Source organism: Odocoileus virginianus, chromosome 4 (assembly GCF_023699985.2).
Source record: "Odocoileus virginianus isolate 20LAN1187 ecotype Illinois chromosome 4, Ovbor_1.2, whole genome shotgun sequence".
Lineage (NCBI taxonomy): Eukaryota > Metazoa > Chordata > Mammalia > Artiodactyla > Cervidae > Odocoileus > Odocoileus virginianus.
The window spans coordinates 63372083-64525515 of record NC_069677.1 but is presented as its reverse complement, the minus strand read 5'-3'; the positions used below and the strand labels follow the sequence as shown (position 1 = coordinate 64525515).

The window sequence follows — 1153433 nt, the reverse complement described above, 5'->3', positions numbered from 1 at the left end:
TGAGATCAAATATATGAATACTTTGGTGGCTTCTGACATGACTAACACATTTCTTTTGCAAAAAACCCTGAGATCTCTTTGTCTACCATGTCAACCCAGAGCCCACATAGGTCTCAGATCCTGTTTTCCACAGGGACATGTCCCTACCTTTGCCCAGGACCCTGGATAGACACTGTTCATTTGTTCATCAAGATTTTAGCAAGACCAGCCTCGAAGCAGAGGTGAGAGTCAGTACTGGGCAAGCTGACTAACGTTGACCTTGTCCTGAAGCTGACCTCAGCCTGGGAGAGAGAAGTCAGGAAGAAATACTGCTTCTCTTTCTGCTTAGAAAACATGTGGTAGAGGTGAGAAGGAAACAAAATGAACTGGAAAAGGACTTTGCTATGTGCAGTAATGGGCAATCCCCTGGTGGATCAGATGGTAAAGAATCTGTCTGTAATGCAGGAGACCCAGATTCGATCCCTGAATTGGGAAGATCTCCTGGAGAAGGGCACAGCAATCCACTCCAGTATTCTTGCCTGGTGATTTCCATGGACAGAGGAACCTGATGGGCTACAGTCCATGGGGTACCGACTTTACAGGACTATACTGTTATCAGTTTCCCAGGTGACGCTAGTGGTAAAGAACACCTCTGCCAGGGCAGGAAATGAAAGAGACGCAGGTTCGATCCCTGGGTCAGGAAGATCCCCTGGAGGAGGACACGACAACCCACTCCAGCATTCTTGCCTGGAGAGTCCCATGGACAGAGAAGCCTGGTAGGCTACAGTCCATGGGGTTGCAAAGAGTCGAACGTGACTTAGTGACTAAACAACAAATAACAACATACTGTTATCAGGTCTTTAAGTGATAAAAGACCCTCTTTGTCCATTTAGAAGTGGGATAACCAGTTCTTCATTCATCAGTTGCTCTCCAGTTGTTTGCTCCAAAAGCAAATGAACAGTGCATCGTAATTTCATCACAAACGTGTAGCACTGTCCTCAGTCCACCCCTCCGTAAGTTCTCAGAGGGTGGGTCCCTGTCCAGCTCTTTTTGTAGGACCTGGTAGCAACCGAAGTGCAAGAAATACTTGTTAAATTCATGAATGAATGAGTTTATTCCCAGAAACAGGAAATCAATGAGACAACAAAGTCCTTTCTCTCCAGGAGGCTTTCTATTCCAGGTGCCTATTGAGTTTTCTTTCTTTTAATGGTTAGCAGTGACAACATAACACCTAGCAGATGTAAAGTGAACATCAGCTCTGCCCTGATGTAAAGACCAGCCCAAACAAAAGGAAATTCATTCCAGAAATACTCTGGTGAAGTGCTATTTAATCCATGCTTTTTAGGGAACCTGCAGAATTATTTTGAATTCAGCTGGTGCAGTGGTTCTGGTTGGGGGAGTGTAGATCTGATGAGTCAGTCATGCAGCCTGTGTTCTATCTCTAAATGGTCTTTCGTGAATGAATCATTAGACCACACGCAGGGCCCCACCCGTGTTTATTTTCCATTTTCAAGATTATGTTTCACAGATCCCCAAATAACACAAAAAACAATTTTTCTTCCAAAAAAATTGTCAAAAACAAAAAACTATGGCGTGAATAGGATTTCCTTACATTTCCAATTCCAAATGCTTTTGGTTATGTACAGAACAACTATTGATTTTTTATATTATTCATTTTTTATATCTAGACTTCTTTTCAAAATTCTTTAGTATGTTTTTATTGTCGTTGAATTTCTTTATGTCTTCTAATTATACTCTCACATCATTTGCTATCATTCTTCTAACACATTGCTAGATTTAATTTGATACTTCATTTAGAGTAGTTTATTTCCCTCTTCAGGGCTTCCCTGGTGGCTCAGTGACTCAGAATCTGCTGCAATGCAGGAGACCTGGGTTCGATCCTTGGGTCAGGAAGATTCTCTGGAAGAGGGCTTGACAACCCACTCTAATATTTTAGCCTGGAGAATCCCATGGACAGAGGAGCATGGTAGGCTACACACCCATAAGGTGCCAAAGAGCTGGGCATGACTGAAGCTACTTAGCATGCATGCATCCCTCTTTTCATAAGTAAAATTGTTCCATCATCATTGTGTTTTGTATTCGTAGTAGGTTTTGGTATTAAAGGATATGATAAAATCATTCAATGAACTAAAGTGCTTTCCATCTGTTTTCACAGTCCGGGATGGTTTGGGAAGTGTAGGGATATTCATGTAAGTATTTATTTCAGAATTATATCATTTTATAATGTTAGGAAATATATCAACATAATTTATAATATTATCACATTAAAGGTTAAAAATTATGTGATGATGACAATCCAGATGAAAAAATTGGACAAAGTAGGTTTTCTAATAAAAATTCCAAATATGATAGGAACAAAAGGAAGCTACTTAAACTTGCTAAAAACTATGAATTACAATTGGCAACATCATATTATCAAGTGAAAAATTAAAGCTACTGTCATTAAAATCAAGGCCAAAGCTGGGATAGGCACATTTACCACTATTCAATACTTTTTGAAAATTTTAAGTAATGTATTGGGACTCCTCCATAAATTCAACAAGTGGTATAAATATTGGAAAAGAGGATAAATTTTTGGCAGTAGTGTGACTATATACCTAGAAAATTCAAGACTCCATTAAGAGAACAATTAAAACAATTAGGGGTTTTATTTAACTCAATTGCCAAATGCCAGAAATATGCCTAAGCATTGTTTCTTCTATATTAACAATTGCCTATTAGATATGGGGGGAAAAGAATCCCACTCAAAATGGTGACAAGAAAAACCAGATTCAATGATAAAACCACAAGAATTATATTTAAAAAAAACTTTAACATTTTCTTGATTAACCTAAATAAATGAGGCATTACACCATTTTCATGGATAGAGAAATTTAATATATATGTCAATTTTTAAACAAATTAATAGACAAATTTAATATAACCTGAATAAAATGTGAAAATATATTTTCTTTGAAATTGAACAAATGGTTTAAACGTTTGTATGGAATAAGAATATTTAAAGGTTTATTGGATTAATTTGGAAGAGTCGAGAGGGAGTATTCGCCTCACCAGAGAGAAAAAGTACTATAAAACTACTAAAACTGGAACAATATAGTTGTGACACAACTACAATAGAATCCAGAGATAGGCTGGCTATATTTGAGAACTTGTACTGTGAAATGTGTATTTCAGCTAAATGGGAAAGATGTTTCTTAAATGGGATTAGCATAATTAACTGTTCACCTGGATATTTGGAAGGATAAGGTCCTGAGTGAGAATGCTTGGAATAAAATTTCGTTTTTGTGTCTTAATAGCTGTATAAACTTTGCTGGTTCCTTAAATCCTCTAATCCTTAATTTTCTTATCTAGTGAAGTAAATCAAGTGCTTACAGAGCTCTTGGCATATGGAAATTGTTCAGTAAATTTTACCTGTTATTGTTGCTCATTACTGTTATTTCTTCTCACTATATAAAAGTAAATCCCAGATGGGGCCATATATCTCGAAAAGACAAAAAACTCTAACTCAAAAAGATACATGAACCCCAATGTTCATTGCAGCACTATTTACAATAGCCAAGACATGGAAGCAACCTAAATGTCCATTAACAGATGAATGGATAAAAAAGGTGTGGCACATATATACAATGGAATACTGCTGAGCCATAAAAAAGAATAAAGTAATGCCCTTTGCAGCAACATGGATGGACCCAGAGATTATCGTACTAAGTGAAGTAAACCAGACAAAGCAACTGTAATATGGTATCATTTATATGTGGAATCTAAAAATGTGATACAAACGAAGTTATTTGCAAAACAGAAACAGATTCACAGATTTAACAAAGAAACTTACAGCTACCAAAAGTGAAAGTGTGTGTGTGTGTGTGTGTGTGTGTGTGTGTGTGTGTGAGATCAATTAAGAGTTTGAGATTAACAGATATACAATACTGTATAACAAAATAAACAATGACCTACTGTATAGCACAGAGAACTATATCCAATATCTTATAATAATCTATAGTGGAAAATAATCTAAAAATAGGTATATATATATGTGTTTAACTGAATCACTTTGCTATGTATCTGAAACTAACACAACATTGTAAATTAGCAATACTTCAATAAAAAAAGATATCGTGGACTTGCCTGGTGGTCCAGTGCTTAAGAATCTACCTGCCAATGCAAGGCACACAGGTTCAATCTTTGGTCCAGGAAGATTCTATATGTTTTACGGCAATTAAGCCCACACACCACAACTACTGAAGCCCATGTGCCTAGAGGCTATGCTCTGCAAAAAGTGAAGCCACAGCAGTGAGAAGTCCGTGCACCACAACAAAGACCTAGTGCAGCTGGAAAAAGAAAAAACAAAACTCCCTCTTCAAAATAAATAAATAACAAAAAAATCCCAGGTGAATTAAAGATCTAAGTTTAAAACACATAACAATAAAAATAGCAGGAGGAAATATACGAGAATATTTGTATAATCTCAGTTTGAGGGAGACAGCCTCTAGGAAGACAGAAAATGAAGAGTCAAAAAGAAAAATCTGATGAGTTCAACAACATAAAAATTAGGAACTTCTACCTAGCAAAAAATGGTAATCAAAGTCAATATAGGACAGACAAATTAATATTTTTAAAATACAAAAAACCCTTACAATCTTATAAAAAAAAAAAAAGAAAGGAAAAAATGGGCAAAGGATATGAATTGTCAACTCACAAATTAAGAACTTTATATAGCTGGTAAATGTCTGAAAAGATGCTCAACTACACTAGGCCAGTGATATACAAATTATAATAGTAGTGGCAGCCGTGAAATTAAAAGACACTTGCTCCTTGGAAGAAAAGCTATGACAAACCTAGATAGCATATTAAAAAGCAGAGACATTACTTTGCCAACAAAGGTCAAAAGCTGTAGTTTTTTTCATTTCATGTATGGATGTGTGAGTTGAACCATAAAGAAAGCTGAGTGCTGAAGAATTGATGCTTTTGAACTGTGGTGTTGGAGAAGACTCTTGCAAATCTCTTGGACTGCAAGGAGATCAAACCAGTCCATCCTAAAGGAAATCAGTCCTGAATGTTATTCATTGGAAGGACTGTTGCTGAAGCTGAAGCTCCAATACTTTGGCCACCTAATGTGAAGACCTGACTCATTAGGAAAGACCCTGATGCTGGGAAAGATTGAAGGCAGGATAAGGGGACGACAGAGGATGAGATGGTTGGATGGCATCACTGACTCAATGGACATGAGTTTGAGCAAGCTCCGGGAGTTGGAGATGGACAGGGAAGCCTGGCATGCTTCAGTCCACGGGGTTGCAAAGAGTCGGACATGACTGAGTCACTGAACTGTCTTTTTTTAATCCCACAGAATGACAAAAATCTGTAAATTTATGATTTATAATACTGACAACATCCAGCTGTGGTTGGAGGATATAGAAACAGGTGGTCCTCGGTGTTGCTGGCCAGAGTGTGTTTGCTACAACCTGTGACAAAATTTAATCAGTTGTCTAATTAGTTAAAATTAAGCTTGTGCATATCTTTTGACCTAGCAACCCAACTTTAAAAAATCTAGCCTGTAGAAATGACAGCACAAATCATTAAATGATAGCTTCAGGCGAGTGTAGGCTCCTCAGTTCTTTGTCTCGTCACAACAAAAATTTGGAGTGACGGACATTAAAGCCCCTCGGAGGGTCACAGTTCTCGGGTCTTGGACAGACCAGTGTTATAGCTCTTAAATAAATCAGTGTTACAGCTCAGTGTTACAGCTCTATTTTATTTAGAAGATAGCAGGAAAATCCATCTTCGAGGCTTGAGGGCACGTCGATCCAAAGATGCGAAGAGAAGAGCGCCCCATCGTGCAGGAGAGAGAGAAAGTGAGAACCCTTTGGCTCCTCTTTTTATGTTTTTTCTTCCCCCTGGGCCTGTCCTTTGCAAATTGGGCTTAGGCAGGAGCGCTGTTCTACCTGAAGTCCTCACTCGGCCATCAGACCTTCCTTTGACCTTCCTCTGCTCTATTTTCACGGGCTTTTCCCTTCCTGTCTTTTAGCCACCTCCATTTTGGACTCCTTTTCCCTATTCTAACTACCTAACAAGAGGTATATAAGTGAATTTGTTGCACCAATTTTTTTAGACCATCCCCTTAAAAACAAAAAATAATAATCTGAAGTTTTCTCAAATAGGGAAATGGATGAACAAATATGGGAAATGTGGACTATTATGTCTACAAAAGAATACATTGCATGTTATGTATTGATTTGGAGTAACAAAAGCAAGTTCCGAGTTATGACCTAATGGCTGACATTTATTGATCACTTAACACCGTGCCAGGCCATTTAAATATGGTCTCTATATTAAACATCGTTGCCAGGGTTCTCTCTCACCAGATCTGCATCCTCCTCCCCAGTGTATTGTGGAGTTTGGCTTTCTCTGCTCCGCTTTATCTGAATTGTCTTCCAGAAATTACTGTCCATTGGTGACTTCACCTGTTCTCTTTGCTGTCTTAATTTTATCCCTCCTTATCCCCACCGTAATTACTTATACAGTGATTGCTCTGTAACAACAGGAGGAAAATATATGGTCCACTTGAAGCAAGATCTTTTAATTTCATGTTGTTAAAAAAAACTGCATTGATTTATATAGATTTGTATGAGGGCAGATGAAGGTAGGAAAGGGTACACAATGAGCCTTAACATTTGAATGGACACATTGGCAATCTATTGTCCTTGAGTGGAAAGCTCTCATGATTTTTTAAATAACAGTATTTCACTTTCAACTATGGCTATGACCTGAATCAACAAGAAGTGATGTTTATTATCATCATATTATTTTGTCAGTTTTGAGTTATATACTCACAAAGAAGGCAAAACCCCATAACTGCAAAAATCATGTTAATTAAGGCCTCCAAGCCAAAGAAAGTCTTTTAAAATCCCAATAGCTATAAATAACTCATCTTGTTTTAGAATTTAAGAGCACTACTTCTCAGATTTCCAGTTTAAATTTTTAAAAGATCTATAGAAAAAAACCTATAGGAAATAGAAATTACAAATAAGAACACCTTTGTGACATGTTTTGAGAGCTTATGGATTTTAAAAACTACCTTATTCTTCTTAGTGTATATACGTTCATAAAGTTATTTTCTTTGCTTTTCTGCTAGTCAGTGGATCACGCTCATTAAAAGTCAGGGGAAGAGCATGTTCCATTATCAGTGCACTAAACCACAGGATTAACGAATAATTTAGCAAAAGCAATCACATTTATTAATGTCCCAGTGGAGCTGTGGTCTGAAACAATAAACTTAACCATAATAATTTGGTATCCATTAATCAAATAAATTAATTCCTCCATCCACTGTTACTAGGATATTTACAATTTCCTGACAATAAAAGGGTAGAAAGAGGAAGAATATTCATTTACTTTTTAAAAGGATAACTTTGGGGAAAGAATAGACCCAAAGGAGTATAAACAGTTAATTTGCATTACTTGGCAACCCCTGATTCTGGCAAACCATGTGCAAAGAGTTAATGAGCTGGGTTGACTTCACTGGTAACCACATTCCATAGTTGAAGGGGGTGGCAGGAATTTAGAATCAAAATGATTGCCTGGAAAGGCAGCAGGGACACAAGAAGACAGATGGCAGAGAAAAGGGATGTGTTTTTCTGTACATTTACCAACTGTAATTAAGTACCTCCTTTTTTTTTTGAAACCAATGTTAGGTGCTTTTCAAAAAGAATCTCATTTAAATACTTCTCACTAACTCTTGCAGATGAAGAAATCAGATATGAGAGAGAGAGAGAGAGAGAGAGAAGCTTGATGAATGTAACACAGCCAGTAAGTGGAAGAGTAGAATTTTTTTAATAAAAAATTGTATTCTAATACAATTGTATGCTAATACAATTTTAATAAAAATTAGTATACAATTAGCATATTATTAGCATACAATTGCTTCATAATGTTGTATTGGTTTCTGCTGTACAGCAAAGTGAATCAGCTATAAGTGTTAGTGGAAGTGTTAGTTGCCCTGCTGCTGCTGCTGCTGCTGCTAAATTGCTTCAGTCGTGTCCGACTCTGTGCGACCCCATAGACGGCAGCCCACCAGGCTCTCCCATCCCTGGGATTCTCCAGGCAAGAACACTGAAGTGGGTTGCCATTTCCTTCTCCAATGCATGAAAGTGGAAAGTGAAAGTGAAGCCACTCAGTCGTGTCCGACTCTTAGCAACCCGGTGGACTGGAGCCCACCAGGCTCCTTCGTCCATGGGATTCTCCAGGCAAGAGTACTGGAGTGGGGTGCCATTGCCTTCTCTGTGTTAGTTGCACAGTCCTCTCCAACTCTTTGGGACCCATGGGCTGTAACCCACCAGGCTCCTCTGTCTAAGGAATTCCCCAAGCAAGAATACTGGAGTGGGTAGCCATTCTCTTCTCTAGGGGATCTTCCCCAACCCAGGGATCGAATCCAGGTCTCCTGCATTGCAGGCAGATTTTTACCATCTGAGCCATAGGATTGATCAGCTATATGTATACATATATCCCCTCCCTCCTGAAGCTCCTTCCCACCCCTCTGGGTCACCATAGAGCTGAGCTCCCTGTGCTATGCAGCAGATTCCCACTATCTATTTTACACAAGGTGGTGTATATATGGAGCTTCCCAGGTATGGCTAGTGGTAAAGAACCCACATGCCAAGGCAGGAGACATAAGAGACATGGGTTCAATCCTGGGTCAGGAAGATCCCCTAGAGGAGGGAATGGCTTCCCTGCATTGGAAGGTGGCTTTCTTTACTATTGGAAGGCAGGGGACGTCCCTGTGCTTCCACTCTTTCCCTTGAAACCATTTTTCAGTGCAGCAGCCAGAGTGGTCTTTGAAATGTAAATCAGGTAATCTTGATCTTAGAATAAAATCCAAAACCTTACCCATGGCTTTCTGGCCCAGCTGTGAACCCTGTGCACATTTATGCTCAGGTCTCCAGGCTCATGCCTGAGCTCCAGCCACCACACTGGCTCTCTCTGCATTTCTTATCACTCTAAGCTCTCTTCCACCCTGGAGCCTCTGCACAGCTGCTTCCTTTGCTCTTTGTTTACTTTAATTATTCTGGAAAAATACATGTACAAGGAAGCATAGACAAGCATGTTTATTATAGCATTGCTGTAATACAACAATTGAAAATAACCTAACATCCTGCATCAGTAGGAGGAGCCTCCCCAACGCAGTCCATATCCTCAGTACAGTTGGTCCTCCATACCCACGAAGAGGAAGGTGATAATCTTCAGAGTATTATGCAGTGGTTGGAAACACTGCAATACATGCTGATCGGGGTATAAATTGGTACAGTACCTGCAGAAGGCAATGTGGCAATATCTATCAAAATTAGCAATCAAAAACCCTTTGTGCAGTTTCCCTTTGGGGAATTCATTTTACAAGGATACTTCCATACAGAAAGTAATATAGGTACAAATTTCTTTATTGTAGCACTCATTGTAATAGTGAACACTGAAAACAACCCAGGACTCCATCAACATCCATCCCGATTGGGTAAATAAATTATGGGGCAGTCATACATTTCCTGGTGGTTCAGACGGTAAAGCATCTGTCTACAATGCAAGAGACCTGGGTTCAATCCCTGGGTGGGGAAGATCTCCTGGAGAAGGAAATGGCAACCCACTCCAGTATTCTTGCCCAGAAAATCCCATGGACGGAGGCTACAGTCCATGGGGTTGCAAAGAATTGGACACAACTGAGCGACTTCACTTTCACTTTCATACAGTGGAAAACAGTGCTGAAAAAAGGAGGAAGATGTTCTCAATACTCTGATGTGGAATCAAGATATGGAAAGTCACTTCAAGGTGCAGAATAGTGTATAAATATGCATAAAATGGGAGAAAATAGGAATCTATATCCATATTTTGTTGAAATGCATGAGGAAAAGCTAACTGTAGTAAGAAAACTAACAACAGTGGTTACCTATGAAAATGGTATGGGAATGGGGTAGGTGAGGAGCAAGAATGGGGAGGAAAGTGTCGTTGTACCTTTTTACATACCTTTGGGGCTTTAACTATGTGAATATACTACCTCCCCCGCCCCTACACACACAAAACAAGAAAGAAGTAGTTCTACATCTACTGACATGAAAAGGTCTGCAAGACAAATTGTTAAGAAAAACAAGCATGTTGCAAAACAACATGCACTTATCAAAGTTTAGAAATACAAGGACAGGGGATTGGGAGATGGGCACAAGATGGGGGGCTTGATTTTTAGGGGTGGCTGGCCAAAAGGGACTTTCCTTTTAGCTGTGTGGGTCAATTCTTTTTTTAGTATGCACTATTTATGAATTAATTATAAATAAGGGAATAAGAAAAGATATCTTGGGTGGAGTACTATCAGGTGATGACCAGATCAAGGGTTGGGTACTGGGAGTAATTGATTGAAATGGAGTGAAGGCAGATTGGAACTAAGAAAGTACCAGACATGTTCAGCTAGGCTGTTACCTAGAGGAACACACATGGTACAAAGCCCCAGTGTGGTGTTCTGAGCTGGGCTGGACAGCATGGTGTAGCTCTATAAGAGATGAAGGATAAGGAGAACCCTCTAAAAGTCTTACTCATGATTCCCATGAGGGCATGGTTGAAGATTCTAGAGCTGTGTGGTCTCCAGAGAGAGATGGCTTTTTCTGGTGGTAGAAGAGAAACAGAGGAAAAATACTGTCCAATACGGCGGCCACCAACCACATGTGGTTCTTGAGCCCCACAACTGTGGTTTGTGCAACTGAGGAAATGAAATTTTGTTATTTTATTTTGATTAACTTAAATGTAGGTGTGTGCATGCTCAGTGGCTCAGTCATGTCCAACTCTGTGTGGCCCCATAGACCGTTGCCCACCAGGCTCCTCTGTTCATGGGATTTCCCAGGCAAAAATACTGGAGTGGGTTGCCATTTCCTACTACAGGGGATCTTCTGACCCAGGGATCGAACCTGCATTTTCTGCATTGGCAAGCAGATTCTTTACCACTGCTCCACCTAGGAAGCCACATGCTTATTTGCGTTTATCACATTGGACAACACAGAGCTAGACTGAAGCTTCATGAGGAGCTGGTTCTGGTAATTTGGGGCATAAAAGAGTAAGTGATGAAGCTGGTTCTGGTAATTTGGGGCATAAAAGAGTAAGTGGCCTCCACTAGAGATGCCCAGGGGTGGTGTAGTGCCCTTAGGAGAAGACTTGGATCCCACTGATGCAAGAAGAAGAAAAAATTCTCTGAGGAAAAATTGAATATATAGGAGGATAGATGATATTTATGGGAATAAGGATCTAACATTTCCATCATTGCAGAAAGTTCCATTGGACAACATTCTGCTACTGAGCCCTTGAGATGGGCTGTGAGCATAAATACACAAAGACTTTGTCCCAAAAGAAGAATACAGAATATTAGTAACTTTTAATATTGATCACATGTTGAAATAATAATTTGCATATATTTTGTTATATAAAAATATTGAAAGTAATTACAAAGGGGAAGGGAGAATGGGAGAGGAAGGATTAGGAGTTTGGGATTAGCAGATTCAAACAGTTATATATAGGATGGATAAACAACAAGGTCTTAGTGTTTAGCACAGGGAGCTATATTCAATAGGTTGTGATGAACCATAATGGGAAGAATATACATATTTGCATAACTGAATCATTTTGCTACACAGCACAAATTAACACAATATTTTAAGGCAACTATACTTCAATAAAACTTAAAACAAGTACTTACAGGTGCTTATTTTTTAAGATTTACTTATTTATTATTTGGGGCTATGCTGGGTTTTCACTGGTACATGTGGGCTTTCTCTAGTTTCCCAGCCACTTCTTTTTTAATTCAGCTCCTAGAAAATTTTAAATTACACATATGGCTTGCATTACATTTCTATTTGACAGAGTTGATATAAAAGTGCAGTGAGAAAGATTGAGAGGGGCATCAGGTCAGAGCAGGGCTGAAGATAATGGGGATAAAAGGTGCTTTAGTACATTTGGCCCCATGTGGTGTCTAGTCTTCTCTCAACTTGACAGGGAGGGCCCCTAGAGATCTGCTGAGGACCTGGGGTCCCAGCATAGAAAGTAGTAGTATGGCTTGGGGTGTTGTCGAGGGCCTTCTTTGTGGGGTCGGCTCAGGACTTTCCCAGATTCTCTTTTCCCCATGAAAATGTACTTCCCTCTAGTCTTAACTTGGGTGATAATATCTCCACATTCTATGCCTTTATATGGTAGAGTTCATTCTGATTAATACCAGCCTTTCCTTAAATATGTGAAAAAGCTGCTCAACTCACTTATATTAAGAGAAACACAAAACAAAATACAAGGCAATGTTTTTCCCAGAGCAGATTGGCCAAGATTCAAAAAAAAATTAAGTAAAAACTGTGTGGGCAAAGTACAGGATAACAGGGTTATGGGAATTTAGTTAATACACTTTTTGCGGAAGACAAATTGATAGTGTCTATCAAAACTTTAATTGTGTATTAGGTCTGACTCAGTCCTGGTATTCATTCTACAGATATACACAGTGAAAGTAGCCAAACGATATTCATTGCAGTAGTATTTATAAAAGAAATAATTGGGAATAGCTTAAATGTTCATTACTGGATAGTGACGAAATATGTAATTTCAATAGGATTACGAGATAATAATTAACCTCACTAAATAACAGCTGCTAAAAATAGTAAGGCAGAAATAAAGCAGATTCAAACATACAGAGAAGGATCTCCAAGATACATTATTAAGTTTATAAAAAAAAAAAAGGAAAGAAAAAAAGCAAAGTGAGAACAGTGTAGGTAGCACACAGTCATTTCTGTGGTGAGTAGAACTCAATATATTTGTTCAGTTCTATGCTTATACATGTATAGATTCGCTTGAAAGATATGTAAGAAACTAGTAACAGTTGTGGTTTCTAAGGAGGGGAACTATATTATGGGGAGAAGAGAGAATATTTTTTACCTTTAATTTTTTCATGACACACATATATTGTCAATCCAATAAAACTAAATAAAACATCTAATGACTTTTTAAGTAGGGAATTACCTCTTATCACAACATCATAAAGCATCTTTTGCCGACACTTCACAGTATAATACTTGCCTGGTGCTGCAGCTCTCTCTTTTTGCTTTCTGGGGAGTTAGATTTACTCTCTAACTACTTAGTAATTGAAGAGAAAAACTTATGTATTTACTTATTTTTTGGCAAGTACAGTATCTGGATTGATCCATTTTTAGGTTTCTAGGACTTTGACTTCTTTCCCTCTTGTTTTGTTACTTTCTTCATGATTAATCATTTCTTGTGAAGTTAATGAAAGTTTAAAAAAATATTTATTTTGAAAAATCAGAGTTCGCTGTTCTTTCTTTTACTCTTTGACAATCTCTTGAAATAAACATTTAAAGATCATACAGAATAGGAGTAAAACAAAATACTCGATGCAGAGTGCCCTCTAGTGGTTAAAGAAAACACTCTGGAATTCAAGAGCCCCTCCTTTTCTCAAAAATCAAGAACTTCTGTGTTTTTCTAAAAATAGAATTACCATATGTATATATGCGTGCATTCCCTGTTGGCTCAGACAATAAAGAATCTGCCTGAAATGCAGGAGACCTGGGTTTGATCCCTGATTCAGGAAGATCGACTGGAGAAGGGAATGGCTACCCGCTCCAGTGTTCTTGCCTGGAAAATGCCATGGACAGACTGGCGGGCTACAGTCCATGGTATCGCAGAGAGTCAGACACGACTGAGCAATTTAACAATCACTTTTCATGCGTGTGTGCTCAGTCATGTCTGACAGTTCCACTCCTGAGTATGTGTCACTTCAGTCATGAATATATATATTATATTGGCTGTTGGCTATCTGCTCTGTGCTATACATTATATCCTTGTAGCTTATTTTATACATAATGGTTTGTCCCTCTTAACCTCCAATTGCCCCTCCCTGCACAGTGGTAACCTCTAGTATGTTCTCCATATCTGAGTCTGTTTCTGTTTGACTAGTTTGTTGTGTATTTTAGATTCCACATATGGGTGATATCATAGAATATTTGTCTTTGTTAAGTTTTAAGAGATGCTTTTTATTAGTAACTCCTAAATTCACAAAGATTCCCTACTGCAATTTCCTCCATTCATTTTAGAGCTCTCTCTCAGACCACTAGAACCTCCATTCATCTTGAAACCACTCTGCCAGTTTGAGAGGCTAGAAGGGCATTTTCTATCCCAGTCCCATGAGCCAAATTGGATTTTCTTGTTCCTCAAAATGAGTCAGTTTTCCTAACACCATCTGTTGAGCAATCATTCTTTCCCCCATTGAGCAGTGCTGACACCTTGGCTGTGTATTAAGTTCCTCTGCATTAGCTCCTCTAATCCACTGGCCAGACTTTCAGTTCTTGTGCCATGAGCACACTGTTTTTGTTTGTTTGTTTGCTTTTATGATGGCAAGAGGTCTGATGTTTTATTCTTATTCTTTATGCACTGTCATGTGATTCCAGTCCAGATTTTCACTTAATTCTTTCAGAATGCTTCAAGGCCAGTATTATTATTTATTTTTTTAACTTTTGGAGGTGACATTCAATACCACGATTGTGATGATCTAGGTCAGTATTATTATCTATATTTTACACATAAGGAAACAGAGGCCCGGAAAATCTAATTTCAATGCCCAAAGTTCATGTACTGTTAAATGGTGAAACTAGGATTTTAAACTAAGTCAGTCTAGCTTGAGAGCGTGTGTTTTCCTTTCTACTACATGCCCAGTATATTAGCTCCTGGTCTGATTGTTCTTTAAGCTCAATGAAGAGTCCTGACCAATTGGGAAAAGGGAAAATATTTATCAACTCAGCCTCTTGGCAAACACTAGCATGTTCCTGGGTTTAATTGCCTCATTTTTTTTTCACACAGTATTATTAAAGCTCAAAGTTTTAAAAATCCATGTTCTAAGCTAGATTTAGGTCACATATATAATAATTTAAAAAATAAATCTCCAGATGCTGGGAATGATGTAGTGTTTTCTAATTATAATATATGCAATTTAGCTCAATAGTTTAAAAGTCAGAAGCCTAGGACCTCACAATATAGTGTTGTTATTACCCACTCTATTCCTTCTTTTTAGCATAACCCAGATTTTACTCAGATAATATACACCCTAATCAGCCAGGTGCTCCATGTAAACCCATCATGGCCATCCTACTCTCTTTGCCATCAGTTAGTTTAGGCATCAACTCATTTCTGACAAATAAGACATGAAGAAAAAGTCTGATGGGATGATGTCTAGGAAGCCTTTTTCTTATTCTTAAAAAAAATGATATATAAGCTTTCTGGAAGAAAGGAACACTTCTTCCTCTGGTGTGATGTTGGGAGCTGTGGTAGCCATTTTGTGACTGTGAGGGAAATTAGTGTGAGGAACAGGCTGACCCCCCTGAAGATGGCAGAGCAGAGAGATGGAAAGAATGTGGGCCCTTGATGAAACTGGGCTGCTAAATTAACAAATTCTGGGAGAGTCTTGCCTCTGAGCTTCTTGATGAATGAAATAATAAAATTTCCTTATAATAAGTGATGAGATTCCTGTGAGTTGTGACTAAAGGTATCCTGTGTTGTCGTTCAGTTGCTAAGTTGTGTCCAACTCTTTGAGACCCCAAGAACTGCAGCACACCAGGTTTCCCTGTCCTTCACTATCTCCAGGAGTTTGCTCAGATTCGTGTCCACTGAGTTGGTGATGCTGTCTAACCATCTCATCCTCTGCCACTTCCCTTCTCCTCCTGCCCTCAATCTTTCCCAGCATCGGGATCTTTTACAGTGAGTCAGCCCTTTGCATCAGGTGGCCAAAGTATTGAAGCTTTAGCTTCAGCATCAGTCCTTCCAAAGAACATTCATAGCTGATTTTTCTTTAGGATTGACTGGTTTGATCTCCTTGCAGTCCAAGGGACTCTCAAGAGTCTTCTCCAGCATCACCATTCAAAAGCATCAATTTTTCAGCGCTCAGCCTTCTTTATGGTCTGACTGTTATAAATCTTTATGGGTGTATATATTTTGGGACCATAAAGGTATCTTACACATGCTTCTTAAGATAACATAAGTATAAATCCTCAATTATCTCTTGTGACTTTAAGTCAAGAATGTGACCCCTGTATGGGCTCCCACATCTGCTGCCTCTACTCCGGGTAGGGATTGGGGGAGTGAACAGGTGTGTCATACCATAGTCCCATATGTCTGCCTTCTATCCCATCCTCTCTTATCTGCAAGGAGCTTACTGCCTAACAGGGAACACAGAAAAATGACGTGACGGTGGGTGCAGACCTGTTTGAGACTAAGTTTAAAGCACATGGCTAGCTCAAAGGAGGGAGAGACCCACTTATCTGGGATGCATATCCAGGAACAGAATTGCTAAGGGGGGTTGGGGCAGGAGTGGGCTGAGATGTCAGAGGAAGAGCCTAGAGTTAGGTATTAGCTGGGAGTGGGGAGGGTGGGTTGGAGGAGCAGAATTCCAAGTTGAGAGGAGGTGTGAGTTAAGAGACAGAGATGGAAACAAGGGCCCTGGGGGAGCTGGGCCCCATGGAGTGGCCGGAGCACAGAGTTATCAGGCCACAGAGAATGGGGCTGAGAAGAAGGAATTTTCCTTTTCCCCCAAAGAGGTGAAGGAAAGAGTCTCCTTTTCTGTGTGTGTGAAGTGATATAATATGTGCTCCAGTTGAAGTATGAAAAAGCTTCTTTGTGAGTGAGTTAGCTAACCTATGTAGATACAGAAAATAAAACTTCATTTGAGAATTTTAGAAATGGGCCTTTGGAATGATTGCTCATTGGAGAATGTTAAATGTTATTATTTGCCTCTTTGTTTGTTGAATAAACAATAGACTGAGATAAAACAAAAGAGTCTATATTAAAAAGTAAGTTTTGCAGATCACCAGCCCAGGTTGGGTACATGAGACAAGTGCTCGGGCCTGGTGCACTGGGAAGACCCAGAGGGATCGGGTGGAGAGGGAGGTGGGAGGGGGGACTGGGATGGGGAATACATGTAAATCCATGGCTAATTCATTTCAATGTATGACAAAAACTACTGTAATGATGTAAAGTAATTAGCCTCCAACTAATAAAAATAAATGGAAAAAAAATAAAAAAATAAAAATTGAAAAAAAAAAAAAAAAAGTAAGTTTTCTCCCACCATAGAATCTTGAATTTCTTTCCCTGGTGGCAAGCACAGTGACCAGGGTTTAAAAAATATACATTACTGGATGTAAAATTAGATAGGTAGTAGAAATTTGCTGTATGTTGCAGGGAGCTCAAATCCAGTGCTCTGTAAAAACCTAAAAGGTTGGGATAGGGTGGGAGGTGAGAGCGGGGTTCAGAAGGGAGGGAACGTATGTATGCCTGTGACTGACTCATGTTGATGTATGGCAGAAACAAACACAATATAAAAACAATTATATTCCAATTAAAAATAAATTTTAAAAATCAAACAAAAATAAAGTAGATACTTTTATTTAGTTTTTTAAAAAAAGAAATACATGCATAAACAAACATGCATTTGGTATTAGCTACCTACTGCTGTGTAACAAGTTACCCCAAAACTTATTGGCTTAAAACAACAAATATTTATTATCACATATTTCCTGTGATCAGGAGTCCCAGTGGCCTAGTCGGGCCCTCCAGGCTCAGGGTCTGTTACAAAGATGTCATCAAACTGTCAGCTGAGAATGCAGTCACCTCATAGCTCCACTCTGGACTATCTGCTGTCAAGTTCCCTCAAGGCTTTGCTGGCAGGATTTAGTTCCTCACAGGCTGTTAGACTGATGGCCTCATTTCTTCACTGGCTTTTTGCTTGAGGCCTCCCTCAGCTTCTTACCTCATGGGCCTCTCCACTGGGCTCCTCAGAGCGTGGCAGCTGACTTCATCCGAGCAAATAGGTGACAAGAGCTAGAAAACTCAAGAAGGATAAGAAGGAAACCAAAGGTTTTTTTTATAACCAAACCTCAGAATTGACATTCTCTCACCCTTGCTATACTCTGTTCATTAGAAAAAAGTAGGTTGAACCCACACTCAAGGGGTGGGGATTATAGACGGCATGGTCACCAAGGGTTGGAAAACACACATGTGTGTGTTTTTCTATCTATAGATGTCCTTTTTCTGAGCTTTTTTTTTTGGGGGGGGGGGCATGCCCTGGAGTATGTGGGATCCTCAGCTCCCCATCCAGGGATCAAACCTGCACCCACTGCAGTCGAAGCACTGAGTGTTAATCACTGAATCTCCAAGGGAGTCCCCAGATGCCTTTTTTTTTTTAAGCACAAAGTTTACTACCTTGCTTCTGTCATATCACAGTGTATCTTGGAGCAATTTCCAGGTCAGTACATAAAGATCTTCTACCCTTGATATAGCATGTGCTGTCCCTCATTAAACAGTCACTTATTGATGGACAGTCAGGGCATTTTTAATGTTTTGTTGCACATATTCTTTTCAAAATTTTTAAACAATTATTTATTTATTTTTGGCTGCACTGGGTCTTCATTGTTGAGTGCTGGCTTGCTCCAGCTGTGGCAACCAGCAGCCACTTTCTAGCTGGGGTGTGTGGGCTTCTCATTGCAGTGGCTTCTCTTATTGTGGCGCATGGGCTTAGCTGCTCCAAGGCATGTGGGATCTTCTGGGACCAAGGATCAAAGGGACCAAAGATCAAACCTGCATTTCCCATGCACTGCAAGGCAGATTCTTAACCACTGGACCACCAGGGAAGCCCTGCACATATTCTTTACTGCAGTGATTTCTCATATGGAGGGAAATATACTCCTACAAGTGGAATTGCTGGGTCAAAGGGTATGTTCCCTTCACATTTTGATAACTATGGCCAAATGGCTATCCCAACCCCAAAGCAGAAGAATTGTCTACTTCTCCACAGCTTCTTAAGGCATTGTTCACAAGTTTTAATGAACAAAAGGGAAATCGTAGGAGAAAAACTAAAAATCAAAGTCTAATAAGAGAAACAAATTGGAGTCATTAATTTTTAGTAACTAACAGTAGAGCATTGTATAATTTGATTTGGATTTACTGGGGTATTGTCCTAATATAACATGTAAACAAGATTAAGGACTCTTGAGTTTAGGCCACAGTGCACCTGCTGATCATTTCTGGCTCTTGTCACTACAATCTTAGGTAACACCTCCCTCTCTGATATTTGTGTGGGTCACTCAGCAGTTAATTTCTTAGATTTCAGCCTCATTTGAGGACATGGCATTCATGAATATCAAGTCGAGTTTATACTGAATAATTATTTACTTTGGAAACGTTATACTTTCTGGCCATTTTGGTCTTTTTTATGGATGTTTCAAGCATTAGAAACAGGGAATGTTGCGGTCAAGAAGTCTTAGAACCCAGATACGGCTCTCCTCCAATTCCCTTCCAAGTTCTGGAATCCCTTCTACAATCAACTTCTCTGTGTGTTTTCATAGGGGAATACTTATTCTATTAAGGTAGATTATTCCATTAGTAAACAGCTCTAGAGGTTAAAAAGTATTTCATATATTGAGTTGAAATCAGAAATCTGATGCTCTAGTGCTTCTTAATCTGTCTTAGGGAGCAATAAGGGAAAAGTCTTTGCTCCTTGTAGATGGCTCCCTTAGCTTCCTTCAGTCTGCTCTGCTCCAGGCCAATGACTTTATTCATTCCTTCTTCCCAGGAGTTGATTTCCAGATGTGCCGCCACACTGATTCCTTTCCTCTGAATACACTCCTAAGATTCAAAAAGATGTCAAACATGAGGGCACCCACACTGCCAGTCTTCCTGCTGATCCCACTTGATAGTAGGTGCACTTTGCAGACGGCTGAGTGAGAGCAGGGATACTGACAAGGAGCTGTTGTGAACTCAGGAACGCTCTGACAGTGTTCGTAGCAGCATGATTCACAATAGTCAAAAGCTGGAAGTAACCCATATGTTTATCAATGGATGAACAGATAAATTGTGCTATAGACATACAAGGGACTATTATTCAGCCTTAAAAAGGAAGGAAATTCTGACACATGCTACATCATAGCTATAGCACAGAAGATATGCTAAGTGAAATAAGCCAGTCATGAAGGGACCAATGCCATATGATTTCACTTCTATGAGATATTTAGAGTAGTCAGATTTAGAGAGACAAGACTCCCCTGGCGCTACAGTGGATGAGAATCTGCCTACCAATGCAGGTGACACAGGTTCGGCCCCTGGTCTGGGAAGATTCCACATGCTGTGAGCAACTAAGCCCGTGTACCCTAACTACTGAGTCTACACACCCTAGAGCATAGAGCTGGGCTCTACAACAAGAGAAGCCACTGCAATGAGAAGCCCACACACTGAGGCTAGAGAGTAGCCCCAGCTCTTCACAACTAAAGAAAGCCCATGCAAGGCAACAAAGACCCAGTGTAACCAAAAATAAATTAATAACTAATTTAAAAAATTTATAGACACATAAAATAGAATGGTAGCTTTCTGGGGCTGGGGGGAGGAGAGGTGGGAAGTTAGTGTTGAATGGGCATAGTTTCTGTTTGGGAAGATGAAGAAATTCTGAAGATGGATGGTGGTGTGAGTTTGTACAACAATGAGATTGTATTTAGTACCACTAAACTGTACACTGAAAATGGTAAAAATGGCAAATTGCTTGTTATGTGTATTTTTCCACAATAAATCAAACTGTATCCTATCAATCACTGTTGCATCTCCAAACATCTGAAAAAAAATAATTGTGTATATGTCTAAGATCAATTATTCATATACTCTGCAGTTAGTTTTGGCTCTCTGCTCCGACCCTTGACCTGAAGACTTCATTCATCCCACTGTAAGCCTCTGGGAGCCATGTGTATCATGTGGCTCTATTTCCCTGGATGCAGCTGCTTAGACCAAGACTGAGCAGCTAACTTGAGTTGGAATACTAAGAAACTCTCAGCTGAGATTTTTGAATTTGGTGTCAGCAACTTTTTTGTTCGTCTCTGTGTAGAGCAAAAGGATATATATTTGAGAGCATGAGGTACCATCTTCCATGTTCACTTATTCAATAAATGTTCATTGTTTGCCTATAGGTGCCAGGCACAGTAATAGGGGCTAGGATTCAGCCCCATTCCTGCCCTCCTTGAGAAGCAGGACAAGTTGGACTGAAAAGATATTACCTCTAATGTCATCTCTAATAGATTTTTGTTCTCTCTTAGATTTTGTGAGCTCCTCCCTCCTTGATGAACATCACAAAATACCATGGTTTTGTCACATTTAACTTCCCCCGCTACATTTTGTTAGCACATAATTTTTTTCAGCACCAAAGCTAGCACAATTGTTCAATGAAAGCTTGGTTGACAGTGACAGGATGTTAGGAGGATTTTTAATTGAGCACCAAGACCACTCAGAGAAGTTCCATGTATGTTCACAGAACACCTATGAAGAATAGTGTGAGAGTGTGTGTGTGTGTATGCTCAGTCGTGACCGACTCTTTGCCACCCTGTAGACTGTAGCCCACCAGGCTCCTCTCTCCATGGTATTCTCCAGGCAAGAATACTGGAGTGGGTTGCCATTTCCTTCTCTGGGTGATCTTCCTAACGAAGGATAGTGGATGTTTTTATTTACTAGGTGCAGCAGTGCCACCATGTGGCACAACAGTAAGTGATGTTTGCAGTCCATTGAGCCTGTCTGTAGAAATTACACACTTTTTGGCCCGGTCGGCAGGGGGCGGCGGGGGGGGGTAGTTGGAGAGGGGAGTATTCTGTGTGACTTGCAGGAATCTCAGTTCCCCGACCAGGGATTGAACCCAGGCCTCTGCAGTGAAAGTGCTGAATCCTAACCACTAGACCAACAGGAAACTCCCAAAATTACACAATTCTCAAAAAGAATAGATTGAGGAAGGAGATTCGTATTATTTCAAAATCTGCACAGGATGGGAGAGTGTTCGGTCTGCTTAAAATTAGCAAAATTTGCATTTTCTTAAAATGAGATAAGACTGTGCTAAGGTCTCCATCCTGCTCTCTGAGAGCCTCTAGTAACTCCTAGCAGTTAGCCCCAGAGGTGACCTTTTAAGAGTAGGACAAATACCCTGAAAGTTCTGTAGATTCTTTAATGAGGTCTTCCCTGACTCCTTTTATGCAGTACCAAGCTTATGTGTTCCTAAAAAACCACCTCGGCTGTGGATTTTTTTCATCAGCAAATAGTCATTGAATGCCTGCATGTGCTTTTTCTGTTCTAGGCATGACAGATGCAGCAGTGAACAAATCAGACTAAAACTTCAGACTCTTCGCCTGTTATACTTGTGGCACACCTGTCTCCATTATGCCCTGTAAGTCCTTTGACAACAGAGATCTCACATCCTATTTCACTGGAACCACACCTTTAGCCCATTTGATTCCCCAGGAACAATTTCAGAACTCAACTGCTTCAAGAAGAATTTATTGGGACCATGTCAGTTTTCTGGTAGGATCAAATCTGTGCCTGTCAGCCAGGGACAAAATACAAACACAGAAAGTTCATTTTAGATTCTACGGTAGACTGAATAATAGCCCTCTGAAGATGTCCACATCCTGATTCCCAGAAACTGTGGATCTTTTGTGGATGTGATTACTTTAAGGCTTTTGAGATGGCAGATTGTTGGGGTGGGCCCAATGTCACAACGAGGATCCTTGCAAGAGGGAGGTGGCAGAGTTGGAGAGAAGACTGTAAAAATGGAAACAGACGTCAGAGAGGAGAGAGGTTGCTAAGCTATTGGCTTTGAAGATGGAGAGGAGGCCGCAAGTCAGGGAATGCAGGTGAACTCTAGAGACCAGAAAATGCAAGGAAATGGATTCTCCTCTCGGAGACATAAAGGAGACAGGTGTGTCACAACAAGTACAATAAGCAAGGAGTCTGAAGTTTTAGTCTGATTTGTTCACTGCTGCATCTGTCATGCCTAGAACAGAGTAAGCACATACACCCGTTCAATGACTATTGAACCTCAAAAATGAACACAGGCCTGCTGCCACATTTTAGACTTCTGACTTCAGAAGTAGAAAATAATACATTTGTGTTGCTATAAGCTGCTAACTTTGAGGTAACTTCCGGCAGTATCAGGAAGCTGATATAGACTTCTGTCTTCCTTTTAATCTGCCCACTTCTCCCTGGTGCACAGAGAAGGACATTTCTACTCTGTTCACATATTTTCCCAAGTCACGGAGGTGTCCTGGTTTTTTAACACAGGACTGTAGCAGTGTTTCTGTAATAAGGTTGTCTGACCTTTGGCATATCCTCAGGGTCCGCAAGTCTTCTATGAGAATTAAAAATTCTGCATTTTCAGTTCCATGGTTGACTAAAAATTTAATATATAATTAATACATAGTAATTAATAATTCAACTTACAACCCCAAAGTCAGCCTCAACTTTAGAAGAACACTAAAAGCATTCTCATTAAAGTCAGGAACAATTCTGGGATATCCACTAGTACCACTCTTACTTAATGTTATTCTAGATTCACTGGCTAATGTCATTACACAAGAGAAAAACAAAAGACAGGGAGAAAAGTAGGACAAGGGGAGATAAACTCATAGTTATTTGCAAATAAGATGCCCCAAAGAAAAAGTGAAAAACTATACAAATAATAAAGGAATCCAGAAAAGTGGTGGGTACAACATTCATGTATAGTAATCAATATATAAAATTACCTAGGACACGAATAAATAATGGAAAAATAGCCTATTTGCAGTAATGACAGAAAAAACTTAAAAACAACTAAGAATTAGGGTAACAAGAAATGTGAAAAGTCAACATGGAAACAGAAGAAAACTTGAAAAAGAAGAAAGGTATGCTGTGTTCCTTAAGAGAAACACTGACCATGATAGCACTGTGAAAATAGTCTTATGTGCGTAAGATCACAGGAGCTGGGTTTCTGTTATTGGCAACTAAATGAAATTGATCAGAGAAATAGTCTTGTTCTATTTTTGTCTCCATAACTTCATTCTCCACCTAGCCTTTATATTACCTGGTGGGCCAAGCCAAACTCACTTTGGACTGCCAGGATATAGGAAGTGAGTTCTCCCCAGGAGATGATGCCCTCTGCTCCTTGTCTGACTTGCCCCTAAGTACTTTCAATCCTCTTTGTCTCATACACGCACACACACATACACACACAGACTCAGGAATACCCATTTCCATAACACTCCTCTGGATTACCCTAGGTTTTACTATCTCGTTGAAACAATAATTGCTACATAGTAAGAGTCCCTTGGACTGCAAGGAGATCCAACCAGCCCATCCTAAAGATCAGTCCTGGGTGTTCATTGGAAGGACTGATGCTGAAGCTGAAACTCCAGTACTTTAGCCATCTCATGCAAAGAGTTGACTCATTGGAAAAGACCCTGATGCTGGGAGGGATTGGGAGCAGGAGGAGAAGGGGATGCTGGATGGCATCACCAACTCGATAGGCATGAGTTTGAGTAAACTCCAGGAGTTGGTGACGGACAGGGAGGCCTGGCGTGCTGCGATTCACGGGGTCGCAAAGAGTAGGACACGACTGAGCGACTGAACTGAACTGAACTGAACTGAAGGGTAATCTTCTCAGGATCATAGCTAAAATAACCATTTTATGATCTTCAACATGTCACCAGCCTATTCTTGGGTTATATGTTTTTTGGACACCATTTTTATATACCTCTTACCTCTATACATCTTGGGCATTGTAGTTTAGAAAAAATTCCACTTCTAGGGACTTCCCTGGTGGTCCAGTGGTTGAATCTTCAAACTTCCAATGCAAGGGTGCGGATTTGATCCCTGGTTGGGGACCTAAGGGCTTCCCTTGTGACTCAGTTGGTAAAGAATCTGCCTGCAATGCAGGAGACCTGGGTTCGATCCCTGGTTTGGGAAGATCCCCTGGAGAAGGGAAAGGCTACCCACTCCAGTATTCTGGCCTGGAGAATTCCATGGACTATACAGTCGATGGGGTAGCAAAGAGTTGGACACGACTGAGTGACTTTCACTTTCACACTTTGGGGAACTAAGATCCTACATGCTGCATGCTGCACAGCACAGCCAAGAAAGTTAAAAAATAAAATGCTAAAAAGAGATGTTTGTTTTTAAAAAAATTCCACTGCTAATCACTATTGTCAAAGGAATTTTAGATAGCATCAATAAGTACAGTGCTTTTGGTACAGGAGTGGAGAAATGGGAGAAGCTGTTATTGTCACTGAAATCTTACTTGTCAGGCTAGCCTTGTGGGATGGGGTGGGGTGGTGGGATGGGATGGGGTGGTAGGAGGAGGGGAGCAGTGGGGATAGGCAATCAGGTTAATCACAAAGAATCTTTCATTTCACACAGACCACACCCTCTTTGGAGGCTGTTATCTATGACTACTCCTAGAAGTGGCTAGGCTCTCTCAGAAGAAAAGCTAAGTCGGATTTTTAGCTCTCCCTTCCTCCCTCCTTATCTTCTTTCTGCAGAGCCTGGCAGATGCTAGAAATTCAACAACTGCCAAATGAACACAAGGATAGGATTGTCCTTCCACCAGCCTATACCCTGAAGCCTAAAGAGCAGAAAGAAGCTGCTTAAAAATTCTCTAAGTGCCACCAAATAGGTAGGATCAGTCCATTGGCACAAGAGAGATGTTAGCTTTGGGGCAGTCATTTAAACAAATAATTTTAATTGAATTATATTTATTTAGTTAGGGCTGTGCTGGGTCTTCGTTGCTGAGTGTGCTTTTGTTTAGTCGGGGAGTATAGGGGCTACTCTAGTTGTGGTGCACAGGCTTCTCATTGTGGTGCCTTTTCTTGTTCTGGAGCAGAGGCTCTAGAGCACGTGGGCTTCAGTAGTTGCCTCGCTTGGACTCCAGAGCGCCGGCTGAATAGTTCTGTCCCTCAGGCTTAGCTGCTCCTTGCCATGTGGAATTTTCCTGGACTAAGGATTGAACCCAAGTCTCCTGTATAGGTAGGCACATTCTTTACCACTGAGCCACCGGGGAAGCCCTGGTAAGGTCTCTTATCTTTCACTGTATATATTGTGAAATGCTTTTGTTTCAGCCTCTCCAGTCCACCTTTTTCTCTCCCTTGGTTTAAAAGAAATTAAAATGTGTGTGTGTACGAAAGTCACTCAGTCGTGTTCGACTCTTTGCGACCCCATCGGCTATACAGTCCATGGAATCTCCAGGCCAGAACACTGACTGAAGTGGGTAGCCTTTCCCTTCTCCATGGGATCTTCCCAACTCAGGGATCAAACCAGGTCTCCCACATTGCAGGCAGATTCTTTAGCAACTGAGCCACCAGGGAAGCCCAAAACATTTGGGGAGGCCCTTAAAAATATACTGGCCCTAGGCACTTAGCCTTCTATATCTAATGGGTAAGTCAGTTCACCTTGGTGCTGGGGCACTGACTGTTTAATTTTTTTTTTTTCCCTCTTCCTGAGTGTTAACCACAGAATATTATCTTTTTTTCCTCCTCTTTTCTGTATGTCCATTTTCTTTGAGTTGTTTTGTGTGTTTTAGCTGAATTTATTTTTTTAATTTTTAAAAATATTTATTTTTGACTGTGCTGGGTCTTCATTGATGCTTGGGCTTTTCTCTAGTTGTCATGTGCAGGTTTCTCACTTCAGGGGCTTCTCTTGTTGCAGAGTACAGGTTCTAGGGCATGAAGGCTTCAGTAGTTGCGGCTCCTGGGTTCCAGAGCACAGGCTATATAGTTGTGGCTCACATGGCATGTGAGATCTTTCTGGACCACAGATAGAACCCATGTCTCCTGTAATGGCAGGCAGATTCTTTACCACTGAACCCAGGAAAGCTCTGCTAAATGTTTTGATTATCACCTCGGCTGAGACTTACCACTGTACATGAGAAGTTAGAAAATGCATAGGCCTACAAGCAGGCCTGTGTGGGGCATTTGTCCACTGAGTGTGGTGAAGGCCTGGTGACCCCAGAGTCCCATGTGGCTCCCTCCCACTAGATTGTTCCCAGACTTGCCTGTTTTTCAAGAAAAACTGGAAATCTTGAGTAGAAAAAAGTCAAGTCTCCTATAAAAACATGCTCAAAATTCAAAGAAAAAACCCTTCCTGCTTGAGCCAAACACAACATCTCTGTGAACTGCATCTGGCACTACTTTATAGTCTCTGTCAAATGTAGCTGCAGGGAGAACCCTTAAAAACAGGTGTAAGAGTAGAGAACCGACACATCAGCAAGAATAGCATGGTTTTAGTGTGACTGTGAAAATACTAATTGCAGTAAATTATATAATTTTCTTACTATTTATGTGTAGTCACTTGGTAATAACTGTGGATCTAATTAACAATTTCTATTACATCTATAAACATGTTTGTATTTATATGTATGCTATCTCATCCTCCTTCATTTGCAATTTGAGTAAATAGGCCATAATTTTAAGACTTATATGTTTGAAGGAAGACTGTTGTTAATCATGCTTTTGAGTTTTTAAGAGTGTACTTAATTAGGTCTTAATGAAGGCTTATGTTTAATTTCTAGTCAGGTCACATGTTTGACTTCCTTTGGGGCTTTACTGTATGAGAAAGAGAGAGAAGTCTTTGTTCCTTTAAGTCTTTAAGTAAACATTTAATAAAGTAGGTGAAGTGAAAGTCGCTCAGTCATTTCCGACTCTTTGTGACCCCATGGACTATACAGTCCATGAAATTCTCCAGGCCAGAATATTGGAGGGGGTGGCTGTTCCCTTCTCCAGATCTTCCCAACCCAGGGACTGAACGCAGGTCTCCCGCACTGCAGGTGGATTCTTTACAGCTGAGCCACCAGGGAAGTCCCAACATTTAATAAAGGTGATTTTAATGTGAAATAGGACTTCAGGGGCTTAAGTGAAAAGCATGTACATATTTACTTCATAGTGACAAAGTAGACCTGAAGTATTGCCAGAACATGACTAGGCAGGGACAAGCCCACACTTCTCCCTTCATCTCAGCTGATGATTTCACTTTCTAATCCTAGATTGTAAACAGACAATTAAGATCTAATGTGGTGAGTAGCTTGAGTGGGAAACAGGTTCCCATGGAAACAGAAGCAGAGTCACTTCCTTAGGCTTGGTGGGGGAGGGAGGTCTGTTAACTCTTCCTGGAGAAAGTCTATCTCCCTTAAGAATATTAAAAAAAAAACTGATTAACCTTCAATTGGAGGCCACGATGAGGGTGGGGTGAGGGTGAGAAGTCTAGAATTAAAAATATCTGGGCTTGAAATTAAATTCAGTAGGACTGGAGGTTGCAAACCACCATTCTACTTCAGTATTTCGGAATGGAGCTTCCCTGGTGGCTCAGTGGTGAAGTGTGCCTGCCAATGGAGGAGACACCATTTGGCTCCCTGATCCAGGAAGATCCCACCTGCAACTACTGAGCCTGTGCTTGAGAGCACAGGAACCGCGACTCCTCAGCCCAGGTGCCTCAGCTACAGAAGCCTGACTGCCCTAGAGCCTGTGTTTTGCAATAGAGGCCACTGCAATGAGAAACCTGAGCACAGGAACTAGAGAAAAGCCCCTGCAAGGAAGACCCAGCACAGCCAAAAAAAAAAAGATAATTAAAAATTAAATATATAAAGATAGTCCATGATGGCCAAACTTACAAAAAAGATTATTTCGCACTTGTTACTTTTTGACCTTTTTTTTTTTTTTGCTTATTTGTTTCCTACCTGTTCTACCCTCCTTGCTCACACAGAACAGGAGCCCTACCTAGCTTGCTGATTCCTCAGTGCTTGGCACACAGGACTGTTAGCCTTTCCATGTGTCAGATCACCACCACTCCAACCTCCCCTCTCCTCCAACACCATCCAACAAACAAAATTCTCCTTCTTCTTCAGAGTTGGCTTAAATGCTTCCTTCTCTCTGAAACCTCCATCTCTTTACCCCATCCCCACCTTCAGAATTAATTCTTTCAGAGTTCCCACAGCTAGTGATCTTTCCTTGCAGCATCGGTTGAATTCTACAGTGTCACTTTGCTGTTCCCTTCTCCCCTCTATTCCTCATTAAATCTTAAATTATATGAAGATAATGTTTTAGTCATCTGTGTAAGCCTCTGAACACTTCGTGCAGGCTTTTACACACAATAAATAGGTAAGTTTGTGTGAGTCGCTCAGTCATGTCCGACTCTTTGCGACCCCATGGACTGTAACCTGCCGTGGAATCCTGTCCACGGAATTCTCCAGGCAAGAATACTGGAGTGGTTGCCATTCCCTTCTCCAGGGGATCTTCCTGACCCAGGGATCCAACCTGGGTCGCCTACATTGCAGGCAGATTCTTTACCGTCTGAGTCACAGTGAAGCCCTTTGCACACAATACGGGGCTCAAAAATATTTTGAATAAATGAATTCAGGAAGTCATGAACCCTTCTTCCTCTCTTCCCCAAGGGCTCAGAACAATATTTTATAACTTAAAAAAAAATCTGACCACATCACAGCCCTACTTAACTCTGTTGAAGGATGCTCTTCGTCCTTGGAATAAAATTCTAACTCCCTAAGCTCACTGGTTACCTCAGGGCTCGCTTGCTCCCATCCACTTCTCCAGGTCTAGTAAAACGTGACTGCACAACAGGGCTGTCCTGATTCATGCCACCAGATTTTATTTCCACGACTCCCTCTGCCTGGATTGTCACTTCAGTTTTCCTTGCCTGGTTTGGCTCAGGAATTACCTTCTCAAGCAAGCTTTCCCTCTTGGACTACAGATCCTATTAAGAACTGAGGTGCTCCCCTCCATTTGAGATTAGAAACGAAAACAATATTAAACCGTAAAATGTAACTTTTAAAATGACAACTTACATGATGTTAGATTTAGAACACCGTCTATTTATAATTTTCCTTTCATTCACCCTCTCTCTGCAAGTCCCGGTTTTGACCCGAATAGTCTATCCGAAAACTCCACTGCCGGAGTCTCAGGTTGGGTCAAAGACTCCCCTCCTCTGCCTCCGGACACCACTCTCTTTAAAAGTAACTTGAACAGACTGTAAGTTTGCCTTCCCCAAGTAGGGCGTGAGCGCCAGAGGTAGCACGGATACCATCTTTATCCCAGGAGAGCCGGACAAATCCAGCCCCGCCCCCTCCACCTCCCAGTCGGCTCCAGATTTATTTTCTGAGTTGAAGTAAAAGCTCCTCCCCAGCTGACCATTCATTTCTTCTTTAAGAAGTCTTTCCTTCCCCGCCCAGCACCTATCTAGGGTTGGGGCTGGAAAAGCAGTGATGTAACAACCGGCCCGGAAAGGTAGTATAAAGATTCACTAAATTCTCCGGCCCAATAACAAAACCCGCCACGGAGACGCCCCCAAATATTTAGTGGGCGGGCCCAGGAAATGCTCAACACCGGAAGTCACGTGGCGCCGCTCTCCTTGATTTCTTCAAGTCGGCAGTCGACTATTCAGCCTTGCAGGCGCCTCTGGCGGGCTCCGCTGTGATCCAGCCTTTCGGTGCTCGACTCGCCCGTGCTGCTGCCGCCGCCGAAGGAGGGGCAAGGCTCAAGATGGCGGACAAAACGCCAGGCGGCTCTCAAAAGGCCAGTTCAAAGGTAATTTCTTAGAGGACTTCTTAAGTCAGTGGCTCTATCACTGTCGTCTGGGGACTATAGACGCTTCTGGTCAGTGGGAGGAGATTGGGGTCGGGGTCCGTGTTCTGGTCGCGACGGTAGGCCGGGGCCCAGACGGACCGTGGTGCGCAGGTTGAGAGGCCTGGTGTCTCCCCTTAGTCCCAGCCTGGATTCGGCTCGAGACTGGGGGGGCCAGGGCCGGTGGCGTGAGTATTTTGGCCCGAGTTTAGCACTGGAGTGAAATCAGGGATTTAAAGTCTTAAATCCGGAGAACGTGCCGGGGTATTTCAGCTTGTTGGGCTCTTCAGGCCGTCCGGCAGAGCCTAGGAGAGGCGGGAATCGCTTCCCCGAGCTTAAGTGTGTCTGCCTCCCTTTCCTCGGCTCTTTAGTTTTGGATCTCACACGCTTCCGGCCTCCCTCGGTTTCCCTCACGTCCTCCGGGGAATAAATAATCTTTAGGGCCATCAGTTGTGAGGGGAGGACCAATAGTGAAGGGACGCGGGATGGGAAGTGGAGTTCCCCTTTGCGGTGATGCATCGCCAAGGTTAACGCTACGCTCTACACGTGGTTTTACCTCACGTAAGAGGAAGTATATTTGGAGGGCTCATTTCCTAGGACTCTGGATCTTCCGCATCTTCTGGAAAGAGAACTTCCATAGACTCGGAAGCCACCTAAGATTAGTAAATTGCTTTAGAGTTTACAGGGAACCGTGTGCATGTATTGTGGAAACTACTGAGCTGTGAAAGTAGTTTAGCGTTAGTCAGGTTGTGATTAGCATCAGGTTCTAAGTTGCCATCTTGGACGGGTCCTTTAATCTACTTTTTGCTTTGAATTTCTCATTTCCAACACGTTATTAAAAGTAATAGGTCCTGCCCGAAGTAGTTGTTACGCTTTTTGATGCTGATCCGAAAAGTTGTATAATACTTAAAGGTTCTAAGGACTGTTATATCTTACAGTGTGTGTATGATTGTAAGTAGGTTTTTAAGAAGTTACGTTTACGGTAGACGGAGCATGTCTGATCAGTTTGTTGTAGGAAACGCAACCTGTTATATACTTGCTTCCTCAGTTTCTGTTAAATTGTAATCTTTATGCCGTTTGGTGAATGGTGTTTCTAATTAGTTCGTTATCGGTAATGGATTTTCCAGAGATCCTTCAGTTGTGTAGAAACTATGGTAGAGGGCTAGTTTTGGCTACTTTACATGCGGCGTTTATTTCTTGCTGTTTGTTGCTTCCCGAATACCTTTTCCCTTGGTGAGGAGGAAAATAGCTGAGTACATGATTTCCCACTTCCTCAGCCGACTCTGACAAAACCAGCCCAGGCCTGCTTACTCTTAGGGAACTGTTAGGAAAGGAAAGCTAAGTGCGTGCTGAGTCGCTTCAGACTCTCTGCGATCCTATGGACCGTTGCCCGCCAGGCTCCTCTGTCTGTGGGATTCTCCAGGGAATAATACTGGAGTGGGTTGCCCTTTTCTCCTCCAGGGGAATCTTACCGACACAGGGATCGAATCCGCCTCACTTGTGTCTCGTACATTGCAGGTGGATTCTTTACCACTAGCGCCACCTGGGCAGGAAAGCTAGTGCATCCATCAAATTCACGGCATAAGCTTCATTATTTTTGTTTTTCAAAGTAATATTTTAAGTATCTTCTATTTGAGGTTTTGGATGCATTGAAAACATTTTAATGTGTATGTTCAGGCTTCCTTCTCTAATAGTACTTCTCATGGTTGTGTGTGGCTATTCTCTATAAGTAAATTGTTAGATCTTCCAGTAATCTTTTCAGTTTATATTGCTTTTTATAATTTTTATATTCTCTTTTTTAATGTGGACCACGTTAAAGGTCTTTATTGAATTGTTTGCAATATTGTTTTTGTTTTTTTGACTGCGAGGCATGTGGGATCTTAACTCCCTGACCAGGGATGGAACCCTCACCCCCTGCATTATTGGAAGATGAAGTCTTAACCACTAGAGTGCAAGGGAAGTCCCCTGTATTGCTCTAGATTATCATCAGTTGATGCTGTTAAGAGATTTTCTACCGATGTCATTAAAATATCTCAGGACTTGACTTGATTTGCTCCATTAATATGGAGGGTGCATGTTGTAGTAGAGAGATTATGAATTTTGCTAACAAGATAATTGGATTCAAATCCTGACTTGATAATAAATCTTTTGTGCTATCAAGGCAGATTGCTTAACTTTTTCAGCCTTAAATTTCCTTGTTTGTAATATGGATGTAATCTCATTTCTACAGGATGGATGTAAGAATTAAATAAGTGAATATCTATAACGTACATTAAAAAACTTTCCTCTCCCCTTTTGTTCTTAGAGGAAACAAAAAGTACTTACTTTTCAAAATGTCAGGATAAATTCTAAACCTGAGATTTAGAATCTGTCATCAGTTATCATAATGCTGCTTTTTATTTCTAACCCAACTCTAGAATTTATTGGAGAGAGTATAAGATCATTTTGGTTTAATATTGCAGTGTTTGGGATTTCTAGCCTTTGATCTCTGGTTTGATTTCCCTTCCTCTGGATAGTGCAGATGAGTGGCCTATTCTACCATACAGATGGAGTGGACAGATTTTTCAGTTTCATGTTCATTTTTTGGTCATAAACTCCTGTTGATACGGGCTTGTCAATCATATTTCTAGACTCTGAGAAAAATGCTAATTTAAAAATATACAGGAGGATGTAATGTACAGCATGGCAACTGTAGTTAACACCGTGTGCATGCTATCTCAGTTCTGTCTCTGTGCGACCCCATAGACTGTAGCCCACCAGGCGCGCCTCTCTGTGGGATTCTCCAGACAAGAATACTGCAGGGGGTTGCCATGCCCTCTCCTCTGGGAGATCTTCCCCACCCAGGGATTGAATGAACCCTGATCTCTTGCATCTCCTGTATTGGCAGGAGGATTCTTTACCACCGAACCACCGGGGAAGCTCATAGTTAACAGTTTTAAGTATTAACTTAACTTTTAAGTTAAAAGCTGCTGACAGAGTAGATCTTAAAAGTTCTCATCACAGGAAGGAAAAAAAACTCTTTTAACTGTGTTTGATAATGGCTATTAACTAGACTTACTGTGGTGATCTTTTTGCAGTGTATACAAATACTGAGGCTTCCCTGGTGGCTCAGTGGTAAAGAATCCACCTGCCAATGCAGGAGACTTGGGTTCAGTTCCTGGGTGGGGAAGATCCCCTGGAGGAGGAAATGGCAACCCACTCCAGTATTGTTGCCTGGAAAATCTCATGGACAGAGGAGGTCAAAAAGAGTTGAACATGACATAGCAACTAAACAACAACATACAAATAATAAATCATGTTGTAAACCTGAAATTAATGCAGTGTTGTATGTCAGTTATACCTCAGTAAAATAAATTTTAAAAATATAATGTGTGACAGGAATTTTTGCTATTGACAGTGACAAAATTATTTGATCTGTCTTAATTACAAAATAAAGAGATTAAATTAGATATTCTCTACAGTTTCTTTTGGACTTCCCAGGTGGTGCTGGTGGTAAAGAATCCTCCTGCCAATGCAGGAGACACAAGAGATGCAGGTTTGATCCCTGGGTTGAAAAGATCCCCTGGAGGAGGAAATGGCAGTCCACTCCAGTATTTTTGCCTGGAGAATCCCATGGACTGAGGAGCCTGGTGGGCTACAGTCCATAAGGTCGCACAGTTGGACGCGATTGAGCAACTGAGCAGCAGCAGCGCAGTTTCTTTTAGCTTTAAAAATTCCATTAAGGGTGTATAGTCAAATGTTTTAACCTTTGTAGTTGTCCTAATGAAGACATGTCCTTTGTTTTCTGTGGAATTTTACTGTACTTACATTTTAAAGCCTAGCAAAGGTTTTAGGAATTAGCTAAGAATTTCCTGTGCATTTATTCCTGTATCACCAGACTAAAATAGTGCTTTGGGGGAGTGGGGTCTTGGTGCCATGTTGTAGCTTTGATTTTGGGAGGAGAGACAAAGCGTCTATAATTGTTTGCTTAGAAAAATGTTAAGCATATTTCCTTAGAATTTAGTTTATAAAAATCAGTTCATAAAAATTTTGATTTTAAGAGTTGTTTGCTCAGCACAATGAGGATATGAAGAGAATGTGATATCCTTGTTCCCTCTGCATCTGCTGTGCTGGTAATACTGCAAGTATAGTGGAATTGTGTGCCCTGTTACTTTACTCTTACAGTGCTTTATTCTTTTCCCATATTGTCAAAACTTGGGTTAGAGAGATAAATGAGCAAAGTATAAAATGCTGTTGGCTTCCTTGGATGCTCAGTTCTAAATTGGTGTGGGAACTATCAGTATGTTGATTGCTGATTAGTGAAAATATTTCACTTGCATGAAATAATACATGATGAAGATCCTTTCATAGCTTGTGATCCTTAGGTATGTATTATTGCCTGTGTACTTTTTTTGGTGGCACCTAAAGATATATAAGAATTAAATATGACCAAAAACTTCAGACAAAACACAAACCTTGAGAAATGAGCCTCTGTTGTTTGCCAGTTTTAAACTGAGTCTTCATTATGATATGATTGAAACTTTGAGATAAACACCTTATCTTAAAATATAAGGTGATCAGTTTTCTATGTGGAAGGCTGTTTGGAGGTGGAGAGAGGAATTAGGAGCTTTTGTTTTCTTGATTGGTGCTTTTTAGAAATTTTAGTATTTGTAGCATTGGTTCTTGAATATGACTACTGATACATGTTTTTAAAATGTCTGTCTTATTGCATTGAACTGATTTTTTTATTCCTGAAGCTTTGTTTTTCCTGGAAAATAAATCAACAAAAACGTTCATTTGCCATGCAAATTGAAGACTTCTGCCTCTCTATTCCTTTTTATAAAGAGCATCATTTTTGGAGAAACAAGCAAAAAACTTCCTACAGGATATTAAACTCAAAAATACTAATATTGTAAATAATTTGCCTCTTATACTAAGTAGCTGTAACAGCTTATTGCATATCAGCCACTTGCTGAATATTTTGCGGAAATAATTTTTTTTAAAGGAAGATGCATTTGCCAATAGCACTTGAGGCTGTTTGGTACTGTTAGATGTCTCTTCCTTGAGCAGTCAGTGTTTTTTCACTAGATTTTTCCTCATTTTAGATTAAATGCAGATCATTCATAATGTACTTAAAACTTTTCATGTATTTTGGATGTAATTTTAAGGATAGTCTCAGGCTTGTTATTTAACATTATTAAATAGTGCTTGTCTCAGTGAGTTTATGAAGTTTTTTTGAGAGGTGGACTTTGGTTTGTCTTGGAGAGTGGTATTCAGCTAGGTAGCTGCTCCTTGTTGGTGAGTGGGCAGCTTAGTATATATTGATAGTATGGAATGTAATTTTGTTGGGTAGGTACTTGTTCCAACCAGTTAAATCAGCAAGTGTATTGGGACTGTGTCACTTGGCAGATCTTGTGTTTAAGTCTGAGGAATAAAACATTAAATAAGATGACAGTTCAGTTTTGGGGAGCATGCTGTCTAGTGGAAGAGAGTCAATGTATAATAGTTCGAGGCAGAGCCATCCAAAGCATCTAAAAGTTTAGAGAAAGAAATGACAGCTGAATGGAGGGTGGGGTTGAGGGAGGCTTCAGGAATGGAGGCATTTAATTGAGTCTTTAGAACAATGAGCACAGTTTTGAAGGGTAGACACAGGTATCAAAAGAGATGGGTGAAGTAAAGAAAATAAAAATCACTTGGAAATGGATTGCTAAATGGTCTCATTTAGCCAATTTATTAGGCTCTTGCATAGGAAATAAAAGTTTCTGAGATGGAAAGGTTAGTTTGAGCTAAATTGTGGAGGCTTTGAAACCTATGGAATAAGAGCGTCTTGGAAAATTCAAGACAAGAAAGACCTTTAGGAAAACTATACTGGAGACAGTTTAAGAAGAATTTGGGAGTGAGGAGAATAAAGATTTTTGCAGTGCTGTTGATAAATATTAAAATTGCTCCAAAAATCTCACCTCAGATACTCTCTGGGAAGCTTTTCTAACGTTGTCTCCACTCCCACTGAGATTCGCTTGTCCTCTGTGCTCTTGTAGTGTAGCCACACTGTTTTACTTTATATTTCTAATGCATGACACAGTACCAGTAAGTGGTTGCCAGTAAATGGGTTGAATAAAGGGTCTGAACCATAGTAGTATCTTTAGAAAAAAGGGTTCTGGAGAAGAGTTTTAGTAGAGGTGCGATAAACAGAATGTGACTCAGTTTATTATGGGGGATGAGGAAGGAGTCAAGGATGACCCTGGTGTAATGCTGCTGGCTAACGCTCACTTTTATGGGCCCAGTGCTGTTCTTAATGCTTCACCTGTCTTTGTCCTTCACAACACCACAGTCAGCTTTATAGATGAAAGAACTGAGGTTTCAAAACTGCTGGTAAGTGCTAAAAACAGGAAGCCTGATTCCAGAATCTGCTCTTAACATGTTACTACTTCCAGATTATGACTGAAAATTAGCATTCAGTGACAGAAATAAGGTCAACAGGAGAAGCCGGTTTGGGAGGAATTTTATACATACTAGATTTGAGGAACTTGGAGACATTCAGGTGAAGATGTCCAGGAAGTTGTTTAAGAACATGTTGGAACCCAGGAGAAGCACCAAGGTTGAAAATAAGAAATTGGGGTTCATTTCGGTACAATAAAAGTGTTGATGTACTTCCTTTGGGAGTGACTGTTCAACTTGCAGAGATGTGAGTTGATGCTTTAGAGGGTATGAGCAGGAAGGAGACAAATGGGATAGGAGAACAGATCAGGCAGAGTGGAAATACCAAAGCAGTGTTTCTGTAGGTAGCCTGATAATTTGAAAAACTCAGGTGTGGGGGTTTTTCAATTGAAGTAAAGGTAGGAGCAGTCAGAAAAAAGTTTTACTCTGAAGTTTAGTTGGTTTCATCTCTCTCCTCAGCAGCCTTCAGAATGATTTAAAAAAAATTTTTTTTTGCTGTCCTTCCCCACATTTTTATTACATGTCTGCTTTCTCTGTCTTGAGATAAATTTTTCTTGTGTCTACTTCTTTATTGCCTCAAACCTCCCTTATTTTCCCCTTTTGTTTCTTGCTTTTGGGTCTTTTCACCTGGATGAGGAATTTCTGTGCACTGTGGAAGCTCATTAAACATCACTAATTTGGTGTTCTTCAGCAAAGACATAAAACCCAGACCCAAGACAGATAATATAGTACCATTCCAGGTTAAGTAGAGGCAGAGACATGGCTTCAAAAGTAGTGTTACATTTACTGTTTACCTGCACATTAACTCAAGAAGTTAGTTATTCCTTTCACTACTCTGCATCTCTTTAACTCTCCTCAAGCCTAAAAAAGTTTTATTCTGAATGCTCTGTAGCTGCCGCTGCTTATCAGTGGAAAATGTTTGGTTTGCAGTAAATATTGTCCAGTGCCATCTTGGGTTAATCAGCTGATGCACTGTCCTACGCTATGCTATTGTTTAAATCCTAGAAATGATGATTTGGATGTGGTGGCATAAAGAACAAAGGTTAGCACTTTCATAGCTGCTCTTTCATGTTTATTCTTCTGGACAAACTTGAGAATTATTTTTGGCAATCCCCTTGTCCCCTTGCAGAGACTTCTCTTTAGGATTTTGAGCTATGGAATGAAATAGCATTAAATACAAAAATAAATTTAAGTATAGTTGACTTTGTCTTAATAGTGAGTTATTTCTTTAGTTGGTTTCTAGGTGTTTTATGTTTTTTCTTGCTATTATGACTAGGGTGTTATTTTTTGTTACCTAGCGGGTTAACAAAGAGCAACTGGATGTTTTTTCCTGTTCAATTCAGTCTCTTGACTGAACTTTTTTTCTTTTTTAAGAGGGGTTATTTATTCTTGGATTTTTAAGTGTGTGCAAATAGGCACATTTCAAACTGTGATTCAAAGTATGTTTCGCAGGGTTAAATTTAAATATAAAAAAAATTCCTCCCATATATCTTGCCTTTTAGGAAAGGTTAGCAGGGAGAAGGAAGTGAAATAGGAGAGACACAATAAAAGTTGGGGACCAAAAAAAAGGTGGGTAGAAAGAATGGGCGATGGGAAGTGGCTCAGTGCTTGGTTGTTTTGGGCTGGTTGTGCCTCAGTTCAGTACAGTGGAGGAAGAAATTGATTCAGTATGAAAATCTGATCAGCTGTTCGGAGCCTTATGTTACTACAAGATATGTGTGTAAAAAAGTACTGTGTGGACCCGTAGGACTCTTGTTTGCTCTTTTCTGCATCATACAAATCTTCAGTTCTCCTAAACATCAATGTGTTGTGCCTTGTTTTTGAAATCGAGTACTCAAGTGAGATAATTGTGATCTCAAGTTTCTTGATTTCACTTTTAATACTTAAATATATGTAAAGTAAGTAAAATCTTACTACGCAATACCTTGAAAAATAAAAATGACTCAGTGACAGTTAAATTCTGGGCCTCCAAGTAAAAATTTCAGAAAGATATTTCACATTATTTAGTTTTATAGTTTGGCTTTTTCATCCTTAGATGCATAGTGAAAAATCAAATTTGTTATACACTATGTGTAATCTGAAATTGTAGATCAACTTAAAAGGTGAAATTTTAACAGTTGGCCTTATTAAAAAGCACTATTATTTGAAGACTGAACTTGACTGGCCCATTTATTTTGGATCACAATTTTTTTTTTCTGTAAGTCAGATTGCCTTTGTTTGATTTTATGAGCTGAGAAAAAATTGCTCTTAATTTGGAATGAATAAGTCTGTATAACATGAAAAATACTTTGTTAGCATGATACTTTTTCTCATTATTTAAATGTTGATTTTTATTTTTAATACTTACAGACCAGATCATCAGATGTTCATTCATCTGGATCTTCAGATGTCCATGTGAGTATAAGAGGCAGTCTTTGTCTTTTTTCCTTAAAATTTAATTTCTTATTATGTAGATCCCTACTTGATATATCCCTTATGATTTTACTTGATAAATAAATATGATTGCATTGTATGTGCCTATTTTCTTTAACCTTTTTTGCTAGATGTTTTCTTTTTTCTGTTCTATTATTCACATAAGTTGGCCCCTTAAACCATGTTAGAAACAAAATATGTATATTTCCTTTTTTTATTGTGCTTGTAAAATTTTGTGCATATATACGTGTGTGTGTTTACATATCTCTTAAACAAGTTTTGCGTTTATACACAATTCTTTTCACATTGCACAGTACACCTTTTGGAAATCCCTGCATGTCAACGGCTGTAACTCTAATCTAGTCTTTCTAATGACATCTTAACGTTCCATGGGTGAGGTATAATTATTAAGCTGGTTTCTTTGTTGGTGGGCCTAGATATTTGGTTTAAAGCTTTTTGACATTTTGAATAATATTTGAACATTACTTTACCATGTGTTATTAAAGCAGTGCTATAGAAGTGTGGTCTTCAGTGCTATAAGAGTGTGGTCACTGAGAATTTTTCAGGGAGTCCGAATTCAGAATTCTTTTGTAATAATACTAAGACATCATTTGCCTTCACTGTGTTGATACTTGCACTAATGATATAAAAGCAGTTGATGGGTAAACTGTTGGCACCTCAGTACAAATCAAAGCAGTGTCACCAAAATGTGCTAGTAGTTGTCATATTCTTCTCCACTGGGCACAGTAAAAATAAGCTAGTTTCACTTAAGAACTTTCTTGATTAGACAGTAAAAATGATTAATATTAAATCTTGTCCTATGTACGGGTTCTGAGTGATGAAATGAGAGGCACTTCTACCTGCCAAAATGTGGTATTTGTCTTAAGGAAAAGTGCTTGTGGGATTAAGTTGTGAAATAAAACTGGTTCCTTTTCTCATTGAGTGCTATTTTTACCTGAAGGTACAACTGATTGATAAGCTGGTTAATCAGACTTGGCTGTTTGGCAGACATTTTCTTTTAAAGTGGAAGAAAGGTACCTGTTCCTTCAAAGAAGACAGCAATCTGTTTAGTGATAATAAAATTTGAACTTTCAAGTTCAAATTAGAGTTATTGAAAACTTTAAGAACTTTTCTGATGAAATCAGTTATAGTATTAGGGGATGAGATTAAGGGGTCAGTAGTGATATATTTTGATAGTATATAATGAAGTTTGTCTGTATTGGAATGTTTGGGTTGTTTCTAGTTTCAGTACGACTTGTTTGATTCTTAAGAACTTATTTTCCTTTTCTTGAAGATGGATGCATCTGGACCCTCAGATAGTGATATGCCAAGTCGGACTCGACCTAAGAGCCCAAGAAAACATAATTATAGGAATGAGAGTGCCCGTGAAAATGTTTCTGATTCTCCTCATCAGAATCTCTCAAGGGTAAGTATTGATAAAGGTTAGAAAGGATAATTAATGATTTGGATGTGTCCTTAATTGAATTTGGTAGTTAAAGTGTCTTGGTTTTGTATTTGTTTCATTTTATACTATTTGAAAATAGCATTCATTATTCTCTTTGGGTTAACAGTAAATAAACTCATCTAAGGGAATGTTTTTTAAGTCATGTGTAAGATAATGTTTCATTTAAAAATTTTATTTAAAAAAGCCAAGGAGTGATTGGATGTAAAAAGGCTAATCGGTTTATTATTTGCCCCGTAGGCCAAACCTTTACTGAACCAAGTGCCAGAGGCCAGTCACTGGAAATACACAAATGTTTAAAAACTTTTCCCTTTTTGGCTATGTCATGTGGCATCCAGGATCTTAGTTCCCTGATCAGGGATCAAACCTCCACCCCCTGCAGTGGAAGCACAGTATCCTAACCACTGAACCTCCAGGGAATTCCCAAAACACACTTGTCCTCAGGGAGCTTATGTATAATCTCACCCTGGGAAGCAAGCAGGAGCAGGTGCTATTCACTCTGCTGGTCAGTGCAGGGCCCAGGGCCACCCAGGCATCCAGAGGAGTGTCTCTATTGCATGTGTCTGCAAAATACTCTTGTACTCTTTTAGTCTTTTTAAAATTTCAAATAATGTTTTCTTGTCATGGTTAAATTTGGAAAATATAATAAAACAGTTATTACCAGCCAGTGTTGACATTGGTAACACTTTATTTTTCTTGTTTAGTATTTGTAAACATATATTTACTTCATTGAGGTCTATTTTATAGGAACACATTTTAAAATACTCTCAGGTCTAATTTTTTTTATTTCTAGGAAAAATTCTATAAGCACACTTTTTAATGAATCATTATGTTTTTTGAGTAAATATTCCATGATTTCCTTAACCATTTCTCTCTTAGGTGTCTAAATTTAGCTCCTAAGATATAAATAAAATTGAGGACAAAAATTTTGTTTTGTAAAAATTTGTTTTTCATTGAATTTATGTGTAATTTTACCATTTGTTTAAACCAAAGAAGTTGAAACCAAAGGTGCTGAATGATGGCCAAACATTTTCCTGTCTATTTTGGAAAAAACTTCACTTTGAAATCTGTTCATGAAACCAGTAGTGACTTTTGAGTTAAGAACTGCTTTTATCTTTTCAGAGGGATTTAAATGTAACTTTAAGGTATTGCAGTATTACCTTTCCATTATGTGTCTCACCAAGAGCAAGCCTGTTTAGTAACCAGGGGACTGATAGTCTTATAAGTAAGTCTCATTTTGGTAGATGAAAGAGGAATATTCAGATTTCAGTTGCAGGTTAATATTTAGGCTGTATTTAATAAACATTCCTCTCTCTTAAAATTTTATGAATCAAAAGAAAACTTTATGAATCAAAATTAACATTTAAATGAATGACAGAACAATTAAGAGTCTACAGTTTATTCACACCATATTTCAGAAGGAAATTGCTTCTAACTTACATAAATGAAGACTTTGTTAAAATTACTGTTTCTCATTCAAAATTAATTGGTAGCTGCATACTTACTGAAACCTAGAACATAGTATGTAGTATTTTCCCAGCAATGAAAATGAAATTGTGTTCATAAATATCATTTTTGTTGATGAAGAATGGAGTAATTTGCTGAGTTATAAAAGGAAGTGATGTGATTTTTGCACCGGAATTGGGAGTTGTAGATGGTAATAATTACTGCTTTTCAACCATGGAATATGTGCTCTTCCTCTGTATTTGAAAGTCTCTTTTCTATCACTGCTTATTTTACCCAGAAACATGTATACTTTCCCTCCTCAAGTGCTTTTATTCTTCTTGCCAACAAGTAGATTGAATGTGTTGTAAGCCTTAGTGTCTCTTTGTGTTTTATTTTTATTTAAAAATGACTTTTGTATGTTACTAACTCAATTAACTTGTTAATAACCTCAAGGTTATAGATAACATTGAGTTAGAAGAATTATAGGTAACATTGTGAATGTGTGTGTAAAGGTGTATGCTTTTTACCTTTTCACAGCCTCTTCTAGAAAACAAACTTAAAGCATTCAGTATTGGAAAAATGAGTACAGCTAAGCGAACTTTGAGTAAGAAGGAGCAAGAAGAATTAAAGAAGAAGGTAATGCTTAGAATGTATTTTTAGTTATCTTTGTCAGTCAAATGTATCTAAGGAGGCTTTAAGTGTATGGACAGTAGAGAAATGTTTTTCAAAGATTCTTGATTTCCAGGGTATTCTCAGCTCCTACCCCAAGTTAAGTCTATAACACAGGATATATTCAGTGAAGTCCAGCTTTATGCCTTTCCCCTCCATCATTTCCTCTCTTCTGTGTGACAGCTTTGATTATTTTCTGCTCTATTCTTCTTGTGTAAGCAAGTGTGTATAAATGTATGTTGTGCCTGCTTTTTTTAGATGAACAGTATTTTGCTTTATACAGTACCCTTTCCTTCACTTTGCTTTTTTCACTTAACATTGTCTCTCAGAGATCACTGCAAGTATATTGAAGTGTTGCTTGTTCTTTTTTGAAGCTATATAGATATGCAATAGTTATTTACTAAAATCCTACATTCGCTGCAATCCCTGTTGAGGGAATTAATGTTTTGGTCTTTTGTTTCCAGTAGTGCAGTCAGGGTAGTGTTCTGCATTTGGATTTACTCCTAGTATACTTTTAGGATATATTCCTGTAAGTGAGATTACTGCATTGAATGGTACATGTATAATTATAGTTATACTAAATGGTGTTAAATCGCTGTCTATATGGGCAGGTCCATCTTGCATCCCTATAAGCAGTGTTTGAGAGGTTGTTTCCCCATAGCTTTGCCAACAGGATTTTTTGAAGGAGTTTTACCAATCTGGTAGGTGAAAAATGGAATCTCAAGGTAGTTTTAAATTTGCATTTCTCTTATAAGTAAGATTGAACAACTTGTCTTGTGTTTATTTTTGTGCACTGTCTACTTATATCTAAACCAGTATTTCTCTTAGAAGGATATCTGTTTTTAGAAATTCCTGTTTAAGTTTATTGTAACACTTGGGTTACAAGGTACAGTGCTTTTTCCTCAGTTTGTGGATTGCCTTTTTATTTTGCTTCTGGTGTTTTTTTTCCATGCAGAAACTATTTTTTGTCATGGGCAGATGTACTACCAGTCTTCTGATTTCTGGTTTTTCAGTTCTGTTTTTTTATTCCAAGCTTAAAAGGAATTCCCTCATTTTTTTCTCATATCTTCATTTTTAAAAATTAAATCTTACTGCAATTTCTCATAGTGTATGATGTGAAGAATTGGTTCATTTTTATTATTTCTTTTAAATAGCTATCAAGTTGTTGAATACTGAATTTCTACGTGGGCTTCCCTGGTTCCTCAGTGGTAAAGAATCCGCCTGCAATGCCTGAGACGCGGGTTCAGTCCCTGGGTCGGGAAGATCCCCTAGAGAAGGAAATGGCAACCCACTCCAGTATTCTTAGCCTGGGAAATTGCGTGGACAGAGGAGGGCTCTGGTGGGCTACAGTCTATGTGGTCACAGGAGTTGGACGTGACTTAGCAACTAAACAACAACACAAAATTTTCACATACTGTTGGATTTATTTCTATATTTTCTGTTCTGCTCTACTTGACCTTCGATTCATACATGTTTTAGGGACATTTAGAATAGCTAAATTGTCAGGGTTCCACTGAAGATTTTTTTTTTAATGCAAACTGGAGATATTTAATGCAAACTGTTTGAAGCTTTTTCAAACTTCTAATTACTTATATCTTTGTTGGTTTGTGAAAGAAATGTTTACAGTCACTGAATTAAATTGTTGTGCCTTAGAATTGTCATAAACATTAATAGAATAATATAATGTTTGTAGTCAGTTGTCATACATTTGTACCCTTGAGTTGTCTCTAAACAAATTTATTTGGTGTATCCTTTTTTTTGTCCCACAGATTATTAGTAGAGGAGCAAAGTCCTTCTTAATTTCAACATTAATTAATATCTACTAAGGATTAGGTATTATTGCCTAGTAGGAGTGCTTACTAACTGCTTTCCCCATTGGAGGGAGAGATTCTGTTTACATTATTCCTTGATGAGTTTCACCCTATGTACAATAATTTTTCTATCAAGTGATGTTAATATTTTCATGTGTATTTAGGAGGATGAAAAGGCAGCTGCTGAGATTTATGAGGAATTTCTTGCTGCTTTTGAAGGAAGTGATGGTAATAAAGTGAAAACGTTTGTGCGCGGAGGTGTTGTTAATGCAGCAAAAGGTTAGTGAATGTTATAGTCCTTTAGCAAACCGAAGTAGTCTTGGTTGAATGTCTGTAGGTAATGATGAAAGTTTGGTTGCTTTTCAGTTTCATTTTCCTTTCTATCAGCACCCTCTAGTGGTGCTACTTATTAGTGAAATAAATGGCCAAATGAGGATTAATGAGAAACGAGCCAGGAAGATTTTTAAATATATAGTACCTTTCAAGTTTCAAGAGGGCAGAAAACATGAAACATGTAAACATATGAAAAAATGTATTTTATAGTTCTACTTTATGGTCCTAGGAGTGGAATTTCTGGTCATATGGTAACTATTTGTTTAACCTTTTGAGAAACTGCCATACTATTTTCCAAAGTAGCTGTACCATTTTATGGATTTTATAGTTTAACTATAAAATGATTAAACTAGTGTTTTTGAGAATAAGGTAATAGTATTTGAATTATCATATTTAGTCACAGGTCATCTGTCTTAGTACTACACAGCATTTACTAATTTTTATTTTCAATAAAAATAGTGGGTGAAGAAAATCCATGTAATGTGAAATTAGTTTTGAAACTTAGTATTTTAAATTTCAGAAGAACATGAAACAGATGAAAAAAGAGGTAAAATCTATAAGCCATCTTCAAGATTTGCAGATCAAAAAAATCCCCCAAATCAGTCATCCAACGAAAGACCACCGTCTCTTCTTGTGATAGAAACCAAAAAACCTGTAAGTCGTACTTAAGTAAGTGACCATTTAGGTTCAGGGATGACACTGCCAATAATATTTTCTGTACTTCCACTGTAAGCAGGACTTTGGTTTCTTGTTTTTAATTCTTTTGGGAGTAGATACTGAGTTTTGATGCTTAATCTTCCTAGATGAGCGATAACAAATTGGGACACACAGATGACACTATACGTTCATTGAGCAGTTAACCTTTGCTGTTACTCATAGTATATTTTAAGTTAAAAGTTAACTATATTTTAGGTATAAATGTGAAATAATGGGATTGTCTTTTTAAGCAGTCCTGAACTTGGGTATTTAAATATATCAGCATGTGTGATATCAATTATTTGGAAGATTATGTACTCCAACAATGTGTCTGTTGCTTGGAACATGTTTGGTAATGTTCCAAGTAATCTGATAATTACTATCAGAACTAGTGACATTTTCCTTTATATATTCTTGGTGTTAGAAAATCTTTTATTTTTTGAGAGTGAAATTTTTCCTGGAGGATGGTAGGTAGATGTGGTCTTATCATTTGGAGCCAAATTTGATGAGAAAATGTGGTTATACTGAATAGTAAAACTGGTTTTTCCTATCTGACTCTGAAAGCAATTAAAAAAGTTTTATTTAATTCACATACCATAAAATTGACCCTTTAGAAGTATAAAGTGTTTTAAAGTATGTTGACAGTTGTACAACAATCACTAATCTCTAATTTCAAAACATTTTTATTATCCCTAAAGGAAACTTTATACTTTTAGTTATCCCCAGCCTTAGTTTGGTAACCACCATCAGTACATTATTCCTCTTTTTGGTTGACTAGTATTCCGTTTTATGGATAATGCTGTGTATTGTTTATCCATCTCGATGGACATTTGGGTTGTTTCCACTTTTTTGCTATTATGAGTATACTTCTGAAAAGATTCATGTATAATCTTCTGTGGACATATATGTTTTTTCTCTTAATATATATTCCTAGTGAAATTGTATCACCACTTGCTAAAATTTATTTTAGTTGATGCAAAGTTGTACCTAATTAGAATTTGATTTGCACTTGCTTAGTGATGTTGAGTATCTTTTTATTTCTTATCCATTTGTAGTCTTCTTTGGAGAAATGTCTTTTCAGATTCTTGGCACATTTTTAATTGAGTTGTCTTTTTATTGTTGAGTTCTAAGATTTTTTACAGCTTTTGGAATCAGGTCTCTTACCAACTATGTTGTTTTCTTCCTTTGGGTTTTCTTTGTCCTTTTTTGATTGTGTCCTTTGAAGAACAAAAGCTTATAATTTTGATGATGTTCAATATATCAGTTGTTTTCTTTTGTTTTTCTTGATATCATATCAAAGAAACTGTTGCCTAATTCAGGCTCATGATGATTCACTATGTTTTCCTAAGAGTTTTATAGTTTTGGTTCTTATATTGAGGTCCATGAATCATTTGAGTTAATTTTTGTATATGGAATGAGGTAGAGGTCCAATTTCATTCTTTTTTATGTTTGTATATTCAGTTTACCTACTTCCCTTTGTTAAAAAGACTATTCTTCCTCACTGAATTAAGGATCCTAAAATAAGGATCCCAAAATAAAATAATAAGGATTTTAAATAAGGATCTTTTAAAATAAGGATCCCCAAAACACCAAAACATTTTTGGAAGCAGTTTTAAGAGAGAAATTCCAGCAGCGTTGCTGTTTGTTTCAGTAGTTCATTTCCTCCAAGGTGATTGTTTTAAAGAGTGCATATTTCTGGTAGTTGTTCATGGCAGTTATTTACATGACAATTCAGTTACTTTATGTTTATTAATTTTCCCGCCAGTGCTCCTCCAGCAGTATTCTGGCCTAACGATTGTAGACTTTTATTTAAGGAAAGGATAAAGTTGGTGTCTCCTTTACTTTAAGACTGCTGCTGCTTGTTTTAATAATTTAATTGTTAAATTCTTAGTTTTAGAGAACAGGAAGGACAGACAGTTCAGTGGTAACAGAAGCGTTCTTTCTTTTTAAATAATTAGATCATAATTGGCACAAAAATAAAAGTATATTTAAAGTGATCTGATTGTCAAACCATTAGTTTTGTTTAACCTTGTTTTGTTTGAAGTATAACTTATCATACATATCCTTCATAGCCACTGAAGAAAGGGGAGAAAGAAAAGAAAAAAAGCAATTTGGAGCTCTTCAAAGAAGAATTGAAACAGTAAGTTTTATAGTGTTGAGAATGGCTTTCATAGGTATTTTGAGCTGATTCTTATAGATGCAGGTGTGAAGAATGTAGTCTACCAGTTTGTTTTTACTAACTGGCTTATATAAAGCTGTTTTAGATATTTTGTGGGGTGTACTTGACAGTAAATTAGCATTTTGTGCAGCATCTAGGTTGCTTGCGTTGTATGGATTCATTTAAGTTGAATTTAACTAATGTCCGTAGTCCTGTTTGCAGTGGAAACAGTATAGTCAATAAGATAAGGGTGAGGAGTGGTCTATCTTAGCCAAGAAAGAACAAATTTCATGTGTTTTTCATGTTGAATTTCCTTTTCATCTTAAAAGTGGGCTTTCTATTCTTTTGCTTATATATCAGAAATTTGCTCATGATTTGTAGCTGAGGGACACTTTTAGTTATTTGAAGATGACGTCTGGATAAGTTCTATTTTCAAATGTGAACAACTAAATTTTGGCTCATTATTAGTGGTGATATATATTTTCAACAGAATTCAAGAAGAGCGTGATGAGAGACATAAAACAAAAGGCAGGTTAAGTCGATTTGAACCTCCACAGTCAGATTCTGATGGTCAGCGTCGTTCTAGTAAGTGACATTTATTTTAATGTTTATATTTGTGATGGACTATTCTAAAAACTAAGAATTGTTTTCTTTTTCTTCTTTTAAAGTGGACGCGCCTTCAAGAAGAAATCGATCATCTGGTGGTAATACAGTTTTTTGCTTTTTTAATTCATAGAAATTGTCCAAACTTTGTATTTTGCAGGTTATAATTTTTTTCCTCTTTGTCATAGTTCTTGATGATTATGCACCTGGCTCACATGATGTAGGTGATCCAAGCACTACTAATTTATACCTTGGAAATATTAATCCACAGGTAATAGTAGAAAAGTAAGATGGATATTGGCTCATATATTGTATGCTTTTGTTGGAAAACTGCTTTGTCAATAAATATTTTTTTTAAAAAAATGAAGTCAAGAATGTGAAATAAGCAGATTTGGTAGAAGTAGGTAGGAACTAAACTTATCTTGTGAAATTGAGCCTTACTGATGATGTGGGTCAAATTTTCTTGCTATAATTTTTGAGGACTTGTCTCCTCTTTTTATAGCTGGATTGTACTCTGATTTTGAAATGTTTCCCTAGGTGCTGATTTTATTTATCAAATCAGGATATGACCAGTGGTGGACAGTGTTCTTTTTAGACTGTCTCCTTCTGATATATAGCCTGCCTCCTTATGAATTTCCTTTTTTCATTTTTTGTCTACATAATAGCAAAATAATACTTCTGCTGCCTTCTATATTTTAATTCTTGCCCCTGCTATATCCTTAACTGAATGTAGTGGTTGTTGTGCATAATATCTTAAAAAATAATACATGTTTTGGACCTCATTGCATATTTACCATTTTCCATTTTGTCTTTTCTTGATTACACTGGTAGCTGGGTGCTGGAAAAGAAAAAAGTAATCAGGTCTTTTATTTTTTTCATTGCCAAGAAATATTTCCTCCTTGATTTAACTATGATTATCATTGCTGCCTGAAAAATGTTGGTAAATGCTGAACAAATCGTTGTTGTCAAACAAATCATTGCTGTAGCTTATTTTAGATGCAGACTCTCAGAAGAAGGAATAATGAAGGTAAAGGTGTGTTTTTTATTTCTCCAGCCTCCCAGTGTCTTTACTTGGCCACTTCTGTAAAACAGAATGTTTCTGGAATGAAAAGATTTATGAATGCCAATGAAGGCAGAATTTTCCCCTAGTAGAGGTCCTATTACTTGGATGGAAAATTGTAGCGTTGATAGGTCTCTTCTTATCTTCCAATTACTTTGCTTTCCATTGTATAGAATTCTTTTTTCTTTCTTCTTTGTATACTAAAAATATGTTACACCGTTTAATAGATGAATGAAGAAATGTTGTGCCAAGAATTTGGAAGATTTGGACCATTAGCCAGTGTGAAAATTATGTGGCCTAGAACTGATGAAGAAAGGGCAAGAGAGAGAAATTGTGGCTTTGTGGCCTTTATGAACAGAAGAGATGCTGAAAGAGCTTTAAAAAATTTAAATGGTAAGGAAGTCCATCATAGAATTCATACATTGTTTTGGATTTGAAAAGTTTCAAAACTCTAGGGGGAAAATGAACCAGAAGTGTAAAGGTTAAACGTGGAAATTAATTCATATCACTAGAGATTCTTTGAGAGTTACCAATGTGACTTTTCTTTTCTTTCTTTTAGGAAAGATGATTATGTCTTTTGAAATGAAGTTAGGTTGGGGTAAAGCTGTGCCTATTCCTCCACATCCAATATACATTCCGCCTTCCATGATGGAACATACACTTCCGCCACCTCCATCAGGACTGCCTTTTAATGCGCAGCCTAGAGAGCGGTTAAAAAACCCCAATGCTCCCATGTTACCACCACCTAAAAACAAGGAGGATTTTGAGAAGGTAATTTAAAAAATGTACATAGGGCCGCATCTAATTTGTAAATACTAAATCTGTGGTAGTATTTCTTTTCAACAATTTTATAGAAAATGTGTGTGTAATTCTGTTTGGCAACTGTTAAAGAAAAAGAAATAACTTAGATGTGTTCCCTGCCTTTAGCCCATGGAAACCCTGTACTGGGATAATAGATCATATTTTTATTTGTGGCCACCATTCCTTTTTTGACCTCTTATTAAATTTTTTTTTGTTGCTTTGTTTCTCTTGTCCTCTGTTGTATCCAGGTTTGCTTAAGTGTAGTATCTAAATTTATTTTGAGAAAATGATACTTTCTATTGGTTAAGTGCCTTTTCAATTAGAAAGACTCTAGGAGTTAAATAGTTAAATTGTTTGGATGGCAACTAGCTAATAACTTCTCAAGATCTGAGGTATTAGAATATTTGAGAGCATATGTGGTTTTTAAAAAGTTTACTCTTAAAAGCAAAGGGTGAGTATTTTCTTTTTATTAAACATAAAACCAACTTAATTTCAAATTATAAGAATTTGTTGGTTCTATTATGAATTAATTACACTTAAAAATGACAGGGCTGGTTTTAAAGGCTTGGGAACAAAGTAGCAAACTGTATGGCTAGAGGCAAGCAGTTAATTATTTCACAAATTAAAATCTTTATCTGATAATTCTCAGTGTAGTACCTATTTCAGTGCATTGATGTGCATTCTGGCAGGAATGTTCTGATTCTTTGCATTTGGTGAACGTTTATTGTTCACGGAACACATCCATTTGCATTTATGTAATTGCTTAGTGTATAATTACTTCAGATGCAGTGATTGCCTGCAAAACTTGTGATTAGTTGTGTAGTATTTTCAATGCATATGTATATTTTTGCTTGTTACTTGTTAACAATACTCACATATTCTATGTTTATTATCTGATGTGACTTCATATACAGACTCTGTCGCAAGCCATAGTCAAAGTGGTTATCCCAACAGAAAGGTACATGTTTTTCTTTATTATTACTGATCTAAATATAGACAATATCCCCTTCTGAATTTAAAAAAAAATAGTGTTGAGGAAAAGGTAGTATCTTGACTGAGCAATGGTTCCTTCCCAGTACTTTTTGGGGGGATATGTGAAGTTTAATCAACTTTAGTACACTTTGCAATTTTATGTCATTATCTTTTTTTGTTTTTCTTGTTACCAATGTAGGAAATTTTATAGCTTTAGCAGTTAGAATGTGTTTAATAGATTTAATCTGGAGTTGCTAGTCTTAATAATATTAGACTACTGTGATGGGAAAGTAGGTGTTTTAAATATATCTTAAATTTTAGGTGATGTTACATTTTGACTCGATCTGTTATTTTTTCTTGGTTCTGAATTGTCTGTGTTTAGTGTACAACCTTAGTTTGAGTTTTCTTTACTGAAAGCGTAGCTTTATTTTTTTCCTAAATGATTTTAAGAAGGAATTTCTGTTGTTTTTATGAACACTGGGCATAACTAGAATTTTTTTTTTTTAATAAAAGTTTTTGGAATCCTTTTATTTTCCTTTCTTCCTTTTTTTTCTTTTTCAACATAATGTTAAAGCAGAAGAATTCATGCTATAGGTATGCTCTTGCTCAGTCAAGCTAAGCCTTTTCCCAAACACAGGAACACAACACTGGTTGAATAATAAATGAACACAAAAGAATACCAAATTCTCTTTGACATTGGCCTTGGTGAGCAACACCAGCTGAACTGTCTGCGGCAGCGGGGGACCAGGAAAACATCATGGGATGGATTGGGAAAGTATACAGTTTTTGACCAGACATTGGTACGATCGACTCCAGTAAATGTGGTTTTATTATAACTGAGAGACAATTTTTGTTTTTTTGTTGTTGTTGCCCAGAATAAGATAATTACCATTTTAAAATAAAATAATGCACTTATATCATCTTTTTGTACTACACTGTTTCATTCTGATAGAAAAGTCACCCTTTTAAAAATAAGCACATAATCCTTAAGGATAAGTGATTACAATTCTTTAAGAATCTTGAATTTAAGTTAGCAACAACTAATTGTCAGATTTTGATTTTAAATAATCATGAAGCATTTTAGAACTTCTTTTAAACTTTATATTTTCTAAGAATAGATTTATCCGTTACAAGCCTGTTTAAAACTATAGTGGGTTTTTCCCCCACTGGTAAAGAACTCATAGGGAAGTGTATTTGCAGCACTCAAAAACTATATACCCAGTATTAGTTTTACATGTGGCTCAGCTTATTTCTAAATAAGATCTTGAGTATACATTTTGCTGTAAAGTCTTGACTCACCATTACATTGAATCCTTTGTTTTAAACTTGCTAAACCATTTTTCATCTATCTTTAATATGCAAGTTGCTTTTGACTTAATTCATAGAAGGTTTCTGGATGTGTAGTATTTGCCCACCTAGTCATTAGTTTTATATATTATGATACACAAAATTTTCCCTTCAGTTTAATTTGACGCATACCAGTGGGAGCTTTGGGACTGAATCAGTACTTTACGTTGCATTACCTCCATTCCTTTAAAACACTCATTAGCCGTATGGATGCTGAGAATACGTTCTCATTTGGATATCAAGAACTGAATATTTGCAGAGCAGTTAGTAGCATTTGTGAAAGAAATAAATTTTAGATTTAAAATTAAGGGTTTTGGGGGTTTTAACAATATGAGGTTGAATTAATAGTTTTAATATATAGTTCCCCCGGTGTTAAACACTTACTAAACCTCCATGTGATTTTTTTCATTATATGGAGATTTTAATGTCCACTTAAGTAGGTTTGTCTGAGAAAATAATTATAATTACTATGAGATAAAATATTTTATTGTTCATGTACTCTGAAGCAGGGCTTTACAGAGCAAATGTCTTAAAAAATGTCTTATTCTATAACTATATATTTAATTTATATTTTGGCAGTTATATGAACCTTTAATTTGAGCTGGGAATGCTAAAGGTGTAATTTAGTGTGTGCCTTGTACCAAGAGCCAACATCCTTTTGCTTTTCCCAATTGTTATTTGCCAGCTTTGTATGGTGGCAACTAATAAAATGAGAAATCAGAAGTAGCTGTAATAAACTGAATTATTTTTTCCTGGCATTGTAATCAATGTCTGAAATTGTGTTTGGAGTCTTATAAAGTATCAGATTTTTAAAATAAAGACTTTCTATAAACCCAGTCAGCAAAACGACAACTAAGAAGTTACGTGTATTTATTTTTGGCTTAAATATTGGGAAGTAATTGTTAACGAAAAATGGGAAGAAAATATCATCATGTCCCGTATTTTGAAACATTTTGAAAAGAGGACTCCATTTGTTTTAAGGCTTTGGCAATATAATTGTTTTATTGATTCATAACACACAGCAGAATTATGCATGTCAGAGACTATGTGAACTAGTTTGAAGTGTGATACAAAGGGATGTTGCCTCATTAAAGGTCAGATTCAATAAAAACTCCATCTGCTATATGTGTACCAGAAAAGCACAGGATTTGGATGGATTTTTTTCTTTAAATCAGGCCTTAAACTTGTTAGTTTTGCATTTTTACAAACTATAGTCATGTCTATAACATTTCAATATCACCAGAAAAGTGCTTGGCTTAGAAATGTTTTCTTTTAAAACTGAGATAGTGTGTAAGTGTTTAGATGGTTATGATAACATATAACCTCTGAGTTACTGATTTTATATATTTGCAGCTTTCCAGTTAGTTGTGATTCATAATTTAATGTTTTGTATTTGAAAAATAAAATTAAGTGGCATTTAGAAATTGAAATCTTTATTGCTATGAAGCTGTGTTGTGGTCTCCCACCCCTACCTTCCCTTCCCTCCCACTCCCTTATCCCCATTACCCTACTCCCTCTTAATGCACAAGGTATATTAACATATGCTCCAGATTACTTTCTTGGTATAAATTCTGTATTAGTCAGCAGGACAATCTTTTTCTGCACAATTATAGTAACTTAGGTCAAGTGTAGTTTTATATAGTGGTAGGTCTGAATCCATTTTCTTTAACTGTGTTGTTGTTGTAGGAATTTGCTCGCCCTGATACATCGAATGATAGAGTTTGTTGTACGTGAAGGGCCAATGTTTGAAGCTATGATTATGAACAGAGAGATCAACAATCCTATGTTCAGGTATGCATTTTTTTTAATTGTGGTAAAATTTGCATGTAGTATACCCGTATAATTTACTGTTTTTACATGTACAGTTCAGTGGCAGTCTTTCATACCTGAAACTCTGTACCCCTTAAACAGTAACTCCATTCCTTTGGTCCCTCAGCCTCTGGCAACCACGTTTCCACTTTCAGTCTCTTTGAATACTCTAGGTACTTCATCTGAGTGGGGTCATACCTTGTTTGTATTTTTGAAACTGACTTAATTTCACTTAGCGTATGTCTTCAGGGTTCATCTTTGGATGAACGGACACACACACACCCACCACATTCTGTTTATCCTCAGATGTGCTTTTTTAAAATACTTGAAAAATATTCCAAGAGTAAAGTCCTGAACCTATGAGATTATTTTTGTAATGGGGTGAAAGGATAGTTTTAACACATTATTGACCAGAGTTGTATTATGGCCACAGGTGTTAGTTAGCATTGTTTTTAGCATTCTCTCGGAGTAAAATACATTAAATTTTGTTTTTCACTGAAAGAGTCATAAGCAAGATATGGTAGAATAAATGAGGTTTATAGAAAACTGCTTATTTTCTGGATAGTTATGATATCTAACACATCCATTTACAGTTAAGTCATTTAAAAACTGCTGCTTTTGAAATTACATCTTGGGAAGACTTCTCCATTGCCAGACACAGTCCCTGACATATGAGTGTTCAATAAAACTGATCGTAAGACTCAGCATGATGCATATGTACCTTCTGAGTGTTAATGTCAGTCAAGAGACGGTTTGAAGTGAGGGTGAGGATTTCTTTTCAGGGATCTTTGCTTTTGATTTTATTTAGAACTAAATAGGCGAATAAAATTTCTCATTTGTTTTTATTTACTTGAAGGCAGTTCTGCATTAAAAAAAAGTGATGTTTAATTTTTTGTTTGTTTCTGTTTTAGATTCTTATTTGAAAACCAGACACCAGCCCATGTTTACTATAGGTGGAAGCTTTATTCTATTCTCCAGGCATGTATATAATCAGTTACTTTGTTAATTTTGAATCTGAGGTATTGGACCTTTCTAATAACATTCTTGACACTTATTAGGGAGATTCTCCAACTAAGTGGCGGACGGAAGATTTTCGTATGTTCAAAAATGGATCTTTTTGGAGGCCACCACCATTAAATCCGTATTTGCATGGGATGTCAGAAGAGCAGGAAACAGAAGCTTTTGTAGAGGAGCCAAGTAAAAAGGGAGCACTTAAGGAAGAGTAAGATTGTTTTTTTTTTCCTTGTTTTATTTTCAGAAAGGTGATTTAATGGTCACTTTAATTAGTGGAGCAGGATGGGTTAACCTTAAAATAAAATGGGCTTTAGAATTTGTGACTGTTTTAAATAGTTACATGTCTTAACATATGCATTTTCATTTTAAACAGCTTGGCAAGCGTAAATGTGTCTCCTGCTGAACTTGACTGCTTCTTACTGATAAAAATTGATGATGATCTCTTAAGTGATGGCACTTTAGCAGTGGAATACTTTATATTCATACAGAAGTTATCTCAGGGCCCTTAGAATTGTTGCTTCTCTGAGTGCAGCATAAAGAGGGAAAAACTATTGTATGACTTAGTGAAGTGAGATGGATGGCCATGCAAAAAGCTGCTCTAAGAAGTGCAGTGTGCGGCCACCATGGAAACATATTATTATTCAGCACTGCTACAGTGCAGTTAGCTTGGTTTAAGAAGCAGAAACAAATTTAACTATTGAAATGTTCAAAGGAAATTCTGTATTCCTGATTTGGGGGAAAAAAGGCTAAAATTATATTTAGCTTGTATAACTATATGCTTCATTGTGTTAGCCTATAAATCTTAAAGCTATTAATAGTTGCATTGGTGCATTGTTTGTAATAGCATTGCTAATAGAGAGTGTATATAATTTGAGAGTATATTTGGTTCTAAAGATGTATGTTCATCATTACTTTTGCCCAGGGATCTGCATATACTTAACCTCATAGATAGGCTAAATCTGTATGCCTCCTGTTTTTGTAAGTGAAGTTTTATTTGAACACAGCCATATCTGTTTTTTTACTTGTAGTCTGTGGTTCCTCTGGTGTTAGAGTAGCAGAGTTGAGTGACTGAATGGCCTTCAAAGCCTCAATATTTACTCTCTGATCCTTTACAGGAAAAGTTTGTTAACCCTTGCTTTAGCCTGTCCTAATCCTATGCGGATGTGCTAAAGTAACAGACTTCAAAGGAAAGTGAAGAGCATGAAGGTTCTTTTTCAGTGTAATAGGGTAATAGAACTGTGATGTTCTCATGGACTCTTGAAAAAAAATGACTGATTTTAATTTACTTAATTTATAAACTGAAAGTCACTGAAGTAAGTAATTTATTTGTTCCTGGAAAAGTGTTCTTCCCCATATAAGTTCTTAAAAAACCGTAACACATTTGGAGTATGTAATGCAAATCAGACTTAACACAATTTAGCCTTCAGAATTTTATATGAGTGGGTTTTAAAGAAATCAGTTTGTGAGCAGAAACTGTAATGGTATTTAAAATTTGTCTATAAATACTTACAAGTTAAAAAAAAATTGTATTCAGACAGAGAGACAAATTAGAAGAAATTCTGCGGGGGCTAACTCCAAGGAAAAATGATATTGGAGATGCAATGGTTTTCTGTCTTAATAATGCTGAAGCTGCTGAAGAAATAGTGGATTGCATTACGGAGTCCTTGTCCATCTTAAAGACACCCCTTCCCAAAAAGGTATGGGAGTGATTTTTCTTTATGGAACATTTAATTAAGAAAAAGAGGTAATAGCTGACTTCTGCTTTGATTGAAATTGGTTTCATTTTTGAATCAAGAACTTGACTGAAGAAATCTTTCCCATGTAGTTTTGTTTTCCTTTTGCCTGGGAAACGTAGGTTAGTTGACACAAATTATCAACAGGTTGAAATGTAAATGAATTACAACTTTTATTCCTGCCAAAGTCATGGTTGTGATGATATGAATTTCTTAAAACTCTTCTAATTAGTGATAAATTATAGCTAAACATTGGCCTTATGCTGTTGATTCAAAAAATTCAGTGTGGAGTTTTTGTTAGCTACATTATTTGCTGTTGGTTTTCAGTTTTAATCCATTTTATGTTATCTTTTGGTATTCTAGATTGCCAGATTATATTTGGTTTCTGATGTTTTATACAACTCTTCAGCCAAAGTTGCCAATGCTTCCTATTATAGAAAATTGTAAGTATAGTGATGTAAGGTGATATGCCTAAAATAAAATGTTTAAGGGTAAGGAGCTCAGAAAAGAGTATAGTATAACTCTTGCTCAGTTCCTGACATTTCCTTTTTGGTGTTTATTTTATGAATTAGGGAAGCTTTTCTTTAAGAACTGGCTTTGAAGGGAAATTTGGAGATATCAGCCTTAATCTTAGCTCTGCTATTCCTTTTTCTGCCTTGGACAAGTTGCTTAACTTTTCTGTTCCCTATTTTATGGAACAAAGAGGATGGACTAGATGGCCCAAAGTAACCTAGATGTAAAATTCCTTGTTAATCAAGGGAACTAGTTCTTAAGACTCTTTGGGGGCTTTTGCAAAAGAAAAATTCAGAATAATAGGAGTTAAAGTAATATATTATTTGAATTTCAGTTTTGAAACAAAGTTGTGTCAGATATTTTCAGACCTCAATGCTACCTATCGTACAATTCAAGGCCATTTACAGTCTGAAAACTTTAAGGTATGTTTATTGTTTGGTTATTTTTGCCCTAGTGTTTTAAATGGGATATGGGGTCCGGGAAGCACGTTGGAGAGCTAAGAGTATGTAAGACGACTGCAAGACATAACTTGGATGTTTCAGAAAATATTGGTTTAAAATTTACCACCATTTTTCCTTCAGTATTGGAAAAAGTCTGAAATTTTAAAATATGTGTAGTGTTTTGGGTGTCTGGTTTATTTTTAAACATTTTAATAAAATATTAGTCTTCACAGAAAGACATTCAGAAGATCACTTGTTTTGTAGTAGTATATATAATTTGGCTGGATTAGAAGTATACATTTTAGTTATTCATGTTTAGAAAGTATATTCCGTTATTAATTTTTTTTTCTAAACTTTGAAGCTATAGACCAACGTTAAGAAAAGCCAAACAAAATACCTTACTTATAGTTAAAAAAAAAATAGATACACTTCCATGGGCAGAACACTCATTAAGGAAATTTTTAGCTTGGGAAGATTCCCAATGACTCCACCATTTAGGGGATTCAAACAAACAACTCCATTAAAATTTTTTTATCTTAAATTTTGATCATAAGACAGAGATTATAGAAGAGTTTAAGGATGGGACAGAGAGAGGTATTAATCTGACTCAGGAAGTATTTCATCAGACCATAAAGGAATTCAGATCAGAACTTGACTACACTTGTATCCAGCTTTCATTAGTTTCTAGGCTAGTGTGTCCCAGAATGTGTACCATTCTGGGGGGAGGGAACTTGAGCTTAGGTGACCAAGAGCAAAGCAGTTACTGTTTTTTTTTTTTTTTATTATATTTATTCTTAGTGTCTTTCCTCTTTTAATTGAGAGGTAACATTGATTTTAAAAATAATTGTAATGATAAAAAATATTGTCATAAAAAAATATTGTAATGATAAATAGTTTTTTTCCTTAAATTTTAAAAAGAATATTGCTTTAAAGGAAAATTATGATGGAAATTCAGCAAATTGTGATGGTCATTATGAGATGGCGTTTGATACATATTGTCCTGAATAATAATTCATTGTCTTTTTCCTGTTAGCAACGGGTAATGACCTGCTTTAGAGCATGGGAAGATTGGGCAATTTATCCAGAACCATTTTTGATCAAACTACAAAATATTTTCTTAGGACTTGTAAATATTATTGAAGAAAAGGAAGCAGAGGTAGGTATTCACTGTAATTGTCTGATTATCTTAAAATTTATTTCTGGGGATGCTTTGGAGGTACAGATATGAGTAACATTTCTTTGTGGAAAATATGTTGTCTGTTTACCACAAAATAGTGGATTATTGTTGCTGGAATTGTTGGAGCCCAGGAGTTGAAATTATATAGAATTTTCTGTTTTGTATCATTATGTAAAAATTGATGACTGGTATTTTATTTGATGACATTAAAAGATTTATTGTATATTAGTAGAAGAAAAAAAAAAGTAATAGAGCGAAATATGCAGCACAATTTCATTTTGTTAAACTGAAGATACCTATGTAAGTAAATATGTACCTGAAAAGATGTGTACCACAGTGGTAGCAGATTCGGTTCATCACTGTTCTGGTTTGTTTTTTTTTTTTTAAGCCTCCTCAGTAGTTCTTGAATCCTTCATCTTCATTTTCACCATCCTAATCCATCTATCGTATTTTCATTTTCACTTCTACAAGATACTCTCCTGATTTGCTTCCCTCCTTGAACGGCAAGGTCCTTGTTTCAGTTTGTTTAACATGAACGTTTTCTCCTACCGTAGACCTCTATACGTGTTCTTTCCTCTTTTTGGAACTTCTCTTATCTCAGACCCTTTAGATCTCAGTTTGAACATAAGTTCATTGAGCCTTCTCTGACTTCTTTAGGTAGAACCTACTTATATACATTCTAATAATACAGTGCACCTCTTTGTTGTATAAGTCATCCTACACTGTTGTGATTATCTGATTGCCTAGCTCCTTCTCCACTCCCCTGCCCCCTCTGCCCCTCAAGTTCTGCTGAGTTCTATGACAGGAGGGACTAAGGGACCAAAGCTCATTTTCACTCATTATTGTATCCTTAGTGCCTCATATGATACCTGGCATCATTAAGTATATGGTAAATATTTGATAAATATTGTTCAGATGACTGCTTCTTTGTCAGACTGGATGATAAGAATATATTATTCTTATATCTGCACTTTGTACCTGGGAATGTGACTCCAGCTGGTTGGTTTATGTTGTTGTTGTTTAGTTGCTTTGCTAAGTCCTTATCCAACTGTTTTTTCGACCCCATGGACTGTATGTAGCCCATCAGGCTCCTCTGTCCATGGGATTTCCCAGGCGAGAATACTGGAGTGGGTTGCCATTTCCTCCTCCAGGGAATATTCCTGACTTAGGGATCAAATCTGCATTGCCCATTAGCAGGCGGATTATTTACCACTGAGCCACCAGGGAAGCCCACTTGGTTTATACTGGATTGCAGTTAATGTTTTAGTGATAGGACTTTCCACACAAAAGAACATATTACAATAGTATGTGTTTTTATAGGATGTACCAGATGACCTCGATGGTGCCCCCATTGAGGAAGAGCTGGATGGTGCCCCTCTAGAAGATGTGGATGGAATTCCTATTGATGCTACTCCTATTGATGACCTTGATGGAGTCCCTATAAAGAGCCTTGATGATGATCTTGATGGAGTGCCTTGTAAGTTCAGACTTCAAACTCATTAAATCTAGCTAGTAAGTTTGTTTCCAAATCTCTTCATTTCTGCACATGCTGATGTTTAAAAAGGTTATAATTTCTGAGTAAGATGTCAGTTACTAACTTTTTTCTATCTTTTATTTTTGACTTTTCAGAATTCACATACCCAGCAATACATTTAAGCATGCCAAGAAAAGCGTACTCTTTCTGGTCATATTTGTGTTTTCTTTTTGTGTGTGTATGTGAAATAGTCAGCCTCTTAAAATACTGGCAAGTTTTTCCTGTCTTAATTGTCAGGAAACTAGAGGCAAAACCTTATGTTCAGTTGTATGCATAATCCCAAGTATTTTGTTTCATCAATTCTGTTTTTATTATTATTTTTCATAACTTATACTTTGTTTTCCTAGCTGCCTGAAATCATTTTTTGAATTAAGGATACCTAGTGTACCTCTTCAGTACATTTGAATTCTATGTTAAAATACTGAATAATATGAATTTTATAATTAGATAAAGGTACTAAAGGGTTTTTTTTTTTTTAACTTCCTCAACTTCTCCATTTGCTTGAAGTAACCACCTGTATGTTCTGAGTGTGTGTTTTATAGATACACATATATATTATTTTTACTTACATTGATATTTAAAAATTAGCCTTCAGATGCAGGGAGTTGGAATAGTCATAATCGTTATTCTTGACACTAGCATTAGTAGTCCATGTGTGATCTTATTTAATTTATTTATATATTTATAAATTTATTTATTTATATATATTTAATAATATAGCGAATACTCATGAGCTCTTTAAGTCATCCTCTAGTAGTTAGAGTTAATGGCTCATTTTTCTTCCTTAGTGGATGCAACTGAAGATTCAAAGAAGAATGAGCCTATATTTAAAGTTGCCCCATCAAAATGGGAAGCTGTAGATGAATCTGAATTGGAAGCACAGGGTAAGTTAAAATACAGTAAATGCAAATCTTTAGGAAATTGAGTACTTAAAATTTTACTGAACATGGGGGGGGTGGGAGTATGTGTAGGTGTAGTTTTCCTTTTGTGTTTTAGAACACGTTTCAACCTTAAGACCCAGTATTACTGTATTATATTTCTAGTGGCTAAGTTTTCTGTTGCTGTTACAGTTTTCTTAGATCCTTCAGTTTGGATGCTTGGAGTAATCAGAAATCACTGAAAACCTTTCAGGTTGAGCCAATCAGTAGAAAATGTAGGTGGGATGCCTATTTGGAAATTTAGAGGTCAGTTTCAGAAAATTCAAATCACTGTGTCTCCTCTAGTGCTTGATTTATTAGATGCAGTTTAGATCTGCCTTTCATACTTGCTTGGACATGTATCCTAGTGTTATTGTTAATTTAGTATTTTGTAGGTTCTAATGAAACAAATCTTAGCATCTAGCACAGAAACAAAGAGGACTATTATTTGTTATTTCCTGAATTTGAATAAAATTACAGTGTAGGTGTGAGGAAAGAAATAGATTTAGTACGTGGAAATGGCTATTCAAAGAAAAGATAAATGTAGATAACTTCTGTAATATAAGCTTTCAGTTCTAAAGCTAGGCTTCTACTGTGCTGCTGCAAAATGCTAATTTACCTTATGGAATTACATCCTGTTTTTCCTTCCATTCAGCTGTAACAACTTCTAAATGGGAGTTATTTGACCAGCATGAAGAATCAGAAGAAGAAGAAAATCAAAAGTAAGAATCTAGGTTTAGAATATATTCAGTTTCTTATTGCATACACAGTCTCTTTTTCATTAAGAGGTGTAGTTGAATAATAGGGAAGAGGAAAACTTAACTCTTAAAAAAGCTTGTTTTAAGAGGATCATTTTTAGTTCTTCATTGTTTTTCTAGTGAGTAAAGAGCTTTTGCTTTCTGGTTTTGATGCATCTGGTTTCACTTTGCTTTTGAGTTGATTTTTCTGTGCTAGGTTATACATTCTCACATTGTAGTTACTAAATGGTTAACTGCATTTGTTTTAAATCTTTAAATCTTGGCTCTACAAAATGGTGATTTTTAAAATGGGAATGGGAAGGTTATGCTCTTTTGGAATGTACATTGCTAAGGAAAATAATGCATTCTGACCATTCTTTTTGTTATTTAAATGTACACACGTCAGAAGACCTAAGAAAAAATAAAAGTAAAAACCACTTACTTTCATCATATAGAAAATTTATTATAATTTTCAATTTTGCTGGTTAGCACTGAACGCAATAGGAATTCCTGCTCCCAGATTCTGCAAGTTTATGTTGGTAGTTTTTTTGGTAACACTGGACACCTTTTCAAATCAATGCAAAGGAAGTTAAATTAGTTTTTTAATAGGGAAAGAGAAGGCATCAAGAACACAAAGCAGAGGTTTCTGGGTTTTTTGTTTGTTTTCAAATGGAAGAGTAAGCAAAAGGAAAAGTCCCTTTATGTCCCAGCACAATTTGAGCATTTGTATGGATCTAATAAATGGATATTACTAGCATTTAAATTTAAGCATTTGTGGAAACACAGTTTGATATGAAGAAGAAAACTTGTCTACAGTAGTGTCTTTCCAGAAACAGTGTGATCAGAACATGTCAGCAATCATTATGACAACATATTTGTAAAATATAGATGTTGTTGGCTGTCAGAAATACCTGACTGAGGCTGTTTAGAAGTACAGGAATTGGAAACAGTACAACTTGTTTTCATCTTTATTTCTGCAATCCCATCATTAGTTAATCTGTGTCACTATGGTAGGATCACTGCTTTTTAAAATGAATACCTGTTCTTATAAAATAATTAATTTAAGGGAAATAAAGGGTAGAAAAGCCTTTGCAGAACTCAAGTATTGTTCAAGTGGTATTGTTTCTAAGCATACTAAATTTTTGCAGTAAGTTTGTTATTTGTTAATATTTGAAATGCATATGCATTTGTGTTGATGGTAATCATACCTTCATACAGAGAAGCACGGATCACTATGAGTATAATATATATTTTTTACTTTTCCTAGGAGTTCCAAATAAGTCATAATAAAAAGAACTTTATGAAAGTGCAAAATAGGGGAAAAATACTTAAATTCTGTTTTGTTTCTTGCGCCTCACTACTGCTCTCTAGTGGCTGAGTCCAAAAATACCTTTTTACCAAGAAGCTGCTCTTTGACACAAGTAATTTATTATATTTGTGGCAGAAGACTGGCTTAAATATATATATGTATGTATGTATTTATCACTAGTATTTTGCAGAAAAGTTCAAAATAGTACTTTAATTTCATTTGTAATGGATTCTTTATGGGTTTAGAGTCTTGAATTTCCATTTCTTTAAAAGTAAAAGAACAAGTTGGGACTGAGATCTGAACCTAGAACTGGTAACTAAGAGCTAAAGTCAAAGCCATTTAGAACAGATTGCTTAAGCCTTAGAAAATTTAAATGATAACTGTAAAGTATGTATATTTTTAAAATCATCATCTGTAGTGTAGTTCATTTTAGAAGTCTTCAATAACATGATTGGTATTTAGTTTCTAGTTTCCTAGATTCTTCCTCTGTATAAAAATATGCATAAATTTAAAGCATAAATGATATAATGTTTTACATATTATTCTGTGACCCACATTGTTTTTTTTTTTTATTGAAGTATCATTGGTGTTGTTATTTCATGTCTGTCCCTACGTTATATCTGCTCTGTATTCATCTTGGTTGAAAGCAGGTAGTCTGATAAGTGTACAAGGAAGTTTATCAAGGAATATTTAGAATTGCAAAAAAATTTTTTTTGAATTGGTCAATAACAGACAAATTGGTTAAGCACTCTTCACTTCATATGTCACACAATTTCATTAACTGTTTTGCATCTTTATTGACTGGCTCTTTCCAAAATAATCCTTCAGTAAACATCTGTTTTTACACACACACACACACACACACACACACACACACAGTTTAACCACTTAAAAGCATGTGAGGCACTTGTAGAACTATTTTGTACCATAAGACAAGAAATTCTTGTGTTCTAAAAAATTAGCTAAGAACTGTGTTTAGGAAGTTTCTGACAAATTAAGAAGAAATATTATGTAAATTTTAGTTCAGAAAAGAGTTTTTGTGTTTTTTTTAATCTTGGGTTTTGACCTTTTTCTGTTTTTCTCCCTCATGTAAATATTGTATTGAGTTATGCCTATATGTACTACTAATGATTTGTGGGGCTCTGAGAGTATAAAGTTTGAAAAGTATTTTATTAGTATTCTGCAGATGAGAAATTAGAAGGCAAACAGTATATCCTCTATTGTTATCTACTTTGCTTAAAATTTTCTCAGTGTGTGTCTTATCAGGTTCTAAAATAATTAAAATTTTATTTGGAAGGAATATGGTTATAATTGTTTTTATATTGTTACAAATAGTTGTAAATATATATTAAAAGACTCCTTATTCATGGTAGAGTGTTAGTATCCAAATACCAACATATAAGGGCTTATCGGGTTCAAATACTAAAGAGAAAATGACGTATTTTCTAGGGTATGCTGGTAATCATGTTCATATCACCATATTGTTTGAGGAATTTTGTTTCAGTATACATAAACATTTCTGAATAAGTTTGTACATAGAACACTTGTTTTGCTCAATTTTAAAAAAAATTTAACGCTCACAGAGCCCAGTCTTGGAGCATACAACTTTTTTCTTTTTTTTTAAGTCACTTCATTCTTTGTATTTGAAGAACATTGAGGAACACTTGTTAATCCTATTTTGGCCATGATGAGCAGCTTGTCACACAGTTGCTTGTCTGTTTCCACTAGATTGCTTCTGGAAGAACAGGAGAATTTTTCTTCTTTGTATCCTTAGCTGTGGTAGTTAGTTTTTCATTTTCTTTTTATTTGACATACCAATCTAACCAATCAACTATGATGTGAAGTAATATATGCTAATATTTAAAATTAATATATTGTTTTATTCTTAGGGTTATATGTTAATTATTAATAGATAAGGCCTTTGCTGCTGTGTTGATTGTTTCATAGAAACTGACTCAAACTCATGTATTTTCTAGTTTATAGACTCTGCTGAAGGAAGGGTAAACATTTGGCTTTTTAAACATTAACCATCATATAACTGCTGCATGGAAGGTTTCTGGCAGAAAAAGGCATAAAAATAACATTAACATAAGCAGAAGTTTTAGAAGTGTGATTATGTTGAAGCACAGATTCTTTCTGTGGAGAAAACACAAGAGTTTTATAAAATTGCCTATTATTTTGTAAAGAATGTTTTAATGATGAATTGTCCTCTTACGTTTTGTTAACATTACTTAAGCTTTAAGGCAATGAAAAATGAAAAAGGCCAAGACTCTAAAATGTAGCTTTTTTTTCCTTGTTGCCCTGACATAAATGTATTCTGTTTATTTCCAAAGTCAAGAAGAAGAAAGTGAAGATGAAGAAGATACTCAAAGTTCCAAATCTGAAGAACATCATTTGTACTCTAATCCAATCAAAGAAGAAATGACTGAGTCCAAGTTCTCTAAGTACTCTGAAATGAGTGAGGAAAAACGAGCTAAACTCCGTGAAATTGAGGTTAGTATTGCATTGAAGTTTACACTGTACCTTCTTCCACCTTCTCCACCAAACTGTGCTCCTCTTGGCATCACACCTTGGTCCATACTGTTCCCTCTCTGTCTGGAACCTTCATACCTGCTATCTTCCTTCAGTTCAAGTACCCCCTTTTCTTTTTGGTACCCTTTTCTTAACCTTCTGGATTTACTTACTTCTCCATATTAATCTGTTAATGATTTTACATGTATTATGTTGTGTATATTTATGGTTTTTTTCCCTTGCTTGCTTATTTAATGTCTGTATTCCCCTCTAGGCTGTGATTTCTATGAGGATAAGGGACCCTTCACTTGACTGTTATCTGTTCATGATTGTATCTCCAGTGCCTGGCACATAGGGGACAATCTGCAGATATTGGTGTAATAGATTATATCTCACCTTATGAGATCCATCATATTTTGAGCATACGTAGTATGTAACAAAAGTGAATCTTTTCTGGCACATTCAAGTTATGCATACATCGTACTGTAATAGACTCAGAATTTTTAAGTGCCTGCACAAGTGATGGGGAGAGAGTAGACATTGGGGCTTAACAATAAGAAGGGAGAGTCCAAACTCTCAAGACTTCTCTGTCTCCATGCTGTTTCATTTGGTAATGTCTCTTTTTAAATTTCCAAAGGTATTCAGACATGTCAGTGAGGGGAGGGTTTTGTAATGGGAGCCTTTCTTATTTCTTGCCCCCAGATGATGAAACATTCCCAGTAAATGTTATCAATAGTGTAGCAGTCAGTCCAGAATCTCAGAAGTGTACATGAGAGTGAATTGTAATACTCTGTCCATTCATTTAACAGTGTTTTATATGCTTACTATGTGTCTGTGCTTTTCCTTTATTAACGTACAATACTACCATGTTGTAATTTTATTTTTATTTATTTATGTATTTTTTGTTGCGCTGGGTCTTTGTTGCTGCATGGACTTTGTCCAGTGGCGATGCACAGGCTTCTCATTGCCGTGGCTTCTCTTTTTGAGAAGAAGCACAGGCTGTCGGTGTGCAGGCTTCAGTAGTTGCAGCACATGGGCTCAGAGCCCAGGCTCAATAGTTGTGGTGCACAGGCTTAGTTGCTCCTGCATTGGTGGGTGGATTCTTTACCACTGAGCCACTAGGGAAGACCATTACCTTACCATATTAATTACCAGCTTTCATTTCTCTGCCACCAGCTATTGGGCTGGTACAAGTTCTTGCCCACCTCTTTCTCAGTATCTATTACCAAGCCGAAAACAGAGAAAGCATTTTGTTTCAGCTTTACACAGAATCAGTATGATGTCAGTTATAAGTAGAGAGAATTTTCAGAGTTAGTAAGTTGATTTATTTTTCCTGAGATATATTCATATACATTCTTTATAAATTTTTCAGGAAGATAAGGTGGTGTATTATCTCAGTGAATGCACTCACCTGTGGACCTTTTTCAAGCTGCTCATGACCCTTCTTAACTCTTAGAACTCCTCCCAGTCTTATTGAACTCTGCCTCACTGACCTGATAGAAGTACTGGAGTAGAAACAAAGACTGAGTTCAATTGAAAAAAAATGTATTTTCTTGATAATTGAACTGTCTTCTTACAAATACCAAAATAGACTATTTCTCAATGTTATGTTTTCCTCTTGACTTTAAAGAAAACCATGTGATTTAACTTCTTGGTTAATTTGGATGATTCTACACTGTATATGTATGCATATGTATTGTACATGCACGTACATACACTAACACACCTTATATATGTGTATATATATTTTTTCTCCCCTTATTTTATATGCTCTTCGGTAAACTGGTCTCTCTTTGCTGGATACTTAGTGATTGTCTTTCTTGCTCTCATAGTGGCTACCCTCTCACAATCTACTTAACTCTTTTGGGATTTGGATGGTGAGCCAAATCTAATTTTAAAATGTAGAGCTTGGCTTTGTTTTAAAATTATCTATTCTTTTCCCTTATTTACTCGAAGATTTATTCATGTGGAGTAAGGGTCCACAACTGGTGGCCAGTTTGACAGGGCTCTTGAGCTTTGTTCATGTACTGTCCCTTCTCTGCCCCTAAATTCAAATGTCAGTTTCTGAATTTAGAATTCAGTGAATACCTTTTTATTGGTGATCCCATAAATGAAGAATAAAGTTCTAATTAGTTTTATTGTATACTACAATATATATAGTATGTGTATAAGAAAGTGAAAAAGTGGAAGTGTTAGTTGCTCAGTCATGTCCAACTCTTTGCGACCCCATGGACTGTAGTCCTGCAGGCTCCTCTGCCCATGGAATTCTCCAGGCAGGAATATCGGAGTGGGTAGCCATTTCTTTCTCCAGGGGATCTTCCTGACCCAGGGATGGAACCCACATCTGCTTGGCAGGCAGACTCTTTCCCATCGGAGCAGTTTTTCTTTTTAAAAGCTCTTCTCGTCCCCAAATGTATTGTAACAAAGATGTCTATAGCTGAACCTTTTTTATCATGGAATTAATAAAAACCAACGATTTATGTTATAAAATACTGCAAAGCACTTAGAAAACATGCAGCCATGTGATCTTACAGTGTTTTCTGGAAGCAAGTTTGTAATCTTTCAGATTCTGCTTAGAACAGTGCCTGGGCTGGAGTTACCTTTTCTTACTCTACTGTTGTTTCTATTTCTGCCAGTAAGGGTTGGAGGAGAGGAACACTAGGTGGGGAGCCAGGTGAAGGGTCTTTGTTGCTGAAGTAGAAAGATCCCTTTTCTGCCCTGACCCCTGAGGAAAGAGTGAATAGTTGAAGGGAAAGGTGATATACTTGAGATGGCCAACAAACCATTGCATGGATTGCATGGACTATTCTCTTTGGAGTTGGGACCCTTTGTGGCCTGTTTTCTGGGCACCCTGGACTTGTGCTTGGGCCTGAGTTAGGCCACATCAGCAGGAATTGTAACTAGGGATTGTATAATGATATTTCAAAAGGCACTCTAGGGATGCCTTTCACCTGAGTAACATTCAAGTTGTTTGACTCTTGCTTGCTTAACTTTTAAACTGATTTGCCACAAATACGTCTGTGGAATAGCCGTTTTAGTCATGGGAGGCTTCACACAGAGATGAACTCAAACACTTACGTTTCCCCCCCAACCCCCCACCCTCTTTTACCTTACATCTTATTGTCTTTTTAAATGGAGGAATTAACACACACACACAAAATGCAAGGACTTTTTAATAATTTTAAGGATAGAGCAGAGAACCTCAAAGCTCTGGTTATAAATGATTCTGATAATAGAAGTAGAATTAGGTAGAAAGGGGCAAAAATCAGGAAACTTAATGTTCATGAAGTAAAACATAGTGAAAATACCACTTTGAATGGAAGTTATGGCTTGTTTCCAGTATACTGGAAAGCCTCATTGGTAGTAAAGGAAAAAACCTAAAACATGTGAAGTCTTATTTTTTAAAATAGAAGTAAAATAGTAGCATTTAGTCCATTTAAAGGGCATAACAGTGTGAAATAAAATAGGTTAAGAAGTTTGCATCTGTAATAATTGCATCAGATAAGTTTGTTCCCTCTCACCACCTGAGTGAAACAAGATTTTACAGGTTTGGGACTATAGTCCTGTGGTACCATCCAGGATCATCCAGTCCTTATGCTATTCACTGTATATTTAGTTCACTCACAGTTACAATGCACACACACACATATGTAAAATCAGCTAGCAGTCTCCTGATAAACTATAGGTGGTCTGCATTCCTTTGCAAATAATGTTGTAGTGAATACTTTTGTACAAAAAACTGTGCTCACATATGAATAAATTACAAGAAATGGAATTGGAAATCTGTTTTCTTTTAAATCACTGTATACTTAGTGTCTTTAAAAGTACATTTTGAATATGGTTTAACCTTTTCTGGATGTCTTGATGCTGAGTGATTAGACTCTCCTGTAAACAGAGTGAAACTTCGCTTCAAGCTACAGCTTTATAACCAGAATGCTGCTTTCTTTGATTATTTTAATAGTTTATCCCCTGTGTTCTGCTGACTGTCTTGTCTTGCTGAAAGTTATACCCACCTTTAACAACATTACCTTTCTTATTTGGGGTACCAGATACCAAATTCATTCTCATTATATCAAAGAATAGGTACATACTCAGGGGAAGAAGCACAGGTCTTGGTTTTCAAGTCATCTTGTGTGGCTGTGCAGAGAGCCCGTGGGTCCATGCCTGATTACTTGAATTCTGCATAGTTGGGACTTGTCTGACAAGTGACCTTCAGATTAGGGAGTTGTATACACTGATGTTATGTTTTGACTGAATACTAATCAGTTACTGTTTGTATGTTTTATGTTGCTATTTTTTCCTTCTTCTACACATGTTTCAGAGAAGAAAATATTTCTTTAAAGGAGCACAGCACTGCTTGAGAAGCCATAATGATAAAAAGATTTATTTTAAAAATATCTTATTTCACAGCTCAAAGTTATGAAGTTTCAAGATGAATTGGAATCTGGAAAAAGACCTAAAAAAGCAGGCCAGAGCTTTCAGGAACAAGTAGAACACTACAGAGATAAACTTCTTCAGCGAGTAAGGAATAAGTATATGCAGTTATGCATTTTTCAGTTATTTGTTTGACTGCCTATAATATATATTGGTGTATTTAAGGAAGAGAATATTTCAAATTATATCCTTTATATAAATGCTGAATATGGGTAGATAATTAGGAACATTTGGAATTTGATGTTTTATAGTTAGTTCAGCTTGGAAAACAGTTTCAGAACACCACCATGCTCTTTTATTTTGGATCCTAGTGGAACATAACATGCTGTTAAGGACGCACTTTCAGAACTGGAAGGTCCTATGGAAAGTCACATTTGTGACCAACAACGCTAAGTAGTAGCATAGAGACAGAAATGGAGTTAGGACTACTGTTCCATTGTGTCCAAGGAGGAACAGCAAGGGGTAGAATACCTCATCTGTGAATTCTAAACTTTTGAGGGACCTTGTATTCTTGTACATCAAAAAATGTGTAGGTATATACATTGAATTTTAACACAAGGAAGCCCACAGGATAGTTGTTGAAAGAACCCAGGAATTTTATTGATTGGTACTGTTATTAATTTTTACCTATGTCTTGACTGTCATTACAAAGAGAGATGATGGCGAGAAATAGCAACAACTAAAAGGGAACTTAAAGTCATGCAAAGCTATTCACTTTGGTGGGAGCAGTGGTGTAGGAGAGCAGCCGTGGCGCTGCGCAGCATGTGGACTCCTGGTGCTGCTTCGCCGTGCGTGCCTGGGTGCACCACTGAAACCTGCTTTTACTCGGGGAAACTGGGTCAATGGTCCGGTTTTTGCAGGATTGTGAATTAGATAATTGTGTGTGGGTATGTTAGGTCTCTCAGCTGTGTCCAACTCTTTGTGATCCCATGGACTGTAGCCCACCAGGCTCCTCTGTCCATGGGGATTCTCCAGGCAAAAACACTGGAGTGGGTTGCCATGCCCTCCTCAGGCGGATCTTCTTGACCCAGGTTTGAACCTGCATCTTTTGTGTCTCCTGCATTGGCAGGCAGATTTTTTACCACTAGCACCACATACGCAAAGAATTAAATAATAGTTAACATTAATTTTTATTATTAAAATGTTTAAAATATCATAAGTGAACTGTAGTCTGATTCCTGTGAAGTATCAATCAGGAAAATGTAACCTGCAGATCACCAGAGGAAGTTGGTCTCTTCAACATCACTTTGTAAATTTGTCCTCAATAGTTGTATTTGGAAAAAAGATACATGAGATTAAAAAAAAAAAAAAAAAAGATGTTATATATCTGAACCCTGTTGAGTCCCTTTGGGGATGGTGGCAAGTGTTTTGATTTGCATGGAAGACTGCACCTTGAGGTGCCCACTGTCCCTGATGTAGTAACATGTTTATTACCATTTTAGTCTCCTTGTTTTTTGAAGGCATGGGCCAGGGGTCAGCAGTCTATGACCATCACTTCATTTTTGTAAATAAACTTACTAGAACACAGCCACGCCCCTTCAGTTATTACCTATGTATTATCTGTAGTAGCTTTTGGACTACGGTTATAGAATTGACAGACTGTAGCCCATGGCAGAAAATATTTACTACCTGGCCCTTCCCAGAAAACATTCTTCAGCATCTGGTATGGGCTTTTTATCGGATATCGATTAGCTTTCTTGATGCATACAAATCATAGAGAAATTTAATTGTTTTGTTTTGTTTTTTAATTCTTGTTTTTGAAGAGCTCGGTTGGCTTTGTGGGTTCATTGTTGGTAGCTACTCCCTTAATTATCAATAGCAGTCATAATTTCAAGTGAGAAGTGGCAGTTGTAGCAGTTGGGGATAAGCAAATAATTTTTCTGGTTTACATAATTATATAGTCATGTAGTCAATTTGTACTTTTATAAATTAGGATTTATAATTTGTACTTTTATAAATTTCCATATGATTGATACTTGTTTTCCACTATTAATAATAAGACTTTTTACTAGACATTTATTGAGAGTAGGTTTTTCTCCTTTTTAGTATATTACTTTAATAATTGCTTTCCTTTGATTAAATCAACTTGCTGTGCAATTAGAATCATTATTGACAATTTTATTGTAGTCTGAGATGGAAAGGTCATCATATTGTTTTTCCAGTTTGTTTAAGTGAAGGGACAGCACTCTTAAGAGCCGTGACTCTAGAGCTTTGGCTCAGATCCTGACCTCATTCCTGTATGACCTTAGGCATGGCACTGAGCCTTTCTAAGGCTCATTTTTCATGTTTTGAATGAGGATAATACTATTCATAAGCATGTTTTAAAGAATTTCATGCCAGTGGTATATGGAAAGTTGTTCATTAATTGTTTGGCCTATGGTAGGCATTCAGAAAATACTTAGCCACTGTTGCTGGTATTATTATGATCATTCATTATAAGTAGAGGAGTAGAAGAACCGGCTTTCTGGAAGAGTAGGTATACCTTCAGTAGTAATTTTATAAATAGTTAACTAGAGGGGAAAATATTATTACATAAATAAGATTAACCAGATGGGTGTTTTTTAATGACTAAATATTTCTTTAAAAAAAAAAAAAACAGGAGAAAGAGAAGGAATTAGAAAGAGAACGAGAAAGAGATAAGAAGGATAAAGAAAAATTGGAATCTCGATCCAAAGACAAGAAGGAGAAAGATGAATGCACTCCAACAAGGAAAGAAAGGTATAACATTTCTCATTTAATGCCCATACAGGCTTTGGAATCATGTTTCATTTTGTAATATTTTCATCACTGGAACCAATCGATTGGAAAAATATTTTTTGTGTGTGTGATAAACATGTTTGGCTTCTGCCTGCAGAAGGCAGAATTAGCTGAGCAAAGGGGCATTTGGCACTTGGCTTAGTTACCTGGGACACCATCCCTTTACATGGTTCATAAGGTACCTTAGCCTTAGTTCAGGGCAAGAATTCAGTTACAGTATTACGTATCGAACCTGAGGCTTAAATAACTAAGCAGCTTGCTAGATCTTACCTGTTGCCTCCAATATAAGCTTTTCTTCTGTGTTGAGGCTGCTACCTGTAAACTTGAGTCTCCCAGTCCTGTTTGTTAAGGGAGATTGTGTACTTAGGCTATAGAGACGTGGTCCTCACTTCAAGTCTTCTAATCAAAATAATTTCTCTTGTAGTTTTTATTTCTTACTTTCACAGTTCCTAAATCTCTGATTAGTAGAAAAAGTTACTTTAGAATTGAGATTTTCCTAATAAGAACCAAGCAAATGCAAATTAAAAAATTTTGGCTTAGTCACTCTTCATATAGTTACAAGATAACATGGCTATACTAATTGGTAAAGTAATCCATCACTTTTTTGTCATTTATTATTATCTTGATATAATTTCAGAGTTATAGAAAAGTTACAAGAATGACATAAAGAATTCCCAGATAGCTTTCACTGTCATTCCCCCAGTGTTAAAGTATTTCTCCTTTTGCTTTATTTTCTTCTTCCTCTTCCTTTCTCCCCTCACCCCCAATCATTTAAGAATAACTTGCTTACATGATGCCCCATTTTCATACTTAACCACAGTAAAAGTTCCCAGATCGAACAAAAAAAAAATTTTTCAAGAGCAGGAAATTAGCATTAAAAAAAAACACTATTATCTAATCAGAGACCTTGATGGAATTTTGTCTCTTGTTCCAATAATCTCTTAGAGCAGAGAAAAATCCAGTTTAGTTCAATTCAGTTTTTGTGTCGATCAGTCTATCTTTAAGACTTTTTTGTTCTTAGTGGAAAAGGCTTTGAATGTTGTTGGAAAATAACATTAATAAGGTTAGTGAAAATAAAGATAGTGTAAACTGATAGGAATTAGAAGCTAATTTAGTTAGAAGGAAAATGATATACCTGATCCTTTGCTCACTTATGGGATGTTTTGGGGGCTTTGTTCCATAGGAAAAGGCGACACAGTACGTCCCCTAGCCCATCTCGCAGTAGCAGTGGTAGACGAGTGAAATCCCCATCACCAAAATCGGAGCGATCAGAGCGTTCAGAAAGATCTCATAAAGAGAGCTCACGGTCCAGGTCATCTCACAAAGATTCTCCTAGAGATGTTAGCAAAAAGGCCAAAAGGTAAACGCAAGTCATTTTTTGTAATACTAAATGCCAGTTTCCTTGTCATTCCACCAGCTTTTGAAAATAATTTGTTTGACAGCCATTTTTGAAAGGATTTTAGAAAACCAAACAGATATACTTTATTAGATTCTTCCTTCCCATCTCCCCACCCCAATCTCCTCATGACTAAAGCATAAGAAAGCTTCCAACACGTAAAGACTAGCCAAGAATATTAAACATCAGTTTTCTGTGGAGTAAGAATAGCTGCTTTTCTTTTCCTTTCTGTTCTTTAGTTTCTATAGAATATTCTTTGGTTTTTGTCAAGGCTGAAAGAAAAATACACGTTCCTCCCCACCCAGCAGTAATCTTACTAGCAAGTTCTTCGGTAGACTTGTGGACATAAATACCACAGACTGTGTTTCTTCAGCATTTAATTTAGTGTGTTCTATACCTTTCTCCTCCAAGTTTCAGAAAGGTGGTTCAGAAGTGTTTTGTTTATCTGGGTGCTTTATAGAGTTTTCCTGAGAGCTGAAACTGCTTTTTACCCTAAAATGTTTTTATTGTAACCATTTTTTAGTAAAATTTTTCTATAACAGATAGCTCTCTTTTTTCTGAATGGTACTTGTGCATCTATTGTATATATACATTCATGAAAATTATATAATAATTTGTTTTGGTAATTTTAATGCATAGCACTTACAGAGTGCTGTCTTAAAAGATTCCCTTGAATTTGCAATAGTTGGTGCTTTTCCTCTCAAGAAGATAGGCTGCAAAGCCACTGCGTTCAAAGTTTTGTGAATGATATTGGATGCCATTTTGAACTTTGGCTTGTTAAAATGCAGATTTTGAGAGTTTGATTCAGTAGAGCAGTGGTAGGGCTCCAGAGTCTGTCTTGGCATGCATGCTACTGATGATCACTGGTGTGATGCATAGGAAGTACAAAATTTGTGTGTGTGAGTGTGTACATATAGTAGGCACAGTATAAATTTGGAAGGTTTACAGCCTTTTTTATTTCAGTGACTTTCATTGTGCCCTGTTAAAGATCATTTTAGATAATTTAAGGATAGTTTGTTTTGATCATGTGAGTACTTTGGTTAAATTGTTTTTGTTTGTTTCCTCAGATCTCCATCTGGTTCAAGGACACCTAAAAGATCTAGGCGATCACGGTCTAGATCCCCTAAAAAATCAGGGAAGAAATCCAGATCCCAGTCCCGATCTCCACACAGGTCTCATAAAAAGTCAAAGAAAAACAAACACTGACATAAATTTTTAAGATGCTGTCACTTAATGGAAATGCGATTTTGTTTTGTGCCTGGACGGTCTGTTTTTTTAAAAAAACGAAAAACAAAAAATCTAATGAAAGAGCATTCCTGGGGTTTTTATTTGTTTGTGAATGCATGTGTAAACTCATAAGTAACTGCATCTGTAGACCTCTCGTTGTTTTATATTGTATAAATTACTTTTGTTGTGGCTGTTTCTCAAGATGAAATTTTTATTGTGCTAATGAATTTCATCAGAAATGTGTATAATGGATCTGCTGGCAGTAGTAGTATTTTGTTTTAGGATGTTGTGACTTAGAAAAAATAATACAGATGTCTTCCCCCCTTTTGTAGCTTTGACAATTTGAATTAGATTTCAAATAAAATCTGAACAGAAAACTTTAATGTTGTTTTTTTGCCCTATTGATGACATCAAGTCCCTTAAAATCCTGCTAAGTGAGTTTAGCACATCTGTTGTATTTCTTACACCTAATGCACTTTACAAGCTTCACTGTTCAAGTAGCTAAAGTTTTGTGTTTACTGAGATGACTTTCAAAATTTAGGGACCCAAGACTCATATTTGGTGGGCTTGCCAACCAATTTCTTGGGTAATGTTCCCTTGGGTAATACTAGTACCCAGAGATAAAAGACTAGGCAGATATGATGCATGGTCTTCTGTTAATGCTATGCCTGACTAAAATCTCTTTTTTTTCAAAGAAGCAATGTGAATTTAGTACACTTAACCCATGTCCTGAGCAACTACTTATTTTCAGGGAAAAATTAAATTTCCATCTTTTGATTTAATTTTCTATCATTAGAAAAATTTATTTAAAAGAATTTAACAGTAATTGGCCATAGAATTTTTTTTATGAAGCCATCTGTAGGCTCTTTATTTTTTTGTAGGCTCTCTTTCAAACACTGGTATCAGAATAGTTCTACAAGGTTGTGTTCAAAGCACCTTCATTGGTTTTTTTGTTTTTAAAGGATTTAGGTTTAGCTTTTAAGTGGAATTTTAAAATGATACAATTTTTTACAAAACGTAACACTCAATGGGTTTGTAAATTAAAGATGCAAAAAGTTGATTTAAACCATTTTCAGAATTGAAATCTGTTGTACAGATAAATTGCAGTGTGAAGAAGACATAAGAAAATTTATGTAATGTTGAACATAATATTACTATAATGTAATAAAGGGTCATGTAGACTTGAACCTGACGCTACTGTTTGTGAACCTTGCTTTCAGTTTTTCATTTAGACACTTTTTATGGTGATTTGATGGTTTTTTACCTTCTTAATAGAGTAGCGGCTCTAATAACAGATTGTTCTAAGTTAGGCTTTTTTTTTTTTAAGCTTGTTTTTTGAAAGTATCTTTTCAAGTTGTTGTACTTTGTCTTGCCTAGTCACAAAATTAAAAACCTATACTCATGATTTGAGGAGTAGGAATATTATCTGAGCAGTGAGGCATGTTATTTCCAAACTGGGCAAACCTACAAAAGCTGTAGAAATGTGCCACATTCTTTTTCTTAGTGGTTGTTAACAACATGCACTATTGCTTGAATGTTATTTCCTTATCATTCATTCTTTTGTTTGTCCATATTGGTAGGGATTTAGTTTACTAAATGTTGCTTAGAATAATTAAACATGAACATTTGGTGCTGGTTTCTAAAAACCTACAAATACAGCCATTTTTAAAGAATGTGTTTTTCTCCCTTGTTCACTGCCTGGGAGAATGGAATTTTATATAATTACCTTTGCAGAAATAATGATAAGGTTGAGTTGCTGGTGATTGTGGGCATTCCATCATTCATTGGTCTCTAGTATAGGCTTAGAAATGATTAGTTAGGAAGTGATTTTGCCAGTCAACATGCAAGTATGCTTATTTTTCTCTCTCTTAAAAATGTAGCCTGGAGAAGCAGAAGTAAGTAAACATTGTTAGGTCAGTTTTGAGTGCTTATTTGTAGTATTTTTTTCTACTGCAGTAGAATTTAGCAATTCTTTTAATCTGCATCTAGATGTGTAACGAACATCATTTATTTTATGCAGTGTAAGACTGACTTCCTTTTGGGTGATGGATGGGGATTCTGTAGGCTTGATAGAATATGTATTCTGTGAAGCTTGCTAGTGTTTGTATTAGATTGTACTGGATTTTTTTTTTTCCTGGAATTGCAAGTGCTATTGTTAGATAATTTCCAGCTTTACTTAATGAGAAAATATCCAGAGTAAGTGTGTTTAGTTCTCTATGGATTCAGTGAAAGCTTAATGGTCAGAGATTGGTGAATGGGAGGGGGGGAGATATTCTACCATATTTTTATAAGAGCATACATAGTATTCATTGTTTCTTGTCTAAAGAACACTTAGATAGCAAAATTTCTGCAGGTTCCTGAAAATGTTCGTAGGCATGGCTGTCCAGTTATAGGAAATAGCCTGTTACAGTTCTATGACATATCTATCCTCCCCAACAGCTACATGTAGGAGGAAATCCTCTGTTACCGACTCTTTATAAAGGGCGTGGCTTAAACTCTTCCCCTCCAGCATACACAGGGATTCCTTACTAGGTTAATACCATTTAATCTCTCTCTTTAACAGGTGAGAGAAAGTAAAAAAAAAGGTCATTTATTTCTTATCAAAGAGAGGCCTAAGGTTGAAAAGAATCATGTCTGTGAATCTTTTCTTTGATTTTGTATTTTCTTATTGCTCTTAGTAGGTGTATAGGCACTTCTGAACGATGACATGTTGAGAAGTTAGAGATTAAAGAACTAAAACAAAAAGCCCTGACCCAAAGGAATGCTTCCATTTGGCTCAAAGTGTTCTTGCCATTTCTGCTAAAATGTGCAGAAATTACTGTACACCGACCTAATTTTTCTTTATTGCAGATCATTCCTATAGGTGTATCCTGAGACTTTCATCCCAATTAAAGAATCTAAGAGGGAGGAAATGCTTATGACTTTTGCATTTTTCCCCCAAACTTTAATATTCTTGAGTACTTGAATATATTTTTAACAATTATAATCATGGTCTAATATAGGTTTTTAGAAATATTCTGTGCCTATTTCTCTCCATTGTGTTCATAAGTTCTGAAAAATTATATGGCCATGGTAATAGTTTGATTATTAAAAATAAAATAAGTCTGTATTGTCAAAGTGACTTAACCCATTTTGATGATCACAATAGTGTGATTTCTTTAGCAGAGAAAGCTGTTTTTTAAAATAAATAGTACCACTTTTTTTTCCAAGAAGATAAGAGCTTTTTTTCTTTGTTGTTTTCCTCTTTTATTATATCTTAATGGAAAACCTACAGAAAATTCAGTGCAGGTACTAATGAAGACACTAATATAAGTTTAAAGGAACATGACTGTAAAAACTCACGAAATGCTCTTGGTTTGTTCATATTTCACAGGCATGTTTTAGAATAGATTTTAGATGATATTTCATTCATTTTCCTTTTGGCATTTTTCTTCATTTGCTATCAACTTCCCAGGACTTAGATAAGACACAAATACAAATCCCAGGGGAAGTGTTGTGATGCTGGACTAAAAGGTGGGAATGCGCTGCTGACCAGAGTGAGCCATGTTCCAGTGTTGAAAATTCTATGCCTCAAGTGTTTATTCAGTACCACCTCATGAAGCTTCAGTGTACGTGGATTATATGTGTAATTGGTTATTTATATAGTTTTGTAGATCTGTAGATAAAAAGCCCTCATTCATTTTTATATGTAATTGTGCTTGGAGTATGTGTTTTATTCTTTTGACTTCAGTAGGCTCTTGTGCATTGTATCTTTGGTGATTTGAAATATCAGGAAAGACAACTTTTCAGAAATGAGAATAATATAGTTGAAATCAGCTCAGCTGAATTACTCTACAGCAAGATAATTTCTTTTGGGTGAACTGATTCCATCATTTTAGTTACTCTTGATATAAGGATTCAGTTTATTGTGGAGCTGCTTTCCAGACTGTCACTTTATAGTTTTTCTACATAAAGATTATATAGTTGCAAACAAAGGTTGTGGAATTTCTTTTGTTGTTGTTTTTTGACTTTTAATTACTTTAATAAAATACATTGTTTTCATAGCAAACTTTAGATTGTTCATGTAATTTTCTCCATACAGCTTTTCTAATGTAAGCCCAGCAAACCATATCTAGTTTTCAGCAGCTTTCTCTCAAGTGAAATAAATGATGTGTCTTATTTATCAGTTGTAGCTAAAATGTTCTACGTTTTTACATGTTTAAACCACAATAAAATATTTTCATGATAGATAATTTTTTTGACCAGGAAATTTCATTTTCTTTTTGGTTCCATTTTTTAAAAGTTTGTTCTGTTTCATTGAGGACATTTTCAAACATACTTGAAAGTAGGATAATAGGATGAGCCTCCCTGGTACCCATCAGTCTACAGATGATCTACTTACTAGTCTCTAAATGACATAAGACATAACCATAGTATCATCACATTAAAAATAATTCACTGGTTCCTTTAAATTTTTTAAATTGTGATAAAATACTCATAACAAAAATCACAAGAAACAAAATCCTAACCATTTTTGTGTAGTAGTGTGTATATTCATGTTGCTGTATAACCTGTCTTCAGAACTTTTCATCTTACAAACTTAAAATTCTGTGTGTATTAAACAACTTGACTCCCTTCTCCCACACTTGGCAACCACCATTTTGCTTTCTGTTTCTGTGAGTTTGACTACTCCAGACACTGCAAATAAGTAGAATCATACAGACCTTGTCATTTTTTGACTGGCATATTTCACTTAGCATAATGTTCCTTCAGGTTTATCCATGTGGTAGCATGTGAGTTCTTTTTTCGAGCCTACTTTTTCTTGGAAGTTTCTGTATTTCCTTTTAAAATTTGAAAAGTATTTTCCCAAATGGCACATTAGCATTTTCTATTTTGAGTAAAAACTATAAAAAAACAAAAGTAATACCAAGTAGATATACCAACTACCACTTTTTTAGACATTTTTTGTGCTATGTTCTCTTTACATGATTATGTGATATGATTTCACTTCATAATTTGGGGTACAAAATACACTTTTTTTTTCCATTTATTTTTATTAGTTGGAGGCTAATTACATCATTGCAGTGGTTTTTGTCATACATTGAAATGAATTAGCCATGGATTTACATGTATTCCCCATCCCGGTCCCCCTCCCACCAAAATACACTTTCAAAGCATATGTGAGTTTTGAGGGACTTCTGGTGGTTCACTGGTTAAGAATCCACACTTCCATTGGAGGGGTCACAGGTTCACTCCCTGGTCTGGGAACTTAAGTTCTGTATGCTGTGCGGTGTGGCCAAAACATAAATAAAAACAAATTTAAGCATCTTAAAATGTGTGATTTTTGAAGCTGTTAATATAAATGACTATATTCGAATGCTTTTTTAGTTTCATTGTCTGGTGAAAAGGAAACTAGTTTTGCCATTTAGTATACTCAGTGTTTAGATTAGATGTTAATTTTGCCACACAGCGGGGAAAAAGCGTTGTTTTATTTATTTTTATAGTTTTTTCCCTATCCTTAGAAAACACAGAGCGTGAAACTTTAGAATAAAGATTTATTTTCTGGCTTGAATGAGATGTGGCATAGCATAATGTTGGAGGAAGAGGAAGAAGCTGGGCTGTGGCTTCATACTTAAATACCAGCTCTTTCCTACTACTAGCTGTGTGAGTCTTTAGAATCTATTTTCATCTATAAAATGGCAGTAACCTTGCCTGTTTATTGTAAGGATGAAATAACATGTAAGTCACTGGTGTGTAGTTATCATGCAGTGGTAGTTAAACTTTCAGTGTTCCTGAAAACTAATGACAGGAACATCTTTTAACTAAAACAGTAAAACTAAAATTCTATAGTGCTGGTACCTTTATAAGATACATTCTTGTACTTGATTTGCATTTGTGCTGTGCTTAGTCACTCAGTCCTGTCTGACTTTTTGCGGCTCCACAGACTAGCCCACCAGGCTCCTCTGTCCATGTAATTTCCCAAGCGAGGATACTGGAGTGGGTTGCTATTTCCTTCTTCAGGGGAATCTTCCCCACCCAAGGATTGAACCGTATCGTATCCTACATTGGCAGGCAGATTCTTTACTGCTTACAGGTGACATTTAATTCTTAATCTCCTTTGAGAAAGACATTTTCATTAAGTAGATTTTAAAAAATACTTTTAAACTGTCATTTATTATAGAGTTCCATTAACCAAGATTTCTGAAAGGAAGCTCATAATGCAAAATCCAAATGTAAACAGTTGAAATAGGGTATATGTGAAAAGAGCCTGGGAAATAGTATAAAATAGGATGAGGCACTGGAGTCTTTGCCCAAATATAAAGTTAAAAAAAAAACAATGTTATTCAAATTACCAGAGCTGAGCAACAGTGTGCAGTATTCAGAGAAGGAGTGGCCAGGGAATAGGACGAGGGAAGACTGAAAAGATTAGTAATGTGAGGGTAATTAGACTCCTCTATTTTGTGTATGTTTGCAAGTTACAGTTTTGTATTTTCAGAATATGCCAAAACAAGAAATGTACCCTAAAACTCCTTTTAGAATGGCAAGCTCAAACTATATAGAAATTGAAAAGGAAATTACACTTTAAATTCTATTCAGAATGGTACATCCTTTAATCAAATGCATCACCTCAGTTTCGGTGCACACTGGAGGAAAAAATGAGTGCAGTGAATGTTGGAAATCTTTCACTGCCAGCTCTGGCCTTCAGTATCTTCAGAGATTCACAGTGGAGAAAGGCTTTATGAATAGAATGAATGCAGGAAATCTTTTCTTGATAAATCCAGTCTCTTTGATCAGCAGAAGGTTCATGTTGGAGAAAGGGCCTTATGAGTGCAGTGAATGAGTTTGGCAGAGTTTGGGGTGGTAACAGTGTGGGAGGACACAAGTGCAGTTATCAGGCAGCAAATAAGACTTTCTAGGAGGACTCTGAGGCACAGAGAGGGTGTGTCTTCTAACCTATATCTCCTAGCAATGGACAGGTATTTGGGATTCAGTGTCAGTTTGCCTATTTCAGGACGGGGAGTCTGGTCACTGTAATCCTTTTTCCCTTCCATCCCAGCTTTGGGAACTCCGAGAACACCTAGTCCACCCTCCGTCCCTACCCCCACTCCTCAAGAGCCCTGCTCATACACTGCACTCCATGCTCAGTGATCACTACTATCCACTGGGAAGAAATGTTGATAGCTTTCCTGTGAATGATCCCATTATCTACCTGGTAATGCTCTGTTCCCACCACCTCTTTGCCACAGCAGTGCACTGGATTTAGGGTAGCCAAGAGTGAAGGAGACTTGGATGATACTGTATGATATCACTTATATGCAATTTAAAAACAATACAAATAAATGCACATGCAAAATAGAAACAAACTCATAGATTTAGGGGCTTCACTGCTGGCTCACTGATGAAGAACTTGCCTGCTAATGCAGGAGATGTGGGTTCAATCCCTGTGTCAGGATGATGATCTGGAGGAGGAAATGGCAACCCACTCTAATATTCTTGCCTGGAGAATCTCATGGACAGGGGAGCCTGGCAGGTTACAGTCCATGGGATCGCAAAGAGTCAGACACAACAACTACACAATAATATGTCTTCAGAACATTTGTAACGATCTTTGGAGTTCTCAGCAGCTGCACTAACAACTAACTAGAAGAGCAAAACTTTGATTAAAAACACTATTTGGTCCTCCATATCACCAAAACATTGAAATAGAGAAGAGTAAGTACCTCACTATCAATTGGCTACCTTGGCAGCTAAATAGTTCTATTACATGAAGGGATATTAGATCGTTTTTCTTCTTTCAGCATACTTTGTTTTATTGCTGCAATAGCTATTGAGAGTGAGCAGATTGTTAAGAACATTAAGGAAGATGCTTTTCAGATTTTTAGTCATGCTAAGGTTTTAATGGCTCAGTGGTAAAGAATCCATGCAGGGTTTGATCCCTGGGTTAGGAAGATCCCCTGGAGAAGGAAGTGGGTACCCACTCCAGTATGCTTGCCTGGGAAATCCCACAGACAGAGGAGCCTGTTGGGCTACAGCCCATGAGGTCGCAAAAGAGTCGGTCAGGACTTAGCAACTGAACAACAACAAAACATTTTAATATAGGCTCTGTCAAACTTCACTCCTGGGAAACTGGACCTATTATAGGCCTCCTTCACAGGGTGCAGTGCTGTGTCAAAAAACAAAAGGTGTTCTAAGTAGTTTTTTTTTTAATATTTATAGTGTCCAATCACTGTAACATTTTGCTAATGTGACTTTCAACTCTAAATTCCAAGATCACATATGTACCTTATGTATTTCATAGGGTGCTTATCCTCAACTTCTCCTGATATATCCATCTTATTTTAAGAATGTATGCTCTCCAGAAAAATCTGCAGCCTGTCCAATCTGTGCCAAATACTATATATATGTGCCACAAAGCAGAAATACCACTCGAGTACGTCCCAAGAGGCTTCAACATATAAAAATACTCGCTGAATTCTGAATTAATTGCCCTAGAAGCTTGCTTGCTAACGTGCTAAGTGGCTTCAGTCAGACTGAACTTAACCTCGGTGTCTGATTCTCTGAGACTCCATAGACTGTGGCCCGCCAGGCTCCTCTGTTCATGGGAATTCCCAGGCAAGAATACCAGAGTGGGCTGCTGTGCCCTCCTCCAGGGGATCTTCCTGACCCAGGGATGGAACCCATGTCTCATGTCTCCTGCATTGGCAGTAAGATTCTTTACCACTAGCGCCACCTGGGAAACCCAAATACTAGGCATTTGTTAGAAATAAAGTCTTTCAAACCGGGAATGATCTTTTTACCTGTTTGTTCTCTTGATTGGAATTTGTCGAAACCTCTCAGAATATTATTTACTTGCATGTATTATGAGGTCTCATTTATTCTTTTTTCTATTACATAATAGAGCCATGACTAACAATGTATGAAGAATGAGAGAAAGTTTTGGTGCTAAGATAAAGCGTTACTCTGCCTGCTCTATATTTTAGAACTTATAATACCATGCACAAGTTGCAGAATTCCAGATCTGTTTCTGAATATTTCTAGAACAGCTTCTCTTGTAATAGTCTTCATGATTAACATGATTAACAATCACAGCACATACACTGATAGTGTCCTTCTGTGAAGAGTAGGACCTTTGCTGACAAAGGTCTGTATAGTCAAAGCTATGGTTTTTCCAGTAATCATGTATGGATATGAGAATTGGACCATAAAGAAGGCTGAGTGCCAAAAATTTGATGCCTTCGAACTGTGGTGCTGGAAAAAGAGTCCCTTGGACTGCAAGGAGATCAAACCAGTCAATCCTAATCAGTCCTGAATATTCATTGGAAGGACTGATGCTGAAGATGAAGCTCCAATACTTTGGCCACCTGATGCGAAGAGCTGACTCATTGGAAAAGACCCTGATGCTGGGAAAGATTGAGGGCAAGAGGAGAAAGGGCTGGCAGAGGATGAGATGGTTGGATGGCATCACTGACTCAATGAACATGAGTTTGAGCAAACTCTGGGAGACAAGGAAGGACAGGGAAGCCTGGTGTGCTGCTTTCCATGGGGGTCACAAAGAGTCAGATATAGCAACTGAGCCACAACAAGTGTGAAGCGTTAAGATGATTCTCTTAGGTATTCAGTTCAGTTCAGTTCATTTGCTCGGTTATGTCCGACTCTTTGAGACCCTATGAGCTGCAGCATGCCAGGCCTCCCTGTCCATCATCAACTCCCGGAGTCCACCCAAACCCATGTCCATTGAGTCGATGATGCCATTCAATCATCTTATCCTCTGTTGTCCCCTTCTCCTCCTGCCCTCAATCTTTCCCAGCATCAGGGTCTTTTCCAGTGAGTCGACTCTTCGCATCAGGTGGTCAAAGTATTGGAGTTTTAGTTTCAACATCAGTCCTTCCAATGAACACCCAGGACTGATCTTCTTTAGGATGGACTGGTTGGATCTCCTTGTAGTCCAAGGGACTCTCAAAGAGTCTTCTCCAACACCACAGTTCAAAAGTAACAATTTGTCGGCACTCAGCTTTCTTTATCGTCCAACTCTCACATCCATACATGACCACTGGAAAAACCATAGCCGTTACTAGACGGACCTTTGTTGGCAAAGTAAGTTCTCTGCTTTTTAATATGCTATCTAGGTTGGTCATAACTTTCCTTTCAAGTAGTAAGCATGTTTTAATTTCATGGCTGCAGTCACCATCTGCAGTGATTTTGGAGCCCAGAAAAATAAAGTCAGCCACTGTTTCCACTGTTTCCCCATCTATTTGCCATGAAGGGATAGGACCAGATGCCATGATCTTAGTTTTCTGAATGTTGAGCTTTAAGCCAACTTTTTCACTCTCCTCTTTCACTTTCATCAAGAGGCTCTTTAGTTCTTCTTCACTTTCTGCCATAGGGTGGTGTCATCTGCATATCTGAGGTTATTGATATTTCTTGATTCCAGTTTGTGCTTCATCCAGCCCAGCGTTTCTCATGATGCTGCATATAAGTAAAATAATCAGGGTGACAATATACAGACTTGACGTACTCCTTTTCCTATTTGGAACCAGTCTGTTGTTCCATGTCCAGTTGTAACTGTTGCTTCCTGACCTGCATACAGATTTCTCAGGAGGCAGGTCAGGTGGTCTGGTATTCCCATCTCTTTCAGAATTTTCCACAGTTTATTGTGATCCACACAGTCAAAGGCTTTGGCATAGTCAAGAAAGCAGAAATAGATGTTTTTCTGGAACTCTCTTGCTTTTTCGATGATCCAGCGGATGTTGGCTATCTGATCTCTGGTTCCTCTGCCTTTTCTAAAACCAACTTGAACATCTGGAAGTTCATGGTTCATATATTGCTGAAGCCTGGCTTGTAGAATTTTAAGCATTACTATCGTGTGAGATGAGTGCAGTTGTGTGGTAGTTTGAGCATTCTTTGGCATTGCCTTTCTTTGGGATTGGAATGAAAACTGACCTTTTCCAGTCCTGTGGCCACTGCTGAGTTTTCCAAATTTGCTGGCATTTGAGTGCAACACTTTCACAGTATCATCTTTCAGGATTTGAAATAGCTTAACTGGAATTCCATCACATCCACTTGCTTTGTTCATAGTGATGCTTCCTAAGGCCCACTTGACTTCACATTTCAGGAGGTCTGGCTCTAGATGAGTGATCACACCATTGTGATTACCTGGATTGTGAAGATCTTTTGTATATAGCTCTTCTGTGTATTCTTGCCACGTCTTCTTAATATCTTCTGCTTTTGTTAGGTCCATACCATTTCTGTCCTTTATCGAGCTCATCTTTGCATGAAATGTTCCCTTGGTATCTCTAGTTTTCTTGAAGAGATCTCTAGTCTTTCCCATTCTATTGTTTTCCTCTATTTCCTTTGCATTGATTGCTGAGGAAGGCTTTCTTATCTCTCCTTGCTATTCTTTGGAACTCTGCATTCAAATGGGTATATCTTTCCTTTCCTCCTTTGCTTTTCACTTTTCTTCTTTTCACACAGCTATTTGTAAGGCCTCCTCAGACAGCCATTTTGCTTTTTTGCATTTCTTTTTCTTGGGGATGGTCTTGATTCCTGTCTCCTGTACAATGTCATGAACCTCCTGTACATGTCCATAGCTCATCAGGCACTCTGTCTATCAGATCTAGTCCCTTAAATCTATTTCTCACTTCCACTGTATAGTCATAAGGGATTTGATTTAGGCCATACCTGAATGGTCTAGTGGTTTTCTCCACTTTCTTCAATTTTAGTCTGAATTTGGCAATAAGGAATTCATGATCTGAGCCACAGTTAGCTCCCGGTCTTGTTTTTGCTGACTGTATAGAGCTCCATCTTTGGCTGCAAAGAATATAATCAATCTGATTTCGATGTCAACCATCTGGTGATGTCCATGTGTAGAATCTTCTCTTGTGTTTTTGGAAGAGGGTGTTTGCTATGACCAGTGCATTCTCTTGGCAGAACTCTATTAGCCTTTGCCCTGCTTCATTGCATGCTCCAAGGCCACATTTGCCTGTTACTCCAGGTGTTTCTTGACTTCCTACTTTTGCATTCCAGTCCCCTATAATGAAAAGGACATCTTTTTGGGGTGTTAATTCTAGAAGGTCTTGTAGGTTTTCATAGAACTGTTCAACTTCAGCTTCTTCAGTGTTACTGGTCGGGGCATAGACTTGGATTACTGTGATATTGAATGGTTTGCCTTGGAAATGAACAGAGGTCATTCTGTTTTTTTTTGAGATTGCATCTGAGTACAGAATTTCGGATTCTTGTTGACTATGATGGCTACTCCATTTCTTCTAAGGGATTCTTGCCCACAGTAGTAGATATAATGGTCATCTGAGTTAAATTCACCCATTCCAGTCCATCTTAGTTCGCTGATTCCTAGAATGTCAATGTTTACTCTTTTCCATCTCCTATTTGACCACTTCCAATTTGCCTTGATTCTTGGACCTAACATTCCAGGTTCCTATGCAATATTGTTCTTTACAGCATTGAACCTTGCTTCTTTCACCAGTTCCATCCACAACTGCTTGTCACAAAGTTCAAAGTTCTCAGCTACTCAGATCACCACAAGTATGGCTTTCCTTGTACTTCATATATCCTTATAAAACTTGGATTATATGGAAAAAAACTTCAAGTTATTTTTAGTGCCTAAGTATACTAATACCTACCCACCCATCTTTATCCTAGATTTCAGCCTTTTGTCAGTTTATCTTGATGTCCTTACATGTACCCACTGAGAATCCAAAAGCCCTTGAAGACCTTGCAAATCTCCTTATATCTGTGTGGGAGATGGTGTACCTCTTGCAACAGACCTTTCTGTTGAATATAGAGAAGGATATAATGTGCTTTCAGAGAAAATAGAGGACTTGCCTGCCTGCCTTCCCTCTTCTGATTGCCTTCTAGGACTTTTATTTCTCCTCACTTTCTCTGAAGCTTTCAGTTCTTTCCTTGCAGAATGTATTGAAGACAACAAGGTAAATATGTTAAAATATCTGATCTTGCCTAAAATGATATTTCTCTCTGATTAATTTGTGCAGATACTTACCTCTGACCCAAACCCTGCCCAGAGCAATAAGCAAGACTGGGTGGGGTGAAAGCACGAAGTGTTAGATATAATCACTTCCATCATCTCATGTCTGAATGCGTCTAGTTGTCAGACACCTCAAGACCTTAGAACTCTTTGGTTATTTTGGGTGGAATGTGATTTCTAAAGATGAATTTCTGACCTGAGTATCTTAAACAGGTGTATATTAGCTTCTCAAGGGCTTGATAATCAGAAAGTTCACAAAAGCTTGAGTACCTCCTTGAAAACCCAGCTGTTTGTATTTTGTAGCCCAGCAGGATTTGGCCAAACCATACAACAGAATCCCCAGACTGCAAAGACTTCTTTCAGCTTTGTCCTGTAGCAAACAGTGGCTTCCAGTCACTTCCCGGCTGTGTGGTGATGGTCACGATTTCCTTATCAGCATGAGCACACCATCCACTTTACTGAGTTCATCAACAAATTGAGTATTTACTTGCACTTGGCACTGTTCTAGGCACAGGGGGTGTAGGGTGATGTTAGAATAAGGTCTTTTTTTATGGAATTTATATCCTCATGGGAGGAGCCAGAGAGTAAATCAAGTAAGATCATTTCCAATGGTAAAAGTTACTGAAAAACAAAAAGCAGGGAGGCGAGACAGAAAGTGGGTGAGGGGTGCTTCTTTTAGATGCATGATAGGTAGCCAAAAGTGGCTCAGTGGTAAAGAATCTGCCTGCCAAGCAGGAGACATGGATTCCATCCCTGGGTCAGGAAGATTCCCTGGAGGAGGAAATGGCTACCAACTCCGGTGTGCTTGCCTGTCAAATTCCGTGAACAGAGGAGCTTGGTGGGCTACAGTCCATGGGGTTGCAAAGAGTCAGACATGCCTTAGTGACTAAACAGCAACAGCAGCAAAGAGCTGCAGAGTTGCAGAGCTGCTAAATTTTGAGCTGAGACCTGAGTGAGAAGATGGCACTGGCTAAGTGAAGATAGGGCGCCAGGTGCTCCAGGTTGAGGAAGCTGCAGGAATGGCTGTGTTAAGGAGGAAGCAGTGTTGACCTGGTGAGGAAGGGAAAGCTGTCAGCGTGGCTCCAGTGCAGTGAGGAAAGGAAGGCATGGCATGAGGTGAGGTTAAGAAGAACTTGACAGTTTTAAGCAAGGGAGTGGTGTAGCTTCAGAAGATCACTGGCCACTGTGCACAGCAGCAAGAGGAGAAACAGGTAACCTAGTTAGGAAGCTCTTGGCTGTGAAGATTAAATGATATCGTGTAAGTGAGTGTGTCTAGCATTGCCCTGAGCACATAGCAGCTCTCTGATAAATAATTCAACCTCGCCTCTTATCATTTTCTTGGATCTTGTGATTCCTTTCTTCCCCACAGAGGCTAAGCATTCACTTTAAGGTTAACTTCACTTGACCTCTCTTAGACAAATTGAGCTAGGTCAGGATATAGCACCCCTATTGTTCTCAGACTGGTATATGTTGTTGTTCAGTCAATAGGTTGTGTCTGATTCTTTGCAACCCCGTGGGCTGCAGCACGCCAGGCTCCTTTGTCTTCCACTATCTCCTGGAGTTTGCTCAAATTCATGTATTTGAGTATTGGTGATACTATCTAACCATCTCATCCTCAGACTTTGGAAAACACTTTCAAATTGATTGGGCAACTAAATGTTTTGGGATCTGATAATCTGATTGATGCACTGAGTCAGAGTCTTTGGGCACAAATCATAGAGACCATCTCTTGCTAAATTAAGCCAAAAGGAATTCAGTGGAAGGCTGTGTAGACTCAGAGAGCTGACAGGGCCAGATGGAGAGCTGGATGTGGGAGTCAGGAGGCCGAGGAGGGCAGCAGGCGAGAGAGCTGGAATCACTGTGGTGGGCAGTCTGGCCAGCACCCCACCCCCCCAGGAAGGATCACAGCTCTAGCCTTGCTCAGCCTCTGTGTTCTTCTACCTGAAGTTTGGATTCCAGGAAGGGGGCACTTGGTGGACCTAGCTTTCCAGTCATCAGTGTTTAAAAAACAAATAACTTGAATGGCTACAAACAATCATTTAGTGTAGTTTACCAAGACTCTATTATTAGAAACTTGGGTTATTTCCACTTTTTTCCTCAATAATGCTGTGATGAACATCACCATGCATAACATTTTAATTTTCATTCTTTAAAAAGAACTTTTAGATTCTTCCCAGATATGAAATAATTGGGTCAAAGAATACAAATATTTTAAAGCTCATGTGATGTCTGTTGTCAACTTTCTTTCCAAAAATGTACCATTTTAGACTTTGTATAATGTTGGGCAATGGATATTTCACCACATCTTTGCCAGCACTGGGAATTTGTGACATACTATTAAAAAAATAATTCAAATTGGAAGAAATTACTTGCTCCCAGCTGGGAGATTTTTGGAATCTATAAAACAGAGGGTGATTTTGGCAAGCTGCATAGATGACTGAAGTAACTGGTCCAGTCATCTGAAAAAGTGTGTAGGTCTAAAGCAATTCCACTTGCAGGAGCCATACTGAGTGGCAGTCATATTACTAGAGCTACACTAATTTTCTCTGACGTCTGAGGCAAAAGGCCAAAGATGCCTGATAGGAATCTCTTGTAACTAAATTTTTAAAAAAAATCACTATTTTACATTTTTTAGAAGAGAGAAATTATGTAATAACTTAAGTGTAAGTCTTTGGCTTCAGCTACTTTCAATTTTTTGTTCTATTTTGGCAAGTGAGTTTTCCACGTTTGAGTAGAGTTGTTATAGAAGAGGGATCAGGGGAGATAGAAAGGAAGAAATCGTTGGTAGGTACATGAGAAAAATCAAGCCAAGCAATGCTGTGTGTGCCTGTTTTCCAGACCAGGGGCCACTTAGGCAGGTTTCCATTTTTCTGCTATATCCTGGAGTGTGTTAGGAGGAAATTTTCCCTTCTCCCAGATGACTTGTTGTGAAATACTGCAAGATCTTCCTGCACTTTGTTGTTGTTCAGTAGCTAAGTCATGTCCGACTATTTTTGACTCCATAGACTGCAGCATGCCAGGCTTCCCTGTCCTTCCCTGTCTCCCGGAGTTTGCTCAAACTCATGTCCTTTGAGTCAGTGATGCCATCCAACCATCTCATCCTCTGCCACCCCTTTCTCCTCTTGCCCTCAATCTTTCCCAGCATCAGGGTCTTTTCCAATGAGTCAGCTCTTTGCATTAGGTGGCCAAAGTATTAGAGCTTCATCTTCAGCATCAGTCCTTCCAATGGATATTCAGGACTGATTTCCTTTAGGATTGTCTGGTTTGATCTCCTTGCAGTCCAAGGTACTCTCAAGAGTCTTTTCCAGCACCACAGTTCAAAAGGATCAATTTTTCTGGTGCTCAGCCTTCTTTATGGTCCAACTCTCACATTCATATCTGAGTGAAAGTGAAAGTGAAGTCACTCAGTCATGTCCGACTCTTTGCGACCCCATGGATTTGAGCCTGCCAGGCTTCTCCATCCATGGGATTTTCCAGGCAAGAATACTGGAGTGGGTTGCCATTGCCTTCTCCAGGGGATCTTCCCAACACAGGGATTGAGCCCGGGTCTTCCACTTTACAGGCAGACTCTTTACCATCCGAGCCACACTTGTACATGACCACTAGAATAAAAAAATGAACTTTAAGGTTCTTATCTTCCTAATCTTGTGTTTGATTAATCTAAAGAGAAGCAATATATTGAACATCAAGTGTGGTAGGTAGCAAGGTGGAAGGGTAAACCATACCTCTGAAGCTTCCTACCCTGGTTGCCATTAGTGATAATATATCCCCAGCTTCTGGGCCAGGGAGGAGGCAGTCCTTGTGGTGTGGGTTTGTCTCTTTAACAACAGGGGCTTTAGCCTTTAGCCTGAACCCTGCTTTAGCCTCTACCCTCATTACCAAAGGTCCAGAAGAAGTCCTCACATCTCCTGTAATCAGGAGAAAACCACAAAGGCCCCTCTCTCTTTCTCTTTTCACAACTTTTCACAGCCAATTTGACCATTATTATAATTATTATTTTGATTAAAATTTTTTCTTTTTGGTTGCACTGAGTCTTCACAGCTGCATGCAGTCTTCCTCTGGTGGCGTAAACAAGCGCTACTCTTCATTGCCGTGCACGGGCTTCTTACTGTGTTGGCTTTTCTCTTACTGCAGAGCATAGGCTCTAGGCGCTCAGGCTCCAGTAGCTACAGCCTGTGGGCTCTGTAGTCGTGGCTCCTGGGCTCTCGAGTGCAGGTTCAGTAGCTGTGGTGCAGGGGCTTAGTGGCCCCGAGCATGTGGAATCTTCCTGGACCAGGTATAGAATCTGTGTCCCCTGCATTGGTTTCTTACCACTGTACCACCAGGGAAGTCCTTGTATTATTATTTTTTCATCCACCAAGACTGAATTTACCCAGTTCTTTAGCTCAGCTTATGTTCAGTTACCATGAAGTCTCCGATTCCCGTGTAGCCCTTTACCTCCAACATTCTAATTCATCTCATGATAAATATTCCCTATTCTGTTCAGGATTCTCAGGCCAACAGAAACAAAATCCCCTATGTCCTGTTGCCTTTTGGTTTTCATTCAGAGAAGATGTTGCAGACACAGGAAATGTTGCTACTGTTAAGACTGAATGCAGACCTCCAACTAATAAAAATAAATGGGAAAAAAAAAAGACCGAAAGCAGGAAGACAACTGGGGAAGTTCTTAAATGTGAGTTCCTGTGCAAAATGTGGCTCAAAAGTCCCTCTCCTTTTTCATAAAGACACAGAGGTCCTTGTGGATCCGGTAGCTCCTTGAGATGATTACAAAGTGCTGAAAAGTCTTAGACAACTCCTGGGGTGCCTTCTGACCACATGCATTTAAAACTGGGTCAAAGCATCCTGTTGCCTAAGAGGGGAAGACATTGAGGAGCGAGGGCATTTGCATTCAAGAGGCTGCTTATTATTCTGAAAAGGATCCTGGACCGGAGTCAGGCAACTTGGGTTTTTCCATAAACTGGCTGTATAGAAATGTCCTGTCAAACCACTGTTTCCCAAACACCAGTCCACGGACTAGCCCATCAGAATCACTGGGGAGCTCTCAGAATTCAGATTCCAGGTCCCACCACTGAGACACTGGTTTGGCAGGTCTGGGGTGAGACCTAGGACCTGACATACATGTCTTTACTTTTAATGTGGAAAATTCAAATATACGCAAAAGTCGAGAAAGTAGTATAATGAATCCCCTCGACTACATCACTTGGTGTCAACAATTATTTCACAGCCTTTTCAATCTGTATAAATCTCAGACATGATTTCAATCATACATATTTTAGTATGTTTTTCTAAAACATACAGACTTTAAAAATACCCACAGTGCCATTATACACCAGAAAAAAATAAAGAGTAATCCCTTAATATCATAAAAAATTCTGTCAGTGTTCACAAATCCATAATTGCCTTTATTTAAAAAAAAAAATCCCCCCCCCCCCCATTTGTTTGAATTGAAATCCAAGAAAATGTCCTGCATTATGACGGGCTATTGATCTCTTGTTGTTGTTGTTGTTTAGTCACTAAGTGTCTGACTCTTGGTGACCCCATGGAGTGTAGTCTGCCAGGCTCCTCTGTCCATGGGATTTCCCAGGCAAGAATACTGGAGTGGGTTGCCATTTCCTTCACCAGGAGATCTTCTCGACCCAGGGATCGAACCCACATTTCCTGCATTGGCAGACGGATTCTTTACTACTGAGCTACCTGGGAAGGCAAGGTACCTCTTAAGTAACTTTTCATCCATTGGTATCCTTCTTTTTAATTTTTTTTTCCACTTTAAAGCTTTTGTTGAAGAAACTAGGTGTGTGTCCTGAAGATTTTCTCATAGTTTGGATTTTGCTGATTGCCCCTCTTTCTTCCACCATGTTTATTTTCTGTGAAGCAATAATTTGATCTAGAGGTTTGATTTGATGTAAGTTCAAAAGTTTTGGCAATTGATGGGCGGGGAGTTAGGGGAGAAAGGATACATGTAAACATATGGTTGAGTCCCTTCACTGTTCACCTGAAACTATCACATCATTGTTAATCACCTATACCTCAATAGAAAAGAAAAAGTTGAAATTTTTTAAAAAAAGTTCTGTCAAGGAAACTTCATAAGAGGTGGTGTGTACTTTCATTAGGGTCTGCTTGTGTCTATTTTTGTGGCATTAGCAGCCATTGATGGTCATTGCCTGTGTCCATTAATTCATTATAGTAGCATATGGTGACATCCTAAGTTTATCATTCCTTTTTCATTTGTTAGCTGGGATGATGCAAAAAACTTCCCTTCATCTATTATTTGCTTAGTCTACAGTTCAAATAGGAAAGGCAGCCTAAATGCTGGATTCTTTCCCTTTATTTTCCAGTTTTAAAAATCTTTTTTTTTTTTTTTTTTCTGGTGATGTCACATGGCATGCAGGATCTTAGTTCCCTGATCAGGGATCAAACCCATGCCCCCCACATTGGGAGCATGGAGTCTTAACCACTGGACCTCCAGGAAAGTCCCTCAAAATCTTTTTTGATGCATTACATCCTTCAAAGTGACCATTAAAGTTTTGTTATGATTATTATTAACATTATATAACCTCATAGATTTAAGGTATTTGATATGCTTTAACCCTGAGACTTTTTGACACAAAACATTGGTTTTTTCATAGCTTCCTTATTTTCTGAAATGACAAATTCTCCAGACTCATCTTATACATTTTTTTACCTTCAGGCCTAAAGTAGCCACTTCTCAAGCTTTCTCAACAATATGGAACTCATATTATTAAAAGACTCCTCAGGTAATTCTGTTATGAAGCCAAGTTTGGAAACCAGTGGGTTGGAAATGAAGTTCATTCCAACTCCAAAATGCTATTTTTTTTCCTCTTGCCAATTAAAATAGCAAAAATATATTTGAAATTACTTTAAAATGTTTATAAGAAATACAAATATCTTCTTATCTGATATTCTCTTTATTTGCTCACTGCATTTGAAATTGGTACAACTTTTAAAAGTGCACTTTGACCATACCCTGAATATTTTCATACTCTTTGACTCAGAAATCCTGCTTTTAGAAATCTGGTTTAAGGAAATAAAAAAAATGGAAACAACAGGGCCTGGGGAAAGGGGGCACAGAGCATAAGGCACAGCCTAGAGTTGGGGCAGGGACGTTACCCAGGAAGTGATGGGGGAGGGGACACAAACCCCAGGCTGAGAAGAGTCAGTGGGGCGACAGCGGATGTGATGGTGCCTCCCCTTCATCTTACCCGACCTTGGTCTCCATCATGCTCACAAACAGTCCAGCTACAAGTGTGGGCTTGGGGTCTTTTGAAACTTCTAGTCTCCTTGGTGGACCCTCAGGCATTTATTTCATCACTGGGAGGACTGCAGTTCAGCTTTCACGCAAAGGACTTCACTGAATGGGGCTTGATGGTAGGGATGACTGTCCAGTCTTGCAGGCTAAAGAAATGGCATCCTGGTAACCATGGAGGTCAATGAATATTTGTCTGAAGTTTGCCCTTTCAATTGTTTAGACTCAGAACAAGTGCCTTTGGGTTGTGTTATTTATCAGTATGTGAAGCATCTTTTCTCAAACTGCTCCTCACATCTGGAAGGCACACCCCTGGCTTTCTCTCTCTCTCTCTCTCTTGTTAGGTGATGGAACCTGAAAGGGAGGAAGTGGGTAAGCCCAGGCCAACTGCCAGCACCTGACTGGCCCCGATGACCCTATTCCTTGACCTCTAGTCATGGGTTCTCACAGCCCCAGGTTTTCCCCCTCAACTGTGGGACTGGTTAGAAAAGCAGTTAGTGGGGAGGAGCCAAGATGGCGGAGGAATAGGACGGGGAGACCACTTTCTCTACTACAAATTCATCAAAAGAATAACCAAACGCAGAGCAAACTTCACAAAACAATTTCTGATCGCTAGCTGAGGTCATCAGGTGCCCAGAAAAGCAACCCATTGTCTTTGAAAGGAGGTAGGACAAAATATAAAAGATAAAAAGAGAGACAAAAGAGCTAAGGACGGAGATCCGTCCCGGGAAGGGAGTCTTAATAGAGGAAGTTTCCAAACACCAGGAAACCCTTGCACTGGTCAGTCTGGGGGAAGTTTTTGAATCTTGGAGGGCAACCAAGGGGAACAATAAATAAAACCCACAGATTATGTGCCTAGAAGCAACTCCCAGCAGAAAAGTACCCCAGACACTGGCATCCACCACCAGCAAGTGGGGGTGGAATGGAGAGGAGCGAAGGGTAAGGACCGGGCCTGAGTGCCCTGAGGACAATCAGAGGGAGCTTTTGTGAGTTACCAACTTAAACTGTGGGACAGCAAAAGAGAGAGAGAGAAAATTAACCAGCCCGAACACATTGCCAGCCGTTCGCAGAACAAAGGGTCTGAGCAAGTCCAGGAAAGAGCTAGCCTGCAACGGACCGGCCCAGCCCCACCGGAGGCTGGAGGCAGGAGGGAGGGGAAAGGGGCAGACTTGGCCCCAAGGACCGCATCCCCTACCGCACTGCAAACAGGCCTCCAGTTTCTAACCAAAGACCTCCTGAGATCCTGGATGGTCGACATCCGCCGGGAGGGTCGCGGCGAGACACAGGGCGCACGCACCCGACCGGCGCGGGCGGGGACTGGGGCTGGGGACGCGGAGGGCAGAAGGCACACGCACCCGACTGGCACGGGCAGAAACTGAGACTGGGACCATGGAGGGGAGAAGGCGCACCGCACCCGGGGAGAGTGCGCCCGTCAAGCTCCTGGCTGCCTGAGCCGCTCTGATGGGGAAGGCACAAAAAGCAGGCGCAGCTTTTTGTTCCGTGCTTTTGTGGAACACCTAAGGGCTGGAACCACGCGCAGCGCAGGGCACGCTCCATATAGAACAGCCGGGAGCCTGAGCAGCGTAGACGGGGAAAGCAGTACCAGCCCCTCACCGCAGCGCGAAGGAACTAACAACCTGAATAAGAGTCCTCCTCCGCCCGCCTGTGTCAGGGTGGAAATTAGACACTGAAGAGACCGGCAAACAGAAGCCAAATAAACAAAGGGAACCGCTTCAGAAGGGACAGGTGCAACAGATTAAAATCCCTGTAGAGAACACTGACTACACCAGAAGGGGCTTATAGATATCAAGAAGTGTAAGCTGGAACGAGGAGCTGTCTGAAACTGAACCGAACCCACACTGACCGCAACAGCTCCAGAGAAATTCCTAGATCTATTTTTACTTTTTTTTTTTAATTAAAAAAAATTTGCTTTACTTCTTTTATCTTTTTTCTCTTTTATTTTCTTTTAAAATTCCGTATTACTCCCCCATTACTCCTTAACTTTCATTTTCATAGATTTTTACGATTTTTTTAATTAGGAAAAAATTTTTTTTATTTTTTTTTTTATTTTTTTTTTCCTTTTTCTTTTCTATTTTCTATTTTTGTTTTTCTCTTATTTCCTTTTAAAGTCCTCTATTACTCCTCTACTACTCCTTAATTTTCATTTTCATTACACTATAACCTTACAAAAAAGAGAGAGAAACCCTGTTTTTAAACCGAACTTCATATATATTTCAAAATTTTTTTGTGTATTTTGGTTTTTGTTTTCAATATAGTATTTTTAAGAGTCTAACCTCTACTCTAGATTTTTAATCTTTGTTTTTCAGTATATGATATAAATTGTGGACATTTAAGAATCCAATATTCAGTTCCCATTTTTATTCAGGAGTGTGTTGATTATTCTCTCCCAATCTTGACTCTCCGTTTTCTACTTCAGAACACCTCTATTTCCTCCTTTCCCCTGCTCTGCCCAATCCAATTCTGTGAATCTTTGTGGGTGTCTGGGCCATGGAGAACACTCTGGGAACAGACAACTGCGTAGATCTGTCTCTCTCCTCTTGAGTCCTCCTTTTTCTCCTCCTGCTCATCTCTATCACCCTCCTCCCTCTCCTCTTCTTCATGTAACTCTGTGAACCTCTCTGGGTGTCCCTAACGAGGGAGAATCTTTTCACCATTAACCTAGAAGTTTTATTATCAGTGCTGTATAGTTGGAGAAGTCTTGAGACTACTGTAAGAATAAAACTGAAATCCAGAGGGAGGAGACTTAAGCCCAAAACCTGAGAACACCAGAAAACTCCAGAATACATGGAACTTTAAGTAATAAGAGACTGTCCAAAAGCCTCCATACCTACACTGAAACCAACCACCACCCAAGAGCCAATACGTTTTAGAGCAAGACATACCACGCAAATTCTCCAGCAACGCAGGAACATAGCCCTGAACGTCAACATACAGGCTACACAAGGTCACACCTAACACATAGACCCATCTCAAAACTCATTACTGGGCACTCCATTGCACTCCAGAGAGAAGAAATCAAGTTCCATGCACCAGAACACCGACGCAAGCTTCCCTAACCAGGAAACCTTGACAAGCCAATTGTCCAACCCCCTCACTGGCTGAAACCTCCACAATAAAAAGGAACCACAGACCTCCAGAATACAGAAAGCCCACTCCAGACACAGCAATCTAAACAAGATGAAAAGGCAGAGAAATACCCAACAGGTAACATGAAAATTGCCCATCAAGTCAAACAAAAGAGGAGGAGATAAGGAATCTACCTGAAAAAGAATTTAGAATAATGATAATAAAAATGATCCAAAATCTTGAAAACAAAATGGAGTTACAGATAAATAGCCTGGAGACAAAGATTGAAAAGATGCAAGAAATGTTTAATAAAGACCTAGAAGAAATTAAAAAGAGTCAATTAAAAATGAATAATGCAATAAATGAGATCAAAACACTATGGAGGGAACCAAGAGTAGAATAACGGAGACAGAAGATAGGATAAGTGAGGTAGAAGATAAAATGGTGCAAATAAATGAAGCAGAGAGGAAAAAAGAAAAAAGACTCAAAAGAAATGAGGACAACCTCAGGGACCTCTGGGACAATGTGAAACACCCCAACATTTGAATCATAGGAGTCCCAGAAGAAGAAGACAAAAAGAAAGGCCATGAGAAAATACTCGGGGAGATAATAGCTGAAAACTTCCCTAAAATGGGGAAGGAAATAGCCACCCAAGTCCAAGAAACCCAGAGAGTCCCAAACAGGATAAACCCAAGGCGAAACACCCCAAGACACATATTAATCAAATTAACAAAGATCAAACACAAAGAACAAATATTAAAAGCAGCCACGGAGAAACAACAAATAACACACAAAGGGATTCCCATAAGGATAACAGCTGATCTATCAATAGAAACCCTCCAGGCCAGAAGGGAATGGCAGGACATACTTAAAGTAATGAAAGAGAATAACCTACAACCTAGATTACTGTACCCAGCAAGGATCTCATTCAGATATGAAGGAGAATTCAAAAGCTTTACAGACAAGCAAAAGCTGAGAGAATTCAGCCCCACCAAACCAGCTCTTCAACAAATGCTAAAGGATCTTCTCTAGACAGGAAACACAGAAAGGCTGTATAAATGTGAACCCAAAACAACAAAGTAAATGGCAACGGGACCATACCTATCAATAATTACCTTAAATGTAAATGGGTTGAATGCCCCAACCAAAAGACAAAGACTGGCTGAATGGATACAAAAACAAGACCTCTATATATGCTGTCTACAAGAGACCCACCTCAAAACAAGAGACACATACAGACTAAAAGTGAAGGGCTGGAAAAAAATATTTCACGCAAACAGAGACCAAAAGAAAGCAGGAGTCGCAATACTCATATCAGATAAAATAGACTTTCAAATAAAGGATGTGAAAAGAGACAAAGAAGGACACTACATAATGATCAAAGGATCAATCCAAGAAGAAGATATAACAATTATAAATATATATGCACCCAACATAGGAGCACCGCAATATGTAAGGCAAACGCTAACGAGTATGAAAGAGGAAATTAATAGTAACACAATAATAGCAGGAGACTTTAATACCCCACTCACAACTATGGATAGATCAACTAAACAGAAAATTAACAAGGAAACACAAACCTTAAATGACACAATGGACCAGCTAGACCTAATTGATATCTATAGGACATTTCACCCCAAAACAATCAACTTCACTTTTTCTCTAGTGCACATGGAACCTTCTCCAGAATAGATCACATCCTGGGCCATAAATCTACTCTTGGAAAATTCAAAAAAATTGAAATCATTCCAGTCATCTTTTCTGACCACAGTGCAGTAAGATTAGATCTCAATTACAGGAAAAAAAATTGTTAAAAATTCAAACATATGGAGGCTAAATAACATGCTTCTGAATAACCAACAAATCATAGAAGAAATCAAAAAAAGAAATCAAAATATGCATAGAAATGAATGAAAATGAAAACACAACAACCCAAAACCTATGGGACACTGTAAAAGCAGTGCTAAGGGGAAGGTTCATAGCATTACAGGCTTACCTCAAGAAACAAGAAAAAAGCCAAAGAAATAACCTAACTCTACACCTAAAGCAATTAGAGAAGAAAGAAATGAAGAACCCCAGGGTTAGTGAAAAGAAGTCTTAAAAATTAGGGCAGAAATAAATGCAAAAGAAGCTAAAGAGACCATAGCAAAAATCAACAAAGCTAAAAGCTGGTTTTTTGAAAAAATAAACAAAATTGACAAACCATTAGCAAGACTCATTAAGAAACAAAGGGAGAAGAACCAAATTAACAAAATTAGAAATGAAAATGGAGAGATCACAACAGACAACACTGAAATACAAAGGATCATAAGAGACTACTACCAGCAGCTCTATGCCAATAAAATGGACAACTTGGATGAAATGGACAAGTTCTTAGAAAAGTATAACTTTCCAAAACTGAACCAGGAAGAAATAGAAGATCTTAACAGAGTCATCACAGCAAGGAGACCAAAACTGTAGTCAGAAATCTTCCAGCAAACAAAAGCCCAGGACCAGATGGCTTCACAGCTGAATTCTACCAAAAATTTAGAGAAGAGCTAATACCTGTCTTACTCAAACTCTTCCAGAAAATTGCAGAAGAAGGTAAACTTCCAAACTCATTCTATGAGGTCTCCATCACCCTAATTCCAAAACCAGACAAAGATGCCACAAAAAAAGAAAACTACAGGCCAATATCACTGATGAACATAGATGCAAAAATCCTTAACAAAATTCTAGCAAACAGAATCCAACAACATATTAAAAAAATCATACACCATGCCCAACTGGGCTTTATCCCAGGAATGCAAGGATTCTTTAATATCCACAAATCAATCAATGTAATATACCACATTAACAAATTGAAAGATAAAAACCATATGATTATCTCAATAGATGCAGAGAAAGCCTTTGACAAAATTCAACACTCATTTATGATTAAAACTCTCCAGAAAGCAGGAATAGGAGGAACATACCTCAACATAATAAAAGCTATATATGACAAACCCACAGCAAGCATCACCCTTAATGGTGAAAAATTGAAAGCATTTCCCCTGAAATCAGGAACAAGACAAGGGTGCCCACTCTCACCACTACTATTCAACATAGTGTTGGAGGTTTTGGCCACAGCAATCAGAGCAGAAAAAGAAGTAAAAGGAATCCAGATAAGAAAAGAAGAAATGAAACTCTCGCTGTTTGCAGATGACATGATCCTCTACATAGAAAACCCTAAAGACTCTTCCAGAAAATTACTAGAGCTAATCAATGAATATAGTAAAGTTGCAGGATATAAAATTAACACACAGAAATCCCTTGCATTCCTATACACTAACAATGAAAAAACAGAAAGAGAAATTAAGGAAACAATACCATTTACCATTGCAACAAAAGGAATAAAATACTTAGGAGTATATCTACCTAAAGAAACAAAAGACCTGTACATAGAAAACTATAAAACACTGATGAAAGAAATCAAAGAGGACACAAACAGATGGAGAAACATACCGTGTTCATGGATTGGAAGAATCAATATTGTCAAAATGGCTATTCTACCCAAAGCAATCTATAGATTCAATGCGATCCCTATCAAGCTACCAACGGTATTTTTCACAGAACTAGAACAAATAATTTCACAATTTGTATGGAAACACAAAAAACCTCAAATAGCCAAATTAATCTTGAGAAAGAAGAATGGAACTGGAGGAATCAACCTGCCTGACTTCAGACTCTACTACAAAGCCACAGTCATCAAGACAGTATGGTACTGGCACAAAGACAGAAATATAGATCAATGGAACAGAATAGAAAGCCCAGAGATAAATCCAAGAACCTATGGACACCTTATCTTTGACAAAGGAGGCAAGGATATACAATGGAAAAAAGACAACCTCTTTAACAAGTGGTGCTGGGAAAACTGGTCAACCACCTGTAAAAGAATGAAACTAGAACACTTTCTAACACCATACACAAAAATAAACTCAAAATGGATTAAAGATCTAAATGTAATAACAGAAACTACAAAACCCCTAGAGGAGAACATAGGCAAAACACTCTCCGACATAAATCACAGCAGGATTCTCTATGACCCACCTCACAGAATGTTGGAAATAAAAGCAAAAATAAACAAATGGGACCTAATGAAACTTAAAAGCTTTTGCACAACAAAGGAAACTATAAGCAAGGTGAAAAGACAGCCCTCAGATTGGGAGAAAATAATAGCAAATGAAGCAACAGACAAAGGATTAATCTCAAAAATACACAAGCAACTCCTGCAGCTCAATTCCAGAAAAATAAATGACCCAATCAAAAAATGGGCCAAAGAACTAAACAGACATTTCTCCAAAGAAGACATACAGATGGCTAACAAACACAGGAAAAGATGCTCAACATCACTCATTATCAGAGAAATGCAAATCAAAACCACAATGAGGTACCATTACACACCAGTTAGGATGGCTGCTATCCAAGTCTCAAGAAATAAATGCTGGAGAGGGTGTGGAGAAAAGGGAACCCTCTTACACTGTTGGTGGGAATGCAAACTAGTACAGCCATTATGGAAAACAGTGTGGAGATTTCTTAAAAAACTGGAAATAGAACTGCCATATGACCCAGCAATACCACTTCTGGGCATACACACTGAGGAAACCAGATCTGAAGGAGACACATGCACCCCAATGTTCATCACAGCACTGTTTATAATAGCCAGGACATGGAAGCAACCTAGATGCCCATCAGCAGACAAATGGATAAGGAAGCTGTGGTACATATACACCATGGAATATTACTCAGCCGTTAAAAAGAATTCATTTGAATCAGTTCTAATGAGATGGATGAAACTGGAGCCCATTATACAGAGTGAAGTAAGCCAGAAAGATAAAGAACATTACAGCATACTAACACATATATATGGAATTTAGAAAGATGGTAATGATAATCCTATATGCAAAACAGAAAAAGAGACACAGATGTACAGAACAGACTTTTGGACTCTGTGGGAGAAGGCAAGGGTGGGATGTTTTGAAAGAATAGCATGTATATTATCTATAGTGAAACAGATCACCAGCCCAGGTGGGATGCATGAGACAAGTGCTCGGGCCTGGTGCACTGGGAAGACCCAGAGGAATCGGGTGGATAGGGAGGTGGGAGGGGGGATTGGGATGGGGAATACATGTAACTCCATGGCTGATTCATGTCAATGTATGACAAAACCCACTGCAATGTTGTGAAGTAATTAGCCTCCAACTAATAAAAATAAATGGAAAAAAAGTGCAAAAAAAAAAAAAGAAAAGCAGTTAGGAGCCACATTATAAGACTTGGAATGAGAGGCTGAGAATTTTGGACTTTCTTCTATAGGAAATACAGGCATTTTTGAGCAAAAGGGATTTGATCTGACCTGTAATTTTTGACGTTGGCATAAAGTAGTGTCAGGGGGAGGCTGACCAGAGCTGGAGGCTGAGTGAGGAAGCAGCAGAAGGGGTAGTCTAGATCTCCTGCTGGAGAAAAGGCTGCTGTTATTTTCTAAATTTGATTGCCTTTCCCTCCTTTGGACCATGAGTATTAGTCCCACTGCTGCTATAACAGATAACCACAAACTTGGTGGCTTAAGTCAACACAAAGTTGTTCACTTATGGTTCTGGAATTCAGAAGTCTAAAATCCTGGTGTTGGCAGAGCTTCGTTCCTTCTGGAAGCTTGTCTTTGCCTTTTCTAGTTTCTGGAGGAGCCATCTTGGTTTGGGCTACTTCCTGAACCTTCAAGTATGTGACTCCAACCTCTGCTTTCATCTTCATATCACCTTTTTTTTTTCTTTCTTTTTTAAGTTGATGTCTTTTTTTCTTTCTTTTTCTTTTAAGATTTTTTTTTTTTTTAATGTGGACCATTTTAAAGTCTTTATTGGATTTGTTACAGTATTGCCTCTGTTTTATGTTTCGGTTCTTTCTCTGAGAGGCATGTGGACTCCCAACTTCCCAGCCAGGGATTGAACCCGAACTCCCTGCATAGGGGGATGAGGTCTTAATCACTAGACTACAAGGTAAGTCCCTCAGATCTCCTTTTTCTGACTTTGACTCTCTTGCCTGTCTCTTCTTGAAAGAAAGTGAAAGTGAAGTTGCTCAGTCTTGTTGGACACTTTGCGACCCCAGGCTACTCCGTCCATGGGATTTTCTAGGCAAGAGTACTGGAGTGGGTTGTCATTTCCTTCTCCAGGGAATCTTCCCGACCCAGGGATTGAACCCAGGTCTCCCTCATTGTAGACAGACACTTTACTGTCTGAGCCACCAGGGAAGACAGTGTCTCTTCTTAGGATACTGTAATCCATTGGGTCCACTCATATAATCTGAGACAGTCTCTCTATCACAAGATTTTGAACTTGATAAGATCTGCAAAGTCCTTTTGGCATGTCACATCTCAGGTGGTTCTAGTTGGAAAGAATCCGCCTGCCAATGCAGGAGATGAAAGAGACACAAGTTCAACCTCTGAGTCAGGAATGGCAGTAGGACCCCTGGAGTAGGAAATGGCAACCCAATCCAGTATTCTTGCCTGGAAAATTTCATGGACAGACAAGCCTGGCGAACTTCAGTCCATGTGACTGCAAAGTCAGACAACTGAGCACACACTCACACACACATAGAACACAGGTTCTGGGGACATCTTTGGGCCCATATTGTGTCTACCACATCACTCATCCCAGGCTCCCACATGGTTGGTGGGGTTATGAGGTCAAATTGTGGCTACTGGGATGTGACCAGAGGAACGTGATTTCTACTCTTCCCTTCCAGGCCTGGCCCATAAAATCTCCCTTGTAGCCCTCTACACTCTCTCCCTATCTCTGTGCTGAGAACACAAAGGAAGGAAGGGCTAGAAGAAGGAAGAACCTGGGGCCCAGGATGGCCAAGCAGAAAGCCATCCGCCACTGAGGAACATCCACATTGGACCTAGCTGAGTGAAAGATAAACCTCTGTGTTAAGCCACTGAGATATGGGAGTTTGTTGTTAGCATTACTTACTCTAATACCTTTTCATACTGTTCATGGGGTTCTCAAGACAAGAATACTAAAGTGGTTTGCCCTTCCCTTCTCCAGTGGACCATGTTTTGTCAGAACTCTCCACCATGACCCTTCTGTCTTGGGTGGCCCTACATGGCATGGCTCATAGTTTCATTGAGTTAGACAAGGCTGTGGTCCATGTAATCAAATTGGTTAGTATTCTGTGAATGTGGTTTTCTCTGTCTGCCCTCTGATGGAGAAGGATAAGAGGCTCATGGAAGCTTCCTGATGGAAGAGACTGACTAAGGGGAAAACTGGGTCTTGTTCTGATGAGAGGGGCCATGCTCAGTAAATCTTTAATCCAATTTTCTGTTGATGGGCAGGGCTGTGTTCCCTCCCTGTTGTTTGACCTGAGGCCAAACTATGGTGGTGGTAATGAAGATAATGGCGATCTCCTTTAAAAGGTCCCATGCACACACTGCTGTACTCAGTGCCCCCAACCCTGCAGCAGGCCACCACTGACCCATGCCTCTGCTGGAGACTCCTGGACACTCAAAGGCAAGTCTGGGTCAGTCTAGACAGCATATTAAAAAGCAGAAATATTACTTTGCCAACAAAGGTCTGTCTTGTTGGTTTTTCCAGTAGTCACATATGGATGTGCGAGTTGGACTATAAGAAGCTGACTGCCGAAGAATTAATGCTTTTGAACTGTGGTGTTGAAGAAGACTCTTGAGAGTTCCTTGGACTGCAAGGAGATCCAACCAGTCCATCCTAAAGGGAATCAGTCCTGAATATTCATTGGAAGGACTGATGTTAAAGCTGAAACTCCAGTACTTTGGCTGCCTGATGTGAAGAACTGACTCATTTGAAAACACCCTGATGCTGGGAAAGATTGAAGGCGGGAGGAGAAGGGGACGACAGAGGATGAGATGGTTGGATGGCATCACCGACTCGATGGACATGGGTTTGAGTAAGCTCTGGGAGTTGGTGATGGATAGGGAAGCCTGGCATGCTGCAGTCCGTGGGGTCACAGAGAGTCAGACATGGCTGAACGACTGAACTGAACTAAACCCTAATAACTCAGTTGAATTGAGAATGAGAAATACGAATGGATTAAAGTCTTAGGAGGTGAGGAGGCTGGAGGCCCTTGGTCAAGACAAAACTCAAGGACTTCCCTGGGGATCCAGTGGTTAAGACTTCACTGCAGAGGGCATGGGTTCAACCCCTGGCTCTGAAACTAAGATCCCGAATACCATGGGGTGTGGCCAAATAATAAATAAAAATCGATGCAGAAAAATCCATGATGAACAATAAATCAAAATTTAAAAAATTCAACTTGGGATGGAGCTTGAGACAACTTTGAGGGTGGGCATCCTGTTTTATTCTAAAGTCTTAATGTGAAGATAAGAATACATCCATAAAGACACATACAGTACTGTATATAAGATAGATAATCAACAAGGATAGCACAGGGGACTCTATTCAGTATCCTGTGATAACCCATATGAGAAAAGAGTCTAAAAAAGAATAAATATATGTACATATATAACTGAATCACTTTGCTGTACACCTAAAATTAACACAGTATTGTAAATCAACTATACTCCAATAAAATTAAAATATTTTAAAGACAGAATACATTCAAACCCAGAGTGAAAACTAGGGCAAAAGATCTGAAAGACATTCCATAAATGCTCTTTCTCCTTTCAATATCCACGTTGGGTTTTTACAGGAAACCATTTTTGGGAGAACTGAGCATAATTAGATACAGCAGATTCAGCTGTAGTCTTGCTTGGATTGGGCACTTGAGAGGCTTCATGGCAGTGAGTGGAGAGTTACAGGGATGGGACGTATGTCATAATAGCAAAAAGGGACCAGGCTGGAAGGAAGGGGGGACTCAGGGAGGGAGCAGACTGTCTGGTGGTCTGGGTTTCTGGATAACCTGGTTCCTTCCTTTTCTAGGCCCTGTAGTGTCTCTTTTTGGCCCTGTTTAAGTTTTTAGTTAAGTTTTTGTCTTTTAGGTTCCAACAGCATGAAGGTAGACTCATGATGGCTCGAGGAGTTCAGCCCACCCCAGCAGAGTGTGGCCGAGGTCCCTGCAGGTCCTTGGAGTGGCCATCAAAGGACGTCTACACCTCTAGGGTAGGCCAGGCTCTACAGCCGCTGTCCAGCAGGAAGGAGTTTCAGAAGAGACCTCTGGCCCCTCATCCTTTAAGAATAAGGGTGAAGAGTCTCTCGGTGGGGAATGAGACAGTTTGGGGCCTGAGACCCTTTGCTGCAGTGCTGCATTTTTTGTACCTGAACAAACCTCTCCTCCAGCAACAAAATACAAAGAAACTGTATGGGACCCAAAATAACTGTGTGCATGTGCAGTTAGTTCAAATTCTGGACAAAGGATACAAAGAGACCAAAAAAATCCACAGCTGCCATTTCTGAAGAGCCAGAAGCAAAAACAGGGAGTTGGGAGCAAAACCAGAGTGCTGAACATGCCTCCCCCTGCACTCAACACCAGCAAAGAGGTGGGCAAACCCCTCCAGCCTGACCCCGCACACATGCCTACCCTCACCCCAAATAAGGAATAAGCTCACCCCTCTCAATGAGCCAGGCAGCAAGTGAATCTGTTATTTGTTCTTGCTCCACCTTGCTGGAGTAGGGGCCCCAATAAAACCTTGCCTGGAAAAGAAAAGTTTCTGGATGAAAACAGTTTTGGTGGAGGTCTTAAGTAGTTTTTAGTTCCCTATAAACTCAAAAATATTAATAATAAAAGAAGTAATTTTAAAATTCAAAATTTAGAGTGTAAAAGTGGAAATTTCTGATGGTAATGGCTAACAATTTATTGTTTAGATTTTCTGACTCTTTTCCTACTCATGTGCTAACACATACACACACACACACACACACACACACAAACACACACAAAGACAACTTCATTACTGCATGGGCTTTCCAAGTGGTGCAGTTGGTATGGAATCTGCCTGCCAGTGCAGGGTTCTATCCCTGGGTCAGGAAGATCCCCTGAAGGAGGAAATGGTACCCCACTCCAGTATTCCTGCCTGGAAAACCCTATAGACAGAGGAGCCCGGAGGGCTACAGTCCATGGGATCGCAGAGTTGAACATGACTGAGTGACTGAACACACACACTAACACCATATCAGTGAACATCTGTGAGCACTGGGAAAACACGTCAAGCGATCTGTCCACCGGAGGACAAATGAGTCCCCAGGAGTAGAATTGCTGTGTTGAAATGTCAGTTGAGTTCAGTCATTCAGTCATGTCTTTGTGACCCCATGGACTGCAGCATGCCAGGCCTCCCTGTCCATCACCAACTCCTGGAGTTTACTCAAACTCATGTCCATTGAGTTGGTGATGCCACCATCTCATCCTCTGTCGTCCCCTTCTCCTCCTGCCTTCTATCTTTCCCAGCATCAGGCTGCCAAAGTATTGGCATTTCAGCTTTAGCATCAGTCCTTCCAATGAATACTCAGGACTAATTTCCTTTAGGATGGACTGGTTGGATCTCCTTGCAGTTCAAGGAACTCTCAAGAGTCTTCTTCAACACCACAGTTCAAAAGCATCAATTCTTTGGTGCTTGGCTTACTTTATAGTCCAACTTCCACATCCATACACGGCTATTGGAAAAACCATAGCTTTGGCTAGGTGGACATTTGTTGGCAAAGTAAAATCTCTATTTTTTTAATATGCTGTCTAGGTTGGTCATAACTTTTCTTCCAAGGAACAGGCGTCTTTTAATTTCGTGGCTGGAGTCACCATCTGCAGTGATTTTGGAGAGACACTTCATAATTTGCACAGGTACTTAAATTTTCCTCTGGAAATATATCAATACCCCTTTTTTGAGGGCAGAGTTGTGGAGTCAAGGAGGTGGGATGTGGTGTAGAAGGAGGGTGGGTTCTTGTGTAGAGACTTGAGATAAACATATGGACAGAGAAAGAACTAGGACTCACTAACTGGCCAGCTGTGTGGAGGCCTGGAGACCAAGCCCTGAGAAGAAGTGCACATGCTTGGTTTAATGCTCTATAGTCACTGAAACTGAAACCCCCTGCATAAGGGACCCCCACTTTAATTTTGCATTGGGCCCCACTGGGGCTTCTCTGGTGGCTCAGATGGTAAAGAATCTGCCTGCAGGGCAGGAGACTGGGGTTTGATCCATGGGTTGGGAAGATCCCCTGGAGAAGGGAGTGGCTATCTGTTCCAGTATGCTTGCCTGGGAAATCCCATGGACAGAGGAGCCTGGCAGGCTCCAGTCCACGGAATCTCAAAGAGTTGGACACGACTGAGTGACTAACACACACATTGGGCCGCATACATTATGTGGCTGGTCCTGCAGAGAGGAAAACAGGGGCAGAGCCAGTGAGCACTTGTTCTCGTGGGGTTGGGGTTGCTGCATGGACAGCTCTGGCCCTGAGGTCAAAGTGAATAGGACTCGTGCCTATCTGGGGATGACTGGACTCAGTGGGGAGTGGGGACCCTAGGAGCAGCTGGACTGGGGCGCCTCTCGGAGTGTGTATTCATTAGTCTCCTTAGAGTGTCCTAAAACAGTGAGCCATCTTGGAACTCCATTGGTTCTAGAGTGTGGTTCCCAGACCAGCAGAGGCAACATCCTTGGCGACTGGTTAAAAATACAAACTCTCAGGCCCCACCTCAGACTAACAGAACCAGAAACTCTGCTGGGGCCCCACAATCTGTGCTCCCACCAGCCATCCTGGGTGTTCTGATGGTGCTTAAGTATGAAAACCCTCATCTAGACCAATTCTGATCCTCAGGATGCCTCTCAGAGCCGGTTTCCAGAACAGTATAAACCTTTGGGCCTCTGAAGGGCTGAAGTGACCCCCAAGGAGAGAAGATGCAGGAGCCTGACTTTTTTCTCGCCCAGGCTGAGGTTTCTCCCTCTTACTTCAGCCTAAAGGAAAAGCTTTGCACCATTACAAGTCTCCTGGGGGTATTAACATGTTTTTTACTCCCTCTCCATCGTGAACATAATCTATTGGGCTAATAAAATGCTAGGCAGACTTCATTTCTGTGGTCCCCTGGTGGATCCAAAATATAATAAGTCCTCCTTGCATAGGGGGATAGAGGAAAGCTATGAGGAGGTGAATATACTAAAAGACTTATTAATTATGGGAGTGCTGCTTTGGAGAAGCTAAAAACCACTGTGCTAGCTAATAGCTTTATGATCATATTTTAGACTCCTGGAAGTTACACATATCGAAGGTAAATATCTTTGTCAGGAAAAGGGCCTCTTGGGATGCACAGCATACAAGAATATTAGAATTGGAAAGGGCAGCTAGAGATGGTAATAAAGTTGTGTCTCATCTAGGAATAATGTCAAGAAATGCTAACACAAATGGTTTAAACTCTCTGAAGAGTCAGAACGGATCATATAGGATGGAAATTACAGGACGTGTTGGGCTTAGTGTTGAATCCAAGTGGTCTGCTGGGCCCCCTTCACACCTCTATGGGCTAGGGAGAGCTGAAGGCCTTTGAACTTGTAGTGGCTGAAGCTCAGGCTGCACACATTTTGAATGCATGCAAGGGAAGTGCCCATCTTTCACTGTGCCTGACTGAGGGGCACTATCAGCTGAGGGCAACCTGGTGTGCCCAGTATCCCCTACTCTGGAAACCAGAGCACCCCAGGCCCCTTGCACAGGCCTGAGGCTGACCTGGGGGCACCATGTTTGGCTGGTGACTTCAGAACTGCAAGGAGAGATCGGAACTGGACTTCCTTACCACACTGTTTTCCTTTCACCTAATCCTACACATGCCTCTGAGTCTGTCTGTCTGCTGGGCATTCCTTCCAAGAGTGTGAGCCAGTGGCAAAGAATCCACCTGCTAATGCAGGGGACACGGCTTTGATCCCTGGTCCAGGAAGATCCCACATGCCGAGGGGCAGCTAAGCCGGTGCACCACAACTATTGAGCCTGTGTTCTACAACTTGGAAGCCACAACTCCTGAACCTGTGTGCTGCAACTACTGAAGCCTGTGCACCCTAGAGCCTGTGCCCTGCAACAAGAGAAGCTGCCTCAATGAGAAGCCCATGCATACAACAAAGAGTAAGTAACCTCTGCTCTTTGCAACTAAAGAAAAGCCCTCTGGAAGCAATGAAGACCCAACACAGCCAAAAATAAATAGGCAAATAAATAATATTATTAAAAAATCAACAAACTATGCTTAAATAAAGTGTGGAGGGATGAACAAATTCAGCCTCTAAGGGGGAGCCCAGGGGTCCTCTCTCTGCCCCACCTGGGGCCCTGTTCTTTGCAGACAGTAGGAGTTCTGCAGGTCTCCCTTCTGGGGCTTAGGCCTTGATAATCTTCTGGTAGCACCTTCTCCTAAAAGGAATCTCTGGATTTGCCTCCAGCCAGGTGCCACAGCTGCACATGCACCTCTTGCTGATTTACAGAGGGCAGACTGCTGACAGACTGATGCACAGAATTGTCCTCAGGCTGCAGGTGTGAAAAAAAGATGAGGTCAGAGCATCATAACTCAGGGAAAAGGCTCAGTGGAATGGAGCTGACTTTACAAGTCACTGACACCAGCAGAAAATGTTACCTCCATTTCCCAACAGCTTGTTCTGGTCTGATGCCTTGTACTCCCTGGGGCTCGCTTTTCCCCATGGGGTCACTGAGGGTCATCTCTTGTTCCTCGTCAACAACATATTTGCAGTGAGAGGGGACACGATGACTTTGGATGGATTTGCAAATGAAAGCGTGTGATATTCTCTAAAGGTTATGGGTACCTCAATCTTATGGGCTTTGAAAGAAAGTCTTAATGAAGGAATAGTCTCCAGATGATCATTTCCTTTTTAATTTTCCTGGTAAGTGACCTTTTCTTTTAAGAATGGGCTTCTGACATGAAGGGTTTCCTCATGTGTGCTGCTTTCTCTTTTTCTTCTGGACTCACTCTTTGTGACTTGATTACCATGTCCCTAGCCTCTACCACGGATGCGACAATTGGAGTTTACAGCTGGTGAGAGGAAAAAAGGGTCCAACAGATGAATTCTTAAGAGACTGAGGTTCCGTATTTATCTTAGCCGCTTAAAAGAGATACAGAGAAGGGAAAGAGAGAGCTGCTGTGACGCACGGGTAGGATTATGGCTGTGTGGGGTGCTTTTCAAAGTCTTAGATGGCATCACTGGGTCTGTGAAAAAACTCCTTTTTCTCTCCTAGGTGGCTCCATAAATTCTGAGGTGGCAGCGCAGGCTGGATTTCCACTTATGGCCTGAAGAAACTAGAACACAAATATTCTGTGCAGCATTTCTGCACTGAGCCTTTTGCTTTCCTCTGGCTTTGAAATTTGAATTCCTTTTATTTTAATATTTTAAAAATTAATATATTTATTTTTGGTTGCACTCGGTCATCGTTGCTGCACAGTCTTTCTCCAGCTGTGTGCACAGGCTTCTCACTGCGGTAGCTTCTCTTATTGCGGAGCACAGACTCTAGGTGTGTCAGCTTCAGTAGTTGTGGACTACAGGCTTAAGCTGCTCCTTGGCATGTGAGATCTTCCTGGACCAGGGATTGAACCTGTGTCCCTCCCCTGAATTGGCAAGCAGATTCTTATCCACTGTACCACCAGGGAATTCCTTCCTTTCTTTTAATATAATGTGCTAGTTCAAAAAACACATATGCATGTGTGTTTTGTCCGTGTTACTTAATTCCAAAAATGTTTGCATTTTAAAAGTTATTCTTTTCACAAATTCAGTGAAACAAGATGGTGTGAGTAGCTCCATGTTTTAAATGGGAAGCCGAGGCACATTTGAAGTCTGGCATAGTGTTCTCACATTCCTGATTCAAAATGAACAGCTCAGTTTTTTAAAAATTTTTATTTTTTATTGAAATAACATTTGTTTATAATGTTATAAAAGTTTCATGTTATAACTCTATATTTCTATTTCAGTATACCCTACAGCATACTCACTGCCAGAAATTTAGTTTCCATCCATGATTATACAGTCAAACCCCTTTATCCATTTCACTCTCCTCCCACTGTCCCCTCCTCTCTGGAAACCACTGCTCTGTTCTCTGTATCTACACTTTTGTTTTTGTTTGGTTTGATTTGTTTACTTATTTTGTTTGTTTTTAAGATCCCACATATGAGTGAAATCGTACAATATTTGTCTTTCTCCTTTTGACTTATTTCACTTAGCATAGCACTTTCAAAGTCCATCCATATTGTTGCAAATGGTAAGGTTTCATGTTTTTTATGGCCAGGCAGTATTCCATTGTACATATGTACCACACCTTCTTTGTCCATTCAGCTGTTAATGGGCACATAGTTTGTTTCCACATCTTGGCTATTGTTAATAATGCTGTGATGAACATTGGAGTGCGTATATAATTTTTTAAAAAAATTTTTGGCTGCACTGGGTCTTAATTGATGTGTGACGGCTTTCTCTATCTGTGACATTTGGGGACTACTCTTCATTGTGGCACTCAGGCTTCTCTTTGTAGTGGCTTCTCTCATTGCAGAGCATGGGCTCTAGGTGAGCAGGTTTCAGTAGCTGCAGCTTGAGAGCTCTAGAATGCAGGCTCAGTAGTTGTGACACACAGGCCTAGTTGCACCAAGGCATGTGGAATCTTCCTGCACCAGGGATTGAACTCAGGTCTCCTGAATTGGCAGGCAGATTCTTAACCACTGGACCACCAGGGAAGTCCTATCATTTTGGATTACTGTTTCAGTGTTCTTTGGATAAATACCCAAAGTGGAATAGCTGGATCATATGGTAATTCTATTTTTAAGTTTTTGAGGAGCCACTATACTGTTCTCTGTAGTGGCTGCACCAATTTGCATTCCTACCAACAGTGTAGGAGGGTTCCCTTTTCTCTACAACTTTGTCAAATAAGCCAAGATTTTTAGCTGAAGGCAACAGAAACCACCTAGTGCTTACTGGGGAGAAAGAGTTACTGGGCAGCACCCAGAATCACCAAGAAGGCAGTGAGTCAGACTCAGAGAATGGGTGGGCAAAGAGGTGCTAAGGGCACAGCCCTCTTGTCAGGCTGGATTGTCCTCTGTTCTGTGTCTGCAAGGCTACTTAGTGGAGCTGAGGGCACAGTGCTGGGCCCTCCATGCAGAGCCAGGGAGCAAGAACTTCAGCCCCCTTCTGGCTTCTCAATGGAATGGACTCATGCTGGGGAAGTTTCCAAATATGGGAAATGGATCTGGTTGCTGGCAAAGTGCCTCTTTATATCTTTTGCCCATTTCTTTAACGAGTTGATAATTCACTAAAAAAAAAAATCTTATTGAAAAATCCTTATTCAACATCTGTCTTTGGGAAATTTCTGGAAAACAATAAAAAGTTTAAGAAGCTGAGAGTGAGCTTATCTCTAAACCACACATTTATAATTAAATATATTTATTTCCTCAGACTAAATTATTTATGGTTAGCAGTTTATTATAGATGGTTATTTGGGAATATTTGGTGTGTAGCATGATAAGAAGCCCTGGGATGTCCTGATCTCTTGTTTTTCTAGCTATTGGGCAAAGTCTCAGAGAAGAACAAAGGAATAATTAAATAAGTAGAGGACAAAAAATAATCTCATTTGCTGTGTTTTTGATTTTTAGAAAAGATAATGTTCTCAAGCCATAAACTCAGAAAACTAAGAAAGAGTTTATTTGGAGCCTCTTCTTTGAATCTCTTAGTTTTTCTGTAATTGTAATAAAACACTTAACCTGGAGTGAATTGATCTGCTGGAATTTCATACCACTTGTTTTCAACCACACAGTCCATTCTTCCTACCATATCTACACGTATTGAACATTCAGTACAACCTATCATTAAAGAGACATAGAAACACCGAATTTTGAAGTGTTTACCAATTAGGTGTAGTGGGTCCATTCCCCGAGCGAGCCCTGTGTTTAGTTACTGCAGTTCTTGAAGGAGCAAGGCTGCTGAACCTCTCGGCCTATGGAGAAGTCAGGCAAGGACCTCACCATGTGATTTATGGCTTGAGAATCTGATCAAGATATTTCAGGCTTTTCTAAGGATTACAGCTTGGGATTTCCCTGCTTCCTGGTCCCACTTTCTCCCTCCCCCATTCCCTCCTCAGACTCTGAACACACCAGACAGACACAGGGCAGTGACTTCTGTCAGTGTATTGTGAGAAAAGGAAAGGAGCTGTCCAGTTCTTAGCCTCAAAAGAGCTGTCCAGCCCAGGCCCAATGCAAACACAGGGAAGCTCGAAAAGCTCCCAGATCAAGAAACAAAATCCAAAGGTACCCTAGGGAGATGTTAGGCATCTTGATGGAGTGGCATTTCATTAGATTTAGACCAATTCTAGGGTCCAGTCTCAAGTAAGAGTTTTCATTTATTTCCATGATAGACTTTCTCATGGATATCATGTACACTTGTATCCAGGGACCCTGGGAATCAATTGCTGGGTGAAAAATTGATATCTATGCTCTCAAAGTCTGTGAGTTTTTAGGAACTTCCCTGGTGGTCCAGTGGTTAGGACTCTGTACTTCAACTGAAGAGGATACAAGTTCAATCCCTGGTTGGGGAACTAAGATCTTGCATGTTGTACAGTGTGGCTGAAAAGTGGGGGGAGTAAAAGGACTGAGTTTGTAGAACTGGTGTATTGAAAGCACAGGAGTCATGAGGACTCATAAGAAACCACTTGTCCTCTCATCTTGTCCCCTACAAGCTTCTCACTTCTCCCCATAGGAGGAGAGAGAGAAATATTTTCTCATCTCTCATAAACATTTTCATCTCTCAACTTCACCCCTTTAGTACAGGAGGGGGTCACCAAGTACCAACTTGTGAAATTTTGGCAGTATTTGACACCTATTGATTTGTTTTTTAAAAAATTTTCTAAATTTCAGTTTTATTTGACTTTGAAAAGAGCTATGTTGGGACATCCCTGGTGGTTCAGTGGTTAGATTCTGTGCTTTCGCTGTAGGGGTTCAGGGTTTGAACTCTGGTCAGGGAGCTAGGATCCCGTATACTGTGCAGCCAAAATTTTTTTTTTTTATAAGTAAGAGCTATATTTACAAATATTACGGGAATAAATAAGCCTTCCAGTTGCAGATGTGTCTGATAGTGTGAGTAAAGTCCAATGTAAAGAACAATATTGCATATGAACCTGGCATGTTAGGTCCATGAATCAAGGTGAATTGGATGTGGTGAAAAAGGAGATGGCAAGCTTGAACACTAACATTTTAGGAATCAGTGAACTAAAATGGACCAGAATGGGTGAATTGAATTCAGATGACCATTTTATCTACTATCGTGGGCAAGAATCCCTTAGAAGAAATGATGTAGCCCACATAGTCAACAAAAGAGTCCAAAATGCAGTCCTCAGATATGTTTATATGATGGACCATATCAGTATAGGGTTAGTCATTCAGTCATGTCAGACTCTTTGCGACTGCAAGGACTGTAGCCCCCCAGGCTCCTCTATTTAAGGTATTCTCCAGGCAAGAATACTGGAATGGGTTGCCATTTCCTTCTCCAGGAGATCTTCCCAACCCAGGGATTGAATCCAGGGCTCCTGCATTGCAGGCAGGCTCTTTACTGACTGAGTCTCCAAAATGCAGTAACTTGGGTGTAATCTCAAAATCAACAGAATGATCTTGATTCACTTCCAAGGCAAACCATTCACATCACAGTAATCCAAGCCTATGCCCCAACCACTAATGCTGAAGAAGCTGAAGTTGAATTGTTCTATGAAGACCTACAAGACCTTCTAGAACTAACACTGAAAAAAGATGTCCTTTTCATCATAGGGGACTTAGGAATGCAAGAATAGGAAGTCAAGAGGTACCTGGAGTAACAGGCAAGTATGGCCTTGGAGTACAAAGTGAAGCAGGGCAAAGGCTAATAGAGTTTTGCCAAGAGAACACACCAGTCATAGCAAATACCCTCTGCCAACAACATAAAAGACGACTCTATACATTGACATCACCAATGGTTGATACCGAAATCAGATTGATTATATTCTTTGCAGCCAAAGATGGAGAAGCTCAATACAGTCAGCAAAAACAAGACTGGAAGCTGACTGTGGCTCAGATCATGAACTCCTTATTGCCAAATTCAGACTTAACTTGAAGAAAGTAGGAAAAACCACTAGACCATTCAGATATGACCTAGATCAAATCCCTTACAGTGGAAGTGACAAATAGATTATTTAAGGGATTAGATCTGATAAACAGAGTGCCTGAAGAACTATGAATGGAGGATCATAACATTGTACAGGAGGCAGTAATCAAGACCATCCCCAAGAAAAAGAAATGCAAAAAGGCAAAATGGTTTTCTGAGGAGGCCTTACAAATAGCTGAGAAAAGAAGAGAAATGAAAGGCAAAGGAGAAAAGGAAAGATAACCCATCTGAATGCAGAGTTCCAAAGAAAAGCAAGGAGAGATAAGAAAGCCTTCCTAAGTGAATAATGTAAAGAAATAGAAGAAAACAATAGAATGGGAAAGACTAGAGATCTCTTCAAGAAAGTTAGAGACACCGAGGGAACATTTCTTGCAAAGATGGGCACAATAAAAGACAGAAACAGTGTGGACCTAACAGAAGCAGAAGATATTAAGAATTGGCAGGAATACACAGAAGAACTGTACAAAAAAAGCTCTTAATGACCCAGATAACCACAGTGATTGGTCACTTACGTAGAGCCAGACATCCTGGAGTCCAAAGTCAAGGAAGCATTACTGTGAACAACACTAGTGGAGGTGATGGAATTCTTGCTGAGCTATTTCAAATCCTGAAAGATGATGCTGTGAAAGTGTTTCACTCAATATGCCAGCAAATTTGGAAAACTCAGCAGTGGCCACAGGACTGGAAAAGGTCAGTTTTCATTCCAATCCCAAAGAAAGGCAATGCCAAAAAAAAGGTTCAAACTACCGCATAATTGCACTCCTTTCATATGCTAGCAAGGTAATGCTCAAAATTCTTCAAGCTAGGCTTTAATAGTATGTGAACTGAAAACTTCCAGATGTACAGCTGGATTTAGAAAAGGCAGAGGAATCGAAGGTCAAACTGCCATCTGTTGGATCATAGAAAAAGCTAGAGAATTTCAGAAAAACATCTACTTCTGCTTCATTGACTATGCTAAAGTCTTTGACTATGTGGATCACACCAAACTGTGGAAAATTCTTAAAGAGATGGGAATACCAGACCACCTTACCTGTCTCATGAGAAACTTGTATGCAGGTCAAGAAGCAATAGTTAGAACCAGACATGGAACAATGGACTGTTTCAAAATTGGGAAAGGAATATGTCAAGGCTGTATATTGTCACTCACCCTGCTTATTTAACTTATATGCAGAGTACATCATGCGAAATGCCAGGCTGGATGAATCACAAGCTGGACTCAAGATTGACAGGAGAAAGATTATATACCTCAGATATGCAGATGATACCACTATAATGGCAGAAAGTGAAGAGGAACTAAAGAGCCTCTTGATGAAGGTGAAAGAGGAGAGTGAAAAAGTTGGCTTAAAACTCAACATTCAAAAAACTAAGGTCATGGCACCTGGTCCCATTACTTCATGGCAAATAGATGGGGGAAAATGGCAACAGTGACGGATTTTATTTTCTTGGGCTCCAAAATCATTTCAGATGGTGACTGAAGCCATGAAATTAAAATATGATTGCTCCTTGGAAGAAAAGCTACGACAAACCTAAACAGCATATTAAAAAGCAGAGATTTCATTTTGCTGACAAAGGTCTGGCTAGTCAAAGCTATGGTTTTTCCAGTAGTCATGTATGGATGTGAGAGGGGGACCATTAGGAAGGCTGAGTGCCGAAGAATCGATGCTTTCAGACTGTGGTTGGAGAAGACTCTTGAGAGTCCCTTGGACAGCAAAGAGATCAAAGCAGTCAATCCTAAAGAAAATCAACCCTGAATATTCATTTGAAGGACTGATGCTGAAGCTGAAGCTCCAATATTTTGGCCACCTGATGGGAAGAGCTGACTCATTGGAAAAAGATTGGGAAAGATTAAAGGCAAAAGGAGGAGAAGGTGGAAGAAGATGTGATGTTTAGGTAGCATCACCGACTCAATGGACAAGAGTTTCAGCAAACTCAGGGAGATAGTGGATGGGAAAGCCTGGTGTGCTGCAGTTCATGGTGTTGCAAAGAGTAAGACACAACTTAGTGACTGAACAACAAAAAATAAGCCTTTGCTATCTTAATGTGTTCTGTGTTCTTCAACCTGTTAATTTTTTCTTGATCATATGGAACTTTGGGCAAAACTGAGACCAAGAGAAGCCCATCTTCACATTTTGTCATGTGTGTGTATTGCTTTTGCATCTTCATCATCACCTCCCAGCTTGTTATATATCCTATTTATGTATCTTTACCTTTGAAGGATACAAAAAACAAGCAATATGGCATAAAAAGAAGTAGGTAGAATTTAGGAGGGAGTGATGGAAAGAAGAAAAGCAAGTATGAATATATAAAAAAGGAGTGAGGCTAAAAACCAGCACAGTTCCCATCAGTGGACCAAAATTTGGCTCTGAGTTTTCTAGTTAAATGAGGAGAAGCAGCTGGTCTTCAAATGTGAAACAGAAGGAATTTCTTTTGGGTCCAGGTGATCAGTAGATTGTGATGATGAAAGTACTTTTAATCTATTTAAATTGGATTTATTTAAAAAACTGGACAATTGTAGTTTGTTAATGTCCTCTCTGACCCAATCTTCCTCCTAAAAGACTCCAACATCAAACTAATTAACATAAAAATTCCCCCAAGGAACCAAGTCTGAGGAAAAGACACGTAACTATTTCCATCTTCAGTGTAAAGTTGTTGAAATATTCTACCCATGAATATTTCTGCAGAGGCAATTTTAAGAGGGAAGCAAGAGTGGATGGTGGTTTTTTTGGATGGTGCAACAACCATTTTATAATTGCACTTGAACCAACGGCTAAGAGGTGAGCGAAGGCCCCAGGTAGGACGAATGGAATTCCCTCCCTGGAATTTGAATCAATTTTTGATTTGACATAGAGACAGAAAACGCTTGGGGCCATTCACTCCAGTGGGGGTGTGCTTGGGTGGGGCTGGAACAGTTTCAGACTGCGTTCTGTCCAAAACTGACCAGACTGGCTCTGTCCTTTCGGGGTCTGGGACTTTCTTCTGCCTTCTTCTCTCCTGTGATACTGCCTTCCCCCTCCCCCCAACCACCCCTATAGCTTTCTGATAAAATCTTTCATTGCTGATAGCAGACTCCATTCCTGTTTCTTGCATCCCAAGTATTGTGACACAGTTCTCAATGTGGTTTCAGAGTGTGATTGAGTCAGTGGGATGATCTGAGGTGGCACACAAACAACATTTACATTTTTCAGTTATGTAATTGGTTTAATGTATATTGGGGAAAACTATAAACAGCACATCAAGCCCACAGTGTCATGGGTATTATTGCTTAGAACGAGGATACATTTATTTAAGTCAGAAAGTGAGTCATTTTTTAAAAGAAAGTGCGAAGTCATAGTACAGGTGTTTCTGATTTTGGGAAAAGAAATCTCATGGGTGGGGGAGCTGTTTGTCCTATTTTTGCTGATACAAGTTTCGGAGAGTTCCCTCTGTGCCATCAGGGAGGCAGGCTGGAGACAGGAGAGGATGGATGTGGTCGACACTGGAAAGAAGCTTTCAGGGAGACAACGCCAGGACCCTGCAGGAGAGGTGGGGCTGAACCCCTCTGAGACCCCCCACATGATCCGCCATCTTCCTCTTGGTGGGCAGATGGAGAGGTCAGCTGACGGATGGGAGACAGGGCGCCTCTGGAGCCCCCCCTGGGCTTCTCCTTTCTCTCTGTCTCCCCACCCCACTTCCCTTCCTGTCTCATAGTGTCCCCTGATCCCCGCCCCCAGCTCAGGCCTGTCTGGCTTTGCCGGCCAAACAGCTCAGGGCAGCAGCTGTGGCAGGTCTGGGGCTCCTCAGGCCGCCTTGCCCCCAAGAAGAGAATGGATATGGAGGATCACCCCAACTCCGCAGCCTCTCAGCTCAGTCTCAGGTCATTGAGAGGGGATCCCTTTCATGATTGCTGAAGCTTCTCCCATTTGCCAACCTCTGAGCTCAGGCTCCACGGATACCGCGGATACAGCGGGGATTCTGCCAGCATCTGCAGACTGGCTCTTTTCCGCCCCTCACCGCCGACCCTCCCACACTAAGCTTGAGGATTCCCGAGCTTTGCCAAATCAGGGAAGGGAAGGAAAGGGGAGGGGAGGGGAGGGTGAGTTTGCTGCAGCCTGCAGCTGGAACTCTGCTCCACCCGCACCTGCACCTGCGCCCAGTTGGCCGCTCGCCTTCCAGGGCAGCGTGGATGCAACCCCCGCAGTGCTAGCACGGGCATTATTCTCTGTCTGGGTCAGCCGGCAAGTCACAGTGGCTCTATCTTAATTTCATCTTTAAGGACATGGTGAATCACTTTACCTCTAGTTCCTTAGCTGTAAAATTAGTGGGCTGTGTTATCAGAGCTCTGTCCCGGTTATCTACTGCTGTTGACAAACCACCCCGCACCTTAGTGGCCTCCAAGGACCGTTTCCAGCGCTGTGGGCTGACCGGGCTGTCGGCTGCTGGTCTGGCACATGCGCACTCGTGGGTCCCACTCTCCCGGGGCATCAGCCAGGGGCTGGGCTCAGCCAGGGGCTGGGCTCAGCCGGGACACCTATGAAGCTGGCCCGTCTCTCCACCTGAGCTTTCATCCTGGAGTTCTTCTTGCCATGCGGGTCACAGGACTTCAGAGAGGAGGAGGCTGGAAACTGCATGACCTCTTAAGGCCTAGGCTCAAAGTGGCACAAGCTGCATTCTCTTGCTCAAAGCAACAAAGAAGGTCAGCCCAGATACAGAGTGGGGAGATGGAGGTCTAGATGGGGGTGTCAAAGTGACACTGCAAAAAGATGTGGACCCAGGGGATGTGAATCAGGGGACAGGGCGGGCATTATTGTGACAGTCTACCTAAATCTTTAAAATCCCTTTTGGCACAAGCTACGATTCTCAAAACCAATTGCACTTAAAAATATTGGAGGAATAAAAGCATTGCTTTTGCAGGAAGCATAGTTGACTCAGGAAGGCAGTTGCATGGTTCAAATCTCAACTCCATTTCTTTCTTAGCTGTGTAACTTCAAGTAACTTACTTTACCTCTCTGTTTCTCAGTTTTCTCATCTAAAAGATGGGGACACTAATAATAACATCAACTTTTATGTAATCATATTCAATGGTTGCCCATTACATGATGTAGATTTGTTTTATTTCATTTAATTTTGCTTCTTTTGTTCTTTCGTATAAACTGTGTGCATGGTAAATCTTTTGGTACTTGTTAGACTAGAAATATTTTATTTTACTCTAATATTTAACTCAGTTTTCCAGGGCATAAAATTCTCCAAAAATCTTATTTTTCATTAGACTATGAAATATACTTCATAATTGTCTTTTAGAATCCAGTGTTGCTTAAAAAAGCCTGATTTTTTTCCTTTTTGGTAGTCTGATTTTTTTTTTTTTTTCCTTTCCTGAAAGCTTTTAGAATTTTCTCTCTTTATCTTTGGAGTGAGAAATGTTTGTAAAGTGTCTCCAGGTTTGGGTCTTTTTCCTTAATCTTGTTTGGTGAGAGCTTTCGATGTTAAAATCACATCTTTCAGTTGAGTGGATCTTTTATTATTGTTTCTGATTATTTTTTCTCTTCAGTAATGACCAGCACTCTTACTGGAATTACTATCAGATACGCATCAAACTGCATGAATATTGTCCTTCTTTACTTTCCTGTCCTATTTTTTAAATTTCTTTTTCTTTTTATTCTATATACTCTGGGAGATTTTGACTCTACCTCTAAAATCATCAACGTGTTCTTCAGTCTTTCCCACCATTCCTTCTGTTTTCTGTTTTTTTTAATACTGGTGATCATAGATTTAATTAATCTCTCTTTTTTTATCCTGATTGACTATTTCCCACAGCTCTCAATAGTGGATATGAGAGATATGAGTTGGCTTTGCCTATGTGTGGCTTTGTTTTCCAGAAACAAGAGGCTGGTGGTTTCATAATAAATGGGTGGGGCTCTTTACCAACTGAGCCACCAGGGAAGCCTGGCCATCAGTAGGAGATATGCATTCTGGGTGAGTGCTTCGCTCTGGCCGGCTGGCCTTGGCTCTGTTTCAGTGGGCACTGCCCATAGCCTTGACCATCCTCGATGCTTTCTCTGCCATCCAGTGATTCACCTTGGAACAGCCCTTTGTCTTTGGCACAACTTCTCCAGGGCTCCCTTAGGGAGACCTGCATCCTACACTTTACTCTTTGGCACTGCCTTCTCTCCTGCTGTTTTTTCTGCAGTCAAACCATTTCCCAGGGATTCTGCAAAATTTCTGTCCATCGATGCTGCCTTTCCTGGTAGCTGAGGAAGGGGTGGGCCTGACCATTGTCCTTAGTCCAACATTAGGAGCCAAAAGGTTAGAAAGTTTTTTATCTCGAGTTGTTTAAAATTCTGCTATTAAATGCCCCCTGCACTGAAACTTTTCCCAGAAAGAATCTATCAAGTTTATCTGTATGCTGAATTTCTAAGGTAGCTAATATGCCTTGTGTCTAAATGCCCAATTATCAGGAAGAAGATGCAGCCTCTGCACATTCTTTGGTTAATTAGATCTGCTATGAAATCATTCATTTGATGTCCACCTAATGAAGCTAATAAAAGCCTCCTCGGAAGCGGGCTATTCTTCGTACCTTAAATACTGTACCTTTGCTCAGTGACGCTTGCAGCCAGGCTAACAGACTCATTATCTTCCAAATTCTGATTCTATTTTCACGCTCCGTTGATTTCATTAGATACAAAATAAAATCACTACCTATTAAAGTTGCATTAGAGTCCTAACTTAAACTGATGAAAGTTAGAAACTTAGAGCCCGGGCTGTTGTTCAGCCTCCAGTGGATGAAAAATTCCTGCATTTTGCAGACTGAGTGGATTGGGCCTGGCTTGTACTTTATGGCCTGAATAATCAGTGTTTCCCCAGGCTGGGTGGGGAGCCAGCAGTGCAAGCTGCCAATGAAATTACTTGGTTTCTCATCAGTCAGTGCTTCAACCATATTTTAATAGTTTGGCAGTTATTTCCTGGTTTCCTGAATCAAATGAGGCAAATGTGAGGATGGGGAGAGAGACAATTTTTACATGGCCAACAGGGTGCCTTCAGAAAAGATTACCAGTAGAGATATTTCCACTGTTGATGCTTTGGGGCCTCTCAGGTGGCTCAGGGGTAAGGAATCCGCCTGCCAACATAGGAGACGCAAGAGACACAGGTTTGATCTCTGGGTTGGATCCCCTGGAGAAGGAAATGGCAACTCACTCCAATATCCTTGCTTGAGAAATCCCATGGACAGAGGAGCCTGGCAGGTACAATCCATGGGGTCACTCGGGATACAATCCATGGGGTCACAAAGAGTCACAGATTGGTAGATTGGTTTTACTTCTGCATCATGTCATCAATGTCACTTTCCCCAGAAATTTAAAAAACAAAAATTAACCAAAACCAGCTTGGATTCTTACAAAAAAATTGAAATGGAAGGTTAAACAGCCGCAACTTCCCGATGGGTAACCTGACTGTACTGGGGAGAGAGGTAGTGTGGGCATCTGAATGAGGTTTGAAAGCATGCAGTTAGCTGGTGGTTGCACAGGGGAAAGGTGTTGGCTGAGAAAAGAACTCTGTCCCTGGCTCAAATTCGGGTGAGCCTTCAGTCAGTTACTCTGTGGACTTTAGCTTCCTCATATGTAAAATGGGGCTGTTGCACCATATTATACTATTACTCTCACCAGATGACTCAGTGTGTGCATAGTATGTGCACATATCCTTCTGTCTTTGTGCATTCAATATTTAAAAGTTGCCCTTGGACTTCCCTGGTGGTCCAGTGGTTAGGATTCCACACTTCCAATGCAGGGTGCATGGGTTCGATCCCTGGTTGGGGAACTAAGATCCCATATGCCATAAGATCCCCCCCCGCAAAAAAAGCTGCTTTCCCCCAAATTGCCCTTCCTCAATTTGAGGGACTGTTCTAGCCCATCCTTCCTGTGGCTGCTAGGCAATGTCCCCTTTGGGCCCTATATGAGGAATTTTTTTCTGGTCATCTTGAAGACTCTTTGCAGTACTGCCAGCCTCTAAATCAATATTTGGGAGGATGGGTGGCTCCTGATCACAGGTATTGGAAGAGGGAAAACTCTGCCCCTCCCCTCCCTTCTTCCTACATTTCCTCCTCCTCATTTCCATTTGGACTCCCCCAGCTGATTCCTAAAGTTGGGACTTAAAGGCAAAGACTAAAGAGGTGACAGGACACTATCCTTGATGTACTTGCTGACATCCTAGTAGGCACACAGCAGCTCTCAGGGTGCCATGATGTTTTGATGAAAACTGCCATGCAGTTGAGGAATACGATACAAAAACAATAAAGAAAAACTGATGACAAAGCTACTGTTTATAGACCACTTGTTATGTACAAGATGCTGTGATAAAATACTTGTATACATTGACTCCTTACAACTCAGTGAACGTTATTATCCCATCTTACAGGTGAGAACATAGAGACTCAAAGAAGTCAGGCAATTTTCCCAAGGCCTCAGAGTGCCCTAAGTGACTGAGCAAGGATTGGAGGCAAGCAGAGCTCCTCGCCACCTGGCCAAGGAGGAATCACGGAGCAGACCGGTTTCCACACTGTGGGTTGTAAATGATTTATGGGTCATGAAAAGTATTCAGAGGTTAAGGACAGTATTAAAAAGTAGAATAGACTAGAAAATATCAGAGTACCGCTTATGTTTTATGAGTGGTGTACTTGTGCGCATGAGTGTGTGTGTGTGTGTGTGTGTGTGTATGGGGTTGTAAGGTGAAATTGGTTTCCAACTGTGCCTTATGATTTAAAAAAAATGCTTGTAAAGCTCTGGCTTGGATAAGTTAATGAATGAGATGGAGTGAAAAGGGCTAAGTATAGGGAAGTCTAGGTTTTTCCATCCAGAAATTGACTATTAATTAGTTTTGTCATTTCAAACACTCTCATTACAACTCTTTATCTCCTTTTCTTATGGTTCTTTCTGGCTCTGACATTCTATAATCTTTTGAGAAGCACAGACAATTGACTTGTGTCCTAGCAGTTCAGGGCATGGCAGGTCACTGGGCCCCGAGGAGCTGTTGTGTGTGTGTGTTTGGCTGCCTGAGCGGAGAGGAGGAGGAGGCTGACTTTCCTGGGCAAGGGGCCCAATGGGGCCAGGGCTTGGAAGTGGGCTCCGGGAGCACATGAGTGCAGGGGTGAGAATGTAGTGCTGGAACGAGGAGGCTGGGAAAAATCTTGGGAGTGGGGAGCGAATGAAATCTGTGGCACAGAACAAATTGATAAAAGAACATTTAATAGGACTTTCCTGGTCGCCTAGTGGTTAAGACACTGTACTTCCACTGCAGGAGGCCTGGGTTTGACTCCTGGTTGGGGAGGTAAGATCCCGCGTGCCACACGGCCAAAAAATAGAAGGGGAAAAAAAAAAAAAAAGCATTTAATGCTGAGACTGCAAATTTCTCAGAAGCTAGGCCGGTACCATAAAGGAATGCACCAGGTGGGGGCTCTGGTAAGCTGTCCATCACTACACGGCCCCCTGAGGGGACAGCCACCCCTCGGCTGGCTCTGGAAGATTATTTTAGGAGAATACAGTCCAGGCTTTCTAGAGCTTCCAATTTTTCAACAGAAATCTGAATTTTTATGTGAAATCTCCTGATTTGCAGATAGATGGCTGTATTAGTTATGATAGGAAGGTAATGTTGGTGTAACAAACACATTTCGCAACATGGTGGATTTAAGAAGATGGACATGTATTTCTCCGAGGTGAGGGCCCAGGCTGGTGGGCTGGGAGGTTGGGGGCCAACTGAGCTTACTACATGTAAGAAAGGCACATAAAATACACATTATAATGAATACTGATACAGGTAAACACGTCTGCACCACCATCTAAGTTAAGAAATGTATTTGGTCTTTTGTTTAGCCATGTGGCATGGAGGATGTCAATTGCCCAACCAAGGATCGAACCTGAGCCCCCTGCAGTGGAAATGTGGAGTCTTAACCATGGACGACCAGGGAAGTCCCTAAGTTGAGAGATGTAATACCATGAGTTCCCTGAAAGCACCCCCACATGCTTCCTCAATCAATATTTGCTTTCTCCACCACAGAGGAGAGGTAACTGCTGCTGACTTTTGTGGAAAGCATATTCTTGATTTAAATGATATAATTTTGTCATATATATGTCATATATACATATATATTGAACATAGTGTATAATTTTGCCTGTTCATAAATTTCATAAGAATGAGATAATACAGTGTATCTTGCTTGTTTTTCACTGAACAGTGTAAGATTCATATTTTTGCTTACACTCTAGTTCATTTCTTTTCATTTTATATTCTATTGTTTGACTGTATAATTTGTTGATCTATTTTGATGATTTGGATTTTATAAACAACACTTCTTTGAAGATTTTGGTCTATCTCCTGAAAAAATGCCCAGGTCCACAGATTCTCTTGCAAATATGCCCTTTGAGTAGAACTGCTGGGTTATAGGGATGAAATTTTTTCAAGTTGACTAGATAATGTCAAACTCTTTTTTCCAAAATAGCAATAGTTTATGATTCCCACCAGCAGAAAATGAGAGTTCCCATCCTCACCAACAGTTGGCACTGCAAGATTTTTTATGTTTTTAACAATTTGGTGGTATGTAGTAATATCACATTGTGGTCTTTAATCACATCTCCTTGATTACTAATAAGATTGAACATCTTTTTGTGTACATAGGCAATTTCAGTTTATTCCTTTGTGAAGAGCCTATTCAAATCTTTTGCAGTTTTTTCCTATTAGGTTACCTGCCTTTTTCTTACTAAGCTGTGGGAGTTCTTTGTGTAACATGGAATGAAGTCCTTTGAAACTTACATGTATTGCAGTACCTTCTCTCCATGATTTGTATTTCCATTTCCTTTATGCTATTTTCTGATGAACAGAAGCTCTTATTTTTAGTGTAGTTAAATACATGTTTTTTTATGGTTAGTACTTTTGTATGTTTAAAATGTTTTCCTCTATTGAGATCAATAAGCTATTCTTCTCTGTTGTCTTCTAAAAGCATTAGTGTTTTACCTTTTACATTGAGGTTTGTAATTTAGTCAGGACTGAACCTTATGTATAGTATGAGATAGGTGTCCAATGTCATCTTTTCCATATGGGCATTTAATTGTCCAAACATCATTTATTGACAGGTTGTTTCTGTTCTACCCTTTTGTGTTAGCAGCTTTGTCACAGCTCAGATCCATATATGCATGAGTCTGTGATGGAACTACCTGGTCTATATTCCAGTCCATGGCCTATTTTATCCTGCATCAATATCACACTGTCTTCATAATAAGAGATTTGTACTAAGTCTTGATAACTACAATAGCAAGTCTTCCTGGGGCTTCCCAGGTGGCACTAGTGGTAAAAAACCCACCTGCCAATGCTGGAGAGACATAGGGATCCAGGTTTGATCCCTGGGTTGGGAAGATCCTCTGGAAGAGGGCATGATAACCCACTCCAGTATTCTTGTCTGGAGAATCCCACGGACAGTGGAGCCCAGTGGGCTGCAGTCCATAGCGTCGAAGAGTCAGACACAACTGAGCATGCACGCAAATCTTCCTACTTGTTCTTCTTCTAGTTTTGATTGGCTTTTCTTGGCTCGCTTCATTATATATCAACTGTGAATGAAACAAATCAGTAAACAAAGGATGCTCCAGCCATCAAGCCACTACAGCCTCCCTGATGGTGCAACTTGAGGGACCTCAGGATGGTGACAAATAGGCTGCCCACTGCCAAGCCCTCAGCCACTGAAACCACCCCTTACGGTTCATCCCCCTAGGTGATTCAGGATGAGAAAGCTCAGGATACCAGCCCCAGACAGCTAAGGTGTATATTAAAGAAATTATTTCAATGATCCCAAACTCTTGTATCTTCCCATATGCAGGCTAGTGCTAAATTTGTTAACTTGAGATATCTGATTTTATCTAAATAACAGTAATTTTTTTTATGTTCAGACTACCTGGTCTTTCATTGCAAAATGCCCTATCCTGGCTCCTCCCTTACCTCTCTCAGGCAGTCTCTCAGACCTGTCTGAGAAGCTGTGTCCTGGGCTTAAGTCCTCAGCTTTTGTCTGCCAAATAAAACACTAATTCTCAGCTTTTAGGTTGTGCTTTTTTGCAGTTGACACCATCAAATTTTATACTAAGTGGCTATGCTGATATGAATAACTGAGTTTGTCATTAGTGGAAGCAGTACCTTCTGAGCAGAACATTTTTTAAGGATTTGGATATGTCTCCCCATATGGCACTCTGGAAAACGTGATATCAATGTGCAACCCCAAAGTGGGTCAGAACAAGATTTAGCATGGAAAAGGGCTATTTATATTGTTTGTTATTTAATTTAGATGGTGATATCATGTTGACTTCATGCTTCTAGTAGCTGCTCAAAAATATGTGCTGAATATATGAGTCTTTTGCATGAATAAAAATGCCAAGTGTAATGGCAAGCAGAATGTGTTTTCTCTTCTCCCTGTAACTGCATGCGTGGTACCCATGTGGCTCTGATGTTTGAACATAATTGATTATATACTATTCTGAAAAGAGGCCTAGATATGCTTAAAAACAAACTGAGTGTTTTTAAAAGCACTTTTAAAACTCTAAATCTTAACAACGAAAGCAAATTGTATATATAGTTCACAGAAGCGTTTCAAATGAATTATCAGATTTTGGGTGCATGGAATTTGCTAGCATCTTTTGCAATGCTCATGAGCCTGGAATGGAAATATTTGCTGTTATGTTAATAAGGCAATAGCATGAAGAAGCTGTTCAGTGAGCTGTAGCTAGGGCTGCAGGTTGAGTGAAACTGCTTTGACCTGCACAGGCATAAACACAAACCCTTAGCAACACAGAAGCTAGAGACTGGAGGCTTAATATGACACATGCAATCCTAAACCAAAACCTGAACCAAAAACCAACCAGTGGCTCCAATAATCTGTGTGGTTCATGACTTAACATAAATGAATGGGGTGATCTGGCATTCAAGATGGAAGGTATAATAAACAAACAAAAAAACCCCACTTCGGCCTCCATTAATGAACATTCTGGCCCTAACAAAATCACGTGCAGATCAAGTGCTGTCTACTTGAATTGTGTAATTGGAACTCACCACACAGGGGAAGGAATTCATGGGGTAGAATTTGTATTGTACCAGGAAGATCCTGAACGGAACCGCTAAAGGTTAATGGAGCAGTTAAATGAAGGAAAGTTACAAAATCAATTTTACAGCCAAGATGTTTGTACATTTCCTCATACATTCACTCAACAAATATCTGTTTGGTACCTCCATATGCAAAACACTTGTGCTAAGTCCTAAGGCAGTTTTAAAGATGTGCATGATGGTATAAAATGTTCAGACTGATTTCTTAAGTGGCAATCTGTCTAGTTTTGAATTGTTACATTTCCCATGAAATACAGTTCTTGTCTTTGAGAAACTTTCCATTTCTGGTGCAGTGTTTCTTTCTTTCTTTTTTTTTTTTTTGGTGCAGTGTTTCTTAAAGACTAGGAACCCTAGCATTCATGGCATGTCATATTGTTTGCAGGAAAATGAGGAATAATTTTCAATTTTAGTCTGCAGCTGGTCTGTCTTTAATATCTGCTAAAATTCCCCTCCTCTTAAAAACAAAACAAAAAAGTAAAATAAACAAAGGGAGAGCATGTCTAAACCTTTTACAGGCTATAATCTAACTAGAATGTAACAACTTCCTTTTTTGGTTACATTTATATTTGGTTACTTTTCATTTGTAAAAAAATGATAATGGTTTTCCATTGTGGTAGTGATAATAAAATTTCTACTTAAATAAATATAGGTTAGCTTTGAATAGTGATTCGGATTAAAAAAATATTAAGTAAACAATAAAGCAGGTGGTATCTGGACATGACAAGAAGGAATGAAAGTAGAAGGCAAATGAATGAGGTCTGGGAAATTGCCCAAAGAGCAGTAAGACTTGCACATATATCTTTGATCAGCTAACTCAGTGGTTCAAACATGAGCCATAGACAGAAAGAGCTCTGGGCTATGATTGTGCTTCTTCCTGTAGTAATCATAGAGATCTCCCTGGAAGAGCCTTTTCTGCCTGTCTATCTGTGGATGGAGCATTGTAGCCAAGAGCCTTGAAAAATGGGGAAATGACTATGAAAGCCTGAGAGTCAAGGTGTGTACTGCAGTTGACAGTGCCACCCCCGCCCACCCCACCCCCATTTAAGTGCATCAGAATCAGCTGAAGGGTTTTCCAGGACCCTGCCCTTGGAGATAATGACTGTGTGAGTTGGAGGAGGGGAGTGTTTAAACCTTACTTTGCGCAGGTACCTGCACCATTTGAGAGAGCCTGTAATCTAGAGACTAAACACAGAGCTGGAGGTCAGAACCCTGTAAGCACAGAATCAGCATCCCTCTTGCAGTCATAGACTTACCACACTACTGGGCTGCTTCCCCTTTCCTTGTCTCCACTGCAATCCCAGCTAAGGTCAGGTTCAACACATGTATGTATCCTTCACGTGGCCCATGAGGCTTACATGCATATTTGCTACCAGTTCAGTGGTGTTTTTGTGGGAGAGATTGAGAGGAGACTGCTTGGATGTGAGAAGATGGAGAGAGAGCTTTTCTCAGTTCTCTGTTCATGCTTTCTATATATACCTCATGCAGGGCTAGGCATCCTTTGAGGACACCATGAAATAAGGATGCTAAAATTCTGCTGGACCTAGCTATTCATGGGCGAAATTAGTGCCTCATCTCCGGTCTTCTCGAAATGTCTATCCTTCTCTGGTGGGAGGTTTTAGGGACAAGCACCTGTAAATTGCTTTGAAAGTAAACCATGATTATGCAAACAAATGGCATTATCTACCTTCTACTGACAGCAAGAATCCATGATGTGGAGAGTCTGGTAGGTAAATAAAGACTTTCTGAATCAGGAGGAACCATGGGATTAGACTAAATGTGAGCCCCCAAAGCACACAGTGCATATTCAGCACTTTGACTTGAACTAGCAGATGGATAATAATCTGTTAGGGGACAGTCTGAGTGGGTTATTTAAAAAGATGTAAAAGATTGCTGACCCAGGCTGGGACTGTGGGCAAGCTGTGGACGCATCTGCAGCTATTGAGCACGTATTTCTAGGGGTTTCCAGCAGAATGTAAGTAAACAATTGCCTGCCTGAGTGAGATGGGAGTTTCATAAGAGCCATAAACACCCAAGCTGATGGCCAACAGAGTTGGCCAAATCCAGCTGTGTGCAGAAACAATGCCTTTCAGCCAAAACATACCAAATGGCACTATCTCTCTTGGGTTCTTCTTCAACACAGCACAGCCTACAGAAGGGCGAAACTTGAAAGATGGGTACCCAAGTGCTCTGATGTGGTGACTCTGGCAAAAATGCTGCAAATTGGGCGAGTTAATGATGTGCTGTGGCTTTCACTCACTATGGACCACATTCAACAGGTCAGGGATCCACAAGCTGCCAGAGCAGCACCATGCATGTTAATTGAGAAGAATTAACTTTCACCAGAGGGAGAGGGCTTCCTTCTGCCATCAGTGACCATTATTCCCACTTTGTTTGGCATTGCCATTCTGTCTAGTGCAACGTCGTGTACTGTGATGCTATCTGTCAAATCTTCATTCTCTGAGTATAGAATCCAGGTGGTGGCGATGGCTGAACGTTGCTTCTCTGTAATGACTATAAAGCAGTGACCTCCAGCCTCCTATGCTCTGAGCAGAGGAGATTTGGCAGGGGAAAGAAGCAAAACATCCATCATTAAAGTGATAATGGAAAAATAAATCTGGATGAACCCAGATGTTAGTCATAAAAATCAAAACTCATGGTACAATAAATTCCTAATTTCTTATGTTGTACTGAAATTTCATCAAGGCAATTAGATCCTGAAATAAATGACAAATGGGGCATTGGCTGGAGACGAAAAGAATGATACATTTTTGTTTGAAGACTAGGAGTTTAGACATTTATTGGATTGGAATTTGACCTGTGGCATTAAAATGTAGATTGTCTCCCAAAACTGTAAGTGGAGCATGGATTTGCAGAAGAAACTTTTCTGCATAATAAGTTGTGTCCTAACAATGAAATCTTGCATAAAAATAGACAGCTAACAAGGTGAAGGGAACGAAACAGCTCAACAAATCAACAAAACAGTTTGTGCTCTTGAAATGGATGTGGCAGAAACCAAGTTTTAGGTGAAAGGTTGCTCCTTTGAAGTAAATAAAACCACATGTTATGTCGTGACTGAGAAAGAAATCTGTCGGAGGACAAGGATATATCATCTGAAAACTAATGAGATGTTACATTCTGAGACAAAATTGCATCCAACTTTTCAGCATGGCAAGATCTGAGCCAGAGTAAAAGAGTTGACATAAAACTTTGGGAATTCAGAACTCAAATGCTGCCATAGAAGTTGGAGGAGGGTGGAAGACCAACTGTAGACTGAGGAGATGCGAGATGAAACTGTCTAGGTTGAGACCTACATTTTTTCAATTTTTTTCCCCAGTTGGGTTTTCTATCTTGTGACTGCACAAACAATATATGCATGAAATTCTACATTCCTCTTCATTCACCCGACACACCACAGAAATTACACACTTAAGCACAGAGGTCACCTGTGGAAAATCGCTGTTTCTGCATAACAGTTTGTAAGTTACAAGAGATAACATTGCTCAGAATGGAATTTGCTTTTGTGCATGGTGATAAGTACCATGAGACTCAGGACATGTCCAGAACACTTATCTTTCTTCAGAAAACACTGAGGTCATGATGTGCTGCTACTAAGGGTGTTAGTCACTCAGTCGTGTCTGATTCTTTGCGACCCCATGGACTATAGCCTGCCAGGCTCCTCTGTCCATGGAATTCTCCAGGCAAGAATACTGGAGTGGTAGCCATTCCCTTCTCCAGGGGAATCTTTCCTATCCAGGGATCGAACCTGGGTCTCCCACATTGCAGGCAGGTTCTTTACAATCTGAACCACCAGGGAAGCCCTAAGTGTGGCCATAATATCTTTTTCTTCCTAGGTAATGCCAGCAAAGCAGCTATTCATGGCTTTGGTCAATACGGAAGTTGAGAGTGATGGACAAGTTCTAGAAATTTGTATTATTTTTCTTATTTTTGTGCCAAGAACAGGCCTTCAAGTAGTTGTGAATGGTTGTATTCTTCACAAAGGCTCTGCTCACTGCCTGTACACCCTGGCCTGGGGCTGTACCTGGACTGTGGGGAGGAAGTCATTTCTTATTAATATGTTCCTAGCAATTGATCCAGAAGGAACTTATCCTAGCCACCTGATAATCTTATGTAATGGAAAAGGAAGTGAAACACCAGTCCATCCACCTTCATGACCCTAAGTTCCTTATTTAGGTGTTTATGCCCATTAACACCAGAATGGCTGCTGGTTGTTCCAGACTCTCATGTGCAGATCGGTCACTCTTTGATCTTGTTAAAATGCAGATTCTGATGGGAGCCGTCTGCGGCCTGAGATTATGCATTTCTAACAAGCTCTCAGGTGACCTTGATTCAGCCCATCCACTGATCTTATTTTAAGCAGCAAAGCCCAGCGGATGTCAAGACCAATGAACCACAAGGTCAACTCCAAGTTGTGATGGCCTCATCCTCTCTGTTAATCACTGAATCATTTCCCATTTTTCTGCCCCTTCAAACCTCAACCAGAACACTTCCCACCCTGAAAAAAAGCCCTTACCAAGCCAGTTCCCTAAATGTCTTTATCAAAAACGGGGTAGAAAAGTGATATGGGGACTGCCCTCATGGTCCAGTGGCTAAGAGCTGCACTCACAATGCAGGAGGGCTGGGTTTGCTCCCTGGTCAGGGAACTAGATCCAGAATGCCACAACTAAAAATCCCACATGCCACAACTAAGATCCCATATGCTGCAACTAAGATCCAGTGCAACCAGATAAATAAATAAATACTTTTCAAAAAAGGGATATGGTATGCTATTTTCTTGCAGACTTCCAGGGTTAATCCCTCCCTAAGAAGAAGACGCCTTCTCCCTGGGGTATGGGCAGAAGCTTTTATTTCCTACCACTCTGAGCCACGTGGTATGCCTTTCTTCTGCACTCACTCTGGCTTTTTCTAGTCACTCAAGGAGATGGCTATTATGATCCCAGTATTACAGATGGGAAACTGAGGCCCAGGGAGATGACATACCTTGTCCGAGAACATGGAAATAGTAAGTAAACTTGAAGGGAACTGAATCCAGGGCTGATTTCAAATTCTGTACATGAGCTGTCTATCTTGTTTCTACATCTCAAGGAACTTAATTTCTTCTGTCAATAAAGAGAAGGTTTTCCAATTGACAGACTTTTATCAGAGACTGTGGTACCCAAAGTAGAAGTCACATTGAAAGTATGGGAGTATTACACTAGACAGCCCTTTATTTGTTTTAAGCAGAATTCTATAATTGCACAGCCCTGTGGATGTCCCATGGAGTTTCTACCTGTGTGACATTATCTCTGCTTCCTTGTGACAGTTGATTTTGGTGACTGGTTGATGATTTTTAAAGTACTTCTGATCATACACTAAAATGTCAATGGCAAACTTCTTCAAATGTTGTGTTTTTTATAGAAACAGTGAAAGTCATTGCTCCTGACTGGTGGAGACCAGGTGAGAGATGGGTCTAGAAGATCCATAGTGAGCAGATTGGCCATCTCTCAGGGGATACAGGGAGGACTAATCTCCAGGCATCCAACTGTCGGAGGGATGGGTAGGCTCTCCATGAATAGATGAAGTTTGCTCCAAGGAGCAATTCCTGTAAGCTGTAGCTCCAGCCTGGAGACAAAAACCAGTGGTCAGAGCAAGGCACATTGCAAGCTCCCAGTTCTACTCCATTTAGTGTATTCATAAACTGCAAGTCCTGAGAACCTGAGGGGGACAGCAAGGGGAAATTAAATGATTTTCCAAATGCTTCAAGATGTGCCAAGCTGGGCACAATACAGAGCTTTTACTACTGTTGGGAGATGTTTAGCATAGAGATGTGGAAAGGGTTGACAGAAGCTGAGTCCCTTGTTTCCAGGCAGTCACTTCTCTAAGAAGCCTCTTTCTAGAAGGGATTCACCCCTACCCACATGGGCATGATACATAGCTCCATGTAGTCTGCTGAGATGAACCAGGAGGCCAGACAGACCATGAGAGTGGTAGATGTAGTCCACACTAAACACCTTTCCCGAACTGAGTATTGATGTTATGACATGAGATTGCATTGACTGGGCTAATAAGAACTGGTGCCTTCTGCCCCAACTCTTTACTTGTTATTATTGTAGATCGTAGAGACATATTTAAGGACATATTAAGGACACTTTCCATACTGCATAATTCCTTTTTAAGGACCCATAGTAATCAGCCAACAGATATTTATTGAACATATAGGCCAGATATGGTACTAGTATTAGGAATAAAGCAGTGAACAAGGAAATTACATGAATCAAGCTTATGATACAAAGAAGAGAAACTATTACCTTAGGTCTCTACGTCAAGCAAAGTTGTCAATCTCCTGAGCAACTTTCCTTCTTTACAATGCCTACTAGGAAGCTCAGAGTCAATTTTTGGACTTATTGCCCACACCTACATAAACTGAAAGAAAAGTGAAGCCGCTCAGTTGTGTCCGACCCCACAGACTGTAGCCTACCAGGCTCCTCCATCTATGGGATTTTCTAGGCAAGAGTACTGGAGTGGGTTGCCATTTCCTTCTCCAGGGGATCTTCCCGACCCAGGGATCAAACCCGGGTCTCCCACATTGTAGGCAGATGTTTTTACCGTCTGAGCCACCAGGGAACTACGTAGAACCTCATGAAATGAGCTGTCGTGCAGACCATATGCCTGGCTTCACGTTATTTTCCCCTTTGATCAATTTTCTTGTGTTTATCTTTGTGGGCTACCTCACATTCCTGCTAAATGTTTATTAGCAGGATAATATTTTTTGAATATTATTTTTTGAATGTGGGGTTATAATTAAATAATCATAAAAGAGATCAGTGGTTATAAGTAAGCAGCCCAATCAGTGTTAGTGTGAGATAATAAGAAATATACATATATTGGTCTATGGCTCTGATTCCAGGCACAAGACTCCTAAAACCCTTGCAATTTCCTAAGTGATAAGAGGATTACGGACTTCTCTGGAGGTCCAGTGGTTAACACTTCACCTTCCAATGAAGGGAGTGAGGGTTCCACCCCTGGTGGGGGGACCTAAGATCCCACATGCCTCTGGGCCAAAAACCAAAACACAAAAGAGAAGCAATATTGTGACAAATTTAATACAGACTTTAAAAATGGTCCAAATCAATCAAAAAAAAAAGTACTAGGAGCATCTTTTGTTCTGTTGAAGTGACTCTGGGTGGACTCCCGGATGGGGGCTGGTCACCAGAAAAACCAAGTCACATTAGAAACAATGAATTTCCCCACTAGTCTCCATCTTCCAGTGAGGAAAGAAGGGCTGGAAATGGAGTTAATTATTGGTCATGACTATCTGAGAGGACTCCATACTTTGCAACAGTAAGGGTTTCAAAGAAACTCACGCTGGTGAACATGTGTTGGTGCTGGGAGAGGGGTGAGCCTACAGGGGGCATGCAAGCTCCATGCCCCTTCCCGCATACCTTGCCTTGTGGATCTCTTCCATCTGGCTGTTCATCAGTATTCTTTATCATATCCTTTTATAATAAATCAATAAAAGTAAGTAAACTTTTCCAGAGTCCTGTGATCCATTCTAGTACATTAATTGAACCCAAGAAGGTTGTGGGGACCTCTTACTTGTGACCAACTGGTCAGACCGCAGATGATAATCTGGATTGTGATTGACATTGCACATGGGGGGCAGCTAGTAGCCCTGAACTCTAAATCTCTGGGATCTGACACTCTCTCCAGGCAAACAGTGTCTGCATTGAGCTAATTTGCTGGACACCCAGTTGGTGTCACAGAATCCACACATTTGGTGAGCTGCAGTGTCAGAAGGGAAGTGAGTAGTAAAGTGTTTTGCAGAGAAGAAAGACCTGGGGCGGGGGTGGGGAAACTGGGCTGTTCTCATCCAGCTGGTGATAGATAATGCTTGGTGGGGATGGGGGTGGTTAGGGGGTGGGGGTGGAGGTGTGTGAGTGGTGAGGTCTGGTGTTGATGAAGAGCTAGAGTTCCTCAGGATGACTGGGGGCTACATACTAGAATTTAAAGGTGGAAACTCAAAAGAATTCCTTCATAATCATAACACTACTTAGGCTATTTCCTTTTTTGACAGATAAGGCAACCCGCGACCCCCCCCCCCCCAACCTCCACTCTGGTCCCCCACACCTTGAACGTGACCATTTTGTTTCCATTTTTAAACTAAATTAAGCACAATTGTTTACCTCTGGAGGTTCTTGAGCTCTATAATGGGTTCATGAGTATTCATTATACTATTTGAAAGTGAAAGTGAAGTCGCTCAGTTGTGTCTGACTCTGCGACCCCATGGACAGTAGCCTACCCGGCTCCTCCGTCCATGGGATTTTCTAGGCAAGAATACTGGGGTGGGTTGTCATTTCCTTCTCCAGGAGATCTTCCCAACCCAGGGACTGAACCCGAGTCTCCTGCATTATAGGCAGACGCTTTACCGTCTGAGCCACCAGGGGTTAGGACTCATTTAATAGTCATACTATTTTAAAAAATACTTACACTATTTAAAACCATATAAAAAAGAAAAGGGCAACCCTTGAACTAAAGATGTCAACGTGTTTTAAATCAAGGATTTTGATGAATCCAACTCTGTGCACTCAAGTTCCACTGGAAATATGTATTTGCTGAAACGATGAGTGATTGAGTGGATCTTGGTGCCCAGTGGTAGGCATTCCCCAGAGGTGAAGCTGTGGGTTCACAGGGACACAGACAGGCCTGGCCAGATACTGGCGAGGTAACCCAGCCTTATGCTGTCTCCCAATTCAGACCACAAAAGAAGGTCTGGGAAAAGCTCTCTGCCACATTCCACAGACTGGGCACTGGGCCTACAGCACCCCAGAATGTTAGATCTCCTCTCTGTCCAGGATTAGGTAAATGCCGCAGCAAGTTTCCAACAGCAGTTTCCTTTCCACATCCCAGACTGAGGAGCTTCATGGAAAAGACTCAATTGCAGTAAATTCAACAGTGAGCTGAAATTAAGGATAGCCCTGAAATTAAGGATATTCCTGACTGGCTCCTCTGGCAATGGACTTAACGTGACTTCTAATAAGGCTTGGTCATTACTATGCTAAAGGGATAAGTGGATTAAACAAAAATGAAAGGACTTCCTGAACCAATGTGGGAAGGGAAGGCATTATCATGTTTTTGGATGTCATCAGTCAAGACGGAGTTTGGCATTAACCATTACATGGTGCAAAATGGTAAACTATTTGCAAGCAAGGAGAGAGTGGAGATGCTGGAGCCTGTGAACTGATGTCAGCCGAGCATTCCCTGCGGGGATGTTTGGCAAATGGATTCACTCTTTTGCCAACTTTGGGAAAGTGTTACAGAATTGCAGACAAAAAGGTTTGTATGCAAACAATGGTTTTAAAAAGGGTCCTTACGTCAAATACCTGCAATTCACTCAGCTTTCTAACCACAAAGCCAGGGACAAAATTTTAAATATTAGAAATTATTTTTCTCAGAACCAAGTTGAATACTAACCTCGAGATTTCCTTGCCTTCCAACTCCCTCTCTGCCACTCTTTCCTGTGTCAGTATCATGTCAGTTTTGTGGGGAAAGAGCAGAGGGAGAGGGGTAGAGACTGCAGGGGAAGGGAAGTGGGCAGGCCCAGAAATGGAGAGATGGGAAGTCACTCCATGAAACTCTGTCTGTAAACAGGGCTTAAAAACCTATGTCTAGCCTGACATGCTCCCAGGGGAAAGGCCACTCTGCTTGAGAAGGCTATGTATAAAATTCCACCTTCATGCTCCCTCCCTTCATTTCTAAAAAATCTGTCCTAGAAATGTCTCATCCTTACACTTTATCAGAACCACGGAGAAAAAATTCTGAACTTTACCCGTGGCTTTCTGGATATTTCTGTAAACGAGGCTAAATCAAGTTCTTGGAACATTTTCTACCTGAAAATTCCTATGAATTAAGTCACTTTCTAAGACTCCTTGCACTTCAGTAAGTACTAAAGTAAGTACTGATTCGTACTTCAGTAAGACTCACTGAAGGATAATGGCGCAAACAACAATGTTTTAAATTTAGAAGTAGCTTCTGGCCGAGAAAGGCTGCCCCACATAGTATAAAGATAAAAGTGCAGCAATTTTGTCAAACTTCTAAAAATTCCTTCAGGACAGGAAGCAGCAAAATGCCTCCAGGAGATCAGTTACCAGCGGACTTTCAGCCTCTAGAACCTTCGGGATTCGGAGCGATTCAGCCCAGGGCTCTCAAGTGGGGATTAATCATTTGGGCATCTAACTAAGTCCTCATCACCATTCAAATACAAGAGGCTATTATAAGTGTCCCCATTTTGTGGCTGAAAGTCAGCTATGGCTTAGTCTCTGTTGGTAAGAGAAAGAGAGAGGGAAGAGGGCTGTTCCTCATTATCTTAAAAAAAAAAAAAGGTACTTAAACCTAAAATGATCTACTTTCAACAACTGCGTTTCCTTTTGGGTCAAATCTTTTGATTGCGTCTCTAAAATCAAGAAGCAAAACAAGTATTTTTGTAAATTGGAACAGAGTCACCCCCGACCCCCATCACCCCAATTCCCGAGGACATCAATCACAGCGGGCGCGTCATTAGGAGCGGAGATGCCGAGGGCGTCTGCTGGGGGCGTAATAAAACCAGAGAGGCCCTCTCCATAGTTGGAGGAAAGCGGGGAGAAGACGCCCCGCCGGCACACTCCTCTGGAAAACTGAAGCTTCTTCTTTGACCCCGGGGCCAGAAAGATTTATTACTTCCTTGGTGAGGGAGAAGCCTCAGACCAGATGGAATGGGCGCGCCGGGAGTGGGAAGCCCAAGAGCGGTGTCGGAGTCCTCGGTGCGCTCCGAGGCGCGGGTGCGTCCTGGGTTCCTACGGGGAGCCGGCGGCGCCGACCCGGGCGGGGCAGAGCGGAGTGGGAAGCCACTGGGGGATTTCTGCCTAAACTTTGTCACCAACTCTTTCCGAGAGCAAAAATGTGCTGTTAAGCCCGGCAGCAGCACACACAAGAATCCAAGTTTCCCAGGGGTAGGGGCGCCGTACCCCGAGCGCTCCGAACCCCGCATCCGTATTCTGGCGCTTGGAGCTAGGATGGCTACGGCCTCAGCCGAGCGGATGGAGGCCCGAGCAACGCCGCTGTAAATCGGGCCCCGCATCTTCAACCCCCAAGGCGGCGGCAGGAGCTGGGCGCTGCGAGGGGGCGGGCGGCGCGGCGAAGGGGAGGAGCCGCAGCGACAGACGGCAGCGCTCACCAACCCGGCGCAGGCTGGCAGGAGCCGCGCAGAGGCTGGTCCGAGCGCGTTGCAGCCGCTCGGCGTAGGGAGAGGCGCGTAGCTGCATCCTCCTGGGCGCCGCTTTCGCGCGGCAGCTGCTGCGGCGGCGGGGGTTTTCTCTGCCCGGATTCCTCGTTGGCCAGAAGATCCTGGTGCCGGGGGCGGGACGGTCAAGAGAGCGCTGCAGACCCCTGTTCCTTTGCCTAGAGCTGTGTGTATGTAGGGGGTTTCCGGGCCAGTCGGAGGCTGAGAAGCGGCGGGGGCTGCCGGCAGTGCCCTCCCGGAGGGCATCCTCCTGGTGATGGAAGAAGCGGCTCCTGCCGCCGCGGCTGCAGGGTCGCACTGCGCCCCATCTGCCACCGCCAAAGAAATGGGAAGATTCGGGGCGCGGAGACTGAGAGCAAGAGAGGCGGAGCTGCTTTGCCGGGAACCGGGTCCAGTATAAGCCCCCTCCCCCCCTCATCTCCCTCGGCCAGCTTCATCCCCCAGAGCGAGGAAGGAAGCTACAGTCCCGAGAGGGCGGCGGAGACGCCGCTGGAGCCGGGCGCCCTGAACTCGGCAGAGCAGAGAGCAGAGCTCCGGGCCCGGTGAAACTTTCCCTTCCCCAGCCGCAGGGCGCCCGCTGCCAGAAACTCTCCTCAGGGCTTGGGCTGCGAATTAGCGCGGCCCCCCTCGGAGGCGCGGGGACCCCAGGCGGAAAACAGCTCTCGAGAAATCGAGGAACGAGTGACAGGACTGTACGCCAGGCCGTGCTCCTGGGCCGCCCGGGGGCGCGCCAGCGGCTCCAGGTGAGCTGGGGAGCCAGGCAGACCGGAGGGTGGGCGTTACTTAGCGGGAGGAGGCGCCTGGGGGGAGATTTGGGGCGCACCGCCTTACTCCGCTTCCCCTCGCAGGTCCTTCTCGGAGCCGCTGCCATGGGAGAGCCAGTCTTGGGCGCCGGGGACCAGCCGCCGCTGCTGCCGCGCCCGCCTCGGAGCCGCGGCCCAAGTCCCAGCGCCCGAAGCAGGGCCGCTGAGTCCCCCTCCCGGGTTACAGGGCCGCCTCCGCCGCGCTGCCGGCCCGGGTTGTGCCTGTGATGAGCCGCAGCCCGCCGCGAGCCCTACCCGCGGGCGCGCCCCTCGGGTTGCTCCCAGTCGCGCCCGCCACCGGGCCGCGCGCCCTGCTCCCGCCGTGGCCCCGGCGCCTGGGTCGCCGCTGGCCTGCGTCCCCGCTCGGAATGAAGGTGTTCCGCAGGAAGGCGCTGGTGCTCTGCGCGGGCTACGCGCTGCTGCTGGTGCTGACCATGCTCAACCTCCTGGACTACAAGTGGCACAAGGAGCCGTTGCAGCAGTGCAGCCCCGACGGGTCGCTGGGTGCCGCGGCGGGAGCGGCTTCGGGCGGCTGGGGGCGTCCAGGGCCTCCTCCAGCCGTGCCGCCCCGCGCACACACCCGCTTGGATCCCCGGACCCCATACCGCCCGCCCGCCGCCGCAGTCCCGGCAGCTCCGGCAGTCGCGGCCGGGGCGGCGAGGGCCGCAGCCCCTCCAGGTAATGGCACTCGGGGCGGCGGGGACAAGAGGCAGTTGGTGTACGTGTTCACCACGTGGCGCTCAGGCTCGTCCTTCTTCGGCGAGCTTTTCAACCAGAACCCCGAAGTGTTCTTCCTCTATGAGCCGGTGTGGCACGTGTGGCAGAAACTATACCCCGGGGACGCCGTTTCCCTGCAAGGGGCGGCGCGGGACATGCTGAGCGCTCTCTACCGCTGCGACCTCTCGGTCTTCCAGCTGTACAGCCCCGCTGGCAGTGGGGGGCGCAACCTCACCACGCTGGGCATCTTCGGGGCGGCCACCAACAAGGTGGTGTGCTCCTCGCCGCTGTGCCCCGCCTACCGCAAGGAGGTCGTGGGACTGGTGGACGACCGCGTGTGCAAGAAGTGCCCGCCGCAGCGCCTAGCGCGCTTCGAGGAGGAGTGCCGCAAGTACCGCACGCTGGTCATCAAGGGCGTTCGGGTCTTCGACGTGGCGGTATTGGCGCCACTGTTGCGAGACCCGGCCCTGGACCTCAAGGTCATCCATCTGGTGCGGGACCCCCGCGCTGTGGCCAGCTCACGCATCCGCTCGCGCCACGGTCTCATCCGTGAAAGCCTGCAGGTGGTGCGCAGCCGGGACCCCCGAGCCCACCGCATGCCCTTCCTGGAGGCCCCCGGCCACAAACTGGGTGTCAAGAAGGAGAGCATGGGAGGGCCGGCGGACTACCACGCGCTTGGCGCCATGGAGGTCATCTGCAACAGCATGGCCAAGACGCTGCAGACGGCCCTGCAGCCCCCTGACTGGCTGCAGGGCCACTACCTGGTGGTACGGTACGAGGACTTGGTGGGAGACCCCGTCAAAACCCTGCGGCGGGTGTACGACTTTGTGGGGCTGTTGGTGAGCCCCGAAATGGAGCAGTTTGCCCTCAACATGACCAGTGGCTCGGGCTCCTCCTCCAAGCCTTTCGTGGTGTCAGCCCGCAACGCCACACAGGCCGCCAACGCCTGGCGGACCGCCCTCACCTTCCAGCAGATCAAACAGGTGGAGGAGTTTTGCTACCAGCCCATGGCCGTGCTGGGCTATGAGCGGGTCAATAGCCCCGAGGAGGTCAAAGACCTCAGCAAGACCCTGCTCCGGAAACCCCGACTCTGAGAGGGGTTCCGGGGAGACCTGACTCCCTGTGGAGACACCCACAGAAGGATTGTGGTGTGTTTCAACAAAATCAGCCCAGATCCAAACTGAGGAAGCCCACATATTCTGTTATAGATACATAATATAAACATACAGGCACTCACTGTCGATGTTTTGAGTCATGGAATTTCAAGAAACAGCCACAATGCACACACATCTCAGAAAAGGCAGAGACTTGAAAGTTCTGACCACAGCTGCCCTTCTCTCTCTCTACCTTTTCTTCCCCTCTTCCCTACCCGCCTTCCATTTTGAAGTGGGATGTTGATTAAATCAAGATCGGGTAACTGCAAGTCTTGTTTACAAAATTTTCGTGGTATCTGTGAACGTGTGGAGGAGTCTTTGGATGTGGGGGCAGGGGTGGGTGGAGAAAGGGGAAGTGGTCCCAGAGCGAAAGCCCCATTGGGCATGCTAAACCAAGGAGGCATTCTTATAGACTTTTATGTGAAAAGCAAAGGTCATACATGAGTATTAATAAAGAAGAGAATAAATAATATTCTTTTTTAAAAAAACTTGCCTCCATTACTCTGGATTTACCTGTGTTCCTTGTCCTGTGCAGCTTCAGACAGAAGCTTCCCTTGTTCCCACCCTCTTTCCCCCATCTGTTTCCTAGGAAACGGTTAAGATGGGTGGGAGCAGTCTCTGACTCGTTGATCCCTACCTTGGAGTTGTTTTCTCCCAGGTAAACCACAGCCTGTCCGGTGCCCAGGAATGGGAACACATCTTCGAATTCTGAAGGCAAAAGGCAAGCAGGGCAGTGGAGGAAAAAGCATGGCACTACTTTCCACTTGGGGCACAGAAAGGAAGAAGTAACCCCTTGAGGGTTTGAAGGCATTGGGTTTTGATTACCCTGGAGTTACACTGAGAAACCTTGAACCAGAGACCGATGTTTTGGTCCTGAGTTTAGTTCAGAAACAGGATTTTTACTTAAAAGATTAGTATGTAGTTCAAAAACCATCTGATGGTGTGAACACAAACCTCAAAAATTAGTGTGAATGTTTTGTTGGCAATGGTAGTCAACAAGTTCTTTGGTTAGAAAAGTGACACGAGTATCTGAGTTTGGAATGTTTCTGCCTCTGACACAGTCCACGGAGGCACATGAAAAGGGAAGTTTTTGATCTGAGAACTGTAAGGGCGCCCACAGGCTATCCCCCTTACTCCGGGCTTCCTAGCCAAATTAATGAAAAGAGAATGTGAATTAATAATGGTTTACTGGATGCCTGTGGGGTTCATTGCTTTTCTTTATCATGTTTCCTAAAAGTAAAATTGTGAAGTAGCTACATGTTCTGACATTATAAGGCTTCAACCAAGAGCTTTTAGATATGAAAATAAATTATGTGGAAGAGGAAATGAAAGTGAATTATGAGTTAGTAGGTTGGATTTTGGGATTTGGTATTTTCTAGGGGAAAAAACCATTGCAGTTTTCCTGTAATGGTAATGGTGTTGCTGCCGTCCTGAGCCCATTTGTACTGAAGCATTCTGCAGAATATTGTATTATGATATAAAGTTATGAAGCCTAAATAGGAACGAGAGTGTAGTTATATATTACATTAAATACGGTACAAGTTTAAGTTCATCGTAGCTATTTTACTGTAATTTATTGTGAGATTTGTGCAAGCCAGTCTGTACAGGTTAAATGCTGAGGGTTTTATTTTAAGGAAAATAGAATGAAAAGGCATATGTACATGGGAAATACCCAAGGTGATTCTTAAGTATAATTTTCATTACAATGTGAAATCTTTAACTACACTGTTAATTCCGGGATGAAGCACAGAGGTGTATTTAGCAGTTGATTTTATAACACATTCTAGAATGGATATTTCTTAATTTACTAAAATTGTTTATAGTGTTGTGTTTATTAAGCCAGATTACAGCTATAACACATTGATCATGGTTTCTATGATATTTTCATGGTAGCGCCTATGCTGAATTATCTTCAGCAGCAGTAGAATATTTGTAACAGCTTTAATTTAAGAATATTTTAAAAGTAAATGAACAAAATAAATATTAATGTTGGATGACTAGAGATGAAACAGGTTTAGCAGAAAATTAAGACAACATCATTAAAAAGCAACCGCTCTGAATAAAAGAATCGTTTAAAAACAAATTTCATGTGGCATTAGAATCAACTCTTTTCATTTAATCAGTGAAATTCATGCTTAGTTTTCGAGTGAAACATTTTTCAGCAGTGGAATTCATTCTTCTCTGTGGACTTTGATTGCGTTAAAATGGAATCGCGATGTTTTTGGATCTTGTGTTTAAAAAATATGAGATGTCACGTAGAGGCTTGGCAGCCTGCAGCACATTCGTGGTCTCTGCTCAGATGAATTTTGAGCTGAACACCAACAGTTCTCCCCTTGCTGTGCTCAAACGGAGCTTCTGCCTGTAATTTTCTTGTTTTGTAGCAGCTGCCTTTGCTCCACTCTGCCACTCTTGGGCTCTGTAATTTGACAGGGTGAATTGTTGCTCCTGGAGATTTATACCTCGCTGCATTCTAGGAAAGTGAGACAGGTGTTGTTCCCACTAACCGCCAAGATCATCGTATTAGTGACATTCACCTTCCACAGGTCTGAGAAAGAGGGAAGCAGTTTTGGGCGTTAATCAGCCTTGGTCATCCCTGGTGCACGCAGACTCATGTCACAACAGATTGCAACTAAGCCTGGGACCATTTCTAAAGCAGCAAACGTGAAAGAGGTTCCTTTCACTGTTCTCAGCTTGGCAATAAGTTCATCAGCAGGAGGAGGTATTCTTAAGGTTATCAGAGTGATTTTTATTTTCAAATTCTGTTCAACCCATAGCATGCCTGACTTACCCCTTTGACTTTGGAATGCCTTTGCTAATTAGAAAGCTCTATTTGTAAAACGAAGTTTCTTTAGTGCATTTAACCAACAAATATAAGTTTGGAAAAAGGCAGCGGCCCAGGCTGGGTGCTTGAGTTTCAGGGAGCTCAGAGGCACTCAAAGGCCTCATTCAGACTGACCCGTGGGTACCTTGTGGGTGAGGACTGGGGCAAATCCTGTTCCCTTCAATGTCTACTACACAGTGGGTACTTGATAAGTACTTACTGAGTGAAATATGTAACTATCCAATTTTGAGAGTGCTCAGAAAGGGGAGAGTGGGAAAATGAGTTACCTGGAGATTGTAACTCCTGGCTGTTTACCAAAGTTTGCTGAAGAGAATGGATCTTAGGCTCTATTTAAATGTGAGGCATAGGCGCTAGGAACGCTTTCAAGATAGCCCAGTTGTTGAGGGGCCGTGGGAGGTGGGGGTGGTGTGTGTGGGGAGGTTGCTGTGTATAGACCAACATTTCCCACTGATGAATTAGAATTTCTGAATGGGGAGAGATAAAAGTTTCCAAGTGAGGAATTCAACTTTTAATCTTTGTTTTTCCAATGAACAAGATAAAAGGCAGAGATCAGGATATACCTGCAGAATAAATGCTGCCCTGATACCTTAAGGGAGGGCTGGGGTGTTGTTCATGATTGTGTTTTCTTTTTTTTTTTAATTGGAGTATAATTGCTTGGCAATGTTGTGTTAAGTTTCTGCTGTGCGACAGTGTGAATCAGCTCTACGTGCACATACATCCTCTCCCTCTTGAGGCTCCCTCCCGCCACCCGCCATCACACCTCTCTAGGTCATCACAGAGCCCGGAGCTGAGCTTCCTGTGCTATACACCAGCAAGAAGCCTGTGACGTTTATTGCTGGCCTTGAGTGCTGTGAATTTCACCCAGGCAGGAAATAGTTACTTGCAGGAATTGGGTCCTATTGTAGATGCTGGATGAGACAAAGGATGCCTGTCCCCATGCAGGCCGTGGCCAGTTCTGTCCAGGATTTCTGTTGCACACAGGAGAGTTGTGGCTGAATTTCCCTGTCTGAAATGAATGTAAATCTAAGTGAGGCCATTAAGTGAATATTCCCTGGGTCTGAGCAATGAAATAAAAATCGTGTTTGAAACCCAGTCTCTAGAGATGGCTTCAGAAAGACTAAAAGGGAAGTAAGAAGGCGTGTCTTATCTGTAGTTGTGAATAAGGACAAGGTGTCACTTTCCAGCCTCCCCTGACCTCCTTCATCTCTCTCCCAACACATAGCACACATACCCTCCTGCACATACAAGTGTGTTTCTGCACTGTCTTGAGGTCTGGAAGAGAACATGCTTTTATTAACATACCAGCAAATGGGCGTGTAGGGAGGGACACTTTTCTCAGGCCTCTGAGAGCATATGGGCTCTCTTATCAGAGATGGTGACAGTTCTGTGTCAGGATCCAAGGTAGACAGGTAGAAAACAACAGTTGCAATCTGAGGAATGACTTAAGCTGTGTGATGGGATGTCCTGAGGTAAATGTACAGTCTGTAGACCCCTTTGGTCACTCATCTTGAGAAGGACCCTTACAAATCTGTCATGGCTGAGAGCACAGGCCGGTTTTCTGTACCTTCCCTTCTTTCTGGCAACCCAGCTGCTACTTTGGCAGTTCATGTACGAGCCACTGAGCTGCTCGGGTACAGGCTCCAGTACAAGTGTTTAATAATTGAAATTACAGGGCTTGACTTTTATTACATCTGGTGCAGTTCTGTACACCCTTCATCAGTTTATGCTAAGGAAATCATTCGGTTCTGAATAACACATTAAGTTTGTAGAATGGGAAACTTTATGAACCAGTGTTGAGGGGGTGGGATTGTTTATAAACTTGAAAGGAGGCTGAAAGAAACAGGGCCTGTCTGTGTACCTGGCAGGATGATAGAGGATGGCCAAGGTCAAAGCTTAACTTTTGACCAAACCAGTTATTTGTAATCGGACGTCAGAAGTGTTTGGGGGCTATTTGAACTTTCAGGTTGATGACAGTCACCCTGCCAAGTAAATGAGGGTGAAAATGATCATTGTAACCAAAAGCTATACTCAGAGCTATTTGGTAATGGCTCCCATCCTGAGTGTGTAGACAAGTCTTGATAGAAATGCATCTTGAGGCAGTGAGCCATCCAGGCAGGGCCAGCCACATAATTTGTGAGGCTCCATGCAAAATGAAAATGTGGGGTCTCTTGTTAAAAAATTACGAAGCATTTCAACTCTGCAATAGCAGAGAATTAAACTAAGCCTGGACAGTTCTGAGCATGGGGCCCACAAACTACACAGGTTGTTTGCCATGAAGTGAGTCCTGCATCCAGAGACAGAGATGAAATATTTAATTATAGGAGGGAATTAATATTAGTGGCCTACAAGTTCCTGGAAGGTGGGTGCCTGGTATCATGTGTAACTATCATTAAAGCACAAACATCCTGGGGAGACAAGGGTACTCTGTATGATGGATTCAAAGGAGGCGAGTGCACACATGACAAATTATCTTCCATGATTGCTGCAGTGATTGACAAGGTACTCCAAGTCACCAGTTGGACTTGAGACCACTTGGGACCAATCCTGCTCAGGATGGATGTTGCTTTATTAACTTCTGGTCTGGATTTTTCTTCCCTTCTAGCTAATTTGTTCATTCTTTTTGTTTGTTTTACTCTCTTCCCCCTACCCCCACCTTCCAGAATTCTTTTTATGAAAACTAAAATGTCAAGCTTCCATAGGAACTGGTCCCTTTCTATAAGTTTCGTCTAGTAGTCATCAAGCCCATTTGATCTGAATATTTACTTCTTTCTTAAGTTCAGGAAGTTATTTTCTATAACTTTACTTAGCCTGTGCTGTTGGAGGAACCCTTCCCATAAGAACAGGTCAGACAGTCTTGTGGGAGGATGGAGAGCTTGACCTTGTCCTCAGCAGGAGGATGCTGGCAAATTCTGCTAATAACAATATTCCCTTCCTTCTGAAACTACCATGGGACTCTGCATTTGCTTCGTGTATAATAGAGAGGGAGAGACTATGTATAGAAAAGCAGGAGGTCAAGTTACAATCAACTCAGGGAGTAAGGTGCAGGGTGTGCTGAGCCAATTGCTCTGCTTTCTCAGCGTGCCAGGTGCGGTGGCTGGGTTTATTTCCTTGTAGGTGTAGTATGTGCTGCTGTCCTCTGGGGAAAGTTCTCCACACTCTGTCCCCCTCCTGCCTCCTATGTCCTCTCTATTTTGTGAATTCCTGCTTATTATTAAAGAGCCTGGGTCTCTTTGAAGTTTTTATTTATAAGCAGATGCAGAAGTGTCTTTCTATTCCCCTATTCACTCTGGCTGCATAGATCTGTGCGTAGATCTGTTGGTATGTGTCCTTGCAGGTTGGTATTTTTTCGTTGTTGTTAATAATCTACTTCCTCTCCTAGTCATGGTCCTGTAGGAGAAAAGAAACTGGATCCTATTTGTGTATGTGTCTTCCTAACATCGAAGCAGCATCTTGCTTGGAGGTCTTTAAAAAGTGAGTGCTGGATTTCCCTGGTGGTCCAGTGGTAAAGAATCTGCCTGCCAATGCAGGGGACTTGGGTTTGATCCCCGGTCTGGGAAGATTACATGTGCGGCAGGGCACCCGAGGCTGTGTGCCACAGCTGCCGAGCTCAGGCCGCAGAGCCTGTGCTCCACAACAAGAGAGGCCACTGCAAGGAGAAACCCAGGCATTGTGACTAGAGAGTAGCCTCTCTCGCCAGCCTTCATACAGCAACGAAGACCCAGCACAGCCAAAAAAATAAATAATAAAGTGAATTAAAAAACATTAATTTAAAAAAGTGAGTGCTACATAAAAGGGGTCACCCAAGAAGCCAGACAGACAGTGACCAAGAGGCTTTTGAGTTAAGATGTGACATTTATCCATGGGCTGAGCTTCGTATGTGTGCTAGACAGAAGCAGAAAAAGGGAAGACAAATTAATATGGACAAAAAGGAATCCCAAAAAAGATCTGTGGAAAGCCTTAAATAGGATCCTTTCACATTAAATGTTTGAAACAGAGAAACAACAGTAATTTGGAGCCCCCCAGAAGAAAGGTAACAGCTAAATTACAGTCTAAATGATACAGTTTTATTATGAGCATAATATATATGCATATTTTTTACATATTTAAAATTTTTATACAATTTTTAAAGGTTGCTTTCCATTTACAGTTATTATAAAATATTGGCTGTGTTCCCTGTGTTGGACAGTGCATCCTTGAGGCTATCTGGTATCTGATACTTTGTTTCCCGCTTCCCCACCTCTACATTCCCCTCCCCTGTTCCCATTGGTTACCACTATTTCATTCTCTATGAGTCCACTTCTTTTTTGTTATATCCACTAGTTTGTTGTATTTTTTAGATTCCACAAAGAAGTGAGCTCATACACTATTTGTCTTTCTCTGTCTGACTTACTTCACTCTGCATAATGCTCTCCAAGTCCCTTTACAGGTTGCTGCAAATGGCAAAATTGCCTTTTTTTTTTTTTTAGGCTGAGTAGGTTTCCCTTGTGTGTATCCCCATCTTTGCTATCCATTCATCTGTTGATGGTCACTTAGGTTTCATCCATATCTCAGATACTGTAAATTGTGCTTCTATGAACACTGGGGTGCATGTGGAAATGATACAATTTTAAAGGCCCACTAGGAAAATGTATTGCTATAATGTAGGCTGAGCCTGAGTATTTATTTTGACATGCATTTCTCACCACTGGTATGATTATCTTTTCACTTTTTCAGGGACTGGAAAATTTTCAAGGTACGATGTGGAGGTCTGAATATTACATTTCCATTTTCAGATGTCCCAGTTACTTTGGCAAAACCTTATTCTCTCTAGGATTGAACTAGCTCCTGGGAGGAATTAAGATATTTGATGTTCTTGTATTGGTGCTCAGCATCTTTAGATGAAGGAGGGTATTATGTTATTTCTTTCTAAAAGCAAAATAGAAGTGAAACACATTTTCTCTTTGAAAGAATGGGCATTCATATTTATAGTTTTTTAGCTCTGTTTTTGAGCTAAAATAACCTTGCTGGTGAGATGAGTATCCTTCCAGAATGTGAGCTCTGAGTGCACTTTTTTAGGTTAAGTCTTCATTTATAGTTTTACATTTCCCCAGTGACTTCTCCATGTGCTGTACTCTTTATAACTTTCTATCACCATTTTAATTTCACTTTCAAATGTCCTAATGGTGATGGTGAAAACAGTAGTATCATTTACCCTTTGTAGAGCATTTGTTATGGGCTGGCCACTATGCAAAATTTTTTGTAAGTGTGATTCTGTCTGACTCTTACAATGATCCTATGGAGTAACTATTATTATTGTGCCCATTTTTTCTTCCAATTTTATTGAGGTATAATTGCAGTTGGTGAAGAATCTGCCTGCAATGCAGAAGACCCCAGTTTGATTCCTGGGTCGGGAAGATCCACTGGAGAAGGGATAGGCTACCCACTCCAGTATTCTTGGGTTTCCCTGGTAGCTGAGCTGGTAAAGAATCTGCCTGCAATGTGGGAGACCCAGGTTTGACCCCTGGGTTGGGAAGATCCCCTGGAGAAGGGAACAGCAACCCACTCCAGTATTCTGGCCTGGAGAATTCCATGGACTGTGTAGTCCATAGGGTCACAAAGAGTCGGGTACGACTGAGTGACTTCAGAAGTAAAAAAAGTGACTTTATGTCTCAAGCACCTAGAAAAATTTGTTCATTTAGGGGTCATTATAGACATGAGCGACTTTCACTTCACTTCACTTAATAATTGACGTATATCACTGGATAAGTTTCAGGCGCAGAGCATAATGATTCGACTTACATCACTAAAGGATTGTCACATTAAGCTTAGTGAACATCCATTGTCTCATAAAGACACAAAATTAGAGAAATAGAAAATATTCTTTTGCTTGTGATGAGATGATGGAGTGTCCTATTTTACAGAAGGGAAATAGAGGTTTAGATGGATAATTTTCCTAAGGTCACACAGCTAGTAAGTGACAAAGCCTCTTTCTTTTTGCTTGGTACATGAGAGTTCGCATGGTTTCCATAAAAATGATACTAGCAAAATAGCAAAGCTTTTTGTTCCAGTCAAATGCTTTCTGAGAAATGCTTCCTAAATGCTGGAAGCATTATGCCTTCAGCCAGGGAACAGGTGTTATCAGTATTATTAGAGAGGCTTTTTTTTTTTTTTCAGTAGAAAGAATTTTTGGCTTAAGTGCTGTTGGTCAAAATTCCTCTTAGAATGACCTTTGTTTAGCAAAACACGTAAAAGGCCATTTTGATGGTGGGAAGAAGCTATATAAAATCTGAACAGGAAATTTGGGGATTGAGAGAGAGTTTGAAAGGAGAGGTGAAGAGTTTGAGGGAGGAATAATAGGAGACAAGCAACGTGAAGGGATGCTGGAGACCAAGGAGGGGACCCTGTAGTGATGCTCCCTGAAGAGAAGGGAATGGCTAGTGACAGGAAGGATCTTGTTCAGCGTGGAGGTGTTTGCCCTCCTCAGCTGCAGAATGGTTGCCTCTGTTACCCTAAAGTTGAAAGTGTCAGTAGCTCAGTCGTGTCTGACTCTTTGTGACCCCATGGACTGCAGTCAGGCTTCTCTTCATGGAATTCTCCAGGCAAGAATACTGGAGTGGGTTGCCATTTCCTTCTCCAGGGGATCTTCCCAGGGACCAAACCCAGGTCTCCCACATTGCATGCAGATTCTTTACCATCTGAGCCACCAGGGAAGCCCCAAATACTAAACCTCTAGCAAAGGCTGCTACAGGCTCTTCATGAGTACGTGGTGCTTTAAAGAGATCAGAGTAGTGCCACCCAGGATGACATGGGGTGAAAAACACCAGGAGGTGAAAGGCAGGGAGGTGATTGCAAATTCAGAGGAAGCAGAACTTGAGCTAAAATTGATCTGCAGAAGTGTGGGCTTACCACAGCTGTCCCTGGAGGCACTGGGCGGGGAGGGAAATTTCTCTCCAGCTGTGACACAGGGCTTCTAGGCTATCTTATTTAAAATTTCAAGGATGAGGTGGCGTGAGCACTGCTCAAGGTGTAGGGGTGTCTGGGAGGTGGATATATGGCTTGTACTCTATGGGCTTTGCAGGAAGGAACTCGGTGGGCAGGTGGAGACCTAGCAAAGTTAGGAAATACTGACATGTTATAAAAGCTGTGATGTGATAGAGGCAGCTCTGGCATCTACAAGTGTGCAAGCTGAGATGCACAGAGGCTGAAAGACATTCTCTGTGTCCACAGTCAGAGAAATTACAAAAACTAGAAATCACAGCTCCTGATTCCCAGTTGAGGGCTCTCTGACACATCCTCACCCTAAGAATTTTTAATTTCCTCGGTTCCCACCATCTTTTGGCCACTCCAGTATTTCACAATAACACTATAGAATGTCTGGGAATCAGAGAAGTGTCCTTTGGGATTCTGGTCAAGCTTTAGTAAGAGATGAGGTTGAAACCAAAGCAGACAGTTGAGTTTTCGGGTGGTCAGCCAGTGTCATTCTCATAGGTCCCTGTTGAGGTTCTTTGGTTGAAAACCGGACTCCATTACATTAAGCAAAGCAGGACATTAACTGGAAAAGATATGGGGAAGGCACAGTCCTGGATACCCTGGTTTTCTCAAAAGCAAGGCTGGATATCCTGGTTTTCTCTTTTCCCCTAACCTTCCTTTCTCCCTTCCTCCCTCCGTCCCTCTCTCCCCCTTACTCTCTCCTTTTCCCTTTCTCTTGCTTTTGTTTGCTTTGCTTCACACACTCAGAATTCAATGTCTTGGAAGAGGGAGTTGCATTGGCTGACTTTGGGGCAGGTATCTGTTCCTTGGCACCTGATCAGGGCACCTTGACTGACAGTCCCACTAAGGCAGGAGTTGTATGGACCCCAGGATTCTGTCAGGGGCAGAGAGGAGCTGAGTCCTGCCCAGATAAAAGATAAAGAGACCACATATTTCTCATTCTTGAGGTCAAGGACACCTCCTGACTACAGAAAGTCTCCTTGGGGGTCCAAAAGGGAGAGGCACCACTCCATAATAGGTGGTGTCAACCTTCCCATAGGCCTCTGTGCTGGAATCCATCTTGGCTAAGAGATGCATACACACAGGGGAGGATGCTATGTTGTACCAAACAGGACTCAAAACCAGGAAACAAGATGACTGGCCACCGGAAGCCTGGAAGAACTGCCCCATGTAAGTGATCTAAACTACCACAAATGTGCGACTCTTTCTCTGCCCACTTGTGTATGTCTATTCACACATACTTTTTTCCTCCTAATAAACACTGTACTTGTTTTACTACTCTCTCTTTCTTTTTTATTTAAAAATTTTGGCTGTTCTGGGTCTTCACTGCAGCACTTGGGCTCTCTCGTTGCAGCACTCGGGCTCAGTTGCTCCATGCCTTGTGGGATCTTAGCTACCTGGCCAGGGATTGAACTCAAGTCCCCTTCATTGGAAGGTGGATTCTTAACCACTGGACCACCAGGAAATCCCCTGTCTCTTTGTTGAAATTAATTTCTCCAAAGCAGACAAGCCAGGGCCTTGTCACTGGCCACTGGCCCTTGTGTCCTAGTGGTTAGGATTCAGTGCTCTCTCTCTCTCTCTCTCTGCTGCAGTCTGGATTCAGTCTCTGGTTGGGGAACTGAGATCCTGCTTCAAGCCACTGCAGGCCAAGGTCACCCAGCATCACCACCAACCTGCACACATTGTGGGAAAGTAGTTTTTCACAAGAAAATCAGGGTGCAGTGTTCACAAGTAGGGGAATAAATGCCAGGTGGCCTTAAACCAATAAATGTTCTTCTATATTCATTTATGTACTTTATTATTATCTCCTGTTACCTTGGGCTTCCCTGATGGCTCAGATGGTAAAGAATCTGCCTGGGTTCAATCCCTGGGTCTGGAAGATCCCCTGGAGAAGGGAATGTCTACCTACTCCAGCATTCTTGCCTGGAAAACCCCACGGACAGAGGAGCCTGGAGGACTACAGTCCATGGGTTGAAAAGAATAAGACATAACAGCAGCTAACACTTTCACATTTTCCTGTTACCTTGAATAATCAGGGCCCAATTTTCTTTAGAGCACACTAAAGATGTTTTGCTTTGCATTACTATGTTAAAATATGAGCAGCCATGGACCTTATTAGTAAATTGGGCTGCCAGGCTTTTTGGATGTAAATAAGAATACTCATTTATTTAAGTGATGGGAATTAATTCAAGTGATGAAATTCAGAGATAGCATGTTTTGTGATGTACTTTCATTCAGACTTTAATAATAATGCCACCTTACACTTCTATTAATGCAATACTTTATAGTTTACTAAGTATGGCAGGTATTACTGGTTTCCTACCCACTATCCATTCTCTCGTTCTTTCTTACTCACAGAATCTTAATTTTGTTCAAGGAGGCAAAATGCTCAGCTAAAAATACTTCCCAGTCTCCCTTGTAGGTAGGAATAATCCCGTGACAGCCAGTGAGATGTAAATGGACATTTGCTGGGGAATTTTAGGTGTTATGTTTTTCTTTAGATAGAGCTCTTTCTTGCCTGTTTTGTCTTCATACCCTCCTTCTTTCCTTCTTCCCTCCCTTCTGTTTGTCTGTCTGGAGTCTGGAAGGAGGGTCTGTATGTTGTGACTGAGAAGTGGTCATGAATGTAAAAGCCACCTGCAGAAAGACAGAAGACAGGTATGTTGATGGGATCATGAAGCCACCATACCAGTCATGGATCACTAGCCTCCAGAATACCTGTGGTGTGGAAAAATAAACACATAATTGTTTAAACTGTTGTTGTCAAATTTTTTGTTACAGTCACATACAATTCTAATGAATACACTAAATATTCTAATATTTTATTAAATCATTGGAAACTTGCTACCACTGGGCAGCAGTAGAATTATGATCCATCTTTTATAGACGAAGAAACTGATTCTCAGAGAGGCTCAATGGCTCGTTCAAGGTCAAGTACAGTGAATGGCAGCTTGATGTCCAAATTGGTACTCTTTCCATTTATCTATTGGTATTCAACTGTGCCTGAAATCTACTTGGGGGCAAAATTGAGGATCAACCTTTGGAAAACTGTGTGTATATATATGTGTGTGTTTTGCCATGACATTGGCATTAGCGGGGAGCAGTGTTACTGGATGTTCTGATGTGCATAAGACTGTCCCTGGTAATGAAGAACGTCCTGCTCCAAATGCCAATAGTGGTTCCATTGAGAAATACTGAGGTAAATTAAGCCAAAGACAATTATGTGTTTACTGATTCAGAACTGACAGTAAGGCTGCCTCATAATGCTACTTCATAAATGTTAGGTGCTAATGATATCACCACCATCATCAACATCATCATCATCATCATCATAACTATTCTGGGCATTTGAGACTACAATGAATTTAAAGGTTTCCTGTTTCTATAGCTACATTCTGCTGCTGTTTAGGTGTACAGAAGATGGTGGATTGGATGATGGGTTGGATAGGGAACAAGCAGGAGAGGTACTGGGCTGAAACTCTCAATGATGACAAAGATTTGAGATCATATATATTATATAATATATACACACACACACTATATATATATATGTATATATATATATATATACACACATATACATACATACATACAGTTCTATATATACATCTCTATATATACACTCTATATATACAGTGTATATATATACTCACAGTTCTGGAGGGATAGAATGTATAACAAGTGGTCATGAATTCTTGCGACTTACATTTCTGAGACGGTGCAGTTCTCAGTCAAGGGTTGGATTGAAGGTGAAGATGTTAAGAAGCTGAAATAGGCCAGGATGTCAGATGGGTTTTCAACATACCATGGTGGTCTAGGCCATGGTGGAGAGAAGGCCATTGACCTGAGAGCTCAAATCTTGCATTTATCCCTGGTGTTTGAAGTTGACCCTGTTTTCTTCTACAGTTAGTTTGGTCTTTTCATGTCCCAGTGGACAAGCTAGCTCATTATTTCCATGTGTATATTCATATCTGTGGAAGCTTCTATTCCAGCTTACACCAATGCCTTCTTTCTTTGAGGACAAATTGGTACTCAGCTACACAGTATTTTGTACTGGCTTTAAAATATTTGATGTGTGTCAATCTGGTGTATATTCCAACTTCACTAAATTCCAACTTTAATCTTGGAAACAACAAAACCATACTTTTCATGTCTCATCTCCTGCACTGAAGCAGTGAATGAAATATTTCTAGAGTGCCTGAACCACTCCATCGCTGGAGTGGAGGTAGGAGAATGTCGTGTTAAAGGACTCCAAGAAACCAATCAATAGTCCCTTCCAGCCTGGGCACTGTGCACTTTGCCTATGTCTGTTGACATACACACACACTTGCATGTTGTCGATATCAGGTACCAGTGTTTTTCTCTATGCCCTTTCTTCTATCACACCTCTGTTGTGGTGACTGTGGGCTTTTGGCTGCTCACCCATCCAACCCCCTGATTTTCTTTTGGGAGTCCATGCCTCCTGCTCTCTTGGTACATGTGGTTCTGTTGGAGTTAACTCCACCCTAAATTCTAGGGTTTGCATGGAGGAAGTTTGACTTCCTCAGATACAGTGATTGGGTAAGGGCTGAACACATGACCCAAGTAGAGCCAATGAGATACCTGGAGATTTTTGCTGAGATTTCTGGGATAAGTAGGTACTCTCATTAAGAGGAGAAGAAATATGGACGGGTATCCATGTTATCTTTAAGAGAAAGGAGCCAAACCACAGGAAGCAGAGCTGAAAGACAGAGAGAGAAACCAGGTACTGGTGGAGAAAGAGAAACTAGGTGTTTGTGACATCATTTTAGCCCCGATTCAAACCGAACCTGAAATCACCTTCCCTAGGCTCTGAAATTACAGGAGCCAGTTGCATTTCTTTTGCACTTGAACTGCTTTGGATGGGTTTTCTTTTTTTGTAATGCAAAGAATCCAAATGAACGCTGAATTTTCCCAGAGTGTTGTAAGTAATCTCTCCTATGATACAAGCGTCTCTAGGGCAGGGCCCCCTCCCCTGTCTAATCTTTGTGTTTCCAGTAGACGGCACCATGCCTGGCACCTGAGACGCCTCCAAACCATGCGATTTATTTTGCTTATTTCCATGGCAAATGGAAGTGGGATCCTCGGGTCCTCAGCATTAGCCTCTCCCTATCCTGCCAGATTGGAATCTGCATTTTAACAGGATCTCAGGTGATTGATGTTCACATTCAAGTTTGAGGCAGACCTACAGGCAATTTCATTGTGCCAACATTTAGCCTGGAGTGGTTCTGCACAAGCAGTACCCCATTAGTTAAGTGATTTCTGGTGCATGTCAGGCTTCTTTCCATGGGCATCTTGCTCACATCTATAAATGTATAGATAAAGGTGCTCAGAAAGACAGGAGCAGCATCCACAGCTGGTCAAGGCCCATGGAGTGAGGGATGTGAAAGCTCCCCCTGGTTGCCCTATGGATGCCTGGACCCATCCCTGGTACCACATCCTGGCCACCTGCCAAAGGACCAAACATTTGTTTGCTTATGAATATGTTAACAGCCCACCAGATTCTTCTTGATTTGGGGAACCTGAAGAAAGCTAATTGAAACCTGAAATCCGTCACAGTCAAGGGAATACTACATGTCAAAATGAACTTGGGCTTCCATCCTGCAGCATCCTAGCCACATGGCTGTGTCCAGAGTTTGATGTTCAGTCTTTGTGAGTGTGCATTTTTTGGGGGACCAAAATCAAACAAGCATTGTATAAATGACAGGAAAAAAAATGACAAATACTCTCATTTCTTAGCTTGCTTTCAGGTTATAAGAAAACTTGTCTCACCAAACCCTCTAAAGATTAGATGTTAGTTAAACATGGCAATGCTCATTTTTTCTTTTGTCTGGCTTCTGTTCACCTCATTTAATAAGAATATAGTTCTACCATAAGAGTTTTTCACACAATCATAACATGAATTTTGAGTAAACCTATATCATCTCATCTAAGGGTCACATATGCATGTTCTATATGTAAGTATATGTGACAAATTATTTGCATAGCTTCTGTATAAGACAGGGTAGAAAGAGTAAGTCATCTCTTTTCTGTAGCTTAAGAATTTGTTTAAAAACAGCTGGTTGGAGACGTCAAGCTGGGGGTAGGCAAGGAACACAGTCATGTTCTTCCTAGCTGCGGTTTGCTCTCAGTGATGACTGAGTCAGCTTTGTCCCCAGGGGGACGTGGTCCTGGCATTGCCATTGGCAGTTGCTCTTCCAGGCTTTCTGAACCACGTGGGATAACTTCAGACCTTTGGCCTTTATTTTTTCCAGCCTCCAGGATAGAGTTGAGAGCCAGTTGTGGATCAGTCTTCTGGGTTGCAGTGATGCGATGATGCCTGATAATTATATCTAAGGACTTCCAGGAGTTCCTCCTGGCTTTGAGATGATTACCTAACTACTCTGATGAAAGTGTCCCGGTGGACACCCAAGCGGTAACTTGCATTTTAATATCCAACATGTTACTCATCCTTTGTTTCTTTGTGGCAGGTTAAATGCCTTCACTTCCATAATGTTTGCCAGCCAACATGGCTTATAGCTCCAATAAATGGCAGAGAGAAAAGGCATCACAGCCTAAACACAACATATGGTGGAACATGCTTAACTGGCTGTAGCCTGGAAGAACACTTATGGGGCAAGAACTTGACACAGTTGGTAACATGGACTCTCACTGCTGAAGGCTGAGGCCAGTCCTCAGAATGTGAGGGAAATCAAGAGCATGACAATAGATGGTTATCTATATCTCATATCCATTCATCTATCTGGATATATACATATATGTCTTTGAGCATGTAGATGTATTTTTAAGGAAGCTACTAACATATTAGAACTGAGCAAAGCGGGACTAAACACCCACATTAGGCTTGAGTGCACCTACCTGGTGGTACCTGGGCTTCTCAGGTGGTGCCAGTGGTAAAGAATCAGCGTGGGAATTCAGGAGATATAAGAGACACAAGTTCAATCCCTGGGTTGGGAAGATCCCCCTGAGGAGGGCATAGCAACCTACTCCAGTATTCTTGCCTGGAGAATCCCATGGACAGAGGAGACTGGCAGGCTACAGTCCATGGGGTCACAAATCATTGGACATGACTAAAGTGATTTAGTACATACACATGTACTTGGTGGTATCTAACCTAACAGGTTAGGGCTTGAGTACACCTATCAGCTGGCTGGCATAGACAATGCCTTCCTGGAGAAGGAAATGGTGACCCACTTCAGTATGCTTGCTGGAAAATCCCATGGATGGAAGAACCTGGCGGGCTACAGTCCATGGGGTCACCAAGAGTCAGACATGACTGAGTGACTTCACTTTCACTTTCTTTGGTCCAGAAGAGGTACCAGCTCTTTTAGATTTGTCAAACTGTTGATTGGTTCACTTTTTTTTTTTTTTTTAAGAAAAACTTGTGTCTTTTATTTATTTTAAACAATGTTTATTTATGTGTGTATTTGGCTACACTGGATCTTAGCTGGAGCATGTGGTGTGATCCTGACCAGAGAGAGAAACCATCCCCTTCTTCCCCCATCCCCCTTGCCCTGGCACTGCAAGTGTGGAGTCCCAGCCACTAGACCACAAGGGAAGTCCCGGGTTCACTTTTCAAAAGCAACTTTGTATTGGCAGTGAATGGGTAGAAAATATCCTCCTTCCTTTGACCTTCAGAGGATGATAATAATTTGTTGACCTTGACTGAGTGTACTCTTCTGGCAACTGTGCTGTGTATATATGTCATCCACCCAGTGAGCCTCTAAGATAGCCACTTTTCTTAGCCCCATTCACAGATGAGGCTCAGAGAAGTGGAATAACCTGAACATGGTCACACAGCCAATAGACAGGAGAAACATCAGTCTCTCAGCCCAGAGCCCAAGGTGTTCCCATGCAACTCTTTTTCCCAGTTAAAGAGTTTGTAGTTCTTATTTCAGATCAATTTAATGACCTTCTAAGTTGAAAACCTAGAATAGAATAAATGATTTGCTAAGAAGAGGAAAACATCACACAACTCCTTCCTTACCTATGGGTAGTTATAGAGGGATCTTGGTTTTGGTTTTTTTTTTTTTTAAATAAAAGAAAACTTCAAGTTGTTTAATCCAGAGACCCAATTAACATCTAATTTCTGAACTGAATCATCATCATGTATCATTCCTCTTTTGAATCAAATGAACAGTTTCATGGAAATGTCCTATTTGGGTGCAAGAAGAAAGCAATTATTTCTGTTTTGGTGTCATTTAGAATCAGCTGATGTGGAATGATTTAGGAGGACTTATTTAAGTGTTTTCTTAATCAGACATGTGAGCAGGGGGCCTCAGTGACCCCATTATTAATAAAGATGCACGTTGAAAACTTAGTCACATGTGGATGTTGGCTTTTAGAGATTGAGTCCTCAGGACATTACAAAAATATCCTGTGATGTTCATAGCAGGTTGAAAAAAAAAAATCGCCAAACCTGTCATCTTCCACAGTATTATGTACTTAAAAATAAGGATAAAGACATTGCCCATGAATGAGTGTTACTGTTTCATGTCATAGCTCTGTGCTCACTGGCAGGAGATGGCTGCAGAGAGAGGGGTGGCTAGCCAGGGAGCGCACAGAAATCGCTCTGGCCTAGAAAAGGACTTTCCAGGTGGCTCAGTAGGTAAAGGATCCATCGGCAGTGCAGGAGACACAGGAGATGAGGGTTCAGTCCCTGGGTCTGGAAGATCCCCTGGAGAAGGGAATTACAACCCATTCCAGTATTCTTGCCTGGAGAATCTCATAGACAGAGGAGCCTGGCAGGCTACATTCCATAGGGTCAAAAAGAGTCAGACATGACTGAGGCAACTGAGCACATTGAGTGACTAGTAAGAGGCAAGAAGTTAGGTAGATTTTGATTAAGAGTGGTGTTATAGGCTGGTGACATCATAGACTAGTAGCGGTCAAGGACCCAGAATGATCCATGGGCTTATTAACTTCCTCAAGAAAGAATTCCTGGGTTTCCCTTAACTTTCCCTGAGTATTGAAAGAAAACATTGTATCTTTGGTTTTCTTTTCTAGGTGGAGGTGTCAGATGAGATGACATTGTCATTTACCAGCTGGGGACTGTTCTGAACCCTGTATTGTTATTGACTTCATAACATTGGCAAGGAAATTAAATGAGGTGAAATTCTTGGTACAGCTCAATACTTAAGAGTCCTCGATGGTCTAATATTGAAAGAACTATTCTTCAAATGAACAAAAGCAAGTCCTCCATCAACAAAGTCTTGTTTAAACCTCTGATTTGGAAATAAGGGAAATGGTACTCAGTGAGGAAAGGACAATGAACAGGGGTTGTAAGCCTGGTAGTAAAGAAAGAGGATTAGGTTTTTGTTTTTTTCTTTGGACTGTGTTGGGTCTTAGTTGTGAATTGCAGGCTCAGTTGCCCCACAGCATGTGGGATCTTCCTTCGGCTACCAGGGATCAAACCTGTGTCCGCCACATTGGAAGGCAGATTCTTAACTGCTGGACCACCAGGGATAGTCCTAGGATTAGGTTTAAGGTCAGGTTTCCTTCAATAAAACATCCTCAGCAAATGACAACCTTTTTTTTTTTTTAATACGGAATTATACTGTGGAGGCGACAGAGCAGAGGCACATTGTTTCTATGCCCAAAGCAAAAGCTACAAACAGAAAAAGTGCTGAACCCACAATCCAAAATTTTGACTGGAGAATGTCACTAGCTGTGTTCTTCTAGGACTTTCCTTTGGTTGCCCAGAAACTCACAGTCCCTATTCTGTTCAAAGCGATGCTCCAGACTGAAGAATGACCAGGCTTCCAATTTTCTTCTCTATCTTGCTTTCAAAGTATTGATTAAAGGCTGGGAGGAATGAATGAAGAACCCTCCAGTGAAATCTTTAAGACATTTGCAAATGTTAACTTCTTACTCTTCCATCTGAGCTTAATATTTTCTCATTCCCTTTGTTGACACTTGGGCAAGCAAAGCAGTCTAAAGCTGTATCCTTCACTCCCCTACCTCAAACAAACCAAAACAAACAGTGAATCCACAAACATGTATTTAAGACCCTGATTTGGGACTCACAGAAATGATACCAAGCAAGGATGTTTAGAGTTTTGATCGAAATGCCCTTTCTCCTTGGCTCATAGTTTTGGGTACAGCTTGAAGGCACTGAAGGAATTAATCTGGAAAAAAAAAATCAAAGGCTTTTTAACATTAAACAGCCTTTTCATGTTCACAAGCCATCTGTGCTGTGACTTCAACCAGCAGAGTCCTGGTGTTGCCACCTGATCGCTCCTTGACCAGGAAACAAGCCTACGCTGTCCTGAGTTAGATGTGACCCCCAGTCTTACTGATTTCATGGAGGGAGGTGTTGATGATGGGGCTCTGTTGTGCTCTAGGTCAGCCGGATGTAAACACGACTCGGGAGCAGACAAACATTCCCAGGATCCTGTGGGGGCTCACAGCATCTGGATTCCTTCCTCTCTTAAGTAGCAGGTCTGATTTCACTGGTCTTTTCTCTCCTAGCTGCCTGGGTCCAGAGTGGTTGTGTTTACTCCAAGAATATTCTTCCACTGGGGGCAAAGCAACAGTAGCTTGGAAATTGAAATGCAGATTCTCAAAAGTATATAAAAATAATTCAGCAGAAATTTAAAATACTGTAATGGGACACAGACAGACATGTTCTCTGCACTCTTGGACTGTACATTGTAGTAAGAGAGATAGATTAACACTTTAGGTAGGACAAGTTTGGGGGCAGAGACAGACTTGCATGGAGGGAGGAGGACCTAATCCCTACTGGATGGTGGTGGGATGCCAGAAGTCTTCCAAGAGGAAGTGATGTCTCTTTAAGGGTCTGAAAAGTGAAATAGGATTTTTCTAAAAAGAGTGGAATTGAGATCAGGCTAGGGCACCAAGAAGCAGAAACAGTGGGTACAAAGGCCTAGGAGAAAAGTAGTGGGGCTGGCGTCTAGGGTGGGAGGAGATTGGCAGGACTGCTGGTGGCTTCCGAATAGCAACATCCTCTTCACCTATACTAACTGTTGTTTTCAGTCACTAAGTCGTGTCTGACTCTTTGTGACCCCATGGACTGCCCTGCACCACGCTTTCCTGTGCTTCACCATCTCCCAGAGTTTGCTTAAACTCATGTCCATTGAGCTGGTGATACCATCCAACCATCTCATCCTCTGTCACCCCCTTCTCCTCCTGCCCTCAATCTTTCCCAGCATCAGGGCCTTTTCTAGTGAGATGGCTTTTTGTATCAGGTGGCCGAAGTATTGGAGCTTCAGCTTCAGCATCAGTCCTTCCAGTGAATATTCAGGGTTGATTTCCTTTAAGATTGACTGGTTTGATCATCTATAATAATAGAACCACCAGATGCTAGCCAGGCACATGGCTGCCCAGAATGAAGACTACATGTCCCAGCTTCCCTTGCAACTGGATATTGCCCATGCCTAAATTGTGGCCAGTGAGAAGGAAACAGAAGTGAGTATATATCCTGCTGGCTGTGCCCTTAAAGAGTGTGTCCTTCCTCCTGCCCTTTCCTGCCTGCTTCCTGTGGGCAGGAATGTGGATGAGGTCATGAGCTTTCTGGGAATGGCCCTGCCCCAACAGAAGACTAAGTCCTGTTCCTGGAAACATCTTATAGCCATGGGCTGCTTATGCTCAGATGGATCTGTGGAAGAAAAATAAACTTTTATTTAGGTTACTGATAACCTGAGTGTCTTTTTTTTTTTTCTTTCCATTTATTTTTATTAGTTGGAGGCTAATTGAGTGTCTTTGACAGTAGCTATGTTTCTGTTCAAAATAATTCAAGGGGGAAGCTGGGCCAGATGTTTCTTTCTTCCTTTTGAGTGGCATGCTAATTGAATATCCCCTCTGTGAAGGGATTGTGTGAAACTGGGGTTACTGAGATCACCATGTTGGACAGAGTGCCTGCTCCCATGGAACTAGACTCCAGTGAGGCTGTTTGTAAGTCTTTGCAAGCAGAATAATAATGATGATGATGATGATAGAAAAAAAATATGGTAGAGCAGACAGCATACATCAAGAGCTTTCTCAGTGTCAGACACCATGCTAAGTACTTTTCATGTTATTTCATGTTATCCTCACAATGGCCCTATGACTGACTTAATATTATGGCCCCATTTTATAGATGGAGAATGAAGAGGTTAAGTACCTCGTTCAGGACACCATTAAGGAGTTTGTTCTCCATTTGGAGAGCAGTAAGAAGCAAGGTGAGGTCTGAAGCATCCATGGGTATATATATATGTGTGGTCAGAGATGTTGGTTGGGTTAATAGGTCAGTGCAAAGTTTAGGCTTAATCCAGACCCTGCACTCTCAGCTCACTGCTGCCTCTTGTTGGTGGCTGGCTCCTTGGCTCTCTGACAGACTACACAGTTTGGTCTCTGCAAAGCTGGCTGTCCCCAGCTTGCCAACTGCAACCACAGCTGCAATGATAGCAATTCTAAACATTTTCTTTATTTTTTACTGATTAATTTCGAAATAATTTCAGACTTACAAAATGTGAGAATACTGCAAAGACTTTTCTTATCTCCTTCACCCAGATTCACCAAATATTAACATTTCATATAGCCACAGTAAAATGATAAAAACCAGGAAATCTACATTGATGTCATATTGTTATGTAATCTAGAGACAATTATCATATTTCTCCAGTTGTCCATCACATGTCTCTTTTCTGGTCCAGGCTCCAATCTGGGATAGCCTGTTGTACTTAGTTGTTATGCCTCCTAGTTACCTTTAATCTGTGACAACTTGCTCCTTAGTCTTTGTCATTCATGACCTTGATGCTTTGAGAAGAGTACTGGCCAGCTATTCTGTGCAATATTCCTTAACTGGATTTGTCCAGGTTTCATGATGATTGAATTCAGGTTAAACATTTATTTTATTCAAGTATAATTGCTTTACAATGCTGTCTGTTTCTGCTATACAATGAAGTAAATCAGCTTTGTTGTTCAGTCGCTAAGTCATGTCCAACTCTTTGTGACCCCATGCATACTAGGCTTCTCTGGCCTCCATGATTTCCTGGAGTTTGCTTAAATTCATGTTCATTGAGTCAGTGATGCCATCTAACCATCTCATCCTCTGCCGCCTCCTTTTCCTTTTGCCTTCAGTCTTTTCCAGCATCAGCATCTTTCTCCAGTCAGCTGTTCAAATCAGGTGGCCAAAGCATTAGAGCTTCAGCTTCAGCATCAGTCCTTCCAAAGAATATTCAGGGTTGATTTTATTTAGGATTGACTGGTGTGATCTCCTTGCTGTCCAAGGAACTCTCAAGAGTCTTCTCCAGTCCCACAATTCTAAAGCATCAATTCTTCAGCATTCAGCCTTCTTTATGGTCCATCTCTCACATCCCTACATGACTACTGGAAAACCATAGTCTGAGTACATGGACCTTTGTTGGCAAAGTAATGTCTCTGCTTTTAAATACGCTGTCTAGGTTTGTCAGAGCTTTTCTTCCAAAGAGCAAGCATCTTTTAATCTTATGGCTCCAGTCACCATCTACAGTGATTTTGGAGCACAAGAAAACAAAATCTGTTACTGCTTCCACATTTCTCCCTTTTATTTGCCATGAAGTGATGGGACTGGATGCCATGATCTCAGCTTTTTGAATGTTGAGTTTCAAGCCAACTTTTTCACTCTCTTCTTTCACTATCATCAAGAGGCTTTTTAGCTCCTGTTCAATTTCTGTCACTAGAGTGGTATTATCTGCATATCTGAGGTTGTTGATATTTCCCCCAGAAATTTTAATTTCAGTTTGTGATTCATCCAGTCTGGCATTTCTCATGATGTACTTTGCATATAAGTTAAATAAGCAGGGTGATAGTATACAGCCTTGTTATCCTCCTTTTCCAATTTTGAACCAGTCAGTTGTTCCATGTCTAGTTCTAACTGTTGCTTCTTGACCCACAGACAGGTTTCTCAAAAAACGGGTAAGGTGGTCTGGTACTCTCATTTCAAGAATTTCCACAGTTTGTTGTGATCCACACAGTCAAAGGCTTTAACATAGTCAACTCTTGTGCTTTCTCCATGATCCAACTAATCAGCTGTATGAGTACATATATTCCCCTCCTCTTGAGCCTCCCTGCCCCTCATCCTATCCCTCTAGGTCATCACAGAGCACCAAATTGAGCTCCCTCTCCTATAAAGCAGCTTCCCACTAGCTATCTATTTTACATATGGTAGTGCAAATATGGGGCTTCCTTGTAGCTCAGCTGGTAAAGAATCTGCTTGCAATGCATTAGACCCTGTTTTGATTCCTGGTTTGGTAAGATCCCCTGGAGAAGGGGTAGGCTACCCACTCCAGTATTATTGGGCTTCCCTGGTGGCTCAGATGGTAAAGAATCCACCTGCAATGCGGGAGACCTGGGTTCCTTCCTTAGGTTGGGAAGGTCCCCTGGAGGAGGGCATGGCAGTATTCTTGTCTGGAGAATACCCATGGACAAGGAGCCTGGTGGGCTGCAGTCCATAGGATCTCAAGAGCCAGACAGCACCTAGTGACTAAACCACCACCATATCTGAAGACATTAACTTTGAAAACATGGTTCAGGTAGTGTCTGAGAAGTTTCTCCATTGTGAAATTACTATTTTCTTCTCTGTAACTAGTAGGTTTTTAAGGGAATATGCTGAGACCATGTAAGCATCTTGTTTCTCATACTTGTGCCTATTAATTTTAGGCATCAATAACCTATGGGTTATCCCTTTGGTAACCCTTGCTGGGAACAATTATTACTGTGGTATTTGCCAAATATCACACCACCCTTATTTAGTACCACCCTTATGGCAGAAAGTGAAGAAGAACTAAAGAGCCTCTTGATGAAAGTGGCTTGATGAAAGTTGACTTAAAGCTCAACATTTAGAAAACTAAGATCATGGCATCTGGTCCCATCACTTCATGGCAAATAGATGGGGAACCAGTGGAAATAGTGGCAGACTTTATTTTTTTGGGCTCCAAAATCACTGCAGATGGTGGCTGCAGCCATGAAATTAAGACACTTGCTCCATGGAAGGAAAGTTATGACCAACCTAGACAGCATATTAAAAAGCAGAGACATTACTTTGCCAACAAGGGTTTGTCTAGTAAAGGCTATAGTTTTTCCAGTAGTCATGTATGGATGTGAGAGTTGGACTATAAAGAAAGCTGAGCACCAAAGAACTGATGCTTTTGAACTGTGGTATTGGAGAAGACTCTTGGACTGCAAGGAGATCCAACCAGTCTATTCTAAAGGAGATCAGTCCTGAATATTCATTGGAGGGACTGATGTTGAAGCTGAAACTCCAGTACTTTGGCCACCTGATACGAAGAGCTGACTCATTTGAAAAGACCCTGATGCTGGGAAAGATTGAAGGCAGAAGGGGTAGGGGATGACAGAGGATGAGATGGTTGGATGGCATCACCAACTCAAGGGACAAGAGCCTGAGTAAACTCCAGGAGTTGGTGATGGACAAGGAGGCCTGATGGGCTGCAGTCCATGGAGTCACAAAGAGTCGGACACAACCCAGGGAATGAACTGAACTGAACTGATTTGCCAAATTCTCTATTTCCGTCATTTCTTCTACATTTATTAATTAGAATTATGCTAGAAGAAAGAGCTCTTCCTTCATTCTCACTTATTTGGTTATTCAGTTACTTATATCAGCACAGATTAGTAGCTTTTATCTTATTCTATTCTATTACTATCATTTATTTTATTGCTGAAATTATCCCAGATTAGGCCACTTGCTTCCTGTGTCATTTCAATATATTTGTATCATTTTTTGAGCATTTCTCACTCTTTTCTGACACCATAAGATGGTCCAGGTTCATCTTTGGCTTTTCTTTCCCTGTCCTGGAATCAGCCATTTCTCCAAGAAGCCATGATTCCTTCTATTCAAGAATGGTATTTAAAAACTAAGATCTGAGGGCTAGATCTGGTAATCACCCAGAACAAAATGTAAGCCTCTTTAAAAGAGGACATGGTTGCACATTGCCACTTTTCATTCTTTTCTGCTCAGTTGCTTCTTTATTATCAATTTAGTTTTATGGCCTGTGTGATGTTGAGATATAAGTCACTGTTCTAACAGTTACAGAAATATCAGTGTGCATATTTATGCTTATTTACTATATTTCAACAAATATTTATTGAATATTTGCTGTTCTAATAATTCATCTTTTTACCTGTGAGCATCAAAATTTATTGCTACTAGAGCTGAAAAGAAAATAGATTATGGAAAATCTAACTCTGATGATATACATGTACATGTTGGTGTGAATAGATTAGATCTACTTAATGCCTTATCACCTGGTTGACTCAGTCCATTTGCTCAAGCTACTGGTCAATTTAGTAAAGCAAAAATCAGCTTGGCTAGTTGCTTGGCATAGTTAGATCCTGATCAACTAACTACATTTTTCATTTTTTGAACAATCATGCTGTTGTGTAGATACAGCTTTAGTCAGAAATTCAATTTCCCAGTTTGTAATACATTTGCCAAGATGGTTGAGTCATATCAAATCAGCATAGCTAATACTCCTTCCTCCAAAGTATATCATAGTTATAGGCATAGTCAACAGGTAATTTATGAACTTCAAGGCCAAATCTCCCAGTGCAAAAGCTAATCTCTTCTGTTTTCGTGAAGGATGTCTCTATTTCATTTTCTATGGGTTCCTCATCAAATTCACTCTATAGATCAAACAGGAGTGCAGTGAGGAAACCCCTGGAACACGATTCAATCATGCTGACTTAGCCAACAATTTTCCACATGGGTAATGCAGTTAGAGCAATCATATAGATCAAAATACCTAATTCTTCTTATCTAGAAAGTAAAAGACTTTTCTACATTGTACTTGATGCATTTGATGACAAAAGATAAGTTAAGAAGGAAAAATGAAAGATTTCAAAAGAGAAATTAGGAGGAATTATATTCTTAAAAAAAAAGAAATTTTTTGTTGCTATTGTCTAGAGTCAGTTCCCCCAAAGATGAGCAGTTCCTGATATGATCAAACCTGGGCTGTGAGTACAAGAGTCATTGCTGTTCAAGAGAGACATCTGAACAGGATATACACCAGACTCGACCATGTCACCCAGCTTCAAAGAGAACGACATCCCTAACAGGCTTGGAAAGGACATCCCGGTATCTTCATTACCTCCTGTGTGCCTCATGAGACCTTTTCAACGGAAGAGTGCTTATTATGAGTAGTTCTTCCTTTAAAATTATACTTTTAAAAAATAAGGGCCATTCAAGTTTTCCATTTTAGCCTTTTGAGACACAGTAATTTTTTTTTTAAGCTTTTCCTTTTTTCTTCTTTGTGGCCACACTGTGCAGAATTAGGGATCTTAGTTCCCCAACCAGGGATCGAACCTGTGTCCCCTGCAATGGAAGTATGGAGTCTTAACCACTGGATTACCAGAGAAGTCACTATGATACCTTTTTGAAGCCACTTGGGCACTTCATTTCTTCATCCAGAGCTCCTGATGAAGGAAGTCATTTCTCTCACCAGCACACAAAGACTCCTCTTCCTGTTGGCTCCTACTTCTCCAGTGGATACTCTTCAACACCAACTCTACCTTGTAGATTATACCCAAGGGTGGTATTGTTGCCATCATGAGAATTGTGGGGCACAGGAAAATGCGTGACTGACCCAGATCAGCCAATTTGGCAGCAGAATATGCTGTCCCTTGATAATCTGTTTGAAACTTCACAAACAATCTGGTGTTTGTCAAACATCTTCTCAGGACCACCCCCAATTCCACCTATATTTTCAGTTCACATGTTGTTTCTATTGGTAATTGCCCTAGAGGGTTCAGTGGGGGTTCTGCAAACCAGTTCTTGCACCTTGAAAACAGCACTTACATTTTCCTACTCTCCTGGGATCCTGTGCCCTTATGCTTATTTAGCACTCCATTTACTTCTTCAAAAAGATGCTCATTTTCTGTATTAGAAACATGCTCATGTTACACCCCAGAGAGCTAGATCATCTACACAAGAACTGCTGCAATGAGAAGATCTGACATGACATGGACTTGCTTTGATGGTGAAGGGAAGGGAACAAGACACACTCACCCCAGGGTCTTTGCACTTACGGTAACTTCTTCCTGAATGCTGTTTCCTGAGTTCTCCATGTGGCTGTTCCCTTCTGGCCATTCAGGTCTCAGCTTAAATACGCCCTCCCTAGAGAGGCTTCCCTGACTGCATAGGCACTCTTTCCTGCCCAACTTTTATTTTCTTTGTAGCACTCTTCATGACCTGATATTATTTTACTGGTTGATTTGTCTACTTGACACTTCAGTTCAGTTCAGTTCAGTTGCTCAGTCATGTCCGACTCTTTGCGACCCCATGGACTGAAGCATGCAAGGCCTCCCTGTCCATCACCAGCTCCCAGAGTTTACTCAAACTCATGTCCATTGAACTAGTGATGCCATCCAACCATCTCATCCTCTGTCGTCCACTTCTCCCACCTTCAATCTTTTCCAGCATCAGGGTCTTTTCAAATGAGTCAGCTCTTCACATCAGGTGGCCAAAGTATTGGAGTTTCAGTTTCAGCATCAGTCCTTCCAATGAATATTCAGGACTGATTTCCTTTGGGATGGACTGGTTGGATCTCCTTGCAGTCCAAGGGACTCTCAAGAGTCTTCTCCAATACCACAGTTCAAAAGCATCAATTCTTTGGTGCTCAGTTTTCTTTATAGTCCAACTCTCACATCCATACATGACTACTGGAAAAACCATAGCCTTGACTAGACGGATCTTTGTTAAGGGTGGTACACTTAAGGGTGGTACACTTGACACTTGGGGGGCTAGAATAGGAAGCCCTCGGGAGCAGGAGCAGGGACCTTGTCTGTTTTGGTCATGAGCACATCCCCAGGTTTTAGAACAGGAATGCTGAAATCTTAAAATGGATTCATGATGCTTATATCAATTTGTACATGGAACCATCAACTTTACCTGGAAGAAACAGGTCTGTGCCTCCTCCACTTGTATGCTATGGTCTTAGGTACCTCCCAAATTGTAAACCCACATGTACCTGGAATCTCCACATGGCCCTGGAACTCACTGGAAAAGACCCTGATGCTGGAAAGATTGAAGCCTGAAAGAGAAGCGGGCAGCAGAGGGTGAGGCGGTTGGATGGCATCACTGAGTCAATAAACATGAACTTGGGCAAACTCCAGGAGACAGTGAGGGACAGGGAGGCTTGGTGTGCTACAGTCCATGGGGTCGCAAAGAGTTGGACAGAACTTAGTGACTGAATGTCAACAGCAACACATGTCCCTGGAGCTGTCTGTCTTTTGGAATTTTATGATTATGATCATCCTCTTTGTACAAATTAGAAAAGATACATTTTGGTGGCAAGAGAAGAGTCATCTTCCTCTTACTTCCAAGTTTTCCTCCCTAGCTGAATATTACATAAATTAAGCAGTTGCAGTGTCCAGGCCAGCAAGCTCTCAACCGCTTATGGAGTGTATTTCATGCTGTAAGTCAGTTCATAATTTGGGGGTGCTGATAGGATTTGCTTTACTCTGCTATCCAGGTCTGGCTGTAGTTTCTCAGGAGCCGAGGAGGGTCTGTGCCACCAGCCACCTCCCAGTGGAGCCTGCCCTGAGTTCTGCCATCTGATGTCTCTCTCCTAGCTCGTCTCTCCTCACCCCAATTAATATCACGAAAGGGCAATGTTTATGCAAAACCGCATGCCGAGTGGCCTTTCGCTCCTAATTTAAACTATTAAAATGCCATTAAGAACGGCACAGCACATTTCAGCACTGTTTTCCTTCATTATTTCTTGTTGAAGAACAGCCATGTGGAAAGGAATGCATTTTGTTCTCTGCAAAGTGGAGCTCGGGTTTTTTTTTTTTTTTTCTTTTTCAGGATGGTTTATGGTGGCCATTGTTGGAATTTATAGCCCCAAATCTAGACTCCTCTACCCAGAGATGGAGGTAGTAGACACAATTTCTGTCAGTGAAAACTAAGGACAATCAATACAAACATATCGAGGCATTTATTTTAAACATTTGGCTGGATAAATCATCACAGCCATCATGCTGGAGACAGCCTTCATTTCAACTGTGGCGTGTTTTGGAGCCTGTGATATTTCTATTCTGTTTGCTTGTTTCTTTTCAATAAAGCATCAGCCTTTACCGCACCACGGCAAATACCTCATCAGAGATGACATCTGCTTCTCTGACGCAAAGCCTGTTTTCCAAGGATCAGTTCAGATGTCATGGGAAACTCTTCATGAATATATAGTCTACCCGCCGTGCTTGTTGTTTTTGAAATTTTGGCCCACTTTACATTTTTTGGAGATTAAAACGCAAGCAGTTTGATCTCAGCTTTGACCTTTTAAGTTGCTACAAGTTAATCTTCAGCTAAAAGCCTGGAGAGAGGGAATAATTATATTTTGTGAAAGAAGCAGGTTCTGTGCACAGAGGGTGACTGCAGTTATGGTAATGTGTCTCTCAGACAACGTTTCGATGCTAGAAACGGTATCAACAAAGAAAAACAGTGTTTTTGGTGCATTTTTATTGAAAATGTGTACTTAAGATTCTGGATGGCTGCTTTGCAAATAAGCAGTTTTGGGTGTTTTCTTTGCCTCCCTTGTCTTCTGGGGAGGGACAGTGTCCCTCAGCAAACACTGCCCACTCCGGCTATGGCTGGAGGCAGAGGTGCTCACACACCCCGAGTGATTCATTCAAGGAGCTCACTTGGTTCGATCTGAAGTCAGGGTCCCCCTAGGCAATGTCTTCCTGACCTTTGAAGGAAGAGCAATTTTTGCCTCCTCTGCCCTGTTAAGCCTCCACAGCTGGGTGGAAGTGGCTCCCCTGGGATCCTCTGTTTCCAGCTGAAATATTGGTGCACTTGCTCAGTGCCTATGGGGTGCTCAAGGCTCTGCATCATGAGCACATCCAACCCTCACATCCGCTCTCAAAGAGTGCACCAGTTCCCCACTGTACTGGTGGGACAAACTGAAGTTATCCACCTGGTGGGGAGCAGAGATGGGAACTGAACGCAGGTCCGTCTGACTCCAGAGTCCACGGAAGGCTCCAAGCCATTGTGACAGGTGGCCTGTCATCCACGGGATTCAGGAGGTTCTTCAATCCCACCACTTGCTAGTCTGAGGAGATGAGCAGAAATTCTATTAATAGAAATCTCTAAGCCCCAGTGTCCAGAGGGAATGCATTCTACCAGAGAGGACCTAATATTTTTTCCCTGTGAATAAGAACCACCAAGCCTTCACTTAATGACATCTCAGGAGTTGTCACTATATGTGACTGTAAAGACATCTCAGGAGTTGTGAAGCAAATCAACAGCTTTTAAACACACATCCATGTGGCACTTCCCTGAGCTGAGGTGGGCTGATTCCAATGACGCCACCAATGCCTGTCACATATTCCCTCTTCTTCTGTCTTCTCGACTTTATATCCTGTCCTAGACAATGAAGCACCTCTTAGAAATGGAGAAAGAGCATGGGTTCAGTGTTCTAAGATGAAGGGGTCAAGCCTGGGCTCCCCTGATGACAAAATGAATGACCTCAGGCAATGGAGTCAAGCTCTGAGTTTGCACTTCCTTCCTTGTAAATTGGAGATAATTACAACCTCCTCATCATCTCCAGTGCTGGGCCAATCTCTCTTTTTTCTGGCTGTGTCATCCTTGGCTTGTGGGATCTTAGTTCTTTGACCAGGGATGGAACCCACAGAGTCCTAACCACTGGGCCATCAGAGAAGTCCCAATGGGCCAATCATTATCCTTTGAAGGCAGGTTTGATTTTTGGATTAGAGCTAAAAGTCCTTTGCAGAAAGGGGCTGTGAATAAGGCAAGATTTCTCCCTGGGAGAAGCTGGGCATATATGATGAGACAGTTGAGTAATAATGCTCCTTTCCTTGCATGATTTGTGAACTGGCTTTATGGTTGTTTCAGAAATGTCTACCTCTCGGCACAACTATTGAAGGAGAATAATACCTTTTTATTAGGGGGAAAGAGTTCTGTCTATTAAACTTTCTTATGGATCTTGATTTCCTTTGAGTCCATGGTTGAAAGTTTACCACCTCTCACATTTCCCTGGTGAGGAGCTGAGGCTTGGGAAGGCACTTAATTCTTTCATAAGATGGTGAAAACTGGTGAGTCAAAATACTGCTCCTCCACCTACTCCTTATAACACAACTTTTAGACAATTCACTGAAACTCCTCAAGGCTCTGTTTCTCAACTCACAAATGGAAAAATGTTGCTTTCTTTACAGGATTGTTAAGAGGATGAGAACATACAGACAGCATCCAGCACAATGTTAGTATGAAGTGGTATTCAATGAATTACATCTGCCCTTCTTGAAACTTCTCTGAACAGAAAGGTATAACTATTTTTATAGTTGGCTCTTAAAATGGAGGTTATTTCCAACAAATGATGATTCTCCCAAGCATTTGAGGAAGGTAACAAGTTTTTAATAAATGTTTACTAGTGCCTATTTTCGGAGAAGGCAATGGCAGCCTGCCCCAGTACTCTTGCCTGGAAACTCCCATGGACGGAGAAGCCTGGTAGGCTGCAGTCCATGGGGTTGCGAAGAGTTGGACACGACTGAGAGACTTCACTTCCACTTTTCATGCATTGGAGAAGGAAATGGCAACCCACTCCAGTGTTCTTGCCTGGAGAATCCCAGGGACGGTGGAGCCTGGTGGGCTGCCGTCTATGGGGTCACACAGAGTTGGACATGACTGAAGCGACTTAGCAGCAGCAGCAGCAGTGCCTATTTTGTGCCCAATTCATGAAGTGTTAAAGGAGGCCCAGGGTCACATCTAGCCATGGGGAGAAGAGAGAAAAAGATTAAGAACTAAGGACAGGGACTTCTCTGGTAGTCCAGTGGTTAAGACTTTGCTTTCCAATGCAGAAGCAATACTTTAACAAATTCAATAAAGACTTTAAAAATGGTTCATATTAAAAAAAAAAGACTTAAAAAAGAAAGTTGGGATAACTACTGAGCTGAATGAAATCCTATGATAATGTGTCGGGCAGAGTAGACGCGTACTGCTACAACCCACCTGACTGTGTTGTGGAAACTCCTACAAGGTGGAGGCAGAATAAAGCCTTTGCTCTGGAGCCAGTGTCTGCCTTTACTGTTCAGTTTTAACCTCTCTGAGCCTCAGTGTTCTCATCTGAAAAATGGGATGATAGCATTTACCTAGGGTTGCTGTAAAGTTTAAGTGAATTAATACAAGTAAAGCATTGAGAATCATACCTGGTGATATTTGATAAATGTTTGCTTAAAAGTTATAAGACTGACATTTATTGAACATCTTCTCTATGCCAAGCACTGATCCAGGCACAGGAGATAGCATTGGCAGAATACTTGCTGTCAAGGAGCTTTTAGACATGCAACAGAAGCACCAGGCAGAAAAATAGAGAACAAGGGAAAACTAAACATGTTAGGGAAGGTGGCCAGGAAAGCCTTCCTGAGCAAGAGACATTTGATGTGACATATGAATCTCAGATGGCACTAGTGGTAAAGAACTTGCCTGCCAATGCAGGAAACATAAGAGACACGGGTTCCATCCCTGGGTTAGAAAGATCCCCTGGAGGAGGGCATGGCAACCCAATCCACTATTCTTGCCTGGAGAATCCCATGAACAGAGAAGCCTGGCAGGCTACAGTCCATAGGCTCTCAAAGAGTTGGACATGACTGAAGTGACTTAGCATATATGCATGTATGAGGGATGCAGGGTAGGGTCTAGATCAAGGATTAGAGGTAGAGACAGACTAACTTTTTTGGGAGGACATATAGTTGTTTTATAATGTTGTGTTAGTTTCTGCTGTACGATGAAGTAAATCAGCTGTAAGTCTACATATATCCCCTCCCTCACATCCCCCAACCCTACCCCTCTAGATCAGCACAGAGCACTTGAGCTGAGCCCCCTGGGCTACACAGCAGCTTCCCACTAACTATCCATTTTATACATGTTAGTGTATATGTGCTAATGCTACTCTTCCAATTTGTCTCAGCCTACTCTTCCCCTGCCCCATGTCCACATGTCTGTTCTCAACATCTGCATCTCTATCACTGCCCTGCAAACAGATTCATCTGTACCACCTTTCTAGATTCCATGCATGTGCGTTAATATACAATATTTGTTTTTCCTCTGAGAAAGACTGATTTTCATGGGGGTTTCAACTGTGATGTAGACCTGTGGTCAGGACTCACTGAGATATTACAATGTTCCACAGTCACTCCTTTCCCTAAAAATGCCCACCTCTCAGACTCCCTTGCAGTTAAGAGTGGCCATGGGACACCATTCTGGTTACCAAGTTGTAAGCAGAATGCTGCTAAAGGAGTTTTGGAAAAGCATTCCCCTTCTGGATACAATGTTTCCTCTTTCTGTTTCTTTCTTTGCTTCCTTCCTGGAATTATATGTGATGATTTAAGATGCAGCAGCTAGTTTGGAGCCATGTGGCAACAAGCATGAGAACAGAAGCTTAAGATACAAGGCTTGTGGAACAGGAAGAGAAGAACCTGGAATCTGGATGCCAGTGTTGAGTTTCTGAGCTATTGTGAGATGGCAAACCCCCAGACTGCTTCTCGCATAAAACCAATAAATCTCTACCTATTTAAGTCCCTGATAGTCAAGTTTTATTTGCATCTGCAGATATTTCTAACTGATACAAATAGCTTCCATAACAATGGGCTAGTAGACAGCAGTAAATTTCCCCTTTTGGAAATGGGCACTAGGTTTTATGTGAAAGCAGAGGGCATATGAGTGGATAATGAAAACAATATACAGTCTAGTTCTCTGTAGGAGAATTGGCTTTTCTAGCTACTGCTTTGTCTGAAATTATGGCAGCTGGCCTCCTATGTCTTTCGTTCCTTAAAAAAATGTAAATTGAAGCAATCCTTTGTGAGGACGCCGACAGGCCACTTATGTCTCCAGGACTGGCAGGGTTCTTTCTGCTCCTGCTTACCCTGATTTCTTGCCTTGGCTTTTTTCCTCTTTGGTCACATCCCCCAGCATCTTCTTGGCTCTGTCTGCCACACAAATATTGCTCTCTCTGCATTTAATGATTTCAGAGGCAGTTCTTGTCCCTTCATTTTGACAGGGAGTGATGGCCTAAAGCCATGAGAATGGCCTAAGAGACAGCAGCATAGTCCTGTTTGCTTTTCTTGGCCCCTTAAAAAAGAAATTCAGTAACCAATACATTCCGAGATAATTGTATTATCTCAATTAGCCCCTTTGCATTAGCTGCTGGTTTACTGGATGAGAAAGAGAAAAGTGGTTTCAGGCAAAAGGCTCCTGGGGTGCAGCTACCAGGAGCTGCACCCACTCTTCCTTGTGGCTTGATAAAAGTGAGAAAGTGCTGGAAACAGCTTATGCCTGCTCCTTCAGCTGTCAGCAAGCAAGGACTCTGATGTCTGCCAAGATGTGACCAAACTTTCAGATTCCTCTTCGCTTGTGTCTACATCTGCCCAGAGATGTCCTGGATTAAAGAAATTCACATATTTCCTTTCCTGAATTGATGAGGATCACATGGAGAGCCTGGGGTGAAATGCAGAAATGAATATGGTTATTTACAAATTGCTCTTACACATGGGAAATAATCATCCTCCTGGCCCCTCCTTTTCGAATAAACATAAAATTGCATTCTAAATCAAGAAGTGCCAATACCCCATACCTGAAAAGGCCAAAAGTGGTAAAAAAAAAAAAATTCAAATGAAATGGGCCTCTCCAAGGACATTTTGCCATCCTGTGTGCTCTGGCAGCCACTGCCTGCTGGAGAAGCATGCCTCATCTAAACTCCTGAGTGTGTGAAAGAGATTTTTTTCCTAGTCTTCAATTTCATTTTCCTTCTCCCTTTGTCCTTGTTGTTATTTATGGGACAAGGCTGAGAGTGAGTTGCTGAGGCACTTCTCAGCATATGTTTCATAAGTTTTCTGAACTTCAATTGAATTTGCTTTTTTGTCTCCCTAGTCTAGGCTGAATAACTCTTTTCTGGAGTATAACCCATTGGTCTGCTGAAGGCGTGGCTACAACCCACTGGCCTCCACAGCCAGCCAGCCTATACACTTCCCAACCATTTGTTTCATTTCCTGATGCAGTGGGGATCCTGACATGGGGCACACTGCTTCAACTGAATGCTGCGGGACAGGGCATCAGTCACCAGCTCTGGCTCTCAGCTCCATAAATACCTGTCTCATGGATGCTGCACGGATGCCTTCTTCAGAAGTGAGGCCACCTCCTCTCTAGGAGCCTCCTTCCCTCAAGCAGTTTGTGAATGCTAAGCTGACTTGAAATAAATGAAAATCCGAAGCAAATGAAATTGTTAGACCAAGGCAAGTGGACAGGCCAACGGGGCATCTCTTCAACAACCAAGAAAAATCTGAGTTGAATTCCCCAAGTGTGGTTGACATTTGTCATTGTTCATTTTCTCAGCATCAAAGCACCCTTCTTATTTGAGACATGCCTCTGCTTGTTGGCGTCTTGGGGATGGACAAGGCCCATGACTAAATTAAGGAGAGGAACAGATACCCTTCCTTACTCCTTGTTTGTTTGGTCAATAAGATGTTTCTATCAGGGCTTGGAATTCTCAGGGAGTGATGCAAGGATGCAGGGTCCATTGGAGATATGTTGTGGCAGGCAGAGGTGGGTGGTGTTGGTCCTGGTGGGGGTTGGCCCAGATGGGAACTTGTGTATGTTGTTGGGCTATCTGGTCTGCCCTCTTCTGTTTTCTAAACTTACAATCTTCAGTCTTCCAATGGATTCAGAGCTCTGCTGCCAGCCTTTGAAAGCATCCCTTATGCTAAAGTCATGCGTATTTGGCATGTAAAAGAAAAATGAAATCTCCATTTCTCCCTCGACTACCCAACTCACCAGGACAAAAGGAGAAACTGACTTGCTGCTGACTTTCAGTAATCATTTCTACTTGAGATGGTTAACAGTCCATTTCTGAGAGGAATGGTACTTCTCATCTATCTCTATCATGATTCAACTTAGGATCAGCATTCTTTTCCTTACTGGATTTTAATGAGAGGTTTGGAGGAGGGGACCAGTTCCTCATGTTTTTACCACACTAGTAATATATGAATGCATGAATATTCCTATATTAAACAATGCAGGAATACTCAGAGGGAAACGTGACAGCCTCCCCATAGCAAGCTTCCAACTAGTTTTCTTCCTGAAAGACACGCACGTGAACACTGCTCTGCGTTCGTTCAGTCTGAGTACTTTTAAAACACAATAACGGGACATACTGTGGGTTTTGCTTTGTGACTTGGTTTTCAATTTACAGTATGTCTGGGAGATTTTTTCCATGAAGGCTCGATGTATTCTTTTAATGATTGCACAGTATTCCATATCATGCTTTATTTAACCTCTTCTACTTAGGAAGTAGAAAAGATTTTTTTCACTGGTAGAAAAAATGCTCCCATGAACAATCTTATAAATCGTTTTGTGTTTATACATAATTTTCTTTTCTAGAATAGATTTTTCTAGAATTGAATTTTTCTAGGATATATTTTCTAAATAAAATATTATATATATAATATATGTATATATATATTCAACAAGGAACTGATGTACAGGACAGGAAACTACTCAATATTCTGAAATAACCTATATGGGAAAAGAATCTGAAAACTAATTAATATATGTTTATGTATAGCTGAATCACTTTGCTGTACATCTGAAGCTAACACAACACTGTAAATCAATGATATGCTAATACACAACGAAAATTTTAAAAATATATATGTACAATTTAATAGGTGCCATTCAACAGCTTTTGAAAAAGATTTTACCAATTTACATTCCCTCTAATGAGACAGCCTAGAGACCAAGTCTCCAGCCTTTTCAGTGATTTTATAGACACTTAATTTTCTTTCCACTTAGAATTGCTGAAGTGGTTTTTATTTCCCAGCAACAGAATCCTGCCTAATATTCTATGCTATGATCATAGGGTTCCTCTGCTTAAACCACTTCTGTGGGAAAAAAAAAAAAAGGAAACAAACCCATCAAAAAATGGGCAGAAGATCTAAATAGACATTTCTCCAAAGCAAATGTACAGATGGCCAACAGGCACATGAAAAAATGCTCTTGGGAACGATTATTAGAGAAATGCAAATCAAAACTACAATGAGGTATCGCCTCAATCTGGTCAGAATGGCCATCATCAAAAAGTTTACATATAATAAATGCTGTGGTGTGGAGAAGAGGAAACCTTCCTATACTGTTGATATGTAAATTGGTACAGCCACTATGGAAAACAGTATGGATTCATTACAAAACTAAAAATAGAGTTACCGTATGATGGAGAAGACTCTTGAGATTCCCTTGGACTGCAAGGAGATCAAACCAGTCAATCCTAAAGGAAATCAATCCTGAATATTCATTGGAAGAACTGATGCTGAAGCTGAAGCTCCAATACTTTGGCCACCTGATGTGAAGAGCCGACTCATTACAGAAGGCACTGATGTTGGGAAGATTGAAGGCAGCAGGAGAAGGGGACGACAGAGGATGAGGATGAGATGGTTGGATGGCATCACTGTCTCAATGGACATGAGTTTGAGCAAACTCCAGAAAATGGTGAAGGATGGGGAAGCCTGGCGTGCTGCTGTCCATGGGGTCACAAAGAGTCAGACACGACCGAGAGACTGAACAACAGCAACAGCATATGATGCAGTGATCCCACTCCTGGGCATATATCTGGAGAAAACTAAGTAAAAAATATAGGCATTCCCATGTTCATTGCAGCAATATTTCCAATAGCCAATACATGGAAACAACTTAAATTTCCATCAACAGATGAATGGATAAAGAAGATGTGGTACTTAGATACAATGTGATATTACTCAGCCATAAAGAAGAATGAAATAATGCCATTTGCAGCAACATAGATTGACCTAGAGATATCGCACTAAGTGAGGTAAGCCAGACAGAGACAAATCTCATATGATGTCACCTATATGTGAAATCTAAAACAAAAAAAGGATACTAGTAAACTTATTTACAAAACAGAAAGAGACTCACAGACATAGAAAACAAACTGTGGTTACCATAGGGAGAAGGAGAGGGGAGGGATAAATTAGGAGCTTGGGATTAACATATCCACACTACTATGTTTAAAATAAGTAAATAACCAGGAGATCCTGGGTGTTCATTGGAAGGACTGATGCTGAAGCTGAAACTCCAGTACTTTGGCCACCTCATGTGAAGAGTTGACTCACTGGAAAATGACCCTGATGCTGGGAGGGATTGAGGGCAGGAGGAGAAGGGGACGACAGAGGATGAGATGGTTGGATGGCATCACCGACTCGATGGATGTGGGTTTGAGTAAACTCCGGGAGTTGGCGATAGACAGGGAGGCCTGGCGTGCTGCGATTCATGGGGTCGCGAAGAGTCGGACACAACTGAGCGACTGAATTGACTGATTGACTAACTGTATAGCTCAGCTGGTAAAGAATCTGCCTGCCTGCAATGCAGGAGATCCCGGTTTGATTCCTGGGTTGGGAAGAGAAGGGCTACCCACTCCAGTATTCTTGGCCTTCCCTTGTGGCTCAGCTGGTAAAGAATTCACCCGCAATGCGGGAGACCTGGGTTTGATCCCTGGATCTGGAAGATTCCCTGGAGAAGGAAATGGGAACCCGCTTCAGTATTCTTGCCTGGGAAATCCCATGGACAGAGGAGCATAGCAGGCTATAGTCCTTGGGCTGCAAAAGAGTTGGTCATGACTTAGTAACTAAACAACAACAAGTGCATAACACAGGGAACTATATTCAATATCTTGTATAACCCATATGGGAAAAGAATCTGAATAAAAGAATATATATATTAAAAAGATTAATTTTTATTGGAGTATAGTTGCTTTAGAATATTGTGTTAGTTTCTATTGTATAGCAAAGTCAATCAGCTATGCCTGTAAACTTATCTCTTCTATTTTGAATTTTCTTCCCATTTAGGGTCTCCACAGAGCATTGCGTAGAGTTCCCTGTGCTATACAGTAGGTTCTCATTAGTCATCTGCTTTATACACTGTATCAGTTCTTAGACATATATTCACTAAGAATACACACACACACACACACACACGAATCACTTGGCTGTACACTTAAAACTACCACAGCATTGTAAATCAATTATATTTCAATTAAAACAAACAAACACAGTAAAACAAAAGAAATTAACTTCCGTGTATCAAATACAGTTCAAACTAAATCATGCTTCCCTTAAGCCCTACTTTTCTCACTAACCGGCCACAGTCTCTGGTGCCTCCAGCATCCAGAACAACTCGGGCTGCTTTTCAGCTCTTCAGAATTCTGCTTCACCGCAAATTAGTCAAGAGGGTTTGTTGTTTCTTCACATTCATCCTGTGCTCCAAATGAACATATCTGCCACAGGTCTGTTTTATCTGCAAAAATAATGGGAAAATAAGCGGAAATAGCTGCATCCACCCACGCGTACTCGTCTTCTCCCCTTCGCTTCTTCCCCTCTCCAGAAGGGGGCTCAGTTTCACCCCCAGCCCCGCCCAGTCCTTGTCCGCGCACGCTCGGCTCAGGGCGACCCGCTGCTCTCGAAGGCTGCTGGGGGATGCTGGCTCATATTTCTCTCTTCTCTCCTTTCGTGTGGCTTGTGCTCTGGTACACACAGTCCCACTCTCAGGTGAAAGCAGCGTTTGATGGCATCAGAGTGTGAAGCCGTTCTTTGGTCATTATTTTACTCCTGTGTACATTTTGTCCCAATCTAGATTATAAGGCCCTGACATTCTAACACGCTTAAAGCAAAAGCAAAGGAAAGAAGGGATTTCCACCAGCCATTGGCCGTGCTGGGTCTTAGTTGCATCATTCAGGGTGTTCGCTGCGGTGCACTGACTCTAGCTGTGGCGCACCGGCCTAGTTTCTCCCAGGCGTGCGGGATCCTGGTTTCCCCACCAGGGATCGAATCTACTTCCCCTGCACTGCAAGGCAGACGCTTAACCACCGGGCCACCAGGGAAGTCCCTGAAATGATATTCAGTGAATACCTACTGTGGAAAAGTGCTTTCTGAAGTATGATCTCATTTACTATTCACAACAAATCTGGAAATGTTGTTTCAGAGATGTGAAACAACTTTTCCCTGACAAATTTCCCAAATTCAAATTCAGATCTGCCTCAGGCCAACGTCACAGTGCTTCCTAAATCCGTTGCCTCATCAACCGACCCTGAGGGCTTTATACTTCTAGTAGGGAGAACCGGTGAACTCCTACTGTGAGTTTCCAATTCGTGAAAAATGAGTGTTGCGTTGTTGCCTAGAAAGATCATGTCTCAGGACTCTCATAATTTTCATTTTGTGTTTCTGTTTTTTTGTTTAGATATTTAAAAATATCTAAAGATATTTTTAATATCTTTAATTTTGAGATATTAAATATTTAATTTTGAGATAATTTTAGACTTTCAGGGAAGTTGCAAATGTAGTACAGAAAGCTTCTATATATCCTTTATCAGGCTGTCTCAAATGTTAAAATCTTACAGAAATGTAGTATAATTATAAAAACACAGACGTTAACATTGGCATAATATTACTAACTAAACTACAGACGATTGTAGAATTTTCTGTTTTTCTAACATCTTTTTTCTGTTCCAGAATTCAGTCCAGGATGCACTTAGGTATAATGCCTCTTCAGTCTCCTTGGATCAGTGACAATCTTTCAATCTCTCCTGTTTTTCATGACTTTGATATTTTTAAAAAATACAGATCAGAGATTTTGTAGAAGATATCTGTGTTTGGGTTAGTCTGATATTTTCTTCTGATTACACTGGAGTTATGGATTATTGGGATGAATACCACTGAGGTGATGTGCCCTTGTCAGTTGGGTCATATTGGAGGGTGCATGATGTCATAATGACATCACTCCTGATGTTAGCCTTTATCATTTGGCTAAGGTGGTTTCTCTGCTTTAAAATGACTGCATTTAACTTTGAAATGAATAAATATTTATTTTGGGGGAGATGGTTTGAGATTATCAAAATATCCTGTTTTTCCTTAATTCTAACTCACTAATTTTAATAACCATCAATGGGTTATGCCTCCAGTGGGTACTACAGTGGTGTTCTGATAGTGGTTTACTATTTCTAATTCCTCTTACACTTATTTATTGGAATTCTTCTATAAGGAAGTATTGTCCTTTCATATCTATTTATTACTTATTCAATCATTTATTTATTATACTATGAACTGAGAGAATATTTATTTTAATCTTTCAGTTATGATCCAATACTATTGTTATTTATCTTGTTGCACAAATTGTTCCAGCTTTTGCTCTTTCAGGTTGGCACCTGTGCTTTTTAATATGCCCTTATAGGCTTCTTATTTTTTGGTAAAAAACTCACTTTTTAACTTTCTGCCACTGTGAAATGTTCCAAGTTCATTTTATATTTTTCCTGCTCCAGTCCTGGAATCAACCACTTCTCCAAGGGGCGAGAGTTCCTTTTATGGTAGCATGGTATTAGAGACCAAGAACAGGGTAGCAGTTGTGCTCATTGCTACTAGTTATTACTATTTCTAGTATCTCTCAGAAGATAGTCTGAGCTAGGACACACATGTGTATATTCTAACCTATGCATACACATGTATCTATATTTCTTTCTGTATTTTTGTAGCTGTATATGTATTCCAATTAACCATGAGCCATGGTAGCAAAACCAAAGACACTACAAGAAGGGAACAATGAGTCCCTGAGAAGTTACAGAGTTTCAGTTTGGGATGATATTAAGTAAAGCTCTGGAGATGGATAATGTTGATGGTTGCAAAACAATATGAATGTTGTTAATTCCACTGAATTGTCTGTTGTGTATATTTTAACCACAAAAATTTAGCAATAAATTCATGTTGCTACCTCCCACAGTCATCTAGCATGACAAATTATTCTCACCTCCTTCTTTCCTTATTTGTAACTTCTTCCTCTAGCAGTAGGAAATTTGATTCTTATCATCAGCAATATAATTTCTTATGTGTTCACTAGCATACACCCAAAGTGGTTTTGGAATTGCTAACCCAGTACTCCTGTGAGAAACAGAGTTACCAACTAGAGAAACTTCTTTATGTCTTTAGCCTTGTAGTATCCAGTTAAGACACTGTTTTCCAAAGTTGCTTAGCTCAGTTCCTTCCTTCCTCACTGGTCTTCAACATGGTTATGTCATTCATTTGTAATCCACTTGGATTCATTTGTTATGAGTGCATGCTTGATGGTCAATGAGATAATGCCTGTGAAGTGCCTAATGCACTACCTGGCATGCCTCAGAGTTTTAAGAAATATGAGCTGAACCTGAATTTGTGGCAGTGATTAATGTTGTCCATCAACTTCATTACTCCAGCCCCATGAAATGTCAAAAGAACTTTGATTGGGTTTCAAGTGCCATTCCTGTCTGTGACTCAGAACTAAGGTAACCACCCCACAAAAGTCAGGACAGAAGTGCTGCCCTCATTAGCATCATGCTCTAGACAGCTTAGTTACTTCTCATAGGATGAAAAATATATGGGCTTAAGTGATGAGTAACCACAGAAGGTATGAATCATGCAAGGGACAGAGAATTCCAGGGGGTGAAAAACTCTGTAATTAGAAACCAACAAAATTAGAGCCTATTCTTTCAACTTCTTGTCTCTGGAAACAGCCCCATTTCTCCATTCATTTGCTCTCCTATATCAGTCAGTTAGTCACTTTCTGATCTCTGCAGTAGATTCTGATGCTGAGATTCACCAAGTCAAGGATGTCTCCTCTTGGCCAACTTGAGATTCAGTTAAAGGTTTTTTGGTTGCAGGCAACTGAAAAGAACCCTGGCTACCTTAGCTGAAAAGGAATGTGTTGGATGGAGGCTGCTCACAGAATGGAAGAGAAAGCTGCTGGACCCTGTTTCAGAGGAATAGGGACTTAGAAGCTCTGGGAGACCTCATAGTAGGAACAAATGGCCACTCTATCCAGTGTGAATCAATTCCAGAAACCTCTCTTTGTGTCTCTCCAGTTAAAACTGAATTTCTGGGAGTGATCTATTGGTCTAACTTGAGTCACATGCCATCAGCGGGTGTTGGAAAGGCAGAACACTTTGAATAAAAACCCACAAATGGAGAGAAGGGGGTAAACTGCCAACAGCTGGTGTCCACTACTCTCATTACTCAGCTTTCTTCCATCTGCTGTGAGCTTTAAGTTAATTTATTGGTTAAAAAAAATATGGAGCAATAGACTATCTTTCCCTGTGTTCCCTATATGTATTCACTGTAAGTCCTAAATAGTTCTCTTCTCCTTGCCAGGGTAAGGAGGAGTCAAATGATGATACATGGTTGACGCTGTTGTCCAAAAGGCACTCAGGGCCATCTTCAGGGTGGTGTGTAGGTCGGGGTGCATCACTCAGAAACCCATCCAGCTTCTCTTGAGATGGTCCTTTACTATGGAGCTTGGGTGTTGGTTTGAAGTCCTGGGACTTCCTGTTTTATGAAATCCTCAAAAAAATGCAAATAGAAGTTAGGTTGGGTGTGAAAATCCATTTGAGCATGGAGACTTGAAATTAGGAGGACCAGAGCTTTATCTTCTCTAGGGCTCAGTCACCTCCTTTGTTAAATGGGGAGTGGCTTGTAGTTAAAGACACAGATAACAGGATCAGACACTTGGATGGATTCCATGGTCCACACTCCCTAGCTACATGACCACAGGAACTATATTTAGTATCTTCACATTTATTTGGTGTATTTAAATTCTTTCCTTATCTATAAAATGGGATAATGATAGTGCCTCACTTCAACACTTGGTCTGAGAAACAAATGAAATACCATTTATATCAGTTGCCATTGTTATTATTATCACAGGATTTTTCTTTTTTTGCCCTTGCTGTGTGGCATGTGGGATCTTAGTTTCCTGACCAGGAATTGAACCTGGGCACCCTGGAGTGAAAGCGTGACCTCCTAGCCACTGGACTATCAGGGAAGTCCCAATTACAGAATTTCCCGAGGATTAAATTCCCCTCTGTGAGGTGCTAAGCAGAGGGCCTGCCCTACCACATTAAACCTTTAATAAAGGGTGGCTGTTGATACTACCTGTCTTAAAGACTGTTTGTGAATTACCTCTCCTTCCTTTCATTTGTGTGGGTAATTGAGTTCCTGTGTTTGCACATATATTTTAACCAAATTGATTTGTATCTGGTGAGAAATGCCATGTTGTTTCTATTTTCTTCAGAGAATAATAAAAGATTACAAAGACCTGAAGAGACAGAAAAAAATGTTTATTTATTTTTATTTTTATTTTTTTTTATGATATAATTTTTAACTTTCAAAAATATAAATTTTTATTTATTTATTTATTTATTTTTTATTAGTTGGAGGCTAATTACTTTACATCATTACAGTAGTTTTTGTTATACATTGAAATGAATTAGCCATGGATTTACATGTATTCCCCATCCCAGTCCCCCCTCCCACCTCCCTCTCCACCCGATCCCTCTGGGTCTTCCCAGTGCACCAGGCCCGAGCACTTGTCTCATGTACCCAACCTGGGCTGGTTATCTGTTTCACCCTAGATAATATACATGTTTCAATGCTGTTCTCTTGAAACATCCCACCCTCACTGATTTGATTCACCAATCTAACTTTCTCATGAGGTACTGAAATGGTGAACCTTGTCATTAATTGCAAGGTTCTATTTGTAGAACTCTAAAGGTAGGACTGAAGATATATTCTGATAACTTAGAGGACTAGAGCAACAGACAGACCTTTCTTAAAAAGCCCCAATCTTTTGTTCTCTGTTTCCCAGAGATGTGCTGAATTCACTTTGATTGTGGAGATAACAATGTTTGACCCTGTCCTGATAGGAAGGGTGTTTCCTCAGACCCAGCCAAAGTGATTTTAAAGTGAAATTCCTCATTGGCTTCTATATCTGGAGTTTCTCTTCCTACTGCTTAGATTTCACTTTTCGTCCTGAGCTCTGCCCTTTTGTTTTTAATCCCTTCTGACCATGGCTGATTCATGTCAATGTATGACAAAACCCACTACAATATTGTAAAGTAATTAGCCTCCAACTAAAAAAAAAAAAATCCCTTCTGAATTTGTGGACACTGACCCTCTGTCCTCATGATGCATCACCTCTATGTTTCTCTAGAGACTGCCTTCCCTCTTCCCTGGAGACTTAAGCCTCTAGCTCAGTCACCCCTTGATTTCCTGCTGACAGTGTCTTTGAGATGGAAATTGCTCCATCATCTCTTCTGAGATGATGCCTGCCCTTCAAAAGAGCCTGCCCTTTTCAAGAATTAACTTAGTAACCACATCACCCTCTGTGTGGGCTGTGGCTTCTCTGACCCCCAGACAACCTGCCCTACAAGGGTGCCGCTTCTTAGCTGCATTTCTTGGTGCCCTTTGAACTTCCAGTGTGGGCATCTGTGGCCAGCAGCTCGGCTCAATAACCTTAGATCTCACAGCAGCTCAATAACCTTGGAAGTCTCCTTTTCTGACAGTGCCCCATAATTCAGGCTTCATCTTTTGTAGTCTCTCTGTGTCCTAGCAGAACATACATGTTTCATATTTATGACAAAATATAAAGACACTACAGCTTTCTGGAGACAAGTATGTTTGAAGGGAGTTTATTGCTTTCTTTTTCTTATTGAAGCATAATGATTTACAAGGGTATATTAGCTTTAGGTGTATAACATAGTGATTCAATACTTTTACAGATTACACTCTAGTCAAAGTTATTATAAAATCTATCTTTTCCTGTGCAATGCAATATATCCTTGTTGCTTATCTATTTTTATACATAGTAGTCTGTATCTCTTAATTCTCTACTTGTATATTACCCCTCCCCCATCCTCTCCCCAGTGGTGATTACTAGTTTGTTATCTATATCTGTGTGTCTGTTTCTGTTTCATTATATTCACTAGTTTGTTTTATTTATAGACTCCACATGTAAGTGATAAAAGTGTATTTGTTCTTCTTGATCTGATATTTCACTAACCGTAATACTCTGCAGGTCCATCCATGTTGTTGCAAATGGCAGAATTTCATTCTTTTTTTATGTCTGAGTAGTATTCCATTTTCCTAATCTGTAAAATGGGGAAAACACAGCACAGGCTTGTGAAGATTAAATATGTAACATGGTAATTGACAGAGGTGCCAAGTTATTTCAATGCAAGACAAGAAAACCTTTTCAATAAACTATTGTGGAACAACTGGATAGCCCTACAAGGGGAAATGAGCCTTGACTCCTACAAGTTCACATTCAAAATTAATTTGTGATGGATTATAGACATAATATAAAATCAGAGCCATAAATCTTCTAAAAGAAAGCATAGGAGAATATCTTAGTTATGTTGGGATAGGCAAAGACTTGTTTGTCAGGACATGGAAAGCACTAACCATAAAATTAAAATTTTCTGCTCATCGAAAGATACTGTTAAGAAAATAAAAAGGTGGGACATAGACTAGGAGAAAATAAGAAAATATTTGTAAAACATATATATGCATGGTGTGTGTGTGTTAGTTGCTCAGTTGTGTCCTACTCTTTGAGACCCCATGTAGTCCGCCAGGCTTCTCTGTCCATGGAATTCTCCAAGCAAGAATACTGGAGTGGGTTGCCATCTCCTCCTCCAGGAATCCAGGGATCCTGGATTGCAGGCAGATTCTTTACCATCTGAGCAACCAGGGAAGCATAGATCTCCCAAAGAACTTGTATCCGAAAAATAAAAGAACCTTCAAAACTCACCAATAAGTGTATAGTATTGTCAGAACTTGAGTTGAACACTAAGACATGTGCATTTTACTGTATGTAAATTATTCCTAAATAAAAAAGGACAGTGTGGCAAAGGGCACAGTACAGTGTAACTTCTCAGGAATGGTGGCTGTGGGTATTACAGGCACAGACAACAATATCAGTAGTTTTAGTTTTGATCTGCTTCCTCAATAAGTTGGTGGCTCTGTCAACCGTCTTTACCTAGAGGCTTCTATGGATTCACAGGGGACTTTCAGGAGATGTTTTTATTTTATTATCATTACTCACAATGATGCACATGAACTTTTAAAAAATATATATATATATATGCATACATATATATATATATATTTATTAAGGCATAGTTTTTTATTAAGGTATAGTTCCAGGAGAAACTCTGGGAGATAGTAGAGGACAGAGGAGCCTGGCATGCTGTGGTCCACGGGGTCACAAAGAGTCAGATACGACTTAGCGACTGAACAACAACAATAGTTCATTTACAATGTTGTGTTAGTTTCAAGTGTATGGCAAAGTGATTCAGATGTATATAAAATCTGCCTATTTTCAGATTCTTTTCCATTATAAGTTGTTATAAGATATCGAGTATAATTCCCTGTGCTATAACAGTAGGTCTTTACTGTCTACCTGTTTTATACATAGCAGTGTGTATACATTTAAAAAAATTTTTTTCAGTATCTGGGTTTTTTTTTTAATTGAAATATAGTTGATTTACAATGTTGTGTTAGTCTCAGATGTGCAACAAAGTGATTCAATTATACATATATATATTCTTTTTTATATTATCTTTCATTATAGATTATTATAAGACATTGAGTCTAGTTGCCTATGCTATACAGTGGGTCTTTGTTGGTTATCCATTTTATATAGAGTAGTGTGTGTATTTTATTCCTAAACTCCTAATTTATTCCCCTTTCCCCCTTGGTAACCATAAATTTGTTTTATATGTCTATGAGTATATTCTGTTTTGTATACAAATTCATTTGTATCATTTTTTAAGGAACATTGCCTCTGCAAGAAGGCTTGTGCACTGGTAAATCAGCAGATCAGGACTGGGGAGGGAAAGAGAATTCTGATGTCTTTGTTTCCATTTTGGTCCGTTCAGCCAAGTTGAAGCAGACTCCTTTTCATTTGTCTTAAACCCAAATAAATAAATAAAACTCTCAAACCAAACACTATGATATATTACTCCTAAAGAATAATGAATTACCTTTTTAGGTAGAGGAAAGAAAGGCCCAGAGTATCCTAGCCAAGCCTGGGGTGAATAGAAGGAGGCAGGCAATAAATTTTGTCGACTGGGGAAATGTCTGGGTCTTGAGTTCATAAGCCAGGGTAGGGGCACTGAGCTCTGGGTGCCCAGGTTTGTGCTGTCCCCAGCAATGGGTACGTGTTAATCCCAGACTCTTAATTCTATCTTCCTCCCACCCTGTATTCCCTTTGGTAGCCACCAATTTGTTTTCTATGTCTGTGAAACGTTCATTTGTATGTTTTTTTTGGATTCCATATAATATGTGATATGATACTAGTCTTTGACTTACTTCACTTAATGTGATAACCTATAGGTTAATCAATGTTGCTGCAAATGACATTATTTCATTATTTTTTTTGTGGCTAATATTCCATTGTGTGTGTGTATATATTATTATATATATACATATCTCACATCTTCTTTATCCATTCATTTATTGATGGACATTAAAGTTGCTTCCATGTCTTTGTTATTGTAAGTAGTGCTGTTATGAACATTGGGGTGCATGTATCTTTTTAAATCCAAGTTTTCTCTGGATATATGCCCAGGAGTGGGATTGCAAGATTATATTTTAGTTTTTTAAAGAATCTCCATTCTGTTCTCCACAGTGGCTGTGCCAATTTAATTCCCACCAACTGTGTAGGAGGGTTCCCTTGTCTCCACACTCTCTCTGGCATTTCTTATTTGTAGACTTTTTAATGACAGCCATTCTGACTAGTGTGAGGTGATACCCTAATTGTAGTTTGGATTTGCATTTCTCTAATAATTAATGATATTGAGCATCTTTTCATGTGCCTGTTCACCACCTGCGAATCTTCTTTGGAGAAATGTCTATTTAGGTCTTCTGCCCGTTTTCTCCGGAGAAGGCAACGGCACCCCATTCCAGTACTTTTGCCTGGAGAATCCCATGGATGGAGGAGCCTGGTGCGCTGCCATCTATGGGGTTGCACAGAGTTGGACACGACTGAAGCAACTTAGCAGCAGCAGCCCATTTTTTCATGGAGTTGTTTGTTTTTTTGATATTAAGCTGTATGAACTGTTTGTATATTTTGGAAATTAACACCTGTCAGCAGCATGGTTTGCAAATATTTTCTCCCAGTCCATAGGTTGTCTTTTCATTTTGTTTATGGTTTCCTTTGCTGTGCAAAAGCTTTTAAGTTTAATTAGGTCCCATTCGTTTATTTGCACCTGAATTCTTAACTCACACATATCCTCTCTCTTTCTCCTCTTCTCTCTCTCTCTCTCTCTCCCACCCCCACTCTCTTCCTCTCTCTCTCTCTCTCACACACACAATCATAGATCCTTCCTTTTTTCTTCTTTTATTCCTATTCATTTCTCATCTTTAGCCCACCTCATTCCAAAGTAAATTTAACACAGTTATAAAAATGGTCACCTACCAGATAAAGGAGAGGAGAAGTGGATGACAGAGGATGAGATGGTTGGATGGCATCACCGGCTCAATGGACAGAAGTTTGAGTAAACTCTGGAAGTTGGTGATGGACAGGGAGGCCTGGCGTGCTGTGGTTCATGGGGTCGCAAAGAGTCAGACACGGCTGAGCGACTGAACTGAACCAGGTAAGATGGTGTAGGAAATAAGTGTAAATTCAAAGCCACAAAGAAATAGACACCATTTGGTCCTGAACCTCAGGCAGGCTCTGAGCTTCCTAGCCACGGCAACAAAGATGGAAACACGATTAGTCACTAAACAGCCCCCAGGGTAAATTCACAGATGCACTCAAGCAGCATCATGAGCTGGTATCTGTTATTCAGAGCCCCAGGTGTCCAATTTGTTTGCCTGAGTGGTGGATTAGTGGTGAGGAAAGAAGGAACTAGAGATGTTTTTGCTCTTGGCTTGGTTTTCCTGGCAAGGAGACTCTGAAGGCTTCCTCCTGGAGTGGCGCCGGGCTCTCCCTGCAGTAGGGATCACGTTATTTGTATTCTGAATCTCTGTGGTCATTCTCTCTGTGACCAGCCTGCCCTACTGCACAGTTCATCCTCTGTTTTTCTGCAGTTTTAGTTTTGATGTGGACACCTTTTCTTGAGTTATTTTCCGGCAGAACCAGCTTGTTGCTGAATGGCCCACCCCAGCAGACATCTCTTTCATTGGCTGTGTTCCTTTAATTACGGTGGACTTACTTTTCCCTTCCCCTAGCAGTTATTTTTAGACTTTAAAACCTCCTCTTAGGGTTCCAGCTGAGCTATCAAGTGCATGAATGCAGGAATGTTTTAGCTGGAGAGCCCTCTCCCATTGACCGTTTTAAGAAGGAGCTTCCTAAGTGCAGGAAGTCACAGGCCTTGCAATATATTACAGATCTATCTTCCTCTTGTCTTGAAGAGTTCCTTCCTTGAAGAATATGCTGTTTGGTAGTTGGAAATTATTTTGGGGCTGCTCACTGGAATTAAATCTTGACTTCCAAGAATGGGCAACTTGGAGATTCAAGTACACCAGACTAGGTGTTGGCAGATGTGGATTTCAGATTAACTTCCAGGGCTGACCCACTATGTCATGTTAGGCAAGTGCTGTGAAGTTCCTGGGTCTGCTTTCTTCAATAGAGGAAGTAATCTCAGAAGGTTGTTGTGAAGGTCAAATAAGATGTAACACTTGAAAAAGTTTTGAAAGTCTCAGTGATTTAAATTCTCAGTCTGTAATGGAGAGGAAATGAAGGAAATATATTTTCACTAGTATTGAATTTGCAGGTTGTATTCAGTACCTCAGTAGGGGGACAAAAGTGTTAGGAAACATATTTCTTATCCTGAAGAGTTTTAGGCAGAGTTTGAAGGATGTACATAAAATATAAAACATTTACTCTTGACACCCATCTGAAGTCTTTTTGTCTAAAGATTTCGGAGTCAGACTTGTGTCTTTGATCTCTCTTTTTTTAATATATATTTAACTTTTTCCTCCTAACACTGATCTCTCAAAAATATCTCTTACCTCCTTTGGGTAGTAATTTTCAGATAATGATAGTTTCAGAACTCATCATGTTTCTTTTTTTGCTTTGGCTACCAGCAACCTCAAACTATAACTACTGCTTAGTTTAAATAATCATGATATTCAGGTGCTTGAAGAATTTCCTTTTGCTTCTTCTTCCTGTCTGATGTCTGATTTTTCTTTGTATTTGAATAGCCTTATTGAATATATAAGTTGTTACAAGTAGTTACAGATAATTTTTGAAAGTATAAATACTTTATATAAATTAATTGAGAAGTGTAAATCATGTCAACATATGACAACAAGTAACGAGCACTGTCCAACAGGGAAAACGCTTTCTGAGTTCTCACTCAGCATTTCTTCTGCTGTTCCAGTGGTTGGAAAGGGGGCTCTTCTGAATTCTAAAGCAGCCATAGCAGTCTCCCACTGAAGGAATTAGGTGCCGCATGGGAGGCACCAGCCACTTGAGAATTTTCTACATTTGTAGAGGAGGACAAGCTTAGGACTTGCTCTTTCTTGGTAGCTCAGAATGATCTGTTGAAACAGATTTCCTGGCCTTCATTTGTAGATATGTGTGTAGCCAATGCTTGGCACTCAGACCAGAATTCCCCAAACTGTAACAAGCTTGTGAGTCACCTATGGATGTTACAAAAATGTGGGTTTGGATTCACTGTTTGTGGGATAGGAACTGAGAGCCTGCATTTCTTACAAGTTCCTAGGTGATGCTACTGCTGCCAGCCTAGGACCATGAGGACTTAGAAGTCCCTCGACCCAATCTACTGAAGAAAGTGAGAGTGAAGTTGCTCAGTCGTGTCCGACTCTTTGTGACCCCATGGACACCAGGCTCCTGCATCCATGGGATTTTCTAGGCAAGAGTACTGGAGTGGGTTGCCATTTCCTTCTCACTTTCATACTTTCTGATTTTAGAACTGACTTTATCACTTAACCTGTCTTTTCTTAAGAACCCTAATCCTTCACCATCCCTACTTTCTAACTATCAATTGAGCATTTTCCACTAGAAATTTATGATCTCTTCTATCTCTTGATGAGCTTTTTCTTTTCTTTCCTTCCCTCCTGACCCACATCAAACCCTGAAGTTCATTCCTAAAGGGAATATACTGTTAGCTGTAGTATCATTGGATGAGTCCTGTCTCCCTCGTCTTAGAGGTAGACTAGCTTGTACTTTTCCTTAGGACTGGGAGGGTGGGGATAGGGGCAGGATGGCCCTATAGGGCTTTGTGCCTCGTGGGTACTTCTTAGATATTTGTTGCTTGATTGATTTGCCTGTGACTGTAAATATTTTTGATAACAGAGAAGAAGCTGAGAAATTAAGAAAAATTGGCTATCCTTTACCAACCTCTGCTTGCTCACAGAAGCAGAGGTTAATGGATGCAGTAGTGATCCAATAAATCTCTGTGACGATTAAGGCCCTAATCAGGAAAAGAACCAAAGTGTGAGAATGGGTACCAGGGTCTAAACACTGGTGCATTTGGGTCTTTTGGGCAGTTCCTATAATGCTGGTCCGCCACACATTAGACCACAGAGACCAAAGGAATTCATAAATCAGTGGCTGGAAAATGCTACAAGGTGGACTGTGAAGGCTGTGTATTTGAAACCATCAATACTGCTTCTATGCCACATGCTTTCTGTTGCTGCTCTTCAGTTGCTAAGTCATGTCCAAATCTGTTACACAATGGACTGCAGTACACCAGGCTTCCCTGTCCTTCACTATCTCTCAGAGTTTGCTCAAATCATAGCCACTGAGTTGGTGATGTTATCTAATCATCTCATTCTCTGTTGCTACCTTCTCCTCCTGCTCTCAATCTTTCCCAGCTTCAGGATCTTTTCCAGTGCTGTCTGCCATGGTCGTTTTCCACTCTTGTGATTCTCTATCACTTCCCTCCCCACCTCAGTCAGAGAGGTGAATCAGAAATGCAAGGTACAGAACTTCCCTGGTGGTCCAGTGGTTAAGACTCTGCTTCCAACACAGGGGATATAGGTTTGATCCCTGCTCAAGGAACTAAGATCCCACGTGCCTCAGTTTGGCAAAAGTAAATAAATAAATAAATGCAAGGTACAATCATCCAGGATTCCTTTACCTGCCCACATGACATGTGAGTTAGCAATACCAAGGAATACTTAATACTGGCATCTTAGAACTTACATATCTGCTTAAATGAGCCTCTCTCTACTGAGTCCCTCACTTGAAAGAAAATTATAGTTGTCCCCAGCAAGGAAAGTTTCCAGTTATGTTACAAAACATCAGTCACGAGGTGTGTCAACACAAACTTATTAGTCATGCTTACAGCATGCAAATTTGCTAGCAATATATTTTAAAAAATAAATTAGAGTAGATTCAGGAGTTTCTGTCTAATCATTTCATTCTCTCTGACTTATATTTGGTATGGTCTCATGAATGAGTGGGAGAGAAAAGTTTTTAACAATTAGTGAGTGGTAACTTGAGTACCCATCAGATGCTAAATAACACTTCTGCTATTTTGAAAAATTCAGCTAAAGGCCCAGAGCCAATAATGAATGGATGATAAATTCCTAGGGAGTTGCTGCTAGCAAGGTCCCTGCAGCACCTACTAAAAGGGGCCAAACCAGCCCTGTGAGCTTCACCCAACAACCACCTCCAATTTCTATGAAGAGAAGAGAATTTCAAAGGGATCATCAATGAAATAAGCGATGTGGCTTTGGCTTTTCCTTCCAAGCCTGGGATGGGGGCTCCCCGGAGGCATCAGCACTGCATCACAAAAGCACCGATCTGGTAGCACCTTTGTCCACTTTGCACCAGCCCCCTTTCCCTGCCCCCACCCCAGAAGAGGACTGGGTGGAGGCGGAGGAGGTGTGAAAGGGCAGTGGAAATATATACCACTCTCCAGCCCACGCGTCAGCGCTAAGCTGGCGGCAGGGCGGGGAGGTCAGGGTTGAGGGAGAGGAGGCTGAGCCTTGAATGGCATGGGGTTGATATTTCAATTTTGACTGGACCAGGCTTGAGAGTGAGTCTTGATGACCAAATGAGGCTTGTTCTTAGAACTGGCAACGACGGGAAAGATAAAGCATCATTCAAGTATGTCAAGGGGTGGAGGAGGGTGGTCTGATCAGGCAGATCTGAGTGCAGTGGCTGGAGGAAAAAACAAAGCTGCTTTCTGTTTGAACCCTGCTTGCTTCAGGCTGTTTGATGGGCTGGTTTCTCACGTGAGCCTAGATGCACCCTTGGGAGTAGGCTGTCTATGACTGTCACCTGACCTGGGTGTCTCAGGGGAACAAAGGGTAGGGAGACTTAGAGCTAGACGGTCTTCATCTCACAGCCTCAAGGAAGACCATCCTGGTAAGGAAGCAGTGACTTGAGGACCACTTGGGGACCCTGTCCCAAGATACATACTTTGGAGATATTCTCTCACTTGACATCTATATTTTTGGATAAGTGAACACATTTTTTTTTTGCCTTTAGAAAGTTTATTAAAAATTATTTTACTTTATTTTATATGGAGTTTAGCTGGTTAACAATGTTGTTTTAATTTCAGGTATGTAGCAAAGTGATTCAGTTTCACATGTATGTGTACCTATTCTTTTTAAAATTCTTTTCTTATTTAGGTTATTACAGAATTTTAAACAGAGCTTTCTGTGCTATACAGGAGGTCCAGGAAGTTTTAAATTGAAATATAAATATTTCTAGGGGGACATGACCTGAGGCAGTATTTATCAGTGGCTTTGGGGAATTTTTGGTGACATCAAGTCCCCATTCCTGCTCAGGTACTTTCAGCGACTCCTCAGTGCCCATGTGAACAGTCTAGCCTGGTACACAGAGGCTCCATGAACTACTGCCAGGCTAGTCTTCCAGACTGGACTCCTGAATTTTCCCATCCTACCCCTCATGTGGATATTATAGCTCTTCTGGAGTCCATGCATCTTCTTGAATGTGCTACTCACCTTTTCCGTGGATTCCTCTCTGGCTGTCCTCCCATCACTATCTTTTAAAAGTCGACCCGTTGGGCTGGGTTGGGATGCCGCCTCCTCCATGAAGTCTTCCTGGAGCCTCCCAATTCATTCCTCTCTCCCTTAGGGATTGTTCACATAGAAACCAGTCCCTACTTTGACAATATCACACATCAGGAGTTAGAGGAAGAGAAGTAAACTTTAAGCAGAATGAAAGCTCGTGAAAATTTTATTGGACAAACACTGAATGTTTTTCAAGTGTATCATCAGTGGCTTCCCTTCCTCCTTCCCCAGCACCCCCCTTTTTTTCCTTTTTACAGTTCTAAGGTTTACCTTTCTCTCTCATATGCAGCCTAACGAGATCTCCTCTCCCCTGAGCGTCATCTGCGTGCCCTCCCACTGCTGACCACAAGGCAGTTCTCAACGTGGTTCTCTTGCAAATTCTCTGTTAACTGGCTGATGAGCACTCTCTTCCTCTCTTCCCTGCAGATCTGAGTATCTGAAAAATTCCTGTATCTGTAGTCCTTATGCCTGTATCACCCTATAGTTGGCTTTGCACACAATTCTATTACCCAGTACTCCCTGCCAGCCTTAGAATTTTTATCTGCTCCCCTTACAAATCATATACTTCTTGGCAGTCCCTTCATCCTTCATGGGGTACAAACATTCCATTCACTTCATGTGGAAGACTTTATAGGTGCTTAGTAAATATTTGGTGAATGACAACTCATGAGATCTGAATCTGCGGGGGAAAAATTCCAGAGAGAAGCTAAAAGACAACGAGAGGAGAGCTGTTGGAGGAGGTGTAGAACGAGGTATTGGACCAGCTCCATCATGCCACCGTCTTGTCTGAGACTGTGTGGAGTCAGACTTCAACTTCCCTGTTAATGTAAAAGGCTGCAGATATCCAGCCTACAAGGAACTTTACACCTTTCTCCTGGCTTCACCTCCTTATGCCTGCTCAGGTACTCATGTTGGGGTACGTGTGTGTGTGTGTGTGTGTGTGTGTGTGTGTAAAGGGGGTGGTGGGCAGCACACATGCGGGTTTGGGAAAGAGGGAAGTAAGAGTTTCAACCATTTACTTCAATATGTGAGGCAGAGGGTTTGAATTTTCAGCCTGCTCTAAACACCAGGTCTGTGATACTTCATTCTCTCCTGGCTGGTTGGCAAAGATGCAACACACATATTATTCCCAGACCAAAGAGTATGTGAGAGACACGACATTTCCAGGGTTAAATTCTCTCTTCTCCATGAAGCCTTCAGGTTTTTGCAGTCCACACACATTACTCCTTCACAGAAGATCCTACAGCATTTAATACTTGATGCTTCTCCAGCCCTTGATTATAGCTATTTTTAGTTCATTTCTGTAATAACGTCTGTCTTCATTTGCTTCAAATCTCATTTCTTCCACTGCTCCCTCACTTCCTGTCACATGAAGCAGTGTTGAGCATGTCAGTAACTACTAATTGTTCTTACTCTCTAATTAGATTTGCTATGTGGCAGTTACTGGAGAGTGCTGGGTTTTAGGGGTGTAGGCAAGTAATTTGGGGGAATCATCTCCAAAGAACAAATGTGTGAATGTTAACTGAGTTTGCTTCTCTGTAGTCCTCAGGGGACTTATGCAGATCAACAGACTTTTCAAGAAATAAACCACAAGTAGCTGAAAAACGCAAAAGTTCAAGTTGCATCCGGTGTAACCCTGTGAGAGAATTTCTACAGCAGAGGAAGTCTGTTATTCTTGACCTGAACTTCAGTCTTCTGCGATAATGTGGAGGCTGAAAAAAATCTTTCTAATCTCACTGATAAAGTTATATTCTTATCCACAAATCATATCTGAAATGAGAGAAACCAAATGACTGATAGCAGAGAAAAAAATATCCCTAGTGACTATAAACAGTGTAGGTATATGTGTGTATATATTTAAATCAAAGTAGTTGGTTAATATTATGAAAACTTCATCTCGGTTTTCAGTGGTGTTTTTCTTAATTTGATGTGCATTATTTTAAAAACGTGGCAGAAAAGTAGTCTTTAAATCCCTGGTGCCTCTGGCATTATTCATACCGAAGCTTTCAACCAGCCGACTTGGAAAGCACTTTTAACTACAGTTCACATCATTAGTGTTTCTGCCGTGTAAGCAGAAAAAACTGGGATGCGGCATAGCAAAAGGCTGCAGAAAACAAAATCGGAAGGGTAATAGATTTGTTTCTCAAAGTTTTCCTAGGTAATGAGCATATTAATGATCTTTCAATTAACATAGTTTCACATATCTCAGAATGAGAAACCCAAGAACATATTGTTAGCATCATCTGTATTTCAGCACTTGGTTTGGAGTGACTGGTCTTTACATATCTCTTGCTCTGCCATCTTTCCCTTCTGGTCTCTCAGAGCTTGCTGTCAGCTCCTGATCTTGCTTCTGGACTCAGGACTGAACATTTTACCTTCCTAATAAATATTTCAGAAAAGTCTTGTTGAAATTTCTAACTCAGCATGCTAACAGTGACTTCATGGTATTATCCTGTGTGACATCCTCCACATGCCTGAAACAACTTTGACTTATTTTTCTGTCTCCTATTATCCAGGTGGCTGAGTCTTGTTGATTCTGACTTTGAAATGTCTACAGAAGATGCTCTTAGGTTTCCATTTCTACTTCTACTGCCATAGTTCTGGTTTGCCTGGGTCATGACAGCAAAGAATTGTCCTAACTGGTCCCATAGGCTGTCACTGATTTCCTCTCAAAAGCACCCTCATAACGTTCCCAAGGCTCTCTTCCTAAAGAATGACGCAGATGATGCCTTTCTCCTGCTGAAAACTTGTGGTGGGTCCCCCCACTTCCTCTTGAATCTGTTTCCAACCTAACTTTCCAGCCTCATTTTCTGCAACTCCCCACCATCTCCCCATTGAACGCCCGAAGACAACCCACTTCGCTCAATGAGATGCTCACTGTGCCTTTGCTCCTGTTGTTTTCACTCTTAGAGTCTCCATGAAAGCAACATGCAAATGTCCTGTATCTTCCCCTAGCCCCTCACTCCTGCCTGCCCCAAACATTATTTGTCTTCTTTTTTAAAAAAACCCTTCTTGACAGGCTTCCTGGAGATTTTGTTCTCCCTTTCTGTCTCTTTTGTATGCCAGACCTGATCTCCAAGAGACCAAGGACTGTGTCATTTTTATTTTTCGTTTTTTTCAAGATTCAACTTAGTGATAGATATATACTAATGACTCAATGAATTCTTTTGTTGGATTAATTAATAAATCAATTGTTACTTCCTTTGTGAATATCTGATCCTCTGAAGCAAAATCATTTTTTCCTTTTATATAATATAATATTTTGCATATTCTTCCAAGTTTTTTCTCTTTGCATTTGGTTTTTAGCAGTGTATTTTTCTTGTATTTATCCTGCTTGGAGTTTGAGGGGCTACTTGAATCTGTGGCTTGATGTTTTTTGTCAGCTTTGGAAAATTCTTGATTATTTTTTGTTCAGATATTGCTCTGCCCCTTTCTTTCCTTCTCTCACTGAGACTCTAATTCCTTATGTTAGATTTTTCTACTGGGTCCCCTATATTTCTTTCAATATTTTACATCCTTTTTTTTTCCCCCTTTGTGCTTCACTCTGGATAATTTCCATTGTCCTATCGTCCAAATTATTAGTCCTTTTTCCATCTGTGTCTAATCTACTAAATCTATTTATTGAGTTCTCAATTTCTGATGTCAGTTTCAGAACTTCCATTTGATTATTTTTTGTAGGTTCTAATTCTCTGGAGAATTTCTCAATCTTGCCATCTATTTTTATTAACCTATAAATCACAGAAGTTTTAAAAGTTTTCAAATAACTCCTTGGATTGCTGGGGGGAGGGTGTCTGTTTCTGTTGTCTTTTTTCCGTCTTGGTTATCTCTCTTGGATGTCTGGTAACATTTTACTAAATGCTAGATATGTGCGTAAACAATGCAGAGATTATAAATGAATTGGCATTTTATAAAAGATAAGTGAAAGGAAATACTGTTCCTGCTAAATAATACTTTCTTCCTCCAGAGAGAATTTAAAAAATCTTGCAGCACTGTGGGACCACTGAGAACTCTGTCCAGCTTCTTGTAGTCTTAGAAGCCACTACCCACCATTCCTTAGATGCTTTGTATGAATCAGTAAATGTCTCTAGGGACATGCGGCTTAGACTGTTGGATTCACCTTTTGGCTTCCCTTCTCTCCTGAATCTTGGCCCCTTAAGTCCTGGCTGTCTTGCTGGCTCTGAATTCCAATTTTTGTCTTCCCATTTCTGTGAGATGATGAAAGCACTGCTCAGCTTTTTTTTGTCTCTCAGCAGTGTTTTCTGCTTGGCTTCTTAGCCCTTACACACAATGTGTGTAAGAAAATATCCTAAGGAGAAAAGTGGTATGGAACGTTGGGCCCATCTCAGTGAGTTTCTCCTCTTTCTGGGCTCCTGCAAATCCTGGCTTAAGAGCTTCCGATGTCTTCAAGCAGGTTTTTTTCCCTCTTCTCATTTTATCACACTTTTGTAGTTTGTTCGGTGGGCTGATTGCTCTGCTATGAGATAGTCCACTGCAGCTGGCAGTGGGACTCTGTGTATTCTTTTATTGTAGCCTTCTCTTCTGCTATAAATCTCCAGGTGTGTTTCTTTCTCCCATTTATGACTTCCTTGACAGCAGGAATAGTATTTTCTTTCACTTATTTTTTATAAAATGCCAATTCATTCATTAATTCATTTAACAATTTTGTTTTTGAGCATCTAGCATAGGACAAGTGCTGAGGATATATTAGTGAATAAAATTGATAGGTCTCAGCTGTTAGGGAGCTCATGTTCTAGTGGGGAGAAGGTACACAAACAAACAAACAACAAAAAAATTACTTGCTTCTCCCAAAACCAAACAGTGAACAATGTATAGAATTAAATTAGAATGCTGAGGTGGAAGGTGGTGGTGGTGGTTTAGTCCCTTAAGTCATGTCTGACTCTTGTGACCCCATGGACTGTAGCCTGCCAGGCTCCTCTGTCCATGGAATTCTCCAGGCAAGAATACTGGAGCGTGTTTTGGTGGGAATAAAACTAGTACAGCCACTATGGAGAGCAGTGTGGAGATTCCTTAAAGACCTGAAAATAGAACTGCCATATGACCCAGCAATCCTACTGCTGGGCATACACACTGAGGAAACCAGAATCGAAAGAGATACATGTATGCTAATGTTCATCACAGCACTGGTTACAATAGCTAGGACATGGAAGCAACCTAGATGTCCACTGGCAGATGAATGGATAAGAAAGTTGTGGTACATATACACAATGGAATATTACTCAGCTATTAAAAATAACACATTTGAGTCAGTTTTAATGAAGTGGATGAAACTGCAGCAAAGTATACAGAGCAAAGTAAGTCAGAAAGAAAAACACCAATACAGTATATTAATGTATATATATGGAATTTAGAAAGATGGTAACGATGACCCTACATGCAAAAGAGACACAGATATAAAGAACAGAATTTTGGACTCTGTGGGAGAAGGCAAGGGTGGGATGATTTGAGAGAATAGCATTGAAACACAAATATATTACCATATGTGAAATAGAAGACCAGTCCAAGTTTGATGCATGAAACAAGGCCCTCAAAGCTGGTGCACTGGGACTACCCAGAGGGATGGGATGGGGAGGGAGGTGGGAGGGGGGTTCAGGATGGAGGAGACATGTACACCCATGGCTGATTCATGTCACTGTATGGCAAAAATCACCACAATATTGTAAAGTAATTAGCCTCCAATTAAAATTAATTAATTAAAAAAAAAAGAATACTGGAGCGGGTTACCATTTCCTTCTTCAGGGAATCTTCCTGACCCAGGGATCAAACCCAGGTCTCCTGCATTGCAGGTGGATTCTTTACCAATTGAGCTACTGAGGCAGAAGGTGGGTCACTGTCAAGTTGAGATCTAAATGATAAGTAGAAGTCAGCCATAAAGAGATCTGGAGAACTGCAGGTAGAGAGAGAAAGCAAGGGTGAGGGAGGGACCCACATTGTTTGCTAAAGTTGATAAATTTTGTGTGATTTTAAGTTAAAAGTTTCAAACTGAGCTTTTTATTTATTTATTTTTGTAGAACATTAATTTATACATTTTGAAACATTTTTAATTTTTGCTAAAAAACTGTCTCTGAGTTGTAAGTATGTGCTATTTATGAGGTACTTTAACTCATTTAGGAGTCAAGAATGTTACTTGAGTTTTTAAGAGTTAAGACATCTGTAAATAAGTATAACTCCCCATAGGAGGGTCCCTTGCTCACCAGGGTGGTGGAGCTTAATAGAAACAATAATTGTTTTTTTCTTACCATATGTATATGCAAAGATACTATTTTTCTTTAATAATCACATTAAAATTATAATTTGCATAAAAATATTATAGTTTTAGTAAGACTCTGTATCAGTCAGAATCCCAGCAATAAACAGAACTCCATTCATGTAGTTTCAAGAGACTGCAAAGAAGAGGCTGCTTATAATGAAAAGGAATTAAATGATGCCATTTGCACAACATGGATGGGCCTAGAGGTTATCATACTAAATGAAATAAGTTAGAGAAAGACAAATATCATATAATATCACTTATTTGTGGAACCTAAAAAATAATACAAATGAACATATCTATAAAATAGGAACAGACTCACAGTCTTAGAAGACAAACTTAAAGTTACCATAAGGGAAAGGGGGGGAGTAAATTAGGAAGTTGGGATTATTGTACACACACTACTATTTTCAAAACAGATAACCAACAAGGACTTACTGTATACCACAGGGAACTCTACTTAATATTCTGTAACAACCTAAATGGGAAAAGAACCTGAGAAAGAAAAAAAAATATATATATATATATAATATATATATTATAATATATATATATTATATATATATATATATATAAAATTGAGTCACTTTGGTGTACACCTGAAACTAACACAACATTGTAAATCAACTATCACCCACACAGTCACTCAGTCACGTCTGACTCTTTGTGACCCCATGGACTGTATTCTGCCAAGCTCCTCTGTCCATGGAATTCTCCAGGCAAGAATACTGGAGTGGGTTGCCATTTCCTTCTCCAGGGGATCTTTCCAAACCAGGAATTGAACCCCTGTCTCCTGAATTGGCAGACAGATTCTTTACCACTATGCCACCTGGAAAGCCCCTGTAAATCAAATGTACCTCAACATAAAAATTTAAAAACTTCGATAAACAAACAAAAAGAAGATGCTGCCTACAAGGGTGTGAATGGGGCTAAGGGAACAAGCATGGATGGTGAAACCCCCAGAGACAAACAGCAGAGCCATTGCTGCCCCAGGGACACAGAACATCATGGAGTGCATTGCATCATTCCAGTGCATGTTGGAGTCAGGGAGAGATGTGGCCTTCTTTTAAGTTGGCTCTCTTGGCCAAACCCACCCAGCTGACAGTGAAGCCTGCTTGATGCAGCCCTGGGTGTTGGTCTCCAGGGCTCAGAGCTGTAACAGCTGTAGACAGAAGGGTCAGGATGGACCCCGGGGAAGGCAAGCAACCAAACACAACACACAGAACACACACAAGCTCACTTTTGCAAGCAATAATGGATTTAAAGGAAGTTTATAGGCTTCATTTGGAGCTCCAGCCTACTAGATTTGCATAATATAAAGTGGTATATTTGTAGAATGGAATACTACTTAGCTGTAAAAAAGAACTAAATAATGTAATGTGCAGCAAAATAGGTGCAACTAGAGATTATCAAGTGAAGTAAGTTGGCAAGAGAAAGACATATCATAGGATATCACTTATATGTGGTATCTGAAATATGACACAAATGAGCCTATCTGCAAAACAGAAATAGACTCACAGGCATAGAGAACAGACTGATGGTTGCCAAGGTGGAGGGGGTTGGGGGAGGGATGAAGTGGGAGGTTGGGGTTAGCAGGTATAAGCTTTTATATATAGAATGGATAAAAAACAAGGTCCTACAGTATAGCACAGGGAACTATATTCAATATCCTGTGATAAACCACACAGGATGGAAAAGAATGTAAGAAAAGGACACCCATATGTGTGTAACTGAGTCATTTTGCTATACAGCAGAGATTAGCACATCATCATAAAACAACTCTACTTCAATAAAAATTAAAAAAAAAATACCTTTCCCAAATCAAGGGTAGAGAGCCCAAAAAACTTTCAGTCATGTCTTTAAAAACATAAAATTATTTTGAAGAAAGTTGAAATCAGTTTGGGAGAATACGAGTCTATGAGATTGGAGTGCTCTGTGGCATTTTGAAGAATTATTTTAATGCAGAGTCTTGCATTTGTGCTGATGAAGGACAAGATAGATGGGGGTAGTGAAGGCACAAAGGTTCAGACCTAAGTGAGGGAAGAAAGGGGCGGTGCTGGGACCTGGATTTCTCAATGTATAATCATCAATATGCCAAAAAATTTGAATCTAGTCATGTCCTGAAAATCTGCTTGCTCGTGAAGGGTTCATGACATTGATATGACTATGGTTTCATGGCACAGTAGTTATTTTCTCAATTCCGCAATTCAGTAGTTTCAAATACCAGAATCTTAAAAATGTTATTGCCCAGTGTATACAAAAGCACCCATACAAACTTGTCTGCACACCCTCTTCCACGAAATTTCAATGGTTGCAGGCCCAAAGATCGGGTAGTAGGCTAAGTTGTGTTTAATTCAAATTCGGTATTTTTCTCTAAAATATCTCAAACTGAACAGTCTCTCATTCTACAACTGAATACTGTATAACTTTCCAGTCAACATTTTTTAAATGTCTAACTTAAATTTCCATTGTTTCTTTTTCACATTGAAAATAGAATAGTTCTGGGACTTCTCTGGTGGTCCAGTGGTTAAGACCCTGAGCTTCCAGTGGAGGGGGACACAGTTCGATCCTTCTTCATGGAACTAAGATCCCACATGCCACAACCAAGTTCCAGCACAGGCAAATAAGTAAATAAAAATAAACATATATAAGAAAAGAAAATGGGACAGTTCTTAGGGGGAGAGGGGAAATGGATAAGTCTTACTGTTTCAGAGGGTACGTGTACCATTTTGTTACTGAGAGTTTGAAATGATTTATATCACATATTACTTTTCAAAGACTTGGCGTTTACCATTCTAAGGACTCTATACAATTTTTAACTCATTAAATTTCAAGCAGTGCTGTCAGTAGATACTATTTTTAGTATCGTCTTCATTATACACATGGGGGCAGGTGTGAACTGTGGCACAGAGGGACTGAGTACCTAACATGAGGCTGCACAGTTAATAAATGAGATTAAAACTGGAATTCTAACCCAGGAAGTCTGCCTGCAGAGTCTGTGGCCTGAACCACTAGGCCAGGCTGTGTGCATTCAATGGAGGCTTGAGTTTACAATAATTTCACTACTATGGGGTTCATATTTCCATACTCACGAATTGAAATGTTTACCAAACAACTAAAGTAAGATTTTCAAAAGTGCCCAGTAGTTAAGTGTTCAACTCTCAAAAGACTGTTGATTAGAATTTTGCCACAAGAGAATCCATTAATGTTTCTTTGAGCCAATAAAAGGGAAAGGTCTAACTAGCATTTCTTAAAATGTGTTCCTTGCATGTATGCCCTTACAGGATGTTCCCTGGAAAGAGGCTTCCATCATCAAGTAAGTTTGGAGAACTTCACCGGCTATATCCATTATTAGAGATTCACAGTACACATATTAAAAGTACCAAAAAAAGGCAGGAAAGACATATTCTTAACCTTTTTCAACCTAGAATTTACAAAGTTAAATTGACTAAAGGATTTTTTTTCCCACAAAATACTTAGTAACATCCTATAGAAGCAGTGTTGTACAATTTTAATTGGGTTCCTTAAAATCAAAGCATTGACTGAGATTTCTAGAAGGCAAGCAAATAGGGGCTGAAAAAAATGACTGAGAAATGAAATGATAATACAGAGGATTGTCTTTTAGCCTGTACTGTCTAAAGTCACTTTCTAAGGTCTCTAATAATCTCCTAAACTGACATTTCCCTTTGTGGAATAACACTGTTGGATTTCTTCCCGATCTTAGTCAGTTCTAGATGTGAACCTGGGAAGTGTGTAGTGAAGCTCACTTGCCCTCCTCGAGTGTGCTGGCGATGTCTCCTCAAATGCCTCCTTTGTTTGACATTTTAGAGTGATTTCTAAATGCTTAAAAAGGGCAGATTCTAAATCCAGATCTGGTGAGAAACTCTGTTACTTATCTGAGAAGAACAGCTATGAAGTGTGCACACATATGTGAAAAGATCTTTTTAAAACCCAGAAATATGAGCGAGGTGGGGTGGGGGACTTGATATAGAGATTTGTTATCTATTGAAGGCTCTGTAGTCATTGTATCACTTCATCCTCTAATTTGTCTACATCTGGGGGCTGGAATTCCCAACCCTGTTCTAAGAATGCAGTTAAGAACATTGTATTCGCTCTCTTTCATACACACACACACACACACACACACACTCTCTCTCTCTCTCTTTCAGTACAGTCAGGTTTAAGTTCACTGCATTTTGGACACCTGGTTCTGACTGGTATTATATTGTACCCCTGGCTTTGTCCTCTCTTCTTACCCCATCCTGGTGGTAGTCACGCCACCCCTAATCTTTTGGTCCCAACAGTCTCAAGAGCAACCCAGAGAACAACTCCGCTTTCTCATGGTCCTTATTACTACTGTTTCTCTCCCTCAACTGGGCTCCCAAAGCCCAGGATGGTGGGGGACCGCTGTCTGCAGGGACCCTCAGTGCTGCCATTCAATTTTTCATTAGACTTGGCTCTGCTCAGGCAGGGAGGAAACTGCTCTCTGGAAGTGAACTTGTGACCCGTGCAAAATGAATTCACTTTTCCACGGCACCAGAGGACTATTTAGTAAATGGCTTTCATTGCACAGAATACCACCCTGTGTCCTGGAAGATGGAACTGGTGTCATAGAGGTGAGTTATTTTCTCTCTGAGCTAAAGTATTTCTACACAGTTGGCTCTAGGGGACTCGTGAGCTTGAGCCTTTTTTTCTCCCCGCTGGTATGTGAGATCTTAGTTCCCTGACCAGGGATGGAACCTGAGCCCCCTGCATAAGAAGCGCTGAGTCCTAACCACTGGACTACCAGGGAAGTCCCAAGCCTGGGTCTTGTAGGTGGGCTGAAGCACGTTTGTCTGAGGGTTGGCTGGGGAAGGGCAAGCATGGGGATTATGTTTGGCCCCTAAATTTCTAGAACTGGTCAGGAGGGTTTTCTGGAGACTCTTAAAATGAAATTCTTTTTAAAAAATATTTATTTTTAATTGGAGGGTAATTGCTTTACAATGTTGTGTTGGCATCTGCCATGCATCAGCATGAATCAGTCATAGGTACACATATGTCCCCTCCTCTTGAACCTCCCTCCCACCTCACAACCCATCCCCCACCTCTAGGTGGTCACAGAGTATTGGGTTTGAACTCCTTGCATCATACAGCAAATTCCCACTGGCTATCCATTTTATATACCATAATATATATGTTTCAAGACTATTCTCTCTATTTGTCCCACCCTCTGCCCCACCACCATGTCCACAAGTATGTTCTCTATGTCTACGTCTCCACTGCTGCCCTGCAAATAGGTTCATCAGTACCATCTTTCTAGATCCCATGCATATGTGTTGGATTTATCTTTATGTGTTTATTTTTATGGCTGCACCATGCAGCTTGCAGGATCTTAGATCCCTGATGGGGGATTCAACCCTGGTCCTCAGCAGTGATAGCACAGAGTCCTATTAAAGATTTGACTTTAAAAGATGTTTAGTATTAGGGCAAGTGTGTAGGCAGATATGAACACTCTAGCAAAGAAAGGAAAAAAAAAATGATGCGGAAAAGATGGGGTAAATCTTGGAGTGATATCTTTGGGTGGGCAAGAAGGGAGGGGAAGAAATTGGTTGTAGAAGCATGGATGGTTTATGCACTGTGGGGGAAAAGAGGCATGGAATATTGGATCATGCAGGGTATGGTAGAAGCATATGAAAATTCTTCTCCAGCTGATCCTGTATTCTCAGAGAAATTGGAAGTCAAGTCATTAACCAAGAGGGAAGATGGGGAGGAGACATTGGAAGTTGTAAGAGAGGAGACAGGAGAAATCTAGGAGCATGAAGGGCTGTAGATAATGATCTTGAACTTAAGATGGGACCTGAAAGCCTGGTTGCGTGCTTTTGTCCAAGCACATCCAGCCTGAATCCATGAGGGTGTGGGGTTTAATTGGGGCTGTGATTTTCCCGGGTGAACGAGAAGAAATGAAGAAAAGGTAAGGAAATATTTACAGTGGTGTCTCACATCTTCTAAGCTTTGTAGAGAGAGAAGCAAGAAAATAAGCAATGAAAATAGTAGGATCGATAGATTTTATCCTGGTGGGTCAAGGAGTTGTGGCAGTTGGGGTACCAGAGGGAGGAGTGTAATTGGTAGATGGGCAGCAGGAGATTTAAACTAAGATTACAAAGAGCATGTAGTTATTGATACTGACAATATTTAGGGGGTGACCACGTGACTGGCAGTTGAAGTAGGTCAGCAGTGGCAGAGAAGGAAAAGATCATGGGAAGAAGGGCTGGTCTAGGAATTGGGAAGTCAGAATATTGAAAGGTTCATTTACGTGGATCTTGAAATCAACAAGTGCTAAGATGGCCAGGTTGTTTATGAACTTGTAGCTAAGAGTACTAAAGAATGAGGGGGTGTGATGAGGGTCTGGAGAATACCTCAACAGGAGAAGTAGTGGACATCTAGGCTGAAGGCTGGTCATGCAAAGATGGAAGATTTTTAGAAGTGAGACGTCAGTGAGGAGCCAGCAGGTCACCCAGTCCACCTCCAGGCCCCGTGATATGATGACTGTGAGATGAGGGCTGAAGGGGGGGCAGTGTCTTCAGATGACAGGTGGTTTCAAGTGGAACAGGGAGGTGATAGAAACGCTCAGAAAAGATGTTACAATGTGGGATTTTGTTGATGTTTAGTGAGTTTCAGAGGACACAGTGGGGAAGTTGCAGGAGTTGGGCAGGGGTGGGAGGGAGAATTGGAGTAGAGGGTTCCTGGGATGAGGGCTGGGTATACAGGGTGGTCTGGAGTCATGCATCTGTAGAGGCTGTTAGACAGGGATGAGAGGTATGATGGGATTAATCCAGATGGTCTCTGTAGCAGACAGTGATGTTGAAGCTGTGCGTGTTGGTGGTGGGAGTGGGCAGGGAAGATGTATGGGGTCTTCCCAGAAGCACGCAGAGCTTTGGAGCCCTGTCTTGTCTCCTGCCAAATGAGTGTGGAGACTAGGGGTGGGTGGTCATATCCAGAGCATTGAACTCTGGCCGCATTTCTATTCTTGAGGATGGTCCGTGCCAGAGTTTGTGCTTAGCATCAAGGATCACAAGCTGGGGTTGGTGGCTCCTGTGCTGAGACTAGACTATCACATGTGGGTGTCTTGACATGAGAAACAGTATCAGTTAGCCACTGTCTCTCTTCATTTCTGACTCTGCTCTCTGAGTTGTGTTCATTGTGAGGAAGATTCTCCCCATGCCATGGTAAAGTCAGTCTAACAATTCCAGCCTTACATCCATTCATATAACCTCCCCTTCTTTCTAGGAAAGAAATCTTTTCCCCAGGTGGCTCTCCAGGCAGATACCTTGGGTTCTTCTCTATGGCCTGGCTTGATTCATATTTCCATTGTGGCCAAGAAGATGTGGGACCACAACTGGCCAGGTACACCCCCAGTCCTGGAGCTAGTTCACAAGAACAGGGAGTATGGGAGGACAGGTTCCCAGAGGAAAAAAATTAAATATTTTGTACTACATTTATTTGGTGGAGATCTGACTGACGAGATTGAGGGGTATGGGGACAGTGTGTCCAGCCGTCCTCTGTTTTCGTGAATAATTCAACATTGGTTGAATAGTTTTGCATAGATGTTCAGCTGAACAAAAGCCCAGCATTTCATCAGACCCATCCATCTTGGAAAGCAATTTAGGCATCATCCATTGTTAATTACCTCTTTCCAACATCAGTCAGGATAGTCTAGATTTTGTCATTGTTACAAATAACCACCAAAATCTTAATGGATTAAGCTGAATGATTGCTTGTACAAAGTCCATTGTGTGTCCCAGGCAGCCATCTGTCATGTGGTTTCTCAGGGACCCAGGATATTTTGGTCTTATATGGTTCCACCATCCAACAAGAGGCCTCCCCAAGAGCATTGTACCAGGATAGAAGCAGACTGGATAATTGGTGGGAGTGGGGTTGTGGGGAGATTTTTACCACCTTTGCTCGAAGTGATTTCGTTCCTACTCATATTTCATTCGCCATGACTTGTCACATGTCTGACAGAACACAGGGACTCCTCCTTGCTTCCACAGATACCCGTGCACACTTTTGTCATAGCCCCTGAATTGCAGTGTGAAACTAGATGTTTGTGTCTGTTCTCACCTAAAGACCATGGGCATCTAATTCATCTTGGCATCTTTGGTGCCTGGTACAAGCCAAACACATTATAGCATTTAAAAATGTGTGAATTGAATTAGTCCAGCCTACTCATCTGTCACATGAACCAAATAAGATCCCTAACTGTGCTCAGAAAAGGACAGTGATTGACTCAAGTTTGCATAATTAGAAACAACACCAGAAACCTGTGTGGTTGACATTTAGTCAGACTCCAACCAGTGCCACAAAATGTCATGTGCAGGGGACACCTGGCCAAGCCTGGATCAGGTTTGATGTCCTTGCTATAGGCTGTGCCTACTTGCAGGAAGCAGAGGCTTTTTCTTCCTATAAAGCACTGTGTGCTGGTCAAGCCATGTACCTTGGAGGCTGCGTCTGCCAGGGGAGAGTATCTTTTCCTGATTTGCATTAAGATACTGAATCATATATTAGTGTGGTACATGGGACTACCCTGTAGCTCAGACTGCAAAGAATCAGCCTGCGATGCAGAGACCTGGATTCAATCCCTGGGTCAGGAAGATTCCCCTGGAGAAGTGAATGGCAACCCACTCCAGTATTCTTGCCTGGAGAATTCCAAGGACAGAGGAGCCTGGCCGGCTATAGTCCATGGGGTTGCAAGGAGTCAGACATGACTGAATGCTTAACACTTTCACTTTCACTGAACCATACGCTGATGAACCTATCTGCAAGGCAGCAGTGGAGAAACAGACAGGGAGAATAGACTTGTGGGCACTGTGGGGGAAGGACAGGGTGGAATGAATTGAGAGAGTAGCATGGAAACATACATATAACTGTATGTAAAATAGATAGTCAGTGGGAATTTGCTGGATGATTCAGGGAGCTCAAAGCAGTGCTGTTTGACAACCTAGAGGGGTGGGATGGGTGGGAGGTGGGAGAGGGGTTCTAGAGGGAGAATACATAGGTATACCTACAGCTGATTCTTGTTGATGTATGGCAGAAACTAATACATTATTGCAAAACAATTATCCTCCAATTAAAAAGAAATACATTTAAAGAAAGAAAGAAAGAAAAAAAAGATCTTGAACCATGGACAATGTCTATGTGCCCCTAACATTCATATGTTGAAACCTAATTTCCTAATTTCTGGTTTTAGGAGCTGGCACTTTGGGAGGTGAATAGATCATGAGGGTGGAGCTCTCATGAGTGGATTTGGTGGCCTTATGGAAGAGATCTCTGAGAGCTTCCTGTGTGTTTTTTTTTTCTCTTTTTTTTGCTATGTGAGGACACAGTGAAAAGACAGCTGTAAGTGAGCCCTCATCAGACTCTGATACTACTGATGCCTTGACCTTGGACTTCCCAGCCTCTAGTACTGCAAGAAATAAATTTCTGTTGTTTATAAGCCACCTAATTTATAGTATTTTGTTTTAGCAGCCCAGACAGACTGAGACATACAGTAAAGGGCAATATTAGTGCCTGTTTTGCCACAGGACATGTTAAGCACCTGATACTGTTCAATCATCCAGAATCAGGTGGCCTAGACTCTATGGCCAGGAAGACAATAATAACCCTTTGGGCTTCCAAGAATGGATCACAGATGGATGCTCTGATTCTTTGCCCTTCCCACCAGGGAGAGCTGGAAAGAACACTCTCTTCACTGCCCCGCCCCCCACCCCATACTTTAAAAATCTTGCATAGATATTGAATTGCCCAGCAGAACAGCTCTGAGGAGCCCTCCCATCCCCTAGACCCGCACACCACTTTGAGCCACAAGGATGGCCAGCTGGTTCTGGATCTTTTCATACTTCTTTTTGAGAGATTTCTTGGATCAGTCCCCTGTGGGTTACAAATCTTTTTGCCTTACTCCTTACTTCCCATATGATAACCCCTCACTTGCCTGCATGTTCTCTTATCCCCACACTATTCCACACATCCTAAAATCTGACCCTTCTTCCATGCCCTGGTGTCTGTCCCAATCCTCCCACCATGCCCTTTGGAGCTCTCTCTTTACCAGACATAAATTCTCATCTTTTCCCCTGAATGTTCCCTTTACCTTCTCACTCTAACTAGAACCTGGCTTCCCCTGGGGACTCTGCCTCCTTTGCAGTCCTCTCAAGGAGACACTTTGATTTCATACCCCATGGATCGGAAGGCCTGGAAAAAGGGTAAGTCTTTTCCTTACCCCCCTTTACTGCTTCTAATTAATCATGGCTCTTGCTTCCAACTTCAAAGACCCGAGCCCCTTTGAAGCACAGCATCAGATGTTACCACCTGCTACCCCACCTTGCTGCTGTCATTCACTGACCTCGGTCCTCGGTGCCTCCAGCACCTGCTTTGCTGTCTTTATCTCTCCTGCTGATGATAATGACAGTGACAGTATTTATCCAGTGCTCTTTTTTCTCTTGGAACTCTTTTAAGCTCTCTAAAAGTATTATTTTATTTAAATCCTATAAAACTATGAGAGGAATACTACTGTAATCTTCATTCTATAGGTGAGTAATCTGGGACACAGAGAGAAATCGATTTTGCCTAAGATCACACACAATTAGTGGCAGAGTCAGGGCTGGAAGTACAGCTGGGCTCCAGAGCAAATACCCTTAAACACTGTAGTAAGTGTTTCCCTGTTAACACTCCTGGCAACCTTAATGTCTCTGCAGACCCTCAACACTCTGGCCATTCTGATCCTTTATCTCCTTGGTTCCCCTGTCCTACCACAGGTACTCACTCCTGAGGTCTTTGCTGTGTTTACAACATTATCTCTAAATGTGGATTTCAAGTTTTTCCCTCTCTGGTGTCACCTCCTGTTTTTCCAATCCTCTATTGCATTTTAAAAAATTTTCTTTCTTTATTTGGTTGTACCAGGCCTTAGTCACAGCACTTGGAATCTTTAGTTGCATCATGTGAACTATTAGCTGTGGCATGTGGGATCTAGTTCCCCAACCAGGGATAGAACCTAGGCCCCCTGCACTGGGAGCTTGGAGTCTTAGCTACTGGACCACTAGGGAAGTCCCTCCAACTCTCTATTGTAGTAATCCCACTTCAGAAATTCCTCTGACTCATGGAAGCCTCAAATCCAATAACTTTATTGACCCTGTATTATTCCACTTACAGTAACATCCCTAGAAATCCTTCTTTCCTTTCAGTGGACTTGGCAGCAAACTGGGGGAACACTTTCTGATTCTGTTAGGTAATGCCATGTAGCAAATCACCCCAGAGCTTAGTGATTCAAAACAACAAGCATTTTATTTGCTCACAATCCTGAGGGTCAGAAATTTGAGCAGGGCTTGGATGGATGGTTCTTCTGCTCATGGTGCCATCAGCTGGAATCTCTCATGAGGTTGTAGTCAGATGGTAACTGAGATTGGAGTGTCCCTGATGGCTTCAGTCTCAAGTCTGGAACCTTGGTGGTAATGGTAGGATCATTCTTTCTGTCTCTCTCAATTCATGCTGCACTGCAGGTATCCACCTTGGACTTCTTTACAACTATATATATATATAGTTGGAATCTCAAGAATCAAGATCCTAATTAGCAAAACTAGAAGCTGCAGAAGTCAGACAGCATCAGAAGTTACACAGCATCACTTCTGCTGCTTTCCATTACTTGAAACAAAACATATGGTGAACGCAAATGCAAAGGGAGCGGAAATAGACTGGATCTCTGAGGGGCAAGATTATGCTGCAAAAGAGCATGAGGAAAAGGGTGGGGGAGGATTGTTGATGCCATCTTTGGAAACAATTTAATTATGACACAGCATTAAAAATTCTCCTTTGAATGGGCTTGTATTGATACCTCCTGTATCCTCTTTCCCTTTCTTCTTGCATGGTAATATTCCTGAGCTGGTCAAGCCCACCCATCAACTGACTCCATGTCTGCACCTGAATATCTGAATGTTTCTGAAGAAAGATCACACAACCTCCTAACTATTCTCACATTTTATTATTACCATGAGTCTCAAATCATCTCTGAAGACTTCTAGACAATCTCAACACAGTTTCCTGATATTCACCCTCCCACCCTCCAGCAAGACCATTTTACACCTCTTCTCCTTCCTTAAATCTCCAACATCATTCTATTCCTCTAGCCCACCCTGGAGTTAGCCTCACCTTACAATTTTTATGTGCAATCAGATGACAAGTACTAATTTTCCTACCATCACATCCATCAGTTTATAAGTTTATAAGAATTGGCACTCATACTCCTCGCTTTCCATTTCGTTGAAGCGGAGATAGAATCCATGATCCCATCCAAGGCAAACCCTTCCACTTGTGCCTCTTCCATCCTTTTTCACCTCATTAAATACTTCTTTCCTGCATCTCTCCTTCCTCTCTCTAACGTCTTCAACTTCTTGATCTCTGGGGATGCCTTCTTGTCTCTTTTTATGCTCTCTTCTTGGTGATCACAAATAATCTCTTGGTCTTAATACAATCCATCCTCTGATGACTTCTAAATTATATCTCGAGCTAGGGCTTGTATATCCTGCTGCCTACTTGAATGTCTAATAGGTGTTTCAAAATTAGCTGTACAGAACAATTGGTTTAACCCCCTCCTCCCAGTCTCAACTGCTGTTCCTCAGCTTCCCAGTGGAGCAAAGACCATCACCATTCATTCTATTTCTCATGATAAACATCCCACAGTCCTAACAGATTCCTTGATTTTCTCCATCCATTCATCCATTCATCAATTCATCCATAATTCCTTCCACTGTACTTTCAAATATTCTGAATTTGACTGCTTTACCATTTCCACTGCTATCACACTAGCCAAAGCCACAATAACATCTTGTAGTTGCCCACCCTGCCTTCATTTTCACTGGTTGAAACTTACTTTATTACTAGTTGAGTAAAGGCATCACTGTGTGGTTAAAATCAAAATTTATGGCATCAGACTGCCTGGTTCAAATGACAACTTAATTAAAATGACAGGCAACTTATTAAGGAGCTTCCTGGGTGGCTCAGTGGTAAAGAATCTGCCTGCCAATGCAGAAGACATAAGAGACATGGATTCGATCTCTGGGTGGGGAAGATGCCCTATAGAAGGAAATGGTGACCAGCTCTAGTATTCTTGCCTGGAGAATCCTGTGGACAGAGGAGCCTGGTGGGCTACAGTGCATGGGGGTCACAAAGAGTCAGACATGAATGACTGAGCATGCATGTATGGCATGGCATAACAACTTATTAAGGTGAATATCAGGCCATTTCACTCTTTCTCTTAAATCCCTTTAATGATTTTGCATTGCTATGGAACAAAATCAAATGGTTGATCAGGGCTGAAAAGGCTCCTGCCAACTTTCTAAACTCACCTCCTATACTCAGCCTCCCCTTTACCCACTCATTCCAACTGCCTGAGAATATTCTCTTTCCAGTCCTGGCCATTTGAACGTGATACTTCCTCAGACACCTGCGTGGCTGCTCTGAGAGCATCGTTCACAACTCAGTTCAAGTCACCTCCTCCCAGAGATCCTCTTTGTTTACAGTAAATATAGGAGATTTCACGTGGTCCCTTATAGACTCTGTATCACATTACTCCATTTCTTCTTAGCATCACTATCTAAAATGTGCTTATTCATCAAATTCCATGTTACTGTTACTCTTCCTCATCAGAGTGTTAGCTTTTTGAGAGCAAGGACTTTCTCCTGTGATTATAGACAAGGCCTGACACAGAGGATGTATCAGTAAATATTTCTTAACTAACTGGAAAAAAGTGAAAAGTGAAAGTTTTAGTCGCTCAGTCTTCTATGACTCTTTGCAACCCCATGGATGCAGCCTGCCATGTCCATGGAATTCTTCAAGCAAGAAGACTGGAGTGGGTTGTCATTCCCTTCTCCAGGGGGATCTTCCTGACCCAAGGATTGAACCCAGGTCTTCCACATTGCAGGCAGACTCTTCATGGTCTGAGCCAAGCACCAGAGCAATGGACTAGTTCTTTTTCAATTATTGAATCATATGAGTAATTCAGTCCTATTGATGAACACCCAGGTCTGATCTCCTTTAGGATGGACTGGTTGGATCTCCCTGCAGTCCAAGGGACTCTCAAGAGTCTTATCCAACACCACGGTTCAAAAGCATCAATTCTTTTGTACTCAGCTTTCTTTATAGTCCAACACTCACATCCATACATGACTATTAGAAAAACCATAGCCTTGACTAGATGGACTTTTGTGGACAAAGTAATGTCTCTGCTTTTTAATATGCTATCTAGGTTGGTCATAACATTCCTTCCAAGGAGTAAGCGTCTTTTAATTTCATGGCTACAATCACCATCTGCAGTGATTTTGAAGCCCCCCAAAATAAAGTCAGCTGCTGTTTCTACTGTTTCCCCATCTATCTGCCATGAAGTGATGGGACTGGATGCCATGATCTTAGTTTTCTGAATGTTGAGCTTTAGGCCAACGTTTTCACTCTCTTCTTGTTATAGTTTGCATATCAACAAGAAAACAAGAGAGGTAATTAGAGATTTTGGGAAAGAAAAAACAAACCGGTCAAAAAAAAATCATATGTCAAAGCAAATTAAACCACAGGGTAACTTTAGCAAGTAAAGGAATATGGAGTGGAAAGCAGAATTAATTTGACCTTGAAGACTGGATTTTTCTCCTTTGAGTGCCATGGGTTTGGTGATTTGGGATTATTTTGCCTTCTCTACAAGTCTAATCAAACTACTTGGTTCTTCACTGAATGATATTTACATAATCATCATTTGCAATTGCCATTTAATAGTATTCGATTTTAAGAAACTAACCTATCGTCAAAGCACAGAAGACTTAATTATAGTTGCAGATCAGAATATAAATGTAATAAACCTTGATCATGTAAAAGTAATGACTGAAGCTGAGAGGGGAGGGGCCAGATAAAAGAGGAAGGAAGTGTTGGTGTATATTTCCTCTTCTTCCATAATGGAGAATCAAGAAATAGCAGTTTACAAGTACTATTTATGGTTAAAAAGGTAACCAAAGGAAAACATTTTAAACAATAATGTAACTTTTAAAAATGGATAAAGAGGAGAGAAGTGATGGTAATATGATAAACTCTATAAACACCTGATGCAAAGAGCCAACTCATTGGAAAGACCCTGATGCTAGGAAAGAGTGAAGGCAGGAGAAGGGGATGACAGAAGATGAGATGGTAGGATAGCATCACCGATTCAATGGAGTTTAAGCCAACTCCGGAAGATAGTGAAGGACAGGGAAGCCTGGCATGCTGCACTCTATGCGGTCACAAAGAGTTGAACATGACTGAGCTACTGAACAATAACAACAAACTTCAAAACCAACTTACTTCTTAGGAGTGAGACCCAGATGGGGAGCAGGCAGAGGTGGGGAGAAACAGGGAATGAGGAGAGGGAGGGAGGTCCTGAGCACAGGCAGGATAATTTTACTTGTTTTATGCCTTGATGCTATTTAAAAATTTTCTCATGTGCTTGAATTACTCGTCAGTTCAGTTCACTTCAGTCACTCAGTCGTCTCCAACTCTGCGACCCCATGAACCGTAGCATGCCAGGCCTCCCTTTCCATCACCAATTCCTGGAGTCCACCCAAACCCATATCCATTGAGTCGGTGATGCCATCCAACCATCTCATCCTCTGTCATCCCCTTCTCCTCCTGCCCTCAATCTTTCCCAGCATCAGGGTCTTTTCAAATAAGTCAGTTCTTCATATCAGGTGGCCAAAGTATTGGAGTTGCAGCTTCAAAATCAGTCCTACCAATGAACACCCTGGTGAATATGCCAGCAAATTTGGAAAACTCAGCAGTGGCCACAGGACTGGAAAAGGTAAGTTTTCATTCCAATTCCAAAGAAAGGCAATGGCAAAGAATGCTCAAACTACCGCACAATTGCACTCATCTCACATGCTAGTAAAGTAATGCTCAAAATTCTCCAAGCTAGGCTTCAGAAATATGTGAACCGTGAACTTCCAGATGTTCAAGTTGGTTTTAGAAAAGGCAGAGGAACCAGAGATCAAATTGCTAACATCCGCTGGATCATCAAAAAAGCAAGAGAGTTCTAGGAAAACATCTATTTCTGCTTTATTGACTATGCCAAAGCCTTTGACTGTGTGGATCACAATAAACTGTGGAAAATTCTCAAAGAGATGGGCGTACTGGACCACTTGACCTGCCTCTTGAGAAACCTGTATGCAGGTCAGGAAGCAACAGTTAGAACTGGGCATGGAACAACAGACTGGTTCCAAGTAGGAAAAGGAGTACGTCAAGGCTGTATATTGTTACCCTGCTTATTTAACTTTGTGCAGAGTACATCATGAGAAACGCTGGGCTGGAAGAAGCACAGGCTGGAATCAAGATTGCCGGGAGAAATATCAATAACCTCAGATATGCAGATGACACCACCCTTATGGCAGAAAGTGAAGAAGAACTAAAGAGCCTCTTGATGAAAGTGAAAGAGGAGAGTGGAAAGAGTTGGCTTAAAGCCAAGTGAAGTTACTGAGGGCTCATGCAGTAAATATTTTGCATGTATTATTTCATTAAATACCCACAACGATCCTATGAATTAGGGATTATTTTTATATCCATTTTTGAAGCAAGAAAACTGAACCAAAGAGAATTTAAGTAACTTCTCAAAGTCATACACATAGTTTGTAATTTGAACCAAGCAGTCTAATTTTGGAAACTGAGACTTTAATCACTTTGTGATGTCTTTGCCTGATTAGTAAGCATATGAAATTTCTTAATTGCACTGTTGTTGAAGTAAATCTATTTTTTTTTTTCTAAATTGAGGGTGTTTTATGTGAGGGTTTCTGACTCCTCGCCTCAATTTAAATTTTCAAGTTTAGTATTGCTGCATAGCTGTCATCTTGACATTGTATTGAACTTCCAGTTTGGTCCATGTCTTCCTCTTCTATTTCATTTAAGTTTTTGCTGGTATTCAACCACAAGTAAGTTTTTCAGAATGGGTAACTGGAAAGTAAAATTTCCGAGTCTTTGTATATTTAAGTTCTTGCACTACATTGCCCTCACACTTGATTTTGACTGGCTGTAAATTTAGGTTGGAAATAACCTATGAGAACTTTTCCAGTGTTGCTCTGCTATCTTCCAGCATCTAGTAGAGTTGGTGATGCCAATTCTTTTGTAGATATTTTTCTCCCTCTAGAAGTTTTTATCCTTGATGTTTCAAAATTTCCTAAGAATATGTTTAAGTGTGTGAATTTTTGTTCAGTAATTGGTACATCCCAGACCTGTATTTTGTAGGAAGAGCAAATAACGCCATGATAAGAGGCAAAAGCAGGAAGACCAGGCCCTCACCCTGGCAACTAAGGCGACTATCAGGTCACCAAGACACAACCAGTCAGAGACTATCAGGCCACCCAGATACAGCCAATCAGAACTTGTTTACGGAAAGATCCCGCGCGCGCGAATGTCTGACCAATGAAAAGACCCCCGCGAACATGTAACCAATCCGCTTCGCTAAATGACCCCTGCTTATGTTTGAAATTGGATGTTCTATAAATATGGGTAGAAAACCGGGCTCGGGGCTCTCAGCCTGTGCGCCACTGCGTTGGACACAGCGGGGGCCCTAGCTCGAGCTAGCAATAAACTTCCTTCTTGCGTTTTGCATTGTCTCTTGGTAGCTTTCTCTCTTCCCGCTCGGGGATTCGGACATCGGGCATAACATATTTGAGCACCAGGAAATTTTCTTCTATGATTTATTTGATGACTTCCTTCCTTCTTGTTCTTTTTTCCGCCCTTTCCTTCTGGAGCTCCTGCTGAACTGGTGTTGTAATTCTCAAAGTGAATTTAGTTCTACCATATTGCTTTAGTTTTCCTCTTTCTTTCCTTTATAAACCTCTCCTTCTTTCTTTCTAATCTTCAATCTAGCTTGACTTTGTCTTCTAGTCCTTCTATGATTTTTCTTTTGACAACCAAAAGGTTGTAGTTGTCTCTGCACATGTCCAAGTGTCCTTTTTGATTTTGATGGATGTGGTGTCTTTTTTGATCTGTCCATGCATCCTTGATAATCAGTTGCTCTGTTTGTCTTAGAATTTCTCTCATGTGTTTATTTCCTCAACTGTTTGCTGAGCTTTGACTGCTTGTTCCTATTTGTAATAAAAAGACTAGATTTTCTTCTATGGGACACTAGAGTAACTTTCTTCTGCAGCTGAGTAAATCTGTTCCGACAGCAGATCCCCCCACCCTTCCCTTTCAAAAAGATGTCTGAGCTACTCATACTCCGGGGGCAGATCACACTGCTTGCTCTTCTTATACAACCCCTTGTATTTTTATCCAAGTGAAGCCAGAATAAAGTGAGTCTTGTGGGAAGGCTTAAGGGAAAAAGACATTATAAAAAGTCAACGAGTGGCTTGCAGGATAGATGTGAAGAGGGGAAGTCTGTCTTTAAGTGGTGGTTCTTGCATGGGTTAGTGTTTAATGTGGTTGATTGTGTACAAGGCCACCCTAAAGGTTTTTTTTTGTTGTTGTTTCTGAAGAAAAATTTTTAGAGCAGTTCAAGGTTCATAGCAAAATTGAAGGTAAGTTACAGAAGTTTCCCATATATCCTCTCTCTCCTTATATATGTAGCTGTTCTCCGCCCCCCACTATCCACATCTCCCACCAGACTGATGGATATTTTACAACTGAGGAACTTACATTGACACCATTATCACCTGAAGTCCACAGTTTACATTATGGTTTGCTCTTTGTGGTGTATAGTCTATGGGTCTGGACAAATGTCTGGATTATTCTAATATCACATAAGAGTATTTTCTCTGCCCTAAAAAATCTTCTGTGCTCCACATATTCACCACTCCCTATTCTCAACCTCTGGCAGTTTGCGTGCATGCTCAGTGGTGTCCTACTCTTTTTGACCCCGTGGACTTCAGCGTGCCAGGCTCCTCTGTCCATGGAATTTTCCAGGCAAGAATACTGGTGTGGGTTGCCATTTCCTCCTCCAGGGGATTTTCCCAACCCACGTCTCCTGAGTCGCTGCATTGGCAAGTAGATTCTTTACCACTGAGCCACCTGGGAAAGATCTGGCAAATACTGATCTTTTTACTGTCTCTATAGTTTTGCATTTCCCAGAATGTTATATTATTGGAATCATTTATTATGGTGCCATTCCAGATTGGCTTCTTTTACTTAGAAATATACATTTAAGGTTCCTCCATAACTCTTCATGGCTTGACAGCTCATTCCTTTTTAGGGCTGAATAATATTCCTTGTCTGCGTGTACTGCAGTTTATTTATACATTCACCTATTGAAGGACATCTTGTTTTCTTCCATTTATAGGATTTTTGATGGTGGTGAGTTTTTTCTCTCCCTCTTAAAACTCAGCAGTCGGGAGGGTGGTCAGGAGATTAAAACCATATCCTCCAATCCCTGGGCATCTACAAAGTCACAGCCCAGCCACAACCATTAGCGGCATGGCAGACCTCCTGGACTCAGAATAGAGAACAATGTTTAAATCTATATTGTCTAGAGAAGGGGCTGGGTGTGCTACCTGGGACCAGCTCTGGTCTCTTCCCAACTTGGTATTTTGTATTATTTTACAAATAACATTTTCAATCTTGTGATATAATATCATTGTGAAAAACTTGAAAAATTCAGAATTTAAAATATTAAATTACCACACACTATTCTGTCAACTAGAGAAAAGGTTACAATTTTGATGTATATCTTTCCAATTTTTCAAGAAGAAATAGGTAGCATACAGTGTGTATAGTTTTTATTTGTCTTTAGAAAAATTTATAGCTCGTCTTTAAATATTCTTCAAAATGTGATTCTTTATGTTGCATCATACTTATTATATAGCTAAAGTGCCATTTATTTGACTATTCTATACTTTTGATTTTTGGAACATTTCTAGTTTTTGTATTATAAATCATACTATGAGAAACATCCTCATTCATAAAGCCCATCCTCTCCTCCTGCCCCCCATCCCTTATTTCTGGATTAATCCTTAGAATGGCAGATAAGGCCAAAGTGTTTCAATACATTTTAAAGCTTTTGATACATGTTGCCAAATTGTCCATCTGTTGAGGTTGTATCAAGGAATACATTTCTTTTTGTTATTGTATAAGAATTCCCTTTTGACTGAACTAACATCTACACTTGATACTATCTTTAAAAAAAGAGTAGGAGAAAAGATTTTCTAGCCACATGATAAGAGAACAAGTTTTTCAATGTTTTTCTTTTGTGTTTTTTATTCTTATGGAGACTAAGTGAAGTCACTCAGTCGTGTCCGACTCTTTGCGACTCCATGGACTGCAGCATGCAAAGCTTCCCTGTCCACCACCAACTCCTGGTGCTTGTACAAACTCATGTCCATTGAGTTGGTGATGCCATCCAACCATCTCATTCTCTGTCATTCCCTTCTCCTCCTGCCTTCAATCTTTCCCAGCATCAGGATCTTTTCCAATGAGTCAGTTCTTCACATCAGGTGGCCAAAGTATTGGAGCTTCAGTTTCAGCATCAGTCTTTCCAATGAACATTCAGGGTTGATTTTCTCTATGATTGAATGGTTTGATCTCCTTGCAGTCCAAGGGACTCTCAACAGTCTTCTCCAACACCACAGTTCAAAAACATCACTTCTTCCGCACTCAGCTTTCTTTATGGTCCAACTCTTCTATCCATACACAACTACTGGAAAACCTATAGCTTTGACTAGACGGACCTTTGTCAGCAAAGTAATGTCTCTGCTTTTTAATATGCTGTCTAGGTTGGTCATAACTTTCCTTCCAAGGAGTAAGTGTCTTTTAATTTCATGGCTACAGTCACCACCTCCAGTGATTTTGGAGCCCAAGAAAATAAAATCTGTCACTGTTTCCACTGTTTTCCCATTCATTGCCATGAAGTGATGGGGCTGGATGCTATGATCTTAATTTTTTGGATGTTGAGTTTTAAGCCAGCTTTTTCACTCTCTTTTTTCACTTTTATCAGGAGGCTCTTCAGTTCCTCTTCACTTTCTGCCATAAGGGTGGTGTCATCTGCATATCTGAGGTTATTGCTATGGAGATATGGATATTATCTGAGGTTATTGATATTAAGACTAAATATTTGTCTGTCTATCCTATTTGCATGTCTTCTTTTGTAATTTTTCCTGCTCAGGTCTTTTTGCCTATTTTTCTATTGGTATGTCTCTCTTTTATTATATGTGACTTTTATGGATTAAGAATTCTCTTCCATGGCTTCCCTGGTAGCTCAGTGGTTAAGAATGTGCCTGCTAATGCAGGAGATACGAGTTTGATCCCTGATTGTGGAGCAGCTAAGCCCATGTGCCGCAAGTATTGAGCCTGTGCTCTAGAGTCTGGCAAGCACAACTGTTGAACCCACATGCTGCAACTACTGAAGCCTGCACACTTCTAAGCCCCTAATATATTAAGCCTGCAAATTAATTTCGAGACAAGTAGCATCTTTTTGGGCTTTCCAGGTGGTTCAATGGTTTAAGAATCTGCCTGCAATACAGGAGGCACTGGTTGGATCCTTGGGTTAGGAAGATCCCCTGGAGAAGGGCGTGGCAACCCACTCCAGTATTCTTTCCTGGAAAATTCCAGGGACAGAGGAGCCTGGCAGGTTACAGTCCATAGGGTCACAAAGAGTTGGACATGACTGAAAGTGATGGAGCACACATACATAGCATCTTTTCACTATCCAGGCTTCTTTTCCCAACGTGATCTGTTTTCCCGTTTACTCAAAGCTAACTTGTTATATATTCAGTAAAACATCTACAACATAATATCTTTGATAAACCTATAAAATCATGCAGAAGTGTGGTTCGGCCCAAGCAGTCCTGAGCCAGCAATCAGGAAATGAATCCTTGTTCCAGATCTGTCACCAACTGACTATGTGAACTTGAATGATGAGCATCTTTAGGTCTCCGTGTTTTCACCTGTAAAGTGAGGAAGATTTGATGACGACTTCTCTAAGATCTCTCTAGCAACAGCAGTCTATAACCGCATGAATCGTGTTGCAAAATTTGTGCAAGTGGTCCCTTCCAGGAAGAGAACGTTAACTCTAGCTCCCAGCACTGGCGTCCACTGGCATGCACAGAACTTTGATTGAACGCATCCATCTACTGCTCCTTAGATGAAAGTCAGTGAGAAACAGAAGAACTGTGCGCACTATGGAATTAGTTTCAGTTCTTACCTCTTCTAGCTCTCAGTGCTGTGATAAAGACAAGTTTAAAACCACCCCATCATGCCATTGTTGCCGTTCTGAAGCAGGGGTGAGATGTGAGCTCTCAGTGGGAGGAGGTGGGCCTCATGTTGGAGGCATGGAGCTGTGGGCACTGTTACCATTTTGCAAAGCTCCAGGGAAGCAAAACAAAAGAAACAGAGCTGCTTTGACGGTCCCTGCCAAGCTTTTCTTAAGAGCAACAGGATTAGAAGGAAAATGAGGCTTCTAAGAGCATGACCAAGCATTTAATACCCTCTTGGAACTCACAAAACAAAAACACAATCATCTTCACTTCACCATTAAAAAGAGAACACGAAGGACAGTGGCTTTGCTTGATCTCATTAATTGGATTATAAAGCTTCGATGGAAATTCTGTTGCAAAGAAGTGACCAAAGCTTTATGGCCAGGACAGAATAACTCAGAGCAAAGCATTGGGTCCACCCAAGACCTTTCATCCCTGGAAAAATGGGGCTTAATTTTTACATCATACATGGTTTAAATCTGCACAACTTTTCTTATTGCTTTTGAAAGCAATTCAGTTTCAAGAACAAAGGAAGCTTGAACACAGTTTGGTGATGGCCATTAATAGCTCTCATTTAGATGGATATTTTGGCAGGCTGATTTTTTTTTCCCCAGTGTCACACAAAAAAATGAACTGGTGACGCCTAAGCAAGCAGGAGAAGAGTTTACTATATTGGCAGATAAAAACACAGCACATACTGAAGGAATGTATTATGGACATAAGCCATAAAAATGTTTTCAATTTCTTTTGGTGCTAAGCTACATCGTAAGAAACTAGTCAATTTCTGGAGAGTCACTTGAGGCAATTTGCATATAGAATGTTTATTGCAGGATGGCAGCTGTGACTGAATAAACGCTGCCAGTCCTTGTGAACATTGCCTCCCATCTCTGTCAAGGCTACCAGCATCTGGAAATTGTGGCCATGCTGCATTAAGAAAAATGATTCAAGGGATTAAGATACACTGTTAAATCTTTCCCACAAAGTTTATATCATTTTGACTTAATTTGAAGCTAATTGATGTAGCCCTGTTTGAGGTTTCTCTGAGTCCTCTTAAGGGGCTCTTTCAACATCAAGAGAAATAAATGCCTTCTCCCAACTCCAGAACCTTCCTTTTCTTTTCCTTTGTTCTGTTTTTAAAAGAATAAATTCACCCCATCTGTACACACCGAGATCCTGTCCCATTTCATTGTGCAAAACAGCTTACTGTGAAGCCTTCTTTACAACTGGATTCTGGGGAAGCTTTTAATTATACACTAAGGGGCGGGGGGTTCATGTGGATGAAAGAATGATGAAAATTCTATGAAAAGTGACAAGGAGTAAAAGAGAGGATAATATGTCAAATTAGAAAAGCAAACAGATACATTTCTTTGACTTCATTCTAGATGGAAGAAAGAGGGAGTATTTACAAACCACCCTGCAAACAGAAGGTTTCTTTTCCCTTGGAGCCCTGGGAAAGGATGAGGGAGGGACGGCAGAGCCAGTCCACAGGTTGCAGCTCCTATGAATTTCCTGGTCCAGATAGAGTGAGAGCAGTGGACCAGCTCCATTTCACTTCCGGTTGCCTTTGCGGTCTGGTCCTGATGCTGAGCAGCCTGAGAGCTCCGGCCTCTTCCCTGGCTGCCTCCACAGGCTCCCAGTGTTTCTCAAGACAAAATGTCACCAACTGAAGTTGATCTTCCACTTCTTGCCGGTCTGAATCAGTTCTCCTAGCTGTATTTGCTCAGGGCATCCTGGGGTTTCCTTCTTGGCTCCCACGCCATCTGTAAATACTCATTGACTTGCGTGCTTACTGGTTTTCCTGTCCTGACTGTACCTCTCTGCCAGGGCTCTGCTGTGGCTGCCCAGCACCTGGAACAAGTACCCAGTACATCTTTGGTGACAGATTAGCGAACTTCTTGGTTTTCTGAGGAAGAATCATCGCCACTCCCATCTCTGCCTTCTCCCAGCAGAATTCTCCAACAGCTTGATTTCCATCTGTCTCCATTTTACTTTCTCACTCCCTTCCTCTGTCCTTCCCTCCTTCCCCTATTCATTTGTAACAACTTTATTGGTTTCCTTGTTTTTTTCTCCCATGTTGCTCTAGAAGGAAACAGATGGGTAGAGGATTTCAGATGAACACTGAATATCACATCCCCATTGATGAGATCATTTCAGACTTTTCTAAAATTACTCTTCACGGTTACATGGCCAGGGAGAAAATATCCCTGGGTTTTTCAGAGTGGGGGGTGCTGCTGCCAGATTTAAATTGTTATTAAAGAGACAAAGACGTAAAGCTTCTGGAAAGTTTTCTTTAGCAATAGAATATATTCAGTAAATAACATTTACCTGGAGGTGTGGTGGGTGAGAACTCCTTCTGTGTGTGTGTGTGTGTGTGTGTGTGTGTGTGTAATTACTTGTCACTGTATCTAAATGTCATATCTGGGAGAAATTATCTTCCTTTAGGCATTTCCAACAGCATCCACCTTGGGACTGCCAATAGAAGATTACCCAGCCCCAGAAAGAATATTTTAATGGCTCATATAAATAGAATTAATGGGCTTTCTTGATGGCTCAGTGGTAAAGAACTCACCTGCTAATGCAGGAGATATGGGTTCAATCCCTGGGTCAGGAAGATCCCCTGGAGAAGGAAAGGGCAATCCACTCCAGTATTCTTGCTTGAGAAATCCCATGCACAGAGGAGACTGGTGGGCTACAGTCCACGGGGTTGGAAAAGAATCAGACAGTATGTAGTGACTAAACAACAATTAATAGCATACGATTGCTTTCTCCTCCCTTTAAAAAATGTGATCAAATGTGTCAGAAAGGCAATGCCATTCCTTGAGTATATGAAAGACATTTCAGGTATTATTGTCTGCTTCTTACATTTGATTTTCACAAGCTTTACTCTCCAGAAAATGAAGAGGATGTGGACTTGGCTCCTTCAAAGAAGCAATCTCAGCTTTGTCACCATTAAGCCCATCTCATTGTTGAGCCATCTCTAGCATTGATACTATGAGCTGAGTTGTTAGATTCAAAGATCAAGCAGACCCTGCCACGGTACTTGGTAGCTAAATCCCCTTTCTTCCCAGTGATGTCCATAGCAATTTGACTCTAGGTCAGCCACCTCTCTCTCTCACCTTCATTTTAGCTTAAGAAGGGCTGCCCTGGTGCAAAACTGCAGCGAATCTCGACATTTAAGTGCAGACAGGGAGATCTGTTGGTTACCTAGCAACGTGGCAACAGAAGCATCCTTGTGCTGTTTAGTTTTTCAAGTAATGAAATGATAGTCGCAACATTTTGCATTTAAACAGCACAGTCTCCATGGACCTGACAGTCTGTTGTAAATAGAGAAAAGGAGCCACAAGAACCTGCTCTCCAGGGATGGCTAGCTCCATTTTACAGGTGGCTATGCTAGAGCAAACACAGTAAAATGAACTTGGGCTCATTTTACACGAGTGGCAGAACTAGTTAGGAAGCATGCAGAACTTCCAACCAATGGAAAAGGCTAAAGAAAAGAATCTGTAAACCACCTCATTTTTTCTCATTAAACTTTTCAACTCCTAGAGAGCAGAGAATGTGTTCTTCATATATTTTGAAAAGTACTTGCCTGACTGATTGCTAAATTATAGATGAAGTTGGTGGGTAGGTGGTCTGTCTCGCAACCTCAAGGCTGAAAAGAAAATCCACTCTAGGAAGGGTTTGCAAGATGTTGTTAGTTTTCTAAAATTGTGGTTATTCTGGGATTGTTTTCTGAAACTGAAATTCATTTCTGATCCGAAGGTGTTTACTGTTACTTGTCTACGCCTTTTTTTTTTTTTTCCTAACAATGCTGGCTTTAAAAAATTGACCCTTTTTTCTTGATACTCCTTTCATTGAGAGATAGAGTCTTTTTAATCTCTCCTTGAGTCTGGCTGGGCTTATGACTGATTCAATCGATAGACTATCGTGGAAATTATGCCAGATAGCTTCCTAGGCTGATTCATAAAAGGTGATACATACAACACCCCCTGTTCATTGAAACATTCACATTGGGAGCCCAATGAAAGAAGTCCAGCTACCATAAGGCCACCATGTTGTGTGGAAACCCAAGTCACTCTGTGGGGCTATGAATAGGCATTTTGGTTAACCATCCCAGCTGAGCTCAGCCTTTGAGTCATTCCCACCCAGGAACCAGATTATTTGAGTGACGAAAACTCCAGATAATTATGCTGCTTCTCCCCCACCACACTACTCCACGAATTCCCATGGTCCCATCAGAAACCCCAGACACTGTGAAACATAATAGTCATCCTTTCTGTACCTTTCTAAATTATCCATAAGAGTGATGAGCAGTTTTGATACCTACCCACACCTCCAGCTGAGAGCCTTTGTTGAAGGGTTCTTTGCCTGTGTGTTTCAAAGCATTGTTTATGCCATGTGCTGCCTTGATCTTGGTTATCCCGAAGAATACCCACTTCTCACATTTCAGCTGGCTGAGCTGGGTTGGAATTCAATCTGGTTGGCTTGCCAGGTAGCCCTTCAGTCCTGACTGAGGTTTTTGGGATGCTGCTGTCAACTGTAGAGAAGAAAAACAAGCCACGTCTACCCAGCCGTGACTGACGGACTCCTGAGAACGGCAGTTGTGTAGACCTTGTGTCCTGAGTGATGGGCCATGGCCACTCAACTGTGTAGTCTCACCTCCAAAAATGCGCAGTTCAGTCCTTTCTTTGTGTGTGTGCATTTGCATCTGCTCACTGAGGCATTTCCGTGGTGCTCAGGATAGTGCAGTTTTTTAAAAGGGGAATTTTTTTATTTCAAGTGCTTCTTGCAGAGGAAACCTGCTGAATCACCACAGGTGGCCAAATGCTGTGGCCAGAGCTGGCATCTGATGGGGTTTCTGATGGAGGGGCCATCTACAGTGCCAGCCTCAGGCATCTGTAAAGGGGTGAGGAGGTCTTATTAGGAAGGTGTGTTGCCTTCTGGGACCCTGCTGGTCATCCTGGTGGTGGCTGTTTAGTCACTAAGTTGTGTCTGACTCTCTTGTGACCCCATGGACTGTAGCACTCTAAGTTCCTTTGTCCATGGGATTTCCCAGGCAAGAATACTGGAGTGGGTTGCCATTTCCTCTTCCAGAGGATCTTTCTGACCCAAGGATCGAACCCGAGTCTCCTGCATTGAAGGTGGATTCTTTACTGTCTGAGTCACCTTTTTTGGTTACAGAGAAAATACCTGGACTCTTAGATACACCTAGGCTTGAAAGTCAAACTTGCCACCTAGATACGGTTTGATCTTGGGTCCCTGAGTCTGCTCTCCCTCCCCCCTTTTGCCCTCCCGCCCATGGAAATGAAAATAATGCTTAAATCAGGGTTGCTGGAAGGGTTAAATGAGCTCATTGCACGGCACGGGGCTCAATACAATGTCTCACATTAGATACCCTCTCTGAAAATACAAGTGCCACATCAAGGATTCCTGCAATACAATGAGTGCTTGTCAATGAGTGCTCACTCATCACTAAAGGATAATTAAAGCAAGGATTGGCAGGAACTAAGTGGAGAGGGTCAAAGGGGAGAGAGAGAATCTGGTAGAAAGTGGGTAGAAACACCAAAGACACTGATTTTCTCACCTCACAGCTTACCCAGATGTCAGGCCTTTTATGGAAAACTAGTATATATAGAGTTGGCCAAAAAGCTTTTTGGGTTTTTCTGTAAGATCTTAAGGAAAAATCCTAATGAACCTTTTGACCAACCATATGTGTATACACACACACACACACACACACACACACACACACACACATACATTATATACATGTAATATGTAAGGTAAGGGGGTTAGAGAAGGCAAGGTTCAGAAAAAGAACGAGACCAGCACTTTACAGGAACAGATCACCTTTAATGAGGTGAGAAGGGGCAGCAGTCAGATTAGCGAACTGCTGTGCTTATCCAAGAAAAGAGTAAGTATATATAGGCACGTATGTGGAAAGTTACTGGGGGACTATGCGTCTCCAAGGTTGTTCGGGGTAGTTATCTCTTAAACAGCTGGAGCAAGGAATTTTGGAGATAGACCAGAGGCTGGGCCAGCTGGGAGCTGGGCATAATCAATCTTAATGTCCATTTTTTTCTTCAGGTGAAAGAGTTCTTTGTTTTGCATAGAATGATGGGGAGGGCCTGGAGGAAAGTTTTAACTCCAGGCTATTTTGAGCCGTGTAATTTTCCTTCATAATATATATAATGTATATATGTTAAATATATATTTTAATCACTTCTAAGGTGATTATAGATAATATATACTTATATACTATACATATTATGTATACATATGTATTATGTATATACATTTTATATATATTTTAAAATCAATTCTGAGGTACACTTTAAATTTAATATCTCTGAATTTTGAATTCATTTGATAATTTATGGCCTTATAATTACAATTTTATATGACATGAATACGAACATATTTCATAATTGTGGCATCTTAGTTTTGATGAATACGGTAATACTTTAGTTAACAACAATGGTTCATTAGGATCTCTTAACAACTGTACCGTCCAAAACTGTAGGAAAAACTGTGAGTTTTGAGCACTTGAAGTGTGGCTGGTACAAATGATGATGTGCTGTAGCACGAAATACTCACCAGAGGCTGGAAACTTCTATATGAAAATAAATAATGCTAAAATATCTCCTTAATACTTTGTTTTTGATTATGTGTTGAAATGCTAATACTTTGGTTATATTGGATTAAAAAGACTGTATTATTAGAATTGCTTTCATCTTTTAATTTTTTTAAGGTCACTAGAAACTGTAAATTTCCACATGCAGCTCACTTTTCTTTTCTCCTGGAAGTATTGCTTTAGAACAAAGTTCTTGGAAGCCATCTACTGTGACCACCCTGTAGAAGCTAGATACACTTCAACCCTAAATTCAGTTCAAATGTTGAGACTGATTAAGCCACATCTCAAGAGGGCACAAAAAGCTTTGCTACTCACATAATGAGGCACTCTGGGGAGAGCAGTGTAAGTCCTGGGCGGTTCCAAAAATAGCCTGAGAGCCGAAGGATGGGAGACTAGTTGCGGTTTTTATAGCCATTTGGGGATAGAACTGGGTTCCCATGTGCTGGCAGAGGCTTGAGTGACTTGAAAGTCCTTGGAGGGAACATCTGGGATTTCTTTTCAGCTTTTCCAGATGTGGGGCAGAAGGGGAAGAGGGAAAGGGAAAGTTAAAAGCTGTCAATTCCAGGACTTCCTTGGTGGTGCTGTGGATAAGAATCTGCCTGCCAATGTAGGGGACATAAGTTCAATCCCTGATCCAGGAAGATCCCACATGCTGAGGAGCAGCTAACCCCGTGTGCCACAGTTACTGAAGCCTGTGCTCTAGCGCCCACATGCTGCAACTACTGAAGCCCACGGACCTAGAGCCTGTGCTCCGCAACAAGAGAAGCCACCGCAGCGAGAAGCCCACGCACCACTATGAAGAGTAGCCCCCACTCACCACGACAAGAGAAGCCCAGCACAGCCAAAAATAAATACATAAATAAAATTAAAAAAAAAAGATATAGCACTAAAAAAACCCAAACAAACTGTCAATTCCAACTGCTGATCATAAAAGAGTCAGACTTTTTATTATATGATCTAATCTTGTGCCTTCACTTTACCAACGAGCACCCAGACACAGAAAGGGGAGGTGACTTGCCTAAGGTCTTCAGCTAGCTAGTGGCAGTGCTGGGGCTGGGATCCAGGCCCCTGGAGATCAGAGATTTTTCCTCTCCTTCACAGCACTTGGTGGAGAGTTTCCTTGGAGGACAAGGAAATTCTTTCTCCAGGGGACAATAGTCTCCATGCTTTGTGGATCTGTTGGGAAGAAGGAAGTGCTGAAGGCTGGTAGTTAGGCTTAGCATCAACCATATACCCTGTGCACAGCCCCCCACCACCCCATCCCCCCAACTAAGGCAACTTCAGGCCAACTTTGCTGATATTTGATGACAAGCTGGTTCAGGAAAGTGATTTGAAAAGTAAATAAAACTCAACACAAAATCAAAAGGAAATCAAGAGTTGGAAACAAAACAAAACAGAAAGCCCCACAACACAAACAAATCCGTGAGAACAGAGTGGGCACTGTATGCTCACTTTTTTAGATGTCAAAGTGGCTTTCAGTCAGGTCAGGAAGCTCTCACACCTACATTCTACATGAGGATTAAAAACTTCCATGAGAGGTTATGAGTCCAAGGACAGGGAATTCCCATCGCAAATGCGGAGCTAAAATGCTTTACAGAGGAAAGGGAATAAACTTATTGGGGTTTGTTTGAATATATCCAGGAGACTCATTTTAAGTGCACAATGTGCATTTTGGAAGCCCGAATACTTAGAAGACAGTACTTTTAAACCTGAGTACTTAAAAATAGGGAACCGGTTTTAAAATCTGAATCTTTGCCTGGATCTTCGCTTCTCTGAAGTGTCAGTAGTTTTGCATTTTCTATTTATTGTATCATACAAAAATCATTCTGAATTTGTGTTGATTTTTCTGCTTTTCTTCCACCCTGGGGAGTCAAGCAAGCTTATCAGTGGAAATGACTTTGGATAGAATCTCCAAAGATAACCAATTCCAGCTGACATTTGCTGGGATGCTGGGACCCTTTCTGCTGCGTTCCAGGAAGAGCAAAGGATGGAAGAAGTTGACTGAGAAGCAGATAAAGAGCTCCTCCTGTATCACAGCCAACCAGGAGAATTCAATCAGTGTTTGCGTGTAAAAGTCAGCTCACAATTGTCTGGCAAATGGGAATGACAGACAGACAGAGGTAGAAGTCATGGATGATACCCAATTACTTATATTTAGCTTTGAACTGTCTTTTGTTGGGTTGTGCTTTTTAAAATTTTTTATTTTGTTTATTTATTTGACTGTGGTAGGTCTTAGTTGCAGCAAGCAGGATCTCCACTGTGGTGAGTGCTCTTAGTTGCCCCATGGCATGTGGGATCTTAGTCTCCGAACAGGGATCAATCTTGTGTTCCCTGCACTGCAAGATGGACTCAACCACTGTTTCACCAGGCATGCCCCTTGAATGGTATCTTTTGAATACAGAGAATGAATTTTGTGGTTACAGCAAAACCAATATATATCAGATGATACATTCTATGCCAACCCTGGGGACACGACTTGTTATATTGTCTCTATTGATTTTATTATTTACTATCTGAAGGGCCTTTTATGTTTGGAGAGGAATACTTGCTACTACCTATATTTCCTTTCATGCTCAATTTATTATCTTATTGGATTTTGTAAAACAATAAGCATTACAGGTGATTAAATAATTAATATTCTAAATATGTGTGTGTGCGTGCTTCAGTCATGTTTGACTCTTTTGTGACCCCATGGACTATAGCTCACCAGGCTCTTCTTTCCATGGAATTTTCCAAGCAAGAATATCGGAATGGTTTGCCATTTCCTCCTGATTCTAACAGTTGCATGCTATTTAACACAACTAATAGGTCAAAATTGATGAATTTGAGAAGACATCCCCCCTGAAACTTAGAAATTTATTTGATTAAATGCTTTCACACAGTAAATCTTCACAGGTCCTTGTATTAGGATTCTCCTGAATGCTCTAAACATCCCAAGAGGGAGATAAAACACACAGAATATCACAATGATTGCAGTTCTATTTTTCTACTTACAGTATTGATTTCAGTGTTTTATTGATTTCAGTGTTTTCTACCCTAATCTGTACCCTCATTCTCACTTGTGTTCTTGTACCTTCCCACGGTAACAATAACTTCATCAGACCAACTTAGAGGGCAGGCTCTGGGACGCACCATTGGTTCTTGGTCTGGATACAGGACCTGCTTTTTAAGTTCAAGGTGATTTAAACCAGAACCCTGGTCAATGGCTCTGGCTGGTCCACTTTTTAATTGTTTATCTTGCTAGTCATGAGATTTTAGATTTATGATGCTTTTAGGCTTCTGATATTTGTTGTCTTTCTCACTGTCCTGCCATCATTGTATATTGACCAGATCTTTAAGTCTTATTAAAACATAGTTATGCTTTCCTAGAATCTCATTTTTATTAATAAGTGCATTTACAAGATCAGGTTTGTATAGTAAGTTCTCTTTAGGCTGCGTGGTGGATGCTGTGATATGCTTTCCAGCTCCTCCCTTAGGAACTGGGGAACACATTCCCCAGCAGTTAGGTGTGTTGCCTGTTGATGGCTCAGCAGAAACTGTCCTTGGACGAAGGGAGCTATCCTGCCCCAATGACAGGTTGGTGCAGAGGTACAAAGGTTGATCCCCTTGCTTTAATATTGAAAATCTTCGATATAGGGGCTATTCTAGTTCCACAGCTCCCCACGGATTGGTTTAGGTCTTGCTGCCTTGCATCACAATTCAAATACCCACCCCACCCCGTCCCTCACCCTGCACCATTCTGCTTTCCTTACTTGCTCATAGGAGTTGTTTCCAACAAGACACCCCAATCAACCTCAACTTCAGAGTCTTTTTCCAGGAAGCTCACTTACAAAGGTTGGTATCAGGCATAGTCCTAGCAAGTGGAATCCCAAAGAGAGGATTCTGGGGACTTTCCTGTGGTCAAGCATCCACCTTCCGATTCAGGGGTCATGAGTTCAATCCTTGGTTGGGGAACTAAGATCCTACATGTCCTGGGGCAACAAAGCCTGTGCCCTGAAATTTCTGAGCCTCCGCGCTGGAGCCCCCATGCTCTCTGGAGCCCACGCACTGCCACTAGAGAGAAGCCTGTGTGCTGCAACAAAAGGTCCCAGATGCCACAGCTAAGATTGGAAGCGACTAAATAAATGTTTTAAAAAAGAACTCCCAAAAAGAAAGCAAGATTTTGGTGCTGGATCACCTGCTAGGTGGCAAGGAGGACCCCATTGCTGGTAGTAGACCTTTAATATGTGCAGTTGCTGGTGGGGAACTGGGATGGGATATCGGTGGAAGGGAATTCACTAGCAGTTGCAATAGCTCAGCAGTCAAGAGGTTCAGAGAAAGCAAGTTTTCTTTTAGGATTATGGAAATGAATGGTGGGTGGTTGGAGATATCAAGGCACTGAGAGCAGGGAAGGTTTAGGGTGATTCATCACCCATTTCAGATGAAGGGTGAAAAGCAGAGGGCCTCCTTGGCAGCATGTGGAAAGATTCTCACTTCCTGCAGCCAAAGGGCAGAAAACACTCAGCATCATCAAATCTAAGACCTAATTATAAGAGTGATGGTGATCCAGAAGAGGTTCATTCTTACACATGGCAAGACAGCTACCTGATGAGAAAGGTGGGACTCTGAGACTTGGAATGGGGTCACCTGGGTTGATGTAATTAAACTCTTAATCTCCAGAATCTCCTGAGTCTCTGAGCCTATAGACATGGTCAAAGTACTCACTATTAAAGGCTCGTGTGCCCCCCTTTCTTGAAGACAAGGAGGAAGTCTCTGCCTTGAAAAGCAACATACCCCAGCCACTCCCAGGATCTATTTCTACCTCTTCTTTAGACCAATAGCTAGAGTTAGTTCACAGTATCACCTGACCAGAGAAGAGATGTGCTTTCTGGGGGAGGAGAGGGAGCAGCTGTACCTGGTCAGCATGTGGTACCCAGTGTTGGAAGAGTATACATGGGAGGCTGGATCAAGTGGGGATGAAGGTGAGGAGGAAGTACAAGGTTGGTTAAAGGGGAGTTTATAGGTAGGGAAACATCTCACAGGCTACATGATTTGACACCTTGGCAAGGACCCTGGGGAGTGAGGCTGATAAATTCTTAGAATTCTCTTAGAAGCTTGGACTGGACTGTAGCCCACAAGGATCCTCTGACCATGGGATTCTCCAGGCAAGAATACTGGAGTGGGTTAGTATGCCCTCCTCTGTGGGATCTTTCTGACCCAGGGATCACACCTGCATCTCCTGCAGTTCCTGCACTGCAGGCAGATTCTTTACCTTTGAGCCACTGGGGAAGCTGTGAGAAGGGCACAAAAATCATAATTAATGGTAAGATCAAAATGGCAGTCAGAAGCCCTGACCTACTGAGAGCTATGGAGATAGTAACTTGTAGCAACCTTGCAGGTGAAATAGATGGGCAGCCACAAAGGATTGCTCAGTCCATAGGATCAAAAGAAATCAAGGCTAGATTATCAAGAGGTTGAGGGAACTAATTTAATAAAAATTCATGATGTCCCTTGTCTAATTACCAGGCCTGAGTCAGTTTTTGTTTTAAAAGATATTTGTTTATTTTGCTGCTCTTGGTCTTAGTTGTGGCAAGCAAGATCTTCTGGTTTTTTCATGTGGAATCTAGTTCTCCGACCAGGGATTGAACTAGGGGCTCCTGCATTGGGAGTGTGGTGTCTTAGCCACTGGACTTCCAGGTAAGCCCCTGAGCCAGTTTTTGGACTTGGAATTTGCCAAATGCAGGATAGGCAAAGTCTCTTGGAGGAATGACCCTGCAACACCACAGCAGGAGAATATGATATATAATTCCTCTGGGTAATGATTCCCCAGAGAGCCTCTAATTATTTACTCAGTTAACTGTACACAGGATAAAGGGGAATGCCCAAACATTTCTAAGACTGTTGTCACTAGACTTGGTATTAGTATCTGGGGTCCCTTCCTCTTTGATAGTGTAGGTTTGACTCATAGAGTACATTGAGTTCGTGGACTCATCCAGAAATCATTTCCCTGGAACAAACATACTTGGTAGGTTGCAGAACTACCATATTTACTCCTTGGCTCTGAGTTTAGAGTTCTTGTAGTGGAAAAGGCAAAGTGGAAGACTTTGGGGCAGCTGCTCTACTCCTAATGGTCAATCGCGCAGTAACTTTGGTGGCCCTGAATGCACCACGCCTCCCAGTATTCACAGCTTTGAGTTGTCTCTTCCAACACCGAATCTGAGCTTGGGAAAATGGTGACGAGTAGGCATGATGCATGTAAAGGCTTTATATGAGTTTGCGCATAGGGACTTGTCTTCTTGGAATGCTTGCTCTTGGGATCAGCTGCCATATAAAGCAGCTACATGAAGAGGAAACCTGGAATGAGGGGGTCCCAGCCTGGCAGCCCTCTCTGCTAAGATGCCAACCACATGAATGAAGCCATCCTGGACATTCCAACCCCAGCTGCCATCTGGCTGAATCTGCGTGAGAGACTCCAAGCAAGATCAACAGAAGAATGATCTGGTTAGGCCCATGTTAACTCACAGAGTTGTGCTAAGTAATAAACTAGTTGCTGTTTTAAATCCCATATTTTGTGGTAACATTATTCAACAACAGATAACTTAAACATCAGTTCAGTTGCTCAGTTGTGTCCAACTCTTTGTGACCCCATGGACTGCAGCATGCCAGGCCTCCCTGTCCTTCACCAACTCCTGGAGCTTACTCAAACTCATGTCCTTTGAGTCAGTGATTGCCATCCAACCATCTCATCCTCTGTCTTAACTTAAACATACCAATTGCTTCAGTTGTGTCCAACTCTTTGCAACCCCATGGGCTGTAGTCTGCCAGGGTCCTCTTGTTCATGGCAAGAATATTGTCCATATGGCAAGAATATTGTCCAGGCAAGAATATTGGAGTGAGTTGCCATGTCCTTCTCCAGGGGATCATCCCTACCCAGGGATCATACCCATGTCTCCTGCATCTCCTGCACTTCAGATGAATTCTTTACCCACTGAGCTACCTGAAAGTGAAAGTATTAGTCTCTTTAGTCATGTCCAACTCTTTGTGACCCCTGGACTGTAGTCTGCCAGGCCCCTCTGTCCATGGAATTCTCCAGGCAAGAATGATGGAGTGGGTTGCCATGCTCTCTTCCAGGGGATCTTCCTAACCCAAGGATCAAACCCACATCTCTTACATCTCCTGCATTGCAGGCAGATTCTTTACCATCTGAGCCCCAAGGCTAGCCCCAATACCTTAAACAACTGTAAATGAAAACTATAACATCTTGGGTGGAATGGCAGAAATCTGCATAATTGATAAAGACCCAAACCCCCTCAAAGGGCCAAATTTTGAGTGATGCATCCGGTCTGTACTTTTATGGAAGGAGAAATGGTTCAAGGTCAGAATATGAATGGACTCCTGGGCAGTGGCAAACGACTTGACTGATTGGTCAGAGACCCGGCAGGAAAAAGATTAGCAGACTTGGGACAAAGAAGTCTAAAAAGGTGCCAACTAAAGAGGTGCCAACTAAAAATTGGCAGCTGCCATCTGCCTCTATAAAGATTAAACCAGTGCAACCGCAGACCTTCAACACCCACTGAAAAGAGTTTAGGGTGGAGATCAGGAATGAAGCACTCTGTGTGCTCTGGGAAAAACTGGCAGAACAAGCCGACAGAGAGTTAGATATTTTCAGGAGCAGATTTTATGAGCCCAATTTTTGCATCTCCTTATATCTAGAAAAGCAGTAAAATCATTCATAGTGACATCTGGTCCTTGTGATAGGGGAAACCTGCAAAAATGTGTGCTCGACTGCATGTACCCCACTTCACCAAAATCACATGTATATTGACCTTTCCCCCTACCTCTTGGGAGAAGTTTCTCAAAGGCTGTCTCCTGGGCTATAGTCCTCATTTTGCCCCCAATAAAACTTAACTCACAACTCTCATGTTGTGATTTTTTTTTTCTCAGCTGACGTAGGCATATGGATGGACCTACAGGAACGGCCACAAGGAATAGCTTATGGGTCCTGGAGAACAGTTCATTTCCCGGGTCCAGGCAGCTCCCCTCCATGATCTGTGTGGGAAGGATCATTCCTAAATTGAATGTCTCTGTCCTTTTTGTACTGGCTTATACCTCCCTAGGAGAAGTAGGTCATTATATGTCTAAGGTTGAAATGACTTTCCTGATGGTTGGGTCTGAGTGTGGTGAGAAAACAGCAAGCCTCCCTTCCTGGAGGATGGACTAGTGTTCAGGTGCCATCACTAACGACCTTTTTCTGATCTATTGGTTTGAATGCTAAGGTTTGTGCAGATTGTGGACAAGAACTGATGCATCAGTTTTATTTCATCCTTAACTATGTCATCTGAACCTTGAATCCAAGAAACATGTCCAGAGATGGCCTGGGTCACACTGCAGTTTATAATTATTTGAAGTAGAATATCTTGGGCTTTCCAGGTGGCGCTAGTGGTAAAGAACCTGCCTGCCATTGCAGGAGACACAACAGATGTGGGTTCAATTCCTGGGTTGGGAAGATCCCCTGAGGAAGGAAATGGGAACCACACCAGTACTCTTGCCTGGGAAATCCCATGGACAGAGGAGCCTGGCGGGCTATAGTCCAAAGGGTTGCAAAGAGTTGAATATGACTGAAGCGACTTAGCATGCATGCACACAGAATATTTTATCTTTCCCTTATTGAAACAGCTGAGTAGGTGGTTGGCTTGACCTTTAATTTGAGTAGGTACCTGGTCACCTTCCCAGCTCATGCTTCATAGAGAAGGACTCCTATCTTCAGAGGGGTCTCATCCTGCCTGCCCGGTTTATTCTCCTGATGCTGCATTTCTGGCCGTGGTTGATTGGAGCTAGGGTGGGCACCTGGCCCATGCCGCATCAACCATATTCTTTCTCCTAGGAACTTTGAATTGAGACTATGACCTCATCAGTCTTTGCTGGTCTTTTGAAGTGAGAGGACAGAGTCTCAGAAGCTGGGACACATTCCCCCTCTGCTCACTTAATCACAGAGAAGCATCAAAGACTGGTCTTCAGTAGGAGAAGAGAAGCAGATTCCATAGAGTTGTCCTCTTTTTGGCTTCGAGATCCATCTTCTTTTTGCTTCCTGAATATTCTTATATCTTTATTAGAATTCTTATATCTTACATCCTTATTCCCATGTCTTAAAAAATGAGTTAATTAATTTATTGGTTAATTTAATTAACTGCTTTGGGTCTTCATTGCTGTGCGAGGGCTTTCTTAGTAAGCAGCGAGCGGGGACTACTCTAGTTGAGGTGCACGGGCTTTTCACTGTGGCGGCTTCTCTTGCTGCAGAGCATGCGCTTTAGGCACGCGGGCCCAGTGGTTGTGGTGCGTGGGTTCAGCAACTCTGTGGCATGTGGGATCGTCCGGTACCAGGGATTAAACTCTTGCTCCCTGTATTAGCAGGTGGACTCCCAACCAATGGTCCACCAGGGAAGTCTCCTATATCTTATATCTACATTGACTTGAGTTATTGTCTGTGGCTTAAAACCAAAGAGATTTAACTAACAGAGGCCTATTTTCCTGAATGGACTTCTGGGGCCTGGATGTTGCTCCTTGATTTTTCTCCTTCCTCCCTTCTCTCCCTCTCTTTCTTTTCCTTTTTTGTTTTTAATTTATCCCCCAAGACTACTTTATGACTGTGTATTCAGGTTACAGAGAATCCCTGTTCTAACCTAAAGCTGTTTTCCTGCCAGAAATCCCAAAGCTACAAACTCTCAGCTTTGAAGGGCTAAATTAAGTTGAAGGGTATACCTCCTAGAGTACAGCGCACAACATATTATCTGAAGAAACTAAGCAAAATCATTGTTCTTCCCTAAAGGCAGTCTCCTCTTAGTTAAGGACGTATGTCTAGTTCCATTTGCGTGATCTTCAACAGCTCTTTTCACTGAGAAGGGAATAAAAACACCCAGAGATGAGGGACAACAAGAGGGTCTTTCACATGAGTTTCTTCATCTTTCCTCAAGGTTCTTTAATAGAGAAGAAGAGAGACTTGACAGTCCCTTCACCTGTCAGCCCAGGAGAGGTAAGAATGAGACACGTTTGTTTAAATATAGTTGATAAATCTCCACTCAAATTCAATAGTCTTGCCTGTTATGGCCAAAAGAAAATGAAAGCCTGGAAATAGGGCACATTTTCAGAAATAGGAAGATCGTTGGATAAAGTATGATCACCCACAGAATTTACAGAATTGAATGATTATTGAAAAAGAATGGTTAGGGACTTTCCTGGTGGTTCAGTAGCTAAGACTCCAAGTTCCTAATGCACGTTCAATCTCTGGTCAGGGAACTAGATCTCACATGTGGCAACTAAGGCATGGCATAGCCAAAAGAAAAAAAAGTTAGTAAAAACATTGACTTTTGATATGGTTAGTGATATGAATTACAGGAAGAGCAAAGGCTATGCATTACCCATCCCCGCCCCCCTCCCCACCCAACTCCTCTGGTAAGTCTAACCCTTTCCATGATTTTTAGCTGGCCACATTGCTGCCAGGGGAAAAGACTATATTTCCCAGCTTTCCTTGCTGCAAAGTGTAGTCAACGTGACCAGATCCTAGTTAATGAAATATGAGGAAGTGAGATGGGCAACTTCTGTGCTGTGTTCTGAAATTAGAGGGGTAGGGGCATATCCTTTCTGCCTTCTTTCCTCCACCTTCTTTCCTGAACATGGTCGTGATGGCAAACTGAGGCCATGTGGAATAGCAATACTGCTTGGGCAGGATGGGTAACAATATAGAAAACTTTGGGTGCCTGGCCCATAGTTTGGAGCAGAGTTCCACAAGGCCCCTTGACCCTGTATCTAGGAATTGTTAAACCAGACAGAAACTTCTGTCTTCTTAACATGGATCTCTGTTATCTGCAGCCAGGCTTATTAATACCTTATATAAGAGAAAAAAAATTTCAGTTGTAATGCGTATAGGATGATATGATTATAAAGTATATGTGAAAGAATATCTGTTCTTACAAGATGGTGGAGTAGAAGGACATGTTGTCATCTTCTCTTGTGAGAACTCCAAAACTGCAACTAGCTCCTGAACAGCCATCGACAGGAGAATACTATTGGAGCTGAAGCTTCAATACTTTGGCCACCTGATGCAAAGAACTGACTCACTGGAAAAGACCCTGATGCTGGGAAAGATTGAAGGCAGGAGGAGAAGGGGATGACAGAGGATGAGATGGTTGGGTAGCATCACCAACTCAATGGATATGAATTTGAGCAAGTTCTGGGAGTTGGTGATAGAAAGGGAAGCCTGGAGTGCTGCAGTCCATGGGGTCAGAAACAGACCACGACTGTTCTGTTCTGCCTTGACAGTGTTTAAATGACCATGAAGAAAGGTGTGAAAGTATATGGTCAAACTTCTAACTTTGATTTCTTAAGAGGTGGGGTGGAGAGGAAGTGTTCACACATTTAATATATTTTTTAACTTATTATAACAATCAAAATTTTTTTAATTTATAGAAAAAACTATTTCAAGCCTTTCTGAAATAGGAGTAGCTAACATGAAAGTTTGGAGATCCAACCAGACCATCCTAAAGGAGATCAGTCCTGGGTGTTCATTGGAAAGACTGATGCTGAAGCTGAAACTGCAGTACTTTGGCCACCTCATGCGAAGAATTGACTCATTGGAAAAGACCCTGATGCTGGGAAAGATTGAGGGCAGGAGGAGAAGGGGACAACAGAGGATGAGATGGCTGGATGGCATTACCGACATAATGGACATGAGTTTGGGTGGGCTCCGGGAGTTGGTGATGGATAGGGAGGCCTGGCCTGCTGCGATTCATGGGGTCGCAAAGAGTCGGACATGACTGAGCGACTGAACTGAACATGAAAGTTTTACTTAAACAATGCAGTTGAAGGCTTTTAGGGTGAAAGTTCAGGAGCAGAAACCCACCCTGTTATTTTGCCATGGCAGGACGCTATATCTGCCTGAGAGATTTATGTTTGGGGGCTATTCTTCTTTCTTTTAAACTACTTCCTTTTAAAAAAATTACTTATGCTGTTTTTTTTTTTTCTTTTTTTTTGGCTATACTGGGTCTTTGTTACCGCACATGGGCTTTCTCTAGTTGAGGTGAGGCGGGACTACTCTCTAGCTGCAGTGCAACTATCTCATTGCGGTGGCTTCTCTTGTTGCAGAGCCCAGGCTCTAGGCACATGGGTCTCAGAAGCTGCAGCACGTGGGCTCAGTGGTTGTGGCTCATGGGCTTAGGTGCTCTGAGACCTGTCGGATCTTCCTGGGCCAGGAGTGGAACCCATGTATCCTGCACTGCAAGGCAGACTCAACCTCTGGGCCCCCAAGGAAGCCCTAATTGCCTTCTTTAGGCCCAAAGAGATCTGTTTACCACAGGGCTTTTTCTTTTTTTTTAAAATACACTTTAATTTTATTTTCTGGTTGTGCTATGCAGCATGCAGAATATTAGTTCCCCAACGAGGGATCGAACCCATGCCCCTGCAATGGAAATGCGAGTCTCAACCATTGACCACAACAAAAGATCTTGTGGGGCTGTCCTTACAAACTTGTTTCTAGATAGAGCTCCTGATGTTTCTTTTATGTCATTGGATAAAGACTACTGGGAAGACTGATTATTTTGTATTGAAAAAAGAGGAAGTGTTGGGTTTTGCACAACATTATCTCTCTATTTGGGGCTTCCCAGGTGGCTCAGTGGTAAAAAATCTGTCTGCTAACGCAGGAGACAAAGGAGGCTTGGGTTCCATCCTTGGGTCGGGAAGATCCCCTGGAGGAAGAAATGTCAACTCACTCTGGTGTTCTTGCCTGGAGAATCCCGTGGACAGAGGAGCCTGGTGCGCTACAGTCCATAGGGTCACAAAGAGTCAGATACGACTAAGTAGGAACACACATGCATCTCTCTATTTACTTCTATTATGAAGCAACTATGGGATGAGCTGGGCAGAAGGGGTTGGGGAAATAATTAAACATGGGAAGATGCCTCCCTAGTGACTTCTGACCGGCTGACCACGTGGCCAAAACTCAGAGTGAGAAGAGGTGCCAGAGAGCCTTGAGTTTACTGTCCACAGTGAATACAGCAGTATCAATCATAGGACACAGGGAGATTAGCACATTTATTGATATGACCCCAATTGGAAATGAAAATTTGGGAATCTTAGACTTTAGAGTCAGTAACCAGTGGCAAAAACTTTCAAATGCTTTTTCTAAGCATTCGTTGAGAAAGTATTTTAAAAAAATTTTTGTGCTCCACTCTACATCACCATTTCTCTAAGGAAAGAATCATACCACAAAACTATGTTTGACAACAGTTAAAGACATTATTCATTGAACAGAGGAGCTAATTAAATTTTTCCACTTGACCAAGGAAAGGGAACCTAAAAACTTCCTTTTTTGGTTTTCCATCTCTGAATAAAGTGGACAAAATTCACTGGGAAGGGAAGGATGTGGCACAGACACATTTGAAAGGACATCTTTTCCAAGACCAAAATGAAGACAATCCAAAAGGTTCTAAGTAAATTCTAAACAGCATCCTTAAATTGACTTAAATGTCTGGCCCAGTACAAAAAATAAGGCACTTGGAATCAACTAATTGTGGGTTCAAATCTTGATTTTCCACTTATAGCAGTGTCATAGGATGTTGAAATAAAACATTTTTTTATGGCTATCAGATTTGGCCAGGACTTCAAGACCTGAAATTAATATACATTACAAAATGGGGTATGACGCCACCGTACCGGACTTACAGAAAATTTCCAGTACTATTTAGAAACTAGTATCCTCTCAGCATCAAGAATATAAAGGGTTGAATAGAGATTAGAAGAAGTTTTTATTTGGAAAGGTGGAACATTTTTCTTTGACTTCAAGCTCAGAGAGAAAGTCTTCGAAGGACCACCAGTGAATTTGACAATGTGTCCTGATAGATTGATGTGTGAGTCATCAAAAGGTAAGAGACCATTGCTGTTTTGCTTCATTGAGAGAGGAGTGAAAAGAAGTTGCTGTAGACAGGTTGATTTCCACTCTCCAAGCTGAATGGAGCAAAAAAGTGTTTCCTTCTGACCAGATGTTGCCCGGGAGGGCTGACTTAGATGCCAATCAGGAAGGTTGCCTGGAAGGGCAAGGTGAAGTCCGGAGAGGAGAGGGTGCTGTTGGGTCCTGCTGGGTGAGGCTTGTGGGAGAAACTCAGTCTTGGGAGGACCCTGTGAAATACCTACAAAAGGTCAATTGATAAGTTGTGTCCTATTCTTTGTGACCCCATGGACTGCAGCATGCCAGGCTTCCCTGTCCCTCACTATCTCCTGGAATTTGCTCAAATTTATGTCCATTGAGTTGGTGATGCTATCTATTCATCTCATCCTCTGTTGTCCCCTTCTCCTTTTGCCTTCATCCTTTGCCAACATCAAGGTCTTTTCCAATAAGTTGGCTCTTTGCATTAGGTGGCCAAAGTAGTGGAGCTTCAGCTTCAGCATCAATCCTTCTAATAAATATTTAGGGTTGATTTCCTTGGGATTGCTAAAGACTCACAAGACTCACATAGTTAGCACTTACCAATCTACAGCTCACTCAGGAAAATGATGAAACAGAACAACAGCATTAAAGCCAGGACATACATCTCAGCCAAGGGTGACCTCACAGCAAGGGGTCAGGAGAGCCTAAGTTCCAGATGCCTTCCTGTCTAAGGGCCGAGGTGGATGCCCCCTTCTCTCAGCTCAGGAACCACTGATGTGTGCGCAGAATACTAAGGAACCATGGAGCCCAGAGGAGAGTCTGAACCAGGGTTTCTTGTACTCTGCTCATAACATGGGTATATTTTGGCTATGCAATCAGCCCTGATGACTGAGACTTTTGGGGGTTTTCATTAAGACCAGGTGCAACTCACCAACCTCACTGTTATCAATAAACAATACCGACAAGCTAGTACAAAACACCGCGAACTCCTCAGACAACATGGTTGTGAAGTGACACTATTAATCATGCCATGGCATGTCAGCGCCACGCTGATGCATTTCGTTTTTGAGTAAAATAGCTCATGCTTATTCCAGGCTTGCTGCATGCTCCCCATGCAGCAGCTCATGACAGTATCTGTCTAATAAGAACGTTTCTGCCCTGGCCTCTCCCTGCTCTCTAAGCCTAGAAGAGGTGAACACAGCCTAGAGAGTGGTGGGGAACAGAAACTCAAGATGAAGAAACAGAAAAGAATTGACCACACCTATTTCCTTCTCAAAGCAAGTCTATCAGGAAAAAGATGTCATTATAAATAGAACTGAATCTTGTGACTATTCTATTCTGTAAGACTAGATATTTTAATTATTGAACTGAGACTATTTTCATAAACTATAAGTAGCTGGAAAACTTTTTTTTTTTTAAGTTGGTGATGAACATAAAACCATGAGACTTGTCTTAAATTTCGTCTAGTGAATGGGGAAAAATTAGGCCCCACAGGATGCGTTTGAATAGAAAATGATCAAGCCACACATGAGTTTGATTCTTTTCTTAAATGTATTCCATGAGACTATCAGAGGTATAATTGGACAAGTGTTAAGGAATGTCAAAGAAAAATGGGAGATGTTAAATAAGTAAGCATAGGTGATTGAAACTCTCTCTTTCCCACTTCAAACCTAACTAGAAACAAGCACTGGAATATTTTTGTCTTCTTTTTAATTTTAAATTTAAAATTTTTATTGAAGTATAGTTGATTTACAACATCTCAGGTGTACAGCAGAGTGACTCAGCTATATGTTGTGCGTGCATGGGTGATAAGCTGCTTTAGTCATGTCCAGCTCTTTGTGATCCCATGGACTATATAGCCCACCAGGCTCCTCTGTCCATGGGATTCTCTGGGCAAGAATATAGGCCATTTCCTTCTCCAGGGGACCTTCCTGACTCAGGAATCAAACCCACATATCCTGCATAGGCTGGTGAATTCTTTACCACTGAGCCACCAGGGAAGCCCTTATGTATATTTGGCTATTCTGTTTCAGATTCTTTTCCATTATAAGTTATTATAGGATACTGAGTATATTTCCCTGTGCTATGCAGCAGATCCTTGTTGTTTATCTATTTTGTACGTATTAGTATGTGTCATATCTGTTAATCCTAACTCCCATATTTATCCCTCCCCTTCTTATCTCCTTTAATAACCACAAGTCTTTTCTTAACAAAGCAAAATGTTTACTTACATCATTTGGTTTTATGATGAAGGAAAAAGGATTAAGATACCAGTTTCATGAGTTTAAGAGCTGGTTTGCAGGATTAAGAAAGATTTTTGGACAGCTGGGAAGACCGCAGGGTTGACACATGAAACTTGTTTTTCCAGTTCATTAAGGCATGTCCCTGGGCATGGAATGATACCTCCTTTCCTCTGGGCCCCCTTATGGTTGTTAGGTGCAGGACATCCAATGAGGGTGGAAGTGACTTGAAAGCCAGGTGGACTCTCGGCGTTACTCTTTCTCTGCTACTCTGAAGTTTTGCATGAAGACAAGATAGAGAAAGTTCTCCTGACCTGTATAAGGCTTTGTGTGAGCAAGTTCAGTCAGCGAAATAGTGCATTAACTGTAGATTAAACTGTCTTCACTGCTAAATGGGAAAAGACCTAGGAAAAAAGGAAGGAGCAAAAACACAAAGCAGTTTTCCCAAAACGGTCTAAAGGTGAAATTATTCCTCTTACATCAATATTTGTTGAAGAGAATGGGGAATAGGGAAAGAAAGAAGAAATGGCATTAAATAATTTTACCTTGTGGTGCTATATTAAAAAAAACTTCTAAAAAAGGATAACATATAAAAAGAAATTTATAAAAATCATAGAATTTTCATAGATTGAATATATCCATGCAACTGGCACATAAATAATAATAATAAAAACTAACTCAGAGTATTACCAGGATCCTAGAAGCTCTTTTCAGGAACCTGTCAGTCAGGAGCCCACAGAAATAGCTCTGTTCTGACTTCTAATACTGTGGCTGCACCTGTATGGTTAAAAAAGAACCTCACTCCCCAGACACACTTAAGTTTCCTATTACCCAGAAGCTCCAAACTTCTCCAAATTTCTTAATTATTTGTTTTCATAACTAGTAGGAAAAAAGTTAAGACAATGAGGAATTGAATGAAAATTATCTAACTGATTTTAATTCTTAGTGGATTTTATTTTAATTAAGTTTAATATTATTTCCTTGGGCTTCCCTCATAGCTCAGAGGGTAAAGTGTCTGCCTGCAATGTGGGAGAACTGAGTTCAATCCCTGGGTTGGGAAGATCCCTGGAGAAGGAAAGGGCAACACACTCCAGTACTCTTGCCTGGAAAATCGCTTGGATGGAGGAGCCTGATAGGCTCGGACATGACTGAGCGACTTCACTTTCACTTTTCACTTATTTTCTTGGGGTAAAATCATAAGTGTATGTGCCCATAAAAACTTATAAAACTAGTTGCTTGTATGCTAAGTCTCTTCAGCTGTGTTAGACTCTTTGTGACCCCATGGACTGTAGTCTGCCAGGCTCCTCTGTCCATGGGGTTCCCCAGGCAAGAATATTGGAGCCGGTTACTATGCCCTTCTCCAGGAGATCTTCCCGACCCAAGGACTGAACCCAAATCTTCTGTGGCTCCTGCATTGTAGGAGGATTCTTTACCATTAAGCCACTGGGGAAGCCCAAAACTAGTTATATGTTACCAAAAAAACTCATCTTAATACATTTTAAGAGGTAGAGATTTTACAGGCAAATTGTATGGTCCTAATTCAAAACAGTTAAAAGCAAAGATTGGAAAATAATAAAAATATCACTACATGGAGAATAAAAATAAACAGATGACAGCTGCTACCATCCAAAATCAAAACTGAAGTTACAATCTATTTAAAACCATGAATATAATGCTTTACCTTAAACCCTAGTAGTCACTGCAAAAACTATTCTCATAGAAAAATTCATGGCCTTATATATCTTTATTATTATAGCCTGGAGAAGGGAATGGCTACCCATTCCATTAGTCTTGCCTGGAGATAGAAGAGATGAAAATAACATTGCCTATCTTAGAAAAAGATACAATAACTCAAAATAAGCCAGAAAGTGAGGATTACCATATTTCATCAATTCTAAGGCCTGCTTCCCTTTTTTATTTTGACATCTCTTAAATCAGAATGTGTCCTCAATTTCTGTTGACCATGTAGCCATGTGACCTCTTATTACCTGTGCCTGTAAGAACTTGGCTGTTCTTTCTGGTGGCATGATTGAAATCCCTTGGGATGTCAGTCAAAAAACCATTTAAGGGCTGTTTGAAGAAGGGCTGTGAATACTGGTTGGTACCTGAAATACTCTGAGTGACACTTCCAGTAAGAGAGAGCTAGTATCAACAATTTGGAAGAAAATCTTGGAAACAGTAGTGGAACATTCTTTTAGGAAATGCTGTGTCACCAGCACGGAGGACAAAATTGTGCAGAAAATTTGGAACATTGATGATTGAGTGGATGGTGATTTAAAAGAGCTGGAGTCTCAATCAGAAGACATTTTAGAAGTATCTTCAGTGATTTTATATTTATTTTATGGATGCATAAGAGAAATATGATTAAAATTTATGCCTAATGACTCTAAAAGAGCCCTTCCCATAAGTACAAAATAAACATTTTAAGTGGTAAGAAAGCCTTATGCTCTAGATAGTGTGGAAGTGTTTTATTTTTCTTAGTGGTGTCCCAAAAATGATGAAATGTAGTAACACAGCCAAAATTGAAAGTTATGAAATAGAAAACTGAAAGAGTAGAATGTATAAATAAATGCAAAACTAGATTTTTGCAAAGATTAGTAATGTATACATAATCTCTTCATGAGCTTGATTAAGAAGAAAAGTAAGAGAGCAAAATATACAAGATTAGGAGTAAAAAAGGGCTTCCCTTGTGGTTCAGCTGGTAAAGAACCCACCTGCAATGTGGGAGACCTGGGTTGGGAAGATCCCCTGGAGAAAGAAAAGGCTACCCACTCCAGTATTCTGGCCTGGAGAATTCCATGGACTGTATAGTCCATGGGGTCGCAAACAGTCGGACATGACTGAGCGACTTTCACTTCACAGAAGTAAGAAAAGAACAGAACTAACAGAGAATGTGGATTAAAATAGCAAGAGAGGGACTTCTCTGATGATCCAGTGATTAGGACTTTGCCTGCTAATGTGAGCAGTGCAGGTTTGATCCCTTGTCGGGGAGCTAGATCCCACATGCCTCATAGATAAAAAACCAAAGCATAAAACAGAAGCAATATTGTAACAAATTCAATAAAGAGTTTAAAAATGGTTCACACCAAAAAAATCTAGTAAGAGAATATCATTATGTTGCACACGCAACTATTCGGTAACCTATCTGAAAATCAAAACCAGGGCGAACTTTTTTTTGTAGAAGGCTGGGTAGTACATATTTTAGGCTCTGTGAGAGGTAAATTGAGGCTCTTATGTAGATATTTAAATAACCATTTTAGTATTTATAGAGAAAGATGTGTCCAAGATGGTAGAGCAGGAAGATCTTAAGCTCACCTCCTTGCAAGGGCACACCAAAATTACAACTGTTTACAGAGCAACCATTGATGAAATGACCTGAAAGCTAGCAGAAAAGATTTTCCACAACTAAAGATATAAAGAAGGAACCCCAGAGAGATGAATAGGCAGAGTAGAGACAGTATAGTCAAGATCCACACCCTGGGCAGGCAAATAGGAGAACTATCACAATTAAAGATTCTCCCCAAGGAATGAGGGGGTCTGAGCCCCACATTAGACTCCCCAGCCTGGGAGCCCTGCACTGGGAAGATGAATTCCCCAAATGTCTGGCTTCGAAGGCCACTGGGGCCTAAAGTGGGGAAAGGGCTGTAGGAAACTGAGACTGTTTTTAAAGGATGCACACAGGGATCTCTCATGCTCCAAGTTCCCGTGCAGAGGCGCTACTTTGAAGCCTGGGTCAGACCCAATTGGTGATGTTGGAAAGCCTCCTAGAGAGACAGGAGGCAATTTGGATTAAAGATGCTAGCAGCAGTCATTTTTGAGAGCTCATTCTATCCTGAGGACACTGGTGCTGACAAGTGCCATTTTGGAGTCTTCCCTCTGGCTTATTAATGCCAAGGGCTTTACCTGCCCACCAGCAGGTTAGCACCAGCCTTGGGACTCAGCCCCATACACCCATAGGCCATCCCCAGCCCACCCACCCATGGGCCATCCCCAGCTCCAGACACTCTGGGCTGTGTAGCCATTTGCACTGGGACCTGACCTGGCTGACAACCACCACATGAGGCAGGACCTGGGAACCAACTGGGCTAGGTGCCAGCTTCAGTGACCTCTGGGACCACAGGAGTCATCACAACAGAAAAGCCCATGCAACCCAGATAAGAGGCACCCCTAGAATGTCAAGTGGGCCTTAGGAAGCATCACTACCAACAAAGCTAGTGGAGGTGATAGAATTCCAGTTGAGCTATTTCAAATCCTGAAAGATGACACTGTGAAAGTGCTGCACTCAATATGCCTGCAAATATGGAAAACTAAGCAGTGGCCACAGGACTGGAAAAGGTCAGTTTTCATTCCAATCCCTAAGAGAGGCAATGCCAAAGAATGCTCAAACTACCGCACAATTGCACTCATCTCACATGCTAGTAAGGTAATGCTTAAAATTCTCCAAGCCGGGTTTCAGCAATATGTGAACTGTGAACTTCCAGATGTCCAAGATGCTTTTAGAAAAGGCAGAGGAACAATCAAATTGCCAACATCCGCTGGATCATCGAAAAAGCAAGAGAGTTCCAGAAAAACATCTATTTCTGCTTTATTGACTATGCCAAAGACTTTGACTGTGTGGATCACCATAAACTGTGGAAAATTCTGAAAGAGATGGGAATACCAGACCACTTGACCTGCCTCTTAAGAAACCTGTATGCAGGTCAGGAAGCAACAGTTAGAACTGGACATGGAACAACAGACTGGTTCCAAATAGGAAAAGGAGCACGTCAAGGCTGTATATTGTCACCCTACTTATTTAACTTATATGCAGAGTACATCATGAGAAATGCTAGACTGGAGGAAGCACAAGCTGGAATCAAGATTGCTGGGAGAAATATCAATAACCTCAGATATGCAGATGACACCACCCTTATGGCAGAAAGTGAAGAACTAAAGAGCCTCTTGATGAGAGTGAAAGAAGAGAGTGAAAAAGTTGGCTTAAAGCTCAACATTCAGAAAACTAACATCATGGCATCCAGTCCCATCACTTCACGGCAGATAGATGGAGAAACAGTGGAAACAGTGGCTGACTTTATTTTCTGAGCTCCAAAAATCACTGCAGATGGCGACTGTAGCCATGAAATGAAAAGACAGTTACTCCTTGGAAGAAAAGTTATGACCAACCTAGATAGCATATTAAAAAGCAGAGACACTGCTTTGCCAACAAAAGGTCTGTTTTGTTAAGACCATGGTTTTTCCAGTGGTCATGTATAGATGTGAGAGTTGGACTATAAAGAAAGCTGAGCACAGAAGAATTTATGCTTTTGAACTATGGTGTTGGAGAAGACTCTTGAGAGTTCCTTGGACTGCAAGGAGATCCAACCTGTCCATCCTCAATGAGATCAGTCCCGGGTGTTCATTGGAAGAACTGATGTTGAAGCTGAAACTTTGGCCACCTAATGTGAAGAGCTGACTTGTTTGAAAAGACCCTGATGCTGGGAAAGATTGAGGGCAGGAGAAGGGGACAGCAGAGGATGAGATAGTTGGATGGCATCATTGACTCAACGGACATGGGTTTGGGTGGACTCGGAGTTGGTGATGGACAGGGAGGCCTGACGTGCTGCGGTTCATGGGGTCGCAAAGAGTTGGACACGACTGAATGACTGAACTGAACTAAACTGAACTAGAACATAAAGCTCTGGCAATCAGAGGGGAGTGTGCTGCTGGGCCCCAAAGGGTGTCTCCTATATAAGGCCACTTCTCAAAGATTGAGAGATATAACTGACTTATCTAATATATACAAATAAATACAGCAAAGTATCAAGTGGGTAGTATATTATAACCAAGGAAGAAAGGCAAGGGTGTATGTGTGTGTGTATGTTGGTTTCTCAGTTGTGTCCAACTCTTTGCGACCCTATGGGCTGTAGCCTGTCAGGCTCCTCTGTCCATGGAATTCTCCAGGCAAGAATATGAAATGAGTTGCCATTCCTTCTCCAGGCGATCTTCCTGACCCAGGGATTGAACCCAGCTTTCCTGCATTAGCAGGCGGATTCTTTACCATCTGAGCCACCAGGGAAGTCCATTTATCAATAATCAATCATATCAGCAAATAAGAGAAAACCCATATGATCAGAGCCATAGATGTTGATAAAAACTTGATTGAATATAATCCCAGAAGGTATTCCTAAAAAAACCCTCTAAGTAAATAGCAATTAAGAAGAACTATTTAACTATGATTAGTGAAACAAGGTCAAAATGTACTAACTTCCAGTTATAAAATGAATAAGTCCTGGGGATGTAATATACAGCATGGTGACTATAGTTAATAATACTGTATTGCCTATTTGAAAGTTGTTAAGAGAGTAGATCTTGAGTTTTCATCAAAAGAAATAAAAGTTGTGACTATGTGTGGGGACAGATGTTAATTAGACTTTCTGTGGTGATTATTTTGCAATGTATACAAATATTGAATCATTATGTTGTGTACCTGAAATTAACATAGCTATATGTCAACTGAACCTCAATTAAAACAAAAAACTATCTTTGAAAACAAAATAGGAATCATCACTCTATGTACTGAAATGATGAAAGAAAATCAATGAAATAAAAATAGGTGCCAATGATTATCTTCATCACTATATTATTTTAGAGATTCTATTGTATATACAAAGACAAAAGTATAAAATAGTATGTATAAATATTGGAAAAAAAGAGGTAAATTGATCATATGATTCTACACCTAGACAAACCAAGAAATTCTAGTTTTAAAATTTTGTAAAATAAGAATGTTTCCTAGAGAATTAAGAGGAAATAAGAAAATTTGTTGATGTGGGACACAAGCTTTTCTTTATTCTAGAAGTAAGGCATGGAAATGGGAAAACATTTCATTGATAACATCAACAAAAATTTTAAAATATAGATAAGAATGGTACAGAACCTGTAAAATAATAATATGAGATGGAAGGATTGACATCTGAATAAATGGAAAAACTTGTTATGTTCTTGGATGGAAGCATTAATATCAAAGAAAATCAATTGTGTCACAATTAATATGTCAATGCAATTTCAATTAGAATTCTAATGAGGGCTTTTGGGGGGGATAACAGATCATGATATTAAATTCCATACAGAGGAAAGAAAAGCCTATGAACAGCCAACAAAATTGTAGAAAGAAGAATAAGGAGGCATCTGTTTAACTAAAAGCCTATGAACAGCCAACAAAATTGTAGAAAGAAGAATAAGGAGGCATCTGTTTAACTAAAAAGCCACTGTAATAAATCAGTATGATACAGGCAGAGGGATAGCCATCTAGATCAGAACACAGATGGACAATTCAGAAATAGATCCCATTTTATAGGAGGATTTAAAAAAATATTGAAGTATAGTTCATTTACAACTATAGTTCTGTTAATTTCTTCTGTACAGCAAAGTGAATCAGTTATACATATGTGCATGTGTGCTAAGTTGTTTTAGCTGTATATGACTCTGTGTGACTCTATGGACTGTAGCCTGCCAGGCTCCTCTGTCCATGAGATTCTCCAGACAAGAATACTGGAGTGGGTTACCAGGCCCTCCTCCAGGGGATTTTCCCGACCCAGGGATTGAACCCAAGTCCCTTATGTCTCCTGTATTGGCAGGCGGGTTGTTTACCATTGGTGCCCGCTGGGAAGCCCAACTCAGTTATACATACATACATACATTTATATTCTTTTCCATTATGATATATCATAGAATATTGAATACAGTTTGCTGTGCTCTAGGACTGTGTTTATTCATCCTGTATATAATAGTTTGCCTCTGTTAGGAGGATTTGACATATGAACATGTGGTATTTTGATTCAGTAGAAGAATGAATTATTTAATAAATGATGCAAGTGCAACAGGCTATCCATCTGGAAGAAAATTAAAAAGAACTCATATCTACTATCATTGATAAAAATAAATCCCAAATAGATTAAAGGAATGAGACTTGTAGGCTCTCTTTCAATGGAGGGACCTAATATTTGGAAACTCTATTTTGGCTACCACATCTGGAGTCACCCTGTCCAAAGTTGCCACAGAGTAAAGGGGAGCTGTCGTCTTCCCAACTGCCTAGCTGCAAGAGAGAGGAGGCTTTAAACACAATGAAGGAAGAGAAGGAGAAGGCATACTGAGTAGGTGACTGGTGGTGTCTGCTAAAGAAAGCCGGTTGGAGACAGAGACAGAGAGAAAGAGTTTCTGTGGGGGTATTTTGACATCAGCTGGGCTCCATTGCTGTGGCTATACGACAGGATGGTTTTCCCCTTGCTTTGATTAGCTTTAGCTTCTGGCCAGGTCTTTACTGTAGCACCTGCATCCCCTAGAAGGATGGGAAGACTGACTTCTATCAGGTAGGGAGTGGGAAAGAGATCAAATATCAAGTCTAGGACACCCCATACCCCCAACTCTTTCAGTTCAGTTCAGTTCAGTCGCTCAGTCCTGTCCAACTCTTTGCAATCCCATGAACCACAGCATGCCAGGTCTCCCAGCCCATCACCAACTCCCGGAATCCACCCAAACCCATGTCCATTGAGTCAATGATGCCATCCAACCATCTCATCCTCTGCCGTCCCCTTCTCCTCCTGCCCTCAATCTTTCCCAGCATCAGGGTCTTTTCAAATGAGTCAGCTCTTTGCATCAGGTGGCCAAAGTATTGGAGTTTCAGCTTCAACATCAGTTCTTCTAATGAACACCCAGGACTGATCTCATTGAGGATGGACAGGTTGGATCTCCTTGCAGTCCAAGGAACTCTCAAGAGTCTTCTCCAACACCACAGTTCAAAAGCATCAATTCTTCTGTGCTCAGCTTTCTTAATAGTCCAACTCTCACATCCATACATGACCACTGGTCATGACAAGCCTTGACAAAAGCATAGCCTTGACAAGATGGACATTTGTTGGCAAAGTAAGGTCTCTGCTTTTAAATATGCTGTCTAGGTTGGTCATAACTTTCCTCCCAAGGAGTAAGCGTCTTTTAATTTCATGGCTACAATCACCATCTGCAGTGATTTTGGAGCCCAGAAAAATAAAGTCAGCCACTGTTTCCACTGTTTCCCCATCTATCTGCCATGCAGTGATGGGACTGGATGCCGTGATCTTAGTTTTCTGAATGTTGAGCTTTAGGCCAACTTTTTCACTCTCTTCTTTCACTCTCATCAAGAGGCTCTTTAGTTCTTCACTTTCTGCCATAAGGGTGGTGTCATCTGCATATCTGAGGTTATTGATATTTCTCCCAGCAATCTTGATTCCAGCTTGTGCTTCCTCCAGTCTAGCATTTCTCATGATGTACTCTGCATATAAGTTAAATAAGTAGGGTGACAATATACAGCCTTGACGTGCTCCTTTTCCTATTTGGAACAAGTCTGTTGTTCCACATCCAGTTCTAACTGTTGCTTCCTGAGCTACATACAGATTTCTCAAGAGGCAGGTCAAGTGGTCTGGTATTCCCATCTCTTTAAGAATTTTCCACAGTTTATGGTGATCCACACAGTCAAGGCTTTGGCATAGTCAATAAAGCAGAAATAGATGTTTTTCTGGAAGTCTCTTGTTTTTTCAATGATCCAGTGGATGTTGGCAATTTGATCTGTTCCTCTGCCTTTTCTAAAACCACCTTGAACATCTGGAAGTTCACAGTTCACATATTGCTGAAGCCTGGCTTGGAGAATTTTAAGCATTACCTTACTAGCGTGTGAGATGAGTGCAATTGTGCAATAGTTTGAGCATTCTTTGGCATTGCCTCTCTTAGGGTTTGGAATAAAAACTGACCTTTTCCAGTCCTGTGGCCACTGCTTAGTTTTCCATATTTGCAGGCATATTGAGTGCAGCACTTTCACAGCATCATCTTTCAGGATTTGAGATAGCTCAACTGGAATTCTATCACCTCCACTAGCTTTGTTGGTAGTGATTCTTCCTAAGGCCCACTTGACTGGTCTTTCACAGGACGGGAAAAAAAAAAAAAAGTAAATACTGCTGCCTCTTCCTTCACCCTGGAGAAGGAAATGGCAAACCAATCCAGTATCTTTGCCTGGAAAATCCCATGGACAGACGAGCCTGGTGGGCTGCAGTCCATGGGGTCACAAAAGAGTAGGGCATGACTGAATGACTAGCACTTCCTTTATACTGAAGTACTTGGAAGAAAAACCAGGAAACTAAGCAGAAGCCTGACTGCCTTTTTTCTACCCACTTTTAAGGGCCACCTGAGACAGGTGTGGGGTCATTAACCCTTTCCCAGCAGCCTACACAGGAGGACCCTTGAGTGGGAGTGCCTGGAAGTAAGAGTTGTGAAGTGCCAGCTGCTCTGGAGAGAAGTCCTATTCCAGGTGCTTCTGGCATCTGCTCCTGAGAGATAGCGGCCCCTGCATCACCTGATGGGCTGTGGGCGTGGGGAGAGATAAAAGGCCGGTTGAGCAGAGACCCCGGGAGAGGCCTGTCCACTGTCCCCTCAGGCCTGGTGGGGGTAGCTGGAGGAGCCGAGGACCCCGAGAGAGGGAAGAAGCTGCTTGTTGATGTGGAGAACACAGCTCGGATCCCAAGGCAAAACATCATTGGTGCCGCAGGTAACCATCCACGGGACTAGAGGTGCTGTCGAGGGCAGGGGCGACAGTCTCCCCCGATGCCAGATTACCTGCCTGGGGCCAGAGAGGTGTTTATTTAAGTACAGAGACCGAGCACATCCAGAACCTTCAAGGCTTCCTTCAGGGGTTCTCTGATAGAGCTAGGGGCCTGGATGGGGCCTGTGTCCCCTGGAAGTGACAAAGACCCCACCTCCTCCCTATCTCTGGCTTTCACCGACCAGACATCAGCTCTGGGAATTTCCTGAGCAGGCGGTGGTCAGCGTTGGCTGTGGCTCAGCAAGGGTGTCTGAGTGAAGAAGTGTGGTTTCGGGGTTGGATAGGCCTGGGCTTGAGGCCTGAGTGACCCACTTGGGAACTAGCTGTCTGATTTGGTGCAGAGTTCACTTCCCTTACTGTTTGTATGTGAATTAAGAGACCACAAGGGGGGTCCACCGGAAAGAATGACACAGCACTTAGCGTCATGGTAAAAAGTAGGCACTTGTTGAAAATTTTCTTTCTTCTCTCTGAGGAAACAAGGCAGTTTACCTGGCCCTGCCTCAGGTGGATGGGTTGGGCGTGGTTCAGTGAGATCTATCTCCAGGTACTCTTGTATTTCATTGCTTGTTGTTCAGTGACTCAGACCTTCTGACTTTTTTGAGACCCTGTGGACTGTAGCCAAACAGGCTCTTCTATCCATGGGAGTTGCCAGGGAAGAATGCTGGAGTGGGTTACCATTTCCTTGTCTAGGAGATCTTCCCGACCCTGCGCCTTCTGTATTGGCAGGCTGATTCTTTACCGCTGAGCCACCAGGGAAGCTCACCGTACATTGCTGCTGCTGCTGCTGCGTCGCTTCAGTCATGTCTGGCTGTGTGCAACCCCATAGACGGCAGCCCGCCAGGCTCCCCTGTCCCTGGGAATTACCTGGTGCTTTATCTAACTTCTTTACTGTTGTATTGCTTTGCCTTAGGATTGTGACTGACACGTAGTAGGTGCTCACTGACTGATTCCCTGGTGGCTCAGATGGTAAAGCGTCTGCCTGCAATGTGGGAGACCCAGGTTCAGGTCAGAAAGATCCCCTGGAGAAGGAAATGGCATCCCATTCCAGTATTCTTGCGTGGAAAATTCCATGGATGGAGGAGCCTGTTGGACTACAGTCCATGGGGTCGCAAAGAGTCAGACACCACTGAGCGATTTCACTTTCACTTTCACTTTCACTGACTGAATGAATTTGTCTCTTTTATCCTTACTTAGATGGCTTTGAATGAGACCTTAGAAATCCTATAATTTTCACTTGGACAATTATTCTCAGGCGGAGATCCATCTCTCTTTTTTGGTTTATGGTTTTTCACAAAGAACTGTCACATTCTACGATCAGTCCTAGGTTTCAGACTGCATTCAGACATAATGGTATCAATACACATCCAAACCTTGCATTAAAAATAATTTTTTTTTTTGCTGTAAAATAGGCCAAAGATTTCTTTAGAAATTATTGGCTCCTGGAAACTTACTTAATTGACAATTTGCTAGGATTTTTTGGCAATCCTCGTGCCTGCTCAGGAGTTTTTACAAAGTAAGCAAATCGAAGTTATAAATGTTGTTCAGCTGTAATGGAACTTTTATGAATACTAAACTGAACAATTAATGAGGTTAAAATAATGTCATATTTTGGCAATAAACATCTATTAATTTGTATTTTGTTGCTTTCTTTTCACATCTGGGAGTCAATGATTTTACATCCTGGCCTCACACATTTTTGTAGGTCCCTGAAGAGCTCATATGACATGAGCACTGGGCCGAGAGTGCCTGATGGAGAAAATAGTTTCATAGGATGGTAGACTCAGTGCATTTGTAACTTATTCTTATGGGCTCTTTTTTTTTAAACTTTTAATTTTTTATTGATGTATATCTGATTAAGAATGTTGTGATAGTTTCCGGTGGACAGCAAAGGGACTCAGCCACACATATACATGGATCCATTCTCTCCCAAACTTCCTTCCTATCCAGGCTGCCACCTAACATTGAGCAGAGTTCTCTGTGCTATACAGTAGGTCCTTGTTGGTTATTCATTTTAAATATCGCAGGGTGTACATTTTGCTCGGGTCATGGGCTATCTTGAAAACAGAAAAGGACATCTTAGGAGACTGTCCTTTAGCTCTAGCCTCTTCTCCATTCAGCTGTGATTCTCCTTTTACTGTGCTACCCCTACTTACCTACTTTTGGTTTTTTTCCCTCTACACTGAAACGTATTATACCACCAAGCCCACAGCTCCTGGATAATCAGGCTTGATGATCTGCATTACTAAATTCTTGCATCAGTGGGCTTAGTCGTTCATTTTTGTATTTCTTTAGAGAGGAAAGTCAGTAAGTGTACTGGAAGGTAAGAATAGTAGATGAAGTCTTGGCATCAACTAAAAGGCATTCCCAGGTAATGTGGCTGTCTCCAGTGGCTGCTGGTGGAGGTGCTTCTACCTGGGAATCCCCTCATTCTGTGTCTCTCTTCCTCATTTTGGCTGAAACGTATGGTCTTGTCCCTTTTTCAGAGAGAGGGGAATGGGATGAGGGGGGGAAGGAATGGAGAATGAATATTCAAGAACGTTTACTAACCGCCTTCTTAGACTGCTACGCAGACTATGGTCTGAGGACAAGGAGCATCTTTAACTCCTGGGAGCTGGTTGGAAATGCAGAATCTCAGATTCCACCCCAGACCTGCAAAATCAGAAGCTGCTTTTCTTTTTTTTTTTTCAGAAGCTGCTTTTTAACAAAGTCTCTGGGTGAATTTGTGTGAACAGTAGGGTTTGAGAAGACCAGTACCAGACATCACCATCTAGATGTCCTTTAAGTATGCAGGGTCCACAGGTGTGAATCTAAACTTATCATCTGCCCCCACAAACTTGCCTCCTCCTGAGCTTCCTCTCTTCCTCTGGGTTTTTGGAGTACCTGAAATTATATTTCATCACAGGACTTGTTTATTGTCTATCATGTTATATATATATATATATATATATATATATATATATATATATATAACCATTTTCTTCCAATTAGATTATAGGCTTCTTGAAAACAAGTATTAAGTCCATTTATTTTCTATCACCAACAGTGTTTGCTGAGCCTGAAACAAGTTTTGGTTTTTCTAACCTTAGTTTCCTGATCTGTAAAATGCAGAGGCTTCATTTCAAAGACTCTGTTCAGCCATAACATTCTGTGATTCTATTATGTGCCTGAAAGAATCAGAACTGCAAGGTTGAGAAACACCTTGGAAGTCACCTGAGTTTACAGCTTCCTCCCTGTCTTGCCCCATGATACCCTTGCTAAAGCAGAAGCCCCTTCAGTCTCATTTACATCTAGTATCGGTCCTAAACATGGACATCTCTAGTGACAGAGGAGCTAGGTCCTCTGCAGTCAGTCTATTCCATTTGCAGAAGGCTCTACATTTTTAGAAATTTACTTTATATTTTTGAGGCTTCATAGCTAAAGTAAAAGAGAATGGATATTGGAACAAGATAGAGCTGGTCTCCAGTTCCATGACAGTTACTAACTGTGAGATTCCAAGATGAGTCCTTGAGCCCTGTCTCCAGGCGTTCATGGCTTTGTGTAAGTCTGTTTCCTTGAGTATAGGTGAGTCCTGTGACTTACTTCTAAACAACAGAATATGGTAAAAGTAATGGATTATCACTCCTGTCACATGGGTAATTATATTATGTTATGTAACCAAGATGATGTCACTCCCATAATTATGTAATGCCTATGATATATGAGACTCCATGTTTGTAGCAGATCATCTCTCTATCTGCAATGCTGGCTTTGAAAAATTAGACTGTAGTGAATTGTACAGCCACAAGGAAATAGATTCTGCCATCAGCCTGAGAAAGCTTAGAAGTGGAAACTTCTCCAGTCAAGCCTCCAGATGAGACCTCATCTTGGACCAGCATCTTGATATCAGCTCTGTAGGGGACCCAGCTAAGCCATTCCTGACCTCCTGACTCTCAGAAACTGTATAATAATCAATGAGTTACTTTAAGCTACTAGTTGTATAATTTTTTACACAGCAAAGAAATTGAATAACGTGTTATATAATCTTGGGTTCAGTTCTTAACTTCATTGATTTTCTGTAAAACATAATAGTATCTACTATCTAAGGTCCTTGTAAGGACTAGGGACAATTTGCTTGCTGATAGTGGGTGCTCCATCAATGGGAGATTTTTTCATTGTTATCATTGTTATTTTCAGCTTGTATCTGTTGATGCTTTTCATAGCCAGCTTTATGAGAGTTGTCCTTAAAAGTCATCTCCACTTTCTTTCCTCTCATTCACTGGTCAGCCTTCTCCCATCTTGTTTTTGCCTGCATCACTCCATTGTCAAAATTACCAGCAACCTCTAGTTTATAAATTCAATGTCTCCTATATTCTGTCACAGACTTATTGACCCTTCAGAAGATTTTCTTAATAACTGACTGCTCACTCCTTCTTGAGATACCCTGTTGACATCCATGATAGACTACTCTTCTGGCTCTTCTCTTAGATGATTTTTTCCCCTACTTATTGAATAACCCACTTCTTGTTGTTGTTCAGTTGCCCAATAGTGTACAACTCTTTGTGACCCCATGGATTGCAGCACACCAGGCCTCTCTGTCCCTCACCATCTCCTGAAGTTTGCCCAAGTTCATGTCCATTGCATCAGTGATGCCATCCAGCCATCTCATCCTCTGATGCCCTCTTCTCCTTCTGCCCTCAATCTTTCCCAGCATCAGGGACTTTTCCAGTGAGTTGGCTGTCCATATTAGATGACCAAAATACTGGTTTCAGCTTATCAGTCCTTCCAAAGAATATTCAGGGTTGATTTCCCTTAACATTGACTGGTTTGATCTCCTTTCAGTCCAAGGGATTCTCAGGTCTTCTCTAGCACCACAGTTTGAAGGCATCAATTCTTTGGTGTTTTGCCTTCTTTATGGTCTCACAACCATACACGACCACTGGGAAGACCATAACCTTGAATAGACGGACCTTTGTTGTTACAATAAGGTCTCTGCTTTACAACACACTGTCTAGGTTTGTCGCCTCTATGCCATCTCTAAGTTTCATACAGCATGGTGTTAAGCCCTCCTTTTCCTTATATACTGCTGCCTTATATGAGTTCATCTATCTTTCCCCCATGGTTTCCAATAGCATCTGCAGGCTCTCAAATTTGTCGTTCCTTCTCCCTATAATTCTCTGAGCTCTAGACTCATACATCCAACTGCCATCTTGACTCCTCCATTTGACTACCTCACAGTCATCTCAGATTAATATGTCCCAAGCTGGATGTTTCATCTTCTTTATCCAATTATCTGTTGATGGACATTTAGGTTGCTTCCATGTCTTGGCTTTTGTAAACAGTGATGCAGTGAGCATTTGGGTACATGTGTCGTTTTGAACCATGTTTTTCTCTGTATATATGCCCAGGAGTGGTATTGCAGGGTCATATGGCAGCTCTACTTCTAGTTTTTTAAGGAACCTCCATACGGTTATTCATATTGACTGTACTGATTTACATTCCCACCAACACTGTGGGAAGGTTTTTTTTTCTCAAAACCCTCTCTAGCATTTGTTATCTGTAGACTTTCTGATGATGGCCATTCTGATTGGTGTAAGGTGATACCTTGTTGTAGTTTTGATTTGCATGTCTTCAATAAGTAGCAGCACTGAGCATCTTTTCATGTGCCTTTTGACCATCTAATAAAGACCATGTGGTATAGTTATATAATGGATTATTACTCAGTCGTGAAAAGAATGAAATAATGCCATTTGCAGCAATGTGCATGGATCCAGAGATTATCATACTAAGTGAAGTAAGTCAGACAAAGAAAGACAAATATCATATAATACCACTTATATGTGAAGTCTAAAAAAAGCGATACAATGAACTTGTATACATAACATAAATAGACCCATGGACATAGAAAGCAAAGTGGAGAGATGTGGGGAGGGATAAATTAGGAGGTTGGGATTAAGATATACATACTACTATACATAAAATAAAAAACAAGGACCTACTGTATAGCACAAGGAACTATATACAATATTTTGTAATAACCTATAAGGGAAAAAATCTGAAAAAAAATGTATAACTGAATCACTTTGCTATACATTGAAGCTAACACAATATTGTAAATCAATTATACTTTAATGTAAAAAAAGAAAAAATATTCCCCAAACCAAAACTGTATGTTTCATTCCCCACCCACCTAGACCTTTTCGCCTGCCTTCTTCCTTATCGTGATAAATGGTATCACCATCCACCAATTTGTTTCAACTAGAATGACCCTTGATTTCTTGCTTTGACTCATTCTTCCTGCCCCTCCCCCATCAACAAATCCTATTTATTAGAACTAAAACAGTTCGCCTTGAATGTGTCTCCCCTCTGTACTGCCAGCACTCTGTATAAGCCCCCAGGAGCAACCCCTTGAACAGGGACAATTTTCTCCAACTGCTCTCTGCTCTTCAAATAATTCTTCAGGCCCCAGCCAATGATCTTCTGAAAATTTAACTTGACTTAGGCCTCTCTTCTTTCAAAAACCTTTAAATGGCTTTTCTTTGTATTTGACATAAAATTCAGACATTTAAATGGCCTTAAGCCCTAGATGCTATGGGTCCTCCCATCATTTTCCTGTTCTTTCCTTCCTGTTGTTATTTCACCTTAAATATCCTTCACCCTGCTCTCTGAACAGTCTTCCTTTCAGTGTTTTGGCTTCACTTTAAACATCATGGCCTTAGTAACATCATTTCTTACTGTTCTATTTACTTTAGAATTCTGCTCTTATTTTCTAATTCAGCACTTTACTTCATTTCCTTCTTTGCACATTTTGTATTTTGTAATGATTAGTTTGCTTATCATCCATCCGCCCCATAGACTATAAGTTTCATTAAGGTGAGTTCTGGCTGTTGGGCTGCAACTTGGGGCATGTTTGTTGAACAAATGAATGAATGAATGACAATAGTGTATTCTATCCTTAAACAATGTCAAAATGAATGACAATAGTGTATTCTATTCTTAAACAGCATCATCTCTCTCATATACTCTATCCCTTCAGTTCCTTGAAGACTGGCTCCTCCTTCCTCATCCCAAACAAGGCTTCTTTTCCCCAGGAAAAAATATTCTCCAGCTTTCCCTTTCTCACATGATTTTGATGTTACTTCATAATCTTTGTTATTCATTTAACAAATCTATTCAATACAATAACAAATATTAGTTGCTTTCCTTTGGGCAGGCCTCAGCTCTGTTTTGTCAGGTTCTTCTTAATATGTGTTCTCCTTCTACCAGTGGGCTTCCCTGGTGGTTCAGTGGTAAGGAATCTGCTTGCAATGCAGGAGCTGTAGGAGACTTGGGTTTGATCCCTGGGTCTGGAATATCCCTTGGAGGAAGGCATGACAACCCACTCTAGTATTCTTGCTTGGAGAATCCCATGAAAAAAGAAGCCTGGCAGGCTACAGTCCATGGGGTTGCAAAGAGTCAGACATGACTGAAGCAACTTAACATGCACATAGACTTGCTTCCACCAATAAATGAGTATATCCTATGTTGACTGACTAGCCCTGCTTAGAGTTGAGCAGACTGTCACCTTGCTCATTTCAGAGTCCATACTTCTCTTGGCTCATCCCAAGTGGGAGTTTCAAGAAGTCTAGAAGGAAAGGTGGCATCACCACAGTAGTGGGGAGGCAGGAGTGTATCAATTATATGACTTTGGGTGAAAGTAATAGAAAACTCAACTACTAATAATGGATTGAACAATACAGATGTTTAATATCTCACATAACCAGAAACCAGTGTTTAGCCTTGGTTAAGAAAGTGGTTCAGTGATGTCATTAGGACTTAGGTCTTCAGTATGCGTCTCTGTCCTTCAGTTAGCTTCCCCGTGCTTGCAAAATGGCTGCAGTAACTCTAGGCATCACTAAGCCAAGAGCTAGAAAAGATACCTTTATTTTCTTCTCATGTATCTTTTTTTTTAATCCTAGAAGTTTTCCCTACTTCCACTCCCATCTTTTCATAGAGGATAGTTATGTGTTTTCTTGTCAAAGTTATTCTGAAGAGACTATATTTCACTATACCTAAGAAACCATAGAGTACCAGATTCACCATTACCTTGTGAACTTCTAAGATAAAGATTTATTTTAAATTTTCACATAATGTCTTAACAGTACTGCATGGCTCTTGAGTTAGTCATACTAGCCTGGCCGCTTTGAAATCTCTTTGATGTTTTCCGAGGGATATGTCAATTTCTCTTGCTTTCTGTTGCTTTGTGGGATATGGGGCAAATAGAACTGATTCATTTCTTGTAAATTTCATCTTTTTTGAGGTATTCAAAGCAGTTGATGTTGCTTTGTGAGAAAGTATAAAATGGCAGTTGTTCCTGTAGCAACAAATATTTGCTTCACACATGTCAAATTTATAGCCCCCTCATCTGTTATTTTTTGCATCCACAATAGCTCATTGTGAAAATGTCAAAATACAGGATACTCTTTGGAGGGCATTTTAAACAGCACTGAACCTGCATGCCCATCCTACAACCATGCTTTGAACTCAGCTGAAACAACGACAATATGAACAGATGGGACCAAGTTCATCACACAGAAACCATGAGGACTATCCCATGATTGCCTTCATTCTAAGGCACATTTTAATTTTAAAGATGTTTTGATATAGGTGGTGGGGAAGCCTGTCTTAGACTCTGTGAAGTATGGTACATCTAAATTGGTAGTCTGTGACTTAATCAAAACTACTGATGGTTTCACATCTCTCATTATCGGCCAACTCGAGCACCTGCCCTGCGTGGGCTAAAAATGCAGGGACAGGCTGGGCAGTTGCAGCCCCAGTGGTTCTAATTAGATCAGAAAGACATGGAGCGGGGCTCTTGGCTGAGTTGGCTGTTCGACATGAATGGTCACCACTGGTGCTTGTGATTTTCTTATTGCTAATTGGACAAATGCTTGTGTTGTCTGTCACTTCCTGCATTTGTTTTCTGCTTCACTGCACTCTTCACCAAGGCAATAAGATGTGGCTAGAAAGGAAGATGGTGTGTGTGTGCGTGTGTGTGTGTGTGCGTGTGTGTGTGTGTGTATGTGAGAGAGAGAGAGATGTGGGGGAGATAGACAGTGGGAGCAGGTTTGCCAGTCTTGAGTTAGTAAGGAAAACACTCACCTTAAAAAAAATCAGATCCTGAAATGATGGGACACAGCATGAAATCAAAGAGGAAAACCCTGGGTGGGATTCTGCTGAAGGGGTTGATGGGTACAATGGTCCTCCAGGCCTCCGTCTCTGAGACAAGATCAGGCTCCTGCTACGATTCAGTCTGGATGCTACACATCATGGAAAGCAAAACCAGGCTCAAGATGAGACGGCCCTGTGAAGACACATTTTTTCCAGGGGGAGAAAAAAAAAGAAAAAAATGTGTGAGAACCATCTTGTCTGATGTCAAGTAAGTGAAAAGATGCTCTCTGTTCTGATGCTTTGCTGAAAAAAAGTATCCTTTCAGCCAAGCTCCACTCTGCTTGAAGTGTGTGTTTTTCATCATCTCAGTCCCTGGCCCACCCGCCCTGCATCCTGTTCTTTGTTATGTGGTGCGAAGCATCCTAACCTGTCAGCATGCGCTTGTCAGATTCGGAAAGGGAGGACCGGATGGAGGTCTGTTCCACACAGAGTTCTTTTTGCCCCCAGCACCAGCAGGCTGGTGCAGAGGCAGTTTCTGTTTTAGTAAACCACGCCTTTTTTTCTTGGTTCTTCTAGCCCCCAAATCATTGTTTTTTTCTTCTAACATTTGCATTTGTAGCATTTTACCTCTTGTCTTGGTAAGAAGCAGAGGGAAAAAAAGTTCTTTTCTCTTTGCCAATATCATGTGGCATTTGCTTTGCACATGAAAGGTTTGTGCTCTGTACTACTATGGACAGAGGAGCCTGGTGGGCTACAGGCCATGAATTCGCAAAAGAGTTGGACATAACTTAACTATGTGGGTTTGCTCTGATAGAACTAGGGGCAAAACCTGGCTCCTTCATTTAGAATGTGTGTTGTTCAGTCACTCAGTCATGTCCAACTCTTAGTGACAAGCTTTGCTGTCCTCCACCATCTCCCAGAGCTTGCTCAAACTTGTCCATTGAGTCAGTGATGCCAACCAACCATCTTATCCTCTGTTGCCCCCTTCTCCTCCTACCTTTAGACTATAACCCGGGACAAGTCCCTTTACCTCTACAGATCTAGGTTTGCTTATTGGAAAATGAGCATAAAAATTGAAGACATGTCTTTCATTGTTTGGGGATGACATGAGATCACTCATGCACTTCCTGGAAACTGCTAAGTGTCCGATGAATGCATTTAAGGGATTTTAAGTTCCTTATTAATAATTACAGGGTCCATCACTGTCAACCCTGAGGTTCTGGGAAGGAGGATTCTTGCTGGACCATATTCTCATCTCATAAGCATTTTCTGTGGGGAATCACATCTCCCTCTATCCTGTACCCCTAGCTTTGTACTTCTACAGTGGTCAAGCCTCTCTTCCCAATCCCACATTGACACATTCACCTGCCAGTTGGCTCAGTGGTAAAGAATCTGCCTGGCAATGCAGGAGACACAGGAGATATGGGTCCAATCCCTGGGTGGGGAAGATCCCTTGGAGAGGGAAATGGCAACCCACTCCAGTATTCTTGCCTGGGAAATTTGATGGACAGAGGAGCCTGGCGGGCTACAGTCCATGGGGTCGCAAAGAGTCGGACACGACTAAGCAACTGAACAAGCATGCATATTGTTGACAGGGCCCAGCTTATAACTAAGACTGAAACCAAACTCACTGTCCTTTCCCCAAATGCGCTTTCTTCTGAGGTTTCTTTCTCACAACCATCCCCCAGTCACCCAGTACAGTAGCAGACTCATCCCCGTCCCCACTTTCTCTCTAACTCTCTCCTCCTCACTCCTGTCCTAGTGCTCCTTGATTTCTACTGTTTTATGCAATGAGCATTTCCAACTGGTTTCCTCATTTCCATTTTCTCCATCTTCTAATCCATCCTTCACTGTGTTGCTCTTATTCATTCATGCATGTGTGCTAAGTCACTTCAGTCATGTCTGACTCTTTGGGACCCTATGGACTGTAGTTCACCAGACTTCTCTGTCTATGGGATTCTCCAGGCAAGAATACTGGAGTAGGTTGCCATGCCTTCCTGTTTAAAATCTTTGGGTCCACGTTACCTTCTTTAAAATCCAAACCACTTAATGAGATCCTCAAAACCCTTTCTGGTTTGGTCCACCACTCCTGCTTGTTCCATCTCTTTCCCTTCTTTTCAAATTCCTCATGCTCTACCTGTATTGGATTGCTTGAAACACACTTCTTAATCCATGGACATCTCTTGGACTTTGTATAACTTCTTTCCTCTGTCTAGAATGTCATTTTCACTGTTTTTCTTTGGGCTATTCATCTCAGTTGATACTCCCATAAAGCCTTTCCCAACTCTATGTCTCAAATTTGGCTTTGGTTCCCCCTCATTGCACATTGCATCTTAGGGATTTCTTCATCACAACTCTTACTAAAACAGAGCAGGATCCTATGGTCCTTGTCCCCATGTCCTCAGCCTACCCTTTGTTTGTGGAAAGACCTTAGCCAAAGAATAAGTTTAATCACGGAAGTGAAAGAAAAGCAGAAATAAAGGAAAGCTGTCAAACAAGACTAAATAATAATAGTATAGTCAGTAAGCACAGTCAAAGAACTTTAGTTCCTCTTCAAGGACAATAGATAATATTCAGAGCCATATCCTGTGAGCTGTCTTATAGATACTGAAATTCTCATCAGCTGGAAGAAGTTAACTACATGATGACCAGATTGTTGCCATGACATAAGCTGCCACAATTCTGAGAGTTAGCCTCAAAGAAACGGAAACAAATCAACCCTAGAACTGAAGACTAATTGTACTTAAAATGATCAATTTGATTTAGGTCATACCAGAATGGTCTAGTGGTTTTCCCTATTTTCTTCAATTTAAGCCTGAATTTTGCAATAAGGAGCTCATGGTCTGAACCATAGTCAGCTCCCAGTCTTATTTTTGCTGACTGTATAGAACTTCTCTGTCTTCAACAGCAAAGTATATAATCAATCTGATTTTGGTATTGACTACTTGGTGATATCCATGTATAGAGTCATCTCTTGTGTTGTTGGAAAAGGGTGTTTGCTATGACCAGTGTGTTTTCTTGACAAAACTCTCTTAGCCTTTGCCCTGCTTCATTTTGTACTCCAAGGCCAAACTTGCCTGTTATTCCAGGTATCTCTTGACTTCTTACTTTTGCATTACAATCCCCTACGATGAAAAGGACATTTTTTTTTTTTTTGACATGAATTTGAGCAAACTCTGGGAGATAGTGCAGGACAGAGGAGTATGGGGTGCTATAGTCCAAGGGGTCGCAAAGAGTTGGATATGACTTAGCAACTGAACAACAACAGTAACAAAAAACTCAAGATGGTGCAGACCAAACCACTGTATGACCAATTCCAAGATGACTGTCAAAGCTGACTGTGCTGTTTCTGCATATAGGCCCTCTCTCTATCTATAAAAGCTCTTACTCTCTGATTGTCAGTGGGGTGGGGGCCGGGGGATTGACCTTTAAACAGGACTCCACTCTCCCCTACCCCTAGCCACCCGGTTGCTGGTATCCAAAATAAAGCAAACTTTCCTTTTCACTAACCTTACTTCTTTAATGGCTTTTGAGCAGTGGGCAGCCAGATCCCACTTTCAGTTAGATTACCCCACTCCTTGAATGAAGGGATTTTTTTTTTTTAAAAGCTCTTACTCACCATACAGAGCATTAAGTCTGGCATACCATACAAATACAATATGTTTCCTGAAAGAGTCACTAGAAGAAGGAAGGAAGAAATGAATCATTTTGATGGGAATAAATCAGGAAGGTAGATGGTTCTCCAAGATATGATGTCTGCATCTCAGTGCTTGCCACAGGGGACGACATCGTGAGACAAACTGCTGGTGTTCCATCTTGGCTGGTTGGTTACCTGCACATGGAGAGAAACCCATTTACTTCCTGTGTTCTGCAGAATCAAATAACATTGCCCACTAGGGTGAGGTCCCCGGGCATGGGAGGAATTAAGCAGCCTGCTTCCCAAGTTCTGTCCTGAAAATAGAGATCATATAAAGAGTTGAAGTCTACTTTCTCAGCTACTTGACCTCTGAGTACTGAAGACTCTGAAAGCACGAAGCCCAAGATGCATGTATAAGTCAGTTCTGACTCTGGTCTTTCTCACTGGATAGCATTTCGTTTCTGTACCAGTTTTTATTGTCAAGAGGCCTTGTCATGGTTAATGACTTTATAATATTATTGCCTGCTTCTTTGTAACAAAAAGGGAATTTTGACAAGGCATGAATTTATCTGTAGATGTGGGGTGCTCTTTGACAACTTGTGGGGTTTTGTGCTTTTTAAACAAATTGTGGAGACTCCTGACTCTCTGATTTACCCTGAACATATTTCAACTCTGAGTAGCTATGATCAACTTAACTTTCAAAGCATTTATCTTCAGCACACTTAGGGAGTTTTAATTTGTCCATAACCTATTTTGATACATTTCCAGTAGTTTTGTCTCTGTTTCTGTGAATAGGAAAGTAGAGTAATGGGGAGGGGACAAAGGTAGCATTTACCAGGAGGTCTTGCCCCACTCTCCCATTAACAACATCCACAGCCTGTTTTCTCATTCAGTTCAGTTCAGTTGCTCAGTTGTGTCCAACTCTTTGTGACCCAGTGGACTGCAGCAAGCCAGGCTTCCCTGTCCATCACCAACTCCTGGTGCTTGCTCAAACTCATGTCCATTGAGTCAGTGATGCCATCTAACCATCTCATTCTCTGTTGTCCCCTTCTCCTCCTGCCTTCAATTTTTCCCAGCATCAAGGTCTTTTCCAATGAGTCAGTTCTTTGCAATAGGTGGCCAAAGTATTGGAGTTTCAGCTTCAGCATCAGTCCTTCCAATGAATATTCAGGACTGATTTCCTTTAGGATGGACTGGTTGGATCTCCTTGCAGTCCAAGGGATTCTCAAGAGTCTTCTCTAACACCACAGTTCAAAAGCATCAATTCTTTGGCATTCAGCTTTCTTTATGGTCCAACTCTCACATCCACACATGACTGCTGGAAAAACCATAGCTTTGACTAGATGGACCTTTGTTGGCAAAGTAATGTCTCTGCTTTTTAAAATGCTGTCTAGTTTGGTCATAGCTTTTCTTCTAAGGAGCAAGCGTCTTTTAATTTCATGGCTGCAGTCACCATCTGCAGTGCTTTTGGAGCCCAAGAAAATAATTACTATAGTTTGAAAATTATTTTTAGATGAGAGCTAATTCCTCTTGTTTCTTTAAAGGATTTTTTAAAAGAATTTTTAATTAATTATTTTTTGGCTGTGCTGGGTCTTTGTTGCTTTGTGTGGGCTTTTCTCTAGTTGCAGGGAGTCAGGGGTACTCTCTAGTTGTGGTTCAGGGGCTTCTCATTGTGGTGGCTTCTCTTGTTGTGGAGCACAGGCTCTAGGGTGCGAGGGCTTCAGTAGTTGTGCCATGAGTTCCCTGACCAGGGATGGAACCCATGTCCCCTGCATTGGCAGGTGGATTCTTAACCACTGGACCACCAGGGAAGTCCCTCTTTAAAAGATCTTTAAAGGGCCAAGGAGGCCATGCCCATTCCTCAAGTGGGTGAACATGATGAGGCAGGTTAATAGATTTATCCAAGGTCATATAGCAAATAAGTGTCAGAGACTGGGAAGTACAAGCATCCAGGCCTAGACATGGTGTCACTCTGAGACTTTCCTGTCTTCTTTGTAGCTTCATGGACAGACTTCCTTTACCAGTCACTGTCTTTCTTTGTGAATGGTTTTTTTTCTTATATGCACAGGAGATTTGCCCTCCTTTAAAAAGGTCTTAATAACCCAGATAACCACAATGATGTAGCCATTCCTAGAGCCAGACATCCTGGAGTGTGAAGTCAAGTGGGCCTTAGGAAGCATCAATGCAAACAAAGTTAATGGAGGTGACAGAATTCCAGCTGAGTTATTTCAAATCCTAAAAGATGATGCTGTTAAAGTGCTGCACTCAGTATGTCAGCAAATTTGGAAAACTCAGCAGTGGCCGCAGGACTGGAAAAGTCAGTTTTAATTCCAATCCCATAAAAGGGCAGTGCCTAAGAATATTCAAACTACCATATAGTTACGCTCATTTCACGTGCTAGTAAGGTTATCAAAATAAGCTTAAAATCCTTCAAGCTAGGCTCCAGTAGTATGTGAACCAAGAACTTCCAGATATACAAGTTGGGTTTAGAAAAAGCAGAGAAATCAGATATCAAATTGCCAAAATTCGCTGAATTCTAGAGAAAGCAAGGAAATTCCAGAAACATCTACTTCTGTTTCATTGACTATGCTAAATCTTTTGACTGTGTGGACCGTAACAAAATGTGGAAAATTCTCAAAGACATGGGAATACCATACTACCTTACCTGTCTCCTGAGAAACCTGTATACTGGTCAAGAAGCAACAGTTAGAACCGGACATGGAACAACTGACTGGTTCAAAATTAAGAAAGGAGTATGATGAGGCTGGATATTGTCACCCTGCTTATTTAACTTCTATGCAGAGTACATCATGTGAAATGCTGGGCTGGATAAATCACGAATTGGAATCAAGATTGCTGAGAGAAATATTAACAGCCTCAGATATGCAGATGATACCACTCTAATGGCAGAAAGTGAAGAGGAACCTCTTGATCAGGTTGAAAAAGGAAAGTGAAAAAGCTGGCTTATAAATCAACATTCAATAAAACTAAGATCATGACATTGGGTTGCATCACTTCATGGCAAATAGGAAGTTAAAAGGTGGAAGTGGTGACAGATTTTATTTCCTTGGGCTGCAAAATCACTGTAGACAGTAACTGAAGCTGTGAAAATATTTAAAGACACTTGCTCTTTGGAGGGAAAGTTATGACAAACCTATATAGCATATTAAAAAGTAGAGACATCATTTTTCTGACAAAGGTCTGAATAGTCAAAGCTATGGTTTTTCCAATAGTCCTGTACTGATGTGAGAGTTGGACCATAAAGAAGCCTGAGCACTGAAGAATTGATGCTTTCAAACTGTGGTGCTGGAGGAGACTCTTGAGAGTTCCTTTGACTGCAAGGAGATCAAACTAGTCAATCTTAAAGGAAATCAGTCCTGAATATTTGTTGGAAGGACTGATTCTGAAGCTCCAATACTTTGACCACCTGATGCAAAGCTGACTCACTGGAAAAGATCCTGATGCTGGGAAAGACTGAAGGCAAAGGAGAAGGGAGCAGCAGAGGATGAGGTGTTTAGATAACATCACCAACTCAATGGACCTGAATTTGAGCAAACTCTGGGAGACAGTAGTGAAGGACAGGGGAGTTCATGGGGTTGCAAAGAGTCAGACATGATTTAATGACTGAACAACAAATTTATTAAAAATTTTTATTTTATTTTATTATTGGACTATAATTGCTTTACAATGTTGTGCTGGCTCTGCTGTACAACAAAGTGAATCAGCTGTATATGTAACTACACCCCCTCCCTTTTGGACCTTCCTCCCACCCCTCTAGGTTATCACAGAGCACCACAGGGAGTTGAGCTCCCTGTACTATACAGCAGCTTCCCACTAGCCATCTATTCTATACATGGCGGTGTATATGTGTCAATACTACTCTTTAAATTCACCTCACCTTCTCTGTTTCCCTCTGCATCCACATGTCCATTCTCTAGGTCTGCATTCCTGCCCTGCAGATAGGTTCATCTGTACCATTTTTCTAGATCCCATATATATGCCCTCTTTTAAAGCTGACCTCGGGATCCTTTAATTCATAGGCTTATCACCCTCAGGTGCTCAAGACCCAGTGAATGGGGCTCAGAGCTACTAGGACATTTGCAGACTCTTTCCAGGTGACACCAGCCTGGGGATGAATCCAAAGTGATGACCTGGACCCACATCTTGAGAACCCCAATGTCTTCTAAGCAGTAGTTCTTAGCTTAGCTGCACATTTAAAAGAAAATTCCAGAATTTAGGCCCCAACCTCAGAGATTTGTGTTTAAATGGTTTGGGGTGAGGCTTGGAGAGGTTATTTTAAAATTTTTTCCTTAAATGATTTTATTTACAACTAGGGCAAAGAAGGTATTCTTGGCTACCTTGCCAATTTGGTGTGGACCTACTTTATCCTTAAATGCAGGCTCTGTAGAGTCATGGCCAAAAGGTCAGGACCTTGCTCTGTTTTTAATTTAAGCCACATTTATTGTATTCTGTGGGCTTCCCAGGTGGCTCAGTAGTAAAGAATCTGCTTGCCAATGCAGGAGACGCAGGAGACACGGGTTCGATCTCTGGGTTGGGCAGGTCCCCTGGAGAAGAGAATGGCAACCCACTCTGGTATTCCTGCCAGGATAATCCCATGGACAGAGGAGCTTGGCCGGCTACAGTCCATAGGGTCACAGAGGAGCCTGGCATGCTGCAGTCCATAGGGTCACAAAGAGTCGGACATGACTGAAGCGACTGAGATCGCACCGATTGTATTCTGGAGATGCTTAAGAAAGAATCTCATCCTTGGGAATTAGAGATGGATGATATAACTTCTCTGTAATGAGGCTGAGATGGATAAGGCAAACTGAATCACTCAAAAGTCTTCTGAAGTACCTGATTGAATGGAACAAGCTGGCATGCCTTTGGAGTGAGTAGAATTACACCTCTTGAACCTGTCAGAAGTCCTTGAAATAAAGCCGTGGATAAAAGGGACTAGTGGCTTTAATTTATTTAGTCTTTCCAGAAGTGTTTGACAACGTTCTTCACGAGAAGGGAATTCAGTAACAGGGGAAGAAAACTGCAGAACTGTGGGGGATTAGGGCTGATTAGGAGCCGGGATGCCTGGAGTCAGGAACAAAGGGGCATTTTTCACTGTAGCCGGATTTAGTGGGGACGCGCACAAGGATCTGATCAGCAAACTGATTTTTAAGATTATTTTGTTTTTATTACCCAATTTTAAAGCCTTGAGAGACAAGGTTTCTCAAGCAAAGGGGTTAATGACCTCTGCCCTCCTCCTTGCCCATGACAGCTTGTCCAGGACAGGGTGGCAAGGTTGAGGGGCTGTTCACCTGAATTTGACCCCAGATTTTAATTCACACTCTGAAAATGTAAGATCTTCTAGAGTGTGGTAAAGAAAATGAGTCATGGGTAGTCCAGAGACTGTTTGGAAAGACTGATGGGATGTGGTAATCCACTTAATCAAAGGCAGACAGGGCAAGACCTGTTAGCAGCAGAGCTGCTTGGAAGTTATGAGTCTCTCCTTCCATATCTAGGGTCTGCTGTATCAGCCAGAGACCTTATGTTGCTCAGTTAACCTAGGCCGCTGGTGTCTCAGGTCCTCTGGAAAGTTTTGATTCATCACCATCTACTTCTGCTTCTTATAATCTTAGCACTGTTCTCTCTCTTTGGCAAACTACTCATTATCCACTCAATCCATGGAGCTCAGATGGGAAGTGTGAACTCACCCCTCTTCTTAGCATCCATGCATTTTAGCGCTAAGGTGGGCATGTTCCCTCGGCCTGGCCAACAGCATATTCTATCGCTTCAACCTCAGTGTCTTGTATAGGGCTGATCACCATAGCCAAGTTGGTGTGTGCATGCATGCCAAGTCGCTTCAGTAATGTCCAACTCTTTGTGGCTCTATGGGCCATAGCCCATCAGGTTTCTCTGTTCATGGGATTCTTCAGTCAAGAATACTGGAGAGGGTTGCCCTGCCTTTCTCCGGGAGAAGTTTCTGACCCAGGGATTGAACCTGTGTCTCCTGTGGCTCCTGCATTGCAGGCAGATTTTTTACCACTGAACCACCGAGGTCTAGAAAATCCCAAATTAGCTATTTTGTTGGAACTCTTGAGAAAGGGGCTCCCTCTGTCCATTTTGCTGAGCTGGGGACTAGGGTAGCAGCAGAAGAGGGTAGCTTCTTCAGACAAGTAAACAAATTGGAAGAAAGCAAAGCCAAGAGGTGGAGCATGACTTCTCGATGACATCTTTGGAGAATCTGGGTCAAGGCATATTTACCAGATACACCCACTGGGCTTTTCTGTTACATGGGTCAACAGATTTTTCATCCTACATGTCTTTACTTAAGCTTCTTAATGTTGTGTTTCTGCCACTCACAGGATCCTTTAATAAGAGGTCCTTAGCGAATACTTTCTTGCATACCTTCCTGGCCTAGCCCATTAAACCTAGTCTTTCCTGTGTCCTTAGGGACAAGCTCTCCAGGCAGTGCTGATGACGAGCTCATCTGAGAAGTGAATCTGTGTTGATGAGTCAACCAGAGGGTTGTCTCAGGTAAAAGATTTACAGAGTTAAAAAATGTTATTTTATTGAGGTGTAGTTGATTTACAATGCTATGTTCATTTCTTCTGTACAGCAAAGGGCTTCAGTTATATGTATATATACACTCTTTTCGTATTCTTTTACATTATGGTTTATCACAGGAAATTGAATATAGTTCCCTGTGCTATCCAGTAAGACCTTGTTGTTTATCCATCCTATTTATAAGAGTTTGCATCTGCTAATCTCAAAGTCCCAATTCATCCCTTCCTCACCACTCTCCCACTTGGCAATCATGAGTCTATACTTTATGTCTGTGAGTCTGCCTTGTAGATAAGTTAGTATCATATTTTAGATTCCACATGTAAGTGATATCATATGGTATTTGTCTTTCTCTTTCTGTCTTACTTCATTTAGTGTGATAATCTCTAGGTCCATACATGTTGCTGCAAATGGCATTATTTCATTCTTTTTTATGGCTGAGTAATATTCATTATATATATTGATATATACATATATACCACATCTTCTTTATCCATTAATCCTTTGATGGACATTTAGTTTGTTTCTATGTCTTGGCTACTGTAAACAATGCTGCAATGAGCATTGGGGTGCATATATCTTTTTGGAGTAACAGTTTTGTCTGGATATCTGCCTAAGAGTGGGATTACTGGATTATATGGTAGTTCTATTGTTAGTTTTTTGAGGGACTGCCATACTGTCTTCCATAGTGGCTGTACCAATTTACATTCCCACCACAATGTTTCCATTTGGTATAATATTTCTGGAGCCAGCAGCTGTTCTTTTCAGTAAACACAAGGTGACTGTGAAGAACCTGGGGAAGGAGGATATCGGGAATGAATTATCACTGAACATCTTCTATGCTCCAGGTGCTGTGTCAGGTGTTAACACATCTTACCTCATTCTTACACAAATTGTATGCATATTATTATTCTTGTTTCACAAATCAGAAAATAATATCAATAACAAATAGCTCCTCCGTATAGAGTGTTATATTCCCATGTTAGCTATACTTCTGCTTTATCCATTACAATCACAATAACCCGCAAGGTTAAGATTAGAACCTATATATCTATTATACATGATGAAGCCAACATTCAGAAAGGTTAAGTTCACCTTCATGCAGCTAAAAAGAGGGAAAATCTGTATCTAGACAGACCCAGTTTGGAAGCCAAGCTCGATAGAAGCAGGTCTTCATCATAGGCTTGTGAAGATATTGGGGAGATATTTTGAGCTCTGGAGGTCCTCTCAGCATGGCTGACATCAAAAGGTAAGTCACAGTCAACAAGAATAGATCAAATGTGGTGCTGACCTGAGCTCAAGCCCTGGCATAGTGGCCAGCAGCTTTGGTTGGGACCTCTGGTCAGGTTACTTGCTTGACAAGATTGAAAGGCGTTTTGACACTATGGTGACCTGGATGGGGAGGAAGTCCAAAAGGAAAGGGCTGTATCCATTTCCTTCTGATTCATTTTGCTGTACAGCAGAAACTAACACAGCATTGCAAAGAAACTATATTCCAATAAAACTAATTTAAAAAAGATCTAAAGGCATCTTTACATGTAACTTTGTGAAAGTTATGAGAAGGAATAATTAAGAACACAGTGTAGAGCACAGCTTTTCATCCAGCCTATATATTGTAAAATAAACCCACACAGACCCTGAATGTACTGGATGCTCCTTAATTTGAGCATCTAGTGTATGAAAGTGAAGGTGAAAGTGAAGTGGCTCAGTTGTGTCCGACTCTTTGCGACTCCATGGACTGTAGCCTACAGTCTACATGGATGCTCCTCCGTCCATGGGATTTTCCAGGCAAGAGTACTGGAGTAATGACTAGTTAATAAATGTGAAGCTGGCTGGGGCTTGGAGTGTCTGTTGGTGCTGTTCATATTTTCTCCCAGGTTGTGTCAGTCCTGGGAGTTCTGTTGGTCTGTGCTAATGTCCTGTGGTGACTTGTGTCTCACATGGATTCATGCCAGCCCCCTTCAGACATGCACCTTCTTTCTGAATCAGAATCGATGTTTAAGGTACAAAGAGTCCTCTGGCTTCTAGAATGCAGGCCTTTGGAGATCAGTCTTTAAAGTTGATCAATTACATTTCAGTTGTGCCATTTACTCCTGTTCCAGCTGTTACATTAATCAAAGAAGGAGGCCTTCAAACTGGCACTAACATCTTGACAGCCTGTGTAAGCCAACCAAGACCTGAGCCCCCCTAAGTACCTCCTGGTTACAAAACTGAACCACTAGGGACAGTCAGTCACAAAGCGCCAACCAGACTTTGCACGATAGCCAATCAAAGAATCTCCTTTCTTTGCTTTTGCACCTTCTTGGTGTAAGTCTTTCCTTAGGCTCCTGTCTGCCAAGCCCTCCTAACCACGTTTGGTTTGATCCTGCCCAAATAAAAGAGATTTTTGCTCAAATAAGGGGCTTCCCCAGTGGCACTAGTGGTGAAGAACCTGGCTTGCTAATGCAGGAGACATAAGAGATGCAGGTTCAATCCCTGGGTCAGGAAGATCCCCTGGAGGAGGGTATGGCAACTCATTCCAGTATTCTTGCCTGGAGAATCCCATGGACAGAGGAACCTGGTGGGCTACAGCCCATAGGGTTGCAAAGAGTCAGATATGACTGAAGTGACTTAGCATGCATGCACACTCAAATACTTTTAAAAATTTAAATATGCCTCAGTTTATCTTTCACATCACCCATGGCTATGATGCTGTTTTGGTTGAAAACGGCTCCCACAGATACCCAGGCCCTCATCCCTGAAACCTGTGGATGTTACCTTTCAACTCTGCAGATATGATTAAGGGTTTCAAGATGGAGAGGATCCTGGATTATCCAGTGGGCCCAATGTAATTACAAGGTCCTTCTAAGAGGAAGGATCAGGAGGCTCAGAGTCAGCAGAGGAAAATATGATCATAGAAGCAAGAGGTTGGAGTGATGCAGGGAGGGGGTGGTGAACCAAGGAGCGTGGCAGCTTCAAGAAGCAGAAAATGGCCGAGATTCTCCTCCTGATCCTCCAGAAGCAATCAACTCTGCTATCATCTTGGCTTTAGGCCAGTGAGAGTGATTTTGAACTTCTTTAGCACTATAAGATTGGGCTTCCCAGGTGGTGCTAGTGGTAAAGAACCCGCCTGCCAATGCAGGAAATATAAGAGACATGGGTTCGATCCCTGGGTCAGGAAGACTCTCTCCAGTATTCTTGCCTGAAAATCCCATGGACAGAAGAGCCTGGTGGGTTATAGCCCATGGGGTTGCAAAGAGCTGGACATGACTGAAGTGACTTAGCATGCATGCATGCAGTACTGTAAGTAACAAATTTGTGTTCACTTAAGCAGCTAAATTGGTGGTAATTTGTTACAGCAGCAATGCTCCATACTACTGTATATAAAATAGATAACTAACAAGAACTTGTTGTATAAAACAGGGATATCTACTCAATACTCTGTCGTGATCTATATGGGAAAAGAATATATAAAAAAGAGTGGGTATATGTACATGTATAACTGAATCACTTTGCTGTACAGTAGAAACTAACACAATATTGTAAACAACACTCCAATAAAAATTTTTTAAAATATGGACTTCCCTGATGGTCCAGTGGTTAAGAATCTGCCTTGCAATGCAGGGGACCTGGTTTGATCCATGGTCCAGGAAGATACCACACGCCATGGGGCAACTGAGCCTGTGTACCAGGACTACTGAGCCCATGTTCTGGAGCCCTTGGGCTGCAACTACTGAAGGATGGGTGCCCTAGAGCCTGTGCTCCACTGCAAGAGAAGCCACCGCAAGGAGAAGCCCGTGCACTGCAACTAGAGAGAAGCGCCCCCTTGCTGCCAATAGAGTGAACCTGTGCAGAGCAATGAAGACCCAGTCCAGCCAAAAATAAATAGATAAATATTTTAAAAACAAACAAAATTTTAAAAATGTTTGGGGAAGTCTAGTTTGTGGGCATTGCCCCAAGGGAGAGCCATTCTGGGAGGATCAGGGATGGGGCTCCTCCTCACCTGTGCTGGCCCCCAAAGGCCCTCAGAAACCCACCATGGCTCCTCTAGGGACAGGGCTGGTGTGTCAACCCTGTACCATAGCAGGACCTGTCTCCTTGCTGATACTGGCTTTGGGATCTTTCTCATCAAGCCCAATGGGGCTTAATAAACAGTCAGTGATGGAGGTCTCTGGGCTTCCCCTCTGTGTTCTCCAGGCCAAGTACTCCCCCGTATGTTCCAGAGACTGTGCTTAAACTGGGTACAATGCCATTGATTAGGATTGAGTTTTCTAAATTACAATTACAGTTTGGTTTTGTTTCTTGAAAATTACACTCTGGTCCCCTTGATTGGAGTTTTGAATATTCCCAATCGTTTCAGTCACACATTTACAGTCTCTTGGGTTTCTTTCCACAGATGGCTGAACTCATGCATTATGTATGGGTTTCACAGGTGGTGTCTCAGAGGGCAAGTCTATTCTTGAATGTTTGCTGGGTCCTATGGTCACTCCCATGTTTTATATACATGTGTGGTTCTGTCTCTCCTTGGAGTGGGGCTGTCTACTCTCCTCACAGGAAACTGCCCTGTAAGCACAGTCAGGGTGTCTGTGAGGGAGTCAGGATGTGTATTCAGCTTTTCCCCCAAATTCCTGAACAGGGAAGGGACTGAAGTGTTGAAATTGGATCAGAACTCTCAAAAGCATAGAAATTCAGCTTCAAAACTTAAGAAACTCGAGTTGTGGTTCTGTGTTCTGCAGCAGTGCTAAATCCTCCTATTTCTGGGCTATCTAGAACAGAAAAACAGAGAAACACATGGAACACTGGGGAACAACTCAACTGGTAAAGACACTTCAGTCTCATCATCCCTCTCCTCTGTGTGGCTGTGTCAACTCAACTTTGCTTGGCTACGTGCTAAATCACTTCAGTTGTCTCCAACTCTTTGCGACCCTATGGTCTGTAGATCTCCAGTCTCCTCTGTCCATGGGATTCTCCAGGCAAGAATACTGGAGTGGGTTGCCATGCCCTCTTTGAGTGGACCCAGGTTCTCTTATGTCTCCTGCATTGGCAGGCAGGTTCTTTACCACTAGCACCACCCAGGAAGCCCTTGCTTACCTTCAATCAACTGAGATTTCAGGTGCGGTTGGTATGGCTTCTTGTAATTGTGTTTAATTAACACTTACTATATTGAAACAACGGCACCCCCCACACCCTCAATGACTGACATCCTTCGGGGCGGTTCCTGTCAGAGCTTTGGGTCTCCCTCTCCGCTGTTTCTTCTCTCCCACCACCACCAGCTCTGCCCTCATCTGGCTCAGAATTCCTGTGAAAGGCAGAAGGGGACTAATAACTACACGGGAGTCTGCCAACCACGCTCTCTCTATCCTCCACCCCCACCCCTGTCAACGTTTTAGTCACAGCCCATCAGGTTCGAACCATGGTCCTATCTCCCAGGGCATGTGCTTGTTCAGAGACCCCCAGGGGTCCAGCCCCCTCTCCACAGAGGGCTTGTTCTCCTCTTTGGCAGCTGTGCCACCTGCCTTCCTCGCTTGACCTCCTAACGCTTCTCTCCAGTGGATCAGAACACCGTGGGAGGTGCATCAATGGGCTAATTACATGAGCTGGGAAAAGTTCACCCCCCAGAGCAGGAGCTCTTTTGAGGCGAGAGCCACCATAAGTGCTTATGAAACGCTGGTGCCTGGAGAGAGAAAGCACACCATTCCCTTGTCATTTCCAGGCCATGAGAGAAGGCCAAGTCTAGTGGGTATTGGAGGGAGGAGCCGTCACTGGAACAAGTGTGATGACTAGAGGTCATCTCAATTGAGCTGTTAAATGGAGTTGCGTGTGTGTGTTTTCTTTTTAATGTGGATGGGTCACTGTTTTTATGGCTGTACTTATTTCATCTTTTTTATAACTAGCTTGGCTTATTGGCACCGCTGGGTATTGTGGACTGAAAATTATTGGGAATAACTTTTTTTTCCCTTCAAATGGAAAGCTTCTTCTACTTCTTCTGAGCTTATCTGTCAAAAGCACTTAGTATAACCTGACTGGTGGTAGGTGAGTGACTGAATTGGGTTTATTTTCAGTTTCTTGGCATGTATTTTTTAGTATTCAAAAACCTAGCAGCCGTTTGATATGTCTGTGGACCACCATTTTCATAGGAAAAAGAGGCAACACAATTTTTTTAAAAAGGAACATGAAAATGCATTTGAAATGTGAAACAATAGTTTTGTCTCAGCAAGAGACATGATATAGTCTACCATCCTTCAGTAGTATGTCCATATCCATATAGAGATCCATATAATGTATCTATTCAGTGGGGGAGAGTTTGGGCCACAAATGAAATCCCCTGTAATCTACTGCTTTTTGGTTTGTATTTCTCCTAAATTTGAAAATCCTTACTCATAATTATGTGTTTGGTAATGGAGGGACATGTAGGGTGACTCTGTCAGATAGTTCTGAATATCTGAAAAGGAAGGACAAGAACCCCAAGTTACAGGACTTTTTCTCATTATCGTCCTGGTGCCTATCAGCCCCCTTGTCAATTAGTCCTACTGTGAAAACAGGCATGTTTCAGCAAGGAGGATGATAGGAAATGGATTCCTCATTTATTCTTTGGTTTTATTTGTCAGTTTTCTTCACATTCTTTTGTAATATTCAGATATGGGTTTTAAATATGTCTATTGATAAGCCATATGTTTCTATCAGAAGGCAAGAGAAATTGTTTAGACGAATAATTACTTCCAGGGATGGAGTTGTCTTCATAACTGTTTCTTAAAAATGTGGTGTTTCATTTCCAATATTAAGAATTATGGCATTTCCGCTGTGAAGTGATAGCTTCAGGATGTTCAAGACATGGAAGGTACAACTGTGATAATACCTTGAGCAACACAGTTGAAATGATTAGTTATAGAAAGCATTTCTCCTGGAATCCAGAGTCATAAGTGAAAAAAATCATATCACCCATTAAAAAAAGCAAAACTATGTGAGCTCCTTTCTCCTTAACAGTCAGAGTGTTTTGATGAGTCAAAGTATAGAGGATTTGCTGTTCATGCTTAACGTGTCACACTGAGAAACTCTACACTTGGTGGCCACAATTTTATTTGATATGTAGTTTTTTTGGTTAAATCAAGATTATGGCTTACAATACCACCTACATGCCAATGATTCTCATGAAAAGAAACTTCCAGGTCTAACCTGCTGGTCCCAGAAAAGGATGGGTGGTACAGCAGGGCTAGACCAGTGGGGCCACCCCAGCTGGATCCAACCTGGATTAACAGATCTCTCCAACAATGACTCATGATACATGAGCTAAATAAATGCATACTGTTTTTATAGCTGAGATTTTTGAACTTGTTTGTTATGCAGCAACAGCTGACCAAAATACTTATTTCTGTCATTACCTCCCTAAAGTCTGTTTTCAACATAGCAGATGGAATGATCATTTTAGCAGCCATATTTTGCCAATCATGTGTTGCCCCTGCCAGTGGTTCTCATTTCACTAAGGGTCAACCAGAAATTTTTATAAGAACACATATGAACTATTTCCTCTCCCCACTCATCTCCTCCCTGACTTCAACTTCCATAAGCCTCCTCACTAGCTCTCCTCTAGCTACACATACTTCACTGCTCTCCTTGAACATTCTAAACAAGTCTAGAATACTCTTCCTTCAGGTATCTCTCCATGGTCTTTGCTCAAATGCCACCTTCTCAGAGAGGCTGACTCTGATCATCCTATTTAAAACCTCAACTTCCATGCTCCTCCTCATCCTTTTCTTAAAAATTTTATTCATTTATTTGGCTGTGCTGAGTCTTAGTTGCAGTACTCAGGAACTTCGATCTTCATTGTGGCATACAGGATCCTTAGTTGTGGAATGTGGGATCCAGTTTCCTGACCAGGGATCAAACCTGGGCCCCCTGCATTGGGAACATGGAGTCTTAGCCACTGGACCATCAGGGAAGTCTCCTTGTGTTCTTGATCTCCCTTGCACTGTTCTATTTCCTCCCCATAATGATGTTATCACTTGGTCATCTTCCAGACAGTCATTGTTAAAATTTGTCTTTTTCTACTAGAAGGTAAGCTTTAGTAGGATAGGAAGCTTTGCTTTGTTTGCTCAGGATCCTATACACCTGCAGCAGTGCCTGACATACTGTAGGTACTCATTAAATATTTGTAGAATAAATATTGGTGACCATCGAGTGTCTCTCTGAATGATGCAATGTGTACTTGGACATTCTATTTGCCTGGCAAAGGCCTCCCTGACCACGTAGCTGTTTTGTCAGCATGAATCAAGCACACCTTTCCTGGTCTACCTCACCAGGTATAAAATAATCATTTCAAAATTGAGAGTCTTTTCTGTAGAAAAGGTTTTTAGTAACAAAGAGAATAAAAACGTACAGGGCATTTTTAAAAAAAACTATTTCACATGAGCATAGAGCTGATTCATATCCTTTTCATCAGTGGTACTGCCCAACTGAAGATACCCACTTACAAACTCACATAATGATGAAGGCTTTTCACCTCGAGAATCACATCCTAATGTTTACCCTTGTTTTCTCTTTAAGTGGAGTATTTATAATTAAACTGGTTTAATACACATTTTGGTGAAAGTATAGTTGGTGAAAGTATAGTTTGACCCATTTTTTGCTGTGGGGCATACAACTTGGATGCAATCTCAAAAATGACAGAATGATCTCTGTTCGTTTCCGAGGCAAACCTTTCAATATCATGATAATCCAAGTCTATGCCCTGGCCAGTAATGCTGAAGAAGCTGAAGTTGAACAGTTCTATGAAGACTTATAAGACCTTCTAGAACTAACACCCCCCCCCCGCCAAATGTCCTTTTCATTATAGGAGACTGGAATGCAAAAGTAGGAAGTCACGAAACACCTGGAGTAACAGGCAAATTCGGCCTTGGAGTACAGAATGAAGCAGGGTAAAGGCTAATAGAGTTCTGCCAAGAGAATGCACTGGTCATAGCAAACACCCTCTTCCAACAACACAAGAGAAGACTCTACACATAGACATCACCAGATGGTCGACACTGAAATCAGATTGATTATATTCTTTGCAGCCAAAGATGGAGAAGCTTTATAGAGTCAGCAAAAACAAGACTGGGAGCTGACTGTGGCTCAGATCATGAACTCCTTATTGCCAAATTCAGACTGAAATTGAAGAAAATGGAGAAAACCACTAGACCATTCAGGTATGACCTAAATCAAATCCCTTGTGACTATACAGTAGAAGTGAGAATAGATTTAAGGGACTAGATCTGATAGACAGAGTGCCTGATGAACTATGGATGGAGGTTCGTGACATTGTACAGGAGACAGATATCAAGACCATCCCCAAGAAAAAGAAATGCAAAAAAGCAAAATGGCTGTCTGAGGAGGGCTTACAAATTAACTGTGAAAAGAAGGGAAGTGAAAAGCAAAGGAGAAAAGGAAAGCTGTACCCATTTGAATGCAGAGTTCCAAAGAATAGCAAGGAGAGATAAGAAAGACTTCCTCAGCAATCAATGCAAAGAAATAGAGGAAAACAACAGAATGGGAAAGACTAGAGATCTCTTCAAGAAAATTAGAGATACTAGGGAACATTTCATGCAAAAATGGGCTCAATAAAGGGCAAAAATGATATGGATCTAACAGAAGCAGAAGATATTAAGAAGAGGTGGCAAGAATACACAGAAGAACTGTACAAAAAAGGTCTTCGTGACCCAGATAATCACGATGGTGTGATCACTCACCTAGAGCCAGATATCCTGGAATGTGAAGTCAAGTGGGCCTTAGGAAGTGTCACTATGAACAAAGCTAGTGGAGGTGACAGAATTCCAGTTGAGCTATTTCAAATCCTGAAAGACGATGCTGTGGAAGTGCTGCACTCAATATGTTACCAAATTTGGAAAACTCAGCAGTGGCCACAGGACTGGAAAAGGTCAGTTTTCATTCCAATCCCAAAGAAAGGCAGTGAGAAAGAATGCTCAAACTCCCACACAATTGCATTCATCTCACACGCTAGTAAAGTAATGCTTAAAATTCTCCAAGCCAGGCTTCAGCAATACATGAACCGTGAACTTCCAGATGTTCAAGCTGGATTTAGAAAAGGCAGAGGAACCAGAGATTAAACTGCCAACATCCGCTGGATCAGCGAAAAAGCAAGAGAGTTCCAGAAAAACATCTATTTCTGCTTTATTGACTATGCCAAAGCCTTTGACTGTGTGGATCACAATAAACTGTGGAAAATTCTGAAAGAGATGGGGATACCAGACCACCTGACCTGCCTCTTGAGAAACCTGTATGCAGGTCAGGAAGCAACAGTTAGAACTGGACATGGAACAACAGACTGGTTCCAAATAAGAAAAGGAGTACGTCAAGGCTGTATATTGTCACCCTGCTTATTTAACTTACATGTAGAATACATCATGAGAAATGCTGGGCTGAAGCACAAGCTGGAATCAAGATTGCCGGGAGAAATATCAATAACCTCAGATATGCAGATGACACCACCCTTATGGCAGAAAGTGAAGAACAAAAGAGCCTCTTGATGAAAGTGAAAGAGGAGAGCAGAAAAAGTTGGCTTAAAGCTCAACATTCAGAAAACTAAGATCATGGCATCCAGTCCCATCACTTCATGGCAAATAGATGGGGAAACAGTGGAAACAGTGGCTGGCTGACTTTATTTTTCTGGGCTCCAAAATCACTGCAGATGTTTATTGCAGCAATGAAATTAAAAGACACTTACTCCTTGGAAGGAAAGTTATGACCAGCCTAGACAGCATATTAAAAAACAGAGGCATTACTTTGCCAACAAAGGTCCATCTAGTCAAGGCTATGGTTTTTCCAGTGGTCATGTATGGATGTGAGAGTTGGACTATAAAGAAAGCTGAGTGCCGGTGAATTGATGCTTTGGAACCATGGTGTTGGAGAAGACTCTTGAGAGTCCCTTGGGTTGCAAGGAGATCCAACCTGTCCATCCTCAAGGAGATCAGTCCTGGGTGTTCATTGGAAGGACTGATGTTGAAGCTCAAACTCCAATACTTTGGCTACCTGATGCAAAGAGCTGACTCATTTGAAAAGACCCTGATGCTGGGATAGATTGAGGGCAGGAGGAGAAGGGGACAACAGAGGATGAGATGGTTGGAGGGCATCACCGACTCAATGGACATGGGTTTGGGTGGACTCTGGGAGTTGGTGATGGACAGGGAGGCCTGGTGTGCTGCAGTTCATGGGGTCACAAAGGGTTGGACACGACTGAGTGACTGAACTGAACTGAGTACAACTTTGAATGGTGTTCTGTGGCTTATAACTCTTCTTCAGCTTTGGGCCAAATTTGTCAACTGTGGATTCCAGTACACATTTTGTACATTGTGTACAAAAAATTGTGCATTCTAGTACACATTTTGTATTGAAATGTATAATTTTGTATTTGTTTTGTTTAAAATATAGAAGGGTTGATTTACCATAGAAGGCAAAAGGAGTTTCCCTCTGTGCTCTGAAGGTAAAGCTTTATGCTCTCTGCTGACAAATTTTGTAAAAGATGATGTCTTCTGAAGAAAGGGTGACCTGATAACTGAATTTCAGATGCTTTCACTTTGTGCTGCTTACCTACAGTTGTCATCTGATGGGTTAACCTGTCTGGTTAGATGCTGAACCACAGAACCAAGCTCTTGTTTGAGTCTTGTTTGCTACCTACATATATAACATTTTGAATCACAGTATTTATATAACTATTTCTATCCCTAATTTTATGCTCCAATGAACTACTTTGGAATTCTTGATCCATTTTTGGGAATATGGTGACACAGCACTGATGACAAAAATGCATATATGACAAACATAGCCATTTTTCCCACGAGAAAAGATGTTAGTCAAGTTGAGCTGTGCCCTCTAAACTGAGGGTTAGATAATTGAAAAGTGAAGTGAGGAGTAACTAGGGGAAAAAAAGAAATACCAGACATGGACAAACTTGAAAAATAGAAGAATTTTTGTGAAAATCATAGTTTATATCACAGTTCAGATAAATCAAATTGTTCTGTCACTTTATTTCTGAAAATTGCCAAACTGCTTGCAGACCCTTTGACAGATAAAGACTGCCTGTTAACTGAGTCCCAAGCCTGAGAAACACTGCTCCAGGCCCCAGCTACTCAAAGTGTGGTCCAGGGACTGGCAGATCAGCATCAACCAGGAGTTGGCTGGAGATGCAGAAACTCAGAGACCTTCAGAATCTGAATCTGTATTTAACCAAGTCCTCAGGGCATTCCCTTGTAGCTCAGTTGGTAAAGAATCTGCTGCAATTCAGGAGACCTGGGTTTGATTCCTGGGTCAGGAAGATCCCCCTGGAGAAGGAAGTGGCTATCCACTCCAGTTTTCTTGCCTGGAGATTCCTATGGGCAGACGAGCCTGGAGGGCTACCACCCATGGGGTCGCAAGAGTCAGACAGAACTTAGTGACTAAACCACCACCATCAGGGCATTCAAATGCACATGAAAGTTTGAGAGGTGATGCTCTGGACACCCCTTCCTAAGATGGATGTCAGGAGGATGTTCTTCCTCTCCTAATAAAGAATAGCAGCCTTGAAGGCCTTTAAGGGTGGAAGCCACACCAGCTGAACAGGAAATGGGGGAAGAGAATGAGCCGCCCCAGAAGGTACCACTTTGCCATGTGGGTTATTTTCAGCTGAAGACAATGGGGGCCCAGCAGACTCAGGAAGGGGCTTCCTAGGTGGCACTAGTGAACCCGCCTGCCAAGGCAGGAGACATAAGAGATGCAATTTCAATGCCTATATTGGAAAGATCTCCTGGAGAAGGAAATGGCAACCCCCTCCAATATTCTGCCTGGAGAATCCCATGGACAGAGGAGCCTGGCAGGCTACAGTCCATGGGGTCCCATCAATTCGAACATGACTGAAGTGACTTAGCATGCACACACACAGTCTCAGGAAGAGCTTTTCACCTCCCCTTTTAACTGCCGAAAAGAATTTAGATAGAGGCCTGTATCAGGAAGAGAGCTATTAGCAGAGAGGAATTTTATATCCAAAAGACTCATCTGCATGGTGTGGCAAAACATTTGTTCCCAAGCCTTGGTTCTTCCCATCTTCCTGAGAATTATCTTCTTCCCCTTTGAAGTCCAGGTCCCTCCTTCCTTCTCCTTAGCTCAGGAAGGTGTTTAAACCTCAATTACCTGACTGCTGGGAATCTCATATTTTTATGAGGCTCCCACCATACAAAATTTGTTTTTCTCCTGTGTATCTGTCTTATGTCACTTTAATTATTAGATCAGCCAGAGAACCTAAAAGAGAAGGAAGGAGGAGTTTGCTATGCTGACTGAATAGAGTCATCACTTCTAGCTGGCATAGACTGTGGGGGACAGTGAGGGCTGGGCTGGCTCTTGGTGAAGGTTTTACCAGCAAAAGGATGCACTTGGGGACCAAGGCCAGCTTGGATGCAGCTCATATCTTTGGACCCACTATTATGAAAAGGAGACAATTTGAAATGATTTGGTGGATGACGTTGCACGGTCACGGAGGCTTGAAGGGAGCAGTTATTTTTTCTTTCTTTTGTTCAGGCAGCAGCTGTGGCTCCCAAATGTGTTGCCTGCTAGAGATTTAGAACTTGATGATTCACAGGTTTTGTGAGTTGGTGCTTTTCTAACTGGACAGTGGTCTTGGCCATGTGTGTAGTTATAGCCTGGGTTCAGAATTGGGCACAAAATGAGAGCAGTGTCCCCACCACCTCGCAATTGCGTCTCAGCCAGTGTGTGCTTCCTTGTTACCCCAGTAAGTGGGATGCCATGGATGGGTCCTATGTCCCCTGCTGTCACATCTCCTGCTCCTCCCTTTCCCTAGACTGTCTCCCCCACATTGCCAGCTTTTACTGCCCATCTCAACCACCACTTCCTCTTTGATGATTTTCTGCAACTGGGTGACATCTCTAGCCACTTCCGAAGTCCCTTTCATCTAGTGGTTTGCAACCTTGGCTGCACATCAGAATCATCTGGGAAGATTTAAGACATCTTGATGTTCAGGCTACAGCCCAGACCAGTCAAGTCAGGATCCAGTGGGTGGATCCAGGCATCAGGAGTTTGTAAAGCTCGTCTGGGCCATCTGGTGTCCAACCAGTACCATAATTCTTGTCTGGGACTTCCCTGGTGGTCCAGTGATTAAGAATCTTCCTGCCCATGCAGAGGACATGGGTTCCATTCCTGGTATGGGAAGATTCCGCATGCCGAGGAGCAGCTAAACCCCTGCTCCACAACTACTGAGTTTGTACTCTAGAGTCCTCAAGCTGCAACTACTGAGCTCACGTGCTACCCAGAGCCTGTGTTCTGCAACAAGAGAAGCCTTCACTCAACACAACTAGAAAAAGCCCATGCATAGCAATGAAGACCCATTGCAGCCAAAAATAAATAAACAAACAAACTTAAAAAAAAACACTAAAAATATACTTGTCTGATCACTGTAATCTCCGTGAAGCTGAGATATATCTGTTTGGTTTTCTACCCCTGATGTTAGGACATCAAGGGTTCTTATTGTCTATTGACGGTCTTGTACTAAGTCTGCCTGCAGCCCACTATAATTGGGGAAGAAGTCAGGATTTTTTAACTATAGGGTCCTGGGTTCAAAACTCCCCTCTGCCATGAGTCAACTACATGATCTAAGGCCAGGACTTAACATTCCTGTCTCCCAGGTCTATGCACATAAAGTGGGGTTTAAATGTGGTGTTCCCAGAGTGGTTGTAGGTTGAGATGAGATATTGTATATGGAAAAGTGAGGCCTATAGCAAAAAATCAACTAATATTTGTTTCCTTTTCTTCCTTTTGACATTTTTCCTTTTTCCCTCTAGGCATGATGCCAGGTATAACCAACCCAGGACTGAATTCAGTTCAGCTCTGATAAATCAGCACTCCTGAATGCTGGTCATCTGCAAGATGGTGAATGGACAGTGGGGTTTCAGGGAGGGTGGCCTGGTGACTTTGGTTAACCAAGGGTTTCCCTGGAGACCTTCAGTTGCTGAAGGGTGAGTTTCACAGTATGACTGCATTGCTTAGGCCACATCTTGAGGTTGGGGGCATTCAAATTGGTCTCTTGCACTTGGTCCTTGCTGAGCTGTTTGCTTCCTACTGACCAGTTCCCAAGGGAGAGGGGACAGAGAGGAGGATGCTGACATGAGGAGACTCTGACCCCTGTATGGTCCAGTTCCCTCATTTACATCCAGCCTGACTTGTTGGAGCTTCTCTTTCCTCCTCATTCTTTGCTAAAACGAATCAATCTGCATAATGGGGTGATACAATGGGCCAAGATGTCTTTGAATTAATGTGCTTTCTAGAACTCACCATTGCTCATCTGTCCCATCTTTACTGATCCCATTAATGATACTGACACTGGCAATTCCTAACTTTGATTATCAGCCATATATTGTAAGTATCTGATAAATGTTTGTTAAGCTGAATGAATGACAGTTTGATGACCAATATTTGGGAAGCATATGGAAGCTTCCACAGGTAGGCGTCTTACTCTTGGCAACCTCCTCCACACCAAGCCTGCTGCCTGCTCTGAAGGACAAACACACTTGAAGGCTTCTTGGCTAATCACATAAGTACTTTGAGATTGTACTACAGGACCATGCTATAAACATCAGCTATCCTTGAACTGTGCTATGTATGGAGAAGGGGTAAGAAATCCGGGCAACATCATGGGTAAATCAGAATATTGTATGGTTTCTTATAAGAAACAAATCTCTGAAGTGCTCCTTTCAAAAACATTTGAATTGATCAGGTAATCTACCTGTTTCATTTATTTTGTGAAATAAATTCCTCTTCTAGCCTTCTTTGTCCTTCTCTTCCAATCTGGAAGGAGTGGGGAGGAGAAAGTGAGGGTGGAGAGACCAGGTGATGGGGGGCATAATTTGGCAGGTAGGCTATCAGGGTATCCATTCTGGGAGTCTCTGGTATGAGCTGACACTGGGGTTGTGAGGCTGCCAGGGTTAATACCATGACAGGCGGCCTGGACCTAAGTTTTGGCTTCCCCCGAAATGATGATTCCCTACCCCCATCAGGTAACCTGGAGCCAGCCAATATGCACCCAGTAAGAAACAAAGGAAGAGCTGAAAAGCCCACGAATGCCCAGGTTTGAAAAAGCCCGCGAAAGTTTGTACCAATAAAATTGCTTTGCAAACATGTAACCAATCCGCTTAAGCCAGCTACTAACCGCTTATGCATACTTTATAAATTTGGATAACAGCCGCTGCTCAAGGCTTTTCTGACCTTGCGCCACTGTGTTGGTTGCAGCAGAAAGCCCTGACTCGAGTCAGTAATAAAACTTCCCTTTTTGTAAATTGCATTGTCTTGGAAGTTCTCTCTTCCCGCTCAGGGATTCGGACATCGGGCAGAACAGGGTCATAGGCAGAACTTCTCCTCCTCAGAAACCTGCATGCCACTTGTGAGGCCTTTGATTGACTGAAACAGGCCCACCCAGATTAGCTAACTTAGTCAACAGAGGGCTGATGTTAATCACATCTGAAAATATGCATCCACAGCAAGATCTAGATTTAAATTTGATTGAATAGGGATTATATCCTAGCCACATTGACAAGTGAAACTATCATAGCTGAGGAGAGGCGGGGTCATGGTTCAAGGCCACGAACACAGTAGCAGTAAAAATGAATCTTGTCTGAGCTAGTTCCCTGTCCCATGGGCATGCAGAGCTTCCTGAATTCTCAGTGAAGGCTTGTCCAGGGCTCTTTTCACGGGTACATACTCTGTCCATCCACTGAATGGAGCACCTTTCAGCCTCTGTCTGATTCCCTTTCTTCTTATTGTCAGTGGTTCTCCCCAAGGATTGAGTGAGGATCATCTACGGGGCCTTTTGAGGAAAGATGTGCTTGTCCTCTTGGAGACTCTGACATGGTCCTTTGATGAGGAGGGCATATCAGAATCTCTTTCTTAGAGAGAGGTGAGGAAGATCGTGTGGCAGTTGAGAAACTTTTCAGTGAAGCTGCGATGCACGTCTTCTCCTTCCAAATACACACCTCCAGCCTGGACATTTTCCTTAAACTTCAGATTCCTGTAAACCTCTGGACAGCTCCATGAAGCGCTGCCTGAGAACCTCAGACTCAGCATGTCCAGAGTTGAATTTATCAGCTTTTCTTTGTTCCTCCTTCTAAAACCCTCAGTGAATGGAGCCATCAACATATTGTCACCTAAACCTTAAATATGGGGTCCTTCTGGGCTCCCCCAGCTTCCTCACCTTCCATATCCCGTGACCAGCTTTGTTGAGTCTAGTTCTGAAACCTGTCTAGAAGCTGCCTCCTCTCCATCCTCCTGGATTCTGCCTTAGTTAAGCCTCTCATTGTCTCTGTCCTGGCCAGTGAAATAATAGTGTCCAAACTTGGTTATTGCACCAATACCCAGTCTTCCTGGTATTCGGTCTCCTCACAATACATGTAATTTTCTTCCCTGTTTAAAATATTTCAATAGCTCCCCATTCTCAAAGGATCATGGCTCAGACTACTTCATCTGATTTACATTTCCAGAATTATCTTTTATTCTTCCATTTTCCTATGTTCAACACATGAATAGCACCATGTGGAATAATGTATAGTTCCTCTAATGCACCAGGCTGCTTCACACCCCTCTGTCTCCTGCCCAGGTTCTCTCCTTTGTTTGGAATGCCTTTTCCATATTCTATTAATACTGATCCACCCTACCACCTGCCCCACAGTTCAGCATCTATCATGTCTGCTTGGTCAAACACTCTCATCTTTCAAGACCTCCCTCAGATGTAAGTTCCTCCATGACAACTTTCTTGACCACCACATTCCCCCATCTTGAAGCCAAAGCTTCAGGAACTGATTATATATGAAAACAATATCATTGTGAAAATTAAAAGTAATGTAGATAAACCAAAAGGCTCTCTTGATTCACCTCTCCCATTCTTATTCCTCATCTTGTTATCAGTCTACTGGGAGTCAGTCCAGACTGTTTCACTAACAATTTATCTTGAAAATATTTCCATGTGAGTTTATGTGTATGGGTCCATCTCCACAGAGAGTATAACTGCTGCAGAATATGGGTATAATACAGTTAGTTAGCCCCTGCTATTGATGGGTATTCCCCCTCTCTGCCAGTATTTTGTAATAACTGTGTCACAATGAATATCATTTTGTACAGTTCCTCATGCATAAATGCCAAGTATTTCTTCTCTACAGGGAAGCATAAAACTAGAAGTCTGGATAGAAGGAATCATACTTGATTCTACATATTCTTGACATATTTTTGTGTTCAGAAGTTTTTTTTTTTCTCATGCATCAGTAAGAGTTCTTTGTATAATTTGAAGGATAATCCTTAGTCACACAAACAAAAAGTATATGTGTATTTTTCTCTGCTTCATTTAAAAATTTTGCTTGTTGTGTTTTTAATTATAAAAAATTTTACGTTTTTGTGGAGTCAAATGTGTCATTCTCTTTTTTGGTTTGTATCTTTCTCAGGAAGACCATCTGTATGCATATCCATATTTTATTTTATATTTTTGTTATCCTGCAGGTTTACTTTTTCCATTTAACTCTTAAAGTTACTTGGAATTTAATTTTGTGTATGTTGAGAGTATTACCTAATTTTCTTTCTTTTTCCATATTGAATGTCAAATTGGTCTATACTGTTTATTGGATAATAGTCTATTCATCCATTCTCCCAAGTTGAAATGACATTTTTTATGAACTAAGTTTCTAAATATAGGTCATGAATTTGTTTCTGTCCTTTTGTAGTAGGTTTTCTTGTTCTCTTTGTTTATTTCTGAGCCAAAACCAAATCATATGTCTAGATACCTTATAGTGTCTGTCTTCTTCTAGATATTTGATGAGACTGAGTCATATATCTTTGAATTTTAAAGACCTTTTATATAGTTTGCATCCATATGTGTTGAATGATGCAAATGAATAAACCAGAAGCTCTTGGTACTATTGATGCTATATTTGGTATTCCCAAGGTCTCAAAGACTGTGTTGTAAAATAGCTTTTCCAGTCCTTACTTCCTATTTTAGCTCAGCACCTCAATGTGTTATTTCATAGGAATTTTCTTCTTCTCATTATTATTTTGAATAAATAATGCATCTACAGTGTACAAAACCCAAAAGATACAAAAGTGTTAGGTCTCTCTTCAATTCTTAAGAGCCAGTCATACTACCAGTTTCTTCTTTAACCTTCCAGAATGGCAGCATACCATCTGCCCTGCACCTTGGTCTTTTTGTTTGGCAATATATTTTGGAGATCATTCCATATCAGTACATATGATGCTGTTTCATGAGATGCATGTTGCATGTATTATTTAACCAGGGTAGCAATTCATTTGTTTTAATAAATATTCTTTGTATGTATGAAATCCTCAAATATCTGGAATCAAAATTTTGCCCATAAAATTGGTGGGTCAAAGGGTATTTGAATTTAGCTTTGACTTATACCATTAAGTTGTCCTCCAAGAAGTTTCTAGAAACTTTACGAATGAAGACCATGACAGCATTTGCCACTGGGCTTCAAACTTGTTCAGACTTGTGCTGAGTACCAGGCAGAAAACTACAGAGGTGTTAGCTGGGACCCTGACAGTGAGAGCTACTGTGTGTGTGTGTGTGTGTGTGTATGTGCATGCACCTTCATGTGTGTATATGTGTGATGTATATATGGTAAGAAGTTCAAAGAAGAACCATAAGCCAATTAATTAGGGTGCTTTTTAAAGCTCTAATAATGAATGCAAGCATTAGTGGTTTGAATAAAGCTCCTTTGCCTTTATTATTCATTAGAAACTGGCAGTAAATAATAGGCTTGAATTGCATAGTCCTGATGCTGCTAATCAAAGCACAGAGCATTTAAGATCATAAATTATTATTATTCACAACAGGAGCAAAAAGGGAATTTGGGGTTTATGAATTGCTAACTGGTTCACCAGTTAGCCTCTGTTCTGGTCTTGGGCTGACTTAGAGGGAAAGAGACTGTTTATTACATCTTGAAGCTGGAACTCTGTCTTATTGGGTGGGACACAATTTCCTCAAATGCCCAATATCATACTTAGCTGGAGACACTGGGATAAGTGGTCCAACCCAGATTAAGAAGCCCTCAATCTTCTTGTGGGGCTTCCCAGGTGGTGCAGTGGTAAAGAATCCGTCTGCTAATGCAAGAGACACAGGTTTGATCCCTGGGTTGGGAAGATACCCTGGAGAAGGAAATAACCCACTCCAGTATTCTTGCCTGGGAAATTCCATGGTCAGAGGAGCCTGGTGGGGCTACAGTCCATGGGGTTGCAAAGAGTCAGACATGGCTGAGCACACATGCACAATCTTCTGTGGGTAATGGTTCAGGATGTGCAGCTGGAAAAAACATTCTTTTTCCAAGCAGAAGAGAGCTTTGCCTGTGGCCAGGAGGCTACTTTTGCTCTGCCATCTTAGCAAGTTGGTGCTGGGTTAGACCGTGTACCTTTCCTTCTTCACCGACCCTCATTTCCATTCAGCATGTCATATTTCTCTCCTTTCTCTCCACTTCTGCCCCCACTCACATTTGTCTGCTTTGGGGGGATCTTCTCTTTCCTTGGTGTGTCTTTTTCCATGCAAAGGGAAAGAAACAAAACATGAGTTCTTGTCCCTTCCTTTCACATGATAAAGGCAGAAGTTAAGAGGAACATTTCTCTTTTCCCCTTCCTTTGGTCCTTTTCCTCTAGTCCCTCCTCCCCTATTTTTGAAGCTCTTTTTGGTTTCTGGTCCCCTGCCCTGTGAAAGGAGGAGTTTCTCCCCTCTGCCTGACTCCACCTTCCCTTCTCATGTCCTCCCAGCTCTATGCTCTCTGCAGGCATCATTGACTCGGCCAGAAACTCCAGTGACTTCCTGGCCAGAGGATGCCTGCATCTCCCTTACATCACCTTTCAGTGCCCACTTCACCTGACACTTCAAGAGTAAGGGCTTAGCATTGCCAGTTAGCAAGACAGTAGATGGTGCTTTAGTCACTAAGTCGTGTCCGGCTCTTGCGACCCCATGAACTGTAATCTGCCAAGCTCCTCTGTCCATGGGGATTCTCCAGGTAAGAATACTAGAGTGGATTGCCATTTCTTTCTCCAGGGGATCTTCACTGGAGATTCGGGAATCAAACCTGGGTGTCCTATATCGCAGTCAGTAAACTGAGCTAGGGAAGCCCTAGGACCATAAAGGACGTATTAAAATAATGTACTAGCGAACACAATCGTACTTTATAACAAAGTTTTATTAGGATTAAGTCAAATTAGAAAACTTCATGCTCTGATGCTTGCCATATTTATCTGGAATGACCAGGATATACTTAGCTGAGTAGAAAATAATTTGTGCCCCTGGATTCTACCGTTTGGAAAGCAAGAGGATTGCTGTGCATAGCGGCGTGCCCGGCACCTCCATGGTTCGTGTCGAAAGCCTGAAGACTCGTCAGCAAAGCATGTGTTACTTTCAAGCTTTGGGCCCCAGGGAGACGCTCATTCTCAGATGCAGACTCTTCAGAGCCTGCTCACCTATGACTGGGGCTGCCCTTTTCGGGGTCTGATATGAACATCTGTTATTCCAAGAGAAGCTGGGTTTGAGGTATCTTAATGGCTTAAAGGCACAGGTCGTGCAGCTGAATTAAAAGCTGTTGTGTTGGTCTCTCCGCCTCAGGTCACAAGCCACGTCTTGTGAGGAGGGTGCTGATGCTGCGTCCTTGGCGCTGCACGGGGGCTCTGCGCATGCACAGTCCTGCTCTTCTTGTGCACCGCGCCGCTGTTGACAGGTGAGAGCTCTAACTGGAGAGGAGCCTGGGCGATGGCATCTCATCGCCCCACAGACAGAAGAACCTGCCACAGAGCCAGGAAGTGACTTGAATGCAAGCAAGGATAGGAAAGTTGAAACCTGGTGCGGGGAAGAGAACCCCACTGTCCCTGGAAGGGGTCCCGCCCAGGTGGAAAGCGGCACTGCGTTTAATGCGGAGTGCTTCCCAGCTGTCAGGAACCCCTCCAAGCAGTGGGAGGAGCCGCTTGAAGAGGATGCCCAGAAGGATAGGGGTCCCCACGCACCAAGGCCATCAGCAGTGGTATGGAGCACTTATCTGGACAAATAGCCCTGGATCACTAGGAGCGAGTGGGACCCTAGGTTCTAAACATGTAAAACGTGTCACTTCCTGAATAAATGGGTATTCCCTTCAGTTTAGGAGCCACGCATTTAAGCTCAGAAACTCTTTTTATACAGAGTTTTAAAACTCTCCCAAATGAGGGAATAGAATTTCAAATCTAAGGGAAGGGTCAGGAGAGCTGTATACAGAAAAGAAACACCTTGTAGACACAAGAACAACTGTTTCATCCTCCCAGCAACTAGATGCCTGTCTCCTATCCCCACACCCTCCCCACCCTACCCAATTCATTAATAAAAATGGCACTGTCCAAAACTCAAATCAGTTGCCTAATGCAGAGGGATGATAATAAATTCTCATTTCTGTGGGCACCAGAGGATGTATGTTTTGAATCTCTCGTTTCTGCTCTTCATACACTTTCCAGCCTCTTTCCATGCCCTCAGCCTCATCAGCTTTGCTTGTATTCCTCAGTGAGCCCTGCATGACCTGTGATGTCTGAGCTGTTCACGCCCATCAATTCAGCTGGGATTGACTAAGAGTTTTCTCGAGCTTGAGTTCATAGCTTCCCAGGCCAAGGTCCCCCTCGTAAATGTTTTCCTTGCTTGGAGTGTGGGGTGAAGCTTTCTGGTCCTCCCCAGGAGGGCTGCAGGGTGAGGTGCCTTGCTCCTGGTAATTCATGGCAAGCTCGTCCTGGTTTACGATGCATTCAACATCATCCTCTTTGAGATGTTCCTAGATTTTGAAGAGAAAGAGAGAGAGTTCACTTGATAAAAGCAGAAGACAATAGCAATCCTGCAGTATAGGAGAACAGGATATTCATTTTACTTTTTACACTGCCCTGTATTAACTTGGCTGAAGTTTCTGGTATGCCACATGTAACTTTTTCCATGTTTGCAGGAGTTGTGAAACATTTCTAAGATGACCTTGAAGATGGACATCATCACACAATCATAAGAAGTCTCTAAGTCTCATCAGTAAGAGAATGTGTGCCAATTGAGCAGGTCTGTGGGTTAGGGGAGTTAAAATGCTATGGATGTTTTGAATGGGTATCTAACCTGGATGAGAGGAGTTTTTAGAATTGTTTGACTCTGTAGTACAGAATGATTCCCGATATTGGTTTTGGAATGCACCAGTATTGGTTTTAATATTTTAACTCAATGTCTGCTATATTTTCTTTGAAAAGTTTCAAATGGGATGAGTGTCCCAAGGATAAAAGTGGTTGGAAGTTTCCATGGTGGGTAATGGTGGAAACCAACTAGATCTGGCCAATAAAGTTGTCCTCCCCTTGAAGAAAAGGAATTAAAATCTCAAGTTTTCTTTCATTGGCTTTGGGAAGACCTCACAGAATTCCCTATAGAATGAGCCCTGGTTAGGTGACCTTAGGTCAGTCATTTCGAACTTTAGCCTGTACTAGAATCACTCCTTAAAGCACAGATACTGGGTTCCTGAGGCCAGAATTCTGAGGTGGGGCCTGAGAATCTTTGTTTAAAACAAGTTTCCAAGTGAGGCTGAAACTGCTGGCCTGAGGACACACTTTGAGAATTGCCGGCTCAGGCTGTTGTGTTTTGAGCACATCTGAGATCTGAGATGACTTTTTCTCTGTTTAGACATGGGGTCGGCCACCTCCAAGGGTACCACAAACTCTAAGATTCTGCTCCTCTCCCATCTCTGACCCTCTGATTTACTGGGAGGGAGTCTAATTGCTTCTCAGCAGTTTTTTTTATTCCACTCCCTTCAGCTATAAGGAACCTGGCCTAATATTCAAAACTTTAAAACATAGCAGTTTGTGAGGACACATTACTTCTTTTATATTTTTCTAAATTCATCTTTGGTTAAAAATATTGGTGACAATAAAAAATTGCATTTTTAAAAAGGAGAATGAGCTCACATCAGCAACAATGGAAAAGAGAGAAGCTTCTTGGTGCAGTGAATTTTAAGAACTGTTTGCTTCCTCCTCAAGACAGAAGAAATAGCCCCAAGGTTCCGGGTTTTATCAGTATTCACCAAGCCTGTCCCTCACGAGATGTTTACTCACCCCATAGGCCTGAGGACTGGTGAGCAGTCGGGAAATTGGGCCACACCATTCAGGTAACGTCGTGGTCAGTGGAGGACCAGAGTGGGTTAGAATTGGTTTCAGGTATCTGTGAGGCCTGTTAAGGAATACTTGCCAAGAGGAAGTCAGGATGGAGTTTCTCACATAGCACAAACCTTTGCATGCAGTGAAAGATAGTTATTTTTACCTTCAAATCCCCTACTCCCTTATTGAGGAAGTAATGTGGCCTGCACAAGTTTACTATTTATATTCTTTGATCCCCACACTTTCCCAGCCCTCCTGATAGTCTTTAATCATGGGGAAACAGCACCTGGACCAGCCAACGTCAGAGAGGTGTAAATGGTCCTCTTTTCCTCGCCTCTCCCACTCAACGTCTCCTCTGCTTAGAGAACGTATTCTTAAGAATTCTTGAAGAGAATTGAGAGAAGGTGAGGGTAGGATGTTTCGAGAGAACAGCATGTATATTATCTACAGTGAAACAGATCACCAGTCCAGGTGGGATGCATGAGACAAGTGCTCGGGCCTGGTGCACTGGGAAGACCCAGAGGAATCAGGTGGAGAGGGAGGTGGGAGGGGGATCGGGATGGGGAACACATGTAACTCCATGGCTGATTCATGTCAATGTACGACAAAACCCACTGCAATGTTGTGAAGTAATTAGTCTCCAACTAATAAAAATAAATGAAAAAAAAAGACTTATTTGAAATAATAGCTTAAAAGATTGTGTTTTCCTAAAACTGCACACACAACTTAAACCACTGGTAATTTTCACACAAAATAGCAAGAGGTATTTCATAAAACGTCCCCTCATTCGAGAATTGGGCAGTGAACACAGATTGTTTGCCAAAATAGTTTTATTTTCACTATTCAACACAGTCACTTTATACTTCATACATCAATGCATTGCCATACAAAATTATGTAAATAAGCTGGAGCTAGGTTTATTCTACTGTCTAACATCTGTCTTTCTCTTCTGTTCGTCCCAAAGTGCTCTAACGAGTTAAAAGAAAAACCTGTTTATCTAAAGCCTTTAGGTTTCCCTCCAATCTAGCAATAATGAAATCCCTAGAGGCTGCCGCCTCAGGTTGACTTTTTTTTTTCCTCCCAGAAAGGTAGTGAAATTATTTCACCATTCCATCAGAAACAACTTTCAAGCTTTGTATTATTTCCTCTGCTGGAGAATAGTTCACTTTGTCAACTTTCTGAAATGCTATAATAAATAGGGAGAGGGGAAAAAAATGGAAAGCATTTAATGTTGGCTCATGGATGCGCAATCACCCCCAGGCACTCAAGAGAAGATCTTGGTGGAGGCTCTACTGGAGCCAGTCCACAGTGGATGACACCACTCCGTCATTCCAGGATGCCCTGAGTGTGTGGGACAGAGGGTCATGCAGCTGGCAGGGGCCAGGAATCTGCTGGCCTCTGACTTTGAATCATTTACCCCCACAGTGGGGACAAAGCAGGAGAGGCTCATGAACACAGCCTAGTTATGATGGGAGGAGAGCGATTGAAGAGATACTTAAGAGGGTCTGTGATTGCAACTGTGAGCGGAAAACTTGCCGACTCCTTTCAGATGTGCAGCTGTTGTGCTCAGTTAAGGATGGGGAAGATATTAACGTTAAGAGCCTGGCATTGCCTGTGACATCTTGCAAGTCTATCTACAACTCTGGAAAGCTCTTGATGATCTTCCATTAATTTTTATTACAGAGTGTTATTTCCTTCATTTTATGGATGAAGGCATTGAGGCCTAAATACACGATGATTTTAAGTAATCCAGAGGCTCCCTTTGCTGTCTGCATCCACAACCATCATATGCTAGCAGAAGGGAATTTCTCAGGGTGGAATTGAGTATGTGACCAGTTGGTTCTTTGAGAAGAAAAGCTTGCAGACCACACCCCTGCTGGTGAGCTGTGGACCCACTCAGGCAGGAGCATGTGTTCTGATAGGCTTTATGGTGTGCCTAGGTCAGGGGAAAAATTTTTTTTTTAATAGGGAGCTGAGATGGAAGAGATATATATATATATTCACACACACATATATATAACTGGAGTATAAATCAAAGAAAATTCAGCCAATTTTATTTCCAAATGGAAAAGTGACAGATTCCCAGGTGGCACTAGTAGTAAATAACCCACCTGCCAATGCAGGGGACACAAGAGATGCAGGTTCAATCCCTGGGCCAGGAAGATCCCCTGGATAAGGAAATGACAACCCATTCCAGTATTCTTGCCCAGAGGATCCCATGGGCAGAGGAGCCTGGGGTTCTACAGAGGAGCTACAGTCCATGGCGTCGCAAGAGTTGGACTTGCTAAAGTGACTTAGCAAGCACAACACATAAATCAAAGAAAATCCAGCCAATTTTATTTCCAGATGGAAAAGTGACAGCAAATAAGCAACGTTTTTAGTGATGTTGTATGAGTAAAAATGGGGTTTGTCAAGATTCTAAGTTTAGGAGAGGCATGGGCAACTTCCATTGTTTGAAATTCTCAATACACTGAAAAATCAAAATGCCAAAACCATGTCACAAAAGGAAAACACAAATTTAAAACTGCACGGTGAACATTTTCTTCTTTTCATCCCGATGTTGTTGCTCAGTGGCTCAGTCATGTCCAACTCTTTGCAACCCCATGGACTGTGGCATGCCAGGCTTCCTCATTCTTCACTATCTCCCATTTGTTCAAACTCACGTCCATTGAGTCAGTGATGCCATCCCACCATCTCTGGATCCTCTGTCGCCCCCTTCTCCTCTTGCCATCCATGAGGTATCTCTTTAACTCTCTGTGTCTTATTATTGGTGCTAACACTTAATCACTTACTTTGTGGGTTTCTGTGAATGTGAGGCTTGGACCAAATGGGCTACCATTTGCTCCTTCTGGGCAAGCTCTGGGATTCCCACCTTAGAAGACTTGTGTACAACTGGCAACTGCCCCTTCACTGACTCTATGACCTATGGTCTAGCGACTGACCCCTGTGAGCCTCAAGTATTGCTATGAATATTAACTGATGTAATGTGGGAAAATGGTGTTGCACTCTCTCACATGCCATTCAAATGCTATTTTATTAAAAAAAATGATTTCTTAAGTAATACTGTTTGGAGAAAGTGGTGTGTCGATTGTTGTTCACATAACAGAGGAGAAATGATGCTAGGGTAGAGATGAGAGAATGGCACTCAGCACTTGGTGTGGTATCAGAAGTCACAAGCTAGTAGTTAGTGGTTGGAAAATTTAAGCTGCTCCTGCACCAAAAATATCTATTTGGGTTAAATGTTATTGTATGGGGGGCTGGTGTCAGGTGGTAGGTGAGAGGTAGGAGAATTTGTTGTCATAACACTCTTCTAGGAAACTCAAGATGCCACTCTGGCTGTGTCTCAGTAGCTGCAGGTCAAAGGAATAGCACATACATCCTGTGGCAGTGAATGGAATGTGTAAGCACCATCCACAGACACCATGTGGAGCAGGGTCTATGTTTGCCAACATCTTAGTTTGCCCAGAGTTTGCTATATATATTATGTGCTCGATGGATATTTATTGAATTTATGGTCTAGGAAAATATTTAGGGGTGCTATGAGTGATGGAGGTAGATTCTGGGTGACTGTGCCAAGGGAAGAAGGAAGGGGGCAGATGACAGCCAACAGATGAGGATTTCCTGAGGGTAAAAGGCTGAGGAAGGTCAAGTCAAAACAGACTTCTTGGGACTAAGTTATTAGACAAATGGGACCATGTGGCAATGGCACAAGACAAAGTAGCTAGAAAACAGCCATTGTATCTCACTTGCTCGATCATTTATTTGTTCCTTCATAGACTTACATGTTTTTATTTTATGTGCAAAACTAGTGAGGTACCCACATAAGAAAATTAACAGTTACAGTCTGGTGGCTCATGTGATAAAGAATCTGCCTACAATGCGGGAGACCCAGGTTCAATCCCTGAGTTGGGAAGATCCCCTGGAGAAGGGAATAGCAGCCCACTCCAGTATTCTTGCCTGGAGAATCCCATTGTCAGAGGAGCCTGGTGGGCTACAGTCCACGGGGTTGAAAAGAGTCAGACACGACTGAGCAACTGTCACTGTATAGAATGCAAAGTGTTTTTGCCATATATTCTTGTCTCTAGGTGGTGGTCATCTTGAGGGTAGGGCTATCCCCTTCATCTGGTACAGTGGTTGGTACATTTTAGATGTTCAATAAATAATTGTTGAATTAATGAAGACAGTAAGCTCAAAGAGAATAAAAGAATTGCTCAGTGGAATCCAGCCAGTTAGTTATTGGAAGAAGTGGCCTTGAGATCCCAGACATTTCCATCACATTGACACTGTTACAGAGACACTGAGTAACAGGTCTCATCTGATTGGATAACTGATTTGGAATGGGGGAATCAGCGACTTTCTGAGTTCTTCATTGCTGAGCAGGGTCTGGAAAGTGGCTAGACCTCCAGGGTTACTGGAATTATTAAACTAGTAAGAAAACTCTTTTGATCTCCAGAAAACCCCTACTGCCAATTTTGCAAACTGGGTTATTTTTGTTATCAGGTTCTAGTATATGTTTGGAGAGAGAGAGATTCCCCACTGGGTATTTTTGGTACAGCTAGTTTTGCTTTTCTAATAAGTTAGAAATACATCGAGATGAAATGTTAGGCTCTAGGGGGAAAAAAAAACAATGACATTTCTCATCTTTAAAGGGCATGAGTTTGGGAATAGCAGTTCGGTTCAGGAGATGTAAGTAAAAACTGGAGCTCTACTCGGAATTTAACATGTGTGAAATAGGAAAGACAATTAACTTAGGCCAAAAGAGAAAATATATCTGCTATCAGCAGGTCCATACCTAAATTTAGTGTTTAACTGAACTAACTTCCAAAGCACATGGTGACATTGATTTCTCTCTTCTGTTAGTTTTTGCTTTGATTATTTTATTTATTTAAAATTTTTATTGGAGTATTATTGTTTTACAATGTTCTGTTGGTTTCTGCTGTACAACAAAGTGATGAATCGGCCATATGCATACACATATCTCCTTCTTGAAGCTCTCTCCCCTCCCCCTCACATCCCACCTCTCTCGGTCATCACAGAGCACCAAGTTGAACTCCCTGTGCTATACAGCAGCTTCCCACCAGCTAGCTATTTTACACATGGTAGTGTATATTTGTCAATCCCAATCTCCCAATTCTTCCCACCCTCCCCTTCCTCACTGTGTTTACACATCCATTCTCTATGTCTGTGTCTCTATTGCTGCCCTGTGAACAGGCTCATCTGTAAAATGTTTTGATTATTTTAAATCATCATTTTTTTGCCCATTGTCTTTGGGGTCTCAAAGAGTCAGACATGACTAAATGACTTTCACTTTTCACCTTCATAAAACTATGTCCCATTTGCTATGGACTTGCTGAGTCCCCACACGGTTCTTTACTCAGCATCCATGAACAGAACTAGCAGAGGACATCCCCAAATTGTACACATCCTGTCACTCTTTGATTTCAATGTACAAATCACACCCTTTATGCTTTGTTTCACAGGAAATGGGGGCTAACAAGTTGAGTGTGTTCCCCGTCTTTCCTTTGGATTTATTGGACTCTGTAGACACTCACTGTCTTGCCATCTTGCCTAAGGATATGATCAACCATTCTGCTGAGTTGTTTTTGAGGTTCAGGTTGGAGGAAGGCTTTAAGAGTCCAACTAAAGCCCTCCTCTTTAAGCTGTTTCATCACTCTGTTCTCTCTCGCTTGACTTCAGTTCTGCACTGGGCACTCACAGGGAACATAGGGGTGTGATCCTGTCCGAGCAACCACTCTATTTCCAGAACAAACTATCAAGATGGTACCTTCTCCTCCTAGGCTATCCATAAAATTCTGGTTTAAAATCAAGGAAAAGGTGGAAACCCGCTATTCACACACATGGGTGAACATGTATTCCTTTGATTGACAATCCTAACCTTTACCATTCTGGAAGAAATTGCCCTAGATAACTGCTGGGGCAGAATGGAAGTCTGGATAAACACTCTGATGAGTAAGCAGAACTGTCTAGAATAAGCTAGCAAGGAGTGACTGTAACCCCCTTCAGCTTGATCTCTGAGCTCTGCCACTCATGTGTCTGTTTGGTCTCCCTTCAAGGTCAATGTGTACATACCTACCTGATAGCATTTATCACATTGTCTTGAAGTTAACTGTTTACATCTCTGTCTCCCTCTTTAGATTCTAAGCTCCCTGAGGGCAAGGATGTGCATGCGTGTGTGCTCAATCTTTTTAGTTGTGTCCAACTCTTTGTAGCCCTCCAGGCTCCTCTATCCATGGGATTCTCCAGACAAGAATACTAGAGTGGCTTGCCATTTCCTTCTCCAGGGGATCTTTCTGATCCAGGGATCAAACCCACATCTCCTGCATTGCTTACCCACTGAATCACTTGGAAAGCCAGAGGGCAAGAAGTTTATTATTAAATAAAATCTTTTATTGTAAAATGAAAAAGGGATACACCAAACCTCACAAGCCTAATGTGCTACATCTTAATGGAAGCTTTCAGATTGCAGGAAACAGAACTATGTGGCCTCACCCTTGAAGCCTTTTCCAGGTGTCCCATCCTAATCCAAACTTCTTCCTTTCCCCAAAAGTAACTGTATCCCGATTGTTATACCAATCACTTCTTTGAGTTTTTATTACAGTTTTGTCACTTAAATGTGCATTCTGACACACTACAGTTTGGTCTTGCCTATTTTAAAAAGGTATTATGTCTTTTAATCTATAGATTACTCTTTCACCTTTTTCTTTATAATTTATCTGCTGAAGAACTTGGGCCATTTGACCTGTGGAGTTTCCCATAGTGTGAATTGCTGGTTGAAAACTCACGTGCAACCCATCATGTTCCTCTGCCCTTTGTATTTCCTGCAAATTGCCAGCTGGATCCAGAGATGGGATCAGACTCAGGTTCTATTCTGTCACTTCAGCAAGACTCAAGAAGGCACAGCATATCTGGCTCTCTATCTCTCTCTCTGTGTGATCTCAGCAGCCACTGATGTGTAATACCTATATCTATTTGTTCACTGGGATGTGCAAACAGTGAAATTCTAATTTTATCTTTTATTCTTTTATTAGGTAGAATACTTTTATAAAGATACAGTTTTCATTTGTCCTATTGGAATGTTCAGTGGAATAGTCAATATACGAAAGGCAAAATAAATGTTTGATTTATTTCCTCTGTTTACTAGTTTTCCAGATAATGATTGGCTATGATTCCCTGAAAATGACTTTTTCTTTGCTTAAATATCACCATGAAGTAATGAATTTAAATGAATTTGATTGTAATTATTATCATTATTGAAGCTCACACTGAAGTTTTTTGGTCAATGGGAATCTTCAGATTGGCTTCTGAGTCCTATTGACATAATGCTAGTATATTTGATAGCTTCCTTGTCATCTGTATGACAAGTTGTAGGTTCATCTTGTACATTTCCTGTTTTGAACCTCAAACCAGCTATTTCTATGACATTCCTTGTTTTTTTTTTTTTTGGTGAGAAGTGGTATTTTAATACCACATCAAGTGTTGCAGTATACAACGGTAAATGTTTAACAACTGACTCACTTGAAAAAAAGGGCAGATTTGTAGCATTTCCAAATTTCCACAGTGTAAACACTCCCATCATGGTTTATTCTAATATATCAACATGAAGTCATTAAATGTTGATCTGGGCAAGATTTGTACAACCTGTTCTTACCAGTTCTTGTAAACCAGCTTCACAACACCACAGGTTATATATCTCATGAGTTCCTATGGATACTTCCAATTCAGTTCAAGAATTTATGATTCTCAAGTACATAGGAAATGGATAAAATTAGAATTTTCTGTAATGACTCATTTGTTTATAGTAATAGTATTACAGTAATCTCATAATGATAATACTACCACAATAATAATGACAGAATATGGATATTTTATAATATTTAAACATTTTTGGTTATCCTTCTGCCATTTTAGCTTATTAAATAAAGAAAATCTACAGTACAACTATACATAGTTGTGCTATATTTACACAGTTAGAACATATAACCACTACATTCTATATTCTCTCTCAGACCTCATTAAATCTTAGCTCTACAGGTAACTATATATTTAATGCTCACCTTCAGGCCTTATGTAAAGGTCTTTCTAGTCCTCTGGATTGTCTGAAGCTTGTTCTTTAGTAGATTCCTCAGGAAGGATTCATGGGAACATTCTCTGAGTTTGTGCATACTGATAACAGTACCCTTTATATATTGAAAGTCTGTTTTCCAGAAGTAAAATTGTTTACCTAAGATTCCTTTAGTTGATTACTTAAATATGTTTTTATTTTCTCTTGACATAAGGAGTTGCTCCTGGAAAGTCTAATGAAAGTATAATTTTCTTTCCCTTATAAACCATGTATTTTTTCTGCAGATGTCCAAAGGACTTTTTTTTAAAAGTTCATTAATTTCACTAATTTTTTCCTGATATTTGTTGTTCCTGATTGATAGTCTCATGTGCATGGTGTGCTCTTTCAGTGTAGTTCCCAGTGTGTTAAGGGTGTTGTATTTCAGGAAAGTTCTCTTGAATTAAGACTTCTCTTGTTTCCTTGCTTTGCTTTGCTTTTTCAAGAATTCTTTTTTTCCTGAATGGTCAGTCTTCTTTACCTGTCTTCATTTTTTTTTTTTTTCACTTTCTCTTGAACCTTTTAAATCTTTTTTCTTCATTTCCTTTTAATTTAAAACACTTTACTTTTACCTGAAATTTCTCCTAAGGTATTATCCATTGTGTTTATTTGCTTATGTAGCCCTTCTGACTTGCTATTCATTTCTGAAATAATTTTTTTAAAACTTTTAAATTGTCTTCAGAGTTTTTTCTTATTCTGATTTATTTTGTTCTTTCACAGCTTGTATCATTTTCTTAATGTCTTTTAACCTGTTTTAATATAGTATGTTATAGTTTTGATCTATTTATGGGTACATCTTTCTGGCATTTTTTCATTATTTGTAGAGATGTTATTCTGTTCCTTATCCTCTTTTTTCCCCTTATAATAAGTCTCTATGGAATTTGACTTCTTTTCTATTGTTCAGTTTTATGCAAAATTAGTTTTCCTGAATTTAAAGAATGAGGCAGGACTCAGGAAAGCTGTCCTGACTTCACAGGGATCCCTCTTCTGCTGTGTTTATATAGTAGTAAACATGGCAACTTGCATTCTGAGCTTTCCTGCCCTGTTTCCTATGCCCACTGCCTCCCCCTACACCCCCACCAGTTGATCTGGACCTTGCCTTTCCAGTCGTCACTATCATCTCTATGCAGCTCAATTTTGATGTCACTCCAAGGTCCTTTCTCCTAAATGCTTTCTCCTAAATGACCTGGAAGGGAGCCCTCTGAAAAAATGCCCATGTATTCATCATTTGTAAATAATTTTGGAACTCTGAGGGGTCTTGACTGCTCCAGAGACTGAAAGACTGCTGTTACCACTGTCTTCTTCCCAGAACCCTCCAGGGACTATATTTTATTTGATCTTATATCCTTGGTAATTATTAATAGTATCTAGCACATTATTAATGAACGGTGATGTGGTCTAGCTAGATTTGTAAATTGTGCTCTGTCTGAATTGCCTGAGCTAACTGGGAATTGTCCATAATTCAACCACTGTACCTTTGATTTACCAAAATGAACTTCCTATGTCACACCAAGTGAGTCCAATGGCACTTGGAATCATGGTTCTTAACCTCCCCTGGTCTTGGGCTAGCATCTCAGAAAAAATGCCTGTGTGCTCATCATTTGCATACAATTTCACAGGACATTTTAGAGATACCTTAAAATCTATCCATGTGCCCTTAGAGATCCTGAGCTAGGAAACTGGCGATTAAGTATTAAGGACCAGGGCAGACTAAAGGCCGATAAAATGATGTGGCTGCTATCCTATTTGTATAGGGAGTTGGTTTTTTATCACTGGTATCTATAAGGTATACTTATTAAGTATTAATTCTATCAGCTCCAGATAGACAATCCAGGAGCAGAGAAAGGGCAGTGGAATTTGTTGGAAAGGTTAAAGGAAAGAAGACAGTTGTAGGATACCAAAGCAGCCAGTGTAAGTAGGGCAAGTGGACACAAGATAAACAGAGGGAAATATTGGAATCATGAGGCTGGAGGAAAAGAAACCTGAGAGTTCATTTGATCTGCAGCCTTGGATCTAAATACAAAATTAAGTCTAAATCTGGAGTTTCTTTCTTTTTTTTTTTTTTTTTTTTTTAGAATAAAGGAAAATTCTTTTAATTATCATCATGACAACGTAGATGGTGCACATTCAATGAGGATGCTGAGGAGATGTGACTTGGGAACCTGAAATAATGTTCTCACAGTTCACAGGAGGGGCCAGGGAAGAAAGCCACCCCACTCAGGGGGACGTGCCAGAGGTTGGCAAACTTTTCCTATAAAGAGTGAAAAAGGGATTTGCAGGCCACTGGGGCCATGCAACCCTGCTATTGGTGCGCAGTGAAGTGAAGTGAAAGTCGCTCAGTCGTGTCCGACTCTTTGCGACTCCATGGACCGCAGCCCGCCAGGCTCCTCTGTCCATGGGACTCTCCAGGCAAGAACACTGGAGTGGGTTGCCACTTCCTTCTCCAGGGGATCTTTCCAACCCAGGGATCGAACATGGGATTTCCCAGGCAAGGATACTGGATGGAGTTTCTTCAAGTGTGGTCACCTGGTATCTGTATTAGAATGCCTTTTTGCTTCTTAAGATGCAGATTTCCAGACAGTTGACCCTGACCCCCTGTGTAGGGTCCTAACAATCTGCATAATAACAACCCCTTGAAAACCAGTAAGTGGTCTAAGTGATGCGGAGCAGAATGACATCTTGTCTCTTGAAGGACTCCAGTTGTGGACAGGCCACATCTAGGAGCTACACTGTGCAATAATAACCATGACAATAATGTTACTTTTATTACCGTTTCTTCTCCTCCTACTATTGTGTCCTGAAGATTTTTCCCTTTGGGCACAGAATGCGATCACAGATTTCCAGGAATCTTTGCTGCCTATCAGATGCAGTTAAGCCCACTTGCACCATAGAGAAGGTTACACTTGGCTCATTGTTTTGACAGAAAACAGTTCTAGAGAAGAATGCTGCAGTTACTCACACAGAATGAATCTTGGCTTTTCCTAGCCTTCTGGTTGTTAGGGGAAGTGCTGCCAAAGACCCAGACTCCCTCTATTAGCTCATGGTGATTTCAACCAGAGGCTTTTATGGGTCACTTGCCTTGCGGTGTTTTGAAGAACTGCGCTGTGAGAAGTGACTCTGCACCAGCATTCCGAGTCTCCACTCTGGTTTGGAGTGAAATTTTTATTTGATTTCTGCCCCCACCCCTCAACACTGATTGAATGTGGTCTTGTGAGTGCTGGAGTCTCAGCTAGCTACCCCAGAGTTCATATTTAATATGGAGGTGGCCAAGCCTACCCGAACCCTCTCTGCCTCATCCATGAGGCTGGGCCCTTCTGCTGGACATAAGAATAGAATGTATGCCTGAGGGGCAGTGGTCTTCCTGTGGACATGGGCAGGAGCACCCATGTACTCATCTTCTGCCTCGGGGAAATAGGAATAGTCACTTCCCTACTGGCAGCTTCAACATGGACCATGGGCCAGGATGCTCAGAGCACAGAGCTAAAGAGGAACCTACCTTCAATGCTTTCAGGGGGAGGAAGGCAGCAGACACCAAACACAGATGGCTGAGGTTCTGGCTTGTGACTGCCTCTCAATTTGAGCAAATGTCTTCAACTCTTGATGCCTCTATTTTCTCATTACTAAGGAGGCTCATGATGCTCCAGTAGGTCTGGTTAGGTAATTATTTAGAGATTGCAATTACCTTGTGTCTTTGATTACTAGGGCTGCATCACAAAGCACTACAAGTGTGGGTGGCTTAAAATAACAGAAATGTATTGTCTCACAGTTCTGGAAGCTAGGAGTCTGAGATCAAAGTATGGCAGGGCTGGTTCCTTCTGAGGGCTCTGAGAGCCAAGCTGCCCCCTGTCTCTCTCCTGGCTCCTGGTCACGGCCTGAACTCCTGAGTGTTCCTTGCCTTGGGTACATCCCTGCATCACTATCGTCACCTTCCCATGCTGTCCCCCCTGAGTCTCCACAGGATTGTCTTTATAAGCAAACCAGTGTTATTGGATTAGGGGCCCATCCCATTCAAGTATGACTTAGTCTTAATTTAAATAATTACATTTGCAAAGAACCTATTTCCAAAGAAGCTTACATTGTGAGGTATGAGGGGTTAGGACTTCAATATATCTTTAAAAGATGCTTGCTCCTTGGAAGAAAAGCTATGAAAAACCTAGACAGTATATTAAAAAGCAGAGACATCACTTTGCAGACAAAGGTGCGTATAGTAAAAGTCATGGTTTTTCCAGTAGGCATGTACGAATGTGAGAGTTGGACCACAAAGAAGGCTGAGCACCTAAGAATTGATGCTTTTGAACTGTGGTGCTAGAGAATACTCTTGAGAGTCCCTTGGACTGCAAGGAGATCAAACCAGTCAACCAATCAACCCTGAATACTCATTGGAAGGACTGATGCTGAAGTTGAAGCTTCAATACTTTGGCCACCTGATGTGAAGAGCTGACTTGTTGGAAAAGACTCTGATGCTGGGAGAGATTGAGGGCAGGAGAATAAGGGGAAGCAGAGGATGAGATGATTAGAGAGCATTACCAACTCAATGGATAAGAGTTTGAGCAAACTCTGGGAGATAGTGGAGGATGGGGAAGCCTGGTGTGCTACAGTCCATGGGGTTGCAAAGAGTTGGACATGACTTAGTGACTGAACAACAACAAATACCTTTTGGGGAGGAGGATATAATTCAGCTCATAACTTCCTGCTTCTTCTGAATAATCCCATGTCTTCTGTGTATTTTTTATTTATTTGTGGGGAGTAGTTAGATAGGTTGCGTTTGAATCACAACTCTTATTATCTGTGAGTAAGCCAATTTCCTAAGCTCTTTGAGCCTCATTTTTGCCATCCATTAAATGGAAATAGCTTATAATAGTGATCTCATAGGGGAGAGGATTAAGTGAGATAAAAAAGCACAGGTCTGGGCACATAATATGTGCTCAGCAAACACTAGTTAACATTATTATTACTAGTTTTCACTCTGTCCTTTGAGGAATTGTAGGTATTAGAGATATATTTAAAATGTCCCCCCATTTGCTCACCCCCGACATGGCTTGCATTCCTACTATTTCTTCTGCTGGCTACTACACTGTCCCTCAGAAGATTCCCTTGTGTTCTTGGAGCTGTGTCCTGCACAGAAGCCCAGGGAGGCTTGGCTCACTGTTTCATGTCAGCAGGGCTTCAAATGGAGCACTTAAATTCTGAGGCACCTGACACAGGAATGACCTGTCTCCACAGGGGAAGACACTTGCTCGAAAGGGAGGTGTTTTTACGTTGGGCATTGGGTTTTTAAGGTCACCTTAGAGCAGCCTTTTCTCATCACTGTGTTCTTAATGAGCCTTGGTTGTCCTTGAGGCCAATCCCACTTTCCTATACTCTGAAGACACTGCCTCTTCCTGGCCATTTAGTGAACTCCTAGTAGAATGAACACACCTTGGCTCTTTGAGGAAAACAATTTTCTCTCTCTCTCTCTTACACACGCACTCTCCAGCAATGCTGACTGCTGTAATCTACTGAGTTTTTTGCACGTATGGGAATCAGGATATACAATGCTGGGTTATTTTGAGTTGAGTTGTGTCTCCTGTTCAGGAGATATTAGAAAATCTTTTTGCTTTGAGAGGACACAAGAGGAGAGCCCTATGTTATTACAGGGTCACTTGTCATAAATAATCTCACTTTCCTCTCCAGGCACATTTTTCTCTCAGATGCAGTCACTTGCAAACTTTTTCCTCCACCTCTAACCCCTGCCTGGAAATGCATTTTACAATTACTTCTCAGTACATGTCCTAACATCTATAGAGTCATAAAACTAAAGATACTTGTGTGCTTCACGTGGCTCTATTCCTATTCCTATTTTTTTATTCCTAGTCCTATTCTCCCATCCTATCCTATCCCATTCCCTCTGTCCTCTATCTGCTTATCTTGGGCATTACTAGGATGCACCAATACCCAGGTCTCCTGTCCTTCTGGTACATCAGCATCTTTGAAGGAGGTACACGGGCTTCTTTGAAGTAACTAGGGCCATATCACTAACTCTGACCAATGTGCTCTGGTCTTGACGCATGCATGTGTACTAAGTCGCTTCAGTCGTGTTTGACTTTGTGTGACCCCATGGACCATAGACCGCCAGGTTCCTCTGTCCATGGGATTCTCCAGGCAAGAATACTGGAGTGGGTTGCCGTGTCCTCCTCCAGGGGATCTTTCCACCCCAAGGATCAAACCAGCATCTCTTTTCTCCTGAATTAGCAGGCGGGTTCTTTACCTCTGGTGCCACCTGGGAAGCCCCGGTCATGGTGACTAGTATCATTTCAGCACTGAAACACAGGAAGCCAGCATCCCTCCAGCTCACTCTCTTCCTGCTATGGTGACCCAAGGAGGCCTCAGGTTGAGACGGTGGAGTTAACAGATCAAAGTTGCTTGCATCACTGAGTGGCCACACGGAGGACTGCCACTCTAGAGAGTCATCTGCATCCTTAGCAGTCTTTAAGTAAGAGAGAATAAAAGTGTTTGATGGGCAACTGAGATTTGGGACTCTAATGTGGTATTCTTGCATATTTCTTTTCTTTCTTTCTTTTTGAAGAAATGCTGATCTCAAGTTATTGAAATATTCCATGACCTGCTATGGATAGCCTTGTACAGTTTGCAAATCATTTTCCCAAAGCATCTGCCACATTAACAGCCCCACAGTTTGGATGGAGAGAGAATCCCATAGAGGAGGGTGAGCATACACTAGTGCAGTCTCTCCTCAGGGTTTCAAGTGCCAGGGTTGGGTGACTTAAGGACTGAGTAGCTGTGTGATTTGAGACTTAGAGAGTTAGGATGCAATAATTTTGATGGGGAGGCACCACAGACTAGTTCCAAAGGTGACTGAGTAGTATTCTGTGGGATTTTTTTTTGCTTTTTGGATATATGTGGATCCAGATTCAGGCCTCATATATTTTATTAATATCAATAGCTTATGTGTATTGAGTACCCAAATTACAAATGTATCCCAATTATTATTAAAAGAAGTTGGAGTACAAATGCATGACTGCTGCCACAGTACTGTCAAGTGGTGAGATCAGAGGCCTCCACCCTGGCTATGTCCTGGGTTAGATACTTGAACTTCATTATTCTCTGCTGATACCACATACCTTCTCAACTCTATTCCCCATACTTGTGAGGCACTGATTCCTGTTTATGTGTCACTGAACCTCTGGGCGTTTGCATATGATGGTCCTTCCATTTGAACAGCTTTTCTTCTCATCTTGGCACTTGGAAATCCTACATTCCTTCAGATACAACTCAACTGTCACTGTGAACCAGGATCTCCTTCATTGCAGGCAGATTATTTACCAGCTGAGCTACCAGGAAGCCCCTCTGAAATTCTGTTGATCTTTTATTTACTCCTCTCCTAGGACTTTCCACTCTCTACTTTTTAATTATTAAAGTTCAATTCTCCTCCTCCATTCCTACCTTAGGCCAGAGGTCTCTCTTTTAGCTTTTTCATCTAGGGGTCCCCCCTCAAATTCCTTCTAAATAAAGAGCTTCCTATGAATAACAATAACCGTAATACATACCCCAAAGTTAGAAGATTCACTAGTTTAAAAAAGCAAAGTTGGTTTACAAAGACTTGGAAGGCCTTTGTAGGCTACTCACAGTTTCCATATTTACCAAATACTATACGGATTTTTTTCTTTGCATGTTCTGTTTCCTTTACTGGGAATGGTCTTCCTCATTTCGTCTTTGGAGGAGGTCCATTTATTCTTTAAAGTCCAAGTGATAGATTGCTTTTTGCCTATCCAATATCCAGTCTCCCTTTTCCCCTTACAATAGCAAGAGGTTCTACTTCCTCAGTGCAACTTCACTTTCACGCATTGGAGAAGGAAATGGCCACCCACTCCCGTGTTCTTGCCTGGAGAATCCCAGGGAGGGGTGAGCCTGGGGGGCTGCCGTCTGCGGGGTTGCACGGGGTCAGACACGACTGAGGTGATTTAGCAGCAGCAGCTATTTCCTCAGTAGATTAGGTGGCCAATGAAATGAAAGAAGTTTGTTGGGTAGAATTTCTAGACAAGCTCTGCAAAGAGCATCAAGTTTGTCCTTACTCCCTTCTTGCCTGAGACTTGTATGCACTGTCTGAAGCTCCAGCAGCCATTTGGGGGCCATGAGATAAGCTTGATGATAGAAGCTGTATACTAAGGATGGTAGAAGAGAAAGATAGGAGGACCACATGATTAATGATGACATTATAGAAGTCTGTTACCAGTTGTAGATTGATTAATACTGGACTTCTTTTCAGTTCAGCTCAGGACAGTTGCTCAGTCATGTCCGACTCTTTGTGACCCCATTAACCACAGCACGCCAGGCCTCCCTGTCCATCACCAATTCCCGGAGTTCACCCAAACCCATGTCCATTGAGTTGGTGATGTCATCCAATCATCTCATCCTCTGTTGTCCCCTTCTCCTCTTGTTCTCAATTTTTCCCAGCATCAGGGTCTTTTCAAATGAGTCAGCTCTTCATATCAGGTGGCTAAAGTATTGGAGCTTCAGCTTGTTTTACATGAGATGAAACCTCTGTTTTGATTGAGCTATTGTTATTTGGATTTTTGTTTATATGCAGCAAATCAGAATCCTAATGGATGTACAGCTCAGTTCTTCTTTATCACTATTCCTGTATCCTAACTAGGGATTTTTTTAAAAACTGTGGTTCCCGTAGGCCTTCACTCAACTTTCTGATTATATTTATTGTAATATATAAGAACTATTTGACTGTATATCTCCTCCCCTGTTAGACTGTGAGCTCCTTGAGAGAGGAACATTGTCTCATTCCTTTCTGTATCTGCAGTGTTTAATGCTCAGTAGACATGGAACAGCAGACTGGTTCCAAATAGGAGAAGTACGTCAAGGCTGTATATTGTCACCCTGATTATTTTACTTATATGCAGAGTACATCATGAGAAACGCTGGGCTGGAGGAAGCACAAGCTGGAATCAAGATTGCTGGGAGAAATATCAATAACCTCAGATATGCAGATGACACTACCCTTATGGCAGAAAGTGAAGAGGAACTAAAGAGCCTCTTGATGAAAGTGAAAGAGGAGAGTGAAAAAGTTGGCTTAAAGCTCAACATTCAGAAAACGAAGATCATGGCATCTGGTCCCATCACTTCAAGGCAAATAGATGGGAAAACAGTGGAAACAGTGAGAGACTTTATTTTTTTGGGCTCCAAAGTCACTGTAGATGGTGATTGTGACCATGAAATTAAAAGACAGCTTACTCCTTGGAAGGAAAGTTATGACCAACCTAGATAGCATATTAAAAAGCAGAGACCTTACTTTGCCAACAAAGGTCCATCTAGTCAAGGTTATGGTTTTTCCAGTAGTCATGTATGAATGTGAGAGTTGGACTATAAAGAAAGCTGAGCACAGAAGAATTGATGCTTTTGAACTGTGGTGTTGGAGAAGACTCTTGAGAGTCCCTTGGACTGCAAGGAGATCCAGCCAGTCCATCTTAAAGGAGATCAGTGCTGGGTGTTCATTGGAATGACTGATGTTGAAGCTGAAACTCCAATACTTTGGCTACCTGATGTGAAGAGCTGACTCATTTGAAAAGACCCTGATGCTGGGAAAGATTGAAGGCAGGAGGAGAAGGGGACGGCAGAGGATGAGATGGTTGGATGGCATTACCGACTCAATGGACATGAGTTTGGGTGGGCTCCGGGAGTTGATGATGGACAGGGAGGCCTGGCATGCTGCAGTTCATAGGGTCACAAAGAGTCGGACATGACTGAGTGACTGAACTGAACTGAACTGAGACAGAATGAGTCCTCTCAATTGATGTTTGTTGAATTGAATTAAGGTTTGAAACATATTTCGGATTTTCTGTTAAGACACAAATTCTTTTGGAAAGGGTATTATCTGAAACCTGAACCTTATTCAGGATTTAGCTGGCAAGAAATAATATCATGGGAAATGACACTGGACAGGGACCTTTGAGAGGAAGGTGTGAGGGATGAGTAGGACTGGACTGGCCACGGAAGGAAAGGTGGGAAAAACCACAGCCATGGGTTTCAGCCAATTTGGATCTCCCCAGGGCAGCTCTTGTTTGCCGTTATGCTTTTCTGAACATAGAACCTCGCTGCTACCTGGAAATCCCTAGAGGAGTCTGCCTGCACTGGAATGCTTTACCTTGACCCTCCTGCCTTCTGAGAGGCAAAGCTTCTCTCCCGAGACTGGGTATCACAGATAACTGGCTCCTTGGGCATAGCCGTGAGTGCCTCTCGTGCGCCCCAGCCCTGTCCCCTTGGTCCGCCCAAACCACTTTGGAAGGGTCTGTCACTCTTGAGTTGCAAGATTAAATGAATGCATCTTTGGATAAGATACTTTAGGGCGCTAGATCAAAGTCTTGCCTGCCGGGGCTCTGGACCCCTTTCAGAGGGAGTATAAAACCTGTGCCACTCTTTCAGTGAATTACGGGGTGCAGAAGGAGAGAAATCTTGTATATCCACTGTATCTACACATCTTCTCAGGAGCAGAGCTCAGGTGGCCTCCTTGGAAACCAGCACACAGAAAATGGAAAGATGCACTCTCTATTAAAACCGTTCAAAAATATTGCTATAGACAAATAAAACCATTGGAGAGCAAATTAAACCATGCCACATTATATGATTATTCCCTCCTTGTAAAGATAATAAAAAATGTTTTTGGTGGCTTTGCTCTGTGTTTGTATGTCTGTTTTAATAAAAGTTTCCAAGGTCCTTTTGTTGTGTGTGTGTCAAAGATTTGGATATAAGCCAAACTAGTGGCAGGAGCTGTCCCACTTGCCACAGAAAAAGGAAGAAAAAAACACCAAGTCATTATACAATTTCACTCTCCTAAATCAAACCTTCCATTTGCCATGATTATTTACCATTGCTTTGTAATTGTGAGCAGACAGCTGAGTAGGACTGGAAGTCTATTCATTCTTTAAAGTGACATAAAGTGGCACTTGGAGTCCCAAATGATAATTGTTCTTTTCTCCTTGTTAATACCCAACCATGGCTCGGAGTTCTGTGAAAGATTCATTTCCTGCCAGCTCCAGAAATTTCTGTGGGGCTTGGCTCTTGGCCTCTTTCTGAAACCCAATCTGAAATCACCCTCAGGAATTGGTAAGGCTGAATTGGTTGTGACCTTCAGTCAGAATTCCTCTCTAAATATTTTAGCAGGATGGAGAACTTTGCCTACTCAGTAGGGGCATGGGTGAGAAATATTGGCAGCGTCTCAGAAATATGATTACTTTGAGGGCATTTCCAGCTCAACTTGAATCTTAGGAACTGGAATTTGGTAAGGAAATTAGATTTTTATGGGATTTCCCCCTATTTAAGAGGACCTTGGTGTTTAGACAAAAACTTTAAGTTCATGGGAACCACTCTGCAAAGATGGAGGGTCCTTTCTCTGTGACTGCGCTCTGAGGGGTTGCTCCACTGCCACGTGGAAGTGATCATTTATGGAGACTCTGCCAAGCCTATTAAAGCCTTCTTAATGGGTGACACTGACAAATTGAGTGATAAAGATCGGCTGCATCCTTTGGCTCTGTGTGAGTTGTAGATCCCTGTTGACTTGAGATCCCTATCAACTGATTACAAATAGGATAGAGAAGGTAAAGATCAAAGGGTCTTCCTACAGTATGGGTGATTTCCTGCTACTCCTACCCTCCAATTTCACATTCTGTGCAACACTGTCGAGTTTCTGACCTGCATTAGAATCAAAAGCAGCAAGCTCATGCTTCTCTGGCCCTCAGGCTCAGAACTGCAATATTAATGGTGCTCAGCATTTATTAAACATTAAGTCTGCTGGAAGTTCTGTGTTAAGTGCTCCACATGAATGACCTCCTTTCATCTGAGGAAGTAGTTTTATCAGTATCCCCATTTTATGGATGAGGAAACTGAGGCCCAGAGAGATGAAACCATATAGCTAGGAGATGGTGAAGCCAGAATGCACACTAGGGCTGCTATCCAGCCAGCCTGTCTCATCTTGACTCTGGAACTCAAAGCAGCACAAAAGAGTTGATAGAGGTGTGTCTTAGAAAAGACCTGTGCTTTTCTGTATTCTCTGAGGCTGCTTCTGCACCATTCATACCTGAGGCCATCAACCTAATAGTGACTGCAGCCCAGGAACTTTGTGGTATGATTCATGGGTTTGGGGTAGAATTATCGGTGTGAAAGGATTTGCCGTGGAGGAGTTTACTAGAGACTTCCATTTACAATGGTTGGAATTTTAATAATTTTTTCCACATATCCCTGGTTTCTTGAGGGAAAAGAGAAGAGGAAAGCAGAGACACCCTGGAAGGGGAGCTGGGCTGTCTCCCACTCTCCCTTTCTCTCAGCTACATACTGTTTGAGATTCTATTTATGAGCTGTAGAGTTTTGAGCCTTGGAGGAACTGAATATACAGTTGAGGGAGTATAAGATGTGACTTATAACCTGAACCTGGGGGAGGTTGGAATATAGAGGTTAGTAATGGGCTTCCCGGGTGGCTCAGTGGGAAAGAATCTGCCTACCGATGCAGGAAACAGGGGTCTGATCCCTGGGTGGGGAAGATCCCCTGAAGGAGGAAATGGCAACCCACTCCAGTATTCTTGGCTGGGAAATCCCATGGACAGAGGAGCCTGGTGGGCTACAGTCCATGGGGTTGCAAAAGACGTGACTTAGTGACTAAACAACAACATTGTACTCAGAACTGAAAAATTTCCTTCTCTTTCAAGCAACAAAAGGGAAGTCAAGGACCTTCAAGAGTTAGTCACTCTAAAAGTTGGGGTGTTTTCATCTTCCATGAGCCATCCACTGATTGAATAGGAGTCATTATTTTCTCTTAACTGGGCTTGTTCTATGTGGCTGATTTTAAGAGTGTTTTCAAAGGAAGGCGAGTGTGTGCTCTAGAGGTGGTAGTGGTAATGAAGGGATGGGGTTTCGATAAACCTTCCCAGAACATGCTGAGGGCTACAGCCAGGCCCTGGGGCTTTGAGCACAGTGTCACTGGACATAGAGATTCTGAGGTCTTCTTGAGGATTTGGAGGAGCCCAAGCCAAGCATTCTACAGCTCTTTCTGTTGGAGTCAGCAGAACCACAGGGCTCCTGATGCCGTTCAGAGCACTTAGAGTAAATCTGACACTTTCAAAGGAGGCTAAGGCATTCTCAGTTCAGGCGGTTCCCGGGATGAAGCCGATTATGGAGGTTTACAGCCTGGTGATATCCCCTCCAGCCCCCAAACTTGCCTTCGGCTGGGCCCTCACAGGATGCTCCTGCTCAGGCTGAGGCTGTGTTGTTTCATGCAGTGGACTCACATTTTTTTTTCCTCTTATTGATTCTTCCCAATTTAGGGATGCAGTCTGGATATAAGAGGAACTGGAAACATTCACACCAAATTTCAGTGACTTCAGATAACCAGCACATCGGCATCTCCCAGGGTTTTCCCGAGGAGGCAGATAAATCAGATTAAGTCCAAATTCTTTAGAGTCAAACTTCATAGTGTCTGATAGATTGTGAAAACTGGTGCCAATGCAGGTCACACTTGAGTCCCAATAGCCCACGTCAGTCATCGTGTGTACTAAGTCGTTTCAGTCATGTCCTACTCTTTGTGACCCTATAGACCATAGCCCACCAGGCTCCTCTGTCCATGGGATTCTCCAGGCAAGAATATTGGACTGGGTTGCCATGCCCTCCTCCAGGGGATCTTCCCAACCCACAGAGTCATTAGAAATCTTAAAGTAAAATGTGGTTCCCCTATTTATTTTTATTTATTTATTTATGGCCATGCTGGGTCTTTGTTGCTGTGCATGAGCTTACTCTAGTTGCAGTGCACAGGCTTCTCATTGCAGTGGCTTCTCTTATTGCGGAGCACGGGCTCTAGGTACTCAGGCTCAGTAGTTGTGGTCCACTGGCTTAGTTGTTCCAAGGCATGTGGGATCTTCCCAGACCAGAGAGCGAACCTGCATCCCCTGCACTGGCAGACAGATTCTTATCCACTGGACCACCAGTGAAGTCCCACCCTGTATTTTTGGACCTCACAAAGTATGTGCCAGCAAAATTCTCCATCTCTCAGTGCCTACTCTGTTTTGGTAGCTGAGCTGGTGTGGGATGGGAGGTAATCCTGGCAAGTGGAGGAGGCCCAGGCAAGGCAGTTGTAGAGAGGCCACTGGAGTGACCTGGAGGAGGAGGCAATACAGATACTAGTTGCCATATTCTGTTTGACCTTGGACTTGGCCAGCTCGCACCTTGGGCAGAAGTCTTCCATTGCCAATTTAGAAAAGTGCTAATAAGGCAAACTGTGAATAATTTGATGACTCAAAAAATAGCCTGTTAGGGCACAGACATCAAAGGGTGCTATGGACCAGAGGGAAAAATTCTTTTCTCTCTTCTTTATCCTCCAGGAGCTTCTACTCCTGTGCTTGCCATTGCTAGCTCCTCTTGTGATTTCGTGTCTCATTTCTGTGATTCACAGGTGACTGAAGTGGGAAGAAGAACCAGGAGCAGATCACGTGTTTTGAGTTATCCTTGCAAACTCCCTCTCTTTGCTGGCACCATGAAGGAGCTGAATGTGCAGCTATTCCCCCCGGGTTTGGAATAATTCCCGTAGCTGCTATTCAAGGAGGCCAGGACAATCATTTTCCCATTTTCTGCTCAGCACCTTGTCCTTCAGTGGTGATGGAATAATAGTGAGTTAGTTTATAGAATCATTGCATCTATGGACCTTGGCACTTTAATTAGGAATGGTAGGCTGTGAGGAGAATTCTCACGAAGTGGATGCCAAGGGGGATTTTAGAGATTAAAAAATGTTCAGAGGTAAATGATTTGGTTTTTCCAGAAGGGCACAAAATGATGCCAAGTGCTTACACTTAAGTATCACTAAGATGCTATCCTCCACTAGATCCTGGCTTGTCACACCAGAAAATGTCTACCTCAAAGAAAAACACATTTAGGTTTTTGATTGATTTGTTTTTATTCAGAAAAGCTGAAATGGAATTAATTTTATATGTGGAGAACTGGTCATTGCTTCTACTGCTGACAGTAAGCACTACAATAGGAAAAAAATGGAACATTTCCCTCTGAACAGAATTGTAGTGAACTGAGAACTAAAGTGCTTATGGAAAATAGCTTTCAAATGATTATTTTTGTTTGCTTAAATGCTTGATTATGATGATTGTAATTCCAACTATACACAGAGCATGGAAAAAAAAAAAGCTAAGCCTAGACTCCTGTTATAACAAAAACTAAGGAACACATCACACTTCATAAACCCCAAATGCTTGTGGGTTTCTTGGGACTGCTAAGTAAAATGTAAATACACTGTTCAGGTTCTCCTTGTTTGCATTTTCAGGGCCAAGAATTCTTTTTAGGCTTTCTTTAAAAGGTTTAGCTTGACCCTGGGTCACTATAACAGCTTATGAAGTGAAACTTGAACTTGGAGTCCTTTTCTTGCTTTGCATACTAAGGTTGGCCCCCTGAGGAGGAGAGTTTGGGGGTGAGTAACACATCTGCTGAGGGCTCAGGGTTTCAGACAACAGGATCTTCCAGTCCCAGGACCAGAGAGTTTTTGGTGAGATAATTTTATCACTGCTACAGCATCACAATCAAGCACAGCTCTATAGGCAGCCATGTTCTAAGAAGTGATCTTTCCTGTTTTTTTCCTGGAAAGAGTAGGACCATTACAACCATGCAGTCACTCTAACTCATCAGACCATGCCCATTATCAATAATATGAATAAACCTTGCACCAAGAACCTAAAGACAAAATTGATTGGACAGTCAAGTAGAGAACTTCGAATGACCTTGGAAGATCCAAGAGCTGCCAGGGCAGTTTTAAGCTTTGATCTTCTCTGATCAAAAGGAAACCCAATCCCCTTGCTTTTGCCCTCATCCAACCTGTACAATGACCCCAGGGGTGATGAGGAAGCAGTGGCAAGAGAACTGACAGTGTTGGTGGATGGATCAGGAGGCTGGCTAATGGCTACAAGTGCACTTTGTGGTCAGTTGTAAACCTGTCTCAGCCTGAGGCAGGACTGAGACCACTTGATAACTGCTGGTCTGTTCAGTGGGGCTGACAGTGGTAGCACAGGCTGGAAGCAGAAGGTTCTGCATGCTGGGTGGGTGGGAGGGATGCTCACAGGGCCCTTGTCTATACCTGCTCTGTTGCAGGGCTAAACAGAGGAGCTTGGTATTAGAGGCTCAATTCACTGCCTCCCGAACAACAGCAGCCAGTGACATGTTGTGCCAGTAACAAGGCTGCTCCTGTACACTTTGACTTGGCTTTTTGTTTCATTCAGTTTCAAGAATGTTTGTGAGTCACTTTTTAAAATGCCCCTTTGTCTTTCCCTTTCAGCCCTGAAGTTCTGGAAAAGGCCAAGATACAGCAAGGACACTTCACATTTGTCTTGGTCAAAATTGACCTCCTTGGCTTCATCTGCCCCAAACCTGTTCCTCTCTGGATGCCCTCTGTCTCACTGAAGAAGACTCCATCAACCAGTTTCATGCTCAAGCATGGGGCTGACCTTCAACTCTCTCTTCTTCCATCTTCACCAGAGTCAATCAATCAATCATCACCAGGTTCTGTCTATTCTGCCTACCAAAGATCTCCCTATCCACCCACCCTTCTTTCCATCCATCTATTCATCCATTTATCTATCCATCCATCCTTCCATGCATGCATCCATCCTTCCATCCATCCATTTATTAATCCATCTATCCACCCATCCATCCATTTATCCTTTCACTTCTCTCCAGCTCACAGCTGTGGTCCTCACTCAGGTTGCCAGCACTTTTCTCCTGGGTGGCTTCAATAGTCACCTCACTGCCCTAGGGGCTCTGCTGACTGCCCCCAGCTCACTGAATCACTTCCATTCCCAGTCACAGCCAGAGTGGTTCTTCTGCAATGTTGACTTGACCATGATACTTCACACTTCTCTGCCTACAACCCCATCAAGTACTTTCCATGGCCCTGAAAAGTCTCACCTTCTTAGCATGATACAACTAGGGTTCTGAGATCTGGCTCCTGCCTCCTTCAGTGTAACCACATGTGCTGAATCCTATCTTTTCTCAACCTTCACACTTGCTATTCCTTCCACCAGAGTGCTGAAACCACCATTGTCCATGGCTCCACTTCCTCAGTTTTCAGGACTCAAGTGTCAAGTCCTCCCAGAAGCTTCCCCTGACCCTCCCTACTCTGGACTTCACAACCTGCACCCATTGTAACTACAGGGATCTTGTGATCTAATGTCAGAACTAGAACAACTAAGGGAGTGAAAAGAGTACTTGGACATATTATGCATGAACTACAGGTGTAAACTGGGACTGACCCAGGCAAACCTAGGGTGTATGGTCACCCTCAGTTCAGTTCAGTTCAGTTCAGTTACTCAGTCATGTCCAACTCTTTGTGACCCCATGGACTATGGTACTCCAGGCTTCCCTGTCCATCACCAATTCCTGGAGCTTGCTCAAACTCATATCCACTGAGTCTGTGATGCCATCCAACCATCTCATCCTTTGTTGTCCCCTTCTCCTCCTGTCTTCAATCTTTCCCAGCATCAGGGTCTTTTCCAATGACCCTAATCATGGCATTTATTGCACCTTCAAATTATTTGTTAACTGCCTGGGTCTCCCCTAACCCAGCCCTAGCCCGTAGAATGCAAGGTCCCTGATGACAGAGAATACCCAGTTTATAGTAGATGCTCAATGCATATTAGAAATAAATAAAAGAAGGGATGAATATGATAAAGAAACAGGAGTCTGGTCAGACTCCAGGGTCTAATGTAAAGTCATTTGTCCCCAAACCCTGCTGGTAGGTCTTGTTGTCTACTAGACCTAGGTTTTCTGTTTCTCCTCTGAAGAAGCCCCCAGATATCACAATAGCACAGAAAAGTACCATATTGCCTTGCTAACACTTTCAAAATACTGTATTCCAAAACACGTCTGGCTGAGATGAAATAGATGAGTCAGGTCCCAAAGTGTGTTTCCTGATGTGAGGACTTGTTAACTGATAAATGGCTACTGGGTCCAACTGGAAATGTTGCAGATCTCTTTATCTCTTAGACTCTTTTAAACACTGAGAAATAAGCAGTGTGCCTGAAATTTAGTTAGACACACAGCCTATCCCCCTTAGCCTCTCTTATTTCCTAACTTTCATGTTCCATGAAACCTGCTCTGAGAAACAATAAAGTCGTGTTTTCTGGCATCTCTAGGTAGATGAAAACTTAGTGTCCCTCAAGGCCTGGCGAGTACTTTACTCATCTTTCCCCATTGGCTAGACCAGTTGGCACACAGTTGACACTCAAAAAAATGTCTGTTGCATGTGGACTGAAATGCCAAGAAGTCAAATGGAGGACAAAAGAGCTTGGAGTTGGGGGAACCATGTCACCCTGCCACAGTGGCCCTGCAAGTGGCCTAAGAGGAGACCGACTTGCCTGAAAATAACATAGGAAACCACGAGGCTGGTGAAGCTTGTCTGTCACACCTGGCCACACCCCCTTTGAGCCGTGCCCACCGTGACCTCATGCCCTCTTCCCACCCCACCTCCTCAGCATCCACACCCATGGGGTTTGGCTGTCATGGCCTGTTCACCAAAGCTCTAATTGATGAGGCTTAGTCTCACCCAGTGGTGTTTGCTTAGATGGTTCTTGCTGACTAACACCCTCTGATTTCCAGGGAGGGCAGCTCGAGTGGGAGAAGGTTGGGCGGCAGGGCTTATTTTGAGCAGGATCTTACTTCCCCTCTATAGTACATCATCTCTCTGTCTGCACTCACTTGTGAGGCTGGCTTGGCCATGCACCAAAGTCAAATGTTCTGTCCATCACCCAAAGGGGGACTCATGGGTCAGCATTCAAAAAGGAAGAAGATGAGGCTGTTCCTGAGACATCAGGAAAGAAAAGCACACACCCAACTTAAAACCACATCTTGATGGAGGAGAAAACAAAGATGGTGCCCAGAAGTTAAACCCTGTTCCCTTGGAGCAGGTTTAAATGTCTGTCTTGAAGAATTTTTTTTTGCAGTATATATCTATTTTTTCCTTCTGAGACACTATTCCTTCTTTCAAATTAATTATTTATTATAGAATGACAAAATTTCATGAAGCTACAAGCTGAAACTCCACCTTTCTCACAGCCTTTTCCAATCTAAAAGGGGAAAAAAGTCAGAAGCTTTGTAGTTGAGCTAATAGGTGCTGCAAGGGAGTCTGGAGGGGGGCTGGTCCCCTGTACTGTGGCTCAAAGCCAGTGAGGGTGGGGCCGGGGGACTCTTCTAGGCAGGAGGGGGGTCCATCCTCTGGGAAATGAATTACTTTAAGCTTCTAGAACATGAATCAATCTGACTTCTCCCTGTGCCTTACTAAAGACTGCTTTAAATGTTTAGATTTTGCTCCTAGGAATAAGAGCCATTCTCTTGGCCTTAACCTGATACTAACCAGAACAGCAGGCAGGAGCTGGGGGGACTAGAAGCAACTGCAGCCTCTTCATTGAGCACATGGGATGAAGACACAGAGCCAGAGGCCTTCTGTTTGTCTCAGAAGCCCCTGGGCTGACAAACCCCTGGCATGGCGCATGGCTGCCACGGGATAAAGAATGACCTTGTTCCTTCAGGTAGCTTATTCCTCCAAATAAGTTCAGTCTGGGCTGACTCTGCTACCAAATGAATTAGGAATTTTTTTTTTCAGGGTAGTTTAGATTTCTGCACTACTGATGACAGCTTGTGGGTTGATGCTATTATTTCCATTGTACAGGGGAGCAACCTGAGGATCAGAAAGGTTGGAGATTTGATGAAGTTTCTATCCTTATGGTTTGAACACAAGTTGACCTAGCTCCAGAACTCATGTTCTTTCTGCTACATCCTGCCTCCTGCAGGCCACATGGAGGTCCTCTGTGCCTCCCTGCATCTATGGGGCCCAGAGTTGTAAAATCAAAGCTGCAAATCGGATGATCTAGAAGATTCCTTCCTGATCTCTCATTCCATAACTTGAAGCAAACACAAGTTCCACTGTCCGAAATGGGGTTCACATCCAAGCGGATGCCTAGGAAGGGAAACCTCTTTTCTGAAAATGAAAGAACCTGGTGCCTTTGTGGTGTGTATGTGCTCAGTCCTGTCTGACTCTTTGTGACCCCATGGATTGTAGCCCTCCAGGCTCCTCTGTCCATGGGATTTTCCAGTCAAGAATACTGGAGTGGGTGGACATTTCCTTCTCCAGGAGATCTTCCTGACCCAGGGATTGAACCTGTGTTTCCCGCGTCTCTGGCATTGCTAGGCAGATTGGGCTTTTTTTTTTAAACACGGTGTCGCCTGGGAAGCCAGTGCCTTTTAGACCAAGTGATTTATGTGAATCCCTTGATCCCTCTGTGCCTAGAAGGCACTGCTCTGGCTGTAGTATGGGTGGTCTCCTCTGAGCCAAGAGCCTGGCGCTGGTCAAGGCCACACTTGTGGGGGCACAAAATGGAAGATACTCAAGTGCACTGAGGCCCCAGGGCTATAATTAGAGCTCTGCTTATTATTATTCTGGATGGGATGGGGGTAGAGGTGGGAAAAGAAACCCTTTAAACTGAAGAATGTGTGGGTATAAATCTCTCTTCCCATTTATCTTTGTTTTGAAATGTGTTTAAGGATACATACAATATGCATCCCTCTCCTCATATATCTGTATGCTTTGATCAATTCATAAATAAAATATACAGCTGCTTGGCTAAAATGTATCACTTGTCTGTAAGATTCCTCCTACAGGTTAATGTCTCCTGCCAAGGGAGCTGCCCTGGTTTGCATTGACTTTCAATGACCTACTTATATGCACTGGTTCAGGCAGAGTTTAACAAGTGGTCTGGCAGATATATGCATCTGAACGTATTCTTCAATTTTTACACTATTTTTGTATTATTTGGCTTCACTCTGCCAAAAATCAATAGTGTGTGAATAAAGTTAGGTTGGTGATCACACCTTTAGATAGAAAAACTGTCATGAACAGATACTTTGGGGAATGGCTCAGGAGGGAAGACTAATTCATGCTGTTTGTTATTCTATGCCTGTTCTGCTATTGGAATAATTGGCATTTTCCCTATAATTGCTTTAAGATCTTCAGGGCTTATGGGAGAAAAGACCTTGAGAGCAGAACCCACCCGAGGACTGCCTGTCATTGTCCAAGTTCACTTTCTGCTGCTGAATGTGATCTGAGACTGAGGTTGATGGCTGTGAATTTTAGTATGTTACTGTCAATCATAGGAGCTTATCTGATATCTTCTTTGGTCTGGAATTGGAAATTCCTGAATAATGTGATACTCGAGAATTGGGTAGTCTCAAGATCAGAAGGTAGTTTAATCTCCATGATCAGGTTTTAAAATATGATTCCTGCAAAATTTATTAATATTGAAGAATCCTATCTTTGAGCACAAGTTTGTATTTTAAATGTGTCTGAACTCTTGTAGGAGGTATTTCTTGTTAAAATCAAGTATTTAATTAGGGACCAGAAATTAAAAAAAAATTATAAACCTCTTTTCTTACATACATCTGTAAAAACAAAAAGAACAAATAAGATGAGATGATGAAATGTAAATTCATATAAAATATTGTAGAATATACTCAGCCAAGTCAAGCACTTGGTGCATTGTGAATAACTGTTTCTTGTAAACCAAATTATGAAAAGTTGGATTGAAAAAAATCAATTGACTATTATTTATGTTCCATTTAATCTAGGTGCTTTAATAATGTCTATCTGACCAAATACAATATTGATTTTTCATTGCTGTGGGATTCACTTAACCTTAAATAAAACTAAAGAAAACTAAACCCCAGTTGCCTACCCTCTCCTGTAATTGTTGGTGTTTACAGTGGAAAAGAGAGTGCTGAATTTAGGCAACTGATGCAGGAAGGGGAAAAGAGGTAGGAGCTTTGATTTTCTGTCTGTTTTCAACCGACAAATACCTATACTAAGTGTGAGACCATAGAAAAAAATATGTATATATATATATTGGTCTTTGACCCTGCATTCTGACACAGAGATCCTGAGTCCCTTGTAAATTCCTAAGTGATGAACCACCTGGTGGTGGTTTGGTACCTAAGTCGTGTCTGACTCCTTGAGACCCCATCAATGGCCAGGCTCCTCTGTCCATGGGATTTCTCAGGCAAGAATACTGGACTGGGTTGCCATTTCCTTCTCCAGGGGATCTTCCTGACTTAGAGATTGAACCCACATCTCCTGTATTGGCAGGCTATTCTTTACCACTGAGCAACCAGGGAAGCCCCATCTTTTATAATCTTCTTTAATAAACTGGTATGTAAGTAAGTACAGTAAGCATCCTAAATACAAATGAGTTCCATTCCAAGAGTGAGTTCCTAAGTTCATTTTGTTTGTTAAGTCCAACAACGTAAGCCAAGGTACTCAACTAACACAGCTTGCTGTATAGTACTGTACTATAATAGGTTTTTTAATACTTTTCACAAAAATAATACATACAAAAAACAAAAAATAAAGAAAACATTTTAATCTTACAGTACAGTACCTTGAGAAGTATGGTAGTACCATACAACAGCTGGCATACAGGGGCTGGCATCAAGTGAAGAGGCAAGAAGAGATACTGACTGGAAGATGCTAGAGCTGAAGGATTGTCAGCACTGGGAGACGGAGAGCAAGCTGCAATTTCACTCCTACCTGATGCTAATGGAGCACATGTTTGCATATTTGAAAATTCACAACTTGAAGGTTTCTATGTAAGGGACTTATTGTATTTCCCTGAGTTCTGGGAGCCTCTCTAGGGAGTTAATAAAATCTGAGGAGAGAGCTGTTGGAACCACCAATCCACAGCACAGGTGATAAGCTGGACTTGTGGCTGGCATCTGAAGTGGGGGGTGAGGGAAACCATTTTGTGGGACCGAATCCTTACCTCTGAGATCTGAAGCTATCTCCTGGTAGACAGTGTCAGGACAGAGCTAAATTGTAGGATACCCAGCTGATGTCCAAGACCTGCTCATTGTTGTGGAGAACCCTCCCTCCACATCTGGTGACAGGAAGTATCAGAAGTGAAGGGCTCTGTGTGAGTAATAAAGGAGACTCCCAGGAAAGAAGGGCTTCCCAGGTGGCTCAGCTGGTAAAGAATCTGCCGGCAAAGCAGGAGACATGGGTTTGATCCCTGGGTTGGGAAGATACCCTGGAGAAGGGAACAGCTACCCACTCTAGTATTCTGGACTGGAGAATTCCACGGACTGTATAGTCCATGGGGTCGTAGAGTTGGACATGAGTGAGCAACTTTCACTTTCACTTTCCAGGAAAGAAACGCAGCAGAAAAGAACTGGGTCTCCCCTACTGTGGAAGAAAAAATCTGGGTTTTTCCTCTAGAGTAAGGTAAGGCTCAGTGGTAAAGAATCTGCTTGCATTGCAGAAGATGGGTTGGATTGTGGCAGGAACAGGAAGATTCCCTGGAGGAGGAAATGGTAACCAACTCCAGTATTCGTGGCTGGGAAACCCCATGAACAGAAAAGCCTGGTGGGCTACAGTCCATGGGATTGCAAAGAGTAGGACGTGACTTAGTAACTGGACTAAACAACAACTAAGGCTCAAATCCTTAGTGTGCATTTTCCAGTATATCATACATCAAATAAGAAGGCAAGACTCTTGCCAAACAAGGTGCCAAGTAAGTATGTGACAAGGAAGCACAGAAATCTAGTGGTGGAGCCTGCTTCAGACAGAAGCAGAAATTCCAGTTTCTATTTTACATTAAATTTTAAAGAATATAAGTTGTATTCTAACTGGGTTGTCCAAAAGCTGGAAGAAAAGATTTACAGATGAGGGAGAGTAGATGGATGAGGATGGGCAGTGGCAACCCCTAGGACCTTCAGTTAGCTCAGTTCGGTTGTTCAGTCATGTCTGACTCTTTGTGACCCCATGGACTGCAGCACAACAGGCTTCCCTGTCCATCACCAACTCCTGGAGCTTACCCAAACTCATGTCCATAGAGCTGGTGATGCCATCCAACCATCTCATCCTCTGTTGTCCCCTTCTCCTCCTGTCCTCAATCTTTCCCAGCATCAGGGTCTTTTCCAATGAGTCAGTTCTTCCCATCAGGTGGCCAAAGTATTGGAGTTTCAGCTTCAGCATCAGTCCTTCCAAAGAATATTCAGGACTGATTTCCTTCAGGATTGACTGGTTTGATCTCCTTGCAGTCCAAGGGACCCTCAAGAGTCTTCTCCAACACCACAGTTCAAAAGCATCAATTCTTAGGCACACAGCTTTTTAATAGTCCAACTCTCATATCCACACATGACTACTGGAAAAACCATAGCTTTGACTAGATGGACCTTGACAGCAAAGTAATGTCTCTGCTTTTTAAAATTCTGTCTCGGTTGGTCATAGCTTTTCTTCCAAGGGGCAAGTGTCTTTTAATTTCATGGCTGCAGTCACCATCAGCAGTGATTTTGGAGCCCCCCAAAATAAAGTCAGCCACTGTTTCCATTGTTTCCTCATCTATTTGCCATGAAGTGATAGGACTTGATGCCATGATCTTCATTTTCTGAATATTGAGTTTTAAGCCAACTTTTTCTGCTCTCCTCTTTCACTTTCATCAAGAGGCTCTTTAGTTCTTCACTTTCTGCCATAAGGGTGGTGTCATCTGCATAGCTGAGGTTATTGATATTTCTCCCAGCAATCTTGATTCCAGCTTGTGCTTCATCCAGCCCAGTATTTTGCATGATATACTCTGTATATAAGTTAAATAAGCAGGGTGACAAAATATCACCTTGATGTACTTCTTTCCCTATTTGGAACCAGTCTGTTGTTCCATGTCCACTTCTAACTGTTGCTTCTTGACCAGGATACTGATTTCTTGGGAGGCAGGTAAGGTGGTCTGGTATTCCCATCCCTTGAAGAATTTTCCAGAGTTTGTTGTGATCCACACAAAGGCTTTGGCATAGTCAATAAAGCAGAAGTAGATGTTTTTCTGGAAACTCTCTTGCTTTTCTTATGATCCAGCAGTTGTTGGCAATTTGATTTCTGGTTGCTCTGCCTTTTCTAAATCCAGTCTGGAAGTTCATGTTTCATGTACTGTTGAATCCTGGCTTGGAGAATTTTGAGCATTACTTTGCTAGCATGTAAGATGAGTGCAGTAGTTTGAACATTCTTTGACATTGCCTTTCTTTGGGATTGGAATGAAAACTGACTTTTACCAGTCCTGTGGCCACTGCTGTTTTCCAAATTTGCTGGCATATTGAGTGCAGCACTTTCACAGCATCATCTTTTAGGATTTGAAATAACTCAACTGGAATTCTATCTCCTCCACTTGCTTTGCTCATAGTGATGCTTCCTAATGCCCCCTTGACTTCACATTCCAGGATGTCTGGCTTTAGGTGAGTGATCATACCTTTGTGGTTATTTGGGTCATGAAGATCTTTTTTGTATAGTTCTTCTGTGTATTCTTGCTACCTCTTCTTAATGTCTTCTGCTTCCGTTAGGTCCATACCATTTCTGTCCTTTACTGTGCCCATCTCTGCATGAAATGTTCCCTGGTATCACTAATTTTCTTGATGAGATCTCTAGTCTTTCCCATTCTATTGCTTTCCTCTATTTCTTTGCATTGATCACTGAAGAAGGCTTTCTTCTCTCTCTGTGCTATTCTTTGGAACTCTGCATTCAAATGGTTATATCTTTCCTAGGGCCTTGCCCAAGCTCTTTCTGATAGGCTTTGAGTACAATAACTTCTAATAGTTGCCTTATTTAAATCTCATTTCGATTTTGTAATTCACATGCCAGTGTCTCTATTTTGCAGATGAAGAAAGTGAATACTCAGAAAGACTGAGTTACTTGCTTTAAGGTCACACAGCTCCTGCTGGAATGCTAACATTGATTGGACAACATGTTTTTTCTATGCACGCCCCAAGTAGGAAAAAGAACTATGTCAAAAGTAACATTATCATGGGGATTAATATTTATAATTTCAATAAGTCTTTATCACTTATTGGAAAAGTTTTCACATACAAGATGGAGAAGCTGATCAGAAGATCATTGATTGAAGTCCTATCTGTGATAAAATTTAATAATTTGTTATTGGTCAAGAAAAAGCTGGTTACCTCTGAAAGTCCATGAACAAAAATTAGGTTTTGTTTTGCCTGTTGATGGAATAAGTAAACATCTGATGTTTAAGGTGTATTTTTTTTCTACTAACATTAAAACAAACTAACAGGAAACCTTATATAAAAATCTGAACAATCAGCAGATCTGGCAATTGGATCTGCTCTCCTGAAAGCTGACAGATGGTTCTGAGTACCAGCTATTCACTTTAGATGTTGTCTGTCATTTTCCACTTTGCTGTAGTCCTCACCAATTCCTAATGTCTCCCTGATCCTGTATCGGTTGTTTTTATTTCTTTTATTCCCCATCCAATCTGGTAGCTCCCTTTATTTGTCCAGCCTGCCTTGTCCCTGTAGGCACTTTAAGGTGGGTTTCCTGATACAGAAAGCAATAGAAGTGAAAAGAAGAGATACTTGCATTCAAGAATCTACCAGTCTGGGACTTCCCTGGTGGTCCAGTGGCTAAGACTCTGCACTCATAATGCAGGGGGCCCCGGTTCAAGTCCTGGTCAGGGAAATAGATCCCACATACTGCAACTAAAAAATCCTGTATGCTGCAATGAAGACTGAAGATCCCACATGCTCCAGTTAGGACCCGGTGTAGCCAAATAAATAAATAAATATTAAAAAAAAAAATCTACCATGCCAGTATTCAGTTCTATGACCTCAGGCTAACCCATTAACCACTCAGAGTCTCAGATTCCTCATCTGTTACATGGGAATGATAAATGATTTGATGGAAGTTAAATAGTTCATGAGATTATGCTCAGTAAATATAACTGACTCTAAGATATCCTTAAAAGAATTTTGCCCCCACCACCAATCTGTAGATGATGCTAAAACTGACAATGTACCAACAGCCTCTCATAGCCATTGTTTAGCTAACCTTTCAAATCACACTTTTCTAGGCCATTTTTGTTCTCTTCTATTCAAGTAGATTTTTAATTGTGCTTCAGACCATTTCCAGCGTTACTGTAATTACATAGCAACATCTTTTCATAATATAAAATGGAACAATTGAGCAAAATATGCAAAAGCTCCTGCCTCCCCCCATACTTGCTCACGGCACCCCTTCTTTGCCCATTGAGAAATGAAATCCCCACACTTTCTGGCATGTGGCTACCATTGTGGATCTTTCTATCATCACTCCTGTTTCAAGGACATACAGTTGTTAATAATATGGTATTTCCCATTGTCTGAATAACCTTTTCTTGACTTCAACCAGAGAGTTAGCCTTGGTGGTGGTGTACCTACCTGGAAAGGACAATACGAAGTGGAACTTGGAGTCCCAGTAGTGACAAGTAAGTGGTAACCTTTGGGCTGGATGCAGGTTTTCAAAGAGTCCCTGACTTAACCTCCGACAAGAGGGAAAATGGCCCATGGAGGCCCTTACAGAAATAACTGACCTGCATTTTGGCAAAAGCATATAACCCAAAATAAAATTACTCGAGTGGAAAATGGCTTTCTTTTTGCATGAATGAGAAAGGTTGAGTTGAAATTTTTGTTTTGCCTGCTGAATTGTCCATAGAATTGATTTAGTTGGACCAAGTGCTAGAGGGGCTTCCCACATCTTGGGGTTCAGATTACCCATTGTGTGTCTAACCTGTGGATGAACATGGTGCTTGGGAAGAGAGTGTTTTGAGGTTGTGCTGGGCAGGTGCTGGGGCAAACAGACAATGAAGGAAGTTTTTGCGTGCATGCATGCTCATTTAGTTCAGTCATGTCTGACTCTATGAGACCCTACAGACTGCAGCCTGCCAGGCTCCTCTGTCTATGGGATTCTCCAGGCAAGAATACTGGAGGGGATTGCCATGCCCTTCTCCCGGGATCTTCCCGACCTAGGGATTGTACCCAAGTCTCTATGTCTACTTGCGTTGGCAGATGGGTTCTTTTTTACTGGGCTGCCAGGGAAGCCCAAAGGACGTCTGGATCCACAAACCAATGTTAACCTTTAACCAGGTGTCCATCTCATCCTGTGCTTGAATCAGCCAATTTCCTTTTTGTTTCATTTGTTGGATCATTGGGCTTTCCTGGTGGTTCAGATGGTAAAGAATCTGCCAAAAATGAAGGAGTCCTGGGTCAATCCCTGGATTAGGAAGATCCCTTGGAGAAGGGAATGGTGATCCACTCCAGTATTTTTGCCTGGAGAATCCACATGGAGAGAAGAGCCTGGCGGGCTACAGTCCATGGGGTTGCAAAGAAACAGACTTGTGTGAGCAACTAACAATGTTGGGTCATAGCTCCAAGCCTGTTGCACTTAATGGCATGAACATCAGCTCCTACTGGGATATGGGGAAGACCTGCTTGCTAGCAAGATCTTCACATGTTCCTTTCTCTTGGGAGTTCATTTCCTAAGTTCTAGGTGTGGCAGAGAAGTTCCTTGGTCTTCTGAAGGGTGAAACTCAGGCTGCTTAGCAGGGCATTGGCAACGCAGGGCCTGCTGCCTTGAAACAGACACTGCCAGTTAAGAATAGCTTTCTAAGTTTTAGGGTGCTCAGGCACAGCTGAATTATTTCACTGTTTGTGGCTGATCTATTCTTATGCTTTGTGAGCAGCTTCCACAGTGCAGCAAGAACACAGAACACAGAAGAGGGTTGTTGAGTGAGGCATCCCAGGGCTCTGAGTAGGCGGATCTGTTTTGGGAGTTTGCTCTGAGAATTCTGAAATCCAATCATTCCAGATAGTGAGTATGCCCTAAGCTCTTTACCTCTCCTGCTGGAGAGTAAGGGACATAAAGCACAGGCTGCCAGATAAACCCTGGGGCTACCATCACCACTTTGGTTTTAGGCAAGCCACTTCAAGTCTCTGAACCTCAGTTTCCCTATTTCTCAGACAGAGATCACTCCATTAATGACATGAGAGGTGAACAGGGTATATATGCTATATCACTGGGTGCCTGACGCCTGGCATATACTAGGTGCTCAGGAAATGTCAGTTCTTTTTTCCTTTTCTGATATCCACATGTTTGCTGCCCTAGCAGAAAGTGAGCTGAAGGCATGGAAAGAGTGCTTAATATTTTATCTGTTATCCATTACTTTTTTTCTGTTTTCTAGAGCATTATGATTCTTTCCTGAGAGGCAAAGAAGGCCCTAAGAAGATTAAATCAGCATGTAAATTTCAGCTTAGTTCCAAGCTAAGCCCCTTAAGACATCTGTATTTTGTAGAGAAGCTGCAGCCTGTAGCAGGGGCTCAAGCACAGGAGTTGTGAGCAAGCACACTGGCAGGGCCACTGGGGCCGCTCACCTTAGCATGCTGGTGCTCAAAGGGGCAAACATCAGGATGGCCTGGAGGGCTTCTTAGAACAGCTTGCTAGGTGTGTCCTGAAGACTTACATTTCTTGCAATTCCCAAGTGATGCTGATCCTCCTGGTCTGGAGACTATACTTGGAGAAAGGCTGGTTAGTGGGAGAAGACATGCTGGCAATTGGGGCCCCATGGCTCTGGACCCATCCTGGCTTTAGGCAAGTCACTTAAACCCTAGGAGACAGGGCTTCCACTTGTACAACAACAGGGCAAAAAGTATAATTTGGAAAAAAGCATAATTTAGAACAGAGCTTCCTAATCATTTTTTTCTGGAGTGAGTGGCCAACCCAAGCCCTGCTAGACTGATGGAGGGCTCAGGGGATCTCTATCTCTGCACATGTGTAATTCACCCTGAGTGTTTGGTTGGGAAAGTAAGACTAAATGGTTAAGAGCAAGTGCTTTCAAGTTATGGAAAACCTAGGATAAGTCCTCTATCTGCTGATCTGTGCAGTCTTGCAGCTATTCATCTGGGTCAGAGCCTCAGTTTGGTCAGCTGTGAAATGGGCACAATGATTGTATCTATACCACGCATGTGTGCTAAGTCTCTTCAGTCATGTTTGACTCTTTGCGACCCTATAGACTGTAGCCTGCCAGGCTCCTCTGTCCATGGAATTCTCCAGTCAAGAATACTGGAGTGAGTTGCCATGCCCTCCTCCAGAGATCTTCCCAACCCAGGAATTGAACCCTCTTCTCTTATGTCTCCTGCATTGGCAGGTGGATTTGTTACCACTAGTGCCACCTGGGAAGCCCATCTATATCATAGGTTTGTGGTAAATATCAAACACAGTAGTACATGTAGAGGGCGTGGCATGCAAATTACCTTGCATAGAGTGAATGCTAATAAACATTAGGTATCATTCTTATCACTATTATTATTTCCATTTCTCAAATTTTGCAGTTCATTCTTGTGCCTATTCTGGACCTTATTAGAAGAAGGAGGCAAACCTTCACTGTTTAGAAATGTAAAAACTTTTTTACCTTGTAATTTAAAAAATTTTTTTTGTCAGGGGCATTGCTGTAAAACAATGCTTCTCAAACTCAAATGTGGATCCATATCACTGTGGAATGTTATTAAAATGCACATTCAGACTTAATAGGTCTAGGGTAGAGCCTGAGAACCTGCATTTCTAAGCAGCACAAGTGGACCACACTCATGGTCCACGGACTTACACTTTGCGTGGCAAGTCTCCTCAGCAGTTGCTTTTGAACTCGGTTGCACATTAGAATCATTTGGCGACCTCTAAGCCCAGACCATACACCAAACCAAATAGATCCTGCTCTCTAAGGGTGGGATGAAAATATCAGTCCTAGTTGAAGCTTCAGCTCATCCCAATGTGTACAGTGTCAACAGCACTGGTGCTTAAATTTGGCTCCATTGTGGAGAGTCTTTAAAAAATAATGATGCTTGGGTCTCATTCCCAGAGATTCTGACTTGGTCCAGAGTGAGCCCTGAGCCTAAGATTTTTTGAAAACTCCCAGGTATTTCAATGAGCAGTCAAGTTTGAGAACCACTCTCTAAGGTTCACAGTACTCTTTAGTAAGGCAAAGGGAGAAGTTGCATTTGATTCATATTCCAGGAGCTTAAAGCAATTAATTTCCCTTCAAATGGACCCCCTTTTCTCTAGGAGATCTGCACTGAAACATGGCCAAAATAAGAATCTTTTTTACTCTTATTTTAAAGGCAAAAACCTGTTTAACATCTGTATTCAGGAAGCTGCATTTGTACAGTAGCTCACAAATAGACTCAGGAGAGAGTGTTCAGTTCCTAATTCCTTCCATCACCACCTTCAGCGCGACCTTGGAAAATCTTTTTATGTTTATGTTTCCATATTTTCTCATTTTTGAAACCTGGCTAATCCTACAAAGTGATCACAGGACTGGTATATGGTCTGCTGCACCTTCACAAACACTCCCGCTCACTTCTCCAAAATTGTTCTGATTTGCTGACTCCATTTGGACCTTTGTGCAAAATGCACACTTAGTGAGTTGTGAAAATCTGTCACATTTAAATAATAGTTTTCTCTCTCTCTCTCATAAGGGTGCCAATTGCTTCCTGTTCTATTCACACAAAATTTAGGCTTAATACACCCCAGAGGCTCAGAAAAGTCAGCAAGATGACGGAAACGGTTTTTTAAAAACTGTGGTTTTGCAGGCTTGGCAGGGGCAGGCTTTTTTTCCACCTCCCCAGTGGAAACGCCCCACGACTTTCCAATGGCCCACTTGGTCCCCTAGCCCACATTTCTGGGTGATTGTCTGTACTTCAGCTTTATGAAACGGGCTCATACATCTTGGTTTCCCTAGCACTCTGTACACTGCAGGGAGCATAGTAGGTGCTTAAGAAGTGACCGTCTAACGAATGAAGTGGCAGAAACAAGTAAAATCAGAGCCAAAGAATTCCAGGAAACAGAACAGAAATTATATTGAAGGGGAAAAGTAGGTAAAAATAAGGTATTCTTGCTAATAAATATTGGAGGGAATCAGTAGATGCAGAACAGGCCAGGAGGCCTGCATGAGATTTATGTGGCACAAGGGGATGAGGTGGGGGTGGGGTGGGGTGGCTGAAAAAGAGAAAAGGGAGGAAATGACCAGAGAGAAAGAAATAAAGGTAGTGACTGACTAGAGACTGAGGAAGTTGAAGACAGAGGAAGGGAGTAGAAGTAGGAAGAAGGCGCTGGGGGAGAGGGAGAGCCGTTGGGAGGACAGACCCCCTCTCAAGCTAGGACAGTTGGTCCCCTCACTGAGGTCAGACACAAGCGGCAAAGGTCTGACTGGGGCAGGACTGGAGGGAAAAGTCACACCAGTGTGAGTGAAGTGGGCCACTGTCAGCGTTCGGGACATTTTCTGGAATGGGATATTTTCAAATTACATAATCCTCTTTGTTTTCAATTACTCTTCTCGAGAGAGTCCAGCCCCTCCCACCTTACAAATCCACCTCCAGTTAAGCCCCTGGCAGCCCCTACTAACACCCGGGCCACTCCTTGGCAGCCTCCCCCCAGGCCTCCCTTTCAAGCCACAGCATCCTGCCCCTCCCCGCGGAGGCTCGCTGCTGCATCTCCAGGCATTTCCCCTCAGACTTCCAGACACTTCCGGTTGGTGTGACACACAGACTCTTAAGCCGCCTTCCTGTCCCCAGGGACCCTCCAGGGTCACTGCCAGCCTATTGGCAGCCGCTGCGCACATTGGAAAAAGGGGCCCTTGAGGTCTTGCAGATGAGCTGAAGAAAAGTGTTGGTGGGATAAAACAAGATGTGTGTCACAGAGTCAGAGACTCTAGGAGGAGGCTGTGTGTGTGTGTGGTGGTGTGAAGAGAGGGATGTGTGTACAGAGGTGTTTGGGGAGACCTGCTTACAAAAAGTGATATTTAAGCTGAGTTTTCAAAGATGAACAATTTTCCCTCTTCCAGATGGTTTTAGTGGGGGAAGGTGGGCGGAAGGAAGGGAGAGAACCGCTTAGGGGCAGGCATAGTGGGTGCAGAGGAGCAGAGGTGGGAAACTGATTTTCAGCCTTTGTGCGAAGGCAGTGAACAGGGGGCCAAGTGGTGGAGACAAGGTTAGAACAGGTGGGAAGAACCAGGTCACGAAGGAACCTGAATGCCAGGCTCAGAGGCAGATGTCACCTTACAGGAAATAATGTCTGGTGTGAAGCAGGAATGACATGTGGAATTTTTTTTTAAATATATATGAACAAACTCAGCCTCAGAGGGGTATTTATAAATGACCTGCTCCATGTCACATAGTTAATGACAGAACCGTAACTTGATTCCATTTTGTTGTGCTTATACCTGGGTCTTTTCACCTAGACCTCAGGCCTCAGTGACCTGTGAGATTTTCCTTGCAGAACTGGCTAGGCATCTTCACTTCCCTCTAAAGCTGCAAAGGACTGGGCTCAGGTCATTTCAGAGAATGCCCCTTGGGCCCCTAAATTGGTGCTTTAAAAAATCCAGTTGCTTCATTTTTTAACAGAAGGACTTTATTTATACCAGGTTAGTCTTTAGGAAGCTAAACCAAAAAATGTTCCATTGGGCATTTATTGGCCCTGATTACCAGAAAATATTTATATTGTCAGCTGAAAAGAGGGCAAGAGGGAAACTAGGGGGAGGGGAAGAGGACTCAGTGATATCTTAAATCTCCATGGGAAGACAGCAACTAAGACAGTCAGCTCTTAGTGGCCACTGGATGGTGTAGCCACTGGTTTTGGTCTGGGACTTCAACATAACTTCATTCCAGGTCTGCTTATGAGAAGAAAATGGAATTTCTTCAACATTTTTCTCCTTTTCTTGTCTTCTGTACACAGGTGAGATTTCTACCGAACAGAGAGATGGCCTCAGGGAGGAGAGAGATGAGAAAGAGCCTTGAAAATCCCATTTCTGGGGTTAATCTTCTGAATAACTGGTGGCTGAAACATCTAGGAAACACCCACTTTAATGGCTGTGCCTGGGAAATGCCTTTGTTTCTCTCTAGCAGTGAAAAACTGTATACTGTGTCTAAGATATGAAACCAAGAGAGGAACCCAAAGTATCTTAGTCATCTGGAGTTCTACAACAGAGGCATTTTGGGATTAGAAAGGATGTTTATGCTTCAGGTTGGTGGCATTCAGGCCTCAGTCAAAAACTTGGTTTCAAGTTGACAGACTTGATAAGAGTCCAGCCAAGGCTGACTCATGAATGAGACATATAAGGTCTATCTTCAGAGAAGCCAATAAATTAGCATTATCACTGCTGATAAGATGGAGTCTTTCTGAGATTTCTCTCAATAAAGATAATGTGAACAATAATGACTTCTGAGAATGTTTCCTCAGACATCCAAAATCCATCTCCTATCAGTATTTTTTTTTTAAAGTTTGGTTTAACATCTTTCCCTTTCTTCTCAAGTATTCCTATTAAGATTTAAGTCCAGTGACATAAATTCCTTCTTTTTTTTGCACACAGACTTTTTTTCTAAGGATTGAATATTTGCAAGCCCAGTGAAGAGCATTGCCATCCTTAGGTCACAACTCTCCCCACCGCCCCCCCCCCCCCCCCCCCCCACACAGAAACACACACACTAGCATTCTAGCTCCTCCTGCTGGTGGCCACTCAGCTCTAAGTCAGGGTTGACTAAGTTGATCTGGGTCTATGGATCACAACTTTGAAGAATATTTTATATTTTGCTATTTGATCTTGGACCATATGTCAAAATTAGATTTTTGGGATTGAGAAAAATTTTTTCTTTTCCTTTGCTCAGGAAGTGAAAAGGCAGTCACAGTTTTTATATCAATAAAAGTGAAAGTGAAGTCGCTCAGTGTGTCCGACTCTTTGCGGCCCCATGGACTGTAGCCCACCAGGCTCCTCCATCCGTGGGATTCTCCAGGCAAGAATACTGGAGTGGGTTGCCACTTCCTTCTCCAGGAGATCTTCCCAACCCAGGGATCGAACCTGGGTCTCCCACATTGCAGGCAGATGCTTTACCACCGGAGCCACCAGGGAAGCTCGATTTATATCAATATCTGCTCAAGAATTCTAATGCCAACTGATATGGGTCATTTGGATAGATTAGGAAAGGGAGAGTTGAGGCCTTTTGAGAAACTCCATCAGGCATTTCTTCTATTGCGTCTCACTCTGTTCTAGCAGGTGACCCCTGTCTCCTCTTCTAAATCTCTCACTGAATCACAATTATTTTGTTACACAGCAGTGGCTCCTGAAAGTGATGGTAGTAGCAATAGATATACTGAGTGCTAAGAACTTTATATTCTTTACCTCATTTATTCTTCTTGACAATCATACAAATGAGGTAATGCCATTTTACAGTTGGCAAACAGGTTCAGAGAAGTTAAGTATATTTCCCAAAGTCACACAGCTCGTAAGTATTGGAAAGAAATAACACCAGGTCTATCTGACCTCAAAGTCCTGAAAGCAGTTTTGTTGTTTTCATAAAAGTTCCTGATTATTTGGATTCCACCCTTGTTATGACAGGGATGCTAGGGGAGAGTGAACTGATAGGAAGAGAAAGTATAAGGAAGAGGCTGCCAATGAAAATACGACTACTACAGAGTGGAGTGGTCTGAAGGAAATCTTTTGGTGGATTTGATGGGTCTGGTCAATGAAGGTCAATTCTATTTAAGATCCCTGATTCAAACTAACTGCCCATCACCCCATCAAAAAGAAATGACTGAAGATAAAAGAAATATATTTTTGACCAGAAGTGGCTTGGCGAAAAACACAGCTCAAGTCATAGAATCATCTCCTCAGCTTCTTTCCTGGCTTGTCCCAATTTCTCAGCTGTCAAATGGTGGAGAAGAATGTTTGCTATTTGTCAGAGTCATATTTACTTGCAAATGAACAAAATAGTCTAACAAAACCTCCTTTGTAGTATATTCTGTAGTTTCATCAGATTATGAACATTTGTTTTATCCTCTTTGGTGTGAATGACCTGAAAAATCATAGAAGTGGAATTTCATAACATTCTAATATGAAACACTGGCAAACATGGGCATTGTTTTCCTTAGTGTCCCACATTAGCTGTACTTCTTCCTGGAAGGTTCTACTGCACCCTCAGGGTGGCTGTGGGGAAGAGCAGAAGCAGGGTGCTGGACAAGATAGCAGGGGTTTGCTGGCTCCCTGTACAACCTGATCCCATTCTACCATCATGTCAGCATCCCTCTGCCTTCCAGAGAAACCCAGGTACCTGTACCATGAATCACCTGCTTCCAGGTGTCAAGGCATTGAGGGTATTTAGACCTACTCTCTAGAATTAATTAAGAATTAAATGAAACAATGTATGTAGAATATAAAGTACCATGCCTGGCAAGCAGTAAACACTCCAGAATTAATTATTATTATATCTTTTAAAACAGTTTCTCACTTGCATGAAGGCTGGGGCGGTGTTCTCATTGGTGAATCACCAGGACCTTGCACAGGTATAGGTACATGGACAAACTCAATAAATACCAGTTAAAACAGATATATAAAGCCTGGCCCAGGACACCAGCATCTTCCATCTGGGATGCTGCCATGGCCTGTCTGGTCTCCATGCTTGCCCTCTTGTCCTTCAACATTGAACACACTTAGCCTGGGTGATGGTTCTGAAATACTATAGTGCTATGCCCGTGGTTGCTTTAGCATAGAACCAGCCTGGGAGCCTGGTGAACTTGGCCCCTGTCCTGTCTGGTTTCTGTTCCTCCATAGCCTTGTCTTTTCCTGCCTTAAGCTTTTCTCAGACATGCTTTCCTCTCTTCCTCCCTTCCTTTCCTCCTGGCCTGCCAACATGCTGTTTCCTTCCCCTGGTCATGTCTATGCATCCTCCAGGTCTCAGTAGAAATATTCTTCAAGGAGGTCTTCCCTGCTCTCTGTCCAAAGTTACATTGATCCATTTCCCCCTCTCCTTTCTCTTCTATAGCACTTTCACTGTTAAGGTTTGTTCTTTCATTAGAGGGGAGCTCAGTAAAGTGCTGATGTAGGCTCCCTAGAGCAGATTTGGCACAAGCCAACTCTGTATTCAGTGATCTCATATTGGTAGACTGACATCAGCCTTGGTGGGAATATTTGTTTGTTGTTGTTGTTTAGTCGCTAAGTTGTGTCCAACTCTTTTGCAACTCTGTGACTGTAGCCCGCAAGGCTCCTCAGTCAATGGGATTTCCCAGGCAAGAACACTGGTGTGGGTTGGCATCTCCTTCTTTAGGGGATCTTCCAGACCCAGGGATCAACCTGCATCTCTTGCACTGGCAGGCAGAATCTTTATCTCAGAGCCACCTGGGAAGTCCATTTATGGAATTAAATAAGTCTAAGTTGAGACTTTCAGGGTGACCATACTGAAATGCATACTGTATAAATCAACCTGTCTATTTACCTATCTATCCATCCATTCATCTATCTATATTTATATAGACATGTGTAGATCAATCATCTTGACAACGACCTAGTGAAGTTAGTAATGTGTCTCCTGTTTTTCAAATAAGGAGAGCTAGGCTCAGCAAAGTAAGTGATTTCCCCAATGTCACAGAGTGAGTAAGCTGAAGATCCCCTGAGACTGTGCCTTGGGGCTTGGCTCCAGTCTGTTGCTTTCTTCTCTTGACTGTCTGCACCCACACTGGCTTTAGCTTGACTTGCATCTCTGAATATGGATTGAGGCCTGCCTGTTCCCAAACAGACTGGTCTCTCTTGCCTGGTCCCCAGTTGCATAATGGCAGCTGGTTGGCTGCCTACCTCTGCTCAGGTTATGGTCTCCAGCCTATCCTCTGGATGAGCCTGCTTTAGAGGACCTATGTGTGGGTCAGGGGGCACAGGACACAGCACAAGAGACAAAGTCTGGGAAGCCTCCAGAGCCCCAAGCCATCAACTGGACAGTAGGGTAGCTAAGTCATCCTGGTTTGCCCTGGACTTTCCTGATTTTAGCACTGAAAGTCCCATGTCTTGGGAACCCCCTGCAGTCCCAATGCAATCTGGAATTGTTGGTCACCCTCCTCAGAGCACAGAGAGCTCTGAGCCAGCAGAGGAAGGGAAATCCCAAAGGGACTTTGAAAGCGCAGCATCCACGTAGCCAGTCCCTTTGGTCACCTTCACACTGCCTGTTGACTCTGTCTGTGTCCTGATCTTCATGAATGACCAGGGCCAAAAGTAAGCCATTTAATTTCTCTAAGTCTCTGTTGGTACATCTGTAACATGGAGATAATGAGGGCCAGATACATAATTTGTGGGGCTCAGCTTGAAATGAAAATATGGGGTCCCTTATTCAAAACTTATTAAGAAATTCAAGATGCTACTGCAGAGCACAGGGCCTTTCTGAATCGGCAGGAGAGGGGGCTCTTTTTGCAACACCCCTGATCTCAAGTCCATGAAGCCGGTGCTGGTTATAGACAACACCATCCAGAGTTGAGGGGACTTAATGACCCAAAGCATCGACAGCACTGAGCATGGTGCCTGGCCCAGGGAAAATGCCAGAAGGTGTGGTGATTGTTTCTGATGTCTGGCCTAGACTGCCCCTGGCTTGCTCAGTCCTTTTCAGAACACAGTCCTGATTTCTTACCTTGACATAATGGAAATTGGGTGATTTTTTTTGTAAGTCACTTCAGCTTTTCTAGGCTCAGATTTTTCCCTCTATAAAACATGGGATTGCAGGAAATCTCTAAAGGGCTTACCAGCTCTAAATCTGTTTTGACCAACTCTATGGCATTTATATATACAAGGTCTTAATGTTCTTTTGAAAGAACTTTATCCCTCCCTGGGTTTGCTGAGATTCTATCTGGCCTTCAAGCTACTTTCATATTAACAAGTCTCTCTTCCCAACCCTGAATACATAAATCAAGGGTTCTGAGCTGATTTCTAAAGTTTGTCTAATTCAAAGGTCAACCCATTTTCTATGTGTGAGCAGTCTGAGGCCTGGGCTGGTTGGCTGCCTTGCCAGCAGCCGTAGAATGAGAGGAGGAGGTTAGGAACTGGGTCCTGCTCCTCCAGATGATGAGACCGTTTCTCCCCTGACTAAGGACACATCAGAAGACATCTTTATAATCATACTTAGCAATGATTCTTGTTTTCAAAAGAATTTTTTTTTGATGTGGACCAGTTTTTAAAGTTTTCATTGAACTTGTGACAATATTGCTTCTTGTTACAATATTGTTGTAACATGTTACAAGTTACAAGAAGTTACAAGTTGTTACAAGAAGTTACAAGTTCAACAAGTATTGAACTTGTTACAATATTTTTTTTACTTCTTTTCATTTATTAATATTTTTAATTGGAGTATACTTGCTTTATAATGTTAGTGTTAGTTTCTGCTGTACAAGAATGAATTTAGCCATCTGTATACATACACCCCCTTCCTCTTGAGCTTCCCTCACATCCCACCCCTCTAGGTCACCACAGAACACCAAGCTGAGCTCCCTGGATTATACAGCAGCTTCCCACTAGATATCTATTTTACACATGATAGTGTATATATGTGAGTGCTACTCTGTCAATTCATCACACCTTCCACCCCCATGTCCACATGTCCATTTTCTACATCTATGTTCCTGCATTGTAAATAGGTTCATCTGTACCATTTTTCTAGATTCCATATATATGCATTAATATTATGGTATCTGTTTTTCTCTTCCTGACTTACTTCACTCTGGATGACAGACTCTAGGTCCATATTGTTTATGTTCTGATTTATTGGCCATGGGGCATATGGGATACCAGCTCCCTGACCAGGGGTTGAACCTATATCCCCTGCATTGGAAGATGAAGTTTCAACCACTGCATTGCCAGGGAAATTCCTGCAATAATTCTTTTCTGAAAAATTTCTCATAAAAACAAAAAAGTAGAAAAGAAAAAAAAAAAGTAAAATTTCCTCCAGGCTTCACTGTATGGTTTTTTTCAAGTATGTTCCCATTTCTCTAACCCAGGACACCTGATGCAGGCTTGGTTTCACAATTTCTCCAGTCATTTCTATTTAGTAAGGAAGACAGTTTCCTTTCTCCCTATTTGAGCATAGGATTCCCAGATCCTTCCTTCTCACGTTTCTGTACTCCAGGGTGAACAAACAGATGTTCCTTTAAAAGCGCATCTTCTTAACCTTTTGTTTCCCTCTATCTCAATTGGCCTTTGGAGGATATCTAATCATCCCCTTAAAAGAAAAGGTTGAAAGAAGGAAGGAATGTTCTCAGCCATTCCCTGGGTCTGGTCCATGTGAATTCCCACCAGACCTCACCATGGGGCATCTGGTCATGTGCCTGGTAGTTGGAAATTTTTGAACTTTTCCCAGGGGTGAGAGTTAGAGACCAAAAAAAACCTCTCTGTGTCTCTGGAAATCCTGTTACTCTCTAATATCGTGCCTGCCCCTATTCATGCTGGTCCCTTCATGGAGAGAGCTCTGGCTGGACAAAGGATCCAGCTTACTTTTTGAGTGATATCTTTTAAAACTTAAGGTTGTACTTTTCACATGAACTGGCTCATGTGATTAAACATCAAACTGGCCAGATCAAACATGTATTGTTTCAGGGGGATTGAAGACTAATTTTTTGCTTTTAGTTTAATCTGCCCCTCTGTTGCTGCAGTGATCCTGAACTGACAGATGCTTCTGAGTCAATGGGAAAGGGTTTTTCATACCGCCCTCAACATTCACTGAGATTTAGGGCAATATCCACTTCTCTCCATTTTCAAGCAGCTTAGAAAGGAAACCTAGAGGCTCACATTCTAAGCAACTGTGATTTGCCAACCAGTTTGACTCAGCCTGCAAATGAGGTTTGTAAACTAAGAGCACTTTCCGGGGAACACTGTCTTCCTTTTCCATAGGCTGTGTAGTGATCTCCTTTCTAGAAGAAAGTCACAGAAATCTGGGGCTGCTATGAAATTTTAGGCTGGTATCAGGCCAACATGAGGGCTGAGAATCTTGTAGTGAAATGTGGGGGTGGGTTGGCCTTTACAAAACAAACCCAGAACGTCTTGCACTTAAAACAAATCCCAATTTAGAATCTAGGCTGGCACCAATTTCAGAAATGGATACTTTCTGCTTCCTGCCCCCATCCTAACACAATGATGCTTCCTAGTTGTAGAAATTATAGGGTTGCAGGGGTAAGTATAGTTATTTAGGTCGATGGAGCATTCTCAGGTGTCCCCAACCTTTGGGATCTAATGCCTGATGATCTGAGGTGGAGCTGACTTATAATAATAGAAATAAAGCTAAGTGTGCTAAGTTGCTTCATTTATGTCCTACTCTTTGCAACCCCATGGATTGTAGCCTGCCAGGTTCCTGGGTCCATGGGATTTCCCAGGCAAGAATCCCAGAGTGGGTTGCCATTTTCTTCTCCAGAGGATCTTTCCCACCAGGGATTGAACCCACATCTCTTACATCTCCTGCATTGGTAGGCACATACGTTGCCACCAGCACCACCTGGGAAGTGCTAATAGGAATAAAGTGGAAAATAAATGAAAAATGCTTGAATCATTTGGAAACCATCCGTTCCTGCCAATCCATGGAAAAATTATCTTCCTCAAAACTAGTCCATGATGCCAAAAAAGGTTGGGGACCGCTAGAGGGAGAAGGGAAACTAGGGGGCAACTCCTGTGTGTGCAGGAGAGGGCAGTGATGAGAATTGGTGTATCTATAAGAATTTGTCTCATAGCCTCACGTGATTCTGTAAACACGAATAAGTACAGGTGGTCATAATTTTCATGAATAGATAATCAGAAGAAAATTTAAGTTCTAGAAAAATATTCTAGGCCTAAAATCCTTCAGGGCTAAGAATGTCCTACAGTCAAACTGGATTTTTATTTTGGGAGGATTTCAGCTGTCTGTAGGTGTCTTATTTTAGTGATCAGGAAACGGGTAACCAGAAAGGTGGAGTTACCCTAGGCTGTAAAAACTCTCTGTGTGAACAACTCGGTTTCCAGAGAACATGTCCTGTCCATTTCTGCCAGGATAAAACTGGCTCCGTACCTACCCAACACGGTCAGGGGGAGATGGTGGTCTTTTCTTTAAAAGCAAGTCTATTGTGACTTAATTGGCCCTTGGCCAACTGCCTTATCTAGAGTGGCCAGGACTTTTACCTGCCCTGGACTCTCTCTCTTTTTGCAGATAATTTTATTTATTTATCTCTGGCTGTGCTGGGTCTTTGTTGCAGTGCATGGGCCATTTTGGTGACTTTTCTTGTTGCAGAGCACAGGCTCTAGGGTGCTACTGGGATCAAACCCATTGTCCCTGGCATTGGCAGGCAGATGGACCACCTGGGAAGTCCTCTCTCTTAGGAAGGTTTATTCTTAGCAATAAAGGGAAGGATGGTTTAGTGAACCCAAAAGACAGTGAAACACTACTGAGAGCCAAAAATCAAAATCAATATTGGTAGTCCAGGTTTTGATAATTTGGTTATATCTAGGAAAAACCTTACATAGCTGGTGAAGTGAATGACATCTTATTTTGGTATGGGTTCAGAAATATTCTACATTAATAAATAAATGTGCCTGCTTTCCCTATTGGTTATGACCTTCTCTTATAGTTAGTTGGGAAGTGTAATGGAACAAACCATTGAAATATCATGCATTATTATATATTGGTACAACACTTAACAGTTAATGAGAACACAGTATTTCATCTGCTCTAAATATCTGTTTTGTGAGGTATATGTTCCCATTCTCACAGATAAGGAAATTAAAACCATAGGAAAGAATGACTTGCTCAAGGGCAGACAATTAAGTGGCAGATGTGGGGCTTGACCCAGGGACTTTTTATTCCAATTTAATTCCATCTTAAAACAATTTAGCATTTCCAGGTTATGAGAAATTCTCTAGGACCCCGGCAAAAGCAGACTTCATTCCCAGGCAGGTTAGATGCTTCTACTAACAATAGCTACACCTTTTATTGGATTGACAAAAATATTTGTTTGGGCTTTTCTGTAACACCTTATGGAAAAACAGGAATGAATGCTTTGGCCAACCCAATACCTTGCAGAACTAAACAACAATAATGGCGGTGGGAGGCGGGAGTGGAATTAGGACAAGTAAAGTTGGATTAGAAGCAGATGATATATCAGATCTTATTACATAAAATGAAAATATTTGGGAAAAATGTCTCTTCTAATTATGCTGACAGTGGTGGGGAGAGAGTATTCTTTTGTCTCTAGCTGTTGCTCTGGCTGCCTTTGTTCCCTTGTGTAATGAATACCAACCCTAAATGTGAGGAGACTGAAGAGAGAAGGTAACCATGCCATGTTTTAGTTTCTCTGAGATTCTCCTAAGTTTAGCCTTAATAAATGGTTGGTTTTTTTTTTTTTTCATTTATTTTTATTAGTTGGAGGCTAATTACATTACAATATTGTAGTGATTTTTTGCCATACATTGACATGAATCAGCCATGGATTTACATGTGTTCTCCATCCCTGAGCCCCCCTCCCACCTCCTTCCCCATCCCATCCCTCTGGGTCATCCCAGTGCACCAGCCCAGAGCACTTGTCTCATGCATCCAACCTGGGCTGGTGATCTGTTTCACACTTAATAATATACATGTTTCAATGCTGTTCTCTCAGATCATCCCACACTCACCTTCTCCCATAGAGTCCAAAAGTCTGTTCTATATATTTGTGTCTCTTTTTCTGTTTTGCATATAGAGTTATCGTTACCATCTTTCTAAATTCCATATACATGCGTTAGTATACTATATTGGTGTTTATCTATCTGGCCTACTTCACTCTGTATAATGGGCTCCAGTTTTATCCATCTCATTAGAACTGATTCAAATGTATTCTTTTTAATGGCTGAGTAATATTCCATGGTGTACGTGTACCACAGCTTTCTTATTCATTTGTCTGCTGATGGACATCTAGGTTTAGTAAATATTTTTAACATACATGACACTTCCCTAACCCTGAGAAAAATTAAATGAGTTAGTCCTTTTGAGGGATGAGAGACATTCTATAATATTTGTCTACCAGAAGGTGAAAAAAGCATTTAGCTCCAATCTTCATGGAGAATCAAAATCTGTATGCTGTCCATTTGACTTGTTAAATCTTTTTTAAGTTACAGAGAATCAAAATACCCCAGGAAATTACTGATTGTCCTTTCTCTATGAAAGAGGATGTGGTGTAACCTACTTCTGTCACCTGCTGAACAAGGATGGATATGTGGGTATGTGGTGTGGGGGGTGGTGGTGAAAAGCTGGAAATATATTGCAACAAGGCTCAACCCAGTATTAAGTCAAAGGAGCCGTAATGAACTTTGGTGGAAACCCAGAAATGGTTGCTTAAAGACTAACCTTCAATTGTAATGTCACCAAAGCACCACTGCAAAAGGTCTGGCCTTGCTGTTTTTGGAAGCATGAGCATTTCTCTGGAAAAACTCTGCTCTCAACTCTTTGCTCCAACTGAGCATCTCTGACTATCTGACTATCTCTGAATTTGTCCCAAAGAAGAGAAGCAAGTGAGCCATGTGGTGTCCACCAGGGGTAAGCATGGCCTTTCCAAACTAGACACTGACTCACTGGGCCTGAGGACGAGGCAGGACGCAGGGTAGTCATCTGTTCTATCATGCTGCCTTTCTGTCCAGTGGATGAAAACCTCTCCTGCTTTATACAGCTGGCCGAAAAGTTTTATTCCATACCTACCTTTGGGCAACTCATTCCTTGGGGTAGTATCCTCAGCTTCCTGGAAGGTCTTCTCACTTTTGAAATGAGTCCCTCATATTGTGTCTTCCTTCAGTGCAACTGGCTATGGTTTTCTAACAATATGAGACATCTGGGACTGATGTTGTCCCCCTCTCACTTCTGACCATTGCCTAGAGCAAGGGCAAGATGGCTTCTCATGCCACATAACCCCTACCTTACATTCCTGACTCAAAGAATTCTCCTGTCAATTTGTATCTCAGAGAACAAGCTCTTATATTATTTTAAATTGAAGAATAATTGGTTTAAAAGTTGTATTGGTTTCTGCAGTACAACAATGTGAATCAGCTATACGTATACACATATCCCCTCCCTCTTGAGCTTCCCTCCCCTCCCCCACTCCTCTAGGTCACCACAGAGCACAGAACTGAGCTCCCTGTGCTATACAGCAAGATTCTCACTAGCCATCTATTTTACAGATGATCGTGTGTATATGTTAATTCTACTCTCCCAGTTTGTCCCACCCTCTCCTTTCCTCACTGTGTCCATAGGTTTGTTCCCTAAGTCTGTGTCTCTATTCTTGCCTAGCAAATACGTTCATCTGTACCATTTTTTGAGATTCCATATATTTTTAATTAATTAATTAAAATTTTCTCAGTCATGGCCAACTCTTTGTGACCCCATGGGCTATAGCCCACCAGACTCTTCTGTCCATGGGATTTTCCAGGCAAGGATATTGGAGTGGGTTGCCATTTCCTTCTTCAGGGGATCTTCCTGACTTAGGGATTGAACCCACGTCTCCTGAGGCTCCTGCATTGCAGGTAGATTCTTTACCACTAGCGCCACCTGGGAAGACCTTAATATATGATATTAGCAAGCTCTTGTTAAGATGATGTGTGTATGTGTTAGTAGCTCAGTCATGTCTGACTGTTTGTGACCGCACAGACTGTAACTCGCCACCCTCCTCTGTCCATGGAATTCTCCAGGCAAGAATACTGGAGTGGGTTGCCATTCCTTTCTCCATGTTAAGATGATATTTCCTCTTTTTTCAAATATCTTCCTCAGGTCATTATCTGGGTAAGAGAACTAACTAATTCATTTTGTGAGACTTTCAGGAAACAAGAAACAGCATGAAGAGTAAGGAGGTTAAAAGAAAAAATTTTTGAATTAATCAATTTTCTACTGTGGATCACATGGACCCTCAGAGTTAAACTTCAGGATGGTTCTTCAAGGTAGGCTTGGCTGTGGCCGGTTTTGTATTTGAGGAAATGGAGCCTCAGTTCCACTGTGAGTAGAAAAGCTGCAGTTCAGTGTCTTACTGATTCTAAGGCTGAACACTCAAGGAGGACAGGGGCCCAGGGATAGGGAACAGTCCCTACCCCAAGGTTAGATCCTGTCTCTGCCTCTTTCTACATTTTCCATTTGTTGGTTCCCTGGAAGCCATGGGAATCTAGCTCCATGTATAATTCACAAAACACAGCCAGGGCCCAATTGGTTGGGGATGGGCAGAGTGATCTAGGCTATAGTCGTGCTTTGTCCAGGAGCTACAATGGCCAGGAACATGGCTTATTGACTGTAGTAAGACGTCCTCAAGCTCTCTCATCAGAACATCCATACTTCTATTTTCTCCCTGAACCTCCCTAAATGTTTCCAGTGTTACTCCCAGTCTACAGATAGAGAAACCCATATTCTTGGTCTTCAAAATCATTGTGGAAGGTGACTGCTGCCGTGAAATTAAAATATGCTTGCTTCTTGGGAGAAAAGCTATGACAAATCTTGACAGTGTATTAAAAAGCAGAAACATTGCTTTGATGACAAAGGTCCATCTAGTCAAAACTATGGCTTTTCCAGTAGTCATGTGCAGATGTGGGAACTGGACCATAAAGAACGTTGAGTGCTGAAGTATGATGCTTTCAAACTGGAGTGTTGAAGAAGACTTTTGAGAGTCCCTTGAACTGCAAGGAGATCAAACCAGTCAATCCTAAAGGAAATCATCTCTGCATAGTCATTGGAAGGACTGATACTGAAGCTGAAGCTCCAATACCTTGGTCACCTGATGTGAAGAGCCAACTCATTGGAAAAGACCCTGGTACTGGAAAAGACCCTGGTACTAGAAAAGATTGAAGGCAGAAGGAAAAGGTAATGACAGAAGATGAGATCATGGGATGACATCTTTTGATTCAATGGGCATGAGTGTGAGCAATCTCTGGGAGATGGTGAAGGACAGGGAAGCCTGGTGTGCTACAGTCCATGGGGTCGCAAAGAGTCAGAAATGACTTAGTGCCTGAACTAAATTTGAACTGATGTCCTGAGAGCAATGAAGGAGTGCAAAGTCACAGTCTTTGACCTCCTGGCTTTTGGAGTACACTTGGGTCTCCCCTTTCTCCTCTTTTGGGTAGAGGCGAAGCAGCTCATCTCTCCTCTCCTGGATAGTCCTGGAGAATGGCCCTGGTAGGGATGCTGGCCTTTATTTATTTATTTTTTTGATGCTGGCCTTTGTAGTGTGCTTGCCACTCACGGGAAATGCTGGAACACAGGGCAGGGAGGCAAGGAAGAGTACACTTTACCTTGATCCCACACGGGAGTGACCATGCCAGTCCCAGGCCTGAAGATGACCACACTGCCAGACCTGGCTCTTTGTAAGACTGAGGATGTGGGTGTGCATGGGAGAGGTGGAGGGTGAGTTCAGGGACCAACCTGGAGCTCCTGTTGCTCTTATGCCACCTTCATCATGGGACTTAACTCTCTGAGTTATGACTTTCTAAGCCCCTGTCTCCCCATTGGACTATGAGCTTCTCCAAAACAGGGTTTGCATCTTCTCATTTCCATCCCAAGCAGGCAGCACAGTTTGTTAGCACATAGTAGCTGCTCAATAAACACATCATGGATAAGTGGAAGGAGAAGCATGGCTGCCTCTTGCGCATCTCCTTCCTGACTGCTGAGGTCACAAACTGCTCTATCCCACAGGTTGTCAGGATCCCTACTCCTCCTGCTCACACACCTCTCCCCTCTTCTCCCTCTGACCTACCCCCCAGAGGGCTGACCCCATGGAGTGAAGGTGAGCAACCTGATGGACAGAACCATAGGGGTGCACACTGTGAGTCAGCTTGGGGGGTGGGGAGAGGATGGTTTGAATTATATTTTTCCAGAGTTTGAAGGGGGACTGTGTATGACACACAGCAGCTGTTTCCACTTAAAATTGATTAGCAAGTATCACTACAAATGAACTCAGAATTTAAAACAAAGCTCCATGGAAACGAATCATTCTTAAATGGATTGAAGGAAAGAAGTTTCTCCAGCTGAAGACCAGTCAGGAAGATTTCTTTTAACCCTGCCTTCCCTCTACCGGGCAGCCCTTCTAGTGGCTTTGGTCCCCCACATCACAGAGATAAAGCAAATCTCAATTCTTTCTGGCTAGCTGCTTGTCACGAATTTTAACTGGTCTTAAGCAAGTTCCCTGGCACTGTCTGCGAAGCCGCACACAAAATGTTGCCTGAGACAGATGCAGCCAGGCTAGCTCGCTCCACTTGGGGGCAAGAGTCACACTCTTGGAGATGAACCCCAGAGCAGCCCTAAGGATTCTATCACAACACTCGACAGTGATTTGACAGTGAGTAGCTGATAGGCTGATGGGAAGCCCCATTTCCAATAGCCCTTCAGCACCTGGGAAAGAAAGTGAAAGTGAAAGTCGCTCATTTGTGTCCGACTTTTTGTGACCCCATGGACTATACAGTCCGTGGAATTCTCTGGGCCAGAATACTGGAGTGGGTAGCCTTTCCCTTCTCCAGGGGTTCTTCCCAACCCAGGGATCTAACCCAGGTCTCCTGCATTGCAGGCAGATTCTTTACCAGCTGAGCCACAAGGGAAGCCCTCAACACCTGAGAAGTTAAACATAAAATACTGTTTGGTTTTTGAAATGCTCTTATTAGAGAATTAAAAAGTGGAATTCACAGAAACAAATAACCTCAAGGGGTGATACTCAAGGAAATTTCAGAGAGTCCTGTGGTTATTAATAGCCATACCATAGGCAGTCTTTGTAGAAAGCCTGACAGAGGAGGCAAATCAAATAAAGAAAATAAATTTTTTGAGAATAAATTAAATTTAATACACCGTCAGCTGTAGGGCCCCAGCAAAGACAAGTTATAGTACATCTTCTGGTCATCTGACTAATGGAAGTCACATTTTATTCCCAGTATACTGGGTACATATTACTGAGCTCTGATCACTCTAAAATTATATTTTCGCAAAGAGATAGTTGGCGCACCTTGACAGGGCTGATGGGTGGCGAGAGCCTCTAGCAGCAACACACTCCATCTGGGGAGATTCCATTCCGCTCAGCGCTATAAAGCATTCTTGGCATTTCAAGAGTTGATGTACTGCTGTGTGGTATGAGAAAACAAAACCTGGTGGTTGGCTCTGTCCTCCACTGCTTAGCGAGCAGAGTAAGTACGTGATCAGCCCTGAGGGACATCCATGTAGCCCCAAGGAGAAGTGAAGGATGCCACTTACTCCCTTTCCTACCTGGTTTTGTTTAAAACCATGTGTGAGGATTGTGACTCAGGAACCATAAGCTAATAAAGACCTAAGGTGTTGTTTGCCCTTTGGTCAAGGAGACTTAGTAACACTTATTGTCTGTACCAGTTTTAGGCTTTTATATCATCTTCTTTAATTGGAAGAATTCCCACCTGGGCAGAGCTAAAATAAAGCCAGTGTTTAAAGCTTCCCTTGGGGTAATGCTAAAGTGCCTATTAACTGCGTGCCTATAGAGTGAATGTGATGCCATGGCCGTGTGCTGCGGAAGGTCCTGGAGAAGATACAGAACCTGGGAACGCGGTGGAGAGAACAGGACTCCAATGGCAGCCAGGAAGGACCTTTGGCTGATGAAAGAAGTCAGGAGAGGACTTCCCTGGTGGTCCAGTGGATAAGAATCTGCCTGCCAATGCAGAGGGCATGGGTCTGATCACTGGTATGTGAAGATTCCACATGTCGAGGTGCAACTAAGCTCACGAGTCACAACTCCTGAGGTGAACAAAAGAAGCCACTGCAATGAGAAGCTTCCTCACCGCAAGAAAGTATAGCCCCCACTGGTGGCAACTAGAGAAAGCCTATGAGCAGCAAGGAAGACCCAGCACAGCCAAAAATAAATAAATAATAGATATATACAAACAAGCCAGGAGGCAGCGAGGGAAGATGGTGACACCTAAGTTCCCTTGCCCAAAGCTACAACCAGAAGGTTCGGTGCTAGGTATCTGAGTGTCTGAGTAGACACTTTGCTGAGGCACCCAGCACGGAGGGACGCTGGGGCTGGGAAGCCAGAGAATTTGACACTAGAGATGAGGAGGAAATGACCTGTTGTTGAAACTGCACAGGCAAAAAAAATTCCCCCATCTTTAAATATTGAAAACCACTTGCCACTCACAAGACCACAAATTCAGCTACATGGGGCAAGCTGCCAGCTTTGTTTTCTCCATCGAGCCACCCAATGTTTGTGATGTGCCATGACTACAAGTCAAGGAGCCTGCTGGTCAGTAGTGATATAACCATAATTATGACATAGTTCTTTCCCCCAGACTCACTCCTATTTGAGGGAGACAGAAAGGAAACAGGCAACTTTCTGTGCTCAGTGCTCTGAGAGGGGCTAGATGGGGATCTTTGGGAGCATACAGGATTGGAAGTTATTGCCAAACTCCTGTCCAGGCAAGAGAATCTCTCCTCCATTCCCAGAAGAGCTGGCATGCAACAGAGTTTCAGGCAGACAGTACTCTGTTCAGTGATATGCTTTGGGCATTTAAGATGGCACTGATGTTGACACCATAATACTAATTAATGAGACATTTAGTAGACTCCCTATCAGGTCTGTAAGTACTAAATACTGCACTCTTGACTTTTGATAGCACTCTGAGCACCTGACATGGATGGACAGGGGGAAAATCAGCCCTGTGGGGCATCAGCTGGATGTAATGACACACCAAGGAATGAGTAGATAATAATGTATTGACAATATTATCAATGTTTTAGGTTGCATTATGTGACATGTGAGACCTCAGTTCTCCAACCAGGGATTGAACCACTCACCCCCTCACTGGGACTGCAGAGTCCTAACCACTGGACCACCAGGGAAATCCAACAATATTAACAACAAATTCATATTGAGCCCTTAAAGCAATTAAGTGTTTTTGCACCTAATTCTCCCAATGACCCTCCCATGAAAGAAGTGATTTTTATTTCCATTTCAGAGAAGAGCAAACCCAGGCTCAGAGAGGGCAAGTAGCTTGTGCAGGCACAGTATCACACAGATACTAAGTGGTGGGTGTAGGAATCAATCTTAGTTCTATCCTCAGGTTGTTATGTGGACTAAATATGGGCAAAGTGCTAGGAATGAGGCCCTAAACATGTCCAGCATTCCAGTGAGGTTAACCACTGTTACCAACATGGATAAATCTCACTGGCAGGTCTCTTCCAAGAGAAAAACAAATGACCTCCTCTCAAATAGCCAACCTCATGCAGACTCCTCAGTGATTAAAAGCACTGTTTCCTGCCCCTAAAGGAGAAAGGAGGCAGGAGTTTGCCCACCGGCTCTGTCCAGCCAGGGCCAAGGAGGGGAAACTCCCACCTCATTTGTCCCTCCCTTTTCTCTCAGGCTGGATGTCTCAGTGTTACTGAGATAAGACGGCTTCCTTCAGGCAAAATCCTCCCAATTCCTAATGTATATTGGAATGCATTTTAAAAGTTACTGTATGTCCCACAAACAGAGTGTACCTTCTTTATCCCCCCCGCATTCTGTTGTATGAGGTACCTAGAATAGTCAAATTTATACAGTCAGAAAGGATATTGGTAGATGCCAGAGGCCAGCGGAGGGAGAAGGGGGTACTTAGTGTTTAATGGGGACAGAGTTCAGCTTGGGAAGGTGAAAAATTCAGGAGATTGATGACAGTGAGAGTTACTCAACAATATGAATGTACTTACTGCCACTGAACCATATAGTTAAATATTGGTTAAAATAGTATGCTTTGTATTATGTGACTTTTACCACAATTAAAACAAACATTAGAAAAAATCCTTGTGACTCCCACACTAACAGGAGAGTGAGAGGTGTTTGCTTGTGCAGGGAGACGTAAAGGGGAGGGTGAGTGGGATGGTGAGGGAAAAAGATGAGATTTAATGAACCACACTTCCCAGCAGTGTTTTCCAAGACAGGTCCTCTGGGTACTGGAGAAAGCAGACACATATTTTCTTTATTTTAAAGAAAGCAATGTCTACAAACTTCATTATTTCTAGAGATTTGATATGTTCTGTGTTTCATTTCTTCCTTCTCTCCCCATCCTACTCTCTTCATAGGTTTTTGCCACCCAATGGGATTTCTAGAAGATTGTTACAGCCACTAGTGGGGCTATGTTGACATGTGGTCATCTTTTTATTTTTAGTTTTTATTAGATAATCTACTTTCAGAAACTATATCTGAGGTTGTTTTACCAATTGACTAGAAAATGCTGCTAAATGTGTTTCACCCTTCTTTCAACAAGTCAAGACTGGGATTATTTCAAAGGGAAGATAAGACATAAAATTGTATTGAGAAGAAGCTGTCATTACTGCAGTCTTTAAGAGAGATAAGCAGCATTTTTACATTATTTCTTTGAAGAACTCAAAGTAATATTCAATTAGCCCTGTGAAGTAAAGATGAGACAAATGTTACTGGGTGCATTTTTCTCCTGAAGAAATAACATGGAGAGGAAAAGTGATACGCTTGTTCAGAATGCACAGTGTAATCAAACAGAACTTGAAACTACATACAGACCTCACAATTAGTCAGTAAATGTAATAATTAACCACCAGACACATGCATTGGACCAAAGAAACCAAAACAACCTATCGGTCACAAATGGCTGCCCTTTATGGGGCATGAACCTGGACTTGCCGGAGTTCCCACTTCTCCCTACCGTGGGATGGAGTCTCTTTTGTCATTCCTGATCTTCACTTAGACTGTGATGTCCATTTCTTTTGCCTGCGTGAGAATCAGGCATAAGCAGTAGACAACAGGTGACAGGACTGACCCCACTGATAAATATGATAGGGTAGCAAAGGGACAAGGAAGGATTATCAGCTTGTTTCAGACTGAGAAAATAGAAATGCAAAATATAACAAGGCATTCACCCATCGTTCCTCCAGGCTTCCACTCTCTCTGCTACCCCTCTGCCCTGATAATCTTGCAGATGTTTCCTGAAGATTTTAAATTTCAGTTGCAACAGAAATCTTTAGTGGTGTGTCATGCTCACCACTTAGCTTTCCCCCTTAGTACATCTATCTTTTAGGGATTTGTGACTTGCGACAGACTGCAAATGTCAGATGGGGGAAAAGACAAATGATAATAATATGCTGGGAGTTGCAGCCTCTTTGCAATTCACAGAAGCTGTTTCCAGAAAAACATTGCCTTCTAATTAAACAAACCCCTCCTTTTTTTTTTTTTTCCTTCTGACAGATGAAAACAGAAGATCTTATCCCGTCAGATGGAGAGCAGCCACTGCCCTGGGAGATGGCTTCTTTTTCTAAGGGAATTGACTTCTTGGGAACAGCAGTAAAAAACTCTGACCTTCAGACCACTTGACAAACATTAGTCTATCTACACCCTGAGGGTAGGTATCGTTCATCAGCACCACTGCTTCAAGGTCTTAGCTGTGGCATGCCCTACAAACACGAGTTGTCTATCACTGGAGGCAGCCCGCCCGCCCCCCGCCAAGTTCTCTGGCCCCTGAAAGGCCACTTTGGAGCAGCTGGGGTGATAGTTCTTACCACTCTCTGAAGTTCTTTGACTTGTTTACTTGCTCATAATCTGTCTCTCTTTACAGCACTGTGAGTTCCCAAAGGGAAGGCTCCTTGTTCATCTTATTCACTATGGTATCAGTGCCTGGGACTGGCCTGGTGTGTAGTAGTTGTTAAACAAACATTGCTTGGATGGATTTACTGCTTATTTTCTATAAGCTACGAGTTCAATGATGACAAGCTACTGTTTAGAAGAAGAGGATGTGTCTGTATTTGAGGTATTGAAGAATTGTAGCGCTTCCAAAACACACATACATGTTCTATAATAGCCCCTAGTACCAATGGACGTGGCCTTATTTGGAAATAGGGTCTTTGCAGATATGATCAAGTTAAAATGATCAAGGTGAGCCATAAATCCAGTGACTGATGTCTCTATAAGAAGTGGGGGATTTGTACCTAGAGACACAAATGCACAGAGAAGATGATGAGAAGATGGAGGCAGAGATTGGAGTTAGGCATCTACAAATCGAGGAATGCCAAAGATTGCCTGACAGCAACCACTAGAAGCTAGGAGAGGGGAGGAAGGATTCTTTCCAGGAACTTTTGGAGGGAGCATTGCCTTGATGAAGCACTGATTTCAAACATCTGGCCTTCAGAACTGTGAGGGAATACATTTCTGTTGTTTTAAGCCGCCCAGTTTGCGGTGCTTTGTTACAACAACCCTGGGAAACCAATACATGAAGGTTATTACAGATCAACAAGAGACCCCTCAGGGAGTGAGACAGGAAGCGCTCCTCATGCTTGCTGGGAAGCTCAGTTTACTTATGGCCTCCACTGCGGAGCAAGATAGTCTCATAGCAGCTTTGTCAGAGTGGTAAGAGACATGGATGGGAAGACAGGGAAGGGTATGGAATTTACTGAGGCTTTCCCTTTGTGCCAAGGAGCCCTCTGACCTGGGTGGGTCTGTCTGCTCTTCTGATATGGCCCCCTGAAATCCTTCATGTTTTGGGAGGCATTTCTCCTGGGGTTAGCTTCACTTGGCATGTTCATTGTCATGGATACCACTAGTTACCTATTGACTGGCTGACCTCCATTTTGGAGCTTCAAGTGCTCACTTTGTGTGGTCTATATGCTCTGTTTCCAGTGAGACTAAGGGATCTGCTATGGACACTGCCATTGGTGTATCAGTTAGTAAAAAAAAATTAAAAAAAATTTTAATTGGAGCATAATTACTTCAAAATGTTGTGTTAGTTTCTGCTGTACAACAATGTGAGTCAGCTATATGCATGCATATATCCTCTCCTCTGGAGCCTCCCTCACACCTGTGTTGACACACAGTTATGCTCTAGGACATTTCCCTTCACACTAATCATAATCATCGAGGCCCAGAGAGTCAGCCGAAATAGTACATCCATTGCTCAGAAGTACATTCCTTCTTATAACTAAGGAATGTTTAAAACATCCAGTAATTTTGGAATGCCAAGGTCCTTGATTCTGATTTTTAGCTCCTTAGGAAGACTCTGGAGCAGTGATTCCTAGACTTGTTTCCGTGACAGACCGTTTGAGCCTCTGAGGATGTTATGGAATCTCTCCAGGTGGACATGTTACATACATCTGGATGATGCTTTGGGTCTGGACCCTGAGTTAACAATCCCTCCTCTTTTCCAGGTGGACCATCTTCTTCATCCCAGCTTGTCACAGGGGGAAGCTTCTTGGCTTCTCCACTGACTTTTCAGAAGAGGAGTCCTGGCCTCTTGCTTTCTGGAAGACAGTGGAGGAGGCCTGACCTCTTGGTTGATCTAGTCTGACTTTTTCCTTTATTTACGTAATTCACCAGCATGATGGTTACTAAAATGTGTCAACTTGACCGGGCTACGGGGAGCCCAGAAATTTGGTCAAACATTATTCTGGGTGTATCTGTAAGAGTGTTTCTGGGTGAGATTAACATGGGAATCAGCAAACTGAGCAGAGCAGATTGCCTTCCCCATGTGTAAATATGTGTCTATATCTCCTGCTGATTCTCTTTCTCTGGAGAATCCTGACTAATATAACCAGGGAAAGAGGAGCCAGGCACCGTGCCTCATTTCGCCTATGAACTCTTCTTCCTCAGTGGATCTAGGTCTTATGTGTGTATGTGTGTGTATACAAACTAGAAATTCCAAGGCTTACTTTTAGGGTATTAATTAGTGCGAATTAGGATGCCTACAGATTAAAAAAAAGAAGGTTTCCAGACCAGAGTGCCTGGTATGGGCTTCACACAATTGTAATCATAAAAGATGCTTATGTTTGCTTCGTTGTCAGCATATGGCTCCACTTATCATACATATGTGCCTGAGGAAACTAATATTTTTAAAAAGGATTCTTGAACCTGGCTTACGTTAGTCTTCAGTTTGGCAGCCTAAGAAAATGGTTAGCTAATCTTCCGGTTATTTAATTGGCCCTTTATACTTGATCCCAATGTATCCATTTTTCTTTGCATTATACTTGTGTGAGAACGGTCTGTTCTTGGTGGTGGAGGTAACTGGTTAGGTTGGAAGGCACTTCCTTTGCTGTTATCACCACCACTCTCCTTTCCTAGGATTAAAACTTCTGCTCCCCTGGGAAAGGGCAGAAACAGGGCCAGGGGTGCAATAGCAGCCTTCCTTGAATGAGACCTACTGAAGGAGAGGGAGCACCGTGGGGTCATTGTAATAATGGTCCAGGTGAGCCTGGTCTAGGTCAGCCTCTCCATTCCCACAGCCTCTCTGGGTCCTGAAAGCTCTAACCACACAGGAGGGTGGGAAAGTGCTCTGCAGTCAGACCAATCTGGGCTCTAACTACGGTCAGGGCCCTCCCTTGTACTAGTGTGTGACCCTGCTTGGTGAGTTCCCCCATTTCTGGAAGCAATACCTGTGTCTAGGGGGGCTGAGTGAGGACAGCGTGCATGTAAAGAAAGACCCTCAAGCATTGCTGACACAGTGTGGATGCTTAGTATTGTAGTTGCTTCTCTGTTAATCTGCATTAATGCTCTCATGGCAGTCTCTTAAATGCTGCTTCTCCCACCTTGCACACGGCTGTCAGCTTAATCTTCTTAACGTCATCAAAAATCTTCTATGGAAAATATGCAAAAATTCCCCAAAGCCTAGGACCTGATTGGTCAGATTTAGACCTGATTGGTCAGATTATGGACAACCTGCTCTTTTCCTCTTTATGTGTTTCTGTCTCTTCTCACTGACCAGGAAAAAAAAAAAAAGCTATTCTTCCACGGTGGTGAGAGCAGTTCTGAGCCTGCTGTTCATTGGCCCTGGTTGAATTTGTCCTCATTGGCCATGTCACCATGTCACTTCACCTCCTACCCCAGCTTCTTCTCAGCTATAAACTACAGTGCAAAGATTGAATGGGAAAATGCATGTCAGATACCCAGCACAGGGCTTAAGCAATGAATGCTTTGAACCCCAGGAAGTGCCTGAAATACTGCCTTTGCTAAGAGTTTGTTAACAGATCTGCAGAACATAGTCAATCACGTGTCTCATTCCTCTCCCTCCATAACCCCAAATCTCGTCTTTGGCCTTGATTCAGATGAAGCTTAGTGTCAGACTGGGTTCTGCTCTGGCTGGGTCAGCCAGGCAGTCCCTCTGGCACTCCTGGGTCTCTGATCGCCGACTACCAAGACCAGGGCCCTGCTTTATATGCCACACATGCAAATCAAGGTCAAAAGCTTGCCTTCCTGTGCTAAGAGCAAGGGGGCTGTGGGCTGGAGTAACTGAGCAACACAGGCACACCTGGAAGGCCTGGGCCAGTTCCACAGGACGAGACCGCCCCTTGTGCTCTGCGCTGTGTTTAAATCTCTGAAAGCCCATGGCTTGTGCCAATCAGGACTATCAGCAGCGGCATCAAAAGGAGACAATAATAAGCGTTTATGGTTCCTTGTCAGTAACTGTTGACAGTGAATCCTGCAGACCTGATCTCTGTCTTCAGGATGAGTGTAGGGCAAACACAGAGGATGTGTCAGCGGCAACTCATGCAGCTTCCAGAATGTAGAGACGTACCCTCAGTCAGTCCTGAGACATCACAGTGTCCTGGCTTAATGTCCTGCTTCTGAAGGGAAGAATCTGCTCTCTTAAGGCTGAGGCTCTTGATATTGGTTTGCTCTCCTGTCACGCAACTGTTCTGCAAGTACTTCATGTGTTTGCTTGCATGTGAATACTCATAGGAAATTCAACAAAAATTGTTCATGATAATGAAAAGGAAAAATATACAAACCTTGGATGTGCAGTGAGAGGAGATTTTGACTGTCTTTGGATGCAATTATTGGAGAAATGAATACTTTGAAGGAGGAGGGACGGATTAGAAGAAATTTCTCTGTGTGTCTAGTTCTCTCTGTTGGCCATCCTGGATATCTCTTTTCCCCAGGAATCTGTATAGTGTTAGGGTTTCACTTCACAGGGAGTTTCTAGTTCTATAGGTGCTTCTGAAGTGACTTAGTGTTAACACCTGAATGGGGACAAGTTGTATGGCAGGTAAACAGGCTTCTTCTGGAGGAAGGGAAAAAAAAGATCTTCTCTCCAGACAGTTTTGGAGAAAATCATTCAACTGAGTTGTAGCATGAATACAGTGTATGTGTGCTCAGTTGTGTCTGACTCTTTAGGAGGTTGTTTGTTGTTGTTTAGTTGCTAAGTTGAAGCTCAACTCTTTTGAGGACCCCGTGGACTGTGACCCACCAGGCTTCTCTGTCCATGGAATTTTCCAGGCAAGACTACTAGAGTGGATTGCCATGCTCTCCTCCAGGGGATGTTCCTGACCCAGGGATCGAACGCAAGTCTCTTGTGTCTCCTGCATTGGCAGGTGTATTCTTTACCACTGTGTCACCTGGGAAGCCCATGGGTACTTAACTGAGCTAGATGACCCTACTGTGTTTTTGTTTTTGTTTTTAATAAGATTTGTTTTTCAGGAAACTTGCCAGTTCCCTGGAAGTCCAGTGGTTAAGACTCTGTGCTTCCATTGTACAGGACGCATGTTCTATCCCTGGTCAGGGAACTAAGATCCCGCAAGCTATGCAGTTGGGCAAAAAACAAACAAAAAGATATTTCTTCCCTGAAATGACTTGTGTTTCTCTCCTCTAGCTTTCTGCCCCACCCTCATTATCAGGTGATGACCTCACCATGTATTCTATTGAAAATAAGAGGAGCCATCAGCTGTAACAGATGGAACCACCTTCCCTTCCCATCAACAAACTCCCACCACCTGGCCTGCCCTCTCTTCCTCTGCTCCTTTCTTCTGAGTGTTTGTCCTGTTTCCTCAGAGGCCAGTCCCTCCTCCTGGGATCAGGATTCCATCCTCTGATATCTTTTCAGGGAATGGATTTTTTATTCACTCTTCGGCACTGCTGTCTCCCTCCCTCCTGGATCATTTCCATCAGCTACAGACAAACGTGATGTGGTGTCTTCCATATTTAACTTCCCTCCACATTTTGCCCCATTTCTTTGCTTCCTTTTAGAGCTCACATACCTGGAAGAGTTTGTTTCTGCTCACTGTATCACTTTCTTATCTTTATTCACTCCTCATCTACCTCCACCTAGTTTTTGCTCCTGTCACTCTGTTGAGTTTGCTGTAGTCAAGGTCAACCAGTGACCTCTGTGGTGCCAACTCCAGAGTACCCTTCTCTGTGCCCCTCAGCCCCCAGCACAGTGACCACCCTTCTCCACACTCTGCTGCCTGAGCTCTCAGGGCCCTCTACCCTCTTGTCTCCTCTTTTATTCATGGATCTCTCCCTTGTAGCCTTCTCTGCAGACTCCCATCTTCTACTTAAAAACTGGTATTCTTAGAGGGTCTGTCCTGGGCCCTCCTATATTCCCCTAAACACCATCTATCTAAGTGATCTCATCTACAGCTTTAAATAGTGTCTAGAGGTTGTTGTTTGGAGAAGGCAATGGCAACCCACTCCAGTACTCTTGCCTGGAAAATCCCATGGGCGGAGGAGCCTGGTGGGCTGCAGTCCATGGGGTTGCTAAGAGTCAGACACAACTGAGCGACTTCACTTTCACTTTTCACTTCCATGCATTGGAGAAGGAAATGGCAACCCACTCCAGTGTTCTTGCCTGGAGAATCCCAGGGACGGGGGAGCCTGGTGGGCTGCCGTCTATGGGGTCGCACAGAGTCAGACACGACTGAAGTGACTTAGCAGCAGCAGCAGCAGCAGAGGTTGTTGGTTAGTTTCTGACTCTTTGCGACCCCATGGACCGGAGCCGACCAAGCTCCTCTGTTCACAAGATTCTCTAGGCAAGAATACAGGAGTGGGTTGCCATTTCTTTCTCCAGGGGATCTTTCCAACCCAGGATTCGAATCTGTGTCTCCTGCACCTCCTGCATTGGCAGGCGGATTCTTTATCACTGAGCCAGCCACCTGGGAATCTGGCCTGGTGCTTAGTAGGCACTAAGTAAATATTTGTAGAATCAATAACGTGCTATTTGTTTGTGTACTTAGATCAACAGTCACACATGTCCCTCTCTCAGTGGTTCATTTTCTCTTGCCTTGTGCTCATAGTTCTTACAAATGGTGTTAGGGGCCACTCATCTGTCTTGCAGTGAAATAAAGTAATTTTTTTCATCAGCAGTAATGATCCCCTTGAATCTGTCAGTAGACACACACTCAGAAATAAGTCTTTTAAGGATAATTTTAGTTGAAAAAGCTCAGAAAGGGCCCTTGTGAGTATTCTGAGAGTACAGTGGAGAGCTGGAAACATATTTCTCCAGAATTTCAACTAGAACTCTCACTCACAGAGGCTCCTTCAGACAGGAAAGAAAGAGGAAGGAAGTTTAAAGTCTCCAAAATTTGCAAATGATAAATCCAAGTGAGAGTGAAACTTCCTCTCTTAAAAAATCACTACCTCCCACAATGAGAGAAAAAAAAATCTATAAAAGTAGACTTGTGCGGGTGAGGGTAGAGTGGGGTGAATGAACACTAAAGGAACTTGCCTATTAAATATGGGGAACAAAGAAGAAAACCAACTTAGACACTGGATTAGACAGTCCGAAAAGTTCCTGAGTACAACACCATATGGAACAGCTATGAATTTTAATTCAAGAGGAGACATAGCTTTTGTCTGTTTAACTTGTTCCAGCTCCTCTTATTATTACTAGTACATTGATTCCATTTCTTGAGCCCTGAGGTTTTTCTTGTTTCCTATCATTTGAACTTAGAAGTATTTTCCTTTGTTGCCCCTCTCCCCCACCTTCAGCTTTCTTAGTTCTTTCACAAACATCCTCCATCTATGGTCACCTACTGGAGATAGAGAAATAGCCTCTAACATCTTTCTGTTCAATGTACTTGAGGGTAATACTCTGAATGTAACACAGGATTATTAGGACATTCTGACCTCAAAATTTTGGTGGGCTGGCGCACTGTTCCAGAATGTGGTAGTAACTGGATTTTCCAAACTATCTAGGGGAAAAATCAAGGGCATGTAGTAACTTTTATGAGTAGCAGTGCCAATTCTTCCAAATTCGTTCTAAACTCCTTGAACATTAACTAGTCCAATCCCAAACGTTCAGGTTCCACTAAAAGTTGCAAACCTAGATGAGCTATTTTTACTAAGAAAAGAAAGGTTCTGCAAGGCCCCTCTCTTCCTGATTGCAATGTGTGTCAGCAGGGGAAGTTTTTCTACACAGACATTTCTGCTCCATGTACAAGTACTATCCATTTTCCCTGTCTATGTGGGTTTTAATCAGTATTAGATAGATATCTGGGTTTCCTCAGTGGATCAGCAGTGAAGAATCTGCCTGCAATGCAGGAGATGTGGGTTCAATCCCTGGGTCAGGAAGATCCCCTGGAGGAGGGCATAGCAACCCACTGCAGTGTTCTTGCCTGGAGAATCCCACTGACAGAGGAGTCTGGCAGGCTACAGTCCATGGGGCTGCAAAGAGTCAGACATGACTAAAGCAACTGAGCACGCATGCAGATAGATATCTATAAATCAGAGTCTGAGCTGTCTTTAAAAAAGCAAACTATTACATGTGTTATTGTAATGGTGGACATATGTCCTTTTATATTTGTAAAAACCCATAAAATGTACAACATAAAGAGTGGACCCCAATGTAAACTATGGACTTTGGTTAATAATAAGCTATCAATATTGGTTCATCAGTTGGAAGAAACATACCAGATGAATGCAAAATATTAATAATAACAGGGGAAACTACATGCAGAGAGAGATGGTGTGTATGGGGACTCTATACTCTCTGCGCAGACCTAAAACAGCTCCAAAAAGTAAAGTCCAGTAATTAAAAATATATAAAAGTAGTTGCAGTTCCTCTGGTTTCCAGATCTTTGATGGTTTTAAGGATTATTTCACAGAACAGTTCTGAATAGCCTGAAAACACAGTAACAGTGATCCACAAAGAAGTAGGTGAACTCTGCCATCTTGAATGGGGTGCAGACAACTGGAGTCTAGATGTCCTGATCATGTCCCACAAAGTCCTCTTCCTCCACCTCCCTGACTCAAAATCCTACACAGTGCTCACAGCCCAGCTCCCTGTGATCCTCTTTACCAGAACTTCTTGTTTTCCACCTGTAAGTAATTTTGTCACTGTTGCTGGAACTTCCCCAGCTTCTGCAGCTTGTACACAGGGCTCTTCCTGTTTCTGTCACCAGTTAGCTTGAGTTGTTGGAGGAATCTTGGTTGTTCCCTCTGATGAGCTTGCTTCACACCCCATCACCCTACTTGTCATGGACCTGAAGGATTGTTAGAATGGTACCTGGATTTTCTCTCTTTGGAGTTGCTGTTCTTGCCTGTCTGGAAGCATGCATGCTCTATGTTGTTTAGTATTCTGCACAGTTGACTTTCTTTTTGAGGAGTCATTTCAGCAAAGCATTTATATTTATTTATTTTTAAACTTTTTATTTTGTATTGGGGTACAGCTGATTAACAATGCTGTGATAGTTTCAGGTGGACAGCAAAGGGACTCAGCCATGCATGTACATGTATCCATCCTCCCCCAAAATGCCCTCCCATCCAGGCTACTACATAACATTGAGCAGGGTTCCCTGTGATATACAGTAGGTCCTTGTTGGTTATCCATTTTAAATATAGCAGTGTGTACATGTCGATCCCAAACTCCCTAACCATCCCTTCCCCCTATCCTCCTCCTGCCCATGCAGTTCATTCTCTAAGTCTGAGTCTCTTTCTGTTTTGTAAGTTCATGTGTATCATTTCTTTTTAGACATCCCTCCATAGAAGGGATGGCATACAATATTTCTCCTTCTCTGTCTGACTTACTTCACTCAGTATGACAAGCTCTGGGTCTATCCATGTTAATAACTTTCAAGAGTCCAACCATTTAAGAACAGGGAGCTGTTCTAAGCCTCAGTACAGCCATGACCCAGACAACACATTGCTCCATATAAACCCTAACGCATAAGGGGTGTTTCCTATTTATGACAACCTTTTACAGATCTGGTAATTTATTGTGCCTTGAAGATTGTGTGTGTATATGCATGTGTGCTTGCAGTGCAAGTGGCAGTATGGGAGTTGATGGGAGAGTAAAGAAAAAAATGTGAGAAGCTGAGACCAGGGTCAGAGCAGGGCACTCAGTAGAGCTATGAGGAACAAGATGGCCGAAACGAAAAATGAGGAAATTTAGACCCTGTAAAGGAAACGCCCCCTTGTGTAGATGGCAAGGAGTCTCTATTGACATGAGATTTAAAATCACTGATTAGCAAAACAATTTTGATTTCCCATCCAGTCCTTGGGAGGAGGGTGGTTAAGACAGGAGAAGCAGGGCACGCCTGTGTGCACCACCCTCTGCTCCCAGTGACCAGGGGGCTGATCCTCTTGCCTGGAGGGGTCGTGGGCTGATGGAGACATGCTCACTTGCCTCCTGGCCCAGGGAGAACCCTTCTGTTCATCTCCCAGCCTCTGGCAGCTCCCCGTCAGGATGCTCAGGTCCCTTATCCATGGGGACTGCGGGGGCCTCGTTGGTGGGGCCTGCACCCAGGTCCCCTGGGTAGGGTTCCCTTTCCCCTTGCTTTTTTCAGTGCCTATACACCCCAGACTTGGCTCTGTGAGTTTTTTCTTCCTAATGCAGGAGAGAAGGTAATTAGGAGGAAATCCTGGGAAAGAACTTTCAAATACTTTTTAAAAAATGCTGGAGGCGCAGTTCATGGAAAAGTGGAATTTGCCTGGGCTATGACCCACCATGCCAGGCTTTGAGTCCCGGGAGTGGAGAAAACAGATGACGATGTGAGGACCTGTGTGCAACCTGATGAACTGGCCAGAGTCGCTGGTGAGACCAAGGCGAGCAGAGGGCGGCCCAGCTGCATTGTAAACCACTATGGACTTTAGGGCAGGTGAAGAAAAGGATAAAGCATTATTGTTGCGACATTTTGACTATTGTCAAGATGTTTGTGAATGAATTGAGTTCAGTCATTTTATTTTAAATTCAGTGTCAAGTCGGGGTGGGGAGTGGACTTAATTAGCTTTAAATCTCATGTTCAACACTGGGGACAGGTGCGTCATTAGAAATGGAAAGGGACAGTCTCTAGACAGTCTTTGTCCATTTCTGAGGACTGTACCCAACAGTCAACTAATCAGACCTGAACTGCAGAATAAACAGTGTCTGGACATACCTCTTTTTCATTTATTTTCATTTAAAAGTAGACAGTTAAGTGGTTTGGATATTATTTTGAGAGTGTCTCTTGAAGCACAAATGTATTATTAATAGCTAATACTTTAGGATACGGTTAGTTACATTTTCTTGGATGTCAAGCACATGCTGTTTCCTGAAGATCATAAAAGATCTTCCTTCTATTCCTAGCAGGAGTGACATATTCCATTGTCTTGTTTCCACAATGCTTAAATATGTTATAGCAAATGTCAATAGCAAACTAACTATCCCTTTGAATGTTTAAAATGTGACTTTTAATTAAGCGTATTAACCTGATGAATCATCATTTGAGCAGCAACTAAAATAAGATTATAGTCATTTTCAACTTCTGGATGCCCACAGAATGTGAAAAGCACTTTATGAGGCTTGCATTAATGCATATTTCACTATAATATAATTTTATATTAGATATTCCACTTATGCATGGAGCCAGAATAGTTTCTGCTCTGTGGCGATGCTGATTTAAATGAGTAAACCACAAGGAATCAAGAAAGCTTAACTCTTTGTGCATCTCAGCACGGTTGTGCTTGCAAAAGAATTCTCTGTGAGCAGATTTCACCTTTAGTTAATGGAGAGAGGACAGCATTTATGTTTCAGGTGGAGGGCGTTAGAAAGGACAAATGCAATAATTTCTTCTATGCTATGCTGTGTGTGTGCTCAGTTGTTCAGTCGTGTCCGACTCTGTGACTCCATGGATTGTAGCCTGCCAGGCTCCTCTGCCCATGGGATTTCCCAGGCAAGAATATCGGAGTGGGTTGCCATTTCCTGCTCTAAACACTTCTTCTGCACAACATTAACTGATTAGGGATAATCCTGAGCAAAGCCTGAGCACTTTCCCTTTCCCCATCATAGACATCTGATCAGTTTGTCTGCACTGAGCAGTCAGTAAGGCCGAGCTGCACACAAGAGGGGTGTGAGGGGCTGGTGGGCTGACTTGACCACATGGATGAGAAGAACATGTGCAACAGAAATGCATAAAGAAACCCTGAGAACTAGATGGATGGCCCTCGGCAGGACTGTCATAAAGCATCCTGCACAATATTACTAATAGACTTTTTACAATTTTTATAGCTTCCCGAGTTATTTTTGAGTCAGTGTTAGCATTCAATTATTTCCTGTTGAATAGAGAACAAAACAGGCCTAAAGACTGAAAGGAAAAGCTGCTGAGGGGAGTGATCACTCCAGATGGAAGTTTTCTGGCAGATTGTGATTTGTGACTCAGAATGAGCCCAGATCACGGTGCCATATGGATGCAGCAGAGCCTCATGCACTGGCTCAGTTGCTCAGCAGACTTCTGAATTCCTACTATGTGCCAGTTATTAGCCGGGCATTGGGGAACAAGATGAGTAAGCAGTGATAGTATCTGCCACCAAGGAATCTATTCACTCATTCATCAACATTTACTGAGCATTAATGATACGCTTCAAACACTGGGGGATTTGAATATGTAAACACAGAGTAAATTACCATATGGTATTATGACAAAGTCAGTTATAAAAATAGGGGAAAATGCTTCACAAGCATAGAGGTAGAGAGAGAGAGACTATATCTGGTGTAGTCATAGGAATTTTCCCCGAAAAGGTGACATTCAGCCTGAATTTTGAAGTTGGGTTAGGGGATTGAGGAGTGGTGATGGTGGGGTGGGAGGAGGGCAAGGCCCTCTCCTTTCCTAGTGAAGGAATAGTATGAATCAAGTCATGGTGTTAAGGACTCATGCTTGGGAGGAAAGTTAAGAAAATAAGAAATTGATTGTGGATAAAGTTTGTGGCTTCATAGGGAGGAAATAGAACTAGAGAAATAACCTCTGCAGGATCTCAAATGTCATGTTGGCGCTTTCGCTTTATTCCATGTACTGGGAAGGGCAAATCCCAGCGCTCCCTATTTCTGCTCTCATGGCAGATATCCCCAGTCTGTCATGAATGGTGCTCTTTCCTGCTGAGTCCAGGCCAACCCCATGGAATCCTTCTCTACACAGGGCTTTAGGAAGCCGCCTCCACCTTACTGGATTGGAACACAGGAAAAGTATATTCACTATCTTTGCTGTAGGCAAAGAAGCTATCTAAGGTTTCTGAATATAGAAATAACAGCATCAGACTTGACTGTTGGAAAGCCTATTTCACTAGGGCACTAGAGAAAGGATTGGAGTGTTCAATCTAAGCCATTGGTTCTCAACCCTGGTTGTACACTGAAATACTTGAGTGCTTGTTAAAAATATCTTATACCTAGGACGCACCCTAAACCAATGGACCCAAATGATTTCACATGTACCTAGGGGTTGAGATCCACTTGTCTGGGTATTAGTTGAGAATGTTATTAAACATAAGAGGTTTCGTCTTCCTTCAAGACATTTGTGGAGAGGGGAGAAGATGGTTTGGGGAAGATGGGAAAGTATTTGCCAATGTTTGGCATTTATTCAAATAGTATAACTATTAATAATAATGGCTCTGCTTTCTTGACAGCCTTCTGTGTATTTACATGTTTGCTAACTTATATGCAAATATATAATTTCATTTGATCCCCACATTAATCCTTTAAATAGGTATTTATTATCCCCAATTTACAGCTGAAGTAACACATCTTAGAGACCTTAAGTAACTTGCTTATGATCACAGGGTAATCTGATGACAAGAGTTATATTCTTTTTACTCTTTCATTTTACTTTCAGGACTTTAATGTAAATCACATGTAAAACACAGGAAATTTATTAGAAGAAATAAGACCAGTGGGGAGTGTGTTGCTACTCTTAGGTATGACAAGTTCACTTTTGAGAACTAAAACCTGGGCCTCTTGCTTTAGCAAGTAGTCTGGTCTCACCGTGTGGCCCAGAAAATGGGTGGTATTTTTAAAAAATGTATTGAAGTATAGCTGATTTATGCTGCACAGCAAAGTAATTCAGTTATATATGTGTGTGTGTACATACACACTCTTTCTATATTCTTTTCTATTATGGTTTATCACAGGATACTGAATATAGTTTCCTATGCTATCCAGTAAGACCTTGTTGTTTATCCACAGATTGCTAATCGCAAACTCCCAATTCATCCTTCCTGCACCCACCTCCCTCTTGGCAACCACAGTCTGTTCTCTACGACTGTGAGTCTGTTTCATAGATAAGGTCATTTGTGCCATATTTTAGATTCCGCATATAAGTGATATGATATGGGTTTTGTCTTCTTCTGTCTGACTTCCTTCACTTAGTATGTTAACTTCTAAATCTGCCCAACCTTTAGATCTGCAAATGGCATTAAGGAAATGGGTGATTTTTACATCTACTGTGGTCTGTTTATGGAGGACTAATGGGAACATGAATGTTTCTCTCTGGTCTGGACAAGGTAGTTACCACCTACCAGGAACAGTGCTTTCACTTTGTGTTCTGGTTGGCCGAAATCCTCATTGTAAGCATATCATGTCATTGTCCTGACAAGGCGTGTTGCTTGGTTGTAATTCCTGTGAACCAACAGTACAATGAAACCTCTAAAATTAATAGACACATTAGCTAATTTTAAATGTCCTTTTGAAAATATATATACAACTTGGATCTGTCTGTTTCACAGGTTCATTTCAAGTAAGCAAGTTTTTATTTGGCAACCAATTAATCCAATTAATGTTGTAACTATCAGGATCATCTCAGAACTCATAAGCAGGAAACTAGTTATTCACAGGAAACACTAAATTCTTACTTGGTCTGAAACTTCAGTTCTCTTATCTCCCTATATAACCAAGGCAGCTATAGTAACGAGCAGCCCTGAACATGTTTAATTTGACAACGTTTATCTAAGTCCAGTAGCTGCTTCCTGGTCTGGTGATAGACCATGAAAATAGACCTTGAGGAGAGACAAGTTATTGCAGCCAGGCAAGCCCCATGACTTGCCCTGGTAATAAAAGCCAACAGCACAGGAACATACGACAGACTGCAAAAGTCCCTAACTCCAAGTCTAAAGTCTAGACTTATCAGTTTTTATTAATTCCTAACAATGGAGCCAGGTAAGAGGTGTTTTATTCATTTGTTATGATTTACTCTCTTGGCAAAATCTTGTGCATTTCATTAGCATCTTTTTTTTTTAAATCATTGGAAGGAGATACTAGGACCTTGGTTTTCCAGCTATGTTCTGTGGGGCTCCAAGATTTCTTGGTGTGTGGAGTGGATCTCATGGGGAGGAGGAGAAGGTCAGTGGAGAAAGGGCTGGACTCTAGGCTCTAAGATACTCATCCCACCTTCAACCCTAGCAGTTTTGTTTTTACTAATTATGTATTTGAAAAAAAAAAGGCTATAATTGGTGTGAAGAGCACTGCACTAAATATAAGAAATCCCTGGGTAAGCATTTACATGTGTCAATCAATTGGACTTCTTTTAATTTTAATTGTCTGCAAATCCAGTTTCCACTCTGTGCATGTCTGAAAAAGTGCCTGAGCACAAGCAGAAAAGAGGAGCCATAAAGCCCATGAACTTGGCTCCTGGGAGAGATCTGCATCTACACCATATACCCTTACACCATGACCATGGACTTAAAATGGGTTTAAAAACAAGGTTTCTGATTAACAACCCTGGTTATTCCATTTAAAAAGCATATATTAGCAGAGAGCTGTTGGAAGCTGACATGTGGAAAACTATTAGAAGCCACAGCAGAGGAAGTAAGTTGAGACTCAGTCACTCACTGCACTTGGAGGGACTGTCCCACAGTGAGTCAAAGTGTGGACTCTGGAATTCTAACAGATTTTGGTTCATGAGTCAGTTTGGCCCCTTCCTGGCTTTGTGACTTTGGGCCTCAGTGTTCTCTTCTGTAAAATGGGCACAGCAGTCAGACCCTGGAATCTGATAGGGCAGTTCCTTCAGATGACTTCTGGGCTTTCCCTAAACTTTCCTGTTGACCTACTGTAGCAGAATCCCATGGAATACTGGTTAAATCAGAATATTCAGGGGGAGGACCAGTGATCTGAACTTTTAACCAAAGCCTTAGGGGATTCTGAGCTGCCTCCATGTTTAGAAACTACTGTTTGCTTCAGAGGCAGCTTGGCAAAACCTGATGTGGTTCTTGGGGAACTAAGTAGTGGGAAGGGGAATCTCCAGCCTTTGGAAACCCTGGCCTTGTACCCACATCCCTTCCTTCCTAGACCTTCATCCTCTCTGTTGGCAGAGGAGTATCTGTCTGGCTACTCTGAAGGTCAGAACTCACTGCTGCTTCTGCCAGGGCCAGAGTGGAGCTAGTCATGACCCCATGAAGGAGAATCACATGCTTTTTTGCTTTTTTTGTCCTTAAGAAAAGGGTAAAGGAAACAAGGAGGGATCCTTAAATGCCAGTTAAGTGACTTTGGTATCTAAGAGTCTAATATGGATGTGCTGGAGGAGACTCTTGAGAGGGCCTTGGATAACAAGATCAAACCAGTCAATCCTAAAGGAAATCAACCCTGAATATTCACTGGAAGGACTGATGCTGAAGATAAAGCTCTAAAATTTGGCCACTTGATGTGAAGAGCTGACTCACTTGAAAAGACCCTGATGCTGGGAAAGACTGAAGGCAGAGAGAGAAGGGGGTAGCACAGGATGAGATGGTTGGATGGCATCACCGACTCGATAGACATGAATCTGAGCAAATTCTGGGAGATAGTGGAGGACAGAAGAGCAGGGCGTGCTGCAGTCAATGGTGTTGCAACGAGTTGGACATGACTCAGCTACTGAGTAACAATAACAACAATAACAATGGATGTCTCTTTAAATAAAAGGTTTATTAAACATATACTCATGTGTTTGGGGAAGGTAAGGAATGCATATTTTTTGTGCCAGGCTGAAAACTGGCTACATCATCTTAGTGGTCTTGGAAAGTTTTAAGGAGGAAAAGAGCTTTCATTTTTGACTGCAATGTCAAAGTATTATAGTTGTCAACTCAGTTGTGCCTAAATCCATTTTAAGCGGTTTCATTGTAAATATGACTGAATCCTGTTTTGTGTAATATTTCAGCTTGCCCCAAAAATGCGGCAAAGGGAAGGGCACTGTAAACATTTTTAGCCCAATTTGATCTGTGGTTTTCTGTGTCAGACTCAAACTCTTGCCAGGCAGACAGGGCAGTGTTATATTAACAAACACCTCTGTGAAACCTATAGAGAGGGAGGGAGAAGGAGCAAGCAGGAGCCAGTCAGCTCTGCCTAGTCATTTGTTATTGATTTAACTCATTCCCAGCCCACAGTGTGTGTACAGAACTTGGAACATGCATTTTTGAAAGATTCTTTAAAAATAATGACACACCTGACTGTACCCAAACCAGGTGACGGCCTTACTAGTGTTTGCTTCTACTCAGAGCAGCCACTTGCTGGAGGAAAAAAATCAGAATGATCGAGGGCAATCACCTTTATGGTAACAAAAAAATGACTTGCAGCAGCCTGAGGATTGTATGTATAGGCTGTCAAGTTACTTAAATAATCATGAATGTGGGCATACTACTTGCTACTTTACCATTATGACAATAGCTTCTTTTCCTTTGGAAGACTAGAAAACAGAGATTTGAAAAGTGACTTGTCTAGGTCACTCAGTTATTTAATATTAATCAAAAGAGACAGGGGTCTGAACACATGTGTTTTGAATCCCAAGACCTTTGAAGTTCCACAAATCATACCACCTTAGCTTATAACATGAAAGAATGCCATGCGATCTCTTCTCTATTAGGCCTTGTTGGAATTTTAGCCATAGAGTTGTTGAGAATGCTAGAAAACTTCAGACTCCATAATTCAAAGCTTCCTGATGCCTCCTACACAAAGTTCTGTGTCAACTGACAGCCCGAGGGACAGAATTTTGGCTTTCCTATGCTGCTATCTAAGGCAATGGCACCCCACTCCAGTCCTCTTGCCTGGAAAATCCCATGGGCGGAGGAGCCTGGTAGCCTGCAGTCCATGGGGTCGCGAAGAGTCCGACACGACTGAGCAACTTCACTTTCACTTTTCACTTTCATGCATTGGAGGAGGAAATGGCAACCCACTCCAGTGTTCTTGCCTGGAGAATCCTAGGGATGGGGAGCCTGGTGGGCTGCCGTCTATGGGGTCGCATAGAGTCAGACACGACTGAAGCGACTTAGCAGCAGCAGCAGCATGCCACTATCTGCTGGCGGATGGCTTCTCTCTCAATCGTCATCAGTGATTATTTGTGTGTCCCTGGAACCCCACTTTGCTCTGTCTCACATTATGCTCACTAGTGCCCCCTCCTGGTGTGGCGGCTCATCACACCACTCCTTGGATAGGTGTCCTCAGCTTCCTTCACTGCTAGTGTGTCTTGGCTGTCATCTTTTGCTTTTGTAATTAATTATAATTTGTTATCCCCCCGGAGCTGAGCAACTGAGGGAGAAGAAATGCAGTTCCCAGCTCTCTTGCTCACCTATGGGCTCAAGCCTTGGATGAAGATCTGCTTGGGTTCCAGGCTGCTTGATTCTCACTCAATGCACAGGTTTCCTCCCCCCACCTCCCGCCCCGCCCCTCTTTGTGTCACATTCCTTCCTTCTTCAGTGACGCACTGCTTTGTTTCTAACACGAATAAATGACTCTTCAGATCCTTTTCACTGCTGTTCCTAAGGCTCTCTATCACACTGTATTGCCCCATCATTGAAAACCCTTGTTAGGCCCAGCGAATAATAGTTGTCACTAAAAGAGCAGATTGTTGAGGTGTTCTCTGAAGTTCTTAACAATCACATCTACACTGCTAATTTCCTCTTCTGTTCCAAAGCCAAGCTTGGCTGTGTTCAGTTCTGATCATTGGGTTAATGTTAACAGCTGTTGCTCAATTCACTGTTTTCTTACAATTATTAATATGACTTTGGGAGTGACAACTGCTTCTGTAAAAGAATGGGTGCTGCCTGACTTATGGGGTGTGCTACATACAATTATGGCTCCCCAAAAAGGTGTTAACTGACATGGAAAAAAGCAATCAGGTCAAAGACTAATGCATCGGAGAACTCTGAAAAGCATTAAAGACACAACATGAGAACTTGTGCATCATGACATTGTAAACAAATTAACAAGAGTCTTGGAATAGTGGTTGATTAAATTCCTGTTAGAAGCCCTCAGTACTGTTATCTCATGCTTGGTCTCCTAGGCACCCTTGTGCACTATCAGCCAACAAGCTCTAATTTCATGCTCGACTGGCATAACATAGACTTAGTTTCCAGATTCTGTGCACAGCCATGCCGAGCTGCAAAAATTAAGTGCAAAGCAAATAAATAAAGCAATGGACAGAGGTCAAAAGTCAATGCCCAACACCAGCCTGAAATAGAGCAAGCCTTTTGATGAAATACATTTGTGTTTTTACTATTTAATTGAAGGACCTTTTGATTATCTGCTGATTAGCCATTTACTAGAACATTTGCTCTGTGCCAGGCATGGTGGTAGGCCTAGAGGCTATCATGATGAGAAAACAGGTACTGATGAGTAGTTGGAATTTCTAAGCAGAAAACCAAGCTGGGTTCCCGTCACAACCACTCTATAGTAGAGTCTTTGAAGAGACTTTGTCAATGAGATTTTGGTTTGGCTTTCCCAGCGCTCTCTGTTTATACACTCTTGAAGATTTCTTCTGCAGGGACTTCCCTGGTGGTCCAGTAGTTAAGAATCTGCCTTGCAATGCAGAGGACGCAGGCATAATCTCTGGTCAGTTGGGGAACTAAGATCCCATATGCCATGGAGCTACCGAGTCCGAGTGCTCCACAGGGAAATATCCTGCATGATGCAGGGAAGATCCTGCATGCCACAACTAAGACCTGATGCAGCCAAATAGATAAATAAATATTTTTAAAAAAGATTTCTTCTGGAAAGGAGGCACCAATCCTTTTTTAGATGCAATTCATGATAATTATTTTCCCTTACTATACTTGTCTATATTTCAGAATGTCCTCAGGAAAGGCATTCTTCTCAGATCTAATCTCTGTTTAGTAAAGATTCTCTTGAGGTCCAAACACCTGTCTGTGGGTACCCTTTCTTTCTCTCTTTCTAAGATGGCAGTACAAATGACTTGGTATGAGGAATGTAAAGAAGAGAGATAGGAATTTATTGAAATTTGTCAGTCATCAGGACCAAAGGTTTTATTCATTTCTACATATTTTGTGCAGTTAGGATCATCTGAACTTTATAACTCTTGCTGGTAGCAGAATCATATTTAAACCTGAAAACGGTACTGAATTCCAAAAAAATTCTTTAAGAAATCCTTAACAAAATTTTTAAGACTGCCCCTCCCACACTGTTATAAGCTGAAAACTCTGCTCAAGTGCCTTCTGGCACTTACATTGAATGTAATCAGTTCTTTTCTCTGAGCTTACCTCAGGACAGCATTAATTTGGTCTGATTGGGAGGTAATTTTCTTTAATTAGGCTCTTTTTCACTGTTCTTTAGTGTTTCTATTGTGTAGGCCCTTTGGAGAGGAGGGCTTACAGGTGCCTAGCTCCCACGAAGCTTTGGTCATGAGAATCTACAACTGAGATGGCACCAGTTGGGGGCCTCCAAAGCAAGTTAAGGATTTGTGGTCTGGGGCAGTTTGCGGGATCCAGAGTGAGATATAAAAATAATCATCAATTCATAAGTGGATTGAGTGGCAAAGGAGGGCAAGTGAGTCATTCTAGGTCATTAGCTATACAATGCAAAGTTAGACTGAAGATTGAAAGGTATTGGAAGAGATATTGTAATAAACATGATTGAGTACTGTGAATTTAAGTACACTTTTCAAGAGTTAACAAGGTGGTACTTTCTATAGTATGAGGAGTAGGAGAAGCTGTGCAAGATGGTTGGGGAGAGGAATAACATTAGTTTCAGGCACCAAATTGAGGGTTACACATTTCAAGGAATTTTTGAACCCTGATCAAGTAAATTGAAAACATACTCTTCTACCAAAACTACTCCAATAAACAAATGCAGAAAATAGTGCTGAATGGGTGCTAGAGATTGAAATCTTTCACAGTGATGTGATAAATATTATTACAGTAAGACTGAAAATTTGGGATTTCCCTGATGGTCCAGTTGTTATGACTCTGTACTTCCACTGCAGGGGGCCCAACGTTCTATCCCTGGTTGGGGAACTAAGATCCCCAGTGCTGTGTGGTGTGGCCAAAAATAAAATAAATATTGAAATTGTCATCTGCTTTGTAAAATCCTTGAAAAAGTTTTTAAAAAGACTAATACTTTGTTGTATTCTTGCTTCCTCAAATGAATGGGAGTGGATCCAGATTTTGTGGAGCCTGAAGGTTACCCAGTCTGGGGGACCCTCCCTAACAGAAAGAATATAAACTTTGGATACAAAACAAAGACAGATTCTTTACAAGGGGCTCCCTCAAGTGAAGGGTCCTTAGAGTTAAATGTCACTGATTCTTGGTAAATACACCTCTGCATGTACAGCTGTGTTCTAAGCCATATTATGGGCAGGGCCCAGCTCTCCAGCCATGTCAGTAGGAGGCAGGCAAAGGTGAATGTGGAAACTCTGATTCTAAGTTTCACATTTCACTTAGCACATCCAGCAGCTTTGCTGACCATGTTAGAAGGTGCTTGTTGATCCCTTAGGAAGGGAACTCTCAGTGAGACAAACAGCAGAACTTATGCTTCCTTCTGCCCAGCACGCCCTGATCCAGAATTTATTGAGCTGAAAGATTCCTTATGAAACACTTTATAAACCTCTTGGGGACATATTCCTTTTTATCACTAAACTACCTTAGATTTAAAACACCTCACCCAATGCTATTATCTAGTAGCCACTAGAGCAATCAGTTCAGTTCAGTTGCTCAGTTGTGTCTGACTCTGCGACCCCATGAACTGCAGCATGCCAGACTTCCCTGTTCATCACCAACTCCCAAAGCTTGCTCAAACTCATGTCTATAGAATCGGTGATGCCATCCAACCATCTCATCCTCTATTGTTCCCTTCTCCTGCCTTCACTCTTTCCCATCATCAGAGTCTTTTCCAATGAGTCAGTTCTTCACATCAGGTGGCCAAAGTATCGGAGCATCAGCTTCAGCATCAGTCCTTTCACTAGAGCAACAATCACAAATAAAATAACCTTCAAGGCCAAATAGCTATCAAGGCCATTCAGCTTACACTGAATGTGTCAAGATTAACTTGAGCAAGTTGTTAAAGTTGGACAATGCTTTAGACATATACCCTTATGAATACTATAACATATTTTATTTCAAAAGACCAAGTGAACTAAAAATTAGCTGCAAAAAATCCTACTGGGCAATCTGTTTTATTACTCAGGTCAGGTATGGTGTCTTTAAGGCACATACAGGCACACATACACACATGTGCATGCACACACACACAAACATGCCTCTCTTTGTGAAAAGACTCTTCCTTCTATCTTATCTCTCTTTGAACAAATTGCCAAAACAATCCTCAAATACTAGATAATATAATCCTCAAAAGTTGGTAATATAATAATGACTGTAATAATACAAGTGGTAGTGTTGCCATTCATGGCTCTGACACTTTGACTGTTTCTCAAATCTGCAACTATCCTATTTCCTAGTCTTTATTCCTTTTATCTGCTGAAATGTCTGCTATGGGCAGTTTAGACACCCAGAGGAGGAGATAATGGTTTTGACCTTAATAGATGGTTTGACTGTACAGCACATTCCATAGATTTAATACCCAAAGAGGTTATGGATGCTTTTCTCCTTGGTTCTCTTTCTCTTTATATTGGAGGGACTAATTTTGTGTGATCATGCACACAAGAGCACATGTGTGACAGGAAATATTAAATTCCTTTTGATTTTTCACTTTGTAGTGACAGGAACGGGAGGGCAGTCTTTTAAAATCCTTCTCTTTTTCCAGGTGAAGTGTGGGAATGAAGGGTGAGAGTAAGCCAATTTTCAGAATGAGGTGTTCTAGCAAGATGTTAAGAGAAAAAAAAAAGTAATTTTTAACTGCTAAGAGAGAACTGCCACAAGTGGTGATCAAATCAATAACATGGCTTCATAATGTGGTCTGGGATTCAGCAAGGAAATGCTATAAAGAGAAAATGGTAGGAGTCCCCACTGTGTTCCCCCAAAATGAATAAAGGGTCTGCTGGACCTTGGAGGGCTGTGAAAGTGGTGTGACTATCATTGATTCTTTTGATGCTGTCAAAGATGATTCATGGTTATATATAAAAGAGGGCGCTTTTGTTTGCTATTTGTAAGTTAAAAATGACAGAGGATATACATTTTGTTTACCCTGCATTGCTGCCTCTGAAGCCTGTTTCTATGTCCTGTGAGTTCCTTTTAATGAGTCTCTCTTTGTGATCTGAGCTCCGAACAAGGTCCTGAGCTGACTAGCCGAGCAAAATTGTATCCAAACCAAGAGCCAGGTGTAGTGATCAATGATCTGAACAGCTTGCATGTTATGGCTGAAAGAATGGCTTACCCATCAAACCCACATAACTCTCAGAATAATGATTTCAGCTTTTGGGCTGGAAATGATTTAAATGAAAGATTATTTACAAAGGGAACAGCAGGGAGAAGAATCATGTAAATTAGATTCATTAAGTGGACAGATTCACTCACAGTTCATTTTGGAATAATTTATGCCAGTTTTCTCTGATGTCATCTGTTATTCAGGTTAATAATTAGTCATGCTCATTATTAACTGATGGAGGTTGCTTTGTATTTTGGCAGAGGGAGGCATATTATTTGGGAAAGCTCCTATCAATATTCCTATGAATACTTAGCTTTCAACAGAGGTAGAGGGTTTATCTGCAAAAATGTAACTCTTATTTTTTCAAACAATTCAATATTTGGATGTATTTAGTTCCATATTCTCAGGAGGATTTGCAGAAGAATCTATCATTCTTTACCAGTGTATAAACAGTTAGGACCAAAAGAAAACAGGGTAAATGCTCACTCTAACTTTCTAGTGCTTTCTGCTTAGAATTAAAAGATAATATTTTAAACTATATTGAGACATCTCTTTTACAGGCCACATTCCAGATCTCTTCAGAAATATGATATGATGAGGAGGACCATTTTTAAGATTTTATGATCAGAAAAAGTTTAAAGTTTAAAGTTTTAAAGCTCCATTTTACAACTCCACCAAATGGAAGAAATGTATGTATCTAAGAAGATAAGACATTAATCCATTTAGACCTTCTGAAATTCTTGGTATAGCTATAGTCCTTTATGTGCTCTCATTTCTGTGTAATTTAGTGACCATGACTTTGAGAAGGTGACAAGCATGATGCCCACTATTAATGTTGCTCTCTTTAAAAAAAACAAATATTTCCTGAAATGTAATTTTTTTCCAAAAAATATTCGATCTTGTGCAGTATTTTACATTTACATCATTTCCCATTTATAAGTCTTTCTTGTTCCACTGTGTTAGAGGAGGTTAGAGGAAAATAAAAGGTGCTAGGCAGTTCTTTTTAAAAATTCAAGCAAACAATAACAATCAGAATGTTCTAAGCTATCCTGAACATAAAATTTGAAAGAAGTAAAACTGATGAGAGGTAACTTACATAAGAGCTGGATCAAGGAGAGAGTCTCCAGGAAAATGCTTGAACTTTTTGCTGCATAAAAGAATAGAGGGGATGCTGGACATGGATTAATTTTGGAGGGGAAATTTCTGAGTTTAAGGCATATGCGTGGGGTTATCAAGTTACATCTATGTACCTGGAGTTTGATAAAGGTTTAAATTTGTGACTTATCTCTGCTTCCCTGTTATTTTAATCCAAAAGCAACACTTCATGGCAAATAGAAGGGGAAAAAGTAGAAGCAGTGACAGATTTTATTTTCTTGGGCTCCAAAATCACTGCTGATGGTGACTGCAGCCATGAAATTAAAAGATGCTTTCCCCTTGGAAGGAAAGCTATGACAAAACCTAGACAGCATATTAAAAAGCAGAGATATCACTTTACTGATGAAGGTCCATCTAGTCAAAGCTATGGTTTTTCCAGTAGTCATATATGGATGTGAGACTGGACCATAAAGAAGTCTGAACACCAAAGAATTGATGCTCTTGAACTGCAGTGTTGGAGAAGATTCTTGAGAATTCCCTGAACTGCAAGGAGATCCAACCAGTCTATCCTAAAGGAAATCAGTCCTGAATACTCATTGGAAGAACTGATCCTGAAGCTCTAGTACTTTGGCTGCTTGATGTGAAGCACCAGCTCATTGGAAAAGACCCTGATGCTGGGAAAGATTGAGGGCAGGAGGAGAAGGGGGCAGCAGAGGATGAGATGGTTGGATGGCATCACTATCTCAATGGACATGAATTTGAGCAAACTCTAGGAGATAGTGGAGGGCAGAGGAGCTAGGTGTGTTGCAGTCCATGTGGTGGTGAGTCAGACACGATTTAGTGATTGAATAACAAAAACATAGATGGACACTTAGGGATAGAGAATAGGGTGAGAAGAGAAGAGGGCCTTGGATAGAAACTTGATGAATTCCATCACTTAACAGAATAGGAAGTTGAGCCTGAAAATGACTAGCCAGAGACACAGGAGGAAACTCAAAGAGAGTGCTGAGTCAGGGAAGTCAAGAGAAAGTGTATGACAAGAAGGGAGCTATTAACAGTATCAGTTCAGTTCAGTCGCTCAGACATGTCTGACTCTTTGCGACCCCATGAACCGCAGCACGCCAGGCCTCCCTGTCCATCACCAACTCCCGGAGTCCACCCAAACCCATGTCCATTGAGTCGGTGATCCCATCCAACTGTCTCACCCTCTGTTGTCCCCTTCTCCTCCTGCCCTCAATCTTTAATTAAGAAAAGAATGCACTGTTTCAACAGTTTCATGTGCTACTAAAAAGACATGTCAGAAGAAGACTAAAACATACCTGAATGGTTTAGAAACATGGGGGTCATTGTGGGCCTAACAAAACAGATTTAGTAATGTCATTGAGATGGAAGACAGAACTGAGTGGGGCAAGGGTTGAATAGAAGGAGAACAAATGGAGACAGTGACTATTGTCAATTTTTCTGAGAATTTTGACTTTAAAATGGAAGGTAAAAGAAGATGATTGATGAAGGTGTTGTGAGGTTACTTAAGGTTGTATTTATATGAAAGTGAAAGTCGCTCAGTTGTGTCCGACTCTGTGTGACCCCATGGACTATACAGTTCATGGAATTCTCCAGGCCAAAATACTGGAGTGGGTAGCTTTTCCATTCCCCAGGGGATCTTCCCAACCCAGGGATCGAACCCAGGTTTCTCACATTGCAGGTGGATTCTTTACCAGTTGAGTCACAAGGGAAGCCCAAGAATACTGGAGTGAAGTATTCTTCACTCACAGAAGAAGAATCCCCTTCTCCAGGGGATCTTCCTGACCCAGGAATTGAACCAGGGTCTCTTGTGTTGCAGGTGGATTCTTTACCAACTGTAGTTGGTGTAAAATAGTTAAGACTTAAGGTTGGGGGGGGAGGGATAAACTGGAAGTTTCAGATTAGCATATACACATTACTATATTTAAAATAGATATTAACAAGGACCTAATGTATAGCGCAGGTTACTCTGCTCAGTTCAGTTCAGTTCAGTCGCTCATTTGTGTCTGACTCTTTGCAACCCCATGGACTGCAGCACGCCAGGCCTCCCTGTCCATCACCAACTCCTGGAGTTTACTCAAACTCATGTCCATTGAGTCAGTGATGCCATCCAACCATCTCATCCTCTGTCATCCCCTTTTCTTCCCACCTTCAATCTTTCCCAGCATCAGGGTCTTTTCAAATGAGTCAGTTCTTCACATCAGGTGGCCAAAGTATTGGAGTTTCAGCTTCAACATCAGTCCTTCCAAAGAATATTCAGGACTGATTTCCTTTAGGATGGACTGGTTGGATCTCCTTGAAGTCCAAGGGACTCTCAAGAGTCTTCTCCAACACCACAGTTCAAAAGCACCAATTTTTAGGCACTCAGCTTTCTTTATAGTCCAACTCTCACATCCACACATGACCACTGGAAAAACCATAGCCTTAACTAGACGGACCTTTGCTGGCAAAGGTAATGTAATGTAAAAGTAATGTCCCTGCTCTTTAATATGCCATCCAGGTTGGTCATAACTTTCCTTCCAAGGAGCAAGCATCTTTTAATTTCATGGCTTCAGTCACCATCTGCAGTGATTTTGGAGTCCCCCAAAATAAAGTCTGTCACTATTTCCATTGTTTCCCCATCTATTTGCCATAAAGTGATGGGACCAGATGCCATGATCTTAGTTTACTCTGCTCAATATTCTGTAATAATCCAAATGGGAAAATAATTAGAAAAAGAATAGATACTTGTATATGTATAACTGAATCACTTTGTTGTACACCCAAAACTAGCACAACATTTTGAATCAACTATACTCCAAAATAAAATAAAAACTTTTAAAAAGTATTTCAAAGTATTTAGTTGAGAAGTGGTTGACAATATAAGAAAAATGAAAGTATGGAAGTAGGTTGGTTTTAATGTTTGACAGATAGCTGGGAGAAATTCCCATCTAATGGCTTCTATTCTCTGTGAAGGAGGAGGGGAGAGATGACAGCGTGATGGGAAGTTGGAGGGTTGAAGTTTGAGGAGTGCAGATGTAGGCTCGAAAAAGTAAAGATAAAAATTATGCAATGTGTGAAGTAGGAGAGTTGAGCGGTATGGAGTCATGTGAGGTTGGTGATTAACAGTTTATAAGGGAACCAGTCTCCCCAGGTATGTAACTCTAACTAGTCTTAGCAACTCAGGTGCAGTTTCCCCAAAAAAATCCAGAGGGTTGGGTTTATCAATGCTTGGGGTTTCACCAGATGGGTGTACCAAAAGGACAACAGATGTAAAGGAATATAGAGGGCTTGTAAGGGTGTTATTGAAATGATGGGGCATGGATTCCAATCTAGATAAGTAGAAAACTGGGGAAAGGATAGACCTTAGTGAAATGGAATCTCTATCACCTCAAAGAAGGGTCTCATCTATGCATATGCCACTCTTAATACAGCTTGTCTTCAGAAGGAGCAAAAATAATGTCTTATTTAATGTTATGAATATCTGAATAAAGAATTTCTTTTTAATTAAACTAAAGGGCAAAAGAGAACTAAGTCAAATTTTAACTATTCCCTCTCCCCTCAAATTTATAGGAAGGTCCAAGCATAGACTAAACAGATTTCACAGACCAGTTCAGACTTGTATAAATCCTTATCTGAAAGTAGATTTCTCCCTATATTCCAGTTAAAACTCTCTCAGCATAATAAATTTGTGGGGAAAATGTTCTCATCTTTTTATTTTGCTAAGGGGAAAGTGAAAGCATTAGCTGATCAGTCCTGTCTGACCCTTTTGTAACCCCATGGACTGTAGCCTGCCAGGCTCCACTGTCCATGGGATTTCCCAGGCAAGAATATTGGAGTGTGTTGCATTTCCTTCTGCAGGGGATCTTCCTGACCCAGGGATTGAACCCAAGTCTCTTGCATTGCAGGCTGCACTGTAGGCAGATTCTTTGCCATCTGAGCCACCAGGGAAGCCCAAGGGTAAAGGATGTACACAAAGAACTGGAGACCAGATGAGGAGAAAAATGGAGAGAATGAACAGCATAACTTTACTCATAACTTTACTAAAAGACTCATTTAGTTTTTCCATTATTCTCAGCAAAATGAATGCTGAGCTAATTGAGAAAGAAAACTGATACTTGATGTTGTAAAAAATATACTTAAAATGATCATGCTAAAGTCTCATTTCTTTCTCAGGACTCTGTGGCCTTTTTGTATCATATTATTTTTATTAAAACCTTTGGATAAAATGTAAAGGAAAACACTAGCTAGTAGAAAACAAGAGAAAAATCATGAGAAAGGCCATTACATACAATCTCAACAAAACTTTCAGATGACTGTTGTCAATTTCTTTACGAAGTAGTATCATGGCCAAGGGCAAATATAACTTGCCTTTTTTCCAGAAAGGAAAATGCCTAGTTATTTTGGAATAGCAAATGAAAGGAAATGGAATTTCTTCTCACCAGCTAAACCTCAAATAAACAAAAAGCATCTAACAATTCAAGGACATGAACTTGAATCTGGCAGGGGGCATACTGAAGCAATTGCTAGACTCTCAGAATGTGCCCATCTGTGAGCCTATGAGATAATGGATAGCATTTTTCTCAGCGAGGAACATCCAAGATATATTTCATCTTTGAATTTGGCCAAGTACTTGTTCAAGAATGTTCACAAGCATGGCAACTAATCATTGAGGGCTTTAATAAAGAATCAGTTTTATGTATGGTTTAATCAGATGGTATCTTGGGAAAAGAGCAGAAATAGTTTTGTTTGTTTGCGTTAACAAACGGAATGATGAGCCAGACAAAAGAGGAAATCAAGAAAATCACTCAAGGAAACAGATAAGTGAAAGAATAAAAGTCAAATTCAAAATTCCTCCAAAAAGAATTTGTTATAAGAAAATGTAAATGTTTTCGACTAAATCATAAATCAAATAGTGAAAGTCCACAGAGAGAAAATACTAGATAAGGAAAGGGCCCCTAGATGGGGCTGTCCCATGTCATGGCTTTTAGTTCCACCTCTGCTGAACCTCAGTTTTTCTTTCTGTAAGAAGGGAAGAATGTCTCCTGCTCTGTGCTAGAACAGAAAAGCCACCCCTGTGGTCATTTGCCCTCTCTCATCCACAACCAGCCTTAGCAGAGAAGCTATTTCTAACTCTTGCTTGAAAAAATTATTTCAGAATCAAATTGATGAAGATCCAGTTAGAAAAAAATATTTGAAAGGTGACAATTTAAGGAGCATCATAAAACAGATGAGTTCATGGTTTGTTAGAAGTGACATAAGATTTATTTCTTTGTTTCTATCACAAATAGGGTGAAATCAGTTCTTCCTGAAAGCTGATGAAAAGGTAAGCAGCTATTGACAACAGCTTATTTGACTTTATTCCATTTCTTTCATTCATTTTCATGTATGTTTCTTGGGTTGAATCATAGGAAGTTACCATGTCAATTATTTACTTCAATTATTTACTACATGCCATCCAAAGGGGATATTACATCTTGTTAAATATGCAAGGATAAAAACATGACAAGTGCACCCTATTCATGAAGAGTAGATTCCAAACATACAACAGGGAGCCAGAGGTGTCTTTCCTTTCTTCACACACAACCATGGGAGAATATACACTCCTTTTCACAAAAGTGATTTTTTGGGGGACCCATTTCTCACAGAAGAATTTGTTTTAAGCACTCTTATTGGGCAATGTGGTACTGGTTGGAAGCATAGACGTGCAAGACTGAAAAATGAATTCTAGTTTCCAAGCCTATTAAAAAAAAATGTGGGGGATACTGTGTGGGTATCATGGGTTGTCAAAGCCTCAGATTTCTGAACTTGCAGGAACAGTGCTCTGTGTTGGCGGAGTGGTCTTCCGGTTAGAGAACAGGAAGGAGGACTTTCCTGTGTCCAGGGGTTAGGATTACATGCTTCCACTGCAGGGAGCTCGGGTCAGCCTGGATCAGGGAACTCATGGGAGGCATGCTTCCACACGCCTCATGGCACAGCCAAAAAAAAAAAAAAAAAAGAAATAAAATAAAGAACAGGAAGGGGCATTCCAGGTCCTCACATATGAGGAGACTGGGGCTGGAAGGGGTTGCCCCAAGTTCACATAGCCCACAAAGTCAGGACCCCAAACTAGGACACCTGACTCATAATCTTGCTGCTTTGTGATCCCTGGGGCCCAGCTGTGTATTCTTTGAATACAATTTCTGGTTTAGCTGGTGAATGCTTGACTTTCTCACAAGGAATACTCTATTCACTTAATTGCTTGAATGTAATGCTTGCAATCATATTTTATGATAGAAACATAAGCATTTTATTTTCATGGCCAGATGGGATCCCCAAGGAGTCTTCTGATCATGGGGCAGGAGGAGGTCAGCTGCCCCGGGTCTCAGCTGACTGCAGCCATGGGAACCCTGTCTTTCCCTGACCCCTGGATACAGGGAGACTGAAGTGGTACATACACATGGAGTGGTCCTACCTCTGTGTGCGTACTCCCAGTGGGGGACACATGGCATGTCTGGACCACTGTTGAGCTGGAACAAAGTTATTTTGCCCAAAGAGCCTGTGGGTGGGCTTAACAGACAGAGGCAGTAAAAATTGCCTTTTTGCTTCTGCAGAAATAGGTGCTGCCAGGTCAGTCCTGGAAACCCCTCTCCTTGGGCTGGCTAAGCTTCAGCCCATGGGATTAGGGAAAGCTGTAGTGTGTGGTTAGGAAGGAGGGTGGAACACGTCAATTCATATCCCTGAATAAGAGTAACAATAACAACCTTTTATTGAGGGTCTATTTTTTTCTAAGCTCTATGCTAGATATGTTCAAGATTGTGAAACTTACAACAATCCTGAGGGATAGGTATTATTATCATGATCATCTTCATCATTTTACAGATTAGGGAATTAAGGTTCAGAGAGTTTGAGTAAATTCTGCAGTGTCACACAGATAGTAAGTGACAGATAACCAAACCTAGCTATTAGACTCACTCCCATACTGCTCCAGGCTAGTGAGTTTGAACTTGAGTTGGTAGGATATGGTATCAGGGCTGTACTCATAACATAAGTTAACCTGAGGTTCAATTTAAGCAAAGTCTGCAAATGGAAGACAAATTGATGAGACTGAATTTTCATAAAATACTAAAAATGTGTTATGCCTCTGTTTGAGTAGAATTTTAATTGCAGAGCATCTCCCTGTAAGAGAGAAGCTCAGGAGAACAAACCAAGTTCACTCAGAGGTCAAGAGAACTATATTTGCCAGGCAGGACTAGCCCAGTGGTTCACTTGTCCCAAAGAACAGGTTCAACAAGAATGTGGTGCAGGTTCTTATAAATAGGTTTCTACCTGGGGGAGCTGGGACCAACCACTCATCCTCTCCCCAAGAGGATCCAGTAAGTTCCTTATCTATGAAACTTTGTTTCAAAATTTCAAAGATGAAAAAGAAAAGTGTGTGCCAGCCCCTGTAGGCCAGCTATTGTACTGGTGTTGTTTAGTTGCTAAATTGTGTCCAACTCTTTTGTGACCCCATGAACTGCAGTTTGCCAGGCTACTCTGTTCATGGGATTTCCCAGGCAAGAATACTGGAGTGGGTTGCCATTCCCTTCTCCAGAGCATCTTCCCAATCCAGGGATTGAACCTGCATCTCTTGTACCTCCTTCGATGACAGGTGGTTTCTTTACCACTGAACCACATGGGAAGCCCCCTATTGTACTGTACTAGTGTACTTTGAAGGTACTGTAAGATTAATAATTTTTCTTTATTGTTTATATTTCTTTTTTATGTATTATTTGTGTGAAAAGTATTGTAAACCTATTACAGTACAGTACTATATAGCCGATTGTGTTGGTTGAGTACGTAGGCTAACTTGAATGAATTGGACTTAGGCACACACTCTTGGAATGGAACTCATTTATATGTAGGGGATTTACTGTAGTCTTCCTGTCTCCTGTTTCTGTGATGGGCAGAAGCAGAGGGTTGAACCCCACCCCCCCACCCCCAGCTACATGAGCCCCTCACCTCCTAAAAAGTGCACCTCCCTGGCCCTCCTCTCTGCAGCACTGATGCCCTCAGTAACGCAGCATCAAATTCTATGGATTGGGGGCCAGGGTTTTCTAGCATCTACCTCTTTTATTTTTCCTAGTCCCATTGCAACTAGTTCCATTTAGGGCCTTGTTTCTTTTCTCTAATCAATGCTGTTAGATCAGTCTTTCTAGAACAAGACTCTGTCACTCCTGTCTACAGATCATCCAATTCTCTATTAGCTGCTGAATCAAATCCACACATTTTCACCTGATGTGATACTCAAAATATCCACAGATTTCCCCAAGAAAAGCCTTTTAATCCCTTCCTCTCTCACGGCCATCCCTACATGGGCCAAGCTGCTGTCTTCAGTCTGTTCCAGGCACCCAGTCTTATCTTTATGTGTGACCTTTGCTTCATGTGGAAAAACTTACTAACATATCTTGTGTTTGTTTGATATTTCTGAGTTTTCAAAGTGGTTTCACTTACCTTACTCCATTGGAAAATTGTAGTTACTAAGTGGGGCAGATATGGTTATACTCACTTTGTAGATCAGAAAATGCTGGCTATACACAGGCCTAGAGCCTGAGGTTCTACAACTGAGAGGCAGGCTATGAGCCAGATCTTCAAATTCCCTCTATCCACAGCTCTGGGATGCTTTTCTTGCTCCTTCATCTGCCTTTCCTCTGGCTCCCTCTGGTTTCTACTTGTCAGGTTCTGCCCTTTTCTCAAAATCCTGCTCAAGTTCACTAACTCCATGAAATCTTCCAAAATAACCTAAAAGAGTCCATGGTTCTCTCTTCCGTAACTTTTATAGCTCCTAATCCAATTTCCCTGGCACATAAAGCAATTAGGTAAGAAGGCCTGAGAATTCCTAAATAAGGGTTTGAGTCAGCAGAGATCAAGGTTTCAAGTCTTTCTGATTAGGATCTCCCTTAAGAAACACATTTTATATCACAAACTAGTATACACACACACACTCATAACTGAAACAAGTTTCAAGATACAGCATTTTTATTCTGCAATGTCCTATCATATTTTCTCTAGTCTATTATTATTCTTTTTATTAAGAAGTGCTAGTTAGGAGCCCACTAAACTGATTATGAGAACCACGAATGAGTCCTGGTCAGCAGTTTCGAAAACTCTGATTTAAATCTAATTTATCCTTTTAAAAGGCCTAGATGACATTTTCAAAGATTTGTAAAAAGACTGAACTAGTAAGAGAACTGTGTTCATTGGGGGTTTAAGCTGCAGTTCCTATTAGGAACACAAATGCCTCATACAAAGGCGAGGCCAGGAAGGAAGCGCTGGAGAGCACCAGCTTTACTTGCTGGGAGGTCAAGAACAGAGATTTTTTCCCCCAGCTTTATTCAGGAATAGTTGACAAATAAAGATACTATATATTTTAAGGTGTATACACTGATATTTTGATGTACATATACATTGTGAAGAATTGATACTTTTGAATTGTGGTACTGGAGAAGACTTTTGAGGGTCCCTTGGACTTCAAGGAGATCAAGCCAGTCAATCCTAAATCAACCCTGAATATTCTCTGGAAGGACTGATGTTGAAGCTCCAATACTTTGGCCACCTGATGCGAAGAGCCGACTGATTAGAAAAAGACCCTGATGCTGGGAAAGATTGAAGGCAGGAGGAGAAGGGGGTGAAAGAGGATGAGATGGTTGGATGGCATCACTGATTCAATGGACATGAGTTTGAGCAAGCTCCGGGAGATGGTGAAGGACAGGGAAACCTGGCGTGCTGCAGTCCATGGAGTCACAAAGAGTCGGACATGACTGAGCAACTGAATAACAACAATAATACACTGAAAGGATTATCACAAGCTAATTAACAAATTCATCACCCCACATAGTGACCTTTTTTGTTTGGTGGTGAGAACACTTAAGATGTATACTTTCAGCATATTTCAAGTACACAGTATAGAATTACAAACTGTAATCACCATATTGTATATTAGATGCCTAGAACTTACTCATCCTGCATGACTGAAGCTTTGCCCCCTGTGACCCACATCTCTTCATTTCCCCTAGTTTTGCCCCTGGTAGTCGCCACCCTACTCTCTGCTTTTATGAGTTTGACTTTTGTGGCTTCCACATGTACGTGAGATTATGCAAGGACCGGCATTCTTAACAGGCTAATTGATAGAGGAATGGGATGCGTCCATTTCATAGTGGATTGTCTTCAGAAGAGTGGGACTGTGAGCGCCAGAGATCTGGGGAGAAAGATTTCTCAATAAGGCCTATCTGTGGACTGAGAAGAGACTGTGTGCTCATAATAATCCTGAATAGAGCAGGAAATTAGCTAGAATTTAAAAATAATAAAAATGTAATAAAGTTCTTTGTTTATATCTGCATAGTGAGTCTGAGGGCCTTGAGGCCTATAAAACTGTCACTGGATTTGGTATCATTTCAACTTTATGAAGCACTTGATGTTTGCAAAGTGCTCGTACGATTACCAATTACCATAACGTTCATCTTCTGAACACTGCAGTTCAGAGAAGGCCCGAGGACTTGAGACTGAGAGTAAAAATTTTAAAAAGTAATAACAATAAAGGAAAAAGAATTGGTCAAACTAAAGACCAGGCTTCTGGGCTTATGCTGTTTAAGATGCGGGGTCCCTGCTTCTGAGAGGGGTCCCCTCTTCCCATAGGGCATGCAGGCAGCTCGGACTTCTCTTGGGAGCTGCAAGTATGACCTTTGTCTACATGAAGCAGAGGAAGGAAAGGCAAAGAGCTTGGCACCTGCAACCAAGTGCTGCTGGTGCTGAGGGATGTGGGAAGAGTGTTTGTGGCTTCAGGAAAGGGTAGTGAGGAAAGGAACATAGCAGTTACGTGTGGTCTTTCCTGTTCCAGTTATTAAACGCTGTTATTTGTAAGTTGGAAAGCAGCTCTGGCTATGTTTACAGGCAGCAGGTCAGCGAAACTCAGCACACTGGTGGACTTCAAGGAATTCCAAGGAAATGGCTTTAAAGAATGTCAAAGGCAATGCTTTGAGGATGTGTCTGTTTCCTCTGGAAAAAGGTTAGCTTTCTTGAGCTTCTTCCCCTACATTCAAAAGCGTCAGTTACCACTGGTAAGGGGCTGACCCCGGGGCTGAGTGTGGCCTGAGGGCTGGTGGCATTCTAGTTTGTCAGTTTGGGAACAGAAAACAGCCTTTTCTTTGGAAGTGATTTTTAATCTGACATTTTCTGTCAGAGGTGCTCCCGATTCTGACCATGGGAAGGTAATTGCAAGACCAGAAGCTAAGCTGAATCAGTTGGCTTTTGAACCAGAAAACCTCCTGGTACACCCTAACAATTTCACCACCAGATCATTTTCCTTAATGGAAGCCAAAAAAAAAAAAAAATCTTAATGAAATGACACTTTTCTATTTTAACACATTTGCATTTTGAAGCATAAATATATTTAAATTTATTTATTTTTAATTGAAGGATAATTGCTTTACAATATTGCTTAAATTTCTGCCATACATCAACATGAATTAGCCATAGGTGTATGTATGTTGAGGCTTCCCAGGTGACGCTAGTGGTAAAGAACACACCTGCCAATGTAGGAGACGCAAGAGATGCAGTCTCCATCCCTGGGTTGGGAAGATCTATGGCAACTGGCTCCAGTGTTCTTGCCTGGAGAGTCCCATGGACAGCAGAGCCTGGAGGGCTACAGTCCATGGGGTCCCAAAGAGTTGGACAGGACTGAGCAACTTAGCACGCATGCACATATATATGTTTCCTCCCACTTGAATCTCCTTCCCAACTCCCAACCTTTCCCAGCCCTCTAGGTTGTTACAGGACCCTGGTTTTGAAACACACACACACACACATATATTTAAATGACCTACTTTATAGGATTGTAGTGTTAATTTATTTATTTGTTTGTCTGGCCACAGTGGGCAGGAATGTGGGATCTTACTTCCCCAACCAGATCATACCAGCGCCCCCTGTATTGCAAGTGCGGAATCTTAGCCACTGGATGGACAGCGAAGTCCCTGAAACAAATATCGAGAGTTCCCAAATGTTTTTCAAAGAAGAATAAGAACATGCCTGTCCTCATTTTCATCCACACAGAAAACAGGTGGGTGTTCTTGAGAGCAACTGTCCAGAATTGTCCTAAGTTTATTGTTTTCCCTGTCACCCCCTCCACACAGCTGTGAGTTCTTGTTATAGCAAAACGAACTGTGTGACTCTGTGCTTAAAGCAAGGCCTTGGTCTCCTGCTGTCGATAAGATAAAACCATCTTCTTGATTACGACATGTGTGGTTCAGCCTAATCTGTCCACATGAGAACTCTAGTTTCACTTCCCGCTGATCCAGCTGCACTGAAGCTCTTACCACTTTCCAAACATCTCACGCCCTGTTTGTGCCTCTGCCTGAGCTGTTTTATTGCCAGAATGCCCTTCACATCCTCAGTCCAGCTCCTTACGGATTCTTTCTTTACTCTCCCCCTTTTTTCTCCCTCTGGTTTCAAAGTGACTTCTGAGCAGATTCTCTGATTCTCCAAAACTGGTGAATTGGTTACACCCACCTCTGGTTTCCATAATACTTTTTGCTCGTAACTTTAATGTAGTTCTTAGAGTGGTGGCTGCTGTCTCTACCTCGTTATGGCATCTTGAGGGCAACCACCATTTCTTATTTATCTCTGTGGCTTCAGAAGCAGCTAGAAAGCATACTCATATAATTTTCTTTTCTGGGAAAGAAGTATTAAAACTAAATTTAGTTAAAATGATTAAAGGTAAGTTAAAAAAATGATTAAAGGTAAGTTAAACAACATATTTATTTTTTCCAGGGGAAATATTAAAATTCAATTTAATTCTGGAAGCATTAAATGTGTAGATACTTGATAAATGGCTGTCAGCAGATGAATCAGATTTGTGCCAGAAAATGAACTCTCAAGCTTCTTTAGCCTGTTACACATTACCCTACTCCTAGCCATCTGAGTAACCAAACAAAGAAAAAAAATTAATACCAATGAGAGGGAATTTTGTTAAAGATTTTTTCAAAAATGTGAGCTGTTTTTGAAAGTCTTTATTGAATTTATTACAACATCACATCTGTTTTATGGAGTTATTTTTTGTTTGTTTGGCAGCAAGCCATGTGGGGTCTTAGTTCCCTAACCAGAGATTGAACCGACACCCCCTGCATTGGAAGGTGAAGTCTTAACCACTGGACTACCAGGGAAGTCCCAGTGAGAGAGAATTTTGATTGCACTAGGTACAGGGAATGAGTTTCCTCCTTTGCTCCATGGGCTGACACTATAGTTCTCTGGAGACTATATCCTATTTCTTCTCCCAACTCGGTCTTTCAGGCAGCTTTACTCAGGCTTCTTTGAGCTGTTCATGCCACACTTGTCATGGGACCTCCCTCCATGGTATTCCCTCTGCTCAGAATACTTTTCTTCCCTTCCCATTGTTTAATTTCATGTTAGGAAATCCCAGTTCCTCCCTGGACTCCTTCCCACAGGACTAGAAGAACAGTAATGATTTCTCCTATAGTTTCTTCCTCCATTCACCACCAGCACATGTACTTCTTCACCTGCTCTTATTTATGAGTTGGCGTGACATACGCTGAGAATATGTCATCACCATCTGCCTTGTGGAGTGAACTTTCATCAGAGCAGGGCCATGTCTGCCCACACACCTTTTGCTATGTCTATGGCAGCTTCATATGCAGATCAGGGCTGAGTAACTGCCACCCACAAAATAGACTTGGCCTCCGTCTCCCTGTCAGGTGAGAATATAGGAACCACAGCAACCAAGGCTCATGCTGCTAACACGTCTCAGATAACACATGGATTTGTTGTCAGCCTGTAAATGGCTTGGTTCCTATGGTTGAGAAGGAGTGACCAAGTAGCAATGAAAGACAATTTAAACAAAATACTCTTTTTTCCCCCAAGGGGATGAAATCCTGAAACTAAGTTCAAAACTGACCACATTAAGATTATATATATATATATATATATATATATATATATATATATATATATATAGTCAACCTTAACATTTTTCCCTTCTTCTATATTTCTAATAAAATGATTCAGTACGTACTGACCTAGAAATCTTCAAATGTAACATCACAACACTAATGACAAAACATGATGGCTTCACCTAACAGGTGCAATTAAAAGATTTCCTTTATCACAAGAAGGTACAAGAGGAATAATTATCATTGAAGGCTTGTACAGCTTCCATTGTGGGCAGAAAAACTGCTGCACTTCTCTATCAAGTCAAAATTGCTCTCTGTGGTGTCATTTCCAGAAAAAAAACTATGGGATGAAGTACTATAACTTAGAAAAATGATAAATGAAACAATCACATGTGCATCACAGGGGGCACAAGGAGGTGTCAAACACCCAGCTATGCCCATTGACTCAAATTGAGTCAGAAGAGTTGCATTTGATTTACAACCTGAGTGGAACCATTTGCTTATGGATACTGAGACTTTCTTATTGTTTTAAAATATGGCTGTTGCAACTAAAAATTATTACAGGCCAGCAAGATCATGGATATTTTTGTCACCCAGAAATAATAAATGACAATGTATACTAATTACATTACATGATGCCTTCTTTTGAGAGAAACAGACATCAACAGATAATGATGACAATAGTAAAGCTCACATTATTGCATACTTTGCTAAGTGCTTTGGGTTAACTTATTTAATCCTCAAAACAAACTTATAAAGTAGGGACTTGTATTATTCCCATTTTTCAGCTGAGAGACTGAGGCCCAGAGAGGGTAAATAACATTCCTAAAAGGACACAACTAGTAAGTGAGTAGGCTACAATAAATCCACAAACCCTGACCCTGAGCCAGACCTTCCTCTATTTGATAAAAACCAAGAGTAGAATGTTGATGTTTATCTTTCTTTACACCATTGCCATTTCCTGGAAAGACATCTGTAAATCAGAAACTTAAAAACAGAACCAGATTGGAAGGTGAGCTCTGTGAGAACTTGTCAACAGCTGTAGTCCTCATGCCCAATATAGTACATGACTTACGGTAGCCTCTTGAAAAACATGTAATGAATACACGAATAAACAGAAAAGAGGAGAGCCTAACATTGTGCTTTGCAATGAGAAAGTGCTCAAAAGATTTTTTACAAAATGGACCTCTGGTTCAAGACAGTAGAGTCGAAGTAGCTGTGTGTACCTTCTCCTGAGAGCACCAAAAGCGCAACTAGCTGTTGAACAACTATTGACAGAGGATGCTGGACCCACCAAAGAAAGATACCCCACACCCAAAGACAAAGAAGAAGCCACAACGAGACAGATCCATTTTAAACGTCACAGAAACCAAACTAGTTGTTTTGGAAAAAAAAAATAAAGTTTTTTTAAAAAAATGGATTTAAAGAAATTTGTTTTATGAATCTATTTTAGAAAAGGAGGAGTCATCTGATTTCCTGTTTGCATAAATTCAAATTTTTATTTTGCTTACAGTAAAGATGAAATGAGAAAGCATTCTCATTTAATAGAATTATTATTAAAACTTTTACAGGGGATAAAGCAAAACAAATCAAGGATGCCAAAACTCATACAGAATCCTGAGATTATTGTAAAAAACTCAATTATCATCTCAGGATCCACAACTTTCTACAATCACAGTAGGTTATGCAACATGTTTGGGCAACAATTCACAATGTCATGCTTGTAGTCAATTGTCAAGACTCCAGAAAAGTTTTAGTCCAGTTATGGAATACTCCAATGTATTTAGGCCACAGGGTCTTAAGAAAATTGCACTATTTAACTGTTTTAATCATGTTTTGGCTCTGAGAGATGATTGACCAACTTGCCATCAGTACAAAGCTGAGTAAATAACTAGCCAACTTTTCCAATGGTCTTAACCAAAACAGAGGATAGTGTTTATTATTCCCATGATATGGAAGAAGAAATTATGGAAGAATAAATTATCGAAGAGTGAAGTTATGACTTGAACAAAGACAGCTGTTGCCAGGTACTGATAACATCCCCCTACTTTGGTTCTCACCAAGCAGTCAAGGAACACAAGGATCCAGGAGGCTAGCGTTTTCTTTTAGTGAATTTTAAATCAAAAGTTATGTACAAGATCTTTCTACATTAGCATTTGTGAGAAGGATGACCAAAAACCAAGCTGCATACCTAGCGGATTAACCACCTGGGTGACAGCACTGGCTGCACTACTGCTGAAGCTCAGCTCTTTCCTACAGCCAGCATCCTGGGAGGGAAGCAGTTACAATGCCATGTACATCCTCCATGGGATACCATCAGGGATGCATTTAGAGGGAGTCTTCAGAAAGCTGATTGCTTACATTTGTTTCAAATAGTTTGAAATTTTGGTGCTTTCTGAAACCACTTATGGAGGTATCTGGTTACATTTTGCAAGTAAGGGTGACACATGATTTTAATTTATGGCTCCCTAAAAAATTCCCCCCATTAAACTCTGGTGGTGCCAATGTCTCTCTTTCCTATACTAAGGATCACCTGGTATTTCAAGGAGCTTTGGGGTCATGACTGATTTTAATGAGTCAAATAAGCAAGACCTCATGAGTCAACCTTGACTACCTTGTTTGCTATTGGCCTCACACCTACCTAGTATGTTGTCCGGCACATAGTAGGCACTCAATAAGTTCAACAAAAAGCATCTTACTTATATCCTCTGCTATCCCTCTGGATTTCTGCTTAAAGTAAAATACACCCTACTTACAGACTGGTCAAGTTTTTGATGAGCTACTCAAGAATCTATCATGTCAAATTACCAACTGTATGTCAGGCACACTTACAAAGATAGCATCACATGCATATTAATGCTCAGTGGAGGGACTCCTGGAACAGGGACCCATGGATTCTTCAGGTGGACATAGCTCACTCTTTGTTGATTACGAATACTGCCTCCAAGTCCTTCACTGACCTTGGAGGTGCCTTTTCCCTCATTTGGGCTCAGTTGCCTCATTTATAAAACAGGAATCACAGAGCTAATATTCCTTGTTCCTCTGAGAGTTTTTTGCAAAGTAAACTCAAGTCATTCACAAGGCCACAGTACCAACCCAATAAATAATTCATAGATGCTTCAGCTAGTCAGAGTAAGAAAAACTGCATTGCAGTGATCATCATTTAAAATGGAAATTGCTGCTCACAGTATTCATACCTATGATTTAAAATAAGCATGTCTGTGTGGGATATAATGAATTCTGTCAAGTTTTAAGAGGAAATGTGTTCTTTTTCCTTCTTATTTTTCTTTTAAGACTACAATGCCATTCTATTTAGGTCCATTAAATACCTGGTTCTAAGTATCATTTTGGATTATCCTGATGTTCACATTAGACTTTTCCTAGAAGGCAGTCTGTTACTCTTTGGTCCAGGAGGGGGTCTGGCATCTGCCACTTTCCTTGCCAGACTTTTTAATGGAAAACTCAAGAGCCACAGCATCCACACATCTGCCATGGGTCTTACATTTTGTTAGTAATATCTCAGTGCACAGTTCATTTCAAACCAGTGATGGGAAGGAAGTCTTCATCCATGTGACTTTATGTAACTCTGTTACTGTGTCAACTTGCCAATCCATTGTTATCTTTGTGCTTTCTTTACACTATGTAAAATGTTGGCAACCACAGGATAACTTCTTATTTTTGGTGGTTGTCGGCATACAGGAAGTGCTAAAAATGATTTTAGGCTGCACTTTTTATTTTGGAAATGGTCATTCTTATCCTCTGTCATTCGCATTTGTAGAACAAATATATACACATACTTAAGGAGAGAGACGATAAATGATAAAACAGAGAGACAGTAGGAAGCAGACAGTCCAGCAACATTATTAGTCACCAATGAATGGGGCAACTTACGACTCCCACACCAGCTGTAACACTGTGAATCTAAGCAAGCCGTTTTATCTGATGTCTTAAAATCTGAATAAGGGGGCATCAATTTCTTCTCATTATAAGAGATTGTTAGTGAGGATGATAAGTGGCTCTAAAGTTCTGACTTCTGTACACAAATAAAATCAACACACAATTGGTGAGATAAGATATAGTCACTCAGACAGACAATGGCTTCTAAGCCAGAGCCAGGCTTGCAGAGATGAGATCAGGTGTATTAATTAAACCTAAGGGGAATGCACCAACCATAGGAAGGAGATCAGTGAGGTAACAGGGATCCAAGTGGACTGTGGTGGCTGTCCCTGCCAAGCACACTGAGGCTGAGGGGAGAGGTTGGTGTCCACGGGGGTGTGGTTTTTGGTGCTGAAAGGCAGCTTGGGTGAAAAAAACTAAGATTACCTGCTCTGCCTTGCTCTGCTTTCATACTCACTTAGCAACCTTCAGATAATTAATTGGATTTTTCTGTTACATCAGTGTGTAGAATGAAGGTGCCCTGGATAGAAAATGTTGCTTGCTTGCTTGATTCGTTCATTCAACGAATATAGATTGAGTGTTCACTGTGTGCCAAATACTATTCTAGGCCTTGCATACAGACTCCGATCCCTGTCCTCAGAAAGCATATATCCTGGTTGGTGGAGAATATTATAACAAATACAAAAAGTACACACAGCATCAGATGGTAATAAGCATAATGGTGAAAAACGAAGCAGGAAGGGGTAAGGGAGTGCTTCTCTTGGGACAGCTACTTTAAATATGGAGCTTGGAAGTTCTCACTGCTAAGCTGGATAAAAGAGTTGAAGGAGGGAGGCATGTGAATGTCTGAGAGAAGAGTATCCCCAGTGAGAGGGCAGGAAGAGGCGCAGTGCAAATGCCCTGAAGCAGTGAGGTGCTTGGGACATCCCAGGAAGGCCATGGGGGCTGGAGTAGAGTGATCCAGTGAGCAAGATGAAGAGAGCAGGCCAGAGGGATACCAGGGACCAGATTGTGACTTGACCCTCCCAAAGGCTGGGAAGGACTATCCCTCCCCAGACTTCCCTTGTGGTCCAATGGTTAAGAATCTGCCTGCCAATGCAGGGGACATGGGTTTGATCCCATGTGTCAATCGATCACCTATGGGGAAGATCCCATATGTCACTGGGTGATTAAGCAGCTGCACCACAGCTAGCAAGTCTGTGCTCTAGAGCCTGGGAGCACAACTATTGAAGCCCACGTGCCCTAGAACCTGTGCACCATGAGAGAAGCCACCACAATGAGAAGCCTGCACACCGCAGTGAAGGGTGCCCCCACTCACTGCAACTAGAGAAAGCCTAGGTGCAGCATCGAAGACCCAGCATAGCCAGAAAGAAATTTAAAAGTAAAAAAATAAAGAAAAAAAGAATTTCCCTCCTCCCACCCCTACCATGAGGATACCTATGATGATTTAGGAATTTGACGTTTGCTTTATACTTGTCTCTCCTGGAGCTTGGCTAGAGTGCATCCATCTCTATGAAACTAAGCCATTCTTGGAGTCTTTGGCATATTGAACTCTCTGCCTCTGAAAAGCTGAGAACCTGATTCAGAAACTTGGAGACTCCTCAGTGGTGGTGTTCTTAGGGGGACCTACCAGGATCCCTAACCTTGTGTATGTTCAGTCACCAAGTCATGTCTGACTCTTTATGACCACATGGACTACGGCAAGCCAGGCCTCCCTGTCTCTCATCATCTTCTGAAGTTTGCCCAAGTTCATGTCCATTGAATTGGTGATGCCATCCAACCATCTCATCCTCTGTTGCCCTCTTCTCCTGCTTTCAATCTTTACCAACATCAGGGTCTTTTCCAGTGAGTCCAGCTGTTTGCATCAGGTGGCCAAAGTACTGGAGCTTCAGCTTCAGCATCAGTCCTTCCAATGAATATTCAGGGTTGATTTCCTTTAGGATTGACTGGTTTGATCTCCTTCCTGTCCAAGGGACTCTAAAGAGTCTTCTCCAACACCACAGTTCAAATGCATCACCCCATATATATTCAACAAATGTATGAGATGTGAGCTCTTCATGACACAATGTGAGCAGTCATAATAGTCAACTGCTTTAATAGTGACATTCTGAACATATGGAGATGGGGTTTACATGTAAATAAGGGCTATCAGGGACAGAGTTGTTAATGATAGAGTTCATTTAAGTGTATTTATGGGTTTTAGATTGTGATAGATCTGGGCTTGAATCATGGAACTGACACTAGGTATGGAACCTTAGGAAAGCTATTTAAATCCTTTGAGATTTTGCTTCTTCAACCTCAAAGAGAGGCTTTGTGAGAATGAAACTGAAAGGGTGGTTATTAGGATTAAACAAAATAATGTTCTCAGTGGCAAAGCATTGGTGTGCTGTAACATCTTCCCCTTCTCAATTTCTGCTTTGCATTGCATGACTCAGAATTGCTGCCCACAGGGAATCATAATGAAATCTTAATTAATCATCAATTTTGGCACCATAGGCTTCCAGCAACGTTCTTGAATGAGAGAGCTCTGGCTGTTTCATCCAAGGAGGACACAATCAGCAGTCCATTTGTGTGGTATTATACCCTTAGACCCTCCCACCCTCCTACAGAGCTGTGGAGGTGACATGAAATTATAATGTAAAGCACTCAACACAGTCCTTGGCCATCGTTGCAGGCAGATGCTTTACCCTCGGAGCCATCAGGGAAGCCCTGTTCATCCTTATAGAATGCTAATTTTTATTATTTTTACTCTTCTGTAGCTTTTGGAAAAGTTTTATAGGAATGCATGTGTATTAACTGGGCTTCCCTGGTTGTTTAGAGGTAAAGAATCCACATGCAGGGCAGAAGATACCTCTTGTACAGGAGACACAGGTTCAGTCCTTGGGTCAGGATCTCCTGCAGAAGGAAATGGCAACTCACTCCAGAATTCTTGTCTGGGAAATCCCACAGACAGAGGAGCCTGGCAGGCTACAATCCATGGGGTTGCAAAAGAGTAAGACATGACTCAGTGGCTGAACAAAAAAAACAGTATATATTAATTATGCTATGATAAAGTAAAAAAAGAAAACAAAACTATATGAGCAATAGTGACTTGTTTTTTGTTGATACTGATAGTGAGTTGAGGATCTTTCTTCCTTGACTCTGGATATTGGGCAATTATTGAATGTGAACTGAGTACTGTGACACTTAAGATTTATGGTTTTTTTTTTTGACTAGGCTACCTTGTTATTCAATCAAACTCTAAAACTACCGCATGAAAATAGATGGCTAGTGGAAAGCCACTGTATAACACAGGGGGCTCAACTTGGTGCTCTATGATGACCTAGAGGGGTGGGAAGGAGGCTCAAGGGGGAGGGGATATATGTATACTTACAGCTGATTCATGTTACTGTACAGCAGAAATGAATACAACATTGTGAAGCAATTATACTCCAATTAAAAAAAAACACCCTAATCTAGGTGTTGCTATGATGGTATTCTGTAGGAGTGGTTAGCATCTACAGTCAGTTCACTTTAAAGAGATGATCCTCAGTAACGTAAGTGGGTCTCATCTGATCAGTTGAGTGGACTTAAGGGCAAAACTGAGGTTTCCCTGAGAAGAAGAAATTTTATCTCGAGATTACTGAATCTTAGCTCCTGCTTGAGAGTTTCTAGATTAAGAGCCTACCCTACAAATTTTGGACTTGCCACCCTCACAAACTCATAAGCCAATTCCTTGAAGTAAATCCATGTGTACGTGTATGTGTATGTGTATGTGTATGTGTACATGTATGTGTACATGTACATGTATGTGTACAGGTATACACATGTGTATGTGTATGTGTGTGTACTCCTTACTGATTCTGTTTCTCTAGAGAATGCTGACTGATAAAGGTACATACAAAGGCTCATTTATTCTGCTTTTTCTTTTGTCAGTAATTCTTTATGATGCTTCATTTGCAGGATGCAGTTTTACTAAAACGAAACTTGAGCAGCTCCAAACTACATAGTCCATTTCTTTTGGCCTCACAATTTCTGTTTTGGCCTGAGCCAGGCAACCTGACCCTGGAAGCGGAAGATCGCATCTGGCATAGCCTACCCAGGAGTCCATGGGGCACAGCACCTGGGTTCTGGGGGGACAATAGAATGGACATAAACACCAAGAGGATAATTTATCTCTAAAAATACAGATAAATCAAGAGTGTACACAGTGGCCATTGGTTGGTTTTGCTACTCTCTGGGTATGAATTCAGAGTGTAACTGGGATATAAAAGTTCTGTTGTCTAAGAGAAAATATATTTATTCAGTAATGGTGGTCCTGCAATTTCTGGAATGAATGCACAGGAGGACAAATTACCATAAGAGATATTATTAAGAGTGTTAAGTCCGCTTTCATTTTTTGCTAGTCTTCCATAATCACACAGAAATAACCCCCTGGTGAAATGTGAGACAAAATCTATGACATCATCTGAATTTAGTGTCACTGCTCTAAGATAAAACTTGGGGAGGGTTGCCACTTTCATTTTCTTGTCTCCCAGTTATTTTTCCCCATTTTGTTTCTTTTCTTCATTGTAAACCATTCCTTACAACACTGTCAGAATTCGAACAGAATCATCTTTTATCTAATTTTTGATTCGCCGTTTTGTGATATTGTGGTTTATGATAAGCAATATCAATTTGGTCTTCACCCTTAGTTTTGTCATAGAGCTCCTAAAATCCCTAAATTTCCTAAGTGATGAAAGCAAAAAGGCATCCTTTGTTATGTTAATGGGTGACATTTGGACCCCATCTAAGGTCAGGAGCTGGATACCAGGAGAACCAACCATGTGATTAGAGGGTTGGGACTTTCAAGCCCTGCCTTTCCCATGTCTGGGAATGTAGGAAGGCTGATAATGGATTTCAGTCCCCAATGGCCAATGATTCATCCATTGTGCCTATGCAATGAAGCCTCCATAAAACCTCAAAAAGATGGAGTTGAGGAGAATTTAGAGACTGGTGAACAGGTGGAGATTTGGGGAGAGTGGTGTACCCATAGAGTCAGTGGGAGTTCCATGTCCTTTCTCTTTTTGTGCACTTCTTCCATATGGCTTTTCCTGAGTTATATCCTTTTCTAATAAACCAGTGATCTAGTAAGTAAAACATTTTTCTGAATTCTGTGAAGTTTTCTAGCAAATTAATCGAATCCAAGGAGGAGGTTATGGAACCTCCAATGTGTAGCCGAAAGATCGGAAGCATAAGTAGCAACCTGGACTTGTGGCTGGCATCTGAAGTGGTGAGGGAAGCAGTCTTGTGGGACCAATCCCTTACCAGTGAGGATCTGACACTGTGTCCAGGTAGACAATGTTAGGATTGAGTTGAGTTGTAGGACACTGAACTGGTATCCAGCACATTGCTTGGATGGATGGGGAAACCTCTGTTCACACAAGCCAGATATCGGGTCCAGGAACCCCAAAACATTACCTTCCTGTACATTTTGTCATAACCAAGCAGCCTTTATATGTACTCTTTAGCAAGATTTTTATAACTTCTTACAAATTTGGTAAGATACCTAAGCAATGGCAGGGGAAATATATTTCTACAAGAAGCACAACCTGGAACATAAACCTGCATAACCTGCTAAAAGCCAGGGACCAGTGAGGGGTTAATGAGGTACCAGCACCTCCTGGAGGCAGTTAATGGCCAAGATGGGCCACTTTTAGGGTGGAGGCAGCCTACACTGCCCATGAAAGCTCAAGATTGAGAAAGACAAGGTATTTGTCCATGGATAACAGGAATATAGAAAAATAAAACCATAGCCTCAGAAAGCCTCTACCTTTCACATCTCTATTTCATAATTCTTGGAATGCTTCTACTTTCCCAGAATTGCTTTCTAATTTTAACCTTGATCAGTTTTTGCTTATTCGAGTCACTCTTGTATTTTTCTACAGTCATTCCTCTTATTTGTTTTCCTTTCTGCTGTGAATTTCCTGTATTTCTCTTGCCTCCTCTTCCCTTTCCACTTTTACCTCTTCTTCATCTTATTCTTTGACTTTCTTTTACCCGTTCTTAATTCTTCCTCTCCCACTGATCTGCTGTGGATTTAATCACTGCCAAGCTGCTTTAAAATCACGCAGTGACTGACATTTTCTCCCTGAAAGGAGAGGGATTTGTGACTGTGGAAAACCAACTACAAAGACCCAACACATTCAATTTTCAGTGCAATTCTTTCCTTTCTTCTGTGGTGCTTTTGCCTGGGATTAGAGATGGACCGCTTACTGCAACTCACAATGGCAAAGCCCTCCAGGCCTGACTTCTCAGCCCTGTGAGTCACATGGCAACGTGTATCTGAGCCTCTATGTTTACACTGATTGCTAGAATTTTAAAATTGCCCTTCACTAGAAAAAAAACCTACTTAAGTGTTTCCTGGAAAACAAAGCAGTATTATTTCACAGTGTGATGACTGGACTCACGCTTCTCCTTGGACCATTCGTGCTCCCTTCTCTCCCTCCCCTTTCATTTTTTTACAGCATGAAACAAAAACATATAAATAGGTTCCTAGCAGAAGGGTGAAGGGGCTTTATCATCCTGACTGACTCCACCAGAAATAAGATATTTTTACAAAGGGATGAAGAGTAAAATTAGTAAGATAGGTCCATTTTTCAAGACTCCATGATTTTATCATCTGGCATTAGGAAATAGTAGATTGTCACACATACACCAAATTCAGTTGTTTCTGAGAGATTTCACTTTAGCTCTTTGTAATACATAAGTATAAATGACATATGTTTTGATTATTTGAAATCATTCTTTTGGTTCAGTTTGGTCACAAATTCACTTTACCTTTTGGTGTTTCTTGCAGAGCAGAGGCACATACCTCAGTGATGAAGTGCTCAAAGTTCATCTCTGCCATGTAGAAGGATCAGGAAGATGATCATTATCAAAGGATACTTGTGGTCAAAGCCATACCACATTCTGAAGAGCCAGGCACTCTCTGATTTTGTTGTGCTTTTACCCAAATTATTTGCTTCCTGGAAAAGGGACAGTAGAAGAAGTCATTAGAGAAATGATCAATATAAAATACTGACATATAATATCAACATTAATATATAGTATGTATTTAGTATATTTTAACTATATATCAAATCAAACCACTTAAAAAAAAAAAACTTTCCAGGTAGAGTCATTTTTATCTAAATGGTGAAGCAGCTGCCAAGCAATTAGCTCATAGATCTTGCCATACGGATGAGACTCTTGTGGCATAATTCAACATTTACTTTTCTTAATAATCCCTGTTTTATTCAACAGCTTAGAAATGTCACTTTTTTAACACCAATAAAAATGATATTTCTGTCAGATTGCTGTTGTGGGAATTTTGTAGTTACTACTGTCAAATTTGGATGGTATTTATTTATGATTTACCAAAAGGTCAAGACTAAAGGGCTAACAGACTAATCATTGTTAAACTAGTTTTCATTCATTTTCTTTTAGATAGATCACTACCAAATGCTCTGGTTAATTTTTTGATATCTTTCTCCTTCAATTCTGAAGTTTTGAAATAGACAGTCTTGTTAAGAAGCCTGTAATAACTGAATGTGTTTATCTCCCAGCCCCCTTGCCTCCCCTCTTTTTTCCAAAAGGACACAGTGGGAGGGATGAAGAAAAGGAATTAAGAAGGTCAAAAAGAAAGCATTTGGTGGGTGTTTATGTAACAGTACAGGATGAAAATGTGAGAAAAAGGGGAAAAGGTGAAAATTTTTTGTGAACTTTATAGAGGTAGATGATGAACATTGCAGTGTGGTATGAAGGAGATTCAGTGACATTTTATCTTTTTCTTTGTATCCCATTTCTCATATTAAGAAAATTCTGGATTTCAATCAGTTGCAATTATCTCCATCATTAAAAGCATTTATATATTAAAATGGATTTCATTGCTTTGTTTGGACCATTGGTTTCCATCCCCAAATGGTTTCAGGAGTTCACAGTCCAGTAGTAAGGGAACATTCGCAAGAAATCAGGATGCATGGAAGACAGTGACAAACCACTGGCTGCTCCAAAGCCAGCCTTAAGATGAATCTAAGTTAATTTGCTTCATTTAATGTATTTACTTTTTATTCCCCTCTCCAGACAGTACCACTGATGGTTAATGATAAATAACTGAACACAAAGGCTGTATTCTGCTCCGAAACACATGTCACAGCAGGTGCTTCAGTTCCATGCCTCACAAACATAATGGGGATGTAAGAAGGCTTAAGTGTGATCCCTTTCTAGGTAGCCATCTAAACTCTGTCTAAAATGATTGAAGCAGAAACTCAACAATAAAATGAAAACCCAAACCGGCAGGCTTTCTCATTGGTTGTTTGAAGATCTCTGATTTCCAACACCGAATAGTTTCCTAAACAGCATTCCTTAGTATGTCACTGTTCTGTGTGATGTTGATGGAAATTCTGTGCTAATGATTCAGGAAAAGGTGGGTTTGAGCATGTTAAACAGGATTGCTATTTACAGAAATTTTTAGAATCTTTCATTTATAAGTGAGCATTGTAAACTTTTGAGAGGGAAGCTTTTCTCAAACTTACCTGACCACATGCCCCATCCCCAAGCTCCTCAGTGGGACATCCATGATCTTTCCATGGATGTTTGAGTTTCATAGATCTGTTTTCTGATACACCTGGAATGCCATGCCCTGTTATCTAGAGTTAGAATTTATTCATTACATTTCCACTAAAAGGAAACCAGGGTGTCCAGTTCAATTTCCATTCTTCCCTGAACCTTTCTCTAGCTATTTCTACCCTGCAAAAGGTGTCAGATTGGCAAAGTTGCTGCTATACTTAGTGTTTTCTTCATCATCCTGCAACTTTGCAAGTTGTTTCTGAGTCACCATCTCTCAAACAGGTCAGCAGCTGGGGCACAGCTAGGAGAGTAAAACTGTTCTCCTTAAACTAAACTAGGTAGAAAAGCTCTGGGCCAACACTGGAGTTCTTGCTTTCTTTGCTTTCTTTCTTTCTTTTTAAAGAACAATAGGAGTTACAAATTTAGTCCATCAAGAGGCATGGTTAATTTTCATAGCTAGTAACATCTACTGATGACAAGATAGTCATTGAAGAAAACTGATAGAAAAGAGTTAAGCAAATTTCTGTTTTTTTGTTTCGTTGTTTGTTACTAAGTTAAGGTGGGCTGTGTAGTGGTGAGCTTAGCTGGCAGTCAGGGGCCCACGCTTCTAGCCCCCACTCTGCAGTAGCCTAATTGAATGACATTTGCCGTAATAGTCCTCAGCTATGGAATGCTCATTAATTCCTAGGCAGTGTGTTGGTCACATTATCTGGTCATTAACTTTTTCAGTCATTATTTTTCAGTTTTCACAGCAATCCATCAGTGTAAGTTGTGTTATACCTATTTTACAAGTGAGGATCTAGCGAGACTCAAAGAGAAGAGGTGAGTCCAAAGTCACACAGCGAGCAAGCTACAGAGCTGCAATTTGAATGTACGACTAATGGATTCCAAAGGTGATGTTTTAACAGAAACAGACTCACAAACTCAGAGAACAAATTTTTGGTTGCCAGGGGGAAGGAGTAGGGAAGGGATAGTTAGGAAGTTTGGGATCAACATGTACACATTGCTACATATAAAATGCATAACCAATAAGGACCTACTGTATAGCACAGGGAAATCTGCTCAATTTTATGGGGCAGCCTGGATGGGAGAGAAGTTTAGGGGAGAATGGATACATGTGTATGTATGACAATATCCTTTGCTGTCCATCTAAAACTATCACAGCATTTTTAATAGTCTATACTCCAATACAAAATAAAAAGTTAATAAAAAACAAAGATGATGTTCTTTCTGCTGGTCTCTCACTCAGCCTTTACATTTTGAAAAGAATGTACATTGCTTGATAAGCTATTTGGGTTGCAGTCTCCTTGTCTGTAAAATGAATTGAGGAAATTAGATTGACTGGTTTCTGAGGTCCTAACCATACGGAAAATATTGTATTATCATTAATGATAGCAACAATAATAGCTGACACTTCTTGAACAGATACCATGTGCCAGACACTATTCAAAGTTCTTCTTGTATATTATTATTCCCATTTTACAGATGAGGAAACTGAGGCAACTGCGGCACAGAGCGGTTTCCAACCACGCTTGTGGCTTCTCAGCAGCAGCCAAGATTCCTATCATGGGGCCCTGGGGTTCGTGAAGAGCAAACTAGAGCAAATGTCTCAACCCAAGGTTGAGACAGAGCAGCTGTATATACCCCTAAACATAATGAAAATACATGGCTCCTCTCAGGTGGCTGAACCACTGACAGGTCAGAAAGTATCAGTATGGAAACTTAACTTCAGTGTTATAAATTTCTCTAGACGCCTAAATACTGGTTTCAGGGGTTTCTCAGGGTTTTAGAAACCTTCCCTGACTTTAACTCCCATTTCCATCTCCTTTTCATTTTATTTTATCTCCTGAGGGGAATATATCAGAACTTACAAATGCTCCTGAAAGAGTTTATAATCTATTTCTGGCAAATCTTCCAGAAGAATTTTTTTTATTTTTGCCAGCTGATGAGAGCAACACATACTAGATGGTATTTTGGGGAAAATGTTAACACTTGTAATCTATTTTTCAAACTTTAATTTACTTGGGATACTGGAGATGTTACTCATTTCACTACTTTGTTGAGAAATAAACTGGGTTTCCATTAGAATAAAATATAGAACATGTATTTCCAGGTAAGGAAAATACCACTGAGGACCCAGCATTGACTTTTTCTGCTGATCTGAGATAAAATGTTCAGTGTATGTCTTAAATATCTGTTGGCCCAGTTCTGGATTCATTCATTTATTTCTCTGAAGTTATTGATGACTTAATAACTTGGTTATGAAAGGCCATCAATAAATGAGGAAAAATAAATGAGTTAGTCCACTATGTGCTCTGCTTGTTCACTGGGGGTTGAAGATAAATGTTCCAAGGGAAGGCCAGCCTTTGCAGCCACCCAGGAACATGGGAAGTATCTGATGAGGCAGCACGGAGGGCAAGCCCCCGAGGGGGCTCAGATGGGCAGAGGACAGCAGGTAGCATCAATTTACCTAGATTATTCTGAAGCTGAGATCAGATCACACCCCAGGACAATGGATGTGAGCTGTCATCAGAAAAATCTGGAACATGGTGATATTTTCTTTATTGCTAGCAATACATCTTCCCATCTGAGTTCTTGGATGCCAGAGAGGAAGTGGCACACATGTTGGAAAAAGCAGAGGATCCAGAAACTGAAGACAAAGATTTGAGTTCTCTCGACTGTCTCCCATTCAATAATAATGATACACTTTCCAACCCTGAATCTCATGTTTCACAGCTGTAAATGGGAACTGGAGATTCAAGGGCATTGAATCTTAGCTTTTATTTGCCCTTGATACTTCTAAGAGGCAGAGTGTTTGATATATGTGCAATTTCGGGTTCCTTTATTATCCTCTATTTCTGGGAAAATGTACAAATGACCGGGGCATTTGATGTCTTTCCTTTTTCTCCTTAAACAAGGGAATAGATCAGAGGGTGGGAAGTGGCAGAGCGCAGTAGGGAGTGAGTAGTTGTCTTTTAAGTGATCCCTCTAGCAACACCCTAGAGAGGGAGCAAGAGGAAAATTATGAAGGTACTCTTTGTTTTATGCTTATTTGGACCCCTGAGAGAAAACAAAAGGCTCTGGCAAGAAATCTTTGAAAACCAGACCCTGAAGCAAGAGGGGATTGTTTGTTGTATTAACCTTAGTGAGAAAGAACTAAGCCAATGTAAATACATTCCTCTATCAACATTCGAACGAGGGACCTTTGCTAAGTGAACCAGATGAACTTCTGCTCTGGGCTAATCATATGGGATTGCTCCTCACTTAATGGGGATTCAGTGGATTAAGAGAGAGAAGATTTTCCTTTCTATTTCTCAAGATTTCATATTCTAAAGTCAATGGAGGTTGTACAGAATAATGAAAATGACAGGTAATTATCATAATAAGTCTGTAGGGTTCCTTATGGTTCCAGAGCACTTTTCCCAGTAGTAAGTGTGAATGGAATTTAATAGCAGTACTTTTGCCCTGACATCTCCCCCAGTTTGGAATGTATTCACGTGATAATTTAAAATTTATTGCCTTGGTTTTATGATGACCAAGGAGAGGACTAGAATCTCTGTCCCTAAAGGGAAATATTTCTGGGTTCTGAAGAGGGGGGACGTATACAATTGAGGGGGAAAAGGGAATTTTTTTCAAATTTATGTTTTAAAAAGTAATTTTAATTCTTAGCCTCCAAATAGAAAGTATTTTATGCAAACATTTCTACCTTCCCCACACCATGATAAATTCATAAATGTTCCCAAGAAGGTATAGTCAGAAAATATATGCTTAGAAAAAAAAAAATGAAGGAAACAACCAGACAAGGATGAATAGAACTGCCAAGAGGAAACTTAGACATCACAGATATATGATTAGATGGGCTAAATTCATAATTTCATTACCACAAAAAAAGGATGGTGACTACTTCAAAAATAATATTGTCTGTACAAAGGATTCAAGTTAATTCAGTGAAAATAAATTGTTTGGCTCAGGTAAATATAATACTTTGGTGATTTAAAAACATATATTCATAAACTCTTTGGTACCTATTCCTTTAAAAGATGGAGACTTTCTCCCTTGCAGTGTGATCAGGGGCAAGTGGCTTATTTTTCTGAAACTGTTGTATTCTCTGTGAGATGTGGATGCAATACCTACCTCATAGGGCTTCCATGAGAAACACCTGAAATAATGTATGTGATAGGTAGCATTCAGTTCAGTTCAGTTCAGTTGCTCAGTCGTGTCCAACTCTTTGCGACTCCATGAATCGCAGCACGCCAGGCCTCCCTGTCCATCACCAACTCCCGGAGTTTACTCAAACTCATGTCCATTGAGTCGGTGATGCCATCCAGCCATCTCATCCTCTGGCGTCCCCTTCTCCTCCTGCCCCCAATCCCTCCCAGCATCAGGATCTTTTCCAATGAGTCAACTCTTTGAATGAGGTGGCCAAAGTACTGGAGTTTCAGCTTCAGCATCAGTCCTTCCAATGAACACCCAGGACTTATCTCCTTCAGGATGGACTGGTTGCATAGTGCTTCACAGATTGTCCAATAAATAGTAGATATGAGTTTAAAAAAAATGGAGACTAATTTCCTTTCCTATTCAGTGTGGACCATATTTAGTGACTCATTTTTTTTTTTTTTTTTTAGTGACTCATTTTTAATCAATAGAATGGAGCAGAAGGGATGGTGAATATCTAAGAGTAGGTCACAAAAAGGCATTGTGGTTTCCTCCTTGCTGTCTGTCTTGAAGCTCTGAGGGAAGTCAGCTACCATATCGTGAGGACACTCAAGCAGCTCTGTGGAGAAATCTACGTGGTAAGGGTCTGAGTCTCCTTGAAGAGTTAGCAAGGAACTGAGGCCTCCTGCTGACATGGAAGTGGATCCTTCAGCCCCAGGCGAGCCTTCAGATGACTAACTCTGGCTGACATCCTGACTGCAACCTCAGGAGAGACCCTGCAACAGAAACACTCAGCTAACTTGCTCTCAAGTTCCTGACCCATAGAAACTGTGAGGTAATAAATGTTTGTTATTTCAAGCCACTAATTTTCAGGACAATTTATTGTCCAGTAGTAGAAGCCTGATACAACTACATACTACTAATAGAATTATAAGTTCTACATGTAAAAGGTACTGGAGTTGAAAAGGTACTTTGGAACAAGAAGATCCTAGCTCATGCCATCCCCCAATGACAGTACTCCAAATCACAAACACCATAGCAAAGTTAAGGAAGGGTCTTACATTTAGACTTGTGATTTGAGTGCTGGGAAAGATTGAAGGCAGGAGGATAAGGGGATGACAGAGGATGAGACAGTTAGATGGCATCACTGACTCTATGGACATGAGTTTGAGTAAGATCCAGGAATTGGTGATGGACAGGGAAGCCTGGCATGCTGCAGTCCATGGGATTGCAAAGAGGTGGACATAAGTGAGCAACTGAATTGAACTGAGCAGAGTGTTATATTTTTACCTGAAAATGAAATGAAACAGAACAATGTTTCCCTCTACAAAACTACTTTCAAAATACATAATGGCTGATAGAATAACTGGTACCATAAATATGTGATAGAATTCAGGCAGCAAAGGACTGTGATCCTTGAAAGAAGGAAAACAAATGAAATGAGCCCTATATTATTCTTTTGTTCTGCCAGGAGGCCCTTTCCCAATGGTAGTGTGAAGAGGTAGAGTCTAAGTAGAGAACAATTCAAGCTGAGAACAACAGTTTCATGAGCTGTGGAACTAGAAATTGAGTTTGGGTATTATTGCAGTGGCTGGAACTTTTATGTTGTCTTGGGAAAGTTGGTTTAATTCTTGGAACTCCAATTTCATCCTTCATAAAATAAGATTTAGGACTTCCCTGGTGGTCATGTGGTTAAGAATCCATCTGCCAATACAGGGGATGTGGGTTTGATCCCTGGTCCAGAAAGATCCCAACTAAGCACGTGTGCCACAACTACTGAGCCCCTCTGCAGCAACTATCAAAGCCCACAGGCCCTAGAGGCCATGCTCTCCAATAAAAGAAGCCACTGCAATGAGAAGCCTGCACTCTGCAACTAGAGAGTAGCCCCTGCTTGCCACAACTATTGAAAGCCATGCAGCAACAAAGATCCAGTGCAGCCATAACTAAATAAATAAAAGCTTTAAAAGTGAGATTTATAATATGTATATTGATTGGTCAAGTTAGAGATTCAGTTCAGTTCAATTGCTCAGTCATGTCTGACTCTTTGTGACCCCATGAATTGCAGCACACCAGGCCTCCCTGTCCATCACCAACTCCCGGACCCATGTCCATCGAGTTGGTGATGCCATCCAGCCATCTCATCCTCTGTCGTCCCCTTCTCCTCCTGCTCTCAATCCTTCCCAGTATTAGGGTCTTTTCCAATGAGTCAACTCTTCGCATGAGGTGTCCAAAGTATGGGAGTTTCAGCTTCAACATTGGTCCTTCCAATGAACACCCAGGACTGATCTCCTGTAGGATGGACTGGTTGCATCTCCTTGCAGTCCAAGGGACTCTCAAGAGTCCTCTCCAACACCACAGTTCAAAAGCATCAATTTTTTGGCACTCAGCTTTCTTCGCAGTCCAACTCTCACATCCATACATGACCACTGGAAAAACCATAGCCTTGACTAGACAGACATTTGTTGGCAAAGTAATGTCTCTGCTTTTTAATACGCTATCTAGGTTGGTCATAACTTTCCTTCCAAGGAGTAAGCGTCTTTTAATTTCATGGCTGCAGTCACCATCTGCAGTGATTTTGGAGCCCCCCAAAATAAAGTCAGCTGCTGTTTCTATTGTTTCCCCATCTATTTGCCATGAAGTGACGGGACCAGATGCCATGATCTTAGTTTTCTGAATGTTAAGGTTTAAGCCAACTTTTTCATTCCCCTCCTTCACTTTCATCAAGAGGCTTTTTAGTTCCTCTTCACTCTCTGCCATAAGGGTGGTGTCATCTGCATATCTGAGGTTATTGATATTTCTCCTGGCAATCTTGATTTCAGCTGTGCTTCTTCCAGCCCAGTGTTTCTCATGATGCATATAAGTTAAATAAGCAGGGTGACATTATACAGGCTTGACGTACTCCTTTGCCTCTTTGGAACCAGGCTGTTGTTCCATGTTCAGTTCTAACTGTTGTTTCCTGACCTACATACAGGTTTCTCAAGAGACAGGTCAGATGGTCTGGTATTCCCATTTGTTGAAGAATTTTCCACAGTTTGTTGTGATCCACACAGTCAAAGGCTTTGGCATAGTCAATAAAGCAGAAGTAGATGTTTTTCTGGAACTCTCTTGCTTTTCGATGATCCAGCGGATGTTGGCAATTTGATCTCTGGTTCCTCTGCCTTTTCTAAAACCAGCTTGAACATCTGGAAGTTTGGGGTTCACGTATTGCTGAAGCCTAACTTGGAGAATTTTGAGCATTACTTTACTAGGGTGTGAGATGAGTGCAATCGTGCGGTAGTTTGAGCATTCTTTGGGATTGCCTTTCTTTGGGATTGGAATGAAAACTGACCTTTTCCAGTCCTGTAGCCACTGCTGAGTTTTACAAATTTAGAGGTTAAAGTCATTTTATATATGGTGCCTAATCACTAAATAGTAGCTACCATCTTCTTCTGCTTCCTCTTCCTTATTATTTTTGCTTTCTAGAGCATGTAATTATAGAATCTGCAGGTAAGGCATATATGTGTGTACATGGAATTTAGTCCTACTCAGTAAAAATAGTAGTGGGTAGGTTGTATTCTTTTCAGTGTATAAGCATGAGTAAGTAAAACCAAATTAAATTCAGTGTTAACCACAGAAAAACCCAAGATACTTGCTCTGAAATAGTCATTTACTTTTTCGCACAGAACTATTAGTTGCAGTAACATTAAAAAAAAAAAAACTCTCATATGGATCAGATAAATTTTAGAGGCTTCCCACACCAGGGATCAAACCCAGATCTCCCACATTGTGGATTCTTTATCATCTGAGCCACAAGGAAAGCTCAAGATTACTGGACTGGGTAGCCCTATCCCTTCTCCGGTGGATCTTCCTGACCCAGGAATTGAACTGGGGTCTTCTGAATTGCAGATGGATTCTTTACCAACTGAGTTATCAGGGAAGACTTTTAGAGGCTAGTATTTTATTTCTGAAATATTTGTTGGTATGTACCATAGGATTCCCATTCTATGAGGCCAATTCCAATAGCAAGTATGAAAAAATTGATAATTGTTAAATCTGAGGGACATATTTGTGGGAATCTTTTTTCTGTTTCCTATAAGTTTGTTAGAAATATTAGAAAATAATCACAAGGCAAAATTAAATATTACCTAATGACTAGATGACCCTACCATCTGTTAATGAATCTCTTTCCCTCCTGAACCTACTTGTATTTCCAGTCTTGTAACTCTAGATGACTCTGAGTACTAAGTATCAATTGTGCAGAAGAACAAGTACTTTTATTCTTCTCTAAATGAGGTTTTTCAGATTTAAGGGTATTCTAGGTTATGGTTTTCTGGGGTTTGGCACACAACTCTTCATTCACCTGATTCACATGCTCCATATTTTTAAAGACATTTCATTGTTGCCCTTCTTGGTGCTAGTCCTTCTGCTGGAGAAATCCTGATTCTTTTAAACTCCCTCTGTTCATTGAAGCTGCCCTTCTCTGGACCTTTCTCAGCTCTGCTTTGACTTCCTTAAGCTACAGTGACCAGAACTGATCTACCCAGGTTACACACAAGCATAAATGACAACCAAAAATCAGAATTTCAATGAAGGGATTTTCAGAAGCAAACATAAAATTGGAAGTTAGCCTTAAGAGAGCACATAGAGATACAATCAGAGTGTTAAAAATAAAGTTATATTTGAAAAGATGAAATTCAACCTCCTTGTTACTTGTTGACAGTTAATTGTTAATCAGTTGACAGGGCTTCCTCAGTGGTAAAGTATCCACTCGCCAAAGCAGGAGTTGTGGGATCAATCCCTGGGAAGGGAAGATCCCCTGAAGAAGGGAATGGCTACCCACTCCAGTATTCTTGCCTGGAGAATCCCATGGACAGAGGGGCCTGGAGGGCTACAGTCCATGGGGTCTCGAAAGAGTCAGACATAATTTAGCAACTAAATAACAACAACAACAACAGATGGTAGAGTTGGAAATGGAAGAAAAATGAGTTTTTAAAAAAGTTGCTTTAAGTCCCAAACTTGCAAGTTTTTGCTTCCATCATACATAGAATGAAATTAATCCACCACCATGGCCAATGATCTGGCTCCTCTTGGTCTCTCCCACTCCAGCTCCATTTGCTTCCACCTTACTCCCTCAGCTCCAGCTACACTGGTTTGCCTGCTGTGTATGGAGCACACCATAACCCACTGTGACATCATCCTTGACGATCCCTCTGCCTGGCCCGTTTACCCCAGAGCCTCTGCGCACATCTCACTTCTGCACATTGTTCAGGTGTCTACCTAAAGGCCACTTCCTCAGAAAGGAAGCCAGCCATAGCCTCTCTGTTGTTCTCCATCCTCTTCCCTGCTCTGTTGTTATTATTCTCTGAACTGACAGTGCATAGAGGTTTACCACTTTCTTCTCTGTGTCCACCACTAGAGTATAAGCTCTGTGAGGGTGAAGACTTTAAATTGGTAACTGATGCATCCTCCTCACACTTAGATTCCTGCCTGACATGGGTGGCTTATATGAATGAATGAATAAATGAATGAACAGACGCATGCACATCCATTAAGAGTGGAAGTTCTAGAACCAGATTATCTGGGTTAAAATTTCACCTCTTCTCACTACATGTCCTTCAGCAAGTTATTTAAATTCTCTGTATACAGTTTCCTTATTTAAAATACAAACATAATAATAACACCTACCCATAGGTTTATCCGGGTAAATGAGTTAACACAGCTGAAGTATTAACATTCAGAAATGTTAACAACAATAGTTAGCACTCTACAAATAATAGGATGATCATGAAAGATAGCAAGCAGGAAAAAGAGAAGCAAGAGTGGTGGCCCTTCTTGGGTAGCAGGAATTTTCTATTGAACTAAGAAGGCAGGTACGGTGCTCCAATGAGTCTTACCTTTTCTGTAATGCTGTGCTGCCAAGGACACAGCATCAAGTACAAGGAAAACTTCCTGTCAAGGGGGGAAGTTTGTCTAAGGGTGTTTTTATTTTTATATTTTTACATTTAAGAGAAATTTCACAGCTGCAATACCTTTCATTTCTTGAAGTGGCACATTTGCATACAGTATATATTTAAAGTTTAATATCTGCTTGTGGAACATGCTTTTTAAAGCTTCTGGGTTTGGAATGGGTAAGAACGTAATACCATTCACACTTTCAAGGTGTTACAAGGCAAAAAGGAAAATCGTGACACGGCTGGGTAGTCACAACTGCAAGTTCATACTTTCCAAAGGCTATTTTACACTCCAGAAACAGAGAAAGAGGAAATTCCTTCAAGGATATGTACATGTCATTACATAAGCTTATTATTGATTTTGAGAGTGATCAAAATTATGATCAGTAATTGCCATAATTATTTGAAAATTTAAGCTCTTGGTAACTTAAGAATAAGGTGAGCTTCCCTGGTGGCTCAGTGGTAAAGAATCCACCTGCCAGTGCAGGAGATGCGGGTTTGTTCCCTGGATTGGGAAGATCCCTTAGAGAAGGAAATAGCACCCCACTCCCATATTCTGCCCTGGGAAATCCCATGGACAGAGGAGCCTGGCAAGCTGTAGTCCATGGGGTTGCAAAAGAACTGGATATGACCAAACAACTGAACAACAACCAAGGATAAAGTATTTTTTTCAGAAATTGACCAGTGCAAAATACCTGTTTGTTAACGCAAAGCCAATTTAATAAAATGCAAACTGAGTGGAAAAATACAATCCTTCTAAGAATTAAATTTATGCTCTATAGTCAGAGCAACAGATGCTGATAATAAGCAAAGAGCTGTCAGGAAAAATGAGGGCAAAGAGGTTTTTGATATATGGTTTGAAAAGTCCCCCAAAATCCCCTTTGTCCAGGCTAAATGGCAGCTGCATGGGCACTGTGGTTTGTTACTTGCGGCCTGAGCCCACTGTTTCCTGTACTTGACATTGAAAATAAAAATTATTGCAAAATGTGATGAAAACCTTTATCTGAAATGTAGTTATCTTAGTAGTCAAACAGCATGAATAAGAACACTTCCAGGACACTTCTTAAAATTAAAACTATTTTTAAGCAGCAGAAGAGCAGTAGAAACCATGCAAATTACATGGAGGTTAGTTAGACACCTCCTCACATGTCCTCTACAGGAAGCCTCAAGTGAGAAAATTCTTTTAAAGCATTGTGATCTGTGAAGCTTTGTACAGCTTGGGGAGTGAGTGTAATTTTTCTCTCTAAGTGTAATGACTTAGTATATTGCTGATTATTATTTCCCTTCCCCCATCTTTGGCTACCAACAAGCTTACTTGTGGCTTAACTTTAGCAAGTATATAGGACCTTATGATCTTTTATTTATGATTTTTTTTTTTTACTTCTCTGGTTTTTGTCTTCCTTGGTTTTATAAATTTTTTAAACTGAATTTTAAAATTCTTAAAAGTATTTCACTATTATTTTATCATATGTGGTGGTATAAGCTGCTTCATTAAATTGTGAGATAAGACGGTTTTAATGAGATTAAGTTAGGTAGTTTTCATAAATATAATTTCACTTGATTGTTTTAACAACCTGGAGAAGTAGACATCATTATCATTTGCGTTATATAGATAGGAAAATTAAGATTCAAAGATGTAAAAAGCTTGCTGAAGATCCAAATACCATGTAGTTTTCACTGTTGTTGTTTAGTCGCCAAGTCATGTTTGACTCTTGCAACCCCATGTAGCCTGCCAGGCTCCACTGTCCATGCAATTTTCTAGGCAAGAATACTGGAGTGGATTGCCATTTCCTTCTCCAGGGGATCTTCCTGACCCAGGGATCGAACCCACATCTTCTGCATTGGCAGTTGGATTCTTTGTTGCTCAGCCACTGGGGTACAATTTTCACTGTACTATGTGGTATATCTCATTTCTCTAAGAACAACAAAAAAGTACTTTCAACTGATTAAAAGTATTTTCAGGTAAGAATTATTACTAAGTTGACAATGGTGTGAATGAGTGAAAATATAATTCATTTAAATTATAAAAGAAATAATATAAGCTAGCAGATAATCTTACCAATAATTACATGTAACTGTAAAGTATTAGGCACTTAGAGGAAGATGAAGAATTTTGATGAATTTTCTTATTCTATCACTTTTCTTTTAAAGAAAAAGATATGGGAGCAGGACAAAACTTAGATTAAAGCTTTGCTTAAAAGTAGGAGAAGGGATTAGTTGACCTGCATGATATAAAATGCTTTGTGAAAATCTTAACCAACAGACCTTCCTGACGACTCATTACAGCTCACCAGTGTAAGGAGACGGTTTTGATCACCTTTCGAAGGTCAATACTCTGGCCCTAATCCCAGTGTGCTGACACCCCTGCTGGGCTCAGTCCTGCAGTTAGGTGTCTTTCCTGGGCAGTAAAGTCAGTGAAAACAGCACCAGCCTGACCTTGGAACACATGTGGCAAAAGAAATTCAAAGTGCACATGAGCCAGATCATTGCCAACTTAATTTTCCAGCCCTTATTGTAGAGCATAGCATCCTTCCTTCTTTGTGTGAACCAGGAAAGCGGCAGCATCTTGCCTGGCAGCACTAACCAGCTGTGCCTCATTGATGTGATGGTAGGAAGAAACCACGAGATAAAAGAGATGGATTCTCTTCAAATTCAGATAGGATCAGGACATGATTCATTAACCAGCATCACTTATTTATGATGTTATTCTACCTGTGACTTCATGTCTGTCTACCTGCAATTTCAGCAAAAGGTGCAACATGGCTACACAGTTGTTAATGTTGGGTACCGAGTGAAAAACAACTAAAGCGAAATTGCTAATGACAGATTTCACTCTGATGTTAGATTCAACTCCAAAGTTTGGAGACTATACTTCTCTTACTGGAGGTGACAGCATGTTGTCTTGAACTGTTTTCCCTTAGGATTTTCAGGCTGTGCTTTTGCAGATTTTCAACATTTCTGTATTTCTGTATACCTCAACCTGATAAATGAGAAGTCACGCAGGAGAAGCAGGCCCATCTGTTTTGTGCCCCACATGTGTGGAACCTGCATCAAATCAGTTCCACTGAAATGACCACAGCAAGCAAGTTGCTGGGCAGGGATTTGAACTCCAGGCTGCCTGATTCCAAGAGCTGTGCTTTTGCTCCTACACTGCAGTTTCCAGGCTTTCTGAGGCCGCAAAGAGGGCACAAGTGTCTGCTGGTCCTAAGCACTCTAGAGGTTATGCACAGATTATAGACACCCTGAATTCCCATGTATTTTATAGTCATCTTGATTTGTTTTATCTGAGGAAATAGCCCCCTTTAGAATAGGGCTTCCTGGCTATGAAACAGAACAGCTCAGGTTGTTCTCTATGCCTCCGGTTCTCTGACTTGCCTGGTGTGAGGAGGGTTCCTCCTTCTGGTCTTCATCCAGGTCCACACCAACCCTGTTAAAGAGAACAGAGAACTGGTAACGGTCTTGTGCAGATGAGACGAGACAGTCTCTTGGGTCAGACCACCTGAACCAAAGAGAATATGAATCAGAGGACCGGTTTGGCAGAAAACCCTGGTACCTCTCCCTGAATCCAGAGAACATCAAATAGATTTATGGGAAAAGGAGAACTCACACAGCTGGGCCTCTGTACAGCTGGTGAAACAGAGCACTGACAGCTGTTCCCCACTGCTGTCTTTCCCAGCAAGAGGACCTGGGAGCGAAGCCCTCAGGGAAAGACCTCCCCGGCCCCCAAAAGGGCTCCTGGAGGGAGGGCCACCTGCTTCTCTGGCAGGACTCACTGACCACACTGCTCCGGGGATGTGGGGGCCTGGGCTGTAGCAGGCTTCCCAGGACAGAAACAAAAAAAAAAAAAGGTTTTTTTAGTTGCTTTACAATATTGTATTTAGCGAAAAATCTGATATTTCATCCAGATGCTCATGGAGGCTGGCAGTAGGGAGGATTCAGGTTTGTGGGACTTATACTATTTAGGGGGCTTTCTTTAAGCAAATTAATGCAAAACTACAAATATGAAATGAGGTATGAAAGTGACTCTTTACAACAAGAAAATAAATTGTAACACAATTCATAATTTTAAAATTTGTGCAACAGACATCTCAAAATCTATAAGATGTATAATGTTCTAATTAATTTACTGTCTGATACACCTCTAAAATAACTTTTCCTCTTGAGTTTTGCCTGCATACTTTCTTACTCTGTTTACATGATATAATGACTTTGTATAAGAGAGAATGGGGAGATAAGGTAGTCTTTCCTCTAGCAAGACTGATGGAAATTATTAATAATTGGGAGTCATTATAGCATGTTTCCTTATACAGACACACTTGCTGTGTGCAATACAGTTAAAGAATAGTACTCTGAAAAGACAAGATTTCTGATAAATTTCCCTTCATGCGATTCACACCAGCACTACTACCCAGTACATTTATCAGTGTAAGTGCTGCATCACTGAATATAAGTATTCTTGAATTTCTATTTTAACGGCGCATTGATGAGAACGGAATCCTCCACTTCGAATTTTACACATCTCACAACTGGAAGAATTTTCCACAGACTAGCTTCTGGCTCAGGGCATTTCAAGCCTTGTTTCTCCTCCACTAACCATAGACTTGTGAAGCCAGGTACCATAGAACACGTTCAATTTGGATTCAGCCTCGTGCCACTGTTCCTGTGAGCGGTCCCTGCAGAAGGACGAGCAGTGACTTGCCCTTCACAGAGTGAAGGGCAGACCACAAAACCCCACTGAATATAAGCTAAGTGCACTCCCAATTCAGTTTCCCCTTGGTCAGACCCCCCAGATGCCCAGGGCCACACCAGAGCCATCTGACCGGGGTGACGTAAGACCAAGAGGAAATGGTAGTAGAAAGAAACAGCGATCCAACTCAGCAGTGGTTAAAATCTATTCCTTTTGCAATTTTTACAAAAACATAGGACCCTGGGAACACAATGCTGGGGCTCTTCCCAGGGCCTTGGAAGGGCCGGAGCATGTGAGGGCCTGGAGCTTGAACTTCCTCTGCTCCGGGCAGTGGGCCTCTGCCTGTGGCAGGCAGGATGGGGTGGGGGGTGGTGGCTCAGGGCCTCAGCCACCTGCTCAAGCTCTGCCAGAGCCTTTCCTGAGAACACCACAACCTCTAGAGCTTTGGAGTCTTTCCTTGCCCTCCTGCCCCGGGAAACTCTTCTTTAGGGCCCTAGTTCTGTTCTCTGGGTAGGGGAGGGGAGGCAGGTGGAAGCCACCAGTCCTGCAGATGTGCTAGCCTGTGAAAGGAAAGCCGCAGTGCAGAGGCAGCCGGTTTAAAATACCTCTGATTCTTCAAGGACCTCTGGGCCTGAAGGGCCCCTTCTCACTAACCCAGGGGGTGAAGTGGGTAGCTATTTACTGTGTGTGGAATCTTTTGGCCTTCAGGTAACTGGAAAGAGACTCTGGTGGAGATTAACCTTTGATTTTCTTAGAGTAGAAAGAGCCATTTGACCTGTATTATTGAAGTTGGGGGGAGAGAAGGATGAGAGGAAAGAGGGAAATGGGGTCAGGAAGGAGAAAGGAGGGGCCTAGAGGGATGGAAGAAGGGGGGCGGGGGGAGGGGAGGGGGCTGGGGGGGAGGGAGGGAGAGGGCAGGGGTGGGGGGGCGGGAGGGGGTTGGGCGGGGGACGAAGGAGGGGCCGGAAGAGGATAGAGGGGGTGAGATCCTGGAAGGAAACGAGGAAGGAGTAGGGGAACAGAATGGAGGGGTGTTGAGGCCCAGCCTTCTGAGGTGAGTCTAGGCAATGAACCTGTGGTACAGCTGACCTGAGCCAGCCTCTGTGAACAGTGGGGCCCCAGGCCCCTTTTCTCATGTCTCTGGTGGACCTGAGCTCTCTGCAGGAGCCTTTACTACTGAGTAAGCCTGGACCCCTCCCCAGCCCCAAGAGTTAAGCAGCACCCATGCAGGCTGTGAACTGGACTGAGGGCCCTGAATTTTCCACGGCTGCATCTGTTTAGGGCCCCTTTCTTCAGTTCTCTGTTTAGAAAACTGGAGGGGACAAAAGTCAGATTTCACAAGAAACCCAACATTTAAAGTCTGAGGCAGCACTGAGATTTTCCACTGACGTTTAGGCTTTCCTCCCCAGCAGCCATCACAGTAGACCAGGCTAGTTTCAGTTATTCCATAAGCCAGATGGAGCAGAGGAAGGAGAGGGGGCAGTTTATGTCTTTCAGTTTTTTTTTTTTTCATTTATTTTTATTAGTTGGAGGCTAATTACTTTACATCATTGCAGTGGTTTTTGTCATACATTGAAATGAATTAGCCATGGATTTACATGTATTCCCCATCCCAGTCCCCCCTCCCACCTCCCTCTCCACCCTATCCCTCTGGGTCTTTCCAGTGCACCAGGCCCGAGCACTTGTCTCATGCACCCAACCTGGGCTGGTGATCTGTTTCACCCTAGATAATATACATTTCGATGCTGTTCTCTTGAAACATCTCACCCTCGCCTTTTCCTAGAGTCCACAAGTCTGTTCTATACATCTGAGTCTCTTTTTCTGTTTTGCATATAGGGTTATCGTTACCATCTTTCTAAAGTCCATATATATGTGTTAGTATACTGTAATGGTCTTTATCTTTCTGGCTTACTTCGCTCTGTATAATGGGCTCCAGTTTCATCCATCTCATTAGAACTGATTCAAATGAATTCTCTTTAATGGCTGAGTAATATTCCATGGTGTATATGTACCACAGCTTCCTCATCCATTCGTCTGCTGATGGGCATCTGGGTTGCTTCCATGTCCTGGCTATTATAAACAGGGCTGCAATGAACATTGGGGTGCACGTGTCTCTTTCAGATCTGGTTTCCTCAGTGTGTATGCCCAGAAGTGGGATTGCTGGGTCATATGGCAGTTCTACTTCCAGTGTTTTAAGAAATCTCCACACTATTTTCCATAGTGGCTGTACTAATTTGCATTCCCACCAACAGTGTAAGAGGGTTCCCTTTTCTCCACACCCTCTCCAGCATTTATTGCTTGTAGACTTTTGGATAGCAGCCATCCTGACTGGCGTGTAATGGTACCTCATTGTGGTTTTGATTTGCATTTCTCTGATAATGAGTGATGTTGAGCATCTTTTCATGTGTTTTTTTGCCATCTGTATGTCTTCCTTGGAGAAATGTCTGTTTAGTTCTTTGGCCCATTTTTTGATTGGGCCATTTATTTTTCTGGAGTTGAGCTGGAGGTGTTGCTTGTATATTTTTGAGATTAATCCTTTGTCGCTTCGTTTGCTATTATTTTCTCCCAATCTGAGGGCTGTCTTTTCACCTTGCTTATAGTTTCCTTTGTTGTGCAAAAGCTTTTAAGTTTCATTAGGTCCCATTTGTTTACTTTTGCTTTTGTTTCTAAAATTCTGGGATGTGGGTCATAGAGGATCTTGCTGTGATTTATGTCGGAGAGTGTTTTGCCTATGTTCTCCTCTAGGAGTTTTATAGTTTCTGGTCTTACATTTAGATCTTTAACCCATTTTGAGCTTATTTTTGTGTATGGTGTTAGAAAGTGTTCTAGTTTCATTCTTTTACAGGTGGTTGACCAGTTTTCCCAGCACCACTTGTTAAAGAGGTTGTCTTTTTTCCATTGTATATCCTTGCCTCCTTTGTCAAAGATGAGGTGACCATAGGTTCGTGGATTTATCTCTGGGCTTTCTGTTCTGTTCCATTGATCTATATTTCTGTCTTTGTGCCAGTACCATACTGTCTTGATGACTGTGGCTTTGTAGTATAGTCTGAAGTCAGGCAGGTTGATTCCTCCAGTTCCATTCTTCTTTCTCAAGATTACTTTGGCTATTCGAGGTTTTTTGTATTTCCATACAAATTGTGAAATTATTTGTTCTAGTTCTGTGAAAAATACCGTTGGTAGTTTTGATAGGGATTGCATTGAATCTATAGATTGCTTTGGGTAGTATAGCCATTTTGACAATATTGATTCTTCCAATCCATGAACACGGTATGTTTCTCCATCTGTTTGTGTCCTCTTTGATTTCTTTCATCAGTGTTTTATGGTTTTCTATTTATAGGTCTTTTGTTTCTTTAGGTAGATATACTCCTAAGTATTTTATTCTTTTTGTTGCAATGGTGAATGGTATTGTTTCCTTAATTTCTCTTTCTGTTTTCTCATTGTTAGTGTATAGGAATGCAAGAGATTTCTGTGTGTTAATTTTATATCCTGCAACTTTACTGTATTCGTTGATTAGCTCTAGTAATTTTCTGGTAGAGTCTTTAGGGTTTTCTATGTAGAGGATCATGTCATCTGCAAACAGAGAGAGTTTCACTTCTTCTTTTCCTATCTGGATTCCTTTTACTTCTTTTTCTGCCCTGATTGCTGTGGCCAACACTTCCAAAACTATGTTGAATAGTAGTGGTGAGAGTGGGCACCCTTGTGTTGTTCTTGATTTCAGGGGAAATGCTTTCAATTTTTCACCATTGAGGGTGATGCTTGCTGTGGGTTTGTCATATATAGCTTTTATTATGTTGAGGTATGTTCCTTCTATTTCTGCTTTCTGGAGAGTTTTAATCATAAATGCATGTTGAATTTTGTCAAAGGCTTTTTCTGCATCTATTGAGATAATCATATGGTTTTTATCTTTCAATTTGTTAATGTGGTGTATCACATTGATTGATTTGCGGATATTAAAGAATCCTTGCATTCCTGGGATAAAGCCCACTTGGTCATGGTGTATGATTTTTTTAATATGTTGTTGGATTCTGTTTGCTAGAATTTTGTTAAGGATTTTTGCATCTATGTTCATCAGTGATATTGGCCTGTAGTTTTCTTTTTTTGTGGCATCTTTGTCTGGTTTTGGAATTAGGGTAATGGTGGCCTCATAGAATGAGTTTGGAAGTTTACCTTCTTCTGCAATTTTCTGGAAGAGTTTGAGTAAGATAGGTGTTATCTCTTCTCTAAATTTTTGGTAGAATTCAGCTGTGAAGCCCTCTGGTCCTGGGCTTTTGTTTGCTGGGAGATTTCTGATTACAGTTTCGATTTCCTTGCTTGTGATGGGTTTGTTAAGATCTTCTATTTCTTCCTGGTTCAGTTTTGGAAAGTTATACTTCTCTAAGAACTTGTCCACTTCTTCCAAGTTGTCCATTTTATTGGCATAGAGCTGCTGGTAGTAGTCTCTTATGATCCTTTGTATTTCAGTGTTGTCTGTTGTGATCTCTCCATTTTCATTTCTAATTTTGTTAATTTGGTTCTTCTATCTTTGTTTCTTAATAAGTCTTGCTAATGGTTTGTCAATTTTGTTTATTTTTTCAAAAAACCAGCTTTTAGCTTTGTTGATTTTTGCTATGGTCTCTTACGTCTTTCAGTTTTATGTGGGACTCTATGAAGAGCATCTTGGGCGTCCAAGAGATATGCTGTTCTCCTCAGAGCAAGAATACATCTCCTCCCCCACCTCCCATTTCATGGAAGCTCAGCATCTGCTCCTGGGGCCAGGCCTGCAGTCTTTCTTGACTACAGCAAACTAAACATCTCAAGGAGCTTGGGTCTTCCCTGGTGGTTCAGTGTTTAAGAATCCACCTTCCAATGCAGGGGGTGAAGGTTTGATTCCTGGATGGGGAGTTAAGATCCCACATGCTGTGGGGCAACTGAGCCTGCATCCTCTGGAGCTCCTGAGCAGCAACCAAAGATCCTGTAAGATGTAATGTAGATCCTGTGTGCTGCAACTAAGCCCTGATACAGCCAAATAAATAAATATTAAAAAAAGTCTCATGAGGCTTGAGGAAACAGAACCCTATGTGAGTGTGAGTTATTTCCCTTCTGGGGCAACTAGAACAGAGAAGACATGGTCCCTGTCTTCATAGGGCATACAGTTGGGTAGATCTAATTTTTAAAAAATCTAAAAAGTTTATTATAATTTAAGGGCTATGAAGGAAAGGCACCTAAGAGTGAAGCCTTCTCTCGCTGGTGATTTTGGCTCCTTTTGATAGGAATCTTGCTAAAATATATTACCTGGCTCCCTGCCTCCTTAAACACAGTGTGATGGGGGTACTCGGAGCTTTACTGGAGGTCTCAGGATCGCCACTGGCCCCATAAAACCTAACACTCACTGTGTTATAATGATTTCCAAGAGGCATGTGAACCTCTTTATGCACATATTAAATGGTCCCTGGCTGCTATTCTTTTTCTTTTTGAAATTCTTGTATCTGCCAATTAGATTTCCTGCCTGCAACAATATGTCAGCATATTAACTCTGTGCTCGCCTTTTTATTTTTTATATTTTTCTCATTATGGCTTGTCATAGGATATTTTAAAAAATTTATTTGGTTTCTGCCATATATCAACTGTATTAACCATAGGTGTATATATTTAGTATGACAACCTGAGGGTCAGATTTCGTACATTTTTTCTTTTTAAGTTTATAATACATACACATATGTGACAATATAATACAATTGAAGCATTCTAGAAGGGCTTCTGAGAAAACAGCTTGTCTTCTGCTACACCCTGCACACCCACAGACTAACTGTCTGCCCCCATACTCCCTCCACCCCCACATTGCCTCCGAGGGCAATTTTTTGCGTTTTCTTGATTTTGATGTGTATACTGGCATCAGTGTGCATGGCACATTCACACAGCATCCCCAGGGTTAAACCAACATGCCAGTTGCATCTGTATCTCTTACTCTCTTCTTTGAGAAAGCAAATCAGAGTGCGAAAGCAGCCCCCTAAAGGGTTAACCTTGAGTCCCCTCACTTTTATGCATAAGATCACCTACATACTACGGGATCTTGAGAGATTATTAGAAAGAAGACACCGCGTCCTCCTGGAATGTGGTACCACATGTGTATACAGCAGCTCCCCAGGTGAGGTCACGGCTGTGTGGGATACAGTACAACCCCTGAGAGGATATCCTAGTTTCTTCAAAACCTTTCCCACAGCCTTGAACTACCCTTTCTGCTCATCTGACCTAAGGGCAGTGCCTTAGGGCTGGTAACTGGACGTGTCCTTGTTTCTGAGCCTCAGTGCCCAGTACAGCCCCTGTGCTCTGGCCCTGCCTGGATCAATGCCTCTTCCATTGATTGAACACTCTCTGTAAACTCCAGCTGGTGGTTGGGCCATGCTGGCCATCACTGGCCATCTGTGATGCCTTGCCTCTCTTTCTGAACTTCCCCCTCCTGCCCTTCCTCTCTGATCACCATCGTGGACTATCCATCTTGCTGTGCTAACTTCATTCAGATGCACCATCACTTAAACTTTTCACTGACTTGGGTGACAAGTAGCTGTACGTCTTCTATTCTGTCCTCTGCTTCCTGATAGAATCCCTCCTGGGGCACCTGTGATTGTCCTGCTGGCCCACCCTCTTTTCACCTGAGGTTAGAGCCAGCCATACGGCTAGCCAGCGCTCTTCAGGAGACAGCAGCCTTGGCTGGAATCCCAGACTCAAGGTCACCCTGTGGCCATTGAGGGGTGAGTGGACCCAGTTGTTAAGAGTTTCTTTGCTGTGTGATCTGCATTGCTCACTGCCTAGGTTTTCTGGTTAGTACAATGGGGATAATGATGGAACTTGCTTCCTAGGGTTGTTGTGTGTGGGCTTAGTCGTGTCTGACTCTGTGACCCCGTGGACTGTAAGCCCACCAGACTCTTTTGCCCATGGGATTTCCCAGGCAAGAATACTGGAGTGTGTTGCCATTTCCTTCTCCTAGGGTTATGGTGGAGATTAAATGAAAATACCTGTAAAGTGTTAGCTTAGGGCCTGGTACCTACTGAGCTGTAAAGACATGTTAGCAGCTATTGCCCATGTTATTATTATTTACAAATAATCGTTCTTTCTAGAACCTTTTTATTGTCTGCTCATTTTTATCTTTTGGCTGCACTGCCTGGCATATGGGATCTTAGTTCCCTAACTAGGGACTGAACCTGCATCCCCTGCACTGACAGGGTAGAGTCTTAACCATTGGACTGCCAGGGAAACCCCTAGGCTATTATTTTTATTATTATCAGTACTTTTTAGAATCATCGGGGCCAGAGCTCAGGACTGCCATGTTCACTGCTTAGCCCTTCTAGTTCCCGATTCTGCACTGGGCAACCCTCTGGTATAAACTAACAGCTACAGTGGAGCCATAGGTGGTGGCCAGGGCATAGCGGGGATTTCTGGTTTCACAGTAAAATATCAGTTCTATTTACGGAGCTTGCCACATTGGAATTCATTCACAATTTACTGGTAGACTAGGGAGGTGAGAGTGCAACAAAGAAGGAAAGGAAGGAGTTTAGAGAGCAAAGGGAAGGAAGGGAAGAATGAACAGAAAGAGAGCAAAGAGAAGGCAGGTAAAAAGGAAACAGTACATTATTGTAAAGAATAGGTAATACTAATATTAATAGCTAAGTTGCTTCAGTTGTGTCTGTTTGCGACCCCATGAACTGTAGCTCGCCAGGCTCTGTCCATGGGATTCTCGAGGCAAGAATACAGGAGTAGGTTGCTGTGCCCTCCAGGGGATCTTCCTGACCCAGTGGTTGAATCATCTCTTCCGTCTTTGGCATTGTCAGGCTAATTCTTTACCACTAGCACCACCTGGGAAGCCAAGAATAAGCTGGTGGATAAATAACCACAAAGGTGCATGCAACTTTAGAAAGGGAAGCTGAGGGTGGATGGAGGAACTACCACACAGTCCAAGAAAATGTCCAAAATTAGAGAACTGAATATAGAGAATATGAAGAGTCAGTGAAGGATTAAAAAGCAACTAAAAAGACTGGTTAAAATTTAATACCATGTTTTGCATTTTTGATGTACCTTTTAATTTTAAGCAAGTTGAGTGTTGCCTCTATGGTATTTAAATGAAAATGAAAATGAGCTTTGCACATATTCCCAGCTGTGCCCCGGAATATCTCACTCCAGGTTCCTCATTTACAACAAACAGCCAGTGCTGTTTTCAGAGCCAAACACATCTCTGGGCATCCCTCCCCTCCTGGGGCACCTCCATTCTTTGGAGAGTTTTATTAGACATATTGAAGTCTCAGGATGCTCCCATATCTAATCATGGCAAAATGAATGCTCCAAAGTTGGATTTTTCCTTAGAGGGGAAGCAAGGTAAGTAACAAAAGGCTCACTTTTCCCATTAAAGCCAACAAAATCCATTCTGATCCCTATCACTTAGCACCTCCGGAAAGGCAGTGAAATATTACCAGGGTTTACTCTCATTGTGTGAATTCCAATAGTCTTACTGTTCAGTTTGGTTCTTTTGAATGCCACCCCTCCCACCCCTCTGCTGACAGGGGCCGGGTGGTGGGGGAGGAGAAACCATTTCCTCTAAGACTGTATTTGATGGCTGAATGTAAAAAAATGACATTTTCAGTAAGGGAAGAGCGACTGGATATTGAGCACAACAAATACGGCAGGACAATGGAGGAGTCTGAAAGACACCCGCTGAGGCTTGGAGACTATTGTGTAGCCATGGGAACATCACATGGGACCCCAATCTGCTACTTCACTCCATCCCCACCCTATGTTATTGAAGAAATATTAGTCGAGCTTGTGTATGACCAAAATTAATATAATTAAACACTCAAATATTTTACATTGGTTTTGGGGAAATAAAAAAATAGGGTAATATAATTGGAAAAATCTCAGTTCATTTTATTTCGTGCAGCACAATAATTAGATGAGTTGGGAGTCTGCAGCCAGGCTGTATAAGTTCAAATCTTACTTCCAGGATTTATTGCATTTGTAATTTTGGGACAAATTATTTATCTCTCTAAACCTCAGCTTTCTCAGTTGTAAATGGAGATAAATATATATTAATGTATGGATTATTATAAGGATAAAATGAGTTAATACATATAAAATGTGTAAAATGTTGGCTGCCACTTAAGAAGCACTTATGAAACATTAACTTATGTTCTTGATGTTATTAGGGAGAAATTGATATACCCTAAATTGAATGGTGGGGCTTCCCTGGTGGCTCGGTGGTAAAGAATCTGCCTTCTAGTGCAGGAGATGCTGGTTTGATCCCTGAGTCGAGGAGATCCCCTGGAGAAGGAAATGGCAACCCACTCCAGTAATTTTACCTGGGAAATCCCATGGACAGAGGAGCCTGGTGGGCTACAGTGCTACAGAGTCAGGCACGACTTAGCAACTTAACAACAACAACAAATTGAATGGCAAATACAATATAGATTAAAGCCAAGAGTAGATTGTCTATAAATGGTGGATGAAGTGAAGTGAAGTGAAGTGAATGTCACTCAGCCGTGTCTTATTCTTTGCAACCCCACAGACTATAAATGCATGGAATTCTCCAGGCCACAATACTGGAGTGGGTCGACTTTCCCTTTTCCAGGGGATCTTCCCAGCCCAGGGATCAAACCCAGGTCTCCCACATTGCAGGTGATTCTTTACCAGCTGAGCCACAAAGGAAGCCCATAAATGATAGATGCTAAGGTATGTAAGTCAATGACAGGATTCCTGTCATCAGTGACCCTAGATCTAATTGGAAAGACAGACATTGGAAGTAAAGAGCTAAAGTACAGTGAGGTAGGCACTGTACACAAAATTGTTGGAATTCATCAACAAAGAGTTCAGCCAAGATGGGTTGTGAAGGGCTTGGGCACATTTCAAAGAGGAGTTAGATATTGAAAAGGGAGTGTAGTGTGAGTGCCTGATGTTAAGCTTTTCATTGTTGAGGCACCCATTTCTAAAGACATCTATCTTCAATAAACAAAGTGTCAGCTAAATGATACAGTTCCTAGCAAAACAAGCAGTGAGGAATTAGGCTGCGTCCACCCATAAATTTCTCTCTTTCAGAAAATCTAGGATAACCCAGAGGACTGGACTGACTGCTTGAGTGACTCAGATTCTCTTTCCCCGCATTCCTGCTTAATTAGCCAATAAAGAGTGAGCACCCAAAAACCTAGATACTCCACCCTCAGATCTAATAAAGGCAGAGCCCCAGATCCCTATTCTCTCTCTATCTCCCCATGACTTTGCTGTGTGGCCTCAGGAGTGCCACGTATACCCTCTGAGCAATGAGTCTTGCTCCTTAAAGTTCCCTGATAGTCTCTGGAAGTATGTGTCCTGCAGTCATAACCGAGACCACAAGAGCTGGTCCAGCCACCTCGTTGACCCAAGTGGGGAAAATGTCTGTGGGGTCTCTACAAGGGATATGGTGAGTTAGTGCCTTAGGCATCCCGAGCTCAGAGCATCACTGTTAATAGACTGGGACCCACACCACGTGAGCATTTAGTGAAAGAGAGGTTGAGGGAGGGCACTCCAGACTGAGGGCACAGCATGGGCAAAGGGTTAGAAATTTAAAAGAGCAAAGTAGATTTAGGACATAGCAAATAACTCTACAAGTAGACTGTGAGAGTTATTATGTATGTTGAGGAGGGAAGAGTCCATCTGGGTGAAATCAGAAAGTAATTTGAGGCCAAATTGTAAAGGATATTGGATGCTATGCTTCAGTTCAGTTCAGTCACTCAGTTGTGTCCGACTCTTTGTGACCCCATGGACTGCAGCATGCCAGGTTTCCCTATCCATCACCAACTCCTGGAGTTTACTCAAACTCATGTCCATTGAGGCAGTGATGCCATCCAACCACCTCATCCTCTGTTATCCCCTTCTCCTCCCACCTTCAATCTTTCCCAGAATCAGGGTCTTTTCAAATGAGTCAGTTCTTCACATCAGGTGGCCAAAATATTGGAGTTTCAGCTTCAACATCAGTCCTTCCAATGAATATTCAGGACTGATTTCCTTTAGGATGGACTGGTTGGATCTCCTTGCTGTCCAAGGGACTCCCCAGGGTCTTCTCCGACACCACAGTTCAAAAGCATCAATTCTTATGCACTCAGCTTTCTTTATAGTCCAACTCTCACATCCATACATGACTACCGGACAAACCACAGCTTTAACTAGACAGACCTTTGTTGGCAAAGTAATGTCTTTGCTTTTTAATATGCTGTCTAGGTTGGTCATAGCTTTTCTTCCAAGGGGAAAATGTCTTTTAATTTCATGGCTGCAGTTACCATCTGCAGTGATTTTGGAACCCTAAATAAAAAGTGTCTCATTGTTTCCTTTGTTTCCCCAACTATTTGCCATGAAGTGATGGGACCAGATGTCATGATCTTAGTTTTCTGAGTGTTGAGTTTTAAGCCAACTTTTTCACTCTCCTCTTTCACTTTCATCAAGAGGCTCTTTAGTTCTTCGCTTTCTGCCGTAAGGGTGGTGCCATCTGCATATCTGAGGTTATTGATATTTCTCCCGGCAATCTTTTTTTTTTCACTTTTGCATTTATTTTTATTAGTTGGAGGCTAATTACTTTACATCATTACAGTAGTTTTTGTCATACATTGAAATGAATTAGCCATGGATTCTCCCGGCAATCTTGATTTCAGCTTGTGCTTCATCCAGCCTGGCATTTCACATGATATACTCTGTATATAAGTTAAATAAGCAGGGTGACAATATACAGCCTTGACGTACTCCTTTTCCTATTTGGAACCAGCCTGTTGTTCCATGTCCTGTTTTAGCTGTTGCTTCTTGACCTGCATATAGATTTCTCGGGAGGCAGGTAAGGTGGTCTGGTATCCCCATCTCTTTCAGAATTTTCCACAGTTTGTTGTGATCCACACAGTCAAAGGATTTGGCATAGTCAATAAAGCAGAAGTAGATGTTTTTCTGGAACTCTCTTGCTTTTTTGAGGATCCAGGGGATGTTGGCAATTTGATCTCTGGTTCCTCTGCCTTTTCTAAATCCAGCTTGAACATCTGGAAAGTGGAACATCTGGAATGTTGTATGTTCAAGCTGAATGCTATGCTTAGGAGGGTGTTTTTTGTTTTGTTTTCCTGTAGGCAGTAGGTGTTGAAATAATCACATTCATGTTCTAGAAAACCACGGGCAAAATTGAGATATTAATAAACTAGAGGTATAGAGGTCATTTAGTTGACTACTGCAATGGTCCATGCAAAAGTCTAAGTTAAGATAGCGGTGGTGGAGAAGAGATGGATTTGAGAGATTTGTATATGGAGGAGCGGGGGTTTGCGATATGTGGTAGACTGTCTTGGAGGGAAGGAGAGGAATCTATTGAGATGATTTTGAGTTTCTACTCAGGATACCTGAATGGTTCACTCCTGCCATTAACCATATATGGGAGGAATATGTGTGGATTTTCTTTCATTAAAAAAAAATATTGCAGTATAGTTGACTTACAGTGTTGTTTTAGTTTCAGTTGTACAGAAAAGTTAATCAGTTATGTATACATATATATATATATATATCAGAAGCCTATATATATGGGAAGACATAGATACGTATGTCTCTTACATGGTGCTGCAGTTGGTAAAGGATTCGCCTTCCAATGTAGGAGACGTAAGTTCTATCCCTGGGTTGGAAAGGTCCCCTGGAGTAGGAAATGGCAACCCACTCCAGTATTCTTGCCTGGAAAATTCCATGGACAAAGGAGCCTGGCAGGCTATAGCCCATGGAGTCCCAAAGAGTCAGACACAACCAAGCATGAGCATGCATGTGTGTGTGTGTGTGTGTGTGTGTGTATATATATATATCCATTCTTTTTCACATATAAGTTATTGCATAAAACTGGGTATAGTTCCCTGTGCTATACAGTTATCTATTTTACATAGAGCACTTTTATATGTTAATCCCAATCTCCTAATTTATCACTTCCCCCATGTCTCCCCTTTGGTAATATGCCCTGAGGCATATCCTATTAGGAAGTTGGAACTGAACCCCAGCATCAGTAAGTTCTGAGCACTTCTATTGTGAGTGAAGCAAGGTCAGCTCTCTACATTCTTATAAGCTCGAGAAAAGCACCCCCTTCCTCTTAACAGTTTAAACTATTTGCTTGTCTAAAATGGAGGCTGAACCATAAGAGAAAATAGGCATTTCAAGGCCAAGATCAGTGGACTGGGAATGCTCACGGAAGCTGGAGAGGGTGTACCGCATTCAGTATTTGAAGACAGTTTGGACATCTTATTTAAGAAGGGCTACAGAGAGGCTTAGGAAAGAGGCTCTGGAGGGTAATTTATCATAGTCTTGAAAAGAGGTAAACATTTTCTGGATGAAGGCTGTGGCAATAGATGTAGAAAAATTGCAGTTTGGATTAATATCGATTACATGGGACAGTACCACATGGAAGTTACTCAAATGTAGTCCATGTGAGCTCAGTATCAAGAAAAGTTACCTGTTACACCATTTCTTGTTTGCTTTCAAGCAAAGAATGATGGATATCACAGAGGTGTGATAGCGAGTCCCCTTGATTATTAACTGGGTAGACGGTTGACATTTCTATCAGAAGGCTGGATTTAGAGCTCACAGGGTAATGTGTACTCAGAAGCAACTCTAATGTTAAATTTGGGAAGTGATAAAATAATACATCTGCCACTGAAGTGAAGGGAGAAAGGGAGGTTCCATAATTTGAGGACATGAAGTATTTGATGTGACTGTGAACTCACGTGGATGAGTAAGATACTGGGAAGCCTGGGGATGCTGCTGAGAGCAGAGCTGTCACTCTGGGTCTCCACCAGCATGCGGAGACACTGTCATCTGTTGGTCTCCTGTATGCTTTGCTGGGTTTCACTTTTCCATCCCTGGGACTTGTCTGATCAAGGCTAGATCAATGGCTAGATCAAGGTTTTATGTCACATTCCTGTCTTGATGTCCCATGACTGCCCATGTGATATTTGTTTTATATGAGACTATGGATGCAGAACAGACTTCTTGGATTACTGTCAGTCTGATCAGACGAGAGAAGAATCTGTTCTCTCTTTAATTGTGTGTTGACACAGTGTACTAAAAGTACTAGGTAACAGCTAACAAGAGGCATATGCCTCTTGATCATGATCATTAGGAGTTAGACACTCTGACAAGCTGGCCCCACCATTTACCTGTGTGATTACAGGCAAGAAGCTGTGCCTCTCTTTCCATGAAATGAAATGTAAATAGTAACTATTCCATGGGAGTGTTGTGAGTTGATGCATGTAAGGGGTCAGCACAGGACTTCACTGAGACAGTGCTCAGAAGTGGTAGCTGCTATCTGGTTGTGGTGGTTGTTGATGTTGTTGTCTTTGCTGCTTAGGCCTCCTGGATAAAGGTTGAGTATCTCCATTGTGAGTATCTCCACAATGGAGCTATGTTTCACCCTTTATCACCTGACCTCAAAGTCCATTTCCATGTGATTTCCGGTTCCGGTGGAGGCTTATTTACAGTGTAAACACTGAGAAGCAGAGGTGAGCTCTATATGTGTAGATGAGTCATGGGACTAGTGTTTATAATCTCTGAAAATTTAGAAGTACATTTGGGAACATATAAGTATGCTGAAAACATTATGTTATTTGAAAAATAAACACCAATAAAGAAGTACATGTCACAGACACAAAGGCAGCTCTACATCCTGTTCTGTAAATTTGGCAAAACTTCCCTTGAGTTTGGAGTGTTTCGTTCTGCCAAGATGTAAGCTAATTTCAGGCTACAGAAAGAGTCAATTAGAAAGTGGATTGAGACTGAACATACAGACTAATTTCTTTTGACCTAAGCTGCAAGCACACTGACACACTTTGGTGGGAAGATAGATGTAATAACTTATCAAGGCATCTGCCCTTTCTTCCCTAAGGGCTTCACTCTGGGTGCCCTGTCTGGGTAATTAGGGATTTATCAGAGCCAAGTGCTCATCTCCTTTCAAGAAAAACCATCCTTTCAAGTGGATTAGCTTGTTTAAATTCTAGTGTGTTCTCAGGTGGGGTGTCTTCTCAATGTCAAACTGAAGATGTTGGATGAGAAAAAAGAGAGATACTTTATTACTGAATATAAAGTGGTTGTAGCAGCCTGCTTTCAATGTGGGTGTGAAACCCGAAGTGGTTGAAAATAAATCCCAAACTGTCAGCTGTCTGAGTGAGAAGTGGAAAACTTAAAACCTGGAAACTATCGAGGTTACTTCACAGTCAAACAAATAGGCTCCCATGACAATATCGGCAGTACATCTCCTTCCCTCCCTCCAAACCAGCCCACACTGTAAGGAACTCCAGGCGGAACTGTGACCTGAACACTGCTCTCCAGGAAAGACCACACGTGGTGTATGATGTGGGTCTGGATGTCCCCTCAGAGCAAGGCTTCACACTGTTCTCTGATATGCTCAGACTTCAGTGGGAAGGACCCTGGATGGGAATATTCTCTTGATGCAAGGAATATATTCTACCCATGAGAAATCATCCACAAGAATCAAGAATGGACTTTGACAATGAGGGGGAGATATACAGAACATACATTTAGCGAACCGTTAAATTTCTCTAAATACTAATCCTGGAGAGAAGTTGACCCAGCTGGAGTAAATGATGACCAAGAGACATTTATGTGGGATGATGTCCTGGAAATAATTCTAAGAGACCAATAAAGCTCTGCAAAGTTGACAATATTTACCTACAAGACAACTGATGCAAAAGATATAATTCCAGTCACTTGCCCTGAATTCTTCATCCTAAATTGGCTTTAACTCTTGCAGGTAATCTACAAGATGTTTTGAGAAGGCTACCACCCCAAATTATGACCATCTCTAACTACTAATGCTTGAATTTCCTTAGGATGAGATAAAGTGCTTCATTCCCAGCTGAAGACTAGACCTAAAGGCAAGGACTTGGTAGGGTAATATTTGGACTTGTATTCATACAGTGTACAAGTGACTGGACCAGGCTTATTCCTGAGAACAGAAAGAGGTAAGAATAAAAGCCTAAAGGTCACCAAGGTACTGAGAGAGGGCACCATGGAGCATGGGAGTAAGGAAGACAGAGTGTGAAAAAGCAGCCATAATCTTAATAGTCAATATATATTGAGTGCTTATGGGCTTCCCCAGTGGCTCAGTGGTAAAGAATACACCTGCAATCCAGGAGACCCAGGAAATGTGGGTTTGATCCCTGGATCAGGAAGATTCCCTGGAAGAGGGCATGGAACCCACTCCACTATTTTTGCCTGGAGAATCCCATGGACAGACGAGTCTGGTGGGCTACAATCCATGGGGTCACACAGAGTCAGACACAACTGAAGCAACTGAGCATGCATGCACACACTGAGTGCTAAGCAGTGCTCTGTTAGATGAAATGCATGCTTTATCAAAAGCATATGGAGGTTGAGAAGATGATCTGAAGTTATTGTAATACCAAGTATCTTAATGAAAATTTAAAAAAGATTTATAACACATTTCTTTAAGTTAGCCATTAAAAAGCACTTGCAACTGGGTTCTGTAATACTTTTGCACCAGTAGATCTGCTGCTTCTGGCTATTCATCACCAACATTCTGCAGATGGTACAGAATTATTAACCACGTGGATGTAAACATGAAAAAAAACAGCCAAAGGAGATTGTTTCACTAATAAATCTAATTTCACTAATAAATCACTAAAATTGAAATGGAAACAGCTTTGGGGTAAATAATGGCTGCCAAAGCCATTACTTAAACTCCAAATTGGAAGTAAATGGTGATCCATAACCTCTAAAAACAACTGAAATCTTACTCTCTTTTGGGGTGGCTAACACTTTTCAAGACCATATGATCCTATTAGTAATTAACATTCAGCTTCGTGACAAAACATATTAATGAAAAGCTTATCTCCGGAAGAGTTAAGTCAGAAATACCAGTCTCAATATTGTTTTTTGCTAAAAGTGAATAAATATCTTAATTTAATTGACAGGAAGAGATATTGGTTAACATAGGAAGCTGTTACTACATGACTAATCAAAAAGAAGAAAATAATGTTAGTTTCCTGCTGCAGTGGATTAAAGTAAATCACTAGAAGAACTACATTTTCTCTGGCCAAACCAGCTGCTATTAACCATGAGACTAACATGCATGCCTGCATGCAGGACTGTGTTAAAATGAAATGAAATTTTAAAATATTAAGTAAAGAATTCATGGTTAATGCTATCAAAAGAATGACACTGGAAACTGCACCTTGATTTCAGAATCAGAGGGTAAAATCAGTGATGTGAGCTGAAAATTAATGAAAAGGCATTGGGAAGAGTTCTCTTAGAGCAGATGATAAAGAGGAAGAGAAGAGTGAGTGAAAATCTGCTGCAAAACAGTATTTCAAGTTATCATGAAGATTACAGGAAGTGTATAGCATGTCCACAGAATTCACATAAATTTGGCAGAAAATGAAATAATGAGCATTAAGTGAATGCTCATGGCTAATGCAACATTCAGGCTTTTTTAGCCTATCATTCCAGAAGATCATGATGATAGCTTGCATGCGTGCATGAGTGCTAAGTCGCTTTAGTTGTGTCTGACTTTTTGCGACCCTGTGGACTATAGCTTGCCAGGCTCCTCTCCATGGGATTCTCCAGGCAACAATACTGGAGTGGGTCACCATGCCCTCCTCCAGGGGATCTTCCCTACCTAGGGATTGAACCCATGTCTCTTATGTCTCCGACATTGGTATGAGGGTTCTTTGCCTCTAGTGGCACCTGGGAAGCTCAATAATAGCTTAAACTATTTTATATGAACTAATATTTTTCCTGACACCACACTATCCAAGCCCTAAAAGGAAATATTGGCTAGGACAGGAGGACTCTTTCATTCGTTCCCTCCTTTGCTCAATTGTTCATTCATTCATGAAATCCTGTTGAGAATACATCATGACTATTATTACATGCTAGATATGAAATCCATATAGATGCTCAAAGTATTGACACTAAATTTCCACCAAATCAAAGATGCTGTCAATTACAAGGCACACTATTACTTTGTATACTTGGGGAGCCTCGTGGGCTATAGTCCATGTGTTTGCAAACGAGTTGGAGATGCCTTAGCAACTAAACAACAATAAGAAGAAAAGTGCTACTAACTGCACTTCTGACTCCATTGTTTATAAGACAAGATTGACTTCAGCAATGATAGAATGTAAAAAAATGTGCAGTTGGAATCAATGACACACCCATGCAAAACAGTCCAAATCCAGTGCTTCATGCCAACATCAGGCCATTAAACACACTAGATTCTGGACATTTCATGTATAACTAGTGTATTATCTGCCTGGATCTCTGGGGAAAAGTCTAAAGAGAAGTTTTTAAAGTCTCTGAGGAGATATTTTTAAAGTCTCTGAAAAGATATTTTTAAATCTTTTAACAATTTTTTTTATTACTTACATATCAAAAGGTAATATATCCCCTCTGTTAATTCTATTGTAAACAACTCTAATTCTCTGGCTAAATCTGGTCTTATTTTGGTAATCAAGTCTCTGCTTGCTGGCACTAGGTGACCCCATCAGGCAAGTGCTCAACCTTAGCCTGATCCTGAGAGTGAGCATCTTCTTAAATTGTAAATCTTAGATACTTTGATTGCCTCACTGTAGTCCTGATCTTGTATAAGAGAACCTCACAGTTGTTTTTGCTGCCCCCATCCCTGGATTTGGGAACTGTGTGACTTTTTCCATTTGCCCTGCTATGTCTTCTCTCCCTCCTCCTCCACCTTGTCCTGTGATCTGGGATGCTCACCAATGTAAACAGCCTCGAGTGTGTTCTCTTGCCCTCTGACTCTGGATTGGTTTCGGCTGAGGGGAAGCACTCCTTCCAAGATACTGGAAGGAGGGAAGTGAATGAAGACAGGGTATTTATTCCAGGCTCCCTCCTTTCTAGGTCACCACGGTTGACTGTGTCTCTCTCCCAAAGCCTCAGCTCCTTGCTGTCAGTCCTCTCTATGCAGCTACTATCTCTGGGTTCTGGTCAATACTCCCTCTCCCTGCCCTTTCAGGTACAGGTTGTAACTGCTCTCCACTGATTCCAGTCCTGGGGTGCTGCACTATCCCCTGCTGGTTTTCTTAGGCCAGCCCATATCTTTGTAAATATTTCCTTTATTAACTTTCTTTAAATGAATCAATTTGAATGTATTGCTTGTTTCCTGCCAAAACTCAGGCTAGTATAGAATATTTCACATGTGTAAGCATGCAGATGCAGGAAGTTTTTACTTTGAACTAGGAACTTTGTAGAGACATGAAATTTCTCGAGGAACTCTTGAATATAATAAACAAATCTTACACAGAGTTCTGTTTCCAGCCATAAAAATTGGAACTGCATTTTTAACTATTTCTCTAGGGCATCTGCATATTCATGTTCAACTTGACATAAAGGCTCCCAGCCCTAGACTGGCTCAGATTTTCACTTGGAAAATCTGCTGACTGCAGATATTAGGAGCATAGATCATTTCACAGACCTATTAGGACCTAAACAGGAGGCATAAAAGTATTCTAGAACCAAATCCTCTTATTACATCCAAAGGTAAAATGTCCTTTATTAAATGCTCCATCTTCAACTACTGAACTCTATAGAAAATGTTAAAAGTTCACAGAAGGCTTTCTGGAAGCTGAAATTGTAATCTAGAGAAGCAGTGAAGTGGACCTCACCACCTCAGCAATCTGGGTCCTCTGACTTCCTGATGGTGAGCTTGATGAAAACAGTTCATGTAAGGCTCAGAAGGGACTTCAGGTGGTCTCATCCTTTGTTGTTGTTCAGTTCCTCAGTCATGTCTGACTCTTTGCAACCCCATGGACCGAAGAACCCCTGGCTTCCCTGTCCTTCACTAACTCTTAGAGTTTGCTCACACTCATGGCCATTGAGTCAATGATGCCATCCAACTGTCACATGCTGTCACCCTCTTCTCCTCCTGCCCTCAATCTTTCCCAGTATCAGGGTCTTTTCTAGTGAGTCAGCTCTTCCCATCAAGTGGCTAAAGTATTGGAGCTTCAGCTTCAGTCCTTCCAATGGATACTCAGGGTTGATTTTCTTTAGGATTGACTGGTTTGATCTCCTTGTTGTTCAAGGGACTCTCAAGAGTCTTATCCAGCACCACAATTCGAAAGCATCAGGTCTTTGGTGCTCAGCCTTCTATATGGTCCTACTCTCACATCCGTACATTGAAAAACCATAGCTTTGAGTATATGGACCTTAGTTGGCAAAGTGATGTCTCTGCTTTTTAATATGCTGTCAAGGTTTGTCATAGCTTTTCTTCCAAGGTCTCATCCTACATCACATTTAAAAAATGAGAATGCCAAGAGTCACAGAGATTACTTTGAAGAGGTAATTTGGTTGTAAGTAATAGAGCCCAGATGTAAAACAATTTTAAAATTTAGGTTGTTTTCTTTCAACTTTGTATGTTGCCTACCTTGAATAAGCAGATGAACAATGATGGGGGAGATTCTAAAACCATTTTCATCCTTTGGTGAGAATGGACTTTTAGGAGAAGGAAAGATTAAAATGAAGAGATTAGCTGAAGACACCTATTTCCTGAGGTGTCAGGATATAACAATACAGAGAGTGAACTTGAAATTTGAAAACAATATGGCTGCAATGTGGCATGGGGTGGTATTTCTCAAGCTGCAGTAATTCACAAAGTCCTTTTCTGATTTTTTAAATTACTGAAAGCAACTTCTACTATTATTTCTTTAATATTTTTCTTTAACCTTCCTTTCTTCCATTCTGTCAGTTTTGCTTCATGTATTTTGGGGCCTTGTTGTTAAGAACATGTCTTTAAAATTGTTATATTTTCCTAATAATTGACCCCTTTCTTTTATTGTTATAAAGGAATCTTGAGCAAAGTGTGTGTGTGTGTGTGTGTGTGTGTGTGAGAGAGACAGACCATTTTATCCTGTATTAGTATACAGCTCCAGGTCTCTTACAGTTACTATGTCCATGGTATATCTTTTTCCACTTTTTGTCTTTTAGTCTACTTATATCTTTGAATCTAGGAGGATCTTATCTTTCTAAAAGCTAGTCCAATAATCTCTGCCTTTTGATTCGATTTAGTTCATCCATATTTAATTATTGCTATAGTCATATTTACCTCTGCATTTTGCTATTTTTTCCTACATGTTTCATGAGCTTCCCAGGTGGCGCTAGTGGAAAAGAACACGCCTGCCAATGCAGGAGACTTGAGATGTGGGTTTGTGATGTGATCCTTGGGTGGGGAAGGCCCCCTGGAGAACGAAGTGGCAACTCATTCCAGTATTCTTGCCTGGAGAATCCCATGGACAAAGGAGACTGGTGGGCTATGGTCCACAGGGTCGCAAAGAGTTGGACACGACTGAAGTGACTTCACAAGTATGTGTTTTTTTATTTCTCTGTTCTTCCATTATTGCTTTCTTTTGTATTAAATGGATACTTTCTGTGTACCATTTTAACTCCTCTAGTAACTTTTAAAATATTTTTTTGAGTAATTTTCTTAGTGGTTGCTTTGGGAATTACAATATACATCATATCAGATTCTACTTCATGTTTATACTAAATTAATTCCAATGAGAAAGAGAAAATTTGTTCCACTCTATTCCTTCTCAGTTCTTTTATATTGTTAATACAATGTATATATATATATCTATCTATATATATATATATCACATTTATATATCTTACAAAGACAACAGTATAGTGTTATTATGTGCTTTATATAATCTCATGTCATTTTAAGAAATTAAGAAGAAAGCAAAAAATGTATTTACAAACTTTTAATATTAATCTTATCCACTGTTTCTGGTACTCTTTATTTCTTCCTGTAGACTTGATTTATTATCTCATTTCACTACTTTGCTCAGTATATATATATATATAGTGTCCTTTCTTTCTTTCCCCTTGTTTTCAAACATATATCTTTATATGCTGGAGGCCCTGAAAATTAAATTTTATAGATATTGTTTATCCTCAGTTCAGTTCAGTTCAATTCAGTCACTCAGTTGTGTCCGACTCTTTGCGACCCTATGAATTGCAGCACGCCAGGCCTCCCTGCCCATCACCACCTCCCGGAGTTTACTCAAACTCATGTCCATCGAGTCGGTGATGCCATCCAGCCATCTCATCCTCTGTCATCCCCTTCTCCTTCTGCCCCCAATCCCTCCCAGCATCAGGGTCTTTTCCAATGAGTCAACTCTTCACATTAGGTGGCCAAAGTATTGGAGTTTCAGCTTCAACATCAGTCCTTCCAGTGAACACCCAGGACTGATCTCCTTCAGGATGGACTGGTTGGCTCTCCTTGCAGTCCAAGGGACTCTCAAGAGTCTTCTCCAACACCACAGTTCAAAAGCATCAATTCTTCGGTGCTCAGCTTTCTTCACAGTCCAACTCTCACATCCATACATGACCACTGGAAAAATCATAGCCTTGACCAGACGGACCTTTGTTGAGAAAGTAATGTCTCTGCTTTTTAATATGCTATCTAGGTTGGTCATAACTTTCCTTCCAAGGAGTAAGCGTCTTTTAATTTCATGGCTGCAGTCACTGTCTGCAGTGATTTTGGAGCCCCCAAAAATAAAGTCTGACACTGTTTCCACTGTCTCCCCATCTATTTCCCATGAGGTGATGAGACCAGATGCCATGATCTTAGTTTTCTGAATGCTAAGCTTTAAGCCAACTTTTTCACTCTCCTCTTTCACTTTCATCAAGAGGCTTTTTAGTTCCTCTTTGCTCTCTGCCATAAGGGTGGTGTCATCTGCATATCTGAGGTTATTGATATTTCTCCTGGCAATCTTGATTCCAGCTGTGCTTCTTCCAGCCCAGCGTTTTCTCATGATGTATTCTGCATATAAGTTAAATAAGCAGGGTGACAATATACAGCCTTGATGTACTCCTTTTCCTATTTGGAACCAGTCTGTTGTTCCATGTCCAGTTCTAACTGTTGTTTCCTGACCTGCATATAGGTTTCTCAAGAGGCAGGTCAGGTGGTCTGGTATTCCCATCTCTTTCAGAATTTTCCACAGTTTATTGTGATCCACACAGTCAAAGGCTTTGGCATAGTCAATAAAGCAGAAATAGATGTTTTTCTGGAACTCTATTGCTTTTTCGATGATCCAGCGGATATTGGCAATTTGATCTCTGGTTCCTCTGCCTTTTCTAAAACCAGCTTGAACATCTGGAAGTTCACGATTCACATATTGCTGAAGACTGGCTTGGAGAATTTTGAGTATTGTTTACCCTACTGTCTTTTAATTAATGAAGAGAAGAAAGGAAAACAAATACATAATTATGCTGTCTTTTATACTTAATAGGTGATTTCCTCTGACAGTACTTTTGGTTTTTCATATGGATTAAATTACAGTCTAGTGTTATTTCTTTTGAGCTTGGAGAATTCCTTTAATATTCCTTTAATATTATTTGTAAGGCAGGTTTGCTAGCTACAAATTCTCTTAGTCTTTCTTTATCTTGGAATGTCTTTATGCTTTCTCCACTTTTGCAAGATAATTTTGCTAGATGTAGTGTTCTTGGCTAATGGTTTCTTTTTCTTGAAGCATTTAAACTATGTTATCAAGTGCTTTTTGGATTACTTGTTTCTGATAAGAAGTAAGCTGTAATGTCATTGGAATTTTCTTCTATGTGGTAAATCATTATTTCTATGTTGCTTTCAAGATTTTCTCTTTGTCTTTTACTTTCAACATTTTGACTACAATACGTCTAGATATGGTTCTTTTTTTGTTTTTCCTATTTGGAGTTCATTGAACTTGAATGTTTTATATCAATGTTTTTCATCATACCTGTAAAATTTTCACTGTTATGTCTTTGAATAAATTTTTCTGCCCCTTTCTTTCCTCTCCTTCTGGTACTCTCATTACAAGCATATTTGTGTATCTGATGGTGTCTCAGAGGATTTATTCACTTTTCCTCACTCTTTTCTTTAGTTTTTAAGATTGTATAATTTCTAATTATCTACCTTCAAGTTTGCTGATTCTTTTTATAGTTCAAATCTACAATTGAACCCCTGTAGTGAATTTTCCATTTCAACAAGTGTTGCACTTTTCAACGTCCAAATTTCTATATTTCAATATGATTTCTATGTCCTTATTGATATTCCCTATCAGTGAGCCACGGTCATCCTACTTTTACTTTAATTTTTTTTAAACATGGTTTCATGGTTTTACTTGTTTGAACATATTTATAATAGCTGCTTTGAAGTATTTGTCTCCTTCACTCAGGCTCCCTCAAATGCAGTTTTTAATTGCTTATTTGTTGTTCTTTTCCTAGTCAAGGGACACATTATCTTGTTTCTTTCCATATTTTATAATGTTTTGTCAAAAATAGACATTATATATTGTACCAATTCTGGATTCTGATTGTCCCCTCTCCCACCCCTAGGGCATGATGATGTTGCTATTTTTTCTTAGTTTGTTTAGTGGATTGCCTGGACAAATTATGTAGTTTATTTCTGTTTTGGAAGTCCTGCTCAACTGATGTCTTACAAGCTTAGTTTATCTTAAGTAATAATATCTGTGAAATCATGGTTTGACATGCTAAGCTATATATTTTATATATCCCTTTATCCTCCGTACACCATCAGCATTCACTGAATCTAATTTTAACTTATGTTTTGAGTAGCTTTATTTGTAAGTATTGCTATTTCACAGCATTTTTCTTCTTATAAGTCTTCCAAAGCTCAGAGAGAAATCTTACATATTAAAAAAATAAAATAATTCCACTTTAAAAATTATCCCAACATAGGTCCACTGGACCTTTTAAAAAGCTAAAATATGTTATAAAGTCTTAGTGATCTTACTTTTTTGTCTTGAAAATTTTGCTATTTTATCATTCTAGAAATTATGTCCTCATCACTCATTATTCCAAAAGATGCTAAAAATACTAAATTAATAGGAAAACAAGAAAACTGATGGGATTGCCTAGATACAACAGGGATATGAGTCATTATTTTATTATCCTTAACTTTCTTATTATGTTGCCTCAAGTATTGCATCATCTGTTGAAAAGTATTGCATCATCTTCTATAAAAGGCATCTTACAGAAGACAGAAGAGTTTGTAGTCACAGTCTACTTTCACTGGACACAACTCAGAATTTCTTCATTTCTCACCCATAATGATAAAAACAATAGATTTTACAATAGAAGACATTTCATAATTATTAGACAAATGAGAAGAGAAATGCAAAGAGACAGCGAAACTCTATTCTCTAAGGATGATGGTCAAATTGATTGTATTAGCTAAATCTTAGACCATAATTCTTCTGATAACAATATCCTAGATGAATTGTTTTAAGCTCCAGAATCCATGAGTGATGAATATAATTCTAAGAGAACAAAGGAAATATGGCATTCTCATCAATTTAGTCATTGAAGAGGAAGAACTTTATCATGTAATATTTTGCAACAAGAACTTGGATTATCCCATGTTTCTAAAAGAATATATTCCTTATTCTTTTATCTTTTATGATGTTTTAGAGCCAAAATTATTTGATATGATTCATAAGTAGACAAAGGCTGAATCAGATATATATATATATAAATTTAAAACAATTCAATACATATTATTATTTTAACTGCTGTTGTAAATCTAAAATTGAAATGTTTTATAATGTGGAATTAAAAATATGACCTCTTCAACAAAGTTATGATTAATCAAAACTTTTACAAAATATTAAATTTTTCCACTTTTGTGATGCAAATGCAAAAAGAAATCCTATAAATAATGATAATCTAGAACCTCTTAGTGATATGTTTGAAATCTGGAATATGTTCCAGGTGTATGCATGACAGTTGACAAGAAATTAATTGAACTCAGAGAATGTTGCCAAGTTGAGATTTCTTTCTCTTACGTATCTAGAGAGAGGAAAGATATATAACAAAAATTGTTTTATGTGTTTGTATTCTTATGAAAATTTTGAATAAGGTTGTTTTTCACTATCCTTTTATTCTCCCGAAAATTATTTGTAAATGTTTTAAATATAAAAAAACAAAAGCACGTTGGACCTAGATGGTAAATGATGATTTCTATTATGTGCTTCGTCGCTCAGTTGTGTCCAACTCTTTTGCGACTCCATAGACTGTAGCCTGCCCATCTCCTCTGTTCATGAGATTTCCCAGGCAAGAATACTGGAGTAGGTTGCCATTTCCTTCCCCAGGGAATCTTCCTGATCCCAGGATTGAACATGCATCTCCTGATTTGCAGGTGGTCTCTTGCATTACAGGCAGGTTCTTTACTGCTGAGCCACCAAGGAAGCCGCTTTTTCTATTATATTAGGGTTTAAACACAATTGTGTAACTTAAAAAAGTAAAGGTCATCCTTGTGCCTCCTAAAATACTTCTGTTTGCAAATGTATCATGCTTTAGGTACAGATTGTGCTACTATGCCTGATGGTTTTGGAACCAGGATGACTTAGGTTTTAATTTTGGCCCCACTCCTTTTAGCTGTGTGTCCATGGAAAAGAAACATCCCTTCTATGAATACTAGTTTATTCATCTATAAAAAGAGGATAATAGGACCTGCTCTGCAGAGTTAACATCACATTCAGAGATGTGATGTTACACATCACAAGGCAAACAGGTAAATACAAGGCAAACAGGTAAATACAAGGCACCCAATGTATTTACCAGAAAACACTAGGTGTTTAATAAACACTCTCTTCTTTCTTCTTGGTATTAAGAAATTTTGTTGAGGATGATACAGGACTTGATTAAGACTAGTGGAAAAACAGGACTGGCTCAAAAGAAACATTAAGACTAGAGGAATGGCACTGTGTGTGTAAGTGTGTGTGTGTTTGTGCATGCATGCTAAGTCCCTTCAGTCATGTCTGACTCTTTGCAACCCTACGGACCATAGCCCACCAGGCTCCTCTGTCCATGAGATTCTCCAGGCAAGAATACTGGAGTGGGTAGCCATTCCCTCCTTCAGGGATCTTCCTGACCCAGGGATTGAACCCACGTCTCTTATGTCTTCCGCATTGGCAGGTAGGTTCTTTACCACTAGTGCCACCTTGGAAGCCCATGTGTGTGTTTAAAGACATACAATTAAGTGAAAAATAAATAAATCCTAGTAGAGAAGTGAGATGAAGAGTGTTTCTGCATGGATGAAAGAGAAGTGGAAGGATTACATTCTAGGAGTATTATACAAACTTAGAGGCCAGATAGAGACCTTGACATAGTCTCTTAGTACTGTGTACAGGCATAAACAGAGGAATGAAGAGCTCCTACAGCTGGGTCTGCAGTGCTCCAGATATCTGTTGGAAGTATAAGTTTTTTTTTTTTTTTAAACATAGGGCACCTATTATTTTTTGGTTTTCCCTGCTGACAATTTCATTACTATACTGGAAGAAAATGAAAGGAACAAGAGGGATTTCTATTTTGCTGTCACTACTGACCAAGAAGTCAGAATGGTGATGACAAAGAAAGAATAGAAAATGTAGGGGAGGCTTGCCACATTATCCTGGACTTTATTAATGTGAGGAAAAAACACGAGGGACTAAATCAGGTACATCCTCTGGCATTAGGAAGGCATTAGTTTATAGCACTCAGGAAAGATATGGTTAAACTGTCAGTGGTGTTAGAAATCACTGCAACTCTTTTGCATTGAACAGAACAAATGGGCAATATTGAAAGTCACATACTGTTTGGCCCCAGCCTATTCCAGGGAATTGATTCTGAGATTAAACTATCCAACTGGTGTTTAAAATAAAATCTAAATCAAAAGCATCATCATTTTTCACCACAGATTATCACCAACAGCCCAAAAACTTATCTAGAAACAATTTAGGTTTTGTTACTTGACCCCCGGTCCAATTCCCCTAGAACTGTAGTCAGCAAATGTATTCTATAAGAGGCCAGTAGTGATTTAGGCCTTGTGCTCAGTCATGTCTGACCCTTTGTGAACCCCATGGACTACAGTCCACCAAGCTCCTTTGTCCATTGATTTTTCCAGCAAGAAAACTGGAGTGGATTACCATTCCCTATGCCAGGGGATCTTCCCAACGCAGGGCTCGAACCCTCGACTCCAGGGTCTCCAGCATTGGCAGATGGATTCTTTACCACTGTACCACCTGGAAGGTCCTAACTTAGGCCATGCTCTGTTGCAATTACTCAGCTCTGTGGCTGTAGCATGAACCCACTCATAGACAATATATAAAGAATAAATGGCTAGGTTCCAATACTTTGCTGTTAAAGCTGAAATTTTTGTTCCCTATAATTTTCACATGTCAAGAAATAATCTTTAAGAAATGTTTCTTCAACCACTTAAACATGTAAAAATCATTATTAGCTCATAAACCATACAAGAAAAGGTGGCAATCCTGCCCTAGGATATTTCCACTACTGTGGTAGAAGAGAGACTTAGAGAGAATAGAGACCTTCTTTTCCCCTACTCCAGAAATGGGTCTGGATTTTCCTGGTACCACCCTATAGTAAAGATGTATTTCTTGCTCATTTGTCACCTTAGATGCTAATTCCTATTTGTAATGTTCTTTTTTGAGAAAGACACATTTTTCCATTAATAATGTTTGGTCTCGCATCCTATCTCACAAAATATTATTAACACCAAGGAGGAAGGAAGGAAGAAACAAGTATTTCTTGACCTCCAGTGGAAAATTATCTAGGTTTCCTGAAATGGAGTAAACGTGGTTCCAAACAACATAACCCTGTAAACTTGATGAAATCACCCCCCTGAAGAGCAAGCGGATACCACATAAAAATAAAGGTACCTGTGGAATGGGAAGCCACTGTTATAATCCAAAAAGCTGCTATTTGTTCAGTTTTGCACCATACAATTCCTGCTGACCCTCTTATAGACATATCCTGAAAAGGGCATGCAGTTTTCTGGGCTCACAGATGCACAGCATTTTTTTTGTTGTTGTTTAAGGAGCATCTTTTCCTGTTAACCATAGAACCAGGATTCTCTTTGCTTCAGAGATTGGTTAGTAAACTGAGGCTGACAAGGGTCTTCTGAACCAAAAAGTCAGAGCCTAACCAATTCTAAGGTTCATTTAAAAGTTTATCCTAGTCCACGGCTTAAGTTCTTTCCATGGGAAAATTGCCTAGTGGTTTTCCCTACTTTCTTGAATTTAAGTCTGAATTTGGCAATAAGGAGTTCATGGTCTTAGCCACAGTCAGCTCCTGGTCTTGTTTTTCGTGACTGTATAGAGCTTCTCCATTTTGGCTGCAAAGAATATAATCAATCTGATTTTGGTATTGACCATATGGTGATGTCCATGTGTAGAGTCTTCTCTTGTGTTGTTGGAAGAAGGTGTTTGTTATGATCAGTGCTTTCTCTTGGCAAAACTCTATTAGCCTTTGCCCTGCTTCATTCTGTACTCCAAAGCCAAATTTGCCCATTACTCAAGGTATCTCTTGACTTCCTACTTTTGCATTCCAGTCCCCTATAATGAAGAGGACATCTTTTTTAGGTGTTAGTTGTAAAAGGTCTTGTAAGTCTTCATAGAACCATTCAACTTCAGCTTCTTTAGCATTACTGGTTGGGACATAGACTTGGATTACCGTAATATTGAATAGTTTGCCTTGGAAATGAACAGAGATCATTCTGTCGTTTTTGAAACTGCATCCAAGTACTGTATTTCAGACTCTTTTGTTGACCATGATGGCTACTCCATTTCTTCAAAGGGATTCTTGCCCACAGTAGTAGATATAATAGTCATCTGAGTTAAACTCACCCATTCCAGCCCATTTTAGTTCACTGATTCCTAAAATGTCAACATTCACTGTTGCTATCTCCTGTTTGATCACTTCCAATTTGCCTTGATTCATGGACCTACCATTTCAGGATCCTATGCAATATTGCTCTTTACAGGATCAGACTTTACTTCCATCACCAGTCACATCCACAGCTGGGTGTTGTTTTTGCTTTGGCTCCATCTCTTCATTCTTTCTGGAGTTATTTCTCCACTGAACTCCAGTAGCATATTGAGCACCTACCGACCTAGGGAGTTCATCTTTCAGTGTCCTATCTTTTGGCCTTTTCATACTGTTCATGGGTTCTCAAGGCAAGAATACTGAAGCAGTTTGCCATTCCCTTCTCCAATGGACCATGTTTTGTCAGAACCCTCCACCATGACCCGTCTGACTTGGGTGATCCTACACGCATGACTCATAGTTTCACTGAGTTAGACAAGACTGTGGTCCATGTGATCAGATTGGTTAGTTTCCTGTGATTGCGGTTTTCAGTCTGTCTGCCCTCTGATGGACAAGGGTAAGAAGCTTGGGGAAGTTTCCTGATGGGAGAGACTGACTGACGGGGAAATTGGGTCTTGTTCTGATGGATGGGGCCATGTTCAGTAAATCTTTAATCCAATTTTCTATTGATGGGTGGGTAGACTGTGTTCCCTCCCTGTTATTTCAGTTCAGTTCAGTTACTCAGTCATGTCCGACTGACTCTTTGCTACCCCATGAATCGCAGCACATCAGGCCTCCCTGTCCATCACCAACTCTCAGAGTCTACTCAAACTCACATCCATCGAGTCACTGATGCCATCCAGCCGTCTCATCCTCTGTCATCCCCTTCTCCTTCTGCCCCCAATCCCTCCCAGCATCAGGGTCTTTTCCAATGAGTCAACTCTTCACATCAGGTGACCAAAGTATTGGAGTTTCAGCTTCAGCATCAGTCCTTCCAATGAACACCCAGGACTGATTTCCTTTAGGATGGACTGGTTGGATCTCCTTGCACTCCAAGGGACTCTCAAGAGTCTTCTCCAACACCACAGTTCAAAAGCATCAATTCTTCAGTGTTCAGCTTTCTTTACTGTCCAACTGTCACATCCAGACATGACCACTGGAAAAACCATAGCCTTGACTAGACAAGAAACACCTGGAGTAACAGGAAAATTTGGCCTCGAAGTATGGAATGAAGCAGGGCAAAGGCTAATAGAGTTTTGCCAAGAGAACGAACTGGTCATAGCAAACAACCTCTTCCAACAACACAAGATTCTACAAGTGGACATCACCAGATGATCAACACCAAAATCAGATTGACTACACTCTTTGCAGCCAAAGATGGAGAAGCTCTATACGGTGAGCAAAAATAAGACTGGGAGAGGACTGTGGCTCAGAACATGAACTCCTTATTGCCAAATTCATACTTAAATTGAAGAAAGTAGGGAAAACCACTCGACCATTCAGGTATGACCTAAATAAAATCCCTTATGGTTATACAGTGGAAGTAACAAGTAGATTCAAGGGATTAGATCTGATATACAGAGTGCCTGATGAACTATGGATGGAGGTTCGTGACATTGTACAGGAGACAGGGATTAAGACCGTCCCCATGGAAAAGAAATGCAAAAAAGAAAAATGGCTGTCTGAGGAGGCCTTACAAATATCTGTGAAAAGAAGAGAAACAAAAAGCAAAGGAGAGAAGGAAAGATAGTGCCATTTGAATGCAGAGTTCCAAAGAATAGCAAGGAGAGATAAGAAAGCCTTCCTCAGCGATCAATGCAAAGAAATAGAGGAAAACAACAGAATGGGAAAGACTAGAGATCTCTTCAAGAAAATTAGAGATACCAAGGGAATACTTCATGCAAAGATGGGTTTGATAAAGGACAGAAATGGTATGGACCTAATGGAAGCTGAAGATATTAAGAAGAGATGGCAAGAATACACAGAAGAACTGTACAAAAAGATCTTCATGACCCAGATAATCATGATGGTGTGATCACTCACCTAGAGCCAGACATCCTGGAATGTGAAGTCAAGTGGGCCTTAGAAAGCATCACTATGAACTAAGCTAGTGGAGGTGATGGAATTCCAGTTGAGCTATTTCAAATCCTGAAAGATGATGCTGTGAAAGTGCTGAACTCAATGTGCCAGCAAATTTGGAAAACTCAGCAGTGGCCACAGGACTGGAAAAGGTCCGTTTTCATTCCAATCCCAAAGAAAGGCAATGCCAAAGAATGCTCAAACTACCACACAATTGCACTCATCTCACACGCTAGTAAAGTAATGCTCAAAATTCTCCAAGCAAGGCTTCAGCAATACGTGAACTGTGAATTTCTAGATGTTCAAGCTGGTTTTAGAAAAGGCAGAGGAACCAGATATCAAATTGCCAATATCTGCTGGATCATTGAAAAAGCAATAGAGTTCCAGAAAAACATCTATTTCTGCTTTATTAACTACGCCAAAGCCTTTGACTGTGTGGATCACAATAAACTGTGGAAAATTCTGAAAGAGATGAGAACACCAGACCACCTGACCTGCCTCTTGAGAAACCAATGTGCAGGTCAGGAAGCAACAGTTAGAACTGGACATGGACTGGTTCCAAATAGGAGTACGTCAAGGCTGTATATTGTCACCCTGCTTATTTAATTTATATGCAGAGTACATCATGAGAAACGCTGGGCTGGAAGAAGCACAAGCTGGAATCAAGATTGCAGGGAGAAATATCAATAACCTCAGATATGCAGATGACACCACCCTTATGGCAGAAAGTGAAGAGGAACTAAAAAACCTCTTGATGAAAGTGAAAGAGGAAAGTGAAAAAGTTGGCTTAAAGCTCAACATTCAGAAAACTAAGATCATGGCATCTGGTCCCATCACTTCATGGGAAATAGATGGGGAGACAGTGGAAACAGTGTCAGACTTTATTTTTTGGGCTCCAAAATCACTGCAGACAGTGACTGCAGCCATGAAAGTAAAAGACGCTTACTCCTTGGAAGTAAAGTTATGACCAACCTAGATAGCATATTAAAAAGCAGAGGCATTACTTTCTCAACAAAGGTCCATCTAGTCAAGGCTATGGTTTTTCCAGTGGTCATGTATGGATGTGAGAGTTGGACAGTGAAGAAAGCTGAGTGCCAAAGAATTGATGCTTTTGAACTGTGGTGTTGGAGAAGACTCTTTTTTTTTTTTTTCCTAGTTATTTTTATTAGTTGGAGGCTAATTCCTTTACAATATTGTAGTGGTTTTTGCCATACATTGACATGAATCAGCCATGGAGTTACATGTGTTCCCCTTCCTGAACCCCCCCTCCCACCTCCCTCCCCATCCCATCCCTCTGGGTCATCCCAGTGCACCAGCCCCAAGCACTTGTCTCATTCATCCAACCTGGACGGGCGATCTGTTTCACACTTGATAATATACATGTTTCAATGCTGTTCTCTCAGATCATCCCACCCTCGCCTTCTCCCACAGAGTCCAAAAGTCTGTTCTATACATCTGTGTCTCTTTTTCTGTCTTGCATATAGGGTTATTGTTACCATCTTTCTAAATTCCATATATATGTGTTAGTATATTGTATTGGTGTTTTTCTTTCTGGATTACTTCACTCTGTATAATGGGCTCCAGTTTCATCCATCTCATTAGAAGTGATTGAAATGTATTCTTTTTAATGGCTGAGCAATTGGAGAAGACTCTTGAGAGTCTTGGACTGCAAGGAGATCCAACCAGTCCACCCTAAAGGAGATCAGTCCTGGGTGTTCATTGGAAGGACTGATGTTGAAGCTGAAACGCCAATACTTTGGCCACCTGATGCAAAGAGCTGACTCACTGGAAAAGACCCTGATGCTGGGAAAGATTAAGGGCAGGAGGAGAAGGGGACGCCAGAGGATGAGATGGTTGGATGGCATTACCGACTCAATGGACATGAGTTTGAGTAAACTCCAGGTATTGACAACGGACAGGGAAGCCTAGCATGCTGCAGTCCATGGGGTTGCAAAGAGTTGGACATGACTGAATGACTGAACTGAACTGAACTTATGGGAAAATGAAATAATAGGGGATAGGTTTAAATAATGTCTTTTTCAAGGTAAGTAGTGTCTTTCTCATAATTTAATATGTATCTTGTAATAATGTAATCCTCATAATTTAATGACGATCTTGTTAGAATGAAGAATCTGAGTCAGAAGAGTTTTAGTCATCTTGGGCTGCCATGACAAAATACCATAGATTGGGTGGCTTCCACCACAGACATTTATTTCTTACAGTTTTGGAGGCTGGGATGTCCTAGATCAAAGTAATGGCTGATTTGGTTACTAGTAAGATCTATTCCTGGATTCCCCATTGTTGCCTTCTCATTATGTGCTCATGTGACCTCTTTTGTGTGTGTGTGTGTGTGTGTGTGTGTGTGTGTGTGTGTGACAAAGAACACAAGCTCTCCAGTGTCTCTTCTTATAAGACTAATTCTAAAGGATCAGGGCCACACCCTTATGACCTCATTTAATCTTAATCAGATGTGAAGAATCTGCCTGCAATCCAGGAGACCCAGGTTCAATCCCTGGGTTGGGAAGATCCCCTGCAGAAGCAAAGGGTTACTCACTTCAGTATTCTTGCCTAAAGAATCCCATGGACAGAAGAGCATGGAGTTGCAAAGAGTCAGACACGACTGAGTGACTAACACTTTCATACTTTACCTCCTAATAGGCCCCATCTCCAAAACAGTCACATTGGGGGGAGCGGGAGTTAGCATCAACATATGAGTTTGGGGTGGTTACACAATTCAGTCCACAATAGTAGGTGTGTGGGGGGCCTGGGATTCTGAGTTTCTAACAAGCTCTTAGGAGATATGATTGCTGCTGGCTTTAGATCACATTTTGGGTATCAGGGAACTAAACTCAAAGGTCTCACATCCTTCTTTAGGACAGAGAGAGGGTACTCAATGATTAATAGACTGACATGCAGCTAATCATGTTATTAAGACTTGTTAAGAAATGATGCTGATGAAAATAACAGCATTGCATCCAATTTATATGTAAAATGTCCTCAAAAAAAAGCACAAAGACATGAAAAGTATATCTCAATAGTAATAAATTCTTCAACAAATGACCTTGAGTGAAACTACCTTGATCAGTACCTTTCAGATTTCTGGATTTTTTCTAAGATATGTGAAACTCTTCAGATGAAATGCTTCATGCCTCAAAATCTGAAAATCTATTACCAAAGACGCTTTACTCTGGAGCATTATTTTCAGTTGATGCAAAGAGACAAAAACATTGGTACCACATGAGAAAAATAATCTTAGCACATAAAGGAGAAGAAAAATCCTGGCTAAATTTCCAAATTTGTACTATTATTCACTCTACAGAAATAGGTGTAACTTTAAAAAGATGAAGAATAAGGCCATTTTGCCATCATTTTATTTGGGCTGCTGATAAGCATCACCAGCCAGGAGAAATGAGGACCAACTTTACAAAAGAGCTGCACACAAAGAAAAGGAAAAGAAGAAAAGAGAATGCCAGCCCAGATATATTTTGACAATTTCCTAAGAATGAGGGAAGTTAATTCTGGGCTCAGGAATGCCATTTTTCTCTAGTGATATGTCAGTGGTTCTCAGCACTACTTTGGGTATCTGTAGCTTTATTTTCCTTGAGCATGATTTGGGCTCATTTGGAGTGAGGTCAGGTCACCATGCCTGTGAATGGTATTAATTCAAAGAAAAACTTAGGCTAGAATTGTAAATATGTGATGTCCTGCTATTTCTTTTGACTGAAGAGTGGTGGCTAAACATAATGATCTGACCTTCCATGGCCTGAACTTGGGAGAAAACATTTTGGGATACTGGTCAGACATTCTCAGACACAGGTTCATAGCTGGAACACCAACCGGAGCTCTCCATATTGTAAGCATCTCTGGGAGCCCAGAGTAGTGACTTAGCCTCTCAGGAACAAAGCATACTCTCAACCAAAGTGCTAGAAAAGTGTAACTAAAATCAGCTGCCAATATTTAACCTTTCCATTTCATTCACCATTTAAACCTCTTCACCAAAAGACTAAATTAACATGGCACAAATTTGTGGTAGAGAGTTAAGCAAATTTACTTTTCCTGAGGGCTTCCTTGGTGGCTCGGTTGGTTAAAGAAATTGCCTACAATGCAGGAGATCCGGATTCAAGATCACTGGGTCAGGAAGATTCCCTGGAGAAGGAGATGGTCAATCCACTCCAATATCCTTGCCTGGGAAATCCCATGGACAGAGGAGCCTGGCGGGCTACAGTCCACGGGGTCACAAAAGTCGGACACAACTTAGCGGCTAAACCACCTACTTTGCCTGAAGCTATCCTTCTACATTAAAGACAAAACAAAGTTGGCCTAAGTAGAGGCACAGGACTCTGGCCTGGATGCTTCACTGTCTGGCTTTTCCCCCTCCTCCCAAACAAATATGATGATTGACCTGCTGCTTTTATAGAAGTTATGAAGGAAGATTGACTTGGATGGAATCCAGAATGTTTGTTACAAGATATGTTTGAAAAAGTTATCTGAATATTATGAGATCTTGACCAATGATTCATTTATTTGATTCCCAAGGTCTAGATTTCTCAGTGATATGTTGCTGGGGTTCTGGGATGCAGGGGCAGGACTGGAGGACAAACATAAACTGAGATGAAGTGCTAAAGCTGTATTTAATAGTCATTGAGCTACAACTGTGAAGTTGTGTTTAATTACTTTTGGAACAAGTCTCTTGAGAAGCTCCCTTGTTCCCTAAGTAGGACGTTAGAGTTGAATAATGAGGCCTGATTGAGGAAATGCTGACCCTGCCTGTCTGCCCCCACCCTCCAGCCCTAATCTCCCAGGACAGTCCCTGTGAACAGAGTGGCAGAGGAGATGGGTGGAAAGAACAGAGCTTTCTTCTCTCTCATTCTAGAGTTTGGCTGTACATTTCTGGGATCAGCCTATTATATTAGACTGAGTGAGTGAATATATATTATGACTATATATAATATATATATTATGAAATATATTATGTAAGTGAAGGTTGCTCAGTCATGCCTCTTGCAACCCCATGAACTGTAGCCTGACAGGCTCCTCTGTCCATGGAATTCTCTGGGCAAGAATAACTGGATTGGGTAGCCATTCTCTTCTCCAGGGGGTCTTCGCCACCCAGGGACTGAATCCTGGTCTCCTGCATTGTGGGGAGATTCTTTCCCATCTGAGCCACCGGGGAGGACACATATCTTTGCTTATATATCACCTTGATATGCCAACTGTAGACCTAGACTGGCAACACAGGCATATGGGTGAGCCGGGGCATGTAGAAATTTCACTAGAGTATGTCTCAGGTTTTATTGTTGCTGTTTTTCCCTCTTAACTCTTTTTCTCTAGAACTTATCTTCTCGATCTGAAGGTCTAAGTTTAGGGAGCATTTTCTCTCATTACTTGCTTATTGCTTGTGCACTTGTTGCTTCTTATGTTAACATGGTAGATCCTCTGGATGTGTCTTCTAGGGCTCTTTTCTTGTTTCACGTGAGTTCTACTTTGGGGAGGAGTTTTCTGTGTCTTGAGATATTTCTTTCACTTGATCTCTCAGAACATGAATTCTATTCTCAGCAGCGAACATTCATTTTTTCAGTTCGTCTACTGAACTTTGAAAATTCAGAAATATCCTTCTTGTTTCCAGCAGGCCTTTCTATGCTCTAATTATGTCTTGTTCTAATTACTTTTATTAATGTCCCCTCTCTCGCTTTCATTAGTTCTACTGTAAATGAAGTTGCCAGCTCTACTTGCTCAGCCTTGTCTTTCTCCCTCTGGCTACAGAGTCCCCTGAAGTGGGTTGCAATTTTTCATTACTTCCTGATCTTGTGGGTTCCTTTAATACCTGTGCCAGTCAGCCAGTTGGGAAATTCTATCAGCAATGGCAGAGCAGGGGGCAGGAGGCATGCCAGTGTCCATTTTTGTAGGTTGATGGCCAGCAAGTAGGCAAATTGTTACCTTCTGCTGAGACTAGTTGCAAGCTTTGTTAGTTGCTCAGTCATGTTCAGCTCTTTTGTGACCCCATGGACTATAGTCCACCAGGTTCCTCTGTCCATGGGGTTTTCCAGGCAAGACTACTGGAGTGGGTTGCCATTTCCTTTTCCAGGGGATCTTCTCAACTCAGGGATTGAACCCAGGTCTCCTACATTGCAGGCAGATTCTCTACTGTCTGAGCTGCCAGGGAAGCCCAACCGTCTGCTGAGATGTGGGTCAAATTCTCTCTCAATAGAACAGAATCCAGGCCACAAGGGAGGCCCCATGTAGGTTGAAGAGGGTGAGTGTAAATTGGTGACCTCTTTGAATGCCATCTGTAGTCAGGAGAGACATAGCCCCTTTTAAGCAGGTCAGAAAGGCATCGGCCAGATGGGGTTCTTTCCGGAGTCACAACGTTCAAGGTCCTAACTTTATAGCTCCTCCTCTGCTGTCGGTCATCAGGTCTTGCTGGCTGCTGCCAGTTACATATTGGCACTCACCATCTACCTCTACAAAGATTAAATTATGAGCCACTGCAGCTGCTGACCTTCAACAACCCTTGAAATGAGTTCAGCGTGGGGATCAGGAACAAGACACTCTGTGCTCTGGGAAAAACTGGCAAAACAAGTCTTCAGATAGTTATTTTCAGGAGAAAAATTATGAGCTCAAATTCTTGCACCTTCTCATATCTAGAAAAGCACCAAAATCATTAATGGAGACATCTGCTTCTCGTGACTAGCAGTAACTTTCTGCCAAAAATGTGTGCTTGACTGCATGTGCTCTCCCTTCATCAAAACCACCTATGTACGGACCTCCCCCCACCCCCTACCTCTTCAGAGCAGTTCCTCAGAGTTCTCTGAGGTGCTGTCTCTTGGGCTATAGTCTTCATTTTGCCCCTAATAAAACTTAACTCACAACTCTCACACAGCATTATTTTTTTTCAATCGACATCACCATGGAGTCTGAAGTCCCCAACATGCTCTCCCTGGATGCATTCTCTGAACTCTGACTCTAATTTCATTTCTATTGACTCTGGAGAAGGGACTAAGAAAGATTGGGGCCAAGTCCATGCTTTCTTTCTGGCAGTCACCTTCTCAGATTCCAAGTCATCTTTCTAAAATGTAGGAATGACAATACTAATACCATTAAGTGGCTCCCCATTTCCTAAGCATGACACCCAAACCCTAGGCCTTGCAGCTATACTCTCCTTAAATAGAATGCACTGAACTTTATGTCTTACCTGACTCCTCACTTTCTCCAGCCACATGTCATGTTGTCCCCTTCTGGATCAATGTACAGTTCCCTTCATATGGAAGTCCCACCCCTTTTCTCTGTCTCTGACTCTGGCATCCTCTTAGTTCTCTGATTCAGATACCACCTTTGGCAGGAAGTCTCAACTGGAATTTATTTCTCCCTCCTTAGTACTCCTATTACTCCTGGTTTTTCCCCAGTGGCAGCACTTAATACAACCAGACTTCTCTCAAATTACCTGTGTATGTCTCTGCCTCTCCCATCCCAGATCCTAAATAACATGAGGACGGGTTCTGGGTCTATTTTCTGTCTTCTCACAGTGTCTTTCATGAAATGAATGCTTAATCTTTGTAGTGTTGAAGTCACAATAGAAAATGATTGAACTGGACATTGGTCGACCAATCCTGAGCTTTTCTTTCTTTCTTTTTTTTTTAAACTACAGGTAGAATGCTGGAATTTAACAGAAGAACTGATGCCCTCTGCATCAGTTTACAGACTTGCACGTTTAGAAAAGGCCTCTGAATCTCATGGGAAGGAATTCCAATTATTTTCTACAACCCCACAGAGGTGCTATTGTAAGGAAAGGGATAGATGTGGAGTAACTGGGTTTGTGGTCACTCATAACCACTGAAGGTCATTCAGAGCCTTCTCCTCAGTTTCCTGGGAGTATGCAGCTTCATCAGGTAGAAGATGACTGGCTGAAGGCCAGAGGTTCACTTTTCATAAGACCTGTCATACATGAGGGCTTCCCAGCTGGCACTAATGGTAAAGAACCTGTCAGCCAATGCAGGAGACAGAAGATGCAGGTTCGATCCCTGGGTTGGGAAGATCCCCTGGAGGAGGGCTTGGCAACCCACTCCAGTGTTCTTGCATGGAGAATCCCCATGAGAGATGAGCCTGGCAGCTTGTGGTACAGAGGGTCATACATGAACCATTACAAAGATAAGCTGGAGGGGGAAATGCCTCTGACACTTCAGGAAGCTTGAAAGATACATCATGTTAAGAAGTAGAATGATTGATTAGTCAAGCAAGGTTCGGTCCTACAGAATGCACAAGAGTTGGGAGATGCTTTTCCCAAGGTGGCTGACTGTCATGAAGCAGGACTCACCCTCCTCCCACCTGCCCACAGACTCCCATGGTTTAGAGAAGCTGGACTTGGCGCAGGGGACCAGGAGCTATTGTGTGGAAAGAAGAGTGTCCTGTGGAGTGAAAGGCTAACCAGAACTTTCTGAAGAACCCTTCACCTGTCACCAGACCTCTGTGTGACTGGGAATGAGCAAAAATAATGCTATTGGATAAGCAACAGCATAATCTTGACTGCTTTAATCAGTTTTCTGCTTGGGGTCCCTTGAAGTAGCTGGTCTCACAGTGCCATTTTCTTGCTCTTGCTCAGGAAGCCATATTGAAGGTACTAAGTTATAGACAGCAGAAGCATTAACTGAGTGAGTGTATGTATGCGATGTGTTTATTGTGAAGATGCATTAGCAGCAGCCTCCTCTGGGTGAGAATATACTCCAGCTCTTCCTAGAAAGGAGCCTATTGCCCCCTTGAAAAATCTCATTAAGCATCCTGTTTCTTTTTTTTTTTTTTCATTTATTTTTATTAGTTGGAGGCTAATTACTTCACAACATTGCAGTGGGTTTTGTCATACATTAACATGAATCAGCCATGGAGTTACATGCTGTTTCCTTAAATGGGCCATTTGAAGGCAAGGGTGAGTGCCTCACTCAGGGTCAGATACATAGCAAGTTCTGGGAAAATGTGCTGAAAATGGAAGAGTCAGTACTCAGCAGAAAGGTAGAGATTGTCTGATCTTTTCTTTCTTTTTGGCTTTCACACCATTTGTTTTTATTTTTTACTTTTTTTACCACTTGTTTTTATAATTGCATCCCAATTTCTCCTTTCCTCTTTGCAACCTTTTCAAGACTACATGTGCATACGTGTGTGTCTGTATGTGTATATGTGATTGTATGTGTTGTATATATGTGCCCATTTGGGTAAAATTGTATATGCCTTTATATATGTGCATATATCTGTATACATGTCTATGCATATGTGAGTATATTTTCATGTGCAGGAGTATGCATGTGTAAATCTGTACATATGTGTGCATGTATATATATTTGTATACATCTACATGTGTGTATTTGTGTACGTTAGTATATGTATATATGTGCACATGCTCACATTTAGTATAGATAATATAGATACATATTTTATAAATAAATATAAGTATATATCAGATATCTACTACAGCTTGACAATCAAGCCATTTCTTCATAAAAGCTAGACTGAAAAGAGTCTAAATGACATCTTGCTCAGGTTTCTTCCCTGATTCTTGTAGCATTGCTGCAGGAGGACAGGGTATAGGACAGCATTTGGGATGCTGGTATTAGCCCTCTGGTCGAAAGGGAGATATTGATGGTACAGAAAAGAGGGAAGGGAGGGCCAAGGGAAGGAAGATCTAAGAAGTGAGAGAGGGTAGAATTCAGAGTTCAGGGGAGAGGTTGCCTTAGAGAGGGGAAGGAGCAATTCTTCTACTTGGTAGAAGAGCAATTCTTCTACTTAGGAGGCTCTTTCCAAGCTGGATGACTGCTCGACTGGTCTCAAGATGGTGGCAAATATAGCAGAAGGCTCTGAAACACTCCTTGCTATGGACTGAGTTGAATCCCCTAAAATGCATATGTTGAAGCTCTGACCCCCAATGTGACTGTGTTTGGAAATAAAGCTTTTAGGAGGTAATTTAGATTAAATAAGGATGTGGTCCTAATCCCATAGGATTAATAGCCTTATAAGAAGAGGAAACAGACTCATTGGAAAAGACCCTGATGCTGGGAAAGATTGAAGGCAAAAGGAGAAGAAGGCAGCAGAGGTTGAGGTGGTTAGACAGCATCACCGACTCAATGGACATGAGTTTGAGCAAACACTAGGCGATAGTAAAGGACAGGGAAGCCTGGCATGCTGCAGTCCATGGGGTCACAAAGAGTCAGACATGACTGAGTAACTGAACAACAACAGCAATGACAAAGAAGAGGAAGAGGGAGAAAGATCTCTCTCTCCGCCAGCACACTTTGAAAGAAGGCCATGTGAGGACATAGTAAGAAGATGATTATATGCAAGGCAGGAAGAGGCTCCTTACTAGGAACTGAATATGCTGGGACCTTGATCTTGGACTTCCCAGCCTCCAGAACTGTGAGAAATAAATTGTTTAAGCTACAATTTCTGCTATTTTGTTCTGGCAGCTTGAGCAGACTGAAACCCCTCAAGGACTCTCCCCACACCTGTGGAAGAGTAGTTTCCAGGGCCCAGAGGAACTCTAACTTTGGGAAAATCACAACTTTGCTCTGTGTGATGGTCACAGAGGCTGAGATGATCAGAGACTCTCAGAGGAAGGAGTATGAGGATTCTGCAGTCTTACTCTCCAGAGCAAGGAGCTTTGTTACGTGCATTTCTTGCATTCCTCTACCATGGCATTCCACTTGGTTAATTCTTACTCAATCCCCAGGAAGGAAGGAGACCCAGCAGGAGGGTCTTTTCTGAGCACAGAAAGATTGACATGTGTGTACTAAGCTGCTTCAGTCATGTCTGACCCTGTGACTCCATGGACTGTAGCCTGCCAGTCTACTCTGTCCATGGGATTCTCCAGGCAAGAATACTGGAGTAGGTTGCCATGCCCTCCTCCAGGGGATCTTCCCAACCCAGGGATTGAACCTGCGTCTCATGTCTCCTACATTGGCAGGCAGGTTCTTTACCATTAGTGCCACCAATTAATAATTTATTACCTGTTCTTCCCATATCTGCCACCCATGCTTCATGGTGAGGCTGTACCAGTGTAAGAATTCAGTCTCTGGAGCCAGATGTCTAGGTTCACCACTTAGTGGTATTGTGACCTAGGGCAGATTACTTAGCCTCTCTGTGCCTTTGATTTCTTATCTGTAATGTGGGGACCATAATACCATTCATCTTGTAGACTTATTGTGGTGAATCAAGAAATTTAATATATGAAAAGATCTTAGCATCTGGTAAGCATCTGACTCTTATTGTCTTTTTCTGTTCTTCTTGCTTGAGTTTAGTAGCAGGGGACCCAGGGCAGTTCCTTGAACTGAAGCATGGGCAGTTCAGTTGGTCCTAGGCACGTGCTTCTTAAGGAAAATGCTCTTGACTGCGTTGGGAAAAGAAGATGGGAGCAAGCGAAGTTGGAGTGGCAGGTCTGGTAGTGGAGGGTGAGGGGTGTGTGCCTGCTGGCTTCTGTTTTCTCCATGAAGCCCGAAACAAGGTCATCAGCTGATGGGGACTATGGAGGAGGGCTGTGGGAGGGCTGGAGAAGGAATGAATTAGATGTCTAAGAGAGGGGGAAAAATGAACCTTCTAGAGAAACCTAGCAAGCTCGCTGAGAGATACTGAGTGCCAATTTGAGTCTCAAGATCATGAATTTAAAGTGAAAACAAAGACTTGATTGTGTGAATTTCTTGCAACCTCCAGCAGCCCAGGGTGCTGCAGGGAGAAGGCACAGAGCTGTTTTCTGATCAATTGTCCTTCCTTGCAGGGGTGTGCGTCCATGCTGCACTAATGCCTGCATTAATACACAATGATTGTGTTGGTTTTTCCATAATATACTGTGTTAATGATGAAGTGAACTATACTAGCATCTTCTCACCTTGTTGCAGCTTCATTCTCCTTTCCCTGTCCCTTTCCCCTGAGACCACATGTGTAAATGACCAGTTGATGGTAATTTAATTTGTAGAATGCTTTGGATAAAAAGTATTTTCTTAGTTTATGTGGCTTTGGGTCCTATGTTTTCTTTTTATTACCCTATCAGGGTCTTAATCTCTTTGTACCAAAGCAACAAAGGCAGAAGATGACAACGAAGGCTCATACTGACATAGCACTTGCCAGGTGCCAGGCACTTTACATATATGAACACATCCATTTTGCACAACAACCCCATTTTACAGGTAGGGCACAGGGAGCTTAAGTAACCTGCATGAGGTCACACAGTGAAGAAATATCTGACCTAAAATTCAACTAGGCTGCTTTGCCTTGGACTCCATGCTCTGAACCTCTGTGCTTCTCTAGTGCACCCTTGGAAACAAGTTAAAAAGTTTGTGTCTTTAAAATATTTACTTTCTGATAAAATTTAGAATAGATCTACTTACCTCCAACTAGGCTATTTTCTTACTTCCCTATCATTGCATGTAACCCCCTCATTCCTCACATTATTAAGGATAATGATCACAAGCACCATCTATCCTGACAGCCAACATATATCTATGAAAGGCCTGCCCTGTTTTAGCACAAATGAGATAAAGATGACCAAAATGCTCTTCTTGTATCCTCAGAACTCAGTCTAGCTAGGAATCAGACAAATGGATAGGGAAAGTACAAAAAGGATACAGGTAAACCCCCACAAACACAAGAGCCTGTGAAAAACAAGCTATATAAGGAAAAAGAACAGGTTGATGATGCTGAATTTATTTCATTCTTGGTGGGAGCCTTTTTGGTCCCTGAGCAGATGCCAACTCTTCTAGTTGTGTGACAGAAATACTCTGGCAACAAGATGCCAAAAAACTCTAATCATTGTGCTCTTGAATTTCTGGAGCACGGGGAATGTGGAATGCTGGGAACTGGAGGTGATGTTCTGAAGTCATTGTTAGCTATTTTGTCTCTGACTAAATGGGGCATGGTCAGAGTTCCACAGATCAGCTGGGCAGGTCATGTCTTGGGCATGTTTTTCACTAGGAGTAATGTGACAGTAGATTTAAGGGACTAGATCTGATAGAGTGCATAATGAACTATGAATGGAAGTTCATGACACTGTACAGGAGACAGGGATTAAGACCATCCCCATGGAAAAGAAATGCAAAAAAGAAAAATGACTGTCTGAGGAGGCCTTACAAATAGCTGTGAAAAGAAGAGAAGTGAAAAGCAAAGGAGAGAAGGAAAGATAGTCCCATTTGAATGCAGAGTTCCGAAGAATAGCAAGGAGAGATAAGAAAGACTTCCTCAGCGATCAATGCAAAGAAATAGAGGAAAACAACAGAATAGGAAAGACTAGTGATCTCTTCAAGAAAATTAGAGATACCAATGGAACATTTCATGCAAAGATGGGTTCGATAAAGGACAGAAATGGTAGGGACAGAAATGATATGGACCTAATGGAAGCAGAAGATATTAAGAAGAGGTGGCAAGAATACAGAAGAACGTTTGTACAGAAGAACTGTACAAAAAGATATTTGCAACCCAGATAATCACGATGGTGTGATCACTAACCTAGAGCCAGACATCCTGGAATGCGAAGTCAAGTGGGCCTTAGAAAGCATCACTATGAACAAAGCTAGTGGAGGTGATGGAATTCCAGTTGAGCTATTTCAAATCCCGAAAGACGATGCTGTGAAAGTGCTGCACTCAATATGCCAGCAAATTTGGAAAACTCAGCAGTGGCCACAGGACTGGAAAAGGTCAGTTTTCATTCCAATCCCAAAGAATGCTCAAACTACCACACAATTGCACTCATCTCACGTGCTAGTAAAGTAATGCTCAAAATTCTCCAAGCCAGGCTTCAGGAATACATGAACCATGAACTTTCAGGTGTTCAAGCTGGTTTTAGAAAAGGCAAAGGAACAAAATATCAAATTGCCAACATCCGCTGGATCATCAGAAAAGCAAGAGAGTTCCAGAAAAACATCTATTTCTGCTTTCTTGACTACGCCAAAGCCTTCGACTGTGTGGATCACAATAAACTGTGGAAAGTTCTGAAAGAGATGGGAATACCAGACCACCTGACCTGCCTCTTGAGAAACCTATATGCAGGTCAGAAAGCAACAGTTAGAACTGGACATGGAACAACAGACTGGTTCCAAATAGGAAAAGGAGTATGTCAAGGCTGTATATTGTCACCCTGCTTATTTAACTTATATGCAGAGTACATCATGAGAAACGCTGGGCTAGAAGAAGCACAAGCTGGAATCAAGGTTGCTGGGAGAAATATCAATAACCTCAGATATGCAGATGACACCACCCTTATGGCAGAGAGCGAAGAGGGACTAAAAAGCCTCTTGATGAAAGTGAAGGAGGAGAGTAAAAAATTTGGCTTAAAGCTCAACATTCAGAAAACTAAGATCATGGCATCTGGTCCCATCACTTCATGGGAAATAGATGGGGAGACAGTGGAAACAGTGTCAGACTTTATTTTTTGGGCTCCAAAATCACTGCAGACAGTGACTGCAGCCATGAAATTAAAAGATGCTTACTCCTTGGAAGGAAAGTTATGACCAACCTAGATAGCATATTAAAAAGCAGAGGCATTACTTTGCCAACAAAGGTCCGTCTAGTCAAGGCTATGGTTTTTCCAGTGGTCATGTGTGGATGTGAGATTTGGACTGTGAAGAAAGCTGAGTGCCGAAGAATTGATGCTTTTGAACTGTGGTGTTGGAGAAGACTCTTGAGAGTCCCTTGGACTGCAAGGAGATCCAACCAGTCCATCCTAAAGGAGATCAATCCTGGGTGTTCATTGGAAAGACTGATATTGAAGCTGAAACTTCAATACTTTGGCCACCTGATGCAAAGAGATGACTCATTGGAAAAGACCCTGATGCTGGGAGGGATTGGGGGCAGGAGGAGAAGGGGACGACAAAGAATGAGATGGCTGGATGGTGTCACTGACTCGATGGACATGAGTTTGAGTAGACTTCCAGGTGTTGGTGATGGGCAGGGAGGCCTGGTGTGCTACGATTCATGGGGCCGCAATGAGTTGGACATGACTGAGTGACTGAACTGAACTGAACTGAATGTGACAGTGCCTGGATGGTCTGAAGACCCTCACACATTGGATCCAATCTGGACCCACTGATATACTGGCTGTGTAGCCTTAGGAAGACATTTAAATTTTCCAAACTGCAGTTCTCTAATCTATGAAATTCCCTTCCTTGCTGGGATGTTGTAAGGATTAGCAATGAGTTTGCAGCGTTCCTAGTACAAGATGCATTCAATCATCCAAAGCCATCATTATTTATTATTACTCAGAGTTAAAAACGTTGGTAAAATTTTCTTATATGCACTCTTTATTGTCGGCACAGTTGTCTCTTCCTCCTAGTTTTATCGTGCCTTGGAAATATTCAGAGAAGGTGAAAATGCCATAAAAATGCAACTTTTTATACTCAGTTGCTATTTTAGAAGCTTATCTCACTGGAAAGTACTTAAGAAATTACAGGATCATTTTAACTTGTGTTGGACATTTTTGACTCTGTATAGGTATAATTATAGTTGTGTTATTATTATTATTATTACTTAATGTTATGGTGAGGAGAAAGGTGAAGGGAATAATTATTTGTTAATTGTTTCTATCTACCATGCACTCTTCTAAGCAATTTTGTATACGATAAATATCACAACCACTTGGGAGCTTGGCGGTCACATTATTTACATTTTTAAAGTGAAGTAATAAGGCTCAGAGTGATTGAGTCATTTTCCCAAGGCCATACTGCTAGTGAGTGTCACAGCCAGTCTGGTCCCAGACCCTTTGCTCTGATCTTCATCCTCTGTGTCCTCCTGAAATAGGTATTATGGTCACAGTTATTTTCCAGACGAAGAATGACAAACCATCGCTAAGTGACTTGTTCAAGATCATACAGCTATTGAAAAGTAAGCCTAGGACTCAATCCTAGGTTTTAGTCCAGTTTTCTTCCTTTTTCTTGAGTCCACAGGAGGCAAACAATAGATGGTTAAGAGCACAGGCTGTTAGGTTTCTTGCTGTCAGAGAAGGGAGCTACAGATATGGAGAGGGAAAAACTAGAATGGTGTTAGACTAGCACTAAAGGCATTGGTGTGAACTCATATATAAAGGCATATAGCCACACACAGATTCTTAATTCTACCTAGAGGTGCAGCTTCGAAGCACCAGCATGAGCACACCAATACCACATCTTCTTTTCTAAACACTCCTCTTCATTAAAAGAAACCAAGGATGTTTAGAGAAATGGTTGATGCCAAGGCTGCAGTGGGGAAGGTACAAGATGAGCCTGGAACATCTTATTGTGTCAATTAGCAAGGAAGTGCTTTAAAAATGGTGGAAAAATTAAAAAAGACAAAGTAGACAGGTTGAAGAAACTCCCAACAGGCCAACGGAAGAAAATTGGAACATCAAAATAAATAATAGTAATACTTTATAACAACTGAATAAAAGCACACGCCTTTGCTGATATTCATAAATAAATGAATGGCTTGAAAGTTGATAAGAACTGGACTATTTATGTAATTTCAAAATATCTCCTCACAGAATATTATTAATTATGAAGTAACTTTACAGTGGAGAAACCTAGTTGACATCATATTAATTTAGTGATCAAAGTGAAGATTACCAGCAATGTGACAAGTCCAAGGCTTCTGTCCCCTGATAGCATGAATGAGAAGAACTCAGCGACATTTCTGTGGCATTTCCATTAAAGGTGCAAAATCTGAATCTAATCACAAGGAAATATCAAACACCCACCAAAAGAAGGGTCTCTATGGAAGATTTGACCTGTAATTTTCAAAGGTATCAAGGTCATGAAACTTAAAAGAGTGAGGAGCTGTTCCAGATTAAAGGTGACCTATGAGATGTGACAAATAAATGCAACAGACATGATTTTGAACTGCAGCCTTTAGTTTTATGGGACATTAGTGGTAAACTGGTGAAATGTGAATGGGGTGTGAGGATTAGACCAAAGAAATATTTTGAATGTTAAATTCCTAATCTTGGTGGTTGTGTTGTGGTTATGCAGGAGAGTATCTGGTTTATTGGAATTACATGCTAATTAATGTATTTAAAGGTGAAGATATAGCAGGTGGATAACTTTCAAATGGTCCAGGAAATAAAAGTTCTTTGTATTGTGTTTGCAACTATTTTTTTGCTTGCCTTTTGAGAAACAAAATTTTTTTGCTTGATATTTTTCAAGATAAAAAATTATCTTCCTCACAATAAAAATCTGAAAACAAAAGCAACAGTAAAAAGGAACATAGGTAGTGCATGCAGGGGTTATAGTAAAGTGGTTAAAAATACTATTTAGGCTCTGGATTTGAATTCCAGCTTTGTCACTAGCTATGTGATGCATGTGCATGCTCAGTCACTCAGTCACGTCTGACTCTTTGCGTACTGGAGTAGGTTGCCATTTCTTCCTCCAGGGGATCTTCCAGACCCAGAGATTGAACCCATGTCTCTTATGTCTCCTGCATGGGCAGGAGGGTTCTTTACCACTAGCACCACATGACTTGTGGCCTAAATCATCTGTGACTTACTTTCTTGCTCTGTAAAATGGGGATAATTAAAGCACCTACATAGATTTCTGGTGAGTTAGCAACGATGAAGTACTTAATACAATCAGTTCTTAATACTACTGGTTGTTTTTCTTACTTGGTAGGCAATGACATGATTCTCTGTGATCTTTTCCCCTCAGGGCATATGCCAGGGAGAGAGATCTGGTGTATTCTTTCTGACTTGTTCAGCTAGAAATAGAATTCAGCTAGAAAACATCTGCTCTGTGGTCAATCCTATTATTCAGGCAGATGGCTGTAGATTTCACAGACTGAGAGAGTTTAAAATAACACTGATACGTTTGTAATCTTTGGATATACATTTTTTGATGTGGGGCCCAATGGGGATTAGTTTTTTAAAATATGTATATATACATAATTATCATATCAGGCCAAAACATTGTGTTAGGAATAATCTGGGCATTAATATGAAGAAAAAAATGATTATACATTGACAAGATGTTTCTTAAGCAGTTTAAAAATATATACACAGGACCTATTATAAAGGATTAAAGTGTATCCACTACCAAGAGTTTCTAATTCAATTAAAAATGGAAATTAAAAAATTGAAATTAAAACAATGTTCTGGTTGGGAAGGAAACACAGATAGTACTTTGATGTTGATTCTTGGAAATTATTCCTTTTCTGCCCTTTGGATAATTAATACCAAGCAGGAATAATGCAATATGAGGAGCTGAGATTGGGGGTGGGGAGTAGGCTAATATTTTGCTAGTTACCTCTCAATGCATATTTTTTTGGTCCATCTCCACTAATTAAATTCAGTTTTAAGAAGCCTGAGTTCTTTTTCCGTTAGCTTTGGTTGACAAGAGAGCAGATGGGCTCTGACAAAGCCTCTGCTCTCTCATTTGTCAGTCTTTTAAAATGTTACTTTCAAACATTTTAGAGGTTCACAATGACCATTGCTAACATGACAAAATGGGCTCCACCTCACCCCATAGAAAAGAGTGAAAATCTCCAGCTGGGCTGAACTTTAACCTTGACCCTGGGATGCCTACTTGAATATGCCCCTGTTCTGAACTGAAGAGTCACACTGGCTTTTTTTTTTTCTCAAAAGGCAGAGAATTTTTGATGCACCTTCAAGATTCCATTTATATCAGTGACATAATGGTGTCAGCTCTTTGAAGGAAGAAAGAACAGGCAGCAACTGGTATTATATTGTTAAGTGCCCAAGAATCAATTACATCCTTGCTGAGACAAGAGGCAATTTTCCCATTTAAACTTCACAGATGTACGAACTGGCAAATTATTGTTGGGTTGTTTCTTCTTTTATTATAATTAACAATTAAAAAACACACATTATAATGTAATTAGCTGTTTACTGGCTATTACTGGCTCAGGTCATAAGCGGGACTTTACTTCCAAGGCTGTGAACTCCTAAAAAAGAATTTTAATCAACCCTTTTAGATTCAGTCACTAGTGTGGAACCATTTTGGTCCCTCACAATCAAGCCACTGGAAATTTCCAAGTTGATCTGGGTTTACGAGAAGTATCTTGCATAAACCTATCAGTTTCCTTTCTTAAAATATCCAGCTCTGAGTTCACTGATTCTTCATTTCTGGGAAATGCAGCAGCAACTTTCTTGCCCTTTCCCCAACTTGTTCATCCTTAAATAAATTCTTTTATCTCAATATAGGCTTACAGTCTTAATGTTTTTCAAACACACACACACACACACACATACAGAACACACAAAGAGCTATTTTTGCTCAAGGTTAAATAGAAATTTTATGATTACCCTTACATGGACAACCTATTTGAAAGCAGCTAATAATTTAGATAATAAGAAATGCCATGTTGGAAAATGGCACTAGAAATGGAAATTGTTAAGTGTAACAATAGATAACTGTTCATAATTATAAGAGCTAACACTTTTAGGGCACTTATTATGTGCCAGGCACTGTTTTAAGTACTGTGTATACTGTCCATAATTTAACTCAGCTCACAGTGACCCTCTGAGGTAGTTTCTATTATAGTCCCCAGTTTATGAAAGAGAAAAGGGAGGTGCCAAGAGGCTGAGCAATTAGGCCATGGCTATGAAACTTGCGAGTGACAGAGCTAGATTCAAACCCAGGCAACTGGCCCCAGAACTCAGGTTTTCAGCCACTATAGTCTACTCATATCCACAAAGCATGATGACTATTGAAGCAAGGTTGAACCATTTTTTTTGTTTGTTTTTAAACCCATAAAAATGAAGCAAAAGAGATTTAAGAAGCAACTTCTTCATATCCTGATTGACAATCCACATTGATAAGAGTCCTGGGAAAAGTTCCATTTGCTTACTGCGAACCAGGCTGAAGCACAAAGTGGGTTAAATGCCTAGAAAGTGTACCCCTAGTAATAGTGGCAAAAATTATGCTTGTGTAACACGCCTATGCACACAAGATTATTGGAGTTATCCATACCTCCTTGTGTGGTCTCATGCTCTAAGAAAAGAAGCCATCATATTTGTAACCATCATATTTGGCTACATATTTAAAACTATTATTATTACTTAGAAATTTAGGGTAGTTTTTAGGTATTTAAAACTCTTCTTGGGTCCTCTTCCTAGTGCATCAGGGCATCTTGTATAAACAGTCTCTAATAATTATTAAAGAAGGTACTTCTTACCCATACGCTATTCTTTTACAAAATAGGAGTTGAGGCAGCTTACAACAGAAGATCAAGTAGTTCAACAAGCACAAATGTTCTGTTATGATGAGCTGGGTAGGGTGGGATGAGGGGTGGGTAGAAAATGATGATTTCAGAAAACTTAGGGCTGGTCGTAGTTACTATAGCCAAGCCTGGCATTTTGCCTTTAACTGGCACAAAGTAAAGTAATGATCAAAATTCTCCAAGCCAGTCTTCAGCAATACGTGAACCATGAACTTCCAGATGTTCAAGCTGGTTTTAGAAAAGGCAGAGGAACAAAAGATCAAATTGCCAACATCTGCTGGATCATCGAAAAAGCAAGAGAGTTCCAGAAAAACATCTATTTCTGCTTTCTTGACTACGCCAAAGCCTTCGACTGTGTGGATCACAATAAACTGTGGAAAGTTCTGAAGGAGATGGGAATACCAGACCACCTGACCTGCCTCTTGAGAAACCTATATGCAGGTCAGGAAGCAACAGTTAGAACTGGACATGGAACAACAGACTGGTTCCAAATAGGAAAAGGAGTATGTCAAGGCTGTATATTGTCACCCTGCTTATTTAACTTATATGCAGAGTACATCATGAGAAACGCTGGGCTAGAAGAAGCACAAGCTGGAATCAAGGTTGCTGGGAGAAATATCAATAACCTCAGATATGCAGATGACACCACCCTTATGGCAGAGAGCGAAGAGGAACTAAAAAGCCTCTTGATGAAAGTGAAGGAGGAGAGTAAAAAAGTTGGCTTAAAGCTCAACATTCAGAAAACTAAGATCATGGCATCTGGTCCCATCACCTCATGGGAAATAGATGGGGAAACAGTGGAAATAGTGTCAGACTTTATTTTTTGGGCTCCAAAATCACTGCAGATGATGACTGCAGCCATGAAATTAAAAGATGCTTACTCCTTGGAAGGAAAGTTATGACCAACCTAGATAGCATATTAAAAAGCAGAGGCATTACTTTGCCAACAAAGGTCCATCTAGTCAAGGCTATGGTTTTTCCAGTGGTCATGTATGGATGTGAGTTGGACTGTGTAGAAAGCTGAGTGCCAAAGAATTGATGCTTTTGAACTGTGGTGTTGGAGAGGACTCTTGAGAGTCCCTTGGACTGCAAGGAGATCCAACCAGTCCATCCTAATGGAGATCAGTTCTGGGTGTTCATTGGAAGGACTGATGCTGAAGCTGAAACTCCAATGTTTTGGCCACCTGATGTGAAGAGTTGGCCCATTGGAAAAGACCCTGATGCTGGGAGGGATTGGCGGCAGAAGGAGAAGGGGACGACAGGATGAGATGGCTGGATGGTGTCACTGACTCAATGGACATGAGTTTGAGTAAACTCTGGGATTTGGTGATGGACAGGGAGGCCTGGCATGCTGCAATTTATGGCGTTGCAAAGAGTTGGACACAACTGAGCGACTGAACTGAACTGAATGGTGTGATGTTGCTGAAATGTGTCTTGCCTCCTGGTATTTCATCTTTTATCCTCATTCCTTGCCCAGCTACTAGCACTTAATGCTGATATTTCTCTCAGGCATGTCTCCTGTGGCTCCTTACCCCAAAGGGTCTCTTAGCTTGCTGTCAGCTCATCTCTTAGAAGTCACAGCTTGATATTAGCTTGAGAAACTACCTCTCCCAAGAGAGGGGATAGAATAAGTGAGAACACTGGGAAAACTTGAAAAGGTATTTACAGGTATTTATTATTAATGGAACAATCAAAGCAACAATACCTTTAAATTAGGGAACTGATTTGGGTGGTGACTTGGGCAGCTCTGTAGGCTGTGAGGATGTTTGGAGGATGTTTGTGGTGAGAGGTCAACTTGGGACTCCCTAATAAGACTGTATGTAAAGCAGCCGTTGCCTTGCATTTGGAAGAGAGCAGAGGAGAAGGCAGGTAAGGGTAGATTGCAAAGCTCGCTGGGTCTATTTGGAAGGAGAGAAATGGAAGAAAAGGTTTATTCTTGTTGCCTTTCTAACCACAGTTAGGACACTTCAGCTTTACAGATGTGTTGAGTGCTTGCTGTGTGTCAGATCTGTGGTGGATGCCACAATTACCATGGTGACCCAGACATGTCCCTGCCCTCAATAGGTTGATGGTCTAGTGGATGTCACCAAGAGACAGCTCCTCTCCATGGCTGTCCACACCCAGATACCTACTTTTAGACGAAGTCAGACAGAGGTCTTGGAGGAAGGGTTATAACCTGGATGAAGATCAGCCCTACAGAGGAAGAGAGAGAGTGTGTGGTCCTGACTGACAGAGTGTGTAGGATGAAGCTTGCATCCATGATGACAGCTAAATTGCAGTCAAGGCCAGAATCACAGTGTCCAGTGTTTACTGCTTGGCTGTATGGGCTTCAGGGACTTCCCAGGTGGCGTTAGTGGTAAAGAACTTGCTGTCAGTGCAGGAGATACGGGTTTGATCCCTGGCTTGGGAAGATCTCCTGGAGGAGGACGTGACAATCCACTCCAGTATTCTTGCCTGGAGAATCCCATGGACAGAGGAGAACCTGGTGGGCTACAGTCCATAAGTTTGCAGAGTCAGACATGACTGAAGCAACTTAGCACGCACACATGCATTGGCCTTAGAGGTCATTTTCTCCAAACCTGTTTCTTTACAGATGAGGTAACTGAAGCCCACAAGATATACTGATTCACTGGACAGTGAGCAGCAGAGCTAGAAATGGAAACCAGTGCTCTGACGCCCTATATTCATACCACACTTGGGCCGGAGTCACAGGGACTTGGCAGCTATTGAAATGAGGACACACCTAGGGGAGGGGATATTTTCTGCCTTATGAGTCATTTACACTTCAGGGTTAATGACTTCACCAGAGCCTCTAGGAAGAATAGATTTGGAAAGAAGGTGAAGAGAAGTGGGTGGCAGGCACCTGGGGTTGGGGAGAGCTGGTTCCGGCCACTGGTCAAGTTTTGCAGACTCACAATGTGGCTCAGTCAGGCACAGCCCCAGGTCCCCTAACATGAGTGTCTCCTTGCTACATCACTTAGGCTGACAGGACAAAAGCCCCTTCTGTGAAAACAAAAGTGAACCCTGGAGTCTTAGGGAAATTCTGAGTGTTAAGTACACACATATATCCCTCTTCTCCACAGAGAGACAGATCCCAGAGGCAGTATGGGTATCCAGCCCACTGCTGAGTTGGCGATGCTCACAGACATGCAGGAAAGGAGGACTTGGAAGCCCCAACTGGCCCTCCTGGGCCCCTGTGGGGGGGGTGGGGCAATGATAGCTGAGGTGGGGAGTGGACACACCTAGGCCACTCCCCTTCCACTGAACCTACCGCCAACACGTGGGAGGTGGTGCTGCTGCTCCTGGATTCTAGGAAAGCATCCTCTTCACCTGCATCAGCTGCCTTAAGAGCTTGTGGCAGTGCTGTTAGTCATGGACACACCTGGTCCACCAGCCCCCTGTCCAGCCATCTTCCAGGTAGGAATGGTCACGTGACCCAGCTGGGCCAAAGATACATAAGCAGAAGCTATTGGATAGGGCTTCTGGGGGATTTGCTCTCCTGGTTAAATAGAGGAGGTGCCAGATTCATGTGTTATACATGCTCTCTTTCCACTTCCTTCTGAGAACATGGATCTGTGGCAGCATCTTATAACCATGGCAAACTAACCCAACAAGGATGATGGAAAGAGCTTGATCACCACTGTCATGGGTTTTCTGCACTAGTCCTGGACTGATCCTCAGATTTCTTTGTATATGAGATAAATAAGACCCTGTTTGTGTAAGTTATATAGTTGGGTATATTTATGGTATCATAATAAGTAAAAACCCTGGGATTCAAGGCCTTTTGCAATCTGATGCCACAAAACCCTTCCCATCTTACCTGTTGCCACCTTCATCCCTTCTCAAAATCCCTTTCTTCCAGTTCAAATATCACAGCCCTGATAAGTCTTCCTGGGAACTGATAGCACACCCTGCTCTAAAGTCTAGCCTTGTTCGTACCATCACCACAACACATAAAACCACATATTATTTGTTGATTTGCTCAGATTCTTACTTGACTCCTAGCCATCACTGCTGCCTCCCTATAGTGTGTTCTCACTGTAGACAAGAGGTCCCTTTAAAACACTAATCAGTTACATCCCTCTTCTTTGCAGAATCTGTCAGTGACTCCTCATTTTTTTCAAAGTAAAAGACAACGTCCTTACAATGGCACATAAGGGTCTTATGATCTCCCTGCCCCATCTTTTCTGCAGTGTCACTGCCTAACTCTAACTCTTCATCCACACTGGCCACTGTTGGTCCTTCAACATGTCAGGCACATCTCACCTACAATCTACATCAGTGGCTCCCTCTGCCAGAAAGCTCTTCATCCTCCCATTCTTTAAGTGTTTGCTCAAGAGACCTTCTCTTTAGACTTACCTCAACCACCTAATTCAAACTGCAATCCATCTTCATTCCCTATAACCAGCCTTCTACTCTTCCTTACTCTATTTTCTTTCTATAGCATTCATCACCATCTAATATACTATATAGTTTACCTATTGTGCTAATTTCTTAAGATTTATTTCCTCTTGCCAGAAGGAAAGCTCCCTGAGGGAAAGCATTTTTGACTTTTTTTTTTCTTTGAAGCTGGCTTATTTCAAGTGCCCAGAGAAGTGTTTTGCACATAAATATTTTTGAGCATATGAATAAATTGATTTAGATCAATATGGCACTGAGGACCTACCACATGCCATACACTTTCAGGTCCTGGGGATGTGGTGGGAAAAAAGATATGATCTTGGCCCCTGAAGAGTCTGAAGTTAGATGAGTGTTTACCATCCCAGTTACCCCACTTAAACTAGTCTCACTAGTACATAGAAGGTATATTTATCCTATAAAGGAAGAATTAAGAATTCAAACACTAATTTCTGCAGTGTTAATCCATTACAAGCACATCAGTGAATCATACAGAAAAGGGAAACAGATTGGGTCAAGGGTTTGAGGAACTTCACAAAGAAATGTTATTACAACGAGTAGGCTGTCAGTATTCTTTCCCTGAGAATGGAGGCTGGCTGACTGATCTTGCCCCAACTGAAGGCACTATCACCTTTTTGCCTATGGTAAATCAGAATCCAAGGTATGATATGATTGGACCAACAGCATCAGCCAACTCCCTTGGGGATGATGTTGCAGCCCTGGTAACTTTCTCTGAACTTAACAATGAAAGTGAGAATTTAAATAAACCTCTTGGGCTAGCGTTTCTTTTCAATCAAATCTAACCTGACTTGGTCATAAGATTCAGTCCTGATAAGTTGGCACTTGATTTCGTGGAAGGGTGGACAGTCCCAAAATGGCAGCGAAGTCCTCCCTTTACTCAGATGTGTCTTGATTTTGACTTTATGGCTTTTTAAAATAGAGATGATCATTTAGTCTTTAGGGGGGCGAGGGGTTGGGGGGATTTGTAGCACAAGCATCATGGAGATTTATTTACTTTTATTCAAAAATTCTGTGGTGAATAATTTTTATTGCATGTTTTGACTTTGCATATCTCTCTGATGGAAAGGTACTTTGTAACTGATAGGCATTTCAGCAGATCAAGGAGATTCATTACCCTGGCGGTTTTTCATTTTCGGATAGAAATGAGTAGAAATTATCCAATTTCTCTTTTTATAATAACGTCCAATACATTTAGTGTCCAATATCACACTGTCCCTTGATTTATAGCATTTGCCAGATTAATCAAGATCTGCTGATATTATAAAAGGTTGGTGTCTCTTAACCCTATGAACCCCAGCAGGCAGACATAGAACAGTGCAAGGATTAAACCTGTTTGACTCTCACACTCACTTCAGTAAGTAACTCGTTTATCTTTTATTTACTCATATGTTTCTATTAATATCTTGTCCTGCTTTGCCCCAAATCTTGAGGAAATGTGCAGATTCTTGGCAGCAGTAGGGGTCTTTTAGAAACCTTTATTAAAACCATCTAGAAAGTAAAGTAAGTGGGGAGATACCTACCAAACCTTCAGTGTTGCAGTGGTTTTGAAATTTAGCTAGCCTCCCCTTTCCTTATCTTTACACATCGTTTGCCTCTAGCTGCCTCCCTATCTGACCTCTGCCTCACTGGAGGGTGATGTGCTGCACTGGGCCTTTGGGTCAGGCTCTCCTGACCCTGCAGCTTACTGGCTGTGTGACATAGAACAAGCTGCTTAACCTCTCTTGGTTTTATTTACTTACCTTTTAAAGAAATTTTAATTGGAGGATAATTGTTTTACAATGTTGTCTTGGTTTCCGCTGTACAACACTGTGAAGGAGCCGTAAATAACACATATGCCCTCCCTCCTGAGCCTTCCTCCCATCACTCCCATCCTGCCCTACTAGGCTATTCAGATCACCGAGTTGAGCTCCGTAAGCAGAACAGCAGGTTGCCACTAGCTATCTATTTAACACACTGCACTGTATAAATGTCAATGCTACTCTCTCAATTTGTCCCATCCTCTCCTACCCCCACTGAGTCCACAAGTCTATTTTCTATGCAAATATGGGTAGGAGAATAAGATAAAAAGTCAAGTAAATGCACACAGTAGCACTATACTATGATACCTGCCTTCCCCTCCCCAACACACACACACATAGTTTCTCCTAATTTATGTAACATTTCAAGTTTGATTCACATTTCAGCATCTTTCTCAGCGTGGCCTTTATCATGAACTATAGTGTATGATGTTATGTTGACATGGGGATGAAGTTCAATCTCTGCAAATATATTGACTCATTTGAGATTAGGAATGAGGTGTTAAAATTTGTTTCTTTGTTTTTTTACATAGTGTAACTGTTTTATATATTTAGTGACTGATGACTTTAAAAAGGATTTCCCAGGTAGTTCAGTGGTAAAGAATCTGCCTGCCAGTGCAGGAGACCTGGGTTCGATCCTTGGGTTGGGAAGATTCTCTGGAGAAGGAAATGGCAACCCATTCCAGTATTCTTACCTGGGAAATCCCATGGACAGAAGAACCTTGTGGGCTACAGTCCATGGGGTCACAAAGAGTCAGACATGACTGAGTGACTGAGCAAGCACATATGACTTAAAAAAGAGAGGCAGAAAGGAAACAGAAAGGGAAGTCTTATAAGTTATCTTTCTTGCTTACATGAAAATCCTATGTTTAGCTTTCATTATGCTGGCATCTCCTCTTGTGCCTCTGAACTGAAGAAGTTCTCATGGAAGAACATCCTGTAATTTTCCTTTCCAGACTCTGTATTGTGCTGTAATTTTCCTTTCTAAAGTTCTATTGCAACTACTAACCTCTGCTTGTTGGCCCCATCCAATATAAGGGCACAGGTTGAAGAAAAATCCTTGTTTCTCTAGAATCTACCAAATCTGTCTCTGAGATGCCTCTTATGTCTGCCCCCTCTCCCCATTCACACGGCTATTCCCATAGGTCAGGTATTCATCTTATTTCTTTGGATTCAGCTCCATAAATTTCCATCTCTCCTCACTCTGATCCATAACCTCTACTTCTGGACCAATTTGACTTGGGAAGAGCCCCCATCATCCCAATGCCTCAGAAATGGTGAATGCTAAGTTGCTTCAGTCATGTCTGACTCTTTGTGACCCCATGGACTATAGTCCACCAGGCTCCTCTGTCCATGGGATTACTTCAGGCAAGAATAGTGGAGTGGGTTGCCATTTCCTCCTCCAGGGGATCTTCGTGACCCAGGGACCGAAACAAAGTCTCTTAACGTCTCCTGCATCAGCAGATGGTTTCTTTACCACTAGCGCCACCTGGGAAGCCCCCAGTGCATCTGATGATAGACCTGAATCCTTCAGCCTGGTTCCCAGCACCCTCCATCCAGCTTGAGAGAGATGGATTCATGAACTTTACATTCATCTTTTTTGTCTCCTGGGCTTCATGCTAGCTGGCCAAGCTCATGTGGTACATCCCATGAGCCTCCTCCTCTGACCTCTCTTCTACAGCTCATGTTAACCCCCTCCTTGATCACCTAATATTGACTTTGATTGCAGTTCTGGACCCTGTTTTCTTTCAGGCATGGCTCCTGTGTTTGCCATCAAGCTTTCCCACCCTTCAGCTGGAGTAAACACCTTCTACTGGCATCTCTTAGACCTTGTTAAGACATCTTTTAAAATATTTGTCCCGTTAATCTTGTCACATTTAGTATAATATTTTATATTATACTTAAAAATTCTATTTTTGGATGTCTTTTCTCTTCTAACTATTGATCTTGCAAATGTTTTGATGACAGACTGCATGACTATATCTTTGCTTCTTAAGGAGGTTTTCCCCATTATAAATCCAATTAACCTGATTCTCTGAGTTGGAATAAAGGCATCTGTAGATAGTGAGAAAGTTGGAGTCCAATAGTCTTGTATTTCTTGGTAAAGAGGATAGCAAAGTCAAGGTTTTAAAGAGTTTCAAGTAGTTTTTTAAAAAAGTAATAATAATCTGCTTTTCTCTAATAAATGTGTGGGCTTCCCAGGTGGCTCAGTGGTAAAGATATGGCCTCTCAAGGCAAGAGAGGTAAGAGACTTGGGTTCAATCACTGGGTCAGGAAGATCCCCTGCAAGAGGAAATGACAACCCACTCTAGAATTCTGGCCTGGGAAATCCCAAGAACAGAGGAGTCTGGCAGGCTATTATAGTCCATGGGGTTACAATAGAGTCAGACATGACTTAGCAATTAAACAACAACAACAATAACTTCTTAGCTTACGTATTTCCATTTTCAATTTTAATTCTATAGCAAATCTTATTGTCCAAAAAAAAATTCGCAGATTCACCACAGAAAATCTGGGAAATTCAAAAGTCAGAACAAGGTAAACTGTGTTCACTTTGAGTCTAACATATTGCCTGACACATTAGATTTTTACTGAATTATCTTCAAGGAATGAATCAATGAAATCAAGCTTTCCAGGAGACAAGAGCTCTGGAATGAAAGGACCAGGGGCATGGAAGCCTAGGGCAGGTTTCCACATCAGCCCCTGGAGTGGCAGGATTTGAGAGGTGACTGGAAACCCCACTTAGATCTCTTCTGTGGGGCTGGAGCTTGAGCGCCACTCAGCCCAAAATGGCACATGAGGACCCATTTCTCTACCCTGCTTAGTGAGACCACTAACACCCCTGGAGGACAAATACAACTATATACAAACAGGACTGCACCCCACTTTTAGTATCCTTTCCTCCCTTAGAGGGACATAGTAGGGACAGAGGTAGGACCAGGAGGAATGCTATAAAAAGACAAGTCACAGACCTTGACAACAGTCCTTCAGGATGATTGTGCCAGTTTTTATGTCACTCTAAACTAATCACCCCTGGGTGCAGCCCACGTTCCTCCTCGGCACCCTCACCCTCAGGCCTGGCCTGTCCCACTTTGCCTCTAGTCTCTCTCTGCCTTTCTCTTCCTCCAGGTTCCTGGCAATCAGCCCTCACATTGTCTCTCTGGATGCAAGGGCCATGGGGGCTTCCCCTGGCATGGGGAGAAGTAGGTTTGAGTCTTCATGAGGCTCACTCTCAGCATCCATGGAGAAAGCCCTGGCTGGTGGGTACAGGATCTGGTCTTGGTTGGCAGGTTCAGCTCATGTCCTGCCCCCACCCCAGCTGGCTAATAAGCCAGACTCCGGCCTGTAAACATTGAGTATGAGGGCACTTAGCATTAGCATGAGACCCTGTTGCTTGTCACGCTCACAGAACATTTTGATGGCTCTGGGTGGACAGTGCTATAAATGCAAGACAGCCTCAGTTATACCTTGTTTGGTCCATCAGCTGATAAGAGGTGAGCTACTGTCCTGTTCTGATGAGTCACTTGTGATTTGGTCAGATGATTTGTGAAAATCAGAGCAGAAGTGCTGTCTTCTCCCTTCCTTTCTTTGTTGGGCAGACAGAAGAGGTGACAGTGAGAAGTACAGCTGCCCTCATCCTTGGTCTAATACAGTAAAATAAAATATTTCCTTTTTATGGACAGTAGCTTGTGACTAATTAGGTATAAGTGCTTTCTGGCTAATCAGCTCCAGTCCACAGGTTTGCAGGTGTGTTTCCTAATAGAGCAACTAGAGAGAAGGCAGATGTTTGGCACAGGAAAACGAGCATCCTCAGCTAGGATGCTTGACCAAGTCTGTGGTAGCATTGCTCCTTCATCTGCATGGGTCTGCCTGAGTCATATTCCTCCTGGTTAATGCATCATTTTTTAAGTCTTTATTAAATCTGTTACAATATTGCTTCTGTTTCATGCTTTGGTTTTTTGGCCACAAGGCCTCTGGGATCTTACCTCCCTGACCAGAGATCAAACCTGCACCCCTGTATTGGAAGGCAAAGTTTAACCACTGGACCACCAGGGAAGTCCCTAAGTTATCTTTTGTGAGTTCACCCCAAAGTCACTCCTTTCTAAAGGCCTTCCTCCACTCCCTAGATTTTGTCTAGTCAGGCACCGAGCTAGATCTCCTGGTGATGTCTCATAGTCTTGTGTGCCCTATATGTATAGCTCTAATCAGAGTATTATCTCAAATTTGTTTCAGCCCATTCCTCCCACTAGACTTGGTACTCCATGATGGCAGGACTGGGTCTGGTTCCCACAGCTGCTCCAGTCACAGAGGCAGCTGCTTAGTGGATGCTCAATGAAACTGTGTGAAGGAATCATAGACTCTTAGCACTGTCAGGGACACTGAAACCCTCAGAGGTGACATATTGTGCCCAAAGACACAGTGTCCCTTATGGCAATCATATTTTTCTGATTTCTAGTTCTACATTCCTTTCTACATTCACTCATGAACTCCCTCCCTTCAGAATGAAATTTCTAGAGCTGTCCGGGTCCTTGGCCGCAGGTTCAGTTTCCAGGATGATCATCAGCAGACACAGGGTGGCTGGAGGAACAGGCCACCCAGCGTGGGTCCTGTCACATTTAGCCTCCTCTACCTGCTTCCTTTGAGGCACTGGGATACTGTATTGAGCTGAAGATCTAAGACTTTAACCCAGAAAACTGCTGATCTCTGCTAGGAGAACATTTGAGGCCCGAGGCGGCTCAACAGGCAGAAAAGTAGGTCAAGTTAAATTCTGTTCACAGGGAGATCTGTGGCTAAACGGTGGAAGGCTGTTATGATCCCACTGGGAGGGTCTTGGGGAAAGAAAGATTCCCCAACCCCCAGTCACCAACCTGGAGGTGGAAACAATGAAAGGATATTACTCAGTAGAAACATCTTTTCTGTTCAGGGAAGAAAAATAGCTGTTAAGAGTGTTCAAGAAATAATTTCAATCAAGAGCAAGGCCATAAACAGAATCACATGAATGGTATAGAAGGATGTAAAGAGCCAGGTGCATCAGGAAACACATGTCTGGAAGTTAAATGGCTGGATTCTCGCTTATGGTCACTAGAAAATTATAGAGGGGAGCTGTTAGCTTGGCATTTCCTTTTTCAATAGTAAATCAATGGATCCTTCATTTTCACTAAATTGTTTTCCTGCCCTCCAGGGAAAATATGACACAAGCATAATGCAGATGTGGAGAGAAAGCCTGGGCTGGGATGAAACATTTAATTAAATCTCCTTTTATAAAACAACCTTCCTTCAGCTTGACAAATGGATGAAGCAAAATGTGCTTATACAAGCAAAATAATTAACCAGGTTCATAACAGTTTAGGACTTGCATGGATCAATCGCAGGTGGTCATTCATCCCATCACTTGTCAGGTGTGTGCTGGGGAGGGGCTGGGGGCGGGAGACCAGTCTCCACAGAAAAGTGGCTTCAGTGTAACAACACTGCACTGCCTTCCTGGAGCAGAGGTCGATGTGGGATTGGCAGTGCGCAAGGCTCTGTGTTTCAGGAGCAGGGCAGAGATGGGTTCTACCTGGCATCCCCCTGGTGTGTGTTTGTGTGTGTGTGCATATGTATGCGTGTGCATGCACATGTGAGGTAGGGGCTGGGGAGGAGTATGGTTGTTACTGTTCTTGGTCACTCAGTCGTATCCAACTCTTTGTGACCCCATGCACTGTAGCCTGCCAGGCTCCCTTGGGATTTTCCAGGCAAGAATACTGGAGAGAGTTGCCATTTCCTTCTCCAGGGGACCTTCCCGACACAGGAATTGAAACTGGGTCTCCTGCATTGCAGGCAGATTATTGGCCATCTGAGCCACCAGGGAAGCCTGGGGAGGAGTATGGTGTTATAGTACACTCCAGGGTATGACCTGCAGCCATCTCTGCCTTCTGGCCTGAGAAGTCCTCTAGTCTAGCTGTTTAGAAACCTGTGTCTGAGATTTGCAAACACCTGGGGAGTTTTTTTAAGATTCTAATCCTCAGCCTCACCCCAGACAGTGGAACTGGTCTCCCAGGAAACTGTAAGAACTCTAGTGTATAAGTCCTTAGCCAAGAATGACCCGCAGGGTTTGGGACCCTTTGGTCTGTCCAGTGTCTGTCTTTGGCAGTTGAGGAAACCAAGGCGGGGATTGTTGGAGTCACATGGATCTTGAACCCTTGAGTGGGGAGTGGATCCCAGTCTTCAGAGCCACACCCCATCATTTGTTTCCAGGAGTGCCACTGCTGGAGGACACAGGGGCTCATTTGACTGAGCAAGGTCAAGCCATATTAGCTAACCTTGTTATAGGCCTCCCCGGTTTTGGGCCCAGGGTTATTGCTGCAATAAGATGCTGCTCCATCTGTCCTTACTGGGTCCTTTCACTTGTTGGTCAGTCCTTTATGCAGCTGTTCAATTTGTATGGCATAAACTTCTATGGTTGTCCACTCTGTGCTACCCATAGCTGCAAGGAGGTGGGGATATAAAGATAAATGTGCAGTACCTATACCCCGGGGAGTCATACAGCCTAACAGGAGTGACAGCAGTAATCATATACAACAATTACAGGAACTTATCACATGCCAGACACCATTCAGAGTCTCTTCTGTTAATTTTGTTAATTTTTCACAACAACTCTGCACGGTAGGTGCTATTGTTCCCATTTTTGCAGTTGACAAAACAGAGACACAGAAAGGCTTGCTTTAAGTCACACAGCTAAAGAGACCTAGGGTTTAGCATCTTGGTTATTGGCATCCTGTCCTCCTAGCTACAGCCTTGCACTGCCTCTGGCTGTTTGCTGTACCCTCAGAGTCCAGAGGAGATATGGTGAGTGGGAGGTCAATTCTCCATGGGACCAGGGAAGGTTTGTGGATGAGCAGTCACCACAATCAGCATCAGGTGGAAGGTGGAATAGGAAGAAAGTGAAAGTGTTAGTCTCTCAGTCATGTCTGACTCTGCAACTCCAGCCTGCCAGGCTCCCCTGTCCATGAAAGAATACTGGAGTGGGTTGCCATGCCCTTCTCCAGGGGATCTTTCTGACCCATGGATCTAACCTGTGTCTTTTACATCTCCTGCATTGGCAGCTGGGTTCTTTACCACTACTGCCACCTGGGAAGGCTGGGGTAGGAAGAAGAATTAGGGCACAAAAGGAGGCCTGAACTCTAGGGGTTTCTAGAGCAAAGGCTGGAGGAGGGACCTTGCAGTGGACATGACTTAGCAACTGAACAACAACCACCACCCTAGTTTGTGAAGTCATGTGGCTTTCATGTGTAAACTGTACCTCTAGTTAGGGGCCAACTTTTGGGACCATGCCTTACCTCTCTGCCCTCCACCCAGAGCACCCGAAGTACCAGGTAATGAAAAGAGAGGGTGGGCAGAGAACACAGGGTCCTGGCTCTGAGGTGAAGAGAAGTTTGGGGCAGGTGTGGCCATGAGGACAAAGCAGAAGCAGTCATGTTAGGGGCAGAGGTGGTTCTTCTAAAGCTCTGACACCCGTGTCTAGGTTTTAAAGGTAAGCCCACAATGGCTTTATGGGGTCAGAATTTCAAAGGCTACACTGGTGCCAAATTCAGTTTGCCCCTGACTTTGTGGGCTTCCCTGGGCAGCAGGATTAGCCAGTGCAAGTTGTTTTGTCTTCATGCTCACTTAAGCCACCTTCAAACTGTGTTTTACAGCAGGAGAGGGACAGTTACGATGGAGTGAATGGTGCAGGAAACAAAGGGAACACAGGCTGATGCTGGTGGAGAGTGTGTTTGACCCTGGTTTGCCACTTTTCTCTGCAAGCGAGACCCACCTAAGGATTTTATGAGCTCTGAAAACACAGTGACTTCATAACATTTCCTGTAGGAAATCCAAAAGTCTTTTAAGGCATTCTAATGATTTGTTTAATCGCCACTATGCTAATGTGGTTTGAATTCTGGGAGATGGCCCTATTGTTTATTGTTGGCCTAGCGGTGGCACACCCCTTTGGGTACATGCAGTTCTTCATGAAATAAGCCATAGGAACCTGGAGGGACTCGCCAAGGGCCTCAGCAAGCCTTTGCTTCCCAAGGCAGGGTCTTTACTGAGCACTGAGATGCTCTTTCTCTCTTTGATATGGAATTCCAGAATGATTTCAGAGGACTTTGTGGTAGAAAACCATTTGAACAGTACATCCTCCAGAGGAGCCTTGCTGGCAAAGTTGAAACTATTTAAATATGTTCATATAGAAGAGGCTTTAAAATAAGCCTGGCATAACTTCTGTGGGTTGTTATTCTACAGAGCTCAGCCCAGAACTATAGATTTATAGATCCTGTTCTTGGGAACTCTGTTTACTGAATTGAGCACGCTGAGGAGTTTGGCCTTGCTGGAGCGAGGGGGGTGGGAGGGTGGAGGGGAGCTAGGTTGTAGAGGCAGACACTGGCGCGCAAGGCAGATGCTGCCGTTTAAGCACCATGTGAACCAAAATGGACAAATGGGATCATTGACACAAACAAGCTGAACAGCCTACAGAGGGGGTTCTGAAAGGACTCAGTGTGCTGTTGGAGAACAGCATCTTGACGCCCCTGGATCAACATAATGGAGGGGATCTACTCTCAGCTTCCTTGTTCAGAATGCTCACCGACCTCTCACTCACTTAACAACCAGTCACAGAGTGATCAGCTTTTGTAAGCAGCTTGCTACCCATGCAAATTCTAACTTTTAAAAGCCACATCTTTCAAGTACACTTTGTTAAGAGGGGAAAGAGAAACAGGATTGGTGAGGCCAGTTATTAATCCTAGGCTAGATTGGGTGTGTGACAGGCTGAGAGAGCCCACGAGGCTGCGTAAGGAAACTGGGGGTGGGGGGGTGGTTTGTGGGGCCTGGTAGGGCAGGAGCTGGCAATGAACGACAAGGTTTTTTCCTACTTCAGTTGGTAGAATGTTCTCTGAGGTTATGATCCTTTGATTGTTTCCAGTACTTAAGCATCATCAACTGCCATTTAAGCTGTGTAAAGTATGACTAAGGACTCCAGTTACAGCCTCTGGGAAAGAAAGGGGTTTTTGAATTCTCTGTAACTCTTTCTGGCTGAACAGACATGTGAAGCCCAGTGTGCAGCAGACGACCCTACAGGTGAACAGAGTAGGGCAGAGGTGGGGAGGGTTGGAAAATTACATTTTGAGGTAAAATTTGGAGTAATTTTATCATCATGTGCTTCCCATGTATGATTTCTCGAAGCCACTTTAGGGCTCCAGAACTGCTTGCCTGGGTGCCTACTATATTGATGAGGTGAATACTGCTTTCAGGTTTTAAGCATAATAGAGTTTTATGATGTAACCTCTTTTGCTGCTCTCTCAATTGCTGCTTTGTAATGTTTTACCTTTTCTAATTACTGTTTTAATATGTGCTTGTAGCCCCATGTGCTTCTGTGAAGGATGGCATTTTAGGAAATGAAGAACTAGATAAACAAATAAATGCACATAAGGCTAAGACTACGTTAGTCAAACCTGTGTCTAAGTGGGCATTTTTAATTTGTCCAATGCTGAGTGTTAATGAGAAACAGTCTCTCTCTCAAGTGTAAGGACTGAGGTGTTATATGCAAGGTCAGACATGGAGCACAAGCAGAACTGGGGGTGGAAGGCTATATTCCCAGGGCTGTCTTAGTTTCCCATAAGGAGAATCCATGCTATCATGTTTAAGTTTGATCTTATGTTCTCAACAAGTCTTTAAAAGTAACAATAGTTCTAGTGAAGGCAAAAGTATTTATTTTCCACTTAACTCTAGCAGCAATTGAATTGGAGTTCTCTCAGCCAGGAAACAAATTCCATAGACCCAGTTCTTAACCTGAATCATGTTACCCTTGGTCACACACTCAATTGCATTCCTTGGCTTAGTAAAGTAGGAAATGGATGGTCAGTTTGGAGTTTCCTGACTTAAAGTAAGTGCTGTAATGATATAATGTCCCTCCCCTCCCCCACAGCCACACCAGGCTTTTTATTTCTGTATTTAAGCCCAGGCAAGGTCAAAACAATAGATGAAATTGCATAAAACAGTGGTAGTTATGCCTAAATGTTTTTACTGACTTCCTAAAAACACATTGAAATCAGCTCCCAACTGCATTTATAAATGAAAAAAGGAAGTGAAGATCAACACCCTCACTGCAAAATTCTTTGGTCCTGAATTGGCCAGATGCCTAGATTTCCTTTACGTAAACAGGGTCAAATATAAGGGCAGCCAATTGTAAACTAAGGTTCTGGCCTCCTGGAGCCTCACAATCAAAGATGTCTGTGAAGTCGCCACAAAGTCATGATGCAACTTCTTAGTACAGAGAAAACCCAGACAGATGGAAGCAACCAGTCAGGGGCCAAGAGCCCTCGCAGTGAATGTGGCTTATGGAACAAGAAAGAAAACACCTCCATCAGGTCTCCCTCCCTTCCACCCAACACACACATGTACACGTGTTCATGTGCATGCGTACACACATACACACACACACACACACACACACACACTATGCATATGCACACCTCTGCTTCAACCCTTCCCTCTGTGGAACTGGTTCTATAACTTTTTATTACTCCCAGATAGCTTAAAAATAGTCCTTTGATCTAGATGACAATGAGTAACCATTTTGACCTCACTCTGGTCAAAATGGCCATCAATAAAAAGTCTATAAATAACAAATGCTGGAGAGGGTGTAGGGAAATGGAACCCTTCTACACTGACGGTGAGAATGTAAATTGGTGCAGCCACTATGGAAAACAGTATGAAGTGCCTCAAACACTAAAAGTGGAGTTGCCATATGATCTAGCAATCTCACCCCTGGGCATATATCCTATCAAAACTGTAATTCAAAAACATACATGCATGTTTGTGTTCATAGCAGCACTACTGACAATAGCCAAGACATGTAATCAACCTAAATGTCCATTGACAGATGAATGGATAAAGAGGAGGTGGTACATATACAGAATGGAATATTACTCAGCCATGAAAATAATGAAAAGAGCCATTAACAGCAAAATGAATGGACCTAGAGATGATTATACTAAGTGAAATCAGAAAGAAAAAGATACATATCATATATATCACTAATATGCAGAATCTAAAATATGACACAAATGAACTTATCTATGAAACAGACTCACAGACATAGAGAACAGATTTGTGGTTGCCAAGTGGGGAGGGTGGGTGCATGATGAATTAGGAGTTTGGGATTAGCAGATGCAAACTATTATATATAGACTGAATAAACAACAAGGTGCTACTGTTAATGCACAGGGAACTATATTCAATATCCTGTGATAAACCATAATGGAAAAGAATATGAAAAATATATGAATCACTTTGCTGTACATGAGAAATTAACACATTGTAAATCAACTCTACAAGAATAAAATACGTGTGCGCAGTATGCTATAATACAGTGGAGCAGACTCAGCTCATTATTTACCCTTTTGTACCTTTCAAATTTTGTATCTTATATATACATTTCCTATTTAAAATAAGATAATTTAAAAAAGAGTCCTTTGGTCACCTGTAACTATGTTCAGTTGCATGTCATAATACCAGAATCTGAATTTCCTTCCAAGTGAGTTCCCTTCACCAGCTCGGTTTGCTGCAAGTGTCCATCTTTCTTTTGATCCCCCTGCTGCTTCCTAATCTACTCCCTTGCTATCCTAGCTTCTCCAACATTAGGGGACAGGAGAAGGAGAAGTAACCAGGCAAGAAAGGTTTCATTTGCTGGCACAACTAAAGCACCACTTCCCTTTGGCTGTGATGGATGTTGGAAGCTGAACTTTGTGGGCATTTGTGAGGGCTCTCTAGGAAACCCAGAAAGCTCTCTGCTTTCTGCGGTTTCCTGCATGAATTGTGCATTCTATTCACCTCTCCCCCAGCCCCTGAACATCCAACTATATAGCCCTGACTAATAGTCTATATAGCGGACTATTCTTCTGCTGTAATCTCTGGTCTCTCCAGTTGACATTCTAGGGCCAAGTCAGTGACAACTCCATGCAGTGGAATGGAGTCTATTCCACCACACAATCAACCAATAGGAAATACACTGCTTAGATGTATTCTTGGTGGAAATGTATCAACTTCCCAGACCGTGGATCTCACTCTGTTGCAGGCTGCTTCAGCCAACTCTTGGCCCTTCAGATTTCTCAGATGAACCAGGCTGCAGGTTTGACACTGGAACTCTCAGTTGTCTGGGGACATTTATTAAGCTTGTTGATGGTCTTCCTGAAGCTTCTCTCAGGGGCTTAAGGTGAGGGGCAAGCCTCATCTGTGTTATTCCTTTCCTGTAGTCAATGAGACTTGCAGATTTACCTTGCCCAATGGAATGTGAGTAGACATGATACACACCATGTCCAAGTAGAAGCTTTTAGAGATTTTCTCTTGTCATCTGCCATGAGAGAACAGCATGTTCCAGATAAAGCTGCTCCATCAGCTTGGGTCTAAGGATGAGAAAACAGATGGCAGAACTCCAGCCAACCTGTAGCCAAGAAGAGTTGAGCAGAGCTGAGCTGCAACTAAGTAGAACCCAGTAGTGTCAGGCAGACCTGTAGGTGACTCCTAGCTGTTGTGTAACTTGAACAAGAAGCATCTTTGTGGTTGCATTGATATATTTGGTCTGTTGTCCCTGCAGCAAAAACTGACTAGCTGAGTAGTGGTCCAGGAGGTATTAGGAAAAGCAGAAGGAGTGTGTCCTAGAATCCAAGTGAAGAAGGAGGTTTCAAGTAAGAAGGAGAATCAATCGAGTTAAATGTTGATGGTCCAATAAAGTGAAAAGTGAGGCTTGACCACTGGATTTAGCAATATGGAGGAGAGCATCAAAACTGTAAGAACAGGGAGTTCCCTGGTGGTCCAGTGGTTAGGACACCATGCTCCCACAAAAGGGGCTTGGGTTTGATCCCTGGCTGGGGAATTCCCACAGGCCCCCATGTGTGTGGCCAAAAAAAAAAAGACAGGTAAGAACAGTTTGATGGAATAATGGGGGCCACTGCAAATGCTGGGCTGGATGAAGCACAAGCTAGAATCAAGATTGCCGGGAGAAATAACAATAACCTCAGATATACAGATGACACCACCCTTATGGCAGAAAACAAAGAGGAACTAAAAAGCCTCTTGATGAAGGTAAAAGAGGAGAGTGAAAAAGTTGGCTTAAAACTCAACATTCAGAAAAAGAAGATCATGGCATCCTGTCCCATCACTTCATGACAAATAGATGGGGAAATAATGGAAACAGTGACAGACTTAATTTTGGGGGGCTCCAAAATCACTGAAAATGGTGACTGCAGCCATGAAATTAAAAGACACCTGCTCCTTGGAAGAAAAGCTATGACAAATCTACACAGTGTATTAAAATCTAGACAGTGTATTAAAAATCAGAGACATTACTTTGCAACAAAGATCCATCTAGTCAAAGCTATGATTTTTCCAGTAGTCATGTATGGATGTAAGAGTTGGACCATGAAGAAGGCTGAGTACTGAAGAATTGATGCTTTTGAAGTATAGTGGAGAAGCTGGAGAAGTATAGCTGGAGAAGACTCTTGAGAGTCCCTTGGACTGCAAGGAGATCAAGCCAGTCAATCCTAAAGGAAATCAATTCTGAATATTCATTGGAAGAACTGATGCTGAAGCTTCAATCCTTTGGCCACCTGATGTGAAGAGCTGACTAATTGGAAAAAAACCTTTTGCTGGGGAAGATTGAAGGCAGGAGGAGAAGGGGAAAACAGAAGAGGAGATGTTTGGATGCCATCACCGACTCAATGGACGTGAGTCTGAGCAAACTCTGGGAGATGGTGAAGGACAGGGAATCCTGTGGTGCTACAGTCTGTGGGGTCACAGAGAGTCAGACATGACATTTCAAGTGAATGGCAACAACAACATACTTAAAACTACTTCCATATTCCCTGCTAAGCCCCTCCACCCACCACCATTGCAAATACATTGGGCAGAACACAAAATTAAGATGTTGATATTTATTTTTATAGCATGTATTAGAAGTTATGGGACACACCAAACAATCCAACAAGAAGTTAATTAGAAGATATAAACACAGGCCAGATTTTCATTTCACCTTGGTGTCCTACTGAGTTACAAAGACAGGATTTGGCTCAGTGATGGAAAAAAAAATCACAGCCAAATGTTTCTGTTGAAGGATTGAAGGCAGAAATATTAAGTATCAAAACTATACTATTTATATTCATCATAGAAAATACATTTGCTCCTGTAGTTTTGTGTTTCTTTTGTTCTGTTGCTGTGCTAAGCTAAGATGCTTTAGTTGTGTCTGACTCTGTGTGACCCCATGGACTGTAGCCCACCAGCCTCCTCTGTTCATGGGATTCTCCAGGCAAGAATACTGGAATGGGTTGCCATTTCCTTCTCCAAGGGACCATCCTGACCCAGGGATTGAATTGGATTCTTAGGTCTCCTGCATTGGCAGGTGGGTTCTTTACCACTAGACAAACAAAATCTCCGAAAACGACTGCCTCAAAATTTACCTTTATAAAAGGAAACAGCACAACTGGAAGAATGTAAATGCCTTGTGTGACTGTTTAAAATGATTTCAGGTTAGCAGTACCTACTGTATCCCTCCTAACTTCCTACTTAAATGCTTTTGAAGATCCAGAGGAGGAGACAACTCCAATACCATTGAAAACCTCAAATAATGGACATGTTAGCATTAGAATCTCCCATGAGCTTTCAATAATTATAAGCTATTTTATGAAGAGCAACCAGTGGCGTATCCCCAACCATATTCCAGTTCATGGAATACAGCATCCTGGCCTGTGTGCAAGACAGCTGAAACACACTTTGTCCTCAGCCCCACTACCTGCACCAATTTAGAGATCTGTATCAACCAGAAAATCTAGAGCAAAAGGTCACAGGGTGGGTGGAAGGTGGGAGTTAGGGGTACTGTGTCAGCTATACAAAGGCAGGGACTTTCGTCTCTTCTGTGCTTTATCTGGTGGCTGGCACAGAGTAGAAGCTCAATAAATATTTGCTGAATGAATGTGAATGAATGAATGAAAGGATGAGGAACAGAGGTCAGCATTTGCAATGGCACATTTCATTTTGGGAGTACAAATGTCCCATATGTAAAGTGGTAGCCAAGGATGGAGGTGGGGAGATGCTAGGAGTAGAGTGTGCAGCATTGGTTCAGAGGGCCTGAAGACGGAGCAGTGAGGATGCCAGAAAATTCTACACACACAGGGCATAACTTCAAGATGAGTATTTGGTTGATCCTAGAGTTTTGGTTAAATTTGTTACAGATTGACTTGCTTGCTCTGACTCCTAGAAAGTAAAGCGACAAACAGCCAGATGGGTATTGAGGGGAGCCAGGGCAACCCACACACCTGTCTGTTGGGAAATACCAAGTCTGTTTGGAAAGCTTTCTCCATATTAAAAAACTAGCAGAGACAAGAAAAATCTCACAGAGCTTATCAAGATGTTCTACAGAGTGAAGAAAAAGGAACATCTTTTTGAAGACCTAGAAGAAATAAACTTTTGAAATCAGAATGAAATTTTAGAAAATGAATAGGCATCCTCAAAACATGCAATAATCCTGGACAAAAAGAAATAGGTTGGAAAGTCACCAGTGAAAGAATAGATTACATTGCTGTTGTTTAAATTAATCTGACGTTACTAGAAAGCAATTTGGCAAAATATATTTTGAGTTCTAGAAAATATTCCACCATTTACTCCTCAATTTCATTTTTATTCCAAAAAAAATCAGAGATATAAAAAGTTTTATGTGTGTATGTATGTATGAAATAATCACAGCATCATTTATAATTGTTTAAAATAATTCTAGGTTCATATGTTCTAATACCAATGGAAATAAATAATTTTGGTATATTCATCTAATTTGGTTATTCAGTCCTTGAAAACATAATTTCAAAGGATAGCTAATAAAACTGGAAAGCTATCATGCTATATTTTTGAGTAAAAAAATAACAGATCTGAGTTTTGTAAAAAAAAATTTTGATTACCAAAAAACCTATAGATCTATAAATCTATCCATCTATAAATTAATAGAGAAATGTACTATTGTTAGTAATTATCTTGTCATAAAAGGACTTCAGGTGAATTTTATTTTTTAAAATAATTGTTTAGTTTTTAAAATTTTATATAATAAGCATGTATTAGTTTATACTCATAAAAACTAAACACCTGCTTAAATGTCTGGTAATGGTTCATGAAAAATAGAATTAAGATTACTGTTTCAAACATTTATGTTTTTTTCCTTTCCTTGATGATCACTTTGACATGATAAGAGTGCTGTATAATAATGAGCAGATCCATGGTGACAATAAAATAATAAAAAGAAAAGAGTGGGATTATTTTGCTGGCTAGACTAGAATAAACCACAACCCACATGGACAAAGGCTGCAGGCAGGCAGCTGCACTCCCTGGCAGAGCCCCACGAGGGCCAGCAGAGGGGCAGGTGAGGAAATCCAGGTTGTGGTGGCCCCAGAACTGAACGAGCATTTTAGCTGGAACTTTCCAAACGAAGATGATCGTTTACTTGGTGGGGACTCATATGTGGGTGCTGTACCCAAGGAGAATGAGAGACAAAGAGGCTCAAGGAGACATATGGTGACCTTTGATGTCCACATTGAATCCTGCAGAAAATAAGAAATAAGCAGCCAATACCCCCAAGAAGTCAATTGCTACATTCTTTCAACCCTCATCTCCAAACAAGAGGACTGCTTCATTACTGGTCAGTTATATTCTGCACTGCAAATCTAGCACTGGGATGCGGGGAACACGCCTTCCATTAAAAGAAAAGAAGTGCTAGTACTCTTCCAAACATTCCATGTACTGAGTACAATGAACTCTGCATTAAAGCATATTTTGCCTCTAATGGGCAATTCACTGTCTTAAGCAATTTCTTCGAAGTGGTTCTGTGTGATAGAACTCAGCACTTATTTCTAAAAACTCCAGTTAAAATCCCATATTTGGGCTCTGCAATTGATCTTTAGGGTAGATGCAAATTGGGAGTTCTATTGCAACTCTTTGGATTTTATGCAGTAATTTTTCTTAAACCATTTCATTAAGGTTTAAAATGCATACTAGCAGGTAAAAGATGATAATAGATTAAAAAATTAGACTTTATTTTCTGAAGAGAAGCTAAGGACTTCAGGGAATGAAATGATGTTGATCAAAACACTGAAATCTACTAGCTCACTGCTTGTTTACAACCAAAATGAAATGGAGAAAGGAAGGAGTTCCCACTGTCTAGTACTAATGAAAATGAGTTTTCTGTGTTGCTTTCACTCTTTATTTTAGGATGTCACATAACTAGAGAACAGAAGAGGAGAATGAACATATAAGAAGGATATGACCAATTTAAGCTTCATTTCTGGGATAAGAAAGACATATCAGACAATTTTAAGAGTCCCTATCATAAAGTGGTATACTACACACAACACATAAGAAATACTGATTTATGAAAGACTATATAAATTAGAATGTAAGACCTTGATTACAAAAAATTCTAGTGGGTAATTTAATGTATCTCTTTCAGAATCCTATATCTAGTGAAAATATAGATAAGGATGTAGGGAATTTGAGTAACATAATCAAGAAATTCAATACGTATGTACAAAACTTTTCCCCTAAAAACATATGTACAAAACTTTTTCCCTAAAAATAGCAAAAATACTTTTTTTGGTGTGTGTCCATGGAATATACACCCAAATCAGTCACATACTTGATTATAAAAATCTTATATTTTAAAAGTAGCATTGTTACTGGTAAAACATTCTCATAATTCAATGAATTAGAAATAAATATTATTAATAAAAAGGTAATCAAACTTGTGATCATTTGGTAAACTAAGAAACTCACAAAAAATTACCTAGCAAAGGAAATCAAAACAGTCATCTCAAATAAATTACTGAATTAGACAGAGATCATTGATGGATGCAAAAACAGTGGCTAAAAGAATGTTGGAAACAGGAGATTCACACAGTTCTCAAGTGTTGCCCCATAGGTTAAAAACTAATTACAGAGTTAAAACTATACTTTTACAGTGGAAGTTACTGCTATAACCATAAGAACAAACTTAGCATCACCAGTAATGGGACAACTCCACTTTATGTGCCTATTGATATGAAATGTGCATTATTAATTTTTTGGGAAATACACATTATTAAGTATGTAGCATTACCAATGAATATTCTTTTTGGCTTAAACAGCAGACATATATTTTCTCACAGTTCTGAAAGTCTATGATCAGGTTACCAGAATGGTTATTCTGGTGAGGGCTTACATCCTGGTTTGCAGACAGTCACCTTCTCCCTGTGTCCTCACTGTGTTCCTTGGAGCACATGTACAGACAGACAGCAATCCATCTCTCTTTTTATAAGTTCACCACTCCTATCAGCTAGAACCGTACTCTCATGATCTCACTTAACCTTCATTATCTTCTAAAAACCCTGTCCCCAAGTACAGTCATATTGGGTGTCAGAGCTTCAATATATGAATTTTGAGAGGACACAGTTTACTACCCAGGACAGTATATCTCAGTTTGGGACTAACCATGTCCACATGGGGTTACCAGATACCATGTTAAATAATACAGTCCAACAGCTGTACTTGAAGCATACCCCTAATGAATGAAAGACTTGTTCATTTGCCAGTGGAAATTCTTTCCAAAAAGTTTCAACCTGAATTTCAAGCCTTGACCTAACTTCTAGTTTACAGGAAATACAGCAGAAAAAAGAACATATTAATTGACGCTAGGAGGAAACAAACAAGTCAAGAATGTGGAATAGTGTGCAAAACAACTGACCTGTTTGCTTTTTTTTCCCTAAAAATCAATGTCATGGGGAATAAAACAAGCAGAGAAACTGATTTAAAGAGACTAAAAGAAAACTGACCAAATACAATACATAACCTCTACCAGATCATGTAATTAAAAAAATTTACACGTTTTTTTTTTTTTTTGCAATAACTGGGAAAATTTGAGTGTATACTGATAAAATGATTGTTTTTAATGTTTTTAGACACAGTAATGGTATTTTAGTTATCTAACAGAATGTTTTTGTTTTTCAAAGACTCATTCTTCAGTACTTAGATTAGAAGTGCGTGATGTCTGTTTTTACATTTAAATGATTCAGTGAAAAACAAAAGAACAAATAAAAACACATTTAATATTTGTGATATATATGTATTTATAGAGGCAAGAAAGCAAAATGGGCATATTACTAATAGTGGATAAAACTAGGTAAAGGGCATATGGATATCCATTTTACTACTACATTGAACTATATGAAACTGCCAATCCTTGACCACTTTTGAGCTAAAAAAAAAAAATCACAATTTTACATCTGAATACAGCAATTACCATAGGAGACACTGGAAAAGTGATTAAAGACCTACTATTAAAAGGACTCCAGGAGCCAGATGATTTTACAGCTGACTCCTAACTTCTCTTTAAAAACTTGATCATTTCCATGCTATGCTATTTCAGACCATGAAAAAATAGAAGTCTTTAGCTCATGCTATGAATATAGCACATCCTTAACACTATTTAAACTTTAAATAAAGAGAGCCCCCTCTCCTTCCAAAAGAAAGAAAATTATAGACTCACCTCGGCTATTATTATAGATAGCAGAACTGTATGGAAAAAAATAACTACCTTGAGATTGTAAAGATAATTCAATATCAAGATAGCAATCAATATACTTAATACATCAATAAACCAGATGAAAAAAATAATGTGATTATCTCAATATATGCTGAAAACACTATCAAACTTTATCTGACATTTCTAATAAAAGCTGTGAATATAATAGTTACTAATGAGTCCTCAGTTCTGCTCAAAGGACATTAACATGTATTTTTTAATTTAATGTTCACACGTTTAATCTTCAGAGACAGATTCTGTTATCCCCACTTTACTCTCTAGGCTAAATGTCTAGGAGAGGGAATGCTGACTCCTATAATCACTGTATGTTTACCTTTATAAGAAACTGCTAAAGTGATCTAGAGATTGGCCACACTGTTTTATATTCCCATCAGCAATGCATTCTCTTGGAGTCTGAGTATGTAGTTTGCATTTTTATGCTCTTAACAGTGTCTTTGGCAAAGCAAAAGAGATTCATTTTGATGAAGTCCTATTTATCATTTTTTTTTCTTTTGTATGTGATGCTTTTGGTATACCATTTAAGACTCCTTTGTCTAATTTAAGGCCATGAAGATTTGTCTCTTATGTTTTCTTACTAGAAGTTTTATAGTTTACATTTTGATCTAAGATCCATACATGCCTTGCATGTGACCCATACAGTGTATATATGGGACCTGAGTGATGCTCTCCCTTGCAGTTCATTTCTCACTTTGGTGTGCTTTTCAGGGTCAGATATATGCTTATGCAGCTTGGAGGTGAGCCCAAAAGTTTATACACAATTTTATCAGATCACTCTCTTGTGCTCCCTCCACACCACAATTTCCTCCACATTTTCTGGCTTCCTAAAGCCCAGGGTTTTTGTTTCCCTATGTTGCTTCGTGTTTTCCCATGACTTTTCTGCAATATTGGGCCTGTTTTCAAGGTCAAACAGTGATAAGATTAAGAGAGAAAATAATGCCATGGGAATTCTTCCTGAGGCCTCAGAATCTTAAGTCCCCTGACTGGGAGTTTGGGGTCCATCCAACTGGCGCTACTGCCATCATTACCGCTGCTGCCTCCGCTTTGCCTGATATTGAAATGACAATGAAGTAACCAATTACAACAAACCCAGCGAATTCTCCCCACTCCTCTAACTCATGAGGGTCCTCTGTCCTGTTCCTTATGCCCAAATAGATCATTTCTGTTGCAGTTCTTTCTTTCTTCCTGTTGTGCAATTCTGACCTTTAAACTGCTTTGAGTTCAGGTTGAGAAGCCAGAGAGGAATAAAAAAGGGAAATTCACCACTGGTTTAATAGCACTCTGAATTTGTTTCCTTCCCCAACCCATCATTTACTCTTAAGAGTCCTTAGATAGCAGCTACAGGCATTCTGTCTAGAGATTTTAGTTGCATTTAGAGGAAGATACAAAGGGGAGTAAGCATGCTTACTCCATCTTGACCAAAACTGGAATCCCCTCTACAGCCTTTTGGATCACAAGTTTCATCTATTGTATTTAAAATATTCTTTTCAGACTTCACGTATTACCGAAAGTAAAGATACATCATTTTGCCAATAACGATCCATATAGTCAAAACTATGGTTTTTCCAGTAGTAATATATAGATGTGAGAGTTGGACCATAAAGAAGGTTGAGCACTGAAGAATTGATACTTTCAGACTGTGGGGCTGGAGAAGACTCTTGAGAGTCCCTTTGACTGCAAAGAGACCAAACCAGTCAATCCTAAAGGAAATCAATCCTGAATATTCATTAGAAGGGCTGGTGCTGAAGCTGCAGTGCCAATACTTTGCCACCTGATGCAAAGAGCTGACTCATTGGAAAAGACCCTGATGCCAGGAAAGATTGAAGGCAGGAGGGGAAGGGGATGACAGAGGATCAGGTGTTTGGATGGCATCACTCAATAGACATGAGTTTGAACAAGACCTGGGAGATGGTGAAAGACAGGGAAGCCTAGCGTGCTGCAGTCCATGGGGTTGCAAAGAGATGGACACAACTCAGCGACTGAACAACAGTAACAATGATACATTTATTACTTAAAATAAGGCACCTATATTTCATCACACTTTATGATAGCAGGCTAATAAATGCCCTTCAAAAGAGCAGAAGGTTCATTGTTTGGTAAACTTCACAAATGGGTGAAGCTTATTGATACTGATGTTCTCAAAAGCATGTTGAAGAAGATAAGAGCATGCCTAGTGGAGGATAGCTGGCAGATGTGAAGATAAAGTCTATTATCTCTGGGAAGATTCAGTATGCAGAAAGAAACCATATTAAAAAACCCAGATGGCACTGAAGGTAAATCTATTAGCTGCTATCCACACTTGTTAAAAACCCAGGATATATTTAAGTTAACAACAGGTTACTAGAATCATCCAATAATTTTAATAAAATATGTCAAACTAAATTAATTTAAGCAATAAATATTTGGAGTTCTGAAAAAATATTTAGAAGAGCCTACAGAAAATAGAACATAATTTTAAATGGGAGTTAGAAGTGGGGAATATTGAGTGTAAGTTTACATTCAGAGGAGTAAACTCATTTTCCATGTTTCAAGAAAGATGATATTTCTCAGACTTGTCAATTAATACAAACTGATACAAAATGTACAAATTGGTACAAAATCAATGCAAAATAATAAATTAATACATATCAATGAAATGGTGCAAATTAAATCTCTGAAGATATTGAGGCAAAGATATTTTGTTCAGAAGCAAACAGAAGCATGCTCCAGAAAGAATCTTCCTGCGCTGTTGGATAAATATTATGCTTTTTGTGAGCATTTTTCTTTAAGAGGTTCATCATTTTGAATGAAGAAATAGAAGCTGCCTGTAAAATTGATGAATCTAGTCACTATATAAAATGAAATAAACTCCCTACAGACTATTTCTATTTCCCATGTAAGCCATGCTTTCATAAATACAATTAATTAATAACTCTTTAGGTGTATATATGCATGTGTGTGTATATATATATATGTGTGTGTATAAGATGTTTGGATAAGAAAGGCTCATAGGTGGTGATTTGGGTAGTACTGCAGCAACATTTGGTCTTCCCTGGTGACTCAATGGTGAAGAATCCACCTGCCAATGCAGGAGACTCATGTTTGATCCCTGCACTGAGAAGAAACCCTGGAGAAAGAAATGGCAACCCACTCCAGTATTCTTGCCTGGGAAATCCCATGGACAGAGGAGCCTGGTGGGCTATCGTTCATGGTGTCACAAGAGAGTTGGACATGACCTAGTGACTAAACAACTACAGCACATTTATTGAGCACTTACTGTGTGCCTTAAATTTATACATCCAATACTTAATCCATATAAAAATCTAAAGAGTAGTTATTATTGTTATATTAATATTATTATATTATTAGTGTTATAATTAGTAGTTCTTCTTCTTATTATTGTTATTATTATAGTAGTTATTATTGTTCCAAGTTTATAGATAAGAAAACTGAAACATAGAGAGGTTAAGTTATTGCTCAAGGTCCCACAGCTAGTAGGAGAGGGAGGCAAGATTGGACCCCACATTGTCTGCCTCAGAGTGTGTGAGCTTAATTACTATGTTAACTCACTAGTGAAGTAAGTTGTTAAACATGCATAAGACTCTGGATGCCAAAAAGAAAACCAAGAAAAACCCAGTTAGATCTGAAGGGAACTTGATTATATGTATTCTTCTATTACATTAGATTGGCATTTCCTCACCTCGGCAATAAGGGAAATTGGTATGTAAGCAGGTATATTTAACTTCATTATTGTTTAAGATTAAAAAATATTACTAAAGACAGTTCTCTCTTTACCTCTGTATGCATTCCCATGGTGGCTGTTATTGAAAACTGTGTAGTCAGGGGGACATATGATGAAGAAATCATTCTAGGATGACATAAAATAGGAGAGGACATAAACCCCAAATAAAATTTAAAGGCTTAACTAAAATAATGCTAGTGGAGACACTGCATTACCTAAAAGTTTTTCATTCTGCAATGGACACAGAGCAAGATGTGCAATTTTTTTGTCTGATCTGTGAAAGAGGTTGATGGAGGGCTAATGGGATCCCAAATGGGGTTGGGAAATGAGCCTGATTCCTCTAATTTCAGATTTCTGTAACTGAGGTAGACAAACTTCCCTGCTTGTCTACCCAAGACCAGGGCTGGCCTTGTTTACCTTTAACTTTTCTAGGTCAAGGAGAAAATTTGTACTGAAGAATTTCTGTGCTGTGTGAGCAAGTCAACCCAATCACTCATGATGGATGAAGATTTCCTGTGTTTGTTTTTAACTGGCCTGTCTTGGTTATAAAAGTACATCTCTTTTTCCCCAGAGGATTTGTTAATCAAGGTAGATTGCTGGCATCAGGAATAAGCTCATTTATTTGCAGTGGCAGAAGAAGGAACTAGTTGGGCGTGCAGGCCCTGGACTCAGGCTGCCTGGCCTTGGAGTCTGACTCTGCAGCCGGACAGTGGGGTGACCCTGTGCCACTTCATCAGGCCTCACCCACTCTAGGAGGGGCTACTACCGTCATCTCCATTTTATAGATTAGAGGCAGAGTTGCAGGGAGGTTTTGTACCTTGCACTTTATCTTCTAATATCTGGCACAGAATAAATTGTCAATAAAAGCTAGCTATTATTCTTTGAAATACTGGAAGCAAAAATCTGGAAGTTGTAAAAGTCGTCTTGCTGGGGGCACTTTCTTATACTGTCTGGAATACAAGTTCTGAATTGCTCTGGTAAGCTAGGCTTTCTGTACTGTGGATGAGATGTGTTGAAGAAATGGGTCTGGCATTCCTATCTGGGAGAAGCTAAGAAAGGTTTGCACTGTGGTATGGTCCCATCACCTCATGGCAAATAGATAGGGAAACAATGGAAACAGTGACAGACTTTATTTTCTTGGGCTCTAAAATCACTGCAGATAGTCATTGCAGCCATGAAATTAAAAGATGCTTCCTCCTTGGAAGAAAAGCTATGACAAACCGAGACATTATATAAAAAAGCAGAGACATTAGTTTGCCAACAAAGGTCTGTATAGTCAAAGCTATGGTTTTTCCAGTATTCATGTATGGATGTGACAGTTGGCCCATGAAGAAGGATGAGCACCAAATAACTGATGCCTTTGAACTGTGGTGTTGGAGAAGGCAATGGCAACCCACTCCAGTACTCTTGCCTGGAAAATCCCATGGATAGAGGAACCTGGTAGGCTGCAGTCCATGAGGTCGTGAAGAGTTAGACACGACTGAAGCAACTTAGCAGCAGCAACAGTTGGAGAAGACTCTTGAGAGTCCCTTGGACAGCAAGATCAGACCAGTCAATTCTAAAGGAAATCAACACTGAATATTCATTAGAAGGACTGATGCTGAAGCTGAAGCTCCAATACTTTGGCTATCTGATGCCAATCTTGATGCTGAGAAAGACTGAGAGCAAGAGGAGAAGGGGACGACTGAGAGTGAGATGGTTGGATTACATCATTGACTCAATGGACGTGAGATTGAGCAAACTCCAGGAGATAGTGAAGGACAGGGAAGCCTGGCATGCTGCAGTCCACTGGGTCACTCATAACTGAGCGACTGAACAACAAATGGGCTCTACTCTCATTCCATTCACTCCATGTGACACCCTACCCTTGACTAAGAATAGGGTTACCATCCCAAATTACTTACTGCGGCCAGAAAGTTTACTCAGTTGGTCTCTTTGTTTGTAAACATGTGTGATTATTTGGTGGATAATACTGCTTACTGGCCTCTGTAGGGCAAAACCTGACACCTTTGATCTCTTGTTTCCTGGTTAATAGCAGAGCTAGTCCTTGGCTACTGAGAGTTGAGTTTAACAGAAGGGAGGAGACCTGGATTCTAATCTAGAGACCATTCTGCTTTCTTTTACATGAAAATCTCCAAAATAATACTGGAGGAATCTTTTTCTCTAGAATTTTAAGAAACAAAGGTCTCTGTGTTAAATGCTGTGTTAAAATGCTGCATTAAAAATATTTTGTTATTGTTAATAAAACTCTGTCCATGGAATTCTCGAGGCAAGAATACTGGAGTGGGTAGCCATTTCCTTCTTCAGGGGATTTTCCTGTCCCAGAAATCAAACCCGGGTCTCCTATATTGCAGGCAGATTCTTTACCATCTGAGCCACCGGGGAAGTCCCAGGATAAGACTTAGCCAATGGAGAATTTGTTTCATATGTAAAGACCATTTTTTACATAGAGTTTCTCTAAGCTTAAATCATTGCCATTTCAAGTTATTTCTATCAAAGTGAAATTCATATTAATGTTATCAATTTTTACCTTACATAAAACTGCATCTTACTGTGATAGTTTGTAGCTGAATGACAAATTTATAGGGACAAAAAAAAAAAAAATCCTCAAGTACAAACCTAATAATTAAAAAGAAAAAAAAGTTGAATGTAAAAAATATATAAGAGGGAAGGCAAAGTGTATAAATAAATCATAGGCAAGTGAGGATGTTTGAGTTCATTCTATATCATGTTTGCATACCTGCCCCTTGGGTTCCGACTTTATGTGTCATTTTATTAAAGCCCCAGTTTACTAACATTCTGGCATTTCATAGAAAGCATCTGACATGAAAGATGGTTAATGAGATGTTTCTCTGTAAACAAGCAAAGTCTCCCTAAATACAGTGAAAATGATGGACAACTATCATTTAAAAGCCATAATGAAATTGAGGATTTCTTTGATAGCATTATAAACCATGATGGAAGTAGAGCATATGATGGTACCACTATTACATGGTCAAACTAAATGTGTGTTGTGCTTGTGCCTGAGCACACACTCACACACTAACTTATGGTCCTATTTTTTAATGTTTACTCTAGTATATTCTGTTTCCTTCTTGATCAATGCACAATGAATTTTTCTCCTCAAGGTAACCCCATTTCCATGTGGGGTTATAAGTCTAAACCAGTGGTTCTCAAAATGTAGTCCCAGAACCAGCCATATCAACATTGCCTGGGGTGTGGTTAAAATGCAAATTCTTAGGTCCTGAACCAGACCTACTGGATCAGAAATTCTGAGGCAGGGGCCAGCAATCTGGGGTGGGGTTTAATGAGCACTTGAGGTGGTTCTGATGTTCATTTGAGTTTGAAAGCTTATGGTTTTAACTTTTACTCTTCTTCTCTTCTGGCTGGTGGATAATTCTGGCATTGAATTGGAGGGCCATTTGGAGCTAGTTCTCACTGAGGCATCTCTATGACCTGGCAACTCCATACTGTGCCTCTCAGCAGGCCATAACACACTGGGCTAAGATGACCTCCAGGATTCTTACTGTGGATGCTACAGTTGATGTTACTATCTTTCTCTATTAGGCACTGTACTATAACTGGATAAACCTTCTAACTTGCCTAAGGCCCCATTTTATATTACCCTCTCCCTGCTGATCCAGTTGTCAAGAGACTACATAAGCTATGACATCTATCTGAAGCCAATGGATGCCTTTCGAAAGAGAGGTAAAGAACCTGCCTGTCAATGCCTGAGATGTAAGAAATGTGGGTTCAATCTCTGGGTCCAGAAGATCCCCTGGAGGAGGGTATGGCAACCCACCCCAGTATTCTTGCCTGGAGAATCTCATGGACAGAGGAGCCTGGTGGGCTACAGTCCACAGCATCACAAAGAGTGGGACACAACAGAAGCAACTTAGCACACATGTGTACATAGGAGAGTTTGGTAAGTATTTTAGGGTAAAACATGCTATTGCTTTGGGGACAAATACTTCAGGGTAAAGAAACACAATAGTAGAAAATAAGTTATATTTGAATTACTTTAAAGAAAATGTTGCCAGCACCACTTGATGTTCTGAATCTTCTAATTTACCTGATAGAGCATTCAATATATTTCTCTTGTGGGGATTGGTATCCTCTAATTTCTGCTTCCCACGTCCTAATTTTTCCATGCATGGATCCACCTATTGAATTTATTTTCTAGAAACCTGAACACACTATTATCTTACTATCACTTTACAGAGGAGCCGACACTATAGTGTTTAATGCAATGTTTGTGCTCATCCAGAGGAGCCTACAAGTAGCTACCACTGTGAAAGAAATTGCAGGTCACATTTACATGCTTAGAAAATAGTTCAACAAGCATTCAAAACACTCTCCATTTCAACCTTTGGTCAAAGCGCTTTTAAGTGTTTAGTAATATTCACAGTACTTTAAAAGGCCCTTTTCCCCTTGAATTTGGCTTGACACAGCCACTTGGCCCAGTTTAGACATAAGCTTTTTTATCCTAAACTCATTAGTCCTGCTCCTGCTTCTATTTGTCAAGTGGGTAGAAATCTGTCAGTAAAGGCTTAACAAAAGAAATATATGTGTGTGATTATTACATCCATCTAATTTTTTTTTCATGTACCAATTATTTATTCAATTCTTCTATGTGCCAGGCACTACACTGGTGCTGGAATAACAGTCCTTGTCTGAAAAAAATCTTCTTGGAAGTCCCTTCCCAGTCAGGTGGATCTTTTCCTGTCAGATGTGATGGGTATGGATTTGCCTCACAGAGAATAGGTGGGGACTGGGGAGGGACTGCAGGATCATCAAGATGTATGACTTTGGGAAATAAAATGCAATTTATGTAAAACACTGTTACATTCTGAGAAAATGAGAACCCATGTCAAAGAAACACTTAAATAAAGACAAGAGCATTTTACAATAGATTTGTCCCTTTACACAATTGCCACAAGCTATTCATTTTTCATCATATCGTCTACTACCTGCATCTTTTGGGTTCATAGAAATTGTTTTCCAAGCACTGCTTATTGAATGGCCCCTAACTGAAGCCTTGACCCCATTTTCCTTTGAGAAGTTGTCTAATCTGTGTTTATAGCATCCCTCTGGCTAAATATAGGGCTGAAAAATCAAATACACTTAGGCATTTCCTGTGTCCTCAATTTTATCCTAAGTGCTATAAGAAGTAAAAACAAAACTTCATTTTTTCCTTTGTATCACAGCCTTTTCTGTATAAATTGCATTTTATCACAAGTATCTTGAAGACAAGACTGGTGTCTTACTCATTTTTGTCAACGCCATAGCATATCACATTGTACTCAATAAATCTGATTGAATGGAAGAGCTCATAGATAAAGAGTCACTTCTAGGGACTGTAGACTGAACAGACATCATCCTGAGATTTCTAGAACTCTTGATAAAGTCAGTTCTGTTGGTGATCAGTCATATTGTTTCACCTTGTCACTGAAGGTTGATTTGACCCCAGGGAAAGTTAAGGCACACACATGCCACTGTATCTTGGCTAGTCAGCAACATCTGAAACAGAATAGCACAATCATACCTCGTAATGATTTCCTTTGTTAAGCAGTGTCACCCACCTGATCTGAAGCCAAGTCAGCATGGGAGTTGTCCCTCCTCCGAATATCCAGACTGTGAAGAACACGAGGAGCAGCGTGGTGGTAAACATCATTTGCTTTGGCTGAGATTCTGTGTTCCGAATAGCTAAGGCAAAGGCTATCGCTCCTCGCAAACCTTATAGGGAAACACCAGAGGAAGGAAAGTAAACATATATATAAGTGTCGTTCTCATTTCACTGAATTTATCTTTACCATTTACTGACAAACACAACTTCTTTTTAGAATTAAACTTTCAATTTTGAGATAACTGTAGATTCACCTGTAGTTGTAAGAAATAATAGGGACTTACTGTGTGCCTGTTCCCCATTTCCTCCCCAAAGACAGCGTTTTGCAAAACTTAAGTAACAACATTACAACCAGGATTTTGACACTGATATAGGCAAGATTCAGCACATTCCTAACACTGTAAAGATCCCTCATGTTACCCTTTATAAACATACTTGCTTTTCTCCCACAAACTTCTTCCTTAACATCTGGCAACCAGTAATCCATTCTCCTTTTCTATAATTTTGCCACTTCAAGAATGTTATATAAATGGAATTGTAAAGTAGGTAGCCTTTTGGAATTGGTTTTTTTCCACCCAGCCTAATTCCCTGGATACTCATCAGGGTTGTCAAATGTATCAATAGTTCGTTTCTTTTCACTCTTGAGTGGTAAGTATTTCCATGGTATGCAAGTTCCACAGTTTGTTTAACTGTTAAAGACCATCTGGGTAGTTCCTGGTCTTGGCTGTTACAAAAAAGGCTGCTGTGTATGTGAACATAAGTTTTCAACTCTCTGAGATAAATTCCCAGGAGCAATCACTGAGTTATATGGTATTTGCATGTTTTTAAAAGAAATTGCCAAACTTTTCCAGAAGGGCACTACCATTTTACATTCCCATCAGCAATATGTAAGTCTCCAGTTTCTCTGCATCCTTATCAGCCTCTAGTGTTGTCTCTGTTTTAAATTTCAGTCATTCTGCTAGCTTATTGGGATGTAATTTCCATTTTCCTAGTGGAATTTAATATTTTATTCTTGTTTTTAATTTATTTTTAATTGGAGGATAATTGCTTTACATTGTTGTGTTGGTTTCTGCCATACATCAACATGAGTCAGCCATAGGTATAGACATGTTCCCCACTCCACCTTGGGTATTGAATATTTTTTAATGTGCTCATTTGTTATCTGTATACCTGCTCAGGTGAAATGGCTCTTTTTGTCTTTATCTCGTTTTCTCATTGAATTGTTGGATTTTTGATTGTGAAACTTTGAGAATTCTTTATATCTTCTAGATAATAGTCCTTTGTTGGCTATACAGTTTGCAAATATTTCCTCCCACTTTGTAGCTTTCTATTGCTGCTGCTAAGTCACTTCAGTCGTGTCTGACTCTGTGCGACCCCATAGACGGCAGCCCACCAGGCTCCTCCATCCATGGGATTTTCCAGGCAAGAGTACTGAAGTGGGGTGCCATTGCCTTCTCTGAGCTTTCTATTGATGACCTTTAATTTGTTGATGTTTCTTTTTCATTTCAGTTCAGTTGCTCAGTTGTGTCTGACTCTTTGCGACCCCATGAATCACAGCATGCCAGGCCTTCCTGTCCATCACCAACTCCTGGAGTTTACCCAAACTCATGTCCACTGAGTCGGTGATGCCATCTAACCATCTCATCCTCTGTTGTCCCCTTCTCCTCCTGCCTTCAATCTTTCCCAACATCAGGGTCTTTTCAAATGAGTCAGCTCTTTGTATCAGGTGGCCAAAATGTTGGAGTTTCAGCTTTAATATCAGTCCTTCCAATGAACACCCAGGACTGATCTCCTTTAGGATGGACTGGTTGGATCTCCTTGCAGTCCAAGGGACTCTCAAGAGTCTTCTCCAACACCACAGTTCAAAAGCATCAATTCTTCTGCACTCAGCTTTCTTTATAGTCCAGCTCTCACATCCACACATGATTGCTAGAAAAATCATAGCCTTGACTAGATGGACCTTTGTTAACAAAGTAATGTCTCTGCTTTTTAATATGCTGTCTAGGTTGGTCATAACTTTCCTTCCAAAGAGTAAGCGTCTTTTAATTTCATGGCTACATTCACCATCTGCAGTAATGTTGGAGCCCCCCAAAATAAAGTGAGCCACTGTTTCCACTGTTTCCCCATCTATTTGCCATGAAGTGATGGGACTGGATGCTATGATCTTAGTTTTCTGAATGTTGAGCTTTAAGCCAACTTTTTCACTCTCCCCTTTCACATTCATCAAAAAGCTCTTTAGTTCTTCTTCACTTTCTGCCATAAGGATGTTTCTTTTTATGAATCATCTATTTGCAGTCAAGTCTATGATCTACTAGCTCAGCAGGTAAAGAATCCACCTGTAATGCAAGAGCCCCCGGTTTGATTCCTGGGGTGGGGGATAGGGATAGGCTATTAAAAGACGCTTACTCCTTGGAAGGAAAGATATGACCAACCTAGATAGCATATTAAAAAGCAGAGACATTACTTTGCCAACAAAGGTCCATCTAGTCAAGGCTATGGTTTTTCCAGTAGTCATGTATGGATGTGAGAGTTGGACTATAAAGAAAGCTGAGTGCCTAAAAATTGGTGCTTTTGAACTGTGGTGTTGGAGAAGACTCTTGAGAGTCCCTTGGACTTCAAGGAGATCCAACCAGTCCATCCTAAAGGAGATCAGTCCTGAGTGTTCATTGGTATTGAAGCTGAAACTCCAGTACTTTGGCCATGTGATGCAAAGAATTGACTCATTCCCTGATTCTGGGAAAGATTGAGGGCAGGAGGAGAAGGGGATGACAGAGGATGAGATGGTTGGATGGCATCACCGACTCAATGGACATGAGTTTGGGTAAACTCCGGGAGTTGGTGATGGACAGGGAGCCCTGGCGTGCTGCAGTCCATGGGGTCACAAAGAGTCGTACACAACTGAGTGACAACTGAACTGAACCCACTCCAGTATTCTGTTCTTCCCTGGTGGCTCAGACAGTAAAGAATCCACCTGCAATGTGGGAGACCTGGGTTCGATCCCTGGGTTGGGAAGGTCCCCTGGAGGAGGGCATGACAATCCACTCCAGTATTCTTGCCTGGAGAATCCCATGGACAGAAGAGCCTGGCAGGCTGCAGTCCATGAGGTCGCAAAGACTCAGACATGACTGAGAACTAAGCACAGCACTGAGAACTCTGTATTAGCTCTAGGTCTCAAAGATATTCCCCTGTTTTAAAATTTTTTCTAAAGTTATATATCTTTACATTTCACATTTAGGTCTATGCTCATTTTAAGTTAATTTTGGCATAAGCGGTGAGTTTTAGGTTGAGAGTCTTCTTTTTTTTTCTTTTCTTGCCCATGGATGTTTAATTTCTCTATTGAATTGCTTTTGTACCTTTTCCAAAAATCAGTTGTTGGCTCAATTCCTAGGTTTTCTATTTTGTTCCACTGATCTGTGTCTCTATTCCTATTCTGATGGCATAGTGTCATGATTATTGTAGGTTTATGGTAGGACTTGATATCAGGTAGAGTGATTCTTAGTTTTCATTTTCAAAATTATTTTAAATACTCTACCATGCAATTAAAAAAATATTATCTGTATTTACCAAAAAAAGTCTTTCTGGGCACACATAATTTTTGGAAAAATCAAATGTGTTAGACAACAAGGAAAACCAAGCTTATGGATCACTGAAAATGAGTAAATAATTAAATAACATTGAAGAATTCCTCCAGCCTGAGAACGTACTTTTACAAAGTCTGTAATCTGAACTGATGTATTAAAATCTGATTTTTTGCTTCATTCTTCCTCTTTAATAATAATATGCTAATTGAATTTTTATGAATCCACATTAAATATATTTGCAAGAAGAGGTTGAAGAAGATTAAATGTGAAAATTTCAAATCAAAATGGGATGATATAAAAACAGATGTAGACTATGAAGAAGAGTAAATAAAATACAAGTAGTAAAATAAAAATGTTAAAATGGAAAATCTGTCTTGGGTAACACATGGCTTATAAGAGATTTACAGGCTCTGTAATACCATGTAATAGGGCAAATAAACATTTATAATGACAACAAGTATAAGTCAAATGTAGTGATTTTGTTACTTCTATGGGAAGGTTTAAGTCACATACATAAAATTTTAATGGTCTATTTTTTAAAGTATTTATTGTATCATCTAAGTTTCTAAATTTCTAAATCTGTATTCATACATTAAAAGACTTTTAGAAATTGGATACAGGATAGGATGAGGAAAACTGTAACTACCTTGGTTTTTATCCTTGGGTTCCCAACTTAATATAATACTCCTTTCTTATCTCCAAGCTGAGTATATACAAGAGACAAGTGGCATAACACAAGATTCAGAGAATTAGACTAGAGAGACTTAATATATTTTGCCTGAAACAAGGAAGCCTCAGAAAGAGAGAGGAACATGCACTCTGATTATAAAATTACCTTCAAGGAACAAAATGTAATGGAAGAAGAAAATTATTCTAAATCTCCATGTAGACAAGGAAATGGCCTGAAGACAAGGAAGATAACATTTGAAGTAGATATTAATAAAAAACAGTTCTTATACATCAGAAATTTTGAACACTTATATGGTTATATTCAAGAAGAAAAGTTCCCCATCAGAGATGCTCATGCATTTAGACCCAGCTGAGAAGAAGAGAGTGAGGATATTAATAACCCTTATTACTGGAGAATATTTCAATAATGTTCTCTCCAGGAAATACAAACGGTGTCATTAGGGAATGAGAACAGAAGGAAACAGTTTTGCAACAGCCTTCTATATCTGAGGAGAAAATTTATAGGTTAAGGTAAAGCTCCTAACAGTGTTTAATCAGAACAAGACTGGAGACGAAAGCTGGTCTTTTCATTTTCTCTTTCTCTCAAGTTCCTATTGCCAGAAATGTCCACAATAAGGCATTACCCTAAATGAAGTGGTTAGAAATATTAAGAGAGAATCTAAGTATTTGTTTTCATTTTATTGAATATTTGTATATACATATGTGTGTATTTGTTTGGTTTTTGTTCTATTTTGTTTTGTTTTTACTTTGAATTTTGTGATAAAGAAAAGAATAGAGACTGGAATAAAAGTTAAAACTTGCTATATCACACTTACTGTAAATGTTTCATGTTAGTTATCAAGGACAAGGAAGAATGTAATCATTTATCTTCCTAAAATTGCTATTTTAACCTAGCATAACTAGGCTCTTAAATATAAATTATCTATACCTGTGCAGTTCTTGATCTAAAAATATACTCAAAAATATATGTTATTCTGACTTCTAAAATATCTGTACTCTGTACATAAAGCTATATTTACAGGGGATGCAATGTAGAGATCTCATAAAGAAAAAAAAAATGCAGCCACTGTCTTGTATTTATACTTGTGACATACTAAGAAACAACTCCAAGATGGCTCTATGACAGGTCTTCTCCATATAATGACCACCTAAAAGGTGTGTCACACTTTGTTGTGAACGTTGCAAATATGGCCTATATCACATTTGAGATGGGGGCTTCTGCAGTGGGTCAGTGGTAAAGAAGCCACTTCCAATGTAGGAGATGCTGGTTGGATCTCCAGTTTGGGAAGATCCCCTGGAGAAGGAAATGGCAACCCACTCCAGTATTCTTGCCTGAGAGATCCCAGGGACAGAGGAGCCTGGGTGGTTACAGTCCATGGGGTCACAGAAGAGTCAGACACAACTGAGTGACTAAACAACAACACGTGAGATGACTTGGTAGCATGGAAAGCCTGGAACTGAGAAAGGTGAGGTCACTAAGTGGACAAAGTGAAGCTCATCTAGAACGTTAGATGGGAAGGGCTGTCTACATCTCACTCATCTGTCAAAGTTACTGATCACACGTTTAGAGCCTAGACAATTAATGGTCAAATCAATGGTTACTCATCACTTCATTCAATACACACGTCTTAGTGTCTTGAGTCAATATGAGTCAAGTTGCTCAGTCGTGTCCGACTCTTTGAGACCCCATGGACTGTAGCCTACCAGGCTCCTTCACCCATGGGATTTTCCAGTCAAGAGTACTGGAGTGGGTTGCCATTTCCTTCTCCAAGAATTATAATGGTGTCATGATAAAAATCACTTGTCCTGCAACGTGCAACTTACACAGTCTTTTTGTCTTGCCAAAGAAGCTTAGTTGAAAATTCACTTAGTACTTCTAGGAAAGCCAGATTAGGAGGTGGGTATGTTTCTCCTTTCTGATTTTGGTATTTAAAGGAAAATTCTATGCCATCCTTGTGGAGTGTGGCTTAGTCTGACATAATAAAATATCATGGTTTGGGTAGCTTCAACAATAGAAAATATTCGTCACAGTTGTGCAGACCAGGATGTCTACAATCAGGCTGCCAGCATGGCCAGGTTCTAGTGAGAGTTTTCTCTCTGGCTTGCAGAAGGCCACCTGCGAGCCATGCAGGAGCAAGCTCAGTGGTGGTGCTGTCTTTTCTTAGAAGGGTCTTACTTCCATCATAGGTGCTCTACCCTCATAACCTCATCTAATTGTCTCCCAAAGCCTCTGTCTCCAATTAGCATCATATTGGAAGTTAGGGCTTCAATTTATGAATTTGTATGTGCGTGTGTGCTCAGTTGTTTCAGTTGTATCCAACTCTTTGCAACTCTATGGACTGTAGCCCACCAGGCTCCTCTGTTCATGGGATTCTCCAGGCAAGAATACGGGAGTGGATTGCCATGCCCTCCTCCAAGGGATCTTCGGACCCAGGGATGAACCTGTGTCTCCAGCATCTCCTGCATCGGCAGTCAGATTCTTTTATCACTAGCGCCACCTGGGAAGGAGACACAATTCAGTCCATAGCAATATGTGTTGATTATCTGCTATGTGGAGGTTCTGGGCACACTTAACTTCTTTGCACAATGGATTTGGGAAACAGAGGACTTTAGGATTGAAATAAGTTACTTAGGCTACTAGCAAAATACTAGAAATTAAAGATTAGTATTCACTTAGGCATTTCTTTTAGCAAACCACTGTTCACAAAGAACATATATCATTTTGCTTAGAAACCAGGAAATTCTGAACTCATTGCAAAACCTGTTTTGTTTTGTTTTATGGGTACTTTGACTCTTTGATTTACTTTTTTTTTCTCTTTGTTTTGGCCAACTAATTGACATAATTCCATACTTTTGGGGGTTGACAGTCTATCGTTTTGTTTTAGATGGGTTTACTGCTCAGAGACTTGACATATTTCACATACTCAGTTGGAAAGTTAGCATCATCTTGGGAAATAAAAGAATACCTGCAATTAAATGTGGTTTCATTTAAAATTGGCCTCTAAGGGATTCTTATGTTAATTATGTTGATGTTCTATTCATAACAATAGAAGACTATTGAACCAAAGAATGCTTTCAGGCAAGGTCCCCTGCTGCAGAAAATGTGCAGCTTCCTGTTTATCTTTAAACAGCAAAAGTGAAACTTAATCTGTTATAAATTTGCAGTTGTGTTCTGAACAGGGTGAAGGTCATATACAGTTACATTTAAGTCACAAGAATACAAGTACCCCCAAAAGCATTTGTACTGAAAGTGCAAGGAACAGTCTAAACCTAAATGTTTATTAAGCCGTCATTCTGTGCTACATGTTACCCAAGACACAGTGGGGGTATGCAATGATGAGGAAGCTTGGACTCCTGTATTCCAGGGCTCATGGTCCTACAAAAATGACTCTTTTTTTTAAACAGGTTAACTATGACAAAATGTATCAGATGCATGCATGTATGCTCAGTCTTGTCCAACTCTTTGTGACCCTATGGGCTGTAGCCCACCAGGCTCCTCTATCCATGGAATTTTCAGGCAAGAATACTGGAATGGGTTGTTATTTCCCCCTTCAGGGGATCTCCCTAACCCAGGATTGAACCCCTCATCTCTTGCATCTCCTGCATTGGCAGGCAGATACCTTACCAACTGCACCACCTGGAAAGCCCATCAGGTGTATGAAAAATATGCTTTGCATGTATATCCTGATGAAGAAAAAGATAAGACTGCTAAACTGCACGAGGGCCCAAATTGTGGCATTGTCAACAAATGCGCAAGATTTAAGACACTGAATTCAATGGTGGGGTAAAAGAGGTCTTTGCATACCTGATTTTCTATACTTGAATCATTTTTCTCCCATTCACATTTTTTCTAGTTCTTTCTTCTGTAACTCTCACCCAAGTTTCACCTAATTCCCACTCATCTTCAGAGCTCAGTGGAGCCTCTGATTTCTCTATGAAGCCTCCTCTGAGGTCTGGGCCTGGATTAGGCTAACTGACATTCCTAGTACTAGCTGAGATTGGCCTAGGGGATTTATGACATTATACTGTAATTGGCTGGCTTTGTGTTTATCCAGACACTTACAGTAATGCCAAGCACATAAAAGATTAGTGAATAGATGAATGCTCTGATTCTTCATGGTTTCAGATTACATGTGGAAAAGTGATTGATACCTCTTAGTTAAGTGGAGTGGTTGTTTCTGCAAGTTTGGCTTCTGATATTTTACTATTAATTGACTCTTAAAGCCTCTTATTGAGAGTCAAAAGACCTGGAATTTGTTCTCAGACTTGCCCCGACAAGTTGCATGATCCTAAGCAGATTGCCTTATCTGAGTCTGTGTTGTCTCATCACTAAATGGAGGTTTTAAGACTAGCTTATGGTCTTTAGTCAGGAGCACAGATCACAATCAGCTGTGAAACTTAAACATGTATGAGTCATTCATGCTACTGTCCTAACTCTAGAAATTTGCATCCAGCAGAGAATGAGTCACCTGAAGGCACAGACTCCTCTTCCTTCCCTCTGATTCACCTTGGCCCAGGGCCCACAGCCTCACATTCTGACTGGGCCCCTGACTGACACTCTGGTCTCTTAGCCTCACAGCCTTCCCTTTTTCCTCCTTCTAAATTATCAATGTCCCTCTAAACAGTTTCCTCAAAATCTAACTTTATGAGTTGGTAATCTGATCCAGCAACTGTAAGTGGCTTCCTACAGTCCATAGAAACCCCTCAATCAGAATTTCAACCCCTTTTTCCTTATCTGCCTTCACTGAGATCTGAGTTCACTGAGACTCTGAGTTCACTGAGAGCTTTGCATACCAACAAGGTGGTCTTCTTTCTCCCCAGAAATAATTGTTATTCTTGCCTCTATGCCATGGGGCTTTCCAGGTGGCTTAGTGGTAAAGAATCCACCTGACAATGCAAGAGACGCAGGAGATGCAGGTTCATTCCTGGGTCAGGAAGATCCCCTGGAGAAGGAAACAACAACCCACTCCAGTATTCTTGCCTGGGAAATCCCATGGTCAGAGGAGCCTGGCGTGCTACAGTCCATGGGGCCGCAAAGAGTTGAGCATGACAGGGCAACTGAGCATGCACTATGCAATGATCCCACTGTTAAGCCTATAATTAACTTCTTTCTGCTTCTATACCAACACCATGAAGTTTTTCTGGAATATTCCAGGCCATATTGCTCTCTCTTTCTTAGAAATCCTATAAAACATATTGTTCATGCCACTCATATTTTTAAATGATAGTCTGAGATAAATCAGTAGTTTAATGTGATCTATTCTTTATTCTCAATTATTAATCTTTTTAAAGGTTGGGATTACAACTTCTTTACACAGCTTTATATCTCTCATAGTATTCAAAACATGAAACTCAGTGAATGCTTTTGAATTGAATGTTTGCAGTGGCTTTAAACCCTGGAGCTATGAGGTGGTGACATTCTTGTGCTTTTTCATTCATTTGGACTACAGGGGATAGCAGAAAGCAAGAGATAGTTTCTGCCTTAAAGGGGCTTCCAGATTAGTTTTAAAAAGAAGTAAAAAGTAATATGTGAAGAAAACAAAAGTAGGGTAAGAAGATAGAGGATGTGTTTATGTGAAGTGTGGGAGTTTTTAAGGTGATTAGGAAAGCCACTTTGGTTAGGTGACATTTGAGCATAGACCCTAATAAGGGAGAAGCCATGTGTGCATCTGGAAGAAAACACTTCAGGCTCCCGGAACAATAGGTACAAAGGCCCTGAGGCAAGGATGTGCCTAATATGTTCACATAGCAACAAAGGGGCTGGTGTGGCTGGAACAAGATGAATGGGGGGGCAAGTTTGGGGGGAGAGTGGAAGGAGATAGCATCAAAGAGGTAACTGAGCCAGATCATGCTTGGACATCATGGCTTTTGAATTTTATTTTGAGATGGAGAACTTCAGGAAGGTTTTTGGCAGGGTAGTGATGTGATCTATTCTATGCTCAAAATGATCCCTCTGGCTCTGCTAGGAAAAACAGATCTTCAGATAGGAGGCAGGAGGTCAGTGAGAAGGCTGCTGCATAATTCATATGAGAAGTAAAAGTGGATCAGAACAGAATGGTAGCATCATAAGTGCTGGAATAATGTCAAAGGCTGACAATATTTGCTGATGAATTGGACAAGGAGTATGAGAAGATGAGAGAACTCCAAGAACTTATGGCCTGAGCAATGGGACGAATTGAGGAAAATTCTGTGAGAAGAGCAGATTTGGGTGTCTAGGGGAGATCAAGGGGTATAGTTCCAGCCCTGCAAAATCCAAGATGCCTAGTAGTCATGTAAGTGCAGAAGTTGAGCGGGTGGTTGGATCTAAGAGTCTGGAGTTCAGGGGAAAGGTCTTTTTACTGGAGAGAATAAGAAGACAGGAGGAAAGTTTGGAGTTTGAAAAATGTGGGAAGATAAAGTTTATTTTAAGCCATGTTTTGTCTTGTTTCAAGGCCTCTGTGCTGCTCCTCCCACCTTGAGGGGTGCTCCTAGCTTTTCTCATCTCCCCTTCCTACATTCCCCTCAGTTTCCCCTATGCCCTGGCTGCTCATCATCTCAGGCCTCAGAAAGTCTGTCATGATCCTGCCATCTAAGTGCCCTCCACTTTAATCCAGGTCTTTTTTTTCCCTTTTTTACCTGCCATTTATTACAATTACACCATCTGAATGCCCACTCCTGTATTCTTGCCTGGAGCAACCCATGGACAGAGGATCTTGGCAGGCTACAGTCCATAGGGCCACAAAGAGATACGACTGAAGTGACTTATCATGCAAGCAAGCATTGGATAAATGCATGAGAGAATGGACAAGGGAAAGGTCATACTTTGCATCTGAAGCACAAGTGGAACCTAAAGAAAAATGAGCAGTTGGGCAGGGATGCAAAAATGTCTGTGAGAAACTGACCCATTCTTTAAAACAAATGTCCCTAAAATGAGTTATTTTGCTGCCTTTCTTTCCATTTGGGAAATTCTTTGCCATGCCTTTTTCCCCTTCACTTCAAGTACTGTGAAGGGATTGATTTCAAGGATTTAACACATTCTTATCAATAATCTGATAAATCAAACCATAGTTTGGATCTAAAATTGAATTATGCATTGCTTTTACCGTTGCTGAAGTCCCATGACCTTGCAAAGGGTAACTACTTTCAGCAAAAATGTCAGTCTGGTTTCAAAATACATTTTTCCAAGATAGTACCACCTTGTAACACAGTCCCATTTTCAGTTCAACATTGTTTTATCACATGGAAGTGAAACCAACAGATTGTTTCAGTGAAAAAGCCTTCTGCATTCAAAAATAAATTGAATTTTTCTGGAAACTAAGCCTGTGTCAGACAAGCAGAACCTTCTTTCCTTCATCTCTCTTCCTGAACTTGAAGCACTTCAACCTAAGGCCACTGAGGAATCCGATGTAACTGTAGTATATTTTTGCATAAAATGAAGTTTGTTTTTGGACACCTTAGGCAGCCAGGAAGGGTAATTGCCAGAAGGATTAGCTCTGTCACAGCTCTGAGTCTACATGCATAGATGCCTCTGGCTTTGGAAGCTTATTTTTATGTAAGAAAGGTGGATGTAGGAAACTGTGGAATTATCCTTGCCATTAGCTGAAAACTTCAATGGAGGGTTTCAAGAGAAAGGCTGACAGAGATCAGAAGAAAGTCCACATTCTGTGAGGAGTAGCACCCAACTTATGGCCAGGTTGTGTTCCAAGGATCAACTCATAAGTTTTCTGCTTGACCAGTCGTTCTCATCTTGGGTGATTTTGTCCCTCAGAGAATATTTGGCAATATCTAGGGACATTTATGGTTTGTTCACAACTGGAAGGTGGGAGGCACTACTGTTAATTTAGTGGGTAGAGCCCATGTGAAAAGTGAAAGTGTTAGTCACTCAATCATGTCCGACTCTTTGTGACCCCATGGACTTGCCAGGCTCCTCTGTCCAAGGGATTTCCCAGGCAAGAATACTGGAATTTGTTGTCATTTCTTTTTCCAGGGGATATTCTTGACCCAGGGATTGAACCTGTGTCTCCTGCATTGCAGCTGGATTCTTTACCATCTGAGCCATCATGGAATTCCTGGGCAGAGCCCAAGGATGCTGCTAAATCTCCTACCATGTGTAAGACAGACCCCAGAAAAAGAAATAATCTGTCCCCAAACTCAACATACAAAAAATGAGGATCATGTCAGCCAGTCCCATCACTTCATGGCAAATAGATGGGGAAGCAATGGAAACATTGACAGATTTTATTTTCTTGGGCTTGGAAATCATTGCAGATGGTGATTGCAGCCATGAAATTAAAAGATGCTTGCTCCTTGGAAGAAAAGCTATGACCAATCTAGACAGCATATTAAAAATCAGAGACATTACTTTGCCAACAAAGATCCATCTACTCAAAGCTATGATTTTTCCAATAGTTATATATGGATGTGAGAGTTGGACCATAAAGAAGGATGAGCATTGAAGAATTGATGCTTTTGAACTGTGTTGTTGGAGAAGACTCTTGAGAGTCTCTTGGATTGCAAGGAGATCAAACCAGTCAATCCTAAAGGAAATCAACTCTGAATATTCATTAGAAGTACTGATGCTAAAGCTGAATCTCTAATACTTTGGCTACCTGATGCAAAGAGCTGACTCATTGGAAAAGACCTGGGAAAGATTGAAGGCAGAAGGAGAAGGGGATGACAGAAGATGAGATGGTTAGATGGCATCACTGACTCAAGACACGAATTTGAGCAAGGTCTGAGAGATGGTTATGGACAGGGAAGCCTGGTGTGTTGCAGTCCATGGGGTTGCAAAGAGTCGGACATGACTGAGCAACTGAACAACAAAATGTCAATAGTTGCTAGGTTTAAGAGGTCCTAGTTTAGACACTGGATTTTTTCTCATAGGACCAAAGCTAAAAATGTTGATCTTAGTCCTACTGCAAAAGACTGTTTTGGCAAATACAGCTATCTGTCCACTGGTACCTATAGTATTCAGGTAGGTATGTATGTATCCATGCATGTCTACTGGTATCCATTGTATGCTGCTCTAACTGCATAAACTACATTTGCTAGCATCTCTTGCAGCTAGGAATAGCTATAAAACTGGTTCTCACCAGAGAAATGAGACCAGAGGCGAGGCATGTCATTTCTGGGCCAAGGCTTTTAAGAAACAGCTGTTCCTACCCTGGTCTCTCTTTCCCTTTCCACCAACTAGTTATAAGTTATGATAAGGCCCTATAGCAGTGGTTCCCAAACTTTAAGTACACCAGAATTACCTAGAGGACCTGTTCAATCTGAGATTGCGGGGCTCAACACCTAGAGTGTTTTATTCAGGGGGTGTGTGGTAGGGCCCGAGGATCTGCAGGTCTAACAAGTTTCTGGGTGTTGCTGATATTGCTGGCTCAGGTACTACATTTTTAGAACCCTTGTCTTAGGGGATTATGATGCCACAAGATGCAAGGAGCTTGGTAACATTTGAATCACCATCTGAAGGAGAGGTATCCATCCCCAACCCCTATGTTAATATTGTGGGGAACTTCTCAAAAGAAGGCAGAGGCTACACTAAAATAAGCCTTAACTCAAGCACCTGCCTTGAGGTTGCCATACACAGAAAAAGCATTCCAACTTTATGTCCACGAAAAAGAAGGAATAGCCTCGGGAGTGTTAACTCAAATGTTGGGACCTGAGTCCCTCTCTGTAGCTTACTTATCCAAGAGGCTTGACCCAACTCCCTGAGGCTGGCCTCCTTGCCTTTGAAATCTTGCAGCTATTGCAATCCTGGTAGAAGATGCTTTAAAACTCTCTTTTGGGGGCAAACTATTTTTACCATCCACCAAGTGAAACAACTCCTAAATGGGAGAGGCCATTTATGGATGTCCAATCAAAGGATCCTCAGATATCAAGTAATGCTGATGGAAAATCCAGGCCTCACTATATCCCCCTGTGAGGTTCTTAACCCAGCCATCCTCCTGCCTACCCCCGAGGGCTCTCTCCCCTTTCACTCTTGCCTAGAAACCTTGGACCATTGGGCAAAACCCCGAGAGGGATTGTCAGAAGATCCTCTGACCAATCCTGAGGAAATCTGATACACTGATGGAAGCAGCTTTGTCTTGGATGGAAAAAGAAGAGCTGGATATGAAGTACTCTCCAATTTTGAGACCAGAGACTAAACCTTTGCCACCAGGTACTTCAGTCCAGTTAGCTGAGCTCATAGCCCTGACTGGAGCTTTAGAGCTGGGAAAAGGAAAAAGAGTAGTCATTTACACTGACTCCAAGTATGCCTTTCTGGTGCTACATGCATATGTTGCTATTTAGAAAGAAAGAGGCCACTGGACCACCCGAGGGCCCCCAATCAAATATGGAAATCAAATCCTTAGGCTCTTGGAGGCAGTCCATCTGCCCACTGAGGTTTCAGTCTTCCATTGTAAAAGACACCAAAAAGGGAGCACAGAAGTGGCACGAGGGAACCAAGCAGCTGATCAGGCAGCTAAGAGAGCAGCATTACAGAACAATGACCTAATAGGGGTTGCCTATTAGGTCATTAGTTCCACAGACTAATTTGCCAGGAACTCCTTCATATACTGAAGGTGAGACTCTTAAAGCTAAGAGTGCGGGCTTTCAAGAAGATGGTATGGGGTGGTTCCAAAAGGAGGGACTCCTTTTTCTGCCTGGGAACCTCCAATGGAAGTTGGCTAACTCTTTACATGCCACCACTCATTTAGAGGAGAAAGCCCTCCAAAGATTACTAGAAAGGGCCTTCAGAGGAACAGGCCTCCAAACGACTAAAAGGCAAGTGGTCTCCTCTTGTCCCACTTGCCAATTAAACAACCCCCAAGGGGCTTGAAGACTCCAGCTGGCCCAGCCTGTCCAATGACATGGGACTGCCAGGAGAGGATTGGCAGATGGACTTCACCCAGATGCCAGTTTCTCCAGGGTATAAACACCTATTAGTCATGATAGATACATTCACGGGATGGATTGAAGGCTTTCCCACCTGGACTGAGAAGGCTGGGGAGGTGGTAAAAAAAATTGCTCCATGAAATCATTCGGAGATTTGGTCAATCCAGGTTATTACAAAGTGACAATGGGACATCATTTATTCTAAGATCACCCAAGGGGTCTCTAAAGCATTGGTCATTACTTATTATCTCCATTGTGCTTGGAGACCTCAGTCTTCAGGAAAAGTAGAAAGACCCAACAAATTCTTAAAATCAGTGGTAAAAAAGATAACCTAGGAGACCTCCCTGCAATGGAAGGAGGTTTTAACAATAGCTCTCCTCCACATCCGTATTGCCCCTAAGGAACAGGTTGGTCTTAGTCCTTATGAGATGCTATATGGGAGACCTTTTGTTTATGTCAATGACCTCTTCCTAGATCCAGAGGCTCAGACCCTCTTGTCTTATACCATGGTGACTGGACAATTCCAACAGGATATATGCTTGTGGGGTGTCAACCAGGACCCAAAAGATTCTGAAGCATCACCACTATATGCTCCAGGAACTCAAGTCCTAATTAAAGATGGAAGGATGGGCCCCCAAAGGCACAACTCCAGCCCACGTGGAAGGGCCCCTACCCTGTAATACTTTCTACGCCCACAGCAGTCAAGGTACAAGGACACGACTCCTGGATTCACCACTCACAAGTCAAGCTTTGGAAAAAAACAGAAGAGGACATTCAATATACCTGTGAGCCCCTGGGAAATCTCAGATACCTATTCAGAACTACAAATGAGTGCCATTCTAATGAACATCCCCAAAATTAAGTTTCTGGAGATAAGATTTCTCAGGACAGCTCTGAAGAGCCAACACAGCTTGGCAGGGATTGTGCTCCAAAACAGGCAGGAGATAGATCTTCTGATCCCTGAACAAAGAGGGACTTGAGCCATCTTGAATGAGCTGTGTTGTTTCTGGGTAAATACATTCAACTAAGTTAAAGAAAGTCTCACAGTCCTCAAGAAAAATATTCAGACCCCACAGGATCTCAAAGAATGAGCTGGAGAGTCCTCCAGGTGGCTACAATCTCTCTTTGGGGATCCTCCTGGAAATGGGAAATTTAGAGTTGGCTAATGCCCCTACTAGTCCCTGTCATCACCATATTGACTCTGTTTGTGATTGCTCCATGTATTATCAATTGTCTAACCCATTTTGTCTCTGCCCAGGTCAACAAGCTACAACATGCAGTGTCAGTTCAACAAGGATATATAAAACTACAGCCGCCCACAGAAAATAACACTCACCCTTAGACGGACACTGCTATGAGGACTCTGAGGCCTTAGACTAGCAGGAGGGCGAAGTCTAATGCCCCTCGCTGTCCCAGTTCAGCATGAAGTAGCCAGAAAGACCTTGACACCCCTATTCCCAAAGAATTGGGTCTCCCATCTCTTGAGGGGGTAATGTTAGGTAGTTAGAATAGGAAAAAGGAGTTCAGAATGGTGGTGGCTAAAAGGAAGGGAAGGGAAGAGCCCACAAAAATAGAACAAAGGAAGGTCCAAGGACTGGAGTCGGGACCTCAGGTAAAACAAACAGTACTCCTGGCTAGCCCAGTTTACATAGGGCAGGTCCAGAGGGAGGAGGAAAAACATATTAAAAGAGGAGATTAAATTGGGCTGCGGGCTTCTCTTCTCTCTGCATCTTTGGGTAGGCATGCCCTTATGCCTTGAGGATGTACTTTCCTTTACTTTCTAAATAAAATTGAGCTGTAACACAGAGCTGTAACACTCGTCCATCGGAGAGCTGTAACACTGGTCTCTTGCTTCAAATTTTTGTTGTGATGAGACAGCACCAAGGAAATTACATTATCTCCCCACAATATCAACCCTGATCTGTGACTTGAATGACAGAGGATTTACTGCAATGGTTCAAGAACTGAATTTGGAGTCTGTGTGCTCCCACAGCTTAGCCTACCAGAGGATTCTCTATATCTGCTTACCCCATGTCTCTCTCCCTTATATGTCCCTGCAGAATCACGGGTATTTTCTTAACAGATGAGGCAATACAGACTAGGAGAGATGGAGAGGCCAAGGTTACATAGTAAATGGTATGACTAGTTATTCAATCTGTCTTTCATTCTCCCGACTGAGTATGTAACCCATAACAAAGATGAAAAATCATGATTATCTTAAGAACTTGAAGTTTTAGGAAAGATGTGAAGAAGAAAATTGTCTTCCCCTTTCCTAGGCCGATCAACCTGAGGCAACATTTTGAAAAAGATATTTTGCCTTTTGCTCTCCCTCCCCAATTCTTTCTGTGCCTTCTGTCTCAGTCTTTGTCTCCATTTCCCCACATCACTGCCACTGTGTTGCCTCCTGAGCCCAAGCCGCCCTATTCTAACATGATAGGTTTCTGACTCTCCAGTCAAAACCCTCATTTCCCATGCAGCCAAAACGAGCTTCCTGCCAGGAAGAAAACAACTGGAAGGAAGAAATCTGCTGGGGAAGGGAAGTACACAGTTCTGAAGGGCTTGCTTTTTGAGATAGTTGTTAACATGTGCGCTTTCATGTTTACTTGTGGAATTGAAAACAGCTCCCTGAAGGTCCAGTGACAGTCTTCAAGCACTGAGGGAACAGCTGGTGAGTGGGACTGAGGCTCTTGTAAAGGGTGGGCGAGGCGCTATCCACAGGCAGGGCACCTGCCCCATGTCTCCCTCTGCTCTCTCATGTGACCACAGGGCTTTAAAAGTTCCCAGTGTTTCGGAAGAGGGTCAGTGGGAGGCCTGGCAGTGGGTCTGGAACCCATCCTTATTCACAGAGGCTTGGTCTGTCTGTCAAGAACTTGGGTGCCCAAACGGCATTTGAATGTCCCCAGTATATCAGAGCATATGCTGAGAATTCCTAATTAACATAATGGCACTATTGGAAATTTAGCACAAGGCATTTTCAAATGTAACTGCTTCTTGCTCATTTGCACATATAACTTACTTGAGTCAATCTTATTGACTTCTTCTGAACTCTATCCACTGAACCTGAGGGCAGAATTAGAGGGATTTATGCATGGCACAGACAGACTTATTTTTTGAGCTTGCTTTGTGTGTATCGATAGTTTTCTAAGGTTATGTCAACCTAATGCCAGAAACAAGCAAGCAATTAGGAAGCAGATTCAGGCAGAAAACAGGGAAAAACAATGTAGTCTATTTTTTTTTTTTTTTTTGCTTCAGTAGACAGTTTCACTTGATTAAAACTATCAGTCAGATTTTTGTGATACCTGTGACATGCCTGAAAAACTGAAATGCACACAGAAGTTTCCCAAATTAAATAAGATTATTTATTTTTCTGTATCTTTCTAAGACATTGTCTTGATATATAGGGAGAGGTGACAAGCATTCTGGGTTGTCCCCTTTCATTACTCAGCATCTCTCAAGGGCTGGCATGCTCGTCATGGCTTACTTTATATATAGCGTGGTCAGGTAATCTACAAGCTCTTGTCACTTTTTCACAGTCAATAAATGTTTAAGTAGATAGTGATGTTTTGCATGTGTCAACTTGTCCCAATTCAGCTCATTTCAGTTGTTCAGTCATGTCCGACTCTTTGTGACCCCATGGACTGCAACACACCAGGCTTTCCTGTCCATCACCAACTCCAGGAGTTTACTGAAACTCATGTCCATCTAGTTGGTGATGCCATCCAACCATCTCATCCTCTGTTGTCCCCTTCTCCTCCCACCGTCAATCTTTCCCAGCATCAAGGTCTTTTCAAATGAGTCACTTCTTAGTATTAGGTGGCCAAAGTACTGGAGTTTCAGCTTCAGCATCAGTCCTTCCAATGAACACCCAGGACTGATCTCCTTTAGTATGGACTGGTTGGATCTCCTTGTAGTCCAAGGGACTCTCAAGAGTCTTCTCCAACACCACTGTTCAAAAGCATTAATTCTTTGGTGCTCAGCTTTCTTTATAGTCCAACTCTCACATTATATGACTACCGGAAAAACCATAGCCTTGACTAGACAGATCTTTGTTGTCAAAGTAATGTCTTTGCTTTTTAATATGCTGTCTAGGTTGGTCATAGCTTTTCTTCCAAGGAGCAAGTGTCTTTTTAATTTCATGGCTGCAGTCACCATCTGCAGTAATTTCAGAGCCCAAGAAAATAAAGTCTCTCACTGTTTCCATTATTTTCCCATCTATTTGCCATGAAGCGATGGGACTGGATGCCATGATCTTAGCTTTCTGAATGTTGAGTTTTAAGCCAACTTTTTCACATTCTTCTTTCACTTTCATCAAGAGACTCTTTAGGTCTTCTTCACTTTCTGCCATAAGGGTAGTGTCATCTGCCATAAAGGTGACAGATTTTGCCATAAGGGTGGTGTCTCAGAGAGGGTTACAATACATTTTCCTCACAAAAACTGTTACTTTGAGTTTCACTTTGAGTTTATAACATTTCATGTCTTAGTGCCAGGAGTAAGTTGCTGCTGGAACTAAAAGCAGAAGATCAGCAATTGTCCTTAAATGAAGGGGTCGGGGGTTCTTGCCATCCATGGGTATGTCAATAGCACTAGCACAGGTAGGTCCTCAGTAGTGATCTGACAGTCATAACTTCTTAGGAATAAAAACCTTCATCTCTGATAGAAGGTTTTTCCGAGAACAGTTGTGGGTTTATATGAATCATGTCTCTATGAAGCACTAATGGCTATCTTTTTCTGTGGTGGTTAAACAAAGTGGTGAAAATTCTCAATTGTTGAATGTTTCCTAAGTAGCTGTCCCTGTGCCAGGCATTTTATATACATTTTCTAGTTTGATTTTCAACACTGACCAACTATGGTAAACACCATTTTACAGCCAAGAGAGCTGAGGTTTTGGAAAGGGTTAACCACACTGCTCCCTGTGGCTAAGACTGCTTCAAAGTGATTTTACCAAAACAGTAGTTCCTATTTATGCCCTTGGGATTCTCTAGGCAAGAATACTGGAGTGGGTTGCCATTCCCTTCTCCCTTAGAAAATATTATGGTCTGCCAAATAGAGGAATCTAATCTTCTGCTTAAAAATGCAGTGGCTCATAACTTTTATTCTAAATTTATTTGGGAACTAAGTGAAGAATATGCTATTTTGACCTAATAATAGGAGAAAACTGTGGGACTGGTTGTAGTTTGAAGCTAGTTCTCAGATGTTCTCAATTTGCCATATTCACACTTATTTTCAGCATTTGAAACTATATGAGGAATTAATGGAGAGCTTCCTTGGTGGCTCAGTGGTAAAGGACTCACTTGCCAATGGAGGAGATACAAGAGAGTTGGGTTTAATTCCTGGGTCGGGAAGATCCCCTGGAGAAGGAAATGGCAACCCAGTCCTGTAGTCTTTCCTGGAGAATTCCATGGACAGAGGAGCCTGGAGGGCTACAATCCATGGGGTTGCAAAGAGCTGGGCATGACTTAGCAACTGAGCATGCACGTGGACTTAATGGAATATTCAGTTCATATGGGCCTCCTGCTTTGTCTACTTTGTCATAGCAACGTGGCATGTGGCTATTCATTATTTAAGATGACTTTTTCTGTGACTGCGTGATACACTGGTTAGAACATTTTCATGACTCATTTCTTCCTATTTGAAGACCTCAGAAGACCTTCTCCACTTACCCACTTGCCCACTCATGCCCGCCCCAGCCCTCAGCGAGAGAGCCGGGGACTTGGCGTGGTTCATCTTATGTAGTGGAGAAAACAAACATCCCGAGCATGTGCCCTGTGAGCTGGTTAGTAGCCTTGTAGTGGTAAGGAGAGGTAGTAGCCTAATTAATTGCATAAGGTATACTGAGAGCTGGAAGGAGACATAGCTCGGAAATGGGAGGGGACACTGGACTCTGGGGGAGGGGGCTTTGAAGAGGAAGCCTTGGCAAGGAATGTTTGACACCATGATGATGTCATCCAGGTTGTCTCTCTCTGGAAGAATGTAAAAGGAAGAGACAAGAAGAGAAAAAGTCCTGCTGGAAATTCCCAGGCAGTCTGGTGCTTAGCACTCCATGCTTTCACTGCCTGGATCTGGTTTGATCCCTGGTTGGGGAACTAAGATCTTGTGCGCTTTGCAGTGCACCTCCCCCACCCTTCAAAAAACAACATTAAAAACAGAGTCCTGTTGCTTAGAGAAGACTCAGATTCTCAGACAACCCTTGTATATACGTTTACAGAAATCTTTTTTTTTTCCCCCTAAGCTGAAGCTAAGCCTGATTCTTGATTCAAATCATTTGGCTCATATAAAAATCTTAGGGTTTTAAATGAGATCTAAAGTTTTCAATTGGAAACCAAAAACATCCCCCCAATACAAAGTAAGTGAAGATTTGAAAAACAGTCTCACATAAGAGCACTACTTACAAGGAAGTGTTAACAGTGTCTACTATTATGAGGACTCAGTATTTTTCTAGGGGAAAAATACTTTCATTTAAAAAACAAAAGATTTTATTTATGGATCTCTTTCCTTAAGTGTATTGTTTCTTGGCTTGCACCTGTAGGATTGGCCAAACCTGGTCTGAGAGCTGCCTATGGGGCAATTTTGGATTCCAAAGTTCCCAGGCTGATAGAACAGGAATGGAGAGTCCTTAAGTGGCATTTTAGTGAAATATACCATATAAGTTGTGTAGACACTGCAAGAAGATCTGACCGATCCATTCTAAAGGAAATCAGTCCTGAATATTCATTGGAAGGACTGATGCTGAAGCTGAAACTCCAAAACTTTGGCTACCTGATGTAAAGAACTGACTCATGGGAAAAGACCCTGATGCTGGGAAAGATTGACAGTGGGAGGAGAAGGGGATGACAGAAGATGAGATGGTTGGATGGTATCACTGACTCTTGGACATGAGTTTGAGTAAACTCTGGGAGTTGGTGATGGGCAGGGAAGCTTGGCATGCTGTAGTCCAAGGGCTCGCAATGAGTTGGACATGATTGACTGACTGACTGAGACACTGTTTTAAATTTTTCATCCATTTGCCTATTTATCTGTTACTTATTTGTAGAAGGCTACTCAGGTTCAAGTAGTGGGCTGGGTGCTAAGTGTATAGAGTGAACCCAATAGATAAGCATTTAGTCTCACAAAGTTCCCTGTCTAGAGGGGCACAGAGTCAGGTGAACCAAAAATCATGGCAGAATGAGACAAGTACTAGGAGAGAAGAAGTGTTGGGTGTTATGGAAACAGAGGTGAGAGACATCAACCCAGACAAGTGGGAAAGGAGTACATCAAGGCTGTATATTGTCACCATGCTTATTTAACTTATATGCAGAGTACATCATGCAAAATGCCAGGCTGGATGAAGCACAAGCTGGAATCAAGATTTCCAGGAGAAATATCAACAACCTCAGATATGCAGATGACATTACCCTTATGGCAGAAAGTGAAGAGGATCTAAAGAGCCTCTTGAAAGATGAAAGAGGAGAGTGAAAGAGCTGGCTTAAAAAATTCAGCACTCAAAAAACTAAGATCATGGCATCTTGTCTCATCACTTCATGGCAAATAGATGGGGAAACAATGGAAACAGTGAGAGGCTTTATTTTCTTGGTCTCCAAAATCACTGCAGATGCTGACTGCAGCCATGAAATTAAAAGACACTTGCTCCTTGGAAGAAAAGCTGTAACAAACCTAGACAGCATATTAAAAAGTAGAGACATCACTTTCCCAACAAAGGTCTGTCTAGTCAAAGCTATGGTTTTTCCAGTAGTCATGTACGGATGTGAGAGTTGGACCATAAAAAAGGCTGAGTGTTGAAGAACTGATGCTTTTGAACTGTGGAACTGGAAAAGACTCGAGTGTCCCTTGGACTGCAAGGAGATCAAACCTGTCAATCCTAAAGTAAATCAATCCTGAATAATCATTGGAAGGACTGATGCTGGAGCTGGAACTCCAATACTTTGGCCACCCGAGGCAAAGAGCTGACTCATTGGAAAAGACCCTTATGATGGGAAAGATTGAAGGCAGGAGGAGAGGGGGACAACAGAGGATGAGATGGTTGGATGGCATCACTGACTCAATGGACACGAGTTTGAGCAAGCTCTGGGAGATGGTAGTGAAAGATAGGGAAGCCCAGCATGCTGCAGTCTATGGGGTTGCAGAGTCGGACGTGACTGAGTGACTGAACAACAACAAGAGTTTTCCTACAGGAAGTGATGTCTAAGCTAAAATGTGAAGGAAAAAACCAATTAATGAGTAAAAGAGTGAAGGTGGTGGGTGTGGAAAGGGGTCAGGGCAGACCAAGAACCTGAGTAAACGGTGGGGGGTGGGGTTCAGGGGATAGAGGTGGGAAAGATCTCTGCATGTTTGAGTAACTGGAGGAAATTTGGTAACTGGGTAAACACTGCTCTGCTGATAAGACTGGCAAATGGAAAAAAAGAAGCAAAGACTGGCATCACAGAAGGGTCTAAAGCAAAAGTGAATAAGGTGGGGGGAATGGATTGAAGAGAGAGGTTCAGAACAGAAACCATGCACTGGGATTATGTTCTGGGATGTGCTTCTCAGACTTTCACATGCACAGAAATTGCCTGGGGATCTTGTCAGAAAGCAGACTTGGAATCAGCATTTCTAAAGAGATCCCCAGTGATGTCATAGCTGCTGGTCCCAGGATCACAGCTTTAGGTTCAAAGGATCAAGAAAGCCTGGAAGTGTTCTTTTTACATGATGGCTGGTAATTGTGTGGGACAGGCTGGTGGCTTAATATGGTTCCACTTATTTAGGCGGTCATAGAGAGTCCTGTTACGAGGCACTGCTGAAACAATAACCTAGACTCTTCACTTTCATGAATTCCACTTACATATTTTTTCCTTCCTGTAACTGAATGGCAACAAGGGAAGGCCATTTTGCGGTCAAAGTCTCAGACTGGCTCTGACCACAGCCTGATCAGTAGGTCACCAAAAAGACACTGAGAAATGTGCTCACCTACACGTGGGCAGAGGTTCTTAAGCTGTTCCATAGAGCACTGGGGTTCTATACAGAGCACAGTGTTTCCCAAAACTTGAATAGTAATGGCAGTCTTTTCACTAGTAAGGGGGGAAGATAAACACTAATGGGAAATTTTTCTTAATTTAAAGTTTTTCTTCCATGCCTTCCCCTTAGTTCTTTAGTGCCAGCAGCTATTTGGATGCTAATGAGTGCTGGTGGGCAACCAAATGAGCAACAAACAACATTAGCAGCAAAGCTGGGCCACAGTTGGGGCTGTTGTCTTTATGGTTATGTAAACTCATGGATGAGGTTTTATGTTATATCCATATACTGTGATCACATTTTCCTGGTTAAAACCCTTCTGAGTTCATGGGATAGGACACATCAGGGTTACAGAGTCTCTTCAAAGTGCAATAGAAATGGATAAATTGGCGAATCACGTCCTCTGACACTGCTGGGCTCTTTCAACCTGCCCAGGTGACTCCGGGCCTCCCTTCTGTCCAGCTCAGCACAGCAACTCTGCATGAGCCTCCACAACCCAGTAGCCTACAGTTCCTGGTGGTTACAGTGGTTTCAGGAAGGCTGCCAGGGCTCAATTGGGCTTGGTATTTCCCTGTCTTCTAGCAATTCTTGGCTCTTATTTAGTTTTAAATTAAATAAAAATTGCAGCACACGGATTTGAATTAAAACAAGAGGCCTGATCTCTGTAATATGCACCATATCAATAGGAAAGCTAATTTGTGCAAAGCACATCTCCTCCTTTAATTTAAACCACAGAGGTCTGCCTCTTTGGTTTCAAGGGAACTGAGTGCTGGGTGGGGCCGCCCACTCCAAGCATTAACTGGGGCTGTGCTGAGCGTGACAGGAACAGTTTCGGGGAGGGGGGGCAGGATGCTGAGCAGTCCTCTTAAGCCCTTTGTGCTGGGTGTCACATGATACAACAGAGCAGCGACGGACTCCTGGCCTTGAATTTAAAGAAGGTCTTAAAATGTCTCAGGGTAGACTTGCCCAGTCGGCTCTGAGCTGCAACCTAGCTACCAAAAAAACCCAGAATTTGCATTATTAAAAGCTTCTCAAGACTGAGGAAGCAAAGAGACCACACTCCTCCTGACCTTGAGACCAGTCCTCATTTTCAGGTTCCAAGGCTGCACGTGTGTGGACTCCGAGTCTATACAAAACAAACTGGGTAGGGACTGGGCTTCCCAGGTGGCTCAGTGGTAAAGAATCTGCCTGCCAGTGCAGGGGACTTGAGAGACACGAGTTCAATCCCTGGGTCGGGAATATCCCCTGAAGGAGGAAATGGCAAACCACTCCAGTATTCTTGCCTGGAGAATCCCATGGACAGTGGAGCCTGGTGGGCTACAGTCCACAGGGTCGCCAAGAATTGGACACGACTGAAGCGACTTAGCACAGGGCCTGTGCTAGGTGAGAAATTCAGCCTGGGCGCTGACAGTGGCTTTGCTCACTTTAACTGGCTCTAGAAGCCAAAGGTGGAGGATTGAGGGGAGAGGGCAGAGGGTGGTGGAGTGGCAGTACGGTCATCATCCAGGAACAATGTGAGGTTTCCCCCAAAGCATTGCTGAGCCCCCACCATCTATGAAGCTCCATGCCTTACTTCAGTGCTCACTGCAGGCCCTGTGTGCTCCCCACCAGGAGGTAAGTAATGAGCCCGGGATCCCTCTGCAAACTCTTATCTTCAGGTGTCTCCAGAATGGAGATAGGAGCTGATTCAGGTTTATGGGGCCTGAAACTTGTACATTTGAGACCCTCTTTAAGAAAAATGAGACAGAAATATCTTTAACAGATTTTATGTACCATCAGAACACACTGCTAGGGCTCATCCCAGGGTCTTGGAACAGGGACCTGAGGAGCTTCAAACTGAAGCTTCTTTAACTTTACAAGTGAATCCACTTCTACTTCTAAAGCATCACCAGCCTTCTTCCTGCCCAGTGCCAAAAAGCCACGTACTAGAGGAGAGTAAAGATGATGGAGGAAAAGGCTTTGTCACATAGTAGGTGTAACTGACTAAGACAGAAATTCTGGCTCTTATTTGATTGGCCTTTGAACCATCTGTGCTGCAAGGGCTTAGTGAACCTTGGCCCAAAGTCAAGTTCCCTCTCTGAAACTGCAAGCCGCCTTAAGGGCAGGGTGCGCAGCTTGGTCACCATTCATTCGAACACTTACCTTAGGGAGCCTGTAAGGAAACGTCTGTGGAATGCATAGCTGGGTGATGACAGAGGGACGTGTAAATAAATTCACACTCCCTGGGTTGGGGAGATCCCCTGGAGAAAGAAATGGCAACCCACTCCAGTATTCTTGCCTGGAGAATCCTATGGATGGAGGAACCTGGTAGACTACGGTCCACGGGGTTGCAAACAGTCGGACACAACTGAGTGACTTCACTTTCACTTTCACCCATTTTAGATAGAGCATCATTGTCATTTACTTTCTTCTAAGGACTCTGAAAAATGTTTTGAGCTGTGTAAATAGAAGCTCCATCTTCATTTCATAGTGAGGCAAGGACAACTAGGTCCCACCCACGAGCTTCAAAGTTTCCTTCTCACTGGATGATCAAAACCCTTCTGGACGTAATTAAGAACATTAAACTACATTATAATGCAAATATCCTTTTAGGGGGTCAGTTGTTTTTTCTGATTTCAGCAGCTGTGGTGATCACATACCAAGAAAAAGCTAGACTGTGTGTTATTTGATCTGCTTTTTAACCTCCTCCTCTGGCTTACATTACCTTAAGTTTACTTTTTAAATTCTTTATTTCCCGGCAAATACATTGAAAACTTTAGGTCCTGAGTGAGGTGTGGAATATGAGGTATGGAATATCAGGATTCATGCAGAAGATCAAAGCCTAGTCTGGAGCATTTTCTTTTGAAGAAAACTATTACCCTCCACATGATGAGCTCCCTTGACCCTTCCTACATTCTGATGGGGATCAGTGGGTGCAATATAGAACTGAGACTATGACTGGGGGAAGGGTGTCGCCCACATGTGTGGGTTACTGTGAACTGGATGCTGGAGTTTGCCTGGGCTAGGAAGGGCACGGCTTTGATTTAACTTCTGTTCTCATGACCTTGAGGGTAAATCTGAAGTCCTGTCAAGGCAGACGTGAAGGATATAAACTCAAAGTCCAGAGGCCCAGGTTTAAGTCTCAATTTCATCTCTTAACTAGTTGTCAGGTTGTGAGCAAGATACTCCAAAGTTCTCCATGTCTTTCTTTCCTTCTCTTTTTTAATCCACAGAAAGAGACCAATAATACCTAGCCTATCTTTCCCTGGAGATGAGTCTCAAAACACCCACAAAATGTCTTAGAAAGGTACAGAATGATTTTAGAGCTGACCATCTATGATTCAATTACATAACCATGTAACATAGCAATTTCCTCCTTTTAAAGCTAAGAAGACAGCTTTTTAGTGGAAAAGTCAATGTTCTTAATAATAGGAACAGGCAGATGGGTATTCCCCTAATTAAACTATTAATGCCAATCCCATTAATGTAATGGAGTTATAGTTTTCTTTCTATAGGATGAAGGTGTTTTAGAATAAGGCCAGATTGTAAATGTTTTAAGTTTTAGGTTTTGTAAATCATATAGTTTCTACTGCAACATTCAATTCTGCCCTTGTAGCATAAAGATGGGGCTTCCCTGGTGGTACTAGTGGTAAAGGACCTGCCTGCCAATGCAGGAGACATAAAAGATGTGGGTTGGATCTCTGTGTCAGGAAGATTCCCTGGAGGAGGGCATGGCAGCCCACTCCAGTATTCTTGCCTGGAGAGTCCTATGGACAGAGGAGTCTGGTGGACTACAGCCCATGGGGGCGCAGAGTCCAACACGACTGAAGCGACTTTGCACAGCATGCACAGCATAAAGGCAGCACAGGCAGTATTAAAAAGAGAAGTAGAGCTATGTTCCAGCTTCATTTACAAAATTCATGTGGGCTAGATTTGGTTCAAAGGCCCTAGTTCGCTGACTCCCCACTTTAGAATATCATAAAGGTATCACCAAGTTCTGGGCTTCCTCACATCCTCTGGCTGTACATACCATACTGCTGGCCTCAGATTTTAATGCAGCTCCAATTTGACAGCTAAGCAAACACAGAAGATGCCAAATCCAGAAAACCAGCAAGCCACGAGGTTATTCGGGCAGACATTTCACATCCCAAGATAGTTATTTAAACCTTGCACTTTTCTCAAAATCTTCTTTGTAAAATAAAGCATTTTTAAAAATATAATATGCCAGTTTTAAAAATAAACCACAATTCTCCAGAGTGAAGCTACTGATATTTTGATGGAAAAGAAGGAACAGTGCTTCCCAACTCCTCGAAATGCTTTACAAAAATGCACCTCAGTGCCAACTTCTTTGTGATCCAATCTGTGTTTTGCTGTCCCATTATAAGAGTTAATCATTACTAAAGTTCACCACTGCTTTAAATTAAAGATCACCTATTGGTACAACTTACATTATGACTCTCTCTCTCTCGGGCAGGCCACACCAGCATATCTGGAAATGTAGGGAAGCACTGTCAGAGGCCTACAGGAGGACATTTTAAAACTCTGGATCTCCATTTGCCTGCACTTGATTAAATGACTCATTGTCAACCTGGGAGCTGCTACCCTTTACTGTGTGGAACAGGAGGAGGGAAGTGAAGGTGAAACGAGACTTTTATTCCTAGTTGTTGTTGTTCAGTCACTAAGTTGTGTCCGACTCTTTTTAATCCCATGGACCGTAGCCCACCAAGCTCCTCTGTCCATGGGATTTTCCAGGCAAGAATACTGGAGCAAGTTGCCACTTCCTTTTCTAGGAGATCTTCCTGATCCACAGATTGAACCTGTGTCTCCTGAATTGCAAGCAGATTTCTTTACTGCCGAGCCACTGGAGAAGTCCTTATCCCTACTTCTAAAAATGTTGATTTGTTGGGGTTTGAAGAGAAGTTTCACAGACCTTGGCTTAGGAATAATTTCATCCTCAGACAAGTTACTTAACCTTTTTGAGATTCTGAACATCATTTTTTTCCACCTAGAAAATGGATTAATATCTGCTTCATAGGATTAATTTGGGCTTCCTTTGTGGCTCAGCTGGTAAAGAATCTGTCTGCAATGCGGATGACCTGGGTTCAATCCCTGGGTTGAGAAAATGCCCTGGAGAAGGTAAAGGCTACCCACTCCAGTATTCTGGCCTGGAGAATTCCATGGACTGTATAGTCCACAAGGTTGCAAAGAGTCGGACACAACTGAGCGACTTTAACTTTCACCTCACTAAGATTGATTTATAATGAGAGGCAAATAGCAGATATTCAGTAAATGATAGTTTTTCTCACTTTTTCCATATCCTCCTGTATACCCTGAATTTTGTTTGCTCTATTGTGAAGCTTTGTTTTACTCTCATGTATCTTCCAGTGAACTGCCTCTGACTGTAATATAAGTGTACAAGTACATAGAAGTCATGTAAGGGGAAAAGTCTCCAAATAAGAAAAGGCTGATGGTACGAAAATTAATTGAACATAAAGAAACACAGTCACCAGAGCAGTTCAGGGTCAGCAAATTCATTTTGTTTGTTTTCTTTGGGAAAAAGGGGCCTTCAGGTATGGTTTGATAGTAGAGACTGTTGATTTCATCCACCTGTGTGTAGGACGGCTCTTGGTATTTGGTGGAAATGCAATTAACACTTTTCTCAATGAATAACTGATCATACTTAGATGTGATTTACTTCTGTATTAACCATGAAAACTTCCTGGAGCTTTGCCTAGGGAAGGAGCAAGGCTTCTAAGGAGAAGGAGTCATAACATCAGACAGAAATGTCACCACTTACACACTATTTATCTGTAAGTCTGCATTTTGTGAAACAATTATGTAAATTCCTCCAACTGAAAATTGATCTGAAATAGGTCAGAAAAGGGCTTCCTTGGTGGCTCAGTTAAGGAATCCGCCTGCAATGAGGGGGAGCTGGGTTTAATCCCTGGGTTGGGAAGATTCCCTGGAGGAGGGCATGGCAACCCACTCCAATATTCTTGCTTGGAGAATCCCCATGGATAGAGGAGCCTGGTGGGCTGTGGTCTATGTGGTCCCAAAGAGTCAGACACAACTGAGAGACTAAGCACAGGTCAGGGAATAGTTCAGTGGCTATTCTAGGCCAGATTCTGGCCAGTTTCTGGAAGATATTGAAACTCGTGGCCATCTTAACAGGATTCTCTTTAATTTCATTTTCTTTCTGGAAAGAAATGCCACTGTTGCACAGAATGTATGGATAGTAGAATGAAAGTAGGTACAATGGGATAAAGAGAAGTTATGCTTCCCCAAGAAGTCTCTAAGTATAATACGTGTACATGGTTTTCCAAGTACAAGGAAAAAGTATGAGAGAAGAGTTGCACGAACACACAACAAAATTCACATACCTGAAAACATCATCATGTGCTGAAAGTTCCAGGGGATCTTGTGTTTCCGGCCTAGATTCAGGAGGAAGGAGAGGGGATATATGTTGCAGGCTCTGGCCACAAAAATTGCTACCTGTGGATAAGCGCAGGGAAACATTGAGGAAAATGTTGCTGCAATAAATGTGATAGTCCTTGGGCTTTAAATATTACGTCCTTAAGCTTCTCTATATTATGACCCAGAAAACAGGAATAAACATGTCGATACATGTATGTCCAAACTGCTTCCAAAATTCATTTTTCAATGTCATTTGCTTTCTAGAAATAATAGAGGACTCTGTCTTCTTTGAACATATACTCGGTTTAAAATTGTTAACCCAATACCACTTCAATCACCGTAAATTTTCTCATCACATTTATGTGGCTGATAACTGACTCTACGCTCAATTCCACTGCAAAATGTGAGGCAGAGACCGTTCCAAGGCTGTGCCATTATCCTCTCAAGCAGCACTTGAGAAAGGATAAATGTGCTTTGGCTCACGATAATCATCTTACTTTCCATCAGTTTATACTCTCTAAATCTAGCAAGCTTCACTTATTTTTTTTTCTTTTAGTGAATTTAATTTCGAGAGGAATTGCCTGTCTAAATGTATAAAACAACTTCTGCTTTAAGAGGTATTTCACTAAAATCCAAGCTATACAGGTTAAAAAATCTATGAAAATACTGGTGGTAGTCATCTCTCCCCTTTTGACATCTTGGACATCTTCCTTGATTGTCTATGCTAGTTTGTCCTCAAATGGGAGGAGTTATTTGGGAAAGAGGGAGCATCCTTCTAACATTTGGATGGAATTTGAAAATTCACTTCTCCGCTTAGTGAAAAGAAAGAAAGAGGCCAGGGCTGGTGCCTCACTGGACCAGGGATTCCAGAGAGGAGTTGGCTCTCTTGGCTGTTAGGATCATCTACTTGTGGTCCCAGAGGGCATCTGTCCATTTTCCAACCAGGAACAAGGATAACAGCTGCTGACTATCCCTGGGAATATCCACAGTGGCTCAGTAGCTTTTCTGATAGATATCCATTCCCTCTGGGAATGCTTAGACCCCAGACCTAGAGCAAGAAAAGCCCCCTGCATTAAAAGTGAGGTCTAGACTTTACCTGTTCTTTTATGTACAGGAAAGAGGCTGTCTTATTAAACTTACATGTGCACAATGCTTAAGATAGTGAAAGCACATCCATCATGGTAATTTGACTTGATCTTTACTCTGTCTATCCTTTTTACAAAGTCTCACTGGAAAAAAGATTTTACCATCTTGTAGTGAAAGTATTTCTAAAGTTCCAAGGCCTGGCTGTCTTCTGATACGTTCTAATGCAGATTAAACATAAAAAATGGATTGACATAATTTTCATAATTTTAGTTAAACATATTTTGAATATTCAAAAAATGTCTTTTTTTTTCAGCTTTTTCCCTTTATTTCCCTCAGCAATTTCCAAACTTTATGTCTTGAACCATAGACATTTAATAAAGGCCCCAATATTTCTTAGGATGTTTTTCTCCCCTAACTCAAATTACTCACATGCTTTGAATTTGAACTTTGCAGTAAATCTGAGGAAAATGAACAATTTAAAAGAATAACTCCTAAAGTTAAGTAGTTTGTTTTCTTCTCTCATCACCTTGTGTTCTGTATTTCAAAGGATACAAAGGCTCCAAGTATGAAAAGAGCATTGAAGATATGATTCTGGAACGTGAACAGTGCCAGGCCCATGTAACAGAAGATAACGTTCTCAGCCAAGAAATTCATAAATTCAAACAACTGGAAACAAAATAGAGAACAAAAGCCATGAATTATGACTCAGCTTTGAGTCCATTTAATTTCATGTGGCTGTGTTTGGTGACTGGATGGTCCTCCTGTATCTGGGAAGGCCATCCTGAGGCTCAGCCGCTGGAGAGGCACAGGGGACCTGCCTATACTTGTCAGGCCAGCTGACTCTACCCTGGCTCTCTGCCCAGGGACAGATGCCACATCCGTGTCAACATCTCCACCTCCTTTCCAACTGCAAGGCTGCCAGTGATATCCCAGGGTGAGATTTACCAGCATGATCCTCAATGACACAATTCCTACCAGAATGACAGAACAGTCCCTCTTACAGAAACTGAAACTATGATTTGGTTAGTGTGCACTGTAGTGAACCATGCAAGAATGTTTTAGCCCCTTCTGTACATCACCCAGAAGGTGCACTTGAGTTCTCAGACCCTGGAAGAACTAAATTTAAAAAAAAAAAAAAAAAAAAAGCTTCAGTTAAATTATCTTCCTCAGGGAGGCAGGAGAGACAAATTTGGAAAACTTAGAAATTGTGGTAAGGATGAATGTCAACTATATTTCAACATCAGAATGATCAGTATATTTCAAACTTCATACAATGAGACTCATTAAATTGACTGATGTAGGTATATCCATTAAATGTCTACAATTTCTAGCTGGTAAAAAGAAAATGATAAATCCCAGGGATCAGTTTATTCAGCAAGAACACAATAGATACATCAAATTCAGTCAGAGGGATAGAGTAATAACAAGTTATGCTGAGGGATGCTCCCAAGAGTTGTTCTTAGACCATTAACTAAACAATTTAAGTTGAACATGAAAAACATTCTCCAACTTCCAGATTAGAAGTGAAAGGGAAATGTGTCCAGGGGCTACAGCAAAGGCAGATTTGGAAGAGACATTAGTTTATGTTACAGACTTTTCATTGGGAAGTTTCTGAAACTTCCTTCTCAGACCTACATAAATCATCATGCGAGGTAAACCTCTGGAGGCATTTCTCTTGACTTTTTAAGGACTCATTATTTTTTCATGTAAAGTATTTACAGCCCCACAAATAATGCCCAATACCTGTTCACTGACAGTTGACAGAAAGAAAGCAGAATCTTGTCAGACACATTATTTAAAACCAGTAATAGAAAGAATGGATTAAAAAGACATAGCTCTTTCAGTATAGGATGGTCTTTCTGCAGTGGTAGCGATCATCAATTATCCTGAGCACTCACTTTACATTCTAGGCCAGCCCATCCAAACAAACACTGTAACCCAACTAGCCAGAGACAATGTGAAAATATGAGGGAAAATACAGGAGATGGGGGACACTTTTCTATTTCATTATATCTTTACTTTTTCAAAAAGTGAGATTTGGCTGCTGCCTATGTGCCATAACATGTCAGGCTGCTATAACAAAATACTATGGACTGGGTGACTTGAACAACAGAAATTCATTTCTCATAGTTCTGGAGGCTGGGAATTCCAAGATCCAAGTGCCGGGCAATTTGGTTCTGATGAAGACTCTCTTCCTGGCTTGCAAAGAGCAACCTACTTGCTGTGTCCTCACATGGCAGAGAGAAAGAGAGAACTTCCTTCTACTGTTTCTCCTTCTGAAGGTGCTAATCCCATTTATGAGCACTCCACCCTCATGACCTAATTACCTCCCAAAGGCCCACCTCCAAGTACCATCACACTGAGGATTAGGGCTTAAACAAATGAATTTGTTGGGGGGAAGACAGGGGAAGATATTCAGTCCAGAGAGATACCCAGTTTTTGACATTAATAATCACATTGCTGTTGTTAATCAGTTGTTAAATTGTGTACAACTCTTTGTGATCCCATGAACTGCAGCACACCAGGCTTCCCTGTCCTTCATTATCTCCCTGAGTTTGCTAAAACTCATGTCCACTGAGTTGGTGATGCTATCCAACCATCTCATCCTCTGTCACCACTTTCTCCTCTTGCCATTAATCTTTCCCAGCATCAGTCTTTTCTGGTTAGTAGGCTCTTTGCATCAGGTGACCAAAGTATTGGAGCTTCAGCTTCAGCAACTGTCCTTCCAATGAATATTCAGTGTTGTTTTCCTTTAGGATTGGCTGGTTTGATATCCTTCTGTCCAAGGGGCTCTCAAGAGTCTTCTCTAGCACCACAATTCAAAAGCATCAATTCTTTGATTCTCAGCCTTCTTTATGGTCCAACTCTCACATCCAAACATTACTACTGGAGAAACCATAGCTTTGACTATATGGACCTTTGTTGGCAAAGTGATGTCTCTACTTTTTAATGCAGTGTCTAGGTTTGTCATAGCTTTAATAACCACATATCAAGGTTAAATGCATAGGTCCTTCCCTTCTTGGGTCCCCATCCCAAATGTATTTCACTCTAGAGAGGACATTTGCTGACTAGGATCCATTCAGCCTCTTCTTAGTGGTTATACCCCATTTTGTCTCTGGGGTCTACTTCTTTCCCCATTTTCAAACAGTGGGATTGGTTCAGAAATATGTGTGATGAATTCAGCTGTTATTAGCTGGAGTTAGGACTTCTGAATGTGAGACAAAAAAATAAGCTAAAAAACAAAAAATATGTTTATATATGTAAGAATCTGTCAAGTGTATTAACATATACATGTACACATAGCTTGTTCACTTCACTATACAGACATTTGACATTTGTATTAATTTTTTTACCAAGAACATGTTACTTTCAGAATTAAAAAAAAAACTGAATTAAACTACAAGAAAGAAAAATAAATATCAAAGTAATATATTAATGCATATATATGGAATCTAGAAAAAATGGTATTGATGAACTTATTTGCAGGACCGGAATAGACATACAGAAGAGACTTGTAGACACAGTGGCAGAAGGAGAGGGTGGGACAAATTGAAAGAGAAGTATTGGCATATATACACTACCATGTGTAAAAGAGGTACTAGTGGGAAGCTGCTGAATAACAGGGTGCTCAGTTCAGTGCTCTGTGATGACCTAGATGGGTAGATGGAAGGGGTGGGAGGGAGGTTTCAGAGGGAGGGGAGATATATATATATATATACTTAGAGCTGATTCACACTATTGTATGGAAGAAACTCACACAACACTATAAAGCTATTGTCCTTCAATTAAAAATGAAAATTTAAAAAATAGAGTAGAATAAGATATTTCCCAAATATTTTCTTCCTTTAGCCTTGCTTTCACAGCAACTCTTCATCTTTTTAGTTTTAGGAAATTATCAAGCATCCATATCTGTGTGTGTGTTCAGTCACTCAGTTGTGTCTGATTCTTTTGCGACCGTATTGACTGTAGCCTGCCAGACTCCTCTGTCCATGGGATTCTTCAGGCAAGAATACTGGAGTGGGTTGCCATGCCCTTCTCCAGGGGATCTTCCTGACCCAGGAATTGAACCCGTGTCTCCTTCATTGGCAGGAGGATTCTTTACACTGAGGCATCAGGGCAGTCATCATGCACAATGCTCCATAAATCTGACTGTATTTTTATATAATTTACTTTCATTAGCTCAATAATATTTATAAGCCTCTTTCTATGGCAATAAATTTGAATCTACTAAACAATTTTTAATGGCACCACAATCTCTTTGTATCTTCATATCAAATTTTATTTTGCTGGATCCATTATTACCCATTTTTAGACATTTGGTTGTTTCAGATTTTCCCCTTATAAACAAAACTGCACTGAGCATCTTTATACAAACCTCTCTCCCCAGCTGAGTGATTATTCCTTAGGTGAAATATCCAGATATGGGATACTTCTGTCAAAGGACATACATTAATTTTTCTTTTTCAACATACTACCAGTCTGCCTGTCAGAAAGAGTATACCAATTTTCATCTCTAACAATGGTGTGGAGGCTGTATTTTCCTCATATTCTTGACAAAATTAATTTTTATCAATTAAAAAAATAAACCTTTGACAATCTGATCGACTCATTTAAATTGTAGCTGGTTGTTAGAATTTTAAAAAAGATTCCCTTCAAAGCAAGGCGGCAGCACTGATTAGCACTCCTTTGTCTATTTATATCATGTAACAAAATTCCTCTGATTGAATAGGCTTCATAATAACTTCCTTCTTGGGGCACTTAAGTGAAAATGTGTGGGCAAATGCAACCTTGTGTTTCACATGCAAAAATCTCCTGAAGACATGTTTCAGAAGGAGAATCTACATTAAGTTCTACTGCAGAGGTCCCCAACCTTCAGGATCTAAAGCATGATGATCTAAGGTGGAGATGATGTAATAAAAATAGAGATAAACTACACAATAAATGCAATGTGCTTGAATCATCCCAAAACTATCTCCCACCCTCTGGTCCATGGAAAACTTGTCTTCCATGAAACTGGTCCCCTGTGCCAAAAAGACTACTGGCCAAGCTGACAGAAGCAACCAATTTGGTCGTTAAACCTCATTGCTCCAGTCTGGCCCAGAGTAGTCAACTACCGAGGGAATAGATTTATTGGTCAATTTTGAAAAAAATAAAGAACAAACTCTACCCCAAAACCAATAAGAGTAGTAACAATAATAACAACAAATGTCAAAATAGTTGATACAGTATTCAATATAAATAACCTTGAATCTACTTCCTTCCTACTCAGGGTCAATGAAAAATAACTTGAATCAACATTTTATTTATCTAGTACAGTATGCAACATTTGTTTTATTTCCATTAATTCACAGTTTGTGAGCCTTCGGCGGGGACTCAGGTTTAAAATAATATTTGCTTAGGAAAACTTTTCTTCAGGAAAAAGAAGCAAGTTAATAATGTAAATAAGACTAGGGGAATATTTAAACTTCATAAGAGGACAATCTATCTTTAAAAGTTTTAAAAGCTCATGGTAACCACTCCTATGCTAATTAAACAACTTAATATGGTCAGCAAATCATGTTTTTTACAGACTTCTTTGATACTATGTTTTTCATTTGGTGTTACTTATTATAATTATTAGAAAGTAAGAAAAAATCATATCTGTTTTATTTATTTATTTTGAATTGGTATTAACTGTACTGAAGATTTTACATATGATCATTTTTCAAGTATTACTCAACCTTTTACACAAAGAATCTTCCAGAACTTGAATTCTTTTGGATCAAAAAAATCACACCAACTCTAAACATGAAAGCAAGGGAAGGAAAACCTGGTGCCATGGTCAAGCATTTCTTTTTTATTTATATGTGTTTTATAAAATATGTTTATTACTAATTCTGATTGATTCTTTCTCCTAATAGTGAAAGAATGAAACTACTATATTACTCTGATTCATGTGCAGAAATATTACAGCAGTTCACTACACCCAGATTAACTAACACTAATTAAATTCACGTGGACTCTTCAACGTGGCCTCTATTTGACTTAGTAAAGTTTGGCCCAACATACTGACTTTCATCTACTTGTCCAAGTAGTGCACTGAAATTCATTTTAATTTGGATATTAAAGAACCTACAGAACTGTAATAAAAGTGAAAGTAAAGAAAGAACTAAATGCATTCTTTTGTTTTTTCCATAATTTTGTCCTGAGATTAATTTTTTTGTTTGTTAATAAAATTTGCCTTTATTTTTAACTGGGAGCCTTCTTTAGAGAATACTTCAGATTCTGTTTTTTATATCTTATTGGGTATATCTACAACTATTCTGAACAAACTGGACTGTGTGTGTGTTCAGTTGCTTCAGCCTTGTCCATCTCTTTGTGACCCCATGGACTGTAGCCCACCAGGCCCCTCTGTCCATGGGATTCTCCAGGCAAGAATACTGGAGTGGGTTGCCATACCCTCCTCCAGGGTATCTTTCCGACCTGGGGATTGAACTTACATCTGCCTGTGTCTACTGCATTATAGGCAGAGTCCATACCCACTGAGACATGCGAGAAGCCAACTAGAGTACCAATAAACAATTTTCATTACTATATTGGGGAATTTGCAAGCAAACATTATAATATATTCTATTAGAATTATAAACTTTTACTCCTGGGATTATAATACTTGCTTGGTCCTATATTCTGAGGGAATCTGCTCAAGATGTACCCAATAATTCCTATGGGTTCTAGAGGAAAGCATAGGAAATGAATTGAGCTTAAGACCCGTGATCTTTACCACCAGGACAGAAGCTTTCTTGCCAGTCAAGATCATGGTACCCAGAGTGAAGCCTCGTCTTATGAAGCCAAAGATTTATAAGATTTACAAATAAGTACAAGTGCAATCCTTTGAGGTCCTTTTCTAGATTTAGGACATCGTAATAGTATTAGTGGGCTTCCCTGGCAGCTCAGGGGTAAAGAATTGCCAACGCAGAAGACAGAGGTTCTATCCCTGGGTCAGGAAGATCCTCTGGAGAAGGAAACGGCAACCCCCTCCAGTATTCTTGACTGGAAAATCCCATGAACAGAAGAACTGGCAGGTTATAGTCCATGGGGTTGCAGAAGAGTTGGACATGATATAACAACTAAATAACAACAACAAAATAATATCAGTATTACTATTATACTTCTAAAATAGTAATAATGCCAATGGGACTCACTTCTTAGGATTTGTGCTAGGGAATGTGTTAAAGGCTTTCAAAAAAATTTAACAATTCATGTTATTATAACAAGAAAACTCATAAATTGATACTATTATTTCCATTTTACAGTTGGGACAACTGCACTTGACCATATTAATGCATTTGTCCACAGAAAACACAATAAAGGGAAGAACTGAGCTGTCCTGAGTTTTGTCCAAAGTCCACACCCCCTCTGCCAGACTACGCTGCCTCTCCACTAGACAAGATCCAAGTTCAGGGACAGCAAGATGTTTGTTAATAACAGTTAATAATAGCATTGGTGAATACTTGTAATACATTAGAGTCTGTAGAGCAGAGTTTCATACATCTTGTTTGATCATCAGGGCAGTTCTTTTTTGATAGGGAAGATATCTGTAATTCTGATCATGTGTTGTTTTTTTTTTAGTAAAGAAACCCAAAAGGTAAATTTCTTTGTACCTAACTAGTGGAGGCAGGGGGTGACTTGAGATGGGGATACTTTTCTCCCCACAATGTCTATTTACCAGCCCCTCCAACCCAATCCTTCTAACCCTTTCCTTCTCTCAAAAAACGAAAGTAAAACCAAAGGTCTTGCCATGCCCTTGTAACATCAAGACAAATCTCCTTTCCTATAACCTCTTTTCCCCTTAGAGAAATTTCTGGACTGTGTCTTATATAATGATTATACAGTTTTATAATATTGCTATACATATATTGTGTATTTTTATATCTATATCTATCTATGGCCTAAAATAAAACAAACTTCATGCAGTGTCTCTGCCCCATCTGCAGGAGGTGGGCTTCAAATCCAATATCAGATGCTTCAAGGTCAGGGCTCTGCTGGTCCTGTAGTAAAGGCCATTCACAGGGCTTGAGTGTTCAGAGAGCTGCATCTTTGTCATTTCTTTGAGAATTTTGGGGTTCGCCATGCACTCCTGGCTGCTACCCAGCCCTCTTTCATCCCCTATGTTTTTCATTGTCTTCCTTTAAACTTAATTTGACTTTGTTAAAACATAAGACTTCCAAAAGCACAGCCTATAAAAACACAGCAAAACACATTTTAGGAAGATGAATAGGTATCGTTAAGTAAGTAAAGCTAATATAGGAAAGAAATGTAGTTACAGCTACAAGGAATTGAGCTTCATTAAACTGAATAGAAACTGTAGTCAGATTTTCTTGAAATCCTTGAGCTTATAACTTAAAGGGAAGGTTATTTTCTATGAGTCTGCTAAATTACTTTAGCCAGTAAACTCTGATAATATTGTTCTTATTTCTGGAGGTTTTCTACTTTTGATTCTACCTGTTTTGAGAGGCTATTAAGGGAAAAGTACAAAGTTTTGTAAGGTTGCATTTAAGTTAATGCACCATTAGGTTAAGAATATCTTCTCAAGTCTGCAGCTTCAAAGTGCTTATTATCATGATATTGATCAGGCATATCAGTTCCCCACATAAGACTGGCCTTAGATCTATTTCAATGAATGGAAACACACACACACACACACACACACACACAGAGCCTAAAATATAGGAACATCAATTTCAAAGCCAGAGTTGCATTGTGATGTACGTAGTCCAGACATCTAGCCAATGCTTGATTGCTCCAACACTCTTGGTTAGGGCTCTCTGGCTTATAGTTGAACAGGGCCAAAGGCAAAAACTTCACCTCTTAACCAAGGAAGCAAATGGCATTTTTGGACACCTGTAACAGTTAGAGGGGCTTACCAGGTAGCACTAGTGGTAAAGAACCTGCCTGCCAATGCAGGAGACTTAAGAGATGCAGATTCAATCCTTGGGTTGGGGAGATCCCCTGGAGGAGGGCATGGTGACCCACTTCAGAATTCTTGCCTGGAGAATCCCATGAATGAGGAGCCTAATGGGCTACAGTCCATGGGGTTGCAAAGAGCACAACTGTTGGAAGATTTTTTTCCTTTTATTGAGTTGAAATTTGGTTCTCTTATCACTTTCAATGCTTCTCCTACTTCTACTTCTTCAGCTCATAAAAAAATAAGAGTCAAGTAGGGTATCATTTTCTTTTATCCTGCTTGCTCTAACAGCATAAAGGGGATTTCTACCAGAAGAGTTGCAGTTAGGTGATCTTACAGTTTAGATAGCAACTGCCACTTTTCATCTTACTGTCTTATTTGTCTTGAAAGTAAACATTTTGCTAGAAGTTTGTGGTTGGCATATGGGGCCTCTAGTCTAGAATATCTGCAAGGGCTGGGGGCCTACAGTGACCAGAATTATTTTCAAATAAATGTCCTCCAGAAGGATTTTCTCAGCAAATCTAACAGTGTTGGCTTTCAGGGGGAAAAAAGGAAGACATGGCACAGCATAATTAATTTCTCTGTGGCCTTGCCAATAAATAAAGAAAATTAATTAGTTGAAACAATATATTTTCTTTGAAGAAATTAAAACTATGCTTAAAAAAAACTCCTAGTGAATAATCCAAGAGAAACATTAATATTGTTAGGCATTGATAAAATACACATATTATCAAAAATTTTAAAGGTTAATACCCATTTCTTCTACTTTCTGCATTCAGCTATTCTTAATCTCCTTTCTTATTCATCTTGTGCATCTTTTTATAATTAGCCTATGATGAATTCTTTCTTGAATGAGAGTATGAAGAATGTACACTAAAAGGAAGATTTCTAATGATTTCATTTCTTTAGGTAAGTCTCTGAGTTGAATACCAACACCCCAGCCCTTGCCACTGACATGAGGGACAACCACCCACAACACGACTGAAACTACACCATTCCTCCACCATGAGGACCGTGTGGTCTTTCTACACGAAGATTTGTCACTGGCAACAAATTGAATATTGAGCCACACCACTGTGAGTTTTTATGCCGCCCTGTTTCCTTGATGAAAGTGTTGCAAACTAAAATGCCTAGGACTGAGGACATTATTCAGTGTTGTTTTATGATCAGCTGTTTCACAATGTAATGCACAGAGTATCAGGACAAATGGAAACACTAGAGTCAAACTAATTGAGAAAGGCTTTGCCTCAATTTTGAGAAGTTGAAGCATGTGTTTGGAATAACAGTTGTATCACTAACTTGAAAATTTCTAGTTTCTTTGCTTCACTTTATGTTACTCCCAATAAAAACTGTCAGTTTTGTTAGTGTATCTATCATATTTGAACCCCTTTGATAACTTTCTGAATTAGCTAATTTTGAGTACTTCACTACAATGGTACAACAGTAACCAGAACATCTCGGAAAAAAAAAAAAAAAAACTATTTTACCATTCTTACTCCATCTTCTATTTTTGAGGGAAAATAATTTGAAGACTAATTCAACTGATTTGCTATTTAGCTGAGTTTGGCTATTTAGCCAAACTCTTTGTTAAGCTTTTCTTTTTGCTTTGAGGTCATCTTTTGTACAATACATGGAGGTAGATATTTTACAGTTTAGAATGTAAAGAGGTGCAGATTGTTTTCTTGTGTGTTTCAAAATGATTTTAAGTCTGATACAAGTGTATAACACTATACATAAATAGTAATATTCAATATTCAAGCTCTCAATTTTCTTGTTTTCCAGATGGTTAAAGAGTCCATTAAGTTGACTGACAAAAGAAAAAAAATTACAGCAACAGGTTAAAATTGTTTTTATTATGAAGAAGAGTTTAAACTCAATTTCTGAACTATGGCAGATTAGATTATGTAAAGGCATTCAATAGAAGCCTTGAAGCTTAGAGTAGAACATTGATTGTGTTAAACATGATAAGAAATTGGAACATGTGAAAGAGTTTATAAATCAGAGAAATCAATGAAAAATGAAGACAAAAAATATATGATATTTGAATAATGCCACTTAATTAGAAAACAGCTACCAAATGATTTTTATGAAGACACGAATATCCATAAATCAATAGCTGATGAAAATTAAGCTTGCTTGACTTGTTTCTTTGTGAGAGTTAAAGTGTGGTGAGGGTAGATTGTCACTGCTTGTACTGAACTCCAGAAAACTCTTATTTTACAGTGATTAACTTTGTTGAGCTTTCTTTTTTGGCAAGATTCATTAAGCCCCCTCCTTAAGGTCTCTTTGTATTGAAGCAACATCACATCCTTGACAATATAGGTAAAATGTCAAAAATTATAAATTATTACAGTACAAGAATGTATATCTCTTTGTTTCCAAGGAAGGCAGTTCTATTTTCACATAAGAACCACGCATGCAGAAATCTAATCTGAATGAAAGTTTTAGCTTTGACTTACTTTGGTGCTTTAGAGCTAATTTTATTTTGTTTCCAAACTGTTTAGGCACTTCAAAGTTACCCCATGAAGATCCTGCAGAAAGTTTTTTTTGGGGCTATGTGTGTATTTTTGATGATGTTCAGAATAAGTTTGTACACAATATAAACCATGAACATACATGGAGGGAAAGATTGTGCCAGGAAGCACAGTGACCAATGCCTTCTGCACAACAAATGCTGATGGCACCAGATTACTCTCCAGTTGCCCAAGTCACTCCTACACCCACCATATAAATTTTTAGGCTTCAGTTCAGTTCAGTTCAGTCGCTCAGTCGTGTCCGACTCTTTGCGACCCCATGAATCGCAGCATGCCAGGCCTCCCTGTCCATCACAAACTCCCGGAGTTTCCTCAAACTCATGCCCATTGACTTGGTGATGCCATCCAGCCATCTCATCCTCTGTTGTCCCCTTCTCCTCCTGCCCCCAATCCTTCCCAGTATTAGGGTCTTTTCCAATGAGTCAACTCTTCACATGAGGTGGCCAAAGTGTTGGAGTTTCAGCTTCAGCATCAGTCCTTCCAATGAACACCCAGGACTGATCTTCAGGATGGACTGGTTGGATCTCCTTGCAGTCCAAGGGACTCTCAATCCCCAACACCACAGTTCAAAAGCATCAATTTTTCGGTGCTCAGCTTTCTTCACAGTCCAACTCTCACATCCACACATGACCACTGGAAAAACCATAGCCTTGACCAGACGGTAACAAGAGTCAATTCCATTACTCCCAAAGTCTGTATATGTTTGCTTTAAACTGGTATTCATGACTGTTAATTTATCTATGTAGATTAAGTGTGACTATGAAAAAGAATTTTTTTTCAAAACACTAAGTTAAATGTGTAAAAAAGACATGGTAAAAATTAGTTGCATAGAAAATGCTACTGAATTAGTAGTGAGGAGGACAACTGTAAAATGTTACAAAAATACACTGAAATATAGAAGGATTCAACTTACACACTTTGTGCATGTTTTTTAATTCTTGGCTCTGAATTAAAGACACAGAAATAGAAACTGGAAGTTCTGGTAGATATATTTTGAGTGTACTTTGTGCAAGAAAGACACAAGAAAGACATCCTAGAACTCTAAGATTCAAAGAAAAAGCATCGACTATCAAAAGATTGGTAAATTAAGATGCATTTATGTACATGAAAAATGTTGAAGGTATTTGTGTCATTTAAAAATGATTCCTTGCTTTAAGTGACTTTTCCATTAATTGACTGATTCCAATTTTGTTTTGGGCTTCTCTGGTGGTTCAAATGGTGAAGAATCTGCCTGTAATACAGGAGCCCTGGGTTCAATCCCTGGCCTGGGAAAATCCTCTGGAGATGGGAATGGCAACCCACTCCAGTATTCTTGCCTGGAGAATTCCATGGACAGAGGAGCCTGGCGGTCTACTGTCCATGGGATCGCAAAGAGTCAGACAGGACTGAGCAACTTTTACTTCACTTTGATTTTGTTTTAGATAAAAGTGGTATCCGTTTTTCTCTATTTTAACTTTTTTTCTGTTTAATATTTCCATTTGATTATTTTTACAACATCTTGTACCTGTCCCAAATTACTAATATTATCTAATATTTTATATTTATCTAATATCTTTATCTACCTTTAAATACCTTTATCTAATATCTATCTTTAATATTCTTTATCTCTTCAATATGCCTATTTTAAATTGTCAGTTTGCCTGTTTCAATAATTTTGCTTTTTGTGGTCTATGTCCAGATTTTGGTCTCTGTTTTTCAGTGGTGGTGCTCCTTGGGCATCTGGTTATTTTGGCCTGTGAGCTCATATAATCCTGGGGTCAACTCTGTCTGCCAATGTTACAAAGAAATGTTACGAGGAACACACACTAGAATGTTCCTTCAGTGATTTTTAGGAGATGGGAAGGGATGTGCTCCACGGTGGAGAAAGCCTCCAGCACCATCAGATTTTAGATCACCCCCCAAATTGAACGGAGTTCACTCCTCTGGCAATTCCTCTGTCAGAGACTGACCCTTAAATCCTTAGAAAATAGCAACACTGGCAAGAGGCAGTCTCTCTAGGTTATTTTCCATCAGCCTGGGAATTTAGAGGCACAGGAGATGGAGGAGAGGATGCTCAAGGGCAGGGCAACTGGTCATCTTCCACCTTCATCAACTTTTTCGCGACCCAGATGCTACTCCTGATATGACAATGGATGCCTGAGGCTATTGCAATCAAGTGGATGAAGGTCAGTCCAAAATAATGAGAGCAATATGAACACAGAAGTTAACATCTCTAACCCATCCTCTCCGCAGGCTCCTTCTTTGGCTGCTGTACAGATATGGTCCCTTTCCACACCACATCAAGACTACCTCTTACCTCTCCAGGTGTTCTTTTAGTTTTTATGACTTGCTTGGTGCCATGCTTTTTCTCAATTACATAGTTTACTCATGTCTGATTTGGGAGGAAGGAGTAGCTAAAGCTAGTTTGCTCTCTTGTCATCGGTGAGGTTTTTTTTTTTTATTATGATTTTTTATTAATAAAATTAAAGTTGCTGATTGAGAATGATAAATGGTATTGAAGGGCTCTCCTCTATAATGGTTTCTGAGTTTAACTTCAGCCAAATTACTGTAGAGCCTATTCAAGGCAAAACTGGGGATATGATGTAGCCTGTGGTCTATGTTCCCAGCTTCTCTGTGTGTAAGCACTTCCTCCCTTTCCATGGGTGAGGAAATCATACCTTTCAGACTTTTGGGGACCAACCTGTTTTCAGATACTTTGTTCCCTTGTCCCCATCTAAGTACTATTGTGCTTTTCTACCATCTGTTCAATTTTTGGTTTGGAAAATAAAGTTACTCTACCTGAAGTGGTCTCGTTTCTTGGACTCTATACTCCAGATACTGAAGACCTTGGAATTTTAGGTTCTGTAAAGTCAAACTGAAAACTCAGAAAAATGGATAAGTCACACACAAGTAATTTCTTAAAGAAGATAGACAGATGACCCCAAAACTAATCTGCAAGCTTCAGAAGGGCGCCAAGTATGTTTGTTGTGTTTGTCATTGAATACCAACTTCCAGCAGAGAGTTTAGCAAATCATAATGCTCAATAGTGATATCTATTGAATAAATGAAATGAATAAAAAGGGAACTTTCTTTTTATTTTCCAAATTTATATTATTCCAAATTCCTTTGGGAATTTCCTTGTGTCACTATAAGTTTGCACAATCTTCCTTCATGGATATTTAGGAAAACATAATACAATTTATAGGATATCAAACCTTGATCTAAAAAATTCTACTTCTTGGAATTTTTCCTAAGCAAACAACGTGATAAGTATACATAGATTACATCAAGATGTTCACTGCTTAAGATAAAAAGATATAGAGAACCGTCAAAACATACATCAAAAGAATACTTAAAATTTTTTAAAGAGATTAAACTTCTAAAGGCTTACCACTATATATGATGTTTCCTCTGGGTTTTTACCAGATACATTTTATCCATAAATAAAATTCTTCCTTTCTATACTTTGCCAAGAATTAAAAAAATAAATATGGGTTGAATCTTTCATATTCAATGTTTTTTCTATATCTAGAGATATTTTCTTTTCATTTGTTAAATTATACTTATGGGCAAGCTAAGTTGCTTCAGTTTTGTTCGATTCTTTGTAACCCTATGGACTGTGTAGCCCACCAGGCTCCTCTGTCCTTGGGATTCTCCAGGCAGGAATACTGGAGTGGGTTGCCATGCTCTCCTCCAGGGTGTCTTCCCGACCCAGGGATTGAAATTGTATCTCTTGTAGCTCCTGCATTGGCAGGCAGGTCCTTAACCACTAGCACCTTTACCACTTTAATTTGGGGGAAGCTCACATACTTACATATGTAAGCTTACATACTTACAATATGATAATATTAGAGCATACTTAACATTCCTGGGATGAACCCAGTTCAGTAATAATGTGCTTGTTTTTACATTGATTAATTTTTCTTGCTGATACTGTGTTCACAACATTTGCATCTATGTTCATAAGTGAGATCAACATGTATTTTTCATTTTTATTACAGCCATTGACTTTTATTTCAGAAGTATTATAATAACTTCATTAAATGATTTGGGAAGCATTCCTCCTTTACCTTTTTTCTTAAACAGGTTATATAAAAATCAAATGATCTGTTCTTTGAAAGTTAAACAGAACTCAGCTATAAAACAACTTGGGCTTTGTGTATTCTTTGGTGAATAGATTTTTAGCAACATATTCAATTTCTTTAAGGTCTATGTAGCTCTGTCCCCCTTCAGACAGTTTTGATAAGTTGCATGTTTCTAGGAAATTGTCCATTTCATCTAACTTTTTAGATTTATTTGCATTAGTTGTGTATGCCATGTTCTCATCTTTGTAATCTCCACAGCACCTGTGATTATGTCCTCCTTTTCTTTTCTAACATTGTTATTTTTTGTTCTCTCTTTTTGCCTTATTCAGATTGTCTATTTTGTGGTCTTTTCAGTTTTTTGTTTTGTTTTTTCTATTGTTCCAGTTTTTAGGCTGCAGAGTGTGTGTCATCTTAGTTCCCCACCAGAGGTTGAACATGTGCCCCCTCTATTGGGAGTTCAGAGTCTATGGGACCTCCAGAGAAGTCTTATTGGTCTTTTCAAGGCGACAACTTTTGGTTTTTGTTGATCTTCTCTATTGCAGTTTTGTTTTCTATTTTTTTCTACTTTTATCTTTATTTTTTACTTATTTTTTTTTCTTTGGACTTGTTCTACTTGTTCCTTTTCTCACCTCTTAAGTTGATATTCTGACTCATTAAATTCAAGTTCTTTGTAGTTTTTAATATAAGCACTAAAGGCTATAAATGCTCTAATTTCATTTAAGTACAACATTTAATTAGCTGCAAATTTTGGTATGCAGCTTTAATTGTATTTCTTTTGCAAAAGAAAATATAATTAAACAAGCAATACATAAATATGCTTAAAAATAATTAGAACATTACAGATAGAGTCCCCTTTGACTATTCCTCCTGGCCCATCCCATGTAGTCTATTTTACCTAGAAAGATATACTCAGTAAAATATTTTTTTGTATGTTTTCCAAAAGTGGTATTATTTTGAAGGTATTCTGACAGAGAAATGGTACCATTTTGAAAATTTGCTGGCCATAGGTTTTCACATCACTAAATTAATAGATAAAACAAAATTGCCCTCTAAGTGAGTATATTTTTTTACCTTTTCATAAGCAGTTTATTGGAATATCTGTTTCCCCAAAATCTGAAAAGCATCTAGCTTGATAACTTTTGAAAAGCTTGCCAGCTTTGTAAATATTACCTACCTTAACATTGTTTTATTTCTAGCCCTGACTTATGGTGAGTTTGGGCAGCTTCTCCTGTTTCTTGACCAATGGGAATTCCTGTTCAATGGATAGTCTATCTTTTTCCTTAATCATTTTCACTAGATTTTTGTTTTAAATTACTTTCATTATATATAAAGTAGATAATAGGTAATATTTATAACTATGAAACATAAAAATAGTATAACATAGGTCTATACATTCCCCATACAATTAAAGAAAAAGAACATGGATTTTACACTTCAGAACTGCTCTCTGTCCTCTGTGATTCCATCTCTTCCTTTCTGCTACTGTGGGAATCACTATCCTAAATTTTATGTACTTTATGGCCTTGTTTTTGGTTTTGCCTGCAAATCTTACTGTTTCTAAACAACATATTATTTGGTTGTTATGTTTTTCAAATTTATATAAATGAAATCACATTGAATATATTGCTCAATATTTTGTTTTTGAGATTCATCTGTGTTGCTTTGCTATAGTCCAAATGCACTTATTTTTCTAGCTATATGGTATAAACAATGGAAATGCAGTTATCCATTCTATTGTTGATGAACAGTTGGGTTGTTTCCAATTCTATTCTATTACAAATGGTGGGACTTTGACTATTCTCATACCTGTTTCCTGATGCCCATATGAAGTATTTAACTAAAAGTATCTACCAGGATTGGAACATCTGAATCAGAAGGGACATCCATCTTTGGCTTTACCAGTACTGTCAAGTTACTCCTCAAAGTCATTAAAATTTACACTCTTGCCAGCAATGTCTCAATCTTCCAGTTGCTTCACACTCTTGCCCAAACTAGGCATTCATTCATTCATTCATTTATGTATTCACTCAACAAAAAGTTACTGAGCCCTTACAATGTGCCAGCCACTATTCTAGGTGTTGAAAATGCATTAGTGAACAAAATTTAACAAAATATCCTTGTCTTTTGGAACTTAAATTCTGTAGAGGAAACACTAAACAAGATTGTTGTTATGCTTTAGTTTCACAGCTAAAATATAGTATTTTAGTGATATGAGCTAAGGTTAAAAAAAATAGGGCAAAAAAGGAGATATCAAGTTTGTTTTTTTTTCCCCCAAGGAGCTCACTTTGCTGCCAGGGAGATGAGAACTACAACTGTTAAACAACAGTCCCTGATACTCATGCCTGAAGGAATGAACACTTGAGTTAGACCCTCCCACCCCAGGAGAGGGCAAGCCTGATGGAGAAAATCGGAGAGGGAAAGTGCAGAGGTCAGAAATGATCTGATATGTCACAAAGCTAAGCTAAGTAAAACAAAGCCAAGCTAAGTAGGAAAAATGAAGATACGTTGGCTGAACAACTTCCTTCAGCTACTAACTTTGTCCCAGAAATTTCAATAGTTCCAGCTTATTTTTGGTCTTTGGTTTCCCCTCATTGGAGGTTGGGAAAAAAAACAAAAACAAAAATAAGTGATGTTGAAATTTTAGACAATGACCAATGAAGCTATAAGTGACTTAAAGACAAAGTGAAGACTTAAAAAAGAAGTAAAACAAGCCAGGTGGACATATGGAAGAGGAACATTCCGATTAGAGCAAGTAGCAAGGAACCTAGTGTGTCTGGAACAGAGGAGCAGAATGGAAGAAGCGGAGATGAGAGTGAGAACCAGAAGCAAGGTAATCTAGGAACCTGAAGGACTTGAAGAACGTAGTCAGGATTTTGGCTTTTACAGGGCAAGAGGGGAGTGCACTAGAGGGTTTTGAGCGATAGATTGACATGGTTCTATACTACCAATCTTGCTACTGTGTTGCAAAGAGCCTACAGAGGTCAGTGCTGAAGTAGAAAGGCCATTCAAATGGCTAAAGCTGTGGTACATATACACAATGGAATATTACTCAGCCATTAAAAAGAATACATTTGAATCAGTTCTAACACGATGGATAAAACTAGAGCCCATTATATAGAGTGAAGTAAGCCAGAAAGATAGACACCAATACAGTATACTAACACATATATATGGAATTTAGAAAGATGGTAATGATAACCCTATATGCAAAACAGAAAAAGAGACACAGATGTATAGAACAGACTTTTGGACTCTATTGGAGAAGGTGAGGGTGGGATGATCTGAGAGAACAGCATCGAAACATGTATATTATCAAGTGTGAAACAGATCGCCAGTCCAGGTTGGATGCATGAGACAAGTGCTCGGGGCTGGTGCACTGGGATGACCCAGAGGGATGGGATGGGGACGGAGGTGGGAGGGGGGATCAGGATGGGGAACACATGTAACTCCATGGCTGATTCATGTCAATGTATGGCAAAAACCACTACAATATTGTAAAGTAATTAGCCTCCAACTAATAAAATAAATGGAAAAAAAAAGAATAAAAAGTATACATACATAAATAAATAAATAAATGAAAAATAAACTACGGCTGCTATCAAATGGCTATTGTGATTGTCCAGGTGAGATGTATCAGTGAATCTGGACTGCAGTAATAGTGATAGGAGTGGTGAAAAGAGAGAAAATTCTGTATATATTTTAAAAATAGAAGTGAGAGGACTTCCTGAAGGCCAAAGATGAAGTCAAAGATAAGAAAGATTTTGGCCTAAACAAAACAATATTAAGGAGGTTAATGCCTCTATAATGTAGGAAGAATTAATAGCCTCATTTTATAAATAAGGAAACCAAAGTCCAAATAAATGTGATAATTTGCCCAAGAGCACATAACTAGGTATGTGGATCTGGGGTGTGAACCTAGCCAGGACAACTCCAGAGTCTGTGCCCTTAATTACCATATATATTTCATTTTTTTTCAACCTGGTGGTTACAGTTTAATTTGAGTTCCCTATATGACCACTGATGTTGAGTATTTGGTGTTATATTAATGGCTATTAACTTTCCCTCTCATATGAAATATCTAAATCTTTATCTAGTTTTCAAGCCAATAGATAGTTTATCTTTTTCTTGATTTATAGGAATTATATATTCTGGATACTAATCCTTTGGTGGCCACATTTCAAATTGCAAATATTTTCTCGTTTGTGACTAGATTATTTATTGTTTTTATATCTTATGATGAACAAAATTCTTTCTTTCAGTGAAGTCAAACTGATCAATTCTTTCCTTTATATATATTTTTGTGCTTTAGAAGTCTTTCCAAACTCTGAGATCATAAAGACTGTCTTCTGAAAGTTTTGTATTTTGCTTTACATATATAAATCTTTAAACTGGAATAAAAAGAAAATTAATCTATGCTATTAGAGTCAAGATAGTGGTTGCTTTTTGGGGCAAGAGTAGGGAAGTGACTGAAAGAGGCAAGAGAGAGATTTCTGAGGTGCTGGTAATATTTGTTGACCTAGGTGCTATTTATACAGGTCAGTTCAGTTCACAAAAATTCAGGAAGCTGTGCACTTACACACATTTCCCCTTGTGACTACTATACCTCAATAAAAATTTTTAAAAGTTAAATATCACAATCCCTTCCTTTAAACTTATGAGTTTAGTCCATTTACCTTTTGTTTACTATTAATGCCTTTTTATTTTATTTCTACTGTCTGTTTTCAAATTACCCTGGCTTTTCTATGCTTTGGGTTTTTGTTGCTGTTGTTTTTCTCATTTCCTGCCTGCTTTTTTATTGGCTGACTTTTTTTATTTGTCTGCTGGATTGGAAGTGATGCATTTGATTATAACATACATATTTTATGTAAAGTGAATTTCTGTTAATATTCTCTTTTAAAAACTTAAAATTCTTTGATATGTTTGCTTCTTATTTTCTTTTCTCATTTTTTCTTCCATCTTTTATTTCTTTAATCATTTAAATAATATATTTTGTAATCATTATCCAATTATTTATTATATGAAAATCTTAGAGTCTAATTTTGTTGTTTGCTATTTCTACTGTTTCTCATGGTGGTTTGTTTCCTTATGTATTTTTGATTTTGGATTATGAGCTAGTATCAGCGGAGTTTTAGCAGAGGTGACATCTTGGTGGCCTTCATCTGGAATGTAGCCTGCCAAAGATGTTTTGGTTTGTTTTTTGCTAGTTGTTCCAGGGTTGTTTCCAACTGGACCACATTTTAAATTTATTTCTAAATTTAAGTATTGTGGATATCATAAGTAATATGAACCATAGACTCTCATAAGGTTGAATATGAGGTCAAATTTCTCAGGGGATACATCTTTCCCACCTAGAAACCTACCAATGTTTTCTGAGTTATTGTAGGTACAGTAGCTCACATTTAAGAATTATTTATGAGACAAGTCCAGCCCAGAAATTAGACTTCAAAATAGCTCAAAATCATTATTTGTGTTCTCTTAATTTATTTTCCATTTATTTCCAAATATTGGTTGACTAATTATTTATGCTAAAGCTGTACTAGCCAGTGAAGATACAATAAGGAATAAAACAGTTCATATTTTCAAGGAGTTAATAGTTGAATAGAGGGATTTACAGTCTTGTTATAAAGGAATGGTCAAAACCTAGGATAGGACATGCGCTGTACTGTGCTTAGTCTCTCAGTCATGTTTGACTCTTTGTGACCCCATGGACTGGCATGATGAGACAGTATTTAATTTTTTTTTCATTTATTTTTATTAGTTGGAGGCTAATTACTTTACAATATTGTAGTGGGTTTTGTCATACATTGGCATGAATCAGCCATGGAGTTACATGTATTCCCCATCCCGATGCCCCCTCCCACCTCCCTCTCCACCCCATCCTCTGGGTCTTCCCAGTGCACCAGGCCCGAGCACTTGTCTCATGCATCCAACCTGGGCTGGTGATCTGTTTCACCATAGATAATATACATGTTTCGATGCTGTTCTCTCTAAACATCCCACCCTTGCCTTCTCCAATAGAGTCCAAAAGTCTGTTCTGTACATCTGTGTCTCTTTTTCTGTTTTGCATATAGGGTTATCATTACCATCTTTCTAAATTCCATATATAATGGACACCATATCTTTGACAAAGGAGGCAAGGATATACAATGGAAAAAAGGCAACCTCTTTAACACGTGGTGCTGGGAAAACTGGTCAACCACTTGTAAAAGAATGAAACTAGAACACTCTCTAACACCATACACAGAAATAAACTCAAAATGGATTAAAGATCTAAATGTAAGACCAGAAACTATGAAACTCCTAGAGGAGAACAGAGGCAAAACACTCTCCGACATAAATCACAGCAGGATCCTCTATGACTCACCTCCCAGAATATTGGAAATAAAAGCAAAAATAAACAAATGGGACCTAATGAAACTTAAAAGCTTTTGCACAACAAAGAAAACTATAAGCAAGGTGAAAAGACAGCCCTCAGATTGGGAGAAAATAATAGAGACAGTATTTAATATTAATCACAGCTTCCTTTTCCATTGACTATGGGAATAGCCATAAACTCCACCTTTATCTCATGTTGTCAGTTCAACTTCATATATCATCTCTTTTTGTCTTTCCTGACCTAGAAGAAAGACCTGAAGCACCTGATATTCCCTCCAATTATAACTAGCTTCCAAGATCAGAAAGATTGGGCACCAGAGTAGCACAAAACAACCAGATCTAACAAGGATTTTTCTCTGCTACTTTAACACTGCCCTGGGTATCTACCTATACTATAGTACAACCGTACCACATCATGCCATTATGTTCACTACATTAGAAACTTATAAGAAAGCATAAGGGAAAATATGCTGAAAATTTCAGTAAAACAGAGCCTAAAAGCTTACCCTGAAAAATAGAAAAGGGGTTATAGAAAGAAACAGTCTGTAAAGTTTCTCATTAGGCCCAGGGCTTGCCTCTCATTATGCATACTCCTGACTCTCATTAGGTCTGCCCCAATTACATTTTATTCTCAGGTCATTGTTTATTTTTATATTGGAGCTACATAACAAGGTCTTTTCCAGTCCTAGAATTCCATGGAGAGAAAAAGATAAAATGTCTGTAATTAATGAACTTTTAGGGAGACACAGCTTCAACACCTCCTGAAACATGTAAACATTCCTATTCTACAGGTCCTAGGAGTGACCAGCAAAAGGCCAGCATTTAACTTTTCTGAATGTATTTCCATATATTCCATAAAATAATGCTCATCTTTGCTTCCAAAGTGTATGATTTTATGAGGCAGGACAAAAATTGATATGTAAATTGAAATGAAAAATGAGGATAGGAGTCTAATTTTTACTTTTTTCAAAACTCAAATTTTGTAGAACTGCATATTTTTCTTAGTTTTTAGAAAAACAAATGAATAAATTTTTAAAAACCCACATAAGTAATTTGATCAAAACTGAAAGCTAACCAGTGATCACCCCTCCTCATAATTTGTACCTCTTAGGAGCTGTTATATATATTTAATGTTGAGTCATAAAGAGAAAGCATTGAGTTATAAAGAAACAACTTGAATTCTAGCTCTTTAGTTACAAGCTGTGTAAACTTGAAAACTTGAAGCCTCAACATTATTCCATGTAGAACTGGAGAATTTAATCCTACTGTGCAAAGTTGTTGTTACGAAAACCTCCTGGCAAACATGAGGAGCTCAAAGAGGGTAACTGTTATCATTATATTTTTCTGTAATCCCTCAATATCTAGCACATAGGGATTCTTAATTATTAATCATTGAAAGACAACAAATCATGTCAAGATTGTGTGTATTGCATGTATCTTAGGTAAGAAGGTAATGAGAAACAAAAGATTGATGATACATACATTTATTTTTATTTCTGCCACATAAGCTATATAAAAAGAAGAAAGAGTTGTATGTGGATGTCTACTTTACTCAAGTCAAACAATGAAATCCAACAGTAATGTTACATTTCTTTGATATAGTCAAAGGACATGGTTTTGGGGTTCTTTTTTTTTTTGGCTTTTCCTCACATCTTGAAAGATCCTAGTTCCTGACTAGGGATTGAACCCTGGGCTCACGGCAGTGAAAAAATGGGGCCTTAATCATTGGACAGCCATGGAATTCCCTGGGGCCCTTTCTGAATGTAGACTTTGATGCCTTGGCAGAGCAGATGGAAGAGTGAAAAGAGAAGACCAGAAAAGAGGAGGAAGATCAGGAGAGGACTGACTGTCTCAGAGAAACCACGTAAAGAGGTGCATTGAAGAATGTATCTGTTGTCTGTGATGAAAAACACTGTGCGGAGGAGAAACAGCTAGAAGGGATAGAGAGGTTGAAAATACAAGGGTAGAAAAAGATGTCCAAGTACCTGAGGAGATCCAAGTCCTTGCCCTCACAGAAGAGGATAGAGGCTGAACAGAGATGAGGGATGGAGGTTAATAGATTTCCCATCCAAATGATAGTTTGTTGTCTCAATCAAGCTGAAGGCAAGGGAGGCATGAGATTGAAGAACGTGCAGAAAGAGGAGAACGTGGATCAACTTTAATAATCATGGAAGAACGAATGTGTGGTAGCCATGTTGTTTCTTTATATATATATAGTGGTTTTGAAAATACTCGACTGTACTAAAAGCAGTTTATGCATATGCTTTTTGAAACGAGGCCCTAGAATTCTGTCTACACTAATCATTTGGCTTTCCATAGTGTGCATCATTATGATCAACTAATGAAATTAGATTTCTTGAGAATCTACATCCATAGTCAACCAAGATGAACAAAGTATACTGACTGCTATACAGATGTCAAAAAAAATTGTCAGCCTAGGTAAAATATGGGCTACCTGTTTTAAAAAATGCTAGCTATAAGAGGATGCAGTTAAGGAACCAGTACTTATATTTTTAAGGCTTTTGAAAATGTCACTTCTCTATTTTTATATTGTTTACATTAACACAAATCTACTATGAAAATATTTCACTTTGAATAGTAAGGACAGAGTGCCAACAAATATCAATTATATGCTAAAAAGTGATTATATACTAGATTATGCTAAATCTCCCTGAACAAACCCTAGAAGATACTGAAGGATAGGGAAAGCTGGCATGCTGCAGTCCATGGGGTCACAAAGTGTTGGACATGACTTAGCGATGAAACAAAAAAAATAGTCCCTATATGAAGTAAGTATTATTTCTCCCATTTCCCAGATAAAGCCTCTGTGGGGAAGTTCAGTGACATATTTAAGATCACACAGTAGGTGAGTGACAAGTGAGGACCCTGACTCTGTCAGCTAAGTGATGGATGCTTTTTCTGGAATGCTGAAGTAGCATATGAATCCCATTCTTCAAATCTCCCTCTAATCTTCTTGTTGCTCTGTGTGTCTTGGGGGAACCATTTCTTCTTTCATTTTAGAAATTAGCATTTAAATGTCAGTATAACCTTAGAGCATATTTTTGGGCTTATAATGAAGAACACTTATCTCTTTGAAAGACATCTTTCATTTAGATGGTGTCAATGATTTCATTTGATACATAAATAAGAAAGCATGAAATGATAAAAATCCACAGGTTGTAGGAGAAGAAAATCCAATATTTTCTTCTATTTTTCTATTATATTTTTTTCTATTTAATCCAACAGATGGATCAAGATACACTTATTTGGTCAGTAATGACAAAACAGAGAAGAAGATTTAGAATTAATGGGAGATGCTTAGGTTATAACAGTCAGGTAGACAGTGCAGGATACAAAATTGTACATACGCAATTTGTTCTTGGCTAAATTAAAACAGCTAAGAAACACTGGGAGAAAAAACTGCCGAAATATTAGCAGTTACAAGTGGCTGCTTTTAGGAAGTAAGATTTTCTTTTAGTCTCATTATTCTGTTTGATTTTTACTGGTAGATTACAAGAATTATGTCATTTTTATAAATAGAAAAAAATAAAGCCAAAGGCATTACCAGAACCTTTGGGCATGTGGCTTTGAAGTCTGGGTCTTTTAAATCCACAAGGAGAACTACACCAAATCCTCAAACATACAATCGCTGCTTGTATGGGGCAGGGTGTGACAAAGCAGATGCCAGAAACACCACAAGGAAAAGTCTCTTGGATTTGTTGTCTTTTTCCAAGGAAAAGACCAAATGCAGGTCTGCACGGGATTGCTTCAATTCATCTATCACAGTGGCGAGGATGTGAGCAGCCACCCAGAAATGCTTGGGAGCAGGCTACTCTGTGGGCACACAGTCATCAAAGAAAATAGGCAATGATCATCCAGCCATTCCAGCTGTCTTTAATGTAACTCCAAGCTAATATACTTACTTCCTGTATTTTAGCATCTACACTGGGGGGTTTGAAGAAACAGATCTGCCAATAATTTAAGAGAACAAAGGCCCCTCTAGCCCACACGCACCCCTCCCCAGCACTGCACCCTGCCTCCTCACAGCAGCATTCACCTCCAGCAATCAGTTCCATTTCTAAGGAGACAGAGAACAATTTATTCAGCTTCAATGTGCTGAGAGGAGAACCTCCTATTCTCTAATATTAATTTTTGAAGCAGATTCAAAAACAATTTTTGTTCCTTGCCAAGGTTTGGGGCTTTGAAAGATATTAATGTAGACAGTCTTTGAAATATTAGGAGTTGGCAGTCATTGTAAGGATCTTGAGTTTAGCAAGGAAGTCTCAGTCCAAAGTATATGTTATCTCACATGTTGAAATATATATCAAGCTTCCTGTGGTGTGAGGGGCTTGGACACCCATGTGGAACTATGGGTATGGATGTAGAAAACTGTTTCATTCATCTTAAAGCAGATCTACTCCATAATAGGGGCTTCCTTCATGGCTTAGTGGGAAAGAATTCACCTGCAATGCAGGAGACATGGGTTTGATCCATGGGGTAGGAAGATCCCCTGTAGAAGGAAATGCAACCTACTCCAGTATTCTTGCCTGGAGAATCCCATGGACAGAGGAGCCTGGCAGTTGGACCATGTCCGACTCTCTGTGTCCATGGGGGTTGCAAAGAGTTGGACACAGTCAATTTAGTGACTGAACAACAATAACAACAGCCCCATTATAGGGGCCAGGGTGTTGGGGGTAGATATTGTCTTTTTATTTTTTAAACTTTTTATTTTGTATTGCGATATAGCTAACAATGTTGTGATAGTTTCAGCTGAACAGCGAAGGGACTCCGCCATACATGTACATGTATCCATTGGGGAGCTATTTGCTTAACTTAAAGCAGGTTTTTACATTTCATTTTCTGAAACTCCTTCCATGCAATTCTAGGCAAATTACTTAGAATCCACAAATAAACACAGAACAGTGATAACATGGTTTGGTAACATATTTCAGTACTCGTTTTCCCTTCACAGTGTTAACATTTTCATTTTTGTTTTTGGTTTTCACCATTTTTCATAGATAGCATGAAATGTGTTCAGTCACTCCTTTTTAAGCCTTGTGGTGGTGGTTTAGTTTCTAAGTCATGTCTGTGTTCGAATTTTGTGACTCTATGGATTGTAGCCCACCAGGCTACAGTCTGCATTGTAGATTGTCTTCTGCATTGGCAGGCAGATCCTTTACCATTGAGCCTCCAGGGAAGCAAGCCCTTTTAGGGCTTAACATGAGATTAATAAACTACATTTTAACTAAATATATTAGCGATATTAGAATACAGTAGGATCCAATACAGCTGAAGTGTTTAATCAACACAGCAAAACTTGACAACTTGTGTCTTTTTATTGTGAGCATTTTCTATTGGAGAGTGAAAATAGGGAACATTATCACAGGCTGATGTAACTGGATTAGGTTGATGTTTTTCATTTAATTGACTAATTGCCTTGGTTCAACACAGTATACGCTGAGCGCCATTGTATCAGAGTTTGTCAGTGTTCATATAATGAAAGCAATCTTAGAGACTCCCTGCCCCAGTTGATCTTCTGACTTACCTTTCTAAAACAGTGTGCTCATGCTATTGCTTATCAGCCTTAGCTGGCTCCTTACTGTCGATCAAGTAAAAGCCAAATTGTTTAGCATGACTTTCAAGATTCAGTATTCTTCACGACTTAGCAACCTGCCCACCTGGTGATGCTTAGCCCTCCTCCCCTTTCTTCCTTAGTAGTGGGAGCAGAGCCAAGGGCGGAGGTGGGGGGGGGGTATGGGCCATAGATGAAACTGTTTGTAGGAAGCGGTGATCCCAGTGGACAGAGTGGCTTCTCATGTTAAGAGCTGGGCATATATAAAAAAAAAAAGAGGCACGGACATAGATAACAATTGTATGGATATCAAGGGGGAAAGAGGAGCTGGGAAGATTGGGACATTGGGATTGGCATACATACATTATTGATATTATGTCTAAAATAGATAGCTAGTGAGAACCTGCTGTGCTGTACAAAAGAACACTAACTTTGGGTTTAGATTCCCTGTGCTCAGCTCCCTGCTCTATGACTTCAGGCTCCATAATATCCATCAGGTTATTCTGTTTTTGTGCCTCCTTTTCAGTTCAGTTCAGTTCAGTCGCTCAGTCGTGTCTGACTCTTTGCGACCCCATGAATTGTGGCACGTCAGGCCTCCCTGTCCACCACCAACTCCCGGATCCTACTCAAACTCATGCCCATGGACTTGGTGATGCCATCCAACCATCTCATCCTCTGTTGTCCCCTTCTCCTCCTGCCCCCAATCCCTCCCAGCATCAGGGTCTTTTCCAATGAGTCAACTCTTCACATGAGGTGGCCAAAGTACTGGAGTTTCAGCTTCAGCATCAGTCCTTCCAATGAACACCCAGGACTGATCTTCTTTAGGATGACTGGTTGGATCTCCTTGAAGTCCAAGGGACTCTCTTTACCGACTAGTAAAATGGAGATTAGAAGGCTTCCTTCCTCATAGAATTATTGGAAAGATTACACAGATTCACTGAGGTGTCTGCACATGGTGGGCCTTTGATAAATCTTATTGATATTGGGTTGGCCACAGTTTGTTCGTTTCCACCTTATGGAAAAACCCAAATGAACTTTGTGGCCAACCCAATATTATTATGATAAATTTGGATATATTTTTTTCTGTACACATTTAGGAAACAAGAAAGCACAGAAAACAGAATTTTGACTGCAGTGTAATGAGTAGGGTGACCAGCTAGCCCCAGTTTGCTAAGGTTTCCCTCGTGGCTCAGATGGTAAAGAATCTGCCTGCAATATGGTAGACCCAGGTTTAATCCCTGGGTCAGGAAGATCCCCTGGAGAAGGGAAAGGCAACCTGCTCCAGTATTCTTGCCTGGAGAATCCCATGGACAGAGGAGCCTGGTGAGTTACAGTCTAAGGGGACCACGGTTGGACATGACTGAGTTACTAACTCCTTCCTTTCCTGTTGTAGAGTTGAAATCTCATATCCTGGGAGCCCCTCAGTGCTGGGTTAACCAAGACCATTGGTTGGTTACCTAGTCATGTGTGTGGCAGCTCTTTATAAACCGAATACCCAGCTGCTTAGCAGCATGGTGTTAGTTGAATCATATGAAGTTGTCATTTCTGTAGGTCAGAATCATCAAATAGCCAAAACTTCATATGGTCTGAACTAGTAAAAAGTCCTAACATGGCTAGGAGGTGATGAAGGGAACTTTTAAACTTTAATTTGTCCCTTTAACTAAAAAGAAATAAAATGCCGCAGATATTTCTTGAGTACTCACTCTGCGCCAGAGTTTACACAATTTGACAAACCAGAAATTTGTCTTTACTTCGGTTAATCTTCATGATCATGGGGGAAATCAACAGCATGAAAGGATGGAAATATAAAGCCAGCAAGAGCATTAACTCTGAAGGAAAAGAGAAAAGCCTGAAGGAGAACATATGCATCTTAAAGTGGAGGAGGAGGAGAGAGTCAGGGCTGTGGAAGGAGGAGTCAGAGCCTCTGAACAGGGTGCAGGGACCTTGGAGGAATCTAACTCTTGAGATTCAGAGACCCAGCCAAGCCTCTGGAGCAGCAATCACAATATCTCACTTATGGTAAGAGATACCTTTCTGGAAGGAAGTCCACATTTCATGACCTACCACAACACTGAGATAGTGAAGAAAAACAAGTTCAACTTAAAAAAAATTTTTTTTAAATAAAAACACAGGAGAGAGAAAAAAAATCCAAGTTCACTGGCTTTTAGAAAAGACCTAGAGGATTTCTTATTCATCTGAAGCATTTTGACCCCATTTCTACTGAAGTTTTAATTGTTTTTGATATGTAATCCTCTCAAGAGATTTGGATAAAACAAGGGCATTATGAAGTTTTGTTTGGGGAATGTCATCCCGTAAAAGGATCTGTGAGTGAATTTTGGAAGGATTTTGTTTTGTTGGGTAATTTTATATACTGGATGAACTGAACAGACTAGAGAAGCAATTTTTAACTCTTAAGAAAATTTGAAGTACGTTTTAACAAAGATGAAAATAGAAGTCATAGATTTCAAGTCCAAGGACTCTGTGACCTAGGAATGGTTACAAGGCTACAAGAGAGACACTGGAAAGCCACAGAATTGTATAAAGTACTTGATATTTATATAAAGTTATATAGTGTTTATGGGCTTCCCTGGTGGCTCAGTGGTAAAGATTCCGCCTGCAATGCAGGAGCTGCAGGAGATGCAGGTTTGATCCCTGGGTTGGGAAGAACCCCTGGAGGAGGGCATGGCAACCCACTCCAGTATCCTTGCCTGGAAAATCCCATGAACAAAAGAGCCTGGTGGGCTACAGTCCAAAGGCTCTCAAAGAGTCGGACACAACTGATGCAACTTAGCATGTACACATGCACATGTGTTTATTAATTATAAAGTTGTTGATTATATATTAAAAAGTTGAGAACTCAACAAATGAAGGACTAAAAAGAATTGGACACTATATCTGATGCTGTATTTCTAGCTTATTTCACAAAAGAAAAGTCTGTCTTATTTTGGCTTGAATTTATGATGAGAGGAAGGGGTGCTACCCGCCATGAGTCCAGGATGAAGAAGTAAGAATGAGAAACCTGGGCTCGCACTTGCCCAGAGGCTAGCCTGAGCATTACCTGTTCTTAGAGACTGGAAGGCAGCTACAGCCTCATTTCAGCCTTATGGTTTATTTTAGCCTGCATTTTCTGAGTCTGTGACAGTCACTGAGCAAGCAGAAGGGAAGGAAAACTTGCCTTTGAGGAAGGGAGAGGTTTGTGGCCAACAAACAAGAAGTGGCTAATAAGTAAGTGAATTATCATGGTTGGAAGACCATTCAAATTATTTTATCTGGTCCAGGTTTTTCCTTACTGACCAGGTGGAAGATTGCCCATACATTTTCTCAAGTCTTTCAGAAGTCTTCAAAACACTGTTCAAATAGTTGCCACAGGTACAAAACAGAGACAAGAATCAGGCAGCTGCCTAGACTCTTATTGCTCTGTCAAGACGTGCATTCTTCACTACCTGTTTTCTGGTCTAACCAGCTTCAGATTGGTAGCTACTCTATCTAAATTCATTGAAAAATTGCTCTAACGTGATTTAGAATTTGTCTATGTCAACCTATCTTCTTTTAGCATTTTAAATTTGACTTCATGGAATAAGATAATTCCATTACATATCAGAAGCTTGAACTGCGAGATGTATTATGAGTCCTAATTCTAGCACTTAGAAAGCAAACAAAATAAAAGAAAACAAAATAACCAAAACAAAACCTAACATGCATGTAAGTGCCACAAACACTGTGAAAACGAAATGTGTGAAAGCTAATTTAATTCTCATAACAATTCTATTCACTTGTCAACAGCTATTTGCTGAGCACTGTTACAGATTCTGGTGCCATCAAGTATTAAAACAGAAGCGATCATTATCCGCATTCACTAATGAGCTGGATTCACCCCCTCAGGCCTGCTCTTGGGTATCCTGGCCTCATTGAGCTCTTGAGAGTTTGAATGCTCTCTTGGCAAGGAAAAGTGTTAGTTGCTCAGTCCTGTCTGACTCTTTGCCATCCCATGGACTGTAGCCGGCCAGGCTCCTCTGTCTGTGGGATTTCCCAGGCAAGAATACTGGAGTGGGCTGCCATTTCCTCCACCAAGGAATCTTCCTGACCCAGGGATCGAACCTGGGTCTCCCGCATGGACAGGTGAATTCTTTATCATCTGAGCCTCCAAAACAAACTGCAATCTCTGAACTTCCTCTCTCCTGAGAGTACTCTGAACTCTCCAGAACCCCAGTGCATTCAGCTGAGTTTTCCTTATTTGATGCTCTTAAAAAGAGTAGTAAGGGCAACTTTTCTTGTCCTTGGGGATTGGGATTCAGATGAGGGAGGGAAAGAACCTAAACCTCAAAAGGTCCATAGTCCATCTTCTTGCTGGAAGAGGCACTAAACCAGGAAAGATATGATGTGTGGAAAGCTTATCTGAAAAGAGTCAGTCTATGTAAAACCTTCCTTCACCGAGTTCCTTCTCATCTTCTCTTAATAGCTTAGCTCACTATAAAATATAAAATGTGGGTGTAGATAATAAGTGGTAAGAAAAACAAGACCAAATGATTTTGTTTTGGTATCCTAATTGGCACTCAGGATAATTCCACAAGCCTCGTTTTAATGAAGGATATCTATACTGTGGTCTGGAACATCACCTATGGCATAGTAAGTTTTAAAAAGCTTAAAAAATAGTACAAAAGAAAAGAATCTTTTGTGTAGGGGCACATTACTAGTGCATGAGCAGACCCAGACCAAGAGCTCAGGTCTCCTATATCCAGTGTTAGTTATCCCACCTTCCCTGCTTCTCAGATGCCAAGGTTGTGTGGAAATCGACTTGGAGACACACAGGATAATTCAGTATTCATATTGTCTCATTTCTGGGAGGCATTGTACCAGTGTTGATAATTCAAAAAGTCATGGCTCTAATGCATCACAAGATGCTTTGAAAAGGACAAACACAATGAAATCTGGAAAAGTACAGTAAGTGAAGCTAGATAGATAGAAATAGACATATGAGCATATCACATGTAAATCAGAGCAAAGCTGACCTTTGTTGTGTTACTGATGCGTAACCATGAAAAAAACAACCTGCATCTTTAAGTACCATATATCTTTGAATCATCTGGAGATAGAGGTATTTTAAAAATGTATCTGAGAGAGAGAGAAAAAAAGAATTCCAACAGATCATTGTAGCCAACATGCCTCTGTCAATGAAAGGTCTTTGTAGCTAAAGTGGGATGGAACCCATGTTTCTTATGTCTCCTGCATTGGCAGGCAGGTTCTTTACTACTAGCACCACCTGGGAAGCCTCAAGGAACATACTCAACTTCTTAGAAAAAAATGCTGTTTCCAAAGTATATATTAGTACTTAATTTCAAGCAATTCACACAATGTTTTTCAGATTTCAGTTCAGTTCAGTTGCTCAGTCGTGTCCCACTCTTTGAAACCCCATGGACTGCAGCACACCAGGCGTCCCTGTCCATTACCAACTCCTGGAGTTTACTCAAACTCAATGTCTATTGAGTCGGTGATGCTATCGAACCATCTCATCTTCTGTTATCCCCTTCTCCTCCCACCTTTAATCTTTCCCAGCATCAGGGTCTTTTCAAATGAGTCACCTCATTCACATCAGGTGGCCAAAGTATTGGAGTTTCAGCTTCAGCATCAGTCTTTCCAATGAATATTCAGGACTGATTTCCTTTAGGATGGACTGGTTGGATCTCCTTGCAGTCTAAGGGAGTCTCAAGAGTCTTCTCCAATACCACAGTTGAAAAACATCAATTCTTCGGCACTCAGCTTTCTTCACAGTCCAACTCTCACATCCATATATGACCACTGGAGAAACCATAGCCTTGACTAGACAGACCTTTGTTGGCAAAGTAATGTCTCTGCTTTTTAATATGCTATCTAGGTTGGTCATAAATTTCCTTCCAAGGAGTAAGCATCTTTTAATTTCATGGCTGCAGTCACCATCTGCAGTGATTTTGGAGCCCCCAAAAATAGTCAGCCACTATTTCCACTGTTTCCCCATCTATTTCCCATGAAGTGATGGGACCAGATGCCGTGATCTTAGTTTTCTGAATGTTGAGCTTTTAAGCCAGCTTTTTCACTCTCCCCTTTCACTTTCATCAAGAGGCTCTTTAATTCCTCTTAATTTTCTGCCATAAGGGTGGTGTCATCTGCATAACTGAGGTTATTGATATTTCTCCCAGCAACCTTGATTCCAGCTTGTGCTTCTTCCAGCCCAGCGTTTCTTATGACACACTCTGCATATATGTTAAATAAGCAGGGTGACAATGTATATCCTTGATGTACTCCTTTTCTTATTTGGAACCAGAGTTTCAGAGTTAAGCAAAACAAAATATTCACTGACAATGTTCAACTGGACATGAAAATAAAACACCCTGGTTTCATTGGCAGAAGGTGATAGCAGTGAACCTGACTTCAGGTTTCTGTTTCTAACATGAACTTTTGTTCAGAAATAATGTGTAGTAGTGGATTCTGTGATATAGAAACTTCTTTGGCAGAACACTCCAATATTTTGGCCACCTGATGTGAATGAGGTGACTCATTTGAAAAGACCCTGATGCTGGGAAAGATTAAAGGTGGGAGGAGAAGGGGATAACAGAAGATGAGATGGTTCGATAGCATCACCGACTCAATAGACGTTGAGTTTGAGTAAACTCCAGGAGTTGGTGATGGACAGGGATGCCTGGTGTGCTGCAGTCCATGGGGTTTCAAAGAGTGGGACACGACTGAGCAACTGAACTGAACTGGAATCTGAAAAACATTGCGTGAATTGCTTGAAATTAAGTACTAATATATACTTTGGAAACAGCATTTTTTTCTAAGAAGTTGAGTATGTTCCTTGAGGCTTCCCAGGTGGTGCTTGTAGTAAAGAACCTGCCTGCCAATGCAGGAGACATAAGAAACATGGATTCCATCCCTGGGCTGGGAAGATTCCCTGGAAGAGGAAATGGCAACCCACTCATGTATTCCTGCCAGGAGAATCCCATGGACAGAGGAGCCTGGTGGGCTACAGTCTATAGAGTCACAAAGAGCTGGGCACAACTGAAGTGACCTAGCAGGCCATAGACAGGATTATCTTCCTTATGGTGATATGAGCTTTTAGAGTACTTATAACTTATGACACAAATGTGTTCTTTGTGGGGCAGGGATTCAGTGAGTAGAATAAGGTGGTCTAAGATGAAAGCTCTTGAGAATGTTAAAGGGTCTAAAATTATTAAATATGTACTATAATTTCACATAGATTATAACATTAAACACACATTTGATTCTTCTTTACATGTGTCTACCCCATCACATTTGGAAAACTCAGCAGTGGCCACAGGACTGGAAAAAGTCAGTTTTCATTCCAATCCCAAAGAAAAGCAATGCCAAAGAATGCTCAAACTACTGCACAATTGCACTCATCTCACACGCTAGTAAAGTAATGCTCAAAATTCTCCAAGCCAGGCTTCAGCAATATGTGAACCCTGAACTTCCAGATGTTCAAGCTGGTTTTAGAAAAGGCAGAGGAATCAGAGATCAAATTGCCAACATCTGCTGGATCATTGAAAAAGCAAGACAGTTCCAGAAAAACATCTATTTCTGCTTTATTGACCATGCCAAAGTCTTTGACTGTGTGGATCACAATAAATTGTGGAAAATTCTGAAAGATATGGGCATATCAGACCACCTGACCTGCCTCCTGAGAAACCTATATGCAGGTCAGGAAACAACAGTTAGAACTGGACATGGACCAACAGACTGGTTCCAAATAGGAAAAGGAGTACGTCAAGGCTGCATATTGTCACCCCGCTTATTTAACTTATATGCAGAGTACATCATGAGAAACACTGGGCTGGAAGAAGCACAAGCTGGAATCAAGATTGCTGAGAGAAATATCAATAGTGTCAGATATGCAGATGACACCACCTTTATGGCAGAAAGTGAAGAGGGCCTAAAAAGCCCCTTGATGAAAGTAAAAGCAGAGAGTGAAAAGTTGGCTTAAAGCTCAACTTTCAGAAAACTAAGATCATGGCATCTGGTCCCATCACGTCATGGGAAATAGATGGGGAAACAGTGGAAACAGTGCCAGACTTTTTTTCTGGGGGCTCCAAAATCACTGTGGATGGTGATTTTAGCCAAGAAATTAAAAGACGCTTTCTCCTTGGAGGAAAAGTCATGACTAACCTAGACAGCATATTGAAAAGCAGAGACATTACTTTGTCAACAAAGGTCCATCTAGTCAAGACTATGGTTTTTCCAGTGGTCATGTATGGATGTGAGAGTTGGACTGTGAAGAAAGCTGAGTGCCAAAGAATCGATGCTTTTGAACTGTGGTGTTGGAGAAGACTCTTGAGAGTCCCTTGGACTGCAAGGAGATCCAACCAGTCCATCCTACAGGAGATCAGTCCTGGGTGTTCATTGGAAGGACTGATGCTGAAGCTGAAACTCCAATATTTTGGCCACCTCATGTGAAGAGTTGACTCATTTGAAAAGACCCTGATGCTGGGAGGGGTTGGGGGCAGGAGGAGAAGGGGATGAGAGAGGATGAGATGGCTGGATGGCATCACTGACTCGATGGACATGAGTTTGGGTAAACTCCTGGAGTTGGTGATGGACAGGGAGGCCTCGCGTGCTGTGATTCATGGGGTCGTAAAGAGTCAGACACGACTGAGTGACTGAACTGAACCAAACTGAACCCCACCACATAGAAAACATCTCTTTTTCTTTTGCACAGTTCTGAAAATTATCAGAGTGTACCTGAGCCACAGCTTTTGAGAAACAGATGTGGCAATTTCTCCCAATTCATATGTGGTGAAAGTGAAAGTGAAGCCGCTCAGTGGTGTCTGATTTTTGTGACCCCATGGACTGAAGCCTCCCAGGCTCCTCCATCCATGGGATTTTCCAGGCAAGAGTACTGGAATGGGTTGCCATTTCCTTCTCCAAACATGGTAGAATACAATAATTAGAAACACTGTCATTTAAGAATGCAACCTCCTCAACTGATAAAATTAGAGATTTGATTTCAACACTCTCAAGATTACTGACTCTAAGAAGATATTACTTACTGAGGCTTCAAATAATTTTGGTGGAAAAAATTCTCTATCCTAGAATTACAGATACTGTTGGACAGAGGAGCCTGGTAGACTACAGTCCATGGGGTAACAAAGAGTCAGACATGACTGAGCAACTAACACTTTCCATAGGTAAGTCTAAATACTGTAGGTCAGTGTAGATTCTGTAGGTAAGACTAGATTCATACGGATCCTAAACTTAGCAACTTTCCAAATGTATTTCATGAAATCCATCACAAGTAAATGATCCTATAGAACTAAAATTGGCAAATAAGAGTTAAACTGTGAGATACTTTTAAGTCAATTAGTAGAGATAGAGAAAGGCAGCTTGGTGAGGTGGGAAAAAAACAAACAAACTTGGGATCTGTTCTAATCCCATCCATGTCTATTTGTTGTGTGATCCCAGGTAAATTAGTGACATCTCTGTGTGTGTTTTCTCATCAGTAAAATAGCTGCTACTTAGACCTAACTCACCATTTGTTGTCAGGAAGATTAAATAAACCAATTTTCACTGAACCACCTTAGACTGTGACTGGCACCTATTAGAATATTCAGTAAATATTAATCAAATCTGCATTCGCCCAAGTTAAAGATGAAAGTAGTGAGAATAGATACCCTTAAATAGCTCATTCTAGTTGAAGTCTCATATTTTAAGTAGTGTAACACTTTTGCACATTGTGTTTACTACAGTGAATCTGTGAATCTTAAAGTGAAACCTCCATTTGTCTGCTTAAGACAGGTGAGTAAGTCACCCTAGGAGGGGTCTGTCAATTGTTCTTTTCGGCTTGTCAGTTTGACTGCCTTCCCAGATCTAAGAACTGTGGAAATGCTTATCTGGGTAATGTCCCTGAAACATCCTGACTGCAAATATTGATATAAAGGCATTTGTATGAACATCTAAATCTTGATAGCTCTGAGCCTCTGCCTATTCACACGGAATGTAAAATTCCTTCCAGGGTTTCCTTTTCTCTTGAATATTTGTAGGCATCTCAAAGGGCAGTTTCATGAGTGACTTTAATGTCCCACAAGTCATTGGTTCTCAAGCATCGCTGTACATTAAAGCCACCCAAGGAGCTTTAAACAGCTCTGCCACCCTAGCTCATGCCAGTTAAATCAGAATCCCTGCAGGTAGCACCTGAAAACTTCTGGGTGATTCAACTATGCATCCTGGTTGGAGAGCCAGGGCCTCAAGCCCAAGGGTGTGCAGTTTTCACCTCATGTGAAATCACGGGGACTGGTTGCTTTCTGTGTGCTGGACCAAAACCCACCTGACAGGACCTCAGTCCTTCCCATTCAGTGTCTTTCTAGGGTCTTGACTTTGGTCAATCATTAGAATCTCTTACATGAGTGCATGGGTGCTCAATAACTTCAGTTGTGTCCTACTCTTCGTGACCCTATGGATTGTAGCCCACCAGGGATTCTCCAGGAAAGAATACTGGAGTGGGTTGCCATGCCCTCCTCCAGGGGATCTTCCCCACCCAGGAATGAACCCATGTCTCCTCTGTCTCCTGCATTGCAAGGTGGATTCTATTACTGCTGAGCCACTGGGGAAGCCCTAGAATCACTCAGTTAAAAAATACTGTAGCCCAGGCCCCACCACAGAGTAAATAAATCAGAGTTCCTAGACATAGGGCTCAGGCATCTGAGACTTGTAAAAGCTCCTCAGTGATTCTAACAGAGTCTCAGTGTTGGGAATGATGCTCTAAGAGCTTCCAGGAAGAGGGAGCAGGGGTGACAATTATGATCAGAGTCTAGAACTTGCTGTGCCTCAGTCCCAGCGGGCCATGTGCCCACTCTGCTCAGGCACAGCCATGCTAAACCTCTCACTTTACTCCTGGCTGCTGAGACAGCTGAGCATGCTCTCCATCAGTCTGCATTGCAGCTGCCTGTCTCCTGCAATTCTAGGAAGGTTTCACTCCTGGGGGCACCGGCTATTTTTGCCACTGGCACTTTAAACTCCATTTCTGCTGCTTCCTGATCTTTTCATTTATCTCTTGCTTCAACCAGTAGGGGAGGACTTCATTTTCCTGTATCCAGTTCTTTTAGAGATGGTTCCTTAGTAGAGTTATTTGGTGGTGGTTGTTGCTCAGTCGCTAACTCGTGTCTGACTCTTTGTGACCCCATGGACTGTAGCACTCCAGGCTTCCCTATCCATCACTATTTCCCAGAGTTTGCTCGATCATGCCTGTTGAGTCAGTGATGTTATCCAACCGTCTCATCCTCTGCTGCTTCCTTCTCCCTTGGCCTTCAATCTTTCCCAGCATCAGGGTCTTTTCCAATGAGTCGGCTCTTCCCATCAGGTGGCAAAGTATTGAAACTTCAGCTTCAGCATCAGTCCTTCCAATGAACATTCAGGGTTGATTTCCTTTAGGATTGACTAGTTTCATCTCCTTGCTGTCCAAGGGACTCTCAAGGGTTTTCTCCAGGACCACAATTTGAAAGCATCAATTCTTCTGCATTCAGCCTTCTTTATGATTCATCTCTCACATCAGTACATGACTACAGGGAAAACATGAGCTTTGACTATAAGGACCTTTGACAGCAAAGTGATGTCTCTGCTTTTTAATATCTCGAGTTATCTGGACATCTGCTTAAATTCTTTCTAGTTTACCACCCAATATTCTGGGAATAGAGGAGGGTCCCAGCAGGGACACAATGCTAAGTGGTGTCGCGAAGTTGTGTCCTCCACTCCCCATTTTACCAATCTGTGCCCTTGTCTCAGAGCATGTAGGCAGCCAGTAGGAGGTGTGTTGGGAGGACCACCTCCATTCTCACACTGTCCCAAGAAAAGAGATAGGCTGTAATAGATGCCTTCCCATTTATAGGAATTTCCTTCTTAACAGTTTGGCTATTTCCCTCTGTGTCTGTAGCTAAAGCCCTCCTTACACATATATCACTGCATATGCATGCATGCTCAGTCACTAAGTTGTGTCCGAATCTTTGCAGCCCCATGGAAATTAATACATAAAGTTCCTCTGTCCATGGGAATCTCCAGGCAAGAATACTGGAGTTAGTTGCCATTTCCTTCTCCAGGATATCTTCCCAACCCAGGGACCAAAGCCATGTTTCCCGCATTGGCAGGTGAATTTTTTGTTGCTGAGCCACCTGGGAAGCCCATATAACTACATTCCTGAAGCCCAGTTAGGGATAAAATCCAAGTTCCTTCCCTTGGGTTCCTGGACCTTGGAGAAATCAGGTATTAGACTAGATGCCTGTATTTGTGCCTGGGAACATTCTGGAGCTTCTAAACAGGTATATTTTTCCTCAAGGAAGACCCTCAAGGAAATTTGCTTTATTCCATAGTGTGTGTATCTGAGTCCTGGCAAGAGGCCAGCTATTAACATTCAGTAGGGCCAAACAAGCCAGAAATGTTCCTTTAAAATCAGACTACTTTTCCCTGGAAGGTTAGATGGTCTCAAACTCCTCTGCCTCTAGTAAACCTGGATGAAGCAAAGGACCACTGTAGACCACTTGCCTCAACTTGGTACCATAAAAGCAAACCAAAAACCAAATAATAAATCACCGCAAAGGGGAAGAATGGCGGCGCTTTCCCTCAGAGGGTGGTGTAAATCATTTCCTTATGCCAGAATTGGATACAGATGGTGTCGTAAAATAGAATCTTTATGACACCAGCCTACACAGCACCTTTGGGAACACCTATGGAAGGACATAAACCATTAAGATATAGTTCTCCTTGTGACCCTAGGAAAGACCCGGGGGCTACTCATAGAACTTCATGGTAACAACCCAGAAAGAAACTTGCTGTGTCAGAACTCAGAATACTGAAACTCTAGCCCCAATCCAGAGCCCCTCTCTGTCTGTTTCTAGTTGGTTGAGAGATCTTATACCTTGCTCCTCTGTTGTAGGTTCCAAAGGTATCATTAGAACAGCATCTTTAGAAAAGAAAAGCAAGTCAGAGGATGACTAGTGCTGAGGTCTGAAGTCACTGTCCTAGAAACTCAAAATAATACTTTTCCCCCAATCTGAGTCCCAAGGACCACATTTTCACAGATCTCCGGGGAAGAGAAGAGTTGTATAAATTCACTTACCTACAATAACAGAAAAGGTTAGATATTCTTTCCCAACTGAAGAATTCCTTTATTTTTCTATCAGGGAAAAAAGTATGTTTTCAGAATAATTTTTATTGGAACCTTTGGAAAAATATATCAGGAATGGTTTGTTATTTGTGTGTTCACTGGGTCCTTTATAAGGGACATTCTCTTCTCTCTCAGGAACAGATCGGTCACTGCTGATGCCAATCAAGTTCCTTCTCAATGTAACCCAGAACAACTGCATTAAGTGACTTTTCTAAAACCAAACTCTCACTCTCATTTATTAGATTTTCCTTTCAGGTACTCTGGAGTTCTATATCTTTTCTCCACTGATGAGATTCTTTGGATTTTTGAGCTATACATCCAGAAGCAATTCAATTTCTCTTCTGAAGGAATTGCACAAAGACTTAACATTTTACTAAATCCATTTGCTTCATCTTTCAAGACCATCAAGAAAATGGCAGCCTTAAATTTGGCAGTATTCTTTAACAAACACACACTCTGGTGCATATATTCAGCCTTGATGTTTTCTGTGCTGCATCAATAAAATTTAATTAAAATGAGTAGAAAAATTACAGTAATTTCCATTTATCATCCCCAAATGCCATTATGAGACCAAAGCCCTTCATACCTGTGCCTATTAAGCAGGGTGATAAAACTATAATGGACTATTCAAGGGGGTTATGCCATTGCCATTCTTAGAAATTCTGAGGTAATAATGAGCAACCATCTGTCTTGAATGTCCGGCTAGCTGATCTCTTAAATCCTATTCAGATAAATTTTTTCCATTAAGCAGTGAATAAGACTTATACATAGAAGGACATGAATCACATATATTTTTATATGTTGATACTCAAGCATTAATTTTTTTGTTTTGTTTTCTAAAGGTGAAAGAAATGAGAGAAAAAAGAGAGTAAGACAAAAGGCAGCAGAGAGAGTAAGAGAAAGGGAGAGGACCATCCCTCTCTGAGATGCTAAAGCTCTACATAGTGGTAAAGAATATGAAGACATTATTTGGGGGGAAATTAGTAAAATTTAATGCAGCAAATGTAGTAAAATTTTTATAAAATGATAAATGAGGTAAATACATCTTTTTTCTGTTACCTGATATAAACAGCTGACTCACTAGAAAAGTCCCTGATGCTGGGAAAGACTGAGGGCAGAAGGAGAGAGGGCATCAGAGGATGAGGTGCCTGGATGGCATCACAGATGCAATGGACATGAACTTGGGCAAACTTTGGGAGATGGTGAGGGATAGGGAGGCCTAGCGTGCTGCAGTCCACGGGGTTGCAAAGAGTCATATGACTGGGCAACTGAACAACAACAACAACACTTTCTTGGAGTTTTGGAAGATAAGTAAGACAAAAATGCAAAGAAGACTTGGAACAGTGTTGGCAAGAAATGTCATGGTGAATTAACATGGATCCCCAAAATGTTGCCTATTGGGGTGGAGATAGACAGTCCTGATGGGTGACTCAGGTATAGAGCCCTTTATGATCAAGATGAAGAAATGGAAGAAAATAACAACAATATTCAGTTACTCTTAGCTACATGGAACACTGATGAATCCTGAAGAAAGAGGAAACCAACAGTGGTAAAATGGAATAAAATATATGCCATAAGATAAAGAGGTGATTAGGATAGAAGATGTGATAGCATCAATACTTGTGAAAAAAAAGTCATTCTTGGTTCTACATTTTAAGGCCATCTTGGGTCAGTGTTAAGGCTGAGAAAGGAAACGAAGAGTAAATGGAGGAGTGCTGGCTGGCAGGGACAAGGAGACCTGGGTTCATTGTCATCTGTTAAAGGGGACAGGCAGGAAGAAGAGAAGCCCAGGGGAAGGAAGAAAATGATAGTGATAAAAGAATGAATTAGAGGACATGGTAGTCAAAGAGATAAATAAATCCAAGTGCTGTTTCTTAAAATGATCAGTATAATATACAGTTTCTAAATTAAAGGGAGAAATACATACACATCATTTTTTACAGGAAATGTCTATAATCAAATATATGAAAAAGACATTAAAAATAATAATGGTTATGATACACAACTCTAGCTTTTGGGTGACCTTCTTACCTTCTCTAAGGCTGGCAAAATCTAACTAGTAGTATTTTCCTCATGGATTTTTGGTGAATATTAATTGAAATAATTTATATGAAATATAAATTTCACTTATAATATATAATTTATATATTCACTTATAATATATAATTCACTTATAATATATAATTTCACTTATAATGCTTGGTAATAGTGTATGCTCAATAATTTTGTTGTTATTAAAATTTTTGAAAATCTGGAGAGAATAGATGGTTTACTAAGAATGTAAAGTTGACTGAAGAAGCAGAAAACCTAAATATTCAATCATTTTAGAAATTGAAACCATTATCAAAAAATTACTTCCCAAAATGGCATCAGGGTCCATGGTAGGTTTAAAGTAATTTTTCACAATTTTCGGTACACCTCCTTTCAAGAGATGGAGGTTTATTTACCTCCCATTGGGTGTGGACTGGTCTTAGTGACCTGCTTTTTAAAAACAGGATATGGCAGAAGTGACAGTAAGTGACTTCAGAGACTAGTTAATAAAAGGCATTGCTCCTTTCTTCTTGCGCTCTCTCACAGGTTTCACTTGCTATGGGGGAAACTTACTTTCACACAATGAGGACTCTCTAGCAGCCCTGTGGAAGACACATGGTGAAGTGAAAGTCTCTCAGTCGGGTCTGACTCTCTGTGACTCCAGGGACTACATGGTCCAAGGAATTCTCCAGGACAGAATACTGGAGTGGGTAGCCTTTCCCTTCTCCAGGGGATCTTCCCAATCCAGGGATCGAACCCAGGTCTCCCACATTGCAGGCAGATTCTTTGCCAGCTGAGCCACAAGGAAAGAAACATGGTGAAGACATTTTCTGCCAACAGCTGTGTGACTGAGCCATGTTGAAGTGGATCCTCCACACCCAGCTGAGTCTTCATACACTGGCCATGGCCAAGAGCTTGTCTGCAACCTCATGTGAAACCCTGAGCTAATGCTCCTAGACTCTGTTCCTTCAAAAACAATAGGAAATAGTACAAGCTTGTTGTTTTAATTGATAAATTTTGGAGTAATTTGTTACATGGCAGTAGATAACTAATACACCAAAAGTTGCTTTTTGGAGGTGGGTACTGTGTATTTTTAGCATATCCCTTGAGCATTGATTTATGTTCAGGTTGGCCCCTGGATTGAAGAACTGACTCTACCCCTCAGGTCACCGAACTTTGGGCTTCAGTTTCTTCCAATATAATTCTGGGTTTAAATGTTTACCTTTATTGTCCCATCTTGCTCTGAACTTGTTGGATTTTATGACTTAACATTTTCTACTGCAACTATATACATGATAAATAAACATAGACATGTAGTTAAAAAAGTAAAAAGAACTAAAATTTAATCAAGAAGACATGGTACCATTATAACTTTATCAGAGAAAAAAATTTACATGAAAAGTTTTCAAGGGAAAGTGTATCTCATGTCTTACTTGGCTTTATTTTTCCTTGGGCCCCAGTACCTGGCATATAGGAGACACCTGCTACTGAGGGTGCCTAATGGTCATTTTTGGCCCTACTATTATCCAAGTTGTTTATGGCATAAGGTTTCTTAACTAGTGGTTCACAGACATTAATTCTTTTTGGGCACTGAAAGTACAGTGTGTTCTTGCCATGATGCGGGAGCTCTACTCTCATTAGCATTTAAAAGAACACTTATTAGCTGAACTACTAAATGTCCTTTATTCAATATAATGAGTTTCATTGAAAAGAATCACCAGCTTAGCTGAGGAGAAATTTAAACACTTTGCCATCATTTATGAATTCAACCTTTCTAGGATGGTATTTTTAAATGTACTTTGAATGAAGGGGAGAAGAAAAGTGGTAGAAATCTTGACAAAAGAAATATAATTAGAGTTTTTTAAAAATGGCAATTCTATGCTTTATGAAGATATCTTTAATCTTACTTCTCAGAAACCAGGGAGATGTGGGCATTGTTGCCCACGACTTTCTCTCTGCACTGTGCCTCAAACAGGTAACTGGGATGGGACGTGCCTGCTTTTGTTAGAAGTGATGGAGAAAAATTGCACAAAACCATAATCAAAAACCACTGTAATGCAAATCAATAAGGCAGAAGCACACTGTAGAAAACTCACACAAGCAATGGAATTATACTTGATCTTTCTTTCAATATCTCAAGATTGCCTTAGACATGTGATTTGTACATCCAACTCATGACATTTAAACTAATGCATTATATCAGGATTAAATAAACCATTAATTAAGAGATATTATTTTCTCTATTTTTAATCCTGGAATACAAATGGTCATAATTCATTCATTCATTCATCTATTTATTTAATCAGCAACTCGTAAGTTCAAGACAAAACCAAATGGTAAATTTCCACAAACTTTTCACATAGACCACAACACCCTAAGATATTAGCAAGACAAAAATATATCTAGAGCCAGAGAAGGTTAAAATAAATTTAGATGTCACATATGCAAGTATTTATCAAAAGGAAATATGGTGAACAGGGAGATTGATGTCATAGGTTGATGTCATTTCCTTCATTATCTTTGTAAGGCACAAATCTGATTATTATCATCATCTCTATGTCAAAAAGTCTAAGCAAGTATGAACACAATTTTCCTAAATGTAGCATAGTAAGACACTGAAATGTCCACCTGAACTCACTTTTCCATTTTAATCCTGAACTCTCTCCCACACCTTTTCCTTTCCTGTTCTACAATGTACACCAGCAGGCCAAACCCAACCTTGTCTACTTCCCCAAGGCAACCTGAGCAGGGGCAGACTATGCCATCTCTTTGCCTCTAGGACTTATCAAGCTCACTCTTTGTTTTATGATTTTGCACACTCTTTTTGCTTTCATTTTCCATGAAATCTGAATGACAATCTCCTAATTATCCTTATACCTTTCTCTAAAGCACCTAACCCACAATCAGCTTTCCATGAACACCTTCCCTGCAGAAAGCATTTCAGTCCTCTGGTTCTAATGACACGTTGGTCATCCCTCTATGTTAAAATCTGTGATTCTTGTTTGTGCATTTGTGTGCATGCATGTGCTTCCTGCTATATTAGGAACTCCTAAGGATGAGAACCAGGACTTCCCTATAGCTCAGATTGTAAAGATTCTGCCTGCAATGCAGGAGACCCAGGTTTGACCCCTGGGTCAGGAAGATCCCCTGGAGAAAGAAATGGCAACCCATTCCAGTATTCTTGCCTGGAGAACCCAATGGACAGAGGAGCCTGATGGGCTACAGTCCATGGGGTCGCAAAGAGTCGGACATGACTGAGTGACTAACACTACTACTGCTGCTACTAAGGGTGAGAACCGTGTCTCATTGCCCTTGTCTCCCTGGGTTCTAGCACTGTGCCTGTCACTGAAACATGTGGTGCTTAGTCCACATTCAATCCACGCTTGAAGTGAAAGGCCGAGAAGCTCTGCAGTCAGACTCTGAGACTGAGTGGTAGCAATGTAAGCTCTGTCCTCTCCACCCCAAGCATGGAGGCATTCTTTGAAGAACCCATTACTATCACTCATGTAGGAACAGAGAATTTTTCCAGGAAGTATCTAGGCCTCAGTGAAACTTTTAACCCCAGGATAAATCAGAGACTTTGGTGTTTGATTGCTTCACCCTTGGATTTGATTTGACAATTTATTAAAATGTTTACCCAGTGACTTGTTGGCCAGAGCAATGACAAACTGATGGATTCTCTCATCTCTATGCATTACCCTGTAATCAAGTGATCACTGCCCAATCCTAGTCTAGAAGTGGGAATCAGATGCATATTTTATGCTCTATGTCAGATCAGAGAGTTATTAGGTTTAGAGCATCATCCTTAAAACTCAGTCATAGAGTTCAATCATTCATTTTACAAATGAGAAAACTGAAGCTCACAGGTGTTAAATTAATTATCCAAGGCCTCACCATTAGTTGTAGAAACAAGGGTAAAACTCGTCTTGTTCATCTTGTCTTGACAAACTCTAGCTTTCTGGCCTCTTGGCTAAGTGTTTTTTTCACCATATCATCTGTTTTCCCCATATTCCTGTTATTTTCCTTGAATTTTCTTACAAATTCATGCAAAGCACATCTAATTTGGCTCCCATTGTCATTTTTCCTTTAATTGGAAATTTAAATTTGGATTTGCATTGCTACTTTTCCATTCATTGGTGATTGAAATATTATCTGGAGGGAGTAGAAATGAAATAAACATCTGGAAAGAATGTGCTGTAATGAAGATGTCATTGTTTGTCCATAAATGCTAGGCAAAGAATCTGGCTTTTCAAAAATAAATGAATGAAAACATCTATGTCCATCCCAATCTATATTTCATTAAAAAAAATTAAAATGCACTGAAATTGGTAGACTTTCAAAGATGATAGAATTAAATATAAGATAAATGACTAATTAGCTGAAAATATAATAAAATAGCTAAACATTCATTCATTTACCTATCTATCCACTCAAGGGTTACTGGATAAATGATGCTAAGCCCCACAATTGCTACTACACCTATCTACTAATCAAAGAATATTTAATAAGAGGCAAAAATAGTTTGAATTACAAAGTCACAAAATCTAAGTTTGGTCTTCCCTGGTGGCCCAGTGGTTAAGAATTGCCTGCCAATGCAGGGGACACAGGTTTGATCCCTGATCTGGGAAGATCCCACATGATACTGAGCAAATAAGCCCACAAGCCCCAACTACTGACCCTATGCACCCTAGAGCCCATGCTCCACAACAACAGAAGCCACCTCAAGGAGAAACCAGCGCACCTCAATGAAGAGTAGCTCCCAGCCTCTGCAACTAGAGACAGCCTGTGTGCAGTAATAAAGACCCAGCACAGCCAAATAAATAAATCTTAAAAAAAAAAAAAAATCCAAGTTTAAAATTTGCCTGTGCCACTCATAAGTCTTGGTGAAACCTCTAGCACAGGGTCTTCCACTCTGTGTTTTTCCCATCAGCATACAAAAATACTGTTATTTCTCCCATCTAAAAATAAAAAGATACATCTTTTGGCCTCACTTCTCCCTTCAGCTATCACTTCTCTGCTCCCCATTTTTTGAAAGACTTGTCTATACACACAGTTTCCAATTTATTTCCTTTCCCTCTTGAACCCATCATGTTCAGGCTTTACCCTGACGCTCCATCAATATGGTTCTTATCAATAATGTCAATGATGTTCATGCTCTTCATCTTACTTGCCCTTTCAGCAGTATTTGGCATCATTCATTAGGCTCTTTCTTGAGCCACTTTTTTCATTTGACTCCCAGGACACCATACTTTCTTGGTTTTCCTTCTCCCCACTGGCTACTCCCTCACAGTCTCCTTTTGCTGGTTTCTGATTTCTTACCACCACTGGAGCGCCTCAAGACTTGGTTCTTGGATTTCTCCTCTGTCATTCCCTTAGAGATCTCATCCAACCTCATGTTTCCAATCTTTATTTTGGTGATTTCTACATTTCTAGCCTAGACTTCTCTCCTGAACTCCGGAATTCTACTTCCAACTACCAGTATCTCTGCTTTGTGGGCTAATATACATCTCAAATGTAACAAACCTATCCTTGGTTCTCAGTTGCCCTCAAATGTTGCCACTTTGCAGCCTTCCTAGCTAACACATGGTACCTTCCTTTTTTTAAAAAATTAAGTCATGTCACACCATGCCTGAACTTAAAAACCTCTGATGTTTTCTGACCTTGTTCATGCTCTCTAAGACCTGCTATGATACTGCCTTACAAACCTGGTACACTCCACCCCAGCCACATTGGTCACTCTGTCCTAGGGTGCCACTGTGTATGTGGTTCCCAGTTTCTGGATAGCTCTGCTCCAAATATCCACATAGTTCCCTCTTTTATTTCTTTCAAGGATCATCTTCTTTTTGAGGCCTTCCTTGGCCACAGTGTTTAAAATAGCAACACTGCCTTCCCAGACACACAGTCCTCCCTCCCTTTCTTGCTTTATTATTGACCTTGTAACTGACCATGAATGCACTATAAACTTTGCTTATTTATTTTGATTACTCCAAAGCTCCTCTGCTAGCAGTTCTTTTTAATCCACTCTTGTGTCCCAGCACCTTGAACAGTGGCTGGCACAAAATAGGCTCTTAAAAAATATTAGACGAATGAATGAAGGTATTCAGTGATAATAAAAAGAGCTACCTCTTAGGTAAAGAAGTAAGTAAAAATTAAATAAGTACTTTCCTGTTGGGCTTTCCTGATGGCTCAGATGGTAAAGAATCTGCCTGCAATGCAGGAGACTTAGTTTTGATCCTTGGGTCAGGAAGATTCCCTGGAGAAGGGAATGGCTATCCACTCCAGTATTCTTGCCTGGAGAATTCCATGGACAGAGGAACCTGGCAGGTTTCAGTTCATGGGGTTGCAAAGTGTCTGACATGACTGAGCAACTGACACTTTGACTTTGTATCTGTTAATGCATCATGTGTGCTCAGTTGTGTCCAACTCTTTGAGACCCCGTGGATTGTAGCCTGCCAGGCTCTTCTGTCTATGGGATTCTCGAGGCAAGAATATACTGGAGGGGGTTGCCATTTTCTCCTCCAGGGGATCTTCCTGACCCGTGGATTGAACCTGAGTCTCCTGTGTCTGCTGGATTGGCAGACAAATTCTTTACCACTGTGCCATCTGGGAAGCCCGTTGATGCATCATAGATGTTAATTACTTAAATTAACATTATATGCTCATGTGTATCTGTTGGGAGTAAATTTTAGGTGAAAACTGCAGGAAGGGAAGGAGAATTTCTAGTTAAAAGGGATGGTAGACTTGTGATGAACCAGAGTGGAAAAGAAAAAGAATGTATATGTATGTATAACTGAACTACTTTGCTGTATAGCAGAAATTAATACAACATTGTAAATCAACTTCATTGAAAAAGAAATTTTGAAAAAATCTAAAACTTTATAGGAAGTTGGAAGGAAAATTAAAGGATACCCTTTAATCTACAAAAAAAGAAAAAAAAAAAGAAGTACATGGTTTTGCAAGTAAGCCTCAGGCAAGGAAGAGACAGCTGATGGAAGCAACCTGGGGTCTAGCCCAGATTACCAGCCCCCAGGCCTGGATAGTGGGTGAGGGTATGAGGGAGGAAGAGGTTGAGAGGCAGACTGAGACTTGCGTGAGTGGGGTCAGGGGATTTGTATGCAGTTTTCTGGATGGTTCAGGGTGAAATCTCTCAGCTTACAGAGTGCCATGTGCTGATGTCTATATCAAATATCTCTGAAGGTTCTCAGTTTCTAGGTCAAGAGTCAGTATGTGTCTGTCTTTAGGGCTAGATGTGCACACCCTAAAATAAGCAAACCAATCAGAGTCCAGGAAAACTGATTGCCACCAGTGTTCATATACTCTTTCCTAAAGTGCTATGCTAGGAAAACTCCTCATGGTGAGCAGCAGCACCAGAGTGTCTCTATTAACCTGCTTTATGCCTAAACACACAGGGATGTTACATGTTCATGGACTGAAGTGAAAAGCAGTTCACTGGAATGTAGATGGTCATTATCAAGTACAAAACATATTTTAATGTAAAACTGTATTTTTAAAAAGGCACTCTAATTCCTGAGGCTATAAAGGATATATTGATTCTCAAAAGTCTTTGTCTTCAGTTGTAGCTGTTTGATTAATTGGTATAGGCACAGTCCATGAATAAAATTCCTTTGTAAATTATATTACCTAAGGATTTTATAACACAAAGTTGATTTTCAGAGGTGTCCCCTAGACTCATTAATTGACTTTCTTCACTCCCATTAAACAGTCCTGGGGATGGAGGCAAAGGGGCCACTTTTCCCATTGATAATAAACATAACTCAGGGAGATGCAGAGGAAGATAATATATTTTGTAACCATGTCATTTAATACCTTCTAAACCTTTGCCCCTTTCAGAAAGGAAACAGTGGCTACCTCTATAATATCTGCTTCAGCTTTTCTTTACAATTTGTAATCAGTTTCCCACATGGAGTTTAAACTTTGCTTGCTACATTGGTGCAGATGTGGCCAAGAACTTCTGATCTGTGAAGTTAATTAAAAGGTTCAATCTCATTTTTTGAAAAATGGTGACCCCAGATTCTATATACTTGATTGGGAATATGCATGTAGATGCATGTATATATATTCATGTATGAATATGCACACATGCTACATATGCACATATGGAGAGAAAAAAATAAATAGAAAGTGAGAGTTCTTGGAACAAAAGAAGTGAGAAAGGTATGAGAAGGGAGGGGAAGGGAATTAGCATTCATTAAGCTCCTACATTGAACCAGGCACCTAGGAAAGAAGGTGATGGGGGGATCAAAGATGGAGGGATGCAACTACCTGGATATTAAAGAATGAACTTGTAAAAATCTCCTTCCCTAAAGGAAACTGCTATAAAAATGGATGCTGGCAGCCCATCAGGGAATGTTTGTCAAGCCACTCAGAGGAGAAGAGAGGCTGTGGGGCACTGATTTTGGCTTTGTCTCCCCTAGGTTCTGAGCTGCTGACTCACCATGAGATGAGTTATCTTTGAAGTTCTGCTGAGCAGTCTAGATAGTGTGACATAAAGGTGCAAGTCCCTAAACAGAGTTCAGTTTCCCCGCATACAAATGTTCAGAGAACCATATGAGGTCAGAAAAAACCAGCTCAAGAGATTTCCCTTTAAACTCTAAAGAATGCTCGTTGTCTCCATAATTAAAAGGATCCTAGAAGGAAGGCTATATATCAGACATTTCTAGGTATTAGTATAATTTTTTGTGTTCAATTTTAAAAATTGGGGGTCTTTAAAATTTCTGCAGTTGTGTCTTCTGAGTCTCCTGATGAGCAGAGGTAAGGGTGACCTTGTAGAGTCCCTGGGTGGGTGGGAGCTGGGTTCAGGTCCAGCTGAGCTTGGGACATGACAAAGAGAATGAAAACAATAGCCATTTTACAGAACTTGAAGGTAAGTCTTTGAAAAGTGTTTGGGAATTCCCAGCCAATTATACATTTGCTTAGATGTCTTTTTAGCTTTTTCCACTCCCACTGCCCTAATATCACATCAGATGTTCTCAGCATCATTAGACTTATTATGGGAACCTCTCTACCTCCATTTGCATTTGGGGACAGACTGCAATCATTTGGTCCAATTCTATACATTTTCTATACCTATGATCCTTGTCATGTAACTTTACAGTGCTCTCTACTGTGGGCTAATGACCTGCTCAGCCTTTTGACCTTGGGTTCGGTTATATGATTTACTTTGTCTATAGGATGTTTAGGAAATGTGATGCAAGTAAATGCTTGAAATGGTCTTGTACACTGGAGTTTGTTCTTCTGTCAGGAGAAGAATGATAGACATGTAGGACTTGCTTTAGTGCACCAGTGAAGCCTTCTCTAGAGTAGAGCCCCACCAAACTCACAGTGAATCAACCCAGTTAAGACAAGTAGAGCCACCCAGATCAACCCACGTGAAAAGAGCTGAACCCTGTAAATGCAAGATAAATAAATGTTTACTGTTGAATGTCACTGGGATGCTTGTTACACAGCAAAAGCTAGCTGATACAAGTGTCGCTTGATCCACACTCTTCTTGCCTGTCACAGTGATATTTCTAAAGTGGAAGTTTAATTATCCTAAAACTACTCTGCCTAAGATACTTCAATGACTTCTGTTAGTGATGTTTTCCTTAATTCACACATTGAATTCCTAACCCCTAACACCTCCAAATCTGACGATTTTGGAAATAGGGTCATTAAAAAGTGTAATTAGAAAAAAAAATGTAATTAGTTAAGCCAAGATGAGGTAATACTGGAGTAGGGTGGGTTCCCTATTCCAACATGACTGGTATCCTTATAAAAAGGGGAAATTTAGAGACAGACATGCTCATAGGGAGAATGTCATGTGAACATGAAGGCAGAGATTAGGATGATGTATCTACAAGTCAGAGAACACTAAAGTTTGTCAGAAAATCACCAGAAGGTCAAAATTGAGGATAGAACAGATTCTTCCTCACAAATTTAGAAGGAACTAATCGTGTCTATACTTTCATCTCAGACTTCTAGCCTCTACAACCATGTGCTATGAGCTAAGTCACTTCAGTCATGTCTGACTCTTTGCTACTCTATGGACCATAGATCGTCCAGCTCCTCTGTCCATGGGATTCTCCAGGCAAGAATACTGGAGTGGGTTGCCATGCCCTCCTTCAAGGGAGCTTCCCAACCCAGGGATGGAGCCCACATCTCTTATGTCTCCTGTATTGGCAGGTGGGTTCTTTACCACTAGCGCTACCTGGGATGTAAGAATAAATTTCTGTTGTTTAAGCCACTCCTCATTACCTTTGGATAAAGTCTAAACTTCTTCATGAGGTACGAAAGTCCTTCCATAAGCTGGTCTCTGGCTGTGTCTGTGGTCTTATCCCACAAAATATTCCACTATAACTTCAGCCTTTCCCCATTCACTAGTCACTTAGAACTATTTAAAGTGTTCAATTAACTGCTTCAGAACTCACGTCCATGCTATTTATACAGCCTTTGCCTCAAATGTCCTTCCTACTACCCTCTCATCCCTCATCATTGCAAGCTCCAGATTGGGCTTATCATCTCTGAAAACACTCTCTTCAGTAACCATGGGAGGAGGCCCTACTGAATTTTCCTCAAACAGCCTATACAGATATTTCTATTACAGTACTTACCACACTGTGGATAATTAATTGCTCATTGCACATCTTGATCCTCCTCAACAGACTTGAAAATGAACCACTTTAGGCAGGGTCAGGTATTATCTGCCCTTTCATTCCTAGGACTTAGCACGGTGCTCGGCACAAAGTGGTTATGCAGCAAATGTTGGTGGAAAGAATCTTTGAGTGTTTATGTGCAAATATTGAAACAGATGTGTTCCTGGCATATGGGAGATATATTCTGCTTGTGTGACAATTGGCAGTTGAGTTTACTTGGAAGCAAAAGCACCCAATTAAAGACCAAACATTCCTGTCTTTCTTCTTCTTCATTTCCTTCTCTATATATAACTACCCAATCTCACATGCTTTACAATGCTTTTAGATGTAAGTGACTGTGAATTATTACTGACTGTGGGCCTTTCATCTTCAAGACTGACAGTCTATGTTCCACATTTCTCAGGACGGAAAGACTATTATAACTATGTTTTTGCTTACCAAGAGAATTGTTAATAGTTATCCTGAAGGAAGAAAAAAAAAATCCATAAATATCCAACCTATAATGAAGCCTTAAGCTTACTTTCTTCCTTTGCTAATGAAATTCTTTCTGGGTGCACTGCCAGAATTGCTCCATAATCATTACACTGAGAAAAGAGGCAAAGCCTGTAGTGAGTTTCTTCTTTTACCTGTTTAGTCCTCATTTTGGAATCCGATGACAGGTTGTTGTAGGTATAATGTGCCTGCGTGACTCCACAGAAGAGAACAGCAACTATTCCTGAAATTTAAAAACATACCAGTCAAAATCAATTTTCTTTCCCATCTAAGTCAAAGGGCAGGGCTATCCCAGTTAGAAAATGGACTTGGTGTCAGGAGAGTTAAAATTGCTAATAATTAGAATGATGAAACCTGGGTAAATCTTGCTCCTACCTTAAACATGGGACTTAAAGGATTAAAGCTTAAAAAAAAAGTATTAATCAGTAGATTCTTCCTGGGGATAAATTATTTTCTAGTCATGAGTTAGGAAAGTTATACTTGGAAACCCATGAACAAAAGACTGTGTAGTCAGTTCCAGGCCTCTCACCACCTGTGCCAACTACTTTGCTGCGTTTTAAATGCTGGCATACTTGCTGAGAACTTTGCTTTCCACTGTGTACCTTGAGGAGCCTGAGAAGTTCCTATCATACCACAACTTAGTGTTAACAACCATGAGTCATAAACCTAGATGTCTACAAGGGTTCAGTTGTCTCTGCCAATGCTCCTCCTTGCCAAGCACTGAAAGAGGTCCTTGTTTGCCTCTATGTCTCCGTGGCAAAGCTGGGGGCTTTGTCCTTCCACTGCTGGGTAATTTCATGAACACATTCAAGGCACGCAATCCTTGAGGCAAGCTGGTCTGTTCTTGTGTGCTTCCTGTCCACAGTGGGCCCTCAGCTGCTTTTTGGCTGGTTGTAGGATTTATTTCATAAGCCATCATTATACTCAGCTTCGAATGCTACGTGAAGCTACACATAGACTAGAAGCCATACATACACTGTTCCTGGGAAACAGAGTAGCAGCAACCATGGGACACATGTGTGATTTGTCCCTGGGCTCTGTTATTCTCTGTTATTGCCCTTAAGCTGGGGTGGGGAAGGGGGGTGGGGGCTGCATCCTACCTTCGATTAAAGATTTGATTAATTATGGATAATTGGGAGGGCTCTATAGGAGGGCTTTGGGAAAAACACAAGATGTAAGTATTCCTCAACTCAAACCAAGGGGATTGAACTGAATTTTAAACAGCAGAATCTTTCCCACGAAAAACACTCATAAGTTAAATGCTGATGATTCTTAACAGTATAGAGATATGTGAACTGAATACTGACATTTCAAATGAATCTGCAGTAAAGAATTTTAAAGAACCAAGCATATTTTTTGTATGTATGCTTCTATTTATGTTGGTTATTTTGGGGGTTGGCTTTTGATAAAATACTGCTAAGACATATTTGTCTAATACATTTGCATCACTTATTTCCTTTTAATACTATGCTTCAAAATTTTAGTCAAAAAGAATAAAAACAACTAGGAAATTTTGCCAAGAGATTTATATGCAATAAGCATTTATACAGATTTTTTTGGTAACTTCAGTTTTCTAGTCTCTCTTCAAAAATTCAAAAAAAATGCCTATGAAATATTACATTTCACTCTTCACAGAATTTCTATTAAAAAACAAGCAGTGCCAGAGAAACTTTTAGGTACTGAAGTACTTCAAGGACTTTGAGGAACTAGGAGGATTGCCATGCATGTTGTTTTGGCATCAGATATTTTTCTTTCTTTATTTAAAAATGAAATGTATCTCTCTCTGCTGATTCTGCAGTCTGTTGGAGGTTTTTCTGGGTGAGGTTTAGCTGACCTCTGCCTGTCATGGAAATGTTTTGACTGTATACTGATCTGCAGAGAAGTAGTGAGTAAAAAGGGAGGGGTGTGTGGATAGTTCACAAATGCATCCTGAGAACATAAATAGGTAACAAAGAATAAAAGATAAGGGGGCCAAGATTGGCCAAACCTCATTGTGAGCAAGGAGCACACTAGTTTTATTTACATCATCTTATTCATTTCATCAATTTATTATCTCATAACAGACTTCTCATGATTTACCACCCCTTCCATCTTTCTTTCCCTTCTCAGTAACATCTCCATTCTTCCTGCTGCCCAGACTCTGGGAACACCCTTTACTTCTCCTCTTTCTGTATATCAGCAATGTTGTTGATTTGTCCTTCAAAAGTTACCCATAATACAATCATTTCTCAACATCTCCACACAACACCCGCTTCCAAGCCACCATCATTTTCTGCCTAAATGACAGCAATAGCTTCCTAATTGCCCCCTGTCTCCCTTGCTGCCTCTGACACAGTCTGTCTTCAACCCAGCACTTTTAAGACAATTCAGGTCATGTTGGTCCTCTGCTCTCAACTCTGCAGTGGAACCCCATGATGAACAGGCTCTGTAGGATCTAGTCCTACTTCTCAACCCCCTCCCCACAGCTCCTGATCTCCTCTCTTACTTGCTCCCCCTCTTGCCACTCACTGAATTTGCTAAGCAGTCTCCATTGCAGGACCCTGGCACGTCTGGTTCCCACTCTTTGAAAAGTTCTTCTCCAGACCTCAACATGCCTCCCTCCTTTCCTTAAGATGTTACATCATTGGACAGGTCTTTGCTGTGCACTCTGTAAAAATATCCCTCTTGTCATTCTCTACTTGCCTACTTTGATCTATTTTTTTATATTATTTACTGCCACCTAACATTTTATATATTTATTGGTTTATTTCCTGCCTTCCTGCACTGCAATGGAAAGCGCACTGAGTGCAGAGTGATTCACTGGTCCCCAACCATTAGAGCAATGGCAGGCACATGGTAGGCGCTCCATGTATTTGTTGAATAACTAAATGAACATTCTTATCACCAGGTAACAAGAAACCAAAGTAATTTACTCAAGATCACCTTGAAAGTGGCAGAGCTGAGATTCAAAATTTCACAGAGTCCCTGTACTTTTCTGCCTGTATTTAGACCATCTGTGAATATTTTAAGGTAATCTTAAGCAATCTAAAAATATAATTTCTGATGCCCTAGGGAAATAGAGATTTGATGATGAAGATTATATATCTGAGTTGGCTGGGTATTCTCATTTTTTTGTTCCCTTCACTTCCAGACCAGCCTCCTGGGACTTGCCCCTAACCAAGAGGAAAGAGCAACAGCCGGGCAGTGTCCTCCGAGGGCTGGGTCCCAGCTCCATGACACTTTCTTAGGAGCTTCTAGATTCTCTTCCCTTTGCTCCTCCAGTCTGAGGCGTCATACTTGCTTCCTGCAGTGACTACCTGTGTGTTGCCTCGGTGACCCCCTTTTCACTTTTGCAGCTATCTATCTTCTGTGTATCCAATTTCCTGCATTAAACTCTTGATAGCCAGCCGATTCCTCTTTTCCTGACTGAACCCCATCCAGTACTCTCTTGTGGGTTCCTTCTCATTCTAAACTTTGATGTTTTTCTGAAACTATTTAGGGTGTGTCATCTGGAAATAAGATTCAACCTCTATTCTCTTATTATAACTGGGACAATGGGAGATATCAGCGGCACATGAGATCCTATGCCAAGTCCCTGGGGACTGGGCTCAGGCTTATTTCAATCTGACCTGTGATTGGAATTTTTTTTCTAGTTTGAGCCACTAGATTGGAACAAGTGGTTTGGGGATAGGAGTAAGTTAACTTGGACATATATTTTCTGATTCTCCATCACATGATTTTTCAAAATATGAGAACTGTCCTACAATGGAGTGACTGCCTTGAAGTGTGACAAGTTCCCTATCATTTGAAATGTGTGAGCTGAATGATCATCTGTCAGAGCTGTTATAGAAAGAATTTTTTACATAAAGTGTTATAGAAATTTGGATAGCCTATGGTTTTGTGGATCTGTCATTTTCCTATATACTATTTTATTAATTCAGTAGGATTAATACCTCAATTAATTTTTTTGTTTGTTTTTAATTTCAGGACAAGGCAATATACTGGTTTCAAAGGAAATATTTAGATACTTTGAATACAGGCAGCCTGACTTTCTCAAAAAGTAAAGACAAGATAAACTTAGAGACTTTCAAGTATTCTTTCAAATTTAGACAGAGAGCTACTCTAAAATAAAATTTTAAAACATATCACTAGCACCTTCAAATCATAAAAACTTAATTTTTTCAAGTAAGCTATGAAGTTTATTTATTTTTTATTTTTAATTTATTTTATTTTATTTTATTTTTTTCCCATTTATTTTTATTAGTTGAAGGCTAATTACTTTACAATATTGTAGTGGTTTTTGCCATACATTGAGATGAATCAGCCATGGATTTACATGTATTCCCCATCCTGATCTCCCCTCCCACCTCCCTCTCCACCCAATCCCTCTGGGTCTTCCCAGTGCACCAGCCCTGAGCACTCGTCTCATGCATCCAACCTGGGCTGGTGATCTGTTTCACCCTAGATAATATACATGTTTCAATGCTGTTCTCTTTTTTTTTTTTTTCGTTTTAATTTATATAATGTGATTATTGCAAAATTATTTTATTTTTCTGTCTTTTTTTTTTCCATTTATTTTTATTAGTTGGAGGCTAATTACTTTACATCATTACAGTAGTTTTTGTCATACATTGAAATGAATCAGCCATGGATTTACATGTATTCCCCATCCCAGTCCCCCCTCCCACCTCCCTCTCCACCCGATCCCTCCGGGTCTTCCCAGTGCACCAGGCCCGAGCACTTGTCTCATGTACCCAACCTGGGCTGGTTATCTGTTTCACCCTAGATAATATACATGTTTCAATGCTGTTCTCTCAAAACATCCCACCCTCGCCTTCTCCCAGAGTCCCCAAGTCTGTTCTATACATCTGAGTCTCTTTTTCTGTTTTGCATATAGGGTTATCATTACCATCTTTCTAAAGTCCATATATATGTGTTAGTATACTGTAATGGTCTTTATCTTTCTGGCTTACTTCACTCTGTATAATGGACTCCAGTTTCATCCATCTCATTAGAACTGATTCAAATGAATTCTTTTTAATGGCTGAGTAATATTCCATGGTGTGTATGTACCACAGCTTCCTTATCCATTCATCTGCTGATGGACATCTAGGTTGCTTCCATGTCCTGGCTATTATAAACAGTGCTGTGATGAACATTGTGGTGCATGTGTCTCTTTCATAGCTGGTTTCCTTGGTGTGTATGCCCAGAAGTGGGATTGCTGGGTCATATGGCAGTTCTATTTCCAGTTTTTAAAGAAATCTCCACAATGTTCTCCATAGCGGCTGTGCTAGTTTGCAAACACATGAAAAGATGCTCAACATCACTCATTATCAGAGAAATGCAAATCAAAACCACAATGAGGTACCATTACATGCCAGTCAGGATGGCTGCTATCCAAAAGTCTACAAGCAATAAATGCTGGAGAGGGTGTGGAGAAAAGAGAACCCTCTTACACTGTTGGGGCAATGCTATGAAGTTTAAAGATGAACTCAGGATGTCTCCTCTGTGTAGAAAATGTTTCTAAATCTCTAGAACATCAACTTTCAGGTCAGAGAGCACTGAAAAGGGTGAATTTCAGTGGCTGTGTCTAAGTGACATACACAGCTCACTTCAGAGGAACCCACTTCCTTTCTTTCCTCTTACCTCTGCTCCTTACCCTTCCGTGTTGCTTGTCACTCCCAGATAAGCTTAATTCACAGTTTATCCTGCTCGCCACCGGCACATCAGAAGCCACTGACCCCACCTGGCTGTGGGGTCAACTGTAGTCTAAGAATCCACATTAGGCAAGAGAAGTTTCAGAACTTTACCCTAATGCCACTGGACTATCAATGAACATTCAGATTGTCTGGGAATCTTGTTAAATACAGATTTTACTTCCCTACGTTTGGAGTGAAGATTCAGAATCTCGAAGCCCAAGATTCTGCATTTATATGATCATTCATTGTATGAATGGGATGTCCATGCTACTGGTTTTTTATCATCCCACTTTGAGACAAATCTCTGCTGACCAACACTTTGGTATTAGTATCAACTCTTCTTTGTGGTTTGGCCTTGAACGTGTATGGTCCTTAAAAGAGAGACTTGTGCCTAATATTGTCCTTTTAGCACCTTGGAACAATTAGAAGGTCGCTCCAAAGAAGGAATACATTTTTTAATTGCCTTTTTTTTTTTCACTTACAAAGTTTGCAAATAACTTTTGCTAGCTATAAAAACATATTTTTAAATTATATTTTGCATCTTATTCCCCATTTTTCTTTCTGTGACTTTATATTAATAGTATTAACAGGATTCTATGAAGTAATTTTAGCTTCATGGAACAATTGTCCATTAAGAAAATTTAAGAAATCATTATTTCTCAGCAACACTGGGATGTAAAATAAATTACTTACATGGAATAAAACATGATATATTTTACTATTAAATAGCTCAATAAATTCTTTACCACTCCAAAACAAACAAACAAACAAAGCATATCCATTGATCACAATGTTATAAAACTGAAACTTAACAAAAAGCATAGTTGCATAAATGTAACCATCAGGGATTTTTAATTGTATTCTTAAACAAAATTGGATTTGAGGATGAAGTCAAAGTTGAATTTTTAGGTTATGTAGAAATAAATGTAAGGTATATATCCTTTTTTTTTTTTTTCCAGAATCAATGGGATAAAACCAAAGGGTTATTCAGAGGAAATATTATAGTCTTATATGCATTCTATTTAGAAAAAAAAAATTGAAAACAAATGGACTATTTACCTCAAGAATCTAGACAAAAGGCATAAAAAAGGACCCAAAGACAGTAGAATTAAAAACTTAATAAAGAAAAATGAAAAAATATAGCCAAAGAGAACATTCTAAAAATAACAGATTTGGTTAGTAAAATGAAGAGTTATAAAGTGACAGTGTGGCCCATGCCTCTCAGACCCTGGGCCCCCTCATGTGTCCATCTGCTCCAGGATGCTGTTCTCTGACCAGACCCATATACAGTGATGTTGGCCAAGGGCTTCAGCCATCCAAGACAATTTTCACATTTGGATAGTACCTGCCCACCTGTCTCACAGGTCTCTTCTGAGTATAAAGTGATATGATGGATTTTAAAATGATTTGTAACCTAAATACCAATACATAATTATAAGGTTTTGCTCTAATTACTAGAAGTAGGTGAAAGGAAGATGACACGAAAAGGAGAAATAACTCAGAAAAACACATTCCAGGTATAACCACAATATTTCCTATTCAGCCAGTGGCTAGGGGAAGAAGCAGAAAGCATCTAGTACATCTCACACATTTTATGTCCTTAATCATTGTCTGTTGCCTTCTCTTCCACATTATCTCCTGCTTCAAGAAGCAGGTGGAATGTACTCCTCACTCCTAGTAACCCAGTCAGTCCAGTTCAGTCGCTCACTCATGTCTGACTCTTTGTGACCCCATGTACTGCAGCATGCCAGGCCTCCCTGTCCATCACCAACTCCCAGAGTTTACTCAAACTCATGGCCATTGAGTTGGTGATGCCATCCAACCATCTCATCCTCTGTCGTTCCCTTCTCCTCCTGCCTTCAATCTTTCCCAACATCAAGGTCTTTTCAAATGAGTCAGTTCTTTACATCAGGTGGCCAAAGTATTGGAGTTTCAGCTTCAGCATCAGTCCTTCCAATGAATATGCAGGACTGATTTCCTTTAGGATGGACTGGTTGGATTTCCTTGCAGTCCAAGGGACTCTCAAGAGTCTTCTCCAACACCACAGTTGGAGAAGAGCATCAATTCTTCGGCACTCAGCTTTCTTTATACTACAACTCTAACAGCCATTCATGACCACTGGAAAAACCATAGCTTTGACTAGATGGACCTTGGTTGGCAAAGAAATGTCTCTGCTTTTTAATATGCTGTCTAGGTTGGTCATAACTTTTCTTCCAAGGAGTAAGTGTCTTTTAATTTCATGGCTGCAGTTACCATCTGCAGTGATTTTGGAGCCCAAAAGAATAAAGTCTGTCACTGTTTCCACTGTTTCCCCATCTATTTGCCATGAACTGCTGGGACCAGATGCCATGATCTTAGTTTTCCGAATGTTGAGCTTTAACTTTTTAGTCTCCTCTTTCACTTTCATCAAAAGGCTCTTTAGTTCTTCTTTGCTTCCTGCTATAAGGGTGGTGTCATCTGCATATCTGTTAAATAAGCAGGGTGACAATATATAGCTTTGATGTACTCCTTTCCCTATTTGGAACCAGTCTGTTGTTCCATGTCTAGTACTAACTGTTGCTTCTTGACCTGCATACAGATTTCTCAGGAGACAAGTCAGGTGGTCTGGTATTCCCATCTCTTGAAGAATTTTCCAGTTTGTAGTGATCCACAGAGTCAGACTTTGGCATAGTCAATAAATCAGAAATAGATGTTTTTCTCATGTACTGTTGAAGCCTGGCTTGGAGAATTTTGAGCATTACTTTACTAGCGTGTAAGATGAGTGCAATTGTGCAGTAGTTTGAGCATTCTTTGGCATTGCCTTTCTTTGGGATTGGAATGAAAACTGACTTTTCCAGACCTGTGGCCACTATTGAGTTTTCCAAATTTGCTGGCATATTGAGTGCAGCACTTTCATAGCGTCATCTTTTAGGATTTGAAATAGCTCAACTGGAAATCCATCACCTCTACTAGCTTTGTTTGTAATGATGCTTCCTAAGGCCCACTTGACTTTGTATTCCAGAATGTCTGGCTCTAGGTCAGTGATCATACCATCATGATTATTTGGGTTGTGAAGATCTTTTTGTATAGTTCTTCTGTGTATTCTTGCCATCTCTTCTTAATATCTCTGCTTCTGTTAGGTCCATGCCATTTCTGTCCTTTATTGAGCCCATCTTTGCATGAAATGTCCCCTTGGTATATCTAATTTTCTTGAAGAGATCCCTAGTCTAGTTACCCAAACTTAGACAATTCTCAGTAGCACTATAGTTAAGGTACTGGATTTTTGCAAGTTAACTTGTCATTGTTTACTTGCTAAGCTGTATCTGACTCTTTTGCAACCCCATGTCCATGGCATTTCCCAGGCAAGAATACTGGAGTGGGCAGCCAGTCCCTTCTCCAGGGATCTTCCTGACCCAGGGATGAACCTGTGTCACGTACACTGGAGGGCAGATTCTTTACCACTGAGATACCAGAGAAGCCCACAGGTTCACTTGGGTACTTGCTATCCAGCCAATCAAAATGCTCTCCATCTGTTGGGAAATGCCAGAATGAATTAACCCAATCCTAGACCTCAAGTAGCTTTATGGCTCCTAGCAGAGACAACATGTACACAGAAACATCTAATAGCAGGTAGAATGCAGTAGTTGATAATAAAATAGGAATTCTGAGAGGCAGTGACTTCTTTTGGGCTAGGGAAGGTAGACAGATGAAGAAAGTTTTCCTAAAGGATGGAGAGACATTTAGGTCTTGAATAAGAAAACTTGGGAGGGTGTAGGGTCAGTGGTAGGGAATTCAATGTGAGTGAGGGGAGAGAGCTAGGAGACTGTGTGGCCTATATATGAACAGGCAGCTTACTTGCACACTTTGGGTTTGCATTTGTTACAGGTTAGGCAATAAATACACACTGAATTAATTCATCATAGTTTTTCTAAATATAAAATTTAGAATAAACAATTAATATGCTCTTTGTTTAAAATGGTCAAGGTAGGGACTTCCCTGGTGGTTGGTCCAGTGGTTAAGAATTTGCCTTGTGGTTCAGGGGACATGAGTACAATCCCTGGTCAATTCCCACATGCTGAGGGAAAGCTAGGCCTGTGCACCAAACTAGAGTCTGTGCACCACAACAAAAAATCCCTATGCTAAAACTAAGACCTGACACAGCCAAATAAATAAATACTTCAGGCTAATTATCATAAGTATGAAAGCATTTCTCTTACATGTTTTATTAGTGCTAGTATTCATAAAGTAGAATATGAAGCATCAGGTATGACAATCTTCTGTTGGCAAAACATTACTTCATTTTCTTTCCCAGCAGACATAAAATCTGATCATTCTGTTTCCATCTTTTTTGAAAAACAAGTGGTCCTTAATGCAACTACTGGTTGCATGTCTAAAGTCCTCGTTTCAACTTGTATTTATGGAGTCCCGTGGCAATGACAAATAGAACTAAGTACATACATCCAGGTCCATGGGGAGTGGAGCATGCTCAAAAATATCTGAGAACTAAGATAAATAAGGAGCTCTGAAAGAAATCAAGAAATGACTTAGAGAAAATAATGATAAGAGTTTCTGACTCATGCGTGTGCTCAAAATTGCCTTTCAGTTTGCACAGTGAGCTTTCAGTGGTGGGCAAGATCCCTGAAGAGCTGTCTGCAAGGACTCATTTCTGCAATTTTGAACAAGAACTAGAACCAATACTTTATGACACTAACTAAAAGAGCTGTTTGAGAAACCACAAAGAGGTACACAGTTAAATTCAAATTACTGGCAAGCAAAGAAGTTTAGGAAACAGCAGGAGGAGGTCCATAATTCTTTGGGAGGAATAATGATTCTGCTGGCAAGTAAGTTCTTTCTAGAGAGATCAATTTTGAGATGACAATTAACTCTTTTTGGTTAACAGAACACCATTTACACTGTTCTCTGTGATTCCCTCTTTTGGACCCTCTCAGGGAGCATTAGTGTTATATACACACACACACATGTACGTACAAACATATGTTTACATGATATGAAGGTTCATTGTGTCGTTGTAAATTATGTAAGAGAAAATGTACTACAATCAGTGCCAGGAGACCTGGGATCTACTTTGCATAGTGCAGATACTTAACTAGCTGAATGACTAGAGCAATTCAAATTCATCGCCTGGTCCATTGTTTTCTCTTCAGTGAATTAAAAGAAGATGGTCTGCATTAGTGTTCTTTAAATTTGGGTATACAAGAAACCCACAGAAGGGTAGAAAAAAATATAATTTCATAATTACTAATTGGAAAGTCTGTGTATTTTATTTTATTTTTTAAATTAATTAATTTATTTTAACTGGAGGCTAATTACTTTACAATATTGCTGTGGTTTCTGCCATACACTGACATGAATCAGCCACACGTGTACATGTGTTCCCCATCCTGAATCCCCTTCCCACGTCTGTGTATTTTAAAGTATATAAGTACCCTTGTGGGCAAAAATACGCTTGTGTGCAGATAAGTGCATGATAAGACTATTTTTTTTCCAATAAGGATCAAGAAAGTAAATGAAAGTGAAAATTGCTCACTTGTGTCCAACTCTTTGTGACCATGGAATTCTCCAGGCCAGAACACTGGAGTGGGTAGGATCAAGAAATTCTGGTAAATACTTTTCTAGATGATCTCTAAGCACTTTCCTATTTTAAATGTCTATGACCTGAATTGTTGTTTTTACATTTACTTCAAGGACTGCATACTGAAATTCCCCCAAACACAAATCAGTCCCCTTGTGAGAGTGCATTCATAAGTCCAATTTGTTCATAAGTCCAATGAAGTTAGCCTAGGTACCCAACTAATACAACTGGCTATATAATACTGTACTATAATAAGTTTCTAATACTTTCCACACAAATAATACATAAGCAAACACAAAAAATAAAGCAAACATTTTTAATCTTACAGTGCAGTACCCTGAAAAGCACAGTAGTACCAGCTACATCATTGCTGCTTTTATACTTGCTTCTGGACATCCTGGGCTTGAAATAAAGATATGGTACTATTGTACCCTATATAGTACTAGACAGTAAAGTACATAAAAGCACAAGGATGCATACATGTGACAATGCATGCTAGGTACCTGAACTAACTCACATGATTGGACATATGAACATGTTTGCATCTTTGAAAGCTTGAAACTTGAAGGTCTGTATGTAGGGGACTTACTGTATATGGAACTGAAGACTTACATGGGGCCACCACAGCTTCTGATGGACTTCCTGACAACTAAATTACCAGTGTCCCTTCTTGACCTGGTCCTTCCCAAAGGTTGGGTCTATCATGTTCCTCTTTGTATTGCCCCCAACCCTATAACAGTACCCAGCAGACATCAGACACTCAAAGGCAGGTCTGTCAAAGGAATAAATCTCTATTTCAAGAAATATTTATCTGCTCTAAAAAGAGAAAGCAGGAGAAACTATTTTTGATCCTCACATACAAATAGACATTTATCTGGATTTATTAGCAGCAGAGTCTATTTTCTTCTAATATTTAAATCTTCTTATTCAAGACTATTGTCACCTGTATATAGTCTCTGCTACTGATAACATTATTCAGTAGTTCTTTTCTCATTAAAAGTTGATGAAGCCTTCAGATACAGAAGCTAAAAAATAAACATCTATCACACGAAGCATGATTTTCTTTGACACTGAATGAAGACTTGAGGGGTTTCTAAGACTGGAGAATATTGCATTTTTGGACAGGATATATTGATTATATCATCAGAACACAGAAAGAGAACAAGTGAGAAAGAAAAAACTCTGACTTGCTCTCAGCGGCACTCTGAGGGGTTTTAAGGTTGATGGGCTATTTTTCCATGCCACACTTTTATTTATTTTTGATCTAGTAAAGAGAGACATTTCTGACAGTTTTCCTACACCACTGCTGAAATGAACTTGGAACTGAAAAGTCAAAGATTTAACAAAATGGAAATCTCCTTTAGGGAATTTGAAGGATTCCAAGTTTGCCAAGAGTAAAATTACAGTCTAATTCACCATATTGGGCAATGCTACAGTTGGCAGATGAAACATGAGTTTGTGGGATATCAGAATATCTATATAGAAAATAGAACAAATCTACGTTCTTATTCCTAGATCCTCCAATGCATTTAAGATTACTTTCTGTCCATGTTGCAACATTTATAAATTTCCATTTAAAACAAAAAAAATTCCTTCAACAATGTAGTACTGAGTACCTAGGCAAATTAATTTGAGGTCCAAAGGGAAGAAAAACACCTTTTTACTTAGATCCCTGACTTTCCACCTTAAATGTTGGTGTTGTCAGGCTTCTTCCTTTTCAGTTTTCATTTCCTTGAAGTCAGCTGATACATGTACATAGCAGTGTCACCTGTCTCCAGTAAGCAGACTCATTCCAGGTGTCTATACACTCAATGGCCTTTACATATGGAGGTTCCACACTTGCATAGAGTCCAGATTTTTGAATGAGCTAATTTTTGTATCTCCCTCTATGACATGAATTCATTCACTTATATACCCCATTTTGCTGAAATGAGCCATTGATCCATTTGCTATAATTCCCAGTATCCTCAACTCCTCTTTCTCCTTCACCTGTATGTTAATTATCCATGCCATCTATCTTCTGACAAATCTCTACATGCTTGGGCAGAACATGGGCAACAGAGAAAGAGGTTTCTCTTTTCCCTATGCCTGCTGGCACCATGAGGAGATGTTAAATAATGATGGGAAATGTTTACAGTGAAGAAAACAGAGGTAAATTTGTTCACTATTCAAGTTACATGTGCAATGTCGTTTGCATGTTGAAACTAGGAGCCATTTGGTTCAAGAAGGTGCAAGTGTGAGTTAATGAGTTACTATGCAAGGAGATATACTTTATACCTGTGTTTATTGAGATGGTGTCATTGAATGTTCACCCTCAGTTCAGCGAGCTGGTTCACAAACCCCCTTGAGAATTTTGGGTGTCTATTGCTGCAGCTTGAATGCCTAACAGTTTAAGCCTCTGGCTTTATTTTTTGGCTTGGAAAACACTCAATGCACTTCATTTATTGTTGAATTGTTGGCTAATAAGTTGGACTCATATGGTCCTGTCAATATGAAAGCAAGAGCAGTTTGAAGCTGAAGTGTCAGCCAATGACATGTATTTAGAAGCTAAAACTGGCCAGACTTGATTTGAGAAACAAGGCAAACTAAGTCCTCTCCCGGGGATTTATTTACTGAGATCTAGAAATGTATTTCCCATCCAGTCATGCAATGTGTTCAGTGGCAGGACAAATGGAACACATTCACCTCTGAACTGGAAGCCTTCTTAAGAGTTTCAGACAATCGGGTGGAGAGGGAGGTGGGAGGGGGGACTGGGATGGGGAGTACATGTAAATCCATGGCTAATTCATATCAATGTATAACAAAAACTACCGTAATGATGTAAAGTAATTAGCCTCCAACTAATAAAAATTAAAAAAAAAAAAAAAAGAAAAGAAATAGAAAAAAAAAAAAAAAAGAGTTTCAGACAAGTTTTTGCCAAGCTGATGGAGATGAGAAGTAATGAGCCAGCTTACTTACTCAGATCAAGTAAAGTTGCAACATGCCCACCAATAGTCATTTCATTTGGAAATCTTCCCTCCTTGTCTATTACAAAAAAAAAAAAAAAAAGAAAGAAAGACTTTCCCGGGTTCCACTTTTCCTGACTACTTACTCTACAAAAGCCTTTCAAGAGCTGACCTGACAGATAAGCAGGACCTGAGCTTTTAAGTGTCAGCTTTTCCTTATCATGACAATGTAATTAGGCCCTTGTCATTTGAAACCAATGGGAGAACAAACCTAGGTGATGGGATGGAATGAATTAACTTTTTCTGTTGTCCCTGATGCTTGTGTGTGCTGCATTCTCTCTTTCAGACATCTTGGTCAATTCCTTAGTGAATGGGCCAGGGTGCCACTTGTTTTTACCCTTCTATGTTCAAATTTTTTTTTTCAGAGTATTTTACTCTCTAGAACAAGAGTATAAAGCCCAATAGCATTGGTTAGTAATCAGGGCTGTTTTTTCTTTCAGATTTTTATATGTTTATTTTCTTAGATGGAAACCATCCTAAACTGAGTAAATAATGGGTTATACTGTTTAACTTTCTATATGAGAAAGTGAGGAATGCCAACGGCCTCCCTCCTCCCTCTTCACTTCCAGCGGACATAAAATATGCCCCAGGAACCTAAAAATGGAAGCTGCCTTTATTACAGCAGTGCCTGGAAGCAGAGAAATCATTAGATGCAGTGTCAATGTTGCCATTAGAAATCTTACTCTTCGAGGGTTTAATGACAGTCCCTGAAAGTTTGCTTCTGGCAAAAACCTGACCCCCAAAGTCTCAGCTGGGAAACAGATTATAAAAATGAATTTTCAAACAACCTGTCCAGCTGTGCTTTTTGGTTATCTTTATAAACTGAAAAGTGGCTTCTGTGACAGGATTCAATTCCACCAGAAATTATGCTATAAATAATACTGCTGAATTATTTCCAATATTCAATTTAAAATAATGACTCAGTAACCTAATGGCTTTTAAAAACTTGGCCAAGAAAAATTCTACTTGATCAGAATTTAGGTATGCATATGTACCAGGTACCTCATAGAGAGGGTACCATGGGTCCTGTATTTACTCAAAAGCCATATTCTGTGTGTATGTGTACAATGTCCTTCACTACAAAATGATAAAATCCTTTCACCTCAGCAATAAAGAAAACTGAGATACCAATTAATAGGGTGACTTGTTCCAATCCCTCAGCAAATTAGCAGAAGTGTTAGAAATTTGAGACCCCTCAGTGGCTGATTTTGTAATCAGGGCAGACACTTGTACATACGTTCTCTTCCTTCTCTGCTGTCCCGGCTCGTGGCTTTTGAGGACTCCTTAAATTCCATTTCTATCTACATACCCCCATCTTCCAGAAAGACTTCTCACTAGCATTTGACATTCTGCCCTGTCTTCCTACTTAAAACTTTTCTCAGACTGTGCTTATGTATTTCCAATAGCAGAATATCAGACCTCTGGGTAATAGAAATGCCAACCCTCATTTGCATGTCTAAAAGCCACTTGTTTCCATAAAACTAAGTTCTTCTATGTGACGACTGAACATCTGCAGGTGCAATTTCCAAGAGACTGAAACGAGGCGGCTGCAAATGTGGCCCTTGAAGCAAAAGATGATCAAAATAAATCAAATGATCATCATCAAATTAGTAACAACTGAAAGTGAAAGCAGAAAATTGTGGTAATGAGCAACCCCCCCCCACACACCCACTGAAGTGTTCATAATAAATCTTACAAGGAGTTGAATTCAAAAAGAATAATGAACACTGTGAAAACTGTCTTTGTGAGCTTGATTCCTTTTGTTTGTGTATCAGCATGCACCTGGCATAAGATAGTCCAAGTATCTAAGCCTAGAGGCTGTGCTGTCCTTGAGCCTCTTTTCCCTTCTGAACTGTCACCAAGTTACACAGCTTTTTTTGTTGAAATACCCTCATGGATTATTCCTTCCCTTGTACTATTTAGATTTCTCTGTTTGCAAGCAGTGAAAACTAATTCTGGCAATTGTGATCAGAAGGGAATTCATTGGGGGGAAGAGACATAAAGTCAGCTCCAGGGATCTGTGGCAGGAATAAAGGTTCCCAACAGGATTTTGCTGTTGGAAAGTCCGGGTGCCAACAGTTACACATCCTTCTAACTTCCTCCTAAAGGTCCACACTCCCAGGAAGGAGTGTCTGGTTGACCTAGCTTTGGATGCTCCTTTTCTCTTTGGCAGGTGAGGATGGAGTACCTTGGTTAACAAGATGGTATCTGGTGGAGAAAGGGTAGTTCCCTCAGTAGCATGAGGATGTTACTACCAGTGAAAGTGAGAATGGGTACTGGGCAGCCAAAGCCAACATATGCCCACCATATTCTTGTAGACTAGGCTCTTGTTTCCCTGGGTCTACATGTCTCCATTTTCAGTTAAGAGTTAGAGAAATTAAATTGCAACTTAATGTAATTTATGATACACCCTTTAGTTGATATATGAAACTGCTCTGAAATAGCTTGACCAGTGGTCATAAAGAATCCATAAGAATGTTATCAGGGACTCCCTGGTTGTAGAGTGGATAAGAATCTGCCTGCCAATGCAGAGGACAAGAGTTCGATCCCTGGTTGGGGAAGATTCCAGATGTTGTGAAGCAACTAAGCCCATGTGCTACAGCTACTGAGCCTGTGCTCTAGACCCCATGGGCCATAATTACTGAAGCTCATACATCTAGAGAAATGAGAAACCTGTGCACTGCAACAAAGAGAAGCCCTTGCTCACCACAACTAGAGAAAGCTGTGTGCAGCAATGAATGCCCAGTGCAACCATAAATAAATAATATATAAAAAGAAAAGACTATTATCAGGGATAAGGCAGTCACTAACTTAGACACAATCTGTTATTCATATTTTAGAAATTTTTCCTTTTGTTGAGCTAAAATCATTCATTCCATTGCTCAAAAGATATTGACTGCCTAGAATGCTTCAGCCACACTGTTGGTGCTGATATAGTTCTCATGAACCTGATAGTCTAATATAACTTTGGCCCATCAATCATAATTCTACACATGAGCTCTGGTTCTATATTTCAGAACTGCAGATAGTAAATCAAATAGCATAGTGAGGTCTAGATGCACATAAACAAATGATAGCCATGCAGAAACTATCATGGAAGAAGTTTCCATTCATCATAGTATGCCAAAATATAAAATAGCTTAAAAAGTACTTAACAAGAAATTTGCAGGTCTAATGCGAAGACAACTATAAAAATTTACTAAGGGCCATAAAAGATGACTTGAATAAATGGAGAGACATAACGTATTCCTCTGTGGGAAGACTCAACATTGTAAAAACATCACTCCTCCTCAAATTAAACTAAAAATTTAATACAACCCTAACCATAGTCCTAAAGTTATTTTCTGCTTGAAACATAATGTTATTTTCAAGTGATTCTGGAACATAAACATGTGAGTATAGCAAAGAAGCTCTTAAAAATGGGGGAGGGGAATGAGAAATGGATCTATTAGCCATTAAAATGAACCATAGAGCTGAAATGATGAAAGCAGTGAAGACTAAAAGCTCAGTGGAACAACAGAAAGCCAGAACATATATAAACATATATGTACCTACATACATGGACATTATGTTAAAAATTCATAGGTTAAGGTTGAAAGGTATTAGGATGAGTGAACAATCTAGGAGGAAAATTAAATCCTTGCTATATCTCACACCTCATATCCCTCACATCAAAACAAATTTCAGTTTGGATTCTAATGTAAAAAAAAAACCAGACACATATTAAAATAAAGTAAAATTATTATTAATAATATTGGACTTTTTAGGCAGAAATTACTTCCCTGGTGGCTTAGTGGTACAGAATCTGCCTGCCAACGCAGGAGATGCAGGTTCAGTCCCTGGGTCAGGAAGATCACCTGGAGAAGTAAATGGCAACCCACTCCAGTATTCTTGCCTGGAGAATTTCATGGACAGAGGAGCCTGGAAGGCTACAGTCCATGGGGTTGCAAAAGAGTCAGACACGACTGAGTGACTAAACAACAATAAAGAGCAGAAGTTAATAAAACTTGGAACTTTCTAAGGAAGAGCAAAACATGAACCTTGAAAATGTCTAAACCAAACTATTCCCTTATGTAAACAAACAAAATACAATATATTTAAAAGACAAAACCATGAAAGGAGAGCATTTGTAGCCTACATCATAGTCAACAGTTAATATTTTTGAATCAATAAAGAGCTTCTAAAATTTAATGTGACAAAGATAAACACTTCAGTAGAAAAAAAATGACAAAGGGCATAAACAGGTAGTTCACCAAGGGAGGAATATAAATTGCCAGTGATGACATATAATTAAAATCATTTCCTCAGTAAAAATATATCAATTTAAATCAGAATGAAATGGAGGTTGATTATCAAATTAGCAGGAGGGAATATGAGTTCAGGGGGTGAAGATGTGAGTGAATGAGCTCTCTCTTACATTGTTGGTGGAAGTATAAAGGAATACAAATTTCCTGGAGGATAACTTGGATGTATTTTTCTAAGACATTAAAATTTTAGCATTTTCATTAACCCAGGAATTTTATTTTTAGGTAGTTATATAAATAGAAGTTTATATATCAAGCTAAAAGGATTATCACAGCAATCATATTAATAACATTGAAAACTATAAATGATCAAAAGGTTGATATAATAAATTATAGCAAGTTAATATGTTATAGTGGGGCTTCCATGGTGGGTCAGAAGGTAAAAAATCTGCCTGCAATGCAGGAGACCCAGATTTAAGTTTGAAAAGATCCCCTGGAAAAGAGAATGGCTACCTACTCCAGTATTTTTGTCTGAAGAATTCCATGGACTGAGGAGCCTGATGGTGTACAGTGCATGGGGTTGTAAAGAGTCAGACACAACTGAGTGACTAACACTTTCAGTGTAATACTAGGCAGCCATAAAAAATAATATAGAAGAATATTTAATATCATTAAAATATTCACTATAAAATTGTCAAGTGAAAAAAATCATTTTTTAAAAATAAAAATATATTTACATACATATATTGTGTGCATGCTGAGTTGTGTACAAGTCTTTGTGACTCCAGGGACTCTAGCCCACTAGGTTCCTCTGTCCATGGGATTTCCCAGGCAAGAATACTGGAGTGGGTTGCTATTTCCTTTTCCAGTGGCTCTTCCTGACCCAGGGATGGAACCCATGTCTCCTGCATTGGCAGGTGGATTCTTTATCACTGAGCCACCAGGGGAGCCCTTGCATATATTTAATTGTGTATATATACTAATATTTGCATATAATTAGATAAACTCAGATACTAACAATAGTAATTAATAGGCAGTGAGAATACAGGTAACTTTAATTTTATTTCCTTCAGTAAATCTACATTTTCCAAATTTTCTACAAGGGAAATGCCTTACCTTAGGAGTAAGAAAAAAAATTTTTTTAATATTATTCTGTTTAAAGTAACAGAAATCCTTTTCTCCCCCAAATGAAATCTTATACGAAAACTTAATCTGTGGACCCAATGAAAGGGGTGGGGGTGCTCATTTGGTAGGCATCCTCTAGCCCCCACCTAGCTATGTCAGGGCTGGGGGAATTCTGCTGAGAAACTATTGTGTGTGAGCACCATTTCAAGGACATACACCAGGTATTCTTAGTGAACCCATACACAGCCCCAGGATGGTTGGTTACTACTATAGTTACTCATAAACTCTTTATACCTTATTTCATTTCATTCACTATATTCATCATCATGTTTATTCATTAAGCACTTTTTGAAAATTTTTCTATATTTTCAGCTTTGTATTATATTAGTTTACTTGTGGATTAGAACTGAAAGTGTTTTCTTATTACATGAAATATCCCCAGGGAATTGTAATTTAATACCACACTGTCAGATTTTATTGAAGGTTGATATGAGAAATGACTGCATAAAGAATGGATCTCCATCTTTCCTAAAACAATACACTGTCTGTTATGGTGCTCATAGGCCCTCATATAAAGATGTGTGTGATAAATACACCTAAAATTTTAGGAAAAAAAGCATACCCATTTTTATAAATAATTGTGACTTCACTTTATAATACTGTGTTATTCCTGCACAACTCATGTTTCTCTTTTGGCTTTGGCTGCCAGAAAGCTCAGAGCCATATTTATTGCCAAACCTCAGCAATGAACAGCTGTCTCATTTTGCAGAACGACTCTATCCCAAAGCACTTGAGTGTCTAGCCTCAACTAAATGGTCCCATGATATGCATGGCTCATGTTATGAGTTGCCTCAAAGCCAATTTAGAAATACGCAGGGATCAAATAATAAACAAACACATAAGTAATATGGACTAAGCAGGCTTGGTCTTTAGCAGTACAAATGCTCACACTTAAAAAAGTTTGATTTGTATCAAACCCCTGTCCAACTTGTTGCTTAGCCTGAAGTCCTGTTCTGGTTAAGTGCTCCCCTGGATATAGCCGTGGGCATTTGGGTCTTTCTGCTACTAAAGCCCACACATGCATCCACTCAACTCATGACACTGGCTCTTTAGACGAGGTCTGCATGGTATCCAATAAGGATATCAGGTCCAAAGTGTAGCAAAAGAGCAAGGCGCAGATAAACCAATAATTTATACACGGACCATAACCTTAAAATGAGTTAAGAAAACATGATCTTGCTGAATTGGATCAGGAAATAGTAAGACGATTTTCACACACAGAAATGATCTTAGGCATCGGGATATGTGTGTATATGTTTGTGTGTTCTACTACAATGTTAAACTGTAGACTAAAAAATATCTGGTGAGTTAAGATACTTTACCTTTTCAGAAGGTCAAATATGTATTCTTATTGTTAACATTGCTTACATTATTTTACACCATGTTAAGTGGTGAAAAGGGCATAGAATGTGGAGGAAAGGGAACAACAACTTTTTGAATGACCTATGTAAACTACTCCTTTATTTCATTTAAGAGACACTAAGTATCCATTTTCTTTGCAATGCATAAGCTCTTTAGCAACCTTTCTAATAACAAGGCAAGGCTCCAATACAATGGATGTTGTGTTAGAATGGTTTGGAATGATACAAGGGCCTGGTTGGCTGGACTCTGGTAATGTAGTCTTGATTATAGTGTCATAAAAGCTGGCAGGTGGCTGTTTGTATCCGCAACAGACACTCTCAAAGCTTGTGGAAACAGCCTGGTTCCCCGTGGCTATAAGTAAGATGGGTCAGATACCTGGGGCAACAGATTATCCTTAGCAAAAAAGATCTGCCATGGCTTTCACAGGAGAGCCCAACCAGCCCAGAAGCAAGGGGACCAGGCAGGCGCCTGGGACCCCAACTATCTTCCTACTCTTGGAAGCCTGCCTCATATTCCAAAGACAGAATTTCATTCAAGGTAGCAGTGCTTGGTGCCCATGAGCCCAGGCTCTGGAATTAGATCTTCTAGTCTGAAATCCCAGCTCCTCCACTGGCTCTTGGCCAAGTAAACAGCTTATAGTCCCTAATGTTGGGTTTTTCTGTAAATTAACGTGAACATCCATGAAAAGCAGTTAGCCAGCACCTGGCTCATTGTAAGCTTTCTCTATATCAACTTTTATTATTATTTACACTTAAAGTACCACTTATTAAAATGCGAGAACCCCTGGAGGCATACCTTATTCCCAGTTAGCATTTTCGGGGGGTGGGGTCTCACCACCTGAAATTCAATTAAGATGTAGCAAACAGCAAGGGATCCAGGACTCAAACCCGGGAGAAGGAGAAAACTAGGTCAAAGGAAAGAAACAGCTCTGACATTTTGCTCAGAGCCACGGTGATTCTTCTACACGGAAAAGCACCCAATCGTTGCAGCTACCCAAGCGTAAACCCTTGCTATTGCAGAAAGGCAATCTAATTGCAGAATTCAGATACGGGATGCCAGCTGTGGGCCTCCCTTCTTCCCCACTCCCCCCAGGGGACCCTAGGGACTGCCTCTTTCTCCATCAATCGTTCCATCTCAGAGGACTGTACATAGAGACCTTCTACGGTAAGAGACACTGAACCGAAACCACCGCGTTACCCGCCTGTTTTCTGGTTTGCCACCGAATGTAGGCAAAGATTTTTAAACACAGTTGGATGCGGCCAGGCGCACACCCGGAGAGACCGCCTACGTGGGCGTCGCTGCTAATAGCCAATGGAAAGCCAGCATTTATTCCCACAAAGCCGCAGTGCATCCCTTCACACTCTGCGCCGAGACTCCCTACGTGTAAAGCCATCATCCATCAGTACATAGGTCATTCGTAGATTTCAACGTCCCCTTCCTGACCAGTAAGGAGAGAAGAGGAATCAACACTTTGGAAACTTCCAATTAAGCTGTCATATAATGGATGCATTTTTTTTTTTTTTCTCCCCAGGGTACCCAGGAGAGGCTGATTCTGACACAATCCATTTCACTCCTGCAGGGTCAGGGAGGGGGACTTGGTGAGGGGCAGGAAACACAGGTATTCACACATCCAGTGGGCTGCTCATGACGAAGCACTGACCTGTTAGGCCAGCGGCCTCAGCAGACAGAAAGGCGCTCCAAGACAGGAGGAAAAACAGGCCCGTTTCCAGCATAGGGAACTCGCACAGTTTGGTAAATTTGGTCAAGTGACGAAGAGGAGTTAAGGGAAACAACAATTGCTTTTATGAATAAATCTCCCTCTTGGCTGAGAAAAACTCCTCTGGTGGTGATAGTTTTAGAGGAGAGAACCGATTCTCAGACCTGTTTCTCTTGCTGAGACTCTCTTTGAAGGCCGGCGTGAATCACGCTTCATTGGGGGCTGAACATGGCTGTAAAAATGCAAAGTGGTCTTAAGATTAAAAAGATGTCTTTTTCCAATAAATAAATAAATAAATAAGATGTCTTACTAAGAGGATGAAGTCAGCTAAGGAGACACATAAAACCCCTTAAATTTGGCCTCAACCCTTTGGGCGTGCCCTTCAGGAGGTGGCAGATCTGGGAAAATAAAGTCAAGGAGAGTGTGTCTTCCCAGCCAGTCCACACTCCCAGGAGTGGCCTACCAGGCCACTGCTCCCCAAGGAATGCTGGTCTATGGACAGATCACCTTGAAAAGCCTTTTCTCTTAGGGATGGAAACTGGATCAGGAGGAGCATTTTTGTTCAGTGATGGGGAAGCTGCCCAGCCTCTCTTTGCATAAGGAGGATGGAGGAAAATGTGTATTATTTCTAAGTCAAGCAAGATGCCCTTTGGCAGGCAGTTGTTCATTTTGGCCAGGATGACACTTGGCCAATCGTCTATAAATTGCAAATAGAACAAAGGCACAGTGATTTGAACCATGCAGAGAATGGGCTTTGGGGAGATGATTAGGAGTATGCGATGGACGGGAAAGGGCTACGACTGCAGTTGTATCCTCCATTAGGCAGAAAATGCCCTGACGGACATGGAAATGTTACATTGCAATTTTATGTTTCTGGAAAAAAAATCTAAGGGAGATTCCACCTTAAGAGATGTTTAGCAGCCAGGCAGGGAAGCAAAAAGCATGACCTCTGGAGTACAAGATCTGGGTTTGAGTCCTGGCTTTGCCAGTCACTGGCTGTGTGATTTCTGAGCACTATGATAACCTCTCTGAGCCTTATTTATATCCAAGGTGAACTGGCATGAGAATAATACCTATCCCCACAGTGTGAAGAGTAACATGAGATGACAATATTGAAAATGTTTTGTAAAGTCTTAGAAAGCACACAATACCAAGGATTATATTGTGGTTGGGAGCATGACCTCTAGAAGGCAACTCTACCTGGGCTCATATTCACTGTATATCAGCTTAGATGTGTACCTTGGCCACACTGTGCTTTGGTTCTCATGTCTGAAAATGGGCATAAATTGTGCAACCTACCTTCTAGGTATATAGAAGAGTGCCTGGAATGTGACAAAGGATGTGTAAGTTTTTCAATTAGTGTAATTTAAGTGAATCTGTTTTGTGAAACCTCTTTTCTGGAAAGAGAGTCAGTAAGGATGTGGAAGCAGTTCTTTATCAGGAGTACCCCTTTCCCCAGATCTGATCCAATGTCAGGGCCGACTTCAAGTCTCCAGGAATATTTTCCCTTCTCTTATCAAAATCTGTTCACTTATGTGTTCATACATTTCCTGCACATCAGGCAGAGAAAAGTTCCAATCTCAGCTCTTCTACTTCATGCCATCCCTGGGGATGAAAACCTGGGTTTAAGTCCTGGCCCTAAAATGTCCTAGCTGTGTGGCCTTGGACAAGTTGTCTAAAATTATGTGTCAGTTTATTCAGCTGAAAATTGAGACAATAATAATATCTCCTTGCCAGGATTCTTATAAAAACTCTCTGAGATAATCTATGTAAAATATAAAAGATAATGGGTGGCACTTGGTAAGGTTCTCAACATATATAAGATGATATTAATATCATGCCCATTATGACTGACATGTGACTCAGAGTGAGCTATGAATACTTAATCTCCTTATGTATAAAGCAGGAATAATAATAATTGGTCTTATAGGGTAAATTCAAATGAGGAGATATATATAAAGACACATGCTAGACATTCAAAAATGTTGTGATCATTGCTATTGTTCATTCACTAAGTTTTGTCTCACTCCCTGCAACCTCATGGACTGCAGCATGCCAAGCTTCCCTGTCCTTTACTATCACCTGAAGTTTGCTCAGACTCATGTCCATTGAGTTGGTGATGCTACCTAACTATCTCACTATTATTCAGTTCAGTTCAGTCGCTCAGTCATGTCCGACCCTTTGCGACCCCATGGACTGCAGCCCACCCGGCTTCCCTGTCCATCACCAACTCCCAGTGCTTGCTCAAACTAATGTGCACCAAGTCGGTGATGCCATCCAACCATCTCATACTTTCATCCCCTTCTTCTCCTGCCTTCAGTCTTTCCCAGCATCAGGGTCTTTTCCAATGAGTCAGTTCTTTGCATGAGGTGGCCAAAGTATTGGAGCTTCAACTTCAGCATCAGTTCTTCCAGTGAATATTCAGGACTGATTTCCTTTAGGATTGACTGGTTTGATCTCCTTGCAGTCCAAGGGACTCTCAAGAGTCTTCTCCAACATCACAGTTCAAAAGCATCAGTTCTTTGGCACTCAGCCTACTTTATGGTCCAGCTCTCACATCCATCATGACTACTGGAAAAACCATAGCTTTGACTAGATGGATTTTGTTGGCAAAGTAATGTCTCCTTTTTTGCTGTTTAGGTTGGTCATAGCTTTTCTTCCAAGGAGCAAGCAAGCGTCTTTTAATTTCATGGCGGCAGTCACCATCTGCAGTGATTTTGGAGTCCCTGAAAATAAAGTCTGTCACTGTTACCAGTTTTCCCATCTATTTGCCATGAAGTGATGGGACTGGATGCCATGATCTTTGTTTTTTGAATGCTGAGTTTTAAGCCAGCTTTTTCACTCTCCTCTCACGTTCATCAAGAGGCTCTTTAGTTCCTCATTATCATTACTATCATCATTACTATTTCTCTACTCCAAACAACATGTGACCTCCATTGTAATTCCCCTTAATAATTAAGAGGCAAACAAAAGGGGAGCAGTGATCAAGAGTGTGGTCTGGGTGCGGTCTGTCTCTTGGTTTCATTCCCTGGGTTTGACCTTGGCTCTACTTCCTAGTTGCATGACTTTGGGCTTATGCTTTCTAAGCTTTCCTTTTTTTCCAGGAAAAATAGCATCTGTGTGATATGACCATTGTGAAGATTAAATGAGGTATTACATGTAAAACAAGTAGTAGGGAGCCTGATGTATCACCAGTACTGGGTACATTGTTGACCATTACTTTTTTGTTGGAAATCAACCCTACCTATTCTGACTTATTTTTGTCAATGGAGTTGACATTCTCCAGGGTTCCAGGACAAAACTTTGGGGTGGTTTTTTTATTTTCTCCTCTTATTTATCTCATAGAACCAACCAATCACTGAGTCCTAGAGGGTCTTCTACATTGATCTCCTTTCTGGCTTTCTCCTACAGCTCATTATCACAGTCTTCTTTGATTTCAATCTTCCTCTTATCATTCATCCTTCATACCAGTTCCTCGTTTATGTTTTAAACACAAGACCTTCAGTGTGTCATGATCCTTGGAGAAAACTTCAGTCGCATATTGTGGACTATAGAGAGATGCTCAGGCTCCTTTGAGTGGCACTCCAAGGTACTCCACAAGCTGACTCCTTTGCACTTGTGTCTGCTCATTTTGCATTGCTCACCAGCCCAAGCTCTAAGGTCCTCTCTGGGACAACTGCTCTAGGCCATGTCAGTGTCCCCCAACCCCCACTCCTGACCTTTGTGAATGCTGATCTTCTTGTGAATCACCTATATGGTCTTTGCCTGCATCTTACCTATCTTTCAGGTCAAGCTTAAGTCCCACACTGCATGTAAATACTGCTTTTCAGGTTATTTTCCAGAATCATCAGATTGGCTAAGAGTCTGTTGGACTTTTCCAGACATGGTGGCCTCATCCTTATATTTTTATAACCTTAATAAGGTGGCTGCAGCTTTAGCACTCACTTTCTATCCAACTCTTTCTGTAGAGCTTGTCTTTCCAAGCCTGTCATTAGTTGGAGGCAGGGTCCATGTTTTATTCATCTTCTGACTTATCTGAGAAAGCTTTAGTAGAACCTAGCCTTTTAGCAGTTGCTCAGTGAACTGTTGGGTCAGTCCTCATGGAAAAAGAGTCTAACATTTTGCTTTCTTTGCCTTGATCCCTGACCCCTCTTCTACCATTCTCCTTTAGTCCTTCCCTTTTCCCCCAAGATCTCTAATCCCTTTGCCCTGCCTCCTCTCTCTGGACTCTGTTAAGCCCACATACTTGACATTAGCCTTCTGGTTCCTCCTAGAATCTGACATTTTTGTCCCATATAACTGCTGTGAGTGAGGAGACCTCCAGACAAGCTTCTTTCCTTGACTCAAGTTCTCTAGGAACTCTGCTCATCCTCCCACCTCTCTACTGAAAAATAGGGAGTAGGATGATACAATTGCCTGGATATGGCAAGCATCATTTCTAAGTTGCTTGCTGTTCTTCTTCCATAAAGTAGCTATGGATGCTCATTTAAACCCACAGTGATTCTTGTCTTAGCCAACCCTCTGAACTAGTGATTGCTATGAGTTTAAAAAGGGTGCAGAGAATACTTAGTATGTCACTCTTGAGTCAATCCTGTTTTATTCTTGACATTGGATATTCACTTCTTCTTCTTGATCTTAATATAGCCAGCTTGATTTCCCCCTGGCCACCTATATTCTTAGGTGAGAATTTTTTAAGACTGTTGATATCCTGGGATCAGACAATATGAGCAGTCCTAGAATTGGCCTTGGGAAGGAAAAGAGCCTGGGCCCCTCCCTCCTCCACTGGTATCAGCCTACGGTTCAGAATCAAAACGGCCCCAGTGGTGCTGTAGTGGTGCTACACTTGAACAAGACCATCTAGCCATTTCCTGGTCTGGAGTTTGTTAGTCCTCAGAAACATCCCAAGGATGTGGCCTGCTCTTAACAGTCCCCAGCTTCCCACACACAGACAAAGGATATCAGTGCCGTGACAACAGCATATGCAGACCCCATGGCAAATGAGCCAGCGAAGATCCCCAGGAAATTCCCCACGGACTGGAAAAATGCTGCGGCGTCAAATGTGTTTGGATTCTCCTTGGGACTGTAAATGGATATAGAACTGAAAAGAGAAGAGGGTGAAGGTTAGTCAGAGACTCCTATCTCATGGCCCAAACACCAGAAGTCAGAATTTAGCACCCAGTTTTGGGAAAGACACCTTCTCCTAAGAGGTTAGGTGCTGGTTGGAAGCATTCAGTGGAAACGGATGAGGACAAGGAGAGACGGAGAAGGGAAAAAGCTTTCCCCTTCCTTATAGCCCAATCCCCTGGTATCCATATATTATTGCCAGTCAGTAAACATTTTTATATTGGAAGGGTCGTAAAGAATATTGTTTCTGAGCAAACTAGGCATTAAAACATGGTAGGTATATATGGAATCTGCTGAGGAGATAGATAACTGTGAATTATTTAGTGGCCATATGTCTTCGGTGCTGTTATATATTCACACATGTTCCTGATAAAAAGTGCACTTTTATGGCCTGTGCACAAATGGGCGATACAAATCACAGCGTGCGCAAAATATTCTGCTGTGATCTTGTCATAAACCACAAAGCATTGCTCCTCTCCAGTGTAACCCTTCAGAAACAGAGCCCAGACGACATTCAGAGCATCACAGGATTAACCTCTGGGGAGAGACAAAACCCTCATTTTCCCACAGAAACAAATGGCAGCAGCTGTCTGAGGTCATCTTTTATGCCCTGATTCTGGGGGCTGCCAACAGATTTATATCCACAGAGAAAAATCAATCCACCAATAGGTGGTTTGTTCACTGAAATATTTTTGAAGACATCGTATTTGCTGTTTTTTTCAGCCAGGGCCTCAAATCCTACAGTGTTGATGTAAAAGACAAGGTGTGACCTATTTTAGGAAACATGAGCTCCATCTTGTAGCATTAACATGACAGATGTGCTAGAACCAGCATTGTTGGGGAGACTAATAAAGTCCCTTTTCAGGTGTTTTTCTTTTGCAGTTTTTATTTTAATACAAGTTCTTTAAAACTAATCAGACAAAATCAAGAGTTTCTCAGTGCTTTCTGGAAAGAACTTTGTAGCCCTGTAGACAGCAAACAGGATACCAGCCACACTGACTTGAGAGTAGATAGGTGTTTACAGAGATATAACTGAATCTTTTATGGCTTGGATGATTAAAGTATTTTAACTCTCTGACCTGACTTTTTGTGTCTGGAGACTAAGAGAGTTAAGAGAGAGCAGGGAGAGTGGATTCCAATTCTCCTCCAGGAAAATGTGTGGCATAAAAAAGGTAGTTTAAAATGTTTCTAGTTTTTCCCTGGATGTCTTTAAACCCCCAAAGTAGGCCAAACACTTCTGCTTTGATCACGTAATTGGATAAGGAAGATAAATGTGGATCCCAAATGGAGCCCTGAAATGTATGCGAGAAAGGGATTGCCTTTGAAGTGTTTTTCTTTTTGTAAAGTGTTGTGCTTTGCAGGAAAAAAGGAAATGAAAACCCACATTTGGGTCCTTTGTGGCTGACAGTCCTGGGAAAGGGTGTAAATCCATGGCCATTCTGAAATTCAGTGTCCACAGCTGTGTGTGTGTGAGTTGATATGAACATATTTCTTCATTTCAATGAAAAAATGATAGTGACAAGAAAACATTTCAGTTGCAGTCTGCCTTTGAAACACAGGTTTTTGCACAGCCACACTCTTTTGTAAATAATTATGTTAATTCCTAAGGTTGCTCCCAGCAAATCTTATCCTTAGAACAAGCATCTCTTCACCCCCATCTTCACCTTCACACTCTCCAGAAGTGTTTTCTCTGTCCTGATGTTTCCCCAGCTTGAAGTAGCATCATCACATCTTTTGGCCATATTCTGTATAATTATTTATGTAATGTTTGTTTTTAAACTAACTCATTTTTATTCAAATGCAAAACTGAAGTGTTAGTTGCTCAGTCGTGTCTGACTTTTGCAACCCCATGGATTATAGCCTGCCATACTGCTCTGTGCATGGAATTTCCCAGGCAAGAATATTGGAGTGGGTTGCCATTCCCAGTGCCATTCCCACTGGAGTGGTAGCAAAGGCAAGGAGTCAGAGAATTGAGGGTGCTTAAAGGTAGAATCCCAGGTGGCTCAGATGGTAAAGAATCTGCCCATCAATACAGGAGATGCAGGTTCAATCCCTGGGTCTGGAAGATCCCCTGGAGGAGGAAATGACAGGCCAGACCAGTATTCTTGCCTGGGAAATCACATGGACAGAGGAGCCTGGTGGGCTACACAGTACATGGGGTTGCAAAAGAAACAAAAAGTGACTAAACAACAACAAAGGTAGAAGCATAGAATTATGGCAGGAGACTGGGAGCATGTGTTTGAGCACTGGCGGGGGATAAAGGCAGGTAGATGGCATCACTCAAAACTTTAAACCCCATGTTAAGAATATACAAAAAGCCTTCACATTTACATCATGCTTAGTCCTCTTATGCCTGCCTTATAACTGTGCTTGATCTGATAACATCTTTGCCAGGTAATTAGGGCGCATATGTTTATCTTTCCTCCCTTTGCCTTTTTAAAAATAAAATACAGAAACTAAGAGTCAGGGAAATAAAGATCTATAGTCACTAAGTTCCAAATGTAGATTTCTTATTTCTACCTTGAAAAAGTGATTTATTAGGAGGAAAACCTAAACCTACATCAGCATAGTTGAGTGAGTGTGGCTGTGATGTAAGGGCAATTGGAGTTCAGGTACCAGAACCTTACATTTCATGCCTGGATGGAACACAAGCAGTGCCCTCACAAATGCAGGCAGAGTGCAGAACATGTTGTGTGTTGTGTGGGGCAACAGCACCCTCTCTCCTGTTCTACAAGCAAGCAAAAGACAGGGCGTATCCTGGTAACCTGCTTTCATGTCTGGCTTCTGCTCCAGCACTTAAACTTTGTGGTGTCTGGCCTCGGTCTTGTTCTTCTTTGTATGCCCAGGACATAGCCTGGTGCCTGGCCCATGGCAGACTATATAAAGTCTGAGGAAATGAGGGCAGGTTGACTGGAAGTCAGAGGGGAAAAAGGAAGAAATGCAGGAAGGAAGGAGTCTTGCCAAAACAAGTCATCTTTAAAATAAATCATCTACAGATTTTTATTAGGCATTGGTGATAGGTAGATATAATGAAAATAGTGATGAACAGGGAAACCTGGCATGCTGCAGTCCATGGGTTGCAAAGAGTCGGACATGACTGAGCGACTGAACAGCAACAATATGTTGTCCTGTTGAGAAATATCAATAATCTCAGATATGCAGATGGCATCACCCTTATGGCAGAAAGTGAAGAAGAACTAAAGAGCCTCTTGATGAAAGTGAAAGAGAAGTGAAAAAGTTGGCTTAAAGCTCAACATTCAGAAAGCTAAGATCATGGCATCTGGTCCCATCACTTCATGGCAAGTAAATGGGGAAACAGTGGAAACAGTGGCTGACTTCATTTTTCCAGGCTCCAAAATCACTGCAGATGGTGATTGCAGCCATGAACTTAAAAAAGACGCTTACTCCTTGGAAGGAAAGTTATGACCAACCTAGACAGCATATTAAAAAGCAGAGACATTACTTTACCAATAAAGGTCTGTCTAGTCAAGGCTATGGTTTTTCCAGTGGTCATGTATGAATGTGAGAGTTGGACTATAAAGATAGCTGAGCACCGAAGAATTGATGCTTTTGAACTGTGGTGTTGGAGAGGACTCTTGAGAGTCCCTTGGACTTCAAGGAGATCCAGCCAGTCCATCCTAAAGGAGATCAGTCCTCGGTGTTCATTGGAAGGACTAATGTTGAAGCTGAAACTCCAATACTTTGGCCACCTGATGCGAAGAGCTGACTCATTTGAGAAGACCCTGATGCTGGGAAAGATTGAGGGCAGGAGGAGAAGGGGACAACAGAGGATGAGATGGTTGGATGGCATCACCGACTTGATGGACATGGGTTTGGGTGGGCTCCGGGAGTTGGTGATGGACAGGGAGGCCTGGTGTGCTGTGGTTCATGGGGTTGCAAAGAGTCAGACACAACTTAGCGACTGTACTGAACTGAACTGTGGTTACTTTTAAGGTCATCAATTCAAGCCTGAAGGGGACACTTGAGATTCTTAACTTGAGCTTCAAAGATCTGATCCTTCTTGGCTGTATGGCCTTGGGTGAGTTACTTCATCACTCAGGTTCTGTTTCAAAGTCTATAAAATGGACATAGTAGTACTTATACTCCAGAAATGTGCGAGGATATGAGGTATATTTAAACATATATATAGACTTCCCTAGGGTATCCAGTGGGTAGGATTCTGCACTTCCACTGCAGGAGGCACAGGTTCAATCTCTGGTCAGGGAACTAAGATCCCACATGCTACAAGACCAAAAAATAAATAAATAAATAAATAAGATGAAAAAAACCCCAAAGAACTCCTATATATTTATCTTATAGGTTATAGCGCCATTCATTGAGTGCTGTGCTAAGAACTTCCACAGGCTCACAATGACAGAGAGCACAATTCAGAGACTGAACCAGGCCTCAGGAGGAAATGGCCATAGAAGTGACGCTAGTGGGTTTTGTGTGGAGCTCTTAGCTCCATGGAGAAGGAGGAAAGGAGCATCCTCAGCAGCCTGGACGACAATGTGCTCCAGGACAAGGACAGGCCAGGACACCGACCTTGAGTCACACCTCCCCATGTTTCACCGGGGACATTCTGCCGGCAAAGCCCTCTGGCTTCTGGTGAGGGATGGGGCCAAGAAAGAAGGGGCCTTGCAGCCCAGGGATGTTGAATATTTTATGACTGCCAGGATTTTAGGAAATTATTCCTCCAGGCTCGACGCCCTGGCAAAGGAGGCATCTTTCTGAGCTCTATGTTTAGCTGCAACACAAAGCCTATAGATTATGGAGCATCAGCTACAGAGGGTGTTTTCAGAAACAACCAAGGGTTTGGGTAGCATGTGTAGTTTTCCAACTTCAGCCTGACAAAGGAAGGACAATCACGTTCCGGCCAGCCCTACTGCTGGTTTCAGCACTTTGGACTTAAAAAGTAAATCCCTCCTCCCGTGCACCAAGGGAGCTGTTTGAACCATTAGTGGATGCAAGTACCAGACTGAGAAGAGGTGGGGAAGAACTGGACTTTGTGGTGCTTGCTCTATGGGACACCACTCTGAAGATGTGCTGTTTATAGCATAATCTGGTGAAGGTAGATCTGTGATCTGCAGATTTCTAAAAAAGAATATTTGAGTTGGATAGAACCAATATCCTTGAAAATAATGTGACCAGAACTACACAGTTGTGCTTAAATATTCATCTTATAAATTGGAAATAAGACCAGGTTATTGATTCATTCTGTTCAGGAACAGATTATTCAGCAAAAACTAGTTTGATGGTCGTGTATTGCATCCAGTCTTAGAAATAAATGTGCATATCTTTTATTCAAAAATTTTGAAATGGATGAAATAGCCTACATTCCTTTGAAGAGAGCAACATGAATAAGGATCACAGTGCTCACTGTATCATTTAAGGTTCACAGACATGACTGAAACTCCAGTGTTCTCAACAACCCATCTTTTCATCTTTCCGAAGTTCCTCCAGGGCCCTGGCAGCTTAGGTAGTGTTAAGAGCATAGTACCTGAATCTGAGATCTGGGTGCAAATCTCAACTCTGCCACTTACTGGCTGTGTGACCTTGACCAAATTACTTAAACTATATGCCCTTCAGTTTCCTATGATGATGGTTAAAAATGATAATAAAATGATAGTAATAATAAATATACCTATCACATAAGGTTGCTATGAGAATTCAATCAATTAATGTTTACAAAGCATTTGAAATGGGCACAAAGTCAAAACTAGATAAGCATTTCTTAAGTAAATCATCCTTCTTCAAATAACCCCTCCTCCTCCTTCTTCTACTTTGTTTTCTTCTTGCCCTGAATCCTCTTCCTCCTTTTCCTCCTTCAGCTTCTTCTTGTCCTTCTTCATTGTCTGTTCTTTCCCTCTGTCTCTTTCTATTGAACTGAGAGATTGGTTTAGTTCTAAAAGAAGTATCCCAAACTAGATGTCCAATCAGTACTACCTCAAATAAATTAGAACTGAGATGTCATTAACTGTCTCACACTGACTAGTCCCTGGTCTAGAATCTCTGGGTATCAGGTATCATTTGATCTTACAAATTGTTTTGTATATAATGGAATGTGGTGCATGTTCTCAATAAATACCAGTGATGAGGAAGACAGAGAAAGAGGTGGGGAGGAGAAGAAAGAAGAAGAGGAAGCAGGGGAGAAAGTGTTGAAGTTCTCCTGAGAGTGATGATGAGATCATGTATGAAAAGGAGTCTGTAAATGGAACCACCATCCCTGCTGCCAATGACCCCTTCCAAAATGCTGTGCATCTCCCCACTCTGGACCCTACTGAGTCATCTCTCCTGATTCTTACAATCTTTTCAAGACCACCTAGTCTCCATCACCACCCCCTCCTGTTACTCTTTACTGGTACTGCTAAATTATTTTCCTCATAATTACTCACCAACATTACTCAAAACCTCAAGCTCCTGGGCAGCTGTTCTTTCCTAAAGATGCTCTCCCTATGATTGGTCCTCCCAGCTCCTACAATCCACTCACTGTCCTGAGTGCCTGGTTGGAACAATCTACTTCTGTGTCTCCCAGTTCAGTCTCACATCTCCTGTTAACATGAATCAATGCCACTTTAAAATTTTACAAGGAAAGTTTTAAGCAAATAGATTGCATTCCTTTTAGAATTTCTATGAATGTCATCAAGAAAAAAAATGGGAAGATGTACCACAGCCAAAGATGTACCAAATGCACTTCCATTTTCTCTGCCAAATCTTTAATCCCTAACAGAAAATATTTAAACCACTGGCCCAAGTTTATTACAGAGTTCTTGATTATAGGATGATATATAGGATTTTTTTTCCCCCTAATTATGGCTTCTAGTTGTACTATATTGAATCCTTCTTTGTGCTGGAAATATAGTTCTATTAATGATGTTTTGGTCAAATTCCATTATTCAATTCCTTTCAGTTATCAAAACTTAGTGCTGTCTAGCTTAAAACCTAAATCTTCAAAGCAAGATTCTTCTCCCTGCAGAATATTCTAAAGCAGAGAGCAGGATGATTTGAAAGGGAGGAGACAGAGGTGTCCCTTTACTCCCTCTTGGGCACTAGCGCCCCCTGGTGTCAGAGACATGGAGGAAGGACAGGATCCAAGCTGTCCACCTTCTGCTTGGCCACCATGGACAGGGTCCCTGATCTCACTCTTGTTCCTGGTTGGTCCCTTTCTTGGAGGTCCCTGTTCTCATGGTGACACCTCCATTTTATTAAGAATCCATCCCCAACACCCCCCCCCCCCCCAGGGGTCACTCAATTTTCCTTCTGCCCTGCCAGCTATACATAGCCCCAGCCGTTTTCTATGGCTTGGATTAGGGGCCACTTGGGCCGATCAGTGGCTCTCACCTTTCTCTTGATCTCTAGTCCTCTTATTTGGGGCAGCACTGAACTCCCTCCATGGACCATGGACCACTGCTCTGGGTGGGCTCACCTTGCCCACTCCCCGGACATACCAAACCAGGGGGCCATACTGACACAGAGGGTTCCAGCTGATTCCTTCAGCAGTCTGTAGGCCAGTTCTGCATCCCCACTCCAAGAAGCCACACCCAAAAACTCCCTTCCCTGCTCTGTTTTGAGAGGGCCTCAGACTCTCTGCAGCTTCCTCCGCTGGGGATAAGCTGGAAGCCTTCCTCTTGCAGGCAGCCCTTGTCTGTTTGTGATTCTAATGGGGTTCCTTCCACTTGACTTAGGGGAGAGGAAGCTCCCTCATGGGGAGGGCTAACAGCTTCACACCTCAAACACTGCCCTCTCTCCAAGGAGGCCCCCTTTCATACAGTTATTTGAGACCAAGAAGATGGGGTAGGAATTGGAGGAAACAAGGCCAATTCTTTTGCCAGTGAAGCCTGTTGAGAAGTATGTGTTTCTTACTGCTGGGGAGCCCTGCTGCTCCTTTTAGTATGGATGCATTTAGCTACTTTTGTTTTCAGTTCTGCTCCCTACACCCACTTTGGAAAACAGGAAAAAGCCCATGGGCTGACACATTTTGTGACATTTATTCTGGGTGCTTCTAGTTTCCTTTCTCCCCAGCTATCTAGAGTTGCCTTGTTATTATGCTCTGAAGGATACATTTTAAGGAGAAATACAATACAGAAGGGTGATGGAAATTTGTAAAAACTGCTGTTTGGTTGGTCTTGAGTGTCACAGGTAAGAAACAAAGTAGAAGAAAAACTAATTACAGTGCTATTTTGTGTTTAAAATTTTTATCTCCCCCCTAAAAAGAAACAAGTGGATCCTTATCTATTATTTATCTTCTAATAACTGTACCAACCTGCCCTTTCTCAAGAAGTTGCTTAATTATGAATAAGGAATTGATTTTTATGGGGCCAAGAATTGTGTGTACACATAGGAATTCATCCTGGCATCTGCTTGCCCATTATTCTGGCTTATGTTCTGCCAAAGGCCACTGAAACTCTGTCAAGAGAACCTGCTGTAAAACATAATGACTTCAGGAATTGGGGGCATTCCAGGCACCCTGGGAGGTTAGAAGAGCTGCCTTTTAATAATAAGAGGTTCTGGCCAGAGGTGTGCTGAGCTTGAGTTAGAACTAGGGTTTTACTTTCCCCAGGGCTAAAGAGCCTACAGGCAAAGAGCTGTGTTTGGGGAGGCACATTAATTAACTCTTTCAGCTTCAAAGGGATTGTTTGGTTAATGACTGCTGCCTAAGAATCCAAATTCACTCCAAAGAGTGATTTTCCAAATTCTTGACAACTACCATTTTGATATCTGGCACAACAGAAAAAAAGACAAATGGAATTCTGTGGGCAGTATGAGTTAGTATATCATGACTGCCCTTAGAATAATACAATGTCAGACCGAATTAGCAGATTCCTCCCACCAACAAATATTCCTTGAGCACCTACTACGTGCAGACTTTGTTCTAGACACTAAAGATACAGCAGGAAACACAGCAAAGCTTCTAACCTCATGTTCCTGACATTCAAGGGAAGAAAACAACATAATAAATAGTTATGCAAATAGATATTGGATTTAAGGACAGAGACAGAAAAGAGAAAGCAGCAGCATGAGGGCATGGAAGAGACAGTGATGAGGGTGCTGTTTTTGTTAGGGCGGTCAGGAAAGTCTTTCCTGAAAAATGTTACTGAATGGAGTCTTATATGAAAACAACGGAGAGGGTTTTCTAGTCTGTGAAGCAGAGGCAGTGTGGCTAGAGGGAAATGGGCAAGAGGAGGGTGGTAGGAGGCAGGCTGGAGATGGGGCTGGGGCCAGGTCTTGTAGAAGCTTCCAGGACATTGTTAGGACTTAAATTTTCCTCTAATGGTGAAAGGGCATCTAATGGAGGGTTCAGGGTAGGGGAGCATGGTATAGAACATTCCAGGTGAAGGGGCGTTAGTAAGAGTAGAGGAAGCTGGACAAGAGTTGGCATGACCTCGTTGTACTCTCCCACGGCTGCAGCAGACCAGGCCTTTCTTCAGTGGACTGGAAACCACCATCTGAATGAAACCTGAAAAACCACAGCAGGTCACAGGAGAAAGAGTAGGATGGTGGGGAATAAGATGTAAGGAAGGAAGAGAGTTTAAATGATAGATGAATTTAGCAGAAACAGGTATAGTGAGCTGGCCTCATTCTTTATGTTTCCAGAAGGAAAGATAAAGTCCACAAGTAAAACATCAGAGGGAGAAGGATTTCAGCTTTATATTCTATTTCAGAAATTTCCTAACTCTTAAATCTGATGGAACATGAAATGGGATCTTTAAAAGGCAAGTTCTCTGTCACTGGAGATGCTTGAACACAGAATGAAAGCATTACCTGTCAGGGTGCTATGGAGAATATTCATGCACTAGACAGTTGGATAACATGGCCTTGAAGAACCTCCTGCCCCCAGAATCACTGACTCTCTATTTTCAGCATTTTCCAGAACTCTCGGGTGAGGGATAGGGAACTTGGTTTTCTGTGCTACCCAGATCCTGCCACTGGAAATGTCTGAGCATTCAGCAAGCAAGGGGCAGTACTTCAGTGGAGATGCAAGGAAGGCACCCATGATTTAGGTTAAAGCCAGGTTGATCATGACATCAAGAACAGTTACAAATTTCAGCAGGGAATAAAGTCTTTGACAGATTCCTAAGTGGCTCTGGTCCATTAAGTTCCAACTCTAAAGTAACAAAGAGAGCTCTGAGCTTAAAATTGGTTAAAAGGGAAGAAGAGTTAAAGGAGGTTTGTTATGAATTATATGTGCATTTTCTTTGAAAGGAGATCTTAAATTACTTTGCAATTTAGCCTGAAAAGTCTTGTCAGAATTGAATTAGTCTGCAGGCTTTGAGAAATTTTTTCTTATACCTAATATTGGGAGGAAAGTGAATTTGAGATAGTCTTAAAGATAAAAGTCACTTGCAAATACTCTCCTCATTTCATTTTCCTCTTCCTTTACTAAAGCAGAAACAAGAATTTGAATCCCACTACTGTGAGCCTATTTAAAAGAGAGAGAGAGAGAGAGGGACTAATTCTCATGATCTGATGTGAACTTCAACCCGTTCTCCAACTTTCAGTTGCTTTAATCCTCACTAATGAAATCTTAGCTCCAAAGAGTACTGTGATGTGTGAAACTTTTAGTCATAATAGATAGAAAAAGATGGAAAAGTAGGTTAATAGTCACTAAAGATGGAAAGCTAGCTAAAATTAAAATATAATCATTAATATGCACAGGAAAGACCTAATATTAATCCCCAAGGCTGAAATGGAGAAGGGGGTCAAGTGTTCCAACATTGACTGAGCACTCAAAATGCTTATTATTCCCTCTATTTTTTTTTTTTTCACTATGGAGTGTTCACTACATGTCAAGTGTTAGGTTAAACATTTTAATTATCTCATTTAATACTCACTGTGACCCCCCTGAAGTTGGTGCTATTGTGATTTGCATTTTATAGATGAGGAAACCATGACTTAGAGAAATTGTGATGGTGGTTTAGTCACTAAATCATGTCTGACTCTTGTGACCCCATGGACTGTAGCCTGCCAGGCTCCTCTGTCCATAGGATTTTCCAGGCAAGAATACTGGAGTGGTTTGCCATGACCTTCTCCAGGGGATCTTCCCAACCCAGGGATTGAATCTGGGTCTCCTGCATTATAGGCAGATTTTTTACTAACTGAGCTACAGGGAAGCCCCTTAGAGAAATTAAGTAACTGTATATTTCACCTCATTTAATCCTTCTAACAATCTAATGAAGCATGTATTTGCATTTTGGACATAAACAAACTCAGGGATGGTAAATTATTTGCCCCAAGTAACTCTTACTGGAATGGTAGGCACTCAACTCAGGTGTCACTAGTGAAAGCCCATTTACAATACAATGGAAAGTGGGAGCACTTGGATTCATTGCCTGAGTGTGTGCACAGATAAATAACTCAACAAACATTTCACCTGCATAGGATGGAGGCAAGGACTACTCTTCGAAGATTTTAGGACTTCTAGTGCTTCCCTAGTGGCTCAGTTGGTAAAGAGCCCACCTGCCAATGCAGAAGATGCAAGACACACAGGTTTGATCCTGGGGTCGGCAAAATCCCCTGGAGAAGGATATGGCAACCCACTCCAGTATTCTTGCCTGGAAAATTCATGGACAGAGGAGCATGGTGGGCTACTGTCCATGGGGTCGCAAAGAGTAGGACACGACTGAGCATGCAGGCACACATGGCATGGTGCTAATTTGTAATAAAAAATTGCATTCATGAACATGATCATTTTGATATGAGTGGTTTGCTGACTGCCAATGCTACTTATAGGCCAGGAATTCTTCATGGAGGCCTCTTCTGCATACGGAAATGAGCTTGTTATGAAACTACATACACTTTGTGTCTTTTGGTGTCCATGCCAGCACCAGCTCAAGTTTCACATCATCTCCTACAGTTGTTCACCCTGTGCGACTACTGTCTCTTTATAGTAATTATCTGTGTTACAGTGTCTTCATCTAACAAGTGGTGATAACAATTGTACCTCCTTCACAGAGTGGAGATTCATTGGGTTAATATATGTACAGTGCTTCTACTTGGAACATAGGAAGCACTCCATAAATGATAGCTGTTAACTGTTGTTACTGTTATTTGTATTAATATTATTGTTAGAGTGATTACACTGTTTTTTCACCGTTTTCTCAAAAGAAGTCAATAAAAACTGAACTTTATTTCTAAAAATATAGGGCATTTAGAATTCCAATTAATGTGTCAGAACATTTCAAGAATCTTTTGAGGTGGAATGAGTAATACATTTAGAGTTAGATCAAATGCTGAATTCATCTTTTTCTTAATGAGGCCTGTAAAGCTGAAGATTTCTGGGATAGTATCAGAGAAGGAGATACATGTAAATTGCTAACAATAGTTAAGACCAAAAGATCCATGGTTGTCTTGCAAATCCAGCAGAGCTGAGCTTCTAGTAACCTTGCTGGAGTAGGGGACACCAAGGTAGACATACCACAGAAATCTCATTGCGTAGTCTGATAGTCACTCAGTCGTGTCCGACTCTTTGTGACCCATGGACTATAGCCCACCAGGCTCCTCTGTCCATGGAATTTTCCAGGCAAGAATAACTGAGTGGGTTGCCATTTCCTCCTCCAGGAGATCTTCCCAATCCAGGGGTTGAACCTGTGTTTCCTATACTGAAGGTAGATTCTTTGCCTCACTGCTATATCTAAAGCAAAAAAAAAAAAAAAAAAATCACGAACAGAAAGTATCTAATAAAGTTGTGGAGAACTGCTGATCAGCAACAATCAAGGAAAAGTCATGAAACCTATGGCATTTGCTTTCATGGCAATCACCAATCCACAGTTCACTGCAAGCCACATAGAGATGAAAAGAATTCGAAAACAGGTACTTGCTTGCATCGGAGCCTGCAGTGCTTCATAAATGTTGTGTGCTGAGGACAGAGATGAGGGGTTCAATGAAATGCTAGCTGCCTCTGGTTGGGTCAAAGGACTTTTCATAGATAAGGTCCTATGAAAAGCTTTCCTAATCTGGGCACCTTTCATTCCTTTGTTAAACAAAACTCACTCAGATTATAAAGAGCTTTCTGAGAGAGTCTGATGGAGTTTCACCTGGTGACAAGCCAACTCCTAGAAAATATTTGCACTGATCAAATCATATCCCCAGATCCTTCTCCTGTTCTTCTATTTATTAGCAATTAAGTGAACATCTGCATCCCAAATCACAACTTAATTGAGAATCTGCATCCATCTTTTTAGAGTTGCAGATAATTTTACTTGAGCACAAGTTTATCTTTGGGGGCAAAGCACACAGTTATCCTCTTAAACTAAGGCATTTTATCAAAGCAGTTGCCTCTCCTCTACAGATTTTGATTTTGTGTTTGAGGCATGGGAGCTGCGGACCAATAAATCTTACCAAAGAGGGTTTTCCTTTCACATAATGCCTTTAAATTACATTTTATGTGTGTAGCAGTTGCTATAAAGTATATATTGCAGAATGCAATGTTCCACAGTAGAGTCATCTCTGATACTGCATCTTCAGGACACAGCTTTGGGACAAGAATGTAGACTTTACAGTATATTTGAATCTCAAGCCAATACAACTTCTACAAATTGAAAGATTCCTAACTCAGGAATTAATAGGTCTATCCCACCCATGTAATAAAGGTAGTTACTAAGACTTGGAGTCAGATGCCAAGAACCAAGATGAACACTTCATTTACCAAGGTCATTGATCAGCTGTGAAGCTCCTACTACGGCTAGGACCTTGGGCCCTGAAACAGTCTGAAGATTGAAGAAGATGGTTTTTGCACATGTCAGAAGACAATTGGGGTTTCCCTGGTGGCTCAGACAGTGAAGAATCTGCCTGCAGTGCGGGAGACTTGTGTTTGATTGCTGGGTTGGGAAGATCCCCTGGACAAGGAAATGGCAACCCACCCCAGTATTCTTGCCTGGAGAATTCCATGGACAGAGGAACCTGGCAGGCTACAGTCCATGGGGTCGCAAAGAGTCAGACATGACTGAGCAACGTACACTTTTACTTTCACTTCAAGTAGACAAAAGCTCAGAAGCTGGGGGAAATGTAGGCTGGAAGACTCGGTTGAGGATTGGGGTGGAAACAGGTCAGTGCAATGCTTCAAGTTAGAACCAGGTGAGCAAGCCACAGTGAATATAAACAACAATCAAGGCAGCCAGGGAATTAATGATCAAAGGAGTCCAGGGATGGCTGTGAAGCCACATAAATGCATGCCTGCACTTTTCTGGAAGGAGAGTCCTTAACTTTCATACATCTTCTCCATTTAGACCATGACCTCAAAAAGGTTAAACATCACTGCAGTAGGGATACACAAATACTAATGGCAGAACAAGGAAGGAGTGGTCAGAAACTGAGGCCAACAATAACTGCAGAAGGTAAGATAAGAGAATCAGCTAGAAGATGGCGGAGGAATAGGATGGGGAGACCACTTTCTCCCCTACAAATTCATTGAAAGGACAATTGAACGCTGAGCAAATTTCACAAAACAACTTCTGATCGCTAGCAGAGGACATCAGGCGCCCAGAAAAGCAACCCATTGTCTTCGAAAGGAGGTAGGACAAAATATAAAAGATAAAAAGAGAGACAAAAGAGCTAGGGACGGAGACCCGTCCCCAGGAAGGGAGTCTTAATAGAGGAAGCTTCCAATTACCAGGAAACCTCGCACTGGCGGGTCTGGGGGAAGTTTTCGAATCTTGGAGGGCAACCTAACTGGGAGGAAAAATTAAATAAGGCCCACAGATTACGTGCCTAAAAGCAACTCCCAGCAGAAAAATACCACAGATGCCCGCATCCGCCACCAGCAAGTGGGGGCAGAACGGAGAGGAGCGGGTGGCATTGCTTAGGGTAAGGACCGGGCCCGAAGGCCCTGAGAGCAATCGGAGGGAGCTTTTTTAAACTGTGGGATAGCAAGAGAGAAAATTAACCTGCCGGAACACACTGCCGGACGTTCGCAAAACAAAGGGACTGAGAAACTCCAGAGAAGAGCTAACCTGCAGCGGACCGGCCCATTCCCGCCGGAGGTAGGAGGCAGGGGGTAGGGGAAAGGGGCAAACTCAGCCTCAGAGAAGGCATCCTCTTCCACACTGCAGACAGGCCTCCAGTTTCTATCCAAAGACTCCCTGAGATTCTGGATGGTTGACATCCGCCGCCGGGAGGGTCTTGGCTAGAGGCCAGCTCCTGAGAACAAACACAAGCCGCTGGCACCCGACCGTGGCGCGCAGAAATTGAGGCTGGGGCCGTGGAGGGGAAAGGGCGCGCCGGACCCGGGGAGAGTGTGCCCATCCACCTCCTGGCTGCCTGAGCCACTCAGGCAGGGGAAGGCACAAAATGCAGGCGCAACCGAGTACGTGTTTTTGTGGAGTACCCAAAAACTGGAACTGCATGCAATGCGGGGCATGCTCCCTATAGAGCAGCTGGGAGCCTGAGCAGCGTAGATAGGGAAAGCACAGACACCTGTGAGCAGGGGCAAACCCAGTGTGGCCGGAACACGGTGAGTGTTACCCACACACAGCGATATCTGTCTGCAGTGCCCCTCCCTCCCCGTAGCAGGACCGAACTAGCGAACCTAAATAAGAGAACCTCCGCCCACCTGTGTCAGGGTGGAAATTAGACACCGAAGAGATGGCAAACAGAAGCCAAATAAACAAAGGGAACCGCTTCAGAAAGGACCGGTGCAACAGATTAAAATCCCTGAAGGTAACACCAACTACACCGGAAGGGGCCTACAGATATCGAGAAGTGTAAGCTGGAAAGAGGAGCTATCTGAAATTGAACTGAACCCACAATGACTGTAACAGCTCCAGAGAAATTCCTAGATATATATATATATATATATATTTTTTTTTTTTTAATTTTTCTTTCCTTTTTAAAATTTTTTCTTTTTTATTTTCTTTTAAAATTCCCTATTACTCCCCCATTACTCCTTAACTTTCATTTTCATATATTTTTATGATTTTTTAATTAGGGACAAAATTTTTTTTCTTTTTTTTTTTCTTTTTTTTCTTTTTCTTGTTTTTCTCTTATTTCCTTTTAAAGTCCTCTAATACTCCTCTATTGTCCCTTAATTTTCATTTTCATTTCACTATAACCTTGCAAAAAAAGAAAAAGAGAGAAGCCCTCTTTTTAAACCAAACTTCATATATATTTCTAAATTTTTTTGTGTTTTTGTTTTTGTTATTAGATATTGTATTTCAAAGAGTCTAACCTCTATGCTAGATTTTTAATCTTTGTTTTTCAGTATGTGATATAAATTTTGGACATTTAAGAATCCAGTATTCAGTTCCTATTTCTATTCAAGAGTGTGTTGATTACTCTCTCCCACTTTTGACTCTCTGTTTTCTACCTCAGAACACCTCGATTTCCTCCTTTCCCCTTCTCTTCCCAATCAAATTTTGTGAATCTTTGTGGGTGTCTGGGCTACAGAGAACACTCTGGGAACAGATAACTGCGTAGATCTGTCTCTCTCCTCTTGAGTCCCCCTTTTTCTCCTCCTGCTCATCTCTATCTCCTTCCTCCCTCTCCTCCTTTTCATGTAACTCTGTGAACCTCTTTGGGTGTCCCTCACGGTGGAGAATCTTTTCACCATGAACATAGAAGTTTTATTATCAGTGCTGTATAGTTGGAGAGGTCTTGAGACTACTGGAAGAATAAAACTGAAATCCAGAGGCAGGAGACTTAAGCCCAAAACCTGAGAACACCAGAAAACTCCTGACTACACGGAACATTAAGTAATAAGAGACCATCCAAAAGCCTCCATACCTACACCAAAACCAACCACCACCCAAGAGCCAATAAGCTCCAGAACAAGACATACCACGCAAATTCTTTAGCAATGCAGGAACATAAACTTGAGTGTCAACATACAGGCTGCCTAAAGTCACACCTAACACATAGACCCATCGCTAAACTCATTACTGGCCACTCCATTGCACTCCAGAGAGAAGAAATCCAATTCCACACACCAGAACACTGACACAAGCTTCCCTAACCAGGAAACCTTGACAAACCAATCGTCCAACCCCACCCACTGGGTGAAACCTCCACAATAAAAATGAACCACAGACCTCCAGAATACAGAAAGCCCACTCCAGACACAGCAATCTAAACAAGATGAAAAGGCAGAGAAATACCCACAGGTAAAGGAACATGAAAAATGCCCACCAAGTCAAACAAAAGAGGAGGAGATAGGGAATCTACCTGGAAAAGAATTTAGAATAATGATAATAAAAATGATCCAAAATCTTGAAAACAAAATGGAGTTACAAATAAATAGCCTGGAGACAAAGATGGAGAAGATGCAAGAATGTTTAACAAGGACTTAGAAGAAATAAAAAAGAAGCAACAGACAAAGGATTAATCTCAAAAATATACAAGCAACTCCTCCAGCTCAACTCCAGAAAAATAAATGACCCAATCAAAAAATGGGCCAAAGAACTAAACAGACATTTCTCCAAAGAAGACATACAGATGGCTAACAAACACATGAAAAGATGCTCAACATCACTCATTATCAGAGAAATGCAAATCAAAACCACAATGAGGTACCATTACACGCCAGTCAGCATGGCTGCTATCCAAAAGTCTACAAGCAATAAATGCTGGAGAGGGTGTGGAGAAAAGGGAGCCCTCTTACACTGTTGGTGGGAATGCAAACTAGTCCAGCCGCTATGGAGAACAGTGTGGAGATTTCTTAAAAAACTGGAAATAGAACTGCCATATGACCCAGCAATCCCACTTCTGGGCATACACACCGAGGAAACCAGATCTGAAAGAGACACGTGCACCCCAGTGTTCATCGCAGCACTGTTTATCATAGCCAGGACATGGAAGCAACCTAGATGCCCATCAGCAGATGAATGGATAAGGAAGCTATGGTACATATACACCATGGAATATTACTCAGCCATTAAAAATAATTCATTTGAATCAGTTCTAATGAGATGGATGAAACTGGAGCCCCATTATACAGAGTGAAGTAAGCCAGAAAGATAAAGACCATTACAGTATACTAACACATATATATGGAATTTAGAAAGATGGTAATAATAACCCTATATGCAAAACAGAAAAAGAGACACAGATGTACAGAACAGACTTTTGGACTCTGTCGGAGAAGGCGAGGTTGGGATGTTTCAAGAGAATAGCATCGAAGCATGTATATTATCTAGGGTGAAACAGATCACCAGCCCAGGTTGGATGCATAAGAGAAGTGCTCAGACCTGGTGCACTAGGAAGACCCAGAGGTATCGGGTAGAGAGGGAGGTGGGAGGGGAGATCGGCATGGGGAATACATGTAAATCCATGGCTGATTCATATCAATGTGTGACAAAACCCACTACAATATTGTAAAGTAATTAGCCTCCAACTAATAAAAATAAATGAAAAAAAAAAAAAAAGAGAGAGAGAGAATCAGCTAGCCAGAGCAAGGTACAGGGAATAGGAATGGGATCATGGGGTAACCCTATGTTTAAGCCATGGCCTTTTGCACGCTCTCTGCTCTGGTAGGGATCTTACATGGCTGCTGTGGCCTAGCAGGTGATGGGAGAACATGAGTAAATAATGACATCTAAGTATTTCTGAGAAGAGAGAGGTGAGGTTTTGAGAGTTGTATTTACAAGGGAATAAATGACAGAGGAAGTATAGCAGATAACACTGTGAAGCATAAATTAACCATGGCCTGAATCAGTCCTCTTTGTTCATAGTTTAGCTTTTGTCAACTTCATTGATTCAAAACATCCAAAGTCACATGCCTGAACTTACTATCACCACCGCCACCAGGGCTTGACTCCACAGGTCTATCAGAATGTGTGAGACACAACAGCTCCCAGGCTTTGTTTACTGCACCCAGGGCAAGATCTCCAAAAGACCCGATGTCTTCATTTATATGTCACGAGAACACATGGGAGAAACAGGGAATTGGGAGAGAAATATTCCTTGATGGCTTAGTTGTGAAATAAGTAACATGTTGATAACAAAACACATTTGGGTTGCAGATGTCTGTTTCTGAGATGTGTTAAAAACTAGTGAATTGTTCATACTGCTTGTAAGGGAAGAAACCGGTAGCCAGTGTGGGCCAGAAGGAGGAGCTGGTGCAAGGTGCAGGAGGTAGGGCTCCTCTTAATTTGAAGGGCAAGTGGCAGGTGGTGAAGGCTGCTTTTGGACAAGTCCCACTTGCTCCTTTTATGGTAGGGAGCTCTTTCTTTCTCGTCTGTCTCTCTCTCCAGTTTTTGTTGTTGTTGTTGCTGTTGTATTTCTTTGTTCATGTCTCTTGTATTATCATTCTACCCACCACTTACTGAGTATGCTACCAGCTAGTGTTGAACTTTACTTAAGTGGGACTAAGGGGACATAGAAATCACAAAGTTTTTGAGGAAAAGAGCAGAATTATACCTCACTGTCTCCTCTGGATTAAATCTATTAATTAGATTTTTATTCAAACCTATCCCGACCTTCTCGGAAAATCCAATTTTTAAAAAAATGTTTCAGGGCCACTATTAGAAAGCACCCAAATGGAAACAGAAATGAGCAAGTGATAGGAGAGGAGAATGCCATTTAGATGAAAACAATAGAGGACTGTGCTGCTGTCACATCCATTGTGTGTGTGTGTGTGTGTATGTGTGTGTGTTACAGAGAGAGAGAGAGAGACTCTTAAAAATCTTACCCTGAGAAATAGCAAAATCCATGCTTTTGTATGTGAAAAACCTGCTTTATCACTTAATGCTAATGAAACATTATCAGGAGGAGGTCACTGCATAATTAGGGATTATAGCACCATGGATGCATACGGGATGTGATAGTGAGGCCACAGGTTGCTTCATCACAGGAAAAGTATGATAATCCCCACAGGCCTGATGCCAGAATTTGGAGACTGTAATGAAATGGAAAGTTTCAGGGAAGTGGACAAGTGCCTCTGCCATCTTCTGCCCTGGAATTGCCTGACAGTTTAGGCCCTGGCACCAACCAGTCTGTGTAGGTGACAGTGGACAGGAAAGAGAACATTGCTTCTATTAAATTATTTACTTTAAAAACATCCTTCCTTCAAACTTCTGGATTTAAAAAAAGAACTCAATAAATTACCAAAATGATGACAGTGAAACAAATAATTTCTTTCTTTTCCAACCATTATAAAATAAACCAGCAAGATACACAAAGACAGTTTGTTGCTCAGTTGAGTGATCAATCTGTGCGAAGCCAACATCATTTTAGAGTCTTAAATACTGAATTTTGAAAGCTTAGATGGTCTGCTCCTGCAATATGTTCCGTGTTAAAATTCTCTTAGACTTTGAGCTTTCCACATTGCAATGCTAACAGCTGCCATTTATTGAAGGCCTCTTGCAAGCCAGAACTGTGATCAGCATTTTGTGTATGTTATTATACATATGTTAATATGTATATGGGGCTATGTTAATAGCCCCACGAGTTTGAGCAAACTTGAAGAGATAGTGAAGGACAGGGAAACCTGGCGTGTTGCAGTCCGTGAGGTTGCAAAGAGTCAGACATGACTTAGGACCAGGCAACAACAATAGCCCCACAGGAGAGATAATGTTATCTGCATATTATAAGGAGAAATTGAGGACATTGAGGGAGGTTAAGCTACATGGTCTTACACACAGCTAGTAAGTGGTAGGACTTGCATTAGAACCCGTTTCTAAACCTCCTGGGTTGCCCCCTCTTTCCCTGACCCCTCCCTGTAAACTGTAGGCAAATTTGTGCATCACTAAAAGGTTAGTTATATGTGGTGATCCCAATAGGTAAGTTCTTCCCTTAGGTAGTTTTTACAGGTAAAGTGAGATCTTTAAAGAATCTATCTGTATATTTCTTTAAATTCTTTCTTTGTATGTCTACTTAATAGCAAACCGGCAAAAAAAAAAAAAAAAAAAAAAAAGCCCAAAGGGATATTGAAACTGAAGAACTTAAGTTGAACACAGTCAACTGTCCTCCAGTCCTTTCCAAAGGCTTATGAAAATGTTTGTGTTTGAAGGGTAGAATGTTTTGCCTGTTATCTGACAGGAAGTAGCATATCTGTCCTTGGCTGCTACTAAATTTTCTGGATAATCAAAGCATATTTTTCTATCAGAATGGAATGTCATACCAAATGGAGACTCTTCTAGGTGCAAAATAAAGGAAGCTGAGACCTACCAGGGCAAACTTGAAAACAGACATCACCCAGAAATGTGAACCTTGATGAGTTCTCTTTGAACACATGACTTGTGCTTTAAAAAACACAAGAATTGGGGGCAGCAGTTCCTTGTGACCTAAGCACACAGAAAAAGGTAGACCTGATCCTTTTGCAGACACAAGAGTCTCCCAATAGAATCTTATATCTTTGGCTTCAGAGGTGGTTCAACAAAATTCAATACATTTATTAATGAGAAATTAATTATACTCAGATGCATTTGATGCCAAATAGTGATTCCTTCTCCACTGACCACTGCTATCAAATTATCTGCCTGAGGCTACCATATCCAGGAAGAAGTACTGACTTCTTGTGAAGAAAATGATTATCTCCCTTCTTTATTGCTGCATTCTTTTTAAGTTCCCTTTCCCGCATCAGGATTTAAATCATCACGTCCTTCCTTTTTGCCTAGTTTAATGAAAATTAAGTTGTTAGATTAACCTTCCTCTTGAGACTCTCAAGTAAGATATGATGCAACGCCATGAATAAACTGATTAAGTTGGTTTAGATGAAGTGTAGAAATGTCAGTCAGTTCAGCCGCTCAGTCGTGTCCGACTCTTTGTGACTCCATGGACTGCAGCATGCCAGGCCTCCCTGTCCATCACCAACTCCCAGAGCTTACTCAAACTCATGTCAATCGAGTTGGTGATGCCATCCAGCCATCTCATCCTCTGTCGTCCCCTTCTCTTCCTGCCTTCAATCTTTCCCAGCATCAGGGTCTTTTCAAATGAGTCAGTTCTTAGCATCAGGTGACCAAAGTTTTGGAGCTTCAGCTTCAGCTTCAGTCCTTTATTTCCTTTAGGATTTGCTGGTTTGATTTTCTTTTAGTCCAAGGGATTCTCAAGAGTCTTCACCAACACCATAGTTAAATAGCATCAATTCTTCAGTGCTCAGCTTTCTTAAGAGTCCAACTCTCACATGTCTACTGGAAAAATCATGCTTTGACTAGACTGATGTTTGTTGACAAAGTAATGTCTCTGCTTTTTAATAAACTGTCTAGGTTGGTCATAGATTTTCTTCCAAGGAGCAAGGTTCTTTTAATTTCATGGCTGTAGTCACCATCTGCAGTGATTTTGGAGCCCAGGAAATAAAGTCTGTCACTGTTTCCATTGTTTCCCCATTTATTTGCCATGAAGTGATGGGACCAGATGCCATGATCTTAGTTTTCTGAATGTTAAGTTTTAAGCCAACTTTTTCACTTTCCACTTTCACTTTCATCAAGAGGCTCTTTATTTCTCTGCTTTCTGCCATTAGTGTGGTGTCATTTGCATATTGATATTTCTCCCAGCAACCTTGATTCCAGCTTGTGCTTCTTCCAGCCCAGCATTTCACATGATGTACTCTGCATGTAAGTTAAATAAGCAGGGTGACAATATATAGCCTTGACGTATTCTTTTCCCTATTTGGAACCAGTCTGTTGTTCCATGTCTAGTTCTAACTGTTGCTTCTTGACCTGCATATGGGTTTCTCAAGAGGCAGGTCAGGTGGTCTTGTATCCCCATTTCTTTCAGAATTTTCCACAGTTTATTGTGATCCACACAGTCAAAGTCTTTAGCATAGTCAATAAAGCAAAAGTAGACAGTAGGAAGTGTCTTGCTTTTTCAATGATCCAATGGATGTCGGCAATTTGATCTCTGGTTCCTCTGCCTTTCCTAAATCCAGCTTGAACATCTAGAAGGTCACGGTTCACGTACAACTGAAGTCTGGCTTGGAGAATTTTGAGCATTACTTTGCTAGCATGTGAGATGAGTGCAATTGTATGGTAGTTTGAGCATGCTTTGGCATTGCCTTTCTTCGGAATTGGAATGAAAACTGACCTTTTTCAGTCCTGTGGCCACTGCTAAGTTTTCCAAATTTGCTGGCACATTGAGTGTACCACTTTTACAGCATTATCTTTTAGGATTTGAAATAGCTCAACTGGAATTCCATCACCTCCACTAGCTTTGTTTGTGATGATGCTTCCTAAGGCCCACTTGACTTCGCATTCCAGAATGTCTGGCTCTAGGTTGGTGATCACACCATCGTGATTATCTGGGTTGTGAAGATCTTTTTTGTATAGTTCTTCTGTGTATTCTTGCCACCTTTCCTTAATATCTTCTGCTTCTGTTAGGTCCATACCATTTGTGTCCTTTATTGAGCCCATTTTTGCATGAAATGTCCCCTTGGTATCGCTAATATTCTCAAAGAGATCTCTAGTCTTTCCCATTCTATTATTTTCCTCTACTTCTTTGCACTGATCACTGAGGAAGGCTTTCTCATCTCTCCTTGCTATTCTTTGGAACTCTGCATTCAAATGGGTATATCTTTCCTTTTCTCCTTTGCTTTTTGCTTCTCTTCTTTTCACAGCTATTTGTAAGGCCTCCTCAGACAACTATTTTGCCTTTTTGTATTTCTTTTTCTTGGGGATGGTCTTGATCACTGTCTCCTGTACAATGTCACAAACCTCTGTCCATAGTTCTTCAGGAACTCTGTCTATCAGATCTAATCCTTTGAATCTATTTGTTACTTCTACTGTATAATCATAAGGGATTTGATTTAGGTCATACCTGAATGGTCTAGTGGTTTTCCTTACTTTCTTCAATTTAAGTGTGAATTTGGCAATAAGAGGTTCATGATCTGAGCCACAGTCAGCTCCCGGTCTTGTTTTTGCTGACTGTATAGAGCTTCTCCATATTTGGCTGCAAAGAATATAATCAATCTGATTTCGGTATTGACCATCTGGTGATGTCCATGTGTAGAGTCTTCTCCTGTGTTGTTGGAAGACGGTGTTTGTTATGATCAGTGCATTCTCTTGGCAAAACTTTATTACCCTTTTCCCTGCTTCATTCTATACCCCAAGGCCAAATTTGCCTGTTACTCCAGGTATCTCTTGACTTCCTACTTTTGCATTCCAGTCCCCTATAATGAAAAGGACATCTTTTTCTGGGTGTTAGTTCTATAAGGTCTTATAGGTCTTCATAGAACCATTCAACTTCAGTTTCTTCAGTGTTACTAGTCAGGGCATAGACTTGGATTACTGTGATATTGAATGGTGTGCCTTGGAAACAAACAGAGATCATTCTGTCATTTTTGAGATTGTATTCAAGTACTGCATTTCAGAGTCTTCTGTTGACTATGATGGTTACTCCCTTTCTTCAAAGGGATTCTTGCCCACAGTAGTAGATATAATGGTCATCTGAGTTAAATTCACGGATTCCAGTCCATTTTAGTTTGCTGATTCCTAAAACATCGATGTTCACTCTTAGCATCTCCTGTTTGACCAGTTCCAATTTGTCTTGATTCATGGACTGACACTGTGGCTGTGTGGTGCTGGAGTGGCAGCTGCATGGTGGTGGAGGTACTATGAGGAAATACCCCACATCCAAGGGCAGAGAAGACTCAGCAAGATGGTAGGCACTGGAGTGTTGGCTGCGTGGCACTGGAGTGACTTTGAGGAGATACCCCACATCCAAGGGCAAAGGAGAAGCCCCAGCAAGATGGTAGGAGGGGCGAAATCAGGACCCAGAGACTCCACAGAGACTGAGACAACTTTGTTTGAGTGTCTCCTGAAGAGGTATAGGTCAGCAGTGGACTGCTGTAGGGGCAGGGGCTCTAGGTGCAGTAGACCTGGGTATGGCATAAGCCTTCTTGGAGGAGGTCACTATTAACCTCACCTTAGAGATTTCAGAACTTAAACAGGACTGGGGAAACAGACTCTTGGAGGGCACAAACAGAACCTTGTGCCCACCAGGATCCAGGAGAAAGGAGCAGTGACCCCACAAGAGACTGACCCAGACTTGCTTGTGAGTGTCCAGGAGTCTCTGGTGGAGGTGTGGATCAGTGGTGGCCTGCTGCAGGGTTGGGGACACTGAGTGTAGCAGTGTGTGCATGGGACCTTTTGAAGGAGGTCGCCATTATCTTCATTACCTCCACCATAGTTTGGCCTCAGGTCAAATAACAGGGAGGGAACACAGCCCCACCCATTAACAGAAAATTGGATTAAAGATTTACTGAGCATTCCCCTGCCCATCAGAATATGAGCCAGTTTCCCCCTCAGTCAATTTCTCCCATCAGGAAGCTTCCATTAGCCTCTCATCCTTCTCCATCAGAGTGCAGACAGGCTGAAAACCACAATCACAGAAAACTAACCAATCTGATTACACCGACCACAGCCTTGTCTAACTCAGTGAAACTATGAGCCATGCCATATAGGGTCACCCAAGACGGACAGGTCATGGTGGAGAGTTCTAACAAAACGTGGTCCCCTGGAGAAGGGAATGGCAAACCACTTCAGTATTTGCCTTGAGAACCCCATGAACAGTATGAGAACCCCCAAAAGATAAGACACTGAAAAATGAATTCCCCAGGTCGGTAGGTACCCAATATACTACTGGAGATCAGTGGAAAAATAACTCCAGAAAGAATGAAGAGATGGAGTCAAAGCAAAAACAACACCCAGTTGTGGATATAGAAATAAGCTGCTGTTGCTACTGCTAAGTCGCTTCAGTCGTGCCCGACTCTGTGTAACCCCACAGATGGCAGCTCACCAGGATCCCCCATCCCTGGGATTCTCCAGGCAAGAATACTGGAGTAGGTTGCCATTTCCTCCTCCAATGCATGAAAGTGAAAAGTGAAAGTGAAATTGCTCAGTCGTGTCCGACTCGTAGCGACCCCATGGACTGCAGCCCACCAGGCTCCTCTGTCCATGGGATTTTCCAGGCAAGAGTACTGGAGTGGGGTGCCATTGCCTTCTCCAGTAGAAATAAGAGGAGGGTGTAAATCATAAGCACTAAAGATTTTTCTGGAGAGATTCTATCCAATCATTTTTCTAATCCCAAATTCTGGCTTATTTTGTGTAACAGTTGCTTGGTTGACTTGAATGGGAAACAAAGTTGGTAGCAGAAAGGAGAGAGATGGACATACTGCTTGCTGCTCAGTGGATTCTAATATGATTCCTTGCCGTCTAATAAAAATGAAACAATCCCTTGTGACTGGGCTTAAAGGGGGAAAGGTTTTTGTTTTGCCGTCACTTCCAGAAATAGGATGAGATGGAGCCTTTTTGCAATATGTTTCCAATAGCCCAGGGCAAAAACCTTTCTCCTTGGGCTTATCTGCTTCTTCTGAGTTATGGGAGAAAAGAAACCATTGCACAACATAGTTCAACTAAATTTAGATGAAATATAATTTTGGTAGTGAAATATATACTCTAAAACTTTAGGGCCCAACAGCCAAAAAATATATGGAATAACTTTTTTTTAAGGAATTTGAACATTATGAGAGACAAAGCAGATAATATAAACTATATTCTCTTTTCAACACACATGCACACTCAGAGACATAAGTAACCACACACTCCTGCCCGCCCATCCTACTTGCACACCTGAAACATCTCATCAGATGTTAGAATTTTTTGGAATGAGTGAAGGATTTTATTTTTGAAGGATGTTTGTGCTGTGCCCAAAGCTCCTTTGTCTGTAGTCTTAGAGACCTCAGCTTTTGAGGTTTTATTATTTTCATAAGTTACCCACAGTTGGTATCACTCTTCTCTTTCCTTATAGTTAAATACTTCCTGTTGAATTATCTGATTGCTTCCATCAAGAACACAGTCTATGTTCTATGATCTTGATCACTATAGGATGTGACATCATGCTTAGGGGATATGAAAAACTCATTCAAAACTCAACACACAGATGCTCCTCCATAATAAACAGAATCTTGAACATATGTCAAGGCATATCTTTCTTTGTTAGCTTCCTCTTCACTCTCCTTCTTACTGCTTAGCAAACAGAAAGTGCCAGAACATTAAGCATGAGCCTATGAAAGATGTTGTTAATTTCAGAACTGAGTTGAAAGAAAACCAAACTTAAACTATTTTATACTTATTGGCTGAGATGAGAGCACATTGGTTCCTACAGTTCCCAATTTAGAGATTCCTCAACACTTTAAGGAAGGTGTGGTGCTAAAAGCAGCAGAAAACTGCTTCAATTAATTTTAATCATCACCATTATTAAGAAAGTCTATTTAGAGTGCCATATTATGTACTGGAGAGTCAAAAACGAATAATAAGCACTGCTCTCCCTAGAACTCCAGTGTTGAGAGCTAATAGCAAATGGTTTGATTTTAACTCAGGGGCCACAGATAAAAGGCTCCATTCTTGCTTACCAATTCCCTCAACTCTCCAGTTCCCTGGTAAATTTCTTTTGCACACACTCTTACACTTTTTTAATTTTTTTTTTTAATGGTAATGTTAGCAGGAAAAATCCACTCCATTGTAAGGGACACATTATTCTGATAGCATAGATTTCCTCACAAATACCAGCATCACTTCTACTGCTCTGTAATAAGTGACTGCAGCTGTTGCCATGGTGATTTTCATTTTTAAAAATACAGTATCCACACAAAGACAGGAAACACAGCTGTTTCCAGGAGGCATCCTAAAACACGCCCAGCTGAAATGATGCTACTGCTTTTCACCAGAATGAGAGAGACATGTGTATAAGTCCAAGAAGAACTAAAGATGGGGCTGTGGCTGTGGCTGTGCCCCCATAAAAGTTTATTGGAGGGTGACTTAGAGCTGTGAGAGTTCAACTCACCCCCAGTTTTCCTAGATACTTAGCACCAGGTCATTGTTATAAAAATAATTTTCTCCAGTAGCTGCCTTAAAAAAGACATCCTCATCCCCCAAATATCAATGTTACTCCCAGAACATTCCAGAAGCAAGCTCTACTAACAGCACTCGCTCAGGACTTATTTATCTGAAGTTCCATGGACCACACCTATGCGTTATTAAAATGCTGCAAGGGAGTCAATGCAATGTATTTTAAATCACTTCCCAAATTTCCATTTGCCTGTTGCTGTCCTGGTCTTTCAAAAGGGAAAAAAGTTTGGTTTTCTCTGTGTGGGGTGCAGTAGGCATCAATGAAGACAAATATATATATAAAAAAATGATGCTTTGGGAGTTACCATTTTCTTTAACAATGATATTATGGTTCTCAGGGAGCAGGACAATTTTGTTTGATGTTTTGTTGCCTTAATTTGCATGGAAAACCAGATGCTGAGAATGAAGGGCTGTGCTTAGTCACTCAGTCATGTCTAACTCTTTGTGATGCCATGGATAGTGGCCCATCAGGCTCCTTTGTCCATGGGGATTCTCCAGGGAAGAATACTGGAGTGAGTTGCCATTTCCTCCTCCATGGGATCTTCCCAACCCAGGGATTGAACCCAGTTCTCCCACATTGCAGGCTGATTCTTTACTGACTGAGCCACCAGGGAATGATGTGAGTAGCTTCAATATGCTGGTGGCCTTGGGACTTCCCTGGTTCCAGTGGTTAAGAATCCTCCTTGCAATGCAAGGGATGTGGGTATGATCCCTGGTCAGGTTAACTAAGATCCCACATGCCCCTGAACAACTAAGCCTGAGTGCCACAACTACTGAGCCAATGAGCCACAACTAGAGAGTCTGTACATTGCAACAAAAGATCCTGAAGGATGCAACTAAGATCCAACACACCCGAATAAATAAATACATTTAAAAAATGTTGGCAGCCTCAATCCCTCATTCTAAACAAAATTCTAACTAGTTTTCCCTTTGTTAACCTGAAGGGATAGTTGTTGCTGTCATATAAGACAGGAGTGGGATTGAGCAGCAAAGTGGGAAAAGCAAGTCTACCATATGCCTCATGGGAAAAGGGTGCAAAAAGAAATTATATTCTTAGTCTCATACTATGATTTATCTCATAAAGACATAGTTATGTTTCTGGAATCCTCTGCATTTTATCAAACAATCAGTTATAGCTATTTTGTTATTATTAAGATCATTGAATTATAAGTATATATTATATGGTATAAGTCACCAAATGCCCAGAATCTAATAGTAAAAGGATTTTACTTGGAAAGCACAAGTGGTCTTTGTATTCTGTGAGGAGAGCCTTTATTTGCAAAGAAATAATGGCTGTGCTTAACATCTGAGTAATCAGCAATCTTTGTGGTGGTAGTGGTTATTAAACATAAGGTTGAGATGTGACCCACAAATAATCTGCAGGAAGCTATTGGGCTTTATGAGCTAAACAATTGCCTGTGTTTGGTCCTGACTTGGCACTGACACTCTCTGTGACCTAGCAAAATATCACTTCTTTCCTTTGTGCTATTGCAATGCAAATGACACTGAGGCTGACCACAGACTAGGCTTGGAGGCAAAAGGAATCCAAGTTACTTCACAGTTCCCTGAAATATTCAATGTCATCCATAATAAAATATATAATAAAATGGAAATAAAACAAACAAACTCTTATGGTCCCTTGAGACCTGTAAGAAATCAAACTATTTCATTGTCTTCTCATCATGTTGCAAAGTAGGATTTCGGTGGCTCTCTTCACTCTTTTCTTTAAAAAAAAAAAACTCAGAAATCAAAGGAAATATGGAGAATGAAGTCACTCATCCAGAGTTAAGCAAGTAATCAATAACTGTTCCAATTATGGTTTTCTTGGCTTCTTACATATATGTCTAATGCTGCCTGCAGATATTCTGCTGCTCTGAAAAGTAGCAAAAACAGAGACGTTTCCTCTAGACAGATTAGAATTCTTCAAGCATGCAAAAAATAAACAAAAGTAGAACTCATTAATTTATCATATTTAAATATTAACATCGGTAAGTCAATCCTTAACGCCAGTAAATGTTATCAGCTTTTTAATGTTCATGAGGTACAGAGGATGGTGACATTCTTGTTCCTCAGTGGATTTGAGAGGACTGTCCTGAAACTCAACTCTCAGTAAGTCAGAAAAACTGATCAGTATGAAATCACTCATGTTGACCAGCAACCATGGATAAGGAAAGAATCAGGAAATTATTTCATCGTCATTGCGAGGAGCTAAGGTAATGAAATATGGGTGATACAGAATGTAAAATAGACCAGCATTTGTAAAAAAAAAAAATATATATATATATATATATATTTTTTTTTACAAATGCTTTCAACTACTTCAAATCCTCTTTTTTCACTGTGCCCAGGGCTTAGAGAAAAGACCCACTGGGCTGTCTCTCTAGCTCTTGGCAGGGCTTTCTGAGGATCAGAAAATAATACGGGGAGGAAGCTCTGTGTGATTTATTTTAACTGGGTATAAGAAAGTGACGATTGGAGATGTAAGTGGAAATGATGCAAGTGTATTTAACCACACATTTCATTTCCCTTAGACCTGGGAAGCTAGAGGGAGATAGTCTAAATAATTATAGTAGGAAGGTTATCTTTCAAAATTTCTTCTCTTTAATTAAATTCCAGTATGATTATTTCTATTGGTTTTCATTTTTATTCATTCAGCAAATATTTGCTGAGTGCCTACTAAGTGCCTGGCACTATTGTAGATGATGGTTATATGTAGGTGAATATAAGTGGGGGGGTGGGGAGGCAAAGAGACAATAAATATGAAAACAAACAATCAATCTTTTGAGATGGGAAATGATCTGTGACCCTCCCCACACAGATTTGAGATAATTCAGAATTTAAAATTATAAAGTGACTTCAGAGACAATATCTTATCTGAGTTTCGTTGTATTCCAATAAAATGTTTTGTCACGAAAGCTCCATTTTGTAGATTTAGGGGTTGAAATTAAGCAAAGTTAAGTGACTCAGCCAAATTCTTTTAAACAATGAATATTGCTGGGGATGGGGATGGGGGTGGGAGGTGGGGGCAAGGATAGGTTGGTAGCCTGGGATTGACATGTACACACCACTATATTAAAAAGAGATTACCAATAAGGATCTCAGTATTTTGAAGTAACCTAAATGGGAAAATGACAAACCTAGACAGCATCTTAAAAAGCAGAGACATCACTTTGCCTGCAAAGGTCCCAATAGTTAAAGCTATGGTTTTTTCAGTAGTTATGTATGAATGTGAGAGTTGGACCGTAAAGAAGGCTGAGTGCTGAAGAATTGATGCTTTTGAATTGTGGTGCTGGAGAAGACTCTTGAGAGTCCCTAGGACTGCAAGAAGATCAAATCAATAAATCCTAAAGGAAATCAAGGACTGATGCTGAAGCTGAAGCTCCAGAACTTCGGCCACCTGATGCAAAGGGCCAACTCTTTGGAAAAGACCCTGATGCTGGGAAAAATTGAAGGCAAAAGGAGAAGAGGGTGACAGAGGACGAGATGGTTGGATGGCATCACTGACTCAATGGATATGAGTTTGAGCAAGCTCAGGGAGATAATGAAGGAGAGGGAAGGATGGTGTGCTGCAGTCCATGAGGTTGCAAAGAGGCAGACACGACTTAGTGACTAAACAACAAATGGGGAAAGAATTGAAAAAGAATAGATACATGTATAGCTGAATCACTTTGCTGTGCACCTGAAACTAACACAAGACGGTTAGTCAACTATGCTCCAGTATAACATAAAAATTTTAAATAATAAATAAAATGATCAAACAACAAACAAACAAACAAAACGAGTGAATAGGGAAGCCAGGGTTTATATTCATAACATCTTCTTAACAGCTTAGGTAACTCAGCTGGTAGAGCATCAGACTTTTAATCTGAAGGTCCAGGGTTCATGTCCCTATCGAGGCACCAAAAAATAAATAAAATAAATTCAGAACATTTTTCTTTAAAACTTCTGCTCTTTTACTGTATCATACCACTTCCGGGATTAATTTAACATATTGTGTACAGCCTGGCGTGCCGCAGTCCATGGGTTGGCAAAGAGTCGGACACAACTGAGCGACAGAATTGAACTATTGAACTATACAGTTTCCAAAGTGAAAGTCACTCAGTCGTTTCTGACTCTTTGCGACCCCATGGACTATATAGTCCATGGAATCCTCCAGGCCAGAATACTGGAGTGGTAGCCTTTCCCTTCTCCATGGTATCTTCCCAACCCAGGGATCGAATTCAGGTCTCCCACATTGCAGGAGGATTCTTTACCAGCTGAACTACAAGGGAAACCCAGGAATACTGGAGTGGGTAGCCTATCTCTTCTCCAGGGAATTTTCCTGACCCAGGAATCAAACTGGGGCCTCCTGCATTGTAGGCGGATTCTTTACCAACTGAGCTATCAACAATTCTCCAAAGTCACTTATTTAACCTTTCCACTCTGTACTGCTAATTTACAGCATTGTGGATTAACCACTGCTTTCAAATTTCACCGTGAAGAGATAGCAGGGTTAGTGCCAGACCCTCTGGGTTTGAGAATAACTTTTGCCACCCTGGAGGCAGTGATTTAACTGAGTATAATAGCTTACAGGACTGGTGTCCTTACAGTAAATTTGCTGGGGATGGTGGGTGGGGGATGTGGGGGTGGGGATAAGAGGCCTTGTGTGGCACACACAACACCATGGTTACACATGACACCCTGGGGAGTCACTGATACTTTTCTTTGCCTCTGTTGCCTCATTTGTAAAAAAAGGAATGATAATTACATTAGTTTACCTTACTTATCTCAGGGTTGTCATAAGAATCATATTGTACAATAGATGTAGGAAGACTTCGTGAATGGTGAAGTGTAATTATCACAAAAAGAATCCTCTAAATCAGCTGTCTGATGGATGACATGTAGCTAGACTAGGTTTCTCACTATTTCCACTCAAGAGGACCCAAGTGCTCTGCTGAAATTTGAAGCCAATGCCATGGTGTGAGCAAAACTCCAGCTAACAGACCAGGTGTTCCAATTCCCAGGTTCTCCAGCCCAGAGGCCTGGGAAGCACACATTTTAGGGGTTCTTTATTGAGCCTGTTATCTAGCTGTCATTTAAAGTCATCCAGAAGGAAGACCCAGTTCTGCGTATTTTGAAAACCGCCTGAACTCGATGGAAGGTGTCTATGTGTTTGCACAAAATCACAAAGTCTGTTCCCCCTGCCAACTCTTCTGGGGGTTCTGCAGATTCTTCTGGCACAATCCCCACTGGGTTCAAGACCCTCTTACTTTCCCCCCACATCCCTACTACTCCCACATTCCAGCATCCCAGTACCTCTATCACCATCCCTCTGACCCCTCACCCTGCCCTGACTAAGACTCGAGGCCCTGCTGGGGAAATTTTCTGGAGAACTTCTCTGTTACATTTCCAGCCTATATAAAACAATTTTCCTGTGTTCTTTTTCCTATTTATTTAAAAATTTTTCCACAATGCCTTTCTTCAATTTTTAAAAACTTATTACTCCTGCAGGTTTTATTTGTTCTTAATGCTATCATATAAAAAATTAACTTTGCTGTTGTATTATTTAATGTTTCAAAGTGGCTGAGAGTTGGGGAGGCCTGTTGGACCAGTTTGCTTTGAAAACTCGCTGGTTTACTCATTATGAGACCAGCAGCACGTAGCTGGCCCCACAGCCACAGGCCTCCTTCCTGTGTGTGCTCCTGACCCTGCTAGAGGCTCTGGCTCAGACCCAAGGACTCTGCGTCAACACCTCTCAAGACCACAACGGTGAGATCTTAGCTACAGTTTGCCCCTTGAGAAATTCTTCTTGGTGACAAAAGCCAGCTGTACCAGGTCAGTTGTTCCAAACATTCATTAGATCCCTTTAAAGGGAATTTAAGCAATTTTTTACCCTTTAGAAATTCTTAATACTTAAGTACATTAACTTTAACTCTAATACTATCACTTGTGTACCTTTTAATTAATATTTCATTCATTTTTAATGGCTTAATAAATCCTTTTAAAAGGCTAAAGGATTCTGCAGTCACAATTCTGCATGTAGTCTAAAGTAAGAGAGCCTAATCTCTTTTTTCCTGGCTGAATATAACCAATGCTTAGCTCTGTAACATTGCGTAAACTACTTAATCCCTCTGTATAATAGGCATGTTAAGAGTACCTGGCTTTCTCCAAAGAAGTCCCTTTCACAATTTAAGATGGCCCCCTTCTTTAGCTCTATCCCCAAGGACCATTTAAGATGCAGTTCTGCTAAAAATCAGACATGTGAAATAGCATTTCTAAGACTTGAGGCTGAGAATGCCTGTGACCACACATGAGCTTAAGGGTTTTAAAGCCAAGAGTTTTCTTCCATATTTTATTAGCAGAAACCTATGTGCAGCTCCTTTAAGTGATTAAACATAATCAGATATCTTTCAAGGAAACTGTTGTTCTTATCATCACAAGGGTGGGAAAGAAATATTCACATCAAGTCTATATATTTTTACCCTGTACAAGGGACTGGAAGTATATACATGTGCGTGTGCTCAGTTGTGTCTGACTCTTTGTGACCCCATGGACTGTAGCCCGCCAGGCTCCTCTGTTGATGGGAGTTTCCAGACAAGAATACTGGAGTGGGCTTCCATTTCCATCTCCAGGGGATCGTCCCAACCCAGGGATAAAACCTGTGTCTCCTGCTTTGGCAGGTAATTCTTCACCACTGAGCCACCTGAGAAGCCCAAAGAAGTATATGTGTCTTTCATTAATCAACACATCAATATCGACTTGCAACCACGGAAGTCAACTTTGAATGCTCTTCATACACTACTTACAGGTGATCACATCTGAGATGTGAGAAGGACCATCTAAAGTACTCAAGAACCAAATATCCTCTGGTTGCTGTGACAGCCATCCTTTGAGATAGCCTGCAATGATTCTTGACCCTTGGTATTGACACCCTTGTGTAGTCCCCTCTCACACTGTACCAAGGCTGGTCTGTGTAATCAACAGAAGTGATATAGCACATTCTGTCTGAGATTAGATTTAAACAGTTAGCACAGCCTCCATTTTGGTTGCTCTTTCCTTCTCTCACATGCATTATGTCATAATCTTCCAGTCTTTCTTTTAGATTGCTCCCTGAAGGGGAAGTTCAGTCATGACCAGCCCTATGAAGGAGAACGTGTGGCGTGGAAGTTAAACAGCTATGTGGGTGAGCTTTAAGTGGATTCTTCAGTCCTAGTTGAGTCCTCAGAGACTGCAGTGCTGGCCAGCAGCTTAAACACAAAGTCACGAGAGATCCTGAACCAGAGGGTCTCAAAGGACCCTGAGAGACTGCGATGAATGTCTGCCACATCAAGCAACAAAGTTGTGGGGTAATTTGCTACCCAACAGTGGATAATTGACAATTACTTAAGGTCTAACTTGGTTTCATATCAGATCATTAGGAAACTACTTTAAAGAACTATTATATAATAGCAGTGGCTTTATGTAGTTAGGGATTACTGCTTTACTTTTAGCTTTTGTAGTTGGCAGATTTCAAAAAGTCAAGTTGAAGGATAATTTTGTGTCTTTCATAAGACTATAATCAAGAACATTGTCTATTATGTTACCCTATGCCCTACTTTTCACATTTCAATAAAAACACTGGCAGATAATTTGTGTATTTTCTTTAGCTGGCTTGGAGAATTGTGTAAATTGACATACTTCCTTTTTCACTTTGTTGCCAGGAGGCTCTGAACAAAGTTTAGTGCCAAATTAAATATCTAATTATGGGCTCCCTGGATGGTGCAGTGGTAAGGAATCCTCCTTGCCAATGCAGGAGATGCAGGTTTGATCCCTGGGTAGGGAAGATACCCTGGAGAAGGGAATGGCAACCCACTCCAGGATTCTTGCCTGGGAAATCCCATGGACAGAGGAGCCCGGCAGGCTACAGTCCTTGGGGTCACAAAAAGTCGGACATGACTAAGCATGCATGCACTAAGTATCTAATTGATGCCCAATAGTAATTTTCTTGTTTAAGAGATGTCTTATCTTTTACTTATTAATCTTATGATCAACCTAGACAGAATATTAAAAAGCAGAGACATTCCTTTGTTAACAAAGGTCTGTCTAGTCAAGGCTATGGTTTTTCTGGTAGTCACGTATGGATGTGAGAGTTGAACTATAAAGAAAGCTGCTGCTGCTGCTATGTTGCTTTAGTCATGTTTGACTGTGTGACCCCATATGAGCACCAAAGAATTGATGCTTTTGAACTGTGGTATCGGAGAAGACTCTTGAGAGTCCCTTGGACTGCAAGGAGATCCAACCAGTCCATCCTAAAGGAGATCAGTCCTGGGTGTTCATTGGAAGGACTGATGTTGAAGCTGAAACTCCAGTACTTTGGCCACCTCATGCAGAGCTGACTCATTGGAAAAGACCCTGATACTGGGATAGATTGAGGGCAGGAGGAGAAGGGGACAACAGAGGACGAGATGGTTGGATGGCATCACTGACTCGATGACATGGGTTTGGGTGGACTCTGGGAGTTGGTGATGGACAGGGAGGCCTGGCGTGCTGCGGTTCATGGGGTTTCAAAGAGTCGGACACGACTGAGCAACTGAACTGAACTGAACTGAACTTTTTGAAAATAAATGTTCCTAAGTCCCATAAACTAACTCAAGTCCTTTGTGGTTGTAATTAAGGCTAATTCAAGATACTATGAGTTTGTTGAGTAACCGTTAGGTGCAAAGCAGGTAACAGGCCCTAGAAATACAAAGATGAATAAGACAAGAAGTAAGGCTTCCTTTCAAGGGGCTCAAAATCTAGTATTGAACAATTACACGGAGAACCAATCATAAAACCAGCTGACAGTCCTGTTCATCACAGAGTGAATAAAGCAGGATGAAAATGTGGGGGAGAGAAAAATGATTCCTGACTTGGGACAAAACCAAAACTGGACCCAATGAAGAGGGAGAGGCTGGCATTACAACTCAGGGAAAATAAGAATCATCTGGGATTTCCCTGGTGGTCCAGTGGCCAATGCAGGGGGCATGAGTTTGATCCCTGGTCTGGGAGATTCCACATGCTGAGGGGGCAACTAAGGCTCTGAGCTGCAATCACTGAGCCCAGGCCCTTTAGTCTGAGCTCCATAACAAGAGAAGTCACTGTTTTGAGAAGCCCATGCACCACAACTAGAGAGTAGCCCCCGCTCATCACAACAAGACAAAGCCTGTGCACAGTAATGAAGACCCAGTGCAGCCAAAAATAAATAAATAAATAAAATAATTATTTTAAAAAGAGTCATCTTGGTCATGGTGAGAAGCTTGGTGTGGGTCAAGTAGGGGTGAAATGGAGGTGGAAGTGTAGGGGGTACAAGTTAAAACAAGTAATGTGCTTCTGACTACCTGGGAACACAGTTTACAGGGAAGAGATGGCAACACAATAAAGGCCATTTTTTCCACATTGAGTACTGATCCCTACAAGGAAATAATAAAGCTATTTAATAACAGTTAACAGCACTTCTACTCAGCTGTGATACTGCTGAATTCTTGAACAACTAAAAGGAAAGAATAATTTAAAATCAGAAACATATCCAATTCTTATTAATTATCCACAGATTCTGTCAAGTTTCCAAAAAGGGGCCCACTGGTTGAAACAAGAGTTAGAGAGAATTCTGGAGGCCCTGCTTCCAGAAAAACCACAAAACCTCACAAAGATACAATTGCACCAATACAAAGCAAAAATGAAAGCCTTTCCTGCTCTTTTCTGTGGGTCTAAACCACACTGGAACCCACTGTGTTTACATTTATTACAATTAGTAGTATGTTTTCTTTACATACTATTAGTAGTATCTTTTCTTTACAAGACTTCGGATTACTTCCCCAAATAAATATGCTTCCCTTAGACTGAGTCAAAAGAGCAGGTTGTCATTCTGACCTTAGTGAGTTAAAGTGCCTAAATGCTAAAGCATTCAGCAACTAACCAGATTAATCAGCCCTTTGCATATTTATTAGGAGCTGAATGGTAAGTTATCTGATGGCACTCCACAAATTTTTGTACTTCTTTAGACCAGAAGCTACAAACTCAGGTGCCAGAAAGGCCACACCTATAATGTAAAGGAACTAGCTGTCTGTGGAAATGAGGGCCGGGGATGAGAACTCCCTGTTTTCAGTTGTGGCACAGGAATGCTTTTCTGGTTATTTTTATTTGTCTGTGAAAGACACTGAAAATCTTAATCATTATGTAAAATTGGCTAATTTTTAAATGTTAGAATGAAAACAAAATTTTGAACACTGTGTGGACTGAACAAAATGTGTCTGCAGGTGGGTTATGACAAGTAGAACGTCTGTTTGTAGCTTCAGCTTTAGGCAATCATATTAGCAGATGTTATCTTTGGCACATATTAAGAAATTGTTCAGAAACCACTTTTAAGATGTGCATTTGTTTTCAGTGACTTTATGACATCACCCAATGCTGACAGGAGGACAGAGCAGTGTTAAGGAAGTTAAGTGTCCTCAGAAAGTTGTTAATAGGTGGTTCATGCATCCAGCAGAACGAAACTAATGTAAAGTCCCTTCCTGTATTAGTGCATATAAGTTTATACGTAAATTATAACAGCTTCTTGAACTCATGGCTGAATGCAAAATAAAGAAATGGAAATTCCCAAGAGTAAGAAACAAAAGGAAAACTGAAAGCAAGAATAAGCCCCACTTGATGCTACAAAAAAAAACAAAAACAAAGCAAAACCCTCACCAAAAACAAATTTGTGTGCTTTCTTTAACTGACCTGAAAGATAATTCAAATCAATATCCTTCACTTTTCATTCTAACTTTGTTTAATAAAAAGATTAAAAAATATATACATAGTTCAGAAAGAGAAACCACTGTGAAGGAGAAGCAGGAAAAAAAAATTAAAAAGGGAGAACTAGAACCAAAAGAAACAGAAACAGCAGCACAGCCTGAAATACCCTCTTAAACAGTTACATTTAAAATAATTAATAATACATTAATATATATAACATAATGAAAATACATAGCCAATTTAAAAAAGAAACAAACCAAATCTACAAAGTAAATGCTAACTGCTCAGTCATTGCCAACTCTTTGTGACACCACTGACTATAACCCACCAGACTACCCTGTCCATGGGATTTCCTAGGCAAGAATACTGGAGTGGGTTGCCATTTCCTTCTCCAGGGGATCTTCCTGACCCAGGGACTGAACCCAGGTCTCCCCCATTGCAGGCAGATTCTATACTGTCTGAGCCACTAGGGAAGCCCCTAAAACTCAGCTGATACAGTTCAAAAGAAAATTAGAGAACAGGATTTGAGTCAATCATTCAAATAAAATAAAGAGGGGAAAAATAATAAGACACATGCAGAATAAATTGAAAAGATCCAACATATATCTAATAACAGTTTTAAAAGAAAGAAGAGACAAGGGAGAGACTACATTCTAGGAGAATTTTTATATAATTGGATAATCATATTAAGTTCTGAGTGGAATAAACTAAAATTAATGCACACATTCAGAAAACTAAGATCATGGCATCTGGTCCCATCACTTCATGGCAAATAGATGGGGAAACAATGGAAACAGTGAGAGACCTTATTTTTTTGGACCCCAAGATCACTGCAGATGCTGATTGCAGCCATGAAATTAAAAGATGCTTGCTCCTTGGAAGAAAAGCTATAACCAACCTCATTTCATTTCAGTTCAGTCTCTCAGTCATGTCCAACTCTTTGTGACCCCATGAATCACAGCACGCCAGGCCTCCCTGTCCATCACCAACTCCCAGAGTTTACTCAAACTCATGTCCATCGAGTTGGTGATGCCATCCAGCCACCTCATCCTCTATCGTCCCCTTCTCCTCCTGCCCCCAATCCCTCCCAGCATCAGGGTCTTTTCCAATGAGTCAACTCTTCGCATGAGGTGGCCAAAGTACTGGAGTTTCAGCTTCAGCATCAGTCCTTCTAATGAACACCCAGGACTGATCTCCTTTAGGATGGACTGGTTGGATCTCCTTGCAGTCCAAGGGACTCTCAAGAGTCTTCTCCAACACCACAGTTCAAAAGCATCATTTTTTTGGTGCTCAGCTTTCTTCACAGTCCAACTCTCACATCCATACAAGACCACTGAAAAAACCATAGCCTTGACTAGACGGACCCTCCTAGACAGCATATTAAAAAGAAGAGACATTACTTCGCCAACAAAGGTCCATCTAGTCAAAGCTATGACTTTTCCAGTAGTCATGTATGGATGTGAGAGTTGGACTATAAAGAAATCGGAGAGTGGAAGAACTAATGCTTTTGAACTGTGTTGTTGGAGAAGACTCTTGAGAGTCCCTTGGACAGCAAGGAGATCAAACCAGTCATTTCTACAGGAAATCGATCCTGAATATTAATTGAAAGGACTGATGCTGAAGCTGAAACTCCAATACTTTGGCCACCTGACGGGAAGAACTGACTCTTTGGAAAACACCCTGATGCTGGAAAAGATTGAAGGCTGGAGGAGAAGGGGATGACAGAGGATGAGATGGTTGGATGGCATCACCGACTCAATGGACCTGAGTTTGAGCAAGCTCTGGGCATTGGTGATGGACAGGGAAGCTTGGCGTGCTGCAGTCTATGGGGTCACAAACAGTCAGTCACAACTGAGCGACTGAACTGAACTGAATGCACACTGAGATATACTGTAGTGAAACTGCACAATTACAATACGTAAAAAAAAAAAAAAATCAACCAGAGAGAAAAGACAGATTAGCTTTAAAAATGATAATGGTTACAGAGTATATTTTTAATCAATAGCAACAAAGTTCAAAATACAATTTTCTAATATGTCCAAAGTTCTGAGGGAAAATATTGTCAACTTTGAATTTCATGGCTAGATAAACTATACTTCAAAAGTGAGGACAAAGTAAAGAAAATTTTAAGCTAAAGACTAATAATTTACTGGTAAATTACTACTACTGAGATAATTTGCCAAAAAATCTCATGCCTTTAGTAAAATAATCATTACAGGAAAATTTTTAGAAAAAAGAAAGCTGGACACAGAAGAAAGAGCAGGTTTATGAAGCAATGTTAATTTAAAAACTATTAAATATAAGATAAACCAAAATAAGCATTAGTTATAACAATTATAATTATTTGGATAAAAATGAAGTGGAATTAAAAAATAAATAATCACATGAATGATGGATGGAGTAAGAAGAGTTAAAGCATTTTCATTTTATGGTGTTATCTAGGATGATGCTGGAGATATTTACTCATTTTGGACTTTGTTAAATACAGATGCTATGTGAATTATGTATTTAAAATTTAAGGATAATGACAAAATTAACAAAAGAAACAGAAATGAGTTACTCCGCACTGTAGAACAAAAATATAAAAGAGACATAGATCATTCAATAATCCAAATGAAAGCAGAAAAAGAGAAAATAGGAAGCATCAAAAAGTATTTACATCAAAAGCACAAAGTAAGGTATACGTGTGCATGCACATGTGTATGCAAACAGATGAAAATGACATGCTCTATTAGCCTATTTCACCATTTAGATATATATATTTTATATGTAATAATATATAGTAAAATGTATATCATATAATGTGTAAGATATGTATTATATATTACATTAATATTATACATAAAATTCTCACATGAGTACAAAGATATATTCACACACATGCACACAAAGATTTTAATTTTATAACAGCAAAAAGATGGCAACAACTTAAAGGCCCATTGATAGGAAAATACACAAATTTTAATATATTTATATCATGAACTATTACTCAGTAGTTAATATAAGTGGATTATACCTAGAATTACCAATATGGATAAATCATTAAAAAAAGATGATGGCAAGTGGAAAAAGCAAGTTTTAAAAGAATAACATAGTAGACATCATGACTAGCCACTCAAGAGTTAACAGTCCCCCCTTTTCCTAGTGACTTTTTCTAAGGAAGTTGAAAAGCTAAAATATTCGATACCTTGCCCTCTCTTGCTGCAAAAGTTATATCAGCTCTAGCAAATGAGATGAATGAAATACTCTCTGGGTGTTTTTTCTTTCTTAAATAAAATGACAAAAGTTAGAAAGAAAAAGGTTTTGAGTGTGCCTTTCCTCTTTGTCCTCCCTGGAATATGAACTGAGGTTTCATAGACAACTAGCCAGCAGGTGAAGAGTATGACGCATAACATCACTATCCTCTCTGATGACGTCACTGAGCCACTGGACCAGAACAGGACCACCTTTCTTTAGACTTCTTGTTTTGTGAGACAAATAACACTCACTTATTTAGTATCCTATAGTGTATTTTTCTGTTACTTGCTGCTGAACACAACCTAATTGAAATAAATAAGTTCAGTAAAATACTATTTTTGTAAATTTTTACATAAAGTGTACAGAAATGTGTTATATAATGTATACAGATACATACAGATATAGGACACAATTGAAAAATGGTTGAGAAGGACAAGCAATGACTTTAGGGTAGTAGCTACCTTCAGGGAGAAGGGAAATGGGGAAGGAAGAGAATTGGAAGTAACAGGACTAAAGAGTAGCTATATAGTATATTAGTATACTACTAGATAGTAGCTATATTTTTTATTCCTTTAAAAAGAGTCTTAAGGTAAAATCAATCTTTTGGAAAAAATCTGAGTAATGGGTACATTTTTTTCTGTATACATCTATGTAGTTGAATCACTTTAAATATTTTTCTCTAAAGCAAATGGGAAATCATGTCAATTTTCTAGTAGTCTATGATGGAACATGTTTTGTTATGTCTGTTGTATGTGGTATTCTATAGCTTCCTTATCTGACCTATTTCCGCACTCCAGTGAGTTAAAGTAGGGATGAAGATAAGTCTATCTTCAATCAGTCTGTTTGGGTTCAGATCTGCCACAACTATAGCAAATGACCTAAGAGAACAGATATCTGGGAAACTTTTATGCTGCAACAGACTGAGTAAATAAAAATTGTGGAGAGTGTTCCAAGAAGTAAGAAAGCATGATGACTGGCAGCTGGAGTCGGTGTAAGCAAAAATATAGGATAATGACAAGCCTGAAGAAATCTCAGATCATGGGCCAATTTGCTGTAGGGCAAGCCAGCTTAGAATCAATATTTTTTCAATTACATTTAAACACTGCTTCACAATCTAGTATTTGGACAGCAAGTTAGCAGTGTTGTAGTTATTAATTTTTAACAAAATTTTGGCTGTATGAAATGTGCATTCTCATAGGGAAAAAATGAAAAAAAAAATTCAGAGTGCAGAGAGTATAAAATGAAAAGTGAAAGACTCTTTTCCTCCCTCTCCAGGCTCTAATTCCCACTCCCAGAAGTACTATTAATATTTCTTCTGCTTCTAGAACTTTTATACATGGATTAGCAAATATACACTTTTCATTTTTTAGAATAAATATGAAATACCATATGTATTATTCAGTAAATTGCTTTTTAACTTAAAGTAATATATTGACTATCTGCCAAATTAACTCATATATAACTATCTCATTTTTTTGGACAGTGGCAAATATTCTATGAAGTTATTACATCTATTAAACCAATTCTATATTGGTAGACATTTAGGTCATTTTTAATTATTTGTTTTTACAAATAATGTTGTAATAAGTATCCTCTTTTCCCTATAGATATGAAATGCCACTTTTATCATATCCAAAATTCCCACAAATGTTTGTGTGGATTTTTTCTAACCCTAGTCTTCCACAAAGCTACCAGCCTTTTCCTTCACACCAACAAACATTGATGGCTAGAGCCTCATAATACATTTAGTATCTGGTAGATCTTATACCTGAGTGTTACCCAGCACTTAAAGAATTTTCCCTTGAATGTTTATTTTTCCAGATAAGCTTTAGCATCATTTTACTAAGTTTAAAATATCCAGTCTGTTTCTCTGAGCAGTCAGCCATTATCACACACTCCACCTGCAGAGGATTTACTGAGGAAATTGAGGCAGGGAGGTTCCGGACTGGGGACAGCAGGCACAGAGCAGGAAGAGTGGGATACAGAACTGAATAGAGGTGGGGTAAATAGAAGCCCATACGATACACTGTGAGAGCCCTTAGATGCTTTACCATACGGTACTCCCAGCATGATAGTAATCTACTTATATCTCTGATTAGAGGGACTATTAGTAGATGCTTACTAATTTACAGGTACTTAGATTTGGGGCTGCCCCCAAGTAAAGGCCAGATTCCCCAATTACCCTACAATAAGACTAACCAGTTGACAGTTCAGACTTGCTCCTAGTCCATATCCTGGGCCTTAATCTTCTAAAACCTATTATTAGTATTCTGAGGCAAGTGAAAATATTGCATTCATGAAACAAGAATAGGACCCTAGAAAAAGAAACAATCAAAAACAAGAAAGGGCTTTTACAAAGAACAACACAAGACCTGAAATTAAAATTTCAAAATTGGAATGTAAAGTTGAGCAAATCTCCCTGAATAAATGCAAGTGGGGAGAGTCCTAAAAAAGTAGGTGCTTACACAGTTTTTGAGGCTTCAGAGAAGAAGGCCAAATTCTTGTAAGTACAGCTTGGATAGAACCAAAAGGAAAGGTGAGGCAGGCTTGTTGAGTCAGTGGTATGGAAGTCAGTTTACAGGGGTTAAGGAGGGCTTTGGGAAAGTACATTTTTTTGACACTGAAGTCACTCAGTCATGTCCGACTCTTTGCGACCCCATGGACTGTAGCCTACCAGGATCCTCCGTCCATGGAATTTTTCAGGCAAGAGTACTGGAGTGGGTTGCTATTTCCTTCTCCACTTCCTTTTCTACTTGAGAAAGTAGAGTAGTACAATTCATGTACTTGTGTTGGTGATGCAAGGAAGAAGAAAAATACATTCATAGTAAAAGTACATAGAGACAAGCAAAAGTACTATTTAATGAAGGGGAAATAAAGGCATAGCTTAAAGAAAAAAATAAAGGAGATGATACAGAACAAGTGATAAACAAAATAGAGGAAGATATGAGCTTAGAGATAAAGTCTTAAAATGGACACAAAGGGATGAGAATCCAAGTGAATACAGTCACTCTAACTATAAGGGTGGTTTATCTCACACTAATGAAAAGATTAAGAAGACTTCGGGATTGACATACATACTCTACTGATACTATGTATGAAATAGATAACTAATGGGAACCTGCTGTATAGCACAGGTAACTCTACTCAGTGCTTTGTGGTGACCTAGATGGGAAGACAATCCAAAAAAGAGGGGATGTATGTACATATATAAGGCTTCCCAGGTGGTGCAGTGGTAAAGAATCTGTCTGCCAATGAGAGAGACAGAAGAGATGCTGGTTAGATTGGGAAGATCCCCTAGAGGAGAACATGGCAACCCTCTCCAGCATCTTACCTGGAAAATCCCAAGGACAGAGGAGCCTGGCAAGCTACTGTCCATGGGGTTGCAAAGAGTTGAACATGACTGAGAACACACATATGTGTATGTATAGCTGATCCACTTTGCTGTACAGCAGAAACAAACACAACACTATAAAGCAACTATGCTCCAAAATTTTTTTAAAAAAAGATATTGCCAATTTCAAAAAGCAGAAAAAAGAATAAAAAAAAAGATAAAGTTAGAAAAGATGATATGCTAAAATCTGGTTGATTGTATAAAAGTCAGTTTATAAGCAATGACTTGGGTATTACTGTAAGTCAATGCCTGAAGAAATTCAGAAGGAGGGGGAAAGAGTCAGAGGCTTAAGGAGCATAGAATAGATCTGAAACATGTTAAATGGCAGAACAACTGGGGCTCAGGATGAATCACTCTCTGAATCCTCATGAGAGACAGGCACTTGCAGCAAAACTTTAGTGGGACCCAATAAAGCAGCTTGGTGATTGGACATAGTTCACAGGAAACTTGTTAAATAAGATAATTTAGTCAAAAGAATGAATTGCTGAAAATAATAATAAAAGACACATGTTTTTACCCACAAATAGGTAACTTGGGTGCTCCTTTAGCTTATTTTATCATGTTTTGATTTTAAATAGTTTTGTCAATTTCCAGAATATTTTTTCTTTTTCCTTAAGTTTTCAATATCTATTTTTATCATTATTGTACCTATTTGTAATAGAAAAATTTATCAAAACACACACACACTCACAAATAAAACTAATATCCAACAATAGATGACTGGTTAAACATTTTCAAACACTAAGTACAGTATAATATCATTTCTGAATAAGGTATATATGTATATGTTTTGCATATGTATGAGCAAAGAAATGGTATATTTATAATAGTGGTTGTCTTTAAGTAGGTTGGATCATGGTGGGGGTTCTGATGTATCTCTTTTTGTTTCTCTGCAATTGTGTCTAAGGTACTTAAATTATTTTTATTTATAGATGAAAAAATAAAAATGCAATAAAGGAAAAGTGTTAAAATCTTTCAGACTTGTCCTTTTAGATACTTTCCTTTAATTTATAAAATTGGAGTTAATTCTTAGTCAAGTGTGTCTACTCAGCAGTGAGGCCTATTCTGTGGTCTCCTTATATACTGCCTCATGTCTTTTATACAAAAAGCTATAAAATCATGATAGACTGAAGGGAAATATTCTTTTTTTACCATTAATCCATTAAAAACTTTTTCAAACAATTATGGTAGGCATAACCCCTAACTATTGAGTTTTTAGGTTCTTTTTCAATGTAATATATATATTTTAACATTTAGTTCCCCTGTATTCTGGGAGATGGGGTGGTGCGGGAATGAAGGAAGGTGGAAGAAACAGCAAAAAACAAAAAGAAATAATCAGAGGAAAACAAAGAACTGTAAAACTGATCTAGGGCACTTCAAAAATCAGGCTGATACATGAAAAAAAAACAAAAATGGAATATTAAAAAAATGGAATATTCATTTATGGAAAAATATTATTGTATTAAAAAGATCGGCTTATTTGTAGCCAGGTGGTCTTTAAAGTAGTTTTAAATTGGATCCTGTCTTTCAAGATGACAAGGAAGTGTCCTAGGGCCTGGGAGCATGAGTGAAAAATACTGACTGGGTTGATTCAGAGTGGATCTGGGTTGGAAAAAGCAAGAGGTTAAGGACAACAATATTACAGAGGTCAACATGAACCAATTGGAGATAAGCAGGGAATACTTTAAGTCAAAGCTTCCAGGAGATCATCAGTGTTGCGTGCCTGCTAAGTTGCTAGTCGTGTTCTACTCTTTGCGATCCTGTGGACTGTAGCCCGCCAGGCTCCTCTGTCTATGGGATTCTCCAGCCAAAAATACTGGACTGGTTGCCCTGCCCTCCTCTAAGGGATCTTTTTGACCCAGGGATTGAACCTTAGTCTTCTCCTGTATTGGCAGTCGGGTTCTCTACCACTAGCACCACCTGGAAAGCCCATCAATGTTAGAAGTATCTAAAAGACAGGTAATGAGTGCTGGACTCTACCCCAAACAGCATCCCAGTCTGTCCCACGTGGGGTGCATCACTGCAGAGTTACGCTGGCACTCTCTCCAGGCACAGACAGTGATTGCCACTGGCAGCACAAGCTTGAAGAGAAGTGGGTAGCACTGTGTATGGCAGCATAGCAGTTAAACTTTGCATTTTCAGCCTGTTTCAAGGTCTCAAACCCTGAACCCTTGTGAATATGCATGAGTGCAGCTCAGTGAGACAGAATATTGTCTGCAAGGTAGAAGCAAATCCTATGCAATCCTATTGCCTTCAGTCTCTCTCACTCATGGGCTAATCTTATATAAATGAGCAAGGATCTGGCCTGGCTGGCAATCACACTGACCTTCAGGATGGAGCCCTTGTACTCTGACAGGTTTGCAAGAGAAACCTGGGGGTTAGGATGCCAGATTGCCAGTACAGAAGCAGAATTGAAAACAGAGGTAAATAATTGTTTCTTTGAGGCAGTTTCAAGGTTCTCCAACAGAACTCTCTGTTTATCAAACCTCCATTTCATAGTATCCTTTTGTTTATAGAAAAATAGACCAAAATACTGCAACTAGTCTGAGCAGATTTTCAATGACAGGCACAGGAATCCCCAGCTAATTTGCACCTAGTTATAGTTTCATACAGGCCTGAGGGCAAACTCCATGACACTTCTCACTGAAATATTCCAGCCTGACACTTAGAGAGGAAGACTGTGATTTCAATTTAAATATTATATGTAAACAAAAGGAGTTTCCTTAATAGAAACTTACTTAAAGAACTGCCTTAGAAACTTAAAGCACTTTAGGAAAGCTAAATCAGACCAATATGGACTTTTTTTCCCCCTAATGTAGGGAAAAAAAAAAAAAAAACAAGAAAAGAACTCAGCAGGGCCTGAAATATGTGACAAACAATTTGGAAGCAGCTGTGCTGATTGAGATAGTCTCCTAATAATATACTGCTTGTATTTTCTTCTCAGTTTGATTCCTTAACTCCAGGACGTACTGAAAAGATACAAAACATTTTCTTATGGCAAGGTGCTTTTACTATGATCAATTACCTTTCCTTCTGTAAGCTCTGCTGTGGTTAGTCACAGGATTAATGTCTAAGAAGGCAGAGGGGCCAGGGCCCTGAGTTATGCCTGTCTTTTTCTTTTTTCTCTTCTTCTTTTCAAAATGTGCCTTCAAATTGAAAAGTGTGTAAAAGGAATTCCAAATATCAATAGCAATGATTAATTTCTGGCAGTTATGGATAATAAGTTACTAACAAGAAAATTAAATATAGAATCATAAAGAATTTATGAAACTTACTGTAATTTTAATATGTTTAAAGCCTTGGCGACCAGTCTTCAGAGTATATTAAAATCTCTCAAATGTTGCAATTAAATCTTATGACCACAAGATCTACCACAAATATTTATTAAGTGCTACTAGGTAGTATTAAGTTGTAGTAAACTTGGTATTTCTGGTGATTTTATGTACATTTTTTTACAATGTCATCTGGAATTTGTTTTTGTGGAGAGTTATAATATTTTCTTCCTGTCTTTTTATAATCAGCCAGCAAAATGTCCTAACTTCATCATCTTCATTTTTTACTGAATTGTTACTTTAAACATATGACACGTGTGCATGCATGTCCACAGATACACCTGTTTATTTCTGGGTGTTCTATTTTGTTTATTTGACCTATCTATTCCTGTACTGGTACCATATTACAATAATTATAATCATATCATTTCATTATGCTTTATTTTTTAGGATTACTTTAGATATTATTGTAACTCATTTATTCTCCTATACAAAATTTAAATTTTATACAGTTGTAGAAAAAGATTACATTTGAGAATTGCATTACATCTTAAACTTAATTTGGGGAGAATTAACATTTTTAATAATGGATTTTCCTATGTAATAGTGTATCTCTCCCCTCTTCAGATTTTATAATTGTCCTCCTATAGTTTCTGAGTACTACCTCTGCTTGTGTTTTCCATTGCCCACCAGCTCTAGGGCAGCATCCAAAAGTTTGAATGAGTCTGGGTTATTCCTTTGTTTCTTTTGGGGGAATCTTCAAATGAGCCATGTGATGAGTACACCATCTCTGAGGGTTAAGCCTAGTGTTTCCTAGGCTCAGTTTCTGCCTAAACAAGTCTTTTTATTTGTGGTAAGCTTGTATCAATTTCTGCTCCCCTTCCACCCAAACACCACTCTTGCTGGGCACCATTTGGTAAACTGTATGTTTAGTTCTTTGATCAGTCTTTCTGGCTCTCAATCATTTCTAACTCTCCTTTCTAATGAGTCTCAAAGCGTATTCAGAGATCCTCTAGCTTAGGAGAAAACAGACTATGCAGAGCTCTCTTCTGATTCCAGACACTTTAATTCACAGCCCTCCAACAGACAATAGGGTACATCTTACTGACTGTCTAATAAAATCAGGAGAAATTGCTCTCTAAATGTGTTATGATTGGATCATGTCTTTGCTCACATGGCATTCAATAGAGAGCCAGGACGATTTAAGGTGCTTTTCTCTTTTTTGGTCTCTTTATTAGTACAGGAAAAATAAAAACCATAGTTAGGACATTGAAAATGTTTTACTCTCATAATTGGTGGTAGAACTACAATTCAGATCCCACATTTATGGGATCCCATTATATGTCAGGTGGGGTACTTGTGCTCTCAGATACTATCTAACTTTATGACAGTCTCAGGTTTTCAAAAGGCAGCTGTGAACCCAGATATCTGAAATTAAAAAAAAAAAATGGCTGTGAAAGCTTAAGTTCATGTATCAGTGTTAAAACAATCACAGGACGTAAGTCAGAGCCAATAGTAATAGTAAAATAAATGCAGGAGGCAGTATTTGTTGAGTTTTTAATATATATTGGATGCTATAAATAATTTATCATCATTGTAATTACAACAACTGCATGACATATGTAAAACTATACAAAAAAAGATCTTAATTAACCAGATAACCACAATGGTGTGATCACTCACCTACAGCCAGACATCTTGGAGTGTGAAGTCAAGTGGGCCTTAGGAAGCATCACAATGAACAAAGCTAGTGGAGGTGATGGAATTCCAGCTGAGTTATTTCAAATCTTAAAAGATGATGCTGTGAAAGTGTTGCACTCAATATGCTAGAAAATTTCAGAAACTCAGCAGTGGCCACAAGATTAGAAAAGGAATCTTGCATTTGCATACATCCCCACTTGCATTTATTCAATCATTCCAGTCCCAAAGAAAGGCAATGCCAAAGCATGCTCAAACTACTGTATTATTGCACTTATCTCACATGCTAGTAAAGTAATGCTCAAAATTCTCCAAGTTGGGCTTCAATGGTACATGAACCAAGAACCTCCAGGTATTTAAGCTGGAATTAGAAAAGGCAGAGGAACCAGAGATCAAATTGCCAACATCTGTTGGAGCATAGAGAAAGCAAGAGAATTCCAGAGAAACATCTACTTCAGCTTCATAAACTACGCTAAAGCTTTTGACTTTGTGGATCACAACAAACTGTGGAAAATTCTTAAAGAAATAAGAATACCAGACCTCCTTGCCTGCCTCCTGAGAAATCTGTATGCAGGTCAAGAAGCCACAGTTAGAACTGGACATGGAACAATGGACTGGTTCCAAATTGGGAAAGGAGTGTGTCAAGGCTATATATTGTCACCCTGCTTATTTAACTTATATGCAGAGTACATCATGTAAAATGTTGGGTTGGATGAAGCACAAGCTGAAATCAAGGTTGCTGGGAGAAATATCAATAACCTCAGATATGCAGATGATACCACCCTTATGGCAGAAAGCGAAGAGGAACTAAAGAGCCTCTTGATGAAAGTGAAAGAGGAGAGTGAAAAAGCTGGCTTAAAACTCAACATTTAAAAAACAAAGATCATGGCATCTGGTCCCATCACTTCATAGCAAATAGATGGGGAAACAGTGACAGACTTTATTTTTGGAGGCTCCAAAATCACTGCAGATGGTGACTGCAGCCATGAAATTAAAAGATACTTGCTCCTTGGAAGAAAAGTTATGACCAACCTAGATAACATATTGAAAAGCAGAGACATTACATTGCTGACAAAGGTCCATCTAGTCAAAGCTATGGTTTTTCCAGTAGTCACGTAAGCATGTGAGAGTTGGACCATAAAGAAAGCTGAGTGCCGAAGAATTGATGCTTTTGAACTATGGCATTGAAGAAGACTCTTGAGAGTCCCTTGGACTGCAAGGAGATCCAACCAGTCAATCCTAAAGGAAATCAATCCTGAATATTCATTGGAAGGATTGATGCTGAAGCTGAAGCTCCAATACTTTGACTACCTGATGCAAGGAACTGACTCACTGGAAAAGACCCTGATGCTGGGAAAGGTTGAAGACAGGAGGAGAAGGGGATGACAGAGGGTGAGATGGTTGGATGGCATCACCAACTCAGTGGACATGAGTTTGAGCAAGCTCCAGTGGTTGGTGATGGACAGAGAAGGTTAGCGTACTGCAGTCCATAGGGTCACAAGCAGCCGGACATGACTGAGCAACTGAACTGGATGATGTAAAATTAGCCCCATTCCATAGATGAGGAAAACATCTCAGAGAGATAAGGTACTGGGCTGACAAAAGCTAACCACTAGAATGGTGTGGGGGAGAGTGTTAACACTGACCATTTTATTGAAATTCCACTTGGGGATCCTCAAGATTCCTAAAATCAATAAAGCATAGAGCTTGCTTTGTGAGGTTGATTGACCAGCCTTGGGTCAAGACAGCTAATGCATCAGGAGTGTTGGCGATGTCAGGTGTTGAGGTGGGGCAGAGAAGCCCTTTGGAAGAGACTATAAAAATTACCTGTGGCCAGTGGCCTTCCATTACAGGAAGGGGTAGAACATGAGTGTAGTCAAAGAGAAGAATGGAGTTGCTGGAGTCTTGGGGTCCAATGTGCAATCCCAGATTTGGAAAGTCTGGTAGATATAGATAGATATAGAGAGCTTACAAGGGCTCAGAGATGGTACTGAATTCATGTGCCTGTTTCCTAATTCTGCCTCCTAAACTGAATCCATGTGCCTGTTTCCTAATTCTAATCAGAAACCAAAGGTGGTTTCTGATGGTGGGAGAGTGCCTGCCTCAGGACCAAGTTAGGACTATAAATGGAGCTCACCATCCTTCTCTACTAGGGCTTCCATAGTGGCTCAGATGGTAAAGAATCTGCCTGCAATTCAGGAGACCTGGGTTCCATCCCTGGGTTGGGAAGATCCCCTGGAGAAGGGAATGGCAACCTTTTCCAGTAGAATGGCCTGGAGAATCCATGGACAAAAGGGCCCGGCAGGCTATCGTACATAGCATTGCACAGAGTTGAAAACAACTCAGTGACTAACACACCATTCTTCTCAGCCTCCTCAGATGCATAACAAACAAGTCACTTCTTGCCTGCTGGTGGAAAGACCCTCATGAGCTTTCCAAGGAGGATCTACTCCTACCTAATATTTAGGTTGGTGAAAAAGTAATTGTGGTTTTGGACTGTTACTCTAAAATTATTATAACTAGGCTCAAATGCATCTTTATTAATCAAGTTAGAACCATTACAATCAACACATTTTTGCCAATGAGAAATAAATTGGTTTACTCCTGTAGTGTAAAAATCCATGCTTTGGGATTTGATAAACTCCTGGAAAGCATTTTCTGTCTCCTGTTAGTTGTGGAAACATCTTCCATGCAAGATGTCAAAATGCTTAAAGAAACGCTAGTCAGTTGGCAAGAGGTCAGGTGAATATGGCAGATGAGGCAAAACTTCATAGCCCAATTCATTCATCTCTTTTGAAGCATTGGTTGTGCAATGTGCAGTCAGGCATTGTCATGGAGAACAATTGAGCCCTTTCTGTTGACTAAGGCTGGCTACAGGAGTTGCATTTTTTGGTGTATCTCATTGATTTGCTGAACAGTCTTCTCAGATGTAACGGTTTTGCTGGAATTCAGAAAGCTGTAGTGGGTCAGACCAGCAGCAAATCTCCAAACAGTGACCATGTCCTTTTTTTTTTTTTTTTTTTTTGGTGCAAGTTTGGCTTTGGGAAGTGCTTTGGAGCTTATTCTCCATCCAACCACTGAGCTGGTTTTCACAGCTTGTCCTATAAAATCCACTTCTCATCACATGTCACAATCTGATTGAAAAATGGTTCGCTATTGTTACACAGAATAAGAGAAGATGACACTTCAAAACAGTGACCTTTCTGATTTGTTGTTGGCTCATGAGGCACCTACTTGTTAAGCTTTTTCACCTTTCTGATTTGCTCTAAATGTCAAATGACCATAGAGTGGTCCACATTGAGTTCTTCAACAACTTTTGATGGCCAGCCATTGCACTCCTCATCTTCAAGGCTCTCATCTCCTTTGCAAAACTTCTTCTTGAACCACCACTGCCCTGTATGTTCATTAGCAGTTCCTGAGCCAAAGGCATTGCTGATGTTGCAAATTGTCTCCATTGCTTTATGATCCACTTTGAACTTAAATAAGAAAATTGCTCAAATTTGCTTTTTGTCTAACATCATTTCCATAGTCTAAAATAAACATAAAATAAATAGCAAGCAAAAAGTCTTCAGCAAAATAAAAGTGAGAAATGTACATTAAAATGAAATATAGCATAACCATATTTACTTAAGAATGCATTCCAATATCAAACAGCAAAGTTCAACAATGCAAAACCACAATTATTTTGCACCAACCTAAATTGTAAGGAGGATTGAAATTCTACTTTAACTTGTAGTATGGAGAGATAATCTCAAAATAGTTATTCATTTGAAGAGAACAACAATAACAACAATCAAACAAGTAATCAATAGCATTTTCTAAAGATTTTGACCAAATGGAGAATGAAAGACACAGAGCATTTAGGTCATTTCTCTGAGGAAAGAAGAAATGGCAGTTTCCATGAAGTATCTCATTGAAAGAAGTCAAACCACAGCATCCTGAATTTTGAAATTTGTGGTATCTTCCCCAATCAAGTTCATCATAACAGTGAACTGAATCTTACAGAGGAGAAACGATTTTTCCTCAACAACCCACACACTGTATCAAATTCATTTAGAAGAGTAGCTGAGGCAATTTTCTAAGCCCTATACTTTATCAATATTATAGAGATATGTGGAAGAAAGTCTACAAGGAGTAAATGGAAGACAGGGGGGAAAGCAAAGACATTAAAAAGGAAACCTAGAAAATGCTGTCACTGTAAAGATTACAGTTTCTGAAGCAAAATCTCAGACAATGCTCACTGAGAGAACTTGTGATGACTGCTCTAAGCAGAGTAATTTTGTTTGTGTATGGAGGAAAAAGAAAGAAAACATTTCCAAACAGTAACTAATATTTAGAAAGGAAGCTTACTTGAAGCAAATCAGAACAATTACGCTTGTCTAATAAAAATGGGATTTTCAAATTTGCATTTTATACATAATGTACCCATATTTTCCATGCATAGCATTCAAATATTAAAATCTTTACAGAACCTTTTATTTAGTGGAATGCATGTGTGCAGCATTTTGCATTGCCCCAGATAAAAATTCATCTCGTACTGTCATGCTGTGTCTATCCTGAGGAAAAGCATACAAATCCTCATTTTACCAGGACAATAGCTTTGGGTAAGAGGATAAACTAGTCCTCTTTAATCTCCACTATCCCTCAGCTGACTCTGGAGGGCCACCCACATGGCCAGAGATTTGGGGAAGAACTGAGGTGAAGCACTTCTATGAATGGCCTTTTCTTTCCCAGTATCTCAGCAACTCCTGAACCCATTCAAAGAAGAAGCCAAATAATAAACACCATTTTCATGGTGTTTTATACTTAACAAAGAGCCAGGCTGATTAAGTTTTTGTAAAATTTGCACCTATATTTTGTTGATGACAGCAATGCTGGTCAAATAGGTTGAATAACATGTTTAGTATCATTAGGAAGTAGTAGAGGTGGGGATTCAACCCAGGCAATCTTTGGGGTATCCAGCTGTGCCTTGGCCAAGGAACAAAAGCAAGGCTGGGAGAACTTTTTCTTTCAGTGGTTCTGAGGCAGGAGGTAGATGCCTCCCTCCCCAACAACCCCCTCCCCCCAGAATAAGCAATTGGAGATTCATTTCCTTTGGACCAATACTTTATGATAAGAACAGCAGGACAACCAAAAGAGGAGGCTGGACCCTTCCCAGATAAGAGACCACATATTTCTCCTTCCCACAGTCAAGGAAATCCTCCTGACTAGAGAGCTTCTTGAAGGTCAAAAGGGGACTGATGCTAAGTGTACCTACCCGTTGGCTTCTTTGGTGGACTCCATCTTGGCTGAGAGATATGTGTGTACACACGGGAGGATTCTGAGTTATACCTGGTTCTGACTTAGAACCAGGCAAATAAAAATGATTGGCCAAAAGTAACCTGGGACGAATGCCCCATAAAAGTGACTTAAACTACCACTAGGGTTCGACTCTCTCTGAGTCCACCTGTATCTATCCACACATACTGTACCCTTTTCCTCCTAATAAACATTTTATTTGTTTCACTCCGTTCTATCTTCATAGGAATTCTTTTTTGCAAAACCAAAGGGCCAGGGCCTTATCACTGACCACTGGTCTAGTGGCTCTCACTGCTGCAACCCAACCTCAGTCTCTGGCTAGCAGCCAAAGCCTTCAAACCACCACAGGCCAAGGCCACCCGAGATCAGTTCCTGTGTCTGGGAGTCAAGACATGATCCTTTGGTTCATTTGCAGGAAGGGTCTTCTTGCTGGGCCCTGTTCTTTTGACATTTATCCTATTTATGTCACTCCAAATTATACCTACTATCTGTGTAGTGGGTCTATTACCTAAGGTCTGCCACTTTTTAACCAAGGAGTTTTAGGCACATAATTTAACATCCCTACATCTAGGTTTATTTCATTTATTAAATGGGGATAGAAGCATCTATCATATAGTGTTGGAGGATTAAATGTGATGGCATATGCAAATCACTTACCAATACAAAATACATACTAAACACTAAACAGATAAGAAAAAAGTTTTTTAAAGTTAGCAGGGAGTTGGTAATATACAGTGGTGAACATATTCATCTCCAGTTAAACTGTGAGCTGTCAGGAGGACAGGCCATCACTGATTTAATGTATCTGTATTTAATGTGTTTTATTTATTTAATTTAATGTAGTCTGCATTCTACTCTGGGGCTCTCCCTAAGCATATGTTAATCCCTTCTACACACTCTTAGGAAAACAATACTTTCTCACTTCTTAGAAGGAACATGGTCTTGTTTAGAATGTGAGAGCCTAGGGAGCTGAAGCTAATTCTCTGAGGGATAAATTGATTAGGATGGAGGGATGGAAGGGTAAATGGATAGAGAGAGTAACATAATAGCTCACCCTTTAATATTCCTGATTAGTAAGATGGAATAAAGTGACATATTTGAGTCATTCAAATTGACTATTTTTGTTAGAACAATCATTTTCTGAGATACGAAGTTATCTTCTAAACTATACTTTGGGATATCAGGGCATACTTAAAATAAGAGGTATTTAATCAACACTCATTTTATAGATGATGTAAATCAGGCCCAAAGAGTGTGTTCAAATGTATCTTTGAAATGTCGTCGGTAAACCATCCTATTTTCAAGATCAATGCATTTGAAATTTCTTTTTGTGAAAATAATTAAGAATAAAATAGAAAATTTACATGTAGCTTAGTTAAGTATTCTTCTTTTGCTAAAAAGATTAAAACAGACGTAAATACCATCATTAGTGGAGCTGCAATGTCAATGGTATACTAATCAAAATTTCTTTGGGGTAAATCCATGACCATTTCTGTTTCCTCTGGGTCATCTGCACTTAGAGAGGTCACCTTTTTGGTGATGTCATCAAAGGAAAAAGGTAATATTCTTTAAATGTAACTGACTGCAATCAGTCACCTGTGTTGGGGGAAGCACTAAGCAATAAATTTTCTTTCCGCTCAACACATCAATCAGAAAAATCATTTATTAAGCTTGATAGCTCACCTTATCTCCAATTTACTCACTCAACAAATATGTTTTGAACATCTACTAGTGCAAAGAACCATGTTGAGTGATAATGGCATGTTGGTAAGGAAAACAGACATGGTCTCTGCTCTCATGGAATTTATAACATAGTACAAGATAATAGGGAGAAGGCAATGGCACCCCACTCCAGTCTCTTGCCTGGAAAATCCCATGGACAGAGGAACCTGGTAGGCTGCAGTCCATGGGGTCGCTAAGAGTCGGACACGACTGAGTGACTTTATTTTAACTTTTCATTTTCATGCACTGGAGAAGGAAATGGCAACCCACTCCAGTGTTCTTGCCTAGAGAATCCCAGGGATGGGGGAGCCTGGTGGGCTGCCCTCTATGGGGTCGCACAGAGTCGGACACGACTGAAGCGACTTAGCAGCAGCAGCAGCAGCAGCAGCAGGAGATAACAGATAATAGTCAATAAATGAGTAAATTAATATATAACTGCAAATCATGAAAAGTGTTATGATCAGGGCATCATATTTAGGATTGTCAGTATTAAGCTTACATATATTAAAAACAGTCATTATTTATCTGAAGTTCAAATTTCACTGGGGTCCTGCAATTTTATTTGTTAAATCTGGCAATTCTACCAGTGTAAAAATAAATGTGTGTGTGTGTGTGTGTGTGTGTGTGTGTGTGTGTGTGTGTGAAAGGAGAGATATACTAGATTGGATAGTCAAGCAAAGCTCACTCTAGACACTGTATTAAATTTGAGATGGACAGAAAAAAGGAGCAATCCAGGAAAGGAAGAGGGTGGCATGATCGGATCTTATTGTAGGTGTGGGCAGGGTAAGTATTCCAAACGAAAAGAATAGCATGTTCAAAGACCCTAAGATGTTCATCCAGTCAGCAAGCATTCACTGAGTGTCTATTATGAGTCAAGCACTGGGGATACAACGGTGAGTAGGACCAAAGCATTCTCCACTCTCGTGGACCAACCAGTCTAAAGAACCAATTAAGGATGGCAGGGCATAGAGGCAGTGAAATTATACTTAGCAAGGGGATGGAAGATAGTTCAAGTATACCATTTTTATTCCCTTAGTGCTAATATAAGGCTCAACAAAAAAACAAAAATATGTATTTTTGTTGAATTCAACAACCATTTATCCTCAACTTGTCCAGGGGAAAAAAAGAAAAAAAAATTGACAGACAACATTTTGTTATCCTTTACAAGAACTGTCTTTGTGTTACTCATCAATAAAATGCCTTAAAATCAATGGGAAGTAAAATGAATTCTCTAGAGAAAATTCAGTTCAGTTCAATTCAGTCACTCAGTCATCTCTGACTCTTTGCAACCCCATGAACCGCAGCACACCAGGCCTCCCTGTCCATCACCAACTCCTGGAGTCTACCCAAACTCATGTCCATCGAGTCGGTGATGCCATCTAATCATTGCATCCTCTGTCATCCCCTTCTCCTCCTGCCCTCAATCTTTATCAGCATCAGGGTCTTTTCCAATGAGTCATCTCTTCACATGAGGTGGCCAAAGTATTGAAGTTTCAGCTTCAACATCAGTCCTTCCAATGAACACCCAGGACTGATCTCCTTTAGAATGGACTGGTTGGATCTCCTTGCAGTCCAAGGGACTCTCAAGAGTCTTCTCCAATACCACAGTTCAAAAGCATCAATTCTTCTGCACTCAGCTTTCTTTACAGTCCAACTCTCACATCCATACATGACCACTGGAAAAACCATAGCCTTGACTAGACGGACCTTTGTTGGCAAAGCAATGTCTCTGCTTTTTAATATGCTATCTAGGTTGGTCATAACTTTCCTTCCAAGGAGTAAGTATCTTTTAATTTCATGGCTGCAGTCACCATCTGCAGTGATTTTGGAGCCCCCAAAAATAAAGTCAGCCACTGTTTTCACTGTTTCCACATCTATTTGCCATGATGGGACCAGATGCCATGATCTTCGTTTTCTGAATGTTGAGCTTTAAGCCAACTTTTTCACTCTCCTCTTTCACTTTCATCAAGAGGCTCTTCAGTTCTTCTTCACTTTCTGCCATAGGGTGGTGTCATCTGCATATCTGAGGTTATTGATATTTCTCCCAGCAATCTTGATTCCATCTTGTAATTCTTCCAGCCCAGCATTTCTCATGATGTACTCTGCATATAAGTTAAATAAGCAGGGTGACAATATACAGCCTTGACATACTCCTTTTCCTATTTAGAACCAGTCTGTTGTTCCATGCCCAGTTCTAACTGTTGCTTCCTGACCTGCATATACGTTTCTCAAGAGGCAGGTCAGATGGCTTGGTATTACCATCTTTTTCAGAATTTTCCACAGTTTATTGTGATCCACACAGTCAAAGGCTTTGGCATAGTCAACAAAGCAGAAATAGATGTTTTTCTGGAACTCTTTCTTTTTTGATGATCCAGCAGATGTTGGCAATTTGATCTCTGGTTCCTCTGCCTTTTCTAAAACCAGATTGACATCTGGAAGTTCACGGTTTATGTATTCCTGAAGCCTGGCTTGGAGAACTTTAAGCATTACTTTACTAGCATGTGAGATGAGTGCAATTGTGCTGTAGTTTGAGCATTCTTTGGCATTGCCTTTCTTAGGGATTGGAATGAAAACTGACCTCTTCCAGTCCTGTGGCCACTGCTGAGTTTTCCAAATTTGCTGGCATTTGAGTGCAACACTTTCACAGCATCGTCTTTCAGGATTTGAAATACCTCAACTGGTATTCCATCACCTCCACTAGCTTTGTTCATAGTGATGCTTCCTAAGGCCCACTTGACTTCACATTCCAGGATGTCTGGCTCTAGGTGAGTGATCACACCATCGTGATTATCTGGGTCATGAAGATCTTTTTTTTTACAGTTCTTCTGTGTATTCTTGCCACCTCTTCTTAATATCTTCTGCTTCTGTTGGGTCCATACCATTTGTGTCCTTTATTGAGCCCATCTTTGCATGAAATGTTCCCTTGGTATCTCTAATTTTCTTGATGAGATCTCTAGTCTTTCCCATTCTATTGTTTTCCTCTATTTCTTTGCATTGATCGCTGAGGAAGGCTTTCTTATCTTTCCTTGCTATTCTTTGGAACTCTGCATTCAAATGAGTAAATCTTTCCTTTTCTCCTTTGCTTTTCACTTCTCTTCTTTTCACGGCTATTTGTAAGGCCTCCTCAGACAGCCATTTTGCTTTTTTACATTTCTTTTTCTTGCGGATGGTCTTGATTCCTGCTTCCTGTACAATGTCATGAACTTCATCTATAATTCATCAGGCACTCTATCAGATCTAGTCCCTTAAATCTATTTCTCACTTTCACTGTATAGTCATAAGGGATTTGATTTAGGTCATACCTGAATGGTCTAGTGGTTTTCTCCACTTTCTTCAATTTAAGTGTGAATTTGGCAATAAGGAGTTCATGATCTGAGCCACAGTCAGCTCCCAGTCTTGTTTTTGCTGACTGTATAGAGCTTCTCCATATTTGGCTGCAAAGAATATAATCAATGTGATTTCCATATTGACCATCTGATAATGTCCATGTGTAGAGTCTTCTTTTGTGTTGTTGGAAGAGGGTGTTTGCTATGACCAGTGTATTCTCATGGCAGAAGTCTATTAGCTTTTGCCCTGCTTCATTCTGTACTCCAAGGCCAAATTTGCCTGTTACTCCAGGTGTTTCTTGACTTCCTACTTTTGCATTCCAGTTCCCTATAATGAAAAGGACATCTTTTTTGGGTGTTAGTTCTAGAATGTCTTGTAGATCTTCATAGAACTGTTCAACTTCAGCTTCTTCAACATTACTGGTAGGGGCATAGGCTTGGATTACCATTATATTGAATGGTTTGCCTTGGAAACAAACAGAGACCATTCTGTCATTTTTGAGATTGCATCCAAGTACTGCATTTCAGAGTCTTTTGTTGACTATGATGGCCACTCCATTTCTTCTAAGGGATTCTTGCCCACAGTAGTAGATATAATGGTCATCTGAGTTAAATTCACCCATTTCAGTCTATCTTAGTTCACTGATTCCTAGAATGTCAATGTTCACTCTTGTTATCTCCTGTTTGACCACTTCCAATTTGCCTTGATTCATGGACATAACATTCTAGGTTTCTACGCAGAGAAAATTCAGATGTGTTTAAATAACTCCCTAAACCAATTAATGCAAGTGGGGGAAAATGCCCAAAGACACAAACACAAAACAACCACTTTTTAAATCCAGTGTGTCTCAAGAATAGCAGAGATACTCTAGATGAGAGGAAGGACTCCCCTAAAAAGGGTAAATTCTAGAAATGCAGTCATCTGGGAAGTTCCAGGATAGCCATAAATACATTATACTCAAGTGAACTGTCCTTTTGCTCTGAAGATCCGTTCATTAGGGGAAAGGAGTGACTCTTGTAATAAGAGCACAGAATCATACTTCTCGTCATAGAAGCCAAGGCAAGTTCTTTCTACTTGGACAATTATCTGAGATTTTTAAAATAATATATACTGTATTAATGGTAATACAGTTCATGGGGAAAATGATCAGAGATTAGTTTTCAGGCCAAGAGCTGAGTTCATTATGTGAAAAATCTAAGGGGAAGAAATGGAATTCTGATTTAAAGCTCAATTTTTAATTTGCCTATTTGAACAAATAAAAAAAATCATACTCAAATGCATTTTCTGAATATTATGGACGTTGCTTAAAGTATGTTTCTTTAGAAATGCTCTTAGCTAGGTTTTTCATCAATTAATAGCCAAAAACAAAGCAATCTTATAGCATGATTCAGTTCAGTTCAGTTGCTCAGTCATGTCCAACTCTTTGCGACCCCATGGACTGTAGCATGGCTTCCCTGTCCATCACCAAATCCTGGAGTTTATTCAAACTCATGTCCATCAAGTCGGTGGTGCCATCTAATCATCTTATCCACCAAGGAGATCCAACCGGTCAATCCTAAAGGAAATCAGTCCTGAATATTCACTGGAAGGACTGATGCTGAAACTGAAAGTCCAATACTTCGGCCACCTGATGCATAGATCTGACTCATTGGAAAAGATCCTGATGCTGGGAAAGATTGAAGGCAGGAGGAGAAGGGGATGACAGAGGATAAGATGGATGAGATAGGATGATTATGATATGATAATTAATAATACAGAGACTAATTATGTAAAGCTATTAATAATCTTAAGTACATGTGGTAGTCTATTTCTCCAGCCTGTTATTATCTCCTGTAATCTTAACGTAGTACTCTGTGTATTTGCTATACCTCTTAGATTAATATCAATTGCAAATTTGACAAGTCTGCAATCTGTCCCTCCATCTTAGTCACTGAGAAAAATATTGAACAGAAAAAGTCCCTAAATAGAGCTCTCTGCCAAGCTACTAGAAATATTGACTCTTATTGCTACTTAAATCGATACTCAATTACTTAATTTCTCTCTTACTAACTCTAACTTCTCCGTATTATTCCATGAGTTTCTGATGAGAGGCCAAGCACCTTGCATAAAACCAAACAAAATTCAGTAGGGATTAAAAATAAATCCTTGCATTTGGGTCAACAATTTTAATGAACTGTTGAAAACATAGCAGCAAACTCATTCACAGTACAGGAACTAGGATGATGAATGAAATCAGAATTATGTTTTATGTTGAACAGAAATAAGAATTTGCAGAGGAGAAAACAATGAATTCTTTGATAGTTTTACTTTTTCTAATATATAAATGTGGACTTCCTTATAGCTCAGATAGTCAAGAATCTGTCTGCAATGCAGGAGATCTGGGTTTGATCCCTGGGTCAGGAAAATCCCCTGAAGGAAATGGCAATCCACTCCAGTATCCTTTCCTGGAGAATCCTATGAAAAGAAGAGCCTGATGGCTACAGTCCATGGGGTCACATAGAGTCAGACTCGACTAAGTGACTAACACACACAATATATAAATAGCTTTCATATGAAAGAGAAGGTGTTCAACACTAAGGTGGCAAATTCAAAGTTCCACAGAGTTTGGGCAGGTAATATGAATGAGGAGGAGAGACTTATCTTCCTTCTCCTCCTTTGATAGAGGCAGAAACACAAGAAATAATGCCTTTCCTCTTATCTCTCCTGTACAAAGCTACTGTACCTCCTCACTAGCCCATGGCAGATGATTCCTGGGCTCAATTTAGGGGCCACATGGGGTGGTGGGAACTATGATTAACTGAAGTGTTGTGCTGGCTTAAAGGGAAGGGGTGGCAGTTTCCTCCTGTCAGTTAATTTTTGTCAAGGGAAATGTTAGCTATGCTGTCTCAGTCTTAGTATAGCTAACAGCTTTCTCAAAAGTAGTCAGAAATCTGGGTTTTTATGGTTATTCTCTTGATTTTTAAACCTGGACAATAAATTCACATCAACACACACACACACACTTTGGCAGTCAACACTGGGAAAATCCGACAAAACCAAGCTGCTGGTTACTATAGGATTTCCAGGGGTGAGACCGGGACCCCAGGAAAGAATTTGAAGGTACAGGGAATCAGGCAGGTGTTGAGTTGTTCCTCAGAGTTGCCCTGCTTTCCCTGCATCACCAGCTCTGGGTGGCATGTTGGAAGGCAGTCTTACCTGAGACTGGATTGATTGACCTTTAGTGCCCTGTTTCACTCTGAGAGGTTATGGTTCCAGATAGAGCTTTCCCTGGGGGTTCAGAGAAAGGAATCTAGGGCTGATGGTTCTTGATAATGCTTGTTGGAGATGGAAGATGTGATCTAAGCTTTGCAAAAGAATAACAATTTGGAGACAGAACATTGGGAGGGAATTCCTAATTGGTAAAAGGACAGGTGCAAAAGAATTAAGGTAGAAATGAGGATGGCCTGAATGGAGGTGACAATAAGATTCTAATGGAAGTGGATGCTTTTCATCAATTAAACCCAGGATCTCAAACTGGTCACCTCTAGTTATGCTTGGTTATTACCACATTTATAATTAAAATTGAATCTCAAGTAATTTTGGAAGCATGTACCTTCCACTGAATCACTGGCCCAAGCCACTACTTTTTGTTGTCTTGTACCCTAGACCATCAGAGAAGGCACTGGCAACCCACTCCAGTACTCTTGCCTGGAAAATCCCATGGATGGAGGAGCCTGGTAGGCTGCAGTCCATGGGGTCACTAAGAGTCAGACACGACTAAGTGACTTCACTTTCATTTTTCATTTTCATGCATTGGAGAAGGAAATGGCAACCCACTCCAGTGTTCTTGCCTGGAAAATCCCAGGGACGGTGGAGCCTGGTGGGCTGCCATCTATGGGGTTGCACAGAGTCAGACACGACTGACATGACTTAGCAGCAGCAACAGCAACCCTAGACCATCACAAATTCATATTACCTGCTTTGCTCACAAACTACTTAGAAATGCATTATCACTAATATGAAGGGGAAAAAATTGATTTTATGTAAATATACACTCATGGGCCAAGTTCATGATGGATACATCCAATACACCTTAAGCATTTTTATGTGGTTAGGGGGAACTTCAAAAATGATCTAAATGGATTGGCCAAAGATTTCAATTTTCAATCAGCTGTTCTGGAATCAGAGCCACACATTTCTAGGGTTTCACTCTTTCAATGTACAATCAATTTTTCTGTCACACAAATACCTGTGCTTGTACAAGCCTTTTACAACCACCCTCCCATTGGATCGACATCAAATCCCTGTTCACTCATTCATTAAACAGAGGCCTACTAACAACAGATGGTCAACTATTATGCCAGTTGTAGGTGCTCGGAATGTAGCAGTAAACACAACTTAAAACCTCTACTAGGCAATAGATGAGAATGAAACAGAAATATACTCTCTGAATTAAAGATTAAGGCAATGCAAAAATATACAGAGTAAAATGTGAAAGCCTTTTTTCTCTTACATTTCTCTCATATGCATTTGCACACAAATGTCAGGCTTCCCAGGCAGTGCTAGTTGTAAACAGCCCGCCTGGCAATGCAGGAGACATAAGAAACATGGATTTGATCCCTGGGTCAGGAAGATCCCCTGGAGGAGGGCTTGGCAACCCATTCCACTATTCTTGCCTGGAGAATCCTATGGACAGAGGAGCCTGGCAGGCTAGAGTCCATAGGGTCACCAAGAGTTGGACATGACTGAAGCGACTTAGCATACACGCACATACAAATGTCACTTTTGCATAAATGCTATCATAAATATGTATTTTTCAGAAATGTTATTTTGTAACTAAAAACATCTTAGAGATTTTTCTGTCATCTACTTTTTAGAGGTTCCAACTTGTTCCCAAGTTTGTATGTAGCACAAAATACTTAATTTCTTCCTTATGAAAAGACATTATTGACTGTTCATATCTTTGTTGTCATTACACTGATGACTGTAAAGGTATCTTTGCATAAGAAAATATTTCTTTAAAAAAATTTTTTTTTAGAAAACATTTCTTGAGTTATATTACTGGAGGTAGTTTTACTGGGTGCTTTTAAAATTTTGGGTGATACTGGCAAAAGTATATAACAACACCTGATTCTATTCACTCTTGACAACACTGAAGTAAACATGAAAAAACTTTAAAATTCTTGCCAGATAGATGGATATAAAATGTCTCATCTGAATTTGTATTTTCTCCATTTATAAATACACATCATTTTACTTGACTATAAGTATGTATATGTATTAATGTATGTATATACACACACATATACAGAGAGATTTGAAAATTGTTTGTTTATATTTTTTATTCAACTTTCTATTGTATTACCTTTTCCACATTAATTTGTAGGTGTTCTTTCGGCATTTAAAATATTAAGACTGTCAAGATGTTGCAAATATTTTCTTCTAGTCTGTCAATTGTCTCCTATCTATGCTGTTATTTACTTTTTAAAATTTGTGTATCAAGTCAGTTGATTTTTTTATTTTACTGTTTTTAAGTTCTGAATCTTATTTATAAAGATTCAAATGTTTATCAACATTTCAAAATTATAGAATTAACCTCCTAGTATTTTCATACTTTTTCCTTAACATTTTGCTCTATACCCCTCTAGAATTACTTTTTAGGAATGATGTGAATTAGGTATTTAACTTTTTCTCTGAAAGGAATAGCTCACTGGCTCATACTATTTATTAAAACACCTAATCTGTTGCATTTATATTGGAAGAACAATTTGGCTTGAATTTCACATTCTGTTCCTCAGAAGTGAAAATGTGTGGCCTTTCCATCTTCTGAAATTGAATGTCACTGTAGTCAAGTTCAAGGCCAACCTGATTATTTCTGCTTTTGTAAGTGACTTGAATTGTCTGCCTAGACGTCCCCATAATTCTTTCTTTAAACTTGAAATTCAATAACTTTGCCAGATTATCTCATCATCATGATGATTCCAAATGAAATTTTCCTCGCATTCAGTGGGTCTTTCAAGTCTTTCAATTCACTTACTACATCACCGTATTGTAGAATATTGGAGAATATTGTTTTACTGTGATTTTAACTAATTTCCATGTGTTTTCTTCTTCAAAATCACTCAACTACCTACCATCCATTTCTACTCTATTTCCTATAGTCATTGTCATACCTAGGTCTTTTCTACTTTGCTTTCTATTATTTCCTCAGACCCATCTTCTATGTCCCTGACAGTGTTTTCAGAGAAGTTCATTGTCTTTTTGTTACTTCCAAAGTGTTTTTTAATCTTTTAAGTAATTGTATTTATCACTCTAGGTTCCTCCTGAGTCCTGCCAGTCCACTTTTAATCTTCTTTGGTTATTTTATGTCTCTTCTATGAAAGCTTGAATCGTATATGTATATCTATATCTGGAGACGAAAAGTTGATATTGTCTTTCATAATAATGGAGAAAGTTTTGTCTAAAATTGTCTAGAATATTTTGGTAAATTTGACTGAGGGGAGAGGTGGTTGTGGGCTCTTCTTTTGGGCTTCCCAGGTGGCAATAGTATGAAGAACCTCCCTGCCAGTGCAGGAGACATGAGAAACGCAGGCTCGATCCCTGGGTCAGGAAGATCCCCTGGAGGATGGCATGAAAACCTACTCTGGTATTCTTGCCTGGAGAATCTCATAGACAGAGAAACCTGGCAGGCTACAGTCCACAGAGTCTGAAAGAGTCTGAAATGACTTATCATGCATGCAAGTGTTTTTCTTTGGCTTAAAGTTTTAAAAATTTTGCAGTTTTGATGAACATGTTCCACTTCCTCCTTTTTGATTATTACTAATTTTAAAAGAGACTGGCCATTTATTAAAGAAAATTGTAGTTTAGGGTTATGGGGGGATGTGTAGAATAGAGTTAAGTAAGAAGAAACCAATTACAGCATTAATTTGAGTTTGTTCTTCTTATCTATTGTTGCACAAAAAACCACCGCAGAACTTAGTGGTTGAAAATAACAGTCAGTTGCTTGGTCTGCAGACTGGGCAGAGCTCAGCAGATTCGAGGACTTCCCAAGTGGTACTAGTGGTAAAGAATCTGACTGCCAATCCAGGAGATGCAACAGATGTGAGTTGGATACCTGGGTCAGGAAAATCCCCTAGAGAAATGAACGACAACCTACTCCAGTATTCTTGCCTATAAAATCCCATGGACAGAGGAGCCGTGTGGACTACAGTCCATGGGGTCACAAAGAGCTGGACACTACTCAGTGACTGAGCATGCATACGTAGCAGGTTCAGTGGTATCAGTTGGGGAAGCTATAAAGAAGTTGGAGGATCCAATTCAAGGGTAGCAGAAAAACTGCAAATAACCTCCTGCAATGCCTTAGCTGAGAAACCAGAATGTAGCTCAGCATGATTTCTACTTGTCTTGCATTTTGAAGGGTCAGATTATTTCCCCCCCACTTCTCCCTTGGCCCATCCAAACTGATCTTATCTGTGTTCTCAACAATGGAATATTAGCTGGTTTTTTCAGTGATGTCTTGTGTTGTCAGGTGTGAGAGGAACTGACTTGGCTCAGCAACTTTCCTTCTCTTGTTCAAGTTTTCATATTATTTGGCAGCAATACTTCATATGTACATATTTCATAGCTTGTGGTTTAGAATTGTGACTATTTCTCTGTTTCATGTGTTATGAAAATTCCCTCTCTATTTTTCAATGTTTTTCACAGTGTTAGTTTGCTTTGAGAGAGCTTAGTAGAATAAAATATTTTATTCTGCTGTCTTAAGTAGAAGCTCCACATGAACTTTAGAATTACCTTTAAAAAAGCTGTTGGTATTTGAGGCAGGAGATTATTCTGAAGGTACAGTTTACTTGGGGGGAGAGTTGACTGTTTTACAATATTGAATCTTCCCAACCTATTTCACAGAAAGGTTCCTGATTTATTGAGGTTGTCTTCTTTCATCCTTCACTAAAGTTAAGATTTTTCTTCTTATATATCTTGTAGGTTTATTACTTAGAGCTATTCTAATTATTTTAGATTTTAAAATGCTATTATGAACAAAATAATTTTCCCATGGCATTTTATCATCAGTTGTTACTGAAGTCTGAAAAATCTGTTGATTTTTGTGTGTCAGTCTTCTGTCCAGCCAGATTTTTGAGCTCTCTAAATTTTTCCATTTGAGTCTCTTATATTCTTATGTAGACAGTCATATCAGCTTATCTATTAAGTAACTTATTTTGGCATTTCAAATTTCTTTATTTCAAATTTCTTTAATTTTACTTTAAAATCTCAAATTATCTTTATCTTTAGGATATATATAGTCTTTTCTCCTATCTTAGTAAATAGTTATGTTTTGGGTTTTTGTTTTCTCTAACTTTGTTTTCTCATGGTGTTGATCCTATCTGCTTTTATAATCTTTGTCCTCAATTTTACTTCTAAAATCCCAGTCAGTTCAGTTCAGTTAATTGCTCAGTCACGTCAGACTCTTTGCAACCCCATGAACCACAGCACGCCAGGCCTCCTGGTCCATCACCAACTCCTGGAGTCCACCCAAAGCCATGTCCATCGAGTTGGTGATGACATCCAACCATTGGATCCTCTGTCGTCCCCTTCTCCTCCTGCCGTCAATCGTTTCCAACATCATGGTCTTTTCCAGTGAGTCAGCTCTTCGCATCAGGTGGCCAAAGCACTGGAGTTTCAGCTTCAACATCAGTCCTTCCAATGAACACCCAGGACTGATCTCCTTTAGAATGGACTGGTTGGATCTCCTTGCAGTCCAAGGGACTCTCAAGAGTTTTCTCTAATACCACAGTTCAAAAGCATCAATTCTTCAGTGTTCAGCTATCTTTATAGTCCAACTCTCACGTCCATACATGGCCACTGGAAAAACCATAGCCTTGACTAGACGGACCTTTGTTGGCAAAGCAATGTCTCTGCTTTTTAATATGCTGTCTATGTTGGTCATAACTTTCCTTCCAAGGAGTAAGCATCTTTTAATTTCATGGCTGCAGTCACCATCTGCAGTGATTTTGGAGCCCAGAAAAATAAAGTCAGCCACTGTTTCCACTGTTTCCCCATCTATTTGCCATGAAGTGATAGGACCAGATGCCATGATCTTAGTTTTCTGAATGTTAAGCCAACTTTTTCACTCTCTTTCACTTTCGTCAAGAGGCTCTTTAGTTCTTCTTCACTTTCTGCCATAAGGGTGGTGTCATCTGCATATCTGAGGTTATTGATATTTCTCCTGGCAATCTTGATTCTAGCTTGTGCTTCCTCCAGCCCAGCATTCCTCTTGATGTACTCTGCATATAAGTTAAATAAGCAGGGTGACAATATACAGCCTTGATGTACTCCTTTTCCTATTTGGAACCAGTCTGTTGCTCCATGTCCAGTTCTAACTGTTGTTTCCTGACCTGCATACATAAAAATCCCAATAGATTTTTATATTTTAAATTGAAATAGATGTGTAAACTGATGTGTACACCTTGATGACATTAATAAGCAGACTTGAAGAGGCTGACTGTCTTGCTTAGTGGAATAAAGCTAGTAAATGATAGAGTCATCATCCAGACTCCAAGATCAGCCTTAATTTTTTCATGGAGAAAGCAAAACACATGATCCACACATGAAGTATGTTCTAAGGTTGAAATTCTTCCACCAAAACTTTTATCAGAACTCCAAATAAAATTGAGTGCCTACATGTATATATTTTTTACTTTTTATAACTTGTCCTTATAAACATGCTAATGAAAAGGCTAAAAACAGACTCTGCTATTAGAATAATAAGTGATGTATGAAAATCTGCATGTTCAACAGTCACATAATTAAAAATTAATTCTATTTAAAAGATATTCTGATGTCCATAAAAACAAAGTAGGCAGATGAGGATGGGCATGTGGTAAAAGGTAAAAAAAGGATAAACCCTCAGTGTATTAGGGTTCAGTTCAGTTCAGTTCAGTTGCTCAGTTGTGTCCGATTCTTTGCGACCCCATGAATCACAGCACCCTCATAGAGATCAAGACCATCCCCATGGGAAAGAAATGTAAAAAGGCAAAATGGTTGTCTGAGGAGGTCTTACAAATAGCTGTGAAAAGAAGAGAAGTGAAAAGCAAAGGGGAAAAGGAAAGATGTTCCCATTTGAATGCAGAGTTCCAAAGAATAGCAAGGAGTGATAAGAAAGCCTTCCTCAGCAATCAATGCAAAGAAATAGAGGAAAACAACAGAATGGGAAAGACTAGAGATCTCTTCAAGAAAATTAGAGATACCAAGGGAACATTTTATGCAAAGATGGGCTCAATAAAGGACAGAAATGGTATGGACCTAACAGAAGCAGAAGATATTAATAAGAGGTATTAGGGTTAGGATTTAATTTAATGGGGCTTTCCTGGTGGCTCAGATGGTAAAGAGTCTGCCTGCAGTATAAGAAACCTGGATTCTATCCCTGGGTGGGGAAGATCCCCTGGAGAAGGGAATGGCTACCTACTTCAGCTTTCTTCCCAGGAGAATTTCAAGGACAGAGGACCCTGTTGGGCTGCAGTCCATGGAGTAGCAAAGAGTCCAACATGACAGAGAGACTAACAGTTTCACTTTCACTTTAATTTAGTGGCATCAGGAATAGCATGCTCACATCAATGGCATTAGATCAGATTTAACCATTTAATGGCCATTCTGAAAATAGGCAACATGGCACAGGCTTCAGGGTGGATCACAACAAACTGTGGAAAATTCCTAAAGAGAGGGGAATACCAGATCACATTACCTGCCTCTGAGAAACCTGTATGCAGGTCAGCAAGCAAGAGTTAGAAGCAGACATGAAACAATGAACTGGTTCAAAATTGGGAAAGCAGTACATCAAGGCTGTATATTGTTACCCTGATCATTTAACTTATATGCAGAGTATGTCGTGCAAACTGCCGGGTTGGATGAAGCTCAAGCTGGAATCAAGATTGCCGGGAAAAATATCAATGACTTCAGATATGCAATGATACTACCTAATGGCAGAAAGCTAAAAGGAGCTAAAGAGCCTCTTTATGAAAGTGAAAGAGGAGAGTGAAAAAGTTGGCTTAAAACTCAACATTCAAAAAATAAAGTATGTGGCATCTGGTCTTATCACTTCATGGCAAATAGATAAGGAAACAATGGAAACAGTGACAGACTTTATATTCTTGGCTCCAAAAGCACTGTGGACAATAACTGCAGCCATAAAATTAAAAGGCACTTACTCCTTAGAAGAAAAGCTGTGACAAACCTAGACAGCATATTAAAAATCAGAGACATCACTTTGCTGACAAATGTGCATATAGTCAATGCTACAGCTTTTCCATTACTCACGTACTGATGTGAGAGTTGGGCCATAAAGAAGGCTGAGCGCCAAAGAATTGATGCTTTCAAACTGTGGTGTTGGAGAAGACTCGAGAGTCCCTTGGACAGTGAGGAGATCCAACCAGTCAATCCTAAAGGAAATCAACACTGCATATTCACTGGAAGGACTGATACTGAAGCTGAAGTGCCAATATCTTGGCCACCTGATGTGAAGAGCCAACTCAGTGGAAAAGACCCTGATGCTGGGAAAGATTGACGAGGAAAAGAGGATGACAGAGGATGAGATGGTTGGATGGTATCATCAACTCAATGGACATGAGTTTAAGCAAGCTCAGGGAGATAGTGAAGGATAGGGAAGCCTGGTGTGTTGCAGTCCACAGGGCCTCAGAGTCAGACACAACTGAGCAACTGAACAATAGCAACACAGGCTTCAGAATTTGACTTTCACATGTTCAGTTGAATTAAGTATCTTCAGAAAAATCAGATGAAATTACATCATGATTCTGATCCTATAGAATAATGCCAGCAATCACATGGTCTGAGTTTTATGTGTTTTGTTTTATGTAAGAATTCACTGGGCACTCACTCCACTATCTTTTGAAATGAGAAACTTCTTGCCATTAACCAATGAAGAGTAAAGTAAATGCTGGAAGAATTTCTTCCCTTTCCTTTAAACACTGCCTGCCATTCTAGCAATGAAAAAAATGATGTATTTGAAGACCCTTGGGACAGGAAAATTGATAAGAGCTCTCAACTTCTTTCCCATACACAACTGATCTTTTAAAGCTATTAACACAGGAGCTGGGCATTAAAGACAGTTAATTTATCATCTAATAGCTGGCAAGGGTGTCAGGCATTATAGTCATGCTCTGAAAAATGGGCTCTGAGTTCACCCTCTATGGTTGAACAGCTGCTCCTTCCCCAAATTTTAATCAGACTCTCTGAGCATCACATGCCCCAGCAAGGCAGAGCCCACATAAAACCTACAATAAGCCTGCCATGTAAATTCATTATGGAGCCCAAGTAATATGAACAGATATATTCTCTGGGCTGAAAGAGAGCTTTTAATTTAGACCAAAATTATGACTGCATACTGATTTGACCCCTTGTTCTCTGGAAATATTTCTCTTGGAAAAAAAAAGATTCAGAATTGATCACCTAAAATAAAAGGCATTTTCTTGGTTGTTCAGAATTAGAATTCAAGCTTAAAACACAGTGGAAATAAAATATGCCTTAGGACAAAAACATCTTAACCACGAGTTCCTGAAGTTCAGATACATGCCCCCTCTCTGAGATGACAACCATAGCTTTCTTCAGATTCTAAAAGACTTTGTAACCTCTTCCCCAAAATTTGAATGGGTAGTGTTTTAGATCATGTTATGAACAGAAGCCAGTTTGACAACGCTGGAAATTTTACTTCACGTGTAGCCAAAGTCATGGTTGGTTCTTCTCATAGACGTCCCAGATACCTAGTGATGAACTGTCCCCCATCATTAGTCCACTGTCTTGTGAGTGTATGTCATAACACAGAGGAGACAGGATCTCTATCAGTTCCCCCATCAGGAATTCAAGGACATTAAATAGAGATAAGGCATTCATATGTAGTGACAAATATGCAACCTATCAATCTAAAGAAGAACTGATTAGTCACAGAAGAATCGAGAAGAATCACATAAACTCTGAGTGACAGTCCCAGCTTTATGTAGTGGGGAGAGTGTAAGGTTTAGTTATGCTAACATACTTTGAATAGTTTTAAATTATCCTAAATGTTGGTAATGGATTTGGGGAGTGGTTGCCTACTACTTCCAGTTGGGGGAAAAAAAAGTACCTATTGTGTGAAAGATGCAGATAAACAAATGATTCATCAATCTACTCTTCTTCATCTGCCCCCATGCTGATGATACAACCCTCTAGATATTTGTATCTTTTTATGCGGGTCAGCCTACAGGAAGACTGCTTTTGTCATATGATTTTTGGGGTACTTGAAATCCTAGTGACAGTAATTTCCTGTGGTAAATGATAAACCGGATGCTGATTATGATTCAGCTTCCTACATAATTTGACTATAGAAAGAAAATGAACTGATCAAGCTAATGTGGATAGTCTGGGCCATGGATCAGCGATTTCTCGGTGCTTATTGTATATCAGCACCCTGCTGTCCACCTCTGCCTCATATATACTTTGTTTAGCACAAATCATTATCTTAGTACATGGCTGGTCATCCCAGGCCCAGACTAGAGACCACCAGGTTCTCTTATGTAGAGAGAGCCAAAATTTCAAACAGAGGCAAAAATGAATAAGGAGCTACATACCTTGTTCATTGTGATTTAGTGAACAATGTCCATCAGAAGCCAGAACTATCCCTTCCATGCTCTCTAAAACTGGTTTGTTGTCTAGAACGTTAGCTCAAAGTTACTTGAGTATATAAACGACAGTATTTTAAAGAATCTCCGTCACACAGCGTATCAAGAACTGATGTGGCAGAAAACATCCCTGCTTTCCACCCATAGAGGTAACCTGTTCCCAGGACTTGGTAAGAACTGAATAGATGAATTCCTAGTGTGGATCATAAAATCTAATAATAAGGAATGTGAGGCAATTAGAATCGAGAATGAAGAAAACTAGGAAGACAATGAAAAAGATGAAGGACAGCATCCAGAGAAAACCTGATGAGCCCCACACTTGAGACACTAGAGGTACATAGGAGAGAGCCTATAATCGTGAACAGAAAAATTAAAGGATCCCAAGAAAGATATTTTGCCAGTTTTCTAACTTGAAGATATACTTCGTATAGTTTGAAATTATTAAAGACTATCTAAAGTTTCATAGCACATTTAAACTGATTTCAGCATTTCTAAACCAAACTGAAAAGGATTATCTGTTGTCATACTCTGGCCATTTTGAGAAATATTTTGATGAACACGGCTACTTGAGTGAAAATTGGATTGCTTTAAAACAGCTCTTTTGCTGTGTTCCCACTTTCTGAACTCAGCATCATCTCTCAGTCCAATCACATTCAATGTCCACCATCTCTGAATATTTTAGTGAATAATAGAGTGCTATTTCTCACATAATTTACTCCACTAATCATCATTATTATTGTCATGGTCGTTCCTTATTAGATTTATGATTATTTCACCAATTTCTCTGCTCACCACTCCTGTCTCCCACTCCTATTTAGTTCAGTTTCTTATTTCTATCACTGATTATCCATGAGTGGTAAACTCTTTTAATCTGTAAATGTCTTTATTTCATTCTTTCCCTAGAATGGTAACCTTGTTTGTAGTCTATTTAGAACCCTGTTTATAGATTATTTTCCCTCAGTACTTTGTACATATTATTCTACTGTTCTTAGGCAACTATTAGTGCTAATAAGAAAACTGCTGCCTTCTAAATTGTTTTCTATAGTCAGCAATTCATCTTTCCTCTCTGGTTGATTCTCAGACTTCCACTTTGTCTTTGATGATCTCACACTTCACTATAATTTATTTGGATGTGAGATAATTTTAATTTATCCAGTTCTGGACATAATGTGATGTCTTAATTTTTCTCTTCAATTCTGGAAAATTACCATCCATTATTTCTTCAAATAGTGCCACAAATTAACTCTGCTCTGTATCCTGGTTCATTTATAAATTTTATCTTTTGATTAACCATCTGCATTTAATAGGACATTTATCTCATGTGTTTAGTTTTTAATGTCAATATATGCATTTTTCATTTTGGAACAATCTTTTGCTTCTTCTTTTATTATTCTTTCCTAACTTGTTTTCTGCTCCTCCACTTATCTCTTTAATCACTTTAATATGCTCATTTTTTGTAATATATCTCAATATTTTATATTTTTTGTTTTGTTCCTTAGAGTGCTTGTTCTGATTTACTTTTGGTTATCTCCAGGCTTTTCTTCATAGTGGAGTCATTTTCTTCTGTGGCTTGTAAATTTTTACTGTGAATTTATTTTCAGGAAGCATTGTTTTTATTGTGGGATTTCCATGTTTCTGAGTTGAGATAGTATCACTTAGAGAAGTTTAGCATATTTAGAAATAAGGGAAGGAAAATAAGGCAGGGGCAGGTGTTTCAATAGTCCTAAAACTTTTAATCTTAATTCATTGGCTTGTATTTTCTGTGTACAACTTCCCAGATCACGGATTTGGATGCAAAATCCAAAAGGCAAGTGTCCTCACCATTTCTTAAGGCTGATGAACAGAGTCTGTGTTGGAGAGAGCACTTTGAGACTTCAGGCTTTATTCAAAGAGCTTTGCACAAGTATATTATCATGAATGAGCTTGTAAAACAGGGCTCTAATTTCCACAGGGAAATGGGACTCCAGCTCCCAAACCTCTGGGTCTATATCCCACACAAAATCATGTGGCTACTGACAGTGGCAGCTTCCCCCTATTGCCCTGATTTCTCTCTTGTTTCTTACACTTAGGGAATTTCCTTTCCTCTTCTTCAAATCAATTCTACATTTAGAAGAGATTTTTTGGCCTTTTTAGATAAAGCATTTTTTTTAAAGTTTGTAAAGGCATGGGGCCTATCTGCTTCATTTCAGTTCATTATGTCCTGAACATTCCATTACTGTGAAACTGGTAGTTGTTATTCTGGGATTAAAGTTGTCTTTTCAATCACTTTCTTCTAATAGTAGATTTCATGCCACCAGCCACAAGGATGAGGATATCATTCATATCTGGCCAGTCACCATGTTTAATTTCCATGAAGTGCTATGTGATTGGTCTAGAGGTGATCTTCTGATACAAGCAGAGCCAATACAAGCAGAGTCCTTCTCTGTGGCTGTTATGCAAATATTGGGAGAATTAAGTGTTATTTTGAGCTAGAACAATATAAGCCTGGAGATAGCATTAGTTACCCTTTCCTGCAGATAGATAGTCTGTGTATATATATATATATATATATATATATATATATATATATATAAACTTTTATTGTGCATAGATATATACATACATATATGTGAAGTCTATCTACAGTAGGAAAGAATGATGTTAGCACTCAGAGGGAATCAGAGCCAAGAAAGAAGACAATCATATTTGAATCCCTAAATCCTGGTATGTCCAGAGTCAGCCCAACTCCTGTTAAATAGGCCAGTGAATTCCTTTGCTTAAGCTAAATTGAATTGTTTCTGTCACTGGAGAAGGAAATGGTAACCCACTCCAGTATTCTTGCCTGAAAAATCCCATAAATGGAGGAGCCTGGTAGGCTATAGTCCATGGGGTTGCAGAGAGTTGGACACAACTGAGCGACTTCACTCACTTCGCTTCTGTCACTTACATTTGACTTACATGTCAATAAATTAACGTATAGTGGGATTGAAATAAGACACCATCAATATGGATTTCTTTTATTTATTTATTCTTGGTAGGTCAGTTTGTAGTGCATGGTTTGACAGGAAGCAAAGCCAGTTCTGAGTTTCAGAGAAGTGAAGTGAAGTGAAGTGAAGTTGCTCAGTCGTGTCTGACTCTTTGTGACCCCATGGACTGTAGACCACCAGGCTCCTCTGTCCATGGGATTCTCCAGGCAAGAATACTGGAGTGGGTTGCCATTTCCTTCTCCAGGGGATCTTCCCGACTCAGGGATCGAACCCTGGTCTCCTGCATTGCAGGCAGACGCTTTAACCTCTGAGCCACCAGGGAAGCCTGAGTTTCAGAGAAATAGTGAGTAAATGTCAGATCTAATCTGAGAGACAAGGGATGGAGTCCCAGGATGAAGCCAAGGTCAATTCCTGTCACCTGAACAGGGACATTAAGAGGCAGGGTGGGGAGCTTCCAGAGTCAGAGCCAGGAAACAGGAACCAGCGATCAGGAATGAGAACAAACAAACAGGGCTGCGGCAGCAGGCAGGGGTGTGGCAGCAAACACTGGGCCTTCTGACTGAAGCTGGAGGTCAGCTCAGCTCGCCTCCCAGTTGCTTCTTAAAGATACCAGGACGCCTTTCCACTCCTGCTAGGTGCCGCCATCTGGTGTCCAAAAGGAGAAGCCGGCCTGGAACTGTCTGCCAGGACAAGGACCCTTAGGCCAAGAGGACCATAACTTTTTTTTTTTTTTCAGTTATGTATACCAGCAGTATCCAGACAGGCATCAAAATAAATGCATTTCATGCTGATTATCAGTTTCCAAGGCAAATATCAAAGTGACTTATCCTCAGAAAGATATGTCAGATATAAGAAATTTGTTTTTAATTTTTTAAAAAAATGTTTTTTTTAATTTTTTTTAAAATTTTTTAAAAATTTTTTTTAAATTTTTTTAAATTTTTTTAAATTTTTAAAATTTGTTTTTAATTTGATTTTTGAGAAATATTGTACTTTCTGGATGGAATAAGAGTTTTGGTTCACGCTCATCAAAAGGAGACATCTTCGTATCACCTCTTTGTTTACAGCTATGGGTCAAATGGGAGAAGGAGAGCTAATGAGGATAACAAATAAAGCTTTTCATATATTTAGAAGAAGCAATATGAAGAATATTAAACATCCATCCTCTGGAATGAATTTTAATTTTAATAATTAGTAAAATGTCCCCATCTGTATCTGAAAGGTTGAGAAACTTCCAGATAATCAGCTTCATGTCATGGGTGATGGAGAACCATCTATTTGCCTTCAAGGAGCTTGTAATCTACGTAGAGATGCTGGTACCAAGAGGAAGAATAGATTTCCTTAGCACTGTGTGTTCAGAACCCATCTCTACAGAGCTATTTTCTGGGATAATTTTTAGAGCAAGTTTTTGTTACACATATTAAATCCCGTGTTAGCGATCATTCTCCTGTTTCACTGAGGAGTTAAGCTGAGAGAAGGGATAGGTGGCTGTGCCCTCCTTCTGCATCACCAGGGCTCAGCACAATGTCTGGTGCTTATAGGTCCTCAGCACATTTTTACTAAAGACTGGATGACATCTTAAGGTTCCTGTTAGTTGCATGGTACTTGGAGTCTCACAGCCATCCCATTAATTTCCATTTTAAATTTCTCTTAAGATGCATGCACTATAAGAAATGTGCTCTTTCAAAATGTCACTCATGCTAAGTGCCAAGCATTCACCAGTATCACACTTTAAATGACATTTTCTAGTAAGAACCTCTAAGCAGCGTAACACTCTTATTTAAAAAAAGAAAACGGTGCTCCATTTCCCACCTTCTTTTAATAATCTACATTGAATTTCCTTGTAAGCATTTGCTCACCAGAAAATGAAGAAACCTAGCATGTATTTATTATCATCCAACAGCCAGCTGTTTAATGAGGTTCTGATTTTATCTCTAAGAAAATCTGGAAGCATTTGTACACTGTGCAGTTATTTCACAAGAAGATATTTCAGTACAATACTGGCAGTACTTCAGTTTTGCAGATAAATGACTGAGAACATTCATCGTCCTCTTTCTTCTCTTTCATGGGTAGAAAAAAGTCAGATTTAAAGCTCTCTAGAATCTACATTTATTGGAGAAGGAAATGGCAACCCACTCCAGTGTTCTTGCCTGGAGAATCCCAGGGCCGGGGGAGCCTGGTGGGCTGCTGTCTATGGGGTCACACAGAGTTGGACACAACTGAAGTGACTTAGCAGCAGCAGCAGAATCTACATTTAAGTGAAGATTGCCAATTATCAAGTATGTTAGTGGGGAATTCATTGGACCAGAGCTGATCATTGTATATATTTACATCCAAGCAAAAAAGAATAATATAAAAATCATCTGTGATCCCACCTAACACTTTGATTTTGTATATAAATTATAATGTATTATAAGTATATACACATAAATTTGGCTGTGGTTATTTTAGCCAAAAAATATTAATAGATCTTATAGTATACACCATTTAAAATTATTTCAGGACTTCCCTGGTGGTCCAGCTATTGAGACTTCATGCTCCCAATGCAGGGAGCTTGGGTTCAATCCCTGGTCAGGGAACTAGATTCCACACGCCTCAAGCCAGAGCCCATATGTGGCAACTAAAACCCAGTGCAGCCAAATAAATGAATAAAAATAAATATTAAAAAAAAAATAAAAGTAACATTTTCCTATTTACCTAAAAACATAATGTGAATATCTTTTAATATCAATAACTTCTCTATCATTTAAAAAATGTCTGCATAGAATTTCATGATTTTAATATAATTTACTCAACCAACTAGTAATTTAAGTACAACTTTTTCAAAGCAATGCACTCATCCTCATGAAGAAATTTTTACACATACCCTTAATTGCTTAAGACAAATTTTAGAAATGAAATAAATGGGTGAAAGCATTCACAAATTCTAATGACTATAAATATTGCCTAACTGCCTTTATAAAAGTTCTATTCCTTTTCTCTTTTTTCCTCAGTAATGTGGGAGGGTTCCCATGTCCCCAAATTCTGATTTACCCCAAGTATGACTGTTCTCTCTTGAGTTCTGAAAATTTGAAGATTTGCTAGGCAAAAAATGATATTTAATTTGTTTCATTACTAGTGAAGCTGATCTTATTTGGTAGAATATTGGCCAGTTATGTTTCTTCTTTTGTTCATTATCTACTTACATCTTTTGTCCATTTTTCTATCATGTTTACCTTTTCTTTATTGGTCTTTTATAACAGGAGTAATATCAGAAGTTAATATCTAGTGTTTACTGAGTGTTTAAGGCAGGTCCTATTCCAGGTGTTTTTTGTTTAATCCTGCCCAATGAGGTAAGTGCTATTAATATCACCATCTCTGTTTTATAAAGGACACATCTGGTGCAAAGAGAGGTTAAGTAATTTACCTCAGGTAATATAACTAGTACACTTGGTATACTAAAAAGATTGACAATCAATACATATTTGAAAGACTATCAATATGTCTGTTGAAACTACTTTCCCTGGTCTATCTTTCATCATTTAATTTTGTTTGTAGTGACTTTTGCCTGCTAGGATTGATTGACTCTATTCTCATCAAATAAATTGGCTTTTCTTTTATTTTGATCACCTGAAGAATAGTTTAAATACATTAATTCATAATGCATAATTATGACAAAAACCACTACAATATTGTGAAGTAATTAGCCTCCAACTAATAAAAAAAAAAAAAAGAACAAATGCATACAAACATTCAGATAGTATGAAAGGATATAAAATAGATTAAATCATCTTTTCACTTTTATCATTGTCACACATAGCGAAAGCATCTCTTTTTAACCATTTATGTCTTTGTTTCTTCGGATGACTGCCCTGTGACTCTGCTCGCATGTCTGACTCTTTGTGATCCCATAGACTGTAGCCCACCAACCTCCTCTGTCCATGGGATTCTCCAGGCAAGTATACTGGAGTAGGTTTCCATTCCCTTCTCCAGGGGATCTTCCCAACCCAGGGAACCTGCGTCTCCTGCAGTTCCTACGCTGGCAGGATTCTTTACCACTGAGCCATCTGGGAAGCCCAACATTTATTTATTTGGCTGTGTCAGGTCTTAGTTGCTCCACAGCATGCAGGATCTTAGTTCTCCCACCAGGGATTGAACCCGTGGCTCTTGCATTGCACTCCAATTTTTAAATAATGTGTGTGTGTGTGTGTGTGTGTATATATATATATATATATGTATATATATATACATACATATACACACATATATACACTTTCATTTCTTGATTTATCAACTCCATATGTAAAAATTGATTTCTTACTGTGAGAGACATGGCATTTCAGGTAACATAACCCTGCTTTTCTTTCTTCTCCTCCAATCAGCTTTCACAAGTAATATCAACTTTGGTTGTGAGAACCTATATAATGTTAAATAATATACTTCAACTTCTAGTTCTTGATTTATCAACTTTAGACTGTGTGCTTTAACTAAGTCATTCATTCCTAATGGGGGAAATCACATGTTAAAATGGTTATTCTCTCTGTTCCTTGGTTCATAAAATGTCATATTTATGAAGGAATGCTTCACTAGAAGCAGGTCTTTCTTTAGTCATTTCACTGAAACCAGAGATATGTGTAAGTAGAATGAAAGATATTGATATAAGTGACTATATAAATTATAATAAGTATATATATACTTATAAACACAGATTATTTAGATTATATAGATTATAGAGCCTTTCCAACTATATTGCTTTATTTATTGCCCAGAATAATTTTGTAATGTATACAGAACAAGTATTCTTACATAATATAGGTAAGGAAACAAGTGTGAAGAGTTTATGGTCATATAAAGTCACTGTCATGTTTTTTTTGGTTTTATTTTGTTTCTGACCAGCCTCCACACTTCTTTTTTAATTATACTTTTTGAAAAATTTTGGCTGCATGGGGTCTTAGTTGCCACACACAGCAACAAACATCCACTTGTCTTTTTAAATTTAATTTAATTAAAAAAAATTTTTTTTGACCGCATGGTATCTTTGTTGTAGTGTACAGACTCTCTAGCTGTAGCTGGGTGAGCTCAGTTATCCTTCAGCATGAAGGATCTCAGTTCTTCGACTAGGTATAGAACCCATGTCTTCTGCATTGCAATGTGAATTCTTAACCACCAGAAAACCAGGGAAGTCCCCACTCTTCCTTTTTTGTGGCAGTATTACTCTGAGCAATAATCCCACCTTGCCCCAGTCTCAGTTCATGTGCTTTCAATTAAAACCAATTACTGCCTTAAGTTCATGAACAATGTGACAGACCCGAGACAGTAAATTCAGCACTCTCCCTGGCCTCAAGTGAGTCTGGAATGCATCAGAATCTATAAGATGTACCAAGATTATTTCTGGGAATAATGGGACAAAGATTCTGGCCCTACTCTCCTGACTAAAGATACAGCCCTGGGGGATGCTAGCAGCCATCTTGTGACCAGGTGTGTGAGATAACCCTGAAGAAGCTGAGTGAGGAGAGAGTTGTGTTTGTTTCACTGGGCCCTTTCCTGAGCCATGTATACTCCTGCTGTTCAGTTACCTCAGCTCACTCAGATTCCCTTGTGTTTACTCCAGTTTGGCTTGATTCTATGTCAACTGTAATAATTGCACAGTTAATTCGTGACAATCCTGACACCAGCTTTTTGACTTAAATCTAAGGCTCTTTCTACCCTACCATGTTGCCTCTTTGTTCAGGAGTCAAAAACACAGACCTTTCAAGATGTCTTCATCATATCTTTTGCCTTCCTTCATAGTCTATTATGCATTCTTAGAAATGCAAATCCATCACATGGAATTCATTCATGAGCCATTACGCATACATGTTTGGGCATGATATTCCCTATATACTTGGAACAATTGTACAATCGTACAGATCAGATAAAAGCTAATTCCAAAACTTTTTGTTAAATAAAGTTATTTTTATTTTAAGGTAACTCTGGATCACTTTAAGCCTGAGGGACACCACCCACCAAGCATGGCTGTGTTCAGGAGTTGTGGTCATCAAATTCAATCATATATTACAGTAGTTGTTTGAAATTCAGAGCACATTTAGCCTAAGAAAAAGTATTCTAACTGGTTACTTAGATTAGCACAGAAAAACTAATTTAAACTGTGGTGTTATGGTGTGCATGAATGCTCAGTTGTGTCTAACTCTTTGTGACCCTATGTAGCCCACCAGGCTCTTCTGTCCATTGGATTTTTCAGAAAAGAATACTGGAAGGGGTTGCCATTTCCTTGTCCAGGGATTGAACCCATCTCCTGTGTCTCCTGCATTGCCTGTGGATTCTTTACCACTGAGTCACCAGGGAAGCCCAATTTAAATTAAAATATGGCTAAATTACTCTGTATTTGAATGAGAAATGCTAGAACAGAGTATTTTCACAAAACTAACCATAAAACTTTTTTTAAATATTAAGAGGATGGTACTTAAACAAGGAGATTTGCAGGTGGAAGATGAGAAGGTAAATGAAAGTGTATGACCATTCCAAAGAGGCTCCAGAGTCACTGCAAAGGCCATAGTGGTTGATGATTTAGGTCCTTTACTGTACTTGATTTCATATAAAAATGTGTCTTTTCTTTTGCATGATACAATAAAAAACTCTATTCTTAAACTTCAAAACCACACAAAGATGGAACTGAGAAAGGGAAAATACAAAAGAGATTTTCATTTTCTCTTTTGATGTATGTTTCAAGTGCAAAGACTCCATCTTCAGATGTTACTATCTAGAGAAGAAAATATACATGGAAACCCAAGAGTGCACTGCTGAGCTGGCAGAGAATTAGAGGCACATAGAAAGGAAGAGTAGGGTCTTAGCATGTGGGCTAGTGGTTCCCAGAGGAGGAGTCTGAGGTATGTGGGAAAAAACTTGAAGAGCCAAAAACAGGAGCTGTGAAGAGAGCTTTGTGCAGGTAAATAAAAGCGTAGGTTACAAGTCAGAGACTTGTTTGGGCACTATGTGAAGTTTAGAGTGAAGGAAGAGAAAAATGGAGAGACAAATGTTTGAACTTCTGGTCTGAAGGTTATGGAAAACTTTTTAATAGGGCTCTTGCAAGGTAAATAGAAGATAGTTGGAAGAGAGAGGGTGGGGGTGCAGCATTAAAAGGAAAGGGAAGGTGTGGGTAAGTAAATGTATAAAATGAGAGTGTCATATGGGCTGTAAACTAAGTTTAAAAAGCATGTGAGAAAAGTGAAGAGTAAAACACATGGAGAATTGTGCAAGGTGAGAGAAGTAATTAATAGCAGAGGTGGACAGAGTCCAGACTCAGCATAACCTAAGTACAAGTGGCCCGATGAAATCGCAGGTTCCTCATCGAACAATCTGAGGTTCGTTAGCTGACTCTGCAGACAGGGAGCTGGCGGGTAGAGAGGGTTGGCTGTACCTTGCCATTTCATATAAGGGACTTGAGCACCCGTGGATTTTGGTATCCACAGGTAGCCTGGAACCAGTCCCTTGTGGATACAGAGGGACAGTTATGCATTAATGCTCAGTAGAACTCCCAGGAGAGGCTGATGGAATCCACATGCACTGGTTAGAATAGCCTGCAGATTTCAATGTGTGGCAGTGTCCATGTCAAGAACTCCTAATTTAGAATTACCTTTATTTTAAAGTTAAAGCTTATTGGGGTCACTCTGTACAATACCTGAAATGTCAAAGCTGGGAAGAACAAGATTTTGGTTAGAATGGCAAGTGTCTGGTGCCTAGAAAGGAAGGGATCCTGCTATGGTGAGAAACACATTTTATTACGACATGCAATGCACGGGTAGGGAAGTAGAAAATGCACTGCCAGTTAATAGCCACCTATTGACCCGAGGCGATATTAAATGGATTGTTCTGAATGTCCCCCAGGCTTGTGCTCAGCAGCATCAACATTCATCCTTGGAGTCTGCATTTTTAATGGAAAACTACTGTGAATGGTAGTGCTGAAAGCAGAAAGGCCAAACCTTTCCTTGGTTGTAGCTGCACAATTCTTTCCCAGGCTCATTTGCGCTTTAGTGATTTCACTTTGCTTGGCCTTTTACAACTTGGCAGTTCGGGAAGTGAAGATGAGAGACTCAGCAGATTTTAAAACAAATTTTACTCCAAATGTTCCCTTAATACTAGTATTTCTTAGACAGAGATTCCTGATGTTTTAATGAACTGTTCTTGGTGTTTTGTTTTTTTTGTGTGTGTTTCTTTAAAAGCATCCTTTGGCATTTGTGAATGTGCCACGACTTTTGCTCTTTTTTTTTTTTTTTGCTGTTTTTTTTTTCTTTTTCCATTTATTTTTATTAGTTGGAGACTAATTACTTTACAATATTGTAGTGGTTTTTGCCATACATTGGCATGAATCAGCCATGGATTTACATGTATTCCCCATCCGGATCCCCTCTCCCACCTCTCTCTCCACCCGATCCCTCTGGGTCTTCCCAGTGCACCAGCCCTGAACACTTGTTTCATGCATCCAGCCTGGGCTGGTGATCTGCCTCACCCTTGATAATTTCGATGCTGTTCTCTCGAAACATCACACCCTCACCTTCTCCCACAGAGTCCAAAATTCTGTTCTGTACATCTGTGTCTCTTTTTATGTTTTGCATATAGGGTTATTGTTACCATCTTTCTAAATTCCATATATATGCATTAGTATACTGTATTGGTGTTTATCTTTCTGGCTTACTTCACTCTGTATAATGGGCTCCAGTTTCATCCATCTCATTAGAACTGATTCAAATGAATTCTTTTTAATGGCTGAGTAGCTCTTAATTTGGACTCACTGATATTTTCCTTAAAAGCAGGAAAGGCACTTCTTGGTAATCAGGTGAAATATAAGGTTTTTTTTGACTCTTTCTTGAAAGTTGCTGAATGTAGTGATAACTTTGGGGTGGCAGCCTTGAGAAATGTCAGCTGGCAGAAAAAAAGAGAAGTGCCTCTCTGTTGTTTCCTACACTGCTCTGTGAGATCTGACTTTTAAAAATCCTTTGTTAGTTTGCAATACATTTTCAAATGCACTCAAAGTAATTAGCACCCTGAATTGAATCTTGTTGTCACATTTAATTATTAGATGGCTACTTTCCTTTAGGGTATTTGACAGTTGCCCAAAATGTTAGTCTTAATCTAAAACCAAGAAGAGACCTTTGACATAGTGAAAGCCACCAAAATGGCATTTATTAAATATAAATGGTGAGTGCCTGAAGGAGAGGTGAGAAGAGAGTGCTAATTCTCATCCTGAAATGAAAATTCCTCCAGTATGAAAGAGAAATTATATTACCTCTTAGCAGAAGCTTCATCAGTTTTACTTATCACATGGATGATTTTAGAATGTGTGTATTTCTATAATGCGTGACATTTGCATTGATAAATAGAGAGTTATGACTCTCAGCTTCTATCTCTGATTTGCCAAAATTCCTGTAAATACAATGGTTTCTATTAGTCTATTATCTGGAAAATGACTTGAAAAAATTAAATGATACTGATTTAAAATGAAGAAAGCTTATTTATGTGCATTTTTATTTATGTGCATTCAATCCTAAGTGAATCAGCTAAATATATACACCAAGAAACAAAAGTGTTACCCTCTGAGTAGTATTTTATCATAGACTGGAAACGTGAAACTTATTAATAGTGTTAGAAATTAAGTGCACAATGAAATGTACACACTATTGGAGCTCTTCAGTGGTAATTATTCCTTAAAAGCTAGAAATTGCCTTTATCTCTATGATATAAGAGAAAAGATACTATTAAAGCCCCTAGAAATTATCACCATATTTGAAGCATCTTTCACTTGGTCAAAGAAGCACAGGCCAAGTTCTGGTACTTACTATGTAAGGACTATGGCGACTGCATCGTTCAACACACTCTCCCCAAACAAGAGTGTGTACAGGTCAGGGTCGACATGCAGTTCATGGAAAATGGCCAACACCGTCACTAGGGGAGACACACACAAATATACAGGGTTAGTTGGGATGTGGCCATAGACTTGTCCTTGGCTGTGGTCACCTGTATAAAGCATTCATTAAATGTTCATCTTCTCAAATCCATCAATAGATACATACTGAACCTTTAACCAAAATCAACCTCATCAGTCACTGCCCTGCTTAAAAGATTTCTCTGGGCTCCACATTGCTTACAGAGAAAGCTTGAGCTCCTTGGTACAAGTCTTGTATAATCTGTGTACTGTTTGCCTTCCAGCATCTCTGTCTGAACTCCTTGCCCGCCCTCTGCTGCCTCCCTCTAGCCATGCTGAACTTGTCAGAATTTCCTGAACACAGTGTGTCATCTTCTAATTACCTTGGCATTTGGGTTCACTTTAGCAGGGCAGCTATCTCTTTCTCATTCAGATGCTACCATTCTCCTCTTTCCTTAAATACATAAACTGAGACACACACACACACACACACACACACACACACACACACACACACTTTTTGCTACAAAAAACCCCAGACCTTTATTCAATCTTTAAAGGCCTCTCAAGTTTCCCCCAGCCCTCTGATCCCTCAGTAAAGACCTGGGTCACTCCTTTTTGATCCCAGAATTTGTGATCACAGAACATATCATAGAAAAGACTGTGAGCTCTTCGCACATGCTCAGAAGTGTTTGATGTGTGAATGACTGAGTGAGTGAATGAATGAAGGTTGTGGCAGCAGCTTATTCCTGTGAAGGGAGTGGTGGTTGGCACCTGGCTCTCATTCTCTCAAGATCACACTCATCTATACAGATGGACCCAATGTTCCTAAGAGCAGGGCCTAAGGATTCATTTTCGGCAGTCTGCTTCATGGCTCCTATATACCGTAGTTGTGCAGAGCTTCTGGGCATATACCTGGGCAGTGAGTAATCACACACTGATTAACTGTGTTCATCAAAACTATTCAGTGTCTCGATGTTTGAAACAGTCATGCAGTGTGAACAGCTATCATCAGGAGAATGATCCACTGAGTTGATTGCCAAAGGGAAAGAGAGGGTGGTTGAAAATGATACTGATGGTAAATTTTTAAGGCAGAATGGGCATTTTCATTTCTGTTCTTTCCTTTACTATTTCATGCGCTGTGAGGTTAATAACTGTGTAGTTTAAGAGAGTGCTGGGGAGAAAAAAAAGCTCAGTTGAACTGTTTTGTAAGTAGGGTCAATAAGTTTGGTACTTGTCCTGCCATAATGGGAGGGTTTTAGTGACAGAGTGACACAATTTGATTTAAACCTTGGAAATCAAGTTTAGGCAGCAGGGTAGAGGACAGAACGGACATGCGGCTGGAAGATTTCCCGAATGTTCTGGCAAGAGATGAGTTGTACCAAGACTGGAAGAGTCCTAGATTCAGGCTCCTCATCTCTTGTACATCCTGCTCTTTCCTGAACATCCACCACCCTGGGTTCTTGTAGGTCAGTGACCACAGTGCTTTGTATTTTACTTACTCATTTGTTCTCACATTCCCTCTGGGTCATTAACCCCTAGCATGTTGCCAGACTATGGTTAGCTTTAGTGAGTGAAAAGATAATGTCAGGGAGGATAGGGCAGAGGTGTTAATACCCACAATATATTTGGGATGAAGAACTGGTAGGTCTTGGTGCTTGAGAGAAAGCAAGATTTGGGTTTCAACCCTGGGCAGGCAGTAAATGGGCTGCAAAAGAGAAATTTGTAGACAGGGGAATTTTGCAAGTTTGGTTTTTGATATGTTGACTTAAATAGGCAGGTGGAATTTCAAATGGAAATTTCAATAAGAAAGCTAGAAGTAAAAGGTTATCACTAGAGGCTTCCCTGGTGGCTCAGTGGTAAAGAATCCACCTGCCAACGGAAGGGTCATGGGTTTCATCCCTGGTCTGGGAAATTCCCACATGCCCCGAAGCAACTTTGCCCCTGCACCACAGTTACTGAGCTTGCACTCTAGAGTCTGGGAGTCACAACTCCTAAAGCCCAAGATCCTTAGAGCCTGTGTTCCACAAGAGAAGTCACGAAGGTGAGAAGCCTTTGCACCATAACTAGAGAGAGAATAACCTGCATAGCAATGAAGACCCAGCACTGCAAAAAATAAAAAAATTAAGGTTGTAACTATACAGAGTTAAAGCAGAAGAAAGAATTTAAGGGTAATAAGCATGGAGGTAGAACATAAAGCCACAGGAGTGGCTGAGATTGCCTGGGTGAAGTATATAGAAAGAGAGAGTTCATGAGAGATCCTTGGGAGATACTCACAGATAAGGGATACATGGAGAAAAAAAAACATCAAATATACATGTGGGGTATTTGCAAAACCTGATCCTAAGCACGAGCAAGTGGCTGAAAACCATATCCATCAGGAATAGATTTTTATTTACTAAAGATTATCCTAGGGAAAGGAGTATTGAACCCAACAACTAGCTTTGGGGTAAAGAGACAACAAATACAGAATGCCATGCATCAGCATGACGATTAGCCAGATTCTGTTTTACTAGGCATAGAGTCGATTTCATTATTCTAGATGAATAGATCCTTAATCATGATAGAATGGCAGAGATGTACCCTCTACTAGTGTATAGCTGTTCACATTTGTACCACCTCTGAGCCTTTGCAGGTGGTGGTGGGAGGGGGCTGATGATTTTTCTCTGCTAAGTAACCTCTTTCTCCTGCTAGGATAGAGTCAAGATCCTGAATCGAATCAAAACAAAAAGGCTTCAGTTGGGAGTTTTATTTTTCTGTTTTTTGGCGCACCATAGGCATGTGGAATCTTAGTTTCCTGACAAATGACTGAACTGTGCCCTCTGCCTTGGAAGTAAAGGGTCATAACCACTGGACCACCAGGGAGGTCCACAATTGGGAGTTTGAATTACCAACATTTTCCTTTTACTAGAATTTTGTGTGGAATAAAAGTAAAATTATAATTTTTATTGGAATATAATTGCTTTATAATGTTGGGTTAATTTCTTCTGAACAACAATGTGAATCAGCCATATGTATACATATATCCTCTCCCTCTTGAGCTTCCCTCCCACCCCCACCCCCATCCCACCCCTCAAATCATCACAGAGCACTTAGCTGAGTTCCCTATGCTATAGAGCAGCTTCCCACTGTCTATTTTATACATGGTAGTATATATATGTCAATGCTACTATCATAATTTGTCCCACCCTCTCCTTCCCCTGTTGTGTCCACAAGTCTGTTCTCTATATCTGCATCTCTATTTCTGACCTGCAAATAGATTCATCAGTACCATTTTTCTAGATTCCATATATATGTGATAATATATGAAATTTGTTTTTCTCTTTCTAACTGATTTCACTCTGTATCACAGGCTCTAGGTTCATCCATACATTACAATTGAATCAGTTTCATTCCTTTTTATAGTTGAGTAATATTCCATTGTATATAGTTACCACATCTTCTTTATCCATTCATCTGTCAATGGGCATCTAAGTTGTTTCCACATCCTAATTATTGTAAATAATGCTGCAATGAACATTAGAGTATGTGTGTATTTTGAGTTATGGTTCTCAGGGTATATGCCAAGTAGTATGATTGCTGGGTCATATAGTAATTCTATGTTTAGTTTTTTTTTTGTTGTTGTTACCTGTTTAGTTTTTTAAGGAACCTTTGTACTGATCTTCACAGTGGCTGTATCAATTAATCTCCAAAATATACAAACAGCACATGGAGCTCAATATCAAAAAAACCCAACAACCCAATAAAAAGAATGAGCAAAAGACCTAAATAAATATTTCTCCAGAAAAGACATACAGGTGGCCAACAGGTACATGAAAAGATGCTCAACGTAACTAATTATTAGAGAAATGCCAATCAAAACTACAATGAGGTATCACTTCATGATGGTCAGAATGGCCATCATCAAAAAATCTACAAACAGTAAGTGCTGGAGAGGGTGTAGAGAAAGGGAAAACTTCTTACACTGTTGGTAGAGAGTTATTCTTAAGTTAGAAAATTCTCTCATGGAAGCTCTACTAATATGGACTTTAGTCTTTATAGTTGCTTATTTGTATTTCTAAGCTTTGAAGATGGCTTGCAGCTTGTCTGCATTCCCAGGCACACGAGTTGCCTTGGCTCACAAATACGGAGGTAAAGTCCTGGGTTTCCTTCCCCAGCTCCCCACTTATGCAGTCTGCCCTATGCTGGGATGGACTCTGAATCTACAGTGAGAGCTTTGGGCCTTTGGAGGGACAGGCTTTTAACTGAATATCCAGTTTTGTTCAAAACTGTTATGACATTCCCACAATTCCTTTTGCACAAAGAACTGAACTACACTGCATAAATGCTGTCCCCCACAAAGAAAAATCTATTACTTGGGGCATTCCTATCTACCCTGTGAAGAAATGGAACAGCTTTGAAATAAAACAAGGCAGTGTGTCCTACAAGAGGGAATATTTGCTGGGACCACAAATGAGTTGAATAGGTGAATCAAGAAATTAGCCACCCACTCTCACTGCTGAGCTGAGAGCTTTGAAAAATGCATGTAATTAGCTTGCAGGCAGGGCTCAGTCTCACACACAATGTCTGAGACTCTCACGGCACTTCTTCCCAAGAGAGAACCTCTTGGAACAGCTGTGGACATGCTCACACCGGCTCTGCTCGCACCTTGTTGGGTTTGTAAGGACAACCCAGGTCTGAGGCTGGGTTGAAGAGCCAGGTGTAGTTTGATCAGACTGCTTGGGATAATCTGAGGAGAACATTCCAGACACCATGTGGAGAGGAAGAGAAAAAGATACAATCTGATTTCTTTAACCTCTGATTTTACCAGGGAATTGTGTCATGCTTGCTTTTGTGATACTGTAGTTCTCATCACTTAGTGATGAGTTTCAACGCTCAGCTTGGGGCTTGGGGTTCCTTCCCCATACTTGACTTTTTAGCTAGAGAAAAATCTGTTTTGTCTCCTGATTTGGTAGTAAGGAATGCAAATATATATAACCTTATGCTCAAATACACACACACACACATACACACACACACACACACACACACACACACACACACCTATTCCCATGTAAGAGCAGTGGATGGTTGAGACATGCCATTGAATCACTGAGATAATAGTGGTTCAATGAATGATATAATGATTCAACTATTTTCTGAGAATATGTTATAGTTTCAATAGTCAAACAGTGAAGGGTCTTGGGAGAATGAATGAAGCAGTGGTGTGGATGGCACTTCTGAGAAGCTGCTGATGAAAGGAAGCCTATGGAGTAGAAAGCTTCTCTTCAATTTCTAATTTAATACAGATTGAACAGAATAAACAGAAAGAAAAGTTGAAGACAAAGGAAAAAGAAGAGAACCCTATTACAGCATCAGAACTCATATTTCCTTATCTCAAATGCAATAACCATAACTAGAGATAAAAATTCAGATAACGACTACCTTACCCCATTTGGTACCTCAATGTATTGACTGAAATAACGTCTTACTTTTTTTGTTACTATCTTTTGAACTAACCTCTTTCCTAATGCTCTTTCAGTCACTTCTAAGTCTTCAGGGTGATTTGTTGACAGTCCCTTCACTAAATCTCCATTAACAGCTCTCCGACCCATATTTTCTTGGTGTTTTACAAGGAATTTAAATTTCAAATGCTATTTTAATACAGGAACTCTCAGCAACCTGCACAATCTCTGCCTGGGTCTGCGGACAGCATCACACAACAGTTCCTACCCCTGTTGCTCTAAGTCTTGTCTAAGTCTCAGCCTTGTCAAAATGCTGGCTCTCCCTGGAGAGTGCTCTTTGTGGTTTTCTGTGCAAATCAGCATGTGTGACACTTGTCCCTGACACATGGAGAATCAAAAACGTCTCTGGCTTGTGCAGTGGAACCTTGTCAGGCTGACAGGTGGAGAACCCTGGTAGTCTCATAAACAAGGCAGCAATTTCTATTTCCAAAAATGATTACTGGGAAAATGCAGGATTTTTTTCCCCTCCTAAAATTTGTATACAAGAAATTCTCCTGTAACTCTTCCCACTTTTCTGAAATATTGTACATAGTGAGATTACAAGGAGAGGCTCCAAAATAGCTGAGGTATTCTAGTAGGTTGGAATACTGAAATTAGCTTGAGCCTCAATCTTCTCAGTGAAGACCTGGCAGCAGAATCAGTGTACTGGTTTTGCCAATCAAGCTTTGCCAGTCACATCCTAGACATACAATGAGAAATCCTAACCCTTCTGAAATAAGTCAGAGAAACACTGCCTGATCTAGAAAGTTAACCACTAGATGTTATTTCATTGAGGTCATTTGGCTCCGCGGTAAAAGAATCTGTCTTAAGTGCCGGAGCAAGGGTTCAATTGTTGGGTCAGGAAGGTCCCTTGGAGAAGGAAATAGCAACCCAATCCAGTATTCTTGTCTGGGAAATCCCATGGACAAAGGAGCCTGGTGGGCTACAGGCCCATGGTGTTGCAAAAGAGTTGGACTGTCTTAGCAACTAAACAATGTTGTAAATTAGAATTTAGCCCTAAAACATTTCAATTTTATTTTGGCCATCAATATGATATCTTATGTTGGTACTGAGTTGGTGGTGGAGAAAATACCACATGTTAGCACATCATTACAGCCCTTTCCCCTAGAGATACTTGGGAGAAACTAGCCCCAATGCCCCAGGGCAATAGTTTCAAAGTATGGTACAGGGATACCTGGGAGTTCTTGAGACTTATTCAGGAAGATTCCCAAGGTCAAAACTATCTCATAATACTATGACAGTGTTACTTGCATTTTTCATTCTTGTTATTTCATCTGTGTAGAGTGGAACTTAGAGGTTTTATGATGTGTGTTAGTGCAGCTGAATTCAGAAACCAATGTGAGAATCCAGCTGTCTTCTGTCACACCACACATTAAGGGGACTTGCAAAGATGTGTCACTCTCCCCAGTAAATTTTTTGTCTTGGAAATGAATTTAATTTTATAAAAAATGTCATTTAGCATGTAAATTGTTCATGATTATTATTTTAAAGAGATCAATGAAATTATGTTAAAAAATTTAAATTCTAATCTGGTAAATGTTGACAGATGTAACACCCACAAAGACTCCCTGAGGTCTTTCCTAATTCTGAAGAATTTTAAAAGGGTTGTGACACCAAAAAGCTTGAGAACCATTGTCCATAGACATTTGTTGTATGTAATGAATCAAGTTACATCCTGTGCAGCCAGAATGATACTTATGAAGCATGGTTTCTGAGAGAAATGAGAAATTAGTTACTGAAATCATTTTCAGTGGAATTTAATTCTCTTGTTGGATTCCTGTTGAGAAAGGCTCCCTAGCTCTAAATAACTTTTGCCACACAATAACCAACTAATTCTTTTGGAATATATGTAGAGGATTTCTAATAAATATTATGTGAGGGGAAATTATTCTTTTCAGATTAATTAAAGCAGCACATTCTGGAATCACATTTCTGTCATAAGTATTTGCATTTGTTTAAGTCCTTTTTTGGAAAGTAAGTGCTTTGTGGACAGAGATTATTTCTTCAACATACGGATGCATAATAAAAACACTGACAATCACATGTCCTTTCCTTGATTTCAAACACGGTCAAACATAGTTCCAGATAATCGACTCCCTCTTTTGCTTTAAAACCTGAAGTACAGTCCTTATCAGTTACTGAAAATATAAAAAAGTAATCAGAATATCACAAGGTTTGATATTAAGAAAATAAAAACAAATAAGAAATATAAAGATTAGCAAGACAGAAACCTGAGAACAAACACTGGGGTGGGTAGATATTTTCCAGATCCTTTCTTTGGGAACTATGGGCTAATATCTTTTGGCACTTTAGCTGGTGCTTTAGAATTTTTCCCAAAGGTACCTACAAGAGAAATATTCTAAATTTAACATTAGCACAGAACATAAACATTTAACAAAGACCCAATTTTCTCACCAATGGGGTTTAATGAGCCATGGTGCAGTTTAATGGGGAATCTTTGCAGTCTGTTCAATATCTGAGTGAAGATGACTTACCTTGTCGTACAAGCATTCTCCAATCAGGATTATGACTTAAGCATTTTGCCATTTTAAAAATGAACAGGGTAAGCAAGGGTTTGCCTACAAATCATGAAATAAATTCAGAAAAAAGCTCAGTGGAGCCATAAAGCAGACAAAGCCTGAATGGGTCAACAGTAGGAGGTAAAAATATCACTGTGATCCATTACACATAACAAAAATTGTAGGAAAAATATGATAATGTGAGTCATGATCATGATACACATTTATATAAGTGGGTTTCACAACTAAATTTTTCTCTTGCTACAGAAAGACATGAAACAAGCAGGTATTCCATCATTGCCCAATCTATGGATAAAGACCCCAAGAGACATTACAGAAAGATTTCAAAGTAGAGGGTGCCTATTTCTGCTTTCTAAGTAGATTAGAAAAGCTGCTAAGGGTGAACAAGAGTAATATTAAGAGGCTACTGGGTCTGTGTGACACAGCAGGGTGGGGAAGATAGGAGGAGAGGGATCATATCATGAGTCCAATCATTCCTGCCATCACTCTGTGAGGTAGGCTGAATAATGCCCCCTCCCACCCCTGAAGAGACATTACTTTGTCAAGAAAGGTCCATATAGTCAAAGCTATGGTTTTTCCTGTAGTCATGTATGGAGGGATGAGTTGGACCATAAAGGAGAATTGATGCTTTTGAACTGCGTTTTTGGAGAAGACTTTTTAGAGTCCCTTGGACTGCAAAGAGATCAAACCAATCAATCCTAAAGGAAATCAATCCTGAATATTCACTAGAAGGACTCATTCTGAAGTTGAAGCTCTAATACTTTGGCCACCTGATGCCAAGAGCTGACTCATTAGAAAAGACCCTGATGCTGGGAAAGATTGAAGGAAGGAGGAGAAGGGGATGACAGAGGATGAGATGGTTTGATGGCATCACTGACGGACATAGGTTTGAGCCAGCTCCAGGAGATGATGGACAGGGAAGCCTGGTATGCTGCAGTCCATGGGGTTGCAGAGTCAGACATGACTGAGAGACTGAACAACAACCCCTCCCTCATCTCCCCTGAAAAGGCGTCCATGCACTAATCCCCAGAGGCTGTGCATGTATAGCTTAACATGGCAAAAGGGACTTTGCAGATGTAATTAAAATTTGCTTAAAATGGGCAAATTATGTTGGATTATTTGGGTGGGTGCAACCTAATTACTCAAGCTCTTAAAAGCAGAGACATTTCTTTCCCTGGAGTCAGAGATGCAGCTGAAGAGAAGGAAGAAGAGAGACTAAAAAAGGCTTGGGGGCAGCAGTCATGAAGATTCCAAGCATAAGTCGTCCGCATGCCATTATTAACTCTGAGCTGCAGGGGCTCACTTGCAAGGGTCGGAGGGAGACCTCTTTAAGCCAAGATAAGAAAGCAGGAATCTCAGTCCTATAACTACAAGGAAATGGATTCGGTCAACAAACGGAATGAACCTAGGGCTTCACCATGAGCCACACTAGTCAGCACTTTGATTTTGGCCTTGCGAGAGTGTAGTAAGAGATCCTAGTTGAGCCAACCTAGGTCAGCCAGCCAACCTATAGAACTATACAATAATAAATTTGTGTTGCTTTAAGCTGCAACATTTCTGGTAATTTGCCACAGCAGCCCAAACAAGTGCACTCTGGTCCCCTCTCACCAGAGGAACTACAAATGGTGGGCAGCCTAAACTCTCAGGCGTTTAACTTTTCAACATATGAGTTACTGAGTAGAAGGGCCCTTCAGTCCTCCCTTCCCCTATCCCCCACCAGCAGACAAGAAGTCACATAGACAAATCTATCTTTTAGCTCATGCTTTAACAAGGACAAAACCTGAATGGATGAGAAGGCTAAGGATTTGCAAATGTTTGTGCCATGAGGCCCTCTGTGCTGATTAATTATCTATGTGTGTTTCCCTTGGTGTGATCATCAGATCGATCATTTACTCAGAATGTATTATTTTATAGCTCATCAAATCACTTTATTTTCCAGTATTTATTTTATATGAGCTACACTGTGAAGAACTGGTGCTGAGGTGGGAATGATGAAGCTCAAAGCAGGGTGGAAGGTTAGTACAGTCGGGCCAGCCAAGACTGAGAAGAGCAAGCCAAAAGTCATAAAGCCACTCTTGTGAGAAAAGCAAGCAGTGGCCATTTTTATTCTTCTCTGAACTTTTTTTTTTTTTGTATTTTATAATTTTTCTACAATAAGCATGAATAAGAAAGGATAAAAAGCCATCCTGAAAGTTGGCCAAACTTAATAAAGACATATACCATGGAACTCAGAGTCTCTTCCCACAGCCCAGGGTGCCATATGTGAGCACTCCTCTCCCCCTCCCTTTATCCCAGAACTTCCTTCCTGGGCTTCCAAACTGTCAAGCCCTCTATGTGACATGACACTGTGAACACTTCTTATCTCTCTGAACACTCTTTTGTATTGGGGAGACTAACTTCTAGGTTCTCTTTGACCCCTCCAGCCCCTCTCTCTCTCCTTGGCAAACCCACCCCTTTGATACAAATGCTGCCCAAGAATTCCTCAGCTCCCTCTTCATTCTACCAAGTCTCTGTGAGCAATCTCATCCACATTCACTTATCTCAGTCTTCAGCCAATCCCTTCTTCTCCTCAACTACAGGCTCCCATATCTAACCACTGGCAAGACAACTCCATTTGGAGTTCTTCTACTGGAACAAATACTTATTAAGTATCATTGTGTGCCTGGCACTGGGTTATGGAGGTGCTGTCACCTAACCAGCCGTCATCAATCTGTTGCTTTTGCTCTTGAATTACCAAATTCAGAAATGGCATCATCATCTAGGCAGAAACTTATGTTTGTGTTGAAAAAAAAAAAGTAACTTATCTTAGCATCAACATACAGACACTCTCTGGAGAAGACAATGGCAACCCACTCCAGTACTCTTGCCTGGAAAATCCCACTGATGGAGGAGCCTGGTAGGCTGCAGTCCATGGGGTTGCTAGGAGTTGGACAAGACTGAGCGTTGGACAAGACTGAGTGTCGAACAAGGCTTCACTTTCACTTTTCACTTTCATGCATTGGAGAAGGAAATGGCAACCCACTCCAGTATTCTTTCCTGGAAAATCCCAGGGACAGGGGAGCCTGGTGGGCTGCTGTCCATGGGGTCACACAGAGTTGGACACGACTGAAGTGACTTAGTAGCAGCAGCATAGACACTATCAGGTGTAAAATGAATAGCTGTTTAGAAGTTGCTGTGTAGCACAGGGAGCCGAGCCTGGTGCTCTGTGATGACTTGGAGGGATGGGATGGGGGGTGGGGAGGGAGGGAGTGTATATATGATTATGGCTGATTTGTGTTGTTATATGGTAGAAACCAACACAACATTGTAAAAATTAAAAATATATGTATTTAAATAAAGAGTATCCTAAAAAATGTAACTTATTTACAATGGAAAACTCTCTGGCATTATAGAGTATAATTTGAAGAGACAAGCCACACTTTGGAATTAGGTAGTTTACAAAGTCAGTCAAGGAAAGAAAAGGAAACCAGTTCCAGTGATGATCTATTGCATCAGATACTGTACTATGAACTAGCTTTGTCATGTCTGAAAATTTAGCTCTCTACAGAAATCCATTCTGGATTGGAAAATAATAAAAATGAGAAGTTCAGTTTCAGATACATGCTTTTCCTTATGTGAAAGCAATATAACAAAACAAAACAAAACTCCCTGAAAATAAACTGCAAGCATTTTAGCTTTACTTTGACTTGGTCTTCTTGGATAAAAAGTTGTTCATCAATGATATTGGCTGTTCATCTATACATTCGTTGATGCCTTCAATAGTTTCTGGCAAGTAGCAGGCAATTCTGTTGATTGAATGAGTGAATGAATGAAACTTGAAGGTCCTGTGCCACGTGTCAGACTCCTTGAGGATCAGACCAGCTCCCAGTCTCTCTTGTGTTCTCCCACTATGATCAGTGACTTCTTCGACCACTCACTGACCTGATAGCACTTGTTATGAAAAGCTGTGTCCATTTCAGCTCAAAATAATACACTGAGCACTACAATGTTTCTTATCTATAAAACCCAGCTAAAAGGTCAGTCCCTATCATTTCTTGGCTGTGTTCTAGGAGGGAAATCACTTTTCAAGGAATCCTAACCCCTGGGGCCCCTGAGAAGCTTTGTAGAGCAAGGGAACTCAGCCCTGTTTATGGTGCTCTCCTGGCTCCCTGGGCATCTTACCCTCAGGAAGTGCCCACTTTTAGGTTGTGGATGTGCTGACTCTGCACTTATCTGACTCTGAGAGTGAGTGCCGCCTTCAATATGACTCACCAGTTGCCTCACTACCCCATGAATTTGACCTCATTCAGCCAAGCCGAGCCCTAAAGGGAGCCAGACAGCCTACCGTCCAAGGAAACAGTCTTAAAATTTTCTAAATCGTATTCACCACAATATGCAATGTCTTCTTTAACACATAATGGAAAGTTTGGGCTGGACATTGACTTTCCAAACTTCTGTTCTGCAGGTCTGTCTTTGACACTGCTGAGAATGAGCTGCTGTCATTTAAACAGAGAAATTCTGTCCCCTAAAGCAGCAAGCCAGAGAGGTCTGTCAGCCACAGCTGTTTCCCAGCTGTCCATGGAGCTGCTGAATTGCTTCAAATGGTTTTTCAGTGTGTTCTTGAAATCCCATCCTCAGAACACCTGGAGTTTTGCTTTATCCACCTTCAATATCCTGAGGCATGTATATAGTTTGTTGTCACCCATTATCTTCTCTAATTCTGTTCTGGAAATAACTAGGCTTCCAATCTCTGAAGCAAGACCTTTGTGCCAAGACCTTGCTATTCACAACTGTGTCCCAAAAGTAGAAGCAGAGATAATGGTTGGGAATTTGACTCTGATGTCAAACCAACCTGTGTTCAGATCCCAACTGCAATGCAAATGAACTTGGTGATCTTGAGCCAGTTACTTAACCTCACTAAGCTTTCAGGAAGCATCATTGGCGAAAAGGAGATAAAAATATTCTCTCCCTCATAGGTTTTTGGAGAATGATTAAGTGAAATAATTTAGGTAAAGTGTCTGGCATATTGTAGCTCAATTAATGGTGGTTACTATTAATGCTATTACTCATGTCATCAAAACCATCAAGAGGTTTGCCCATTATAAAATGGAATGACACTTTCTACTTATGTGTTTCCCCCTGGATACTCAAAAATGCCTTTAAGAGAGATAAATAGATATTATCAAGTAGAGAAATCATGAAGACTCTTCTCTGCCTCCCTCCCTTTCTCCCAAATTACTGCTTGAATCTCTGCATTTGGAAAGAACACCTACTCCTACATTTACTTTCTCTTTCTTTAAAAAAAAATTTTTTTTTTTTGGGATGCAGACCGTTTTTAAAGTCTTTATTCAAGCTGTTACAATGTTGTTTCTGTTTTACATTTTGGTTTTTTGGCCATAAGGCAGGTGGGATCTGAGCTTCCTGACCAGGGATTGAACCTGCACCCTGTGCATGGAAGGTGAAGACTTAACCACTGGACCACCACAGAAGTCCCTATTTCAAGGGACTGAAATAGTCCCTTGAATCTCAAGATCCCTGTCCAAAAATGAGACTGAGAGAAGTTGCCTTTAAGGTCCTTCCAAAGCTAAAATTCTATGGCTCTCAGACCTAAACTCCAAACAGTAGATCTCAGTTGTGAAGAGTGTCTATTTTGCTAATTATGCTGGAACCTGGGTACAATGCTGGGTACAGCACTACAGCACTGCAGAGCAACAGGTGCAGAATAGTATCAAGGACAGATGATCACGTGCTTGACTCTTCTGCATAAGGGAGGAGAGAGCTAGTATAATAGCAATTATGTGTGCTCTCTTGACCCTGACCCCAAGGATTGTGAAGCCAGGACATCCCCAAAGGGAGTCTGAGCCTAGGAAGATCTTGCTAATATTCAGCAAGTCATGTCATCTTAAAAAACCCTACTCATAGAGCCATCTCTTATAGGAGGAAAACATGTTTTGTGGTTCCTCTGACTAACATGTCCTCTTTTTCAATCAAGCAAAATATAATTTTGAAATGAAGGAGACCCTAAGGTCTTCCCAGAACTCTCTCCTCGCTCCCTGCAGAGTGATGCAGGAGTTCATGGAGTCCTTCCTCCAAGCTTAAAAAGCTACCTGACTACTTCTGTCTTATCTTTTAAACTCACTGCCAGTTATTGCATTTACATCCTCCTTTAGACAGAAGTTTCTCAAAGGCAGGATCTGTGTCTTGCCTCTCCCTCCCCCAGTCACTCCTACAGTATCTAGTGCATTGCAGGTGCTGAATAAATGTTTGTTAAATGAAATCAACAAGTGAGATCATGACTATTGGGTTTCATTTTATGCTGCTTGATTGTCACATTACTTTTTTATTTTGAGAAATAATAGTGGTATAGGACAAAGAGTGGGCTTTCCAGGTGATACTAGTGGTAAAGAACACACCTGCCAATGCAGGAGACATAAGAGATGAAGGTTGGATCCCTGGATGGGGAAGATCCCCTGGAGGAGGGCATGGCAACCCATTCCAGTATTCTTGCCTGGAGAATCCCATGGACAGAGAAGCCTGGTGGGCTATAGTCCATAGGGTTACAAAGTGTTGAACACGACTGAAGAGACTTAGCATGCATGCATGGACAAAGAATATTGAATATACTTTATCTCCCATCTCTGTCACTTACAGGCCTAGTACTTAGAATCTTAAGTTTCTTAAAATGTAGATAATTGACTGGCTGTGGTAATGATCAAATTATATGATATATGTGTACACCGTTAATGGTTATCACTAACTGATAAACTCTTCAGGTGGAAACATTCAGATAGAGTTTTTCATTTGTTACCATTTGGTAGCTTTGGATTCTAAATATTGACTCAAGTGCACAGATGCTTTAATGGTTACAATAAGGACATTGCTGATTTTAGAGCTGGCTGCATGTTAGCTGAAGTCAATAATTTATTTTGATCACACAGATGTTAGTGTCTTATAAAAAAGAGTCTAGTCATCTAAGATAATAGAAGTCCTGGCTTTTGTGTCAATCTTTCATTGACTTACTATAAAATCTTAAGAAAAACCCAACATTTCTCTGTGCCTCAATTATTTCACCTAAGAAATGGATCCTCTCTACCCAGGAAAGCTATGTGAAAGTAATTGAAATACTGCATGTGAAAGCTATTTGAGTTTGTTGAAAGAGATATCTAATATAAATTCAAGCTGCTCTTTTTATTTCTGGGTAAATTTGCTCAAGAATAGAATCTAGGTTTATATGATGGCATTTTATATACTCAGGTTTATATAGAGATTTTTATACTGATGCTTTCCCAGTGTGCATAACACGGAATTGGACAGATACAGAAAATGCAGCCAAATACTATTAAATGACACTGTATACAGGTTTGAAGCAAAGATTGCCTGGTAAAAATGGCTGGTCTGTCTGCAGTCTCTGGGAGACCGCTGCCTTCAGTGGAAAGAATACTGATCTAATATCCTCAGATATCCTCAGAGGCGTAATTTTTTCCCCTTGGAATATAATGAAAGCATATGAAAAGACCTCAAATGATCTCTCACTGCTAGCCTTCTTCCATAGCAATATGAATACAATACTTCTCTACCAAATATTAAATAATAAAAGTAGACTTATATAAGTTTCTCTACCAATAACTAAGCAAATGATTTAGGGACATGAACCGTATACTCTATGTGAGTTTTTTTTTTTTTTTGATAGTACAGGCATAAAACCATCTCAATCTCTCTCTATGCTGCTTAGCAGATATTAAATGAGTGTTGTCTTTGTTCTCAAAGCCAGCCCTGGTGCTGAAGGGACTGCTTTGTAAATTACATCTTATTTTCTTTTGTCTGGGGAGAGAAAGTTATTCAACTTTCTCTTGAATTTCTGTGTAGAAAGCTGCTAACGCCAGTAATGAGAAACCACAAATTTGGTGTATCCTAAAACTCTGAAATGCAGAGACAGAGAGGGCCAGAGAAGAAAAATAACAATATATGATTGTAAAAAGAATATATAATATAACAAAAGAAATAAATGAAGACTACAACTAAATATTGAAAAACAACAATGAAGAGAGTGTGTGGTCAAAGGGATCTAAGAAAAACAAAACTAAACAATGAAAAGACTCCTGATTATAATAATGTTAATAATTGTTCCTCCCATATATAAAAAAAAAATCAAAATTTTAACCAGAGAGTTCAATGACAAATGAAAAATATGAGAGACAGCCCAATTAAGTCACCCTTATTGGAGAGGCTTTTCTATAAAAATAACAGTTCTGTTTTTAATTATAGGTTCTTGGGTCTATTAATCAGCCATCTTCCTCAAGGCTAAGCTTGGTGCAAATAACAGAGACGGATTCAGCAAAATGCCCTGTTTAATTAAAAAGAATTTAATTAAAAATATTTTTATACACATGACCAATCACCATTATTTACGCAGAGTTTCCTTCATGCTTCTCTGGTCAGGCTTTTTTCTTTCTTCTCCTCCCACCCCCCCCCCCCCCCCGCCTTTTTTTTTAATATGCTGTTCTTCTGCAAGAACTACTGTGAAATGAGAAGCACTATGACTGGTAGTTAATACCTATTTTTATCAAAACAGCAGTGTAGCTCACACATCACCCATGCAGCTGTAACCATAGTAACCCCAAATGGAAAGGGTCTTTGGATTATCAACATAATCAAAGGTAAGATAGTTCATGTGCCTCTGGAATAGTTACTCTGTAGCAAACTTTAAAGAATAAAGGTGGCTTTTCTCCCCCTACAACTTAAATGTTAAATGAAAATAGTGACTTGCAAGTATGGTGTACAAAAACGCCTTTCATTTTGGAAGATTCTTATTTCACTGAAGTGTTAATAATAGAAAAGATGAAAACTCAATGCTGCTCATTTGTCCAGTGCTTCTGATTATGCTGAAGAGACAATAATAATCATTTTGTCAAGTTGCAGAATCTCTTAAAGGAAAAACCCTACACTTGGGTGCCCTGTAGGATGAGAAATAATATTTTGTGCCTATGAACTCAGAGGGTAGCTATGGTCAATGGTGATTGTAGATACACATTACATGGGAGCTATAGTCAGTAACTTAAGGTGTGGCCCTGAGTCAAATTACAAAGAAACGAAGCCTTTAGAGAAGTAGAACTGGCTTAAAAAAGGAGGGAAGTACCAATCCAAACACAGATCTGAATTTGGCTGTATAATTCATGATAGGCTTAGAAAGGGTTGAAGAGAGGTAGTGAGCAGGTAATAAAAGCTAGAGCACTCATACTCAATTATTCCATGATCTATATACTCCAAAACAGAGGCTAGTATTCAAGCATTTATACTACATTTTGGAATGCCTGATATGACTCCAGGAGCAGCATTTGGAAGCAGAGGGAAACTACCTTGAATTTTAAATATTTAAATAATGTACACTAGGAAACCATCAACAGAATAAAAACACAACCTATAGAATAGGAGAAAATATTTGCAAATTATATGACCAACACAAGGGCTAAATTTCCAAAATATACAAACATCTCATACAACTCAACAACAAGAAAACAAACAACCTAATCCAAAATGTATAGAAGACCTAAATAGACATTTCTCCAAAGACAAAATATAGATGGCCAATAGGCACACGGAGAAGATACTTAACATCACTAATTGTTAGAGAAATGCAAACCAAACCTTGGGTTTCTCAGTTGGCTCAGTGGTAAAGTATCTGCCTACCAATGTAGCAAACATGAGTTTGATCCTTGGGTTGAGAAGATCCCCTGGAGAAGGAAATGGCAACCCACTCCAGTATTCTTGCCTGGGAAATCCCATGAACAGAGGAGCCTGGCAGGCTACAGTCCACAGGATAGCAAAGAGTCAGACATAACTTGGCAACCAAAGAACAAACAAACCAAAACTATAATGAGGTACCACCTCACACCAGTCAAAATGGCAATCATAGAAAAATCTACAAATAATAAATGCTGGAACCAGTGTGGAGAAAAGGTAACCCTCCTAGATGTTGATGGGAATATAAGTTGGTGCAGCCACTATGGAAAGCAGTGACTATGGAGGTGTCTCAGAAAACTAAAAATAGAATTATTTTTGATTCAGCAATTCCACTCCTGGGCATCTATCTGGACAAAACTATAATTCAAAGAGATACTTGCATCCTTATGTTTATATCAATATTATTTACAATAGCCAAGACATGGAAACAACTTAAATATCCCTTGACAGGTGACTGGATAAAGAGGGTGTGGTACATACATACAATGCAGTACTACTCAGCCATGAAAAGAACAAAATCATGCCATTTGCAGCAACATGGATGCAACTAGAGATTATCATACTAAGTGAAGTAATTTGGAAAGAGAAAGACAAATATCATATGCCATTATTTATATATGGATTCTGAAATGTGACACAAATGAACTTATCTATAAAACAGAATCATGAACAGAGAGAACAGATTGATGTTTGCCAAGGGGGAAGGGTTTGGGGAAGGGTTTGAGTAAGGTATGTAGTAGGAGGTTGGGGTGAGAAGATGTAAGATTCTACAAATAGAATGGATGAACAACAAGGTCCTACTCTATAGCACAGAGAGCTATTTTCAATATTCTTTGATAAACCATAATGGGAAAGAACATTTAGAAAGGATTATATATATATGTATGTATATGTATAACTGAATCAGTTTGTTGTACAGCAGTAATTAACACAACATTGTACATCTATTACTCTTCAATAGAAATAAATAAATAAGGTACATTAGATGCTACTAGGGCTTTCCTCATAGCTCAGTTGGTAAAGAATCTGCCAGCAATGCAGGAAACCAAGTTTCAATTCCTGGGTCGGGACGATCTGCTGGAGAAGGGATAGGCTATCCACTCCAGAAGTCACACAAAGATATGTACAATTTAACTGTTTCCTTTTAAACTTTTTATATTTAGCATTTACCATGAAAGTGGGTGGAGAAGTAATGGAATATCACAAGAAAACAATAGCTTCATCATGGTTATTTAAGAAAAGAATGGATATCTGGTGATTTCATGTTCAATTGTAAACAAATAAGAATGCTATGAAAGTGTCATCTAAATGGTCAATAAAGTGACTCAGAACAACTCATTGTTAGTAAAAATTTGTTTAATAATACCTATCAATTTACAGATAACATGTCATTTGATCTCACAAGAATTATGTGAATAAATTGAAGGTACTTGATGTTTTGTTGTTGCAGTATCTATTTTAAGGACATGGAAAATGAAGTTCAAAGAAGCTAAATCACTAAAGGGTGGTGCTCCATTCATCCATGACACTGATCCTGCCTTAATGAACAGATGCTTGCAATATCCACGATAATCTAGCCACTGGAAGGCCCATACTGACCTCATTTTTAGATAACTCTCCTATACTATCTGTGTTTAGAAAAGGCAGAGGAACCAGAGATCAAAGTGCCAACATCCACTGGATCATAGAAAAAGCAAGAGAACTTAAAAAAAAAAAAATCTACTTCTATTTCATTGACCATGCTAAAGACTTTGACTGTGTGGATCACAACAAACTGGAAAATTCTTAAAGAGATGGGAATACCAGACCATCTCACTTGCCTCCTGAGAAATCTGTATGCAGGTCAGGAAGCAACAGTTAGAACCAGACGTGGAACAACGAACTGGTTCCAAATTGGGAAAGGAGTACGCCAGGGCTGTATATTGTCACCCTGCTTATTTAACTTCTTTGCAGAGTATATCATGCAAAATGCCAGGTTGGATGAAGGACAAGCTGGAATCAAGATTGCCGGAAGAAATAACAATACCCTCAGATATGCAGATGACACCATCCTTATGGAAGAAAGCAAAGAGGAACTAAAGGGTCTCTTGATAACAGTGAAAGAGAAGAGTGAAAAAAACTTGCTTAAACCTCAGCATTTAAAAACCAAGATCATGGCATCCAGTCCCATCTCTTCATGGCAAATAGATGGGGAATCAATAGAAATAGTAACAGACTTTATTCTTGTGGGCTCCAAAATCACTGTGGATGGTGACTGCAGACATGAAATTAAAAGATGCTTGCTCCTTGGAAGACAAATTGTGACAAACCAAGACAGCATATTAAAAAACAGAGATATTACTTTGCCAACAAAGGTCCATCTAGTCAAAGCCATGGTTTTTGCAGTAGTCATGTATGGAGAGTTGGACCATAAAGAAGGCTGAACATGGAAGAACTGATGCTTTTGAACTGTGGTGTTCGAGAAGACTCTTGAGAGTCCGTTGGATTGCAAGGAGATCAAACCAGTCAATCCTAAAGGAAATCAATCCTGAATATTCATTAGAAGGACTGATGCTGAAGCTGAAGCTCCAGTACTCTGGCCACCTGATATGAAGAGCTGACTCATTGGAAAAGACCCTGATGCTGGGAAAGATTGAAAGCAGAGGAGAAAGGGAAGACAGAGGACAAGATGGTTGGATAGCATCACTGACTCAAGGGACATAAGTTTGAGCAAGCTCCGGGAGATGGTGAAGGACAGGGAATCCTGGTGTGTTGCAGTCCATGGGGTCACATAGAGTTGGACACACCTGAAAAACTGAACAACAACCTACACCATCATGTACCTATTTTATTTTTAGTGACAATTCCTCTTGGAATTGAAAGTTTATGATCCATCCCTAACTGTGATCCTTTTATATGGAGAATTTCCAAGGTTCTCTCTTAAATGCTTTAACCCACAAACATAGGAGCTGGTAATGTATTCCCCAGTGCCCTGGCTCACACCTCTAACTCTTAGATCAACACACCCCAGAGTTAGAGTGACACCTAGCTGTAACTTTAGGTAGCACATGCTGGGAAAGCTGGGTAATGGAGTCTGCCAGGAGAAAGGAGGAAGGTCAACAGAGGTGGAAGTTTCAGAGGTTTTCTGGTGATCTTCTGGGAGCTAGGACTTCTACAGTTCACATTCTATGAGGAGGGAACATATATTGCAGTGAATATTTGTCTTTACTACAATTACACTATAAAGTAAGTTCTGCCACCCTTGGAATTACACAAATGTCCTACAACTGCGTGTACTGATATTTACCTCAGCCTAAAAATATCAGATGGTGCCTGAACCAATGAAATTAAAAGACACTTGCTCCTTGGAAGAAAAGCTATGACCAACCTAGACAGCATATTAAAAAGCAGAGACATTACTTTACCAACAAATGTCCTTCTAGTCAAAGCTATGGTTTTTCCAGTAGTCATGTATGGATGTGAGAGTTGGACTATAAAGAAAGCTGAGAGCCAAAGAACTGTTGCTTTTGAACTATGGTGTTGGAGAAGACTCTTGAGAGTCTCTTGGACTGCAAGGAGATCAAACTGGTCAATCCTGAAGGAAATCAGTCCTGAATATTCATTGGAAGGACTGATGTTGAAGCTGAAACTCCAATACTTTGGCCACCTGATGCAAAGAACTGACTCCTTGGAAAAGATCCTGATCCTGGGAAAGATTGAAGGCAGGAGGAGAAGGGGACAGCAGAGGATGAGATGGTTGGATGGCATCACTGATGCGATTGGACATGAGTTTGAGTTGGCTCCAGGAGTTGGTGATGGACAGGGAAGCCTGGCGTGCTGCAGTCCATGGGGCCGCAAGGAGTTGGACACAACTGAGTGACTGAACTGAACTGAAAAACATAGTACTGAGCCTACTTCACTCTCTATGATTCACCAGGTGTACTCAGAAATGCAAATATTTCATTCATCAATTCTGATATTCATAGGCTTCTGGACTAGGATTATCAGCATCACTGGACATTTTTTAGAATTGTAGTTCTGGATTCCAACTGGACCTACTGAATCAGAATTTCTGGAAGCAGAGCCAGGCAACATGCATTTTACATAGGAGTTTTATCTGTGCTCAAGTTGGAGGACCACGAGTGGAAAGCAGAAAGTGAGTGACCTCAGCAATCTTCTAATTCCTCTCAGCAAATATATATGAAGAAACAGCCCAGAAAGGTTAAGTGGGCACCTGAATTTGCCCTGTAAGTTAGTAGGATCTGAACTAGACCTTATATCTCCTAGTGCCCCACAATATAAATAACATGGTGCTACAACACTTATCAAGCAGGAGCTAGTTAGGCTTGATATTAGTAAAGCAGAGACTTTGTATCTATATTCCTCCTGGCTTCTAATTTCAATAAATGAATTATCATCCATGCATTTAATTTGGGCTTCAGACAGAATAATGCCAGAGTGAATATTGTAAATTCAATTAACATGAGCCAGCAGTCTCCTTATGAAAATGAACACCCAGTGCTAAGGGCTTCATCAAGCACCTGGGATTCTTAGCATACTTTAGTTGCTGGAGCAAGTCAAGATATGTGGCTTACATACTATGTATGCAGTCATTGAATTTTTTTTGCTTCATGGTATGCATAATATATTGTTTGAAGATATGCCTTTAAAATCTTCCCAGTACACATCATAGTAATTTACTAACAATACATTAAATATCCTTTAATTTTCCCATTTCTATGAAATTTTGAAATTTTCTTGTTTACATACATAGATGTGCTTCCATACGGGTGCATAAATATGTAAATGTCACATTGTAAATATTCTTGTTTATTTGTTCGCTTTGAGTTTTAAAAATTTTATTTATTCATTTTATTTTTGACTGCTCTAGATCTTTGTTGCTGCGAAGGCTTTTTCTCCAGTGGTGCCTACTTTTTTTGAGTGGGGGCTTCTCTCTACTTGAGTTGCTCCAGCCACTCATTGCAGTGGCTCCTCTTGTTGTGACTCCCCGGGTCTAGGCTCAATAGTTGTGGTATATGGGCTTGGTTGCTCCGAGGCTTGTGGGATTTTCTCAGGCCAGATATCAAACCCTTGTCTCCTGCATTGGCAGGGGAATTCTTCACCCCACCAGGGAAGCCCTGTTTGCTTTGTTTTAATAGCTTTTTTTTTTTTCTTTCTGTTTTGGCATGACTCCCTTTCCCCATCTCTTCCTTTCCTTCCCAAATAATCCAACTCTACAATCTAGGATATGTCCCAACAATATCTCTTCATATGAGAAGGCTGTTTATGATAATCACATATATACACATTTATAATGGATTAAATCAGAAGTTTAAACTGAAAGCAAAGAAAACATAGTTACACATTTTCCATAGTGAGATGCACAATTTTAAAGTACTTATCCAGTTTCATCCATCTCATTAGAACTGATTCAAATGAATTCTTTTTAATGGCTGAGTAATATTCCATGGTGTATATGTACCACAGCTTCCTCATCCATTCGTCTGCTGATGGGCATCTAGGTTGCTTCCATGTCCTGGCTGTTACAAACAGTGCTGCGATGGACATTGGGGTGCACGTGTCTCTTTCAAATCTGGTTTCCTCAGTGTGTGTGCCCAGAAGTGGGATTGCTGGGTCATATGGCAGTTCTAATTCCAGTTTTTTAAGAAATCTCCACACTGTTCTCTATAGCGGCTGTACTAGTTTGCATTCCCACCAACAGTGTAAGAGGGTTCCCTTTTCTCCACACCCTCTCCAGCATTTATTGCTTGTAGACTTTTGGATAGCAGCCATCCTGACTGGCATGTAATGGTACCTCATTGTGGTTTTGATTTGCATTTCTCTGATAATGAGTGATGTTGAGCATCTTTTCATGTGTTTGTTAGCCATCTGTATGTCTTCTTTGGAGAAATGTCTGTTTAGTTCTTTGGCCCATTTTTTGATTGGGTCATTTATTTTTCTGGAAATGAGCTGCAGGAGTTGCTTGTATATTTTTGAGATTAATCCTTTGTCTATTGCTTCGTTTGCTATTATTTTCTCCCTGTCTGAAGGCTGTCTTTTCATCTTGCTTATAGTTTCCTTTGTTGTGCAAAAGCTTTTAAGTTTCATTAGGTCCCATTTGTTTGCTTTTGCTTTTATTTCCCATATTCTGGGAGGTGGGTCATAGAGGATCCTGCTGTGATTTATGTCGGAGAGTGTTTTGCCTATGTTCTCTTCTAGGAGTTCTATAGTTTCTGGTCTTACATTTAGATATTTAATCCATTTTGAGTTTATTTTTGTGTATGGTGTTAGAAAGTGTTCTAGTTTCATTCTTTTACAAGTGGTTGACCAGTTTTCCCAGAACCACTTGTTAAAGAGGTTGTCTTTTTTCCATTGTATATTCTTGCCTCCTTTGTCGAAGATAAGGTGTCCATAGGTTCGTGGATTTATCTCTGGGCTTTCTATTCTGTTCCATTGATCTATATTTCTGTCTTTGTGCCAGTACCATACTGTCTTGATGACTGTGGCTTTGTGGTATAGTCTGAAGTCAGGAGGTTGATTCCTCCAGTTCCATTCTTCTTTCTCAAGATTACTTTGGCTGTTCGAGGTTTTTTGTATTTCCGTACAAATTGTGAAATTATTTGTTCTAGTTCTGTGGAAAATACCATTGGTAGCTTGATAGGGATTGCATTGAATCTGTAGATTGCTTTGGGTAGTATAGCCATTTTGATAATATTGATTCTTCCAATCCAAGAACATGGTATATTTCTCCATCTGTTTGTGTCCTCTTTGATTTCTTTCATCAGTGTTTTACAGTTTTCTATGTATAGGTCTTTTGTTTCTTTAGGTAGATATACTCCTAAGTATTTTATTCTTTTTGTTGCAATGGTGAATGGTATTGTTTCCTTAATTTCTCTTTCTGTTTTCTCATTGTTAGTGTATAGGAATGCAAGGGATTTCTGTGTGCTAATTTTATATCCTGCAAATTTACTATATTTGTTGATTAGCTCTAGTAATTTTCCGGTAGAGTCTTTAGGGTTTTCTATGTAGAGGATCATGTCATCTGTGAACAGCGAGAGAGTTCTAATGAGATGGATGAAACTGGAGCCCATTATACAGAGTGAAGTAAGTCAGAAAGATAAAGACCAATACAGTATACTAATGCATATATATGGAATTTAGAAAGATGGTAACGATAACCCTTTATGCAAAACATAAAAAGAGACACAGATGTACAGAACAGAATTTTGGACTCTGTGGGAGAAGGCGAGGGTGGGATGATTCAAGAGAACAGCATTGAAACATGTATACTATCTAGGGTGAAACAGATCACCAGCCCAGGTTGGATGCATGAGACAAGTGCTCGGGCCTGGTGCACGGGGAAGACCCAGAGGAATCAGGTGGAGAGGGAGGTGGGAGGGGGGATCGGGATGGGGAATACATGTAACTCCATGGCTGATTCATGTCAATGTATGACAAAAACACTACAATATTGTAAAGTAATTAGCCTCCAACTAATAAAAATAAATGAAAAAAAATTAAATTAGTAATATTGTTAGTTAAAAATAAATAAAGTACTTATCCAAAAATCAGTTACATGACTCCTTTTAACTTCTCACCTACTTTAAGAAGGTGAAAGGGTCTTTAGACTTCAGCCTAGCAGGCTAAAGATTTGTGAATGGTGTTCTGTCACTTGTGAATTGTGAATCTCACACTCCAGTAAGAGGAGAGCTGGGGGTGTTTGACCTTATCTTGTTCCAATGAAAAGTGTCTTTGTCTTGACAATCAGACACCTTAAGATGTGACCCCTGGGGTTTGGGAATACAGTGGAATATTGATTGACTCTCACTTGAGAAATCTAATGGGATGTGGCTGTCCAGTTGCTCTAATGGTTGCTTGCATGTGTTGCATGTGTATGTGCTGTCGTTTCAGCTGTGTCTGACTCTTTGGGACTCCATGGATAGTAGCCCACCAGGCTTATCTGTTAATGAGATTCTCCAGGCAAGAATACTGGAGTGGGCCGCTGTGCCCTGCTCCAGGAGATTATACCAACCCAGGGATCGAAACTGTGCTTCTTATATCTCCTGCAGTGATAGGTGGGTTCTTTGCCACTAAGACCTGGGAAGCCCAGTGGTGGCTTATCATTAATCAAATAAAAGATTTCCTTATCTCATCACTACTCCCATCTTGTAGAAGTCAAGACAGCATCTAGCAAGGGGTAGATGAGATATGTGAGAAAGAAGACCCCAACCATATCTGCTTTCAATGGGCTAGGACAGGTAGGGCAGAGTCTTAAATTAAATTTAAATTTGTAATATTACATGATGTTGGACATGTTCATTGGTGAGTTGACATTTTGATTGCAACTTAAAAGCCAAAAGTTTTTTGAGCATGTAGGAAAGGAGTAGCTTTTTAAAAGAATACTTTAAAGGAGCAATGGGCAAAAAAAAAAGCAGCTTCTATGGTTATACCTCCTGAGTTTTGCTGTATTAATACAGGCATAGAGGTTAGTTATCTATACATAAATATATGGGGAAGATTGTTGTTTAAAAAATTTGAATCATAAATAATATATACTTTTCCACATTTTGCTTTACATAGTCAACAGTCTCTCCTGGAAAACTCTCAAGTTAGCTTGAAGAGCACTAATTTAGTTTTCTAATGGCTACACAACATTGGGTAGATCATGTTATTGATAGGATACATTACGCTTCTTTTTTTAACCCACTCTCCACTTAAAAAAAATGTTGCAATAAACATCCCTGTCCATATATCCTTAAGAACTAGTCTTTTTACTTGTGTGGGGCAGGCTCCCAGGAGTCAGATCACTGGGAGAAGAGACTATGTATTTTAAATTCTAATAGCTATTGCCAAATTGCTTTCCAAAAGTCTGTTCATGATTTAAATTTTCACTGGAAATGTGTAAGAGTGCACTTTTTTCTGCCTCCCTGCCAGCAATGACTGTTACTTGGCCTTATAATTGTCGCCAAACTGCTAGGGGTAAAGTGATATGCTGTTACTTTATTTTACATTTCCATGATTTCTGATGAGTTTGAATAACTTTTCACATTTGTGGCCCAAGTGGATTCCACTTCTATGAATTGCTTATTTATTGTCTTTGCTCATTTTTCTTTTACTTATTGCCAGACTGTCACTTTTTAAGTGATTTAACAGACATACGAATACTCTGTCCTCTATATTTAAATGCTTTCTTGCCCAAGCTATTGCCTGTATGTTGTCTTTGTTTATGGTATCTTTTCTCAATTAAAACAAATTTAAAACAATTTTCTCATTTAAAAGAATTTTATTCCTTATCAATAATCTGCAAATATAAATGTACAGATTTTATTTCAGGAGTTCATTTACTTTATTTTTTCATTTACATTTTAATTCTGCTGGGTATATATTTGCAAATGGTTAGATAAGCATCCAATTTTAACATCTTCTAAATGGATAGCCAGCCATTTGTGCAAGTACTATTTGTTAAATATACAATCCTTTCCCCACTGAACTAAAATATGATTCCTCAAATTCTCATTTATACCAAGACTTGTTTCTAGATCCTCTATATTTTTTTCCACTAGTCTCCCTATTCCTAGACCAGCACCATATTAATTTTATTATAATAGCTTTGTAGTATATTCTTACATCTGGTTAGGCAGTTGCCCTCATGATTTTATTCTAATTTATAAACTTTAAGATAATTTTATCCAGTTCCAATTTTTAAAATGTTAGATTTTCATGAGAATTGCATTAAATTTTGATATTATTTTAGGTAAAAGTGCCATATTTATCATACATTCTTCCTATCACCAAGACGATAAGCTAGTATAAGCTACTGGCTTCTTCCCCTAAATCACTGATAGAGAAATAATACACAGAAAATGGAATTGGAACAAACAAATAATAATAATAATAATACCAACAAAAACCATGAGAAGTGCTCAGAAAGAAAGGTTTTTTTTTTTTTTTTTTTTTTTTTAAGAAGGTGGTTTTGAACTGTAGCTTGTGGAAGGGAGGTGAGGGAGGTGGGAGGGGTCCATCAGACTCCAGAAAAGGCAGCTAGACATAGCAGCAGAAAGACAAATTACGAAAAAAATATATATATAAGCCCCACCCTTTTGGCTCATTTGCTTTTCATGGAGTAATTATTGCCCAGGTCCTTGCCACAGAAAGCACACACAATTAGCTAAAGACTAGGACAGGTGTTCATGACAGTAATATCAGACCAGTACAAAAGATCTCCTAGGGTGATGAGTTAAGGAGAATTTTAGGCATTCTCTTTCCATACAAATCCTGAAGCTGGCAGATTACCAAAGCTGTCTCTCCCCAAGGGTCTAAACCCTGACCCAAGAAATTAGCTAACGTGGGTTTCTCAGTTTTCGAACTATTGACATTTGGGGCCAGACTACCGCACAATTGCACTCATCTCACACATTAGTAAAGTAATACTGAAAATTCTCCAAGCTAGGCTTCAGCAATACATGAACCATGACCTTCCAGATGTTCAAGCTGGTTTTAGAAAAGGCAGAGGAACAAGAGATCAAATTGCCAACATCTGCTGGATCATTGAAAAAGCCTGAGAGTTTCAGAAAACATCTATTTCTGCTTTATTGACTATGAAAAGCCTTTGACTGTGTGGATCACAATAAACTGTGGAAAATTCTGAAAGAGATGGGCATACCAGATCGCCTGACCTGCCTGCTGAGAAATCTGTATGCAGGTCAAGAAGCAACAGTTAGAACTGTACATGGAACAACAGAGTGGCTCCAAATAGGGAAAGAAGTACATCAAGGCTGTATATTGTCACCCTGTTTATTTAACTTATATGCAGAGTACATCATGAGAAATGCTGGGCTGGAAGAAGCACAAGCTGGAATCAAGATTGCTGGGAGAAGTATCAATAACCTCAGATATGCAGATGATACCACCCTTATGGCAGAAAGTGAAGAGGAACTAAAAAGCCTCTTGATGAAAGTGATAAAGAGGAGAGTGCAAAAGTTGGCTTAAAGCTCAACATAAAGAAAACTAAGATCATGGCGTCTGGTCCCATCACTTCACGGGAAATAGATGGGGAAACAGTGGAAACAGTGTCAGACTTTATTTTTTTGGACTCCAAAATCACTGCAGATGGTGATTGCAGCCATGAAATTAAAAGACGCTTACTCCTTGGAAGGAAAGTTATGACCAACCTAGATAGCATATTAAAAAGCAGAGACATTACTTTGCCAACAAAGGTCCATCTGGTCAAGGCTATGGTTTTTCCAGTGGTCATGTATGAGAGTTGGACTGTGAAGAAAGCTGAGTGCTGAAAATTTGATGCTTTTGAGCTGTGGTATTGGAGAAGACTCTTGAGAGTCTCTTGGACTGCAAGGAGATCAAACTGGTCAATCCTGAAGGAAATCAGTCCTGAATATTCATTGGAAGGACTGATGCTGAAGCTGAAACTCCAATACTTTGGCCACCTCATGCAAAGAGTTGACTCACTTGTAAAGACCCTGATGCTGGGAGGCATTAGGGGCAGGAGGAGAAGGGGACGACAGAGGATGAGATGGTAGGATGGCATCACCGACTTGATGGATGGAGTTTGAGTAAACTCCAGGAGTTGGTGATGGACAGGGAGGCCTGGCATGCTGCGATTCATGGGGTCACAGAGTCAGACACTACTGAGCGACTGAACTAAACTGAACTGAACTGAACTGAATTGTCTGTTGTGAAGGGAAAGTCTTAACTGTATCATCCTTTAATTTATCTATTCAGTTGTTTACTCTGAAAAATCATGAATTTTATCTGGCCCCCTTCTCCCCCAATCCTCTTAACTTCTCTCATAAGAATGTTATTCAAATTGTCTTCTGACTACATCAGGAATTTAGTGTGCTCTGTTTGTTTTGACTGATCTTCCTCCCTCAGGCTGCTGAAAGGCCATGTTGTATTTTTATTTTTCTTTGTTGGGTTATTGGAGCTTAAGACTGTTGGACTACCCTACAAATAGCAGTCCTGTAAGCGGTAGAAAGTGGGCTTCCCTGGTGGCTCAGAGGGTAAAGAATCAGCCTGTAATGCAGGAGACCTGCATTCAATCCCTCAGTTGGGAAGATCCTCTGGAGGACGGCATGGTAACCCACTCCAGTATTCTTGCCTGGAAAATCCTCATGGATAGAGGAGCCTGGCAGGTTACAGTCCATGGGATTGCAAAGAGTTGGACATGACTGAGCAACTAAGCACAGCACAGCACAAGTGGCAGAAAGTAGGCCAGTGGTGTAGAAGCAGGTGGGCTACCCTCAGGCACTTGTGAGGAGGCTACAACCTTGCTCAGCAATTGAGGAGACTAAGTTCACTCACACAGGATCGAGCTGCTCAACCTAGTTCTTTTTCATCACCAAGACCCACAGATTTCTGCAAACACAAACCTTTGGTGAATATTCACAGCTTTGCAGTCGCCATCTAAAACATCTGTGAAGATGTCATCTAGATGCTTATGCTCCTCATGGTAGAGAAAGTTCAGTGCTTGTTATCTCACCTGTGGTGAGCTCACTGCTTCACCAGCCCTTGGTTGCATATAGGCATCTATTTGATTTTAGCAAAATCAGGTAGGTTGGTGTGTGTAACTAAAGCAAAGAAGTCAAGTTAAGGCCATCACTTTCCCAGAACTCACTGCAGACCTTCATAAATTTTTTGGAGTGATTATAATGTTGTTTTGACATGACTGTCTTAGGATCAATCATTCACCTCTAAAGCTTAGTTCGGTCTTTTGTAAAGTAAGAGTGTTACATTAAATGATTTCTAAAGCCTTTTTTCTTCAAAAATATCCTACAATTTTATTATTTCAAATTATTCATTATGTCATCTAAAAAGAATTCTTTATATCCTAAAGGAGATCAATCCTGGGTGTTCATTGGAAGGACTGATGCTGAAGCTGAAACTCCAGAACTTTGGCCACCTCATGCAAAGAGTTGACTCATTGGAGAAGACCCTGATGCTGGGAAGGATTAGGGGCAGGAGGAGAAGGGGACAACAGAGGATGAGATGGCTGGAAGGCATCACCGACTCAACAGACATGGGTTTGAGTAAACTCCGGGAGTTGGTGTTGGACAGGGAGGCCTGGCATGCTGCGATTCATGGGGTCGCAAAGAGTTGGACACGACTGAGCGACTGAACTGAATTGAACTGAACTGAACTGAATATCATCTAAAAGGAACGTGGAGATATTGTCTTGATACTTGGTCTAAGAGAGAAGCTATAAAAAGTTTTATGAGATAATTCAAGATATTTAAATCTAGTTATATATTTCATAGCACTTAAAAATTAGTTTTCTATTGCTGCTGTAACAAACTAAGACAAACTCAGTGGCTAAAGACAACATAAATGGATTCTCTCATGGTTCTAGAGGTCAGAAGTCTGACATGAGTCTCCATGGGAAAAAGTCAAGGTGTCACAGGACTTTCTGGAGGTTCAGAAGAAGAATTGGTTTCCTTGCCCTTTTTGGCTCCTAGAGACCACCTTCCACATTCCTTGGTCAATAGCCCCTTTTCTTTATCTTCAAAACCAGACAATTGTTCACTCTATGTGTCTTTCTTCCATAGTCACATCTATCCCTGATCATAGCCAGGAAAGGTTCTCTGGCTTTTAGAGACCTATGTGATGGGGCTTCCCAGGTGGCTCAGTGGCAGAAGAATCCTCCTGCCAGTGCAGGAAATGCAGAAGACAAAGGCTCAATCTCTGGGTCAGGAAGATCCCTTGGATGAGGAAATAGCAACCCACTCTGGTATTGTTGCCTGGAAAATTCTATGGACAGAGGGGCCTGGCGGCCTGCTGTCCATAGAGCTGCAAAGAGTCAGACAAGTCTGAGCATGCTTGCAGGTGAGAAGCTTGAGGCAACCCAGATAATTCAGGTAATATCCACACTGCAAGTCTTTAATCACATGGAATCAGGCTATGACCACTTGAACCCAACTGGTCACCTAAAGTCAACACCTAGAGAATGTATAACTCTTGATGTGATGCAACATAAGCTATACAGAACCCCCTATGTAGTATTGTTGAAAAAAACTGGTGAACCTGAATCTAATCAAGATTTTTTTGAACTAACTCTCAAAATAGAAATACAGGAAAAATAAAATGACACTTGTGGTAAGGTAACATACAAATTTAGATTGTGGGACATCCTATACAGCTGACTGAGATCCTCAATAACTCAATAGTACAAAAGGTGGTGGTGTGAAAGAAGGAAACACTGTCCTGGACTTAAAGAGAACTCAGAGATATAATACCTAGAAGTCAAATGTGAAGCTCTGATTAAAGTAAAAGGAAAAAATTAGAGAAATTGAATGTGGACTGGGTATTAGATAATGTCAATAGATTATGGGAAATTTTTCAGGTTTGATAATCACTTCATGGTCATGTGAAAATAATGTTCATAACTGCAGAGATGCATACCAATATACATGGGGATAAATGACAAGGTCTGGGATTTGCTTTCACAGATTGTTATCTTCTACCTGTGAAATATAAATCTAAAAATATATTTGTGCTTTCAGATCAGTTCAGTTCAGTCGCTCAGTCTTGTCCAACTCTTTGCAACCCCATGTACTGCAGCATGCCAGTCTTTCCTGTCCATCACCAACTCCCGGAACTTGCTGAAACTCATGTCCATTGAGTCGGTGATGCCATCTAACCATTTCATCCTCTGTCGTCCCCTTCTCCTCCTCTATAGTCCCCTTCTCCTCCTGCTTTCTATCTTTCCCAGCATCAGGGTCTTTTCCAATGAGTCAGCTCTTTGCATCAGGTGGCCAAAGCATTGGAGTTTCAGCTTCAACATCAGTCCTTCCAATGAATATTCAGGATTGATCTCCTTTAGGATGGACTGGTTGGATCTCCTTGCAGTCCAAGAGACTCTCAAGAGTCTTCTCCAACACCACAGTTCAAAAGCATCAATTCTTCAGTGCTCAGCTTCCTTTATGGTCCAACTCTCAGATCCATACATGACCACTGGAAAAACCATAGCTTTGACTATATGAACCTTTGTCATCGAAGTGATGTCTGCTTTTTAATATGCTGTATAGATTGGTCATAGCTTTTCTTCCAAGGAACAAGAATCTTTTAATTTCATGGTTACAGTCACCATCTGCAGTGATTTTGGAGCCCCCCAAAATAAAGTCTGTCACTGTTTCCATTGTTTCCCCATCTATTTGCATGAAGTGATGGGACCAGATGCCATGACCTTTGTTTCCTGAATGTTGAGTTTTAAGCCAGCTTTTTCACTTTCCTCTTTCACTTTCATCAAAAGGCTCTTTAGTTCTTCTTTGCTACCTGCTATAAAGGTGGTGTCATCTGCATATCTGAGGTTATAGATATTTCTCCCAGCAATCTTGATTCCAGCTTGTGCTTCCTCCAGCCCACCATTTCTCATGATGTACTCTGCATGTAAGTTAAATAAGCAGGGTGACAATATACAGCCTTGATATACTCCTTTCCCTATTTGGAGCCACTTTGTTGTTCCATGTCCAGTTCTAACTGTTGCTTCTTGATCTGCATACAGATTCTCAAGAGGCAGGTCAGGTGGTCTGGTATTCCTCTCTCTTTGAGAATTTTCCATAGTTTGTTGTGATGCACACAGTCAAAGGCTTTGGTGTAGTCAGTAAAGCAGAGTAGATGTTTTTCTGGAACTCTCTTGCTTTCTTGATGATCCAACAGATGTTGGCAATTTGATCTCTGGTTCCTCTGCCTTACCTATATCTTGCTTGAACATCTGGAAGTTCTCAGTTCACGTACTGTTGAAGCCTCACTTGGAGAATTTTGAACATTACTTTGCTAGCGTGTGAGATGAATGCTATGTGGTAGTTTGAACATTCTTTGGGATTGCCTTTCTTTGGGATTGGAATGAAAACTGACCTTTTCCAGTCCTGTGGCCACTCCTGAGTTTTCCAACTTTGCTAGCATATTAGCATATTGAGTGCAGCACTTTTACAGCATCATCTTTTAGGATTTGAAAGAGCTCAACTGGAATTCCATCACCTCCACTAGCTCTGTTCATAATGATGCTTCCTAAGGCCCACTTGACTTCGTATTCCAGGATGTCTGGCTCTAGTCCAGTGATCACATCATTGTGGTTATCTGGGTCATGAAGATCTTTTTTGTATAGTTCCTCTGTGTATTCTTGTCACCTCTTCTTAATATTTTCTGCTTCTGTTAGGTCCATACCATTTTTGTCCTTTATTGTGCCCATATTTGTGTTTTATTCAAAGCAAAATAGCCATATTATATATATTACACTCCCAACTCATGAACAAATGAGTCAGTCAAGGGAAGTAACTAAACAAATATGTAGATTTATGGAAATCCATTACTATTACCAGGAAAATAAGCAAAAATATGCATGTTTTGCTTGCTGATGGTAAAATAGCAGCCTTATCTTAGTATAGCATAAAAATGACAACTTAACGATTTTAAAATTGTCATCTCATTTAATTCTTATAAAGAACCTTTAAAATAAGTCTTATTATTATCATTAACTGGGGCTCAAATGGGTCAGACAGAATGGGGATTTAAACATGCCTAGGACAGTGTTTCTAAGCAATATTCAATGACCATTGCATTTATTCAATTAATGTTTATTGTACACTGTGAAAAATTCTGCAAACCTTCTCTACTTTGATACATCTGTAGATGCTTTCTTAGTTCTAGTCATTAAATTTTATTTAAAAAATAAATGAAAGTGAAAGTCACTAGGTATTGCCTGACTTTATGCGACCCTATGGATGGTAGCCTGTCAGACTCTCTGTCCATGGAATTCTCTAGCAAGAATACTGGAGTGGGTTGCCATTCCCTACTCCAGGGGATCTTCCTAACCTGGGAATTGAACCCAAGTCTCCTGTATTGCAGGTGGACTCTTTGCCATCCGAGCCACTAGCAAAGTCGATAAAGAAATGGATTCTCAGGTACTCCCTGATAGTCCAGTGGTTAGGACTCTGTGCTTCTACTGCACTGCTCCCAGGTTTCATCCCTGGTTAGGGAAACTACAACCCCACAGGCCACATGGCATGGACAAAACAAAACAAAAAAGCAAAAAAAGAAAAACCAATGCATTCTATTAAGCACTGTTTATTTTGACTTTAATTGGAGTACTAAACTAATAATTTATATTAACTAGGTTTTTAAATTCAATAAAAAGAATAATGACTGTATTTTACCAACTGGCTAAATAGGTAGCCTCTTTATTACTTTGGGATAAATATTTATTCCTGATATTGAGTCCACCCAATTTAAGGACACTAAATGCATCAACTTACTTTGAAACAGAGTTAACAAAATAAATATCAAGTTTCCTGAGTTCCTGACAAGCTACATAAAGCAAAACAGTAATGGGCATTAAAAAAACAACTCATTGTCAGATTTTGAGAACTTATTATTTATGTCCTGCTAAGGGAAAGGAACACAATTGAGACATTTGGACAGGAATTTATTTAATCTGCTTCTCTCAAGTCAGAGGTTGTTGTATTTATAGTTTTGAATGGCATGTACATGATATTTAAACCAGACAGATATTTACCCTGTTTCTTTTTGCTTTGTTTGAAACATGGGTGTGAACTAGTTTATGGGTTATTATGTGTTGGAGAAGAAAAATAAGACCAAGAAAAGAGGCTTTAGAAAGAAAATTTCAGACATATTAGTTCAATCTTGTAAAAATAAAATGCCTGTATTTCACCAAAAGTCATAATTTGTGCAGTGGGTTTACATGTGCTTAATTTTTCTGCTCAATTTTAAATTGTGGAATTTCTATTAAGGAACACGTCTTGTGTGAAATGGAAAAAAGCTGAACTCATAGAAACAGAGAGTAGAATGGTGGTTGCCAGGGTCTGGAAAAGGGGAGATGAGGTATAAATATTCAATGATAAGATGAATAAGTTCTGGGGATCTAAGATACAACACAGTGAATATAGTTAACAATACCGTATTATACTCTTGAATTTTGTTAAGAAAGTAGATCTTGAATGATACCACACACACACACATACTTACACATAACAGTAATTATGTGAAGGGATAGTGGTGTTAATTAACCATATTGTGGCAATCATTTCATGATATATATGAATATCAAATCATCATCCTGTATACTTTAAACGTACATATGTTACATGCCAATAATATCTCAACAAACCTGGGAAAAATCATATTTTTGTCTTACAGTTCCCTATCTAAATTGCTCTATAGTAGTGCTGTTTGATAAAAATATAATGTAAGCCACATATGTAATTCAAAATTATTTAGTGACTACCTTAAAAAAGTAAAAAGAAATGGGCACAACTAATTCTAATAGCACAACCTGGAATCAAGACTGCCAGGAGAAGTATCAATAACCTCAGATGTGCAGATGACACCAACCTTATGGCAGAAAGTGAAGAACTAAAGAGCCTCTTGATGAAAGTGAAAGAGGAGAGTGAAAAAGTTGGCTTAAAACTCAACATTCAGAAAGCTAAGATCATGGCATCTGGTCCCATCACTTCATGGCAAATAGATGGGGAAACAATGGAAACAGTGAGAAACAATTTTTTGGGGCTCCAAAATCACTGTAGATGGTGATTGCAGCCATGAAATTAAAAGATGCTTACTCCTTGGAAGGAAAGTTATGACCAACCTAGACAGCACACACACACAAAGAAGCACACGGAGACACATACACTACACACAGGCACACGTGTACACACAGGCACACAAACACGCAGACACAAGCATGCACACACAGGAATGCAGGCACACACACACACACAGGGTCGGTGCTCCAGGGCAAGCATGGCACAGGGCAAGTCTTCGCCTCTGGAGTGGCAGAGACATTACTTTGCAACAAAGGTCCATATAGTCAAAGCTATGGTTCTTCCAGTAGCCATGTGAGAGCTGGACTATAAAGAAAGCTGAGCGCTGAAGAATTGATGCTTTTGAACTGTGGTGTTGGAGAAGACTCTTGAGAGTCCCTTGGACAGCAGGGAGATCAAACCAGTCCATCCTAAAGGAGATCAGTCCTGAATATTCATTGGAAGGACTGATGCTAAAGCTGAAACACCAATATTTAGCCACCTGATGTGAACTGACTCACTGGAAAAGACCCTGATGCTGGGAAAGATAGAAGGCAGGAGGAAAAGGGGATGACAGAGGATGAGATGGTTGGATGGTATCACCAACTGTATGGACATGAGTTTGAATAAGCTCTGGGAGTTGGTGATGGATAGGGAAGCCTGGCCTGCTTCAGTTCATGGGGTTGCAAAAAGTTAGGCCCACTGAGCAACTGAACTGAACTGAATTCTAACAGTATATGTTATTCAACTCAATATTCAATGTTATAATTTCAAAATATAATCACTATAAAAATTATCAGTGACATATTTTACTTTTTTCACAATAAGTTTTTGAAATCTAGGGTGTATTTTATATATACAGCCTGTCAGTTTTGACCAGTATCATTTCAAGTAGCCACTTGTGGCTTCTGGCCACCAAGTTGGACACAGGAATACTCGAGTAAGTCCTGTCTGACGTTACCTAAATCAGGACAAACTGAATTAATTTTATTGAGAGAAAATCGGACTACTCTACAAAGTAAGAATTCTTTTCTAGTTTTAAATACTGGACTAATACTTCTGAATTTCAGAATAACACAGCTGTATTTGAACCTCAATGCAGCTGCATCATATAAAATGAAGACATTTTAATCCCAATAGTAAACAGGAAAATTGAAGAAGTGAAATAATGCACAGCCCATGTGTGCCTGAACGAATGGCTTCCTGGAGACCTTAGAAGAAATGTTAGTTCTGTAAATACCAGGATGAGTTTCTGGCATCTTCGGGGTGATTAATATTTAAGGTATTGTGCTGAGTTCTTCCTTTTCCTAAAGAAAGCTCGTATTTTGGATATCATCTGACTGGAAAAATAAAAAATCCACACTATTATAACTGCTTCTTCAAGTCTACAACCTATGGCTTGGTGCTTTCTGCAAAGTGTTAAACCACTGATCAACAGGGAAAAGGGGGAAATAAATACTGGCTGTATGGTTGAATAAGAATAAAGACACATATTTTTGTTTTAGTTGAATATATCTTTTTTCTTTTTTTCCCAGAGGACAGAAACTAATATTTCTACCCAACTTGTGCTTGAAGTTCAGCTATCTGCTAGGAGTTCCACCTTCATCTTGAGTCACAGTCCCTCCTGGGGCCATGAGACTCCTTATCTCCAACAGTGAGCTGGGATATTCAACTGCTTCACATTTCATATTTGAGAAGAGATACCCTTTCAAACTCCACACTTTAGCAGTTTCTTCCACAAATTTAGTAATTCATCAATTTAATAAATATTTATTGAAAACCTACTATTCTAAATACTAGAAATAGAAGAGTGAAAATAACAGAAAAAATAGAAAAAAGCTTCTCTTTCAAAGAGGACAAAAAATGAGGAAAAATAAGGAAATAAAATAAATAGCGGATCAATAGTGATTAGTGTTGTATAAGAATATAAGTCAAGGAAAATGTGGGGAAACACAATGATTTGAGATGAACTGTGTTGGGGGGAATGAAGGGTGTGATTTTTGATAGAATGGTTAGAGACGATCTCATTGAGGTGATATTTGAGCAAAGACCTGAAGAAAGTGAGGAGAAATAGACAACAAAGGCAAATGCCCAGAGGCAGCAGCAAGACTGTGCCTCTGGCATGTCCCAGCTAACATCATACTCAAAGGTGAAAAGCTTAAAGTCTTTCCTTTAACATGAGCAAAAAGACAAGGATGTTCACTCTCACCACTTCTGTTTAACACAGTATTGAAAGTCCTAGCCATAGTAACCAGACAAGAAAAATAAATAAAGTCGTCCAAATTGGAAAGGAAAGAGTATAATTGTCACTATTTGCAGATGACATGTTACTCTATCATGAGAAATCTTACTCTATCTGAAAATCCTAAATCCTTCAAACTATTAGAATTAATATATGAATTTAGTAGAGTTACAAGATTAATATACAGACAGGTGTTGTTTTTCTATACATCAATAATGAATTATCAAAAAGAGAAGGCAAGAAAATAATACTGTTTAAAATCACATCAAAAAGAATAAAATATCTAGGAATAAACTAAACCAAGGTGGTAAAAGATCTATACTCTGTAAACTATAAAACACTGATGAAGAATTTGAAAATGATAAAAGTAATTGGAAAAATACCTCATACTCTTGGATTAGAAGAAGTAATATTGTTAAAATAGCCATACTATCTGAAGCAGTGATTTAATGCAATCCCTATTAACAAACCCATGGCATTTTTACTCGAACAAACAATTGTAAAGTTTATATGGAACCACAGAGATCCAGAATTGTCAAAGCAATCTTGAGAAAAAAGAACAAAGCTAGAGGTATCACACATTCTGACTTCAGACTATATGAAAACTACAGTAATCAAAATAGCAGCAGTTCAGTTCAGTTCAGTTCAGTCGCTCAGTCGTGTCCGACTCTTTGCGACCCTATGAATGCCATGTCTCCCTGTCCATCACCAACTCCCGGAGTTTACTCAAACCCATATCCATCGAGTTGGTGATGCCATCCAACCATCTCATCCTCTGTCGTCCCCTTCTCCTCCTGCCCCCTATCCCTCCCAGCATCAGGGTCTTCTCCAATGAGACAACTCTTTGCATGAGGTGGCCAAAGTATTGGAGTTTCAGCTTCAGCATCAGTCCTTCCAATGAACACCCAGGACTGATCTCCTTTAGGATGGATTGGTTGGATCTCCTTGCAGTCAAGGGACTCTCAAGAGTCTTCTCCAACACCATAGTTCAAAAGCATCAATTTTTCGGTGCTCAGCTTTCTTCGCAGTCCAACTCTCACATCCATACATGACCACTGGAAAAACCATAGCCTTGACCAGATGGACCTTTGTTGGCAAAGTAATGTCTCTGCTTTTTAATATGCTATTATAGTACTGGCACATAAACAGACTCATAGATCAATGGAATAGAATAGAGAATTCAGAAATAAACCCATACACTTAGAGCCAATTAATTTATAAAGGAGGCACCCTGGTGGCTCAGATGGTAAAGTGTCTGCCTGCAATGCAGGCGACCTGGGTTCGATCCCTGGGTTGGGAAGATTCCCTGGAGAAGGAAATGGCAACCCACTCTAGTACTGTTGCCTGGAAAATCCAATGGACAGAGGAGCCCTGTAGGCTAGAGTCCATGGGTTTGAAAAGAGTCGGACACTTCTGAGTGACTTCAATTCAAAGGAGGAAAGAGTATACAATGGGGCAAAGATAGTATCTTCAGTAAGTGGTGCTGGAAAAACTGGACGGTTACAAATACGGTAATGAGATTAGAACATTTGCTTAGACCATATTCAAAAACAAACTCAAAGTGAATTAAAGATTTAAATATAAGGATGTAAACCATAAAAATTCTAGAAAAGAATATAGGTAGAACATTCTTTGACATAAATCTTAGCAAATTTTTTTTGGATCTGTTTTCTAAGGCTAAACAAATAAAAGCAAAAACAAACAAGTGGGACCTAATTAAACTTAACAGCTTTTGCACAACAACAGTAAACATTGACAAAAAGAAAACAATCTACTGAATGGGAGAAAATATTTGAAAATGATATGACCAATAAGGGGTTAATATCTAAAATAAATAAACAGTTCATATAACTCAATATCAAAAAGAAACAACCTGATTAAAAAATGAGAAGACCTAAATAGACATTTTTTTTCCATGAAGATATACAGATGGCCAATAGATACATGAAAAAATGCTCAACAATGCTAATCATCAGAGAAATGCAAATCAAAATTACAATGAGATATCATCTCACACCTACCAAAATGGCTATCATCAAAAATTCTGCAAATAACAAATGTTGGCAAGAATGTGGTCAAAAGGGAACTCTAGTATCCTGATGGTGGAATTGTAAATTTTTGCAGCCACTATGGAAAACAGTACAGAAGATTACTCCAAAACTAAAAGTAGAACTATATATGATCCAGCAATCCCACTGTTGGGTATATATCCAAAGAAAATGAAAACACTAATTCCAAAAGATACATGTACCTCAATATCTATAACACAATTATTCACAATAGCCAAGTTATGGAAGCAACCTAAGTGTCCAGCTATGGACAAATGGTTAAAGAAGATGTGGTTTATATACACAATGGATTATTACTTGGCCATCAAAAATTTTCTGCCACTTACAACAATGTGGATGGACCTACAGGGTATCCTGCTTAGTGAAATAAGTCAGAGAAAGACAAATACACTATGCTATCCCTCATGTGATTAGTTGCTCAGTTGTGTCTGACTCTTTCCAACTCCATGGGCTATAGCCAGTCAGGCTCCTCTGTCCATGGGGATTCTCCAGGTCATATTACTGGAGTGGGTCACCATCCCCTCCTCCAGAGGACTGTCCCAACCCAGGGATCAAACCCAGGTCTCCAGCATTGCAGGCAGATTCTTTACTGTCTGAGCCACCAAGGAAGCCCATGTTATCACTTATATGTAGAGTCTAAAAAATAAAACAAGTGAATGTATATAACAAAACAGAAAAAACTTGCAGATATAGACAACAAACTAGTATTTACCAGTGACGAAAAAGGAAGGAAGGGCAAGATATAAGTATGGTATTAAGAGATACAAGCTAATATGTATAAAATAACAACAAGGATATATTGTACAGCACAGGGAAATATAACTGCTATTTTGTAATAACTTTAAATGGAATATAATATATAAAATATTGAATCACTGTGTTGTACACCTGAAAATAATATAATATTGTAAATTGACTATTCATTAATAAAAAATCAGATTGACATGTTCAAAGAATAGCATACAGGTACATTGTGATTCCCAAGGGTCTTTACATACATTGATGACCTCTCTGTCTCACTCACTCCCTATAAAGGGATTTTTCAAACTTAATAATAAAAATCATTATCTTGGATAATCTAAATTTACCAAACTGGAACCCAAGTCAATGATGAAAGAGACAGGAGGATAATATTAGGCCAGAGGGTTTCCTGCTAGGCTTTGGCCATTTGTAAAGTAAAGGATATTAACTATAGCATCTACTTACAGTTGCTGGGAATTTTACCCTACAGTATTGCTATGTTATCAGTTGTTTCTGTCCCCTTCCCCAACCTCCTATTATTGTCTAAATAAACCTGGGACTTCCCAGGTGGCTCAGTGGTAAAGAATTCACCTGCCAATGCAAGAGACGCAGGAGATGCAGGTTTGATCCCTGGGTGGGGAAAATCCCTTATAGGAGGAAATGGTAACCCACTCCAGTATTCTTGCATGGGAAATTCCACAGACAGAGAAGCCTGGTGGACTATAGTCCACAGGGTGACAAAGAGTCAGACATGACTTAGCAACTGAACACACACATATGGAACACATCTGAATATGAGCTAGTTCATTGACCAAGCCCTCTTAAGTACTTCTCTCTTCCTCTACCCTACAATTTCTTATACACAGTCTCTTTGGAACCTCTGCCTTTACTTATCCACTCTTTCTGTTAAGGGATGCTGATTACCTTTACATTATTAGTAAGACCTTCATCAGAGAGGAAAGGAGGAAGTTAATCAAATAACAGCCAAATCATCCTAACTGGAGATAAACTGAAAATTGGCTGAAGAGAGTCTGAAACATGGAGGGAGAATTAGATTTAAGTCTAAATATATGTCTATAAAAGAAAAATATGGATAGTTAATAACACCTAGCTAAGATTTAGCTAAGGCTAAATGGGAAAGAATTAATTTAAAGAAGGCCAAGAAAAATCAGACCTGGAGAGCAAGCATAGGTTCTCATTAGTGAGTCACAATAATTTAGGCAATAAATGTGTAACTGTGGGATAAGATTAACTAGGTGTTTAAAGGTTGTTGAAGATCTTAAATTGCACCAATTTAGCAGAGAGTATACTCAGTGTGTTTTAATATAACAATTAATTCCCAGAATAGAAGGGAGCCTAAGTATTTCTGTACATCTGTGGGTCTCTGCTATGTGAGATCTTCTATAACATTTTTTGAGTTGGGGTTAGAACCCCAAAATGTCTGGGTGAAGGGCTTTAGCTTTACTTTGAACTACTGAAAAAAAACCAAAAAAACACTTGTTTTAAAATTAAACAAAAAAGCTCACAGAAATTCTTAAGAATCACAAAATGTTAGAGCTGCAAAGGGCTCTAGTCAAAACTTTTCATTTTACAGATGAAAAGTCAGTTTCTTCATCTATAAAACGAAGTGGTTGGAAAAGATGAGATCGAATATCTTCCACTTCCAGGAACCCATAAAATCTAGAGAGGTGAAGTGGTGCCCAAAGTTGCAAAGCTGGTCTGTGCCAGGCTTGAAAAGTGGACATGATTCCCAAGATTCTCTTTATGGCTGTGAGTCAATTCTGTGTTTTAAAAGAGTCAGTCAGCTCAGTTGCTTGATACGATGCAGATAAATAGCCATCTTACTGGGCTAGATATTATTTTCTATTTCAATCACTTTTCCTGTGTCATGTAAACATGGAATGTCATGTAACCTCATGTAACCATGTCATGTAACGTCAGGAATGATCACTAGTCACAGGAGGAACAAGGCTTCTGCTTGGAGCTGGCTGAGTCATTCCATAGACTCCAACAACTTGGCCATGGGCACTGGAACTAAAAAACAATGGATTGTTCAAAGGTGAGCTAAAGTGGGACTTGACCAAGAAAAACAAAGTATCCAACAACCCTAACAAACTAGAAGTCACTGATGGGCTCAAAATACTTTATCTGCAGGCCTTGTTTCCATGGATGCCAAAGGACTTCTACATTTCCCTGGCACAGGGAGACAATAGCCGGAAATGTTCCAGCAATGACTTCATGGCCAGTCGTCTCCAAGCCTGGAGATGAAGTGGTCTATCCCCATACTCCACTCTGCAGCTATGATCCTCTAATCAATACCTCGGGTTCCAAATCTGAGACATACTTTCATTACATCTTCTTCCAGAAAACAGGTCAACATCAGGCATTAATAAGTGCTTTTTACACCCACATCCCATAAACAAAATAATACATTTAAAACAAACTGCAAAGAGTATTTGTAACTTAAATTATAGACAAAGGGTTAATATATTAAGGGCTTCTGAAACATGAAAAATAAAACACCAACAACCCTACCAGGAAAAGAGTAACTTAAAAGCATTTGGTTTACGGCAAAAAAAATGCGTATGTACCCTAAACATATGAGCGAATGTTCAATCTTACTCATAATAAGAAAAGCAACAAGTCAAACCACAGAGAAATAAAAATCCTCACCTATTGTGTGGGTAAAAATTCAAAATTGTAACAGAATTCTGCATTGGCAAGGCTGTGCAGAACACATAATGTCATACATTGCTGGTCTGAATGCAAAATGGTACAAACTTTATGGAGAGGAATTTGGCATCTAGGAAAATTACAAATACTTTTAAACTTATTTCTAGAAATCTTTCCCAAAGAAACAGTGGCAAAATGTGAAAAGTTATTGAAGTTATTAATTGTAACATCATTAATAATTACAAAAGACAAAAAAAAAAAACCAAATGTCCATCAACAGACAGCTGGTTGAATAAACTACTGCGTGCTCTGCAGCTATAAAAGAAAATGAAAAAGCTCTTTATATGTTGCTATGCATTACTTTTCAAAATACTACTAATTAAAGAACAGCAAGGTGATTAACCATGTGTGCATGGTTGGGTGTATTCATGCTTATTTGCTTAGATTTGAAGCAGAAGAATAAACTAAAAACCAGCCAAAATGGCTGAAAAATTGGAGTAGAGAAGTCAGGGATAAAAACTAGATTTCTCTTCTTTTCTTTGGTTTTCATTTTGGAATTCTATAGATATTTAATCTAATTTCAAAACAGAAATTAAAAGCAAAGTGAAAAAAATGAACATTATTGTATATTTGACTTGTGGCTTAACTACATAGAGGATTATTTTAAGAACTCTTAAAACAGAGTAATTTTTAGCTATTCATCCTAGTGGCATATATATAAAGTTTAAAAAGAACTGCAATGAAATTTAAGCAGTTTTCAATAATCATACTTTTAGTGATAATGTATATTATGACCTTGAAAAAATATATTTAAAAGACATAAGAAATTATATTAATGTAATAGAAAGAAGAAAAGAAGCAGAAGAAAAATTTAAATACAAAGTAAATTCAAGGCAGTTAAATAAATGTAAATTGAAACTAACAATATTCATATGAATTTGTGATATTATTTCTCCTTCAAAACAAATAAAAATATCTAGAAACAATGACCAATCCAATAGCAATGAAAACACCTAAGTGCCCACATTTTAAGCTCTAAATAAATTTCCCTCTTATAAAGAAGCAAGATTTCTTAGAGATATGTTTGTTTCCACGTCAGGGTACAGGAAACATACAAGATAAGGTTGGAATGTCTAGTCCTGCTCCAAAATAAGAAATCTCTGAAAGACTTGGGTTTATGGCAAACGGATGTAGGAGAAATCTGGAGTCCCCTAGTTGTCAAAAATGGAATATTCTAATCATCAAAAAGTGTAATTACTGTAGTAGATGGGAACATATCAACTATGTTTAAATCCATGTATTGATATGATACTTTAACATTGAAACATGTATATTGCTATATGTGAAATAGATCGCCAGTCTCAGTTTGAAGCATGAGACAGGGCGCTCAGGGCTGGTGCACTGGGACAACCTTGAGAGATGGGATGGGAAGGGAGGTGGGAGGGGGGCTTCAGGATGGGGGACACATGTACATCCATGGCTGATTCATGTCAATGTATGGCAAAAACCACTACAATATTGTAAAGTTATTAGCCTCCAATTAAAATAAATTAATTAATTAAAAAATAAAAGCAAAAAAAAAAGTAAGAAAAGAAAAAATATACCTCCTTGATCATATGTGGGAGATGCTAGAGAAACAATTCATTATTTTGAAAATTAGTAAATACAAAGATCAATAATTTATCGATTTTTTTGTTTAAATAATACCACAGGCACTCAAAGAGTTGATCTGGAGAACTACTTCTTTTGGGAGAGTACCAGCTAATACATGCAAAAAGGTAGGATAGAATTAACACAGCACTAGATTATAACCACTAATACATACTAGACTAGCATAACCATTGATGGGTGCTAAGGTCATTAGCTAAAATTAGTTGTTGTTCACTCACTCAGTGGTATCTGACTCTTTGCGACCCCATGGACTGCAGCATACCAGGCTTCCCTGTTCATCACCAACTCCCGGAGCTTACTCAAACTCACGTCCATAGAGTCAGTGATACCATCCAACAATCTCATCCTCTGTCATCCCCTTCTCTTCCTGCCTTCAATCTTTCCCAACATCAGGGTCTTTCTCAATGAGTCAACTCTTTGTATTAGTGGCCTGAAGTATTGGAGCTTCAGGTTTAGCATCAGTCCTTCCAATGAATATTCAGAGTTGATTTCCTTTAGGATTGACTGTTTTTCTCTCCTTGCTGTCCAAGGCATTCTCAAGAGTCTTCTCCAATATCACACTTCAAAAGCATCAAGTCTTGGACACTCACTCTTCTTTATGGTCCAACTCACAGCTGTACATTACTACTGGGAAAACCATAGCTTTGACTATACAGATCTTTGTCGGCAAAGTGATGTCTCTGCTTTTTAATATGATGTATAGATTTGTCATAGCTTTTCTTCCAAGGAGTAAGCGTCTATTAATTTCATGGCTGCAGTCACTATCTGCAGTGGTTTTGGAGACCAAGAAAATAGTCTCTCACTGTTTCCATTGTTTCCCTATATATTTGCCATGAAGTGATGGGACCAGAAGACATGATCTTAGTTTTTTGAATGTTGAGTTTTAAGCTAACTTTTTAACTCTCTTCTTTTACTTTCATCAAGAGGCTCTTTAGTTCCTCTTTGCTTTCTGCCATAAGGGTGGTATCATCTACCTATCTGAGGTTATTGATATTTCTTCTGGCAATCTTGATTCCGGCTTGTGCCTCTCACATGAAGTACTCTGCATATAAGTAACATAAGTCAGGTGACAATATACAACCTTGACGTACTCCTATCCGTATTTTGAACCAACCCATTGTTCCATATGCAGTTCTAACTGTTGCTTCTTGACCTGCATACAGATTTCTCAGAAGGCAGGTAAACTGGTCTGGTTGAAGGTCATTAGGATTTGATTACAGAATTTCCCCATGACTGGGATTTGATTTGACTAGCTAAATTTCAAATTTTAGTGTGCATATAAACCACTTGGGGCTTCCCAGGTGGCTCAGTGAGTAAAGAATCCACCTGCAATGCAGGTGATGCAAGAGATGTGGGTTCAAACCCTGGGTTGGGAAAATCCCCTGGAGTAGGGTATGGCAACCCACTCCAGTATTCTTGCCTGGAGAATCCCATGGACAGAGGAGTCTGGTGGACAGCAGTCCATAGGGTCACAAAGAGTTGACACAACTGAAGGGACTGAGCAGGCAAGCATGCATGCATTCATAAACCACTTGAGGATATTGTTAAATTTTAGAAGCTAATTCAGTAGCTCTGGTGCGGTATTTAAAACAAGGTGCCACATGTTGCCAATGCTGCTGGGCTAGTCTGAGAAAGAGAAGAGCAGCCCCTGGTATGTGGGAGCTGGCCTGTTACTATCAGCGGGGCCTTGTTGTTCTCTTGTTGAGTATAAACAATTTCACACAAAACATCAGACAATTTCACTCTGTGACCATAAAGAATCAAGACAAAAACAAGACTACTGGGTAATCACATTTAAGCACAAATAATGAACACTGTCCAAACTGCAGCATCCCTATCTTGGCTATTATGAGTGATGCTGTTTCTTTACCAATTGTAGGCTTAGGCTCTATTCAGTCTTTCCTCCTGCTAGAGAAGATTTACTAAAATGTCCTATCACTCATGCTTTCTGACAGCATCTAATCCAGAGCAAAGTCCTGATACCTTAAGCCCTCCCTAAAATCACCAAGCATTATCCCACACCCTATAACAATTCCTTTCTAACACCCTCTGAAAGGTCCCACTGTTCCTCTGGTGAGCAGTTTCTTCATTATAACATGTAATAAACATGTCTTATTCAACTACAGGTGTGTCCTGGTGGTCTTTGCTGGAGCGATAATTCAGCAGTGTGATGGATCAGACTGACAGCTTGGTCACCAAACACTCTGTGCTTGCTGATGTGATTCTGTAGAGACTCAGAGCAAGCTTGTAATCTTGCCAAAAAAATGAACCCTGATCTAATTTCTAGATTTAACCATCAGTTTACAAGAAATCCTGAGGCTAGTGGAACATTTCAAGTAATTATATTTAATTCAACCACAAGACAATTTGCCTTTCTGTTTCCAATAAATAAGTGACAAGAAAAATAGAAGATGGAAGGGTAACATATAGATTAAAAAAAATACTAGATGCCATATCCATCAATTGTAATGTGTAGCCTTTATTTGGGTTCTAATTTGTACAGACTAATTTATACATGAACTAATAAAGATAATAACAAAAAGAAAATTCTGCCTCTTTGAACAGAGGATAGCACTTTGATAATATTAAAAAAGATTGTTAATATTTTTAGGTTTCATAATGACAACTGTCATTTTTCAAAACATTTGCAAATAAAATAATACAATGTCTGAGACTTGTTTTAATATATATCAGTCATAGTAAGAAGGAATGTAGGAAGATATCGATAAAACATTTCGGCCAAATTTGATTATTATCAGAATTTGATAATGTGAAGTGTATATGACAACTCTTGGAGAAGGAAATGGCAACCCACTCCAGTGTTCTTGCCTGGAGAATCCCATGGATAGAGGAGCCTGGTGGGCTATAGCCCACAGAGTCGCAAAGAGTCGGACACGACTGAGCGACTACACTTAAGACAACTTTTTTTTACTATTTTCCCTATTCTTAATATGTTTGAAACATTATATAGTAATTAATTTTCAAAATTATTTTTTACCATTTAACTCAATAGAACAAGGGTCCCCAACCCCTGGGCCATTAGACCAGTACCAGTCCATGGCCTGTTAGGCACTGGCCCACCCAGGAGGAGGTGAGCAGTGGTTGAATGAATGAAGCTTCATCTGTATTTGCAGTCTCTCTCTATTGCTCAAATTACCACCTGAGCTCTACTTCCTGTCAGATCAGTGGTGGCATTAATAGATGTAATATGCTTGAATCAACCCCAAACTATTTACCGCCCACCCCCCCACCAATCTGCTGGTATATGGATAAATTGTCTTCTACAAAACTGGTCCCTGGTGCCAAAAGGGTTGGGGACCACTGCAATGGAGCATTTTTGAAAGAAGACAAGTTAAATAGAGAAGAATTAAAAACCATAAGTCAAGATGGCTACATGTTCTAGGGAAACAAACAATGGGGAATTTTAAAGAGTCTTCCCCATTACTTTAAGTTGCTTTGAAAACCATTTTTTGAGAGTTGTTAGAATATTCACCTGCTTTTTAAAATCACTAGCAGATATGTCAACTGCAAGTGAAAAGGAATAAGGAATTATTATGTTGACTTGGGTGATGCTCTTTAGAGAAAAATTCAATTTAAATGTTTGACTCTTAGAAAAAAGAAAACATATTATTTGGGCAATTACCTGGATCTGTAGCAGACATCAGTGAACTGAAGAACAAACAGTCAGTGAAATGAAAATCTCCATTTTTCAGCTGGTCAGCATATACCATAGCCTTCACAAAGCCATACATAATTAACCTGTTGAAGAGAAAAATAGGATCTTCAAACATCAAGTTGAATCCTGTGTAAACCCATGCCATCAGAGTTAACATTCTAATGGGTTTCCTGAATAAGCACGATGTACAAATTACCGCTATTCTGCTAATTTGTAGCCATGCTAGTTCTCAGGACACCGTCTACCAAATGTCACAACTCCTTCCCCTGGCAAAAGATAGCACAACGTTTTATAGTGTGCTTCAATGAAAACAAGTATTTCAAGGATATAAAAAAATTATCCATGAAACACGGCATAGCAAATCATGCCCACAAATACAGAGGTGCACAGACATTTAAAATGGATTACTTTTCAGTTTTATTGTTTTGTCTGCTAGGATATCTGAAAAGGGTTCAAATTTCAAGTCTGTTACTGTGATGAGGATATTGGCCACTCACAGGGCACTTGGTCAACCAGTTACTTTACAATGGATGAATCTCTACAACTGCTGGTATCAGGGCACTTCCACACCCACAGAATCACTGTTGGGTTAGAGTGCCTGTAACTTCAACACATTGCTGAAAATGAATCCTGAAATCATTATATTTTGATCTTCAAGGAAAGCTGTTCTTTTCTTGAGATTATAATATATTTAACAATCCAGTGCCGTGGAATGCAAATTATCTGTTTTTGGCCATCTTTTGTCACCTTATAGCTTTTTAATTGTTTAACTATTTAATTGACTGAGTTTTTCTAAGTCCTAGTAAAGGAAATACAGAGACATGTAAATTGGACCACAGCTGAATCACTAAAAGTGACTGTAAGAGTCTTTAGAAACTATAGACCCTCAGACCCACAGATGGTTGCTTAGTCATATTCATTTAAAGCTAGTTTCTTGAAAAATGTTCTAGGGTTGTAAGCATGACTAAAAATACTAGAAATCAGATATTAGAAATTGTAATGTCAGTGAGAATGTAGATATTTTAATTCTCTTGAGAAAAACTTCTCCATGAGAGAATATTTCATACACATCTGCATTTAAATCCAGTTTCCACCACTCACTAGCTATGTGATTTTAGAGCATTACTAAAACCTTTTGAACCTCAATATCCTTATTCATGAGTTATGAATAACAATAATGGTCAGTCTACAGATTTGTTTTAAAGACTATCTGAAATAATATAAATTTGGGTTTTGACACATAGTAAATTCTCAATGCAATTATTACAGATAATAGTAATAATATTCACTATTTCTACTTCTTCATATGTTTTAACTCATTTCACCCACACATTAATTCTATAATGTAGGAACTAGCTGCATTTTACAGATGAGAAAACTGAACACTGTGTGATCAAGTAACTTGCTGAAGTTGACACAACTATTAAATTGTGGAATCCAGGTTTGAACTGAGGAAATTTGACTCTGGGTCCTGGGTTTTTAACCATCACAGCATATTGCTTAGATGAACAGTTCTATATTTCACATTATATGTTATATCATATATTCTCTCAACTAGTCCATAAAGTGGTAATTCTACATAGTACTAAGGGTCAGCAATGAAAGTGTCCCTAAGAACTTGGAAATAACACTCCTCTTGAATTGAACTATTAACACAACCAACATGAGTTTGAGTAGAAAGACCCAATATTTCTGTGAAGTATGTGGATTCTAGAAGGGGAGGTTGGATCTTAACCAGTCTGCCAGTATTAACATATCTGAGAGAGACTGTTTCATGGGACACAGCAATGGTTTCTGGAAAGAGGTCCCAGTCATGGCAACTCATCTATAGTTATCCTGGGGAGGGCATTCTGCTGGGTACCAGGGGGTAAAGCCTCTGGAAAGGTATAGGGTAGCTTCATTCAGTTTATTTGCTTATTCAATAGATATTTGTTACTGAAACTTTACTATGTGTTAGGCTCTGTGTTGGGTGTTTAAAATACATCAATAAATAAGACAAAGATCTCTGTCCTTATGGAGCATGCATTTTAAAGCAAAGCAGATGGCAATAAAATAAAATAGATTTTAATTATATATGTTATGCACACCACCCTCTGAATTAGAATATGCATGTCTGATGAACACTGATAAACACTGAGACATTCTGAGCAGTCATGACAGCACCCTCTGTCATGCTCGCTGACAATCATCCCCTCAGCCTCATCTGGTGTTAACCCAACTTCACTACAGTCTTTTCTCATTTGAGCTACACTTCCAGTATGGAGCATGGAGAGGCTCTGGAATCAATATCAACTTTAAAATCTGTGACTGTATTTCTGAATTCTATTCTCGTTAGTTAATTTTACAGGTTAGGAATCTGAGGCACAGAATTAAAACAATTTGCCCCATATTGCCCAATAGAAGTCATTAGATTGGGTAAGATAAGATATATGCACACATATAAATTATACTGGCTTGGCAAGGTTACATGGAAATTAGAAACCTCATATACTATCAATGAAAATAAAATTAAAGTTTTTATAAAAGCCAATTTGTCAATTTATTTAAAAGTATTAAATGTTTCATATCTACAGCTTATTAAATGATTTTCTATAAATTGCCAAGAAATTAATCTGAATACAACCCAAAAGGTAATTAGATTATTTCACATTACTGGTATTCATGAGTGAAAAATTCAAAGCAATCTAAATGTCCAATGAATAAATTACAGAACACACATATAATGAACTAATATGCAACTCAATACAACATATAAGAGTGTATATTAGGCACAGAAAAGTAAACTGATAAAGTGGTGATATATAATAATTTCTAATTTTACAAAAACTGAACATAGGCATATCTATATGAGACTGACGCGCTACCTACTGCACTAACGAGGCACCTATGAACATAGGCATATCTATAAATAGAAAAAGATCTGAAACATATAGCCTGGGATGTTACTAATGGTTATAAAAATGGAATTGTATGTGACTATTTTCTTTTTTCCTTTTCTTTATTTTCCAGTAATATAAATATAAAAATTATAAATATAAATCCAGTAATATAAATATAAAATAACAGTAATAATAAAAAGAAAAGCAATGTATACTAGTGTTATTGTATGACCCAATAGACACACATTATGTCATTTAATCTTCACAATACTATGAGCTAGATACTATAATTATTCCTTTTTACAAAGGTGAAAGTGCTATTCTTTAAAAAGAGAGGTTAAGTAAGTTGCCAAAGATCACAGAATTTAGCTTGTGACAAAGCTGGATTTGCGCCCAGGCCCTGGAGGAGGGCATGGCAACCCCCTCAAGTGTTCTTGCCTGGAGAATCCCCATGGACAGAGGAGCCTGGTGGAGGCTCCAGTCCATGGGGTCGCAAAGAGTCAGACACAACTGAGTGACTAAGCACAAGCACAGCTAGATGCCAAAACCTGCATACGTAACAGCCATTCTACAAAGCTTTGGAACTGCTTTGAAATGAAGAGAAACACATGTGCATGTACACACACACACACACACCCCTGTATACACAGTTTGTATGCTTTTAAAAAGAAATTAAGTGACTTGTAACTCCCAGACACAAAATAACTCTAATTCCAATTATCTTCTTTGAGATAGGCAAGAGAAAAACAGCCTGGTGCAGTATGAGCTCAATATGATAATTTTGCTGTTATTAATAACAATGGTCATTGTCACTGGTGATTACAATATCAATAATTAGTGTGTATCTGTTATGTGCCAGGCACTTCTTAAATAAATGGTAACTATTGTTATTGTTGCGACATTATTGTAACTAACTAGTTATAACTATATTAACTGGGAGAATTAAAAAGTGAAAGCATTAGCAACCACCACATTCTCATAGAGCAGCATGTTCTAACAACACTTCACAGAAAGCTTCTCAGATGGCTCAGGATACAGGAAAGATGTGGTCTGATGGGGAGAGGGGAGCCAGTGAAGTCCAGTGCATGCAATGCTGTGAAGATGGTAGATGAAACCAAGTGAGATATCCTTCTGGGGTCAGTCTTTGGGGGACATCCCAGGTCACAGAAAGGGCTTCCCTGGTGGCTCAGCTGGTAAAGAATCTGCCTGCAATAAGGGAGACCTGGGTTCAACCCCTGGGTTTGGAAGATCCCCTGGAGAAGGAAATGGCTACCCATTCCAGCATTCAGACCTGGAGAATTCCATGGACTATACAGTCCATGGGGTCACAAAGAGTCAAACATGACTGAGTGACTTTCATAGGTCACAGAGAAGGGCAGAAGCAGAACTTCCATATACAAAGCAAAATTGCTGATAACACTGATTTCAACAAATAGCCACGTAGACTTATTCTTCAAAAAGCAGAGTGCTTATGCTATGGAGGATACAAAGGTGAAAATCCATGACCTGCCTTCAAAGAGCAGAGTATGACAGGATGGCAGTCATGTCACTTATGCCAACAGAAGGCATTGGGTAGAAAAGAATTTGGGGAAATGCTCTACACAAAGCTCCAGATACTTGAGTATTTGTGACACATGTACTGATTTTAGATTCCACGAGCTTGTTTCACACTATTAAAGCTCCACACCTAAAGGCATGCTGCAAAAATGTTTCAAAACAAAAAGTTCCAGAAGGCTCAATTGCTTGGATTATTTTTAAGTGTGCCATCTCAGTCTCTCTCAGGATTTTTTTTTTTTTTTTGAGAATACATCTTTTAAAAACAATCTTGATCAAGCTATGAATAGATCCACTGGAAAAGGCAGTTTTTTGAATTGCTAGAGATAAGCAAGGGCACTTGCTGTTAGTTTGGGGACAGCTGTATGGACCCAAGCCTGTTAACTGTCAGAAGAGACACATCCTTGCCTGTGAAGGTACGTGAAACAGACCATTACATGGACCTCACTCTGCAGCGGGAAAGCACAGCACCAACAGGATCTGAAAGCAATGCAAAGATTATAATCTGCACCTAGATTTCTTATTTCTACACTCAAAACTTTTCCTCTGGATAAGTTCTTTCTCCATTTATTTGTTCCATTTTAGATAATTTCAATCTCACAGTTTATTTTTTTCTGGCACACATTCAATGGTGATATCCCACTGGAAAAATCAGAAATTATTTTTCTTTATAGCTTTATTGAGATATAATTCACATATAATATTATATGAGTTCAAGATGTATAGTATGATTATTTGACATATATAATATGTATATATATATAGCAAAATGATTACAATAGGGTTGATTAACATATCCATCACCTCACAGTTATAGTATTTTTTTTATGTGGTGAGAACTTGGAAGAATTTTTATGATTTACTCTCTTAGCAACTTTCAAAAATACGAGAAAGTGTTATTAACTATAGTTACCATATATATATTACATCCCCATATCTTATTCATTTTACAACTGGAAGTTTGCATCTTACACCATCTTCATTCACTTCTCCCACCTTCCCTTGCCCTCTGCTCCTGCAACCATCAATCTGTTCTGTTTCTATGAGAGAATTCATAATCAATCAATACTTCGATTGGTGGGATTGCCAAGGTCTTCTAGCCTATAGGGCATTCAGAGTTGGACTGAATGAAGATTTGCTTAAAAGAAAATTTGAGAGAACTGTGTGGTATGTATTATTGCAGCCTTGGGTGTGGATGAAAGTGTGAAGAGAACATAAAGTACTCCAGCATTTGAAGATGAGGTAGAGATGATGAGGAGCAGAGGATATCAAGAATCAGTCAACAGAGACATGAGTAGAAAGCTGGTAGAGTGTCATGGGAGTCAGGAGAAGAGTGCTTCAAGGAGGAATGATGCATAGAGCTGAGTGTTGAGAAAAGGGCCCTTTTATTTAGGGTCATTTGGAATGTGGGAACTAAAGTGAGATTAGAAAATGAGGAAATTGAGACAGGCAACACATCCATCCTTTGGGGAGTTTGGTTTTGAGGGGAGTCAGGTCTTTCTCCATTAAGAAGATTGGGATGAGACTTGAGTTGATATAAAAAATATGAGGAAGAAGCTGTGAAGAGGTTCACGTCTCACAGATGCTCACAAATATCGGTTACACAAAAAAAGAGTTATAAAATAAGAATTCTGCATTGTCAAGATCAGTGGCACAAAGTGGTGAGTCTCTGAATTTGGGTGAAATTATATGGACCTTAGAGGGTCTATAGGACCATGGACATCCTATAGGTGTGACACCTATATGACACCTACAGGTGTCACAGAGATGATTCTCCTCTTTGTCATTGCTCCTCACTGTGTATGTATGCATGTGTGCGTGTGTGTGTGTGTGTGTGTGTGTGTGTGTGTGATAGTAAATGGTCTTTCTCTATATATATGTGTGTGTATGTATACCCACATATGGACATATACAGTATTTCCTGTCATAAAAGTCTTTACTAAAGCCTATGAGAAATGCAAAAATAAGTCAGTCATGACTTCCATCCTCAGGAGGGAGCGACAAGTCACCTACAAAAGCAGAGTACATGACAGAAAGTGCTAAGTGTTGTAGGAGAGGGGCACATCAAGGGCATTCAATTCCCAGAGGAGAAGTAACTCCCTTAGGGATACAGGAAAGACTTTGAGAAGAAGGTAGCATATTTGCTGAATCTGAAGTACATATTCAAGTAAGAAGACTGCCCACAATGTCCAATCTATATATGAGATGCCCAAACTATTGATTTTTTTCCCCTTAGAATGCAAAACCTTTCCTAGTAAGAAAAGTGAAAGTGAAGTTGCTCGGTCATGTCTGACTCTTTGTGAACCTATGGACTATAGCCAACCAGGCTCCTCTGTCCATGGGATTTTCCAGGCAAGAATACTAGAGTGGGTTGCAATTTTCTTATCCAGGGGCTCTTCCTGATCCAGGGATTAAACTTGGGTCTCCCTCATTGTAGGCAGACTCTTTACCATCTGAACCACCAGGGAATCCCTTTCCTACTAAAGGTAGTTTCTTTTTGGATCAGTACACAATCCAACGGACAAAGAAATGAAACCTCTGCTTTAGCAATCTGGAGAACCATCTGCCATCTATTGCCCATGGCAGAGGTGATGGGGAAAGGCTTGTCCTGTCTCCTTTGTGGTTTTATTTATGGCATTTACCTGAGCAACCAGTATGGCTTACTCTACCCCAAGAAACCCATGAAGTCTGTGGGCCCTACTGTAGCTAACTCAAGTACTAAGATCTCACAAACTAGAAGACCTCCTTAGCTCATTCTACTTTACCCACCAGTCCCAAGACTTTGTTTCTCCTTCTGTTTTATTGAAAAGTGGGGAGAAGAAGAGGATGAAGGAGTCAACTGGGTGGCTTGTGGGCAACTTAAAAGAAAATGGGGGATCAAGTAGCCCCACTCAGCTTTGCCATGGTGACAAGTGAGCCCCTGTCCAGTTCTTAGATACCTTGCACAAGGAACTAGGGAGAAGGCAGACTGTCTGCTCTTGATCCTCTTTCCTCTGAAAGGGGTAGAGGGAGACAGGTTTTAAATGAAGGGAAAGGTTGCATCCAACTTTTCTGTTCTTGTATGGAAAGAGGAGGCTGATAAGGGAATGGGATGGTGGTAGGAGGAAGAGGAGGGATGAGGGGAGGGTTCATTGTCAGCAGCAGAAGTGTGTACTGGGGTTGGGAAGTTCTATGCCAGGACATTTGACCAAACAAAAATGTTTGCAACAGGCATCATCAAGACAACTGTAATCCCACATTTTTGTCCATGGTTTCTACTCCCCTACTCTCTTTTTGGCTTCCCTGGCAGCTCAGATGGTAAAGAATCTGCCAGCCAATGCGGGAGACCTGGGTTCAAACTCTGGGTCAGGAAGATTCCCTGGAGAAGGGAATGGCAACCCACTTCAGTATTCTTGCCTAGAGAATTCCATGGACAGAGGAACCTGGAAGGCTACAGTTCATGGGGTTACAAACCTTAGTTCTTCTTAAGGCACTTATCTGTCGTTGGATAGGTGGCTCTCTGGCCCTGAGATTTTAAGAAGTAATGAAAATAATAGAAATAAAAATGGGTGAAGGAAGAAGAGAGTGAACCTATGAGCATTTGTTGAGTTCTTACTCTGTAGAGCTACCATGTTAGTGCATTTTCTAATTTTTATATCCTCTCTCTCTCTCTCTCTCTCACACACACACACACACCCCAGTTGGGAAGCCATCATGAATCTTATATTACACATATTACAGACAAGAAAATTCAGCAAAAGATAGAGACTTAAACATATGTTCCTTTCTACTTTTTACTATTTAGTACTACTATTTATTATTTGTATTATGTAGAAAATTTAAGGTATCTTTGCCTTAACTTCTCAGATTCAAAAAGTCAATTAGTATATTTTTTGTTTCTGGTACAATATTTTTTTTGATGATGAAAATATTTGTTATCTTTATTGTGTGAAAAGTGAAAGTGTTAGTTGCTCAGTCATGTCCAACCCTTTACAACCCCATGGACTGTAGCCCACCAGGCTCCTATGATCATCAAATTCTCCAGGCAAGAATACTGGAGTAGGTAGCCAGTTCTCTTCTCCAAGGCATTTTCCCAACCCAGGGATCCAACCCAGGTCTCCTGCATTGTAGGCGGATTGTTTACCATTTGAGACACCAGTGAAGCCCATTAACACCTATAATTCCAATCCAATACTACAGATTTTTCTTCTCTTCTTCCCATTCTTTGTTCGTATTGCATTCCTCCACAATGATTTTCTCCAAGTTCTCAATCTCCCTGGTTCTCAACGATACGAATATATTTACCCCTTTGCTCAACTCATTGCTGTAATACATGCAAATGATTTTGAAATTATTAGATTCATGTCAATACCAAAAAGATACAGTTAGAAAGTTTCAAAATTTCTTCACAGTTATTTTTAGAATATATCTCATTGAGAAGTATAGTCCAATTACTATGACCAAAAATTATTTGTATTAGATTTTTTCCTTCTGTATAGTTATCTTACCAGTTTAATATGTGGATGGGTTTATTTCTTTCTGTTTACATTCAATTTTAGGATCTTTCCCCATATTTGATGATTTAATTTTATTTTTTGTATGGTAAAATATTTACATGGGTCAAAAAATCAAAACTATAAAAACAGTACATTTAGAGACATCTCTGTCTCTTTGTTGGCATTTCTTCTTTAGGGAATGAACTCATTCTCTTCAGATGATCAGTTTCACTCACTTCTGATTTATCTTTCCTATGTTTCTTTTGCAAAAATGGTATGTATTCTTATTTCACATACTTTCTTAAAATACATAGCATACTACCTGTGTCTTCTACTTAAAATACTCTGAAAATCACTTCATATCTATTTATAGAGATATTTCTCATTTTTATAGCTGCATATTAATCCATTGCATGGACATATAGTGACTTATTCTATCAATCTGCTCTGCATATATACGTATAGATTGTTCTCAATATTTTGCTATTATAAATAATACTATAATGAATAAACTTGTGCATATTTTGTTTCATATTTTTGAAGATGAATCTTCAAAGTAAATTAATATAAATAGGATAATCGAGTGAAAAGTTACATTCATATGCAGTCATGTGTAGCCAATCCCTATTGTATGATTGTACTATTTTTTTTTTCATTTACTTTTATTAGTTGGAAGCTAATTACTTTATAATATTGTAGTGGTTTTTGCCATACATTGACATGAGTCAGCCATGGATTTACATGTGTTCCCCATCCCGATCCCCCTTCCCACATCCCTCCCCATCCCATCCAGCTGGGTCTTCAGAGTGAAGTAAGCCAGAAAGATAAACACCAATACAGTATACTAATGCATATATATGGAATTTAAAAAGATGGTAACGATAACCCTATATGCAAAATAGAAAAAGAGACACAGACGATTGTACTATTTTGGTAGAATGTTTTTGGCATGATACACAATGGGACCAGCTTTTTAAGAGTTAGGAATGGCCTAGAAGACCTTGCTTTTCAGCATCAAATTTGACTGTAAGAGGATATGGGAAGCACCAGTCCTTTCATGATTTTCCTTTAAGTCAGTTTTATATCATGCTTCCTATGGGCCTAGGAAAAAACACGGTCACTATGATTTGCAAGAATGGAAAGACTGCAGAGAGGCAGTTGTGATGAAATACATTTGTCTTTAACCATAGCTGGGGTATAAGGCTTTGGGACCTTGAGACCCTTGGAACAGAGTTAAGTGAGTCCATTCTTCCATACTCTACTGCTCACTTGCCTGTCAACTTGTCACTTTCTTGGGTTTTCCCTGGAAGCCCAACAGCAATCTACATGGTTGCCTGCAGGGAAACAAACTTCCTTCCTATTTAGTGTTTCACAGTTCTTGGAGGAAATATGATATAAATTTCAAGCATGCCTATCAATTGGATGTAAATTGCAATGCTGAAATGCATAAGAAATTGAGATCTACTAAAAGGTGAACTACACACAGGTGAGAACTTGAACAGGCATCCTGACCGCATGTCTACTCATATCCATTTTCTGGGAGCATGCTAGCTCATTTGGGCCTGAAAGAAGATTGCTTCTGAGAACTGAGAGGAATGATGAAGGCAGTGTGGGACACAGTGGACCCTAAATGACAACCTCCCTTGCAGAGCTGGTCAGCCTGTGTCAGGACCTGGGGTGGCCTGGCCCTTAAAGTGCTCTGAGGAACCTCAACTCTTCATCTGTCTCTACAACCTGGGCCTCCTGCCTTGTCCTTTCAGAGAACCACACCTAATGCTTACTGGATGTCATCATTCTCTCTTGCTGCCATTCTTCTTTCAACTTGTATCCTCATTATCTGTCCTTTTATATGGTTAACAAATCTCCCTTCCTTTATTCAGATTCTAAATTCCACTCTTGTGTCCTTTGTGTACCTATCTTACTTGACTAATTTGAAGAGAAACAGCACATCTGTTCTATTCTGCCTTCTGCTTTCTCTTTTCCCATCTCCATTCTATTCACACATTACCCAGCTTTCTAGACACTAAGGGTTACAAAGATGAATCTGATACAGCTTCTGCCCTCTGGGAGCTAACAGTTTAGGAAAAGGGACAAACTATGTGTGTAAATAATTGGACTACTAAGTGAAAAATAACAAGTTTGATAAGAAAGCTAAAGTGATATGGGGTTCAGGGGAGGAAAGGAGAACTATGATCTTGGGGAAGAAAGCATTGGAGATGCATATTTCTTGAAGGACTGATAGAGTAAGACATGAATTGTGGTCATGGAAAGGGGTGGTCACTACGGAAAAGTTAACATGGCCTCCAAAGCAGTGGGTGTCAACACGTGAAGTGTGGACAATGAAAGCTGGGTAATTCACGGTGAGTAACCAATAGATTCTTCCACTATGAATTACTATACAGTCTAATTAAATGGCTCTCAAATTTTGGTGCATACATAGGATATTAGAATCATATAGGGATATATAGAATCATTTTTCATCATGAAAAATCATGATGCCTAGGCTGCATCCCAGACCAAGCATGTTAGAATCTCTGTAGGTGGAATCCAGTCATCAGTATTTTTTAAAGTTCTTACATTGCTTCACTATGCAGCCAGATCTAGAACAAATCTTCTAAATCAGTGGTCTCCAACCTCCAGGCCACAGATCAGTACCTCCTGTCAGATCAGTGGCAGTGTTAGATTAGAAAATAAAGTGCACAATGAATGTAATGCACTTGAATCATCTCCAAACCACCCCCTCACCCATGGTCTGTGGAAAAATTGTCTTCCTTGAAATTAGTCCCTGATGCCAAAAAGTTTGGGAACTACTGTTTTAAATCAACACATCATGTCTCTAGTATCCAGACCAATGAGCTAAGGGATGAACTGGTGGAGTGGGGCCTGAGATTCTGCCTTTCTAATATCTTGAAGGTGCTGATGCTGTTTGTCCCATGCCACACTTTGAGTCAGAGACTGTAAATGAGGATGCCACTAACTGAGCAAAATTACTCAGCCACTTGTGTACATTCTGGATCTAACTGTGTACTCTTTAAGGAGGAAGTGCTTTGTAGTCACAAATGGAGCCTGCCTGACATGCAGTTAATACAGGATCACATACAGTTAAGCACCTAATACCCACTGCATGGTGACTTGGTCTCCCTGCTGATTTGTGGATGAGTGATGAGAATTATTGAATAGCGTTATTAGGATTCAAGGTACTGTTACATCTCAGTTCCAAGTTGGAGCTCTTTGTAGAAGAAAATGAAAAGGGGTGGGGAAGAGGGAGTGAAAGAATGTCTCCCCAGTAAAATGTAAAAGTTAACAGACTGCTGATATGCCTTTGATCTATAGGTCCACGGACACTTCTGTCCTAGGTACAAAGACCTGCCCTTCACTGACACAGGATGACTGCTTTGGTCTCATCACATCTAAGGCTGGTCACTGCAATGTTCTACCATTTTCAAAAGTGGTAAAGGGACTCTTCAAATTTTTCCTTTAACTTTTTTTTTTTTTTTAATTCTAGCAGAAATTTGCATGTTGTCCATGGAATTTTGCAGGCAAGAATACTGCAGTGGGTAGCCATTTCCTTTTAGGGGAATCTTCCTGACCCAAGGATCAAACCCAGATCTTCTGTATTGCAGGCATATTCTTTACCACCAGGGAAGCCCATTAAAGGAATACTGTGCCTATATAAAAAAAAAAAGCAACTGGTTTCTTTGTTTTCAGCTGAACTACTTCAGCTTAGAAGCTCTGATGGCAGTACAAATATGTGTATGTATATACACATATATACACATAATTTTTGATTACCAACAAGTAAAATTGTAAAAAGCAGAGACATTACTTTGCCAACAAATGTCTGTCTAGTCAAAGTTATGGTTTGTCCATTAGTCATGTACAGATGTGAGAGCTGGACTATAAAGAAAGCTGAGTGACAAAGAATTGATGCTTTTGAACTGTGGTTTTGGAGAAGACTCTTGAGAGTCCCTTGGACTGCAAGGAGATCAAACCAGTTAATCCTAAAGGAAATGAGTTCTGAATATTCATTGGAAGGACTGATGCTGAAGCTCAAATACTTTGGCCATCTGATGGGAGGAGTTGGCTCATTTGAAAAGACTCTGATGCTGGGAAAGACTGAAGGCAGGAGGAGAAAGGGACAACAGAAGATAAGATGTTCAATGGCATCATCGATTTGATGGATATGAGTTTGAGCAAGCTTCAGGAGCTGGTGATGGACAGGGAGGCCTGGCATGTTGCAGTCCATGGGGTGACAAAGAGTCGGACACAACTGAGCAGCTGAAGTGAACTGAAACTTGTACAACATATCTACAACTATGAAATCCATCCAGTCTAAAGCAGCAAGAGAGAAGCCTGCTACCCTATACAGTTGGGCCCTTGACCATTACTCTTCATCATTAAAAACACATGCACAAATCGGGTGGAGAGGGACGTGGGAGGGGGGATCGGGATGGGGAGTACATGTAAATCCATGGCTGATTCATGTCAATGTATGACAAAAACCACTATAATATTGTAAAGTAATTAGCCTCCAACTAATAAAAATAAATGGGAAAAAACACATACACATGCACAGGGACTTTCTCGGTGGTCTAGCGACTAAGCCTGCACAATCCCAGTACAGGGGGCTCAGGTTTGACCCCTGCTTGGGGAACTAGATCCCATTCCCATATGCCACGACTAAGACCCAGAACAGCTAAATAAATAAATAAAACTATCAAAAGGAAAAACACATACATACTTTACCTGCTCACTTGCTCTTGCCCTTCTTGATCTCCCAGGGAGGTGGGTAAAGTCAAGCTCCATTATCTTACTTTCACAGAGGAAGTAACTCTCATAAGGACCTGAGCAACCTATTCACCACTTCAGCCTTTATTCTACCACTTTCTTCAGGTTTGAAAGTGAAACACTTTGGAACAGTTATTTAGATCCAGAAAGAAAAAAAAAAATCAGAATCCCTATTTAAAGGTATAAAACCGTGACCTACCTAGGCTAAGGTCCTGGTCAAAGTCACACTGAACTCAGTTGATGGAGGAGCCAGAACTGGATGCCCAGTTTTTTCCTAAAGAGATTTTACCAGAACTGGCAGTTTCCATAGATGCTCTGCTGCTTAGGAGAGCATCTCTAATCCCTTTCAGTAAAGGGATTAGAATCTGTGATCTGAATATAACTTGTCTAATCTATTATTCCTAGAAAACTTTCCATCCCTTCTCATATTCCCTAAAGCATATTTATGTTCTTCTGCTGTACCATTTGGAATCTTAAAACCAACTGCTGGTGGCAACAGAAGGTAAATAACAAGAAAATGCAACTCTCTGGATTTTCCCCAATCAGATCAATTTTCTAGCAAGTAGTAAGTTCATAAATAATGTAGATTTTTAAAACATATTAAGCTCAAAGTAAGATGTTATACTATTTACTGTTTGATTGATGGCTTTAAAATATATTATCATTATTGGTAACAAGATCAAATGAACAATTTATCTTGGGAGTGATGAAAATCCAACATTCATTTATTGCCCTAATTCTTCTTTTTCAACCACCTCAATATATTTTTAAAAACTTTTTGATCTATAATGGAGAATTTCAGATAGCCTGTTTTGCTTATGATGCATGTAATACAAGCTTTTACTTGAAATCCCTTCATAGTTGTAAAATGTATTTCTTTTGCAATATCTCAAATCATTTTTTGGAGCCTAGAGACAGGTTGTCCTCATAGGATTCTCTACTAATAACAGAGTTTACCAACTAATCAAACATAGAAGAAATCACCAAAATGATTTAGAAAAAATTTAGAAAATGATAAAATATTTAGATCCATAAGGAAATTATGTATTCCCTTATTGATCCTGAGCTTGGATCACTGCCGCTACTCTCCATCACCCCAGCAACACACACATTTTCTAAAGAAGGCTGTTTGGTTTGCTAAATCCGGTTATTTCCAAGTTTCTCTGTTGTAATATTAAATGACCAGATTCTACGGCTAGATGTACACGGGGCCATCCTGACCAATCTATGGGAACATTTCTGACAATTATCCACCACTACACAGCACCAGACAATTGATATAACTCACTTTAAAAAAAAAATTTAAAAGAAATTTAATATTGCTAACAAAGGTCCATATAGTCAAAGCTATGGTTTCTTCAATAGTCATGTACAGATGTGAGAGTTAGATATACAGAAGGCTGAGAGCTGAAGAATTGATGCTTCTGTGGTACTACAGAAGACTCTTGAGAGTCCCTTGGGCAACAAGGAGATCAAACCAGTCAATCCTAAAGGAAATCAACCCTGAATATTCATTGGAAGGACTGATGCTGAAGCTGAAGCTTCAATATATTGGCCACCTGGTGCGAATAGCCAACTTATTGGAAAAGACCATGATACTAGGAAAGATTGAGATCAAGAGAAGAGGACAACAGAGGATGAGATGGTTGGATGGCATCAGTGACTCAGTGGACATGAGTTTGAGCAAACTCTGAGAGATAATGAAGGACAGGGAAGCCTGGCTTGCTGCAGTCCATGGGGTTGCCAAGAGTCAGACATGACTGAACAACTGAAGAACATAATGCTGTAATAGTTTCAGGTGGACAGAAAAGGGACTCATGCATACATATAATGTACCCATTCTCCTCCAAATTCCCCTCCCATCCAGACTGCCACAAAACATTGAGCAGAGTTCCCTGTGTTATGTAAGAGGTCATTCTTGGTTATCCATTTTAAATATAGCAGTGTGTACATGTTCATCCCCAACTCCCTAACTATCCCTTCTACCCATCTTTCTCCCTGGTAACCATGAATTTGGATATAACTTACTCTTCACCTATACCCCTACCCAATGTTTACTAAACCCCATCCACCTGATATATGGACTGGCTTTACTCTACTAGGCATTAAACTGATATGCAGATAGCTGAGCATGCTCCCATGTGACTGGAGTTGAATGGGCATTTAATCCTGCAGTAAGACAGACGTGGTATGATCCATATGCAAATGACTCAACCAAGTAAATGGCCAACAGCTCATTATTTGATTTCTTAATAGCTCCATTCTTCTTGAGAGGAATTTCACCTGATATTATTAAGCATAATTGAATCTTTAAAAATATAATGTAGATGGAATAAGCACCTTCTTTATAAAAATGAGGCTCAGAGGGAGAGGTAAGAGTCAAATTTAAATATCAAGCCATGCAATACACATTTAATTGAGTGCTAACTATATACCCACATACATTTGAACTGTGGTGTTGGAGAAGACTCTTGAGAGTCCTTTGGACTGCAAGGAGATCAAACCAGTCAATCCTAAAGGAAATCAACTCTAAATATTCATTGCAAGGGCTGAGGCTGACGCTGAAGCTTCAGCACTTTGGCCACCTGATGCAAAGGAACCAACTCATTGGAAAAGACCCTGATGTTGGGAAAGATTGAAGGCAGGAGAAGAAGGGGATGACAGAGGATGAAATGGATGTATGGCATCACCGACTTGATGGACATGAGTTTGAGCAAGCTCTGGGAGTTGGTGATGGACAGGGAAGCCTGGCATGATGCAGTCCATGGGGCTGCAGAGTCAGACACGACAGAGAAACTGAAAAACAACAATAGCTATATACCCAGAACCCTACTAGGTGCTGAGCATAAAATGGAAAGAAAAATAAAAGATAATGAGCAATCTACTTGGGTCTGTAAAGAAATAAACAGATCGTTAATATCTATTAAGTAAATGTCTCTGCCACTTTCAGGCTCTTTGACACTAGGCAATTTACTTATCTCAACTTTTCCTCATTTTCCTTATCCATAAAATAGGTATAAAAATTCATCCTTTTGTATTATTACCAGAGAACCACTGCTGAATGACCCAAGGGTTTATTTAGTTCTGTCAGCTATTATTTTCGTCCAGAAACACAAAAGGCCATTTAGCATTAACATTTCCCTCTGAGAATTGGCAAATTGAGAAAGACTCAGATTTGGAGCTATCAAAAGAAGACTTTAATAGATTGTTTTCAACAAGCAACATACATTCTCATCTAATTTCACCATATGAATTTGCCAAGACCTCACTGGCAAAGATGCTACTTCTTTAAATGATTTTTAAACGGGATCTAGAGTCATTGGCCCAGCACGCGTCAGAAAGACCACCTCTCCTGACCCCATCACATCCAATTTGGGGTCCCCCTGAAGAAAATAAGCAAGTTGCCAAACTTAAGATGGTGAAGAGCAGCTTGCCAGGAGGCCACAAACAGATCAATAGGGTTTAGTCACCCACATAATGAAGATATTCAAACAAATATCACAAAATTCCCAAAGCCTAGTGATATGATAAGAGAAGAGAAGGCAGATCTATGGCAAAAGTAGTTGAGGGAAAAGATACCTATATCAATGGAGGTATATTTGTGCAGACCTTGATGCATATTAATTCCACTGTATTCAACATTGGTCAAACCTTAGTTAAAATATTTTATTATTCAAAATACCCTATTAGAAAATGCCACTTAAGCTATCAAAGTGTTAGAAACATGTTAGATGGGCAAGAAATGCAGAGCTGCATTTGTTACCTAGAGAAGACCAAGAAGCAATATGGGGTCCAGAGTTTGCAATGGGAGGGTGGTCGTAAGGCGAGAGAAAGAAAATCTAACTTGTGTTCCTCCAGAAAACTAGAGAGAGGGAAAGCAGGGAGGGAGAGAGGTGGACATTACAAACAGTCAGATTAACCTATTGAAAAACTGTCCAAAGTGTGGTAGGAATGCAGTACTGTGGGAGGGAAGGAGTTTCCTTCCCTGGAGGAGCTTTACCATCCCTTAAGTATTCTATGCATAAATGAAATTAGTCTATTATATAAAAAGGATACAGGTGTACTTGAGGGAGAACTTAATGCTTTTATAAAAATCTCAAGAAAAAAAATGAAAGCAAAGACCAAGAGAGGAAGATGGGAAACTTTGTAATTGATAATATTTTCTAGCATTTAGTCAGTTATCAAAGTACAGATAAAGACAAGTTTGATGGGACCTAAAATCTGGCACCAGGAACTGCTCTGATTAACCAGTACTCTCTTCTTAACCTGACAGTAGCTCTTTCACAAATGTTTAGTTTGGGATTAGAATGAAAACAGATGAATTTATCCTTGTCTGTGTCAAACGCCTCAGCCCTCCCAGCAGATGGAAGGACACATCCACAAAAGTCATTTAATTCCTTAAGTCTGGGGAACCACTCATTTTTCTTTCCTAGATGACTCTGAACAGGATGTCTAGCAATATTGTCAATTTTTGCTACTTTCACAGTACAACTCTCACATCCATACATGACTACTGGAAAAACCACGGCCTTGACCAGACGGATCTTTGTTGGCAAAGTAATGTCTCTGCTTTTTAATATGCTATCTAGGTTGATCATAACTTTCCTTCCAAGGAGTAAGCATCTTTTAATTTCTTGGCTGCAGTCACCATCTGCAGTGATTTTGGAAAAGTCTGACAATGTTTCCACTGTCTCCCCATCTATTTCCCATGAGGTGATGGCTGCGACCGACCGCTCAGAAGCGCGCCGGCTGCGACGGACCGGCAGAAGCGTGGCGGTGAGGAGCTACCCCAGGGGTAGAGACTGAGAGCGCCAGGCTACAACAGCGCAGGAGCGGCGGCCGAAAGGAGCTTCCACACGCCCGAGGTCAGGGGCGGCGGCTGAGAGGAACTACCCCACCTCCAAGGAGCGGCTGCTGCGCGGGCGCAGAAGGGCCAAGAGGAGCTACTCCATGTTCAAGGTTAGGAGGGGCGGCCGTGAGAAGATAGCCCTCGTCCAAGGTAAGCAGCGCTTTACTGGAGCAGCTGTGAAGAGATACCCCACGTCCAAGGTAAGAGAAACCCAAGTAAGACGGTAGGTGTTGCGAGAGGGCATCAGAGGTCAGACACACTAAAACCACAATCACAGAAAACTAGCCAATCTGATCACAGGAACACAGTCTTGTCTAACTCAATGAACTAAGCCATGCCGTGTGGAGCCACGCAAGATGGTCGGGCCATGGTGGAGAGGTCTGACAGAATGTGGTCCGCTGGAGAAGGGAATGGCAAACCACTTCAGTATTCTTGCCTTGAGAATCCCATGAACAGTATGAGAAAGCAAAATGATAGGATACTGAAAGAGGAACTCCCCAGGTCGGTAGGTGCCCAATATGCTACTGGAGATCAGTGGAGAAATAACTCCAGAACGAATCAAGGGATGGAACCAAAGCAAAAACTATACCCAGTTGTGGATGTGACTGGTGATAGAAGCAAGGTCCGATGCTGTAAAGAGCAATATCACATAGGAACCTGGAATGTTAGGTCCATGAATCAAGGCAAATTGGAAGTGGTCAAACAGGAGATGGCAAGAGTGAATGTTGACATTCTAGGAATCAGTGAACTAAAATGGACAGGAATGGGTGAATTTAACTCAGATGATCATCATATCTACTACCGTGGGCAGGAATCCCTTAGAAGAAATGGAGTAGCCCTCATAGTCAACAAAAGAGCCCGAAATGCAGTACTTGGATGCAATCTCAAAAATGACAGAATGATCTCTGTTCGTTTCCAAGGCAAACCATTCAACATCACGGTAATCCAAGCCTATGCCCCAACCAGTAATGCTGAAGAAGCTGAAGTTGAATGGTTCTATGAAGACCTACAAGACCTTTTAGAACTAACACCCAAAAAAGATGTTCTTTTCATTATAGGGGACTGGAATGCAAAAGTAGGAAGTCAAGAAACACCTGGAGTAACAGGCAAATTTGGCCTTGGAATACGGAATGAAGCAGGACAAAGGCTAATAGAGTTTTGCCAAGAGAATGCACTGGTCATAGCAAACACCCTCTTCCAACAACACAAGAGAAAACTCTACACATGGACATCACCAGATGGTCAACACTGAAATCAGATTGATTATATTCTTTGCAGCCAAAGGTGGAGAAGCTCTATACAGTCAACAAAAACAAGACCGGGAGCTGACTGCAGCTCAGATCATAAACTCCTTATTGCCAAATTCAGACTTAAACTTAAGAAAGTAGGGGAAACCACTAGACCATTCAGGTATGACCTAAATCAAATCCCTTATGACTATACAGTGGAAGTGAGAAATAGATTTAAGGGACTAGATCTGATAGACAGAGAGCCTGATGAACTATAGATGGAGGTTCGTGACATTGCACAGGAGACAGGGATCAAGACCATCTCCGTGGAAAAGAAATGCAAAAAGGCAAAATGGTTGCCTGAGGAGGCCTTACAAATAGCTGTGAAATGAAGAGAAGCAAAAAGCAAAGGAAAAAAGAAAAGATATTCCCTTTTGAATGCAGAGTTCCAAAGAATAGCCAGGAGAGATAAGAAAGCCTTCTTCAGCAATCAGTGCAAAGAAATAGAGGAAAACAACAGAATGGGAAAGACTAGAGGTCTCTTCAAGAAAATTAGAGATACCAAGGGAACATTTCATGCAAAAATGGGCTCAATAAAGGACAGAAATGGTATAGACCTAACAGAAGCAGAAGATATTAAGAAGAGGTGGCAAGAATACACATAAGAACTGTTAAAGAAAGATCTTCACAACCCAGATAATCACGATGGTGTGATCACTCACCTAGAGCCAGACATCCTGGAATGTGAAGTCAAGTGGGCCTTAGAAAGCATCACTATGAACAAAGCTAGTGGAGGTGATGGAATTCCAGTTGAGCTATTTCAAATCCTAGAAGATGATGCTGTGAAAGTGCTGCACTCAATATGTCAGCAAATTTGGAAAACTCATCAGTGGCCACAGGACTGGAAAAGGTCAGTTTTCATTCCAATCCCTAAGAAAGGCAATCCCAAAGAATGCTCAAACTACCGCACGATTGCCCTTATATCACACGCTAGTACGGTAATGCTCAAAATTCTCCAAGCCAGGCTTCAGCAATATGTGAACTGAGAACTTCCAGATGTTCAAGCTGGTTTTAGAAAAGGCAGAGGAATCAGAGATCAAATTGCCAATATCTGCTGGATCATCGAAAAAGCAAGAGATGAGCTGGAGGAGTTGCTTGTATATTTTTGAGATTAATCCTTTGTCTGTTGCTTCATTTGCTATTATTTTCTCCCAATCTGAGGGCTGTCTTTTCACCTTGCTTATAGTTTCCTTTGTTGTGCAAAAGCTTTTAAGTTTCATTAGGTCCCATTTGTTTATTTTTGCTTTTATTTCTGAAATTCTGGGATGTGGGTCATAGAGGATCCTGCTGTGATTTATGTCGGAGAGTGTTTTGCCTATGTTCTCCTCTAGGAGTCTTATAGTTTCTGGTCTTACATTTAGATCTTTAATCCATTTTGAGTTTATTTTTGTGTATGGTGTTAGAAAGTGTTCCAGTTTCACTACTCAGCCATTAAAAAGAATTCATTTGAATCAGTTCTAATGAGATGGATGAAACTGGAGCCCATTATACAGAGCGAAGTAAGCCAGAAAGATAAAGACCATTACAGTATACTAACACATATATATGGACTTTAGAAAGATGGTAACGATAACCCTATATGCAAAACAGAAAAAGAGACTCAGATGTATGGAACAGACTTGTGGACTCTGGGAGAAGGAGAGGGTGGGATGTTTCAGGAGAACAGCATTGAAACATGTATATTATCTAGGGTGAAACGGATAACCAGCTCAGGTTGGGTGCATGAGACAAGTGCTCGGGCCTGGTGCACTGGGAAGACCCAGAGGGATCGGGTGGAGAGGGAGGTGGGAGGGGGGACTGGGATGGGGAATACATGTAAATCCATGGCTAATTCATATCAATGTATAACAAAAACTACTGTAATGATGTAAAGTAATTAGCCTCCAACTAATAAAAATTAAAAAAAAAAAAAAGAAAAAGCAAGAGAGTTCCCATAGGCAATCCATCCCTAAACTGTTGTTTATCTCTTGAATTGGTTTCAGATAACATCCATTGTCTAGCCTAGACCACATCTCCTCCAGCTATCTCTATGCCTGCTGAAATTGTCTTCCTTTATCCCCTCACTTCCCATCAATGTGTAGCCAGAATCATTGTAAAACACAAATCTGACCATGTATCTCTGTGTTCAAATCATTTTCATGACTTCCCATTGCTCTCAGATTAAAGGCCAAAATACCTGTGGTGGTTATTCCTTTCCAGGTCCATTCTTCATCCTTTCTACCCTGTTCTGTATCCCAAGAGGCTGATACGTATGGGTTCCATCAATGGGCTCCTCTTAATGTCTGGATTTTGTTTAGATTTGACCAACAGGTCAAAGGGGTAGAGGGACACAGGCAGGAGACCAGAGAGGGAGACAAAGAGTAAGATTTGGATATTTATTCTTTATTCTTTCAATCCTCTCCCTTCAGGGTCTGCATGTTCTCTTTGTCCTTCAAAAACGGTCACATCTCCATTCAGTTGGTCCTGTCTGCATAGATCCCTTCAGGTTCTACTATGGTTTCATCACTTTCCTCCTCAAATAATGGTGCCCCCTATTACTAGCCCTGGGAAACTGGTCTACCTTTTATGTTTTTTCTTTGCCCTGCACACATCTTTTATATAGTCCTCAAACATCACTCTTACATGGAAACTCTTCTGGACCCTTCTTCAAGAGACAGATCTGCCTAACAGAAGCTTTTGTAATGCTATACTTCTTCAAAACACTCACCATAGAATTAAATGGTTAATTGGGTAACAGACTGTCTAATATCTGACTTTCTTGCTAGGATGAGGATAGCAACCATCCCTGTATAAGCCACTTCCAAATCCCTGGAACACTTACACATATGTGTTAGTTACTCAGTTGTGTCCAACTCTTTGTGACCCCATTGATTGTAGACTGCCAGGTTCCTTTGTCCATGGGGTTTTCCAGGCAAGAAGACTGGAGTCGATTGTTATTTCCTTCTCCAGGGGATCTTCCCAACCCAGGAATCGTACCCAGGTCTCCACCACTGTAGACAGATTCTTTATTGTCTGTAACACCAGGGCTTACCCACAGGTGTTCAATAATTATTTATCAAATAAGAGAGTTGGTGAGAGTGGGGTAGAAGGGGAGGTAGAGAGAAAGGCGAAGGCAGGAGTGAAAGAGCCCCAGTCAGAGTGATTAGAACCATCACAAACCATAGATTGTCCTCTCACTGTCATAGATAAGTTGGGGAGGTATGACATTAAAACAACAACAACAATCTTTGGTAAGATACTTTTCAAAAATAGATTATTTGTCAATTGAAGAGAATATCTTCGGTTACACGGATTTTAAAAATATGAGGTTTATACCCCAAAGAGTAAGTCATTTTCTGGTACTGCCTTACTGCACACCAAGCCACCACAAGAAACTGGATTTGACATAGGTATTACTTTGAGTTATTTTCAAAAGAGAAATGGAGTTTTTTTTTCTTCAAATTTCATATTTCTCAGAAAAAACACATACTTAATTTCTTATTAAGTATTACCAGTTAATTATCAGTTCACATCAAAGAGCAAATTAATCAAAGTGCTTCATTCCAGACTCCTGGCAAACAGAGAAGAGTGGTCACCATTAACCCTATGCTGAACCCAGGCATGTCTCTCCTGCTATGTGGTTGTGAAAGGAGGCAGGACACACAGAGAAACACCCCAAGGGAATACAAGGTCAAGTTTAGAAAATCAGTCCAGCATGGGGTTGTCATTTCAAATGCTGATGAAAAAGGCTGATACAAAACAAAATAAAATCAAACAACCAGACAAAAAATAAGCAAGATGATGGATGACCAAGGGGAAAGTGGTAAGTAAGGGAATGTACAACAGACAAAGGGAAAAGCGAGAGATAATTATAGAGTGAAAGTGGAGGAGGTTGCTGAAGCCTTTTGTGTGGCTCTTTTCCTGTTGACTTGGATGTCTGGGATATCTATGCATGTTAAGACGCTTCATTTCTCTCTGATTCTTTGTGACCCTATTGACTGTAGTCTGTCAGGCTCCTCTGTCCCTGGGATTCTCCAGGCAGGAATACTGGAGTAGGTTGCCAGGCTCTTCTCCAAGGGATCTTCCCAACCCAGGGATCAAACCAGCGTCTCTTATGTCTCCTGTATTGGCAGTCAGATTCTTTACCACCAGCACCACCTGGAAAGCCCTGTGGAACATCTATGAGGAGCAATAAAAATGTTTTCTCCAACCACAATTGGTGAGACCAGGGGTGGGGCAAAGGAGGATGGGCAAGAGGAGAGGGAAAGAGAACTGCAAATGAATCACAGCCTTTAGCTGCTTTACAGTCTGTAACTCCTAGAACTTAACCAAGCCTCCTTGATGCCTCCCAGGATGGGCGAACAAGTTGAAGACCACTTCCAGAACATCAAAGTTGTCATTACACTAATCATCATCTTACACAGATATCAATGCGTCTCAAACTCTAATGTGCAGACCAAACACTTAGAGACCTTGTTAAAATGTAGACTCTGGTTCATGGGATGGGGTCTGAGATTCTGAATTCTGATACATTCAGATTTGAATACAGGTGATATGAATACTGTTGGTCAATGGACCACACTATAGGAGCAAGAACCCAAACTATACAGAAGGTCAGTATTTTTCAGTGAATGGCACTATCTCAGCATGGCGTGTCTATTTCATTTCTCACCTACCATGGAGACTTTAAGCTGGCTGTTGAGTAGCAGTTGAATGCCTTGAAAATTGCTAGGATTAGTGGCTAACAGTAAAAGACCACACATAAAAATTCAGATTACAAGGACATGGCTGGATGTGGTGGGGGAGGAGAGGGTGGGATGTATGGAGAGTAACATGGAAATATACATTACCATATGTAAAATAGATAGCCAATGGGAAATTGTTGTATGACTCAGGGAACTCAAACTGGAGCTCAGTAACAACCTAGAGGGGTGGTATGGGAAAGGAGGTGGGAGGGATGTTTAAGTGGGAGGGTACATGGGTGAACCTATGACTAATTTATGTTGATGTTTGGTAGAAACCAACACAATACTATAAAACAATTATCCTTCAATTAAAAATAAATAAATTAAAAAAATTAAGACTACAAGCTTCTCTTGGAAAATAAGATCCAGCAATGTTGGACTGTTGTTCCCTCATGGAAGCAGTCTATTGGAACTGAATGGTAGCTTCCTGCTTCCCTATCTTGCCATAGTCTGAACTACTTTTACATCTAGGTAGCTTCCATAGGTACATCCCCTGCCTAATCCTCCTCTGCATTTGTGTCTAAATTCAGATATGCTAGTTGGAACTAAGATACATTCTCTTTTTGAAAGACAGTTTTGCTTCCAGAAAGTCTTTTTCGTTATCAACACAATTTGCCATTTTAGAAAGCCATGTCACTGTTATAAAGGATGCAAGCAAGTCCAGAAAGAACACATTTTCTCTGGCAAGGTGACTTTATCCTTTTTCAGAAAAAGAGAGAAAAAATGATTAGTTGAATAAACAATGGCGGGTTTAGTAGGTTCACACATCACAGTGTGGATGGAACATTCTCAAGGGGTAAGAATCAAGCAGCTAATCAAGTTCAATGACAACTGAAAGATCCTGATGGTGAAGGAAATTCAAGCCACAGAAGCTGATGATCAAATAGATTATGGGGAGTTAAACAAGGGAGAAAGAAAGACTGAATCCAAGAAGAGGAAAAAAGACAGCATATCCCACCGAAGCCATTTCTTAGAAATTGGCAAATTTACAAGCCTCTGACTTGAAAACATCAAGAACAGAAAAGAAACATTCAGAGAGAACAACATAAGGCTGAAATAACTCTTTTTTCTTCTTTCAATCTTGGGATGTGCTAGCTGTGCTAGCTCGCCTACTGGTTTGATTTGCACTGTTTACTTACATTTTTCTGTTCGTCTTACATATTTCTCTCCCCTACACATACAATTTTGAGAAGAAACTCAGGGGAAAATGTTTTCCTTTCATAATTCTTTCTTGTTTTTGTTGAAGCGCTATCCAGCAGAGTTCCTGCAGAATGAACATTTCTGCCCTTGCTATGGAATTAAGAGCTTTCAGGCAGCAAAGTGTGAGTGAGACAGGAGCAGGCTCAGTCATGCCCCTGCTGTACCAGCACATCTCACCTGGAGCTGAACCCCTCCCAGGGTGAGATGCCTGGGCTCCAGGCCTTCTCAGCCCATTCCCACCCACTGCCTGGACAGGCAGTTTCTGCTATTGCCCTTGACCCTTCATCAGCTTCCCTGGTGACTTAGACAATGAAGAATCTGCCTGCAATGCAGGAGACCCAGGTTCGATCCCTGGGTGGGAAAGATCTCCTGGAGAAGGGAACGGCTACCCACTCCAGTACTCCTGCCTGGAGAATCCCACGGACAGAGGAGCCTGGCAGGCTACATTCCAAGGGGTTGCAAAGAGTTGGACACAACTGAGCGACTACCACTTTGACCCTTTGTAACTCTCTTGTAGGTGGCCCAGCCCTGCAGCAGCTCACTTGGGTCAGCCTACCCAGGTGGTATCTCATGCATTGAAAATTTCCTTATCATTTGTCCTATAAAAATTATTTAATCATGAATTCCATTCCTGAGGACCTTGCTTTCTGAGTTTCAAGGTGAGGACTGAATATAGGGGAAGAATAGTTGACCTATGGTCAGAAACTCCAGGTTCAACTCCAAACACTGCTATTTAGTAGCTGCTTGAATGAGGACAGTTTGGCCTCTCAGAAAGTCAGTCTCCTTCTCTGTAAGATGAGGATAACAAAACCGACCTGGGAGGTTGTTACACAGCAGGTAGCCAAACAAATGGCTGTTGAATCTTAAACAGATTTTTAAAAATCCATGCTAATGTGCTCTGGACATTAATTTCTTAATGTGTTCTTTCAATTCATGTTTGCTTCTTTATAGAACATAATGCACACTACTGAGATGTTCTAACTGTGGGAATTTGTATTCCATGAATACAAATCTGAGCAGATAAAGGGCTCAGATATTCCTCCTGCAGACAGGTGACTTGCCATCTTCTTTTTATAAAATCTCTGGGCAGGACTCACAGCTTCCTCAAGGCACCTCCATTCCTATGGGGAGACTTGTGGGCTGCTGCAGTCCAGGGGCACCAAATGCACAGGCATGATGCTGGATGATGATAAAGTCAATTGTGAATTTACAACCTGTTTTTACTTGGGAAAAAGTCTCTTTTTGTGTCTTTAATAAAAACACAAGCAACCAAAATATATTCTTTAGCTTTCAAATAAGCCCTTTCAGGAATGGAAGAAATTCATCTAAAAGACAGAGTTTTTGGATCTTCAGCTTTTAATTATCTTTGCCTTAACTAATCTAGTTACTATTTTATTTGAGCATTTGCTTATTTTTCCTAATAGGGAGATGGTAAGAGTCTTAACAATGTGGAAGGTGGTGGTACTAGAGAAATACAAGGGTCCATATTTTACTTGAAAATAAAATATTTTCAAATATGTATGTGATGTTCCTTGCTGAACATGTAGGCTGATAAAACAGCACCTTGGTACTTGCTGTTTCCTTTACATGGAATACCTTCCACCTCCACCACTCCCACCCTTGAACAGCCCTTGAAATAATCTTTGTTGTTATTGTTCAGTTGGTAAATCATGTCTGACTCTTTGCGACCCTATGGAGTGCAGCATGCCAGACTTTCTTGTCCTTCACTATCTCCAAGAGTTTACTCAAATTCATTTCCATTGAGTCAGTTATGCTATCAAGCTATCTCATCCTCTGCCATCCTCTTCTCCTTTTGCCTTCAATCTTTCCCAGCATCGGGGTCTTTTCCAAAGACTCAGCTCTTTGCATCAGGTGGCCAAAGTATAGGAACTTCAGCAATCAGTCCTTCCAGTGAATATTCCTTTAGGATTAACTGGTGTGATCTCCTTGCTGTCCAAGGGACTCTCAAGAGTCTGTTCTAGCACTACAGTTTGAAAGCATCAGTTCTTTGGTGCTCATTCTCTAAGTTTCAATTCAGGGGCCACTATCTTTGGGAAGCCATCTGGACTTACCCACCATTCACACTGGGTCTTCCAAAATAGAATTCTCTCCTTTCTTTTCCCATCCATGATTTCCTGGTGTGTGCTCAGTCACTCAGTCCTGTCAAAATCTTTGTGACCCCTGGTAGATGTAGCTTATCTCATTGTTTTGTAACATTTGTTTACTTGTTGTAACTAGGCTGTGGATGCCCTTGGCAGGCACCTTATTTAATTCTTCTTTTATTTCCATACCTAGCACAGTTCCTGGCACTTAAGAGGTGCTGAATAATTGCTTGTTGACAACATTTATGATAAGAGGGTCAGGCGCAAAAGCAGGGTACTGCACATGCTCCCTGCAAGCAACACTACCTAAGGCGTGGGCAAAATACGTAAGCCACCCCTCCAGCCTGATCCCTGGTCCCAACCCTACCCTCACCCCACAGAAGGAACCAGCTCACCATCCCCCTTAGAGAACAGGTAAATAATGCTTGTTTTTGCTCCCTACTGTTGTAGAAGGGGCCCCAATAAAGCACTGCTTGAAAAAAATTTATGAAATGAAAAAAGTCATACTATGGTAGCAATATTGAACTCTCTCTAATCCTAGTTCTGTGTATGCCCTCTTGTCATTCTGGGATATCACTCTCCATTTTTCACTCATTCATTCATACATATGCAGGTAAAAGTAATACTTTCAATCAGAGTGTCAGAGAACCTCTTACATGGAGACTCCTTGAAGTTTCATCTTGAAAACCTGCTTGGACTATTGTTCTGTAGATGCCCAATAATTATATGACTAAACAATTAATCTATTTTTTTCTCATGCATGCCTATAACTCCTAACCCTAAATATTTGGCAGTCTTTTTAAAAGGTTTCCAAATAAGTGTTCTAAATTAAACTCAATTGATATCTGTAAAGATTCTGATATGCAGGTATACAAACACACAAACATGCCACGCTTGGGTTCTCTACTGCAAGGGTCCACAACCTTCAGGATCTAATGCCTGATGATCTGAGGTGGAGCTGATGTCATAATAATAGAAATAAAGTGCACAATACATGTAACGAGCTTGAATTATCTCGAAACCACCCCCACTCCAATCCGTGAAAAAACTGTCTTCCATAAAATCGATTCCCTTGTGTCAAAAAGGTTGGGTATGGCTGCTCTACTGGAAGTATAAGGCAGATATTCCAAAGGCTCTATCCATATAGCTATACACATGACAAATAATTTGAAAAAAGCAAGAGAGATTTCTACCCAGACCTAGAGTTTTTCTTTGCTGTTCTTTGCCTGGCAATTGAAGTCAGGACTTACTGTGAGACTGGAGGCCACCTGAGGAGGATGGATCTGGCTGCCAATGCCTCGGGCCTCACTTGCTGAGGAAAGAACAAATGAGCAGGTGCGGAGTTTTACTTTTTTTTTTTAATTCAACCCAGACACACAGAGATGTCAGGAAGCCTCCTCAAAATATCTCCTAGGCCCACGGGTGTCCTGTCACACCCTTCATAACTGCAAAGTATCCCGTTCCACCTCCACCTTCTGTTGCTTCCAGCAGTCTCATCTCCTCCTTCCTTTCCACCCCCACCCACCTGTCCCTGAGTCTTCAACAGGAAAATGGGCAGAGTGTTGAAAAGTGCCTTCTTAGGATCTCATGTTCAAGTCTCTTGTCTATGTTCAGTCTAGGCAGGCAGAAGAATGAGGAAATGAACATGTTAGCTGTTTAGGTTCAGGGAGGACTGACTTAATACTTTGCCACTATAACCCATGTATATTTTGGTCCTTAAGTATTTTCCATAAGTGTTATCTTTGTTATAAGATATAATTTTTGTACCTAAAAAGTACAATGAGGTCATCAGGTATAATTTTTGTACCTTCAAAAGTCCCAACAATACCTATTAAAAATTCTCCCTTGTATCTCCCATCTGCCACCACCACATGCTATACCCTCAGAGCTTGTGGGAGGGAGCTACAGGAGAGGACCAAGTCAGAACCTCCTCATGTGGGCAGGTAAAGAGAGGAGAAATTCTAGCAACTTCCACTGATGTATCTTTTTAATATAATGGTAGAAAGAAGCACTTAGAAGTGGTGAGTTTCCACTCTCTAAATCTGAGGATGCCTGTGAAGGTGTAGGAAGGGAGTCTCTGGAGAAGGAGGTGGTTAATAAAGAGAGTGGAGGGGAAGAGCTGTCTCAGTGATCCATCCCAGGTCCTAGGGAGAGGTTTTGTTACAGTGACTCTGAGGTGCGTAACTCCCCTCTAACCCCATCCCCTTAACTTTTCCCCAGCAACTTTATAAAGTCCCTCACACCAGTCTTGGGCAGAAGTGAGGCACTGAATCACTGGTGGTTGCGGTTGTAAGGCTCAGCAGTGGTGGAGACAGAGGAGAAGGGAGGAGGGAGAGAAATCCCCACAGAGTAGCAGCCCAGTACAAGGAGAGAAAGTGGGGTGCCATTTCTGAGGTGACCTTTAATGCCGAGGGTTGGATGGATGTCAGACAAAGACATATGAAGAAGAGACTAGGGGAAAAAAAAACATCAATAATTCAACAGAAGATTTGCTTTTCATCTCAGCATTCTGACTAGTCAGTGTCTAAAACAAAAGTATTACTGAAAACATGGCCTTTACAAAGATATTTGTAAGCCAAAACAATTTTTTAAGTGAATGAAGGAAGGCAGTATCGTGTTAAGTTTTAAATAATTTAATGGGTTAAGATGGGGAAACAAAGTGAAGTTGTGTCAGATGTAAATCTGGTAACACTCTTCTTCCTCCTAAATTCATCAGTTTTCTGCAGGTTAAAACAAGTCATAGTCATCAATAAAATTGATGGTACACCCTAGGGCCAAGCCAGTGTACCAAAGGTCTGGCTTCCTGAAGTCCCATACAAACTGTAGAATCACATAGTATGTAGGCTTCCCTCTCTCTCTGCCTGATACGAAGTTCTCTGGCCTTAATTTTCTTTTCCTTTTGTTGGCTTCCTTGGGAAAAGGATATTTTCTTTTCACTCCCCAACTCCTTCCCAATGTCCTTCTCATTTTGGTCAATTTTGTCTTCAGTGGTCAGTAATTTGTATTATGTTCTCCAAGACTATTTTCTGTTTATTTACTCATTCTTTTAGGAATATCTTAGGAATAACATAGAAATACCTAAGGACCAATTATTTTTGAAAACTTGTATTTTAATATTTGCTGAGTACAAACAGGGCTCAGGACACCAATAACGTGGCTGTCTCCTAACTTTTTCCCTGGCCTCCTGACTATAGGTTGATGATTACTGTCCACTTCACTCCTCACTAGTCACAAGCTGATTGAGTTCTGGTACCCCTACAGATAAATAAATCCAACAACATATAAATCTGCTCTGAGTTGCAGTATCTGCCTTCTTTAGGTGATAAAAATAATATGTCTCCTGGGTATGTGATTGATGGAACAAAGATTGCTTTTAGAAATCAACAAACCAGTAAACATAAGGGAAAAGAAAAAAAACTTGTGTTCCTGAAAACCACAGTCAGGACAAAAATTTGATCAAACTACTGCACACAGAGAGTTAGAAGCTAAACTCTAAAAACAAGAATCCTCGGTAGAGGGATCCAAACATGCCACTGCCTCAAGTTTAAGTTCATCAGAAAGCCAGGATGATAATGGATGAGGCCTCTATTTCCTGAATACAAGTTTTAGGGCAGGAGAGAATTTTCCTATTTTTCATGTTAATCCAAAGGATGAAACACTTTCTGACCAAAATGTTAGACTAGTGGGTTGGTTGCCCAATGGAAAAATGTATATTTCAATGACATTTACAAAGGGCTGACTCTACAGTAGACTCAACTTCTAGAAAGCATGTTTCCTGAATAATTTGACATTTCCAAACTATGCACCTTGAATAACATATGTAACTTGTAGTTATAACTTAAACTCAGTAGATCAATTATCCAGAAAAGGTGACCCATCTGACATCTCACCACTCCAGTCACCTGTCCAAGTCCTTGATCCCGGAGCATCCACACCACCCAGGAGTGTGTTAGAAATGCAGCATCTCAGACCCCTCCCCAGACTTGCTGACTTGGAATCTACATTTTTAAAGAGATTCCCTGGTGATTAGAATTTGAGAAGTTTAACTCATGAAAGTTTGAGAAATTTCTTTCTATTGAATAAAAATAAAACACCCCTAACAGTCAGAGAAGCTATAACAATGTTTAAATAATTGCCCAGTTATTTATTCACTTTTGAGGATTGAAGTTTTACCCTTGCTAGAATTGAAGACCACTGTAGAGATCTCTTTTCCTCTTCCTTCACTCTCTATCTCATTTCCTGTCTGAGTTGTAACTTCTGGAGATTTAACTTTGTGGAAAGCCACCTTTGAATAAAGGAGACTGGCCAGCAGGGGAGACAATGGAGAATTAAGGACATCTCTTGCAGCTATATCCTGGCTGAAAATGAAAGTGAAAATCACTCAGTCATGTCCAACTCTCTGCAACCCCATGGATTATACAGTCTATGGAATTCTCCAGGCCAGAATACTGGAGTGGGTAGCCATTCCATTCTCCAGGGGATCTCCCCAACCCAGGGATTGAACCTAGGTCTCCTGCATTGCAGACAGAGTCTTTACCAGCTAAGCCATAAGGGAAGCCCAAGAATACTGGAGTGGGTAGCCTATCCCTTCTCCAGTGGATCTTCCTGACCCAGGAATTGAACCAGGATCTCCTGCATTGCAGGTGGATTCTTTAGCAACTGAGCTATGAGGGAAGTTGACATCCTGGCTGCTGCTGCTGCTAAGTCACTTCAGTCGTGTCTGATGACTCTATGAGACCCCATAGACGGCAGCCCACCAGGTCCCCCATCCCTAGGATTCTCCAGGCAAGAACACTGGAGCGGGTTGCCATTTCCTTCTCCAATGCATGGAAGTGAAAAGTGAAAGCGAAGTCGCTCAGTCATGTCTGACTGTTAGCGACCCCATGGACTGCAGCCCACCAGGCTCCTCTGTCCAAGGGATTTTCCAGGCAAGAGTACTGGAGTGGGATGCCACTGCCTTCTCTGGATATCCTGGCTAGGAAACATCAATTAATATATTTCTCAAACTGAACCAAAAAGTTGCTCCTTCAATAATTTCAAATTATGTAAGTAGACTGAAATAAAACTCCATTGATTGCTGATGAGAAGAACCTAATATACTAAACATTAAAAAAATTAACTTTTATGAAAATGTATTTGGCAAGTGAAGTCAGACTTTTGTACCTGTCACAGAGTAATTACAGACTTCCACACCAATGGCAGTCCCAGGGACTCGAGCATTCACTCCTCATAAGTAAAATATGAAGGTGGGACACTAGAAGGGTCTTTAGAGGTCAGGTAGTTCAAGTTTCTCAGGTTACAAGTAGAAAACCAAGACAGGGGGTTTAGAAATGGAGTTTGTATTGCTTAGTCTAGGCCTCCTCCCAGCCCAGCTCTGCCTGCTCCCCACCCCCGTGATTCTTGAGTATTTTACTATCTTGCTATTGAATTTCTTTGGTATCCATTATTTCCATTGTTCTAAAAGACTTCAGGAGATGTTTCTTTTCTCTCTCTCTCTCTCTCTCTCTCTTTTTATTGGAGTATAGTTGCTTTTCATGGCTTCCCTGATGGCTCAGTTGGTAAATAATCCACCTGCAATGCACTAGACTCCAGTTCGACTCCTGAGTCAGGAAGATATCCTGGAGAAGGGATAGGCTACCCACTCCAGTATTCTTGGGCTTCCCTTGTGGCTCAGCTGGTAAAGAATCTGCCTGCAATGCCGGAGACCTGGGTTTGATCCCTGGGTGGGAAAGATCCCCTGGAGAAGGGAAAGGCTACTCACTCTAGTATTCTGGCCTGGAGATTCCATGGACTGTACAGTCCATGAGGTCACAAAATGTTGGACATGACTGAGCAACTTTCACTTTCACAGTTTCTTTACAATGTTGTGTTAGTTTCTGCTATAAAATGAAGTGAATTAGCTGCATGTATACATATATCCCCTCCCTCTTGGACCTCTCTTCCCATACCATTCCACTCATGTAGGTCATCACAGAGCTTCAGCTGCAGATGGACCTAGAGTCTGTCACACAGAATGAATCAGGAAAAGAAAAACAAAACACATAGGAATCTAGAAGAATGGTATGAACGAACATATTTTCAGAGCAGGAATAGAGACACAGATGTAGAGGAGATGTGTCTTGTCCTTTATTCTGCTCAGTGATTAGAATAAAGTTAGAAATACAGCTCTAATCAATGATGCCTTTGGCAAGGTTGAGGGTGGCTGACTACAGAGGGACACCAAGGAAACTTTTGGGATGATGGAAACATTCTTCATATTGATTGAGATGGTGTTTAAATGGGCATACATTTGTTAAAACTCATCTGACTGTACACATAAAATGAGTGACTTGTATTGTATGAAGATTATACCTGATAAAGTTCATTTTAAAAAGTAAAAGAAAAGATTATCACATATATTGTTAATCTTCTGTCTCATCATTATGAGATTTGTGTTTGCCCCGACTGAATACAGTCTTTGATGTGTCTCTTCAGTGGATAAGCTCCTTGTCTGTGAATAAGCTATAAGTATGTTCAGAAGGAAGCAGGGAGAGGTGAATGTATATTTTTGTAGTCAGAGCTTTAAAAAAGTATCGAGCCAGATTAAATAATGTTTTCAAAGACTGAGAAAAAAAATGTACCTCCTTTCTGAAATGCTTGAAGGAAATTCTCTGGGAGAATGTGGTTGACTGGAAATACAATAGTAAAGGTAGTAGTTATTTTTACTTAACTCTCAAGAAATCCATCATTCTAGCAGAAAGTATAAAGGTCTCATCCCAGTGCTTTAAGACTGGACTTCCTCCATCTGTGGGATTCTTTAGTAATCACTTGAGTTTTGAGAAGAATCCTAGAAGATTTTAAACATGAGGCCCCAAAGCCCTACAAAAACAAAACTATGAATAGTAAGAAAAAAAATCACCTCCCTAATTATAGGGCAAACAATGACAAAGGCCTATATTTTTAACATGACAAAGGAGAAACAAATTTTAATTAACACTGTCTGGCACATAGCAGATATTCAATAAATACTTGTTGTCTGATAAGTAGGGATAAAAAAAATTTTCTGAGTACTGTGAGAAGAGGATACAACTGTCTAAAATCTTATCTTTGTTTCTAACCAAAGCAGCTTAAACATAGACTGCACAACCAAATATCAAAGGTGAACAGTAAATAAAATCTGCATTATTAAACACTTTCTCTGTAAGACCTACTTGGGGCGTCAAGGCAACTGTCGCTATGTTTTCAAATCTAACTCCAATGACCTGGTGTGTTGTGCTGTTTGAAATATAAAATTTAGAATAAAAATATATCCCCATCCATGCATTAGCCTACAAGAACCAAAGATTCTCTGGACACTCTTTAGGCTTGACACTTGTTTCTCTCACTGTATTAGATTACTCTTAGTGAACTGTATTCTATTTACTGCCAAGGGAAAAGACTCCTGCCTCTCTCCTGCCAAAATGATATGGCCAACAGGGCGCATCTTCCATAACAAATTATATCTTAGCTTCAGATTTGTATATTAGAAAAAAAAGACTGCTGAGAAAATAAAACATTAATTCACTGAGTACTTTCCTGTCACAGATGAAGAAAATGCTTTTGACAGTGACTCACCTTAGGCTAGAGGAGGACACGGCAATCCACTCCAGTGTTCTTACCTGGAAAATCCCATGGACAGAGGAGCCTGGTGGGCTACAGTCCATGGGGTCACAGAGTCAGATATGACTGAACTGACTGAGCACGCATGCATGCACAACTTGGGCTGTTACTTTTACTTGTCACTATGAGGTCTGTTAGAACTGGATTATTCATCTATGTTAGATTCAATCATTTAACTAACATCAATTGATTTAACAAATATTTATTGATGGCTGTTTTGTGCCAGGCATTGTCCAGAGGAGTCGTTCTCCCCGTGCCTGCAAAATTGAATTTATAATCATGCTTCCCTATATTTTCTACACAAATTTTATTTCTTCTCCATATTCTATATCTCATACTGTTCCTCAAAGTTGTTTGAAGTCTCCAGTTGTTAGTTGGTGGAGCTGTTATTAAACAATAACAAACTAGAATGAACAAAATAACAAACTTCTGTCATTTTTCAAGTTTAGAGAGCAACAGAAGAGACAGACACTTAATAAGAAAAATATATGGTCACTGCTTGTGGTGGGAATGCTAAGAATATCACAATATTCAATAATGGAGACGAAATCAAAGTAGGAAGGAGGAGAATGGAAGGATGTATCAACTAAAGCATTGTTTCAGCTGGAATCTGAAGGATGGAAAGGAGGAAGTCATGTAAAGATCTGGAAGGTGATCCTTTCAGGCAGGAAGTCCAGCATGGACAAAGGCCTCAAGACAAGGGGTAGAGCGTATTCTAAAGTCTTTAAGGAAGTGGAGCAAAATGGATGAAAGAGACAGAGGGGTGAGGTAAGCTTGGAAAGGAAAGCAGCGCTTTGCCAGTCATAGTAAGGTATTTGGGTTTCATGTGAAATATAAGAGAAGCCACAGAAGGATTTTAAGCAGGGATGAGAGGGAGGTGGCCTGAGTTATATTTTTTTAAAAATGCTGTGGTTGCTGAGCAGAAGTGCAAGGTCACAAAGGAGGCTCTCACTGTATCCAGGTGAAGACTGATTTGCTTGGACTTGGGAAGTGGCAGTGAAGATGGAGTGGGGAAATGATTAGAAATATATTTAGAAGGGAGAAATGATCTCAACTCTTGATTCATTAGATAAGGGGATTGGGATATGAAAAAAATCAAGGATGACTATCAAAGTCTAGTTTTAACAACCAGGTACATAATGGTTTCAATAACTAGTATGGTGGAGATATTTTGTAGGAAGCCACTGATGGTGAAATGTTTGAAAAACAAATGTTTTTTACCCATGTTAGAATAGACAAAATCCTCTCCTTATAATATACAGGTCATCCATAATCTGGCTGCTGCTTACATATTTAGACTCATCTCCTTTCCCTCTTGCCTCATAATATATGTGATACCAACACCTAATTCGCTCTAACACCAGATAGTTCCCTATCTTCACACCTTCACATCCTTGCCTATGCTCTTCCCTCTGCCTGGAATGTCCTCCCTTCATCACCTAGCCAACTGCTTCTAATTTTTAAAACTTAGCTTACACATCATCTCCTTAAGGAAGCCTTCCTTTGATCCTCAGCCTGAGTTGAGTACCACTCTATTGAGGTTCCAAAAGTGAAAGTGAAAGTTGCTCAGTCCTGTCTGACTCTGTGACCCCCTGGACTTATACATCATTGTGTTGACCCTGGAATCCAATAGACCTTAGTCTGAATCTAGACTCCCTGTTGTTTTAGTTGTGAGGTCTTGGAAAATTTATTTGACCACTCTTTACCTCAGTTCCTTTCTGTAAAACCAGAATTGAGGCAAACATCATATAACTGAGGTAGAGTGTAGCACAAGGTCAAGGCTCTTCAAACATTGACTCCCCTTACTGCTATCTATATGTCTGTCTCCTCCATTGGTCCAGGTCTCCTTGAGAGTATGGACTAAGACTTATCTTTGTATCTGTGGATCCTAAAATTCCTGGGCACATGGGAGACACCTGACATATAAAATCAATGAAATGAAGACTCTTCAAAAACATATACAGTATCTTCACTGGTCTGTAAGCTCTTTCTCATCTTGTCACCTCTCTCATCCACTCCTCTGTACTAACTCCATCCAGTTCACCTCATTGTAACTTCTTGTCCCCTAGGAGATTATCTTCTCACTTTAAATGTCCTCTTCTTATGGGCTTCCTTGTTTGTGTTGGTCTTTTTATCTGAAAGTCCCTTCCCAACTTAGAAACTCCTACCATTACTTATCATTCAGGACCAACAGAAATATAATCTATTCTCTGTACCTGGTCAATCTCTTTTCATTGTATCCCTCAAGGCTCTCACCTATGCACATACTTTTATTATAATTGTTTTCTATTTTATGATAGGTGTGTGTTATGTATGTGTTTTATTTTCAATCCTGTGAATTCCTTGGGTACAAATCCTGGTATTTATCTTTGTATCTTGTTCTTCAAATTATATCACATATAGCAAGTGGTTGACTACATAAATGCTTTTGGAACTGAAATGCACATGTTAAGGCCAAGGGGAGTGGCCTTATATGATTCTGACAATTAGAAGCAGAAAGGAGGTCACAAAGGCTTCATGAATCATATTCACTTGTTGGACCACCTTTGAAAAGGGGGTTTTGGGGGACAGGCAAGTTCTAATCAATCTCTATCCCACTCTACATCTAATCTGGAGATTAGAGCTCATCACTCCCTACTCTAGACTACCAAGACATTTTGTACATTCCTATCTTACAAGATACATCATACCATCTGATAATAAAGGACTATGTGCACTGCAAGGGCAGGGCTATTTCCAATTTATATTCATATCTTCAATAATGATCTAAATGTCTGGCATATTACAAGCACACAATAAATGATAGATGGATGGATGGATGAGCAGAACAGAAGATAGAGCCTTTCAAACAAAACCTGCTTCCCTCCCCTAGACTTCTACTAAACTTTCAGAAAAGTTAACCTGACTTTAAAAAAAAAATATACAAATTAAGATGCTATAGGTGCAGTGACCAAAAAACCCTTGACTCATATTGGTAATTTTCCAGTTCAGCCATTTTCACTTGATCAACATATGCTCGTTCCTTTGTGGTCACAAGATGGTTGAAACAAGGTGTTTCAACCCGTAAGTGTACATGCTTGCTATGTCTCTTCAGTTGTGTCCAACTCTTTGTGACCCTATGGACCATAGCCCGCCAGGCTCCTCTGTCCATGGGATTCTTCAGGCAATAATACTGGAGTGGGTTGTCATGACCTCATGCAGGGGATCTTCCCAACACAAGGCTCGAACCCACATCTCTTATACCTCCTGCATTAGCAGGCAGATTCTTTTCACTAGCACCACTTGGGAAGCCCCTCCAACCCTTAAATATAGATGAAAGGGCTGTCTCCCCTTAGGAGAGAGGAAACCTTTCCAAAGAAGCCCCTCAGAGATTTTCCCCATAAGTCTCACCAGCTAGAACTAGTTCACATGCCCAACAAGTCTCTGGCAAGGGGTCTAGTCACATCCACAGAGATTTACTCTTGAACTAGGGAGGAGATCACCATTCTCAGAGCCATGTGGCTAATGGGTAGCTGCCTAAACAGAATAGAGGTTCTGGTAGCAGGGGGGAGGAAGAGAGGATGCTGGGCAGTCACAGTTCCCAACCGACTCCCTTATACAATATGCATCCCCAGTTCTACTGCTCCTACCTGGGCCTATGCACTGCCTATAAAAGGATGAGGACAGTCTTCCTGCTTTCATCAGCCTTCACTATCTTCCCTCTGTGTCTTGGTTCTCCTGCTCCACAATTTGTCTTCACTCATCCTCCCACCTGCAGGCTCAGCCTCATCACATGTTCTCAACCATACTTCTGAGCCACGAAGTGCTTGAATATACCTGTCCTCTGATAATATCAAATATTCTTACAGTTAAGATGATTTGGGATGCAGTGCCCCACAATGAACATGAGACTCTTGAGATGTGAAAAAGTCACCCTTGCTATACTTCTGACCCAGGACAGGTCCTTGGTGTCCAAGTTGCAGTCACCTCTCCATACCCATTGCCCTTTTCTGAGGAGATCTACTGTGTCTTTTGCCCCGGTCATCTTTGAAAGAAATCATTCCTTTCCAAGTGATAATATATCCCCATGATCTGCTTGCTTCTATCACTCTCCAGCCATCAAAGGATGTGAGACATCATTTGAAATTGTGCTCCAGTGGCTCCTTTAAGCGCTCCTCTTGCCTGCCATCTGTTCAGCTCTAGCAATCTGTCCAGGAATTTCCTTGATGTCTTAGTCTGGTTCGCTCTCAGTGCATGACCTGCCCAACAGAGTTTATTTACATGGCTTCTGTTCTTGAGGATTGGATTCGCTCCAGGAACCCTGTGTTGGTTAGTGACTAGGAGCTGTCACTTGATGTTTATTGGAGCATGTGTCACTGATTCAGAGGATGAACTTGACGACAACAGAAGGCCCAGATCTCACACTTCAAAAGATAAGCATGCTGTGCTATGAATTTAAAATGTTTCACTTTGTCTGAAACTTGGTGGCAGTTTATGCCTCTCTGTGAAAAATCCATAAACCCCTTACTTTGGCCTTCTAAATTCTGTTTTGTATTTTGTCTGTAAATGTCTTAATTTGTGTCTAATCTGTTATCTAATCATGGACAATGTAGAGAGCTTACAAAGAATAGTGGAGCAGCACTTCATCCTTCTCTTCTTATGTGACTGATACCCCACATGTACCATTAATAACCCTTTTCTCATAAATGAAACCATGTGTTTATCGTGTTAGCCTGAAAGAAAGAGCTTTATGCAGCACTGCCTTCAGCTTCATATGTGAATGTCTCAGAGAGACCCATGGGAATTGTGAATGGGGATTTGAAGACAGCTTCTGACCACTTTGACTTTAACTTCTCATTAACAAAGCCTTCCTTAAATGTTTAATGTCCAGTTTTACAATAGATAAACCTATGCTTCAATGGAATCCATCTAAATACTTCATTAACCTTCTCTCTGGCCACACCTCCTGGGAATTCAAGGCACTGCTGAGCTATCTTCTCTAAAGGAGCTTTTCTTACTCATAGAAAATAACAATGACCAGTTTGTGAACTTCAAAGAAATGAAATTTGGATCAGAGATAAGAAAAGTAGTAAAATATGGCAATGACTATCCCTAGAACAAATTCAGTCAGAACACATAGCTGTCTTAGACTGAATATACTGAGTGGTAACTAGCACCTGGAATGGTGAAACAAGGATTAAAAAGTTGTCACAACCATTAGCTGACCCATGAGTAAGTAAAGACTACACTTTGTCTTATTTTCTACATCAACTGGATATTTTATTTTTTTCCCAAATAGTCTGTCCCATGAACTATTATTACTTATTTTAGGTCTCACTTTGGCTCAGCTTTTGGCTTTATAATTCTCAGATTTTGAACTTTAAAATAGACAAAGGCTGGGGAGAAAATGGCTTTTCTCAAAAGCTGAGGTTTTAAATGACCAAAGCAAGTCCTTGAAGGATTCAATCATAATGAATAGTTGTGGGAGGATACCATCTCAGCCACAGGCAGGTTTTTTCTAGTCTCTATATCCCAGCACCAAATCCAGATCAGAGACAGAAACTGGAAGGAGACAAGAGATGGGGCTGGGAGAAGGGTGAAGAAAAGATTTTACACCTGGGTTTGTCCCTGGCTGCAGGGTAGGAGTAGGGATGGGAAGAGAGATGTCATTCTTCAGATAGACTTGGGGCAATCTGAGAGCACAGGCTGTATGGACTGTTTTCTAGCTTGGCCCTAGTGAAGGCACCCACCTCACTGTGGTCGTTGGTGGAAACTGCCTTGAGAGGTGTCAGGTAGAAATAGGCGCATGAGGTACCTATCTAAGGCAACATTTGCTATGTAACCTGGTATGATTCTTGGTAAACAGACAGGAAGATCACCAACAAATCAAAGAGGTCTTAGTGTACTAACAATGAAGACATAGTGGTCATCTATTTGAATCAAAGATGAGAAACTACCCAGTGTTCAGACCTAGTCATGGACTGTGGACAGAAAACAATGAAACACCCATGACTTGACTTTCCATTTCTCTCCTAAATTCCAGGAGTCCAACACCATGACTCCTGGAATTTAGAGAATCCTCAAGAAAACAGAGACAGAACATCTTGAACTAACCAAGAATAACTTGGATTTACTAATTGAAACCATGAATTAGTTGAGATTAATGTAAATAGTCAAGATTTTGTTTTTGCCTCAGGTTTAATGTTAATTTAAATTATGGAAAATAAAGTTACATAGCTTTTATATATGAGTTTTTGGACAGATTATATGTATATATAACACATATATATGTATACATGGGAATGTATGTATGTATAGAAATACCAGACTACCTTACCTGCCTTTTGAGAAACTTGTATTCAGGACAAGAAGCAACAGTGAGACCTTGACATGGAAAAATGGACTGGTTCAAAACTGGGAAAGGTGTGTGTCAAGGCTGTATATTGTCACCCTGCTTATTTAACTTATATGTAAAGTACATCATATGAAATACTGGGATGGATGACTCACAAGCTGGAATCAAGATTGCTGGAAGAAATATTAATAATCTCAAATATGCAGATGATACCACTTTAATCCCTGGAGCAGGAAATGGCAACCCATTCCAGTATTCTTGCCTGGAGAATTTCATCCTCAGAAGAGCTTTGTAGGCTATAACCTTGGGGTCACAGAGAGCTGGACATGACTAAGCAACTGAGCACACCACTTTAATGGCAGAAATTGAAGAGGAACTAAAGAAACTTCTGATGAAGGTGAAAGAAAAGAGTGAAAAAGCTGGCTTTAAACTCAACTTAAAAAAAAAATAAAAACTAAGATCATGGCATGCAGTCCTATCATTTAATGGTAATAGATGGGGAAAAAGTGGAAATGGTGTGTAAGATTTCATTTTCTTAGGCTCCAAAATCAATGTGGATGGTGACTTCAGCCATGAAATTAAAAGACACATGTTCCTTGGAAGAAATGCTATGACAAATCTAGATGGTGTATTAAAAAGCAGAGACATTACTTTGCCAACAGAGGTCTGTATAGTCAAAGCTATGGTTTTTCCAGTAGTCATCTATGGATGTGAGAGTTGGACCATACAGAAGGCTAAGCTCTGAAGAATTGATGCTTTCGAAATGTGGTACTGGAGAAGACTCTTGAGAGTAACTTTGACAGCAAGGAGATCAAACTAGTCAATCCTAAAGGGAATCAACCCTGAATATTCATTGGAAGGACTGATGCTAAAGATGAAGTTCTAATACTTTGGCCACTTTGGCCACCTGATACGAAGAGCTGACTCATTGGAAAAGTCTCTAATGCTGGGAAAGATTGAGGGCAAGAAGAGAAAGGGGTGACAGAGGATGAGATGGTTGGATGGCATCACTAACTCAATGGACATGAGTTTGAGCAAGCTCCAGGAGATGGTGAATGACAGGGAAACCCAGGGTGCTGCAGTCCATGGGGTAGCAAAGAGTCGGACACGACTTAGTGAATGAACCATGAACAGCAACATGTATATATACATATACATACATATACATATACATGATGCAAAAAGAAAAGAAATATACAACACAAACCCTGGGATAGCATAATATGTCTTATTTTTATTTCTGCTTTATTTTAAACATTTTTCAAGAGGCATGTGGACTTTAATATTGGAAATAAAACCATTATTTACAAAAGAAAGAGTAATTTGGTATAAGTAACCCATTTATGAGCTTCAGAGAAATGAAACATCACTAAGAGAAGGTTCTATCTAAACCTTTCCCACTCTGCAAGCTGTTTAGAGACCCCGCGAGCACTCTGTCCCAGGATGTAGCAGAATGTGGTTGCTCCCTTTAGGCTCTTTCTTTTCCATCTTCTTGCCAGCAGAACCCTGAGTTTTTTCAGGTCACCTCTCTCAGCACACTCAGGGTGAAAGATGCCATGCCATGCCCAGGGGTGAAGACGGACAATCTAAGCCAATGAAACATGAGAGGAAATCTGCTGGGGGTGGGTGAGTATTGTGGAAAATTTCCCTTAGCTCCTAAAAGGAGACTCATGATGGGGCAGTCCTTTTTCCAGCTTCTGGATATCTGTGTGTGAGAAGTAACCGCATGGACTGTTTCAGCTGTTATCCAACATCACAGCTATTGTGAGGCAGAGGCAGTTATCTTGGTGGGAAGAGACTGGAGGTGGCAGAGCAAAAAGATGGGAGGAAGCTGGCCTGGATTTAAGTTGCTCAGTTAACCAACTGTGAGAACTCCGGATGTCTGGTTATTTCAGAGAGTAAATCCACTTACTGTTCAAGCATTTTGAATTTTTTTTTTTTAAATTGGAGTATACTTGATTTTCCCTTCACAAATCACAGCCTGTCATGGCGAAGGCGCTTGCATAACTCAATGAAGCTATGAGTCATGTTGTGTAGGGTCACACAAGGTGGACAGGTCGTAGTGAAGAGTTCTGATAAAATGTGGTACAGTGGAAGAGGAAATGGCAACCCCGTCCAATATTTTTGCCTGGAGAACCCCATAAACAGTATGAAAAGGCAAAAAGATATAGTACCAGAAGATGACCCCCTCAGGTTGGAAGGTGTCCAATATGCTACTGGGGAACAGTGGAGAACAATTACTAATAACTCCAGAAAGAATAAAATGGCTGAGCCAACGGGGAAATGATGCTCAGTTGTGGATATGTCTAGAGGTGAAAGTAAAGTCCAATGCTGTAAAGCTGAGAGATAGTGGGGAAGAGTAGAGCGTGGCAGGCTTCAGTCCAAGGGGTTGCAAAGAGCTGGACATGACCTAGTGACTGAACAGCAAAATAGTTGATTTATAATATTGTGTTAGTTTCTGCTGTATAACAAAGTGAATCAGCTATATGTATACATATATTTCCTCCCTCCCACTCCCCCATTCTATCCCTCTCAGTCATCACAGGGCACTGAGCTGAACTCCTTGTGCTATATAGCAGCTTCCCACTAGCTGTCAATTTTACATATGGTAGTGTATGTGTGAGGGGCTTCCCTAGTGGCTCACATGGTAAAGAATCTGCATGCAATGCAGGAGACCTGGGTTCAATCCCAGGGTCAGGAAGACCCCCTGGAGAAAGAAATGGTTACCCACTTCAGTATTCTTGCCTGAAGAATTCCATGGATGGAGGAGCCTGGCATGTCAATCCCAATCTCCCAATTCCTTCCTTCTTTACTCCCCACCTCCATGTCCACATGTCCATTCTCTACCTCTGTGTCTTTATTCCTGCTCTGTATTCTTGTTTGTTAGGTTTTACTTGTAGCACTGCTACATGGTATACATACTTAATACATGGTACAATCAATAACGACTGTTTTACTTGTCCACTTCGCATGAGTCCTTCCCTCATCATGCACTGCATCATGACCATCTTGAGAATAGAGACTGTGTGTGGTTTATTATCTTTGTATGGCTGATTCAAGGCTATAAAACTGGTGCTTAAAAAATTATTCAGCCGTAAAAAGGAGTGATGTTCTAACATGTGCCAGTTGGTGGTTTAGTCACTAAGTTGTGTCCCACTGTTTGCAAACCTATGGACTGTAGTCCACCAGGCTCCTCTGTCCATGGGGTTTCCCAGACAAGAATACTGGAGTGGGTTGCCATCTTCTTCTCCATTTAACATGCACTACCATATGGATAGCCCTGACAGGATTACACTAAATGAAACAAGCCAGGCACCAGAGAAAAAATATTGTGTGATTCCACTTACAAGAAATATCTATCATAGAACAGGTAAATTCATAGAGACCCTGATGCTGGGAAAGATTGAAGGCAGGTGGAAAGGGGATGACAGACGATGAGACGGTTGGATGACATCACTGACTCTATGGACATGAGTTTGAGTAGGCTCCAGGAGTTGGTGATGAACAGGGAAGCCTGGTGTGCTGCAGTCCATGGGGTCGCCAAGAGTAGGATGTTACTGAGCAACTGAACTGAAGTTCATAGAGACAGAAAATAGATGACAGGTTATCAGGTGCTTGGAGATGGGGAGGATGGAGTTATTACTTCATGATTAAGAAGTTTCTATTTGGTATTTTGAAAGTGTTTTGAAAATAAATAGTGATCATGGTTGTACAACATTGGACATGCAATTAATGGCACTGAATTGTATACTCACAATGTTTAAAATGACAGGTTTTATGTTACATATATTTTTTTTTACAATTAAAAAAAAATGAAGGAACACTGTCCCTAATGCCTACCACTCATGGGTCTTTTATTTATTTATTATTTTTGAGTTTATTTATGTATTTATTTATTTTTAATTAATTAATTAATTTATTTTACTTTACAACATTTTATTGGTTTTGCCATACATTGACTTGAATCCACCATGGGTGTACATGGGTGTACATTCCCCATCCTGAACCCCCCTCCCACCACCCTCCCCATCCCATCCCTCTGGGTCATCCCAGTGCGCCAGCCCCGAGCATCCTGTATCAAGCAGCGAACCTGGACTGGTGATTGGTTTCACATATGATAATTTACATGTTTCAATGTCATTCTCCCATATCATCCCACACTCACCCCTCTCCCACAGAGTCCAAAAGACTGTTCAATACATCTGTGTCTCTCTTGCTGTCTTGCATACAGGGTTATCATTACCATCTTTCTAAATTCCATATATGTACATTCATGGGTCTTATACTTAGGATAGCCACAAACAGGATGTTGACAGCCATCAGGGGAGAAATAAGAGCAAACTAATGGTCACAAGTTAGGGGTTCACAATTCGGAGGAAGGAAGAACAGGGATAACTGGTCTCCTTTTGGTCCTCCATTTGTAAGGGTCCAGCATACACAATAACTGCTTGTAACTTACAGGCATTTTGATCACTGAACAGACTATTCCAAAAGGTACTCTGGGAGAAAGACCAAATTGGAGCCAAAGCTATAAGCAACTGCCCAGTGGAAACAAAAGGAGGAAAGTCTGTCTACTTGAGCCAATAATACTCACAACTGTTAATTGATCATATTTCTCTATAATTTTATTTTTAGCATTTGGAAAAATGCCCTGTTTTCATTCACTTGACACTTAACTACCTCTGAGCACTAGTTTAAATTTTTTTCTAATTTGATAGAAAAACACATAGAATCCTGATGATAGTTGTCACCACTGCTGACCAATGAGATGCTAAGAGGAGAGCATGAGGTCACATCCTCTAATGTTATGTGCTCAGAGCTAGCCTGGCTTCTCCTGGGAGACAACTCAGGAGCTGTGAGCTGTCTCCAGCAGAATACTTTTGCTTTCTGCTTTACAGCAGTCTCCATCCTGGGGCAGAGACCACAAAAACAGTGGAACAATGTGTATCTGTGGCCCAGCCCCTGCATGCTGAATCCTGGACAGCTGGATCAGAATATTCCACAGGTGCTGTCAAAAGGAGCACTTTGGTATCCTTTTCTCCTGTTATCCCTTCTCATCACTAACCCTCATTGCCAAAAGACTCTATCCTCTGTTGTTGTTGTTCAGTCACTCAGTCGTGTCCAACTCTTTGCAACCCCATGAACTACAGCACACCAGGCTTCCCTGTCATTCACTATCCCCCAGAGCTTGCTCAAACTCATGTCCATTGAGTCAGTGATGCCATCCAACCATCTCATCCTCTGTCATCCCCTTCTCCTCCTGCCCTCAATTTTTCCCAGCATCAGGGTCTTTTCCAATGAGTCAGCTCTTCACATCAAGTGGCCAAAGTATTGGAGAGTGAGACACCTGAATCTATAATAATATTTTATTTCTAAATTTATTATGCAATATTTAACTATTAAAAAATAATGAATAAATCAATATACAACTATAGTGAATACATATGCACACAGCTCAAATAATATTTTCAAGACAATTGATGGCCTCTCTTTAATCACATCTCCAATCTCTTTATTTCACCAGATAGAAGAGTTCCTTAACCCCTCTCAGTAATAATCTATGTTCAAGAAACATAAGTGCTAGGAAATTATTCTAAATTTGCTCATTAGTTCATGTAAGTTTTCATTCAACTAATGTATCAAGAGTCTAGTGTGTGCAAACATTGTGGGAACAGTTCACCTGACCTCTAGTCCCCATTCTATACTGTAGACTCCAATTTTCCTACTTTGTATTCATTTAAATAGCAAACAGCTGATAGCTGTCTTTAGGATAATAACACTTCATACTGCTCAACATCTCAAAGACAATGAATTATCTTTCTCCTTCTTGTCTATAACATCACAAACATCAGTCTCCCTAGTCTTCTCTTCCAAAGCTCAATCTTCAACCTTCAAATTAATCTTGTGGTTATTCTCTAACCCTTTTTCAATGTTCTCATGTTTTCCCAGGTATATGTGCTATCACCCTAATGAGTTCCCAGATAATATCAGCACTTAGCACTCACTAACTGCTGATTATGTTCTGGTTACTTTACATGCAGGCACTGTCTCTAATCTTCATAAATATGTTGCTGGGAGGTTTGTGAGTGAGCAGACAGTATCATGGAGATTTCAAGGACACAGAGATAAACTAAGTTGGAATAACATGACCATAGTCTGCTCTACTTTCCCTCTCTAAATGGCTAAAGAAAATCCTAGGTAAAATATCTGTGGCTAAATCATAATAAAGATGATCATTGTAAATTGCATTGTTACCTGCACTTTGGTAAAGATGCATCAATTTAATCTGGGTATAGCTCAATCAGATCCATTTAACAAATGACAATAATTAGTGTACTCAGAGTCACACACTTGTTTTGTGTAGAAGGAAGGGCCTGTTTGCTAGGACACAGAATGCAATTCCTGACAAAATTAACATTAATGCATTTGAGAGCCATATCTCTTGCCCTGCTGGTAATATAAGAATGAAAATAAGCTCTCTTCTTTCTCCTCATTCCTCAGTGAGAAAGCAATCACTGGAATGACTTTTGAGGACCAACTACCTAAATGAAAATCTTAATAATGATTAAAGCTTCTGCAATCAATAATGTGAAACAGCAAAGTAGACATTAGACCCCAAAGGCCTCAAATAAAAGAACCCCTACCCTTTGGGGAACTCCAAGAAATACTCAATTTATATTTTGTTCAACCTTGGAATTGTAGATTTAAAAGATATGCTATCTGCCAAATTAGATGTGCATTAACACTCCAGTGAGCCTGATAAAGTAAAGCTGGAAATTAAGACTCTTCTCATTGTCTGTCACACAAAGCCCAGGACAAGGAGTGTTATGAGTCAGTGTTCAACATGCATCTGGCATACATGAGCTAGGGACTACTGACTAAAAGAATGAAGCAATGAACCTGTGGAAAGCTAATGTGAAAGTAGGATTCTAGAAAACATTCAAACAGTAGGCTTCCTTTAGGAAAAAAAAAAAAAACACATTTCAAACTCAGGAAATAAGACTTTGAATAACTAATTTGATTTCTTAGGCATATAGTAATTCAAGGAAAAAATCAACTAAGCAGATGCCTCACAGACGCTGTCAAGAGTTAGTAAGATCATGGGTTGGAGAGTTAACTGTCGTTCAGTCACTAAGTCATGTCTAACTCTTGTGACCCCATGAACTGAAGCATGCCAGACTTCCCTGTAATTCACTGTCTCCCAGAGTTTGCTCAAATTCAGGTCCACTGAGTTGGTGATGCCATCCAACCATCTCATCCTCTATGCCACCTTCTCCTCCTGCCCTCAATCTTTCCGAGCATCAAGGTCTTTTCCAATGAGTCGGCTCATCTCATCAGGTGGCCAAAGTATTGGAGCTTCAGCTTCAGCATCAGTCCTTCCAATGAATATTGAGGGTTGATTTCCTTTAGAATTGACTGGTTTGATCTGCTTGCAGTTCAAGTCACTGTTGAAAGTCTTCTCTAGCACCACAATTTGAAAACATCAATTCTTCAGCACTTAACTTTATGGTCCAGCTCTCACATCAGTACATGACTACTGGAAAAACCATAACTTTGACTATAGGGACCTTTATCAGCAAAGGTCGGAGTTAGAGAGATGAGTTCAAATTGCTGATCTCCCATTTGCTACCTGACACTGAGCAAGTTACTTAGTCTCTCTAAACTTTAGTTTCTTCAAAAATGATTTTAATGTGCCATTTTCAGATTCCCCTTGCAACTTATTTGCTCTTTCTCCAGATCTTATAATTTCTCTTTTTGAAAATCATAACCATGAAACCTCAAAAAAGTTTGGGTTACACTGATAATTTCCCTTGAGATATTTCTAATAGATGATTCTTTGCCAGGAAACCATACCTTTATATATGTTGTGTTCTTTCCCTGGAACCTTCCATTTGGCTTGTGGACTTCCTAACAATTATTTAAAATCTATGCATCCTCATCCCTGGAAAGTTTGCTCTGCCCCTACCCCAAACACCTCCTCCTGACAGCAAATTTAAGTCTCTCCCTGACTCACAGGACTATGAGTAGCCCTCATAGTCAACAAAAGAGTCCGAAATGCAGTACTTGGATGCAATCTCAAAAATGACAGAATGATTTCTGTTTGTTTCCAAGGCAAACCATTCAATATCACAGCAATCCAAATCTATGCACCAACCAGTAATGCTGAAGAAGCCAAAGTTGAATGGTTCTATGAAGACCTACAAGACCTTCTAGAACCAACACCCAAAAAAGATGTTCTTTTCATTATAGGGGACTGGAATGCAAAAGTAGGAAGTTAAGAAAGTTACACCTGGAGTAACAGGCAAATTTGGCCTTGGGGTACAGAATGAAGCAGGGCAAAGGCTAATAGCCTTCTGCCATGAGAACGCACTGGTCATAGCAAACACCCTCTTCCAACAACACAAGAGAAGACTCTACACATGGACACCACCAGATGGTCAATACCGAAATCAGATTGATCATATTCTTTGCAGCCAAAGATGAAGAAGCTCTATACAGTCAGCAAAAACAAGGCTGGGAGCTGACTGCAGCTCAGATCATGAACTCTTTATTGCCAAATTCAGACTTAAGAAAGTAGGGAAAACCACTAGACCATTCAGGTATGACCTAAATCACATCCCTTATAATTATACAGTGGAAGTGACAAACAGATTCAAGGGATTAGATCTGATAGAATGCCTGAAGAACTATGGACAAAGGCTCATGACATTGTACAGGAGGCAGTGATCAAGGCCATCTCTAAGAAAAGAAAGGCAAAATGGTTGTCTGAGGAGGTCTTATAAATAGCTGAGAAAGGAAGAGAAGTGAAAGGCAAAGGAAAAAAGGAAAGATATACCCATTAGAATGCAGAGTTCCAAAGAATATCAAGGAGAGACAAGAAAGCCTTCCTCAGTGACCAGTGCAAAGAAATAGAGGAAAATAATAGAATGGGAAAGACTAGAGTTCTCTTCAAGAAAATTAGAGATACAAAGGGAATATTTCATGCAAAGATGGGCACAATAAAAGAAATGGTATGGACTTAACAGATGCAGAAATTACTAAGAAGAGATGGCAAGAATACACAGAAGAACTATACAAAAAAGATCTTCATGAAACAGATAATCATGATGGTGTGATCACTCACCTTGAACTAGACATCCTGGAATGTGAAATCAAGTGGGCCTTAGGAAGCATCACTACGAACAAAGCTAGTGGAGGTGATGGAATTCCAGTTGAGCTATTTCAAATCCTGAAAGATGATGCTATCAAAGTGCTGCACTCAGTATGGCAGCAAATTTGGAAAACTCAGCAGTGGTCACAGGACTGGAAAAGGTCAGTTTTCATTCCAATCCCATTGAAAGGCAATGCAAAAGCAAGTTCAAACTACTGCACAACTGAACTCATCTCATACGCTAGCAAAGTAATGCTCAAAATTTTTCTAGCCAGGTTTCAACAGTATGTGAAATGTGAACTTCCAGATGTCCAAGCTGGATTTAGAAAAGGCAGATAAACCAGAGATCAAATTGCAAACATCAATTGGATCATGAAGAAGGCATGAGAGTGCCAAAAAAAAATCTACTTCTGCTTTAGACTACGCCAAATCCTTTGAATGTGTGAATCACAACAAACCGTGGAAAATTCTTTAAGAGATGGGAATACCAGACCGCCTGACCTGCCTCCTGAGAAATCTGTATGCAGGTCAAGAAGCAACAGCTTGAACTGGACATGGAACAACAGACTGGTTCCAAATAGAAAAAGGAGTACGTCAAGGCTGCATATTGTCACCCTGCTTATTTAACTTATATGCAGAGTACATCCTGCAAAATGCCAGGCTGGGTGAAGCACAAGCTGGAATCAAGATTGCCAGGAGAAATATCAGTAACCTCAGATATGCAGATGGCACCACCCTCATGGCAGAAAGCGAAGAAGAACTAAAGAGCCTCTTGATGAAAGTGAAAGAGGAGAGTGAAAAAGGTGGCTTAAAGCTCAACATTTGGAAAATTAAGATCATGACATCCGGTCCTATCACTTCATGGCAAATATACGGGGAAACAATGGAAACAGTGAGAGATTTTATTTTGGGGGGCTCCAAAATCACTGCAGATGGTGACTGTAGCCATGAAATTAAAAGACACTTGCTCTTTGGATGAAAAGCTATGAGAAACTTAACCTATTAAAAAGCAGAGACATTACTTTGCCAACAAAGGTCCGTTTAGTCAAAGCTATGGTTTTTCCAGTAGTCATGTATTGATGTGAGAGTTGGACCGTAAAGAAAGCTGAATGCCAAAGAACTGATGCTTTTGAACTGTGGTGTTGGAGAAGACTCTTGAGAGTCCCTTGGACTGCAAGGAGATCCAGCCACTGGAACCTAAAATTGGAATCATTGGAAGGACTGATGCTGAAGCTGAAACTCCAATACTTTGGCCACCTGATGGGAAGAACTGACTCATTAGAAAAGACCCTGATGCTGGGAAAGATTGAAGATGGGAAGAGAAGAGGACAACAGAGGATAAGATGTTTGGACGGCATCATCGACTTGATGGACATGAATTTGAGCAAGCTCTGGGAGTTGGTGATGGACAGGGAAACCTGGCATGCTGCAGTACATGGGGTCACAAAGAGTTGGACAAAACTGAGCGACTGAACTGAACTGAACTGACTCACAGTCTTCCTTGCACCTGTCTTATACTTTGTCACTTTGTCACCTACTACTTATATTGAAATAAATTCATGTGTTTCTCTTCTAATCCTCTTTGCCATTATACATTAGCATCAAGTCAAGTGTTAACTTACTCATTCAACAGATGTTTACTGAGCATCTATTACATGGCAGGTGAAATTCTCAGCATGTGGATTCCAAGGTAATCAGGATAAAACCTACCCTCTTAGAAGCAATATTCTAGTAGAAGTGGATATTCAATAAATGTTGAACAGACACAGAGCATACCCTAAACAGGGGGCTCTGTGGAAATAACTATTTACTCCCTGTTTCAAGTTTTATCTAAATCTCTGGGGTTTTGTTTTAATCGATAGCAAGAAGGTCTAAGACTGAGATATCTCTCTCCTCTTTGTTCTTAGTTCTCATGACATGCAAAATAAATGACGATGGTAGGTGACATCTGTAAAAGATGAACACACCACAATGCTGTGCTCCTGTACACTAAGGATAGTTAATTGGCTCACTAATCAGTTTTTGAGCAAAGGGCTAACAGGATAATGGGCCAGTAATGAGATGACTCTTCTGAGTCAGGCTGCCAGCTAATCACATCTGGTTTGTAAAGTATTAATCAGCTCTGAGTCAGTGGATAGGGAACATTAGAATGTGGTTACTTCCTAAATAAATTATTTTCCACTTTCTCTGACAATCATAATTGGTGTATTTGAAAGAATTATTTTAATGCACTAAGTAGAGCAAAGCTCAGATATTGAGTCATTCTAATAATACTCTTTGATTAAAATGCCAGGTTATAATATTTTATGTTATTAAAGATTTATGCTAATAATACCTCAGTAGACTTCACACCACATTAAAACATCAAGGCAGAATGTCGTATTTTAAGATTTGTCCTGGAAGCACCATTCTTTCTAAGTCTTTACATCATTTCATCATGAAAACAACATTTTCTGCCCCAGTATTTTAATTAGTCCTTTAACTAGAATTGTCTCCCTGGGTTCACTGAAAATGTAGCTTTTTTTCATGTTCCTATTACTCTTTATGTTCCAGGTACATTTAATGTTCTTCCTGTTAGTCATTTGCCTTTTCCAATTTTTACCAAGATGTTCTCACAGGAATTGGATGCACTTTTATTTTTGGAAGACAGCAGGTAGAATAATTAAGTTTGAATCACAGAAATAAAGGCCTGATTCAGAGTTCACTCAATACCTAAAATAAGAACCCTACTAAAGAGAGTTTTAAAACTCCCGTGCATGACAAAGCTAGTAAAGATTGTGCTGATGGTACCTTTCAATCTCAAGTTTCAAATATGTTCAGGAGTGAAGGTCAATGTATTTGGTTTGTGTAGAAAACATACTTTGCTTATGAATTTATATATAATTTCTTCTAATACGGTACTCTATACTAATATTTTATATATACCTACAGGAAATATAATTTCCTAGCATTTATGCTGGTTTTATTCAGTTTTCTTCTAAATATATAGTAAGTTTTTAATGATAGAAAATGTGAAAGTATGGGGAAAATATAGAGCAAGAGATTATCCATCATCTCCCTCACCTCCTAACATTATCATTATCAAGAATGTTTTCAGTTCAGTTCAGTTCAGTCGCTCAGTCAAGTCTGACTCTTTGTGACCCCATAAATTGCAGCACGCCAGGCCTCCCTGTCCATCACCAACTCCCGGAGTCCACCCAAACCCATGTCCACTGAGTCAATGATGCCATTCAACCATCTCATCCTCTGTTGTCCCCTTCTCCTCCTGCCCTCAATTTTTCCCAGCATCAGGGTCTTTTCCAATGAGTCAGCTCTTCACATCAGGTGGCCAAAGTATTGGAGTTTAAGCTTCAACATCAGTCCTACCAAATAACACCCAGGACTGATCCACTTTAGGATGGACTGGTTGGATCTCCTTGCAGTCCAAGGGACTCTCAAGAGTCTTCTCCAACACCATAGTTCAAAAGCATCAATTCTTCGGTGCTCAACTTTTCTTATAGTCCAACTCTCACATCCATACATGACCACTGGAAAAACCATACCCTTGGCCAAACAGACCTTTGTTGACCTTAAAGTAGTGTCTCTGCTTTTTAATATGCTGTCTAGGTTGGTCATAACTTTCTCTCCAAGGAGTAAGTGTCTTTTCATTTCATGGCTGCAGTCACCTCCTGCAGTGATTTTGGAGCCCGGAAAAATAAAGTCAGCCACTGTTTCCACTGTTTCTCCATCTATTTGCCATGAAAGTGATGGGACTGGATGCCATGATCTTAGTTTCCTGGACATTGAGCTTTAAGCCAACTTTTTCACTCTCCTCTTTCACTTTCATCAAGAGGTTCTTTAGTTCTTCTTTGCTTTCTGCCATGAGGGGGGTGTCATCTGCATATCTGAGGTTATTGATGTTTCTCCCAGCAATCTTGTACTTCCTCCAGCCCAGCATTCCTCATGATATACTCTGCATAGAAGTTAAATAAGCAGGGTGACAATATACAGCCTTGGCGTACTCCTTTTCCTATTTGGAACCAGTCTGTTGTTCCATGTCCAGTTCTAACTGTTGCTTCCGGACCTGCATATAGGTTTCTTAAGAGGCAGGTCAGGTGGTCTGGTATTCCCATCTTTTTCAGAATTTTCCATAGTTTATTGTGATCCATGGAGTCAAAGGCTTTGGCATAGTCAATAAAGCAGAAATACATGTTTTTCTGGAACTCTCTTGCTTTTCCAGTGATCCAGCAGATATTGGCAATTTGATCTCTGGTTCCTCTGCCTTTTCTAAAACCAGCTTGAACTTCTGGAAGTTCACAGTTCTGTGCTCACATGCTCTTCATGATAATACTTTACCAAAAACCCTTTGAGATAATATGCTGGATTTTAAAAACTATTTTAAGTGATTAGCTTATAATATTCCTGTGGATCTTTGTGCTTATCTTTTTATCAGAGGGGTTGGAAGACCAAGAACTACATGTCCTAGACTCCATTATCACTTGGGTTCTACATGTAATTCACATTTTGCAATTTAGTGAAATACTCTAGCAATAGATTTGGGAGATAAGAGGGAGTCAGAATTCATTCTTCTTCCTCCTTCAGTGGCAGATATGTGAGCCTTAGTATAAATAGATCTTTCCATGGCTTCTGAATCCCCTTCCAGTCACATGCCATAGGACATATGCATAACTTGATAATAGCAAGGTTTCCTACAGTCCCTCACTACTGGATGGGATCTCTGGAACACAGTTGTAAAATCTAGTGGCCACCCTCTTGACTTCCCTCTCTGATCCTTCCAACAGTTTTGTAAACCCCAAATATTATTACATCTTTTCTGCTTGAAATATCTTTAGTGGATCTGTTTTCTTAAATGAACCATTAGTGTTATAGCTAAATGATAATATAACTCCTGGGGTATTTTACAAGGTCAATAACCAGTTCTCCAATTAGCTGGCCCAATTGGATGCCAACAACTCAATTCAATTCTAACACTATCAATCTGGAGTTAGCATCAATTTCAAGTTAAAGGGCTCAGTTCCACAAGACACTCCTCAATTCAAATACCAGTCACAAGTCCTGAGCTACTTTTAGTTCTGACCCACCAGCTATACATAGTGAGTATCCACAGCCCCCTCTCAGTTTAATAACATGCTAGAATAGCTCAGAGAGCACATTAAAAACTTTTTACTTACTAATACTGATTTATTATGAAAGATACAGCTTGGGAACTGCCAAATGGAGGAGATGTACAAGGCAAGGTATAGTGGTAGTCAGGTATAATGGCAATGGGATGGCAGAGGATAGGGGCTCAGGTGAAAAGACATGGAGTTTCCAAGCCCTCTCCAGGCACAGCACCCTGCCAGCACCTTGATGTGTTCACCAACCTGGAACACACATTTGAAACCCATCATTTAGGGCTTTTAAGGAGGTTCTATTACACAGACTTTGTTGATTGATTTATTGGTCTTTGGTGGCTGACATTATCTTTAGCCCTTCTCTCTTCCCTGGAGATTGTGTAGCAGAGCTGAAAGCCCAGGCTTCTATTCATGCCTTGATCTTTCTGTCAATCAACCCTCATCCTGAAACTATCTAGAGGACTGCAAGTGTTACCTCATAAGCACAAACAGGTACAGTTGAAATGAGCTTATTATAAATAATGAAAGACATGCCTATCACTCTAAAATTTCTAAAGGTTTTAGAAGATGTGTACCAGAAACCCAGGACAAAGATCAAATATATATTTCCCATTGTACCATTTCATGGTGGAGAACAAAAAGACTAACAAACCCATTCAAGGCCCCATGGCGAGAAAGTGTTAGAGCTGAGGTTTATGCTCATACAGTCTGCATCCAGAGGCAGCACTTTAAGCCCTATGAAAATTGTATGTAACTTTAGTACATTTTATATAATCTCATTCCAATCTCATTCATATGTATTTTAACCCATTTGTGACCCATGTGTCATCATGCCGTGCCGAAATGATTCAGTCATGTCTGACTCTTTGTCACCCCATGTATTGTAGACCACCAGGCTCCTCTGTCTGTGGGATTTTCCAGGCAGGAATATTGCAGTGGGTGGCCATTTCCTTCTCCAGGGGATCTTCCCCACCCAGGGATCGAACTGGAGGCTTTTATATCTTCTGCACTGGCAGGTGGGTTCTTTACCACTAGTGCCCCCTGGATAGCCCCTTTGTGACTCATAATATTTACAAAATGTTGCAAATTGCTATTTTTCATATGGTACATGATTTATTTATACCTTATCAGAGTCACAGGACATTTCATTTTACTTAATATATTTAAACATTCCTTTCATATTGGACATTGGGACAAATTCCATTTTTTACTTTTAAATAATGCTCCCAAACTTCACCTGCATTTTGTATTGTACCATAAAGAGAGATTCCTAAAAATTAGGTTATTATATCTCAGGAAACAAATTTCTTTGATATTTAACTTACATTAAAAAAGTCTTCAAATGAGAAAATAAAAAATGAAGCAAATTTGAAGTATGCTTTCATACTAAACAAAATTAAAAAAATTTGAAAAAAAATTTCTTATTGTCCAAACCACTTGCCCTTATTAATCAACCCTCTTGAAAAATACAATAAAATATCTATAATTTTAAAAAGGTCAAACCCAAATAGAATAACTATCCAATACTTACTTAAAATCTGTCATGGAAGGAAGCAAAGCAAATGATGATGCTGATAACTGTCACATTTATTAAATTTATAGGTTAATATTTCCTTACTAACCTTACCTGGTCTTGTGATCAATGGCCACAAAAAAATTAAGGAAATTCCAAATTCAAGTTTAATTTCATTTAGATACTTAAAATTGTATTTACCTTCAAGCAGTTATACTTTCTATAATAACATAGAAGAGAAGGAAATAGCAACCCACTCCAGTATTCATGCCTGGAGAATCCCATGGACAGAGGAACCTGGCAGACTACAGTCCTGGGGTTGCAAGTAGTCAGATATGACTGAAGCAACTTAGCACATATTAACATATGAAGGGCTAATCTGTTCTTTTGCTTCCATTAAGCCACTGCTTGAACACCTGAACCAATGGTTCTCACAGTGTGGTTCTTGTAACACAAACTTCAGGATCTCCTGGAAACTTGTTAAAAATGCAAATTTTGGGGGCTCACTTATACCTACTGAATTAGAAACTCTGGAGTGGGACCTAGAAATCTGTGTTTAATATTTCCTCTAAGACTTTTTTGCCAAGTTTTCACATCTCTACCCCTATTCATGTCAAGGTATCTTGGTCCTACTGATGCTCCAATGGGATGTTATTTCTCTCAATTGGGTTTCCATAAGGTGAGTTAAAGAGCTAGTGTTGTCAATCAGGACTGTTTTCTTTAAGAGTCAGATGAAATCCAGCTTCTTCCACCTCAATATCCTGGAGTTCTCTAGGTTATACCATTTGAAGAAGTTGTGAACTTAGTGAGAAATTGGCCAGAGTTATGAATTTAGAGCTGCCTCATATGTCAAAAAATTATATGAGACTAGATCAGAGAGAGCAACATCACTACTTGAGATAAAAGAGAAAGATACAGAATGTGAAACCGATCATTATTACCTATACACCAGATTATTGTTTTGAACTTTTGAGAATGTGATAGGTTGTTATAGGTTGAGAATCTGAAGCTGAAGTAGGATTCTTAATTGTCTATGCATTAAATGTAGCTATAGGTATGATAGAGATGGGCCTGGTGCATAAATTACTTCAGTTTTTTCCCAACTTAGGCCTTTCCCTGTCACTGCTATTTTTCACTAATATGACCCAGTCTGAAAATTAAATACATTTCAGTTCACTTCAATTCAGTCACTCAGTCATGTCCGACTCTTTGCGACCCCATGAATCGCAGCACGCCAGGCCTCCCTGTCCATCACCAACTCCTGGAGTTTACTCAAACTCATGTCCACTGAGTCGGTGATGCCATCTAGCCATCTCATCCTCTGTCATCCCCTTCTCCTCCTGCCCCCAATCCCTCCCAGCATCAGGGTCTTTTCCAATGAGTCAGTTCTTCGCATCAGGTGGCCAAAGTATTGTAGTTTCAGCTTCATCATCAGTCCTTCCAATGAACACCCAGGACTGATCTCCTTTAGGATGGACTGGTTGGATCTCCCTGCAGTCCAAGGGACTCTCAAGAGTCTTCTCTAACACCACAGTTCAAAAGCATCAATTCTTCGGCACTCAGCTTTCTTCACAATCCAACTCTCACATCCATACATGACCACTGGAAAAACCATAGCCTTGACTAGACAGACCTTTGTTGGCAAAGTAATGTCTCTGCTTTTTAATATGCTATCTAGGTTGGTCATAACTTTCCTTCCAAGGAGTAAGTGTCTTTTAATTTCATGGCTGCAATCACCACTGGCAGTGATTTTGGAGCCCAAAAAAATAAAGTCTGACACTGTTTCCACTGTTTCCACATCTATTTCCCATGAAGTGATAATACATTTACCTTTGTTTTAATCAATAATAGTCATGAAATCATAGCTTTGATAGGCTAAATGCTTTTTTCTAGTACAAATTAAAATAAATGCATAGCTATTAAAATAAAAAGGTCTATTTAAAAATCATCTTGCATACCACCAGTGATATGCTTGGTAAACATCAGATTAATTAATTTGTTAAATTATCACACCTCTTCATTAAAGAATCCCAGAAAAAAAATGCAGACTGAGACAAGAGTATCTAGCTGTATCACAAATGTATGAAAGAAGTCACTCAAAAAAGAAGGAGGAAAAGGCAAAAAACTAAAGGCAAAAGGAACTGTACATAAATACTTTACTCTGGCTGACAGAATTGTTTTCATGGACATATGAATTAAAAACTCTGATACTGTTGGACATATTTTGGAATTATTTAAGCAAATGGTTCTCCCTTTTGGAGAGAAAATTAGTTAATAGTAATATATCAGTATTGTTGTGTTGGTTCATTGTTGTTGCTCAGTTGCTAAGTCATGTCCAACTCTCTGTGACCCCATGAACTGGAGCCCACCAAGCTCCTCTGTCCATGGAATTTTCCAGGCAAGTATACTAGAGTGGGTTGCCATTTCCTACTCCAGAGGATCTTCATGATGCAGAGATAAAACCCATGTCTCTTGTGTCCCCTGCACTGACAGGTGGATTCTTTACCACTGTGCCACCTGGAAAGCCTGTAACAAATGTATGAAACTGTTAAAAAGGAAACAACTGGTCCAAAATGGAGTCACTTGTGGCAAGCCTCACAACAGTGAATAAAGACTTAATACCTACCTTAATTGCAGCTACAACCTTTCCCAGGAATGTAGTCTCAACCAATCAGCCTGGAATTTTCTAGTCAGAACCAATGAAATGATGTGCCACCTGTCCCCTTCTATCCCCCACAGTAGGTACCTAAGCCTGAAACCTCCTGCTCTTCACTCGCTGTCTAGAAAAGTCTTCCATTTTGTACAGCTCCTCAGAGTCCTTTCATTTGCTAGAGGGGTTGCTGCCTGACTCATGACTCATTCAATAAAGTCAATCAGATCTTTAAAATTTACTCAGTTGAATTGTTGTTATTTAACAAAACTAATGCTAAGACATTAATTATAAGGGATTGTGACATGGGGAGGATAGCGGGAGACATAATGGGAACACTCTGTACTGTCTCTCAATTTTTCTGTTAACTCTGCAACTGTTCTAAAATATAGCCTATTATTTAAAAAATGAAAATAAATATATCACAGCTCTCTAAGAGAGCCTGCTGCCTGTTCCCAGAAGGTTCTCTTCATCTCATTCCAATTTATACCAGTTTAGGAGGGTGAGTCAAGGCTGAAACCAAACTCCCACTCTGCCTACACAGTCCATGGCCAAGGTAAGAGGCTGCAGCCCTTCACAGGGGCCAGCTCTGTTTAATTTGTATAAAGGCGTTCATACGTGCTAGTTCCTGTGTTAGTTTCCTGTGGCATTCCTAACTGTTTCAAGACAGAAAGCATGAGGGTGAGGAGAATATTTTTTTTTCTGCTGTATAATTCTTTAGACATGAATGCAAGTGAGAAGTTTAACTTTAATATATTCTGACACTTTTAAGCCCCTAAAGGCAGAGGTTTGATGGGCCAGATGACCATCTAGGCTTTCTGATTCTGAGGATGCAGGTGGTGAGTAGCTAATATGATTAATAGTAATAATAGTAGTAACATCAATTAAATACTTAACCAAGTCCCAGGCACCAGCAATATAGAATTCAAGGTAATTTTTGACAAGTTCAGTCTTTCACGCCTCCAAGTTAATGCCAATTCTCAATTTTGCTTCAGAGCATCCCAGAGTCCCAGTTGTGCTCTAGGCTCTGGTGTTCCCGGACGTCCGCTCAGCTGGTAGAAACCTGCTGCTGCCCCATCCTCTTTAGGAGCGCTGGCAATGGCTACTTCACACCTGTCAAAGACATCCCTCATGGCACCTATTGCCTAGGGAGACCAACTCTTACAGGCCCTGAATGTGTCTCCCTCATTGCAGGACTCCAGGCTGTGCTAATCAAAACTGACAGTTACCTGTACATAGTCATTTCCCACACAGGTGTCCCTAACTTAAACCCCTTCAGAGCTCAGCCACAAGAATAGAAAATGGCTCCTCTCTCCCCAGGACCCCACTCACTCCTCAGCTTGCCCAGGCCCTGCATGTGTTCCTCTGCCATTAAAAAGAACTTCCTGTTTCTTTTTTTCCCCTCACTTATTAGATAATAATTAGAATTCACCATTTTATGCTCTAAAGGTTTTAATGGGCTTAAAAAAAAAAAATCTCCACTGGTCTTGTAGCTTTTTTAGTCAAAATGATTAAGAGAAAAACAGCTTTAAATGTTTCCTGAATTAGGCAAATGAATAATGATTAAGTCTGATTAAGTGGAGAAGCAGAGGAAAGGGGTATGAGCCAGGGGTAGCTTTTTATACCAGGTATTTACTGTGCCAATATCCAGAGGAAGTTTTTAATGAGAAAGGAATTAGATGATATTTATCTGAAGAGAGCCCGCTAAGGGGAACTACCTTACAGTTGGATACCCAGAATGCAGAGTTAGGCATTCAGTTTTTAAAAATCAGTCCAAGTCTAACAGCCAATTAAGCCCCATTTGTTCAACTTTGCCATCTTCTTTTGTTGTTTACTGCTTTAGCTTTGAATGCCGGAGCTTTTTAAAGAGAGTTTGACCTTTACACAAAGGAGCTTTTTCAGTTTAACCTCCAATTTAATACAACTGGCATACAAAATATACTAGTTTGATGCTCAAGCAATAACTCAGAGGAGAGAGAGATGGAGCTTTCAGACAAAGCACAGCATAGAGACTCATAAATGAAAAATACTGACCAGTGAGCATTTTCAAGTAACCGAGATATGTTTTTATAATAAGCTTCTCTGATTGCAAAGCATTTACAGATATTTTTATTGCTGCAGAGAAAAGCCTCCAGAGAAAGAAAACAAGGAGACTTTCAAATAATGAATTCAAATTGTCACAATTTTATCTCCTGGACTATTCTCATTTTAAAGTGATCCTGTATTTTTTTAAGTCCATTTTTACTTTTGTGTCATAATTCTAGCCTAATGACGAGCCTAGAAGTCTGGAAAGAAAAGGAAAATCATCTTTCATGAAGACATTACAGCTGTGCAATGCAGCCTTTATGGGATTAACTCTTAAGCCTACTTAAAGGATCGGGATAATAATGCCACCAATACCTAGAACACTGGAGTTTGCTGTATATTTTTCTGGCAATTCTTGTCACTAAAGCCTTTATTTTGGGCAGTATAGATATACAGTTTTCATATCATGGCAGGGGTCAAAGTTTACATCTATCTTGTGACAAACAATGGGGGGGCAGGAAATGTTGTATAAGATTAACAAGGTCCTGCCTCATGGAAATTGCATTTCAATTGAAAAAAAAAAAGAAAGAAAATAAATAAACACAGGAAATCACTTTGGAAACCAATACTATGGGTGATCAGACAAGTTCTTCTATCAGGGAATAGAGAACACCTGAGCAGAGACTGGTTAAACAGAAGCCAAGATAGAACAAAGGAAACCTCAAGAAGTGAAGGCTCTGAGGCAGGAATAAGTTAAAAGTTTCCAGGAAAAGAAAGAAGGCTGGTGTGGCTGGAGAAAGGTGAACAGAAGCAACAATCAGAAGGTAGGCAGGGCTAAACTATGTTGCTCAGACCATGGCAAATAGATGGAATCTTATTCTCAATTTGGTGAGAAAAAATTAGAGGGTTTAAGCAAAGAAGCCACAGATTTCTGGCATGGAGAATAGATCTGGTGGACTAGTTTGGAAGGCATTAGAGTGATTCAGGTGAGAGATGATGGTAGCTTAAACTCAGAGCTGGTGGAGGAGGTGTTAGGAAGGAGATAGTAGTGGGCAATCATTCAGCATTTGTTGAGTGCTCCTTGTATATCTGATAGTTTCCAGGGTTCTCTAGTTTCTCCTCTTGAACCTTTAGCCTCAGCACTTCAGTCATCCCTCTCATAGCACAGAACACATTCTATTTTCATTTTCTTAATTGTTTGTCTCTGTGCCTCTCACACATACTAAATTTTGAGCTCTTGGAGGACATGTATGGAATATAATTTATCTTTCTCTTTCCAAACCCAGTGCCTGGCATCTAGTGGTGTCTCAAATGTTTTTGGTTTAATTAAGATGTTGAATGGAATTCAAGACTCCTATCTCAAATTCTTAGGGAAAAAGCTTGCCACCAATCCCTGCTTGAGTACATTCACCATTTTTTAAAGTGTTTGAATAATTTCTTTCCAGTGTGGTGGAAATAGACAGGTTTGTCATCTGCCTATTCTAAATAAAAATAGTGCTGATTAACACAAAAAAAATTGGAAAACAACTGACTAGAAACCTTTGCTTTCTTGGTCATCTGCTATCAGTTATCATCCCTAACCATGGAAAAAGATGACCAAGTAGAAAATTTTTGTCTTCCCTGGTGATGGTCTTGACAATATTCAAAAAGAAAATATTTATCTCTCTATATTAAATCCCCTGGAGAAGAGAATATCTATCCACTACACTATTCTTGCCTGGAGAATTCCATGGACAGGGGAGTCTGGTGGGCTATAGTCCATGGGATCGCAAAGAATCAGACATGGCTGAGCAACTAACACAACATTAAATTATGTGACAAATCTAATTGCTTTTTACCTCAAAAGTAATATTTTTTAATTCTTTTTGACCAATATTATAACTTGAACCGTCAGACAAAGACAGTACTGTGGTAGGCTGAACCATGGGCCTAGATCAGGTCCTAATGACCAGAACCTGGAAACTTTACCTTATATGGACACAGGAACTTTGCAGATATGATTAAGTTAAAAATCCCAAAGTGGGGAGATTATTCTAGATTATTCATATGGGTCTTAAATGCAATTATATATATCCTTATAAGACAGAGGAAGAGAGAGATGTGAACACAGAGAGAAGGAGATGTGAAAATGGAGAAGAGAGATTTGAAGATGCTGGCCTTGACTATCAGAGTGATGCAGCCACAGGAAGCTGGAATGCCAGCCGCTACCACAACCAGAAACTGGAGGAAGGAAAGGATTGATTCCCCATTAGAACTCCTAGGAGAAAAGCAGGTCTGCTGAGACCTTGATTTTAGCTCAGAGAAACTGATTTCCATATTTGGCCTCCAGAACTGTGAGAGAATACATTTCTGTTATTTTATGCTTCCAAGTTTGTAGAAATTCATACAGCAGTCATCAGAAAAGAATACAGAAATGTTGTGCTTTGAGTTAGGGCTTCCCAGGTGGTGCAAGTAGTAAAGAACCCATCTGCAAATGCAGGAGACACAAGAGACCTGGGTTCTATCCCTGGGTTGGGAAGATCCCCTGGAGGAGGGCATGGCAACCCACTCTGGTATTCTTGCCTGAAGAATCTCATGGACAGAGGAGCCTGGTGGGCTACAGTCCATAGGGTTGCAAAGAGTTGGACATGAATGAGATGATTTAGCAGCAGCAGCATGCTTTGAGTTACATTGTAAAAGAATTATCTTTGGGGGTTTAGTCTGCTTTCTGTCTTCCGTAGCTTCCCACTTCACCTCTAGGCTCACTGGGCAGGTAGCACTGCTCTCAGATCTGGTAAAATGATCCTCTGGCCAATGAAGGTCTTGTGATCCAGAGCCCCAGCTATCGACTTTGTCTCTTCTCCACATGGTGAAAGGCTCACAGGCCAAGGAGATGTGACCACCCTGAACACATAATCCCCAAGTCTAGGGTACATACTGGTTCTGACTCCCAGGATCCCCTGCCAGTAATGGTGCCAAGCCAGCTCCTGGGATTCTGTGGGTCCTTTTCCTGAGTCTGAGATGGACCTAAAGTAGGCTGGGAGTCAGAGGTCAGAGACTCACACTCTCACTGCCCCTATATTCTGGCACTGAACTTGGCATCTTGAGAACTGCAAATTGGAACAGATCTTCTAGGTCATTATAAAGGTATATTTATCAAGGTTTAAGTGTGAACGTGTATTTAGCAGTTTTCTGGCCTGCCTTTTAACTTTACTAATTTTATTTTTAACCATTCCTTTTTTTTTTCCCCCCACTACACTGCACAGCTTGCAGGATCTTAGTTCTTTGACCAGGGATTGAATCCACACCCTTGGCAGTGAAAGCATGGAGTCCTAATCACTGGACCCCAGGGAATTTCCCAGACTTTTAACTTTAAATATTTAAGCACATGATATGTGAGAGTCTATTTATGCTCTTGCCCTGGGCCCCACAAATGTTAGAGACCCAGGAATAGGTCTGGGACTTCCTCTGGCTTGCACAAGTCCTAGTGTTGGATAGCCAGTTTAAAGAGCATTCTATGTTCTTGAACTCCTTGATCAGAGTTCTTATACAAGTTCCTGGCACATTACTACAACCAACAGAGGATCCAATAAGAGAGAATCAGGGCTTTGGAGTCAGACTTGGCATCAAATCTGTGCTCCGCCACTTGTGGCACATCCTGTAAGTTCATGAAGCCTCACCTGCCTGTCACCTCCCCACTGTAGTGACCTCAGAGTCTCTACTCTAGACCCACCTTCCTTCCTTTGTTCCTTGAAGACTCTCTGTTCATTTCCATTTTGGGGGCCTTTGTATTTGCATAGAATGTTCTTCTCTCACATTGCCTCAGGCCTAGACCCCTTCTTCCAAGCAATTCCCAGCTCAACTATCTCTTCCTGAGTGTCCCTCCCAGGTTCATCCTATCACATGTTCACTAGTTGGCTTCCTTATTGACTGTTTCTCCTAATGAAGTGGAAGCCCTATGCAGACAGGGATTTGCTGTTTCCCTGTATTCTCAGTGCCTAGCATAGCGTTGTGCTCATAACTATATCCTGAATGAACACTTATCACAGGCTTGCTCTGAGGGCTCAATGAGCCTGTCAGTCACCTCACATGAGATTTTTAATAAATGCTAGTCTTCGTCACCCTCATCCCTTTGACAAGATATGTGATTGATGACCCTCTGGGCTCACTACCTCTTCCTTGCTTCAGGAATGTTCATGATTTAACTGGTACCCTGGTGCTTCTCTTTCCCATCATAAACAGAAAGAACCTATTCCTCCAATGGACCTCTGAGACTTGATTATTATACTTTTGCTTCTTTGGATTTTGCTGCCTTGATAACAGAGAGGACCTTTCTAATGGGAGTTCCTATTCTTCCTTCAGGCCAAAGCACAAGTATTTCCAGAACTTATCTCATTGGAGGACTTCTCTTGTGGCTCAGCTGATAAAGAATCTGCCTGCAATGCGAGTTCAATCCTTGGGTTGGGAAGATCCCCTGGAGAAGGGAAAGGCTACCCGCTCCAGTATTCTGGCCTGGAGAATTCCATGGGGTTGCAAAGAGTTGGACACGACTGAGTGACTTTCACTATCTCATGGAACAGTGATAGCTTGTATACTATTCTGTTTTTTTCTATGACCATGAGCTGCCTGAAAGCAAGTGTCACATCTTATCAATCATTTTTTTCCTGTTAGTAAGAAGCACATCCAATAACCCCAAGAATATGTATGTTAATTACATACATGTAATACATATGAAATCTAAAAACAGCCTTTCTTCTTGATTGCATTAATTTGTTTATCAAAGTATAGCTGTGTAAGAGATGTAGAACCATATATACATACATATGTATATATATATATATATATATGAACATAGAAAAGATGTGTGTGTATGTGTGTTTAGAGAAAGAACCTGATGCTGGGAAAAATTGAAGGCAGGAGGAGAAATGGACAACAGGAGGATAAGATGGTTAGATGGCATCAATGACTCAATGGACCTGAGTTCGTGCAAACTCTAGGAGATAGTGAAGGACAAGGAATCCTGGAGCGCTGAAGTCCAGGGTGTTGCAAAGAGATAGACATGCCTTAGCAACTAAACAACAACAAAAATGTTTTAAGGTGTCTTTGTCTATTTACTTGCTTGCTTGGTGCCACTGTCCTCCTTCCCAAATATACCCACATGCACACAAACATATACACACTTTCTTCATAAAAAAGTTTTCAGAAGTCTTAAAGGGGTAATGTAAAATATGAGAGATTTATTTCAACTATATAAAATAGATGTTAAAAATAGATAGATATGGTGTCATTCTTTATCACACACAATCAAAATGTTTTCTTCCTCTATTCTTTTTTTTTCATTCATTTTTATTAGTTAGAGGTTAATTACTTTACTTTGTTTCTTCCTTTTAGAAAAAATGTATCCACAGTTAGAATTAAGAAGAAAATTAACTGCAAAATCACATTTCAGAAACACTATAGTACTTTCAAAGACAACCCACACCATTAAAGAACTAGGCTAAGAATTCTACTTCTGGAGACTTAGCTGGAATTCCTTTTCTCCCACTTAGGGAAACATTCCTAGATGCCAGAGATTAAGCATGCTACTTTATGGGTCTAATGTTTAATGTTCTCTACTTCATTCAAAAGTGAAAAGCAAATCATTCATAAGGCTCAATACTTTATCAGAAGCCTAATATTTGTGTTACATCTGAAAGCTAGAGTTGAGGAGAATAGCTGGGACAACACTTTTGATCTTTAGTTCACATTAAGGCCCAAGTGGCTAAATTGTTGATGTGCTTCTTATTATAATTCTCAGCCAAAATTGCCCTTGAACACCTGTTAATTGGTCCATGAGGTACAACTATCCTAGTTTCAAGAACATACTTCGGTAATCTTTGAGCATATCATTAAAGTTTCAGAAGCACTGGTCAGACTAAACAAGGAACGAAGGAAAATCTATGCAGATGCTTAGGCATCAAAGTCACTCTGCTCTTCAGATATGATTAAATCCAAGCAGTGAGAACAGGGAGAAATCTAAATCATGCAGATTCCTCTGCAGGGGTTACTCCATTTTTTGGTAAGACTACGCCTTAGTGATCTTGATATTTGTTAGTAGATTTATCATTGTAAGGATAAAAGTTCCTAGCCAACAGAAAGAGGGAGAGAGTCTCAAGTCATCTTAGTTAAGTGCATAATACTGTATTGTCTTGATATTGTAGTCAAAAGTGGCCCTAAATTCAAACAGAAGACAATTAATGTATCTAAGAGGCCTTGCTTATAATCCTATCTTTAGTTAAATCTATTTATTTTGAACTGTGTTCTAAGCCTTTAATGACTTAGCAAATGACAATGCGTTTGAATTTTCACTGACATTTTCTATTTTCACAAGCTTCACATTTCTTCAAAGAGCCCCAAATTCAGTGCCATATTTTTTGAGATACCTGTAATCAAGGCCTTCACCCAGGTCCTAAGCAAATCTAACAAATAATTATCCTTCACAATAGAGCTAAAAACAGGAATCTAATTAATTAAAGCACTAATTGAACTTCCCCATTACTGATACATTAGTTCCTGCTCTGACATAAACATTAATCAAAGTCATTGAATAATTCAGCTCTCCATTTCCCCCACCTGTGTAGATGAATCTACCCGCTACCCTATAATGACAGCAGAGAAGTAAATGTTTCATAATACTGTTTGGTAACATCTTTGTTAAATGCCAATAACTGATAACCATTCTATAGTAAAGTGGGAAGAAGGTATAGAGTAAAAGCAAAACGTAGTCATATACATATATATATGGCACACAAAATATATACTTAAATAAAAAATGTATTCTTTTAAATATATTGGTTTGTTTCCTCTTTTAAAAAAATAAATCCATGAAGGGAAGAGCATTTTCAGGAAATACTTTAAAGTAATTCACAAAACTTTTGCATTTTAATGAAGTGGGCCATTTAGATAGCAACTGTACAGGAACAGTGGATTTTCTTTAATTATGTGATTAGGTAAATATTTATATTTTTTTCTCTGTGTTGAAATCCAAGCTTCCTGTTGAGTCTAGCTGTTGGCTCTCTCCTCTGCAGCTGGCCGAACCGGTTTCCAGGGCTGCTGGAGGAGATGCACAGCAGATGCTAGTTTGATAAAATAGGAAGTCATCATTATGGACAATTCTGTGTTTGAAGTCAGGCTAGCTGGGACCCCAATGTGACACTGCAGGGTTCATCGAGGTTGTCCTTCTTGTCACTGCTCAATCAGATTCCCGATATATGAACAGGAGGATGCATGCTATTGGAGGGCATCCTCCTTTCTAAGTACCTGTCACCTTTAAATCACTAGTAGGATGTTTCTGGCAGGCCTACTTAATGGTTTAACATGGAGACTATAGTAGATATGAGGCATGGCTTCATATCCCTTCAGGAACACAGGACCTATTTTCCTGCTGCCGTCAGGCCCCTACAGGGATTGCCTTGGTTGAAGAGACCCACCTTTTGCAAGGGCATACTTCCTTCCAGGGGCAGCTTGCATTTAATGACATAAAGAGGATAAAGGCCTGGCCTCCCTGTGTCAGTCTGGGACAACTCTGAAGGGCTATCCTGGCTCCAGGGTCTCCCGTCCCCTAAGGTAAGCTGAGACCTTTCTGGAATTGTGTTGTAGCTCAACTTTTTCCTCCACCCCATCCTATCTCCTTCCACAGGCCTGCATCAGAAGAACACTAACCTCTTCTGCAGAGTTGGCTTCCTGAGCAACTGGCCTGTGACAGAGATGACAGAAGGTTCCTTTCCAGAAGAAGTAAATGGCATGACACTGATCAAAGGCAGATTAACAAGGTGGGCATGGCATCAATAAGCAAATGGTGAATGGATATGAGAGAAAGTAGTTGGAAGTATGGGGGAGAAGGAGGCCACATTGAAGACCAAAATGAAGTAGGCAATGTTTTCCTCTCGCCTCAAACTGAGTTGAATCAAGTGGATTCTGGACCAGAGCCAGGGGCATCCTCAATGAGTCTGACTATTGAAAAATCTATTCTCGCCTACATGGCCTGCTGTTGAGAGGAAAGGACAACTAGGGTTGGGAGGAAAGGCTATTCCTCCATCCACAGTCTTTTTAATCACCTCTCAGACACTCATCAAACTCTTCAGAAACAGCTTCAGAGTGACTTCAAAGAAGCCTTACTTCAAAGTGAGGTTCAGAGAGTTTAAAATAAACTCCGGTGTTCTCAGAAATCTCCTCACCAGCAGCAGCAGAGTGGGCACTTCTCCTGCCCTTACCTGAGAAGGGACAGTCCAGTGGTCTGTCTCATTAGCAGAGACAACAGAAATCCGTGTTCGGCAAGGCTGGTACAGAAACAAACTGTTCACAGAGCTCTAGCAGAATCCGGCCACCACCCTGCCTGTTATGAATTCTCCTTTTTATCACCTTCACCACAGGTGGTCTAGTGGGTCTCCAGATGACACTGTGGGTTTTAGACACCATTACTTGATGAATCCCATGGACTGAGGAGCCTGGCAGGTTACAGTCCGTGGGGTCGCAAGGAGTCAGACATGACTGAGTGACTCACTTTCACTTCACCTTGAAGGTGAGACATGATTTAAAACAGGAGATCCTCACCTCAGCAGGCTTAACTGACGAATGTGCAAAGAAAAAATATAATCAAATCTGCCAGCATGGGCCTACCCACTTGGGGGGAGCGAGGGTGGGCACTGGAGGAAAAGCAGAAGGTAGAGACAAGAAGATGGTGACAACTTTAAAGAAGAGTAAGCGTAGACTTAATTCTGGGTGTTGCCTTTGTCCCCAAAAGCCACCTCAGGCCTGCTGTCTGCACACAGCCATATCTCTTTCTTGAAAGGGCACCAGGAAGGCTGTATGAAAAGATTCCTTTTTTTTTTTTTTTAAGTTATCTGTTAGATGCTCTGAAAAGAGCTTTTTGTATTGAGCTTAAAGCAGCTCAGTTTAACTAGCAGTAGGCAGAGCATTGTTAAAATGGATAAAAATGGGAGATAAGCTTTGCTCCCACAACCTGCTTCCAATGGATACGGAAAAGAAAAGAAGTGGCTCCTTGGAGGCACATTGTTGCTGCATTTCGTAGGCTCAAGGGCCTTCCTCTGAAATTAATATTTACCACCTATTACAGTTGCCTGGGGTAAGGAGTCCCCACTGATGATCCTGTTCTGAAAAGCTTTGATTTGTTGAAGGGGTAGGCAAATCCAGTCACTTAGGCACCCCCTCACAGAAAGCAGCCAACAAAGAGATTAAAATCAGAGCAGGAGGAATGTTTTATTTACATTTCTTTGAAGTTCAGGCCTTCATTCCTTCTCTTTCCCCACTCCCTTGAGCAGAATGGCTCCAAGAAGTTTTGCTCTGCTTTTAGAAAGCTCACATCCGCCCCTAGGTTGTAGTTTCGCTTTGTATTTTGCCATATTTGGAAGGTTTTTCTGTCTCCTTGAAATTAGGATTTGGCCCATGTGGGGGAAAAAAAAAAAGCATGGATCTTTTACTTTACTGACTCCACATGCATGCAAGTTAGGAAGTAACAGACTGTGGAACTTTGCAGAGATACCAAACATTGATTGAAAATTTTACTTTCCCCACACCCCCAACACACACACCGTTTTCTGTTAATTGTAACCATACAGAGCTTCAGTCCCTTCTTTGGATGGGTGGGAAAATAAGGTGGACTTTTTCCTCCAAGAGAGGAAAAGAGAGGAAGCTGATGGAGGCTATCCCCTGCGCCTGGTACAGCACTGGTCTTTGTTCTTTCCTGGTTTCCTCTAGGACCCTCACAGGTTATTACAGTTGAATTTCAGAATAATGACCACCCACAGCAATATTAGAGGATTTCCAGGAATGACTCTCCACTGTGGCAGTCCCTAGAGCTTTTCAAACCCCGGTGGCTGCTCACTGCACATGGGCACTGCTGAGTGGGGAGGGACTCAGTCTTCTCAGGCCTTCAGTCCTGTTGATTCCCAGGCTTGCTGGGATTGCCTGCATACCAGTGCTTCCCAGAAAGGTGTGTAATAATAACAGATATAAGAAAAGATCATGAAACAATTTTTTTTCTTTTAGAAGTTGATCTTTTTAAAAATTTCACTGAAGTACAGTTGATTTACAATGCTATGTTGATTTCTTCTGTAAAGTGACTCACTTATATGTATATATTCTTTCTCATATTATTTTCCATTATGGTTTAATCACAGGATATTGAATATAGTACCTTGTGCTATACAGTAGAACCTTGTTTATTCATCCTATATATAATCTTTTGCCTCTGCTCTCCCAAATTCCCACTCTTTGCCCCCATTAACCCACCTCCCCCTTGGCAACCACAAGTCTGTTCTCTATATCGGTGAGTCTGTTTTTGTTTCACAAGCATGTCGATTTGTATGCTATTTTAGATTTCACATACTAGTAAATTTGTATGGTATTTGCATTTCTCTTTCTGACTTATTTCACTTAGTATGAGTGTCTCAAGGTCCATCCATGTTGCTGCCAATGACATTCTTATGGCTGAGTAGTATTCCACTGTGTATATGTACAACATCTTCTTTATCCGTTGTTCTGTCAATAGATATTTAGGTTGTTTCCATGTCTTGGCTATTATGAATAGTGCTGCTTTGAACATAGGGGTGCATGTATCTTTTTGAATTACAGTTTTGTCTAAGTATATGCTCTAATTCTTTATAGAGAGTGAGGAAGGAAAAAGGGTTACTGATTTTTTATAAAGAGAAAAAGCAAATAATTCACAAGACTTTGCTTGCCAACAGGGAACAGACCAACACAAGTGCTGAATATTCCCCTGTAATCAAGCATATCTGGATATCTTAGGATCTCTCTTTCTCTTCGTAGGAGCCATGGAAAGGGCTTGAAGCTCAACCATCCTCCACAGTTTTGGATAGGCCTTTCAGAAATCATGCTGCAAGACTCAAGACAAAAGTATGGAAAAGAGATGACCAGCTGTCAGGATTAGTCACCTGAATCCACAATAGTGGAAAAGTGAGACCAAGGAAACAGAAAATACAGAAAAACATAGCCACTGAGCTTATGAGATAAAGTGTTCTTACAGCCACCCTCTCTCATTAAAAGCTAATTCCAATATGGCAAGCCCAGTGTCAGGTTGTGATGCTTTGGGGTGTTTTCTTGCTCTTATCCCTCTGAACAGGAGTGAGGTCTGTGGCCAGGAAACTCCTGCCAATGAACATTTTCTATTCTTCTTTTGTCAGGGTTTTCCTTTTCAAGCTCCCAACAAGATCATTTTGCCAGGGGAGTGTTTTCTTGTTTGTGAAGGGTTTTGGGGATTGTTTGTTCTGAAAAGCATCTGCAGACAATAATTGGGAAATGTGTTAAACCTGCCATCAATTTGCCTCATTGATGTGGAAGCCTCAGTGGGTTCCTAAGCAGAATAGACTTTTCCCCATGTGGTTGAGTGACTGAAAAGGCTGAGCCACTGAAAAGGACGAGTCAGGCAGAGGCAGGCACCATAGAGCACAGTGACAAGGGGAAAACAGAGGGGTGGAAACTGAGCCAGAAGTCCTGAGACAAAGCTTGTGATGAACGCAAAAGCTTCTTGAGATGTTCAAAGGAGAGCTGGTTATCACAGAAGCTCCTCCAAAAAAAGGAATTTTCAGGGATTAAGACAAGGGTGGAAAGAGGAAAGGTGAGGGAATATGTGTAGCAAAATAACCTCATCTGGGCAGCACGGTTCTTGTCTGTTAGGCTGTTTAGTTTTTATAAAAGTTTTCTCCCCCACACACACTATCATTACAACATAGGATAATATTTAGTTCTGCCATGGAGAAACCAGGGTCTTTTGACGTTTATGGCACCTGGACAAATGGTAATTATCAGCCTGTAATTCCCTTGAGGGGAACTGATGTTTCTATAAATTACAAGAGCTGAGCTTGAGTGGTTTACAACGCCATCAAAACCTTGCTGTGGACAAAGAATCTTATAACCACATCTTGCCAGTGAATAGGTGTTTGTACAATGGGTGATTTAGGAGCTTCCAGCCCTTCTCAGGGAGCACTGGGAGCCCGTGGGCTCTTTCCAGCTGCCCCCAGGCCACCCTTGAATGAACTGAAAACACATCCCCTCTTGTAGGTTGCCAAGGCTCACTGCATTGGCTTCTCAAGTTGAACACATTTATATCCGCACTAGTATACACATCTATGAGATTTGTTGATTCTTCCAAAAGAGTACTCCTTGAAATGACTACAAGTGTGTTCTCAAGCATTTAACATATTCACGGGCATCTCTGACCAAAGAGGAGCTTTACAGATTAGTCAAGGACACAGGGAAAGAAGGACTGCCTAAATTAGTATGCAACCTAGGTTATGGTAACTTAATAGTAAAATTTTGGAGAAGGAAATGGCAACCCACTCCAATATTCTTGCCTGGAAAAGTCCATGGACAGAGGAGCCTGGCGGGCTGCAGTCCACGGGGTTACATGACTGAGCATGCCTGCATGAGGGTGGAGGGAGATGGGTTGGTAGCAATAAACTGGTAGAACTAAAAAAAAAAAAAGAAGAGTAAAATTTATAAGACCTGTTTTGAAACTGTGTTAGAGTCTTATTAGAAGCAACAAGAAATTCAAGACATATTTATTGTGAGCCTCCTAGGTGGCCACATGTTAAACAGTGCTGTTAAATAGTCAGGTGGGAGACAGAAATATGGCAGGATCTCTAAAATGTACTAAAAAATCATAATTTATTATGTATCTAATGTATTTATAGTATATACTCCTCTGACTTCCAAAAATAGCTTGACGTCACTGAGAATATAATGTCAAATCTATATTATGCCAAATATATCTATTATATATGTGCAAATATGCATGAATGCATGTATGTGTATGTAATTTTTAAAATGTATCAAAGAATGAGCAGGAGAGAATTGTGTTGGCTATTAAGATGTAAGTTAAAGTAATTTTGCTGTAAATTTCTCTTTGCAAGAAAAAGAAAAAGGTGGGGGATAAAAAAGGAAACTGTTGGGGGAAACTGAGAAACCGAGAGACCTGCTCAGTGGCATGTCTTTGGTGATGCAGTGGTGACTCCAGGGACCAAGTTTCTAAATCACCATTTGTAACCAATCAGGGCCTTTTCCTAATCTCTGCACCCAAAGTCAAACAAATAACTTTTCATCCATCACACTGTCTCATAAACAGAAATATATATAGGCCTTTCTGTACCTATGGTTACAAAACATGAAGGCCACAATCCCATAATTAGACCTCAGTATTCAGGAAAGGAAAGCTCTTCACAGAACAGTGGCAGTATCCAGGTTTTATAAATCCTTGGAATAAACCAATTAAAGCCATTGACTCACCATGCAAGGGCTTTAGCATGAAAAGAGATTTACAGCTGTCATTCTCATACACTGTCTCATTCTAGTACCATGTATTTAGTGTTCTTTCTTAAAAATATCTATGCTTCAGTTACCTAACAAATTTTAGAACAAACATCCATTTACCTTATAATCATTACTGTATGTATGCTAAGCAGGCAAAGATTTTATTTTTATTTTTTTGGGCAAAGATTTTTAAAAGCACTTGCTTTCAAAACCATTCATTGGTCCTCCACACCTTCGAACATAACAAACCAAGGCACTCTGGGGAGAGTGTTGGTTTATTGAATAGATAATGTTTTTCTAATAATAAATAGAGACAGGCTGAAAATATTCATAGGAGTTATCACATTATAAGAATTTGTGCAATAACAGATTTGCAGACTTCAATATCAGCTCAAGAGGTCCGTCTCTCCAAACAAAGGTGCGTGCTTCCCTTAATTGGGCAAGAGAATTCTATAATCTATTCTTTGATTAATCTAAAGCACAGAGTTAAATTAAATGTCTGACTCAATTAACAAATTAATCCTAGTAGTTCTACTCCTTTTAATTGATCTCTTAAATGGTCCTGTTTCTCTTTTTGTCTTGTTACTGTAAGCTGACTCAAAGTCTTTTTTAAAAGATATAAATAATGTATAAGCAAATGTAATAAAACACAAATGCTTTCTACAGGGATTTAGGTAAGATGCAGGATGAACCAACAGATCCATATCAAGGCACAGGACAAATGAGAGAATAAAGGCTGCTGTGATATCCCAAAAATTGTCTCCAGGAACAATGTCAGGTCCACAGGGCCAAATAGTTTATGATGCTGGAGGAGGAAAATCAAAACAGTAACTGGGAGAACTTGGGGTTCTCTTGTCTTTTCAAAAATACAGATTTGTGACACCTAAACCAAAATCACCAAGCAAATTCAAGTTGTAAGTGGGTGCTATTAACGAAGTGGTAAAAAACCACAGGGGGTGGGGTTAGAGGGTGGGTCTTATGCGGAAATGAAGAATATGCCTTCCCACCATTCACATTTAAATTTTTTTATAAAACAAGCCTCAAGGCAGACTTGTTGACCACAGTTGTTGGCTCAATGGCTTTGTTGTGACCCCTACTCTAAATAATCAATCTATTTCACTCCACTGAAGTTGCTCAACAGTGGAACTGCTGGCACTTGGAGTGGAATAAATTTTCACTGTGCAGGATTTTGCTGTGTGTTGCAAGTCTATGGACATCCAGGTCTCCCAGAAATCAAAAGCTATAGCAGAATGCAGGCAAATGAAAATGTTCCCCTCAAAACCCCAAATTTCAAACATGCACTTTCCACCCTACCCCAAAAGTGAGAACCAGGGTCTGTTTCCATGGCTAAACTATTCTGCCTCTCTATATTTTTATATCTTAACTCATATTTTTCCTTATTCACAACATGATTTTCAGGATTTAAGGAGAACAGTATAATAGCGGATCAGTTCCTTTGTCTTACATTAGATTAGAAAGGGTACTATAAAGGGGTTGGCAGGAAATATGAAGATAATGAGATGAGGAGGAGGAGAAACTGATCAAAGGACAAGTCAATGCAGTCACTAGGCAAAAGAAACAGCAGGAAAAGTATGTGGGGAAGGAGGCTGGACTAATGATTTTTATTATTGCTACCACCGCACAGTTTTTCAAAGCTGCTCTCTTTCATCCTCTTCCATCACCTTGGAACTTTCCCAGAATGCCCAATTTGAGAAACTGCATTCATATCTTTGGTCCCTAAACTAAGTTAGAATCCTGTCTTAATGACTACCATTTATAACATCCAGTTCTACATAATGAGGCCATTGCCAACTCATGGTCAACAACCCACAGTAACCCAAGGTTGCTGTTATGGATATAATTAGCTTCCTTAAATGAAAAACTCATGTAAGACAGAGTTTTGTATTCCCAAATCATTGTTCATTTACCAGTCAACCTAATTAACACATCTATTGATATAGTGTTTAAGTCAGAAATAGAAATTACTTTTGGAGGATTGCATGTTAGAATATCCTGTGTGAATCTGGCATCAATTCTCAAAGTACAGTTTTTTGTTTTCTCTCAGTGGAGAATGTTGTAGCCTATAAGGACTTAATGACTGTTGAGAGTCTCCCTGTTGGAATAATGACCCTCACATCTTTGAAGTGAAGTTAAAGTTGCTCAGTCATGTCTGACTCTTTGCAAGCCCATGAACTTTAGCCTGCCAGGCTCCTCTGCCCATGGATTTCTCCAGGCCAGAATACTGGGGTGTGTAGCCATTGCCTTCTCCAGGGGATCTTCCCAACCCAGGGACTGAACCCAGGTCTCCCTCATTGCAGGTGGATTCTTTACCATCTGAGCCACCAGAGAAACTCATATCTTTTAAAAAGGCTCTTTAAAAAAAGGGTCCCAGGGATATGCAGATTTGAAGATGTTTGGAATAAAATTGTTAAAGAAGTTAGGAAATGAACCAAGGCAGGGGTGGGAATATAGGTGTCAGACAATTTCAAAAGTTCAAAATAGAGGAGTGTTAGATATAGGTAAAGCCAGGTGGGAGAACCAGGACAGTGAAAGGTCAGGAAGTATAACTGATACTAAGCTTGGTTCTAGCAGAGAAGCAAAGAATAGTAGACTGGATATGCATTGCAAGGGGGAAGAGAGGGGACAAGAGAGAGGGGTGGGAGAGGGGGAAGGAAGGAACCCTCTAAGCCTTGTTATAAAGATGGGCTTTTAAATGTAATGTCCTTGCTTATTGACAAAGAAGGGAGGATTGCAAAATAAGAGGTCACTAACAGCTTCAGAACTGATTCAAAATAACTCTGGATGTGTTTTTAAGACATTTGTACATTTTAATAATTATGATAATATCAACAACTAATATTCATTAGTTATGCTGTAGGCAATGTTATATCATGAATAGATGAATTAACTTTTTTCATCTCAACACCACAGGCATCCTCATTTGACAGCTGAAGAAACTAAGGTGGAGAAGGTTAAATAGCTTGTTCACATGGGTCACGTGGGTATGAATGGAAATCTGAAGGCAGGCATCTTGTTCCAAATTCTTGCTTTTAACCGTCAAGTGACACTGCCTCATTTCACATCTGACACTCTCTGTCACACGCAGGATGACAGACTCCTTGAGAATTATCCCTACCCTTTGCCTAGAGTGGACACCCCAGAAGCCTTGTGTACAACTAGCCCCTCCCCAGGACAGAATTGTTCAGATCAAGGTGGGCACCTGGCCCCAAGTTATCCATTCAGATTCTTCCCCTCCCCAATCATTTGGAATTCAGATAGAAATAATCAGTCAGTTTGGATAGGTCTTTTATGCTGAGAAAATGGCAGTTCAGGGACTACCAGGTGTCTGCCTTCTTCCCTGAAGGTCAACTTAGAGGCAGAAGATGGGGAATGACTGGAAGGACACAGAAAAGAGATAGAAAGGGAGCATTTCCTAGGTCCTTAGTATATGTCCAGTCCCCTTTTCCAGACCAGCTCCTTACTGCCATCAGATTCGATGAGATACGTTCCATTCTCATAATAAGCACAGACTTTTTGCCAAACCTGCCCTGAATTGGTTTCTGCCACTTACAACCAAAGAGATATAACTAAAACAACATAGAGACCTCCAGTTTGTAGTTTCGATCTCTTCTTATATATTTTACTGCCTTAAGCATTTATCCCTTTCGTCAACATATTCTGTCTTCTTTCAGATGAGGAACACTTTCCTAAAACCTATGAGATTTAGTCTTAGGACAATAATAATATCACAGACACTAGCAGACTTCCACCTCCTACTAGAAAGACTGGGAACAGGGTATACAGTACACATTTGCTTTATGGAAATGGCTTTTAAAATGATAACAATAGCCACCACCACCATCACATCTATCATAAATACCCTTTTTATTTGTAGAGTTGACTTTAATTTTAGTGGTATTTGGGCTATTTTGATAGTCTACTAGTTTCATTAAAATGGGATTCTACTGCAATCCTTGATAAATAATTAAAACAGCCAGATAGAAGCTTGACTTTTATACCCCAAATAAAATGCAATGGTTTGCTTAAATAGTGTGATGATCTCCAAGGCAACTTTCCCACAGGAACTATGTTGTTATGAGGGAGATGGAAGCAAGGATACTGACTATGGTTATTTTCTCAAATTGACCTGAATTTGCCCGAGCAATTAATATACCTGTGGATAAACACAGATAGAACAAAGAGACTTTCTCCCCATTATCCTCATTTTGCAGATGAGGAGCTGAGGCCTAAAGAGCAAGGTCACACAATTTAGGGGCATGGTTAGCACTGGATCCTGAGTTAGCTGACATTTCTGACTTAAAGCTCTTTACATTTCACTTCTTTGAAGAGGCTTTGTGGCTTTTACAAGTTTCATAACATTAAGAGGTAACCTACAGTTGAGAAACTCGGATCAATTCACATGAAAAGCATCCAGTAGAATGGCCATTTATGGAGCTGTGTTTTGGGGTTCCATTTGAAAAAAAGGAAAGGAGATAAAACTAGTCTTAAAGGTTTCTTAATATTTTGAAGAGTCCTCAGATGGCTCTGGGCTTCCCAGGTGGTGCTAGTGGTAAAGAACCCACCTGCCAATGCAGGAGACGTAAGAGACGCAGGTTCGATTCCTGGGTCAGGAAGACCCTCTGGAGGAGGGCATGGTAATCCAGCCTAGTATTCTTGCCTGGAGAATCCCGTGGAAAGAGGAGCCTCACAAGCTACAGTCCATAGGGTCACAAAGAGTTGGACTCTAGTGAAGCGATTTAGAATAGCACAGCACAGATGCCTCTAGAAGACCTAGCTAGCCTTTCACTGGGGCTCTTGGTGGCAGCTTCTCTACTGGCTTCCTATACAGTGGGCAGAAATGGAAATTCATTTTCTCTTCTTGTGAGCCATGGGAGTTCCCCACCCTCTTCCTTCAGAACTTGGATAATGTGATAAGATACCACAATGCCATTCAGATAGCTGTGTCAGTTACCAAAGTGAGCCTTTAGTTCACAAGCTTTGGAAATTTACACCCGTCTACTTTTTTTTTATTTTGACTTCATCTTACTAGACTATGGACAGAGAAATTTTGGGTTAAAAAAAAAATATCCCTTAATCTGATTTAAGGTAAATGTCTTTATAAACAGATAAGTTCAAATAGTAGGTGTGTGATTTGGTCACTGTGGTTCCAAAACAAAGAACATCTGTCTTCTTTTTCACACACACACACACAAAAATAACATCATGGTATTTTATACTTCTAGTTTCTGGTATCAATTCAGTCTCGTGTGATAGGTGTTACTAAAAATCTTTGGAGAGCTTGTTTGTACATGCCAGATTTTCTTTAATATAGCAACCAATAAATAGTTGTACTCTGCAATCTTTCAAAAGGAAAAAAAGCCATGAAAAATGAAATAAAAAGCAAAATAAAATATTTTTCATGTTTCTTCATTTTTGTCATAAAGCATGGAACATGGCTCAGGATCTCCACCTAGTGGAATCTTTAAGATGATAACTCTGTTGTAAACTGTCTAAAACAATAAACTTGAGAAAATGGGGCCATCAAATCAGAGTAACTTCTGGAAAACCTTTAGGTGTATAGTCTACTGCCTCATGTAGCCACCCCAGTGATATGGAAAGACTAAGACTTCCTTTGCTGAATTTCCCATTTTCTCTTCCTCATTTATATTTCATTTCTGGCACTTGTGTTCATTACCAATGATCCCTGAGAGTTCATTGAACCAAGAGGGCTCCCTCTTTTTTAATGCCTTGAGTTTAGGTCCTATGAGTCTGTCACACTATTCATTTGGGGTTCAGTAGGGATCTTGTTTTAAGTATGTTGTTCAACAGACTAGCTGTTTATTCATGACCAACACATCATATTTGGTAAATAAATGCTTATTAAATTAATTAGCATTCAATTCATATAGTAATAGTTTTTTACTCCAAAACCAAAAAGCACTTGTTGTCAGTTGGTAAAAAGACTGCTATCTATGAAAGATATGTGTGTGATTGCTCATATAAATCATTAACATAAATCTATGCTTCATAGTCACCCTGAGCTTTGTGTAGGGAAATTCAATATTACTTTCCTGTCATATTATGGTGTAATGATTACATTACTGGCCTTACTTCCTCACCCTCCCATCTGTTTGCCATGTCACTTTGTAGTGCTCTCCAGTCTGCCTATAGCCTCAGCCCTGCAACTTGTTTGCCAAAGAATGTTAGCAGACTTGACTCAAACAGAAGCCTGACAAGGTACTTGCACAATTCTGCTCTCTCACATCACGGCCATCATCATGAAAAGATATTTCAGGCAAGCCTGCTAAAAGATGAGAGGTGAGTAGCCCAATCACTCTTGTCACCATAGCTGAATATCAGATATATGTTTGAGACCAAGTGATACAAGAAGAACCATCCAACAGAGCAAAGCTTGAATTCCTGACCTATAGATTCTTGAGCTACTAGTACCTTAAGCCACTGGTTTTTGTAGTAGTTCATTACACGGCATTAATGAGGCAATAGATAACTGAGAGAGGATGCACACTAAGTTTTGAGATGGTTTAGGGGCTAACCAGAGGAAGTTCTTATTGAGAAATGGTCTCCTGAGGGCAAAGAAGAACTGTAGCTTGGGATTTTGAAAAATAAAAACCAGAGGGAACAAAAGTGAGGAAATCCTCCATGCTGAAGCTAAGCTGACATTTAAGAAAGTTGAAAAGGATATAGTGTCAGGCCACAAGACCAGAATCAATAAAACCATTATTAGCTAATAGGTACGGAAGGGAGAGATTCTGCTGGAAGAGAATGGCTACCAAACAGGATTTCCCTCTCATCACATTTAAAAATAGTGGGATGATTGCTAATATTAAGGAATTGCAAATTGCATTTCTACAGGTAAGTATTGGGATTGTTTAGCTGTAAGTGGAGGGATAGGCTAGAGGAGTCTATCCACATGTCCCATAACTATTATTTCAGTATACCAATTGCTTTGAGAAACTATGCATGGTAGTCATGCCCACAACTGTTGTATGCAATTAGAAAGTCATATCTGTAGCATTTAATACTACCATGATATGAGTGTGTCTGAGCTGAAGAATACTTCATAAGAATTATGCTAATAACATGGTTAGGGTGCTGAAAGCATATGTCTCACCCAGGAGGTATGCCCCTTGATCAGATCTCTAGATGTTTTTGCAGGGGACAGAATGAAAGAATTGATGTTTAACTATAATAACTTGATCAAACCTCATGCATGTTATTCAGGCCAGGATATCTTCAGACAAGATTGGGCAATGAGACCTTTGATGATGTCGATGATCCTCCAGCTACCTATAATTTTCCATGCTGAGTAAAGCTATTTACTCCTTCCCCACCATATACACACATGAGCTGGCACTGCCCTTCATATGATTCTATTACTGAAACAGAAAGAGAGCAAGAAAGTGAAAAAACAAATTGACTTCAAGGGCTACCTTAACTGACTATCGTGTTTTTGGGGGCAAGGATAGTTACATAGACAAATGTCTCATCAACCTCAATTAGAAAGCTGCCTATGGCCAGGAACTCATCTTAACTCTTAAATACCTGTAGCATTTGAGCCCATTGGAATGAACATCATGGACTCTCAACAAATATGTTCCATTGTTTCTATTCTTTCATAGCAGGGGACTTTTAGTGCAGTCTTGTTTTTATAGCCACGAAAGGTTTAGAATGTTTTCAACAGTAAGTATGAATCTTCCTTCATCCATCACAGCATGATTTAAAAAAAAATTTCATTGACTGTTTAAAAATAACAGTCTATTTCCTTAATTAAATGGCCATTTAGATGGCTGGTTTCCCAATCATATTTATCACTTCATGCATTTCTGTGACACCTCTCTATCTTACAACTAAATGATTATAAACCGGAAGCTTAATGATTTAGAATTAACTACACAGACAGTAATTATATCTTCCAAGCCTCTCACTCCCTCAGAATTTTTTAATGACCAATATATATTCTCTTGAAGAGAGCTGGTATAAATTCTCATGCTTGCTCTGTTGCAAAGTTTCTGGCAGGCAATTAAAGGTAAATAGATGGCAGCTGTACAGATCCTCTCTACAGCCATCCTGCTCACTACCCCTCCAGCTAGACTTTTCCACATTTCTTACCATTTCCTTCCCCTTCTTATTCTTCACACCATGCCCTCTTCTTGCATTCAAACAACATTCACTCATCAACTGCTAGACACTAAGGTTACACACCTGAAGGGCTTCTCTCTCTCAACGACTCTCAGTCAGGAGGGAAAAAACAGATAGACATTTCTACTTATAAATAACAGTGATGGCCACGTTAATAAGCAATCAGAACACTACTCTCTGAGGGGACAAAATGTGTCTCACATTGTTCCAAGAACTATATATATATACTAATTCATTTAATCTTGACAACAAACTGCCCTGTATTTTGCCCCCAAATTAGAGATGTTGAAGAAAATTTGTTCCGTTTTTTTCTTTTTTTTAAGAGAATGAAGCATTGTTCTCTTGGAATCAGATGCAACACATAACTCTGAGCACATAAATCTAGTAACAGAACACTACTTAATGAGGTATTGAAAGTGGATGAAGTGTATCTCATCTAACAAAACACAGAAGGAACTGTGTTTCAGATACCAAAGGGCAATTTCAAGGGAAATAACTCCTACTCATGCATACGAGTGGAGAAGGAAATAGCAACCCACTCCAGTATTCTTGCTGTAAAAATTTCATGGCCAGAGGAACCTAGCAGGAACCTGGCAGGTTGCAAAGAGTCGGACACGACTGAGCACACAAACATACATGCATACACATAAACACAGATTCATTACAGTGAGGCTACTGAGATATTCAGTGCTATATACTTGACGAAAAAAAGTGAAAGTGTAAGTCATTCAGTGGTGTCTGACTCTTTGAGGCCCCAAGGTCTGTAGCCCACCAGGCTTCCTTGTCCATAGAATTTTCCATGCAAGAATATTGGAGTGGGTAGCCATTCCCTTCTCTAGAGGATCATTCCCAACCAGGGATCAAACCCATGCCTCCTGCACTGCAGGCAGATTCTTTACTGTCTGAAACACCAGGGAAGACCTATATATATGCTTTAAAAGTAACTGCTGAATAAATGGCACAGCATATTCATGCTCCATGAATGTCTTCATTCAGTAAAATAAGGGAAATAAAGGGAAATAGGATGTCTTGGTAAAGTTTCCAATTCCAAAGTACTAATGTTATTTAAAATGCGATTATATACCCCTATGCAACATTTGGAGAGGGAAATGGCAACCCGCTCCAGTGTTCTTGCCTGGAGAGTCCCGGGGACGGGGGAGCCTGGTGGGCTGCCGTCTATGGGGTCACACAGAGTTGGACATGACTGGAGCGATTTAGCAGCAGCAGCAGCATGCAACATTTAGTACAAATGTTTATTTTTTGGCACTTTGTGTAAACATTTCAAATTAAAATATAAATAATTTAAAATAATAAGGTGTTTTATTCTGTTATAAAAGGTTAAGCATGGCTTAGTGGTTAAGAGTTCAAGTATTCACTCAAGTTTTCCCATTTACTGTCTGTGTGACTTTGACCAAATTACTTAAATTTTTAAGCCTAGATTTCCTCATCTACAGAGTGGGAAGAAACAACATGATAGAGTTATCAGATTAAAGGAGAAAATGTAAGTAAAATGCTTACTTACAACTGACACAGAGTAGATAAGAAGTATTGTTACTATTAGTAATTAAAGGTGAACCAAGGAGCTGTAAAAGTTAATGAAAATAAAACTGTATTTATAATCTTAAAAATAGAAAATAGCTTCTTCAGCTCTTACTATTATGTGAATCAGTGCATTTATACCATCCTTATCCATGTTAACATTAGTGAAAACAAGCCCATACTGAATTCAGTTGCTGATACTAGCCTAGTCTATTTAATGTTTTATTCTTCATTCCCTAAAGTATTCCTCTAAAACAAAAGCAAAATTAGGCAAAAACACTAGAAACTATGAGAACAGTTTCTTTTCCACACTATTAAAAATGTTGTCTTTTGCTATTTTCTAAAAGTAGCCTTGTAGCTGCCAAATTTCCAAGAAGCTATGCTAACTTGAAATTCCATGTGAGCTAATAAATAAAAAGTGCAAACATGCAAAAACATAAAAATATAGTGGCTAGTGAGGACAATGCTGATCTGAAAAAGGTAGTACTCAAGGAAAAGGTCAAGAAAGCACAGCAACCTGTTAGATAAGTCAGAGCACATGCTCTGGCTAAAATTCAAAACCTTTTTCTCCCCACTGTGACACAAGGATGGATGGTGCTTACATGCAGAATACACATTCTTGTGTACAGAGATAAGAGATGTCAAGAGGTGTGTGGAACTTCTAGGGAACTAGCTGCAACTGTGGTCTCTTTTCCCCCAACTCAAGAAAAGATGTATCTGCATGCAAGTAAGCATGAGTGCTTATGGGTAGCCTAAAATTTCATTCTAACTACATAAAGATATAAATTGTTTCCTCTTATTGATACTTTACTATTCATAATAAATTATAGATACTTGCAATATATCATATTTCTTGAAGATGAGGACTAGACCTCATATGTAAATTTTTCACAAGTTAATTTATCAATTTAATGCAATCCTAGTAAGAACAGGTGGGATTCTAGATGAATTTGGTTCAAGATCATACAGGTGATTCATAAGTTAACACTGAAAACAAGCAAACAAGAATAGTCAGAAAAATTTGGGGAAAAATAGGAAAAGACATTAACCCTATCATATATTAAAACATATTTTATAGCTATAATAATTAAGATAGTGAGGTGCTGGTTCTCAGGGAAAAAATAACAAATAAAACAGAGTATACTATTCCGGATTAAACCCAAATAAATGTGCAAATTTGGTATCTAATAAAAATAGTATTTAAAATGAGAGGGCAAAAGATGAGTTATTCAACAAATGCCATAGAAATACGTGAGTAACTATATTGTATGTGTGTTTGGTGGGGAGTTGGATAGAGGGTGGATAAATTTAGAGCCTTACATCACAACTTTTATTGCAGAAATTGAACACAGACCAAATAATTACTACAAATACAAATAAACAGACATGAAAACACTTAAAGAAAACAAAGAAAGAAATGAAATAAAATGTAGACTGGGAAAGGCCTTTGTGAGAATGACCTAAATCCACAAAAAGAAGTATTGATAACATTAATCACATAAAAAAAAAAAAAGATTTTCCTGGAAAAGAAAGCCATGTTACAAACAAATAACAAGTTGGAAAAATTACTTGCTGCTCACATCACTGAAGATAGTCTTGTTGACATCTAAAGATCTCCTGAAAATGTTAGGCACTCAGTTGTGTCTGAATCTTTGGGACCCCATGGATTGCAGCCCACCTCAGGCTCCTCTATGCATGGAATTCGCTAGGCAAGAATACTGGAGTGGGTAGCCTTTCCCTTCTCCAGGAGATCTTCCTGGCCCAGGGATCAAACTCAGATCTCCTGCATTGCAAGCAGACTCTTTGCTGTCTGAGCCACGAGGGAAGCCCATAAAGAGCTCCTACAACTTAATAAAAGACAAAATAGATAAAAATTATGAAGATGGTTCACTAAAAGGAAATATAAACAATTCTTAAACAAATGTAAAAACACTCAGCCTTACTCAGAGTAAGAGATATAAATGAAAACACTAAAAGTTATTATTTTTCACCTATCAAAATGTCAATGATCAGATCAAAAGGTTTATAGAGGGAAAATGCTTCTCCTATTATGTTTCATTTGCAGACCTGATTCCATTATATATATTCCATTATATAATCTTCTAGCTTGACTGCTATAACAGAATACCATACACTGGGTGGCTTAGGCAACAGACATTTATTTCTCATAGCTCTGGAGGTTGGGGAGTCCACAATCAAGGTCCTGGCAGATTCCATTCCCGGTGAGAGACCTCTTCCAGGCTTGCAGACAGTTGCTTTCTCACTCTCCTCACATTGGCAGAGAGCCAGAGAAAGCTCTAATCTCTCTTCTTCTTATAAAAACATGAATTGTACCATTGGATCCTACCTTTATGCCCTCATCTAAATTTAATTACCTCCCAAAGACCCCACCTCCAAATTCCATCACTTTGGGGCATTAGGGTTTCAACATATCAATTTTAGGAGGGGGACACAGATACTCTGTTCATACAACACAACAATGCAAAGAAGCAGAGAGATCTTATAACAGGCCTGAACTGTAATGGCTGATGAGATCATCTGTAGGGAACTGGAAAAGGAGTATTTTCTATATGGAATCAATGCTCATTGAATGTCAGTCAGGTTGAGGAGGAGATATTTTTTATGATATATATTTTCTTCTTATGACATGTGGGTGGTATTCTGATTCAACTTCATGTAGTATGTGGTGTGTACCAAAGAAGGGAAGTGATGGAGTGACTAGACTGAATAAAGCTTGTTTTTTGTTTTTTAAGACAAATACAGTTGTTATTAGTCACACACACACACACACACACACACACACACACACACACATAGACACCCTGACCTTGCAGACAGTAGGTGCCATGGGGGAAAGGCTGAGATCTCAACCTCGAGAATAATGACACTGAATGGAAATTTATCCTCTACACTGAGCTGTCCCATTTCAGGCTAACATGTCATTAAAAACCCAATAAACTCCTCAGTTATAATTAAGGAATTTTACTGACATTGGAGTGGACTCAGTTAATAAGACATTATGATTTCCTCTCTATTCTTGTTGCCATTCCTTGTCATGTTTTTGGCTGTGAAAGTAGTGGAAACTACTCAGACTCTTTTTGCCTCTTATTATCACTTGGAGAACTGACCACATTTGTTCCTAAATTGACAGAGACGAAGAAGCAGCTTCCTTTCCAGACTACCCTCCATTCTGGACAGCAGAAATGGAAGAGGAAGTGCTAGTGGATGGCCAGATGGTCTGCTAAACCATAGCTAGGCTTCCAACCTGGTCATGTGGGTCCAAGGCAGCCTCAAAAGAGCCCTAGAATGTGTGTGTGTGTGTTTGTGTGTCTGTGTGTCGGGGATGGGGGCAGCAGAATGTTTTTCACGGGCTCCAGGGTGGCACACACATGACTCAGTTTGCAGGCAGTCTTGGTGAGACTTTGCTGCTAGGACAAGGAAGAGTATACAAGTGAAATGTGTAGACCAATGCCTAAAGTTCAGACTATGGTGTCTCTGTAAAAGCTAGTATGCCTAGAGGATGCCCTCCCACCCATGATACCTTAGGGCTCCAAAGTCTCCTAGTATTGGACATGATCATAGGGAAGAGATTTAGTTTCAGCCATGCAGACAGGATAGTAAAACCTCAAAATAGAAACTATTTTTAGTTTTAGAGAAAAAGAAAAGAAAATTTCTTGGAGGTGGGTCAAAGAGGATCTTACTGTGACTTCTGTCAAGGAGTGCACTGCCTGTGTTCTCCAGTAAGAGTTTTATAGTTTCTGGCCTTACACTTAAGTCTTTAATCCATTTTGAGTTTATTTTTGTGTATGGTGTTAGGAAATGTTATAGTTTCATTCTTTTGCTTGCAGCTGCACAATTTTCCCAGTACCACTTATTGAAAAGACTGGCATCTCTCTATTATTCTTGCCTCCTTTGTCAAAGATAAGGTGCTCATAGGTGGGTTTATCCCTGGGCTTTCTAAATTGTTCCATTGGTGTATATTTTTGTTTTTGTATTGGTACCATGCTCTTTTGATGACTGTAGCTTTGTAGTACAGTCTGAAGTCAGAAAGTCAGAGCTGATTCCTCCAGCTCTGTTTTTCTTTCTCAAGATTGCTTTGGTTATTCAGGGTCTTTTGTGTTTCCACACAAACTGAAATTTTTTGTTCTAGTTCTGTAAAAAATACCACTGGTAGTTTGATAGGGATTGCATTGAATCTGTAGATTGCTTTGGGAAATATAGTCATTTTCACAACATTGATTCTTCCAATCCAAGAACTTGATATCTCTCTCCATCTGTTTGTGTCATCCTTGATTTCCTTCATTAGTGTCTTATAGTTTTCTGAATACAGGTCTTTTGTCTTTTTGTTGCTGCTTTTAGTTATTGCTGTTAGTCACTGTGTTGTGTCTGACTCTTTGCAAACCCATGGACTTTAACTCACAAGTCTCCTATATCCATGGAATTCTCCAGGCAAGAATACTGGAGTGGGTAGCCATTCCCTTCTCCAGGGGATCTTCCAGACCCAGGGATCGAACGCAAGTCTCCCACATTGCATGCAAATTCTTTACTGTCTGACCCACCAGGGAAGGTAGGTAGGTTTATTCCTAGGTATTTTTTTCTTTTTGTTGTGGTGGTGAATGGGATTGTTTCCTTAATTTCTTTTTCTGATTTTTCATTGTTAGTATATAGGAATGCAAGGGATTTCTGTGTATTAATTTTATATTCTTTGTCTTAACTATATGAAGAGCTCTAGTAATTTTCTGGTAGCATCTTTGGGGTAATGGAAATAAAAACAAAAATAAACAAATGGGACAAAATTAAATTAAAAAACATTTACACAGCAAAGGGAACAATGAACAAGATTAAACAACAGTCCTCTGAATGGGAGAAAATAATCCCAAATGAAGCAATTGACAAAGGATTAACAAAGGATTAATCTCTAAAATATAAAAGCAGCTTATACAGCTTGATATCAGAAAAACAGTCTAATCAAAAAAAAAAAAAAAAAAAAAAACTTGGCAGAAGATCTAAACAGACGTTTTTCTAAAGAAGACAAACAGATGGTCAATAACCACATGAAAAAACACTCAACATCGCTCATTATTAGAGAAATGCAAATCAAAATTACAATAAGGGAACACCTCACATCAATCAGAATGTCCATCACCTGTTGATTCCTAACATAATTCCACAGACTCTATATGATTTAGATACTATGAAATTTTTGCACCTTGTTTTACATCCCTGAATATGCTCCAGTGTCCCCTGGCTTATAGTCTACGGGAACTTGAATAGAATTTGTATTTGGCTGTTGAGTGAAAATTGTATAAATCTTAAGATTTGTGTTGAATTGGTTCATAGAGCTTTTCAGGTATACTATATCCTTCTGCTTTTCTGTCTATTCATTCTAGAATTAATAGAGAGAACTAAAAATCTTACTTTATCCACTTAAAAATAATTGTAACATATAGTGGAACTAAATGTAACTTTTTTCTGTATTTTCCAAGTCTGCTGTAAATGTGTTATCATACTTTCATAACTTAATTTTAAAAAATTTTAAAGAATCATTACACAAAAAAGAATGGCCATTATACAAAAAAAAATATATATATATAAACAATAAATGCTTAAGAGGATGTGTAGAAAAGGGAATTCTACTGCACATTGGTGGGAATGTAAATTGGTACAGCCACTATGAAGGATAGTATGGAGGTTCCTTAACAAACTAGGAATAAAATTACCATATGATCCACTATCCCACCACTGGGCATGTACCCTGAGAAAACTACTTTCAGAAAGACACATGCACCCCAATGTTCATTGCAGCACTATTTATAATAGCCAGGACATGGAAGAAACATAGATGTTCATCGACAGATGAATGGATAGAGAAGTTTTGGTATATATACCAAAACTTCTTTATATACCATGGTATGGTATATGTGTGTGTGTGTGTGTGTGTGTGTGTGTGTGTGTGTATATATATATATATATAAAATGGAATACTACTCAGCCATACAAATTGAATTTGAGTCAGTTCTAATGAGGTGCATGATCCTAGAGCCTGTTATATAGAGTGAAGTAAGTCAGAAAGAGAAAAGCAAATATCATATATTAATGCATATGTATGGAACCTAGAAAAATAGTACTGACAAATGTATTTACAGAGAAGAAATGGAGACACAGATGTAGAGAATGGTCTGGTGGACAGAGCAGGGGAAGGAGAAAGTAAGACAAATTGAGAGAGTAGCATTGACATACAGCCTGCTGTATAACACAGAGAGGCAAGCCTGCTGTTCTGTGAGCACCTTAAAGGTGTAGAATGAGGCGGGAGGGAGACTCAAGAGGGAGGGCATATATTTATAATTATGACTGATTTGTGTTGATGTATGGCAGAGATCACCAGAAGACTGTAATGCAATCATCCTTCAATGGAAAGAAAACACACACACACACATACACACACACACACACACACCAGAGAAAAATTGGAGCCAAAAGTAAAGCAACCAAAGTCCATGAAAAATAGTTTCTTTCTGGTACATTAAAGCTTGTGGATTAAGGACAGTCCGTATAATTGAATATAGATATTTAAGAAGGAAAGTTCTAGTTAGAAGGGTCTCAAATTCCAGATTGGTCACGAGCAGTTCATCCTGTAAGCTCACAGACTGTGTGAATGGGTTTTTTTTAATTTTATTTTTTTTCCATTTATTTTTATTAGTTGGAGGCTAATTACTTTACAATATTGTAGTGGGTTTTGTCATACATTGACATGAATCAGCCATGGAGTTACATGTATTCCCCATCCCGATTCCCCCTCCCACCTCCCTCTCCACCCGATTCCTCTGGGTCTTCCCAGTGCACCAGGCCTAAGCACTTGTCTCATGCATCCAACCTGGGCTGGTGATCTGTTTCACTATAAATAATATACATGTTTCGATGTTGTCCTCTCAAAACATCCCACCCTCGCCTTCTCCCACAGAGTCCAAAAGTCTGTTCTATACATCTGAGTCTCTTTTTCTATTTTGCGTATAGGGTTATCGTTACCATCTTTCTAAATTCCATATATATGTGTTAGTATGCTGTAATGTTCTTTATCTTTCTGACTTACTTCACTCTGTATAATGGGCTCCAGTTTCATCCATCTCATTAGAACTAATTCAAATGAATTCTTTTTAACGGCTGAGTAATATTCCATGGTGTATATGTACCACAGCTTCCTTATCCATTTGTCTGCTGATGGGCATCTAGGTTGCTTCCATGTCCTGGCTATTATAAACAGTGCTGTGATGAACATTGGGGTGCACGTGTCTCTTTCAGATCTGGTTTCCTCGGTGTGTATGCCCAGAAGTGGTACCAGAAAATTGCAGAAGAAGCTAAACTTCCAAACTCATTCTATGAGGCCACCATCACCCTAATTCCAAAACCAGACAAAGATGCCACAAAAAAAGAAAACTACAGGCCAATATCACTGATGAACATAGATGCAAAAATCCTTAACAAAATTCTAGCAAACAAAATCCAACAACATATTTAAAAAAATCATACACCATGACCAAGTGGGCTTTATCCCAGGAATGCAAGGATTCTTTAATATCTGCCAATCAATGAATATAATACACCACATTAACAAATTGAAAGATAAAAACCATATGATTATCTCAATAGATGCAGAGAAAGTCTTTGACAAAATTCAACACCCATTTATGATTAAAACTCTCCAGAAAGCAGGAATAGAAGGAACATAACTCAACATAATAAAAGCTATATATGACAAACCCACAGCAAGCATTACCCTCAGTGGTGAAAAATTGTGTGAATGTTTTGAGCATTCTTTCTGCAGGGTGTAGCCTGAAGGGAAAACAAGTTCTGGAAGGAAATGTAACACTTAACCCCTATTGTTTTTAGTTAAATCCTTCAGAAAGTCTTTTCACTTCAAAACAAGAGTTATGACCACTGTTGTGAAGTGCTAATTAGCAAGCTCTTTGGTTGCTCCAAAGTCCAGTTTGTGGAAAACTGGGATTGGAGTTGTGACTAGAAACCTTTACAGAAACAGCACTGCCCTTCAGAGGTCCTGCCCAACAGATTTCAATTTCGGAAGCATGCCATCAGTTCTGTATTTCCAACTTTAAATTCCAGAGAAATATGGAAATGAAGTTGATTTTAACTATGTTAAAAAGTAACAGTGTAAAACTGTCATTGTTAGAGACCATGGTGGATTTTGGTATTTAATTTGTTCAGCTATTTTCCTTTCTTTTTTTAATATTGAGTGTGTATAGGTGGCTCAGGTGGTAAAGATCTACCTTCAATGCAGGAGACGTGGGTTCAATGCCTGGGTGGGGAAGATCCCCTGGAGAAGGGAATGGCTACTCACTCCAGTATTCTGGCCTGGAGAATCCCCATGGACAGAGCAGCCTGGTTGGTTACAGTCCATGGGGTCATAAAGAGTCAGACAGAACTGAGCAACTAACACTAACATTGCTCAAATAACTAGTTATATTAGATCTCTACTTTTTTTAGTAGAGGTTGTATACTAATCTTCACTGTATTTGATAGAGTGCTGCTAAAAGTGGAAAAAGTAGATCTTTGAGAAGAAAAGCCCTGGTTTACAGCATTTGATGATTTCTATGACATAAACACACAATGGTGAATTTCAAGCAACCACTGTGAGGTCTATGAAGTAGAGTAGGGAAAAAATGCACAATTGCTAGCACACTTTCTACCATACAATTCTAAGTAACCTCAAGAGCATGCATAATAAAAATGTAGCAAAAGGTTAGAAACTGATAAGTTTTGCCATTTATTAACTTTTATTATAATTTATATATTTGTACATTCATATAATTTAATTTTTGATAATGGATATACTTGACAACTGACTCACAAAAGTCTTGAATCATGAACAGTTGGCTTTTGGGAACTAGTACAAGCCACTTCAGCGTATTACTAATTGTTGCCCTGTCCTTTGCATGGTGATTGCCACCTACTAGGTGTTATACACATGTTTGGTGAATTAACTGGTTCATCTGTTATTGAGTAACTATCTGAAGTCTTCCAAATGCAAATGCAATAAGACTCAGGTCTGTTTAAAATCAAGTAAAGGGTGGATGGGATGACCCTCACATATAAGGCAGTTTAGTTCAATTCAGTTCAGTTCAGTCACTCAATCCTGTCTGACTCTTTGCAACCCCATGGAGTGCAGCATGCCAGGCCTCCCTGTCCATCACCAACTCCCAGAGTTTATTCAAACTCATGTCCATCGAGTCGGTGATGCCATCCAGCCACCTCATCCTCTGTCATCCTCTTCTCCTCTCTCCTTCAATCTTTCCCAGCATCAGAATCTTTTCAAATGAGTCAGTTCTTCGCATCAGGTGGCCATAGTATTGGAGTTTCAGCTTCAACATCACTCCTTCCAATGAATATCCAAGACTGATTTTTTTAAGGGTGGACTGGTTGGATCTTTTGCAGTCCAAGGGACTCTCAAGAGTCTTCAACACCACAGTTCAAAAGCATCAATTCTTCAGCACTCAGCTTTCTTTATAGTCCAACTCTCACATCCATACATGACTACTGGAAAAACCATATCCTTGAGTAGATGGACATTTGTTGGCAAAGTAATGTCTCTGTTTTTTAATATGCTGTCTAGGTTGGTCATAACTTTCCTTCCAAGGAGTAAGCATCTTTTAATTTCATGGCTGCAGTCACCATCTGCAGTGATTTTGGAGCCCCCAAAAATAATGTCTGCCACCGTTTCCATTGTTTCCCATCTATTTGCCATGAAGTGATGGGACCGGATGCCATGATCTTAGTGTACTAAATGTTGAGCTTTAAGCCAGCTTTTTCACTCTCCTCTTTCACTTTCATCAAGGGCTCTTTAGTTCTTCTTCACTTTCTGCCATAAGGGTGTCATCTGCATATCTGAGGTTATGGACATTTTTCCCGGAAATCTTTATTCCAGCTTTTGCTTCATCGAGCCCAGCATTTCTCATAATGTACTCTGCATATAAGTTAAATAAGCAGGGGGACAATATACAGCCTTGACCTACTCCTTTTCCTATTTGGAACTAGTCTGTTGTTCCATGTCCAGTTCTTACTGTTGTTTCCTGATTTGCATACAGATTTCTCAAATGGCAGGTCAGGTAGTCTGGTATTCCCGTTTCTTTGAGAATTTTCCAGTTTGTGGTGATCTATACGATCAAAGGCTTTGGCATAGTCAATAAAGCAGAAATAGATGTTTTTCTGGAACTTCTTGCTTTTTTGATGATCCAACAGATATTGGCAATTTGATCTCTGGTTCCTATACCTTTTCTTAATCCAGCTTGAACACCTAGAATTTCATGATTCACTTATTGTTAAAGCCTGTGTTGGAGAATTTTGAGCATTACTTTATCAGTGTGTGAGATAAGTGCAACTGTGCGGTAGTCTGAGGATTCTTTGGCATTGCCTTTCTTTGGGATTGGAATGAAAACTGACCTTTTCCAGTCCTGTGGCCACTGCTGAGTTTTCCAAATTTGCTGACATATTGAGTGCAGCACTTTCACAGCATCATCTTCTAGGATATGAAATAGCTCAACTGGAATTCCATCACATCCACTAGCTTTGTTCATAGTGATACTTCCTAAGACCCACTTGACTTCACATTCCAGGATGTCTGGCTCTAGGTGAGTGATCACACCATTGGGATTATCTGGGTCCTGAAGATCTTTTTTGCATTGTTCTTCTGTGTATTCTTGCCACCTCTTCTTAATATCTTCTGCTTCTGTTAGGTCTATACCATTTCTGTCCTTTATTGAGCCCATCTTTGCATGAACTGTTCCCTTGGTATCTCTAATTTTCTTGAAGAGTTCTCTAGTCTTTCCCATTCTATTGTTTTCTTCTATTTCTTTGCACTGGTCAGTGAGGAAGGCTTTCTTGTTTCTCCTTGCTATTCTTTGGAACTCTGCATTTAAATGGGAATATCTTTCCTTTTCTCCCTTGCTTTTCATTTTTCTTCTTTCCACAGCTATTCGTAAGGCCTCCTCAGGCAACCATTTTGCCTTTTTGCATTTCCTTTCCATGGGGATGGTCTTGATCCCTGTCTCCTGTACAATGTCATGAACCTCTGTCCATAGTTCATCAGCCATTCTGTCTATCAGATCTAGTCCCTTAAATCTATTTCTCACTTCCACTGTATAGTCATAAAGGATTTGATTTAGGTCATACCTGAATGGTCTAGTGGTTTCCCCTACTTTCTTCAATTTAAGTCTGAATTTGGGAAGGAGCTCATAATCTGAGCCACAGTCAGCTCCAGGTCTTGTTTTTGCTGACTGTATAGAGCTTCTCCATTTTAATAATATGATAATCAATATGATTTTGATGTTGAGGTGATGTCCATGTGTAGAGTCTTCTCTTGTGTTGTTGGAAGAGGGTGTTTGTTATGACCAGTGTGTTCTTTTGGCAAAACTCTGTTAGCCTTTGCCCTGCTTCATTCTGTACTCCAAGGCCAAATTTGCCTGTTACTCCAGGTGTTTCTTGACTTTCTACTTTTGCATTCTGGTCCCCTATAATAAAAAGGACATCTTTTTTGGGTGTTAGTTCTAGAAAGTCTTGTATGTCTTCATAGAACCATTCAACTTCAGCTTCTTCAGCATTACTGGTCAGGGCATAGACTTGGATTACTGTGATACTGAATAGTTTTCCTTGGATACGGACAGAGATCATTCTGTCATTTTTGAGACTGCATGCAAGTACTGCATTTCAGACTCTTGTTGACTATGAGGGCTACTCCATTTCTTCTAAGGGATTCTTGCCCACAGTAGTAGATATAATAGTCATCTGAGTTAAATTCACCCATTCCAGTTCATTTTAGTTCACTGATTCCTAAAATGTCAATGTTCACTCTTGCCATCTCATGTTTGACCACTTCCAATTTGCCTTGATTCATGGACCTAACATTCCAGGTTCCTATGCAGTGTTGCTCTTTACAGCATCGGACCTTGCTTCCATCACCAGTCTCATCCACAACTGAGTGTTGTTTTTGCTTTGGCTGCATCTCTTCATTATTTCTGCAGTTATTTCTCCGCTGATCTCCAGTAGCATTTAGGCACCTACCGACCTGGAGAGTTCATCTTTCAGTGTCCTATCTTTTTGCCTTTTCATTCTGTTCATGGGGTTCTCAAGGCAAGAATACTGAAGTGGTTTGCCATTCCCTTCTCCACACAGAAAGGCACGTAAGAGAAAAATTCTGTCTTCTTGGATTCAGTAATAATAAATCAACTAGTAAACTTCAACTTTTGCTACTATGTGGCATCCATATAAACTCAGCAACTGAATTTTAAACTCAGTAAGATATAATAACCAGTTATGGGACAGTCACTTAGCTGTTCTGAGAAAAGCATCTTCACTGGTTGGGGCCTTCCCTGCTAACAGTGATACCCTCCATTTTTAAAGTTGAGCCAAGGGTTATAGGTGATTTGTTATTATGCTTCATAATTTCATGTAGGCATGGCATGTTTGTTAGGAGCATAGGTTGAAGCCAGCTGGCCTGAGTTTGAACCTTAGCTCTTCACAAGTACTGTCCATGTGATGTCCATCATGGGCTGGGCTATGATCTGTTCATTGGCAAACTGAGGACGACAATGCCATCCACTCCATGAGATGTATATGAGGAATGAAAGGGTTAAGATATACGAAAGACTTGGAATAAAACACATGCAGGAAAGATGGCCTATAAGGTTAGCTATTATATTATTATTATGTGTATCATACATGTTTCATGTTATACCGAAAAAAACAATTTTTAAAAATTTAAAAGTTGAACTAAGTATTGTTGCAACATTTTTTAGTTCTAAAAATGTTCATAGTATATACACATTGGCCAACTCTGAGCCTTCCAAATTGACCTGGCACATGTGGACAAGCCCAGGGATAACTGAAAATGCCCCATTATGTTCCCGTGACCCTGACCCCAACCCCTGGACCCTATCAGCCTCCTCTCACCTGCCTGCTCAGCTTTCTCAGCTCACAAGCCTCATTGTGGGTCACTGCCACGGACTTTTGTCCATACCTGGCCCAGGATAAGTGACTGGAGTTGGATTTCCCAGTCTCACTGCTAATTTGTGTGAAGGACCCCAGGTCTCAGGCTTCTAGTCTCATTAGCCGAAAAGAGTAGCACCTCCTGGGACCCATTCCTGTTCTGCTGGTCTCGCCCCTCTTAGGTCCCTCTCTGAAAGGGGAAAGGAAACAAATAACATTTAAAACTTGTATTGGCAAATATGAATAGACTGGAGGTGATGTTTTAGCACAGGGAAGATCTTAAGGTAATAGGGAAATGTATTGGGCTAAGTTCAGCATTAGTGAAGTTAAATGAAATGATGCTTATATAGTGTCTGGCACTTAAAAGGTATTAAATAATTAATACTTTCCTGGGACACAGGAGACCTAAATAATAAACAGCTCTTTTTTTTTTTTTAGCCTGATTAAACTTTTTTTTTTTTTAGCCTGATTAAATTATTTATTATCTCCAGGTAAAATTGGGAGGTTGGATTAGTTGATACCTAAGGCAACTCTGCCTCAAAAAACAAGCAAAAAAAAATCATCATGTAGTATCCCTTAGGCTAAAGTTTGATTATATATAAAGCTCAGAAATAAACAATAAACATATTTTCTCAGTTCATAACTGTTAAAATTGTGATTTAAACATTTTCCCACCAGAGGGCACAATATAAAAGCCAATGACTGTGAAGCTCCAGCTGGTATACATTTTCCACATATAATTATTTCATTCTGTTGATTTTGGAATGGAGTTTCAGCTTCCTAGGTGGTGATAGTTGCCCCCTCCTGTTTAACATCCATTCTAACATAATCCACACTCCATCCTTCACATGTTTAAGGTTTGCCTGAGTCTGAAATCTGCAAATAAATTTACCAAAATGGCTTTTCACATCTGCTTATTGAAACAGACCTTTTTAAAGTTCCAATTCTTCTTTCCAATAGGCAAAAGATTATAACTTTGAGATGAATTTGAAATGTAAACTTACAATAACACACTGTGTGGCCTTTAAACACTGCTAAAATCTGGCTTCAACTCTGCGTGGGTGTTTGGTTAAAAAGCAAAGGATGAAGCTTTATCAATTTGTTTTGTGCTGTGAATCTAGTTTATATGCAAATCCTTAGGACACTGAAAAAATACACATTCTTATGTTTTAAATAAAATATAACCTTCAAAATTCAAATGTATGTTCTTTAAATCTAAAACATCACAATTTAAAAAAACTAATTTTCTGCTTTCTCAAAACGTGTATATTTAATATAGTTTGAAAGGATTTTAACACATATAATAATAAGCTATGTATTAATCTATCCTTCAAAAGGAAGAGGTATAAAGATTATCATTAGATCTTTTATGTATATCTTTGTGCCAATTGTATAATTTTTTCCATCTCTTCAAATCAAATTTTGTTAAAAGGTTTTTCCCCCAGTCAGTTCAGTTTAGTTCAGTTCAGTCACTTAGTCGTGTACGACCCTTTGCAACCCCATGGACTGCAGCATGCCAGGCCTCCCTGTCCATCACCAAATCCTGGAGTTTCCCCTAGTATTGAGATATTTTTCAAAGTGATTTAATGGACTTAATCAGTGAAAGTGTAAACTAGTAAGAAAACATATGAACACCTGAAATAATCTGAACAGCTAGGTTGGTGATGAAAATAAATTATAAAGAATTATAAAATCAACTCTTCCATTCTCAGGAATGTAATTTGTATAGTTTTCTCCTCTCTTTCTCAAAAGGACAGATTAGGGATACGCCATTTAAAATAAAAGCTATTTCCCATAATTATAACTTCTCCTATAGACTTTGAAGAAAAAAAGACTAAAATTCATAGCAATAAAACAAAAAGTCTCATTCAGTTCAGTTCAGTCACTCAGTCATGTCCGATTCTTTGCGACCCCATGAATCGCAGCACGCCAGGACTCTCTGTCCATCACCAACTCCCGGAGTCTACCCACACCCATGTCCATCGAGTCAGTGATGCCATCCAGCCATCTCATCCTCTGTTGTCCCTTTCTCCTCCTGCCCCCAATCCTTCCCAGCATCAGGGTCTTTTCCAATGAGTCAACTCTTCACATGAGGTGGCCAAAGTATTGGAGTTTCAGCTTCAACATCAGTCCTTCCAATGAACACCCAGGACTGATGTCCTTTAGGATAGACTGGTTGGATCTTCTTGCAGTCCAAGGGACTCTCAAGAGTCTTCTCCAACACCACAGTTCGAAAGCATCAATTCTTCACCACTCAGCTATCTTTATAGTCCAACTCTCACATCCATAGATGACTACTGGAAAAACCATAGCCTTGACTAGACAGACCTTTGTTGGCAAAAGTAATGTCTCTGCTTTTAAATATGCTGTCTAGGTTGGTCATAACTTTCCTTCCAAGGAGTAAGTGTCTTTTAATTTCATGGCTGCAATCACCATCTGTGGTGATTATAAATATCATTATATGTTGAAATATTAAAAATTGAGAGGGAGATAATTTTATAGATCAGATTTCTTTTTAATTATAAGTAATGTTCTAAAGCAATATTTTATTTCTCCTTCAATATGAATGAATTTCACACCTTGGTAGGATTGTTGCTTCTACTGAGAAAAAATTATCCATTAGGATGTTTGTCATCTTATAAAGATTGAAAATTTTGAACACTTCTCATCATAAGCATTTTGTAAACTCACTTAAGAGAGAGTTAAGATATATTCTCAATATAAAGTTTTTCTTTTGGGGAAGCAACTCACAACATTCAGGCACTGAATATCTACCTGGTGAATGGTGCATTCGTTTAGTTCTTTGGGGTACCAAGGAGGTTACTAAAGAGCATTAAAAAAATAATTTTATTTTGTTTATTTCCTTATTTAGGTTGTGGTGAGTCTTCCTTGTGGCACATGTGCTTAGTTGCAGCATATGGGACCTAGTTCCCTGACCAGTGATCCAACCCTAGCCCCCTGCACTGGGAGCACAGAATCTTAACATCAGATAAGTCCCTAAAGGGCATTTTTGTCACCTCTTCCTTGGCCCCATTCTGTCTTTCTGAAAAATCTAGACCGGTTCTTCGTGTACCCATCAGAGATCGTGCCTAGAGCTCAGCTCTATTGGGCCCTTCCTGGAAAGCATCCATTTTCAGTAAAAACTGGATAGCCAGAATTATATGAAGCAAGCCCAATTGCCTCAAAGAAACATACTCAATATGGAAAGCTTATGTCAGGAGAAAATATGCTTAAGTTAGATTTCAAGTATCCAGCAAAACTGACCGCTTTCCTCTCTGACTATGATAAAAGAAAATTTGAAGCAAAGTTTATCTGAATTTTATATATATATATATATATATATATACACATACATACATACATATGGAGAAGGCAATGGCACCCCACTCCAGTCTCTTGCCTGGAAAATCCCATGGACAGAGGAGCCTGGTAGGCTGCAGTCCATGGGGTCGCTAAGAGTCGGACACGACTGAGTGACTTCACTTTCATTTTTCACTCTCATGCATTGGAGAAGGAAATGGCAACCCACTCCAGTGTTCTTGCCTGGAGAATCTCGGGGACGGGGGAGCCTGGTGGGCTGCCGTCTATGGGGTCGCACAGGGTCGGACATGACTGAAGTGACTTAGCAGCAGCAGCAGCATACATATATATAATATATATATATATATATATATATCACTAATAATCTCCTATAAAAAAGAAATGCCATCTCTTAAAAATGCTTAAGTAATTTTCTGATAAACTTCAACAGAATTAAGATTTTTTCTGAGAAACTAGTTATCCACCTAATGAATTTTGGTGGTGGTTTAGTCACCAAGTCGTGTCCAACTCTCGCCACCCCATGGACTATAGCCTATTGGGCTCCTCTGTCCATAGGATTTTCCAGGCAAGAACACTGAGTGGGTTGCTATTTCCTTCTCCAAAGGATTCTCCTGACCCAGGGATTGAACCCAGGTCTCCTGCACTACAGGCAGATTCTTTACTGATTGTGCTGCCAGGGAAGCCCAGTGAACTTTAACCAAACTTCTTTTTAAACATAACCTAGAAATCATTTTCTAACCATGTTCTTTTCCTATATGAAATACCCCTACCATAAGGACATCTTTGAATTGATCCTCCTGAGCACTGCTTCTTAAACTCTCCATGGTAAATGAGAATTAATTAGCTTATTATTCTTATTTCTGTTATTGCCGCTGATTTTATAAAATGCAATAAAAATTAAATGCTCCATAAATTGTGTTTTTACATTGCACAAAATGCAAGTCCAGATATTTTATTATTAAATTCAACAGATATCAAATGACTGTGAATGTTCCTACATGCTTATTCTCAGTTTTTGCAATTATTACTCCCAATCCAGTAGCACTCAGCTCACAGATTAGTATGGGTCTGCAGACAACACTTTCAGTAGAATTTTGCTCATGGTCTTTCTTCTTATAGCAAGGTTGTAAAAAAATTGATATGTTCTCATAACTACAGTGTTTGAAGAGTACTAACACTGCTCAAAATATCTTTCAAAGTATCTAAATAGCTATGAATGACTCAAGGTTTAAGTAAAGTCCCTTTCATCTTGTAAGCTTTAAAAGAAAAACCCCATAACTTGCTGAATGCTGAAATTATTCAATATGAGAGGAATGGAGTCAGAGAACGGCTTTTGGAACTGAATATCAGTGCCTAACTAAGTATGTCCCTTGTAAACGTATCCATCTGGGAGGCAGGGAGGAAGAGAAAAAGGAGGGTTGGAAATCATCTGGCAACTATGTAGGAAAATATCTTTAAAAATGCTGTATTTTCCTAATCTGATTTATGGAAAGTTAGTTAACTTTAGAAGGAAAAAGAGAAAAACCTTTGGGGAAACTTCTGTACTTTTTTCCAACAGGAAAATCAATTCCCTTACAAAGAGTTATTCATTAGAAGTAGCCAAGCTAAACTGCACATCAGTGGAAGTAATAGAACAGTTGAGTCTAAGTAAAGATTAGAGGCACAACTCCTGAAAAGTATAATTTGGGCAGCAATTGGGTGAGTTAATGCTGGTTGACTTGCATGCTCTGTGTATGTAATTTCCTCCAGAGATTAACTAAATACAGTTCTCCAAACCTCTGTGAACACCGCACTATTTCTAATGTAGGACTTTTGCAATGACATGAAATTACACCTCCAATGTTCTAAACAATTTCACTGGATTTATATTCATTTCTGGATCTGGCTCAGGGATGTCTTTGGGGGGAAATCTTACATCCCACCTGGCTTGATGGGAAGTTAAAAAAATAATTAAAACTTGAATGTGGTGTGTGTGTGTGTGTGTGTGTGTGTGTATAAGTATGTATATGTATATATATGCATATTTACACATAGAGTATATGTAATATACTATTATTATTTATCATGTCTGTTCTAAATCTCAAACTTTCCTTGTTGCATTGAATGATCAACAAGACAGTAGGTTTCAAGACTGGGATAGACCTTAACCAAGGATGAAGAGCATTTGAAAACATCTAGGAATTACAAAAAAATAGGTATCATTACCAGTTTTGACAAATACCAATGAAAATGTATTTTAGAAAGTACTTTTTCACTAATATTAAATTTTCTTATCCATAAAGTAAGATAATTTCTGCCCCTGCCTGTCTGGTGTGGTTGTTATAAAATGCAAATGAATACATTTTGTGAGGAGGAAACTATGAAAACAGTAAATTTTGTCCATATTTTTAACATATCAGTCCTATAAAAGCAGGTCATTTTAAAGTAAAATTCTTTCCTAAAGCATGTGCCATCCACAATAACCAATAACATTCTTCCAAATGAGTCTCCATTTACTTTCCACTCTTAGAGGATACTGTTTACCTTTTCCTACACTCTTAATTTCTCTCTGCTGGAATAAGGCTGTAATTGTATTTAGCCCTGTGAAGTACAGTAGATAAGTTATCAATAATCAGGTTATTGATTCCAGTAGAAGCCTTAAATTCACAACCTATTATAGATAACATTTTTGCTGCAAATTAAAAGCAAAGCCTTCACAATCATGCAAGGGATTTATCTACATATGTAGGAAGTCTTAGGTTACCTGAATAGAGGACAGCCCAATAACAGAAGCCAAGCGGTACAAAATCAACAGGAAAAACTAAATATATAAGTAAACTTTGAAACAGAAAGCACACATTATGCAGAGAGAGAGAGAGAGAGAGAGAGAATCAATTAGCAACAGATGATTAAATTACGGTTAATATTTTGGAGAGAAGAAAAAATTGGCACGTCACATGCAACCAAAAAACATAAAGAAGATATTATGATCATAGCCATGGAGAAAATGATCTTGAAAAATGGTATTTAGTGAATCACAGTCAATCAGGGATGATGATATATGATCACGCTGATGAAAAGCTTGTACTCAATCATGACTTTGTCAGTAGTGTAGTTTGGATACTTAAAGAGGAGAAGTAAGAAGAGACAGAGTTGTGGACACAGCATGGGGAGGAGAGGGTGGACAAACTGAGAAAGTAGCAGTGACATATATGCACTGCTGCTGCTGCTGCTGCTGTTGCTTCAGTCATGTCTGATTCTGTGCGACCCCCTAGACGGCAGCCCACCAGGCCCCCCCATCCCTGGGATTCTCCAGGCAAGAACGGTGGAGTGGGTTGCCATTTCCTTCTCCAATGCATGAAAGTGAAAACTGAAAGGGAAGTCGCTCAGTCGTGTCCGACTCCTAGCGACCCCATGGTCTGCAGCCCACCAGGCTCCTCTGTCCATGGGATTTTCCAGGCAAGAACACTGGAGTGGGTTGCCATTGCCTTCTCCAATATATACACTATCGTGTAAAATAAATAGTAGTGGGAGGCTGCTGTATATCACAAGATGCTCAGCTCAGTGCTCTGTGATCACCCAGAGAAGCGGGACGGGAGAGCGATGCTCAAGAGGGAGGGGATGTATGTATATTTATTGCTGATTTACATTGTTGTAGAGCAGAAATCAACACAACATTGTAAAGCAATTATCTTCCAATTAAATAATTCAAAAATGTAAAAAATAAAACAAAAATAATAGAAGAAATATGATTTAACTTGGGCAATTAATAAAGCATCATCCTCATAGTACTATTCTAAGGGATTGGGAAGGTGGCCACCATATAATGGAGACTTACCAGAGGGAAGGTTTCCCATTAGCCATAAAGAGCTCAGCTTTTAGTGCTATATTTAGGACCCCTCATACTGTAATTGAGATGAAGCATAGTAGGGCCACTACCAAACCAAGATGTTACAATTAAAACAGGCTGAGTGGGCTTTTAGAGTCCAGGAGCCAAAAAGTTAGGGTCCTAGGTTTAGAGAAGGATAAGAACCTCTAGTTTTCATCCAACATTGAACCACTGGGGCCTTGGGACATATTTGGTATATTCTATGTGTTATCAAAGAAAGAGATTGTATAAGAGATTAATAATGTAGATTTTGAAAAATTAATAGGCTCTATTTTTTGAGTGGTTTACAAAAAGATTGAGTAGAAAGTACTAAAAAAAAAAATCTCAAAATATGTGCCCATATACTCCTTAACTCTCCTCCAGTTTCCAGTACTATAAGTCAATATTGATACATTATTATTAAAGTCTATAGTCTATAATAGACTTCATCCTTTTCATCCTTGAGGACTTTCTTCTTTAAGAACCCTAAATTTCTACTGCTTATTAGCAAAAGTTCAGCAAAAGTCTATTCTATAAATAAGAATATCTATAAGAGTATTATGCTAAACTTCTTAACATTCTAAGGAAAAATTAAAACTGTTTTAATAAAGAATATAAAAACAAATATATATTCTTGTGATGAGAAAAAACTTTAAACGGGGGACTGAGGTAATGAATAAGTTTAATGTGTGTAGAGTGCATTTCAGTAACTGGCACAAAATAAATACTCAGTGAGGTGCTCATGCTCAGTTGTATCTGACTCTCTTTGACCCCATGGACTATAACCCGCCAGGCTCCTCTGTCTATGGGGATTCTCCAGGCAAAAATACTGGAATGGGTTGCAATGCACTCCTCCAGGGGATCTTCCCAACCCAGGGACAGAACTTGCTTCAATACAAGCAGTTATCATCACTACAGTTGATAGTTCTCATAGTTGTAAACCTTATTCAAAGAAGGGGACAAAATGATATGGTATCCTAGAGAAATTAAAATAAAAGATTGAGTAATCCACTTCACCAAACACTAGAACAGAGGCTTCAAGAAAATATCCAGTAAAAAGCAGGTCAAATTCATATAGATGTTGAAATCACATGGAGGAAGGGGGTGCAACCACAGGGCAAATAGTCAAGAATTGTGTAAAAATAAATCATAGGTACCTATCATCCAGTAGCAGTGACCTTCAAATTTAAAATAGCTCACTGAAGCTAAACCAATGATGTCATCATTCATATTCATGATTCTGTTGATCATGTAACTTGCCTATTGGAAACCTTTATAGCTACCTCTCACACAGTGAGAATTAATAAGTAAGGATGAGATAGAACAAATAAACTCAGAACTACAGGTAAGACTGACTTCTATTCCTTTTATTGGAGCCATTTCATTTTAATGACATCAGAGTGTAACTGCTAAATCAGCTTGAGCACCTCTCACACTGAAACTCTTAGACCAGAACATTGAGCATTTCTCACTGAGATGGCTCTGTGTGCCCAACTAACAGTAATCTACCTATTATACTCTACATATTTGGCCTGAACATGTTCACTGACATAGGTAGCTATATTAATCTTGAGGATATAAATTATGAAATTAAAATTAATTTATTTTAGTTTCAATGACACCTGGGTTTTATGGATTAAACATAAGTTAAAATCATCTTGATTCCTATAGCCTGTTCTTACTAAATCCCTAAGTAAGATATTAAATCTCACTACTGGTTTGGAAGTGAGGTATAACAAATTTACTCAGGGCTGTCATTAATATTGGGCTTCCCTGGTAGCTCAACTGGTAAAGAATCCGCCTGCAATGTAGGCGTTCGATCCCTGGGTTGGGAAGATCCCCTGGAGGAGGGAATGGCTACTCCAGTATTCTGGCCTGGAGAAGTCCATGGACTGTGTAGTCCATGGAGTCACAAAGAGTCGGACACAACTGGGCAACTTTCACTTCACTTCATTAACATACATACAGATTGAAAGTGAAAGTGTTAGTTGCTCAGTCATCTCTGACTCTTTGCAAGCCCATGGCTGCCAGGTTCCTCTATCCATGGAATTCTCCAAGCAAGAATACTGAAGTGGGTTGCCATTCCCTTCTCCAGAGGATCTCCCCAACCCAGGGATTGAACCTGTATCTCCAGCATTGCAAGCATATTCTTTACTGTCTGAGCCACCAGGGAAGCCCAATATATAGATTATGATTCAGGACGTCTGGCATGGGGTCCAAGACTCTGCATATCTAACAAGCTCCAGGTGCTACTGCAGGTTCAAAGATGCAACTTAAGTTACAAGGATGAGTTTAGCATACAAGCACTGGAGTCAGTCACACCTTGGAACAGTTACTTAAGCTATGTAAGCTGCAAGCTTCTCACTTACAAAAAGGGAACAATAGAAATTACCTATCTCTGTTGTTTGCTGTGAAGATTAAATGAGATAATAAATGCAGAATGGCCAGTTCAAGGTCAGGATCAAAAGAAAATGCACCAAAAGCTAGCTTTGGTTGTAACTTTTGTTATTTCTATGACCTCTTTGTCAGCCAAAGGATATATATTTCTCAAATCTTTTCATTAATTCACTTGGCAATATAGTTATTGAATTTTACTAAAAGTAAGGGCATAAAACCAAGAGGTTAATTCTACTAGGGAACATAAAATAAGGATGGAAGGGGATAGCACTCATTTGGACATGAGGTCCAAATTGTGCTAGGTTTGACAGACAAGTTCTGAGTGAGCTTATGGTTGAAGCCAGAAAATTGACAGTTACCATGATGGCCTTTTTGTCTCTAAATCTGGCAATAGCCATGTACTATCAATTCCATCTCCCAGGCAGCTCTCAAATCCAACCAATTAGTCTCCAAGTTTAAAGTAGCATCACCTCCTAACTGTTCTCCTGCTTCCCATCTTGACCTTCTCTCACCCATTTTCATATTCCAATTTGAGTAAAAATTTAAAAGGGCATATCTCCTGTAGTTCTCTACAGCCTACAGAGTTATGTCCAACCTCCACAACAAGGTCTCAAGCCCCCAGGATAAATTCCCTGTTTATCTCCTACTGCTTCCTATCCATACTCTGGCCTCCCACATAACATCCTCTCTGCCTGGCATGCCTTGTCCCAGATCTTTGCCTGGTTTCCTCTGGAATAAATGTAAGGTCTCAGGTTATAGGTCATTTTCCCAGAAGCCTCTCTTGGTCCCCTCAGTGTGCTCCCATGGCTCCCTTACCTCTCCCATCATAGTCATATCACTCCTGACCCAACCCTCAAGCAGATCCTCCAAGTCTCTGATCTCTTTGCACCATTCACTTCTCCTTGCTCACACACATGGCAATTGTGCTTTTCTGTGTGTGTGTGACTCCCTCATGAATGTCTGCCTCCCTCATAGACTGTTAGCTCCAGGCCAGCTGGGACTGGGCAATTTTCTTGCTCATTAAGACTGCTAAATTTTAATACTAAGAAAATAAAATGTTGAAAATAAAACAATAATAATAAGACACACTATTCCTAGGAATAATTTTTTTTAAATTTATGCACGATTCTTATTGGAATTGAAAACCTAAGTAAGAAGAGATACCAAATTTTAAGAACAGAAAAACAATATAATAAATACATCAGTTTTCCCTAAACTGATCTATAGATTTGATCAATTCTAATCAAAACATTGATAGTGAGTTAAAGAATTTGATGAGATGGTTCTAAAATGTTTACAGTAAAAAAAGATCCAAATAGCTATCACAACGCTGAGGAAGAATATTGCAGGGTGTGTGCGGTGGGGAGAGGGGCAGATTATTCCTATTAAATATCAAGAGTTAATTAGTAGAAGGCAGTGATAATTTAAATAGTGTGATATTGTCACAGGGCTGGACAAATTGATCATGAAGTCTGACAATACTAAGCTTTGGTGAGAGTGCTGTGCAATGGAAACATTTAAACCATCTGATAAGAATCAGTCAGTTTAGTTCAATCACTCAGTCATGTTTGACCCTTTGCGACCCCATGGACTGCAGCACACCAGGTTTCCCTGTCTATCACCAACTCCCGGAGCTTACTCAAACTCACGTCCATCGAGTTGGTGATGCCATCCAACCATCTCATCCTCTGTCACCCCCTTCTCCTCCCACCTTCAATCTTTCCCATCATCAGAGTCTTTTCCATTGAGTCAATTCTTCGCATGAGGTGGCCAAAGTATTGAGTTTCAGCTTCAGCATCAGTCCTTCCAATGAACACCCAGGACTGATTTCCTTTAGGATGGAGTGGTTGGATCTCTTTGCAGTCCAAGGGACTCTCAAGAGTCTTCTCTAACAGCACAGTTCAAAAGCATCAATTTTTCAGCGCTCAGCTTTCTTCACAGTCCAACTCTCACATCCACACATGACTACTGGAAAAAACGTAGCTTCGACTAGATGGACTTTTGTTGGCCAAGTAATGTCTCTGCTTTTTAATATGCTGTCTAGGTTGTTCATAGCTTTTCTTCCAAGTGTCTTTTAATTTCATGGCTGCAGTCACCATCTGCAGAGATTTTTGAATGCAAGGAAATAAAGTCTTTCACTGTTTCCATTGTTTCCCCATCTATTTGCCATGAAGTAATGAGACCAGCTGGAGTAGGAATACTATTTTGGAAAAATAATTTGGTATTGCACATATCACTCCAAGTTCATTGTTTAAAAGAATCTTTTACAAGGGCCCCGGGTGACTTGTATAAGAACATTCATAGATGGAAGTAACTCCATCAATAAAAGAATAAGTAAAGCATGAAATATTCCCACTTTTGCATATTACCAATACAGTGAATGAACTACAGCTGAAAACCATAACATGGATGAATCTTATAAAAATCATGAGTGGGCAAAAAAAAGAAACAATGGCTTGATGACATAAAGTATGATACAGTTCTCCTAAAGTTTGAAAGCATATAGAAAAACTATAAATAAAAATTCAGTATAAGATTTACCTCTGGGGATGGGGGGGAAGGACCACGGGGAGGAGCACATAGGAAAGTTGGACAGTTTTGGCAACGGAGCTCATAGTCAGTGAAGAATTCACGGGTTTTCATTTTAAGGTAATCTTCAAGGCCTTGAAAAATTGCAATAGGGGCCATGTGGCATAACTCCTTAACCTATTTTTTCTTAAGCTGTTCAAGAAAAATGAATAAGCTGCCAAGATAGAGCTTTAGCCATCCCCAAAGCTCCACCCTTTCCCAAAGCACCATGACCAGCCAAACAAACATGGATACAAACCAGGCTTGACGTGACAGCCTTTCACAAGGAATTTGCAGTCATGAGAGAAACCTCCTCAGCAGAAACGGTTGCCTTTGCAAATAACATGGCCATACTTTTGCCCCAACATTTTCTGCATCACTTGTGGGAAAGGAGAAATTGAAATTCTCAAGTTAAATAAAATTTTTCCATACTTCCCCACTCTAGCTGAGTAGGGCTAAATTTTCCATGAATGCCGTTTTCTTTGGTAGCATAAAATCTTAGTGAGCCATGTTCTCTGCTTTATTTTCTTTGAACTTTATGTATATTTTTCCATAGATACTTTATATACAAACAAAGAATGTTATAAGATACTTCTTCATAAGTCACTCAAATCATCAGGGTACATATTCACTGTTACTGGTTTCAGGATATCAGGAAGTCTAACAGAGGAGGCCAACGAGTTAACCCTTGTAAGGTTGACTTGATTCACCACCATGTTTTCATTTCGTAGCCATAGGTTTCATAACAAGTTTTGAGTCCCATTTTTTTAAACTTTTTACATTTTGTATTGGGGTATAGCCAGTTAACAATGTGGTAGTTTCAGGTAAATAGCAATGGGCTGAGTCCATTTTTTAATACCAGCTCTTATCTTGAAGATGTTTTATAGCTCCTTCCTGTGGTAGCTTATTCATAAAAATGACCACAGTAATTTTCCCATCCAGAATACATATCCCTTTGTAATGTGACTTTATCACATATTGCATCAAGAGCCTACTTCCACTTGCTTTGAATCTTGGCTGCTCTTGTGATAATCTGACCAAGACAATGCAGTGAAAATGATACTGCAGGACTTCTGGTCTTGAGCCTTAAAAGTCTTATACTTCAGTTCCCACCATCTTGGAATACTGCCCCGAGACCACCATGGGAAAAAGCCAATGGCTAGCCTACTGGGAGGCACATATTAGACCACACTTTCCCTGTCAAATCTCAGGTAACTGGTCACATAAATGACCTCAGGTGAGAATCTGAGAACTGCCCAACCAATTTCAATCTAAATGGCTGAGCCACATAACTGTGAACTAATGGGCTTCCCCAGTGGCTCAGTGGTAAAAGAATCCACCTGCAACGAAGGAGATGTGGGTTCAATCCCTGGATTGGGAAGATCCTGTGGAGGAGGAAATGGCAACACATTCTAGTATCCTTGTCTGGAAAATCCATGGACAGAGGAGACTGGTGGGATATAGTCCATGGCGTCACAAAGAGCTGGACACAACTGAAGTGACTGAGCACACATACAGAGAACAGTTGCTATCTTAAGCCACTAAGTTTGGAGAGTGGTTTGTTATATAAGCAATAGATAACTGATACAGTTCCCTTAGCTTTTCTTTTTTTTAACCTTTTTCTGCATGTGATGTGTGGTGTGTGTGTATGTGTGTGTGCCACATTTACTGTAGCTCCTTCATCAGATTTTGGTCAAATTGAAAAAAATACCCTTGACTGTACCCAAGGGTCCTGGAGAAGAAGGTAAACTAGATATTCAAAGAATTAAATATTTCATTTAAAAGGAATCCCATAGTTGGAATCTTTAGAATGAGTTATTTAATAATGAGACTTATCAGGTAAATTCTTTTTCATAATAGAGTATGTTTGAATTATTTTTATACTTTCTTATTATAAGACATTTCTCTTCTTTCATGTCAACAATCTCACATATCCTTCTGTTCCTTCCACATGACTTTCCACGTTTCTATTCCTTTTTGAATCTGTTTATTTTCTCTGTCCTGTGCTGTCATCCTTATTGTCCACTTCAGGTTTGTGATAGAAGGACTCAATGGACTAATGCATATGGCTATAAGATATCACCTTCTATACCTCCGAACTATATCTCTGATTTCTCCACAGCCCCCTCTATACTGCCTTGTGTTTCTTTTCCTAATAAACTTCACTCTTCTCTTTGCTCCCAGAGATACAGCCCGTGCCTGCTGTGATATGGATATGAGAAACCACAGTGCTAAGCAGCTCAGGCTGTACTTGACAGATTAGAGATTTTTTTTTTTTTCCTTATTTGGCTGTGTCAGGGCAGCAGTGTTATTTGTTTTTCTCTCTGACAGCAGTGACAGCTATTACTGTGCCAGCTCCAAATCCAGAGAGTAAATGAATGCACTGAAGAGGCATGGGGCCTTCTAGTCAGACTCACGACAGCCTCCTGAGCTCTGCTGGGCTGCAGCCTCCTGAAAATGGAGTCTCAGAGAGCAGCAGCCCAGAGTCTCAGGGGACAGTGAGAAAGACACGGTTGGGAAGGAGGGGAAGAGAGCAGGGAGAAACAAGAGAGAAGGTGGAGATAGATAGGAGAGAGGGAAAATAGAGAGTTTTGTGGTTGATAACAATTAACCAGGGGATACTGGCAGTACACTCTTGGCACCTTTGCATCTCTGCCATTGCCTGCCAACCAGAGTTCTTCTTATTAAAACACACACAAAGAGAAACAATAGAAGAATCAGTTTCCCAGAAATGAAGTGAGCAGCATAATCAAGCTGCTTATATTCATAAACCTATTAGATAGCCCCTTCAACTTGTTTTCCCTTTTATTTTCTTGTTAATACAATTGACACATGCAGAGAATATATAGAAGATATATGCAAATTTTAAATTATAATAGTATACTGACTACCGGGAAACCCACTTCCAGCTACGAGACAGAATATTACCAATAACTTATTCCCTCTGTGTGTTTCCTTCCATTCCATTCTTTTCCCTCTTCCCCAGAAATCACCACTTTGCTGAATTTTGTGATCTTAATTCCCTATTTGCTACACATATACTTATATGTATTCTCACCTATATGCATGTACGCTTACACAATATTGTTTAATCTTGGTCATTTATGAACTTTATAAAAAGGTAACATGGGACTTGATTTATTGATCTTACATTGTTTCCAAGGTTCACCTACATTGGCATCAGCAATTTTATTTATTTCATTGTTTTCAGTGCTGTATAATATTACATACATTCATTTTCCTTTTTTTCATGAAATATGAATTGTCTACAAGTGTTTGCTATTATGAATAATGTTGATACAAACATTTTTATACATGGTGCATGTGTGCAAGAGGGTCCCTAAGGAAAATACTCAGAAATATAAGATAAAAATAAGTCCAAAGTATATAAGAATGTATTTATAAATTTTAAAATTATTTACTCATAAATGTAAACACTGGAATAAAGCTATATTCTAGAGTAAAGAAATAATAATAGACAAGGTACTCATGAAGAATGGTATCTGTTTAAGATATAAAGACTAATTATTAAGCCATCATAATTAGGACTGTGTGGTACTGGTGCGGGAATAGATTAGAGATCAATTAGAAAGAATTAATGGCCCAAAACAGAAACCACAACACATAGTACAGGAGGCACTGTAGATCCTAGGAGAAAGTGGACAGGACAATAAATGATGTTAGAATAATTAGTTGTCACTTTGAGAAAGAAAAAATTTAATTAGATGTCTATTTCATATTATATACAAAAATCTATTTCAGAAAATAGACTTACTGCAAAAGCAAAACTTTAATACACTTTAGAAGAAAATTTCTTTCTGATTTTGGGGCAAGGAAGGATTTAGTAAATAAAATTTTAAAATGCTAGCCATAAAAGAAAAAAATTATAAGTTTAACTACATTAAATTTTAAAAATTCTGTTCATTAAGAGAATCATGAAAAAAGTAAAAGCATAAGACACAAACTGGAAGAAAATATTTGTGGCATCTGTAACTAAATATAGATTACCGTGTAGAATATATAAAGAAACCAGGCAAAATAATGAAAATATGATAAAACAACAAGTATAAAAATATGATAAACAACTCATTAGAAAAGTGGATAAAAGGTTTGGTCAGGTATCATATGAAAATATAATCTATTTCCTTAACAATCAGGGAAATAAAAATAAAGACTACAGTAGAATTTCATATCATTCCTATTAAATTGCCAAAAATTCCAAGAAACAATTGCTTTGAGATTATTTTTCATCTATAAAAATGAATATTATGCTGTAGACCCTACCGCCAGCACTTCCACTCTTGGGCATGGATACAGAATGGCCACCAAGTCTGGGAACACAGGCAAATACCTAATAGTTGGTTTATTGCTATTACTCTATAGTACAGATAAAATAATAGCACGCATATTTTGAGAACTCTTTCGTTTTAATTAAACATGGAGATGTGGCAAATCCTTCCTTCCCCACCTCTCTCTTTGCTTAGGCTCCTGAAAAGCATGTTCTTTGGGAACTGCAACTCCCTAACAAAGCTGATGAGACAGTGAAATCTACATAGACTCTCTCTCATAAAAAATTCATGGATGATTTAAGGGGGTTGACTGCCTTGCTGAAGTCCTTCTATGCACATCTAATGGTCTGTGTTTCCTGGATTAAGAACTGGATTAGGAACTAAGAACTGCTCTAAATCATTCTCTTTACAGCGTTAGAGCTTAAGGCACTGACACATTGGCCTCCATCCATGAACTATATTTCTTCATAGTTCTAGATTCATGAAGATTCATGATTCTAGACCCTTGTTCCTTCTTCCAGGTTTAGGAGTCAGTCTTTTGAGACTGCTGAAACTCAACAAACCTTATCCCATTCAAGGACAGAGAAACACTGATTCCAGAACTAGCTCCATGGGCACTCAGGCCTACAGGCCCCAGCTCAGCAGGCATGATCACACAAGAGGGTAGTGTCAGGCATGCTTCTGTGGGGTATTAGAGTCCAGCAGGTAAAAAAACATTCCTGAAGAATGTTGTTATGAATAATATAAGCAACCCCACAGTTGAATCCAGGTTTTCCAGAGTGAGTTACCCCAAATCCAGCAATTCTAAGGAAGTAAAATGAAGTCATACCATCCCTTCAACTATCTCCAGTTAGAAAGGACAGGTTCAAAACTGGAGCCCATTATACAGAGCGAAGTAAGCCAGAAAGATAAAGACCATTACAGTATACTAACACATATATATGGACTTTAGAAAGATGGTAACGATGGCCCTATATGCAGAACAGAAAAAGAGACTCAGATGTATAGAACAGACTTGTGGACTCTGGGAGAAGGCGAGGGTGGGATGTTTCAAGAGAACAGCATTGAAACATGTATATTGTCTAGGGTGAAACAGATAACCAGCCCAGGTTGGGTACATGAGACAAGTGCTCGGGCCTGGTGCACTGGGAAGACCCAGAGGGATTGGGTGGAGAGGGAGGTGGGAGGGGGGATTGGGATGGGGAATACATGTAAATCCATGGCTAATTCATTTCAATGTATAACAAAAACTACTGTAATGATGTAAAGTAATTAGCCTCCAACTAATAAAAATTTAAAAAATTTAAAAAAAAAATAATAAAAAAAAAAGAAAGGACAGGTTCAATTCTACATTGCAGTTATATTCATAGCTCATTATCAAACATTCATATTTTTCATAATTGCTAGGATGAGATGGTTGGATGGCATCACTGCCTCATGGACATGAGTTTGAGCAACTGCGGGAGATAGTAAAGGACAGGGAAGCCTGGTATGCTGCAGTTCATGGAGTCGCAAAGAGTCAGACATGACTGAGTGACTGAACAGCAACAATGATAAATGTGAAAATATGAAATTACTGAGGGCTTGGTTTGTCTTGCATATATAATTATTAATTACAAAACAATATAGGAAATATAATGTATCATCTTAGGAGGAGGACAAAGAGACTTTAAGAATATTGTTCTCAAGTCAGACAGGCTGTGCCATTTATTACCATTTACTTACTGTGTAACCTTGAGCACGTCTCAACTTCAGCATCCGTGCGTGTAAAAGAAAGATGATAATAGTACCTGCCTCATAGGGGCACTATGAGAATAAGATGAGATAATACTTGTAAAAAAGCATAGGTCAGTGTCTGGCACATGGAATGAAATTTAAAAAGTGAGCTTTTCTTAAAATTAACACCCCATTCTTCATCGTTTAGATCCATACCCTCTTTTTTGAAATATTTTTTTTTTTTAAACTGTGGTATTTGCTTTAATTTGTCCTTAACAGAGAAGCTAAAAGGATATCATTTTCAATTCTCTTAAAGAAGTGTTTCACAGATGCTGATCAGTTCTTAGGACAAAAATGTACATGATGACAGTAAGCATTAGGTAGGTTGGCATTGTGATGATAACACCTATGTGACCATGCAAGTAGAGACATTGAGTCAACAGTAAGGGCACAGCTCTCAAAGACTGAGGAGATGAATAGCAAAATAATTCAAATACATGGATTTTATTTAAAAGCAGAGATGTATTTTAAATATTTCTTAAGTTATAAAATGGGGGAGACAACTAGAAAAGATGGTTCAATTAAGAACAATTTAACCTTAAAAAAATGTTTAAAGGTTTCTTTGACTTTATTTCCAGGGGGATATTGTTAAACTTTCCCATGTAAACTGAAAGATGGCTTACATCTAATTTTTTAAATGAAATGAAGTTAATAAAACTTAAGAACTTTTTCATTTAAATGGACCCACAATCCCAAATCCTATAGAACATCTGAGTCCAGCTCTAGCACAGCCTGTAGTTTGATTACAGGGTTTACCAGCAGAAGATCATGGCCCACAAGCTGAGTTTTCATGCATATTCCACAATTACTCTTCATGACCTTCACATCCTCATACATTTCTCATCCTGAGATTCATGGGCATCTGTCAGCTGACTCTCTAGCACAGTTCCCACAGTCTCTTACATCACTCTGTGAGACTGACTCTCCAACATGGAAAATTGCACAATATTCCTAATACCCACCAGGACTACCACACTTGATAGTATGTAAAATCCAACGTCTTCATCCCTCTTCACTAAATTACTACCCAGGATCCACCTACTTTTTCAAATTATTCTCAGACTCCATTCTAACCAATTGTCCTCAGTCCCTTCACTTGCCTATTTTATCCAAACATAAATATATCTGCATAAACTCAGGCATTCCTTCTTTCCCTTAAAAACATGGATTTCTTCTTAGATGGGATTACTGATAAAAATCTCTCATGTCTATGAGTACTTTTAAGGGGATAAATAAAGAAACATGTGGCAGGTTAGTAAATATTTATTCTACCATTTTATTTTTTAGTTTAATATTTTAAGTGTTTCTAGTGCTAATAAAAAATAGAAGTAAAGCAGTTTTTTGGCATGAAGAATATGACTCAGGAGCCAAACTATTTGGTTACTAATATCAGCCCTACTACTTCCACTGTGTTATTCTCTCTGAACCTTAGCTGTCTCAACTGTTAAATGAGGGTAATAATAGTATCTACTTAATAGGATTATTTGGAGGATTAAATGAAATAATCCATGTAAAGTACTTTTTAAAAGGGCACAGTACATATCAAGCTTTCAATAAATGTTTGTTGTATTCTTCTTGTCACTATTAATTTATCAAAAGAATAGAACTGGTTGTTTTCTAAGATTTAAGTTTAAATTTGAGTGATTCACAAAATGGGAGTTACCAAATCATGAAAGTATCATTTTGGTCTGAATTTAAGTGTGTGCCTTTTCTTCAGTGGACTTCCCTGGTGGCTCAGTTGGTAAAGAATCCACCTGCAATGCAAGAGACCACCTGTAATTCAGTAGACTTGAGTTCAATCCCTGGGTTGGGAAGATCCTCTGAAGAAGGAAATGGGGGATTTCCTTATCTAAGAGACCCATATTGTTTGTCATGGAATTTATTATGTAATATAGTTGCTTTAAACATAAATAAAATTTACCTTAGGCGCTGCTTATGGAATGTTTTGAGCATACCTATAAATTAAGCTGGGGCTTGCCACGTTGCTCAGTTTTAAAGAATGTGCTTGCCAATGCAGAAGACGTGAGTATGATCCCTGGGTCAGGAAGTTTCCCTGGAGAAAGAAATGGCAACCCACTCCAGTATTCTTGCCTAGATAACCATATGGACTGAGGAGCCTGTGGGCAACAGTCCATATGGTCACAAGAGTTGGACATAACTTAGTGACTAAACCACCACTAACTTCACTTCAAAATTTTTGAAATTGTATCTGGAGAGCAGCATAGAAAAATGATTGTTTTTCATCATACAGTACCCCAAACAATTGAACCTGCCAATGCTCTTCCTCTGTTTCTGCCCATAGCATAAGTGTGGAGTCACCCATCATCTCCCAGGGATTGAATCCAATGGTTATCTACATCTGTCCCACTTGACCACTCCCCTTCTTCAGATAGTGCTGTTGCCCAGATACCTACCTTTCTCACTCCATATACTTGCTCTGCATGACCTCATTCTCTCAGGATTTCAATAAATTGATGACTCGATATCCATCTTTACTGCCACTGCCTGATACTAAGCCCTCATCCTTTCCAATCTAGCTTGGAAACTGCCTTGCTGCCTTTTTTTCCACTTCACATGGCCACCAGAATGACCTTCCTAAAGTGTAAATCTGACCTTGTCACTCTCGAGCTAAAGCTCTTTAAGGGTTTCCCTTACCTTGTTGCATAAGATCCTAAAATCTTTCATTTATCTATCCCTTCCACATTTTAAAATAATGATCCACATTAGGAAGGCACCCTACAAGTTTTTGTTGTTCAAGCAAAGAACATGGTTCTAAAAGTTTTTGCCAGGGCTGCACATCTTATTCAAATCACTTTCCATTATAAATGGTTAACTGCAGCCTTAAAAATCAATTAGAAGAGCTTCTCAGCTCCAGTAAATACATATTACTGTTTCTCTTGAACTGAAATTTTAAGAACAAGTCAATTACATACAATGCACACATGCTAGTATACACACACACACACACACACACACACACACACACTATATATTGTGCTTTAAAAAATAGATGTATAGAGTTTTAATAATAGCAAAAGCATGTTATGTAAATGCACAAACAAGTATACTTGAAATCTGTTATGAAAGGAAACAGAGTAATAATGAAACTGATTATGCCATAACTTGATAATATTGTCTACAAGTTTAGAATTTAGATCTATTATAAATTTCAGACTTCCATATTATAGAACTGCTAAAGATCAGTCTTTGATATAAACTGATAAGTGTCTGATGAGAGTTCACACATCTCAGAGTCTTGAATCAATGTATAGGAATAATGATTAGGGATGTGTAGAAATTAAATTGTTAAATAAGGAGAGGGTGATAGCAAGATACTGCTGGATCAAGAGCAGCAGTTTTAATTTTTTCCTGACCAAGGTCCTACTTCTTATAGATGGTGAGACTGAAACAATTAGCCTTTCAAGATGTTACACTTCTCATCTTCAGAAGGAAGAGTTTAATCACACAGATCTCTGAGGCCCTTGCCAGCTTTGAAGTTTGAATATTTAGCTATGGCATACCCACAGAACAGAAAAGCCCTCCCTTGAACAAGCTTCCAGAAGGATACAATCCACTGTGACTCTCAAACACAAACAGTTGATAGACCTCTTAGTTGTCCAGACTTTATGAGGCTCCCCAGTTGACATCTCTGTAAGCCTCCAGCTTCAGTTGTTAAAATCTTCAGCTTCTCACTAACTTAACCATGCTGGACATTTTCATATAATGTAGTCTGAGTTGTTCTAGGCTTGAACCAATAAAAATTTAAGAGCGAATTCAATATAACCACCCCCCCCCAACTCCCCATTTTCAGGTCCAAGTAATGATAGCTCCTTAGCCTTCCAGTGACACACACTAAACACTTCATAAGAAAAGGGCTGGGTGAGTGACTAATGTGTGTTTTTAGCCCCAGTTTCTTGTTTTAGGGGTATAACAGCTGTATGCAGTACAATTTCAGGGTAGAACTGGCTGTATTAGACAATTTAAGACATCCGCACCATCATAGTCAGAGCAGCTGAATATGTTTTCTACAGTGTAGATTTAATGATTGGATAGAATTATAAGTGAATTGGATTGGCTTCACCATTTTGTACCACATTCTGCTTTATGATGAGTTGCAAGCCAGAGTCTGGGGCTCGCAGCATAACCAATAAAATATAATGAGAAAAAAACAAGCCTGCATTCTAAAGTGTATCGACCAAAAAGCCATCCCAGCATTAAACAACTCTGCTGATATTTAGAATGTCTGTCTCAGACTGCTTTCGTGTTAACTTTCCCTTAGAAAGAAAACCCCTGACATATATTACTATTGTACTCCTGTCAAATACAGGTAAGATCCTGCAAAGAAGATGGAAAAAGAATACAACGGGCTTATCTGCATTATTTAAGCCAAAAAAGGCAATGTGTTTCACATAACTCAAACCAAATTAGCCACATTATCTAAGTCAGAAGTTCAAAACTCACAGAGAAAATCCAACAATCTAATTCTAGTTTGCTTTGATTTGAAGCCTTGTGTTTCTCAGAAGACATGCAAGCCTTGGAACTGAGTCAGAAAAGCGTGTCAAGATGTGATATACTGAAAGAAAAAAAAACAAACAACAAAAAACAATTCACCCAGATAGTGTGAGGCTAGGAAATGTGAGATTGGCCCCACAGCCTTCTGGAACTTAAGCTCCAAATGTCACTTACCCTATGACGATGCAGGAGATGGCCGTTCCCAAGAAGGCATATGTTAAAATAGATCCCAAGTTTTGAAAAAAGTGTCTCTGGGGAGGAAAAGATCGATTTCATATAGTACATCAGATTTTTTCTTCTTAGCATAACAAGAAATAAAAACAAATGCATGTGTTTTCATAGCCTCTCCCTTTCCTCACTTTTATAAAGGCCAATTTTGTTTTTGAAGCCTCAGTTGCTGACCTTATTGTACAAAGAAAACTTAGCTGATTAACACTGTAAAGGGCAGAGGTTTCCAACAAATAGGAAAAAAAATACATCTGGAAAGCGACAGGCCAGAACTGGCTGGCCCTGAGAGAGGAGGAAGGGGCTGGGGCAATGGTCATGCAGGACTCTGGAATGATTAAAGGAAGACAGAGTTTTTAAGAAGTTTTGTTGTCACTGAAACCCCTTTAGCACTTTAAATATACTGTTCTAAAAGATTTAAGTTGCCATTTGACTTTTACTGGATCTTTGATTTACTGTTTTTCTGAAAGTGATGAAACTGAACCTTAATCACCTACAACAGTTTATTTTAATGAATCACACAAAATGATGCTTAGTCTTGGGGCTGGGATGAAGAAGGATGAGCAGAATAAATCCAGCTTTCTAAATCTTTTCAAATGCTTGCTTGGAAAAACTCCCTTCCAGTTCTATAAGTGGTAACTAAGTAGTCAGAACTGACAGCAAGAGGGAGCCCAAAGTACACAAGAAAATCAAGTCTGTACTGAACTAGTAAAGGCTGCTGAAGCCTACAGGCCAAAGGGAGGAGAGAGCCCTAGGAATCTCTGGAATCAGGGGTGGGCAGCAGGAAAGCAACCACATTAACTCTGCATCTCAAAACTCATTCAGGCTGGAGCCTTGATCTGTGGCCCTGGTGAGGCTAGCATGTAGACTTTGGTGTGAATTACTAATTTAGGAAATGTACATGTTCAGGCTGCACATAAGTAATGTTTTGCAAGTGCAAAAAAAATGCGAGACTGAACTTTCTATAAACTCAATGTTAATTAACAGCAAACCCTTTGGTTATAATCATCTAGAATAAAATTGCCCAATAGAAATATAATGGAAACCATATATGTCATTTAAAATGACATATGTAAAAAAAATTAAATGACATGTGTACTTTTCTAGTAGTCATATTAAAATAAGTCTTTAAAAAGTAAAATGAATGTTGATACTATAATGTATCCAAAAATTATCATTTCTACATGAAATAAATATAAAACATTGTTGAAATATTTTACATTCTTTTTTTATACTGAGCCTGTAAAATCCAGTGCATATTGTACACTTAAAGCACATCTTCATTCAGACTAGTCAAGTTTCAAGGGCTTAATAGCTGCACATGACTAACAATCAGTATACTGGACAGAGCAAGTTTAGAAGAATTCTAAGCATGTCAGATTTGAATCTGTATCACACAATCTAAGATAATGATATTTTTACCAAATAGGTAAACACATAAAATAAAACGATACTTTTTTTTTTCAATAGTGCTGGCAAGATTCTCTATTTAATGATAATCACTGTATATTTACCTTCTTTAGACTATATCCAGCATGAAATATAATTGGCGGCAGTAAAACATTGAAGAAGATTTCTGGATCAAATGTCATCTGCCAAAAAACACAAATGTGTAGTTATGAAGATGCTCTTTTGGGCTAATAAAAATAAAGTTTAAAAAAAGTTATAGTTGCCTTTGCTAAAGTTGTATGAGACATATCAACATACTGTTAAATTAGCAGAGATGAAAATAAGAGAAAATGCAAACTTAGAAATTTATGATTGACTATAACTTATAAAGTAATATTGTAAATGTAAAACTTACATTCCATTCTGTAGTTAATATGAACAACATAAAATCTGAAAGAAACCTTTCTAGGCAAAGAAAATTTTTTGTTTTTATTTTGATTAGTTATTCATTCTTCACATTTTAAATGTTTTTATTCTATTATTTTTTTTTTTTTGGTCGAAGGAATTGGTAGTGTTCAAACATTTTAGCTTCTGACATGATTTATTTAAAGTTTTCCCAAATAAAACATTTTTAGAAATTTAGTCTTATTTTTCCCTACTTTATCCTATTCCAAAGTTCAGAATATTTTCCAGACTCTGAAAAAAACACATTTGAAAGAGAAAAAGGATTTTTCCTAGTATTTGTTTATTGGCTTTTACTTAAATGCTAAAATAAACTTGGCAAAAATTCCTTAGTGTGAAGTATGATGAAATGAGATGTAGAAATTCTTGAATCCAATACATGCTCTGTGCTGAGTAGTCTGAAATGAAAACTAACTTAATCTTTAAAACCTTCCTTAGATTCATCCTCTTCTTCTCTACTTCTCTCACATTCTGTCTCTCGCTCTCATACACACATACACACACACACATACACACGTGTGCGCACACATACATACACTGCCATTCATTATTTCTCCACTAAGGCCTTCTTACCATTATAACACTCATCAAAATCTTTCAGATGTACAGGTCTCACAACTACACTTTCTATACTTTTTTGCCCGAATTCTTACTCATCTCTGAAGCTGATTCTCAAAAACTACTTCTCTCTGAAACATGCTCTGATTTCCCCAGTCAAAACCGACTGTTCTTTCTTCTGTGGTCTTTCAGCACTTTGTACCCTCCCTTGTAGCATATGCTTCATAACATAGTTTATCAGTTTCTGTTTGACTGTTTTCTCCATTAAACTGGGAACCCATCAAGGATCACAATGATGCCTTGGCTAATTCTGTGCTGCTTTCATCCCTTCCAGGGCTAGCTTATTGCTCGATATATTTTTCTAAATTGGGAAAAAAATTAATTGCCTTTGAAAGTCAAATCTATTAAAATGGAGTGAATTATGAAAAAGTGAAAATGTTAGTCGCTCAATTGTGTCACTCTTACGACCCCATGGACTGTAGCCTACCAGGCTCCTCTACCCATGGAATTCTCCAGGCAAGAACACTGGTTGCCACTCCCTTCTCCAGGGGATCTTCCCCTACGGATCAAACCCAGGTCTCCCACATTGCAAGCAGATTCTTTACCATCTGAGCCACCAGAGAATTTATATATATCTCCCTAAAAACCTTACATATCACAGGTAAGAATTACTTAAGTAAAAACTAAGAAAAGTTTTTCTTAACTCCATTATTTACTTTGGGTCTAATCGAGCATTGCCAGAGTCCCTCTTCTCCCTTCCCCACACTGGCCCCTTGACTCTACTCATCTAATATTTGGGAAGGGGTAGGCTGCAGAAGTAGGAACCATGTAACTCAGTTGGGTGCCCACTTATAAGCCTAGTTATTCTCTCACTGATGCCACAAGCTCTTGGACCAGTGAGCATTCAGGCAGAACAGCTTGGCCCATCCGGAGCTTTCTTGTGCCTCTCATGTTTCTTCATCTTTAAGATGAACACAATAATTTTACACCTATTTTCTAAGGTGGTTGTAAAAATTAAGTGAATTAATACTTGTAAAGTTCTTGCAGCATTGCTTAACATATAGTAAGCACTTTTAAGAATTCATTACTAAAGAAAATGAAATATCTGAATTAATATTGTAAAGTTATATGATTTGAAGAAACTGCCCCAATGTCAGGAACTCTTAAGTGTTACAACTGTGTAACATTTGGGCAAAGAGATTACTTCTCCTTCTAAATTTACTCTTTTTTTCTAAGATTATCTAAAACACCATTATTGATCTATTTTTGAGGCCTCTTCAAGAGTCTATCAGTTGCATATATGAAAGCTTTTGCAAAGAGATGTATTTCGTTCTGGAGGAGTGAAGCCATATAGCTGTGATCTGTGATCATCTGGAAGAGAGGATTACAGTGGCACAACATCTTGGGCAGAAAATCCCTCGCCTCTGCAGTTTTTCTGCAAAAATCAGGTTAATCACTCAACCAGAACATTTCAATAATCAGAGTGCCCCATTCCCTGCATGCAGGTTAACTAATGTGCTATTGAATTATATTTTCTGGAGCAGCCAGATGAAACTGGCAGGCTGAGAATGGCATGCAGAGTACGAGGATTTATTTGTATATACAAAACAGATTTGTGTTCCTTTCAGACTTGCTATAAGCTTAGGAACTGCTAAATCAGAGTTCTGGGAGTAACTCCAAACCCAGATAATTTCTCAGAAATGGCTGGATCTGCCACTGCACCAGACTCCAGATGGTGGTTCCACATGTCATTTTCCTCAGACTTTGTGTTCAAATCATGGCCTTGGAGGTGAGACTGGTTTAAAAGCCCAAACAATTAAAATTTTTCATTAGTATGAGGGGGAAAAAAATCTAAGACAGATGTGATATGGAAGGACAGAAAGTTAAAAATCTTTCAGCTAAACATACTAGTCTTAAAATACAAGTTTTAGAGACCAGCACCGTCCAACGGAACTTTCTGTGATGGTGGAAATATTCTATTACTATCCTGCCCAATAGAGTAGCCATGGGCCATATGATCTATTGAGCAATTGAACTGGAGGCTACTGGAATGGAGGGACTGAAATTTTTATTTTTCTGTGGCTAGTAACTATGGGACAGTACATTTATAGACAGCTACTAGAATTTAAAACTTCAGACCATTCAGTTTTTAGATGGTTTATCGTCCTATATAAGGAATGATTAATTTGGAGCAACAGACCTACAACTCAAATGGTAGAATTATGAACGCTTCATGAAAACTGAGATTTTAAAATACTGGGATTCAATTCTTAAAATACCAGATAGTATGAGACAGAAAAATACCGATATGTTCAACTAATACAAGGATGCAGTAGTTTTATCTATTATCTCAAATATGCACTAGTGTTTGGCTAGGAATAGCCCAGACATACATTCATAGAGATAATCAACTTGAAAACTTCCAAGAGTAGAAGGGAAAGGTACCAAGTTCAACTCTCAAGTTCATCAGAAGGTTATAGATACAAAATTCTGTCTGGGCCTAAGTATTAAGGCATCCAGTGACTCAATATGAATTATTTGGAAAAAATAGTTGCATAGTGTTCTATGCAACTACTAACTAAATAAGCACTAAAATAACCACTTTAATGGGGGACTGTGATTTATGTGGCATATTACTTCTAAAGAGGCCTTTTAAAAACATTTTCATCAACTCTGACAGCATGGTAGCTGGCAGACGCAATTATGCCCTTTTTCCAGAGACAGGAGAAGAAATGAAAGGCATGCCCGGTGTCAATCAATGTGACAGGGTTATCACTGGGAACTGGGTATGTATGCAGGGGCAAACTAAATGTGTGCTTTTCAGTCGAGAACCAGGCTAACATAATTGCTTAAACCAAGATTTAGGAGTGTTTAAGAGAGGTTGGCACTCAGAAACAGGCTTCATTATTCTGGCAATTCCCAGCTCCTTTGGAAAAATAAAAGTAGTTAACACAATAATATGTTCACTTATCTGCAATGATTTGTTCATTAGAAATCTAGTGAGCCCTGTCTCTGCTGCAATCCAGAGTTCTCTAGAAAACAGATAGCACTCTGGGCTTGCTGACCCTGCAGGGAACCTTGATCTTAAATCAGCACATGAGCTGAGTTTTGAAGGATGAACCTCTCCAGAGGGCACCAACATACAAAACCATGCTCCTTTGTCTGCCCTGGGAGCATTGGGCCAGGGTTCGCCAAGCCACAGGGCAAACTGGCAGCTTCCTGAAGTTTCAGTTATACTTAAAAGCAAGTAGTTTGAAATATTTTGAATATTTTAAGCATGCAGATATATTTAAAAGTGAAAATCAACAATTGCATGCATCTTTAATATGTATAGAAGACTTCAAAGAAATCTTGGCTTGCTCAGGGAAGGCAGCTCTAGAAAACACAAGAATGAGTGTTTCCTTTCCTCTGCCCTAGGTGATGCTTTGTTGTGAGAAGTACCAGAGGAGGGAAAAGAAAAATAATTTCAGAATATATACTGAAAATACACCACCTACAAATTAGATAAGGTTAATCTACTTACTTAATCTCTCTGAGCCTCAGTTTCCTCATTTGTAATTTGCCTACTTCCTAGACTTGCTTTTCATGATTAGATGTAATAAGAGATGTAAAGGGGTCTACGTGGTACCCAACACTGATTGTTTCTCAAGAAATGGTCACTGTACCTGAATTGAAATGAAAGAAACTGTTGATGCAATGGATTGAGGATTGGAGGTACGAGGCACGAGGCACAGAAATATTCATTCAAACATGGAGAAAAGTAGAAACGTTTTACCCAGCAAGATTAAACAATAAAATGGCTATTGGGAGTATAAATTTGTAAAAGTTTTTAGTAGGGTAATTTAGCAACAGCTATCAAAATGTCAAATATCCATACTATTTGATTCAGCAACATCTAATCTGAGAATTTATTCTGCAGATATGCTTGCACATGTGTGGAATGACATAAGGACAAGAGTATTCATTGCAGATGAATGAATGGGGAAAAAAAGAAAACATTGAGGATGACTGAGCCACAGACTGGTTAAATAAATCACAGTGTACAGCTGACCCTTGATCAAGGTAGGGGAGTGCTGACTCCCCATGCTTGAAAATCCAGGCATAACTCACAGTTGGCCCTCTGTATATGAGGTTTTTCTCTTTCTGCAATTTCTACTTATCTATGGTTCTGCCTCTGCAGATTCCAATAACTGTGGATCATGTAGGACTGTGATATTTGCTATTGAAAAAAATCTGCACATAAGTGGACCCACACAGTTCAAACCTGTGTTGTTCAAGGGTCAACTACAATCTGTAAAACTGAATACTATGCAACTGTTAGAAAGGCTGAGGAGAGTGTCTAGGAACTGATTTATGGCTGCTTTCTAAAATTTGTTGTGAAGCTAAAACAGTAAGGTATAAAACAATCCATTTGGCATGTGTAATAAAAACTTGCTATGTCCTCACCACACTCCCTTTCTTTTCTGTCCTTGCCAGATACTAGACTACATTTTCTTGTCATCATGTGTGATATATGACAAAGGTCTGAATCTGACCAGTTGAATATGGATAACAGTAATATAAGTAATTTCCAACCCTGGTCTCTAAAATCCCCTAGGTCTCCTATGTTCTCTGTTTGTCTGCCATTGTTAGTTCCCATAGAACATCTGGCAGAGGTCCCAAATACTAGGGAGTGGCATAGCCACTAGCTTAAAGGAAGCTGGGAATGATTACCGGCCCCTGGAGAAGACTACAAAGGCCACAGTGGACTGGAACACAAGCAATAAATAAACTTTATTGTACTAAGTTGTTGAGATTTGGGCTTCCCCAATAGCTCAGTTGGTAAAGAATCGGCTGCAATGCAGGAGACACCAGGCTTGATTCCTGGGTTGGGATGATCCACTGGAGAAGGGATAGGCTACCCACTCCAGTATTCTTGGGCTTTCTTTGTGGCTCAGCTACTAAAGAATCCACCTGAAATGCAGGAGGCCTGGGTTCGATCCCTGGGTTGCGAAGATCCCCTAGAGAAGGGAAAGGCTACCCACTCCAGTATTCTAGCCTGGAGAATTCCATAGACTGTATAGTCCATGGGGTTGCAACAAGTCAGACATGATTGAGTGACTTTCACTTGACCTCACATTGAGATTTAGGGGTAGTCTGTCAAATATTTGGCCTGTTTCAAGATTTGTGTGGAAAAGGTGGACGTGTAGAATATTTACCTGCATATTATATATATGTGTGTGTGTGTGTGTGTGTGTGTGTGTGTGTGCATACACATACTACTGTAAATTGTATATATACTATCATACATGTTATATATGGGGCTTCCCTGGTGACTCAGATGGTAAAAAATTCATGAGCAATGCAGGAGACCTAGGTTCAATCCCTGGGTCAGAAAGATCCCCTGAAGAAGGAAATGGCAACCCACTCTAGTATTCTTGCCTGGAGAATTCCACAGACACAGGAGCCTGTTGGGCTATAGTCCATGGGGTCACACGAGTTGAACACAACTTAGTGACTAAACCACCATTGTCACCATGTTATATATTTACAATCAGTTGCCTCTGGGGAGACCAGGGAGGAAAATTTGGTGGCAGGAAGAGTGGTGGCTTGGAGAAGGCTTTTCTGTATTTACTTAGTGAAGGATGACTCTCTTTTCCCTGGCTTTTATCTATAGATACAGAGATGACTGCTGCTTAGCACAGTGCATCCAGGATTTTTGCCATCATGACATACACACAGAAAGTGATTATATTTGGTCAGTGGAGGAAACTGGGGAAATTAGAGCCCTGATAAGACAATTCAGGGCTAAATGGATGAGTCTGGGACTCTGACCATCCTCAGCCCAAGGATGAAGGGATTTAAAGCCTGTGGAGCAGCTGCAATCCATTAGCACATCAGCTGGAGAGCACTGTACAGGATTCAACACTCCTGGCCCTCATCTCACCTTTCACTCACCCTCCCTAGGAAACAGAGCGTGACCAATCTAAGTTGGAGAAAAGAAATTGAGAGTGTGCATCTCAGCCTCCTCTCTCTCCATGTTGAAATCAGCCTGTTTGCTCAAAGTGGATGCCCCTAGCTCCTCCCAAACATAGGGAAGGCTATCTGTCCAGCTGCATCTGTGGCTGGTTTGATTAGTCTTTATAACTCTGGGGCTAAAGATGAGCAAGCCAGCTTACAGACTGAGCCTCATTATTTTACCTAGTTTTGATCTCCATCTTTCTCATTCCTATATCTGTATCTCAACTAGTTATAAAATCAGATGGGCAACTCTACCTCAGCAACAACAAAAATTTTAATAAATTAAAAAACTCAGATGGGCAAAAGAGATGATACTGAATAACTTCTTTAAGATTTCAACATACCCTTTTGTACCTTTTGAGTGTGAGCCACATGAATGCATTACCTACTCAAAAAATAAACTGAAGTAATTCCCAAAGAAAAGATGTCTCAGGTAGATTAGTTTGAAGGGCCCTCAGCATTGGCCTGAACGAAGGGAAACCATTATCAAGCCACAGTTGCCAGAATGAGCACAAAGTAACAACAATGTAAATGAAGGTGGTTATCACAGAATGGACAAAAAGAAACAAACCCAGGAGACATCCATTCATTCAACAATATTTACTGAGAATAAGCCAGGCATATGGCAAGGAGGATCAGGGGAGCTTGCAGGTAAAACAGAGAGGCAAAAATTTTAAAAACTCAAAAGGAACCCATATTTTTGCACCTAGGAATATGGCTGAATAAAAAATGATTGAAGAGGAGCTGACTTGGCAGAGGTAAGAGGGGTCAGCAAAGCTCAGGACTAATTGAAGTTTTTGTTCCCTGAGTCTGAGGTGTCTGTGAAACACGTGGAAATACATGCTTGGGGACAGGTGGGCCAAGGAGAAATGATTCAAAATCATCAGCATAGAGGAAAGGATTTGTTGAGTATAGGTGGGATCTTTGAAGGGGTAAGTACTATAGGAAAGAGAAGAAGATCAAGAACAGACCCTGGGATGGAAAGAGGTGGTACTATCATGGGAAGGACAAAGAGTGAGCAATCATGAGACAAGCAGAATGAGGATCAGGGCCACAGAAAACCAAGGAGAAGTGTGGTGTAAGAAGGAGGTTCAAGACTGTCAGATTTAGCAAGTAAAAATACACCCAGTTCAATGGGAACTTCAGATAAGCAATAATTTTTCAAAACAGTTTCTTAGCACTGCATTTGGGATATGCTTTGCTCAATTATTTGTTACTTACCTGAAACTCAATAAACAGAGAAGTGAAAATAGAAAGGGGCTTCCCTGGTGGTTCAGCAGCAAAGAATCTGCCTGCAATGCAGGAGATGTGGGGTCAATCCCTAGGTCAGGAAGATCCCCTGGAGAAGGAAATGGCAACCCACTTCAGTATTCCTGCCTGGAAAATCCCATGGACAGAGTAGCCTGGAGGGCTACAGTCCATGAGGTCGCAAAAGAGTCTGACACAACTGATCGACTGAACAACAGAAAAAGGAGAAAACCAAAAGTGAACCTATGTTTCTGCATCTGGTTGACTGAAGGGATGAATAACCAAGGAGCCGCTGACCCTTCAGCCCAATATCAATGACTAAGAAAAGAATTTCAAGGATAGAGGAGAATCCTTTGAATTTCATAATTAGGAAGTGGTTGTCAATCCTTTTCAATTGATTCCAATCAAGAAATGGATACAGGGAGTAAAGGAAAAAGTGAGTGATGGGAATGTAGAAGCAGTGGGTTTAGAACCTTCATTTGGAAGGTTGAGTGTCAAGCAACTTCAGGAGTCCAATAACAGGCTCTAGGATGAGATGAAGGAAAAACAAAAGGATAAAGGCTAAGAAAGAAGGAAGCAGGGGAGCATATCAGGACAAAGAATGGTGAAGGCTTAAGTTTAGGGAGGTAAGGAAGTGGGGTGTGTGTGTGTGTGTGTGTGTGTGGGTGTGTGTGTGTGTGTGTGTGTGTGTGTGTGTACACTAGCCACTCAGTTGCATCTGACTCTTTGAGACCCTATGGATTGTAGCCTGAACCAGGCTCCTCTGTCCATGGAATTCTCCAGACAAGAATACTAGTGGGTAGCCATTCCCTTCTTCAGGGGATCTTCCCAACCCAGGGATTGAACTGGGTCTCCTGCACTGCAGGAGTTTGAGCAACCAGGGAAGCCCCAAGGAAGCAATATAAGCAGCAAAAAGATAGTGAATTAAATTTTTTAAAAAATATATGGAAAGAAATCTTTCTCTCAAACTTCAAATTTGTGGAGCAGCCAGGTTAGGAGATAGTTATTCACAGTGAAAAGCATTCTTCTGCTCCTCCAGATGGTTTCCTACTGGGCCCTTATATGTGGCAGGGACTCCTCAGTGAAACAGGCTTTACTTCATGCAGGCTGTTTATTAAGAAATACATAGTGCCACAGGCAGTCAGAGGGAGAAACTGCCTGAGAGGTCACCTCTCTTAGGGGTCTGCAAACTGATCTCTGTCAATTCCTGGGCTCTGCGGAGGGAGTGGTGGTGATGGGACATGGGAATAAGAGTGCTGGTCTCTACCCTGGCTCTGTCCTCCAGGTTCTGCCTGAGCAGTTTTGATTTCACCTGTTTTATACATTGAGAAGGGTTTTCAGATTTTCTTTGAATGAAGCATTCCTCTGCTTCATTTGAAGCAGACCCTGACCTAATATTGTCCCCTAGAAAGTTCAAGGAACACGTGAAATGTCAAGGTGTCACTCAGAGGCACCACTGAACTTAAAAAATCTAGACCAGAGCTATTCCTCTTTTGTATAGTATGTTCTTAACTTTACTTTAAATAAGTTTTAAATGTTGTGTCAGAGTTAAAGACCCTTCTTTCCCCCTTCCCCAGAAGTGACCAATACCCTGAAGTTAGAGAGTGTTCTTTTCTTCCATGACTGTGTTCTTATACTTCATATACAGGTATCCATAGCAATGATTACTATTATTTGTGCATCTTTAAATTTTACAGAAATTTAGCTATAAATAGCCTTTTATATGGGATTCTTTGGTGGTTCAGTGGTAAAGAATCTGCCTGCAATGCAGAAAGTGCAGGTTGTATCCCTGGGTCAGGAAGATCCCTGGAGAAGGAAATGGGCATCCCACTCCAGTATTCTTGCCTGGGAAATCCCAGGGACAGGGGAGCCTGGTGAGCTACAGCCCATGGGGTCACAAAAGAGTTGGACATGACTTAAAATGACTAAACACACAACACCAACCTTCTATATCCTGCTTTTTACATTTAGAATTTCTTTTTTTACAACTTATCTACATTAATACAAGTGGATCGTGTCCATTTGCTTAAATTGCATTATAGCCTTCTATAGGATGAATACTTCATGATTGTTTTTTCCCTTCTCTAACAAGAGAATTAGGGCAATTAGGCTGTTTCCTATTTTTCACTATGACTAGAAATAATGCAGTAGATATTCTTGCACTTAAGTCTTTGCATATAATACGTGTGAAGTTCTCTAGAAGTGGAATATACTAAAGGTAGAATTGCTGGATGCTGAATCTTCAACTTTACCAGTGAAGTTACTTTAAAGTGGTCACACCAATTTACACTCTATAGAAGAGTATAGGAGTATTTTCTCACATTCTAACCCATGCTTAATATTGACAAATTTCCAATTTTTACCAATCAGGGCTGCTAAAATATTACTGTTTTCTTTGCATTTCCCATTACTAATGAAATAAGTATATTTTGTGTGTTTTTTGGTCTTTTGTGACATCTCTTTAATGAATTTTTGGATCATATCTTTTACCCAGTATGACTTTTTCTTGTTTATTAATTCTTCACACAATATGGTTACTATTCAGTTTTGGTTATTTACATTTCAAACATATTCTTCTATTCTCTTACCTCCTTAAACCTTTTAACACTTTTTTAACTTTATCACTGGTGTCTTATTCATGCAAAAGTTTTTCATTTTAATGTAGTAAAATTTATTCCATTTTTTACTTTGATTCAGCTTTTGGTAACTTCTTTAAAAAATCTTTCCTTATCCTGATGTCATAAATATATTCACTCCTAGTTTTATAATTGGCTGTTTACCCTAAATTTTAAAAGCATAAGGAAAGGTTAGGGTTCAAATATAAATAAAGCAAGTTACAAAGTTTTAGAGACCACCTGATTTAAATCACATAGAAAAAAATGTAAAATAAATGTCAATATTTTTCCTTGTAATGATAATCATGAATTATTAATATCACTGAGAAATTGTGAGACTATCATACCACAAAACCATGATGTCTTTTCAAGTAGTTGAAATTCCAGAAGTTATAAATACACTATTGTGAAATTTATACATGCAAAAATGACAGATATAAACATTGGTATTTCATCGGAGGTAGGTAATGTCTATGTTTGTGTGTGCATGCTAAGTCATTTCAGTCCTTTCCAACTCTGTGTGACCCTATGGACTATAGCCCGCCAGGCTTCTCTGTTCATCAGATTTTCCAGGCAAGAATACTGGAGTGGGTTGCCAGGGGATCTTCCCAACCCAGGGACTGAACCCGTATCTCTTATGGCAGGTGGTTTCTTTACTAATAGTGCCACCTGGGAAGCCCAGGTAATGTCTACAAACCCAGGCAAACTTAAGTGGAGAATTTAGAATAAAACATTTATATAATTCTAAATATTTAGCTTGGCAGCATGGAGTTGTGGAAAGTACACTGAACTCAAGAGTCAGAAGACCTTGTCCAAAGACCAGTTCTGCCACAGATCAATCATGACCAAGTCACATAAGTTTTCAGAGCCTCAGTTTCTGAAACATGGGGGTGATACCTGTTCACCTCATGGAAAAATGGTGAGACTAAAATGGAAATAACAGCAATCTTTGAAAAGGAAATGCATATTTATTGTAATTTAAGCAGGGCTGAAGTTCAGGGTCTGTGTTCCTCGCTAATAGACTGCTATTACCACTTGCCAGTTAATCATAACATTAAGTAATAACTTTTTTTAAAAGCACCTTCATACATAGACTCTCATATTTTCTTTGCAACTACTGTTTGAGGTAAGTACTGTGAATATCCCTCTTTTACAGAGGTGAAATCAAGGCTCATAGTTACATGACTTTTACAATTACAAACCTCATAAGTATCAAGACTTGTACTCATATCTTAGCTTCTAATTGTGAGTCCATTGCTTTGTTGATAACAATAATGATAACAAAACTAGCAGTTAGTATACTTTGAACACTTCCTATGAGCCAGGCACTAGTCTAAGTGCTTTACAAGTTTTTCTTATTTGCAACTCACAATTATCCTACCAGGCAGTTAGGGATATCCCATTTTACAAACAGGTAATTGAAGCACAGAGAAACCAATCATCTTACCCAATATCATTTAGCTGGCAAGTAGCACCTGAACCAAGTAATATGGCTCCAGGGACTACCTTCTTGACTAAAATATTCCATCTTCCATCCACCTATGGGTTCAGGTTACCCACTCCACTACTGGATGTGTCCTCATTAGCTGCAAATACATAAAGACCACCTACATTTTCCAAATCATTGCTACAGCATATAGACACCAATGGCCAGAGAGTCTCCTATGTTTCTGAACAAGATTCTTGACACATGAACTTATCTCTGTTACCTTTGTGACAGACTTTTACTAAGGTAACTATACCTTCCAGCTTCACCAGAACAATCCCAGGTAGTAGCTGTTGTCCTGACTTAATACTCATGCTCCTCATTCACATGCAAGAGTTCTAGCTTGAAAATCAAATGATATGGTTTTCTATTCCTAACTCTAGACACTCAGACTCCTGGCCTTTATTTCCTTATACATAGCTTGGATTGGCTGCTGGTCCCCTATAGGCCTGCCCTTTGCTGTGTGAGTTGCCTATCTCCCATCACCCCCACTAGCAGTGGTATTAACATGATAAGGGGACTTCCTGGCTTCATATCAGCAGGGGAAGAGAAAATAACAGGTGGATGTGAGAAGGGCTTGATCCTTCATCTCACCAAGAGTATTCATTCTTCAATACTTGGGTGAGGCTTGCAAAAGGAAAGACAAGCTTGTACATCAAGAATGATTCCCTCTCCATCTGGAATTGGCCTTCATCTTGGCCAATCTTAATATTATAAAGCAAAAGAAACTGCTTTCTGACCCTCATTATATATAGGAATGTTACAGTCCCCCAGAGTTTCTTTTTGCTTTACAATTTTCTGAGTTTCCATTATCTTTTTCAGTCCTTAGCTTTGAATTGTACATGCAGCTTCCCCATCATAAGGCCTCAGCAGGGAGCAACTGGCTTGGGAAGCTGGACAGGGAAGGGCTGAATCAGCAAGGACCAGTCACAGCAGTCATGCTTGAGGGGATTTGGGGGAAGTAGAGGGGATGAGCTGAAATCAGCATAAAATGGTGCCAAACAACTTGATTTAAAATTAAAATGATGTGTTTTTCAAACAGTGCATTCACCTTAAAAATGATGCATTAAAAAACAATACCAAACTTCCTTCAACATAACTACTTCAAACTTTGTCCCAAGCGGGAAATCCATGCTTGCCAAAGGCAGATGTTAAGGAAGAAGAGTAACATAGCACTTCTAACAACTTTTTCTCATCCATTTTGTAAAGTGGTATGACCGATCCCTGTTCTATAAAGAAAAATATGAGAGGTTAACATCTCCAAGTTCTCAGTGCTAGAAGTGGCCGAGATAGGATTCAGCCCAAGGTGTAATTATAAAACTGCAATGGACTGAAAATTTGTGTCTCCTCAAAATTCATATGTTGAAATCAAACCCCCAAGATGATGGTCTTAGGAGGTGGGGCCTTTGGGAGGTGATTAGGTCATGAGGATAGAACTCTCATACAGGGGATTAATGTTCTTATAAAGGAAAACTGAGAGGGCTCTCATTCTCTCCTCCACTTAAGGACACAGCAGGAAGACAGCCATCTATGAATCAGGAAGTTAGCTCCCACCAGACTCCAAATATGCTGATGACCTGATCTTGAACTTTCCAGCTTCTAAAACTGTGAGAAATAAATATTTGTTGTTTAAGTCACCCAGGATATGGTATTTTTGTTATAGGTGGCAAAAAGGACTAAGACAAAATCCTTATGCATTTCTCCATATCACCCTAGAAACAGTTAGTTCAAACCAAAGATAGGAATCTCTAACAGTGGAATTTTAAGACAAGCCTCATGTGAGAAAAAACTTTTTTGTGAGATGAAACATGAGGTGTGTAGATATTTCCAGTTCTCTTAAAAATGCAAAAAATAGGCATTTATTCAGTGGTATGCTAGTAAATCATCTCTCTGGAGAGAGAAAAAAGCCTACAAGCCTGAATTTGCAGCAGTTGACGGTTTCTAAATACTCCCACCATGACCCATTTCAAGCTGCCCATGTTTGATCAACTGGCTTGTAAGATTCTGGATATTAAATAAATGATCATCTCTCAGAGAACAGACAAGCCTGTTCTAGTACTCCACTGCCTTCTTTTACTTCAGCTGTGTGTTAACTCATCATTTGGGTACTCTTCTTGAGCACATGACCTACGTAAATATATAAAGTTTCTCACACTATGAAAGGTATAGGAGACCAGAATCTATTACATACCCCGCCTCCCCGAAAAAGTGCCTTTTAGACATAGAGTTATTTTGAACTGATTATTTTGAGAAAGAGCAGACAAAGGAGATGCTCTGAAAACAGACTAGAAATTACCCTTTTGTAAGGTGAAGGAAGAAAGTGAAAGAGCCGGCTTAAGACTAACTATTAAAACTAAGATCATGGCATTTAGCCCCATTACTGCATGGCAAATAGAAGGGGAAAAGGTGGAATAGTGACAGATTTCCTCTTCTTGGGCTCCAAAATCACTGCGGACGGTGACTGCACCCATGAAATCAGAAGATGATTGCTTCTTGCAAGGAAAGCGATGACAATCCTGGACAGTATGTTGAAAAGCAGATACATTACCCTGTTGACAAAGGTCAGTAGAGTCAAAGCTACCAGTGGTCTTCCCAGTGGTCACATATGGTGGTGAAAGCTGGACTATAAAGAAGCAGAATGCCAAAGAATTGATGCCTTGGAACTGTGGTGCACAAGAAGACTCCTGAAAGTCCCTTGGACTGCAAGGAGACCAAACCAGTCAATCATAAAGGAGATTAACCCTGAATATTCACTAGAAGGACTGATGCTGAAGCTGAAGCTCCAGGATTTTGGTCATCTGATGCAAACAGATGACTCATTGGATGAGACCCTGATGCTGGAGAAGATTGAGGGCAGAAGGAGAAGAGGGTGTCAGAGGATGAGATGGCTTGACAGCATTACTGATGCAATGAACATGAACTTGGGCAAACTCTGGGAGATGGTGAGGGACAGGGAGGCCTGGCATGCTGCAGTCCATGGGGTCTCAAACAGTTGGATAAGACTGAGCAACTGGACAACAACAACAGCAAGGGAAATTAACATAAAGGAAACCTCCATGTGTAAGGGTGTCTCCTTCTTGATACCAGGAAGAGAAAGCTAAGTCTAAATCATATGAAATTTATCAATAAAAAAGGCACAGACTTAAATCTGCACAACAGTTTTACCCTTGTTCACCAGACATTTCCAGGTCACCTTCCTAAAACTTTTCTTTGTCTTAGCTGAGGATGTTATTGAAGCCTGAATTCTAAGCCATCTCTTTTAACTCATTCTCTAGATTTCTCTCAGGCATATATGAAATAAACTTCTGTGTGTCTTTCTCTTGTTAATCTGTCTTTTGTTACAAGGGCCCTAGGCAAAAACCTAGACAGGTAGAAAGAAAGATTTCCCTCCCCTATTAGGGTTACAATATGTTAGATATTGGGCTTTTCCTTCAATGAAGGCCTTGTCACTTCTGCTGCTTAGAATGCCAGTCCCTTCAGAGGTTGGTAAGACTGAAAAGAATTGCCTCATGCAAAGTCATGCCCTTTCCAGAGAGGCCCACATCCAAAGACAAAATGATTTGGTGTTTTAAAGTCCAGGCCATCTCAGTCCAATGGCAGAGGACTCTGAAGAGCCATTCTAACTTCAGAACTTGCAAGGCATTAGACAAAATTGTCAGGCCTGCATCATAGCTTAACTTCTCCCTTTGGCCCTCTCAGGTTTCCTTCCTTTTCCATTCATAAGATATTGATCTCAAGCTCACTTAACCATCCTGCTCACTAAACTCTACCTCTGAGTCCTCTAGGAACTCAATAGTCAGAAAGAATGGTACAGAGGAAAGTTCCCACTTCCCTGGTGGCTCAGATGGTAAAGCGTCTGCCCACAATGTGGGAGATCCAGGTTCGATCCCTGGACTGGGAAGATCCACTGGAGAAGGAAATGGCAATCCACTCCAGTATTCTTGCCTGGAAAATTCCATGGACAGAGGAGCTGGTAGGCTATAGTCTATGGGGTCGCAAAGAGTCGGACATGGCTGAGCAACTTCACTTTCTTTCACTTTCCACTGCATGGGGCACAGCTTTGGTCCCTAGTCGGGGAATTAAGACCCTGTATGCCATGTGACACAAACAAACAACAACAACAGTAAAAGAAACTGAATTTGTAAGACATCCTCACTCAACACACCTCTACCTGCGGCAGAACTCTGTAAATCAGACCATGTCCAGTTAGCCTTATACAGTAAGTCACCTACATATAATTGAGTTCTGTTCTGAGAGCATGTTCATAAGTACACAAAGTTAGTCTATGTACCCAACTACCTGGAGAAGGAAATGGAAACCCACTCCAGTATTCCTGCCTGAAGAATCCCATGGACAGAGGAGCCTGGCGGACTACGTCATGAGGTCGCAAAGAGTCAGATAGGACTGAACACACAGCACATACATACCCAACTACCACAGCCAGCTATATAGTACTGTACCGTAATAGATTTATAATACTTTTTACCCAAATAATACACAAACAAACAAGCACAAAAGATCAAACATTTTTAATCTTACAGTACAGTATCCTGAAAAGCACAGTAGCACCGGATACATCACTGCTGTTTTCACACTTGCTTACAGACATCCTGGGCTTGACATAAAGATACTGTACTGCTATACTCTCTACAGTACTATAAAGTATACAAAAGCACAATCTCTGGCAGAGGATGTACACACGTGACAATGTACACCAGACATGTGAACTAATTTACATGATTGGACACACAAACACACATACACATCTTTGAAAGCTCACAACTTGAAGGTTCGTAGGTAGGAGACTTAGTGTAACTAAAAATGGATCTGAGCGGAGCAGCTGGGAGACCCCTAACACAAGACAGGCTTAAATAGCATCAGGAGACAAGCCAGTTAAATGCACATCTTCTTTAAGGTCCTCACTCCTTCTGATTGTTCTCACCCCTCTGTGCCACTTATGTTTACCCTGCCTTCGGGCTGTGTAAGCTACTAATGAGGAGCTTCTTAAAGACCTTAGAGAAGAACCAGGAAATGCAGTTGGATGGAACCTTATATAATTACTCGCTGGAGATAAACAATGATAAATGTGCAGTCTTGCCTAAGTTTAATGTTTTAGAAGGAATAAAGCAAACAGGAAAGGAATTGAAAGATACATTTTAAGTTGTATGTACTCATACTATAAATCTTCATGAGAAATCCCTTTTTCTCCCTCCCTTTTCCCTCCTTCTCTCTTTGTCTCTCCTGTGCCCAGCTCCTTGTCTCCCTCTCCCTCTATCCTTGATCAATTATTTGGAGATAAGGCCAACATCTAGAAGGAATGAAATTGGGTCATTTGTAGAGACATGGATGGACCTAGAGTCTGTCATACAGAGTGATGTAAGTCAGAAAGAGAAAAAGGTCATATATTAACACATATATATGGAGTCTAGACAAAAATGGTACAGAGGAACCCATTTGCAGGGCAGCAATAGAGACACAGATGCAGAGAACAGGTGAGTGGACATGGAGAGTTGGGACTGGGGTATAAACTGGGAGATCGGGACTGACACATATACAATATTGTGGGTAAAACAGATAGCTAGTGGGATCCTGCTGTATAGCACAGGGAGCTCAGCTCCGTGCCCTGTGGTGACCTAGAGGGGTGATATGGGGGAGGAGAGGAGGGAGGCTCAAGAGGGAGGTGACTATGTGTATACATATAGCTGATTCACTTCATTGTACAGCAGCAACCAACACAACATTGTTAAGCAATTATACCGCAATAATAAATAAACAACCACCAAAAAGAAAAGAAAAAAGCTGCCAACAATTCAACTGTCTGAGCAGCAAGAAAACCGTCACAGAACCCTGGTACTTCACTCTGAGGAGAAATCTGTGATAGATGCTTGGGAATAAAATGGCCAACAGTGAAGACAGGACAGAGTGGCACTGAGAAGTAGCAACTGACAAGCAGAGATGGATACTTCATTATATCATCCACTCACTTGCCAGGGTCCACAGAGTATCAACCAGGTGCCAGGCACCCTGCTGTGAACTGGGAATACAATGGACCATGGACAGAGCTGGTCCCTGACCTCCTGAAGTCTAGTGAGAAGATAGACAATAACCCAACATCATAGACATAAATATTAATTTACATCTGAGCTAAGATATAGTGGGAGAACTTCAGCTGGAGCCTTAAGACGTGATATTGAAGTATAGTAATGTGGGGTCTCCTGGGGTGGGACTGAATGTTTCCACAAAGCTAACAACCCCTAAAAGCATCCCTGCCTCAGGCCTAGAGCCCACATGCATATCGGTGCTGCTGAGGCTCAGAATACAGTGAGATTTCAGAAAAGAGCAAAATTTTTCAAGAAAATTATTTTCAAGAAAAATATAAAAAATAAAGTAAAAATAAGATTTTAATAAAATATGACCTGTTTATTGCTCTTTAAGTTGAGGTGTATATATGTTAGGAAGTGAACAAGATGATCCACCTAAGTGTGCAGAAAACTTTATGTATTTTTTTCTCATCCTTTGAAAAATTCTAGTTTGATACTCTTTTCTCATAGCAGTATTACCTGAGCTTCCTAGGTGGCGCTAGTGGTAAAGAATCTGACTGCAATGCAGGAGACCGGGGTTCAATCCCTGAGTTGGGAAGATTGCCTGGAGAAGGAAATGGCTATCCACTCCAGTATGCTTGCCTGGAGAATTCCACGGACAGAGGAGCCTGGTGGGCTACAGACCATGGGGTCATAAAGAGTCAGACACGACTAACACTTTCACTTTATAATATACACAATACATTGTACAATAGCACTTGCATGTCATTTACAAATAAATGGGCAAATATAAGGTAAACATACTCAATAGTTTAACTGATGCTCAATAATAACAAGTAATTTACTGAGGATTTATTAATGCTAAAGCACATTAGCTGGTTATATGAATTATTTCATTTAGCTCTCATAATAACTTTTTGAGGTTGGTACTAGTATTGCCTCATTTGACAAAACAAAGGCATCAAGGATTATGTCAGATGCTGAAGATCACCCAGCAGGTTAAAGGTAGACCAGAGGTTCAAACCAAAGTATTTTGATTGTAGAATGGGGCTGTTACCATACTATGCTGTCTCATACATGCCAGTTCCTATCATGTATGTGTTGATATTTAAAAGAATAATATTTGAGGGTTTTTTGGAAAGGTCACTTATGAGGAATAGTTTGTTCTGAGGTAACACACATTAAATATAAGACATTAGTAAATACAGAAAATATTATCAAATAACAAGTTTTAAGTCAGTTTTTAAAGATTGCCTCTCAAGGAACACGTTTCACCATGATCTTGAACTGAGTAGGACAGGGAAATAGAATAGCTTTAGAGCCCCCAGTCACCCACAACCCCCTAAAATAGCTTTGAAAACCTATCCTTTGAATGGGTAGCCATTCCCTTCTTCAGGGGGTCCTCCTGACCCAGGGATCAAATCAGGTCTCCTGCACTACAGACAGATTCTTTACCATCTGAGCTACCAAGGAACTTTGATATCTAAGTGGATGGCTACTCAGCATCCCAAAATGCTAGTCCATGTTGTGGTCTGCCATGCTGGCTCCTGTAGTTCCTAAAAATGTATCTGTGATGCCACTAAGTCCTTTCTGGAACTAGGCAAATGGTTGACCAGAGATGGTCCAAAACCAGGCACCAGTCAGGAGGAAGGAGTGATTGGGAGATGGTAGGCATATCAGTTGTTTCTCCCCATGGTGGTCAGGGATACTTTCTTGGGCTCGAAGTCTAGAACCTGAGATGCTGTCCCTTTTCTCGATAGCCACCCTCCTCTTATCAAGTTTTGTCACATTAGGAAGTGCACCGATGCCAGTGTTCATCCTACTCATGCACTTTCACATGACTCCTTTCCTTTGCCAACCAAAAGTGAGTGTGAGAGACATCAGTACAATCTATGCTCTAATAACATGACATCCAAGAGATTATTGCCACCAGAAGCTTTTACATTATTTTGAATAGCTAGGTTTTTTGTTAAGAAATAAAATTGGACATCTGGTTGGAATTCAATCCTACCACAAATAAATGTCCCAGTAGTCAGCTTCCTTAGAACACTGAGTGACGATATGTGATGATCTGTGAAGAAGAAAGGAAGTCAGAAGGATTTTTGAGTGCCGCGTCCATACCACTGTGTGAAAAAGCCAAGCTGCATTCCAGGTGGCAAGGACTTAATCCAAACTCTGTCTAACAGAGCTGTCTAGGGTTATTCTTGGGCTTCCCTGGTGGCTCAATGGTAAAGAACTTGCCTGCTAATGCAGGAGACATGGGCTCAGTTACTGGGTCAGGAAAATCCCCTGGAGAAGGAAATGGCAACCCACCCTGGTATTCTTTCTTGGGAAATCCCATGGACAGAGGAGCCTTGTGGGCTATAGTCCATGGGGTCACAAAAGAGTCAGATTCGACTTAGCAACTAAACAACAAGGGTAATTACTAATCTTGCATTTGGAGTGCTCCAAGTTACAACTAAATTGTCACAAAACAACTCCTTCATATCTGGACTATGCATTCTGAAGACAAGACTGCAAAAGTGGCCTGGATGCTATGTCAAGACTGCCAGCCTTTGGGGCAATGATGTTCCTGTTATTTCTGCATTTTCTGTATTTTCACTGCCCATTCCAAGCTGACATCTCTCTTCTTCCCTCCACCTTTCTCAATCACAATGAATAGAATTTTTCCAGAACTTCTATTATCGACAAAATGATCTTGGATATTCATGAAAAATACAGCAAAGAACTGGCAAAGGGAAAAATTGACCTCAAGAAAGTAAAGACATCTTCTATTATTTAGTTTTGTTCTCTTCTTCCAGATCTCTGTGTGGCTTACTCCCAAATTCATTCAGATCTAGGGTCCAACTTCACCTTTTCAATGAGGGCTTCCCTGCAAAGCATATCTAAATACAATTCTCTTGCCATCTTCTCATGTTGTTAACCTGGCTTCATAGCCCTTGTCTTCTCCTGACATTAGATTATAAATACTTGTACTGAACTGTACCTTGTCTAGCTCCCCCTTAGGATCTAAGCTCCATGAGAGTGAGGGCTTTGTTTTGTTCACTACTGTATCTGCATCACTTAAAATGAGTACTTAGCATATGAATAATGCCCAATAAATAGTTGTTGAATGACTAAATGAATACAGAAAATTTATGTTGTTCAATGACTAATTTAAAACCAAATGGAACTAATCATCAGGGAAATGCAAGTCAGAAGCACAAAGAGATAGGAGATACACTTGTTAAAATGCCTATCATAGAAAAGACAAAAGGTAACAAGTGTTACCTTTCTATTCCAGATGTGGAATAGAAAAAGGAACACTTGCACATTGTTTCTGGGAAAGTAAATTGGTGCTGCCAGCAGGGAAAACAGTATGGAGATTTCTCAAAAAAAAAAAAAAAAAAGAAAAATAGGACTACATTATGATCTGGCAATCCCACTTCTGAGAATATATCCCCCCAAATTGAAATTACAACCTTGTAGAGATGGCTGCACTCCTATGTTCACTGTCTCATTATTTACAATAACCAAGACATGGAAATAACCTGTGTCCATTGATGGATAATTGGATTAATATGTAGTAGAATTATTCAGCCATGCAAAAGCAAGAAACTTTGCCATGTGCAATAACATGGATGGAACATGAGAACATGTTGCTAAGTGAAATAAAATAGAGAAAGGCAAAACTATATCATCTCACTTATTTGGAGTCTAAAAAGAACTATAGAAACAGAGAACAGATTGACTGTTGCCAGAGGTGAGAGAAGAGGGATGGAAAAATGGTTGAAGGTGGTCAAAAGATACAAACTCCCAGTTATAAAATCCTGAGGATGTAATGTACAGCATGGTGACTATAGTTAATAACATTGTACTGTATATTCAAAAGTTGCTAAGAACTTAAAGGTTCTCAGGACAAAAAATTTGTAACAACATGATTTAACAATTGATGAAGGTTAACCAAACTTATTGTGATAATCATTTTGCATTTGATACATACATAGATATATATGCGTGCATGCATGCATGCTAAGTCCCTCCACCTGTGTCCAACTCTTTGTGACCCTGTGGACTATAACCCACCAGGCTCCTCTGTCCATGGGATTTCCCAGGCAAGAATATTGGAGTGGGTTGCCATTTCCTCATCCAGGGGATTGAATTCCTATCTCTCAGCTCTCCTGCATCAGCAGAGGAGTTCTTTACCACTAGCACCACCTAGGAAGCCCTATAGCTATCTATGTAGCTATAGAAAATCGTTATGTTGTACAGCTTAAACTGACATAATCTTATATGCTAATTTATCTCAATAGAACTGGAAGAAGTTTAATGGAATACTGAGTCTTAAACATTTCTGAAATCATGCATCAGGCCAAAATTCTACAAAGAAAGTTGAACAAAGTGGAAGAAAATAGATAAAATGAATTAAAAATGTTAGGTTTCTTTATTAACAATAGATCTCTTAAGGAAGGTTTATGATAAAAATATATGTCTATCCAAAGAGACTCAATCCATGCACTGTCAAACTTGAGATTCCCTGAGACCCTCTCATGTGTAAGAATCAGGACTGGTCATGATAGAGAAACATAAATCATGAACTCTTGATCTCTACAGAGTGGAGAAATACTTGAGAGTATTCTATAAGGGTTTCTCCAAACTCCAAGTGCTGATTTATCGTGACACTTGCTTCTCTCACTGTGGCTAGAACAGTTTTAGACATCCCTTTCCTGTCTTTATCTTCCCCCAAAATGTCCCAGCACTGAGTGCACATATGTATCTCATGGTCTAATGACTCTTTCTGATCAAGCTGTTCCTGTTAGCAGAAGAGTTTTGCCTTCTGGATTCTGAAGCCAGAATAACCAAGCAAAAAGAAAGACTGGAAAGAACAGAAATAGTTTACAAATAAATATGTGAGAATTAAGACTCTGAACCACAAACAGTCAAAATTATCTTCAGAAAAAGTTGGACAGTGAGAAAAAAATCAGACATTGATGTCTTAATACTGCACATACAAAGTTATTTTTTAAAGTCATATAATTACTGTTGCTATAAGGACTTCCTTAAAATATCTCAAAAATACACAGTACTATCAACACAATTGATAATAGCTTCAGTGTGACCTATTTGCCTGACAATTCTCTTTATTGTAACAACAGACAAGACTGATTGCTTAGTAGTTTAACTTGCCCTAAAATAACTTTCTTTACCAAATGATAGTGTCATTTGTCACACAGGAAGTGAAGGCTTGGCAAACTTTTCACTGGGGTTTCCTTTGACTTTTTACACTACAGTCAACTGATTTATAAATTATAGGAAGTATAAATTTAACTGTGCTGACAACTTTTTGAAAATCTACTAGGTCTGCAAGACTTTTCTAGCCAAATGGTCTGCTGACCTTATGCTTATTTCACTTTACATGCTCATGCTGCAATATGGAAAGAAAGACAGTTTAAAACAGCAACAGGAGAACCTATTAAACACTTCAGAGTGACAATGGCTCCACCATTAAAGCTGCTGTAACTCAGGGGGTGTCTACAGCTCTAGGAATAGAATATCACTTACACTGTTCCTGGAGTCCCCAATCCTCAGGAAGAGTTGAAAATGCTAATGACATTATCAAAAGACATCTGTGCAAGTTAACTCAAGAGACACAGGACAATTGGATTAAAGTCCTACCCATAGCTTTAATGAGGGCTCGAACTGCCCCCCAAAAGGAGGGACTGTCCCCCTTTGAATGTATTTATGGAAGGCCTTTCTTACCCATGGACACTGTTATAGACCCTGAAGCCTTGAAATTAACTAATTATGTAACTCAGCTCTCAGCTTTCCAACAGGCATTAACAGAACTCCAGGAGACAACTTCTGATCCAGCTTGAGTCAAGCAAGCCTCTATTTGAGCAAGGAACCGAGGTCCTCATATAAACATTGGGGTCTGTGGGCCCATCCCTTGAGCCCCTCTGGGAAGGCCGTTACTAGGTTATTCTTTCTTCTCCCATAGCTGTTAAAGTGCCAGGAATTGATTTGTGGGTAAATCACACTCGTGTTTAGAAGTGGCACCCTGAACAGAACTCAGACTCTACTACAAAGCCACAGTCATCAAGACAGTATGGTACTGGCACAAAGACAGAAATATAGATCAATGGAACAGAATAGAAAGCCCAGAGATAAATCCACATACCTACGGACACCTTATCTTCAACAAAGGAGGCAAGGATACACAATGGAAAAAAGACAACCTCTTTAACAAGTGGTGCTGGGAAAGCTGGTCAACCACTTGTAAAAGAATGAAATTAGAACACTTTCTAACACCATACACAAAAACAAACTCAAAATGGATTAAAGATCTAAATGTAAGACCAGAAACTATAAAACTCCTAGAGGAGAACATAGGCAAAACACTCTCCAACATAAATCACGGCAAGATCCTCTATGATCCACCTCCCAGAATATTGGAAATAAAAGCAAAAACAAACAAATGGGACCTAATGAAACTTAAAGGCTTTTGCACAACAAAGGAAACTATAAGCAAGGTGAAAAGACAGCCCTCAGATTGGGAGAAAATAATAGCATACAAAGCAACAGACAAAGGATTAATCTCAAAAATATACAAGCAACTCCTGAAGCTCAATTCCAGAAAAATAAATGACCCAATCAAAAAATGGGCCAAAGATCTAAACAGACATTTCTCCAAAGAAGACATACAGATGGCTAACAAGCATGAAAAGATGCTCAACATCACTCATTATCAGAGAAATGCAAATCAAAACCACAGTGAGGCACCATTACATGCCAGTCAGGATGGCTGCTATCCAAAAGTCTACAAGCAATAAAGGCTGGAGAGAGTGTGGAGAAAAGGGAACCCTCTTACACTGTTGGTGGGAATGCAAACTAGTACAGCCACTATGGAGAACAGTGTGGAGATTTCTTAAAAAACTGGAAATAGAACTGCCATATGACCCAGCAATCCCACTTCTGGGCATACACACCGAGGAAACCACATCTGAAAGAGACACATGCACCCCAATGTTCATCGCAGCACTGTTTATAATAGCCAGGACATGGAAGCAACCTAGATGCCCATCGGCAGACGAATGGATAAGGAAGCTGTGGTTCATATACACCATGGAATATTACTCAGCCATTAAAAAGAATATATTTCAATCAGTTCTAATGAGATGGATGAAACTGGAGCCCATTATACAGAGTGAAGTAAGCCAGAAAGATAAAAACCAATATAGTATACTAACGCATATATATGGAATTTAGAAAGATGATAATGATAACCCTATACGCAAAACAGAAAAAGAGACACAGATATATAGAACAGACTTTTGGACTTTGTGGAAAAAAAGGTGAGGGTGGGATGTTCTGAGAGAATAGCATTGAAACAAGTATACTATCAAGTGTGAAACAGATCGCCAGCCCAGGTTGGATGCATGAGACAACTGCTCAGGGCTGGTGCACTGGGAAGACCCAGACAGATGGAATGGGGAGGGAGGTGGGAGGGAGGATCAGGATGGAACACATGTAAATCCATGGCTGATTCATGTGAATGTATGGCAAAAACCACTACAATATTGTAAAGTAATTAGCCTCCAACTAATAAAAATAAATGGAAAAAAAAGAAAAACATAATGTGTTAAATCAATGAAAAATAAATAAATGAGATTGATTGATTCATTCATCATAGTTTTAAACTATATTTGTGATTTTTCACTATAAAACAGCTCCTTCCTTTAACTTCTAAGGTATCCACTTCTGTCCTGCCATTTTCTATGAACCTGCAAGACACAGCAGCAGAATTAGCTCTTCATCCTTCCTCCTCGTGACCAACTGATCTAAACTTTACAGTGTCTTCCTTCCTTCTTTCTCTTCTATCTGCCCCTCGGTTACCATTCAATCTTAAAACTTAGCTGTCTCTCCGCTTTCACTCTCTACCTTGTACACAGCAGCCTAACTATTTCTTTGATTTTTTTTTTTTTTTTGTCAACACTGCATTCTTCCACTGAATGCCTACAAACACAGTGGGCATTACTCAGCCTGGAATTTAAGTGATTCTGTAGCCAGACTCTGCCCTTATCCCTACCCTATGTTTCATTGATCTTCCATACTTCAACAACTTAGAAATGACTTTCTTTCTTGGAATATTCTCTACCCTTTTTTCTACCCATGGTTGGAATGACTCTCCAACCTCCAAACACTACATATACCACTACCAGAGTCAATCAGCTATCCTTCCTCAAAATCATTCCTATCACCCTTTGTTGTTGTTCAGTCACTCAGTCATGTCCGACTCTTTGTAACCGCATGGACTGCAGCCCACGAGGCTTCCCTGTCCTTCACCATCTCCCGGAGCTTGCTCAAACTCATGTCCGTTGCATAGGTGATGTCATCCACCCATCTCATCCTCTGTCATCCCCTTCTCTTCCTGCCTTCAATCTTTCCCAGCATCAGGGTCTTTTCTAGTGAGTCAGCTCTTTGTATCAGGTGGCCAAAGTATTGGAGCTTCAGCTTCAACTTCAGCATCAATCTTTCCAATGAATATTTAGGGTTAATTTCCTTTAGGTTGATCTCCATGCAGTCCAAGGGACTCTCAAGAGTCTTCTCCAACACCACAGTTCAAAAACATCAATTCTTCGGTGCTTAGCCTATCATCCTAACAAGAAATAATATCACCCCCTCTGAACGTCTATGGTATTTGACCCACTCCTTTGATAGCTGTCTTGTGGTATATTTATTCATTTATTCATATGCTGCATTCCCCCCAGATTTACTAATAAACTCCTTGAGATCATTCCTTATTTAGAATCAAAACTGATGGAAATCAGTTCACTTGTGTTGAAGGAATGAATGAAAGGATGAATGACAGAGAAAGTTCTTTTTCAAAAACAAGTTTTAACTTCCTATTGATATTAAATTCAGAAAATGCCTAGTAGACATTTTTATATTCCTAAATATTTTATAACAAATTAATGTCTGTAAAGACAATATGTAATAGAATATAGGCCCCACTCAGATAAAATTACTAAAGGATATAGTGGACCCACAGAACAATTTGACAAATAGTTCTGGAAATGTCAACTGAATAGATATAAATAAACATAATTCTAGTTTTAGTCTCTCAGAAGGTTGTTTTGAGATCATCAGCTGCTTAAAATATATAGAAAAATACTGTTTTCACACATCTTTAAGTGAAAATATTTTTTCTTCTCTACACTTTTATCTGTATTGAGCATGAACAAAAGAAGCTTGGCATATGGCAATTCTTAAAAATTTTATATGTTTACAATGTGGTATGAAAGCACAGTACAGTGCTGCTTATATAAATGCCAACAGCTCTCCTATTTTCCAGTTTTATACCATATTATTGGAAGAAACCCAGGAAGCCATCAAGCTCAGTGCTGTTTCCAAGCACGTCAAGACCTAACCATCCCAGAAATACATGTGCTTTTATTGGTATTCCAAGAGATGACTATATAGCACAGGAATTTATTCCAGCCTCTTCAAATCCTAAAGTCAGAAATTTCATCCAAGCCCCTAAACTGCATTCTGAGAGTGAAACTCACTTCCTCATCCTGTAACTTTCAGAAACAAAGGCCAAGTACTCCCTTTAATCTGTCCCACAAAGAAAAAGGACCCAGTGGGGCCACACCAACGGCTTCCATGACACCCTAGTGCTAGACCTGTTTCTGCAGTTCTGGAAAACTTCCCTTTCTAGTACTGGTCCTCATCTCCCCTCACACATCTCTGTGTCAGATTGTCCAGGCCTCAGCCCTTCTCTGTCCACAAGGCCACTCCAGAGCCTGTCCAGTGGTGTGAAATCTGATAAACTACTCAGTACTCAGAGTAAAGTGCTTCAGGTCTCCGTTCTGCCTCTGACCAGTAATATAATTACTGGGACCCTGGGCCCAGCATGTAATATCTCTGTATATGAATTTATATCTATATGAACACAACTAAGATTATATGATATCTTAGTCTCTTCAACCATTAAGTATCTGGGCCATTCTCCTACTAACTCCAAAATGGTATCTTCCAAATATTCCAGCTGTATATATTCCATCAAGCACTCAGATTCCTCCATTCATTCATTCATTCACAAACTATTTATTTAGCAGCAGTATGCACTGGGCTCTATGGTAGGCTTTGGGGACACATTGGTCAATAGAAAAAGGCATGGACCCCTGCTTTGTGAAGTATACAGTCTAGTGGACATCAAATAATGTAAGAATTATAATTAATAAACAAGAAAATACATATCAAATTTCAGATGTGCTAAAAGTACTTTGAAACAAAAGAGAGGGAAAAAGAGAGAGAGAGGATGCAATGTGAGAAAATCACAGGACAAGCCTTCTCTGAAGAGATGGCATTTCAAGATTCCAGGAATAGGAAGTAGTCTGACATCCATAGAGCAGAAGTAAGACCATTTTAGACAACATATGTTAAGAACAACATGTGTAGAGGTCCTGAAGTGAGAAAAGTGCTTTGTGTGTAAAGGGGGCTGTTAGATCCACAGCAATGGAAGTGAGAAGAAGCAGAAACATGGCATTTATTTCCTTGCTATATTCACCCAAACATAACATAGAACCTAAATAAATGGTTCCTAAACTTGCCTGTGCATTAGACTCTTCTGGTGATCTTCCAAAATTTCCAATGCTCAGGCTACACCCCAAACCAGTAAAATCACCAACTCCGGGGATAGAATATAAGCATCAGAATTTTTTGAAGCTTGTTCTAGTGATTCCAAAGTTCAGACAAATTTGAAAATCACTGAATAAAGCACTAAATCAATTTTAGTGCTCAAGTTCATTTACTCATCTATTAAAGAATGGAGTTCAATGTAATGAAGTCAGTTCTTTTTTTCTTGCTCTGAATTAGATGATCTCTCTCTAATTGCAGATCCGCAGATCATTTTCATCCACTCTCTTCCACAAATCTTTCTCTCCCTTCCCACTATCCTGGGACCCTCATATTCTCCCAGCCAGGCCTGAAACCCTGGAATCTTATATTCTTCTCCTCACACTGTTCCTATAAATCAAGCAGATTCTATTGAACCAAAGAATCCACAAGGCCCTCTTCCCTTCTCACCTAGTTAACCACTTCCTGCAGCCTCATCCTCCAATCCTGCCCAGATATTTCTGAACTCAGTCCTGCTGCCTATTCAAGCCATACCTACCTTTGAAAGCCCTCTCAAGTACCACCTCCTCCAGTAAGCCTCCCTAATAAGCTCAAATATCTATGACAACTAACCTGTAAAGTTTTAAGAAACTCATAGTCTATATAATTTAGAACTGAATCAGATACTAACATATACTATATGTTGGTCTTATCCCCCCCAAAGATATTAAATAAAAGGAAAAAACATATATTCCATTAATCCTGAATGTATTAAGCATTCACATATTATCTAGTAGTAGTAATGGTAGCACTGGTCTTAAAGGTCATGCAGTGGTGATGGTGGTGGTGGTGGTGTTAGAAGTGGCAGCGGAAGCAGTAACAAGGCAGTGAGATCCATGCAGTATAAAAGGCCTATGGCAGTCAGGCACTTTCTATACATCATCTCACTCAAACACTGAAACAACCTACAAAATAGTTCTAATCTACCCACCTTACAAATAAGAAAGTTGGAGCTTAGGAAGTTCAAAGAACTTACTAAAGATAGATGACAGGTCTTTCTGGTCCTGAATTTTTTTCCCATTATTCCATGTTACCTCTGTAACTCCATGTTAAACCTTTCAAAAACTGGACTTATTTTGGAATTCTTTTGCATTTGACATAGACTGAGCAATTGCTTGATTCATATGAATAATTGTATGCAGTGGAGAATTCTCAGTAAGGAAGACAGACTATGGGCATTTCATTTTCACAGACTAAGTAGGGTTCCCTAACGTTAGCACATAAGCAACATATGTGTGCTAAAATATACTGTGGACATTTATTAAAACCATCCTTTCTACTTAAAATTGTCTAATAAGGTAAGTGTACTAGTAGACGCTCCTTTTTCCACCAGCAAGGAACTTGGGAATTTACCCTGGGTACTGAGCTGCCCATGGCCAGCCTGGAAAGCCCAGAGGAACAAATGCTAATTGTGATTCAATAAGTCACATGCTTTAGAAGTTAGTCTATAAAATACTTGAACCATTCAAAGTCAATTCAACATTTCATGTGAGAAAATCCAGCCAAAGGAAAAAACCAAGAAGACTCCATATTTTTCTCCATCTCTTGCCTTAATTTTTTAAAGGCAAACACTGTAATTGACTGTTGATAAAAATCAATATGTCAGTAATACCATAACAGAATTTCTGATCAGGTGCTCGCAGGCAGTCCTGTTAGAAAACAAATTGCTATAATGATAGAGAAAATTATTAGCACCTTTGTGGGGGATGGGACTCAAACCTGTTTGAAGAAATAGAGCTGATTAGAAACTCAGATAAAAAGGGAAGCGAAATAAGTTATGTCTGGTACTAAGAAAATTAAAACAGACGAGGGTGTTTAAATCCTATGCTGCTAATAAGTTCACTTTAAAAAATTATTTATTTCAAGATAGATTATTTTCCATTATTCATGAGAATAGAAAGAATCTCACAGAAGAGATCACTCAAGAAAGTCAAAGATCTAGAATTTGCTCCTGTTTACTTCGGAAACATATTATTTAATTTTGTTTCTTGTGCTTCGCTTCACTTTCCTAAGCATGATTTAGGCTAGTATTATAATCAGTTTGACTTTCCAGAGCCCTTACCAAGTGCTAGGAGGAAGTTAACCTAGAAATTTGCTAGTTGGGAGATAGTGTGAAAAAAAATATTAAAAATTACTCCTCTTGAGTGAAGAAAAATGGCAGGTCATGTATCTCCCCTACTGCCCCAGATCTCTCAAAATGGAGGGAGGAAAAAGGTGTATTTTGAAAGAAAACTAAATCTGTACGGAATAAAAGTGGTAAAATGCACTTCCATAATTTCAAGGAAGTTCTCAGCTTTGACACAAAAGGAGCTAGACTAAGTCATGCAAGATCCTGATTCTTAGCACGCACTTGTGTTGTTAAACACAAATTTACTCGTTACAAAGACTGATCCACACACTAGGCACCAAAAAGGTAGCCTCACCTGTTTTCTAACCCAGAGTCCTGAGAGCAAAAGAAATTTTCTCTTCCAATAACCGAAGCAGTTCACACATTTGCAATAATAAAACCATTTTTAGAAGGTGAATAACTTCACAATTTTTCTTTTTTCAATCTAAGATTCTGTAACTAAACAGATGGGAGTCAAGATCTCTTGAGAGCGACTATGTGTCAGTGCATTTATAAACAGCCAAGGGGCCAGTGTTTTATGTTGGCAGCTAAAAGTCAGCCATTCTAAATTAAGGTTTGCAAGTGCAAATGTCTTCATTCTCCTTCGTTTTCCCTTCGGCTTAAGGGAGATTTAAACTTAGTAGCCAGCTGGTAACATATACAACAACCACAATATATATATATATGCAATAACACTTAAAACACATGTGTGAAAACTTGAATCAAGTAACATTAAAGGTAGAGTCAGCTGAGTTATTATTATCTTTTTCCCTAATGTAACTGTGGTTTGCAAAACAGTTATAATAAGAAGCACTTTTTTTCAGCTTCTAGAAGAAATATACAGACAACTGAGCTTACAATAAGAACATATCAAGACATTAACCACTTAGTAAATGAAATTGCCCCATGAGTATGGTGTTTAAGGGGGCATCTGTATGTGTGTGAATGCACTCTCTATGGTGGCTTATATATGACACAGTTATTTACACTGGAAAACAAAAATATGTGGCCAGATAGAAAGGATCCTTACCTTTTCAAGTATAGCATTGCCTTGGTGAGGATTGATGTTGTGTTGGCTTATTTCTCTCTTGTATTTATATTCATAAACTTGATCAGTGATATTAATCAGAAGAGTTGATGGGCTGAAGACCAGTTTTCCACAATCATATACAGTTCCACTTTCAATATCAGTTGGTGCTGTAGCATATCGTAAAATTAATCCCATTACGAGACCTAAAATAAAGAATAAATAACTGTACTGGAGGAACGTAATCTAAAATGTTCATTACTCCATGCTTTCAAATATATGATTTGGAACTTATATAGGTGGCAGGAGAAAGGATCATTGCCTGGCTTAGAAAATTGTTTACCCGTCCATTGGCACCAATTCAATAGATTTTTGTTGTTCAGTCACTAAGTCATGTCCGACTCTTTGTGAATTGATATTTGCAATGGACACTTAGTACCTCTCCTTTTTTCCTTCCTAATGGACCCACAGATTTTGGAGAAAAGAGCTACCCACTTCTTTTTTCCATCCAATTGCTTCAAGAAAACCTTGGCTCTGTGACAGATACTGAGTAATCTAATCAGTCAGAAGATGGAATTCCCCTGGAGAAAGTTTCTGGTCCATAGATCAGCACATATCTGAGAGAGCCCCATCAGACTAATAGGCAGCACTTATGTGCTATGGTTAGGGGACAAGTCTTCTTATACTGTCTCTCCCTTAGGACATGATCAAGGCAATATGTTTCTCCACATTTTGCTGGCAGCTATCTTGTCACCCTGAGGGGATACAGTCCAAGGACGCAGTCAGAACCCCCAGGATCATAGGACTGAGATATAGACAGAACCTAGGTCTTGAATAACTTCACTGAGCCCTGGATCAACCTATCCCGGAGCCTAATCTGAGTGTGTGTTCAGGTGCTCAATCATATCCAACTCTTTGCAACCCCATGGACTGTAGCTCACCAGGCTCCTCTGTTCATGGGATTTCCCAGGCAAGAATACTAGAGTGGGATGCCATTTCCTACTCCAGGGGATCTTTCCCACCAAGGGAGTGAACCCGTGTCTCCTGCATTGGCTGGAGGATTCTTTACCATTGTGCCACTTGCGAAGTCCTACCCTAATTCTAGACTTATTATGTGACATAACACATTTTCTAATTTTTTTCAAACTATTTAAAGTCAAATTTATCCTTACCTGCAGCCAAACACATTTTAATGACACAATATAGCACGCAATAAAGAGTTGGACTCAAGTGACAATCTTTGACTTTTAAGTTTACAAACTGTTAGGATGCTCATGGTAATCTGATAAATGTGAATTCTCTTAATATTATGGATTTATTAACAAAAAAAGCAAAGAAACTTTAGAGGTGTACACATTCCTCAGTTTAAAATTAGAACTGATGTATTTGTTTTAGGATAAATTCACAGTTTACTCTTTAAAAAAATCAAATGCTGGGGGTTTTGCCATTCTTCTGTGAATCAAGTCATTTAATTGCCTTTCATTTATTTAATAACACATTAAATAAATGAATGTGCATATTTGGGTACATATTTTGTGCCAGACATTTACAGATTTAAAATAAAAATACAGTTCCCAGTCCTACAGGAGCTGAAGTTTGTGAAATGAAGATCCATAAGCAAACAATTATAATACAACATGACATGTGCTATGACAGCTGGTAAGGATTCTGTGCTATATGAGTATAGAGAGGAGACACTCCAAAGCCCTCTGAATGATGCAAAGCTTTAGATGAATCTTAAAAGGTCACATAAGATTTGTCCAGATGAGCTGAATCAGGGAATGAGTTGGGATCCAGGCTGCACATGTGGGTAGCAGCACGTGAGTAACAGCAGAGACAGCTAAACGTTCCCTAGAATTTTGATTCACCAGTGCATAGAATAGTTGTCAGGAAGTGGTTGCTCACCCAGAGATTGTGTTTCTGGTTGTCTTGAGTTTGGATGGGTTCTCACCGATAGATTATAAGCAAAAGTGATGTGTGCCACAGTGTTGAAGAAATAGGTGAGCTTTCGCCCTTCTCTTTCGCCATCTATCAGATGGATGTGGAGGCGAAAAAACAGTACTATAGGTAGACAGAGTCACGACACTGAGGAAGCCTGAGTCCCTGAGACACCAGGTGGGAGAAAGCCATCCACGAACCAGGAAAACCTGAACTGGACCATTGAGTGAAAAGTTAACTTCTCTTGTGTACTCACTGAAATGTGAGTGCTTCTGTGTTAATAGTCACTAGGATAACCTAACAATATACCATATAAATACAAAGGAACTTAAGAAATCTGATGGATTTACGAAACCAGCAGTGGAGTAAAAAGAGATTAAGTAGAAAGAGAGGGAGAGAGAGAGAAACTAGACCACAGGGGCCAGGTTATAAAGAGGCTCCTCTGTCCTGCTAAGGAGTTCTTACTTCTAACCCAATGGTAATATGAAACTGTTGTAAGATTTTAGGCAGGACAGTAAAACAGTCAGATTTTCATGTAAGAGCCATCACTCTGGCAATAATGTGGAAAACTAGAGTGAGAGGTGAGAATGAAAGCAGATTTCTGTCAAGAATATTTTTATCTTACTTATTCTACTTCACTATTTGGTCTACTCCCCCATAACAGTGAGAAATACTTAATGCTAACTTTTGTTAGAAAGAAAACAAATAAGTGATGGATTTGTAACCACTATGAGCACTTGACCCATCACAGAGTAGTGGGCAGCCTTCCACATGCAGTGTCAAATGACTGTAATAAAACTAGTCAGGAAAGAGAAGGGAAGACACACCATATACACTGTACGTGGTTTAGGATGCCTGTGTAAGAATACCATTTTTTTCCAACACTCTAATGAAATCTTAGGGAGAATTTATTCTCTAAATGTTACTTGGCAAGTACCATGAATGATACTATGACCTCTTAAGCTTTCTACTTAGTGGGATATATAGAAGGGAAACAAGATACTGTGTGCACCTGAATAGACAGAAACTATATTGTTGATAAGGTCTGAAATTCCCAAAAGGTGAGTCGTTTTATTTTTGCAATGCGCTTTCGGTGCAATAACAGGGAGTAAACATGAAGTGTCCATCATTCTTTCCTAAGCAGGGAAAACAAGTATTTGTCATAATAACAAGTGCTCAGTACCTGGGTTTCTGTGGTTAAATTCATACAGTGAATCAAAATCTAAATGGCCATGCCCGGCGCTCTGTGCCATCACGGGGTCCAGCCTTTGGGAAGAGGCTCACTGGAGGAACTTAAGAAATCAGCCAACGACCGATCTCATCAGGGGCACTGAGCAGGCCTCTGAAGGGCCACCAGGGCTCAAAGACTGTAAGAGCCTTGTCAAACCTTTTTTAAAACTGCACTGAAGCTTAAACCTTTTCCTCGCCAGCCTCCTGTCCTTCCCTCTCTCCACAGGAGATGGATGGGGCTGCATCAAGGCCTGACAGCTGGCCCAGCATCCTCAGTCTCCCTCCCCATTTTTCCTCAAAGGAAGTTCCCCTAATAAATCTTTTGTACAACTAATCTCTTTCCAGCATCTGCTTCTTGGAAGACTTAAATTAACACACTAAACAAAAGACCCTGGCCCTCCTTCTCCTCCACCCCAAGGGTTGAGAGGAGTCATCTTAGCCTAGGATAAGGATCAGTGGGGGAGCTGCAGTTTCACTATGAACTTGGTTAACAAACACATCCACTCATCTGTGTGCAGTAGCAGCAACTAGAAAATCCTTAATGTTGGAGGCCAGACTACCTACTCAGAGAGCTTCACAATGCTTTTGACAGCCACTCACAGCTTTAGCTGTATGCTGACACAAATGTGGAGTCTTGAGTGAACGCACTCCTGCCCAGTATTACAAGAGAGTAGGTGACGGATAAAGAAGGATTGCTAATAAGAAGAAAATGCTAATGAACGGGGATCGTTTTTTACACCCCCACAAAGATACAGGATAAAGAAAGTATCAGCCACTTGTATGCAGAAGAAGGAAAGAGGAGACTATCTACCATGACTTATAAATAACAAACCAGCACTCTCTTTGGTAAGTCATGAAGCTGACCCTACCTGCCCAGGGAGAAAAGAAGGCAGCCTCTCCCATGAAAGCAATATCACCAACACATGTGCACACAGCCCTGGTCCCAGGTTTATCCTCACAAGTATGACACTTTGCTGAGCTCTGTCACCTGGCAGGCTGGTGGCATTACCTTCTTCAAATAGAAACTCTAGTCCAAATGTATCCCCTGGGTCGACAAGTCTGAGCTTCAAGGTGACTAGAGTGACAGAGGTGGGAACCTGTCCTCAAGTGAGCCCTGGCCTCGCTCCAGCAGCATACAAACCTGCAAGTCAGAGCTGGACAACAGTCCTCATTCCTAAAGTACTCACAGTCCTACAAAGAACATCCCAAGTCCCAGAGGGGAGACCTGGGCTCTGATGTGGCCTGTAATAAGTTTCCTAATCTTTGAATACTTACAGTTTGAATCACACACTCTTGGGCCCAATTTTATATAAAGACATATATTGTTCAGCATTGCTATGCAGACTTTGGCTTCGTCACCACTAGACAAGGAGACAGTTTAGGGCAGAAGCTGAGCTATTTCTCATCTCTTTTTTTTCCTCTCAAAATGTCAAACACTTTAGGTAGTTACAACCCAACTTTCTCCAAGTTCACAAACTCCCTTGGATTCAAGAAGGAAAGGATCCTCTGAGTTTATGTACTCAGTCAGGGACCAGCATTTTGAAATGTCACATGTGAGGAGCATCACACCAAATGCTGTGATGTTCCCGTCCTGACAGAGCTTGCTTGCGGTATAATTTTCATAGCAGATGCCTGACACACAGTGGACATGGTGATGTTTGTGGGAGAAGAAAGGAGGGAAGGAGAAAAAAGAGCCTCAAGAGCACTCAAAATGAGAAGTATTTAGAAATGTGAGCTTCATCTCTCTGAACTGACTCTCCACTCTTCACATTGAAAATATGAGAAAACCCCACTTCCTCCTTCCCTTCTTCTGCTTTCATGCTATAGACATGACAGGCATTGCTCTAGGACTTGTAGGAGTTATAAAATTGAACAAAATGTGGCCCTGATCATAGAATATTAAAATATTTTAATCCTATCTTCTGCCCAGTCCTGTGATCCTAATTTCTGGTAAGAGGAAGGTACAACAGGTGTTTCCTAAGTGTCTTCTTATATTAAGCCTGCATTTCATAACCAGTCCCCCTGAATCTTACCGACAGTCATTCTACATGATGCTGAAATGTCCTCTTAAAGGGTGTTTTCTAAGAGAAATATGGATGGGGATTTACTTTGACATATAATGGTTTTATATATATATATATAATGAAATGGATTACAGAATGGTTTTGAAAACACCACATGTTGAAACCTCTTTGGCTACATTCAGACCAATGGCTGTGTTCACACACTGTCACACACACTGCCACCCACATGGCACACACAGCAGGCTCCCCTCAGATTCTTGTTCTGTAGGGGTGGTGCTTCTCTGTAGTCACACAAAGCAACAAGCCCAACTATACACATGCATCTGATAATCAGATGACTACATAGGTATATTTAAATGCCATAAGATATTGGAGAGAATTTAGGAACCTAAAGAAAATGCAGTTAATACATGAAGGCTGAAGAAGAATCGAGTTTTATATTTCTTTCACTCTACGCACTGAGTGGCTTCTAAGAATAATCTAGATAAATGAAGTATTGTCCCCTACAAAAAAAGATGAATCCTTAAGGTGTATAATATGATATTTCAACTTGATAAGGGTATCAGATATTGTTGACTGACAACTCACATCCATCTCCCTTTTATCCCAATAAAACCCTGGTTTGTTCAGCTGACCATTCCTCCCCACACATGCTCAGGGTAAGCTGACCTCTCTCTCAGTTCCATCAGCATTTCCATTCAATATGTGTTCAGTTGCTCAGTTGTGTCCAACTCTTTGTGACTCTATGGATTGTAGCCTGCCAGATTCCTCTGTCTGTGAAATTTACCCAGCAAGAATACTGGAGTGGGTTGCCACTTCCTCATCTGGGGGATCTTTCCAACCCAGGGATCAGACCTACATCTCCTGCACTGCAGGCAGATTCTTTACTGCTGAGCCACCATGGAAACTGTGTTAGTAGCTCAGTCATGTCTGACTCTTTGAGATTCCATGGATGATCCCCCCAGGCGCCTCTGCCCATGGGATTCTCCAGGCAAGAATACTGGGGTAGGTAGCTACTTCCTTCTCTAGGGGAGCTTCCTGACCCAGGGATTGAACTGGAGATCACCTGCATTGCAATGGGATACTTGTCCATCTGAGCCACTGGTACCAGAAGGCATGTGACTGTATTCCAGTCAGTAATATGTGAAGGGAAGCTTGCTAGGAGGCTTCCTGGAAAAGTTTTGTCATCCTAACAGAGAGGCAGAAGAGAGATGAGTCGTCTTCTTTCTCAGACTATTATTGGGCTTGGTTAGGACAGTAGAAACTGCCATGTCCACCTCACCCTCACTCTGACATCGAAGTCAGCACTAGGAATAGCAGAGTAAAGTAAAGAACCTGGGTCCTTGAAAACAATAGCAGGCTGCTGAGTCAACCAGCCCTGAAGATTACTCTTCTCTAGACTTCAGCTATGTGAAATAATAAATGACCACACTGCTTAAACATGTTTGAGTCAGGATTTCTGTGACTATACAGCTGAATACATGCTAACAGACATAATTTTTAAGTGAATATAAAAGTCCCCAGGAACCCTAACTCTGCCCCATGAAAGCGTTAAGGAAGGCCTTACAGAGAAGTTTCTTAAGGATGCATAGGGTTTGCCAGGTAGAGAAGAGGGTGTGGACTTTTTTAGGGAGAAGCCCATGGAAATCAATGAGCAGGGTCCTAATCAGGACCCTGGAGCATTTGGGGTGGCCCACTATGGCACCTGAGACCAAGGGCCCCAGCACAACTGAGAAACAGGGTTGTTCAAGAAGGAGAGATGGTTGCCAAGAAGATCCTAAGGAAGGGCAGGCTAAGCCCCTTTGGGGGAGGCAGATTTGCTCTGTTTTGGAGCAGAGGAAAGAGCATTTGGAGACAATTATCCAAAGAGAGAAAAGAGAAATGAGATACAGTGGGCAACTGCAGAGAAAGTTAACCTCAGAATTAGTATATATTTATGTGAAAAAGAATTTAGCAAAGGAATTTGAGTAGAGGAATTTCAAGATGACAGGAATAAAATAAAGCCCAAGGAAGAGTGTTCTTTACCAATCTTAAGACTTTTTTACAGCAGGAGACTCTTTAAGGCAGGGAATGTAAGATGTTATTTCAATCACTCAGATTAAAACAAATATGTATAAACTAGGGATCCAAATGTGGAGATGAAGAAGGAAAGGATGTGATCAACATTCTAAGGCAGTCAAATCAGTAGATACCATATAACTGTAAGATACTATTCACAAATATTAGACATTACATGGCATCTCCACAATTTTTAACTGCTTATTTGGTATTTATCCACCTCTACCATCTGTGACAGACAGGGAGGCCTGGCGTGCTGTGATTCTTGGGGTCGCAAAGAGTCAGACACGACTGAGCAAATGAACTGAACTGAACCATCTTATCAAAGTCTTTGTCAGAACACTGACTTAGAGAGATGATGTGGGTTTGAGTTTCAAATGCTAAATGCATTCCCTAACATTTTTCTTTTAGCAGTTTAATTTTACACTAAGATTAGTCAGGGATAGGACCAAAAGTAAAAATACACAATGCCTTCTGTTATTTAGGGCTTTTGTTCCCTCTCTGCCCTCCCACCAACCTCCTAAATTCAAAGGACTAAAAGAAAGTGTGGGTGTTGCTAAAAGGGACATAATTTATTGCTTTGTGCTGGCTCATTATCAACTTGTTTTGCTGAGGAAAAGCATCCCATAGGATTTCAGAACAGGTCTGTCTGGGGCATCTGCCAGCAACAGTATCCCATGATATCCTGAGGTGGGAAAGTAGTCCCCATGAAGCTGTTCCACCTTGGGATGCCTCATCCATTCAAAGTTCTATCTCCTCACAGGTTAGAGTCATATGGAAAATGACAGAACCCCAACCATGAGATCTTCTACCATGGTAGGCTGTCCAATGCCTACTTCCTTCCTTGGTGTATATCAAACACACACATGCACACACTCATGCACACAACATACACAAACACACACATGCAAGCACACAAACACATAACACACACATTTCACAGCACTCTGGATTCCTCACATAGAACTATAGGTAACTTTTCTCTAGAAACTATCTCAGACACCAGCTTATACAGAGGTAACAAGCTTCCATGAAGTCAGCTTAACAAGTTTACAGAAGAAATAAGAGAATAAGAGGTACCAAACTAGATACACACTGACTAAAAGAAAATAATTTCTTACTTTATAATGTTTACACAAACAGTCTCTTTTTTTTCCTCAGACCACAAGTGGAAATTTCACGAAGTATTATAGATAGTGAAAGAGGAAGGGACTCTCCAATACATGGAGATTGTCTCCCAAAATCCCCTTTTTGTCACAATAGGGTAATGAAGTGAGAAATAAAAAAAAAAAAAAAAAGAAAACAAGAGACAAAACTAAGAGCTACATGAAGTATTTATACTTTGACGCATCAGAACCCTCTAGAAGATCTGTTGGAAAACTGTTTTGCTGGATTCTACCCCAAATTTTTGACCCAATAAGTCTGGGCTGGAGCCCACATATAAGCATTTCTAATGAGTTTTCAGATAATGCTGATGTTGCTGGTCCTGGGACCCTACTGTAACAAGCACTGTCCTGTAAGACAACAGTTTCTACCAGTATGAGTGACATCACAATCATAGAACCCTATCAATATCCATGCCACCTCAGATTCATGCACATTGGTTTCACCAAGCTTGGCGAATCCAGAGGTATAATCAATTTTATCTTCAGTCTCTTCCAAAAATTTAATTCAATTAACTTATTATGAAAGCCTACTTTGCACACTCCACATAAATAAGACATTTGGAGGACCTTCCCCACCCATTCCAACAACCACAGGCATTTAAAGCCAGAATAACTGTGGACCACCTACCTGCAACACCATCTACCCTGATGCTAGGGCAGGTACTTCTTGGTCAGCCTTATCACTCTCCCTGGGACACTGCAACCCAGCAACTTGGCATAATGCACTTTCATAATGTTGCTCCCACTGTCTTTCCCATGCTTGTGGTAAAGAACCCAACTACCAATGCAGGAGAAGTTAAGAGACATGGGTTAAATCCCAGGGCTGATCCCCTGAAGGAGGGCATGGCAACCCACTCCAGTATTCTTGCCTGGAAAATCCCACAGACAGAGGAGCCTGGTGGGCTACAGTCCACAGGGTGACAAAGAGTCGGACATGACTGAAGTGATTTATCACCCATTTCCCATCCTGAGCTTTTTGCTATGGACAGTATACTGTTTCTGAGGCCTCAAGGTAAAAAAAAAAACTTAATACCTTCTGTCCCCTAATTCTCCCCACTCCTGACTTCACGGGAGAGCTAAATATCAGCAGAAGACTTCAATGAGTAGTCAACTATGGCCAGAATTTGAGAGCACTAGCTTCCAAAAATGGTGTTCTTGCCAATTATTGTGGAAAACCTTGGCCATAGTTGTGAATTTTTTGACTTTCTGTTTCATAACATACAAACTGAACGTCCTCAGGCCTATTCTGCATGGATACAGTGATGATTAGCAATGAGGGTTAGTATAAAGTTAGATCTCTCATTTCCGTCTTACTTCTATAAATTTTCTAAGCTACTATCACCTGGCACAGAGTAGACATTTAACTGAATAACAGCAACCCTCCTAGGACTAAATGTGAGATACAGGAAAAAGAACATGGGTTTTATGGTCCTGGGTTTAAGTTCAGCCCTGGTGGTTACCAGCAAATCACAGCATGTCTCCGAATATTGGTTTCAACATCTGTAACTTAAAAAAAAAGATAAAATCTCTCCCTGTAACACACATACACACAAATGCACCCATGTTTGTGATACCCTGTGGCCTCATGGAGCCAAACTACCAAGGCTTGAGTCCCAACTGTGGCATCTAGTAGATGTGTGACATTAGGCAAGTTATTTAATTTGGGGTGCCTCAGTTTCACCATCTAAAAAATGGTGATTGTGAGGGTTAAATGAGTTAATATATGTATAAGTACTTATGAGAGCATAGTTCACACTGCAAATGCCATTTGTGGTAGCTATTATTGTCATTTGTTGTATTGTTTTTTACTATATGTTATTTATCAAAAAAGCAAGAGAGTTCCAGAAAAACATCTATTTCTGCTTTATTGACTATGCCAAAGACTTTGACTGTGTGGATCACAATAAACTGTGGAAAATTCTGAAAGAAATGGGAATACCAGACTACCTGACCTGCCTCTTGAGAAAGCTGTGTGCAAGTCAGGAAGAAACAGCTAGAACTGGACACGGAACAACAGGCTGGTTCCAAGTAGCAAAAGGAGTACGTCAAGGCTGTATATTGTCACCCTGCTTATTTAACTTATATGCAGTGCACATCATGAGCAATGCTGGGCTGGAGGAAATACAAGCTGGAATCAAGATTGCCAGGAAAAATATCAATAACCTCAGATATGCAGATGACACCACCCTTATGGCAGAAAGTGAAGAAGAACTAAAGAGCCTCTTGATGAAAGTGAAAGAGGAGAGTGAAAAAGTTGGCTTAAAGCTCAACTTTCAGAAAACTAAGATCATGGCCTCTGGTTCTATTACTTCATGGCAAATAGATTGGGAAATAGTGGAAACAATGGCTGACTTTATTTTTCTGGGCTCCAAAATCACTGCAGATGGTGATTTCAGTCATGAAATTAAAAGATGCTTACTCCTTGGAAGGAAAGTTATGACCAACCTAGGTAGCATATTAAAAAGCAGAGATATTACTTTGTCAACAAAGGCCTGTCTAGTCAAGGCTATGGTTTTTCCAGTGGTCATGTGTGGATGTGAGAGTTGGACTATAAAGAAAGCTGAGCGCCGAAGAATTGATGCTCCTTGGACTGCAAGGAGATCCAACCAGCCCATCCTAAAGGAGATCAGTCCTGGGTATTCATTGGAAGGACTGATGCTAAAGCTGAAACTCCAATACCTTGGCCACCTTATGTGAAGAGCTTCCTCATTTGAAAAGACCCTGATGCTGGTAAAGATTGAGGGCAGGAGGAGAAAGGGATGACAGAGGATGAGATGGTTGAATGGCATCACCGACTCAATGGACATGGGTTCGGGTGAACTTCGTGAGTTGGTGATGGACAGGAGGGCCTGGCGTGCTGTGGTTCATGGGGTCGCAAAGAGTCAGACAAGACTGAGTGACTGAACTGACTGATTTTATAATAGACCCTAACAAATGTTTGTTCTTCATATCCCCACTTGCCTGACCATATAATTTTAATTAAATTTTGACTACATATAATATCTCCATAAACAGTTTAAATCATAAATTCATTTTCTTGATGTGCTAGCTCATTAGCCTTTAGAATCTGAGACAAGATCCTTTGAGGCAACATAGTCGTTTACTCTCAAGGCTTCCTCTGTAGGAAGCTGACTCAGGAGCACAGCACACAGAATACATAGGAGGTTATTTTCTTAAAATCAACTTTCAGAAACCTACATAGAGCAATTTGCCTTTGATTTTTTCCACTTTTTCAAACTTTCTCTGACTAACACTTTACAGCATGGAAAACCTTGCTCTGATCTCTGGAGTCCTTAAAACCAACCTTTTTTTTTTTGTCCTGTTTTAACCAAAGGAGAAAGCAAGTTTACTTCCTTAGGCTCTTAACCATAATTTCCTTTCCTGCAGACCCCTTCAGATTAAACCAGAGCCACTCTTTCACAGGACATGCATCCACAGACCCCCAAATCCACAGCCAGCCCTCACTGTTCTGACAGGATAACTCTCTCTCTTTAACTTTCTAACAGGAATTCAACAGGATTTACCGAGCACACAATACAAAATCATAGAGGGATTGGAAGAACTAAGAATGGCAATATAATACTAATCAAAATTCTGTCTGGGAGAAGGACCTGGATGTCACTGTAGGCTGGTTCTGGGAAGAAAGGTGTTGGTTTGAGTTGGAGTAACTGAGATGCCTGATGGCAAAAGTCAGCCTTGACCTGAGTCTTGAAGGACTTTTGCAGCTGAAAGGAAGGTTAGTGATAATCTATTTCACTTCTTCCTCATTTTATAGATGGGAAAAGTAAGGCTAGAAATTAAGTCACTTGCCCAAACTAATGCATTTAGCTACTGAAAAAAAAAAGAAAGAAGGAAAATCATAAGGATTTAAAAACTCAAATCCACAAGAGAGCATCCAATGCTTTCTCCATAAAGCATGCCATGTTTGAATAAGGAAAAAGCCTCAGACAGGGCTTCCAGGCAGGGAGAAGGGTAAGAAGTGGCAGTCAACATCTCTTATGGGCCTGGAGGTCAAGGAGGCAGGGCTGGACCAGAGCAGAGTAAAATGGATCAGTAGGGGACAGCCACACCATGTCCAACAGCCCAGTCTTATCCTGAGGAACCTCCAAGCAGTGTCAGGATAAAATGAATGCCTTGTGATTTTTGAAGCAAGATAGTTTTTAAAATGTTAGTGATTGACTATGAACTATATTTTCTTTAAATCTTGAAAAACAGGATGTCGAGTGAACTCAATGGGACCTATTAAACTGCTAAATACCTTTCTAGAGGAACATAGGTCAGTAGCTTAATACGTTGCTGTTGTTTAGTCACTAGGTCATGTCCGACTCTTTGCAACTCCATGGAATGTAGCCCGCCAAGCTCCTCTGTCCATGGGATTCTCCAGGCAAGAATACTGGAGTGGGCTGCCATTTCCCTCTCCAGGGGATCTTCCCAACTCAGGGATGGGTCCTGTGTCGCTTGTTTCATGGGTGGGTTCTTTACTTCAATAGTTTAATATACTTTAATGAATTCAAAATCTAAATTTTGTGGCTTAATTTTTCCCTTCAGCCCACTAAACAATGAATAAGGTTTCCATATGCATTTAGAAACTGTTTCTTATATTGTAAGGCCATGAAATCAAAGGCAGAATTCTAAGAGGTTTAAACTATTTTTTCCCTAAGTTCAGATCCCACCCCTCAAATGCATGAAATTAGGAATGTCCTACAAAGTAAGGGAGCCGCCAGTGATGTATAATGGAACCATTAATGCTATCAGAGAACAAGAAGCAATTTTTCTTTCACGAACAATGAGCAGGGGATACAGGGCCCTAAGTGAGCAGTGCTAAGTGCACCATCTGCTGCCAATCAATATTTGACCATTAATCGTCTTCTAAGCTTTTAGTCCAATTTAAACAAATATCATCATGACTTATACTTTAAACCAGTTATGGATTTTAATCCTTCAATTTTGAAATAATGAGAATTGTAGAATGTCATGAGACATAATTACCAACCATTGTTATCAGTGAAGCAAAAATATTGTTAAAATGTTACTACTAATTTTTAAAAGCATCCTGGGACCCTTGAACAGTTAGAACCAGACATGGAACAACAGACTGGTTCCAAATAGGAAAAGGAGTACGCCAAGGCTGTATGTTGTCACCATGCTTATTTAACTTATAAGCAGAATAAATCATGAGAAATGCTGGGCTGTATGAAGCACAAGCTGGAATCAAGATTCCGGGAGAAATATCAATAACCTCAGATATGCAGATGACACCACCCTTATGGCAGAAAGTGAAGAACTAAAGAGCCTCTTGATGAAAGTGAAAGAGGAGAGTGAAAAAGTTTGCTTAAAGCTCAACTTTCAGAAAACTAAGATCATGGCATCTGGTCCCATCATTTCATGGCAAATAGATGGGGAAACAGTGAAAACAGTGGCAGACTTTATTTTTCTGGGCTCCAAAATCACTGCAGATGGTGACTGCAGCCATGAAATTAAAAGATGCTTACTCCTTGGAAGAAAAGTTATAACCAACCTGGACAGCATATTAAAAAGCAGAGACATTACTTTGCCAACAAAGTCCATCTAGTCAAGGCTATGGTTTTTCCAGTGGTCATGTATGGATGTGAGAATTGGACTATAAAGAAAGCTGAGCACTGAAGAATTGATGCTTTTGAACTGTGGTGTTGGAGAAAACTCTTGAGAGTCCCTTGGACAGCAAGGAGATCCAACCAGTCCATCCTAAAGGAGATCAGACCTGAATATTCATTGGAAGGACTGATGCTGAAGTTGAAACTCCAACACTTTGGCTACCTGATGCCAAGAGGTGACTCATTTCCTGATGCTTGGGAAGACTGAGGGCAGGAGAAGGGGATGACAGAGGATGAGATGGTTGGATGGCATCACCGACTCAGTGGACTTGACTTTTAGCAAACTCCAGCAGATAGTGAAGGATAAGCAAGCCTGGCGTGCTGCAGTCCATGGGGTTACAAAGAGTCAGACACAACTGAGAAACTGAGCAACAACAATATACAGATAAAATGAATCAACATCTATTGTGTTTTCTAAAAGATAACAGACACATATCATTGGAATGCCAGCAGAAAGGTAAAATGCTGGCTGGGCTAAAGTATTACAGGAAATCCCATGCCTTAGAAAATATTTATGATTCTTGACACAGAGGAAAATGGCACATTATACAGATAGTTGATGAGAGTAAGAGCACTACTCAGTCCAGTAGGGGAACTACTGGTCAAATTCATTGATAAGCATCAGATACAGGACCAAGCAATCTTAGATGTTTCATTAAAAGTGTATCTGTCTGAAAGATGGAGGTAACTAAAGTAAAGTTTACTCTCAAGTGTTTATCTAAGACAAAAAAAACCTTTAAAAGCTCAATGTGGGGACTTTCAGGTGGTCCAGTAGTGAAGAGCCTGCCTGCCAATGCAAGGGACACAGATTCGATCCCTGGTCCAGGCAGATCCCATATGCTGTGTGCCACAACTACTGAAATTCATACGCTCTAGAGTCTGTGCTCTGCAACAAGAGAAGCCACCACAATGAGAAGCCCTTGTACTAGAGTGGCCCCTGCTTGCAGCAACTAGAGAAAGCCTGCATGCAACAAAAGCCCCAAGACCCAGAATAGCCAAAAAAAAAGAGAAAAAAGTTCATGGTTGATTTCAACCATAGTTTTGTTTCTTTTCTCCCACATTGATTATCACCATGCCTCTGACAGGACTCTAGCAAGAACCACGGTCTCCATTCTCTGACGATGAAGGGCTTATATGGTCTTACTCTGAAATTTCATTCTTTTGGACTTCCTGGAAAATAGAATCTCTCTGACTAATGTTGAAAGCATAAACAATATGAGGATGCATCTGGATCTCACAGATACATCCTCTCTCTAGGAAAATCATTGAAAGAATTTATGTTAAAACATCTTCAGCATCTCTTAAAAGAGATAGAGGCCTATTAGCTCAGTTACATGAGTATGTGACCAAGTCATAGGTTGGTTACAACTACAGGTGTATCAGCTAGTTTCATGACTTTCACATCTCTAAGTCTTCATTTCCTAATCTATGAGATGAAGATACTGAACTTACAATCTCTGACTTCTTCCCAATAAATGAAGTTCAAATTCATTTGTAGCTACTGGGAGATTCATTCACTTGGTATCTCCTTTCCCCTTACCATTTAAAAAAGTTTGTCAGAATATCCCATCTTGTTTCTCTGTTGTAGATTCAAATGATTTTATTACATCATTGAGAGAAACTGCCTATGAATTATTTTACATATAACATTTATATCATCACTGAAAAAGAACACTGAGATATCACCAATGCTATCCATATGGACTATTTTCAGGGATATCAGTGAAAGCTCTTTTGAGTAAGTAAAAGCACAAGGATGCTGTTATGAGGGGCTACTCAGTTTGGGGAAGTTCACTTCTTTGAGATTTAGCTTCCTCAATAATGAGGCAGCTAGAGAAAATAACCTCTAAGATTTCCGTAAATTCCAACAATTATAATTCTAGGTCAACAACAAAAAAATTAAGCAACACTAAAATAAAAGTCTTTTCATTGATTTATACAATTCAAGATAACTCAAGGATACTAAAATTTCTAGTAATGGGATAGTTATACATATATGTGCATGTCTCCATAATTTTTATAATCCTTATACATTGCACTGTTTCAGAACCTGCTTTCAATAACTTTTGCATAAAAAAATTTAGAGAAGAAGGACAGAAATCAGACAGCTCAACTTAATCCCACACAAACCTTAAGCTTAAACTGCCTTAGGAATAGCAATTAAGAGAAATGCTATCTCAGCTAATGTTCAATGTGCTAATTATTCTTTTTATTAAACTACATCTGATTTGAAATATTGGTAGTTTCAAGTGTACAGCAAAGTGATTTGTATATATACTCCTTTTTTCAATTCTTTTCCAGGATAGCATTTTAAAAGATATTGAACATAGCTCCCTGTGCTATGCAGTAAATGTGCTATTATTTTCTGACTTTAACCATAACTTAAAAGTACTTCATGGAGTTGTTTAAGTATTAAAGTTAACCTGGGAATTTTCATGTTCCAAAGTAAAAGTTACATTTATGTGTTGTGAGTACAAAGTATGTTGAATTTTAATAGGTCACCAAATTTCATCAAAACTTTTACAAAACAGTATCTCCATCATAGATAAACTTTAATTGGCAAATGAGTCATGGTCAATCAAATTCAGGACTGTGAAGAAATCCTTCCCTCTAATAAAGGTTTGTTATTTTAAAACCTGTGCTGTTTTTCTAAACTATAAATTGCCCTATAATTTAATGCTAGGAATTACACTGTTTCTAACTTCTCAGATTACATCCCACATCCTCATTGATTATTTATTAGACAAGTCAGGAGAAAGCCTGGTCCAGTGATGATGGAGGAGGGCAGTGACTGGCACCCAGGGCTTTACATCTGGTGGTATCACTTTGACTATTTCCCTTAAACCTGATTGTGAGTTTTTTCTCCTCAAATGAGAGTTTGTGTGTGCTTTAAGACCCTCGATGGAAAGAACTTAACTGTTCTCTGAATGGACCAGCACATCAGTCTCCTGAAAGAAATTATTCTGCTTAGCCTAAAACTACTTAGCTCAAATATCTCACAGTTGGATTCAGTTAAGGCATAGGGTTTCTCATGGTCTCAAATCATGACTGTATATTGTTATTATCAGGACATCACGTGGTTAGCATATAAAATGTGCCCTGATCCTGTTCCCTGAAACTCAGGAGTGTAAAAGGCTTCAGAACTTCCAAAATAAGGAAAGTGAAATATAAAAGTATATTCTTTTATGAATTATAACAATATCGCAGCCATTTCCATTGTGTTCAAATTTCCTATCCATTATCAGGCACAGATAAGAGTGGTACAGAAAACTATTTCATAAACCAAATCAGTTTTAAAACTACCAGTGTCTTACACTTTACTTTAAAAGATGAGAATACAGACTGGATAATCTCTGTCACGTTTTAATAAACTTTCTGAAAGGAATGATATGGTAAATTGCACAGAAAGAGCAATTCCTCGGGAGTTTAAAGGTTAAATGCTTTTTTCACACCTTGCCCGTACCTCCAAAAAAGAAGATACTTAGCAAATAATACTAATAATTGTTAATTAAAAGTATGAAATCAGGCTAAGAAATGAAGAGCACTGCATAAAGAAACTGTTGGTATTATAAGAAAATAAAACACACTCACATAATTTAAGTAGATTTGAACAAAATTGCTTCAATGGGGGGGAGGAATAGGTACATTTCTGCAAGTTTTCTTCTTGAAACTTGGTGCTAAGAAGGTTTTCTCAATACATGTCTAAGTGCTGTTATTTCTAGAACTTTATAATGCTCATCAGCCCCTCCAGAGAGAGAAGGCTGCTTGCTTTTTGTGACTGCAGAGCCATCACTTCCCAATATCTATCATTACAAAAACAAACAACTAGCCCGGTTTGACTTCCCACATGACAATGGACCCACATCTGTCAACAGACTCGCATTATGTGCCTCATGAGAACATGACTGTGGCATTTACTTTTGTGACAAGGCAAATTTCAGCAGCTTATCTGGAAAGAGATAAGCATTCATTATGCTGCAGCACCTTTCATCAAGCTAATGACATTTCAATCAGCACATTTTCTCCACTTTTGGTACTTTGCCATCTGAGCACGTCTGTAATTACGCCCAAGCAACAAGTTTCGCATCAATCCTACAATTTCTGCACTCACCGTACACCATCGCTCCCCCGGTTTCATGCAAGAAGCGAAATCGATGATTTTTAAATAGCCAGATTGTCAAAATGGTAAGGATGAGCAAAAAATTAAAGACAAGCAGCTCCACCGCTCCCTGATGTTGAAACTGATATTCATCCTTCTCTGACATGAACCTTTGCTTTCTCTCCATTCTTCAATCTTCTCAGGATTCCTTAGATAAAAACCTGGACAAGGACTATTTTATCAAAATTTGCCTAAGACGGTCTGGCTGCCTGAGGATTTCAGGATAAACACAGCCACTTAAGTTGCTACTTCATGAGCATTCTCCCTTGGCTTAGTATTCAGATGGCTTCTAGTTACAACTTCCTGTTTCTCTCTTAAAGCAGCCCCGTCTCTTTTCAAACTCCAGAGTGGTTTCATCATCGACTCTTACTGTCTTTAAATGATTCATTCCATGAAATTAACTTTCATATTGGACAAACCTGCTAGCAGTCATTCTGAGATCTTGAATCATGATCTTATCGTTTAGCAAGTCTTCTTAAGCTGCATAACTGGTGAATTGTAGATTAATAATAAAACAGATCATCTTACATCAACAACATTTTCTAAGTTCAAAAAGCCAATTCCTGAATCATAACCTCATTCATATGCAAGGTTTTTCCTTTCCAACTAAAGCTAGCAATGTGATGGGGACTGATTGAAAATGATTTCACAAGGATTTTTTTCTTTTTAATTGAGAAGAAGAAAATAATTTTGTATATGACTCTCTCTGTGTTTGGTTTTATATAACTGGTAGTCACAAGAACAGTATTTAAACTCTGAATCAGTTGTTTTTCTTTTAACAAGAATAAATGAAAACACAAGACAAAAAGAATTTTGTCCTCCTCTTTACAGCTGTGCTGTTTTTATGTATAGAGTCAAAAAAAGAAAAGAAACATATCTTTGAAGGAAGAAACCGTGCAGCCATTCCCAGTAATGCCTCATTAGTGGATTTCTCTTTATAAAATTCCTGATCCAGACATTCAGGACTCACAGAATCTGCCACAGATCACAAACCTCCTCTGTCTTATGGCAAAACAATGTGGCTCACTGAGGAACAGTCTGCCACCAATACTGAAGATTCCAGAATTACAGGACACAGACAGTGATGATTCTTCAGATCATCTTGCATTTGGCAGGTTAGTTCTGTTTGAATTAAAATTTTATGCTTTTTGAAAAAGTTCAAGACTCTAGGCTCTGCTGTTTTCTTAATAATTGTGATGATATGTTTGTCTTATTGGTTCTATGGTACAATTAAATGTAGTTAAGTGAGATTTTTCATCATTTCATAACATTATTGTAACTCAGGGGTTTAATAGTCATCTAACATCCCCTGACTCAACAGAATTAGTTTTCAGTTTATACCGTGCAAGTGATTCACTGAGTAGGATAAGTCCAAGTAGAGCTTTAGAATATCTTGTCACCAAAAGCCAAAGGTCAAACACAGGATATATTGAAAGCTCACTGGTTCCTTCCCAACAGTTTTACTCACAGAGAAAGTCTATCAACCACTTAGTAGAAAATTCTGCCATTTCAGCTTCTTTGCCTCTTGCAACGTTTGAAGCTGATTTCCTGAGTTTAACTCAGCAGGGGGTATTTATGTGGGCTGCAGATGTTTTACACTACCCTTTTTGGCAGACATATCTGTGATGACTAATATTCAAACTGTTTTGAAATCTGTCAGATAATGCTTGCAAGCATTTTACCAAGCTTTGCTAGCAGGTTCAACCTTAACAATTTTGCAAACCCAGAGAGTTAGCCTTGAGTTGTTAGATTTACAAGATACCCAAATTCAAAACTTGACAATTTCGTAACTTTTTTTTTTCTTTTCTGTCATCATTTAATTGCTCTGGCTACTTTAAATAATGATGATTATTCCATCTGGGCAGAATTAACTTTCTTTGGTTGTCTTATTACAACATCCAGTTTCACTCTCTTACTCAATGAAGCAACTCAGTGAGAGGATTAAAGGCTTATGGAGTGTTTTGATTGGCTAACACACTGTTTCAGAAAATCCTAAACTTGATGTCAACATATGAAAAAAGGTATGTTTCACGTAAAGGAAGTCAAACACATAGTTTCTCTAGAAAAAAACTGGTAGGATCTATCACACTGGATTCTCCTTCTCATGTGGCCACAATCTGGGCTGAGGGGTGCCTGTTCGCCACAGTCCCATTCATCCTATTTCACTCATTTTTATGTTCCCTGCATGGCCTCCACAGTCACTTGAATATGTGGTGCCTGGTTTGTTCCAGTAATGGAATGCATTCACTATTCCATTGTCTAATAACATTAGGAAAATTTCTTTTCATTAAACTGAAAAGTGGACTTAGGAATCATTTCCAATTCTTAAATTCAGAAAAGTATTTCAATTCCTCCTATATTGTGTTGTGCCAAGAAAAATAAGAAAATGAAATAGGAACACATATTAATTTGGTATCTACTATGAACCTGGCTGGCTTCCCTGGTGGCTCAGACTGAAAAGAATCTGCCTGCAATGTGGGAGACCTGGGTTTGAACCCTGGGTTGGGAAGATCTCCTGGGGAAGGGAACGGCTACCCACTCCAGGATTCTTGCCTGGAGAATTCCATGGATAGAGGAGCCTGGCAGGCTATAGTCTATGGGGTCGCAAAGAGTCCACATGGCTGAGCAACTTTCACACACATATTCATGAACCAGGAAGAGCTTCCCAGGTGTTGCTAGTGGTAAAGAACCATCCTGCCAATGCAGGAGATGTAAGCGATGCAGGTTCAGTCTCTGGGTTGAGAAGATCCCCTGGAGGAGGGCCTGGCAACATATTCCAGTATTCTTGCCTGGAGAATCCCATGGACAGAGGAGCCTGGTTGGTTACAGTCCAAAGGGTTGCGAAGAGTCAGACATGACTGAAACAACTTGGCATGCAGGCACATATGAACCAGGAAATATGTTGGGAAATTTAATTTAGTTTAATATAATATTTATAGAAAACCTATATGTGAAGTGCTTAAGGCTCAGAGAGGGTTGATAATATATCCAAGTTTTCACAGCCTGTAGGAATTAAATTTACAGGTTGGGTTTAATGGCATTAAGATGGCATTTCACAGCTGTAATCCACAGCTGTGACTCAAGAGAGTGAGGAAAACTTGCTATAAAATTCGAGGAAATCTTGCTTGAGACCAAAACAAACAAAAAAAAGAAACCAGACAAACAAATGTTAATGTGTTAGAGCTAAACATTTATATTCAAATTTTTGTGCTTTTTATTTTTTCATGTTGTAACATATATAAAAGAATTATATATTAGATAACATAAAATATTTTGTGTTGTTATGCATAGCCTCCTAGTTGATAATTGGCTATTTGATAAGCACTTTTCCTTCCTTTACATCTTGCTCTCCTGAAGTAAAGGTCTAATAAAGTTTGGGGGAAAAAAGATGGAATTTCAGCTAGAGTGATCAATGCATCTTAGCTTGTCAGAAACTTTCTTGGTTTTAGTACTAGAAGTGCTGCATCCCAGGAAACTCCTCAGACACAGGCAAACCAGGATAATAGGTCATTCTTATAGCTAAGATTCCCCCAAATTTACAAATCTAGTACTATCAGAAATGACTGTTATTTATGAGATTCCTGAGGGAGACATTCAGCAAAAAAAAAAAAAATTCAAAAATTAAGGCACTATTTTATTAGTTGGTGACATAAATTTTATTAGCTGGTGACATAAAGCTTAGTACTAGGTCTCTAATGAAGTTGGGATGGAACTCAAACATAAGGCTCAAAGAGGAATTGTTGATTGTCTCTTAATTCAGATCTTAACACCTGTTGGCCACTGAGTCAAAGGTTCTTGATGCAAGATGCAGCATGCTGGTAAGAGGAAGAAAGTAAAGAGAAAAGCAGGATGGTCCAGTTTACGCAGTGACATGCCCTGCCTCAGCTTGTCCATCCAGTACCATGGTAGGAAAAACTTAAAGAGGCCTCCAAGCCAATAACTTGTATAGCAGAGTAACCTCACCTATTAGTGAATCTGACCAGTTAGAACCCAGAGACTGTGTTCCATAATCTAGCCAATCACTTGAGGGTTCCTTTGCTTGGAGAGGACAATGGAGATTGTGGTCTCAGAGGATCAAGAAGGGAAGCTTTCCTAGTGTAGGAGCTGCTGAGAGTTCCTCTTCCCTGCTCCTTAGAGCCCTACTTGGCCCTTCTTAGTGCCCTCTCAACCACTGGGCTTAACAGAAAATACTCAAATCAACCCAGGCCCTGGGTTAGAGGAAAATCCCATTGCTCACTCTCTTGTCCTCTTCCCTGATACTTAACCCTCTCTGAGACCAGTGAGAGGGGAGTTCATATCTTGCCCCCAAAGGTTATAAAATAGACTAGGACAGGGCTGAAATTAAGTTTACTTGAAAGCCACACAATGCACCCAACCAAAGATTCACCCCCATTCTATTTTCAAACTTGCAATGAATACATCTGTTAAAGTGACTTTGCAGTGCTAAGTCACTTCAGTCATGTCCAACTCTGTGTGACTCTATGAACTGTAGCCCTCCAGGCTCTTCTGTCCATGGGATTCTCCAAGGAAGAACACAGGAGTGGGTTGCCATTTCCTCCTCCAGAGGATAGATCTTCCTGACCCAGGGATCAAACCCTCATCTTTTATGTCTCCTGTATTGGCAGGCAGGTTCTTTACCACTAGCACCACCTGGGAAAACTTAAAGTGATTAAATGAGGCAGTATTAGACCGGGGTAATTCTAATGTCTTGGTTACCTATGCATGCAAACCAAACCTAAGCCAGAGTCAATGAGCTCAAATCTGAGGAATTTAAGAACAATCAATCACAAATGGCCAAACAAGGCAACCGTGTAATCTATAGCAAATCAAATAATGTCCTTGCTTGTTTCCCTTGTTGTCCTTGTCTTTTCTATAAAAACTTCCCTCTAAGCTTCCATTGGTGGAATGTTCCTAATCATTGTCAGTTTGGTGCTGCCCAAGTTTAAATGGATGTATGCACAGATAACACTCTTGAAAATTTTAACGTGCCTTAGTTTATCTTTTACCACATCTTAGCTTTACCTGCTCCCCAGAAAGTCACATGTTAGCATAAGAAAGCCACTAATTTGAACAACATGAACCACTCCCATCAGTAGATTTCTGCAGAGAAACAAACGTTCAAAAATTTCACATAAAGTTAAATTCCATGATAAATGCTTGGACAATAGTAAGTCCCAAAGAAATTCACTAATACCTGGTTTTCCTCTTCAGACTCTGAAGAGTCCAAATCTATGGGGCTAAGAACCATGAACCTAGGTCATAACTCCCAAGTGCATGTTTTTCCACTGCTCTTCATTCTGGTGGCAAGGTGAAATAAAGAATGCTGAAAACAAGTGAAAATCAGAGGACTTGTGTAATTTTATGAAACAACTCATATACAGAAATGTATGGGGAAAAAAAAGAAATGTATGTATGAATGAAGATCTCTTCCTTCTTCTACCCTTTCAGGTTCCAGCTATTCTCTGGGGTATAGACCTTACTGCTTTCCCAGGTGAGGCCTTATCTCTGGATTTTTCATCCTAGATGTGTGTGAGTACATAATAAGGTCCCCAAACCAGTGATGACCAGAGAAGAGGGGAATCCCCTTGCACTTGCACCAGATACATTTGTTGGCTTTGTGCCAGCAAATACACACTGGGTCCCACTTGTTATTTAAGTATTGTTTTATCAGAGAGTCTCAAAGCTGTATAGAGCTGCAGGGAGGCAAGTCTTGCATTTTGCCTGTGATCTAGCTGCATCAGCTCTATGTCATCAAAGGGCCATGGCCTCACAGCTAAAGCCTCAGAGGAGGGTCCCACCTGAATATCCCTTGATTTCTCATTCTGTCTCTCCTCTTCCTTTGTCCCTAGATGTCTATCCATGGGATATCATCCCCTTTTCTTTTGTAGAGAGAACCTTTTTTAAGAAATGATAAAGGTTACATGTCAATTATATCTCAGTTTTTAAAATGTTTTTTAAAAAAGAAATGTTTCAGTCCATTGGTCCCCCACTTTTGTCTTGAACATATTGATGGGTCAGTTGTGTGGAAAAAAAAAAATCACCCATTGGCTTTTTATTTTGTTCGGTCTCTGTCAGTTCTCCACAAGGCAGGGTAAATGCAGGCCAGCCACAGTGGCTAAAACCTCCCCTACAACCCAGGATGGAGGCTTCAGAGTTGGGAAGAAGTATGAGCTCTGAAGCCAAGGACAGGGAGAACAAGACGGAGAACTGACACTCCAAGCTGCAACTTGTTTTAATGCAAACTTCCTGCAATCAAAGACCTGAAAAATTCATTTCTTTGATCTCCTAAGCATCCACATGATAAATTCACAATCTTCTTAGGAAGTAACTTATATTCTGTGTCTTACAAATTAATAATTCTGACCTGATTAGCTAAAAGATAGCTTGCCCTATCATTTCTTTATTAAATTATAAAAATTTTATATGAGCTAACAAAGGAAGGCACCATGCCCCTCACCTTTCCCTACCTACGTATTTCTCCAGTGAAAGGTACAGAGAAGACAGAGTTCCCCACAAGGTGATGTTATGCAAGCTTGGAAGTATTTTTCTTAAATGAAGTACATAAATGCCAAGCAGACCTTGACAGAAATGTCTATTAGTCCCTCCGAAATCTAATTTAAAAACCAGTCTTTAAAACAGCTTTTGTTGGAGGACATCTCAATGTGGGTTCCCTAAAAAAAGTAGAGTCTGAGACAAGGATTCAGGTACAGATGACTGAGTCAGGAGATGGCCCCCAAAAATCCCAGCTGAGGAAGATTGCACAAAGATTAGGAGATACCATTTTTCAGAAATAAAGTTTTAAGCCTCGTAACTTAATCCATTCCTCATTCCATCCATGTCATCACAGGGCCTATACACGTTGAAACTTTAATACCATAACTTATGCTGTTGCTGCTGTTTAGTTGCTAAGTCGTGTCCAACTTTCCTACAACTCCATGGAGTATAGCCTGCAGACTCCTGTGCCCAATTTTCAGGCGAGAATGATGGAGTAAGTTGCCATTCCTTCTCCAAGGGAGCTTCCTAACCTAGGGATCAAAACTGCATCTCCTGCATTGGCATGTGCCTTCTTTACCACTAAGCCACCTGGGAAACCCCAACTTATGAGTATGGTCAAAACATCCCATAAGTAGCACCTAAGTTAAATTTTATTTATGCTTAAAGCAACAAAATTACATGATAAATTCCATAACAAACAATATAGGTTTCTTAGAGAAGAAGGCAAATCATGCCCAATGGCTGGCAGAATTAAAGTCTCATATCACCTGTGGAGAAGAAATTCAGTTTGCTTTGAAATGTCATTTTGTGGTGGATATGTCATATCTAAAGCTTAAACTTTAAAAGTTTAAAACTACTCTGGGACTCATTGAAGGCTATGTAATTTGGCATATGAACATAGTAAAATGCACTTCACTGAAACTCTATCCTGGTCTTCCTCCAAATAAATTTTAAATTGAACAATAGATGGTTACATATTCATTTTAATCCAGTCTAGCAGTTTTAAGAAATGTCATCGGACCATGTGATTTTATTTCTGTAAAAATGGCCTGCATTGCTGTGGAAAAAGAATAAAAATTCACAAAGAATGATAGAGCTTACAATTGTAGTTTTGCTGTTACAATCATATGTAGATGCAAGAATGTTTGTTACCTGGGCTAAGTCTGGATACATAAATAATAACAATTATGTTATTCAGTAAGATCCAAATACCTAAATCATCCATTTTCATTTCTAAGCTTTAGCTGGATGTTTGTATTCTCCCCCCTCCCAAATTCATATGTTGAAACCTGTCCCCATTCTGATGATATTTGGAGGTGGGACCTTTGGGAGATGATTGGGTCATGGAGGCAAAACTCTCACAAATGAGAGGATTAGCACCCTTACAAAAGAGACCTTAGAGTGCTCCCTTGCCCCCTCCACTGTGTGAGGACCCAGCTAGAAGACAGCTGCCATCTGTAAACCAGGAAGTTGGTCTTCACCAGACACCACATCTGCTGGCACCTTGATTGTGCAGTTCCCAACCTCCAGAATTGTGAAAAATAAATGCTGTGTAAGCCACCTAGTTTATGGTATTTTTGTGATAGCAGCCCAAATAGACTAAGACCCTAGGTGGGGGAAAGAACTGTTTCTCAAAATCTCAATTAAAGTTTAACAGAGAACACTGTGTTATAGCAGCTCTTTCAGGTTGCCAGGTTCCTCAACAAAATTACTTAAAAAAAAAAAAAAGAAAGAAAAGAAAAAGGACAATTTTGAATATTTACTCACTCTTAGTATCCTGCTAAAAGAATTTTTCTTCAGCACATTTGAACTTTAAAACTAAGAAACTATAAACTATTTGTTTTGAAATGTTAAATGAAGAATCTTTTTTTTTAAGTGAAAAATTCTTTCTAACTCTACTTTGAACATATGTAAACCTTATCTGTTAAAGCACTATAATTAAGAAATATTGAATTTGGAAAAAGCAGAGTCAATTGCTTGTCAGGTTGAAACAGTATTGGATTCCACCAAAATCTACTATAATAGCTAGATTCATCTCCATGTGAAAAACGGAACTGTTCTGTTGGAGCTCCTCCCTGCCACCACCTTAACCAAAAGAGAATACAGGCAAAACAAACAGATGAACAACATAGTCACATACAAAATGTAAGATTTTGGCGAACTATGTTTGAGCAAATGACTTAGACCTCAGGCCTCTCACCTCATCCCAAATCTACAGAGGCTGAGGAGAGAACACTCAAAGACGCACCTGCTGATCTAAGACCTTTCCTGCAAAGCAGAATTCGCATCCAAGTACTCAGCCTGTTTTAAAAAGGGAGGTCTCCTGCAGCAGCACAGCAGGAAACAAAGAAAGAATGTTGGTGCTTCAATCACCCCTTAACCTCACTTTGACAGTATAAATCAAAGAAAGGAACAGTTCAAACTTCTCTGCTCCTGAGCCCAGGAAAATCCTCTAATAAGATGTGGCCCAGCCAATGTGATGCCTGGATCACCCACTGAACATTCTTGTTCCAAGGGATAAAGAATGAGGCAGAAGCTCCTTCATGGCACTTGCAAAAGTTCAGAAGCATAGGTGGACATTTCTTCCTGTATGAACCAGTGTGAGAATGTGGGGATAGGAACAGAATGTCTACCATGAACTCTTCCCAGGTGTTTGTTGGGCTTTGCTTCCAGGCTGTGGTCAACCAGAGCAGATCAACCCACTTCAGAATGGAAATCAGCATTTTGTCTGAGCAATGCTGCTCCCGTGTTCATGAGGATGCTTTCTTTTCATCCTCCTGGGACAGTGTGTTGAGTGGTTTAACTGTTGCCTCTGAAACCTAGAGGAAGAATAAGAGCTCTTTAAATTTGCCTTAACTCCACCCCACACCAAAGGATAGAAACTCATTCCCATTCATTTTTTAGTAAGTTGTTTTGATCCACATTGTGCAAATCACAGCTCAAAAATGTATACAAGCTCCACATGCCAGCATAAAACTACTCAAAAAACACACCATACAAACAACATTCAAACACCCCAAATTTGAGTAGTAATTATTTGATTGTTAAAGTAAGAGAGTACTGATATTCTAAATCAAATTCCCCTTCCCCTTGTAAACTAAATTCAACATTTTTTGTCTCTTTCTGGTTTTAACGGATTTATCTAACTACGATGGGGCCAGATTTCTTTTAGCAGCTGCAGTGTTTTGTGCCATCTTTGAAGCACTAGAATAATTATAGCTTCTTCAGCAGATACAAAGTTGAGTTTACCCAATTACAAATTACTCATGCATTCTGCAGTGCCTGAGAATCACTGCACCAAACTTATTATAACAAACTTTACAAAATACAAGCAAGCAATTCCTGTACTACTAGAGCCTTATCGCAAGCAAAATTATTTGTTCCCAGTTTTGTAAACTGTACAGTCTAGGTCTATATCTTTGTTATCTGCAGGAACATTACTGAATTTTATGCTAGGGAAAGACAGGCACATGAAGAAAGCACAATTACAGATAAAATATTGTTTTCAGGCTAGCCAACATGGACATTAATCTGGGTATGCGGTCGAGAAATCCCTTACAGCAAATTTAAACCCACATGGGAGAAACTGCCCATTAATAGTCATACTGCATTTCCTGCAATAATGGGGAAATTCACTTCACCATTAGAGAGAAGCATTGAAACTGCTATCTCCTTACAGAAAAAAAAAATTGATAAAATCAATATCCATTTATGACAAAAACTTTGACCACAGTGGGTATAGAGAGAACATATCTCAATAAAAGCTATTTATGACAAATCCACAGCCAATATAATATCCAATGGTGAAAAACTGAAAGCCTTCCCACTAAATTCCAGAACAAGCCAAGGATATCCACTCTTAGCACTACTATTCAAATTCAAAGTCCTAGCCACAGCAATCAGACAAGATTAAAAATAGGTATTCAAATTGAAAGAGAAGAAATAAATTATATACAGATGGCATGATACTTTATATAGAAAACCCTATAAGAGCACATACAAAAACTATTAGAACCAATAAATGCATTCAGCAGGGTACCAGGACAGAAGATTAATATATAGAAATCTGTTGCATTTCTTTACACTAACAATGAAATATCAGAAAGAGAAAGTAAAAGACAATCCTGTTTAAAATTAGATAAAACAACAACAACAACAACAAAAAACCTAGGAATCAACCTAACCAAGGAGGTGAAAGACCTATATGATAACTATAAACATGATAAAATAAACCAAAGATGACTCAAAGAAATGAAGATACCCTATGCTCTTGGATTGGAAGGATTAATATTAATATTGTTAAAATGGCAATTTTATCCAAAGCAATCTACAGATTTAATGCAATCTCTATCAATCTACCCAATGAAATTTTCCCTAGAACAAATAACCCTAAAACTCATTTAAATCTGCAGAAGACCCAGAATTGCCAAAGCAATCCTGGAGGAAAAAACAAAGCTGGGGGCATAATCCTCCCTGACTTTAGATGATACTTCAAAGCTAAAGTAATCAAAATAGCGTGGACATTGATATAAAAACGGACATATAGATCAATGGAATAGAATAGAGAGCCCAGAAATAAACCTGCACACTTATAGTCAATTAATCATCAACAAAGGAGGCAAGAATATACAATGGAGGAAACACAGACTCTTCAGCAAGTGGTGTTGAGAAAGCTGGACACCTCATGTAAATCAATGTAGTTAGAACACTCCCTCACACATATGCAAAAATAAGCTCAAAATGGCTTAAAAACTTATAAATATAAGACATGACACCATAATTCTCACAGAAGAAAACAGACAAAATGTTTTCTGACATAAATCATAGCAATATTTTCTTAGATCAGTCTCCCAAGGCAAAAGAAATGAAAGTAAACATAAACAAATGGGACCTAATCAAACTTACAATGTTTTGCAAAGCAAAGGAAACCATAAACAAATAAAAGAAAAGGACAACTGGGAGAAAATATTTGCAAACAATGTAATTTGACTTAATTTGGCTTAATTTCCAAAACACACAGACAGTTCACACAACTCAATATATAAAAAAACAAAAACCAAAAAACAAGCAACCCAATAAAAAAATGAGCAGAAGGCCTAGTCATTTCTTTAAAGAAGACCTATAGATGGCCAACAGACACATGAAAAGATGCTCAAAATTGCCAATTATTAAAGAAATAGTAAATCAAAACTACAACAAGGTATGACCTCATACCAGTCAGAATGGCCAGCTTCAAAAAGTCTACAAATAATAAATGTTGGAGAGGATGAACAGAAAAGGAACCCTCCTACACTGCTGGTGGGGATGTAAATGATACAGCTACTATTGAAAACAGTATCGAGGGTCCCTTGAAAAACTAAAGCTAGAGTTTCCATATGACCCAGCAATACCACTCCTAGATATATATCCAGAAAAGATAAAAACTCTATTTTGAAAAGATACATGCATTCCAATGTACATAACAGAACTGTTCACAGCACTAAAGACATGGAAGCAACCTGAGTGTCCATCAAGAGAAGAATGAATAAAGAAAATGTGATATATATAAAATACATGTGCACGTGTGTGCTCAGTTGTGTACAACACTTTGTGACTCCATGGACTGTAACCTGTCAGGTTCCTCTGTCCATGGAATTTTCCAGGCAGGTATTCTGGAATGAGTTGCCATTTTCTACTCCAGGGAATCTTCCCAACTCAGGGAACAAACCTGCATCTTCTTCATTGACAGGTGAATTCTTTACCACTGGGCCACCTGTGATGTATTATCTATATCTATATCTATCTAATCTATATCTATATCTATCTATATAGATATATAGGATATATATGTATATATATCCTATATATATAGGAAAGCTTGGCATGCTCCAGTCCATGGGGCCTCAAAGAGTCAGACACAATTGGGCAACTGAACAACTACAACAATATATGTAATGGAATATGTGTTGCCCATAAAAAAAATGACATATTGTCATTTGCAGCAATGTGGATGGACCTAGAGATTATCATACTGAGTGAAGTAAGTCAGATATCACTTGTATGTGGAATCTAAAAAAATAATACAAATTAACTTATTTACAAAACAGAAACAGACTCACAGATGTAGAAAACAAACTTATGGTTACTAAAGGGGAAAGAGTAGTGAGAGATAAATTGAGAATTTGGCAATAACAGATATAGACTCCTATATATAAATATTAATGGATAATCAATAATGATTTCTTATATGACTAATATCTGGGAATAACCTATAATGTAAATGTATTTGAAAAAGAATATATATATATATGTATGTATGTATATATATATATATATATATATATATATATCTGAAGCACTTTGCTATATACTTGAAACTAACACAGTATTGTAAATCCACTATAGTTGTATTAAAACATTTAAAAATAAAATACTGTCTTCTTCTGTAACTTCGTTTTTTTTTTTTTTGTTGGAGGCTAATTACTTTACATCATTACAGTAGTTTTTGTCATACATTGAAATGAATTAGCCATGGATTTACATGTCCCCATCCCGGTCCCCCCTCCCACCTCCCTCTTCTTCTGTAACTTTGAAATGTGCAAGGGTGACACCTCTAGTCCACTCCTCTGCATTAACCTAAGGCTTCATTGGTCTGCTCTGTATCTGTCCTATATGTTGAAACCCTCCTAATTATTTATTAATAAAATGATAAACATCTGGACCTTTAACATATTCCACCATAAAATCATGTGAAGGGATAGTCAAAATAAGAATGATAACAATTTTATGACTGTTGGGGCTGCATGATGGGAATGATATATTACCCTATTTTTATGTGTAATTCAAAGTTTCTATGATAAAATTTTTAACTATATTTTTATTTCCTTCTTGATTGCAACTTTTGGAGTATCCAGTTTCTCTCAGAGCTTGAACTCTGCCTAGTGATATAGCCTTCATCCCCTTCTAAGTACACTCATGACCTCGATTCTATATAATTTTAATGTCTTTTCCTTTTCTATTTCTCCATGCACAGTAGAAACTTAAGAGGGTTTTAGCCTGTACTGGAAAAGATTTGGTGCTGGAATTCCTCTAATCTTAATCTAAGGAGCCATTTATTTCACATGCAGTTCCCTCTTACCACCCTGATGAACTCATTTAAAGAATAATCCTCAAAATAATAATAATAATAATAATAAAGAATGATCCTCAGTAAACTCCTAGCTGTGGATAGTTCTAGGTGAGGGTCACTGTTCTTTTTCATATGCTTTCCCCCAAAACCTTGCCTTTCCTTGGCTTTTGGACTTTTCAGACCCTGAACATCTCTTTTCCCACATCATTAGTAGCAGAGCTATTCCTCAGGCTACCTCTTTTCTTACAGCAGTTTAATATCCCTTGTTGTTCCATTTCCTTTTCTTCTTCCATGAATTCTGCAGGCTCAGCAAAGCTTTGAATTTTCTTTCCTGCTGGATAACACTTATTGCTAGATCAAAGTTCCTGACCTCATTTTTTTTCAAACCATACAGTTGTTCTGGAATCCCTTGCATGAAATCAGTGAGTTCTGGCTCAGCCAAATGTGTTCACTGTTCAAACATATCCAGTCACCCTCACTGTCCCAAGCTTGATAATTCTACCCATAAGTGCCTTCCATCAGCCCAGCACCTGACCACGGTCTGGAATTGATCCCCTTTAAATTTCCAGGGCTCCCCTTTGTTGTACCTCATCCTCCCTAAATCTTTGCTCAGAGTCCTAACACTATGATTTTCCTGAATATCTCCCAAACAATGGCCACAAAAATTATATCACCACACTGGAAGTATTACAATATAGTGATTCACTAATTTTTAAAGGTTATACTCCATTTATAGTTATTATAAAATACTGGCTATATTCCCCATGTTGTACAATACCAGACCATCTTGATTACTGTAGCTTTACAGTTAGTGTCGAAGTTGAGTAGTTTCAGTTCTCCAACTTTGTTCCTCTCCTTTAATATTGGCTATTCTGGGTCTTTTGTCCTCTCCACATTAACTTTAGAATAAGTATGTTAACTTATTCATTAAATAACTTGCTGGAATTTTGATTAAATCTACAGATCAAGTTAGAATGAACTATCCTGACAATACTGAGTCTTCTCACTCATGAACATTGAATATATCTCCATTTATTTAGTTCTTCGATTTCATTAGCCAGAATTTTAAGGTTTTCTTCATAGATCTTGTATATATATTTTTTAGATTTATAGCTAAATAGTTCTTTGAGGTGAGTCTTTCAATGTTAATGATATCGCTTTTTTTTCCCCACCACATCATGCAGCATGCAGGATCTTAGTTCCCCAACTAGGGATAGAACGTGCAGCCCTGCAGTGGAAGCAGGGAGTCTTAACCACTGGACCCTACCAGGGAATTCCCAATGATACTGCATTTTTTATTTCAGATTCCACTTGCTTACTGTTTGTGAGTAGGATAACAACTGACTTTTGTATGTTAACACTGTATACTGGAACTTTGGTATAATAGCTTATTAACTCCTAGGGTCATTAATATTTTTAGATGTGAAAAGACCTTGCAGCTAAATTTTGCTTTTTAAAATCCTTCTTTCAGGACTTCCCCAGTGGTCCAGTGGTTAACACTCTGCCTTCCAATAAGGATGTGGGTTTGCTCCCTGGCTGAGGAACTAAGGTTCCTCATTGCTGTGCAGTGCAGCCAAAAATTTTTTTAAAAATCCTTATTTCTTTAAGACAATACAGATGAAATCATATGGTGTCTGAAATTAACTTGAAAATAATCCAGCAGGTAATGAGGGGCTGAGGGAGGAATGGAGAGGTATGGCTGAAATGAGAAGGACCATATGTTGATAATTGGTAGAGCTGAAAGATGAACAAGAGAATGGAATATATTCACTCTTTTGTGTATGTTAGAAAATTGCTGTAGTTAAAATGTTTTTAAAAACAAGAAAGAGGAAGAGAAAAGAAAGGGAAGGAAAAAGAAAGGAAGAGAAGGGAAGGGATAGGGAGGATAGGAGAGAATAGAAAAGAGGAGAGGAAAAGGAAGGGAAAGTTTCTCTCTCAAAAATGTCCTTTGACAGGTGAATGGATAAAGAAGATATGGTGCATATACAAAGGAATATTACTCAGCCATAAAAAAGAGCAAAATAATGCCATCTGTAACAACATGAATGGACCTAAAGATTGTCATACTGAGTGAAGTCAGACAGAGAGAGAGATATATGATATTGCTTATATGTGGAATCTAAAAAAGAAGGGTACAAATGAACTTGTTTACAAAATAGAAGTAGAATCACAGATGTAGAAAATAAATTTATGGTTACCTGGGGGTGAAGACTATGCCAATTGGGAGATTGGGATTGACATGTACACACTACTATGTATAAAATATATAACTAATAAGAACCTGCTATATGGCATGGGGAACTCTACTCAATACTCTGTAATGACCTATATGGGAAAAGAATCTAAAAAAAAAGTGGATATATGTATATGCATGGGACTTCCCTGGAGTCTCAGACGGCAAAGAATCTGCCTGCAATGCAGGAGACCCAGGTTCGATCCCCGGATGGGGAAAATCTCCTGAAGAAGGAAATGGCAACCCACTGCAGTATTCTTGCCTGGAGAATTCCATGGACAAAGGGGCTTGGTGGATTATAATCCATGAGGTCACAAAGAGTCAGACATGACTGAGTGACTAAAACACACACACACACACACACACACACATGTGTATGTATAACCAATTCACTTTGCTGTACAGAAGAAAACTAACACAACAGTTTTAATCAACTATACGCCAATAAAAATTTAAGTCAACAGTATTCTCTATCAGGACTCTTACTGGGAGAATTAATCCAGTTAGCTCTCTCAATCTCATTTCCTTTATTTGATTTTGTGAGCTCCCCAAACTCCCTGACTGAAGAACAACTAAAATATTTCCTCTTTCCCTAGTAATATCTATTTTCAAGAATTGAGTCTTTCATCAAAGATAAAAGTTCATTCTCTCTTCTACTGACTCTCTCAATGTGTATGCCTTCATTTTTGTTTTTACTTTTTCTCATTGATGTTTTGATTGCAAGGTCAAACCTCTTTCCAGTTTTCTCTCTTTAGTATGTTACTTGGCAAGCCAAATTCCAAATGACAGAGTATCCTGGAAGGAAATCTTGAAATTGATCCTCCTAGCCATTGGCTTATAGTAAGGATGGTTTTCTTCTGAACTCTACTCCAGTTTAAAAATGTGACATAGCTCCTTTGGAGAAATTCCAAATTCCTCTTTGCCTGTTGTACAATCTTTCCATGGTTGACGCTATAGCTGGGATAAATCCACACCCATGAGAAGAATTTCTAACATACCCATTTCAGAGCTAATTTGCAACTGAGAGGTAGAGGTTGTGTATTTCCAGAATCTTATAATGGAGCCTTATGAGTTCAAAAGACTATTTGGCTTTTGATGTAATTTAAAATAAGGTAAAGAAGTCAGATTTGGAACTGATCTAGAGCTGTTACTCAGGCTTGATCTTAACAAACTGGAGGTCAGAATGAACACATTAGTGTCCTGTGTCCCCAAGCACTATATGAAGAAAAAAGACACCATGAAAGTAGCAATCATGCTTTCTACAAATGTTTAAAACAGCTTCACAAATGAAGACCACATATTTTGAGGAGGCAGTTAATTAGAACCCTGCTTTTGAGCATCCCATGCCTGATGTAGCAGCTATGGCTGTATTATAAACCACTGTGAGCTGCCCAGCCAAACCTCACCACTGAGTCCTACATTGAGATATTTGCTCTCCCTAGGTGGCCTTTTATTGCCCACGTGCCCATCTTATGTGTATACTTGTTTCCCAGCCTGTATTTTAAAGGCCTTTTAGATCTAAAATTCTATTCTACTCCCCTTCAGAGAGTTGACTGGTAAAGCAAACATTTACAGAACAGACAGTCAATTGTACTAAAGGTCTAGCAGGGCTTCTGGTAAAGCATGTTGGAGCGTGCAGCTTAGACCTGAAGTTATCTTAGATCTAAGATCTGCACATTCACCCTGGGGCTGTGGCCAGTTGCAGAAGGACTCTACATCCACTTACCCAGTCAACTGCAAGACAAGTCTGCATTTGTGCAGACTGATGTCAATGGAAGGGTGCCGCCCAGGTGGGCTTACTGCTTGGCTACAGAAGTGCAGGTAAGCCTGTTGGCACCTGAGAGTTCATGGACAAAGGTGACTCCCTCCTCTTTTTATGGGCACAGTCCTCACACAGCAACATGGCCCAGTGAGTATCACACTCTGCCCAGATCAGGTGGATGCGAGAGAGCAAGCTTCCTCACTGGGACTATTCTGAGAAGACAAAGTTATTGGTGAATGTGTCCTCTCTCTGGGTTAAGATGCAATCATGTGAAGAAGAGGGGAGATTTTTATTTGCAACTTTTTTCTTTTTTATTGAAGTATAGTTGATTTACAATGTTGTGTTAGTTTCAGGTATATTTCCTCCACAACTCTTAAGTTTGAGGTTTTAAAATTGAGGAAACTACAGTGGCAAGGCAAGAACTTCAAATGAGTCATGTAATCAAAGAAACTCACAAATTCAGAAGTTTCCTGAAAAAAATCATAAAACTCTTTGATTTTTACTATTGATATAATAGCAAATTGATAATTTGGTGTAGTAATGTTTCTAATGTTTTCTAAACTCTAAGAATTCCATCCTTGGAAATACAATCCTGTGTTTTAATATCTCTGCAGTAACAGAATTTGCATCTAGTAGGAGCACTGCTGCTGCAGCTTCTAAGTCCCTTCAGTCGTGTCTGACTCTGTGAGACACCCCGTAGACGGCAGTCCACCAGAATCCTCCATTCCTAGGATTCTCCAGTCAAGGATGCTGTAGTGGGTTGCCATTTCCTCCTCCAGTAGGAACACTATTATTTGTCAAATATTGCGGTACTCAAAGCAAGGTCTGGACCAGCAGCATCAGCATGGCCTTTAAATGTGTTAGAAATGAAAACTCTTCCACACCAGGCCACTGCATACACAAGAAATGCTGACGGGGTAGAGCCCAGAAGTCTCTGTTTAACTAGCCCTCCAGATGACTCTGATGCTCATTAAAATTTGAGAATGACTGGTCCAAGAGATAACTTGATAAATGTATGGATAGAGCAATAAATGACTTATAAAATAAAAGGAGTAAATATACAAAGGAGCCAAAGCCTGATTTAAAAAAAATAAATAACTAGTATGCAACATCACACGTAAATAAAACAACATATGCCAAAACTCAAGGTGGCAACTCAGTCTTAGATAAAACAGATGCCAACACGTTCTTCTTTAAGAAAGAGGTGTGTGGGGGAGGAGCCAAGATGGTGGAGGAATAGGACGGGGAGACCACTTTCTCTCCTACAAATTCATCAAAAGAACAATTGAACGCAAAGCAAACTTCACAAAACAACTTCTGATCGCTAGCTGAGGTCATCAGGCGCCCGGAAAAGCAGCCCATTGTCTTCAAAAGGAGGTAGGACAAAATATAAAAAATAAAAAGAGAGACAAAAGAGCTAAGGACGGAGATCCACCCCAGGAAGGGAGTCTTAATAGAGGAAGTTTCCAAACACCAGGATACCCTAGCACTGGCGGGTCTGGGGGAAGTTTTTGAATCTTGGAGGGCAACCTGACTGGGAGGGGAAGAATACATAAAACCCTACAGATTAGGTGCCTAAAAGCAACTCCCAGCAGAAAAGTACCCCAGACACCCGCATCCGCCACCAGCAAGTGGGGGCTGAACGGAGAGGAGCGGGCGGCATTGCTTAGGGTAAGGACCGGGCCTGAGTGCCCTGAGGACAATCAGAGGGAGCTTTTGTGAGTTACCAACTTAAACTGTGGGACAGCAAAAGAGAGAGAGAAAATTAACCGGCCCGAACACACTGTCGGCCGTTCGCAGAACAAAGGGACCGAGCAAGTCCAAAGAAGAGCTCGCAGGCTTCAGACTGGCCCAACCCTGCCGGAGGTTAGAGTCAGGGGGGAGGAGAAAGGGGCAGGCTCGGCCCCAAGGACCGCATCCCCTATCGCACTGCAAACAGGCCTCCAGTTTCTAACCAAAGACTTCCTGAGATTCTGGATGGTCGACATCCACCGGGAGGGTCGCGGCTAGACACAGGGTGCACGCACCCAACCGGTGCAGGCTGGGACTGGGGCTGGGGACGTGGAGGGGAGAAGGCACACCACACCCGGGGAGAGTGCGCCCGTCAAGCTCCTGGCTGCCTGAGCCGCTCAGACGGGGAAGGCACAAAATGCAGGCACAGCCGAGTCCGCGCATTCGTGGAACACTCAAGGGCTGGAAGCCCGCGCAGCCCAGGGCACGCTCCGTATAGAACAGCCGGGAGCCTGAGCAGCGTAGACGGGGAAAGCACGCCAGTCCCTCCCCACAGTGTGACGGAACTAGCAACCTGAATAAGAGATCACCGCCGCCCGCCTGTGTCAGGGCAGAAATTAGGCACTGAAGAGACTGGCAAACAGAAGCTAACACCGACTATACCAGAAGGGGCCTATAGATATCGAGAAGTGTAAGCTGGAATGAGGAGCTATCTGAAACTGAACTGAACCCACACTGACCACAACAGCTCCAGAGAAATTCCTGGATATATTTTTACTTTTTTTTTTTAATTAAAAAAATTTTATTTTCCTTTTTCTTTTTTATTTTTTCTCTTTTATTTTCTTTTAAACTTCCTTATTACATCCCCAATACTCCTTAACTTTCATTTTCATAGATTTTTATGATTTTTTAATAAGGAAAATTTTTTTTTTCTTGTTTTCTTTTTCCTTTTTCTCTTCTTTTTTCTATCTTTCTTTTTCTTTTATTTCTTTTTAAAGTCCTCTATTACTCCTCTACTACTCCTTAATTTTCATTGTCATTACACTATAACCTTGCAAAAAAAGAAAAAGAAAAGAGAGAAGCCCTATTTTTAAACCGAACTTCATATATATTTCTAAAATTTTATTGTGTTTTTGTTTTTGTTTTTAATATTGTATTTTTAAGAGTCTAACCTCTACTCTAGATTTTTAATCTTTGTTTTTCAGTATATGATATAAACTGTGGACATTTAAGAATCCAATATTCAGTTCCCATTTTTATTCAGGAGTGTGGCGATTACTCTCTCCCAATCTTGAATCTCTGTTTTCTAACTCAGAACACCTCTATTTCCTCCTTTCCCCTTCTCTTCCCAATCAAATTCTGTGAATCTTTGTGGGTGTCTGAGCTACAGAGAACACTCTGGGAACAGACAACTGTGTAGATCTGTCTCTCTCCTCTTGAGTCCCCCTTTTTCTCCTCCTGCTCATCTCTATCTCCCTCCCCCCTCTCCTCTTCTTCATGTAACTCTGAACATCTCTGGGTGTCCCTCATGGGGGAGAATCTTTTCACCATTAACCTAGAAGTTTTATTATCAGTGCTGTATAGTTGGAGAAGTCATGAGACTACTGGAAGAATAAAACTGAAATCCAGAGGCAGGAGACTTAAGCCCAAAACCTGAGAACACCAGAAAACTCCTGACTACATGGGCCATTAAGTAATGAGACTGTCCAAAAGCCTCCATACCTACACCAAAACCAACCACCACCCAAGAGCCAATAAGTTTTAGAGCAAGACATACCATGCAAATTCTCTAGCAATGCAGGAACATAGCCCTGAACGTCAACATACAGGCTGCCCAAGGTCACACTTAACACATAGACCCATCTCAACACTCATTACTGGGCACTCCATTGCACTCCAGAGAGAAGAAATCTAGTTCCACGCACCAGAACACCGACGCAAGCTTCCCTAACCAGGAAACCTTGAAAAGCCAATCGTCCAACCCCACCCACTGGGTGAAACCTCCACAATAAAAAGGAACCACAGACCTCCAGAATACAGAAAGCCCACTCCAGACACAGCAATCTAAACAAGATGAAAAGGCAGAGAAATACCCAACAGGTAAAGGAACATGAAAAATGCCCACCAAGTCAAACAAAAGAGGAGGAGATAGGGAATCTACCTGGAAAAGAATTTAGAATAATGATAATAAAAATGATCCAAAATCTTGAAAACAAAATGGAGTTACAGATAAATAGCCTGGAGACAAAGATTGAGACGATGCAAGAAATGTTTAATAAAGACCTAGAAGAAGTAAAAAAGAGTCAATTAAAAATGAATAATGCAATAAACGAGATCAAAAACACTCTGTAGGGAACCAAGAGTAGAATAACGGAGACAGAAGATAGGATAAGTGAGGTAGAAGACAAAACGGTGGATATAAATGAAGCAGAGAGGAAAGAAGAAAAAAGGATCAAAAGAAATGAGGACAACCTCAGGGACCTCTGGGACAATGTGAAACGCCCCAACATTCGAATCATAGGAGTCCCAGTAGAAGAAGACAAAAAGAAAGGCCATGAGAAAATATTGGAAGAGATAATAGCTGAAAACATCCCTAAAATGGGGAAGGAAATAGCCACCCAAGTCCAAGAAACCCAGAGAGTCCCAAACAGGATAAACCCAAGGTGAAACACCCCAAGACACACATTAATCAAATTAACGAAGATCAAACACAAAGAACTAATATTAAAAGCAGCAAGGCAGAAACAACAAATAACACACAAAGGGATTCCCATAAGGATAACAGCTGATCTATCAGTAGAAACCCTCCAGGCCAGAAGGGAATGGCAGGGCATACTTAAAGTAATGAAAAAGAATAACCTACAACCTAGATTACTGTACCCAGCAAAGATCTCATTCGGATATGAAGGAGAATTCAAAAGCTTTACAGACAAGCAAAAGCTGACAGAATTCAGCACCACCAAACCAGCTCTTCAATGAATGCTAAAGGATCTTCTCTAGACAGGAAAAGCAGAAAGGTTGTATAAACATGAACCCAAAACAACAAAGTAAATGGCAACGGGACCACACCTATCAATAATTACTTTAAATGTAAATGGGTTGAATGCCCCAACCAAAAGACAAAGACTGGCTGAATGGATACAAAAACAAGACCCCTATATATGCTGTCTACAAGTGACCCACCTCAAAACAAGAGGCACATACAGACTGAAAGTGAAGGGCTGGAAAAAAATATTTCACACAAATGGAGAACAAAAGAAAGCAGGAGTCGCAATACTCATATCAGATAAAATAGACTTTCAAATAAAGGATGTGAAAAGAGACAAAGAAGGACACTACATAATGATCAAAGGATCAATCCAAGAAGAAGATATAACAATTATAAATATATATGCACCCAACATAGGAGCACCGCAATATGTAAGGCAAACACTAACGAGTATGAAAGAGGAAATTAATAGTAACACAATAATAGTGGGAGACTTTAATACCCCACTCACAACTATGGATAGATCAACTAAACAGAAAATTAACAAGGAAACACAAACCTTAAATGACACAATGGACCAGCTAGACCTATTTGATATCTATGGGACATTTCACCCCAAAACAATCAACTTCACCTTTTTCTCAAGTGCACACGGAACGTTCTCCAGAATAGATCACATCCTGGGCCATAAATCTAGTCTTGGAAAATTCAAAAAAATTGAAATCATTCCAGTCATCTTTTCTGACCACAGTGCAGTAACATTAGATCTCAATTACAGGAAAAAAATTGTTAAAAATTCAAACATATGGAGGCTAAATAACACGCTTCTGAATAACCAACAAATCATAGAAGAAATCAAAAAAGAAATCAAAATATGCATAGAAATGGATGAAAATGAAAACACAACAACCCAAAACCTATGGGACACTGTAAAAGCAGTGCTAAGGGCAAGGTTCATAGCATTATAGGCTTACCTCAAGAAACAAGAAAAAAGTCAAATAAATAACCTAGCTCTACACCTAAAGCAATTAGAGAAAGAAGAAATGAAGAACCCCAGGGTTAGTAGAAGGAAAGAAATCTTAAAAATTAGGGCAGAAGTAAATGCAAAAGAAACTAAAGAGACCATAGCAAAAATCAACAAAGCTAAAAGCTGGTTTCTTGAAAAAATAAACAAAATTGACAAACCATTAGCAAGGCTCATTAAGAAACAAAGAGAGAAGAACCAAATTAACAAAATTAGAAATGAAAATGGAGAGATCACAACAGACAACACTGAAATACAAAGGATCATAAGAGACTACTACCAGCAGCTCTATGCCAATAAAATGGACAACTTGGAAGAAATGGACAAATTCTTAGAAAAGTATAACTTTCCAAAACTGAACCAGGAAGAAATAGAAGATCTTAACAGAGCCATCACAAGCAAGGAAATCGAAACTGTAATCAGAAATCTTCCAGCAAACAAAAGCCCAGGACCAGATGGCTTCACAGCTGAATTCTACCAAAAATTTAGAGAAGAGCTAACACCTATCTTACTCAAACTCTTCCAGAAAATTGCAGAAGCAGGTAAACTTCCAAACTCATCCTATGAGGCCACCATCACCCTAATTCCAAAACCAGACAAAGATGCCACAAAAAAAGAAAACTACAGGCCAATATCACTGATGAACGTAGATGCAAAAATCCTTAACAAAATTCTAGCAAACAGAATCCAACAACATATTAAAAAAATCATACACCATGACCAAGTGGGCTTTATCCCAGGAATGCAGGGAGTCTTTAATATCCACAAATCAATCAATGTAATACACCACATTAACAAATTGAAAGATAAAAATCATATGATTATCTCAGTAGGTGCAGAGAAAGCCTTTGACAAAATTCAACACCCATTTATGATTAAAACTCTCCAGAAAGCAGGAATAGAAGGAACATACCTCAACATAATAAAAGCTATATATGGCAAACTCACAGCAAGCATTACCCTAAATGGTGAAAAATCAAAAGCATTTCCCCTGAAATCAGGAACAAGACAAGGGTGCCCACTCTCGCCACTACTATTCAACATAGTTTTGGAAGTGTTGGCCACAGCAATCAGAGCAGAAAAAGAAGTAAAAGGAATCCAGATAGGAAAAGAAGAAGTGAAACACTCGCTGTTTGCAGATGACATGATCCTCTACATAGAAAACCCTAAAGACTCTACCAGAAAATTACTAGAGCTAATCAATGAATATAGTAAAGTTGCAGGATATAAAATTAACACACAGAAATCCCTTGCATTCCTATACACTAACAATGAGAAAACAGAAAGAGAAATAAGGAAACAATACCATTCACCATTGCAACAAAAAGAATAAAATACTTAGGAGTATATCTACCTAAAGAAACAAAAGACCTATACATAGAAAACTATAAAACACTGATGAAAGAAATCAAAGAGGACACAAACAGATGGAGAAACATACCGTGTTCTTGGATTGGAAGAATCAATATTGTCAACATGGCTATACTACCCAAAGCAATCTATAGATTCATTGCAATCCCTATCAAGCTACCAATGGTATTTTTTCACAGAACTAGAACAAACAATTTCACAATTTGTACGGAAATACAAAAAACCTTGAATAGCCAAAGTAATCTTGAGAAAGAAGAATGGAACTGGAGGAATCAACCTCCCTTACTTCTGACTCTACTACAAAGCCACAGTCATCAAGACAGTATGGTACTGGCACAAAGACAGAAATATAGATCAATGGAACAGAATAGAAAGCCCAGAGATAAACCCACAAACCTATGGACATCTTATCTTCAACAAAGGAGGCAAGGATATACAATGGAAAAAAGACAACCTCTTTAACAAGTGGTGCTGGGAAAGCTGGTCAACCACTTGTAAAAGAATGAAACTAGAGCACTTTCTAACACCATACACAAAAACAAACTCAAAATGGATTAAAGATCTAAATGTAAGACCAGAAACTATAAAACTCCTAGAGGAGAACATAGGCAAAACACTCTCCGACATGAATCACAGCAGGATCCTCTATGACCCACCTCCCCGAATATTGGAAATAAAAGCAAAAATAAACAAATGGGACCCAATGAAACTTAAAAGCTTTTGCACAACAAAGGAATCTATAAGTAAGGTGAAAAGACAGCCCTCAGACTGTGAGAAAATAATAGCAAATGAAGCAACAGACAAAGGATTTATCTCAAAAATAAATAAGCAACTCCTGAAGCTCAATTCCAGAAAAATAAATGACCCAACCAAAAAATGGGCCAAAGAACTAAACAGACATTTCTCCAAAGAAGACATACAGATGGCTAACAAACACATGAAAAGATACTCAACATCACTCATTATCAGAGAAATGCAAATCAAAACCACAATGAGGTACCATTACACGCCAGCCAGGATGGCTGCTATCCAAAAGTCTACAAGCAATAAATGCTGGAGAGACTGTGGAGAAAAGGGAACCCTCTTACACTGTTGGTGGGAATGCAAACTAGTACAGCCACTATGGAGAACAGTGTGGAGATTTCTTAAAAAACTGGAAACAGAACTGCCATATGACCCAGCAATCCCACTTCTGGGCATACACACTGAGGAAACCAGATCTGAAAGAGTCACATGCACCCCAATGTTCATCGTAGCACTGTTTATAATAGCCAGGACATGGAAGCAACCTAGATGCCCATCAGCAGACGAATGGATAAGGAAGCTGTGGTACATATATACCATAGAATATTACTCACCCATTAAAAAGAATTCATTTGAATCAGTTCTAATGAGATGGATGAAATTGGATCCCATTATACAGAGTGAAGTAAGCCAGAAAGATAAAGAACATTACAGCATACTAACACATATATATGGAATTTAGAAATCTGGTAATGATAACCCTATACGCAAAACAGAAAAAGAGACACAGATGTACAGAACAGACTTTTGGACTCTGTGGGAGAAGGTGAGAGTGGGATATTTTGAGAGAATAGCATGCATATTATCTATAGTGAAACAGATCACCAGCCCAGGTAGGATGCATGAGACAAGTGCTCGGGCCTGGTGCACTGGGAAGACCCAGAGGAATCGGGTGGAAAGGGAGGTGGGAGGGGTGATTGGGATGGGGAATACATGTAACTCCATGGCTGATTCATGTCAATGTATGACAAAACCCACTCCAATGTTGTAAAGTAATTGGCCTCCAACTAATAAAGATAAATGAGGAAAAAAAAAAAAAAGGTGTGTATAGCCAGTGCTATAATTTTTCCTTTTTCTTAAACAGTGCAGAAAGATAGTAAACATCCTGCTCGTTTTCACAGGCATTGCATCACTTTCATTCCCAAGGGTTCAACATCAGCATCTCCCTGTGGTGTCACACAGTACTGGCTTCCTATCTTTTCCTTCATCATTGATCCAGTTTCTCTTCCCGTTTATACACTCCGCCTCTCCAAAAGGCGTCATTATTTTGAAACAGTATCAGATGTGGTTCTGCCCACAATGTCACTAAGGGCTTTGACACAATAGATTTAAAGATTATTATTGATGCAGACATCTGGGATAACAAGTAGTGTTTTTTTATTCCTCCAACCTCCTTTTATCCTACCTCTTCTGTTCTCAGGAAGCGCCTCCTGACACAGTGTCTCCTCCCTCCTTCCCTGTATCCAGCGCTAGCTCAACAAGCTTCCTGGTGACATCTTTGTGTTTCTGTGCTTGTCCCAGTTTCATGCTTTCTTCTCTTTCTTCCCCATATTTTGTCTCAGTTTCTCATTTATTTTCCTTTCTCTTTCCCTTCTTCTTAATCTTGTCTCACTTCTCTGTATTCTTCTTTGGTTCCCTCTTTCATTGTTGTCTCTTCTTCCTCACCCTTCTTTCATCTTATTTCCCCTTTCAGTCTACTTACTCGGGAGAGACTGAGCTACGTGGGAGGCAGGCAGGAAACACTAGAGGTGCTCTTGGGACCTTGCAGACCCTTGGTGAAGGGTCTTGTCCTGTGCTGGGCACTCCTGGAAGTAACAAAACTTACAAGCCAAGATTGGCCTGACATTTATGGTAGACACATTTATTTTCCTGGAGTTTACCAAGTTTCATTCTACCAGTTTCAAGCACTTGCCTTCTTTGGCTGCATTTTCCTATCTCTCCCCCAAAATAATTACACTCCATCCTAAACATATCTGTTATATGAAACAGGCAAGATACTTCACTCCTCTATTCTAATTATCATGAGACTGCTGTGGAAGAGGTTGTTTACAGGGACTTCCCTGGCCGTCCAATGTGTAGGACTCTGCACTTCCACAGCAAGATCTATGGTCAGGGAACTACAATCCCACATGCCTCACAGTGTGGCCCAAAAAAGAACAATAATTAAAAAAATAAAACAACAAAAAAATTTAAACCTAACTTGTTAAGAAAAAAAAGAGAGAAGCAGTTAATATAAAATGTGCATATACATCAGCCTTTAAAACTCCAGGCACAAGGATATAAACATCTTAACAAAATTCTCACTCTCCCAGGGTGTTTGCTATTCCCCCATAAATTCATAAGCTTCAACGAGAATCCAGAGGGCTAATCATAGTTCCACTATTCAGACTTTCTGGAAGCACATTTCTGGCAAGTCATCTGCCCCTTGTTGTGACCAATAATAAGCTCTTTATAATTTTTGGTAATTTTCTCCATTTACAGTGGATTTCTGCTCAGGAACAGCCCCGTTTCTTGCTGAGCACCACCTTTTTGATTCCTCAAATTCAACTCTGTCCTCTTCAATCCAGTGACCATTGTTGCCATTGGAAACAGCAGAACTGGATCTAAGTGTGCTCTTTGTCATCTCTCAACTATCTACCCTTTAGTATTTTACAAAATTTGTTTGACATAGGTCCTGCAGCTTTGTAGTATGTGTTGTAGGTGTCCCTGACTTCGTTATGCCTATTGTTTCCTGGTTTTTACAGACAACAGTAATAGCTAACATTACTGTTACAATACCATTTCATACAATCCTCTTAACCACCCAGTGAAGTAGATACTATCATTACGCCTATTTACTACTTGAGGAAGTTAAACACGGAGGGAGTCACTTGCCTGAAGTCCCATGGCTAGGAAGTAGTAGAATTGGTATAGGAAACCCCTGTATCAGCCATCTCTGGATGTGAAAACAAAGATCATAATAATATAGACTTAATTAAGGCCTTTTTGTATTTCTTTTTGAACCCTTTTTTCCTTTTCCTCTCTTTGATCTCATGTCATGTAAATCTCACTAAGTCAGAATTAGGATAAAAGGATTTGAAATGCATAAATTTGTTCTTGAAAATACCACCATTAATTAAAGACCAAGTTTCCTTTCATCAAACAAAACATGATTAAAATTATCAGAACATTTTCTTGGGTTGAAGGTGGAGGGACATTCTCAGCAGCACAATCCTGAAAGAAGTTTTGATTACTGATGATTTTTCTTCACTTGCTTTTAAAAGTATGAATCCACTTCCTATTTAGGCAGCTAGACATTTCTCTTTATTTTGCTCATTTAAATAGAAGCAAAACAGTGTCAAAGGAATCACCTTCTTATTGCTTATAACAATGTATATTCAGAAAATAATGAAGTAATATGATCTAAATCTCTTCTGCCACGGTAGGATGATGCTTTCAGTATGTGCCTTAGTTTGGGCAGCTATAACAAATTGTTGACTGGGTGATTTATGAACAATAGAAATTTATTTCTCAGAGCTCTGGAGGCTGGAAAGCCTAAGGTCAAGGCACCAGCAGATTCAATATTTAAAGAGACCACTTTTTGTTTCAAAAACTGCCATCTCTGTATTCACATGATAGAAGGGACTAAAGAGTCCTCTGGGGTCTCTTTTTTAGGGTACTGATCCCATCCATGAAGGCTTCACCGTCATGACCTAATCATCTCCCCAAAATTCCACATCACGCTGGGGATTAGGCTCAACTTATGAGTTGGAGCGGGGAGGGGCACACATAACTATTACATGTATAGAGCAGTGTGTAAATAGACTTTAAGTTCACTACTGGTGGAGGATGTTATCTCCTTGCCCTCTTCTAATGTTGATCATAAAGACATTTATTCACAAGGATAAAGAGTATAAAGTATGTGGTTAGCTGGACCTTAGCTTGAATATACATACACTTTGAAACTTTAAATGCTTTGGCCTTAGGGCTTCCTTAGGCTGTGTCATGTCCTGCATATCAAACTTATGTGAGGAAGCCAATTACACACTGGACTGTTAGATTCTTTGATTTTTAATTCTGAGTGTGCCACAGGCATGTATGTCTCTGAGAAAGTCTTTGAAAAACCTTGCTTTCATTTTTACCCTTGTAAAATGAGATTTTGCAATCTGCTAGGGAAATTCTGAGGATTAAATATCAAATGATAGCAAAGCACTTTGAAAGTACTAAATGGGGTTATTAATAATTTAAGAAAGAAGCAAGCCTTCATCTGAGTTGTTGAAAGAAATATGTGGCATTTTTGTTTCAATCATTTATCATTTCAATGAAACTTCCTCTACCTTGAGCTACTCAGAAAACATTTGATTCCCTTTAAAATAGGACTTTAAAATTAGTTCTCTTTTTATAGTTTTTCAAAGTACTCTCATACCAGTTATCTTGCTAGATCCCACAAAATCCCTAAGAGGTGTAAATAACAAGTATATAGAAATGAGACTACAAGAAATAGAATACCCTACAAATACTTGTTTAAACAAATAGAAATTTATTATTCTCACTTAAGGAAAAGCCCAGGGGGTAAGAAATTTATGGCAAATGTAGAGACTCAATGGTGTCATCAATGGTCTTAACTCCTGTTTTTTCTCCCTCTATCATGTTTGGTAAACTGGCTTGTCACCTCATGTTCACAAAATGGCTGCTATGACTCCAGATACTGTATTTATTTTTTTAAGTTAGGAGAGAAGGGAGGAAGAAACTCTGACAATCATATTTTTTTTTTTTTAAGGAAAACAAAAGCTTTTCTAGAAACTACTCCAGGGAGAGTTCCACTAGAATTGGATCATATGACTCCTGCTAGGGCGAAAGAAGAGAAGGCAGTAGTGATAACCTGCTATGCTCCGTGGAGGGTAGGGGCAAGGAAGAAAGCAGCTGGGAACATTTGGGGAACACAGTACTAATGTTGATGAAAAAGGACAGGCATTAAAAAGTTAAGTTTTTCAAGGTGGCACAGCTGAGATTAAAACAGATCCGAATCACTCTGCTCAAGTGGAAAGATCTAACAATAACTTGTAAAATCAACTGAAATTCTTTTGGGGGTGCTCACACTGGGGACTACTCCAAGTGCTTTCACTACATGACCCCACTGTACCGCCATAACAGTGCTGCAGCAGAGAAGTGGCTTTCCCCATTGTGTACGTGATAAACTTGTTTATTTTTTGAGGAATCATCCTTTATCAGCAATCCAGCTCCTTAGCCCATACCCTATTTTTCCTGTTCACCTCCATTTTATAGAGAAGCTCAGCAAGGTCACATGGGATAAGTTGGAAAAATTAGTCACTTGACAGAGGACAGCCAAGGGAAGACAACCTCTGTGGCTCCCTGTCTGAATCAGTTTGGTTGCAAGAAAAGGAGCTGAAAGGATACAGTGTTCGAAACTAGGTGCTTATGTAAGTGTTGTAGGAGCTGGAGAAATCACTCCCAAACAACATCATATAACAGGCTAGCCAAAACAGCTGTTACTTCTGATATGTTCAGAAATGTGGGGCTTTAGGAGATTATGTTTGTGTTGTGCTGTGCTGTGCTTAGTCACTTAGTCACGTCCAACTCTTTGCGACCCTTTGGACTGCAGTCCACCAGGCTCCTCTGTCCATGGGGATTCTCTAGGCAAGAATACTCGAGTGGGTTGCCATGCCCTCCTCCAGGGGATCTTCCTGACCCAGGAATTCAACTAGGGTCTCCTGCATTGCTGGGAGGTTCTGTACCAGCTGAGTATGTTTGTGTTGGTTAACCTCAAAACCCACTGTCACCTACTGTGACCTGGAATCAGGAAACTGCAGTACTGGCTTCCCCTCACAGCTGCCTCTCAGTACACACAGAGATAGTGAGGGATACTGGACTTCTCCAGAAAAACTCAAAATCGTCACAATCATGTTTGCCAGTAGAAGGATTCAAAGGAAGATGGCACCCACCTCATATCAACTTTAAAGGCTTTGCATATATACATCTGACTAAAGAGTATAATCAGTATTCAGAACACCAGCTATGTGGAAGTTTAGGAAAGTAGGTTTTAGTACGTCAGTATCTGCAAGACTCCAAGCATATGTGGTGGAGGCTGGAACTGATGCTGAGGGGCAATCTACCATGTCTATAACATCCCTCCACTCCAAAATATGAACAGAGACAGGGACCAAAGGGCAATAGAAAGCAATTTCTCATTAGCAACTTAAGTTTTGGCTAGGACTTGCTCACACTTTATAAATTTAACTGGATTATAAGTTCTAATGACAAAGACAATTAAGGATAAATTCTACAGATATCATATCTGATGCCTGGAATGTAAAATCAAGAGTCATTATTTAATGAGGACTCATTTTTGTGTGTAACAGTAATATTAATGGTTAGCATATAATTTATTAAATTTATTAATTTATTAAAACCCATAATAATGCTGTATGGCAGGAATGTTATTAGAGCCAATGTTCAGATGACAAAATTGAGGCACACAGATTACCTGCTAAATGTCATAAAGATAACCAGTGTTGGAGCCACCTTAAGTGGCGCCATCTAACTCCAGAGACCATGTCTCTAACAACTAGAATGTACTGCTGCTGCATAAAATTAGTTAACACATAAAGCCACACAGGATAAATTTGCCCTTCTCAATCTCCTTTACATTTACCATTAACATCTTGAAGGCTCCCTAGTTAGTTGATCTTGACGATTTTATAGAAGTATCCAAGATGGTACCATTAGAAGAATTCCTGTTCAACTAATCTTGTGTGCCACTGATTTCTATCATAAAATTAGAGCTTCATTTTGCTTGAGACTTTGGGATTTAAACTCATGCAGAAAGAAATTTATTATTTCCCTAAAAAATCCCCCAAAGTCAAAAGTGAGGGCTACTCATTTTGCAATTTTCTCTTCTCAGAAAATAGCACCAACTCTCTAGCAAACCCCTAGACCGAATGTTATAGGACTTTCCCTAGAGGCACATTTGATTGGTCCAAAGTTGTTTATAGCATATTGAAACTTTAATGAGGAAAAGAGGTTCTTCTTGAAGGGCCAAGTTGGGAATTGGAGATTGGGAAAGTGTGCAATGAAACCAAATGACCTAAGAAAATAATGTGCAGAAAATGAGAAGCAGCAGTGACCAACAGATGGGAAGAAAAACTGACAGAGAGAGAGAATCATGGAAGTGACCAATCTGATTCTAGCTGTGCCCAACATCAAGCTGCACCCTTCCTTTATTTCATGGAAGTGCTACAGTTCAGTTTAGTTCAATTCAGTCACTCAGTCATGTCCGACTCTGAGACCCCATGAATTGCAGCACACCAGGCCTCCCTGTCCATCACCACTCCTGGAGTTCACTCAAACTCATGCCCATCGAGTCGGTGATGCCATCCAGCCATCTCATCCTGTCGTCCTCCTCTCCTCCTATCCCCAATCCCTCCCAGCATCTCTGTCTTTTCCAATGAGTCAACTCTTTGCATGAAGTGGCCAAAGTATTGGAGTTTCAGCTTCAACATCAGTCCTTCCAATGAACACCTAGGACTGATTCCTTTAGGATGGACTAGTTAGATCTCCCTGCAGTCCAAGGGCCTCTCAAGAGTCTTCTCCAACACCACAGTTCAAAAGCATCAATTTTTTGGCACTCAGCTTTCCTCACAGTCCAACTCTCACATCCATACATAACCACTGGAAAAACCATAGCCTTGACCAGATGGTCCTTTGTTGGCAAAGTAATGTCTCTGCTTTTTAAGATGCTATCTAGGTTGATCATAACTTTCCTTCCAAGGAGTAAGCGTTTTTTAATTTCATGGCTGCAATCACCATCTGCAATGATTTTGGAGCCCAAAAAATAAAGTCTGACACTGTTTTCACTGTCTCCCCATCTATTTCCCATGAGGTGATGGGACCAGATGCCATGATCTTAGTTTTCTGAATGTTGAGCTTTAAGCCAACTTTTTCACTCTTCTCTTTCACTTTCATCAAGAGGCTTTTTAGTTCCTCTTCACTTTCTGCTATAAGGGTGGTGTCATCTGCATATCTGAGGTCATTGATATTTCTCCCCACAGTCTTGATTCCAGCTTGTGCTTCTTCCAGCCCAGCATTTCTCATGATGCACTTTGCATGTAAGTTAAATAAGCAGGGTGACAGTCTTGACGTACTCCTTTTCCTATCTGTGCTCAAAGCCTTCCAGCGACTTATCTTCTGTTCTAGTTATTCATTCGTTGTTGTGTAACAGCAAACTATCCAAAATTTCGTAGTCTAAAACAATGTATCATCTATTTTGCTTATAAGTCTACAGTTTGGGCAGAGCTGGGAGGGAACAGTTTGTCTCTGCTCTACTCAGCACCAGTTGAGATGGCTTGAAGGCTGGGGGCTGGCTCTTTTAACCCCAAGTCTGGCAATTGATACTGGCTGCCATCTGCACCTCAGTTGGGGCAGGGGTAGAAACACCTTCACAGAATCTCTCTTAAGGGCTATTTGACTTCCTCACAACAGTGTAGCTGGATTCCAGGAGCAAATATCCCTACAGAGGAAGAGTCTGGTGCAGCTATTTCATCTTTTATGACCTTACCTTGAAGGTCAAATAGTCACTTTCACGTGAATCCAGGCCCACCCAGATTCAAGGGGAATATCAGCATCATATTATAAGAAGAGCTTGTGAGGTGTGATACATTGATGTAGCTACCTTTGGAAAATATAATCTGCAACATCCTCTGTAAAGTGATATTGTGTTACTGTGATATAAAAAATATATATTTTGTCTTTGTATGTGGATAAAAGGTCAGTTTTCATTTCAATCCCAAAGAAAGGCAATCCCAAAGAATGCTCAAACTACCACACAATTACACTCATCTCACACGCTAGTAAAGTAATGCTCAAAATTCTCCAAGCCAGGCTTCAGCAATACGTGAACCATGAACTTCCAGATGTTCAAGCTGGTTTCAGAAAAGGCAGAGGAACCAGAGATCAAATTGCCAACATCTTCTGGATCATCAAACAAGCAAGAGAGTCCCAGAGAAACATCTATTTCTGCTTTATTGACTATGCCAAAGCCTTTGACTGTGTGGCTCACAATAAACTGTGGAAAATTCTGAAAGAGATGGGAATACCAGACCACCTGACCCACCTCTTGAGAAACCTATATGCAGGTCAGGAAGCAACAGTTAGAACTGGACATGGAACAACAGACTGGTTCCAAATAGGAAAAGGAGTATATCAAGGCTGCGTATTGTCACCCTGCTTATTTAACTTACATGCAGAGTACATCATGAGAAATGCTGGGCTGGAAGAAGCACAAGCTGGAATCAAGACTGTGGGGAGAAATATCAATGACCTCAGATATGCAGATGACACCACCCTTATAGCAGAAAGTGAAGAGGAACTAAAAAGCCTCTTGATGAAAGTGAAAGAGAAGAGTGAAAAAGTTGGCTTAAAGCTCAACATTCAGAAAACTAAGATCATGGCATCTGGTCCCATCACCTCATGGGAAATAGATGGGGAGACAGTGAAAACAGTGTCAGACTTTATTTTTTGGGCTCCAAAATCATTGCAGATGGTGATTGCAGCCATGAAATTAAAAAACGCTTACTCCTTGGAAGGAAAGTTATGATCAACCTAGATAGCATCTTAAAAAGCAGAGACATTACTTTGCCAACAAAGGACCATCTGGTCAAGGCTATGGTTTTTCCAGTGGTTATGTATGGATGTGAGAGTTGGACTGTGAGGAAAGCTGAGTGCCAAAAAATTGATGCTTTTGAACTGTGGTGTTGGAGAAGACTCTTGAGAGGCCCTTGGACTGCAGGGAGATCTAACTAGTCCATCCTAAAGGAGATCAGTCCTAGGTGTTCATTGGAAGGACTGATGTTGAAGCTGAAACTCCAATACTTTGGCCACTTCATGCAAAGAGTTGACTCATTGGAAAAGACCCTGATGATGGGAGGGATTGGGGCCAGGAGGAGAGGGGGATGACAGAGGATGAGATGGCTGGATGCCATCACCAACTCAATGGACATGAGTTTGAGTAAACTCTGGGAGTTGGTGATGGACAGGGGGGCCTAGCATGCTGCGATTCATGGGGTCACAGAGTCGGACACTACTGAGTGACTGAACTGATGTGGTTCCACATACAACTCCTAAAACCCTTAGACTCTCTGGAGCCATAGAGTGTCTCTTGTATCATAGTGAGATGACTGACTGAGGGACCCTAGGTAGCTTCAGGATGGGGGCTGGTTGCAAAAAAGACCAAGGCATGACTAGAGGGTTAGAACTTTTGACACCATTGCCTAACTTACAGGAAAGGAACAGAAGGCCTTGAGTTAATTCCTGAGTTGTACCCTTTATAATAAACCAGTGTGTGCATGCATGCTCAATCATTTCAGTCATATCCAACTCTGCGATCCTATGAACTGTATGTAGCCCGCCAGGCTCCCCTGTCCATGGGATTCTCCAGGCAAGAATACTGGAGAGCATAGCCATTCTCTTCTCCAGGGGATCTTCCCAACCCAGGGATCAAACTTTGGTCTCTAATGTCTCCTTCATTGGCAGGCAGGTTCTTTACCACTAGCACCACCTGAGAAGTCCATCAGATCAGTTCGGTTCAGTAACTTAGTCGTGTCCGACTCTTTGTGACCCCGTGAATCGCAGCATGCCAGGCCTCCCTGTCCCTCACCAACTCCTGGAGTTTACTCAAACACATGCCCATCGAGTCGGTGATGCCATCCAGCCATCTCATCCTCTGTCATCCCCTTCTCCTCCTGGCCCCAATCCCTCCCAGCATCAGGGTCTTTTCCAATGAGTCAACTCTTCCCATGAGGTGGCCAAAGTATTGGAGTTTCAGCTACAACATCAGTCCTTCCAATGAACACCCTGGACTGATCACCTTTAGGATGGACTGGTTGGATCTCCTTGCAGTTTAAGAAACTCTCAAGAGTCTTTTCCAACACCACAATTCAAAAGCATCAATTTTTCAGTGCTCGGCTTTCTTCATGGTCAAACTTTCACATCCATACATGACCACTGAGAAAAACATAGCCTTGACTAGATGGATCTTTGTTGACAATGTGTCTGCTTTTTAATATGCTATCTAAGTTGGTCATAACTTTCCTTCCAAGGAGTAAGTAACTTTTAATTTCGTGGCTGCAGTCACCATCTGCAGTGATTTTGGAGCCCCCCGCAAAATAAAGTCTAACACTGCTTCCACTGTTTCCCCGTCTATTTCCCATGAAGTGATGGGATCAGAAGCCATGATCTTAGTTTTCCAAATGTTGAGCTAAGCCAACTTTTTCACTCTCCTCTTTCACTTTCATCAAGAGGCTTTTTAGTTCCTCTTCACTTTCTGCCATAGGGTGGTGTCATCTGCATATCTGAGGTCATTGATATTTCTCCTTACAGTCTTGATTCCAGCTTGTGCTTCTTCCAGCCCAGCATTTCTCATGATGTACTCTGCATGTAAGTTAAATAAGCAGGGTGACAATACACAGCCTTGATGTACTCTTTTTCCTATTTGGAACCAGTCTGTTGTTCCATGTCCAGTTCTAACTGTTGCTTCCTGATCTGCATATAGGTTTCTCAAGAGGTGGGTCAGGTGGTCTGGTATCCCCATCCCTTTCAGAATTTTCCACAGTTTATTGTGAGCCACACAAACAAAGGCTTTGGCATAGTCAATAAAGCAGAAATAGATGTTTCTCTGGGACTCTCTTGCTTGTTTGATGATCCAGCAGATGTTGGCAATTTGATCTCTGGTTCCTCTGCCTTTTCTAAAACCAGCTTGAACATCTGGAAGTTCATGGTTCACGTATTGCTGAAGCCTGGCTTGGAGAATTTTGAGCATTACTTTACTAGCGTGTGAGATGAGTGCAATTGTGTGGTAGTTAGAACATTTTTTGGGATTGCTTTTCTTTGGGATTGGAATGAAAACTGACCTTTTCCCGTCTGTAGCACTGCTTAATTTTCCAAATTTGCTGGCATATTGAGTTCAGCACTTTCACAGCATCATCTTTCAAGATTTGAAATAGCTCAACTGGAATTCCATCACCTCCACTAGCTTTGTTCATAGTGATGCTTTTTAAGGCCCACCTGACTTCACATTCCAGGATGTCTGGCTCTAGGTGAGTGATCACACCATCGTGATTATCTGGGTCATGAAGATCTTTTTTGTATAGTTCTTCTGTGTATTCTTGCCACCTCTTCTTAATATCTTCTGCTTCTGTTAGGTCCACACAATTTCTGTCCTTTTTCGGACCCATCTTTGCATGAAATATTCCCTTGGTATCTCTAATTTTCTTGAAGAGACCTCTAGTCTTTCCCATTCTGTAGTTTTCCTCTATTTCTTTGCATTGATCACTGAGGAAGGCTTTCTTATCTCTCCTGGCTATTCTTTGGAACTCTGGATTCAAGTGGGAATATATTTCCTTTTCTCCTTTGCTTTTCGCTTCTCTTCTTTTCACAGCTATTTGTAAGGCCTCCTCAGACAGCCATTTTGCCTTTTTGCATTTCTTTTCCATGAGGATGGTCTTAATCCCTGTCTCCTGTACAATGTCATGAACCTCCGTCCATAGTTCATCAGGCACTCTGTCTATCAGATATAGTCCCTTAAATATATTTCTCACTTCCACTGTATATTCATAAAGGATTTGATTTAGGTCATTCCTGACCTGAATGGTCTAGTGATTCTCCCTACTTTCTTCAATTTAAGTCTGAATTTGGCAATAAGTAGTCCATGATCTGAGCCACAGTCAGCTCCCAGTCTTGTTTTTGCTGACTGTATAGAGCTTCTCCATCTTATAATCAATCTGATTTCAGTGTTGACCATCTGGTGATGTCCATGTGTAGTCTTCTCGTGTTGTTGGAAGAGGGTGTTTGCTATGACCAGTGCGTTCTCTTGGCAAAACTCTATTAGCCTTTGCCCTGCTTCATTCCGTACTCCAAGGCCAAATTTGCCTGTTACTCCAGGTGTTTCTTAACTTCCTACTTTTGCATTCCAGCCCCCTATAATGAAAAGGACGTCTTTTTTTGGCGTTAGTACTAAAAGGTCTTGTAGGTCTTCATAGAACCCTTCAACTTCAGTTTCTTCAGCGTGACTCGTTGGGGCATAGGCTTGGATTACCGTGATAATGAATGGTTTTCCTTGGAAACAGACAGAGATCATTCTGTCGTTTTTGAGATTGCATCCAAGTCTGCATTTCGGACTCTCTTGTTGACTATGATGGCTACTCCATTTCTTCTAAGGGATTCCTGCCAACAGTAGTAGATATAATGGTCATCTGTGTTAAATTCACCCATTCCAGTCCATTTTAGTTCGCTGATTCCTAGAAATGTCAACATTCACTCTTGCCATCTCCTGTTTGACCACTTCCAATTTACCTTGATTCATGGACCTAACATTCCAGGTTCCTATGCAATATTGCTCTTTATAGCATCATAGCTTGCTTCTATCACCAGTCACATCCACAACTGAGTTTTGTTTTTGCTTTGGTTCCATCCCTTTATTCTTTGTGGAGTTATTTCTCCACTGATCTCCAGTAGCATATTGGGCACCTACTGACCTGGGGAGTTCCTCTTTCAGTATCCTATCATTTTGCCCTTTCATACTGTTCATGTGATTCTCAAGGCAAGAATACTGAAGTAGTTCACCATTCCCTTCTCCAGTGGACCATATTCTGTCAGACCTCTCCACCATGACCCTTCCGTCTTGGGTGGCCCCATACAGCATGGCTTAGTTTCATTGAGTTAGACAAGACTGTGGTCCATGTGGTCAGATTGGCTAGTTTCCTGCGATTATGGTTTCAGTGGGCCTGCCCTGTGATGCCCTCTCACAACACCTACCATGTTACTTGGGTTTCTTTTACCTTGGACGTGGGGTATCTCTTCATGGCAGAGAAGCCCATAATAAGCCAGTATTCATAAGTTAAGTGTTTCTTGAGTTTTCTGAGTTATACTAGCAGGTTATCAACCTGAGGTGGGAATCATGGGAACACCCACTTTATAACTGGTTGATCAGAAGTAGGGTGGTTTGGGACCTGCAATTGATGTTTGAGGTAGAGTCAGTACTACCTGGGAATGAGCCCTTAGGCTATGGGTTCTGTGCTAACTCTAGGTAGTTAGTGGTAGTTAGTGTTAGAATTAAATTAAATTATAGAACACCCAGTTGATGGTTGAACAGTTGGAGGATTTGTTGATGCTGGAAAAACCATTCATTTTATGTCGGAAGTGTTATGAGTAGAAATGACTCAGTTCAGTTCAGCTCAGTTCAGTCGCTCAGTCATGTCTGACCCTTTGCAACCTCATGGACTGCAGCATGCCAGGCCTCCCTGTCCATCACCAACTCCTGGACTTTAGTCAAATTCCTGTCCATTGAGTTGGGGATGCCATCCAACCATCTCATCCTCTGTTGACCCCTTCTCCTCCAGCTTTCAATCTTTCCCAGCAACAGGGTCTTTTCAAATGAGTCAGTTCTTCGCATCAGGGGTTCAAGGTATTGGAGTTTCAGCTTCAGGATCAGTCCTTCCAATGAACATTCGGGACTGATTTCCTTTAGGATGGACTGGATGGATCTCTTTGCTGTCCAAGGGACTCTCAGGAGTCTTCTCCAACACCACAGTTTAAAAGCATCAATTCTTCAGTGCTCAGCGTTCTTTATAGTTCAACTCTCACATCCACACATGACCACTGGAAAAACCATAGCCTTGACTAGACGGACTTTTGTTGGCAAAGTAATGTCTCTGCTTTTTAATATGCTGTCTAGGTTGGTCATAACTTTTCTTCCAAGGAGTAAGTGTCTTTCAGTTTCATGGTTGCAGTCACCATCTGCAGTGATTTTGGAAGCCAAAAAAATAAAATCTGACACTGTTTCCACTCTTTCCCCATATATTTGCCATGAAGTGATGGGACTGGATGCTATGATCTTAGTTTTCTGAATGTTGAGCTTTAAGCCAACTTTTTCACTTTCATCAAGAGGCTCTTTAGTTCTTCACTTTCTGCCATAAGGGTGATGTCATCTGCATATCTGAGGTTGTTGATATTCATCCTAGCAATCTTGATTCCAGTGTGTGTTTCATCTAGCCCAGCATTTCTCATGATGTATTCTGCATATGTAAGTTAAATAAGCAGGGCGACAATATACAGGCTTGACCAGAAACAGCTCACAGTTACTTAAAAATAAAAGTATTTGCTACTTATGCAGAAAGTGTAAGTTTTAGATAGATAATGTATTTGTTTGGTCCAAATTCAAACACCAATAATTTGTGTTTTTATTTGCATTTATATAGATAGAAATATAGCAGAAAATGTCACTCCCTTTCCACTCCTGAGACCTTTGGGTCCCCTCTGAGGGGACACGTGACATCTGTTTCCTGAGCTTTTTCTTGCCACTATAAGAAAATGCACATATACAAAGACCTCCCTTTCAACTCTTTTATACAAATGGTATCCCCTGTTTCAGTAATCTGCTCTCTAACTTATATTTAGGGATCATTATGTATCTATGTATTTTTCTCAGTCTTTTTAAAGCTGCTTAGTCCAATGTAAGGATGTAATATCCAATCTGTGACCTATTAATAAAACATTTGTCGACTGAAAGGATGCCCAAGGTAAGAGTTGCAAGTTAAGTTTTATTTCAGACAAAATGAGGACTGCAGTCTGGGAGACAGCACCTCAGATAGCTCTGAGAGACTGCTCCAAAGAGGCAGTGGAGGATGGTCAATATATAAAATTTTGTTGAAGGAGGAGTTCAATGAAATCAAACTCTTACTTTAGAAAAGGTTTTCCACTAGTCATGAGGAGCTGATGTCCCCATGAAGGGATTTAGAGATCTTTTAGATAAGAGAGATGCAAGGACTGGGATCTTAAAATCAATTCTTGAAAATATCTAACTATCTAAAGACCTATTCCACCAGTTTCCCTGGAGCACAGAGTGCCTCATTCTCCACCCTGAATTCCCCTCAGAGGGTGTTGAAGGTCAGCAGTTGCAGCACAGGGTTTGGTCTCCACAGAGACAAATGGCAAATGCCCTTGTTCTTGTTCAATTGCTGGCAATGCTCTTGGCAATTTACAGTTGACACATTTAAGATTGTTTCCAGTAAAGAAGCTTAAAAACAACTCTACAGTAAACTTTTATATCACTTTGCATGTGTGTGAGTATATTTATAAGGTAAATCTACTGGAATGAAACTTATGGGTCAACAATATATGCTTTGGCAATTTTGCTAGATTTTCCCAAATCTCAGCACCGATTTTTGAGAGTATTCGTTCTGTTTTCCAAAATTTTCTCTAACTAAGCATGTTATCAGACTTGCTGGTCTTTGCCAGTCTAATGGGTGAAAAGTGGTATATCTGAGTAATAAGCATTTCTCTCATTATGAATGGTGCTAAGCCTCTGTGCAATCACATCTCCTTTCCTTTGAACTGTCTGCTAAGACTGTTGGTCCTCCAAAGAGTGAAGCAAAAACTTCATCATCATTATTATCTTGCTTCTCTGCAATGAACCAGCTCTCAGCCACTGGCAACCACTGCTTTCAAAATCTCTCCCAGTGCATAGGTCAGATGTACAGACAGAGACAGAGATAGTTCCTTCCTATTAGGCAGGAACCTTATAATAATGGACATCAGAGAAGAAATGTCTTCTTAATGTGTTTGCTTTTTGAAAAATTTCATGATTCAAATGTTAAAATGCCTCTAAGCTAACCAACAAGAGGGGAGTTTTCTTTATTTTTAGTAACTTAAGGAATCATGTACATGACAATATTTAAAGAATGAAGAAAGAGGAAAACTGTTAATGCTAACTTAGAACTTGTCTCTAGGGTGGGATGAGATTTCTTGAAGAGTAGTAGTTCCTCTAGTTAGTTGTGCCCTTCAAAGCAGGAAAGAACCAAATTTCACAGGAGTGTGGACTGTCTGTTGACTCAACTTTGAGGTAAAACTGTTTTGATTAAAATTATTATGGTAAAGGTATTAAAAGCAAGCAGGGCCCTGAGGTCAGTTCCTTCTGCCGATAAAAGCCTTTCTGTGTCCCTGTTTCTTGTTGGCAAGAAAAAGCCTTCAGCCTCCTAGACCTTCCCTGAGTTCCAAGTGGGCAGATACAGTTACTGATTAGGGAAGTGAGAGAATTTAGAAACAAAGGAAAAGCAGTCAAGGAACAATTGTGCAGCAATAAAGCAGTGTCCTGGTCCTCCTCAAGGGATACACATAACAATCAGATGCTTATCTTTGAGTTCTTCCACAGGAATGAAAGTCCCCACCCAAGTGGAGAATGTTTACTCCAGGCTGAGTGCCAGCACTGGACCCAGACTGGTTAGAAACAGAAGGCTGAGGATTGAGATTCCTAGAACACCACCTGTTACCTTACCACCAACAAATGAGAAGAAGGTCACATATCCTGCAGCAGCCCTCTCTCCAAATTTTACCTTTAAATACGCTTCCCTGAAAACCATTGAGAAATTTGGGTCTTTTGAACATGAACCACCTGTGTACTCCTTGAGTGGCACCTGAAACAAACACTGTACTTTCCCTTACCACAAAGAGGTGTCAGTAGACTGGCTTTGCTGGGTGGTGGATAAGAGGACCCAAGTTCTGTTTTGTAACACTATCTAAGAATTATGAAAAGTGATTCTTCCGGTTATTTTCTTCTATTGTAAGCACAGTCTATGGGTTTTGCTTACCTGTTTGTTCACTTTTATTCACCTTAGAAAGTTCCCAAGCTGGAAATATATATCTAAATATAGAATATGTTTGAACAAAGTTTATAATGTGAGTCTCAACACTTTGATATAAAAAGAGAATATTGATTATTTCTCCTGCATGAGTAAAACATAACCGGGAACCTGGATATATGGACAAAATGAAAGATAACTAAGACTTGTTAGTATTAAACAGATACATTAAACTGCAACTGTATTTCTGAACTCAATATGCCAGCAAATTTGGAAAAATCAGCAGTGGCCATGGGACTGGAAAAGGTCAGTTTTCATTTCAATCTCAAAGAAAGGCAATGCCAAAGAATGTTCAAACTACCATACAGTTGCACTCATTTCACATGCTAGCAAGTGAAAGTCGCTCAGTCATGTCCAATTCTTTGCAACCCCCTGGGCTATACAGTCCATAGGATTCTCTAGGCCAGAATGCTGGAGTGGGTAGCTTCCCTTCTCCAGGGGATCTTCCCAACTCAGGGATTGAACCCAGGTCTCGTGCATTACAGGTGGATTCTTTACCAGCTGAGCCATCAGGGAAACCCCCATATGTTAGCAAAGTAATCCTCAAAATCCTCCAAGCTAGGTTTCAACAGTATGTGAATTGAGAACTCCCAGATGTTCAAGCTAGATTTAGAAAAGGTAGAGAAACCAGAGATCAAATTGCCAACACATGTTGGATCATAGAAAAAGCAAAAGAATTCCAGAAAAATATTTATTTCTGCTTTACTGATTACACTAAAGCCTTTGACTGTGTAGATCACAACAAACTGTGGACAATTCCAGACCATGTTTCCTGCCTCCTGAGGAACCTGAGTGCAGGTCAAGAAGCAACAGTTAGAGCAGGACATGGAACAAGGGACTGGTTCAAAATTGGGAAAGGAGTATTCGAAGGCTGTATATTGTCACCCTGCTTATTTAATTTACATGCAGAGTACATCATTTGAAATTCCAAAGTGGATGAAGCACAAGTTGGAATCAAGGCTGCCAGGAGAAATATCAATAATCTCAGATATGCAGATAATACCACCCTTATGGCAGAAAGTGAAGTGGAACTAAAGAGCCTCTTGATGAAGGTGAAAGAGGAGAGTGAAAAAGCTGGCTTAAAACTCTAACATTCAAAAAATGAAGATCATGACATCTGGTCCCATCACTTCATGGCAAATAGATGGGGAAACAATGGAAACAGTAACAGACTATATTCCTGGGCTTCAAAATCACTGCAGATAGTGACTGCAGCCATAAATTAAAAGACACATGCTCCTTGGAAGAAAAGCTATGACAAATCTAGACAGTGTATTAAAAAGCAGAGACATTACTTTGCCAACAAAGGTCAAAGCTATGGTTTTTCAAGCAGTCGTGTATGGCTGTGAGAGTTGGGCCACTAAGAAGGCTGAGCACCAAAGTTAGCTAGTGCTGTAGTCCATGGAATGGTAAGGAGTCAGACAAGACTGAGCAACTGAACAACAACAAATATTTCTGCACAGGTAGCACAGTGCTCCCTCTGTGCAATGACAGCATTCACACTAGAAAGAAGAGGGTCTGCTGGGCAACATGCTGATGCTCTTACTGGCCCTCTATGGGCTGCCTCTCTGAGATCTTTTTCTCACTCTCGCTCATAACACAGAAATGAGTTGTAGCTAAGATGTCAGCTTTTGATGCTTAAGATTTTACTTTCACCAGTGTGGAGTTCAAATAAGGGTCTTCTGAAACCCAAGAGCCTTCGAAATGCTATCATGAGTGGCAGAATGTAGGTATTAATAGCTACTGAGTGTGCAATGGCAGGATGGGAAAGGCAGGACCACTGACTAAAACAGGAAAAAGTGCTTCCCGATAGGGGCAGACAGGATAGCATGGAGCTTCAGGGCTGAAGATAATGTTTTCAAATATCACCCCATGTCCTTTCTTGTGTAATTCAGATTTTTTTTTTTCCCTCTTCAACTCTTCATCACAAAGACAAAGCCAGAAAAGCAACAAACCGCAGGTAGGAAGACTTGTTTGAACTCTTTTTCTAGTAAGACTTTTTTTCATACTAATAACTTGACTTTTTAATGTTTTTATCACATATCCCACACCTGGGTTTCACTCATCAAGTTCTAAAGTTTGAAGATCAGACAAGGAAGAAAAACGAAAAAGCTCACAAAAGAGAAATCTTGTCCAGAAGCTAGAAAAACAGGCTAGGGAGAAAGTGAGTCTCTGGGAAGTTCCCGGGAAGGCAGGTTCTGGAAAACTGAAGACAGCAAGACAAATTCCCGACTTTCCCTGAGAGAATCCTGAGAAAACTGCCAGCCTGTCATTACAGACTCCAACACAACCTGGGCAAGGCAAGCTAATGCAGCAGTGCTTGAGGAACAGGTACAGCCCTGTACCTAAGTATGAGCACAATCTCATAGCACCCATCTTCTCTTGTGGAGAAGCAGTCAAGGGTTCCTGGAACTTTAAGGAAAGGGTCCCAAGGAGACCCAGGGTCAAATGAGAAGGCCACAGTATGAGGGGACCTGACAACTAGAGACAATAACAAGGTCCATGGACATTCTGACTTTGACATGTGATAGACTATGGGCAAAGTACCTACCCTTTCTGAGCCACAGTTTCCTTAGCTGTATCTATTTCACAGAGCTGCTATGAGAATTGCAGAAGCTAGTGCCCCTCAAGTTGTTAGAGCACATGATCTTGCATGTGACATGTGTTCAATAAAACTTAGTTGTTATAAGCATCAGTTGCAAACACTGCCCCGAACACCAGAGACCACCCTCTCTCTCACAATTGATGGAATAGGACCCCAATCACTAAGGGGTCAAGAGACACTGAGGTAGATGTGGCAAGTGGTCAAATGAAGTGAAACACTGTAACCAGGTCCAGCAAGGATGAAAAGACACATCTATAGAGCAAACCTATAAACCATGACCTCCAAATTTACATCAACCAGAGAAGGAAGGGATGGAATAGCAAGGAATAATTACCATTTCAAGTTGTATGAGATGGAGACAGCTTCACTTGACAAATCAAGTATTTTCTACCATAAGCATGAAAAAAATGTAGAATAAAATGGAACCAGTTATTAAAAAAATAAAGGAAGTTCATTTTTATGCATATCTGAGCCATAGGCATGAACTGAAATCTTCTTATAAGGTTCTCTGGCCTTGTTTTGTTGGAAATTAATTTAATTTTATGCACATATGATTCACAATCATCAAGTTACTGGCCCACATCTGTCTGTGGAAAGACTGCAAACATTCATTGATCAGTAGTTTCTCTATCTATTATAATTATTCTAAACATAAATTTTGTAGGCTTTTCTGATTCTAAACATAACAAAATCCGAAATTTAAACAAAGTATAATGAAGAAAATTTAAATCACTACTTATCCCACCAACAAAATTAATCAATGGTAACATTAACGATTTGCTCAAATTTTTAATTTATACATATGTATTTTAATTATAATCATACAATATATTAAATTTTGTGTTTTGTTCTTTTACTTAGCAATTAATCTGAAGCAAAAATTTGTTAATCATGGTAATACCTATACAACTTTCCATCATATGAATAAGTACATATGTATTAAACTTTTCTGCTATTTTGGGCATTTAGATTGTTCCCAATTTTTTATTATGACTAATAATGCTATAATAAGCCTCTTTTACCTAAATCAATAGGTGTGCATATTCTGAATTTCTAGAACTGAAATTTCTAAATCTTAAAATTATATGAACTTCATATACTTTACATTCTTATTTCCAAATTGTTTTCCCCCCAAATTGTCTAAAAATATACACCCTCAAGCAGTATATGTCAGTTCAGTCACTCAGTTGTGTCTGACTCTTTGCGACCCCATGAACTGCAGCATGCCAAGCTTCTCTGTTCATCACCACTCCTGGAGCTTGCTCAAACTCATGTCCATTGAGTCAATGATACTGTCCAACAATCTCATCCTCTGACATACCCTTCTCTGCCTGCCTTCAATCTTTTCTAATATCAGGGTATTTTCTAGAGAGTCAGTTCTTCGCATCAGGCAGCCAAAGTATTGGAGCTTCAGCTTCAACATCAGTCCTTCCAATGAATATTCAGGATTGATTTCCTTTAGGATTGATTGGTTGGATCTCCTTGCAGTCCAAGGGACTCTCAAGAGTCTTCTCTAACACTACAGTTCAAAAGCATCAATTCTTCAGCATTCAGCTTTCTTTATGGCCCAACTCTCACATCCATACATGACTACTGGAAAAACCATAGCTTTGACTAGATGGACTTTGTTGGCAAAGTAATGTCTCTGCTTTTTAATATGCAGTCTAGGTTTGTCATAGCTTTTCTTCAAAGGAGCAAGTGTCTTTTAATTTCATGGCTGCAGTCACCACCTGCAGTGATTTTAGAGCCCAAGAAAATAAAATATGTCACTATTTCCATTGTTTTCCCATCTATTTGTGAAGTGATGGGACTGCATGTCATGATCTTCATTTTTTGAACGTTGAGTTTTAAGCCAGCTTTTTTCACTCTCCTCTTTCACTTTCATCAAGAAGCTCTTTGCTTTCTTCCATAAGAGTGATGTCATCTGCATATCTGAGATTATTGATATTTCTCCAGGCAATCTTGATTCCAGCTTGTGTTCTTAACCAGTGATGTATAGTATTCTTTCTTTTAGAAAACTCCTCATAGTTCATTGATCTTTTTACTTACAGTTATCCATCCATTAATTTATTCATTCACAAGATATTTAGTGGTTTTCTGCTCTGTGCTAGGCACTGTTCTGAGTGATAGCATTTTGTGATGTTGGACAAAGAGATAACTGATAAAGTTCCTGCCCTCACAGAGGGCTAGTGTGTGAGTAAGTTCAGAGATGTAGCCAGCACCAGATGGCATGAGGCCTTCTGCACTATGGCATGTAAGGACTTTGGATTTCATTTTTAAATGTAAGAAAATCCATAAAGAAAATTTAGATAGAGCTATGACAGGATCTTATTTACAATTTTAAAAGATTATTTGGACTAATGGTACTGAATAAGGAGATAAGAGAGGTTTCCATTATCCTAAATCACTATGCTTTTAGGGCAGGAAACTGGAGTGATTTGGGAAGGGGAAGTTGGGGTACAGGGGGTAAGATGTGGACTCTATTATTTGTAAAAGTGTTTTGTTTACATAATTATGGATATTAGCTTCTTATTTGTTACTTTGTTGGGGATACATTCCTGGTTGTCATTTAGTTTTTAAATTTGTATACAATTTTTGATGTACAAATACTTAACAATTCTATGTATCAAGTCAATTATTTTCACACTTCATTATCCTCTCTTGCCCTGAAATTTTCCTTTCTTTTTTTTTTTCTTGCTTAAAGGGTTTATGAAACATGATATTAAAACTCTAATCCATGTTGTCACAGTTTTTTTCTGAGGCTTAAAAATCTTGTGACCAAAAAAGTGTGTGGCAGGTGCTCCCACATGTTAAAGAGGGATGGCTAAACTTTTACTGCCTCAACAGTACTGCAAAGGATTGACAAACACCAGTGCCTGGCCCTGAGCCAACAGCAGAGAAAGCCCCTACAAAGACTGACGGTGAAAAAGCCAAGGGAGGGCGGCTTGCTTTAGAGAGAGTTGTCTGTACAGGTTCGACAGCTACTCTGAAGGCAGGAATTGGCAGCTCTCTTTCCTTTCCAAGCCCTGTTAGAGGCTTCCAGAAGGCTACTCTGAGAGCTTGATGTGTAGTTGCCTGGTATATGGGGACACAATTGGCCAGAGTAAGACACAAGTCTCTTACGAGTAGTGATCCATGGACTCAGAAGGCTGTATTTAGGATGTAATAGTGGAACAGAAGTGTTTATTTCTCAGGAGCCAGAGGTAGATAGGCATGGTTGTGCAGAGATGTCCAAAAGGGAACTTTGACAGTGATCAATCCTCCAGGTTTTTTCAGTATTGTTGACGTTTTGGTGCTGAAAGACTCATATACTGGGAAACTCCTTAGTCCCAGCCTAACCAGGGTGGTTGGTCACTTTGCACATTGCTCAAGAAATTATGAAAAAAGAGGCAAAACAGCCCTCAGAAGAGGCTAAGTTAGAAGACAAGAACCAGGTCAGGAGACACTCTGCCTCTCCTGGGATCTGCTGTGAAAATGATCCAGCAGAACTATTATAGGGTAAACTCCTCCTCACCTCCGGAAAATTTTTGCATAACAAGGAGCAAACTTTAAACGTATTCAACAGCCCCAGGGGAGTGAATAGCAGAGGACCTCTGCCTGTCAAAACTTTCTGCCCCTTTTCACTCCTACTATTATGACTGATGTGACTAGAGAGACTTATTACTAAATATGATTGAAAAATGGTAGGACCTATCTGCCCAGGACAGTTCTCAAGTGCACAGGAAAAAAAAAAAAAAAAAAAGAAATAGGGCTGATGTGCAGGTTTGCCAAGATGGCATGAGAAAGTATGAAAGTCTCCCCTCTTGCAATGTCACAGTCACTGAGTAACAGGGAGAGGAGGGTCTCATTGCATTCTTCTTCAGAAGCCAGTTGTTCAAGGATGCATGTGTCACGGAGAAGGAAATGGCAACCCACTCCAGTATCCTTGCCTGGAGAATCCCATGGACGGAGGAACCTGGTGGGTTACAGTCCACGGGGTTGCAAAGAGTCGGACACGACTGAGCAACTTCACTCACTCACTCAGGGCTTCCCTGGCAGCTCAGATGGTAAAGCACCTGCCTACAATGTGGGAGACCCAGGTTCGATCCCTGGGTCAGGAAGATCCCCTGGAGAAGGAAATGGCAACCCACTCCAGTATTCATGCCCGGAAAATCCCATGGACCGAGGAGCTTGGTAGGCTACAGCCCATGGGGTTGCAAAGAGTCGGACACGACTGAGCGACTTCAGCTCTTATTTTCTAGGTTTGTATACTAAGCTCTGTTTAGAGCCATCTTAGATTCTTTGCGGATTTCTATGGAAATATGCTGTTTCAGCTACTGGGGTTTTATTGTATGTATACACATGTTTTAAGCTTTAAGAAACGCTTTAGAAAAATCTTACAAATTCTCAATACCCAGCCCACTGGGATTTTAACAGATTGTATTAAAATACATTAACATGAGGAGACTTGACATTTTAAGAAGTGCAGTCTTTCCAGACTGTCTGGGTTTGAATGATGACTTTGCCACTTGTAAAGTGGCCGCCAGCCTGTGGCCACGAGCAGGCCATTAACCGCTCAAGACTCAGTTTCCTCATTTACAACATAAGGCTACTAATCATCCCTACCTCAGAGAGTTGTGGTGAGTTAAAATGAGTTAATAAATGTAAAAAACTTAGAAAAGTGTGTAACATGTAGTTAATGTCATATTTGCTATATCATCATCATCATCATCACCATCATAAAGAGACAAAGTATGTATGGTTGCTTTATGCATTGTCAGCTTAGCTAAGCTGGAACTATGCCTTACTTTCCTCCCCAATATGGGCTTCCCAAGTGACTCAGTGGGTAAAGAATCTGCCTGCAATATAGAAGACACAAGAGACTTAGGTTTGATCCTTAGGTTGCAAAGATCCCCTGGAGGAGAACATGGCAACCCACCCCAGTATTCTTGGCTGGAGAAACCCATGGACGGAGGAGCCTGGCAGGCTATAGTCCATAGGATTGCAAAAAGTCAGACACCATGGAAGTGATTTAGCACAGCACTTTGATTCTCTTAGGACTGACCAAGAGAAATATCTGAAGGGAAGAAATGAACCAGCATCCGGACCTAAGTTCCACCAGTTAACGCTGGATCTCCTCCTCCAGCTCTCAGAATCAGCTTCATGTGCCAGGGTCACCATGGTGAAGGGTCCCAGTTACCCTCCAGATCACTCATGTCACTGAGACTGGAGTTGATAAGAAAGGAAAAGAAAAAAAAAGCAATTTCCAGTTTTTCCCTGCTCTCCCCGCCTTAGACCATCTTTCTTTCCCATTTGCCAACTCTGCTGGCATGAGGTCAGCACCAGATGCAGAAAGCCAACGATTCTACCCTGACTTCTCAACTAGTTGCCACAGTCATGTAAGGTCTAGTCTTTGAAAAAATCCCTTACTCTCATTAGTCATAATGGTTCTGCTCACTACCAGAAAACCAACTGGTAAAATCTCTCTCCATTTATTCAATTTTTTTTATACCTCTCAGTAAAATATTATAGTTTTCATTATGTATGCTTTACACACTTATTGGTAGGCTTAGTCTTAGCTATTGTATGTCTTTTGTTAACATTTAGATTGGGAGCCTTTGTTTTCCACATCCTGTCTTCTAATAGGTAAACTTAGAGAAATTAATGAGTTTTCTATATTTTTTACAGTATTTGGGCACTTTCACAAACTCTTATCAGTTCTAGAAGTTTTTTCAGGTACTCTTTACACCACTTAGGAAAAGAGAAAGTACTGGAAGTATGATAACTATACCCTTCACCCTCAGGCACATTTCAGGCTGTTCCACAATAACCCCTTTTTGTTCCTTTCCCACTCTTCTTTTTCAACCTGGCAGGAAGCATTTCTTTCTCCCTGGTTCTTCACCAAAAATCTCAAGTTTTTCTCAGTTGTTCTTTGGAAATTAGTGTTTGTAAGACTCTCCCATGATATCCCCCTGCTGAGAAATAAAAAGCAAGTACCCTCCAGACTCCCTAGTTTCTCTGTGTTTTACCCAGCCCTTGGAATGGGTTATCCAGTTCAGCCCACATTAAAAGGCCCTTGGTGTTTCTTTTCAGCCAGTGATAATCAGATCAAATTGCAGACTTGAAATGTAAATGACCCCGAATCTGAATGAACTTACCCTTGGTGAAATTTCAGACACACAGAAAATTGAGTCTGCTTCACTTGGAATATCCAGTGCTAAGCCAAAAGAAGCCAAGAAAACTGAAAAGGGGACAAAGATTAAATAAGCAAATCATAAACACTTAAGAAAAAGAATAAGTTTCCTCAGTCTATGAGTCTATTAAAAATTCAGTTCTTAATGACCAGAACACAACAGAACTGCTTAAATAAAAAGGGCTATTCTTCATCCACAGCTCTTCTTAGCTGAATCACTGAATCACGCAACACAAATCATACATTAAAATGCTGCAAGCAAAAAAAAAAAAAAAAAAAAAGAATCAATGGTTTTGCTGAATGAAAATACTGTGCTTCCTTTAAAAAAGAAGGAAAAGTCTGTCTATTCACTGGGATTATTGTGATCAAATCAGGCCCATAACCTCTTGTTCTATTGGTTGCAGGCTAGAGTTGATTTTCCATTTATATTTTTTAACTGTTGAAAAGGAAAAAAATCAAATGAAGAGTCATATTTTATGACATGTGAAAATTATTTGAAATTCAAATTTTGATGTTATTAAAAGATAAACTGATTGATATTAAAAATTCTAAGAGTTTATTTGGGAGTAAAAATTTATTTAAATGGGGCATCGCCAAACCAGAAATGGTTAGGACAGCTCTGCTGACAGGAACTCAGGAGAGACTTTTATAGAGCAATGGGGAAGCAAAGAAAGGAAATTATTGATTGGCACAGCTTGAAGGCTAGTTGGCTGTTTGTGGTTGGTTGGCTTTAGGTTTCAATTTCCTATGTCTGTGGCATTTATAGGCTTAGATTTTGGTTTGCTTATGAAGGCAATTCCAGCATTAGACCTACCTTAGCCTAATGGCCTCCTTGCTTAATTAATTTAATAGTGTCCATAAATACAATTTTATTGGAACACAGCTGCCCATTTATTTACACATTGCCCATGGCTAGTTTCAAATTACAACCAGAGTTGAGTTGTTACAACAGAGTATGGCCTAAAATGTTTATTATCTGGTCCTTTACAGAAGCAGTTTTCTTACCCCTGATTAGACTAGTTTCAAAACCTCAGCACTATTGATATTTTGAACAACTCCCTAACCACTATTCCATCCTTTATCAAAAAACATCTCTAGACATCACCAAATGTCTACTGAGGGGCAAAAATCCTTCCTGGTTGAAAAGTGTCATGGGCAAAGCTCACTGGGGACTGGGGTGAAAGAAATAAGATGGAATCTAGGTGACAAAGTCTTGTACCTACCTCATGGATTAGAGCTCCCAGCACAGAACCACCACACCCCAACTTGGCAGATTGTGTGCAGAAGTGCTGCCCACAGCACTGCAATTCAAGATGTCAATAGCACACTGTGTGCAGAGAAGCTATGCCCAGCACTTCAGTTTGAAGCACTGTGGCCAACACAACTACAAGAACTCATAAGCACTCCATCCATAGTGGAGAACCTCCCTCTGTAGTGAAGAACCGTATGTAGAAGCCCCTCCAAAATCCAGTAAGGGACAGAGTGTACTCCAGAGCCAAGTTTGTACCTCTCCATTCTTTTTTTAAAATTGAAGGCTAATCGCTTTACAGAATTTTGTTGTTTTCTGCCAAATATCAATATGAATCAGACATAGCTTTCCTTTGCTTCTGAAAGGAGCTTGATCTCATTCTATTTTCTTGATTGACACTGGGCACATGAACCCTTGTTGGGGTCCAACTCAGACCCAAACAAGTCAGTAACAGAACCACTGCTTTAAATGATGAAAAAAAATCATCATTTAAAGTCATTTAAAATCATTTAAAATCCCAACCCAGGAATCATCACAAGCTTAAAAGGAAGGTTGTGAAATGACAAGAAGGAGGAAGGGAAGGGAAAGAAAAAAGATGTTACTTTATTCCTTGCTAAGCTTTTAAAATACCATTTAAAAATAATTTTATTTATTTATTTATTCTTGGCTGTGTTGGGTCTTTGTTGTTGTGCTGGCTTTTTTTCTGGGTGCATCGAGTTGGGGCAACTCTCTAGTTGTGGTGCCCAGGCTTCCCTTTGCAAGGCTTCTCTTGTTTTGGAACACCATTTCTACAATGCATAGGCTTCAGCAGTTGTGGAGCATGGGCTCAGTAGTTGTGTGTCCCAAGCTTTAGAGCACAGGCTCAACAGTTTTGGCACACAGTCTTATTTGCTCCTCAGCATGTGAGATCTCCCTGGACCAGGGATCAAACCCATGTCTACTGCATTGGCAGGTAGATTCTTTAGCACTGAGCTACCAGGGAAGCCCTCAACACTATTTTTAATTTTAAAACTTCTCAAGCAAAAAGATGTATAATAGTATTTAAAAAATACAACTCATATGGATTCTAGGTATGCAGGAATTGTAAAGCTACTTTTGGTTCTCAAGATATCAGCCTTCCTTTAGCAGCCCCATTATACCATATAATGTAGCATTTCCTACTGGAAAAGACTATTTGCATGTTAATCTTCTGATAAACTTTCAATTGCATACTGAAGATGCTGCACATTTCTTTTACTATAGGCCCTAGGCCTTATTTCTTTAGGTTCCAGAAAGTTCTATGATGAAAGAGAATTTCTTTGGTCCCTTCAATGAAAATTCATTCTGTGGAGAGCCTTTCTCCTCAGAATTATTTTTGGTTTAACCTTGTTGAAACTTTCATGGCTTTAGCCTCTGGGCTTTACCCTTGCTGTGACCTCAAAAACTAGCTTACCACCTCTCCCTAAAAGTCCCAGATTGAATTTAGCCTGGCATTTCTGGAAAGCATCCAGTGGGCTCAGTAGCAACCTGTTTCCCTGAGGGCTAAGAGCCTCCTGAGGGAGAACTCACGCTGAGGAAAATAGGTGCCAGACACAGGGGGCTTAGCCAGAAACACCTGAAGGGACAGAAGACTGTGAACACAGCAAGTTGTCTCCCACATACATTTGTTTCTGAGTCCAGTCCCCACTTGACTTATGTCCCTAAAATACACCTGGAAGAGCTACTGCCCTAAATCATCATAAAACACTGGGCATTTGTCCATCTAAATAACAAATTGTGACACTTGAAAAGGGTTAAATTTTCTATTTTAATTTTCAAAAAGCTAGAAACATAACTCATGCCAATATAATGAGCACGTGTCAATTTTTTTAATTTGATTATGAAGGAACTAACATCCATTTTGAAAAGCTGTTTCAAAATAGAACATTAGAAACTAATATAGTAGACCCTCACTACTCACAGATTCCATAGTTGCAAATTCGTCTGCTCACTAAAATTGATTTGTAATCCCAAAATCAATCCTTGCACCACTTTTGTCATTATTTGCAGTGTTCAAAGACATGCAGAGGTCATGTTAGGAGAGGCAAAAAATTCCAGTCTCCCAACACATAAGTTACCAGCCGAGGTCAAACAAATACATGCTCTGCCTTCTTGTTTCAGTTCTCATATTGTAAACAAATGTCTTTTTTGAGGTCTATTTATTGCCACATTTTTTGCATTTTTGTATTTTTCCTGGTGACTTTATTGTTCAGATTAAGTCCTGCATATATTAATAGGATTCTGTCTATTACTTCTAAGATCAAGAAAGCTCTGATACACCTCACAGAGAAATTTTGTTTGTTACATAAGTTTTGATGGGGCATGAATCGTAGTGCTGTTGAGTGTGAGTTCAATGCTAAAGAATCCAAGAGCATACATTAAATAAGTTGCCTTTAAACAGAAACACTTTGATACAAATCAAGTTTAAATATTGATTAATTGATTAAATGTGACCAGAAGCTTGAAGGAACCTAACCCTATATTTCCTCTAGGAGCAATGGTTCAGTATTCACTAATTCAGAATTCACAGTGACTTTATAGAATACAACTACCACAAACAATGAGCATAAACTGTATATATATTCAGAAAAAAAGAATGCTGGAATAAACTGCAAAGTTAGATTTAAAAAACTGGTCAATGACTACCAGGGCAATAAATCTTTTCTACTAGACAGAAATCATTGGCAGTTTATCAATCTTCTATATGCTAACATCCAACTTCACATTGTCTAAGACTTAATCAATAGTAAAAATAAAGTCAAAGTTATAGTCCCTGGAGCACCAGGTGACCCTTAATCAGGCTTGGTAGACAATACTCTAGAGTATAGGATTTCTCAGTTTCAGCACAGTTGACACGTTGGGCCAGAAAATTTGGATAACTGCTGTGGGGGTTTATTCTGTGGGCTGTATGATGTTCTGCAGAACTTTAGCCTCTACCCTCTGGACACCAATAGCACCCTCCTCCCAATCATCAGTTCAGTTCAGACCCTCAGTCATGCCCAACTCTTTGCAACCCCATGGATTACAGCATGTCAGGCCCCCCTGTCCGTTACCAACTCCTGGAGTTTACTCAAGCTCATGACCATTGAGTCAGTAATGCCATCCAACCATCTCATCCTCTGTCATCCCTGTCTCCTCCTGCCTTCAATCTTTCCCAGCATCAGGGTCTTTTCAAATGAGTCACTTCTTCGCATCAGGTGGCCAAAGTATTGGAGTTCCAGCTTCAGCATTAGTCCTTCCAATGATTTTTCAGGGCTGATTTCCTTTAGGATGGACTGGTTGGATCTCCTTGCAGTCCAAGGGACTCTCAAGAATCTTCTCCAACACCACAGTTCAAAAGCATCAATTCTTTGGTGCTCAGTGTTCTTTAGAGTCCAACTCTCACACCCATACATGACCACTGGGAAAACCATAGCCTTGACTAGATGGACCTTTGTTGGCAAAGTAATGTCTCTGCTTTTTAATATGCTGTCTAGGTTGGTCATAGCTTTTCTTCCAAGAAACAAGCATCTTTTAATTACGTGGCTGAAGACACCATCTGCAGTAATTTTGGAGGCCCCAAAAATAGTCTGTCACTATTTTCACTGTTTCCCCATCTATTTCCCATGAAGTGATGGGACCGGATGCCATGATCCTAGTTTTCTGAATGCTGAGTTTTAAGCCAATTTTTTCACGCTCCTCTTTCACTTTCATCAAGAGGCTCTTTAGTTCTTCTAAAATTAAAAGTGTTTCCAGGGTTTGAAAGAAGATGGCAGAGGAATAGGATGGGGAGACCACTTTCTCCCCTACAAATTCATCGAAAGAACAATTGAACACAGAGCAAACTTCACAAAACAACTTCTGATCGCTACCTGAGGTCATCGGGCGCTCAGAAAAGCAGCCCATTGTCTTTGAAAGGAGGTAGGTCAAAATATAAAAGATAAAAAGAGAGACAAAAGAGCTAAGGATGGAGATCCGTCCCAGGAAGGGAGTCTTAATAGAGGAAGTTTCCAAACACCAGGAAACCCTAGCACTGGCGGGTCTGGGGGAAGTTTTTGAATCTCAGAGGGCAACATGACTGGGAAGGGAAGAATAAATAAAACCCACAGATTACGTGCCTAAAAGCAACTCCCAGCAGAAAAGTATCCCAGACGCCCGCATCCGCCACCAGCAAGTGGGGGCTGAACGGAGAGGAGCGGGCGGCATTGCTTAGGGTAAGGACCGGGCCTGAGTGCCCTGAGGACAATCAGAGGGAGCTTTTGTGAGTTACCAACTTAAACTGTGTGATAGCAAGGGAGAGAGAGAAAATTAACCGGCCTGAACACACTGTCGGCCGTTCGCAGAACAAAGGGTCTGAGCAAGTCCAGAGAAGAGCTCGCAGGCTGCGGACCGGCCCAGCCCCACCGGAGGCACGAGGCAGGGGGGAGGGGAAAGGGACAGGCTCGGCCCCAAGGACCGCATCCCCTACCACTCCAGTTTCTAACCAAAGACTTCCTGAGATTCTGGATGGTCGACATCCGCCGGGAGGGTCGCGGCTAGACACAGGGTACATGCACCCGATCGGCGCGGGCGGGGTCTGGGGCTGGGGACGTGGAGGGGCGAAGGCGCACGCACCCAACTGGTGAGGGTGGAAACTGAGGCTGAACCGAGGAGGGGAGAAGGCGTGCCACACCCGGGGAGAGTGCGCCCGTCAAGCTCCTGGCTGCCTGAGCCACTCAGACGGGGAAGGCACAAAACGCAGGCACAGCCGAGTCCGGGGTTTTGTGGAACACCCAAGGGCTGGAACCGCGCACAGTGCAGGGCACGCTCCATATAGAGCAGCCGGGAGCCTGAGCAGCGTAGATGGGGAAAGCAGTGCCAGTCCCTCCCTGAAGCGCGACAGAACTAGAATAAGAGACCACCTCCACCCGCTTGTGTCAGGGCGGAAATTAAGCACTGAAGAGACCGGCAAACAGAAGCCAAATAAACAAAGGGAACCACTTCAGAAGGGACCTGTGCAACAGATTAAAATCCCTGTAGATAACACCGACTACACCAGAAGGGGCCTATAGATATCGAGAAGTGTAAGCTGGAATGAGGAGCTATCTGAAACTGAACCGAACCCACACTGACCTCAACAGCTCCAGAGAAATTACTAGATATATTTTTATTTTTTTTTCAATAAAAAAATTTTTTTTTCCTTTTTCTTTTTTATTTTTTCTCTTTTATTTTCTTTGAAAATTCCCTATTGCTCCCACATTACTCCTTAACTTTCATTTTCATAGATTTTTATGATTTTTTTAATAAGGAAAAATTTTTTTCTTGTTTTTTTCCTTTTTCTCTTCTTTTTTCTATTTTTATTTTTCTCTTATTTCTTTTTAAAGTCCTCTATTACTCCTCTACCACTCCTTAATTTTCATTGTCATTACACTATAACCTTGCAAAAAAAAAAAAAAAGAGAGAGAGAGAAGCCTTATTTTTAAACCGAACTTCATATATATTTCTAAATTATTTTGTGTTTTGGTTTTTGTTTTTAATATTGTATTTTTAACAGTCTAAACTCTACTCTAGATTTTTAATCTTTGTTTTTCAGTATATGATATAAATTTTGGACACTTAAGAATCCAATATTCAGTTCCCATTTTTATTCAGGAGTGTGGTGATTACTCTCTCCCACTTTTGACTCTCCATTTTCTACCTCAGAACACCTCTATTTCCTCCTTTCCCCTTCTCTTCCCAATCCAATTCTGTGAATCTTTGTGAGTGTCTGGGCTATGGAGAACACTCTGGGAACAGACAACTGTGTAGATCTGTCTCTCTCCTCTTCAGAGTCCCCCTTTTTCTCTTCCTGCTCATCTCTATCTCCCTCCTCCCTCTCCTCTTCTTCATATAACTCTGTGAACCTCTCTGGGTGTCCTCATGGGGGAGAATCTTTTCACCACTAACCTAGAAGTTTTATTATCAGTGCTGTATAGTTGGAGAAGTCATGAGACTACTGGAAGAATAAAACTGAAATCCAGAGGAAGGAGACTTAAGCCCAAAACCTGAGAACACCAGAAAACTCCTGACTACATGGAACATTAAGTAATAAGAGACTGTCCAAAAGCCTCCATACCTACACCAAAACCAACCGCCACCCAAGAGCCAGTAAGTTTCAGAGTAAGACATACCACGCAAATTCTCTAGCAATGCAGGAACATAGCCCTGAACGTCAACATACAGGCTGCCCAAAATCACACCTAACACATAGACCATCTCAACACTCATTACTGGGCACTCCATTGCACTCCAGAGAGAAGAAATCTAGTTCCATGCACCAGAACACCGACGCAAGCTTCCCTAACCAGGAAACCTTGACAAGCCAATCGTCCAACCCCACCCACTGGGTGAAACCTCCACAATAAAAAGGAACCACAGACCTCCAGAATACAGAAAGCCCACTCCAGACACAGCAATCTAAACAAGATGAAAAGGCAGAGAAGTACCCAACAGGTAAAGGAACATGAAAAATGCCCACCAAGTCAAACAAAAGAGGAGGAGATAGGGAATCTACCTGGAAAAGAATTTAGAATAATGATAATAAAAATGATCCAAAATCTTGAAAACAAAATGGAGTTACAGATAAATAGCCTGGAGACAAAGATTGAGAAGATGCAAGAAATGTTTAATAAAGACCTAGAAGAAATAAAAAAGAGTCAATTAAAAATGAATAATGCAATAAACGAGATCAAAAACACTCTGTAGGGAACCAAGAGTAGAATAACGGAGACAGAAGATAGGATAAGTGAGGTAGAAGACAAAATGGTGGAAATAAATGAAGCAGAGAGGAAAAAAGAAAAAAGGATCAAAAGAAATGAGGACAACCTCAGGGACCTCTGGGACAATGTGAAACGCCCCAACATTCGAATCATAGGAGTCCCAGTAGAAGAAGACAAAAAGAAAGGCCATGAGAAAATATTCGAGGAGATAATAGCTGAAAACATCCCTAAAATGGGGAAGGAAATAGCCACCCAAGTCCAAGAAACCCAGAGAGTCCCAAACAGGATAAACCCAAGGCGAAACACCCCAAGACACATATTAAACAAATTAACAAAGATCAAACACAAAGAACAAATATTAAAAGCAGCAAGGCAGAAACAACAAATAACACACAAAGGGATTCCCATAAGGATAACAGCTGATCTATCCGTAGAAACCCTCCAGGCCAGAAGGGAATGGCAGGGCATACTTAAAGTAATGAAAGAGAATAACCTACAACCTAGATTACTGTACCCAGCAAGGATCTCATTCAGATATGAAGGAGAATTCAAAAGCTTTACAGACAAGCAAAAGCTGACAGAATTCAGCACCACCAAACCAGCTCTTCAATGAATGCTAAAGGATCTTCTCTAGACAGGAAATGCAGAAAGGTTGTATAAATGTGAACCCCAAACAACAAAGTAAATGGCAACGGGACCACACCTATCAATAATTACTTTAAATGTAAATGGGTTGAATGCCCCAACCAAAAGACAAAGACTGGCTGAATGGATACAAAAACAAGACCCCTATATATGCTGTCTACAAGAGACCCACCTCAAAACAAGAGGCACATACAGACTGAAAGTGAAGGGCTGGAAAAAAATATTTCACACAAATGGAGAACAAAAGAAAGCAGGAGTCGCAATACTCATATCAGATAAAATAGACTTTCAAATAAAGGATGTGAAAAGAGACAAAGAAGGACACTACATAATGATCAAAGGATCAATCCAAGAAGAAGATATAACAATTATAAATATATATGCACCCAACATAGGAGCGCCGCAATATGTAAGGCAAATGCTAATGAGTATGAAAGAGGAAATTAATAGTAACACAATAATAGTGGGAGACTTTAATACCCCACTCACAACTATGGATAGATCAACTAAACAGAAAATTAACAAGGAAACACAAACCTTAAATGACACAATGGACCAGCTAGCCCTATTTGATATCTATGGGACATTTCACCCCAAAACAATCAACTTCACCTTTTCTCAAGTGCACACGGAACGTTCTCCAGAATAGATCACATCCTGGGCCATAAATCTACTCTTGGAAAATTCAAAAAAATTGAAATCATTCCAGTCATCTTTTCTGACCACAGTGCAGTAAGATTAGATCTCAATTACAGGAAAAAAATTGTTAAAAATTCAAACATATGGAGGCTAAATAACATGCTTCTGAATAACCAGCAAATCATAGAAGAAATCAAAAAAGAAATCAAAATATGCATAGAAATGGATGAAAGTGAAAACACAACAACCCAAAACCTATGGGACACTGTAAAAGCAGTGCTAAGGGGAAGGTTCATAGCATTACAGGCTTACCTCAAGAAACAAGAAAAAAGTCAAGTAAATAACCTAACTCTACACCTAAAGCAATTAGAGAAGGAAGAAATGAAGAACCCCAGGGTTAGTAGAAGGAAAGAAATCTTAAAAATTAGGGCAGAAATAAATGCAAAGGAAACTAAAGAGACCATAGCAAAAATCAACAAAGCTAAAAGCTGGTTTTTTAAAAAAAACAAACAAAATTGACAAACCATTAGCAAGACTCATTAAGAAACAGAGAAGAACCAAATTAACAAAATTAGAAATGAAAATGGAGAGATCACAACAGACAACACTGAAGGACAAAGGATCATAAGAGACTACTACCAGCAGCTCTATGCCAATAAAATGGACAACTTGGAAGAAATGGACAAATTCTTAGAAAAGTATAACTTTCCAAAACTGAACCAGGAAGAAATAGAAGATCTTAACAGAGCCATCACAAGCAAGGAAATCGAAACTGTAATCAGCAATCTTCCAGCAAACAAAAGCCCAGGACCAGACGGCATCACAGCTGAATTCTACCAAAAATTTAGAGAAGAGCTAACACCTATCTTACTCAAACTCTTCCAGAAAATTTCAGAAGCAGGTAAACTTCCAAACTCATTCTATGAGGCCACCATCACCCTAATTCCAAAACCAGACAAAGATGCCACAAAAAAGAAAACTACAGGCCAATATCACTGATGAACATAGATGCAAAAATCCTTAACAAAATTCTAGCAAACAGAATCCAACAACATATTAAAAAAATCATACACCATGACCAAGTGGGCTTTATCCCAGGAATGCAAGGATTCTTTAATATCCACAAATCAATCAATGTAATACACCACATTAACAAATTGAAAGATAAAAATCATATGATTATCTCAATAGGTGCAGAGAAAGCCTTTGACAAAATTCAACACCCATTTATGATTAAAACTCTCCAGAAAGCAGGAATAGAAGGAACATACCTCAACATAATAAAAGCTATATATGGCAAACTCACAGCAAGCATTACCCTCAATGGTGAAAAATCAAAAGCATTTCCCCTGAAATCAGGAACAAGACAAGGGTGCCTACTCTCGCCACTACTATTCAACATAGTTTTGGAAGTGTTGACCACAGCAATCAGAGCAGAAAAAGAAGTAAAAGGAATCCAGATAGGAAAAGAAGAAGTGAAACTCTCGCTGTTTGCAGATGACATGATCCTCTACATAGAAAACCCTAAAGACTACCAGAAAATTACTAGAGCTAATCAATGAATATAGTAAAGTTGCAGGATATAAAATTAACACACAGAAATCCCTTGCATTCCTATATACTAACAATGAGAAAACAGAAAGAGAAATAAGGAAACAATACCATTCACCATTGCAACAAAAAGAATAAAATACTAGGAGTATATCTACCTAAAGAAACAAAAGACCTATACATAGAAAACTATAAAACACTGATGAAAGAAATCAAAGAGGACACAAACAGATGGAGAAACATACCGTGTTCTTGGATTGGAAGAATCAATATTGTCAACATGGCTATACTACCCAAAGCAATCTATAGATTCAATGCAATCCCTATCAAGTTACCAATGGTATTTTTCACAGAACTAGAACAAACAATTTCACAATTTGTACGGAAATACAAAAAACCTTGAATAGCCAAAGTAATCTTGAGAAAGAAGAATGGAACTGGAGGAATCAACCTCCCTAACTTCTGACTCTACTACAAAGCCACAGTCATCAAGACAGTATGGTACTGGCACAAAGACAGAAATATACATCAATGGAACAGAATAGAAAGCCCAGAGATAAATCTATGTACCTATGGACATCTTATCTTCGACAAAGGAGGCAAGAATATACAATGGAAAAAAGACAACCCCTTTAACAAGTGGTGCTGGGAAAGCTGGTCAACCACTTGTAAAAGAATGAAACTAGAACACTTTCTAACACCATACACAAATTAAACTCAAAATGGATTAAAGATCTAAATGTAAGACCAGAAACTATAAAACTCCTAGAGGAGAACATAGGCAAAACACTCTCCGACATGAATCACAGCAGGATCCTCTATGACCCACCTCCCTGAATATTGGAAATAAAAGCAAAAATAAACAAATGGGACCCAATGAAACTTAAAAGCTTTTGCACAACAAAGGAAACTATAAGCAAGGTGAAAAGACAGCCCTCAGATTGGGAGAAAATAGTAGCAAATGAAGCCACAGACAAAGGATTAATCTCAAAAATAAATAAGCAACTCCTGAAGCTCAATTCCAGAAAAATAAATGACCCAATCAAAAAATGGGCCAAAGAACTAAACAGACATTTCTCCAAAGAAGACATACAGATGGCTAACAAACATATGAAAAGATGCTCAACATCACTCATTATCAGAGAAATGCAAATCAAAACCACAATGAGGTACCATTACACGCCAGCCAGGATGGCTGCTATCCAAAGGTCTACAAGCAATAAATGCTGGAGAGAGTGTGGAGAAAAGGGAACCCTCTTACACTGTTGGTGGGAATGCAAACTAGTACAGCCACTATGGAGAACAGTGTGGAGATTTCTTAAAAAACTGGAAATAGAACTGCCATATGACCCAGCAATCCCACTTCTGGGCATACACACTGAGGAAACCAGATCTGAAAGAGTCACGTGCACCCCAATGTTCATCACAGCACTGTTTATAATAGCCAGGACATGGAAGCAACCTAGATGCCCATCAGCAGATGAATGGATAAGGAAGCTCTGGTATATATACACCATGGAATATTACTCAGCCATTAAAAATAATTCATTTGAATCAGTTCTAATGAGATGGATGAAACTGGATCCCATTATACAGAGTGAAGCAAGCCAGAAAGATAAAGAACATTATAGCATACTAACACATATATATGGAATTTAGAAAGATGGTAATGATAACCCTATACGCAAAACAGAAAAAGAGACACAGATGTACAGAACAGGCTTTTGGACTCTGTGGGAGAAGGCGAGGGTGGGATGTTTCAAGAGAACAGCATGTATATTATCTATAGTGAAACAGATCACCAGCCCAGGTGGGATGCATGAGACAAGTGCTCAGGGCCTGGTGCACTGGGAAGACCCAGAGGAATCGGGTGGAGAGGGAGGTGGGAGGGGGGATCGGGATGGGGAATACATGTAACTCCATGGCTGATTCATGTCAATGTATGACAAAACCCACTCCAATGTTGTAAAGTAATTAGCCTCCAACTAATAAAAATAAATGAAAAAAAAAAAAAGTGTTTCCAGATATTGCCAATTGACCCTTGGGGGCAAAATTTCCATGGTTGAGAATCACTGGTCAAGTGTGATTTTTGAAAGAACACACAGTTATGTTTTTGCCTTTATTTCCAAGTTTTAGACTTTTTTCCTTTATACCTTCATAAAAAGAGGGAGAAAGATGTACTTTTCTCCTTGAAGAACACATTTGAAATGTTCAAACATGTGCCAAAATTTGTAGTTATATACATAATCCTTTGCTAGTTATATGCTGTTGCACCCATGGTGGTAAATGAAGTACAATGCCAAGAACACAGAAGACATTCAATAAACATTTCCAGTAGGAAGTCTGAAGTTTGAAGGTTTCAGGATCTCAGCGTGAGGTGAAACATAGTATTTGCAGATGGAGAGGACAGGTACCTGTGGAGAGACAGCCTTACTGAAGCTAATTATTATTGCCCACAGGAGATATCTGACTGTCATTTCCTGAAAAGACAGGAGGGCTGCAATCTGAAAAGGGATGAGCTCCTGAATAAGCTAGAAAGAAGAGGTCCAGTTGGAACTGCAATTTCATTTATAGAAACAAGTTGCTAAGGCCTGGGAGATTAAGTCCCAGGGATGGCTCTATGAAAGTCGTATGGTGTTCCAGGGATCAGAATTTGGAGACACAATGGGTACAATTCCTGGCTCCTCCACTGATTGACTAAGCCTCTCAGTGCTTGATTTCTCCATGTATAAAATAGAAATAATAACAGTACTGCTATGAACTAAACTGTGTCCTCCAAAAGTTATATGTTGAAATCATCATGCCCAATGTGATTGTATTAGAAGATAAGGCCTTTAGGAGATACTTAGGATTAGATTATGTCATAAGGGTCAGGCCCTCATGGTGGGATTAATGCCCTTAAAGAAGAGATACCAGAGAACTTGCTTGTCCTCCCTATCCAAACGTACAAAGAAAGGTGAAGTGAGGCCAGAGGGAGAAGGCGGCTGTCTACAACCTAAGGAGAGTGCTCTCATCAGACAACAACCCTGATAGCACCTTGAGTCTGCACCTACAGCATCTAGAACTGCGAGAAATATTTTCTTGTTGTTTAAGGCATCCAGTCTATTGTATTTTGTTATGCCAGTCTGAGTTAAAACAAGTATCAACCTCATAGAGTTATCGTAAGGATTAAATGAGAAATATATGCACATTTCCTAGCATGGTATCTAAGAATTCTCTACATCTTATTCAAATGGAAAATCTAAGAGCTCTCTACATTTTAACCAAAGAAGAGAACTTGAAATGACAGTGGATAGAGGTTGACTTGGAATTGCCCTCTATACACAATATCTCTTTCCTATTTTGGATCCAATGATGCATTTACAATAGGAGAAGTTGATATTTTTTAGTAATTTATTTTGAAATTAGAACTGTGAAGCAATACAGGTCCCAATGTGCAATTTGTTTATTTTTATAGTTACCAATTTCTGCAACTACCAAAAACATATCAGGCCCAATCTATAACAATATATAAATAATAATCCATTGTTGCCTTTTTGAAGGGGTGCTGCATGTTATATTCTGTTTATGCCACATCCAATAGAGTACTAAATAGAGCCATATATTATACGACTTGACAGAGTTCATCTTTGTGCAGAAAGCGAGGAGTTAGGGCCTCTGCACAAACAATGTAGATCTTGAAAGTGAAAAGTGAAAGTGTTAGTCATTCAATTGTGTCTGACTTTTTGCAACCCCATGGATTGTTGCCAGCCAGGCTTCTCTGCCCATAGGGTTTCTCCAGGCAAGAATACTAGAGTGGGTTGCCATGACCTCCTCTAGGGGATCTTCCCAACCCAGGGATCAAACTCAGGTCTTCTGCATTGCAGGGAGATTCTTTACTGTATGAGCCACTGAGCCATACTCAAGTCCCAAAAGTCTGAGACTAAACTTTGCAAGTTCCGTGTCAAATAGTTGTGTGATCTATATAGAACAGGATATGAATTAATGATCCAGTGTGAACATCATGCTTTTATAATAGGATATTTTCTGCTTTCTTTCATGGTGGTTTATCTCACTGTCAATACCTGATAAGTATTTAAGCCTTATTTATGACAACTTCTCTTTCTACTGTCAGGTCCTTTAAGTATAATGACAATCTCTTTCCATGTTTCTGTGAAAATGGCCAGAAAATAATTCAGAAAACAAATATTATTCTTGGCTATGCTTAGAACTTCAGTCAATAAGAACAGGCCAATGTTAAAATGAAGGATAATTTTGAATGGACAGAGAAAAGCATTATAAGAAATACTCCAGATGCTTTTAAGATTTCCCTGATTAGAAGCTCAGAATAAACTTGGTCCCAGTAAACACTTTGTTTGGGTAAGTGTATGAAAAAAAAGTCCCTTTGTTTATAATGTCTGGATAGTAAACATTTCTGATTTTGAACATTAAGACAAATGTTTAAACATCTTGGTGTATACAACATGGCCTTTTGTTTGGGATAATTGAGGAACTGTAATAATTTTTGCAGAATGTTCCCAGTGTTACTTTAATGGGAAAGTGTTTATAGAAGTGTAGCAGTAGAGTGTAGCCCTGAGGTCTAGAAAAAATGAAGGTCAACTGACCTGGGGTACCAGGTCTCCTCCCTCATAACCTCAGAACACTTGTGCTGGCTGTGCTGGATGGACAGAGAATCGTGGTCATGGGCATGAGCTTGGGAAGATTTCTCTTGCCGCTTCCTCTTGCAGAGATAAGGCACAGGGCTTATAAGTGACCTTCTGAAGTACTCTCCCTGTGGCCTTGGAAAGACGTACAGGGACAAAGAGAAAGGTTAGTCCCTTAAGTCAGTACCAACTAAGTCAATGAAGCATGTAGGAATTTTACCCTACAGCCCCAGATGTGCAAGAATGGTACTTTATTTATTCAAACTCAGTCTTGATGGATCAGAGCTGTTTGGAAATTCAGTGTCAGGATTATTAGGCCCACTTGCCAGGGTCATGGGAAAGTCCTGGGGATCTTGCACGGTGAAGAACATATCAAAGGATGAGAAGCAGCCAGAAGTTCAGGCCTTCTTTGTTATGCACGTTAGTAAAGCCCACATTTCCTTTGAGGTCAGGGGCACTGCTTCTCTTTGGGAGAAGGATCTCCCTAGGACACCTAGTAGGCCTAAGGTCCCTGGGACCTCTGACCCCTTCTCAGCCTGAGGAAATTACTTTCCTTTCTTATGCTGTTTCTGAAGTACTCTTGGGACACTCTCCTCCCCGCCTCACCTCTCACGGGGTTCTCTGATCTTAAGATCAGCAGAAGCAGTACTAGGGGCAGATTGTTAGAAATGTAAATTATTAGAGTTTTGATGTAGAGGCCCAGAAAGAACTGTTTTAACAAATCCTCCACGTGACTGATTCTAGGCTACATTTTAAGAAATGACTGACCCAGCACAATGCATTCAATTAACTCAAAGTTTTAAAAGCAAGAACTTAGGTAATTTCTGTTTTTAGCCTTCAAAAATAGCACTCCACCCCAACTTGAGGCCAAGGAAGGAAGAAGGCTGGATGTAATTAAAAAAATAAACAATTAACATAACACATAAGCATCTTGCATAGCAAAGAATCTGAACAGACATTCCAAAGAAGGCATACAGATGGCCAACAGACACATGAACAGATGCTCAACATCACAAATCATCAAGGAACACAAATCAAAGCCACAGTAAGATTTCACCTCACTCTTATTAAAGTGACTATTACTAAAAAGACAAAAAGTAATGAGTGTTGGCAAGGATTGTGGAAAACAGGGACTCTTTGTGCATTGTTGGTGGGAATGTAAATTAATGCAGCCACTATGGGAAACAGTATGGAGGTCTCTCAAAAAATTAGAAATAGAACTACCATATGATCCAGCAATTCTACTTCTGGCTATTTATCTAAAAAAATTGAAAATACTAACTCAGAGAAATATATGCACCCCCCCCATTCATTGCAGCATTATTTAAAGTAGCCAAGATATAAAAGCAAACTGTTCATCCATCAGTGGATGAATGGATAAAAAAAAATGTGGTATATATAAAAAAGAATAGTGTTCAAGCATAAAAAAGAATAAAATCTTACCCTGAGGGCATTATGTTAAGTGAAATAAATCAGTAAAAGACAAATACTGTATGATCTCACTTATATGTGGACTATTTTTAAAAAAAAAAGCACATACCTACAGGTTTCAGATTGATGGTTACCAGATGTAGGAGATGGGAATTGGGCAAAGTTGGTGAAGGGAGTTAAAAGGTACAAGCTTCCAATTATAAAATTAAAAAGTCATGGCTATGTAACATCAAATATGGTGACTATAGTTAGATATACTGTTTTACATATTTGAAAGTTGCTAAGAGAGTAAATCAAAAGTTCTCATCACAAGGTAAAAAAAACCTTTGTAACAATGTTTGGTAAAGGAAGTTAACTAGACTAATTATAGTGATCATTTCACAATAGCTACAAATATTGAATGGTGTCATACATCTAAAACTGAAATAATATATATCAATTATATCTCAATTAAGTAAATAAATAGGTGTGCAATAAATATTTAGAGAATAAAAAAAATAAGCATCTCTCTGATTTTTCTGAAAACAGAAAACAAATACATCAATTAATATCTCAGTAGGTATTTTAATAAATTACCCCGGCACAAGAATTAACTTTAACAATAACAGATTTCTGAGCAAGCAAGTTCCACGAATAATGAGATGTGGTAGAGGTGAGGTGACCTGGGGTCAGGAATGAATCTAGGAAAGTGAGATAATAGATGAAGAGAAGGTGCTGCCTCAAAACCAGGAAGAAAAATGTCGTTTTCCTGGACCAGCATAAAATTCTAGAGAAGTTGGCCTTCAAAACCTTTATTTCCAAAAGTGAGGCCTCAGAATTGCTCTGTAGTGGTGATTATAAAAAGGGAGTGACTGACGCTGCTCAAAAAAATCAGCAGTAAAACATAAGAAGCCCCAAATGTCCTGTGTCTGTGACAGACAGATTTCCACTTTCCCTTTCTGCACATGAGCAGATGAGTATCTACATATGTGGTCACTTAGCTAGGGACTACTATGTGCCAGGCCTCTTTGCATCCAGGTGTGACCATGCCGTGTGAACAGAAGTGATGTGTATCACTCCAGGCCTGAGCCTTTATATATAGCCTCCTTCCCACTTTTCCCTTCTGTAAAATGGAACAGGTTGGAGCTTATGACCCACCCCTGACCACACTAATGAGGGTGACAACCTCCAGTGAAAGCCAGAGAGAAGGAAGCTTGGTCCCTGAATAACTATGTGAGCACAACAACACACCAAGCCACCCTGGACCACTACTAGATGAGAGAAATAATCTTCCTTAATTCCCTGGCTATTTGGGCTCCTTGTTACAGCAATTTAGACTAGAAAAATCAAGGTCCCCCGTAAAAATTCAAGCAAATATTTAGAATCCATTTGAGCTGATAGTACCAAAGTCCTCACAGCAGCTGCTTCATAAATAGTCACTACGTGAACAAATGTGGCACCATCAGGAGCTGTTGGGGCAAGAGATGCCTGTCTGTCTCATAAAATATTCTGCCTGAAAGTAAATCTAAGTAGTGGCTTGCAATCTATAAACAGAAGAGCAAACAGCACACAAGTAGCAACAATGGGTTAAAATCAAATGAGACTCTGTGTGTAGAAATGATTGCTAATTATACAGCAGTCATTTTTTAAGTGATTTGCAGGTAGTAATCACAGTCACTGTCATTTTCCAAAACAAAAGATTTATACATGCACAGACATCTACAGACGGGTAAATTCTTCTTTTAACAAATTTGATGAGACATCAATTGTTATGCTGATAATGGTCCATAAGAAAAGGTAAACCCATTGCTACAATATGCAGAGTGAATACAAAGTAGCTTTTTATGTACTCTGTAAAGGCAGTTTTTGTTAGTATATGGCATATAAATCCAACTCCATTTGCTGAAGATTTTGAAGGCCTACTATATTAGAAGTATTGCAAAGAATTCAAAGATATCAAGCAAAAACACTAATAAAGATATCTAAGGAGGAGAGTGTTATATAAAACAGAGGTTTACATTTCTAAGAAATGGCAGTTAAGGACTTCCTGAGCCACTCTGGCTATGTTGAAACTTTCTGTGGGATCTCGGTTTATGCCTATCACAAAAGTTGTTCTGATACTTATATAAAATAACATACATAATGTATACGGTGACTTGAATGAGCCCCCAGCAAATGCTAATTCCTTTGTTTATACTTTGTAATATAGTATCTCACAAACTTGAAATAATTTCCAAAATATTTCATTGGTGATTTGTTCTAGAGCCATAAAGAGTTTTGCCTGTCTCAAGCCCAAAATATATGCTTATGTTCACACACACGCTCCATCCAGAGCAAGTAGAGAGCAATGCATTTAGCAAACCAAAGGGTAAATGGTTATGATGGATATCTGGGGATTCTGATGTAAGCAAGAAAGCTCCAGTTTGGTTATTCATGCTGACAGCTGATTTATTGGAATGAAATCTAGTAGCTAAAGCAACCACAGAAAACTAAAAAATGATTGCTCATTTACATTTTTCCATAGTCATGGGGACAGTTGTTACCACATCACTATCTCCTGGTCCCACCCCAGGGCTGCTGAGCCCTCATTCCCTCAGGCCTGAGCCACTTGTCTGACTTGCTAGACAGCTCCAAAGACAGTTCATGCTCTTTCTGTGGTGTTACACTTTGTTGCAAATGTCATTACATCTCTTACTACCATCTACTTTATCAGTCTCCCTGGAGATGAGGTTAGGTTTTGCATGGCCAAAGCAGGTCCAGGGCTGGTCCAATCTGTCTACAAATACTGAGCTTTTCCCAGAGTTGCTCCTGAGAGCAGGTTAACACAGCCTAAAGTGCAGGAGAGTTAATACCCAAATGAGGAGGACTTTGATCCACGGGAGATGAAGATAGGAAGAGGCTGGCAGGTAATTCTTCCTCTTCTCTGCCCCTGCTGGGCTGTTCTGAGACTGATCTCTGAGCACATACCATGGTTGTGTCTCACATAACGAAGCTACCAATGGTGTCTTCTTGAGAAGCTGTGGCCAGATCTGTAATGTACCACTTTGCATTTTCTTTCTTCCTACTCTACTCCACTTCTTCTTTTCTCCTCACTCCTGTTTCCCTGGAAAATTTAAAAAAAAAAAAAAAACAAAAAACAACTTGGCATCTAAGATTTTCTTCTAGGCCCTTTCATCTAGGGGACCAGTGCTGTGTCAGTGTCACACCCTTAACTTTCACATTTCCAGGCTGGAGCAGTCAGATGGTTGATATTGGGCTGCAATGCTCATGTCCCACATCAGTAAGCTGGAAAAGAGTGCCACTGCCTCATTTATGATCCTCTGGTGAGAGGGGAAGTCCTGTCTCTCATCTATTTGGAATTAATCTCAGCTAGGAAAAGTGTTTGGATTCTGGGGACTTCCCTGGTGGTCTGGTGGTTAAGAATCTTCACTTCCAGTGCAGGGGGCCAGGGTTCATTCCCTGATCAGGGAACTAGATCCCACGTGCCACAATTAAGATGTGGAGCAGCCAAATGAATTTTTAAAAATGCTATTTGGATTCTGAACAATCACAGAGGTGACAAATTTCCCCTCTGAACCAGCTTGAGCTTAGTAGTACTTCTGTCCTCTCCTTTGGGTTTCTCCACGTGGGTTGTCTTCTCTTGCAGCATCAGCAGTATCTTCTCCACTTTCACCTCCTGAGCCTGCCAAATCAGTTTTCATCTGTTCTAGACTCTCTGCTTCTCATATGCTTGTTGTTCCCATTTTGCCCATGAGAACAAATATTCCATATCAACCCATTCTTACTAGCTACCCCAATTGGCCAAAGCAGAATTCATTTCTCTTTGCATTTCATAGTCCACAGACCAACCAGCCAGCTCTCACATCTAGCCCTGGCATTGGTCACCTGTCTCAGCATTCTGATTATTTGCTGCCTGAAGAGTAAGAATTAATGATTTCAGGAATAAATAGAAAATGTTAGACATCTTACATCTTTCAGGACAGAGGAAGATTAAGCCAGAGTCAGCAAGGATCCAGTTCTTTGGATTTGAACAAGGTGACCAGACATCTCGGTCTTTCTTTTTTAAAGAAGTGTCTGGGAAAAAGTCTTAGACTCTCTTCACAGGGTACTTTCAGAGGACTTTCTGTAGATGCACTGGACTATAGCGTCTATGTAGTCATCTATATTAATGCCTAGTTTGGTGAAAATGTATACTCCATGTGACTGAAAACATCATTCATGCATGCAAACAAAAGTAGTAATGTTCTCTTTAGCCAGTCCTAACTTACTTTCATTAGCAGTTGCTCACACTCAAATACTTCTGGGGATTTCCAAGGCATGCTAACATATTGTATCTTTCTCTCATGACCATAGATGCTGTATACCATCATGCAGGCCTGCAATCCTTAGGGGAACGACAACATAAAGGGGCATCATTCCCACTGCAGACATCCTAGAGTTATTGCAACACTTTTTTTCTGGCAGATAGAAGAAATGTGTTTTGTTTCAACAAACTAAGGTATTGAGAGTTTAGCTAAGCTACTCTATAGTATTGTTGCTTCTGCATCCATTTTGTTCATCCAAGAAGCCTGCAGTAACTTTAAATGGAAACTAGATCTGCCATACAAGTATTTGCCCCAGACAGCAGACAATAGAATCAGAAGCAAAAGACAGTTCCTCACATGAGTTCCCAAACAGCCCTTGTGATCAAGTTTCCCCTGCCTCCCAGAGCGTGTGATCCTTATGTGCCCCTTAGGTAAGACCCTCATGGGACCTACCAAAACCCAGCTCTTTTGGTTTGAATTGGTCAATCCAGCCCTTGTTTGGAAATCCCAAAGCATTTCATCAGTGCTTAATCCAAGTATGTGCCAAGATCTTGCCTCTCTCTCTCTCTCTGACTTGACCCTTGTATGTGGCCTGTTGAGATGTCCTGGGCATTTCCTCCAGGACTTGTGAACAATAACTTCTCTATTTCAGTTTCTCTTGGATCTGTTGCTGAACTGTGGCTCACCATTCAGCACTCTGGGCTGCTCTTAACAAATGTTAATCTGTTAACATAAGTATAGTAAATCAATCTCCTGGCAGAGATAAGTAAGGGGTACTGAAAAACAGGCATCTTCTTCTAATTTTTACAAGGGTGATATAAGAACTAGTGGCAGCTCTTCTTTCCCACCCCACCCCCATCCCCCACATAATTTCTTTGGGTTGGTTCAGACATTGTCTTTGTAAAAATTTTTCCAGCAGGGGTCTCTCTCTACACATGGTACAATAAACTCTCAGAAGATGGAATAGATTATTTTCATTTTGCTTATCCATCTTATAATGTGAATGGATGTGGTTTTAAAATATGTCAAAATTCTTTTCTGACACAATCAGAAAACCATTGGAAAAGCATAATGTCCCACAGCATGATTTGGGTGATTAAACAGGTATGTTCACTATGTGATAATTCATCAAATAATGTATTTATGATTTTTAGGTAGTTTGTGCTTATATATTATACCTCACAAAAAAGGTTTCCTTTTTTAAGTTATAATCCATAATTTGACTTCTGTTTGCATGCTATCTCACTTTTGTTTCATTTCTTAAGTATCTGGAATATTAAAAATTGGTTATTTTATTTATGCATTTTATAAAACTTTATACATTTTTTATAAATGATGATGCTTGGTGTATGTGTTTTTAGAAAAATAGGGAAAAATTAAAACATAGCTGTAATATTCAAAAGAAAAATAAACTTTGTTTGAAAGTGTGTATCATCCAGTAAAAATTTTGCATTGATTTTCTAATCATGAACTTTGACAAAAAGACATTATCATTGTTGTCATCCAAGCTTTGGGGAAGGATCTGAGAGACCAGATGGATATCTCTCTTATGATCTGCTCGGAGGCTTGGTCTGTACTTCCAGTGGGAATAGGTCAATGGCGGCCAATGGCTACTAAAATGTGGGCCTTCCTGATGAGGTTTTACTCATCTCTAGTGTTAAGCAGCTTACATTTTTCTGAGCATAAGAGAAATGGCCACAAACCACCCCTTGTCAAGTTAGCAAATGACACATGAAATATAGGTGCTTGAGAGAAATAGTTGTCATTAAAGTAAAAATCAGAACAAATTAAAATCCTATTAAAATTCTTAGTTGGAAAGCATCACTGACTCAATGGACATGAATCTGAGCAAACTCTGGGAGATGGTAAAGGACAGAGAAGCCTGGCGTGCTGCAGTCCATGCATCACAAAGAGTCAAACATGGTTCAGCAACTGAACAACAACAAAAATTTTTGAGAACAGAGCTCTGCAAAGCACCAAGATTGCTGATTTTTTTTCTATGTTTTAATCTCAAGATTTTGTTATTTTTCTTTTGCTTTATTTCTTTATGATTGCGCCATCTCACATCTTTTCCTCTCTCTAATTTCATTTTCTTTTCTCTCATTTCTCAAAATCATCTCTTAATTTTAAAAAAAAAGTACCAACATTTAGTGACACATCTTCATAAAGTAGATCTTTTTCCCTTTACAAAAATTAATATTGGGCCATGAAAAACTTCAATCTGTCTGAGCACTAATAAAATAGAAAATATTGAGTGAAAAATGTTTTAGTCCCAATGACATTACCTCTTACTTTTTAATAGTATTAGAGTAATTACCTTAATTCTCTCTTGGAAAACAACATCCATTTAGATCCTCTAATGAAGGAAATATATATTTGTAATGGACCAAATGGCAACATGCCCTTGTCTGAAGCAATCACACTGTCTAATAAAGAAAGAAGCACATTTAAGTGTGGTGCCTCTGAACACCAAGTATTACAAGAATTCCTAGTCAGCAGGATGCTATGCCAAAAGTACTCTATAAATTGGTTTATCCTTTCTTGCTATCTTGTGGCCTCATTCTAAATATTTCTTTAATAGTAATAGTGACATCGTGTTGATGTTCCTTCAATTAAAAAATAAATACATTAAAAAAATAGTAATACTGGATAGTTCCAACAACATAAACCTTACTATCCTGTGTTTATTTTTGAGCTATTCAAATCAATAAATATTACAAATCCTCCATTGGGGAATACTTTTCACCATTTTATATTAATGTTTTTTTTCCTGCCTTCTTTCTTCTTATGTGAGCCACGTCTCTGTCCTCTGTTTTGCTTATTGTTTCCTTTCTCTCTTGTTTGTTCAGCTTCTGTACAATCATTTCTCTTTGCTCTGCTCCTTACTCCAGCCTCATGTTCATTTCAGCCTCCATCTTTTTTCCTTCACAAACCCCTTTGATTCCAGTTGACAGTTTAAGGTTTTTGGTTTTTTTTTTTTTTTTTTTTTTTAACTTTTACTTTCTTAGAGACTTCTGTTGCCATAGTGATACTTGATTATGAAGACCATGACTGCCTCCACTGACACTCCAGTTGCTATAACAATGCCAGTTAACAGAGAATTCTGTGGATACTTGCTAGAAGGATGCTTGCTTACACCTTTGTGTGGGACAGACTGCCAGAAAATGTTTCTTACAGCGAATGGCTGCTTGTAGCAGTAAAACTTAAGGCCAAAAACTTAAGGGCAGCTCATTCAGGAACTGAAAAGACCAAGACACCAAGATTTATATCTTCACACCCTGAAAAATTTCTCTCCCTTCCCTGTCTTTTATTGCCCTCCCTTCCTAGTCTATTTATGAAAGTAAAAGTGAAAGTCACTCAGTCATGTATGACTCTTTGCAACCCCATGGACTATACAGTCCATGGAATTCTCCAGGATAGAATACTGGAGTGGGTAGCCTATCCCTTCTCCAGGGAATCTTCCTGACCCAGGAGTCAAACTGGGGTCTCCTGCATTGCAGGTGGATTCTTTACCAGCTGAGCTACCAGGGAACATACCTGCTATGGATTGAATTGTGTTCCCACAGAATTCATAGAATTGAGCGCTAATCTGCAGTGTGACTGTACAGAGATTTTAGGAGGTAACTAAGATTAAATGAGGTTGTAGGACTGAGGTTCTAATCCAATAGGATTGGTAGTCCTATAAGAAGAGGAAGATAGATCCTTCTCTGTCTGTCTCTCTACCATGTGAGAGCACAGCAAGAAGGCAGCTGCCTGCAATCCAGGAAGTTATAACCAGGGACTAACTTTACCTGCACCTTGTTCTTGGACTTCCCAACCTCCAGAATGTGAGAAATTAATTTCTGTTGTTTAAGCCACCCAGTCTCTGGTATTTGTTACAGCAGTCAGAACTAGTACAATACTTCAATATTAATGTTTGTAGATCTTGTTAAAAGCTTTTGATTTTAGAGACATCAATTTCTGAAAAAACATCCTAATAAGAAGTTATAGAATATCACAATATGCATCATCAGTATTTTATTTTTGAATATAGATGAACAAGAAAAAAGATAACAACATTGACTGCCATTTTTGTGATTTTTTTTGTTAATGTTACAGATTTTTTATTCTCAACAAAATATTTGAAAATGTGTAATTATCTTTATCTTTATATATACTATAACCCATTCATAAGAACCTGGAAGAAATATTTCTTTTACTTTGGTTTTTGCGGTTGTGTCACCTTCATTGGCTGTAAAACTACAACAGCTTACAACCAACCACAGTGATCTTCTCATCTGTGCCAACACATGTGGAGTAAGAAAGCAACTATAGCATCAAAGCTCCCTCAGGACTGATACCAAAAGAGCTAAAACTGGTTTGTTTTTTTTTTTAAAAAAAAAGGTCTATTAAAAAAATATCTTTCTAGTGACAGGTGTTCTAGTACAAAAAATGCCAGAATAATATCAAAAAGTGACCATACACAACCAGAAAGGAAGAAGAAAATTTTGGCACATTACAAAATGTATTAAAGTAAAGGACATCAAAACAGAAGTTTTGCTAATTAAGAGGTTATGGATCAGCTTATTCATTGGCTCCTACATTTGCTTCTACAAAAGGTGTCAGTCAATATAACATTACTTTATTTGTGCAGAAATGAGGCACTATTATGTTAAAAAAAGCTGTGTCAATATGCTATATTATCTATGCATAATTTTACAGAAAATTCTGGAGTATAAATATTCAGGAACTGTTTGAGAATTCTTAGGGATTTCAAGGAAAATAGAAGTGCTGCTTGTAGAATGATATGGAAAGTAATTTCTAATTAAAATTGTTCTACTTGTGCTATAAAACCAGTTGATTTTTTTTTATTATCATGGTTGAGCAAAAGTCTCTGAGTTAGTATCATTGATAACAATAACAATAGCTTTCTCTAATATGCCAGTCACTATACTTAGTGATTCACATCAATGGTCTCTATTTCTCACTACAAACTTGAGATCTGCCATCTTATCCAAGCCTTCTCACTCTCTAAATAACTTTATTTCTGGACTTCAACTTTTTCCTCAAAAACATTTCCGGGGTGTTATAAAGAAGGAACAGGTGATGTACCATAGTAGTTTTCAGCTGGGAAATACAACATACAGAATTCTGTTTGTTAACATACAGAATTACATGTTAACATATAGAATCACAATGCTGGATGCAGTCTCAGGGTTACGATTCAGTATCTTTGCATCTGTGCATCTGACAAGAGCTAAGGTGCTGGATCATCGGAAAAGCAAGAGAGTTCCAGAAAAACATCTATTTCTGCTTTATTGACTACGCCAAAGCCTTCGACTGTATGGATTACAATAAACTGGAAAATTCTGAAAGAGATGGGAATACCAGACCACCTAACCCACCTCTTGAGAAACCTATATGCAGGTCAGGAAGCAACAGTTAGAACTGGACATGAAACAACAGACTGGTTCCAAATAGGAAAAGGAGTACAAGGCTGTATATTGTCACCCTGCTTATTTAACTTACATGCAGAGTACATCATGAGAAATGCTGGGCTGGAAGAAGCACAAGCTGGAATCAAGATTGCTGGGAGAAATATCAATAACCTCAGATATGCAGATGATACCACCCTTATGGCAGAAAGTGAAGAGGAACTAAAAAGCCTCTTGATGAAAGTGAAAGAGGAGAGTGAAGAAGCTGACTTAAAGCTTAACATTCAGAAAACTAAGATCATGACATCTGGTCCCATCATCTCATGGGAAATAGATGGGGAGACAGTGGAAACAGTGTCAGACTTTATTTTTTGGGCTCCAAAATCACTGCAGATAGTGACTGCAGCCATGAAATTAAAAGATGCTTACTCCTTGGAAGGAAAGTTATGACCAACATATATCACATATTAAAAAGCAGAGACATTACTTTGCCAACAAAGGTCCATCTGGTCAAGGCTATGGTTTTTCCAATGGTCAGGTATGGATGTGAGAGTTGGACTGTGAAGAAAGCTGAGCACTGAAAAATTGATGCTCTTGAACTGTGGTGTTGGAGAAGACTCTTGAGAGTCCCTTGGACTGCAAGGAGATCCAACCAGTCCATCCTAAAGGAGATCAGTCCTGGATGTTCATTAGAAGGACTGATGCTGAAACTGAAACTCCAGTACTTTGGCCACCTCATGCAAAGAGTTGACTCATTGGAAAAGACCCTGATGCTGGGAGGGATTGGGGGCAGGAGGAGAAGGGGACAACAGAGGATGAGATGGCTGGATGGCATCACCGACTCGATGGGCATGTGTTTGAGTAAACTCCAGGAGTTGGTGATGGACAGGGAGGCCTGGTGTGCTGCGATTCATGGGGTCGCAAAGAGTCAGACACGACTGAGCAACTGAACTGAACTGAAGGTGCTTTGATACTAGGTCTGTGGATTCAATAAAGATGATGTTGAATTTTAAAGATTGTTTTTTCAATGCATTCTTCAATGGAGGCAAATGGCAAAACAACAAAACTCAATTAACTAAAAGCAATTTATGATGACTAAAGAATACAATATGAGTACACAGTTCTCTGAGGTTTATGTTTGATCCTACGTTAAAATTTAAAATGTCAAGAGGAATTCAAAAGTAAGTAACTCTCTACTGTGTTTCCCTTTATAGTAAAAAGAGATGGATCCCAAACAACCACACTGTTAGATAGACAGGCACACAGAGAAGAGTCCAGAAGCATGTGCAAAACTTTCTCTTCCTTGGGTTCAAGTTCATTATTGCAATCTCTATGTGGCTCACAGAAGAACTGAGATTCAGAGTTGACTTCTTCACTCTTGTCTGTATTTCCTTAAAAACTTGAAGCCCAAAATTTAAACTGTCAAGGCATACCCATGTGGTCATTCCGCTGAGGCTGCACATTGCAGGATGACCAGGAAACTTTGCTCCTTTTGATTTTCTCTTTCCTATCCCTCTCCTTTTTCCCACTCCTGGGTCATTTTAGCTCTCGGTTAGCCTTGGCTTCCTTTTTCAAAAACAGTTTTATTGAAATAAAAATTGTAAACCATATAATATACTTCTATGGTTTTTAGTATAGTCACAGATTTGTGCAACCATCACAAAAATCAATTTTAGGACATATTCATCACTCCCTCCAAAAACCCACACTCCTTAGCTGTGGCCCTTTTCCCACAGACCCTGACTACCACTAATCTATTTTTTGTCTCTATAGATTTGCCTATTCTGACATTGCACACAGATGGGATCATGCAATATTTTCTTCACTTTCTTTCACAGAGTCCACTTTCTTCTACCTTTGGTTTAAACTCGAGTTAGATTGTTCCTAGCTAGACAGAGCTAGGGACAGAAAGAGATTGTGCTCATGTATTAGGAGGTAACTGTAAGGTAAACCCTATCTGGTTAAGATCCTTTTAGCAGCTCTTTTAGTCAGCTTTACTAAAAGGCCTTCTTCATTATTTTCAACTTGGGAAATGACTGGATCTGATGAGGCTGATGGAAACAAAGGAGGAAAAAGAAAATTTCTGTACAACCAAATTTCTTAATTAATAAACTCCTTTTTTAGAGCAGTTTTAGATTCATAGCAAAATTGAGTGGAAAGTACAGAGAGCTCTCATACACCTCCTGTTCCAACACATGTACAACCACATCCATTATGAATCTCCCTCACTAGACAGGTACATTATTTACAAATGATGAACCTACGCTGACATACGCATGCATGCATACTCAAGCACATCCGAATCTTTGCAACCCCATGGACTGTAGCCCGCCAGACTCCTCTATCCGTGAGATTTTCCAGGCAAGAATACTGGAGTGGGTAGCCATTTCCTCCTCCAGGGGAACCTCCCAACCCATGGATCAAACCAGCATCTCCCGCAGGTCCTTCACTGCAGGCAAATTCATTACCATTGAGCCACCAGTGAGAGTCCCTTGGACTGCAAGGAGATCCACCAGTTCATCTTAAAGGAGTTCAGTCCTGGGTGTTCATTAGAAGGACTGATGCTGAAACTGAAACTCCAATACTTTGGCCACCTCATGCAAAGAGTTGACTCATTGGAAAAGACCCTGATGCTGGGAGGGATTGGGGGCAGGAGGAGAAGGGGACGACAGAGGATGAGATGGCTGGATGGCATCACCGACTCGATGGACATGAGTTTGAGTAAACTCCAGGAGTTGGTGATAGACAGGAAGGCCTGGCGTGCTGCGATTCATGGGGTCGCAAAGAGTCGGACACGGCTGAGCGACTGAACTGAACTGAACTGAACTGAGCCACCAGGCATTGTCACTCAAAGTCTGTAGTTTACATTGTTTCATTTATGGTGGTGTATAGTCTATGAGTTTTGACAAATGTATAACATCTGTCCACCACTGTGGTATCACACAGAATCATTGCTCTATCCTAAAAATCCTCTGGGCTCTGCTTATTCATCCCACTCCACTACCACCAATTCCTGGCAATCACTGATCTTTTACTGTTTCCATAGTTTTGCCTTATTCAGTGTCATACTGTTGGAATTATGTAGTATGTAGCTTTCAGTTTGCCTTCTTTCATTTACTATTATGTATTTAAGGTTTTTCCATGTCTTTCTGTGGCTTAGTAGCTTATTTCTTTTTAGCACTGAATAATATTGTGTTGTCTAGATGTACCACAGTTTATTAATCCATTCACTTACTGAAGGATATCCTAGTTTCTTGCCAGTTTTGGCAATTATGAATAAAGTGGTTTTAAACATCTATAAGCAGGTTTTTGTGTGGACATAAGCTACAGTCCATAGGGTTGCAGAAAAGTTGGACACAACTTACCAAGTAAGCAACAAAAATGTTTTCAATAAATACCAAGGAGTATGATTGCTGGCTCATATGGTAAGAGTATGTTTAGTTTTGTAAGAAACTACCGAATTGTCTTCCAAAGTGACTGTACCATTTTGCATTCCCACCAACAATGAGCGAGAGTTCCTCTTACTCCAGATCCTCACAGGCAGTTGGTGTTGCCAGTGTTTTAAATTTTGGCCTTTATAATAGGTCTGTAGGGATATCTCATTGTTGCTTTAATTTGCAATTTCCTGGTGACATATGATGTGGAACATCATTTCATACGCTTATTGTCATCTATATATCTTCTTTGGTGAAGATACATTTACAATTAGTCCAAATCCTCTTTCCGATAACACTATAGCAATTCACAGGTAGTGTACGACCTTATAATAATAAACTATTTCTAATTTCTCCTTCCAGTTCATTGTGTCATTGCCATAATTCATAAAATCTATATGTAAACATTTATAATTGAATACATTGTTGCTTTTATTATTTTGAGCAAATGGTTAGATTAAAAATAAAAGTGAAACTATTTTATCTTCACAAATTCATTCTTCAGTGGTCTTTCTTTATGCAGATCTGAATTTCTGATCTATATCATTTTCTTCTCTCTAAAGAACTTCTTGTAATATTAGTTCTTCCAATTCATGAGCATGGTATATTCTTCCATTTATTTGTGTCATTATCAGTTTCTTTCATCAGTGTCTTACAGTTTTCAGGGTACAGGTCTTTCACCTTCTCAGTTAAATTTGTTCCTAGGTACTTCAATCATTTTAGTAAAATTGTAAATGGGATTGTTTTCTTAACTTATTTTTCTGATAGCTTGTTAATAGAATGCAACAGATTTCTATATATTAATTTTATCTTGCAACTTTACAGAATTCATTTATTAGTCTAATAGTTTTTTTTTATTTCTTTATGATTTTCTATATATATCATGTTGTCTACAAATAGTTTTATTTCTACAGTGAAACTTCTTCCCTTCCAGTTTGGATGCTCTTATTTCTTTTCCTTGCTTATTGCTATACTTAGGACTTCCAACATTGATCTTCCTGTCTCAGTGAGATCACATTCTTGTCCTATTCCTGATCTTAGAGGAAAAGGTTTCAGCTTTTCATCATTGAGTATAATGTTAGCTGTGGGTTTGTTGTATATGACTGTTGCTATGTTGAGATGTTTCCTCTATACACACTTTGTTAAGAGGGAGGGGTAAATTGGGAGATTGCGATTAACAGATACACACTACTATATATAAAATACATAACTAATAAGAACCTACTGTATAGCAGAGGGAACTCTACCCAATACTCTGTGATGACCTATATTGGAATAGAATCTTAAAAAGAGTTGATATATGAATACGTATAACTGATTCACTTTGCTATACAGTAGAAACTAATGCAACATTATAAATCAACTATACCCCAATAAAAAGTAAAATAAAAAAAAAGAACAGAATGCTCTGATGTATTTGAAAACACAGAAAACTCCTTTTCCTCTCCCACTGCTAGACGCATGAGGAGATTTGTCTCATATTCACTATGAGGACCTGGTAGAAACTCCTGGAGGTAAATCTCACAATACTGTGGGTCCTCTTTATGATTGGGTCTCTTTGGAGTTTTTAATTCTCAAATTGGTCCACACTAAGCCTCTAACAATTCATCAATTATAGCTTAAATTTTCCAACCTTGACACGGTCTCTCATGGGTTGCTGATCTAGCTAGTTTTGATTCTCTGTGTCTATCTGTCTCTCCAGTTGAGATGGTTACATTTATATATCAACTTGTCTAGCCAGAGTATCTGATGAATGAATAAATATTATTTCCAGGTATCTTTGACAGAGTTTCTGAATGAGATTAGCAATTGAATCAGTGGGTTTAGTAAAGTAGATTGCCTTCCCCAGTGTTGGTGGGCATCATCCAACCCAGTGAAGGCCTGAATAGAATAAAAGGCAGAGGAAGGAGTACAGTTATATTCTGACATATTAGAGGTTAGGATCTAAATATACATAAATTTTGGAGGGAACAAAATTCAGCACACAACTGTCATTTATTGACTGCATGACCTTGGGAAAATTATTCAATCTTTCTAAGTCTCAGTTTCCATAGCTGTAAAGTAGAGAAAGGTTTTCTGAGAAAAATGAAGTTATTATGAGAATTAAACATATACTATATGTAAATAATAAAAATGATCCTTGGCATAGAGTAGATCAGAGACCCTAGGGTATCAACTTGATTACCGTGGGGTGGCTGAATGCGATTAACAGCTCTGCTTGTTACTGAGTCCAAGCTCACGCTGCTCACCCCATGATAGGCCAATAGATCTGAGAGATGAGTTGTTGAGGCAAGGAATGTGATTTTATTTGAAAAGCTGGCTGACCAAGAAGATAGCAGACTAACCTCTCAAAATAACTATCCTGTTGGGGCCTGGATGCCAGGTTCTTTTATGGGTCAGAGATGAGGGGAGGTAAAACAAAGTAAAAAGACCATTTAATTCTTGCAAATATCTCCTAAAATGGCAAGGCTTGGGTAGGGGAATGTGCTAGTTTCACTTCCTGATAGCCATTTCATAGGTAGTATGAAATGGAATATCTCCTGCCATATTAATAAATAAGGATGTCACAGCTATCTGTGATTCTGGTCCCCCAAATGTGAATTTCTGAGCCACGCCTGATTGTCACAGTCCTTCACAGATGGGCAGGGTCAGGTTATCTCCCTGTGAGTTAAACAAAGGCACTTTAGTTTAAGGATCAGGCAGATGGGGCCAGAGTTCCCTGAGATAGATTATTATGTTTGGTATAATTACAAAAGAGGCAAAACAAGGGTTGAAGTTATAGACACAGACCCAATATGGTATCAAAATTAACCCTTCCCAGTTACATGCTAACTCAAATCACTCATACAGTGGTGTCTGTTTGTATATGACTGTGGGTAGAAAACACATGACTTCTAGATAACCACTCATGCATATGCCTTTCTAATGTCTGACACAAGTATTCATAATTTATTTTGAAGAAATAGCCTTATGCAACTCCAGAAATGAAAATTATAATCAAATCCAGGTGTTAGAAAATGAGGAAAGGCCTGTTTTCATTGTGATGCAGCTTTTTCCTTTTTTTAATCTTTTGACACTTTAACTTTGCTATAAAGAAATTCAAATTATGTTCCCTAATGGTCTTTGGTGTGCATTTTACAAATTGAAGAAACAGAATAAAACAGAAGAAAGAATCTACCATTGGTAAAATGGGCTTCATTTTTCTTCTTTTTTAATATATTGTTTTTGAAGTAGATTCCCACAGGAGTAGAATTTCCTTCTTGAAAGTTGAAATGAAACTGAAGAGTTCTTTACACAGAGAAAGCCATATGATAAAGCAAATTATGCTTTCCATTCATCTCCATAATGAGGTTGAATTTTCAGTGACATCACTGAGACATGTGGGCATCATGGCTGGAATTATCAGATAGGGCAAGGTCCATCTCAGGGTAAAGCCACAATAACAAAGACAAAATGACCAACAAGAGAATTTGCTTTTCCTTAGTGCCCTTTGCCATGCACAGCTGGTAATTCCCAGAAGATTTGGTCAGAGGCTTGTCTGGGGACAAGGCTGAGCCAAGTCCATTCTAATGCAGGTCTTCAGAACAGCTTAGAAAAAGTGGTCTAGGCCCAAAGGGTCCCTGCAGCCTGATTTAGAGGGCCACGTGTTTGAGTCCAAGGAAGAGCGCTTCACTGTATGGGCATAAGTGCATAGGTGAGGCAGGAGAAGGAGGCCACTACTGCTACTTTGGTATTTTCACCAGCATTTCCCAAAAGAGGGAAGAATGGCCTTCTGCTGTCCTGGGGGAAAAGTCTCAGGTGGAGATGCAGGTACAGAAAGGTGGAAGTGCCCTGGGAACAAGGACATTTTCAAGCCAAGGGACAAAGATAGGGCAGTGACAGGCCTGCTATACAGATAATGTTTTCCTTCTAGGTTTCTTGTCTTTAGTACTCATAGACTCCTCTTATATCCCCATGGCCCTTTGTTCTATTCACTCTGTAGTATTGAATTTAGATGTCATTTCTAGATAAATTTTCCCCACCCCCAAACTCACCCATCCTTACAACCAAAATTCAAATGCTTCCCTTGTGTGCTTTTATTATAAGGCTTAGTAATTTTCTTTCTATTTTTTTTTAACTGAAGTATAGCTGATTTACAATATTGTGTTAATTTCAGATATATAGCATAATGATTCAGTATTTTTGTAGATTATACTCCATTATATGTTATTAGAAGAGAATGGCTATAATTTCCTGTGCTATATAGTATATCCTTGTTGCTTATCTGTTTTATACATAGTAGTTTGGATCTGTTAGTACCATACCTCTAACTTGTCTCTCTCTCCTTTGGTAACCTTAGGTTTTGTTTTGTTTTTCTTTTAAAGATCTTTTTATTAATTAATTAATTTCATTTTTGGTTGCAGTCAGTCTTTGTTACGGCACATGGGCTTCACACTGTGGTGGCTTCTCTTGTTGTGGAGCACGGGCTTCAGTAGTTTCAGCACATAGGTCCAGTCACTGTGGCTTGTGGGCTCTAGAGCGTGGGCTCAGTAGGTACACTGCATATTGCTCCACAGTATGTAGAATCTTTCCAAACCAATGATTTAACCCTTGCCCCCTGCATTGGCAGGTGGATTCCTATCCACAGCACCACCAGGGAAGTCCACAAGTTTGTTTTTTATATCTGTGAGTCTATTTCCATTTTGTACATATATCTCATTTGTATATTTTTAAGATTCCACATAAAAGTGATATTATATAGTATTTATTTTTCTCTGTCTAACTTGTTTACTAAGCACAGTACTCTTCAGATTCATCCACATTGCTGCAAAGGGCAATATTCTACTCTTTTTAATGTCTGGGTAATATTTAATTGTGCATATACACCACATCTTCTTCATCCAGTTATTTGTGGATGGCCACTTGGTGCTGCTTTTCAGCCAATTTAGTTATGAACATGTCAAAGTTTCATTACAACTTTGCTGTGAGGAAAAGGCCTATGAGTATGCTAGTTAAAGATTCTTTCTTGGTGAGACATTTTATAGTCAAAAGAATGATTAGATAGTTATTGTTGAATCAGAGCAAGAAGGAAAGAATATTTGGTAGAAGTTCATCAGACTTTCAACTGAGAGTCATCTGGACAGTGGGTTACTTGATTCCCAACTTGATGGGAATCAAGTGGATCACTTGATTCCCAATGAGCAACATTTTAGCTATTAAAATTTGTAGGAAATTATTTAAAGTTAATCAGAAGTAATAATTTCTCCCAAAAGGACAATATGACATATATCACTCAAAGCATGTTCTTTTTCAGATCAGGTTCAGAACAATTTTTTTCTTTTTTTGAAATGTGACTACATGTTTTTCCTATCTTGCTTCCCTCTAACGTTTTGAGGATGATAATTACATCTGGTTCCTGTTATATTCCCAGTAGCTAGTACAATTTTAGAGCCTTAATACACAACTTAGTGGGGACTAAATAAATACATGTTGAATAAATACTTAGTGCTCTGGATACTACTAATCTGATACTAACCTGGTAAAATAATCTTGCTTCTCAGCCCTAACCAAAAATGTATTTCTGAAAGATAATTTCAGCAGGGACTTCTGGTATCCAGCCCAGCATGAAAGGATCCTGGAAGTCATCACTCTTTTCTAATAAAAAGTAAGAACTTGAACAAATTAATGACTCGATCTATCACAGCAGTGAGGTTATAGGGTAATACAGTGCCCCCCAAATCAATGTGACAAAGGTCAGTTTTGGCTCCTATACCAAAATTATCATAAACTGTGTGACTTAAACAAACAAACAATTATTTCTAACAATTCTAGAGTGAGACCAAGATCATGGCACCAGCAGATTTATTGTCTGGTGAGAGTCTGCCACCTGGTTTATAGATGACTGTCTTCTTGCTAAGTCCATACACAGTAAAGAAAGGGCAGGAGAGCTCTCTGAGTTCTCATTTGTAAAGGTACTAATCTTATGAGCCTAATAACATTCCAAAGCCCCCACCTTGAATACCATCATATTAGGAATCAGGACTCAACATACGAGTTTTGAGGAAACACAAATGTTCAGTAGGTAGCTTTCCATCCCCGAGCTCCCCAAATTCATGTTCTTCTTGTGTGCAAAATACATGTAGTTCATCCCAACAACCCCAAATGTCTTAATTTGTTGCAGTATCAACACTGAAGTCTAAATCCAAAGTCTTATCTAAATATCATCTAAATCAGATATGGATGAGACAGAAGGTAAAATTTATCCTGAAGCAAATTCCTCTATAACTTTAAACCTCTCAAATCAAACAAGTTGTGTGCTTCCAAAATACAATGGTAGGGTGAACAAAACTATACATTGCCATTCCAAAAGGGAGAAGTAAGAAAGAAAAATGGACTTTTTGTTGTTCAGTTGCTAAGCTGTGTCTGACTCTTTGTAATGCCATGGACTGCAGCAAGCTAGGCTTTCCTGTTCTTCACTATCTCCCAGATTTTGCTCAAACTCATGTCCATTGACTTGGTTATGCCATCTAACCATCTCATCCTCTGACATCCCCTTCTCCTCCTGCAGTTAATCTTTCCCCAAATCAGGGTCTTTTCCAATGAGTCAGCTGTTCGCATCAGGTGGCCAAAGTATTAAAGTTTCAGCTTCAGCATCAGTCCTTCCAATGAATATTCAGGATTGACTTCCTAAATATGATTGACTGGTTTGATCTCTCTGCTGTCCAAGGGACTCTCAAGAGTCTTCTCCAGCATCACAGTTTGAAAACATCATTTATTTGATACTCAGCCTTCTTTATGGTCCAACTTTCACATTTGTACATGACTATTGGAAAAACCATAGCTTTGACTACATGGACCTTAAGGACTAATGATTTCAAATTCAAAACCTAATCTGTCCATAACATTAAGCCTTGAGGCTCAGGAATAATCCTCTTTGGCTCAAGGTTCTGCCCTCTGGTCTCACTGCAGTAACAATATCACCCCATGACTCAATGGGGTGCTGTTCATGCCACGCTGTCTGCCTGCAGTGGCCCTGGCCCTGCTGCAGCTCTGCTGGGGCCCTATCACCAAGGCTCTGGACAACGACATTCTAGACCATCTGGACTGGAGAGGCAGCCTCACCTTTTGAAACCATTCTGCCCCACAGCCCCTTTCACTCTGGGACGGTGGTGAAAGTAACAATCCTGATGATATCTGCATCACTTTGGGAAGATAGGGTATCATTCTTCCCCTGTCTTGGACAATATTGTCTGGCTTCTGCTGAGATGATCCTTTAGGTCCATGATTCATATCCACATTAATCTGCTTATCAAATTATCTCTTGGCTGTGCCCTTAATATTCTCTTTAGAACACACGTTCTCATTTTTGCAGTATTGATAGGCTGAGAATTTTCTAAGTCTTTAAGTTCCAGCTCTTTTTTGCTTAACAATTCTATTTTTTAAGTGAAAGATTTATCTCTTGTCACATCTTACTGTAAGCAGACAGAAAGAACCTTCAACATTTTCCTTAGAGATCTCCTCAGCAAAATATCAAGTTTCACTGTTCACAAGTTCTATCTTCTATAAAACACTACAACATGAATACAAATCAGTCAAATTCTTTGCCATTTTATAATAAGCATCATCTTTTCTCCAGTTTCCGATAACACGTTCTTCGTGTCCATCTGATATCTCATCAGAATGGTCTTTACCGTCCATGTCTCTGAGTTAAGCATCACTCAGGTGTTCTCTAAGATGCCTGAAGCTTTCTTTACAGCTTTATCCTTTCCTTTCTAAGCTCTCACCAAAATCACCTTTAATGATCCATTCAAAATGTAGCCATTACCTAACATGAACTTCAAAACTCTTTCAGCCTGTACCCACTATGTAGTTCCAAAGCTGCTTCCATGCTTTTGGGTATTTGTAACCCTCTGATTTCATAGCACCAATTTCCAATATATACTCAATATATATTTCATATACACACACACACACACACACACACACACACACACACACAGATTTATTAGGAGGAATTGGCTCATGTGATTATAGAGACTGAGAAGTCCCACAATCTGCTGTTTGAAAGCTAGAAGCCTAAGTTGGCAGTATAGTTTAGTCTGAGTCTGAAGGCTTAAGAAGCAGGGAAGCCAATGGTATAAATCTCAATCTGAGGGCAAGAGATGAAATGAGGTGTCCCAGCTGAAATAGTGAGGCAGAAAAAAGGGAGTAATTTAAAGAAGTAATTAAGTGAAAATTAAATCATTAGGGTGGATGCTAATCCAATATGACTGCTGTCTTTGTAAGAAGAGAGCTACCAGGTATGTGTGCCCACAGAGGAAAGACATTGTGAGAAGACAGTCACCTGCAAGTCAAGGAGAGAGAGCTCAGAAAAAAAATCAACCCTGCCAATTCCTTTAACTTGAACTTTTAGCCTCCAAAATTGTGAGAAAATAAATTTCTCTTTTTTAAGCTACCCAGTCTGTGGTATTTTGCTATGGCAGTCCTAGAAAATGAACCACAGTGACTAACCCACAGTTTTTGAAGTCTTTTTTCACATGGCCTGAAATAATTTTTTAGCAGGGAATCAGGCCTAGGAGGAAATAGGATTAAGGGAGAATTGATTTTGCTTAATATCCAATATCCCAAGGCAAACTGGGGATTAGCTCAGGCCAAATTATCCAAGATAGTTGTGCTGCTGATGTTGAGATGGTGAATTTTCTACGGAGGAAGGGCATAGCAACAGAAGTCCCTAGGCAGCAACAACTCAAACCCAGAAGACCAGGCAGTAGCATTGTTCTTCCAGGTAGTCAGTTTATTGAGTCAGACTCCAGACCATGACCTGATTCTCAGAAGCAGAATTCAATCCCAATCATGTTACCCAGCATAAGGGCCTAGCAAAAGTGTAGCGTATGGCTTATATTCTTTCCCAAGGCACTCCCTCTCCAACTGATATCCCAGGTAATGCCTTGAAGGCTTGATGGCTAAAGGATAAAGCCTGTCTCCTGGTCAAGCACAGATTAGCTGGGGTGAGGCAGGGCAGGGCAGAAACTGAGCCTAGGCCCAATGATACAGAAAAAATCCCCAGAATACTTTTTCCTTCATAGAATGTTTAACATTTCCCAAAAAAGAAGGAGGGAGTACAGTTATCTTTGGAATCCAGTCTGTATAGGTGTCACTTTGAATAAATAGTGGGCAGCTTCAAATAAAAGCAACTACTCCCTCTCCCTGGTTCCCCAGGGCAGAGGCTGTGGTCTTATTCTACACACCCCGTCCCACTCACCATCACATTCACAAATGAGGGTTCTCAGCCCTGCATCTTCTGGACTGGATGAATGCCCAGTTCAGTTCATAAATTCCTCTCTTATAATTCCCATTTGTTCTATCATCACCAAGCATCCAAAATAACATTCTCATAATCTTTGCAATTTGATATTTCTGATACACAGGCTATCCAAATTTCAAGGCTCAGGACGGGGGCCCTTTCTGCTCAGGTTTAAAAGCTGTACTAGAGTAAATAATTCTCTAGAGAATTGGAATGCTGGACAGAAAATTGAGGCAGAAGTAGTAGACTGACCAGACCCTCACTGCAGGGACTGATCAGTGTGGAAGACCAGAGCTTTCAATAAATGGAGGTCCAAGGCTTGCTGAATACTGAACCGAAAACTGTCTATTCCCACTCCACCCACCACAGGCAAGATGAAAGTTCTTAATGCTCCTGTTCAGTCCTACAGTTGTCAGAATCAGCCAGAATGGGTCTCCCCAGATCCATCAGTGTGGGCCTGTTTGCCTCACAGGATTGGGTCTTGGGGTGAGCAGGACTTGCCATGGTTAATATAAGCATGGGGATCTTCTCATTTCCAGAAGAGTCTAACCTTGGAGTGGGGGACTTTCTGGAAAAGAACTCCAAAGTACTGAGAGATTGAAACTACTGCCTAAAAGCTCCTGGTGGGTCAGATAGACAGTAACAGTATAACATCCATGACCTTGATGTACTAAGTGGAATATAATTCTCTTACAGTTGTTACAGAATTACAAATGTAGAACCATTTCCATTAATACATGCAACTTCCTCCCTAACACATACATTCCTAATGGGTGAGGTCTCTAGGTGGATAGCTGCATTGATCCATTGATTGCCTTGTAGGTATGAAAGCTTCCTCTGTCCCAGGAAACTGTCTGGGCTGCTGTTAGAGAGAAAATTGCATTGTGAGGGTTAAGTGGGATCCAAATCTCTGGCTAGAGCCTCAACTTTTAAGTGTGGAGAAAAGACAGCAATGACTCCCTGCTGTGGGAGCAAGACCATTCAGCCATGGAAGCCTGGGGTTCTGCTCTCTGTAGTGAAGTGCTCCTATTCCATGACTATTTCACCCAGGATTATTGTTCTTCACTCTTGGTATTATTGGATATATGCAGATTAGCCTGACCTAATATGGACTGGAAAGCTAAGGTGACTCTTACTGACAGTAGATAGCTTTTGAGTGTTAGTATTGACAAATTTCTGTGGCCAGAACTGGCACTAACCTTGGAGTGGGGGACTTTGCCTTTAAACCAGTGCAGGTAACATCTGACTATTACCTCACCTTTTTTTTTTTTTTTTCAGTAGATGAATATCAGTAACCTCAGATGTTCAGATGACACCACACTTACAGCAGAAAGCAAAGAAAGAGACACGAAAGAGCCTCTTTCTGAAAGTGAAAGAAGAGAGTGAAAAATTTGGCTTAAAACTCAACATTCGGAAAACTAAGATCATGGCATCTGGTCCCACCACTTCATGGCAAATAGAAGGGGAAACAGTGACAGACTTTATTCTTTTGGGTTCCAAAATCACTGCAGATGGTGACTGCAGTCATGTAATTAAAAGATGCTTGCTCCTTGGAAGAAAAGTTGTAACCAACCTGGACAGCATATTAAAAAGCAGAGATATTACTTTAAAAGCAGAGACATTACATAGCTAGTCAAAGCTATGGTTTTTCCAGTAGTCATGTATGGATGTGAGAGTTGGACTATAAAGAACACTGAGCACTGAAGAATTGATGCTTTTGAAATGTGGTGTTGGAGAAGACTCTTGAGAGTCCCTTGGACAGCAAGGAGATCCAACCAGTCCATCCTAAAGGAAATTAGTCCTGAATATTCATTGGAAGGACTGATGCTGAAGCTGAAACTCGAATATTTTGGCCACCTGATGTGAAGAGTTGACTGATTTGAAAAGATCTTGATGCTGGGAAAGATTGAAGGCGGGAGGAAAAGGGGACGGCAGAGGATGAGATGCTTGGATGACATCACCAACTCAATGGACATGAGTTTGAGTAAGCTCCAGGAGTTGGTGATGGACAGGGAGGTCTGGCAGGCTGCAGTCCATAGGGTCTCAAAGAGCTGAACATGACTGAGTGACTGAACTGAATTGAACTTTGTGAAAAAAGGAAAGTTCCATGTTTTTAGTGAGTCAGGCTTGTCACTGAGTGAGTCTGAATCCTCCTCACTTCATCTTTATGTGAAATGTGGCTGCTTTTGCTAGAGTAACATAGTTTCTCAATTTTTCTGTATATTATTTTATAATTTAATTATTAACTTTATTTTACAAAGAACCATGTTAGAAGTCGATTTTATTATTTATGTTACTAGAGAGGTTTTCTAAGAAACATAAATACTAGAAGAAGCAAACATCTTGCCCATAGATCTTTAGGAAAATCACTTTTAAAAATTAATGGAAAAAACTTTAGCTTTAAGAATCATAACTTTTGGAGAAGCCACCCCCTCCCACACTGCAAACAGGCCTCCGGGTTCTAGCTAAAGACTTCCTGAGACCCGACTGGCGGTACGTGCTGGGGCCGCGGAGGGAAAAAGCGCGCCGTACCCGGGGAGAGAGGGCGCCCAAACCTCTGGCTGCCTGGGCCGCTCGCCGCGGAGGGAAAAGGCGCGCCACACCTAGGGAGAATACGCCCAAGCCTCTGGCTGCCTGGGCCGCTCGCCGCGGAGGGAAAAGGCGCGCCACACCTAGGGAGAATACGCCCAAGCCTCTGGCTGCCTAGGCCGCTCGCCGCGGAGGGATAAGGCGTACTGCACCCGGGAGAGTGCGCCCAAGCCTCTGGCTGCCTGAACCGCTCAGGCCGGGGAAGGCACAAAACGCAGGAGCAATCGAATCTGCGCTTTTGTGGAGTACCCGAAAACTGGAACCGCACTCAACGCAGGGCCCGCTCCATATAGAGCAGCCGGGAGCCTGAGCAGTGTAGACGGTGAAAGCACAGACACCCGTGAGCGGGGCAAACCCAGTGTGGCCGGAACACGGTGAGCGCTATCCACACAGAGCGGTATCTGTCTGCAGCGCCCCGCCCTCCCTGTAGCAGGACTGAACTGAACTAGAGAACCTAAATAAGAGATCACCTCCGCCCGCCTGTGTCAGGGCGGAAATTAGACACCAAAGAGACAGCAAACAGAAGCCAAATAAACAAAGGGAACCGCTTCAGAAAGGACCGGTGCAACAGATTAAAATCCCTGAAGGTAACACCGGCTACACGGGAAGGGGCCTACAGATATCGAGAAGTGTAAGCTGGAAAGAGGAGCTATCTGAAATTGAACTGAACCTACGCTGACCGCAACAACCTCAGAGAAATTCCTAGATATATATGTACATTTTTTTTTTAATTTAAAAAAAAAAATTTTTTTTTCTTTCCCTTTCTTTTTTTTTTTTTTTAAATTTTTTATTTTTTCTCTTTCATTTTCTTTTATAATTCCCTATTACTCCCCCATTACTCCTCAACTTTCATTTTCATATATTTTTACGATTTTTTTATTTGGGGAAAAAAAAATTTTTTTTTTATTTTTTTATTTTTATTCTTTTTCTTTTTCTTGTTTTTCTCTCCTATTTCCTTTTAGAGTCCTCTAATACTCCTCTATTATTCCTTAACTTTCATTTTCATTTCACTATAGCCACAAAAAAAAAAGAGAGAGAGAAACCCTATTTTTAAACTGAACTTCATATACAGTTCTAAATTTTTTTGTGTTTTTGTTTTTAAATATTGTATTTCAAAGAGTCTAACCTCTACACTAGATTTTCAATCTTTGTTATTCTCCCTCAGAACACCTCTACTTCCTCCATTCCCCTTCTCTTCCCAATCCAACTCTGTGAATCTTTGTGGGTGTCTGGGCCACAGAGAACACTTTGGGAACAGATAACTGCGTAGATCTGTCTCTCTCCTCTTGAGTCCCCTTTTTCTCCTCCTGCTCACCTCTATCTCCTTCCTCCCTCTCCTATTCTTCATGTAACTCTGTGAACCTCTCTGGTTGTCTCTCACGGTGGAGAATCTTTTCACCATTAACCTAGAAGTTTTATTATCAGTACTGTATAGTTGGAGAAGCCTTGAGACTATTAGAAGAATAAAACTGAAATCCAGAGGCAGGAGAATTGAGCCCAAATCCTGAGAAAACCAGAAAACTCCTGACCACACGGAACATTAAGGAATAAGAGACCATCCAAAAGCTTCCATACCTACACCAAAACCAACCACCACCCAAGAGCCAATAAGCTCCAGTACAAGACATACCACGCAAATTCTTTAGCAACGCAGGAACATAGACCTGAGTGTCAACATACAGGCTCTCCAAAGTCACACCTAACACAGAGACCCATCGCAAAGCTCATTACTGGACACTCCATTGCACTCCAGAGAGAAGAAATCCAATTCCACGCACCAGAACGCTGACACAAGCTTCCCTAACCAGGAAACCTTGACAAACCAATCGTCCAACCCCACCCACTGGGTGAAACCTCCACAATAAAAAGGAACCTCAGACCACAAGAATACAGAAAGCCCACTCCAGACACAGCAATCTAAACCATGATGAAAAGGCAGAGAAATACCCAACAGCTAAAGGAACATGAAAAAAGCCCACCAAGTCAAACAAAAGAGGAGGAAATAGGGAATCTACCTGAAAAAGAATTTAGAATAATGATAATAAAAATGATCCAAAATCTTGAAAACAAAATGGAGTTACAAATAAATAGCCTGGAGACAAAGATTGAGAAGATGCAAGAAATGTTTAACAAGGACCTAGAAGAAATAAAAAAAAATCAATTAAAAATTAATAATGAAATAAATGAGATCAAAAACACTCTGGAGGGAACCATGAGTAGAATAACAGAGACAGAAGATAGGATAAGTGACTTAGAAGATAAAATGGTGGAAATAAATGAAGCAGAGAGGAAAAAAGAAAAAAGAATCAAAAAAAATGAGGACAACCTCAGGGACCTCTGGGACTATGTGAAACGCCCCAACATTCGAATCATAGGAGTCCCAGAAGAAGAAGACAAAAAGAAAGGCCATGAGAAGATACTCGAGGAGATAATTGCTGAAAACTTCCCTAAAATGGAGAAGGAAATAGCCAACCAAGTTCAAGAAACCCAGAGAGTCCCAAACAGGATAAACCCAAGGCGAAACACCCCAAGACACATATTAATCAAATTAACAAAGATCAAACACAAAGAACAAATATTAAAAGCAGCAAGGGAGAAACAACAAATAACACACAAAGGGATTCCCATAAGGATAACAGCTGATCTATCAATAGAAACCCTTCAGGCCAGAAGGGAATGGCAGGACATACTTAAAGTAATGAAAGAGAATAACCTACAACCTAGATTACTCTACCCAGCAAGGATCTCATTCAGATATGAAGGAGAACTCAAAAGCTTTACAGACAAGCAAAAGCTGAGAGAATTCACCACCACCAAACCAGCTCTTCAACAAATACTAAAGGATCTTCTCTAGACAGGAAACGCAGAAAGGTGGTATAAAAGAGAACTCCAAACAACAAAATAAATGGCAACGGGACCATACCTATCAATAATTACCTTAAATGTAAATGGGTTGAATGCCCCAACCAAAAGACAAAGGCTGGCTGAATGGATACAAAAGCAAGACCCCTATATATGCTGTCTACAAGAGACCCACCTCAAAGCAAGGGACACATACAGACTAAAAGTGAAGGGCTGGAAAAAAATATTCCACGCAAACGGAGACCAAAAGAAAGCAGGAGTTGCAATACTCATATCAGATAAAATAGACTTTCAAATTAAGTCTGTGAAAAGAGACAAAGATGGACACTACATAATGATCAAAGGATCAATCCAAGAAGAAGATATAACAATTATAAATATATATGCACCCAACATAGGAGCACCGCAATATGTAAGGCAAACGCTAACGAGTATGAAAGAGGAAATTAATAGTAACACAATAATAGTAGGAGACTTTAATACCCCACTCACAACTATGGATAGATCAACTAAACAGAAAATGAACAAGGAAACACAAACTTTAACAGACACAATGGACCAGCTAGACCTAATTGACATCTATAGGACGTTTCACCCCAAAACAATCAACTTCACCTTTTTCTCAAGTGCACACGGAACCTTCTCCAGAATAGATCACATCCTGGGCCATAAATCTAGTCTTGGTAAATTCAAAAAGATTGAAATCATTCCAGTCATCTTTTCTGACCACAGTGCAGTAAGATTAGATCTCAATTACAGGAAAAAAATTATTAAAAATTCAAACATATGGAGGCTAAACAACACGCTTCTGAATAACCAACAAATCGTAGAAGAAATCAAAAAAGAAATCAAAATATGCATAGAAATGAATGAAAATGATAACACAACAACCCAAAACCTATGGGACACTGTAAAAGCAGTGCTAAGGGGAAGATTCATAGCATTACAGGCCTACCTCAAGAAACAAGAAAAAAGTCAAATAAATAACCTAACTCTACACCTAAAGCAACTAGAGGAAGAAGAAATGAAGAACCCCAGGGTTAGTAGAAGGAAAGAAATCTTAAAAATTAGGGCAGAAATAAATGCAAAAGAAACTAAAGAGACCATAGCAAAAATTAACAAAGCTAAAAGCTGGTTTTTTGAAAAAATTAACAAAATTGACAAACCATTAGCAAGACTCATTAAGAAACAAAGGGAGAAGAACCAAATTAACAAAATTAGAAATGAAAATGGAGAGATCACAACAGACAACACTGAAATACAAAGGATCATAAGAGACTACTACCAGCAGCTCTATGCCAATAAAATGGACAACTTGGAAGAAATGGACAAGTTCTTAGAGAAGTATAACTTTCCAAAACTGAACCAGGAAGAAATAGAAGATCTTAACAAAATGATCACAAGCAAGGAAATCGAAACTGTAATCAGAAATCTTCCAGCAAACAAAAGCCCAGGACCAGATGGCTTCACAGCTGAATTCTACCAAAAATTTAGAGAAGAGCTAACACCTATCTTACTCAAACTCTTCCAGAAAATTGCAGAAGAAGGTAGACTTCCAAACTCATTCTATGAGGCCACCATCACCCTAATTCCAAAACCAGACAAAGATGCCACAAAAAAAGAAAACTACAGGCCAATATCACTGATGAACATAGATGCAAAAATCCTTAACAAAATTCTAGCAAACAGAATCCAACAACATATTAAAAAAATCATTCATCATGACCAAGTGGGCTTTATCCCAGGAATGCAAGGATTCTTTAATATCCACAAATCAATCAATGTAATACACCACATTAACAAATTGAAAGATAAAAACCATATGATTATCTCAATAGATGCAGAAAAAGCCTTTGACAAAATTCAACATCCATTTATGATTAAAACTCTCCAGAAGGCAGGAATAGAAGGAACATACCTCAACATAATAAAAGCTATATATGACAAACCCACAGCAAGCATCACCCTCAATGGTGAAAAATTGAAAGCATTTCCCCTGAAATCAGGAACAAGACAAGGGTGCCCACTCTCACCACTACTATTCAACATAGTTTTGGAAGTTTTGGCCACAGCAATCAGGGCAGAAAAAGAAGTAAAAGGAATCCAGATAGGAAAAGAAGAACTGAAACTCTCGCTGTTTGCAGATGACATGATCCTCTACATAGAAAACCCTAAAGACTCTACCAGAAAATTACTAGAGCTAATCAACGAATACAGTAAAGTTGCAGGATATAAAATTAACACACAGAAATCTCTTGCATTCCTATACACTAACAATGAGAAAACAGAAAGAGAAATTAAGGAAACAATACCATTCACCATTGCAACAAAAAGAATAAAATACTTAGGAGTATATCTACCTAAAGAAACAAAAGACCTATACATAGATAACTATAAAACACTGATGAAAGAAATCAAAGAGGACACAAGCAGATGGAGAAATATACCATGTTCATGGATTGGAAGAATCAATATTGTCAAAATGGCTATACTACCCAAAGTAATCTATAGATTCAATGCAATCCCTATCAAACTACCAACAGTATTTTTCACAGAACTAGAACAAATAATTTCACAATTTGTATGGAAATACAAAAAACCTCGAATAGCCAAAGTAATCCTGAGAAAGAAGAATGGAACTGGAGGAATCAATCTGCCTGACTTCAGACTCTACTACAAAGCCACAGTCATCAAGACAGTATGGTACTGGCACAAAGACAGAAATATAGATCAATGGAACAGAATAGAAAGCCCAGAGATAAGTCCACGAACCTATGGTCACCTTATCTTCGACAAAGGAGGCAAGGATATACAATGGAAAAAAGATAACCTCTTTAACAAGTGGTGCTGGGAAAACTGGTCAACCACCTGTAAAAGAATGAAACTAGAACACTTTCTAACACCATACACAAAAATAAACTCAAAATGGATTAAAGATCTAAATGTAAGACCAGAAACTATAAGACTCCTAGAGGAGAACATAGGCAAGACACTCTCCGACATAAATCACAGCAGGATCCTCTATGACCCACATCCCAGAATTTCAGAAATAAAAGCAAAAATAAACAAATGGGACCTAATGAAACTTAAAAGCTTTTGCACAACAAAGGAAACTATAAGCAAGGTGAAAAGACAGCCCTCAGATTGGGAGAAAATAATAGCAAATGAAGCAACAGACAAAGGATTAATCTCAAAAATATACAAGCAACTCCTCCAGCTCAACTCCAGAAAAATAAATGACCCAATCAAAAAATGGGCCAAAGAACTCAACAGACATTTCTCCAAGGAAGACATACAGATGGCTAACAAACACATGAAAAGATGCTCAACATCACTCATTATCAGAGAAATGCAAATCAAAACCACAATGAGGTACCATTACACGCCAGTCAGGATGGCTGCTATCCAAAAGTCTACAAGCAATAAATGCTGGAGAGGGTGTGGAGAAAAGGGAACCCTCTTACACTGTTGGTGGGAATGCAAATTAGTACAGCCACTATGGAAAACAGTGTGGAGATTTCTTAAAAAGCTGGAAATAGAACTGCCATATGACCCAGCAATCCCACTTCTGGGCATACACACCAAGGAAACCAGATCTGAAAGAGCCACATGCACCCCAATGTTCATCGCAGCACTGTTTATAATAGCCAGGACATGGAAGCAACCCAGATGCCCATCAGCAGACGAATGGATGAGGAAGCTGTGGTACATATACACCATGGAATACTACTCAGCCATTAAAAAGAATTCATTTGAATCAGTTCTAATGAGATGGATGAAACTGGAGCCCATTATACAGAGCGAAGTAAGCCAGAAAGATAAAGACCATTACAGTATACTAACACATATATATGGACTTTAGAAAGATGGTAACGATAACCCTATATGCAAAACAGAAAAAGAGACTCAGATGTATGGAACAGACTTGTGGACTCTGGGAGAAGGAGAGGGTGGGATGTTTCAGGAGAACAGCATTGAAACATGTATATTATCTAGGGTGAAACGGATAACCAGCTCAGGTTGGGTACATGAGACAAGTGCTCGGGCCTGGTGCACTGGGAAGACCCAGAGGGATCGGGTGGAGAGGGAGGTGGGAGGGGGGACTGGGATGGGGAATACATGTAAATCCATGGCTAATTCATATCAATGTATAACAAAAACTACTGTAATGATGTAAAGTAATTAGCCTCCAACTAATAAAAATTAATAAAAAATAAAAAAAACAAACAAACAAAAAAAAAAAAGAATCATAACTTTTTAAAAGTCAATAGTATTGAATTAAAACATATTCTAATTTTATTCTAAAGTGATCTTTATATATTTCTTATTTCCATGGCAATGAAAAACTTTCATCATTCTTATAAATGAAAGTGGCATTTTATAAGCTTCTATAAGGAAAGCAGTTACATGAAGTTACTTCTGTTAGTAAATATTGCTAAACTGGTCAGTTTCTTTTGAGCTATTTAACTTCTTAAATCATTTTAAGCATGTATCTGTTTTGAAAGCAGACATTTATCTTATGCTTGAAAAAAAATTAAGTTAAAAACTAAATATGCTTTGCTGTTTACTGTCTTGTGTAGTAAGGACTTATTTTTGAGGAGCTTTAAGATGGAGGAGTAGGGAGGGACAGTATGCCACATTTTTAGTCACAAAGGATTTTTACTCTGATCCTTTTGTTTCTTGTTATCTTGGATCTATTTCTGTAAAACTTGTAGCTTTACAAAACTCGTAGCTATTTTCTAAAAAAAGAACTAACTGCTGATGTGTAATTATAGCAGTATTATTATGTCTCTTGGTGTAATCCACTATAATCAAAGTTGTATACTCCCTGATTATATATCCAATTGTTCTACCAACCGTGAAACAGTGGCTAGGAATGTTCTTGAGAACCAATTTTGCTTCTCCTTATCAATCCTCCTGCATTTACTGTAAAATCTTGACCTTATCCTTCAGACACTCATTATCTTCCATGTACATAAAGCTTCATGTGAAGAATATATTTTAGAATTTAGTTTTGAGGTTCCAACTTTCCATACTGACAGAGAATAAGAGGTCAGAGAGAGACAACCAGAGAGAAGCAAATCAAAGAAGAATTTTAAAAAATGTCTTTGACTAACCTTGTTATATTTTCAGTCTTCCCACTGGAAAATTCTTTTGTTCAACCAAGAGGACCCCATATTGTTCTCAGGGCTGGAATAGCATTTGTTATCCTGAGTTCATGTGTTGCACACCCCACTTCCTGTGCCTGTAGCTGACATTGTTAATTTTGGTTTTCTTTCCTAATATGACCTCAGAATCCTCATCAATACAGAGGATTGGCAGCCCCTCCCAAACGATCATAGTTAGCTTGCAAGATGAAATCCATATGTCATCTTTAGTTTAGAGGGTATGTCTAACAATTGCCCTTTAAACACTTTCATTGATTTTGCATGAGGATATTAAAACCTTCTTAATAGATTTTCAGATGACATCATGATGTGAAGACTGGCTGTTATGAGAGAAGTTTAGGGTTAACAAGGAACAGTGGTCTGGGTTCAAGTTCAAACATCTGAACTTACACATACAGAGAGAGGAGCCATAAGTCAGGACAGTCTGGAATGTTAAGCTCCCACACTAGGGAGAGGTATCTGTTCTGGAGAGTCCCCCAACCTATAATGGACTTTGTAGGAACAAGTAATTAATTTTTGTTGTGTTAAACCACACACACACACACACACACACACACACACACAATCACCCCATGTGTCACACTGCACAAATCACCTTCCTTCTTCTTTCTGCTTTCCCGTTTTATAAAAATGACTATCATACCAGTTAAGTCTGCAGTTAGGATCTAATTTAATACTGGTTGTGAAAACCTCTGTAAAATGTCTGATGATATGTGCATGGAAGTCAATGTTATTTTTATGTTTTCTTTGGAAAGCTGTGAAACAGGCATATGTTTTGGCCTTTTTTGTCTTAGTTGGGTAAGGCTTCCATTAACAAAGCACAACAGACATTATATAAGTAGAGTTGCAGTCAAGCAGGCCACTCATCTCTAACAGGCAACTGAAGCAGTTTAGTCCATTAGTCCCAAAGAGCTGGAAAATTTCCCTCCTTTTTTATGCCCCACACTTCCTCTTCTCTGTCCCCTCTTCTTATTTCTATTCTCTTGCTCCACTTTCCTTCTTTTCCCCAACTTCTTCTCTTTCCTCTAGGATCTCTTAAGGTGATATTTGGCTAAAGATTAGGGAGGAGTCCCTTCTCTGTGTGAAGGCCTCAAATAATAAACTCTTTTTAATAGCAATAGATAAAAAGTCTGAAATACCAAGAGACAGTCATCAATCAAGGTTTTGAATAAAGTTGCTTCATTCAGTTCAGTTCAGTCACTCAGTCATGTCCAACTCTTTGCAACCCCATGGACTAGCATGTCAGGCCTCCCTGTCCATCACCAACTCCCAGAGCTTACTCAAACTCATGTCCATTGAGTTGGTGATGCCATCAAACCATCTCATCCTCTGTTGTCCCCATCTCCTCCTACCCTCAATCTTTCCCAGCACCAGGGTCTTTTCAAACGAGTCAGTTCTTCGAATCAGGTGGCCAAAGTATTGGAGTTTCAGCTTCAGCATCAATATTTCCAATGAATATTAAGTACTGATTTCCTTTAGGATTGATTGGTTGGCTCTCCTTGCAGTCCAAGGGACCCATAAGAGTCTTCTCAAACACCACATTTCAAAAGCATCAATTCTTTGGTGCTCAGCTTTCTTTATGGTCCAACTCTCATACCTGTACATGACTACTGAAAAAACCATAGCTTTGACTAGATGGACCTTTGTTGGAAAAGTAATGTCTCTGCTAAATATGCTAAGTTGGCCATAGCTTTTCTTCCAAGGAGCAAGCATCTTTAAATTTCATGACTGCAGTCACCATCTGCAGTGATTTTGGAGCCCCCCAAAATAAAGTCTCTCACTGTTTCCATTGTCTCCCCATCTATTTGTCATGAAGTGATGGACCAGATGCCATGATCTTAGTTTTCAGAATGTTGAGCTTTAAGCCAACTTTTTCACTCTCCTCTTTCACTTTCATTAAGAAGCTCTTTTGTTCTTCTTTGCTTTCTGTTATAAGGGTGGTGTTATCTGCATATCTGAGTTTATTGATATTTCTCCCAGCAAACTTGATCCCAGCTTGTGTTTCATCTAGCCAGGCATTTCGCATGATATACTCTGCATATAAGTTAAATAAGCAGGATGACAGTATACAGCCTTCTCCTTTATCAATTTGGAACCAGTCTGTTGTTCCATGTCTAGTTCTAACTGTTGCCCCTTGACCTGCATACAGATTTCTCAGGAGGCAGGTAAGGTGGTCTGGTATTCCCATCTCTTGAAGGATTTTCCACAGTTTGTTGTTATCCACACACTCAAATGCTTTGGTGTAGTTAATAAAGCAGAAGTAGACAATTTTTCTGGAACTCTCTTGCTTTTTCGATGAACCAACAGATATTGGCAATTTGATCTCTGGTTCCTCTGCCTTTTCTAAATCCAGCTTGAATATCTGGAATTTCACAGTTCATGTACTATTGAAGGCTGGCTTGGAGAATTTTGAGCATTACTTTGCTAGCATGTGAGATGAGTGCAACTGTGTTGTAGTTTGAACATTCTTTGGCATTGGAATGAAACCTGAATTTTTCCAGTCCTGTGGCCACTGTTGAGTTTTCAAAATTTGCTGGCATATTGAGTGCAGCACTTTTACAGCATCATCATTCAGGATTTGAAATAGCTCAACTGGAATTCCATCACCTCCACTGGCTTTGCTCATAGTGATGTTCCCTAAGGCTCACTTAACTGCATTCCAGAATGTCTGACTCTAGAAGAGTGATCACACCATCATGGTTTTCTGGGTCATGAAGATCTTTTTTGTATAGTTCTTCTGCTTATTTTGCCACCTCTTCTGCTTCTGTTAGGTCCATAATTTATTTCATAAAGTACTTATTTCCAAATTAATAATTATGCAAATATTAATTTTTAAAAATAGGACTCAAATGAGATAAGATAAAATTATTGTGAGTTATAAAATTATACAAAGCTCTGAAATATTTTTTTAAGTCAGAGTAGGACATTTAACATATTGCACTGTATTTGTATCAGACATAGTTAATTTTTTTAAATTGCAGGATAATTGCTTTGCACTCTTGTGTTGGCTTCTGCTATAGAACAATGCAAATAAGCCATATATATATATATATATACATATATATATATATATCTCCTACCTCTTGAGCCTCCCTCCCACCTCTACTCCATCACACCCCTCTAGCACATCACAGAGCATAGGGCTCCTTCTGTTATATAGCAACTTCCCATTAGCTATCAATTTTATAGGATGGTGTATATATGTCAAAGCTACTGTCTCGATTCATCCCACCTTCTCCTTCCCCTGCTGTGTTCACAAGAGTTTCTTCCACATCTGTGTCTATTCCTGCCCTGCCAATAGGTTCATCAGTACCATTTTTCTAGATTCCAGATATATGGAATCTGTTAATATTAACAGATTAATAATCTGTTAATACTGTTAATATATGATATTTATTTTTCTCATTCTTACTTCATTCTGTATAATAAGTTCTAGGTTCACCCACTGCATTTCAACTGACTCAAATTGTTCCTTTTTTATGGCTGAGTAATTACAAGTTACTAGGTAGAAGGCAATAGTAATTAAATTGGATAATAATACGCTCTTAACTTTATGAAATGAATTAGTGTTGCCAACTGTCATGCTCGTGGCTCACGTATCATCTGGGTCCTCTTCCCATGGAGTCTGGGAGAGACTGACCTGACTTCAGCTTGGTGAAATCTCTGAGCCTTCCTCAAGTTTTACGCAAGTACAAGGTGAGGACAGAGGACAGAGAATAGTCTGTATTCTTATGGTCAGTTTGGCCACCAGGCTCCTTCTGACCTAGTTCCAGTATTAACTCAGATGCAAAACATCCCCCTTCTCGAGTTCCTCAGAAAATTCTGTTCTCCCAAAGCTTGTGAAAGTGTACAGAATTTTCTGAAGATTATGTCTAATGGAAGATTTGGAAGGGCTTATCTTTTAGCCCATAGGCAATGTCAGATGAACATATTCCTCTCTGCTTTTTCCCTATCCTTCAGTCTCTCCATCATGGGGAATGTGCTCTGGCCCTTCTCTCCATGGAGATTCTTGCTCCATACTTTCAGAAGGTTCTATCTTCCTGCCTCCCTCTCTCTACCTGCTTCAGGGGTAAACAAATTTGTCTTTCCATCTTGAGTCACAAGTTCTCCAACAAGATGCTCATCAATATACTGAATAGGCCTGAATATAAGAGACCCAAGAATGTATTTTCCAAAAGAGAAGATACTCTTTAAGAAGTTTTAGCCAACTTAAACATGTATATAAATTATTGATATAGAATAGTCAAATGTCTACTTACAGTATTGAGTTTATCAATTTAATCACACAATCATACTTAAAAGAATCCACTATAGAGGACCTATATTGCTTTTTTAAATTGGAGTATAGTTGATTTACAGTGTTGTGTTAGTTTCAGGCATATAGCAAAGTGATTCAGTTATACATGTACATATATTCTTTCTTTTTTAGACTATTTTCTCATATAGCTTATCACATAATATTTAGTAGAATCCCCTTGTGTTACACAGTTGGTCCTTGTTGGTTACCTATCTTATATACAGTAGTGTATGTATGTTCATTCCAAGCTTCTGATTTATCCCTCCCACCAGTGTTTCCCCTTTCATAACCATAAGTTTGTTTTTGATATCTGCAAATCTATATTTTTTGTGAATAAGCTTGTTTTTTTTAGACTCTACATATGAGTAATAATATGTTATTTGTCATTCTCTAACTTACTTCACTTAGTATGATAATTTCTAGGTCTATCTATGTTGCTGCAAATGACATTATTTCATTCTTTTTATGGTTGAGCAATATTCCATAGTATATATGTTCCACACCTTCTTCATCCATTCATCTGTCAATGGAAATTTACATTGCTTCCCTGTCCTGGTTATTGTAAATAGCACTGCAATGAACATTGGAGTGCATGTATCTTTTCAAAGTATGGTTCTCTCTGAATATATGCCCAGCTGGATCATATGGTAGTTCTATTTTTGTTTTTTTAGGAACCTCCATGCTGGTCTCCATTGTCGTTGAACAAATTAACATTTGCTCCAATCGTGTAGGAGGGTTCTCTTTTTTCTCCATATCTTCTCCAGCATTTCTTGTTTGTAGACTTTTTGATGATGGCCATTCTGACCAGTGTGAGGTGATATGTTTTTGCAACTTTGATTTGCATTCTCTGATAATTAGTGGTGATGGGCATCTTTTAATGTGCTTTATGGCTATCTGTACGTCTTCTTTGGAGAAATATCTATTTAGATCTTCTGCCCATTTTCTGATTGACCTTTTTTTTTTTTTTGACATAGATCTGCATGAGCTGTTTTTATATTTTGGAGATTAATCCCTTGTCATTTGCTTCATTTACACATATTTTCTCCCATCCTGTGTGCTGTCTTTTCATTTTGTTGATGGCTTCCTTTGCTGTGCAGGAGCTTTTAAGTTTAATTAGGTTCCACTTATTTATTTTTGCTTTTATTTTTATTACTCTAGGAGGTGGATCCAAAAAGATATTGCTAGGATTTATGTTGAAGACTGTTTTGCCTGTGTTTTCCTCTAAGGTTTATAGTACCCAGGCTTACATTTAGGTCTTTGATCCATTTCAAGTATATTTTTGTGTATGGTGTTAGGGGGTGTTCTAATTTCATCCTTTTACATGTAGCTGTACAGTTTTTTTGGCACCACTTATTGAACAGATTGCAGAGTTTCTCCCACCAAAGTGAGAGTTCCGAGCCTGTCAGGTTCCCCAACCTGAAGGTCTGGCATCAGGAGGAGGAATCCCCAAAGCAGTTGGCTTTGAAGGCCCATGGGACTTAAGTACAGGTGCTCCACAGGACTTGGGGAGACAAATTCTTCATATTTGACATGGTGTCTTTGCCACCAATAGAGCCATTGTTGAGTCACCTAACACAGATTTCTAAAACTCATTAAGCTCATTTCTTTCTAACTAATTTAAAGGACACAGGGTGCAAAGAGGTGGACACAACTGAGCAGCTAACACACATACACACACCATATTTAACCCAGTCAGCCTGCTTGCACTGAAATTTTATCCCAAACCATAAGAATCAACCTGTTATTTGTGTTCTCCATAATGTAACCACTTAATTTATTGCTTTTTAAAGTGACCTTTAAGTCTTATTCACAATGACATTCAACACTTGCAATTGAGAGATTGTACTGGGGAATAGAGATTACAGCTCATTTAAATTTCTTTGCCTTCTTTTTTGTAACTGAGTCTCTTGAGTGACCTTTATAAACAATTGAAATTAACATTGATTGAAGCAGTTTCAGGCAGGTCTTCCCCAAACAATTCTTAGTCGTCCAACATGAAACTTCTGAAATAATGTCTCATGAGATTTGAATTTAAGGTTGCTATCTCTATGGGAGGGATAAACAATCTCAAAGGCAAAAAAACCCAAAATCTCACCTTATGTTCTAGCATATAGACAATTGTCCCCTAACTTTCTCCCTGGGAAGGACCGTGGTGCCAGTTGTTAAAATTTCCCTTATTATACAGATATTTATAATATAATTTAATCTTGTAGCAGGGCAAATATTAATTCTACATTACAGATGAAGAAAATGAAGTTCAAAGAAAAGAAACATCATATGGTTTGACACAGAGCCAAGTCTAGCCAAGTGGTTTTCCTTAAAATATGATAAAACAACATACAAGGACCTTTAAGAATCTGCCTGCAATGCAGGAGACCTGAATTCAGTTCCTGGGTCGGGAAGATCCCCTGGAGAAGAGAATAGCTATCCATTCCAATATTCTTGCCTAGAGAATTCCATGGACAGAGAAGACTGGTGGGCTACAGTCCGTGGGTTCACAAAAGGTTGGACACAACTGAGTGATTAACACTTTCACTTTTCTTTCAAAGGAGTAAATCTCAAATATTCTCACCACAAAAAAAGTAGTAATAATTATGTAATGTTGGTGTTAGCTAATGTTATGGGATAATAATTTTGCAATATATACATGTATCAAATCAATATAGATGTCAATCATATCTCAATAAAGCTGGGGAAAAATATGTACAATGAATTTATAGTATGGTTATAATAACAGAAACATAAAAGACCACCAATTTAATTTTTAAAATATACAGTAACCTGGATAATAGTTTGAGATCAGGAGGAAGGTTTTTCTAGCAATTGGCTCTATAATATTAAAAATAAATGCATTTATTTCTTCATTAGTAGATACTTTCAAATATTCCTTGGAATTCTTTTCAAAGCTGTGATAAGGTCATTTATTACCTAATTCAAAGGTCTGAGTAATCATTTTCTCTCAATATGCTATTTTCATATTTTTAAAGAATTTGTGCCTATGCTAAAATAAGTAGTCACCCCTTATTTCTTGGGGAGGGCAAACCAGATGTCCAGCAGGATTTTGGAGGGTCTAGGCTGAGGACTGTTAAGTACAGGGTATATGGGTGATAGAGAGAACTACTTGCAAAGAGAAGGTATGGGGAAAGAGACTCATTTTTAAATAGCTGCTCAACAGTGAAAGCCTTGAGAAGAAGAACTTCTAATATAGGTGTCTTTGTGTAGGGGGGAGGGATGTTTGGGGGCAGGGAGGGTTGTTTGCTGTATGATGAATAGTGAAAAATTACCATGTAGCCCTTTTAAGAAAATTCATAAAAAATGTCCAAGTTATTCAGTAATTCTAGTTTTGTAGTTTCTTTGTTCTCTTACACAGAAGTGAAAGGACTTTGTGCTTTGTGTTCAAATTCCTTTTTGTGTACAAGAGAGAGAACACAGAAGAAGTAGCCAAACTAAGTTCTTTAAGCAAAGGCTAGTTCACTGGACTCCCAATGATTCAGGCCATTTTGCAATGCCAATTACTTCACTTTTATCCTCATTCAAGAATGATAAGACCTGGGCAAGGTTCATAGTTCCTAAGATGAACTTGAACTAAAAGAAAACACCAGTTCATGCATAACAAGAACTCTCATAGATTGGAGTGCCAGCTTCTTCAGTATAGTCACCTTCTCAGCTTGGACCCCAAACATCATCAGAAACCACTTAATTAGTTCACTTTAAGAAACCACTGTCATAAGAATCAGGAAAAACCCAAATTCATATCATCAGTATATTTTTCTCCTTGTAGGTGAGCCCTTGTAAGCAGCCAAATCAGAAAAAGGCCATTTGTTCAGAAGGCCCCTTGTTGGGATGAAATCAGATCAAGCAGAAACACTAACTTGAACTTCAGAAGGGAGATGGTCTTGCTTTAAAAAAACAAAAGCAAAAAAACCCTTTAAAGTTCCCTGATATCATTCCCTGCATCCATAACTACACCAAGACTCACTGGAGATCAAATACTATAAAGTCCAGCTGCTTGGTAAGCAGGTGCTCATTGACCGAGTACCCCCCACCTTATTGGCAAGTCTTCCTTTAGACATGGCAATTCATGTAGCCAAGACTCCTATCTCTCTAGTTACTTTGCATACATAGTCTGCTTTGATCGCCAAGTTCAGCTGTACAAAAGCGATCTTATTTTCTTCCTTTCCTACACTGTGCTGAGGCCCACGCTACAGGTGCCTGAGAAAATACTAACATTCCCTCCTAAACAATAGGGCTGTCATTTCTGTATGAGAAGCTAAGCACTCATTCCTTTTTAAAAAGAATCCTCTCCTGAATTTCTGTTTCGCCTTAATACTTACAGACTCTAAGAAACCTATATAAACTTACAGATATAAAGACATAACAAATTTAAATTATATTCCTTCTTCAAGTTTAGGCTTTGAACATTAGCAGAAGTTATGGCTTGGTAAGTGTCTGTGTCAATACCACATTTCGCTCCCATTCCATATTTTTAGAGTCAATAGTAAATTCTTCCCTAATCCCCTCTTTATTAAGTTCAAATGGAATTCTAGCCTATCAGCCACTTATGTTTATTTATTTGCTTTTGTTCTAATTCTACAAAAAGTTAAAAAAAAACGGGAGAAATGTATTATAGGAGGCTCTATGCTTCCTGGAACAATCCAGTATCACAGCAACCACTAAGTCTATGTGTCCTAAAAAAAAGTCTGGAGAACATTTACTCTGCCTATTTATATATTGGAACTGTTTCCATGGCATTCCCAGGTTTAAATAATACATGGGGCTCTTCTCTACCCATTCTGATTAATTATTCATTTACAAGTGTTTACTGAGTCTCTCTACTCTGTGTCAAGCACTATATGAGGTACGAGCCATACAAAAGAGAACAATGATGTTTATATCTAGAGTCAGCATCTACAAAATTTTTAAGTTGGGCAATACTATTAGGAAAAAAAGAAGTGCCACATCTATTATTTATTTATAAATAACATACATGTGTTCCTGTACAAATATTATATATAATAATTCATAAAAATAGCCACTTTAAATGGATCAGATTTTCAAAAGTTAACAAGAATGTATGTTCTAACATTTTCTTCCCTCACACCACTGGGTCAATTTGCATAGTGATTAAGGTATGGAGGTGCCCTACTCTGAAGACCACTGAACCTGTTGACCAAAATTTAATGTATCTGTCACAGATATTGCAATAGAGAATTTGTAAAGTGCAAGTGTATTTTTTAACTGTTCTACAGATGAATAAATCTCTTTCAAAATGTAATAAGAATTTAAGAATCACATGTCACTGTAGGAAAACAACTGAAAAAGAAATACATTTTTCTTCAAGCCTCTGCAATTTCCCAGACATAAAATTATGTTATGTTATGATTTTTGATTGGAAACTTAAATAATATATGGCATGCAATGAGTGTCTCAAGTTGGAATTCAGACAAAGTATATAAATATTTTATTTTATAGTTCTACTTGTTTACCTTTATATTAATCAATATGAGTTAAATTTAGTGACATGCCAGTACAATATACAATACTATCATTAAATGGCATGTTTTAAACAAATAAAAGATTAATTGATTTATAATTATGATTCTTTATTAAATTTTTCTTTAACAAACAATGTAGGTATTGCTTATTGCCATAATTCATCTTATTGGTACACTAATAATTCTTTTTAAAAAGAACTTTTCAGAAGATGACTAAAAAAGGGTAATAGCCATAGACCTAATTGTTAAAGAGATGTTGGGTAAAAGAAAACATCTTGTCACTTTTAAATATACTAAAGTCTTAAAATTTCAAAACATATACGTATTTGTAAATAAATATATGTGTATGTTTGTATCTACAAACCATAGGATTTGAAAAGGGAAAGAAGTGACATTACATGGGAAATCCCCTTAGTAGGAAAGTAAATTTTTGATATTAGTTATGAAAACAAAATATTGGAGGTCAATAGGGTAAAAACAGGCTACTTGGGAAACCTCAGTAATTAATAGCCAAAGCTTTTAACAGTCTCACTTTAGATCTAATGTGGAATCATAATATTTCAGATGGAAAAAAAAGTTACTTAATGTGAAAACTTATAGCTGGACTATTAAAGAAGAAGGATGCTATATTTGAGATCTGATCTCAAGAAAGCTGAAATTCACATTACTATGTGAAAGAAGCTCTAAAAGGGTTATATACTGTATGATGCCAGTTACATGACATTCTGGAAAAGGCAAAATTATGTAGACAGTAAAAAGATCACTGGCTGCCAGTGACAGGAGGTTGGTAGAGATGAACAAGAGGAGCTTAAAGGATTTTTAGGACAGTGGAACTATTCTGTATGATACTGTAATAGTAGATACTTGTCCTTACACATATGTTGAAACCCACAGAATGTACAACACCAAGAGTGAATCCTAATATAAACTATGAACTTTGGGTGCCTATGATGTGACAAAGGCAGATTAATCAACTGTAACAAATATACCACTTTGGTGGGGGATATTGATAAGGAGGGAGGCTATGCACATGTGGGAGCAAGGGGTATATAAGAAGGAACTCTGTACTTTCCTCTCAAATTTGCTATAAATCTGTAAGTACTCTAAAAATATATATAATCCTAAAAAATAAAGTCCACTTTAAATCTTTGTCAGCTCTTGGATGCTGCCATTTTTAAAAAGGAAGTAAATTTTTTTCAAATAAAATTGTAATATTGTTTCCTCAGGTTTTAACTAAAACATCCCACTACTGAAATTTTAAAATGAAATTATATAACTAAAATGAGCCACTTACAAGTTTTGGTTGGTTGATGCACCTTTCTATAAATGTCATTAACTTTTCCTGTACCCTTATTTGAACAAATAAAAGCAATGATTAATGTAAAAAAAATTTTAGTGTTGTATGTGCTCAGCAAGACAACTCAAAATATTCAGTAACAGACCATTTTGGACTCTGTACTTTGAAATAAAGCAAAAGACCGAATGAAAAGTGGATAATGGACCAGGTTAGAGGAAATTGTGAGACAATGGATCAAATAAAAATTTTTGGAAATCCCCAAGAACCTTCTAATAGCTTAAGTGTGCCCTACAATAGTTTCATAAAATTGTAATTTTTATCCTTAAGGCAAGATCAAAGGGGGGAAAATGCTTTGCCTTTTATGTTTCTGTAATATTTACCTCATTACATAAAAATGTTAACATGAATTTTTCATGCTATGATAATAGTGTCTCAGAAATTCTCAATAATTTATTTATTTTTGGCTCCACTGAATCTTTCTTGTGCACATGGATTTCAGTGTGGTGAGCAGGAGCGCTTCCTCACTGCAGTGTGCGGGTTTCTCATTGTGGGGGCCTCACTTGTGGAGCGCGGGCTCTAGGCACACAGGCTTCAGTAGCTGTGGCTTGTGGGCTCTGCTGCGAGGGCTCAGTGGTTGTGGCACACAGGCTTAGTGACCCCATGACATGTGGGGTCTTCCCAGATGAGGGACCGAACCCATGTGCATTGGCAGGTGGATTCCTATCCACTCTACTGTCAGGGAAGTCCATGCTATCTCAGAACTTTTGATGTAATAATAGAAAATTAAAGGTAAATTGTGTGACATACTGCTAGTTGTCTCCTAAATCTATTTCCCCCTTCTTTGTTAGTAATCAAGTTCTAGCTAGGCAGGCAGCTAGAGACCATATTGCCCAGTCTGCTTTGCAGTTTGGTAGGGCCATGTGATTAAATGTAGACCAATAATATGTGAATAGAAATAATGTTTGCCATTTCTAAGCTTTGGCCCTAAAAACACTGGGGATATGTTTCTCCAGCTTCTCTTTCACCTCTTCATATAGGGTGGGCTATAGACATGGCAGTGACCCAGTTTCAGCTATTCCCCCCCCAAAATAATGTAATGCTAGTGATAGTAAAGGAATAGATGGGGCATTCTTTCTTGGTCCTTAAATAGCCTCATGGAACAGAACTGCTTTGTCAGCCTTAGGTGGTGAAATCAAAATGTAACACAAGAAAAAAAGAAACTACCATCCTATTTCAGTAACAAATTTGTGTGTGTGTGTGGTTTTTTTTTTTTTTTTTTTGGTCTCTTTATTATAGTGGCTTTACTCTAAGACAGAACAAATTTAAAAATAAAAGGGATTTATTGATTAATGTAACTAGAAAATCTAGGGTTTCTGTGGGCTTCAAGATTGGTTTGATCAAGGAGTCATTCCTTTCCAGGTCTCTATCTTCTATGCACTAGCATAATACTGAGTCTGGCTTTCCCAGAGTGACACAATCATCAACCAATCACTGAAATCCAAGCAAGAGAATATAAAATCTACTTTGAACCTGAACTTCATGCCTCTCCCTAGAGCCAGGGTTGTATAAGGTATTGTAGTTGTCTCTACCAAAATAAAGATTCAGGCAGTTTTTTAAGAAAAGAAAAATGCAGGCTGGAGAGAAAGTCACACCACTATATTCAATACATGTGACTCTCAAAATTCTCATTCACTGGGAATTTTAAAAAAAGAAAAAAAAAAAAGAAAAATATCCCCAGGTCTGTCCCTTCTCTGTAACCCCTGCATCTCTGAGAACCTCTGCCTAATAGATTGTGAACTTCTTATCTGTTGTGACTTCCCCAGGACTTTGGATAGTGCCAGGAACACAGTAGAACCCAAGAAGAATTTGCTTAATTGAATTCATTTAAATTAAGCTTGAAAAGAATAATTAGGAGAAAAGGGAAATCATATTTAGGCAAAATTTCAGGTTAAAATTTTTAGCTTCAATTTTATGTTTTGGATATTGGGGGACTGGGCTAAATCAAATATCTTTGAAGGAAAACAGGAGTCTGTTGGATAGATTAATAAGTTAAAAAAAATTAGAGGGAAGAAACAGATATCATTATCATTTCTTTCTTTCACGTGGCTTTTGTTACATTCTACTAGGGGAATGGTTGGGTGGGATGCTGATTGCCAACAGCAATAGGCAGTATGGAATATTTGATGAAGGGATTAAAGTTACAGAGGGTATAGTCCACCTCTAGCCCAGACCCCAGATGACAATTACAGACAGAACTGTGGTTTTCAGAGTTGGAGAGAGCAGGCCAGGAAAGCAGCTCCATCAGAATGCTGTCTTGAGGAACTTATTCCATTCACGTTCTGTCCCTTCTCAAAAGCAATTTGGAAAGCAATAAAACCCTAGACCATACAAAGTATAATTATGATCTTTCCAGACTCTGAAGTCCATCTTGCTTGTGCAGATACATTACAGAAAATCACACACTTCAGGCTTTTCCCAGAAATCATCTGTTCAGGGAATACAATGTTCCACTTGAGCAAGAGCACGTGGCTTGGTGGCTACAGCCCTGTGGCCCACCGTCAAAGGAAACATCATTCATTTTCTTTTGACTAGACTGAGCTAACCATAGGGGAAGTGTTGCGGAGATCCAGATTCAATCCTAGGCTGGCCTGAAACATACTACTTAGGAGAGAAAGCCTAATAAAGCAAACAGTGGTGAATGGTGAAAGGTGTGTAAGTTCTACACACATTAGATTCTAAATATCTTGACAAAAGTATCTGTCTAATTTGGTCTCTTGGTCCTCTAACAATGAACTCAGAGAATATAAACTTTCTTTTTATTAAAAAGTTCTTCATGCAGAACAGCTATGCTGTTCAAGTGAACTTTAGGCAGAGTAAATAATATCATAATAACTAACTCACTAGTCCTGTGGTGTTCCTAAAGTGTTGGAAGATATTTTTAAAATCACTTTAAGAAATCATTGCTAGATGCCTGAAAGTGATGTTTAATCGCTATTATTATTATCAAATATATAATCACTGGTCTGTTTTATATTCCTTTGTCTCAAACTAGTCCCCAAACAGTAACCATTCCATTTTATATATTTACTAACAACAGCAAAAATAGACATAAAAATGTCTTTAACAGGCAAAATTAATATACGGTGGTAGAAATCAGAATAATAATATAAGAAGTATGGGTAACAACAGGAAAGGAGCAGAAAAGACATTTCTGGCAGGGTAGAAATGTCTATGCCTTGATCTGGTGATGGTTACAGAGTTTATATGTTTGTAAAAGTTCATCAAGCTTTCCCTTTAAGATTTGTGTATTTTATTGCATGTAAAAGATACCTTAATTTAAAATATTTTAAAAATACATATTTTGCTTAGGTGAAATCCTGGATGTAGATGCTTTTGGTTTCAAAAATTTATTTTATTTGTAACAGAATAAGCATGAATACTACATGGTACATTTTGGAGGCAGCATTTTCTTTACACACAGTCAAAAACTTACATTGAAATTCTCATCACATTCTACACAGTAAATTAATTCATGAGGTTGATTAATATCTCTGGAAAGTAATAGTCTTTTAAGGTAGGTAGTTTTTTTTTCTTAATGGAAATCTAAGGAAATTCTGCAACTCTATCTAATTTTGCTGCAGTTTTGTGGCAGTTAAAATATGTTTCTGTCTGCAGTCCAAACACCGTAAAATCCTACATCCCTAAGTTTATAATCTTGTGGCTATGATTATGTCACTGGTTTTAATATAATGCTTTCAATATATTTAGATTTTGAGAATAAATCTAAAATTAGAAGAGAAAGATAATATATACTACACTCAAAATTTTAAACACAAAATTCAGTGTTAGGATCAACTCAAAGCATTAATTTTTTTCTTCATTCACTCTTGATCCCATCCTCGCCCATGCCAAATTTACTCAAAACACAAAATCTTAGGACATCAACCCCTCCACATACAGTTATTTATTCAGTGCTAGTAAGTTCCTAGGCAATAGAGCAATAAAGGAAATGAAAGTAATGGCACTTCGCCCAGAGAATTTGCAATGTAAATAAGGAGACAGAACAGCTCATTTAAAAATTATTACTATCAAAAAACATTTAAAGGTTATTTTATTTTATTATTATTAAATTACCATTTAACAAAAAATTATAAAAAAATACTATAGTGGTGTGCTGGTAAATGTTTAGCAACTGGCTGTCCAAGAAAATAAAAAAAGGCTTCATTTGCAGCTTTTGCCAATTTCTATGCTGTAAATATTCTCACCATGGCCTAATATCAAGGTATTAATGTGAAATCTGGCAAAATTCTTCCAATTTTGACCATCTGCTGTCATAAATTGGTATACACCAATTCTGGCACATGACTGCTTCAGTATCTAGTGAGAATGCAAATTATTTCTGTAGAAGCTTCAAACCTTGTAGAATTGTCAAAGAAACTCACTTTATTAAATATCTACTAAAAAATCAAGTACTGCGTTAGATATTAGGAACAAAGATGATTAATTATATTCTCTGCCCTCAAGGATTTTATAATTCATGGGAATGGAGTTACATAAGTAAACCACTGACTATAAACACATACAATGATTAAATATTATGGTAAGGGAAATGGAAAGGAGGGAGCAAGCAATTGGATCATGGGCCAGAAATGCTTCCAAGTGGAGGTAATACTTGAGTCAAATGTCGGTTTTAGGCAGGAAGTACTGGAAATGGCAACCCACTCCAGTATTCTTGCCTGGAAAATCCCATGGACTTGAGGATTCTGGTAGGCTATAGTCCATGGGGTCACAAAGAGTTGGACATGACTGAGTGACTTCACTTTACTCACTTATTTTCAAGCACTACTGGTGACCTGACCTCAGCAGGTCCAACATTTCGAGGTGGGCAAAAGTTATTTACCAGATTATTTGGGGAAAGGTCTTTTTAATTTTTCCTTATAAATCTGCCCAAAGGTAAGAATTTTAAATAAATATTCATATCAACAGATAGATGCCAAAAATAGTCAAGTTCACTTGATAGTAGCAATTTTCCTAGTGATTGAAACCAAATATTTTAATACTTTTTACCAGCACTACCTAAAGTAAGTTCCACGGAGTGTTAATAAATCATGTTCAAAATAAAATATCATTATTAAGTAAACTTGGGAAAAATTTAATGCAGGAAGTTAAGCTGGTTAGTGATTGCAGTACTTCCCAGTGGCTTTAATCTGCCTCTGTGCATTCTGATCCTTTAGGAGCAGGTTAAAATATGACCCCTTTCTCCAGGGGATCTTCCCAACCCTGGTGTTGAACTCAGATCTCCTGCATTGCAGGTAGATTCTTTATCACCTGAACCACCAGGGAAGCACCCCCACACATAATATGACTCTTTTACCAAGATTCATACAATTAGTGTTCCAAGAACTGGACTTTGGGGTTTATTAAAGTACAAATGACACATTAAAAGAGTTTTAAAGGGATTTTTTTTTTTCCAACAACAGATCCTTTGTAGACACATAGCTATTCAAGCTAGTGATATCTCTAATTGTCACTAAGATGGCATGAAAAAAATCACTGCTTTAGTTCTATTTCACCATCTCACAATTATATCATGGGTAGTATAACACATGACAACTGAGAGTAATTTAAAGTATTTCTAGAATAGTAGTAAATGTGGTATCAAGCATGAATAAACACACCACACTTGTTAAGCCCTAATGGCATTTGGTGAGGTAATATAACTAACCTGTGCCTCTAAATCTTGATCCATTGCCAGTATCAAGGTTGAACTTATGAATAATGAATTTTTTCTATGGTAGGAATTTCCATAATGGTTCTTTTACTCTCATTTTCCATGGGGCAGCTTTTGGTATCATCTTTTTTTTTTCCCCCAATTATTTTTATTAGTTGGAGGCTAATTACTTTACAATATTGTAGTGGTTTTTGCCATACATTGACATGAATCAACCATGGATTTACATGTATTCCCCATCCCGATCCCCTCCTCCCACCTCCCTCCCCAACCTACCCTCTGGGTCTTCCCAGTGCACCAGCCCCGAGCACTTGTCTCATGCATCCAACCTGTATCATCTTTATAAATTCCTTCCTTGTTTACTTTAAGGTATTTCTTGAAAGTGAAAGTTAGTCATTTAGTCATGTCCAACTCTTTGTGACCCCATGGACTGTAGCCCACCAGGTTCCACTGTTCATGGAATTCTCCAAACAAGAATACTGGAGTGGGTTGCCATTTCCTTCTCCAGGGGATCTTCCTGACCCAGGAATCAAACCCAGGTCTCCTGCATTGCCGGCGGCCTCTTTACTGACCAAGTGTTCAGGAAAGCCACTTGGGAGTCTTCTAATAAAGAGAAGTCCACCATCCACCCATCCCCAGGGTTACTCAACCCGGAGCAGATTTATCAGCTGTTTTCTCAGTGAGAATCAGCAGGAAGTTGCCCTGAGAGAATACATATAGAAGTAAGACACTTGTGTTTGGAGAAGAGGGGAAAGATCTGTGCACAGTTTGGGTTTCCCTCAGAACAGAGCCGTCCAGGTTTGGTAGGCAGTGACTTATCTGTGTTTGTGTGAGACACTCCAGAGTTGGAAGAATTTCTCCCTCCTTCTAGCTTCTTATCTCCTTACTGTTGTTACCCAAATGTCCAGTGATGATACAGTACGTTAAGGTCAGACTCCCAGGAGACAGAGAATGGAGAACAAGGAAGTGAGGGCACACAAAGAATAATCAGCACACCTTCAAGGCCAACTAAACAGTGACAGATGCTACCATTTTGAAATTTCTTCTCCCTAATTTATGTTGACAGATGTTTATGTATTACCCAAAACAGAATACATCTAGTATCTTCAGAGTGTGTAGACCTAGGCCAAACAAATGCAGCACACTGTTGCCTGCTTTGGCAAATAAAGCTCTATTGGAATCCAACCATGCATACCAACTCTACAAAGGCAGTGTTAAGTATTTTCAGGAGGGACTTTAGGCTGGAAAAGCCTAAAATATTTACTATCTGGCCTTTGATAGAAAAAGTTTGCCAATCCCTGGTACAGACAGTCCTTTTACTTTTCAAATTTTCGAAAATGTTTCCAAAGTGACTTTAAGTTTATATTCTTAAAATCAGATTTTCTCCGTGAAAAGATTCAGGTTATTTTATACTAAAAAGCAAATTATAGTTAAGTGTGTATAATAGCTAGACTAGTAAATGCAGCTGAAAAGTGGGAAAATAAAATGTTTATTTTGAAAATATCCTTTTTTAAGTTCAAAACATCTGGATATTTCCCAAGACATCTGGAACACCAACTGATTGGCTCATTTATATTTAGCCAGGTGCATTTTGTAAACACTAGCAGTAAAAATTAAGCATTAGAGGTAAAAATAATAATTTCATGTAACATTTTTGTACAAAATGCTTCATATCAGCTTTCTTGTTTTCTTAAACTGCAACAAGAAGTATGAAGTCTATAAATCTGCCAGAGACTTTGAAATATTTAAAAAATATGATATTGTCTTTTTTTATTCAATTATGGAATCTCTATAACTCGTTGTCTGAATGATAGAAGATATCATCATGATGTTTTTTAAAAGGCCTCAAAACTTAAACAATGTATTTTTCAGTAACTATGTAGTAGAGTATCAGCAAAGTGATATGAGAAATTTCCCTTCTCTGAACAATTAAATTGAAATAAAACTTGTTCCTTGGTTGCTCACTGTCAGCTCTTTTGATGTCAGAATGTCTACTGGTTAGAGGCAAATAGATTGTCATTAAAGGTCTGGGGCTTTGGAGCCAGACTGGGGTTTTATTGCTGGCTCAAATTCCTTTTAGCCTGTTTGGGCCTAAGTTTCTACTTAAAAAAATGAAGATAAAAATTTTATTGATGAAATAGTATATATGGTGCCTGAAAAAGAATAGTAATTACAATAAAACAATGACTCTCAATTAAGGACTTACTATGTGCAGGTCACTCAACTCAGTATGTCATATACTTTACATCATGTAATCCTCAAAAATGCTATAAAAGTTAGTACTGTTATTATCTGTCATTCAGAGATGAGATAATTGAAGTATTAACATCTGATTTTCAAATTCTACCCTTAGAAGAGTAGGTACCAACTATTTACTGCCTAGAGACTTGACATTTGTCTGCTCTTAAGGTTCAGAGGGGCTTCCCTAGTGGCTCAGAGGTAAAGAATCTGCTTGGAGTACAGGAGACCTGAATTCAATCCACCCCTTGGGGGAGGGCATGGCAACCCACTCCAGTACTCTTGCCTAAAGAATACAATGACCAGAGATGCCTGGCAGGCCAGGTTAAATGCTTTGCCAAAGTTACACACCTAATAAGAGGCAGAGCTGGGGTCAGAGACTAGGAAGAACCCCCCACTACTGCCCAGGGCCATTGATTTTAACCTTTACTATACTACCTCAGCAAAAAGTAGCTATTATTAGTATCATTACCATAGACATCAGTTTAAGAATATAAAAATAAAATCAATGCACTGAAAATATGCATATGTTAGAAACTTGACAAATGTAATTAGAGAATCCAACAGTTTCATGTATAACCTTTTGAACTGAGAGCATCTAACTTTGTACTGAATTGCAAAGTAAATATGAGGACAACTTCTAAAAGTCAAAATAGAGCCAAGCACTCCACACCTGAATCCACTTTCCCACAGCAATCCTTCTACAGAACAGAATCTGAAATTTTGTATTCCAAGGTTGCGTTCACATCTGCATTAGATACCTTAAAAAATGTGTGTTGCTGAAAAGTGACAAAGTCTGCAATTATGTCATATCCAAGTTCTAAGAAAGCAAGGTGCAGTAATGTTTGTGAAAAAGCATAGTGACTTATGTACTCTATGGCAGAAAAATCAATTTGAGTTTCCGTGTTTTTGTATCCTAACTTCAGATCGTCAGTCAGAGCGATATGCAGAAAATATGTAGCTTGCCTGGCTTTGCCCTTGCCAAAACAGTCCCAGGCTTAAGGGATAAATGGATTAAAACTTCTATCTGAATAGACCTTTCTCCCTCCTGCTTTGTTTGTTTGTTTGTTTGTTTTTAATCCATCATCAGATTTAGGGATGGTTTGCATTTCTGCAAAAAAAAAAAAAAAGGCATATAGCAACAACAACAAAAAAAAACTGCCGCAAAAGTTTGGTATTTGGACAAGTTTTGAAGAAGATGTCTTCAAACAGTAAGAGATAGTGTTCCAATAAAATAAAAATTTTTGACTACCAACTCTCAACAAGCTATTTCCTGCAAATTCTACATAAAACCGTTCCATACTCTGCACTTCAGCTGGGGACAGAAAACGTTAGAAATGTAACAGCTTCTTCAGTTTTGTCTTTCCATCATTCCATTTTTTCCACTGATGTTTAACCTCGTAATGGATCCTTCTTTGGGTTACTCACTCATTGGAGGATTTCTGAACAAATGAGTATGCCACCTGGTGGTGAAAGGTGTTTATCAGCCATTTACAAAAAATTGGAACTTTCCTTGATCCTTTAAGAAAAAGGCAGTGCCTTTGATACTTCTGCTTGCAGGACCAATTATTCAACTGATTTGTTTCAATCAGAATTAAAGTCAAGTATTGTTCCTTACTATTATTTAATCTTAGTTTTAGCTAGTCAGTATAACGAGCAGAAATTGTTGTTCAGTTGTGTCCGACTCTGCGACCCTATGGACTTCAACACGCCAGGCTTCCTTGTCCTTCACTATCTCCCGAAGTTTGCTCAAACTCCTTTCCATTGACTTGGTAGCCATCCAACCATCTCATCTTCTGTCTCCCCCTAGCAGAAAATAGCTAGAGAGAAATAAAGGATTTCCTGAATCTTTTCTGGAAAGTCTGAAGGATTCCTGTCTTTCTCTACTTTAGGGACCTGTGGAGAACTCAAGACACAGCACCCTAATGTAGCCACTTATTCAGAGGTCAAGCTGAGAATGTACTTCATAGGCCTTAAAAAGTCTGAATTTTGCTTTTCTTACTCTTGGTAAAGATTTGATAGCTTAAAAATAGATACTGAAGAATTTAAATTCTAAGTTCATTTGGAAAATCTATAATGCACAATAACTCACATAATTTTTATGATTACTAATAGCTTAAAATGCAAAATTAAATTTATTCTTAAGGATAACAGACTGTTTTATGGTAGCTTTTTATAGCTGACGATAGAAGAGATTAAATTACCACTTTAACAGTGAATTGTTTTAAATATTTTAATAACATGCTGATTTTTATAAGAGAACCTTAACTGTTCCCTAATCAGTAGATAGGTTGCAACATAAAATACAGAATGCCAGTTAAATTTCAATTTCAAGCATATAATAAATACATTTTTTAGTATAAGTATGCCCCCTACAATATTTGGGACATGGATTACTGAAAAAAGCTCCTGTTTATTTAAATCTTATCATTAAATGGGAACCCTGTACTTTTATTTGCTAAATCTAGCTTTGAATGCTTTTCAAGAATTCAGTTAACTATCAACACACTTTACATTCACCCATTCATTCATTCACTCACTCATCAATTCATTTAATAAATATTTGAGTTCTTCCTATACTATTGTCAACATGAGGAATAGTTTTGCAAACATCCACTAACTTAAACATCAGTGGTTCTCATTCGTAGTTGTCATTGTAATCAGCTGGGGAGCTTTTTCAAATATGTTAATAGAGCCCTGGATACAACTCTCTAAGATTCTGAATTACTTGTTCTGAGGTATGACCTGGATATTAAACTTTTGTCACCTCCCTAGGTGATTCTAATGTATGGCCAAGGTTGAGAACCACTACTATAGATGGAGACAAATTGTTTTCTTAGTCTTCATTTTTGCAACGCCTACATCTGCCACCAGGTGTGCCCATTAATGCTTGATTCACTCAGCATATCAACTCTTTTCATAGATGCAAACTGCATTCAGTTTTAACTAATTGAGATTTTTCCAAAGCAAGATAACTTTTAAAGAAAGCATTATGCATTTTTCTATTAAACTATTTGCCTCGATTATAAAATGATGAATATTTAAATAGATACATCTATGCATTCATTCAAAAATACTTATTTCTGTCTAAGCACTGGACATTGTACAAGGCACTGGGCATGGAGTCATGAAAAAGACAGTTTTTCTTGCAGGAGGACAGACAATATGAAAACAAAAAATAAATACTTTCTATGAAGAAAAAGAGACAAAGAATAAAAAAAATATTAAGTAGTGGAAAAGGATAGCATTATAGATAAAGCAATCATGAAAACCTTCCCCAGGGACATTTATTGAGATGAAGGACTGAATCTGCAAAGATATCCAGTGATTGGTACAAGAAATAGCATGTAGGAAGGCCTTGAAGCCAGAGCAAACTTGGTGTATTTTTAGGAAGAGTTGGAAGTGGTAGCAGGGTGAGTGATATAAGATGAAACTAGACAAGGTTATGTAGGTCCTTAGGCCAAGGTAAAGATATTGGGCTATATTCTGAGCTGTGGGGCAACATACACAGTCTAATTTACATTTAAACAATATCACCGAGGCTTCCATGTAGAGACTGGATGGTAGGATAATGGTCTGGTAGAAGTAGGCAGACATTTAGGAAACTATGCTGGTGACTTAGACCTGGGTGGTAGTTGTAGAGGTTTCAAGACATAGTTGGATTCAGTATGTATTTTGAAAGTAATCAAACAGCTCTTGCAGATGGGTTGGATGTAAGGAGTAAAGGAAAGAGGAAATAAGAATGTCTGAGATTTTAGCCATCTACTAAGATGGGGCTAAAAGACTGACAGAAGAGTTCTGTTAGGGCCAGGTTAAGTTTAAGGTACCTAAAGGTCATCCCAATGGATAGGTAATAATGACATATATGTGTATTTGGAGCTTAGAAGAACAATCAAGTCTGCAGATATAAATGAGATCATCACTAGTACATGGAAGTGTACTTTTTTCCCCCTCAAGTTAACTGTTTCTAAACAAAGTGGTTTGGTCATTTCCTTTCCTACTTTCTCTAGGAGTTATACCTTGACCTTCTCAACTACACTGGCACCTGATGACTTGTAATCTTTGACTACAGAAAATGTATATAAAAGGAAATGTTGCCCCTGCAACTTTTTAAATTTCTCTGGGATTAACACAAGAGGTAATTGTGCAAATTACATTGGATGATGCATGAGGCCATCTTAGACTAAAAAAAAATTTCTGATGACTAAGACGTGATGAAAATTTTCAGCTGTAACTGCCTTTTTTCTTAAAATTGTTTTTTCACATATTTTAATATTCAAACAATCCAGAAGTATCTTTAAATAGTAAGTAAATTATAAACAAAAATTAGACATTTTATACATTTATATATTTTAGAAAGAACTTCATATAAGTAGCATTGTTTTTTGATAGGTTAAAAGGAGAATTGTAATATAGCAACTAATCTTTATCATATTTCCTAGGGAATATTCAGTTAGCTAAGTTGTTAGAAAGCTGAGTTATATTAGAAAAGAAAGGATTATGAGCTTCATATTTGCCAATAAACTAGTTACATGACTGAATACAAGTTGTTTAGCTGCCTGGGAACTTTGTTTTCACATTTGAAGATGCCTACTTCTAAATCTATTTCTATGACCTTTTGATTAAATGAAATAGTGTATGTAAAAATATTTTATAAATATAAAATTGTATGTGAAAGAAATTATAAATAAATCATGGACTATTTTCCACTTTCTTGTCTATTAGCAAATATCATATATATCTAGTATTTAAGACCTCAAGGAAGATGGCAGTGATGATACCTTGTAATGATAAATTAGTCACAAAGTATTTTAAACTCAAAAATTAAAAGTCTAAAATTTTTACTTTTTTTAAACTTGCTTCTCTGATGGTATTAGTTTATTTCTTTTCTTTGAGTTGTTAAGGTGACTGAGTTTATCTTTTTTCCACTCTAATAAGGGTAAATGAGGTATTTGAGATGGTGAGATTAAGGAATAACCACTGATAGATGGGGAAAGAAAAGAACCATAAAGAATTCAGATAAGGCACACGATAAACTACAACTCAGCTCTCCTTCAAAATTTACAGTACAAGTATTATATAAGTATGTGTTTACATTAGAGATTATTGTTGTTGTTGAGTTGCTAAGTAGTATCTGACTCTGCGACCCCATGGACTGCAGTATGCCAGGTTCCTCTGTCCTCTACTATCTCCTGGACTTGCTCATATTCATGTCCATTGAGTCAGTGATGCTATCTAACCATCTTATCCTCTGCCACCCTTTTCTCCTTTTGCCTTCAATCTTTCCTGTCATCAGGATCTTTTCCAATGAATCAGCTGTTCACATCAGGTGGCCAAAGTATTGAAGCTTCAGCTCCAACATCAGCCCTTACCAATGAATATCTAGGGTTGATTTCCTTTAGGACTGACTGGTTTGATCTCCGTGCAGTTCAAGGGACTCTGAAGAGTCTTCTCTGGCACTGCAATTCAAAAGCACCAATTCTTCAGTGCTCAGCCTTCTTTATCTCACACCCATACATGGCTACTGGAAAAACCACAGCTTTGACTCTACAGACCTTTATTGGCAAAGTGATGTCTCTGCTTTTTAATACGCTGTCTAGGTTTGTCATAGCTTTCCTTCCAAGGAGCTAGTTTCTTTTAATATCATGGCTGCAGTCACTGTCTGCAGTGGTTTTGGGGCACGGGAAAATAAAATCTGTCACTGCTTCCACTTTCTCTATTTGCCATGAAGTGATGGGACTGGTGCAAAAACAATAACCAGTTGTGGATGTGACTGGTGATAGAAGCAAGGTTCGATGCTGTAAAGAGCAATATTGCATAGGAACCTGGAATGTTAGGTCCATGAATCAAGGCAAATTGGAAGTGGTCAAACAGGAGATGGCAAGAGAAAGGTCGACATTCTAGGAATCAGCAAACTAAAGTGGACTGGAATGGGTGAATTTAACTCAGATGACAATTATATCTATTACTGTGGGCAGGAATCCCTTAGAAGAAATGGAGTAGCCATCATGGTCAACAAAACAGTCTGAAATGCAGTACTTGGATGCAATCTCAAAAACGACAGAATGATCTCTGTTCGTTTCCAAGGCAAACCATTCATTATCATGGTAATCCAAGCCTATGCCCCAACCAGTAATGCTGAAGAAGCTGAAGTTGAACAGTTCTATGAAGACCTACAAGATATTTTAGAACTAACACCCCCAAAAGATGTCCTTTTCATTATAAGGGACGGGAATGCAAAAGTAGGAAGTCAGGAAACACCTGGAGTAACAGGCAAATTTGGCCTTGGAGTACGGAATGAAGCAGGCAAAGGCTAATAGAGTCTTTCCAAGAGAACACACTGGTCATAGCCAACACCCTCTTCCAACAACAAAAGAGAAGACTCTACACATGGACATCACCAGATGGACAACACCGAAATCAGATTGATTACATTCTTGTAGCCAAAGATGGAGAAGCTCTATACAGTCAGCAAAAACAAGACCGGGAGCTGACTGGAACTCAGATCATGAACTTTTTTTGCCAAATTATTGCCAAATTCAGACTTAAACTGAAGAAAGTAGGGAAAACCACTAGACTATTCAGACTAGACTAGACCTAAGTCAAATCCCTTATGACCATACAGTGGAAGTGAGAAATAGATTTAAGGGACTAGATCTGATAGACAGAGTGCCTGATGAATGATGGATGGAGGCTCGTGACATTGTACAGGAGACAGGGATCAAGACAATCTCCATGGAAAAGAAATGCAAAAGGGCAAAATGGTTGTCTGAGGAGGCCTTACAAATAGCTGTGAAAAGGAGAGAAGCAAAAAGCAAAGGAGAAAAGGGAAGATATTCCCATTACAATGCAGAGTTCCAAAGAATAGCAAGGAGAGATAAGAAAGCCTTCCTCAGTGATCAATGCAAAGAAATAGTGGAAAACAACAGAATGGGAAAGACCAGAGATCTCTTCAAGAAAATCAGAGATACCAAGGGAACATTTCATGCAAAGATGGGTCCAATAAAGGACAGAAATGGTATGGACCTAACAGAAGCAGAAGATATTAAGAAGAGGTGGCAAGAATACACAGAAGAACTGTACAAAAAAGATCTTCATGACACAGATAATCACGATGGTTTGATCACTCACCTAGAGCCAGACATCCTGGAATATGAAGTCAAGTGGGCCTTAAAAAGCACCATTATGAACAAAGCTAGTGGAGGTGATGGAATTCCAGTTGAGCTATTTCAAATCCTGAAAGACGATGCTGTGAAAGTGCTGCACTCAATATGCCAGCAAATCTGAAAAACTCAGTAGTGGCCACAGGACTGGAAAAGGTCAGTTTTCATTCCAATCCCAAAGAAAGGCAATCCCAAAGAATGCTCAAAGTACCACACAATTGCACTCATCTCACATGCTAGTAAAGTAATGCTCAAAATTCTCCAAGCCAGGCTTCAGCAATATGTGAACTGTGAACTTCCAGATGTTCAAGCTGGTTTTAGAAAAGGCAGAGGAACCAGAGATCAAATTGCCAACATCTGCTGGATCATCAAACAAGCAAGAGAGTTGCAGAAAAACATCTATTTCTGCTTTATTGACTATGTCAAAGCCTTTGACTGTGTGGATCACAATAAACTGTGGGAAATTCTGAAGGAGATGGGAATACCAGACCACCTGACTTGCCTCTTGAGAAACCTGTACACAGGTCAGGAAGCAACAGTTAGAACTAGACATGGAACAACAGACTGGTTCCAAATAGGAAAAGGAGTACATCAAGGCTGTATATTGTCACCCTGCTTATTTAACTTACATGCAGAGTACATCATGAGAAACACTGGGCTGGAAGAAGCACAAGCTGGAATCAAGATTGCTGGGAGAAATATAAATGACCTCAGATATGCAGATGACACCACCCTTATGGCAGAAAGTGAAGAGAAACTAAAGAGCCTCTTAATGAAAGTGAAGGAGAGTGTAAAAGTTGACTTAAAGCTCAATATTCAGAAAACTAAGATCAAGGCATTTGGTCCCATCACTTCATGGGAAATAGATGGGGAAACAGTGGAAACAGTATCAGGCTTTATTTTTTTGGGCTCCAAAATCACTGCAGATGGTGACTGCAGCCATGAAATTAAAAGATGCTTACTTCTTGGAAGGAAAGCTATGACCAACCTAGACAGCATATTAAAAAGCAGAGACATTACTTATGCCAACAAAGGTCCATCTTGTCAAGGCTATGGTTTTTCCAGTGGTCATGTGTGGATGTGAGAGTTGAACTGTGAAGAAAGCTGAGTACCAAAGAATTGATGCTTTTGAACTGTGGTGTTGGAGAAGACTCTTGAGAGTCCCTTGGACTGCAAGGAGATCCAACCAGTCCATCCTAAAGGAGATCAGTCCTGGGTGTTCATTGGAAGGACTGATGCTGAAGCTGAAACTCCAATACTTTTGGCCACCTGATGTGAAGAGTTGACTCATTGGAAAAGACCCTGATGCTGGGAGTGATTGGGGGCAGGAGGAGAAGGGGATGACAGAGGATGAGATGGCTGGATGGCATCACCAACTTGATGGACATGAGTTTGAGCAAACTCCGGGAGTTGGTGATGGACAGGGAGGCCTGGCGTGCTGCGATTCATGGGGTTTCTTTTTTTTTTTTTTTCCATTTATTTTTATTAGTTGGAGGCTAATTACTTTACATCATTGCAGTGGTTTTTGTCATACATTGAAATGAATTAGCCATGGATTTACATGTATTCCCCATCCCGGTCCCCCCTCCCACCTCCCTCTCTGCCCTATCCCTCTGGGTCTTCCCAGTGCACCAAGTCTGAGCACTTGTCTCATGCATCCAACCTGGGCTGGTGATCTGTTTCACCCTAGATAATATACATATTTCGATGCTGTTCTCTTGAAACATCCCACCCTCGGCTCCTCCCACAGAGTCCACAAGTCTGTTCTATACATCTGAGTCTCTTTTTCTGTTTTGCATATAGGGTTATCGTTACCATCTTTCTAAATTCCGTATATATGTGTTAGTATACTGTAATGGTCTTTATCTTTCTGGCTTACTTCCCTCTGTATAATGGGCTCCAGTTTCATCCATCTCATTAGAACTGATTCAAATGAATTCTTTTTAACGGGTGAGTAATATTCCATGGTGTATATGTACCACAGCTTCCTTATCCATTCGTCTGCTGATGGGCATCTAGGTTGCTTCCATGTCCTGGCTATTATAAACAGTGCTGCAATGAACATTGGGGTGCACGTGTCTCTTTCAGATCTGGTTTCCTCGGTGTGTATGCCCAGAAGTGGGATTGCTGGGTCATATGGCAGTTCTATTTACAGCTTTTTAAGAAATCTCTACACTGTTTTCCATAGTGGCTGTACTAACTTGCATTCCCCCCAACAGTGTAAGAGGGTTCCCTTTTCTCCACACCTTCTCCAGCATTTATTGCTTGTAGACTTTTGGATAGCAGCCATCCTGACTGGCGTGTAATGGTACCTCATTGTGGTTTTGATTTGCATTTCTCTGATAATGAGTGATGTTGAGCATCTTTTCATGTGTTTTTGTGCCATCTGTGTGTCTTCCTTGGAGAAATGTCTGTTTAGTTCTTTGGCCCATTTTTTGATTGGGTCATTTATTTTTCTGGAGTTGAGCTGGAGGAGTTGCTTGTATATTTTTGAGATTAATCCTTTGTCTGTTGCTTCATTTGCTATTATTTTCTCCCAATCTGAGGGCTGTCTTTTCACCTTGCTTATAGTTTCCTTTTTTGTGCAAAAGCTTTTAAGTTTCATTAGGTCCAATTTGTTTATTTTTGCTTTTGTTTCTAAAATTCTGGGAGGTGGGTCATAGAGGATCCTGCTGTGATTTATGTCGCAGAGTGTTTTGCCTATGTTCTCCTCTAGGAGTTTTATAGTTTCTGGTCTTACATTTAGATCTTTAATCCATTTTGAGTTTATTTTTGTGTATGGTGTTAGAAAGTGTTCTAGTTTCATTCTTTTACAGATGGTTGACCAGTTTTCCCAGCACCACTTGTTAAAGAGGTTGTCTTTTTTCCATTGTATATCCTTGCCTCCTTTGTCGAAGATAAGGTGACCATAGGTTCGTGGATTTATCTCTGGGCTTGATTCATGGGGTTTCAAAGAGTCAGACATGACCGAGTGACTGAACTGAACCGAACTGAACTGATGGGACTGGGTGCCATGTCTTTGTTTTTTGAATGTTGAGTTTCAAGCCAGGTTTTCCCTCTCCTCATGAAGCGTCTCTTGAGTTCCTCTTCACTTTTTGCCACCGGATTGGTATCATCTACACATCTGCAGTTGTTGCTATTTCCCCCACCAATCTTGATTCCAGCTTGTGATTTATCCAGCCTGGCACTTCTCATGATGCATAGAAGTTAAATAAGCAGGATGACAATATACAGCCTTGACCAATTTTGAACCAGTCCGTTGTTTCATGTTCGGTTCTAACTGTTGCTTTTTGACTCGAATACAGGTTTTCCAGGAGACAGGTAAGGTGGTCTGGTGCTCCCATCACTTTAAGAGTTTTCCACAATTGGTTGTGATTCACAACAGTCAAAAGCTTTAGTGTAGCCAACGAAGCAGAAGTAGATGTTTCTCCGAAATATATTACTAAAAGATTTTTAAAGAAAGTCACACAGAGTCAGACCCTACTGAAGTGACTTAGCAGTAGCAATTTTAATTCGTCATCAAAAACTATTATTGTTCAGCTTTTAGAGTACAGAAATAGTTGTATTAAATAGCAATAGGATTCATTCCCATTTATACCCCAGATACCTGGACCTATGAATACTGGCAACAGAAGAACAGTACCATATATTGGATGCTGATTTAGACATAAACAGTCTCCTGAAGAATATGGAAGTGGCATCATTTATTATTACTCCTAGTGATCCACTAGGAAAATTTTTGTTCCCTATACCTACAACCTTATCTTCTAATCTGCAGGTCTGAGTTTCAAATGAGGGAATACTTCCAAAAGGAGACATAGTTAGAACACCACATGAAGACAGAGAACAGGAGTAACACATCCACAAGCCAAAGAATGCCAAAAACTGCTGCAAGCTACCAGAAGCTAGTAGGAGGCAAGCGGGGGATCCCCCTGTATTTCAGAGAGAGTACAGCCCTGCAGACACCTTGATTTTGGGTTTCTGGCCTCTAGAGCTGTGATCCAATGGATTATTGGGTAATTTTTTTAAGCCACCTAGTTTGTGGTACTTTATTATGGCAGCCTTGGAAAAGTGAAACAGCCACTTTTAATAAATCTTCTAGATTTAACAAGGCACAGCATTTGTTTAGAAAGATTTATTATTTTCTAGGAACTATGGCTAAGGGGTGTGTCTCCTATCTTTCAGAAGCAGTTAAGAAGGAAACAGAAGGTAAATTGAATCAGGTAGTACAACCCTTAGGTGAAAAAAAAAGTTTATGTTCTCCACAATAAATCATGCTTTGTGTTTTTCACTTTAAGACAACATTAGGAGATTCTAGATATGTAACAACACTGGCAGGTAGAATTGGAGAATGTAAGCCAGCTTTATAAGCAAAAGAGGATGATTTAACATTCAGTGATGTACTTCTAAACTTTATGCAAGCCAAGGGTCAAAAGACAGGAGAGGTCATTTATGCTGCCCAAACTCCTAGAGCAATATCTGATTTGGGCCAAAGAATATAGACACTTCAGAGAGACTGGGGCGGGGAGGACAGGGAAACTTTAATAATACCATAAGGAAACTTTTAAAGGAGTATAACATCCATCATTTTGTCAACAGTGATTTGGTTAAGGCTTAGAATTTAGAACAGTTCAATAGGACTTTGAAATCTAAAATGTGGTGTTATTTTATTGCTCAAAACACATTTAATACATTGATATAATTCAACCCTTTATCCTAGTTACAACCACCAGAAAATCTACCAAAAATCTATAAATGTCATAGTTAGAAATTCTTTACAACTTTAAGAGGAAAAAACAGGAAATTCCATTTTGTGAGAAAGAAAATCATGGTGTCTGGTCAAAAGATTTGAAAAGTGGTTCCAGGAGATAGTAATAAGTATGATGTATTCAGTAACAAAAGTGGTAACCAGAAGTTAGCAAGAAAGATATATTCAGTAACCAGAAGTTAGCAACTAATTTCTAGTGAAAAAGATCATAATTAGGCAGAAATAAGCTGCAGGAAGAACCAAAAATGATAACCAATGTCAAGAGTAAGTATACAATATAAAAAAAGAAATTAGACAAAGGGACATGCTGCAGATTAGATCATTCTCATGAAAGTGTTGGGCCGCCTTGAAAATATTAATAGTTGGAGAAGGCTTTGATGATTCAGAAACTTTACATGGTAGAAAATAGGTGAGTAAAATGCTTTTTATACATATGGGGAAAGGGCAGGGGGAAGGGATGCATTGGGAATTCGGGATTAAGAGATGCACACTACTACATATAAAATAGATAAACAATTGTCTATTGTGTCACAGGGGTCTATATTCAGTATTTGGTAGTAACATATAATGGAAAGCAATCTGAAAAAAGTATATATATTATATATGTATGTGTGTGCGTGTTAATTGTTCAGTCATGTCTGACTCTTTGCAACCCCATGGACTGTAGCCCACCAGGCTCCTCTGTCCATGTGATTCTCCAGGCAAGAATACTGGAGTGGGTTGCCATTTCCTTCTCCAATTATATATATATATGTAATATATATACATATATATGTATAACTGACTCACTTCATCATATACCTGAAACATTGTAAATCAACTATACTTCCATTAAAAAAATGTTTTTTATATTACACTACTGAGCAATATTTCATTGTTACTTTCCCCTGAAGCTTAAGGATGTCTGATAGTTGGGATTTGAGCAGATCAAGTCCCCAGAACTAGGAAATCACCTCCAAAGATGCTATCTTCTGGTGTGGAAGACCATGTTTTCTGGAGGAATAAGTATAAACTATCTTCTATAAATACTTATATTTAGAAAATAGTAAATTAATTCAGGCCATCTTTCATGAACCTCTCAGAATTCTATGCTGGATTTTTTGCTATTAGCTAGCCAAGAGAAAAAGTGAGAAGACCAAATGAAACATTTTACTGTCAACCCTGGAAGAGGATGGATCTCATCTGTCACACTACATTGTCTAGAATCCAGTCACAAGACCATATTCATATTGCAGTTTGGGCCAGGAAGTTTAGTCTTCCTACGTGGAAAGAGAAGTGGGATTCATTAGCACCTAACAATTTCTACAAAAAATAAAACTAACACATACAAACAGGCAGAAATATCATCTATTTTTGTTGTGCTGGCTATGTCTGTGCCCAGCTATTAATTTTCAGCCTTTCTGGGTTAGATTGATTTTAGACGAATTTCTGGAATCTACAGTTTATATGTGGATTTAGCTCTTTGATTTGATGTAAGAGATCCCTCTTTCAATAAATGAGTTTATTCTATCTAAATTTATTGATCTGATAGATGTTTGTTCTTTGTCAAATTGTTTTGTTTTCTTATTTTAACTTTTTATTGTTTATTCTAAGGTTTTGTTCTGTCTTTGGTTTAGTTTTAAGCTTATTTTCTTCCTAATGATTTCAGTGGCTTTCTTTCTAATGTTAATATAATTTATCCTCTGATTTTTATAGGCTTGAAAACTATCTGTTGGCTTTAAATGTATATAATAATTTGATTTTGTATTAAATTCTTCTGATGTTCTTTCTTTTCCTGAGAAAAAGTTAAATAATATTGCATCATCTTCTAGCACTGATGTAACTGGGATGAATTTCTATATAATGTTTCTTTATTTTTAGAATAAGATAAATTTTTAGGCTGTTTATTGACATTGTCTTATTTGCAAAAATGTGTTCTACAACAAGATGTTGTTTAAATTGCTAAATACTTTTCCAAAGTTTGTACTGTGTCACCATCTCTAGCAACATATGAGTTTCTGTTCCTTCACATCCATACCAACTCTTGTTATTTCTAGTTATTTTAATCTTAGCCATATGAAAACATGTGTAGTAGTAACTCATTTGCATTTCAGTTTGTATTTTTCTGACAACTTTTGATACTGAACATTCTTTCATGTGTTTAATGACTACTCATATTTTACATATTATGTATATACATATAGTTTTATATAAAATATATTTATAGTATAAATATATTATGTGTATTATACATGTATAATTATATGCACACACACATATATATACACATATGAAATTTAATAATATTTTCTCCCAATGTATGGCTTGCCTTTTCATTTTCCTAATGGTGTGTAGTAAACAGCAGAAGTTATTCTGAGAAAGAATAATACAGTGGGACGTATCACTTCCTGATTTCAAGCTATGTTATGTTATATAGCTAAAGTACGTAAAATAATATGATACTGGCATAAAAATGACACACTGACCAGAGGAACAGAAATTGAGAGACTAGAAATAAATCTGTGCATATACAATCAACAAATATTTGACAAGGGAGTCAAGAATATTCAATGGAGAAGACAGTCTCTTCAATAAAAGGTGCTGGGAAAATTGGAGATTCACAAGTAAAAAGAATTAAATTAGACACCTCTCTTACAGCTCACAAAAATTAACTCAAAATGGACCAAAGACTTCAATATAAGACCAGAATCCATATAACTTCTATAAAAAAAACATTAAAAAATTCTTGACATAGATCCTTGGCAATAATTTTTTGGATGTGACATTTAAAGACTGCTCATGTGTGCTCAGTCATGTCCGACCCTTGGCGATCCCATGGACTGCAGCCCACAAGGCTCCTCTGTCCATGGAATTTTCCAGGCAATAATATTAGAGTGGGTTGCCATTTCCTACTCTAGGGGATCTTCCCACTCCAGGGATTGAAACTGTGTTTCCTGCATCTTCTGCATTAGCAGGTAGATTCTTTGCCACTGCACTACCTGAGAAGTATCTAAAGCACAAGCAACAAAATCAAAGATAAATGACAGGGTACATCACTAAAAAGCTTCTGTGTGGTAAAAGAAATGATCAACAAAGTGCAAGGACAGCCTATAGAATGGGGAAAAATATTTGCAAGCTGGATATTTGATAAGGGGCTAATAATATCCAAAATATTTAAAGAACTCATACAACTCAATAAAAAAAATCAAATAATACAATAAAAAATGGTCAATAGATCAGCATAGACATTTTTCCAAAGGAGATTTACAAATGGTCAACAGATACATGTAAAGGTGCTCAACATCACTAATTATTAGGGAAATGCAAATCAAAATAAAAAATGAGATAATACCTCAGGCCTGTTAAAATGACTATCATCAAAAAAGATATCAAATGCTGGTGAGGATGCAGAGAAAAAGAAACCCATGTGCACTATTGGAGGGATTGTAAACTGGTACAGCCACTATGGAGAACAGTACAGAGGTTTCTTCAAAAATTAAAAATAGTATAGCACTATCATATGATCTAGTGATTCCACTTCTGGAAATACATCCAAAGGAAATGAAAATGTTAATTCTAAAAGATATATGCACCCTGATGTTCAGAGATCATTATTTACAATAGCTAAGACATGATAGGGGTTTCCCTGGTGGCTCAGATGTTAAGAAATCTGTCTGCAACGCGAAAGACACAGTTTTGATCCCTGGGTCAAGAAGATCCCCTGGAGAGGGGAATGGCTACCTACTTCAATAGTCTTGCCTGGAGAATTCCATGGACAGAGAATCCTGGCAAGCTACAGTCCATAGGGTCACAAAGAGTCAGACACGATAACAACCAGAGTGTCTGCTGACAGATGAATGGATAAAGAAGTTATGAAGTTATATATATACATGTATATATATGTATGTATATATATATATATCATATGTATGTATGTGCATGATGGAATATTTATTCACCCATAAAAAAAGGAAATCCTGCCATTTGCAGCAACATGAATGGACACTGAGAGCATGTATGCTAAGTAAAATAAGTCAGACAGAGAAAGATCAATACTGTATGATCTCATATATATGTAGAACCAAAAACAAAAAAAAAATTCATAGTAAAAGATCAAATCTGTGGTAACCAAAGGACTATATGGTGGGGGGTAACTGGATGTTAGCGGTCAAGGTACAAACTTTCAGTTCTAAGATAGGTAAGTACTAGGGATGTAATACTTAGGACAACTGCACTCATCTCCCATGCTAGCAAGGTCATGCTTAAAATCTTGCATGTTTCGGTTCAACATTATATGAACCAAGAACATCCAGATGTCCAAGCAAGTTGGGTTTAGAAAAGGAAGAGGAACCAGAGATCAAACTGCCAACATTCACTGGATAATAGAGAAAGCAAGGAAATTTCAGAAAAACATCTACCTCTATTTCATTGACTTCACTAAAGCCTTTGACTGTGTGGATCATAATAAACTGTGGAAAGCTCTTAAAGAAATGGGCATACCAGACCATCTCACCTGTCTCCTGAGAAACTTGTATATGGGTCAAGAAGCAACAGTTAGAACCCTCCCTGGAACAACTGATTGGCTCAAGATCGAGAGAGGAATACAACAGGGCTGTCTGCTTGTTTAACCTATTTGTTTAACCTACATGTGGAGCACATCATGAGAAATGCCAGGCTGGATGAGTTACAAGCTGGAATCAAGATAGGCAGGAGAAATATCAACAGCCTTGGATACGTGGATGACACTATTCTAATGGCAGAAAGCAAAGAGGAGCTAAAGAGCCTCTTGATGAGGGTGAAGGAGGAGAGTGAAAGAGCTGGTTTAAAACTCAATTAAAAAAAAAAAAGATCACGGCATCCAGCCCCATTACTTCATGGCAAATAGAGGGGGAAAAGGTGGAAATAGTGACAGATTTCCTCTCTTGGGCTCTAAGATCACCGTGGATAGTGACTGCAGCCATGAAATCAAAAGATGATTACTTTTTGGTAGGAAAGCTATGACAAACGTAGACAGCATGTTGAGAAATAGACATTACTCTGCCAACAAAGGTTCATATAGTCAAGGCTATGGTCTTCCTAGTGGTCACATATGATTGTGAGAGCTGGACTGTAAAGAAGGTAGAATGCCAAAGAATCAATGCCTTCAAACTGTCATGCTGGAGAAGACTCCTGAAAGTCCCTTGCACAGCAAGGAGATCAAACCAGTCAATCTTAAGGGAAATCAACCCTGCATACTCATTGGAAGGATTGATGCTGAAGCTGAATTTTCAGTATTTTGGTCATCTGATGTGGAAAGTCTCTGATGCTGGGAAAGATTGAGGGCAGAAGGAGAAGAGGGCATCAGAGGATGAAATGGCTGGATGGCATCACTGATGCAATGGACGTGAATCTGTACAAACTTTGGGAGATGTTGAGGGACAGAGAGGGTTGGCATGGGGTGGCAAAAGAGTTGGACACGACTGGGCGACCGAACAACCAGGGACGTAATATGCAATATGATGACTGTAGTTAACATTGCTATATGGCACATTTGAAGGTTGTTGAGAGAATAAACCCTAAGAATTTTTGTCACACAAACATACACAATTTTTTTCCTTTTTTGTATCTATACAAGTTGATGAATGTTAACTAAATTCATTATTATAATCATTTCACAAATATTAAGTCAAACATTACACTGTACACCTTGAACTTATACAGTGCTGTATGTCAATTATATATCAATAAACTGGAAAAAAGATACATTTACAAAACCTAAAAACAATAATAACTCATTTATTAAAACCATTCCAAAAGAAACCAAGACTGTGTTTTTTTCATAATAAAAAACATTGCAATACAGGTTTACACCTAGAAAATGGATAATAAAACAATTCTGAGCAGGAAGCTCAGAAGAAAAGAAGAGAGGCAGTTATCACCATAAGATTTTTGAGTACCTCTACAGCTGCTTCAAGAAAAAAAACATCAAACAAGAAAAACAACTAAGTAAGGATAAACTGGGTGAGCCAACAGCTGGTAATTAAGAAGAAACTGGAAAAGAGAAAATGAGTAGGAAAGTCAGAAATAGAAAATAAATGTAAAAAAAATGAGTAGATTTCAAAGTACTTTAAAACATATAGCTTGCTCTCATATTCTATCTTGGAATGAAGTGTGGTCTTACCCTGCCAAGTAGAGTTTTAAAAGCTGCAGTAATTTCCTGCCATTGAGCATTACTGCAAGCTCTTAATGGAATCAGGATGTTCTCCTCATTCATGCCTGCAATTTATCTTCAAAACATTATACTTCAGAACCCACAGGCCCACTTTCTCAATAACCTTTGTATCTAGTTCCCCAGTTACTTTAATTGCTGCTGCTGCTGCTAAGTCACTTCAGTTGTGTCGAGCTCTTTTGCCACCCCATAGACAGAAGCCCACCAGGCTCCCCCATCCCTGGGATGCTCCAGGCAAGAACACTGGAGTGGGTTGCCATTTCCTTCTCCAATGCATGAAAGTGAATGAAAGGGAATTCGCTCAGTCATGTCCGACTCTTAGTGACCCCATGGACTACAGCCTACCCAGGCTCCTCCATCCATGGGATTTTCCAGGCAAGAGTACTGCAGTGGGGTGCCATTGCCCTCTCCATACTTTAACTGCTTACCTCATAAATACATTTTTTTATATCTTATTAAATAATTTATTAAACTATAAAATTTATAATAAAAGCATTTTAAAAAGAAAAAAAGTTAATTTTGATAAAATAATTTTTTTTTTTTTTCTTTTTGGCCACATGACATGAGAAAGCTTAGTTTCCTGACTAGGGACTGAACCCAGGGCCATAGCAGTGAAAGCACCCAATCCTAACAACTGGACTATTAGGGAATTCCCCCAATTTACCATTTTTTAAAAATTTGATACCATGGTGAGAACTTCCGTTGTTTTAGTTCAAAAACTTTTTTCTACTCCAACTCTATGGAGATTTTCTCTTAGGTTTTTTTCCAGAAGTTTTGTGATGTTTTAACTGGTATGTTAGATCAATGACCCATTTAAAATTAAATATCTACAGTTTTTGAAAATTAAACCAATTTTGTATTTCTAGAATAAATTCCACTTAGTAATGATGTATCAGTTTTGCATATTGGTGGATTTGATAAAAATTTTTACATCTGTGTTCTAAGGGATATTGGTCTGTAGTTCTATTTACTTATAATGTTTCTATCTGGTTTTTGGATATTAGGATAGTGTTGGCATCATTAAATGAATTGGAAGTGTTTATTACCACTATTTTCTGCAGAAGTCTGTATACAATTAGTAATGTTCTCCTTTTAATATTTGTTTGGATCTACCAGTCCAACAGCATGGGACTGGTATTTTCTTTGTGTAAAGTTTAAAATAATCAATTTCATGTTTTTTAAATGGGAGACTGACATTTTTTTCCCCTGTGCTCATCTTTGGCCTTTCAGGAGTTTTCTATTGATATTTTATATAAATAGTCACAGCTTTCAACAAAATATGTCTTTATTACTCTTTTAATGTATGTAAGCTCCATAGAGTTTTGTCCTCTTTCATTCCTGTCTTTGGCAATTTTTGTTTTCCTTCATTTTTTCTGATCAGTCTGGAAAGAAGTTTATCAGTTTTATTGACCTTTTCAAAGAACTAGTTCTTTGTTCAATGGATTTTCTCTATTGTTTATTTTCTATTTAATATTCTAGTCCTTATTTCATTGCTCCTACTTATGTTGGGTTTAATTTCTTTAACCTTTTAAAATGGAAGCTTAGATCATTGGTTTTTAAATGTTTCCTCTTTTCTAACATTAGCACTTAAAGGTACAAATTTCAGTGTAAGTTATTTTAGGTGCACCCTACAAATTTCGATGTGTTATTTTTTTTAATAGTTCAAAGATAATTTCATTTCATTCAGCTCAACATTTTTTTCTAATTTACCATGTTATTTATTCATCAGATCATGGTTTATGTAGAATGATGTGATTTAACTCTCAAATATTTAGAGACATTTTGTCTGCTTTCTAAATTAAATTGTGGTCATAAATTACATGTCATATGACTTTGATTATTTTACATTTATTGGAACTTCTTTTGTGACTCAACCTATGACCTATCTTGTGGAACATTTCTTTTGCATTCAAAAATAAGATGTATCTTGTGTTGGGCATAGTTTTCTATAATTTTAGTTAGGACAGTCAGGGTGATATTGTTATTCACTTCTTCTACAATCTTAGAGAAATTTTCTGTCAAGTTATTTGATCAATTAGTAAATTGTGTTGAAATCTTCAGCGACATTTATGGACTAATTTATTTTTCCTTTCAGTTCTCTTAGTTTTTGCTTTCTACTTTTTGAAGCTCTGTTATTAGGCACATACATATTTAAAATTATGTTCTCTTAATTAAATGATTTTTTAATTATTTGAGATGGCATCATTTACTTCAGTAATATTGTTTGACCTGAAGTTTATTTCATCCTCTATTAATACAGCCATTTTATCTTTTTTATGACTAAAGATCTATCATTATCTTTATATTTAAATGGTTATTGAGGAAACTATAAAGTTTGGCCTCGCTTTTTTATCCAGTCTGAAAATCTCTACACTTTGATGGATTGTTAGAAGATTTGTGTAGCTCCAGATTTCCACCTGGTATTATTTTTGGTGGGGGGAGCTTCCTGGGTGGCTCAGTGGTAAAGAATCCAATTACTGATGCAGAATACACAGGAGACTTGGGTCCAATTCCTGGTCAGGAAGATCCCCTGGTGGAAGGAAATGGCAACCCACTATAGTACTCTTGCCTGGAAAATACAATGAACAGAGGAGCTTGATGGGCTACAGACCATAGAGTTGCAGGGAGTCAGACACAACTTAGCAATTGAACAGCAGAACAGCAGCATTATTGCTACATAGCCAAAAATAATTTCCTTTATCATTGTAGTGCTGCACTGTTAATGACATATTTTCTTAGTTTTGTTTGAAAAATGTCTTTATTTTGCCTTTATATTTGAAGGATATTTTAACTAGATATGGAATTTGATTAATAGTTTCCTTTTTTTTTCTTTCAGTCCTTTAAAGATGTGTTTCCATCACCCTCAAGCTGACAGTGTTTTTAAAGAGAAATCAATTCTAACTCATCTCATTAATTCCAAGGCATGTAACATGCCTTTTCCTCCACCTTGGGTTAATTTAAATTTTTCTCTTTATCACTGATTTTCAACAGTTTGATTTTATGTCCCTTGGTATGGTTTTCTTGAGCTTGCTCTACTTGGGACTTACTGAGCTTCATGGGGTTGTGAGTTTATAATTTCCTTGAAGTATGAAAAATATTTGACCATTACTTTATCAAAAATATTTCTGCTCCCCTCCTTTGAAACAACATTTATACTTAAATTGGATCACTTGATATTGTCTCATAGTTCACAGAGTGAATGCTTTCATTTATACTCAGACATTTTGCCTTCTATATTTTAGCTTGGACAATTGTTAATTGCTATATCTTTAAGTTCACTAATCCTTTATTTTAAAATGTACAATCTGCCATTAAGTTCTTTTATTTTTTTCATTTTGGACATATTTTTCAGGTTTAGATGTTCCTTTTAGTTCTTCTTTTGTATCTTTCTTTCCTCTCATTAAAATTTCTTATTTATAATTGCTATTTTAAAGCAATTTTGCTAATTGCTATTTTAAAGCAATTCTGCTAATATTATCATCTATTTCATGGGTTTATTTCTATTCATTAATTGCATTCCTAGTAATTTTTTACTTTATTTTCATGTTATTGGGGTTTTTAGTTTTCCTCTAAAGAATGCTGGCCTTTTTGTGTGGCACAATTATTCATCCATTTGAGTTTCAGTAGTTTTGTTTATGAGATACTAGTCCAGCCTTAGGGCTTCCCAGGTGGCTCAGTGGTAAAGAACCTGCTTATAATGCAGGAGATACCAGAGATACGGGTTCAATTCCTGGGTCGGGAAGATTCCCTGGAGGAGGGCATGGCAACCCACTCTAATATTCTCACCTGGAGAATCCCATGGACAGAGGAGTCTGGCGGGCTACAGTCTATAGGTTGCAAAGAGTCAGACGTGACTGAGCAAGCACAGCACAGCACAGAGTAGCCTTAAAATGGACATAATTTAGCCTGTTACTAAGGTAGCATCCTTTTGGGGGTCTCTGCTGAATTGACTGTTTACTAATGTTTCTACATTTGTCTGGTCTGATCTCAAATATATCCCAGGCCTATCCATGCTCTCCCTTCTTGCTTTTCATCCTGAAAAATGCCTCCAGTTAGAAAGGTGGAATGATTGCAAGACTCACTTAAATGCTTTCCCTGCTTTTTAGGATCACAGCTTCGTGCTGCCAAAGTCTGAAGATAATTGTTCCTATATATTCTCCAATCTTTTAATTGTTTATGGTGTGCCAGTCTGAAATAAAACTTGCTTTATTTCTTTTTTGTTGTAAAATAAAGCTACAGAAAAAAAATGAAGCTTTATGAATTATAATACTATAAGGTTAAACAGGGCTTCCCCTTGTAGCTCAGTCGGTAAAGAAACTGCCCACAGTGCAGGAGACCCAGGTTCGACCCCTGGGTGGGGAAGATCCCCTGGAGAAGGAAACGGCAAACCCACTCCAGTATCCTTGCCTGGAAAGTCTCATGGAGAGAGGAGGCTGGTGGGCTGCAGTCCATGGGGTTGCAAAGAGTTGGGCACGACTGAATGACTAACACTTAAGGTTAAACAACTGCTATGGTTTCAAGTTTTGTGTACCCACCAAAATGTACATGTTGAAATTCTAACCCCTAAAGGTGACGGTATTAGTAAGCAGTGCCTTCGAGAGGTACTTCAGTCAGGACGGTGGAACCCTCAGAAATGGGATTTGCTTAGCGCCTTATAAAGGAGGCAACAGAGAGTTCCCTAGCCCTTTCTGCCTACTGAGAATACAAGGATAAGTTTGTGACCTCGAAGAAGGCCCTCACCCAGCCATGTCAGCACTGTGATCATGGACTTGAGCCTCCAATACAGTGAAAAATAAGTTCTATTGTTTATAAACTACCTAGTTGTGGTATTATGCTACAGCAGACCAAACAGTCTACGACAATACTTTTGTAACCACCACCCTGGCCAAGAAGCAGAAATTGGCTAGCCATTGTCAAAGTCTCTCTGTGTGCTCTTTCTCTCTCACAGCCCCCTCCCACCCATATCTAGTATCCCAACTTTTATAATATTTGTATCCTTGGAGCTATTATGGTTTTTCAGTCACCAAAGTGGGCACCCATAAATATTCACCCATTTTTGTTAACTTGAATTGTCTTACATAAGTCTCTTTTTATACACAGGTATTTCATTCACTGCTTTCTTTTCTTTACTACTTACCTGCTGGAAAACCAAGCTGTTTGTTCTGTCCGGTTTCTTACTGACTGAATTTTGCTGATTACGTACTCATGATATAATTCAAATGTTCTATTTTTTCTATTTCTTGCAAATTCTCTTCAGGATCCAGAAGTTGATAAACTATATTTTTATCCCTTTGGTAAGACTGTAATTTTAATCTGAAGGCCCTTATAGCTGTTTTCATTCAATTTTGATATTGGGAGCCACTTACGTTCAACATCTGAATTCACTAACTCATTCAAGTTTGCAAAATAGTGATATCCTAATGTTTTTACTAACTGAAATAAGTTTACAAGAAGACACAATCTCATTCCTATTTATCAAGTGGTATGGTTCATTTAGACAGGGTGACATGAATGCTGCTTTCCTTTCATCTGCTTTTAAGACAGTGATTTGGGACTATAATAGTTTCCTATGGCTGCTGTAACAATTTACCACAAACCTGATGCTTTAAAACAACATATACTTATTCCCTTACAATGCTGGAGGCCAGAATGCTGAAATGAGTCTTAGGGGACTAAAATCAAGGTTTCAGCAGGGTTTCACGTTCACTTCAAAGGCTCTAGGTGAAAACCCCACATCCAGGTCCTTCCTGCATCTTCTCTCTTTGACAATGTTTCCATCATGGCTTTCTTATTTCTATCTGTAGTCAAATCTTTCTCTGCCTTGCACAGGAGAATACTTATGGTAAGTTTAAGACCCACCTGGATAACTGAGGATAATCTCCTCATCCCACTATTCTTAGTTACATCTACAAAGATCCTTTTTCCATGTACAGTTAAAAACTGTGTATCTTTGGAGGTTTACCACAGTGACAATGAAATCTTTAAAAAATGTTATTTAATATTATGAACTTGTAAGTTTAAACATACTTGATTGGCTTCAATTCATTGTAAGTTTTCTACAAACTGTGGCCAATTAGAGCCTCAATTTGATTTCTAAATCCTTGTGACATGACCCTTGTAGTTTTTTTTTTTTTTTTAATTGTTTCTCTTATAAATACTTCAAGATATTCTAGTATATGTTCTACTGTAGACCTGGAATCAGTCATATCCTGAAAGTTTTATGGTTTCCTTTAAAAGAAAATAGTATTTCTAAAAAATAGTCTGGAAGCTAGGGTTGCTATTTGCACTGGTGATTTCTTTTCTCCTGGCATTTTTCAGATTCAGGACTACAGGGTTTTTATGTAACCTTTTTTGTTTTACATCTTTCCACACTGACAATCTTCATTCTCATGGTCACAAGTAATGAAAGATTTAGAATATATAATTGCTCATTTGTTTTATCCTACTTATTTTATCTCACATCTTATATATGTTGTTCCATGTCTTCCTGCATAAAACATTTCTGTTAAAAAATCTGATGGTAATTTTGATGCCCTTATGAAATACGTGTTCTTTTGGTTAGACTCCCAATGATTTTTTCTTTTTGTTTGTTTAAGTCCAATACCTTTACTAGAATACTTCTTGGTCTAGTTGCTTTGGGTTGATATTCTCAGGTAACAGGGTGTTCCTTTAATGTATATTTCAAAGTAATATTTTTCAGCAAGCTTTTAATCTTTGTTCTATTCCCTAGATCTTATTTTTTCTTTTTTTTAAGGTATTCCTATAACTGTATGATATATCTTCTTTTTGTAACTTTAATATTTGTCATTATCCTTCAAATCATTTTTTATTTCTTCATTTGTTTTTAAAGATTTCCTCCCTTGGATCTATTTCCTATAAGGCATTATTTGTTGTATTTGGTTTTGTGTATCTGTGATGTGTTTTTTCTTCTAATTTATTCTTCAGTTCTGAAATATTTTTTCTTTTATGAGTTCTATTTGCTAGCTTCTGAGTTTTTCTAATTTTTATTGTTTTTTCATATCGGGTCTTTTCACTATGCAACATTGTCTCAACTCATTTTGAAATGTTACATTTCAATTTGCATACAAGGTGAGTATGTCTTTCTAGTGTTTTCTTTGACTGCAGGGTTATTCTGCTTCTTACTGTCATCTTATAGTTACTTGTATGTTATTTGACATCAATAGCTTTCCAATGCTCATTTTTACATGGATTTAATTTGTATGACTTCTTGGATTTGGTCCAGATAGCTTTTCTAACTTCTCACAAACTCCATTTTCTATGCTTTTTTTTTATAGTAGTAAAACTATAATTGCTTTCTTGGTGTAGTTAGCAGCTCTATTTCCTTGTCTAAATTTTATCTGGATCTTTTGTTTTTCCTTTGTCCTAGTTGTTCCTATGCTGAACAATTTTTTTTTTTTTCCCCAGTTCAGCAATTTCTCTTCAGTATGAGACATGTACTTGAAGGGCACCCTAGTGTCAGTTATGAGAATTTATGAAAATGGGCTGGCTCTAAGACTTAGTTCTGATTACTGGAACGTGCTAGACCTCTCTCAGTTTTAGCTGCTATTCTCAAATTGAACTGCCATGATTCCCAGTGAATAAGTTTTAGTTTGTGGAGTTTTTCTCCTTAAGTCCATCAGATGCCCCATGGCTTCACACTGCTTTCCCCTACATAGGCACTGATCAGACACAGGTCTTGTGGTTATTGATGGCTATTCTCACCTGCTTGTATTCTCAGGTTTGTGAGGATAGTCTGTCGTCTTTTTTTGCAAATAGTGTTTTTTAGCTTTGTTAATCTAGCTGCAGTGTCTTTTAATGTGGGAATTCAAAATATCTCAAACATGTTATGTCTCCACTACCATTTTCTCAAATCCTACAGTTATTTAAATGAGATTCCTTAATATAAAAGTTCATTAGATATTAAAGTACCAAAAGGCATAAGAAAAAGTCTTGACTATTACAGGGCTAGAAACTGTAGGAAATAACTACCATATCTAGATCTGGAAAACTAAAGAAGTGTTTACTACTTGACTGGTGTTGGCATTTGAGTTCAAATGAAGGGACTCATGGAGTTGGGATCCAGCCCTAAGAGAAGCCAGAGCTACAGTGGTGTTGGTTCCCCTGAGTGGGCATATTCAGCATGGTATTTGAAAGACTGCAAAACTACAGTCAACTGCTGCTGTGACGAGGAAATTTTACTACCAAGTGAAGCTTTATTGTGCTATGCTTACTTGCTCCGTCATGTCCAACTCTTTACCACCCCATGGACTGTAGCCCACCATGCTCCTCTGTCCACGGGGATTCTCCAGGCAAGAACACTGGAGTGGGTGGCCATGCCCTCCTCCAGGGGTTCTTCCCAACCCAGGCATCAAATCCAGGTTCCCATATTGAAGGTGGATTCTTTACTATCTGAGCCACCAAGAAAGCCTATGAATACTGGAGTAGTAGCCTATCCCTTTTCCGGGGGGATCTTCCTGACCTGGGAATTGAACTGGGGTTTCCTGCACTGCAGGTAGATTCTTTACCAGCTGAGCTTCCAGAGAAGCCCTGAAGCTTTATTAGGGTGATGCTAATAGGAACAAAAAGCAAATGGTATGAGAAAGAAGAGTTTCTTTCCTCCTCCTCTGTCTTGTGATCACCTTTTATTTCCCCTATTGCCAGAGTTTAACAGGGAGCAAGCTGACAAATCAGAAATGCAATTTCTAGAGTTCTAGTTCTAACATCACAAAACAAAATATTCAAGGGTAAATAGGAAGCTGAGAGATAGTATCTTAAAAATTGGCTTATAATTGTTATATTCTTTTGTTAACTGAGCCTTTTATCATTGCATAATCTTTATCTTAATACTTTTTAAATTTTATTTGCTATTAATGTTGCCTTTCCTCCATTTGTATGCAGTTGCTTTTCTCTTATCCTATTTCTTATTTCAAACATTTCTTCATTGCTTTGCTTAAATGTGTGTGTGTGTTTAGGAATACATGGGTAGATTTGTTTTTATCAACTCAATCTGAGATTCTGTTTTATACGTTGGGGAATTTAATAATTTGTGTCATTTATTGCTTTTCCCTTACCTTGTTTGCATTTTTAAACTTTTTCCTTCTAAATATTTCCTTTATGAGTTTTCCTGTCTGATCATTACCATTACTTATCTTTTCCTCTTTTTAACTTGGAAATTTTATTATACTTTTCCATTCAACTGGTGATTATCATTTTCATTTACCCAAAATGAAATCCATCCATATGAAAGTAAGGGCTTTATGAAAATTTCAAAAAAAAAAATTAATTTTCTTTTTAGGTGCTCAGTTCCTTCACTGGGTGAGCCATTTAAAACACTTTTAATTCTCCTCTCCTCACCTCCAAACTCCTAGGGTTTATTGCCCTATCTTAATTACATTTAGTTAGACTTTTATCTTCCCTGGCTCAGACAGTAAAGAATCTGCCTACAATGCAGGAGACCCGGGTTCAGTCCTTGGGTCAGGAAGATCCTCTGGAGAAGGAAATGGCTACCTATTCCAGTATTCTTGCCTGGAGAATTCCTCAGACAGAGGAGCCTGGTGGGCTACAGTGCATGGGGTTGCAAAGAGTTGGACACGACTGAGTGACTAACACTTCCGTTTTTCACTTTCAGAGTCTATTATCAGTGTAGTCTTGCAGTATGCCATGTCTATTTCAGGAACTGACCATTAGGACTCATATTATACATACCCAGCCTGCATTTCTGTTTAGAGTTCTCTTCAGGTAACAGACATGTCAGAGTTCATCACTCTTTCATTTAGTCCATCTTCCTGTCCTGAGATCTATATTTTTTTATTTGTTGCTTGATTACAGTCCTTTCCTTTACTATTTATTTGTACTACTGATATAGTCTATCAGTCTTCATGTATTTCCAAACAACTTTCTTTGAAACTTACAATTAAATGATATCTTAATTAGTTATTTGATCATAGTCCTTTTTCTCCATATAAATGATACTTAATTTCCCTCTTGCTTCTAATGGTGTAAATAAAAGGTGATCTGATTGATTTGCCTTAAAGATTTATTCTTTTTCCAAAGAAGGCAGATTTTTTTTATCCTTGGAACTTAGAAGTTTAACTAGATTATTTCTAATATGTCCATAACAAGATACTATTAAAAGTCAGAACGTAAAGAAAGTTGAAATTTCAACAAAATGATAGATCCTTAAGATATTAATGAGTAGATTCTATGATCCTTCCTAATTGTAGGATATTGGCACATTTCTCAGGGAGACATTTTGTTTGCTAACTTGTGACTGCCAATATTTCCTTTCTCAGGGTCAGTGAAGTCCTTTCTTCCCTTTTGCCTGTAATGTACTTCCTGGAATTGGGCTTTCATTGTGCTACTGTTTAAAGTAAACCATGATAATTGTATGTATTAAGAAATTAGTTATGATTGCTTTACTATAGCTGATGGGAACTCCTCTCCTTTTCTGCAATGTCATTCTTAGTAAATAACAAAGTCTTATTTAAAATTTTAAGTCTATAGTCTTATTTTCTACAACAATGTCTTCCTTCATCAATCATGGCTGAGTGGGACCTTTTATTCTGCAGATCTTTCTCTAGTTCAGGAACTTTTTTTTTTTCTATACAAATTTTTTTTTTTATATGAAGTACTACTCCATCTTTTTGCTTCCTCCCTTCAGAACTCCTGTTACTCACTGTTGGGTCTTCTGTGTCTTTCATTTTTCTGATCTTGTCTTTTACACTTTCTATCCACTTTTATTTTTGTTCTGTGCTCAATTTTCCTCCATTTGACATTTTATACTACTAATTCTGATATATGCTTTACATGCTGAGGTGTTTTGTTGTTGTTGTTGTTTGTCTTTTTTACGTACTGAGCTTTAAAGTTTGAAAATCACAATTCAAATCTTTATGCTTGGATACAGTGAGACAGGGATACTAGTTAATGTGCTCCTACAATTTTCTGGCTGAAGATGCAGGCCTGAAATGAGCATATAAACTCAGTAGAAATGAAGAAGGAATAATAAACTGTGTTAGTTTTCTGAGACTGCCATAACAAAATTCCACAGACTGGGTGGCTTAAGCAACAGACATTTATTTTCTCAAAGTTCTGGAGGCTGGATGTTTAAGATCAAGGTGCCAGCAGTACTGATTTCCTCTGAGGCCTATCTCCTTGGTTTGCAGGTGGCAGCACTCTCACTACCTCTTCACAGGGTTTGTCTCTGTGTGCACACTCCCCAGTGTCAATTTTTGTGTCCAAATTTCTTCTTCTATAAGAGTAAATGACTTAGGCCCAAAATAGCATCTCTTATGTCCAGAAAATCATGCCTGGTTCTCTTTCTCCAAGGATCCCCTACCTTAACTGCTTCACTTTGTCAGAACCACTCCCAGAACACCAGTCAGATTAGCTTAGGACCATGCTTATGCCTCATTTTAAGTTAATTATTGCTTTAAAGACCTTATTTCCAACTATGATTACACTTTGAGGTACTGGGGATTAGGATTTCAATATATAAACTTCTGGGAAACACAATTCAGCCCATAACAACTATCACTGTAAAACTAGATATTTGTTGGTTATTCATATCAACTAACTCTTGTATTACCTAGGTTTCCAATAATTCAATTCTGACACCAACTCCCAGAATTAGCACCAGGATCTACAAGTGTCTCAGTTCCACAAGAGACACCCCTTCTTGAAATTCTGGCCAAAAATGATGTGCAAAAGCTACTCACATCTCTACTCAGCAGATTAAATATCAAAGGTTCCCTCAATCCTCTTCATAGGTTTGGTAGCTCACCAGAACAACTCACAGAATCAAAAAAAAAAAAAAAAAAGCATTTACTTATGACTACTGGTTTACTATAGAAGATATAATTCAGCAACAGTCAAATGGAAGAGGTATGTAGGGCAACGTATGGCAGCAGTGATGTGAAACTTCAGTGCCTTTTCTGCGTGCATTAACCCCAGCACCTCAATGAGTTTATCAAATGAAAAACTCTCCAGATTCCATCCACTAGGGGTTTTTAAGGAGGTATCATCATATGGGCATGATCGATTAAGTTACTGAAAACTTGTAAATACCCAGTCACCAGCCCCTTCCCTTTTCTGAAGGTTGGAGGTAGGGCTGAAAGTATAAGCAGATAGGGCAAGGGGCCCCAGCGAAAGAGAACCAGGCATGGCTTTGTACACATGTGAGAAGCCGTTTTTGTCCTAAGTAATTTTGTGATCTAAGCCTGGCCACAATACTTGCTCTTGACAAGGCCTATTACAGGAAGGGAGACCCTTTTCAGGCCCCAAATGGGGCTCTTGTCTAACACTTGGAAATGAATTGTCTGAGGAGATACATGTGCTGACAAAGCAAGAGAGTTTATTGGGAAGGGGACCCCAGGCAAATCTATGTAGTTTTCAGGCAACAAAACTGCCAAGCTTCTAATCATGGTGTTAGGTAGTTAGGATAGGAAAAAGGAATCCAAAATAGCAGGGGCTAAAAGGCAAAGAAAGGGAAAAGTCCAAGAAAATGGAACAAAAGAAAATCCAGGGACAGGAGTGTTAACTTCAGGCCAAACAAACACACCCCTTCTTGGCTAGCCCAATTTGCATAGGGCAGGCTCCGGGGGAGGAGACAAAACATATAAAAAGAGGAAGTCAAGACAGATTGAAGCCTCTCCTTTTGGGTTGGCCCACTTTCATGCCTCAAGAGTGTACTATCCTTTGCTTGCCAAATAAAACTGAGCTGTAACCAAGCTGTAATACTGGTCTGCCATTTCAAATCTTTGCAGATGCGAGACAGAACCAAGGAAATTACACACTCTCCCGACAACGGACTGGCCTTTCTGGTGACCAGACCCCATACTGAAGTGATATAAAGGCCTGCTTATCACTAAAGAAGTTCCAGAAATTTTAGTTTTGTGTGAGGAACTAGAGACAAAGACCAAATATTTGTTCATTTCACTACATTTATGCAAAAGGTAACAAACTGGACTACAAGATGCTTCTGAATCACTGATGAATACAAACTGGGGAAAATGCCATCTAAATATTATAATATGTCTACGTTTTAAGAGGTTAAATTTACCTTTCGATTATTTCTTTGCTCTAAGAAAGCCACAAAGTGGCCTGTAAAGTAAACGTAAATCAAGTCATCAATCTATTGTTCCTGGGAAAACCTCAAGACTCTTGAATGTAAATATCTTAGAGCAGCTCAGTTTTGTTTTGTGAAGCAAGTGTATCGAGGTATCAGGTTTCTACAGTTTTGGCTTCTTTGGGGAAAATGTCCTTTACTGTTAGGATTTGGATTGCCCTGTGTATTAATTTTGTCCTTTTTTCTTGAACAGTTGTAGGAACTCTCGTGTTGTAAAAGGAAAAAGTCTAAGAATAGAAAGCTGACTGGAAAGGTGACACTAGAAATCAATGCAAACTCAGCCAACTTTAGGGACCAAGCAAGTGACATAAATGTGTGTGAAACTGTTCATTCTAAAACTGTATTTAGTGGTAAATAATTTAGTAGTAAAGCTGGAAAGTTTGTGCCTTCTCCAGGAATGTAATTTCAAGAAAATTTTTTTTAAACACTCTGAAGTTTAGTTTCCAGCTATGGTGGAATAAGAGGAACCAGATTTTAACCTCCTGCCATAAAAAATAGGGCTTCCCAGGTGGCTCATTGATAAAGAATCCATCTGCTAATGAAGGAAATGCAGGTTTGATCCCTGATTGGGAAGATCCTCTGGAGGAGAAAATGGCAACCCACTCCAGTATTCTTGCCAAGATAATCCCATGGGCAGAGAAGCCTGGCAGGCTACACTCCATGGAGCCACAAAGAGTCAGGCATGACTGAGTAACTGAGCACATGCATGCATAACAAACAGAAAACTGGACAAAATGTATGAATCAAGTGTTTCAGATTATGGACAATGTCAGCAGAGGACAATGATCAATGTCCCTGTCAAAAAGAAAATATGGAAGATAATTCCCATTTTGCCCAAGCTTATTTCTGGAGTTTCCAGGCTGCATCATATGAAAGGGTACTGAAACAGAAATTAGCAGTCACTCTAAGTGAGGAAACAGAGTTTGGTGTTTAAGGATGTCAAGTATTCTATAATCTGCAAGATATAATGATGCTGAGGAGAAATAATAATGAATAGAAAGCACTTCAGAGATCTCTAGAAAGCTGACCTACAGTCTTCCTGAGGACTAACCTGCATATTAAGCTGTGACTTTTAAAAAATCTGTGGAATTTCAAAGTAATTTTTAAAATAATTTTTTTCTTAGTATTTTCTCTGAAATTTCCTTTGAAATTACTTCAAGTTTTAAGAGAAAACAATGTAAAAACAATTGCAATTCATTGGTAGCCATTTTGGAAGAAACAAACATTCCCAACAATTAACAAATGACTATTCACGTTATGATTTAATGATTTTTACAGGAAAATGTTTACTATTTACTATTAGTCATTGCTTTACGACTGACGGTGAGCTAGTTTTTCTCTCCTAATAGTAGAGATTACTGTTTTCTAAATTATTTTTCATTATCTACAGCTCTATACTAAGTGCTACTGTCTTAGAGACCTGGGAATCAAAACCTTACCTAAAAAAAGGATTAAAATCTGCCCTTGGCAATTTCCTGACTGTCTAACGGTTAGACTGGAGGCTTTCACTCCCAGGGTCTGGGTTTGATCCCTGATGTGGGAACTAAGATCCTGCAAGCCATGTGGCATAGCCAAAAATAAAATAAAATCTGCCCTTACGTAGAGTTTAAAGCTTCTTTTAAAATAAATTCTAGAACTTAAATTACTGTGTTTACCACTAGGTCTGCAAACTGATAGCTGTATTTAAGTGCTACTTTATGTTAGAATGGGCTTCCATGGTGGCTCAGATGGTAAAGAATCCGCCTGCAATGTGGGAGTCCTGGGTTCAATCCCTGGGTTGGGAAGATCCCCTGAAGAAGGGAATGGCTACCCACTCCAGTATTCTTGCCTGGAAAATTCCATGGACAGAGGAACCCAGAAGGCTACAGTCCATGGGGCTGCAAAGAATCAGACACAACTGAGTGACTTTCACTTTCACTTATGTTAGAATAATTAACACCTATAAAACATACATTATTTTGACATTTCGGTTTACTCCACTAAGTTGCTGTTTTTAGTTGGTCAATAAATTCTAGCAATCCTGTTATCATTAATTAGATCACATTTCTAAAAAAATATTTTACTTACCTACAATTATTAAACTTCTATTTTCTAAGCAGGCAAATCTTCAAGGAAGCTGATTTATAATAAAGGAATATGTAATATTTCTAATCCCTTTGATGTGATTTAAAATTTTAATTCTTGACTTCGAAATTGAGCAGGATCCTGCTGGGCCCTCCTGGGTACAAAAGCCCCTCCATGTCTCCTGTTTGTTGTTTGCAGAAAAAGGCTTTATTCTCCTAGGCCTTCCTTGAGTTCCAAAGAGCAGGGTCAAATAGTTACTAATTAGGGAAGTGAGAGAATACAGAAAAAAAGGAAAAGCAGTAAAGGAAGAAAAGTAATGATAGTGGAAAAAAAAGAGACCTAGTTTTCCCTCAAGGGATACACCTAACAATCTGATGCCTATCTCCCTGTTGGTCCATAGAAACTAAGAACCCCCTACCCAAATGGAAGAAGGTGACTACATGCTGACCACAAGCACACAGACCCCTGACAGGTTGGAACCATAAAGCTGATGGTTGAGATTCCTGAAAGGTCATGCTGTTACCTCACCACTAACCAATCAGAAGAAAGTCCACAAGTTGAAACCCTCATCCCAAATGTTGCCTTTAAAAACCCTTCCATGAAAGCCACTGGGGGGTTGGGTCTTTTGAACACAAACAGCCCTTTTTCCTTGCTTGTGTCAGTCGCTTGGTCAGTCATGTTCCACTGTTTGCGATCCCATGGACTGTAGCCTGCCAGGCTCCTCTGTCCACAGGATTTTTCAGGCAAGGATACTGGAATGGGTTGCCATTTTCCTCCTCCAGAGGATCTTCCCAACACAGGGATTAAACCCATGTCTCCTGTGTCTCCTGCACTGCAGGATTCTTTACCTGCTGAGCCATCAGGGAAGCCCTTCGCCTTGCTTGGGGCCCTGCAAATAAATATTGCACTCTCCTTTACCACAACCTACTAGTGCCAGTAGGTTGGCTTTGCTACAAGGCAGGCAAGTGGACACAAATTTGGTTCAGTAACAACTTCTCAAAAAATAACTAGAGCTTTACTATTTCCTAGAAGACAAGAAAAAGAAAAAAGCCCTCAATCTGTCAAATTGGATAGACAGGTGAATCAGTTATATTTCTATTCTGAACTCATAGTTCTACGGGCCACACTCTACAATTAGATTATACCAGATAATAAGACATCTCTTCAGTTAGTTTCTGTGACGTAGAGTTTTTAAATTTTTATTTTATATGGAAGTACAGCCAATTAAGAACGTTGTGATAGTTTCAGGTGGACACAAAGGGACTCAGCCATATATATACATGTATTCATTCTCCCCCAAACTCCCCTCCCACCCAGGCTGCCACATAACATTGAGCAGAGTTCCCTGTCAGACAGTATGTTCTGTTGGTTATTCATTTTAAATATAGCAGTGTGTACATGTCCATCCCAAACTCTGTAACTATCCCTGTCCCCCACCCTGGGTAACTAAGTTTGTGAGTCTGTTTCTGCTAAATAAATAAGTTCATTTGTGTCATTTCTTTTTAGATTCCACATATAAGAGACGTCATAGGACATAATAAGAAATACATATTTAGCCTTTGGTTCCTGGTCCAAATCTGAACACTTGGCAGACAGCAACGTGTGCACCTTTTGTTGTAATACTTGATCTCTTGTCCTCAGTTCCTTAAATCACTCCAGAGCCATCAAGGTGAAGATATCTTATTCATAACAAGCCCCCTCTCCCCTATAGCTGGTTCTATGTTAATGAGGTGACTTTTGGAGAGCACCTAAGGATGCTGCTGGCTGCCAGGGGAACGAATTCAAACAGAGAATTAGAACTTTCAGTCCCACTCTGTCCTAGGGGAGAGGAAAGAAGAAAGGGACTGGAGGTTGAATCAATCACCTCTGGCCAACAAAAGTTTAATCAACTGTGACTATGTAATGAAGTCTCCACAAAATTTTAAAAGGATGGATCAGAGAACTCCTGGGTTGGTGAACAGGTAGAGAGTCAGGACAGTGGCACACTCAGAGAGGGCATGGAAACTTTTGAGTCCTTTTCTGATACCTTGCCCTATGCATCTCTTCTATTTTGCAGTTCCTGAGTAATATTCTTTTATAATAAAACAGTAATATAGTACATAAAATGCTTCTCTGAGTTTTCTGAGCCACTTTAGCAAATTAACCAAATCCAAGGATGGCATATGGTGAGAAGCATAGGTGATAACCTAGACTTACAACTGGCTTCTGAAGTGGGAGTGGGAGTCTTGTAGGACTGACTTCTTAACCTATAACCCAAGGAGTGGGTCCTAGGAACCTCTGATTTGTAGCTGGTCATCAGAAGCACAGGTAACAACCTGGGCTCACAATTTTCTTCTCAACTATAGGGCAGTCTTGTGGGACTGAGTCCTTAACCTGTGGAATCTAATACTGTCTCCAGATACATATGTCAGAATCAAGTCAAATTGTAGGACATCCAGCTGATGTCAGAGAATTGCTGATGTGGGGGATGCCCTCCCACATACATACACTCCACACATAGGAATTAGTGACAAAATCTTAAGGTCCCCAAAATGGGAATTCTTATTTGCCTAAATGGTTTATAAACCGTTTTATAAGGAAAATAACAAAAACATATATCAAGCACATAATTTTGAATACTAAATACACACTATGATACTCAAACACAAGACATAAACAGGCTTCCTCAGCTTCGGCTGATCTTTATATAATGGGCACAGCAATTAGGCTGGAGACTACTCAGATATTTTACCTATATTTGTGGTTTCCATGAAGGGACCTTTACTTAGAAGTCCAAGCATTAGCTACCCAGAAGATGCTGTCACTCTGAAAAGGGCAGCTATGGTTCTCCCAGCTTTTTGGCTTGCTTGCTTAACAGCGAGCATTGGGCTTGCAGTTGTTATCATCCAGCAGAGATGGCAGGAATATCATAAGTAGATTCAGGGAAGTAGGAGACACAGAATGTGAGGCTTACTTATGAGGAAAACAGACTATGAAGGAAAAAAGAAGCAAAATTATATTAGTGAACTCTAAAACAAGTGCTATCAGTGCAAAGATAATGTCTATAACTATAGCTATAGGAATTTCTTGTTTATGGTCCTTTAATATTTGCTTACATCACATTTCTCACAAACATGTTAATAAAGTTAATAGGTATATACCTGTCTCTCCACAGAACTCTAAGAACCTAAAACCTTAGAACCTTGTACTTGGTGAAATTAGATAAGGGACACTTTCAGTATGTATGCCAACCCCTAAAAATAGAAAATAATATTAATTTACATAGGTTTTGGTTTAAGTTTTCAATAGATCTTAACACAGGGTAGTAAGTGATCTCTCATTGAAATGCTGTTTTTTGTCTTTGCGTATCTTACTTTCTGTGCTGAAACAAACTGGGGGAATAAAAACCAGAAGTAATAAAAATCTACTAAGAGAAAATGTGCCTCTCTGGATTAGTCTAGTCAAGGTAGAAAATATTTATGTAATATTGCATGTTAATCAGTTCAGTTCAGTTCAGTCGCTCAGTCGTGTCTGACTCTTTGAGACTCCATGAATCGCAGCATACCAGGCCTCCCTGTCCATCACCAACTCCCGAAGTCTACCCAAACCCATGTCCATTGAGTCGGTGATGCCATCCAGCCATCTCATCCTCTGTCATCCCCTTCCCCTCCTACCCCCAATCCTTCCCAGTATTAGGGTCTTTTCCAGTGAGTCAACTCTTCGCATGAGGTGGCCAAAGTATTGGAGTTTCAGCTACAACATCAGTCCTTCCAATGAACACCCAGGACTGGTCTCCTTTAGGATGGACTGGTTGGATCTCCTTGCAGTCCAAGGGACTCTCAAGAGTCTTCTCCAACACCACAGTTCAAAAGCATCAATTCTTCAGTGCTCAGCTTTCTTCACAGTCCAACTCTCACATCCTTACATGACTACTGGAAAAACCATAGCCTTGACTAGATGGACCTTTGTTGGCAAAGTAATATCTCTGCTTTTAAATGTGCTATCTAGGTTGGTCATAACTTTCCTTCCAAGGAGTAAGCATCTTTTAATTTCATGGCTGCAATCACCATCTACAGTGATTTTGGAGCCCCAAAAAATAAAGGCTGACACCGTTTCCACTGTTTCCCCATCTATTTCCCAGGAAGTGATGAGACCAGATGCCATGATCTTAGTTTTCTGAATGTTGAGCTTTAAGTCAACTTTTTAATACTCCTTCACTTTCATCAAGAGACTTTTTGGTTCCTCTTCACTTTCGGCCATAAGAGTGGTGTTGTCTGCATATCTGAGGTTATTGATATTTCTCCCGGCAATCTTGATTCCAGCTTGTGCTTCTTCCAGCCCACCATTTCTCATGATGTACTCTGCATAGAAGTTAAATAAGCAGGGTGACAATATACAGCCTTGACGTACTCCTTTTTTCCTATTTGGAACCAGTCTGTTGTTCCATGTCCAGTTCTAACTGTTGCTTCCTGACCTGCATACAGGTTTCTCAAGAGGTGGGTCAGGTGGTCTGGTATTCCCATCTCTTTCAGAATTTTCCACAGTTTATTGTGATCCATGCAGTTGAAGGCTTTGACGTAGTCAATAAAGCAGAAATAGATGTTTTTCTGGAACTCTCTTGCTTTTTCAATGATCCAGCGGATGTTGGCAATTTGATCTCTGGTTCCTCTGCCTTTTCTAAAACTAGCTTGAACATCTGGAAGTTCACAGTTCACGTATTGCTGAAGCCTGGCTTGGAGAATTTTGAGCACTACTTTACTAGCGTGTGAGATGAGTGCAATTGTGCGGTTGTTCGAGCATTCTTTGGCATTGCCTTTCTTTGGGACTGGAATGAAAACGGACCTTTCCCAGTCCTGTGGCCACTGCTGAGTTTTCCAAATTTGCTGGCATATTGAGTGCAGCACTTTCACAGCATCATCTTTTAGGATTTGAAATAGTTCAACTGGAATTCCATCACCTCCACTAGCTTTGTTCATAGTGATGCTTTTCCTTAGAAAGCATGTTAATCAGAATTAATATAAATCAAGAATTATAAATTGCAGTTGCACTTGAGCTAACTGAATTATTCTGACCATGTCAGAAAAACTATGATTCAATGTTCTCAAGGAAAATCATGGTTTTGATGTTTATAAGTTTGAGAAGTCTATTTTTATCCCACAGAGCCAACTGGCTGATATTAAACCCATCCTAAAGATACCTGTGCATAATGTCATTGATTTAAAATATAGTAAAAAGAGATTTAAACATTATTGAAACACTGAACAGCTTTTAACTATAAAACCTGTCCTTAAGGTACATCTAATATACATAAACCAGATAATGAACATTAGTTAGTGGAAGAGTTATAGTTAACATAGTCAAGCATTTGAATTTTAGGTGTCAGAATTGAAAACAGGGAGAAGACCCCATCATTTTGTGATGACACAGCTCTTTCAATTAGACTGAAAGTAATAATTATTCATACATTGATAGATAACTACATGTTTCAATAGCTAAATTAAGCTTAGAAACACGAACGTGGCACTGAAGTAAATGGACATGGAAAATTTTACTTGTATTGGCTTGGCCAAAAAGCTTGCTCAGGTTTTTCTCTTTGTATTCATTTTTAACTGGAGTGCATTCAGGTTTTTCCACAAGATGTTATAGAAAAACCCAAACAAACTTGTTGGCCAATGCAATATCTTTCTCATTCTTTTCCTCTCAACCTTCTTCACCTCAGTAAAATGGTAACTCTTCTAGTAGTTTAGGGCAAAAACTATGCATTGATAGCTGATGCTGTTCCTACTCTCATCCAAACCTTGAGTAAATTCTGTTGATCTGTCATTGGAATATATCCAGAACATTCTCATTAGCTTTAACCTGGGTCTCCCGCATTGCAGGCAGACTTGTCTGAGACACAGGGAAGCTAGCTTCTTTGCTATCAGCTGTCATTTCCAGCTTTGGACTATTACAACAGTATTTAATCCTAAAGTGTTCATTACTTCCATTGTTCGTCCCTCCACCTATACAACTACTAATAAACAATCACTTAAATCAGACACTGCTTTAGGTACTTAAGTACACAGAATTGTCTCTTTGGCCTTTCCAAAAGGAATGCCTCTTACCCATCCTAAATTTATTGTGATACATTGTTTCAGGACATAACAATCAGGGGACTAAACAGTCAATAATGAGAAAATTAGTGACTCAGTAAGGAATCATTTTCTTTTTTTTTGTTGTTTTTTTTTGTGTTTTTTTTTTTTTTTAGGAATCATTTTCTAAATCAAGATTCCAATGCTTTGCTTCTAAACTGGAAAACCTAACTGATATGTCATTTAAAATATTCTGATAAACCACTGTAAGTAGTGATTTTTGGCATACAACACTGAAGGAATAAAAATTATTAAAACACATTACTGCATAACATTTTTTAATTCCTCTCAAATAAACAAGACATTTTGGCCTTTACATCTCTTAAGTTGAAAAAGAGAAAAAGAATTATGTTGAACTCAGTCAGATTACAGCAATAAATAACACTCATCCATGAAAACTTTACTTAAATGATAAAAAAAAATCCAATCTCTTAAGAAATGTATTTCAATAAAGTATTATTTTTATAATACTCAAAACTGTGACATTTATACTTTGAGCAGATGTATACTAATAACAGCTGTAATGATACAAGGTTTCTTTGAATTGACAATGTTCATAACATTATAATCACAAGATATGCAATGAGTGTAAATACACACACTTTTTATGCTGCAGAAAAGAATGCTAAACAATAAAACTTTCATACCTAAAACCTTACTACCTAACAGTAGAATTCTGTAGGTCAGAATTTCTCAATAGCACAACTATTGACATTTTGGGCTGGTTAATTCTTTGTTGTTGGGAATTGCCTTGTACAGTGTAGGATGTTTTGCAATATTCCTGGCCTCTTCCCACTAGATACCAGTCCCGACTCCTTGGTTATGACACCAAAAATGTTTCCAGAGATTTTCCAATATGCCCTCTCCCCACCAAGAGGCAATATTCCCTAATTTAGTACCACTGCTGCAGGGGACCCATTGATGGATCACCGCCATGTCATGGTGAAGGGGCTTGAGTACCTCAATGAAGCTATGAGCCATGCCATGCAGGGCCACGCAAAACAGATGGGTCATAGTAAAGAGTTCTGACAAAACATGGCCACTAGGGGAAGTAACTGCAACCCACTTCAGTATTCTTGCCACGAGAACCCCATGAAGAGTATGAAAAGGCAAAAAGATATGAAACTGAAAGATGAGTCCCCAGGTCAGAAGGTGTTCAATATGCTTTGGGGGAAGAGTAGAGGGCAATTACTCATGGCTCCAGAAAGAATGAAGATGTTGGGCCAAAGCAGAAACAATGCTCAGTTGTGGATGTGTGTGGCACTGAAACTAAAGTCCGATGCTGTAAAGAACAATATTGTATAGGAACCTGGAATGTTAGGTACTCAATGGACATAAATTTGAGCAAACTGCGAGATAGCGGGCTTCCCTTGTGGCTCAACTGGCAAAGAATCTGCCTGCAATGTGGGAGACCTGGGTGTGATCCTTGGGTTGGGAAGATCCCCTGGAGAAGGGAAGGCTACCCACTCCAGTATTCTGGCCTAGAGAATTCAATGGACTGTATAGTCCATGGGGTTGTTAAAAGTCAGACATGACAGAGAAACTTTCACTTTCACTTCCAAGAGATAGTGGAAGACAGAGGAACCTGGTATACTGCAGTGCATGAGGTCGCAGAGTCAGCCACAACTTAGTGACTGAACAACAACAACAACTATAGGGAATATAATAATGACATAATGTAAAACTTTAATTACCTAAAAGCAAGTTCATTTCTTAAAACTATATGATGGGTATTCCATTCTATTGTTTCCCTCTATTTCTTTACATTGATCACTGATGAAGGCTTTCTTATCTCTCCCTGCTATTCTTTGAAACTCCACACCCAAATGGGTGTATTTTTCCTTTTCTCCTTTGCCTTAAGCTTCTCTTCAAAACAATAGAAAACAATAGAATGGAAAGACTAGAGATCTCTTCAAGAAAATGAGAGATATCAAGGGAACATTTCATGCAAAGATGGGCACCATAAAGGACAGAAATAGTATGGACCTAACAGAAGCAGAAGATATTAAGAAGAAAGGGCGAGAATACACAAAAGAACTGTACAAAAAAGATCTTCATGACCCAGATAACTATAATGGTATGATCACTCACCTAGAGTCAGATGTCCTGGAACACGAAGTCAAGTGGGCCTTATGAAGCATTACTATGAACAAAGCTTGTGGAGGTGATGGAAATCCAGTTGAGCTGTTTCAAATCCCAAAAGATGATACTGTGACAGTGCTGCACTCAATATCCCAACAAATTTGTACAACTCAGCAGTGGCCACAGGACTGGAAAAGGTCAGTTTTCATTCTAATCCCAAAGAAGGGCAATGCCAACGAATGTTCAAACTACCGCACAATTGCACTCATTTCACACACTAGCAGTGTTATGCTCAAAATTCTCCAAGCCAGGCTTCAATAGTACGTGAACTGTGAATTTCCAGATGTTCAAGTTGGATTTCGAAAAGGCAGAAGAACCAGAGGTCAAATTGCCACCATCCACATCATCAAAAAAGCAAGAGAGTTCCAGAAAAAATGTCTACTTCTGCTTTATTGACTACGCCAAAGCCTTTGACTGTGTAGATTACAACAAATTGTGGAAAATTCTTCAAGAGTTGGGAATACCAGACCACCTTACCTGCCTCTTGAGAAATCTGTATTCAGGTCAAGAAGCAACAGTTAGAACTGGGCATGGAACAACAGACTTGCTCCAAATTGGAAAAAGAGTACGTCAAGGCTGTATATTGTTACCATGCTTATTTAATTCATATGCAAAGTACATCATGCAAGATTCCAGGCTGGATGAAGCACAAGCTGGAATCAAGATTTCTGGAAAAAATATCAATAACCTCAGATATGCAGATGACACGACCCTTTTGGCAGAAAGTAAAGAAGAACTAAAGAGCCTCTTGATGAAAATGAAAGAGAGTGAAAAAGTGGGCTTAAAGCTCAACATTCAGAAAACTAAGATCATGGCATCTGGTCTCATCACCTCATGGCAAATAGATGGGGAAACACTAGAAACAGTGAGAGTCTTTTATTTTTTTGGGCTACAAAATTACTGCAGATAGTGACTGCAGCCATGAAATTAAAAGATGCATGCTCCTTGAAAAAAAAGCTATGACCATCCTGGACAGTATATTAAAAAGCAGAGACATTACTTTGCCAACAAAGGTCCGTCTAGTCAAAGCTATGGTTTTTTCAGTATTTGTGTATGGATGTGAGAGTTGGACTATAAAGAAAACTGAGCACTGAAGAATTAATCCTTTTGAACTGTGGTGTTGGAGAAAACTCTTGAGAGTCCCTTGGACTGCAAGGAGATCCAACCAGTCCATCCTAAAGGAAATCAGTCCTGAACATTCATCGGAAGGACTGATGCTAAAGCTGAAACTCCACACTTTGGCCACCTGATGCAAAAACTGACTCATTTGAAAAGACCCTGATGCTGGGAAAGATTGAAGGCAGGAGAAGGGGGACAACAGAGGATGAGATGGCTGGGTGGCATCACCAACTCGATGGACATGAGTCTGAGTAAGCTCCGGGAGTTGGTGATGGACAGGGAAGCCTGGTGTGCTGCTGTCCATAGGATTTTAAAGAGTTGGACAAGACTGAGCGACTGAACTGAACTGAACATGGGTATCAAAATACTATGATGTTTAAACCCATTGCATACATTTAAAAGAGTGAATTATTGTAAAATTACATTTATAATGTACTGGAAATTACATTACTTTTTATTACTTAAACTTATGGGGAAGAACTTTGGATGTTAGCTCACATCCATTAGCCAAAAACATTCACTAGTTTACAGGATAGGTGGGTAATGTACATTCAGTTCAGTTGCTCAGTCGTGTCTCTTTGTGACCTCTTAGGCTTCAGCATGCCAGGCTTCCCTGTCCATTACATTAACCTTCATTTACTGTTTTTTTCCCCAAACCCTAACATGGCACTTCAGAACACGCTGAGTTTATCTCATATAGCTCTATAAGAAAAGTCTTTTTTCTTCCCCCTTGAGAAATGTATTAAGTTCTAGAAGACTTTCTTTCTTTGTAAAAGTCTAGAAAATGTAACTGAAAAGAGTATCAGGGTTTTTATTTTTATTTTTTTAGTGTTTTTAAACAAATGTAAAATATTTAATACAAAGCAAGTATTTTTCAAAATTCAACATATACAGCCTAGAAACAATTTTTTACTTCTACTCTACAAATGATGCCTATACAATTTTCAAAGACGTGGAGGCTGAGAATGGTCTAAGAACTCCAAAGATCTTTTCTATACATAGAAGCAATACTTCCTTAATCCTGTTAGTAATCCCCTAGATAGTCTTGGGTGCCTGCTCAGTCGCTTCAGTCATGTCTAACTCTTTCCGACCCTGTGGACTGCACTGCACCAGGCTCTTCTGTCCATGGGATTCTCCACGCAAGTATACCTGCGTGGGTTTCCATGCCCTCCTCCAGGAATAGTCTTGCATTATACCTCAATTCTCTCAGCTTAATCACTGGCAAAAATTCCAGTGAAATCATTCATTCTAAATAAAAATATAAAAATGTAGTGATTTTATTGTTTTAAAGCAATTCCACATAAATCATCTAGTATTAATTGAACATATCTAAATGACAGGAAGAAAGGATGTTAGGGATAAGAATTTTGCAGTTTAGTAATAACTTGCCCAGTTTACAAATCAGCAGAGATAGCAGCAGAGCTGACATCTCCAGACCAATCACACCAAACTCTCAATGAAATCCTCATTGGAGATATTGTTCATAATTCTACATTTTATGAAGTTATGGGATGCTCTGAAAGTAAGTTAAATCAAGTTACTGCCAAAGGCTTCAAAAAATCCTTAGCTCTATCAAACTTTCACTTTGTACAAACTGGAAGAACTATAACCGCCCAATTTGTCTGTAGTCAATGTAACATCATTTAAAAGTCACTTCTACGCTGAATATATTTTGAATATATTGTACAAGTATGTTTCTTCCCCCCAAAGTTTGAATTCTTATATCACGAAGGTCAAAACACGACTACAACAGTACTTCTCGAGTATAGCTCTTCCTTTCACAAGTAAACAATGTTGAGAACACCACACAGAAACCAGTACAGACTTTTCTCATTAAGCCCTTCTAGAGTTGATTTCTACATGCCAGTGAATGGGTCTCCTAAACACCATTGTTCAATCCCTATCATTAACTCGGTTAAAACCCAGATATTTTAACACCGCATGAGGAATCACTTGTCCATGAGAAAAACTATTTTAATTAATTTAGCGCTAAAACTGAGAAGCATTATAATTGCATATTTCAGCTACTGTAGAGTCTGGGTTCCCTTAAACTTCTACCAAAATAAGGCGCTGGAGCTACAGATTTCCGAGTTATTTTTGCAGTCGTGGGGTGAAGCTGAGCCAAGATGCAGGTGTGGAGCACCAGGCAGCCCGGGTCCCCATGGCTATTGTCACAGCAACGCGTCGCGGCTCTTGGGGCAGGCCTGAGTCCGAGGGTGGGGAAGTGAGGGCCTGCCCGCGCCTAAAGGACCCTCAAGGAAGGCCTTGGGACAGACTCCCCGGAGTTGAACAAAACGCCTTCAGTTGAAGGAAACCGGCTGGGAAAGCTGCCTGGGTGCAAACTAGCTAGCCCCTGCTCCTTCGCAATGGCTAGGGCAGATTTCCCGGCGACGCCAGGCCGCGTCTATTCTCTCTTCATCCTATTTTGCCTTTGTTATCACGATGCCTCCCAGACTTCTCTTTTCTGGTGCCCACTCAGCTTTAATTTAAGACGCCTTCACAGACGTGGCAGATGCCGAAGGTGAAGCCCCTAAACAGTCCCTCCACAACTAACACCTTCTCCCACGTTTTCTTCGCAGGCCCGCCCCCGGAGCGAGCGGCGCGCGGGACCGGGGGAGGCGAGCTCCCGCCGCGGCCTCGCCTCTCCCCGCCCCCGGGCGCGCGCCCCCACGGCGCGTCTCCGTATAAGGCCCGGAGAGCACACCGCCCCGCCTACTCGGCCTCCACCCCGGGCACGTCGTGCGGAGGGCAGGGGCTTGCAATAGGCTTCTGCGGCTCCTTTATTTTTTTCCCCCTAAGGGGACTGTTTCCACAATGGCAAAAAAACAGGTTCCAGTAAAAGGCAACAATCAGAAAAGAATAACTGTTACGAAAAGTATTAAATAATTTCACTACAGGAGCTCGCGAGTTTACCCCGCCTCCAAAAGCTCGAGTTCCGCCCCGCGGAGCAACCCTCCCCGCCACCCCAAAGCCGCCCCCGGGAGCCCACGCTGACGCTGTCTCGGCAGCGCGCTAGCTCCGCCCCGCCAGCCCCGCCCCCCTGCCCCCTCGCCCTCCCTCAGGAGAGCCAACGCGCACGAACTGGGGCGTGAGGCGTCAGGGACGCGCGGGCACCTCATCATTCCCACCTTCCTACACTGTGCTACTTTTCGGTGTGAGTCATTCCAGCTTATCTTCCCCTTCCGTGAGTCTCTCCTTTTCTCTTCTCAGAGACCCCACTCGTCCCGCAGGCGGCCACCTCCGCTGCAGCTCTCGCGCCCCCAGCGAGCAGTGCGCGTGCGCGCACGGCGGACGCGGGCGCGCGGCCGTCGAGTCCCCGCGCTCCCACCCTCCTCCCGCTGCTGTATAACTTGACTGGCTTGGAGGAGGCGCCGCCGGAGTCGGAGGGCGGGGAGCTCGGAGGAGGGAGCTCGAGAGTTGTGGAGACTAGTGACTGGGAGAAGTCGCAGCCTGCTCGGGTCAGCTGCTTCCCGCTCTCCGTCTCTCTCTTACAGACCTACTTCGCTTCCCGCCCCAGCCCCCGCGCTTTGCTCCTTCTCTCTCCCGGGGGCCCCTGCCGGTCGCTCTCCGGGTTTCGGCGCGGCGGGGGCGCCCCGGGGGTGCCCTCGCCCTCCGGGTGCTGGCGGACGGGCGGCGGGCGGGATGTGGCGCCTGGTGCCCCCGAAGCTGGGCCGCCTGTCCCGCTCGCTGAAGCTGGCGGCGCTGGGCAGCCTGTTGGTGCTGATGGTGCTGCATTCGCCGTCGCTGCTCGCCTCCTGGCAGCGCAACGAGCTGGCCGACCGGCGCTTCCTGCAGCTCAATAAGTGCCCGGCGTGTTTCGGAACTAGCTGGTGCCGCCGCTTCCTCAACGGGCAGGTGGTGTTCGAGGCGTGGGGCCGCCTGCGCCTGCTGGACTTCCTCAACGTGAAGAACGTCTACTTCGCGCAGTACGGCGAGCCCCGCGAGGGCGGCCGCCGCCGAGTGGTGCTCAAGCGCCTCGGCTCGCAGCGCGAGCTGGCGCAGCTCGACCAGAGTATCTGCAAGCGGGCCACCGGCCGGCCCCGCTGCGACCTGCTCCAGGCCATGCCCCGCACCGAGTTCGCGCGCCTTAACGGCGACGTGCGGCTGCTCACGCCGGAGGCGGTGGAGGGCTGGTCCGACCTGGTGCACTGCCCCTCGCAGCGCCTGCTCGACCGCCTGGTGCGCCGCTATGCCGAGACGAAGGACTCCGGCAGCTTCCTGCTCCGCAACCTTAAGGACTCGGAGCGCATGCAGCTGCTGCTGACCCTGGCCTTCAACCCCGAGCCGCTGGTGCTACAGGTAGGCGCGGGGTTCCGGTTGGGAGCGTCCTGCCGGGAGGGCCGCCCGGGGAAAGGGAGTCGGGAGAAGCGGCCCCGCCCGCGCCGGTCGCCCTGTCTGGAACCGGCGCGGCGGCGGCGGCGCAGGGGGACCCCGGGCGAAGTGCGGAGTCGCGAAGGGCTAGCCGCCTAAGGGTGAGTCGGCTCTGGTCAGCTGGACGCGGGAGCATCTCCGATCAGACCGCGGATCCTTCAACGCCAGAGGGAGTGCGTCCTCTCGTTCGCTCCCGAAAGGTCTCTTCGGCGAGTTTCCTGGGGCTCTCCTCCCTCCCTGCCTTTCTGCTTTGATCTGCCGGGGCTTGCGCTTCCGCGGCGCAGTCTGCTCACAAGCCATTGGACCTTTTTCTTAGTTCTCTTCTCAAGTGTTTCTTGCTCTCCTCTTCAGTACCCCGCGCCGGCTGCTCTAACTTCGGCCCCGAAGTCTGTCTTTGTTTTTTTTAATTCCTTAGCTCATTCACCTGGCACATCATCAGGACAGCCAGACTGGGAGGATGAGGTTGGAAAATAGGGACCATGGTCGGAGTGGGGTTCATCCTTGAGTCGTGTGGTTTGGGTGGGATTAGGAAGAGGAAAAATAAGGCACGTTGGAGTTGAGGCTGCGAGGGTGTCAGGACGGACATTTTCATGCTGATCCTGTGACCTTTTCTGTTCGTTTGGTAATTTGGCTGCAGGGAGAAGTGTTAGGCCAGGGCAAGAAACATGGAAAGAAGAGTCACTTCTCTCCTAATTGACGTATTGGCTCTCTCGTGACTTAGGGAATAGGCTGTGATCTTTTTACTGGCGGTGACGGCCAAAAAAGAAAACAGAATCCCTCAAAACTGTGCTTACCTTGGGGAAAGTTATTGAGTTTATACACATTCCCATTCGCCTTTAGTGCGGCGTCCTTGGACAGTGGTTGCAACTGTGGGGGTGTGATCTCTCCTAATAACCACAGGGAAAGTTACCTTGCTCATTCACCATACCAGTTGTGCTGTATTTCAAATACAAGGGGGGGGGGGGTGGGCAGGGGGAACATGACATAAAACTAATCCCAAGTAATGTTGATATACTTCACTCCCTGTCTGCGCTGCTAAGAATGTCACCAGTGGATGGGAGGTTTGTACTGGGTTGCATTTTTTAAAAATCTAAAGTGCATGTATAGGAATGTCCAGTATTCATTTATATGGCTTGCTTTTCTCAAGTTCTTCGCTGCCCAACTTAGCCAGAAGAAACCAGCATCGTTTGATTCGTGTAGCCAAATAATTTTAACACTAAGTATTTTGCCTCAAACAAAACTGTAGTAAATTTTAAGGAGACTTAGGGTATATGTAATGGGCCATTTAAGGTACAGATTGTATATTAAATGTTGTTCTCTTATCAGTGAATAGGATATAAAACTGGTTAAACGTCTCTTGAAGAAATTACTTTATTTGGTAGTTACAAAATTAGTCAGCCTCTAAAGTCTAAGTCCATATTTAATGCATATATTTTGATTTTAAACTTTTTTTTTTCCATTTAAGCTGCGTTTTCTCTTTGAGAAATAGATGTTTATGTTAGCAAGTTTGGTCTCTGGAGACAGTTCTAACAATATAGTTTGCTGAGTAGTCTGTCAAATTCTCTGGGATCCAAAAATTTAGTAAAGATAATACCTTAATAATACACATTTTCTGCACCTATAGTAATAGCTGCATATTAAAAGGTTTTTATCATGATTCTGCTAATGTTAGAACTAACACTTTAAGAATGTTGTACATGCAGCTCTATAAACGTATGTCATTTTAATATGAGAAATATTGACATTTGATTTGCACTGAGATAAATGCTTTATTTAGGAAACACATGTTTTTGAAGCTTGAAGTTGTCTTGCCATTTTCAGTTTACTTTACAGTTGAGATTGTCAGATAGGTTTTCTGATTAACTCTTCCCTTAAACTTTTTCTTCTCTTTTCATTTTTAGTGATAGATGACTTGAAAAAAAAAATAAAAAGATCAGTTATGTTTTTGTAATTTAAACTTACTGACAGTCACTTGACCATGTGGCTAGGTGGATTATAGGATAAGAGTTTGTTTTTAGCATATGAGGAAATACATGGCTGTTTGTAAATTGAAATGTTAATTTAGTTTTATAGCTAGTTACATGCTGTGTGAAGTACAGACTTGAGGCCTTTAGTACTGGTCAATCATTAGAATGTTTATTTTTTTGACTCTATTTATATATATTTTTGGATTCATGTGTTTTTTAAAAATATTTTTAAAAGTACAACTGTGTGTTTTACAGCTTAAAGAGGAACTCCCCCGCCCCCCCCCCTTTTTTTTTCCAGGAGAGGGAGCTACTTATTGAATTTTTGGACAGTTGGTGAGAAACTAGATTTTTTTTTATATTGCCCCAAAATTAACTACTTGGGAGAAAAAGTATTTTAAACTAAATTCATCAAGCTGTTCTTAACAAGAGTTTCCATGTAGTAAACATGCTTCCAAAAATAAACATTTAAAAATCTCTTTTGATAAGGTACTAAAGAACTGAAAAGTATGTGTGAATTTAGCCCATTCAATTTGCCTCTTCAGATTTTAAGAAACAGTAAAAAATCTGAGTTTCTATTATGCCTTGAAAGGAGACATGAATGGTATTAAATGTCATGGACCTAACTTATCTGTGTAAGGCGGTACAGATTTGTAGTACAAATTTCCCAATGTGAAATGATACAGAAGTATAACTCTTTTCCCATTGTTGGATAGTTTTACTAGCTTACAGCAGCTTATCTAGCTCTAAGGAAAAATTATAAGCATCAACAGGATAATGCTATAACCTTTATCTTCTACTCTGATACCTTCTTTTCCTCTTCACAGTTTTACTTTACCTAGAGGTATATTTTATAACAAGTTTGCCATAATCTTATGGGGAAAAATGCAGAGAGGGACTTTGTAATACAGTGTATAGCAGCATTCTTGGAATAGTTGAAAATGAGAGGTTGAAGTATTTTGCAAGATAGCAAGATGTTTTCTGTTACTGATAAAATTTTTACCAGTATTTATACTTAACCTATTCTTGAATTTATAAAAATTGTGAGTGTGTGAGGGAGAAAAATGCTGTCTGGATTTCCTGAACCCCAAAATGTTATCTCTGACTTTATAACTCAGAGATAGTGAAGATGGTCTTATTTATAGAAGTAAGAAAGCTCTTTGTATTTTAAGGGCAAGGGTGTGGGAATTTGTCTTTTTGCAGAATTTTGTCTTAAGTTTTCTAAATCATGTTTTTAATAGGATTTCTTTAATTTTTAAAGTATGTAACTATCATTGTTTAAGCTATAGATTTTAAACCTTCAGTTCTTGTAAATGACATAATACCTGGAAAGCATTTTATATAGTGCTTGATGCGTAGTAAGGCACTCAGTAATTAGAAAGTGTTTAGATATTAAATAAGTAAAAGTAACTTAATTATCTAGTGCATTTGGTTAACAGTTTTGAAGCTTGGAATATGGATCCCCTTAAAAATAGCTATGTTTTTGAATGTCAACCATACCTTTACTTCACTAATTTAGTCCATTCCTACATTACAGGATGAATTTTTACAATTAAACTTGGAGTGAATGTTGTGTCTGCCCTTAAAAATAACTTCTGTAGGTGAAGAATATATCTTTAAGATGTACTAAGATGCACTTTTTGACGTAAACAGATGATGGCCATTTAGCTGATTTTTTTACTTTGGACTCTTGGTAAACTTTTTGTGGGACTCCCTTATCTTTTCTTTTTTTTCTTTCTTTCTTTCTTTTTTTTTTTTTTAACTTATCTTTAAAATGAGACAGTTGGATTAGATCCTTTCCTTTTCAGCCTCAATACCCTGTGACTCTTACACTCTCAACCTAAGTTGTCACTCTGCTTCTGAGCTTGAGTTTAACTGGTGGGTTTAAGCTCTTCTAAAAGGGAGTCAGAGGTTTGGTACTTGATTCCTGCTAGAGTATATGGGTCAGAGGCCAGATTAGCGAGCCCTATTTCAAGCTTGTCTTCCTGGCCCCAGTTTTTACACAGATGAAATCAGGTTAAAACAAATCTAAATTCGAGACTGCCTTTAAAAGAAAATAGTCTGGAGCTAAGGGTAGATAAGGTTCTTGTGGGGCAGTGGCACCTCGGAAGGATGTTCCAGACTTTGTCTCAGGAGTTTCTTTTCAAACCAGAGTTTAAGGGGCCACCTACTTCTCTACCAATGATTGCTGATGTGGTAACCACACTCTCAGATTTAGGCTTCAGAGATGTTTCTGGCTAGGTAGTACTGAATAGAGTACTTTTTAATCTAATAAATGAATAAGCTTATATCTAGAGGTTTTTGGGTTTTTTTTTTCCTTCTGTTTTTCTTCTTTTTAACAGAGGCTTTATTGACACTTGATTGTGCTTAATAACAGAGCAAACAAAAAAATAACATCTGTGTGTAACCCAAGTCTCAAAAAGGATACTTTTATTTTGGAAAGATTGTAGAAACAGATGATCATCCATAGGAAAACACCACTTCCAGATCAATGGAGCAAAATCATTTGATACCCTGGCCTATTTCCTGTTTATCTTCATATCTTTTGGCCATTATTAGTTCTGAGAGTGCAGAAATGTTTTTTTTCGTGTAATATTTGAACTATTTTCTCTCGTATTTCCATTGCATGGGTCAGCACATATTCCTCTCATACGTTAATAGGGAGTCAGTTTTTCAGGGAATGATCAGAATGGTTTTTATTCTGATTTTTTGGCCTCTGGTCTCTGGCTCTTTCCTGTATTGCTGTTATTGTTGCTTATTCTTCACAGAATGTTGGCATGTTTTCTTTCTTTACTTTTCACACTGAAACTAATATGTCCTTAGAATATAAGCCCTGCATTTTTCCTATACATAATGAACTTTACTAAATTATTGTAAACTGTCTTAAAACAATAAATTCTTGGCATAAAATTAGGATAGTTATTCACCCTGGTCATAGACTTTGAAAGATTTTAAATTATGTAATCAAATTTTTTATCCACATTTTATGTCTTTTTTTTTTTTAGATTACAGGAGTTTATCTGAAGCAGCTGGAAGCTCTTTGGACTTAGAGCCCTGGACTATAGTCAGGAGAACTGAATTTGTTTGTTCGATAAATAGTCTGTTAGAAGGCATCTGGATTGAAAAGGCCTTTCTAGGCAGCAAGTAGCTTAGCTGTGTGTAGGAGGCAGATATATAAATGACTAATTACAATCAGTATAGTATAATTAGCCCTACCAATAAAGATACTGTGCACCCTGTCAGATGACTCATTTAGGGAGGGATGTCTAAGTGTACCTTCATCAGAGTGGATACAGAGGAGAATTTTACAGAGGAATTGAGTTCTGAGGATAAATGGGATTATGCCCACAGGGACCAGGAGGTGTGGTGACAGCAGTACTGAAATAGCATTCTAGACCACTGCAAAGTTGTAGGGTGGCAATGAGCAAGTCACTTGATGGTTCAGACCCTGAGTTTTTAAATGGGTAAAGTGAGGATGTTAATACTTATCCAATGACTTGTCTTAAAGGAGAGGATTATTCAGATAATATATGTAAAATAGCTTTAATTGTAAAGTCTTTTACAGTATATTATTACTTTGCACATCAGCCTGTTTCATTTTTAGACGAGTAAAGTTCCTTAGTACACCATGACATGTGTCTTAGAAATATATAACTTTTACTCTTCCCATGGCAAATGTTTAAATGTCACCATCTTTACATATACATATATACCTCAAAATACCTATGTAGCTGCTGCTTCAGGCTGTAGTTTTTTTTGGAATAGTAATTAAAAAGGGGCTAAGGATTTGTCCCATATGTTGCTGACTATTGTATAAACATAGTTTTCATAAGGATTCAGTAATATAAACCAAATAGTTCAACTTTTCTCTGTAAGTCATAAAGTTAATAATTCTATTTGGTATATTAGTAAATAATTTTTAAAATAGAGGTTAAGTCAAGGTTTTCCTGGGCATTCTTAGACTCTGAGACGGAACCTTAAAAAATGTGTTATCTGAGGGAGATCTGACAGGAGTTGGGTGGCATTGACAAGTAGTACTGGGAACTGACCTCTGTGCTAAAGATGACAGGCCAGGGCACAGTTGTGGATTCTTTGCCTTCTGGGGCATTAGATATAGGCAGCAAACAAATGAAGAGCAAGGTAATCTTAGATTTTACATACTATAAAAGAACAAAGCAGACTCCTATAATGGAGAATTGGATTGGGGATACAATTTTAAATTCAGTGGTCAGAATTTAAGAGTGACATTTTAGTTGAGGTGTGAATGATGAGAAAAAGCCAGTGGTACAAAATTCTGAGGGCAAATTCAGAGGTTCCAAAGAAGGGTCAAGCGTGGGAGTAGAAAAGCCTGGTAGAACACAGGATCATAGAAGTAGACAAGGTCCATATTCTGTGTGACCTTGTAAACATGCTTAATGAGTTTAGAATTTTGTTTTCAGAGCAATAGGAAACAATAAATGTGTTTTTAGCAGGGCGTGCTTTGTGGAGAATGGTTTAAGGAATCAAAGGCTTTTGCCCTGTTTGCGGGAGAAAGCTTGGTATGTATTAAGGTGGTTGCAGTGGAGGTTATGAAAAGCAGTTAGACACAGTATGTTTTGGAGAAATACCTGATAGGACTTGATGATGGGAATGTTACTGTATAGGAGAAAGAAACATAAAGGATATCCCCAGGGTTTTTGGTTTAAGCAACTACTGCTGAGGAAGCCCAGAGAAGGAATGGCTTTGGGGGAGGGAGAACCAAGAGTTTTGTTTTGGTTATATTAAATTTAAGACAAAGGAATACACATTCAAAATCAGGCACCAGGTATTTAATGCAGAGAGATACTATGCTCCTAGCAGATACTATGTTATGCTTCTGAAGGGCTGTATTAATTCAGTTTGTGTTTTAAAGGCAAGAGAAGTTAGTACTTTTTTATTGACAGATTATTTAAAGAAATCAGATTTTGACTAAAGAAAGTATAAAGTAGCCTTCTTAGGTTATTGGGTCCAAAAGAAGCTGCTTATACCTTTTTTCCCCCATTATTTGACAGTTTATTAGAAATAAATATTTGAGTATAGTGTTTCCAGGTATATCTTTCAACTTAAAAACATGAATCACAGTTGCTAGTTCTCATGAGGTTAGTTGAGAGTAGTAAATCTATATTTAAAATTTGTGGCCAAGCAATTTTGGTTCCCCCCCCCCTTTTTTTTTGTGGTATGGAAGAGTATTTCTTAAGATATTATTCTAAAAGATGAGTTGTTTCTATTTAACTTGGTAGATTTTTTTATTGATGTGTTTTGACATTAGTTTCTTATTTTAGATACAGCTAGCTGTTGGACGCGATATTCAGTGAAATAACACAACCTTGCTATTTTCAAGACATTGCTTAATATTGTTGGAATTCTAGGTGGGTGGAAATGGCATTCAGAAAATTATTTAGTGAAATAAATGGAACATACCCTGTGACTTGAAAATCTTGAGATTACTAAGATTCTACAGTCTTTGCAATGGATTTTGGCCACTATTTGGTGGTATAAATTAAGAAGCTGAGGTCTTAAAGAAATTTTAGCAAAAATTAGGTAACCATTAAATCATTCCAGTAATTTTACTGTATTCCCCCTCTAGACAGTTCACAAAACTGTGAACACATTAGTCTGTCACCAGAACATTTTACTAATCTCTATGAACAGCTGTTATAACATGCGTTACTACAATGGGATTTTGTTCAAATTTTGGCTTTTAAAAGTAATTTTGAAGCTCAGATTGAACCTCTAAGCATTTTCTATGCTTTTGATAATTTACTTTCTAGAAATGATCTCAAGTTTAAATTGTGTGTATGAGTAGAAATGCCAATTCTTTAGAAAACCTGTAACTAGATTTTTAGACTATATGTTTGATTATTTATGAATTTTTTTCAAGTCATTGTCTTTTTACTAGGAATTTTCTCCTTTTAAAAAAACGTCAGTCTTGCAGTCATGTAACACATTTCCTTTTTAGGCAAACTGCAAAGTTATGTTCTTTTTAATGGCATGTTGTGAGATAATAAACAGCTATAAAATATTTTATATTTTTTTGTATTATCTTTTAAACTCGGTATGCAAATCCCACTTTTGGTCATGTAAAGAGAGTAAAAGATAATAGAACATGAACATTTTAGAGTTGACTTTATATTTTTTATCAGTTTCACTTACACATCCTGTGTCTCCTTTTTTCAGGACTGTATTCTGATATAATAGAATAAAATTATCTAATTAATGTAGTAGGACAGTGGCTGTTGATTAAAGGATGATATTGTAAAAACTTGTTTTTCAGAATAACGTTATATACCACAGGATATTGATTAACTCCAGTAAATAAGATGTTTCTGAATGTTTAAGATTTGACACGTTTGGTTTTTTCATGGCATGTAGACTGTGTTGGAGAGTTTGTATTTTATTCTGTAATTCCCAATGTGATCTGATCTCTGCCTCCCTCTCCAGAACCCATTACCTCAAGCCATTCCCTCCTCATTTCACTGCAGCTTCTTTGGCCTTTTTTTTTTCCTTTCAGTTCTGAGAAGACAGTTTCTGGCTCTAACATATTCCTCCAACATTCTTACTGCCTCATCCCCAGTCTATGTGATATTATGCTCAGCATTTAGAGCTCTCCCTAAGTAGCACTTCCTTAGAGAGGCTGTCTTTTACTATACAATTTAAAATAGGTCCCTGTTCTTCTTTCTCAACATCTTCTGTACTTTCCTGTGATTTGTAACAAATTCCAGAATTTATCATTTATATATGTTTCTAATCATCTTCCCAACTCAGGCTAAAAAGCCTTCCTAAGACCAGGATTATGTTTTATTTGCAACCCTTTACTTAGCATTTCCGATGGAGTTAGGCTTGATATAGGATTTTTTTAATTCAAGATTTTCATTCCACAGTAACTCTCATTGCCTTTTACTCCAGCTTCTTGTAGTAGTCAGTGAGATGTGAGTTGACCTTATCTGCAATTCCAAATTTAAAACGTGAAGAAAAATAGGCCTTGTCAAGTTAAAAAACAAATGTGAAAACACATGAGGTAATTTGTGTGCTTTATCCAACTTGGGATGAGTAAGCTTATGGTATTTTTGCAGCAAAAGGTTTTCTCTTGAGGTGCTATCCCAAAGTCCTTGAAGCATTGCGTGATGAGTGTGAAACACACATACTGTCACCTTTCCAAAATTTGAAAACTTCTGAAACAGGGATGTTGGGATCAAGCCTGATTTCACCTCTTAATATTTGCGTGTGTGTGTATGTATGCATGCTCAGTCAGGTCCAACTCTTTGTGAGCTCATAGACTGTAGCCTGCCAGGCTTCTCTGTCCATGGGATTATCCCAGCAAGAATCCTGGAGTGGGTTACCATTTCCTCCTCTGGGGGATCTTCCCAACCCAGGGATCAAACTTGCAGTTCTCCATGTGTTTTGTGGCTCCTGCATTGGCAGGAGGATTCTTCACCAGGAGCCAGTAGGGAAGCCCCACTACTTTTGTGACTTGAGGCAACTCACTTAAGGTATATGCTGATAAAGTTCAACTGTATTTAACACTTGAGTACTCTCCAACTCTAGAATTTTTAGATTGCACATCCCATTTGGTCACATGAAAAATCCGCAAAGCGTTGTGACTTTTGGTTTTGATCAATAGATGTGATAGATATGTCAGCGTTTAGAATTTACTTTGTGGTATTTACCTATTATAAATGAAAATCAAATTACAATTCTGTGTTTATGTATATACATACTACCAAGTTTTAAATCTTCTGTGTATTTAGTGCTTGTATATCACTAGACATCTCTTATAGCACTGAGCGTTTTTGCAGTTTAGCATTTCATACTTTTTTCCCTTTGATGACCCTGATGAATAGGGGTCAAATATTATTCCAGTTTTACAAAGAGACTAAAGCGCTAAAAAGTTTTGACTTTGCCACCCTCACACAGCTAGTGAGCTGCAGAGGTAAAGATGGAACTTAGAAGTTAGACTAGTGATTTCAAGTCTATTCTGCTTATACACCATTTTACCCTTTAAATATAGAAATTTTATATTATGTATCTTAAAGAATAGAAAATATCTGAATTGTCTCTTTACTATATTGATTGTATGTATTTTATTTTCTCATAAAATAAAGATGATCCTAGTAGTTTCTGAAACCTTGATTTTAAGTTAAAGATAACCTAGACATGATGATATATCTTAGGTTTCATATTCAAAATACTATGTTAATTAACAATGAAAGCATTTAATGTTGCTTTAAATCTTAGAGTGAAGCATTTTTGACTTGATACTTAAATTTCCATTTTTAATTATTACATTGGTAGTAATACTCAAACTTTTTCTTTGGGTGGTCACCCACTTAATGTAAAAAAAAAGCAATAATAGAGTAATAAATATGTTTTTTAACCATTTTGTGTAATCTTAAACTAATACTTAGTTATAACTTTGCATACTGTATGACATATTCAAACCTGATGAAAAATCCTGAACAATTAATTGTAGTGCCTCCAATCCAGTTAGAATTTAAACCATTCTAGGTTTCAAGACTCCCTTTCAGATGAAAAGTATTTGTATGCATTTTTTCACTAGTAAATAATCCTATAAAATACACACATTTTCTCAGACAGCTCAAGATCAAAAAACAAACAACTCCATCAAAAAATGGACAGAAGATCTAAGCAGACATTTCTCCAAAGAAGACAAACAGATGGCCAAAAGGCACATGAAAAGATGCTCAGCACCCCCACTAGAAAAATCAAATCACAACTATAATGACTTACCACCCCACACTGGTCAGAATGACTGTCATCAAATAGTCCACAAATAATAGATGCTGGAGAGTGTGAGAAGAATAGGGAACCCTCCTACACTGTTGGTGGGAGTATAAATTGGTGCAACCACTATGGAGGTCAGTATGGAGGTTCCTTAAAAAACTAAAAATAGAGTTGCCATGAAAGAAAGTAAAAGTGTTACTCACGCAGTCATGTCTGATTCTTTGAGACCCCATGGTCTCTAGCCCACCAGGCTCTTCTGTCTGTGGAATTCTCCAGGCAAGAACACTGGAGTGGGTTGCCATTCCTTTCTCCAGGGGATCTTCCTGACCCAGGGATCGAACCCAGGTCTCCTGCATTGCGGGCAGATTCTCTACCAACTGGGCCACCAGGGAAGCTCATATGGGACGCTACCAGGGAAGAGTTACCATATGGTTCTGCAATCCTGCTCCGAGGCATATATCCAGAGAAAACCATAATTCCAAAATATACATGTATCCTACGGTTCCTTGCAGCACTATGTAGAATAACCAAATATGGAAGCAACCTAAATATCGACCTACAGATGAATGGATCAAGAAGATGTGGTATATATACACAATGTGATATTACTCAGCCATAAAAAGAATGAACTAATGGCATTTGCAGTGACAAAGATGGACCCAGAGATGATCATACTAAGTGAAGTAAGCAAGACAAAGTCAAATCATATTAATATTGTTTATATGTGGAATCTTAAAAAAAAAAAAAGGATACAGATGAACTTACTTCAAAAAGAGACTTGTACACTTTTGAAAACAAATTTATGATTACCAAAAGGGAAGTGGGTGGGAGATAAATTAGGAAGTTGGGATTAACATATACTCACTGCTATATATAACATAGATAACCAACAAGAACCTACTCTAGCATAGGGAACTATACTCAGTATTTTGAAATAACCTATAAGGAAAAAGGATGAAAACTCAATCGCTGTGCTGTACAATAGAAACTGACATAATATTGTAAATCACCTATACATCAACAAAAAGTAAAGTAAAAATGAAACACACATTTTATTTCAAGGTACTTGAAATGTGTGCCTGTTGTGTTAGGCAGTTTGAAAATCTGCCTAGCACAATGGGCAGATTTTTAAGATTTTGTTTAAAGAAAAAAAAAGTGGACCTCAGCAGTATACTTCTTATCCTAGCTACTGTGTTTTATGCACTGTGGGAGTTTGGTAATCAGGAAGTAAGATGTTCTGTTTCTTATTGCTTGATATATTTAATAAATCCAAGTGGTAACATCTTAAAATTTTTGTCTCTCAAACTCTGCTCGTTCATGGTACGTTTGATTCTACGCCAGATTGTTTTAAATACAAATTATAAATATTTTGGCTTCGTTGGAGCATTTTTAATAGAATGCTTAGTAGAATTCTGTTCTTATTAATGAAGTATAACTTTTGATTATTCAATGAAAAGTTCTTTTCATATGAGCAAGTGATGTGAATTCATTTGTTAAAGTTCTTCCAAAAGATTTGGTAGCAAATTATATGAAAGAATTGTGCTTTTCTTAAAATGAGGCATGACATGATTTCATTTAACATTGTCAGAAATTGCTGTATGAATATAAAGTTGCTCAATATGACATTTGTTCATATATTTTATTCTCTTCCATGAGAGACTTGAATAATGAGGTATATATTTGACTGTCGTTCACTTGGAAAGGTTCCAAAAACAAGGAGGCATTTGTACATGTGCAGATGTTGGCAGGGTTCCCTTTTCTCCTGTTGTCAAAGACCATTTTAGTTTCACAAAGATATGTTTGTATCTGTTTGACAATATGGCATGTGAATAATATACCAATAGTGTATGTGGAGGAGTTCTTTATTTTTTGCATTGGAAAACTATATAATCTCACATACTTAGTTATTTTCAGTGCTTTTGTTTTATATATCAGATTTTATACATGAATACTTCTGAGAAATAGTTAAATCTTTTGTAGTCATTTTGCCTATAAATTTTGAAGATTATGGAGGTATTTTAAGTTGGGAGGAAAAGCTGAAAATAACGTATGGTCAGCAGTTTTTGCATGACACATTGGAAACGAGCAATCTGTCACTTTCCCCAGTACCCACAAGAAGTTTTAAAATCTCGGATAAGATAAAAAATGTACTTTCCTCTAATTACTAAAGAATCAGATATTGTCTGTGAATAAAATTGAATTAATTAACTTATTATATTTAAAGATTCATACTAGCATATCTAAATTTTTAATTTACATAATTAATATATGACAAAACTGCAGATATTGAAATTTAAATGGAAAAGGTATACATACAAAGAACAAATACAGTTATTCTACATTGATAGAGTTAAAAGGAAGCACAAATGAAAATAGGCAATTATGGATGAAGGCATCTATAAACCTTTTGTTTTAAAGTTGATAAAAGTTTTAAAGTAAGAGTGTTACCGAGTTTTGTCAATTTTATAAAAGCTCAGAGTAAAATTAATATCACCCACCTACTTTTCTTGAGTTCCCAGAAGAGCCTCATCTCTGGCTCTTATGTAGATTATTTAATTTTTAGCAATAGACATAGGCTATATTTATATTCTATAGTGTTTTGGTTTGTTTTCCCTGCAATCTGTGTAAATATCATCTGCATGATTTCTTCCTCTAATTTAAGGGAAGGGACTATACTGAAAGAGCTTCCCTAGTGGCTCAGCTGGTAAAGAATCTGCCTGCAATGTGGGAATCCTGGGTTTGATCCCTGGGTTGGGAAGATCCCCTGGAGAAGGAAAGGGCTGCCCACTCCAGTGTTCTGGCCTGGAGAATTCTATGGACTTGTATATTGTATAGTCCATGGGGTCACAAAGAATTGGACATGACTGAGTCACTTTCACTTCACTATTCTGAAAAATAGCTCTTAAAAACAGCTCTGGTCACGTGATCTTCTGAAAGTTGTTTAAAGTATTACTTCCCACCCTTTTGCTCTTTGCTCAACTTGTAGCTGGGTGTTACAGTACTACAGAATACTTTAGAATAAGCCTGCCATTTTACTTAGGTTGAAAATAACTTGTTCATAATCCTGGAAGACTTTTGTTTTAGGATGTTAATCTCCCTAGTAGTTAAAAAAATCCATTAGAAAATCTTGGCAAGGTCAGGAGAACAAATAATTTTGAAGTTGGATTTAAGGTGAATAGACAATGTGGTGACATTGGAAAGGGAAACAAGGCTAACTTGGCATCAGAGATACTTGGAGTGGAGATTGCATTGTGGGTTACCAGACTGCTCTTTACCAACCTGTGGGTACAGATTAGAAGACATTTCCCAAGAATCTTTCTCTGCATTCCTCTCCTGCCTGCTTCTGCATTAGATGAGGTCCCTATTAAATACTCTCTTAGGACCGGAACCATTTTTTAGTAACTAATACTTAATTGCACTCATAGTTATTTGTTTGGTATTTGTCTTCTAAAATTTCTGTTTGAGAGACTAGTTTACTCTTACTGCCAGCATAACAGAGTGCCTGATGCCTCGTAACACTTGCTGGCTAATAGGTGTGCAGTCCTGTTCATTCAAAAGAAAGTTTTGGTTGATTGTACGTACATGAGTCAAAAAGATAAAGGAAAGCATCTGTACTTTTAGATCTGGTAATAAAGAAGGCATCTTGTGTTTTGTTGATTGGTTTGATTCTGAGATTTCGATAAGCAAGACTTATTTTAACTTTATAATGTGAGGTTATCTATTAAAAAATTTCAAGTCCATAGTAATGGTATGAGTTAAGAAAGAAAGTTACTCATAGACCTAGAGAACAGACTTGTGTTTGCCAAAGGGGGGAAGGGTAGGGGTGAACTTGGACCTAGCGGATGCAAACTATTAAATATAGAATTGGATAAATAACAAGATCCTACTGTGTAGCACAGGGAACTGTATTCAATATCCTGAGATAAACCATAATGGAAAAGAATATTTTTTAAAAAGAATGTATATATACATATAACTGAATCACTTTGCTGTATAACAGAAATTAACATCACATTTTAAATTAATTATGCCTCAATTAAAAAAAAAGTTTATCTCTTTTGAACTATTGAATATAACAAGAAAATCCAAGCTCATGCCTAGCAGAAATCTCTACTGTGAGAATCTAGGGGATAGACCTAGTATATCCTCACCAGAATGTCTTGTAATAAAGAAAATTCTTTCGTAGAGTTTTCCATCTGATGAAGGTTGGCCATTTGCAAAATATCTTGGAGCTTGTGGAAGAATGGTGGCTGTAAATTATGTTGGAGAAGAACTGTGGAGTTACTTTAATGCACCATGGGAGAAACGAGTTGACCTCGCTTGGCAATTAATGGAAATAGCAGAGCAGCTCACAAACAATGACTTTGAATTTGCACTCTACCTCCTGGACGTCAGCTTTGACAATTTTGCTGTTGGTCCTAGAGATGGGAAGGTAATCATTGTGGATGCTGAAAATGTTTTGGTTGCTGACAAAAGGTTAATCAGACAAAGTAAGTATATAACTTATAGATTTTTTTTTCTATGTCAGATGTTTACATTTATATGAAGCAGATTTTTAAAACTTCCTCCTTAGAAAGCAACCTTGCATCTTTCTTTGTTTTATTTGACTGGTAAACAAATACTGATTTATTAGAGTTGTACTCTTAATCACAGTTTGCCCATATATAGTAAAATATAGTTCATGTTCAGATGGACCCAGGTGTACTGTGTGTGGGGTGTGTGTGTGTACATGTCTTTTTCATACAGTCTGCTATGTGCTGTGGTTTAGGACTCTAATCCAGAATTAAGTTTTTATTTAGTTAAAGGTTACCAGAGAGACTATACTGCTTTTGTGGAGTCTGTTTTTCTATGCATTCTCTTACAGTGGTATTCTGTGTTTCGTTTTTCTGTGAGGTCCCTCCAGTGATTCTTTTTTAACCATGTAGATGATTCCCAGCACTGCAGATCTCTAACTTTGGTTTGACATTAAACTTTGCTTTTATTTATGAGCTCTTCACTGGATAGATGGGAAGAATGTCTGAAGTGTTTTGAAAATTGTCATAGAAATTTTAGTTTCAAGGACAAAGCCTGTGGTTCTATAACTAATGTACTTAGTGAAAGAAACTGAAGGGTTGTTCTATGGTAAAAACCTTGTTATTTTTAATCCCCTCCTGTCATGTGGGTCTGTTGATGAAGAGACCAAAAGTTTGTGGTACCTGGAATGCAGTCAATGTAACAGCAATGTATTAGGTTGACACATTTTACATTATCTCGGCTTATCTTGTTAAATACTTGATTTTTCTCAATGCCCTGTTCTGATTCCATACTCACAAAACTACTCTCTGATTCTTTTATCTGCCATGCAGATCCTTTCACAGGGAGTGGATGCCCCGCTCTGGAGTACATCATCACCCACTTAACCTCTTTATACATTTGTGGAAGTTACAGCAGCTTAAACTGTGCTTTTTTTTTTTAAGAGTTCAGTTTTTTTTTTTTAAGATATACACAGAGTTGTGCGACTTGCCTAAACTCTGCAACATTATTATTCCAGTATTTGTAAAAATAATTCTTTTGTAAAAAAAGTTTTTTTTTAAACGTGAACATTCCTGGAATACATGTTACAATTTTGTATCAATTAATTCCTGACCTTGGATGAATACAGTATAGTTTCTGTATTTTTGCATTTCATACAGTGAGCATTGCTCCAGTGCTTTTTTAGCTCTGGCTTATTCTTTACAAATGTCTCATGGTAGAGTTGGCCAAATAGACACTTTGCAAAAGGCTGTATTTATTTATTCACCCTCTTTTCTTAACTCTTTCTAGTAAATGACCTTTACAGGGAAATTGTGGTTTTGTTATGGCAACTCCCTTAATGTCCTTCCCTTTATCATCCAAACTAGTAAAAGTGATACACATTTATTTTTTTCAGACAAAATAGATCCTTCATTGGGAACTTTTTGCATCAGTTAGTTTCTTCAACTTCCCACCCACCTTCTTAAAATCTAGTTTTTCTTACTTTCCCATAAACAAGTATGCATAAGATTCTTTCCTGCTTTCCCTCTATTTTTAAAAGTTGCTTATTGCCTTTCTCTACTTCCTCAGCGTCCATTCATTTCTCAGCCCATTAAACCTGACTTAGAAGATCACGTTACTATTTGCAGTCACCCAATTGGCAAATTTGTGAGTGACTAATTAGTAACAGCTTTCTGAAATTATTTCCTCCTTTGGTTTCCTTCTACTCAGGTAGTTCCTTTTTCAAAACATAAATCTGATCTTAGCACTCCCTTCCTTAATGCTTGTATTGACTTCCAGTGGTTTGTCAAGTAAAATTCATACACTTTACCAGAGAATAATCTATGTGACTTGGCCTTGTTCTGCTTCGTTTTTAACATAACTGCAGTGCCCTTAATGCTTCAGCTACAGTGGCCTTTTAGTTTCTTTAATGAACCTTTCCACTGAATACCTCACAGCTACTTTATATTACTCTGTATGTATAAAATATTAATACTATGTTAATAGTGTCTACTTTGTCATCCAGTTAGAACCTCAGACTTTACTGTTAATTTTTGTATCAAGTGTTTCTGCAATCTGACTTTTTTTTCCTGGACCTTCTTTAGTTGTTGTCATCATCCTAGCACCTCCAGTCTTCAGCCCAGAGTTACATTTCTATTAGACAGATCATGGTCATGACCACAGGAGATGCAGCCTATTCCTCTAGCATTGTTTGTGCCTCCTCCCCAGTCACCTGTCTCATGCTCTAGCCACAGTGAATTTATCATTTCCCGTACCAGCTGGGCCAACCCCTTAGATCCATGCGTTTGTACATACTGTACCCTGGGGCTAGCATGCTGTTTTCCCTCTTTTCAGACTTGTTTATCTTTCAAAACCTAAATTAGTTGTTCTCTGTGCAGCTTTCTGCAGTCCCAGGCACAGATACTGCTTCCTCTGTACTCATGTAGCACTATGTCAGACTTGTATGTGGCACTTTCTTTGTATCATGGCGAGTTTCACTCTAAGCTGAACCCTTTGGTCTTTAGTATGTAGGGACCTTGTCTGATCCTTCTCCCCTGCCTTGGTGGACTCCTCATAAGTGTTTTTGTAGAAATTAATATATTTAAATGTTTAATGTACTATAGTTTTAAGAACCAACATTACTGTGTTCGTTAGTCAAATGTTACATTTTGGGAAACAATGAAAAGTCTTCTAAAATGTATTTTTCTCTTTCTTCTTCTTTCCCTTTTCACAGATAAGCCTGAAAATTGGGATGTATGGTATGAAAGCAAATTTGATGACTGTGATAAGGAGGCTTGCTTATCATTTTCAAAAGAAATTCTTTGTGCTCGAGCCACTGTGGACCACAATTATTATGCTGTTTGTCAGAACCTCTTATCCAGACATGCCACCTGGCGTGGCACTTCTGGAGGACTCCTCCATGATCCGCCAAGTGAAATTGCCAAAGATGGCCGCCTCGAGGCCTTGCTGGATGAGTGCGCCAACCCAAAGAAGCGCTATGGCAGATTCCAGGCTGCGAAAGAACTGCGTGAATATCTAGCACAATTAAGTAACAATGTGAGGTAGTCTACGGTGAACTTGTCTTTGCTTTTCTTCATTTACATAGCACTGGCTAAAAGGAAAACTACCAAAAACTATCTGGAAAAATGAAATTTGGAAGTAATACTTCCAAATGGATGATAAACTTGCACTGACAGATCTTATGTTAACATCCACCAAAATAAGACATGATTTCAAAAATCACACGATGCTTCTGCAGATAAGTTTGTTCTTAAACTTTGGAGGCTTGAGCTCTCATTGACCGCTTCAGCCCCTGAATGCCTGACTGGATTAATGAGTATTGTTAAGCTATTGGAAATGAGTCTGATAGTTATATTGGCTTGTGTATCAAAGGGTACTTGGTACTTGACTTAGTTTGCATTACTGTCATGATTTTGTGAATCTCTTTTATTTACTTTGAATATCAAGTTAAATTGGCCTGTTTTATAGGCTACTTTTTCCTTCTGGTGTATAGGGTTTTTTTTTTTTCTCTTCCATTTTTATGTTTTTTATTAAATTTTTACACATTCAGGTTACTATAGGTGTTCATTTACAGTTGGGCTAGTTTTCATTCAGGGCTTTGTGGTACATATTTACTGTTAGGATTCCCAGGTTTACTGTGTCTTTTTTTGAAAAAACAGAATTCAGTTTTCAGAAAACTGAATATTTTATTGTGTAAATACTTATATTTCTTCCCACTTTCTGTGGTTTCACCATTGCATGAGATCATTTAAGGTTATTTAACAGTTACATCTCTCTATGCCAATAAATTATAACTGTACACTTAATATGAACTTTGGCATATGTTGCAAAATGTCATTTTTGTCCCTTAAAATGCTTTAAGAGTATACTAGCAGTCTATACCTTGATGTTAATTTGAGAGGAAAAAATAAACAGTATTTTTTAAATGCTAACTTGTCCAGGATAGTAACGCATATGCCAAAGAAATAATTAGACCTAGTCCTAGATTTTAAAATTGGTCACCTACTTATTCTTACTATCCTACTTCCAATACTTTGAGTCTGTCATTATTAAATTCATATCTTCCTGGTTATTCTTTACTGTTGAAAAATTGTGCTACTGCTTCCAAACATATGTAACTTAAGTTACATTTTTGTAACTTCAGCGTGGTAGTTTTGCAAAAATCAGCGTGGTAGTCATTGTTTGAGTTTAATCTGGCATCATAACATTTTATTTATTGATGGACTAGTAATTCTAACTATAAAGCAGACAGGTTTAGCCATTCTGTCCAACTTGGTCTTCATTTCCCTATTGTTAACCATCAACAACATCAAATTTAAGTATGTGGATAAAAATTAACAAATGTGTGAAATTTCTCTCGGCTGTTTTTAAAAGTTAAAATATATGTATATATAAATTGGCTAAAGCTAATGTAGGTGATATTTTTCTGTTTGAAATCATAACTTTTGTTTACAGCAAAGTTTGATGTAGTGTGCAGTATTTAGTTCTAGACTGATCTTATTCTAATCAGAACATGATTAAAGTATGCACAACCAAAGCCATGTTTTTCTTTTTCATTCATTCAGCAACTATTTATTGAGCATCAACTCTGTGCCAGATGCATTACTAGCTGCTACACACTGTCTGAACATGACATATGGTTAAGTAACTTTACATTGATTATCAAAGACTTTAATGTGGATATTTCTTAAGTTGAAATAGCATTCATTAGGATGTTGCTTTCATGTTATTTTACTGTTGTGATGGAAGTTCTACCTGTACTATCTATAACGGTTGCTAAAGAAAGAGCAGGAGGAAATCAATAAAGTTAATCTCAGTTTAAAAACTGGAAGAAGGGTAAGATCTCTTCATTACAAAATACATTGCATTATGTTAATTTTTATACGTCAGTACATTACATATGCCAACTAGCCCTCAAAGAAATATTCAAGTGCTGGAAATTTTACAAGCTGACTTTTTACAACTTTGGAAAACTTTTGAGGGGAGTAGGTAAAATTACTTGTCAGACATTCGCCTCTTGCCCAAAACTTCGAAAAAAATACACATTTCAAAATGGAGCACCTTTTATATTTGTAGAAGTATTCATTTCAAACCTTAGAATGCCAGTCATTAAAGCAGTTGTCTTACTGTTTAGCAGACATTGATCTTACTTTTTGGAAGGGCGGCTGTGATCGCAGAGCAGGAGGTGAGAAAACAGCGCCAGCAGTGATTGCTCCTTGAGGTAGTTTTTGATAACTGCCATTTCCCCCGTGAGATTATGTGGGATTTCTTCTATCTTTGGAAAAGTTGAGGAGAAGATAATAAAAGAATTAGGAATTTTAAATTACAGGGAAAAATATATATGTGAAAAGCAATAAATATTTTGTTCACTTTGCTATCAAGATGTTCACTATCAGATATTTATTATACAGTAGCAATTTATATTTTTAATCATTGCCCATTAATAGACACAGTAAAATATTTTTGAATCAGACATTTGGGGTTTGTATGTGCATTAAAATTGTCTTTTGTACTGTAAGTTACTGTTTAATTTGAATATTTTATCAGAACTGTCTCCCTGTGCCTTTATAATATAAAGTTGTTTCTACAACTTTTAATAATCTTAATAAAGAATACTTTAAGAATCACACTTTTCAGACTATCTCTTAACTTCAAATATACAACTTTTTCTTGAATGTAAAGTGAGATAATAAAGATAAGGTTTTTTTTTCTCTTGCATGTACTTTGATATAATTTTGAGAAACTATCTGGTTGGGTGTGAGCTAGACTTACGGTATGTTTGTCTTCTGTTTTCTGTAGTAGTTGGTGACTTTACAGTTTTACTGCTAAAATGAAATTAAAAGCTTCTTTATGGAATTTTTCAAATGTATACAAGAGAATGATACAAGGAACAATAATAAACTGTGCTTATACTAATTTCAGAAGTTAGCAATGGGTGGCCAAACTTGTTTTATCTATACCCTGGCCTGCTTGCCCCAGCTTATTTTGAGAGAGATCATTCGATTCATACATGCACTTTTCTCCTCCCAACAAAAATTTCACATCGGAAAAATTAATACCTAAGTATTGCCAAAGCAAGAGAGCTTTCAGAAACTTGAAGATGTTTTCTCAGAAACCCAAAATCCAATGAGGGATTCTAAACAACTGGTGATATATGTGGAGTACTTTGATGTTCATTAAGAATAACTGAAGTAAAATGTATTAAATATGTAACTTATGCATTCAGAATGATAAAAGAGGGCAAAACAAAACAAACCAACTCAGTTACCTTTGGGAAGATGTTGAGGAATTATTCTGAAAACTGGAAATCTGAAGAGAAAGAAAAATTTATCCTGCCTTATCCCAGGATAATCAAATAATTGAGGGGGAAGAATTTATAGAATTATTATAGTTAATATATGAAGAATAAGTATTAGAATATCACCATTTAAAAATTCCTAATAAATTGACAAGAGCTAGACAGTGCTTGGAGAAGGCAATGGCACCCCACTCCAGTACTCTTGCCTGGAAAACCCCATGGACGGAGGAGCCCGGTAGGCTGCAGTCCATGGGGTCGCGGAGAGTCGGACACGACTGAGCAACTTTACTTTCACTCTTCGCTTTCCTGCATTAGAGAAGGAAATGGCAACCCACTCCAGTGTTCTTGCCTGGAGAATCCCAGGGACGGCGGAGCCTGGTGGGCTGCCATCTGTGGGGTCGCACAGAGTCGGACACGACTGAAGCGACTTAGCAGCAGCAGCAGGCAGTGCTTATCAGTGGCTGTTGAAGCTATTAATTGAAATGCTGATGAGGAATTTTGGATGAAATGGCAGCACCTGATGAACTCATTGGTTAATCTTCATGATGTGCCTTATAATACAATTCGATTAAAAGTGCCCAGCACCATCTATGAAGTGTCTTGACGGGGGAAAAAAAGCCTGAATCTGATCAAACCTCCAGCTCTGTCCATTAATAGGAAATACAGAGCACAAAGGAACATGTTACAGAACACCATAGGAATACAATCAACAAAATCCAGAATAGGGATAATTCTACAGGGTAAATGTCTTGGCCTTGTTAACAAATTGCAAGAAAAGGGAGGGGGACCCTTTAAGTTAAAAGAGACTTAAGTGACACAAAGTAAATGCAGATAGCACCTTTGTATCCTGATTTGAACAAATTATTTTAAAATAAAGTGGAAACATAAATTTGAACAACTGAACAATAAGGTGGATGGATGTCTTGAGTAATCGCATTCACTTTTAATTTTGTGCTTGCTTTATTATGTGGAAAAACCATGAAACTGCTGCTGCTGCTGCTGCTAAATCGCTTCAGTCCTGTCCAACTCTGTGCGACCCCATAGACGGCAGCCCACCAGGCTCCCCCATCCCTGGGATTCTCCAGGCAAGAACACTGGAGTGGGTTGCCATTTCCTTCTCCAATGCATAAAAGTGAAAAGTGAAAGAAAACGCTTAGTTGTGTCTGACTCTTAGAGACCCCATGGCCTGCAGCCTACCAGGCTCCTCCGTCCATGGGATTTTCCAGGCAAGAGTACTGGAGTGGGTCTTTATCTTTCTATCAAGGGTGAAACAGATCACCTGCCCAGGTTGGATGCATGAGACAAGTGCTCGGGGCTGGTGCACTGGGAAGACCCAGAGGGATCAGGTGGAGAGGGAGGTGGGAGGGGGGATCGGGATGGGGAATACATGTAAATCCATGGCTGATTCATGTCAATGTATGGCAAAAACCACTACAATATTGTAAAGTAATTAGCCTCCAACTAAAAAAATTAATGGAAAAAAAAAAGTACTGGAGTGGGGTGTCATTGCCTTCTCCGAAACTATGCTAAGTGAGCTATATATCTAAATTTTGAATAAAGACAGTTTAGTTCTCTTTCTTTTGAAGTTATTTGCCCCTGTCACAAAAATAGTGGCAGACCTAGGGCTCGCCGTTGATTTTTTTGGCTGACAAGCCTTCTCTCTGCAATGTGTGTGCTCATTTGCTTAGTTGTGTCTGACTCTTTGTGACCCGTGAACCACAGCCCACTAGGCTCCTCTGCTCATGGACTTTTCAAGGCAAACTGTTGCTGTGCTTGGTTTTCCAGCCATGTCTGACTTTGCGACCCTTTGGACCGTAGCCTGCTAGGCTCCTTTATCCATGGGATTCTCTGGGCAAGATTCTGAAGTCGGTTGCCATGTCCTTCTCTAGGGGATCTTCCCAACTCAGGGATTGAACCCAGGTCTCTCACATTGCAGGCGGATTCTTTACCATATGAGCTACCAGGGAAGCCCATGAATGCTGGAGTGGGTAGCCTATCCCTTCTCCAGTGGACCTTCCCAACTCAGGAATCAAACTGGGGTCTCCTGCATTGCAGGCGGATTCTTTTACCAGCTGAGCTACCAGGTGTCTAGGCAAACTGTTAGTGGGCTGCTACTTTCTCCTCCGGGGGATCTCCCTTCCCCAGGGATCAAACCCGTACCTCTGGCATCTCTTTTCATTGGCAGGTGGATTCTTTACCACTGAGCCACCTGGTAAGCCCTTCTATACTGTGTTGCAACTTTTAAGAACCAGAAGCATATAGTTGAAGACGACCATATAAATATAATTGCATAGAACATTTACGTGTGTTCTCAATTTTTAATTAATGGAGGGAAAGTTTTGTGAGGGCAAGGAGAAGTAGAGAAATCCAAGTTAAGATGCAAGGTTGAAAAAAAAAGGACATTAGGGTTAGGAGAGAGATTTAGGGAGAAGAGTAGAAAGAGAAAAGGGTAAGATCTATTTTGCTTTGACCTTGAAATGTTAGACCTCTCATAGATCTATATAGATTACTTAGATTACTCTTGCCAACAAGAGTTTACTAATATATAGTCAATCATAAACTGGCACTTGCCATCTACCTCCACAAGGATTAAATCATGTGCTGCTGCAACTGCTGATTTTTAACATCCCTTGAAAGGAGTTCAGAGTGGAGAGCAGAAATGAAGCACTCTGTGCTGGGGAGAAAACTGTCAGGACAGGTCTTCAGATATTTTCAGGAGCCCATTTTATGAGTCTAATTCTTATATCACCTAATATCTAGAAAAGCACTGAAGTCCATGATGACAGTTGTCCATCATGACTAACAGAAACCTGCAAAAAATATGTACTCTATTGATGTATTTCCCCTTCAGCAAATCAACATATGTACTGACCTTCCCCCTGCCTCTTTGGAGCAGTTTCTCAGAGCTATCTGAAATGCAGTCTCCTGGCCTATAGTCTCTATTTTACCCCAAATAAAACAACTTGCAACTCTCTTGTGCTTTTTTTTTTTTTTTTTTGTAAGCTGACAACATTCTGTCTCTGGGACCTACCTCAGCTTTTCAAGGTTGTTTTTTTTTTTTTCAATTTTTCCTATAGATAACTTGAAACTGTACATCATGTCTTATACTCCAGGTTCTAAGAATATATAAGGTCTGCCTTGTAAGGTGACAAACCATTAAAAATAAGCTCAATGTTATGCAGTCAGGCCTGGGAGTTAATTTTAGCTTTCCTTTTAGGTGTTTATCTCAGGTGTTTAGGTAACAAAATCCTGAGGGGTCACCTATAGGCTCTTAGATGAAGATAGAACAAGCAGAAGCTATACTCTGCTTGTTTCACTTTAATCCTGGAACAAAGTCAGTGGCCCTCCAATGACAGTGAGTGGTCTCATGTTTTTACATTTTTAAATTTTTATACTTAAAGACCTTGATTATTGGTTTTAGTTTTTTGTAAAATGTATTCTTTTTTTTTTTCCTTTTTTTAGCTGCCCAGATGACTTAATTATAGTTACAGTCTTCTAAGGACTTCCCATGTAGGTTATCTACATTTTTTAAAATAATCACTTGGTAATATTGTGTTGGTGAGGAGGGAATGGTGAGAAAAACACACCCACTCCAAATTATTTTCTGAGACTTACCTTGAAAGGTGTGTTTTCAACTGTCTCATCAACAATTCTAAAAGTCAATCCTGTAGAATTTTTTTAAATCAATGCCAATATTTTTGAGTTACTTTGATATTTTTCTACTATTACTGGGACAGTATATTATTGTGTTCCTTTTATATAATATTTTTCAGCCATAAATTATTTTCAAATATTGGGGAAGTGGAATAAGACAGCAATTAGGAGAAGTTACAAGCAGATTTTGGTTTTAAACTAGTTAACGATACGGGTGTACTCTTAAGATGTAATGAAGTTTTGAGTAAAATTCTTTCTTGTCTTCCTCTGAAACTAATATTCTCATTTAAAAAGTCATTTGCTGTTGCTAAAGCCACAAATATAAATCTCACACACTTAACACACATCCCCTGTTGAAAAATAATTTCTCTGATGTCATCTGAGAAAAGGCCATGAAAAAGAGAGATAGACATCTTTGAACTGCTGAAAATGTATACTTAGATGTTTCTCAGAGAGTTTGAATATCTTCCTTGACACTTTGCCAGTTGTTCTCCTGTACAGATTATTTAACATCTATGATATAGTGTTCACATTAGACAAACACAGACTGTCCTCTCTGACTCTTTCTACAGGTTTACTGGCCAGATGCAGTAATGTATGGGAAAACACTTTGTAAGCTGTAAAGTTCTATACAAGTACATGGTAATAACAAACATTGATGGTTTGCCCAGAGAGAAAGAAAAGGCTTCATTCAAGGATTAAATAATTGGCTTCTTGCTAGCTGGCAATGCACAAGCACCCATGCTTTTGACCTCTTTATTAATGTAAGGCTCTAAACTAGTTTTAGCAGGGGGAGAGGAAGTAGATATTTTTAGAAAACATCCTGTGGTTTAGATGAAATTGCCAAAGATATGATTCAGCATGAGAATTTTAAGTTTCCAGGTTCTTATGCTTCATGTGTGTGTGTTCTTGGTCACTCAGTCATGTTTGCTTCTGTGACCCCATGGACTGTAGCCCATCAGGCTCCTCTGTCCACGGGATTTTTTAGGCAAGGATCCTGGAGTGGGTTGCCATTTCCTCCTCCAGGGGATCTTCCCAAGGCAGGGATCAAACGTGAGTCTCTTGCATTAGCAAGTGGATTCTTTACCACTGATTTCACCTGGGAAGCCCTCCCGTGCTTCATAGGATAATTATAATCAAAAGGGAAAGAAAAATCACCAACTTTCTTGGGGGGAGGGGAATTGTTTCGATTTTTGTTAATTCTCAATTATTTGTTATTGTTCAATTATTTGTTAAATTATCACTTTTGAAGCTTAATTTTTGCATATTTCCTTGAAATATCTAAAGTAAGAAAAATGTCAGTTACTTAAGAATGTCAGTTACTTAAATAAATTTCAACTATAGAAAAAAAATGATACTTAAGGTACAGCCACTTGTTTTCAGCTCATGGTTTTACTTAGAATTTTCTTTATCTGATCAATATTAAATGAAACCAGGATAGTATATATAACTTGAGCGTTACAGTTTTCAAAAGAGATACAGTGGCGCTGATATGAAAAAATATGCAAATTTACTAATAATAAATAATGGACACTTCATCCCTATAGTACCAGTAAAAATGGGACAGAATCAGATGAAGAGTTTTTCTACTTGGTTTGGCACAACATGAGTCTAGAGCAAGGATTTAGTAAAGGGATAGGGATGCTAGAAGGCAAAGAGAAATTGCTTGATAGATGCAAACATTTTCTTTACCCTTTTGGATGCCTATGTAAGAATTTCCAAAAGTAATACAAGAATATATGCCCATTGAAATCACCCCTCTCCCCCTACTTTCAGCTCTTCTCTCCTTCAAATAAGCAACTGCTGTTTTTGCTACCTGTGTTGAATTGTGTTGATGTAGTATTCTTGCCTGGAGAATCCCATGGACGGAGGAACCTGGCAGGCTGCCGTCCATGGGGTCACAAAGAGTTGGACACGACTGAGTGACTAACAACAACAACAGCAACAACAACCATACATACAGATTTTTATATAATGAAGATCATACTAACTATGTAATAGGCATTATACTAGTCTTCAACTGGATTGTGTGTGTGTGTGTGTGTGTGTGTGTGTGTGAATCAGAACCTATCAGTCTAAATCTACCTCATTTTTCTAAATCAGAGGTTGGCAGACATTTTCTTTGATACTTTGTAGGCCAAGTGGTCTTTGTTGCAATTCCTGAACTCTATCCTATAGCACAAAAGCAGCTATAGGCAATACGAAAACTGGTGATGGTTGTGTTCAATAAAGCTTTATTTACAAAAACAGGCCAGGTTTGGCCCATGGGAGCAGTTTGCCAACTTGTGTTCTAAATTGTTATATTGTATTTATGCTAAAAATAACCATTCTTTACTTCTAAAATCATATCCAATTTTTTACTATTAAACACAACTGTTTTGAATATCTTTATACAAATAGCACTGTACATATTTAAGTACTTCTGTAGAAAGTGAATGTCAGCTCAAAGATATTTGAACTTAAATATGAAAACATAGCTTCCAAACTCTCCGAGGACTTACCAACTTATACTCCCCAAAACTGTATGAGAATGGGCTTCATACTGCCTGCCAACACTGATTCTTACTTTTATATTTATGTATATTTTTGGCTGTACCACACAGCTTGCAGTATCTTAGATCCCCAACCAGAGATCAGACCCAGGTCCCAGCTGTGAAAGTGCTGAGTCCTAACTATTGAACTGCCAGGGAATTCCTAGAGTCCACTGTTAAAAATTATCATCCTAGCCCTCAACATTATCACTTTTATCTGACCTATCCTAAATTATTTGTGAATATATCTCTACATATCCATGAAAATAAGTTGAATTTAAGGAAGGAAAAAATTCTATCATGGGCCCAAGAGCAGGACCTGATCTCATAACACCCAGGAGTAATTTGTAAGTATAATGTACCAAGTTCATTGTCCAGAGCTCTTTATTCTCCTCTGAAAAAAAAAAAAAAAGAAAGAAAGAAATTGTGTTTATGTCACTATATTCCATTTCATAAAACACTTGTAAATGCTATAAGGTGTGATGGGCCAAAATAATGTAGTTTATTTACCTCTATGACTTCGAGGTTGGAGACCTCCACTTTGTGGCTCAGATGGCAAACAATCTGCCTGTAAGGCAGGAGACACAGGTTTGATCACTGGGTCAGGAAGATTCCCTGGAGAAAAGAAAGGCTACCCACTCCAGTATTCTTGCCTGGAGAATTCCATGGACAGAGGAGCCTGGTGGACTACAGTTTATGGGATCACAGAGTGGGACATAACTGAATGAATAACACTTTCACTTTTCAAAACAGGGTAATGGTTTATTTTTATTTTTATGAGTATTATGTGCAAAATACTATTTCCCTTACTATTGATACTTAGTTGATGAAGCTTGAGAAAGCTAATAATACCCTTTTATCTTCCTACCTGATTTAGAGTAAATTGAGAGACAGATGCTGCAATCAAAAAGATAGAGAATATTGCCTTTGCTATTGAGAAAGCTGTTGGACAGTATGACCTATATCCCTCTTAACAATAGCTCTCTGAATGCTATATCCTATAATGAATGAATCTTCCCCACTTTTAGCAGAGTTGGAAAATAACAGACCTTCTGCCGTTGGTAATCTCTCCTTGGAAAACATCTCAGAGAGTTTGCGATTCATAAGATAGTAATACCCCATAAGGAAGGAGAAAGAAAGTGTCTGAACCACACATATCCAGTTCCCTTTCCTAACTCACCAGTTAGATGAGTCACTGGGGAAGGGGAGAAGACAGGCCAGGAGTGTCCCTCTCAGTCAGTCCTTCCACTTGGAAATGAGTCAATGTCTTGCTCCAACACTATAGCTCTAGCCCTTGTGAGTTTGACCATCTTTCCAGTATTTTTGATGGCCATGTAATTGTTTTGTAAACTGCTTGCTCTTATCCTTTGACCATTTTTAAAAGCTGGTTCATGTTTTTCTATTGATTTATAGAAGTGACTCATCTTATTAAGGATATTAATCTTTGGCTATTAGCCACAATGACTGCATTTATCAAATTTAAGCTGCTATTGCTTGTGAGATAACTTTATTTTATATATTCCTAAGGGGAGGGAGGTTAAAAAAAATATTGCTGATTGCTATGTCACAGTGAATACTATCACTTAGAATTTTTGGTTTCTGTGTACTGAAAGAGCTTGTTTAGACGTTTTGAGTGTGTACTTAAAAGGGAAAATATAAGCAACATAGATTAGCTAAGGGATTTGCAAAACATTTTATAGTCAAAATTCATCTACTGTCTTGACTTACTTTTCTCTACAGTACCCTCACTGTATGTGATTTTCCACACTTTATGTCATCCTTTGTGTCATCAAGTACGTTGGTACAGCCACATTTCTCCAAAGAGTGCTTTGGTGCTGTGTCCAGATTTTTTTTCAAGTCATGGCCACTAATTCTTTAAGTTTTGATACTGGAACTGTCTTGAGCTTACCAACAGAATTAATAGGATTTCAGACAAAAAAGAAAAACACTCATATTTTTCTCCTTAAATGGTTCTTGAATAATGTGTCAGCCGAAGTGTTAAGAGATTGTGCCTTTTCAATGATAAGGAGAGTATCAACCACATTTGAACATGTGCAGGCAGTGGCTCCACTTCACAACCACAGCCTGGTAGACAGCAAATGTAAGACACAGAGATGGTAAAACAAATGTTCAGATATATTCAGATATATTAAAATTTAAAGACATGCTTGTGTTCTAACTGGTGAATTAGAATGCTTTTTCCAGTGTGTCATGACTTTTTTTTTCTATGGTAAAATATATAAAACATTTGTCATGTAAGTATTTTAAGTGTGCAATTCAGTGGCTATTAATTACATTCACAATATTGTGCAGCCATCACCAAAATTTCAAAAATATTACATCACCTCAAGCAAAACTCTGTACATAACTAAGCAACAGCTGCATATTATCCCTTTCCCCAACCCCAGGCTTCTAATTTACTTTCTATCTCTATGAATTTGTCTGTTCTAGATATTTCATGTAAGTGGAGTCATACAACATTTGTCGTTTTGTGTCTGGCTTCCGTACTTGGCATAATATTTTTAAGGCTCACTCGTGTTGTAGTGTTTAGCAGAATTTTATTCCTTATTATGAATGAATACCATTCTATTGTGTGTCTCTACAACATCATCTGTATATCTTGATGAATGCTTGGATAATTTCCATCTCTTGGCTATTGTAAATAATACTGAATGGAATGTTGGCCTACAGGTGACTGATTGAGTTCCTGTTTTAAATTTTGCAGGTTATATACAGGAGTAGAATTGCTGGGTAACGTGGGATTTTTATTTTTAACTTGCTCAGAGATCTCCAAACTGTCACACATCTTTTAATTCTAATATCTGGTTGGCACTAAGGAGATGAGTAGAGAGTTATTCATTGTTGTCCCAGAGTTGGTAAGGGTGCCGCAATTGCTGTGAGGAAACTGGGAGCAACATCAACAGTGTCCACACAGGTGTATGTCTTACTAAGTGCAAGAGTGCCCAGAGGTTCCTTAATTATATCTTTAGAAACAAAGGGATTAGTCATTGTAAATAAACCTAAGGAATAAGCCTATACCCAGAGTTACTGAACAATTCATCTTTTGAAAATTTGGAGTAGCAGGTGAAAAGAGCTAAATGAGAAAACACAGAGATGACCTGGAGCTTGGGGAGAGAAGCTAGCAAAAGGAAACAGGGAGAGAGAAGAAACAATTCATTTAAGTCTATTAATATCATTTTAAATGCGGCTCCCCAGAGCACATACTAAGTGATAGGATTTGTGCTTAACACTTTAAATCAAATCTTTAAGGCAAGACAGGTAGGCTGTTTCCTTTTTACATACTGGAAACTGTGGCCTTAGAAGTTAAGTACCTGCCCAAGGCCACAGAGCTAGTGAACTGCAAAAATGGGATTTGTCCCTCTCCCTCAGCGCTTTTGCATTCTGCCACTGCCACTCTGGCCCTATAAGTTCCATATTTGAGAGTCTTTCCTTCACAGCCACTCTTTCCTGCCTACCATTGTCAGAAAGAACAAGGCCTCTTTGCCTTGCCTTGCCCTTCCTGGGGCTTGCCGGTGTTCTGTTGTGATCCTGCTGGGGCTGTGCAACTCCTTCAGTGCATCTAGTGTCTGCTTATGTGCTGTGTGTTTGCTCAGTTGTGTCCGACTCTCTGCCACCTCATGGTCTGTCGCCTGCCAGGCTCCACTGTCCATGGGGATCCTCCAGGCAAGAATACTGGAGTAGGTTGCCATTTCCTACTCCAGGGGATCTTTCCGACCCAGGGATCTAACCCACATCTCCTGCACTGGCAGGAGGATTCTTTACCACTGAGTAACCACCAGGGAAGCCCCTAGTGTCTGGTTAGTGGCGGACAAAGCTTCATTGCTAAACTCTTAAACTACCCCTGTGCTGCTGGTATGAATTTGCTTTATTTTAACTTCCTCTGTCAACTTTTGTGCATATTTCAAAGTCCTCTCTCTTCCTGCATGTTGGGGCCACCTATCTTCACAGGAGAAAAAATAAGATAATTTATGCACTACCCTTCCTACCCACATATTCTATCCCTGCCCTCTCAGGAGACCCTCTATTTCCTATTTATTTTTTATATTTCAAAGATTGTCTCTCCTAAGAGCCATATTAAGGGATCCCATGTCCCTGGGGTTATATCCACCACTTCAGGGGGTCTCAGATTTGTCATAGTTTCTTTTCCCTGTTACTCTGAGCATTACATTTACAAAGCACACACATGCTATACTAATTTGGTGATTAAATGATTGTCATAATAATATTCTCCAAAACACGATTTCTTCCCCCTGATTTCCTCCTCAAGTGATTTAGTCACTAAGTCATGTCCTGCTTTTGCCACCCTATGGACTTTAGCCCACCAGGCTCTCTGTCCATGGGATTCTCCAGGCAAGAATATTGGAGTATGCTGGAGCCTGCTGGCAAATGAACTGGTCGAGAACGCAATTACCAGAGTACCTAAGAAAAATAAGACTTAGAAAGATGGGGTTGAGAGGGACGGAGTCAGCTTGCGTCTGACTCTGCCAACTTTATTGAAGAATACCACACCTATATATATGCTAACAGGAGTTACTAATAGATCAAAGGTTTGCATATGTGCAGAGCTACAGGCACAGATGTTTTAAATTCCTCCACTTAAGATCAGTAAAGCATCACCCTAGCGCCCAACATGATTAAGATCAATAGAACATTAACTAGATAGAAAACAGGCTTCAAGCACGACCAGTTTATCAGCACCAGGAAAACAGGCGAAAGGTCACCGGGGTGTTTTTTCCCTGAAGGGGACAAATGCCAGTCTATACTTTAACAAGAAGGGGTGGCAGGACAAAGAGAGACCCTTTGTTCTCTCTTAGGGCCGTAAGGGGCCTGTACGTTCAGGCCGGCTCCCTGCAGGAGTAGGTTGCCATTTCCTTCTCCAGAGGATCTTTCTGACCCAGGGATCAAACCCATATCTCCTGCATTGGCAGGTAGATTCTTTACCATCTGAGCCACCAGGGAATCCTTTTCAAGAATTTGCACTTGTTTTCCGTTTTCCAAAATTTCCTCCCAGTTCTCTTCTCCAGACCTATAGGGGACAGGAGCACCAAGAACAGGAGTCCTAGCTAGGAACCCTAATTTAGTGTGGGGCTTCAGGGCACAGAGGACTGATTAGAGGTCCTAACTCAACACCCAAGCGCAAGTCCTGGGTGATATTGTAAAGAATTTAGAAAAGCTAGATATCTCTTTAAGGGATTAATTGAAAAAAGGATGGTCCATCTATGCAGTCAAATACTGATACCTTCTGGCACTTAAAATGATAATGCAGAGATGCATTTATTCACATGGAAGTGGGTGAATCCAGATATGTGGGGCCTGAAGTTTACAGAATTTCTTTTTTTTTTTTCCATTTATTTTTATTAGTTGGAGGCTAATTACTTTACATCATTACAGTAGTTTTTGTCATACATTAAAATGAATTAGCCATGGATTTACATGTATTCCCCATCCCGGTCCCCCCTCCCACCTCCCTCTCCACCCGATCCCTCTGGGTCTTCCCAGTGCACCAGGCCCGAGCACTTGTTTCATGCATCCAACCTGGGCTGGTTACAGAATTTCTTTAAGAAGATAGATTCAGATACCTGTAAAAGGGGTCTATGCTTATGTGGGGCTTTAAAGCTTAAGTTTCATAAATACAATTTGGGGAACAAAACGGGTTTCTGAACAGCATGTGGAACTTTGTTCTTATTTTAGAAAAGCCTAATTGGCAATGTAGAGTGTTGCTAGAAGTCATTATCTGTTGTATTTTTACTTTTAGTACACTTGTAATGTGATTATATATATATTTAGGGGAATTCCCTGGCTGTCCAGTGATTAAAACTCTGTGCTTCCACTGCAAGTGTCCTGGGTTTGATCCCTGGTTGGGAAACAAAGACCCCACTTGCTGCATGGTGTGGCCAAAACAAACAAATAAAAACAAAACAAATATAGTGTATTGTTTTTCACTTGAAGACCATGAGTCATCCAGACTTCTTTAGTCCAAAGGGCTAGGCAAATTAAGAGACTCCAGGTCCTAGATCGTAGGATAGAATGTTGGGAAAGCAGATGTAAGTAAGGTTTAAGCCAGAGAGTAGGAGCCAGAGGAATTCTTCAAGAGTTGGTTGCCAGGTATGTTTTTATTTATTTATTTTTAAATTGAAGGGTAATTGCTTTACAGAATTGTATTGGTTTCTGCAAAACATCAGTAAGCTTTATTAAGCTTTCTAGAGTTAACAGAAAAGTTGCAAAGATAGTACAAGATAGTTCCTGTATAACCCTCATCTGCTTTCCCCTATCATCAGCATTTTTCATCTCAGTGGCAATTTTGTCAGAACTAAAGACCCAGTAGGTGCCCACTAGATGCTAGGTGCTCAGTCGTGTCCAGGTCTTTGCAACCCCATGGACCGTAGCCCGCCAAGCTCCTCTGTCCATGGAATTTTCTAGGCAAGAATACTGGATTGGGTTTTCATCCCTCCTTCAGGGAATCTTCCTGACCCAGGAATTGAAACCATGTCTCCTACATTGGCAGGCGAATTATTTACCACTGAGCCATCTGGGAAGCCCAAGGACCCGATGTTGGTATATTGTTAACTTGGTTCAATGTGCTCGCTTCGGCAGCACATATACTAACTTGGTTCCACACTTTATTTAGATTTCACTAGTTTTTGCTTAATGTCCCATTTCTGTTCCAGAATATCACATTACTTTTAGTCCCCATCTCCCCAAGCTTCTCTCATCTATGACAATTTCTCAAACTTCCCTTGGTTTTAGTGTCCTTGGCAATTTTGACGGGTACTGTCTGATGTTTTCTTCATGGTTAGACTAGGGTTATTGGATTTGGGGAGAATGACCAGACAGGTGTAGTACCATTCTTGTTGCATTAAGGTTTATGTTTATACCAAGAATTTATGTTGCCAGCATGACTTATCATTGATGAATGTCAACCTTGATCACCTTTTTAGGTTTTTAGGTTTTAGGTAGCCTTTATCAGGTTTTTCCACTGTAAAGTTACTTTTTTTTTCGCTTTCATATTCTATTCTTTGAAAGCAGGCTACTGAGTACAGACTGTACTGGATCGGTAGGGAGTTAAACTACATCTTTTAGAGGAGAAGTATCTTCATAAATTATTTGGAATTCTATCATATGAAAGATTTGTCTCTTCTCCCCCATTTATTTACTTGTTTAATCATTTATGTATATCAGTACAGACTTCTGGGTATTTATTTTATATTTTAGTGACAACCCAATACTATATTATTTCCTGTATTGTTTAAATTGTTTTAGCTTTGGGCATTGAGAGCTCTTCAGATGGGCTCCTGTGTCGTTTTGACATGATTGGATTATTTGTTTTTTCAGCATTTCCTTACTTGCTGTCACTACAAAGCCCTCCAGGTTCATCTCTTGTATCCCCTGCCCCAGCCCTAGAATCAGCCACTTTTCCAAAGACCACTGGTTCCTTAATTGGAGAATGATACAGAAAGCAACATGTGGGCCCTCAGTATGACTGTTGCTCCTGGAGTGTCATTGCTTCTAAGCCTTTTCAGTGCACAGAGCTAGGAAATGTATGCATGTTTATTAACATACATGTGTTGTTGTTGTTTAGTTTCTAAGACATATCCATCTTTTTGTGACCCCGATGGACTGTAGCCTGCCAGACTCCTTTGTCCATGGGATTTCCCAGGCAAGCATACTGGAGTGGGTTGCCATGCCCCCCTCCAGGGGATCTTGCCAACCCAGGGATTGAACTTGCATCTCTTACATCTCCTGCATTGGCAGTCAGGTTATTTACCACTAGCACCACCTGGGAAGTCCAGCCTTTGGGAGATGCTGTGTTAATTTCTTTCTTCCTGCATCCACAGGTGGACAGGGTCCTGAACAAAGACATTTTGGTTTAATATTCAGACAGAGGGGCAGGGTTCCCTGAGGCAGGCCATTATGTGTGAACAGTATCCTTTTCATGAACAAAAGCAGCAGGAAGGAAAGGTTAAAGTAAAAGAAACAGATCCAACATGGAGTCAGAATTGTCTCTTCCCTGAAACGCTGCCTTGGTTTGGGTCTTCTTTCACGACATAGGCCTTGGCTTTCCAGGCGGCTCAGTGGTAAAGACTGCCTGCTGATGCAGGAGACGTAGGAGATGTCACTTTGATCCTTGGGTCAGAAGGATCCTTTGGAGGAGGATAGAGGAGGAAATGCAGCCCATTCCAGTATTCTTGCCTGGGAAATTCCATGGACGGAGGAGCCTGGTGGGTCACAGTCCATGTGGTCTTAAAGAGTCAGATATGACTGAGTGACTAAGCACCTTGGCCCCTGTAATTCATATCCTACTTCTCATTTGATCTGCTCGCACTCAATAAACTTCTATAGTTTAAGTCCATATCACCAATATTTGAGTGTCTCTTATTCATATTATTCTGCTAAGATATGTTTAAAATAGATTTGCTTTTGATGCACATAGTGCTAGGATGATGAATTTTAAAAAGGAGTAGAAAATAAAGGCATGAGGCAATGTTTTTTTAAAAAAAGATTTATCTCATTTTTAATGGTAGCCATTTTTACCATTTTAATGGTAAAAATTTAAAGTAAAAAGGTATAGAAGCATCGTTAAATTTCTCTCTCAATTTTAATTTTTTTCTTGTGATGTATACTTTTTCAAGTACAGGTATTTCAGTCTGATTTTGAGAAAATGATCTGTTCACTCTTGACTGAATTCATAAAGCTAAGTTCTCAGTTTTAAGTATGCTGTTACCATCTCTAAAATCTAGATGAATCTTGGCAATCATGGGGAAAATAGTTAATCTCTCTAGATCTTTAGCAATGCTTTTGTTATTCTGACAAGCTGTCCAGGCTGTCAAAAACATATCTAGGTGATTCAGTCCCTGAAGAAAAATGTATTTATGTCATACTTTTGGATGAATAAATTCCTTAAGAAAACAGTGTAGTATTTTGGGTCTCGTTAGAAAGTCCTAGCAATTCTTTCCCCATAAGTGTTTTTACTAATTAAGAAGCATTTACTTACTGGCTTTTTGGTGTGTTATGGAGGGATAAAGAGTGATTAAAAAAACTGTGAATTCAAGTCATTCATTTTTCATTTACCCTTCTTGCCTGGTTTTAATAAAAATTCTGAGTTTTGGCCACTGCTACAAAGTAATGTTCATATCTGTTTTGTGTTTCCTTTTAAAATACTCTCAAGTCACATGTTAGGAAATAACCCATCAGTTGAGATTAGCTTTTGCATTTACATGCCACCTCAGATTATATTTAGTGCTACTGGCAAACGATTTTATGGGTCTGCAGATCTTTCAACTTTGTTCAAGTTTTTGGCAACATTTTTTTATGTGTGATATTTGTTTCCTCTTGGCAAGTTTTTGACAACTTGATGCCTTTAAAAATATATGTCTGTGGTGTGATCTTCAATACTTGCCTTGCACCATTTTATATTTTGACACTAAAAAGTTAGTTTATACCAGGCCTTGAGCTCAACAAAATATATGCTCATACGTGTTGCCACATTTTAAGAGGTTGTCCTATCTTTGGAGGGCATTTCTGTTTGTGGATGAATGTGCGGAGAGTTACATATATGAGAAACTGGGAAAAAGAAGAAGAGGTGTGGACTAGGGAACTCATCCTTCACCTACCAACCACCTGTCTTTAACAAGACCAGGAAGAGTTTTCAGCCGGTTTCCAAAGAGAAGCTTGTTGAAAAATCATTCTTAAAGGCAGAGAAAGCTTAATCTGAAGAAGTAGGACACGTTCATTAGTTTTTTTTTTTTCTGTCTGTTTACATCTGAAATCTTTAGAAGAGCAAGTTCATCTTTACCACTTTCAAGTGATTTAAAGCGGCATCAGAATGGGCTGTCTCATCATAGTAAACCATTAGTACCCTAGCTTACTGGGTTCCCCAGGTAGCACAGTGGTACTGCACCTGCCTACCAATGCAGAGACGCAAGCGATGCAAGTCCCATCTTCTCTGGGCTGGGAAGACCCCTTGGAGCAGGACAGAAAATGGCAACCCACTCCAATATTCTTGCCTGGAAAATAAAATGGACAGAGGAGCATGGTGGGCTATAGTCCATGGAGTCACAAAGAGTTGGACACGATTGAGCTCACACACACACACACACACACACACACACACACACCTTAATTTACTGTAAGTTAACATTTTTGGAAAATGCTGAATTTTCCCTTTTCCCTCTAAGCAGCTGCCTTGTATATATATATGTGCGTGCCTGGCCAAAAGTGATGTTGGTGGAAGGAAAGAGAATGTTTAGGACATTTTCTTTGATCTTTACTGAGGGAAAACAAAATTCAATTGTGTGCTTTACTCTGTAGGATGCCAGGAGGCAGTCCTTGACAAAACCTCCAAGGTAATTTCCTAGGGAAGCTGTGACCCTAAAAGAACTATGTCTTATAATGTTCCAGATTTAAATTCCATCTGTACCCACTTTTTAGTTTTTTTTTGCTGTCACTCCAGAGCTGAGTCACCATGAATAATCTCTTCATCTCTGAGGTTAGGTCAGACCTGGAGGATGACATAACAAAATGCTTCATCCTTAAGGTTGAATTAGCTCTTTGGGCTTGAGAATAGATGTTCTTTGCTGAGAGCTACTACAATGTCTATGTGAATGTCTTCATTTTAGACAGTGGGGCACCAAGATCAGGATGGCTGCAACCTCAGGGTGAAGGCTGTTTTTATTTCTGTTAAACATCATTTGGCAGAGAAGACTTGAATGCTGCTGTTTAGCTATCACAAAGCTAGTGATGTCTATGAGTAAATTTAAGGAAATATGTTCTCAGTGCATACTTAAGCATTTTAAGCATAGTTTATCCAATTCTTTAAAAAATACAGTTTATCTGCTGAATTGTAATAGTTCAGAATATTACATTTTAAAATTGAGAGCATTTGCCAAGCTTTTGAGAAAGAAGATTTAGATGCCTGAATATTTATGAGTGAGGCCTCTCTTTACCACTGAATAATCATGGGGAAATCACTTCTTCTCATTGATTTTCATCTTTTTCCTCTTACAAGGAAATAGGATTAAATTATTCCTAAGGATATTTTCAGCTGCAGTTTTTTATAATTTCAAGTTCTTCTGAGTTGACTGTGGTCTTTATGATACACTTAAGCATCACATCTTAAGAATTCTCTAAAAGTCCTGTTTGAAACATAATAACTACTCAGTTCTGAAATAATATCTACTATATCATTGGATAAGTCATATTGAACAAGTTACTAAAAGGTTGTTAAGTATTTAAAAATACTCTTTTGATAAACATTACACTTTTAAGGAACTGGAAGTCTATCAGCACAATGGGAAGTAAATGTGTATAACTAGAGTGTGAGGCAAAATGGTTGTATTAAAAGCTTCCTGGAAATTAGATGTGTTTTGTAAACTGTAGTGGGTCATAGCAGACTTCCTGTGAGAAACAGGTTGATGCAGAAAGATAAGACCAAGGGATAAAGTTCTTCTCAAATCTATTTTTCCATGTTTTCCTGTTAGTAATTTTACTAACTTAATGAAATATATTTGCTTTCATAGACATTCATGTGTGTGTGATATGTGCTTTGTTGGAGCAGGTGTAGTGTTGATGGAGATGAATGTGGATGATCTTGTTGCTAAATAAATGCTATTCCCTATAATTTGGTAAAGCTTTTTATATTTATAGGAACTGTTTTTTAATTTTTATTTAGTTTTAATTGATGGATAATTACATTGTAATGTTGTGGTGGTTTCTGCTGTACAACAGCATGAATCATCTGTAAATATACATATATCCCCTCCCTTTTTGAGTCTCCCTCCCACCCACTTCCCATCCCACCCTTCTAGGTCGTCACAGAGCACCGAGCTGAGCTCCCTGGGCTATACAGCCACTTCCCCCTAGCTATCTATTTTACACATAATAGTGTATGTGATCATATCAGTGATACTCTCTCAGTTTGTCCCATACAGGAACTGTTTTTAAAGCATTATAACATTGTGTTTCCTTTACACATTTTTAAAGTCTCCAAATAGCTTTGTGTTCTATTAGATCCTAAATATTAAAAGTCTCATCAGATTTCTCTCAAATGTTTGTAAAATAAAATCATACTCATATTTAAAATAGAACATGAATGCTCCCCTATGAAAAAGATGCATTAAATATGACTGAGCCCCTTCCTTGGTTTATTTTTCTCCATGACACTTTTTATCATATAAGTAGTATATATTTTAGTTGCTTATTTTCTTACTTTCACTTACAAAGCTGGCTGCCAGCATCTCAGCCCAGTGTGTCAGGGGGGATCTCAAAGAGAATGGGGTAAATGGGCTGGTCTGATGCTTTGAAAATATGTATATCTGGATGAAATTGCCTGTTTAGTAGACTCTTCTATTATACACCGTCTATGGGCTTTGAATACCAAAATATGAACACATTATATCTCCAATATATCTTTTTAGAGTTTCCATTAAACATCACTTATCTAAATGTGATTTATCTTTTAATTAAAATATTTATTGGCTAATTAAATCAACTGTAGATGGATTACTAAAATCATCTTAGAGATAGTACCTAAGGATCTTTTGTTTATACTAAGAAAGTGACTTAAATGTCTGAATCTTTGCAATAATTGTTTGTTTCCAAAATTCTTCTATTGAAATTATTCTTTATAAGTAAAAGTGGTGATGGCTACTAAAAAGCAGAATTTGTATTCTCAGGAAAACTTGTTCTTATTAGGAACAAATTCCAAGTTACTATTATTATTTTGTGTGTGTGTGAAATAGTTTCTAGTGCTTCTTTTCCTGTAAAGTTTAGCATCTGTTCCTGATTTTGCTTTTATTATGTATTTGTGCTGTGCTGTGCTTAGTTGCTCAGTCTTGTCCGCCTCTTAGTGACCCCATGGACTGTAGCCTGTCAGGCTCCTCTGTCCATGGGGATTCTCCAGGCAAGAATACTGGAGTGGGTTGCCATGCCCTCCTCCAGGGAATCTTCCCAACTCAGGGATCAAACCCAGATCTCCTGCACTGCAGGCATATTCTTTACCATCTGAGCCACCAGGGAAGTCCAAGAATATTGGAGTGGGTAGCCTATTCCTTTTCCAGAGGATCTTCCCAACCCAGGAATCGAACTGGGGTCTATGTGAGATTAAAATTGATACAGTCTCTGTGCTCAGTCATGTTTGACTCTTTATGACCCCATGGACTTAGCCTGTCAGGCTTCTCTGTCCATGGGGATTCTCCAGGCAAGAATACTGAGTGGGTTGCCATGCCCTCCTCCAAGGGATCTTTCCAACCCAGGGATTGAACCCAGGTCTCCTGCATTGCTGGCAGATTCTTTACCATCTAAGCCACCAGGGAAGCCCTTAGATCCCTGATACACTGAACTAAATTAACAAGTGAGAAGGAAAATGTGACATTTCTTTTACATGTAATTACAGATTGAAGAATAGAGCATTGGTATTTTGTTCCAATAAAACCCATTTCAAAACTTTCAATGCTATCAAGGCAAACATTATAAGACTTGTTAAAATATTTATAGGAAAGAAATGACTCTCATGTCAAAATGAACATTAAGAGAAACATGTAAACATGACAGAATCAGGAAAATGACACATTATTATCAAAGTGCATAGCCATCAGATGAAAGATATGAAATAAACAGCAGCTGGGCAACTTGAAGGCTAAATGCTTCCAGTATTATATTTGGAAAATAGTACAAACCACCAGCATCTAAGAAATGACAGACTGTCTAGTGAAACTTCTCTACCATCAGGAAGAAAATACATGAATGAGAAAGTGTGGTCACACATCATTATGTTAAATCACTAGGTGCAGAGTTCAGAACTGGCATTAAATAGAAATTCTTGCCTGCCAGAGGGAAAAGTGGAGGGAATATTATGGCTAATATCCTTTGATTGTAAGTAATTCAAGCTAGCTTGTGTGTGTGTTTTTTAAAGTATTGATTATAAGTGGCTCATATGCTGATGGCATGACTGTGGCTAGGCTTCAGAAGGGGGGTAACTCCAGGAACTGGGAAACATCAGTTTCTCCCCATTTCTTGTCTCTCCTTCTTCTTGTAAGTGTGCTTTGAGCACAGATTTAACTTCTGGCTAGGAGGATATTCAAAGACTATGTATACATAAACTGATAGGATAAAGTAATGTAGTTCTTGTAGTGTTGATCATGAACAGAAGGTTAGACCTGGGATGGTGACTCTTCTAATAAATTTGAGAATCCTTCAGGCTTGTGATCACCGTGAAGGGAACCTGGGGTTAGAACTAGTGTGTCACAGTAGGGCAGATTAGAATGTAAATGTTCCTGAGATCTGATATCTGGAAGGTGGAGGCTCTGGAAAAGGACCAGGGGCTTGGCTTGTCCTTCCTGTCCTTTTAATTGAGAGAAGCTTCTTCCCTGGACTCCTTGCATGGCTTGCCTCCCTCCACCTCAGTACAAATGTCACCTACTCAGAGAGGCCTTCCCTGTCTCCATTCTATTTAATGTAACCCTTATATCACATTTATGATATTCTTCCATAATTACTGTGTTTCTTCTCCTTTAAAGCTTTATTTTTTTTTGAAATTGTCATATTTGTTTACTCATCTTTTATCTGTTCTCATCTTCTTCCTCTCTTTGTGACATCTGAGGCCTTTTCTGAGGTGTTCTCCTTTGTATCTCTATCCTCTAGCATGATGCCTAGCACATAACAGGTGCAAAATAGGTATCTGTTGCATAAATGACTAGGAACATATTTGCTGCTCTAGAACTGGAGCTAGGAGTAGTATGTGGTACAGTACTAGGAGCTGGGGATGTATAGTATCTTGATTCTGCAGCAGAGTGAAGATTTCTCTGGTCCAATCAGGGGAGGACCTGCCCTTGCATGTCATTGGGGCCTTAAAGTATTTACTTATTATACCTATGCTTTAACATGGTTGGGAAATCAAGATTTATCAGCTGAGTTGGGGCTCAGTCATAGTGTAGGAGAGGACATTATGTGCTCAGAGTGTAACGGGGCCTTAGGCACATCAGACACTTCTGTGCTCTATCTCCAAGATTCA

The 1153433-nt window shown here is 40.0% G+C and overlaps 4 protein-coding genes, 6 long non-coding RNA genes and 1 other non-coding gene across 16 annotated transcripts; 6 read left to right on the top strand and 5 right to left on the bottom strand.

Moving 5' to 3' along the window:
* Positions 1 to 30228: 30228 nt before the first annotated feature.
* Positions 30229 to 77336, top strand: U2SURP (U2 snRNP associated SURP domain containing). 5 transcript variants are annotated; one of them, XM_070466624.1, is made up of 28 exons: positions 30229 to 30413; positions 39216 to 39260; positions 40573 to 40704; positions 42724 to 42822; positions 44831 to 44945; positions 45520 to 45653; positions 47768 to 47835; positions 48344 to 48438; positions 48522 to 48554; positions 48645 to 48727; positions 49744 to 49909; positions 50076 to 50287; positions 51232 to 51275; positions 54323 to 54427; positions 55357 to 55423; positions 55504 to 55667; positions 56994 to 57156; positions 57556 to 57635; positions 58040 to 58127; positions 59179 to 59301; positions 60643 to 60799; positions 61645 to 61740; positions 62429 to 62495; positions 66153 to 66312; positions 70741 to 70851; positions 73364 to 73482; positions 74705 to 74881; positions 75985 to 77336. In XM_070466624.1, the coding sequence occupies exons 1-28, from the start codon at positions 30369 to 30371 to the stop codon at positions 76121 to 76123; spliced, it is 3087 nt and encodes a 1028-aa protein (XP_070322725.1). In that variant the 5' UTR covers positions 30229 to 30368; the 3' UTR covers positions 76124 to 77336. The 5 variants fall into 5 exon arrangements, with proteins under 5 accessions (XP_070322725.1, XP_020743253.1, XP_070322727.1 ...); XM_020887594.2 differs by having other exon boundaries at positions 48522 to 48557; XM_070466625.1 differs by lacking the exon at positions 30229 to 30413 and adding an exon at positions 38369 to 38435 and having other exon boundaries at positions 48522 to 48557.
* Positions 77337 to 96043: 18707 nt separating this feature from the next.
* On the bottom strand, positions 96044 to 97686 carry LOC139034675 (uncharacterized). The gene is made up of 2 exons (XR_011487168.1): positions 97583 to 97686; positions 96044 to 96741 (listed from the first exon to the last, which is right to left on the bottom strand). It is a non-coding gene; the product is annotated as an uncharacterized lncRNA (long non-coding RNA).
* A 46168-nt stretch (positions 97687 to 143854) lies between these two features.
* On the top strand, positions 143855 to 147670 carry CHST2 (carbohydrate sulfotransferase 2). The gene has a single exon (XM_020887597.2). The coding sequence runs from the start codon at positions 143944 to 143946 to the stop codon at positions 145525 to 145527; it is 1584 nt and encodes a 527-aa protein (XP_020743256.1). The 5' UTR covers positions 143855 to 143943; the 3' UTR covers positions 145528 to 147670.
* Positions 147671 to 230367: 82697 nt separating this feature from the next.
* Positions 230368 to 272733, bottom strand: LOC139034790 (uncharacterized). Its single transcript, XR_011487342.1, has 6 exons — positions 272645 to 272733; positions 272209 to 272410; positions 236667 to 237527; positions 234045 to 234613; positions 232290 to 232409; positions 230368 to 231799 (listed from the first exon to the last, which is right to left on the bottom strand). It is a non-coding gene; the product is annotated as an uncharacterized lncRNA (long non-coding RNA).
* Positions 272734 to 303582: 30849 nt separating this feature from the next.
* SLC9A9 (solute carrier family 9 member A9) lies at positions 303583 to 942973 on the bottom strand. Its single transcript, XM_070466623.1, has 16 exons — positions 942628 to 942973; positions 924471 to 924673; positions 892393 to 892470; positions 890828 to 890904; positions 769629 to 769744; positions 720213 to 720318; positions 633187 to 633325; positions 628171 to 628276; positions 605599 to 605687; positions 552212 to 552325; positions 550540 to 550651; positions 520024 to 520177; positions 431705 to 431760; positions 416587 to 416662; positions 306503 to 306608; positions 303583 to 305199 (listed from the first exon to the last, which is right to left on the bottom strand). The coding sequence occupies exons 1-16, from the start codon at positions 942800 to 942802 to the stop codon at positions 304981 to 304983; spliced, it is 1926 nt and encodes a 641-aa protein (XP_070322724.1). The 5' UTR covers positions 942803 to 942973; the 3' UTR covers positions 303583 to 304980.
* TRNAM-CAU (transfer RNA methionine (anticodon CAU)) lies at positions 341127 to 341199 on the top strand. The gene has a single exon. It is a non-coding gene; the product is annotated as a tRNA-Met (tRNA).
* LOC139034788 (uncharacterized) lies at positions 361941 to 368167 on the top strand. Its single transcript, XR_011487340.1, has 3 exons — positions 361941 to 362085; positions 367504 to 367657; positions 367871 to 368167. It is a non-coding gene; the product is annotated as an uncharacterized lncRNA (long non-coding RNA).
* LOC139034789 (uncharacterized) lies at positions 382339 to 403938 on the top strand. Its single transcript, XR_011487341.1, has 3 exons — positions 382339 to 382408; positions 397156 to 397190; positions 403753 to 403938. It is a non-coding gene; the product is annotated as an uncharacterized lncRNA (long non-coding RNA).
* A 70983-nt stretch (positions 942974 to 1013956) lies between the features above and the next one.
* Positions 1013957 to 1019364, bottom strand: LOC110140924 (uncharacterized). Its single transcript, XR_002314920.2, has 3 exons — positions 1018578 to 1019364; positions 1018149 to 1018257; positions 1013957 to 1014630 (listed from the first exon to the last, which is right to left on the bottom strand). It is a non-coding gene; the product is annotated as an uncharacterized lncRNA (long non-coding RNA).
* Positions 1019365 to 1098127: 78763 nt separating this feature from the next.
* LOC139034787 (uncharacterized) lies at positions 1098128 to 1109300 on the bottom strand. Its single transcript, XR_011487339.1, has 2 exons — positions 1105146 to 1109300; positions 1098128 to 1099913 (listed from the first exon to the last, which is right to left on the bottom strand). It is a non-coding gene; the product is annotated as an uncharacterized lncRNA (long non-coding RNA).
* Positions 1109301 to 1109414: 114 nt separating this feature from the next.
* DIPK2A (divergent protein kinase domain 2A) lies at positions 1109415 to 1131551 on the top strand. Of its 2 annotated transcripts, none has more exons than XM_020899607.2 (3): positions 1109415 to 1110614; positions 1125597 to 1125900; positions 1128636 to 1131551. In XM_020899607.2, exons 1-3 carry the CDS (start codon positions 1109958 to 1109960, stop codon positions 1128965 to 1128967), a joined length of 1293 nt encoding a protein of 430 aa, XP_020755266.1. In that variant the 5' UTR covers positions 1109415 to 1109957; the 3' UTR covers positions 1128968 to 1131551. The 2 variants fall into 2 exon arrangements, with proteins under 2 accessions (XP_020755266.1, XP_020755267.2); XM_020899608.2 differs by lacking the exon at positions 1109415 to 1110614 and adding an exon at positions 1120980 to 1122093.
* The last annotated feature ends 21882 nt before the right edge of the window (positions 1131552 to 1153433 follow it).

What these genes read in the sequence shown, in the direction of transcription:
- DIPK2A (XM_020899607.2), top strand. Translation starts at nt 1,109,958, where the DNA reads ATGTGGCGCCTGGTGCCCCCGAAGCTGGGCCGCCTGTCCCGCTCGCTG. An exon ending in CCGAGCCGCTGGTGCTACAG is followed by an intron (nt 1,110,615 to 1,125,596) that starts GTAGGCGCGGGG and finishes ATTCTTTCGTAG; the next exon opens with AGTTTTCCATCTGATGAAGG. An exon ending in CAAAAGGTTAATCAGACAAA is followed by an intron (nt 1,125,901 to 1,128,635) that starts GTAAGTATATAA and finishes CCCTTTTCACAG; the next exon opens with ATAAGCCTGAAAATTGGGAT.
- CHST2 (XM_020887597.2), top strand. Translation starts at nt 143,944, where the DNA reads ATGAGCCGCAGCCCGCCGCGAGCCCTACCCGCGGGCGCGCCCCTCGGG.
- U2SURP (XM_020887594.2), top strand. Translation starts at nt 30,369, where the DNA reads ATGGCGGACAAAACGCCAGGCGGCTCTCAAAAGGCCAGTTCAAAG. An exon ending in ATCAACAATCCTATGTTCAG is followed by an intron (nt 54,428 to 55,356) that starts GTATGCATTTTT and finishes TTTCTGTTTTAG; the next exon opens with ATTCTTATTTGAAAACCAGA. An exon ending in GCTTCCTATTATAGAAAATT is followed by an intron (nt 57,636 to 58,039) that starts GTAAGTATAGTG and finishes TTTGAATTTCAG; the next exon opens with TTTTGAAACAAAGTTGTGTC.
- SLC9A9 (XM_070466623.1), bottom strand. Translation starts at nt 942,802, where the DNA reads ATGGAGAGAAAGCAAAGGTTCATGTCAGAGAAGGATGAATATCAGTTT. An exon ending in CTGGATATAGTCTAAAGAAG is followed by an intron (nt 890,905 to 892,392) that starts GTAAATATACAG and finishes TTTCCTCCCCAG; the next exon opens with AGACACTTTTTTCAAAACTT. An exon ending in CCAAAATGAGGACTAAACAG is followed by an intron (nt 552,326 to 605,598) that starts GTAAAAGAAGAA and finishes TTTTGTTTCCAG; the next exon opens with TTGTTTGAATTTATGAATTT.